Genomic DNA, 1153433 nt, shown 5'->3' with positions numbered 1-1153433 from the left:
AGGACATCGTTGGGGGTGAAGGCGCACAACTGAGATAGTGCCACTAGCTGGCTCTGATCGCTTATGTTAGAGGCAGGTGCTGACTGTATAACACAAATGGCACCTGTCATATATGGTGCGAGCTCACTCCATACACCGGACATGTGTCATGAGTGTGTCACGTCATGATGAGACCTCTGGGGGATCTGGGATCAGAAGGTCGCAACATTTAATCGATCGCCGGTCCTCTTTATTACTTTGAATTGAACTGGATTTACTTTCATTCAGTGCTGAAAGGTTTAAGGACCCTTTCCCTTCTAGCTGTTAACTTTGTAGCTTAAGTAGTCAGCTGTAGCATCTTGTGACCACTCCCTCCACTATATAAACCCTTTCCTAGCTTCATTCTTTGCTGGTTATAGATCTTCTATACTGACCACTCCCTTCTACTATATAAACCCTTTCCTAGCTTCATTCTTTGCTGGTTATAGATCTTCTATACTGACCACTCCCTTCCACTATATAAACCCTTTCCTAGCTTCATTCTTTGCTGGTTATAGATCTTCTATACTGACCACTCCCTTCCACTATATAAACCCTCTCCTAGCTTCATTCTTTGCCGGTTATAGATCTTCTATACTGACCACTCCCTTCCACTATATAAACCCTCTCCTAGCTTCATTCTTTGCTGGTTATAGATATCCTATACTGACCACTCCCTTCCACTATATAAACCCTCTCCTAGCTTCATTGTTTGCCGGTTATAGATCTTCTATACTGACCACTCCCTTCCACTATATAAACCCTCTCCTAGCTTCATTGTTTGCCGGTTATAGATCTTCTATACTGACCACTCCCTTCCACTATATAAACCCTCTCCTAGCTTCATTCTTTGCTGGTTATAGATATCCTATACTGACCACTCCCTTCCACTATATAAACCCTCTCCTAGCTTCATTCTTTGCCAGTTATAGATCTTCTATACTGACCACTCCCTTCCACTATATAAACCCTTTCCTAGCTTCATTCTTTGCTGGTTATAGATCTTCTATACTGACCACTCCCTTCCACTGTATAAACCCTCTCCTAGCTTCATTCTTTGCCAGTTATAGATCTTCTATACTGACCACTCCCTCCACTATATAAACCCTTTCCTAGCTTCATTCTTTGCCGGTTATAGATCTTCTATACTGACCACTCCCTTCCACTATATAAACCCTCTCCTAGCTACATTCTTTGCCAGTTATAGATCTTCTATACTGACCACTCCCTTCCACTATATAAATCCTCTCCTAGCTTCATTGTTTGCCGGTTATAGATCTTCTATACTGACCACTCCCTTCCATTATATAAACCCTCTCCTAGCTTCATTGTTTGCCGGTTATAGATCTTCTATACTGACCACTCCCTTCCATTATATAAACCCTCTCCTAGCTTCATTCTTTGCCGGTTATAGATATCCTATACTGACCTCTCCCTTCCACTATATAAACCCTCTCCTAGCTTCATTGTTTGCCGGTTATAGATCTTCTATACTGACCACTCCCTTCCACTATATAAACCCTCTCCTAGCTTCATTCTTTGCTGGTTATAGATATCCTATACTGACCACTCCCTTCCACTATATAAACCCTCTCCTAGCTTCATTCTTTGCCAGTTATAGATCTTCTATACTGACCACTCCCTTCCACTATATAAACCCTTTCCTAGCTTCATTCTTTGCTGGTTATAGATCTTCTATACTGACCACTCCCTTCCACTGTATAAACCCTCTCCTAGCTTCATTCTTTGCCAGTTATAGATCTTCTATACTGACCACTCCCTCCACTATATAAACCCTTTCCTAGCTTCATTCTTTGCCGGTTATAGATCTTCTATACTGACCACTCCCTTCCACTATATAAACCCTCTCCTAGCTTCATTCTTTGCCAGTTATAGATCTTCTATACTGACCACTCCCTTCCACTATATAAATCCTCTCCTAGCTTCATTGTTTGCCGGTTATAGATCTTCTATACTGACCACTCCCTTCCATTATATAAACCCTCTCCTAGCTTCATTCTTTGCCGGTTATAGATCTTCTATACTGACCACTCCCTTCCACTATATAAACCCTCTCCTAGCTTCATTGTTTGCCGGTTATAGATCTTCTATACTGACCACTCCCTTCCATTATATAAACCCTCTCCTAGCTTCATTCTTTGCCAGTTATAGATCTTCTATACTGACCACTCCCTTCCACTATATAAACCCTCTCCTAGCTTCATTCTTTGCTGGTTATAGATCTTCTATACTGACCACTCCCTTCCATTATATAAACCCTCTCATAGCTTCATTCTTTGCTGGTTATAGATCTTCTATACTGACCACTCCGTTCCACTATATAAACCCTCTCCTAGCTTCATTCTTTGCCGGTTATAGATATCCTATACTGACCACTCCCTTCCACTATATAAACCCTCTCATAGCTTCATTCTTTGCTGGTTATAGATCTTCTATACTGACCACTCCCTTCCACTATATAAACCCTCTCCTAGCTTCATTCTTTGCCGGTTATAGATATCCTATACTGACCACTCCCTTCCACTATATAAACCCTCTCCTAGCTTCATTCTTTGCTGGTTATAGATCTTCTATACTGACCACTCCCTTCCACTGTATAAACCCTCTCCTAGCTTCATTCTTTGCCAGTTATAGATCTTCTATACTGACCACTCCCTCCACTATATAAACCCTTTCCTAGCTTCATTCTTTGCCGGTTATAGATCTTCTATACTGACCACTCCCTTCCACTATATAAACCCTCTCCTAGCTACATTCTTTGCCAGTTATAGATCTTCTATACTGACCACTCCCTTCCACTATATAAATCCTCTCCTAGCTTCATTGTTTGCCGGTTATAGATCTTCTATACTGACCACTCCCTTCCATTATATAAACCCTCTCCTAGCTTCATTGTTTGCCGGTTATAGATCTTCTATACTGACCACTCCCTTCCATTATATAAACCCTCTCCTAGCTTCATTCTTTGCCGGTTATAGATATCCTATACTGACCTCTCCCTTCCACTATATAAACCCTCTCCTAGCTTCATTGTTTGCCGGTTATAGATCTTCTATACTGACCACTCCCTTCCACTATATAAACCCTCTCCTAGCTTCATTCTTTGCTGGTTATAGATATCCTATACTGACCACTCCCTTCCACTATATAAACCCTCTCCTAGCTTCATTCTTTGCCAGTTATAGATCTTCTATACTGACCACTCCCTTCCACTATATAAACCCTTTCCTAGCTTCATTCTTTGCTGGTTATAGATCTTCTATACTGACCACTCCCTTCCACTGTATAAACCCTCTCCTAGCTTCATTCTTTGCCAGTTATAGATCTTCTATACTGACCACTCCCTCCACTATATAAACCCTTTCCTAGCTTCATTCTTTGCCGGTTATAGATCTTCTATACTGACCACTCCCTTCCACTATATAAACCCTCTCCTAGCTTCATTCTTTGCCAGTTATAGATCTTCTATACTGACCACTCCCTTCCACTATATAAATCCTCTCCTAGCTTCATTGTTTGCCGGTTATAGATCTTCTATACTGACCACTCCCTTCCATTATATAAACCCTCTCCTAGCTTCATTCTTTGCCGGTTATAGATCTTCTATACTGACCACTCCCTTCCACTATATAAACCCTCTCCTAGCTTCATTGTTTGCCGGTTATAGATCTTCTATACTGACCACTCCCTTCCATTATATAAACCCTCTCCTAGCTTCATTCTTTGCCAGTTATAGATCTTCTATACTGACCACTCCCTTCCACTATATAAACCCTCTCCTAGCTTCATTCTTTGCTGGTTATAGATCTTCTATACTGACCACTCCCTTCCATTATATAAACCCTCTCATAGCTTCATTCTTTGCTGGTTATAGATCTTCTATACTGACCACTCCCTTCCACTATATAAACCCTCTCCTAGCTTCATTCTTTGCCGGTTATAGATATCCTATACTGACCACTCCCTTCCACTATATAAACCCTCTCCTAGCTTCATTCTTTGCTGGTTATAGATCTTCTATACTGACCACTCCCTTCCACTATATAAACCCTCTCCTAGCTTCATTCTTTGCCGGTTATAGATATCCTATACTGACCTCTCCCTTCCACTATATAAACCCTCTCCTAGCTTCATTGTTTGCCGGTTATAGATCTTCTATACTGACCACTCCCTTCCACTATATAAACCCTCTCCTAGCTTCATTCTTTGCCGGTTATAGATCTTCTATACTGACCACTCCCTTCCACTATATAAACCCTCTCCTAGCTTCATTCTTTGCCAGTTATAGATATCCTATACTGACCACTCCCTTCCACTATATAAACCCTCTCCTAGCTTCATTCTTTGCTGGTTATAGATCTGCTACACTGACCACTCCCTTCCATTATATAAACCCTCTCCTAGCTTCATTCTTTGCCGGTTATAGATCTTCTATACTGACCACTCCCTTCCACTATATAAACCCTCTCCTAGCTTCATTCTTTGCTGGTTATAGATCTTCTATACTGACCACTCCCTTCCATTATATAAACCCTCTCCTAGCTTCATTCTTTGCCAGTTATAGATCTTCTATACTGACCACTCCCTTCCACTATATAAACCCTCTCCTAGCTTCATTCTTTGCCAGTTATAGATCTTCTATACTGACCACTCCCTTCCACTATATAAACCCTCTCCTAGCTTCATTCTTTGCTGGTTATAGATCTTCTATACTGACCACTCCCTTCCATTATATAAACCCTCTCATAGCTTCATTCTTTGCTGATTATAGATCTTCTATACTGACCACTCCCTTCCACTATATAAACCCTCTCCTAGCTTCATTCTTTGCCAGTTATAGATATCCTATACTGACCACTCCCTTCCACTATATAAACCCTCTCCTAGCTTCATTCTTTGCTGGTTATAGATCTTCTATACTGACCACTCCCTTCCACTATATAAACCCTCTCCTAGCTTCATTCTTTGCCGGTTATAGATATCCTATACTGACCACTCCCTTCCAGTATATAAACCCTCTCCTAGCTTCATTGTTTGCCGGTTATAGATCTTCTATACTGACCACTCCCTTCTATTATATAAACCCTCTCCTAGCTTCATTCTTTGCCGGTTATAGATCTTCTATACTGACCACTCCCTTCCACTATATAAACCCTCTCCTAGCTTCATTCTTTGCCGGTTATAGATCTTCTATACTGACCACTCCCTTCCATTATATAAACCCTCTCCTAGCCTCATTCTTTGCTTGTTATAGATCTTCTATACTGACCACTCCCTTCCACTATATAAACCCTCTCCTAGCTTCATTCTTTGCCGGTTATAGATCTTCTATACTGACCACTCCCTTCCACTATATAAACCCTCTCCTAGCTTCATTCTTTGCCGGTTATAGATCTTCTATACTGACCACTCCCTTCCATTATATAAACCCTCTCCTAGCCTCATTCTTTGCTTGTTATAGATCTTCTATACTGACCACTCCCTTCCACTATATAAACCCTCTCCTAGCTTCATTCTTTGCTGGTTATAGATCTTCTATACGAGCCTGTCTCTCAATAAGTTGAGGTGTTCTTTCCTGTTGCAGCAGCAAAATTTCCTTTTGGAGAAACTGAGGAGTGTTATTTGTTGTGTCTTTTCCCATTTGTTTGTTCTACCTTACTTGTGTTGTTTTATTGTAGTAGTGGGACTAGTGTCTCGCTGGTCTTTGCACTAGACAGGGTAAGTTCAGGGCCAGCGAGGTCTTAGGCATGGGGCGAAGGACTTGTATAGGGACCATAGAGAGTGCTGGGATCTAACTCAGGTTTATGTTAGGAGTAGTGTTGAGCGATACTTTCCGATATCGGGAAATATCGGATCGGATTGGATCGGACCGATACCGAAAAAGTATCGGATATCGCCGATTCCGATACCGGAAACCAATGCAAGTCAATGGGACATAAATATCGGAATTAAAATAAACCCTTTCTTTCCTTGTAGGTTATTTCTACATGAAGGAAAACAACTAAGAATAATGTAGAATGTATTGGGGGAGGTGGGGGAGACAATAAAGGCATAGAGGTTTAGCCCAGTCAAATGGAATAGCAGGAATTACTATTTTTTTATTATGTTCTGAGTTACGGAAATGTTAACTATGTTAAGTATTTTTATATTTTGTCAGATATTTATGTTTCACTACTTCCATGCTCTTCACCTTCTTTTTTACTTCTCCCACACTTTCTCCTTCATCATCCTCAGCATCTTTTTCATCCACTTCTTCTTCACCTTCTTCTTCTTCACCTTCTTTGTATTATTCTTTTTTTTACATTCTTCATATTCTACTTCTTCATCTTCTTCATATTCTTCTTCTTCATCATATTCTTATTTGTGACAGGCATTCCTGTAGTTGTTATCTATAAAAGGTTGGACATTACACCTTTCGTTCTGCCCGTCACAAAAGATTTACAACAGGATTTGTCCGCGTTCAGTTTGGCCTGCAGCAGCAGGTCTTTTCCAGGGGCACCACGAGGAGGAACGGACTCACCCCCATACACTGCTTAGTCATCTTCTGCTTATAATTTAGATATTATCTTTTGCTCTGATTTTTAGTCTTATGCTTAATGTTCTTCCGCTTTTTGTTCTGCAGCTTCTTGTATTTCTGCTTCTTGGTTTTCTGTCTCTTGTTCTTCTGTATCTTGGTGCTTGTCTTCTCTTCTTTGTCTTCTTGGTCAACTTCTTCAGGGTCATCTTCTTGGTCTTCTTCGGGGTGGTCTTCAGGGTCGTCGTCTTCGGGGGTCCTCGTCTTCGGGGTCCTCGTCTTCTTCGGGTTGGTCTTCTGGGTCCTCGTCTTCGGGGTCCTCGTCTTCTTCGGGGTGGTCTTCAGGGTCCTCGTCTTCTTCGGGGTGGTCTTCAGGGTCCTCGTCTTCTTCGGGGTGGTCTTCAGGGTCATTGTCTTCGGGGTCCTCGTCTTCTTAGGGTTGGTCTTCAGGGTCCTCGTCTTCAGGGTCCTCGTCAGGGAGATCCAGAGTGATTACCAAGAACCATTTCAAAAAGCTTGAACTTGGAAATGTAGCAGAAGGTACAAGAAAGCTGAGGAACTACCGAGGACCAGCTGACGGTACTGGAACCCGGATGGGTAGCAGAAGGTACAAGAGCCAATGGAACTACCGAGGACCAGCTGATGTTACTGGAACTCGGTTACTAAGCAGGAGGTACCTGTGCCAGAAAGCACTACCAAGGACCAGCAGACGTTGGTGGAACTTGGATACCGAGAAGGAGGCACCTAATCCAAAGGCACTGCCGAGAACCAGCTGACGGTACTGGAACCCGGATGGGTAGCAGAAGGTACCCATGTAAAAAAAAGTTCAAGGCCGCGAGCCGGCCGCAGTTACCAAAACCCACAGTCCTACAGGGGGTACTTGTCCTATTGGCACTATGGAACCAGCCTTCATTGCCAGATCCCGCAGCCCACATAGGAGTCACCTAAACTGCAGGCACCATAGAGTCGGCTAACCCGACCGCAACACGACAGGACAACGCATTGGAGGCAAAGTGACGTTGACACTACCCGGAAACAGCTGGCGTGCTGGAACCAGGCTGGGCAGGAGGGAGTACCCGTGCCAAAGACACTGCCGAGAACCAGCTGACGGTACTGGAACCCGGATGGGTAGCAGAAGATACAAGAGCAAATGGAACTACCGAGGACCAGCTGACGGTACTGGAACCCGGATGGGTAGCAGAAGGTACAAGAGCCAATGGAACTACCGAGGACCAGCTGATGTTACTGGAACTCGGTTACTAAGCAGGAGGTACCTGTGCCAGAAAGCACTACCAAGGACCAGCAGACGTTGGTGGAACTTGGATACCGAGAAGGAGGCACCTAATCCAAAGGCACTGCCGAGAACCAGCTGACGGTACTGGAACCCGGATGGGTAGCAGAAGGTACCCATGTAAAAAAAAGTTCAAGGCCGCGAGCCGGCCGCAGTTACCAAAACCCACAGTCCTACAGGGGGTGCTTGTCCTATTGGCACTATGGAACCAGCCTTCATTGCCAGATCCCGCAGCCCACATAGGAGTCACCTAAACTGCAGGCACCATAGAGTCGGCTAACCCGACCGCAACACGACAGGACAACGCATTGGAGGCAAAGTGACGTTGACACTACCCGGAAACAGCTGGCGTGCTGGAACCAGGCTGGGCAGGAGGGAGTACCCGTGCCAAAGACACTGCCGAGAACCAGCTGACGGTACTGGAACCCGGATGGGTAGCAGAAGATACAAGAGCAAATGGAACTACCGAGGACCAGCTGACGGTACTGGAACCCGGATGGGTAGCAGAAGGTACAAGAGCCAATGGAACTGCCGAGAACCAGCTGGCGGTGCTGGAGCCCAGGGTAAATACTAAAAACAGAGGAGCCAGAGGTGTATTTGGAGGAGGTTTTAAATCCGTAGTACAGTGGATGTGGACAAAGCAGGAGAATTTGCCGGACACACAGCTGGGGATCAGCTGACGTTACTGAACCCCAATAACACTGGAGCAAGCGTTGACTGTGCAGACGGCACTTCTGAGCAGCAACTAGCGGTATTGGAGCCCAGGGTAAATACTAAAAACGGAGGAGCCAGAGGTGTATTTGGAGGAGGTTTTAAATCAGTAGTACAGTGGATGTGGACAGAGCAGGAGAAATTGCCGTCCGCACAGCAGGGGAACAGCTGACGTTACTGAACCCCAATAACACGGCAGCAAGTGTTGACTGTGCAGACGGCACTTCCGAGCGCCAACTGGCGGTGCTGGAGCCCAGGGATAAGAATGAAAACAGAGGAGCCAGAGGTGTAATTGGAGCAACTTTAAAATGTGTAGTACAGTGGATGTGGACAAAGCAGGAGAAATTGCCGTCCGTACAGCAGGGGAACAGCTGACGTTACCGAACCCCAATAACACGGCAGCAAGTGTTGACTGTGCAGACGGCACTTCTGAGCAGCAACTAGCGGTATTGGAGCCCAGGGTAAATACTAAAAACGGAGGAGCCAGAGGTGTAATTGGAGCAAGTTTTAAATAAGTAGCACAGTGAATATGGACAGAGCAGGAGAAATTGCCGTGAACACAGCAGGGGAACAGCTGACGTTACCGAACCCCAATAACACCGCAGCAAGTGTTGACTGTGCAGACGGCACTTCCGAGCGCCAACTGGCGGTGCTGGAGCCCAGGGATAAGAATGAAAACAGAGGAGCCAGAGGTGTAATTGGAGCAACTTTAAAATGTGTAGTACAGTGGATGTGGACAAAGCAGGAGAAATTGCCGTCCGTACAGCAGGGGAACAGCTGACGTTACCGAACCCCAATAACACGGCAGCAAGTGTTGACTGTGCAGACGGCACTTCCGAGCGCCAACTGGCGGTGCTGGAGCCCAGGGATAAGAATAAAAATAGAGAGGAGCCAGAGGTGTAATTGGAGCAAGTTTTAAATAAGTAGCACAGTGAATATGGACAGAGCAGGAGAAATTGCCGTGAACACAGCAGGGGAACAGCTGACGTTACCGAACCCCAATAACACCGCAGCAAGTGTTGACTGTGCAGACGGCACTTCCGAGCGCCAACTGGCGGTGCTGGAGCCCAGGGATAAGAATGAAAACAGAGGAGCCAGAGGTGTAATTGGAGCAACTTTAAAATCTGTAGTAGTGAGAATGTGGACAGAGCAGGAGAAATTGCCGTCCGCACAGCAGGGGAACAGCTGACGTTACTGAACCCCAATAACACGGCAGCAAGTGTTGACTATGCAGGCGGCACTTCCGAGCGCCAACTGGCGGTGTTGGAGCTCAGGGATAATACTGAAAACAGAGGAGCCAGAGGTGTAATTGGAGCAACTTTAAAATCTGTAGTAGTGAGAATGTGGACAGAGCAGGAGAAATTGCCGTCCGCACAGCAGGGGAACAGCTGACGTTACTGAACCCCAATAACATGGTAGCAAGTGTTGACTGTGCAGACGGCACTTCCGAGCGCCAACTGGCGGTGTTGGAGCTCAGGGATAATACTGAAAACAGAGGAGCCAGAGGTGTAATTGGAGCAACTTTAAAATCTGTAGTAGTGAGAATGTGGACAGAGCAGGAGAAATTGCCGTCCGCACAGCAGGGGAACAGCTGACGTTACTGAACCCCAATAACACGGCAGCAAGTGTTGACTATGCAGACGGCACTTCCGAGCGCCAACTGGCGGTGTTGGAGCTCAGGGATAATACTGAAAACAGAGGAGCCAGAGGTGTAATTGGAGCAACTTTAAAATCTGTAGTAGTGAGAATGTGGACAGAGCAGGAGAAATTGCCGTCCGCACAGCAGGGGAACAGCTGACGTTACTGAACCCCAATAACATGGTAGCAAGTGTTGACTGTGCAGACGGCACTTCCGAGCGCCAACTGGCGGTGTTGGAGCTCAGGGATTACAGTTCAGGTGGTAGAAACATGAACAGAACAGGAGACCTGGATACTGTTGCCAACCAATTATTTATTCTGGAAGAGGACTGGCAAATTCATGAGAGATCCAGGCCTTGTTCATTTTGAGAAAAGTAAGCCGGTCAACGTTATCGGAGGATAGTCGCATGCGACGGTCTGTTAGTACACCACCTGCGGCACTAAAGACGCGTTCCGATAATACACTAGCAGCAGGGCAAGCTAGCACCTCCAGTGCATACTGACTAAGCTCTGGCCATGTATCCAGCTTACAGACCCAAAACTTGAAGGGAGAAGAGCCGTCTGGGAGTACACTAAGAGGGCAAGACATGTAGTCTGTCACCATCTGACGGAAACGTTGCCTCCTGCTGACTGGAGCCGTCTGTGATGGTGTAGACATTTGTGGCGGCGGGGACACAAAACTTTGCCACATTTCGGCCATACTGGTCTTGCCTTGTGCTGAGGCGCTGCTTCTGCTCCCTCTTTGTGCAGAGCTTCCTCCACTGCCTCGACGCACTGAGCTGCTTTGTAAAGCACTAGCAGCACTGCTCTCGGTTGGAATGGAGAACATGATGGAATGCACCAGTGCGTCTTGGTACTCCCGCATTTTACGCTCCCGGTTCAACGGTGTTATGAGGCTTTGTAAGTTGTCCCGGTAGCGAGGATCTAGGAGGGTGGACACCCAATAATCAGCCGTGTTGAGAATGTGGGCGATGCGGCGGTCGTTTCTCAGGCACTGCAGCATGAAATCAACCATGTGCTGCAGACTGCCAACTGGCCAAGAAACGCTGTCCCCTGCTTGAGGCGTGATCTCTGCCTGCTCTGCATCACCCCACCCTCGCTCTAGATACTGACTACTAGAGCATTGTGTACCTCCCTCCTCTGGACAGATGTCTTCCTCATCCATTGACTCCTCCTCATCCTCCTCACAAAGTGTCCCCTGCCTAGGCCTTTGTGAGGAACCACGTTGCGCAGACTGTAGAGAAGCAGATGGCATTTGTGACTCCTCATCCTCCACCTCTTCCAAAACCTCGTCCCTTAGTGCTTGCAGTGTTTTTTCAAGCAGGCAGATAAGGGGGATAGTCATGCTGACTAGTGCATCATCTGCACTCGCCATCCGCGTGGAATAATCGAAGGCACGCAAAACGTGGCAAATGTCCTTCATAGAGGCCCACTCAGTGGTGGTGAAGTGTGAACGGCGCGCACTGCGACTTGTTTGCGCCTGCTGCAGCTGGTACTCCATTACTGCTGCCTGCTGCTCACACAACCTCTCCAACATATGTAACGTTGAATTCCACCTGGTGGGTAGGTCACATATGATGCGATGTTCCGGAAGACATAATCGGCGCTGCAGAGCTGCAATGCGTGATCTTGCATTGCTGGAACGCCGCAAGTGAGCGCACTCTATGCGGACCTTGTGAAGCAGTGCATCAAGATCCGGATAGTCCCTCAAAAAACTCTGCACGACCAAGTTGAGCACATGTGCCAGACATGGGATGTGAGTGAGGTTGCCTAGGCCCAGAGCTGCCACCAGATTTCGGCCATTGTCACACACTACCATGCCTGGCTGGAGATTCGCTGGCACAAACCACACGTCACTCTGCTGCTTGATGGCATTCCAGAGCTCCTGCGCTGTGTGGCTTCGATTCCCCAAAGAAATTAATTTTAATACGGCCTGTTGACGTTTGGCCACGGCTGTGCTCATATCGGTCATCATAACAGGTAACCGTTCACGGGTCGATGTGGAGGTAGACCGTGACGGCTCCTGCAGCGCTGATTCAGAGGAACTGGAGTATGAGGAGGAGTCAATGTGTACAGACTGGATTCCTGCAATCCTTGGAGTTGGCAGAACACGTACAGCGCCACTCTCAAGATCTGTACCCGGCTCCACAACATTTACCCAATGGGCAGTGAGGGAAAGGTATCGTCCCTGTCCATGCTTACTGGTCCACGCATCAGTGGTCAGGTGGACCTTGCTACTGACGGCGTTTTGTAGCGCATGTTTAATTTTTCCCTCCACATGATGTTGCAGGGCAGGGACGGCTTGCCTGCTGAAATAAAAGCGGCTGGGCACGTTGTATTGTGGGACTGCCAATGCCATAAAGTTACGGAATGTGTCAGTCTCCACCAGCCTGAATGATAGCATTTCAAGGGCCAGTAGTTTAGATTCAGAGCCTGTGCTCGGGGGTGGTTTGCCGAGTATGGGCGCCTTTTCTCCCATGCCTGTGCTAACGATGGCTGTAGACTGGCCTGGGAGTGTGAGGATGACTGGGAAAGTGGTGCTGTGGGTGGAATTACACTGTGTCTCTGTACAACAGTGCCAGAGATTCTTCCATGGCGATCCTGTGAGGAAGCCGAACCAGCTGTGTGTGAGCTGGAGGAAGAGGCTACAACACGAGCTGAAGAGGTGGTAGGTGGCGCTGTAGGTTGGCCTAGGTCTTCAGTGTGTTTGTGTAACTCCACCACGTGCTTGGTCCGCACATGTTTCCACATATTTGTGGTATTGAGGTTGCTGACACTTTTCCCTCTTTTCACCTTCTGATTACACAGCTTGCATTTGACAAAGCAAATGTCATCTGCAACTGTGTCAAAAAAGGACCAGGCACTGCAAGTCTTGGGAGCGCCCGCTTTGGATTTTGGAAGAGCCATGCTCCTAATGGGTGCCGAAGTGGAGGCTACAGGCAACCAAGTCTGCCCCCTCCCTCTCCCTCCTTTTTGGGCCGTTCGGGGAATCTCTTCCTCAGAGCTGCTCCCACCACCTTCCTGTCCCTCACGCCATGATGGGTCAAGGACCTCATCATCTACACCACCCTCTTCAAACAACTGCTTCTCCTGGGTAGTCTCGACAGCACAGTACGTACCAGAAAGTGGCACCTGAGTCTCATCATCAGATGCGTACTGAGGTGTGCTGCTGACCATAGGCACTGGCCCACCCGCCTCTTCAGATTCAGAGAGACAAAACGGTTGCGCATCATTGCATACTACCTCTTCTTCAAATTCTCGAATTCTGCTTGGCTGGCCCCCTCTTTCCAAGCCAAGAGATTCAGAGAACAGAAGTAGAGATGGCTCCTGTCCAGGGCTCTCTGACTGCCTGTTCAATTTGGCAGGTGGTGAAGAGACAGATGGGTGCTCTTCAGTGCTCAGGACCTGAGAGGATCTGGAACTAATTGAAGTCGATGCGTTAGCTGCCATCCATCCGACAACGGCTTCAATTTGGTCCTCGCGCAGCAGTGGGGTACGGCTAGCTCCTACAAAGCTGCGCATAAAGGACTGTTCCCTGGTAAAACTGGGGGATGCTGAGTCACTGGTGCCCGCAGCAGGCACAGAATCCCCACGTCCTCTCCCTGCAGGCACAGAATCCTCACGTCCTCTCCCTGCAGAAACTCCACGCCCACGCCCACGCCCACATGCCTTACTCCCTGCCTTCTTCATCTTGGTAGACTGATAAAGATAGGCAGAAAAGTACTAAGGGCTTAGTGTGCTTATTCCTGAACAGCTGCTAACAGGTATAAGAAACACTAATTTTATAAAGTGTGGACTAGACTTTAATATGAGCTAATGTGGCCTACACAACTGTAAAGTGGAGTGTTTGGTGAACTTTATTTTGGTTTTTTTTTGTCACAAAAAGACACTGGATGTGCCTAAAGATGTAATAACGATAGTATCACAAACTTTTTGTAGCTATTACAATGTAGGAAGGTAACCTACAATGCAATAGATGAGGCTGCAAAAAATAGGCTAATACTAATCTGGCTGGGGCTGCAGGGCCCAATGCTGCAGAAAGGCTCCTCTATCTACTCCTATATAGTGTGTTTGGAATCAATTTAGCTGAATACGGATGGAACCACCACACTAATAGGAGATATCAGGAAAAATTATGAATTGGCAATAAAGGACAATGTATGAGGCAGTGACACACACTGAGTGCACTACAACCAGATGGGGTTGAAGCACACACTACAGGGTGAGCTGCACTCACACACCAGACCTTGCAGACAGCAGTGAACAGTACAGATGCAGAGCACTGTGCACTAGCGCTGCAAGACCAAAAAAATTTCTCTATCTACTCCTATATAGTGTGTTTGGAACCAATTTAGCTGAATACGGATGGAACCACCACACTAATAGGAGATATCAGGAAAAATTATGAATTGGCAAAAAAGGACAATGTATGAGGCAGTGACACACACTGAGTGCACTACAACCAGACTTGGCTGAAGCACACACTACAGGGTGAGCTGCACTCACACACACAGACCTTGCAGACAGCGGTGAACAGCACAGGGAACTGTGCACTAGCACTGCAAGGCACAGTGATTTAGAAAGTAGCTTGGGTAAAGCAGTATAGAGCAAATAGGTAGCTAAAACTGTCCCTCAGAACAACAGCGTCCTATCCCTAACTGAATTCACAGCAGAGTGAGCTCAAAATGGCGGCGGTGGCTTTTATAGTGCATCATGACATCATTTCAGCAGCCAATCACAGCCATGCCATTAGTTAAGATGCCTACATGCCTAACAGGATGTGCCCACACTTCTTAGGATCCTCATTGGCTGAATAAAATGAAAATGTCTCATTGCATTATGGGAACTTCCGATTCCGGTATACGATATTGCAAAAGTATCGGAATTAAGTATCGGAATTCCGATACCGCGAATATCGGCCGATACCCGATATTTCAGTATCGGAATGCTCAACACTAGTTAGGAGGTGACCCCTCTTCCTTCTCCCTATCGTCAGGGCCTTCCTCATACATCTTCCCTGGTGTACCCCTTATGTTCGCATTGCACGCTGAGCGTCCTCTTACCACCAGCGTGACAACATGTGAATGAGTTAAATTCGCAAATTTCTTATAATTCTCCTGTAGGGGCCCTGACGAATTGATTTAGCATTTTATAGGGAACTTAGTGATCAAGTTATAGACCACTGGCTGGAGTTAACAAGATGCCACACTCGGGGTCCTGTGAAAACCAAATGCTCTAAAACAGATGTGGCATTTTATTGGCATTTAAACGAGTCCATCACTTGTAAGAGGCAAGTTGTTAACTTCTAACCAATATAGCAGCACTAAAGCAGAATGGCTGAGCATTTCCCACATGCGGCGTCTCATGATTGTTCCCTATAATGACTTTGTTGAAGACAAAAGGTGGAACTCAGAAAAGATATAAAATGTGTATTATAGATAGCGAAGTCATTTCTCTGAGACGGCGGGTGTATATCAGCTTTAACAGTCCTTCTTAGGAATCATTAATATTGGTGTTTATTGATTTTCGCATGCACGTTTCTGGGAAATTGGTTAATTTGGAGATTTACACAGTAATCAGTTTGTGAAAACTAGACACCTTTTAATAAATTTGAGAAATCCTTTATGAATATTTCCTCTTAAATGCCAATTGTGAAAGTTTTCACCTTCTCTATTCATGATTTATCAAACCTTTGACTTTTACTATACTGCATTGCGGGCGTACAGATGGTAGACAACAGCGAAGTTCATTGCATTCGCCATATTTGCTTTCTTAGTTTAGTACAATTTTATTTTTAGTTTGCAGAAAGAAACCAAAAAATAACACTAACTACAATACTTTTAGCACCTAGTATAAAATCTCTGTCAGGGTAACGACTAATTAGATTTCAGCTTTCTGGGGCAGAAATGCCACTTTTAATTTTTACTGTCATTATATGCAAATAGTCATATTTCTGTAGTTAATAGGAGATTTGCAGAGATATCAACCCAGGAGAGCTCTTCATTGGGTGATAAGGAGCAGCAGGTCACAGCTAGACTGGGAGTGACTGTTTTGAAGGGTCAGACTTATAAAAGACTCCTAACCTAATGGAGACCCCAGACTAGACTATATACTTCCCCTCTACACTCCATTTATCACACCCAAAGGCAGGGACAGACAAATCATTGGTGCAACCGGGTAAGTCATAAGGGGCCCAAGAGGTAAGGGGGCCAATTCCACTTCTAAGGCAGGTGAAATTATGCTTTATGATGAGCTATTGGACAGAAAATCCATATGCTCTTCTTGCACAGGAGCCTCTTCTGTGTCCACCACTGCCCACAGATGTGCATCACTTCACAGATAAAATGTTTGCACAGGACAGCACATTTAACCCTCTTCTGGTTCTGTGGTCATACTGCTCTCCATGTGTAGTATGGGGTCTGTTACTCTCTACCTGTCCTCCATGTGTAATGTGGGGTCTGTCACTCTCTACCTGCCCTCCATGTGTAGTGTTGGGGTCTGTCACTTACTACCTGTCCTCCATGTGTAGTATGGGGTCTGTTACTCTCTACCTGTCCTCCATGTGTAGTGTGGGGTCTGTTACTCTCTACCTGTCCTCCATGTGTAATGTGGGGTCTGTCACTCTCTACCTGCCCTCCATGTGTAGTGTTGGGGTCTGTCACTTACTACCTGTCCTCCATGTGTAGTATGGGGTCTGTTACTCTCTACCTGTCCTCCATGTGTAGTGTGGGGTCTGTCACTCTCTACCTGTCCTCCATGTGTAATGTGGGGTCTGTCACTCTCTACCTGTCCTCCATGTGTAATGTGGGGTCTGTCACTCTCTACCTGCCCTCCATGTGTAGTGTTGGGGTCTGTCACTTACTACCTGTCCTCCATGTGTAGTATGGGGTCTGTTACTCTCTACCTGTCCTCCATGTGTAGTGTGGGGTCTGTCACTCTCTACCTGTCCTCCATGTGTAATGTGGGGTCTGTCACTCTCTACCTGTCCTCCATGTGTAATGTGGGGTCTGTCACTCTCTACCTGCCCTCCATGTGTAATGTGGGGTCTGTCACTCTCTACCTGCCCTCCATGTGTAGTGCGGGGTCTGTTACTCTCTACCTGCCCTCCATGTGTAGTGCGGGGTCTGTTACTCTCTACCTGCCCTATATTTGTAATGGGGGTCTGTCACTCCCTACTTGTGGTGTTTGCTACTCCAGAAGCATGCCGTTGGGTTTTACAACCCTAATTCTAAATTATTCTAACAGAGACACTTCCCACTGCTACAATCTTGTCATAGTGACTGCCTGCAGTGCCTCTAGGGAGACTATGCTGCATACATACTTAGGCTAAGAGCCCATGATGCAGAATTGCTGCATATTTTTTCCGCTTCTCCCTGGCAGGAAAAACGTATGCGGATTTTACAGCGTTTTTCCTGCCAGGTAGAAGCGTTTGTCAAGCGTTCTTCACTTGCATTTCTGCATGCGGATTATCAAGCGCTTTTCCAAGCGATTTTAGCATCACTTGGAAAGTGCTTGACAACTTGGTCACACTATATAAATCCATGCAACCGGCATGGATTTATATAGTATGACCAAGTAATAGTTACAAAAAAAAGAATAAGAATGGTAAAAAATAAAAAATAAAGATTATACTTACCTTCCGATGGCCCCCGGTGTTTTCTCCGCTACGTCCGGTCTGTTGTATGGGACGCGGTGGTGTGAAAGGACCTGCCAACGGCAGCGGTCGCGTGACCTGTCACATGACTAAATGATGTCATGGCAGGTCCTTTCACACCACCACGACCCATACAACAGACCGGACGCATCGCTGAGGAGAATGGGGGACATTGGAAGGTAAGTATAATCTTTATTTTTTATTTTAAATTCTTTTTTTCACAGTTTCTATGGTACCTGGGTCTGGAGGAGAGTCTCCTCTTCTCCAGACCCGGGTACCATCCGCACATTGAATCGCATAATATCCGCTTGTGCACATGTAGTGATGCGGATATTATACGATTCAATGCAAGTCAATGGCGGCAATTACGCTGCGTGTCCGCAAAATTAATGGACATGCTGTGTATTTTTCCACAATGATAATCCGCAGCGGAAATTTCCGCAGCATGTGCACAGCACATGCGGATTATCATTGGGGACCATGGGGCACGTATTACCAAACATTTTTTAAGCATTTTCGCTGCGAAAATTCTGCGGCAAAAACGCTTGAAAGACGTATAGTGGGCACGCAGCCTTAGGCTATGTTCACACATTGCATTTTTTATGCAAATTTTCTGCTGCTTTTTACACTACCAGCAAAGTCTATGAGATTCTAGAAATCTCATGCACACACCTTGGTTTTTGTTTGATTAGTATTTTGTGCTTTGCATGTTTTTTTGCAGAATAGAGCATGTCCCTTCTTTCAGCTTTTTTTCAGCATTTTTCACCCATTGGAAGTAATGGGTGGTGAAAAAACGCCTAGTCTGAACATAGCTATCAGGTTTTGCTGTGTTTTTAGAGAAAAAAAGCAAGTAGCGCTGTATGTGAAACTCATTTATTTTTGTGATTTTACCATCTTGTCTTGGTCACATGAGATGGCTGTTTTGATAGTACAGTTTAATTAAATTAGTGATGCGTACACATTAAACATTGGCTGAGCTAGGTGTGAGATTGAACAATACCTGTGGCCCAGGGAGGTGTGAAATTGAAAAATGACTGAGCAGCTCACTGGCAGACCATAGTATGAAAATAAATAGTGTCCTACAAACACTAAGACAATGCATTGCCAGAGTCTTAAAAAAACTGTTCCTGAACAATTCACCTCCCCCACTGTTACATTTGAAATTCTGGTTAGTATGGTTTCACATACTGTATGTCTTGCATTGGTGACCTGTGTTCATGCTTCTGTGGTGGAAGCAAAGCTGAACTTTGGGATTCTGAAGAACGCAGCAAAACCGCACCAAAGAACGCAGCAAAAAAAACAAGGAAAAAAAACAAACAGAATCCTGAATAAACCTTCCTGGCAAGAGATCAGGTTTTGCTCCAAAAAAAACGCTGTAAAAACGCAATGTTTGAACATAGCCTTACTATACAAACTCATGTGCAGATAGTTCTTTCTAATAGTGGTTGAAGGCAGACAGAATATCTTTTAACAATTCATAAGAACAGAGATGCCCTACTCTGAGAAATTTAAAGCTCCAAATGTAGGGCCTAAATATGCAATGGTAAACATTACTGTAAAAAGAAAGTGGAAAAAATATGTGCATGGAAATTACATATAATAATTCTAATTCAGCATTCATTATAGTTTCTCCCTATGTTTCTTTTAAACACTAGTCAGCACTCAGCGACAAAGCTAAGTACAGTATATACAGTCATGGCCGAAAGTGTTGGCTCCCTTGAAAGTGTTCCAGAAAATTAAGTATTTCTCTCAGAAAAGTATTGCAATTACACTTGTTTTGTTACACACATGTTTATTTCCTTTGTGTGTATTGGAACAACACAAAAAAGAGAAAAAGGGCAAATTGTACATAATTTCTCACAAAACCCCAGAAATGGGCCAGACAAAATTGTTGGCACCCTGAACTTAATATTTGGTCGCACATTGGAAACGGAATGAGGCCTACAAAGAAAAGAACACAATAAATAAATAGTACCTACAGTCAAATATGGTGGAGGTTCTAAGATTTTTTTTGTTGTTTTGCTGCCTCTGGCACTGGTGCCTTGACTGTGTGCAAGGCATCATGAATTCTGAAGATTACCAATGGATTTTGGGTCACAATATAGTTCCCAGTGTCAGAAAGCTGGGTTTGCATCATGGGTCTTCCAGCAGGACAATGACCCCAAACTTACTTCAAGAAGCCCCCAGAAATGGATGGTAACAAAGTGCTGGAGAGTTCTGAAGTAGCCAGCAGTGAGTCTGGATCTAAATCTCATTAATAACCTGTGGAGAGATATTAAAATTGCTGTTGGGAGAAGGCGCCTTCAATATGAGCGACTTGGAGCAGTTTGCAAAAGAAGAGTGGTCCAAAATTCCAGTTGAGAAGTGAAAGAAGCTTATTGATGGTTATAGAAAGTGATTGATTGCAGTTATTTACTCCAAAGGGTGTGCAACCAAATATTAAGTTGAGGATGCCAACAATTTTGTCCGGTCCATTTTTGGGGTTTTGTATGAAATTATGTCCAATTTGCATTTTTGTCCTTTGTATTGTTCCAATACACACAAAGGAAATAAACGTGTGTATAACAAAACATTTGTAATTGCAATAATTTTTTGGGAGAAATACTTTATTTTCTGGAACAATTTCTCTTTAACAATTAGCAAAATATTTCTAGAAATTCTTCTATACAAAACTGTAATGTTGTACCCCAAAGAAAAGTGTTCAATGTGTCTTCAAATTGTCATGATTGGGCATGCTGCAGATTTCAAGAAGCATAGCATGTTGTTAGAAATATAACTTTGGTGCAAAAAATTTTGCATTATTTGAAGTATAATTTTTTTTTATATTTATTGTCATTCTGACACTAATGTCTGAATTCATCAAAAGTTTGTACCAGAATTCTGTCAACTGATAGTTGCGCAAAACTGTAGCAACTTTGAGCGTTTTTATGCAAAGCTTGGTATTGTGCGTCATTTTGATTAGTTTGGTGCAAAATCAGACAGTGCAAAAACAAGGACAAGGCAAAAATAAATTGTTTCAAAATGCGGAAGATGAATCGGGGCCTAAGTTCTCAATTAGTTATACTTGAACCCAATGGGGAGTATATCGCAGATTTTAGGGGGCACTATCCTTGGGGTACTTTAATGCAATTTGTTTGGGCAGGGATACTTCGCTTAGGAACGTTGAGAATAACAGCTTAGCCTACCTCCAGTACAGCCCAATGCAGAGATTTCATGAGTAGGCTTCTCCCACAATTTTTTTTTTATTATTTTTTTGTTAAGGGGGCCCTGTCAGCGGGTTTTTAAACCCTAAACTAGTGTCATCTATGTAAAGCATTTGAAATGTTGATGATGTGGCGCCCCTGAGGGTTCAGTCGCCACGGAGGTGTGGTGCCTCCCTTCACTCAGGTAAGGAGGGAGTGCTGCACAGAACCCCAAACACCTGCATCCAACACTACACTGCTGCAGGCCGGCTGGAGGGGCAACATACAGAGCGCAGCTGCTGAGTCCTGACCCTGGCTGGCGTGGGGGGAACCCAAAGGTAGAGGGAACCAGTAGTGGGTGTGGGTGGAGGAAGTAGTTCATGGGAGCACTCATACAGTAAAGATATAAATAGAGAAGCCATCATGGGTTCAGTGAGATCAGTCTGAAGAGGAAAGTGAGAGGAGCAGAGGCTCTGCAAGAGCTCTGCTCCAGAGGCGGGCCTAGCCGGAGAGGCCCAGGAGGGGAGCAGGGAGTAGGCTCCATTCTAAGAGAGGATCCCAGGGGGTACGGCGCGTGCAGGACAGCACCCGTACGCCCCGAATCTGCCAGGTGTCAGAGGGAGCGGTTGCCGCGTTCTAATCCCCAGGGGGTCAGGTTGGTCCCGGATCCGACGTACAGGAAGGACTTCAGCATACCCGAGCGGGATTGAGAGCGGGCAGCGCAGGGCAGCAGGGAGAAAGACCAAGTGTGAAGACGGTCAAATCAGGAACACGAGAGAGTGGGGTTCTGCCAGGCATTCCTAAGCTGCTTGAGGAAGGACTGAACCCCTGCCCGGTGAACACAGTACGACGCGGGAGGCTTGCACCAGTACTGTGCACCTGTGGATTATCTAAGAACTGTGAGTAAATCTTGGATGACTGCACTGAGCTGCCTCCGTCCCTTCTTTCACCAGCGCCAATTCCCTCCCTGCACTACAACGCCCAGCGCACCTTCCATCTATTTACACTGCCCTGAGGCCCGCTCCGCCTGTGGGGAGCAGTACCATCTTTAGCTGCCTTGATACCTGCCTCAGAGGACTGTTGCAGTGCCGGTGACCTTCACCAGACACCACAGGTGGCGTCACGAACTCTCTGAACTTTTACTAATAATTGATACCCCCTTTGTGCACTGACCGCCCTGGGCCAGCCACCGTGATAACCCTGGCGATCAGCCACCGGCCCCTGGGGGCGAGTCATCTCAACTGGCGTCACGAACAGGATTGCGTGCCCGTTGCCACCGGGTACTGTGCGCCTTAAAGAACTGTGTCGCATACCGTGGTGAAGTTTTCCCGCCAATTGCCACTGTTTCCCGCCATTGTCTGCCATTTTCGAGTCGCCGCGCGGGAAGAAGAGGGGCGTAACCGCTGGAAGCGCTTGAAGCCTAGAACACGCCCCGCCCCTGACGTCGTACCAGGAAGCGTCAGGTCCTGGAAGGAGCCGGAGGACGCTCTGATGTCAGACGCGAGCAGCGCAAGGTCCTGAAAGAAGACCATCGCCCGCGGAGCTGCGGCCTACCTGAAAAGAAAAGTGAAGAAGGTAGGCTCCGGTTCACCGGGGGGGCGCAACCATGGCCGACGACCAGCAAGACACCGGAGCACCGGATAACGCTCCTGACCGGAATCTCTACCCTGGTGACTACGTTACCTACACCAGGCATAGAGGTGAAAGGGGCTGGTATGCCCTGAATGTCCACAGGGTGATGGAGGAGAGCAAACCTTCGCCATCTAGAGCTGATGACCTGGCTGAGCCAGCATATTGTGGACAGGTGCTTCCCCGGAGGGAGCACCATTATTGAACTGCTGAAAAGTACTGTACAGAGTCACCCGCAAGGGTGCAATATTGAAAATGTTTTTTCTTTATAGTGTGTGTTTTGCATAATTACCCGTCAGGGTATACAGATTCCAGACTGGGGACTGTGAACAGCCAGAAACTTATAATGTTTGATAAATGTAACCTGCTACGTTTAAGTGAAGTGCCTCCCAAAAAGGGAAGAAATGTTTTATTATCTTGTATATAATGCATTCTAAAAATTTGCATGTCATGTATACCATGTTTTGCTTTGTTCCAGCCCGCAGACATGCTGTGTTTTACTAGGGGGGAATGTGGCGCCCCTGAGGGTTCAGTCGCCACAGAGGTACTGCACCTCACCCCGAGGTGTTGTGCCTCCCTTCACTCAGGTAAGGAGGGAGTGCTGCACAGAACCCCAAACACCTGCATCCAACACTACACTGCTCTAGGCCGGCTGGAGGGGCAACATGCAGAGCGCAGCCCTGACCCTGGCTGGAGTGGGGGGAACCCAAAGGTAGAGGGAACCAGTAGTGGGTTCGGGTGGAGGAAGTAGTTCATGGGAGCACTCATACAGTAAAGATATAATTGATACCCCCTTTGTGCACTGACCGCCCTGGGCCAGCTACCGTGGTAACCCTGGCGATCAGCCACTGGCCCCTGGGGGCGAGTCAATGACATCCATACCTTTGTATTATAAGCCTGCTTCTCCGTTTTCTAGAAATCCACCGGTGAAAGTTTATGCAAATGTGCTCGCAAGTGCAATGGAAGGTCTGGACTTGAAGGTCTCCAGCCTCCCTCAATCATTTTCCTCCAGCCAATGGCCTCCTGTCAGTGACTGACATGTCATTATTCTCTGTGACCTTCTCCCCTCCACCCCCAGATTTTGCACAGCTGCAGCAACTCCCAGGGGTGGCACATGCGCAGAAACATCCTGATGATCAATCTGCTCATGCGCCGCCCATAGGAATGACGGCACCTGCTCAAGATTTTAGGTGGGGGGGCAGGTCACAGAGAAGAGTTACTTGTCAGTCACTTATAGGAGGCCAGCGGCGGTAGGAGGAAGAGAGTGAGAGGCAAAGTCCCCTGCACTTGTGCTCATTTGTATAAACCTTCACCGATGGATTGCTAGACATTGAAGAAATGGATAATATAAAGGTATAGACATAATCAACAATTCAGACGCTTTACATAGAGGACGTTAGTTTTAAAGCCTAAAAATCTACTTGCAGGTCCTCTTTAACTTTACACTCTGCAAGGGTAACAGTGTGTAAATGTCTCCATAAAATGTGCAAATTGCGTCTTCAGAGAAATAGCGGACTAGAACTCTATAGCGCCACCTGTTGGAAGCAGCGATCTTACAAGTCACTATCAACTCTTTAATGAGCCTTGTGATATGACTTAGAATAAAAGCCAAATCAGAACCTCAATTTGCAGACAGTGTTTTGGGCTGTTGCCCCTCGTCAGTGCAAAGTATCAGAACTGATTTGGCTAGGTGAGAGGCTCTGGACTGAGGTCTAAGGGGTAACGTTTCTCCTTGAGGAGAGTGATATACCAGCTCTGGCATGCCAAGGTAAGGAGGCTTATTCACAGTGCAATGCTCCTCTGGGAAATTAAATATGCAAATTGCCTCTTCAGAGAGGAAGAGGACTAGAACTCTATAGTGCCACCTGTTGGAAGCAGCGTTCCTACAAGTCACTATTGACCCTTTAATGAGTCTTGCATACCCGAACAGGTGGTGCTATAGAGTTCTAGTCCTCTTACTCTCTGAAGAGGCAATTTGCATATTTAATTTCCCAGAGGAACATTGCACGGCGAATAAGCCTTGGCATGCCAGAGCCGGTATGTCACACTCCTCAAAGAGAAACGTTACCCCTTAGACCTCAGTCCATAAAATGTATCATCCAGAGATGCTGCCAAGAGCATCTGACACAGAACGACCATCACAGTGCCTTGTCCATATGCAAAAACAACAGTCCCAATAATCTGATTATACAAGGAAATTGCTGAAAATACAATCCCATAAAATAGTAAGTGGAACTAAGACACAAGAGCATCACCGCACCCCACTGATATTATTAAAGGGGTTGTCCAGTACTTTATATTACCCCCCCAATGTATCCCCCCGGGGCCCCTAAGACTTTTTGTAAATACCTTTCGTTGCAGATACTGTCTGTGAGCGGCGCTATCGCTGGCCACTCACAGACATCACATGACCCCCGGCTGCAGCCGGCGCTGACATCCGCTGACGTCACAATAAGTCCAGGCAGCAGCCGGGGGTCTTTGTCTTCCGCGTTCCAGGTGGATGCCAGGTTGTGGGCGGGGTTATGCCCCCGCGTCACACCCGGTATCCACCGCGCGCTCTGCCTCTCCCCAGGGTGCAGTGGATGCTGGGTGTGACGCGGGGGGGTAACCCAGCTCACAACCCAGCAGCCACCGCGGGGACCCCAGCGCTGAGTCACGCCTCACTTGTCGTGATGTCAGCGCGGGGTCACGTGATGCCTGTGAGCGGCCACCGATAGCGCCGCTCGCAGGCAGTATCTGCAACGGAAGGTAATTACAAAAAGTCTTAGGGGCCCCAGGGGGATACATTGGGTTGGGGGGTAATATAAAAAGTGTACAACTTCTTTAACAGTTACATTTTAATGGAGATTGCTTCATCCGACAAAACGATTTCCTCCCAGGGATGACGGTAATGGACGCACTTTGCATAGTGATGATAATCGCTTCCAGAATTAATAAACAAGTCCGGAGTTATTTTAGAATATGCTACATCAGAGCTGTAATGAGGTGAGGTTTTATCTGCTGGGTCTGTCCTATTGGTCCTTGTTTTATTATACCTGTGAAAAATGAGCCTGCAAAATGGTAAAAATCAGAAGACAGGAAATGTCCTTATAATTCTATTGTCCTTATATATTGTGGCAGTGCGTTCTTGTGATCGTCTTCTCAATATATGCATTAGATCTTAGAGATGAGCGAATCTTTTGAATTGGATATTCTCCAGTTTCATCAATTTTTTTTTTCATTTTATTTGCATGTAATTGATTTGCTGTGAATCAAAAGTACTGCAATGCCTCCGAGGTCTCCTAGGACTGTATCCAAACCCTTTCACGTTTTTTTTTTTTTAACATGACAACAGCTTTGGCCTTGTCAAAGTGACTTCAATATATATAGCTAAGGGAATACGTATGGCAACCATTCAATCAGTGGCAGACATATCATTGGTGAAACCAAGAGGTAAGGGGGCCCATTTCTACCTCCAAAGCAGGTTCAATTTTGCATTTTAGGATCTCTTGGGCTGCAAAGGGCCCATATATTGTTCTTGCACAGGGGCCCTTTTCTCTCTGTGTCTGCCAGTGCGTTCAATGCTGTGCTGTCACACACTCTCTGTACAGTTTAGTCAGTATTTTATGGCTTTCTTTCCTTATATCTATGGTCAAGCTGTGACGTCCTCTCACTATCCAGATTCACTACAAAATTGCTACTGCATTCTCTGCTTCTATGCAGTCTATGATCGTCCCTGCCGATTAGCTGAGCTATACTATATGATGTGATAGGCCATACCCGATTCCACAGCACTTTACAGACATTATCGTCACTGCCCCCATTGGGGCTCACAATCTACATTCCCTATCAGTATGTCTTTGGAGTGTTGGAGGAAAGCAGAGATTCCGGAGGAAACCCACACAAACACGGGGAGAGCATACAAACTTCTTGAAGGTGTTGACCTTGGGGGGATTTGAACCCAGGACCCCATTGCTGTAAGCCTGCAGTGCTAACCACTGAGCCACCGTGCTGCTCGCAGATCAGTTGCAGACGACCCTTCCATAGTATTAGCTCTTTGTTTGTCATCATTGTCTTCATGGCGTCTTCTGTTCAACCCTGGCAAGTTAGTTATCATCTTTTCACCTATTGTTTGTGCATAACCACAAGAATTTTAGACTTAGAATTAGCCTCTCCTGGAATCTTCACACTTGCCTCTTCAGTGGACACTATCTATCAAAGTTTATTTCTTTCTTGTTTGTGACTGTATGAAATTCTGCATAAAATATGATGCCCATGACGAAACTGTAGTGGAATGCTTTATTGATACTTTTGATACCATGATTAATTGGGAGATTGACTGTAATTAAAATGGTAACTTTTGTCACTGCTCATGATAATGGAAAGCTTCCTTCAAATGCTTTTTATACAGACACAGTCGACCATTAATTATCGTAATGCAAATTAAAGGCACATTATAACAATAGACCATGGGAAATTAGTCCGGCATGCATACAGTGGATTGGATCACACACACTATACATATTTATATAGTTTTGCATAGTAATATATGTTGACTCATATATAGGACACTTTCTTGAACAAATACAGATACAGTATATCTATCTGTGCAAAAAAGTTTACATACATTTTATATACACTGCTCAAAAAAATAAAGGGAACACTTAAACAACAGAATATAACTCCAAGTAAATCAAACTTCTGTGAAATCAACTGTCCACTTAGGAAGCAACACTGATTGACAATCAATTTCACATGCTGTTGTGCAAATGGAATAGACAATAGATGGAAATTATTGGCAATTATCAAGACACCCTCAGTAAAGGAGTGGTTCTGCAGTGGGGACCACAGACCACATCTCCGTACCAATGCTTTCTGGCTGATGTTTTGGTCACTTTTGAATGTTGGTTCTGCTTTCACACTCGTGGTAGCATGAGATGGACTCTACAACCCACAGAAGTTGCTCAGGTAGTGCAGCTCATCCAGGATGGCACATCAATGCGAGATGTGGCAAGAAGGTTTGCTGTGTCTGTCAGCGTAGTGTCCAGAGGCTGGAGGCGCTACCAGGAGACAGGCCAGTACACCAGTAGATGTGGAGAGGGCCGTAGGAGGGCAACAACCCAGCAGCAGGACCACTACCTCCGCCTTTGTGCAAGGAGGAACAGGAGGAGCACTGCCAGCAAAATGACCTCCAGCCGGCCACAAATGTGCATGTGTAGCACCCTGAGGACTCGGCTGCTACAGGGGTATTACACCTCAACCCAGAGGTGTGGTATTCCACTCCCGGGTAAGGATGGAGTGTGGAACTGAGCTCAGTAGGCTGCATGCACTACATACATCCCATTTCCGGGGGACAGAACAACGGTACTCCCACTAAGTAAATGTGCAGGTACGACAGCGTCTGTCCCTGGCTGGAGTGGGAGGGGGGTGGAACATCCCAGTAGTGTAGGGGCAGATAGGGGGAGTACTCTGGGTAAAGCTAGGAGCTCATTGGGTGCTGGTCACCTGGGCTCACACATAGAGGGAGTATATAAGGTGGGCACAATCTTAGATGAGAGTTCAGTTCAGGCAGGAGGAGAAGAGGAGGGGAGCTCAGCCAGGAGGGCTGACAGGGAGCTGTGGCTCCGGCTGGGCCCAGCTCCAGAGCAAGGCCTGCAGAGAGAGAGGAGTAAGAAGGACCCAGAGAGAAAGACAGAGGGAACCCCAAGAACCCAGAAACAGACCAGAAAGGGTGAAGGGTTGGCGGACGCGGGTACCGGAACCCGAACTGGTGGAGGCCACTAATCCTCAGCCAGGAACCGGAGGTCGTGGTCAAGATTTGCCACGACCCTCACCAAATCCACCAGAAAGGCACACCAAGCATAGGGTCAGGGAACCCAGAGGAGGTTTGACCACCAAGAGACCCGAGGGAGCCGGCCAAAGGTGGATCCCTGGTGGGAACGGCCAGGAGGAAGAGAGAGAGACAGGGAAGCTCAGGACCATGCTCCGGACTGCCTGGGGGTTAGCCGAGTCCAGGACCTGGTGGACGCAGCACGGCTCGGGTGGTCACTCAAGGCCAGAGTGACTAAAGCAACATCAGTGAGTAAAAACCCTGAAACTGCATCGCCTGACTTTGCCTCTCCTTCCTGCATCATCACAACCCCCATCATCCACACCTGCTGCCCTGAGGCCATACCCCTCCCGTTGGGGGTTAGACCATCACTGCTGCACATATACCACCGGCCTCAGCGGACTGCTCTGCAGAGGCGGCTTCAAAGCCGCACTCAACGGGTGGCGTAGTCGACATCCAAGTTAACATCTATTGTCATAGACTGCCACTTAGTTTGACACCCTGGGCACGGACCGGGTCACCGCCACAAGGACTACTACCCCCATACAGATCCGGCTCCGGGTATCCCTTGAACATGGCCCAGGGGGCGCGTCACATGTGTCTGCACAAACCGTTAGAAATCAACTCCATGAGGGTGATATGAGGGCCCAACATCCACAGATGGGGGTTGTGCTCACAGCCCAACACCGTGCAGGACGCTTGGCATTTGCCACAGAACACCAGGATTGGCAAAGTCGCCACTGGCGCCCTGTGCTCTTCACAAATGAAAGCAGGTTCACACTGAGCACATGTGACAGAGTCTGGAGACGCCGTGGAGAGCGATCTTCTGCCTGCAGTATCCTTCAGCATGACCGGTTTGGCAATGGGTCAGTAATGGTGTGGGGTGGCATTTCTTTGGAGGACCACACAGCCCTCCATGTGCTCACCAGAGGTAGCCTGACTGCCATTAGGTACGAGATGAGATCCTCAGACCCCTTGTGTGACCATATGCTGGTGCAGTTGGCCCTGGGTTCCTCCTAATGCAGGACAATGCCAGACCTCATGTGGCTGGAGTGTGTCAGCAGTTCCTGCAAGATGAAGGCATTGAAGCTATGGACTGGCCGGCCCGTTCCCCAGACCTGAATCCGATTGAGCACATCTGCGACATCATGTCTCGCTCCATCCATCACGTTGCACCACAGACTGTCCAGGAGTTGGCGGATGCTTTAGTCCAGGTCTGGGAAGAGATCCCACAGGAGACCATCCGCAACCTCATCAGGAGCATGCCCAGGCATTGTAGGGAGGTCATATAGGCACGTGGAGGCCACACACAATACTGAGCCTCATTTTGACTTGTTCTAAGGACATTACATCAAAGTTGGATCAGCCTGTAGTGTATTTCTCCACTTTAATTTTGGGGGTGACTCCAAATAAAGGCCTCCATTGGTTAATAAATTTTATTTCCATTGATGATTTTTGTGTGACTTTGTAGTCAGCACATTCAACTTTGTACAGAACAAAGTATTCAATGAGAATATTTCATTCATTCAGATCTAGGATGTGTTATTTGAATGTTCCCTTTATTTTTTTGAGCATTTGAGCAGTGTATGTATATACAGTACAGACCAAAAGTTTGGACACACCTTCTCATTTATAGATTTTTCTGTATTTTCATGACTATGAAAATTGTACATTCACACTGAAGGCATCAAATCTATGAATTAACACATGTGGAATTATATACTTAACAAAAAAGTGTGAAACAACTGAAAATATGTCTTATATTCTAGGTTCTTCAAAGTAGCCACCTTTTGCTTTGATGACTGCTTTGCACACTCTTGGCATTCTCTTGATGAGCTTCAAGAGGTAGTCACCGGAAATGGTCTTCCAACAATCTTGAAGGAGTTCCCAGAGATGCTTAGCACTTGTTGGCCCTTTTGCCTTCACTCTGCGGTCCAGCTCACCCCAAACCATCTCTATTGGGTTCAGGTCTGGTGACTGTGGAGGCCAGGTCATCTGGCGTAGCACCCCATCACTCTCCTCCTTGGTCAAATAGCCCTTACACAGCCTGTAGGTGTGTTTGGGGTCATTGTCCTGTTGAAAAATAAATGATAGTCAAACTAAACGCAAACCGGATGGAATAGCATGCCGCTGCAATATGCTATGGTAGCCATGCTGGTTCAGTATGCCTTCAATTTTGAATAAATCCCCAACAGTGTCACCAGCAAAGCACCCCCACACCATCACACCTCCTCCTCCATGCATCACGGTGGGAACCAGGCATGTAGAGTCCATCCGTTCACCTTTTCTGCGTCGCACAAAGACACGGTGGTTGGAACCAAAGATCTCAAATTTGGACTCATCAGACCAAAGCACAGATTTCCACTGGTCTAATGTCCATTCCTTGTGTTCTTTAGCCCAAACAAGTCTCTTCTACTTGTTGCCTGTCCTTAGCAGTGGTTTCCTAGCAGCTATTTTACAAGAAGGCCTGCTGCACAAAGTCTCCTCTTAACAGTTGTTGTAGAGATGTGTCTGCTGCTAGAACTCTGTGTGGCATTGACCTGGTCTCTAATCTGAGCTGCTGTTAACCTGCGATTTCTGAGGTGGGTGACTTGGATAAACTTATCCTCAGAAGCAGAGGTGACTCTTGGTCTTCCTTTCCTGGGGCGGTCCTCATGTGAGCCAGTTTCTTTGTAGCGCTTGATGGTTTTTGCAACTGCACTTGGGGACACTTTCAAAGTTTTCCCAATTTTTCGCACTGACTGACCTTCATTTCTTAAAGTAATGATGGGCACTCGTTTTTCTTTACTTAGCTGCTTTTTTCTTGCCATAATACAAATTCTAACAGTCTATTCAGTAGGACTATCAGCTGTGTATCCACCAGACTTCTGCACAACACAACTGATGGTCCCAACCCCATTTATAAGGCAAGAAATCCCACTTATTAAACCTGACAGGGCACACCTGTGAAGTGAAAACCATTTCCGGTGACTACCTCTTCAAGAGAATGCCAAGAGTGTGCAAAGCAGTCATCAAAGCAAAAGGTGGCTACTTTGAAGAACCTAGAATATAAGACATATTTTCAGTTGTTTCACACTTTTTTGTTAAGTATATAATTCCACACGTGTTAATTCATAGTTTTGATGCCTTCAGTGTGAATGTACAATTTTCATAGTCATGAAAATACAGAAAAATCTTTAAATGAGAAGGTGTGTCCAAACTTTTGGCCTGTACTGTATATGTAGCACCCCGAGGGCTCGGCTGTTACAGGGGTATTGCACCTCAAACCAGAGGTGTGATATTCCACTCCCGGATAAGGATGGATTGTGGACCAGAGCTCGTTTAACTGCATGCACCACACACACCCCATTTCCGAGGGACAGCTCAACTGTGCTCCCACAGAAGTGAAGGCACGATCGCTTCTGTCCCTGGCTGGAGTGGGGAGGGGAAAGTACACCCAGTGGTGTAGGAGCAGATAGGGATGGGTCTCTGGGCATAGGTAGGAGCCCATTGGTTGCTAGTCACCTGGGCTCACACATAGAGGGAAGTATATAAGGTGGGCTCCATCTTAGAACGGGGTTCTGTTCAGTGAGACAGTCAGAGGAGAGGAGTGAGAGAAGGAGTTCAGCCAGAGAGGGCTGACAGGGAGCTGTGGCTCAGTCTGGGCCCAGCTCCACGAGGCAGGCCTAGGGTGAAGGCCAGAGCCAGAGAGAACGGAAACAGAAAGGAACAGAAAGGAAAGAAGAAAAGGAACTTTAAGAGAGGCCCAGAGACACGAGAGAAGAAGGAACCCCATAGGCCCTGGAGATTGCGGGTGACGGGTTGGCAGAACAGGGTACCGGAACCCAAATTGGTGGAGGCAATAAATTCCTCAGCCAAAGACCGGAGGTTGTGACCACAACTTGGTGCGACCCCTCACTACATCCACCAGGAAAGCATACCACATAGGGTCAGGGAAACCGGAGATAGGTTTCGCCAAGAGAAGGCCAGAGGAAGCTGGACAAAGGTGGGTCACTGGTGGGGACGGCCAGAGAAAGGAAGAGAAGGGAGCCCTGTGCCACGCTCTGGAATTGCCTGGGAGTTGGTCGAGCCCCTTGCCTGGTGGACGCAGCACGGCTTGGGCAGTCACCGCCGGTACCGAGGTGACTAGGACCAGTAAAGAACTGTGAGTAAAGCATTGGAAACTGCAACCACACGTCTCTGTGTTTCATCGCCGCACCAGCACCATCAGTACTGGGACGCTCACACCATCACTCTCATCATCCACACTAGCTGCCCTGAGGCAATACTTCTCCCATGGGGAGTTATCCCATACTTGGCTGCGCATACAGCATCAGCCTCAGCGGTCTGCAGCGCAGCGGCGGTCCCCACTGACCGCAATCCACGGGTGGCGTAGTCGGACACTTGTTATTACACTAAGACTGCCACTGAATTGACCACCCTGGGCACGGACCGGGTCAGCGCCACGGAGACTACAACCCCCAGCGATCTGGCTCCGGGTATTCCCTGCACAACACAGGCCCAGGGGGCGAGTCATATATATATATATATATATATATATATATGTGTATTTGATCCCTTGCTGTTTTTGTAAGTTTGCTCACTGACAAAGACATGAACAGTCTATAATTTTAAGGGTAAGTTAATTTTAACATTGAGAGATAGAATATCCAAAAAATAAAGAAAATCACATTGTATAAATTTGATAATTTTTTTTGCATTTTGCAATGAGAAATAAGTATTTGATCCCTCTGGCAAACAACACTTAATACTTGGTGGCAAAAGTCAGACGTTTTTTGTAGTTGATGATGAGGGTTACGCACATGTCAGGAGGAATTTTGGTCCACTCCTCTTTGCAGATCATTTCTAAATCATTCAGATTTTGAGGCTGTCGCTTGGCAACTCGGAGCTTCAACTCCCTCCATAAGTTTTCTATGGGGTTAAGGTCTGGAGACTGGCTAGGTGTTATGCACACGCCCGGGCAAAGCGGCGTGTGCGTGTGATTGGTAGTGATTCCACTGGACCGTGCCGGAGAGTGTATGCCTGGAGGGGCGTGACTAAGTATTCACCCGATCCGACCAGGGTCGCACGACGGCATACGACGCCAGTGCACCAAGGAGGAACCGAGCAGAGGGACCAGGTGCTACTCCAGGACAGACCCCGGACACGGCTGTTGACCCACACAGGGAATACAGGAACAGGCTGGTAGGCTGGCACACAGACTGGAGGGTATAGGCAGGCACGACTGGTATGCAGGCAGGCGGGTATGCAGGCAGGGGGGTAAAGGCAAGCACAGCTAGAGTGCAGACAGGAGGCACTAGCAGGTAGGAACACAGGCGGGATAGAACCCAGTACACACCGGGACTCAGGAACAATACAGGCAGGATAGGGCCCAGTACACACTGGGACTCAGGAACAATACAGGCAGGATAGGGCCCAGTACACACTGGGACTCAGGAACATTACAGGCAGAGGGGTACAGGCAGGGCAGGACAGGACTGCCGGAGCAGCGGGCAGAAGCAGGGCAGGACAGGACTGCCGGAGCAGCGGGCAGAAGCAGGGCAGGACAGGACTCTGTTCACACGGAACAGACAGGAAGGGAAAGACAGAGCCAGACACCCACAGGGTACTTGCAGTGAAGTAGCGAGTGGACCACAAACTCACAAACGGGAGTACAGAGACAACAGGCAGGAGTTAGGTACGAGTTCAGACTCTGCAGAAAAAGGAAGGGAACGGACATAGAGGAAAAACAGGTAAAGGATAGGAGAGAGTTCAGACTGGAACTGAGTGTACAGAGGAGACCGACACTGCAGCGGGATACAGGAGCGGGTCTGGGAATACTGCCCCCAGAGAGGCGGAACGAACAGGCAAGGAGCGTGTTCAGACAGGACAGACAAGATACAGGAGCGGGTCTAGGTAATCGGCCCCTAGAAGGCGGGAGGAACAGGCTAGGAGCGTGTTCAGACAGGACAGACAAGATACACAGAAAGGACTCAGTTCTGACACGGGAACTAATACCGCAAAGCAGGAGACATACAGGACACAGTTCAGACACGGGAGCTGACACCGCAAGGCAGGAGAAATACAGGACTTAGTTCAGACACGGGAACTAATACCGTAAAGCAGGAGACATACAGGACTTAGTTCAGACACGGGAACTAATACCGTAAAGCAGGAGACAAACAGGACACAGTTCAGACACGGGAGCTGACACCGCAAGGCAGGAGAAATACAGGACACAGTTCAGACAGGCCTGGAAATACAGCCTCCAGGAAAGGCGGACAGGGAAACAGGAACGGGACCTGGCAACTTCAGAGTGCAAGCACACACTGAAAGAAACACATATGCTCAGGCAGGGATAGAAGGGAGCTGCTGAGCTATATACCAAGTGTCAGACAGCAATAGGCTGAGGACGCACAAGGGGTGTGACCCACAGCAGGTACAAAAGACAGGAAGTGATCGGGCGCCGCCCTTAAGCAGCAGAGACAGACACAAACAGACAGCATGGAGGGAAGCCAGAGAGACATTCTGGACAGGAGATCAAGTGCGCCCTCTTGCACAGTGGGAGATGGACCACCATGCAAGGACGCCGCCAGGTATGTTACAGTACCTCCCCCCTTACGCCCCCTCTTCTTCAGGCCTGCCAGAATCTTCCGCAGGGAATTCGAGGACCAGTCGTTCACTGGGTTGGAGGGGAACAGAGACTTAAGGGTAATCTCTGCTTCGAGGTACATCTTGTCAAGCTCACAGGAAGAAATAGACGGGTTATCAGGTACATAATGAGGAAAAGTCACTGTCTCTTTGCTATCTGGTGGTACCCCGGAGGATTCAGGAAACAACTGGAGGTCCTCCGCCGGGTCAGAAGAGTACAGAGGCTCAGAGAAAACATCTGCTTCAGAGTACACTAGGTCGGACTCACTGGAGGAAGCCGGCGAGGTATCAGGTACAGGAAATAGGAAAGTCTCTGTCCATTCACCACCAGGTGGCACCCCGAAGGGTTCTAAACACAACTGGAGGTCCTCCGCCTGGTCGGAGGGGTGTAGAGACTCGGGAGTAACTTCTGCTTCGGAGAACACTAGGTCGGACTCACTGGAGGAAGCAGGCGAGGTATCAGGTACAGGAAATAGGAAAGTCTCTGTCCATTCACCACCAGGTGGCACCCCGAAGGGTTCTAAACACAACTGGAGGTCCTCCGCCTGGTCGGAGGGGTGTAGAGACTCGGGAGTAGCTTCTGCTTCGGAGAACACTAGGTCGGACTCACTGGAGGAAGCAGGCGAGGTATCAGGTACAGGAAATAGGAAAGTCTCTGTCCATTCACCACCAGGTGGCACCCCGAAGGGTTCTAAACACAACTGGAGGTCCTCCGCCTGGTCGGAGGGGTGTAGAGACTTGGGAGTAACTTCTGCTTCGGAGAACACTAGGTCGGACTCACTGGAGGAAGCAGGCGAGGTATCGGGTACAGGAAATAGGAAAGTCTCTGTCCATTCACCACCAGGTGGCACCCCGAAGGGTTCTAAACACAACTGGAGGTCCTCCGCCTGGTCGGAGGGGTGTAGAGACTCGGGAGTAACTTCTGCTTCGGAGAACACTAGGTCGGACTCACTGGAGGAAGCAGGCGAGGTATCAGGTACAGGAAATAGGAAAGTCTCTGTCCATTCACCACCAGGTGGCACCCCGAAGGGTTCTAAACACAACTGGAGGTCCTCCGCCTGGTCGGAGGGGTGTAGAGACTCGGGAGTAACTTCTGCTTCGGAGAACACTAGGTCGGACTCACTGGAGGAAGCAGGCGAGGTATCGGGTACCGAGTATAGGAAAGTCTCTGTCCATTCACCACCAGGTGGCACCCCGAAGGGTTCTGAACACAACTGGAGGTCCTCCGCCGGGTCAGAGGGGTGTAGAGACTCGGGAGTAACCTCTGCTTCGGAGTACACTAGGTTGGACTCACTGGACGAAGCGAGCGAGGTATCAGGTACAGAGTATAGGAGAGTCTCTGTCCTTTCGTTACCAGGTAGCACCCCGAAGGGTTCAGGAGGTCTCAGGGAGGACAGACCCAGGCGTGACTGCTTGCCTCTAAGTCTAGCACGTCTGGACTGCCTCTTGAGGTTGGGAGAAGTATTCCGGAAAGCGTAGTCACCCTGTGAGGATTCTGGGTGGGCAGTAGTCTCATTGGGCTGGAGAACTATTACGCTACCCACACACATTACCCATTGGGGCTGCTCCGGGATATTGGGAAGTGAAGCTTCAGCAGGAGCCTCCGGGTTAGGATCATCGAAGACCATTAGAAAGGCCACCAGGAAGGCCATTAGGTCCCGGAGGATCGGATCCTGTGTCTCATATAGGGGGTTGATCCATTCCAAGGCATCCCCCGCCAGGTAAGACATCATAAAGGCCACTTTAGCCCAATCGGAAGGAAAATAAAGAGGGTAGGCCTTAAAGTGTAGCATGCATTGCTCCACAAATGCACGACACTGTCTTGGATCCCCATAGTAACGTGGCGGATCCGCAGGAACGAGAGCTGATAGATCCATCTGGACGGTGCGTAATTCGCCTGGAACTCAGCTAAGGAAAAAAAATTTATTTATTTATTTTAATGCATATATTCGCTGGAAAAACTTCTCAAAGAGCGAAGGCCGTGGGGCTCAACGGGAACCATGGCCTGAGCATGCTGTTATGCACACGCCCGGGCAAAGCGGCGTGTGCGTGTGATTGGTAGTGATTCCACTGGACCGTGCCGGAGAGTGTATGCCTGGAGGGGCGTGACTAAGTATTCACCCGATCCGACCAGGGTCGCACGACGGCATACGACGCCAGTGCACCAAGGAGGAACCGAGCAGAGGGACCAGGTGCTACTCCAGGACAGACCCCGGACACGGCTGTTGACCCACACAGGGAATACAGGAACAGGCTGGTAGGCTGGCACACAGACTGGAGGGTATAGGCAGGCACGACTGGTATGCAGGCAGGCGGGTATGCAGGCAGGGGGGTAAAGGCAAGCACAGCTAGAGTGCAGACAGGAGGCACTAGCAGGTAGGAACACAGGCGGGATAGAACCCAGTACACACCGGGACTCAGGAACAATACAGGCAGGATAGGGCCCAGTACACACTGGGACTCAGGAACAATACAGGCAGGATAGGGCCCAGTACACACTGGGACTCAGGAACATTACAGGCAGAGGGGTACAGGCAGGGCAGGACAGGACTGCCGGAGCAGCGGGCAGAAGCAGGGCAGGACAGGACTGCCGGAGCAGCGGGCAGAAGCAGGGCAGGACAGGACTCTGTTCACACGGAACAGACAGGAAGGGAAAGACAGAGCCAGACACCCACAGGGTACTTGCAGTGAAGTAGCGAGTGGACCACAAACTCACAAACGGGAGTACAGAGACAACAGGCAGGAGTTAGGTACGAGTTCAGACTCTGCAGAAAAAGGAAGGGAACGGACATAGAGGAAAAACAGGTAAAGGATAGGAGAGAGTTCAGACTGGAACTGAGTGTACAGAGGAGACCGACACTGCAGCGGGATACAGGAGCGGGTCTGGGAATACTGCCCCCAGAGAGGCGGAACGAACAGGCAAGGAGCGTGTTCAGACAGGACAGACAAGATACAGGAGCGGGTCTAGGTAATCGGCCCCTAGAAGGCGGGAGGAACAGGCTAGGAGCGTGTTCAGACAGGACAGACAAGATACACAGAAAGGACTCAGTTCTGACACGGGAACTAATACCGCAAAGCAGGAGACATACAGGACACAGTTCAGACACGGGAGCTGACACCGCAAGGCAGGAGAAATACAGGACTTAGTTCAGACACGGGAACTAATACCGTAAAGCAGGAGACATACAGGACTTAGTTCAGACACGGGAACTAATACCGTAAAGCAGGAGACAAACAGGACACAGTTCAGACACGGGAGCTGACACCGCAAGGCAGGAGAAATACAGGACACAGTTCAGACAGGCCTGGAAATACAGCCTCCAGGAAAGGCGGACAGGGAAACAGGAACGGGACCTGGCAACTTCAGAGTGCAAGCACACACTGAAAGAAACACATATGCTCAGGCAGGGATAGAAGGGAGCTGCTGAGCTATATACCAAGTGTCAGACAGCAATAGGCTGAGGACGCACAAGGGGTGTGACCCACAGCAGGTACAAAAGACAGGAAGTGATCGGGCGCCGCCCTTAAGCAGCAGAGACAGACACAAACAGACAGCATGGAGGGAAGCCAGAGAGACATTCTGGACAGGAGATCAAGTGCGCCCTCTTGCACAGTGGGAGATGGACCACCATGCAAGGACGCCGCCAGGTATGTTACACTAGGCCACTCCATGTCCTTACTGTCCTTCTTTTTGAGTCACTCCTTTGTTGCCTTGGCTGTATGTTTTGGGTCATTGTCTTGCTGGAAGACCCAGCCACGACCCATCTTCGATGCTACTATAAGGGAAGGAGGTTGTTGGCCAAAATCTCACGATACATGACCCCATCCATCTTCCCTTGAGTACGGTGCAGTCAACATGTCCCCTTTGCAGAAAAGCACCCCCAAAGTATAATGTTTCTCCCACCATGTTTCACTGTTGGGATGATGTCCTTAGGGTTGTACTCATACTTCTTCTTCCTCCAAACACGGCGATTTGAGTTAATGCCAAAGAGCTCGATTTTGTCTTATCTGACCACAGCATTTTCTCCCAATAACTCACAGAATCATCCAGGTGTTCATTGGCAAACTTCAGACGGGCCTACACATGTGCCTTCTTGAGCAGGGGGACCTTGCGGGCACTGCAGGATTTTAAACCTTTAAGGCGTAATGTGTTACCAATGGTTTTCTTGGTGACTGTGGTCCCGGCTGCCTGGGATCATTAACAAGTTCCCCCAGTGTAGTTTTAGGCTGATCTCTCACCTTCCTCATGATTAAGGATACCCCACGAGGTGAGATTTTGCATGGTGTCCCAGATCGATGTCGATTGACAGTCATTTTGTATTTCTTCCATTTTTTTTACTGTTGTACCAACAGTTGTCTCCTTCTCCCAGCGTCTTACTTATGGTTTTGTAGCCCATTCCAGCTTTGTGCAGGTCTATGATCTTGTCCCTGACATCCATAGAAAGCTCTTTGGTCTTGTCTATGTTGTAGAGGTTAGAGTCTGACTGATTAATTGAGTCTGTGGACAGGAGTCTTTTATACAGGTGACTATGCAAGACATCTGTCTTTAATGCAGATAACGAGTTGATTTGGAGCGTCTACCTGGTCTGTAGGAGCCAGAACTCATAATTGTTTGTAGGGGATCAAATACTTATTTCTCACTGCAAAACGCAAAAATATGTATCTAATTTATACAATGTGATTTTCTTGATTTTTGGGGGGATATTCTATCTCTCAATGTTAAAATTAACCTACCCTTAAAATTATAGACTGTTCATGTCTTTGTCAGTGGGCAAACTTACAAAAACAGCAAGGGATCAAATACTTATTTCCCCCACTGTATATACTAACACGCATACATACATATATATTTACAGTACACACACACACATATACATATATATACACACACGCATGCATGCATATATATACAGTACACACGCATACACATATACACACAGGCATACATATATATACAGTACACACACACGCATACAGTGGTGGCCAAAAGTATTGGCACCCCTGCAATTCTGTCAGATAATACTCAGTTTCTTCCTGAAAATGATTGCAATCACAAATTCTTTGGTATTATTATCTTCATTTAATTTGCTTGCAAGGAAAAAACACAAAAGAGAATGAAGTTTGCCTTCTCCAAACTGCCATTTTGAGATCTCTCCACAGGTGTTCTATGGGATTCAGGTCTGGACTCATTGCTGGCCACCTTGGCAGTCTCCAGTGCTTTCTCTCAAACCATTTTATAGTGCTTTTGGAAGTGTGTTTTGGGTCATTGTCCTGCTGGAAGACCCATGACCTCTGAGGGAGACCCAGCTTTCTCACACTGGGCCCTACATTATGCTGCAAAATTTGTTGGTAGTCTTCAGACTTCATAATGTCATGCACACGGTCAAGCAGTCCAGTGCCAGAGGCAGCAAAGCAACCCCAAAACATCAGGGAACCTCCGCCATGTTTGACTGTAGGGACCGTGTTCTTTTATTTGAATGCCTCTTTTTTTTTCCTGTACACTCTATGTTGATGCTTTTTCCCAAAAAGCTCTACTTTTGTCTCATCTGACCAGAGAACATTCTTCCAAAACGTTCTAGGCTTTCTCAGGTAAGTTTTGGCAAACTCCAGCTTGGCTTTTTTTATGTCTCGGGGTAAGAAGTGGGGTCTTCCTGGGTATCCTACCATGCAGTCCCTTTTCATTCAGACGCCGACGGATAGTACGGGTTGACACTGTTGTACCCTCGGACTGCAGGGCAGCTTGAACTTGTTTGGATGTTAGTCGAGGTTCTTTATCCACCATCCGCACAATCTTGCGTTGAAATCTCTCATCAATTTTTCTTTTCCGTCCACATCTAGGGAGGTTAGCCACAGTGCCATGGGCTTTAAACTTCTTGATGACACTGCGCACGGAAGACACAGCAACATTCAGGGCTTTGGAGATGGACTTGTAGCCTTGAGATTGCTCATGCTTCCTCACAATTTGGTTTCTCAAGTCCTCAGACAGTTGTTTGGTCTTCTTTCTTTTCTCCATGCTCAATGTGGTACACATAAGGACACAGGACAGAGGTTGAGTCAACTTTAATCCATGTTAACTGGCTGCAAGTGTGATTTAGTTATTGCCAACACCTGTTAGGTGCCACAGGTAAGTTACAGGTGCTGTTAATTACACGAATTAGAGAAGCATCACATGATTTTTCAAACAGTGCCAATACTTTTGTCCACCCCCTTTTTTAGGTTTGGTGTGGAATTGTATCTAATTTGGCTTTAGGTCAATTCTTTTTGTGTTTTTTCATTGAAGACAAATTAAATGACGATAATAATACCAAAAAATTTGTGATTGCAATCATTTTCAGGAAGAAACTGAGTATTATCTGACAGAATTGCAGGGGTGCCAATACTTTTGGCCACCACTGTACATATATATACAGTACAGACCAAACGTTTGGACACACTTCATTTATAGATTTTTCTGTATTTTCATGACTATGAAAATTGTACATTCACACTGAAGGCATCAAAACTATGAATTAACACATGTGGAATTATATACTTTACAAAAAAGTGTGAAACGACTGAAAATATGTCTTATATTCTAGGTTCTTCAAAGTAGCCACCTTTTGCTTTGATGACTGCTTTGCACACTCTTGGCATTCTCTTGATGAGCTTCAAGAGGTAGTCACCGGAAATGGTCTTCCAACAATCTTGAAGGAGTTCCCAGAGATGCTTAGCACTTGTTGGCCCTTTTGCCTTCACTCTGCGGTCCAGCTCACCCCAAACCATCTCGATTGGGTTCAGGTCTGGTGACTGTCGAGGCCAGGTCATCTGGCGTAGCACCCCATCACTCTCCATCTTGGTCAAATAGCCCTTACACAGCATGGAGGTGTGGTTGGGGTCATTGTCCTGTTGAAAAATAAATGATGGTCCAACTAAACGCAAACCGGATGGAATAGCATGCCGCTTCAAGATGCTGTGGTAGCCATGCTGGTTCAGTATGCCTTCAATTTTGAATAAATCCCCAACAGTGTCACCAGCAAAGCACCCCCACACCATCACACCTCCTCCTCCATGCTTCATGGTGGGAACCAGACATGTAGAGTCCATCCGTTCACCTTTTTTTGCGTCGCACAAAGACACGGTGGTTGGAACCAAAGATCTCAAATTTGGACTCATCAGACCAAAGCACAGATTTCCACTAGTCTAATGTCCATTCCTTGTGTTCTTTAGCCCAAACAAGTCTCTTCTGCTTGTTGCCTGTCCTTAGCAGTGGTTTCCTAGCAGCTATTTTACCATGAAGGCCTGTTGCACAAAGTCTCCTCTTAACAGTTGTTGAAGAGATGTGTCTGCTGCTAGAACTCTGTGTGGCATTGACCTGGTCTCTAATCTGAGCTGCTGTTAACCTGCGATTTCTGAGGCTGGTGACTCGGATAAACTTATCCTCAGAAGCAGAGGTGACTCTTGGTCTTCCTTTCCTGGGGCGGTCCTCATGTGAGCCAGTTTCTTTGTAGCGCTTGATGGTTTTTGCAACTGCATTTGGGGACACTTTCAAAGTTTTCCCAATTTTTCGCACTGACTGACCTTCATTTCTTAAAGTAATGATGGCCACTCGTTTTTCTTTACTTAGCTGCTTTTTTATTGCCATAATACAAATTCTAACAGTCTATTCAGTAGGACTATCAGCTGTGTATCCACCAGACTTCTGCACAACACAACTGATGGTCCCAACCCCATTTATAAGGCAAGAAATCCCACTTATTAAACCTGACAGGGCACACCTGTGAAGTGAAAACCATTTCCGGTGACTACCTCTTGAAGCTCATCAAGAGAATGCCAAGAGTGTGCAAAGCAGTCATCAAAGCAAAAGGTGGCTACTTTGAAGAACCTAGAATATAAGACATATTTTCAGTTGTTTCACACTTTTTTGTTAAGTATATAATTGCACATGTGTTAATTCATAGCTTTGACGCCTTCAGTGTGAATGTACAATTTTCATAGTCATAAAAATACAGAAAAATCTTTAAATGAGAAGGTGTGTCCAAACTTTTGGTCTGTACTGTATATACAGTACACACACATACATATACTGTATATACACAGAAGCATACATGAAAAAAATAATTATGTTGTCCATGATTTTTTTTTAAATCTTTTTTACTATATGTATAATTTTACAGTTTACAGTGAATGCAGCTGATGTCTTCATATAAGAATTATGGGCTGTAGAAATGTATCACTTATAATCATAAGGATTTATTATGGTTTTCTAATGCGTCTGTAAAAAAATATTGTCTGTTCGTGATTTTTTGGTAATCTGTCCAGAAAAAAAGTCTAGGCTCTCAAAACAGCATTTTATGCGTGGCGTTTCTTGTATTCAGTCATTAGTTAACCAGTGAACCGAGGTGAGGGTCATGGCCATAGATATCCAAGGCTTTCTGATACAGTATGTTAGGAGCAATGTCTGTCCTGTCTGATTCTACTGGCCCTGATACAAAAGGTATCACACAGTTCATCACAGCTTGTGTAAGAAAACAATGATCATTATCACCAGTTCGGTATAATTGGTAACTCATACACCTGACTATAAACCTACAGAATCCCTGGATTTATGCAACTGTGGCTAGAAGAATTGATGTTGTTTTGAAGTCAAATAGCAATCACAAAGTATGGCTTTGATTTACATTTCTCTTTTGTTTATTTTTAGCAAATAAAATATTAATATTTTAATTTTAGAAGGCATTCTTACTTTGTAGCATTTTTTTTCACACCTGCCTAAAACTTTTGTACAGTCAGGGTACGTTCTCACGATCAGTGTTTGTTCAGGCTTTCATGCAGCTGAATTTCCTCATGAATCCCTTTTTTTTTGCCTCTTTTTTGTCTCTCTTTGCTTTGTTAGATTAGATGTGCAAAGATATAGATAGATATGGAATAGATAGATATCTATGAGATATATAATTAGTGCCTTGCGAGTGTAGTTTAGTGTATATGTATTAACCAAATAAATAAATGAAAAAAATGATGCGGGGTCCCCCTAATTTTTCATAACCAGCCAAGGTAAAGCAGACAGCTGGTGACTAATATTATCAGGCTGGTAAGGTCCTTGGTTATTGAGCCATTCCCCAGCCCCAAAATACAAGCCCGCAGCTGCCCCTGAATTGATGCATCACATGAGAGACCCGGCGACGATGATGAGTGTTGAAGTCAGTGCCCGGTGCCTGTGAATAACAGGAACTTTACTGCTATTCACAGCCGCAGGAGCCAGATTCAAGAAACATGGACTATATCAAGGGGTATTTTTGGTAATGAATTGGTGAAAGACAGAGTGTCTCTTGTTGTTATTTCTCTTGTTTTTTGTCTTTCAGGTATCCATTTCACGACTATTTAGGATTCGATGGATTACGGCGGACCTGCATGGGATTTATTTTATTTTTTTAATAAATTGGTGATCGAGGGATAGATTGGGGGGAGTCTTTTTTTCTGTGTGTGTTTTTATATTTTATTACCGGGTTAGTAATGGGGTTGTCTGATAGACTCCATTACTAACCTCAGGGCTTGATGGCAGCTATGATTTTTTGACAAATCACAGCTATCATCAACTCCAACTACCATTACCCCAATTGCCACCACACCAGGGCAAATCGGGAAGAGCCAGACAAAGAACCAGAATTGGCGCATCTCATGTGATACACCCTTTCTGGGGTGGCTACGGGCTGGTATTTTCAGGCTGGGAAGGGCCCAACTACCAGGGACCTTCCCAGTCTGATAATATAAGCCCGTGGCTGTCTGCTTTACCTTGACTGGTTATCAGAAATAGAGGGGGACTCCATGTCATTTTTATTTATTATGTTAAACCAGACTAAAAACACCTGTGTAAACGCACTTACAACGCATTTGCTTTTTTTAACTTTACCGCATCTAATGCAAGTCTATGGGGGAATTCCGTACAGAAGACTGAGCGATCCCGCAAGAGAAATTGACATGCTGCGGCTCGGAAACTCGCATGATTTTACGCAGCACAGTGGGCAAGGGGTTTCTATTAATCTCATCCACTGTGCTTGTACTATACAATGCAGCGTTTTGGAAGCAATGCTGCGCCCAGATTGCTAATATTACTGATCATGGGCACGCCGCCCAAGGGTTTGTGCACACATTGCGGTTTCCCATGAAAATTGCAATATTTTACTCTCCCAGCAAAGTAAATTCATTTTCTAAAGTCTCATCCACATGTTGCTAATTTTTCCCTTGTAGATTTGTAACTGTTTCAGATCTGCAGCATGTCAATTCTTTCAGAATTTTTTTGACCCATTCTAATGACTGGGAAAAGACACATGCAAAAAAACATCAAAAACGCACATTTTTATGCAGCATTTTTCCTGCCAAGAGACAGGTTTTTTGATGCAAAAATGGCTGCACAAGCTCTCAGATGTTCGATACAATATAAGACAATATATAGGATACAGGGAATGAATTCTTTCTGCTTCTCATACCTTCATAGGTCCCTTTAGAACTATATACTCCCGAGTCAGTGCACAGTGCTAACAATCAGTACCAGTACAATTCCATAAAATTATAGTGTTTCATGTTTAGGGCTCTGTATGACACAGATCAAAGATCAACAACCACACTCAGAACCTGATGTCCTATTTTTAAATATCATCACTACTACTATTAGATTGTCCATGGTTAGGGTTCAAGTCTGCAGTCACTCTATGTGATTGCAGACTTGTGTATTCTCACAGCGCGCACAGTGTGCACTGTAAGGATTCTCCGGTGAGGGGAGCAGCTGGTCATAGACAACCAGTATGTGATTGGCATATTGCCGGCCACATTCTGACTAGACGGGTCTGACCTCTCTTAATTCACTTGTATTGAGCAAGGCCGCGCAAGTCTAGTTGGCATGTGACCACATGTATTCCAATCGCATACTTGCGGTCACACGTCTACCCGCTCATGATGACGGAGAATACTGACAGTGCGCAATGTTTGAATTCACAAGTCTGTAGTCATAGAGTGACTGCAGACTTGAACCCTAAGCCTGAACAACCCCTTTAAAAATGTTGGACTCTTTTACTTTTACAGGCTCTTTGTTTCGCTGCATATAAAACTTTGATGTGATCCATGGTTATAGATCCTTTGAGAGTAGTTAAAAAATAAAAGACATAAACTGAGTCAGAAACTTTCCATTGGACTTTTTTTTAGAATCAGCTCACTAACGGAATCTCCGTTAACTCATTCTGCAGCCAGCCATACACAATGCAAAATTTTTAATAAAACCCTATTGCAAAAATGTTTTTTTAAGGCAAAAAAAACACATGCATTTAAGAAAAGAAAAAATTACCCCAAACGATGGACAATCCCTTTAATCCTTTAAAGCAAACAGCCATGTGATGAACCTTCTACTGACCTCACATCCTTCCAGGAGTTCAGCTTGTTCTTCAGGGTGGGTTTACTCACTGTATTGTACACATTTATGGTGCCATACAAGTACATTGATGTTGTGTCTGCACCAAACCTACCGTGTGGTTTTCCTAACTTTTTTGCCACAAACAACCCCGACCTAAGAGCTGGTAAGTAACTTATACATCCCCAATTAGTTACTGCAATGGTTAATAATACTGGGACTATCCCAGTGTTTATCAGCTGGATACATTTTCTGCTATTTAAACATATTTTTGCAATTAGATTTGGCTGCTAAAGTTTGCAACGCCGAATCAACTTTGCTTCAGGGACTTTTTGATAAATTGCTTTCCTATATCTTTTTTTTTATTGCAAAACTTTTGACTTTCTTTCCAGTTTTGTTGGTCTCCCCCCTTTTTAATTTTTGTTTTACTTTGGCAATCATCTTGCCTCTGGCCTTCTGTTGAATCAACATTTTCTGCAGCACGGTACAAATAACAGACACTGAAGAAATGACAGACTGTAAATTAAGATTGATGTTGTGGGCAATGGAGACGCAGAACAGTAGAGCAGGGAGTTTTGGATACCATATTGTCTGGCACTTGAGAAGATATTGTTGGTTTGGTAGGGGCTCAGCTACAGGAGTCTTACATTAACCGTGTGAGAATGTCGTGGGAGGATGGATGGAGTATCCACTACTTCTATTTTTCTCACGTAAAATTAGTTTTCTTTACTCGAAGTTGCTCTGCTGAGAAATAGTTGTTTTGGTTCTGGAACAACGGAGCTGAACTTGTAGATATTGAGCTTTTCTCGGCAAGTTCTAACAGCAAAGTCCAGTGAATTATTATGAAACTTGTAGTTCTATATCAGCTGTAAAGTCACGGTTGTTGCACACCAACGGGTTTATTTTCCAGGTTACAATGGATTAAACTCATAAAATTCCCTTTACATAAGGCAATCATTAAGCAAATTAGCCTAAAAAAATAAAATAAAATCACTAGTTTACCATTGTTTCCTTTAGGCTGACCTAAACTTTATTGTTCATTGTCAGTAAATAGACATGTGATGCTAATAATATAAATATAAGAAAAATATAATTTTTTAACTTAAGATCGCACAAAAATGTTTAGCATGAAACTGATCAATGATCGACTGACATATAGTTAATTGGTGCTGGCTCACGGGCATGGGTACAGGGGTTGTCCACTACTCGGACAACCCTATTCTCAATCCCAAGGTTTCCACATTCCCCGAGTAGTGGACTACCCATTTAAAGGGTTATTTCCCGCATATTTTTACACTTTACAGTGGGTAGAGTGGCATACAAAAGAAGGAAACCAGAAATATTTACCATTCGAATCCACAGCTTGCTTTTGGGTTGCTGCTTCAATGATCTCCGTCAGACTGGAAATGATGATGCCCTGATCACCAATCGATGGCCTAAATGGTCAGCTAAACAGAGGTTAAGATATTATCATTTCTAGTTGCAGGTTAATATAAAGAAACAAACTTCACTGTACTCACCTTCCCAGGGTCCATTGGTGAGTCTCCACCACTTCTTCCGGTGTCTAGCTGTAACGCCAGGTGTGGGAAAGACTTGGGTTCAGGCTGGGCAGGCCTACCTGCAGAGACCCCCATATTGGCGACCTGTAACCACTGATGCTGCTGCTGTACCTCGCCGCGGAGGTCATTCACCTCCAGAGACAGCCTGTGTAGCTGCTCTGCAACTGAACCCATACCTAGAGAGAAAGGAAAAAGAAAGGTCTACGCCCAAAAACACACAAAGAAAAAAACAAAAACAAAATGTCAGTTTTTTTTTTTTCCTTTTCAAAACGTGCTCGGCCAGCGATAATGTCATGCCAGGTGTGGCAAAGACTTAGTGTAACAGAAAGGGAAAAGGGAAAGGGAGCCCAGACTCTAGGGAAAGGGGGAAGGGGAAACCTCCTAGTCTGGTCCAGTGTCACCCTGTCTCAACTACAGTCCCTATATTGGCTCTTCTCCAATCGCCGCACGTGTGCCTTGCCCTGACTTTCCCTGGCATATGGCTAAGACTAGGGAAGGAAAGGGATGAGCACTAGTCGATCTCCACTAAACTCTACAGACAACAAGGGTAGACAAACAGGGGAAATTGCTTAGCTTAGCTTTAGATGACTCCAGACAAATGCGCACATGGCCTCAAGCTCCAGAGAGGACGAAGTACTACTCTTGCTAAAGCCTTCAGAAGTAGTTATGAATATCGCCGGCACCTCCCTCTCAGACACACCAGGTATTTATACACCCAGGTCAGGGAGCTAATTAGCCAGAGGGAGGTAGCCGCTGGGTCCTAGAGACAGCCAACCTCTAAGAAGATGTCTGTAATGCCAAACGTAGAGATCTCCTGCAACCAACTGCAGGGCGACTGTCTGTCACCTCTGACACACCCGTGACACTGGCATTGGCTTTAGTGCTGTCATGTGGACAGCCAATTAGTGAGCTCAGCGGCTCCGCCACTGTGGATGGAATGTCGCCTTCAGAGTCACTGAGCTCACCGATTGGCTGTGGCGCTCTCGATGTGATGTCAGCAGTGTAGCCAATGCCAAACACCCCAACGGTGGAGACTCATAGGTGGACTCGGGGAAGGTGAATAAAGTGTGGTACATTCATTTAGTGAAAGGGAACAAATCCTTTAAGATCTTATGTACATGGTCATTTTACAGCTCTGTGCACGTTTTGAGTGATTTGGATCTGCAGTATGGTAGCCCCATAAGTCTATAGGGCATTAGTGTACCAACATATCTAACCAACTTCATTCAGAGGCTTACATAGATTTTGGGGAGGAAAAAAAAGTGCCATTTTCTATTGACCACTTATTACTTTGCAATGCTTCTCAGAGGCACATAGGCATTTTATAACATTAAACTATGGGACAGACCTGCTAAATGTCCAAGTCAGGCCAGTTGGATATGTCTGACATTCATGGTCCATGTACTGATCACGATGTCCGGATCAGCAAAGGGTCTTCTGATCAGGAGTCGATAGTTTATATAGGCTTACGAGTCTGAGTTTGGGTTGGAAGAATTACGGCCGGTTGGGATATTGCGGTCTGTACACAGGCTGTGACCGTGAATGTCAGTCATGTGAAACTGGCATAAAATGCAGAACAATGGGCAGGAAAAAAACATGCTAAACAATATAATGAGTGAGTTCCTATCAACAAATCTAAAAAAGTACCCGATAGGACTAGTGCTCCCAGACTTGCAAGGATTAGAAAATTAGCTCTTGGTCTTTAAAAGGTTTATTTCACTCTGTTTTCTCAATATAGTATATATTAAAACAATAAAACAACACGTTTCGGCTATAAAAATAAAAAACACATAGCCTTCTTCAGGTATGACACCAAGAGTTAATTTTCCAATCCTTGCAAGTCTGGGAGCGCTAGTCCTATCGGGTACTTTTTTCTGAATCCTATCCTACGGATCCCTGGCTGAGAAATCCTGTTACACCTGTGACGAAGCTGCATACCTGAGGAGCGGGATATTGAAATAGGACCGTGAAGTCGACATGACAAGATAATTTAAAGGTGAGCCTAAAACCTTTTTCTTTTTTAACCCACATAGAAAATCTACACTTAGATCTGCACTTGTTTCTCGACCTCCCCCTATCTTTTAGACCCCACAGCCTTGAGGTCGAATCTGTTGATCAACAAATCCAAGAAATTTGCTACGGCCAAGTAATTTGAAACATTCTCCTTCAAAGGAGTCTACAGACATGTCACGTGCCACCCTTCTCCAAAGGTGAACATTTGAAGGAAGGTGATACCACTAGATAGTACGAGCTTCCTTTGATGTTTACACCAATGTGAACTGAGTCCATGTACATAGAAGAAGAAAAATATGAGACACTTTTCAATGTTATAATTCCAGCATGTTCTACAGTGGCACATTTCAACAAAATCAGATGTTTTTGTGTCTTAAAGATCCCATGGTTATTGGTGGATTATTTCTTTGGCAGGAACCACTTTCAATTATCCTGCTATTACTCTTTGGATTTCTGCCTGTTCCAAAACATTTCTGCAAATCCTCAAGTGACAGTCTCCAGACTTTTCTGTTTGCACAGCTGTTTGATTAATGCACCTTTACTAAAAGTAGTTGTAAACTTTGAATTGTGTTCTGTCCTTAACTGCATCTCTGATGTCAAAGGTAGGATTTTTTTTCTTATATTCCAGATGAAATAAAATCCAAAATATTGTTTAAATGGGAAATAATTTTTATCAATTGACATTATGTATGGATATTTACTGCTGGAATCAAAATTATTTAACCCCCATTGCAAATTAGGTTTATTAGTAAATTCAGCAAACTTTCTTCTGTTTGCAACAAATCAAGAAACTCGAAGCATGGTAACAGCATTTAAAAGGCTTTCAACATGGCGGCATCACTTCAAAGCCTAATTCCCCCTCATTTCCACACCTCCTCACATGATGCGTTTGCAGGTTGAAATGGCAGCCAGGGGCCTTCTGAAGGCTTCCGAGTGTACAATGGTATTACTCTCAGGGGCTTTATTTACATAATTATTGGTCTCCTATAGACTGCAATATCACAGTATATTGTATAGGAGATCAAGAGATAACTGGTTAAAGATATAGAATATATACAAGATATAGATAAAAGTTTAAAATACTCACTTTTCCAAAAACAAATAAAAATAAATAATATTTGCATATAAATATAGGCATGTGTGTCCACCAACAGTTTTGCATTTTTGTTCAAAGTGTGATGACTTCTGTCTGGTTGTTGTGATGCCATTTTCCTGGTGATTTTAGTAAACTGGAAGCAAATGGTTGTCAGCTATGAAGGTGGAAATTGTATTTGACATTATTTTATCCCTTTATGTGTTTGTCTTCAACATTTGCTGGGCCAAATGTTTTGCATATTTTGTCATGGGTAATTTTGTCTAATTTTTTTTTCTGTGTGTGTGACGCACCCCCTGGGCCGTGTGAGTAGGGGAATACCCGGAGCCGGGTCTCTGTGCGATGCTGGGGGTTGTAGTCTCCGTGGCGGTGACTCAGTCCCGTGGCTCAGGGTGGTCAAACCAGTGGCAGTCTATTTATGTGGTTTTTATGATTAAATGTCCGACTACGCCACCCGTGGATTGCGGTTATTAGGAACCGCCGCTGCGTGGCAGACCGCTGAGGCTGATGTTGTGTGCGCAGCAGAGAGTAGTATAACTCCCCACGGGAGGAGTATAGCCTCAGGGCAGCGTGTATAGATGGTGAGGGTCGTGGTGCATGGGCGCAGTAGAAATGATTCAGAGTCCGTGCAGTGCAGTTCAGGGTCTTTACTGTTGGTACTGAAGAAGGCCCTGCCAGGAGTACTGGCTAACATTAGAGGCCTGGTCAGTCTGTGAGCGAACAAGAGTCCCCCTGGCCAGGTGGAGATATAGGCCTTCCCGTCTGACTGCACTCTTTCTGGCTACCTTGCTGTAGTCGTGTAGTAGCCCATGTCCCTGAGTGTACCGTGTGGTGCTCACCCGTTTGGCTGGTGACTTGGGGCCTTTGGTACCTTCCGCTCCTTGATGGCGGTGCCGGTCCCTTGCGTGTGACTGAGCCCCCGGGCTTTCTATGGCCAGAGGACCTGAAATCCCCTGCCGTGTGGTTGCTGCTGCTGGATGTATAATCCCCACAGCCTCGGACTCCGGTGTCCGGTTCTCTGCGTCTTCTGCCAGGACGAGCTCTGCTCCAGTCCCTGGTCTTCAGCTCCTGGCTCCTACAGAGCTCCTTGCTGCTGCTCTGTCCCTTTCTCTGGAACTAGCTTCTCTAACCCCTCCCCAGATCCAGTTTATAAAGGGCAGGTTCATCCCCTCCCTGGACTGGGGCAGGAGGTGTGGCATGCAGTAATGCTCCTGACCAGGAAAACCCATGCTCGCTCTCAGACATGGTATTTCTACCACTGTGGCAGCCGGACCCCTGGGGTGCCACATTCCCCACTAGTGAATTTTAGTACTCCGGGACTAAACATATTTTATGAAAACATAACAGGGTATAAGTAATAACACAACATATATACAAGAAGTTTAGTCTTTATAGATCACGGCGCTTACGTGACCAGGTGTCCATGTCACCCAAGATGCACTTTGAGGGACCCGTCCCAAACACGCAACGTAGGCTCTGGGGTGGCTACAGGGCATTGATGATCCGGAGTCGGACCACGTCTTCAGCCACCTCCACGGGTTTTTGTTCTGTGGTCTGGGACAAAAAGGGGCACTTTACAGGTGCAACTATTTACAAGGTACAGTTCCGGTTATTCACTGTCCATAACCTGTCAGTCCATGAACCCTGTCGGGTAACTAGAAAAACACAATTAATATGCAGGCAACAAACATTTTAACATTTGCAATATACAGGTATTTATATACACGACATTTAGATTCTCCAGCGAGTGGGCATCTGACCTCTAGTGCTCCTGGTGTACCTACGTAACACACTATGGTGTTCTTTCTGGGTCCTCTGTCTCCACCCCTTGTGTAGTGGGCACGCTAGTGTCTGCACTACAGGTGTTTGAAGCTGCCATGGATATGTTGGGCAGCTTTCTGCGTATTCTTTGGCTTACTACGGGCACGGCAGGCTCACTACTAGCAGAGGGTTGATTCTCCTGGGCTGCTGGTATGGAATCTTCTGCCTCCGGGGCCGGTTGCTCTCCCAACTCTACTTGCTCTTCTGTAGGCCCTTGAGGGACTGGCTGGAGAAAGGTAAGGACGGGTACCACAATAGCGTTGTTAATTTGTGTCCAGGATCGGGGAAATTCTCCAAGTACTGTACTGACCATTTCTTCCCTTTCCTCTGCGGGTTGAGGGCTATCTTGGTCTTTGCAGCTGCTCGGGACACTTCTTCAGGTGGTCTCTGGAGACAGTGGCTGTGGTCTCTCCTCCATCCTTACTGTTAACGCATACTTTCGGATTTTCATAGCTTGAGGGCAGTACTGTGTACGGTTCTTTCTCCCACTGGTCATCCAACTTATGGAGCCGCCTCTTCCTCTTCAAGACCTGCTCTCCAGGTGCCAGGGGAACAGCGGAAGCATGCTGGTTGTAAGTCCTCTCTTGCCTTTCTCTTGCTTGAGACAGACTTCTCTCAACACTCTCTTGCACTTTCCGGTACTGCTGCTGCCGTTCTGTATCCCAGTCTGCCTCTGGCGAGGTGTCCTCGGGTGTCAGGACTCCCATATCCAGGTCAATAGGCAGCTTACCAGGTCTTGCTCTCATTAGGTAAGCCAGGGTGCAGTTGGTGGAATTTACTGGGATGTGGTTATACAAGTCCACCAGATCAGGCAGTTTTTCAGGCCACAGACTGCGTTCTTCCAGGGGCAACGTTTTTAGCAAGTCTATCACCACCTGGTTCATCTTCTCGCACAATCCGTTGGTTTGGGGGTGATAGGGCGTTGTCCTTATCTTCTTGCAGCCATACAGGTTGCAGAACTCCTGGAAGACCTCCGCTTCGAAGGCTGGACCTTGGTCAGTCAACACTTGCTCCGGATACCCGTGTGGACGGCAGAAGTGCTGCTGGAAGGCTTTAGCTGCTGTCTGAGCTGTTAAGTCATTGACAGGGACCACCACCAGGAACCGGGAGTAGTGGTCTACGATGGTGAGGGCGTAGACGTACCCGGACCTACTTGGAGCCACCTTCACATGGTCCAGGGCTACCAGTTCTAGTGGCTGCTTGGTGATGATGGACTGCAGGGGAGTCTGCTGGCTGGCACGGTCCTTCCTTCTCAGGTTGCATGGGCCGCAGTCCCTGCACCATCTCTCAATGGCCCCGCTCATGCCTACCCAGAAGAACCGTTCACGCAACAGGAACTCCAACTTCTTCCATCCAAAGTGCCCTGCTCCATCGTGGTATGCCTCCAGGACCATAGCCGCATCTCGTCTCGGGACCACTACCTGCCAGGTCAGCTCATGTGTCCGGGAGTTGACAATTCTCCGGCACAGCTTCCCCTTGTAGAGAAACAGTTTACTCTTCTCCTTCCACAGCTGTTTAGTTTCTTCCGGAGCGTCTGGGTCAAGGCGGGCATCAGCCTGTGTCAGCATCCCTTTTACCAGGTGGACGGCTGGGTCACTGTCTTGCATCTCCGCCCAGCTGTAGTGGGGTAAGGGATTGAACGTGGCAGAGTGCCTGTCCCTTACACGGTGGGAACACTGGGTAATCCCACAACGGTGGAACACAGGGAGTTCAATCTCTTCCAGTTCTTCTGGATCTTTCCCTCCGTCCGGCAAGTTCGGCATCCTAGACAGGGCGTCTGCGTTGGCATTTGTGCGTACCGCCCGGTATTTGATGGTAAATTCATAGTTGGACAGCCGGGCCATCTATCTTTGCTCCAGGGCACCAAGTCTTGCAGTGTCCAGGTGCATCAACGGGTTGTTGTCCATGTACACAGTGAACTTGGCAGAGGCAAGGTAATGTTTGAAACGTTCCGTCACTGCCCACACCACTGCTAGGAACTCTAGCTTGAAGGAGCTATAATTCTCAGGGTTTCTCTCTGTGGGCCGTAGTTTTCGGCTGGCGTAAGCAATTACCCGCTCTCTGCCCTGCTGGATCTGGGACAGCACCGCCCCTAGCCCGATGTTGCTCGCGCCTGTGTGGAGAATAAAAGGCTGGCCGTAATCAGGGTACACCAGGATTTCATCCCCCGTGAGGGTCATCTTCAGCTGGCGGAAAGACTCATCCTCCAACTTGTCCCATTAGAAGGGCGGCTTCTGGTTTTTGGCCTTCCTGGACTGGCCTATCAGGAGGTCCTGCATAGGAGCTGCCATTTTGGTGAACCCGGAGATGAATCTTCGGTAGTAGCCTACCAACCCGAGGAACTGCCGCACTTTCTTTATACTGGAGGGTCTTGGCCAGTCCTTAATCACTGTGATCTTATCAGGGTCTGGAGCTACTCTGTCAGCACTCACCACGTGTCCCAGGTACTGTACCTTTGGCTTCAGTAGATGACACTTGGAGGGTTTCACCTTTAGGCCGTAGCCTGCCAGGGCGTCAAACACCTCTGCCAGGTGTTTAAGATGGTCCTCATATGTTTTGGAATACACAATGATATTGTCCAGGTATAGCAGGACCGTCTCAAAATTCCTGTGCCCCAGACAGCACTCCATCAACCGCTGGAAGGTTCCTGGTGCGTTGCAGAGCCCGAACGGCATACAGTTGAATTCGCTGAGACCCATCGGGGTGGTGAACGCGGTCTTCTCCTTGTCGGCCTCTGCTACAGGAACCTGCCAGTACCCGCTAGTAAGATCCAAAGTGGAGAAGAAGTTAGCAGATTTTAATGCAGCTAAAGATTCTGTAGCACCCTGAGGATTCGGCTGCTACAGGGGTATTGCACCTCAACCCAGAGGTGTGATATTCCACTCCCGGGTAAGGATGGAGTGTGGAACTGAGCTCGGTAGGCTGCATGCACTACACACATCCCATTTCCGAGGAACAGGCCGACGGTACTCCCACTTAGAAATGTGCAGGTACGACCGAGTCTGTTCCTGGCTGGAGTGGGAGGGGGGTGGTACATCCCAAGTAGTGTAGGGGCAGATAGGGGGAGCAGCCTGGGTAAAGATAGGAGCTCATTGGGTGCTGGTCACCTGAGCTCACACATAGAGGGTGTATATAAGGTGGGCACCATCAAAGAACAGGGTCAGTCTGTCAGTCTGTCAGAGCAGAGCAGAGGAAGAGGAGCAGAGAAGCCCTAGAGAGAGAGAGAGGAGAAAGCCAGAAAGACCCAGAGGGGGAAACAGAAAAGGAACTCTGAGAACCCAAAGTCCATCAGCGGGTGAAGAGTTGGCATCAGGGTACCGGAACCCAAGCTGGTGGGGGCAAAAACACACCCTAGCCAGAGACCGGAGGCCATGGGCAGCGTCTGCCACGGCCACCCACCACATCCACTCCGAAGGCATACCACGTGGAGGGTCAGGGAACCCAAGGCCAAGGGTCTCCCAACAGAAGGCCCGAGGGAGCTGGACCTGGGTGGATCAATAGTGGGGACGGCCAGAGAAAGGACAGAAGGAGAGCTCAGGGTCACGCTCCGGACTTGCTTGGGGGTTGGCTGAATCCAGGACCTGGTGGACGCAGCACGGCTCGGGTGGTCACTTGAAGCTGGAGTGACCGGAACATCAGCAGTGAGTAAATACCCTAAACTGCACAACCCGACTCTGTCTTCATTTTACATCTACGCTGCACCACCACAACCCCCATCCTCTGCACCTGACCCCCTGAGGCTATACCCCACCCGTTGGGGGTTATACCATCAAAAGCTGCACCTACACCATCAGCCTCAGCGGACCCTGCTGCAGCGGCGGCCATAGTGACCGCAATACAACGGGTGGCGTAGTCGACAATAAAGAACTTAATAACATCTGTAGGACTGCCACATACAACTGAGTTTGACACCCTGGGCACGGACCGGGTCACAGCCACTCGGAAGACTACAACTCCCATCTGATCCGGCTCCGGATATTCCCCCTAAAGAATATGGCCCAGGGGGCGCGTCAATTCCTCATCTTTGTGGGTGATTCGGTTGACCTTCCTGTAGTCTACACACATTCTCATGGTGCCATCTTTCTTTTTCACAAGAACTAGTGGAGCTGCCCAGGGGCTACAGCTGTCCCTGATTACCCCAGCCTCCTTAATTTCTCGCAACATTCCCTTGGCATTCTGATAGTGTGCAGGGGGTACAGGTCGGTATCTTTCCTTTATGGGTAGATGGGCTCCCGTGGGGATGTGGTGTTCTACCCCCTTTACTTGCCCAAAGTCTAGCGGGTGTTTGCTAAAAACTCTTTCGTACTCCTGCACCACCCTGTAGACTCCCTGTTTGTGGTGTGAGGGAGTGGAGTCGGTGCCCACATGCAGTTTCTGACACCAGTCCTCCATTTGTTTCTTGGAGCCGTTACCCTCCTCTGGTTGAGATGGAGGCAAGGGTTCCACGGCCTTTACAGAGTTTTGGTTAACGGTGAACAATTTGGCTAGAGTAGCATACCGGAGCAAGTATACTTCTCTTTCCCCAATGTTTAGGATGCGGACGGGTACCCTCCCATGGCGTACATCGACCACCCCCCGTGCTGTCAAAATGGTGGGCCTACTGTCTGAGTAGACGGGTTCTACCATGGCTTGGTAGTCTCTTCCTCTTAACCCGATTGCAGTCCGGCACCAGATCATCATCTCACTTTTTGGGGGCATGGCGATAGGGAACGGGTCACTCAGCCTAACGCTACCAATCTCACCACCAGACAGTTCTACCTGTTGCCTTTTCATCAGGGCTCTGATCTCTTTTTGTAGGACACGCTGCTGGCTGGAGCTGGCATTCACCGCAACCTGCTGTAATATGACAATTATCTCTGCAAGACAATTTTCAATAACATTAGTACCCAAGGTTATCTTAGGGTGGCTTTCACGATGGTCAATGTCCACAATAATCAGTCCTTGCGCTGGCAGTTCAACTTTACCAATTTTTATGGTCACCTCTTTGAATTCCACCTGCGGTACGGGCTGACCATTGCTGGCGATGATGCTCAAATCGTCATCTGGGTAGCGGGTAATATCCAAATCATTCCAGTACCGCTTAAAAAGCACATAGGGGGTGGTGGTTACCTGTGACCCGGTGTCCAGTAGTGCACTCATAGGAATGCCATCCAGCACCACAGGCAAGACCGGTCGTCCCCCTACGTACTTATCACGCCAGCTCGATAGGCCTGATGGTCTTATGCCTGGGGGGTCGGCCCTCTGCCCCAGGTTGGTCTCGTTTAAATGACAGTACCTTGCCATATGTCCTGGTTGGTTGCAGTGGCGGCAGATGGGTTGTCCGTCCTCGTCGTAGCGGTCGCTGGGTCTTCCTCTGGATGATGGGATCCTCCTTCGTCGGCGCCAAGGGACATCCTCCGGACTGGAAGCCAGCTGGATCTTTCCTGGGGAAGACACCTGTAAAGACTGCACAGTTCTGGTTAGCGTGGCAATGCTTTTGGTCAGTTCTTGGACCTGATGGTGCAGATCTGTAGCCGGGTCTTTGTCCAAAGCCTGCGCATCAGCTCCCACAGGCTCTGCAGACAAGGGCGCCGCCTCCTGGTGATAGGTAATAGCAGGGCGCCTGTGGGTTACAGCGCCACCCGGTGCCGGTTCTCGGAGCACCCAGATGGCCCTGTCTTTGAACTGCGCAAAGTCCAAATCAGGGTTCTGCAAGGCCATTACACGCAACTGGGTTCGGTGGACGCTGGACTGTAGACCTTCAATGAACTGTTCAGTCAACAGCTTATCCTCATTCTGCACGCTGTCAGGGTCTGCCTGCTTAATGGCTCTCAGGGCCTCCTGTAAATTCAAAGCATAGTCCCGAATACTGTCTTGTGCCCGCTGTTTGCATCCATAAAATTTTAGTTTAATCTCTGCTGAGGTGCGGGTATCAAAAGTGTCCTTTAGACGGGCCAGTATTTCTTTTACAGTCCCCTTTTCCCTGGCTGACCAGGACTTCACTTCTCTTTGGGCTGCCCCGATTAACTGGCCTGTCAGGATGCTCACTTTTTGTTCCTCGGACAGGGGGTATACTTTGAATAAGCTATACAGTCTTTCTTTAAAGTTGCTCAGGTTATGCAACTCCCCTGAGTACTGGGGTAACCATGCCGCTCCGGGGATATACGGCATCGTGAACGGCAGCACTGCGGCAGCAGCTGCGCTGGTGGTGGGAGCTCCCTCCATCCCTGGTGTCTTCCTCCCCCCCTAGTTAACCATGGCCTACCTTCCGTTGCTTCTTCTCCGTAGGCCGCGGCTCCGCAGGCGATCGTCGGGGTCGAGGATCTTGCGTCGCGTGCTGATGATGTCGGCGTCCGCTGGGCTCCTTTCAGGACCTTACGCAGCGTCAGTGCGCAAGGCGGGGCTTCAGCTCTTGAGCGCTTTTGGCGTCCACGCCCCTCTTCTTCCCGTGCGGCGTCCCAAAGATGGCGCCCAATGGCGGGAAAATGGCGGTGGATGGCGGGAAAACGGCTGCGGATGGCGGGAAACTTCACCACGGTAAATATTACAGTCTTTCTTCAGGCATGCAGTACCCGGTGGTTTCGGGCACGAAATCCTGCCAACTACGCCAAAGTTGACGCGCCTCCTGGGCCGTGTGAGTAGGGGAATACCTGGAGCCCGGTCTCTGTGCGATGCTGGGGGTTGTAGTCTCCGTGGCGGCGACCCGGTCCCGTGGCTCAGGGTGGTCAAACCAGTGGCAGTCTATTTATGTGGTTTTTATGATTAAACGTCCGACTACGCCACCCGTGGATTGCGGTTATTAGGAACCGCCGCTGCGTGGCAGACCGCTGAGGCTGATGTTGTGTGCGCAGCAGAGAGTAGTATAACTCCCCACGGGAGGAGTATAGCCTGAGGGCAGCGTGTATAGATGGTGAGGGTCGTGGTGCATGGGTGCAGTAGAAATGACTCAGAGTCCGTGCAGTGCAGTTCAGGGTCTTTACTGTTGGTACTGAAGAAGGTGCGCTGCCGGGAGTACTGGCTAACATTAGAGGCCTGGTCAGTCTGTGAGCGAACAAGAGTCCCCCTGGCCAGGTGGAGATATAGGCCTTCCCGTCTGACTGCACTCTTTCTGGCTACCTTGCTGTAGTCGTGTAGTAGCCCATGTCCCTGAGTGTACCGTGTGGTGCTCACCCGTATGGCTGGTGACTTGGGGCCTTTGGTACCTTCCTCTCCTCAATGGTGGTGCCGGTCCCTTGCGTATGACTGAGCCTCCGGGCTTTCTATGGCCAGAGGACCTGAAATCCCCTGCCGTGTGGTTTCTGCTGCTGGATGTATAATCCCCACAGCCTCGGACTCCGGTGTCCGGTTCTCTGCGTCTTCTGCCAGGACGAGCTCTGCTCCAGTCCCTGGTCTTCAGCTCCTGGCTCCTACAGAGCTCCTTGCTGCTGCTCTGTCCCTTTCTCTGGAACTGGCTTCTCTAACCCCTCCCCAGATCCAATTTATAAAGGGCAGTTTCCTCCCCTCCCTGCACTGGGGCAGGAGGTGTGGCATGCAGTAATGCTCCTGACCAGGAAAACCCATGCTCGCTCTCAGACATGGTATTTCTACCACTGTGGCAGCCAGACCCCTGGGGTGCCACATGTGCTTTTAGGTTAAAACATGACAAAGATAAAGTCAAATTTATCACCAGATGTCAGGAAGCTTATTATTCTGAGAGTGAAGTCAGACAAAAGCCAAAAAGAGGTAGCTATGGAATTCACCTGTTCTCATAGTCAAGTGTCACGTATATTAAAGAAAGAAAAGGTTATGGATCAGCTGACAAACCTAGAAGTGGACGACCACGGAAATCTTCCTCCAGAGTTAATCACATTATTAAGAAATAGTCAGTATCTGATGTCCATAAAAGTGCTGAATAGATTTCGCACAAAATGAACGAAGAATATGGGGTCAAAGTGAGACGCCAAACGGCTAAGAGCAGTAGGGTTGTATGTAAGAATTCCAGTCAAGAATCCTTTCATCTCTGCAAAGAACGAGAAGGTCCGACTTGAGTTTGCCAAAGAACAATGAAAAGAGACAAATTGGTCTAAGGTGTTGTGGTTGGATGAATCCAAGTTCCATCTGTTTGGTAGTGATGGCAAGCTCTATATATACCGCCCAATTGGAAAACGTAATGATGTAAGGTACTGAACACCTACAGTGAAACATGGTGGTGGCAATGTCATGGGGCTGCAATGTTTGGGGCTGCTTTTCTGCATCTGCCATTGGCCCTCTACGTAGAATTGATGGAAATATGAATGCTACCATGTACAAGGAAATACTGGAGAATGTAATGCTGCCACATGGTAAAACCAAAGTAGGCAGGGGATGGAAATTCCAGCAAGACAATGATCTTAAGCACACATCTTATTTAGTCAAAAATTTGTTAGCAAAGAAAAATGTTCGCCTGTTGCAATGGCCAAGCCAATCACATGATTTAAACCATATAGAGCACTTTTGGGATGAGTTAGGGCAATGAGTTGGGGCCCATGCCCATAGCAATAAAGATGAATTGTTTGCAGATTTGTAAATGGAATGGAGTAAGATCCCTCAAGATGTCTTGAATACCCGAGTGGCTTCAATGCCCTGTTGGTGTGGTGCAGTAATTAACGCAAGTGGTTATGCTACAAAATACTAAGTTATGGCATTGTAAACAATGACTTACTCTCTATGTTGTGAGCAATAAATAGTAGATGCAAAACTTTTGGCAGTTAGTTTTCTTTAATTAAATGACCATACCTATATTCAAAAGCATTTTGGTTAAAATTAAGGTCTTGAATGATGACAACTTCATGCACTTTCAATTCATCACCAGGAAAATGGCATCACAACAACCAGTGGAAGTAATCACACTCTAAAAAAAGCAAAACTATTGTACTCTCCTATCGCTCTCTTCTCCGGTATCCAGCACTGTTCAGGTCCTTTTCTGAGTGACGTCATCGCTATTCAGACTCTCCAGCTCACACTATACTCTTTGCATGAACAGGAAGTCTCTCTTACACTGGAAACACATGAAGCCTTATTCTGACGTTCCATAGGCTTACATTGTAGACGTCTGGGTCACATAGGGCACAGCCGATGCTGGGCAGCTTAGTCTGCTGCCGGTCCGCCATCTTGCTCTCCGTTCCTGGTGTCCTCCTCCCCCCTGGTGGACTGTGGCCTACCTTGCGTTGATCTTCCTCCGTAGGCTGCGGCTCCGCCGTCGATCGTCGGGGTTGAGGACCTTGCGTCGCGCTCCTGCGACGTCAGTGTCGCTCCCTCTCCCTTCCAGGACCTTACGCAGCGTCGGTGCGTGGGGCGGAGCTTCGGATCTCGCGCGATTTCGGTGTCCACGCCCCTCGTCTTCCTGCGCGGCGTCCCGAAGATGGCGTCCGATGGTGGGAAGCGGCTGCGGATGGCGGGAAGACGGCAGAAGATGGCGGGAAACGACCCAAGATGGCGTGCTATGGCGGGAAACGGTCCAAGATGGCGTCTGATGGCGGTAATCGGCTCCGGATGGCGGGAAACGACTCCGGCCGGCGGGAAACTTCCGGAAATGGCGGGAGACTTTTTTTCCAGGTACATGTACAATTTTCTTCAGGCACGCAATACCCGTTTGTGGCGGGTTGGTCTCGATCCTGCCGACTACGCCAAAGTTGACGCGCCCCCTGGGCCTGTGCTGTGCAGGGGGATACCCGGAGCCGGATCGCTGGGGGTTGTAGTCTCCGTGGCGCTGACCCGGTCCGTGCCCAGGGCGGTCAAACCAGTGGCAGTCTATTGGTGTTATAATAAGTGTCCGACTACGCCACCCGTGGATTGCGGTCAGTGGGGACCGCCGCTGCGCTGCAGACCGCTGAGGCTGATGTTATATGCGCAGCCAAGAATGGGATAACTCCCCACGGGAGAAGTATTGCCTCAGGGCAGCTAGAGTAGATGATGGTAGTGATGGTGTGAGCGTCCCAGTACTAATGGTGCTGGTACGGCGATGAAACACAGAGACGTGTGGTTGCAGTTTCCAATGCTTTACTCACAGTTCTTTACTGGTCCTAGTCACCTCGGTACCGGCGGTGACTGCCCAAGCCGTGCTGCGTCCACCAGGCAAGGGGCTCGACCAACTCCCAGGCAATTCCAGAGCGTGGCACAGGACTCCCTTCCTTTCCTTTCTCTGGCCGTCCCCACCAGTGACCCACCTTTGTCCAGCTTCCTCGGGCCTTCTGTTGGCAAAACCTCTCTCCGGTTTCCCTGACCCTATGTGGTATGCTTTCCTGGTGGATGTAGTGAGGGGTCGCACCAAGATGTGGTCACAACCTCCGGTTTTGGCTGAGGATTAGTCGCCTCCACCAATTTGGGTTCCGGTACCCTGCTTTGCCAACCCTTCACCCGTTATCTCGTGGGTTCTTAGGGTTCCTTCTTCACTCGTGTCTCTGGGCCTTTCTCTGTGTTCCTGTTCCTTGCTTCCTTTCTTACTGTCCTTTCTGTTCATTCTCCTTTCTCTCTCTCTCAGGCTCCAGCCTCCTGACAAGGCCTGCCTGCAGAGCAGAGCCCATGCAGGGGCTCTGCTTCCTGTCTTCTCCTCTCACTCTTAGCTTCTTCTCTGCACTGCACTGACTACTGTCCTAAGATGGTGCCCACCTTATATACCTCCTTCTAACACCCGAGCCCAGGTGACTAGCAACCAATGGGCTCCTACCTATGCCCAGAGACCCACCCCTATCTGCTCCTACACCACTGGGTTTTCCTCCCCCTCCCCACTCCAGCCAGGGACAGATGCTGTCGTGCCTGCACTTCTGTCTAGTGGGAGCACCGTTGAGCTGTCCCCCGGAAATGGGGTGTGTGTGGTGCATGCAGCTTACTGAGTCCTGGTCCACACTCCATCCTTACCCGGGAGTGGAATATCACACCTCTGGTTCGAGGTGTAATACCCCTGTAGCAGCCGAGCCCTCGGGGTGCTACAAATGTTCAATATATTTCTGACTGGAATCAGATTTATCTCAGTCAGTGGGGTCAATGGGGAGAACTCTACATGCACGGCCATGACTCCACTGGCATTAGCTACGGCAATTGGCAAGATACGGCATGTGGATATTTAATAAATGTCTAAGAAAAAAAACACCCTCTGAAATGAAAATTCTATATCACAAGTAAAGATTACATGTGATGTAGCTACACATGTAAAGTAAGATACTGTATGTGAGGTCTCACATTTCCTCCAGATGTATGTGATTTGTCCAAAGGCTGGAGAGTGAAACAAGTACCGATTGGCCGCAGGGATTGCGTGACATAATGTTAATAAAGAGAAAATTTCAGCTCACCCTGAGATGTAATCCCAGTCTGGCATGGAGCACGGCGTCCTCGCTGCTGCACAGCGCCTGGGTCAATGAGGAAGTGAAGATGGATCCAGCTCAATTGTTTCAATTAATTAAAATTCAACAATCTTTATTGGCAAATCCTTTTAAAAATTTGTAGAAAAGACAAAAAATGGACATCTCAGACGACAAAAAATGCCATACGCGTTACGAGTGAAAAACTCTTGAACACTGGCTATGAAAAAGAATATTCTGAACTGGAAGTATACTAACAAATAATCATGGATACAAAAAACACATGAAAACAATCTCGAAAATACCAATCACAGAGAAGACTAGACTGAATATATGAAAAGAAAAAGGTGGAAACAAAACAAAAATGTACCCTGGAAAAACTGAATGAGAAATATGTAATGCAATACATATGAAACAACTATGTGTGTATACATGTATACATATGAGAAGGTCCTAGAGAAAACCTGTACAAGTAAGAGCAGAAAATATCCCAAAAGAAAAAGAGAGAAAAAAGAGGAGAAAAAACAAACAAACAAAAAAAAAACACACAACCTGCAGACAATAAATATGTGCATGAATAAATTTTTACTAAATATTAACTGCAGAAAACTCTAAAAAAAAAAAAAAAAAAATTTGTTTTATCCTTTTTCTTTGTCTTTTTCCTTCTGGACTCAGTATTACGCTTTTGATAGTATAACATAATTTCTCATCTGAGATTAAGCCCTGATGGAGCATATGTGTTAAGAGAAAAGTGAATAAACAAAAAAAAAGAAATTGAAAAAAAATTATCCTTTTTCTGCTTTCTCTCTTTCCTTTTGGACTCGGTATTATGCTTTTGATAGTATAACAAAATTTCTCATCTGAGATTAAGCCCTAATGGAGCGTATGGATTAAGAAAAAAATAAAATAAAATAAAAAATAAAAAATTCTCCCTTTTCTCCTTTCTCTCTTTCCTTTCAGGGCTCAATATTATGCTTTTAATAATGTAGCATAATTTCTCATCTGTGATTAAGCCCTGATGGAGCATACAGTGCCTACAAGTAGTATTCAACCCCCTGCAGATTTAGCTGGTTGACACATGCGGAATTAACTTGGCATTGTGACATTTGTACTGTAGATCAGCCTGGAAGTGGGAAATGCACTGCAGCAAATTTTTATTTTTTTTATTTTTTTTTTTAAAACGTTAAAAGTTAATTCAGAGTGTCATTTATTATTCAACCCCTCAAACCACAAGAATTCTGTTTGGTCCCCCTAAAGTATTAAGAAGTAGTTCAGGCACCAAGAATAATGAGCTTCACATGTGTGGATTAAAGATCTCTTTTGCCAGCCTTTTCTGACTATTTAAGACCCTCCCCAAACTTGTGAACAGCACTCAGACATGGTCAACACGGGAAAGACAAAGGAGCATTCCAAGGCCATCAGAGACAAGATCGTGGAGGGTCACAAGGCTGGCAAGGGGTACAAAACCCTTTACAAGGAGTTGGGCCTACCTGTCTCCACTGTTGGGAGCATCATCCGTAAGTGGAAGGCTTATGGAACTACTGTTAGCCTTCCATGGCCTGGACAGCCTTTGAAAGTGTCCTCCCGTGCCGAGGCCAGACTTGTCCGAAGAGTCAAGGCTAACCCAAGGACAACAAGGAAGGAGCTCCGGGAAGATCTCATGGCAGTGGGGACATTGGTTTCACTCAATACCATAAGTAACGTACTCCACCGCAATGGTCTCCGTTCCAGACGAGCCCGTAAGCTATCTTTACTTTCAAAGCGTCATGTCAAGGCTCGTCTACAGTTTGCTCATGATCACTTGGAGGACTCTGAGACAGACTGGTTCAAGGTTCTATGGTCTGATGAGACCAAGATCGAGATCTTTGGTGCCAACCACACACGTGACGTTTGGAGACTGGATGGCACTGCATACGACCCCAAGAATACCATCCCTACAGTCAAGCATGGTGGTGGCAGCATCATGCTGTGGGGCTGTTTCTCAGCCAAGGGGCCTGGCCATCTGGTCCGCATCCATGGGAAGATGGATAGCACGGCCTACCTGGAGATTTTGGCCAAGAACCTCCGCTCCTCCATCAAGGATCTTAAGATGGGTCGTAATTTCATCTTCCAACAAGACAACGACCCAAAGCACACAGCCAAGAAAACCAAGGCCTGGTTCAAGAGGGAAAAAGTCAAGGTGTTGGAGTGGCCTAGTCAGTCTCCTGACCTTAACCCAATTGAAAACTTGTGGAAGGAGCTCAAGAATAAAGTCCACATGAGACACCCAAAGAACCTAGATAACTTGGAGAAGATCTGCATGGAGGAGTGGGCCAAGATAACTCCACAGACCTGTGCCGGCCTGATCAGGTCTTATAAAAGACGATTATTAGCTGTAATTGCAAACAAGGGTTATTCCACAAAATATTAAACATAGGGGTTGTATAATAATTGACCCACACTTTTATGTTTAAAATTTAATAAAATTCAACTGAGCAACATAACTTTTTGGTTTGTAAGATTTATGCTTCTGTTCATAAAACCTACTCTCATTTGCAGTTTGAAGGCTCTAACTTATTTGCATCTTATCAAACCAGCTAAATCTGCAGGGGGTTGAATACTACTTGTAGGCACTGTATGTGTTTAGAGAAAATATCCAGAAAGCTTCTTTGTTGTAGACCGCATCAGTATGACTACCGCCTCTAACATGTTTCGGTATTTGTTCTATCGTGTATACACGCAGACCAATTTTACTGCGATTTTGACATTCCACAAAATGTTTTGAGACATTAGAGATGTTCCTATCTCTGGGCTCTTCAATGTCATAAAGGTGCTCCCTGATTCTAAATTTGAGTTTACGCATAGTTGAACCAACATATTTGAGGTTACAGATTGTGCATTCCGCAACATAAACTACGTGATCACTGTTGCAGTTTAAGAAGCTTTTTATACTGAATTTTTCACTCTGATGGTAATTGTAAAAATGATTGGTTTTAAACGACACTGTGCAGGTTTTGCACGGAGTTTGTCCACACTTAAAATAACCCTTTAATGACAACGATGTTTAAGATGTGGGTTTTTTGTGATGGTTAACATGCAAACTAGGTGATAATACATTTCCTAGCGTTTTTGCTTTCCTTGGCACTATTCTCACTCCGTCTTTTAAGATGTTTGTAATGACGGGATCATCTTGCAAAATGTGTAGATTGTGTCGCACTATCTGGGAAATGGACCTAAAATACGGACTATGATTAAGAACCAAAACTGGCAAGCTGTTTTTGTTATTTGATTTCATCCTAGTTTTATTAATTAAGTCCGTCCTATTCCTAGTGTTTGCAATCTGTTGTGCCCTGTTTAAGCTCCAATTGGGATAGTGTTGATCAGAAAGGCGCTGTCTGATAGTCCTGGATTCTATGTCAAAGCTGGCACTGGAACTGCAATTCCGCTTAGCTCTAATAAATTCACCAACAGGAACAGCTTTGGTAACATGAAAAGGGTGGAATGAATGAGCATCCAAAATTGTATTACCTGCTGTAGGTTTTCTGTAGGTTTTAGTTACAATTGTGCACTTATTGACACCAATAAATTCCAAATCCAGGAATACCATTTTTTCACCATGATGACTATGTGTGAAATGCAAGTTAAACAGGTTGTCATTAAGGTAAGAGATGAAATTTGGGATCTCTGATACCGCCCTCTCCCAGGCAATGATCATATCATCTATATACCTAGCATATACACTGCTCAAAAAAATAAAGGGAACACTTAAACAACAGAATATAACTCCAAGTAGATCAAACTTCTGTGAAATCAAACTGTCCACTTAGGAAGCAACACGGATTGACAATCAATTTCACATGCTGTTGTGCAAATGGAATAGACAATAGATGGAAATGATTGGCAATTATCAAGACACCCTCAATAAAGGAATGGTTCTGCAGGTGGGGACCAAAGACCACATCTCAGTACCAATGCTTTCTGGCTGATGTTTTGGTCACTTTTGAATGTTGGTTGTGCTTTCACACTCGTGGTAGCATGAGACGTACTCTACAACCCACAGAAGTTGCTCAGGTAGTGCATCTCATCCAGGATGGCACATCAATGCGAGCTGTGGCAAGAAGATTTGCTGTGTTTGTCAGCGTAGTGTCCAGAGGCTGGAGGTGCTACCAGGAGACAGGCCAGTACACCAGGAGACGTGGAGGGGGTCGTAGGAGGGCAACAACACAGTAGTAGGACCACTACCTCCGCCTTTGTGCAAGGAGGAACAGGATGAGCACTGCCAGCAAAATGACCTCCAGCAGGCCACAAATGTGCATGTGTCTGCACAAACCGTTAGAAACCGACTCCACGAGAGTGGTATGAGGGCCCGACGTCCACAGATGGGGGTTGTGCTCACAGCCCAACACCGTGCAGGACGCTTGGCATTTGCCACAGAACACCAGGATTGGCAAAGTCACCACTGGCGCCCTGTGCTCTTCACAAAAGCAAGCAGGTTCACACTGAACTCATGTGACAGAGCCTGGAGACGCCGTGGAGAGCGATCTGCTGCCTGCAGCATCCTTCAGCATGACCGGTTTGGCAGTGGGTCAGTAATGGTGTGGGGTGGCATTTCTTTCGAGGGCCACACAGCCCTCCATGTGCTCGCCAGAGGTAGTCTGACTGCCATTAAGTACCGAGATGAGATCCTCAGACCCCTTGTGCGGTGGGCCCTGGGTTCCTCCTAATGCAGGACAATGCCAGATCTCATGTGGCTGGAGTGTGTCAGCAGTTCCTGCAAGATGAAGGCATTAAAGCTATGGACTGGCCCGCCCGTTCCCCAGACCTGAATCCGATTGAGCACATCTGGGACATCATGTCTCGCTCCATCCACCAACGTCACGTTGCACCACAGACTGTCCAGGAGTTGGCGGATGCTTTAGTCCAGGTCTGGGAGGAGATCCCACAGGAGCCCATCCGCAACCTCATCAGGAGCATGCCCAGGCATTGTATTGAGGTCATACCGGCACGTGGAGGCCACACACAATACTGAGCCTCATTTTGACTTGTTTTAAGGACATTACATCAAAGTTGGATCAGCCTGTAGTGTGTTTTTCCACTTTAATTTTGGGGGTGACTCCACATCCAGGCCTCCATTGGTTAATAAATTTGATTTCCATTGATGATTTTTGTGTGATTTTGTTGTCAGCACATTCAACTTTGTACAGAACAAAGTATTCAATGAGAATATTTCATTCATTCAGATCTAGGATGTGTTATTTGAGTGTCCCCTTTATTTTTTTGAGCAGTGTAGTTTTATTGAAGATGAGAATGGATTATGGATAGTATACATAAAGCACTCTTCCCACCATGCCATAGTCATGACATAATGTTATGTGATCCCTGGGAGAGACAATGCTAACACAGTAGGAACAGCACTGGCAGAAGAGGTGAGTATAAGGCCACGTTCACATGTTCAGTATTTGGTCAGTATTTTACATCAGTATTTGTAAGCCAAAACCAGGAGTGGATGAAAAATACAGACGTGGTGACTAGAGATGAGCGTTGTTCTACTCGAACTGTTCGCCAATCTCAAATTCGAGCTGTTTTGGGCGGTGTTCGAGCCGTTCGGCGAACACGAACAATTTGAGAAAAATTCGGCAGTTCGAGGTTATGTTCGATAACTGTTCGTGCACCAAAATCATAACTGGATTTTTTCTCAGTAATGATGAAAATTAATGTTAATACGCAGTTTGAGTGTACAGCGGGGTGGGGGGAGGGGCAGGGGATGGATCTCTGCAGGAACAATGAAGATCTCCATTTTTTTTTCTCTTTCCCGCATTTACAGTGGGGAGGTGCAATCTGTCAGCCTATCAGCAGCGCACACACGGAGCGAAGTGCTTTTTTTCACACAAGCAAGGGCATGTGTCATTGGCAGTGTATGTCACATGTCCTTGCCCTATAAGACCAAGCCATTTTCCCCGTCGCCACCATTTTCTCACTGCTGCAGCTGCGTGTTAGACGGCACCGCTGTTGCTGTATGCGCTATACCTTGTTAATTTCAAGCCAATTTTCGCACAAATATACAGATAGCTTGGGAGTAGGGAATAGTTGTGATTGCAGTCCTTTTAAGGACTAGGTTACAGCATTTCCTACGACTTTTATCAGGTAGGTCTGTGCTCTTAAATAGATAGATTGTGGGAGTAAAGACTAATTGTAATTGGAGTCCTTTTCAGGACTAGGTTACATCAGTTCCTATCAGTTTTTGCCAGGCAGGTCTGTGCCAGTGCTGTGCAAGTTTTTTTCACAGCATTTGGCTGAATCTAGCAAAGCTAATCCTTTTTGGCCTATTGTAGAGTGTGTTAGTCAGTGGAGTAGCCTATCTGTGTTGCAAGATATACCACCTGTGTATAGAATACCAATTTTTTTACTGCACCTAGTGAAGTAAAATCTTTTGGGCATAGCATCATTCTATTAGTCCATCTATACTGACCTCCATCAGGTTGCAAACTGAATCTAATTTTTTTCTGCATCTAGCTCTGAAAAAATATTGGGCTTCTAGCTGTGTGTGGGTCTTGTTCTATTAATCCATCTATACTGACCTCCATCAGGTTGCAAACTGAATATAATTTTTTTCTGCATCTAGCTCTGAAAAAATATTGGGCTTCTAGCTGTGTGTGGGTCTTGTTCTATTAATCCATCTATACTGACCTCCATCAGGTTGCAAACTGAATATAATTTTTTTCTGCATCTAGCTCTGAAAAAATATTGGGCCTTCTAGCAGTCTGTGGGACTTGTTCTATTAGTCCACCTATACTGACCTCCATCAGGTTGCAAACTGAATATATTTTTTTCTGCATCTACCTCTGAAAATATATTGGGCTTCTAGCTGTGTGTGGGACTTGTTGTATTAGTCCATCTATACTGACCTCCATCAGGTTGCAAACTGAATATAATTTTTTTCTGCATCTAGCTCTGAAAAAATATTGGGCTTCTAGCTGTGTGTGGGTCTTGTTCTATTAATCCATCTATACTGACCTCCATCAGGTTGCAAACTGAATATAATTTTTTTCTGCATCTAGCTCTGAAAAAATATTGGGCTTCTAGCTGTGTGTGGGACTTGTTGTATTAGTCCATCTATACTGACCTCCATCAGGTTGCAAATTGAATATAATTTTTTTCTGCATCTAACCCAGCCAATAGTTTTGGCCTAATACCACAGTTTGGCCACTCAGCTCTGCTCGGTTACCATCCATTGTTTTTTTGTGAAAACAACTCCAGAGTTGTGAATTAGTTAACCACCAAAATGAGTGGAAAAAGGCCTGCTGCTGGTGGAAAGGGGAATAGGCGTGTTGGGAAGGGGAAAAAAGGTTGTGTCCGTGGGGTAGGTGTTAAAGCAACAGTAACATCTGCAGAAGAAAGACCATCTTCCAGCCAAACTAAAATGTCTACTTCTTTTAGCGGACAATGTGATAAGATCCCTTTCTTACGGCCACGCCAATCGCTACAAATTCCAGATGAGGCACAAAAACAGCAGGTGCTTCAACGGATATCAAGTGCTCCTTTAAGTGGGCTCTCCTCCACATCAACTTCAACATCACAAATACTCCAGTCCTCAAAGGTGTCACCCAAATCGCACTTGCTTCCTCACAGCTCCCAAATCTCCAGCTGCCCGTCTGAGTATGAGGTAGAACAGATGGTTGAGTCTGCAGAGCTGTTTACTCATACTATAGCCTGGGAATCAGAGGTCGACTCCAGCGCTTCTGTGAATCCAGACGAGGAAATGATCTGCACTGATGCCCAGAATCTTTATGAGTCGGATCCAGGACCAGACGCAGAAGGTTCTGACCATAATGTAGACCCTCATTCCCAAACTGTAACTCCTGTTGGTGGAGACAATGAGGAAGACGATGATAAGACTCAAATACCTGATTGGAGCGACAACTTTAGTTTTTTGTCAGGGCAGGAACAGGTTGGCTCTGAGGACGACGGGTGTGATAACACACAGGGTGATGATGATGAGGTTGGAGATCCCACTTACTGTCAACCCACAGTCAGCCAAGAGATGAGGTCAGCAGAGGAGGTGGAGGAAGATGCTAGTGACGACGAGGTCAGGTTGCGCCTTCCTGGACAGAGACGTAGTACTGGAAGCACGTCAACAACTGCATCCTCAAACACAACTCTGCCTCTCACCACAAGTCGTGGTGGCTCTTCAGGTCGCATGGGTGCTAAGCCTTGCATAGCCTGGGCATTTTTTCAGATCGATAAAGATGACCCAACTCGTGTTATCTGTAACATTTGTCAGCAAAAGCTAAGTAGAGGCCAAAAAATACAGAGTTTGAGTACTTCATGCATGAACCGGCACATGGACATGAAGCATAAGTTGCAGTGGGAAGCTCAGTGTGCTACAATGCGGCCTAGCCGGCCGGGCCAACCACCGTCTGCCATATCTTGTGCATCCGCGGCCTCTTCATCCTCTGTGACTGGGGGGACAGCAGTCACACCTGTTTTGGGGCGCAGACCTGCCACCTCTTTACCCGCAACAGCCAGCGTGATTGGCAGGTCATCATTTTCTTTGGAGGTGGTAACACCAGCTGGTGTTGAGCGCTGTCCGACATCGATAGCACCACCTTTGGATCAAGGCAACCTAACATGTCCGCCTGCATCTTCCTCACAGACCGGCAGTTTGCCGGGGACACCCTTATCAACCCCGTCTAAGCACAATAGCCAGCCCTCGGTCCCTCAGATGTGGACAAGTAAAAGACCATTTCCTCCTAGCCATGAGAAAGCTAAGAGGTTGAATTTCACCATCTGCAAGCTCTTGGCTACAGAAATGCTGCCTTTCCGCCTGGTGGACACAGAGGATTTTCGAGACCTTATGTCCGTCGCAGTGCCCCAGTACCAGATGCCCAGTCGGCACTACTTCTCAAAGAAAGGTGTGCCTGCGCTCCACCAGCATGTCGCACACAACATCACCGCTTCTTTGAGAAACTCTGTGTGTGACAGGGTGCATTTCACCACAGACACTTGGACGAGTAGGCATGGACAGGGGCGTTACATGTCGCTGACTGGGCACTGGGTAACTATGGTGACAGCAGGACAAGGGGCTGCTGTCCAAGTCTTGCCGTCCCCACGAGTTGTGCGTCAATCCTCTTTATGTCAAAGTTCCTCCACTGCTTCTGCCTCCTCAACCTCCTCTCGGTCTTCCACCTGCACCCAAAGCCTGTCTGGTCATGCCACAAGCTTTCTAACTGCGCAGAAGGGATCCTGCACACCTCCTTACTATGCTGGCAGTAGGGCTCAACGTCATCAGGCGGTTTTTACATTGAAATGTCTGGGAAATGTGAGTCACACAGCTGAGGAGTTGTGGTCAGCTCTGGAGAACCAATTTCATGAATGGTTGTCTCCACTGGACCTGAAACCAGGGAAGGCCGTGTGCGACAATGCTGCAAACCTGGGTGCGGCCCTTCGCCGGGGCAATGTCACACACGTGCCTTGTATGGCTCACGTGTTGAACCTGGTTGTCCAGCAATTTTTAGCCCACTATCCCGGACTAGATGGCCTTCTGCAGAGGGCACGGTCGCTGTGTGCTCACTTCCGCCGTTCGCATCCCGCAGCTCAGCGACTTACATCTCTACAGAAGTCGTTGGGCCTGCCACTTCACCGGCTAAAATGCGATGTGCCTACCCGGTGGAATTCAACTCTGCACATGTTACAGCGACTGTGGCAGCACCGACAAGCCCTGGTGCAATACGTTCTGACGTATAGCCTGGGCCAACGAGATTCAGAGGTGGGGCAAATCACGCTGGAGGAGTGGTCTCAGATCAGGGACCTATGCACCCTTCTGCACAGTTTTGAAATGGCGACGAAGATGTTTAGTGCTGACGATGCCATTATCAGCATGACTATTCCGGTGATTTACATGCTGGAGCACATGTTAAACAGAATTCGGAGTCAGGTGGTGGCACAAGAGGAGGTGGAGGAAGTAGAGGAGGAGGAGTTGTATGCGGAAGGGCTAACATCTGCAAGGTCCAGACGGTCGGCAGCAGCAAGGCGGCAGGCATGTGAGGGTGGGGGAGATGGTTTTACCAGGGTGCATGGTAGCAGCCAAACTAGTGAGGAAGGTGCAGGAGCCCAGGAAGAAGTGGAGGACGAACTGATGGAAGACTCATCAGATGAGGGAGACCTTGATCACATTTCTGTTGTGCGAGGTTGGGGGGAGAGGACAGAGGAAGGAAGCATGATTGTTACCTCGCCACCAACACAACAGGGACTTGGTGCTCCTGGATGCGCAACACACATGAGTGCCTTCTTGCTGCACTACCTGCAACATGACCCTCGAATTGTGAGAATTAGAAATAATCCTGACTACTGGGTTGCCACACTGTTAGATCCCCGGTACAAAAGTAAATTTGCAGAAATTATTCCTGCCATAGAAAGGGATGCACGCATGCAGGAGTATCAGCAGAGACTGTTGCAGAATCTTACATGTGCTTTTCCACAAAATACCAGTGGTGCACGTAGTGAATCTCACAGTTCCAACTTGCCAACCGTGGGACCGTCAAGTGTTCAGCACTCAAACCGTAACAGAACCACAGTATCTGCTGGTAACATCAATTTTGCGGAATCATTTCACCACTTTTTTAGCCCATCCTTTGCAAGGCCACAGGAGACAAGAAGTCTGACACATAGTCAACGCCTAGAGACGATGGTACAGGAGTATCTCCAAGTAAACATTGAAGCCACGACTGTGTCACTGGACCCTTGCTCTTTTTGGACTTCCAATCTGGATAAATGGCCGGAGCTAGCCACTTACGCCTTGGAGATCTTGTCATGCCCCGCAGCCAGCGTTCTGTCTGAACGTGTGTTCAGCGCTGCTGGTGGTGTGCTGACAGATAAGCGCACGCGGCTCTCCACTGATAATGTAGACAGACTCACGTTCATAAAGATGAACAAATCATGGATCCGAAACGACTTTTCTACCCCTGTGTCATCCTGGGGAGAGTAAAAGCTTGATGATTGGTTAAAATCACCCTACCAACCGTTTTAAGCTTTCAAATTACTAATCATATTTATCTGTATCTTGACTGGAAAATAATTTGGGCTTTGTAGCAGTGTGCAGCACTGATCCTATTAGGCCATCTATACTAAAGCTTCACCAGATTTAAAATTAAAAATAATTTTTAGCTGCATCTAGCCCGGAAAATAATTTTGGGGCTCCGAGATGCGCAAGACACATAAGTGCCTTCTTGCTGCACTACCTGCAGCATGACCCTCATATTGTCAGAATTCGAAGTAATCATGACTACTGGGTTGCCACACTCTTAGATCCCCCAAACTTTTCGATCAACCTTTTCATTTTAATAAAGACCAAAAAAATGGTCATTTTTGAAATTATAAGCATTAGCAGGTTGTTAGAAACTGAAATCAAACAGTTTTCAACTCAAAACTTTATTCTAGGTGATGTTACATTTTCACATAGGACCCCTTGTTCGAAAGGAGCTTCTGAACTCTCTCGTCCATTGAATTTGTCAGGTTTTGGATGGTTTCTGCTTCAATTGTTTTGCATGAGGACAGAATACCCTCCCAGAGCTGTTGCTTAGATGTGAACTGCCTCCCGCCATCATAGACACTCCTTTTAATGATGCTCCAAAGGTTCTGAATGGGGTAGAGGTCAGGGGAGCATGGGGGTCACACCATAAGTTTGTCCCCTTTTATGCCCATATCAGCCAGAGATGCAGATGTTTTATGTGCAGCATGAGATGGTGCATTATCATGCAGAAAAATGATCTTGCTGTGAAATACACGGTTCTTCTTCTTGAACCATGGCAGGAAGTGCTGTTTGAGAAAATCCACATACATTATGGAGTTCATCTTTAGCGCCTTCAGGGATCCTAAAGGGGCCGACAATCTCTCTCCCCATGATTCCAGCCCAAAACATTACTCCACCTCCTCCTTGTTGGCGCTGTAGCCGTGTTTGCGTGGGGTGTCCATCAACCAGCCATCCTCCACTCCATCCATCTGGACCATCGAGCGCTGCACGGCACTCATCCGTGAACAAAACTGTTTTGAAATCAGTCTTCATGTAATGTTTGGCCCACTGGAGCCGTTTCTGCTTGTGTGAAGTGGATAGAGGAGGTCGACAGGATGGCGTATGCACAGCTGCAAACCTCTGAAGGACCCTGCATCTTGTTGTTCGGGGGACGTTGGAGGCACAAGCAGCTTCAAAAACTTGTCTGCTGCTATGACAAGGCTTTTTGGCCGCTGCTCTTTCAACCTGACGTAATTGCCTGTAGGAAAGAGTCCTCAATTTGCCCTTATCAGCACGCACACGTGTGTACTGTGAATCAGCTACATACTTCTTGATTGCCAAGACACTTCATCCTGATCATCGCACAATGTTGATTGTAGTCATGCCTTGACCTAAACACTCCACAATTTGTTGCTTCTCAGCAGCCGACACATCCTTTTTCTTTCCCATTTTGGCAGAAAATGTAGGCTGCTTAATAATGTGAGAGAGCCTTCTTAAGTAGTCTTGCCTTTCATTGGACACACCTGCCAAACTAATTAGCACAGGTGTCTGCAATTGCTTACAGTGATATAAAGAGCCCTGACACACATCACCATCAATGAGTTTAACTGACAAACAAACAAATTCTTCCCTTATCACTCCTAAACACTATTTGCATAATAATTTGGAACGCAGTGTACATGTGCTTTTCCACAAAACACCAGCGGTTCACGTAGTGAATCTTACAGTTCTAACTTGCCAACCGTGGTCTGTATGGAGTTGTTCAATAAAGGGCCCAAAATTAAGATAACATAGATGGGAGAGGTCTCTATGAATAGGAATTCCTAAGTATTTGATACCCTGTGAAGGACAGGCAAAGGGAAAGTTGGACTGGATGGAATCCTATATGGATTTGGGGAGGGAGACATCGAGGGCCTCAGACTTCGCTGCATTGATTTTAAAATTTGACCATGTAACAAAGTGATCTATTTCAGCCATAACAGCAGGGATGGATATATGTGATTGAGTGATATATACTAGGACATCATCAGCAAATAGAGAGCACTTGTACTCGGTGCCTCCCACCTCAATCCACCTAATATTGGGGTTATGGCGAATTGATGAGAGCAGGTGCTCCGTCACTAGGATGTATAAGAGAGGGGACAGAGGACATCCCTGCCTTGTCCCATTGGTGATTGTGAAAGGTGATGAAAATGTTCTGACGCACCCCCTGGGCCTTGGGACACCCGGAGCCGGACCCTTTTTGGTGGATGCTGGTGGTTGTAGTCTTCGTGGCGGCGACCCGGTTCCGTGGCTCAGGGCGGTCAAACCAGTGGCGGAACTATTTATGTGGTTTTGATGTTTAAATGTCCGACTACGCCACCCGTGGATTGCGGTCAGAGTGAACCGCTGCTACAGGGCAGACCGCTGAGGCTGGTGTTGTGGGTGCAGCAGAGCGTAGCATAACTCCCCACGGGAGGAGTATAGCCTCAGGGCAGTGTATGCGGAGGATGGGGGTGATGGTGCAGGGCAGCAGCAGTAACGACACGGAGTCAGTGATGCAGTCCAGGGCCTTTACTCACAGTTCTTATTATCCAGACCACGTCTGCAGGTAACGGCTGCCCACGTCGTACTGTGCTCACCAGGTGAGGGGCTCAGACAACTCCCAGATAACTTTGGAGCACTTCACAGGACCCCCTTTGTGTGTCCTTTGTCTGGCCTTTCTTACCAACACTTCTGTCCGGCTGCCTCGGGCCTCCTCTTGGTAAACTTGGCGCCAGTTTCCCTGACCCTATGTGGTGCCTTCCTAGCGGGTGTAGCGAGGGGCTGCGCCACATAAAATGTCAGAGCCTCCGGTTTCTAGCTGAGGGTCGTTTCCTGCCTCCACTAGTTCGGGGACCGGTCTCCCCCTTTGGCCTGACCCCTCCACGCAGGTGGATTCGGGCGTGCGGTGGCGACTCGCCCGTCCGCACCCCTGGGATCCCTTCATTCCTCGTTCCTGGAGCCTTCTCCGCTCCTCTTCCTTCCTTCTCCCTCTTCCAGGCCTGGGCCTCTGTTACTAGGCCCGCCTCCGGAGCAGAGCTCATGCAGAGCCCCTGCTCCCTGCCACTTCTGCTCAGACTTCTCTGCACTGAACTAAGATGGTGCCCACCTTTTATACTCCCTTCTCAATGCACCCAGGAACTGCTTCCTCCCTGCTCCTGCACTACAGGGTTCCCCTTCCTCAGTGTTCCCTCCCCCCACTCCAGCCAGGGACAGGGACTGTCGTGCCCATCTCAGGGGCATATTGGTCGCCCTGCCCCACGGCAATGTGGTGTAATGCATGCAGGTGTCGGGTCCTGATCCACACTCCATCCTTACCTGAGAGTGAGATATCACACCTCTGGGTGAGGTGCAATACTTCTGTAGCAACCGAGCCCTCAGGGTGCTACAGTTCCATTTATCTTCAGCCTAGGTGACGTATTGCGATACAGGGCCGTGATTTTGGCTATAAAAGGGTCCCCTAGACCCCTACCCCAAGCTTTTTAAGAGAATCATATATGGCGTGCCAGGAGACTCTATGGAATGCTTTCTCAGCATCCAACGAGAGTATCTAATTACAAATTTTTAACTGCATCTAGCCCAGGAAATACTTTGTGCCTAGTAGCAGTGTCTGCTAGTCAGCGGATTATCCCGGCTGTTAAGTAAGCTGCTCCACCTGTAGTTTAGACACTTAATTTTTTCAAAGGAAATGCTTCGGGACCATGGGATACTTAGTGAAGAGCATCAGGAGGCACCCCAAGGCATAGGGGCTGGGACTGGCAGTAGGATGCCTTGCGGTGGACAGCCGAGCTCGATCCTTATAAAAGCTTTTTAACTGCAGCAGCTTTAGTGGACGCTACTGGAGCTGGAATTACCGCGGCTGCTGGCATGAGACTTGCCCTCCAATAGATCCTTGTAAATGGATTTAAAGTGTATTCATTCAAATTAGAGAGACAATTTAAATTAAAAAGCTTAGAGCTGCCTCCACCACAGGGCGGCTCGCTCGACCCACCAGCGGACAGGCACCAGTATTGGGAGAGGGGGGCTGGCCGTCAGGGTTCACCGCGGCTCTGGCACAAACCCGGCGACACGGAGGTGGCACGGGCAGGAGCGGACTGGCCGTGTCGGCTTCTCACTTTTTGGATTTTAGAAGGGCATGACATGCCTATATCTGTGTCTCCCCCTCCTTTTACTCCTCCACCTCTTTTATTTTCGCATGACTATATGTACTTGTCACTTTTCCATGTGTTAGTTATGTCTTCTGAGCAGTTTGTCAGCTTTTGGACACCTTTGAAGGTGTTTTCTATGTGTTTCTATGTGTTTTTGTTTGCCTGCCATTGGTTTTAACGGTGTTCGAAGGTGTTCGACGAACAGTTCGACGAACAGTTCGGCGAACACACGGGTGTTCGACGAACCGAACCGAACTCGAACACTACGGGGGTGGCTCAACACTAGTGGTCCCTAGTGGTGACTAGTGTTGAGCCACCCCCGTAGTGTTCGAGTTCGGTTCGGTTCGTCGAACACCCGTGTGTTCGCCGAACTGTTCGTCGAACTGTTCGTCGAACACCTTCGAACACCGTTAAAACCAATGGCAGGCAAACAAAAACACATAGAAACACATAGAAAACACCTTCAAAGGTGTCCAAAAGCTGACAAACTGCTCAGAAGACATAACTAACACATGGAAAAGTGACAAGTACATATAGTCATGCGAAAATAAAAGAGGTGGAGGAGTAAAAGGTGGGGGAGACACAGATATAGGCATGTCATGCCCTTCTAAAATCCAAAAAGTGAGAAGCCGACACGGCCAGTCCGCTCCTGCCCGTGCCACCTCCGTGTCGCCGGGTTTGTGCCAGAGCCGCGGTGAACCCTGACGGCCAGCCCCCCTCTCCCAATACTGGTGCCTGTCCGCTGGTGGGTCGAGCGAGCCCCCCTGTGGTGGAGGCAGCTCTAAGTTTTTTAATTTAAATTGTCTCTCTAATTTGAATGAATACACTTTAAATCCATTTACAAGGATCTATTGGAGGGCAAGTCTCATGCCAGCAGCCGCGGTAATTCCAGCTCCAGTAGCGTCCACTAAAGCTGCTGCAGTTAAAAAGCTTTTATAAGGATCGAGCTCGGCTGTCCACCGCAAGGCATCCTACTGCCAGTCCCAGCCCCTATGCCTTGGGGTGCCTCCTGATGCTCTTCACTAAGTATCCCATGGTCCCGAAGCATTTCCTTTGAAAAAATTAAGTGTCTAAACTACAGGTGGTGCAGCTTGCTTAACAGCCGGGATAATCCGCTGACTAGCAGACACTGCTACTAGGCACAAAGTATTTCCTGGGCTAGATGCAGTTAAAAATTTGTAATTAGATACTCTCGTTGGATGCTGAGAAAGCATTCCATAGAGTCTCCTGGCACGCCATATATGATTCTCTTAAAAAGCTTGGGGTAGGGGTCTAGGGGACCCTTTTATAGCCAAAATCACGGCCCTGTATCGCAATACGTCACCTAGGCTGAAGATAAATGGAACTGCAGCACCCTGAGGGCTCGGTTGCTACAGAGGTATTGCACCTCACCCAGAGGTGTGATATCTCACTCTCAGGTAAGGATGGAGTGTGGATCAGGACCCGACACCTGCATGCATTACACCACATTGCCGTGGGGCAGGGCGACCAATATGCCCCTGAGATGGGCACGACAGTCCCTGTCCCTGGCTGGAGTGGGGGGAGGGAACACTGAGGAAGGGGAACCCTGTAGTGCAGGAGCAGGGAGGAAGCAGTTCCTGGGTGCATTGAGAAGGGAGTATAAAAGGTGGGCACCATCTTAGTTCAGTGCAGAGAAGTCTGAGCAGAAGTGGCAGGGAGCAGGGGCTCTGCATGAGCTCTGCTCCGGAGGCGGGCCTAGTAACAGAGGCCCAGGCCTGGAAGAGGGAGAAGGAAGGAAGAGGAGCGGAGAAGGCTCCAGGAACGAGGAATGAAGGGATCCCAGGGGTGCGGACGGGCGAGTCGCCACCGCACGCCCGAATCCACCTGCGTGGAGGGGTCAGGCCAAAGGGGGAGACCGGTCCCCGAACTAGTGGAGGCAGGAAACTACCCTCAGCTAGAAACCGGAGGCTCTGACATTTTATGTGGCGCAGCCCCTCGCTACACCCGCTAGGAAGGCACCACATAGGGTCAGGGAAACTGGCGCCAAGTTTACCAAGAGGATGCCCGAGGCAGCCGGACAGAAGTGTTGGTAAGAAAGGCCAGACAAAGGACACACAAAGGGGGTCCTGTGAAGTGCTCCAAAGTTATCTGGGAGTTGTCTGAGCCCCTCACCTGGTGAGCACAGTACGACGTGGGCAGCCGTTACCTGCAGACGTGGTCTGGATAATAAGAACTGTGAGTAAAGGCCCTGGACTGCATCACTGACTCCGTGTCGTTACTGCTGCTGCCCTGCACCATCACCCCCATCCTCCGCATACACTGCCCTGAGGCTATACTCCTCCCGTGGGGAGTTATGCTACGCTCTGCTGCACCCACAACACCAGCCTCAGCGGTCTGCCCTGTAGCAGCGGTTCACTCTGACCGCAATCCACGGGTGGCGTAGTCGGACATTTAAACATCAAAACCACATAAATAGTTCCGCCACTGGTTTGACCGCCCTGAGCCACGGAACCGGGTCGCCGCCACGAAGACTACAACCACCAGCATCCACCAAAAAGGGTCCGGCTCCGGGTGTCCCAAGGCCCAGGGGGTGCGTCAGAACATTTGCATCACCTTTCACAATCACCAATGGGACAAGGCAGGGATGTCCTCTGTCCCCTCTCTTATACATCCTAGTGACGGAGCACCTGCTCTCATCAATTCGCCATAACCCCAATATTAGGTGGATTGAGGTGGGAGGCACCGAGTACAAGTGCTCTCTATTTGCTGATGATGTCCTAGTATATATCACTCAATCACATATATCCATCCCTGCTGTTATGGCTGAAATAGATCACTTTGTTACATGGTCAAATTTTAAAATCAATGCAGCGAAGTCTGAGGCCCTCGATGTCTCCCTCCCCAAATCCATATAGGATTCCATCCAGTCCAACTTTCCCTTTGCCTGTCCTTCACAGGGTATCAAATACTTAGGAATTCCTATTCATAGAGACCTCTCCCATCTATGTTATCTTAATTTTGGGCCCTTTATTGAACAACTCCATACAGACCACGGTTGGCAAGTTAGAACTGTAAGATTCACTACGTGAACCGCTGGTGTTTTGTGGAAAAGCACATGTACACTGCGTTCCAAATTATTATGCAAAAAGTGTTTAGGAGTGATAAGGGAAGAATTTGTTTGTTTGTCAGTTAAACTCATTGATGGTGATGTGTGTCAGGGCTCTTTATATCACTGTAAGCAATTGCAGACACCTGTGCTAATTAGTTTGGCAGGTGTGTCCAATGAAAGGCAAGACTACTTAAGAAGGCTCTCTCACATTATTAAGCAGCCTACATTTTCTGCCAAAATGGGAAAGAAAAAGGATGTGTCGGCTGCTGAGAAGCAACAAATTGTGGAGTGTTTAGGTCAAGGCATGACTACAATCAACATTGTGCGATGATCAGGATGAAGTGTCTTGGCAATCAAGAAGTATGTAGCTGATTCACAGTATACACGTGTGCGTGTGTAGTGCCGGCGTCCCTGCCCTCTGCTAGGCAGGGACGCTGCTCCTCTCACCGCTCTGCTCCGTGCCCGGCTTCCTCCCCCCGCTCTGCTGTCAGCGCGCGCTCCGTCCCGGCGTCCTCCTCCTGCTCTGCTCTCAGCGCGCGCTCCTTCCCGGCCCCTGTGCTTAGGGCGCGCGCGCGCGCGCGCTCCCCTCCTCTTAAAGGGGCCGCGCGCGCCGCCCTAAAGAGTCCCCGGCCAATGGCCGGAGGACTTCATCATATATAAGGCACCTCCTCCAAAATGGAGGTGCCCGAGCAATGTTGTTTGCACCTGTGTCTCACCTGTGCTTCAGCCCTCAGGTCCCGTTGCCAGTTACCTGCCAGTTTCCTGCTAGTTACCTGCCAGTACCTGCCAGTTACCTGCCTGATTCCTGCCTGAATACTTGTTACCTGTCTGCCAGTCTGAGGTCCGACGGTCTACCTTACTTCTCCTGTCAGTCTGTCTAAGGACCAGCCTGCCCGCTCACCTGGGAGCGCATGTCAGCTACCTGCCTGCTTGCCTGAGGTCCGACGGTCTGCCTTACTACTCCGGTCAGTCTGTCTATGGACCAGCTTGCCCGCTCACCTGGGAGCGCTTCTCCGTTATCTGCCTGCTTGCCAGCCCGGAGGCTCCGTTGTCACGTGCTGTGACCACCAGCTATCTCAGAGACTCTTGCCCGCTCACCTGGGAGCGCATCTCCGTTACCTGCCTGCTTGCCAGCCCGGAGGTCCCGTTGTCACGTGCGGTGACCATCAGCTATTCCAGAGACTCTTGCCCGCTCACCTGGGAGCGCATCTCCGTTACCTGCCTGCTTGCCAGCCCGGAGGTCCCGTTGTCACGTGCGGTGACCATCAGCTATTCCAGAGACTCTCGCTTGCTCACCTGGGAGCACACATCTACCACCTGCCTGCTAGCCTACCCGGAGGCTCTGCCATCACAGGTCGTACCTACCCCTTACCCAGAGACTGCCCTGATCACTTGCCGTAACTCCCTGTCCGTTCACCCAGAGACTGCCACCCGCTCCCTTACAAGGGCCGCCCCCTTGTATAGTAGCTCAGAGGTTCCGCCTCCCGGACCCGTTACAGTCCGCCTCCCGGACCCGTTACAGTTTGCTCGGGCCATGGAACCCGGTGGCACCCAAGCTCCCTCGCTCTCGGACCTCGCTCTTGAACTGTCCCGTCAGAGGTCCCAACAGGAGGCCATCCTGGGTCACCTGCGGAATGTTAATACTCGCCTGAACACTCTGTCTGATCCACCAACAACCTCCGCCAGTGCCATATCTTGCAATCCGGCGGCTCCGCTGCTCACTAATACTATGGTATCCTACCCCGGACCCCGGCTTTCTGCACCTCCTCGCTTCGGAGGCGACCCCGTCCAGGCTCGGGGCTTCTTGAATCAGTGCACCCTGCATTTTGAACTTTTGTCCTACCAGTTTAACTCCGACCGGGCCAAAATTGCCTTCATCATGTCCCATCTCACCGGGGAGGCCCTGGCCTGGCTGAATCCTCTATGGGAGAGAGGAGACCCCCTGGTGTCCAACTTGCCTGCTTTTCTCACGGCTTTCCGGAAAGTCTTCGACGAACCCGGACGGAAGACCTCATCTGCATCATCGTTGCTACGCCTCCGTCAGGGGAGTCTCACCGTGGGCCAATATGCCATACGGTTCCGTACCCTTGCCTCGGAGCTGGCCTGGGATAACGACGCTCTGGTTTCCGTCTTCTGGGAGGGTCTGTCCGGCCGTATTAAAGATGAACTTGCCGGTCGGGACATTCCTACCACTCTCGATGACTTAATAACTCTTGCCACCCGAATTGACCTACGGTTTCAGGAGCGTGCCAAAGAGGTCACCCGTGAGAGAAGGATTCCACGTTTAGCTCCTACTTTCCAGAAACCCGTCATTCCCTCCATCTCTCCCCAGGTACACTCTCCTGAGCCTATGCAGGTCGACCAGACCAAGATGGTCAAAACCCGTCAGGACTCACGCCGTGCCGAGGGGAGCTGCTTCTACTGTGGCAGTAAGGAGCACCGGATCCGTGCCTGCCCGGAGAGGTCGGGAAACGCCTGTGTCTAGGTTCGCTCAGAGAGGTCCACCTAGACAAGAATAAATCCTCTCCATCCCTGCTGTTGTCAGTTTCGATCATCTACGGGGAGAACCGTTATTTCGAACTAGCCCAACTTGACTCTGGAGCAGCCGGGAACCTTATTTCACAGTCCCTGGTTGAGAAATACCGCATCCCCACCAAACCTCTGGCTGTACCCTTGTCTGTCGCTGCCGTGGATGGGGGCCTCTTACCTCGCCCCATTCAACTCATCACCGAATCCATTACCCTGCAGGTGGGAATGCTGCATTCTGAAAGTATCTCCTTTCATGTTCTGCCTGGACTCTCTCACGCCCTCTTGCTAGGTCTGCCCTGGCTCCAGAGACATGCACCCGTGCTAGACTGGCAAACCGGAGAGGTCCTTCGCTGGGGACAAGACTGTCATAAGACCTGCCTGGTTCCCGTCCATCCCGTTCGTCCCTCTCCTACCCCAGCTAATCTACCTGGACTTCCGATTCCTTATTGGTCTTATGCAGATGTCTTTAATAAAAAGGAGGCAGAGACATTACCACCACATAGACCATACGACTGTCCCATCGATCTGCTACCCGGTACTACTCCTCCCCGTGGGCGTATCTATCCTTTATCCGCTGCTGAGACCCGGTCAATGTCCGAATATATTGAGGAGAATCTGGCCAGAGGATTCATCCGGAAATCTACCTCCCCGGCGGGAGCAGGCTTCTTTTTCGTCAAAAAGAAGGACGGCTCTCTCCGTCCCTGTATAGACTATAGAGGCCTAAACCTGATCACGGTGAAGAATAAGTACCCCCTTCCGCTCATTCCAGAATTATTTGATCGTCTGAGGGGGGCTAGGATCTTCACCAAACTGGACCTTCGTGGGGCGTACAACCTGGTTCGTATTCGTCAGGGGGATGAATGGAAGACGGCATTCAACACCCGGGACGGCCACTATGAATACCTGGTAATGCCCTTTGGTCTCTGTAACGCTCCTGCCGTCTTTCAAGAGTTGGTCAATGACATCTTCCGGGACCTTCTCTACTCCTGCGTAGTGGTGTACCTGGACGACATCTTGGTCTTCTCTCCGGATCTCCAGACTCACCGGAGGGACGTTCGTCAGGTCCTGCTCAGGCTAAGGCAGAACCATCTCTACGCTAAATTTGAGAAGTGCCTCTTTGAGCAGACCTCGCTTCCGTTTCTGGGCTACATTATCTCTCAGACCGGCCTTCAAATGGATCCTGAGAAACTGTCTGCCATCGAGAAATGGCCCCGACCGGAGGGGTTGAAGGCCATTCAGCGTTTCCTGGGCTTCGCCAACTACTACCGCCTCTTCATACCACACTTCTCTTCCCGGACGGCCCCAATTTCTGCGCTCACCCGTAAAGGTACTAATCCCAAAGAGTGGCCACCCGAAGCAGAGGAGGCCTTTCTTTCCCTTAAACAGGCCTTCTCTTCCGCCCCGGTGCTGCATCGCCCAGATGGCAACAAGCAGTTCTTCCTGGAAGTTGACGCCTCCTCCTCTGGAGCCGGAGCGGTACTTACTCAAAAATCATCTTCCGGGAGGATGGTAACTTGTGGCTTCTTCTCTAAACTCTTCTCCTCCTCTGAGCGCAACTATTCCATAGGAGACCGAGAGTTATTGGCCATCAAACTGGCATTGGAGGAGTGGCGTTACCTGCTCGAGGGGGCTCTTCACCCGTTAATAATTTACACTGACCACAAGAACTTGGCTTACCTCCAGCATGCCCAGAGACTTAACCCGCGCCAAGCCCGGTGGTCCTTGTTTTTTGCTCGTTTTGATTTTGTCCTTCATTTTCGCCCGGCTGACAAAAACGTCAAGGCGGATGCCTTGTCTCGATCCTTTCTGGTGTCTGATCTCGAGGAGGATCCGAAACATATCATCGATCCCGCCAGAGTAATGCAGGTGGCTCCCGTGAGTCTAAATCGTCTTCCTCCTGGTAAGACGTTCGTACCAGTACCTGATCGGGAGAAGATTCTACACTGGGGTCATTCGTCTAAACTAGCTGGCCACGCCGGTCAGAAAAAGACCCTCCAGCTTATTACCCGGCACTACTGGTGGCCTAACCTGCACAAGGATGTAATAGACTTTGTTTCTGCCTGTGTGTCCTGCGCCCGCAACAAAGTTCCGAGACACCTGCCGGCCGGCCGCCTCCTACCTCTGCCAGTACCTGCTGCCCCCTGGCAGCATATAGCGATGGACTTCATTACTGATCTGCCTGTCTCTGCCGGTTGTACGGTCATTTGGGTGGTCGCTGACCGCTTCTCCAAGATGGCTCACTTCATTCCACTGCCAGGTCTTCCGTCTGCACCCGAGCTGGCTAAAGACTTTATCCGCCACATCTTCCGTCTTCATGGCCTGCCCCGTCACATCGTGTCGGATCGTGGGGTACAGTTCACTTCCCGTTTCTGGAGAGCCACTTGTAAATTGCTGGACGTCACCCTGGACTTCTCCTCCGCTTACCACCCACAGTCTAATGGTCAAGTGGAGCGGATCAATCAGAACCTGACCAGTTACCTTCGGCACTTCGTTAATGCCCACCATTCTGACTGGGTGGATCTCCTGCCATGGGCCGAATTCTCGTACAACAATCACGAGAGCGAGTCTTCCTCCAAATCCCCGTTTTTTGTAGTCTACGGTCAGCATCCTCGGATCCCGTTTCCCGTCTCCACCTCGGCGGACAATCCGGCTGCGGAATCTCTTGTTAACAAATTTTCCTCCATATGGGAGAGTACCCGGTCCGCACTTCTTCTGTCATCCGAGCGTATGAAAAGACACGCTGACAAAAAACGTCTGGACCCTCCTCAATTCCGCCCTGGGGATAAAGTCTGGCTCTCGTCCAAATATGTCCGGCTCAAGATCCCTTCCTATAAGTTAGGGCCTCGGTTCATCGGCCCACTGGAGGTCATCAGTCAGATCAACCCGGTGGCCTATAAATTGAAACTCCCGGCCAACTTACGGATCCCTAACTCCTTCCATGTGTCTCTCCTCAAACCTGTGGTACTTAACTCTTTTTCCAAGTCTACAGGTACGCCTCCTGCTCCGGTTTCTGCTGTGGACGAGTTTGAGGTAGAGAACATTCTTGCCACCAAAAGGGTAAGAGGAAAGACCTTTTTCCTGGTAGATTGGAAGGGGTTTGGTCCTGAGGAGAGAACGTGGGAGCCCCGGGAGAACATCCATGCCCCTCTCATCCTAGCTAAATTTCTGTCTGGCCTAAAAAAGGGGGGGCCTAAAGGGGGGGGTACTGTAGTGCCGGCGTCCCTGCCCTCTGCTAGGCAGGGACGCTGCTCCTCTCACCGCTCTGCTCCGTGCCCGGCTTCCTCCCCCCGCTCTGCTGTCAGCGCGCGCTCCGTCCCGGCGTCCTCCTCCTGCTCTGCTCTCAGCGCGCGCTCCTTCCCGGCCCCTGTGCTTAGGGCGCGCGCGCGCGCGCGCTCCCCTCCTCTTAAAGGGGCCGCGCGCGCCGCCCTAAAGAGTCCCCGGCCAATGGCCGGAGGACTTCATCATATATAAGGCACCTCCTCCAAAATGGAGGTGCCCGAGCAATGTTGTTTGCACCTGTGTCTCACCTGTGCTTCAGCCCTCAGGTCCCGTTGCCAGTTACCTGCCAGTTTCCTGCTAGTTACCTGCCAGTACCTGCCAGTTACCTGCCTGATTCCTGCCTGAATACTTGTTACCTGTCTGCCAGTCTGAGGTCCGACGGTCTGCCTTACTTCTCCTGTCAGTCTGTCTAAGGACCAGCCTGCCCGCTCACCTGGGAGCGCATGTCAGCTACCTGCCTGCTTGCCTGAGGTCCGACGGTCTGCCTTACTACTCCGGTCAGTCTGTCTATGGACCAGCTTGCCCGCTCACCTGGGAGCGCTTCTCCGTTATCTGCCTGCTTGCCAGCCCGGAGGCTCCGTTGTCACGTGCTGTGACCACCAGCTATCTCAGAGACTCTTGCCCGCTCACCTGGGAGCGCATCTCCGTTACCTGCCTGCTTGCCAGCCCGGAGGTCCCGTTGTCACGTGCGGTGACCATCAGCTATTCCAGAGACTCTTGCCCGCTCACCTGGGAGCGCATCTCCGTTACCTGCCTGCTTGCCAGCCCGGAGGTCCCGTTGTCACGTGCGGTGACCATCAGCTATTCCAGAGACTCTCGCTTGCTCACCTGGGAGCACACATCTACCACCTGCCTGCTAGCCTACCCGGAGGCTCTGCCATCACAGGTCGTACCTACCCCTTACCCAGAGACTGCCCTGATCACTTGCCGTAACTCCCTGTCCGTTCACCCAGAGACTGCCACCCGCTCCCTTACAAGGGCCGCCCCCTTGTATAGTAGCTCAGAGGTTCCGCCTCCCGGACCCGTTACAGTCCGCCTCCCGGACCCGTTACAGCGTGCTGATAAGGGCAAATTGAGAACTCTTTCCTACAGGCAATTACGTCAGGTTGAAAGAGCAGCGGCCAAAAAGCCTTGTCATAGCAGCAGACAAGTTTTTGAAGCTGCTTGTGCCTCCAACGTCCCCCGAACAACAAGATGCAGGGTCCTTCAGAGGTTTGCAGCTGTGCATACGCCATCCTGTCGACCTCCTCTATCCACTTCACACAAGCAGAAACGGCTCCAGTGGGCCAAACATTACATGAAGACTGATTTCAAAACAGTTTTGTTCACCGTGCAGCGCTCGATGGTCCAGATGGATGGATTGGAGGATGGCTGGTTGATGGACACCCCACGCAAACACGGCTACAGCGCCAACAAGGAGGAGGTGGAGTAATGTTTTGGGCTGGAATCATGGGGAGAGAGATTGTCGGCCCCTTTAGGATCCCTGAAGGCGCTAAAGATGAACTCCATAATGTATGTGGATTTTCTCAAACAGCACTTCCTGCCATGGTTCAAGAAGAAGAACCGTGTATTTCACAGCAAGATCATTTTTCTGCATGATAATGCACCATCTCATGCTGCACATAAAACATCTGCATCTCTGGCTGATATGGGCATAAAAGGGGACAAACTTATGGTGTGACCCCCATGCTCCCCTGACCTCTACCCCATTCAGAACCTTTGGAGCATCATTAAAAGGAGTGTCTATGATGGCGGGAGGCAGTTCACATCTAAGCAACAGCTCTGGGAGGGTATTCTGTCCTCATGCAAAACAATTGAAGCAGAAACCATCCAAAACCTGACAAATTCAATGGACGAGAGAGTTCAGAAGCTCCTTTCGAACAAGGGGTCCTATGTGAAAATGTAACATCACCTAGAATAAAGTTTTGAGTTGAAAACTGTTTGATTTCAGTTTCTAACAACCTGCTAATGCTTATAATTTCAAAAATGACCATTTTTTTGGTCTTTATTAAAATGAAAAGGTTGATCGAAAAGTTTGGGGGATCTAAGAGTGTGGCAACCCAGTAGTCATGATTACTTCGAATTCTGACAATATGAGGGTCATGCTGCAGGTAGTGCAGCAAGAAGGCACTTATGTGTCTTGCGCATCTCGGAGCCCCAAAATTATTTTCCGGGCTAGATGCAGCTAAAAATTATTTTTAATTTTAAATCTGGTGAAGCTTTAGTATAGATGGCCTAATAGGATCAGTGCTGCACACTGCTACAAAGCCCAAATTATTTTCCAGTCAAGATACAGATAAACAAGATTAGTAATTTGAAAGCTTAAAACGGTTGGTAGGGTGATTTTAACCAATCATCAAGCTTTTACTCTCCCCAGGATGACACAGGGGTAGAAAAGTCGTTTCGGATCCATGATTTGTTCATCTTTATGAACGTGAGTCTGTCTACATTATCAGTGGAGAGCCGCGTGCGCTTATCTGTCAGCACACCACCAGCAGCGCTGAACACACGTTCAGACAGAACGCTGGCTGCGGGGCATGACAAGATCTCCAAGGCGTAAGTGGCTAGCTCCGGCCATTTATCCAGATTGGAAGTCCAAAAAGAGCAAGGGTCCAGTGACACAGTCGTGGCTTCAATGTTTACTTGGAGATACTCCTGTACCATCGTCTCTAGGCGTTGACTATGTGTCAGACTTCTTGTCTCCTGTGGCCTTGCAAAGGATGGGCTAAAAAAGTGGTGAAATGATTCCGCAAAATTGATGTTACCAGCAGATACTGTGGTTCTGTTACGGTTTGAGTGCTGAACACTTGACGGTCCCACGGTTGGCAAGTTGGAACTGTGAGATTCACTACGTGCACCACTGGTATTTTGTGGAAAAGCACATGTAAGATTCTGCAACAGTCTCTGCTGATACTCCTGCATGCGTGCATCCCTTTCTATGGCAGGAATAATTTCTGCAAATTTACTTTTGTACCAGGGATCTAACAGTGTGGCAACCCAGTAGTCAGGATTATTTCTAATTCTCACAATTCGAGGGTCATGTTGCAGGTAGTGCAGCAAGAAGGCACTCATGTGTGTTGCGCATCCAGGAGCACCAAGTCCCTGTTGTGTTGGTGGCGAGGTAACAATCATGCTTCCTTCCTCTGTCCTCTCCCCCCAACCTCGCACAACAGAAATGTGATCAAGGTCTCCCTCATCTGATGAGTCTTCCATCAGTTCGTCCTCCACTTCTTCCTGGGCTCCTGCACCTTCCTCACTAGTTTGGCTGCTACCATGCACCCTGGTAAAACCATCTCCCCCACCCTCACATGCCTGCCGCCTTGGTGCTGCCGACCGTCTGGACCTTGCAGATGTTAGCCCTTCCGCATACAACTCCTCCTCCTCTACTTCCTCCACCTCCTCTTGTGCCACCACCTGACTCCGAATTCTGTTTAACATGTGCTCCAGCATGTAAATCACCGGAATAGTCATGCTGATAATGGCATCGTCAGCACTAAACATCTTCGTCGCCATTTCAAAACTGTGCAGAAGGGTGCATAGGTCCCTGATCTGAGACCACTCCTCCAGCGTGATTTGCCCCACCTCTGAATCTCGTTGGCCCAGGCTATACGTCAGAACGTATTGCACCAGGGCTTGTCGGTGCTGCCACAGTCGCTGCAACATGTGCAGAGTTGAATTCCACCGGGTAGGCACATCGCATTTTAGCCGGTGAAGTGGCAGGCCCAACGACTTCTGTAGAGATGTAAGTCGCTGAGCTGCGGGATGCGAACGGCGGAAGTGAGCACACAGCGACCGTGCCCTCTGCAGAAGGCCATCTAGTCTGGGATAGTGGGCTAAAAATTGCTGGACAACCAGGTTCAACACGTGAGCCATACAAGGCACGTGTGTGACATTGCCCCGGCGAAGGGCCGCACCCAGGTTTGCAGCATTGTCGCACACGGCCTTCCCTGGTTTCAGGTCCAGTGGAGACAACCATTCATGAAATTGGTTCTCCAGAGCTGACCACAACTCCTCAGCTGTGTGACTCACATTTCCCAGACATTTCAATGTAAAAACCGCCTGATGACGTTGAGCCCTACTGCCAGCATAGTAAGGAGGTGTGCAGGATCCCTTCTGCGCAGTTAGAAAGCTTGTGGCATGACCAGACAGGTTTTGGGTGCAGGTGGAAGACCGAGAGGAGGTTGAGGAGGCAGAAGCAGTGGAGGAACTTTGACATAAAGAGGATTGACGCACAACTCGTGGGGACGGCAAGACTTGGACAGCAGCCCCTTGTCCTGCTGTCACCATAGTTACCCAGTGCCCAGTCAGCGACATGTAACGCCCCTGTCCATGCCTACTCGTCCAAGTGTCTGTGGTGAAATGCACCCTGTCACACACAGAGTTTCTCAAAGAAGCGGTGATGTTGTGTGCGACATGCTGGTGGAGCGCAGGCACACCTTTCTTTGAGAAGTAGTGCCGACTGGGCATCTGGTACTGGGGCACTGCGACGGACATAAGGTCTCGAAAATCCTCTGTGTCCACCAGGCGGAAAGGCAGCATTTCTGTAGCCAAGAGCTTGCAGATGGTGAAATTCAACCTCTTAGCTTTCTCATGGCTAGGAGGAAATGGTCTTTTACTTGTCCACATCTGAGGGACCGAGGGCTGGCTATTGTGCTTAGACGGGGTTGATAAGGGTGTCCCCGGCAAACTGCCGGTCTGTGAGGAAGATGCAGGCGGACATGTTAGGTTGCCTTGATCCAAAGGTGGTGCTATCGATGTCGGACAGCGCTCAACACCAGCTGGTGTTACCACCTCCAAAGAAAATGATGACCTGCCAATCACCCTGGCTGTTGCGGGTAAAGAGGTGGCAGGTCTGCGCCCCAAAACAGGTGTGACTGCTGTCCCCCCAGTCACAGAGGATGAAGAGGCCGCGGATGCACAAGATATGGCAGACGGTGGTTGGCCCGGCCGGCTAGGCCGCATTGTAGCACACTGAGCTTCCCACTGCAACTTATGCTTCATGTCCATGTGCCGGTTCATGCATGAAGTACTCAAACTCTGTATTTTTTGGCCTCTACTTAGCTTTTGCTGACAAATGTTACAGATAACACGAGTTGGGTCATCTTTATCGATCTGAAAAAATGCCCAGGCTATGCAAGGCTTAGCACCCATGCGACCTGAAGAGCCACCACGACTTGTGGTGAGAGGCAGAGTTGTGTTTGAGGATGCAGTTGTTGACGTGCTTCCAGTACTACGTCTCTGTCCAGGAAGGCGCAACCTGACCTCGTCGTCACTAGCATCTTCCTCCACCTCCTCTGCTGACCTCATCTCTTGGCTGACTGTGGGTTGACAGTAAGTGGGATCTCCAACCTCATCATCATCACCCTGTGTGTTATCACACCCGTCGTCCTCAGAGCCAACCTGTTCCTGCCCTGACAAAAAACTAAAGTTGTCGCTCCAATCAGGTATTTGAGTCTTATCATCGTCTTCCTCATTGTCTCCACCAACAGGAGTTACAGTTTGGGAATGAGGGTCTACATTATGGTCAGAACCTTCTGCGTCTGGTCCTGGATCCGACTCATAAAGATTCTGGGCATCAGTGCAGATCATTTCCTCGTCTGGATTCACAGAAGCGCTGGAGTCGACTTCTGATTCCCAGGCTATAGTATGAGTAAACAGCTCTGCAGACTCAACCATCTGTTCTACCTCATACTCAGACGGGCAGCTGGAGATTTGGGAGCTGTGAGGAAGCAAGTGTGATTTGGGTGACACCTTTGAGGACTGGAGTATTTGTGATGTTGAAGTTGATGTGGAGGAGAGCCCACTTAAAGGAGCACTTGATATCCGTTGAAGCACCTGCTGTTTTTGTGCCTCATCTGGAATTTGTAGCGATTGGCGTGGCCGTAAGAAAGGGATCTTATCACATTGTCCGCTAAAAGAAGTAGACATTTTAGTTTGGCTGGAAGATGGTCTTTCTTCTGCAGATGTTACTGTTGCTTTAACACCTACCCCACGGACACAACCTTTTTTCCCCTTCCCAACACGCCTATTCCCCTTTCCACCAGCAGCAGGCCTTTTTCCACTCATTTTGGTGGTTAACTAATTCACAACTCTGGAGTTGTTTTCACAAAAAAACAATGGATGGTAACCGAGCAGAGCTGAGTGGCCAAACTGTGGTATTAGGCCAAAACTATTGGCTGGGTTAGATGCAGAAAAAAATATATTAAGTTTGCAAACTGATGGAGGTCAGTATAGGTGGACTAATAGAACAAGTCCCACACACTGCTAGAAGGCCCAATATTTTTTCAGAGCTAGATGCAGAAAAAAATTAGATTCAGTTTGCAACCTGATGGAGGTCAGTATAGATGGACTAATACAACAAGTCCCACACACAGCTAGAAGCCCAATATTTTTTCAGAGGTAGATGCAGAAAAAAATATATTCAGTTTGCAACCTGATGGAGGTCAGTATAGGTGGACTAATAGAACAAGTCCCACACACTGCTAGAAGGCCCAATATTTTTTCAGAGCTAGATGCAGAAAAAAATTATATTCAGTTTGCAACCTGATGGAGGTCAGTATAGATGGATTAATAGAACAAGACCCACACACAGCTAGAAGCCCAATATTTTTTCAGAGCTAGATGCAGAAAAAAATTATATTCAGTTTGCAACCTGATGGAGGTCAGTATAGATGGATTAATAGAACAAGACCCACACACAGCTAGAAGCCCAATATTTTTTCAGAGCTAGATGCAGAAAAAAATTAGATTCAGTTTGCAACCTGATGGAGGTCAGTATAGATGGACTAATACAACAAGTCCCACACACAGCTAGAAGCCCAATATTTTTTCAGAGGTAGATGCAGAAAAAAATATATTCAGTTTGCAACCTGATGGAGGTCAGTATAGGTGGACTAATAGAACAAGTCCCACACACTGCTAGAAGGCCCAATATTTTTTCAGAGCTAGATGCAGAAAAAAATTATATTCAGTTTGCAACCTGATGGAGGTCAGTATAGATGGATTAATAGAACAAGACCCACACACAGCTAGAAGCCCAATATTTTTTCAGAGCTAGATGCAGAAAAAAATTATATTCAGTTTGCAACCTGATGGAGGTCAGTATAGATGGATTAATAGAACAAGACCCACACACAGCTAGAAGCCCAATATTTTTTCAGAGCTAGATGCAGAAAAAAATTATATTCAGTTTGCAACCTGATGGAGGTCAGTATAGATGGATTAATAGAACAAGACCCAGACACAGCTAGAAGCCCAATATTTTTTCAGAGCTAGATGCAGAAAAAAATTAGATTCAGTTTGCAACCTGATGGAGGTCAGTATAGATGGACTAATACAACAAGTCCCACACACAGCTAGAGGCCCAATATTTTTTCAGAGGTAGATGCAGAAAAAAATATATTCAGTTTGCAACCTGATGGAGGTCAGTATAGGTGGACTAATAGAACAAGTCCCACACACTGCTAGAAGGCCCAATATTTTTTCAGAGCTAGATGTAGAAAAAAATTATATTCAGTTTGCAACCTGATGGAGGTCAGTATAGATGGATTAATAGAACAAGACCCACACACAGCTAGAAGCCCAATATTTTTTCAGAGCTAGATGCAGAAAAAAATTATATTCAGTTTGCAACCTGATGGAGGTCAGTATAGAAGGATTAATAGAACAAGACCCACACACAGCTAGAAGCCCAATATTTTTTCAGAGCTAGATGCAGAAAAAAATTAGATTCAGTTTGCAACCTGATGGAGGTCAGTATAGATGGATTAATAGAACAAGACCCACACACAGCTAGAAGCCCAATATTTTTTCAGAGCTAGATGCAGAAAAAAAATATATTCAGTTTGCAACCTGATGGAGGTCAGTATAGATGGATTAATAGAACAAGACCCACACACAGCTAGAAGCCCAATATTTTTTCAGAGCTAGATGCAGAAAAAAATTAGATTCAGTTTGCAACCTGATGGAGGTCAGTATAGATGGACTAATACAACAAGTCCCACACACAGCTAGAAGCCCAATATTTTTTCAGAGGTAGATGCAGAAAAAAATATATTCAGTTTGCAACCTGATGGAGGTCAGTATAGATGGACTAATAGAACAAGTCCCACACACTGCTAGAAGGCCCAATGTTTTTTCAGAGCTAGATGCAGAAAAAAATTATATTCAGTTTGCAACCTGATGGAGGTCAGTATAGATGGATTAATAGAACAAGACCCACACACAGCTAGAAGCCCAATATTTTTTCAGAGCTAGATGCAGAAAAAAATTATATTCAGTTTGCAACCTGATGGAGGTCAGTATAGATGGATTAATAGAACAAGACCCACACACAGCTAGAAGCCCAATATTTTTTCAGAGCTAGATGCAGAAAAAAATTAGATTCAGTTTGCAACCTGATGGAGGTCAGTATAGATGGACTAATACAACAAGTCCCACACACAGCTAGAAGCCCAATATTTTTTCAGAGGTAGATGCAGAAAAAAAATATATTCAGTTTACAACCTGATGGAGGTCAGTATAGGTGGACTAATAGAACAAGTCCCACACACTGCTAGAAGGCCCAATATTTTTTCAGAGCTAGATGGAGAAAAAAATTATATTCAGTTTGCAACCTGATGGAGGTCAGTATAGATGGATTAATAGAACAAGACCCACACACAGCTAGAAGCCCAATATTTTTTCAGAGCTAGATGCAGAAAAAAATTATATTCAGTTTGCAACCTGATGGAGGTCAGTATAGATGGATTAATAGAACAAGACCCACACACAGCTAGAAGCCCAATATTTTTTCAGAGCTAGATGCAGAAAAAAATTATATTCAGTTTGCAACCTGATGGAGGTCAGTATAGGTGGACTAATAGAACAAGTCCCACACACTGCTAGAAGGCCCAATATTTTTTCAGAGCTAGATGCAGAAAAAAATTATATTCAGTTTGCAACCTGATGGAGGTCAGTATAGATGGATTAATAGAACAAGACCCACACACAGCTAGAAGCCCAATATTTTTTCAGAGCTAGATGCAGAAAAAAATTATATTCAGTTTGCAACCTGATGGAGGTCAGTATAGATGGATTAATAGAACAAGACCCACACACGGCTAGAAGCCCAATATTTTTTCAGAGCTAGATGCAGAAAAAAATTAGATTCAGTTTGCAACCTGATGGAGGTCAGTATAGATGGACTAATACAACAAGTCCCACACACAGCTAGAAGCCCAATATTTTTTCAGAGGTAGATGTAGAAAAAAATATATTCAGTTTGCAACCTGATGGAGATCAGTATAGGTGGACTAATAGAACAAGTCCCACACACTGCTAGAAGGCCCAATATTTTTTCAGAGCTAGATGCAGAAAAAAATTATATTCAGTTTGCAACCTGATGGAGGTCAGTATAGATGGATTAATAGAACAAGACCCACACACAGCTAGAAGCCCAATATTTTTTCAGAGCTAGATGCAGAAAAAAATTATATTCAGTTTGCAACCTGATGGAGGTCAGTATAGATGGATTAATAGAACAAGACCCACACACAGCTAGAAGCCCAATATTTTTTCAGAGCTAGATGCAGAAAAAAATTAGGTTCAGTTTGCAACCTGATGGAGGTCAGTATAGATGGACTAATACAACAAGTCCCACACACAGCTAGAAGCCCAATATTTTTTCAGAGGTAGATGCAGAAAAAATATATTCAGTTTGCAACCTGATGGAGGTCAGTATAAGTGGACTAATAGAACAAGTCCCACACACTGCTAGAAGGCCCAATATTTTTTCAGAGCTAGATGCAGAAAAAAATTATATTCAGTTTGCAACCTGATGGAGGTCAGTATAGATGGATTAATAGAACAAGACCCACACACAGCTAGAAGCCCAATATTTTTTCAGAGCTAGATGCAGAAAAAAATTATATTCAGTTTGCAACCTGATGGAGGTCAGTATAGATGGATTAATAGAACAAGACCCACACACAGCTAGAAGCCCAATATTTTTTCAGAGCTAGATGCAGAAAAAAATTAGATTCAGTTTGCAACCTGATGGAGGTCAGTATAGATGGATTAATAGAACAAGACCCACACACAGCTAGAAGCCCAATATTTTTTCAGAGCTAGATGCAGAAAAAAATTAGATTCAGTTTGCAACCTGATGGAGGTCAGTATAGATGGACTAATACAACAAGTCCCACACACAGCTAGAAGCCCAATATTTTTTCAGAGGTAGATGCAGAAAAAAAATATATTCAGTTTACAACCTGATGGAGGTCAGTATAGGTGGACTAATAGAACAAGTCCCACACACTGCTAGAAGGCCCAATATTTTTTCAGAGCTAGATGGAGAAAAAAATTATATTCAGTTTGCAACCTGATGGAGGTCAGTATAGATGGATTAATAGAACAAGACCCACACACAGCTAGAAGCCCAATATTTTTTCAGAGCTAGATGCAGAAAAAAATTATATTCAGTTTGCAACCTGATGGAGGTCAGTATAGATGGATTAATAGAACAAGACCCACACACAGCTAGAAGCCCAATATTTTTTCAGAGCTAGATGCAGAAAAAAATTATATTCAGTTTGCAACCTGATGGAGGTCAGTATAGGTGGACTAATAGAACAAGTCCCACACACTGCTAGAAGGCCCAATATTTTTTCAGAGCTAGATGCAGAAAAAAATTATATTCAGTTTGCAACCTGATGGAGGTCAGTATAGATGGATTAATAGAACAAGACCCACACACAGCTAGAAGCCCAATATTTTTTCAGAGCTAGATGCAGAAAAAAATTATATTCAGTTTGCAACCTGATGGAGGTCAGTATAGATGGATTAATAGAACAAGACCCACACACGGCTAGAAGCCCAATATTTTTTCAGAGCTAGATGCAGAAAAAAATTAGATTCAGTTTGCAACCTGATGGAGGTCAGTATAGATGGACTAATACAACAAGTCCCACACACAGCTAGAAGCCCAATATTTTTTCAGAGGTAGATGTAGAAAAAAATATATTCAGTTTGCAACCTGATGGAGATCAGTATAGGTGGACTAATAGAACAAGTCCCACACACTGCTAGAAGGCCCAATATTTTTTCAGAGCTAGATGCAGAAAAAAATTATATTCAGTTTGCAACCTGATGGAGGTCAGTATAGATGGATTAATAGAACAAGACCCACACACAGCTAGAAGCCCAATATTTTTTCAGAGCTAGATGCAGAAAAAAATGATATTCAGTTTGCAACCTGATGGAGGTCAGTATAGATGGATTAATAGAACAAGACCCACACACAGCTAGAAGCCCAATATTTTTTCAGAGCTAGATGCAGAAAAAAATTAGGTTCAGTTTGCAACCTGATGGAGGTCAGTATAGATGGACTAATACAACAAGTCCCACACACAGCTAGAAGCCCAATATTTTTTCAGAGGTAGATGCAGAAAAAATATATTCAGTTTGCAACCTGATGGAGGTCAGTATAAGTGGACTAATAGAACAAGTCCCACACACTGCTAGAAGGCCCAATATTTTTTCAGAGCTAGATGCAGAAAAAAATTATATTCAGTTTGCAACCTGATGGAGGTCAGTATAGATGGATTAATAGAACAAGACCCACACACAGCTAGAAGCCCAATATTTTTTCAGAGCTAGATGCAGAAAAAAATTATATTCAGTTTGCAACCTGATGGAGGTCAGTATAGATGGATTAATAGAACAAGACCCACACACAGCTAGAAGCCCAATATTTTTTCAGAGCTAGATGCAGAAAAAAATTAGATTCAGTTTGCAACCTGATGGAGGTCAGTATAGATGGATTAATAGAACAAGACCCACACACAGCTAGAAGCCCAATATTTTTTCAGAGCTAGATGCAGAAAAAAATTAGATTCAGTTTGCAACCTGATGGAGGTCAGTATAGATGGACTAATACAACAAGTCCCACACACAGCTAGAAGCCCAATATTTTTTCAGAGGTAGATGCAGAAAAAAATATATTCAGTTTGCAACCTGATGGAGGTCAGTATAGGTGGACTAATAGAACAAGTCCCACACACTGCTAGAAGGCCCAATATTTTTTCAGAGCTAGATGCAGAAAAAAATTATATTCAGTTTGCAACCTGATGGAGGTCAGTATAGATGGATTAATAGAACAAGACCCACACACAGCTAGAAGCCCAATATTTTTTCAGAGCTAGATGCAGAAAAAAATTATATTCAGTTTGCAACCTGATGGAGGTCAGTATAGATGGATTAATAGAACAAGACCCACACACAGCTAGAAGCCCAATATTTTTTCAGAGCTAGATGCAGAAAAAAATTATATTCAGTTTGCAACCTGATGGAGGTCAGTATAGATGGATTAATAGAACAAGACCCACACACAGCTAGAAGCCCAATATTTTTTCAGAGCTAGATGCAGAAAAAAATTAGATTCAGTTTGCAACCTGATGGAGGTCAGTATAGATGGACTAATACAACAAGTCCCACACACAGCTAGAAGCCCAATATTTTTTCAGAGGTAGATGCAGAAAAAAATATATTCAGTTTGCAACCTGATGGAGGTCAGTATAGGTGGACTAATGGAACAAGTCCCACACACTGCTAGAAGGCCCAATATTTTTTCAGAGCTAGATGCAGAAAAAAATTATATTCAGTTTGCAACCTGATGGAGGTCAGTATAGATGGATTAATAGAACAAGACCCACACACAGCTAGAAGCCCAATATTTTTTCAGAGCTAGATGCAGAAAAAAATTATATTCAGTTTGCAACCTGATGGAGGTCAGTATAGATGGATTAATAGAACAAGACCCACACACAGCTAGAAGCCCAATATTTTTTCAGAGCTAGATGCAGAAAAAAATTAGATTCAGTTTGCAACCTGATGGAGGTCAGTATAGATGGACTAATACAACAAGTCCCACACACAGCTAGAAGCCCAATATTTTTTCAGAGGTAGATGCAGAAAAAAAATATATTCAGTTTACAACCTGATGGAGGTCAGTATAGGTGGACTAATAGAACAAGTCCCACACACTGCTAGAAGGCCCAATATTTTTTCAGAGCTAGATGGAGAAAAAAATTATATTCAGTTTGCAACCTGATGGAGGTCAGTATAGATGGATTAATAGAACAAGACCCACACACAGCTAGAAGCCCAATATTTTTTCAGAGCTAGATGCAGAAAAAAATTATATTCAGTTTGCAACCTGATGGAGGTCAGTATAGATGGATTAATAGAACAAGACCCACACACAGCTAGAAGCCCAATATTTTTTCAGAGCTAGATGCAGAAAAAAATTAGATTCAGTTTGCAACCTGATGGAGGTCAGTATAGATGGACTAATACAACAAGTCCCACACACAGCTAGAAGCCCAATATTTTTTCAGAGGTAGATGTAGAAAAAAATATATTCAGTTTACAACCTGATAGAGATCAGTATAGGTGGACTAATAGAACAAGTCCCACACACTGCTAGAAGGCCCAATATTTTTTCAGAGCTAGATGCAGAAAAAAATTATATTCAGTTTGCAACCTGATGGAGGTCAGTATAGATGGATTAATAGAACAAGACCCACACACAGCTAGAAGCCCAATATTTTTTCAGAGCTAGATGCAGAAAAAAATTATATTCAGTTTGCAACCTGATGGAGGTCAGTATAGATGGATTAATAGAACAAGACCCACACACAGCTAGAAGCCCAATATTTTTTCAGAGCTAGATGCAGAAAAAAATTAGATTCAGTTTGCAACCTGATGGAGGTCAGTATAGATGGACTAATACAACAAGTCCCACACACAGCTAGAAGCCCAATATTTTTTCAGAGGTAGATGTAGAAAAAAATATATTCAGTTTGCAACCTGATAGAGATCAGTATAGGTGGACTAATAGAACAAGTCCCACACACTGCTAGAAGGCCCAATATTTTTTCAGAGCTAGATGCAGAAAAAAATTATATTCAGTTTGCAACCTGATGGAGGTCAGTATAGATGGATTAATAGAACAAGACCCACACACAGCTAGAAGCCCAATATTTTTTCAGAGCTAGATGCAGAAAAAAATTATATTCAGTTTGCAACCTGATGGAGGTCAGTATAGATGGATTAATAGAACAAGACCCACACACAGCTAGAAGCCCAATATTTTTTCAGAGCTAGATGCAGAAAAAAATTAGGTTCAGTTTGCAACCTGATGGAGGTCAGTATAGATGGACTAATACAACAAGTCCCACACACAGCTAGAAGCCCAATATTTTTTCAGAGGTAGATGCAGAAAAAATATATTCAGTTTGCAACCTGATGGAGGTCAGTATAAGTGGACTAATAGAACAAGTCCCACACACTGCTAGAAGGCCCAATATTTTTTCAGAGCTAGATGCAGAAAAAAATTATATTCAGTTTGCAACCTGATGGAGGTCAGTATAGATGGATTAATAGAACAAGACCCACACACAGCTAGAAGCCCAATATTTTTTCAGAGCTAGATGCAGAAAAAAATTATATTCAGTTTGCAACCTGATGGAGGTCAGTATAGATGGATTAATAGAACAAGACCCACACACAGCTAGAAGCCCAATATTTTTTCAGAGCTAGATGCAGAAAAAAATTAGATTCAGTTTGCAACCTGATGGAGGTCAGTATAGATGGATTAATAGAACAAGACCCACACACAGCTAGAAGCCCAATATTTTTTCAGAGCTAGATGCAGAAAAAAATTAGATTCAGTTTGCAACCTGATGGAGGTCAGTATAGATGGACTAATACAACAAGTCCCACACACAGCTAGAAGCCCAATATTTTTTCAGAGGTAGATGCAGAAAAAAAATATATTCAGTTTACAACCTGATGGAGGTCAGTATAGGTGGACTAATAGAACAAGTCCCACACACTGCTAGAAGGCCCAATATTTTTTCAGAGCTAGATGGAGAAAAAAATTATATTCAGTTTGCAACCTGATGGAGGTCAGTATAGATGGATTAATAGAACAAGACCCACACACAGCTAGAAGCCCAATATTTTTTCAGAGCTAGATGCAGAAAAAAATTATATTCAGTTTGCAACCTGATGGAGGTCAGTATAGATGGATTAATAGAACAAGACCCACACACAGCTAGAAGCCCAATATTTTTTCAGAGCTAGATGCAGAAAAAAATTATATTCAGTTTGCAACCTGATGGAGGTCAGTATAGGTGGACTAATAGAACAAGTCCCACACATTGCTAGAAGGCCCAATATTTTTTCAGAGCTAGATGCAGAAAAAAATTATATTCAGTTTGCAACCTGATGGAGGTCAGTATAGATGGATTAATAGAACAAGACCCACACACAGCTAGAAGCCCAATATTTTTTCAGAGCTAGATGCAGAAAAAAATTATATTCAGTTTGCAACCTGATGGAGGTCAGTATAGATGGATTAATAGAACAAGACCCACACACAGCTAGAAGCCCAATATTTTTTCAGAGCTAGATGCAGAAAAAAATTAGATTCAGTTTGCAACCTGATGGAGGTCAGTATAGATGGACTAATACAACAAGTCCCACACACAGCTAGAAGCCCAATATTTTTTCAGAGGTAGATGTAGAAAAAAATATATTCAGTTTGCAACCTGATGGAGATCAGTATAGGTGGACTAATAGAACAAGTCCCACACACTGCTAGAAGGCCCAATATTTTTTCAGAGCTAGATGCAGAAAAAAATTATATTCAGTTTGCAACCTGATGGAGGTCAGTATAGATGGATTAATAGAACAAGACCCACACACAGCTAGAAGCCCAATATTTTTTCAGAGCTAGATGCAGAAAAAAATTATATTCAGTTTGCAACCTGATGGAGGTCAGTATAGGTGGACTAATAGAACAAGTCCCACACACTGCTAGAAGGCCCAATATTTTTTCAGAGCTAGATGCAGAAAAAAATTATATTCAGTTTGCAACCTGATGGAGGTCAGTATAGATGGATTAATAGAACAAGACCCACACACAGCTAGAAGCCCAATATTTTTTCAGAGCTAGATGCAGAAAAAAATTATATTCAGTTTGCAACCTGATGGAGGTCAGTATAGATGGATTAATAGAACAAGACCCACACACAGCTAGAAGCCCAATATTTTTTCAGAGCTAGATGCAGAAAAAAATTAGATTCAGTTTGCAACCTGATGGAGGTCAGTATAGATGGACTAATACAACAAGTCCCACACACAGCTAGAAGCCCAATATTTTTTCAGAGGTAGATGTAGAAAAAAATATATTCAGTTTGCAACCTGATGGAGATCAGTATAGGTGGACTAATAGAACAAGTCCCACACACTGCTAGAAGGCCCAATATTTTTTCAGAGCTAGATGCAGAAAAAAATTATATTCAGTTTGCAACCTGATGGAGGTCAGTATAGATGGATTAATAGAACAAGACCCACACACAGCTAGAAGCCCAATATTTTTTCAGAGCTAGATGCAGAAAAAAATTATATTCAGTTTGCAACCTGATGGAGGTCAGTATAGATGGATTAATAGAACAAGACCCACACACAGCTAGAAGCCCAATATTTTTTCAGAGCTAGATGCAGAAAAAAATTAGGTTCAGTTTGCAACCTGATGGAGGTCAGTATAGATGGACTAATACAACAAGTCCCACACACAGCTAGAAGCCCAATATTTTTTCAGAGGTAGATGCAGAAAAAATATATTCAGTTTGCAACCTGATGGAGGTCAGTATAAGTGGACTAATAGAACAAGTCCCACACACTGCTAGAAGGCCCAATATTTTTTCAGAGCTAGATGCAGAAAAAAATTATATTCAGTTTGCAACCTGATGGAGGTCAGTATAGATGGATTAATAGAACAAGACCCACACACAGCTAGAAGCCCAATATTTTTTCAGAGCTAGATGCAGAAAAAAATTATATTCAGTTTGCAACCTGATGGAGGTCAGTATAGATGGATTAATAGAACAAGACCCACACACAGCTAGAAGCCCAATATTTTTTCAGAGCTAGATGCAGAAAAAAATTAGATTCAGTTTGCAACCTGATGGAGGTCAGTATAGATGGACTAATAGAATGATGCTATGCCCAAAAGATTTTACTTCACTAGGTGCAGTAAAAAAATTGGTATTCTATACACAGGTGTTATATCTTGCAACACAGATAGGCTACTCCACTGACTAACACACTCTGCAATAGGCCAAAAAGGATTAGCTTTGCTAGATTCAGCCAAATGCTGTGAAAAAAACTTGCACAGCACTGGCACAGACCTGCCTGGCAAAAACTGATAGGAACTGATGTAACCTAGTCCTGAAAAGGACTCCAATTACAATTAGTCTTTACTCCCACAACCTATCTATTTAAGAGCACAGACCTGCCTGATAAAAGTCGTAGGAAATGCTGTAACCTAGTCCTTAAAAGGACTGCAATCACAACTATTCCCTACTCCCAAGCTATCTGTATATTTGTGCGAAAATTGGCTTGAAATTAACAAGGTATAGTGCACACAGCAACAGCGGTGCCGTCTAACACGCAGCTGCAGCAGTGAGAAAATGGTGGCGACGGGGAAAATGGCTTGGTCTTATAGGGCAAGGACATGTGACATACACTGCCAATGACACATGCCCTTGCTTGTGTGAAAAAAAGCACTTCGCTCCGTGTGTGCGCTGCTGATAGGCTGACAGATTGCACCTCCCCACTGTAAATGCGCGAAAGAGAAAAAAAAATGGAGATCTTCATTGTTCCTGCAGAGATCCATCCCCTGCCCCTCCCCCCACCCCGCTGTACACTCAAACTGCGTATTAACATTAATTTTCATCATTACTGAGAAAAAATCCAGTTATGATTTTGGTGCACGAACAGTTATCGAACATAACCTCGAACTGCCGAATTTTTCTCAAATTGTTCGTGTTCGCCGAACGGCTCGAACACCGCCCAAAACAGCTCGAATTTGAGATTGGCGAACAGTTCGAGTAGAACAACGCTCATCTCTAGTGGTGACGTGTTTCTATTATACTTTTCCTCTGATTGTTCCACTCCTGGTTTTGGCTTACAAATACTGATGTAAAATACTGACCAGATACTGAACGTGTGAACGTAGGCTAAGTGTTATTATTTTACAAGGAGGAAACATGAGGATTGAGAAGGGGGTTGTCCGAGTAGTGAACAACCCCTTTAAATTAATACTAATTATTAAACACACTGAAAGGCCTAGACATTTTCCCTTCATATTAAAGGTACTAATTATATAATCTCACCTATTATGACACTATTTCCATATTGAATGAATCTATAATGGTAAGTGATTTCATATCTTACACTTATTCCTGCTGGTATTCTGGTGTAATGGGTGAAGATCCAGTAGGCCTCATGGCTTAAAGTATGTATGTTCTCCCCACGTTTGTGTGGGTTTCCTCCCACAATCTAAAGACATTCTGATAGGGAATTCAGATTGTGAGTAGTGTTGAGCCACCCCCGTAGTGTTCGGGTTCGGTTCGTCGAACACCGGTATGTTCGCCGAACTGTTCGTCGAACACCGTCGAACACCGTTAAAACCAATGGCAGGCAAACAAAAACACATAGAAACACATAGAAACCACTTTCAAAGGTGTCCAAAACCTGACAAAATGCTTAGAAGACATAACTAACACATGGAAAATGACAAGTAAATATAGTCATGCGAAAAGAAAGAGGTGGAGGAGTAAAAGGAGGGGGAGACACAGATATAGGCATGTCATGCCCTTCTAAAACCAAAAAAGTGAGAAGCCGACACGGCCAGTCCGCTCCTGCCCGTGCAACCTCCGTGTCGCCGGGTTTGTGCCAGAGCTGCGGTGGACCCTGACGGCCAGACCCCCTCTCCCAATACTGGTGCCTGTCCGCTGGTGGGTTGAGTCCCCCCGCGGTGGAGGCAGGTCTAAGCTCTGTAATTTAAATTGTCTCTCTAATTTGAATGAGTACACTTTAAATCCTTTTACAAGGATCTATTGGAGGGCAAGTCTGATGCCAGCAGCCGCGGTAATTCCAGCTCCAGTAGCGTCCACTAAAGCTGCTGCAGTTAAAAAGCTTTTATAAGGATCGAGCTTGGCGGTCCACCGCAAGGCGTCCTACCGCTAGTCCCAGCCCCTGTGCCTTGGGGTGCCTCCCCCGATGCTCTTCACTGAGTGTCCCGGGGGCCCGAAGCATTTCCTTTGAAAAAATTAAGTGTCCAAACTACAGGTGGTGTAGCTTGCTTAACAACTGGGATAATCTGCTGACTAGCAGACACTGCTACTAGGCTCAAACTATTGCTTGGGCTAGATGCAGTTAAAAATTTGTAATTAGATCTACAGGCAGTGGCTACTCCGCTGACTAGCAGACACTGAAGCTTTGCAGCAGACCTCTGATTCCCAGGCTATAGTATGAGTAACAGCTCTTCAGACTCAACCATCTGTGTTACCCCAAGCCATAGTGTATGTACTTTCTTACGGTTAAAAGGGGGGGAGAGACCCAACCCACCTGGAATTGACGATGCCAACGTCATGTAAAACACAGCAAGGGGACTCCAAAAAGAGTCTCCATTTTTTCCAAAAATTGTGGCACAGACACCACTTAAGTGGCATCAATTGTCCCAGAGTTGCTTAAAATGGTTGGTGAGGTGATTTTCCAAAATCCTAAAGCTTTTAGTCTCCCCAGGATGACACAGGTGGGGCAGATGATGGTTGTCCCGGCCCGCTAGTTCACATTGTAGCACAGTGAGCTTCGCACTGCAACTTATGCTTCATATCCATGTGACGGTTCAAGCATAAAGTACTCAAACTATTGTTTTTTTGGCCTCTACTTTGCTTTTGGTGACAAATGTTACAGATAACATGAGTTGGGTCATCCTTAGACATCTCAAAAAATGCCCAGGCTATGCAAGGTTTAGAGCCCATGCGACTCTGCTACTAGCAATACTATCAAATGATTGGCTGGGTTAGATGCAGTAAAAAATTCTTATTAGATACACAGGCGGTGCAGCTTGCTTCGCAGCTGGGCTACTACGCCCAAAGTATTGGTAGACTCTATACTAAATAAGGAAGGATTCACTGACTGTGGTGGCCCCTCCGCGGGCCGTGGCAATTGGTCATCCACTTTCGCTGCCCCTTACTCAACGAATTCACAAACATCTCCAATCGGTTTGGAGTCCCATTATGCCCAACCAAAAACATAGGCCCCACAACAAAGATATCGTTCTTAGGCATCGAAATCGACACCACAGCAAGGTTGTTCCGCCTCCCATGGGAAAAAATACCAAAACATTACACCTGATCTAGGTTTTTTGCGCAGTATGGAAAGTAACACTACAGCAGATGCTAGTATTACTAGGTCTCCTCGTGTTTGCGAGCCGGGTGATGCCAGTCGGAAGGGGTTTTTCTCTTCATTTATCGCCCGCAACAAAAGGGGCATCTAAACCGAGTCATGCAATCAGAATCAGCAGGCATCTACGGGCGGACTTAGAGGTATGGAAAACCTTCTTATAATCATTCAACGGTCACACGTTATTTATGTCAGCAGAACAGTCCAACATTGAACTAAGATTATTCACTGGGGCGGCAGAATCAGGCAGATATGCAGCGATACTAAATAACCAATGGTGCACAAGCTTACAGCCTCCATATTGGGCAGAACAAGTGCTGACAAAAACACAGACAGTCCTGGAACTGTTTCCAATAGTGGTAGCAATAGAAATATGGGGCGCGCGCCTGTCTAACAAAATTATACTCTTCATAACAAAAAACACCAGCCTAGCGCACTTCATTAATAATATGGCATCGTCTCTCCCAGTGCTAGGCCTACTACGCCGGCTAGCATTCCTGTGCCTAAAACACAATGTATGGGTCCGCGCTAGCCACGATGCTGAGGGGTCTAAAGCTGCTGCTAACGCTATATCACAATTCAATTGACAGATTTTCACAGAGCTCCTCCCCAACACCCACCCATCGGGCAACAGTTGCCCAGCCTCCCTATGGGATCTAGTGGCGAATAGTTGATGCCATTAATCAGAGCGTCAGTTGCCCCGTCGATGTGGCAAGCATACGGTAAGGCATGGGAAGAGTGGACACGACTAGTAGCAGGCAGACGGGTTGACCAATGTGAATAAGCCAGATTACAAGTCACCATAGAATTTCTCCACCAGCTAATGATGAGGGGCATATCAGGGGCGTCAGCGCAGCGGTTGCTGACCGGAGTAGCATTTCACTTCCAACTACTGAATTGGGGAGATGTGACAAAGAGATTCATCATCAGACAATCCATAAAAGGGTGGAAAAGGGGTCAGCCAAGTCAGGAGTGTAGACGTCCCGTCCCGTGTCACTAAAACTGATTTCTCACATCATATCCCTAACACCATTAACATGATACTCACAATTCGAAGCAACACTACTGTCTACCGCATTTGCGATCGCCTTCTTCGGGGCGCTATGCATAAGCGAATTAGTCCCTCAATCCAAAATTACCACCAGTGGAGGCTTATTACACCAGGACGTAGTCATAGCCAATAATGCAATACGTCTAAGCATACGCAAATCGAAAACGGTTCCAGCGGGCAGGGGCACTTGGGTACTTCTACAACCCACAAACGGTACGCTGAGTCGGGTAGCAATAGTAAAAACATATATGACCATCAGATCACAAAGTAATTTCTTCTTATCACACATTGACGGCACGCCATTATCAAGATACCAGTTCCAAGCTATCTACAGTTATATGAAAAAGTTTGGACACTCCTATTAATCTTAAGCTTAATGTTTTATAAAAATTGGTGTTTTTGCAACAGCTATTTCAGTTTGATATATGTAATAACTGTTGGACACAGTAATGTTTCTGCCTTGAAATGAGGTTTATTGTACTAACAGAAAATGTGCAATCTGCATTCAAACAAAATTTGACAGGTGCATAAGTATGGGCACACTTATCATTTTCTTGTTTTAAATACTCCTACCTACTTTTTACTGACTTACTAAAGCACTTTTTTTGGTTTTGTAACCTCATTGAGCTTTGAACTTCATAGCCAGGTGTATGCAATCACGAGAAAAGCTACTTAAAGTGGCCACTTGCAAGTTGTTCTCCTGTTTGAATCTCCTCTGAAGAGTGACATCATGGGCTCCTCAAAACAACTGTCAAATGATCTGAAAACAAAGATTATTCAACATAGTTGTTCAGGGGAAGGATACAAAAAGCTGTCTCAGAGATTTAACCTGTCAGTTTCCACTGTGAGGAACATAGTAAGGAAATGGAAGAACACAGGGACAGTTCTTGTTAAGGCCAGAAGTGGCAGGCCAAGAAAAACATCAGAAAGGCAGAGAAGAAGAATGGTGAGATCAGTCAAGGACAATCCTCAGACCACTTCCAGAGAGCTGCAGCATCAACTTGCTGCAGATGGTGTCACTGTGCATCGGTCAACTATACAACGCACTTTGCACAAGGAGAAGCTGTATGGGAGAGTGATGCGAAAGAAGCCGTTTCTGCAAGCACGCCACAAACAGAGTCGGCTGAGGTATGCAAAAGCACATTTGGAGAAGCCAGTTTCTTTTTGGAAGAAGGTCCTGTGGACTGATGAAGCCAAGATTGAGTTGTTTGGTCATACAAAAAGGCGTTATGCATGGCGGCAAAAAACACAGCATTCCAAGAAAAACACTTGCTACCCACAGTAAAATTTGGTGGAGGTTCCTTCATGCTTTGTGGCTGTGTGGCCAATGCCGGCACCGGGAATCTTGTTAAAGTTGAGGGACGCATGGATTCCACTCAGTATCAGCAGATTCTTGACAATAATGTTCAAGAATCAGTGACAAAGTTGAAGTTACGCAGGGGATGGATCTTTCAGCAAGACAATGATCCAAAACACCGCTCCAAATCTACTCAGGCATTCATGCAGAGGAACAATTACAATGTTCTGGAATGGCCATCCCAGTCCCCAGACTTGAATATCATTGAACATCTGTGGGATCATTTGAAGAGGGCTGTCCATGCTCGGCGACCATCAAACTTAACTGAACTGGAATTGTTTTGTAAAGAGGAATGGTCAAAAATACCTTCATCCAGGATCCAGGAAATCATTAAAAGCTACATGAAGCGACTAGAGGCTGTTATTTTTGCAAAAGGAGGATCTACTAAATATTAATGTCACTTTTCTGGTGAGGTGCCCATACTTATGCACGTGTCAAATTTTGTTTGAATGCTGATTGCACATTTTCTGTTAGTACAATAAACCTCATTTCAAGGCAGAAACATTACTGTGTCCAACAGTTATTACATATATCAAACTGAAATAGCTGTTGCAAAAACACCAATTTTTATAAAACACTAGATGGTGGCCCGATTCTAAAGCATCGGGTATTCTAGCATATGTCTCCCAACCCTCCATTATAATGCCCCATGCAGGAAGTCACATCCCCCGTTTATAATACCCCATGCATATAATACCCCATGCAGGATGTCACATCCCCCATATATAATAACCCATGCAGGATGTCACATCCCCCCTATATAATGCCCCATGCAGGAAGTCACATCCCACTATAGTGCCCCATGCAGGATGTCACATCCCCCCTATATAATACCCCATGCAGGATGTCACCTCTCCCCCATATAATGCCCCATGTAGGATGTCACCTCTCCCCCCATATAATGGCCCATGCAGGATGTCACCTCTCCCCCATATAATGCCCCATGTAGGATGTCACCTCTCCCCCCATATAATGCCCCATGCAGGATGTCACCTCTCCCCCCATATACTGCCCCATGTAGGATGTCACCTCTCCCCCCATATAATGCCCCATGCAGGATGTCACCTCTCCCCCATATAATGCCCCATGCAGGCTGTCACATCCCCCCTATATAATAACCCATGCAGGATGTCACCTCTCCCCCCATATAATGCCCCATGTAGGATGTCACCTTCTCCCCCATATAATGCCCCAAGTAGGATGTCACCTCTCCCCCCATATAATGCCCTATGTAGGATGTCACCTCTCCCCCCCATATAATGCCCCATGTAGGATGTCACCTCTCCCTCCATATAATGGCCCATGCAGGATGTCACCTCTCCCCCATATAATGCCCCATGTAGGATGTCACCTCTCCCCCATATAATGCCCCATGTAGGATGTCACCTCTCCCCCATATAATGCCCCATGTAGGATGTCACATCTCCCCCATATAATGCCCCATGTAGGATGTCACCTCTCCCCCCATATAATGCCCCATGTAGGATGTCACCTCTCCCCCCATATAATGCCCCATGCAGGATGTCACCTCTCCCCCCATATAATGGCCCATGCAGGATGTCACCTCTCCCCCATAGAATGCCCCATGTGGGATGTTACCTCTCCCCCCATATAATGGCCCATGTAGGATGTTACCTCTCCCCCCATATAATGGCCCTGGCAGGATGTCACCTCTCCCCCATATAATGCCCCATGTAGGATGTTACCTCTCCCCCATATAATGGCCCATGCAGGATGTCACATCTCCCCCATATAATACCCCGTGTAGGATGTTACCTCTCCCCCCATATAATGGCCCATGCAGGATGTCACCTCTCCCCCATATAATGCCCCATGTAGGATGTCACCTCTCCCCCCATATAATGGCCCATGCAGGATGTCACCTCTCCCCCATATAATGCCCTATGTAGGATGTTACCTCTCCCCCCATATAATGCCCCATGCAGGATGTCACCTCTCCCCCATATAATGCCCCATGTAGGATGTTACCTCTCCCCCCATATAATGCCCCATGCAGGATGTCACCTCTCCCCCATATAATGCACCATGTAGGATGTTACCTCTCCCCCCATATAATGGCTCATGCAGGATGTCACCTCTCCCCCATATAATGCCCCATGTAGGATGTTACCTCTCCCCCCATATAATGCCCCATGCAGAATGTCACCTCTCCCCCATATAATGCCCCTATGGCCCCATACAAAAAAAAAATATCCAATACTCACCTCACTGCTTCTCTGGACTCCAGCGTAGCCGGCATCTTCACGCTATGCGCTGTGATCGGTCAGGAGAGAGCGCGGTGTAAAGACGTCACCGCGCCCTCTGACCTGAAACGTCACAGAGCATCAGCGGAAGACACAGGAGCTGCTGCGCAGGCACGGGGAGGGGTAAGTATGACGCCGGGTGCCGGGGTCCTGATCGAGCGGGAGGGAGGGACGGGAGGAGAGGAGAGGGGAGGGGAGAGGAGGGGAGGGGAGGGGTGGGGTAAGTATGATGCCGGGGTCCTGATCGAGCGGGGGGAGGGACGGGAGGAGAGGGGAGGGGAAAGGAGGAGAAAGGAGGGGAGGGGTAACTATGACGCCGGGGTCTTGATCGGGGAGGGACGGGAGGAAAGGAGAGGGGAGAGGAGAGGGGAGGGGAGAGGAGGGGAAAGGAAAGGAAGGGAGGGGAGAGGAGAGGAGGGGCGTCACACTTGTCCTCGGGAGATAAGCGTCTGTAGCCGCTGATCTTCCGACGATAGCCGCATGTAGGTCAGCGGCGCCTGCGGTCGGGGGACTTATGCTGCGAGCAGCCGGCTGCATCGCCGCTGACCTCCGTGCCTCACATGAGCCGCTAATGGCCATGTTTTTCTGAAATGCCGCGTCGCTGATTGGCCGCGGCTGGACAAATCAGCGACCCGGGATTTCCAGGACAGACAGACAGACAGACAGACAGAAAGACAGACAGACAGACAGATGGGATAAGACAATTATATAGATAGATTAAGCTTACGATTAAATCGTATATATAATTGTCTTATCCCGTCTGTCTGTCTGTCTTTCTGTCTGTCTGTCTGTCCAGGAAATCCCGCGTCGCTCATTGGTCCGGCAGCTGTCTGTCCATGAAATCCCGCGTCGCTCATTGGTCCTGCCGCGGCCAATCAGCGACGCGGAATTTCAGAAAAAAGATGGCGGCCGTTAGCGGCTCATCTGCCGGACGGAGGTCAGCGGCGATGCAGCCGGGAGATGAGCGACGCTAGCAGCAGAACTACCCCTCCATGCGGCTAACGTCGGGAGATCAGCGGCTAGGACCGCTGATCTCCCGACGGCAAGTGTGAACGGAGGACCGGGGAGCGACGACGCCGGTCGGGATGCTTCTGCTGCAAGCAGCCGCTCATCTCCCAGCTGCTCGCAGCGGAAGTACCTGCACAGGCAGCGCCGCTCCCCGGACCTCGCTAATACGACGCTGATTGGTCGCAGCCGCCGGACGCGACCAATCAGTGATATGGGCGGCAAATTTAAACGCCGCTCTGCTGATTGGTTGCGGCCGCCGCTCGCGTCCAATCTGCGATTGGCCGCCAAATTTAAACTCGCTCTCCAGTACTCACTAACACGGTTCGCTGATTGGTCGCGACCGCCGGCCACGACAAGTCAGCAATATGGGCAGCAAATTTAAACGCCGCTCTGCTGATTGGTCAGGGCCGCCGGCCGACCGCGACCAATCACGAGATTGGCGCCAAATTTAAACAACGCTCTGCTGATTGGTCGCGGCCGCCGGCCAACCGCGACCAATCAGCGAGACTGGCTTGAAATTTAAACACCGCTCTGCTGATTGGCGGAGGCCGCCAGCCGCGACCAATCAGCGATTTTGGCGCCAAATTTAAACACCGCTCTGATGATTGGTCGCGGTTGCCGGCCGCGACCAATCAGCGATATTGGCGCCAAATTTAAACAACGCTCTGCTGATTGGTCGCGACCGCCAGCCGCGACCAATCAGCGATTTTTGCACCAAATTTACACACCGCTGTGCTGATTGGTCGCGACCGCCGGCCGCGACCAATCTGCATTATTGGCGCCAAATATAAACACCGCTCTGCTGATTGGTGGAGGCCGCCAGCCGCGACCAATCAGCGATTTGGCGCCAAATTTAAACACCGCTCTGCTGATTTGTCACGGCCGCCACCGGCGACCAATCAACGAGATTGGCGCGAAATTTAAACAACGCTCTACTGATTGGTCGCGGCCGCCGGCCGACCGTGACCAATCAGCGAGATTGGCTCCAAATTTAAACACCGCTCTGCTAATTGATGGAGGCCGCCAGCCGCGACCAATCAGCGATTTTGGCGCCAAATTTAAACACCGCTCTGCTGATTGGTCACGGCCGCCAGCCGCGACCAATCAACGAGATTGGCGCCAAATTTAAACAACGCTCTGCTGATTGGTCGCGGCCGCCGGCCGACCGTGACCAATCAGCGAGATTGGCTCCAAATTTAAATACTGCTCTGCTGATTGGTGGAGGCCGCGACCAATCAGCGATATTGGAGCCAAATTTAAACAACGCTCTGCTGATTGGTCGCGGCCGCCGGCCGACCGTGACCAATCAGCGAGATTGGCTCCAAATTTAAACACCGCTCTACTAATTGATGGAGGCCGCCAGCCGCGACCAATCAGCGATTTTGGCGCCAAATTTAAACACCGCTCTGCTGATTGGTCGCGGCCGCCGGCCGACCGTGACCAATCAGCGAGATTGGCTCCAAATTTAAACACCGCTCTGCTAATTGATGGAGGCCGCCAGCCGCGACCAATCAGTGATTTTGGCGCCAAATTTAAACACCGCTCTGCTGATTGGTCACAGCCGCCAGCCGCGACCAATCAACGAGATTGGCGCCAAATTTAAACACCGCTCTGCTGATTGGTGGAGGCCGCGACCAATCAGCGATATTGGAGCCAAATTTAAACAACCCTCTGCTGATTGGTCACAGCCGCCAGCCGCGACCAATCAACGAGATTGGCGCCAAATTTAAACACCGCTCTGCTGATTGGTGGAGGCCGCGACCAATCAGCGATATTGGAGCCAAATTTAAACAACCCTCTGCTGATTGGTCGCGACCGCCGGCCGCGACCAATCTGCATTATTGGCGCCAAATTTAAACACCGCTCTGCTGATTGGTCGCGGCCGCAGGCCGACCGCGACCAATCAGCGATTTTGGCGCCAAATTTAAACACCGCTCTGCTGATAGGTCACGGCCGCCAGCCGCGACCAATCAACGAGATTGGCGCCAAATGTAAACAACGCTCTGCTGATTGGTCGCGGCCGCCAGCCGCGACCAATTAGCGATTTTGGCGCCAAATTTAAACACCGCTCTGCTGATTGGTCGCGACCGCCAGCCGCGACCAATCAGCGAGATTGGCGCCAAATTTAAACAACACTCTACTGATCGGTTGCGGCCGCCTGCCAACCACGACCAATCAGCGAGATTGGCGCCAAATTTAAACACCGCTCTGCTGATTGGTCGCGGCTGGCGGCCTCCACCAATCAGCGATTTTGGCGTCAAATTTAAACACCGCTCTGCTGATTGGTCGCAGCCGCCGGCCGCGACCAATCAGCAAGATTGGCGCCAAATTTAAACACCGCTCTGCTGATTGCTCGCGACCGCCAGCCGCGACCAATCAGCGAGATTGGCGCCAAATTTAAACAACGCTCTGCTGATTGGTCTCGGCCGCCGGCCGACCGTGACCAATCAGCGAGATTGGCTCCAAATTTAAACACCGCTCTGCTAATTGATGGAGGCCGCCAGCCGCGACCAATCAGTGATTTTGGCGCCAAATTTAAACACCGCTCTGCTGATTGGTCACAGCCGCCAGCCGCGACCAATCAACGAGATTGGCGCCAAATTTAAACACCGCTCTGCTGATTGGTGGAGGCCACGACCAATCAGCGATTTTGGCGCCAAATTTAAACACCGCTCTGCTGATTGGTCGCGACCGCCGGCCGCGACCAATCTGCATTATTGGCTCCAAATTTAAACACCGCTCGGCTGATTGGTCGCCACCGCCAGCCGCGACCAATCAGCGATATTGGCACCAAATTTAAACACCGCTCTGCTGATTGGTCGCGGTCGCCGGCCGCAACCAATCACCTTATTGGCGCCAAATTTAAACCTCGCTCTGCTGATTGGTCGCGACCGCCGGCCGCAACCAATCACCATTATTGGCGCCAAATTTAAACACCGCTCTGCTGATTGGTCGCGGTCGCCGACCGCAACCAATCACCTTATTGGCGCCAAATTTAAACCCCGCTCTGCTGATTGGTCGCGACCGCCGGCCGCGACTAATCAGCGATATTGGCACCAAATTTAAACACCGTTTTGCTGACTGGTCGCGACCGCCGGTCGCGACTAATCAGCAATTTTATCGCCAAATTTAATAAGGCTCTCCGGTCATCACTAACTCAGTTCGCTGATTGGTCGCGGCCGCCACCCGCGACCAATCACCGATATTACCGCCAAATTTAAACATCGTTTTGCTGATTGGTCGCGGTTGCCGGCCACGACCAATCAGCGATTTTGGCGCCAAATTTAAACAACGTACTGCTGATTGCACCCGGTCGGCCGCATACATATTCTAGAATACCCGATGCTTTAGAATCGGGCCACCATCTAGTATTTAATAAATGCCTAACATCGGCAGGGAACCACCCCGAATATGGGACACACTCATTCCGCATAGGCGCGGCCACGGAAGCTGCAAGAGCAGGACTGTCACAAACGGAAGTTCAGAGGATAGGGAGATGGCGATCCACGTGTTTGGCGAGATACATAAGACCGGACTTGTTATCCTAACGTGGTTTGCTTCTTTTACAGGTGATGCTAAGCCAACAGTGTGGGTGATAGGCCACTCGTATATATATTGTGCAGAAAAAAGGGCGAAAGTCCGCCCAGGCGGGAGGAAATTTGAGTTTCATAACACATATTTCAACTGGAGAGGTATTAGAGGCCTGCAATGGCCACAGGTACCAATGGAGGTAATCAAGGTAGGGAGAGAGGCAAGAGGTCCGGTCATCTTAGTTATACAGGCCGGGGGAAACGACCTAGGTTATCACAAGAGCGCATAACTAATGGCAATAATGAAACTAGACACTGAGTGCTTCAGAGAAATTTTTCACAAAAATTATTATAGTATGGTCAGAGATTGTGCCGAGAGCGGTATGGCAAGGTGCCCGAGACATCACGGCCATTGAACGGAGAAGGCGGCTAATAAATATTTGGATGGCAAAATTTATAAGAGACAGAGGCGGTGTAGTGATACGACACCGACAACTGGAAGGAGATAAAGCAGGCCTCATACGGCCCGACGGTGTTCACTTAATGGATATTGGAGTGGACATATTCCTGTCAGAACTCCAGGACGGAGTGGAACAAGCGTTAAGAGTGATGGATGGGGGTCAGAGTCCTGCATACGAGTACGCAGGATCCTCCGTGGCCTGGAAATAGAAAGGACATGTTGGAGAGTTACACTTGTTGGCCAACTTGCCGGTGTGGAGACACAGGGCATGCTGCAACAAGCTGAATTATTTTAGAAATAAAATGCCTTTCTAATGTCATGAGTATGAACAGTTAATAAAGCTGTGACTGATCCTCACCCATCCAGTTGTAAGAGTTACATGATTGTATTGTCAATGAAAGGGGGGCGGTAGGTGGGCTGAGCGTCTGGGTTTGGTTGGGGGTCCCCACAGTCTGCCTAGGCTAGATGCAGTTAAAAATTATTATTATATACACAGGCGGTGCAGCTTGCTTCACAGCTGGGCTACTACGCTGACTAGCAGACACTGAAGCTTTGGAGCAGACCTCTGAGTAAACAACTTTTCAGACTCAACCATCTGTGTTACCCCAAGCCATAGTGTATGTAGTTTCTTATGGTTAAAATGGGGGGGGGGGGGGACCCAACCCACCTGTAATTGACGATGCCAACGTCACGTAAAACACAGCAAGGGGACTCCAAAAAGAGTCTCCATTTTTTCCAAAAATTTGTGGCACAGACATCACTTAAGTGGCATCAATTGCCCCAGAGTTGCTTAAAACGGTTGGTGAGGTGATTTTACCAAATCCTCAAGCTTTTACTCTCCCCAGGATGACACAGGGGTAGAAAAGTCCTTGGGGATCCATGATTTGTTCATCTTTATGAACGTGAGTCTGTCTACATTCTCAGTGGACAGCCGCGTGTGCTTATCTGTCAGCACACCACCAGCAGCGCTGAACACACATTCAGAGAGAACGCTGGCTGCGGGGCACGACAACATCTCCAAGGCGTGAGTGGTGAGCTCAGGCCATTTTTCCAGATTGGAAGCCCAAAATGAGCAAGGGTCCAGTGACACAGTCATGGCTTCGATGTTCACTTGGAGATACTCCTGTACCATCGTCTCTAGGCGTTGACTATGTGTCAGACTTCTTGTCTCCTGTGGCCTTGCAAAGGATGGGCTAAAAAAGTGGTGAAATGATTGCACAAAATTGCTGTTACCAGCAGATACGGTGTTTCTGTTACGGTTTGAGTGCTGAAGACTCGACAGTCCCACGGTTGGCAAGTTAGAACTGTGAGATTCACTACGTGCACCACTGGTGTTTTGTGGAAAAGCACATGTAAGATTCTGCAACAGTCTCTGCTGATACTCCTGCATGTGTGAATCCCTTTCTATGGCAGGAATTATTTCTGCAAATTTACTTTTGTACTGGGGATCTAAGAGTGTGGCAACCCAGTAGTCAGGATTATTTCGAATTCTGACAATCCGAGGGTCATGTTGCAGGTAGTGCAGCAAGAAGGCACTCATGTGTCTTGCGCATCCAGGAGCACCAAGTCCCTGTTGTGTTGGTGGCGAGGTAAGAATCATGCTTCCTTCCTCTGCCCTCTCCGCCCAACCTCGTACAACAGAAATATGATCAAGGTCTCCCTCATCTGATGAGTCTTCCATGCCCATCGCCAGTTCGTCCTCCACTTCTTCCTCGGCTCCTGCACCTTCCTCAACAGTTTGGCTGCTACCATGTGCCCTTGTTAATCCCTCTCCCCCACCCTCCCATGCTGCTGACCGTCAGGACCTTGCAGATGTTAGCCCTTCTGCAAACAACTCCTCCTCCTCTACTTCCTCCACCTCCTCTTGTCCCATTATCTGACTCCAAATTCTGTTTAACGTGTGCTCCAGCATGTAAATCACCGGAATAGTCATGCTGATAATGGCATCGTCAGCACTAAACATCTTCGTCGCCATTTCAAAACTGTGCAGAAGGCTGCATAGGTCCCTGATCTGAGACCACTCCTCCAGCGTGATTTGCCCCACCTCTGGATCTCGTTGGCCCAGGCTATACGTCACAACGTATTGCACCAGGGCTTGTCCGTGCTGCCACAGTCGCTGCAACATGTGCAGAGTTGAATTCCACCGTGTCGGCACATCGCATTTTAGCCGGTGAAGTGGCAGGCCCAACGACTTCTGTAGAGATGTAAGTCGCTGAGCTGCGGGATGCGAACGGCGGAAGTGAGCACACAGCGCCCGTGCCCTCAGTAGAAGGCCATCTAGTCCGGGATAGTGGGCTAAAAATTGCTGGACAACCAGGTTCAACACGTGAGCCATACACGTGAGCCATACAAGGCACGTGTGTGACATTGCCCCTGCGAAGGGCCACACCCAGGTTTGCAGCATTGTCGCACACGGCCTTCCCTGGTTGCAGGTCCAGTGGAGACAACCATTCATGAAACTGGTTCTCCAGAGCTGACCACAACTCCTCAGCTGTGTGACTCACATTTCCCAGACATTTCAAAGTAAAAACCGCCTGATGACGTTGAGCCCTGCTGCCAGCATAGTAAGGAGGTGTGCAGGATTCCTTCTGTGCAGTTAGAAAGCGGGTGGCATTACCAGACAGGCTTTGGGTGCAGGTGGAGGACCGAGAGGAGGTTGAGGAGGAAGAAGCAGTGGAGTGACTTCGAGATAAAGAGGATTGATGCACAACTCATGGGGACGGAAAGACTTGGACAGCAGCCCCTTGTCCTGCTGTCACAATAGTTACCCAGTGCCCAGTCAGCCACATGTAATGCCCCTGTCCATGCCTACTCGTCCAAGTGTCTGTGGTGAAATGCACCCTGTCACACACGCTTTCTCAAAGAAGCGGTGATGTTGTGTGCAACATGATGGTGGAGCGCAGGCACACCTTTCTTTGAGAAGTAGTGCCGACTGGGCATCTGGTACTGGGGCACTGCGACGGACATAAGGTCTCGAAAATCCTCTGTGTCCACCAGGCGGAAAGGCAGCATTTTTGTAGCCAAGAGCTTGCAGATGGTGAAATTCAACCTCTTAGCTTTCTCATGGCTAGGAGAAAATGGTCTTTTACTTGTCCACATCTGAGGGACCGAGGGATGGCTGTTGTGCTTAGACGGGGTTGAGTAGGGTGTCCCCGGCAAACTGACGGTCTGTGAGGAAGATGCAGGTGGACATGTTAGGTTGCCTTGATCCAAAGGTGGTGCTCTCGATGTCGGAGAGCGCTCAACACCAGCTGGTGTTTCCACTTCCAAATAAAATGATGACCTGCCAATCACGCTGGCTGTTGCGGGTAAAGAGGTGGCAGGTCTGCGTCCCAAAAAAAGTGTGACTGCTGTCCCCCCAGTCACAGAGGATGAAGAGGCCGCGGATGCACAAGATGGGGCAGACGGTGGTTTTCCCGGCCCGCTGCAACTTATGCTTCATATCCATGTGACGGTTCATGCATGAAGTACTTAAACTATGGATTTTTTGGCCTCTACTTAGCTTTTGGTGACAAATGTTACAGATAACACGAGTTGTGTCATCCTTATCGATCTGAAAAAATGCCCAGGCTATGCAAGGCTTAGAGCCCATGCGACCTGAAGAGCCACCACGACTTGTGGTCAGAGGCACAGTTGTGTTTGAGGATGCAGTTGTTGACGTGCTTCTAGTACTACGTCTCTGTCCAGGAAGTCGCAACCTAACCTCGTCATCACTAGCATCCTCCTCCACCTCCTCTGCTGACCTCATCGACTGGCTGACTGAGGGTTTGCAGTAAGTGGGATCTCCAACCTCATCATCATCACCCTGTGTGTTCTCACACCCGTCGTCCTCAGAGCCAACCTCTTCCTGCCCTGACCGAATACTCAAGTTGTTGCTCCAATCAGGTATTTGAGTCTCATCATCGTCTTCATCATTGTCTCCACCAACAGGAGTTACAGTTTGGGAACAAGGGTCTACATTATGCTCAGAACCTTCTTCATCTGGTCCTGGATCCTACTCATAAAGATTCTGGACATCAGTGCAGATCATTTCCTCGTCTGGATTCACAGAAGCTCTGTAGCAGACCTCTGATTCCCAGGCTATAGTATGAGTAAACAGCTCTGCAGACTCAACCATCTGTGCTACCCCATACTCAGACCGGCAGCTGGAGACTTGGGAGCTGTGAGGAAGCAAGTGCGATTGGGGTGACACCTCTGAGGACTGGAGTATTTGTGATGTTGAAGTTGAGGTGGAGGAGAGCCCACTTAAAGGAGCACTTGATATACTGTACGTTGAAGCACCTGCTGTTTTTGTGCCTCATCTGGAATTTGTAGCGATGGGCGTGGCCGTAAGAAAGGGATCGGATCACATTGTCCACGAAAAGAAGTAGACATCTTAGTTTGGCTGGAAGATGGTCTTTCTTCTGCAGATGTTACTGTTGCTTTAACACCTACCCCACGGACACAACCTTTTTTTCCCTTCCCAACACGCCTATTCCCCTTTCCACCAGCAGCAGGCCTTTTGCCACTCATTTTGGTGGTTAACTAATTGAAAACTCTGTAGTTGTTTGCACAAAAAACGATGGATGGAAACCGAGCAGAGCTGAGTGGCCAAACTGTGGTACTAGCCCAAAAGGATTGGCTGGGTTAGAAGCAGTAAAACAATTTTATTACATACACAGGTGGTGGAAATTGGTATAGATGGTCTAATAGAATGAGTACCATACATTGCTACAGGCCCAAAATTATTTTCCGGGCTAGATGCAGCTAAAAATTATTATTAATTTCAAAGCTGGTGGAGCTTGATATAGATGGCCTAATACAATGAGTACCACACACTGCTACTATGCCCAAAATTATTTTCCGGGCTAGACGCAGCTAAAAATTATTATTAATTTCAAAGCTGGTGGAGCTTGGTATAGATGGCCTAATACAATGAGTACCACACACTGCTACTATTCCCAAAATTATTTTCCGGGCTAGATGCAGCTAAAAATTATTATTAATTTCAAAGCTGGTGGAGCTTGGTATAGATGGTGTGATGAACCTGTAGCCGCCATCTTGGTAATGATAAATCATATCCAGGGATGGCCACACTTCAGCAGCCCCCACCCTTGGGACCTTCTGTTAAAACGTCAACTAGATAGTTTCCCCCCATCCAGGCTCCTGTAAGATAAGAAGCCTACTTAACACTTGAATGCTAGGAGCTTCAAAGACTTCGAGAGGAAACACAGCCAGCAGGGGGGGGTGCTTCGTCTATCTGTACCTGACCATTTGTCCCATAGGACTAGTTTCTTTGTCTGTCACAAGCATGGAGGCATAAGATATAGAAACATGAAAAGTACACGCATGTTGCGTGGGATGGGCCAATAAAAAAATATCACGGCGTCCCGGAGCCATTGCGCACACAAGCCTCCGCGGTAGACGTTTGTACGTGCTCTGGAAGCCAAGATATAGCGCTGAGCCATTCCTGAGGACCGTATGGTATCATAATTGATATCAAAAGGTCGGTTACGGCGGCCCGAATCCGTGGGAACCCCTGTGGGTATCCTGAGACCATCCCAGAAGAAGTTATTGGGTTCCTTAGAATTTGGGCTTCTGATCGAAGTTAGACCTGAGGGTGGAGACTGAGCCAGCTGACCTCACCAGCAGTGGGCGGGACGGGGCAGGTAAGATAGCAGGACAGACAAGAGACAAGTCAGTCTTGACCCAAGAGTGGTGTGCTGAACATCTGAGCACCAGCTGAGGCCACCAAGGGGAGGAGCAGTTTGACCATGCGGTGGTAGGCCTCAGCCTGTAACAAAGAACCGTGCCTGCGATCGCAGAATCCTCTCCCTGCGTCACAAGAAAATCAAGAAACCGGTAACTGATATGCTGTGGTGATTCTGTGTGTTGTATTCCATTGTTGTATAGTTTAGCCTGACCTTATACCTGTGTATATTTAGTTGTATATCGTGTATCTAGTGTATTATTATAATCAATTACCTCAAGTAATTGTGGGCCTGCCTTTTATTCTGCATAACGAACGCACGTCCGTGTGAGCTCGGCTCAAGCCAAAAACGCTACCCAGGGTTGGTTCCTGACCCGATATAGGCCCATTCACGGACTGGGCGTATATCTAAAATAGGGACTGGTGGCAGCATACCAACTGGGGATTGGGGAAGGCTGGTAGTGACGGTCGGAGGTTCAGATATATATATTCCTGGCGCGGCCAAGGAAGATATATATACCGCCCTCACTACAGAGGGCCCCGATACCCAGTAGGTTACAGGACAGTCTCTCTGGCGACCGCTTATCCTAGGTGCAGTTCCTTGACTGACCTGAGGCTAAGAGGGCGCTAGCGAGTTGTGCTGTGTAGTGACGTTGAAGGGATAACACACTACCGTGTTCCCTGCGCTGGTTGCAGCTACCTGGCACTACTTTCTCTAGGTGCAGTACCTTGACTGACCTGAGAGGTAAGGGGGCGCCAGAGAGCTGCACCCACCGGCCGGCTTTCATCACATTGGTGGCAGCGGTGGGATTGCAGAATAATAGTGTTGTGGGACCCCTACTCCCAGGCACTAAAGACTGCCAGTGGTAACTTCCACTGCTGGAGTCTTAAGGTCAGCCCAACGTTAGACGGTCAGGCTAAAAGTATAACAAGGTGTGTGCAAACTCAGGGTTGCAGCGGTGTCGGTTACCAAGATGGCAGACGGCACCAGGAGCAAGACCCTGCAGGAGGCTAATGCTACGGTCCGTGTGGCAGGAGGGGAGGACATTGTTACTCATGGCGAGGAGGAGTCCAGCCCGGGCACCTCAGGGAGCCAGTCCCCAGTATACGGTCCCGCAGTGGGCTGCCCACCACCTACCCAGCCCAGCCTGTCCAGATCACAAGCCCTTTTACAAGCGGCTATGGCAAGTCTCCAGTCTCATGGCGATGCCGTCTACAAAACCCTCCTGGCAGCATCAGAGAAGGCAGCGGAGGAGGAGCGCGAAGCTGCAGAGCGCCGGGAGGCTGCGGAGCGTGAAGCTGCAGAGCGCCGGGAGGCTGCGGAGCGTGCAGAGCGAGCTGCGGAGCGCCAGCACCAACTGGACCTGGCCCAGCGGGGGCTTCCGCTAGAGCAACCAACCCATCAGGAGACCAAGTCGTCCAAAGTCCGAGCTGAGGACTTCCCTCTACTGGAGAAGGATGGGGACCTGGACTCCTTTCTGGTGGCATTTGAACGGACCTGTCTTCAGCACCATCTGGCCCGGGATCAGTGGGCCAGATACCTGACCCCCCGTTTGAGGGGTAAGTCCCTGGATGCCTTGGGGGACTTACCTGCCGGGGAGGTACAGAACTACGACTGCATCAAGCGGGCCCTGATCCGGCAGTACAACCTCACTCCCGAGTCGTACCGCCAGAAGTTCCGGAGCCTGCTGCGTGGCCCCAAGGACACCTGGACCGATCATATGCGGGCGCTGTTGAGAGCCGCAGAGCACTGGACCTCGGGTCTAGCGCTTACTACCCGCCAGGAGGTCCAGGAACTGTTCGTCACGGAGCAGTTCTTGTGGAACTGCCCAGAGGACCTCCGACAGTTCCTCCGTGACCGAAAACCAACAGGGGCTTCTGCTACAGCCGCCCTGGCAGACGAGTATGCCAATAACAGGGCGCCTGAGCTGAAGAAGTCTGCCAGCAGCACCTGGAGAGGGGGTAAGCCCAGTCATGCCCCTGTTTCCCCGGCCCCTAGAACACAAGGGGTGTATCCCCCTGTTGCCCTCTCCAGGCAAGGACCAGACGTAAGACGTTGTCATCTATGCAACAAACCAGGACACTTTAGGGCTGAGTGTCCCCAGCGCCAAAAGACCCCATCCCAGTCCCAGAGAGCGCCCAATGTTTTGTGTGTGGGAGGGGGTGGTGGTAGGTCCCTGGACAACATCCAACCCGTCACCATAGGCCGTTCTGCGGTCATGGGACTGCGGGACACTGGCGCTGAACGAACACTGGTACGGCCTGAGGTGGTGTCCCCCCAGGACTTGGTACCAGGAAAGACTCTTTCCGTCTCCGGGGTTGGAGGCGTGGAGCCGGCACTTCCCGTTGCCATGGTGTATTTGGACTGGGGTGCCGGAAGGGGGATGCGGGAGGTGGGAGTAACGCCAAATATTCCCGCAAATGTTTTATTAGGGACCGACTTGGGGCGTCTAGTATCGCAGTATGTACCCTCTGAACCCCCAAGTTCGGCCCCCCAAGAGTGTATTGATTTGTCTGCTGCTAATGCCAACCATGTTGTATGTAGTGTGTGTCCTGCTGAGGAGGAGGGAGTGAAACCTGAGGGTAACACCTGCACAGACACAACACAAACAGGGTTAGTGAAAGCAGGTGGGGAGTGTGGGGATGCCCGCAGAGGTGCTCAGCCGGCGTGCCGTGACCTCTTGTCCTCCGGTGAGGGAGGGGGCGGGCAGGATTCTGTAGAGGGAAGCTCAGGGATGGAGAGGGGGGCAGCTACCGGCAGTGTAGGGCTCCCAGGGGTATCCAGGCTGCTGAGTATAGGCCCACTGCAGGGGGAGGAACAGGCCATGGGAGGTGGGGGTGTCCCAAGAGAGGAGCCGCCAGGTAAGACCCCAGGGCAGGAGTTCCCCACATCCGAGATGTCCAAAGGCCTAGGAAGCCTGCCTGATCGGGCGGCTTGGTCAGAAACAGAGGGGAAGCAGGCACTACCCACGGTCACAGCGGTCATAGCCGCTGTCACCAGGAGTGGGAGCGCCGGAGCCCAAGGAGCCTTGCAGAGGTCCGACGGCTTCCCCACTTCTGACCAAGTGTCTGCCGGGTCAGACAGCGGCCAGGTGACATGCCCGGAGGGGCTGACAGAGGATGTGGCAGTTTCGTCGATTCTGGCCACATCAAGTCAGGAATTTCAGGCTGCGTTGGAAGCAGACGACAGCCTGAAAGCTCTCAAGGAACAGGCGGCACAGCCTCCCATGGAGTCAGACTGCGAGCGTGTGGTCTGGGACCAGGGACGGCTGTACCGGGTAACGGTCCAGCAGGGTTCACCGGAGGCGTGGCCCAGGGACCGACAGTTAGTGGTACCCTATCCGTTCAGGGCGGAATTGTTGCGGATCGCACACGAGATTCCGATGGCCGGACACCTAGGGATCGCTAAAACCAAGGCCAGGATAGCTCAGCATTTCTACTGGCCTGGGATGGGAGCCGCGGTGGGTGCCTACTGCCGTTCGTGTGACACCTGTCAGAGGGTGGGGAAGGCGGGGCCGCGCCCCAAAGCCCCACTGGTAACTCTGCCAATCATCGAAGAGCCTTTCTCGAGGGTCGCTGTGGATCTTATTGGACCTCTGTCCACTCCCAGCCACTCCGGGAAATGCTTCATACTCACGGTAGTGGACTATGCCACCCGGTACCCGGAAGCGGTAGCTTTGTCGTCCATTCGGGCCGACAAGGTGGCTACCGCCTTACTGGAGATCTTCTCCAGAGTGGGTTTCCCCCAAGAAATGCTCACCGACCGAGGGACCCAGTTCATGTCGCGGCTGATGGAGTCCCTCTGTAAGCAAATGCAGGTGCAACATCTGGTGGCCAGCCCGTATCACCCACAGACTAATGGCCTGTGTGAGCGGTTCAATGGCACCTTAAAGCAGATGCTTAAGATGTTGGTCGACTCCCACGGGAGAGACTGGGAGCGTTACCTCCCACACCTCCTATTTGCTTACCGGGAGGTTCCGCAGGCCTCAACGGGGTTCTCCCCCTTTGAGCTCCTGTACGGGCGACAGGTACGGGGCCCCCTGGCTCTGGTGAAGGAAGCATGGGAAGGGGATTTGGCCACCCCCGAGGTGTCGGTCATCGAGTATGTCGTGCGCCACCGGGACAGGATGATGGCCTTGGCAAAGCTGGTGCAGGACAATATGGCCCAGGCCCAGGCCGACCAGAAGCGGTGGTACGACCAGAATGCTTGTGAGAGGACCTACCAGGTGGGTCAAAAGGTGTGGGTACTGGTCCCCGTACCACAGAACAAGCTTCAGGCAGCCTGGGAAGGTCCCTACTTCGTGCACCAGAAACTCAATGCCGTCACCTATCTGGTCACCCTGGATCACGCCCGTGGAAGGAGGAAGGCCTTCCACGTGAACATGATGAAGGCTCATCATGAGCGGGAAGCGACTGCCCACCCAGTGTGCAACCTTCCCGAGGAAGGAGAGGTAGAAACCCTCCTGGATCTGCTCACCCAAGCCAAGGCGGGTGGGTCCATCGAGGATGTGGGGGTTGGCCACCAGCTCACGGAGGACCAACGGTCCCAGCTGGGGACCACCCTGCACCCCTTCCGGGGGCTGTTCAGCAGCCTGCCCGGAAGGACTGAGATGGCTGTCCACGACGTGGACACTGGCGATCACCCGCCGATCCGGCGTTCAGCATATCGGGTCTCTTTCGAGGTGCAGGGAAACATGCGCCAAGAGATAGACGAGATGCTGAAGCTGGGGGTGATCCAGGCATCCAGCAGCGCGTGGGCCTCGCCTGTAGTCCTCGTACCAAAGAAGGACCGAACTACACGGTTCTGCGTGGACTACCGGGGGCTCAACGCTGTAACGGCCACCGATGCGTTCCCCATACCACGCATCGATGACCTGCTCGATCGGATGGCCGGGGCTAAGTACCTGACCATCATGGATCTGAGCCGGGGGTACTGGCAGATTCCTCTGACCCCCGCGGCAAGGGAACGCTCTGCCTTTATCACCCCTTTTGGACTGTACGAGTCCACAGTGATGCCATTCGGCATGAAGAATGCCCCTGCCACTTTTCAGCGGATGGTCAATACGCTGCTTGAGGGACTTGAAGGGTACGCGGCTGCGTACTTGGACGATATTGCAGTCTTCAGTCCCACTTGGGAGGATCACCTAGAGCACCTGCGGCAGGTGCTCGGTCGGATCCACCGGGCAGGCTTGACCATCAAGCCGGAAAAGTGCCAGCTGGGCATGAGTGAGGTCCTCTACCTGGGTCACCGGGTAGGCGGGGGGGTTCTGAAGCCAGAACCTGGGAAAGTGGATGCCATCGCATCCTGGCCCACTCCTAGGACCAAAAAGCAGGTGATGTCCTTCTTGGGGACCGCCGGGTACTATAGGAGGTTCGTCCCACACTATAGCACCCTGGCCAAGCCCCTGACGGACCTCACCAAGAAGAAGCTGCCCGTCGCAGTCGACTGGACAGTCGCCTGCGAGACAGCTTTCGGGGCACTCAAAGCCGCCCTAAGTAGCTCCCCTGTACTGCAAGCTGCCGACTTCGACCGGCCGTTTGTGGTACAGACCGACGCCAGTGACTTTGGCCTCGGTGCTGTGCTAAGTCAGGTCAACACGACAGGCCAGGAACATCCTGTCTTGTACCTGAGCAGGAAGCTACTGCCCCGGGAGGTGGCTTACTCCACGGTGGAAAAAGAATGCCTGGCAATTGTATGGGCCCTGCAGCGTCTGCAGCCCTACTTGTACGGGAGCCATTTCACCGTGGAGACGGACCACAACCCCCTCAGCTGGTTACACACGGTCTCTGGGTCGAATGGCAGGTTGCTACGCTGGAGCCTCGCTCTCCAGCAGTACCACTTCTCCATTCGCCACAGAAGAGGCCGTGACCACGGTAACGCTGACGGGTTATCCCGGCAAGGGGAGGGTGCAGAAGGACGCACGGGGGAACACAGGAATGTGCTACCCCCTCGCGCCCTCGTATAGGGGGAGGTGTGATGAACCTGTAGCCGCCATCTTGGTAATGATAAATCATATCCAGGGATGGCCACACTTCAGCAGCCCCCACCCTTGGGACCTTCTGTTAAAACGTCAACTAGATAGTTTCCCCCCATCCAGGCTCCTGTAAGATAAGAAGCCTACTTAACACTTGAATGCTAGGAGCTTCAAAGACTTCGAGAGGAAACACAGCCAGCAGGGGGGGGTGCTTCGTCTATCTGTACCTGACCATTTGTCCCATAGGACTAGTTTCTTTGTCTGTCACAAGCATGGAGGCATAAGATATAGAAACATGAAAAGTACACGCATGTTGCGTGGGATGGGCCAATAAAAAAATATCACGGCGTCCCGGAGCCATTGCGCACACAAGCCTCCGCGGTAGACGTTTGTACGTGCTCTGGAAGCCAAGATATAGCGCTGAGCCATTCCTGAGGACCGTATGGTATCATAATTGATATCAAAAGGTCGGTTACGGCGGCCCGAATCCGTGGGAACCCCTGTGGGTATCCTGAGACCATCCCAGAAGAAGTTATTGGGTTCCTTAGAATTTGGGCTTCTGATCGAAGTTAGACCTGAGGGTGGAGACTGAGCCAGCTGACCTCACCAGCAGTGGGCGGGACGGGGCAGGTAAGATAGCAGGACAGACAAGAGACAAGTCAGTCTTGACCCAAGAGTGGTGTGCTGAACATCTGAGCACCAGCTGAGGCCACCAAGGGGAGGAGCAGTTTGACCATGCGGTGGTAGGCCTCAGCCTGTAACAAAGAACCGTGCCTGCGATCGCAGAATCCTCTCCCTGCGTCACAAGAAAATCAAGAAACCGGTAACTGATATGCTGTGGTGATTCTGTGTGTTGTATTCCATTGTTGTATAGTTTAGCCTGACCTTATACCTGTGTATATTTAGTTGTATATCGTGTATCTAGTGTATTATTATAATCAATTACCTCAAGTAATTGTGGGCCTGCCTTTTATTCTGCATAACGAACGCACGTCCGTGTGAGCTCGGCTCAAGCCAAAAACGCTACCCAGGGTTGGTTCCTGACCCGATATAGGCCCATTCACGGACTGGGCGTATATCTAAAATAGGGACTGGTGGCAGCATACCAACTGGGGATTGGGGAAGGCTGGTAGTGACGGTCGGAGGTTCAGATATATATATTCCTGGCGCGGCCAAGGAAGATATATATACCGCCCTCACTACAGAGGGCCCCGATACCCAGTAGGTTACAGGACAGTCTCTCTGGCGACCGCTTATCCTAGGTGCAGTTCCTTGACTGACCTGAGGCTAAGAGGGCGCTAGCGAGTTGTGCTGTGTAGTGACGTTGAAGGGATAACACACTACCGTGTTCCCTGCGCTGGTTGCAGCTACCTGGCACTACTTTCTCTAGGTGCAGTACCTTGACTGACCTGAGAGGTAAGGGGGCGCCAGAGAGCTGCACCCACCGGCCGGCTTTCATCACAGATGGCCTAATAGAATGAGCACCACACGCTGCTACTATGCCCAAAATTATTTTCCGGGCTAGATGCAGCTAAAAATTATTATTAATTTCAAAGCTGGTGGAGCTTGGTATAGATGGCCTAATACAATGAGTAACACACACTGCTACTATGCCAAAAATTATTTTCTGGGCTAGATGCAGCTAAAAATTATTCTTAATTTCAAAGCTGGTGGAGCTTGGTATAGATGGCCTAATACAATGAGTACCACACACTGCTACTATTCCCAAAATTATTTTCCGGGCTAGATGCAGCTAAAAATTATTATTAATTTCAAAGCTGGTGGAGCTTGGTATAGATGGCCTAATAGAATGAGCACCACACGCTGCTACCATGCCCAAAATTATTTTCTGGGCTAGATGCAGCTAAAAATTATTATTAATTTCAAAGCTGGTGGAGCTTAGTATAGATGGCCTAATAGATTGTGTACTACATACTGCTACAGGCCCAAAATTATATTCCGGGCTAGATGCAGCTAAAAATTATTATTAATTTCAAAGCTGGTGGAGCTTGGTATAGATGGCCTAATAGATTGAGTACCACACACTGCTGCAGGCCCAAAATTATTTTCCGGGCTAGATGCAGCTAAAAATTATTATTAATTTCAAAGCTGGTGGAGCTTGGAATAGATGGCCTAATACAATGAGTAACACACACTGCTACTATGCCCAAAAGGTTTTACTTGGCTAGGTGCAGTAAAAAATTCGTATTACATACACAGGTGGTGTAGCTTGCAACACAGATTGGCTACTCCACTGACTAACACACACTGCAAGAGGCCCAAAAGGATTTGCTTAGCTAGATTTAGCCAAATGCTGTGAAAAACACTTGCACAGCACTAAAACAGACCTGCCTGGCAAAAAGTCCTAGGAAATGCTGTAACCTAGCCATCAAAAGGGCTGCAATTACAACTAGTCCCTACTCCCAACCTATCTGTCTATTTAAGAGCAAATTCGCTTGCAATTCACACAGTTAGAAAGTATAGCGCCCACAGCAGCAGCGGTGCCGTCTAACACTCAGCTGCAGCAGTGAGAAAATGGTGGCGACGTGAAAAATGGCTGGGTCTTATTGGGCAAGGACATGTGACATACACAGCCAATGACACATGCCCTTGCTTGTGTGAAAAAAAGCACTTCGCTCCGTGTGTGCGCTGCTGATAGGCTGACAGACTGCACCTCTGTAAATGCGGGAAAGAAAAAAAAAATGGAGATCTTCATTATTTCTGCAGAGATCCATCCCCTGCCCCTCCCCCCGCCCACTGTACACTCAAACTGTGTATTAACATTGATTAACAGCATTACTGTGAAAAAATCCAGTTACGATTTTGGTGCACGAACAGTTATCGAACATAGCCTCGAACAGCCGGATTTTTTTTAAATCGTTCGTGTTCGTCGAACGGCTCGAACACCGCCCAAAACAGCTCGAATTTGAGATTGGCGAACAGTTCGAGTCGAGTCGAGGTTATGTTCGATAACTGTTCGTGCACCAAAATCGTAACTTGATTTTTTCACAGTAATGCTGATAATCAATGTTAATACACAGTTTGAGTGTACAGCGGGGTGGGGGGAGGGGCATGGGATGGATCTCTGCAGAAATAATGAAGATCTCCATTTTTTATTCTCTTTCCCGCATTTACAGTGGGGAGGTGCAGTCTGTCAGCCTATCAGCAGCGTACACACGCAGCGAAGTGCTTTTTTTCACACAAGCAAGGGCATGTGTCATTGGCTGTGTATGTCACATGTCCTTGCCCTATAAGACCCAGCCATTTTCCCCGTCGCCACCATTTTCTCACTGCTGCAGCTGAGTGTTAGACGGTACTGCTGCTGCTGTTGGCGCTATATTGTGTAACTGAATTGCAAGCGTATTTTCTCTTAAATAGACAGAAAGGTTTAGGGTGTAGGGACTAGTTTGTAATTGCAGCCCTTTTGAGGGCTAGGTTACAGCAGTTCCTAGCACTTTTAGCAGGCAGGTCTGTGCTCTTAAATAGACAGATAGGTTGGGAGTAGTGACTAGTTGTAATTCCAGCCCTTTTGACGGCTAGGTTACATCAGTTCCTATCACTTTTTGCCAGGCAGGTCTGTTTTAGTGCTGTGCAAGTGTTTTTCACAGCATTTGGCTAAATCTAGCTAAGCAAATCCTTTTGGGCTTCTTGCAGTGTGTGTTAGTCAGTGGAGTAGCGTATCTGTGTTGCAAGCTACATCACCTGTGTATGTAATACAAATTTTTTACTGCACCTATCCAAGTAAAACCTTTTGGGCATAGTAGCAGTGTGTGGTACTTATTGTATTAGGCCATCTACACCAATCTCCACCAGCTTTGAAATTAATAATAATTTTTAGCTGCACCTTGCCTGTAAAATAATTTTGGGCATATTAGCAGTGTGTGGTACTCATTCTATTAGGCCATCTATACTAAGCTCCACCAGCTTTCAAATTACTAATAATTTTTAGCTGCATCTTGCCTGGAAAATAATTTTGGGCATAGTAGCAGTGTGTGGTACTCATTGTATTAGGCCATCTTTGCCAAGCTCCACCAGCTTTGAAATTAATAATAATTTTTAGCTGCATCTTGCCCGGAAGATAATTTTGGGCTTAGTAGCAGTGTGTGGTACTCATTGTATTAGGCCATCTATACCAAGCTCCACCAGCTTTGAAATTAATAATAATTTTTAGCTGCATCTAGCCCGAAAAATAATTTTGGGCTTAGTAGCAGTGTGTGGTACTCATTGTATTAGGCCATCTATACCAAGCTCCACCAGCTTTGAAATTAATAATAATTTTTAGCTGCATCTAGCCCAGAAAATAATTTTGGGCTTAGTAGCAGTGTGTGGTACTCATTGTATTAGGCCATCTATACCAAGCTCCACCAGCTTTGAAATTAATAATAATTTTTAGCTGCATCTAGCCCGGAAAATAATTTTGGGCTTAGTAGCAGTGTGTGGTACTCATTGTATTAGGCCATCTATACTAAGCTCCACCAGCTTTGAAATTAATAATAATTTTTAGCTGCATCTAGCCCGGAAAATAATTTTGGGCATAGTAGCAGTGTGTGGTACTCATTGTATTAGGCCATCTATACCAAGCTCCACCAGCTTTGAAATTAAGAATAATTTTTAGCTGCATCTAGCCCGGAATATAATTTTGGGCATAGTAGCAGTGTGTGGTACTCATTGTATTAGGCCATCTATACCAAGCTCCACCAGCTTTGAAATTAATAATAATTTTTAGCTGCATCTAGCCCGGAAAATAATTTTGGGCATAGTAGCAGTGTATGGTACTCATTGTATTAGGCCATCTATACCAAGCTCCACCAGCTTTGAAATTAATAATAATTTTTAGCTGCATCTTGCCTGTAAAATAATTTTGGGTATATTAGCAGTGTGTGGTACTCATTCTGTTAGGCCATCTATACTAAGCTCCACCAGCTTTCAAATTACTAATAATTTTTAGCTGCATCTAGCCCGGAAAATAATTTTGGGCATATTAGCAGTGTGTGGTACTCATTCTATTAGGCCATCTATACTAAGCTCCACCAGCTTTCAAATTACTAATAATTTTTAGCTGCATCTTGTCTGAAAAATAATTTTGGGCATAGTAGCAGTGTGTGGTACTCATTCTATTAGGCAATCTATACTAAGCTCCACCAGCTTTCAAATTAATAATAATTTTTGTTCTCTCTGAACGTGTGTTCAGCGCTGCTGGTGGTGTGCTGACAGATAAGCGCACGCGGCTGTCCACTGACAATGTAGACAGACTCAGGTTCATAAAGATGAACAAATCATGGATCCGCAAGGACTTTTCGACCCCTGTGTCATCCTGGGGAGAGTAAAAGCTTGAGGATTTGGTAAAATCACCTCACCAACCGTTTTAAGCAACTCTGGGGCAATTGATGCCACTTAAGTGGTGTCTGTGCCACCAATTTTTGGAAAAAATGGAGACTCTTTTTGGAGTCCCCTTGCTGTGTTTTACGTGACATTGGCATCGTCAATTACAGGTGGGTTGGGTCTTCCCCCCTCCCTTTTTAACCGAAACTACATACACTCAGGGGTGGATTAAGAGTAGCAAGGGCCCCGGGCAGTTTAGAAGGCACGGGCCCCCCACCCCACACACACCTGATGTATCACGTGACATGTCACATGATCCCCTGTGATAGATCATGTGATAGTTCATGTGAAATTAATTTGGCACAATATTAATTATAATAATTTTTTTTAGGCTGTGTGCCCACTACGCGTTTTTTAAGCGTTTCCGCAGCGGCAATTCCGCTGCAGAAACGCTTAAAAAACGCTTGGTAGTAGGTCTGCCATGTTCCCCAATGATAATCCGCATGTGCTGTGCACATGCTGCGGAAATTTCTGCTGCGGATTATCATTGCGGAAAAATCAGCAGCACTAACAATTATTTTGCGGAAGCGCGGCGTTTTCGCCGCCATTGACTTGCATTGGAACGCATGTAATCCGCATCACTGCATCTGTACATGCAGAATCCATGCGTTTCAATTTGCGGATGGTACCCGGGTTTAGAGAAGAGGAGACTCTCCTCCGGACCCGGGTACCATAGAACCTGTAAAAAAAAGAATAAAATAAAAAATAAATATTATACTTACCTTCTGATGGCCCCCGGTGTCTTTATCCGATGCGTCCTGGCTTGCCGGCAGCTCGCGATGGTCTGAAAAGGACCTACCGTGACGTCATTTAGTCATGTGACGGGTCACGCGACCGCTCACGTCGGCAGGCCATCAGAAGGTATGTATATATTTATTTTTTACCATTCTTTTACGGTCACACTATATAAATCCATGCCGGTTGCATGGATTTATATAGTGTGACCAAGTTGTCAAGCACTTTCCAAGTGATGCTAAAATCGCTTGGAAAGCGCTTGTCAACCCGCATGCGGAAATGCATGTGAAGAACGCTTCACATCCGCATGTCCCTGGCAGGAAAAACGCATGTACAATCCGCATGTACAATCCGCATGCGTTTTTTCTGCCAGGGAGATGCAGAAACGCTCAAAAAAAATCCGGAGCATTTCTGCATCGTGGGCACATAGCCTTACATTAATTGTATGACTCAATATTGTGCACATGTAGCCATCTATACACAGCAGGAGGCCGCACATAGCCATCTATACACGGCAGGAAGCCGCACGAAGCCATCTATACACGTCAGGAGGCCGCACGTAGCCATCTATACACGGCAGGAGGCCGCACGTAGCCATCTATACACGGCAGGAGGCCGCACGTAGCCATCTATACATGGCAGCAGGCCGCACGTAGCCATCTATACACGGCAGGAGGCCGCACGTAGCCATCTATACACGGCAGGAGGCCACACGGAGCCATCTATACACAGCGGGAGGCCGCAAGTAGCCATCTATTCACAGCAGGGAGCCACACGGTGCCATCTATACACAGCGGGAGGCCGCACGTAGCCATCTATACACAGCGGGAGGCCGCACGGAGCCATCTATACACAGCGAGAGGCCGCACGTAGCCATCTATACACAGCGGGAGGCCGCACGGAGCCATCTATACACAGCGGGAGGCCGCACGGAGCCATCTATACACAGCGAGAGGCCGCACGTAGCCATCTATACACAGCGGGAGGCCGCACGTAGCCATCTATACACAGCGGGAGGCCGCACGGAGCCATCTATACACAGCGGGAGGCCTCATGGAGCCATCTATACACAGCAGGAGGCCGGACAGAGCCATCTGTACACAGCGGGAGGCCGCACGGAGCCATCGATACACAGCGGGAGGCCGCACGAAGCCATCTATACACAGCAGGGAGCCGCATGGTGCCATCTATACACAGCGGGAGGCCGCACTGCCCCCCCTCCAGAGACAGCAGGAGGCCGCACAGCGCCATCTATACTCAGCAGGAGGCCGCACGCAGTCACGCACGCAGTCACGCACACAAACATATACAGACATATACATACATGCATAAACACATTTGAAACACAAAAATACATATAAACAGACATCACACAATGATATCTGCCTGCACACACATACATACATACACATACACACACACACACACACACACACACTCTCTCTCATACACACTCTCTCACACACACACACTCACCATCCCCCGGCTCGGCTCCAGTCCTCCTGGCTCCTGCTCCTCTCCGGTGGTAAGTAGCAGTGCAGGCCGGGCGCGCACTGCGTGACGTCACAGCTAGGAGACACGGCCGCGCACAGGGCCGTGTCTCCTAACAGTGACGCGGCCGGGCCAGCACACAGGGAAGTTAACTGCTGCAGTGCTGGCCCGGCCGAAGAAGAAGCAGCGGCCGTGCACCGCTGCTGGGGGAGTGGTCCGGGGCCCCCCCCCGCCACTGTCTGCCTGTATGTGCCGCGGGGCCACACATATAATGAGGGCAATCCGGCCATAGCCCCCCCGGAGCCCCGGGCCCCCCGGAGATCCGAGGCCCCGGGCGGTAGCCCGGATTGCCCTCATTATAATCCGCCTATGCATACACTATGGCTTGGGGTAACACAGATGGGTGAGTCTGAAGAGCTGTTTACTCAGAGGTCTGCTCCAAAGCTTCAGTGTCTGCTAGTCAGCGTAGTAACCCAGCTGCGAAGCAAGCTGCACCGCCTGTGTATCTAATAATGATTTTTAACTGCATCTAGCCTAGGCAGACTGTGGTGACCCCCAACCGAACCCAAACGCTCAGCCCCCTACTGCCCCCCTTTCATTGACAATACAATCATGTAACTCTTACAACTGGATGGGTGAGGATCGGTCACAGCTTTATTAACTGTTTATACTCATTCCATTAGAAAGGCATTTTATTTCTAAAATAATTCAGCTTGTTGCAGCATGCCCTGTGTCTCCAAGTTGGCCAACAAGTGTAACTCTCCAACATGTCCTTTCTATTTCCAGGCCACAGAGGATCCTGCATACTCGTATGCAGGACTCTGACCCCCATCCATCACTCTTAACGCTTGTTCCACTCCATCCTGGAGTCCTGACAGGAATATATCCAGTCCAATATCCATTAAGTGAACACAGTCGGGCTGTATGAGGCCTGCTTTATCTCCTTCCAGTTGTCCGCCTCTGTCTCTTATAAATTTTGGCATCCAAATATTTATTAGCCGCCTAGTCCGTTCGATGGCCGTGATGTCTCGGGCACCTTGCCATACCGCGCTTGGCACAATCTCTGACTATTTTTGTGAAAAATTCTCTGAAGCGCTCAGTGTCTAGTTTCATTATTGCCATTAGTTATGCGCTCTTGTGATAACCTAGGTCGTTTCCCCCGGCCTGTATAACTAAGATGACCAGACCTCTTGCCTCTCTCCCTACCTTGATTGCCTCCATTAGTACCTGTGGCCATTGCAGGCCTCTAATACCTCTCCAGTTGAAATATGTGTTATGAAACTCAAATTTCCTCCCGCCTGGGCGGACTTTCGCCCTTTTTTCTGCACAATATATATACGAGTGGCCTATCACCCACACTGTTGGCTTAGCGTAACCTGTAAAAGAAACAAACCACGTTAGGATAACAAGTCCGGTCTTATGTATCTCGCCAAACACGTGGATCGCCATCTCCCTATCCTCTGAACTTCCGTTTGTGACAGTCCTGCTCTTGCTTCTTCTGTGGCCGCGCCTATGCGGAATGAGTGTGTCCCATAATCTTTGGGGTGGTTCCCTGCCGATGTTATGCATTTATTAAATATAGCTTGGAACTGGTATCTTGATAATGTCATTCCATCAATGTCTGATAGGAAGAAATTACTTTTGTGATCTGATGGTTATATATGTTTTTACTATTGTTACCCGACTCAGCGTACCATTTGTGGGTTGTAGAAGTACCCAAGTGCCCCTGCCCGCTGGAACCGTTTTTGATTTGCGTAGACGTATTGCACGTATTGCATTATTGGCTATGACTACGTCCTGGTGTAATAAGCCTCCACTGGTGTTAATTTTGGATTGAGGGACTAATTCGCTTATGCATAGTACCCCGAAGAAGGCGATCACAAATACAGCAGACAGTAGTGTTGCTTCGAATTGTGAGTATCATGTTAATGGTGTTAGGGATATGATGTGAGAAATCAGTTTTAGTGACACGGGACGGGACGTCTACACTCCTGACTTGGCTGACCCCTTTTCCACCCTTTTATGGATTGTCTGATGATGAATCTCTTTGTCACATGTCCCCAATTCAGTAGTTGGAAATGAAATGCTACTTCGGTCAGCCAACGCTGCGCTGACACCCCTGATATGCCCCTCATCATTAGCTGGTGGAGAAATTCTATGGTGACTTGTAATCTGGCTTGTTCACATTGGTCAACCCGTCTGCCTGCTACTAGTCGTGTCCACTGTTCCCATGCCTTACCGTATGCTTGCCACATCGACGGGGCAACTGACGCTCTGATTAATGGCATGAACTATTCTCCACTAGATCCCATAGGGAGGCTGGGCAACTGTTGCCCGATGGGTGGGCGTTGGGGAGGAGCTCTGTGAAAATCTGCCAATTGAATTGTGATAAAGCGTTAGCAGCAGCGTTAGACCCCTCAGCATCGTGGCTAGCGCGGACCCATACATTGTGTTTTAGGCACAGGAATGCTAGCCAGCGTAGTAGGCCTAGCACTGGGAGAGACGATGATGCCATATTATTAATGAAGTGCGCTAGGCTGGTGTTTTTTGTTATGAAGAGTATATTTTTGTTAGCCAGGCGCGCCCCATATTTCTATTGCTACCACTATTGTAAACAGTTCCAGGACTGTCTGTTTTTTTGTCAGCACTTGTTCTGCCCAATACGGGGGCCATAAGCTTGTGCACCATTGGTTATTTAGTATCGCTGCATATCCGCCTGATTCTGCCGCCCCGGTGAATATTCTTAGTTGAATGTTGGACTGTTCTGCTGACATAAATAACGTGTGACCGTTGAATGATTATAAGAAGGTTTTCCACACCTCTAAGTCCGCCCGTAGCTGCCTGCTGATTCTGATTGTATGACTCGGTTTAGATGCCGGGCGATATATGAAGAGAAAAAACCCTTTCGACTGGCATCACCCAGCTCGCAAACACGAGGAGACCTAGTAATACTTGCATCTGCTGCAGTGTTACTTTCCATACTGCACAAAAAACCTAGATCAGGTGTAATGTTTTGGTATTTTTTCCCATGGGAGGCGGAACAACCTTGCTGTGGTGTCGATTTCGATGCCTAAGAACGATTTTTTTTAGTTGTGGGGCCTATGTTTTTGGTTGGGCATAATGGGACTCCAAACCGACGGGAGATGTTTGTGAATTCGTTGAGTAAGGGGCAGCGAAAGTGGATGACCAATCGCCACATGGCAGAAAAAGAAAGGAAAAAATCAGCTCACCCACCTAGAAGATCAACAGCACGGAGCCAGGAGTGCTACCAGACGAACATGAGGAACCAGGAAGATCCAGCTGAACAAATCTTTTAAAATCCACTTTTTATTGGGTCATACAAAAAATATTTTGAAAGTCCACCTTGGAGAAGAACAGCAAACGCTTTTCAAACTAAAGGTTCTTAATCATTGCATAGCAAAAAAACAGCAAGGAAGTGGTATTTATATGTCATGTCCTGCTATGCACCTGTTCAAGGCTGAGTTAATCAGAAATTTAAACACACATACCATGTTAAAATCGTATAGCATAGAAACAATGCATATAAATGTAAATGATCCAAAAGAAAAAGAAAAGAAGAAAAAGGGAACATATATATATAATAATAATCTATATATGATCATTCATAATGATACATCAAATCATGTCTGATGTTTAAACCCGCTGGTACACGTGTATTTAAAGTATAAATCCACCAACTTTCTCTATTAAGGAGCTTTCTCCTATAATCATCCACCAAATCTCCACCAATCGCCACGGCCCACGGAGGGGCCACCACAGTCAGTGAATCCTTCCTTATTTAGTATAGAGTCTACCAATACTTTGGGCGTATTAGCCCAGCTGGAAGCAAGCTGCACCGCCTGTGTATCTAATAATAATTTTTAACTGCATCTAGCCTAGGCAGACTGTGGGGACCCCCAACCAAACCCAGATGCTCTGCATCTAACCCAGCCAATCATTTGATAGTATTGCTAGTAGCAGAGTCGCATAGGCTCTAAACCTTGCATAGCCTGTGCATTTTTTCAGATCGATAAGGATGGCCCAACTCGTGTTATCTGTAACATTTGTCACCAAAAGCTAAGTAGAGGCCAAAAAATCCATAGTTTGAGTACTTCATGCATGAACCGTCACACGGATATGATGCATAAGTTGCAGTGCGAAGCTCACTGAGCTACAATGCGGCCTAGCGGGCCGGGACAACCACCATCTGCCCCACCTGTGTCATTCTGGGGAGACTAAAAGCTTGAGGATTTTGGAAAATCACCTCACCAACCATTTTAAGCAACTCTGGGACAATTGATGCCACTTAAGTGGTGTCTGTGCCACAATTTTGGGAAAAAATGGAGACTCTTTTTGGAGTCCCCTTGCTGTGTTTTACATGACGTTGCCATCGTCAATTCCAGGTGGGTCGGGTCTCCCCCCCCCCCTTTTAACCGTAAGAAACTACATACACTATGGCTTGGGGTAACACAGATGGTTGAGTCTGAAGAGCTGTTTACTCATACTATAGCCTGGGAATCAGAGGTCTGCTCCTAAGCTTCAGTGTCTTCTAGTCAGAGGAGTAGCCACCGCCTGTAGATCTAATTACAATTTTTTTTTTCAAATTCAAGTTTTTTTTATTTTTGTGTTGAAAAAGTATAAGAAAATACAATATACATAGTAAAAGGGGTAGTATAACTATAAATCTATGCATAATGACAGTACATTGTGGGGTACAGGGAGGGTTTTCCATCAATATCCCGATCAAGCATGTATTTTTCCATATGAAAGATAGAGAGAGTGGGAGCGGACCACGGCAGACCACCAATCAATAGAGTGCGATTATGATCATTGTTGTGCCGACATCACGGATAACTTTAGTTGGGGGCTAGATGGTAGGCGTCAGAGTTTTGCAAATCAATCCAATCCCTCCAAATCACACAGTATCAATCAACATCAGCCGGTGAGATGGCAATCAGATGCTCCATCCTGTTAAGGAGGGAGATCTCCGCAAACCATTCCTCCACAGTGGGTGGGTCTCTGCTTTTCCAGTGTCGTGGAATGACATTCTTAGCCGCCTGTATTAAGTAGCCTATTGATGACCTTTTATAACTACGTTTACTTATTGGTAACATTGATAAAAGGAGGGCTTCTGGCGTATTAGGGATAGTCAAACCAGTTATTTTCTCAATCATGGGAACCACCTTTGCCCAAAATGCATTTATTATAGGGCATGCCCACCATATGTGTGACATTGTCCCTTCCCCCTCCCCACATCTCCAACATCTATCTGAGACCACTGGATACCATCTATGAAGGACTGCTGGTACCCGGTACCATCTAGAGATAATTTTGAAGGAGGTTTCCTGAGCTTTGGACCCTATTGAGGTTTTATGTGTTAGGAAGAAACATTTATCCCATTGTGAGTCAGAGAAGGACTTCCCCAGTTCCCTTTCCCATGCAAAGAATCCTGGCCTATTGTCAGTTATCTGGGCAATGAGGAGATTATACAGTAGAGAGATGGAGTGTGTAGGGGGTGACAATGATAGGCTCAATTTTTCAAAGTTTGTGAGATCTCTATGAAGATGTGTGCGCTTCTTCACAGTTGAATAGAAGTGTTGTAACTGGCTATATTCAAAATTAGCCTTCGGGGAAGTGGCTCTTCCTTGTAACAAGTCATTGAGGGGGTGCAGCGAAGTATTGGAGATGACATGAGAAAATAATATCGGATGGGATTTATTTGAACCGAGAAATCTATTTGCAGATAGTCCTGGTGGGAAATCTGGATTATCTGAAATCGGGAGCAAGGGGCCCTGGGAGTCGATTGAGGATAAGCTTTTTTTGGGGGGATCTCAAAGCCAAAGCAGTGGCATAAGTACTATATGACATGAGGCCAAGAGAGGGGACAATTAAATGGGCGCACCATGGGAGAGTGGTAAGAGCTTTAGGACAAATGGATTGAGCTATTTTGACCCACAATTTCCCCTCCGAATGATGGAAGAAGTCCAGGATTCTAGCGTGTACTGCTGCCATGTAATACCTTCTACAATCCAGAAGGCTAAGGTCCCCCTTTTGTTTGTGTCTGATCAGAACGTCCCCCCGAATGCGTGGACTCCCACTTGCCCAGATAAATCTGCAAAAGCTACTGCGTAGTCTTTTCCAAAAATTTGAGGGAATTACCATGGGAATGGTTTGGAAGAGGTATAAGAGTTTTGGTAGGACGTTCATTTTTAGTATATTTATTCTGCCGAACCAGGAAAAATTCTTCACCGGCCAAGAAGTAAGATCTCTATGGAGTTGTTCAATAAAGGGCCCAAAATTAAGATAAAATGGACGGGAGAGGTCTCTATGAATACGAATTCCTAAGTATTTGATACCCTGTGAGGGCCAGGCAAAGGGAAAGTTGGACTGGATGGAATCCTGTATGGATTTGGGGAGGGAGACATCGAGGGCCTCAGACTTCGCTGCATTGATTTTAAAATTTGACCATGTAACAAAGTGATCTATTTCAGCCATAACAGCAGTGATGGATATATGTGGTTGAGTGATATATACTAGGACATCATCAGCAAATGCAGAGCACTTGTACTCGGTGCCTCCCACCTCAATCCCCCTAATATTGGGGTTATCGTGAATTGATGAGAGCAGGTGCTCCATCACTAGGATGTATAAGAGAGGGGACAGAGGACATCCCTGCCTTGTCCCTTTGGTGATTATGAAAGGTGATGATAATGTTCCATTTATCTTCAGCCTAGCTGACGGATTGCGATACAGGGCCATGATTTTGGCTATAAAAGGGTCCCCTACCCCAAGCTTTTTTAAGAGAATAATATATGGCGTGCCAGGAGACTCTATGGAATGCTTTCTCAGCATCCAACGAGAGTATCTAATTACAATTTTTTAACTGCATCTAGCCCAAGTAATACTTTGGGCCTAGTAGCAGTGTCTGCTAGTCAGCGGATTAACCCAGCTGTTAAGCAAGCTACACCACCTGTAGTTTGGACACTTAATTTTTTCAAAGGAAATGGTTCGGGCCCCCGGGACACTCAGTGAAGAGCATCGGGGAGGCACCCCAAGGCACAGGGGCTGGGACTAGCGGTAGGACGCCTTGCGGTGGACCGCCAAGCTCGATCCTTGTAAAACCTTTTTAACTGCAGCAGCTTTAGTGGACGCTACTGGAGCTGGAATTACGCTGCTGCTGGCATGAGACTTGCCCTTCAATAGATCCTTGTAAAAGGATTTAAAGTGTACTCATTCAAATTAGAGAGACAATTTAAATTAAAAAGATTAGACCTGCCTCCACCGCAGGGGGGCTCGCTCGACCCGCCAGCGGACAGGCACCAGTATTGGGAGAGGGGGGCTGGCCGTCAGGGTCCACCGCAGCTCTGGCACAAACCCGGCGACACGGAGGTCGCACGGGCAGGAACGGACTGGCCGTGTCGGCTTCGCACTTTTTTGGTTTTAGAAGGGCATGACATGCCTATATCTGTGTCTCCCCCTCCTTTTACTCCTCCACCTCTTTTCTTTTCGCATGACTATATGTACTTGTCACTTTTCCATGTGTTAGTTGTGTCTTCTGAGCAGTTTGTCAGCTTTTGGACACCTTTGAAGTGTTTTCTATGTGTTTCTATGTGTTTTTGTTTGCCTGCCATTGGTTTTAACGGTGTTTGAAGGTGTTCGACGAACAGTTCGATGAACAGCTTGGCGAACATACGTGTGTTCGACGAACCGAACCGAACTCGAACACTACGGGGGTGGCTCAACACTAATGTTGAATTAAAATTGACGTACGATGTATGCATTATGTAATAACAGTGGCAATTTAAGTGAACTCTTTAGTTGCCTGTATATGCTGACATCCCTTTACAAATTTTGTGACCACATTTATGACAGCCCTTAAAGTGGTTACACCCTTTCAGAAAACTTTCTGCTATAAGCTGCAGGAGTTATAAGAAAAAAACACCCCAAAACTCTTTCCCTCCCCCTGTGAATATTGTTCAGTGACAAGTTCCTACTGAGCACGTGTCGAAATTGACAACCGACACATGCTCAGTACAGCATCAGCCGCTGATGACGCTTTGTTTCAGGATGACCGCAGCCTCTGACCCTTGATGACATCTTGTTTGAGTATCCCAGCATGCACTGGGGGCTCTCATACGAAGCGTTAAACAGGAAGAAGGTAAAAAAAATAAAAAAATAAAGCAGTCAGATAGTGTAGTGATTGAACGATAGGGATTTTTTAATTAAAATATATTAAAAAAAAAGATTAGATTATGACATTAGACAGCAAATTAGGATTAAAATAAATGTTAGATTCGGACCACTCCTTTAATGGGTTAATGGAAAAGGATCTTTTAAAAATCTTAAAGGGTTATCCCAAAAATATAATTTTTTATTGTGATTGCTGAGATGCTGATTGCTGGGACCCCCAGTGATCTCAAGATCGGAGCTTTGGAAACCAAAAACAGGTCCATCTTGAATGAAGTAGAGGAGCATATGGTAACCTCTGCTCCATTCATTGTCTATGGCAGTGTTCCCCAACTCCAGTCCTCAAGGCCCACCAACTGACCATGTTTTCAGGATTTCCTTACTATTACACTGAATTATTGCTTGTGCAGGTTATGTAATTATCACCTGAGCAATACTAAGGAAATCCAGAAACATGACCTGTTGGTGGGCCTTGAGGATTGGAGTTGGGGAACCCTGGTCCATGGGACGGCCTGAAAACGCCAAGAGCAGAGGTCAAGCTTGTGAACCTTCTCTTCATTCTAGCAGAAGCTCTACACAAGCCTTGTCCTCAGGTTCCAGAGACACATTCTCTGATTCACTGGGGGTCTCAACAGTTAGGACACCCAGTGATCAGTAAGTTATACCCTAATCTATGGATAGTTTATAGTTTCATATTTTTGGAATAACCCTTTAATAACCGAGACTCTTATTATGGCCGACATACAGATCAGCACTTTTTTTCAACTAAAAGAGTTTTGATTGCTGATGGTTCCTCAGGTTTACAGTTTACTGTGATGCAATTAAACTGCTTTTAGCTGCAATCTATTTATGAATTACACCAATTTGCAAGTTAAGGCTCGCTCACACGAGCGTATAACACGGCCAAGTGCTTTTCTATGTTTTATCGGATAGCACTCGGCCCAATGTTATACTATGGGGAAGTGCAGATCTGTGATTTTTATTTGTTTTAGAAAACAATCACAGTAAGCTGCGAGTGGCTCCGATATTCAGATCAAGCGTATCTATATAAGTCTATCGGTGCGGCCGAAACATCGGCCTGCAGTCGGATGTCAATGCGTAAATCCAGCCTAATATAATGACAGAAGACAAGCAATGCACATATTACATTACTGTGTAAATTCATAGGCTATAAATTAGCCATCTTATGTAAATTAGGGCATTATGACATAGCTGTCCGCAAGTCAGCACTCCACACCATCGTGATATCGTAATTGTCAATAAAATGCATCAGAACAGATAATTTCCATCCAGTATTGGTCTAAGGAGCCAGCGATAGAGATGGCGAATGATGTTGGTTTTGGGGATATTGATCAATTGTGGGGAGCAGGGGACAATGGTAAGTGAAGAAATATACTGCCCACGTGCGCATATAGCACAAGACCTGTCAATCCAGGTCAGCGGATGGTGAGAAGCCACTGGGGACCCACCTGTCCGACTAGTTTACAGCACTGTCCCTATCCCCAGCGACTTTTAAAGTATGTTTTTCTCTATGAAGTTCAAAGTCAAACATACCTGAGATAATACAGCCAGTGCCTGATACATGCTGCCCACGGACTGGGCAGCATGTAACAGCTGACAGGCTCTCTTTAAAGCTTCTAGACCTCAATGCAAAATCTATAACAAGGTCCTATCCTATCATTTATAGTACTGATGTCTGTTTATTTAAGGGGCCTAGGGGCCTAGCGGTCTAACCCTCCCACCCCCAGGAAAAAATACTTTTTTAGAAATTCCAATTGCTATGCTTATAAAAACATAGTTTTACTTACTTTTTGGAGGATGATGTACTGATGAAGAGCAGATCAAAACCATATAATTTACTGCCTTTTAAAAAGTTTATAAAAGCGTAGTCATACTGCTCCTGTTAGTCAGCCCTTGCACCATGATCATCAACTCCCCACACAGTATGCTGGATCGCACAACCCCCCCTCCCCTCACACACACAGTATGAAGCCCCCACAAAGAATCATCCTACACACCAGTATGATGGTCCCCCACAGCCCTCCACCACAGATTGATAACCCCCATAGTCTGCAAAGATAGTATAATGGCCCCACGTGTGAATGACAATAAAAAAAGACACCACACTACTCGCCTTGCCCCCATTCCTCAACGATCTGTTCCGATCTTAGCTCTGTGCAGACTGAGGCTCCACAGTAGGCGCGATCTAGTCACGTCATTGCGCCTGCTGCTGAGACGCTCGGTCGCACTAGCTAACTAGTGGAAGAGGGAGCCGATAGCTCCCTCCTCCACTGTTATAATTACTGGTATCTGCACCGTCAGGGTTAAATCAGGGCATTGGACGGTGGTGGAGAGTAGTGTTGAGTAGTGTTGAGCCACCCCCGTAGTGTTCGAGTTCGGTTCGGTTCGTCGAACACCCGTGTGTTCGCCGAACTGTTCGTCGAACTGTTCGTCGAACACCTTCGAACACCGTTAAAACCAATGGCAGGCAAACAAAAACACATAGAAACACATAGAAAACACCTTCAAAGGTGTCCAAAAGCTGACAAACTGCTCAGAAGACACAACTAACACATGGAAAAGTGACAAGTACATATAGTCATGCGAAAAGAAAAGAGGTGGAGGAGTACAAGGAGGGGGAGACACAGATATAGGCATGTCATGCCCTTCTAAAATCCAAAAAGTGAGAAGCCGACACGGCCAGTCCGCTCCTGCCCGTGCCACCTCCGTGTCGCCGGGTTTGTGCCAGAGCCGCGGTGAACCCTGACGGCCAGCCCCCCTCTCCCAATACTGGTGCCTGTCCGCTGGTGGGTCGAGAGAGCCCCCCTGTGGTGGAGGCAGCTCTAAGCTTTTTAATTTAAATTGTCCCTCTAATTTGAATGAATACACTTTAAATCCATTTACAAGGATCTATTGGAGGGCAAGTCTCATGCCAGCAGCCGCGTAATTCCAGCTCCAGTAGCGTCCACTAAAGCTGCTGCAGTTAAAAAGCTTTTATAAGGATCGAGCTCGGCTGTCCACCGCAAGGCATCCTAGTGCCAGTCCCAGCCCCTATGCCTTGGGGTGCCTCCTGATGCTCTTCACTAAGTATCCCGTGGTCCCGAAGCATTTCCTTTGAAAAAATTAAGTGTCCAAACTACAGGCGGTGTAGCTTGCTTAACAGCCGGGATAATCCGCTGACTAGCAGACACTGCTACTAGGCACAAAGTATTTCCTGGGCTAGATGCAGTTAAAAATTTGTAAGTAGATACTCTCGTTGGATGCTGAGAAAGCATTCCATAGAGTCTCCTGGCACGCCATATATGATTCTCTTAAAAAGCTTGGGGTAGGGGTCTAGGGGACCCTTTTATAGCCAAAATCACGGCCCTGTATCACAATACGTCACCTAGGCTGAAGATAAATGGAACTGTAGCACCGAGGGCTCGGTTGCTACAGACGTATTGCACCTCACCCAGAGGTGTGATATCTCACTCTCAGATAAGGATGGAGTGTGGATCAGGACCCGACACCTGCATGCATTACACCACATTGCCGTGGGGCAGGGCGACCAATATGCCCCTGAGATGGGCACGACAGTCCCTGTCCCTGGCTGGAGTGGGGGGAGGGAACACTGAGGAAGGGGAACCCTGCAGTGCAGGAGCAGGGAGGAAGCAGTTCCTGGGTGCATTGAGAAGGGAGTATAAAAGGTGGGCACCATCTTAGTTCAGTGCAGAGAAGTCTGAGCAGAAGTGGCAGGGAGCAGGGGCTCTGCATGAGCTCTGCTCCGGAGGCGGGCCTAGTAACAGAGGCCCAGGCCTGCAAGAGGGAGAAGGAAGGAAGAGGAGCGGAGAAGGCTCCAGGAACGAGGAATGAAGGGATCCCAGTGGTGTGGACGGGCGAGTCGCCACCGCACGCCCGAATCCACCTGCGTGGAGGGGTCAGGCCAAAGGGGGAGACCGGTCCCCGAACTAGTGGAGGCAGGAAACGACCCTCAGCTAGAAACCGGAGGCTCTGACATTTTATGTGGCGCAGCCCCTTGCTCCACCCGCTAGGAAGGCACCACATAGGGTCAGGGAAACTGGCGCCAAGTTTACCAAGAGGAGGCCCGAGGCAGCCGGACAGAAGTGTTGGTAAGAAAGGCCAGACAAAGGACACACAAAGGGGGTCCTGTGAAGCGCTCCAAAGTTATCTGGGAGTTGTCTGAGCCCCTCACCTGGTGAGCACAGTACGACGTGGGCAGCCGTTACCTGCAGACGTGGTCTGGATAATAAGAACTGTGAGTAAAGGCCCTGAACTGCATCACTGACTCCGTGTCGTTACTGCTGCTGCCCTGCACCATCACCCCCATCCTCCGCATACACTGCCCTGAGGCTATACTCCTCCCGTGGAGAGTTATGCTACGCTCTGCTGCACCCACAACACCAGCCTTAGCGGTCTGCCCTGTAGCGGCGGTTCACTCTGACCGCAATCCACGGGTGGCATAGTCGGACATTTAAACATCAAAACCACATAAATAGTTCCGCCACTGGTTTGACCGCCCTGAGCCACGGAACCGGATCGCCGCCACGAAGACTACAACCACCAGCATCCACCAAAAAGGGTCCGGCTCCGGGTGTCCCAAGGCCCAGGGGGTGCGTCAGAACATTTTCATCACCTTTCACAATCACCAATGGGACAAGGCAGGGATGTCCTCTGTCCCCTCTCTTATACATCCTAGTGACGGAGCACCTGCTCTCATCAATTCGCCATAACCCCAATATTAGGTGGATTGAGGTGGGAGGCACCGAGTACAAGTGCTCTCTATTTGCTGATGATGTCCTAGTATATATCACTCAATCACATATATCCATCCCTGCTGTTATGGCTGAAATAGATCACTTTGTTACATGGTAAAATTTTAAAATCAATGTAGCGAAGTCTGAGGCCCTCGATGTCTCCCTCCCTAAATCCATATAGGATTCCATCCAGTCCAACTTTCCCTTTGCCTGGCCCTCACAGGGTATCAAATACTTAGGAATTCCTATTCATAGAGACCTCTCCCATCTATGTTATCTTAATTTTGGGCCCTTTATTGAACAATTCCATACAGACCACGGTTGGCAAGTTAGAACTGTAAGATTCACTACGTGAACCACTGGTGTTTTGTGGAAAAGCACATGTACACCGCGTTCCAAATTATTATGCAAAAAGTGTTTAGGAGTGATAAGGGAAGAATTTGTTTGTTTGTCAGTTAAACTCATTGATGGTGATGTGTGTCAGGGCTCTTTATATCACTGTAAGCAATTGCAGACACCTGTGCTAATTAGTTTGGCAGGTGTGTCCAATGAAAGGCAAGACTACTTAAGAAGGCTCTCTCACAATATTAAGCAGCCTACATTTTCTGCCAAAATGGGAAAGAAAAAGGATGTGTCGGCTGCTGAGAAGCAACAAATTGTGGAGTGTTTAGGTCAAGGCATGACTACAATCAACATTGTGCGATGATCAGGATGAAGTGTCTTGGCAATCAAGAAGTATGTAGCTGATTCACAGTACACACGTGTGCGTGCTGATAAGGGCAAATTGAGGACTCTTTCCTACAGGCAATTACGTCAGGTTGAAAGAGCAGCGGCAAAAAAGCCTTGTCATAGCAGCAGACAAGTTTTTGAAGCTGCTTGTGCCTCCAACGTCCCCCGAACAACAAGATGCAGGGTCTTTCAGAGGTTTGCAGCTGTGCATACGCCATCCTGTCGACCTCCTCTATCCACTTCACACAAGCAGAAACGGCTCCAGTGGGCCAAACATTACATGAAGACTGATTTCAAAACTGTTTTGTTCACGGATGAGTGCCGTGCAGCGCTCGATGGTCCAGATGAATGGAGTGGAGGATGGCTGGTTGATGGACACCCCACGCAAACACGGCTACAGCGCCAACAAGGAGGAGGTGGAGTAATGTTTTGGGCTGGAATCATGGGGAGAGAGATTGTCGGCCCCTTTAGGATCTCTGAAGGCGCTAAAGATGAACTCCATAATGTATGTGGATTTTCTCAAACAGCACTTCCTGCCATGGTTCAAGAAGAAGAACCGTGTATTTCACAGCAAGATCATTTTTCTGCATGATAATGCACCATCTCATGCTGCACATAAAACATCTGCATCTCTGGCTGATATGGGCATAAAAGGGGACAAACTTATGGTGTGACCCCCATGCTCCCCTGACCTCTACCCCATTCAGAACCTTTGGAGCATCATTAAAAGGAGTGTCTATGATGGCGGGAGGCAGTTCACATCTAAGCAACAGCTCTGGGAGGGTATTCTGTCCTCATGCAAAACAATTGAAGCAGAAACCATCCAAAACCTGACAAATTCAATGGACGAGAGAGTTCAGAAGCTCCTTTCGAACAAGGGGTCCTATGTGAAAATGTAACATCACCTAGAATAAAGTTTTGAGTTGAAAACTGTTTGATTTCAGTTTCTAACAACCTGCTAATGCTTATAATTTCAAAAATGACCATTTTTTTGGTCTTTATTAAAATGAAAAGGTTGATCGAAAAGTTTGGGGGATCTAAGAGTGTGGCAACCCAGTAGTCATGATTACTTCGAATTCTGACAATATGAGGGTCATGCTGCAGGTAGTGCAGCAAGAAGGCACTTATGTGTCTTGCGCATCTCGGAGCCCCAAAATTATTTTCCGGGCTAGATGCAGCTAAAAATTATTTTTAATTTTAAATCTGGTGAAGCTTATTATAGATGGCCTAATAGGATCAGTGCTGCACACTGCTACAAAGCCCAAATTATTTTCCAGTCAAGATACAGATAAACATGATTAGTAATTTGAAAGCTTAAAACGGTTGGTAGGGTGATTTTAACCAATCATCAAGCTTTTACTCTCCCCAGGATGACACAGGGGTAGAAAAGTCGTTTCGGATCCATGATTTGTTCATCTTTATGAACGTGAGTCTGTCTACATTATCAGTGGAGAGCCGCGTGCGCTTATCTGTCAGCACACCACCAGCAGCGCTGAACACACGTTCAGACAGAACGCTGGCTGCGGGGCATGACAAGATCTCCAAGGCGTAAGTGGCTAGCTCCGGCCATTTATCCAGATTGGAAGCCCAAAAAGAGCAAGGGTCCAGTGACACAGTCGTGGCTTCAATGTTTACTTGGAGATACTCCTGTACCATCGTCTCTAGGCGTTGACTATGTGTCAGACTTCTTGTCTCCTGTGGCCTTGCAAAGGATGGGCTAAAAAAGTGGTGAAATGATTCCGCAAAATTGATGTTACCAGCAGATACTGTGGTTCTGTTACGGTTTGAGTGCTGAACACTTGACGGTCCCACGGTTGGCAAGTTGGAACTGTGAGATTCACTACGTGCACCACTGGTATTTTGTGGAAAAGCACATGTAAGATTCTGCAACAGTCTCTGCTGATACTCCTGCATGCGTGCATCCCTTTCTATGGCAGGAATAATTTCTGCAAATTTACTTTTGTACCGGGGATCTAACAGTGTGGCAACCCAGTAGTCAGGATTATTTCTAATTCTCACAATTCGAGGGTCATGTTGCAGGTAGTGCAGCAAGAAGGCACTCATGTGTGTTGCGCATCCAGGAGCACCAAGTCCCTGTTGTGTTGGTGGCGAGGTAACAATCATGCTTCCTTCCTCTGTCCTCTCCCCCCAACCTCGCACAACAGAAATGTGATCAAGGTCTCCTCATCTGATGAGTCTTCCATCAGTTCGTCCTCCACTTCTTCCTGGGCTCCTGCACCTTCCTCACTAGTTTGGCTGCTACCATGCGCCCTGGTAAAACCATCTCCCCCACCCTCACATGCCTGCCGCCTTGGTGCTGCCGACCTTCTGGACCTTGCAGATGTTAGCCCTTCCGCATACAACTCCTCCTCCTCTACTTCCTCCACCTCCTCTTGTGCCACCACCTGACTCCGAATTCTGTTTAACATGTGCTCCAGCATGTAAATCACCGGAATAGTCATGCTAATAATGGCATCGTCAGCACTAAACATCTTCGTCGCCATTTCAAAACTGTGCAGAAGGGTGCATAGGTCCCTGATCTGAGACCACTCCTCCAGCGTGATTTGCCCCACCTCTGAATCTCGTTGGCCCAGGCTATACGTCAGAACGTATTGCACCAGGGCTTGTCGGTGCTGCCACAGTCGCTGCAACATGTGCAGAGTTGAATTCCACCGGGTAGGCACATCGCATTTTAGCCGGTGAAGTGGCAGGCCCAACGACTTCTGTAGAGATGTAAGTCGCTGAGCTGCGGGATGCGAACGGCGGAAGTGAGCACACAGCGACCGTGCCCTCTGCAGAAGGCCATCTAGTCTGGGATAGTGGGCTAAAAATTGCTGGACAACCAGGTTCAACACGTGAGCCATACAAGGCACGTGTGTGACATTGCCCCGGCGAAGGGCCGCACCCAGGTTTGCAGCATTGTCGCACACGGCCTTCCCTGGTTTCAGGTCCAGTGGAGACAACCATTCATGAAATTGGTTCTCCAGAGCTGACCACAACTCATCAGCTGTGTGACTCACATTTCCCAGACATTTCAATGTAAAAACCGCCTGATGACGTTGAGCCCTACTGCCAGCATAGTAAGGAGGTGTGCAGGATCCCTTCTGCGCAGTTAGAAAGCTTGTGGCATGACCAGACAGGCTTTGGGTGCAGGTGGAAGACCGAGAGGAGGTTGAGGAGGCAGAAGCAGTGGAGGAAAAATGACATAAAGAGGATTGATGCACAACTCGTGGGGACGGCAAGACTTGGACAGCAGCCCCTTGTCCTGCTGTCACCATAGTTACCCAGTGCCCAGTCAGCGACATGTAACGCCCCTGTCCATGCCTACTCGTCCAAGTGTCTGTGGTGAAATGCACCCTGTCACACACAGAGTTTCTCAAAGAAGCGGTGATGTTGTGTGCGACATGCTGGTGGAGCGCAGGCACACCTTTCTTTGAGAAGTAGTGCCGACTGGGCATCTGGTACTGGGGCACTGCGACGGACATAAGGTCTCGAAAATCCTCTGTGTCCACCAGGCGGAAAGGCAGCATTTCTGTAGCCAAGAGCTTGCAGATGGTGAAATTCAACCTCTTAGCTTTCTCATGGCTAGGAGGAAATGGTCTTTTACTTGTCCACATCTGAGGGACCGAGGGCTGGCTATTGTGCTTAGACGGGGTTGATAAGGGTGTCCCCGGCAAACTGCCGGTCTGTGAGGAAGATGCAGGCGGACATGTTAGGTTGCCTTGATCCAAAGGTGGTGCTATCGATGTCGGACAGCGCTCAAGACCAGCTGGTGTTACCACCTCCAAAGAAAATGATGACCTGCCAATCACGCTGGCTGTTGCGGGTAAAGAGGTGGCAGGTCTGCGCCCCAAAACAGGTGTGACTGCTGTCCCCCCAGTCACAGAGGATGAAGAGGCTGCGGATGCACAAGATATGGCAGACGGTGGTTGGCCCGGCCGGCTAGACCGCATTGTAGCACACTGAGCTTCCCACTGCAACTTATGCTTCATGTCCATGTGCCGGTTCATGCATGAAGTACTCAAACTATGTATTTTTTGGCCTCTACTTAGCTTTTGCTGACAAATGTTACAGATAACACGAGTTGGGTCATCTTTATCGATCTGAAAAAATGCCCAGGCTATGCAAGGCTTAGCACCCATGCGACCAGAAGAGCCACCACGACTTGTGGTGAGAGGCAGAGTTGTGTTTGAGGATGCAGTTGTTGACGTGCTTCCAGTACTACGTCTCTGTCCAGGAAGGCGCAACCTGACCTCGTCGTCACTAGCATCTTCCTCCACCTCCTCTGCTGACCTCATCTCTTGGCTGACTGTGGGTTGACAGTAAGTGGGATTTCCGACCTCATCATCATCACCCTGTGCGTTATCACACCCGTCGTCCTCAGAGCCAACCTGTTCCTGCCCTGACAAAAAACTAAAGTTGTCGCTCCAATCAGGTATTTGAGTCTTATCATCGTCTTCCTCATTGTCTCCACCAACAGGAGTTACAGTTTGGGAATGAGGGTCTACATTATGGTCAGAACCTTCTGCGTCTGGTCCTGGATCCGACTCATAAAGATTCTGGGCATCAGTGCAGATCATTTCCTCGTCTGGATTCACAGAAGCGCTGGAGTCGACCTCTGATTCCCAGGCTATAGTATGAGTAAACAGCTCTGCAGACTCAACCATCTGTTCTACCTCATACTCAGACGGGCAGCTGGAGATTTGGGAGCTGTGAGGAAGCAAGTGCGATTTGGGTGACACCTTTGAGGACTGGAGTATTTGTGATGTTGAAGTTGATGTGGAGGAGAGCCCACTTAAAGGAGCACTTGATATCCGTTGAAGCACCTGCTGTTTTTGTGCCTCATCTGGAATTTGTAGCGATTGGCGTGGCCGTAAGAAAGGGATCTTATCACATTGTCCGCTAAAAGAAGTAGACATTTTAGTTTGGCTGGAAGATGGTCTTTCTTCTGCACCTACCCCACGGACACAACCTTTTTTCCCCTTCCCAACACGCCTATTCCCCTTTCCACCAGCAGCAGGCCTTTTTCCACTCATTTTGGTGGTTAACTAATTCACAACTCTGGAGTTGTTTGCACAAAAAAACAATGGATGGTAACCGAGCAGAGCTGAGTGGCCAAACTGTGGTATTAGGCCAAAACTATTGGCTGGGTTAGATGCAGAAAAAAATTATTTTTAATTTGCAACCTGATGGAGGTCAGTATAGATGGACTAATAGACCAAGTCCCACACACCGCTAGAAGCCCAAATATTTTTTCAGAGCTAGATGCAGAAATTTTTTTTATTCAATTTGCAACCTGATGGAGGTCAGTATAGATGGACTAATAGACCAAGTCCCACACACTGCTAGAAGCCCAAATATTTTTTCAGAGCTAGATGCAGAAAAAAATTATTTTTAATTTGCAACCTGATGGAGGTCAGTATAGATGGACTAATAGACCAAGTCCCACACACCGCTAGAAGCCCAAATATTTTTTCAGAGCTAGATGCAGAAAAAAATTATTTTTAATTTGCAACCTGATGGAGGTCAGTATAGATGGACTAATAGACCAAGTCCCACACACCGCTAGAAGCCCAAATATTTTTTCAGAGCTAGATGCAGAAAAAAATTATTTTTAATTTGCAACCTGATGGAGGTCAGTATAGATGGACTAATAGACCAAGTCCCACACACCGCTAGAAGCCCAAATATTTTTTCAGAGCTAGATGCAGAAAAAAATTATATTCAATTTGCAACCTGCTGGAGGTCAGTATAGAAGGACTAATAGAACAAGTCCCACACACTGCTAGAAGCCCAAATATTTTTTCAGAGCTAAATGAAGAAAAAAATTATTTTTAATTTGCAACCTGATGGAGGTCAGTATAGATAGACTAATAGACCAAGTCCCACACACTGCTAGAAGCCCAAATATTTTTTCAGAGCTAGATGCAGAAAAAAATTATTTTTAATTTGCAACCTGATGGAGGTCAGTATAGATGGACTAATAGACCAAGTCCCACACACCGCTAGAAGCCCAAATATTTTTTCAGAGCTAGATGCAGAAAATTTTTTTATTCAATTTGCAACCTGATGGAGGTCAGTATAGATGGACTAATAGACCAAGTCCCACACACTGCTAGAAGCCCAAATATTTTTTCAGAGCTAGATGCAGAAAAAAATTATTTTTAATTTGCAACCTGATGGAGGTCAGTATAGATGGACTAATAGAACAAGTCCCACACACTGCTAGAAGCCCAAATATTTTTTCAGAGCTAAATGAAGAAAAAAATTATTTTTAATTTGCAACCTGATGGAGGTCAGTATAGATAGACTAATAGACCAAGTCCCACACACTGCTAGAAGCCCAAATATTTTTTCAGAGCTAGATGCAGAAAAAAATTATTTTTAATTTGCAACCTGATGGAGGTCAGTATAGATGGACTAATAGACCAAGTCCCACACACTGCTAGAAGCCCAAATATTTTTTCAGAGCTAGATGCAGAAAAAAATTATATTCAGTTTGCAACCTGATGGAGGTCAGTATAGATGGACTAATAGAATGATGCTATGCCCAAAAGATTTTACTTCACTAGGTGCAGTAAAAAAATTGGTATTCTATACACAGGTGGTATATCTTGCAACACAGATAGGCTACTCCACTGACTAACACACTCTGCAATAGGCCAAAAAGGATTAGCTTTGCTAGATTCAGCCAAATGCTGTGAAAAAAACTTGCACAGCACTGGCACAGACCTGCCTGGCAAAAACTGATAGGAACTGATGTAACCTAGTCCTGAAAAGGACTCCAATTACAATTAGTCTTTACTCCCACAATCTATCTATTTAAGAGCACAGACCTGCCTGATAAAAGTCGTAGGAAATGCTGTAACCTAGTCCTTAAAAGGACTGCAATCACAACTATTCCCTACTCCCAAGCTATCTGTATATTTGTGCGAAAATTGGCTTGAAATTAACAAGGTATAGCGCACACAGCAACAGCGGTGCCGTCTAACACGCAGCTGCAGCAGTGAGAAAATGGTGGCGACGGGGAAAATGGCTTGGTCTTATAGGGCAAGGACATGTGACATACACTGCCAATCACACATGCCCTTGTTTGTGTGAAAAAAAGCACTTCGCTCCGTGTGTGCGCTGCTGATAGGCTGACAGATTGCACCTCCCCACTGCAAATGCGGGAAAGAGAAAAAAAAATGGAGATCTTCATTGTTCCTGCAGAGATCCATCCCCTGCCCCTCCCCCCGCCCCGCTGTACACTCAAACTGCGTATTAACATTAATTTTCATCATTACTGAGAAAAAATCCAGTTATGATTTTGGTGCACGAACAGTTATCGAACATAACCTCGAACAGCCGAATTTTTCTCAAATTGTTCGTGTTCGCCGACCGGCTCGAACACCGCCCAAAACAGCTCGAATTTGAGATTGGCGAACAGTTCGAGTAGAACAACGCTCATCTCTAGTGTTGAGCGAATTTGTTCGGCATTTCAAATTCGGGTTCGTGTTCGGGATTCCGGCTTGATCACGCAAAAAAATCGGCTCTGCGCATGAACATCCCTGATTTGCTACACTGTCACACAGATAACTCCCCAAACATGAACCCGAATTTGAAATGCTGAATAAATTCGCTCAACACTAGTGGAGAGGGCTGCCGGAGCCTTTTTCAAGCCCTTTTGCTTTCCCAATTTGCAGGACCATGGGAAGAGCCAAAGGCCCGGATATGGCCTGTGGGCTGTAGTTTGCCCAAGTCTGTTCTAGACCACTGTAGTGTCATGAGAGCATGGAGGATAATGAGGATGTCAAACCACATCGAATAGAGGGTGGGAGCATAACCAGTTAAGAGGGTTGACCAGGATTTGAAAAATATGACTGCCTTCTTCCAAAATGAGAGCCACACCTGTCTTCAGGTCATGTCTGTTATTGCAACTTAGTGTCACTGTACCCAACTACAGTCAGGAATGGCACTCTTTTTTTTGGCAGCTATCAATTTCTAACCCTGGACAACTCCTTTATCGAGTTATGTTGGGCGAGCTGTGTTAAATAACTGGCATCTGCCTCTAGCAGAAATGATCGTAGCGTGCCCCAATTGTTCCTGTTAAACTATTCAATTCTGCAGTAAATCACTGACTGTGGCATTTAAGCTGCCCAATCCTGCCTAGAGGTGATTGCAGGGTACTGATGGGCTGCCATCATTGCCTGCAGAAGGCAATCTCCACATGTGTTGCGACTGTCTACCGCTGCAAAACATACAGCTGAAGGGACACAAACATATTAGCAGAGCACGCCCAAGATACTTGGATAACACCCGAGCATGCTCGTATAACGTGTTCGCTCATCCCTAGTTACTATGTAATGAATGTTGTTGGCCCTTTTTCATGTTCATTCACCTATCATTCCTTTGTCGTTTCTCTGCAGAGCTCAACAATTTTGAAAATCAACGAGAGGAAAGAGAAGAGGTTGGGAGCGGAGGCAAGTCTTTTTTTTTAATAAAGAATCAAGGTGGATTTCAGATAAAATTAAGTTAGACTTCACTCACACTGGTGTCATTGCTTCTTTTTATGATGGAAGCATAAACATACATGAAGCACGTTAATCAGATAAAGACTAAGATCCATAACTTTACGGCACTTGGTCCTGGATTTTAACCCCACACCATTCTAAATTTACAGTGCAGGGTTAAAGCTCCTGCAATTGAGCAGGAACAGGTCCGGCCACCAGAAGTCAGAAACAGCCGGGTACCCAGGGAAGAAGACAGAAGCGGTTTATTACTGCTTCTGGTTTCTCCTTTGCCAGCTATATCATGCTTACTGAATGCCCTACAACAAATTGAAGCATCAGCACTGCCGATGCTTCTGTAGGACCAGGAATGTCAGTATAGTAGAGTTGCTGGGTCCTAGCAAACACACATCAGCCCTGTCAGTGACTCCTGGCACAACAGGGAGCTGTTTTCACCTGTAACTAGGACTCCAATGGATGCCCCAGTTACAGTGGAGAAAGAAATAAAAAGCTCTCTCTTTTATGACCTCTTGGGAGACAAATACTGTAGAAGATATAAATAGGTATAAAACATCTGCAAAAGGAATAAATAATGTTCCCACTACAATTTTTTTTTAAATATAACAAAAACCCTACACATATCAGGTGTAGCGCCGGCGTCCCTGCCCTCTGCTAGGCAGGGACGCTGTTCCCCTCACCTCTCTGCTCCGTGCCCGGCGTCCTCCTCCCGCTCTGCTGGCAGCGCGCGCTCCTTCCCGGCCACTGTGCTTAGGGCGCGCGCGCTCTCCCTCCCTCTTAAAGGGGCCGCGCGCGCCGTCCTAAGGAGTCCCCGGCCAATGGCCGGAGGACTTCATCATATATAAGGCACCTCCTCCAAAAATGGAGGTGCCCGAGCAATGTTGTTGCACTGTTCACTACTCTGCTTCAGCCCTCAGGTCCCGTTGCCAGTTACCTGCCAGATATCTGCCAGATTCCTGCCAGCTTGCTGTCTTATTCCTGCCTGATATTCTGCTACCTGCCTGCTAGCCTGAGGTCCGACGGTCTGCCTTACAACTCCTGTCAGTCTGTCTAAGGACCAGCTTGCCCGCTCACCTGGGAGCGCACATCAGCTACCTGCCTGCTTGCCTGAGGTCCGACGGTCTGCCTTCCAACTCCTGTCAGTCTGTCTATGGACCAGCTTGCCCGCTCACCTGGGAGCGCACATCTGCTACCTGCCTGCTAGCCTACCTGGAGGCTCCGCCGTCACGTGCAGTGACCACCTGCCTGTCCAGTGACTCCTGCCCGCTCACCTGGGAGCGCTCATCTGCTGCCTGTCTGCTAGCCTACCTGGAGGCTCTGCCGTCACGTGCTGTGACCACCCGCCTGTCCAGTGACTTCTGCCCGCTCACCTGGGAGCGCTCATCTGCCGCCTGTCTGTTGGTCTTCCTGGAGGCTCCGCCATCACATGCTGTGACCACCCGTTTATCCAGAGACTCTCGCCTGCTCACCTGGGAGCTCACATCTACCATCAGCCGTCACAGGTCGTACCAACCCTTTACCCAGAGACTGCCCCGGTCACTTGCCGTGACCTCCTGCCCGTTCATCCAGAGACTGCCCCGGTCACTTGCCGTGACCTCCTGCCCGTTCATCCAGAGACTGCCCCGGTCACTTGCCGTGACCTCCTGCCCGTTCATCCAGAGACTGCCCCGGTCACTTGCCGTGACCTCCTGCCCGTTCATCCAGAGACTGCCCCGGTCACTTGCCGTGACCTCCAGCCCGTTCACTCAGAGACTGTCCCGGTCACCTGCTGTGACTGCCTGCCCGTCTTCCCTGGTCGCCACCCGCTCCCTTACAAGGACCGCCCCCTTGTATAGTAGCTCAGAGGTTCCGCCTCCCAGACCCGTTACAGTTTGCTCGGGCCATGGAACCCGGTGGCACCCAAGCTCCCTCGCTCTCGGACCTGTGTCATGAACTGTCCCGTCAGAGGTCCCAACAGGAGTCCATCCTGGGTCACCTGCGGAATGTCAATTCTCGCCTGGACACTCTGACTGCTCCGCCAGCAACCTCCGCCAGTGCCATGACTCGCAATCCGGCAGCTCCGCTGCCCACTAATACCATGGTATCCTACCCCGGACCCCGGCTTTCTGCACCTCCTCGCTTCGGAGGCGACTCCGCCCAGGCTCGGGGCTTCATAAATCAGTGCACCCTGCACTTTGAACTCCTGTCCCACCAGTTTAACTCCGACCGGGCCAAAATTGCCTTCATCATGTCCCATCTCACCGGGGAGGCCCTGGCCTGGCTAAATCCTCTATGGGAGAGAGGAGACCCCCTGGTGTCCGACTTGCCTGCCTTTCTCACGGCTTTCCGGAAAGTCTTCGACGAACCCGGACGGAGGACCTCATCCGCATCATCACTGCTACGCCTCCGTCAGGGAAGTCTCACCGTGGGCCAATATGCCATACGGTTCCGTACCCTTGCCTCGGAGCTGGCCTGGGATAACGACGCTCTGGTATCCGTCTTCTGGGAGGGTCTGTCCGGCCGTATTAAAGATGAACTTGCCGGTCGGGACATTCCTACCACTCTCGATGACCTAATAACTCTTGCCACCCGGATTGACCTACGGTTCCAGGAGCGTGCCAAAGAGGTCATCCGTGAGAGGAGGTTTCCACGTCTAGCTCCTACTTTTCAGAAACCCGTCACTCCCTCCGTCTCTCCCCAGGTACACTCTCCTGAGCCTATGCAGGTCGACCAGACCAAGATGGTCAAAACCCGTCAGGACTTACGCCGTGCCGAGGGGAGCTGCTTCTACTGTGGCAGTAAGGAGCACCGGATCCGTGCCTGCCCAGAGAGGTCGGGAAACGCCTGTGTCTAGGTTCGCTCAGAGAGGTCGACCTAGACAAGAATAAATCCTCTCCATCTCTGCTGCTGTCAGTCACAATTGTCTGCGGGGAGAACCGTTATTTCGAACTAGCCCAACTTGACTCTGGAGCAGCCGGGAATCTTATTTCACAGTCCCTGGTAGAGAAATACCGCATCCCCACCAAACCTCTGGCTGTACCCTTGTCTGTTGCTGCCGTGGATGGGGGTCTCTTACCACGCCCCATCCAACTCATCACCGAATCCATTACTCTGTAGGTGGGAATGCTGCATTCTGAGAGTATCTCCTTTCATGTTCTGCCTGGACTCTCTCACGCCCTCTTGCTAGGTTTACCTTGGCTCCAGAGACATGCACCCGTGCTTGACTGGCAGACCGGAGAAGTCCTTCGCTGGGGACAGGACTGCCATAAGACCTGTCTGGTTCCCGTCCATCCCGTCCGTCCTTCTCCTACCCCAGCTAATCTACCTGGACTTCCGATTCCTTATTGGTCTTATGCTGATGTCTTTAATAAAAAGGAGGCAGAGACACTACCCCCTCATAGACCATACGACTGCCCTATCGACCTGTTACCCGGTACTACTCCTCCCCGTGGGCGTATTTATCCATTATCCGCTGCTGAGACCCGGTCGATGTCCGAATATATTGAGGAGAATCTGGCCAGGGGATTCATCTGGAAATCTACCTCCCCGGCGGGAGCAGGCTTCTTTTTCGTCAAAAAGAAGGACGGCTCTCTCCGTCCCTGTATAGACTATAGAGGCCTTAACCAGATCACGGTGAAGAATAAGTACCCCCTTCCGCTCATTCCGGAGTTATTTGATCGTCTGAGGGGGGCTAGAATCTTCACCAAGCTGGACCTCCGTGGGGCGTACAACCTGGTTCGTATCCGTCAGGGGGATGAATGGAAGACGGCATTCAACACCCGGGACGGCCACTATGAATATCTGGTAATGCCCTTTGGTCTCTGTAACGCTCCTGCCGTCTTTCAAGAGTTGGTCAATGACATCTTCCGGGACCTTCTCTACTCCTGCGTAGTGGTGTACCTGGACGACATCTTGGTCTTCTCTCCGGATCTCCAGACTCACCGGAGGGACGTTCGTCAGGTCCTGCTCAGGCTCAGGCAGAATCACCTCTTCGCTAAATACGAGAAGTGCCTCTTTGAGCAGACCTCGCTTCCGTTTTTGGGCTACATTATTTCTCAGACCGGCCTACGAATGGATCCAGAGAAACTGTCTGCCATCGAGAAATGGCCTCGACCGGAGGGGTTGAAGGCCATTCAGCGGTTCCTGGGCTTCGCCAACTACTACCACCTCTTCATACCACACTTCTCTTCCCGGACTGCCCCAATTTCCGCGCTCACCCGTAAGGGTACTAATCCCAAAGAGTGGCCGCCCGAAGCAGAGGAGGCCTTTCTTTCCTTAAAACAGGCCTTCTCTTCCGCCCCGGTGCTGCATCGCCCGGACGGCAACAAGCAGTTCTTCCTGGAAGTTGACGCCTCCTCCTCTGGAGCCAGAGCGGTACTTACTCAAAAATCATCTTCCGGGAGGATGGTAACTTGCGGCTTCTTCTCTAAACTCTTCTCCTCCTCAGAGCGCAATTATTCCATAGTAGACCGAGAGTTATTGGCCATCAAACTGGCATTGGAGGAGTGGCATTACCTGCTCGAGGGGGCTCTTCACCCGGTAATAATTTACACTGACCACAAGAACTTGGCTTACCTCCAGCATGCCCAGAGACTTAACCCGCGCCAAGCCCGGTGGTCCTTGTTTTTTGCTCGCTTTGATTTTGTTCTTCATTTTCGCCCGGCTGACAAAAACGTCAAGGCGGACGCCTTGTCTCGATCCTTTCTGGTGTCTGATCTCGAGGAAGATCCGAAACACATCATCGATCCCGCCAGAGTAATGCAGGTGGCTCCCGTGAGTCTAAATCGTCTCCCTCCCGGAAAGACGTTCGTATCAGTACCTGATCGGGAGAAGATCCTTCACTGGGGTCACTCGTCTAAACTGGCTGGCCACGCCGGTCAGAAAAAGACCCTCCAGCTTATTACCCGGCACTACTGGTGGCCTACCCTGCACAAGGACGTAATAGACTTTGTTTCTGCCTGTGTGTCCTGCGCCCGCAACAAGGTTCCGAGACATCTGCCAGCCGGTCGCCTCCTTCCGCTTTCTGTACCTGCTGCCCCCTGGCAGCATATAGCAATGGACTTTATAACTGACCTCCCAGTCTCTGCCGGTTGTACGGTCATTTGGGTGGTCGCTGACCGCTTCTCCAAGATGGCTCATTTCGTTCCCCTGCCAGGCCTCCCGTCTGCACCCGAGCTAGCTAAAGACTTTATTCGTCACATCTTTCGTCTTCATGGCCTGCCCCTCCACATCGTGTCGGATCGTGGGGTACAGTTCACCTCACGCTTCTGGAGAGCCACTTGTAAACTGCTAGACGTCACCCTGGACTTCTCTTCCGCTTACCACCCGCAGTCCAATGGTCAAGTGGAGCGGATCAATCAGAACCTGACCAGTTACCTCCGGCACTTCGTTAATGCCCATCATTCAGACTGGGTGGATCTCCTACCATGGGCCGAGTTCTCTTATAACAATCACGAGAGCGAATCCTCCTCCAAATCCCCGTTTTTTGTAGTCTTCGGTCAGCATCCTCGGATTCCTTTTCCTGTCTCCACCTCTGTGGACAACCCGGCTGCGGAATCTCTCGTTAGCAAATTTTCCTCCATTTGGGAGAGTACCCGATCCGCACTCCTTCAGTCGTCCGAACGGATGAAAAGACACGCTGACAAAAAACGCCTGGATCCTCTACAATTTCGTCCTGGAGATAAAGTCTGGCTCTCATCTAAATATGTCCGACTCAAGATACCTTCTTACAAGTTAGGGCCTCGGTTCATCGGTCCTCTGGAGGTCATCAGTCAGATCAACCCGGTGGCCTATAAATTGAAACTCCCGGCCAACTTACGGATCCCTAACTCCTTCCATGTATCTCTCCTCAAACCTGTGGTTCTTAACTCTTTTTCCAAGTCTACAGGTACGCCTCCTGCTCCGGTTTCTGCTGAGGACAAGTTTGAGGTAGAGAACATTCTTGCCACCAAAAGGGTAAGAGGAAAGACCTTTTTTCTAGTGAATTGGAAGGGGTTTGGTCCTGAGGAGAGAACGTGGGAGCCCCGGGAGAACATCCATGCCCCTCTTATCCTTGCTAAATTTCTGTCTGGCCTAAAAAAGGGGGGGCCTAAAGGGGGGGGGTACTGTAGCGCCGGCGTCCCTGCCCTCTGCTAGGCAGGGACGCTGTTCCCCTCACCTCTCTGCTCCGTGCCCGGCGTCCTCCTCCCGCTCTGCTGGCAGCGCGCGCTCCTTCCCGGCCACTGTGCTTAGGGCGCGCGCTCTCCTTCCCTCTTAAAGGGGCCGCGCGCGCCGTCCTAAGGAGTCCCCGGCCAATGTCCGGAGGACTTCACCATATATAAGGCACCTCCTCCAAAATGGAGGTGCCCGAGCAATGTTGTTGCACTGTTCACTACTCTGCTTCAGCCCTCAGGTCCCGTTGCCAGTTACCTGCCAGATACCTGCCAGATTCCTGCCAGCTTGCTGTCTTATTCCTGCCTGATATTCTGCTACCTGCCTGCTAGCCTGAGGTCCGACGGTCTGCCTTACAACTCCTGTCAGTCTGTCTAAGGACCAGCTTGCCCGCTCACCTGGGAGCGCACATCAGCTACCTGCCTGCTTGCCTGAGGTCCGACGGTCTGCCTTCCAACTCCTGTCAGTCTGTCTATGGACCAGCTTGCCCGCTCACCTGGGAGCGCACATCTGCTACCTGCCTGCTAGCCTACCTGGAGGCTCCGCCGTCACGTGCAGTGACCACCTGCCTGTCCAGTGACTCCTGCCCGCTCACCTGGGAGCGCTCATCTGCTGCCTGTCTGCTAGCCTACCTGGAGGCTCTGCCGTCACGTGCTGTGACCACCCGCCTGTCCAGTGACTTCTGCCCGCTCACCTGGGAGCGCTCATCTGCCGCCTGTCTGTTGGTCTTCCTGGAGGCTCCGCCATCACATGCTGTGACCACCCGTTTATCCAGAGACTCTCGCCTGCTCACCTGGGAGCTCACGTCTACCATCAGCCGCCACAGGTCTTACCAACCCTTTACCCAGAGACTGCCCCGGTCACTTGCCGTGACCTCCTGCCCGTTCATCCAGAGACTGCCCCGGTCACTTGCCGTGACCTCCTGCCCGTTCATCCAGAGACTGCCCCGGTCACTTGCCGTGACCTCCTGCCCGTTCATCCAGAGACTGCCCCGGTCACTTGCCGTGACCTCCAGCCCGTTCACTCAGAGACTGTCCCGGTCACCTGCTGTGACTGCCTGCCCGTCTTCCCTGGTCGCCACCCGCTCCCTTACAAGGACCGCCCCCTTGTATAGTAGCTCAGAGGTTCCGCCTCCCAGACCCGTTACATCAGGTATCCAAATGATCATAATAACCTGAAGGAATTATTCAACAGGTTATTTGGTGTGAAATTATTTTTTCTATATGTGGGTCACAAAAAAAATATACATATAAATATATATTTTACACGGTAATTTATATGTACTCCAAAACAGCACTAAAGAAAAAAAAACAAAAACAGATTATTCCACAAAACACAAGGCATGCTATAGCCACATAAATAGAGGAAAAAAAACAATACGGCTGGGGTAAAAAAAGAGGCAGGGATGAGTAGGCCCATGTAAGTTCGTGTTTGGTTACCCGACGGTTACCAGACTGAACTTGACCCGAGCTTTGGAGCTGGAATCTCTCTCACTTGGACAATAGGTGTCCTGTACTTTACCTCAAAGAGGAAAAAAAGCCAGAGGAACCGCCAGCGAAGCCACTTCAGGAAAAAGACTGCCGGCATTTTCCTGAAGTCTCGTCAGCTCTCCCGACAAAACAAAGACATCTGCACATACAATTAAAGGTTTGGGTACATTCGTAAAAATCTAAGGGTATGTGGACACAGTTTTTTTAGGAGCTTTTGTAGCTGGTGGATTGACTACAGGGGTTTCTAAGACCTTGGTCTACTTAATATTTTCTTGTGGAGACACTCGGAGGCTAAGGTGGACCAGAAAAAGATATAAAATCTGAAGAATCTATGGGCATGTGCACATGGCATTTGAGGCTGTGAAAAATAACAACTAGTTTTCTAGTGGAAGCCGCTTCAGGAAATGCTTCTTTTTTTAAGGAGATGTTCTTTTCCGAATGATGTTTTAAACATTTTTTTTCCCCTTTTGCTTGAACAGCACCTACATTTCATCCAGTGCCACTTTCATCCCTTCACAATGCGGCCAATTTTCGTTTTTGCTTTTTCCTCCCCTTCTTCTCAGAGCCATACCTTTTTTTTATTTTTCTGTCCAGATAGACATACGAGGACCTGTTTTTTGTGGGACGAGTTTTACTTTTGAATAACACCATTCATTTTAACACACAGTGTACTGGAAAACAGGAAAACAAAAATTCCAAGTAGGGAGAAATTGTGGCAAAAAACCACAATTCTGACATTGTTTTTTAGGGATTGTTTTTTACGGTGTACAATGTGCGATTAAAAATTACCACAATACATTTCTCCTCATCAGCACGATTACAATGATGCCAAAAGTGACCATTTTTAAAAAAAATATTTGGTGAAAAAAAAATCTGCAGTTTTAAAAAAATAATTTATTGGGTTTTCATTTTCCGAGACCTGTAACGTTTTCATTTTACAGTTGATGGAGCTGTGTGATGGCTTACTTTTTGCAGGGTGAGATGATGTTTTTGTGGATATCATTTTGGAATAGATTTGATCACTTGTTATGGCACTTTTTGTGGTATTGAAGCGACCAAAAAAACATTTGGCGTTCTTGAATTTTTTCAGTTTATGGTGTTTACCAATCGGGTTTATTATTTTTATATTTTGGTAGAATGGACTTTTCTGAACTCGGCGGTACCAAATATGTGTATTTTTTTATTATCTTTATTGTTAAAGGAGGTGATTTCAACTTATGTTTTTTTATGTTTTTCGTAGTTTTTTTACATATTTTTTTCACTTTTCGCTGTACTTGTTAGTCCAATTAGGGCACTTGAACCTGCGATTGTCTGATCGCTTGTGCTACAGATGCATCTCACTAAATTAGAATATCATCAAAAAGTTAACTTATTTCAGTTCTTCAATACAAAAAGTGAAACTCATATATTATATAGAGTCATTACAAACAGAGGGATCTATTTCAAGTGTTTATTTCTGTTAATGTTGATGATTATGGCTTACAGCCAATGAAAACACAAAAGTCATTATCTCAGTAAATTAGAATAATTAACAAAAATCACATGCAAAGGCTTCCTAAGCGTTTAAAAAGGTTGCTTAGTCTGTTTCAGTAGGCTCCACAAATCACGGGGAAGACTGCTGACTTGACAGATGTCCAGAAGGCAGTCATTGACACACTCCACAAGGTCCCAGAGTTACAATTTTCATTTGGAAATCAAGGTCCCAGAGTCTGGAGGGAGAGTGGAGAGGCCACAATCCAAGCTGCTGGAGGTCTAGTGTGAAGTTTCCACAATCAGTGATGGTTTGGGGAGCCATGTCATCTGCTGGTGTAAGTCCACTGTGTTTTATCAAGACCAAAGTCAGCGCAGCCGTCTACCAGAAAATTTTAGAGCACTTCATGCTTCCCTTTGCCGACAAGCTTTTTGGAGATGGAAATGTCATTCTCCAGCAGGACTTGGCCCCTGTCCACACTGCCAAAAGTACCAATACCTGGTTTACAAACAACAGTATCACTGTGCTTGATTGGCAGAAAACTCGCCTGACCTTAACCCCATAGAGAATCTATGGGGTATTGTCAAGAGGAAGATGAGAGACACCAGACCCAACAATGCAGACGAGCTGAAGGCTGCTATCAAAGCAACCTGGGCTTCCATAACACCTCAGCAGTGCCACAGGCTGATCGCCTCCATGCCACATTGCCGCATTGATGCAGTAATTGATGCAAAAGGAGCCCCGACCAAGTATTGAGGGCATTTACTGAACATACATTTCAGTAGGCCAATATTTTGAATTTTAAAATCATTTATCAAGCTGGTGTTATAAAGTATTCTAATTTACTGAGATAATGACGTTTGTGTTTTCATTGACTGTAAGCCATAATCATCAACATTAACAGAAATAAACACTTGAAATAGATCACTCTGTTTGTAATGACTCTATATAATATATGAGTTTCACTTTTTGCATTGAAGAACTGAAATAAATTAACTTTTTGATGATATACTAATTTTGTGAGATGAACCTGTATTTACAGCAATGCCACAGTATTACTGCATATAGTAAAAATCATGGTCTCCTTCGAAGATCGGCCACAGGCCACAGGAGATCCGTGATGACAAGCACCGGGGTCTTCAGACTTTTGGCTGTCATAGCAGCCCATTGGTGACTTGCGATCATGTCACGGGCGCCATCCACAATTGTTAGAGGCAGGTCCTGGCTATATAACACACAGCCATCACCTGCCGAGTATGGGGCGAGCTCATCCCGTTAGCCCGCTCCATACACCAGCTTCTGACTTGTGCCATACATGTATGGCGGATATCGTGAAAAGGTTAAAGAAGAGACGTGCACTTTTTCTCCAACCAGGTGTTTCTCAAAATCTGAAATGGATAAAAATGTTCAAAATACTGAACATATAAACAGCAAAGTGGTTTTACAATGGAAGTGAATTGGAAAAGTATTTCAAGTTTGTTTTTTGTTTTTAGCAAGGTTTTAGGCGGTTTATGGAGTAGACCTGCTCAAAAACTCTGTACCCACACACTCTGTAGGAATGGATTAGAAATATTATGGCTATGTTCCTACTGAGTTTTTGGAGCAGAAACTCCAAGTTTTTCAGGAGGATTTGCATAGTTTCTGCTCCAAAAGCTCAGCAAGAAAAAAAAACCTCAGTGTGAACACCCCCTAAAAATTGAACACCTCGCACTAGATATCTAAAAATCAGTGGACCCTTCTAAAGATGAAGATAATGAAGGAACAACAAAAGCACAACAATGTCTATATCTACTGATGAGAACTTACATGACAATTGCTCCAGCAATGATCCTACCTGTTCTTTCAGTGTATAATATATGTGATCACATTGCTCTTCTACTGTAGATTATAGAAGAATGTGGGATGCAGAGGATGAGACAGTAGATGACACCATCAGAAATGGAGATGTAAGGGAGAGAAGATCGTGGAGGCCACGTGTGGGTAAGTCATTATTGACATCATAATAATGGAAGCTTTGTGGGAAAGTTGGCAACAAATGGGCAATGACAAACGTGGATTCCAAATGTGCAGGTCTCTTTATTGACATAAAATTTGGTTGTTCAACAGCACAAAGTATAACAGAAGTAAATATTTTTCTTCAACAAGTTGATAATTATACGTACAAGATCTTTTCTTGGGTACAGTTCACATAATTCACTTTCCACTCGCAAGCAGATTATCAGGGAAATCTCACCCTTTCAGTGGTCACCGTAATGGAGTCCTTGGTTCTCAGAGGTTTATTCTTCCTAGAAGAACTCAGCTTTTCCTCAATTTCACATAAGGAGGTAACTTCTCCCTTTTAATTACCTTTAGAGGCCTACCTGGAGCCTTAGCTCAGGAAGTCTGAAATCTGGAGTGTAATACGAAGCTGAACATCCCATCCAGTCCCATCCAGTCTCTACAGCCACTCCTAAATCCCGGATCCTAGAATCCACTAAATGGAATAATATAAAAGTTATAGCTCTTGGAAGAAGGGGAGGAAAAAACATATGCTGTCTGATTTTTCCATGGACCCATAGATTTTCATTGCAGTTTGTCCCGACAGTTGGATTAACATCAGACATGTTTCCATGATTTTGCATCCGGAACAAACCAAGTTATAAAACAGTCACATTATTTAATCCCATATGGTGAACACCATAAACAGAACATACTAAAAATATAAGTTTTTCATCATACGGACACATAAGAAATACACTAAAAAGTGATCACACAGTCATAAGTAATTTTCCCTATTGGTTCATTTTGATCACTGTAATAAACCCTATCACAGTGATCAAAATAAAAAAAAGTAATAAATCAAACCCCCTCTTGTCCCCTCCTTAGGTAAATAAAAATTATAAAATAAAAAATATATATTTTTTGTTAGAGTTAGGGTTAGCCCAGGGTTAGGGTTAGAGTTAGCCCAGGGTTAGTGTTAGCCCAAGGTTAGGGTTAGGGTTAGTCTAGGGTTAGGGTTAGTTCAGGGTTGGGGTTAGGGTTAGCCCAGGATTAGGGTTAGGGGTGGGCCAGGGTTAGGGTTAGCCCAGGGTTAGGGTTAGCCTAGGGTTAGAATTAAGGTTAGCCCAGGGTTAGAGTTAGGGTTAGTTCAGGGTTAGGGTTAGCCCAGGGTTATGGTTAGGGTTATTCCAGGGTTAGGGTTAGCCCAGGGTTAGGGTTAGCCCAGGGTTAGGTTTAGAGTTAGGGTTAGACCAGGGTTAGGGTTAGCCCAGGGTTAGGGTTAGACCAGGGTTAGGGTTAGTCCAGGGTTAGGGTTGTGTTAGGGTTACGGTTAGGATTAGGGCTAGGGTTTTGTTAGGGTTGTGTTGGGGTTGGAATTTTTTCAAAAGTAAAGAAAAAAATGATGACGATATAGCGACTAGTGTTGAGCGCAAGCGCTCGTTACTTGAGTTTGCATCAGGTGCTCGGGTATGCACTGAGTATCGCGGGTGCTCGAGTGACATGCTCGACTCCTCGCCCCGCATGTTTCGCGGTTGTTATACAGCCAAAAAATCTCACGGGGATTGCCTGGCATACGCGAGCGATCCCCGCATGTTTTTTCTGGGTGTTTAACATCCGTGAAACATACGGGCGGGGACTTGAGCATGTCACTTGAGCACCTGCGATACATGGTGCATACCCGAGTACCTGATGCAAACTCAAGTAGCAAGCACTTGCGCTCAAGACTAATGACAACTTATTCAATATGATGACCTAATGTTATCAAATTCTGTGTTGTACCTCTGGGTTCAAAATGTTCACTATACCCCTTGATAAAATCCATGAGTGGTGTAGTTTCCAAAATGGGGTCACTTGTGGGGGTGTTTCCACTGTTTAGGCACATCAGGGGCTCTCCAAACGCGACATGGCGTTATTCAATCAAATTTTACATTCAAAAAGTGAAATGGCGCTCCTTCCCTTCTGAGCCCTGCCGTGCGCCCAAACAGTGGTTTTCCCCCACATATGGGGTATTGGCTTACTCAGGAGAAATTGCACAACAAATTTTATGGTGCAATATGTCCTGTTATCCTCATGAAATTGCAAAATTGGGGGCTGAAAAACATTTTTGTGGGAAAAATGTGAAAATTTAATTTTTTACGACTCAAAAAAGGTGCTCACCACACATCTAGATAAGTTCCCTGAGGGGTCTAGTTTCCAAAATGGTGTCACTTGTTTAGGCACATCAGGGGCTCCCCAAATGTGACATGGCGTCTGCTTATTATTCAAGCAAATTTTACATTCAAAAAGTCAAATGGCACTCCTTTCCTTCCAAACCCTGCCGTGTGCTCAAACAGTGTTTTCCCCCCACATATGGGGTATTGGCGGAGAAAGTCGGAGAAAATGCACAACACATTTTGTGGTCCATTTTCTCGTTACCCTTGAGAAAATTAAAAATTTGGGGCCTGAAATAAAATTTGTGTGAAAAAAGTTAAATGTTCATTTTTTCCTTCCACGTTGCTTCAGTTCCTGTGAAGCACATGAAGGGGTAATAAACTTCCTGAATGTGGTTTTGAGCACCTTGAGGGCTGCAGGTTTTAGAATGGTGTCATTTTGGGGTATTTTCTGTCATATAGACCCCTCAAAGTCACTTCAAATGTAATGTGGTCCCTAAAAAAAATGGTTTGTAAATTTTGTTGGAAAATGAGAAATCACTGGTCAACTTTTAACCCTTATAACTTCCTAACAAAAATAATGTTGGTTCCAAAATTGTGCTGATGTAAAGTAGATATGTGGGAAATGTTATTTACTAACTATTTTGTGAGACATATCTCTCTGATTTAAGGGCATAAAATTTCAAAGTTTGAAAATTGCAAAACTTTCAAAATTTTAGTCAAATTTCCATTTTTTTCAAAAATAAATTCAAGTCATATCGAACAAATTTTACCACTATCATGAAGTACAATATGTCACGAAAAAACAGTCTCGGAATCAGTGGTATCCGTTGAAGAGTTCTGGAGTTATTACCTCATAAAGTGACACTGGTCAGCATTGTAAAATTTGGCTTGGTCATTAAGTACATAATTGGCTTTGTCCTTAAGGGTTTAAAGCCCTAGATGAACTCTATGATGGGTTTAATTTCCAAAAAAGGATAATTTTTGGGGTTTTTTCTTGGTTCTAGCACCATAGGAAGTCTATAAGTGGCTCCCGCAAAATTATCAAGCCAAATGTATGCTCAAAAAGCCAACCAGCGCTTATATCCCTTCTGAGCCCTACCGTGTGCCAAAACAGTAGTTTCCAACCAAATATGGGACATTCCCATGTTTGGTAGAAATTGTGTAACAAATTGTGGGGTCCATTTTCTCCTTTTACCCATTCTTAAAAATCTGGGGTCAAAATAACATTTTAGTGGAAAATATGTAATTTTATATTTTCATTGCCCAATGTCATAAAATTCTGTGAAATACCCTGTGAAGAAGATGAATTTTTTGAGGGGTGCCATTTCTAAAATGGGTTCAATTTTTTCTGCTATTCTGGTAACTCATGAGCTTTACAAATGCAACATTGCATCTACAATCTATTTCAGCCAAATTTGCGCTCCAGAAGTCAAATAACGCTCCTTCCCCTCTGAGCTCTGCCATGTGCAAAAACAGCAGTTTATGACCATACGGGAGAAATTGTGTTACAAATTTGAGAATTCTTTTAATTCTCCTATTACCCATTGTGGAAATGAAAAATTTGGTGCTAAAGAAACATTTTAGTGGAAAAAAAGTCATTTTTAATTTTTACGGTCCAATGTTATAAAATTCTATGAAGCACCTGTGGGTTCATAATGCTCATTACATCCTTAGAATAATACCTTGAGGGGTTTAGTTTCCAAAATTGGGTCACATTGTTTTTTTTTGTTGCTTCGGCTCCTCAGGGGCTTTGCAAGTGTGACATGGCATCCACAATCTATTCCGGCCAAAATTGTCAAATAACGTTTCTTCCCTTACAAACTCAGCTAAGGCAATATTTTCGTAGAACATATGTAATTTTTCATTTTACTTTGCTTTAATTCCTGTGAAGTACCTGAAAGGTTAACAAACTTTCTGAATGCGGTTTTGAATAAGGGGTGTAGTTTTTAGATAGGGTCTTGTTTGGGGGTTTTCTGACTTTAATGTCACTTTAAAAATAAAGTGGCCCCTAAAAAAATAGGTTTTCTAAATTTCATAAAAAAAAAAAAAGAAACATTTCTGTTAACCTTTTAATATCCTAGCAAATTATATGGACATTTAAAAATGATGCCAATGTAAAACAAACATACGTTAAATGATATTTATTAACTAATTTGCATGGTATAGCTAACTTGTTTAAAGGTGTAACAACAATTCAAAGTTTGAAAAATGCAAATTTTCCTACATTTTTGGCAAATTTCAGATTTTTGAATAAATAAAAGCAAATCTTATTAACTTAAATATACCACTAATATAAATTACTATGTGTTATGTAAAAAAAAAATCTCAAAATCACTTGGATCAAAAGAAGCATTCCAAAATAAAGTGGCACATGTCAGATTTGCAAAATGGGGCTTTATCAGGAAGGTCTAAACTGAATTTGGCACTAAGGCATTAGCCCAGATTAGGCAGTCACGGACTGGGTCGATAATACTCGTCCTTCTGAACTCAGTTTAGAAGTTTTAGAATAGATGTTCATATGTGAATTTATAATAAAATATTATATTTAAAGATTTTTCTAATGTGTTCTATCAGATTTAGAAAATCTAAGGAAGGCCTGGATGGAGTATGAGGCCCAGGAGTGCACTGGAGGCCCCTGTAAGTAAATTGCCCCTTCGTTATTATTCCGGAAGTCCTGGTGACAGATTGGCTGCCTGATTACAGATTTTCCCAAATCTTGCATATATATTATTGCTGGTGTTTACTGTTCAGGTTAATTAATTTAAAATTTTGATAGACTGTACTTTTACAGACATATCGATACCAAATATGCTTTTTTAAATTTTTTTTAATTTCTTTATTATTAAAATGGGATGACTTAAATTTTTGTATTTCTTTGGGTTTTTTTTTTAAATATTTTTTCCAAAACTGTTTTAACCTTTTTTTTTTTAGGGGAACTGAACCTGTGTTCAAACAGACTGGACTTCACTGGAGGACAAAGAAGGCAGCTGTGGGGACTTCAGCAGACCCCTGGCTGCCATCAGACCCCCGTGATCACATTGGTATTTAAATAATACTGTCAGTAATTGACAGCGGCATTTAAATGGTTAAACAGTAGCAATTGGAGATAGCTCTGGTCACTGATGTTATAGCAAGGGAAGTACAGCTAGCATCTCCAGGGTATGGTGTGGGCTCAGCTCCTGGGCCCGCTCCATATACCGGCAACCAACATGTGACACACTATCTTGTTTAGTAGTAGAATATAATATGAAGTGAAGTAATTTATTGTATTTTGCCTTTTTTTCCAACCCTAATGCTAAAGTAAAATAAATCAGAAGTGTATCCCCATCGCTTAGACCATTTATTGGAAGCGCTGAATTTGAAGAATCCTTGGTCCTAAAGGAGTTGTCTATTTTTTTGCTTGTAAGATTAGAGTATGAGTATAGATAAAAACTTCTCCTAGTTCCGTGGGTAATTGGGATGTTATACCGCTTAGTACACCCTATCTACAATGTGAATCTGCGTAACTATGTGTATTTTCATTTAATAGCTGGGAAGAAGAAACAGACTGAGAAAAGCAAGACTTCTGTATAAAGTAAGAAGAAAGAAACAAGAAAATGAAGAGCACCATCTAAAGAAAACTGAAGAAATCATAAGGATGGATTTACGAAGACAGGGCATCGCATCACCATTTAATAGGGCTTAACCACTCGCCATTTAGGACCACACAGCGGCATACTTGACCACGACAGCACTAGCAGCAGAAATAAATCCATAACAACAATATAAATAAAGTGGTGCTGAAAAAGAGGCTTTTCTTTGTATGTGTTAGGGGGTAAAGTTTCTCTTTGAGGAAAGAATCAAGCTGAAATAGGGAAACTTATAGGCTAAGTGACGTGCCCAGGGGATGGGGACGACTCGGCGCCCGGGCCTTGTTGCCTGGCTTTTGGGGATGTCGCGGTGTTCAGTTCCCGGGCCCGTACCCTGGGGTCACTCTTAAAAAGGGGAAAGTTATATGGGATAGGGAATGTTCGTGACGCCACCTGTGGTGTCTGGTGAGGATCACCAGCGCTGCGACAGTCCTCTGAGGCCGGTGTTTAGGCAGCTTAGTTGGTGCGGCTCCCCACAGGTGAAGCAGGGCCTCAGGGCAGCGTAAGTGAGGGGATGAAGGACAGAGGGGACCCAGCCGGGTCAGAGGAAGGATAGGCACACACACGACAGTTCACTTCAGTACCTTTACTGATGGTGTTCCAGGCACGATCCAGGGCACTTACGGGTGAAGGGTGCATATCAGGACTCTCCCCAGTGAGCGGGTGTAGGGCCTCCTGTTCCTTGCCTTTCCTTGATAAGTTTCTGACCTGCCTGGAGCTAGGCCTAACTTGGTCTCTGTCTTGCACCTGCTGACCTGGTGGTAGGGCCTTCTGTTGGAGTTCACACTCCCTGGTCTCTGGGGACTCCTGACCCTGGTACGTAATCAGCTTTTGGTGTTCCTGGGACATATAGTTCACCAGGGGTTCTGGTTGTTTCTGCTGGGTGTAAGGAATCCCTGCAGACGCGGACCCGGTGTCCGGTATATGTTCTTGGGGTGAGCAGGTAAAGCTCCTCTGCCCCCTATGTTACTCTCCTTCCACTCGCCTTCGGCCACGCTCTGGGCCCTCACTAGGCTTCACACTGCAGCAGGCACGCTGCGCTTCGCCGCTCTTTTGGCGTCGGCACGGCCTCAGCTCACTAACTTGAGCTTAATGAGTCTGAACTGACCTGACAACCTCTCTGGCTGCAGCAGACTGACTGCCTAACTCCACCTTCCAGTATATATATACGTCCCTCATGGGCTCCCTCTGGTGGTCTGAGGTGGTAGGGTGGAGGTGTGTGAATGTTGTGAGGGCCTCTTGTGGAGAAGTCCATCCATGCACCCCTCTGGGATCTGTGGCACAAATGCGCAGCAGGGCGCCACACTAAGCAATGCTTCCTGGGAACAGATATGCAAATAGCCTCTTCCTAGAAAAAGTGCCACCAATTGAAGATTGACTCTATGAGTCAATGTTGGCCATATAATAGTCATTGCATCATTACTTAAGACATATAGCTAAACCAAAGTCAATAAAATGACCATTACGCTTTTTAGAGTACCATAGAAAGATCTAATCACAGTCCAGTAGCTTGTTTTGCTTAAAAAAGTTAGGTACTTTGGATGATTGTTCAGGATTTAATGGGAATGTGTCATTCAAAAATGACCGATTGTTTAAATCAAGTTTTTGTGTTAAACGTTTTATTTTTTTTAAATATGGCAATGTTTTATTTTTTTTTCCCATATCACAGTCCATACTAAAAATAAAAATTTGAAAACTTGCAATTTTCACACTGGCCAACTGGGGTTTCTCTAGACTTTTATTTCTTATTGTTTCAGGAGATTCACATATACATTAGTAGCAATAGGCTTACTCAGACTCTATCTTTTCAACTGAACAGTGTGCAAAATGAGCGTGTTAAACGTGTCTAATGAGTGTGTGCAAAAATAATTGTGAAAAAAAAGTTGGCAGAAATTATAAAAAATACATATGACACAAAAACCCTGATTTAGACAGTCGGTCCTTTTCTGATTAAACAAGACTGAACATTCTGATCTTTTGCATTGTACAGGCAGATTTTGCTCAAGCCATTCAGTTTAACAGGATCTGGGATTTCCTTTCACCCCAGGGATGCCAATTTTATTTTTTTATTTTTTTCTGTTCAACTTTTCAAAAAACCACGTACAGCCAATTTTTTATTCTTTTTTTATGGATACATTAGATGACCATAATAAATCATTAAGATTAATTGATACATGTCTAAGGACCATAAATCTTACAAGAAGACACTAGCTGCATTTACAGTGAACTTTAAAAGGGTGATAAATACAGTCATAATATTCTGTACAAGTCTCTGCAGCTTCAAAAAAAATCACAGACACATCAAATTTTTTTTTTACTGACAGGTGGAAAAAAGAGAGCCCTATTTTTACAGATTGTCAAAGGAATTTCTGGACGGTTGGCAACCCTGTTTCACTGCCACTGCCCAGGAGTCTGCTGGACGTCCCTATAAGTATTTTCACCTTCATTATTATTCTGCAAACACTGATGGAAGATCAGTTGCCGGATTACACTGTGTTCATTCAGATTTTTTCAAACCTTCCATTATTATTAATGGTTAGGGGTCATCCACATAACAGGTGTTGTTTTGGATCCTATCTTCAGGAGAAGACTACTCCCTTGTTTTACGGCTTTCTGGTTGCTGGGAATAGGTGCGCTCCTGATTAGAGATGAGCGAACCTGAACTTAAAAGTTCGGTGTTCGTACCGGACAGTTAGAGTCCGGTGCTAAACGCCGAACACAGACTTCTCCCGCAAGTCCATTGCAATGATCGAAGTTCCTGGGGAAGGAGAGGGAGAGAATTTTCCAGCTCAAAAGTTGGGTCACCATTGTTTTAAATGGGGTTCTGGTTCTGGTTCAAGTTCAGGAACTGTTCTGGTACCCAAACCAAACTTTGGAATAAAGTTCAGGTCGGGTACAACAACCTGAACTTCCACTTGTCCGCTCATCCCTACTCCTCATGATTGATAGTTCGGGCTGGCAGCATGGCCGAGGCGCTAGTCTCTCCAAAGTTGCAAGTAGGGGCAGCTTTGCCTCTGCAGCATCGGAGGAGTACAGAGACACTGAAGTTCGCCAGATCCGGGCATCTTCGGAGCAGCGCTTTCAAGTTGTAAAGCAAAGAACTTACAGGCGAGCGCTCCTTGCCTTGGAAAACGATCATCTCTAATAGACTAGGGGTGGCCAATAACCTTTACAATGAGCTGTAAACTATAGAATTAAAAGTCCCTTCATTCTTGCAAACAGAAAGGATTTTTAATAAAAGTTAAATTGCAAAGTTGCTTATTTTTACAAGCACTTTCCAATTTTACTCATTTAACAAGATGAAGCAACAACTTTAAATGTTATCTGTCACGTGCATTGATCTTGTAATGTGGGAGGATATAATGTGCAGTAAACTAAAGTGGGATATTTGTAGGTTTTAGTTCCCCCAATGCAACGGGTGAAATTTGCTGCAAGTACGAGATTTTCTTGCAGGTCCTACAAATCCCACAAAAGAATTTGCAACAGAATTTTTCAATGACGCATGGTCATAGCTTTGAGGTTTCTATAAGGCCACGTTCACACGTTCAGTATTTGGTCAGTATTTTACATCAGTATTTGTCAGACAAAACTGAAAGTGAAAGAATCAGAGGAAAAGTATAATAGAAACTCGTCACCACTTCTGTATTTATCACCCACTCCTGGTCTTGGCTTACAAATACTGATGTCACATACTGACCAAATACTGAAGGTGTGAACGTGGCCTAAGCAGCACTTACTGCTCATGACATTTGATATTTTTTATGGTGTTATGATCTACTGAGATCTTGAGTTCTGTTCCCACTTCGCATTTGTGTGCTCCTTTTTCTAAGTATATAATGAGTATTAATGAAGGTGACTTGTATTGTGCACCTTTTCTTAGACTTGTATTGTACAGGACCCCCTGTTATTTCTCCTAGAAATGTAAGAATGAGAACTTGACGTTACCATTCCTGATGTCAATGGAGTGTGTCCATAAACATTTTTTTTATCAAGAGTGTTTTTTATTATTTTAAAAATATTATATAAGTTAGGGCTCATGCAGACGACAACCATGTTATCCGTCCGAATGCAATCCGACAAAACATCGAATCAAACTTGGATCAATATTATTCTATGGGGCCGTGCACATGTAAGATTTTTTACTTGCCCCAAGTCTGTTTGAGGAAAAATCGTTGCATTTCTAGGTTTGATCTGATATTTGGATTGCACTCGGCCATGCAAGTCAATGAGTCTGTGTAAACCATTGGACTGCACTCGGATGACAGCTGAGTGCAGTCTGATTTTCATGGACTGAGAGAATGGAGAAGATGGAAACATTTTCTTTCCTCCCTCTTCTCCTCAGCCGAGAGAATCAGATCACACTATGATCACATTCTGATCAGAGTCCGATCAGAGTGTGATTAGCATAATTAATCAGATTTTTTCGGTGACAAAAAAATACCCTCATCTGCACCTAACCTAATACAAACAATAATACAAAAAACAGAAGCTAGGACTGTCTCCCTTCAGAGAGGAAGAGGACTTGAACTCTAGCGCCACCTATGGGAAGCAGCGATCTTACAAGTTATTATCGACCCTTTAGCGAGCCTTGAAATATGACTTAGGAGAAAAGCCAAATCAGAATCTCAATTTGCAGACATGGTGTTTCAGGGTTTTGCCCCTCATCAGTACAAAGTATGAGATCTGATTTGGCACTAGAGTTCAAGTCCTCTTCCTCTCTGAAGAGACAATTTGCCTATTTAATTTCTCAGATGAGCATGCAAGGCGTTTAAGTCTCCTCATACTGGCATGCCAAACTTGGAATGTCACTCTCTACAAGGAGAAACTTACTCCCTAGGATTGTGTCCCAAAACATTTTGATACTGTCCAGTGAGTAACAACGGTGGGTGCAGAGACTCACCATGTTTGCAAAGGGAATAGTGATGCTGGGAGAAATACTTGAAGTTCTGGAACAATTTCAAGGGTGCCAACACTTTAGGTCATGAATGTAAATATTTACTAAAATTGACATGCCAGTGAGGGGGCAATATTTGTAGAGCAATAATATATTGGCTTGATACTTAATTATAATATTAATTATAATACATAACAAATGTCATTTTTATACTACTGATACATTTTGCATATTAAACTGGTTTGAACAAGAGCGCAAGATAACTGATTTCTTGCTCTCCTCCACGTCTTCGGAATGATCCCATATCATTCTCGAGCCTTAACTAATAACATCCAGTGCTTAATAACCTGAGTATGTGTAATTTAGATTGCTTTGTACTGTCTCTGCTCCGATTAATGATGCATAGCGTATTTCATATCATTCCACCTGGATTTCATACTGCAGTGAGGAGAACTCAGGACCTCAAACATAGAATTATGTTAGCGTAATGTATCATTAATATTTACGGCATTAATGGATATTCGTGGCAATCTCATGAAAATGAGAATGTTTATCAGAGCACATATGTGACAGTGATTTACAGTAGATTTATACCATATTATGTTTTTCATTAGTGAATGACAATTAGAATATGGAGTGGATTTCGGGCAGAAAAGTCCTTTTCTCTGACCTCTGCTTTATTAGGTTACGCTACATTTAAAGACAATGGGAATAGGTTGAAGGTAAAATATAGGAGATGTTTTAATTTGATTAATTGAAAGGTAAATTACCCTACATATATGTTATATAGTTAACCCCATCAAGGACAAATATGTTAATGTTATAAATCCGCAATCTATTATTTTGTGACCATATACTTTTTCCCATATAATAATGGGGCCAAGTCATCATTGCTTTAGCGCCTTTTTTTTAGGTGAATTATTTTATTTGCACCTTATTTCTTATTTAATTTGTGCCCCCTGATAGTGGGGCCGTGGCCTAGCAGATATACTCATCTTCAGATCTCCCGGGGCTCCCATGACGTTGTTATGTCACGTGAGCCCTGCATCTAATCAGCAGCTGCTAATGGGCTGCTTCATTCCTGCTTCCTTTGGATGAAACTGACTCCCTGAAGTGAGAATGGCTGCTGCTCTTAGACATCCTCCAGATGTCAGTTATGTCTGAAGAAAGTGAGAGTGAATCAGCCCATTAGCGGCCGCTGATTGGCTGCAAGGCTCATGTGAGACCCGGCGCCAACATCGCCGGAACGGCACCGGAGGTGAGTACCGGCTCTTATTATTTTACATGGGGGAGTATAGTAATTCAGAACTGGTTGTGTAAGTCGTGGACAACAGCTTTAAAGTTAACTTTACCTTATTTTGTCAAGTTTTTTGAGGGGCATTATGGGCATGGGCTTGGTTATCCAAATACTTTCAGATAATTCATTAAATGCGAAATTGTGAAATGACTCAAAATGTTTGCACAATTGTACTACACTACCTTTGTAGAAGTCTGCAAAATCTATTTTTCTTTTTGCGCTGATGAAGACTAATGTGTGATATTTTAAAGCTTATTAAAAGGATCTTACAACTTTTTCCTAAGAAGGCACAGCAAAAAATGCAAAAGAGCCCGAAAATAAGCATATTTCAATTTGTGCCAATTCATCAACTATTTTGCACCAATGTAAAGACAAAAAAAGATTTAAAGGAGTTGTCCACTACTTTGACAACCCCTTCTCATTCCCCATGTTTGGCCCCAATAAAATAAAACACATACAGTGGGTACGGAAAGTATTCAGACCCCTTTAAATTTTTCACTCTTTGTTTCATTGCAGCCATTTGGTAAATTCTAAAAAGTTCATTTTTTTCTCATTAAAGTACACTCTGCACCCCATCTTGACTGAAAAGAAACAGAAATGTAGAAATTTTTGCAAATTTATTAAAAAAGAAAAACTGAAATATCACATGGTCATATCATAAGTATTCAGACCCTTTGCTTAAACATAATTAAACACAGGCCATGAACACATACAATTAATGAGTACCTAGATGTCTGTTCCACAAAATCAAATGCCACATAGCAAAAAACAAAAAAAAACAACAACACAGCAATGTGAATATAAGACACAAGAAAAGCAGGCACGTTATATTAATGAAGCATGCACAATTGCCTATAAACAAATAAAACGTCATATACATAGTGTGCACAAAAGGTTAGTGTAGGTACAATAAATCAGTTTTATAATTAAGGCCTCTAGGATGTCTGGAACGGTGCCGGCACGGGAGGTAAGTGTAAGTGTTCTTATTTTATCGGGGCCAAACATGGGGAATGAGAAGGTGTTGTCCTAGTAATGGACAACCCCTTTAAAGAAAACATAAGTGATGACTAGAGGCCAATATTCTGATTTCTTTTCTAAGACTTATTTATAGTCCTCGGAGCTTTATTCCATACACTGAAGCTCTGATTCATCATTTGCAATTTTTTTACAGTTTATTTTCTGTCTTGTCTTCAGATTTTTGTGCTGGCAGATTTTGCGGCAAATTCATCAAAATATTGTACGATGTTTGATGAATTCTGAACAAATTCAAAGACTTTTTTTTTTCATGTCTATTTTTCATGTTTTTCCTCTTTTTGGAGTAAAAATTCACAAGATACTTTATAATGTCGCATTTTAGACTTTAACTGCGCGAAAAAATGAACTACAAAAATTCCAATGTGGAGTATATTTCCACCAAAGTGTCGGATCAAAGTTGACAATGCAATTCTATAGGTCTGTGAAAAAAATCCGTGACAGTGACAGTGCGCTGTGTTGCCAGCTTGTCACTTCTAATTAGAGCCGTCGAGGGAGCGCACTGTCACTGTGCACTGTGCAGAAGAATATTGCACAGTAAGAAGGGAGCTCGTACTGAGCATGTCGAAATTGACAAGCAGCACATACTCAGTAGAGCAGGGACTAGACGAGTCGCTGAAACGGACATCACTGACGACGCTTCAATTTAGGCTGGGGACAGAGGCTGCGGCAGTGACCATACCCTCTGCCCCATTATGATGTCCCGTTTGAGTATCCCAGCATGCACTTGGGGGTTCTCAAACAAAGCATCATCAATAAGGAAATAGTTAAAAAAATATATATAGCAGTTAGATTAGAGAGGGAAAAGACTTTTGAATTAAACCATATTAGAAAAACTATTACAGTTATATGAAAAAGTTTGGGCACCCCTATTAATCTTAAGCTTAATGTTTTATAAAAATTGGTGTTTTTGCAACAGCTATTTCAGTTTGATATATGTAATAACTGTTGGACACAGTAATGTTTCTGCCTTGAAATGAGGTTTATTGTACTAACAGAAAATGTGCAATCTGCATTCAAACAAAACTTGACAGGTGCATAAGTATGGGCACCTCACCAGAAAAGTGACATTAATATTTAATAGCTCCTCCTTTTGCAAAAATAACAGCCTCTAGTCGCTTCCTGTAGCTTTTAATGATTTCCTGGATCCTGGATGAAGGTATTTTTGACCATTCCTCTTTACAAAACAATTCCAGTTCAGTTAAGTTTGATGGTCGCCGAGCATGGACAGCCCTCTTCAAATGATCCCACAGATGTTCAATGATATTCAGGTCTGGGGACTGGGATGGCCATTCCAGAACATTGTAATTGTTCCTCTGCATGAATGCCTGAGTAGATTTGAAGCGGTGTTTTGGATCATTGTCTTGCTGAAAGATCCATCCTCTGCGTAACTTCAACTTTGTCACTGATTCTTGAACATTATTGTCAAGAATCTGCTGATACTGAGTGGAATCCATGCGTCCCTCAACTTTAACAAGATTCCCGGTGCCGGCATTGGCCACACAGCCCCAAAGCAAATTTTAATGTGGGTAGCAAGTGTTTTTCTTGGAATGCTGTGTTTTTTTGCCGCCATGCATAACGCCTTTTTGTATGACCAAACAACTCAATCTTGGTTTCATCAGTCCACAGGACCTTCTTCCAAAAAGAAATTGGCTTCTCCAAATGTGCTTTTGCATACCTCAGCCGACTCTGTTTGTGGCGTGCTTGCAGAAACGGCTTCTTTCGCATCACTCTCCCATACAGCTTCTCCTTGTGCAAAGTGCGTCGTATAGTTGACCGATGCACAGTGACACCATCTGCAGCAAGTTGATGCTGCAGCTCTCTGGAGGTGGTCTGAGGATTGTCCTTGACTGATCTCACCATTCTTCTTCTCTGCCTTTCTGATGTTTTTCTTGGCCTGCCACTTCTGGCCTTAACAAGAACTGTCCCTGTGTTCTTCCATTTCCTTACTATGTTCCTCACAGTGGAAACTGACAGGTTAAATCTCTGAGACAGCTTTTTGTATCCTTCCCCTGAACAACTATGTTGAATAATCTTTGTTTTCAGATCATTTGACAGTTGTTTTGAGGAGCCCATGATGCCACTCTTCAGAGGAGATTCAAACAGGAGAACAACTTGCAAGTGGCCACTTTAAGTAGCTTTTCTCATGATTGCATACACCTGGCTATGAAGTTCAAAGCTCAATGAGGTTACAAAACCAAAAAAAGTGCTTTAGTAAGTCAGTAAAAAGTAGGTAGGAGTATTTAAAACAAGAAAATGATAAGGGTGCCCATACTTATGCACCTGTCAAATTTAGTTTGAATGCAGATTACACATTTTCTGTTAGTACAATAAACCTCATTTCAAGGCAGAAACATTACTGTGTCCAACAGTTATTACATATATCAAACTGAAATAGCTGTTGCAAAAACACCAATTTTTATAAAACATTAAGCTTAAGATTAATAGGGGTGCCCAAACTTTTTCATATAACTGTATATTATTAAAATAAAGAGGTAGACATTCAGGGTGATATTAGTCAATATTAGTTTTGGACCACCCCTTTAAGTATAGAGCATGTAATATGTAGCTATTGCACATAACTCTGAGCATGTAAGTAAAATTAGTAAAGTTACACAGATTAGTGAATAATTGAATAAATTGGTGATGAGCCCTCCTATGCAGCGTGCATATTTATTGGCCTTGGAATAACAGGCTGTACTGGGACTTTTAGCTCTTTAGGGACTTTGCATTTGTAACTTGCCTGCTGCTGATATAATAATTAAAGACTAATCTAACAGGTCTGCGGTTACAAACTACAAGACTCATCGTAGATCTTTCCTAGGATGTTGTATATTATCCATACTGTACGGTGGGGGTATCGCGGTGTGTCTCGCGGTGGGCATGTGCTTTGCGTCAGTTTCTATGCCGTATTTGGATCCTTCGGGATTAGCAGAGGGTTATGAATGTCTATGCAGCTCATTACCTATAACACTGCAGTTACAACATTAATCTCTGTCCACGGATTCTGATCCCTCCACAACCAAATCACTCAAGTGCTACGAAAACCACTTGCCCTTTTTCACAGATATTTCTCTTCTTGACAGAGAGGTTCTGATACGTGGCCATTTTTATAGCTCTGCTGTAAAATACCAGCTGTCTGACACGCCAGTGACTCTTACAGAAAGGTGCTGCTGTGTTCAGCTTCAGCTGAAGATTTATGCATGCTCACAGTTTTGTTATACCGGTGATATTAATATTTATTTGCATTCCTGCTGTTCCTTTCCTTTTATGCTATTTTCCATTGCAATCATTTTATACTGGGGGTTATAGCCAAATTCTTGAACTGGTCATCTCTAATGTACATGTGTAACAGAGGTGGACAATTTGATATTTGGTTTAAGCTTCTTTCCTAATCATTTATGGATACTCCATAGAATATATTCATGAATATTTGACAGAAAGGGGTACCATCACTCGGAGAATGCGAATCCCTTGACCCCGGCCTGCAACCAGTGGTGGACAGTGGTAACTACGTCCAGGAGAAGAGTCGATTGAAAAGTACGCCACTAATGTGACCACAAGTAGGTGGTGGTCCCAGAGAAGGAATATCATCTATAAGAAAAATGTTTGTGATTATGTTTGGTGGGGAAACTAAATAAAAAAAATGGTTACATAAAAAAGATATTCCAAACTTTAGAAGTTATCACCTGTCCATAGGTGAAGTGCTAGCTTACTAATCAGTAGGGTCCTACTGCTGGGACACTCACCGATCAGGTCTCTGCAAAGGCCAGACATGTGCAACACCGCATCATTCAATTTGTATGAAAGCCTACTACATAATTTTCCAACAGTCCCATCGATAATGAATGAAGCAGAGATGCACATCCCCGGCCTCCTCTCTAGTTTATCGGGACTCTGCAGAGTGGTCAAACCCAACCAAACGGATCGTGATAACTTTTAAAGATGGGAATAACCCCTCAATGGAGCACATTTGGTCACTAATAAGATTGAGGACTTTTAGCTAAAGATAGATGGTATTTGATGATTATTTATATGTCACTGGTTCATACTGGCTTGCTTCTCTGATAAGTGGGAAATGAACTTTGAACATATCCCGTTTACAGAGATTTTTGTACAGAAGAGCAGCACATAAACATGCCCATCACCATCGCTGTAGACTCCAAGACCAATTAATGGGAATTATTAGTAACTAAAGACCCCCATACACATTAAAAATATAGTAAGCTGAACCTACCGATATCAGCAGGATTGGCGGACTGTCTAATCTGTATGGTCTCCCTCCCAACTCTCTCCAGTCAGATGATGTTGGGGGTGAGAAGTATTATTATTATTATTATTATTATTATTACTATTATTAATTTATATAGCGCCATTGATTCCATGGTGCTGTACATAAGGAGTACATAAGTATATGAGACTTTATAATTCCAGTGGACAATCCACTGGTTCTTCAAGAAATAAGCTGAGCCAAGCATTGTTGTGTATGGGGGAGATAACTGTCAGCCATATATGATCAGTTTTGTAATGTGTGTGGAGGTCATAACACACTGATTTGTCCCCCTTTGTGAAGCCTCTTAAAGGGGTTGTCCCCTTTCAGAAAATCCCAGTGCCCAAACACACCTTGTTCTAAAAAAAAACTTATGCTTTACGTACCCTTCTTGGATAAAGTGTTGAGTCTCCGCCACAGTTTTCAGTGTCTGTTATTGGCTGCAGAGCTGACGTCACGTCCACAGCGTGGCAGCCAATCACTGCTCAGTAGACCGAGTGCCCCACTCGCAGCCACTGAGATCACTGATTATAAAGGTATCCAGTGGTGTCTTGCATTAAAATGTTAGCAGCTAGTGATGGGCGAGCACTAAAATGCTCGGGTGCTCAAGGCTCGGGTCGAGCAAATTGAAATACTCGGGTGCTCGACCCGAGCAACGAGCCCAATGTAAGTCTATGGGAAACTCGAGCATTTTTCAGGCGGCTCCCCCCGGCGGTCTGCAGAGGGCCTAAAAATTGCCTAAATCAAACAGTGGGGAAAATACCATGGGAACAGCATGGGGAAGACCACTAGAAGCATTTATGACTCCCAGGTCACTGCTGTCAACAACGTTGTCAGAGGTATTACGCACCTTTTATGGACTCACAATAAAACATACAAAAAAACAAAACCAAAATGGATTTTCCTGGGAAATATGTTAAGGAACATCCTTTCCAGGGTAATAACTTGTATATAAGGCAAAATAAATAACCAAAAACAAAAATGCTCCTCCACAGCTTGGGCTAAGTTCACATGACGCGCCCCTGGGCCTGTGTCGCGCTGCGTTGCGCACGCGGGAGCTTACCCGGAGCCGGATCTCTTGAGGGTTGTAGTCTCGTGGCGGTGACCCGGTCCGTGCCCAGGGAGTCAAACTGAGCGGCGATGTAACAGCGGTAGATGTAGGACGACTACGCCACCCGTTGAATGCAGCTATGGAGCTGCCGCTGCAGGACAGTCCGCTGAGGCCGGTGGATGGATGGTGCAGCGTAGATGGTATAACCCCCAACGGGAGGGGTATGGCCTCAGGGCAGCAGATGGATGATGGGGGTAGCAGGAACCACTCAGAGACGGTGCGGTGTAATTCAGGGTCTTTACTGGTAACAACGATAGACCCTCCCGGAGTACTTGCTAGTGAACGGGGCCTGGTCAGTCCTTGAGCAGATGGGATCTCCCCTGGCCAGGCGGAGTTGTAGGCCTCCCAAACTGACTGCACTCTTCTGGCTACCTTGCTAGAAGCGGATATAAGTAGCCCACGTCCCTGAGTGTACCGTGTGGTGCTCACCCGTATGGCCGGTGACTCGGGGCCTTCTAATGGCTTCCGCTCCACGATGGCGGTGCTGGTCCCACGCGTGTGACCGTGCCTTCGGGTTTCTGGGCCTGAGGACCTGAAATCCCCTGCCGGTCGGCTTCTGCTGCTGGGTAAGAGTTAGTCCCCACAGCCTCGGACGCCGGGTCCGGTAAGAAAGCTTCTCAGTCAGGGCGAGCTCTGCAGCTGCCAGCCCCTGACTTGTAGTAGTATTGCTCCCACTGAGCTTCTGCTGTTTCTTCCTGTGACTGTTTCTTGTCTCTACTCTCCTTGACTCCAGGCTCAGGCCCCTGGACAGGGCCTGCCTGTGGAGCAGAGCCCATAGAGCAGCTCTGCTCCCTGTCTTCTCCTCTCAGAACTCCCTACCCTGCCTCAGCCCCAGGTTTATATAGGGGAAGTCCTTCCCCTCCCAAGACTGGGCAGGAGGTGTGGCATGCACAGGATCCCTGACCAAAGGACCTCCCACCTGCTCTCAGACGTAATATCTCTATCACTGTGGCAACCAGACCCCTGGGGTGTCACACACACGTAGCGTTTTTGATGCGTTTTTGCACTTTTGCATTGCTTTCAACCAAGACAAATGCATTCACCAGGAAATGTCATTTTAACATTTTACAACCTTATCTGGCCATGTGGTGTGTGACAAATCATCAGACACATCCTGTTTCATTTATGATGGAGCGACTCTGAAAGTCACAAAGCCTATTCTTATAGGGCCATCAGTCGGCCCTTACTATTCTTAAAGGGCCAGCAGTCGGCCCTCGCTATTGTTAGAGAGCCATCAGCCGGCTATGCTTTGTTGTTCCCATTATTAACGAGTGCCAATTATTAACTGCCAAAAATTTGGAGGAACTCCAATGCCCCTTGCAAGAGACGTAGAGGTCGGAGGGCCTCCTGAAAACAATGTTCCCATTATTAGGAAGTGAGTCTCCCATAGTGTTTGCCTATGCAGTGAAGCAACGGCTGCCAAAAATTTGGAGGAACTCCAATGACCCTTGCAAGAGACGTAGAGGTCAGAGAGCCTCCTAAAAACAATGTTCCCATTATTAGGAAGTGGGTTTCCCATAGTGTTTGCCTTTGCAATGAATGCAAAAGCTGCCAAAAATTTGGAGGAACTCCAATGCCCTTGCAAGACACGTAAAGGAGGTGATATGGTAAATATGGTGGTGAATGATATGGTGATGGAGGATGAGGAGAAGGAGGAGGACAAGAGCAAATAGACAAAATCAGGAAGCATATGCCCATGTGTAGGTGCGGAGAGGTGCATGGGAATAGACCTACCATAAAAAGACACTGGATTTGAGTTTATGTTACGCTATTATTCGGCGGTGTTGAGAAGTCTGGCCCAATCCAGCCCTTGTTCATTTTTTTTTAAGAGACAGCCTGCCAGCATTTTCAGTTGACAGGCAGATGTGCTTATCAGTTATAATTCCACCAGTGGCACTAACAACCCGCTCTGACAAAACGCTAGTGGCAGGGCAGGCCAGGACCTCGAAGGCATAGAAAGCCAGTCCATGCCACGTGTCCAGCTTGGATACCCAATAATTGTAAGGCACAGAGGAATCACGGAGGACATTGGTACAGTCGGCAAGGTACTCCCTCACCATCTTCCCAAACTTTGCACTCCTTGTGAGAGTACCCCGCGCCTCAGGGCCTGTAAGATGGGAAGGTCTGAGAAAACTGTCCCAGAACTTTGACAGTGTTCCCCTGCCTCTGCTGGATTGTAGTTGTGTCTCTCTCGCCTGTACTCCTTGGTTGTCCAATGAACTGTGACCTCTGACGCCAGCGTTTTCAGATGCAAATTTTTTTTAATAATTCCGCAACAAGGGTCTTCTGGTACTGCCCCATTTTAGTAGACTTGTTAGCCTCGGGAATAAGAGATAGAAAGTTCTCCTTGTAGCGTGGGTCTAGAAGTGTCACCAACCAGTAATGACTGTCATCCAAAATTTGGAGAACGCAAGGGTCACGGGAAAGGCAGCGTAACATAAACTCAGCCATGCGTGCCAGACTTCCAACAGGCAAGACATCCGTGTCCTCACCAAGAGGACGACTGACCATGCTCTCCTCCTTCTCCCTGTCCTCAGGCCATCCACGCTGAACAGACGGTATGACAGTTGTGCAGGTGAAACTAGCTCCTCCTCCTCCTGTTCCTCGTTGTCACCCAATCCACATTGGGATGAGATGAGGCTGGGCTGTGTGTAATCACCCTGTATAGTTCCTTGCTCTATCTCATCGTGCTCTGCTGCAATGCATCATCTTTGATTGTGAGCAAAGATCGCTTCAGAAGACAGAGAAGCAGGATGGTGACGCTAATTATGGCGTCATCACCGCTCACCATCTTGGTGGAGACCTCAAAGTTTTGGAGGATGGTACATATGTATGACATCCATGTTCACTCCTGAGGTCTTATGTGTGGAGTCTGAACTGAATACCGGCGGCCTTGTTGATGCTGGTAGTCAACAACTGCCCTCTTCTGCTCAGAAATCCTTCCCAACATCTGCAATGTAGAGTTCCAACACTTGGGGACATCACACACCAGTCAGTGAGCTGGAAGCTGCAAACGCTGCTGAAACACGGCAAGGACGGCGGAAGCTGTAGGTGACTTTCTAAAATGGGCACACAGGTGGCATACTTTGACAAGCAGATCCGGCAGCTCTGGGTAGGTTTTGAGAAACCACTGAACCACGAGGTTAAGCACATGGGCCAGGCATGGTATGTGTGTGAGCTCACCTCGCCTCAGAGCCGACACCAGGTACTGGCCATTGTCACACACGACCAAGACAGGATGTAGGTTCAGCGGTGTCAGCCACAGATCTGCCTGTTCTTTCAGAGCTGTCCACAACTCTTCAGCGTTGTGTGGTTTGTCACCTAAGCATATTAGCTTCAACATAGCCTGCTGCCGCTTGGCAGTGCTGCAGTGCTTCCAGCTTGCGACTGATGTGGTCATTTCGGAGATGGATGCTGAAGAGGAGGAGGTCCAGGAGCTGTAAAATGTGGGGGCAACCCTGATTGACCCAGGGCCCGCAATCCTCGGCATCGGGAGGACGTCTTCCGTCCCAAGGTCCAACTGGGTCCCGGCTTCCACTATGTTAACCCAGTGTGCCGTCAGCGAGATGTACCGTCCCTGCCCACAAGCACTTGTCCACGTGTCCGTGGTTAGGTGGACTTTCCCAGTAACTGCGTTGTTGAGGGCACGGCTAATATTGTGGGACACGTGCTCGTGTAATGCGGGGACGGCACACCGGGAGAAATAGTGACGGCTGGGGACCGAGTACCGAGGGATGGCCGCCACCATCAGGTTGCGGAAAGCTTCCGTCTCCACGAGCCTAAAAGGCAACATTTTGAAATGTGTGAATTTAGTAGTGTGTCCTGTGGGGCGTATTTGTGCTTGCGTTGCAAGGATTGGGGTAGGGACAACTGAACGCTGCGCTAGGACAAGGATGTGGTTGTGCTTGCTGATGGTGCTACTTGAGAGTGTGCAACGACAGGTGCAGGGCAGAAGGCATCTTCGCATGCGCCATGGACAGAGGATTGGCTTGCATGCACAACAACGGAAGAAGCAGTGGTGCCACCCGCAGACACTTTTCCTGGACCCTGGGGTTCGGCCCACTTAGTCGGGTGCTTTGCTGCCATGTGCCTGATCATGCTGGTGGTGGTCGGGTTGGTAGTTTTGCTACCCCTGCTGATGTTGGCCTGGCAGGTGATGCAAATGGCCTTTTTGGGGTTATCGGCAAAGTCTTTAAAAAACAACTAAACTCGGGGAGACCTAACAGTTGTACTGGCAACTTCCATCGTGTTGATGTTAAGGGAACGGTTGCCTGCCTTCTGTCTGCGGCCACCACACTGCATCTTCCTGCCTGTTGTGGTGCTACGCCTCCTTCCCCTTGTGTGCTGCTGTCCTCGCTCTGCATGTCCCCCTGCCAGGTTGGGTCAGTTACTATATCATCCACCACCTCGTCTTCCACTTCCACACCCTGGTACTCCTCCTGACTTTCTGGCAATTGTGTTTCATCATCGTCCACTTCTTGTGACACTTTCCCACCGTTGCCTTCGTGTGACCGTGGCTGCTCAAATATTTGGGCGCTGCTTCATGCTATCTCCTCTTTCCCCGCTTCAACTGGACCTAGGCCCGAATCTATAAATGGAAAAGTGAACAGCTCTTCGGAATGTCCAAGTGTGGGATCAGTTGTCTCTGGGCACTCGGCATGGTGGGAGGAAGGAGGATCAGGATGAGGAATATACAGTCCAGACTCACGGCTACTGAGACTTGACCGTGTGGAAGACAGGGTGGTGGTGGCTAAGTGACTGGAAGCATTATCTGCTATCCAACCAATAACCTTTTAACACTGCTCTGTGTTCAATAGTGGTGTTCTGCAGTCCCCTATTATTTGGGACAGGAAGGTCGAGTGAGAAGATGTGGGTGTTTGTTGTGGCACAATTTCAGCTAGCCCACGGCCTCAGCTTCGTCCTCTGCATGAACCATCATCACCATCACGTCCAGTTCCCTATCCCTTGCCACGTGCCTTGCCCATTTTAGATGGAGGACAACATTTTCCACGTTCACTACAAATGGCTGGATTTGAACCGTAGTGATATGTGATACGTGTGATGGAAAATAACAGTTTTAAATAGCTGGCCTGTAGGTAACTATTTTTAACAGTGACCTCATGTCAATAACTTCACTGACACACTGCAACAAAATTTCAATGGAGGCCAGAAATGGCAGAATTTTCAGCGCACTTATATGTGATCCATGTGACGGATAAACCACAGTTTTAAATAGCTGGACTTTTAGTGCTGTAATTTGGAAAGGATCTGGCTGCATTCTGCAGTGCCAACAAGCAAATGGAGCAGAAAAACAGTGTTCTCTGGATTGCTTTTTAGGCAAATAATCAGGATTAAGATCCCAAAAAAAATTATTCCTGGCCCCTGATACCTGGGGCTATTTCTACAAGTATCTGACCCTCTTGCTATATGCACTGCAGTCTGCCACATACACTGCCTGCCTGCCTAGCACTGATATCTATGCAGCTGGTTTAGTCCTCAGAAGGACTGTTAGTTGAGATGGATATGTGAATAATATATGGTGGTATACCTACACGAACTAAGAAACAAGCAAATCTCTCCCTAGCTCAGCAACACCTCTCCCTACACTGCCTGATTTCGGAGTAGACTGTGACGAGCATGGCGGCCAGCCAATCACAGTAATGCCACAATCAACATGGCTGCGGCATTACAGTGTGTGGCAGATAATCCCTGCATGTTCATTGGCTCTCTAAAGAGCGCCAAACATGCAGGGGGGGACCCGAGCTCCCGCCGAACAACCCCGGAAACACTCGGCGAGCGCCGAGCATCTCGAGTAATGAGATGCTCTGGCGAGCACTGAGCAGTAGCGAGCATGCTTGCTCATCACTATTAGCAGCACATGTTTCATCTTCTCTATGTTGTGCATGGGTGCCTCCATGGATTGAATGGGCATCAAAGTGCTTTGAGTGGCTGTGACCCTGTTCATGGGTTGTCCTTCCATTGACCATTTGTGGTAGATACCCACACCATACAAGTCCTGCCACTTTGAAGATGCTCTGACCCTGTCATCAGACTATCTTCAAAGTAACTTGGATACTTATGCTTGCCCATTTTCCTACTTCCAACATATCAACTGTTCACTGTTCACTTGCTGCCAAATATTGAACCATAATTATAACTTTTATTAGTGGATTTAATTTTATGGAGATCAACATTTATATTTTTTTTATTTTATTTATGAAATATGTGAATATATATTAATAAAAGTATAGGTTGCATCAGTAAATCCAATCTAGAGGACTCAATTAAAAATGAAGAAGCTCAGCTTTCCTTGGTTCTAGAAAAAAGATGAGTAAGGAACTACAAAGAAGTAGGATTTTCATATTTACAACACGCTGTATATGAAGTCACTACCCTCCATGTTTATATATCTTTAAGAACATAATTAAGTTAGTGATAAGATTAATTTCTCATCTTAAGCATTAGCTGATTAGTTTTCTAAATTAGTAATCATATTCCTTCACAAACCTATATATTTTAGTTAATTATTGCTGAGCACGCTCTGATAGATGGCTTTCTTGATTTGCAATGAACCCCCTACAAGCCTTAAATAACTTATAATTGGTTCCTATTTAATTGATATTACAATCACATGTAAATTACATATTAATTACTTATTGACTTTGAGTACAATATTTTATAGCTGCTCTAGAAATAGGGTTTGGTCTCGATTTAATTTCTCATAAATTAAAAAAATGTAAAGACAATGTCACCTATCACAGGACAGGTTCGGCATTTTCACTTGTAGACCAATACAGTAAATTTAGGAAAATTTTCATGTAAATATTGCTTTGAAATTTTTAATTTCTCACATATTTTGACCAAATTGCGATTTGTGTGAAAAGAGATTGTTAATTTCACTTTTTAAACTCTCCACTATTTTTGCTTTTTCTTTCGCTATCATTTATTTCTTTTTCGCGCTTGTCAAGAGCATCAACTTTTAGAATTAAACGTTTAGAATTAAACCATTCACTTTACCATAAAATGTACTGAGAAACAGGGAAAAAAATCTAAGAGCAGAGGAATTGGAATTTGGAAAAAAACAAACAAAAAAAAATAACATCAATTCTGCCAATTATTTGGACTTTTAAAAGGAACCAGTCAGCTGAATCATGCTGTCCAAAACAGAGGCAGCATAAATCGCAGCCTGGCTTCACAATTGCTCCTGTGTTTCTGAAAAAAATATACTTAGAAGATCAGGGCAAGGACTGGAGACCAAACTAGTCTGGAACCGACCTCGGACAGTTGCTTCCTGCACATGATTGACAGGTATTTTTCTATGGGAGGGACCTGTCAATCATCTCTAGCAGCGCTGGGAGAAGCTGGCCGGGGACAGCACCGGACTATCCTCGTCTCTGGCCATGATTTCATGCCGGATCTTCTAACTATATTTTTGCTGATACGCCGGCTACACTAACGAGTTAGGTGCTCCTTCTCTGAACTCTGCCTGCACATTGTTTGTATGTATCCTGTTTTCTGCCATCAGAGACTTAAACCAGTATAATGAAAACCTGTTGAGATTGCTTTTGCAAGAATGGGATTGTATTGATTGTATTTTCAGAACTTTGTTTCTGAGCAAATCAAGAGTCTGCAGCAGTACCCTGAATATTGTATTCTGTGTTGGAAGTGTTGTCCTGTATCTTCATGGGAATTTGTACCTGAATATAAAACCTTTGTCTTTTCAAACTCGATTCTATTGTTCTTTTTTGCAAACTTACTGTTACTCCAGTCCCCTCTAGTGGTCCAGCCATAAAGCTGAGTCTGACGGTAACACGGACATTGTTCTGTACATCCTCCCAATGTGCCTGGAATTAGAAGGGAACTACAAAGCAGCAATGATAATTATTGTTACTAATATATTTTTGTTATTAATCATAATGATCATTTATTAGTTTCTAAATTGTGGAACATATTTGCACTGTTTTATTAAATTTTATTTCATTTTTATGTCTTTTTGTAAGAATTTTCTTTTTTCAATATGCAAATTACCTCTTCAGAGATGAAGAGGACTTGAACCTTATAGCGCCACCTATTGGAAGCAGCAATCCTACAAGTCACAATTGACCCTTTAAAGCGAACCTGTCAGCAGGATTTTGCTAAGTAAACTACAGGCCGTGTCATGTTGGAGCTGCTGCACTGATTAATATGATACCTGAGGTGAATAAATCCATCTTGTGGTTCTTGTGTAATCAGTGTTTGCAGTTTTGAGTTAATGATATGCCCGTGCTCTGGGGCAGGACTGTAGGCAGAGTCTTATCCTGGTGTTCTAGGCCAGATCAGCAAGATAAGGCCTGCCCACAGGCCGCCCCTATCTGTCTTTCTGTCTGGCTGTCTCTATGATGAGGAACATACTTGTGCTTCGGGGCGGCCTGTGGGCAGGTCTTATCTTGCTGATCTGGCCTAGAACACCAGGATAAGACTCTGCCTACAGTCCTGCCCCAGAGCACGGGCATATCATTAACTCAAAACTGCAAACACTGATTACACAAGAACCACAAGACGGATTTCTTCACCTCAGGTATCATATTAATCAGTGTAGCAGCTCCAACATGACACTGCCTGTAGTTTACTTAGCAAAATCCTGCTGACAGGTTTGCTTTAACGAGTCGTGCAATATGACTTAGGATAATAGCCAAATCAGAATCTCAATTTGCATACACGGTGTTTCAGGCTGTTGGCCCTCATCAGTGCAAAGTATGAGAACTGATTTTGGCTAGGTGAGAGGCTCTGAACTGAGCTCTAAGGGGTAACGTTTCTGCTTGTGGAGAGTGACATACCGGCTCTGGCATGCCAAGGTAAGGAGGCTTATTTGCCTTGCAATGCCCCTCTGGGAAATTAAATATGCAAATTGCCTCTTCAGACATGAAGAGGACTTGAACTCTATAGCGCCATCTGTTTCAATAAAAACACATTGGAATACTTTTTAACCTGGCGAGTGGTCCGCATGTGTGTAGGGGGCTCAGAAGCTGAGCTCCCTCCACACGCAGCTGAGGCAAGCTAATGCAAGCTAAATTATCTTGATAGACATACTGATAGGGAATCCAGATTGTGAGCCCCAATGGGGACAGTGATGATGATGTCTGTAGAGCGCTGTGGAATTAATGATACTATATACAGTAAGTGAGCAAAATAAATAAAAATAAATAAATGCAACTGTCTCTCTTTGACAGAGACATTTAAATGGACATACCAGGGCTTGCACACACTGGCTCCCATCCCCCTTGCTGGAAGTGATGGGTCACTATGACAGCTGAAGACCCCTGTTGCTGTCATCTCGGTCCCCCTGAGAAGCTCATACAGGGGCTATAGGCCGGGCTTTATAGGAGACAGATTTTCACTATATACTTCAATACTGTGGTGTTGCAGTATATAGTATAAGCGATCATATGATCACAGGTTGAAGTTCCCTAAGGGGACTAAAAACATTCTATAAAAATAAATAAATAAATAAAAATTAAAATCCCCCATTTTCTCCTACTAATCAGAGAGTAGCATAATGTAGCGACAGTGACACTTATTCTAGTGATTTGTCAATTACTGGAATTCTTGCTTTAGTTTTGATAAAGTCAGTGTTTTATCAGCAGGAGATTATCGCTAGAAGACTATGTGTCTCCTGCCATGTAGTCTTCTTGCTCTGTGTAACCCTGAGCCCACCAATGATTAGCAGCTTTCTGACAATGTACAATGTACACTGCCAATCAGTGGTGTAGGGGGTTATACAGGGCTCAACATTCAGAGAGCTGGTCGATCTACACAAGATAAAACTCTGATTTTATAAAAAAAAAAAAAGTAGCAGGCAGCCCAGTAAGTGATGCTTTGCTGGAATCAGAGTCTCTGCCCCTACATCATGTGGAAACTAAAAAATGCATAGGACCGAGATAGCGGTTTCTATTATTAGCAGCTGCTAGGAGCAACAGGCAGCCAGAGGACCTATAGTCACCTAAACTGCTCACTCAACTGGCCCATGGTTGCTTAAACTATGCAGCCCCGGCCATTACAAACCATACTCTGTAGAAGCATGCTGAGTGAGGCCACAATTCTTGTAAGCGGATGTCGGGGGTCACAGCGACACTTCAATCTGGTGACAGCCCAGTCCCCTGCCTGAGCTGCCTTGCCCATTGCTAAGACTGAGCACTGCTGGGGAAGAACATCTTGAATGAGATCTTCACTGAAGCACAAATATCTCTACACATTTTTTTTCTTTTTGAGTCATTGGCTGTAAAAAAAGTGTAACGGTGTGTACCTCTGAGGGTGTCTGTGTAGAGGGGAGTACCCAGGGCCACTACCATCACGCTGTGTGCCGGAACTATCTTCTATTCGCTCAATGTCCCCTCTACTATTAAGGACTGAGACCGGAGTGTGTGCTGCAATGGAGGATTTGCTGTACTCACTGTTTCGCTGTCCCTTGGACCAGGACCGACACCGACCGCAAGCAAGACAGGAGATCGTAGATCCAGGTTAACAGACTCACTTTTACTGTGTAATTCTTCCATACACGGTTACAGTATACAGATCAAGACAAGATCTTTGTTTAGTGAAGCCCACTTGGGAATGTGCCTTTCCAATGTCTGTTCTCGTCCCTTCCTGAGACTCAACATTTTCCACATCTTCTGCGACCCGGCTAAGAGACTCCTCTCTAGAGAAACAGAGGACTCGCACTCAGCACCTCTCCCAGGCCATGAGCCTAGGACGTAGCCAGCTTCCAGATTCTGTCTCAAATGTGTCCTCATTTTGTTCAGATTACTTGCACTAGTAAATACTTCTTCACTGCTGATACTGCTGTTGGAGTCTGCTTTCCTATCTGCTCAGTCGTCCTCCACACTCCGTCTCTCTCTGTGTATGGGAACAGAACCTATCCCGGTTCTGTGCACTCCGGTCTTGAACCCAGGAATGGAGTGGCTTTATCCATCTACATGATCCAGATGAGGCATGGGAGAGGGTCATGTGGTCAGCTTAGACCAAAATAGAACTTTTTGGCATCAACTCCACTCACCGTGTTTGGAGGAAGAAGGATGAGTAGAACCCCAAGAACATCGTCCCAACCGTAAAGCATCATACTTTGGGGATGCTTTTATGCAAAGGGGAAAGGACAACTGCATCATATTGAAGGAAGGATGGATGGAGTCATGTATCGCGAGATTTTGGCCAACAACCTCCTTACCTCAGTAAGAGCATTAAAGATGGGTCATGGCTGGGTCTTCCAGCATGACAATGACCCGAACAACACACAGCCAGGGCAACTAAGGAGTGGCTCCGTAAGAAGCATTTCAAGGTCCTGGACAGGCCTAGGCAATCTCCAGACCTGAACCCAATAGAAAATCTGTGGAGGGAGCTGAAACTCAATGTTGCCAAGCGACAGCCCCGAAACCTGAAAGAACTGGAGAAGATCTGTATGGAGGAGTGGGCCAAAATCCATGCTGCAGTGTGTGCAAACTTGGTCAAGAACTACAGGAAATGTCTGATCTCTGTAATTGCAAACAAAGGTTTCTGTACCAAATATTAAAGAAGTTGTCCGACCACGAAATCCACATTTTTTTTAACCTAATCTGTGCTGTAGTGTAATAAACAACATCCCTATAAATTTTGTTTTTCGTTTCTGCCTTTCGTTCCTCCTGAATTTCACTTCATTCCCTGCACACACTTTGTTTATCTGTGGCTCTACCAAACTTGACAGCTACTTGTGCTGTATTATCTAATCTTGCAGCCAGAGCTGTGGCTTCAGTGTCCACCACTGCCCTCTGCCCACCCACTGCATATGGCGCACCCCCTGGGCCGTTGGGTACTGAGTAGCCGGGCCGGTCGGTGCTGGGGGTGTCACGGTAGCAGTGACCCGGTCCGTGACCCAGGGCGGTCAATTAAAGGGAAAAGGTAGAAGGGGAATAAAGTTTTTATATAATGTTCGTGACGCCACCTGTGGTATGCGGCTATATGGGCCGCCGCTGCGGTGCAGATCCTCTGGAGCTGATGGTGACACAGCAGAGTTGGTTCAGCTCTCCACAGGTAAAACTTAGCTCCATGGCAGGATGTAGTAATACTAAGAGGTAGCTGTGGTTGGTGCAGGGTAATGCAAGTGATGGCGCAGATAATAATTCTAGGACACAGTGGGGATGCAGTCTTCAGATTTGCTCACAGTTGTCAGACTCCAGGTTACCAGCTCCAGGGTAACCTCCCACGCCATCCTGTGTTCCCCAAGGGAGGGGTTCAGCAATCTCACAGGTATCTCAGGAATACTTAACAGGACCCCATTTTGTCTGCCTTCCTCGGTCGTCTTCCTGCGCTGGCTCTCACCCTGCTGCCCTGCGCCTCGCAACCAGTGTCCCAAGCCGGTAGTCTCGGATTTTGGCGGGCAACGTGCAGTCCCCTGAATCCTATGCGGCCACCTTTTTGGCGATATAGTTGCGGTAGTGAGCAGCTGCACCCTGAAAGTACAGTAGCCTCCGGTTCTTAGCTGAGCCTGGTTGTTCTCCACTAGTTAGGGGCCGGTCCCCTTTGCGGCCTGATCCCTCCATGTCCTTGTAGATTCGGGCGCAAGGGTTGCTTCCGCACTCGCCGTGCCCCTGGGATCCCCTCTGTTCCTGGAGTCTTCTCTCTGCACCCGTCCTCTTCCAGCCTGTCCTCCTGGGCCTCTCAGTCTAGGCCCGCTTCTCTCTCCGCTCTTTCTGAGCAGAGCTCCTACAGAGCTCCTGCTCCCACTCTTTCTCCTCTCAGACTGGACTCACTCTTCCAAGATGGTTCCCTTTTTGTACTCCTACTCAAAGTGCTCTCCTGTCTGCTTCCTCCACCCACACCCACTTCATGGTTCCCCCTCTCTCGATTCCCCCCACTTCCAACCAGGGACAGGACTCAGCATAAGCCAGTGATCTTGCCCCGCCTGCTGGTCTGGAATGGTGTAGTGTTGGATGCAGGTGGGTGGGTCCCGGGCAGCACTCCCTCCTTACCTGAGAGTGGGGCACCACACCTCTGGGTGAGATGCAGTACCTCTGTGGCGACTGAACCCGCAGGGGCGCCACACATACTCATTAGCTGATAGTGTTGACGCGCCCCCTGGGCCGTGTGTGTGTCAGGATACAGGGAACCGGACCTTTTGTGGATGCTGGGGGTTTTAGTCTCCGTGGTGGCGACCCGGTCCGTGCCCAGGGCGGTCAAACCAAATGGCAGTCTATATGCTGAATGTCCGACTACGCCACCCTTGGATTGTGAACCGCCGCTGCAGGGCAGACCACTGAGGCTGGTGTTGTGGTTGCAGCAGAGGGTAGTATAACTCTCCACGGGAGGAGTATAGCCTCAGGGCAGTAAATAGGGATGTTGGTGGTGATGGTGCGCGGGAGCAGCAGTAACCACACGGAGTCTGTCATGCAATTCAGGGTCTTTACTGTTGGTGGTATTAAGGGACCCGTCCGGAATACAGGTTAACAATGGAGGCCTGGTCAATCTGAGAGCAACTGGGAAATCCTGCTGGTCAGGGGGAGTTTGTAGGCCTACCGTGCTGACTTCACTCTTTCTTGGCTATCCCGCTGTAGTGTAGTGGTAGCCCACGTCTCTGAGTGTACCGTATTGTTCTCACCCGTATGACTGGCGACTCGGGCCTTCCGTACTTCTCACCCCTCCGGGGCAGTAATGGTCCCTCTCATGTGGCTGAGCCTCCGGGCTTCCTTCGGCCAGAGGACTTGAAGTCCCCTGCGTGGTGGTTTTCTGCTGCTGGGCTTATAACCCTCACAGCCTCGGACTCCAGTGTCCGGCTTTGTAAGTCTCTAGCCAGGATGAGCTCTGTTAGCTCCCCTCCTTGCCTCGTGTTCCTCCTCTGCCTACAGGGACTCCTCAGCCTGCTGCTGACCTGTCCCTATCTGCGACTTCACTGGAACCTGGTCTGGAACTTCTCTCTCTAACCCCGCCCCAGATCCAGTTTATAAAGGGCAGGTTTCTCCCCTCCCTGGACGGAGGCAGGAGGTGCTGCATGCTAATTGTCCCCAACCAGGGAACCTCCCACCTGCTCTCAGACATGACATTGCTGCCACTGTGGTGACCAGACCTGGGGTGCCACATTCCCCCCTAGTGAATTTTAGTACTCCGGGACTAAACACATTTTGCAAAAACACAACAGGAAATAACAATACAGTAACATATATACAAGAAGTTTAGTCTTTTTAGGTCATGGCGCTCCCGTAACCAGGTGTCCTTGTCACCCATGATGCACTTTGAGGGACCCGTCCCAAACCCTCCACGTAGGCCCTGGGGTGGCTGCAGGGCTTTGACGATCCGGAGTTGGACCACATCTTCAGCCACTTCCACGGGTTTTGCGTTCTGTGGTCGTCTTCAAAAGAGGGCACCTTACCAGGTGCAACTATGTACAAGATACAGTTCCGGCTATTCATTGTCCATAACCTGTTAGTCCATTGAACTAGAAAAACATAATTAATAACCAGGTAACACAAACATTAAACATTTCCAACTTTTGCATCTATACAGGTAAATACGACATATTAGATTCTCCAGTGAGCAGGTATTTGAGCTCTATTGCTCCTGGTGGACCTACGTAACCCACTGTCTGGTGGTACTCTGTTCGTGTCCCCTGTTTCCACCCCCTGTGTACTGGGTGTACTCGTGTCTGCACTAGAGGTGTTTGCAGATGTTACGGGTAGGTTGGGCAGCTGTCTGCGTACTCTTTGGCTCACCACGGGCATGGCAGGTTCACTACCAGCAGAGGGTTGATTCTCCTGAGCTGCTGGTATGTACTCTTCTGCCTCTGGGGCCACTTGCTCTTCCAACACTACTTGCTTTTCTGCAGGCCCTTGAGGGGCTGGCTGGAGGAAGGTAAGGACGGGTACCACTATAGCGTTGTTGATTTGTGTCCAGGATCGGGGAAATTCTCCGAGCACTGTACTGACCATTTCTTCCCTTTCCTCTGCGGGTTGAGGGCTATCTTGGTCTTCATCAGCGCTTTGCAGCTGCTCGGGACACTTCTTCAGGTGGTCTCTGAAGACAGTGGCTGTGGTCTCTCCTCCATCCTTACTGATAACACATACCTTTGGGTTTTCATGGCTTGACGGCAGTACTGTGTACGGGTCTTTCTCCCACTGGTCATCCAACTTGTGGAGCAGTCTCTTCCTCTTCAATACCTGCTCTCCAGGTGCCAGGGGAGCAGCAGGAGCATACTGGTTGAAATTCCTCTCTTGCCTCTCTCTTGCCTGAGACAGACTTTGCTCCACACTCTCCTGTACTTTCCGGTACTGCTGCTGTTGTTCTGTGTCCCAGTCGGCTTCTGGTGAGGTGTCCTCGGGTGTCAGGACTCCCATCTCCAGGTCAATTGGCAGCTTACCAGGTCTTGCTCTCATTAGGTAAGCCGGGGTGCAGTTGGTAGAACCCACTGGGATATGGTTATACAAGTCCACCAGATCTGGCAGTTTCTCAGGCCGCAGGCTGCGTTCCTCCAGGGGCAACATCTTGAGCAGGTCTAGTACTACCTGGTTCATTTTCTCACACATCCCGTTGGTTTGGGGGTGGTAAGGCGTTGTCCTTATCTTCTTGCAGCCATACAGGTTGCAGAATTCCTGGAAGACTTCAGCCTCGAATGCTGGACCTCGATCAGTCAACACTTGCTCTGGATACCCGTGTGGGCAGCAGAAATGCTGCTGAAAAGCTCTGGCGGCCGTCTAAGCTGTTAAATCTTTGACAGGGACCACCACTAGGAACCGGGAGTAGTGATCTACGATTGTGAGGGCGTAGACGTATCCCGATCTGCTCGGAGCCAGCTTTACGTGGTCCAGGGCCACCAGCTCAAGAGGCTGCTTTGTGATGATGGGCCGCAGGGGAGTCTTCTGGTTGGCGCGGTCCTTCCTCCTTAGGTTGCACGGGCCACAGTCTCTGCACCATCTCTCTATAGCCCCTCTCATGCCTACCCAGAAGAACCGCTCACGCAAGAGGAACTCCAGCTTCTTCCATCCAAAGTGCCCTGCTCCGTCATGGTATGCTTCTAGGACCATAGCCGCATCCCGCCTTGGGACCACTACCTGCTAGGTCAGCTCGTGTGTTCGAGAGTTGACGGTCCTGCGGCACAGCCTACCCTCGTAGAGAAACAGTTTGCTTCTCTCCTTGCACAGCTGTTTGGCCTCTTCTGGAGCATCTGGATCAAGGTGGGCATCAGCCTGGGTCAGCATCTCTTTTACCAGGCGGACTGCGGGGTCACTATCTTGTGTCTCTGCCCAGCCGTGGTGGGGTAGGGGATTGAACGTAGCGGTGGCAGAGCACCTCTCCTTTACGCAGTGGGAACACTGGGTGATCCCATGACGGTGGAATGCAGGGAGTTCAATTTCTTCCAGTTCTTCTGGATCCTCTTCCCTGTCCTGCAAGTGAGGCATTCTGGACAATGCATCTGCGTTGGCATTTGCGCGCCCTGTCCGGTATTTGATAGTAAATTCATAATTGGACAGCCGGGCCATCCATCTCTGCTCTAGGGCACCAAGTCTTGCAGTGTCCCGGTGTGTCAACGGGTTGTTGTCCGTGTACACCGTGAACTTAGAAGAAGCCAGGTAATGCTTGAAGCGTTCGGTGACTGCCCACACCACTGCCAGGAACTCTAGTTTGAAGGAGCTATAATTCTCAGGGTTTCTCTCTGTGGGTCTCAGCTTTCTGCTAGCATAAGCAATTACCCATTCTCTGCCCTGCTGGATCTGGGACAGTACGGCTCCTAGCCCCACGTTACTGGCGTCGGTGTGGAGGATAAAAGGCTGGCCGTAATCAGGGTAGGCCAGGATCTCATCCCTCGTGAGGGCCATCTTCAGCTGGCGGAAAGACTCCTCCTCCAGCTTGTCCCACTTAAAGGGCGGCTTCTGACTTTTAGTCTTTGACTGACCTAACAGGAGGTCCTGCATAGGGGCTGCCATTTTGGTGAACCCGGAGATGAATCTTCGGTAGTAGCCTACCAAGCCGAGGAACTGCCGCACTTCCTTTATGCTGGAGGGTCTTGGCCAGTCCTTAATCACCGTGATCTTGTCAGGGTCTGGGGCTACTCCGTCAGCACTCACCACTTGTCCCAGGTACTGTACTTTTGGCTTCAGTAGATGACACTTGGAGGGTTTCACCTTTAGGCCGAAGCCTGCCAGGGCATGGAACACCTCTGCCAGGTGCTTTAGATGGTCCTCATAGGTCTTGGAATACACGATAGCATCGTCCAGGTAGAGTAGGACCGTCTCGAAATTTCTGTGCCCCAGACAACACTCCATCAGCCTCTGGAAGGTCCCTGGTGCGTTGCAGAGTCCGAACGGCATACAGTTGAATTCACTGAGACCCATCGGGGTGGTGAAGGCGGTCTTCTCCTTGTCTGACTCTGCTACAGGAACCTGCCAGTACACGCTAGTGAGATTCAAAGTAGAGAAGAAGTTAGCAGATTTTAGTGCAGCCAAAGACTCCTCTATCCTAGGTAACGGGTACGCATCTTTGTGTGTTATTCTGTTGACCTTTCTATAATCTACACACATCCTCATCGTGCCATCTTTCTTTTTTACAAGAACTAGAGGATCTGCCCAGGGGCTACAGCTATCCCTGATCACCCCAGCCTCCTTCATCTCTCGCAACATACCCTTGGCATTCTGATAGTGTGCAGGGGGTAAAGGCCGGTATCTCTCTTTTATGGGTGGATGGTCTCCTGTGGGGATTTGGTGTTCTACCCCCTTTACTTGCCCAAAGTCTAGCGTCTCCTGTGGGGATTTGGTGTTCTACCACCTTTACTTGCCCAAAGTCTAGCGGGTGTTTGCTAAAGACTCTTTCGTACTCCTGAACCACCCGGTAGACTCCCTGTTTCTGGTGTGGGGGAGTGGAGTCAGTGCCCACGTGCAGCTTCTGGCACCAGTCCTCCATTTGTTTTCTAGAGCCGTTACCTTCCTCTGGGGGAGATGGAGGCAAGGGTTCCACGGCTTTTACAGAGTTTTGGTTAATGGTGAACAATTTGGCCAGAGTGGCATACCGGGGCAAGTGTACTTCTCTTTCCCCAATATTTAGGATGCGGACCGGCACCCTCCCATGGCAGACATCAACCACCCCCCGTGCTGTCAAAATGATGGGCCTACTGTCTGATTAAACAGGTTCTACCATAGCTTGGTAGTCTCTACCTCTTAACCCGATTGCAGTCCGGCACCAGATCATCATTTCGCTTTTTGGGGGCATGGCGATAGGGAACGGGTCACTCATCCTAACGCTACCAATCTCACCACCAGACAGTTCTACCTGTTGTCGCTTCATCAGGGCTCTGATCTCCTTTTGTAAGACATGCTGCTGGCTGGAGCTGGCATTCATTGCAACCTGCTGTAATATAACAATTATCTCTGAAAGACAATTTTCAATAACGTTAGTACCCAAGGTTATTTTAGGGTGACTTTCACGATGGTCAATGTCCACAATAATCAGTCCTTGCGCCGGCAGTTCAACTTTACCAATTTTGATGTTCACCTCCGTGAACCCCACCTGCGGCACGGGCTGACCATTGCTGGCGATGATGCTCAAGTCATTATCTGGGTAGCGGGTAATATCCGTGTCATGCCAGTACCGCTTGAAAAGTACATAGGGGATGGTGGTTACCTGTGACCCGGTGTCCAACAGTGCACTCATGGGAATGCCATCCAGTACCACAGGCAAGACCGGTCGTCCCCCGACATACTTGTCACGCCAGTTTGACGGGCCTGATGATCTTACGCCTGGGAGTTGGCCCTCTGCCCCAGGTTGGGCTCGTTTAAATTACAGTACCTCGCAATATGTCCTGGCTGGCTGCAGCGGCGGCAGATGGGTTGTCCATCCTGGTCGTAGCGGTCCGTTGGCTTCCCTCTGGATGGTGGGATCCTCTTCTGTCGGCTCCACGGGACGTCCTCCGGACTGGTAGCCAGCTGGATCTTTCCTGGAGAGGATACCTGTAACGACTGCACAGTCCTGGTTAGTGCGGCAACGCTTTTGGTCAGTTCTTGGACCTGATGGTGCAGGTCTGTAGGCGGGGTACTATTCGTAGTCTGTGCATTGGCTCCTGCAGGTTCTATAGACTGGGGCGCCGCCTCCTGGTAATAAGTGACAGCAGGGCGCCTGGAGGCAGCAACGCCACTGGGTGCGGGTTCTCGGAGTACCCGGATGGCTCTGTCCTTAAACTGTGCAAAGTCTAACTCAGGGTTCTGCAGGGCCATTAGGTGTAACTGGGTTCGGTGGGCGCTGGACAGCAGACCCTCAATGAATTGTTCAGTCAGCAGTTTATCTGCATTCCGCACACTGTCAGGGTCTGCCTGCTTAATGGCTCTCAGGGCCTCTTGCAAATTCAAAGCATAGCCTCTTATACTGTCTTGGGCTCGCTGCTTGTACCCATAAAATCTCATTTTGATCTCTGCTGAGGTGCGGGTATCAAAAGTGTCCTTTAGACAGGCCAAAATCTCCTTCACGGTTCCCTTGTCCCGGACTGACCATGACTTTACTTCTCGTTGGGCCGCGCCGGTTAACTGGCCTATCAGTATGCTCACTTTTTGTTCCTCCATCAGGGGGTACAATTTGAATAGGCTATACAGTCTCTCTTTAAAGTCACTCAGGGTATGCGACTCCCCTGAGTACTGGGGCAAGCAGGCCGCTCCGGGGATATAAGGCATCGTGAACGGCATTACTGCGGCAGCGGGCGCGCTGGCGGTGGCAGCTCCCTCCGCTTCCGACATCTTCTTCCCCCCTAGTCAACCGTGGCCTACCTTCCGTTGCTTTTCTTCTGTAGGCCGCGGCTCCGCAGGCGACCGTCGGGGTTGAGGACCTTGCGTCGCGTCCCGGTGACGTCAGCGTCCGCTTGGCTCCTTTCAGGACCTTGCGCAGCATCCGTGCGTAAGGCGGGGCTCCAGTTCTCGCGCGCTTTCGTCGTCCACGCCCCTCTTCTTCCCGCTCGGTGTCCCAAAGATGGCGCCCGATGGCGGGAAAATGGCTGCGGATGGCGGGAAACGGCTGCGGATGGCGGGAAACTCCACCAAGGTAAGTATTACAGTCTTTCTTCAGGCACGCAGTACCCGTTGGTGGTGGGCACGAAATCCTGCCGACTACGCCAAAAGTTGATGCGCCCCCTGGGCCGTGTGTGTGTGGGGATACCCGGAACCGGACCTTTAGTGAATGCTGGGGGTTGTAGTCTCCGTGGTGGCGACCCGGTCCGTGCCCAGGGCGGTCAAACCAAATGGCAGTCTATATGCTGAATGTCCGACTACGCCACCCGTGGATTGCGGTCAGAGTGAACTGCCGCTGCAGGGCAGACCGCTGAGGCTGGTGTTGTGGGTGCAGCAGAGGGTAGTATAACTCCCCACGGGAGGAGCATAGCCTCAGGGCAGTAAATAGGGATGTTGGTGGTGATGGTGCGCGGGAGCAGCAGTAACCACACGGAGTCTGTCATGCAATTCAGGGTCTTTACTGTTGGTGGTATTAAGGGACCCGTCCGGAATACAGGTTAACAATGGAGGCTTGGTCAGTCTGAGAGCAACTGGGAAATCCTGCTGGTCAGGGGGAGTTTGTAGGCCTACCGTGCTGACTTCACTCTTTCTTGGCTATCCCGCTGTAGTGTAGTGGTAGCCCACGTCTCTGAGTGTACCGTGTTGTTCTCACCCGTATGACTGGCGACTCGGGCCTTCCGTACTTCTCACCCCTACGGGGCAGTGGTGGTCCCTCTCGTGTGGCTGAGCCTCCGGGCTTCCTTGGGCCAGAGGACTTGAAGTCCCCTGCGTGGTGGTTTTCTGCTGCTGGGCTTATAACCCTCACAGCTTCGGACTCCAGTGTCCGGCTTTGTAAGTCTTTAGCCAGGATGAGCTCTGTTAGCTCCCCTCCTGGCCTCGTGTTCCTCCTCTGCCTACAGGGACTCCTCAGCCTGCTGCTGACCTGTCCCTATCTGCGACTTCACTGGAACCTGGTCTGGAACTTCTCTTTCTAACCCCGCCCCAGATCCAGTTTATAAAGGGCAGGTTTCTCCCCTCCCTGGACTGAGGCAGGAGGTGCTGCATGCTAATTGTCCCCAACCAGGGAACCTCCCATCTGCTCTCAGACATGACATTGCTGCCACTGTGGCGACCAGACCTGGGGTGCCACAGTGTATCTGCCCCAGCATCATCACTCACGAATTGGAAATAACAGAGCAGTGTCCTCATCTAGGGAAAGCAGCACAATCACTGCACTCCACATCACATCCAGAGTGGTGATAGAGCTTCACGTCTCCACATCATCCATGACATATGAGTACTGTGAAGTGAAAAGTCTATAGTGATGTGTGTGAGCAAGAATGTAAGTATGTGTGTGTATATCTACATATATACCTCATAATAACCTCATAATACACTTCAGCTGCTGCAGAACCTCATAATATACACAGCAGCTGCTGCAGAACCTCATAATACACACCTCAGCTGCTGCAGAGCCTCAAAATACATCTTAGGCCTCCTTCACATGTACACGTGAAAGCGTGGCTCGATACATTTTTACCATCTGTGTGTACAGGTGTGCCGTCCGTATGACACATACAGGAATAAAATGCATTCAAGAAATTACAGATTTTTATGTGTTAAAAGGAACCTGTCACTAGAAAAAATGCTATTAACCTACAGATATGGGGTTAATCTTCAGGTTAATAGCATTATTAACTTGCCCGGTGCCCACATTTATCCAAATGCTGCGAGGAGAAAATTAACTTTATTCCCCCGCAGAGTCCCAGTTTCAGTCACGGGTGCGGAGTGGGTTCAGTCATGGCTTTGGGAATACAGAACAGCGACTGTAACCACGTCCTCGCACTGACTGACATTTGTTCTGCATTGGGGCTGGCTGGCAGTCAGAGCTGGAGGCGCGGTTACAGCTGCCATTCTGTATATTCAGAGCAGTGACTGAACCCGTGCCGGCGCTGCCCCGTGACTGAAACCGGAACACTGCGGGGGGGATAAAGTAAATTATTTCCTCGCAGCATTTGGCTAAGTGCAGGCGCTGGGCAGCATAATAACAATGTTAAGCTGCCGATTAACTGCATATCTGCAGGTTAATAGAGTTATTTCTGGTGATAGGTTCCTTTTAAAAAATGTGCAAAGATAATAAAACATAGATAAATAGATAGATAATAGATATCCGGCAGATATATAACTCCACAATCACACAAGATATTATAAAAATTCCACCCTTTAGTATCTGGCATGTGGAGCTTATTGTCTGGCTTTGTATTAACCAAATAAATAAATAAGTAGAAAAAAATGGCGTGAGGTCCCCTCTATTTCTGATAACCAGCCAAGGTAAAGCAGGCAGGTGAGGACTTATATTATCTGGTTGGGAAGGTCCCTGGTTATTGTATGCTTCCCAACCTAAAATTAGTAGCAAGTAGCCGCCCCACAATTGGCACATCACATAAGATGGGCCAACACTGGTGCTTTACCCGGCTCTTCTCGATTGCCCTGGTGCTTTGGCAATCAATCAGGGTAATATTTTTCAGGATTGATGTCAGCTGTGTAATGTCAGTTGGCATCAAGCACTGGGGTTAGTAATGGAGAGGCATCTATCAGGCACCCCCATTACAAAAATACTTTTTTGAAATAAACACTTCCCCACACTTTCCCTTGTTCACTACTTTATTTAAAAAAAGAAAAAATCCCACTAATGTCAGACGTAGTCCACCTAATCTGATGTAGTCCAGCGAATCCGACAAAAAAGTCTATGAAGCCTCGTTCTGAGAATCCACAGACTTTGCCAACAGCAACTTCAGGGTCACGCTTCGCTGCATGTGACTAGGCAACTCTACACTAGATAGATAGATACAGTAGATGGATAAATAGGTAGATGGATATATAGATGGATATATTGATATGGGATAGATATTAGATAGATAGCTAAATAGATAGATGGATGGATAGATAATAGATAGATGATAGATAGATAATATATGGATAAATAGATGGATGAATAGATAATGGATAGATGATAGGTACATAGATATATAGTATATAGCTATTGAACCCGTTCTACACCCGGGTGGCGAGCATTTTTATTGGTATATGGTCTCCCTCCCATGCTAGTATGTGCTGCCCCCCTCCTGGTATTTGCGCTGCCCCCATCCTGTCTCCACCATCCTATCCTAGTATGCATGGCACCCCTCACCCCCAATCCTGGTATGCATGGCACCCCTCACCGCCAATCCTGGAATGCGTGGCACCCCTCATCCAAAATCCTGGAATGCGTGGCACCCCTCATCCCAAATCCTGGTATGCGTGGCACCCCTCATCCCCATACCTGGTATGCGTGGCACCTCTCATCCCCAATCCTTGTATGCGTGACACCCCTCATCCCCAATCCTGGTATGCATGGTCCCCTCACCCCCAATCCTGGTATGCATGGTACCCCTCATCCTGGTATGCATGGTACCCCTCACCCCCCAATCCTGGTATGCATGGTCCCCTCACCCCCCAATCCTGGTATGTGTGCCCCCCTCATCCCTTTCACGCTGTACACACATACAAAAAAATAAACACTTATACCCACCTTTCTTCCCTGTGTTCCAGCTCTGCTGTGTCCTGTTCTGCCGGAGGCCGGGTGAGGAGTGTGGCGCCGGAGCACCGCGCTATCCGGCGCCATTTTGCTGAAGACACACTGCAAATGTGTCTTCAGTAAAATGGCGCCAGATAGCGCTATACGCATGCGCAGATCCGACGCCCTACTCCTGCCCCGGTCTTCAGCGAAGAGAGGCGCCGCGGCAACACTCCTCCCGGTCAGGTAAGTATCTAAGTATGGCGCCGAAGATCGCGGTATGCGTTCAGTGTCTACACATACCGCGATCTCCGGCGCCATACACTCCTCTTACCTGTAACGGCTGGATGCGTGATTCTGCCTGGAGCCAGACTGCGCGTCACGCATGCGCGGTCTATAAAGGCTTCAGACAGAGGTACGCATCCCCCGTTATATTATAGATAGATAATAGATATTACATTAATGATAGATATTAGATAGATAATAGATAGATATTAGATAGATACACAGACACACACACAGCACATTATACTCTCCTATGATGAAGCCTTTTCTTTCCTGGGGTTTCAGGACAGCACTGGGTGTTTGACACCTAGTCACATGAGGCTGTCATGTGACCTAAATTTCCTGACAGGAACTTCAGACTTTCCTGACATTGAGCAGTGGAGAATGCTTTCAGTGTTATTCTCCACCATTCAATTCAGCAGTCTGTCTCTGGTAACAGGTGATTGGACTGGTTTGTCTAATCAGCTGAGACATTCCCCTGCAGCCTCACACAGCACTGTGTACTGCATAGTGTATGGAAGGCTGGAGCAGGAGGCAGGGGGAGGGTCTAGCAGAGGCTGGGGGTGGGGTCTGTGACTGGAGCAGGAGCAGGGGGAGGGTCTAGCAGAGGCTGGGGGTGGTGTCTGTGACTGGAGCAGGAGCAGGGGGAGGGTCTGGCAGAGGCTGGGGGTGGTGTCTGTGACTGGAGCAGGAGCAGGGCAGGAGGAGGGTCTAGCAGAGGCTGGGGGTGGTGTCTGTGACTGGAGCAGGAGCAGGGGGAGGGTCTAGCAGAGGCTGGGGTGGTGTCTGTGACTGAAGCAGGAGTTGGGGGAGGGTCTAGCAGAGGCTGGGGGTGGTGTCTGTGACTGGAGCAGGAGCAGAGGGAGGGTCTAGCAGAGGCTGGGGGTGGTGTCTGTGACTGGAGCAGGAGCAGGGGGAGGGTCTGGCAGAGGCTGGGGATGGTGTCTGTGACTGGAACAGGAGCAGGGGGAGGGTCTAGCAGAGGCTGGGGGTGGTGTCTGTGACTGGAGCAGGGGAAGGGTCTGGCAGAGGCTGGGGGTGGTGTCTGTGACTGGAGCAGGGGAAGGGTCTGGCAGAGGCTGGGGGTGGTGTCTGTGGCGGAAGCAGGAGCAGGGGAAGGGTCTGGCAGAGGCTGGGCGTGGTGTCTGTGGCTGGAGCAGGGGGAGGGCCTGGCAGAGGCTTGGGGTGGTGTCTGTGGCTGGAGCAGGAGCAGGGGGAGGGTCTGGCAGAGGCTGGGGGTGGTGTCTGTGACTGGAGCAGGAGCAGGGGAGGGTCTGGCAGAGACTGAGGGAGGTGTCTGATGTGACATCACCGACTAGTCTCTGCCAGACAGAAAACTCTAGTTGGCTTTTCACCAGCTTCTCCAGAATCAGGAGTGTGGCTGGTCACATAACATGTTTGTATCTGGGCAATGGAGCAGAATGCTGACCGCGAGTAAATTACAAACAGTCAGCATTCTGCAGCCTAGGTACACACACAGATTATACTGAATGCCCGGACAACCCTTTAAGTTCTGTTTTTCTATTGTATCAAATACTTATTTCATGCAATAAAATGCTAATTAATTATGTAAAAATCATAGAATGTGATTTTCTGGGTTTTATTTTTAGATTCTGATTCTCACAGTTGAAGTGTACGTACGATAAAAATTACAGACCTCTCCATTCTTTGTAGGTGGGAAATCTTGCAAAATCGCATTTTATCAAATACATATTTTCCCCGCTGTATGTGACATCAAGCTAGGTACGCGTATAGGCCGAAGCTTGTCAGTCAACGAGCAGGGAGAATCCATTGGGAAACTGCCTATACGACTAATGCACAGCGCAGCTTGGTCCCCGGCAGCCTTTAAAAGTATGTTTTTCCCTGAAATGATGCAGCATTTCAGAGACAAATATACATAGCTGTGATCCTACAGCCAGTGGCTGATACTTCTTTTATGTTTTTTTAATGCTGTCACTCAGTACATGCCTAGGTCGTGATGAGAAAAGCCCCTTAGAGTATATTCACATGTCCGCAGACCCGCATAGGTTTTGTAGCAGAAGATTCTTCAGGAAAACGTCGGTTTTGTGGTAACCCCTTACATTACAAGACTACTTGGACAGCACCTTCTTAAATGCTGTAGTTCCCAAATTTAAAATAAAAAATGGGGCACGTCAGCCTTCACACTTCCCTCAGACAGAACAGTTCACGTGTAGTAGAAATGTCACACAGGCGCCTGCAGAATCAGCGCCGACATTACTGGAACGGCACCGGTCCGAGTTCATGTGGTGAGTATATTTTTAGATTTTGCTTTTTTTTTTACTTTACATGGGGAACTATAACATTTAATAAGGGATTGTTCCAGAAATGGAGAACCCATTTACATTTCATCAGTATCTCATTTATATATTTTGAATATCTTTTTTTGGGGGGTGAGGTAAAAAAAAAATAGATTTAAAAAGCTGTGGTGTGGTATAAAGGGCCAAACCGTGTAACTTTCATCAAGTTACTTACATAACTATACACATATTATGTAGCTTACATGAAAGTAGCATTAATTGGTTTTGTTGAGACAATGCTTTCTGTTTGATGAGTACCGTGCAGCTATAAGGACAGCTTAGAATTTTTATGTACAACAATATTTTTCAACATTTTAACATTGTGATGGTTTTGTTACTCTATCTGTGTAGCAAGCTTTATTCTGTTATCGTGTGTGTAGTATGCTACATAGTGTTGCCATGTATATCTATTAACCTTTGCTTTGTTTATCAGATTTATGTAGTAAACTTTGATTTGTTACATTGTCCATGTAGTAAGCTTAATTCTGGTTTCATATCTATGTAGTAAATTTCATTCTGGTTCCACATCTCCGTAATAAGCTTGATTCTAGCACCATATTTACATAATAAGCATGGTCCTTAACCATATCTAAGCAATTGGCTTGGCTCTCGTACCATATCTATGCAGTAAGTTTGGTTCTGATATAACATGTACAGTCATGGCCGAAAATGTTGGCACCCTTGAAATTGTTCCAGAAAATAATGTATTTCTCCAAGAAAATTATTGCAATTACACATATTTTGTTATACACATGTTTATTTCCTTTGTGTGCATTGGAACAAAACAGAAAAACAGAGAACAGCACCCTCAACTTAATATTCAGTTGTACACCCTTGGGATTAAATAATTGCAATCAATCGCTCCTTATAACCATCAAAAAGCTTCTTACATCTCTCAACTGGAATTTTGTATCACTCTTCTTTTGCAAACTGCTTCAGGTCTCTCTTATTTGAAGGCACCTTCTCCCAACAGCATTTTTAAGATCTCTCCACATGTGTTCAATGTGATTTAAATCTGGACTTATTGCTGGCCATTTCAGGACTCTCCAGCACTTTGTTTCCATCTATCTCTGGGTGCTTTTTGAAGTTTATTTGAGATCATTGTCATGCTGGAAGACCCATGACGTAGGACACAACCCAGCTTTTTGACACTGGGCACGACATTGAGACCCAAAATCCTTTGGTATTCTTCAGATTCCATGATGCCTTGCACATAGTCAAGGTACCCAGTGCCAGAGGAAGCAAAACAACCCCAAAACATCTTTGAACCTCCAGCATATTTGACTGTAGGTACTGTGTTCTTTTCTTTGTAGGCAATGATGTGCTTTACCAAAAAAGCTCTATTTTGGTCTCATCTGTCCACAAGACGCTTTCCCAGAGAGATTTTGGCTAACTCACGTACATTTTGGCAAACTGCCAAAGTGTTTCATTTCATTCAAATGTCGACGGATAGTTCACACTGACTCTGATGCACCCCGAGTCTGCAGGACTGATTGAATTTCTTTGGAACTTGATTGGGGCTACTTATTTACCATCCAGATTATACTGTGTTGCAACCTTTTATCAATTTTTCATTGCTGTCCAGGGAGATTAGCTACAGTCCCATTGGTTGTAAACTTCTTATATTGCATCTAGGACAAAGGAACATCAAGATCTCTGGAGATGGACTTGTATCCTTGAGATTGTTGATATTTTTCAACAATATTGGTTCTCAAGTCCTTAAACAGTTCTCTTTCTTTTCTCCATGCTTAGTGTGGCACACACAGACACACAGTACAAAGATTGAGTCAACCTCTCCCCTTTTTTATCTGGTTTACGGTGTGATTTTCATATTGCCCACACCTGTTACTTTCCACAGAAAATCAAGCAATGTGAACTGAGGTCTAAGATGGTACATATGCAAGAAATAAGAGCATGTTCACACTAGCAAAAAGATACAAAACCTACAAAAGACAAAAAATATATCACATACCCTACCATCATTATATATAAATGTAAAGCAAAGTTGCATATGACTTATAGGGTACTTAGTGAACTATTTTTGATCAAAAAAAGTATACAAGCTGTCCCACCAGCGACAAGGTGACCCTATTTGGGACGGTCCTACCCTGTCTATATTAAAAACCTTACTGTATATCAAAGTTGAAGTGATGCATATAAAAGGGTAGACAAATAGAACCAGGTCCCAAAATCAGACCACCTAAGCCCCTGGTAAGCTACATATATACTGACCAGCTCAACAAGGGGGATGCCACGCCCCTAATTTGCACAGAATGCAAACAAGACAAAAAACCAAGCAATGTGATCTGAGGTCTAAGATGGTACACATGCAAGAAATAAGAGCACGTTCACACTAGCAAAAAGATACAAAACCTACAAAAGACAAAAGTTTGAATGAGCATCATATGCTTGAAACAAAGTTGTTTACCCACAATTTTGGAAAGGTGCCAACAATTTTGTCTGGCCCTTTTTTGGAGTGTTGTGTGAAATTATGTCCAATTCGCCTTTTTTTCTCTATTTTTTGTGTTGTTTTATTCCAATACACACAAAGAAAAGAAACCTGTATAACAAAACATGCGTAATTGCAATAATTTTCTGTGGGAAATACTTAATTTTCTGGAACAATTTCAAGGGTGCCAATACTTTTGGCCATGACTGTATATTGTAAGTCTTGTTCTGCTACCATATATATTTAGTAAGCTTGGTTCTGATATTGCATGCTTGGTTCTGGTACCATATATATTTAGTTTATCTAGATATTATGGTTCCGGTACCTTATCTATGTAGTAAGTTTGGTGTTGATGTTGATATATTGTATGTTTGGTTCTGGTGCTGTATCTATGTAGTAAGCTTGGATCTAGTACAATTTCTATGTAGTAAACTTGATTCTAATTTTGTATGCTTAGTTCTGGTTCCATATGTATGTAGTAAACTTGTTTTTGGCTACTTACTTCAACAATTATCTTGATTCTGGTATTTATTGCTCAGTTCTGGTATCGTATCTGTTACTCATCTTTCCTGACTCCAGTGTCAAGTCTTGCTGCTTTCCTTTTCCTAGTCCGTGCTGGGTTTCTCAGATAACCCATCAAACTCCTCTGACATCACCTCCTTTTTAACGCCAGTTTAGGTAGAGGTCAGGTGCTTAGGTACCAAGTAGCATCATTCAAAGATGCTTCAAGTTGTCAGGTGATTTCTTCTTTTTCACTTGCCTTAACTCCAGCTGAGTTACAAATCACTCACCTATGTTATTCCTCACTTCCATGCTACAACCAGCATTATTTCAAAGCTAACTCCAGTTTGCTAGTCAAGGTTTACACCTTGCCTCTGTAATCAAGGTAACACATCTCTTCAAATTAGTCTTCAGTTTTTTTTATTGACTGCACTGTTTTCCTGCAGTTAACCATTTCCTTGCTACAAGTCCTAGTTTGCAAACATAGCTGCTAATAAACTATTGCCCTTCTGGAATATGTCAGACTGTATACTCATGTGTTTAACCGTTACCCTGCTGCAAGATACCAGACTGCATTCCTGTAATTATCTACTTCCCTTTCAGAATATACCAGTTTAATATATAATAATTGCTGTTTCTGTGTGTATCCACACACCTGGCCCTGCTAGATCTGTGTTACCCGCTCCACTTATTTGTCGACTGTTTAGTGAATCCTACTGTTCTGGTCTTTGCTGATCCACTTGTTTTATGTCAAGACCTGCACCATCGCTTCTAGCCCATACTGCTCACCCTGGCCTACAGCTTATAGAATCCATCTCATCAAATGAGCCCTTAACAGTATATACTGTTAACTGGTTCTGGTACTGTATCGATGTAGTAAGCTTTTACTAACAACTCAGTCAGGTATTAGGGATTGCAGACGCAGTCCCTATGTGAAAGAAACACCTGCCATAGTCTTATAGAACAAACCTGGGTAGATAAGACTGGGATAGAAAAAGAGAGAGAGCTACCTGAGCATAGTAAGTGTGATAGAAAGTTTGAGATATTTAAGTAGGTTTTATATGTGCTCACCTGAGCCTGTTGTGCAAGTTTAGGCACAACTCTGGTTTACAATTTCATGATGATGTTGGTCTCCATCCACGGTTTGCAGCTCATCTGAGGACTGTGGTTGCATGCCTGTCCTGGCCCGACAGTTGCTTCCACGTGGACATATGTGAGGGATTTAACTGGAGGGGCTCCCATCAGAAGATGAAGTCCCCGGTGTAGTACGGGAGTTAATTTGGTCTGTCCTTATCTGTGTCAATGGATCAACCACAGAGTATAATAATAGATTTATTAAAATTTGACTGTCCATTGGCACGGATAAGGACAGAGCGAATTAACTCCTGTTCTATACCGGGGACTTCATCTTCTGATGGGAGCACCTCCGGGTAAATCTCTTGCAACTGCTATAGTCTTGACGCACTAATGCAGCAACTAGAGTTAAATAGTTTAAAGCTGGACCACTATTAAAGGGCTGGTACTGTGTTCTTGCTCCCCCAGTATAAAATATGCCAGCCAGCTCCTGGGTTTCTACATATTATCCTAATCTATTCACCTCTGATCGGTGTTCTCTCCGTGAGGCTGATGATAATTTGTTATTCTGTAGATTTTAGATGGAAAGAACATCACAATACAAAAATCCGCTTATCGTCCACCGCATCACTAGTACATTTAGAGCATTGAGCTCCAGAGTAATATTCCATCTGTCACCATAGCCGTGGCCTCTGGCATCATCCACCACCCTGGCATTCATTTATCTACATATTCACCCCACCCCTGGTTTCAATCATTTTTTAGTTAATTAACAATCCAAAAGAAAATGTCTCAGTTGTATATACATTCAGCCTGTTATCCGCTGGTCAGCAGTAAATATGAATGCAAATCTCCAAGCTGAATATTTTGTTCTACAGTCACCAGGATAATTTCACTTTACTCCATTTCTTATGCCAGTACAAATTTGTAGTAATGTAGAAAGCTGGGCATATGGAGTGAGTTGGTACAGCACTGTCTGCTACATATTCCCCTATATCTTTTTCTCTGCACTGAACTGGCTTGGAAACATAACATTTTGCAGAGACAGATGGAATGCAGTTAGTTCCCAAACCAAATGAATGAATAAATGTACAAACTCCAGGTTGTTATTGGCACAGAAAGTTGGACCAGTCAAGCTGCTCTAGTTTTCTTAAAGGGAAATTGCAGCTTCAACCAAAAGCTTTGGGTAGAATTTTCATAGATCTTACCCTAAAAGTTGAACTTATCTGTGATCCTTATTATATGTGGTGAGAAATTATGAATACAGGGACAAGCAAAAGGGTAACAATGTTTTGAAGTCTTGACTTTCAGGCTCCATATCTCACCATCCACTACTGCTTTAAACGTGAGACTTCCATCATTTTATAGATAATCATTTTGATTCCAACAGTATATTACTTACTGGCTGCTTGCTTTAGTTGTGATAAAATCTCTGTTTTATCTGCTGCAGATCTACCAGTTTTCTGAATGCTGAGCTCTGTATAACCCCCCCCACACACACACCACTGATTCTGTGTGCACTGTGCATAGGCAGAAGGCTGCCAATCAGTGGTGTGGGCAGGGCTGCACTACCTGGCAGCAACTAGTCCTCTAGTGATAATCTCCTGCTTATAAAAAAGTGATTTTATCAAAACTACAGCAAGCAGCCCAGAAAGTGATACATTACTGGAATCAAGGTCTCTTGTCCTTACGCTATGCTGTTCTCAGATTAGGTGGCAAAAACCTGGAGTCAGATTCCCTTTAACTTAGGGTTCCATAACAGGGTATTGGAAAATTAGTTTTTTCAACCAAACAAACCCTCTAAATATTTTGCAACTATGTAATTATTATGGACTCCGGGTCAAAACGGTGATATTTTTTTTATTATTTCTATGAGAAAAAGAACAGATAAAAACAGAGTCATAAATGTCATCTTCAAAACATGCTGCTTAAAAACAAGACTGAATATAACAAAGTACAATCTAACATAAATGGTGGTGTAGAATCTGAAAAAAAGATAACAAACTTAATGGCACAATAATAGCCAGAGATTGTAATATACCGTGACCACAAGTCAGGTTACGTTGGGAAAAGTAGGTTCATGTGAGATAGTTATGAGAAATGAATTGTATGTATGTGTGTGCAGAACAGGAATACACACATGTGTATAATTATAATCAAGGTGTACAACAATATAACTATAGAACTAGAACTTGCATTGTCAGACATGCAAAATAGAACATACATTCAAACTCAGACTTAAGGGTCCAAATAAACTTGCAAAAAATAGAATTCACAAACAGTCACATTTGAGAGTGCAACACCAGCGCCAACTTGTTAACACAGTATCCATAGTAAAATATAGTGTAGCCGACCGCCATGAAGTTCTCCCTTATCCTGTTCTAGTTGCTATTTCTACAGAAGGTATGAACAAAAATTCCTAATATAAGTGAAATCATAGTAATGTGCATGCACAGTGGAGGCAGCCAATTTGTGCGCTGACTAAATATTTTTAAGAATTATGACTGGTGTGGAAAGGAGTTGATAAAGTAAGGCCAACCAAATTTTCCTTTTCTGTTCAAGATTTTAGTAAATTATGTCTGGTCTGAGGACTTTCCAACTGGGCAGGACTAGAAGTGAACAAATTTCCCAAATTCGTTTCAGGCAGTCCCGCTTAACCGGCCAGCAGATTTGATTCAGCCCTAATTAAATTTGTCTGAATTGAAATTGCTGTAAAAAGATGTTTATTATGTTCTAAGTTCTCTCCAGATTCATTAGTATTAGGCCTCATTCAGATGTCAGTTTTTCAAGAGCGAGTTCTATCCGTTGTTTTCATGAATAGAACTATCACCTATTCTAGTCTATGGGGTAGATAACATGTCCGTGTATTTTTGGACAAGCTTAGCTGTCCTAGGCCCGCTATGCACCTGTCCTGCCACTGTAGCTCCCTACTAAGTCCTCCGCCTGCTCTCTCCGCTTATTCTTCACTCTTTGGATCTTCATGGTCACATGTGAGCCTAATGTTGGAAGTCCCAAAGAGCTGGGGGAGCGAGCGGAGGACAAGTCAGCATAAGCTTTTATTGGTTTTTAACCTCTACCCAAAATAATAAGGAATTCAAAAAAATGTCTGCTGGCTAAAGAACATATTTCTGTATTTGTGCAAAGTCCAAAAAATTGTAATGCATTAGACTGGTTGCAAATCACTTTACAAGGCCATTAAAGATGATTAAAAATGTCCCTTACATAAATTTTCATTTTTTAAAGAAACAGTCTTTTTAATTATAAAACTGATAAAAGGGGGTTGTCTCATCATTTGTTTTCAGGAGTGCACTGCTCGCCAGCCTCCCGGCTTCTTGCTTGCCAGGGGCGTTGCTCTGGCTTAATTGACAGATTAGACCAGGGGCATCATTATGCTTCTGGCCCGAACTGTGTGCAGCTTTCCCTCTATTGCAGTGACAGTGAAGCTGGCCAGATCCAGTAATTCTTCCAGCATCAGAGCAGCGCTTACAAGCTCTATAGAACGGAGCTTGTAAGTAATGCCTTCCTTGACTATGTAATGAGTAGTAAGCAATAGAATTAAAAATCCCTTCATTCTTGAGACCGGAGAAGTTTTTTTTAATAACAAGCAAATTGCAAAGTATCTCGCTTTTACAAGCACTTTGCAATTTTACCCATTTAATATACTAAAATTAACCCTTTAAGCTTTTTTTTATGTGATTTTAAACCAAAACAGAATACATCTGTCGATTAAACTATCACTTTTTGTGTGTTTGATAACATTTATTACTTTATTACCTGACTTGGTTATAACTAATACTAAGGGACTTTCTTCAGCCAAGCAGACAAGGGTTTGGTTACATGCAGCTGATCATGCTGTGACTTTCTGCTGGGTACGAGGCAGAAAGAGCTGCTTCATTTACAGTCTAAACACAGAGCTGTTCCCGTGGCTGCTGCACACTGCACACAGTGAGATGAACATGCAATAAAGCCGGACAGTTTTGCATTTGTCTCTTTAAGCTTATTATTATATTCATTAAGGAAGCACTCGATGATTCTTTAATAGTTTTAATAAATAAACGAATAACCTATAACTTTATCTATAGTTATATGCTGTTTATGGTGTCCGATGGACCATAAATCTTGCTCATTCAATATTAACACTGAGGCATACAAAATAGTTTTATGTCTAGCTCAACAAAAAGGCTCCCATCACATGTGCACAAAGACCATAAATTACAAGGACCTAACTAAATGGTAATAGATTTTTTTGGGGGAAAAGAAAAGCAAAATTCAAACTTTAAATGCAATGTGACTCACATTACAAGACTATTTTTCTAAGCTAATAGGCACTGCTGGCTGCAGTTGAAAATCTCTTGTGATTCCTAAAAGTGGCTTTGTTAAGGACTATCTAATGGATGTCTATATAAATAGTGGAGATCGCAAATCGGAACATATTTCTAGTGGTTCTTATGCTAAAAAATGGCAGACGTAAGCTTCCTTTTCACGCACAAATGTGTACCTGAGCTGAACGGTAGCCTTACAACCCTATCTTTGCCTTTTGCTGCATGTCATGGGCTAGATTTCTAATGGGAACCTATTACTTTGCACGTGATGTCCGATCTTTAGACAACACGGCATAGAGATGGAGAAGCTGAACAGAATGATATATATAGGTGTGTTGGAAAAGATTCAGTATAACTTGTACATATTTCGCATCCATATGAGTTCAGTGGGTGTTCCTATTCAGTGATTGACAGTCTTCCCTGTATGACTGTGCATGCAGAGGTAGCTCCCCTCTCCTTGAAAAAGCTATGTTTACATCACTCGCATCGGGGGTCTTGTGGGGACTCTTCCCCACCCAGTTTTCTCCATCTACTCCTGCAAATACCTGGGTAAGAATTGCTTAGATGCTACCATTACAATTGGCCACTTGGCGATAGTATTATGTAGATGTATCCAGTAGTAGCCTTAGTTTTCTCTGCCTGGGGTATGTTTGCAATAGCATACCTTATAAGTGCTGTTTTTCCCTTATACCCTGAATGGAGACTTATGTGATATTTACTGCTTCGTGGCACCTTGTGTATATGATTGTGAAATGTGCCGGGTATTTATTCTCTTTCATATGTCCTGTTTTTACAATTTTCTATATATGTACGTCTTTTCAGTGGATTCAATAAAAACATGAATAATTTTCTTACATCGTATACTCCTTCTTCTCCTGTTTTCATGTATATTGGAGTGATTTTCTAAATGGGCCTCAATGTCTAATTTTGAGGCTGAGGATCCATTATTATGATATGGGTTTCGTGTATCTTAGAATGATAGATATAGGTTTATATAACTTATGTATAACTTGTACATATTTCACATGCATATGAGTCCAGTGGGTGGTCCTATTCAGTGATTGACAGTCTTCCCTGTATGACTGTGCATGCAGAAGTAGCTGTCAATCACTGAGTAGGACCGCCCACTGGACTCCTATACACAGAAATACCAGGAATTTCAATGTATAAAATACAACTTATACTGAATCTTTTCCAAAAATGCATTTATATAATTCTTCCACAAATCGGATGGCATGTACAATGTGACAGGTTCCCTTTAAGTCCTTTCTAGTTGTCAGCATCTCCGTGCAAGATCCTGCAATCAGAAAGCGGGGGAAGGCAGATGAGCCTGTATATGAAGTCTGCAGACACTTGAATGGACACACGTGGAAACAAATATGAATGTCATACACAGGGCCGGCTCCAGGTTTTTCTGGGCCCCGGGCGAAAGAGTCTCAGTGGGCCCTTTTAACACATACACGATTCATGATGCACAGATATGGCGGAGAAATATATATATATATACATATATATATATATATATATATATGTAGTACACAGGGCCCAGCCTGCCACCTCATCCTTCACATGTGCAGACATGCGCACGCACACACGGTACGCAGACACGCGCACGCGCACACGGTACGCAGACATATGCGCGCACACACGGTACACAGACATATGCGCGCACACACGGTACACAGACATATGCGCGCACACACGGTACCCAGACATATGCGCGAACACACGGTACCCAGACATATGCGCGCACACACGGTACCCAGACATATGCGCGCACACACGGTACCCAGACATATGCGCGCACACACGGTACCCAGACATATGCGCGCACACACGGTACCCAGACATATGCGCGCACACACGGTACCCAGACACATGCGCGCACACACGGTACCCAGACACATGCGCGCACACACGGTACCCAGACACATGCGCACACACACGGTACCCAGACACATGCGCGCACACACGGTACCCAGACACATGCGCGCACACATGGTACCCAGACACATGCGCGCACACACGGTACCCAGACACATGCGCGCACACACGGTACCCAGACACATGCGCGCACACACGGTACCCAGACACATGCGCGCACACACGGTACCCAGACACATGCGCGCACACACGGTACCCAGACACATGCGCGCACACACGGTACCCAGACACATGCGCGCACACACGGTACCCAGACACATGCACGCACACACGGTACCCAGACACATGCACGCACACACGGTACCCAGACACATGCACGCACACAGACATACACATATTTTTACACAAATTCTTAAAGACATATATAAAACAGACAAATATATATACACAGTTATACACACTGACATTCACATACATGCACTCACACAGACCCATTACAAATATTTTTAATATGGGGATAGGGGAAGCCTCACTCACCTGTCCCCGGTCCAGTGTCCTGTCCAGCAGCTTCTCAGGTATGGGGCAGTGCAGGGCCCCCGGCATGTCACAGACATCATGTCCCTGGACCATCAGAGGGGCCCACTTGCGGTCGGGTCCAGGCCGCTTCCCCCCATCTGTGCAGGACCTCCGACGGTGTTTGATTGCCGGCACTCCCCCAGACATGGCCGCGCGCTGTGCGGCTGTGTCTGCTAGTAATGACGCGGCAGGAGCGACACACAAGCACAATTAAAGGTGCAGTGCCGTCGACCCTGCCGCGTCATTACTAGCAGACACAGCCGGACAGCGCGCGGCCATGTCTGGGGGAGTGCCGGCAATCAAGCGTCCCTGAACAGGTGCCGAGGAAGCGGCCAGGGCCCCGACAGTGAGTGGACGGGTGGGTGTGCGGGCCCGGCCCCGACAGTGAGTGGGCGGGTGGGTGTGTGGGCCCGGCCCCGACAGTGAGTGGGCGGGTGGGTGTGTGGGCCCGGCCCCGACAGTGAGTGGGCGGGTGGGTGTGTGGGCCCGGCCCCGACAGTGAGTGGGCGGCTGGGCCCGGCCCCGACAGTGAGTGAGCGGTGGGCCCCTCTGATTTTCCAGGGCCCCGGCACTTGCCCGGGTACGCCGGCCCTGGTCATACATTTCTTTTAGACTTTAGATACTCCATGATAATACACTGTACACAACAGGAACAAATAAGGAGAATTTCACCCAACAATATAAATAACAAGATGTGGCACCGGGCAGTTAGAGACGATGACGCTTTTTTTCCTTGTGATAACCTGCAGGTCGTAAAAATATGGTGGATGGCGACAGTATAGAGACAAATTCATAAAAATGTATAATAATAATGCTAATATATATATATATATATATATGTTTCATGTATAAACATATTTACATAGTATAAAAAAACAGAATCAAGACATATAAGAACCATGCCATATTAATAATGTGATTCATCCAGTGTTCCTCAACTGCAAAATAATGTGTCACAACTGCAAATGGAATAAAATTCTAGATAATGTCATTTAATCAAGTCCTATAGGTGCACAGTCTATGTATAATGTTTCTATCCCCTCTAACTTTACCTAGCAGTATGGATACAAAATACTATTCTATAACCAATGTATACTGTACCTTATAGTAAAAATATATCTATTAAAATTGATTGGGTGAATTATTCTATATTCTGCACAATAGCGTGCTGTTGGTTATGCTAGTGACAATAACACTCTAAATTACCATAAAACACAAGATACCCCAGCAAAAGTAAGGCACTTCCAACACAAAACTTACAGGTATACAAAATCTTTATTCATCAAAATCCCATACATAATAATCAAGTGTAAAAAGGACACAAAACACATTATAAAAACCATTGAAAGCACAAAAAAGTGCATATCCACCACCAAACTAAGACGTGCAATCAAGTCATTCAGCTCCACACAAAGGTAAATTAAGTGTAACCCCAGCTGGGATATTGTATTTTCATAAGAACCTACCCTATCATACATAAATACATGATACATCAAAAAAGACACCAGCAGATGACACCCATGTGGGTAGTGTGATCACTATATGTATCGCTGGTTTGATAGTGTTCCTCAGGGGTTACCCTTAATTTATAACCTCCAAGCAGGAGGGATTTATTTTAGTGTCTATGTGGGAGCCAGATGACTTTATTATTAATCTTGGCTTGGGGACTATGCACTTTTTTATGTGTTTTTGTGCCATTTTTGTGTCCCTTTACAGTGGATTAAAATGCATGTTTTTTGATGAATAAGGCTTATTATGACTGTAAGTTTTATGTTGGCTGTACCTTACTCTTACTCGTCTATCTTGGCCTTTAGGGTATGTTATATTAGTATTCACACCAGCCATTTGTTGACTCCCTCTTAAGCTTCTGACTAGATTGATGCATTATAGTGTCAGTCTAGATTTAAGGATTAAATAAATTACTAGATGTTCAAGAAAATCATTGGCTCATCAGATACAATAGAGACATGTAGCAAGGATACGCCAACAATGTCTGATCGGCAGCGGTGTGATCAACATGGTATCCATTAATTGCTAAAACAAAAAAAAGTGCTGCACCATCTAGGCTCCTGATGGCTCGATTTGGCTTTTTCCATCACCATATGTACGGCCATTTTAGTGGCCAGTTATAAAGCAGCTTGAAGTAAGCCAAGGAAAGCTCCCAAGACGCCACAGAGCTTCTATCCAGCCACACGGTCTGAGTGGTGAGAAAATACATCAGGGGTATATATCCTAGCAATCCTAGCTACTAACGTCTGTTAAAGGGCCAACCAATTTAATAACTGTAGTGTCTATACGTCATTACAAACTCATGGAATAGTAAAAACAACATGATCATTATTTGATCTTGACTCTGTTCTTGGGATCCGTCCTACCACATGGTTGTTGTGCTTCTTCCAACACAGAGGCGTAGAATATTGTTTGATGTTTCATGCCGATAGGCGTTCTCGTAGAGAAGGTAAAGCTTAGTGCCAGTAACCAACAATCTATCAATAGGTGAGGTGGAAATTTAACATTTTGTAAACGACTCTGGATTTTTATTGGGTTATCATTTAGAAGAGAGGCCTACTCATTCAGCAATGGACAGGTATATCACTTCCGTAACAAAACAGAACCTATATTCTCAATCTCCTGGAAAGGAACCTGTCATTATATATACAGCCCCTAAACGGCCACCATAACATTATGAAAAATGGTAATAGGTTTCTCTCACCGATATCAATCTCTGAACTGTTCCTTAGTTTATAAAGGAAAAAGTAAAGTTACAAAGTAGTGAATGCTAGCTGTTAAGTGCTTGGTGGGTAGCTTATCCTCTACAGGAGTCATACAGCTCTGGTTTGGGTTTATAAACCAGCTTGCCTTGCAATCGGTGCTTACACATTGCAGTACCTTGATGCTGTAGGAGCTAGCTCGTTATTACGTATCCCAGCCTGTAGGATGTCAATAAAGCCGGTGGCCATGGGACTTCATGACTCCTACGAGCAACTGGACCGCCAACATGACTCTCCAGAAGTAGCGCATGCAACATTATAATTTTATTTTTTGTTTTATCCTACGAAGGACATTTCAGAGTGATATATATTCAGAATGATATAGTAGAGGTTGTATACGTGAGGGGTTGTCTGATATTAGGAATTAAGCCCTGCGTTTTTCCTCAAAAACAGTGCAGTTCTGGTCCATGGGTTGTGTCCAATATCGCAGCTCAGCCCCATTCAAACCAGATAAATTGAATACTGTGAAGATCTGTTCATGGTTTGCTTATCAATATATGGGCTCAATTTATTAAAAATGTATCTAAAATATCAAAGAAATGGACTTTACTATGATAAAATGTGTTAATATGTTGCTAAGAATTCTTCTTTGGTGATTCACTTTTGTTGAGGGTTATCTAAAGGTATGGCTATGACAGAATTCTGTATTTTATGATAAATTGTAGGGTCAGTTTTATGAGAAGATATATATGTGCTTTACCATTGAATGAAAAGAGATGAATTGCCGACTTGTAATGGAGACAAGTATGTGGCTATTGATACGATCAATGCATTGGTAATGAGGGATGACTGTGGTTACCTACCTTAGACATTAATGTGTTTGACCACTTTGACCTATCAAATATTAGGCTCAGTGATCTATGGTCGTACATCGGTTTGATGCTTGACCTACTATTGACAGGGCAATACTGATTCTAAACTAAGGTTTAAGAAAAAACAAAAATCCAACCCATAGCCAACGATAAAAAGGAGGTAGACAAAGTTTAGTGTGAAGCTACTCTGACCCATTATCATTTATGTAACTAACAAGTAACAGTCGCACCTCAATGTAGTGTAACAGATATAATACAGGACACTTAATTCATATTGTACATGGGTTGAGATCATGATATCATTTCTACTGTATAGCTAAACATTATGCATCAACCTAAAAAAAAAAAAAATACGAGAAAATAGCTAATTTGTTTGAAATCATAGAATTTATCTGCATAGTTTGTTTCGTCTTTGGGCAATCTGGAAATAAGCTGCTATTGGAGTTTCCCGTTCATTTTTGAAGTGGGAAAAGAAGCAAAAAAAAAATAATGAAAACTTACGAGAAGCATGGTTCGGAAACAACTCATGTACAAAAGTGAACAAAAATACACAAGGCAGGCACAACATCGTTCTGTGTACTTACATGGGAGATGCATACACTAAATAAAAAAAGTATGTGTTACTCATTGTCTGCTTTAGCTTAGTGATGGATGATGATATTGTGCATTGGTGTCACTGTGCTGCATGGATTAAGCTTAGGTTGAGGTTTACCGGTGTCCCATCCACAATGCAGCAGCAGCTAAAATTTTGCAAAGCTTGAATGTGTACCATTTATAGTCTCAGACAGCAAGATTAGCAAGTGGCTCCTCACTTCAGTATCACCACACTTTCTTCTGTCCTTATCTTCAATCCACTGGGCTTCCAGGCAAAAGCCAAGCCATGACCATTATCTCTCCATCTATAAAAGCATGGCTGCGGTAACTTAATTAAACAGCTAAGCTTATGACAGCCTTTTTAATGTAACTCTCACGTGTAGCAGAAGCTCTCTTGCAGGCTTAAGTCTTTAGGAGACACTCTACAGGTGGTTGAGGTGAGGAAGCCGGAGTGGGGAAGGAGGTGGTGGAGGAAGAATTGCCTTGTGTCACCAATCTTTTTTGGTGCAGTTCTTCCCACTTGGAGCGATTTGTGGTCACAGAATCCAGCATAGGCTTTAGTTTTGCATTCATTTTCACAAGTGTCTGCAAAGTATAGAAAATTACGGATTACACGACAAGCAATAAAATTAACAAATGATCATTTTATTTATTTATATAGCGCCAACATATTCCAGAGAACTGTACAGATATTGTCATTGTCACGGACACCACTCACTCGCGACACACATGCCTCAGATGCTACTGTAAAGGGGGACTCCACTTCCCACTCCCTCATCCACTCAACTATTGCAATAGGCTGATGGTGATCTAAGCACATCCCACAGCCACTTCTCACTTCTGCATCACACTTTTTGCTGCCGCCACTCGGCGTTTTGATAGACTTCTGCACTGGATCACACACTAGCACACAAGCCACCCAACTTTCACGAGCACCTAATGGTTACTCGTCCTGCATTCTGGCATACACATAGTAACACAACCAAGCTATTCTCGCCCCCTTCAGTGTTTTTGGGTACATTTAGAGCAGCAAGGAACAAACTTAAGTCTCACGAATTTAATCCGTGAAAGCTTCTAGTGGAGGAGAACGCTGCAGGAAATATGGACAGATCTCCAATACTCGTTGTTTGTCACTAATAATCCTTAGATGACATGTTATAAAGGGTCTCACAAGACCCCTCACTCCTCCCTCAGCTGAGGTAAGAAAGGGGTGGCTGATTAGATTCAATTCTTATTCAGTTTTAGCCCTCATTTCTGCTCGGGATCATATTTTCCCCCAGAAACCTCCTAGATAAACAATATGGCCATCATCTAAGTGAAGATCCTTCAAGCATTCTATACATACCATAATTCCGGAAGATCTTGCGTTCCTGTGGGTTGCCAGCTACCAAAACTTTTGCAATTTTACCACCAGATGTGAATAAGTTCCCTGATTGTGTCAAACTTGGATTTTATAAATATGGCATGGAAAATATTATATTTCCACTGCCATGTGAGGTCTCTGATATGGAGACGTACCGTGTGCATTAGGAGCAGATATCTTCACATTGCATTGATTAGCAGTGGCACCTCTTTGGTAATGACGATGTGCACAGTCAAAGTTTGCCCTTCCAATAACTGTCAGCTACTTGTTAATTACTCTGCATACACACTCCATATCTGCTCTCCATCTGATAACCTGCTTCAATAACCAGTTTACAGCAGGGACGAGGGGTGTGTGCAGGCAGTGATCCAATTCCCCCCGCCTTTGATCTGTGTAACTCATAACTCCATTTATGAATGTCATTATTCACTTTTTCTAATGGGGCATAGGATCGGAATTTCATTTCAACCGATTAGTATGCTTTTTTGAAGAGTGGTATAAAATGAGTGTATACTCACACACATATGGGTATAATACACAAACTTTGGTAACATTTGAACCCAGGACTCATCGCTGCAAGACAACAGTGCTAATCACTGAGCCACCACTGTGAAATCTGTGGGAGTCAAACAGTCTGTTCTGATCTAGAACTGGGCACAAAGATTCACAGGACCTTGGTTCAGCAGCTATATCACTAGTCTGTGGGTGTCGGACCAGAGCCCGGTGAATCTCCTCCTATCTGCTGGCATCCCTGTTGTCTCTTCTGATTCGTAGACCCGGCTCGGCACCATCATGGACCAAGGATCTGCAAATCTTTTTACTCAGCCGAAGTCTGATCTCTTTATGCCTTCACTTTTTATACCCCATTCCTGTTTTTCCTGGGGACAACCATATTTCTGAAAAATTTGCTGGTCAAGGAGGCAGCTCTGGTACTCCAAGTCCCAAAACTGACTCTCACATTAAGGCATTTTTTTTTCCAAAAAACACACTTGAATATGCTTTTGTACTGAAATATGAAATCATTTTATAGTAACTCAATGTGTCAAAAACCAGACTATCCATATACGACCCTAAGTCTACTATGTATATCATTCCAACTCAATGTTAAATTATTCATATGCGTTTAATTTACAATTACAAGTTAGACCATGTTCATACTGTGTTTCTGCAGTGCCGATTGCAGAAAGAAGTCTGTCTTAATCCCAAAAAAATGGGAGTCAGACAGAACCCCAGATGGAGCCATAGACATCAATGACACAAACAGAGTTCGAATGGACTCTGTTTGCATATTTTCCCTACGGTGTCCTTCTATACTAGAAGAACTTAGTCTACTCTGTTTTTGTGCTTACACGAAAAGATAGATTCTCCTGGAACAAAGCACAGAGTCCCTATGAACTCCGCTTGTGTCACTGCAGTCTATGGCTCCATTTTTGAGGATTCAGGTGGAACCCCTGGATGCACTGCATAAGCACAGTATGAACAGGGTCTTAAGGACCTTCAAGATCAGGAATATTGTTTTATCAAGCAAAGATCGTTCTACAAATGACATTATATTTCACAATAATGGTCCTTTATAACTTATTTTAATTTCCCTGAAATGCTAAATATCTGAAATAATTTCTTTTATTGTAAAATTGCTTAGAGTATGTCTGATGTAAGAGCTTAGATGTTCACCGTGCTCCGAAAAAAAAAACTCCATTCATCTTACCAGATGGAATTTTTATTGTTCATTCAATAACATATTACTGCCTAGTTAATGGTGGAGTAATGACTTGATAAATTGTCATTAAATACCAGCACAGCAGAAAACTGATGTAAGGCAAAATCGCTAAAAACCTTGAAATGTAGAGATGCCACAATTGGCACAATTCTTTCAGTGTACACATATATATACCAGTCTAAAGCAAACTTCTGTAGAAGCAGAAGCCATCACTCATTGTCTCCAAGGCTCACCAGTCAGATGCCATAATTTGGCAAACTGAACAAGTGCTCAATGGCAACAAATGGAGACCAGGCATTGATGGTATGAAATGTGGGTCATTTATGAGTTGTCTAATCTGTGAACCATCGAAAATTCCTTTCTTCAGTGTTATAATAAGATATAAGAAATAAGAAGGCTTGTTATGACATCTCGATTCTTTATAAAATGTTATAAATTCAACCATATCTAAGAAATTCGAGTTGATGTGGTCTATCCAATGCAATTTTCTGAATCAGAACCCTAAATATCTTCAAGAATAGACCTAAAAACTAACACAGTTTTTTTGGGGGGCTGTGTTATTAGTTGATTTATTTTTTATTAATTGATTTAATTTGAGTGAAATACATATATTTCTCTAATTGATCAACTAAACTTAACAAATCACATGAGTATGATTGGCCATCCCACTGTGACTTTCAGAATTTTGAAAAAGGCAGCAACCTTAAAATACTATATATATATATATATATATATATATATATATATATATGTATATATATATATATATATATATATATATATATATATATATTGTCCCTGTAACGTGTTGCTTTTACAACTTTCATAAAGTATCATTCCCTATTACATCCTCATCATTGGAAAGAGTGCCGGCCACTACTGAATACCTGAATGGATTTTAAGCTAGAAGAGGTCAGGCAACCATTTATTTATCTGTATGCCTCTTTAGATTTATGTTCCCAGAATGAGTGGATCAGGTGTGTGTCTTTGAATTCTATCCCTAAGCCCCTTTTGTTCCATATAGCGGTGCCCTATGAAGTGCATAATTTTTTAACATATACTTTCATATAAAATTCTGCATGGTCACTAGCTGTTGTTTTGTTTCTTGCTGCTGACAGATTAGTGATGTGGAACTGCAAATGCTGCTGTTTTGATGTATATGGCAGAGTATTATCTTCTGCCATATGCATCAACAGAACAGTATTTGCCGTTTCACATCACTGTTCTTTCAGCATCAGGCAAAAAACACTGTTCTGCTCTGCACTGCCCACAAGCTCCTTTGTGGAGGTGTGTAAGAGAGTTGAGTTATGCTATAAATTAGCTAACAATTATGTAACATTACACAGTGTAATGCTGCTGGGTGTGGACTCACTGCTTACCCTGGAGGGGCGTAACTAAGTGACTACTTGGTATTCACTAGAGCCTCTGATGGTGAGGATAGGCTTGGCCGCAAGTAGTCACCATGCTCCACTCCAGGGCAGTCCCTGGGTCTGCCGCAGCTGACCAGAGGGTCAGAGACACAGGTACGAGGTACAGGAAGATGAAGGCAAAGATGTGGTTAGACAAAATGAGGTCAGGGAAGGCAGCAAAGGTTCAATATATGTAGCAGAGTTTGGGATAAATGGTAAACGAGCTGGGTCAATAACACGGGAGATAGAAAGAACATGCACAAACAGGAACTAAAGACAAGCTACTAGGAACCTACGTTCAGGAAAGGAGTGGTGGGAGGAGCTGCCTAATAAACTCCCTGCTGCCTAGGGATTGGCTAGTGAAACCAAACTCTGCAGGACACAAGTGGTTAAATTCCTGAAAAGTCTGGTCGCGTCTCCATATAGCCGGGTAAAGACTCACCAGCAGCAGTAGGATGCAGCAGCTCAGCAAGATGACCCGTGACTGGGAGAAGGAGAGCGGTGACCGCAGTGAGTAGGGCGGTGCTTACTGCCCGTGTGATTCAACTGCATGACACACTGGCATGATGGAAGATAAAATGATAAAATTCTGTATTCTAAAGGTAGAATACACTATGTCAGTGCTGGAAGCAGATCAAAGCTATGCTGGCAGTGCATGATCGACCATGAGCACTGGAACAACATCATGATGGTTCTAATGGCAACTGGAGGCTCATCCCTTTTGGGATGATATGTGCAAAATGGAGCAGATTTAAAAATGAGTTATATTCGTAGAAATCAATAAATATATGTGACGCGCCCCCTGGGCCAGTGCTGTTTGGGGATTACCCGGAGCCGGATCAGATGGGGGTTGTAGTCTTCCGAGTGGCGGCGACCCGGTCCGTGCCCAGGGTGTCAAACTCAGTGTGTGGCAGTCTTTACAGATGTTGTTAAAGGTCCTTAGTGTCGACTACGCCACCCGTTGATTTGCGGTCAAAAGGCCGCCGCTGCAGCAGGGTCCGCTGAGGCTGGTGGTGTGTGTGCAGCTGTGATAGTATAACCCCCAACAGGAGGGGTATTAGCCTCAGGGGGTCAGATGTAGAGGATGGTGGTTGTTAAGGTGCAGGATGAATCAGCAAGAAGACTCAGAGTCGGGCTGTGCAGTTCAGGGGTTTTTACTTACGGGTGTTCTTATGGTCACTCTGGCCTGAAGCGACCACCCGAGCCGTGCTGCGTCCACCAGGTCCTGGACTCGGCCAACCCCCAAGTAATTCTGGAGCGTGGTCCTGAGCTCCCTTTCTGACTTTCCCTCTCTTCTGGCCGTTCTCACTAGGGATCCACTTATGTCCGGCTCCCTCGGGTCTCTTGGTGGGTACACCTCTTCTGGGTTCCCTGACCCTATACTTGGTATGCCTTCCTAGTGGATTTAGTGAGGGTCGTGGCAGATCCTGCCCACGACCTACGGTCTCTGGCTAAGGTGTGCTTTTCTCTCTGCCAGCTTGGGATCCGGTACCCTGGGTGCCAACCCTTCACCCTGCTGTTTGTATTCTGGGGTCTTGGGGTTCCTTCTTCTTCTCTCTGGGTCCTTCCGACTCCTCTCTCTCTCTGACTTGGCCTTGGAGCTGGGCCCAGCCGGAACCACAACTCCCTGTCAGCCCTTCTGGCTGAGCTTCTCTGCTCTGCTCCTCAGGTTAAACTCTGACAGACTGACTCACTCTACAAAAGACCCTGTCCTAAGATGGTGCCCACCTTATATACTCCCTCTATGTGTGAGCTCAGGTGACCAGCACCCAATGAGCTCCTAGCCTTACCCAGACTGCTCCCCCTATCTGCCCCTACACTACTGGGATGTTCCACCCCCCTCCCACTCCAGCCAGAGACAGACACTATCGTACCTGCACATATACTGGTGGGAGTACCGTCGGTCTGTCCCCCGGAAATGGGATGTATGTAGTGTATGCAGCCTACTGAGCTCAGTTCCACACTCCATCCTTACCCGGGAGTGGAATACCACACCTCTGGCTTGAGGCGTAATACCCCTGTAGCAGCCGAGTCCTCAGGGTGCTACATTCCCCCCTGGTAAATCACAGCACGTCCTCGGGCTGTAAGAGAACAAAAACATCCACAAACATACATTTTTTTTTTTTTCATAACAACATAAACATATAAAACAATATATATTATCAGCATAAACTTTTCATATAAAGCTTTTCATAAATAACACTCTTGTTCCTCCGGCCACGGTGCAACTTGTGACCGGGTAAAGTGCGACAGTCTCTTGTAGTAAAAACAACAGTTTCCTGTAAAACCGGTAGGGGGCGCCTTAGAAAGCGCAACTATATACAAGGGAAGGTGGCCGCTCTCAGTCCTCGACCAGTGGGGAAAAGGGATGGCTGCTCACAGTCCTCAGCCTGTGGGGAAATGGGACACACTGGAACAGTTCACACTTGACCCAACGGGAACCTTATTTTAAGTTAGCAGCATGGCATATACCCTGACGGGTAACTATGTACAGTCTCTTTACCGTACTTTAATGACGGCGTACTCCTGCTCCTCCTTCAGACCCGTCCGGATCCTCTTGCTCTTCTTCACACCGTAGCTCCTCCTCCGTCAGCCGGTGTACATGGAGAGCGTAGGGTCCTTTGGCACACTTGTGCCGGGTGAACGTGACCTCGTCCCCTACATATAGGTCACGACCTCTGTGTCCCTCCGGCAGATGGGACTCCACGTCTCTGCGGGTGACAAAGACGTCGCCGGGGGTGTGATGATCCCTGATGAAACCCCAACCGTGCTGCAGTTGGAATTTAATTACAGTCCCGGTGGCACGGGGACCGTGGGCTGCACGGGGGTTCCTCCTGGTCCGGCTCTTCTGCTCTGCACTCTGTTCCTGCAGCCGCTGCTCTCGGACCCGCCTCTCTCTTCGCTCGCGGTCAAAGACCTCTAACTGCTGCCGGCAGCACTCCGCACGCTCAGCTGCGGCTGCCCGAGTCTCTTGGGTGAATCCCATGAGGTCTCCTCCGGTGGGGTCCCACTCGAACTGCGCTTCCTCCAACGAGAGTGGGGTGATCTTAACGGGCTTCGGAACCGGAATCAGGGGCTCATCTAGGGGTCTTTCTTTCCGGAGTCGGGGATGGTGGAACTCCGGTGGCCACACAAAGGGCTGCCCATCCGGGCACGTGTGCTGGGCAAACAAGTCTTCACCCAGGTGCGGCACTCTAGATGTTGAGGGCGCGGTGGTGGTAGCGGCGCCCGGGTTCACTAGGCCTTGCGACCAGGCTTGGGGCACCCTGAAGGTAAAGGGCACCGTGAAGACGGCGGCGCCCGGGGTTACTTGGCCCAGCAACCAGGCCGGTGGCTCAGCGGAGGTAGAGGGCGCTGTTGGTACTGCGGCGCCCGGGGGTACTAGACCTTGCGACCAGGCCGGTGGTGTTTCCTGCTTTGCCGCGCTCAGGGTTGAGGCGCGTGACGTCACAGGGGTCGCGGCCGCGGCTTCTGCTTGAGGCCTTGTCTGGAGCGGTGACGATGCAGCGACGGGCACGGCAGGGGGAATTTCGGGCTCTGCGACGGGGAGCTGGGGCAGGCACGCGTTTCTCGGCTCGGGGTAGTGACGTCCCCTTTACTTGCCTCCATCTGTTCAGCTCCCTTCTCGGCGCCGTCTCCGGCCTTCACTCCTCCTGCACCATCCTCAGAGGCGGTCTGTCTCCTCGTCTCGGGTGGCGTGCTTCGCTGGCGGATTCCAGCCTGCTGGGCCATCTCTCTGCTCCATGCGGCCAGCACGTCCCGCTGCACTCGGGCCATCCTCTGAGCCAAGCCCTCCAGTGCGGTCTGTGCACGCTCCCGGTCTCGGGGGAGCTGTGCCAGGATCTCCACCAGGCCTTCTGGGGTTGTCGCTTGCAACAGGCTCCTGACCACTGGGTCGGTGCTGCCTGCCTCTCCCTCCATCTCCGGGTACGGCTCCTCCGGAGTCCTCTCCAGACTTCTTGTCTCCGGGTGCGCTCTCTCCAGACTCCTCCAGGCTGCACCCATCTTCGCTCTCTTGTTCTGTCTCCGCCCACATTGAAGGTGGTCCCGGGGCAACTTTGTGATTGTCAGTTCCAGGGGCAGTTCTCTCACGCTGATGGACATCTCCAGCATCACAGTATCTGTTGGTGGGGGCGGTTTCCGCTTTTGGCGCCATTCCTTGACCTGGCCCACGATGGGAGGTGACCTCTTGCCACCCTCTGGCACGCCCATAATGGCGTCCGCTCTTCCAAGGCCGGAAATCTTCTGGAAATGGCGGGAATCGTCTCCCAGTGGCGGGAAACTCCGTGGATGGCGGGAAAAAGCTGCAGATGGCGGGCAACCGGCGGGAAACGATCCGTGATGGCGTCCCATGGCGGGGACCCTCTGGAACCGGCGGGAGACTTCTTCTTAAGGTAAATTTGAACTTCTCTTCAGGCACGCAGTACCCGGTGGTTGTGGGCACGAAATCCTGCCGACTACGCCAAAGTTGACGCGCCCCCTGGGCCAGTGCTGTTTGGGGATTACCCGGAGCCGGATCAGATGGGGGTTGTAGTCTTCCGAGTGGCAGCGACCCGGTCCGTGCCCAGGGTGTCAAACTCAGTGTGTGGCAGTCTTTACAGATGTTGTTAAAGGTCCTTAGTGTCGACTACGCCACCCGTTGATTTGCGGTCAAAAGGCCGCCGCTGCAGCAGGGTCCGCTGAGGCTGGTGGTGTGTGTGCAGCTGTGATAGTATAACCCCCAACGGGAGGGGTATTAGCCTCAGGGGGTCAGATGTAGAGGATGGTGGTTGTTAAGGTGCAGGATGAATCAGCAAGAAGACTCAGAGTCGGGCTGTGCAGTTCAGGGGTTTTTACTTACGGGTGTTCTTATGGTCACTCTGGCCTGAAGCGACCACCCGAGCCGTGCTGCGTCCACCAGGTCCTGGACTCGGCCAACCCCCAAGTAATTCTGGAGCGTGGTCCTGAGCTCCCTTTCTGACTTTCCCTCTCTTCTGGCCGTTCTCACTAGGGATCCACTTATGTCCGGCTCCCTCGGGTCTCTTGGTGGGTACACCTCTTCTGGGTTCCCTGACCCTATACTTGGTATGCCTTCCTAGTGGATTTAGTGAGGGTCGTGGCAGATCCTGCCCACGACCTCTGGTCTCTGGCTAAGGTGTGCTTTTCTCTCTGCCAGCTTGGGATCCGGTACCCTGGGTGCCAACCCTTCACCCTGCTGTTTGTATTCTGGGGTCTTGGGGTTCCTTCTTCTTCTCTCTGGGTCCTTCCGACTCCTCTCTCTCTCTCTGACTTGGCCTTGGAGCTGGGCCCAGCCGGAACCACAACTCCCTGTCAGCCCTTCTGGCTGAGCTTCTCTGCTCTGCTCCTCAGGTTAAACTCTGACAGACTGACTCACTCTACAAAAGACCCTGTCCTAAGATGGTGCCCTCCTTATATACTCCCTCTATGTGTGAGCTCAGGTGACCAGCACCCAATGAGCTCCTAGCCTTACCCAGACTGCTCCCCCTATCTGCCCCTACACTACTGGGATGTTCCACCCCCCTCCCACTCCAGCCAGGGACAGACACTATCGTACCTGCACATATACTGGTGGGAGTACCGTCGGTCTGTCCCCCGGAAATGGGATGTATGTAGTGTATGCAGCCTACTGAGCTCAGTTCCACACTCCATCCTTACCCGGGAGTGGAATACCACACCTCTGGCTTGAGGCGTAATACCCCTGTAGCAGCCAAGTCCTCAGGGTGCTACATATGTGCACATTATTATAAGACAACATTATGATTTTGAAAACAACCCTCTATGTCCAACTTATAGCTCCAGTCAGGTAGACATAACTATAAAATATTCATCTGTTGTTTAGGGCAAACAATGATTTGAATTCTCCAAAATGCTCTAACTTTTCATTTTTAATTAATTAGGATTGTACTCAATGAAATTTGTCTTTATGGCTATCTTATTACTCAAAAATTAATATAACAGTTAAGCAAATACACATTGTAAACCATCAAATAATACATTGTAAAGCAACAAAATTTCATGGTGACCAATCAAAAACTACAACCTACATAAATTGTACTCTGCAGTCTGCACCCGTCCAAGGTCAAATCCTTTCATTTTAATGACGATATACACACGACCCGTCCTATTATAATTGAATATTCCAATTGAAACGCCATGAAGAGGAACGTATAAGCAGATAACGGTGTTTTTAAACCAAGTACACAAATTAGAATGACCCCTTTTTTTGTACCTGAAATCTAATTAAAAACTCATTTGATTACTACATCTCTAACTCCGCTGCACTTATTAAATTTCTGTAATCAATTTTCTTTTATGAAGCTTCTGGGAAATTATCTGAAAAGCAACACATTTTTCTCTTCCTTGGCATGTTCTTGATCATTTACTGAATTATGTTTCTAGCACCTGCCTGGGATCTCAATTAATCCTAGAGTTTACTTCTAAAGCCATTTAAGTTTATTTGAGTTTGGTCCAATCGGCGTTCTGTAATACCTCACTCTATGCCTACGGTTTTACATTTCATTTTGCCATTTGTTGAGTGGCACGCATATTGATGTATCGTTCGTCTTTTTAATGGCGCGCCTTATGTATTGTCACCGTATTGAGAGATTTTTACAGTACAATTCGTCATATGATCCATTAGTAAAATAGCATCTTTATACATTTACATTACATGACTTCACAACCTTGCCGCTTGCTATTAACGGAATTTAGGTTGGATGAGTTGTGAGACGTTACATAGAAAAGTAATAGAACAAAAAGGCTGCTGCTTAGCAAATTACACATTTGGGGGAAGTGTCCTTATTACTAATCTGCAGACTTTACGATTGCGTTCTGTGACTGATTTCTGCCCTTCTGTGCCAGTTACCATTGGCATGTTTCGCGGAAGAACTGACCACCCTGCAGTCTTTGGCAGACAGACATGTTGAGCGCTAGGTCTAGTAATGGTTACATCTTGCTAACTTAGAACCGTTGGATGTGCGTGTAATAAAATGTCCTGTAGCCTGGGGTAAATTAAGTGACCCGGTAAAATTTAGACAGAGCACTGGCCTTGGATCAGGGCAGACTGCTCACAATGTAAAATCTAATGCCGATCACCTAGGGTATGAACACTTCACAGTAAACCGTGATATTGAGAAGAATACAACCCCTTGTTGGCTACACGTGTTTCAAATAAGACACCATAAATTCTAGGAAAATGTATATGCAAATTGCCTCTTCAGAGAGGAAGAGGACTTGAACTCTATTGCGCCACCTGTTGGAAGCAGCAATCCTACAAGTCAATATCGACCCTTTACCGAGCAATGTGACTTAGGATAAAGCCAAATCAGAAAACGTATAGTGACCTAGAGCTATTAGTTACACCCTCATACCCCCAGAGACCTTGGGTTGGCACCTTGGTATTCACCCTCAAGAGGTTTAATTAGACTTGTAAGGATTGTCCTGTTGTGTCTTTTCTACTGTAACACGTAATACTTTGTAAAAATTGGCAAATATCCTAATATTCATTTGTAGATTCAAATCGGACTGAAAAAAATTGGTCCAAATATAAAGTGCCCCAATAAGATTTTGAGGTTTATCTAGACCCCAAAACATAGTAAATGGATGGAAGGGAAGGGGCTAAAAAATAATAAACATTATATACTTACCTGTCCCAAGCCCGTCCTGCACCTGATCATACGCCTTTACAAGGTCATTCATGACGGTATTTGGATCTTTCCGCTCTTGCTGCCAGTGTTGAGGCCTGTGATTGGTCTCACACAGTCAATGGATGTCAATGACGTGCATTAACCCACATGGTTATATAGGGGCGACACATGTCACTGACATAAAAAATGTGAGTAAACCCCCATGTGACAGTGCGAGGACAATCACTGACCTCAGTGCTAGAAGGGAGTGTGGGAAGACTGGAGCGGAGGACCAAGGAGCTGTGGCGGTGTAAGAACGGGAGAGAAGTGGGCCGGGACAGGTGAGTATAATATCCATACATTTTTAACTCTTTCCTGACACTCAAAAGAAGACAGCAAAATGGCAACTGGATGGTAGCCATTTTGATGGCTTCTTGGTAATCAAATCCCCAAAAATTTTGGATTCTCTAGAATCTGAAAAGTTTGAAAAATTCATTACGAAATCCATTCACTTACCTTTACGTGTTACATCTAGTGGTTGCTTAACAGGGTTTCTCATCATTTTGCACAAAGTGATAGCATCGGATAGTAAAGAATGACATTGTGTTGCACTAATATCGCTGCTGTGCATGATAAAACTGTGTCAGGATCATTAAGTGTTTCTGAAGGATGGACCACTAAAATGTGCTAGACTTTTCTGTCTAATTGGTTAGGGTGTGACTGTGGGACCTCAACAAATCCTTAGAATGAAGGGACCACACCCCTGGTGTTTTGCACCCATAGGGCATCTATGCAGGGTAAGCTCTGTCTGGATCAGTGGTGATCCCAGCAGTTTGATGGCCAAATTACGCCATCCCTTTTTGTGATGGTAAAACACTTTTACAGCTCTTGGCTAATCTTTTCATATTCTAAAATTATGCTTATCCTAACTGGATTCCAATAACATCACTTGTAGTCAAACAAAACTTCACGTCAGTAGATGATCTCCTGGGGAGAATTGGAAAATGTGCAGAAGCATTTTTGTAACTTGATGCTTGTAGAAGAAAAGTGAAATGTCATTCACTGTACAAAGTACTGAAAAAACTTTGCAGAGATAGGCTTTAGTTAAGAGCAAGTAAGTCATTGTGGTAGGCATCTGGGACACAGTGGAAAGTACAGGGGTATTGTGGCTGGTAGAGATGAGCAAATAGATCTGCAGACCTATCCTTCTTATACGTCATCAATGCCAGATCAGTGAAGGTCCAACACCTGCCACTCAATCAGTTATTTGTTCCTTGTAAACGCTTTGAACGGACCTGCCTCTATTCAATGTGTAGTGGCCGCTGCCAGGTACCGCCCAACTGCCCTGATCAAAAGTATAGCAACTCCATTCAAAGTCTTTACATCTGAGCACTGCTGGAGCAAATAGCAGCTGATAGGTGGGGGTGCTAAGTGTTGGACCCCCCTCAGTTTGATATTGATGACCTGTCCTATGTAATCGCACTCTGCAGTTCCCTTCAATGCGTAGTTGCCACTGCTGGGTACTGCAGAAGCATTCCTATTCAAAATATTTTTTCTCAATTTCAGACAGATTTTCTTTTTTTTTTATAATAAAAGGTTAGACGTAAAGATGGTACCAAAGAAGAGAATCTTTAAATATCAGTCAATTAAAAAAAAAAAATCTGTGAATCTCTTCACTGGGTTGGACAAAGCTGAAAACTCTACTGCCACATAACTGGAGGAAAGAATATTTTTTGACAATAGTTAGAAAATACAAAACATTTGAGCCTAGCTTTGTTGTGAAGGTAGATACAGTATTCTGCATAGGTCATCAATATCTGATCGGCTGGGGTTCCACAAATGGCACCCCCACCGATCAGCTGTTATCAGTGTCATCAGCGGCACCCGCCAGCCGGAAGTGCTCTCATTCCGAGCTGCTCGATCTTCTGATAGTGGCCGCCGTAGGGTACTACACATCCGCCTCCTATTGATTTGAATAGGAGGTAGATATGCAGTACTAAGCCTGGGCCACTACCAGTAGACGGCCAGCTCGGCAAGTGAGCACTTCCGGCCGGCATCTACCGCTGTCAACACCGATAACTGCTGATCGGTGGGGGTGCCGGCTGTCGGACCATGACTGATCAGACATTGATGACCTATCCTAACGATAGGTCATCAATTTAAAAGTAGTGGAAAACCTCTTTAAGTGGTTGCAGCAGTAAAGAAATGACTTAGTCAGAATTTGTTCAAGCTCTTGTAATTAATTCTATATGAGTATGAGGTTGGAGTTATACGACAACTGAATGTTTTATGGGAATAGCAGAAAAATTTCAATTCTAACTCACAGGCCATCTTTTATAAGAGTATTGTAGAGTTTTTCTAATGTACATAAATAATAAGTGTTTGGTCTTGTGGTTTGGGAAGACTCCATGACATGTAGCATTAATGCTATTTCACAATTAAGTCTTTCATTTATCTGGCTACATCTTTTGGGTTGAGTCATCCTATACATATAATTTTACAGTAATTGCGCCCTGTACTTGGATGGAGCTTCAGTAATATTATAAAAATGACTCACCTGTCATGATTAGTTATATATTTTCTTAATTCGTCTCAAGTCTAAAAAAATGGACTATTTCCATGTAGCCAACAGGTCATATGATAAACTATTCTATTGTTTTATGTTTTTTTTATGGAGCTGTCATTAAAGTAACTGTCACATTTTCATTCTTCACAATCGCAACACTCTCCTCCTTCCTACTAGCCAAGGGGCAATGTGCTCCTGATCAGCTGACAGTTTGGACCAGGTGCCTGGTTGTGTCGCTGGCCTGAGATCTGCGCTTCCGATGTCGCTAACAGAGGCAGCTTCACCTCTGCAGCATCAGAGGAGTGTAGTGGCATTAAAGAAGGCCAGATCCAGTGATCCATCCAACTTCAAAGCAGCGCTTACAAGCTCTGTGGTCAAGTGCTTGTAAGGAATATACTACTTACCTGAGAGACTGGCCACCGATGATTGAGTGCAGAGGAGGCCGGGAACCTCGGCAATGAGTATAAAGAATACAAAGAATAAAACTCCTTTTGAACAGAGAGTCTTTTTAATAACAAGTAAATTTCAAAGTTGCTAGTTTATATACACATATTTTTAGATGATGGGACAATTTGAATCAGTTTCTATATAATTATTTAACTTTCATACACAAATATAATTTGTGCTTCATTTAATTTTTTTTATTATATTCTTCTCTTAGACTAATACAATCTGAAGCTGATAATTACTCTAACCTGGTCCTCGCTAATCTACTGTGAGATTTCTCACATCTTGGACTGAATTTTGCTAGCTCTTATCTATTATGCTGCATTGTATGTAAATCAGTGAAAGTATTTAAAGAGTAACCGTAGGTTTAACTTTTATTTAATAAATCAATAGTACGTATGGAAATAAGCAGTTCTGTAATATATTTTATAAGGGAAATTTGCTTCTTCCTCCTCTCGGATTGAATCTACATTCAGTGAAGACAGATTTTCACATTCCTGAGATAGGAGATGACAGTTAGTGCTCATAACATTCTATGGAGAGGGGAGGAGCTAGAGGCAGACACAGAAATTCTTTTGCAAGTTCTACTAAAACAGTTACAGTTCTCCATAGAACTTTATGAGCACCAACTGCCATCTCCTTTCTCAGTAATGAGAAAATCTGTATTCACTGTAGACAGATTTTACCAATACACTGAGAATTTTAAGAATGAAAGATCAGTTCAGAAAGCGAAAGAAGCATATTTCTCTACTAAGGCATATTGCAAAAATTCTTATTTTCTATTGGTTTATGAAAAAAAAAATGAAAACAATTACAAATCACTCTTCAAAGCCCACTAAGGTGAGCTGATAATTGGGAACATACCAGAAATCATCCAACGATGATCAAAGGAGTGGATCGCTCATGTCGGTGATGTCTTGGTGATGTCCTGCCAATGATGATAACATTCTATGTGCACAGAACGACTGTATTAATGATTGTTCTGTGCGCACAGAATTCTTACATCAAGTTCGATCACGAGTTTTAAAGGGATTTTCCATGATTAAATGTTTTTATTCTATCAGTTTGGGGAGGTTAGCAATAACAAAAGTATCTCTACTGCTCCATATACCGCTGAGTCCACTGAAATATTGTAGTATATGGTACAAGTGATCAAATGATCACAGGTTCAAGTTCTGTAGGGTTTCTAAAAAAAAATGGGAACTGTTGTAAAGAAAAAAATAAAATCCCAAAATTGATATGTTTTGGTCACTGCACCACCCAAAACAAATGCAATAAAAAACAATGAATAGTGTCAATCAAAATTACAACTTGTTCCTGCAAAATACAAGCCATCATACAGCTATGTTGATGGTACAATAAAAAAGTTATAATTCTTTCAAGAAGTGGAGGAAAAAACAAAAATTGGTTGTGTCTTTAAAGGGAATTTTTCAGCAAGGTTTTACTATGTAATCTGACAGCAGCGTGATATAAGGACACACGCCCTGATTCCAGCGATGTATCACTTAATTTATTGAGTGCAGCAGTTGTGATAAAATCACAGTTTTCTCTGCTGCAGATGTAGAAGTTCTCTGAATGCTGACCCCTGTATAACCCCGTTCACACCACTGATTGGCTGCTTTCTGTGTAGCTTGTATATTGACAGAAAGCTGCTAATCAGTGGTGTGGAAATGGTTGGACCAGGAAGCACGAGACATCTAGTCTTGTAGTGATAATCTTCTGCTGATAAAACACTGATTTTATTGAAACAAAAACACAGCCCATTAAGTGACACATCGCTGGAATCAGGGTCTATGCCCCTACATCATGGTTCTCCAAGATTACATTACGAAAACCTGATGACAGGTTTAAAGAGTTCTAGGGAACAGAGCAGCATTTTTATATAAATATGTCACCAAATATGTTATTCTTAAGAATGGAGGAGCATTAGGAAGATTTACGCTTGACAGCCCAATTTAAAAGACTATCATTTTAACAATTGTTTTCCAGCAATCTTTGCTAAGAAACCTGACAGACATAGCTGCACATAACTGCAGATTGGATTAATATGTTCTCTTTTGATTTATTTTTCATCTGATCCACAAGTTACCAGTGTTAACCTTTTCCATGGAACTATGTTATTTCAGAAAGAACACACGGAATCTCATCTGGTTTCAAAATATTTCAAATATTTCAAAATGTTCCTCGATTTTTCTGATTTTTTTTTTATAAATATGGAAACAATTTTCTTGAACTTTCTAAAAAGAACAAAATCATCATTAAACTTTGAAGCAGTATAAAGAGCCACGATAATCACAATTACTTCTGGAAGAAGCTGTGACAAGTTCTCCAAACTTAAAAGAAAGAAACCTAAATTGAATAACTACTCTGTATTTTACATGTCTATCCACATACAGTAATTAGTTGCTACATCTTTCACTATATATTCATTTTTTTACATTACGTTGGTTGATATGTAAAGTTACCAACTAGAGAACAGCAAGATAACACAAGATTGCATCTCAGAGAAGTTTGAACTGTCATTTTATCGGGTAAATAACAATAGTTATAGGTTTACCCTTAGGATAGGTCATTAATATCAAATCGGTGAGGGTGCGACACTCCCGCTGATCAGCTGTTCACAGTGTCGGTGTCACGGGTGTGTCAGGTTTGACAGACAGTCGTTCTGGATCCAGAAGGCTGCTGCGCTTGGCTTTGCAGACACCTTCTTGATCTTTTCATCATCCTTCTCTCAGTAGGACCCAGCGGTGATCTCCACCTTGTCTGTTTTCCTTGTTTGTCTGTAGTTAGATGTGGGGCTGACTAGTGCTCATCCCTTCCCTTTCCTATCTAGGACCTAGCTCTAGAGTCAGTTAGGGATTAGGTATCCTGCACGGCGATAGGTGTGGAACCTATTTAGGGACGATAGGGGAATCAGGGTGTTGTTAGATCTGCCTAGGAGTCTCCACTCTCCCTTTCCCTAGCTGTTGGCCTTCCTCCCTTTTCCCATTGTCGTACACAGGGTGCTTACCATACCTAGCATGACAGCCGGTGCTGGATGTGATCAGCATGTGCTCAGTTGTGGAGCAGAATATCAAAGCTCTGTCAACTGTATAGTGGCCGCAGCAGGGTACTGCAGATCGACTTCTATTCATTCAAATAGGATTGGATGTGTAGTACCCAGTCGTGGCCACTATACAGTTAACGAAGCTGTGCTGTTCACATCCTGCTCATATCTGGCTGCCACTATCAGCTGATCGGCAGGGATGCCGGGTGTCACAACCTCATTCATGTGATATTGATGACCTATCCTAAGGATAAAGCTGAATTCTAAAGTTTATAAAACTACTAAAAAAGTACATGATACCAAATTTTAGTTTAGTTAGCAATTTACTGTGTGGCCATGTTACAGCTTTCAAAAATATGTTGAAATTACTCCATTGAGTGCTTTTCAAAGGGAACATTTACTTTTTCCTCTGAAGGGCCCAGTATCAGGTCACAGCACAGGAGCGAGAAAACATTTGCCTTTCCTTTGTGTTATAAGCCAAAAACAATGAATATTTCCAAAAAAGACAAATTAACTGAATAACTGGCACAAGTTTGGACAATCCAGATAGTAACACGATAACTAAGTGATAATAACCAGACTTAGTTCTACGTATGTGTCTCAGACCAAATAAACATTTAGTCTATTCTATTTACATATGCATTATATACTATATATACATTTAGAACATGACATCACAATGCATGACTTTATATATTACTTTCTGGATTGGGTAGAACAAACAAAAATATCACTACTGACATAATTATTATGAGGCGCTTGGAGCACCATCCGGTGGTGTGGACCACTCTTTTACCATTGTTTCTGGTTAGCTCAGCGTAGTCAATCAATGCAATGGAGAGCGGAGCTAGCTGGCGAAACACTGTAGATCATGTAGCCCCACCCATGGTGTTCTGAGTATCTCATTTACATATGGGCATAAAGAATATTTTCTCCAAAACTATCCAGCAGATCTGTAAAGTAAAAATATGACTCCTCCCCTAATGCAAAGTCCCCTACGAACATCTATATATTTATACCAATTTTGGAGCTGTCAGACTCCCTTTTTTTTTTTACAAAATATTTGAAGGATAGAAGTGTTAATAGTTTTTTTTATCAATTAACGAAAAGCAAAGTTAATTAACAAAAGAAAAAGCTAAATCAAATGAAAATTCAATTTTGAAGGAAAGTAAGAGTGATGTGTCTTTCATTTGCTGCACTAAATTTCCTTGGTCGACAACTGCGACTAAGTTCCACAGCGTTGCCTATTTCATGGTGCCCTCCGAGAGCCCAACATCAACAAATCTGTCTGAGATTACTAGAATAAGACAAAGATTTCCACATGCAACATCCACAAAAGATTTGTGAACACTTCACCAAGATGTTTGGAACAACCTCCTTGCCGAGTTCTTTAAAACACTGTGTGCAAGTGTACCTAGAAGAGTTGATGCCGTCAAAGGGCGATCACACCAAATATTGATTTGATTTAAATTTCTGCTTTGTTCATTCATTTTGGATTGTGTTAAAAGGGTGGTCCAATACCTATAAAGCCTTTTATAAATACCTTTCTTTAAGCCTGTTTAACCATTTTTGTAACTAGCTTTATTATTAAATTCCCTACACTTCTCTTTATCCTCCTATCCCCTACATCTGTTATTTTACTTTACTTCCTGTGACATTTTGTGTTAAAGGATTCTCAAATGGGACGTCACAGGAGGCTGGGGCTGCACTCAATTCTTGGCAACATCTATAACTCCTCCTCAAACAGGACATCATCAGCTAAAGGCGTTGCTGTCACTTATCACAGCTTTTGTCTCCAGCATCCCTTGATGACATCCTGGTTCAGTAGAGGTGATTGAGAAGTGACCACATCTTCAGTTGCAGTCACTGCTGTCAGAGTCACTGCTTCTAACAGCAGAGTCTCTTTGCCTAAAACGAATTGCCTTCAGTGGGTGGCGACAGAAGCAATGTGAGTGACACCAGCACCGCTCCATGATGACAATTCATTTGAGAGCGGTGATAGAAGCAGGGTGAGTGACAGCAACGACACTCCACAGCTTCTATCAAACTAATCGTTATCAGGGTGTGGCACTGTTGTCACTCACATTGGAGTAACCCCACCCGCAGACAATCACTACTCGCTTATAGGACTTAAAGATAGGTATTTATAAAGGGCTTTATAGGTATTGAACCACCCCTTTAACTAAAAAAAACAAACAGCTAATCACATTTTTTAATGCATTCTTACTTTGCAGCAGTTTTTTCACACCTGCCTAAAATTTTTGCACAGTAGTGTATAAATACATATATATTTATATATGTAAAATCCTGTTTAGTTGAACACTTACATTGTGGATTGAGCGATACCTGAATATCTGCAAAGCTCAATGTCTCTCGGCTGATGAATTAGTCTGCATTGCACTCAAGGGTCTGACGGACTCCATCCATATATTAGGGAAAGATTAAGCTTCCACGGTGCGTGTCCCAGGCAGGAATCTGCAGTGTTTTAATTCATAGTCCTGCTGTTTTAACAAGTCGTGCCCAGAAATGTATTGGCCTCCTCCTGAACTTTATTCCACAATAAAAGTAGTTTGATTTAAGCAGTCAGCCGATGCACCATGCATACCAAATGAGAGGTGCTATAACTTCTGCAATGAAACGCGAGGAAGTGAAGGAAATGTTGTAAACCACTAATTAATTATTGAATGGACATTCGTAGGGCTGAATCGAATAATACCGTACAATGGAGATTGCTGGTATCAGGGATCGAGGTGCAGAAATAAGCGGTGTAGGACAAAAAGTAACTGAAACCCCATGAAAAATACAAAACATATGAAGAAATTAAATCAGAGGTTCTAGTACTTCTACAAGATTGAGTAAAACTAGGCAATTAGCTGTATGCAGCAACTATAAAATGGATACAGCAATTAGCACTTTGCCATATAGGTGGTTTAAAGCAAAGTTTAGGAACGATTAGTCATTGTCTGAGTTTCATGTCACTGAAGTTTAGCTAGTTGTAACTCCTTGATCTTTGTACACGGTTCCTGGTATAGATTAGGGGCTATGTAAGTAGGACATGCCACATTGCTTGGTCCCCTGCTGATGTCCGATGTGCTGAGTTATTAGGTTTGATCTCTATTAAACACATCAGGAAAGTTACCGCACTTGCAATCACTAATACTTTGTATAGAGTCAGAGTTAAAAAAAAAAATGCCCAAAAATAACAGTCCTGGTGGGACCATCAGAGTAGCAGTGACAAAGTGACAAAGATTGAACCAGTGAGTATAGTTTCACTTGTTATTCTGTAACATCCCCTCGTTTAAGTCAGACAACCCCTTTAAAGTTAGATTTAGCCTAAAGTATATAGATACCTTTAAGGACAATTTTTTTTTAACCGAGGTGTAAAATTTTTGCACTTTGGCTTCATTAAATATTTTGCACCAAGTGTCTTCTATAGCCTTTGCATTACTGGGTGCAGAAAAAGTTAACTAAGAATCCATCAGTCATCTCTTCAAACAGAGAGTTTGTAACGCTCTTATCTGTATTTTTCTCAACTTCTCTCAGCTGATTTATGATGAAAGTTCATCTCTCTTTAGATGTGATTTATGGTCATAAAACAGCACCGAGGAGTTCAGTAAAAGACAGATAAAAGTTACAAAACAAACCTCTGTCGGAATGAGCTCACTGATGGAATCTTAGTAAACTTTATTCTGCAGCCAACAATCAGCAAGAAAATAAACAGCCTTAAAAGTTAAATGCAATTTTTTTTTTAAAATTGAACCCAATTGCAAAACTTGCTTTATCACAAAATACATGCAATGAAAGGTGTTGCCAAGGATCATCTTTTTTTTACAATGGGCCTAAAAACTAACAGGCAGGTAGTTGCTAACTGCCTGCCTGTTCAACCTGATACCGGCTAAGAGCAGTTATTGACCGCTCCTGCCAGTAATTCAGTTGCTCCACCTCAACAGAGCTGCTCTTCTTCCGCTCTGCTCTGTTGATGGGGCGTGACTACTGACTTCAAACTGATTGACAGCTGTCTCCCTGCAGTTAGGCAGCGGGGAGCTGGTTGTCAATCAGCATGACACAGGCAGTCACTCAACATCAATAGAGCAGAGCGGAAGAGAAACCACTGTCTATCGACGTCGAAGCTGCTGTTTCCCCAGCAGGAGTGGTCTGCAGGAGAGATCATCGCCGGGCACAACAGGCAGGAAGTTAGCAACTACCTGCCTGTTAGTTCTTTGGCCCATAGTGAAAAAATGTGATAGTCCTGGATAACCCCTTTAAGTAAAAAAAAAAAACATTAACCTTGAAAGTGTCCATATGCTTTAATCTGAATCTTTACCATAAGCCTAACTAAACCCTTCGCAATGCCCACTGTCCCCACTATAAGCTTTCACGTGACAATCTTGTTTGAAAGAACCTTGTGTGTGACGTGTGATTTTTCTTATTACGTATTGAGATTGCTTCTGTTTTGCACAGGGCTGTGGAGTCGGAATCGTGGAGTCGGTGTCCATTTTGATGGAGTTGGAGTCGGTGTCCATTTTGGTGGAGTCCGTATAAAATGTACTGACTCCTAAAATATATAATAAATTGGGTACAGTAGTACAATGCAGGATGCGCTGTAATTTTTTTCCTAAGAATTTGGGAAAGTTATGAAACGTCCTATAAATGTCTGTTCTGTTCCTGATCTAATGATCTCGGCTTTTAGTTGAGATGAATCTGTGTCACCCTGGCCTGGATGCCACAAGTATAATAAAGCTGTGTCTGAGAGCAAGGGGGAGGTTCTCTAGTCAGGGGAACATTAGCATGCAATACCTCCTGTCACAGGCCAGTAGGGGGAGCAGGCTGCCCCTATAAAAGCTGGAACTGGGGGCAGGGTTAGAGAGAACTGGACGACCTGTCTCAGCACTGAGAAGTGTCCAGAGCAGAGAGGGACAGTCGTATTGCACCCTAAGAGGAAGTGTGGCAGAAGGAGAGCCACAAGCCAGAGACAAGAGGCAAAGTGAGCCTGTCTTGGCAGACAAAGAACACAATTTACCAGACTTTGGTGTCTGAGGCTGGGAGGATTCCACATCCCACAGCAGATAACCAGTCCGCAGGGGACTGTATGTTCCTTGGCCTAAAAAGCCTGGAGGCTCTGCCACAACAGAAGGGACCAGTAAAGCCGTACCAGGCCGAGAGCAGAAAGGAACCCACGTCGCAGGCCATACAGGCGAGAATACACGGAAAGCTCGGAAACGTGGGCTGTTACCCTATAAGGAGGAGATAGCCAGAAGGAGTGCAGAAAGCACGGTAGGCCTACACCCTCACCCTGACCAGGGCCAATTTCCCAATTGCTCTCAGACATCCAGGTCCCCTCCTAGCCTGTTTGTGGGTCAGTTTACCTGCTCTAGTAAAGACCCTGGACTGCAATCTGTTGTCTGTGTGCTCCTTGCTCCTCCAGCACTATCAGCACTGGGACTCTCACCACCATCACTCCCACCATCCACTACACTGCGCTGGGGCTGCACTCTTCCCGTGGGGAGTCACACCACCTCAGCTGCATACACCATCAGCCCCAGCGGTCTGCCCAGCAGCGGCGGTTCCAAATGACCGCAAATCCACGGGTGGCGTAGTCGGACGTTATCAACAGCACATAGCAGACTACCACTGGCCTGACCACCCTGAGCTACGGAACCGGGTTGCCACTACTACCCCCATCGTTCCCCTATTGCCCGGATCCGAGTGCCCCACGGCCCAGGGGGCGAGTCAGCTTTGGCGTAGTAGGCAGGATTGAGACCAACCCGCCACAAACGGGTATTGCGTGCCTGAAAAAGACTGTGCACCTACCTGAAAAGAGGTTTCCTGCCATCCGGAGCCGCTTCCCGCCATTTCCAGCCGTCTCCCGCCATCTTCCGTCGTCGGTTCCCGCCATCTTCAGCCGTTTTCCCGCCATCGGACGCCATCTTCAGGACGCCGCGTGGGAAGAAGAGGGGCGTGGACGTCTAAACGGCGCGAGACCTGAAGCTCCGCCCCACGCACCGACGCTGCGCAAGGTCCTGGAAGGGAGAGAGAGCGACGCTGACGTCACCAGGACGCGACGCAAGGTCCTCGTCCGGAGCAGCATCAGCGGAGCCGCGGCCGACAGAAGAGGACCGTCGGAAGGTAGGCCGCGCTTAACTAGGGGGGAGGAAGATGTCAGACAGGGAGGCACCCCTACCACCAGCGCAGCTGCAGCAGCGGTGATGCCATTTTCCCTGCCCTACATCCCTGGAGCGGTCTGGCTGCCTAAGTATTCAGGGGAGTCCCATGCCCTAACTGACTTTAAGGAAAGGCTGTACAGTTTGTTCCAAGTCTACCCCCTGACAGAGGAACAGAAGGTTAGCATACTAACAGGGCAGTTAACTGGCGCAGCCCAAAGGGAGGAAAAGTCATGGCCCGCTGAGGAGAAGAGGACCGTAAAGGGTATTCTGGCCCGGCTGCGGGGTACCTTTGACACACGTACCTCCGCTGAAATTAAAATGAGGTTCTATGGATGTAAGCAGCGGGCACAGGACAGCATCAGAGACTATGCCCTAAATTTGCAGGAAGCCCTGAGGGCCATCCAACAAGCTGACCCAGGCAGCGTGCAGGATACGGATGAGCTCCTAACAGAACAGTTCATAGAAGGTCTGCTGTCTAGCACCCACAGGACCCAGCTGCGCCTCATGTTCTTTCAGAACCCTGATCTGACCTTTGCACAATTCAAGGACAGGGCCATAAGGGTGCTCCGTGAATCTGCAACAAGTGGCGCTATAAACCCCCGACACCCTGCTCTCACCTACCACCAGGAGGAGGCGCCCTCCTCTATGGACTGCGTGGGGGCTGATGCACAGGCCCTGAACCAAGCCCCGTCGAAAGATCTGCACCACCAAGTCCAGGAGCTGACCAGGAGCGTCGCGGCATTGACCAGGACCGTCCAGGCATTACAAGTGGACCCGTCAAGACCCATCGAGTTGGCTTCAAGTCCGGAGGATGTCCCGTGGCGTTGACAGAGGAGGATCCCGTCGTTCCGAGGGAGGCCCACAGACCGCTACGCAGAAGATGAACAGCCCATTTGCCGTCGATGCAACCAGCCCGGACAAATTTCTAGGTACTGTAATTTAAACGGGTCCAACTTGGGGCAGAGGGCCAACCCCCAGGCATAAGATCACCAGGCCCTTATAATTGGCATGATAAGTACATTGGGGGGCGCCCGGTTTTACCCGTGGTGCTGGACGGAATCCCCATGAGCGCCTTGCTGGATACTGGGTCGCAAGTAACCACTATCCCTTATGTACTTTTTAAGCAGTATTGGACTGATGCTGATATAACGCGGTATCCAGACAGTAACTTGAGCATCATCGCCAGTAATGGCTTACCCGTGCCGCAGATGGGGTTCAAGGAGATGACCATTAAAATTGGTAAAGTTGAACTACCGGCACAGGGAGTGATTATTGTGGACATTGATCGTCGTGAAAGTCACCCTAAAATCACTGTGGGTACTAACGTGATTGAAAATTGTCTTTCAGAGGTAATTGTAATTCTACAACAGGTGGCGGTGAATGCTAGTTCCAGCCAACAGAGAGTCCTCAACCAAGAGATAAAAGCCCTGATGAGACGGCAGCAGGTAGAACTGTCTGGTGGTGAGATCGGTAGCGTAAGACTGAGTGACCCATTCCCCATTTCCATGCCTCCCAAAAGTGAATTGATGATCTGGTGTCAGACTGCAATCGGGTTGAGAGGTAGAGACTACCAAGCCATGGTAGAACCCGTGTACTCAGACAGCAGGCCCACCATTTTGACAGCCCGGGGGGTGGTTGATGTCCATCATGGGAGGGTGCCCGTTCGCATTCTCAACATTGGGGAGAGAGAGGTACACTTACCCAGGTACGCTACACTTGCCAAACTGTTTGCTGTTGAGCACAAAGCTATCAGGGCCGTGGAGCCTTTGCCTCCATCTCCACAGGCGGAGGGTAATGGCTCCCAGAAACAAAAGGAGGACTGGTGCCAGAAACTCCATGTGGGTGCTGACTCCACTCCCCTGCACCAAAAACAAGGAGTCTACCGGGTGGTACAGGAGTACGAGAGAGTCTTTAGTAAGCACCCGCTAGACTTCGGCAGAGTAAAAGGGATAGAGCACCACATCCCCACAAGGAGCCACCCACCAATAAAAGAGAGACACAGGCCTGTACCCCCTGCACATTATCAGAACGCCAAGGGTATGCTGCGGGAAATGAAAGAAGCTGGGGTCATTAGAGATAGCTGTAGCCCCTGGGCAGCCCCCCTGGTTCTGGTAAAAAAGAAAGACGGCACCATGAGAATGTGCGTGGACTATAGACAAATCAACCGTATCACCCACAAAGATGCATATCCGCTGCCTAGAATAGAGGAGTCTTTAGCCGCACTAAAATCAGCTAACTTCTTTTCTACTTTGGACCTTACTAGCGGGTACTGGCAGGTTCCTGTGGCAGAGGCTGACAAGGAGAAGACCGCCTTCACCACCCCGATGGGACTGAGTGAGTTCAACTGTATGCCCTTCGGGCTCTGCAATGCACCAGGGACCTTCCAGAGGCTGATGGAATGCTGTCTAGGGCACCGAAACTTCGAGACGGTCCTCCTTTACCTGGACGACGTGATCATCTATTCGAAGACTTACGAGGACCATCTAAAGCACCTGGCCGAGGTGTTCGAAGCCCTAGCAGGCTATGGCCTGAAGGTGAAACCATTGAAGTGTCACCTGCTGAAACCAAAGGTCCAGTACCTAGGGCACGTGGTAAGTGCGGAAGGAGTAGCCCCCGACCCTGACAAGGTCACGGCAATCAAGAGCTGGCCAAGCCCTTCGAACATCAAAGAAGTAAGGCAGTTCCTCGGGTTGGTAGGCTACTACCGAAGGTTCATCCCCGGGTTCACTAAGATGGCAGCTCCTATGCAGGACCTCCTGATAGGACAGTCTAAGTCCAGAAGTCAAAAGCCACCCTTCAAGTGGGATCAACCGGAAGAGGAGTCCTTCCGCCAGTTGAAGATGGCCCTCACGGGGGATGAGATCCTGGCCTACCCTGATTATGGCCAGCCTTTTATCCTTCACACAGACGCCAGTAATGTGGAACTGGGAGCCGTACTGTCCCAAAACCAACAGGGCAGAGAAAGGGTGATCGCGTACGCCAGCCGGAAGCTGAGGCCCACCGAGAGGAACCCGGAGAATTACAGCTCCTTCAAGCTAGAATTCTTGGCGGTGGTGTGGGCCGTAACGGAACCCTTCAAGCATTACCTGACCTCCGCAAAGTTCACCGTGTACACGGACAGCAACCCGTTGACACACCTGGACAATGCGAGACTGGGTGCCCTGGAACAGCGGTGGATGGCCCGTCTCTCCAATTATGACTTCGTGATCAAGTATCGGGCAGGTAAAACCAATGCCAACGCTAACGCCCTATCGAGAATGCCTCACTTACCTGAAGGTGACGAAGACCCAGAAGAGCTGGAGGAGGTAGAACTCCCCGCGTTTCACCGGTATGGAGGCGCTCAATACTCCCACCGCGTGAAGGAGGAGGATCTAACAACCGTGATGATCAATCCCCTACCTCACCACAGCTGGGCCGAGACCCAAGATAGTGACCCTGCAGTCCGCCTTGTGAAAGATCTGCTGACCCAGGAAGATGCCCGCATAGATCCGGATGCTCCAGAGGAAGCCAAGCAGCTATGGAAAGAGAAGAGCAAGCTGTTCCTCTACGAAGGCAAGCTGTGCAGAAGGATTGTCAACCACCGGACGCACGAGCTGACCTGGCAAGTCGTGGTCCCAAGGCGGGATGCAGCTATGGTCCTGGGGGACTTACCATGACAGAGCGGGGCACTTCGGTTGGAAGAAACTGGAGTTCCTGCTAAGAGGACGGTTCTTTTGGGTCGGCATGAGAGGGGCTGTAGAGAAGTGGTGCAGAGACTGTGGCCCTTGTCACCTAAGGAGGAAGGACCGTGCCAGCCAGAAGACACCCTTGAGGCCCATCGTCACCACGCAGCCTCTTGAGCTGGTAGCTCTGGACCACGTCAAATTGGCTCCAAGCCGGTCAGGATACATCTACGCCCTGACAATCGTGGACCACTATTCCCGTTTTCTAGTGGTGGTCCCGGTGAAAGATTTGACAGCCCAAACGGCGGCCAGAGCCTTCCAGCAATGCTTCTGCCGTCCACACGGGTATCCGGAACAGGTCCTGACAGACCAGGGTCCAGCGTTCGAGGCTGAAATCTTCCAAGAGTTCTGCAACCTCTATGGCTGTAAGAAGATTCGGACAACGCCTTACCACCCACAAACCAACGGGATGTGTGAGAAAATGAACAATATTGTCATTGATCTCCTGAAGACGTTGCCCCTGGAGGAACGCAGCCTGTGGCCACAAAAACTGCCGGATCTGATAGACTTATACAATCATATCCCGGTGAATGCTACAAACTGCACCCCGGCTTACCTGATGCGAGCCAGACCAGGTAAGCTGCCCGTAGACCTGGAGATGGGAGTCCTAACACCTGAGGACACCTCCCCGGATGCGGACTGGGATACGGAAAGGCAACTGCAGTACAAGAATGTACAAGAGAGTGTGGAGAAGAGCCTGGCCCAGGTGAGAGAGAAGCAAGAAAGACTCTTCAACCAACACGCCCCTGCTGGTCCCCTAGAACCTGGTGAGCAGGTCCTGAAGCGAAAGAGAAGGCTACATAAGTTGGACGACCAGTGGGAAAGGGAACCCTACACCGTACTGCAGTCTGACCATGACAACCCGAAGGTGTGCGTGATCACCAAGGACGGAGGAGAAACCACTAGTACCGTCTCCAGGGACCACCTCAAAAGATGCCCCGAGCAACTCCGTAGTGCAGAAGAGGATCAAAGTGACCTTGAACCCACAGAGGACAAGGAAGAAATGATCAGCACCGTTCTCGGAGAGTTCCCTCAGTCCTGGACTCGGATAAACGATGCCATAGTGGTACCCGTCCTGCATTTCCTGCAACCGACTCAGCAACAACCTGCACCAGAGCCGGAAGGTGAAGAAGAGCAAGCAGTTCCAGAGGCAGAAGAGCCTGTACCAGCAGCCCAGGAGAGTCAACCCTCTGCTGACAGTGAGCCTGCCATGCCTGTGGTAAGCCAAAGGACCCGCAGACAGCTGCCTGCCCTACCTGTACACCCAGCTGGTAGCTGTACCCCTAACGCTAGTGGGGAAAGCCAGGTCGGTCCACCACCAGACAGTGGGTTAAGGAGGTCAACCAGGAGCACTAAGGGACAGATACCCGCTCGCTGGAGAATATAGGGTGCACTAAAATTGTAAATAACCCTGTTGCCAAATGTTGAAATGTTTGCAAAGTTACATGCATGTTTGGTAATTCTGTGTTTCAGTTTCTTGCAGTTACCGTAAGGACTCAAAGGTTATGGACTTTTAATAACCGGGACCTTGTATGGACTGCGTTTGGAGCCTAACCAAGGAATGAACTAAGACTGTGAAGGACTTGGGGTAGGACAGACCCCCACCTGGTTAAGGCTCACCGTTGTATTGGTGATATGGACACCCGGTCACAGACCACCCTGTGACCTTAAGAACTCAATCTGTGCGTCACTTTCCTGATAATGTTTTATGGTCATGCATATTGTCTTTGTTTATTGTTTAGTCCCGGAGCACTAAATTTTACTAGGGGGGAATGTGTCACCCTGGCCTGGATGCCACAAGTATAATAAATCTGTGTCTGAGAGCAAGGGGGGGGGTTCTCTAGTCAGGGGAACATTAGCATGCAATACCTCCTGTCACAGGCCAGTAGGGGGAGCAGGCTGCCCCTATAAAAGCTGGAACTGGGGGCAGGGTTAGAGAGAACTGGACGACGTGTCTCAGCACTGAGAAGTGTCCAGAGCAGAGAGGGACAGTTGTATTGCACCCTAAGAGGAAGTGTGGCAGAAGGAGAGCCACAAGCCAGAGACAAGAGGCAAAGTGAGCCTGTCTTGGCAGACAAAGAACACAATTTACCAGACTTTGGTGTCTGAGGCTGGGAGGATTCCACATCCCACAGCAGATAACCAGTCCGCAGGGGACTGTATGTTCCTTGGCCTAAGAAGCCTGGAGGCTCTGCCACAACAGAAGGGACCAGTAAAGCCGTACCAGGCCGGGAGCAGAAAGGAACCCACGTCGCAGGCCATACAGGCGAGAATACACGGAAAGCTCGGAAACGTGGGCTGTTACCCTATAAGGAGGAGATAGCCAGAAGGAGCGCAGAAAGCACGGTAGGCCTACACCCTCACCCTGACCAGGGCCAATTTTCCAATTGCTCTCAGACATCCAGGTCCCCTCCTAGCCGGGACTGTTGGTGGGTCAGTTTACCTGCTCTAGTAAAGACCCTGGACTGCAATCTGTTGTCTGTGTGCTCCTTGCTCCTCCAGCACTATCAGCACTGGGACTCTCACCACCATCACTCCCACCATCCACTACACTGCCCTGGGGCTGCACTCTTCCCGTGGGGAGTCACACCACCTCAGCTGCATACACCATCAGCCCCAGCAGTCTGCCCAGCAGCGGCGGTTCCTAATGACCGCAAATCCACGGGTGGCGTAGTCGGACGTTATCAACAGCACATAGCAGACTACCACTGGCCTGACCACCCTGAGCCACGGAACCGGGTTGCCACTACTACCCACATCGTTCCCCTATTGCCCGGATCCGAGTGCCCCACGGCCCAGGGGGCGAGTCAAATCTGTGCTGCACTTTATGTACACGCTCAGCGTTGAGGTAGGGCTGTGGAGTCGGGAGTCGGAGTCAGGGAAATTGATGAGTCGGATTTGAATATTTGGCTTACCGACTCCACACTCCCGCTTTTGCATATTGTATCTCCTTTTGGCAGATTCATACGTGGCGGATTTGACGCGCCCCTGGGCCTGTGTCGCGCTGCGTTGCGCACGCGGGAGCTTACCCGGAGCCGGATCTGTTGAGGGTTGTAGTCTCGTGGCGGTGACCCGGTCCGTGCCCAGGGAGTCAAACTGAGCGGCGATGTATCAGCGGTAGATGTTGGACGACTATGCCACCCGTTGAGTACAGCTAAGGAGCTGCTGCTGCAGGGCAGACCGCTGAGGCCGGTGGTAGGATTGTGCAGCGTGATAGTATAACCCCCAACGGGAGGGGTATGGCCTCAGGGCAGCCGACGTGGATGATGGGGGTAGCAGGAACCACTCGGAGACGGTACGGTGTAGTTCAGGGTCTTTACTGGTGACAAAGATAGACCCTCCCGGAGTACTGGCTAGCGATTGGTGCTTGGTCAGTCCTTGAGCAGATGGGATCTCCCCTGGCCAGGCGGAGTTGTAGGCCTCCCAAACTAACTGTACTCTTCTGGCTACCTTGCTAGAGGCGGGTATAAGTAGCCCACGTCCCTCAGTGTACCGTGTGGTGCTCACCCGTATGGCCGGTGACTCGGGGCCTTCTAGTAGCTTCCGCTCCACGACGGCGGTGCTGGTCCCACGCGTGTGACCGTGCCTTCGGGTTTCTTGGCCAGAGGACCTGGAATCCCCTGCCTGACGGATTCTGCTGCTGGGTAGGAGTTAGTCCCCACAGCCTCGGACTCCGGGTCCGGTAAGAAATCTTCTCAGTCAGGGCGAGCTCTGCAGCTGCCAGCCCCTGACTCCTTGTAACACTGCTCCCACAGAGCTCCTGATGTTCTGTTCCTATATTTGCTTCTTTTCTCTGTCTCTACTTCTTCTCTACTCACTAACCCTGCCTCAGCCCCAGTTTTATATAGGGGAAGTTCTTCCCCTCCCAGGACTGTGCAGGAGGTGTGGCATGCATAGGATTCCTGACCAAGAGACCTCCCACCTGCTCTCAGACGTAATATCTCTATCACTGTGGCAACCAGACCCCTGGGGTGTCACATTCCCCCCTAGTGAAATTTAGTACTCCGGGACTAAACATATTTTAGAAAAACATAACAAGATATAACAATAACAATACAATAAAGAAACACATAAAGGTGGTCACGGCATGTCCGTAACCGGGTGCAGTCTTTGAAGAAAGCAAGGTGTCCATTTCACCAAAACAGGGAGACGTAACCAGGTAGGGGTCTGTCCTGCCCCGAGTCCTTAACAGTCTTTAGTCCGTCCTGGGTTACGCTCCAACTATGTACACAGGATTCCCGGTAAATCCACCAAAGACTCCTATAAACAACTAGAAACACATAATTATACACAAGCAACAAGAAAAACAGGTAACCACAAATAAAACAATTTATACACTTCAAATCCTCCAACGTGCGGGTAACTGGCCTCTAGTGGCCCTAGTGGACCTACGGAGCTGACTGTCTGGCCCTGAACTACAGGGTGTAGGAGCTGTCAAGGGTAAATTGGGCAGCTGTCTATGGGCCCTTTGGCTCACTAGGGATATGGCAGGCTCACTGCAAGCAGAGGGTTGATCCTCCTGATCTGCTGGTGTGGGGTCTTCTGCCTCCTGGACCGGCTGTTCTTCCAGCTCTACCTGTTGCTCCGTAGGTGCTTGGGATGCTGGTTGGAGGAAGGTGAGTACGGGTACCACAACTGCACCATTGACTTGAGTCCAAGACCGAGGGAAGTCTCCGAGCACAGTACTAACCATATCTTCCCTTTCCTCTACGGATCGATGGTCTTCTTGTTCCTCTTCAGGGTTCCGTAGCTGTTCAGGACACTTCTTCAGGTGATCCCGGGATACAATGGCTGTGGTCTCCCCTCCGTCTTTACTGATGGTACAGACCTTCGGGTTCTCGTGGCTTGAGGGCAGTACGGTGTACGGGTCCTTCTCCCACTGGTCGTCCAACTTGTGGAGCCGTCTTTTCCTCTTCAAGACCTGCTCTACGGGCACCAGGGGAACAGTGGGAGCATACTGGTTGTAAGTTTTCTCTTGTCTCTCCCTAGCCTGACAGAGACTTCGCTCCACGCTCTCCTGTACTTTCCGGTACTGCTGCTGCCTCTCTGTGTCCCAGTCTGCTTCTAGTGAAGTGTCCTCGGGTGTCAGGACTCCCATTTCCAGGTCAACAGGTAACTTACCAGGTCTCGCCCTCATTAGGTAAGCCGGGGTACAGTTGGTGGAACCTACCGGGATGTGGTTGTATAGGTCCACCAGATCGGGCAGCTTCTCAGGCCACAGACTGCGTTCTTCCAGGGGCAACGTTTTCAGAAGATCCATTACCACCTGGTTCATTTTCTCACAAAGTCCATTAGTTTGCGGATGATAGGGTGTCGTCCTTATCTTCCGGCAGCCATACAGATTGCAGAATTCCTGGAAGACCTCCGCTTCAAAGGCAGGTCCCTGGTCCGTCAGCACTTGGTCCGGGTACCCGTGTGGACGGCAGAAGTGCTGCTGGAAGGCTCTAGCTGCTGTTTGAGCCGTTAAGTCCTTGACGGGGACGACAACCAAGAACCGGGAGTAATGATCCACGATGGTTAACGCGTAGACGTAGCCACTTCTGCTTGGGGTCAGTTTTACATGATCCAAGGCTACCAGTTCCAACGGCTGCCGGGTGACGATGGACTGCAGGGGAGTCTTCTGGCTGGCACGGTCCTTCCTCCTCAGGTTGCACGGGCCACAGTCTCTGCACCACCTCTCGATGGTTCCCCTCATGCCTACCCAATGGAACCGCCCGCGCAGCAGGAACTCCAGCTTCTTCCATCCGAAATGCCCAGCTCCATCGTGGTATGCCTCCATCACCATGGCTGCGTCTCGTCGTGGCACCACTACTTGCCAGATTAGTTCATGCGTCCGGGAGTTAACCATCCTGCGGCACAACTTCCCCTTGTAAAGGAACAGTCTACTCTTTTCTGCCCACAGTTGCTTGGCTTCCTCCGGAGCGTCTGGGTCAAGGCGAGCCTCTGGCCGAGTCAGCATCTCCTTCACCAGCCGGACGGCAGGGTCACTGTCTTGCGTTTCCGCCCAGTTGTAGTGAGGTAAGGGGTTAAGCGCAGTGCCTTGCTTACTCCTTACCCGATGGGAATACTGGATAGTCCCATGACGGTGAAACGCGGGGAGTTCGACTTCTTCCAGTCCCTCTGGTCTTCTCCTACGTCCGGTAGGTTTGGCATCCTGGACAGGGCGTCCACGTTGGTATTGGAGCGTCCTGCCCGGTATTTGATGGTGAACTCGTAGTTGGACAGACGGGCCATCCATCTCTGCTCTAGGGCACCGAGTCTTGCCGTGTCCAGGTGTGTCAACGGGTTGTTATCCGTGTACACGACGAACCGGGAAGAAGCGAGGTAGTGCTTAAAGCGTTCGGTGACTGCCCACACCACTGCCAGGAACTCTAGCTTAAATGAGCTGTAATTCTCAGGGTTTCTTTCGGTGGGTCGCAGTTTTCGGCTGGCGTAAGCGATTACTCGCTCTTTCCCCTGCTGGATCTGGGACAGCACGGCTCCTAGCCCGATGTTACTTGCGTCGGTGTAGAGGATAAAGGGCTGGCTGTAATCCGGGTACGCCAGGATTTCATCCCCCGTGAGGGCCATCTTCAGCTGGCGGAAGGACTCTTCTTCCAACTTCTCCCATCTGAAGGGCGGCTTCTGGTTCTTGGCCTTCCGGGACTGGCCTATCAGGAGGTCCAGCATAGGAGCTGCCTTTTTGGTGAAACCGGGGATGAACCTGCGGTAGTAGCCTACCAACCCGAGGAACTGCCGCACTTCCTTTACACTGGAGGGACTTGGCCATTCCTTAATTGCGGTGATCTTATCAGGGTCGGGAGCCACTCCGTCAGCGCTCACCACGTGTCCCAGGTACTGCACCTTTGGTTTCAGGAGGTGACACTTGGAGGGTTTCACCTTTAGGCCGTAGCTTGCCAGAGCTTCGAACACTTCCGCCAGGTGTTTCAGGTGGTCCTCATAAGTCTTAGAATATACGATGACATCGTCCAGGTACAACAGGACCGTCTCGAAGTTTCTGTGGCCCAGACAGCACTCCATTAATCGTTGGAAGGTTCCTGGTGCGTTGCAGAGTCCGAACGGCATACAGGTAAACTCGCTAAGTCCCATCGGGGTGGTGAATGCGGTCTTCTCCCGGTCCGCCTCTGCTACAGGAACCTGCCAGTACCCACTAGTGAGATCCAAGGTAGAGAAGAAGTTAGCAGATCTTAAAGCAGCCAAAGACTCCTCTATCCTTGGTAAGGGGTACGCATCCTTGTGTGTGATACGGTTGATTTTCCGGTAATCTACACACATCCTCATGGTGTTGTCTTTCTTTTTGACTAAGACTAGTGGAGCTGCCCAGGGGCTACAGCTATCCCTGATCACCCCAGCCTCCTTCATGTCTCTAAGCATCCCCTTGGCGTGTTGGTAGTGTGCAGGGGGTACGGGTCGATACCTCTCTTTTATGGGAGGATGGTCTCCCGTGGGGATGTGGTGTTCTACCCCCTTGACTCGCCCGAAGTCTAACGGGTGTTTACTAAACACTCTCTCGTACTCTTGAACCACCCGATAGACTCCCTGTTTCTGGTGTGAGGGAGTGGAGTCAGTACCCAAATGTAGTTGCTGACACCAGTCCTCCATTGTTTTCTTAGAGCCGTTACCTTCCTCCGGGTGAGATGGAGGCAAGGGTTCCACAGATTGTATAGCATTTTGGTTAATGGTATATAATTTGGCTAGCGTGGCATACCGGGGCAGGTACACTTCCCTCTTCCCGATATTGATTAGGCGAACGGGCACCCTCCCATGGCGTACATTAACCACCCCCCGTGCTGTCAAGATGGTGGGCCTACTGTCTGAGTAAACTGGTTCTACCATTGCCTGGTAATCTCTACCTCTCAGACCAATAGCTGCCCGGCACCAAATCATCATTTCACTTTTTGGGGGCATGGCAATAGGGAAAGGGTCACACATTCTCACGCTACCAATCTCACCGCCAGAGAGTTCCACCTGTTGCCGTCGCATCAGTGCCCGGATCTCTTTTTGGAGCACTCGCTGCTCGCCGGAGCTGGCGTTCTTGGCAACCTGCTGTAAAAGGAAAATCACCTCTGCAAGACAATTTTCAATTACATTAGTTCCTAGAGTTATCTTTGGGTGACTCTCGTGTTTGTCAATGTCTACAATGATCAGTCCCTGTGCTGCCAGTTCAACTCTACCAATTTTAATGGTCACCTCTTTAAATCCGATCTGTGGCACGGGCTGACCATTGCTGGCGATGATACTCAAGTCGTCGTCAGGGTAGCGGGTAATATCCGAGTCATTCCAGTACTGCTTGAAGAGCACGTACGGGATGGTGGTGACCTGTGACCCGGTGTCCAGTAGGGCACTCATAGGAATGCCATCCAGTACCACAGGCAAGACTGGACGTCCTCCCACATATTTGTCGCGCCAGTTCGATGGGCCTGATGATCTTTTTCCTAGGGGTTGGCCCTCTACCCTAGGTTGTGCCAGTTTAAAGGACAGTACCTTGCCATATGTCCGGGTTGATTGCTGCGGCGGCAGATGGGTCGTCCGTCCTCGTTGTATCGGTCGCTGGATCTCCCTCTGGCCGGTGGGGTCCTCCTTGGTCGACGCCACGGGATGTCCTCCGGTCCGGATGCCAGCTGGATCTTCCCTGGAGTAGAAACCTGTAAAGACTGCACAGTTCGGGTTAGCGCAGCAACGCTTTTAGCTAGCTCTTGGACCTGATGGTGTAGGTCTGGAGCCGGGTCATTGCTCAAAGCCTGTGCATCAGCTCCCACAGGCCCTGCCGACAAGGGCGCCGCCTCCTGGTGGTAAGTAGTAGTGGGGCGTCTGTGGGTCACAACGCCACCTGGTGCCGGTTCTCGGAGCACCCGGATGGCTCTGTCCTTGAACTGTGCAAATCCCAGATGAGGGTCCTGTAAGGCCATTGCCCGCAACTGGGTTCGGTGGGCATTGCAATATAAACCCTCTATAAATTGTTCAGTCAACAGCCTGTCCTCGTCTCCCACGCCGTCAGGGTCGGTCTGCTTAATGGCTCTCAGGGCCTCTTGTAGGTTCAGGGCATAGTCCCTTATACTCTCATGTGCCCGCTGTTTGCACCCGTAGAATCTAAGCTTGATCTCGGCTGAGGTGCGGGTATCAAAGGTGTCCCTCAGCCGGGTTAGTATCCCTGCGACAGTCCTCCCCCCAGGTGGCCAGGACTTTACCTCCCTTCGGGCTGCCCCAGTTAATTGGGCCACCAGGATGCTCACTTTTTGCTCTTCTGTGAGGGGGTACACCTGGAAGAGGCTATCCAGCTTTTCTCTAAAGTCATGCAGGGTATGTGACTCCCCTGAGTACTGGGGTAGCCAGGCCGCTCCCGGGATATAGGGCATGGTGAAAGGCATGACTGCAGCAGCGGTGGCGCTGGCGGGGGTTGAGGCAGTGAAGCTCTCCTCCGTATCCGACATCCTCCTCCCCCCTAGTGGACCGTGGCCTACCTTGCGATGATCCTCTTCCGTAGGCCGCGGCTCCGCAGTAGATCGTCAGGGTTGAGGACCTTCCGTCGCGCTCCTGTGACGTCGGCGTCTGCTGGGCTCCTTCCAGGACCTTACGCGACGTCCGGACGTGAGGCGGGGCTTCAGTTCTCGCGCGCTTTCGGAGTCCACGCCCCTCTTCTTCCCGCGCGACGTCTTCAAGATGGCGTCCAACGGCGGGAAAACTCCACGGAAGGCGGGAAGAAGGCTGAAAATGGCGCCGGATGGCGGGAATCTTCACCGATGGCGGGAAGAAGGCTGAAGATGGCGCCGGATGGCGGGAATCTTCACCACAGGTAAGTTTGAACAGTCTTTTTCAGGCACGCAGTACCCGGTGGTTGCGGGCATGAAATCCTGCCGACTACGCCAAAAGTTGACGCGCCCCTGGGCCTGTGTCGCGCTGCGTTGCGCACGCGGGAGCTTACCCGGAGCCGGATCTGTTGAGGGTTGTAGTCTCGTGGCGGTGACCCGGTCCGTGCCCAGGGAGTCAAACTGAGCGGCGATGTATCAGCGGTAGATGTTGGACGACTACGCCACCCGTTGAGTACAGCTAAGGAGCTGCTGCTGCAGGGCAGACCGCTGAGGCCGGTGGTAGGATTGTGCAGCGTGATAGTATAACCCCCAACGGGAGGGGTATGGCCTCAGGGCAGCCGACGTGGATGATGGGGGTAGCAGGAACCACTCGGAGACGGTACGGTGTAGTTCAGGGTCTTTACTGGTGACAAAGATAGACCCTCCCGGAGTACTGGCTAGCGATTGGGGCCTGGTCAGTCCTTGAGCAGATGGGATCTCCCCTGGACAGGCGGAGTTGTAGGCCTCCCAAACTAACTGTACTCTTCTGGCTACCTTGCTAGAGGCGGGTATAAGTAGCCCACGTCCCTCAGTGTACCGTGTGGTGCTCACCCGTATGGTTGGTGACTCGGGGCCTTCTAGTAGCTTCCGCTCCACGACGGCGGTGCTGGTCCCACGCGTGTGACCGTGCCTTCGGGTTTCTTGGCCAGAGGACCTGGAATCCCCTGCCTGACGGATTCTGCTGCTGGGTAGGAGTTAGTCCCCACAGCCTCGGACTCCGGGTCCGGTAAGAAATCTTCTCAGTCAGGGCGAGCTCTGCAGCTGCCAGCCCCCGACTCCTTGTAACACTGCTCCCACAGAGCTCCTGATGTTCTGTTCCTATATTTGCTTCTTTTCTCTGTCTCTACTTCTTCTCTACTCACTAACCCTGCCTCAGCCCCAGTTTTATATAGGGGAAGTTCTTCCCCTCCCAGGACTGTGCAGGAGGTGTGGCATGCATAGGATTCCTGACCAAGAGACCTCCCACCTGCTCTCAGACGTAATATCTCTATCACTGTGGCAACCAGACCCCTGGGGTGTCACAGATTAATTTTCATGTCTGCAACATGTTCATTCTCTTGTGGCAATGTCACGGTTCATCTATAAGGTAGTCGGGGTGAAATCCGCAGTGAAACCTCAGCATAATTTTCATGTCATAGATGCAGATTTTGCTCCTGATTTGCTTCCGGGCGGACTGAATGTTACGTCATTATTTATAAATAAACTGCTTTTTTGCTGTTATAGTTTTATTTTTTTCTGCTCATTTTGCTCCAGATTCATGGGACCAAAGGCAATTAACACATGATGTGTCAAGGAACAGCATTTACATTTCACAAGCGATCTTATGCTTTAAGGATTATGTCTTCGAATACAAGCTGCCAGAACCGATTCTCGTGAGCATTTATATTGAGCAGTAATCAATGTTCTTCTCTTCTGTTAGTAAAAGCTCTTAAGGAATCTTTTCCAGTGGTATTAATCTCATATCCAGAGCGTCTCGTTCCTGCTCTACCTGGCCACATCCAGGATTGCCACAGGATTCTAATATGTTTAAGTCTCCTTTGAAGCTGAAGTGCTTCATCCATCATTGTTTTTACTTCCTTTCTGATGCAGTATATTTTGCTATTTGTCTTTCCTGAAAATAGAAAGGCAATGTAGTCCTCCATTCATCATCTTTTCAATGTGTCTTCCAGTCTGTTTTCTTTGCTGTCTTTTCCATCTTAACTTGTCTGAATTGTTATTCATTTTATCTCTCGCGTGTGCGTCTCAGTTTGTGTCATTTTCATTGCAGAAATCATATCCACCTTTTCCTGTCACCCTGGACTATATTCATGGCAAAGGCGCGTTATTCGAGAGCGTAGTAAAGAACAGGCGCTCACATCATATATCTCTCTGCCGTTCTTTCAAATGGTCGATGTCGCCGGAGATTCCATCATTTTTCAATGTGGTTTCTACATTTATTTTTATGCTTTATATCGGAAGGTAGAGAAACAATGTAATATGCATGATTTTTATAAAGGAGTGGAGTCAATAAGGAGTTCTGTGACCATATAAATGCATGTGACCATAATGATGACATGCGTCAGAACAATATATCTTGATTTTAAAGACTGTTTTGTTTTTGGTAGGAAAAATACATTTTCACCCAAGATGGAAGGGAAATTTCGAAAGGCATGAGTTTATAAAGCAATATCGTCTAAAACAGGGGTGGGCAATTAATTTTCCTTAGGGGCCACATGAGAGACCATGACTGTTGTGGAGGGCCAAATCTATATGCTGAAATTAATACTGCTCAATATTAAAATTAACATATTAATTAGAATTATTATTTTATACTAATGTTAATTGTATCACTTAATATTGAGCAGAATTAAGTATGCTGACATCTTCCTATATACCATATGAACCTGCGCACAGCCCCCCTATATACAGTATGAACCCAACACAGCTCCCTATATATAGTATGAGCCCCCACATAGACACCCTTATATACAGTATGAACCCCCACACAGCCCCTTATATACAGTGTGAACCCCCACACAGCCCACATAAATACAGTGTGAGCCCCCACACAGCCCACCTAAACACAGTATGAGCCCTCATATAGTCCCCTATGTGGAGTTTGAGCCCCCACATTGCCCCTATATACAGTATGAGCCCTGACATAGCCACCTATATACAGTATGAGCCCTGACATAGCCACCTATATATAGTATGAGCCCCCACATAGACACCCTTATATACAGTGTGAGCCCCCACACAACCCCTTATATACAGTGTGAGCCCCCACACAGCCCACCTAAATACAGTGCGAGCCCCCACACAGCCCACCTAAACACAGTATGAGCCCTCACAGAGCCCCCTATATGGAGTTTGAGCCCCCACATTGCCCCTGTATACAGTATGAGCCCTGACATAGCCTCCTATATACAGTATGAGCCCTGACATAGCCACCTATATATAGTATGAGCCCCCACATAGACACCCTTATATACAGTATGAGCCCCCCCACAACACCTTATATACAGTGTGAGCCCCCATACAGCCCACCTAAATACAGTGAGAGCCCCCACACAGCCCACCTAAACACAGTATGAGCCCTCACATAGTCCCCTATGTGGAGTTTGAGCCCCCACATTGCCCCTATATACAGTATGAGCCCTGACATAGCCACCTATATACAGTATGAGCCCTGACATAGCCACCTATATATAGTATGAGCCCCCACATAGACACCCTTATATACAGTGTGAGCCCCCACACAACCCCTTATATACAGTGTGAGCCCCCACACAGCCCACCTAAATACAGTGCGAGCCCCCTCACAGCCCACCTAAACACAGTATGAGCCCTCACAGAGCCCCCTATATGGAGTTTGAGCCCCCACATTGCCCCTGAATACAGTATGAGCCCTGACATAGCCTCCTATATACAGTATGAGCCCTGACATAGCCACCTATATATAGTATGAGCCCCCACATAGACACCCTTATATACAGTATGAGCCCCCCCACAACACCTTATATACAGTGTGAGCCCCCATACAGCCCACCTAAATACAGTGTGAGCCCCCACACAGCCCACCTAAACACAGTATGAGCCCTCAAAGAGCCCCCTATATGGAGTTTGAGCCCCCACATTGCCCCTATATACAGTATCAGCCCTGACATAGCCACCTATATACAGTATGAGCCCTAGCCCCCTACATACAGGCACACATCCCATAGACATATGAAAAAACACCTAAAAAAAACACATTCTCACCTCACTCTCGTTCCCCCGCCGCTCCGCTCTCCGGTGCACTGGCTCATTGCGACTGCTGTCTCAGTTGCACATGCTGATTGGTGGAAGAAGGAGCCTGTGGCTCTGTCCTCCACCAATGTATTCATCCTGAGGATGCAGACAGCGGTGATATCGGGCGGAGGGCAGTGGCGGATGGGCAGTGGGTGAGGGCATGATGCGGCTGTGGGCTATTGTTTTCAGCCCTTCAGCTATCTTGGTCTGTGGGCCATACCAAAACAGCCTGAGAGGTGGATGTGGCCCGCGAGCCGCACTTTGCCCATGACTGGTCTAGAGACAAAGCTTGAACATATTGGAATTTGATACAAACTGTCTTAAGAACTCCGTGCATATTAGATAAAAGTCAGCCGGATCAGCTGAACATCTTATGTATATTGTGACTCTCCAAGGATTGGTTGATTGAAATTCAATCTCCCGATTCTTTTTTTCTGTGCACATGATGCTGTCAGATGATTTTCCCCATTGAGAATACAGAAACGCTCGTCCAAGCTGATTGTTCCCGTGTATGGGGCAGGGAGTAGAGATGGTTGTTGGTGGAATGATCATGTGTATGGCCAGCATAACAGAGTGCCGCCAGTTACTTGGAGGACACTCTATAAGGCAAGTGGCCAATATTTACCCTTTATAGCTATTATATTAAAGTGTACATTAACTAAAGAAATTCAGAAGTCTATAAATTGGAAGATTCAATGACAATTTTATAGCAGTCTGTTGTTGGAGACCCATAAAAAAATGATATAGAAGAGTTTAATGCAACTCTAGGGCTCTCTTGAATCTGGTTAGGTGTTCCTTAGTTAGATAGGTGGTCCATACAGGATACAAATAACCATACCATAAAGTTACTAATTATCAGGCCCATGCTGAATATATACATGAATATTAAGATGTATGGTAGTCATAAGCTTCAGGTTTCAGGTCATCTGTGTCACTCCTTCCAGAATTTTAAACAAATGTAAAATGCAATAAAATAAAATTAAATATACTATAATCCAACTATTCAATTTCCCAATGCTCCGGTGACCCCGTCATTCTCTGTTTACTTCCTTGCAGCCATGACCACCGCAGCCACGTAAGCATGTACGCCATTGCGCCCACTGAGGCTGGTTATTAACAACAAAGGATCACAAAGTTTAGAGTATTTAATACTTTAATTTTATTAGACAATTAAAACCAAAAGTGAACATATAAAGTGCAACAACTTTTCCTGGCGAGTCAGTGAGGCACTAATCTTAATTATACAAGAGGGACACAACCAATGTTATGGGTCCTAAAAAATTCCAAGTCTTTGTCTCTTGGGGTCCCTATATCAGTTCCAGTATCTCAGTTCTCCCTGAACGTCCTAAATTCAATGGTCAACATTAAAGTCTATAATGGGATCATAAAAACTTGGTCCCATGCATGGAGATCGTAATTAATCATGCTAAAACAGTACAGACAGCACTGAACTGTTGGATGCCATGCCATAGAGGGGACATTTAATATTAGTGTAGGGACAGGAGTACCTAGTGCGTAAAACTGTTTGAGGACACGATGTCACTCCTTACATTTTTCTGTGCACACTGAGTTAGGCCCATCCAACTTTCATAGGATGGCCATGGCTTGCACCTAAGCATTGGGCCGTCAACCAAAGGGGATGGTAGCACTGCGCAATGTAACAGCTGTTATAGCATGGTTGGGCCATTTTTTGTGAGCCATTCTTCCTCTCTGTATAGAAAAGTTGCTTTGGCAACACTAATCCTCCCAGTTAGGAGTTGTGGGTGTCACCATAGATCTGTGGCGCCATGCACCTCCTCATGGGAGTGACCTGTACCTCATTCGTTGGAGCAGAGGAAAGTTTCCTCCTATCTCACCGCTCACAGGCTAGCCTTCTCGGTTAGATCCGCCCATTAGTTGGAGCACTGTGATTGGTCCCTGGGCATGCTCACCTATTACAAGGTGGCTGGGGATTGGCAACGAGTGAAGATGCGAGAAGGTTTTGCTGAGAAGTTGTGATATAAAATGTAATTATGATGGGAGCTATGCCATGTGCTAAGCAATGCATCTGACTTTCCACTTATTCCAATTTGTTATGGGTTTTCCAATGTATCCATAAAAAATATTGTCTGTCTGTGATTTTTTGATAAGCTGTCCAGAAAAAAATGAAAGTAAAGTTGGCAACCCAGCTCCCAACAATTGGGGTGGGAGTGAATATAAAGTAAAATGCTGCATTGCAAGGTTGTTTGAAGCTAATTCTTAAGGGATAGTGGGTGTCTTTGATGGTAATATACAGTACAGACCAAAAGTTTGGACACACCTTCTCATTTAAAGATTTTTCTGTATTTTCATGACTATGAAAATTGTACATTCACACTGAAGGCATCAAAACTATGAATTAACACATGTGGAATTATATACTTAACAAAAAAGTGTGAAACAACTGAAAATATGTCTTATATTCTAGGTTCTTCAAAGTAGCCACCTTTTGCTTTGATGACTGCTTTGCACAGTCTCGGCATTCTCTTGATGAGCTTCAAGAGGTAGTCACCGGAAATAGTTTTCACTTCACAGGTGTGCCCTGTCAGGTTTAATAAGTGGGATTTCTTGCCTTATAAATGGGGTTGGGACCATTAGTTGTGTTGTGCAGAAGTCTGGTGGATACATAGCTGATAGTCCTACTGAATAGACTGTTAGAATTTGTATTATGGCAAGAAAAAAGCAGCTAAGTAAAGAAAAACTAGTGGCCATCATTGCTTTAAGAAATGAAGGTCAGTCAGTCTGAAAAATTGGGAAAACTTTGAAAGTGTCCCCAAGTGCAGTTGCAAAAACCATCAAGCGCTACAAAGAAACTGGCTCACATGAGGACCGCACCAGGAAAGGAAGACCAAGAATCACCTCTGCTTCTGAGGATAAGTTTATCCGAGTCACCAGCCTCAGAAATCGCAGGTTAACAGCAGCTCAGATTAGAGACCAGGTCAATGCCACACCGAGTTCTAGCAGCAGACACATCTCTTCAACAACTGTTAAGAGGAGACTTTGTGCAGCAGGCCTTCATGGTAAAATAGCTGCTAGGAAACCACTGCTAAGGACAGGCAACAAGCAGAAGAGACTTGTTTGGGCTAAAGAACACAAGGAATGGATATTAGACCAGTGTAAATCTGTGCTTTGGTCTGATGAGTCCAAATTTGAGATCTTTGGTTCCAACCACCGTGTCTTTGTGCGATGCAGAAAAGGTGAACGGATGGACTCTACATGCCTGGTTTCCACCGTGAAGCATGGAGGAGGAGGTGTGATGGTGTGGGGGTGCTTTGCTGGTGACACTGTTGGGGATTTATTCAAAATTGAAGGCATACTGAACCAGCATGGCTACCACAGCATCTTGCAGCGGCATGCTATTCCATCCGGTTTGGGTTTAGTTGGACCATCATTTATTTTTCAACAGGACAATGACCCCAAACACACCTCCAGGCTGTGTAAGGGCTATTTGACCAAGAAGGAGAGTGATGGGGTGCTACGCCAGATGACCTCGCCTCCACAGTCACCAGACCTGAACCTAATCGAGATGGTTTGGGGTGAGCTGGACCGCAGAGTGAAGGCAAAAGGGCCAACAAGTGCTAAGCATCTCTGGGAACTCCTTCAAGATTGTTGGAAGACCATTTTCGGTGACTACCTCTTGAAGCTCATCAAGAGAAAGCCAAGAGTGTGCAAAGCAGTCATCAAAGCAAAAGGTGGCTACTTTGAAGAACCTAGAATATAAGACATATTTTCAGTTGTTTCACACTTTTTGTTAAGTATATAATTCCACATGTGTTAATTCATAGTTTTGATGCCTTCAGTGTGAATGTACAATTTTCAAAGTCAAGAAAATACAGCAAAATCTTTAAATGAGAAGGTGTGTCCAAACTTTTGGTCTGTACTGTATAGTGAGTGCTATCGTGCCCTTGAACGATTAGCATCCCAATAGTTCAGCGCTGTTTGCACTGTATTAGCCCTTTAAATAAGCCCTTTATCTATGAGAAAAGCCAAGAAAAAATGAGCATATACCCTGTAGTATGTAAATAGGTAAATAGTAATAGTACATGTAAATAACATAAGGTATTTAGTTAACACTATTTTGATTTAAAAAAAAAGTGTAGAATTCATCCCACCGCGACGAGGTGTACCCAATCGCCAAATCAGGGTGACACCTTGAGAACTACTTGTCGCGGTGGGATGACTTTTACACTTTTTTAATCAAAATAGTGTTAGCTAAGTACTCTGTGTTATTTACATGTACTATTACTATTTACTTACTTACCTACTAAAGGGTATTTGCTTATTTTGTTTGTTTTTTCTTGGGTTTTGTCTATGAAATGGCCACAGTGTGAACAGGCTCTTACACATTTCCCATATACCAACTTATACTCCAGCTCATTTCTTTAGTTTTTCTTTATGTATGAGACAAAGTGTTAATTATCCCATTATAAACTTTATTGTTAACTGTCCTATTTAGGATGTTGTGGCTATTAGGGAGAGTTGGGATTCAAGGACATATATAGGGACCCTGAAACACATAATAACCCAAATGGTTACATCTGGCAAGTGGATGTAAGCAAAGACCAACAGGGTCCACTGGAGCGTCAGTGCCAGAATGAATAAAAGGGATTGCCTATTCTGGAATTAGTCAACAGGGAGGAGTTTCAATATGGGGTTTGACCAATCACATTCACTGTTGTCCAGTAGTGCGGGTGGGGTCATATGACTGCTGCCAGTATATAGTGGAAGCAGTGAAAAATTCTAACAAGACTGGATATGGGGCATCACTCGTAAAGAATTATCCTTAGAAAAGTGCAGGAGACATTTAGAACATAATTCTGCAATCGATTTTTATCAAAAATTAGAACAATAATATTTTTAAGACAAAAGCTTTTTATTCAAAGGTTAAAAAATAATATAAAATAATTTTTTTTTTCCTTTGGAACATAATTTATAAGATATGTCAAAAATGTTAAAAGTCACATAATATATCTAATAAAATGAAATAAGACGAAATGTTACGTGTGCCTTACTCTATAATGGATACACACTTTATATAAAGAAAAAATAACAAAACACCAAAAAGTCTCGCTTTTTATGTAGGAGAAATTACACAGCTTGATAATATGACATCAGCTTTCCAATTTCCCTGAAGGCAATAACAACACTGACTTCCAGGTCTGCTGCTGTGTTTTCCCTTTAGTTGAGCATCACGCTAATAGCTGCACAGCGAGGAGCAGAGAATGCAGAGGAGAGGAGTCGCTGACACCACTACATTCCCTTAGGAAATCCTAGTAGGAGAGGAGAGGTTTGTTGCTCTCAAATTTGCCTCAACTCAGAATGTGGGAGTTTGTGATCTCCTTCATGATCTGACCCATGTCCTGCCCTCTCAGCAACTAACAAGAACATTTTCTACATTTACTGCAAGCTGCTAATGGATAGAAAAAAACAAACAACATACATTTATTATGAAGAACTGACTTCCTGATCTATCTATCTATCTATCTATCTATCTATCTATCTATCTATCTATCTATCTATCTATCTATCCCTATATTTAATATCTATATCTTTATCCCATATCTATCTATCATCTATCTAATCTACATCTATCTATCTAATATCTATCTATTTAATAGCTATCTAATATTAGATTCCTAAAACTTAATATGGATAAAACTGAATTCATCATCTTTCCCCCATCTCGCTCAACACCCCCATCTGACCTATCCATCAAAGTCAATGGCTGTCCACTCTCCCCAGTCCCGCAAGCTCACTGCCTCGAGGTAACCCTGGACTCTGATCTCTCCTTCAGACCACATATCCAAGCCCTTTTCACGTCCTGCCTACTCCAACCCAAAAATATTTCACAGATCCGCACATTCCTCAACCATGAATCTGCTAAAACCCCAGTGCACGCCCTCATCATCTCCCACCTCAACTACTGCAACTTCCTGCTCTGTGGCCTCCCTTCTAACACTCTCGCACCCCTCCAATCTATCCTAAACTCTGCAGCCCGACTAATCCACCTGTCCCCCGCTATTTCCCGGCCTCTCCTCTCTGTCAATCCCTTCATAGGCTCCCCATTGCCCAGAGACTACAGCTCAAAACCCTGACCATGGCATATAAAGTCATCCACAACCTGTCTCCCCCATATATCTCTGACCTAGTCTCCCGATACATACCCGCACGCAACCTCCGATCCTCACAAGATCTCCTTCTCTACTCCCCTCTCATCTTCTCTTCCCACAATCGTATACAAGATTTCTCCCATGTATCCCCCCTACTCTGGAACTCTGTACCCCAACACATCAGACTCTCGCCTACCGTGGAAACCTTCAAAAGGAACCTGAAGACCGACCTCCTCCGACAAGCCTACAACCTGCAGTAACCACCGCTCCACCATACCGCTGCAGACCAGCTGTACCCTCACCTACTGTATCCTCACCCATCTCTTGTAGACTGTGAGCCCTCGCGGGCAGGGTCCTCTCCTCCTGCACTCGTTTTTGTTCAAATTATTGTACTTGTTGTTTGCTGTGTATTCCCCTTTTAAACATGTAAAGCGCCATGGAGTTAATGGCACTATAATAATAAATAAAATAAATAATAATAATATATATCTTTATTTATCTACATATCTATCTATCTACATATCTATCTATCTATCTATCTATCTATCTATCATATATCGCTCTATTATCTATCTATCAATCTATCTATCTATCTATGTATCTATCTATGTATGTATCTATCTATGTATCTATCTATCTATCTATCTATCTATCTATCTAGTATAAGTTGGTATGCATGCAAAATAGGATCATGTTCACACTGGCTATTAAACAGTCAAAAGTTTTAGGTTTCTTCATTCATTGCAGGTAAGGATGTGGCCTCCCTTCCTTTGAGCTGGACATTACATTTATATAGCTTGCCATTTGTTGCGTGTCCGTGTTCCGGACCCGGTCCTGCTCGGCCCTTATTCACACTGACGTCACATTAAGCATGGTCAGCTTTTAATACTAAGTACATGACTGCACTACTCGACCTCTCTGTGCCTCCAATTTCATACATTATATGTATAATGAGCAATAAATTACCATAGTCTATTAGCCATTTACTTTATTGACCATTGTAGATAGTGTCACATATATGGAGTAACTTTTATCCCTTCCTTCTTTTCCCGACACGGCGCTCCGCATCTACTTACCTCATACAGAGGAAAACAAATATTGTCAATCCATTCTAACTGCAATCTAGGAAGCTCGTCTTTTCTGTTGCGATCGAAAATGGCCTGAAAAAAAAACAAAAACCAGACAATAAGACTATGTTCACATCTACGTTCAGGCATTATATTTCTCTGTTTTGTTTTTAGAAAGCGGCAAATGGAATTCATGTTCAAAATGGATCCATTACATTATTGATGCAAACGGGAGTAGAGGCACCCCATTAACTACCATGGGCTCTGACTGGTTTCCATTATATCCCAGTTTTTAGAATGGAAAAAAACATTTTGAGTTGTTCTAAAAACTAACACATAATGGAATCTGGATGAAATAATGGGGACCCTCTGCTTTCTTTTACATCATTAACGCAATGGATCCATTCTGAACATGAAAGGGGTTAGAGGTTGTCCACCTTTAGGGACGTTTTTGTTTCTTAAATGCATGTATTTGGGGCTAAAAATATTTTTTGCAATTGGGTTTTGTTAAAAATGTTGTACAGTTTGAATGAGTCAACTGAGAATCCATTAGAAAGCTCACTTTGATGATCTCATGGGAGAGTTTGTAATTCTTTATTAAGTCTGTTTCTGATCTCATCTCAGCTTATTTATATTCGCAAACCACATCAAAGTTAAATGTGAACCTGAAAAAGCCAAACTGTTAAAATTTTGCATCCGTTTGGCTTTTACAGGCTATTTGTTTCCCTGCATATTTAGCTTTGATGGAATCTGTGGTCATAAATCAGCTGAGAGGAGCTCAAAAAATAGGTAAAGGAGTTACAAACTCTCAGACAGTCAGAATGAGCTCTCTGATACTTTCCCAGTTACCTCATTTTCCAGCCAGCAATAGACAGTGCAGCTCAGAGACTATAAAAGGCAATCAGTGCTTCATTTTTAATGAAACCCAATTGCAAAAATGATTTTTAGCCCAAAACACATGCACTTGAGTAAACAAAAATGTCCTCAACCCCTTTAATTCCATTTTTTGCACCTAAAAACAGAACAAACATACGGAGTGTCTGAATGAAGTGGTGAACATAGCCTAAAGTATAAAAAGTCAAACACAGGCATTCTTTTGTTTACTAATTTATTGGATCTTATTTATACATTAATCCCTTAATGATCAATGATGGATATATCCATCATGGAGCGTGTCGGGGCTTAGAACAGGAGCCTGTCGATCGCTGCTGTTAACCTCTTAAAGGCTGCTGTTAATTGCTAACCAGCCCGGACATTAATACAGGTGGCCATTGGCTTCCCTGCAACGTGATCGCAGGGAACTGATGGGTTGCTATAACATCCGGGATCCGGCTGAACGTCCCCAGCCCTGTCATGTGTTCGCTTCTGCGATGTTCAGCTTTTGGTTGTGCGTCATAGAAGACAGTGATTTTTACTATACACAGAAATACTATAGTATTGCTCTATATAGCAGAAGCGATCAGACGATCGCAGGTTGAGTTCCCCTAAGTGGACAAACAAAATAAGTAAAAAGTAAAGAAAAAACATGTCCAAAAAAGTCTGATCGGGTCTAAAGTGCTTGAAAAATGTACTGGTTTAGAATTCTCAAAAAATAATGTTTTCTTTTTAATTGTGCTACCAGGCCCAGTCATCTGTAGTCCTGTCTGTGATTCATGATATGTCAAAATGAATCAATGATTTTTTGTCCTTGCACTTGTATGTCCTCTAGTACTGCACTCACTATACAGTACCTATAACCAGACTGCAAAGTAAGACAATCCTCACTCTACGTTTGCCTCACTTTGTCCTTATGTGGCTCGCTCTATAAGATAACCTTTGGTGCTTCATATCACTTTTGGTAACTTGTGACATGTTTGCGCTGTCAGTGTCAAAACATTGATTAAAAGTAGTTTCAGTAAAAAAATAGCAAACAAAAAAAAATTAAAAGCGCACATACAACTTTTAAATTCTTTTTATATTTTGTTAGATTTTTCAGTTGAGCTTTTTACAAAACTTTCTACATAAAAGAGAACTGATCTTTTGTTAAAAATAAATAAAAAAAGGAACTTGTTAAAAAAAAGTGGGGAAACTAAGTCATTACTGCTAAGCAAAACTACCAAAAAAAATAAATATTTATTAAAATAAATAAACAAACAGATAACAAAAAACAACTGTGGTAGCAATGGATATACTGTATACTGCTTCCGATGACTCTTCTCTGAATCCACAGTGCTAATGAGTTAGTCTCTCAATTTTTTTTTTTGAAAAGTTCCCTTTTTATAGAATTATACTTATCCCTACTACTCAGGATCATGTAACCAACCAGCTGAATTGCCTACACACATTGTTCTAGAGCTTTGCCTGGTGTCCGCACAACTCCACAAGGTGAACGCTCTATCTAGCATCCTCTCTATCCCTAGGTTATGCTCTAATTTTGTCGTCTTTCACTGGGAATGTCACTTTAAAGAGACTCTGTGACGATGTTTTTGCTACCTCATCTGAAAGCACCAGATAGTAGAGGCAGGGACCCTAATTAATACCAGTGACGTGTCACTTACTGGGCTGTTTACTGTAGTTTTCATAATCTCATAAAGTTTTATCACAGAAAAGACTAGGAAACCTGCAGAAATTATTGATATCCATGGCTATCCCCACCCCCCTACAATTGATTGGCAGCTTTCTGCCTCTGCACAGTGTAGACAAAAGCTGTCAATCTAATCACCATTGAAAGGACTTACAGACCTGCAGTGTGACGCTGAGTCACTTCTCATGGACAAGTCATGAGTTAGGATAGTCAAGGAGTCCGAGGTCAAAAGCCTGGAGGGTACGTCATAAACAGAGGGAAGAGGCAAAGGCGTAGTCAGGTAACGATCCGAGGTCAAAATACCAGGAAGATAGCGGATCAGAACAAAGGGGTTAAACAGACTGATTGTCAGAATGAGGTCCAAGGTCAGGCAACAAGCAGAACACACGGCACAGAGAGACAAACCACAAAGAGCTGAATGTACGTCTGGCAGAGGTCTGAGACTAACAGCCCAGTTAAGTAGCCGGGGAATCACCTGGGACAGGGAACACCTGGAGACAGCCAGCGCCTCCCAGTTTCAGATTGGACACTGAGCTGTCAAAAACATTGATAGCTCAGCACACCCCTGCACCTGACTGGACACTGAGTCGTCAATCAATATACTGACAGCTTCAGCACACCCCTGCACCAGACGGGACACTGAGCTGTCAATTAATGTACTGACAGCTTCAGCACGACTGGACGGCTGAGCCATCAGTAACTGCATCCCAAACTACAGCAAGTAGCCTAGTAAGTGATACATTGCTGGAATCAGGGTCTCTGTCTCTACTTTATACTGCAGCAAAAACTTGATGGCAGATTTCCTTTATGTTTTATTGAACAAGCAAACACACAAGAGTTTATGAGAGTTTACCGAACTCCATACAAGACTTACTGAAGGTGTCAGTTTAAGCTCTGAACGCTCTCGGTCTCCTTGCTCAAAGAATTCACTGGTCACTAATTCGGCCACCTAAAAGTACAACAGATAAGATTATAGTTCGCTCCAGTTGGGTACTGTTTGAAACCTCTTAAAACTATTCACTATTTGAAGCCTTTGTTCCTTGTGTAAAAACCATCCGCTGTAAATATGCATGGCAGAATCGTATTCTGCCATCTCCCGCTAGTGATGCTAATCAGTATTCTTTGTATTCATTCATATTACCCTCAGGATGTGATGGCCGAGGAAGACGTTTCACTGAATGAATGGAAAGCCCTCAAATTTAAAAACTATGCAGAAACTGATTAATCAATGTCAGTATGTGACAGTGCCTGCGGTATCTCCATGGTGGAGGAATACAAGCTGTCTGAAAGATGGGGTGGCTGATAGCTGAAAAGATTACCGCACCCTATTTGCTTTGCATTCCTCATGATTTCTCAGGAGAGAGAGAGGAAAGAACACTGGGAGTGTTTTAGTTTTATTACACACACATTACACACATATTACACACACATTACATATACATATTACACGCATTACATACATATTACACACACGCATTACATATACATATTACACACACATTGCATATTTCACACACACATTACATATACATATTACACACCTATCACACATATTACACACACATTACATATACATATTACACGCATTACATACATATTACACACACGCATTACATATACATATTACACACACATTACATATACATATTACACACATTACATACATATTACACACACGCATTACTTATACATATTACACACACATTACATATTTCACACACACATTAGATATACATATTACACACATTACATACATATTACACACATACATTACATATAGATATTACACACATTTCACACACACACATTACACACATTACATACATATTACACACACATTACATATACATATTACACACATTACATACATATTACACACACGCATTACTTATACATATTACACACACATTACATATTTCACACACATTACATATACATATTACACACATTACATGCATATTACACACACGCATTACATATACATATTACACACATTACATACATATTACACACACACATTACATATACATATTACACGCACATTACATATACATATTACACACATTACATACATATTACACACACGCATTACATATACATATTACACACACATTACAAATTTCACACACACATTACATATACATATTACACACATTACATGCATATTACACACACACATTACATATACATATTACACACATTTCACACACACACACACACACACATTACATATTTCACACATTTCACACACACATTACATATACATATTACACACATTACATGCATATTACACACACACATTACATATACATATTACACACATTTCACACACACATTACGTATACATATTACACACACACATTACATACATATTACAAACATTACACACACACACATACTACACACATATTACACACATTACATGCACATTACATACATATTACACACATTACACGCACACAGACACAGAAATACCTATTCAAATGCACACATGCACAAAATACTCACATTATGACTTTGTGAGTCATTCCCAAAATCAGGAGGGGACACCATATTAGAGGTAAATGGTTTTTGCTAACAGGACAGCTTTTTCAAAGCTGATGCTGTCCTAATACACTATAAATAGGAAAATTATCTGCAGCACTTTCATGCTTCATTTCAATAATAGAAATATGTGTATTCTAAAACACAAGAAATAAATTATTTGCTAATATGACCCTAAAAACCAGCAACTATTAATAAATCCTAGCTCCCAAACTCAACCAATAGCTTTACGATTGGGTAAGAAACTAAATGCAGGTCTGTAAGCTGAGGACATGTTTATCCCATTAATTTCTGCCATATGGGGTTCAACTAAAAAGACAATAATACTTATTGTTACAACTAAAGACCCCCATACACAGAAGATAAATATGTGCTGATGAACGGCCATGTGTCAGTCTGATGCAAAAATAGATATTTTTTTACCATATCCAGAACTCTGCGGCCATTATTATAACCCCTTTAAAGTGTTATGTGATTGAGATGTTGGGGTAGAAACATTGTAACCACATGCATAATACAATAACCTAGGAAAAATGGTATAAATATTACATATCTAACATGTATCTTTAATTTTTAATCATGTTTAGAAAATAATAAAAATAATATACATTTTATTATATAACCACATGATTGTGGAGCCCTTCCTAGTGATAAATATAGCTATTAATGATGCCTATATTATAGAAATGTGGCTCCATATTGCTTTCATTGGTCTTTGGTCATTAATTTGATCAACCAATTAATTGGCATGGTAGTCAGAGCTTTCATTATGGTAATAAATAGCAGATGAGCGCCCCCTCTTCTCCTGGGACCTCGGCTGGTGGTCAAGTCATGATTGAAGTTCAACTTAATACACTAGTCAGATTCTTTCACGCACACCGGACTTTTAATTTAGCCGAAACATACAAGTTTATACGGCCATGACCATCAATTGTGGCATTGTGATCTAATGCAATAATGTATGTAGGCATGACGGTTCCCCATGCTGACGGGAATAAACCGCAAGTTCTTCACCAGTAGCCAATACCATTACATGGCAAATTCCTTTTTTCCTATTAATGTGTAAAACACAGCTGAAAGTGAAGAATTGCAAAATGTCACATGGCAGGGCGCACAAAAATATCACAGAAGAGAAACCTCCATCTAGGTAAATTACATATAGAAAAATAACTATTACTGCAAACCTATAGAGCTCTTATGGTGAACAGAACCCGAAGGGTTATATTTATATGGTGCTTTGTAAGTCATTGGAGCCCTTGTAACAGTGTCCCATCAGCATGTTCCTCCTTGCCCAGCAATAAATCAACACTTGCCTGTCTTGAGATCTCCCATGGTTTGGTTGCAGCTCCAAGGTCACATGCTGTCATCAGCATTGATCTGAAAGAGATGGGAAGATCAAAGCAAACATACTATGCCAGTGCTTGTTACCTATCGCTACCGACCTTATTATACTAAATTTAGCAATTGAAAAAAAAGGCTCTAAAAAATATATATATATATATATATATATATATATATATATATACATACATGTGTGTATATACACTGCTCAAAAAAATAAAGGGAACATTCAAATAACACATCCTAGATCTGAATGAATGAAATATTCTCATTGAATACTTTGTTCTGTACAAAGTTGAATGTGCTGACAACAAAATCACACAAAAATCATCAATGGAAATCAATATTATTAACCAATGGAGGCCTGGATTTGGAGTCACCCCCAAAATTAAAGTGGAAAAATACACTACAGGCTGATCCAACTTTGATGTAATGTCCTTAAAACAAGTCAAAATGAGTCTCAGTATTGTGTGTGGCCTCCACGTGCCTGTATGACCTCCCTACAATGCCTGGGCATGCTCCTGATGAGGTTGCGGATGGTCTCCTGTGGGATCTCCTCCCAGACCTGGACTAAAGCATCCGCCAACTCCTGGACAGTCTGTGGTGCACCGTGACGTTGGTGGAAGGAGAGAGACATTATGTCCCAGATGTGCTCAATCGGATTCAGGTCTGGGGAACGGACGGGCCAGTCCATAGCTTCAATGCCTTCATCTTGCAGGAACTGCTGACACACTCCAGCCACATGAGGTCTGGCATTGTCCTGCATTAGGAGGGACCCAGGGCCAACCGCACCAGCATATGGTCTCACAAGGGGTCTGAGAATCTCATCTCGGTACCTAATGGCAGTCAGGCTACCTCTGGCAAGCACATGGAGGGCTGTGCGGCCCTCCAAAGAAATGTCACCCCACGCCATTACTGACCCACTGCCAAACCGGTCATGCTGAAGGATGTTGCAGGCAGCAGTTAGCTCTCCACGGCGTCTCCAGACTCTGTCACGCCTGTCACATGTGCTCAGTGTGAAACTGCTTTCATCTGTGAAGAGCACAGGGCGCCAGTGGTGACTTTGCCAAACCTGGTGTTCTGTGGCAAATGCCAAGCGTCCTGCACGGTGTTGGGCTATGAGCACAACCCCCATCTGTGGACGTCGGGCCCTCATACCACCTTCATGGAGTCGGTTTCTAACCATTTGTGCAGACACATACACATTTGTGGCCTGCTGGAGGTCATTTAGCAGGGCTCTGCTAGTGCTCCTCCTATTCCTCCTTGCACAAAGGCGGAGGTAGCGGCCCTGCTGCTGGATTGTTGCCCTCTTACGGCCCCCTCCATGTCTCCTGGTATACTGGCCTGTCTCCTAGTAGCGCCTCCAGCCTCTGGACACTACGCTGACAGACACAGCAAACCTTCTTGCCACAGCTCGCATTGATGTGCCATCATGGATGAGCTGCACTACCTGAGCAACTTCTGTGGGTTGTAGAGTCCGTCTCATGCTACCACGAGTGTGAAAGCACAACCAACATTGAAAAGTGACCAAAAGATCAACCAGAAAGCATTGGTACTGAGATGTGGTCTGTAGTCCCCACCTGCAGAACCACTCCTTTATTGAGGGTGTCTGGATAATTGCCAATAATTTCCATCTATTGTCTATTCCATTTGCACAACAGCATGTGAAATTGATTGTCAATCAGTGTTGCTTCCTAAGTGGACAGTTTGATTTCACAGAAGTTTGATCTACTTGGAGTTATATTCTGTTGCTTAAGTGTTCCCTTTATTTTTTTGAGCAGTATATATATATATACAATGCCTACAAGTAGTATTCAACCCCCTGCAGATTTAGCTGGTTGACACATGCGGAATTAACTTGGCATTGTGACATTTGTACTATAGATCAGCCTGGAAGTGGGAAATGCACTGCAGCAAATTTTTTTTTTTTTTTTGTTTTTGTTTTTTAAATGTAAAAAGTTAATTCAGAGTGTCATTTATTATTCAACCCCTCAAACCACAAGAATTCTGTTTGGTCCCCCTAAAGTATTAAGAAGTAGTTCAGGCACCAAGAATAATGAGCTTCACATGTGTGGATTAAAGATCTCTTTTGCCAGCCTTTTCTGACTATTTAAGACCCTCCCCAAACTTGTGAACAGCACTCAGACATGGTCAACATGGGAAAGACAAAGGAGCATTCCAAGGCCATCAGAGACAAGATCGTGGAGGGTCACAAGGCTGGCAAGGGGTACAAAACCCTTTCCAAGGAGTTGGGCCTACCTGTCTCCACTGTTGGGAGCATCATCCATAAGTGGAAGGCTTATGGAACTACTGTCAGCCTTTGAAAGTGTCCTCCCGTGCCGAGGCCAGGCTTGTCCGAAGAGTCAAGGCTAACCCAAGGACAACAAGGAAGGAGCTCCGGGAAGATCTCATGGCAGTGGGGACATTGGTTTCAGTCAATACCATAAGTAACGTACTCCACCGCAATGGTCTCCGTTCCAGACGAGCCTGTATGGTACCTTTACTTTCAAAGCGTCATGTCAAGGCTCGTCTACAGTTTGCTCATGATCACTTGGAGGACTCTGAGACAGACTGGTTCAAGGTTCTATGGTCTGATGAGACCAAGATCGAGATCTTTGGTGCCAACCACACACGTGACGTTTGGAGACTGGATGGCACTGCATACGACCCCAAGAATACCATCCCTACAGTCAAGCATGGTGGTGGCAGCATCATGCTGTGGGGCTGTTTCTCAGCCAAGGGGCCTAGCCATCTGGTCCGCATCCATGGGAAGATGGATAGCACGGCCTACCTGGAGATTTTGGCCAAGAACCTCCGCTCCTCCATCAAGGATCTTAAGATGGGTCGTAATTTCATCTTCCAACAAGACAACGACCCAAAGCACACAGCCAAGAAAACCAAGGCCTGATTCAAGAGGGAAAAAGTCAAGGTGTTGGAGTGGCCTAGTCAGTCTCCTGACCTTAACCCAATTGAAAACTTGTGGAAGGAGCTCAAGAATAAAGTCCACATGAGACACCCAAAGAACCTAGATAACTTGGAGAAGATCTGCATGGAGGAGTGGGCCAAGATAACTCCACAGACCTGTGCCGGCCTGATCAGGTCTTATAAAAGACGATTATTAGCTGTAATTGCAAACAAGGGTTATTCCACAAAATATTAAACATAGGGGTTGTATAATAATTGACCCACACTTTTATGTTTAAAATTTAATAAAATTCAACTGAGCAACATAACTTTTTGGTTTGTAAGATTTATGCTTCTGTTCATAAAACCTACTCTCGTTTGCAGTTTGAAGGCTCTAACTTATTTGCATCTTATCAAACCAGCTAAATCTGCAGGGGGTTGAATACTACTTGTAGGCACTGTATATATATATATATATATATATATATATATATATATATATACTGTATATATATTTATGCTCGCAATTCCAGCACATATGCTAAAATGAGAAGAATGCAGAGAAAAACAGCATGGTTGCTGCACAAGGGTGACACGTAAATTGGTGAAGCGTTCCATATATTTTTCACCATTTTTATTTTTTTTTACAGGTGATACATTTATTCAATTTATATAGAGAGCCTTTTTTTCTGTATCCACCTTTGTGCACTTATTTTCCTTCATATTGCTTAATAAAAGAACTAAATACAAAAAAACTATATATATATATATATATATATATATATATATATATATATATATACATAAAGTGGGGGAAATAAGTATTTGATCCCTTGCTGTTTTTGTAAGTTTGCCCACTGACAAAGACATGAACAGTCTATAATTTTAAGGGTAGGTTAATTTTAACATTGAGAGATAGAATATCCCCCAAAAAAATAAAGAAAATCACATTGTATAAATTAGATAAATGTATTTGCATTTTGCAGTGAGAAATAAGTATTTGATCCCCTACATACCATTATGAGTTCTGGCTCCTACAGACCAGTTAGACGCTCCTAATCAACTTGCTACCTGCATTAAAGACAGCTGTCTTACATAGACACCTGTATGAAAGACTCTTGTCCACAGACTCAATTAATCAGTCAGACTCTAACCTCTACAACATGGGCAAGACCAAAGAGCTTTCTAAGGATGTCAGGGACAAGATCATAGACCTGCACAAAGCTGGAATGGGCTACAAAACCATAAGTAAGACGATGGGTGAGAATGAGACAACTGTTGGTGCAATAGTAAGAAAATGGAAGAAATACAAAATGTCAATCGACATCGATCTGGGGCACCATGCAAAATCTCACCTCGTGGGGTATTCTTGATCATGAGGAAGGTGAGAGATCAGCCTAAAACTACATGGGGGGAACTTGTTAATGATCTCAAGGCAGCTGGGACCACAGTCACCAAGAAAAGCATTGGTAACACATTACACCTTAAAGGTTTAAAATCCTGCAGTGCTCGCAAGGTCCCCCTGCTCAAGAAGGCACATGTGCAGGCCCATCTAAAGTTTGGCAATGAACACCTGGATGATTCTGTGAGTTATTGGGAGAAGGTGCTGAGGTCAGATGAGACAAAAATTGAGCTCTTTGGCATTAACTCAACTCGCCGTGTTTGGAGGAAGAAGAAGGATGAGTACAACCCTAAGAACATCGTCCCAACCGTGAAGCATGGGGGGGGGGCATTATACTTTGGGGGTGCTTTTCGGCAAAGGGGACATGATGACAGCACCGTACTGAAGGGAAGATGGATGGGGTCATGTATCGCGAGATTTTGGCCAACAATCTTCTTCCCTCAGTAAGAGCATTGAAGATGGGTCATGGCTGGGTCTTCCAGCAAGACAATGACCCAAAACATACAGCCAAGGCAACAAAGGAGTGGCTCAAAAAGAAGCACAGTAAAGTCATGGAGTGGCCTAGCCAGTCTCCAGACACTCACCCCATAGAAAACTTATGGAGGGAGTTGCAGCTCCGAGCTGCCAAGCGACAGCCTCAAAATCTTAATGATTTAGAGATGATCTGCAAAGAGGAGTGGACCAAAATTCCTCCTGACATGAGCGCAACCCTCATAATCAACTACAAAAAACGTCTGACTGCTGTGCTTGCCAACAAGGGTTTTGCCACCAAGTATTAAGTGTTGTTTGCCAGAGGGGTCAAATACTTATTTCTCACTGTAAAATGCAAAAAAAAAATCTAATTTATACAATGTGATTTTCTTGATTTTTTTTGGATATTCTATCTCTCAATGTTAAAATTAACCTACCCTTAAAATTATAGACTGTTCATGTCTTTGTCAGTGGGCAAACTTACGGAAACAGCAATCAAATACTTATTTCCCCCACTGTATATACACATACACACACATATATATATATACATATATATATATATATATATATATATATATATATATATATATATATAAATAAAATAATCTAAATAAATATACATATATTGTATAAGAATGAAAATATAAAAATTTAAATATATAAAAATGTATAAAAAATAAAAGATACACAGACATGGCGGAAAGTGTTGGCACTCTCGAAATTGTTCCAGAAAAATGTATTTCTCCCAGAAAATGTAAATGTTTGCAATTATACATATTTTGTTAAACACATGTTTATTTCCTCTGTGTGCATTGAAACAACTAAAAAAAACAGAGAAAAAAAGGCAAATTGGACATAATTTCACATAAAACCCCAAAAATGGTCCGGACAAAATTGCTAGCACCCTCAACTTAATTGCAAACCCTATGGAATAAATAACTGCAATCAGTCGCTTCCTATAACCATCAAAAAGCTTCTTACAACTCTCAACTGGAATTTTGGACCACTCTTCTTTTGCAAACTGCTCCAGGTCTCTCATATGTGAAGGCGCCTTCTCCCAACAGCAATTTTAAGATCTCTCCACAGGTGTCCAATGGGATTTAGATCTGTACTCATTTCTGGCCCCTTCAGATGTCTCCAGTGCTTTGTTTCCATCCATTTCTGAGTGCTTCTTGAAGTATGTTTGGAGTCATTGTCCTGCTGGAAGAGCCTGTAGGACAGCTTGAATTTCTTTAGAACTTGATTGGGGCTCCTTATCCACCATCCGGACTATCCTGCGTTGCAACCTTTCATCAATTTTTCACTGCCATCCACGTCTAGGGAGTTTAGCTACAGTGCCATGGTTGGAAACTTCTTGATTATGTATGTTGTGCACCGTGAACAAAGGAACACCAAGATCTCTGGAGTTGGACTTGTAACCTTGAGATTGTTGATATTTGTAATGCACACGCCCGGGCTGAGTGGCGTGTGCGTCTGATTCCACTGGACCGTGCCGGAGAGTGAATGCCTGGAGGGGCGTAACTAGGTATTCATCCGATCCGACCAGGGTCGCACGACGGCATACGACGCCAGTGCACCAAGGAGGAACCGAGCAGAGGGACCAAGTGCTACTCCAGGACAGACCCCGGACACGACTGTTGACCCACACAGGGGAATACAGGAACAGACTGGTTAGGCTGGCACACAGACTGGTGGGAATAGGCAGGCACGACTGGTATGCAGGCAGGCGGGTATGCAGGCAGGGGGGTACAGGCAAGCACGGCTAGAGTGCAGACAGGAAGGCACTAGCAGGTAGGAACACAGGCGGGATAGGACCCAGTACACACTGGGACTCTGGAACAGAACCACAGATGTGGCGGACAAACATAGCAGAGTGAGGCCGCCCAGAGAGGTGAGCGAGAGCAGGGCAAGACGAGACCGCCCTGAGCGGTGAGCAAGAGCAGGGCAGGACGAGACCGCACGGAGCGGTGAGCAAGAGCAGGGCAGGACGAGACTGCCCGGAGCGGTGAGCAACAGCAGAGCAGGACGAGACCGCCCGAAGCGGTGAGCAAGAGCAGAGCAGGACGAGACCGCCTGGAGCGGTGAGCAAGAGCAGAGCAGGACGAGACCGCCTGGAGCGGTGAGCAAGAGCAGAGCAGGACGAGACCGCCTGGAGCGGTGAGCAAGAGCAGAGCAGGACGAGACCGCCTGGAGCGGTGAGCAAGAGCAGAGCAGGACGAGACCGCCTGGAGCGGTGAGCAAGAGCAGAGCAGGACGAGACCGCCTGGAGCGGTGAGCAAGAGCAGAGCAGGACGAGATCGCCTGGAGCGGTGAGCAAGAGCAGAGCAGGACGAGACCGCCTGGAGCGGTGAGCAAGGGCAGAGCAGGACGAGACCGCCTGGAGCGGTGAGCAAGGGCAGAGCAGGACGAGACCGCCTGGAGCAGTGAGCAAGAGCAGAGCAGGACGAGACCGCCTGGAGCGGTGAGCAAGAGCAGAGCAGGACGAGACCGCCAGGAGCGGTGAGCAAACGGTCAGAGCTGAGCGAGACTGCCGGAGCAGTGAGCAAGGAGTCAGAGCAGGACGAGGCCGTCTGGAGCAGTGAGCAAGAGTAGAGCAAGACTGCCGGAGCAGTGAGCAAAAGGATAAGAGCGGAGCGAGACTTCCGGAGCAGTGAGCAAAAGGGTCAGAGCGGAGCAAGGCTGCTGGAGCAGTGAGCAAAAGGGTCAGAGCGGAGCAAGGCCGCCGGAGCAGTGAGCAAGGAGTCAGAGCAGGACGGACAGGGCTCTGTTCACACGGAACAGACAAGAAGGGAAAGGCAGAGCCAGATACCCACAGGGTACTTGCAGTGAAGTAGCGAGTGGACCACAAACTCACAAACAGGAGTACAGAGAAAACAAGCAGGAGTTAGGTACGAGTTCAGACTCTGCAGAAAAAGGAAAGGAACGGACATAGAGAAAAAACAGGTAAAAGATAGGAGAGAGTTCAGACTGGAACTGAGTGTACGGAGGAGACCGACACTGCAGCTGGATACAGGAGCGGGTCTGGGAATACGGCCCCCAGAGAGGCGGGACGAACAGGCAAGGAGCGTGTTCAGACAGGACAGACAAGATACAGGAGCGGGTCTAGGTAATCGGCCCCTAGAAGGCGGGAGGAACAGGCTAGGAGCGTGTTCAGACAGGCCTGGAAATACAGCCTCCAGGATAGGCAGACAAGAGAACACAGAACGGGACCTGGCACCTTCAGAGTGAAAGCACACACTGAATGAAACACAATGCTCAGGCATGGGTTAATTGGAGCAGCTGGTTTAAATACCAGGTGACAGACAGCAATAGGCTGAGGACGCACAAGGGGTGTGCCCACAGCAGGTACAAGAAGCAGGAAGTGATCGGGCACCGCCCTTAAGCAGCAGCACACAGACAGCATGGAGGGAAGCCAGAGAGACATTCTGGATTGGAGATCAAGTGCGCGCTCTTGCACAGTGGGAGATGGACCACTATGCAAGGACGCCGCCAGGTATGTTACAGTACCCCCCCCTTACGCCCCCTCTTCTTCAGGCCTGCCAGAATCTTCCGCAGGGAATTCGAGGGCCAATCCTTCACTTCAAGGAGATCACTTCCACTGTCCACAGGAAAAACTGGTCTCATCTGGTTAGCTAGGATGCTACCTCCTATCCAGCCATCCTCAGCAACAGACGAAACGGGTGGAGTACCAGGAACAGCACACAAGGAAGTCTCTCTCCACATATTTTCAGGTGGCACCCCAGAGGGTACAGGAGACAACTGGAAGTCCTCCACCGGGTTGGAGGGGAGCAGAGACTTGGGGGTAATCTCTGCTTCGAGGTACATCTTGTCAAACTCACAGGAAGAAATAGACGGGTTATCAGGTACAGGATGAGGAAAAGTCACTGTCTCTTTGTTATCTGGTGGTACCCCGGAGGATTCAGGAAACAACTGGAGGTCCTCCGCCGGGTCAGAAGAGTGCAGAGGCTCGGAGAAAACATCTGCTTCAGAGTACACTAGGTCGGACTCACTGGACGAAGCAGGCGAGGTATCGGGTACCGAGTATTGGAAAGTCTCCGTCCATTCACCACCAGGTGGCACCCCGAAGGGTTCTGGAGACAACTGGAGGTCCTCCGCCTGGTCAGAGGGGTGTAGAGACTCATGGGTAACCTCGGCTTCAGAGTACACTAGGTCGGACTCACTGGACGAAGCAAGCGAGGTATCAGATCCAGGATATAGGAAAGTCTCTGTCCATTCACCACCAGGTGGCACCCCGAAGGGTTCTGGAGACAACTGGAGGTCCTCCGCCCAGTCGGAGAGGTGTAGAGACTCGGGAATAACCTCTGCTTCGGAGTACACTAGGTTGGACTCACTGGACGAAGCGAGCGAGGTATCAGGTACAGAGTATAAGAGAGTCTCTGTCCTTTCGCTATCAGGTAGCACCCCGAAGGGTTCTGGAGACAACTGGAGGTCCTCCGCCTGGTCGGAGGGGTGTAGAGACTCGGGGGTAACTACCACTTTGGGGTACCCATTGTCAGGCTCACAAGACGGAGCGGACAAAGTATCAAGTACCGGGTGTAGAGAAGTCTCTCTCCATTTGTCATCGAGTGGTATCCCGGAGGATTCAGGAGGCAACAGGGGGTCCTCCGCCAAGTAGTAGAGGTGCACAGACTCGGAGGTAATCACAGCTTCGGAGCATCCTTGGACATGCACACTGGTTAAAGTGGGTGAAGCATCTGATGCCGGGTGCAGGAAGTTCTCCTGTGTGGAGTCTGGATGGGCAGTAGTCTCTTCGGGCAGGAGAACTGGTGCACTACCCATGCACATTACCCGTTGGGGCTTCTCCGGGATACAGGGAGATGAAGCTTCAGTAGGGACTTCAAGGTTGGGGTCAGGAGGTCTCAGGGAGGACAGACCCTGGCGTGACGGCTTGTCTCTACGTCTAGCACGTCTGGACTGCCTCTTGAGGTTGTGAGAAGTATTCCGGAGAGAGTAGTCATCCTGTGTGGATTCTGGGTGGGTAGTAGTCTCTTCGGGCAGGAGGACTAGTGCGCTACCCACACACATTACCCGTCGGGGCTGCTCCGGGATATTGGGAAGTGAAGCTTCAGCAGGGGCTTCAGGGTTAGGGTCCTCGAAGACCATACGAAAGGCCACCAGGAAGGCCTGCAGGTCAAGGACGACAGGATCCCATGCTTCCCATAGGGGGGTGACCCATTTCAAGGCATCACCCGCTAGGTAGTCAATCATAAAGGCCACTTTAGCCCAATCGGAAGGAAAATAGAGAGGGTAGGACTTTGTTTTGGATCCCCAAAGTACCGTGGCGGATCCGCAGGAACGTGTGCAGAAAGATCCATCTGGACGGGTGCGTACTTCGCCTGGAACTCAGCTAAAGAAAAAAGTTTTTTATTTATTTATTTTTAATGCACGTATTCACTGGAAAACGTCTCAGAGAGCGAAGGCCGTGGGGCTCAACGGGAACCATGGCCTGAGCATGCTGTAATGCACACGCCCGGGCTGAGCGGCGTGTGCGTGTGATTCCACTGGACCGTGCCGGAGAGTGAATGCCTGGAGGGGCATAACTAGGTATTCACCCGATCCGACCAGGGTTGCACGACGGCATACGACGCCAGTGCACCAAGGAGGAACCGAGCAGAGGGACCAGGTGCTACTCCAGGACAGACCCCGGACACGGTTGTTGACCCACACAGGGGAATACAGGAACAGACTGGTTAGGCTGGCACACAGACTGGTGGGAATAGGCAGGCACGACTGGTATGCAGGCAGGCGGGTATGCAGGCAGGGGGGTACAGGCAAGCACGGCTAGAGTGCAGACAGGAAGGCACTAGCAGGTAGGAACACAGGCGGGATAGGACCTAGTACACACTAGGACTCTGGAACAGAACCACAGATGTGGCGGACAAACACAGCAGAGTGAGGCCGCCCAGAGAGGTGAGCGAGAGCAGGGCAGGACGAGACCGCCCGGAGCGGTGAGCAAGAGCAGAGCAGGACGAGACCGCCTGGAGCGGTGAGCAAGAGCAGAGCAGGACGAGACCGCCTGGAGCGGTGAGCAAGAGCAGAGCAGGACGAGACCGCCTGGAGCGGTGAGCAAGGGCAGAGCAGGACGAGACCGCCTGGAGCGGTGAGCAAGGGCAGAGCAGGACGAGACCGCCTGGAGCGGTGAGCAAGGGCAGAGCAGGACGAGACCGCCTGGAGCGGTGAGCAAGGGCAGAGCAGGACGAGACCGCCTGGAGCGGTGAGCAAGGGCAGAGCAGGACGAGACCGCCTGGAGCGGTGAGCAAGGGCAGAGCAGGACGAGACCGCCTGGAGCGGTGAGCAAGAGCAGAGCAGGACGAGACCGCCTGGAGCGGTGAGCAAGAGCAGAGCAGGACAAGACCGCCAGGAGCGGTGAGCAAAGGGTCAGAGCTGAGCGAGACTGCCGGAGCAGTGAGCAAGGAGTCAGAGCAGGACGAGGCCGCCTAGAGCAGTGAGCAAGAGTAGAGCAAGACTGCCGGAGCAGTGAACAAAAGGATAAGAGCGGAGCGAGACTGCCGGAGCAGTGAGCAAAAGGGTCAGAGCGGAGCAAGGCTGCCGGAGCAGTGAGCAAAAGGGTCAGAGCGGAGCAAGGCCGCCGGAGCAGTGAGCAAGGAGTCAGAGCAGGACGGACAGGGCTCTGTTCACACGGAACAGACAAGAAGGGAAAGGCAGAGCCAGATACCCACAGGGTACTTGCAGTGAAGTAGCGAGTGGACCACAAACTCACAAACGGGAGTACAGAGACAACAAGCAGGAGTTAGGTACGAGTTCAGACTCTGCAGAAAAAGGAAAGGAACGGACATAGAGAAAAAACAGGTAAAAGATAGGAGAGAGTTCAGACTGGAACTGAGTGTACGGAGGAGACCGACACTGCAGCTGGATACAGGAGCGGGTCTGGGAATACGGCCCCCAGAGAGGCGGGACGAACAGGCAAGGAGCGTGTTCAGACAGGACAGACAAGATACAGGAGCGGGTCTAGGTAATCGGCCCTTGAAGGCGGGAGGAACAGGCTAGGAGCGTGTTCAGACAGGCCTGGAAATACAGCCTCCAGGATAGGCAGACAAGAGAACACAGAATGGGACCTGGCACCTTCAGAGTGAAAGCACACACTGAATGAAACACAATGCTCAGGCATGGGTTAATTGGAGCAGCTGGTTTAAATACCAGGTGACAGACAGCAATAGGCTGAGGACGCACAAGGGGTGTGCCCACAGCAGGTACAAGAAGCAGGAAGTGATCGGGCGCCGCCCTTAAGCAGCAGCACAGAGACAGCATGGAGAGAAGCCAGAGAGACATTCTGGATTGGAGATCAAGTGCGCGCTCTTGCACAGTGGGAGATGGACCACTATGCAAGGACGTCGCCAGGTATGTTACAATATTGTTCAACAATTTTGGTTCTCAAGTCCTCAGACAGTTCTCTTCTCCTCTTTCTGTTTTCCATGCTTATTGTTGCACACACAGATACACAATGCAATGATTGAGTCAACTTCTCCCCTTTTTATCTGGTTTCAGGTGTGATTTTCATATTGCCCACACCTGTTACTTGCCCCAGGTGAGTTTGAATGAGCATCAAAGTTGTTTACCCACAATTTTGAAAAGGTGGCAACAATTTTGTCCTGCCCATTTTGGGGTTTTTGTGTGAAATTATGTCCAATTTGCCTTTTTTTCTATGTTTTTTTGTGCTGTTTCAATACACACAAAGGAAATAAACATGTGTATAACAAAATATGTGTAATTGCAATAATTTTCTGTGAGAAATACTTCATTTTCTGTAGTAATTTGAAGGGTGCCAACACTTTTGGCCATGACTGTACTATACATAAATAAAAAAAAATAAAATAAATAATAATATTAATAATAAAAATATATAAATATATTTATATATTTTTGTATTTATTTTTTTATTTTTCTATTTTAAACATTTTATATTTCTAATACTTTATTTGTTAAACAATACTATTTTGGGACATATAGTGCTGTTCGCCATTATTGGCACCCCTTCATTTTTTTCATAGACTATACAATATCTTCAGAAATAAATGGAAATGTACCAAAAGTTATATCCTCGGGATTTTTGGTCCAAAGTAATACAACAATAAAACATAGTTTTTCAACTTCCATGTTGCAATTTCAAAGAAGAAACAAAATAAACAGCATGTGCAGCAATAAAGGCACCCCTAATTAATACTTGATTGCACACCCTTTGGCATTGCTGACAGCCTCCAAACGTTTCTTGTAGCCATCTATAAGCTACTTGCACTTCTCAGCTGGAATTTTCTCCCACTCTTCCTTTGCAGTTTGTTCAAGCTCTTGAATGCTTGCAGAGTTCTTTTTCCCAATGGCACATTTCAGCTCACCCCAAAGATTTTCAAAGGGATTGAGGTCAGGACTCATTGCATGCTATTTTAAAACAGTCCATTTTTTCTTTTTCAACCATTCCTGTGTACTTTTGGATGTGTGCTTTGGGTCATTGTCTTGCTGGAGGACCCATGATCTTTGACTTAAACCAAGGTTTTTTACACTGGGTAGGACATTTCACTCTAAAATCTCTTGATAATTCTCTGATTTCATGATTCAAGTGATATGGTCAAGACCTCCAGTACCAGACGCAGCAAAGCAACCCGACAGCATTATTGATCCTCCACCATGCATAACTGTTGGTAAGGTGTTCTGTTCCTTATAAGCTTCATTGCGCAGTCTGTAAACAAACTGTTGCTTTGATTTGCCAAAAAGCTCTATTTTTGTTTCATCATTCCACAGAACATTTTCCCAGAAGGATTGTGGTTTGATACTCTTTGGCAAAGATCAGTCGTTCCTTTTTATGTATTTTTTTCAGCAAGTGTTTCTTCCTTGGCCTTCGCCCATAAAGCTCTGCTTGGTTTAGTGTGTGGCGTATGGTACTTGTTGAAGCTATAACCCCAGACTGTTCCAGGCTGACCTTCAGGTCTTTGGATGTTTACCTTGGTGTTTTTTTCCACCATTCGCACCAACCTTCGAAGACGTCTTAATAACATTGCACACTGTTGAAACTGGGATACCAAGTTCTTTGCAGGTGACCTTATACACTTTGGAACTCTTGTGTTTGCTAATATTAGCAGTCCTGATGTCCTCAGACAGTTGCTTTGTCTTCACCACTGTGACAAAGGAACAGAGCCTACCATGTGGCTTTTTAAAACACTGAATTGACTAATTCATGTCACATGGGCACCGACAATTAATCACACGTGAATCTCTTCTGTGATTTACCACAGGCGAGTCAAAATGTGTTTCCTTAATAAATTAATGTAAAGGGTACCAATACCAGTGTCACAGAAAGCTTTAGGTTTTTCTATTTTTCCCTCCCATTGTTTTTTGTTTTAAATGATTGTTTATCATTTGCTCTTTTGTATTTAACACGAGTCTCTATACAAAAAAACTGTTTCACTTGATTCATTTTTTTCAGGAGATATTTCACATTAGGTATTTAAACTTCATGGGTGCCAATAATGATGAGCAGGACTGTACGTCTAACACTGGCCGTACCATTTGTTATGGGTAATTGCAATAGCGGCATTTAGGATCTTGAATACAGAAAGCCAAACCAAGTCACTTTTTTGGGCAATATTCTTTAGACCTGTAAAAAGTTGCTGCACTCCTTGCTATAGGTTCAAGTACTAATGTACTGTATATAAGCAATATTAATTCCATCTATCAATGTAGACAACAGTCAAAAAGGTTTGCAACATTGCATTATTCTGTGATTCACTTGAAATGAATGCAGTCCGCTGGTAGTTTTTCAGAAATTCTATGATCCTTTAGGAATACATGGTAAATAGCTTTAATATTCTGATCCAGTCACTAAATATGATACATTCAAGATATCATTTAGGATATTTGGTCCTTTTGAAATGCCCACATTGATTTTTGATTTTTTTTTTTGTGCATTTCTTCTTTTTATTTAGTTGGTATAATTTGAATTTTTTTTTTCCGAAACTATACAGATGTAAAAGAATAGTGTAAATTATGGGAATTTTCAGAAAATCATTTATAAAGCTCAAAAATATGTTTTTTCTTACCTGAATATGATTCTGTGGTTTTTAACATTCCAGTTGTATTCTCCTTTACTGACCAGTTCAAAAAACTCATTTCGTCTCCTGAAAAATACAGAACATGGGCAGGTTAATGGGATCAGAGATGTAAAAATAGAAATTGTTATAGGATGTGATGTTACGAGATTTGTTTGCCACTTGCACCTGACAATGTTATCATGACAATTTATCAAGATGGATCAGATTTTGGCTTTAATGTAACATACCGTCCTCCCCGTGGATAAGGAAAGAAATTGTCATTCTTCTTTAGAAAATTGTAAAGTGCTTAACTCATGCGCTACTGGAAGAACTGGGTATACCTGACATATACTAGGACAAGAACACATAAAATAAGCATTATTAATAGTTACAATAGACTTTTACTTTGGGTAATCGTCTTTATGCAATATTATAAGACCATGTATTGCAAAAAACTAACGTGCCCTTAACCAAAGGCCAATGTTTTCCGGTTGTGACCTGCCAGATTGCTGTAGTGTTTGCTGGGCAAGCAGAAAGTCACAACTCAATGTAGGTCTATGAGAGCCAGAACTAGGCCAGAATGCAGCTCTGATAGACATACATTGAGGGCTTTTGACCGTTGCCTCTGACTATCGGTAAGTCAGATGTTGCAGTCACAAGATTGCAGCGCAGGACAGGAGTGGCGACCGGAAGAGCTGAAGACGGAAGCTGGTAAGTATAATACTGGGGTCAGCGTGCTTAGATTAGTAGCACCACTCCAGTGCTTAAACATAAACCCTAAAATCAATCTTCTAGATTTTTTTGGGAACACGTCCCAGTGAATTAAAAAAAAAATAAGAAGAGTAGGTTACAACAACCAATATGGTGATCATCACACATGGGTTGCTACTCAGCCTTCCTATGTTCCAACCACTTTCGAAGCAGCTGTGGAATTTGGGATGTATTACGCATAGCTAGGCAGATTGATCAATCAGAACTGGATAAACAGCATTGAGTATCATGTCAGCCATATTGGTTGTCATCAGACTTTACCACAATGTTTACTTATATAGGTGAACCTATACTTTGGCAAATATTTGATTGGGTAGTCATGTAGCCACAACAAAGTGCGTACTGTAACACATGCTGACCTGATGGAGATGTTCAGGGTTCAGAATCTACACCACAATGGCAGAGAAGAGCTTTGACTGAGACATAGTCGTTGTAGCTGGACAGGGTGGTTATGTGAGGATCTCAGATATTGACGATTTTTAAATGCTTTCTAAATGAGAGATGTCGGGTTAGACTGATCCAATTGGTTCACGCTAAGAGAAAGGTGATAGCTACCTAGAATCATAATCTGACCAAAGCTCTACTTTTAAACATATGAAAAAGTTTGTTGTAGATAGTAAGGGTTACTATTTGACATGCATTGCATGAACGTATGTTAATGATTTTGGCTGGAGTATCGTTGGTGATGTTCATAAACCATAGATGAACCATCTTAAGATGGCTACTAGTACCAAAATAAGTTCTGTTTTACGTCTACAAACATCAGTTTAGTTGCCTCCAGGACATTGATGAGATCCTTATTCTAAGCAAATACCTTTATGAACCAGAGAAAGGAGTGATTCCCAGAATTAGTGTGCATCCAACAACACTACACCAAGGGGGGGAACTGGAGTGAAATTGCGACAAATTTTGAAACTTTTTAAAAAATCGCAATTGATGAATCAAGCGAAAATATCTGGAATTGCTGGACTCCACCCATAAAGTGGAAAACAAAAACAACAAGCAAGCACATATAAAATAAACTTAAAAAAAGAAATAGAATAATGAATAATAGAAATAGAAAAGAATAATAGAAAACAAAAAAGGTGCAAAACTCACAAAACTAGACAAAAAAAAAGACGCAAAGGCAATGATGAATTGAGGCCTTACTTTTTATGAATAAGGCAATTTATATTCTTATCTTCTCTCCATTTGTAATTTACTCCTCATTTTCACTGACATCTTCTGAAAAGATCTCCTTTTCTGGTACCACGTGCAGTCCATTCTACATGTGATGTTTCCAATCTCATTAAATACATTTTCAGTCAGACAACTAACGTGAAGCAGTGTAGCAGGAGGGTATGGTGTAATACAGTGGGTTGGGGGCAAAAACCATGGTGGGGCAAACACTTGTTGGGAGAGCATCCACTAGGGAATATGGACACTCTAATTCAGAACTCAATTGAAAACTTTTGACATATTCCGAAACGAGAAGCCGGTGATGAGCATCAGAAACGAAAGTAAAAACTACAGAAAACTTAGTGAATATTAATCATTCCATATGAAAACTTTGCTTTATACTGCCGGAAAACCCCTTTATTATCTCCTAGCTTAGGAACTGAAAGGGGTTATCTGGTGAAGATAAGATATCACCTATTTACAGGATACATGATCAGCTATAGTTGGTGGCGGTCCAAACTGCTGGGACCCGCACTGATTGGCAGAATGCGCCACTTTTATCCGCGTTAAAATGGAGCAGTGGTGGACTCGACAGCCACCCCATTAATTCCCTATGGGGCTGCCAAGTGCTATGCTTGGCTTTTTCTGATAAACCCCTCAGAGAATTAATGTATTGGGGGAGGGGAGTTGTGTCAATGATTTAGGCACCTCAAAACAACTATACACATATGACTAATCTAATATGCGACTGCCCACAAAATGACATGGAAAGGGTAAGAAGTTCAGTACGATAAACTCAAATCATATAGAAAAAAATGTACACAAGAACCATAGACTAAAATATAATAAATCTTTATTATTCACACAAGAAAAAACACAAAATGTATAAAAGATGAAAAAAGTGGGAAACCAAAAGTTGGCGCCACACACTCGCTGAACAAATTACACAGGAGATGGTACCAGCACATTCAAGACACAACAGTAAATCATAAGACTGACTCAAAAAACAAGTGTCTAACACAAGATATAGCATTGAATTGGTCATCAGACCTAGGTATCTAACACCTCAAGAAAAGTGGGCTAGTAAGTGAAATAGAGTTCATATATGAATATAACTGGTAAATTTATTACCTCCTGTGGGTGGTGGTACCTGCCCCAACGTGCGTTCTGGGGGGAGAATTAATGTAGCAGTCTGTGTGCATGTGCACTGTCACACCATTTTAGCGGGATAAAAGTGACCCATTCTGCTGATCGGTGTGGATCCCAGTGTTGGACATTGGACCCCCACCAGATCTAAAAGTGATCACCTAATCTATGGATATCTCTATGCTTGTTTCCTTGGTTCAACATCTGACGGGGTGGTCACATGAGCACTGCAGCCAATCATTACACGCTGAATGGCTGCAGTGTTATCATTTTATCTGTATGGAAGAATTCTTCCACTTGGATGAAATGTGAATGCTGCAGAGAAAAATCAAACACAATAACCACAAAAATTGCTGCCGAGTGATAAATGTGAATCCAAGCAAACAACGTTTGTACATCTAAAGTAAACATTTTACCAGTTTACTGAGAAAAGTGAAAATTCCCACCATGGTAAATCTCACCCATAGCGTTTTCCATTTCATTAATCACAATACAAGGCACTTAGATAGACTCATTTGAAGTTTTGTGGTTCCTATTTTACAAAATCAATTATTTGAACTTTTACAAAGCAAAGGCAATTTGTCATTCGCACTTTTATATCACCTGGCTCGGGGTATTCCATTGGTGATAATTTGCAAGTCTAATAATAGCAAGAAAAGGGCACAGAATGACGTATGGAGATGTTAATTGCAAGTGGTGGCTTAAAACTAATGATTTACAATCACTAGTGGTGTAATTAAAAAGAAACGGTTTCAGCCAAGCCGGATTTGATAAAACTGATGGGATTTGGTTTTATAAATGTTTCGACGTTCCTCTATAGTGAAATCTTAGCTTACAATGTATGTACATTTAATAACACTAATGATGAAACACTTTACTATATACCTAAAATGTAACATAACATATGTACACTACAGACCAAAAGTTTGGACACACCATCTCATTTAAAGATTTTTCTGTATTTTCATGACTTTGAAAATTGTACATTCACACTGAATGCATCAAAACTATGAATTAACACATGTGGAATTATATACTTAACAAAAAAGTGTGAAACAACTGAAAATATGTCTTATATTTTAGGTTCTTCAAAGTAGCCAGCTTTTGCTTTGATGACTGCTTTGCACACTCTGGGCATTCTCTTGATGAGCTTCAAGAGGTAGTCACTGGAAATGGTTTTCACTTCACAGGTGTGCCCTGTCAGGTTTAATAAGTGGGATTTCTTGCCTTATAAATGGGGTTGGGACCATCAGTTGTGCTGTGCAGAAGTCTGGTGGATACATAGCTGATAGTCCTACTGAATAGACTGTTAGAATTTATATTATGGCAAGAAAAAAGCAGCTAAGTAAAGAAAAATGAGTGGCCATCATTACTTTAAGAAATGAAGGTCAGTCAGTGCGAAAAATTGGGAAAACTTTGAAAGTGTCCCCAAGTGCAGTCGCAAAAGCCATGAAGCGCTACAAAGAAACTAGCTCACATGAGGACCGCCCCAGTAAAGGAAGACCAAGAGTCACCTCTGCTTCTGAGGAAAAGTTTATCCGAGTCACCAGCCTCAGAAATCGCAGGTTAACAGCAGCTCAGATTAGAGACCAGGTCAATGCCACACAGAGTTCTAGCAGCAGACACATCTCTACAACAACTGTTAAGAGGAGACTTTGTGCACCAGGCCTTCATGGTAAAATAGCTGCTAGGAAACCACTGCTAAGGACAGGCAACAAGCAGAAGAGCCTTGTTTGGACTAAAGAACACAAGGAATGGACATTAGACCAGTGGAAATCTGTGCTTTGGTCTGATGAGTCCAAATTTGAGATCTTTGGTTCCAACCACCGTGTCTTTGTGCGACGCAGAAAAGATGAACGGATGGACTCTACATGCCTTGTTCCTACCGTGAAGCTTGGAGGAGGAGGTGTGATGGTGTGGGGGTGCTTTGCTGGTGACACTGTTGGTGATTTATTCAAAATTGAAGGCATACTGAACCAGCATGGCTACCACAGCATCTTGCAGGGGCATGCTATTCCATCCGGTTTGCGTTTAGTTGGACCAATATTTATTTTTCAACAGGACAATGACCCCAAACACACCTCCAGGCTGTGTAAGGGCTATTTAACCAAGAAGGAGAGTGATGGGGTGCTACGCCAGATGACCTGGCCTCCACAGTCACCAGACCTGAACCCAATCGAGATGGTTTCGGGTGAGCTGGACCGCAGAGTGAAGGCAAAAGGGCCAACAAATGCTAAGCATCTCTGGGACCTCCTTCAAGATTGTTGGAAGACCATTTCTGGTGACTACCTCTTGAAGCTCATCAAGAGAATGCCAAGAGTGTGCAAAGCAGTCATCAAAGCAAAAGGTGGCTACTTTGAAGAACCTAGAATATAAGACATATTTTCAGTTGTTTCACACTTTTTTGTTAAGTATATAATTCCACATGTGTTAATTTATAGTTTTGATGCCTTCAGTGTGAATGTACAATTTTCATAGTCATGAAAATACAGAAAAATCTTTAAATGAGAAGGTGTCTCCAAACTTTTGGTCTGTACTGTATCTTGAGACTTAAAGAGTATGTTATAAATGACTATAGAATGGATTTTCTGGGATTTCCTTCAAATCAGTAGTCACAAATACCCAATAAAATAAAAAGTATAAAAGTAAATATCCATCTGGAAAAGTTAAGTGTCTTCATTTTTTGGGTTGAGCCCGGCCATTTATTCTATTCCTTTCTGTGTACCTGTCGCACTTAGTTTAATCGTAAAAAGTTTTATCCACTAGTATTTAGAACTTTTTTTTGTATATACCAAAAAAAGCCTGACATAAGATTTGGTGATGGCGACTTTCATTATACCATGCACTTATATATTTTTAACTCTCTATATCTTACACTTAGCTTCCTTTCTTACTGTCCATTTCTTTTTGGCTGGGCACTGAACATGACGTATTTGTTAGGTCCATCATGTGGCTTACCCGCTGTTTACCTTTTAAAGGGAATTTGTCAATAGGATCACCCCTCGTTAGCCGTCTATATGGGCACGTAGGTCATAGGAAGCTGAATAAAGTAATACCTTGATGTCTGCAATCTGATGTCTTATTCCAGAGAAATCCAGGTTTTTTTATATGTAAATGAGCTGTGAAGATCTATGGGCCGGACATAGATCTCCCCGAGAATCTGCCTCCAGAGCTTAAAAGAGGAGTTACCAGTATGAGACATGTTGATCAGGAGAGCAGGTCATTGAAGGTCTCACAAAAATGGTGCATTTTGCGCCAAATCTTTAGTGAGTCACTTCAACTCCACCATATTTATCAAATGTCACACCTTAAAGTGGTTGTCCAAGTTTGTGATCAAAGACTTCAATTGCTCTATGTGACTGCAGACTTTTGAATCCTCACAGTGCGTGCACTGGTTGCTGTCAGGATTCTCCGGTGGAGGCTGTGAGAGTGGTCGGTCACTTGACCACAGGTATGTGATTTGCATACTTCCGGACACCTTCCAACTAGATGTGCAAGGCCTCGCTCAATACAAGTGAATTGAGCATGGCCGAGCATGTTTAGTCGGCACGTGGCCACAAGTATGCAAATCGCATATTTGCAGTCATGTGACCTCCCACTCTTGCCGTCTTCACCAGGAGAATCCTGACCATGAGAGGTGTGCGCACTGTGAAGATCCAAAAGTTTGCAGTCACATAGAGTGACTGCAGACTTTCATCCCAAACCTGGATAACCCCTTTAATGATACATTTCTTGCAAATTACACCAGCACAGCTTTTTTAACATGATAGTACAGTTTCCAAGGTCAGATAAGAGCGCTAGATCAATGTGTTGCAAGTGGATGCAAAATTTTTTACAAATTGTTAATTTTTATGCAGGTTAATTGGTACACTTCACAATATTAGAAAAGAGCAGGAGACCGATGTCTCAAATATCACACAGTAATAAACAATTTTGAGCAAATTGTGACTTTTAAGGACGTTAAAGATGGTTGTGACATAAATGGATTTGTTCTAATCCTTTTTAAACACGGCTGTGTCCAGCCTTGAACTTTCATATAGAAATGCAATTATAAATATCTCATACTTCTCACCAAAAGATTGCCTATTTTAAGTATGGGTGATAACAAATAATGTAATAATAATCGGCGTAAAAAAACATTGATAAGCATTAAGCAATGATAATGAAATGTTGCAATTTACTCATAAATGTTGTTTTACATCACAGATGTATTGGGCATATCTTTGTGTAACACATTGATGATCTGTGGAGTCCGCGTCCTCGTCCTGTTTTGCATAAGATGCCACTGGCATTCAGCATGGATCTCCCAACGCGAGAGGAAACAAGAACATCTGACAAAATAAATATTTCTGGGACTTGTTCCAAGTGGTATACATAGGTGATTTCCATATAATATGGATAGAACATTAATTACGGTTTACACACAGAATTAATCATGTGAGCATAATGAAGAAATTAGCGGTAATATCAATAAGTGAATGGCTACAGCTTTAAGCTAAACTAACTTGGCACAGTCACTTATTAATACATACATTAGATCCAGTTCTCAGAATAGAACAGGCTGCCACGAGAGGTGGTGAGTTCCCCTTCAATGGACGTCTTCAAACAGAGGCTGGACAGACATCTGTCTGAGATGATTTAGTGAATCCTGCTTTGAGCAGGGGGTTGGACCAGATGACCCAGGAGGTCCCTTCCAACTCTACCATTCTATGATTCTATGATTCTATGAATATAATAGGGCAGCAAAGTAATTACTGTTGTGGAAACAGAAATGTAGAAAGAAACGGTTTGTGTGATATATATTTATCTGGCGCCATTCGTCCCACTCTCATCATAGAAATAACTGTCCCGTTTAGTTGACCTTAACTTCTATGGTGCTGTTCAGGACTACTGCTACCTTTAAGGGCTCATGCTCACAACTGATTTTCTCGGACGAGTGCTATCCGTGGTTTTTACGGATCACATTCGTACCCACGATATTTTATTGGGCTGTCCACAAGTCCGATTTTTTTCCACGGACGGAGAGGTCAAAGGAAGAAAAACATGTCCAATTTTGATCTGAGTGTCAGATCAAAACCGGCAATGAAAATCTATGGGTCAGTGAAAAACATTGGATATTCACAGACTGACATAATGAAAAGGTGGAGACATTTTTTTTTCTTTTCTCGCTCCATCTCCGAGAAAAATTTATCCCACTCTGATCAAACTTTGGTCAAACTTTGATCATAGACTGATCAGAAAAACTGGGCCGTTTTTCTCGGATGTGCCTGACACAACCCAGGTGAGCAACACCATAGTATCTACAATGTTTATTGCCCAGGTCATGCCCTATTGTATGCTTTTGGACACTTTTTAGCTATACTATAGCTTTTTAACTATACTAGAATATTTCAGAGAAAACATACTTATAGAATCTGTCACAGGTGTGTCAGAGGTGACAGACAGTCGCCCTGCAGTTGGTTGCAGGAGATCTCTACGTTTGGCATTACAGACATTTTCTTAGAGGCTGTCTCTAGGACCCAGCGGCTACCTTCCCCTGGCTAATTAACTCCCTGGTCTGGGTGTATAAATACCTGCTGTGTACAGAGGGAGGTGCCGGCGATATTCATTACTCCTTGTGAGACTTCAGCAAAAGCAGTACTTCCCCCTCTCTGGTGTTTGAGGATGTGTACGCATTTGTCTGGAGTCATCTAAAAGCTAAGCGATTTCCTCTCTTTGTCCTTCCTTTTTGTCTTTAGAGTTCAGAGGAGATTGACTAGTGCTCATCTCCTCCCTTCCCTAGCCTGAGTCTAACGCCAGGTAAAGACAGGGTGAGGAACACGTGCGGCGATTGGTTAAGAGCCAATATAGGGTCGATAGTTGAGACAGGGTGACACTAGACCAGACTAGGAAGTCTCCCCTTCCCCCTTTCCCTAGAGTCTGGGCTCCCTTTCCCTCTTCCCTTTGTGTGGCACTTTCATCTTGGATGACTAATCCAAGGCCGGTCTCTGTCAGCTTCTCTCCGCCCTAACCCCCTTGAGTGACAGGTGTATCTCTATCATGGGATAAACTTATACATAGGGAGATACCTATCAAAGGGAGAGGGTGCAGGAAGAAGCTGTCAGGGACCAGCCTCTTGTACTAGTCCTCCAAGAACTATGGCCCCAGCTGACATTTAAATCTATGTCTTTTCAGAAAACTACAACATTTCAGAGTGAAACATACATTCTCATCGACTTGTCACCAAAGAAAGAAAACCCCAGAGTTGCCAACTTGACTTTTTATTTCGGACAAGCAATATATTTTTAAGGACACATTGGAAAATTAATGTATAAAAAAAATTACCACTATAAGTGAGCCATGTCTAGAGGCCATAATACTGATATAAAGACATCAGCTGCTTTCACTGTAAATTTCAGATTATTACAGTCATAATATTCTGTATAAGTTTCTCCTGCTTGAAAAACCATCAAGGACACCTTAAAATTTTTGTACAGACTGGGCAAAAAATTGTCCTATTTTTATGGACTGTCCTGGTATTTCTGGGCAGTTTGCAATCCTGACAAATTAACGCTGCACTCTGAAACGCTATAGAATGTAAACATGGAATGTATGAAATTGGAATTGCATTACTGCTATAAAAAATAAGTTCAAAATTAAGGTACTAAATTGGCCAATTCAAATGTGACCAACAGCCAGCGACAAGGTGACCTTTCTATTTTTGATATTTTTGATATTGGCTTGCAATATTGAAAATTGATTCTATACATTAAACTGTAAACGAAATAAACTAAAATAACACAACATGTGAAAACAGTCAGGGGTGACCAAATTCTGAAAGAAAGCCTATTTTCCCCGACATAAAGACTTCTACCTTCAAAAGGAATTCATTTCTGCTCGTTCATCTGTAACAAAGAAGAGCTGTATAATGCAAGATGTATATATGATACCGATGCAGACGTAGTCTATATATCCAATAACAACGCTGTGGTCTCAATACTTTTAAGGTGTAGGATACTTTAAGGGTCCTTGAACAGCTATTCCCCTCTCTGAATTGGTTTACACTGTAGCTAGTGAACCTGTGCGAGTATCACATTTGTCAAGCCCATCTGGCAGCCTCTGACATTTAAAATGAGCATGGCTCATTTGTACCAAATTGCAAGCAGCCCCTGAACAGCCTCACTTCATACAAAAATGACTAATATGGTGGCGCAAAGTATGTCTCCTGTGCCCTATGTCTAGCCATGTAAACAAGCAATTTTTGAAGCCTTTGCCTGCATGAAAGCCCTACCAATATTTTCTGGAAACTGTTCTCTGCTTACTTTAAATGCAATAATCTGATTATAATGACATGATTTAATGGCAATTTGTGTTTTTCTTTATGTGTTTATTACAATCTGGACGTAGAGAAGTCACTTAGTCCTCTTCACTCTTATACCTACTTATTATTAACAAGCACAGCGTATTATAATGGACATGGGAATTACTATGTTATTTCCAGTATTGGTTATTGGAAATATATTACGTGGGAGAATCATATTACCAGATTTGGACTTTAAAATGTATTTGTGTACTTTAAAATGTAAGGCTCTGTTCACACCTGCATTTGGAGATGCCTTTTTCTCTTGTGATATAGAAAAAGACACATATCAGAATCAAAGAAATAATTATCGTAACTGTCAAGAATATCCATAGGATGTGCCAATTCTGGCACTTAGCCTCGCTCTTCCACGCTGCCCTGTAGCGGTGGCAGTGGGGTAATAGGGTTGGGTTGATGTCAGCTTATAATGCCAGCTGACATCAAGCCCAGGTTAGTAATGGAGAGGCGTCTATAAGACACCCCCATTACTAACCCCATAGTCAAAGTTAAAAAAAAACACAAACACCCCGAATAAAGTCCTTTAATTTAAATAAACACACAATTCTTTAATGTTCTAAATTAAACCATACTTACCATGATTGGAGCTCTAAATAGCGCCAAACATGCAGGACAGGGACCCAAGCTCCCGCCCGAGCATCTCGAAAGTACTCGGCGAGCTCCGAGCAGTGGCGAGCATGCTCGCTCATCACTAGTAATGACTGATAGTGTGCTCTTCTGATCTACATGTTTCACACTGGTAATGCCTCCTTTCAAAAACACCAGTCCTAATTAAGATCTGTGATACACACTAATATTTGCCACTGATTCAGCTCTTCTAGGTGCTTGCACAAAGGTTTGGAAGGAACTCGACAAGAAGTTTGTTCCAAACATATTGGAAAACTGACCACCATTAACAACCTCCATGCTGAGGTCCTTCAAAAACTGTGTACGAAATGTACATAGAAGTGATGCTGTCTTAGACTGTGTGCCCACGATGCGTTTTTTAAGCATTTCCGCAGCGGCAATTCCACCGCAGAAACGCTTAAAAAACGCTTGTTAGTAGGTCTGCTATGTTCCCCAATGATAATAAGCATGTGATGTGCACATGCTGCGGAAATTTCCGCTGCGGATTATCATTGCGGAAAAATACGCATGTCCATTAATTTTGTGGACAAGCAGCATAATTGCCGCCATTGACTTGCATTGAATCACATAATATCCGCATGACTACATGTGCACATGCGGATATTAAGCGATTCAATGTGTGCATGGTACCCGGGTCTGGAGAAGAGGAGACTCTCATCCAGACCCGGGTACCATAGTACCTGTAAAAAAAAAAGAATTTAAAATAAAAAAACACATTATACTCACCTTATGCCCCCCGGTCTTCTATCCGGTACGTCTTGGCTCCCCGGTGGCTCGCGATGGAGTAAAAGGACCTTCCACGACGTCATTCAGTCATGTGACTGGTGACGCGACCGCTGACGTCGGCTGTAGCGTGACCTGTCACATGACTAAATGACGTCATGGAAGGTCCTTTTACACCACCACGAGACACCGGGAAGACCGGATGCATCGGAGAATGAGACCGGGGGCCATCGGAAGGTGAGTATAATGTTGTTTTTGTTTTGTTTTTTACCATTTTTATGCTTTTTTTTAACTAACTTGGTCAAACTATATAAAATCCATGCCGGTTGCATGGATTTATATAGTGTGACCAGGTTGTCAAGCACTTTTCCAAGTGATGCTAAAATCGCTTGGAAAGCGCTTGACAACCCGCATGCGAAATCGCATGTGAAAAACGCTTGTCCCTGGCTGAAAAAACATGCGTTTTTTCTGCCAGGGAGATGCAGAAACGCTCAGGAAAAATCTGAAACATTTCTGCATCGTGGGCACATAGCCTTACAGGCAAAGGACGGTCACACCAAATATTGATTTGGCTTAGATTTCTCTTTTGTTCATTCACTTTAAGTTTTGCTAATTGCTAAAAATTAACTATTAACACTTCTATTTGATAAACACAGTCTTACTTTGCAGCATTTTTTCGAAACATGTCTAAAACTTTTGCACAACACTGAATGTCCCAATGTTCTTGCAACTTGCAAAAACAGAAGTCAAATGCACCCAATTTATAGTGTGTGTAGCAGTAGATACGGTAAAGTGTACACTGTCGGTATTACTCAGTTATCAAATGATTGATATAACATCACAGCATCAATATGCTTATCATTAGGTATGAGCAGACACATGGAAGTTTGGATTAGTTGGGTTCAGCCGAACTTTAGTCCAAAGTTCGGTTCGGGTACCAGAACTTGACCCCGGACCCAAACCCCATATAAGTCAATGGGGACCCAAACTTTGGTGCAGTAAAATGGCTGTAAAATGGTCATAGTAAGGGCTGAAAAAGGAAGCAAAATGTGGGTTAGAGAAGGACAACTGCCCTGCAAACAAATGTGGATAGGAACATTTTTTTAAATAACATAGAATAAAAAAATAATAATAATCTTGAACCAGGAGGCGGAGGTCCAAGTGAAGGAGTGGAGCAGTGCCTTATGTGTATATTTTACTGTTCTTGTTAATAAATAAATTAGGTCCCTCCTATTTTTAATAACCAGCCAAGGGAAAGCAGACAGCTGTGAGCTGGACTTATTATGCTGGAAAGGGGCCAATATCCATGGACCTTCCCAGTCTATTAATATCAGTCCTCAGCTGCCTGCTTTGCCTTTGCTGGTTATTAAAAATGGGTCGACCCCAAAGAAATGATATGGGGTCCCTCCTATTTTTAATAACCAGCTAAGGTAAAGCAGAAAGATGGGGGCTGATATTAATAGGTTGGGAAGGACCATTGATATTGGCACCTTACCAGCCTAATGAGACTAGCCCTCTGCTGCCCCAGAAATAGAACATCCACTGATACTCTTACTGATTGCCCTGGTGCGGTGACAATCGGGGTAATATTCTTGGGGCTTGATGTCAGCTGTGTAATGTCAGCTGGTATCAAATCCAGGGGCTAGTAATGGAGAAAAGTTTATTAGACACCCCAACTACTAACCCACTAAGTTAAAAAAAAAATACACACGCAGGAAAAAAAAAAGTTTATTTGAATAAACACTCCCAGGCACATTCCTTGGTTTACCCATTTATTATTAAAAATAATTTATATAAATCTCATGCCTACTCCGCTCTCTTTTTGTGCATCGATATCTGACCTGTAGTGTGTTTGTAAATCCACAGCTTGTCAATTTCTTTTGCAGTAAAAATGTGTTTTGTTTGCAGATTTTCCCCATAGATTTTAATGAGACACCCCCTGACGAAGGTCAACGCCAAAACGTGCGTCGGGATGGGTGCCACGCAGCCTGGAGTCCTCTGATTATCCTATTGAAGTGAGTATAGCCTAGACCAGTGATGGTGAACATTTTAGAGACCGAGTGCCCAAACTGCAATCCAAAACCCACTTATTTATCGCCAAGTGCCAACACGGCAATTTAACCTAAATATTGAGGTTTTACTGATGCAAACAACTGATACAAAGAGCAGGCGAGGGCAGCATAGAGCAGCCACAGGAAGGAGCAGGGGTGTGAGACTGCAGAAATAAAGAATGTGCTCACCCCCATCTTGGTATATGCCCCATCCTTGTATATATGCTTCCCTCCCCCCCTTCCTTGTATATATGCTGCCCTCCCCCCATCCTTGTACATATGCTGCCCTCCCCCCATCCTTGTACATATGCTGCCCTCCCCCCATCCTTGTACATATGCTGCCCTCCCCCGTCCTTGTATATATGCTGCCCTCCCCCATCCTTGTATATATGCTGGCCTCCCCCTATCCTTGTATATATGCTGCCCTCCCCTCATCCTTGTATATATGCTGCCCTCCCCCCATCCTTGTATTTATGCTGCACTCCGCCCATCCTTGTACATATGCTGCCCTCCCCCCATCCTTGTACATATGCTGCCCTCCCCTCATCCTTGTACATATGCTGCCCTCCCCCATCCTTGTATATATGCTGCCCTCCCCCCATCCTTGTATATATGCTGCCCTCCCCCCATCCTTGTATATATGCTGTCCTCCCCCATCCTTGTATATATGCTGCCCCATCCTCATATATATGCTGCCCTCCCCCATCCTCGTATATATGCTTCCCTCCCCATCCTCGTATATATGCTGCCCTCCCCCCATCCTTGTATATATGCTGCCCTCCCCCCATCCTTGTATATATGCTGCCCTCCCCCATTCTTGTATATATGCTGCCTTCCCCCATCCTTGTATATATGCTGCCCTCTCCCCATCCTTGTATATATGCTGCCCTCCCCCATCCTTGTATATATGCTGCCCTCCCCCATCCTTGTATATATGCTGCCCTCCCCCATCCTTGTATATATGCTGCCCTCCCCCATCCTTGTGTGCATATGCTGCCTTCCCTCAATCCATGTATATATGCTGCCTTCCCCCATCCTTGTATATATGCTGCCCTCCCCCCATCCTTGTATATATGCTGCCCTCCCCCATCCTTGTATATATGCTGCCCTCCCCCATCCCTGTATGTATGCTGCTCTCCCCCATCCTTGTATATATGCTGCCCTCCCCCATCCTTGTGTACATATGCTGCTTTCCTTCAATCCATGTATATATGCTGCCCTCCCCCAGTCCATGTATATATGCTGGCCTCCCCTAGTCCATGTATATATGCTCCTCCCTAGTCCATGTATATATGCTCCTCCCTAGTCCATGTATATATGCTCCCTCTCCCCCAGTCCATGTATATATGCTCCCTCTCCCCCAGTCCATGTATATATGCTCCCTCTCCTCCAGTCCATGTATATATGCTGCCCTCCCCCAGTCCATGTATATATGCTCCCCCCCGTCCATGTATATATGCTCCCCCCGAGTCCATGTATATATGCTCCACCCAGTCTATGTATATATGCTCCCCCCAGTCCATGTATATATTCCCCCTCAGTCCATGTATATATGCTCCCCCCCAGTCCATGTATATATGCTCTCCCCCAAGTCCATGTATATATGCTCCCCCCCAGTCCATGTATATATGCTCCCCCCCCAGTCCATGTATATACAGTTAGGTCTATATATATTTGGACAGAGACAACATTTTTCTAATTTTGGTTCTAGACATTACCACAATGAATTTTAAACACAACAATTCAGATGCAGTTGAAGTTCAGACTTTCAGCTTTCACTTGAGGGTATCCACATTAAAATTGGATGAAGGGTTTAGGAGTTTCAGCTCCTTAACATGTGCCACCCTGTTTTTAAAGGGACCAAAAGTAATTGGACAGATTAAATAATTGTAAATAAAATGTTCATTTCTAGTACTTGCTTGAAAACCCTTTGTTGGCAATGACTGCCTGAAGTCTTGAACTCATGGACATCACCAGACGCTGTGTTTCCTCCTTTTTGATGCTCTGCCAGGCCTTCACTGCGGTGGTTTTCAGTTGCTGTTTGTTTGTGGGCCTTTCTGTCTGAAGTTTAGTCTTTAACAAGTGAAATTCATGCTCAATTGGGTTGAGATCAGGTGACTGACTTGGCCATTCAAGAGTATTCCACTTATTTGCTTTAATAAACTCCTGGGTTGCTAACGCTTTATGTTTTGGGTCATTGTCCATCTGTAGTATGAAACGACGACCAATCAGTTTGGCTGCATTTGGCTGGATCTGAGCACACAGTATGGCTCTGAATACATCAGAATTCATTCGGCTGCTTCTGTCCTGTGTCACATCATCAATAAACACTAGTGACCCAATGCCACTGGAAGCCATGCATGCCCAAGCCATCACACTGCCTCCGCCGTGTTTTACAGATGATGTGGTATGCTTTGCATCATGAGTAGTGTTGAGCCACCCCCGTAGTGTTCGAGTTCGGTTCGGTTCGTCGAACACCCGTGTGTTCGCCGAACTGTTCGTCGAACTGTTCGTCGAACACCTTCGAACACCGTTAAAACCAATGGCAGGCAAACAAAAACACATAGAAACACATAGAAAACACCTTCAAAGGTGTCCAAAAGCTGACAAACTGCTCAGAAGACATAACTAACACATGGAAAAGTGACAAGTACATATAGTCATGCGAAAATAAAAGAGGTGGAGGAGTAAAAGGAGGGGGAGACACAGATATAGGCATGTCATGCCCTTCTAAAATCCAAAAAGTGAGAAGCCGACACGGCCAGTCCGCTCCTGCCCGTGCCACCTCCGTGTCGCCGGGTTTGTGCCAGAGCCGCGGTGAACCCTGACGGCCAGCCCCCCTCTCCCAATACTGGTGCCTGTCCGCTGGTGGGTCGAGCGAGCCCCCCTGTGGTGGAGGCAGCTCTAAGCTTTTTAATTTAAATTGTCTCTCTAATTTGAATGAATACACTTTAAATCCATTTACAAGGATCTATTGGAGGGCAAGTCTCATGCCAGTAGCCGTGGTAATTCCAGCTCCAGTAGCGTCCACTAAAGCTGCTGCAGTTAAAAAGCTTTTATAAGGATCGAGCTCGGCTGTCCACCGCAAGGCATCCTACTGCCAGTCCCAGCCCCTATGCCTTGGGGTGCCTCCTGATGCTCTTCACTAAGTATCCCATGGTCCCGAAGCATTTCCTTTGAAAAAATTAAGTGTCTAAACTACAGGTGGTGTAGCTTGCTTAACAGCCGGGATAATCCGCTGACTAGCAGACACTGCTACTAGGCACAAAGTATTTCCTGGGCTAGATGCAGTTAAAAATTTGTAAGTAGATACTCTCGTTGGATGCTGAGAAAGCATTCCATAGAGTCTCCTGGCACGCCATATATGATTCTCTTAAAAAGCTTGGGGTAGGGGTCTAGGGGACCCTTTTATAGACAAAATCACGGCCCTGTATCGCAATACGTCACCTAGGCTGAAGATAAGTGGAACTGTAGCACCCTGAGGGCTCGGTTGCTACAGACGTATTGCACCTCACCCAGAGGTGTGATATCTCACTCTCAGGTAAGGATGGAGTGTGGATCAGGACCCGACACCTGCATGCATTACACCACATTGCCGTGGGGCAGGGCGACCAATATGCCCCTGAGATGGGCATGACAGTCCCTGTCCCTGGCTGGAGTGGGGGGAGGGAACACTGAGGAAGGGGAACCCTGTAGTGCAGGAGCAGGGAGGAAGCAGTTCCTGGGTGTATTGAGAAGGGAGTATAAAAGGTGGGCACCATCTTAGTTCAGTGCAGAGAAGTCTGAGCAGAAGTGGCAGGGAGCAGGGGCTCTGCATGAGCTCTGCTCCGGAGGCGGGCCTAGTAACAGAGGCCCAGGTCTGGAAGAGGGAGAAGGAAGGAAGAGGAGCGGAGAAGGCTCCAGGAACGAGGAATGAAGGGATCCCAGGGGTGCGGACGGGTGAGTCGCCACCGCATGCCCGAATCCACCTGCGTGGAGGGGTCAGGCCAAAGGGGGAGACCGGTCCCCGAACTAGTGGAGGCAGGAAACGACCCTCAGCTAGAAACCGGAGGCTCTGACATTTTATGTGGCGCAGCCCCTCGCTACACCCGCTAGGAAGGCACCACATAGGGTCAGGGAAACTGGCGCCAAGTTTACCAAGAGGAGGCCCGAGGCAGCCGGACAGAAGTGTTGGTAAGAAAGGCCAGACAAAGGACACACAAAGGGGGTCCTGTGAAGTGCTCCAAAGTTATCTGGGAGTTGTCTGAGCCCCTCACCTGGTGAGCACAGTACGACGTGGGCAGCCGTTACCTGCAGACGTGGTCTGGATAATAAGAACTGTGAGTAAAGGCCCTGGACTGCATCACTGACTCCGTGTCGTTACTGCTGCTGCCCTGCACCATCACCCCCATCCTCCGCATACACTGCCCTGAGGCTATACTCCTCCCGTGGGGAGTTATGCTACGCTCTGCTACACCCACAACACCAGCCTCAGCGGTCTGCCCTGTAGCGGCGGTTCACTCTGACCGCAATCCACGGGTGGCGTAGTCGGACATTTAAACATCAAAACCACATAAATAGTTCCGCCACTGGTTTGACCGCCCTGAGCCACGGAACCGGGTCGCCGCCACGAAGACTACAACCACCAGCATCCACCAAAAAGGGTCCGGCTCCGGGTGTCCCAAGGCCCAGGGGGTGCGTCAGAACATTTTCATCACCTTTCACAATCACCAATGGGACAAGGCAGGGATGTCCTCTGTCCCCTCTCTTATACATCCTAGTGACGGAGCACCTGCTCTCATCAATTCGCCATAACCCCAATATTAGGTGGATTGAGGTGGGAGGCACCGAGTACAAGTGCTCTCTATTTGCTGATGATGTCCTAGTATATATCACTCAATCACATATATCCATCCCTGCTGTTATGGCTGAAATAGATCACTTTGTTACATGGTAAAATTTTAAAATCAATGCAGCGAAGTCTGAGGCCCTCGATGTCTCCCTCCCCAAATCCATATAGGATTCCATCCAGTCCAACTTTCCCTTTGCCTGGCCCTCACAGGGTATCAAATACTTAGGAATTCCTATTCATAGAGACCTCTCCCATCTATGTTATCTTAATTTTGGGCCCTTTATTGAACAATTCCATACAGACCACGGTTGGCAAGTTAGAACTGTAAGATTCACTATGTGAACCACTGGTGTTTTGTGGAAAAGCACATGTACACCGCGTTCCAAATTATTATGCAAAAAGTGTTTAGGAGTGATAAGGGAAGAATTTGTTTGTTTGTCAGTTAAACTCATTGATGGTGATGTGTGTCAGGGCTCTTTATATCACTGTAAGCAATTGCAGACACCTGTGCTAATTAGTTTGGCAGGTGTGTCCAATGAAAGGCAAGACTACTTAAGAAGGCTCTCTCACATTATTAAGCAGCCTACATTTTCTGCCAAAATGGGAAAGAAAAAGGATGTGTCGGCTGCTGAGAAGCAACAAATTGTGGAGTGTTTAGGTCAAGGCATGACTACAATCAACATTGTGCGATGATCAGGATGAAGTGTCTTGGCAATCAAGAAGTATGTAGCTGATTCACAGTACACACGTGTGCGTGCTGATAAGGGCAAATTGAGGACTCTTTCCTACAGGCAATTACGTCAGGTTGAAAGAGCAGCGGCAAAAAAGCCTTGTCATAGCAGCAGACAAGTTTTTGAAGCTGCTTGTGCCTCCAACGTCCCCCGAACAACAAGATGCAGGGTCCTTCAGAGGTTTGCAGCTGTGCATACGCCATCCTGTCGACCTCCTCTATCCACTTCACACAAGCAGAAACGGCTCCAGTGGGCCAAACATTACATGAAGACTGATTTCAAAACTGTTTTGTTCACGGATGAGTGCCGTGCAGCGCTCGATGGTCCAGATGGATGGAATGGAGGATGGCTGGTTGATGGACACCCCACGCAAACACGGCTACAGCGCCAACAAGGTGGAGGTGGAGTAATGTTTTGGGCTGGAATCATGGGGAGAGAGATTGTCGGCCCCTTTAGGATCTCTGAAGGCGCTAAAGATGAACTCCATAATGTATGTGGATTTTCTCAAACAGCACTTCCTGCCATGGTTCAAGAAGAAGAACCGTGTATTTCACAGCAAGATCATTTTTCTGCATGATAATGCACCATCTCATGCTGCACATAAAACATCTGCATCTCTGGCTGATATGGGCATAAAAGGGGACAAACTTATGGTGTGACCCCCATGCTCCCCTGACCTCTACCCCATTCAGAACCTTTGGAGCATCATTAAAAGGAGTGTCTATGATGGCGGGAGGCAGTTCACATCTAAGCAACAGCTCTGGGAGGGTATTCTGTCCTCATGCAAAACAATTGAAGCAGAAACCATCCAAAACCTGACAAATTCAATGGACGAGAGAGTTCAGAAGCTCCTTTCGAACAAGGGGTCCTATGTGAAAATGTAACATCACCTACAATAAAGTTTTGAGTTGAAAACTGTTTGATTTCAGTTTCTAACAACCTGCTAATGCTTATAATTTCAAAAATGACCATTTTTTTGGTCTTTATTAAAATGAAAAGGTTGATCGAAAAGTTTGGGGGATCTAAGAGTGTGGCAACCCAGTAGTCATGATTACTTCGAATTCTGACAATATGAGGGTCATGCTGCAGGTAGTGCAGCAAGAAGGCACTTATGTGTCTTGCGCATCTCGGAGCCCCAAAATTATTTTCCGGGCTAGATGCAGCTAAAAATTATTTTTAATTTTAAATCTGGTGGAGCTTATTATAGATGGCCTAATAGGATCAGTGCTGCACACTGCTACAAAGCCCAAATTATTTTCCAGTCAAGATACAGATAAACATGATTAGTAATTTGAAAGCTTAAAACGGTTGGTAGGGTGATTTTAACCAATCATCAAGCTTTTACTCTCCCCAGGATGACACAGGGGTAGAAAAGTCGTTTCGGATCCATGATTTGTTCATCTTTATGAACGTGAGTCTGTCTACATTATCAGTGGAGAGCCACGTGCGCTTATCTGTCAGCACACCACCAGCAGCGCTGAACACACGTTCAGACAGAACGCTGGCTGCGGGGCATGACAAGATCTCCAAGGCGTAAGTGGCTAGCTCCGGCCATTTATCCAGATTGGAAGCCCAAAAAGAGCAAGGGTCCAGTGACACAGTCGTGGCTTCAATGTTTACTTGGAGATACTCCTGTACCATCGTCTCTAGGCGTTGACTATGTGTCAGACTTCTTGTCTCCTGTGGCCTTGCAAAGGATGGGCTAAAAAAGTGGTGAAATGATTCCGCAAAATTGATGTTACCAGCAGATACTGTGGTTCTGTTACGGTTTGAGTGCTGAACACTTGACGGTCCCACGGTTGGCAAGTTGGAATTGTGAGATTCACTACGTGCACCACTGGTGTTTTGTGGAAAAGCACATGTAAGATTCTGCAACAGTCTCTGCTGATACTCCTGCATGCGTGCATCCCTTTCTATGGCAGGAATAATTTCGGCAAATTTACTTTTGTACCGGGCATCTAACAGTGTGGCAACCCAGTAGTCAGGATTATTTCTAATTCTCACAATTCGAGGGTCATGTTGCAGGTAGTGCAGCAAGAAGGCACTCATGTGTGTTGCGCATCCAGGAGCACCAAGTCCCTGTTGTGTTGGTGGCGAGGTAACAATCATGCTTCCTTCCTCTGTCCTCTCCCCCCAACCTCGCACAACAGAAATGTGATCAAGGTCTCCCTCATCTGATGAGTCTTCCATCAGTTCGTCCTCCACTTCTTCCTGGGCTCCTGCACCTTCCTCACTAGTTTGGCTGCTACCATGCGCCCTGGTAAAACCATCTCCCCCACCCTCACATGCCTGCCGCCTTGGTGCTGCCGACCGTCTGGACCTTGCAGATGTTAGCCCTTCCGCATACAACTCCTCCTCCTCTACTTCCTCCACCTCCTCTTGTGCCACCACCTGACTCCGAATTCTGTTTAACATGTGCTCCAGCATGTAAATCACCGGAATAGTCATGCTGATAATGGCATCATCAGCACTAAACATCTTCGTCGCCATTTCAAAACTGTGCAGAAGGGTGCATAGGTCCCTGATCTGAGACCACTCCTCCAGCGTGATTTGCCCCACCTCTGGATCTCGTTGGCCCAGGCTATACGTCAGAACGTATTGCACCAGGGCTTGTCGGTGCTGCCACAGTCGCTGCAACATGTGCAGAGTTGAATTCCACCGGGTAGGCACATCGCATTTTAGCCGGTGAAGTGGCAGGCCCAACGACTTCTGTAGAGATGTAAGTCGCTGAGCTGCGGGATGCGAACGGCGGAAGTGAGCACACAGCGACCGTGTCCTCTGCAGAAGGCCATCTAGTCTGGGATAGTGGGCTAAAAATTGCTGGACAACCAGGTTCAACACGTGAGCCATACAAGGCACGTGTGTGACATTGCCCCGGCGAAGGGCCGCACCCAGGTTTGCAGCATTGTCGCACACGGCCTTCCCTGGTTTCAGGTCCAGTGGAGACAGCCATTCATGAAATTGGTTCTCCAGAGCTGACTGTCACACACAGAGTTTCTCAAAGAAGCGGTGATGTTGTGTGCGACATGCTGGTGGAGCGCAGGCACACCTTTCTTTGAGAAGTAGTGCCGACTGGGCATCTGGTACTGGGGCACTGCGACGGACATAAGGTCTCGAAAATCCTCTGTGTCCACCAGGCGGAAAGGCAGCATTTCTGTAGCCAAGAGCTTGCAGATGGTGAAATTCAACCTCTTAGCTTTCTCATGGCTAGGAGGAAATGGTCTTTTACTTGTCCACATCTGAGGGACCGAGGGCTGGCTATTGTGCTTAGACGGGGTTGATAAGGGTGTCCCCAGCAAACTGCCGGTCTGTGAGGAAGATGCAGGCGGACATGTTAGGTTGCCTTGATCCAAAGGTGGTGCTATTGATGTCGGACAGCGCTCAACACCAGCTGGTGTTACCACCTCCAAAGAAAATGATGACCTGCCAATCACGCTGGCTGTTGCGGGTAAAGAGGTGGCAGGTCTACGCCCCAAAACAGGTGTGACTGCTGTCCCCCCAGTCACAGAGGATGAAGAGGCCGCGGATGCACAAGATATGGCAGACGGTGGTTGGCCCGGCCAGCTAGGCCGCATTGTAGCACACTGAGCTTCCCACTGCAACTTATGCTTCATGTCCATGTGCCGGTTCATGCATGAAGTACTCAAACTATGTATTTTTTGGCCTCTACTTAGCTTTTGCTGACAAATGTTACAGATAACACGAGTTGGGTCATCTTTATCGATCTGAAAAAATGCCCAGGCTATGCAAGGCTTAGCACCCATGCGAACTGAAGAGCCACCACGACTTGTGGTGAGAGGCAGAGTTGTGTTTGAGGATGCAGTTGTTGACGTGCTTCCAGTACTACGTCTCTGTCCAGGAAGGCGCAACCTGACCTCGTCGTCACTAGCATCTTCCTCCACCTCCTCTGCTGACCTCATCTCTTGGCTGACTGTGGGTTGACAGTAAGTGGGATCTCCAACCTCATCATCATCACCCTGTGTGTTATCACACCCGTCGTCCTCAGAGCCAACCTGTTCCTGCCCTGACAAAAAACTAAAGTTGTCGCTCCAATCAGGTATTTGAGTCTTATCATCGTCTTCCTCATTGTCTCCACCAACAGGAGTTACAGTTTGGGAATGAGGGTCTACATTATGGTCAGAACCTTCTGCGTCTGGTCCTGGATCCGACTCATAAAGATTCTGGGCATCAGTGCAGATCATTTCCTCGTCTGGATTCACAGAAGCGCTGGAGTCGACCTCTGATTCCCAGGCTATAGTATGAGTAAACAGCTCTGCAGACTCAACCATCTGTTCTACCTCATACTCAGACGGGCAGCTGGAGATTTGGGAGCTGTGAGGAAGCAAGTGCGATTTGGGTGACACCTTTGAGGACTGGAGTATTTGTGATGTTGAAGTTGATGTGGAGGAGAGCCCACTTAAAGGAGCACTTGATATCCGTTGAAGCACCTGCTGTTTTTGTGCCTCATCTGGAATTTGTAGCGATTGGCGTGGCCGTAAGAAAGGGATCTTATCACATTGTCCGCTAAAAGAAGTAGACATTTTAGTTTGGCTGGAAGATGGTCTTTCTTCTGCAGATGTTACTGTTGCTTTAACACCTACCCCACGGACACAACCTTTTTTCCCCTTCCCAACACGCCTATTCCCCTTTCCACCAGCAGCAGGCCTTTTTCCACTCATTTTGGTGGTTAACTAATTCACAACTCTGGAGTTGTTTGCACAAAAAAACAATGGATGGTAACCGAGCAGAGCTGAGTGGCCAAACTGTGGTATTAGGCCAAAACTATTGGCTGGGTTAGATGCAGAAAAAAATTATATTCAATTTGCAACCTGATGGAGGTCAGTATAGATGGACTAATACAACAAGTCCCACACACAGCTAGAAGCCCAATATTTTTTCAGAGGTAGATGCAGAAAAAAATATATTCAGTTTTCAACCTGATGGAGGTCAGTATAGATGGACTAATACAACAAGTCCCACACACAGCTAGAAGCCCAATATTTTTTCAGAGGTAGATGCAGAAAAAAATATATTCAGTTTGCAACCTGATGGAGGTCAGTATAGATGGACTAATACAACAAGTCCCACACACAGCTAGAAGCCCAAATATTTTTTCAGAGGTACTGTAGATGCAGATAAAAATTATTTTTAATTTGCAACCTGATGGAGGTCAGTATAGATGGACTAACAGAGAAAGTCCCACACACTGCTAGAAGGCCAAATATTTTTTCAGAGCTAGATGCATACAAAAAATTATTTTGAATTTGCAACCTGATGGAGGTCAGTATAGGTGGACTAATAGAACAAGTCCCACACACTGCTAGAAGGCCAAATATTTTTTCAGAGCTAGATGCAGAAAAAAATTATATTCAGTTTGCAACCTGATGGAGGTCTGTATAGATGGATTAATAGAACAAGACCCCCACACAGCTAGAAGCCCAATATTTTTTCAGAGGTAGATGCAGAAAAAAATATATTCAGTTTGCAACCTGATGGAGGTCAGTATAGATGGACTAATACAACAAGTCCCACACACAGCTAGAAGCCGAATATTTTTTCAGAGGTAGATGCAGAAAAAAATATATTCAGTTTGCAACCTGATGGAGGTCAGTATAGATGGACTAATACAACAAGTCCCACACACAGCTAGAAGCCCAAATATTTTTTCAGAGGTACTGTAGATGCAGATAAAAATTATTTTTAATTTGCAACCTGATGGAGGTCAGTATAGATGGACTAATAGAGAAAGTCCGACACACTACTAGAAGGCCAAATATTTTTTCAGAGCTAGATGCATAAAAAAATTATATTCAGTTTGCAACCTGATGGAGGTCAGTATAGATGGATTAATAGAACAAGACCCAAACACAGCTAGAAGCCCAATATTTTTTCAGAGGTAGATGCAGAAAAAAATATATTCAGTTTGCAACCTGATGGAGGTCAGTATAGATGGACTAACAGAGAAAGTCCCACACACTACTAGAAGGCCAAATATTTTTTCAGAGCTAGATGCAGAAAAAAATTATATTCAGTTTGCAACCTGATGGAGGTCTGTATAGATGGATTAATAGAACAAGACCCACACACAGCTAGAAGCCCAATATTTTTTCAGAGGTAGATGCAGAAAAAAATATATTCAGTTTGCAACCTGATGGAGGTCAGTATAGATGGACTAATACAACAAGTCCCACACACAGCTAGAAGCCCAATATTTTTTCAGAGGTAGATGCAGAAAAAAATATATTCAGTTTGCAACCTGATGGAGGTCAGTATAGATGGACTAATAGAATGATGCTATGCCCAAAAGATTTTACTTCACTAGGTGCAGTAAAAAAATTGGTATTCTATACACAGGTGGTATATCTTGCAACACAGATAGGCTACTCCACTGACTAACACACTCTGCAATAGGCCAAAAAGGATTAGCTTTGCTAGATTCAGCCAAATGCTGTGAAAAAAACTTGCACAGCACTGGCACAGACCTGCCTGGCAAAAACTGATAGGAACAGATGTAAACTAGTCCTGAAAAGGACTCCAATTACAATTAGTCTTTACTCCCACAACCTATCTATTTAAGAGCACAGACCTGCCTGATAAAAGTCGTAGGAAATGCTGTAACCTAGTCCTTAAAAGGACTGCAATCACAACTATTCCCTACTCCCAAGCTATCTGTATATTTGTGCGAAAATTGGCTTGAAATTAACAAGGTATAGCGCACACAGCAACAGCGGTGCCGTCTAACACGCAGCTGCAGCAGTGAGAAAATGGTGGCGACGGGGAAAATGGCTTGGTCTTATAGGGCAAGGACATGTGACATACACTGCCAATGACACATGCCCTTGCTTGTGTGAAAAAAAGCACTTCGCTCCGTGTGTGCGCTGCTGATAGGCTGACAGATTGCACCTCCCCACTGTAAATGCGGGAAAGAGAAAAAAAAATGGAGATCTTCATTGTTCCTGCAGAGATCCATCCCCTGCCCCTCCCCCCACCCCGCTGTACACTCAAACTGCGTATTAACATTAATTTTCATCATTACTGAGAAAAAATCCAGTTATGATTTTGGTGCACGAACAGTTATCGAACATAACCTCGAACAGCCGAATTTTTCTCAAATTGTTCGTGTTCGCCGAACGGCTCGAACACCGCCCAAAACAGCTCGAATTTGAGATTGGCGAACAGTTCGAGTAGAACAACGCTCATCTCTAATCATGAGCTGTACCACACCTTCGCAATACTTTTCTCTTTCCATCATTCTGGTAGAGGTTGATCTTGGTTTCATCTGTCCAAAGAATGTTCTTCCAGAACTGTGCTGGCTTTTTTTAGATGTTTTTTTAGCAAAGTCCAGTCTAGCCTTTTTATTCTTGATGCTTATGAGTGGCTTGCACCATGCAGTGAACCCTCTGTAGTTACTTTCATGCAGTCTTCTCTTTATGGTATATTTGGATATTGATACGCCTACCTCCTGGAGAGTGTTGTTCACTTGGTTGGCTGTTGTGAAGGGGTTTCTCTTCACCATGGAGATTATTCTGCGATCATCCACCACTGTTGTCTTCCGTGGGCGCCCAGGTCTTTTTGCATTGATGAGTTCACCAGTGCTTTCTTTCTTTCTCAGGATGTACCAAACTGTAGATTTTGCCACTCCTAATATTGTAGCAATTTCTCAGATGTTTTTTTTCAGTTTTTGCAGCTTAAGGATGGCTTGTTTCACCTGCATGGAGAGCTCCTTTGACCGCATGTTTACTTCACAGCAAAACCTTCCAAATGCAAACACCACACCTCAAATGAACTGCAGGCCTTTTATCTGCTTAATTGAGAATGACCTAACGAAGGGATTGCCCACACCTGTCCATGAAATAGCCTTGGAGTCAATTGTCCAATTACTTTTGGTCCCTTTAAAAACAGGGTGGCACATGTTAAGGAGCTGAAACTCCTAAACCCTTCATCCAATTTTAATGTGGATACCCTCACATGAAAGCTGAAAGTCTGAACTTCAACTGCATCTGAATTGTTTTGTTTAAAATTCATTTTTTGGTAATGTCTAGAACCAAAATTAGAAAAATGTTGTCTCTGTCCAAATATATATGGACCTAACTGTATGCTCCCCCCCTCCCAGTCCATGTATATATGCCCACCCCCCCAGTCCATGTATATATGCTCTCCCAAGCCTGCTGGCGCCGTTGTTCATCGCATATTAAAAAAAATCAAAACATAATAAACACTCCTACTCGCCTTCCTTCTTCTCCCGTGCAGCGTCCTCTCCTGTAGCCGGCAGCTGACTCCAGCGTCCTAGCGACAGGGCCGCATGACGTCACTGCCATACGCCCAGTCACTTGTACGCTGACGTCAGCTGCTGGCCTCTGATTGGCCAGCAGCGTGTATTGCGGCACAGGGCCTGGCAAGTTTGTGCGCTGCAATACACTTCAGCTAGATGTGCGTCCGAGAACGCACATCTAGCTGAAGTAGCAGGGCTGGAGGAGGCACTCGGCGGGCTCAGCGTTCTCACCCGCCGGACCTGATCCAGTAGCGCTAGTGTTGCAGCGATGGCACGTGTGCCCACCGGGAGGGCTCTGCATGTCCCCTCTGGCACGTGTGCCATAGGTTCGCCAGCACTGGCCTAGACTATCACTTGACTATACCCTACCTATTTTTAATATCACAGTACACTGTATATACTTGATATACAGAGTATCTGCGCTGGTCTTGGTAGACTAAGAGGTACTAAAAAGAGGCTATGACCGGGTGAGTAAATTCAAAACCCCACGCAGGCACAGGGGAATAAGCCGGCACCTACACAGTGGTCCCTAGCCAATCCATCAGGATTCCCACTCCGTCTCTAACAAAGGTAAAAATCTGCCCCCCTACCAGGAAACATTCTCAAATTTAACCTGATAATCTCCCATTTCCCTCGGTCTCCATAGACAACTAGCCTTAGCTTCCCTACAGACCTGCAACCACCCCTGGACTCCCCTCTCATACAAGCAGGTAATATCTTCCACTATTATCCCCACCTCTGCATTTATCAGTATAAACTAGGGCCTTTCTAACCCACATTCACTTCCCTTTCAGGTTCCACACCCACCACAAAGTCTCCTATCCAGTAACCTCCTCCAGCCTACCTCATCGAAGTATCCGTCCAACTGTGTGTCTCTTAAAATATTAGTCAGCCACCCTGGCCTGACAATTTTAGCTGTGTGCTTTTAATTTACCTTTAAACCAAATAAATTGATTTTGATTTTACCCACCCGGTCATAGCCTCTTTTTAGTACCTCTTAGTCTACCAAGACCAGCGCAGATACTCTGTATATCTACTATTAACCCCCTGCAGCCTTTCTGGTTCACTGCCTGTATCAGCAGCAGGTCTGGATGCGAATCCAATAGCGCCCCCTCAATAATATTATTCACTGTATATACTTGCATCCTCTATTTGTTATAAGCATTAACCGTATGCAATTACATACACATATATTATAGTACATATGACTTTAAATTAGGTTGGGATGATACTTGACTCCTTGCATTCAATGTTATAAACGTTATCATTTTTTATATGATATTGGTCTAGTGACATGCTTCTGCCATGCTTGGGTCATGATAATCTAACAAAGTCACAAGTTGTATGTGCGCAATTGCATGGCTGTATAGTTTTGTTACTTACCTGATTTGTTAAATAAACATATACTTTATAGGAATAGTTTATATTATGGACTTTATGGTTGGTTTGTTTCCTCCTATTTTCTTCCAATGAAAAAATAAGCAGCATGTGCTGAGATTTCAGAAATCTCATTCACTTTGCTAATACTGTAAAACGCTGCAGTTTTTCTGTGGCAGAAACGCAACATGTGAACAAGCCTTAAAGTGTTTTAAAGTGAATGCTTCATTTATGTTCAACGCTTCTTTTTTGAACATTTTGCGGCATTTTTTTCTTTATCATAAAAAATAAATAAAATCTAACATTTTTCAGTTTTCAGTCTGGCCACAAAGCCAAATATCTTAAGGTAAGCTTAACTCCTTAGTATCTTTTTACTGACCTGCGATATAAGAGACTAGTTTCCCCCGACAGGTGACAATCCTGTAACTGTCACCTGTACACTATAGCTGACAACTTGCAGCATCAGCCACGATCAGTGTTGGCACCGACCATGGCCATTTAACTCCTTAAATGCTGCTGTCATAATGTCAACGGTATCTATATACAGTGGTGGCCAAAAGTATTGGCACCCCTGCAATTCTGTCAGATAATACTCCGTTTCTTCCTGAAAATGATTGCAATCACAAATTCTTTGGTCTTATTATCTTCATTTAATTTGCTTGCAAGGAAAAAACACAAAAGAGAATGAAGCAAAAATCAAATCATTGATCATTTCACACAAAACTCCAAAAATGGGCCAGACAAAAGTATTGGCACCCTCAGCCTAATACTTGGTTGCACAACCTTTAGCCAAAATAACTGCGAACAACCGCTTCCGGTAACCATCAATGAGTTTCTTACAATGCTCTGCTGGAATTGTAGACCATTCTTCTTTGGCAAACTGCTCCAGGTCCCTGATATTTGAAGGGTGCCTTCTCCAAACTGCCATTTTGAGATCTCTCCACAGGTGTTCTATGGGATTCAGGTCTGGACTCATTGCTGGCCACCTTAGTAGTCTGCAGTGCTTTCTCTCAAACCATTTTATAGTGCTTTTGGAAGTGTGCTTAGGGTCATTGTCCTGCTGGAAGACCCATGACCTCTGAGGAAGACCCAGCTTTCTCACACTGGGCCCTACATTATGCTACAAAATTTGTTGGTAGTCTTCAGACTTCATAATGCCATGCACACGGTCAAGCAGTCCAGTGCCAGAGGCAGCAAAACAACCCCAAAACAGCAGGGAACCTCCGCCATGTTTGACTGTAGGGACCGTGTTCTTTTCTTTGAATGCCTTTTTTTTTTCCTGTACACTCTATGTTGATGCTTTTTCCCAAAAAGCTCTACTTTTGTCTCATCTGACCAGAGAACATTCTTCCAAAACGTTTTAGGCTTTCTCAGGTAAGTTTGGGCAAACTCCAGCCTGGCTTTTTTATGTCTCGGGGTAAGAAGTGGAGTCTTCCTGGGTATCCTACCATAAAGTCCCTTTTCATTCAGACGCCGACGGATAGTATGGGTTGACACTGTTGTACCCTCGCACTGCAGGGCAGCTTGAACTTGTTTGGATGTTAGTCGAGGTTCTTTATCCACCATCCGCACAATCTTGCGTTGAAATCTCTCGTCAATTTTTCTTTTCCGTCCACATCTAGGGAGGTTAGCCACAGTGCCATGGGCTTTAAACTTCTTGATGACACTGCGCACGGAAGACACAGAAACATTCAGGTCTTTGGAGATGGACTTGTAGCCTTGAGATTGCTCATGCTTCCTCACAATTTGGTTTCTCAAGTCCTCAGACAGTTCTTTGGTCTTCTTTCTTTTCTCCATGCTCAATGTGGTACACACAAGGACACAGGACAGAGGTTGAGTCAACTTTAATCCATGTTAACTGGCTGCAAGTGTGATTTAGTTATTGCCAACACCTGTTAGGTGCCACAGGTAAGTTACAGGTGCTGTTAATTACACGAATTAGAGAAGCATCACATGATTTTTCAAACAGTGCCAATACTTTTGTCCACCCCTTTTTTAGGTTTGGTGTGGAATTGTATCCAATTTGGCTTTAGGACAATTCTTTTTGTGTTTTTTCATTGAAGACAAATTAAATGAAGATAATAATACCAAAGAATTTGTGATTGCAATCATTTTCAGGAAGAAACTGAGTATTATCTGACAGAATTGCAGGGGTGCCAATATTTTTGGCCACCACTGTAGTTAACAGTGTGTGGGGGCTTCCTCTTTAACACCATCGGCACCCTGAGATCTTGATTTTTGTGGTCCTGATGTTTGTCATGGCAGTTCATGGCCAAATAACGGCCTTAGAGTCTTCTGGCTATAGTGACCTCTTCAGAAGTTATCAAAATTTTATGTGGTAAAAATGAACTTTTTTATTCCTGTCCTGCCTCTTTGCATTAATTCCTGAAAAGCACCTGAAGGGTTAATGAACTACCTGAAAGCAATTTTGAATAAGTTCAGTAGTGTGGTTTTTAAAATGGTATCACTTTTGGAGGTTTCCAATATATAAGACCATCAAAGTCACTTCAAAACTCAAGAGTTCCCTATAAAAATAAGTTTAGTAAATTTCCTTGAAAAAATGAAAAATTACTGCTACATTTTTAAACCTTCTAAAATGCTAACAAAATAAAACAACATTTTACAAATGGTTCTGATGTAAAGCGGACATGAGTGAAATGTTATTTATGAATGTTTTTGTGTGCCATGATTACCTGGATTAAATGGATAATCATTCAAAGTTTGAAAATTGCTATTTTTTCTTACATTTTTGTCAAATTTCTGATATTTTTATAAATAATTGCAAAACATATCAAACTTAATTTACCATTATCATAAAGTATAACGTGTCACGAAAGAACAATCTCAAAATCATTGGGCTATGCTGAAGCATTCCAGAGTTATTACTATATAAAGTGACACATGTTAGATTTTTTTTTTAAAAAAAGGGGTTAAATCAGCTTATTATATTCTTATGATTGTTAAAAAATGAGCATTTTGGAGTCAAGTTCAGATTTTCTCAGATGCCAGAGAGGTAGCAGGGCACAATTGTCTTTTCAATCCATAAGGACTGTGGGATATTTTTTATATATTTTCTATTTCCGATAACCGCTCACAAAGTGATCCGATGACTTTCAATAATTAATTTGGAAGCCATTTAATCTCAGACACAACTTGTGGCTTTGTTAGGACATCATGGCCCGCAGACACACGTCACTAGACCAATATCATGGTGCGTTCTTCTAATTATACCATTCCAGCCAACCTCTTCCCCGAAGCGATGAAATTTATATTCCTCCTTAAACAGTTAACAAGACTTGGAATGGATTTTAGTGATGGCATTTTTCCTGAACCATAGGCTTGTAAACACAATGGGGAGCCATTAGGATTCATGTAGCTGGGAATCTTGCCCTTAACATTCACACATAAATGGGCTGCTGGCTGCCTGTGCTCATGCCCATCTGTCTAATGGGCATTGTGCCTGATCACAATGTGCGCTCCTGTCTCACTAAGGCACAGAGAAAAACTGAACAATAATGTATCCGAAAAAAATATCCGCTGCGGCTCCGATGAGTGCGGATGTGGGAACACGCAAGAATTTGATAGCAGAGACACAAAATTACATGTCTTCCTATACACCCTTATAGTGGGACTCTGCAGATATTCTTATTATACTTCACGTGGCAGAGTACCTACTTTTTCTAACTTTTCTGAACTAGATTACCATAGAACGTGCATTGTATTGGAGCCACAGAGAGAAAGAGGAGAGAGAAAAATGAGCAGGGGCTGAGAATTTCTTTGAAGCCTGGGTGACTCGTTGACTAAATTATAGCTAGTCAGCTACAAAAAGTGATTGGCGCCAGACAACTTCTTTGTGAACCCAGTTATAAGGGAGATGTCAGGAGCATAACTGGCTCATATAGATAGAGTTACATCATACTTAGGAATTGGACAAGAAGATCTCTGTACATAAAGGGAATGGGCACTTTCTGATTACACTTGTTAAAGTCATAGGCCCTCCGCTGCCCATTAGTCCATGACTCAAGCAGTCCCAAGCCAGGACAACCTCTTTAACATACAACCCCAATTCCCAAAAAGTTGGGACGCTGACTAAAATGTAAAGAAAACAAGAATGCAATGATTTGTAAAGCCTTTTTAGGGCTCGTTCACATGAGCATATAACTCGGATGATTGCTATCCGATGTTTTATCGGATAGCACTCGGTCCAATGTTATATTATGGGGCAGTGCCAATCATGCCGATCCGGTATGAGTAAAAAAAAACGCAGCAGAATGGCTATGCAGATTGGATCATGCACACCCATACAAGTCTATGGGTGCGTGTTAAACATCGGACTGCACTCGGATGCCATCTGAGCGCAGTCCAATTTATGCAGACACAGACAATGGAGAAGAGAGAGAAATTAAGTTCTCCGTCTTCTCCACACCTGTGATACGATTTCTCATGCGAGAAAATTGGATCACAGTAAAATGACTCTTGGCTCAAGCTCTGATCAGAGTTTGAGCTGAATGTCATTACCATAATCTATCCGATTCTCTCAGAAGAGAGAATCATCACTCGTGTGAGCGAGCCCTTAGCCATATTTTGTTCACAAAAGAACATAGATCACAGATCAGAAGGTGAACGCTGGACATTTTTCCATTTCATTTGGAAAATTTAATTATTTTAAAAATTGATGGCAGCAAAATATTTAAAAAAAAAAGTTGGGACATGCCCAAGCCTACCATTGTCTACTGTCCCCTCTTCTTTTTACAACAGTCTGTAAACGTCAGGGAAGTGAAGAGACCAATGCAGGAGTTTTGGGAAAGGAATGTTGTGTCGTTCTTGTCAGATGTAGGATTCTCGCTGCTCCACAGTCCATGGACTTTGTCGTATTTCTCATTTCATAATGCACCAAATGTTTTCTGTTGGTGAAAGGTCTGGACAGCAGGCGGCCGGTTCATCACCCGAACTCTTCTTGTGAGACGCCATGCAGTTGTGATGGATGCAGTGTGTGGTTTAGCTTTCTCTTGCTGAAATATGCAAGACCTTCCCTGAAATAGATGTCTGGATGGAAACATATGTTGTTCTAAAAAACGTATATATTGCTCAGTATTGACAGTTGGATAGTGCCTTTCATGAGTAAGCTGCACATGCCATGGGCACTAATTCAACTTCACACCACAATAGTTGCAGCTCTCAACTCGATCTCCCCTCTCACACATACCAAAGCTCGCACAATCAACAGGCAACCCTGGCACACCAACCTTACTAAAGAACTGTGACGGGCCTCCAGGGTTGCTGAGCACAGATGGAAAAGGTCCCACTCCATCGAGCACTTCATCGCACTCAAACAAGCCCTCACTACCTTCAAGTCCACACTAACTGCAACAAAACAAATATACTTCTCATCTCTCATATCTTCCCTGTCCCACAACCCTAAAGAGCTATTCAACACTTTCAATTCTCTCCTCCGTCCCACAGCGCCTCCTCCCTCTTCTCTCATCTCAGCCGAAGACTTTGCCTCATTCTTCAAGCAGAAGATTGACACCAGACAAAGCTTTTGCCTAAAGTCCCCACAACCCCTCCTCATATCTACTCAACCTTCCTCCTCCAAAGCCCACTTCTCCACCATTAGAGAAGGTTAAGTCTCCTTTTTACTCTCCAAATCACACCCCACCACCTGCGAACTTGACATGTCTCATCCATACATCTGTGATCTAGTCTCCCGGTACCTACCTGCACGCAACCTCCGATCCTCACAAGATCTCCTGCTCTACTCCCCTCTTATTTCCTCTTCTCACAATCGCATACAAGATTTCTCCCGCGCATCCCCCCTACTCTGGAACTCTCTACCCCAACACATCAGACTCTCGCCTACCGTGGAAGCCTTCAAAAGAAACCTGAAGACCTACCTCTTCCGACAAGCCTACAACCTGCAGTAACCACCGCTCCACCACATTACTGCATGACCACCTCTACCCCCACCTACAGTATCCTCACCTGTCTCTTGTAGACTGTGAGCCCTCGCGGGTAGGGTCCTCTCTCCTCCTGTACCAGTCGCTAACTCGTTTTGTTAAGATTATGTAAATGTTTTTGCTATGTATACCCCTTTTTCACATGTAAAGCGCCATGGAATAAATGGCGCTATAATAATAAATAATAATAATACCATCAGAGGTGCAGGGACTGTGTGATAATAAGCTGGATGGTCCCTCTCCTCTTGAGGCCACGGAATCCATGGTTTTTATAAAGAATTGCAAATTTTGCTGCATCCGACCACAGAACAGTTTTTCATCTTGTCCACTTTACATGAGCTTTGACCCAGAAAAGACAGCAGCATTTCTGGATTGTGTTGATACACGGCTTCCTTTTTGCATGATAGAGCTATAACTTGTATTTGTGGATTGTACAAAAAACTGTGTTCACAGACAAGGATTTCTGGAAGTATTCCTAAGCCCATGCAGTGTTTTTTATGATGAATTATGCTTTTGTAGCACCCTGAGGATTCGGCTGCTACAGGGGTATTGCACCTCAACCCAGAGGTGTGATATTCCACTCCCGGGTAAGGAAGGAGTGTGAAACTGAGCTCGGTAGGCTGCATGCACTACACACATCCCATTTCCGAGGAGCAGACCGACGGTACTCCCACTTAGAAATGTGCAGGTACGACCGAGTCTGTTCCTGGCTGGAGTGGGAGGGGGGTGGTACATCCCAAGTAGTGTAGGGGCAGATAGGGGGAGCAGCCTGGGTAAAGATAGGAGCTCATTGGGTGCTGGTCACCTGAGCTCACACATAGAGGGTGTATATAAGGTGGGCACCAACTAAGAACAGGGTCAGTTGCAGAGAGAAAGTCAGCGAGCAGAGGAGAAGAGAGACCCAGAGTGAGAGAGGAGCAAGAGAGACCCAGAGGGGGAAACAGAAGAAAAGGACTCCAAGAACCCAACTTAAATCCCCGGGTGAAGAGTCGGCATCAGGGTACCGGAACCCAAGCTGGTGGGGGCAAAAACACACCCCAGCCAGAGACCGGAGACCGTGGGCAGCGTTTGCCACGGTCACCCACCACATCCACCACGAAGGCATACCACGTGGAGGGTCAGGGAACCCAAGGCCAAGGGTCTCCCAACAGAAGGCCCGAGGGAGCTGGACCTGGGTGGATCAATAGTGGGGACGGCCAGAGAAAGGACAGAAGGAGAGCTCAGGGTCACGCTCCGGACTTATTTGGGAGTTGGCTGGATCCAGAACCTGGTGGACGCAGCACGGCTCGGGAGGTCACTCGAAGCTGGAGTGACCAGAACATCAGCAGTGAGTAAACATCCTAAACTGCATAACCCGACTCTGTCTCTGATTGCCGTCTACACTGCATCACCACAACTCCCATCCTCTGCACCTGATCCCCCTGAGGCTATACCCCACCCGTTGGGGGTTATCCTATCAAGCTGCACCAACACCACCAGCCTCAGCGGACCCTGCTGCAGCGGCGGCCACAGTGACCGCAACACAACGGGTGGCGTAGTCGACATTAAGAACTTAGTAACATCTGTAGGACTGCCACATACAACTCAGTTTGACACCCTGGGCACGGACCGGGTCACAGCCACTCGGAAGACTACAACTCCCATCTGATCCGGCTCCGGATATTCCCCCTAAAGAATATGGCCCAGGGGGCGCGTCAACTTTGGCGTAGTCGGCAGGATTACGTGCCCGCAACAACCGGGTACTGCGTGCCTGAAGAAAAGAATGAGTTTACCTCAAAAAGAAGTCTCCTGCCGGTTCCGGAGGGTCCCCGCCATCGGACTCCATCACAGATCGATTCCCGCCGGGTGTCCGCCATTAACAACTTTTTCCCGCCATCTGCAGAGTTTCCCGCCACTGGGAAGCGATTCCCGCCATTTCCAAAGGTTTCCCGCCTTGGAAGAGCGGACGCCATTATGGGCGTGCCAGAGGGTGGCGAGAGGCCACCTCCCATCGTGGGCCAGGACCGAAAATGGCGCCAAAAGTGGAAACCGCCCCCACCAACAGAGACTGTAATGCTAGAGGTGTCTGTCAGCGTGAAAGAACCGCCCCTGGAGCTGACAGTCACCCAGTGGCCCCGGGACCGCCCTCGAAGTGGGAGGAGACGAAAGAAAAGAACGAAGATGGGTGCCGCCTGGAGAAGTCTGGAGCGAGCGCACCCGGAGGCAGGAAGCCTGGAGAAGGGTAGCAGAGAAGCTCACCCGGAGATGGCGAGAGAGCAGAGCAGCACCGGCCCGCTGGCCAGGAGCCTGCTGGAAGAAGAGCAGAGCAGCACCGACCCGTTGGTCAGGAGCCTGCTGGAAACCACGACCCCACTAGGCCTAGTGGAGGTCCTTGCACAGCTCCCCCGAGACCGGGAGTGTGCACAGACTGCCCTGGAGGGCCTCGCAAGGAGGATGGCCCGGGTACAGCGAGAGACATTGGCGGAGTGGAGCCGAGAGATGGCCCAGCAAACCAAGACCCGGAGCACGCCAGCCAAGATGAGGAGACAGACCGCCTCTGAGGATGGCGCGGGAGGACCCAAGGCCGGAGACGGCGCCGAGAAGGGAGCCGAACGCATGGAGGCAGGTAAAGGGGACGTCTATACCCCAAACCGGGAAACCGCGTACCTGCCCCAGCTCCCCGTCGCAGAGCCCGAAAGTCCCCCTGCTGTGCCTGAAAACGCCATGTCACCGACGCAGACTAGGCCCCAACCGGAAGCCGCCGCCGCGACCCCTGTGACGCCATGCGCAACGACCCCGAGCGTGGCAAAACAGGAAGCAACACCAGCCTGGTCGCAGGGCCTAGAATTCCCGGGCGTCGCATCACCAACAGCGCCCCCTACCTCCGCGGAGCCTCCGGCCTGGCCGCAAGGCCAGGTAGCCCAGGGCGCCGCCGTCCTAACGGTGCCCTTCACCTTCCAGGTGCCCCAGGCCTGGCCGCAAGGCCTGGGCAACCCGGGCGCCACCACCACCGCGCCCGCACCCGTAAAACCAAGGGTGCCGCGTCTGGGAGAGGACTTGTTTGCCCAGCACACGTGGCCGGACGGGCAGCCTTTCATCTGGCCCCAGAAATATTATGAACTGGAGCACCAGAGGAGAGTTGGGGCCATGTGTGCACCCCTGATTCCGGCTCCGAAGCCCGTGGTAAGGATCTCGCCCCCGCTTGAAGAGACCCAATTTGAGTGGGACCCCACCGGAGAAGACCTAATGGGGTTCACTCAGGAAACCAGGGCAGCTGCAGCGGAGCGTGCTGAGTGCTGCCGACAGCAGCTCGAGGAGTTTGCGAGGGAGCGGAGAGAGAGGCGGGTCCGGGAACAACAGGCCCAAATAAGGAGCGCCGAGCAGAAGAGCCGAACCAGGAGGGACCCCCGTGCAGCGCACAGTCCCCGCACCACCGAGACTGTAATTAAGTTCAATATGCAGCATGGGTGGGGCTTCATCAGAGACCACAACACCCCCGGCGACGTCTTTGTCACGCGCAGAGATGTGGAGTCCCATCTGCCGGAGGGGCACAGAGGTCGTGACCTTTATATCGGGGACGAGGTCACCTTTACCCGGCACAAGTGTGCCAAAGGACCTTACGCCTTCCATGTGCATCGCCTGACAGAGGAGGAGCTGCGATGTGAGGAGGAAGAGCAAGAGGATCCGGACGGGTCTGAAGCTGAGATCCCCAAAGAAGGAGCAGGAGGAAGACGTTGTTGAGTACAGCGGAGTAGGTGCTGTAAATAGTTACCCGATCGGGGTATAAAGAAACTGTTATTGCTAATATAGTCCCCGTTGGGACCAGCTGAGTGAACTGTTTACCCGTTTACCCTTAATCCCACAGGCTGAGGACTGTGAGCAGCCATTCCCTTTCCCTCCTTAACTGGCCGAGGACTGAGAGCGGCCATATCCCTGTATATAGTTGCGCGTCCTAAAGCGCCCCCTACCGGTTTTATAGGAAAACCATTTTTCTAGAAAGACTGTCGCACTTTGCCCGGTCAACAGTTGCCCAGTGACCGAAGGAGGAACAAGAGACGACGAGAATGTTTAATGCTGCTAATTTATATAATGTTTTATATGTTTTATATGTTTTATATGTTTATGAAAAAAAAAAAAAAAATGTATGTTTGTGGTGTTGTTTATGTCTTACAGCCCGAGGACGTGCTGTGATTTACCAAGGGGGAATGTAGCACCCTGAGGATTCGGCTGCTACAGGGGTATTGCACCTCAACCCAGAGGTGTGATATTCCACTCCCGGGTAAGGAAGGAGTGTGAAACTGAGCTCGGTAGGCTGCATGCACTACACACATCCCATTTCCGAGGAGCAGACCGACGGTACTCCCACTTAGAAATGTGCAGGTACGACCGAGTCTGTTCCTGGCTGGAGTGGGAGGGGGGTGGTACATCCCAAGTAGTGTAGGGGCAGATAGGGGGAGCAGCCTGGGTAAAGATAGGAGCTCATTGGGTGCTGGTCACCTGAGCTCACACATAGAGGGTGTATATAAGGTGGGCACCAACTAAGAACAGGGTCAGTTGCAGAGAGAAAGTCAGCGAGCAGAGGAGAAGAGAGACCCAGAGTGAGAGAGGAGCAAGAGAGACCCAGAGGGGGAAACAGAAGAAAAGGACTCCAAGAACCCAACTTAAATCCCCGGGTGAAGAGTCGGCATCAGGGTACCGGAACCCAAGCTGGTGGGGGCAAAAACACACCCCAGCCAGAGACCGGAGACCGTGGGCAGCGTTTGCCACAGTCACCCACCACATCCACCACGAAGGCATACCACGTGGAGGGTCAGGGAACCCAAGGCCAAGGGTCTCCCAACAGAAGGCCCGAGGGAGCTGGACCTGGGTGGATCAATAGTGGGGACGGCCAGAGAAAGGACAGAAGGAGAGCTCAGGGTCACGCTCCGGACTTATTTGGGAGTTGGCTGGATCCAGAACCTGGTGGACGCAGCACGGCTCGGGAGGTCACTCGAAGCTGGAGTGACCAGAACATCAGCAGTGAGTAAACATCCTAAACTGCATAACCCGACTCTGTCTCTGATTGCCGTCTACACTGCATCACCACAACTCCCATCCTCTGCACCTGATCCCCCTGAGGCTATACCCCACCCGTTGGGGGTTATCCTATCAAGCTGCACCAACACCACCAGCCTCAGCGGACCCTGCTGCAGCGGCGGCCACAGTGACCGCAACACAACGGGTGGCGTAGTCGACATTAAGAACTTAGTAACATCTGTAGGACTGCCACATACAACTCAGTTTGACACCCTGGGCACGGACCGGGTCACAGCCACTCGGAAGACTACAACTCCCATCTGATCCGGCTCCGGATATTCCCCCTAAAGAATATGGCCCAGGGGGCGCGTCAACTTTGGCGTAGTCGGCAGGATTACGTGCCCGCAACAACCGGGTACTGCGTGCCTGAAGAAAAGAATGAGTTTACCTCAAAAAGAAGTCTCCTGCCGGTTCCGGAGGGTCCCCGCCATCGGACTCCATCACAGATCGATTCCCGCCGGGTGTCCGCCATTAACAACTTTTTCCCGCCATCTGCAGAGTTTCCCGCCACTGGGAAGCGATTCCCGCCATTTCCAAAGGTTTCCCGCCTTGGAAGAGCGGACGCCATTATGGGCGTGCCAGAGGGTGGCGAGAGGCCACCTCCCATCGTGGGCCAGGACCGAAAATGGCGCCAAAAGTGGAAACCGCCCCCACCAACAGAGACTGTGATGCTAGAGGTGTCTGTCAGCGTGAAAGAACCGCCCCTGGAGCTGACAGTCACCCAGTGGCCCCGGGACCGCCCTCGAAGTGGGAGGAGACGAAAGAAAAGAACGAAGATGGGTGCCGCCTGGAGAAGTCTGGAGCGAGCGCACCCGGAGGCAGGAAGCCTGGAGAAGGGTAGCAGAGAAGCTCACCCGGAGATGGCGAGAGAGCAGAGCAGCACCGGCCCGCTGGCCAGGAGCCTGCTGGAAGAAGAGCAGAGCAGCACCGACCCGTTGGTCAGGAGCCTGCTGGAAACCACGACCCCACTAGGCCTAGTGGAGGTCCTTGCACAGCTCCCCCGAGACCGGGAGTGTGCACAGACTGCCCTGGAGGGCCTCGCAAGGAGGATGGCCCGGGTACAGCGAGAGACATTGGCGGAGTGGAGCCGAGAGATGGCCCAGCAAACCAAGACCCGGAGCACGCCAGCCAAGATGAGGAGACAGACCGCCTCTGAGGATGGCGCGGGAGGACCCAAGGCCGGAGACGGCGCCGAGAAGGGAGCCGAACGCATGGAGGCAGGTAAAGGGGACGTCTATACCCCAAACCGGGAAACCGCGTACCTGCCCCAGCTCCCCGTCGCAGAGCCCGAAAGTCCCCCTGCTGTGCCTGAAAACGCCATGTCACCGACGCAGACTAGGCCCCAACCGGAAGCCGCCGCCGCGACCCCTGTGACGCCATGCGCAACGACCCCGAGCGTGGCAAAACAGGAAGCAACACCAGCCTGGTCGCAGGGCCTAGAATTCCCGGGCGTCGCATCACCAACAGCGCCCCCTACCTCCGCGGAGCCTCCGGCCTGGCCGCAAGGCCAGGTAGCCCAGGGCGCCGCCGTCCTAACGGTGCCCTTCACCTTCCAGGTGCCCCAGGCCTGGCCGCAAGGCCTGGGCAACCCGGGCGCCACCACCACCGCGCCCGCACCCGTAAAACCAAGGGTGCCGCGTCTGGGAGAGGACTTGTTTGCCCAGCACACGTGGCCGGACGGGCAGCCTTTCATCTGGCCCCAGAAATATTATGAACTGGAGCACCAGAGGAGAGTTGGGGCCATGTGTGCACCCCTGATTCCGGCTCCGAAGCCCGTGGTAAGGATCTCGCCCCCGCTTGAAGAGACCCAATTTGAGTGGGACCCCACCGGAGAAGACCTAATGGGGTTCACTCAGGAAACCAGGGCAGCTGCAGCGGAGCGTGCTGAGTGCTGCCGACAGCAGCTCGAGGAGTTTGCGAGGGAGCGGAGAGAGAGGCGGGTCCGGGAACAACAGGCCCAAATAAGGAGCGCCGAGCAGAAGAGCCGAACCAGGAGGGACCCCCGTGCAGCGCACAGTCCCCGCACCACCGGGACTGTAATTAAGTTCAATATGCAGCATGGGTGGGGCTTCATCAGAGACCACAACACCCCCGGCGACGTCTTTGTCACGCGCAGAGATGTGGAGTCCCATCTGCCGGAGGGGCACAGAGGTCGTGACCTTTATATCGGGGACGAGGTCACCTTTACCCGGCACAAGTGTGCCAAAGGACCTTACGCCTTCCATGTGCATCGCCTGACAGAGGAGGAGCTGCGATGTGAGGAGGAAGAGCAAGAGGATCCGGACGGGTCTGAAGCTGAGATCCCCAAAGAAGGAGCAGGAGGAAGACGTTGTTGAGTACAGCGGAGTAGGTGCTGTAAATAGTTACCCGATCGGGGTATAAAGAAACTGTTATTGCTAATATAGTCCCCGTTGGGACCAGCTGAGTGAACTGTTTACCCGTTTACCCTTAATCCCACAGGCTGAGGACTGTGAGCAGCCATTCCCTTTCCCTCCTTAACTGGCCGAGGACTGAGAGCGGCCATATCCCTGTATATAGTTGCGCGTCCTAAAGCGCCCCCTACCGGTTTTATAGGAAAACCATTTTTCTAGAAAGACTGTCGCACTTTGCCCGGTCAACAGTTGCCCAGTGACCGAAGGAGGAACAAGAGACGACGAGAATGTTTAATGCTGCTAATTTATATAATGTTTTATATGTTTTATATGTTTATGAAAAAAAAAAAAAAATGTATGTTTGTGGTGTTGTTTATGTCTTACAGCCCGAGGACGTGCTGTGATTTACCAGGGGAGAATGTAGCACCCTGAGGATTCGGCTGCTACAGGGGTATTGCACCTCAACCCAGAGGTGTGATATTCCACTCCCGGGTAAGGAAGGAGTGTGAAACTGAGCTCGGTAGGCTGCATGCACTACACACATCCCATTTCCGAGGAGCAGACCGACGGTACTCCCACTTAGAAATGTGCAGGTACGACCGAGTCTGTTCCTGGCTGGAGTGGGAGGGGGGTGGTACATCCCAAGTAGTGTAGGGGCAGATAGGGGGAGCAGCCTGGGTAAAGATAGGAGCTCATTGGGTGCTGGTCACCTGAGCTCACACATAGAGGGTGTATATAAGGTGGGCACCAACTAAGAACAGGGTCAGTTGCAGAGAGAAAGTCAGCGAGCAGAGGAGAAGAGAGACCCAGAGTGAGAGAGGAGCAAGAGAGACCCAGAGGGGGAAACAGAAGAAAAGGACTCCAAGAACCCAACTTAAATCCCCGGGTGAAGAGTCGGCATCAGGGTACCGGAACCCAAGCTGGTGGGGGCAAAAACACACCCCAGCCAGAGACCGGAGACCGTGGGCAGCGTTTGCCACGGTCACCCACCACATCCACCACGAAGGCATACCACGTGGAGGGTCAGGGAACCCAAGGCCAAGGGTCTCCCAACAGAAGGCCCGAGGGAGCTGGACCTGGGTGGATCAATAGTGGGGACGGCCAGAGAAAGGACAGAAGGAGAGCTCAGGGTCACGCTCCGGACTTATTTGGGAGTTGGCTGGATCCAGAACCTGGTGGACGCAGCACGGCTCGGGAGGTCACTCGAAGCTGGAGTGACCAGAACATCAGCAGTGAGTAAACATCCTAAACTGCATAACCCGACTCTGTCTCTGATTGCCGTCTACACTGCATCACCACAACTCCCATCCTCTGCACCTGATCCCCCTGAGGCTATACCCCACCCGTTGGGGGTTATCCTATCAAGCTGCACCAACACCACCAGCCTCAGCGGACCCTGCTGCAGCGGCGGCCACAGTGACCGCAACACAACGGGTGGCGTAGTCGACATTAAGAACTTAGTAACATCTGTAGGACTGCCACATACAACTCAGTTTGACACCCTGGGCACGGACCGGGTCACAGCCACTCGGAAGACTACAACTCCCATCTGATCCGGCTCCGGATATTCCCCCTAAAGAATATGGCCCAGGGGGCGCGTCACTTTCTTTTAATGCACTGCCCCCTAAAGGCCCATAGATCTCAAGCGTCCAATACTGACCGTCATCCTTGTCACTTGTGCACATGGGTTTCTCAAAAATCTATGAATCTTTTGATGATGATATGCACAGTAGATGGTGGAACATTTAATGTCTTTGCAATTCTATGTTGAGGAACATTTTTCTGAATTTGTTCCAAAATGTATGAATGCAGTATTTAACAGATTAGACAATCTCTGACCATCTTTGCTGCTGAGAGACTCTGCCTCTCTAACATGAGAGACTCTGCCTCTTTAACATGAGAGACTCTGCCTCTTTAACATGCTCTTTTTATACACAGTCATGTGACAATTGAAAATTGATCTTCCAGTTGTTTTTCTGCAGTACCACTTACACTTATAGCCTTTTATAACCCTGTCCTAACTTTTCTGAGATGTGCTGCTGCTATCAATTTCTAAATGAGTCAATTTTTTCAAATAAAATAGAAAAATGTCCAACATTCAACTTCTGATCTGTGACCTTTGTTCTGCAGTGAACAAAATATGGTGATAATAGATTACCAAATCAAGGCATTCTTGTTTCCTTTACATTTCTTGAAGATTGTAAGCTTGGAAACAGCGGCCTCATTCCTCTTGGTGTTGAACTATATGGTACTCTAATGTTGTATCTTATTTGTACACATTCCCTATGAATTGTAAAGTGCTACAGAATATGTTGGCGCTATAGAAATAAAAATTATTATTATTATTTTATTCAGAATCCCAACTTCTTTGAAATTGGGGTTGGATAACATGTTCTATACAGTATGTACAGTAATGAAAATAGTGATTTTTAATGGAATCTATACAATAAGAATATCCGCAGAGTACCAAGATAAATGTATACACATGAATATCAGTTTCTTAAAAATGTAATTCCCAATATGGATACCCAGCTAATTCTATGAGCTCTTTATGTCAGACTGTGGTTGTATCCACTGGAATTCTCTTTGGATTACTTAGAAAGGCTTTACATTCAGGATCCTCATCTGCTTCATGTATTTACCGCACTGGGACTCCTGGGATGCATCAAATCTATTTAAACTTTTCATGATTGATACCAAATGAGTTGAATTAAGTCATCGTGACATGCGATATTAATGGCAGTCAGGAGAGGAATTTAAGCGGATATTTTAAGCAGAAAAAAAGTCAAACAAACATGCTATTTTAGGAGAAATTGCACTGGAAAAAAACAACCTTTGAGATCAGGTAAAAAGTGAAATTGCTTACCACTCCAATTTATACACACAGAAATATACACATACATATTGTACATATACACACACACCAAATATACACACATACATAAACACACACAAATATACACACATACATACATATACTGTATATATATATACAGTGTATACGCACAAATATACACACACATACAAATATACATATACATACATATACACATACAAATATACACACATACATATATATATACACACAGAAATATACACATACATACATAAACACACACAAATATACACACATACATACATAGATACAGTACAGACCAAAAGTTTGGACACACCTTCTCATTTAAAGATTTTTCTGTATTTTCATGACTGTGAAAATTGTACATTCACACTGAAGGCGTCAAAACTATGAATTAGCACATGTGGAATTATATACTTAACAAAAAAGTGTGAAACAACTGAAAATATGTCTTATATTCTAGGTTCTTCAAAGTAGCCACCTTTTGCTTTGATGACTGCTTTGCACACTCTTGGCATTCTCTTGATGAGCTTCAAGAGGTAGTCACTGGGAATGGTTTTCACTTCACAGGTGTGCCCTGTCAGGTTTAAACCCTTAATTACCGGGAACGTATTAGTACGCATATTTGCTCACTGAACGGAGCACATGTCAGCTGATTCTTACAGCTGACATGTGCCCGCAACAGCCGCGGGTGGAATCGCGATCCACTCGCGGCTGTTAACATGTTAAATGCCGCTGTCAATCTCTGACAGCAGCATTTAACGCGCGCTTCCGGGTAGCGCGTCATAAGCCCCGCCCACCGGCGACCCCGTCACGTGATCGCGGGTCGCCGATGGGTGGGCATGACAACCCAGGGTCTGCAGCAGACGCCTGTGGTTGTCATGATCTTGTCGCTATGAGCGCCACCTAGTGGTCGGCGCTCATAGCACAGGACCATTTCTGCTGCATGCAGGGGACCTGCTCGTCCCCTGTATGTAGCAGAGGCAATCGGATAGTTGCTGCTTCTAGTCTCCTATGGAGACTATAGAAACATGCAAAAAGTAAAAAAAAAAGTTTTTAAAAATATAAAAAAAAAATAAAAAAATATAAAAGTTTAAATCACCCCCCTTTTGCCCCATTCAAAATAAAATAATAAAAAATAAACCCCACATACACATATTTGGTATCGCCGCATTCAGAATCGCCCGATCTATCAATATAAAAAAGAATTAATCCGATCGGTAAACGGCGTAACGAGAAAAAAATTCTAAACGCCAGAATTACGTTTTTTGGTCGCCGCAAAATTGCAATAAAATGCAATAACGGGCGATCAAAACATCGGATCTACCCCAAATGTTATCAATAAAAATGTCAGCCTGGTGCGCAAAAAATAAGCCATCAACCAGCCCCAGATCACGAAAAATGGAGACGCTACGGGTCTTAGAAAATGGCGCTATTTTTTTATTTTTTTTTTACCAAATTTTGGAATTTTTTTTCACCACTTAAATATAAAAGAACCTATACATGTTTGGTGTCTGTGAACTCGTAATGACCTGTAGAATAAGAAGGGCAGGTCAGTTTTAGCATTCAGTGAACGTGGTAAAAAAAATAAGTAAAAAACAACTGTGGTATTGCACTTTTTTTGCAATTTTACCGCACTTGGAATTTTTTTCCCATTTTCCCGTACAGGATATGGTAAAACTAGTAATGGCGTTGAAAAGTACAACTCGTCCCGCAAAAAATAAGCCCTCACATAGCCATATTGACCAAAAAATAAAAATGCTATGGCTCTGGGAACAAGGGGAGAAAAAACCAAAATGCAAAAACGGAAAATGCTCCGGGACTTAAGGGGTTAATAAGTGGGATTTCTTGCCTTATAAATGGGGTTGGGACCATCAGTTGTGTTGTGCAGAAGTCTGGTGGATACACAGCTGATAGTCCTACTGAATAGACTGTTAGAATTTGTATTATGGCAAGAAAAAAGCAGCTAAGTAAAGAAAAACGAGTGGCCATCATTACTTTAAGAAATGAAGGTCAGTCAGTCCGAAAAATTGGGAAAACTTTGAAAGTGTCCCCAAGTGCAGTTGTAAAAACCATCAAGCGCTACAAAGAAACCGGCTCAAATGAGGACCGCCACAGGAAAGGAAGACCAAGAGTCACCTCTGCTTCTGAGGATAAGTTTATCTGAGTCACCAGCCTGAGAAATCGCAGGTTAACAGCAGCTCAGATTAGAGACCAGGTCAATGCCACACAGAGTTCTAGCAGCAGACACATCTCTTCAACAACTGTTAAGAGGAGACTTTGTGCAGCAGGCCTTCATGGTAAAATAGCTGCTAGGAAACCACTGCTAAGGACAGACAACAAGCAGAAGAGACTTGTTTGGGCTAAAGAACACAAGGAATGGACATTAGACCAGTGGTAATCTGTGCTTTGTTCTGATAAGTCCAAATTTGAGATCTTTGGTTCCAACCACCGTGTCTTTGTGCAACGCAGAAAAGGTGAACGGATGGACTCTACATGCCTGGTTCCCACCATGAAGCATGGAGATGGAGGTGTGATGGTGTGGGGGTGCTTTGCTGGTGACACTGTTGGGGATTTATTCAAAATTGAAGGCATACTGAACCAGCATGGCTACCACAGCATCTTGCAGCGACATGCTATTCTATCTGGTTTGCGTTTAGTTGGACCATCATTTATTTTTCAACAGGACAATGACCCCCAAACACACCTCCAGGCTGTGAAAGGGCTATTTGACCAAGAAAGAGAGTGATGGGGTGCTACGCCAGATGACCTGGCCTCCACAGTCACCAGACCTGAACCCAATCGAGATGGTTTGGGGTGAGCTGGACCGCAGAGTGAAGGCAAAAGGGCCAACAGGTGCTAAGTATCTCTGGGAACTCCTTCAAGATTGTTGGAAGACCATTTCCGGTGACTACCTCTTGAAGCTCATCAAGAGAATACCAAGAGTGTGCAAAGCAGTCATCAAAGCAAACGGTGGCTACTTTGAAGAACCTAGAATATAAGACATATTTACAGCTGTTTCACACTTTTTTGTTAAGTATATAATTCCACATGTGTTAATTCATAGTTTTGATGCCTTCAGTGTGAATGTACAATTTTCTTAGTCAAGAAAATGCATATAAATCTTTAAATGAGGTGTGTCCAAACTTTTGGTCTGTACTGTATATGTCGCGCACCCGTGGGCCTTACTGCTTGGGGACAGTATATATCTATCACGGTGGCTGGCCCAGGGAGGACAGTGCACAAAAGGAGTAGCGATTACTAATAAAAGTTCAGAGAAATTTGTGACGCAACCAGTGGTGTCTGGTGAAGGTCACCAGCGCTGCAGCAGTCCTCTGAGGCAGGTGACAAGGCATCTAAAGATGGTACACTTCCCCACAGGTGGAGCGGGCCTCAGGGCAGTGTAGATAGATAGATGGTGGAATGGTGAGCTGGGCGTTGTAGTGCGGTGAGGATCAGTGATGCCGGTGAAAAAACAGACGGAGGCTGTTTGATGCAGTCGTCCAAGGTTTTACTTACAGTTCTTAGGCAAATCACAAATGCACTTTGCAGGTGGAGGCCTCCTCGTCGCGCTGCGTTCACCGGGCAGGGGTTCAGTCCTTTCTCAGCAAATTTAGGAATGGCTGGCAGAACCCCACTTTCATATGTACCTATCTTGACATTTTCCACACTCGGTCCTTCTCACCGTGGTCCTACGCTGCTCACTCTCATTCCCGCTCGGGTATGCTGAAGTCCTTCCTGTATGTCGGATCCGGGACCAACCTGACCCCCTGGGGTTTTGAGCGTAGCAACCGATCCCTCCTGATCACCTGGCAGGAGCGGGGCGTACGGGTGCCGTCCTGCACGCGCCGTACCCCCTGGGATCCCTTAAGTAGAATGGAGCCTTCTCCCTGCTCCCCTCCGGGGCCTCTATCCTGGGCCCTAACTTGCGGAGCAGAGCTCTGACTGAGCCTCTGCTCCCGGACTGTTCGTCTGAACAGCCCTCACTAGAACTGCCCACTGTACTGGACTGAACTGAACTCCCCTAGACCTAATATCGCTTCCTATTCTATACTTACTTTATATGTGCTCCGGATATCTGTTTCCTCCACCCACACCCACTATTGGTTCCCCTTACCTTTGGGTCCCCCCCCTACTCCAGCCAGGGCCAGGGCTCAGCAGAAAACTACATTGCGTCTTGCCCCTCCGGCTGGCCTGGAGCAGTGTTGTGTTGGATGTAGGTGGTTGGGGTTCCGTGCAGCACTCCCTCCTTACCTGAGAGAAGGGAGACACCACACCTCGGGGTGAGGTGCAGCATCTCTGTGGCGACTGAACCCTCAGGGGCACCACATTCCCCCCTGGTAAAACACAGCATGTCCGCGGGCTGGAATAAATCAAAACAGGGATAAATGACATGCTAAATTTTATAAAACATTTTTTCCCTTTATGGGAGGTACATTTTCTTTAAACGTTACATTGCAAAAATACTTTTCTCATAAAACATCATAAGAGCACTTTTCAAGAAAGTTCCTGCACCAGGGTGCAACAGTAGTAGCATGAGGGACCCGCTCCAAACCCTCAAAGTAGGCCCTGGGCGTGGCTGCAGGGCATAGATGATCCAGATACTGGACCTTGACTTCTGCCACGCCAAACGGGTTTTTGTTCTGAGGTACTATGTTTTAAGTATAAAACCAAGAGGGTGCACTTTAAGAAGTGCTAAACTATATACAAAGTCAACGTCTGGCTGCTCACAGTCCTCAGCCTGTGTACCCTACGGGTATGGTAGAAAACTTCATACTATGAAAATATTATTGAACTTTCACACTATATAGAAAACATTATTATACACTGTGTTCCAAATTATTATGCAAATAATATTTTCTCAGATTTTCCCAAATTACCTATATGAATTGCAGTCATTGTAATTTTCCAGTCAAATAACTATTAGAGTACAATTGAAAGGTTTTTGTACAAACTGCCTATGATAACAGTATATTTTTTAAAAAATAAAAAACTCAAACTGCACTCAAAATGCATGTTCCAAATTATTATGCACAGCAGAGTTTTCTACCTTTTCATTTTAATAAAGAACAAAAAAATGGTCATTTTTGAAATTATAAGCATTAGCAGGTTATTACAAACTGAAATCAAATAGTTTTCAACTCAAAACTTTATTCTAGGTGATGTTACATTTGCACATAGGACCGCTTGTTCGAAAGGAGCTTCTGAACTCTCTCGTCCATTGAATTTGTCAGGTTTTGGATGGTTTCTGCTTCAATTGTTTTGCATGAGGACAGAATACCCTCCCAGAGCTGTTGCTTAGATGTGAACTGCCTCCCGCCATCATAGACACTCCTTTTGATGATGCTCCAGAGGTTCTCAATGGGGTTGAGGTCAGGGGAGCATGGGTGCCACACCATAAGTTCGTCCCCTTTTATTCCCATAGCAGCCAGAGATGCAGATGTGTTATGTGCAGCATGAGACGGGGCATTATCATGCATGAAAATGATCTTGCTGCGGAAAGCACAGTTCTTCTTCTTGAACCATGGAAGGAAGTGCTGTTTGAGAAACTCAACATACATTATGGAGTTCATCTTTACCCCTTCAGGGATCCTAAAAGGGCCGACAATCTCTCTCCCCATGATTCCAACCCAAAACATTACTCCACCTCCTCCTTGTTAGCGCCGTAGTCGTGTTTGCATGGGGTGTCCATCAACCAACCATCCTCCACTCTATCCATCTGGACCATCGAGATCATTTCATGCAAGGTCCTATAGCAACTTGCTGTCGGTCACTCCCCGTGACGGCCCCCCCGCTTTGACGGACACATCTATGCGGACAGTCACTGTGGCAAGGGGCAGGGCCTGCTTTCGGCGCCATTCTGGGAACCGGCCCACGATGGGAGGCTCCATTTTGTTTTCTTTTGACATGCAGACAATGGCGCCCGTTCTTCTGGGGCAGGCGCCACATTCAGTATCACAACACAACTGTTTAGGCACACTTCACCTGCTGGTCCGGGCTGGTCACGCATCCTGTTCGTGACTCCAGTTGGGATGTGGCGCCCCCGTGGGCCTTACTGTTTGGGGACAGTATATATCTATCACGGTGGCTGGCTCAGGGCGGACAGTGCACAAAAGGAGTAGCGATTACTAATAAAAGTTCAGAGAAATTTGTGACGCCACCTGTGGTGTCTGGTGAAGGTCACCAGCGCTGCAGCAGTCCTCTGAGGCAGGTGACAAGGCAGCTAAAGATGGTACAGCTCCCCACAGGTGGAGCGGGCCTCAGGGCAGTGTAGATAGATAGATGGTGGAATGGTGTGCTGGGCATTGTAGTGCGGTGAGGATCAGTGATGCCGGTGAAGAAACAGACAGAGGCTGTTCGATGCAGTCGTCCAAGGTTTTACTTACAGTTCTTAGGCAAATGACAAATGCACTTTGCAGGTGGAGGCCTCCCTCGTTGCGCTACGTTCACCGGGCAAAGGTTCAGTCCTTTCTCAGCAAATTTAGGAATGGCTGGCAGAACCCCACTTTCATATGTACCTATCTTGACCTTTTCCACACTCGGTCCTTCTCACAGTGGTCCTACACAGCTCACTCTCATTCCCGCTCGAGTATGCTGAAGTCCTTCCTGTACGTCGGATCCGGGTCCAACCTGACCCCCTGGGGTTTTGAGTGTAGCAACCGATCCCTCCTGATCACCTGGCAGGAGCGGGGCGTACGGTTGCAGTCCTGCACGCGCCGTACCCCCTGGGATCCCTTAAGTAGAATGGAGCCTTCTCCCTGCTCCCCTCCGGGGTCTCTATCCTGGGCCCTAACTTGCGGAGCAGAGCTCTGACTGAGCCTCTGCTCCCGGACTGTTCGTCTGAACAGCCCTCACTAGAACTGCCCACTGTACTGGACTGAACTGAACTCCCCTAGACCTAATATGGCTTCCTATTATATACTTACTGTATATGTGCTCCGTGTATCTGTTTCCTCCACCCACACCCACTATTGGTTCCCCCTACCTTTGGGTTCCCCCTACTCCAGCCAGGGCCAGGGCTCAGCAGAAAACTACATTGCGTCTTGCCCTTCCAGCTGGCCTGGAGCAGTGTAGTGTTGGATGCAGGTGTTGGGGTTCCGTGCAGCACTCCCACCTTACCTGAGAGAAGGGAGACACCACACCTCGGGGTGAGGTGCAGTATCTCTGTGGCGACTGAACCCTCAGGGGCGCCACATACACACATACAAATATACACACACAAATATACACATACATATACATACACACAAATATACACACATACATACTGTACATACATACACACAAATATACAGACAGGATATTCATATATATATATATGAATATCCTAAGTCATATTTCAAGGCTCGTTAAAGGGTCGATAATGACTTGTAGGATTACTACTTACAATAGGTGGCGCTAGAGTTCAAGTCCTCTTCCTCTCTGAAGAGACAATTTGTATATTTAATTCCCCAGAGGAGCATGTAAAGTGTTTAAGCATCCACATACTGGTGTGCCAGACCTGGCTTGTCACTCTCCACAAGGAGAAATGTTACCCCTTAGATCCCAGTCTAAGCCTCTCACTTAGCCAAATCAGATCTCATACTTTGCACTGACGAGGGGCAACACCCCGAAACACTGTGTCTACAAATTGAGTTTCTGATTTGGTTTTTATCCTAAGTCATATTTCAAGGCTTGCGAAAGAATCAATTATTAGAGTTCTAGTCCTATTCCTTTCTGAAGACACAATTTGTATATTCATATATACACGCACACACATACATATAGAAAAGCATACAATATACATACATTGTATGTACATTGTAACCCTTTCTCATGTACAGCACCATGGAATGAATGGCACTATATAAATAAATAATAATAATACACACACCTAGTGGAGGAGCATTAGAAAATAAAAGAAAGTTGCATGAAACTTCATTAACAAACAAGTGAGAGGAAAGCAACTAGAAATATACTGCATGCCAACCTTCTGTCCAAGAGGTCTAGAGAAGTCCTAGAGAAGATGAGGGAGTCACAATCTCTGGATTCTGATGTTATAGCATGTGATCCATGGCTCAATATCAGTTACTGACAAGTACTTGCATAAATCAGTTTTATAGTAAACTAGCCCTGTGTTTCATTGACATATCTGTGTGTATGCATGTGTGTATATATATTTATATGTGTATAAGAATATATATGTGTGTGTGTGTATGTACATATTTGTTTGTTTATGTGTGTGTATGTGCATACATATTTATGTGTATATGTATAATGTGTTTGCTTGTCTGTATATGTGTGTCGGTATATGTGTGTGCATAATTGTTTATGTATAGTATGTATATTTATGTGTGTATGAGTGTCTGTATATGTTTGTGTGTATATGTGTGTATGTGTGTCTGTATATGTTTGTGTGTGTATATTTCTGTGTGCATGTGTGCGCATACATATTTGTGTGTATCTGTGTGTATATGTATAGTGTGTGTGTGTATATTTGCGTGTATATATGTGTGTGTATATGTATGTATGTGTGTGAATGTGCATAAATTGAAGCAATAAATACCATAATAAAACAACGAGCAAAAAATATATAAAATGATACATAGTCATGATAATTAAATATAGTTATTTGCCATATAATGAAAATATATGATTACTTTCTTAAGCATTATCGTTGAAATATACAAAATAAATAATAATATTCCGATAAATCTGTATAATGCAGATTTACTGTCATCCAATTCTGTTATTAAGAAGTGTTGTCAACGAAACTCTGCAAAAGTAAATGCACCAAATATATGTAACGTACTGAAGGTTTGTGAAGTTTTGATGGGGTCATTGGGATCTGAAGCGGAGATGTTTTATTCTCTTTACAATTATGAATATCCTTTTTGGCTTTCGTTATAAGCGTTTGACGCGCCCCCTGGGACATATTCCTTTTTGAGGGGAATACCCGGCACCGGATCAGATGGGGGGTTGTAGTCTCCGAGCGGCTGTGACCCGGTCCCGTGCCCAGGGCGTCAAGCTAAGTGTTATGTGGCAGCTTTACAGATGTTACTAAAGTTCTTTTGTGTCGACTACGCCACCCGTTGTGATGCGGTCACTGTGGCCGCCGCTGCTGCAGGGTCCGCTGAGGCTGATGGTGGGTGCGCAGCTTGGTGAGATAACCCCCAACGGGAGGGGTATAGCCTCAGAGGGGACAGGCGCAGAGGATGGGGGTTGTGGTGGTGCGATGCAGCCGGCAATGAAGACAGACTCGGGTTGTGCAGTTAAGGGTGTTTACTTACTGCTGATGTTGTACTGGTCACTCCAGCTGCTAGTGACCACCCGAGCCGTGCTGCGTCCACCAGGTCCTGGATCCGGCCAACCCCCAAACAAGTCCAGAGCGTGGCCCTGAGCTCTCCCTCTGTCCTTTCTTCAGCCGTCCCCACCAGTGATTCACCTAGGTCCAGCTCCCTCGGGCCTTCTTTTGGGACACCCTTGGCCCTGGGTTCCCTGACCCTTCATGTGGTGTGCCTTCGGGGTGAATGTGGTGGGTGACCGTGACAGACACTGCCCACGGTCTCCGGTCTCTGGCTGGGGAATGTCTTTGCCCCCACCAGCTTGGGTTCCGGTACCCTCTTGCTGACTCCTCACCCGGTGCTCTAATTTGGGTTCTTGGGTCCCTTCAGTCTTCCCCCTCTGGGTCTTTCTCTGCTCCACTCTCTCTCTCTCCAGGGCTGCTGTTTCCTTCTCTCTCCTCTCCAACTGACTTGTTCTCAGCGTCTGACCCTGATCTAAGTTGGTGCCCTCCTTATATATCCCTCTATGTGTGAGCTCAGGTGACCAGCACCCAATGAGCTCCTATCACTACCCAGACTGCTCCCCCTATCTGCCCCTACACTACATGGGATGTACCACCCCCCTCCCACTCCAGCCAGGAACAGGCTCGGTTGTACCTGCACATTTCTAAGTGGGAGTACCGTCGGCCTGCTCCTCTGGAATGGGATGTATGTAGTGCATGCAGTCTATCTGAGCTCAGTTCCACACTCCTTCCTTACCCGGGAGTGGAATATCACACCTCTGGGTTGAGGTGCAATACCCCTGTAGCAGCCGAATCCTCAGGGTGCTACACGTTTACATAGGAGGTTGGGGAATTGTTAACTTCTCAAAAGATCCAACAATCCAGAGAGAGCCATGTCAGTGGTGGTCTTAAAATTGGGCAGTCATTAATGTATGAGTTCTGTCAGTCACAACGACAGGGGGCTATTACTTATGCTTTTCTATAGTGTCGCCTGGTGACTATTGTTGCATTGGAGACATATTGTAAAGCTGTGAAGCAGAATAACCCAGCTGCAGTAGGACTATGTGCTATGGAGACGAGTTCAGATAGCTGCTATAGGATAGATAAAAAAATGAAATGCTCAAGGATGGCAAAAAATATATAAAATGTAAAAAATAATATATATATTTAAACGGAATTTAAGTTGATATTTTAAGTAAAAAAAAAGTCAAATAAACATGCTATTTTAGGAGAAATTACACTGGAAAAAAACTTTTGAGATCAGGTAAGAAAAGAAAGTACCGTATATATATTTTTAAGGGTTGTACTTAAATGGATTTTCTACTGGCATACTGGGATTCCTATTCCATATACAGCCATAATGTAACAGGAGATAACCAATGAAATAAAAAAAAGATCCCCTATGCACATGAATGGTTTGCTTGGTCCTCCAATAGTTGCTTCAATGGGGGATCCTGAAATTTTGTCCTGGATGAGTATAAATGGCTTATTCAATGTCTATAGGACTGAGGGGGGTACAGAGGTAGTGAGCATGCTCGACCCTTCTCCATTTAAATTTTTATGGAAGAGGGGCTCAGGACCCCCGATCTAGTGATTAAAAGAGTCCTTGTGGTGATGCCCCCAATGGTCTACATTGATCACGTTTCCTATAGACAGATGGTAAATGATTGTCAATGGATAACCACCTTTAAGTTAGATCCACCACTAGGAGGAGCTCTATGACCTTATCTGTATGCAGCAAGCTCCTAAGCTCCCCTAGTGGTGAGTGTGGGCATAAATATCAAGGATGCAACTATAAAGATTTTGGTACACTCTTTACAGAGACAGACCAGAAATAACTGCATCAAAAAGGACAATAAACTTAAAGTCCAGAATACATTTGCTGCTTGTACTTCAGATGACTGCAATCTATTGCATGACATGAAGTTAATTATCACCTTTATCTCACAGATCTCCAGGTTCTAGATCATCTACAGATATTTACTTGTGCACATGTTAAAGGGTTATTCTCATGTTCAAAGAGCAACTAAACTTTTATTTTTATTTAATAGATGATCAATGCTTGCAACGTTATGAATCTCTGTAATGTACTCCATTACCTTATCATGCTTCCTTTTCTCTCAATCTTCATGCTGAAAGTGCTGTTTTAACTGCCTTGTTCATGCATTGTGAGTAGATGGTTTGAACTGCAGGTCTAGTAAATATCCGAACTCCCGTGTGACCTTCTCTGCTCCTCTCTCCCATGCTCAGACACTGTTTACAAAGCCTCTCCCTGTTTGAGTATGGAGGAAGGGAGCAGAGAAGGTCACACAGGAGTTCGGATATTTACCTGCAGTTCAAACAATCTGCTCTAAGCGCATGAACAAGGCAGTTGAAGCAGCACTTTCAGCATGGAGTTTGAGAGAAAAGGAAACTGGATAGGCTAACAGTGATAAACACTCATCCTCTCCACTCCGCTAATGACCTAAGACTAACATCTTCTATAATTTGAATTCCACTCTTGTCTCCAGGACTTCTCTCGTGCTGTATACGTTTTCTGGAATGAACTAACCAACAAAATCCAGTTAATTCCTAGTATCCACAGTTTCAAGTGTGCCCTAAAACACATTTCTTTAGACTGGCCTATTAAGCCCCCGTCTCACATAGCGATATCGCTAGCGAGATCGCTGCTGTGTCACGGTTTTGGTGACTCACCAGCGACCTCACCAGCGATGTCGCTGTGTGTTACACTTTGCAACGATCAGGCCCCTGCTGTGAGGTCGCTGATCGCTGCAAAGTGTCCTGGACCATTTTTTGGTCGTTGGCCTCCCGCTGGCAAGCACACATCGCTGTGTGTGACCAGCGGGACCAACGATCTGGCTGGTAACTATGGTAAACAGCGGGTTACTAGGGGCACGCGCGCACTTAGTAACCCGCTGTTTACCATGGATACCACTCTGCTACGGTGCTCGGAGGCTCCCGCGCACCGTAGCAGAGTGGTATCCATGGTAAACAGCGGGTTACTAGGGGTACACGCGCACTTAGTAACCCGATGTTTACCATAGTTACCAGCCTGCTCCTGCTTGCAGCAGGCTGGTAACGGGAGCAGGACATCGTGGAACGATTCTTTCCACGATATCGCTGCTCCCCTGATCGCTGGTGAGCCTGCCTGTTTGACAGCTCACCAGCGATGTATTAGCGATGCAGTAACGATCCCTGACAGGTCGTATCGTTGTCGGGATCGCTGCTGCATCGCTTAGTGTGACGGGGCCCTTACCTTACCTCCCTAATCTATCTACCTATCCCCTATTTTCTCTTCCAAGCACTCAGTAGCACTTTGTATCTGTACTTGTACAGATACTGACTGATGCCTGGTTCATGCAGCGTTATTTGAATGCCCCTCTTTATTATTCTGATGACTGGACCTTACATGACAAGCACTTTATTTTTACCTTTTGTGTCCCCCTCTATTTCCCCATAGATTGTAAGCTGTGAGCACAGCCCTCAGTACTTTTGGTATATGTTGAGTTATGTGTTACTCTGTAATGTCTTATCTTATTTGTACAAGTTCCCTCTGAATTGTACAGTGCTGCAGAATATGTTGGCGCTATAGAAATAAAATTATTATTATCATTACTATTATTAAATGTGCTGGTCAGATCCCAACCGATCTAGAAAATATTACCTATCATAGGGATAAGTGATTACTTACTCCACACAGAATACCCCTTTAAACAAGTTTGCTTTTTTCCCTACCTCCATTATCTTCCTATCCTTGCTTATTTATTTTAGTGTTTACTGCTCGTTACCATGGGGTCCAGCCACCGCTGCTAGGTGGACGGACATGCTCAGTGCTTACATGCTACTTCCTTTGGAGCTTGTAAGCACTGCACTGAGGCTGCCTGGGATTGCTAGAGTGCACTGTTAGTTCCCAATCCCACCAGCTTCAGTGTCAGTGCACTTCCAACGTAGCAGATGTAAAGCTGTCTCATATAGCAGCATCAGCAGTGCTGAGTTCGGGCCAGCGGTGCATCAGTGCTGCTGGCCAGAACTGTCAATCAAGCAGGAGCACCACCCTCACCACTCCCAGGAAGTTGGGATATAGGGGAGTGATTCACTCCTAAAAAACTAAAAGACAGGATGATTCTTTAATTAAAATTAGCAGCTCCTATTGTACACTGCATTTTTATCTTTTTATCTTTAGGCTTTGTGCTCCTTTTATAGAAAAAATTAACATCTACTGACCTAAAACACCAATAAAACATCATCCTTCCAAGGTCGGAAAAGTTAGAATTTATTTCTGTCATTTTTTTCCAGAGCAAATATATTTTTTATAGTTATTTAGGTGTATGTGGATACATCTGGCAATATTTTACAGAACTGAATAATCTCTTGCTCCGACCGAACAGCTGAATGATGATTTGACGTTGGCATAATCCATGTGTGTAATGTAAAAACCGCTCAAACGACAAACAGGCTGTCTCAGCACACAGCAAATCGCTAACATTTTCCCACTGAATTTTGAGCTTTTTTTTTTTTTTTCTTCTTCATTACTTCTGGCCAACACAAAGATTGCTGGCAGAGAATAAAAGAAGCTTCTGCCGTGTGGTCGGGGCAAGCGGCAATGTGACACAGATGCATATTACAAATGCCGCTAATAGGATTCAAAGTCATAAGCACAAAACAAAATTAATTTCTCTCATTCAGATTCATGGCATGATGAGGACATTAAGAGTCTCAGAGGCGGATAAATGGTAAGCTGAAGGAAGCATGTAGATCTCATATTAACTAGTGCCTACATTTTCAGCACAGTCATTGGCATGCGCCATCAAGCAAAGTGCAGGATGAAGCTTTTCTCATTCATAATGCTACCGATGTATGTTGTGCTCTAGGGCCGTGGTTTACAACCTGTGGCTCTCCAACTATGCTGAAAATACTACCATCATACACTACTTGTCAGGGCATGATGGGTGTTGTAGTCTCATACCATCTGGCGAACTAATAGTTTCAGATCACAGCTCCAGATACAACTGGGTATTGACCAGTGGTCAGTGCTCATTAGTAAGATATGGCATAATGCCTATAGGCGGGTCGTGTATGTGATCGAGAGTGACCATGACCTGGAAGGAGTAGATACACCAAGGTCTCACATGTCAACTTTCTCAGATTATGTTCTCTTGAGAAAAGCAGCAGACTTCAAGTCTGGAAAGTTTTTTTTGTACAAAACTGTTTTACATCAACAGTGCCGTGAGTGCAATGCTGTGAATTTAACTTTTCTGTTGCAGAATGTCCCTGGTAGAAAAACCCATGTAAAGCACCCTACGTGGCTATTTGGATCACATTAGCCCTGTTTAAACAACATTTTATAGATAAAATCAAGGTTAAAACACTTTAAGTTTGATGTAAATATGAAAGAAAATCCCAAAGTATGGAACATCCACTAAATTGTTTCTGGAGTGTGTATGGGATTATCTGCTCTATACAGATGTTCATGACATATTGGGTTGTAGTGTATTTACACAGTCCATAACTTTACACACCCGGACACGTACGTTGCAAAATTTGCATGTTGCAGCCTGCATTCACATTTCTGTGTTGCACGGTCAATGTACAGACCATGGTTGTGGGTCTCCTGATCTAAACTCACCAGACCCATATATGCCAATGAGGCTGTTGAGTTGGGTCAGTATTCTAGCGAGCGGTCTGGAAATTATATCCCGTAAACAGAACATGGAACATGAAAGAGTGCATGCAGAATTATAGGCAGATTATGAAGCAAGTTGACCAATTTTCTTGGATGGAGAACATACGGTCGCCTGCGCCTGTCCTGTCACCTCAGCTTCCAAAACACATTGCTAATTATTATGCATGCTTATATAGCGCCATCACATTCCACGGCGCGTCACAGTCATCATCGCTGTCCCCATTGGGGCTCACAATCTAAGTTCCCTATCAGTATGTCTTTTGAGGGTGGAAGAAAACTGTAGAACCTGAAGGAAACCAACGCAAACACGGGGAGAACATACAAACTCCTTGCAGATGTTGTCCTTGGGGGGATTTGAACCCAGGACCCCCAGTGCTGCAAAATTACACTTCTGATTACTGAGCCATTGTGCTGCCCCACTGCTATGTAGTAGCACAAAAAAAAAGCAGAATACTGACTTTTGCTTTAGATACAAATGCTGAAAAAACATTCTAATAATAGTTTAAGATACATTAAAAGCAAAATATTGCCAAAGATATTCAATCTCTTTTGTCAAATTTTGAGTTCTGCCAATGAAAGCGAGGAGCCATTTCTGACAGAATTTATTGCTTGAAATGCAGCAGATTTATTAACAAAAAAGTTTGAAGAAAATGTTACAGATGCACTTTGTATAAGAACACATTAATTCTGAATTCTGCAAGTCAAATGCACAATACTGTGAGTGTCTGCAACCTAAATCGCTGCATATTTATTTCAATACCAGTTTTTCTTAGCTGATGTTTTATGGAATCTACAGATGTTTTCACAATAGGGATGAGCGGACCCGTGGAAGTTCGGGATCTGGTACCCGAACCGAACTTTAGTCCAAAGTTCGGTTCGAGTAGCAAAACTTTAGCCCATTGAAATGTATGGGGACCCGAACTTTGGAGCCGGAATATCTCTCGCTCCTCCCTGACTTCCCCGGAACTCCGAACATTAAAACGGACTTCCGTGTTTGGAGTTCAGCACCAAGTGTCCGGTAAGAAACTCAAACTTTAAAGTTTGGGTTCGCTCATCTCTAGTCCACCACTATCGTTTCATTAGATCAGCTAAGGACTCCAATTTCACACAAAACAAATGTAATATAACATCGCAACATGCAAGCAAAACCCTAGACAGACTGCAACTCCCAGCACAACCACTGGGCGGCCACACATGGAAACATTCTAGACACATCGTGACAGAGTACCCCCAAAAGATCATGTTTTTTCTACAAGCTGGTCTCAGGATATGTTGAGGCAAGAGAAAATGTAAGTAAGGACACATCTGTACTCTGGATTTATTAAAAGAAATTAGCTACAAGAGCTATCATACTTTTATAATAGTGAAGAAAAATTTTTTTTCAGCCTTCCCAAGGATATATAATGTACAAGCAGCTGAAGCAGTCAATCATTCCTGGTTAGCACAGAACACTAGCCAAAAATGACTTGTTTGTCGCAATATAAAGCTTCCAACCATGGCCATCAATATACAGCGTGTGATTCTGGACTTAAGAAAAATAATAATATAAAACAACTGCTTCAAATGTGATTAAAAAAAAACTAACAGTACTTGGATCTTTAAACCCATAAGATTACTATGATGAAAGTCTGTCTCTTACCTTAGGTCACCCAACTGCAGAAGCCAGTAGGACTTCCATTTGTGGGAGGCAGAAGGACAGCCCGGGGAAAAGCCAAAGGAGGTCTACTACTGATACTGTTTTAAGAGATTTTTTTTCAGCAAGTATGTCTCTACCTATTGCTAGCCAATTATTTTTTTTACATGTCCAAATGCTATAGTTAATAAAGTATGCAAATAACCTCTTCAGAGAGAAAGAGGACAAGAACTCCAATGTCGCCAATTGGAAAAAGCAGTCCTAAAAGTCACTATCAACCCTTTAAATGGCCTTCTCAGCTGATTTCGAATACAAAGCCAAATCAGAAACTTAATAAGCAGAGACATGTTTCAAGGTGTCTGCCCCTCATCAGTGCAAAGCACGAAAACTGATTTGTTGGATGAGAGGCCTCTGAAGTGCACTCCATGACTTATAAGTCTCCCTATGCAGACTTGACGTGCTCCACAAGGAGAAATGTTACCCCTTAAACCTACTATCAAAGGCCTTTCACGTAGACAAATCAGTTCTCTTGCTTTGCACTGATGAGCGGCAAACACTCCAAAACATATATATCTGCAAATGGAGTTTCTGGTTTGGTATCCAATATAAAATCATATACAAGGCTTTGTAATTTTAAGATTACTAGCCCCAATATGTGGCAATAAAGTTCCTGTCCTCTTCCTCTCTGAAAAGGCTATTTGCATGTTTAAATCCTTAAGGGAGCATTACATGGCCTATAAGTCTCTCTACACCAATTTGGTGCTCCCACAAAGAGAAACTTTACCCCTAAGATACTTCATAAAAGTCATTCATCTTTACAGCCAAACCAGGATTCTTAAATTCTACAGATAGAAGATCAATGAAAATACTGCTCGGCAGCGCCATCTTCTGGGGTGAACAGTCCGTAATGGGAATTTTTAAAATGGAATTTTTCCGAATTTTCACTCAACATTGAAATTGCAACATTAAGAAGGAAAAGACGTGCTGTTATAGAAATCACAGGATGGATAGGCATGTTAATCCTATGGAAATGAGGAAAAAATGGATTCAACATTTTCAAAAATATCCTGATTTATTCAGTATTGAGAAAGAGCGCCACCTGCAGAAATCCCAGCACTTGCAGTCATCTGCATGTAATGCCCATACTCAATATATATATATATCCACAGGGAGAAAGAAAGAATATAATTAACTGAAATCATTTTTTTTTTTAGAAAATACCAGCTATAACACAATGCATACATACTCAAAATGTAGAGTGATGTCCGTGGCAAGAATAGACTGCTTCAGGAGCTGCATGAGATCGCTGTACTGCGGGGACGACAGGTTGGCAAATATGTTGTGCCCCTGCAACACAAAAGCTACAAAAAATAAATAACTAAAGAAAAAAGCAAGTATATTATTGAGAGAAATGATGTATTATTAACACATAAATTAATGCATTTAACCGTATAATATTCACTTCTAAGAACAATTTTAAACTAATTTGGAAGGTAATTGTTTTCGATGGCTGAAAAAGTGACCAGGAGTCGTCACTTCTCTTCTACTATCCCCCTTGGTGTCATACGAAGGGCACATGGAAAATTCAGAAGTCGCCCTTCGAGGTTCACAAAAGAAAGACAGCTTGATAAAATGTTATAAAATCCATATTTGATGAGATATGCCATGAAAATGTTATGATTAGGGGTGAGGTGAGTTGCCCCCACAGCAATCCCAAGAACATGGTCTTAATACAAGCACTGGAGTCTGAAAACATGGAAAAAGTGGAAAAGTGACCATTTAACTGGCAGCAATAAATGAAAACGTACTGTACTGGCACTGTGAAATATATTCGATGTGCCAATTTAATTAATATCGTGAGATTTTTTTTATTTCTGCACGGAGTAATTAGCATTTGACAGCATGCTGTGTAGTTTTTAACTCTGAAGTCCATCGTCAAATTTATAAGAAACTCTTCATACAGTGAGAAGTCTTAAAAAAAAAAAGCACAGAATGACTGTCCAAACCAAGCACAGGCTCTCAGTACACCCTGGGGATGACCGAACAGTTCATTGCACCTTCCCACCTACTTTGTTTTTTTATGTATTTCTACCCTTCTCTGGCTCCTGTAAAGATACAGCTGTCGTATCTAGTTAGAGGAGAGTGGGAAGAAGAAAAAACAGAAAATTGAAAAGTGCACAGAGCTTCTCGGCCATGCCAAGAGTGCACTGAGTGTCTGCTTGGTTTGATCAGTCATTGTGCCGTTTACCTGCTGCAGACTCCCTTTAAGTAAAAAATATTTTTTTTTATAAATCAACAGTAGAAGCGAAAATCAGAAACTATGTAACATAATAGTGATAAATGCATCTTTCCCCAAGTATTAGTCACTTTTTTGTCTCCTGCACTAATTATTATTGACTCAAAAAATGCTCAAGTATCTCTACACTCTGTCAGGAATCAAATGACACCTGTTGCCTTTAAAAGTCCATGGAGTTGGGATGGAGCGAGAAACTGGAGAGAGAAAAAGAGCAAACAAAGGGAAACTGCTGAGGGTCCGACTGAAAAAGGAAAAACCACCAAAAATGCATCATACAAGACTTTTTTGTAAACTTATGTAAATGTTGACCAACTAACGTAAACAAATAAAAATGTCCAAAACTAACTATATAATGAAAGATTTCTGTCAATTTGCATGTTACAAAGTAGGTAGTAAAGGGATGGCCTTATACAACAGCTAAAGATAGGGAATAAGTAAAAAGAAGAACTAAGACGTATCAATGTGTGCAAGTCAGCGGCAACTTGAGAGAAAGATACTAGGTATCCGAGCTTCATAAATCTGCTCTGCATCCTTACAACCAAGCCTTATTCTGTGCATATTACTCCTTCTGCCAATGATTTCGCCATAACTCTGGCTCCACTAGTCCTAGGCTGTGACTACTGTGCCACCTAGTGGTGGATGATATATTGTAACGGTTCAAAACAGTCTCTTTTGTCAAGGTTTTGCTGAAAAAAAAAATATCTGTGTTGAAGAGATAAAGAACAATGGATTGATTGTAAGTTGCTGATAAAACAGTTTAGAATCACTATTGTGACTCACTATCTATACTCTCAGTGTGTGTGTGTGTCTATATATATATATATATATATATATATATATATATATATATATATATAGACACACACACACAGAGAAAGAGAATTTGCAGAAGGTAATTTGTCATATAAAGCTTATATATATTAGATGCATGTATATATTTAAATATAAATATATATATATATGCATATGTACATATATATTAGCAGTTTTTCAGCAACACTGTGCCCAGTTACAGCTTTAGCTTGAAAGCTTTATAGGGGACCTGTAACTTGCCATAAATATGTCATGTCATTTTTCCCTGGTGTAAATGCCGCTGTTCTCCTGAATCCGGCGTTGTTTTTCTTTTTTTCCTGCGCCTCTCCGTTCCTGAGATATGGCTCTTTCTTCCCTCCGTATAAACCTATCCAAGTGGGCGGGGTCCTCAACTTTTTTTTTCTGTGGGCGTGTTCTGATGTATTTAGCCAACTGGGTGCGATCCTCAAAATTTACATATGAGGCACAAAAAGAAATAGGGGCCATATCTCAGGAACGGAGAGGCGCAGGAACAAAATAAAAACAGCGCCATGTTCTGGAGAACAGCGGCATCTAGACCAGCTAGAGAAAAAAAAATCATATTCATGGAAAAAATAATTAGAACAATAGCTTACTATGGTAAACACAGATTCACTGTTTAAGATATTTTTGATCCCCGTGTTTAAAATCGCCATTTTCATGTCACTCCAGATACGTTACAGTGTGTTACAGCTTTCTTTAGAAATGTTTAGAAAACTTCGGACTGCATTTTAAACTCCTTGGATGCAAAGAAAATTTTTTCCATTGCCTAAATTTAAGAGGAGATCTGGAAACTGGCAAAGTATTGAAACATACTGTAAAGTATATTATTAGGTGTATTGTAGTATATTATTTATATGAACTTTTTTTTTTAATATTTTGGGGAAGTTTCTTATTTAATCCTTTTCTTAGTTTCCATCTTGGATTTAGTGCATAAAATCAAACTGGAGCAGATAAAGAACTATACATTTAATCGGCCCCAGAGGAGCCACTTTATATTCCATTTCACTAGATTAGCTATTGGCGCACATCGTAACTAATTCTGATCAGGATCTCAAAGGCCAAATAAAGGATGCTGCTGATAAAACTGACTATATTCTGGATGGAGCAGAGGAGTTCTGCCTCTGTGCTGCTGGAAGGAGTTGAGCAAAACAATTAGACTTTCCATGCAGAAATCCGCCATGGCCGCTGCCAATGTACCAGTCTGCAGTGAGACACAGATGCCGCGCTCAATGTCACTTCCAGATTTCTTTCCCCTCTTTACTACTTTTAATTCTCAAGTAACATCAAGAGTTCAGCTTTTATCCAATGATCTTGCAACCTCATTAATTTTTATTAATGCTGATGAGCGCTAGGGTCCGGTTTGCAGCCAGCACAAAGCCAATGAGGTGCAGTCACTGAGGCTGGCACAATGCAGAGATCAGGGGGATTACACTTCTCATAGCCTTACTCCAGAAGGGACATTACATTGCCATCACATTGAAAACAAGAAGAGTCAAAATACAAAAATTATCCAGAAAATACAGAAAATAAAGGACCGGTGTCAGGTGCAAAAAAAAATTCAGCAGACATTTGGTAGACTACAATGTTTGGATATTGGATATATAAATCAACTACAAAATACTTTTAGAATTGTTTATTTCCTATTGCTTATATAGGGCTGCCATATTCCATAATGCTTCCATCAGTTAAAGAATTCACAATCTATATTTCCTAAGCCAATCACAGACATACATAATAGGCCAAATATTTAAAAAATATGGACACCTTCGGGGAATTTTTTTTTTTTTAAATTATATACACTGTGTTCCAAATTATTATGCAAATAATATTTTCTCAGATTTTCCCAAATTACCTATATGAATTGCAGTCATTGTAATTTTCCAGTCAAATAACTATTAGAGTACAATTGAAAGGTTTTTGTACAAACTGCCTATGATAACAGTATATTTTTTAAAAAATAAAAAACTCAAACTGCACTCAAAATGCATGTTCCAAATTATTATGCACAGCAGAGTTTTCAACCTTTTCATTTTAATAAAGAACAAAAAAATGGTCATTTTTGAAATTATAAGCATTAGCAGGTTATTACACACTGAAATCAAACAGTTTTCAACTCAAAACTTTATTCTAGGTGATGTAACATTTGCACATAGGACCCCTTGTTCGAAAGGAGCTTCTGAACTCTCTCGTCCATTGAATTTGTCAGGTTTTGGATGGTTTCTGATTTAATTGTTTTGCATGAGGACAGAATACCCTCCCAGAGCTGTTGCTTAGATGTGAACTGCCTCCTGCCATCATAGACACTCCTTTTGATGATGCTCCAGAGGTTCTCAATGGGGTTGAGGTCAGGGGAGCATGGGTGCCACACCATGAGTTTGTCCCCTTTTATGCCCACAGCAGCCAGAGATGCAGATGTGTTATGTGCAGCATGAGACGGGGCATTCATGAGGTGTATGAATCAGGAGCGTCCGACGAGCAGTGAGCACCTTTGTGTGTGCCTCACCACAAATTCTAAGTAAGATTTGTGGCGTACCGAATGCCACCGTTTGTCATGTATTTCATTTTGTCGAAACTGGGAAAAACACCAAAAGTTGCAAAGTTTTGGCGCAACTCCCAGTTGCACCTAAATTTTGCAACGTTTCAAAGATTTTACTCCAGAATTCTGGTGTGAAAGCTTTGATTAATTGGGCCCTTAGTCTGCAGTATATGTCGGGACTAGGGAGCTTTCCCCGATGTATACTGTATTGATCCTATAGCCTCCCAAATTCTTTCAGCGTCCATCTGGCAGGTATCTGCAGTCTGCGCTGAATTATGATCACAGGAAAGTTCAGCTCAACTTTAATGTGGTTTGTTGTCATAAATCAGTTGAATGGAGATAAAACTTTCAAAACTAGCTCACTGAAGGATTCTTAGTTTACTCATTCTGCAGCCAGAAATGTGCAGAGAAACAGTACAATTTTCTAATGAAAACCAATTCCGAAAAAAATACATACATTTACACTAAGAAATAAAAAAAAAAAATACTCATGAAAGTGTCTACATTTTTTAAGAAAGAACTTGTCATTAGGTTTTTAGCTTGTGGAAATCACCCGCTCCTCCCAAAAAAAACAAAAGGAGAACAAACACATTACTATGGAGATGTTGCCCGTCTTCAGATATGATCCCAGGACCCAAAGCACAACACAGTGGCTTAGTGGCTAACACTGCAACCGTGTGGCACTGGCTACTTGTTAACTACTAGTAATATATGCATAAGCTCTAAAAAAAAAAATGTATATATATATATATATATATATATATATATATACAGTGCCTACAAGTAGTATTCAACCCCCTGCAGATTTAGCTGGTTTGATAAGATGCAAATAAGTTAGAGCCTTCAAACTGCAAACGAGAGTAGGTTTTATGAACAGAAGCATAAATCTTACAAACCAAAAAGTTATGTTGCTCAGTTGAATTTTATTAAATTTTAAACATAAAAGTGTGGGTCAATTATTATACAACCCCTATGTTTAATATTTTGTGGAATAACCCTTGTTTGCAATTACAGCTAATAATCGTCTTTTATAAGACCTGATCAGGCCGGCACAGGTCTGTGGAGTTATCTTGGCCCACTCCTCCATACAGATCTTCTCCAAGTTATCTAGGTTCTTTGGGTGTCTCATGTGGACTTTATTCTTGAGCTCCTTCCACAAGTTTTCAATTGGGTTAAGGTCAGGAGACTGACTAGGCCACTCCAACACCTTGAATTTTTCCCTCTTGAACCAGGCCTTGGTTTTCTTGGCTGTGTGCTTTGGGTTGTTGTCTTGTTGGAAGATGAAATTACAACCCATCTTAAGATCCTTGATGGAGGAGCGGAGGTTCTTGGCCAAAATCTCCAGGTAGGCCGTGCTATCCATCTTCCCATGGATGCGGACCAGATGGCCAGGCCCCTTGGCAGAGAAACAGCCCCACAGCATGATGCTGCCACCACCATGCTTGACTGTAGGGATGGTATTCTTGGGGTCGTATGCAGTGCCATCCAGTCTCCAAAAGTCACGTGTGTGGTTGGCACCAAAGATCTCGATCTTGGTCTCATCAGACCATAGAACCTTGAACCAGTCTGTCTCAGAGTCCTCCAAGTGATCATGAGCAAACTGTAGACGAGCCTTGACATGACGCTTTGAAAGTAAAGGTACCTTACGGGCTCGTCTGGAACGGAGACCATTGCGGTGGAGTACGTTACTTATGGTATTGACTGAAACCAATGTCCCCACTGCCATGAGATCTTCCCGGAGCTCCTTCCTTGTTGTCCTTGGGTTAGCCTTGACTCTTCGGACAAGCCTGGCCTTGGCACGGGAGGACACTTTCAAAGGCTGTCCTGGCCGTGGAAGGCTAACAGTAGTTCCATAAGCCTTCCACTTACGGATGATGCTCCCAACAGTGGAGACAGGTAGGCCCAACTCCTTGGAAAGGGTTTTGTACCCCTTGCCAGCCTTGTGACCCTCCACGATCTTGTCTCTGATGGCCTTGGAATGCTCCTTTGTCTTTCCCATGTTGACCATGTCTGAGTGCTGTTCACAAGTTTGGGGAGGGTCTTAAATAGTCAGAAAAGGCTGGCAAAAGAGATCTTTAATCCACACATGTGAAGCTCATTATTCTTGGTGCCTGAACTACTTCTTAATACTTTTGGGGGACCAAACAGAATTCTTGTGGTTTGAGGGGTTGAAAAATGACACTCTGAATTAACTTTTAACGTTTTAAAAAAAAAAAAAAAATTTTGCTGCAGTGCATTTCCCACTTCCAGGCTGATCTACAGTACAAATGTCACAATGCCAAGTTAATTCCGCATGTGTCAACCAGCTAAATCTGCAGGGGGTTGAATACTACTTGTAGGCACTGTATATATATATATATATATATATATATATATATATATATATATATATATATATATATTAATAGGAATAAATGTAAATTGCCAGAACACATTTTCTGTACCAGTATGTCTGGATTTTTTATAATATATATGTATGTATGTCTCTATATGGAAATAACATGTAAGGACACGTAAACTAGTATTTTTAGGGGCCTTTTATGGTGCTGCATGGTTCTGGTACAGGTGATATTTTTGCTGATGTATTAAAAACAGAGCGACCAGAACCGCACACAGTATTACTGCAAGGGGCAATGCAGTTTTTGCCTTTATTTCTTGGGCACATGAAGCAGATTAAGTAGATATTCATCTCTCTGTCATGCAGTAATAATGCCTTGTCTGCAGCCTGCAGGATAGGATTACAATTGGGCATCATAGTGGCTCAGTGGTTAGCACTGTTGCTTTGCAGCGCTGGGGTCCTGAATCCAAATGTCACCCAGGACAACATCTGCAAGGAGTTTGTATGTTCTCCCTGTGTTTGCGTGGGTTTCCTCCGGTTTCCTCCCACACTCCAAAGACATACTGATAGGGAATGTAGATTGTGAGCCCCAATGGGGACAGAGATGGCCTCCACAGACATTATATTTGGCCCGCAACACCAGAACCACCACCCCTATGTGGGGTCACTATACTGTATGGAGGACTATGTGGGGCCCATTATACTGTATGAAGGACTATGTGGGGCCATTATTCTGTATGGAGGACTGTGTGGGGCCCATTATTCTGTATGGAGGACTATGTGGGGCCATTATTCTGTATGAAGGACTATGTGGGGCCATTATTCTGTATGGAGGACTGTGTGGGGCCCATTATTCTGTATGGAGGACTATGTGGGGCCATTATACTGTATGGAGGACTATGTGGGGCCATTATTCTGTATAGAGGACTATGTGGGGCCCATTATTCTGTATGGAGGACTATGTGGGGTCCATTATTCTGTATGGAGGACTATGTGGGGCCATTATTCTGTATGGAGCACTATGTGGGGCCATTATTCTGTATGGAGGACTATGTGGGGCCATTATTCTGTATACAGGACTATGTGGGGCCCATTATTCTGTATAGAGGACTATATGGGGCCCATTATTCTGTATGGAGGACTATGTGGGGCCATTATTCTGTATGGAGGACTATGTGGGGCCCATTATTCTGTATGGAGGACTATGTGGGGCCCATTATTCTGTATAGAGGACTATGTGGGGCCATTATTCTGTATGGAGGACTATGTGGGGCCCATTATTCTGTATAGAGGACTATGTGGGGCCATTATTCCGTATGGAGGACTATGTGGGGCCCATTATACTGTATGGAGGACTATGTGGGGCCCATTATTCTGTATGGAGGACTATGTGAGGCCCATTATTCTGTATAGTGGAAAATGTGGGGCCATTATTCTGTATGGAGGACTATGTGGGGCCCATTATTCTGTATAGAGGACTATGTGGGGCCCATTATTCTGTATGGAGGACTATGTGGGGCCCATTAAACTGTATGGAGGACTATGTGGGGCCCATTATTCTGTATAGAGGACTATGTGGGGCCCATTATACTGTATAGAGGACTATGTGGGGCCATTATTCTGTATGGAGGACTATGTGGGACCATTATTCTGCATAGAGGACTATGTGGGGTCCATTATTCTGTATGGAGGACTATGTGGGGCCATTATTCTGTATGGAGGACTATGTAGGGCCCATTATTCTGTATGGAGGACTATATGGGGCCCATTATTCTGTATGGAGGACTTTGTGGGGCCCATTATTCTGTATAGAGGAGTATGTGGGGCCCATTATACTGTATAGAGGACTATGTGGGGCCATTATTCTGTATGGAGGACTATGTGGGACCATTATTCTGTATAGAGGACTATGTGGGGCCCATTATACTGTATGAAGGACTATGTGGGGCCATTATTCTATATGGAGAACTATGTGGGGCCCATTATTCTATATGGAGGACTATGTGGGGCCCATTATTCCGTATGGAGGACTATGTGGGGCCATTATACTGTATGGGGGACTATGTGGGGCCCATTATTCTGTATGGAGGACTATGTGGGGCCATTATACTGTATAGGGGACTATGTGGGGCCATTATTCTGTATGGAGGACTATGTGGGGCCCATTAAACTGTACGGCGGACAATGTGGGGCCCATTATTCTGCATGGAAGACTATGTGAGGCCCATTATTCTGCATGGAGGACTATATGGGGCCCATTATTCTGTATGGAGCACTATGTGGGGCCCATTAAACTGTACGGAGGACAATGTGGGGCCCATTATTCTGTATGGAAGACTATGTGAGGCCCATTATTCTGTATGGAGGACTATGTGGGGCCCATTATTCTGAATGGAGGACTATGTGGGGCCCATTATTCTGTATGGAGGGCTATGTAGGGCCATTATACTGTATGGAGGGCTATGTGAGGCCCATTATTCTGTATGGAGGACTATGTGGGGCCCCATTTTTCTGTATGGAGGACAATGTGGGGCCCATTATTCTGTATGGAGGGCTATGTGGGGCCATTATTCTGTATGGGGGACTATGTGGGGCCATTATACTGTATGGAGGACTATGAGGGGCCCATTATACTGTATGGAGGACTATGTGGGGCCATTATACTGTATGGAGGACTATGAGGGGCCCATTATTCTGTATTGATTACTATGTGGGACCATTATACAGTATGGAGGACTATGTGGGGCCCGTTATACTGTATGGAGGACTATGTGGGACCATTATACTGTACGGAGGACTATGTGGGACCCATTATTCTGTATGGAGGACTATGAGGGGCCCATTATTCTGTATGGCGGACTATGTGGGGCCCATTATACTGTATGGAGGACTATGTGGGGCCCATTACATGGAGCCATTATTCTGTATGGAGGACTATGTGAGGCCATTATTCTATATGGAGGACTATGTGGGGCCCATTATACTGTATGGAGAACTATGTGGGGCCAGTATTCTCTGTGGAGGACTATGTGGGGCCCATTATTCTGTATGGAGGACTATGTGGGGCCCATTATTCTGTATGGAGCACTATGTGAGGCCTTCATTCTGTATGGAGGACTATCTGGGGCCTATTATTCTGTATGGAGGACTATGTGGGCCCATTATACTGTATGGAGGACTATGTGGGGCCCATTATTCTGTATGGCGCACTATGTGGGGCCCATTATTCTGCATGGAGGACTATGTGGGCCCATTATACTGTACGGAGGACAATGTGGGGCCCATTATTCTGTATGGAGGACTATGTGGGCCCATTATACTGTATGGAGGACTATGTGGGGCCCATTATTCTGTATGGAGGACTATGTGGGGCCCATTATTCTGTATGGGGTACTATGTGGGGCCCATTATATTGTACGGAGGACAATGAGGGGCCCATTATTCTGTATGAAAGACTATGTGAGACCCATTATTCTGTATGGAGGACTATGTGGGGCCCATTATTCTGTATGGAGGACTATGTGGGGCCCCATTATTCTGTATGGAGGACAATGTGGGGCCCATTATTCTGTATAGAGGACTATGTGAGGGCCATTATCCTGTATGGAGGACTATGTGGGGCCCATTATTCTGTGTGAAGGACTATGTGGGGCCCATTATACTGTTTGGAGGACTATGAAGGGCCCATTATTCTGTATGAAGGACTATGTGGGGACCATTATACTGTATGGAAGACTATGTGGGGCCCATTATTCTGTATGGAGGATTATGTGGGGCCCATTATACTATATGGAGGACTATGTGAGGCCCATTATACTATATGGAGGACTATGTGGGGCCCATTATTCTGTATGGAGGACTATGTGGGGCCAGTATTCTATGTGGAGGACTATGTGAGGGCCATTATCCTATATGGAGGACTATGTGGGGCTATTATACTGTATGGAGGGTTATGTGAGGGCCATTATTCTGTATGGAGGCCTTGTGGGGCCATTATACTGTATGGAGGACTATGTGGGGCCCATTATACTATATGGAGGACTATGTGGGGCCCATTATTCTGTATGGAGGATGACATTGGGCCATTATTCTGTATGGAGGACTATGTGGGGCCAGTACTCTGTGTGGAGGACTATGTGAGGGCCATTATCTTGTATGGAGAACTATGTGGGGCTATTATACTGTATGGAGGGCTATGTGAGGCCCATTATTCTGTATGGAGGACTATGTGGGGCCCATTATTCTGTATGGGGGACTATGTGGGGCCCATTATTCTGTATGGAGGACTATGTGGGGCCCATTATTCTATATGGAGAACTATGTGGGGCCATTATACTGTATGGAGGACTATGAGGGGCCCATTATTCTGTATGGAGGACTATGTGGGGTCCATTATTCTGTATGGAGGACTATGTGGGGCCATTATTCTGTATGGAGCACTATGTGGGGCCATTATTCTGTATGGAGGACTATGTGGGGCCATTATTCTGTATACAGTACTATGTGGGGCCTATTATTCTGTATAGAGGACTATATGGGGCCCATTATTCTGTATGGAGGACTATGTGGGGCCCATTATTCTGTATAGAGGACTATGTGGGGCCCATTATTCTGTATGGAGGACTATGTGGGGCCCATTAAACTGTATGGAGGACTATGTGGGGCCCATTATTCTGTATAGAGGACTATATGGGGCCCATTATACTGTATAGAGGACTATGTGGGGCCATTATTCTGTATGGAGGACTATGTGGGACCATTATTCTGCATAGAGGACTATGTGGGGTCCATTATTCTGTATGGAGGACTATGTGGGGCCATTATTCTGTATGGAGGACTATGTGGGGCCCATTATTCTGTATAGAGGACTATATGGGGCCCATTATTCTGTATGGAGGACTTTGTGGGGCCCATTATTCTGCATAGAGGAGTATGTGGGGCCCATTATACTGTATAGAGGACTATGTGGGGCCATTATTCTGTATGGAGGACTATGTGGGACCATTATTCTGTATAGAGGACTATGTGGGGCCCATTATACTGTATGAAGGACTATGTGGGGCCATTATTCTATATGGAGAACTATGTGGGGCCCATTATTCTATATGCAGGACTATGTGGGGCCCATTATTCCGTATGGAGGACTATGTGGGGCCATTATACTGTATGGGGGACTATGTGGGGCCCATTATTCTGTATGGAGGACTATGTGGGGCCATTATACTGTATGGGGGACTATGTGGGGCCATTATTCTGTATGGAGGACTATGTGGGGCCCATTAAACTGTACGGCGGACAATGTGGGGCCCATTATTCTGCATGGAAGACTATGTGAGGCCCATTATTCTGCATGGAGGACTATATGGGGCCCATTATTCTGTATGGAGCACTATGTGGGGCCCATTAAACTGTACGGAGGACAATGTGGGGCCCATTATTCTGTATGGAAGACTATGTGAGGCCCATTATTCTGTATGGAGGACTATGTGGGGCCCATTATTCTGAATGGAGGACTATGTGGGGCCCATTATTCTGTATGGAGGGCTATGTAGGGCCATTATACTGTATGGAGGGCTATGTGAGGCCCATTGTTCTGTATGGAGGACTATGTTGGGCCCCATTTTTCTGTATGGAGGACAATGTGGGGCCCATTATTCTGTATGGAGGGCTATGTGGGGCCATTATTCTGTATGGGGGACTATGTGGGGCCATTATACTGTATGGAGGACTATGAGGGGCCCATTATACTGTATGGAGGACTATGTGGGGCCATTATACTGTATGGAGGACTATGAGGGGCCCATTATTCTGTATTGATTACTATGTGGGACCATTATACAGTATGGAGGACTATGTGGGCCCGTTATACTGTATGGAGGACTATGTGGGACCATTATACTGTACGGAGGACTATGTGGGACCCATTATTCTGTATGGAGGACTATGAGGGGCCCATTATTCTGTATGGCAGACTATGTGGGGCCCATTATACTGTATGGAGAACTATGTGGGGCCAGTATTCTCTGTGGAGGACTATGTGGGCCCATTATTCTGTATGGAGGACTATGTGGGGCCCATTATTCTGTATGGAGCACTATGTGAGGCCTTCATTCTGTATGGAGGACTATCTGGGGCCTATTATTCTGTATGGAGGACTATGTGGGCCCATTATACTGTATGGAGGACTATGTGGGGCCCATTATTCTGTATGGCGCACTATGTGGGGCCCATTATTCTGCATGGAGGACTATGTGGGCCCATTATACTGTACGGAGGACAATGTGGGGCCTATTATTCTGTATGGAGGACTATGTGGGCCCATTATACTGTATGGAGGACTATGTGGGGCCCATTATTCTGTATGGAGGACTATGTGGGGCTCATTATTCTGTATGGGGTACTATGTGGGGCCCATTATATTGTACGGAGGACAATGAGGGGCCCATTATTCTGTATGGAAGACTATGTGAGACCCATTATTCTGTATGGAGGACTATGTGGGGCCCATTATTCTGTATGGAGGACTATGTGGGGCCCCATTATTCTGTATGGAGGACAATGTGGGGCCCATTATTCTGTATAGAGGACTATGTGAGGGCCATTATCCTGTATGGAGGACTATGTGGGGCCCATTATTCTGTGTGATGGACTATGTGGGGCCCATTATACTGTTTGGAGGACTATGAAGGGCCCATTATTCTGTATGAAGGACTATGTGGGGACCATTATACTGTATGGAAGACTATGTGGGGCCCATTATTCTGTATGGAGGATTATGTGGGGCCCATTATACTATATGGAGGACTATGTGAGGCCCATTATACTATATGGAGGACTATGTGGGGCCCATTATTCTGTATGGAGGACTATGTGGGGCCAGTATTCTATGTGAAGGACTATGTGAGGGCCATTATCCTATATGGAGGACTATGTGGGGCTATTATACTGTATGGAGGGTTATGTGAGGGCCATTATTCTGTATGGAGGCCTTGTGGGGCCATTATACTGTATGGAGGACTATGTGGGGCCCATTATACTATATGGAGGACTATGTGGGGCCCATTATTCTGTATGGAGGATGACATTGGGCCATTATTCTGTATGGAGGACTATGTGGGGCCAGTACTCTGTGTGGAGGACTATGTGAGGGCCATTATCTTGTATGGAGGACTATGTGGGACTATTATACTGTATGGAGGGCTATGTGAGGCCCATTATTCTGTATGGAGGACTATGTGGGGCCCATTATTCTGTATGGAGGACTATGTGGGGCCCATTATTCTTTATGGAGGACTATGTGGGGCCCATTATTCTATATGCAGGACTATGTGGGGCCATTATACTGTATGGAGGACTATGAGGGGCCCATTATTCTGTATGGAGGACTATGTGGGACCATTATACTGTATGGAGGACTATGTGGGGCCCATTATTCTGTATGGAGGACTATGTGGGGCCATTATACTGTATGGAGGACTATGAGGGGCCCATTGTTCTGTATGGAGGACTATGTGGGGCCATTATACTGTATGGAGGACTATGAGGGGCCCATTGTTCTGTATGGAGGACTATGTGGGACTATTATACTGTATGGAGGACTATGTGGGGCCCATTATACTGTATGGAGGACTGTGTGGGGCCATTATACTGTATGGAGGATTATGAGGGGCCCATTATTCTGTATGGATTACTATGTGGGACCATTATACTGTATGGAGAACTATGTGGCGTCAGTATTCTGTGTGGAGGACTATGTGGGACCCATTATTCTGTATGGAGGACTATGTGGGGCCATTATACTGTATGGAGGACCATGTGTGGCCCATTATTCTGTATGGAGGACTATGTGGGGCCATTATACTGTATGGAGGACTATGTGGGGCCCATTATACTGTATGGAGGACTATGTGGGGCCCATTATTCTGTATGAAGGACTATGTGGTGCCCATTATACTGTATGGAGGACTATGTGGGGCCATTATACTGTATGGAGGACTATGAGGGGCCCATTATTCTGTATGGATTACTATGTGGGACCATTATACTGTATGGAGAACTATGTGGGGTCAGTATTCTGTGTGGAGGACTATGTGGGGCCCATTATTCTGTATGGTGGACTATGTGGGGCCATTATACTGTATGGAGGACCATGTGTGGCCCATTATTCTGTATGGAGGACTATGTGGGGCCATTATACTGTATGGAGGACCATGTGTGGCCCATTATTCTGTATGAAGGACTATGTGGCGCCCGTTATACTGTATAGATGACTATGTGGGGCCATTATACTGTATGGAGGACCATGTGGGGCCATTATTCTATATGGAGGACTATGTAGGGCCCATTATACTGTATGGAGGACTATGTAGGGCCCATTATTCTGTATGGAGGACTATGTGGGGCCCATTATACTGTATGGAGGACTATGTGGGGCCTATTATTCTGTATGGAGGACTATGTGGGGCCCATTATACTGTATGGAGGACTATGTGGGGCCATTATACCGTATGGAGGACTATGTGGGGCCCATTATTCTGTATGGAGGACTATGTGGCGCCCATTATACTGTATAGAGGACTATGTGGGGCCATTATACTGTATGGAGGACCATGTGGGGCCCATTATTCTGTATGGAGGACTATGTGGGGCCCATTATACTGTATACTGGTTGGCCCGCAACTTTGTCTAAGTTTTTCATTTTGGCCCTCTGTGTGTTTGAGTTTGACATCCCTCTTATAGAGAGTCAATTAACACCTTGAGCTAGGTACATGGAGGGGGCTCAAATCCAACATAAATGGTAGGTGTGAAGCCCTAATACAGTTCTTTCATGCCTCCTTATGATCCTATATTCAGTGGGACAGTCTTGCATTTGGGGGGCTGTCCTGTTGTACGGGGAGGTCGGTAGCATGTTCGGCTTTTAACTGTACCTGTATTTTTAAGATGCAGTTACAGTCAAATATGAGGATGCTGCACCATTCACCGGTGACGCTGCAGGCTCAGTGCAGGAGGCGTGATGATGTCTCTACAGCATGCCTACTTCACCAGGACGTGGACAGTGGACAGCAGCTCAGCTCATCGTGGGAATGGACCTAGGTGTTTTTATTATTTGCCGAAGGAGTGGAATGGTTTTAATACAAGCGGTTAGGACCGTCCCGATTTGGGTACACCTTGACGCTGGAGGGATGGCTTTAACACTTTTTTTTTAAATCAAAAACAGTGTTTACTGTACCTTATGTTAGTTATATGCACTATTACTTTTACTTATTGACTTACAGCAGGGTATATGTTCATTTTGTTTCTATCTTAGGTTTTGTCTGTTTAATGGCCAATATGAACATGCTCCTGTTTTGCATGCATACCAACTAATACTCCAGTTAATTTTTTTTGGTTAAGTATCCGGTTTCTGCATTTAGTGCAGGTAAAGATGTGGCCTCCCTTTCTTTGAGCTGGACATTATGTTTACATAGGTTCCCATTCACATTCCTTATTCACATTGAAGTCACTTTGACACGTTAAGGTTTTCGGACCGTTCCGATTTGGGTACACCTTAACGCTTTTACACTTTTTTTTTATCAAAAACTGGGTTTACTAAGTACCTTATGTGGGGATGGGCACTGTTGGATTTTATAATGTATCATACGGTGTGGGGGCACTGTTGGGACATTGTGCTGTGGGGAGGGGCACTGTTGGATTTTATAATGTACCTGGGGGCATCATACTGTGTGGGGGCACTGTTGCGACATTGTGCTGTGGGGATGGGCACTGTTGGGTTTTATAATGCACCTGTGGGGCATCATACTGTGTGGGTGCACTGTCGTGACATCGTGCTATGGGGATGGGCACTGTTGGGTTTTATAATGTACCTGGGAGCATCATACTGTGTGGGGGCACTGTTGGGACATTGTGCTGTGGGTAGGGGCACTCTTGGGTTTTATAATGCACCTGTGGGGCATCATACTGTGTGGGTACACTGTCGTGACATTGTGCTATGGGGATGGGCACTGTTGGGTTTTATAATGTACCTGGGAGCATCATACTGTGTGGGGGCACTGTTGGGACATTGTGCTGTGGGTAGGGGCACTCTTGGGTTTTATAATGCACCTGTGGGGCATCATACCGTGTGGGTACACTGTCGTGACATTGTGCTATGGGGATGGGCACTGTTGGGTTTTATAATGTACCTGGGAGCATCATACTGTGTGGGGGCACTGTTGGGACATTGTGCTGTGGGGATGGGCACTGTTGGGTTTTATAATGCACCTGTGGGGCATCATACTGTGTGGGTACACTGTTGTGACATCGTGCTATGGGGATGGGCACTGTTGGGTTTTATAATGTACCTGGGGGCATCATACTGTGTGGGGGCACTGTTGTGACATCGTGCTATGGGGATGGGCACTGTTGGGTTTTATAATGTACCTGGGGGCATCATACTGTGTGGGGGCACTGTTGGGACATTGTGCTGTGGGTAGGGGCACTGTTGGGTTTTATAATGTAACTGGGGGGCATCATACTGTGTGGGCATTTTACTATGTTGGTCAACAATGTGTATGAGGGGCATCCTTCTATGTAAAGGGACGCTGTGGGGGTGTCATAATGCCTGGAGGCCATAAAAGTGGTATTAAACTATGGAATCAATGAGGGCCTTCACTGGGGGAACTATTCCGGTGTGGGTGCACAAAAAGCCCTGAGAATGGTCAGGCATGTGGTTTAGCTGGAAATAAATTGGGTGTCAACAGAAGTTGTCCCTCTTTTCAGTCCTTCGGAGTTGGGAGATATGGACTTCCCTTTAGGTCCGGTGGACTTTGAGCTACACCTCTGTATGGCGCACCTATAAACAGGTGGCTCAGTGATGTACCGTGGCTTCCATGCTAGGTCCACATGGAGACGGTGATTGTGTATAATAAGAGCTGTAGTACAGTGTTGTTACAGTATAATACTATTATCTGCAACTTTTAGAGAAAAAATTATGATGCCGTTCCCGATATCCGCCTGTAATGCACTTGCTGGCCCATAAGTTAGCCCGTCCCGCGAGAGCTGCTGCTGCAGCACATTAGGCTTTACATCCAGCTTGTCGGTCCCTGGCTGCCGCCCGCCCGGGCCTTTGGCTCCAGCCCAGATGCTGACACCGGTCCAGCACTGACACTTCATTAGGAACGCAGCTCTTCATACTGGGAATACATATCCGATCAGCCGTAAAACACATCATTTCTTTAAGTGTCGGTTTAACACCGCATCCCAACAGACTAATGTATTGTCCTATTAGCTTCTTATTTGTGTGATGCATTGCTCCCACTGCTATCTATGTAAATTCCTACTTTTATCAGCCCGTGGTGGCAGCGTGGCTGTTTTAAATCAATTGGAACATTTGCACTAAACAAGTCTCAGCCATTTGATTCCCTGAAGCGGTTTTGCATAAACGGGATGTTTACGAGTCGAAAGCTGAGAATGGAAACAAAAGATTCCTCCTATGATTAAACAGTATGCCATGCGCAGGCGGTGAAATAGAAAAGACAGAACAAGAAGTCTACAAATAAAAGGCATAAAGCGGCTGCAGATAAATATCATCGCCGCATATTAGAACAATACAACAATTGGCGCTGGCAGAGCAATGCAAGACTCATGCTCTCTGTAATGCTGCCCTCTTGTGGCAACCAGTGGTCACTACCCCTTAACCCCTCCTCTTTAGACAGTCTTCATTTCTGCACTTTAGTTTTTTCACTGCTTCCAAGAGCCAGAACTTTTTTTTACTTTTGAGTCTAGGTGGGTTTTGTCACATGAAGGCTTTTTTTTTTATTTGCACTTATTGTATCATTTAACGACACCATTCATTTTACCATAAAATGTGCTGAAAAACAGGAAAAAAAAAGCCAAGTGAGTCAAAATAGTGGAAAAAACTCAATTCCATCATTGTTTTTTGTGCTTTGTTATAACAACATGATTCTTCACGTTAGTATGATCATGGCGATACCGAATTTGTATCATGTTATTTATATTTTTCTGTTTAAATTTAGAGCTTTTTTTGTATTTTTCCGTTGATTGAGCGGTGTAAGGGCTTATTTTTAATGTGGTAAGCTGTGGGATTCATTGGTACCATGTTTGGGTACATGTAATATAGTGATTGCTTTTTATGACAAATTTGGGAGGGGGAAGAGGGGTGAAGACTAACAAGCAGAAATTCTGCATTAAATATTATATTACATAAAGTTAATTATTATATTTATTATATTTTGATCGATCGGACTTTTGCGGTCATAATGATACCAATTTTTTTTTTACACTTTTGGTATTGGAGACAAAAGGGATGATTTAAACTTTTTTTTTTTTTTTTAACTTTTTCTTAGTCCCCCTAGAGTACTTGAACAAGCGGTTCTTTGACGACTTGTACTATATAATGAAATACTATTAAATTGACCGTGCCCTTTAAGTTATTAAACTGCAGTGATCGGAGGTAGCACTGATTGCTGCCACTAGAGGGAGGTGCTGGCTGTGTAACACTGAAGGCATTCATCCTGTAAGGACATGTGCTGTCAATGGACGACGGATGTCGGGAAGGGATACAGTGTTATACATCGCCCATAGGATCACATTGTATAAAAATGCCCATGCCACAAGGTATCCATTTGTTTGCAGTGGCTCTCTGTGCTGATGCACGCCTCCTTGCCTGAGGTCAAAAGAACAGGTAAAAGGAGCCCAATGGATATGTTCGATGTATATACAAGGAGCTCAGAAGAAATGTAAAGGGGTTGTTGATTATTGCTGAAATCTTCAGCAAATTCTGAAGCTTGCAGAATCCTAATGGTGTGTAACATACGCACTGTTAGGATTCGGCTCCGCTTGCCAGTTGCAGCAGTCTTCACATAACTGCTTGTGGATCATATGCAGACTAGCCATGTCTCATAATGTTCTTCTGAAAGACGAAACTGAGACTCTAGTCGGCATGTGACCACCCCTTCAACCGGGAAAAGAAGCCAAATCCTAATGGTGGGCACATTACACACCATTAGGATTCAGCAAGCTGCACCAGGATTTGACAACCTTTTTATTTCTCAACTGGCTACAGAATATTGTCGGCCAGTCTATGAGGCTACGTCCACTTAGCATAGAAATATGGCGGAAAAAAACCTGCAACAGATCCTTGGTAAAATCCACATGATTCATATGTATTTGTCATGGATTTTTCTGCAGATTTCGTCTTTTCCGTGACCCAAAAATCTGCTGTAAAAATCTGCAGCATTAACTGACGTTTTGTGGACATAAAATCTGCACCATATGTCATTTTTTTATGCAGAGTGTGAATTGGATTTTGTGGATTTTACACTTGGATAAATTGGATGAGAGATTGGAGTAGAATTACTTTAATTAAATCCAGACCTAATAAAGTCACAGAAAAGAGTCTACAGTCAGGCTGAGCTCTTCTTCCCAGGCCGACTCTCTCCCGCACTGTGCAGTGAGGGCATCGATGCCCTCTGCTGGCAGCATCTGGTACTGCAACAGTCATATTTTCTTTTTTTTCACCTTTAGTAAAGGTTTAAAGTGATTGGCTGTAATTTGGAAAAAAAAATGGGCTAACAGCAATAAAAGTAAAAAAAAAAACCTCCCATTCAATCCCCCACAGCTCCAGTGGGCTCTGTTTGCTTCCCTGCTGCTATGCCGCCCCCTACATGCACATGATCATTGCAGCCAATCACTGGCCTAAGGGGTGAGACTTGCATCTATGGCTGGGATAAGTATTGATGATATTACTGCAAGGGGGTAAAAACAAAAAAAACAGACTGGCTGGGACCACTAGAACGCTTTTTTAATTTTCCAGATGGTTGTCCAATTTTTTTTTCAAATAATCTCAGAAAATCAGATCTCCACAGATTTAATGAGTAACCGTCGTTTTAATTTTTATTTAATAAATTAATATTATATCTTATCAGAGAAATCAGTTTTTTTTTCTCTCCTCCTGTCTTGATCATTCATTCTCAAATTAAGGGTAAAATATGTAAAATCAGTATTCAGTGTAGACAGACTTTCCCTTTACAGAGATAGGAGATGACAGTTGGTGCTTATAAAATTCTATGGAGGAGGGAGGAACTAGAGGCCGACACGGACATAACACTCCAAGTTCTCCTGAAACTACAATTACATCTCTCCATAGAACTTCATGAGCACCAACTGTCATCTTCTATCTTAGTAAGTGGAACAGTTTTTAGCTGTGAATAGAGAGTTTTAAGAGTGAAAGATCAGTCCAGGAGGAGAAAGAAGCAGATCTCTCTGATAAGTTATATTACAAAGTTTCTTATTTTGTCATGTATTATCTATTATATGAAAAAAATATAAAAAAATATATAAATATAAGATGATGGTTAGGCCTCATTCAGAAGTCTGATTTTCTCATATGAGTGCTATATACATGTATGAGGTCATTCACATGTCCAAAATTCGAGATATATGTCTGATTTTGATTTGAGTGTCGGATAACAAATCGGCAATGCAAGTCAATGAACAGAGCGAAGTTTGAGCATATGCATCACCAGAGTCTGGTTCCCGGGATCCACAGCCATGTTCTTCAGGTCGCTGGGGTTCTCAGTGGTCGGACCCCAGAGATTAGACCTGTACTATGTATAGGGGATAGTTTATCATCTTGGAAATTATCCTTTAAAAATGCAATGATAAGGAAACCCCCATGCTTTACACTGCAGCTCTGTGTTTCCAGATTAATAAGCAGCAAAAAATCCTTAATTTTGGGCAAATATTAAATTTCCTTATATTCGGGATATAAATAAAGAGATTATCCAGAAATTAGTGATGGTTTTCTGCTATATAATAAATGAGCTACAATCCATTATCAAGTATGAAGGACGCACGATGGAGTCCTGGGGACCCAGTGCGTTATAATGGCACCGCATTGCCATACAGCTGATTTTACAGAAATGTCTATTGCTGCAATTTTATTTTAAAGTCCTCAGTAAACAAACCAGAATGAATCACTAAAATGACAAAAAAATCCTAAAAACACCGAAATGACCCTATAAGACCATACAAAGAGCGGCTCCGTCCTACAGCAATATGCTTATGTGCTTATGTATTGCCATTTGCCATTTTATTTGAATAATACTGATATAGTAAATAAATGCATGATTATTAGGGCTTATCGTGTAACATTACTAACTGATGACCTTATTTCCCGGGTCAATAATCCATAGAGTAAATACATTTTATAGGATTATTTATCAGTATATATTACGCAGACTCAGCCATCGATCATAGCACGTACAGCTATTGTCTTAGTGTCGATCTACAGTGCCATCTAGTGTCCCACTAAAGCAATGGCAACAATGGAAAGACAATAGAAACATTCAGTATTTAAACATTGCCATCTAGTGTCCAATCAAGGCAACTGCATGGAGCATTTAACACTAGGACTACTGGACTCGTGACCCCGCCTAGAACTACTGAAAGGAGTCATTTTGACTCCTTGCTTGTTTTCGTTTATTTTTAGAGTTTCATTTGTGGTTATTTATTAATAATTATATTTTTTGTAATGTATTATTATTGTGAGATCCAACAGTAATGCTTTTGTTTTTTTTCTGCTTTTCTTATTTTTCTACAGAAAATAACAATAATTATAATAGACGTTTTTCAAACATTTTTTTTTATTCAAGTGCACACATATAAACAACAACTGAAGAACAAAAAGCAGAGAAAATGTAGGTGGAGGAGCATAAAAATGAAAATATGGCGCAGAATTCACCTTCTAAACATTTGGTGTTTCGCATTTTAGGCATTGCCTTTGATTTATGGCAGTACATTGCCCACACAAAGACTTACCACAAGTCTTACAATTTCCGACAGATCTATTTTTCTTGCACTTTTCTTTGATCTGGCAAAATTTTGTTTGAACCATCACTTCTGAGCATGTAGAAACTTGGGACGTGGAACCCTTTTCCCTATCTGTGACATAAGGACCACTCAACTCTCTCACAAGCGTTTGCAAAAATGCCTTGCGTGACATTTTTTGGTGGGTAATCTCCTTGAATATTATCCATGCATTTATACCCGCAAAGTCTAAGGCATTTTCAAATGCATGAACAGGCCATCTCCTTGTGCATGTTCGTGTGGTATATTTTCGTGCCATCTGATCCACTACATCTACTCCATATTTTGTTTCATTGTAAAACTTTACCGTTTCTGGAGTTTTTTTAGCGGAATCAGACGCAACAACAACATCTGGATGGACGGAACTCAAAATGACAACATTTTTGTTGGGCTTTCCTTGATATACCGTAAGTGTAAAATTGTCTTCATTTCTAAACACTTTAGTGTTGTACAATTCCTCTTTCATGGATTTTATTTCTTTAGGCACTTCTCGCCTTATCTTGTTCAGTGTTCCCACGATGGTTGTTCCTTTGCTTTTTAGCTGTTTAGCTAATTTTACTGAAGTAAAATAATTATCGGTTGTAACATTGCGACCTTTTTTCAAAAACGGGTCCAATAACTTCATTACCACATGGTCAGCTAAACGGTCCTCAGCACGGCGTGTGTCATCTTTGCCTAGATAAGGGAAGCCATTTGCCAGATATTTGCTCCTCTTATCAACAGCTAGCCAATATTTGTGGCCATATTTATCTGGTTTGGAAGGCATGTACTGCGTGAATGGACACCTAGTTTTGCTTGGGAAAAGTTGCTCATCCACCGTTATGTATGGGCCAGGTTTGTAACACGCAATACAATTTTCAATAAACCTGTCCCACACAGTAGAAAATAGAGCAAACTTGTCCGTTTGCAGTCTCTCCGATCGAGTAGATTTCTCATCAAATCTGAGAAACCTCATAATTTCAACAAAGCGGTCCCTAGACATTGTCGCTTTGCAAAACGGTATTCCCCAGTCATTACACCAAATACTGCTAATCGAGTGACGGTTCGTGCCAGATATTCCACGAGCATAGAATATCGCAATGAATGCATCTAGCTCCTCATCAGATAGAGTAAACTGTAAATTATTGTCCCTGCATGCTTCTGCAAGCGTACAGTTCTTTATATGTGTCAATATATATGAATCAAAAAATAAACGCCATGCGCTCAAAGGACTATCGATAATGATATTTCTTCTGGCGTATCCTGTAGGGCCAGGTGCTTCTCGAAGAATATTTTGGCTGTCACGCCTACCAGGCAAGTGTTCTCCAATTTCAACAGGTTTCCATTGAATACCATCCGCTGAAACTAGTATTCCTTCAGATTCGCCTTCTCTGGTGTTTGTTGTTGCATTACCTTCGCCGCCATCGTTATCTGTTGTTCTTTCATTTCTGGGACGTTTTGCTGATTTTTTCTGTCCACGACCAGGAGGATGGTCACGAGGCAACATAACTGCATGAGCCCGATCCCCAGTTGATGTGCTTGGAATATCTGTAAAAAAGTTGATGAATATTTAGAATTTTTGTTTTGTAAGGGTCCGTGCACACTGGCTGGATTAGCGGCGGAATATCCGACCGGATATTCTCACCACAATCCGGCCCATACCTGCCCGCTCAGGTACAGAGCGGAGTTTCATACCTGAAGCTCCGCTCCGAACCCCGGGCTGGAGCCGCTGTCTGGGACGGAGCCGTGCTCGCGCGTAAGCAAGCGCTGCTCTGTCCCTGACAGCGGCTCCAGCCCGGGGTTCGGAGCGGAGCTTCAGGTATGAGCGGGCAGGTACGGCCTGTATTGCGGCAAGAATATCCAGATGGCTATTCAGCCAGAATTCTGCTAGTGTGCACAGGCCCTAACTCAGTGTGTGGAAGAACAAATAAATACACATAACTACTTACCTTCTGGATTTGTTCCTTCTGAGTCTTCAGATTCACTTGATATGTTCTGAGGAATGAAATCTTCATCACTGTCAGAATCAAATACATGTTCCTGCAATTCGGATTCCGATTCATCCTCCGGTATGGATTGCAAAGTAGCCAGAATATCCTGAGGCTTTATCAAACGTCTTCTCTCCATATTCCTCACAAATTCCATAATTCTATATAGTTCCCTGCTGAAAAATAGAAATGAAATGAAAACTAAAAGAAATAATAACTGTTCTGCCACCTTCAAAAGTAGGTGGGCTGAATCAGTTGACAGACAGGTAAACTATTTCATAACAATTCATACCTGTATGAGTCTTCAGAGCTCGTATGTCTGCGTCTGTTCTCTTTGTCTCTTCAGCTGAACTGAAAGTAAAGTTACTATCCAGAATACTGTCTCCTGCTAGGACCTTAGAAAAACACCACCCTTCATTAGCATAAGATAAGAGCCTAGAGTAAACAAGCTATTTTGTTCAGCATTACACAGTAATACAAGCAGGTAAAACACAAGGAAAATGTGAAAAGTTGACATGTAAATTGAACTACATCTATATGAACATCAGGGTAAATAAGACAGAGTGAAAAAATTATGCACAAAACTTTATAGCAACATTTAGTGACAAAAGGACCTCAAAATATAGTAGGGAGTCAAAATGACTCCCTTCAGTAGTTCTTGGTAAATTTTGAAAAAAACGCGCAAATTTTTCACCAAAATTATTTATTCTCACAAAATCTTTTTTCACATCATATTTGAGGAAAAGTCACCGAGTTTCAAGCCGGAATTCTGAAAAATGTAGTCACAGAAGAGAAATAAAAAACGAAAGGAGTCAAAATGACTCCATCAGTAGTTCTAGTGTTAAACACATTAACTAACTCCTTGGAGACAGCCATTTTTTGGCTTATTTCGCTCTCTTTTTTTTTCCCTTCCCTTCCAAAAGCCATATTTTTTTCCATTAATATAGTCATATGGAGAAATGTTATTTTTTTTTGCAAAAGAATTTGTAGTTTTAAATGACACAATTCATTCTGCCATATAATGTGTTGAAAAAAAGGAAAAGAAAGATAAGAAAATGCCAAGTTTGTTGGGATATAGAAAGACAACGATTCCACGATTGTTTTCTGAGTTTTGATTTTAGGATGTTCATTATGGGGTAAAAATTACATGTTAACTTTGCTCTAAGATTCAGTGTGGTTATGGTGGTGTCACAATTATACAGTTTTTTATGTTTTACTATTAAAAAAAACATAAAAAATTGCTTTGTGTCGCCGTTTTTTGAGAGGCAAAAATGTTCTAATTTTCGGGTTGATAGAGCTGTAAGGACTTATTTTTTGTGGGACAATCTGTAGTGTTATTGGTGCCATTTTGGGGTACACATGTATATTTTACTTTCTGATCTCTATTTTTCCTTTTCTTTGAGGGTGGGGAATTTCCAAAAAACACCAATTATGTGGCTTATCATAGAGACATTGAATTATATATATATATACATATACAGTACAGACCAAAAGTTTGGACACACCTTCTCATTTAAAGATTTTTCTGTATTTTCATGACTATACAAATTGTACATTCACACTGAAGGAATCAAAACTATGAATTAACACATGTGGAATTATATACTTAACAAAAAAGTGTGAAACAACTGAAAATATGTCTTATATTTAGGTTCTTCAAAGTAGCCACCTTTTGCTTTGATGACTGCTTTGCACACTCTTGGCATTCTCTTGATGAGCTTCAAGAGGTAGTCACCGGAAATGGTCTTCCAACAATCTTGAAGGAGTTCCCAGAGATGCTTAGCACTTGTTGGCCCTTTTGCCTTCACTCTGCGGTCCAGCTCACCCCAAACCATCTCGATTGGGTTCAGGTCTGGTGACTGTGGAGGCCAGGTCATCTGGCGTAGCACCCCATCACTCTCCTTCTTGGTCAAATAGCCCTTACACAGCCTGGAGGTGTGTTTGGGGTCATTGTCCTGTTGAAAAATAAATGATAGTCCAACTAAACGGAAACCGGATGGAATAGCATGCCGCTGCAAGATGCTGTGGTAGCCATGCTGGTTCAGTATGCCTTCAATTTTGAATAAATCCCCAACAGTGTCACCAGCAAAGCACCCCCACACCATCACACCTCCTCCTCCATGCTTCACGGTGGGAACCAGGCATGTAGAGTCCATCCGTTCACCTTTTCTGCGTCGCACAAAGACACGGTGGTTGGAACCAAAGATCTCAAATTTGGACTCATCAGACCAACGCACAGATTTCCACTGGTCTAATGTCCATTCCTTGTGTTCTTTAGCCCAAACAAGTCTCTTCTGCTTGTTGCCTGTCTTTAGCAGTGGTTTCCTAGCAGCTATTTTACCATGAAGGCCTGCTGCACAAAGCCTCCTCTTAACAGTTGTTGTAGAGATGTGTCTGCTGCTAGAACTCTGTGTGGCATTGACCTGGTCTCTAATCTGAGCTGCTGTTAACCTGCGATTTCTGAGGCTGGTGACTCGGATAAACTTATCCTCAGAAGCAGAGGTGACTCTTGGTCTTCCTTTCCTGGGGCGGTCCTCATGTGAGCCAGTTTCTTTGTAGCGCTTGATGGTTTTTGCAACTGCACTTGGGGACACTTTCAAAGTTTGGCCAATTTTTCGGACTGACTGACCTTCATTTCTTAAAGTAATGATGGGCACTCGTTTTTCTTTACTTAGCTGCTTTTTTCTTGCCATAATACAAATTCTAACAGTCTATTCAGTAGGACTATCAGCTATGTATCCACCTGACTTCTGCACAACACAACTGATGGTCCCAACCCCATTTATAAGGCAAGAAATCCCACTTATTAAACCTGACAGGGCACACCTGTGAAGTGAAAACCATTTCCGGTGACTACCTCTTGAAGCTCATCAAGAGAATGCCAAGAGTGTGCAAAGCAGTCATCAAAGCAAAAGGTGGCTACTTTGAAGAACCTAGAATATAAGACATATTTTCAGTTGTTTCACACTTTTTTGTTAAGTATATAATTCCACATGTGTTAATTCATAGTTTTGATGCCTTCAGTGTGAATGTACAATTTTCATAGTCATGAAAATCTAGAAAAATCTTTAAATGAGAAGGTGTGTCCAAACTTTTGGTCTGTACTGTATATATATCTATTTCTATATATACATATCTATATATATATAGATATGTATATACGAGACACATTGTATATTATAAAATGTGTCCATGAGTGTGCAAACTGTCAAAATATCAACCAAGAAAAAAATAAAAAGGCACATAATCGTCATTTTTTGGCATGATATACAAATATATACATCTATATAGATATAGATATACAGAACTTCTTTTTTTTATTACATTTTTCCCAGTACCCTAGAGGGTACTGTATTTACTTGCTCACTGCTATGAAAATCAGAAACAGATGTTTTTCTGCCATCTGGTGGAACAGAGGAGAAATGCATTTGTAGATTGTTTAATTATAGAGTAGACGTAAGGTGTGTTCTGGAACCATTCATTCATACAGCATATGTCACAGTGCTGTGCACAGGTTGTCACCATTCACATCAGTCCCTATCCTTATTGCGGCTTACAATCTGCTTTCCCTACTGTAGACACACAAGTGTCAATTTCATAGGAAGTCAACTGACCTCTTATATTTTTTTAAGTATGAGGGAACCGCTGTACCCAGAGGGAACTCACATAACCGTAGATAGAAAATACAAACTCCATTCACAGGTTTCTCTTGGTTGGATTCGAACCCATAACCCCAGTGTATAAGATAAGACCAGTTTTCCTTACCAAGACAAGATTCTGTTCAAGTAACCAACTCTGAGCCTCCTCCTCATACGCTGTATATGTGCAGTAGATTGTAAGCAAAATTTATAACACAGGGACGTCTGTGCAGCTTTTTGTTGTGTTCACACACAGCAGACTTTCTGCCCGGACAGAAAATCTGCTGCACATTACAGTACTAGTATTGCGGATGAGATCTTACAAAATCTCATCCTCCAACTGCAGAGATAATCCACATCAAATGTGCTTATATCCATACAGGATTTATCCACAGCAAAATAATAAAAAAGCAAAAATCCACACCAAAATATGTAGATTTCGCTGCAGATTTTCCACTTCACAAGATAAAATCCACAGTTCTGGTCAAATTCCGCTGCAGATTTTGAAGGCAACATATGTATGATATTTTGTTAATACCAACAATGCTTGCAGTATAATACGCTGTATTATCCACCCAGAAAATTGCTGTAATTGACTTGTGTGGACCAGTCGCGTACATAGAAATCACAGGGCACCGTAGCAAAAGTTCAAATTCCTCTTCCTCCAAAAAAAGATTTTATACATATATATATTATAGCAGAGCCAGGTAGGACTGGGTTAAATCTTAGAATTGCAGGTCTTTATTAAATGCACCTGACTTGCTTTAACTAAGAACCAGGGCCTCTGGTCACAAGAGGTATCAGTCAGCTGAATGAAGCAAAGTCGAGTGTGCTGCTGGTGAGTTTCCAGCCAAAATGTTAGGTATAGTTGGGAGAGACATGCCAGAGTCTCTCTCAGAATGGAGACTGCACAGGTCAGTTAGGAAAGCTGAGCAGTCTGTGTGTTGTAGCTGCATAGAACCGTGTGGAAGCTGCAGTGTGAATTGTTCCCGGAGTTGAACACTTCTGTTTGGCGCTAGAAGCTGCTGGAGCTCAGGCTGAAGGGGATACCAGGACTGGTGGGATTGTTCCTTTTCTATGTATGAAGTTTTCTCTGGGAGAAAGGACTGTAATCTGTTCGGGTGAGCCCGCACTGACATACATGTGCCTGCTAAATTAACTATTGTTGGCTGATTTTGGTTTTTGAAGCCTTTGGAGTTTTATGAAAGCAATTAAACTGCACCTGGTTGGATTAAACCGCATTGCCTGTGTGAATGCTACCTAATGCCTACCAAAGAGAGTGATTCTCTACTATATATATTGTAATGCAGCGACTTGCTGGCATTACGGTAATGGTCCAGGATGTGTTTTACCTGACCATGTACCTTCCCCCTCAGGTGACTGGTCACATGACTGTGACATAGCACAGGTCCTGCGCGCACAGAATGTCTGTCTGATCACATGACTGTGACATCAGCAAGGTCCTGTCAGTATGTGTGTGTGTGTGCACGGGATGCATATATAAACCCTGCTTGATGGGAGACAGGTGTGTTCTGTGAGAGAGGCGTAAGGCCTGTTCCCGTGTGTGTGGGACACCGACCGTGTGAGGCCTAGTGAGGCCTGGCAACCTGAAAGGCAAAGCCTGGATCCTGTGTGGATGTCAGTGGCCTTGGAGGGAACGACGGCTAGAGACCCCCACCTGGGAAGCCGCAAAGCCACAGTGGTGGCGGATTAAATGGACTGCAGCAACTAAACCCGGCAAAGGTAATACACTTTGTTATATGGACACTTATATAGACATTGCTATAGTATTACCTTGCGGAAGGCTGTAACTTGGGCCACTTGGGCCTGTCTGCTACTTGAGAGACTCCCGGATGTTAAGTGTGTAAACATGCCGGTGATAAACTAAGACGGACTGTGTGAACTGCGGCTTATGATAATAATAAACGGCTGTATTGTGAAATACCGGAAGGACATTGCACGTGTGCTTAATTTACACGGTGCAGCGAGTATCCACCATTATGATGATTAGTGCTGCCTTACTATATATATATATATATATATATATATATATATATATATATATAATATTTCATATTCAGCAGAGTCCTATCTCCCAACTTTTAGAAACCAGGAAAAGGACATGTACTGTGGCCCGTACACAGTAATTATGTCCCTATTGAGCCCCATAGTGTTCTCACCAGCGATACCCCTTTTATGGCCATTATAGAGTATGATGCTCCCACCCACACACACAGAGTATGGTATCCCCACAGTGACCCCCTACCCACCACACATACAGTTTCACCCCACACATATAGTATGATGAGTCTAACAGTATGCCACTAACCCAGTATAATATCCCCACAGCAGGATGCCCCTAAAGTGCCCCCCATAGTATAATATCCCCATAGTCCCCCCTCCACATACACAGTATAATGGCCCCTACATAGTATGATGCCCCACAGCCCCCTTTGCAGATGAAAATCAGATCTAGCACAAAGAATGAAAATCAGTCCATTTTTCCATGTATGCAAAAAATTTGACTGAGGCTTTATATGGAGAATTTCCACTTCAGTTTTCGCCCTTTGCAATACATAATGTGAAATTGATGTTAAAACAGCAGGAAGGAAGCAATTAGTACTGGATTAAAAAAATATTTTTTTTGCACTGGTTGCAAGCAGCAGATTGTTATATGAAGCCCATCAGTGTCCACCACTTTCTTCATGTAAGAGGTGCTGATTGTGACACTTATCATATTTATTTATTTTGCTCACTTATATAGCGCCATTATTTCCACAGCGCTTTACAGATATCATCACCTTTAGGGTAAGTTCACACTTTTTTTTTGGTGCATGCAGAAAATCCACATTATACTACAGCACCAGGTAAGCAGATACATGACAAATCTCATCTGCATGCTGATGAAAATTTCTGCGGATTTCATGCTTTGCAATAGATAGGGTCAAATCTGCATGTAACATGCATGGATTTTGCTGCAGATTCAGCTGCAGAAAAATATTCAGCAAGTATGCAACATGTGAATTTACCTTTACTGAAGTTGGAAAGCCCTTTCAGGCTCGGTTCACATGTTACATATTTGGTGCGCATTTTACGTTCAGTTTTCTAAAGAGAAATCCGCAGCATTCCTGCATCAGAAACCCGTGCATATTATCTGCACTTATTTATTGGGAAACCGAAAAGGTGAGTTTCCACAACAGAAACTGGAATGCTGAAGATTTAAAAAATGTAACAAAAGCCAATTTTTGCTCTGATTCTACACCCCAAAAATATGAATAAGCCCTTAGGTTAGATCCTCACCTTGTTGGAGTAGCTGGCCAGGAGTAAGGCTACATTCACATGATGAGCATTTGGTGAGTTCTTGATGTTGCAGAAATTCTGCACCGTTTCTGCACCCATTAACTAAAACAGGTTACTTGCATTTTTCCAAAAATACACAGCGTAAAAACTCACTAAAAACTCATTGTGGGAATGTAGCCTTAAAAAGTTCATGAAATGGAACTTTTATCAAATGTCGCATTGTTTTGGCACATCTCACTCCAGTCTCTGCCTGGAGTAAGGTTTCTGTAGAAGTTAACAATTTGACACATTTTTAGAGGAACATTCGACTTTTTAAAAGTTTTGCAACTTTTGGTGCTAGAAAGTTGCAAAACTGGTTAATGGAAAAAAAAAAAGAGAGTTTTTGATATTGCTCCAATTTTATGAACCACATGCGCCATTTTGAAGAATGTAGTGCAAAATATTTACCAAGAATAATATTGTGACACTTCGTTTTGTTCCCCGTAGAATATTACCAGACTTGTAATCCCAGCTCTCTGATAGCTGGCCGCTTCTCAAGCTCAAGAGTTGGGCAAATGCAACTTACAGTTTATTTCTGTGAAAAGTGTCCCAACTTCCCAATTATGTGTGTACCTCGCTCTGAAGAATCATGACGGCGTGGTTAAAATGATGATGTTCCAAGGTGGCCGACGTTCCATACAGCTGAGACAGAGCCGAGCCGCTTCTGAAAGTGGGAAAGAAAGAAAGAATGTCAGCACAATGACACTTGTCACCGTGTCATGCAATGTCGGTATCCCACTGATTTCATCAATCTGGATGAGCTGCAGAAGTGACAGCCGGTGACTCATTGTTCACTGACCTTCTAGAGAAAAGAATACTAGATGTGAACCGTGATATTAACATGGCTGAATACTGATACGATGTGCCGCATAAGAACAAATATTGGGCTTTGACTAAAATTTCCTGTAGATAATAATGACGCGTGTACGGTCCATAATGTTCAGCTGAATGACCCTTGTCAGAAATGCTCCCAACTTTGTAAAAAGAGAAGAATAAAGTTATGGCGAAGTGCACTGCAAGGTAAAGAGAATAATTCTGGTAAGGGGAGATTATTGCCTGAGGTCTCTATATGGGTCTGGGGTGGGGTCTGTAATTTTTTATGGGGTCTGATTTGGGTTCTATATACACAGTGGGGACTGATCTGAATACGGGGTCTGTATAAAGGGGGTCTGGCCTGGAGTCTGTATCTTTATTTAGGAGGTCTGGTGTGCAGTCTGTATTCATCTTGCTGAATGGAGTCATCTGCAAAAACACTAGTGCATGTCCTCATCCTCCGCCTTGAGTACTGCAACCTCCTGCTCTGTGGCCTCCCTTCTAAGACTCTCCCACCCCTGCAATCTATCCTAAACTCTGCTAACCGACTGACCCAAACCCAACTGCCCCCTCGCTATTCCCCAGCCTCTTCTGTTTGTCAATCCCATCACTGGCTCCCCATTGCCAGAGACTCCAGTTCAAAACCCGAACCATGGCATACAAAGCCATCCACAACCTGTCTCCTCCATACATCTATGACCTAGTCTCCCGGTACATACCTGCACACAGCCTCTGGTCCTCACAAGATCTCCTGCTCTACTCTCCTCTTATCTCCTCTTCCCATAATCACATACAAGATTTCTCCCATGTATCCCCCTTACTCTGGAACTCTGTACCCCAACATATCAGACCTCACCTACTGTGGGAACCTGAAGACCCACCTCTTCCGACAAGCCTACAACCTGCAGTAACCCTCGCTCTACCATACCGCTGCACGACCAGCTCTACCCTCACCTACTGTATCCTCACCCATCTCTTGTAGATTGTGAGCCCTCGTGGGCAGGGTCCTTGCTCCTCCTGTACCAGTCGCTGACTTGTATTGTTCAAGATTATTGTAATTGTTTTCTATTATGTATACCCATTTTCACATGTAAAGCGCCATGGAATAAATAGCACTATAATAATATGTACTATTTGTGATTCAAATGCTATCAGTATGGGGCATAAGCTATATAAATATGGGGGAAGCATATAAGAAAACATTTTAACAACGCGTTTCGCACACAACCTTTTCTTCCCCTCTTCTGAATTAAAGTCATTAAACATGACGGATCTGTCACACAACAGACACCAGTGGCACCTAATAGACCACATTAACTTATAGCAGAGTATATTAGGGTTGCATTGTGATGGACTTTTCTTCCTGTCGAATCTAAAGGAACTGTAGACAGAGGTTCCAAACGGAGCCTCAGATGGCATTGCGGGTAAAACCTTATATAAAACTTCCTTTGACTAGGGGTACTTGGCTTAAAAATATTTAGAAATAATAGGTCAGAACACTTCCAAAAACAGCAGTTCTTGTGGGGTGTTTCCATAGAAGTAAGGATTAGTAGATGGGTGCTGGGCAGCAGCATGACTGCAGAATCAGACTACACAGGCTTTGCTCGCAGTCTGTCACCATGGAGATGCATAGATCTGCTTAGGAACTGAAGCTATAAAATGGTAAGATATTTTCAATAAAGGTTGCAAAAGGGAGAGTTCTCTTTAATCAATTACCTAATATGTTTTCATAGTGCAAAAGTGTTGCCACACTAGACACCACCGTTTATTTCTCTCCAAACTGTTTATTTGACATATGGGGTTGTAAACTAATGAAACAGGATATGATAGTGTGAGCAATTAGAGTGGTAATACTCTTTAATATAGATACTGCTCAGTAATGCAGTAAGGATAGAGGCAGAAGTGGCTACAGTACACATAGTGATATATATTATTCCTAATGGTTGTCTGAGGAATGTTCTGCAGTGCTGAATGCACTTGAGCAAATCATCAAGATCCACTGCTGGCAGCTCTATTTGTGATTACCAACCGATGACGTCTCAGATGTGATCGATAGGAGACAAGTCTGGAGATGCTGCAGTCCATGAGAGCACATTTAGACCATGCAGGCTTCTCAATGAAGTACAAGCAACATGCGACCAGTGCTGTCGTGTTGAAAAAAAAAGCTCCTGGGACACTTTAGAGAAATTCTGTGACACTATTGAGCCATTCTGTAGTGCAAGTGAAATTAGATGTCACAAACCAAGCCTAAAGTGTCAAACAAGTGCTACACAAACCATGAAAAGGCACTTCCATGAAATTGGGCTACGAACCAGATGTCCAACTAAAGGTGTTCCATTGACCTCACGCCACCGATCTCAAAGGCTACCATTGTGCAGAGCAAGATGGCAATGGAGGTCTATCTTCTTCAGTGATGAGTCCTAATTTTGTCTTGGTCATAATGATAGCCATAGATTGGTCTGAAGTCCACGTGGGCAATGTTTCACAAGGTAACCTCCCACTGGTCCAACTCCCAGGATTATGGGTTATGGTGATTATGTACGGTAACCGGACCCCTCTAGTCTTCATTCCAGGTAGACTAACACCTCAGCGTTAGGCTTTATTCACACATCAGTATTTGATCAGTATTTGTATGCCAAAACAACGAGTGTCAATCTTTCAGTTATAGTTTTTCTCTGCAAGTTCCACATAGAAACACTGATACAAAATATTGACCAAATATTGACTTGTGAATGAGGCCTAACACTGATTTCGTCATGTAACCGGTGGTTCTGCCATTTCTCTATAAAGTCCCAGGAGCTGTTTTCAACATGACTACATCAGGCCGCATGTTGCTTGAGCTACTGTGAGCAGCCAGCATGGCCTAAACGTGCTATCGTGGCCTGCAGAGTCCCCTGCTTGTCTCCCATCGTCACATCAGGAACATCATTAATCGGCAGTTGCAAAGGAAGCTGTCAGCAGCGGATCTTGATGATTTGCTCAAGTGCATTCAGCGCTGCAGAACATTCCTCAGAAACCATTAATTTCCTCATTAATAATAGCCAAGGTGTGTAAGTGCCGGGTTTTCTGCATGTGGCCCTCATACTCCATACTGAATAAATCAAAATATTTAGAAAATTTTGTTTCCATTTTTCCTTTATTTGCTGATCATTAACTTGTCTATCCTTACTGTGATTTCCATAATTCCACCACTTTTCTTTCTTGGTGTTGCATTCTCGATGTTGAGGGGTGTTTAGTAACTGTCTTTGAAAAAAAAAAGAATTTACCCAAAGAAAAGGGAATGAACGGAATAACAAATTCTCACTTTATGAGGTTAACTGTGATGTGTTGGTGGATGAGTACCATCATTTGTCATGTTCTGCTCTGCTCTCCCCCCTTACTCTGCTACTGTGTGATATTGGTTGAGCAATGCTGAGATTTTAGCCAAACAAACCCCATAATATTATAGCAGTGTAGACAATAATTGGGTCAAGGACTAAAGGCACAAATGGTTAAAATGTGGCAGTGGAAGAAGTAAAGAATGTAATTATGAAATGGAGAATTGTTGTGAGGGGGTGGAGAATAGGATTGGACTGTCACAAGAGATTTATGTGCCGTACTCTTTTACTTCTGGATCCTAGCCTATGATGACAAGATGGGTTTTCATTCTCCAGAAATGAGTAAAAGAGATTATACTTGGAAAAAAATAGACTATGACTCCCTGGAGGAGTCCTGAAAAGTTCCATCATCCTGATATTTAATCAGTATGGAGCTGCGATATGGTGGTGGGGAGGGGGGGATTAGGAAGATGACACTGGTGGCAAAATCACCAGGATTAAAGGTCTACCTAGAAATATGTGTAGAATTGTCCTGTTGGGTTGGGCCTTCAGGTGTCATATATTGTTATAGTACAGTATATTTTCACCATGCACTAAAAGAAGAATTACAATGAAAAATATTAGGTAGGTAAATAGGGGGTAATTTATCAACACATGCAGAGATTGCCTGCTTGTTAGGGAATCCTCACATGTTGAGGCTGGCTAACAGCCATAAATCATGCAAACCCAGGGACTCGAACTTAATGTACAAGCACGCCGAAGATACTCAGAAAGCACCCGAGCGTGCTCGGTGAAAGGGTTAAACGAGCACGCTCGCTCATCACTAGTTGCTACCTGACACCCCTGTTTCTGTCTCTGTCACCTTCGTTGAGGGAGGCTCAGGAAGACAACGTGACCATCCTGTTTAGTTCCCTGGGACGTGTGGTATCGTCCAGGCAAAGAGTTTGGGGGTTAATTCCAGTCTTTGGTTTTGTAGTAACTCCTTGTTGGGAGCCATGGGTGGAGCAGCTCACTATATTAACTCCTGAATCCGTCTCCCACTCCCAGTTTTAAGGTTTGAGTTGACCCTGGTGCAATTGCAGCACCCCGAGGGTTCGGCCGCTACAGGGGTATTGCACCTCTGCCAGAGGTGTGATATTCCACTCCCGGGTAAGGATGGAGTGTGGACCAGGGCTCGGTAGGCTGCATACAGCACACTCACCCCATTTCCGAGGGACAGTTCAATGGTGCTCCCATTAGACAGAAATGCAGGTACGACAGACCATGTCCCTGGCTGGAGTGGGGAGGGGGGAGGAATACCCGGTGATGTAGGAGCAGATAGGGGTTGATTCCTGAGCATAGATAGGAGCCCATTGGTTGCTGGCCACCTGGGCTCATGTTTCTAGAGGGAGGTATAAAAGGTGGGCACCATCTTAGTTCTGGGTGAGTTCAAGCAGGAGGAGGAGAGAGAGGAGTTCGGCCAGAGAGGGCTGACAGGGAGCTGTGGCTCAGTCTGGGCCCAGCTCCATGAGGCAGGCCTGAGGAGAGGGCCAGGAACAGAAAGGAACAAGAACAGAAAGGAACAGAAACAGAAAGAAACAGAAGAGAAAGAGAGGAAGAAACAGAAGGGCTCAGGAACAAGAAGGTAGAAGGGACCCTAAGAACCCACGAGAATACAGGGTGAAGGGTCCGGCAGATTAAGGGTACCGGATCCCAAGTTGGTGGAGGAGAAATTACCCTCAGCCAAAGACCGGAGGTCGTGATCATTTATTGGTGCGACACCTCATCAAACCTGATAGGACAGCGGAGAACGGGGCCCACGTTTACCCGCGCAGATCCGCGGCAGCTGGGTAAAAGTGGGTCATTGGTGAGGCAGGCCAGAGAAAGGATTGAAGGGGGTCCTGTGCCATGCTCCTGAACTGCCTGGGGGTTGACCGAGCCCCTCACCTGGTGGACACTGCACGGCTTGGGTGGTCACTGCTTGAGCAGAAGTGACCCGGAGCACCTGAACTGTGAGTAAAAGACATTGGACTGCAGTACGTTGTCTGTGTACTCTTTCGCTCCTCCAGCACTAACGGCACTGGGACTCTCTGCACCATCACCCCCACCATCCACCGCACTGCCCTGGGGTTACACTCTTCCCGTGGGGAGTTATATAATCTCAGCTGCACACACCATCAACCTCAGGGGACTGTCTTGCAGCGGCGGTTCCTAATAACCGCAATCTACGGGTGGCGTAGTCGGACATCACTTGCAACATATAAAGGACTGCCACTGGTCTGACCACCCTGAGCCACGGGACCGTGTCGCCACTACTACCCCCATCGTCTCCCTATTTCCCGGTTCCGAGTGCCCCACGGCCCAGGGGGCGAGTCACAATCCCTACATTGCTCTTGCCTGACTAGTTGGATTCTTGATTCTGACCTTGACTCGTGTTTAAACTATTCTTCTGGCAAACGATTCTGTTCCTGACCTTCTGGTATTGGCTCAGCTTCCTGAGTATCCTCTGCCAACCAAACTATCTGCCAGCAGCTACTCTGTGGACTCAACCCTTGGGCCACAAACAATGTGGTAATACTGGCCAGGACACAGGATGTTATGTGCCAGAGTCTGGAAGGACTGATGTAGCAGGGGGGCTTTTCGACTCCTGAACTATAGGGTTGGTTACAATGGGAAAATAGGAGATAAAACAAAATACTCTACAATGGCCACAAATCAATGAGGCTGCAATGTTCAGGTTACATCCAGTCACTGCCAGAGCAGATTTCAGCTGATTGGTGCGGTGCTGGGTGACGGACCACCACCGACCATGTTGTTGATGTATCTATAGGATAACTTATGTCTAAGTCAACCCCTTTAACCTGCTTGATACCTTTTTCCTTCATCACTATGGGCTCATTCACAAGTCAGTTTTTCTTGTATGAGTTCTATCCGTTTTTTTCACTGATAGCACTCGTATCTACTTTATGATAGTCTATGGGCCTGTTCACATGTCTGTGATTATTTTACCGAACCGAGTGGTCCGTGCAAAATCATGAAGACACGTCCAAGTGTTAGATCAAAATTGGCAATGAAAACGCTACAGGTTCATAAAATAATCAAACAGAAGGCGCGAAAGACGCTGGAGCTACGGAGAAACAGGGAGAGGTAAGTATTGCAAGTGCCGGGGCCCTGAGCAAGCGGAGGAGAGGGTGGCACTCATCATTGGGAACACCAGCACGCTATGGGACCCATGAGTTAAGGCAGCCTGGTGCCAGCGCTCGCGAGTGGGCTCCCCCCGCTTGCTCAGGGCCCCAGCACTTGCAATACTTACCTCACCCTGTTCCTCTGCAGCTCCAGCGTCTTCTGCGTCTTCTGTCTCTGTGACGTCTCTGGGCAGAAGGCGCGATGACGTCATTACAGCGCGGCCTCTGCTCTGATCAGTCACAGTGCAGAGAGCGGGAAAACGCTGAGGAGTCCGGAGCAGCGGCCAGCAAGGAGAGGTGAGTATTTGATTTTTTTTTAATGTATGGAGCAATATATGGGGCCTATACTGTATGGAGAATTATATGGGGCCTATTTTGTATGGAGCTCTATATGGGGCCAATTATTCTGTATGGGGCATTATATGAGGCCCATTATTCTCTATGGAGCGTTATATGGGGCCCATTATTTTGTATGATTTTGTATGGCGCATTATATGAGGCCCATTATTACATGGGGCCTATTATTTTCTATGGAGCATTATATGGGGTCCATTATTTTGTATGGAGCATTATATGGGGTCCATTATTCTGTTTGGAGCATTATATGAGGCCCATTATTCTGTGTGGAGCATTATACCCCATATAATGCTCCACACAGAATAATGGGCCTCATATAATGCTCCATACAGAATAATGGAACCCATATAATGCCCCATACAGAATTATTCTGTATGGAGCATTATATGGGGTCCATTATTCTGTATGAATCACTATATGGGGTTCATTATTCTCTATGAAGCAATATATAGGGCTCATTATACTGTATGGAGTACTTTGTGGTACCCATAATACCGTATGGAGGACTATGTGGTGCCAATAATACTATATGTAGAACTATGTGCTGCCTATAATACTGTATGGAGGACTATGTGGTCCACATAATACTATATGGAGAACTATGTAATGCCCATAATACTGTATGGAGGACTATGTGGGGCCCATTATACTGTATGGAGGACTATGTGGGCCCATTATTCTGTATGGAGGACTATGTGGGCCCATTATTCTGTATGGAGGACTATGTGGGCCCATTATTCCGCATGGAGGACTATGTGGGGCCCATTATTCTGTATGGAGGACTATGTGGCGCCCATTATACTGTATGGAGGACTATGTGGTGGCCATAATACTGTATGGAGGACTATACTGTCTTCGGTTTCAGTTTCTGAGCTATTGTAGAATTTACAATAGATATCGCTCACTTAATGTAAGAAGTGAAATCTTTAGCCTTGTACTATATATATATATATATATATATATATATTTCTCTGCGGGATCTGTGCATCATGAATCGTGATGTGTTAAAGGGGCCCACTGAGACTCTTTCACCCTGGGCCCACAAAAACCTGGAGCCGGCCCAGGCTTAAAGAATTCTCTGGGTGCGTCTCTTTAGTCTCTCTGAGTTTTTACCCTCTGAACCATGCTTTCTTGGTAACGACCATAAATAGGAGCACTAAATAAAGAGGTGCACATCTCTGGAACCGTATGGCGGATTTAAAAAAAAAAACTTGAAAAAGGAATACTCAGTGGAGCGGCAGAAATAAAATAAAAGCAAAAGCTGGCCACTTTTGATCTGGTGATAGGTCCTCCTTAAATTCACAGCTTACAGCTAACATCTGGATCGAGCATTTTTTGCTGCCAAAAATGTAACCCTACCAGGAATGTACAGTACAGACCAAAAGTTTGGACACACCTTCTCATTTAAAGATTTTTCTATATTTTCATGACTATGAAAATTGTACATTCACACTGAAGGCATGAAAACTATGAATTAACACATGTGGAATTATATACTTGACAAAAAAGTGTGAAACAACTGAAAATATGTCTTATATTCTAGGTTCTTCAAAGTAGCCACCTTTTGCTTTGATGACTGCTTTGCACACTCTTGGCATTCTCTTGATGAGCTTCAAGAAGTAGTCACCGGAAATGGTCTTCCAACAATCTTGAAGGAGTTCCCAGAGATGCTTAGCACTTGTTGGCCCTTTTGCCTTCACTCTGCGGTTCAGCTCACCCCAAACCATCTTGATTGGGTTCAGGTCTGGTTACTGTGGAGGCCAGGCATAGCACCCCATCACTCTCCTTCTTGGTCAAATAGCCCTTACACAGCCTGGAGGTGTGTTTGGGGTCATTGTGTGTCACCCTACCTGGATGCCACAAGTGTAATTAAAGCTGTGTCTGAGAGCAAGGGGGAGGTTCTCTGGCCAGGGGAACATTAGCATGCAATGCCTCCTGTCTCAGGCCAGTAGGGGGAGCAGGCTGCCCCTATAAAAGCTGGTACTGGGGACAGGGTTAGAGAGAACTGGGCGACCTATCTGAGGATTCAGGTCCCAGAGCAGAGAGGGACAGTTGCATTGTAACCTAAGAGGAAGTGTGGCAGGAGAAGAGCCACAAGCCAGAGACAAGAGGCGCAGTGAGCCTGTCTTGGCAGAGAAAAGACTTACTTAACCAGACTTTGGTGTCTGAGGCTGGAAGGATTCCACATCCCCCAGCAGAGAACCAGCCCGCAAGGGACTGTACATTCCTTGGCCTAAGAAGCCTGGAGGCCCTGCCACAACCGAAGGGACCAGTAAAGCCGTACAAGGCTGGGAGCAGAAAGGAACCCACGTCGCAGGCCATACAGGCGAGAAAGCACGGAAAGCTCGGAAACGTGGGCTGTTATCCTATCAGGAGGAGATAGTCAGAAGGAGCGCAGAAAGCACGGTAGGCCTACACCCTCACCCTGACCAGGGCCAATTTCCCCGTTGCTCTCAGACATCCAGGTCCCCTCCTAGCTGGGACTGTTTATGGGTCAGTTTGCCTGTTTCAGTAAAGACCCTGGACTGCAACCTGTTGTCTGTGTGCTCCTTGCTCCTCCAGCACTATCATCACTGGGACTCTCACTACCATCACTCCCACCATCCACTATACTGCCCTGGGGCCGCACTCTTCCCGTGGTTAGTCACACTACCATAGCTGCACATCTCATCAGCCCCAGCGGTCTGCATGCAGCGGCGGTTCCTAATAACCGCAAATCCACGGGTGGCGTAGTCGGACATTATTAGCAGAACATAGCAGACTACCATTGGCCTGACCACCCTGAGCCACGGAACCGGGCAGCCACTACTACCCCCTTCGTCTCCCTATTGCCCGGATCCGAGTGCCCCACGGCCCAGGGGGCGAGTCAGCTTTGGCGTAGTCGGCAGGATTTCGTGCCCGCAACCACCGGGTACTGCGTGCCTGAAAAAGACTTTTGTAACTTACCTGTGGCGAAGTTTCCCGCCGTCCGGAGTCGTTTCCCGCCATCCGGAGCCGATTCCCGCCATCAGACGCCATCTTGGACCGTTTCCCGCCGTCTTCTGCATTCTTCCCGCCATCCGCAGCTGCTTCCCGCCATCGGACGCCATCTTCAGGACGCCGCGCGGGAAGAAGAGGGGCGTGGACGTCAAAACCGCGCGAGATCCGAAGCTCCGCCCCACGCACCGACGCTGCGCAAGGTCCTGGAAGGGAGAGAGAGCGACGCTGACGTCATCAGGACGCGACGCCAGGTCCTCGTCCATAGGAGCAGCAGCGGAGCCGCGGCCTACAGAAGAGGATCGTCGGAAGGTAGGCCACACTTCACTAGGGGGGGAGGAAGATGTCGGACACAGAGGCGCCCACTACCACCAACGCAGCTGCAGCAGCGGTGATGCCCTTTTCCCTGCCTTACATCCCTGGAGCGGCCTGGCTGCCCAAATACTCAGGGGAGCCCCATGCCCTAACTGACTTCAAGGAAAGGCTATACAGTTTGTTCCACGTTTACACCCTGACAGAGGAACAGAAGGTCAGCATATTAACAGGGCAGTTAACTGGCGCAGCCCAAAGGGAGGTAAAGTCATGGCCCACTGAGGAGAAAAGGACTGTGAAGGGTATTCTGGCCCGGCTGCGGGGTACCTTTGATACACGTACCTCCGCTGAAATTAAAATGAGGTTCTATGGATGTAAGCAGCGGGCACAGGACAGCATCAGAGACTATGCCCTAAATCTGCAGGAAGCCTTGAGGGCTATTCAACAAACTGACCCTGGCAGTGTGCAGGAAACCGATAAGCTGCTAACAGAACAATTCATAGAGGGTCTGCTGTCCAGCGCCCACAGGGCCCAGCTGCGCCTCATGTTCTTCCAGAACCCCGACCTGACCTTTGCCCAATTTAAGGACAGGGCCATAAGGGTGCTCCGTGAATCTGCAACCAGTGGCGCTATAAACCCCCGGTGCCCTGCTATCACCTACCACCAGGAGGCAGCGCCCTCCTCTATGGACTCCGTGGAGGCTGATGCACAGGCCCTGAACCAAGCCCCGTCGAAAGGCCTGCACCACCAAGTCCAGGAGCTGACCAGGAGCGTCGCGGCATTGACCAGGACCGTCCAGGCGTTGCAAGTGGACCCGTCAAGACCCATCGAGCTGGCTTCAAGTCCGGAGGATGTCCCGTGGCATCGACAGAGGAGAAAACCGTCGTTCCGAGGGAGGCCCACAGACCGCTACGCAGAGGATGGACAGCCCATTTGCCGTCGATGCAACCAGCCCGGACACATTTCCAGGTACTGTAATTTAAACGGGTCCAACCTGGGGCAGAGGGCCGACCCCCAGGCATAAGATCACCAGGCCCTTATAATTGGCGTGATAAGTACGTTGGGGGGCGCCCGGTTTTACCCGTGGTGCTGGACGGTATCCCCATGAGCGCCTTGCTGGATACTGGGTCACAAGTAACCACAATCCCTTATGTACTTTTTAAGCAGTATTGGACTGATGCTGATATCACACGGTATCCAGACAGTAACTTGAGCATCATCGCCAGTAATGGCTTACCTGTGCCGCAGATGGGGTTCAAGGAGATGACCATTAAAATTGGTAAAGTTGAACTGCCGGCACAGGGAGTGATTATTGTGGACATTGACCGTCATGAAAGTCACCCTAAAATAACTGTGGGTACTAACATCATTGAAAATTGTCTTTCAGAAGTAATTGTAATTCTACAACAGGTGGCGGTGAATGCTAGTTCCAGCCAACAGAGAGTCCTCAACAAGGAGATAAAAGCCCTGATGAGACGGCAGCAGGTAGAACTGTCTGGTGGTGAGATCGGTAGCGTAAGACTCAGTGATCCATTCCCCATTTCCATGCCTCCCAAAAGTGAAATGATGATCTGGTGTCGGACTACAATCGGGTTGAGAGGTAGAGACTACCAAGCCATGGTAGAACCCGTGTACTCAGACAGCAGGCCCACCATTTTGACAGCCCGGGGGGTGGTTGATGTCCGTCATGGGAGGGTGCCCGTCCGCATCCTCAACATTGGGGAGAGGGAAGTACACTTACCCAGGTACGCTACACTCGCCAAACTGTTTGTCGTCGAACACAAAGCTATCAGGGCCGTGGAACCCTTGCCTCCATCTCCACAGGCGGAGGGTAATGGCTCCCAGAAACAAAAGGAGGACTGGTGCCAGAAACTCCATGTGGGTGCTGACTCCACTCCCCTGCACCAAAAACAAGGAGTCTACCGGGTGGTACAGGAGTACGAGAGAGTCTTTAGTAAGCACCCGCTAGACTTCGGCAGAGTAAAAGGGATAGAACACCACATCCCCACAGGGAGCCACCCACCAATAAAAGAGAGGCACAGACCTGTACCCCCTGCACATTATCAGAACGCCAAGGGTATGCTAAGGGAGATGAAAGAAGCTGGGGTCATTAGAGACAGCTGTAGCCCCTGGGCAGCCCCCTTGGTTCTGGTCAAAAAGAAAGACGGCACATGAGAATGTGCGTGGACTATAGACAAATCAACCGTATCACCCACAAAGACGCATATCCGCTGCCTAGAATAGAAGAGTCTTTAGCCGCACTAAAATCAGCTAACTTCTTTTCTACTTTGGACCTTACTAGCGGGTACTGGCAGGTTCCTGTGGCAGAGGCTGACAAGGAGAAGACCGCCTTCACCACCCCGATGGGACTGAGCGAATTCAACTGTATGCCTTTCGGGCTCTGCAACGCACCAGGGACCTTCCAGCGGCTGATGGAATGCTGTCTAGGGCACCGAAACTTCGAGACGGTCCTCCTTTACCTGGATGACGTGATCGTCTATTCGAAGACCTACGAGGACCATCTCAAGCACCTGGCCGAGGTGTTCGAAGCCCTGGCAGGCTATGGCCTGAAGGTGAAACCATCGAAGTGCCACCTGCTGAAACCAAAGGTCCAGTACCTAGGGCACGTGGTAAGCGCGGAAGGAGTGGCCCCCGACCCTGACAAGGTCACGGCAATCAAGAGCTGGCCAAGCCCCTCGAACATCAAAGAGGTGAGACAGTTTCTCGGGTTGGTAGGCTACTACCGAAGGTTCATCCCCGGGTTCACCAAGATGGCAGCTCCTATGCAGGACCTCCTGATCGGACAGTCTAAGTCCAGGAGCCAAAAGCCACCCTTCAAGTGGGATAAACCGGAAGAGGAGTCCTTCCGCCAGCTAAAGTTGGCCCTCACGGGGGATGAGATCCTGGCCTACCCTGATTACGGCCAGCCTTTCATTCTCCACACAGATGCCAGTAATGTGGGACTGGGAGCCGTACTGTCCCAAAACCAACAGGGCAGAGAACGGGTGATCGCATACGCCAGCCGGAAGCTGAGGCCCACCGAGAGGAACCCGGAGAATTACAGCTCCTTCAAGCTAGAATTCTTGGCGGTGGTGTGGGCCGTGACGGAACGCTTCAAGCATTACCTGGCCTCCGCAAAGTTCACCGTGTACACGGACAACAACCCGTTGACACACCTGGACAATGCAAGACTGGGTGCCCTGGAACAGCGGTGGATGGCCCGTCTCTCCAACTATGACTTCGTGATCAAGTACCGGGCAGGCAAAACTAACGCCAACGCGGACGCCCTATCAAGGATGCCTCACTTACTTGAAGGTGACGAAGACCCAGAAGAGCTGGAGGAGGTAGAACTCCCCGCGTTTCACCGGTATGGAGCCGCTCAACACTCTCACCGCGTGAAGGAGGAGGATCTAACAACTGTGATGATGAATCCCCTACCTCACCACAGCTGGGCCGAGACACAAGATAGTGACCCTGCAGTCCGCCTGGTGAAAGATCTGCTGACCCGGGAAGACGCCCGCCTAGATCCAGATGCCCCAGAGGAAGCCAAGCAGCTGTGGAAGGAGAAGAGCAAGCTGTTCCTCTACGAAGGCAAGTTGTGCAGAAGGATTGTCAACCACCGGACGCACGAGCTGACCTGGCAAGTCGTGGTCCCAAGGCGGGATGCAGCTATGGTCCTGGGGGCTTACCATGACAGAGCGGGGCACTTCGGTTGGAAGAAACTGGAGTTCCTGCTAAGAGGAAGGTTCTTTTGGGTCGGCATGAGAGGAGCAGTAGAAAAGTGGTGCAGAGACTGTGGCCCTTGTCACCTGAGGAGGAAGGACCGCACCAGCCAGAAGACACCCTTGAGGCCCATCGTCACCACGCAGCCTCTTGAGCTGGTAGCTCTGGACCACGTCAAATTGGCTCCAAGCCGGTCTGGATACATCTATGCCCTGACAATCGTGGACCACTATTCCCGTTTTCTAGTGGTGGTCCCGGTAAAGGACTTGACAGCCCAAACAGCGGCCAGAGCCTTCCAGCAATATTTCTGCCGTCCACACGGGTATCCGGAACAGGTCCTGACAGACCAGGGTCCAGCGTTCGAGGCTGAAATCTTCCAGGAGTTCTGCAACCTCTATGGCTGTAAGAAAATACGGACAACGCCTTACCACCCCCAAACCAACGGGATGTGTGAGAAGATGAACAATATAGTCATTGATCTCCTGAAGACGTTGCCCCTGGAGGAACACAGCCTGTGGCCAGAAAAATTGCCGGACCTGGTAGACATGTACAACAACATCCCGGTGAACGCTACAAACTGCACCCCGGCTTACCTGATGCGAGCTAGACCAGGTAAGCTGCCCGTAGACCTGGAGATGGGAGTCCTAATACCTGAGGACACCTCCCCGGATGCGGACTGGGATACGGAAAGGCAACTGCAGTACAAGAAGGTACAGGAGAGTGTGGAGAAGAGCCTGGCCCAGGTGAGAGAGAAGCAAGAAAGACTTCTCAATCAACACGCCCCTGCTGGTCCCCTAGAACCTGGTGAGCAAGTCCTAAAGCGAAAGAGAAGGCTACATAAGTTGGACGACCAGTGGGAAAGGGAACCCTACACCGTACTGCAGTCTGACCACGACAACCCAAAGGTGTGCGTAATCACCAAGGACGGAGGAGAAACCACTAGTGTCGTCTCCAGAGACCATCTCAAAAGGTGCCCCGAGCAACTCCGTAGTGCAGAAGAGGATCAGAGTGACCTTGAACCCGCAGAGGACAAGGAAGAAATGATCAGCACCGTTCTCGGAGAGTTCCCTCAGTCCTGGACTCGCATAAATGATGCCATAGTGGTACCTGTCCTGCATTTCCTGCAACCGGCACAGCAACAACCAACATCAGAGCCGGAAGGTGAAGAGGAGCAAGCGGTTCCAGAGGCAGAAGAGCCTGTACCAGCAGCCCAGGAGAGTCAACCCTCTGCTGACAGTGAGCCAGCCATGCCTGCGGTAAGCCAAAGAACCCGCAGACAGCTGCCTGCCCTACCTGTACACCCAGCTGGTAGCTGTACCCCTAACGCTAGTGGGGAAAGCCAGGTTGGTCCACCACCAGACAGTGGGCTACGTAGGTCAACCAGGAGCACAAAGGGACAGATACCCGCTCGCTGGAGAATATAGAGTGTACTAAAAGTGTAAATAACCTTGTTGCCAAATGTTAAAATGTTTGCCAAAGTTACCTGCATGTTTATTGATAGTGTGTTTCAGTCTCTTGCAGCAACCGTAAGGACTCACAGGTTATGGACTTTTTATAACCGGGACCTGGTATGGACTGCGTTCGGAGCCTAACCAAGGAATGAACTAAGACTGTAAAGGACTTGGGGTAGGACAGACCCCCACCTGGTTAAGGCTCCCCGTTGTTTTGGTGATATGGACACCCGGTCACAGGCCACACTGTGACCTAAAGAACTCAATTTGTGCGCCGTCTGTCTATTAATGTGTTATTGTTGTGCATATTGTCTTTGTTTATTGTTTAGTCCCGGAGTACTAAATTTCACTAGGGGGGAATGTGTCACCCTACCTGGATGCCACAAGTGTAATTAAAGCTGTGTCTGAGAGCAAGGGGGAGGTTCTCTGGCCAGGGGAACATTAGCATGCAATGCCTCCTGTCTCAGGCCAGTAGGGGGAGCAGGCTGCCCCTATAAAAGCTGGTACTGGGGACAGGGTTAGAGAGAACTGGGCGACCTATCTGAGGATTCAGGTCCCAGAGCAGAGAGGGACAGTTGCATTGTAACCTAAGAGGAAGTGTGGCAGGAGAAGAGCCACAAGCCAGAGACAAGAGGCGCAGTGAGCCTGTCTTGGCAGAGAAAAGACTTACTTAACCAGACTTTGGTGTCTGAGGCTGGAAGGATTCCACATCCCCCAGCAGAGAACCAGCCCGCAAGGGACTGTACATTCCTTGGCCTAAGAAGCCTGGAGGCCCTGCCACAACCGAAGGGACCAGTAAAGCCGTACAAGGCTGGGAGCAGAAAGGAACCCACGTCGCAGGCCATACAGGCGAGAAAGCACGGAAAGCTCGGAAACGTGGGCTGTTATCCTATCAGGAGGAGATAGTCAGAAGGAGCGCAGAAAGCACGGTAGGCCTACACCCTCACCCTGACCAGGGCCAATTTCCCCGTTGCTCTCAGACATCCAGGTCCCCTCCTAGCTGGGACTGTTTATGGGTCAGTTTGCCTGTTTCAGTAAAGACCCTGGACTGCAACCTGTTGTCTGTGTGCTCCTTGCTCCTCCAGCACTATCATCACTGGGACTCTCACTACCATCACTCCCACCGTCCACTATACTGCCCTGGGGCCGCACTCTTCCCGTGGGGAGTCACACTACCATAGCTGCACATCTCATCAGCCCCAGCGGTCTGCATGCAGCGGCGGTTCCTAATAACCGCAAATCCATGGGTGGCGTAGTCGGACATTATCAGCAGAACATAGCAGACTACCATTGGCCTGACCACCCTGAGCCACGGAACCGGGCAGCCACTACTACCCCCATCGTCTCCCTATTGCCCGGATCCGAGTGCCCCACGGCCCAGGGGGCGAGTCAATTGTCCTGTTGAAAAATAAATGATGGTCCAACTAAACGCAAACCGGATGGAATAGCATGCCGCTGCAAGATGCTGTGGTAGCCATGCTGGTTCAGTATGCCTTCAATTTTGAATAAATCCCCAACAGTGTCACCAGCGAAGCACCCCCACACCATCACACCTCCTCCTCCATGCTTCACGGTGGGAACCAGGCATGTAGAGTCCATCCGTTCACCTTTTCTGCGTCGCACAAAGACACGGTGGTTAGAACCAAAGATCTCAAATTTGGACTCATCAGACCAAAGCACAGATTTCCACTGGTCTAATGTTCATTCCTTGTGTTCTTTAGCCCAAACAAGTCTCTTCTGCTTGTTGCCTGTCCTTAGCAGTAGTTTCCTAGCAGCTATTTTACCATGAAGACCTGCTGCACAAAGTCTCCCCTTAACAGTTGTTGAAGAGATGTGTCTGCTGCTAGAACTCTGTGTGGCATTGACCTGGTCTCTAATCTGAGCTGCTGTTAACCTGCGATTTATGAGGCTGGTGACTCGGATAAACTTATCCTCAGAAGGTGAGGTGACTCTTGGTCTTCCTTTCCTGGGGCAGTCCTCATGTTCGCCAGTTTCTTTGTAGCGCTTGATGGTTTTTGCAACTGCACTTGGGGACACTTTCAAAGTTTGCCCAATTTTTCGGACTGACTGACCTTAATTTCTTAAAGTAATGATGGCAGCTCGTTTTTCTTTACTTAGCTGCTTTTTACTTAGCTGCCATAATACAAATTCTAACAGTCTATTCAGTAGGACTATCAGCTGTGTATCCACCAGACTTCTGCACAACACAACTGATGGTCCCAACCCCATTTATAAGGCAAGAAATCCCACTTATTAAACCTGACAGGGCACACCTGTGAAGTGAAAACCATTTCCGGTGACTACCTCTTGAAGCTCATCAAGAGAATGCCAAGAGTGTGCAAAGCAGTCATCAAAGCAAAAGCTGGCTACTTTGCAGAACCTAGAATATAAGACATATTTTCAGCTGTTTCACACTTTTTTGTTAAGTATATAGTTCCACATGTGTTAATTCATAGTTTTCATGCCTTCAGTGTGAATGTACAATTTTCATAGTCATGAAAATACAGAGAAATCTTTAAATGAGAAGGTGTGTCCAAACTTTTGGTCTGTACTGTACATGGATCTTTTCTTCCAGGATCAGAGGTACCCCTATCCACAGGTTGTGTGCTTTTTCACAGGCTTGCCCTCATTTATTTTGACAGGCAGGAATGGTGTTGTTTCTACAGCCACGTTTTTCTAAATAAATGATCAGCAAAGGTGTAGAGCATTGTGGTTACCATATTGGGCTTGGTACTCTAACGGCTCATTCACACAACCGTATTTTCGGCCCGAGTTGTGTCCGTGAAAAAAACAGACCAATTTTATTCAATGGGGCAGTGCAGATGAGTGATGTTTTTCACGGATTGAATCTGCATGTGAAAAAAAAAATTGCAGCATGCGCTAGATTCTTCCATAAATGGGATGAGACTCACTTGTTTAAGTCTATCTATGGGTGCGTAAAAATGGCTGCTGAAATTCTGCCCTCTAATGGCCGCATATATTGTTTTAAAATGGAGCAGCTATTGGCCACTGCTGGCGGAGACTTTTGACTGCAAGGTCAAGCCACACCACCTGATTTCACTTTTACTATCTGAAAAGTAATGACAATTTGCAAGCGACGTGTCAATGTGAGCAGCAGAAACGAGCCTTTGGATTTAAGAGGCCTGCTTATAGAAGAAAGATACAGTTGACAGCATGAAATGAAAGAAATCCTGCAATTAAAGCAAGAAGAGCTGCTGCATCATTTCCCATAATGTGTTTACACAGCAGTTGATAGCTTTGTTCATGGAGCATAAAAATGAATATTCCCATATATAAATCTACACATCAGTGAATAGAATGCAAGGATTTACCAATGAAATTCTGCACTGAGTAACAATGGTTGAACTTACTTGGCCTGGAAGGCATTATTGGTTCCTCTGTGGTCAAGATCATGACATAGACACCCCACGAGCACAGCCAGGATCTCTGTGTCGGTCAGAATTTCCTGGAACCCCGCTGTCTGCAGATTAAAAATAAATACGACTGTAAATCTTGCCTGCAGCAAACTTGAGAAATCTCAGCCGATGTGGATACAATGGCTTGCTTCCCAGTAAAAGGTTTTTTTTTTTTTATTTAACACTATATAGCACTACTATTTTAGCATGTGCTTCCATTGAAATGAAGCAAATTTCCAATATTTAACCGTTAAAAATTAATTTTCTTGGTATATATCACATTTAAATCTGCAGTTATTAAAATAAAAGTAACATAAGAAAATAAGCTATGGTTTAAATCTGAAATGCATTTTTTTTAAATGTTGGTTATTTATTTGTTTATTTTTAAATATTAACTATTAAATTTTTTTCTCCAACAACTCAGAATTCATGGTTCTGTGAGTAACGGAAGGTAGATTGGTTCCCAATGCAAAAAAAAAAGCATCTTCATACCCGAAGAGTATGTTTCCATGGGGGCAAATGCAGCAGATATATGGATGGGAAATCTGCCACATTATACAGTAATTGTATGCACAATCTAAGCAGAATATTCATAGCGGTAATTGACTTAGGCTCCAAATTTTAAATCTAAAAAATATCAATTTATGGTGCACATTTCATAATGTAAAAGGGTAGAATCCGCAGCTTCAACGTATCATTTTTACAGCAATATCTGTAGCAGCATAAACAGTGGGGGCGAGAGGGGAGGTCCGCAGAGGAAGTACCCTGCAGGAACATTCCATGGGGTGGGTTTGCACTAATTGATGGTGGCCACCAATCGGCTACATGATTAACAATCGGCAGTCGCTTAATAGAATGATTTATTATCGATCACAGACTGTTACTGTTCTCGGCAGCACGTGTCCTGTTTACACAGGATGATGTGCTGCCGAGAACAATGATTTTGAAGAAGCCTGTTTACACTGGCCAATTATTGGGAACACTTAGCCTTGCTATTCGGCAGGTATATATGCCCCCAAATACTGCTGCCATGTCTGACTGTCGCTCTCAGCAGTTCAGGCAGAAGTTTATCCATGAAGAAAGAGTTCAAATTCACAGATACATATAGTACATGCATAAGAATGGAAACATACGTAATGCATTGGCTAAAGATTACCACCCTGAACTTTTTTTGAGACATTTTTGCCATAACGACCTCTAGAAAAGGAAGAAAGTAGAACCTAGTTATGATTGAAGAATTCAATCTTTGGACAGTAATTTCCAATACGAATCCTCCCAACATGGCTGACTATGTATACTAACAAATAGGAGAAGCAGCTTCTATATTAAACACATCCAATACTATAGGACATAAAAGCTGAGCTGCGTCCTGCAATTTGCTTACAACATCTTACATTCATTGGGATCAACACTTTTGGTTGAAGTCCCATTGGGATGTTGTATATTGGTTATAATAAATCTCATCTCACTGCACCTGCAGAAAACAGGCTGATAGATGTCAGCTCATGTTAAAAGCCCTAGAGATCAGAAGAGGAGGCGAACAGATCTCCAATGCTCTGCAAGCGTGACCACGTGGGACATTTCTGCAGGAAATGCTCGGACATCTTTTTAACAAAGATCCAAGACCATATAGACACCATATAGTAAAAATGATAATCTATGTAAGGGATAAAACAGAAAATGCCTATGTATGTATATTACATATTGATCCCATATAGATCCTACAATATAATATGCAATAAAGAGCTATTAGGCAATGAGTATTTGGTGGCCACCGGGCCATATAACGGTCACTCTCAGGTGGTAAACAAGAGGTAGGCCCTCGGTTCATCAAAGCTTTTACTCCAGAAAAATGGCATAAAAAGACTTGAAAAGTTGCCAATTTTTTTCATAACATGAAGCTGTGCAAAAAAACTGTGACTTTTGGCATTTTCACAACATTCTGGTCGCTCAAACACCAAGGGCAGAGCTGGGTCATAACGACAAAGTCATGGCAAGCGATGGCATTCCTTACGCCAATCTAACTCCAGTCTCTGCCTAGGGTAAGATTTGCGGAGAGGCACAAACGGAGGTGCACGTCACTTTGCGCCTTGCCTGATTCATTAAGAGGTATGCTCCTCTTAATGAACCAGCTGTCACGCATTCCACCCCACCCCTTTGATAAAATGGGGCCATAGTATATATGTAATTCTCCACATACCACTTTATAGTTTTTTTTTAAGCAGTCAACATTTATTGCACAAATACATAAAGTATACATAATGCAATAATTGTGTTGAAAAATCATATTGATCCTTACAGGAATAGTAAAGATATAAAAATTGCTGCTGGTCTAGTCATAACATCTCTCCTCTGCCCTCCTACAGGTAAATGCCCCTCCCCCCCCAAAAAAAAACACCTATTAGGCATAGAAAGTTTAACCTAATTTTATCAACAGTGGCCTAAAAGCCCTATTAGCCCAAACATCACATCTTGCTGAAGGGCTTCGAACACAACCCATGAGCAATTTAATGAATTCCCCCATTGTTTTTCTAATTTGGCTAATGCACCTTTTTTATGTACATGTTTTTCTAATTTTTTCTAAAATAATTAATGCATTTGGTCCCTGAATTACTTGCGAAGTGCAGTGAGGAGTATCTGACAGCCAATGCTTGGCTACGCACTTCCTTACGTGACAGTATTTTCCATAGCACTAACTGCTCTGATGGAGTAATCTCAACAGCCCCCATATTTCTCAAGGAGGCATACTTTGGGTTCCAGCAGGATCCGAATATCATATAGTCTACTAATTACGGTAAATCTTTCACCTCAGTCCATAACTCTCTCAGATGAGGACATGACAAACAAAACATATGCTTCAATTCTGCTCCTTACTCACTACAACGAAGAAACATGCCATTGTCTCTCAAACTCATTTTAATCATTACCGATGGGGTCTTCTACACCCTATAAATTATAAAGAGTTGTGACGTCATCTGAGCTATATTTATAGAAACCAGACTGGGAGACTAATATTTAACCCCATACCTACGAGAGTAAATCCAAACGAGTCCCCTAAAATCGCCATCTATAATGACTTGTACATTATGGATATCAGGCCTTTGGTCTTCTTTGTGGAACCAATATGCTCCAACTTTCCATTTGTGGAAAAACTAAGGTCTACCTCCTTCATGCGCTAGGGCATTTTTAAAAGTCATTCTACCGGAAGCCAAGATCTTTCCTCAGTGGCTCATGGGTTCAAAAATAGTCTTCCGAGTAATGCTGGTGCACATACTCCAAACCCTGCTCTTTCTAAAGCCTGAATCTCTACAATTCCCCATACCAATCATTCCACACACAACATAAACTGGAAATCAGATGTAAGATCATTACTAGTAATGAGCGAGCGTGCTCGCTACTGCTCGGCGCTCGCCCGAGCATCTCACTGCTCGAGATGCTCGGAGCTCCCCGAGTATTTTCGGGGTCGCTCGGCGGGAGCTCGGGTCCCCTCCCTGCATGTTTGGCGCTCTTTAGAGCGCCAATCAACATGCAGGGATAATCTGCCACACACTGTAATGCTGGTTGTGGCATTACAGTGATTGGCTGGCCGCGCAGCGTCATCAGGTCTATATCAGACCTGGTGCCGCCATGCTCACAGTCACTCTGGAATCAGACAGTGTAGGGAGAGCTGCTGCTGAGCTAGGGACAGATTTGCTTGTTTCTAGTTAGTGTAGGTGTACCAAACTATATTAGAGACACATATCCATCTCAACAAACAGTCCTTCTGAGGACTAATCCATCTGCAGAGATATCAGACAGGCAGTATATATAGGCAGGCAGGGTATATAGCAGACTGCAGTGCACATAGCACAAGAGGCTCCATTCCAATTCTGCCTTCTGCTGCTGTTAGATATTTCTAGAAATAGGCTCAGGTCTCAGGGACCAGGAATAATTTTTTTTTGGATCTTAATCCTCATTATTTGTTTAAAAAGCAATCCAGAGAACACAGTTTTTTTTTATTTTTTTATGCAGAATACAGCCAGGCCCTTTCCATATACAGCGCTAAAAATCCAGCTATTTAAAACTGAGTTTTCTCCATCACATGGATCACATATATGTTTTCAGAAAATACTGCCATTTCTGACCTCCATTAAAAATTTGTTTCAGTGTGTCAGTGAAGCAATTGACACCAGTTTGCTGTTCAAAATAGTTACCTACAGGCCAGGTATTAAAAACTGTGGTTTCTCCGTCACACGGATCACATATACGTTCGCTCCAAATTCAGTCATTTGTAGTGAGCGTGGAAGATATTGTCCTCCATTTAAAATGGGCAAGGCACGTGGCAAGGGACGGGGAACTGGACGTGATGGTGATGGTGATCATAGTGCATGCAGAGGCCGAGGCCGTGGGCAAGCTGAAATTGTGCCACAACAAACACCCACATCTTCTTGCTCAACCTTCCTGTCCCAATTAATAGGGGACCGCAGAACACAACTATTGAACACAGAGCAGTGTACAAAGGTTATTGGTTGGATAGCAGATGTTTCCAGTCACTTAGCTACCACCACCACCTTGTCTTCCACACGGTCAAGTCTCAGTAGCTGTGAGTCTGGACCGCATATTCCTCACCCTGAACCTCCTTCCTCCCACCATGCCGAGTGCCCAGAGACAACTGATACCACACTTGGACACTCTGAAGAGCTGTTCACTTTTCCATTTATAGATTCGGGCCTCTCGCATGGTTCACTTGAAGTGCGGCAAGAGGAGATCGCATGTAGCGATGCCCAAATATTTTAGCAGCCACGGTCACACAAAGGCGACAGTGGGAAAGTGTCACAAGAGGTGGACGATGATGAGACACAATTGCCAGAAAGTCAGGAGGAGGACCAGAGTGTGAAAGTGGAAGACGAAGTGGTGGATGATATAGAAACTGACCCAACCTGGCAGGAGGACATGCAGAGCGAGGACAGCAGTACATGTGGTGCTCTGCCTCCCTCCCCCTAAAAGGCAGGAAGAAGCAGTGTGGTGGCCACAGAAGGAAGGCAGGCAACCGTTCCCCGAAACACCAACACAAAGGAAGTTGCCAGTACAACTGTTAGGTCTTCCCGAGTCTAGTTGTTTTTTAAAGACTCTGCCGATAACCCTAAAAAGGCCATTTGCACCAACGGCATGCCAGAATTAGCAGGGGTGGCAAAATGACCAGCCTGACCACCACCAGCATGATCAGGCACATGGCAGCAAAGCACCAAACTTTGTGGGCTAAACCCCAGGGTCCAGGAACAGTGTCTGCGGGTGGCACCACTGCTTCTTCCGCTGTTGTGCATGCAAGCCAATCCCCCGTCCATGGTGCATACGAAGATGCCTCCTGCCTTGCACCTGTCATTGCACACTCTCAAGTAGCAGCATCAGGAAGCACATCCACATCCTTGTCCCAGTGCAGCGTTCAGTTGTCCATACCCAAGTACTTGGAGATGGAAGCATTCCGCAACCTGATGGTGGCAGCCGTTCCTCGGTACTCGGTCCCCAGCTGCCACTATTTCTCTCGGTGTGCCGTCCCCGCATTACACAAGCACGTGTCCCAAAACATTAGTCGTGCCCTCAACAACGCAGTTACAAGGAAAGTCCACCTAACCACGGACACGTGGATAAGTGCTTGTGGTCAGGGACGGTACATCTTACTGACGGCACACTGGGTTAACATAGTGGAAGCCGGGACCCAGTCGGACCTTGGGACGGAACACGTCCTCTCGACGCATTGCGGACCCTAGGTCAATCAGGGTTGCCCCCACAGTCTACAGCTCCTGCACCTCATCCTCCTCCTCCTCTTCAGCCTCCATCTCCAAAATGACCACATCAGTCACAAGCTGGAAGCACTGCAGCACTGCCTCGGCCAAGCGGCAATAGGCTGTGCTGAAGCTAATATGCTTAGGTGACAAACCGCACAATGCTGAAGAGTTGTGGACAGCTCTGAAAGAGCAGGCAGATCTGTGGCTCACACCGCTGAACCTACAGCCAGTCATGGTCGTGTGTAACAATGGCCAGAACCTGGTGGCGGCTCTGAGGCAAGGCGAGCTCACACACATACCATGCCTGGCCCATGTGCTTAACCTCGTGGTTCAGCAGTTTCTCAAATCCTACCCGGTGCTGCCGGATCTGCTTGTTAAAGTATGCCGCCTGTGTGCCCATTTTAGAAAGTCACCTACAGTTCCACCGCCCTTGCCGTGTTTCAGCAGCATTTGCAGCTTCCTGCTCACAGACTGGTATGTGATGTCCCCACGCATTGGAACTCTACACTGTAGATGTTGGGAAGGATTTGTGAGCAGAAGAGCACAGTTGTTGAATACCAGCATCAACAAGGCCGTCGGTATTCAGTTCAGACTCCACACATAAGACCTCAGGAGTGGACATGGATGTCAGACATATGTACTATCCTCCAAAACTTTGAGGACGCCACCAAGATGGTGAGCGGCGATGACGCCATAATTAGCATCACCATCCCACTTCTCTGTCTTCTGAAACACTCTCTGCTCACAATCAAAGAGGATGTATTGCAGGTGGAGCACGATGAGATGGAGCAAGGAACCATACAGGGTGATTACACACAACCCAGCCTCATCTCATCCCAACGTGGATTGGGTGACAATGAGGAAGAGGAGGAGGAGGAAGAACAGGAGCTACTACCTGCACAACTGTCATACCATCTGTTCAGCGTGGATGGCCAGAGGACAGAGAGGAGGAGAAGGAGAGCATGGTCAGTCATCCTCTTTGTGAGGACACGGAAGTCTTGCCTGTTAGCAATCTGGCACGCATGGCTGAGTTTATGTTATGCTGCCTTTCCCATGACCCTCGCGTTCTCAAAATTTTGGGTGACACTCATTATTGGTTGGTGACACTTCTAGATCCACGCTACAAGGAGAACTTTATATCTCTTATTCCTGAGGCGGACAGGTCTGCAAAAATGGGGCAGTACTAACAGGCCCTTGTTGTGGAACTATTAAAAAAATTCCCATCTGAAACCGCTGGCAGCAGAGGTCACACTTCGTTGGACAACCAAGGAGTACAGGCGAGAGAGACACAACTTCAATCCAGCAGAGGCAGGGGAACACTGTCAAAGTTTTGGGAGAATTTTCTCAGCCCCTCCCATTGCACAGTCCCTGAGGCGCGGGGTACTCTCACAAGGAGTGCAAAGTTTGGGAAGATGCAGAGGGAGTACCTTGCCGACCGTACCAACCTCCTCCATGATTCCTCTGTGACTTATAATTATTGGGTATCCAAGTGGATAAGTGGAATGAACTGACTCTTTATGCCTTGGAGATCCTGGCCTGCCCTGCTGCTAGCGTTTTATCAGAGCGGGTTTTTAGTGCCGCTGGTGGAATTATAACTGATAAGCGCATCCGCCTGTCAACTGAAAATGCTGACAGGCTGACTCTTATAAAAATGAACAAGGGCTGGATTGGGCTAGACTTCTCAACAACACCGAATGATAGCAGCGTAACATAAAATCAAATCCAGTGTCTTTTTTTTGGGAGGAGCATTCCCATTTCCCATGCATCTCTTCACACCCACACATGGGTATATGCTTCCTGATTTTGGCTATCTGCTCTTGTCCTCCTCCTTCTCCTCATCCTCCACCACCATATCACCAGGGTGACCGTGGTCCGTGATGCAACACCCACATAATTTTTTTAAAGGGTGTTTATGATGCCCGTAAAAAAATTTTTATACAGTATGTTCATGTATACCCCCCAGGGGTAAATGTTTGTCGGCCCATACACTTAGTGCATGGGCATTACAAGTATAGGAGACCCGCTCCTTTCTAATGGGAACATTTTTTTATGAGGCCCTCTAAGTCTCTTCCAAGGGGCATTGGAGTGCCTCCCAATTTTTGGCAGCCCTAGCATTCACTGCATAGACCAACACTATGGGAGACCCTCTCCTTTATAATGGGAATTTGTCGTTACTGTAGCCCTGCTCTATGTGTCTTTAAATTGTTAGTGGGGTTTTTACTAAACTTGGTCAACCGTTGGAATCACTGCATACCCTATAACTGTATAGCAGACCCGCCCCTTTGTAATGGAAACATGTCATTACAGTGGCCCTGCTCTATGTGTCTTTAACTTCTTAGTGGGGTTTTTCTCAAATTTTGGTCAGCCCTTGCAGTCACAGCATGGGCATTACCACTATAGGAGACCCGCTCCTTTATAATGGGAACATTTTTTTTACTGAAACCCTCCTCTATGTTTCTTCAAAGGGGTATTGGGTTGCGTCCGAATTTTTGGCAGCCCTTGAAGTCACTGCATACACAATAACAGTATAGGAGACCCACTTGTTAATAATGGAACAACAAAGCATAGCCGGCTGATGGCGCTCTAACAATAGCGAGGGCCGACTGCTGGCCTTTTAAGAATAGTAAGGACCGCCTGATGGCCCTATAAAAATAGGCTTTTTGACTTTCAGTGTCCCTCCATCATAAATGAAACAGGATGTGTCTGATGATGTGTCACACAACACATGGCCAGATAAGGTTGTAAAATGTTAAAATTACATTTCCTGGTGAGTGCATTTGTCTTAAAAAATAGAGTAAAAAAACAAACAGTAGAATCTTTCTTTAGTATAAAAAACTGAGTCGCCAATGTAACCTCAATGTAATCACACTGTTCAGCTCCTGCACCTCCTCCTCCATCTCCGAAATGACCACATCAGTCACAAGCTGAAAGCACTGCAGCACTGCCTTGGCCAAGCGGCAACAGACTGTGCTGAAGATAACACGCCTAGTGCTTAGGTGACAAACCGCCCAGCGCTGCAGAGTTGTTGAAAGCTGTAACACAGCAGCCTGATCTGTGGCTCTCACCACTGGACATACAGCCAGGCATGGTCGTGTGTGACAATGGGTGGAACCTGGTGATGGAGAAATGACAGCCAGAGTAGATACGGTTTCCCTCTATGCCAGTCCTTTCACCGAGCTAAAGAATATGGCTGTGGTAAAATACAACTCCCACTGAGAAGCTGTTTCAGATTGAAAAACATTGTGCCCACCAGAGGATTTGATTCTGAGGGCTCACCTTTCTCCCCCGCTCAAGAGCCCCATAGCAGCTGCAAAGTTAGCGCTATCATGAACTCTCCTGATGTAGAAGCCCGGGCACACCAGAGGATTCTCTGGTGGGATCGTCCAACCCTGCTGAGAAACAGTCCTGGCTAAGAAAAGTGTGTGGGAAGGTTCCCGGACACTCTATGGCTGCTTTTTTACTGAGGTGGAAACCCACGCAAACACGGGGAGAACATACAAAATCCTTGCAGATGTTGTCCTTGCTGGTATTTGAACCCAGGATCCCAGCGCTGCAAGGCTTCAGTGCTAACCACTGATCCAATGTGCTGCTGTTCACCCTCTGATATCTAGCAGGCTGGAGAAACTTGCACCTACTGCCACTCTATCTTCAGCTCCTTTGTGAGAAACTAATGTATTTGGGCAGCCATTCAGTCTACCAAATAAAATTCCTGAGAAGGAAATTGGGGATGGCTTTGCTACTGGTACTGGGGAAATGCTAATACCATGGCGTCGTACCATAGTTTATTGGAAATATTCCAGGCTGGTAGGAGGCACGCAGATTCCCACAGAAAAGTACCAGCAGTAATGTTCAGGGACCCGCACTTGTAGAAGGTGGAGACAACACTGGGAAAAATAGTGGCAGCTGGGGACCGAGTATGGACACAAGGCATGAGGTTGTGAAAAGTTTCCGGCTCCACGAGCCTAAAATGCCACATTTCAAGTGCAAGCAGCTGCCCAGAAATCTGGCAGTTTAGCATTGTGGCCTGTTGGTAAGTGGGTGGGTGGATGGCTGGCTGCATACTTGCGCTTGAATTCCAAGTAACAGAAAACTAAGCAGATGGTGGCTTCTATCATCATCATGGCCTCACCTCGGCATTATGAACTCTCCTGAAGGAAAAGCCAGGGCCCACCAGAGGAGTCTCAGGTTTTTTGGTGGGCCTGTTCAACCCTGCCGAGAAGCATCCCTGGCTAAGAAAAAGTGTGGGGGAAGGTTCCTGGACACTCTATGGCTGCTTTTTTAATGTGGATCGGACGTGCTTATGCATGTTATTTCTCAAACCCCATTGCAGATCAGGCCATTGCCCAACTCTGTAGTCATGAAATGAAATGCGCAAAGAAAGATGTGTGTGTGTCAAAGCACCACCGACAAGTGCGAGTTGATGTTGGACGGGCTGCCATTGCTTCTGCAACAAGCTCCATTAGAGGACTTCCTGGGAGAAATGACACCCAGAGTAGATACGGTTTCCCTCTATGCCAGTCCTTTCACCGAGCTAAAGAATATGGCTGTGGCGAAATACAACTCTCAGCAAAAAAAGCTGTGGACTGGCTCCATACTGTCCCTGGCCACATTCACCTGTCCACGAAGTTTGTGGTTAGGCGGTCCTTCCCAGTAAGTGCACTGGGGAAGGCACGGGTAAAGTTGTGGGACCCATGCTTGTGGAAGGTGGAGACGATACCGGGAGAAAAAGTGGCGGCTGGGGACCGAGTATGGACAGCCGGCCATCACCGGCATGAGGTTATGAAAAGCTTCCGCCTCGACGAGCATAAAAGGCCACATTTCAAGTGAAAGCAGCTTTAGAAGACTTCCTGGGAGAAATGACAGCAGGAGTAGATATGGTTTCCCAAATCCTTTCACCAAGCTAAACAATATGGCTGTGGTGAAATACAACTCAGCAAAAAAAGCTGTGGACTGGCTCCGTACCATCCCTGGCCACATTCACTTGACCATGTGTATGTGGATAGGCAGTCCTTCCCAGTAAGTTCACTGGGGAGGGCACGGGTCATGTTGTGGGACCCGTGCTTGTGAAAGGCGGAGACTACACCGAGACAAATAGTGGTGGCTGGGGACCGAGTATGGATACCCGGTCGCCGCCGCCATAAGATTGTAGACAATTTCCGCCTCCACGAGCCTAAAAGGCCAAATTTCAAGTGCAAGCAGCTGTCAAAAATTTGGCAGTATAGTATTGCAGACTATGGGTGGGTGGCTGGCTGCATACTTGCGCTTGCATTCCAAGGAATGGGGTAGGGACAACTGAACGCTGCACTGGGACAAGGACGTGTACCGTCATTGTTGCAAGTCTGCAACGACAGGTGCATTGCGGGAGTCATCTTCGCATGCGCCAAGGATCACTTATGATGGGCACACTTTTAGGCAGTGACCTGGGAGTCAGAGATGCTTCCAGAGGTCTTCCCCATGCTGTTGCCATATCTTTTCAGCACTGTATGCATGTGTCTGATGATGTGTCACACACCACATGGCAAGATAAGGTTGTAAAATGTTAAAATGACATTTCTCAGTGAATGCATTTGTCTTGGTGGAAAGCAATGCAAAAGTGCAAAAATGCTTCAAAAATGCTACGTGTGAACATAGCCCAAGGTGTGGAGGAGTATTTTTGGTTTTGGTTATTTATTTTGCCTTATATACAAATCATTACCCTGGAAAGGATGTTCCTTAACATATTTCCCAGGAAAATCCATTTTGGATTCGTTTTGTATGTTTTATTGTGAGTCCGTAAACGTGACGTAATACTCGGACAACGTTGTTGACAGCAGTGACCTGGGAGTCAGAAATGCTTCCAGGGGTCTTCCCGATGCTGTTCCCATGTCATTTGAGCACTGTTCCCATCGATTTGGGCAATTTTTAGGCCCTCTGCAGACTCCTGGGGGGAGCCGCCTGAAAAATGCTACAGTTTCCCATAGACTTACATTGGGCTCGTGGCTTGGGTCGAGCACCCGAGTATTCCAATTTGCTCGACCTGAGCATCGAGCACACAAGCATTTTAGTGCTCGCCCATCACTAATCATTACACATTGAATGTACTCGATGTTTTACTGTTTTAAAGGTTATCTGTCACTAGGTATTTCTCCCCCATCTCAGAGCAGTATGATGTAGAGCCAGAGACCCTGATTTTAGTGATGTGTCACTTACTGGGCTGCTTGCTGCAGTTTTGATAAAATCAGTGTTTTATCTGCTGCAAATCTACCCTACCTCTAATGCTGAGCTCTATATAACCCCGCCTACACCACTGATTGGCAGCTTTGTGTGTACACTGTGCATAGGCAGAAAGCTGATAATCAGTAGTGGGGGGCAGGTTGATACATAGCTCATGAATATGGAGGACTACAATTCAGCAGGTTTACTAGTCTTCTAATGATAATCTCCAGCTGATAAAATAGTGATTTTATGAAAACTCTAGCAAGCCATCCAGTAAGTGATACATTGCTGGAATCAGGGTTTTTGTCTCTACGTTATGGTGCTGTCAGATTAGGTGGCAGAAACCTATTGATAGATTCCTTAAAGGAGTGGTCCAAAATACAAAATTTTAATCCTAAATCCCTTTCTGTTTAATGTCATAGTTTAATCTTTTTCCTAATACAATTTAATTAAGAATTCCTTATCCTTCCTTCACTACTTTATCTAACTGTCTTATTTTTTTTTCACTACTTCTACTTTGATGACGCTTTGTTCGAAAATTCCAGTGCATGCTGGAATACTCAAACGAAGCCTCATCAGTGACATCCATTTTAAGGGCTGGGTTAGTCCTTGCTCTACTGAACGTTCACCGATTGCCAATTCTGAAGTATGCTCAGTAGATTCTTGTCACTGTGCAATATGCACAGTGACAGTGCGCTCTATCACCAGCTCAGATGAGAAGTAACAAGCTAACAAGAGAGCGCACTGTCAGCGCACATTGTAAGAATACCTGGCATGCAAAGACCAGCACCACCCCCGCAAGTGATGAAGCTTAATGTGAAACACATGTCAGGTGCGTTTTCTTTGATAGGTAAAGTGTACTTTATGCCTCTGTGCATTATTATCATTGCATCTTTCATGTGATATCACTATCTCCGTTTATCTGTATGTAACTTAGGGTCCTCAACTTATACAGCGCTGGCTACTTTGGATTGTACCTTTTAAGTATCCGTCCTCAATACTGTGATTACACATAATTTAACTCTGTATTGGTTTGTAGTATTTACACAAGGGAGTTTTGTTATTATCACTTACCTACCTCTAGTATTTTATGTCTGACTACTTCTATATGTCTATTTTTATGCTTTTAATTATTAAGTTATCCAATAAAGAATATATTTTTATTGATTTTGAGCCTTGCTCATCTCTACATATATATTTATACAGAAATTTGAAAGGCTCAAAATCAATAAAAAATATATTCTTTATGGGACAAAATAATAATTAAAAGCATAAAATAGACCTACAAAATCATCCATACAAAAAGTCATAGACATACAAAAGTCTTATATATAAGGTATATATTAAAGTAGAATAAACATGTTTACATTTTGAAATCTAAAAACAATAACCATTACAAAATGCAAACATGAAAGTGAAGCATAAATCAGTGTTTTGCGGCTCCACATCTAACACTTGCTCATTAGCATTCACTACAGAGAATAAATGTTTTCTTTTATCAGTACACTGCATAGGATAATAACAGCTCTTCGCTCATATTTTTTTTGCATGTTCCTTTAGGTATTCAAATCAGATGGAGTAAAAAAGGATAATTAAAGCCTATCATTACCTATGGCATAATGCATAAAAGTAGGTTATCACCATATTCAGATTCATTTCTACAGATGTGAATGACCTTCATAACTCAATTTAAGATCCTTCACTTATGAATTATAACTCCTTCTAATGCTAGTTTCCACTCCTGCAATATCCATTTCTCCCCAGGATTCTTCCCTGAGCAGTGAGTAGATTATATATCAGACAGGTTAAACATTTTTATTTTACTGATTTTAAATAAGATGTTTCAGATTTTCTACATACCAACATATTAACTGTACAACAGTCGAGGGCAACTTATTTTCTGTCCTTGATGGAATAAAAGTTGTCGCTCTTCACCTTGCTCAACCAACAACTACTTTCTTCTACAAATTGTCTTGAATTTTGTTCAGAAACATCCATTATACAGTAGCTATCCTTAAATTAAGAATTGAATTTGTGATCACAGAGATCAAACCCCTAGAAACTCTGGAGAAAAGCAAAATATGGCATAAATTAAACCTGTTCAAAAATGCACAACACTCCTTCCTCTGCTTCCACACTGTCAGCTCCGTTCTCGTTCTCCAGTCTCTACACTGTCAGTGCCGTGAGATAAGAGCTGTAGCGTGTCACCTACATCACTCTGGATCTATGCCTGCTAACAGGTCAGTATTTCCCGATGCCTGCCATAGATGCAAGGATGTGTTTGTAATGACACACAACTCTGCTCTGGTCTACTCACCCACACGCAGGCAATCACAGTAGGTGCTTGCATTGAAATCTGTGTGACCTGGAGAGGAAAAAGGAGCTGTGTGTCTTTACATGTCTTACTACATCACACAGAGAAAGTCAATTCTGACATTCTCTGGGTGTGTTTATTTTTTTCCCACATGACGCTGCCTGCTTATGATTGGTTAATATCATACCGGGGAAAAAGTACACACCCCCAGAAAAGAATCTCTGATAACACCCCCATGGTTAAAGGGGAAATTAGCATATAAAGTTTACAAGCTAATATTTCTGCAAAGAAGATAAAAAAAGAGGTTTTATTCAGATATTCCATGATGTAGTCAGTTTAACATTTTCAAACTGGAAAAAAAATTTCTTTAAAGGGAATCTGTCAGTGGGTTTTTACTATTTAATCTGAGAGCAACAAGATGTAGCGACAGAGATCCTGATTCCAGCAATGTGTCACTTACTGGACTGCTTGTTGTTGTTTCAATAAAATCAGTCTTTTATCAGCAGGAGATTATCAGTAGAGGACTAGTTCTCTCCTGCCATGTTTAACCCTGCCCCCAACATTGATTGGCAGCTTTCTGCCAATGCACAGTGTACACAGAAAGCTGCCAATCAGTGGAGTGGACGGGGTTATACAGAGCTCAGCATTCAGAGAATTCCCAGATCTGCAGCAGATAAAGCAGGGATTTTATCGGTTATACAGAACTCAGCATTCAGAGAACTGCCAGATCTGCAGTAGATAAAACAGTGATTTGATCAAAACTGCAACAAGCAGCTCATTTAGTGATTCATTGCTGGAATGGTGGTCTATGTCCCTACATCATACTGCTCTTAGATAACATAGCAAAAACCTGAGCTATGTGAAGCAACATACATTCTCCTTGCTGGGCACAACAGTGGTTATCTCTAACTTCATACTCCTCAATGTTTATTTGCATTCCAATTCAGCACAGTCAGTCTCAGTGCACAGCTAAAAAGCTGTCAGACTGCCAAAGGAGGAGGATGATGAAACTGGAGAAAACCTGCCTCTCACCCTCCCCCAGTTATACTCAGCGAGGAAACTATATACAGTATTTCTTCACATATCACAGCTCTGTTCCCGGTAGACTGATGTATGTGCGATCCGGCTATTCTGGCAGTTGAGACACAGGTCTCTGGAGCTGTATGTCTCAGTCTGCAGTCCATCTTAGACATGACTAGCACAGGCTGCAGTTTGAATTATATCACGGATCCCATTTTATCACATTCTCAGAAAATCCCTTCAAGGATAGATGACTCAATATATTTTTGTCTGGTCTTCAAGACGCTGCAGAAAGAGCCCTTTTCCTATAAAGTGGGTATAGGAGTTCAGAGTAGGGTTACACTGCTCTCTTGTGGTGCCTGAAAGGACCTTTCTGGGTTTTTATTGATCCATCATTTGAGTCACCAAGAAGAAATAACATTACATGATCGGAGCGGGGGGGTGGCAGTTTGTTGTCATCCTGGCTTACTCGGAGGTCTTTACTGGTTTAGCTGGCAAGCTCTTTTTCATGATATAAGATAAAATAAACACTGTGGCCTACATCTATGCATTAAAGTAATATGTAGTATTGGTTGTATCTCTGTTCTGTTCTTTCTCAATGTAAACGGACACGTTGACCCTTTCTTTATAAAGTTTTGGTAGGGTGCCAGCCTTGTGATGTCATTGAAGTGCGGTTTAATTTTTTTGCACTGACCCATAGACTTGCATTGCAGATTTTGATCCGACACTTGGATCAAAATCTGACATGTGTTTGATTTATTCCACGGATCAATTGGGCTGAGGGAAAAAAAATCGTACATGTGCACAGCCCTGTAGAATATCATAGGTATGAGTGATATTCGTGAAAACCATGGATAGCACTTGACCGATGAAATCGGTTGTGTGCACGAGCACTAGGGGTGGTGCGCACAACCACTTCTCTCGGATAAGTGCTAACCGTTGTTTTCACAGAGAGCACTCAAACCTATGATATTCTATTGGGCAGTGCATTTGTCCGATTTTTTTCCTCACAACGAGTGGTCCGCAGAAAAGGCCAAAGACATGTCCAATTTTGATCCGAGTGCCAGATCAAAATCAGGAATGGAAGTCTATGGGTTCGTCAAAAAAATCTCACTATACTCAGATGATCTGATTTTCACAAACTGACAGAATGGAGAAGGAGGAGAACCTTTTTTTTTTCTCCACATCCGAGAAAAAGTAATCGGACCGTATTTCTCGGACGTCGAGAAAACGGTCGTGTGACCCTACCCTTGCAGTGTGAAATCTTGAAGGTAGATGGGACTGCTGCAAGGTAATTGATGACTCAGATACAAATTTCTGTGCTGGGAGAACATTGAACATGATGAGGGCAGTGCATGTTGTGTGATCCCAGGGGTGTAACTATAGTGGGTACAAAGGGTTGCAGTCATACCTGGGCCAAGGAGCCTATGGGTGGCCAAAAGGTCCCTACAGCCGATTTGAGAAGACCAACTCTAATTAAGACCCATGATACTTTGGGGCCCTTTTGTCCTTTTGGAGATTTTGCATTGGGACCAATTAGCTTCAAATTAAGCCACTGTGTGCACCATGAAGGTTGAGTTATCTCTGATCTAAGAGGGTCTCAGAAGATAAGGAAGGCTTAGCACACCTTTTTTTTATCTCCTACTGCCATATTATTCAGAGTTATGAAAAATATGAATGTAGAGGTCAATAATTTACAGTATATATTATTTAATAATTATCCAGTCTAGCAAATATTTCTTTTTGTACTCTTGGTCCAATAATAAAGATAAAAGACAGCCTCCATATTTCTCATATATGATTCGTGACAGTTTGAACATGACAATCATTTGTCAAGCTGCCAGAGCACTCATGAAGTGTGAAAGGGCTGCGCAACTATTAGCAAAAGACAAATCAATGCCAACTCCTCCAGAGCATTGTAAGTTTTACAGCCTCCTTGCCAACCCCACTCCTGACGAGAGAGAGGCGAGGGTGGAAAAAGGAGCCAGACGTGTAATTATGCCTTCATCCGTTAGTCACCATTCCATGTCAAATTGTTTTTACACCTGTCAAATGATCATTGTTTCTGCCAGGCTGAGTCAGCGACTCTGTTATTGAGTGGTCCCAGGAACGAGCCATGGGGATTAATATTTTATGATGGCTGCATAGATATTTTATGCCCTCTGCACATCTCGGCTATCTCGACTTGTCAGTTCCACAGCAGATTCTAGTAAATCAGCGGATACTAGTACCCAACGACTGTAAACCAGAAGGAGACAACAATTCATGAAGAATACAGATGATAATTCATCTCCCAAACAGATGTTTCTTTATTTCTTATGTATGAGGATATGCATGAGACTATTCCTTAGTTGGCTTTTTTGGCCAACGACATGTATACTGAGAGGCCCTTGTTGTCTGGATCATTGCAGACAAATTGCAGGACCGTAAAGTCTCCATGACTCTCCATACATATAAATCCAAAATCTCAATTATTATTAATTACATTTTCCATGTTAACTATGTTAATGCCAACTACTATGCATTCCTATATTCAGGACGATTTTATAGTCATTCTATAAAATTATTTATAGTTTGTGCAGTGGCAGATTATAAAAGCTGTGTTTTGTCTATTACAGTGTACTCCAATAGGGTGAATGTGGCCAAAATAAGCCGAGCAGTACAATTGTTATTGTGACAAAAAATAAGGTTAATATTTGCGCAAAAAATAGAGAATTATACCTACATTTATTTACAATTAAATACTGTAGGTAAGAAATTTTTCACATTTATATTCAAACAGCAGGCTATAGACAATATAGAGCTGAAGAAGCTGAGCAGAATGATATAAAGGTTTGGAGGAAAAGATTTTGGATAACTTTCATATTTTATTAATTGAAATCCCTGAAATTTCTGATAATGTCTGTAAAGTGCTGTGGAATTAATGGCGCTATATAAGTGAATAAAATAAATAAATAAATAAATATATTAGTCCAGTGGGCGGTCCTACTCAGTGATTGATATATATCTCTGTATGGACAGTCATACAGAGAAGACTGTCAATCACTGAATGGGACCGCCCACTGGACTTATATGCATATGACGCGCCCCCTGGGCCGTGGGGTACTCGGTAGCTGGGCCGGTCGATGCTGGGGGATGTCACAGTGGCGGTGACCCGGTCCGTGACCCAGGGCAGTCAATAAAAGGGATTTTAAAGAAAAGGGAATAGAGTTTTTATATACAATGTTCGTGACACCACCTGTGGTATGCGGCTATATGGGGTCGCCGCTGCGGTGCAGATCCTCTGGAGCTGATGGTGACGCAGCAGAGTTGGTCCAGCTCTCCACAGGCAGAGCTTAGCTCCAGGGCAGGAAGTAGTGATGTTATAGATGTTGCTGTGCAGTGTAGTGCAGGTGATGGCGCAGATAATGACCAGTCCACAACTTAATGGCGGTTTCCTCTTATCTTTACTTGTGGTTTGTTAAGCAGACCGGGGCACGGGCACTAGCTGGTAGTAGAGGTCCGGGCGGCCTGGAAGCAAGTTGGGAATCCAACTCGCCAGGTGAAGTTGGAGGCCTTCCCTCTGCGCTAATCTCTTTTGCCCTGCTGCTTATAGCTATGCTGTGGCCCTCGTCCCTGAGTAAAAAGTATTTGTGCTCACCCGTATGACAGGCAGCTCGGGCCTTCCCGGAGTGTCGCTCCCACGTGGCGGTGCTGGGCACTATGTGCTGCGGAGCCTCTGGGCATCTGATGGGGCCAGGAGACCTGCAGTCTCCTGCCCTCCGGTTTCTGCTGCTGGGCCTTCAGTGCCCCACAACCTCAGACTCCGGGGTCCGGTTCTTCTGCGCTCCTCTCTGGGGTGAACTGCCGCGCAGCTCCACTCCCCAGCTCTTTCCTCATCACTGTCCTGCCTCCAACTCCTCTCACTAACTCTAACTAACCCCGCCTCCAGATTCCAGTTGTTAAGGGAAGGAGCTCCCCTTGCTGGTCTGGAGCCAGGAAAGTGTTGTATGCTAGTGTCCCTGACTAGGGGACCCCTGCTTGCTTCCAGGCATGGCATCACCCCTTGTGAGGCAGGCAATGCCACTGTGGCAACAGGACCACTGGGGTGCCACACATACAAATACCATGGATTTCAATAAATAAAATGCAAGGTTTATTGAAACTTTTCCCACAAAAATATTTATCAATCAGAGCAGCTCCTCCTGCGCTATAACATCCTGCCAGTGGATCAGAGACCATTTTCAACATGAACGGTTCATTTAAAATGGTTCTCCAAAATAGAAGATAAACAAAGAAAAAGTCATTATAAACAAATTCTGAAATACCTTTACAAATCACACTTATTTAGTCAGGTAATCACTCTAGAAATAAAATCTTAATTTTCTGTGAGCATGTTCAGTAGAGAGCTCTGCTACTTTGACCTGCAGATAACCTATTCCATGTACAGTCAAACTATTGCCAACTCGCAGCAGCCGTTAAGCATTCAGAAAGACAGAGTGTATAGCAATGTGAGCAGCCTCTTCTTACTTCTTCACCACTGCTATCTCCAGTATTAGATCAGATAGTTAGGGTGGACAGCAGTGTGAGTAGCCTCTTCTTACTTCTTCACCACTGCTATCTCCAGTATTAGATCAGATAGACAGGGTGGACAACAATGTCAGCAGCCTCTTCTTAATTCTGCACCACTGCTATCTCCAGTGTTAGATCAGATAGACATGGTAGACAGCAGTGTGAGCAGCCTCTTTTTACTTCAGCACCACTGCTATCTCCAGTGTTAGATCAGATATACCGGGTGGACAGCAGTGTGAGCAGCCTCTTCTTACTTCAGCATCTCTGCTATTTTCAGGGTTAGATCAGAAAGACAGGGTGAACCACAGTGTGAGAGGCCTCTTCTTACCTCAGCACCCTGGTATCTCCAGTATTAAATGAGATACAGAGGATGGACAGCAGTGTGAGCGGCCTCTCAGCACCCATGCTACCTCCAGCATCTCTGGTGTTAGATCAGATAGACATGGTGGACAGCAGTGTAAGCATCCTCTTCTTATCTCAGCTCCCCTGGTATCTCTAGTATAACATCAGATAGATGGGGTGGGCAGCACTGAGAGCAGACACTTCTTACCTCAGCACCCTTGCTTTCTCTAGTATTGTATCAGATATACAGGGTGGAGAACAGTGTGAGAAGCCTCTTCTTACCTAACCAACCCTGGTATCTCCAGTATTAGATCAGATAGACAGAATGGACAGCAGTGTGAGCATCCTCTTCTTATCTCAGCACTTTGGTATCTCCAGTATTAAATCAGATAGAAGGGGTGGACAGCTGTGTGAGCTGCCTCTTTTTACCTCCCCACCACCGATATCTCCAGTATTAGATCAGATAGACAGGGAGGACAACAGTGTGAGCAGCCTCTTCTTACTTCAGCACCCCTGGTATCTCCAGTAGCAGGTCAGACAGACAGGGTGGACAACAATGTGAGCAGCCTCTTAGCACCCCTGAAATCCCCAGCATTACAGAAGAATTACCAGTGGGAGCTCATCTTCTTACATATGAAGATGGAGGGTGGGGGTAAAGCCTCAACTGCACATGCTCACAGGCACTGTCTTATTAACATTAGGGATGGGTTTCGGTGCCGGTGGTAATTTTGATGTGCTACAGTGATTATCTCCATAGAAAAAAAAAACAAGAAGGTTATACAAATTAAGGATATCTAAGAATTTATTAATAATTACATTTTCTTTCTATATTTTCTTTCCATTCCCAGACAACTTCTTTAAACTCTTTATATGTTGTAGTTTATAGGGAATTTGCTGAGGAATGATATGCCCTCACGTTCATATGCTCTACTAGGGCATATAATTTATTAGAGGGAGTTCCCCCCTCTCATGATCCCTATCTGTGTGACAGAACAGCTTTGTAAGAATAGCTCCCATACTGGCAGATCGGGTAGGGCGATGAATTACAAGAATGACCATTCATGTAATATTCACTGCAGGGGATGTATGTCTAGACGCGGCTTCATAGCTTTTATTGCTGGAGGTGCCTTCACCCGACCTAGCATTGGACATAAGGCGTATCAGTCTTACAATGTGCAAAACAAATCAGATGGTTGTGATATAACAAAAATAAATTATCTTCTAGAAATAGGACAAAAGGATTTTTTGGCTCTTTTGGACCAGTAATCCAGAAGTTAATATAAACTGCAGGCATTGGGTTTACAATTTAAGAAGAAGGTTGGTGCACAATGTTTTATAGATGATGGATAGGAAAAATGGAAAATTTAAATAGGGGTCTCAGTAGGACTGGGTGATGCTACTGATATAACTTGTGTCTCTGCGAGTGATGTGCCAAGGCTCCACAGAGACTATATAAATCCTCAATAGAGTTCTCATCCGCCAGGCTGGACCTGACACTGATTAATTCCAGCCTGCCCCACCTGCAACATGTTCTCCGCTTCTGTCATGCAGAGTCTTGGATAATCTGAAGAGCTCTAATGTAGCTGTGCCAAGTGTCATCGCCTCACCACAGACAGAGCAATGCTCCGCTCACATCAGCATTGTGGCTTCCTTTCATAAAGCCAATAAAGTCATAACACCGTGCTGAACCCATTGTATGACGGACACTCACATATTGGTGATGCCTGATGGATCCCGCTGACTTATATTAGGTTCTCTCAGGTTCTGTCAAAGTGACTATTATTGTGATGGGAAAATGCAATGATATTTTTTCCTGTAAAATGTGTTAGTAACTGCGAAGAATGAATCTTTGTTGCAGATGTTAAAAAGATTTCCACCAATTTTAAATATGGACTCAATGGTAGTCTGAAAATAAAAAACAAATAATTACCTATGGGATCCCATCATTCCTCAGTACTGCTGCCCCTTTTCCCTGCCAATCCCCTTGCTTCTTATTCGGACAGGGAAGTCACATGAATGCTGCAGTCAATCAGCAGCCACTGATTGGCTACAGTGGTCACATGCTGTATTAGCCAGATGAGAGAGCCTCCTTGCTCACTTTTCTGGTTCCTATGGCATGTGACATTCCACGCAAGAAAAGGGAGAAAGGAGACCAGCAGGGGACACTGGCCTTAGTCCCAAGGAATGGTGGGGGTTTGGTAAGTGTTTATGCAGTGGCTTGCAAAAGTATTCATTCGCCCTGGCATTATTTCATTTTTTGCTACCTCACAACCTGCAATTTCTCAGTTTTTTTTTCAAGGTTTGCATCAGTGCATGTAAAGAACATGTCTACAACTGTGAACATTTGGTTTTCTTTTTATTGTGAAGCTAACAACAAAGAGGACAAAATAACTGAAAACTTCAGTGTGCATAACTATTCACCTCCCCTAAAGTCAGTACTTTGTAGAGCCCCCTTTTGCAGCAATTACAGATGCAAGTCGCTTTTGAAAAGTCTCTATGAGCTTTCCACATCTTGCCACTGGGATTTTTGCCTATTCCTCAAGTCAAAATTGCTCCAGCTCCTTCAAGTTAGATGGTTTCCTCTGGTGAACAGCAACCTTCAAGGTTCACAACAGATTCTCAATTGGATTAAGGTGTGAGCTTTGACTATGCCAATCCAAAACATTTACATGTTTCTTTATACCACTCGAGTGGTGCTTTAGCAGAATGCTTGGTGTCATTGTCTTGTTGGAAGGTGAACCTCCATCCCAGTCTCAAATCACTGACAGACTGAAACAGGTTTTGCTCAAGAATATCCTGTATTTTGCACCATTCATCTTCCCCTCGACTTCAACCATTTTCCCAGCCCCTGCTGCTGAAAAATATCACCATAGCATGATGGTGCCACCATGTTGTTTCACTGTGGGGACAGTGTTCTTGGGGTGATTAGCTGCGTTGGTTTGGCGCCTGACATAGCATTTACCTTGGTGGCCAAAAAGTAGGAATTAGTCTTCCCGGTAATGGTATATCCAGTAGTCCATCATGACAGCACCACCAGGAGGTCGTCCTTCTTATCCTTGATAGGGACAGGAAACACAGAAGAGGTTAAATAGCCCCTCCAACCACCACCCTCCTGTGATTTTCCAAGTACCACACCAAGATGGATGCAACAATGATTTTATTGAATTTCCCTCTATACACGTTCACTTCACGTAACAGACAGGAAGTCCAAGGGGAGGGAATGTAATGGTGCTGTCATCATGGACTCCTGGATATACCATTACCAGTAGGACTAATTCCTACTATCCAGGACCTCCTGACAGCACCACCAGGAGAAATATCAAATAACTCCTTTTGGGAGGGACTACTGCTTGGAGAACTTTCCTCCCAAAGGAGGTTTGACAGAACATCCAATTTGTAATGTCTACAAAAAGTACTTAAATTTGACCAAGTCGCTGCTCTGCAGATCTGATATACAGAGGCCCCTGCTCTTTTAGCCCATGAAGCCGACACTGCTATTGTTGAGTGAGCCCTAATATTCTCCGGAGGAGATTGTCCTGCCTTACTGTAAGCTGAGCTAATCGTTGTTTTGATCCACCTAGCCAGTGTAGATCTTGACGCCTTCTTCCCTTTGTTCCTTCCATTAAACTGGATGAAGAGATTTGAATCAATTCTCCAGTCTTCCGTGCTCTTCAAGTAATGTAGAACGGTTCTTTTAATGTCTAGTGAGTGGAAGGAAAGTTCCTTCTGATTGGTATAATCTTGGCAAAAGGCGGGCAGGACAATTTCTTGACTCCTGTGGAAATCAGTAACCACCTTAGGCAGGAAAGCTGGGTTTAATGTTAGAACGAGACAGTCTTCCTGGATCTTCAGGTATGGATCTTGAATAGAGAGAGCCTGGATCTCGCCGATGCATCTTGCTGTAGTAATTGCAACAAGAAAGGCCGCTTTAAAGGTTATAAATTTTAAACCTGCTTGGTCCAAAGGCTCGTATGGTTCCTTGCATAGGGCGTTCAATACAAGATTAAGGTCCCAAGAGGGCACCAAGCTTCTTATTGTAGGTCTGAGACGTTTGATAGCTTTAATAAATCTGACTATCCAAGGGTGATTCGCTAGCGGGTAATCAAAGAATGACCCTAAAGCTGAAACCTGAACCTTTAAAGTACCCTTTGTCGAACCCTCTCCGAAGAAATTCTAGAATCTCTGGAATATTCGGCCCTGATGAAATGGAAATTGGAGTTCTAGATTGAGAAGAAAACTTTTTCCAAATTTTTAGATAAATTGCCGAAGTCACCAGCTTCCTGCTTCCTTGCATTATAGAGATTACCGCTTCCGAGAATCCCTTTGATCTTAGCATCTCCTTCTCAGGATCCAGGCCGATAGACGTAGCATCTTTTGATTTTGATGGTATAACGGGCCCTGAACTAGAAGGTCCCGCCTTGTGGGCAGGAGTATCGGGTCCTCTAGAGACATTTTCTTCAGCAGAGAAAACCAGCTTCTTTTGGGCCAGTAGGGCACTATTAAAATCACCGTTGCCTGGCTTCCCTGAATCTTCTCTAATACTCTGGGAATTAAGGCAAGAGGTGGAAAGGCATATGCCAGGTCCATGTCCCATTTTTTGGGAGAGCGCATCTATACCTGCTGGGTTGTCTTTTGGATCTAGTGAGAAAAACTTCTCCATCTTTGTGTTTCCTCTTGAGGCAAACAGATCTACTGACGGCATACCCCAGCGATGTGTTAATTGAAGAAACACTTCTTCGTTTAGGGACCACTCTGTGGCCTGAACTGTTCTCCTGCTCACGAAATTCGCTACTTGATTTTTTGTTCCCTTTAAGTGTACAGCAGTGATTGATTTGATTGTGTTCTCTGCCCAAGAGAATATTTTTTCTGATATTGATTGAAGATGACCATGCTTTGGTCCCCCCTGATGTAGAAGGAAGGAAACTGTGGTAGAATTGTCCAAGAATATCTTGACATGCTGGGTCTTTTAACTGTGGCTGACATCTGTGTAATGCTTCACACACTGCTCTGAGTTCCTTGAAATTTGAGGATGTCCCTCTCATTTCTGACGGCCATGATCCTTGCAGGTAATGGCCTTCCATGTGAGCTCCCCAACCTGTGCGGCTTGCACCTGTAGTGATGTTTATGGAGGGTAAGACGATCCAGGGTCTGCCTTTTGCGAGATTTGTTGGCTTAGTCCACCAAGACAGATTCTTTTGTTTTCCCTGATAATCTCATCCTGTTGTCTAGTGTCGCTGTTTTGCCATCCCAGGAAGATAGAATTTCTCGCTGTAAAGCTCTTGATTGGAACTGACTCCATTGGACGCAGGAAATACATGGGGTCATTAGGCCCTGAACCCTCATTGCTTTCCTTATCGAAATCCATTCCTTTCCCTGGATGCCCCGGATTTCCTTCCTGATTGTCTCCTGTTTGTGTAGAGACAGCAAAGAATACTGTAGATTGGAGTCCAGAAGAACACCGAGGAAGATCTTCCTTGTCTCTGGTTTGGGCTTTGATTTTTTCAAATTTATCACCACCCTAGGCCTTCCAGAACTGAAATAGTTGTGGAAAGATGGGAGCTCATCTGGAGAACAGAGTCCGCTATTAGGAGTAGATCGTCCAAATATGGAACCATTAATATGTCTCTTTCTCTTAGAAGTGAAATTATTTCCACCATCAGTTTCGTAAAGATTCGGGGTGCAGAGGAGAGACCGAACGGAAGACATCGGAATTGAAGATGTTGTATTTTCCCCTGATCCTTTATTGCGAATCTGAGGAATCTTTGGCATGACGGATGTATAGGTATGTAATAATAGGCACCTTTTAGATCTAACGTGCTCATTACTGAATTTTCCTTTATTAAAGGTATGATGGATTTTAGGGATTCTATCTTGAACCGTTTGTAGAGAACCCATTGATTTAATGGTTTCAAGATGATCATTGTTCGGAATTCTCCCACTGGTTTCTTTATAGAGAACAGACTTGAGTAGTAGCCCTGATATTGTTGGGCCTGCGGTACCTATATCACTACTCCTAAACTCACAAGTTCTTTTACATCCTTTAGGAGTCTCTGATGGTCTTTTGAAGATTGACCCGATGTAAGACAAAATCTTTTGGGAGGTATACGGGAGAATTCGATTCTGTACCCCTGAGAAACTATGTGCAGTATCCATTGATTTCTGGTTATCTGTTGCCAGTTCTCCGAGAAATATTGAAGTCTTCCCCTGACTCCTCTGGCGTCATTGTCGGTTGGAGCTGGATCCCTGGTTGGGAAAGGATCATCTTCCCCTACCCCCTTTGGGGTAGCTCCATCTTCCCAATTTCTCTTTATCGCTAAAGTCCTGTCTGGGATGAGAACGTGTCTTCCAAAAGAAAGGCATTGTTTTGGGCTTCTCCTCAGGAAATCCTTTCTTCTTATCGGAAGCTTTTTCCAGAAGTTCATCCAGGACTGGTTCAAAAACCTGATGGCCTGAGAAAGGAATTGAGCACAGATTATTTTACGAGTGCGTATCTCCTGACCATGTTCTCAGCCAGAGTGCTCTTCTTGCCGCGTTGGACAATGCACTGTTTCTTGCGGAAAACCGGACTGATTCGGCCGAGGTGTCAGCCATGAAGTCTGTTGCCATTTTCAGTAAAGGAAGGGACTTCAGGATCTCCTCTCTAGGAATCTTGTTCCTTAAGTGGTCTGCCAGCTCTTTAACCAAGATAGACATTGAGCTGGCAACCGAAGTCGCAGCAATATTTGTTTTGATTATGGCTGAAAAGGACTCCCAGGTCTTTATAAGAAGGTCCTCTGATCTTTTATCCATTGGATCCTTTAAGCTGGAAGAATCCTCAAAGGGAATAGCCATTTTCTTAGCCACCCTGGCCACAGGTATATCGATCCTCGGAGTTTCCTCTCAAACCTTAATCTCGTCTGGGTCAAAGGGGAGGCCATTTTTTAATTTTTGAAATCTCATGGAACGACCAATTTTTTTCCCACATCCTCCCATTCTTCCAGGATCATTGCCTGTATATTTTTATTTACAGGAAAAACTCTATTCCTGTGGACTCTGAGACCACTAAACATTTCATCCTGTACGGATAATAGTTCAGAGGGATTCTCTATCTTCATCATGTCTCTGACTGCCTGAAGGAGTGTGTCAATATTCTCTGATGCAAATAGGTATTTTTTCCTCTCTTCAGGCTGAAAAGTAGTGGGTCTGGACTCCTTGTCCGACTGTTGGTCAGAGTAATAAGATAATTACTCTTCCTCTGAACTAGAGTCTATATTCCATCTTGGTCTCTTAAACCTGGGGGACTGTGGCGCTATGAGGGCCGATACCGTACTCTGTACTTCTTCTCTGATCATACTTTTCATACTAGACAGAAGGGATGCCTGTTCGTCTTTGAGGATTTTTTGCGATACACTCCTCGCAAAGCTTCTTGTTGCAGCCGTCTGGGAGTCTAGCGTTACAAGTAGCACATCTGCTAGCTTTTTTTCTAGTAGCTGACATGGAACGTCTTACTTTACTCTAAAACAAACAATATAAGACACTATGTAGGATATGCTACAATAAGAGTGGGGTGATCCTGCTTGGGCCCTATTCACGTGATCCGGGGTTTGGTTTATGGACTGAACGTCCGGTCGGCCAGTACTCTCCTCCATAATCCAGCAAAACTTACACTCTGGTTAACCCCAGACATTAAACTGAAGTATCACCTGGCTTCAGATTATCTGATTCGTCAGATCCTTCTGAGCCGCATCTGCTGCCACTCCTGGGAATTGGATGCAGCTGCCCCAGTGTTCCAGGGCCACATCCCCCCTTGCACCGTGTGTATCCCACCTGGACCACACACCTGGTGCAAGGGACTCCAGGAACCGGACTCCTTACTCTGGACGCCGGAACCACTCCGCCCCCCCCACGCCATGTGTGCTCCAGGCTGGAACGCATGCAGGGGCTTCCTAGAAGCACCGGCCGGCGCCGCAACCTCCGGTCACAGACCACGCCCCCGGAAGTCCGTCATCGGCCTGCGTGTGCACCGTCCATGTGTCTGCATGCCGGCTGCCAGGAAACGTACTGGCAGCAGGAGCCCAGAGCCCTCTAGAGAGGGGTGGGCCATCTCCGGGAGCACCCAGCTCAACCACATTGCGGAGGGACCTTAGGAGGTATCCGCCTGGATCCTCTGGCAGGGGAGGTAAGGTTTTAACCCCCCTGAATCCCCAGAGCCTTTTGAAGAAGTCTGTGATCCTCTTCTTGTGTCTTGTCCCTGATAGGGACAGGAAAAACACTGGATGGTGGTGATGGGAGGGGCTATTTAACCTCTTCTGTGTTTCCTGTCCCTATCAAGTATAAGAAGGACGACCTCCTGGTGGTGCTGTCAGGAGGGACGTCCTGGATAGTTCAATTTTGGTCTCATCTGACCACAGCACATTCCTCCATACATTTGAAGAGTCTCCTACATGTCTTTTGGCAAACTCTAAACAAACAATACAATTTTTGTATGTAAGTAAAGGCTTTTATCTGCCCACTCTTGCATAAAGGCCACCTCTATGGAGTGTATGGCTTATTGTGGTCGTATGGATAGATACTCCAGTCTCTGCTTGGAAATTCTGCAGCTCCTTCAGGGTTACATTTGGTCTTTGTGCTGCCCCTTTGACTAATGCCCTCCTTGCCAGGGCTGGGAGTTTTGGTGGGCAGCCATCTCTTGGCAGGTTTGTGATAACATGTTTTTTCCATTTGATGCTAATGGATTTGATGGTGCTCCGGGGGATCATCAGAGATTGGGATATTTTTTTATAACCCAACCCTGACTTGTACTCTCAAAAACTTTGTCCCTGACTTTTGGAGATCTCCTTGGTCTTCATGGTGTTTTTTGGGTAGTGGTGCCTCTTGCTAAATGGTGTTGCAGCCGCTGTGGCCTTTCAGAAAAGGTAAAGTGCATATACTGACAGACATGTGACACTTAGATTGCACACAGGTGGACTTCCTTTCATTAAGGATTTGACTTATCAAGGTAATTTCTTGCACCATAAACTTTTAGGGGCTTCATAGCAAGAGAGGTGACTACATATGCACATGCCAATTTTTAGTTATTTGATCCCATAAATTTAATTTATGCTTTTATTTTTCTCACTTCACTTCACCAACTTAGAATATTTAGCGCTGATGCATCACACACAAAAATATTTCAACACAGGTTGTAATGTAAGAAAATAGGTAAAAAGCCAAGGGGGGTGAATACTTTCCCAAGCCACTGTATCTAACTTGAAAGATGATACATCTGGAGTTTCCTGGGCATCATAGTCTTCAAATGGCAATAGGGCAGTATTTTATATTTTTGGTCCTTGCAGAGGCCGTATATCATTATGCCACAACTGTGAAAAGGAAAATGTTCACAAATATCTATCCTGACTAACAGACAAACAGATGTCTGCCTCACACATACACACGCATATTAACCATTTCTTCAAATTGCTTAATTTGATCTTTCTTCTGAGATGCTGAAAAGTTGTATGGGAATTTACTTTAATTGGGACTAGAAGCTCAACGTGAAGCTCCTGGGCTCCAATCCAAAATCTGGAACTGGCTCCCACAGATCATTTGCCATTTTTACTGCTTGCTTTCCTATGTGGTAGAGAAGCTACTGTGGAAGGCACCATGTCCGAGTGTGACGGCAACATAACTGCTGTACACTACATTCTTTATCTCTGACAGTGACATCTACACAACCTCATGAGGCATTTCTTTCCATCAGAATGAAAATGAACTCAACCGCATGATTTGTCTAGGAGCCAAGATCCCGGACTCCGGCATCCCTTCAGACAGTGGGTCACCCCGTTATATTGTGCAGTGTTAAATGACAATTTCTAGAGCGCAGGTACCTAAAAGAGCATACAGTTACTGCAAGTAGAATAACGTAAAGAGGACCTGTCAATTGCCATAAATGTTTTTACCTGGTGTAAAGGCCGCTGTTCTCCTGAATCTGGTGCTGTTTTTTTATTTGTTCCTGTGCCTCTCCATTCCTGAGATACAGCTCCCCCGTCTATATCTAAGCTTAATAACTTAGCCAAGTGGGCGTATTCCTCTACCCTTCTCTATTAATGTTTTCTTCAGGACCACTCCCAGTTGGATAATAAGACTAGAAATGTAAATTTACAGTATATACAGGAATGAGGAGGCCATATCTCAGGAACAGAGAGGCAAGGGAACAAACAAAACCAACGCCATATTCAGGAGAACAGCGGCATATACACTAGGTAAAAGAAAATACATATTCATGACAAGTGACATGTTCTATTTAAAATGGTTGTCCACCTACAATTATAATTTTATGTTATCTAAATCCTATTGTGCTTATTCTTTTTCCTTTTTTTTTAGGGGCGGCTGCAGACACCCTGTGATATCTGTGCAGGTGCCTGTCCCTCTATTCCCGCTTCGATCATCGGTTGCAATACCACTATTCCGTTGCCCTGTTTTACTCCTGTGCTTGTAGCTCTGGCTTTTCTTGACGATTTGGGTTTAAATCCTAGTTAGAATGTAACGGGGGACAGGGTGGTAGTAAGTGGCGAGTGGCACTAGTAAGTCTTCACCCCGGCCCGCTACAGAAATATGGGGACCTTCATGTTCCTGGGTGTGTGTGATCTGCTGTGCTCTGTGGATGGGTTTAATCACTTTCATTTTTCTTTATACAGATCCAATTCTTCTGCTCCTTTTAATAAGACAATACAAAGCTCTTAAAAACACAGAGTCCACTTTACTTGTTACACCTTCGGCTATAGATGATTGCAGGTTCAATTGATTTTACAGGCAGCGGCACTTTATGGTGTTCTGGACAGAGATAAAGTCCCCTCACAATGAACTTCCACAGTGTGGCTTGGCCCTAAGGGAAACTACGTCTGGAACCTCGACGTAAGGGAGCGCCTGTTTCCACCCCCTGTTCCTGCTGCCTGACTCTTTTAGGATCCACCTTGCTGATAAGGCTGTCCTAGTTGCGTCATGTTCAATACTGCCTGATGGTTGAAAAAGGCTAGAATCCGCAGATTGACCTGTTGAATACAGACTGTCTTGAACAGTCCCCTTTGCTCCTGATCCTCAGTATTCGCCACACACACCCATCCTCTTTTTCTCTCCTGTGCTCCTCACACGTCTGTCTTCCCTTAGACTCACTAACTGAACTCTAAGATGGCCATCCCAACTCCCAGATATCCTTCAGTCTCTAACTGTCACTGAGGCTGTCCCAAACTGGTTAACTCTCTGTATTTTCAACTAACATACAGGTCAAGTTGTATCACTGTGATACACTGCTGCCATCTAATGGCAAACAAATAACATCTTTCGTGATTAAGAATATAGTAAATATTATCAATGCATATGTGGCGCCCTGCTGCGCATTGGTGCCACAGAACCCAGAAGGGTGCATGGATGGACTTCTCCACAAGAGGCCCTCACTACATTCACACACCTCCACCCTACCACCTCAGACCAGCAGAGGGAGCCCGTTAGGGATATATAAAGGGAGAGTGGAGCCAGGCAGCTCAGTTCTAGTTTAGAGTTTAATGTGCTCAGTGAGAGAGCAGCACGCAGGCTGCTGTGTGAGGCAAGTTGAGGCCTACAGCACGCACTGAAGCCTAGTGAGGGCCCCTAGAGTGGCCGAAGGCGAGAGGAGAAGGAAGAAGTAGTGAGGGGGCAGAGGAGCATACCAGGCTCACCCCGATATATATATGCCAGACACCGGGTCTGCGCCTACAGGGACTCTTTATACCCAGTAGGAACCACCGGAACCCTTGGAGGACTACAGGTCCCAGGTTCACCAAACGCTGACTAAAGTACCAGGGCTAGGAGTCACGGAGGCCCCAGCGTCCAGGGAGAGTGATCTCCAAAGAGAAGGCCTACCACCAGGTCAGCAGGTGCAAAGAGAGACAGTAACCAACTAGGCCTAGCTCCAGGCAGGTCAGAAGCTTAGAGAATAAAGCAACGGATCAGGAGGCCCTATACCCGCTCACTGGGGAGAGTCCAGAAGTGCGCCCTTCACCTGGAGTACCCTTGACCGTGCCTGCAACATCACCAGTAAAGGTACTGAAGCTTACCCCCGAGTGACCGCCCTGCCGTCTCTCCCCTGCACCACCATTCATTACACCCCATGCTGCCCTGGAGCTAGCTCTACCTGTGGAGAGCCACACCATCCCTGCTGCCGTAAAACCAGCTCCAGAGGACTGCTCCGCAGCGGCGGCACCCCTTAGCCCCAATCCACAGGTGGCGTCACGAACACTTTCTCAAATCCCCTATAAATCTCCCCCTTTTTACTGACCGCCCTGGGTCATGGACCGGGCCAGCCACCGTGATATCCCCCGGCAACCAGAGGCACAGCTGCCGAGTACCCCACGGGGCGCATCAGCCTTGGCGTCACGAACAGGATTCCGTGCCCGTTGCCACCGGGTACTGTGCGCCTTAGAAAGACTGCAATACTCACTGTGGTGAAGTTTTCCCGCCATTCCCAAGATTTCCCGCCATTGTCCGCCATCTTCCTGTCGCTACGCGGGAAGAAGAGGGGCGTAACCGCAGGAATCGGAGAGGCGTAACCGCTGGAAGCGGCGAAGCCGAGGACACGCCCCGCCGCTGACGTCGAACCAGGAAGCGTCAGGTCCTGGAAGGAGCCAGAGGACGCTCTGACGTCAGACGCGAGCGACGCATGGTCCTTGAAGCAGACCGTCGCCCGCGGACACATGAGGATGTGTGTAGATTACAGACAGGTAAATCGCATAGCACATAAAGATGCATACCCCTTGTCCCGTATAGAGGAATCCCTGGCTGCATTAAAGTCTGCAAATTACTTCTCTACCCTTGACCTCACTACTGGGTACTGGCAAGTAGCAGTTGCTGAGGAGGACCGGGAGAAGACGGCCTTCACTACCGCAATGGGACTCTGCGAGTTCAACAGTATGCCGTTCGGACTCTGCAACGCCCCTGAAACGTTCCAGAGATTGATGGAGTGCTGTTTGGGACACCGTAACTTCGAGACCGTGCTGCTATACCTGGATGACGTGATAGTGTACTCCAAGACGTATGAGGACCATTTGAAGCACCTGGCGGAGGTATTTGAAGCATTGTCCCGGTATGGGATGAAATTGAAGCCTACCAAGTGCCACCTGCTCAAACGGAAGGTCCAGTATCTGGGACACATCGTCAGTCCAGAAGGAGTAGCACCAGACCCGGAGAAGGTCACTGCCATCCAGAAATGGCCGGAACCGAAGAATCTCAAGGAGGTACGTTAGTTCCTGGGACTGGTCGGATATTACCGGAGGTTTGTAAAGGACTACACCAAGAAGGCAGCGCCTTTGCAAGATCTCCTGGTAGGACAGTCCCACAGAGGCAAGAACCCCCCCTTCCAGTGGGGTAAAGAGCAGGCTGAGTCATTTGCCGTGATGAAATAGATCCTGACTGGCGAAGAAACCCTGGCCTACCCTGACTACAGCCAACCTTTCTTGCTGTACACTGATGCCAGCAACGAGGGACTTTGAGCTGTGTTAAACCAGAAGCAGTATGGCAAAGAGAAGGTGATGGCCTATGCCAGCAGGAAGCTCCGTCCTACCGATAGGAATCCAGAAAACTATAGCTCCTTCAAGTTGGAGCTCCTGGCCTTGGTCTGGGCCATCACTGAACGATTCAAGCACTACCTGGTCTCCACTAAGTTCACGGCCTATACTGACAACAACCCCCTGACACATCTAGAGACAGACAAGTTGGGAGCCATGGAACAGCGTTGGATGGCCCAGCTGTCAAACTATCAATTCACCATCAAGTACCGGGCAGGCCGTAAGAACGTTAACACCGATACCCTATCCAGAATGCCGCACCAGTCGGATACTGAAGAAGAAGTGGATGACCTGGAAGAGATTGAGCTACCTGCCTTCCACAGAAATGGGATGGTCCACAAGCAGCGCACCTCCAGGAGGTATCGTGGTAAGTCACTAAACCCTTTACCTCACCACAGTTGGAAGGAGACCCAGGACAGTGACCCGGTTGTCAGCCGTATCAAGGAGCTGATAACCCAGGAAGGTTCCTCCCTGGAGAAGGACGCGTCTCCACAAGCCAAGCAACTGTGGAATGAGAGAAGCCGGCTGTTCATCTATAGAGAGAAGCTGTGCCGAAGGTATGTCAACCCTAGGACCCATGAGATGGTATGGCAGATCGTAGTGCCCAGGACAGACATCCAGATGGTGTTGGAGGCCTATCACGATCAAGCAGGGCACTTTGGCTGGAAAAAGCTGGAGACCCTCCTAAAGAGTCGGTTTTATTGGGTTGGAATGAGGAGTTCCATAGAGAGGTGGTGCTGGGATTGTGGACCCTGCAGTCTCAGAAGGAAAGACTACAGCAGCCAGAAGGCACCCCTGCAGTCCATCAAGACAACCCAGCCCCTGGAGATCGTTGCCCTGGATTACGTCAAGCTGTCACCCAGCAGGTCAGGCTACTCGTATGCCCTGACCATGGTGGATCACTACTCCCGGTTGCTGGTGGTAGCCCCCGTCAAGGATCTGACGGCAGAAACTTCAGCAAGGACATTTCAAGCATACTTCTGCAGGCCCCATGGATACCCGGATAAGGTGCTAACGGATCAAGGCCCAGCCTTTGAAGCCGAGCTGTTCAAAGAGTTTTGCCATCTGTACGGGTGTAAGAAGATCCGGACTACAACGTACCACCCCCAAACCAATGGGTTATGTGAAAAGATGAATAACATAGTCATCGACCTGTTGAAGACCTTACCTCTACAAGAAAGAAACCAGTGGCCGGACAAACTACCTGACCTGGTAGATCTGTACAATCACATACCTGTGAGTTCCACCAATTGTACTCCAGCGTACCTCATGAGAGCTAGACCCGGAAAGTTGCCCATGGACTTGGAGCTTGGAGTGGTAGAGCCGGAACCAGATATGTCCACTGAAGACTGGGATACGACTCGACAGGAGCAGTACAGGAGAGTACAGGCCTGTGTCGAAGACAGTCTAAATAGGGTGAGAAATAAGCAGGAAGCACAGTATAACAAGAGTGCACCCGCAGAACCCTTAACACCTGGAGGAGTTGTGCTGAAACGAAAGAGAAGAAGCCACAAGCTGGACGACCAGTGGGAAAGGCAACCTTACACTGTGTTGAATTCCAGATTCGACAATAGGAAAACCTGTCTAATTAGCAAAGACGGAGGAAAAACAACTGCAATGGTATCAAGAGACCATCTGAAGTTATGCCCAAGTCCGCTGAAGCCCCAGGAGGAAGTGCCTCTCACCGTACCGGAGGAGCCTAAAGAAGAAGTACTCCATACTGTCTTAGGAGATTTCCCAGCAGATTGGCCTCAACTGGATGGAGCAGTAATAATACCTGTGCTACACTTCTACCAACAGCCAGAAGACCCTCCACTGCAAGTAGAACCTGTAAGTGCCCCAGAAGAGCCTGCTCAGGAAGAATCCCCGGAAGAAGGATCACCGGTAGAAGCAGGGCCAGAAGGCCCAGTAAGCAGTATACTTGCCAGTCCCGTAGAGAGGTTAAGGCAGTCTTGCAGTCCACCAACACATAAAGCGGAAAATAGCACAAGCATCCACACTACACGCATCCCAGTACTACGTAGGTCATCACGTAGCACAAAAGGCCAGACCCCTGTCAGGTATAAGGAGTAAGTTAAAAATACCTGTAGTATAAATAGTTACTCAGTAGGGTATTGCATAATGTTTATTGTATAAACAGAAATGAAATCTATGTGTTTATTTAGTTACCCGTCAGGGTACAAGGACTCGGTGGCTGAGGACTGTGAGCAGCCCAAAAACTGTCATGTACATAGTTGCACTCCCTTGAGTGCCCCTTAAGTGACCATGGAACAAAAACCCGTTTGGCGTGGCGGAAAGCGTGGTCCAGCACCTGGATCACCTATGCCCTGTAGCCACGCCCAGGACCTACGTTGAGGGTTTTCAGGCGGGTCCCTCATGTTCTTTCTTCGGTGAAATGGACACCAGGTTACGGGACTTACTGTGACTTAATTAATGTTATTTATAATTGTTATTATTGTATTATAATGTTACCTGTAACGTTCAAGAAAAGTGCCTCCCATAAAGGGAAGAAATGTTATTGTTTAACCTGTTTTGAGAAAAATGCTTCAGTCCAGGAGTACTGAGTTTTACTAGGGGGGATGTGGCGCCCTGCTGCGCATTGGTGCCACAGAACCCAGAAGGGTTAAAGAAATAGTCTAAAGCACAACAACCATTATGTGTGAGGTTAGACAAAAGTGGCTAGGGATCCACCGCATTTTAAGCTGTAAAAATTTAGTGAACTGTGGGGTAGATGCATTAAGACTGGTGTCTGACATGCTAGTCTTAATGAAGCACGTGCTGGGGTACAGTCACCTGATTCATTAAGTACCATGTACCACTTATTGAATTAGGCATGTCTGTGACCCATTAGGCATGTCTGTGTGCGCCACCGCCAGAAATGTACGCCAGTTGGGGGCTGGTCTACATTCCTGGAATAAGTTATGACACTTTTGTGGAGTAACTTATGATGAATTTGATAGGGGGGCCTGAGCACTCCCCATCCCACCCATTCTGCAGCTATGTTGAAGTAGCAGGCTGGGACTATTGCTACATTCCCACATTGACTTTTTGGTGAGTTTTCGGTTGGAGATTTTCTGCACCATTTCTGCACCCGTTAAGTAAAATAGGTTACTTGCATTTTTTCAAAAATACGCAGCCTAAAAAAACTTCCCAAAAACTCATTGTGAGAAAGTAGCCTAACATGAAAACATCAAAAGTTGCAATATTCTGTTTAGCTTCTGAGTTGCACAAAAATATCACGACTTATGAAGATTTCTGGCTTAAAGACCTTATTGAATCGCCCCCTATGAATAAATGGCCTCCTGCCCCAAAAATGGACATTTACTTAAATGACTATTTAAATTCTTCTCATCTTCACTATCTATATATACAAAAACCCGATATGTTATTTTCTTTATACCAATTTAAATTATAAAACATTGCTGCAGGATTAAGTAGTCACATCTAAAAAACTGAAATATTGTCTTCAGTTTTAAAAAAAAGTTTAATGTAGATGGTTCGGGGTTAATTTACTTCATCAGTCACAATAATTTATTACTACAAAAATGGAAGGGCACAAGCCAATAATTCAGGGCTGCAGTACTTACAGTTAACATGGCGAACATCAGCTGGCACACGTTGAAGGCATGCCGCCAATTGTGATAGAGAACCATCCGATAATTCTTCCTTACTGTCAGAAGCCACCTGCACAAGGTCTAAAAAACAGAAAGGGGCAGGAAGAGCGGTGTAGTTACAGCTGTGTGTGGCGGAAGATCTCATTACGAGTGTAGAACAAAACCCCAAGCCACATAGACTAGGTCACACGGCAGATGTTTACCTCGTAATCAATTTTAAACTTCTGAACCATTCCCAGCTCCATAAACATTCTCAGCGCTGCTGTAATCATCTCGTCGACGTCCAAGGAGAAGTCATCAAAATGGATGTCATCGATAGAAAGTTCTGCCACCAAGGGGATGTTGGCTGCCTTGAATGATAGAAAACACAGTTATATTTTACTGTTATGTCTATTTTTTTTAAACTTATTTTTTCTTCTGTGCACACTTTTTTTTTAACAATTTTTTTAATCTGGGCAACAGATGTTTATGCATTTCTACATTTTTAGGGTTCATTAAAGGAAACCTGTCATCTCAAAAAAGGCTAGTTACCCCCAGATATACGGTTAATCTGCAGGTTAATAGCATTACAATGTTGCCTGGCCGCTTTACTGAAAGTGCGGGTACAGTGAGAAAATGAACTTATTTCTTCCTGGGAGCCGCCGGCTTTCAGTCATGGGGGCGGTGCAGGGATTGATTACAATCATTGCTTACAGCACCGCTCACTATACTTTTGTAAGCGCGCCCCAGCGCTTTGACTGACAGCTTGCTCTGCACAGATGCGCTGCACCGTGAGCTGACAATTTAACACACGTTGTGTTTTTTTCTGCTGCAAATCTGCTGCTAACTTTACTCTGGCAGGAAAACAGCTGCGTCTTTTGTTGCGTTTTTGTTCACCCATTACTTCCTATGGGTGAAAAAACGCAGCAAATACGCAGCAAAAATGCACATGCGTTTTCTACTGCAGAAACGGTGAAAGAAGTGACATGCTCTATTTTCCAAATACGCAAGCAAGGCAGAAAATACACAGCGAACAAAAATCAACATGTGTGAACAGAGAATTCTGGTTTCTCATAGACTTTGTTGGTACTGCCGGACGCAGCTGAAAATTTGCATAAAAATCTGCAGCAAAATAAGCAGCAAAACACAACGTGTGTGAACATAACGTAAGTGTCATTGTACTCTTTGGTGAAGCTGGCCAGGATTGGCATGAAAATGCCAAAAGTTGCTACATTTTTGCGCTAAAATGTTGTGACTTTTCAGTGTTTTACTCCAGAAAACTGGCAAAAGCACTTTAATGAATCGGCCCCATAGTCCCTGGCCTGCTTTTCATAGTATGTTCTCTTTAATATCGCATCATTTTAGAGTAAAACATACAAACATGCTGCAATCATGCAGCCGGAATCTGATTTAGAGTACGCTCACACTGGCGTTGATTCTCTCATTTGAAATGACACTTGGATCAAACTCTGTCAGAGTGTGGGGACAGTGTGATCCAATTCTCTCGGATGAGGAGAAAATGGAGTAAAAAATGTCTTCATCTTCTCCATTCTATCAGTTTGTAGAAATCGGACTGCACTCAGATGACATTCAAGTGCAGTCCGATGATTTCCACGAACTCATTGACTTGCATGGTCAAGTGTCATCTAAGTAAACAACAATAAACAACAACACTGTAAATATTTGGAGAACTGTGCACAACTTTAATAATAAGTAAATTGGAAAGTTGCTTGTATTTACAAGTATTTTCCAGGTAAATACATTTTTTAATGTGTATAATTATATGTATTTTAAAACTCATAACTTTTTGATTATCCAGTCTACATAGCGAGGTGAGGGATTATTTCTTATGGGATGAATTGTATTGGTAAATTGCATGTTGTACATATAATGCACAGTATCACTTTTATATTTTTTGGAGGGAACAGGTTGAGATAACACAGTAATGCTGCCATCGTGCTTTAGATTCTGCTTTTACAATGATCACTGTGGAATATAAATAACATAATTTTATTCACAGGTCATTAGAATTTACAAAATACCAAATGCACTGTATATTATTTATTTTCTACTTTTTCACAGCTTTTCTACTTTTTCTTATTTAAATGATTGGATTTTAGGTCTCTGCATTCAAAGACCAACTATTCGTAGTTCTCATTTGTGCTATTGTGGGGTACTTACGGCTTTTTAAATCATTTTCATGGCAGTTTTTGGGGTTCATTGTGCAAGAAAATGTGATTACATTATGTTATTACAGATAGGCTGATACCAATTATGTAGACAGCACAGTATATAAGGGATCAGAAAAAAAGGCTCATTTTGATGTCAGTGATTTTTCTCAAACGCAAAAACTGACCAATTTTCATTACTATTTTGGAACAGATTCTCCCCAATGTTTCATACGTAGAGGTAACATCATCACAGAAGAAGATGAAAGCAGCAGATGCCTGAATAGATATTTTATTGGATCCAATAAAAAAGGAAAACATATATATATATATATATATATATATATATATACAGTACAGACCAAAAGTTTGGACACACCTTTTCATTTAAAGATTTTTCTGTATTTTCATGACTTTGAAAATTGTACATTCACACTGAAGGCATCAAAAATATGAATTAACACATGTGGAATTATATACTTAACAAAAAAGTGTGAAACAACTGAAAATATGTCTTATATTCTAGGTTCTTCAAAGTAGCCACCTTTTGCTTTGATGACTGCTTTGCACACTCTTGGCATTCTCTTGATGAGCTTCAAGAGGTAGTCACCGGGAATGGTCTTCCAACTGACTAGCCCAGGGGATGGGGGATGACTCGGTTACCCGGGCCTTTAGCCTTAAGGAGGTCGCGGTGGTCGGCTCCCGGGCCCGTACTCTGGGGTCTCTCTTTAAAAAGGCGTTGATAGATATCAAGTTTATAAAAGTTCGTGACGCCACCTATGGTTTCTGATGATATTCACCAGCGCTGCGCAGTCCACTGAGGCCGGTGATAAGGCAGCTAGATGGTATGGCTCCCCACAGGTGGAGCTGGGCCTCAGGGCAGTGTATGTACGGGGATGCAGGACAAAGAGACTCCGCCGGGCCAGAGCAAGAACCGGGACGGACACGATAGTCACTTCAATACCTTTTACTGGTGGAATTTCAGGCACTCCCCGGAGCACTGTAGGGTGAAGGGTGTATGTCCGGATCCTCCAGAATGAGCAGGTTTTGGGCCTCCTGGTTCTGGCTTCTGCGTAGCAAGTTTCTGACCTGCCTGGAGCTAGGCCTAACTTTGTCTCTGTCCTGCGCTGGCTGACCTTGTGGTTGGGCCTTCTCTTGGAGTGCACGCTCCCGACCTACGGGGCCTATGTGTCTCCTGGCTCTGGTACGTATCAGCACTTTAGCGATCCTGGGACTTGTAGTTCTCCAGGGATTCCGGTTTATCTTACTGGGTCATGGAGATCCCGGTAAGCTTCGGACCTGGTGTCCGGTAGCTACTTCTTCGGGGTGAGCTAGTTAAGCTCCTCCGCCCCCTATGAACTAACTCTCTCTCTACTCCTTCGCCTTCGGCCTCCTCAGACCCTCAATAAGCTACTCACACTAACGGCAGCGTGCCGCACTTCACCGATCTTATGGCGCCGGCACATCTACAGCTCACCTCTCTGAGCAACACCTAGTCTTGATCTGGATAAGCTCCACTGCAGGATAGCAATTGCAGGAGCTGGAACAGGCTTTTGTCCTCTGAGGTAACTCTTCTCAGACTGCACTGGACTCACTGCTAACCCAGACTCTGACTCCAGTCTAGACAGACTAACTGCAGCCAGGCTCCACCTTCCCTTATATATCTCCCTAACGGGCTCCCTCTGGTGGTCTGAGGTGGAAGGTGGAGATGTGTGAATGGTTATGGGGGCCTCTTGTGGAGGAATCCATCAATACACCCTTCTAGGACCTGTGATACCGAGCACAGCTGGGCTTCACACAACAATCTTGAAGGAGTTCCCAGAGATGCTTAGCACTTGTTGGCCCTTTTGCCTTCACTCTGCGGTCTAGCTCACCCCAAATAATCTCGATTGGGTTCAGGTCTGGTGATTGTGGAGGCCAGGTCATCTGGCGTAGCACCCCATCACTCTCCTTCTTGGTCAAATAACCTTTACACAGCCTGGAGGTGTGTTTGGGGTCATTGTCCTGTTGAAAAATAAATGATGGTCCAACTAAACGCAAACCGGATGGCTACTTTGAAGAACCTAGAATATAAGACATATTATCAGTTGTTTCACACTTTTTTGTTAAGTATATAGTTCTACATGTGTTAATTCATAGTTTTGATGCCTTCAGTGTGAATGTACAATTTTCATAATCATGAAAATACAGAAAAATCTTTAAATGAAAAGGTGTGTCCAAACTTTTGGTCTGTACTGTACATACATATACACTGCTCAAAAAAATAAAGGGAACACTCAAATAACACATCCTAGATCTGAATGAATGAAATATTCTCATTGAATACTTTGTTCTGTACAAAGTTGAATGTGCTGACAACAAAATCACACAAAAATCATCAATGGAAATCAATTTTATTAACCAATGGAGGCCTGGATTTGGAGTCACCCCCAAAATTAAAGTGGAAAAATACACTACAGGCTGATCCAACTTTGATGTAATGTCCTTAAAACAAGTCAAAATGAGGCTCAGTATTGTGTGTGGCCTCCATGTGCCTGTATGAACCCCTACAATGCCTGGGCATGCTCCTGATGAGGTTGCGGATGGTCTCCTGTGGGATCTCCTCCCAGATCTGGACTAAAGCATCCGCCAACTCCTGGACAGTCTGTGGAGCAACGTGACGTTGGTGGATGGAGCGAGACATGATGTCCCAGATGTGCTCAGTCGGATTCAGGTCTGGGGAACGGGCGGGCCAGTCCATAGCTTCAATGCCTTCATCTTGCAGGAACTGCTGACACACTCCAGCCACATGAGGTCTGGCATTGTCCTGCATTAGGAGGAGCCCAGGGCCAACCGCACCAGCATATGGTCTCACAAGGGGTCTGAGGATCTCATCTTGGTACCTAATGGCAGTCAGGCTACCTCTGGCAAGAACATGGAGGGCTGTGTGGTCCTCCAAAGAAATGCCACCCCACACCATTACTGACCCACTGCCAAACCGGTCATGCTGAAGGATGTTGCAGGCAGCAGATCGCTCTCCACGGCGTCTCCAGACTCTGTCACGTCTGTCACATGTGCTCAGTGTGAACCTGCTTTCATCTGTGAAGAGCACAGGGCGCAAGCGTCCTGCATGGTGTTGGGCTGTGAGCACAACCCCCATCTGTGGATGTCGGGCCCTCATACCACCCTCATGGAGTCGGTTTGTAACCGTTTGTGCAGACACATGCACATTTGTGGCCTGCTGGAGGTCATTTTGCAGAGCTCCTCCTTGCACAAAGGAGGAGGTAAGGGTCCTGCAGCTGGGTTGTTGCCCTCCTATGTCTCCCTTCACATCTCCTGGTGTCCTGGCCTGTCTCCTGGTACAGTATCTGCTCCATGCTCTGGACACTTCGCTGACAGACGCAGCTTCCCTTCTTGCCACAGCTTGCACTAATGTGCCATCCTGGATGAGCTGCACTACCTGAGCAACTTCTGTGGGTTGTACTGTAGACACCGCCTCATGCTACTGTACATCTAGGGGTGAGAGCAATGGGAAAATGAAAAAGTGACCAAAACAACAGCCAAAAAGGATGATAACAGAGAAATGGTCTGTGGTCACCACCTGCAGAACCACTCCTTTATTGGGGGTGTCTTGCTAATTGCTGATCATTTCTACCAGTTGTCTGTTCCATTTGCACAACAGCAGGAGAAATTGATTCACAATCAGTGTTGCTTCATAACTGGACAGGTAGATTTCACAGAAGTGTTATTGACTTGGAGTTACATTGTGTTGTTTAAGTGTTCCATTTATTTTTTTGAGCAGTGTATATACACATATATATATACACATAGTATATATTATGCTATGTTTCCCTTTTATGCCGGATTTTTATGAGGTTATCTCTATATATGATACTGTAGGACCACAGTCTATTCCTTGAGTCCGAAATCTTCAGGACAGCGTTGCCGGCCTTACTCTCTCAATGACTATGTGCACACAGAGTTTTTCGAGGAGTTTTTGGAGCAAAAACTGAGAGGAAACTCCAAGTTTTTGAGGAGTTCTAAGTGTTTGATGTGGATTCTGAGAGTTTCCTACATGTGCCCAAATCTAGGATTTTTTAGCCTATAACTGTGCTGATAGCCATTTTCAAAGTAAGTACATCAGCCTCATCAGGTCAATAGTATATGCTGTTTGCATTTTAAAAGAAATTGGTGGACTCTGACATTTGCACAGTACTGACCATTTGCCCATGGTGTAGCAATTAAAGCATGCAAAAAACTTGCTTTTTTAACGAACAGTGGAAAAAATAATGTCAATTCAATTCATATAATTTATCACTGTATTGAATATATAGAATATTAAAATAGATTTATGAAACATCAATAGACAACACAAAAAGAGATGATAACGCGCTGCTCTAGGTGCTGCACACTGTCTGTTAATAATTATTTTCTCGGCAGACAGACTGCAAACCGATAAAAGTTTGATCACATAATGGTATGTGCACATGTAAAGTATTTGCAGCAGGAATTTCTGCACCAAAAACAAATCTCTTGGTAGGAAAAACGCTGCATAAAATACATTGTGTTTTTTCCCCTATTCATTTGAATGGTTAAAAAATTCTGCAAAAACTATGAAAGAATTGACATGCTGGAGATATGAAAAAATAAGCAGCGTGTGCATGAGACGTCAGAAATCTCATTCATTTTGCTGGTACTGTAAACTTTAAGATGCTGATTTTTAATGAGGGGGCCAAAAGGAGAGAGTAAAAATGTTACGTTAATAACTGTTATTATTTAGTATTTTTTTGATATAACAATGGAGAACCCTCTGCTCTTTTCTTTTTCTCTATTTCATTCCTGCTTCTTTCATAGAGCAAGTATGTCACCCTGTGGTGGATTACTTGTATTATTTCTATCTGAAAGTATACAACAAAGAACAGCGATAACAGATGTTTCTCAAGGAAAATTACCTGCGAACATGCCAAAGAGATATCAATCAAAGGTTTTTCTGTATTCAGGGAAGCACATCTACATATGCCGAGACACCAGCAATAAAATATAATATTTGTATCATTGCTTCTCATCAAATTTACTTTATACAAATAAAATGTCACAGCAAAATAAACAACAGAAGGCGGGAGATCGCTACTTCGATGTACTTTTAGAGAAATAAATCTGCTCTGCTGATGCTGAATACATAAATAAAGTTGTTGAGACTTTAAGGTGGAGCTGCCGAGTATAGAAATTACAGATATCACATTCAACATTCATATCATGGTGGCTCAGTGGTCAGCACTGTTGCTTTGCAGCATTGGGGTCCTGAGTTCAAGTCCCACCGAGGACAACATCTGCAAGGAGTTTGTGTGGGATTCCCTCTTTCTCCCACACTCTGAGGTTTTACTGATAGAAAATTTAGATTGTGAGCCCCAATAGGGACCGTGATGATGAGGTCTGTATTTTAACTGAGTAAAATAAATAAATATCACTAAAATAAATACGCCCCCTCAAAGAATAAACTAAGCAAAAATTAAAAATGCACAATTCTCCCTTTTAAAAAGGACCTCTCACTTGCTCAAAAAATTTAAATACCTTGTAAAAATTCCCAAGCTCCACAGATTCTGCTTATGTTTTCTGTTTTGTGCTGCGTTGCTCCATTGCAGAGATATTCCCATTTGTTGCTTTTGGAGCACAGTATGTGAAATCTCTGCTTGTGGTGCAACATTGTGTTTCTTGGGAGTCTTCTCTGGGGGAGGGGGCGTGCTTATTTACTCCTTATTCTGACTCCATAACTAGGCTGTTAGTGTGAGGCTCTTGAGACAGTGTTTCTATGGATGTCTGTAAGAACCAGTACTCACACAAAGAACTTCATCAAGTAGCTTAACTCGACTGCAGCGGCATTCTCAGGCTGAATTCTTGGATTATGCACAGGTAGCAGTAGCTGCAGTAGCTGTAGTAGTAGTAGCTAAAAAGACAATTCTGAAGCAGAGATGCATACAGATATTGCTAGCAAGATGGATAACAAACACTGACTGAGGAAGAAGGGAGGGGTTACTTACATCAGAGCTGTGCTACAGGGAGAGAGGGAGAACAAACTTCTAAAAGGAAAACTGATTCTATAGCAGTGTAACAGCAACAGTACAATGGCAATAAAATACTGTATGATTCCCATTCATGGGTCATGACACCCCTCACTCCTAAACGCTGTGAATCACAGATCGACAGCTGATCTTGTAGTCTCAGATGCTGCCGAGCTGTGATTGGCAGAACCTGAGAGGGATGGGTCTAAGCACACGCCCCAAGAGAAGGTTGAGACTGCTAGACTGCCGAGCTGCGATTGGCAGAATCTGGTAAGGAGGGATGACAGCACGTGACCCCAAAAAAGACTCCGAAGAAACGTCCAGTTTGTCTGCAAGCAGAGATTTCACATATTGTGCTCCAAATGCAGTAAATGTGAATATCTCAGCAATGGAGCGATGAAGTAAAGAAAGGAAAAAAGTGTCAGAATCAGGGGGACTCAGGGATTTTTTACAATGTATTTAACTCAATTTTTTATTAACAAGTGACAGGTCGTTTGTAACATAAGAACAATTGTATAGATGGAGTTTTAGATAAAGAGCGGTTGCCAGACATACCTTGGAGGAAATACTAGGATATGTCAGGAACTATTCAATGAATTTATGCTTCACTGACAGCCGATTTCACTAGCCTCCGCAGAAATTACATGTTCTGATATCTATAGCCAATATATGCATATTATTCATTGTTCTGCATGACATTCTGATCACTTATGATTTTTGAATAGGCTCCGTTCGTAGCTTCATGAGCAGTACTGGCAGTTTTGTTGGGAATAGTACTGCAGGTAGATCTTTTTAAAGATCTTGCACCAGTCATGTTGACTGTCAACCAGGAGTTCCTTTTATAGAACGTGAAAAACACGCACAGATTATTTAGGATCAGTATCTCCTAAGCTTTTGATTTTAAAATTTCTAGGCTTATAAAAAAAAAAAAAGATAAAATAGTAAATAAAAATATATCAATTTCTGGCACAAAAGATTCAATTCATCAAGACTGTACAATAGTTTTGATGAAGTGTCCGCTGGAGTAAGATGCGCTGAATTCATTATGAGGCACTGGCATCAGAACTGTACATTACTGTGTTTAATTTATGGCACAGTGTGTTGTAAATTAAAGGGGTTTACCCACAAACAAAGTTAATTTTTAAAGTTGATTTTAATCAACAGATCTTGGAATAATAATTTCCACAATGGGATGTGTTTAAAAATAATGTTCCTGTGCTGAGATAATCTTATAAATGTGCCCCTGCTGTGTACTGTGTAATGGCTGTGTCTGACCGTACAGGGACATGGTCTGATCATACCACAGCTCTTGGGCGGGGGGGGGGGGGGGGTAGAGTATACAGACAATAGAGTACGGGATCGCAGCTGATTCTTTTTGTGAAATAAAACATGTCCTTGACTTTTTAAAAAAAAATATTTTACCTCAAAGAAAGAATTAATTTGCGTTCCCTTGCTGTAATGTCTGTATACTTTTCTGCTTCTTCCCCTGCCCAGGAGCTGTGGTATGATCAGACTATGTTCCTGCATGATGAGATACATTACACAGTACACAGCAGGGGCACATTTATAAGATTATCTCAGCACAGGAACATTTTATTTAAACACATCCAATTGTGGAAAGTATTGTTATTTCAAGATCTATTGATTAAAATCAACTTTGTTTGTGCGACAACCACTTCTAACCCTTTTCCCACCTTGGACGTATGAGTACGTCCAAGGTGGCATCCCCTGTGTCAAAGGAGAGATATGTTTCACTGAGGCTAATAGAAAGGGTACTGGCAAATTCTCCTGTCCCCAAGTGCCAAGGAGAAGACGGCCTTTTCTACTCCTGATGGCTACTTTCAGTACATCAGGATGCCGTTCAGTCTGCAGGGAGCCCCAGTTACCTTCCAGAGGGCCATGGACGGGATCCGTGCCTCTCACAAAAAGTACGCCTCAGCTTACCTGGATGACATTGTGATATTCAGCCTGGATAGGGGAAGTCATTTACAGATGGTCCAGGCGGTATTGACTGAGCTAAGGAAGGCTGGGTTTACTATAGACCCAAAGAAGTGCGCCATGGGGAAAGAAGAGGCATAATACTTTGACCACATTGTCGGCAGGGGCAAAATAAACCCGAAGTAAATAAGGTGGAGGCTATCCAAAATTGGCCACAACCAAACTCCAAAAAGCAAGTTCGGGCGTTTCTGGCAATTGTGGGATATTATGAGGGAAAAGAAGGGGAAGAATGCCCGGGTGCTTTCTAGTGCTCCAGGACTTTAATTTTCATGTGGATCACAGGTCCGGGAAACTACATAGTAATGCAGATGCCCTGTCCAGACTTCCGTGTTTAGTGAGTGATTGTACCAAAACCCCCGGCTTTGGGCAGAGAGGGGGGGGAATATGTGACAAAGTCACTGTCAGAGAGCAGGAGGGGAGATATGTTTCACTGAGGCTAATAGCTTCAGTGATGTGAAACCTGGAAGTCTTCTCCTGTATGTTATATGCTGAGAGGGTTAATTAGCCATTTTAAATGGGCCAGTTTTTTTGCGAACGACTATAGAGCGGGTGGGAAGTCGTTCACCATACCTCAACATCAGGATGTGGTCTGGGGCTTAAATACTCGGCCTGTAGAAGCATTCAGTGTTCCGTTGTCAGCAGGAGCGGGCTCCAGAGAAAGAAGCATGTGTTTGCTTTTCCTGAACCTTGTGTTATGTGCTAACCCTGTGCGGGTGGACTCCCACAGGCCTATGGACTGTACTACCTTATTTTCTTTTATTTACCTGTTATGCCAAGAAAGGCCTGTTTATTTTGATGGAATTGATAGTGGTTTATGCTGTGTCTTAATAAACCACTCAGGAATTTAAAGAAATAGCATTTCTGCGTCTACCTCCGTGTGGAGCTGAGTGAGCAATCTACCACACCCCACACTCATGAGCCCACATGTTACCGGGCACATCTGATCAGCTCTCATGTGCCCCTAAAAGCCGTGGGTGGAATCGTGATCCACCCATGGCTGTTAACTAGTTAAATGTCGCTGTCAACCTCTGACAGCGGCATTTAACATCGTGGCGCTGGAATCACGTCATAAGTCCCGCCCATCGGCGCCCGTGTCACATGACCGCAGGTCGCCGATGGGTTGCAATGACAATCCAGGGTCTGCTGGAGAACCCTGTGGTTGTCATTGCCGGGTTGCTATGAGCGTCGCCCAGCGGTCGGCGCTCATAGCAAGTGAGCATTTCTGCAACACATATACACATGGTCAAAATTGTTGGTACCCCTCGTTTAATGAACGAAAAACCCACAATGGTCACAGAAATAACTTGAATCTGACAAAAGTAAAAATAAATTAAAAATCTATGAAAATGAACAAATGAAAGTCAGACATTGCTTTTCAACCCTGCTTCCACAGATTTTTTAAAAAAATGAAACTCATGAAATAGGCCTGGACAGAAATGATGGTATCCCTGAAAATAATGTGACAAAAGGGACATGTTAAATCAATTTCTGTCCACTAATTATCATCACATGTGTCTACAATCTTGTAATCAGTCAGTGGGCCTGTATATAGGGCTGTTTAGTGACATGGCGTGTACCACACTCAACATGGACCAGAGGGAGCAAAGGAAAGAGTTGTCTCAGGAGATTAGAAAGAAAATTATAGACAAGAATGTTAAAGGTAAAAGGTTATAAGACCATCTCCAAGCAGCTTGATGTTCCTGTGACTAAAGTTGCACATATTATTCAGAAATTTAATATCCATGGGACTGTAGCCAACCTCCCTGGACGTGGCCGCAGGAGGAAAATTGATGACAAATTAAAGAGACGAATAATACGAATGGTAACAAAAAAGCCCAGGATAACTTCTAAAGAGATTAAAGGTGAACTTCAAGCTCAAGGAACATCAGTGTCAGGTCGCACCATCTCGTCATTGTTTGATCCAAAGTGGACTTCATGGGAGACGACCAAGGAGAACACCATTGTTGAAAAAAATCATAAAAAAGCAAGACTGGAATTTGCTAAACTACATGTTGATAAGCCACAAAGCTTCTGGGAGAATGTCCTATGGACAGATGAGACAAAAATGGAAGTTTTTGGCAAGGTACATCAGCTCTATGTTCACAGATGGAAAAATGAAGCATATCAAGAAAAGAACACTCTCCCTACTGTGAAACATGGAGGGGGCTTTGTTATGTTTGGGGCAGCTTTGCTGCATCTGGCACAGGATGTCTTGAATCTGTGCAGGGTACAATGAAATATCAAGACTATCAAGGGATTCTAGAGAGAAATGTGCTGCCCAGTGTCAGAAAGCTTGGTCTCAGTCGCAGGTCATGGGTCTTGCAACAGGATAATGACCCAAAACACACAGCTAAAAACACCCAAGAATGGCTAAGAGGAAAACATTGGACTATTCTGAAGTAGCCTTCTATGAGCCCTGACCTAAATCCTATTGAGCATCTTTGGAAAGAGCTGAAACATGCCGTCTCGAAAAGGCAACCTTCAAACACGAGACAACTGGAGCAGTTTGCTCATGAGGAGTCGGCCAAAATACCTGTCGAGAGGTGCAGAAGTCTCATTGACAGTTAGAGGAATCGTTTGATTGCAGTGATTGCCTCAAAAGGTTGTTCAACAAAATATTAAGTTAAGAGAATCATCATTTCTGTCCAGGCCTATTTCATGAGTTTAATTTTTTTAAAAAGTCTGTGGACGCAGGGTTGAAAAACAATGTCTGACTTTCATTTGTTCATTTTCATAGATTTTTAATTTATTATTACTTTAGTCAGATTCAAGTTATTTCTGTGACCATTGTGGGTTTTCCTTTCATTAAATGAGGGAGGGGTACCAACAATTTTGACCATGTGTGTAGCAGGACTGAAGCCCTACTGTGTGTTGCACAGGCGATCAGATGATGGCAGCGGCTAGTCTTCTATGGGGACTATTGAAGCAAGTGTACAGTAAAAAAATTTTTTAAAAAAATATATAAAAGTTCAAATTACCCCCTTTTCATGACATTCAAAACAAAACAATAAAAAAATCAAATATACACATATTTGGTTTCGCCGTGTTCAGAATTGCCCAATCAATATAAAAAAATAATTACTCGGATGGTAAACGGCGTAATGAGAAAAAAATTCAAAATGCCAGAATTATGTTTTTTTTGGTCGCTGCAACATTGCAATAAAATGCATTAACAGGTGATCAAAAGATCATATCTACCCCAGAATTGTATCAATAAAAATGTCAGCTCGGCACACAAAAAATAAGCCCTCACCCAGCCCCAGATCCAAAAAAATGTAGACGCTTTGGGTCTAGGAAAATGGCGCCTTTTTATTTGCAAATTTTAGATTTTTTTTCACCACTTAAATAAAAAAGAACCTATACATGTTTGGTATCTACGAACTCATAATGACCTGGAGAATAATAATGGCAGGTCAGTTTTAGCATTTAGTGAACCTGGTAAAAAGAAAAAACAATTGTGGAATTGCACTTTTTTTGCAATTTCACTACCCTTTGAATTTTTTCCCTGTTTTCCAGTAAACGATATGGTAAAACCAATGGTGTCGTTCAAATGTACAACTCATCCCACAAAAAACAAGCCCTCACATGGCTATATTGACGGAAAAATAAAAAAGTTATGGCTCTGGGAAGACAGGGAGCAAAAAAATGAAAACGCAAAAACAGGAAAACTCAAGGTTGCGAAGGGGTTAAGGTAGATTTATTGGGCCATGCTCCGCCATGCTCCTCCTATTAATCTCCATTTACTTTTCAAAAAGTTGAAAAAGCCACACAACATTTTCCCAACAATGAGCTGCACAAAAATTTTGGAACATTTCAACTAGTTTTAGGCCAGATTTCTTGTGGAAACTGTTTGGTCAATGTGCCTCACAGTAAGACAACTGACAGGTGATGTAAATTTAGACTAGACAGACTTAAAACACACCCTAATTATCAAGGGGCGTGAGCCGCTAAAATAAATCTAGCACATTTTACGACCGCCCAGTCTATGTTTGCACTGTCTTGGTGTACCTTGAAAATTATGCCACAGAGTCTAAAAGACCCCCCTTTTTTTATCAAATAAAACAGAACATTTGTTATTACTAATTATTGGCTATTTGTGAAGGGGCCGGAGCTGTAGTCGGTGTTGGAACTGGAGTGTGTGTGTGTGTGGGGGGGCTTGAGAACTGGAGATGGAGTGTGGAAAAACTTTTAGTAGAAATGTTGGCTTACTGACTCACAGTGCTGGTGAATACACTGAACAAGTAATGGCTGGATCCTTAAAGAGAATATGTCGCTAGGTTTTTGCCACCTAATCTGAGAGCAGCATAGTGTAGAGACAGATACCCTGAATCCAGCGATGTGTCACTTACTGGGCTGATTGTTGTAGTTTTGATAAAATCACTGTTTTATCAGCAGGAGATTATCACTAGAGGACTAGTAAACCTGCCGCCATTTAGTCCTCTATATTCCTGAGCTCAATATAACCCTGCCCCCACCACTGATTGGCAGCTTTCTGCACAGTGTACACAGGAAGCAGCCAATCATTGGCGTGGGCGGGGTTATACTGAGCTCAGCATTCAGGATACTGGTAAATCTACAGCGGATAAAACTGTAATTGTCTCAAAACCACAGCAAGCAGCCCAATAAGTGACACATCCCCGGAATCACGGTCTATGCTTCTTTATAATGCTGCGCTCAAATGGGGTAGCAAAAACCTGGTGACACGTTCCCTTTAAAAGGTTAAATCCCATATTGACTCAGTCACCGGCATTACTGTACATCCTGGTGTTCATATCTTATGTTGTAATATGGCTGGTCTAAACCATGGCTACACATGTAATAAGGAGCCAGCATTTGCCGCCCTAAAGGCTTGTAGAATCACAATACAACATTGTACAACTCCAGTCAGTAGAATAAATGACAACAGGGCGGGTAAGTAATGATTCATTGCACCTCATGCCGTGACTGATGCTTTGCTCCTTGCACTTGCGGTTTCCAATTTGCTTGTGTTCTTGTTACACTCCTAAGCCCTGGAGCAAGTATTTGTTTAGATAATGCAATTGTAATGAAAAGTGAAATTCCCAATAAAACAGCGGTACGCCTTACAAGAGAACGCTATTCCGTTTCTGCTCGAACATTACCAGCACACAAGTAATTTTTTTGCTCAAGTGCGGGGTTTCGACGCTCCAGCTTTTTAAGCGAGTCAGAGCCCTACTGTGCTTGAATAAAATGTCCCCGACTCCTGGTTGTACAGTGATACAATAATGCAAGAATAAGTAAATCTGTACACAGCGGAAAATTGTTACTAGCTTTTCTCCTATAAAAGCCTACTTGATCTTTTGTTACACTCTCATACTGCTCTTTTTCTTTGGAAACTAAAGAACATTTATCATGAAATCACATCAGCAGCTGAGGATCTGAATATGAAGCAGGTTTAGGTCCACACTGATGATGGTGGCAGGTCGTAGGAAGACTAAAGCTTACAAAACTATGCACTATAACTGTATTAAAGGGGTTTTCCGTTTTCATAAAACCCACTGTCCCCCAGCTGCAGTTAGTTTTAGAAAAACAAACTGGGCTTTACTCACCCTCCCTTGGTCCAGCGCTTGGTCTCACCACTGCTCCCCATGTTTGTTATTGTCTTTAGTGCTGACATCACATCAACAGTATTGCAGCCAATGAGCTCAGAGGTTCGTGCCATTATCTTGATAGAACCACTGAGCTCAGTTATTGGCTGCAGTGCTGTCGACATGACAAAGGGCTTCAGACAAACGACACCAGGAGCAGTGGTGATGACTCAGCACTGGACCCAGGGAGTTTGAGTAAAGCGTCATGTAGCGCCGGCGTCCCTGCCCTCTGCTAGGCAGGGACGCTGTTCCCCTCACCTCTCTGCTCCGTGCCCGGCGTCCTCCTCCCGCTCTGCTGGCAGTGCGCGCTCCTTCCAGGCCACTGTGCTTAGGGCGCGCGCGCGCGCTCTCCCTCCCTCTTAAAGGGGCCGCGCGCGCCGTCCTAAGGAGTCCCCGGCCAATGGCCGGAGGACTTCACCATATATAAGGCACCTCCTCCAAAATGGAGGTGCCCGAGCAATGTTGTTGCACTGTTCACTACTCTGCTTCAGCCCTCAAGTCCCGTTGCCAGTTACCTGCCAGATACCTGCCAGATTCCTGCCAGCTTGCTGTCTTATTCCTGCCTGATATTCTGCTACCTGCCTGCTAGCCTGAGGTCTGACGGTCTGCCTTACAACTCCTGTCAGTCTGTCTAAGGACCAGCTTGCCCGCTCACCTGGGAGCGCACATCATCTACCTGCCTGCTTGCCTGAGGTCCGACGGTCTGCCTTCCAACTCTTGTCAGTCTGTCTATGGACCAGCTTGCCCGCTCACCTGGGAGCGCACATCTGCTACCTGCCTGCTAGCCTACCTGGAGGCTCCGCCGTCACGTGCAGTGACCACCTGCCTGTCCAGTGACTCCTGCCCGCTCACCTGGGAGCGCTCATCTGCTGCCTGTCTCCTAGCCTACCTGGAGGCTCTGCCGTCACGTGCTGTGACCACCCGCCTGTCCAGAGACTTCTGCCCGCTCACCTGGAAGCGCTCATCTGCCACCTGTCTGTTGGTCTTCCTGGAGGCTCCGCCGTCACATGCCGTGACCACCCGTTTATCCAGAGACTCTCGCCTGCTCACCTGGGAGCTCATGTCTACCATCAGCCGCCACAGGTCGTACCAACCCTTTACCCAGAGACTGCCCCGGTCACTTGCCGTGACCATCTGCCCGTTCATCCAGAGACTGCCCCGGTCACTTGCCGTGACCATCTGCCCGTTCATCCAGATACTGCCCCGGTCACTTGCCGTGACCATCTGCCCGTTCATCCAGAGACTGCCCCGGTCACTTGCCGTGACCATCTGCCCGTTCATCCAGAGACTGTCCCGGTCACCTGCTGTGACTGCCTGCCTGGTCGCCACCCGCTCCCTTACAAGGACCGTCCCCTTGTATAGTAGCTCAGAGGTTCCGCCTCCCAGACCCGTTACAGTTTGCTCGGGCCATGGAACCCGGTGGCACCCAAGCTCCCTCGCTCTCGGACCTGTGTCATGAACTGTCCCGTCAGAGGTCCCAACAGGAGTCCATCCTGGGTCACCTGCGGAATGTCAATTCTCGCCTGGACACTCTGACTGCTCCGCCAGCAACCTCCGCCAGTGCCATAACTCGCAATCCGGCAGCTCCGCTGCCCACTAATACCATGGTATCCTACCCCGGACCCCGGCTTTCTGCACCTCCTCGCTTCGGAGGCGACTCCGCCCAGGCTCGGGGCTTCATAAATCAGTGCACCCTGCACTTTGAACTATTGTCCCACCAGTTTAACTCCGACCGGGCCAAAATTGCCTTCATCATGTCCCATCTCACTGGGGAGGCCCTGGCCTGGCTAAATCCTCTATGGGAGAGATGAGACCCCCTGGTGTCCGACTTGCCTGCCTTTCTCACGGCTTTCCGGAAAGTCTTCGACGAACCCGGACGGAAGACCTCATCCGCATCATCACTGCTACGCCTCCGTCAGGGAGGTCTCACCGTGGGCCAATATGCCATACGGTTCCGTACCCTTGCCTCGGAGCTGGCCTGGGATAACGACGCTCTGGTATCCGTCTTCTGGGAGGGTCTGTCCGGCCGTATTAAAGATGAACTTGCCGGTCGGGACATTCCTACCACTCTCGATGACCTAATAACTCTTGCCACCCGGATTGACCTACGGTTCCAGGAGCGTGCCAAAGAGGTCACCCGTGAGAGGAGGTTTCCACGTCTAGCTCCTACTCTTCAGAAACCCGTCACTCCCTCCGTCTCTCCCCAGGTACACTCTCCTGAGCCTATGCAGGTCGACCAGACCAAGATGGTCAAAACCCGTCAGGACTTACGCCGTGCCGAGGGGAGCTGCTTCTACTGTGGCAGTAAGGAGCACCGGATCCGTGCCTGCCCGGAGAGGTCGGGAAACGTCTGTGTCTAGGTTCGCTCAGAGAGGTCGACCTAGACAAGAATAAATCCTCTCCATCTCTGCTGTTGTCAGTCTCAATCGTCTGCGGGGAGAACCGTTATTTCGAACTAGCCCAACTTGACTCTGGAGCAGCCGGGAATCTTATTTCACAGTCCCTGGTAGAGAAATACCGCATCCCCACCAAACCTCTGGCTGTACCCTTGTCTGTTGCTGCCATGGATGGGGGTCTCTTACCACGCCCCATCCAACTCATCACCGAATCCATTACTCTGCAGGTGGGAATGCTGCATTCTGAGAGTATCTCCTTTCATGTTCTGCCTGGACTCTCTCACGCCCTCTTGCTAGGTCTACCTTGGCTCCAGAGACATGCACCCGTGCTTGACTGGCAGACCGGAGAGGTCCTTCGCTGGGGACAGGACTGCCATAAGACCTGTCTGGTTCCCGTCCATCCCGTCCGTCCTTCTCCTACCCCAGCTAATCTACCTGGACTTCCGATTCCTTATTGGTCTTATGCTGATGTCTTTAATAAAAAGGAGGCAGAGACACTACCCCCTCATAGACCATACGACTGCCCTATCGACCTGTTACCCGGTACTACTCCTCCCCGTGGGCGTATTTATCCATTATCCGCTGCTGAGACCCGGTCGATGTCCGAATATATTGAGGAGAATCTGGCCAGGGGATTCATCCGGAAATCTACCTCCCCGGCGGGAGCAGGCTTCTTTTTCGTCAAAAAGAAGGATGGCTCTCTCCGTCCCTGTATAGACTATAGAGGCCTTAACCAGATCATGGTGAAGAATAAGTACCCCCTTCCGCTCATTCCGGAGTTATTTGATCGTCTGAGGGGGGCTAGAATCTTCACCAAACTGGACCTCCGTGGGGCGTACAACCTGGTTCGTATCCGTCAGGGGGATGAATGGAAGACGGCATTCAACACCCGGGACGGCCACTATGAATATCTGGTAATGCCCTTTGGTCTCTGTAACGCTCCTGCCGTCTTTCAAGAGTTGGTCAATGACATCTTCCGGGACCTTCTCTACTCCTGCGTAGTGGTGTACCTGGACGACATCTTGGTCTTCTCTCCGGATCTCCAGACTCACCGGAGGGACGTTCGTCAGGTCCTGCTCAGGCTCAGGCAGAATCACCTCTTCGCTAAATACGAGAAGTGCCTCTTTGAGCAGACCTCGCTTCCGTTTTTGGGCTACATTATTTCTCAGACCGGCCTACGAATGGATCCAGAGAAACTGTCTGCCATCGAGAAATGGCCTCGACCGGAGGGGTTGAAGGCCATTCAGCGGTTCCTGGGCTTCGCCAACTACTACCGCCTCTTCATACCACACTTCTCTTCCCGGACTGCCCCAATTTCCGCGCTCACCCGTAAGGGTACTAATCCCAAAGAGTGGCCGCCCGAAGCAGAGGAGGCCTTTCTTTCCCTAAAACAGGCCTTCTCTTCCGCCCCGGTGCTGCATCGCCCGGACGGCAACAAGCAGTTCTTCCTGGAAGTTGACGCCTCCTCCTCTGGAGCCGGAGCGGTACTTACTCAAAAATCATCTTCCGGGAGGATGGTAACTTGTGGCTTCTTCTCTAAACTCTTCTCCTCCTCAGAGCGCAATTATTCCATAGGAGACCGAGAGTTATTGGCCAGCAAACTGGCATTGGAGGAGTGGCGTTACCTGCTCGAGGGGGCTCTTCACCTGGTAATAATTTACACTGACCACAAGAACTTGGCTTACCTCCAGCATGCCCAGAGACTTAACCCGCGCCAAGCCCGGTGGTCCTTGTTTTTTGCTCGCTTTGATTTTGTTCTTCATTTTCGCCCGGCTGACAAAAACGTCAAGGCGGACGCCTTGTCTCGATCCTTTCTGGTGTCTGATCTCGAGGAGGATCCGAAACACATCATCGATCCCGCCAGAGTAATGCAGGTGGCTCCCGTGAGTCTAAATCGTCTCCCTCCCGGAAAGACGTTCGTATCAGTACCTGATCGGGAGAAGATCCTTCACTGCGGTCACTCGTCTAAACTGGCTGGCCATGCCGGTCAGAAAAAGACCCTCCAGCTTATTACCCGGCACTACTGGTGGCTGTAACATACCTGGCGGCGTCCTTGCATGGTGGTCCATCTCCCACTGTGCAAGAGCGCGCACTTGATCTCCAGTCCAGAATGTCTCTCTGGCTTCCCTCCATGCTGTCTGTTTGTGTCTGTTTCTGCTGCTTAAGGGCGGCGCCCGATCACTTCCTGCTTTTTGTACCTGCTGTGGGTCACACCCCTTGTGCGTCCTCAGCCTATTGCTGTCTGTCACCTGGTATATAGCTCAGCTGCTCCCATCTATCCCTGCCTAAGCATAGTGTTTCATTCAGTGTGTGCTTGCACTCTGAAGGTGCCAGGTCCCGTTCTTTGTCTCCTGCTTTGCGGTATCAGTTCCCGTGTCTGAACTGAGTCCTGTCTATGTCTCCTGCCTTGCGGTATCAGTTCCCGTGTCTGAGCTGAGTCCTGTCTATGTCTCCTGCCTTGCGGTATCAGTTTCCGTGTCTGAACTGAGTCCTGTCTATGTTTCCTGCCTTGCGGTTTCAGTTCCCGTGTCTGAACTGAGTCCTGTCTATGTCTCCTGCCTTGCGGTATCTGTTCCCGTGTCTGAACTGAGTCCTGTCTATGTCTCCTGCCTTGCGGTATCAGTTCCTGTGTCTGAGCTGAGTCCTGTCTATGTCTCCTGCCTTGCGGTATCAGTTCCCGTGTCTGAACTGAGTCCTGTCTATGTTTCCTGCCTTGCGGTTTCAGTTCCCGTGTCTGAACTGAGTCCTGTCTATGTCTCCTGCCTTGCGGTATCAGTTCCCGTGTCTGAACTGAGTCCTGTCTGTGTTCTCTTGTCTGCCTATCCTGGAGGCTGTATTTCCAGGCCTGTCTGAACACGCTCCTAGCCTGTTCCTCCCGCCTTCTAGGGGCCGATTATCTAGACCCGCTCCTGTATCTTGTCTGAACACGCTCCTAGCCTGTTCCTCCCGCCTTCTAGGGGCCGATTACCTAGACCCGCTCCTGTATCTTGTCTGTCCTGTCTGAACACGCTCCTTGCCTGTTCGTCCCGCCTCTCTGGGGGCCGTATTCCCAGACCCGCTCCTGTATTCCGCTGCAGTGTCGGTCTCCTCCGTACACTCAGTTCCAGTCTGAACTCTCTCCTATCCTTTACCTGTTTTGCCTCTATGTCCGTTCCCTTCCTTTTTCTGCAGAGTCTGAACTCGTACCTAACTCCAGCTTGTTGTCTCTGTACTCCCGTTTGTGAGTTTGTGGTCCACTCGCTACTTCACTGCAAGTACCCTGTGGGTATCTGGCTCTGCCTTTCCCTTCCTGTCTGTTCCGTGTGAACAGAGCCCTGTCCCCCCTGCTCAGCCTTGCCTGCTCTGACTCCTTTGCTCACCGCTCCGGCGGTTCTAGCCTGCTCTGACTCCTTTGCTCACCGCTCCGGCGGTTCTAGCCTGCTCTGACTCCTTTGCTCACCGCTCCGGCGGTTCTAGCCTGCTCTGATTCCTTTGCTTACCGCTCCGGCGGTTCTAGCCTGCTCTGACTCCTTTGTTCGCTGCTCCGGCAGCCTTGCTCCGCTCTGACCCTTTTGCTCACTGCTCCGGCAGTCTCGCGCCGCTCTTATCCTTTTGCTCACTGCTCCGGCAGTCTTGCTCCACTCTTGCTCACCGCTCCAGGCGGTCTCGTCCTGCTTTACTCTTGCTCACTGCTCCGGCAGTCTCGCTCAGCTCTGACCCTTTGCTCACCGCTCCTGGCGGCCTTGTCCTGCTCTACTCTTGCTCACCACTCCAGGCGGCCTTGTCCTGCCCTGTTCTCGCTCACCTCTCTGGGCGGCCTCACTCTGCTGTGTTTGTCCGCCACATCTGTGGTTCTGTTCCTGAGTCCCAGTGTGTACTGGGTCCTATCCCGCCAGTGTCCCTACCTGCTAGTGCCTCCCTGTCTGTACTCTAGCTGTGCTTGCCTGTACCCCTCGGCCTGTATTGTTCCTGAGTCCCAGTGTGTACTGGGTCCTATCCCGCCTGTGTTCCTACCTGCTAGTGCCTCCCTGTCTGCACTCTAGCTGTGCTTGCCTGTACCCCCCTGCCTGCATACCAGTCGTGCCTGCCTATACCCACCAGTCTGTGTGCCAGCCTACCAGTCTGTTCCTGTATTCCCCTGTGTGGGTCAACAGCCGTGTCCGGGGTCTGTCCTGGAGTAGCACCTGGTCCCTCTGCTCGGTTCCTCCTTGGTGCACTGGCGTCGTATGCCGTCGTGCGACCCTGGTCGGATCGGGTGAATACCTAGTTACGCCCCTCCAGGCATTCACTCTCCGGCACGGTCCAGTGGAATCACTACAATCACACGCACACGCCGCTCAGCCCGGGCGTGTGCATTACAGTGGCCTACCCTGCACAAGGACGTAATAGACTTTGTTTCTGCCTGTGTGTCCTGCGCCCGCAACAAGGTTCCGAGACATCTGTCAGCCGGTCGCCTCCTTCCGCTTTCTGTACCTGCTGCCCCCTGGCAGCATATAGCAATGGACTTTATAACTGACCTCCCAGTCTCTGCTGGTTGTACGGTCATTTGGGTGGTCGCTGACCGCTTCTCCAAGATGGCTCATTTCGTTCCCCTGCCAGGCCTCCCGTCTGCACCCGAGCTAGCTAAAGACTTTATTCGTCACATCTTTCGTCTTCATGGCCTGCCCCTCCACATCGTGTCGGATCGTGGGGTACAGTTCACCTCACGCTTCTGGAGAGCCACTTGTAAACTGCTAGACGTCACCCTGGACTTCTCTTCCGCTTACCACCCTCAGTCCAATGGTCAAGTGGAGCGGATCAATCAGAACCTGACCAGTTACCTCCGGCACTTCGTTAATGCTCATCATTCAGACTGGGTGGATCTCCTACCATGGGCCGAGTTCTCTTATAACAATCACGAGAGCGAATCCTCCTCCAAATCCCCGTTTTTTGTAGTCTTCGGTCAGCATCCTCGGATTCCTTTTCCTGTCTCCACCTCTGTGGACAACCCGGCTGCGGAATCTCTCGTTAGCAAATTTTCCTCCATTTGGGAGAGTACCCGATCCGCACTCCTTCAGTCGTCCGAACGGATGAAAAGACACGCTGACAAAAAACGCCTGGATCCTCCACAATTTCGTCCTGGAGATAAAGTCTGGCTCTCATCTAAATATGTCCGACTCAAGATACCTTCTTACAAGTTAGGGCCTCGGTTCATCGGTCCTCTGGAGGTCATCAGTCAGATCAACCCGGTGGCCTATAAATTGAAACTCCCGGCCAACTTACGGATCCCTAACTCCTTCCATGTATCTCTCCTCAAACCTGTGGTACTTAACTCTTTTTCCAAGTCTACAGGTACGCCTCCTGCTCCGGTTTCTGCTGAGGACGAGTTTGAGGTAGAGAACATTCTTGCCACCAAAAGGGTAAGAGGAAAGACCTTTTTTCTAGTAGATTGGAAGGGGTTTGGTCCTGAGGAGAGAACGTGGGAGCCCCGGGAGAACATCCATGCCCCTCTTATCCTTGCTAAATTTCTGTCTGGCCTAAAAAAGGGGGGGCCTAAAGGGGGGGGGTACTGTAGCGCCGGCGTCCCTGCCCTCTGCTAGGCAGGGACGCTGTTCCCCTCACCTCTCTGCTCCGTGCCCGGCGTCCTCCTCCCGCTCTGCTGGCAGCGCGCGCTCCTTCCCGGCCACTGTGCTTAGGGCGCGCGCGCGCGCTCTCCCTCCCTCTTAAAGGGGCCGCGCGCGCCGTCCTAAGGAGTCCCCGGCCAATGGCCGGAGGACTTCACCATATATAAGGCACCTCCTCCAAAATGGAGGTGCCCGAGCAATGTTGTTGCACTGTTCACTACTCTGCTTCAGCCCTCAGGTCCCATTGCCAGTTACCTGCCAGATACCTGCCAGATTCCTGCCAGCTTGCTGTCTTATTCCTGCCTGATATTCTGCTACCTGCCTGCTAGCCTGAGGTCCGACGGTCTGCCTTACAACTCCTGTCAGTCTGTCTAAGGACCAGCTTGCCCGCTCACCTGGGAGCGCACATCAGCTACCTGCCTGCTTGCCTGAGGTCCGACGGTCTGCCTTCCAACTCCTGTCAGTCTGTCTATGGACCAGCTTGCCCGCTCACCTGGGAGCGCACATCTGCTACCTGCCTGCTAGCCTACCTGGAGGCTCCGCCGTCACGTGCTGTGACCACCTGCCTGTCCAGTGACTCCTGCCCGCTCACCTGGGAGCGCTCATCTGCTGCCTGTCTCCTAGCCTACCTGGAGGCTCTGCCGTCACGTGCTGTGACCACCCGCCTGTCCAGAGACTTCTGCCCGCTCACCTGGGAGCGCTCATCTGCCGCCTGTCTGTTGGTCTTCCTGGAGGCTCCGCCGTCACATGCCGTGACCACCCGTTTATCCAGAGACTCTCGCCTGCTCACCTGGGAGCTCACGTCTACCATCAGCCGCCACAGGTCGTACCAACCCTTTACCCAGAGACTGCCCCGGTCACTTGCCGTGACCATCTGCCCGTTCATCCAGAGACTGCCCCGGTCACTTGCCGTGACCATCTGCCCGTTCATCCAGAGACTGCCCCGGTCACTTGCCGTGACCATCTGCCCGTTCATCCAGAGACTGTCCCGGTCACCTGCTGTGACTGCCTGCCTGGTCGCCACCCGCTCCCTTACAAGGACCGCCCCCTTGTATAGTAGCTCAGAGGTTCCGCCTCCCAGACCCGTTACACGTCATTTGTCTTTTTTTATAAACTGCGCCAGGAAAGAGGGGTTTTCTGAAATGGAAAAACCCTTTAAAGGGATTCTGTCACCAGGTTTTTGCCACCTACTTTGAGAGTAGCATAAGGCAGGAGCAGAGACCCTGTGATTCCAGTGATAGAACATTGTGGGAAAGGAAGCAAAAGTCCAGGAAAAGCTCAAAGCACAATCGTTAACAATCCCTAAAAGAGGTAAGAATAGGAAGCATTTAAGGCAACCAGGATGAATGAACACAGAACTTAAACACATGTTAAAAAGGAAGAAAGAAATGTTTATCAAATGGAATGAGGTAGGCATATCTAAAGAAAAATATAATGCTGTCTGCAGAACCTGTAGGGCGCGCATCAGATTAGCTAAAGCTGATAATTAATTAAAAATTGCAAGAGATTTCAAAAGCAATAACAGAGGATTTTGGGGGTATGTCAAAAGTAAAAGAAAAGTCAAAGATGCTAAAGGATTTTTATAGGATGAAAATGGTAAAGTAATAAACAATAATGCTGAGAAGACAGAACTTTTAAATTCCTATTTTGCTTCTGTGTTCTCTAAGAATGTAAATGTAACATCAACTATACTATTGAAGGAATAGAAGAATCCACACTATCTATAAATGGAGAGATAGTGATGGAATACTTAGCTAACATAAATTAATTCAAGTCTCCAGGTCCACATGAATTACATTATAGGGTACTGAAGGAGATAGCAGAGGAAATTATTGAACCATTCTCCATAATCTTTGAAAATTCTTGGAGAACAGGAGAAGTCCCAGAAGACTGGAGAAGAGCGAATATTGTCCCTATCTTCAAAAAGAGGAAGAAGGTGGACCCAGGGAACTATAGGCCTGTGAGCCTTACTTCTATACCACGAAAGATCGCACAAATTATTAAACAACATGTAAGCAAGTACCTTTATGAGAATGAACTGTTTAACCAGAGCCACCATGGGTTTGTAACTAATAAGTCACTAACTTAATTTCCTTCTATAACTGAATTACTGACTGGTTGGATCAGGGAAATGCAGTAGTCTAGATATAGTATATCTTGAATTCAGCAAGGCATTTGACAAAGTATCTCATACCATCCTTATTGAAAAAATGACCAACTATGGAATGGACAAGGCAACTGTTAAGTGGATTCATAACTGGCTTGGTGATCGGACCCAAAGAGTGGTCGTAAATGGCTGCACATCCACTTGGAAGAATGTCTCAAGTGGGATAGGCTCTGTCCTGGGCCCTGTGTTGTTCAACATCTTTATCAATGATTTAGATGAAAGAATTGAGGGTAGACGGATTAAATTTGCTGAAAGCTAAAGCTAGGATGGATAGCTAATACTAGAAAAGAGAGAGGATTCAAAAAGATCTAAACAAAAGGGCACTGTGGGCAGCAACTAACAGAATGTTTTTTAACAATGAGAAATGCAAAGTCCTACATCTAGACAAGAAAAATGAAAAAAACATACGCAGAATGGGAGGAATTTGGCTAAGCAACAGCACGTGTGAAAAAGACTTGGGTATACTAATAGATCACAGACTGAACATGAGTCAACAGTGTGATGCAGCAGCAAAAAAGGCAAACACAATTCTGGGTTGAATTAACACAAGCATACAGCCTAGATCACGTGAAGTAATTATCCCCCTCTACTCCTCTTTGGTCAGACCTCATCTGGAATACTCTGTCCAGTTCTGGGCATCACATCTTAAAAAAGACTTGAAGAAACTGGAGCAAGTTCAGAGAAGAGCAACCAGAATAGTGACCGGTCTGCAAACAATGTCCTATGAGGAATCGTTAGAGGTTTTTGGAATGTTTAGCTTGCAAAAGAGAAGACTGAGAGGAGACTTAATAGCTGTCTACAAATATATCAAGGACTGTCACACTTTAGAGGGATCAGCTTTATTCTCATTTGTACAAAGAAAGACTAGAAGCAATGGGATGAAACTGAATGAGAGAAGATACAGATTAGATATTAGAAAAAACTTTTTGACAGTGAGGGTGATCAAAGAGTGAAACAGGCTTCCACGAGAGGTGGTGAGTTCTCCTTCAATGGAAGTCTTCAAACACGCTGGACAGACATCTGTCTGAGATGGTTTAGAGAATACTGCTTTGTTCAACAATTTTACTTTGTAGTTCCAAAAGTTCCCCATAAAATACTTTAAGAATACTTCCACATAGTTTCAAATAATACACCCGTATGCTTCCCGTAATACTGCAATTCTCTTCCCAAATAATACTATCATTTCAAATGATTTCTAAATAATTAAAGGGGCATTTTCATCTCCATGCAAAATTGCCCAGGTATGGTCAGCTATCTTGAGAATGTGCCAGAAATCTCTGAGAAATACTGGTACTGATCCATACTTTGAGGAGGATAGCCCAAGTGTGAATCTTCCAGATGACTCCTAAATAAGAAACTGGAAGTTAAAAAACTGTCATTTTAATAATGCCAAGCTTCAGTTCTGGGGTCGGCAGCAATGCAGGAAACTGCGTAATGGTATAATCCCTACTGTGATGCTGCTGATGAAGGAAGAAGATCAAGGGCAGAATTGGCAAGCTGTAGATGTCGTACACAGGCACATAAGATCTTATAGATAACTTTTAGTTCTCATGTAGCTATGATCTCCCAGAGTTTGTTGTTTTAGCATTTTTTATATTACTGATCTTGCTCATGTAAATATGAAAAATACCTTTGGGAGGAGATCAGAAGAAAAGTGCTGAAACAGGAAAGTATAGGCTGTATGTAAAAGCCTAGGAGCATTTAGTACATACAGAATATTATTTGCAGCGTTTATCTTGGGGCTGTGTTATCCTAATTTTTATTACTTTAAATTATATTACTGCTATATTCACTATACTTAGCACATTTTGATCAAATTCTGTGAGCCCACCTGCCACGACAAGGTATCCGCACTCAGATGGGCCCATATACTCAAACTGTACAACAGAAGACTGACTTCTCTCTCTTGGGATAAGACACACACACAGAATATTATTCACATAGCACATTTTGATCAAATTCTGTGAGCCCACCTGCCTCGACATGGCATCCGCACTCAGATGGGTCTCTGTACTAAACCTGTACAATAGAAGGCTGACTTCTCTCTCTTGGGATTAGGCACACACAAAGAATATTATTCGCAGGGCTTATCTTGGGGCTGTGATATCCCCATTTTTTATTATTTTAAATTACATTACTGCTATATTCACTATACTTAGCACATTTTGATCAAATTCTGTGAGCCCACCTGCCATGACAAGGCATTCACATTCATAGGAATCCCTGTACTAAACCTGTACAACAGAAGGCTTACTTCTCTCTCTTGGGCTCAAACTGATGTCAGGACCAGGCTTTATTCTATAATACTGAAAATAGTCAGGGACAGGTGGGAGTAGAAAGGAGTGGAAGATGGCCGGCATTCCCTGAAGATGTTGCTATTATGAAATTGCGGTGATGTGTTGCACTAATGCATACTAAGGGTGAATTTTGGAGTCAAACACCTTAAAACATCGCAAAAATGTCGGTGGAGATGTTGGGAGTCCTGAAACTGCTCTGGGTGAGAGTGTTGCCCTGAAACAATGGTGGACTGTTAGGTGTCCACCTAGTGTGGGGGATTTAGTGAAAGAAGGCTAAATGTTGCTTCATGGAAGCATCTGTGAAGGTAGCTGCTGTAGCTGGGGATATATCTAAGACCACATTCACACGTTCAGTATTTGGTCAGTATTTTACATCAGTATTTGTAAGGCAAAACCAGGAAAGGAACAATCAGAGGAAAACTATAATAGAAACATATCACCACTTCTGTATTTTATCACCCACTCCCGGTCTTGGCTTAAAAATACTGATGTAAAATACTGACCAAATACTGAATGTGTGAATGTGGCCTAAGAGTGACATGTGGGTGTCACTGTGAGATTATGATGAAGAAACTATGTGATGTGCCGCTACGTGGTGTAACCATAAAGATGAAGCCTGAATCAATATCAGAAGTGAGAAATATCAAGTGTTGTGCCTGCTGTCTGTTATGGCTGTTCATCTTTCAAAACGACAGTATATGGAATCCTGCTTTTACCTATAATGGCCTCTTCTGCTTCTTTGTTTGCAACCTTCACCATATTACACCTCCCTCAGGCCCCTGCACTGGGCCCACAAGAAAGCAGTCTAGATAGGGTGAGGATGGGAGCGGAGCAGAAGACATGTTCATTACTGGGGTGGAGAGGTTCAAGACAACACTCGGCCAGAGGAAACCAGGGGGGACATACCATCGGGGCAACGGTGCAGCCGCCCAAGAGGAAAGGGGACCCATTTCCACCTCCAAAGAAAGTGGAATTGTGCATTATGATGACTGATTAGACTGAAAAGGGCCCATATAGTGCTCTTGCACAGGGGCCCTTTCCTGCCTGTGTTACCAGTGCCGAGAACCCAAAAGACTTTTGCATAATACATACAGTTATATGAAAAAGTTTGGGCACCCCTATTAATCTTAAGCTTAATGTTTTCTTAAAATTTATGTTTTTGCAACAGCTATTTCAGTTTGATATATGTAATAACTGTAGGACACAGTAATGTTTCTGCCTTGAAATGAGGTTTATTGTACTAACAGAAAATGTGCAATCTGCATTCAAACAAAATTTGACAGGTGCATAAGTATGGGCACCTCACCAGAAAAGTGACATTAATATTTAGTAGATCCTCCTTTTGCAAAAATAACAGCCTCTAGTCGCTTCCTGTAGCTTTTAATGATTTCCTGGATCCTGGATGAAGGTATTTTTGACCATTCCTCTTTACAAAACAATTCCAGTTCAGTTAAGTTTGATGGTCGCCGAGCATGGACAGCCCTCTTCAAATGATCCCACAGATGTTCAATGATATTCAGGTCTGGGGACTGGGATGGCCATTCCAGAACATTGTAATTGTTCCTCTGCATGAATGCCTGAGTAGATTTGGAGCGGTGTTTTGGATCATTGTCTTGCTGAAAGATCCATCCCCTGCGTAACTTCAACTTTATCACTGATTCTTGAACATTATTGTCAAGAATCTGCTGATACTGAGTGGAATCCATGCGTCCCTCAACTTTAACAAGATTCCCGTTGCCGGCATTGGCCACACAGCCCCAAAGCATGATGGAACCTCCACCAAATTTTACTGTGGGTAGCAAGTGTTTTTCTTGGAATGCTGTGTTTTTTTGCCGCCATGCATAACGCCTTTTTGTATGACCAAACAACTCAATCTTGGTTTCATCAGTCCACAGGACCTTCTTCCAAAAAGAAATTGGCTTCTCCAAATGTGCTTTTGCATACCTCAGCCGACTCTGTTTGTGGCGTGCTTGCAGAAATGGCTTCTTTCGCATCACTCTCCCATACAGCTTCTCCTTGTGCAAAGTGCGTTGTATAGTTGACCGATGCACAGTGACACCATCTGCAGCAAGTTGATGCTGCAGCTCTCTGGAGGTGGTCTGAGGATTGTCCTTGACTGATCTCACCATTCTTCTTCTCTGCCTTTCTGATGTTTTTCTTGGCCTGACACTTCTGGCCTTAACAAGAACTGTCCCTGTGTTTTTCCATTTCCTTACTATGTTCCTCACAGTGGAAACTGACAGGTTAAATCTCTGAGACCGCTTTTTGTATCCTTCCCCTGAACAACTATGTTGAATAATCTTTGTTTTCAGATCATTTGACAGTTGTTTTGAGGAGCACATGATGCCACTCTTCAGAGGAGATTCAAACAGGAGAACAACTTGCAAGTGGCCACTTTAAGTAGCTTTTCTCATGATTGCATACACCTGGCTATGAAGTTCAAAGCTCAATGAGGTTACAAAACAAAAAAAAGTGCTTTAGTAAGTCAATAAAAAGTAGGTAGGAGTATTTAAAACAAGAAAATGATAAGGGTGCCCATACTTATGCACCTGTCAAATTTTGTTTGAATGCAGATTGCACATTTTCTGTTAGTACAATAAACCTCATTTCAAGGCAGAAACATTACTGTGTCCAATAGTTATTACAAATATCAAACTGAAAAAGCTGTTGCAAAAACACCAATTTTAAGAAAACATTAAGCTTAAGATTAATAGGGGTGCCCAAACTTTTTCATATAACTGTATGGTGGTGCTGACGGCCTACATCTTGGTCACATACTCCTCTTACGTCCAAAGCTGTTTTAACCCTTTCTCGGACATTACTGTTAATTCAAATTACAATGTTTTTACCAGAAACAGACATCCATGCAGTGAATGTAAAAACACATAAACCGGACATCGCGCTGCAAAGGACAAGATTAGATCTTGACTCTTTAAACCCCTCAAGATGCCCTATTTAATAGAGGTTAGTAGTTTGACGGAAAAACAAAAATGTCTTGCTGCAATATAAAAATTACTTCTTTATCCATAAAATATATATTTTTTATTTTTATTCATGGTGAAAAGGTATTAAAACATAAATAATAGCAGTTATTAAATTATTTATTAGTCACAATAAGAAAGGTTAGCGTTCTTCTAAAATGTAAATTGTCATGTATTTCGTGGAAATCACACTAGAGGGCAATAACATACAATTCCTGAATGCATTGCGCCAGCAAATCTGTTAACTCTTTGGATCTCACATGGAATCCCATTGCCTCAGGAGTTTGGGCACCCCCTGGTCAAAATTACTGTTATTTTGAACAGTTAGGCAAGTTGAAGATGAATTGATCTCTAAAAGGTCTAAAGTTAAAGATGACATATTTCCTTTGTATTTAGGCAAACAAAATATATATGTTGTCATTTTTATTCATTTTAAAAATTACAAAAGGGGAAATGGGCCGATGTAAAAGTTTGGGCACCCTTGGAGATTTGTGTGCTCAGATAACTTTGACCAAGGTTTCAGATCTTCATTAGCATATTAAGATTATGGCTAGTTCACTATCATCATTGGGAAAGGCCAGGTGATTAAAATTTCCAAGCTATATAAAAACCCAGCCTCCTCTAACCTTGTGCAAAAAATTGCAGCCATGGGTTCTAAGAAGCTGCCTAGCACTCGGAAAATTAAAATGGTGCAGGCCCACAAAGCAGGACAAGGTTAAAAGAACATAGCAAAGCGTTTTCAAGTTGCCCTTTTCCTTAGTTTGAAATGTAATTAAGAAATGGCAGTTAACAGGAACAGTGGAGGTGAAGATAAGGTCTGGAAGAGCAAGCAAAATTTCAGTTAGAACTGCTGGTAGGATTGCTAGAGAGGCAAATCAGAACCTCCGCTTGACTGCAAAAGACCCTCAGATAGATTTACCAGACTTTGGAGTTGTGGTACATTGTTCTACTGTTCAGAAACACCTGCACAAATATTACCTTCATGGAAGAGTCAGCAGGAGAAAACCTCTCCTGCATCCTCATCATAAAATTCTGCATCTGAAGTATGTAAAAGAATATCTTAACAAGCCTGATGCATTTTGGAGACAAGTTCTGTGGACTAATGAGGTTAAAGTAGAACTCTCTGGTCACAATTATCAAAGGTATGTGTGGAGAAAAAAGGGCACAGAATTTCAGGAAAAGAACATCTCACCAACCATTAAGCATGGGGGTGGATCAATCATGCTTTGGGGTTGTGTTACAGCCAGTGGCACGGGGAACATTTCATGGGTAAAGGGAAGAATGAATTCAATGAAATTTCAACAAATTCTTAATGCAAATATAAAACCATCTGTAAAAAAAAACCTGAAGTCAAGAAGAGGACGACTTCTACTGGATAATGGATCCTAAACACACATCAAAATCCACAATAGACGACCTCAAAAGGCGCAAGCTGAAGGTTTTACAATGGCCCTCACAGTCTCCTGATCTGACCATCAATGAAAACCTGTGGCTAGACCTCAAAATAGCAGTGCATGCAAGATGACCCAGGAATCTCACAGAACTGGAAGAATTTTCCAAGGAAGAATGGATGAAAATCCCTCAAACAAGAATTGAAAGAATCTTGTCTGGCTACAAAAAGTGTTTGCAAGCTTTGATACTTTCAAAATTGGGTGCTACTAGGTATGAACCATGCAGGGTGCCCAAACTTTTGCATTGGCCCATTTTCTTTTTGTAATTTTTAAAATGTAAAAGATAATATATATATATTGCCTAAAACACAAAGGAAATGTGTAATCTTTAACTTAAGCCTTTTTAGAAATCATTTTCTCTTCAACTTGCTTAACTTTTCACAATAACAGTAATTTTGACCAGGGGTGCCCAAACACTTACATGCCACTGTAGACCTGGAAATACAGGTAGGAATACCAGATTTTGTCATATGCAGTTCTATTCCTGCCACCTTGTAATCATGTATTTTCACTGGTTAGCTGTCTTTGGTCTCCAGTCATCATTGACCATTGTATGAAATAATGAAAAAGCACCAGAGACAGAAATGCCACTATTCCTGTTCACCGATTACATGTTATTTTAGCCAATGCCAGAGTAAAAGATCAATGTCGTTCCCTTTACTCCTACAAGTTAAAAAAATATTTTGGTGCACATCTAGTACTAGCCTACTATGTTCATGAACTGTACTGATTCTAATGCTCTGTAACCCACCATCCACTCTCTTGGAATGATTAGATCCCTCTCATCAGCATACTGCCAACACTATATGTGTTGGAACTTCCCTTCCCAACATGCACTGCTGGCTGGTATCTGTAAGGAACAGAAAAATGAAGATCCTGCAAGAAGCGGGTCCACCCTATGACATACACAAACAGTGCCAGATGGACCCCGTTTAATATAATCATTTGTGTGGCGGTCATTAATACTGAAAAAATAAAACAGCATGCTCTATTTTTATTTAAAGTAATGCTCGGATGCAAGCACTGAAATAAGTGGAGTCTGACCTTTAGGTGCACATTTGCTGTACTACCTAGTTTAGAAGCATTCGGCCAAACGTACAAGTATAAAATACTTTGCATGCAAATTAAAATGTAGTTGCGCTGAAAACCATTAGAGGGAGCTCAGGTACTTTTCTTCCTAGAGAGTAAATGAAATATCCTTTTTATATTGTGTATATGTAGCACTGGTCATAAATTTGGACACACCTGTTCATGCAATTGTTTTCCTAGTTCATATTGCAATTTTCACATTGCAAATTCAGACTGAAGGCAGACAGAACACGACAGAACATATGAAGAAACAAACAAGAATATGTTAAACCTTAGATTCCTCAGAGTACCCCTGTTTTATTCTGATGACAGCTTCACACCCCCTTGACATTCTCTCAGCAGTTTCGTCAGCTCGTCACCTGGAAAGGCTTTCTAATAGCCTTGAAGGAGTTCATAAAGGTGCTGAACACTTGTTGGCTGCATTGCCTTCACTCTGCGTTCAACTCATCTCAAGCCATCACCATTGGGTTGAGGTCGGGTGATTGTGGAGGCCATGTCATCTGACGCAGCCTCGATCCCTCCAGCTCTTGGTCACATAGGCCTTACTGGCGGTCACAGACAGTGCAAGAACAATATATTGCTCCTGTGCAAGAATAATATATGGGCCCTTTGAAGTCCAATACATCACCATAATGCACAATTCCACCTGCTTTGGAGATAGATGAGGCCCCCATATCTCCTGAGCCCCTGTGCGGCTGCACATGCTACACCAATGATATGTCCACCCCTGCCTTGCATAGCTAATATGCAGCATCTCTTACTCTGATGGCTGGACATTAAGACATGTTATACTGTATTTCCCCTGCACAATAGTTGACTTTTGCAACAGTTCTCACATTAAAGAGGTTGTCTGAACATGAAACCCTGTGATATTTATTATTTATTTATTTAACGAGCTTCGGCTCAATCTTGAGCCATGGCAACTTGATGGATGAAGGCTCTGTAGGAAGATCGATCTTGTGCATGCCTAGGTAGGTCCACCAGGGTCTTCTACGCCGTTATTTTGATTGTATTAAGTCATTGGGTTGTTGGTCTTCCTCTTCGCCTAGTTCCTTCTATTCTTCCGACCATTGTAAGATGGCCGCCGGACAGGTCCTTAAGGAGAGATATGTATCACTAAGGTTGGTAGCTTCGGTGATGTGAAACCAGAAAAGTATGCTCTAGCACGTATAGTGCTGAGAGGGTTAATAGGGCGTATTGTGACGCCCAGCTGCGCTTGGTATCACAGATCATAGATGGATTCCTCCACAAGAGGCCCCCATAAACATTCACACATCTCCACCTTCCACCTCAGACCAGCAGAGGGAGCCCGTTAGGGATATAAATAGGGAAGGTAGAGCTACGCAGTTCAGTCAGAGTCTAGCAGTTAGTCTGGAGTCGACAGAGAGCCAAGTCTGTTGAGAGAGTTCCTGCAGTAAAGAAGCCTGAGAGAGGTCAGTCTGCAGTGGAGCAGAGTCCAGACTCAGTTGTAGCTCAGAATAGTGAGCTTTTGGTGTGCCGGCGACATAAGATCGGTGAAGCGCGGCAAGGTGCTGTTAGTGTGAGTAGCCTAGTGAGGGCCCGAGTAGGCCGAAGGCGAGTAGAGAGTTAGTATATAGGGGGGCAGAGGAGCTTAACCAGCTCACCCCGAATCATTTACCGGACACCGGGTCCAAAGCTTACCGGGATCTCTACTACCCAGTAAGGCATAACCGGAATCCCTGGAGAACTACCAGTCCCAGGATCGCTAAAGTGCTGATACGTAACAGAGCCGGGAGACACATAGGCCCCGCAAGCTGAGGAGCGTGTACTCCAAGAGAAGGCCCTACCACAAAATCAGCCAGAGCAGGACAGAGACAAAGTTAGACCTAGCTCCAGGCAGGTCAGAAACTTACTACGCAGAGGCAAGAAACAGGAGGCCCTACACCCGCTCATTGGGGAGGATCCTGATATGCACCCTTCACCCTACAGTGCTCCGGGATGTGCCTGATTTTCTACCAGTAAAGTGTACTGAAGTGACTATCGTGTCTGTCCCTGTTCTTGCTTTGACCCGGCTGGGTCTCGCCTGTCCTGCATTCCCTTTCCATACGCTGCCCTGAGGCCTAGCTCCACCTGTGGGGAGCTACACCATCGAGCTGCCTTACCATCGGCCTCAGTGGACTGCGCAGCGCTGGTGATTCTCACCAGAAGCCACAGGTGGCGTCACGAACTGTTATAAAACTAAGAAACCTATTATCCCCTTTTGAAAGAGCGACCCCAGGGTACGGGCCCGGGAGCCGACCACCGCGACATCCCCAAGGCCAGGCAAAAAGGCCCGGGTACCGAGTCATCCCCATCCCCTGGGCTGGTCATCTCTTTCCTGGCGTCACGAACAGGATCGCGTGCCCGCTGCAACGACAAAGGGTTATGGCCGTTGCCACCGGGTACTGTGCGCCTTTAATCAGAAACTGTGTGTTTTTAACTGTGGTGAAGATTGCTGCCATTGTTGGGCCGCCGAGCGAGAAGAAGGGCGTAAACGTGGGAAACTGAGGGGCGTACCTCCAAAAGAGCACGAAGCCAAGGACACGCCCCACGCCTCGACATCAAACCAGGAAGCGCCAGGTCCTGTAAGGAGCGTCGCTGAACGCTCTGACGTAGGACGCGAGCGACGCAAGGTCCTGAAGATGACCGTCACCTGCGGATCTGCGGCCTACCGGAAGAAAAACTAGAAGGTAGGCCACGGTTAGCTACGGGGGCGCCAGAATGTCCGACGAACAGCACAACACCGGGATACCGCCAAACGTCCCTTATGTTCAACCCACGCCTGACGACGGGCAGGCCGAGGCGGCCGCTCCACCAGCAGCGCCTGTAACCCCTGTCATTCCTATAACTTTACCGTATATTCCTGGAGCAAAGTGGCTCCCCCAGTACAACGGCAAACCAGATACCCTGTCTGGATTCAAACGGAAGATATGTGGTATCTTAGATATGTACTCTATGACAGGCAAGCAAAGAGCTGCTGTTGTATTGGGACAACTGACTGGTGCTGCGGAACGGGAAGTGAAAACATGGTCGGCCGCAGACCAGGAGTCAGTGTCCGCAATATTTCAAAAGCTACAGACTGTCGTTGAGGATCTTACTGAGGCGGACCTCCGGATGAGGTTCTACAACTGTTCCCAACAACCGGAGGACAATGTTCGGGACTACGCCTGGCGTCTACAGGGGGCCCTGCGGGCTCTGAAACAGGTTAGTCCGACCAGCATAGAAAATGAACACAAAATGCTGAAGGAACAGTTTGTCCAGGGACTGAGGTCTCCAGAGGAGAGCAGGACCGTGCGTTGGTGGTCCCTGGACCATCCAGATGCCACCTTTGATAATCTTAAGGACATGGCTATAAAAGGACGGCAGCCCCTGGAAACAAATGCCATCCAATGTTACCAGGGTGGGGCTACCCCAGTACCTGCTACACCCACCTTTTCCCCAGTGGCTGCTGAAGCCAAGGTTCCAGCAACGTCCCCTAGAGAACTGGACAGTCTGCGCTCTGAAGTGCGTCAGTTGAGCAAAACCCTGACCACTGTGCTGAGTGCTCTGCAGCTGCGGACGGAGCCCGAGGAAGGAGGGAAAATCCTATTAGCCGATAGCCCTGAGGATGTCCCCTGGATGCGAAGGAGGAGGAGGCCAACACCACCCTCTACGAGGACCAGTGACCAGCGCCGTCCACAGAAGGACCCTACCTGCTACCGCTGCCGCAAGATCAGACACACCGCCCAGAATTGTCCTTTAAACGAGAAAACCCTGTGGTCGAGGGCCGACACCCAGGAGTAAACTCACCAGGCCCATCAGACTGGTACAACAGGTTCGTCGGAGGAAGACCTTTCCTGTCCATTGTGTTGGACGGGATCCCGACGCACGCTCTGCTGGACACAGGATCTCAGGTAACCATCATGCCTGACGTCCTCTACAAGAGGTTCTGGTCCATGGACGACCTATGTCCGCCAGCTCCAAATCTTTCTGTTTATGCCTCTAATGGACTCCCCCTTAACCTAATCGGGGTTAAGAATGTGACTGTAAAAGTGGGGAGAGTGGAGCTGAAGGACCAGGGGCTAATTGTAGTAGAGACTAATCCTGATGACACCAATCCGTATATGGTACTAGGCACTAATATTGTTGGTAACTGTTTGGGAGAAGTTGTGTTCTTGCTCCAACAGATAGCCGACACTGCCAGACCAAGACAGAGGAGAGCACTGCAAAAGGAGATCCGAGTCCTGATGTATCAACAGCAAGTAAGGTTAACAGATGGTGAAATCGGTAATGTGCGGGTGACGCACCCAATACCCATTGTCATCCCTCCAATGAGTGAAATGCTTATGTGGTGTAGAGCTGCTATAGGTCTTAGAGGACAGAGCTACCAGGCGGTAGTAGAACCCCTTTGCTCCGAGCATAGACCCACGCTCTTAACCGCCAGGGGAGTGGTAGATGTACGCAATAGGAGGGTGCCCGTCCGTCTTCTCAACTGTGGGGATGACGAGGTCAGATTGCCTCGTTATGCCACTGTTGCCAAATTACATGCTGTAAATAACAATTGCATTCACAAGGCGGAGTCCTTAACCTCACCAGATGAAGTGGAGGATAATGACCATGCAACCCAGGTGGAGGATTGGTGTCAACAGCTCCATGTTGGGACAGACACCACTCCTGCCCATCAAAAACAGGGTGTACACCGGATGGTTCAAGAATACTCGCAGGTGTTCAGCAAACATCCACTTGACTTTGGGAGGATTAAGGGGTTCAACATCATATCTCCACAGGCGACCATCCCCCAATCAAAGAACGTTACCGGCCAATACCACCAGCACACTACCAGAAGGCAAAGGAAATGTTGCAGGACATGAGAAAGGCGGGAGTAATAAGGGATAGTTGTAGTCTCTGGGCAGCTCCCCTAGTGCTAGTTAGGAAAAAGGACGGGAGCATGAGAATGTGTGTAGATTACCGACAAGTAAATCGCATTACACATAAAGATGCATACCCTTTACCACGCATAGAGGAGTCCCTAGCTGCCTTAAAGTCTGCAAATTACTTTTCCACCCTTGACCTCACTAGTGGGTACTGGCAAGTAGCTGTGGCTGAGGAGGATAGGGAGAAGACGGCCTTCACTACCCCGATGGGACTCTGCGAGTTCAACAGTATGCCGTTTGGACTCTGCAATGCCCCCGGAACGTTCCAGAGATTGATGGATTGCTGCCTGGGTCACCGCAACTTCGAGACTGTGTTACTTTACCTGGACGATGTAATAGTGTACTCCAGAACGTACGAGGACCACTTGAAACACCTAGCAGAGGTATTTGAGTCACTGTCCCAGTACGGGATGAAGTTTAAGCCCTCAAAGTGCCACCTGCTCAAGAGAAAGGTACAGTACCTGGGGCACATTGTCTGTCCGGAAGGGGTAGCACCAGACCCGGAGAAGGTCACAGCCATCCAGAAGTGGCCGGAGCCGAAGAACCTCAAGGAGGTGCGTCAGTTTTTGGGACTAGTAGGATACTACCGGAGGTTTGTAAAGGACTACACCAAGAAAGCTGCTCCTCCGCAAGACCTCCTGGTAGGGCAGTCCCCCAAAGGCAGAAATCCCCCATTCCACTGGGGTAAGGAGCAAGCCGAGTCGTTTCAGGAGATGAAGGAGATCCTGACAGGCGATGAGATCCTAGCCTACCCTGACTACAGCCAACCGTTCCTGCTGTATACAGATGCCAGAAACGAAGGGCTGGGCGCTGTCTTAAGTCAGAAGCAGAATGGCCAAGAGAAAGTGATCGCATACGCAAGCAGGAAGCTCCGCCCGACTGAGAGGAACCCAGAGAACTATAGCAGCTTTAAATTGGAGTTCCTGGCCTTGGTCTGGGCCATCACCGAAAGGTTTAAGCACTACCTGGCCTCCAGTAAGTTCTCTGCCTTCACTGATAACAACCCCTTGACCCATCTTGAAACAGCTAAGCTCGGGGCACTGGAACAACGATGGATGGCTCGGCTGTCAAATTACCAATTTACAATTAAATACCGGGCGGGCCGCAAGAACGCTAACGCCGATGCCCTGTCTAGGATGCCTCACCAGTCAGACACAAAAGAAGAAGTGGATGACCTGGAAGAGATAGAGATACCTGCCTTTCACCGGAATGGGATGATCCATGAGCAACGAGCCTCCAGGAGGCAGCGTGAAAAGACGTTAAACCCCCTGCCTCACCACAGCTGGAAAGAGACCCAGGAAAGTGACCCGGTTATCAGCCGTATCAAGGAGCTGATAACCCAAGAGGGTGCCTTCCTGGAGAAGGAAGCGTCTCTGCAAGCAAAGCAGCTGTGGAACGAGAGAAGCCGGCTGTTTATCTACCGTGAGAAGCTGTGCCGGAGGTGCGTCAATCCAAGAACCCATGAGATGGTATGGCAGATAGTGGTCCCGAAGACAGACATCCAGATGGTATTAGAAGCTTACCACGATCAGGCGGGACACTTTGGCTGGAAAAAGCTAGAGACCCTGCTGAAGTGTCGATTCTACTGGGTAGGAATGCGCAGCTCCATCGAACGGTGGTGCCGAAACTGTGAACCCTGTGGCCTAAGAAGAAAAGACTACAGCTGTCAGAAGGCACCCCTGCAACCCATCAAGATGACTCGGCCCCTGGAGATCGTGGCCCTAGACCATGTCAAGCTGTCCCCCAGCAGGTCAGGGTACTTTTATGCTCTGACCATTGTGGATCACTACTCGCGTTTCCTGGTGGTCGCCCCCGTCAAAGACCTGATGGCAGAGACAGCAGAAAAGACGTTCCAAGCGTATTTCTGTAGACCCCATGGTTATCCTTAGCAGGTGCTGACGGACCAAGGCCCGGCCTTTGAGGCTGAGTTGTTCAAGGAGTTCTGCCATTTGTACGGTTGTAAAAAGATAAGAACTACACCGTACCACCCACAGACCAACGGTCTCTGCGAAAAGATGAACAACATCATCATCGACCTGCTAAAGACCATAACACTTGAGGAGAGAAATCAGTGGCCAGACTTACTACCTGACCTATTGGATCTCTACAATCATATACCGGTAAGTTCCACCAATTGCACTCCGGCATACCTTATCCGGGCAAGGCCAGGAAAGCTGCCGATGGACCTGGAGCTTGGTGTTGTTGAGCCTAAAGCTGATATGACCACTGAGGACTGGGACACGACCAGACAGGAGCAGTACAGAAGAGTACAAGCCTGTGTCGAGGACAGTCTCACTCGGGTGAGAGAAAAGCAGGAGGCGCACTACAACAAAAACGTGCCCGCAGAACCCTTCACACCTGGTGAAGTAGTATTGAAAAGGAAAAGACGCAACCACAAACTTGATGACCAGTGGGAAAAAGAACCCTACACTGTGTTACCATCAAGATTTGATAACAAGAAGACCTGCATAATCAGTCGAGATGGAGGAGGAACGTCTGCAACAGTGTCCAGGGACCACCTAAAGTTGTGTCCAGACCTACTAAAACCCCAGGAAGAAGTGCCTCTCACAATCCCGGAAGAACCTGAAGAAGCAGTGATACACACTGATCTAGGAGATTTCCCGGCAGATTGGCCTCAAATAGAAGGAGCAGTAATCATTCCAACACTCCAATTCTACGAACAGCCAGAAAACCCTCCACAGCAAGTTGAACCTGTAAGTGCTGTAGAAGAGCCAGCTCAAGAAGTATCCCCGGACGAAGGATCCCCGGTAGGAGCAGAGCAAGAGGGCCCAGCCAATGGTGAACTTGCCAGTCCAAGAGAGAGCTTAAGGCAGTTTTACAATTTAGTCACACGTAGAACTGGTAGGGTAACTGACAACGCAGACTCTGATACCCCACAGACCACCGCACTACGCAGATCAACACGTAGCACGAGAGGTAAACCCCCTGTTAGGTACACTCAGTAAGTAGTCAAATTTCTGAAAATGTAGATAGTTACCCTTGGGGTATTAAAATAGTAATGTACAGTATTAATTGTGTATTTTCATGCTTATGTATATTAATTTGTGCTTTGCCTTGCAAATAGACAATTCAAGTGACAAGGACGCTTTACCTTATCAATTCCTTTATTATTTGCATAAAGAACTTCGTGGCTGAGGACTGTGTGCAGCACAAAAACTGCTTTCGTATATAATTGCACTCTCTGGAGTGTCCCTTTAGGTGCCTCAGAAGAAAAACCTGTCTGGAGTGGCTCTATTGGAGGTCCAACACGGGATCTTCATGCCCTGCAGCCACCCCAGGGCCTACGTTGAGGGTTTGGGACAGGTCCCTCAAAAACCACCAAGTACTCTACCCTGTGAGATGGACATCCTGTCTGGGAACCTCACCACAAGAGACTTAAATTCTGAGGACACTTTGTATGTGTTTATATTGTTATGTAACGTTTAAGCTTGGTGCCTCCCATAAAGGGAAGATTGTTAATGGTTATTGTTGTTTTAAAATGTACTTCAGCCCGGGAGTGCTGAGCTTTGCTAGGGGGGAATGTGACGCCCAGCTGCACTTGGTATCACAGATCCTAGAAGTGTGCATTGATGGATTCCTCCACAAGAGGCCCCCATAAACATTCACACATCTCCACCTTCCACCTCAGACCAGCAGATGGAGCCCGTTAGGTATATAAATAGGGAAGGTGGAGCTACGCAGTTCAGTCAGAGTCTAGCAGTTAGTCTAGAGTCGACAGAGAGCCAAGTCTGTTGAGAGAGTTCCTGCAGTAAAGAAGCCTGAGAGAGGTCAGTCTGCAGTGGAGCAGAGTCCAGACTCAGTTGTAGCTCAGAATAGTGAGCTTTAGGTGTGCCGGCGCCATAAGATCGGGGAAGTGCGGCAAGCTGCCGTAAGTGTGAGTAGCCTAGTGAGGGCCTGAGTAGGCCAAAGGCGAGTGGAGAGTTAGTATATAGGGGGGCAGAGGAGCTTAACCAGCTCACCCCGAATCATTTACCGGACACCGGGTCTGAAGCTTACCGGGATCTCTACGACCCAGTAAGGCATAACCGGAATCCCTGGAGAACTACCAGTCCCAGGATCGCTAAAGTGCTGATACGTAACAGAGCCGGGAGACACATAGGCCCCGCAAGCTGAGGAGCGTGTACTCCAAGAGAAGGCCCTACCACAAAATCAGCCAGCGCAGGACAGAGACAAAGTTAGGCCTACCTCCAGGCAGGTCAGAAACTTACTACGCAGAGGCAAGAAACAGGAGGCCCTACACCCGCTCATTGGGGAGGATCCTGATATGCACCCTTCACCCTACAGTGTTCCGGGATGTGCCTGATTTTCCACCAGTAAAAGGTACTGAAGTGACTATCGTGTCTGTCCCTGTTCTTGCTCTGACCCGGCTGGGTCTCGCCTGTCCTGCATCCCCTTTCCATACGCTGCCCTGAGGCGTAGCTCCACCTGTGGGGAGCTATACCATCGAGCTGCCTTACCATCGGCCTCAGTGGACTGCGCAGCGCTGGTGATTCTCACCAGAAGCCACAGGTGGCGTCACGAACTGTTATAAAACTAGGAAACCTATTTTCCCCTTTTTAAAGAGCGACCCCAGGGTACGGGCCAGGGAGCTGACCACCGCGACATCCCCAAGGCCAGGCAAAAAGGCCCGGGTACTGAGTCATCCCCATTCCCTGGGCTGGTCAGTATCAGGGCCGGTTTTTATGAACAGTCATAAGGGATGGGTGGAAGTGGCTGCTCACATATCCCCACCCCGGGGCGTGGTTTGTTGTAAATAAAATGGAGGCCAAGTGTCTCATTTGATGTCTGTGTCTGGAGACGTGTGGATCTCCAGTGTATTGGTCTGTGCTAAGGCCTTGAGAACTGGACATTGACCTGTGGCGGGCAAACCCACACCATTGCATGGACATTTTGCTTTGTGTTTTCCCTTTGTGCTGGAAAAGGCTGTCATTTGTTTGCCTATGCTAAGCGGTTTATGAAGTCCGAATAAACCTGCCTGAACATTTTTCCGAAAACGTTTCCTGTTCCTTCCTGAACCACGTCTGAGTGAGTACCAAACCCCTACACCATGTTGTCCTTCTCCAGTGATGGCTCTCTTCGTATGATGTGTCCAAAGTAGGAAAGTTGTCGTTTGGTGATCCTTGCTTCGAGTGACATGTCTGGCTTAATTTGTTCCGAGATTGATTGGTTTGTTCTTCTTGCCATCCATGGTTTTGAAAAAATCCTTCTCCAGCACCACATTTTGAAGCCATTGATTCTTCTTTTGTCTTCTTTCTTTATCATCCAGGTTTCGCATCTGTAGCGCCCCGAGGGTTCGGCCGCTACAGGGGTATTGCACCTCTGCCAGAGGTGTGACATTCCACTCCCGGGTAAGGATGGAGTGTGGACCAGGGCTCGGTAGGCTGCATGCATCACACACACCCCATTTCCGGGGGACAGCTCAACGGTGCTCCCATTAGACAGTAATGCAAGCACGACAGAATCTGTCCCTGGCTGGAGTGGGGAGGGGGGAGGAAAACCCAGTGATGTAGGAGCAGAAGGGGACGGTTTCTGAGCATAGATAGGAGCTCATTGGTTGCTGGTCACCTGAGCTCACACACTAGGCGAGGGTATATAAGGTGGGCACCATCTTAGTTCTGTGTGCAGGAGGAGAAGTTCAGTCAGTGGAGCGAGAGAAGGAGTTCAGCCAGAGAGGGCTGACAGGGGACTGTGGCTCAGTCTGGGCCCAGCTTCACGAGGCAGGCCTAGAGTGAAGGCCGGAGCCAGAAGGAAGGAACAGAAACAGAAGGGAACAGAAAGGAACAGAAACAGAAAGGAACAGCAAAGAAAAGAGAAGTAACCAAAGTGTAGAAGGGCTCAGAAACAAGAAGGCAGAAGGGACCCTAAGAGCCCATGAGAATACCGGGTGAAGGGTCAGGCAGATTAAGGGTACCGGATCCCAAGTTGGTGGAGGAGAAACTACCCTCAGCCAAAGACCGGAGGTCGTGATCATTTATTGGTGCGACACCTCACCAAACCTGCTAGGAAGGCACCATATAGGACAGCGGGGAACGGGGCCCACGTTTACCAGCGCAGATCCGCGGTAGCTGGACAAAAGTTGGTCACTGGTGGGGCAGGCAGGAGAAAGGATGGAAGGGGGTCCTGTGCCATATTCCTGAACTGCCTGGGGGTTGACCGAGCCCCTCACCTGGTGGACGCAGCACGGCTCGGGCGGTCATTGCTGACAGAAGTGACTGGGAATATACGAACTGTGAGTAAAAGACCCTGGACTGCAACACGTTGTCTTTGTGCTTTTTGCTTCGCCAGCACTAACGGTACTGGGACTCCCTGCACCATCACCCCCACCATCCACTACACTGCCCTGGGGCTGCACTCTTCCCGTGGGGAGTTACACTACCTCAGCTGCAAACACCATCAGCCTCAGCGGTCTGCCTTGCAGCGGCGGTTCATAATAGCCGCAATCCACGGGTGGCGTAGGCGGACATTACCTACAGCACATAGCAGACTACCACTGGTCTGACCACCCTGAGCCACGGAACCGGGTCGCCACCACTACCCCCCAGCGTCTCCCTATTGCCCGGCTCCGAGTGCCCCACGGCCCAGGGGGCGAGTCAGCTTTGGCGTAGTCGGCAGGATCGTGACCAACCCGCCACAAACGGGTATTGCGTGCCTGAAAATAGACTGTTTCACTGTACTAAAGATGGCGCCCGCCCCAGAAGAACGAGCGCCATAATGTGCGCGCCAAAAGACCACAGGAAGCCACCTCCCATCGTGGGCCAGGTCCCAGAATGGCGCCAAAGAAGGAGCCCACCCCCAACAGCCATGAGCGCGGCTGTGGAGATGTCCATCAAGGTGGGGGGGCTGCCCCTGAAAGTGATTGTCAGCAGATTGCCCCAAGACCACCCCCAATGGGGGCGGAAAGAGAAGAAAACTGTGGGGCAGGGTGCAGTCTGGATCAGTCGGGACAGGCCGCACCCGGGAATGGAAGGAGCGACGAAACCCCACCAGCACCCTGGCCCGTAGCCTGCTGCAGGCTGAACCGCCATGCAGCCTGGCAGAGTTGCTGGCACAGCTCCCCAGAGACCCGGAGCGTGCGCGAGCAGCACTAGAAGACCTGGACCGGAGGATGGTCCGGGCACAGCGGGACGTGATCGCCAGGTGGAAGGAGGAGATGGCCCGGCAAGCCGTGATCCAACCGCAGGAGGCGCTAACACTGCCGAGCAGCACTCCTGCCTCCGAGGGCGGTGAAGGTGGACCGGAGTCTGGGGACGACGCCGCAGAGGAGGCCACCGAGACCGAGGCAGGTAACGGGGACATCAACACCCCAAGCCCTGAGGCCGCAAGCCTGCCCCCGCCTCCCGCTGCGGGACCCGAAGCCCCGGGGACCGTACCTGCCACCGCACCTCCGCTACTCCCAGCTAGGCCTCAGGCGGCAAGAGCCGCGGCCACGCCCCGCCCTGCGCCGTGCCCTTTAACCCCGGGCGCAGTAAAGAGAGAGACATCACAGGCCGGGACGCAAGGCCTAGTGCACCCGGGCGCCGCTGCCTCACCAGCGCCCCCTACCTTAACTGCGCCACTCCCGGGCACGACCAGCAGGCGACCACCGGCCTGGTCGCAAGGCCGAGTGCCCCCGGGCGCTGCTCCCCAACCGGGGCCCCCTGCCATACTACCCCTGGGCGCGGATCTATTCGCCCAGCACACCGGCCCGGATGGACTGACCCTGGTGTGGCCGGCCGAGCTGACCAGCGGCCACCCATGGAGAGCTCAACCCAGGCGCGAGCCCCTGATACCTGCTCCGGAGCCTGTGGAAGTCACCCAGCCCTCACTACAGGATGTCCAGTTCGAGTGGGACCCCACTGGCGAAAATCTAATGGGGTTCTCCCAAGAAACCCGGGCGGACGCAGCCCGTCACCTGGAGTCCTGCCGTCAACAGCTGGCGACCTTTGAGAGAGAGCGGCGGGAGAGGCGTATCAGGGAGGAGCGACTCCAAGCCAGGAGCGCAGAACAGAAGCGGAGAGCTCGTCAGAATCCCCAAGCCACCCGCGGTCCCCGAGCCACCGGGACCGTAGTAAAGTTTCAGCTGGAGCACGGCTGGGGCTTCATTAGAGACCCGGAGGCCACGAACGACATCTTCGTGACAAGGAGGGACGTCGAGAGTCACCTGCCAGAGGGACATCACGGACGTGACCTGTACCCTGGTGACGTGGTCACCTACACCCGGCACAAGGGCGCAAAGGGATTGTATGCCCTCCACGTCCACCGTCTCACAGAGGAGGAGCTACAATACAATTATGGAGAAAGTCAAGAGGGCCCGGACGGGCCTGAAGACTACCCGGAAGAAGGTGCGCAAGGAGGACACCGCTACTGAAAAGTGGCAGCGCACAAATGTAAATAGTTACCCGTCAGGGTACAAGAACTGTTGTGGGACTGTTACCGGTTTGAAAAGTTGCCCCATCCCCTAAGTTACCTGGCTGGGGACTGAGAACAGCCATCCCATTTCCCTAATCTGGCTGGGGACTGAGAACAGCCATCCTTTTCCCTACCTGGCCGAGGACTGAGAGCGGCCATCTTGTACATAGTTGCGCTTCCTAAAGCGCCCCCTACTGGTTTTATAAAAAGACTGCAACGTCTACCTCAAGACAAATTTTCTGGACTGTTGCACCTTTAAGAAGAATGAACACCTGGTCGCAAGTTGCACCGCGGCCAGTACACAAGAATATGTCTTACTTAAAAAAATGTTTTATATAAAAAAGTTTTATTTGCTGCTAGGTGATAATGCAAATGTTTTATATGATGTTTTATATGACAAAAGAGTTCCGGTAGTATTAACTATGACAAAGAAAAGTGTTTCCCATAAAGGGAATTGAACAATGTCGTCCGTTTTCCAATGTAAAAAAAAAAAGTTTTGAAAAAGTTGTGCATGTCTTGTAATAAAATGTCTTTACTCTTTTCCAGCCCGAGGACGTGCTGTGGTTTACCGGGGGAAAATGTAGCGCCCCGTGGGTTCGGCCGCTACAGGGGTATTGCACCTCTGCCAGAGGTGTGATATTCCACTCCCGGGTAAGGATGGAGTGTGGACCAGGACTCGGTAGGCTGCATGCATCACACACACCCCATTTCCGGGGGACAGCTCAACGGTGCTCCCATTAGACAGTAATGCAGGCACGATAGAATCTGTCCCTGGCTGGAGTGGGGAGGGGGGAGGAAAACCCAGTGATGTAGGAGCAGAAGGGGACGGTTTCTGAGCATAGATAGGAGCTCATTGGTTGCTGGTCACCTGAGCACACACACTAGGGGAGGGTATATAAGGTGGGGACCATCTTAGTTCTGTGTGCAGGAGGAGAAGTTCAGCCAGTGGAGCGAGAGAAGGAGTTCAGCCAGAGAGGGCTGACAGGGGGCTGTGGCTCAGTCTGGGCCCAGCTCCACGAGGCAGGCCTAGAGTGAAGGCCGGAGCCAGAAGGAAGGAACAGAAACAGAAAGGAACAGAAAGGAACAGAACCAGAAAGGAACAGAAAGGAACAGCAAAGAAAAGAGAAGTACCCAAAGTGTAGAAGGGCTCAGAAACAAGAAGGCAGAAGGGACCCTAAGAGCCCATGAGAATACCGGGTGAAGGGTCAGGCAGATTAAGGGTACCGGATCCCAAGTTGGTGGAGGAGAAACTACCCTCAGCCAAAGACCGGAGGTCGTGATCATTTATTGGTGCGACACCTCACCAAACCTGCTAGGAAGGCACCATATAGGACAGCGGGAACGGGGCCCACGTTTACCCGCGCAGATCCGCGGTAGCTGGACAAAAGTTGGTCACTGGTGGGGCAGGCCAGAGAAAGGATGGAAGGGGGTCCTGTGCCATATTCCTGAACTGCCTGGGGGTTGACCGAGCCCCTCACCTGGTGGACGCAGCACGGCTCAGGCGGTCATTGCTGACAGAAGTGACTGGGAATATACGAACTGTGAGTAAAAGACCCTGGACAGCAACACGTTGTCTTTGTGCTTTTTGCTTCGCCAGCACTAACGGTACTGGGACTCCCTGCACCATCACCGACACCAGCCACTACACTGCCCTGGGGCTGCACTCTTCCCGTGGGAAGTTACACTACCTCAGCTGCAAACACCATCAGCCTCAGCGGTCTGCCTTGCAGCGGCGGTTCATAATAGCCGCAATCCACGGGTGGCGTAGTCGGACATTACCTACAGCACATAGCAGACTACCACTGGTCTGACCACCCTGAGCCACGGAACCGGGTCGCCACCACTACCCCCCAGCGTCTCCCTATTGCCCGGCTCCGAGTGCCCCACAGCCCAGGGGGCGAGTCACATCCATATGTTACTGCAGAAAAGACCAAACTATGTACGGACTGTGTCTTTGTCGCCAGTGAAATGTTCCTCGATTTGAAGACTAGTGTTGAGCCACCCCCGTAGTGTTCGAGTTCGGTTCGGTTCGTCGAACACCCGTGTGTTCGCCGAACTGTTCGTCGAACTGTTCGTCGAACACCTTCGAACACCGTTAAAACCAATGGCAGGCAAACAAAAACACATAGAAACACATAGAAAACACCTTCAAAGGTGTCCAAAAGCTGACAAACTGCTCAGAAGACACAACTAACACATGGAAAAGTGACAAGTACATATAGTCATGCGAAAAGAAAAGAGGTGGAGGAGTAAAAGGAGGGGGAGACACAGATATAGGCATGTCATGCCCTTCTAAAATCCAAAAAGTGAGAAGCCGAGACGGCCAGTCCGCTCCTGCCCGTGCCACCTCCGTGTCGCCGGGTTTGTGCCAGAGCCGCGGTGAACCCTGACGGCCAGCCCCCCTCTCCCAATACTGGTGCCTGTCCGCTGGTGGGTCGAGAGAGCCCCCCTGTGGTGGAGGCAGCTCTAAGCTTTTTAATTTAAATTGTCCCTCTAATTTGAATGAATACACTTTAAATCCATTTACAAGGATCTATTGGAGGGCAAGTCTCATGCCAGCAGCCGCGTAATTCCAGCTCCAGTAGCGTCCACTAAAGCTGCTGCAGTTAAAAAGCTTTTATAAGGATCGAGCTCGGCTGTCCACCGCAAGGCATCCTAGTGCCAGTCCCAGCCCCTATGCCTTGGGGTGCCTCCTGATGCTCTTCACTAAGTATCCCGTGGTCCCGAAGCATTTCCTTTGAAAAAATTAAGTGTCCAAACTACAGGTGGTGTAGCTTGCTTAACAGCCGGGATAATCCGCTGACTAGCAGACACTGCTACTAGGCACAAAGTATTTCCTGGGCTAGATGCAGTTAAAAATTTGTAAGTAGATACTCTCGTTGGATGCTGAGAAAGCATTCCATAGAGTCTCCTGGCACGCCATATATGATTCTCTTAAAAAGCTTGGGGTAGGGGTCTAGGGGACCCTTTTATAGCCAAAATCACGGCCCTGTATCACAATACGTCACCTAGGCTGAAGATAAATGGAACTGTAGCACCGAGGGCTCGGTTGCTACAGACGTATTGCACCTCACCCAGAGGTGTGATATCTCACTCTCAGATAAGGATGGAGTGTGGATCAGGACCCGACACCTGCATGCATTACACCACATTGCCGTGGGGCAGGGCGACCAATATGCCCCTGAGATGGGCACGACAGTCCCTGTCCCTGGCTGGAGTGGGGGGAGGGAACACTGAGGAAGGGGAACCCTGCAGTGCAGGAGCAGGGAGGAAGCAGTTCCTGGGTGCATTGAGAAGGGAGTATAAAAGGTGGGCACCAACTTAGTTCAGTGCAGAGAAGTCTGAGCAGAAGTGGCAGGGAGCAGGGGCTCTGCATGAGCTCTGCTCCGGAGGCGGGCCTAGTAACAGAGGCCCAGGCCTGCAAGAGGGAGAAGGAAGGAAGAGGAGCGGAGAAGGCTCCAGGAACGAGGAATGAAGGGATCCCAGGGGTGCGGACGGGCGAGTCGCCACCGCACGCCCGAATCCACCTGCGTGGAGGGGTCAGGCCAAAGGGGGAGACCGGTCCCCGAACTAGTGGAGGCAGGAAACGACCCTCAGCTAGAAACCGGAGGCTCTGACATTTTATGTGGCGCAGCCCCTTGCTCCACCCGCTAGGAAGGCACCACATAGGGTCAGGGAAACTGGCGCCAAGTTTACCAAGAGGAGGCCCGAGGCAGCCGGACAGAAGTGTTGGTAAGAAAGGCCAGACAAAGGACACACAAAGGGGGTCCTGTGAAGCGCTCCAAAGTTATCTGGGAGTTGTCTGAGCCCCTCACCTGGTGAGCACAGTACGACGTGGGCAGCCGTTACCTGCAGACGTGGTCTGGATAATAAGAACTGTGAGTAAAGGCCCATCACTGACTCCGTGTCGTTACTGCTGCTGCCCTGCACCATCACCCCCATCCTCCGCATACACTGCCCTGAGGCTATACTCCTCCCGTGGGGAGTTATGCTACGCTCTGCTGCACCCACAACACCAGCCTTAGCGGTCTGCCCTGTAGCGGCGGTTCACTCTGACCGCAATCCACGGGTGGCGTAGTCGGACATTTAAACATCAAAACCACATAAATAGTTCCGCCACTGGTTTGACCGCCCTGAGCCACGGAACCGGATCGCCGCCACGAAGACTACAACCACCAGCATCCACCAAAAAGGGTCCGGCTCCGGGTGTCCCAAGGCCCAGGGGGTGCGTCAGAACATTTTCATCACCTTTCACAATCACCAATGGGACAAGGCAGGGATGTCCTCTGTCCCCTCTCTTATACATCCTAGTGACGGAGCACCTGCTCTCATCAATTCGCCATAACCCCAATATTAGGTGGATTGAGGTGGGAGGCACCGAGTACAAGTGCTCTCTATTTGCTGATGATGTCCTAGTATATATCACTCAATCACATATATCCATCCCTGCTGTTATGGCTGAAATAGATCACTTTGTTACATGGTAAAATTTTAAAATCAATGCAGCGAAGTCTGAGGCCCTCGATGTCTCCCTCCCTAAATCCATATAGGATTCCATCCAGTCCAACTTTCCCTTTGCCTGGCCCTCACAGGGTATGAAATACTTAGGAATTCCTATTCATAGAGACCTCTCCCATCTATGTTATCTTAATTTTGGGCCCTTTATTGAACAATTCCATACAGACCACGGTTGGCAAGTTAGAACTGTAAGATTCACTACGTGAACCACTGGTGTTTTGTGGAAAAGCACATGTACACCGCGTTCCAAATTATTATGCAAAAAGTGTTTAGGAGTGATAAGGGAAGAATTTGTTTGTTTGTCAGTTAAACTCATTGATGGTGATGTGTGTCAGGGCTCTTTATATCACTGTAAGCAATTGCAGACACCTGTGCTAATTAGTTTGGCAGGTGTGTCCAATGAAAGGCAAGACTACTTAAGAAGGCTCTGTCACATTATTAAGCAGCCTACATTTTCTGCCAAAATGGGAAAGAAAAAGGATGTGTCGGCTGCTGAGAAGCAACAAATTGTGGAGTGTTTAGGTCAAGGCATGACTACAATCAACATTGTGCGATGATCAGGATGAAGTGTCTTGGCAATCAAGAAGTATGTAGCTGATTCACAGTACACACGTGTGCGTGCTGATAAGGGCAAATTGAGGACTCTTTCCTACAGGCAATTACGTCAGGTTGAAAGAGCAGCGGCAAAAAAGCCTTGTCATAGCAGCAGACAAGTTTTTGAAGCTGCTTGTGCCTCCAACGTCCCCCGAACAACAAGATGCAGGGTCCTTCAGAGGTTTGCAGCTGTGCATACGCCATCCTGTCGACCTCCTCTATCCACTTCACACAAGCAGAAACGGCTCCAGTGGGCCAAACATTACATGAAGACTGATTTCAAAACTGTTTTGTTCACGGATGAGTGCCGTGCAGCGCTCGATGGTCCAGATGAATGGAGTGGAGGATGGCTGGTTGATGGACACCCCACGCAAACACGGCTACAGCGCCAACAAGGAGGAGGTGGAGTAATGTTTTGGGCTGGAATCATGGGGAGAGAGATTGTCGGCCCCTTTAGGATCCCTGAAGGCGCTAAAGATGAACTCCATAATGTATGTGGATTTTCTCAAACAGCACTTCCTGCCATGGTTCAAGAAGAAGAACCGTGTATTTCACAGCAAGATCATTTTTCTGCATGATAATGCACCATCTCATGCTGCACATAAAACATCTGCATCTCTGGCTGATATGGGCATAAAAGGGGACAAACTTATGGTGTGACCCCCATGCTCCCCTGACCTCTACCCCATTCAGAACCTTTGGAGCATCATTAAAAGGAGTGTCTATGATGGCGGGAGGCAGTTCACATCTAAGCAACAGCTCTGGGAGGGTATTCTGTCCTCATGCAAAACAATTGAAGCAGAAACCATCCAAAACCTGACAAATTCAATGGACGAGAGAGTTCAGAAGCTCCTTTCGAACAAGGGGTCCTATGTGAAAATGTAACATCACCTACAATAAAGTTTTGAGTTGAAAACTGTTTGATTTCAGTTTCTAACAACCTGCTAATGCTTATAATTTCAAAAATGACCATTTTTTTGGTCTTTATTAAAATGAAAAGGTTGATCGAAAAGTTTGGGGGATCTAAGAGTGTGGCAACCCAGTAGTCATGATTACTTCGAATTCTGACAATATGAGGGTCATGCTGCAGGTAGTGCAGCAAGAAGGCACTTATGTGTCTTGCGCATCTCGGAGCCCCAAAATTATTTTCCGGGCTAGATGCAGCTAAAAATTATTTTTAATTTTAAATCTGGTGAAGCTTATTATAGATGGCCTAATAGGATCAGTGCTGCACACTGCTACAAAGCCCAAATTATTTTCCAGTCAAGATACAGATAAACATGATTAGTAATTTGAAAGCTTAAAACGGTTGGTAGGGTGATTTTAACCAATCATCAAGCTTTTACTCTCCCCAGGATGACACAGGGGTAGAAAAGTCGTTTCGGATCCATGATTTGTTCATCTTTATGAACGTGAGTCTGTCTACATTATCAGTGGAGAGCCGCGTGCGCTTATCTGTCAGCACACCACCAGCAGCGCTGAACACACGTTCAGACAGAACGCTGGCTGCGGGGCATGACAAGATCTCCAAGGCGTAAGTGGCTAGCTCCGGCCATTTATCCAGATTGGAAGCCCAAAAAGAGCAAGGGTCCAGTGACACAGTCGTGGCTTCAATGTTTACTTGGAGATACTCCTGTACCATCGTCTCTAGGCGTTGACTATGTGTCAGACTTCTTGTCTCCTGTGGCCTTGCAAAGGATGGGCTAAAAAAGTGGTGAAATGATTCCGCAAAATTGATGTTACCAGCAGATACTGTGGTTCTGTTACGGTTTGAGTGCTGAACACTTGACGGTCCCACGGTTGGCAAGTTGGAACTGTGAGATTCACTACGTGCACCACTGGTATTTTGTGGAAAAGCACATGTAAGATTCTGCAACAGTCTCTGCTGATACTCCTGCATGCGTGCATCCCTTTCTATGGCAGGAATAATTTCTGCAAATTTACTTTTGTACCGGGGATCTAACAGTGTGGCAACCCAGTAGTCAGGATTATTTCTAATTCTCACAATTCGAGGGTCATGTTGCAGGTAGTGCAGCAAGAAGGCACTCATGTGTGTTGCGCATCCAGGAGCACCAAGTCCCTGTTGTGTTGGTGGCGAGGTAACAATCATGCTTCCTTCCTCTGTCCTCTCCCTCCAACCTCGCACAACAGAAATGTGATCAAGGTCTCCCTCATCTGATGAGTCTTCCATCAGTTCGTCCTCCACTTCTTCCTGGGCTCCTGCACCTTCCTCACTAGTTTGGCTGCTACCATGCGCTCTGGTAAAATCATCTCCCCCACCCTCACATGCCTGCCGCCCTGGTGCTGCCGACCGTCTGGACCTTGCAGATGTTAGCCCTTCCGCATACAACTCCTCCTCCTCTACTTCCTCCACCTCCTCTTGTGCCACCACCTGACTCCGAATTCTGTTTAACATGTGCTCCAGCATGTAAATCACCGGAATAGTCATGCTGATAATGGCATCGTCAGCACTAAACATCTTCGTCGCCATTTCAAAACTGTGCAGAAGGGTGCATAGGTCACTGATCTGAGACCACTCCTCCAGCGTGATTTGCCCCACCTCTGAATCTCGTTGGCCCAGGCTATACGTCAGAACGTATTGCACCAGGGCTTGTCGGTGCTGCCACAGTCGCTGCAACATGTGCAGAGTTGAATTCCACCGGGTAGGCACATCGCATTTTAGCCGGTGAAGTGGCAGGCCCAACGACTTCTGTAGAGATGTAAGTCGCTGAGCTGCGGGATGCGAACGGCGGAAGTGAGCACACAGCGACCGTGCCCTCTGCAGAAGGCCATCTAGTCTGGGATAGTGGGCTAAAAATTGCTGGACAACCAGGTTCAACACGTGAGCCATACAAGGCACGTGTGTGACATTGCCCCGGCGAAGGGCCGCACCCAGGTTTGCAGCATTGTCGCACACGGCCTTCCCTGGTTTCAGGTCCAGTGGAGACAACCATTCATGAAATTGGTTCTCCAGAGCTGACCACAACTCCTCAGCTGTGTGACTCACATTTCCCAGACATTTCAATGTAAAAACCGCCTGATGACGTTGAGCCCTACTGCCAGCATAGTAAGGAGGTGTGCAGGATCCCTTCTGCGCAGTTAGAAAGCTTGTGGCATGACCAGACAGGCTTTGGGTGCAGGTGGAAGACCGAGAAGAGGTTGAGGAGGCAGAAGCAGTGGAGGAAAAATGACATAAAGAGGATTGACGCACAACTCGTGGGGACGGCAAGACTTGGACAGCAGCCCCTTGTCCTGCTGTCACCATAGTTACCCAGTGCCCAGTCAGCGACATGTAACGCCCCTGTCCATGCCTACTCGTCCAAGTGTCTGTGGTGAAATGCACCCTGTCACACACAGAGTTTCTCAAAGAAGCGGTGATGTTGTGTGCGACATGCTGGTGGAGCGCAGGCACACCTTTCTTTGAGAAGTAGTGCCGACTGGGCATCTGGTACTGGGGCACTGCGACGGACATAAGGTCTCGAAAATCCTCTGCGTCCACCAGGCGGAAAGGCAGCATTTCTGTAGCCAAGAGCTTGCAGATGGTGAAATTCAACCTCTTAGCTTTCTCATGGCTAGGAGGAAATGGTCTTTTACTTGTCCACATCTGAGGGACCGAGGGCTGGCTATTGTGCTTAGACGGGGTTGATAAGGGTGTCCCCGGCAAACTGCCGGTCTGTGAGGAAGATGCAGGCGGACATGTTAGGTTGCCTTGATCCAAAGGTGGTGCTATCGATGTCGGACAGCGCTCAAGACCAGCTGGTGTTACCACCTCCAAAGAAAATGATGACCTGCCAATCACGCTGGCTGTTGCGGGTAAAGAGGTGGCAGGTCTGCGCACCAAAACAGGTGTGACTGCTGTCCCCCCAGTCACAGAGGATGAAGAGGCCGCGGATGCACAAGATATGGCAGACGGTGGTTGGCCCGGCCGGCTAGACCGCATTGTAGCACACTGAGCTTCCCACTGCAACTTATGCTTCATGTCCATGTGCCGGTTCATGCATGAAGTACTCAAACTATGTATTTTTTGGCCTCTACTTAGCTTTTGCTGACAAATGTTACAGATAACACGAGTTGGGTCATCTTTATCGATCTGAGAAAATGCCCAGGCTATGCAAGGCTTAGCACCCATGCAACCTGAAGAGCCACCACGACTTGTGGTGAGAGGCAGAGTTGTGTTTGAGGATGCAGTTGTTGACGTGCTTCCAGTACTACGTCTCTGTCCAGGAAGGCGCAACCTGACCTCGTCGTCACTAGCATCTTCCTCCACCTCCTCTGCTGACCTCATCTCTTGACTGACTGTGGGTTGACAGTAAGTGGGATCTCCGACCTCATCATCATCACCCTGTGCGTTATCACACCCGTCGTCCTCAGAGCCAACCTGTTCCTGCCCTGACAAAAAACTAAAGTTGTCGCTCCAATCAGGTATTTGAGTCTTATCATCGTCTTCCTCATTGTCTCCACCAACAGGAGTTACAGTTTGGGAATGAGGGTCTACATTATGGTCAGAACCTTCTGCGTCTGGTCCTGGATCCGACTCATAAAGATTCTGGGCATCAGTGCAGATCATTTCCTCGTCTGGATTCACAGAAGCGCTGGAGTCGACCTCTGATTCCCAGGCTATAGTATGAGTAAACAGCTCTGCAGACTCAACCATCTGTTCTACCTCATACTCAGACGGGCAGCTGGAGATTTGGGAGCTGTGAGGAAGCAAGTGCGATTTGGGTGACACCTTTGAGGACTGGAGTATTTGTGATGTTGAAGTTGATGTGGAGGAGAGCCCACTTAAAGGAGCACTTGATATCCGTTGAAGCACCTGCTGTTTTTGTGCCTCATCTGGAATTTGTAGCGATTGGCGTGGCCGTAAGAAAGGGATCTTATCACATTGTCCGCTAAAAGAAGTAGACATTTTAGTTTGGCTGGAAGATGGTCTTTCTTCTGCACCTACCCCACGGACACAACCTTTTTTCCCCTTCCCAACACGCCTATTCCCCTTTCCACCAGCAGCAGGCCTTTTTCCACTCATTTTGGTGGTTAACTAATTCACAATTCTGGAGTTGTTTGCACAAAAAAACAATGGATGGTAACCGAGCAGAGCTGAGTGGCCAAACTGTGGTATTAGGCCAAAACTATTGGCTGGGTTAGATGCAGAAAAAAATTATTTTTAATTTGCAACCTGATGGAGGTCAGTATAGATGGACTAATAGACCAAGTCCCACACACCGCTAGAAGCCCAAATATTTTTTCAGAGCTAGATGCAGAAAATTTTTTTATTCAATTTGCAACCTGATGGAGGTCAGTATAGATGGACTAATAGACCAAGTCCCACACACTGCTAGAAGCCCAAATATTTTTTCAGAGCTAGATGCAGAAAAAAATTATTTTTAATTTGCAACCTGATGGAGGTCAGTATAGATGGACTAATAGACCAAGTCCCACACACCGCTAGAAGCCCAAATATTTTTTCAGAGCTAGATGCAGAAAAAAATTATTTTTAATTTGCAACCTGATGGAGGTCAGTATAGATGGACTAATAGACCAAGTCCCACACACCGCTAGAAGCCCAAATATTTTTTCAGAGCTAGATGCAGAAAAAAATTATATTCAATTTGCAACCTGATGGAGGTCAGTATAGAAGGACTAATAGAACAAGTCCCACACACTGCTAGAAGCCCAAATATTTTTTCAGAGCTAAATGAAGAAAAAAATTATTTTTCATTTGCAACCTGATGGAGGTCAGTATAGATGGACTAATAGACCAAGTCCCACACACTGCTAGAAGCCCAAATATTTTTTCAGAGCTAGATGCAGAAAAAAATTATTTTTAATTTGCAACCTGATGGAGGTCAGTATAGATGGACTAATAGAACAAGTCCCACACGCTGCTAGAAGCCCAAATATTTTTTCAGAGATAAATGAAGAAAAAAATTATTTTTAATTTGCAACCTGATGGAGGTCAGTATAGATGGACTAATAGACCAAGTCCCACACACTGCTAGAAGCCCAAATATTTTTTCAGAGCTAGATGCAGAAAAAAATTATTTTTAATTTGCAACCTGATGGAGGTCAGTATAGATGGACTAATAGACCAAGTCCCACACACCGCTAGAAGCCCAAATATTTTTTCAGAGCTAGATGCAGAAAAAAATTATATTCAATTTGCAACCTGCTGGAGGTCAGTATAGAAGGACTAATAGAACAAGTCCCACACACTGCTAGAAGCCCAAATATTTTTTCAGAGCTAAATGAAGAAAAAAATTATTTTTAATTTGCAACCTGATGGAGGTCAGTATAGATGGACTCAGGGCCGGCCTTAGGGTATATGGCGCCCTGTGCGAAATCCCTCTTGGCGCCCCCCCCCAAAGAAAAAAAATTAAACTCATGTAGGTGAAAACAACAAGTGCATTTTTTATTAATCAAATGATCAAGTAATAACAAGCAACAAAAGTTGAAAAGTTTTAAAGCCGCCACCACGATAAGGTAGACTCTTCTGGCAGGGCCCTACTCTAACCTATTAAAATTTTCTTAAAATATCCAATACTCTTTTTAGATATATTTTTATTTAGTTTTCTTTAAGGGAATGTGTCATATACATTTTTTTTTAAAAATGACCAATAATACCACATACAGGGAATACTGCCACACCATGACCAGACCACATATTACCACAACATAGTGACCGAATAATACCACACAGAAGGGGGAAAAACTGCCACACCATGACCAGACCACATATTACCACCACATTACTAATATTACCACCACATTACTAATATTACCATAAGTGTCATTATGCACGGGAGCTCTATACATGGTATGTATAATGTAAGTGTCCAGGTAATCTAGTGATCACCAGTGACATTATACACAGGAGCTCTGTATATAGTGTCAGTGTACAGGTAATACAGTGATCATCAGTGACATTATACACAGGAGCTCTGTATATAGTGTCAGTGTACAGGTAATACAGTGATCACCAGTGACATTATACACAGGAGCCCGGTACATAGTATATAGTGTAAGTGTACATGTAATACACTGACTCACTGGTGACGTCTCTAGGTGAAGTCCTTCAGCTACGCTTTTCTCCTTCATCCAGCACAGACCGCCATTACGTCTTCCAGCCAGGACTCGTCTCTGCATAAAATAACACAGTTATCTAGAGCACATTCCCCAACTTCTACATTACGCAGCTGAATACAGACGTGTATCCACCATCAATATATGGTTAGTTATTATACAACCTACCATTCCAAATATAAATTGTAATCCACCACGGTGCCCCCATTAACTGTAAATAGGCACTTAATATATAATTTAATTAGAACCTCTACTCTTTCCGCCAATTTGTTACCAGTTACACTCCTGCATCCGCAACGCCCCCTACTCTATACTTCCTGCTCCCCGCATTCATTATTTACATGCACCCCCTGCCCCAATTCATTATATCATGTCCTGCTCTCCCCACCCCATCATCATTTACTGTCCCCCACCCCACATTCATTATGTGCAGCTCATTATCCCCCTACTCCCAATTCCCCCATGTGCAGCTCATTTTCTCCCAATTCCCCCATGTGCAGCTCTCACCCCCCCATGTGCACATCTCTCATCCCCCTCCCCCACATGTGCCCCTCTCTCATCCCCCTCCCCCACATGTGCACCTCTCTCATCCCACTCCCCCACATGTGCACCTCTCTCATCCCCCTCCCCCACATGTGCACCTCTCTCATCCCCCTCCCCCACATGTGCACCTCTCTCATCCCCCCCATGTGCACATCTCTCATCCCCCTCCCCCACATGTGCACCTCTCTCATCCCCCTCCCCCACATGTGCACCTCTCTCATCCCCCTCCCCCACATGTGCACCTCTCTCATCCCCCTCCCCCACATGTGCACACCTCTCATCCCCCTCCCCCACATGTGCACCTCTCTCATCCCCCTCCCCCACATGTGCACCTCTCTCATTCCCCTCCCCCACATGTGCACCTCCCATTCCCCCCACTCCTAGTAAATTGTATTTAAAAAAAAAAAAAAACTTGTTATACTTACCCCCATGCGATCCCTGCAGAATCCTCGTCCAAATCGATGACACCAGGTTCTCCTGACTTCCGGTCATGTGACGGTGCCGTCACATGACCGGAAGTCAGAGAAATCATGACAGAGATGTTCCGGCCCCGGCGCTTAGCATGGGGCCGGGGGCCCCATGAGGAGAGAGACACACAAGAGGGGGGCCCCCAAGGGGGCCCCTACCGGCCGGGCCCCATACTGGAGTCAGGGCAGTCATGCCCTGATGGCGGCCCTGCTGGAGGCTGAAGGGGCCCCCTCTCCCTCGGGGCCCCCGTTCAATGAACCGGCTGCACGGGCGGTAGTTCCGCCCCTGTGTGTGAGGAGGAGAGAGTGCAGCGCGCCCGGGTCCCGGCCGGACATTTCAGAGCAGAGAGGGGGCGCCGGCGCCTGAGCACAGAAGAAACGCTGGGCGCTCCCTCTCTGCTCTTCCATAAGAAAAATACCGACGGGGAGGGAGCCAGCGCAGCGCCCCCCTTCACTCTCAAGTTTGAGGCGCCCTGTGCAGTTGCACAGCTGGCACGCCCCAAAGGCCGGCCCTGGATGGACTAATAGACCAAGTCCCACACACTGCTAGAAGCCCAAATATTTTTTCAGAGCTAGATGCAGAAAAAAATTATATTCAGTTTGCAACCTGATGGAGGTCAGTATAGATGGACTAATAGAATGATGCTATGCCCAAAAGATTTTACTTCACTAGGTGCAGTAAAAAAATTGGTATTCTATACACAGGTGGTATATCTTGCAACACAGATAGGCTACTCCACTGACTAACACACTCTGCAATAGGCCAAAAAGGATTAGCTTTGCTAGATTCAGCCAAATGCTGTGAAAAAAACTTGCACAGCACTGGCACAGACCTGCCTGGCAAAAACTGATAGGAACTGATGTAACCTAGTCCTGAAAAGGACTCCAATTACAATTAGTCTTTACTCCCACAATCTATCTATTTAAGAGCACAGACCTGCCTGATAAAAGTCGTAGGAAATGCTGTAACCTAGTCCTTAAAAGGACTGCAATCACAACTATTCCCTACTCCCAAGCTATCTGTATATTTGTGCGAAAATTGGCTTGAAATTAACAAGGTATAGCGCACACAGCAACAGCGGTGCCGTCTAACACGCAGCTGCAGCAGTGAGAAAATGGTGGCGACGGGGAAAATGGCTTGGTCTTATAGGGCAAGGACATGTGACATACACTGCCAATCACACATGCCCTTGCTTGTGTGAAAAAAAGCACTTCGCTCCGTGTGTGCGCTGCTGATAGGCTGACAGATTGCACCTCCCCACTGCAAATGCGGGAAAGAGAAAAAAAAATGGAGATCTTCATTGTTCCTGCAGAGATCCATCCCCTGCCCCTCCCCCCGCCCCGCTGTACACTCAAACTGCGTATTAACATTCATTTTCATCATTACTGAGAAAAAATCCAGTTATGATTTTGGTGCACGAACAGTTATCGAACATAACCTCGAACAGCCGAATTTTTCTCAAATTGTTCGTGTTCGCCGACCGGCTCGAACACCGCCCAAAACAGCTCGAATTTGAGATTGGCGAACAGTTCGAGTAGAACAACGCTCATCTCTATTGAAGACCTTGTCCAGTGACTTCATAGTTGATGGCTAATCTCCTATTACCTTCTGGTGTCATTGCTGCATCTTGAGTGATCATTTGAGTAGGCTGAAGTCCTTTACAACTTCCAGTTCATCTCCGTCCATCTCAAATGAATCCCGGTCGTACCTGGCAGTAGTCCATATCTTTGTCTTTGTGTTGAGTGGCAGTCCCATGTTCGAGCTTTCCATCCTGACACTCCGTAATAAATCCTTAATTCCATCTACGCTTGTTGATATCAATGTTGTATGTAGTGCCGGCGTCCCTGCCCTCTGCTAGGCAGGGACGCTGTTCCCCTCACCGCTCTGCTCCGTGCCCGGCGTCCCTCTCCCGCTCTGCTGGCAGCGCGCGCTCCTTCCCGGCCACTGTGCTTAGGGCGCGCGCGCGCGCCCTCCCTCCCTCTTAAAGGGGCCGCGCTCGCCGTCCTAAGGAGTCCCCGGCCAATGGCCGGAGGACTTTACCATATATAAGGCACCTCCTCCAAAATGGAGGTGCCCGAGCAATGTTGTTGCACCGTTCTACTCTGCTTCAGCCCTCAGGTCCCGTTGCCAGTTACCTGCCAGTTACCTGCCAGATTCCTGCCAGCTTGCTGTCCTAATCCTGCCTGATTTCCAGCTACCTGCCTGCTTGCCTGAGGTCCGACGGTCTGCCTTACAACTCCGGTCAGTCTGTCTATGGACCAGCTTGCCCGCTCACCTGGGAGCGCTTCTCCGCTACCTGCCTGCTTGCCTGCCCGGAGGCTCCGCTGTCACGTGCTGTGACCACCTGCTATTCCAGAGACTCTCGCTTGCTCACCTGGGAGCACACATCCTCCATCTGCCTTGCTAGCCTACCTGGAGGTTCAGCCATCACAGGTCGTACCTACCCTTTACCTAGAGACTGCCCCGGTCACTTGCCGTGACCTCCAGCCCGTTCTTCCAGAGACTGCCCCGGTCACTTGCCGTGACCTCCAGCCCGTTCTTCCAGAGACTGCCCTGATCACTTGCCGTGACCTCCTGCCCGTACACCCAGAGACTGTCCCGGTCACCTGCTGTGACTGCCTGCCTGGTCGCCACCCGCTCCCTTACAAGGACCGCTCCCTTGTATAGTAGCCCAGAGGTTCCGCCTCCCAGACCCGTTACAGTTTGCTCGGGCCCTGGAACCCGGTGGCACCCAAGCTCCCTCGCTCTCGGACCTGTGTCATGAACTGTCCCGTCAAAGGTCCCAACAGGAGTCCATCCTGGGTCACCTGCGGAATGTCAATACTCGCCTGGACACTCTGACTGTTCCACCAACAACCTCCGCCAGTGCCATGTCTCGCAATCCGGCAGCTCCGCTGTCCACTAACACCATGATATCCTACCCCGGACCTCGGCTTTCTGCACCTCCTCGCTTCGGAGGCGACTCAGCCCAGGCTCGGGGCTTCATAAATCAGTGCACCCTGCACTTTGAACTATTGTCCCACCAGTTTAACTCCGACCGAGCCAAAATTGCATTCATCATGTCCCATCTCACCGGGGAGGCCCTGGCCTGGCTAAATCCTCTATGGGAGAGAGGAGACCCCCTGGTGTCCAACTTGCCTGCTTTTCTCACGGCTTTCCGGAAAGTCTTCGACGAACCCGGACGGAAGACCTCATCCGCATCATCGTTGCTACGCCTCCGTCAGGAAAGTCTCACCGTGGGCCAATATGCCATACGGTTCCGTACCCTTGCCTCGGAGCTGGCCTGGGATAACGACGCTCTGGTTTCCGTCTTCTGGGAGGGTCTGTCCGGCTGTATTAAAGATGAACTTGCCGGTCGGGACATTCCTACCACTCTCGATGACTTAATAACTCTTGCCACCCGGATTGACCTACGGTTCCAGGAGCGTGCCAGAGAGGTCACCCGTGAGAGGAGGTTACCACGTCTAGCTCCTACTTTTCAGAAACCCGTCACTCCTTCTGTCTCTAACCAGGTACACCCTCCTGAGCCTATGCAGGTCGACCAGACCAAGATGGTCAAGACCCGTCAGGACTTACGCCGTGCCGAGGGGACCTGCTTCTACTGTGGCAGTAAGGAGCACCAGATCCGTGCCTGCCCGGAGAGGTCGGGAAACGCCTGTGTCTAGGTTCGCTCAGAGAGGTCCACCTAGACAAGAATAAATCCTCTCCATCCCTGCTGTTGTCAGTTTCAATCGTCTACGGGGAGAACCGCTATTTCGAACTAGCCCAACTGGACTCTGGAGCAGCCGGGAATCTTATTTCACAGTCCCTGGTAGAGAAATACCGCATCCCCACCAAACCTCTGGCTGTACCCTTGTCTGTTGCTGCCGTGGATGGGGGGCTCTTACCACGCCCCATCCAACTCATCACCGAATCCATTACTCTGCAGGTGGGAATGCTGCATTCTGAAAGTATCTCCTTCCATGTTCTGCCTGGACTCTCTCACGCCCTCTTGCTAGGCCTACCTTGGCTCCAGAAACATGCACCCGTTCTTGACTGGCAGACCGGAGAAGTCCTTCGCTGGGGACAGGGCTGCCACAAGACCTGTCTGGTTCCCGTTCATCCCGTCCGTCCTTCTCCTACCCCAGCTAATCTACCTGGACTTCCGATTCCTTATTGGTCTTATGCTGATGTCTTTAATAAAAAGGAGGCAGAGACACTACCCCCTCATAGACCATACGACTGCCCTATCGACCTGTTACCTGGTACTTCTCCTCCCCGTGGGCGTATTTATCCATTATCCGCTGCTGAGACCCGGTCGATGTCCGAATATATTGAGGAGAATCTGGCCAGGGGATTCATCCGGAAATCTACCTCCCCGGCGGGAGCAGGCTTCTTTGTCGTCAAAAAGAAGGACGGCTCTCTCCGTCCCTGTATAGACTATAGAGGCCTTAACCAGATCACGGTGAAGAATAAGTACCCCCTTCCGCTCATTCCGGAGTTATTTGATCGTCTGAGGGGGGCTAGAATCTTCACCAAACTGGACCTCCGTGGGGCGTACAACCTGGTTCGTATCCGTCAGGGGGATGAATGGAAGACGGCATTCAACACCCGGGACGGCCACTATGAATATCTGGTAATGCCCTTTGGCCTCTGTAACGCTCCTGCCGTCTTTCAAGAGTTGGTCAATGACATCTTCCGGGACCTTCTCTACTCCTGCGTAGTGGTGTACCTGGACGACATCTTGGTCTTCTCTCCGGATCTCCAGACTCACCGGAGGGATGTTCGTCAGGTCCTGCTCAGGCTCAGGCAGAACCATCTCTACGCTAAATATGAGAAGTGCCTCTTTGAGCAGACCTCGCTTCCGTTTCTGGGCTACATTATCTCTCAGACCGGCCTACAAATGGATCCTGAGAAACTGTCTGCCATCGAGAAATGGCCCCGACCAGAGGGGTTGAAGGCTATTCAACGGTTCCTGGGCTTCGCCAACTATTACCGCCTCTTCATCCCGCACTTCTCTTCCCGGACTGCCCCAATTTCCGCGCTCACCCGTAAGGGTACTAATCCCAAAGAGTGGCCGCCCGAAGCAGAGGAGGCCTTTCTTTCCCTAAAACAGGCCTTCTCTTCCGCCCCGGTGCTGCATCGCCCGGACGGCAACAAGCAGTTCTTCCTGGAAGTTGACGCCTCCTCCTCTGGAGCCGGAGCGGTACTTTCTCAAAAATCATCTTCCGGGAGAATGGTAACTTGTGGCTTCTTCTCCAAACTCTTCTCCTCTTCTGAGCGCAACTATTCCATAGGAGACCGAGAGTTATTGGCCATCAAGCTGGCGTTGGAGGAGTGGCGTTACCTACTCGAGGGGGCTCTTCATCCGGTAATAATTTACACTGACCACATGAACTTGGCTTACCTCCAGCATGCCCAGAGACTTAACCCGCGCCAAGCCCGGTGGTCCTTGTTTTTTGCTCGCTTTGATTTTGTTCTTCATTTTCGCCCGGCTGACAAAAACGTCAAAGCAGACGCCTTGTCCCGATCCTTTCTGGTGTCCGATCTCGAGGAAGAACCTAAACATATCATCGATCCCGCCAGAGTAATGCAGGTGGCTCCCGTGAGTCTAAATCGTCTCCCTCCCGGTAAGACGTTTGTTTCAGTACCTGATCGGGAGAAGATCCTACACTGGGGCCATTCGTCTAAACTAGCTGGCCACGCCGGTCAGAAAAAGACCCTCCAGCTTATTGCCTGGCACTATTGGTGGCCTACCCTGCACAAGGACATAATAGACTTTGTTTCTGCCTGTGTGTCCTGCGCCCGCAACAAAGTCCCGAGACATCTGCCAGCCGGACGCCTCCTTCCGCTTCCTGTACCTGCTGCCCCCTGGCAGTATATAGCAATGGACTTTATAACTGATCTCCCCGTCTCTGCCGGTTGTACGGTCATTTGGGTGGTCGCTGACCGCTTTTCCAAGATGGCTCACTTTATTCCCCTGCCAGGCCTTCCGTCTGCACCCGAGCTGGCTAAAGACTTTATCCGCCACATCTTCCGTCTTCATGGCCTGCCCCTCCACATCGTGTCGGATCGTGGGGTACAGTTCACCTCACGTTTCTGGAGAGCCACTTGTAAACTACTAGACGTCACCCTGGACTTCTCTTCCGCTTACCACCCACAGTCCAATGGTCAAGTGGAGCGGATCAATCAGAACCTGACCAGTTACCTCCGGCACTTCGTTAATGCCCACCATTCTGACTGGGTGGATCTCCTACCATGGGCCGAGTTCTCTTATAATAATCACGAGAGCGAATCCTCCTCCAAATCCCCGTTTTTTGTAGTCTTTGGTCAGCATCCTCGGATTCCTTTTCCTGTCTCCACCTCTGTGGACAACCCGGCTGAGGAATCTCTAGTTAGCAAATTTTCCTCCATATGGGTGAGTACCCGGTCCGCACTCCTTCTGTCATCCGAGCGTATGAAAAGACACGCTGACAAAAAACGCCTGGATCCTCCACAATTTCGTCCAGGAGATAAAGTCTGGCTCTCATCTAAATATGTTCGACTCAAGATACCTTCTTACAAGTTAGGGCCTCGGTTCATCGGTCCTCTGGAGGTCATCAGTCAGATCAACCCGGTGGCCTATAAATTGAAACTCCCGGCCAACTTACGGATCCCTAACTCCTTCCATGTATCTCTCCTCAAACCTGTGGTGCTTAACTCTTTTTCCAAGTCTACAGGTACGCCTCCTGCTCCGGTTTCTGCTGAGGACGAGTTTGAGGTAGAGAACATTCTTGCCACCAAAAGGGTAAGAGGAAAGACCTTTTTTCTGGTAGATTGGAAGGGGTTTGGTCCTGAGGAGAGAACGTGGGAGCCCCGGGAGAACATCCATGCCCCTCTCATCCTAGCTAAATTTCTATCTGGCCTAAAAAAGGGGGGGCCTAAAGGGGGGGGGTACTGTAGTGCCGGCGTCCCTGCCCTCTGCTAGGCAGGGACGCTGTTCCCCTCACCGCTCTGCTCCGTGCCCGGCGTCCCTCTCCCGCTATGCTGGCAGCGCGCGCTCCTTCCCGGCCACTGTGCTTAGGGCGCGCGCGCGCGCCCTCCCTCCCTCTTAAAGGGGCCACGCGCGCCGTCCTAAGGAGTCCCCGGCCAATGGCCGGAGGACTTTACCATATATAAGGCACCTCCTCCAAAATGGAGGTGCCCGAGCAATGTTGTTGCACCGTTCTACTCTGCTTCAGCCCTCAGGTCCCGTTGCCAGTTACCTGCCAGTTACCTGCCAGATTCCTGCCAGCTTGCTGTCCTAATCCTGCCTGATTTCCAGCTACCTGCCTGCTTGCCTGAGGTCCGACGGTCTGCCTTACAACTCCGGTCAGTCTGTCTATGGACCAGCTTGCCCGCTCACCTGGGAGCGCTTCTCCGCTACCTGCCTGCTTGCCTGCCCGGAGGCTCCGCTGTCACGTGCTGTGACCACCTGCTATTCCAGAAACTCTCGCTTGCTCACCTGGGAGCACACATCCTCCATCTGCCTTGCTAGCCTACCTGGAGGTTCAGCCATCACAGGTCGTACCTACCCTTTACCTAGAGACTGCCCCGGTCACTTGCCGTGACCTCCAGCCCGTTCTTCCAGAGACTGCCCCGGTCACTTGCCGTGACCTCCAGCCTGTTCTTCCAGAGACTGCCCTGATCACTTGCCGTGACCTCCTGCCCGTACACCCAGAGACTGTCCCGGTCACCTGCTGTGACTGCCTGCCTGGTCGCCACCCGCTCCCTTACAAGGACCGCTCCCTTGTATAGTAGCCCAGAGGTTCCGCCTCCCAGACCCGTTACATTGTATCGTCGGCGTATTTAAGATTGTTGATGATTCGTCCAGAAACTTTGGTTCCTTCTTCTTTTTCGGCAAGTCCAGCCTTCCTGAAAAATAGCTTCTGCATACAAATTGAAAAGAAATGATGACAAGATGCAGCCTTGTCTGACACCTCGCTCTACTTTGAACCATGCAATGGCACCACATGTTCTGTTCACACTGTTGCTTCTTGGTTGATGTAGAGGTTCCTAATGAGGCTGATCAGATGGTTGGGCACACTCATATCCTTCATGGTATTCCAAAGTTTTTGATGATCAACACAGTAGAAGGCTTTGCTGTAGTCGATGGAGCAAATATAGATCTCCTTGATATTTGTTACATAGATCTCCTGTGATATGTGTGCTACTATACTTCTCAACAGTCCTGATTTTGTCAGGACAGTCTCCTCAATTGGACTGCAAAAGGGGCATGCTTAAAAGTGGCAGTTTTGGAGTCATTCCCTAGGACAGTCCCAAATTTTAAATGTTGGTAAGTACAGCATACTCGTTATCACCAATCTATGCGCAACACAATTTACTGTTTTGCATTGTACATAGTGGTACCAAACACTAAAAATATAAAAAGAAATTAACAAAGTTCTGTAGTTAACACATAAGTTTACCTTCTTTTTCATCATTATTTTCTATACTCTTGTTAATTTTCTGTAAGGACATAACCAGGCAGTATACACGGCATACCTCAGCAAAATACAATTCAGATGCCTCAGTTCAATACAACAGTTGTCAATGCTCTGCAGCGTGTGGGCACGGATTCTGAAATGACTGGTGCACAGGTCAGCAAGCCTATAAATTTCACTGTTCTCGTTTCGCTCTAGCAGATTAATTCAGTAATCAGCATTTGTCCTTGAAATACCTTGTTCTGCTTTTCTTCCCTGCTCTATTGGCCTGTTATTGTTTTCCAATCTACAAATCTGTAAATCGGATTTCGCAAACCCGGCCACAAAATACTCTGCTATAGAATCACTCGGAGCGTATTTTCTATGTCCATCAGCTTCCCTAATTAATGTGCACTAAAATATACACTTACAGCAATAACAACTGTATTATGCCCCGATTCCTTTATTTTGCTAATTAGCACAAGAATTGCGGTATCCAATTAAACAACCCACCTCCAAAATAAATAAAAAAAAATGTACAGCATGCATATTGTGAACAGCAGTGCTATTACTCTGACATCATAAAAAAGGGGTTACCTGCCAGATAATAAGAGGTCAGGAAGAATCATTTCACCAACTCCCAGCCTTGCTTTACACACTCACTCCACCTCAAACATAAACTAATGAGAAAACTGTAAATGTTAATTCTTGCTATGAAGACTCTGACAAAAGCCAGAGCATTACTCAATAAGAAAATATAGAAATTAATTCCTCAAAAAACATACTAAATGTTTTTACTAGTGATCTGACACACATTTTCCGATGTATACTGCCCAACTTTTAAAAACAGTATGATGTCCCACAGTGCAATCCCCCACACTGTATGATGCCCTAACATTGCCACCCACAAATTATTATGCCCTTCAGTGTATTTCCCCCACAGTATGATGCCCCAACAGTGCTCCCCACACACTATGATGTCTCCACAATGCCCTCACACACAGTATGATGCCCCCAACACAGTACATTATCACTCCATATGATTTCCCAAAAGTACCTCCAAAAAATTATAATGCCCCCACAGTGTATGTTGCCCTAACTTTGCCCACTACAAATTATTATGCCCTTGCAGTGTATTTCCCTCACAGATTGATGCCCCAACAGTGCCACCCACAAATTTGAATGCCCCCACACAGTATGATGCCCCCCACAGTACATTCCCACTCCATATGATATTCCAAAAGTACCTCCAGAAAAATTATAATGCCTCCACAATGTCCCCCACATTATGATTTCCACAAAGTATATTTCTACAAAAATATGATACCCTCACAGTGCCCCCAACACGTTATGATGCTCCCGCACACAATATTATGCCGTGACAATGCATTCTCTCCACAGTTCCCTTTACATGCTATGGTGCCCTTTACAGTACTCCCACACAGTATGATGCCCATCACAGTGCCCCTTGCATATTAGGATGCCGGGACATTGACTTATACACATTATGATGCCCCTTTAGTACCCCCTGCACATTATCATGAGACCACATTGACTACCTCACATTGTGAGACCCCTGCAGTGCCCACAAACAGTACATTGCCTCAACAGTTACAGAACCCCTTCTCCATACTCAGAATAGTGGACTTGCAAAGAAAGAAACAAAAACTGCCTTTGCCCTGTTCTCATGATGATTTGCTCAGGTCTGTGCTGTGTACGGCCCCATGCTGCAGTCATAATCTAATGGCGTCACTGTACCTGTTGTGCCGATACTCAGACACTTAGGCTGAATAATTGGGTAGGGAGCTAGTGGTAAATGCAATTCCACGGTGGGGAAAAAATATGAAGATATATATATATACAGTACAGACCAAAAGTTTGGACACACATTCTCATGTAAAGATTTTTCTGTATTTTCATGACTATGAAAATTGTACATTCACACTGAAGGCATCAAAACTATGAATTAACCCATGTGGAATTATATACTTAACAAAAAAGTGTGAAACAACTGAAAATATGTGTTATATTCTAGGTTCTTCAAAGTAGCCACCTTTTGCTTTGATGACTGCTTTGCACACTCTTGGCATTCTCTTGATGAGCTTCAAGAGGTAGTCACCGGAAATGGTTTTCACTTCACAGGTGTGGCCTGTCAGGTTTAATAAGTGGTATTTCTTGCCTTATAAATGGGATTGGGACCATCAGTTGTGTTGTGCAGAAGTCTAGTGGATACACAGCTGATAGTCCTACTGAATAGACTGTTAGCTGCTTTTTCTTGCCATAATACAAATTCTAAGTAAAGAAAAACGAGTGGCCATCATTACTTTATGAAATGAAGGTCAGTCAGTCTGAAAAATTGGGCAAACTTTGAAAGTGTCCCTAAGTGCAGTTGCAAAAATCATCGCTACAAAGAATCTGGCTCACATGAGGACCTCCCCAGGAAAGGAAGACCAAGAGTCACCTCTGCTTCTGAGGATAAGTTTATCCGAGTCACCAGCCTCAGAAATCGCAGGTTAACAGCAGCTTTGATTAGAGACCATGTCAATGCCACACAGAGTTCTATCAATGCCACACAGAGTTCTAGCAGCAGACACATCTCTACAACAGCTGTTAAGAGGAGACTTTGTGCAGCAGGTCTTCATGGTAAAATAGCTGCTAGGAAACCACTGCTAAGGACAGGCAACAAGCAAAAGAGACTTGTTTGGGCTAAAGAACACAAGGAATGGACAGTAGACCAGTGGAAATCTGTGCTTTGGTCTAATGAGTCCAAAGTTGAGATCTTTGGTTCCAACCACCGTGTCTTTGTGCGACGCAGAAAAGGTGAACGGATGGACTCTACATGCCTGGTTCCCACCGAGAAGCATGGAGGAGGAGGTGTGATGGTGTGGGTGTGCTTTGCTGGTGACACTGTTGGGGATTTATTCAAAATTGAAGGCATACTGAGCCAGCATGGCTACCACAGCATCTTGCATCGGCATGCTATTCCATCCGGTTTGCGTTTAGTTGGACCAACATTTATTTTTCAACAGGACAATGACCCCAAACACACCTCCAGGCTGTGTAAGAGCTATTTGACCAAGAAGGAGAGTGATGGGGTGCTACGCCAGATGACTTGGCCTCCACAGTCACCAGATCTGAACCCAATCGAGATGGTTTGAGGTGAGCTGGACCGCAGAGTGAAGGCAAAAGGGCCAACAAGTGCTAAGCATCTCTGGGAACTCCTTCAAGATTGTTGGAAGACCATTTCCGGTGACTACCTCTTGAAGCTCATCAAGAGAATGCCAAGAGTGTGCAAAGCAGTCATCAAAGCAAAAGGTGGCTACTTTAAAGAACCTAGAATATAAGACATATTTTCAGATGTTTCACACTTTTTTGTTAAGTATATAATTCTACATGTTCATAGTCATGAAAATATAGAAAAATCTTTAAATCAGAAGGTGTGTCCAAACTTTTGGTCTGTACTGTATATATATATACTGTATATATATAAAAAAACATTGAGGTACAGCTTTTGAATGGTTTTGCTAAACCCCACCACATTTACGATCTTACGACCTGTTTTAAAAATTGGCACTGTTGTTAAATATGACACAACTTAAAGGGGTGTTCCCACGAACCAAAATTCATTTTAATCAATAGATCTTGGAATAATAAGTTCCACAATTGGATGTGTTTAAATAAAATGTTCCTGTGCTGAGATAATCTTATAAATGTGCCCCTGATGTGTACTGTGTAATGGCTGTGTCTGACCATACAGGGACATGGTCTGATCATACCACATCTCCTGGTCAGGGGAGGAAGCAAGAGAGTATACAGACATTTCAGCAGGGCAACTTAATTTTTTAAGTAAAACTTTGTTTAAAAACAGGCAGGGAAATGTTTTACCTCACAAAAAGAATCAGCTATGATCCTGTGCTGTAATATCTGTATACTCTTTTGCTTCCTCCCCTGCCCAGGGGCTGTGGTATGATCAGACCATGTTCCTGTACGGTCAGACACAGCCATTACACAGTACACAGCAGGGGACATTTATAAGATTATCTCAGCACAGGAACGTTTTATTTAGTCACATCCAATTGTGGAAGTTATTATTATTCCAAGATCTAATGATTAAAATTAACTTTTGTTCGTGGGAAAACCCCTTTAAGTGTGTGCTATCACACAAAATACTAGAGTGGGTGTGGGGGAAGAGCATCTAGAGACTTTTGCCTAAAGTGCCAAGAGAGCTTGTCCCACCCTAGAAGAGTAACATATATACATATTGTGGCGTAATATAAATTGTTTCACATATGTTTTTGTACATCTCACCTTGCGTGTGGTCAGAGTATCTTCTGTGGTCCCATTGTGCCCCTTGACACAGGACAAGTGTGGATTCCCCTTGTGCTCCCTCAGACTCCTCTGTGTTTTGGGACGTGTCATGCAAGGCAGGGCTGAGCAGGATCATAGGGCAGGGGAGCAGGTACTCCTGAGCTTGCTAAACACCTAGTTCTAATGGCTTTCTGAACTGATCATTCCTTCTCAAAAACTGGTCAAATCCATCTTGAGAGACAAAGCAGACTTTCAGATCACAATGACACTGAGAGATCAGATTACTTAGTGCTCATTGTAGTCTATGGAGTGGAAGTGGAGATTCTAGGTGGGAGGTAGAAAAACACACAGAAATGGTGCTGCTTTCCATTAAGTGCTTAATCTCACCCCATTGCTGTATTCTCTGCACATATCTGATGTATAATGTCCTCCATGCTTATGAGGGTCCACTACAGGATCTCCACATGTCTACAGTATATGTGGGAGACATCATAGCAGTTTGTCTTCACACACAACCACAGGGAAAATTGACAATTATAGATAAAGCCAGCAGAGGGGAAAACTATAAAAAAAAAAATGCAGGATATGAGGCATATAAAGGCCAGATAATTATTGTTACTTTCTCGGGTAAATTAACATTTTATATAAAAAATTGTTAGGACCTACAGGTATATTTTAACAATATACAGAATAAAAAAAAGCATCAGCTGCCTGCATGTTAAGAGAAACTAAGCTCAAGGCAGTGAGCGGCGGCTCCTTACAGACGCCTGCCAGAAATGGCTGACTAGGAAAATACATGTAATTATACGTAATAACATCTACTATACCCCAACATCTGATGCTGGAGTTCTAGAGAGAAGCTGCAAGAACAAGGCACTTTCCTCCCTCACCCCTGGAGTTGGCTACAATAGAAGTTAGGTATAATTATATACAGTGTACAGCGAGCTTCCCACTAGTGGCAGCTGCCAATAATTTATTATATAATTCTATGCTTGTGTGAAGGGAAGAATATGATTCGGATCACAAAAAAAAACTGAGCGAACGCTGATCCCTCTAAAGATATATTATGAAATAAAACAGCTGTGTTTTTCACCTATTTTTTACATTACATAAAACAGTACTAACTTTTTACTGCTATTGTTTATAAGGGGGTACCCTGTTGGCACTATCAATTAGAGGGCACTATTATTTATTCATTGTTTATCAGAAGGCGCTATTATTTTCTGGGAGCACGCCTCCTGCACTACTTATCAGAGGGCACTCTGCTGCTGACACCTTATGTAGGGCACTGTGCTGGCACTATTCATCAGAGGGCACTCTGCTGCTGACACCTTATGAAGGGCACTGTGCTGGCACTATTCATCAGAGGGCACTCTGCTGCTGACACCTTATGCAGGGCACTGTTCTGGCACTATTCATCAGAGGGCACTCTGCTGCTGACACCTTATGTAGGGCACTGTGCTGGCACTATTCATCAGAGGGCACTCTGCTGCTGACACCTTATGAAGGGCACTGTGCTGGCACTATTCATCAGAGGGCACTCTGCTGCTGACACCTTATGCAGGGCACTGTTCTGGCACTATTCATCAGAGGGCACTCTGCTGCTGACACCTTATGTAGGGCACTGTGCTGGAACTATTCATCAGAGGGCACTCTGCTGCTGACACCTTATGCAGGGCACTGTTCTGGCACTATTCATCAGAGGGCACTCTGCTGCTGACACCTTATGAAGGGCACTGTGCTGGAACTATTCATCAGAGGTTACTCTGCTGCTGACACTTTACATAAGGCACTGTGCTGGAACTATTTATCAGGGGGCACTCTGCTGCTGACACCTCATGCAGGGCACTGTTCTGGTACTATTCATCAGAGGGAACTCTTCTGCTGACACCTTATGTAGGGCACTGTGCTGGCACTATTCATCAGAGGGCACTCTGCTGCTGACACCTTATGTAGGGCACTGTGCTGGTGTGGCACCCCAGGGGTCTGGTTTCCACAGTAACAGCAATGTTATGTCTGAGAGCAGGTGGGAGGTCTCTTGGTCAGGGATCCTATGCATGCCACACCTCCTGCCCAGTCCTGGGAGGGGAAGAACTTCCCCTATATAAACCTAGGGCTGAGGCAGGGTTAGTGAGTAGAGAAGAAGTAGAGACAGAGAAGAGAAGCAGATATAGGAAAAGAACATCAGGAGCTCTGTGGGAGCAGTGCTATAAGGAGTCAGGGGCTGGCAGCTGCAGAGCTCGCCCTGACTGGGAAGCTATCACCGGACCCGGAGTCCGAGGCTGTGGGGACTAACTCCTACCCAGCAGCAGAAACCGACCGGCAGGGGATTTCAGGTCCTCTGGCCAAGAAACCCGAAGGCACGGTCACACGCGTGGGACCAGCACCGCCGTCGTGGAGCGGACGCCACTAGAAGGCCCCGAGTCACCGGCCATACGGGTGAGCACCACACGGTACACTCAGGGACGTGGGCTACTTATACCCGCCTCTAGCAAGGTAGCCAGAAGAGTACAGTCAGTTTGGGAGGCGTACAACTCCGCCTGGCCAGGGGAGATCCCATCTACTCAAGGACTGACCAGGCCCCGATCGCTAGCCAGTACTCCGGGAGGGTCTATCTTTATCACCAGTAAAGACCCTGAACTACACCGCATCGTCTCTGAGTGATTCCTGCTACCCCCATCATCCACGTCGGCTGCCCTGAGGCCATACCCCTCCCGTTGGGGGTGATACTATCACGCTGCACAATCCTACCACCGGCCTCAGCGGTCTGCCCTGTAGCGGCAGCTCCTTCGCTGCATTCAACGGGTGGCGTAGTCGTCCAACATCTACCGCTAATACAACGCCACTTAGTCTGACTCCCTGGGCACGGACCGGGTCACCGCCACGAGACTACAACCCTCAACAGATCCGGCTCCGGGTAAGCTCCTGCATGCGCAACGCTGTGCGACACAGGCCCAGGGGTGCGTCACTGGCACTGTTTATCAGAGGTTACTCTGCTGCTGACACCTCATGCAGGGCACTGTGCTGGAACTATTCATCAGAGGGCACTCTTCTGCTGACACCTCATGCAGGGCACTGTTCTGGCACTATTCATCAGAGGGCACTCTGCTGCTGACACCTTATGCAGGGCACTGTGCTGGCTTTATTCATCAGAGGGCAGTCTGCTGCTGACACCTCATGCAGGGCACTGTTCTGGCACTATTCATCAGAGGGCACTCTGCTGCTGACACCTTATGTAGGGCACTGTGCTGGCTTTATTCATCAGAGGGCACTCTGCAGCTGACATCTTACATAAAGCACTGTGCTGGAACTATTTATCAGAGGTTACTCTGCTGCTGACACCTTACATAGGGCACTGTTCTGGCACTATTCATCATAGGGCACTCTGCTGCTGACACCTTATGTAGGGCACTGTACTGGCACTATTCATCAGAGGGCACTCTGCAGCTGACACCTTATGTAGGGCACTGCGCTGGCACTATTTTTCACCGGAGGAACTTTGATGGTACTTTTATAAGAGATTATTCTGATGGCTAAGAGAAATTGTAGAGCTTGACTAGATACATCAGATTGCCTCTGTAGGTAAGGGTTAGAGTTGAGCAAAAAGATTTTTAGGACCCTGGTAATAGTCCACGACCACCAGACCAGAGCCCTAGGGACCTACTACTGATTGTTGGCATCCCTGGGGCCTCTTCTTATTTGTAGACCTGGTGCAATGCCATCCACACATAGTATGGTCTACTAATCAGAAGAGGCACCAGGGAAGATGGCCGGTAGTACTGTAGAACGTTTGCAAAGCTCTGTTCTGCCAGCCTTTGACTGACAATGTGGCCGCTGTACCATGGTCCTGTGAATCTTTTTATTATACAATATGATGTTGACATCCTTTAAAACTTTAGAGTAAATGTCATTTCAGGTGAGTTTTCAGAATAAGCTGTCATTTGTGTGTATGTAACTAACAACAGTATTTCTGGCCATTATGTTACCTGGACCCTGCATTTCTTAGCAGTTTTTCCTTCTTTGTGATCTAGTCAATAGCTGTAGCAATTTCTCAGTGTGTCTTTCTTATAGACTTTATTAGGTAGATCTTGTAGTATAATTCCTCACTGAGGACCGACCTGTAGACAGTTTTGAGCATTTTTTGAGTGTGTATGATCCGTGTAGGAGAGAAGTGATGGATAAGTAAGTAAAAAGGAGGCATTGTTCTCTGTTTCAAAGTTTTGCAATTTCCCTTGCACTGTTGCTACATTAAAAATTGTTCTAGTCACTAGCAGTAGCAATTTCTCAGTGTGTCTTTCTTTTAGGGTATGTGCCCACGATGCAGATTTTAAGAACAAATTTCCTGAGCGTTTTTTCCTCTCCCCAGCAGAAAAAACACATGCCAATTTTACATGCGTTTTTTCTGCCAGGGAGAAGAATTTTTTAAGCGTTTTTACATGCGTTTATGCATGTGTTTTTTCAAGCGCTTTTCCAAGCGATTTTGAGCATCACTTGGAAAGTGCTTGACAAGTTGGTCACACAATATAAATCCATGCAACCGGCATGGATTTATATTGTGTGACTGAGATTTCTGCTTAAAGAAGTTGTCCAGTACTTTAGATTACCCCCCCCCCCAATGTATCCCCCCAGGGCCCCTAAAACTTTTTGTAATTACCTTACATTGCTGATAATGCCTGTGAGCGGCGCTATCGGTGGCCGCTCACAGGCATCACGTGGCCCTGCGCTGACATCACGACAAGTGAGGCGTGACTCAGCGCTCAGGTCCCCGCGGTGGCTGATGGGTTGTGGGCGGGGTTATGAATGGGGACAGGCAGAGCGCGTGGTGGATGCTGTGTGTGACGCGGGGGGTAACCCCGCCCACAGCCTGGCATCCTCCTGGAACGCGGAAGACAAGGACCCCGACTGCTGCCAGCACTTGTCGTGACATTAGCGGATGTCATAGCCGGCTGCAGCCGGGGGTCACATGATGCCTGTGAGCAGCCAGTGATAGCGCCACTCACAGGCATTATCTGTAACGTAAGGTAATTACAAAAATCCTTAGGAGCCACGGGGGGATACATTGGGGGGGGGTAATATAAAGTACTGGGCAACCCCTTTAAAATACTGCACCTATAGTAAAAAAAAAAAGAATTATAAAGTAAAAAATGTATATATATTCATACTCACCTCTCCAGCGGCCCCCATTTTCCTCCCGGCCGCGTCCTCTCTCCTTGGCGGAGGACAGTCTCCTCTTCTCCAGACCCGGGTACCCAGGGCCGGCGTCAGCACCCGGGCAAATGCCAGGGCCCTGAGCAGGCGGGGGGGGGGGGGGGCACTCGCGGTCGGGCACCCTGCTGGGCTATGGACGGAGGAGAGCGGTGCCAGCGCCCGCCCTTCTCCCCCGCTTGCTCAGGGCCCCGGCAACTGGATACTTACCTCTCCCCGTGCCTCCACAGATCTGCTGTCTTCCTGCTGTGCGCTCCATGTGATGTCTCAGGTCAGAGGGTGCGGTGACGTCTTTCCACTGCGCCCTCCCCTGAACCATCACAGGCAGCGCAGAGAGGGACGACGCCGGTGACGCTGGAGTCCGGACCTGAGCAGCAGCAGCAGCAGGTGAGAAGTGAGGTGAGTATTTCATTTTTTTATGTATGGACGCAAGGGGCATTATATGGGGGGGTGACATCCTGCATGGGGCATTATAAAGAGAGGGGGGTGATATCCTGCATGGGGCATTATAAAGAGGGGGGGTGACATCCTGCATGGGGCATTATAAAGAGGGAGGGTGACATCCTGCATGGGGCATTATATGGGGGGAAAGGGACATCCTGCATGGGGCATTATATGGGGGGGAATGACATCCTGCATGGGGCATTATAAAGAGGGGGGGTGACATCCTGCATGGGGCATTATATGGGGGGAGGGACATCCTGCATGGGGCATTATATGGGGGGGGAGTGAAATTCTGCATGGGGCATTATATGGGGGGGAGGGACATCCTGCATGGGGCATTATATTTGGGGGGAGAAGTGACATCCTGCATGGGGCATTATATGGGGGTGATGACATCCTGCATGGGGCATTATATGGGGGGGAGAAGTGACATCCTGCATGGGGCATTATATGAGGTGAGAAGTGACATCCTGCATGAGGCATTATATGGGGGGGAGAAGTGACATCTTGCATGGGGCATTATATGGGGTGGAAGGGACATCCTGCATGGGGCATTAGATGGGGGGGAGAAGTGACATCCTGCATGGGGCATTAGATGGGGGGTGACATCCTGCATGCGGCATTATATGGGGGGTGACATCCGGCATGGGGCATTATATGGGGGTGATGACATCCTGCATGGGGCATTATATGGGGGGGAGAAGTGACATCCTGCATGGGGCATTAGATGGGGGGTGACATCCTGCATGCGGCATTATATGGGGGGTGACATCCTGCATGGGGCATTATATGGGGGTGATGACATCCTGCATGGGGCATTATATGGGGGGGAGAAGTGACATCCTGCATGGGGCATTATATGAGGTGAGAAGTGACATCCTGCATGAGGCATTATATGGGGGGGAGAAGTGACATCTTGCATGGGGCATTATATGGGGTGGAAGGGACATCCTGCATGGGGCATTAGATGGGGGGGAGAAGTGACATCCTGCATGGGGCATTAGATGGGGGGTGACATCCTGCATGCGGCATTATATGGGGGGTGACATCCGGCATGGGGCATTATATGGGGGGGAGTAGTGACATCCTGCATGGGGCATTATATGAGGGGTGACAACCTGCATGGGGCATTATATGGGGGAAGGGACATCCTGCATGGGGCATTATATAGGGGGGAAAGGGACATCCAGCACGGGGCATTATATGGGGGGTGACAGCCTGCATGGGGCATTCTAAGGGGGGAACAGCCTGCATAGGGCATTATGTGGGGGCCAGTATCCTGTATGGAGCGTTATAAGGGGACCAGTATGCTGTATGGAGGGTTATATGGGGGCCAGTATCCTGTGCGGAGCGTTATATGGGAGCCAGTATTCTGTATGGAGTGTTATATGGGGGCCAGTAATCTGTATGGAGCGTTATATGGGGGCCAGTATTCTGTATGGAGCGTTATATGGGGGCCAGTATTCTGTATGGAGCATTTTATGGGGGCCAGTATACTGTGTGGAGCGATTCGCCGGTTTCTGAGCTATTGTGGAATTTACAATAGATATCACTCATGTAATGTAAGAAGTGAAATCTTTGCATTGTACTATACCTATATTTCTCTGCGGTATCTGTGCATCATGAATCGTGATGTGTTAAAGGGGCCCACTGAGACTCTTTTGATCGGGACCCAGAAAAACCTGGAGCAGGCCCTACGGGTACCAGCCGCACTTGGACCGCATAACATCCTCATGTATACATGTATACATGCGGATATTATGCGGTTAAATGCAAGTCAATGGCAGTGATTTCGCTGCGAAATCACACAATAAATGGTTGTGCTGCGGATTTTTCCGCAATGATAATCCGCAGCGGAAATTTCCGCAGCATGTGCACAGCACATGCGGATTATCTTTGGGAAACATGGCAGACAACTTAACAAGTGATTTGAATTAAATCCACATCGTGTGCACACAGCCTTATAGACTTTAAAAAGCCAGCTGCTGTAATATGGTTCCTCACCAAGGACTGATCTGTAGACAGTTTTGAGCAATTTTTGAGAGTAAATGATAAGTGTAGGAGAGAAGTGACAAATAAGAATGAGGCATTTTTCTCTATGTTAGAAAGTTTAGTAATTTCACTTGTATTGTTGCTACATTAAAAATTGAAAGGTTGCTCTTTATCGATTGAGCCTAAGGAAACTTACTTTAAAGACTGAGAAAACACATATTGTTACACAACTTGGACGACCTGACGTCTAGACGTAGCTTTTTTTCTAATAGGATTATGTCAAATAAACCCAAAATATCAGTCAAGATTTATAGTGAAACCTGTTTTCTTACTATAACGTGAAATACTTATTTTTAACAATAATTATTGGATTCCTTACACGGTGTTACTTTTTCATTATTCGAGCCAACACTGCTGAGCTATCAGTCATAAGGGAATAAACTTCAAACTCTTGGTTCTGAAATCAAACATTTTTTAAAGTAGGTGATTCATTATTTTGTGTGTTCACAGTCCTCCTGTGTGATGTCTGCCCTATAAATGGGGAGATATCACATTGCAATACATAATGCATTAGGGTTATGAAATATTGATCCATTTTCAACATAGTTGCACAATTAGGTTAACATTTTACACATCAACAATAATCGTCACTTTGCATAAGATCTAGAACACTAATTACAGTTGATTTTTTTTTAAAGCCGGGCTTGTGTTCTACTTTGTAAATACTGGAGATTAGTTTTCCCCAACTCGAGTCCTCAAGAGCCATCAACATATCAAGTTTTCAGGATTTCCTTAGTATTGTCCAGGTTATGGAATTATCACAAGAGTAATACTAAGGAAATCCTGAAAAAGTTATCAGTTGGAGGCTCTTGAGGACTGGAGTTGGGAAACACTGCTGTAGATCATCAAAGCACTTGCTGATCGCACTTGTAGAGTCAGTCAACAGTCCAATAATGTCACAGCTGTATAAAATACTACAGGGCCATATTCTATTAACTGTGGGGTCATTCTTTTATCCAATATCACTAATATGCAAAGCGTTCAATTTCATGTCCTTCCACTATGATAACTCTCACAGCTACAGTCCTTTCATCTTAAATAGTTTGTCTAATTTGAAGAACACTTTTTTTGTTCGATGAGTCCTCCAACAATCTCCCTACTATTAGATGAGGATTTGCTTACGACAGTACATGGGCATGCATGTTATACCCCTATGCCACTTCTATGGTCAAATCAAATGGAGGAAATAACGTGGATTTTCCACATTGCAGATAGACTAGTGAATGATCCAGGATACACAGAACTGTATTAATAGTGGCTTTATTATCGACATGTTTCAAAGTTGACACACTTCTTCAGATGTGGTTATATCCTGAAAAAGAAGTGTGTGAACTTCGAAACGCGTCGATAAGAAAACAGCAATTAATACAGTTCTGTGTATCCTGGATCATTCACCAGTCGACCAGCAGCGTGGAAAATCCACGTTATTTCCTCCATCTAATTTGATTTGGATTGACGACCCTTGAACACGATCTTACAGGGTTAGCATAACCTTTTTAATTTAATTTAATTTTATACCGGATAAGACCCTATTGCATTTCTTTCGCTCCCCAGCTCTTGCACAAACTCTTATGGTCATGCACAGAATTTTTTTTCTGCTATCTAGTTAAGCTCTATGGATCTATTACTGAGCATGTGCAAATATTTTCCTCCACAAATGACCATTTATGTAGGGCTGCGAATGCCAGGCAGTCACGGGGGGAGTGAAATATCTCACATTAGAATAGGAGTCACCTAACATCCTCTTATGGATTGCCCTTTTAATCTGCTGCAGGAAAAAAAGACACCGGCAAAAAAATAAGAAGCAAAAACCACACTGAAGGCATGAATTTGGGGAAAAAGTTTGTGGGACATTTGGAAAATGGTTAAATATTGGAAAAAAAAACGTTATTAGAATAGGGACCCAACTAAGAAAGTTTGATGTGAAGTGTCAAGTGGGTTTAACCTTATATTCATTCCTAATTTTTTTTTAACTAAAGTTTTGATTAGCAGTGATAACTGTAATACAATGGATGTACAGTCCATGTTTTTTTTACACTTTGGATGGGTTTGGAAAGTATTTTGGATTAGCATTTTTTTAAGCCAAAACCAGGAGTGGAAACTACATAGAGATAAAGTACAAAGGAAACGTTTTGGGCCCCTCTTCCCTGACTTTGGTGCAAAAAATAGCTTAAGGTATTGGAAAGTAACATTTCCGAAGTACCCCTTTAAAGTGAAACTGTAGTTGGTATATAAAGATACAGTAGAGGGCTCATGAACCTATGTGGAAATCCTATTCCGACTCCATAAAAAACAAAGCTATACTATGGCTTTGTGCATTATCTATTCTAGACAATAAGTTCTTACCACTCCTTACGTATATATGCAGTGGAAAGCACTTTGGGGGCAATTCATTAAGACTGGCGTACTGCATGCTAGTCTTAATGAAGCACATGGTGGAGTACACTGACCTAATTTATTACCTGGCATGTGCAACATAATGAATCAAGCGCATCTGATACTCAAAATGTGCAGCCACCATAAATGTACACCAGCTTGTTACATAAGTGTAATAACTTATGATGAATTTGATGGGCGGCCGTGGCATGGCTGCCCATGCTATGATCATATTGGCATAGCTGGCCTGGACTTGTGTATAAACACCAATATTTTTGTGCAACTGCCAAATTGTGTAAAACTATTGTGACTTATTAAGGTGTTTACTAGTGGTGGATGATATAGTAACTGACCCAACCTGGCAGGAGGACATGCAGAGGGAGGAGAGCAGCACACAGGGGGAAGGAGGCAGAGCACCCCAACAGGTAGGAAGAAGCAGTGTGGTGGCTGCAGAAAGAAGGCAGACAACCGCTCCCCGTAACACCAACACGAAGGAAATTGCTAGTACAACTGTTAGGTCTTCCTGAGTCTGGTTGTTTTTTAAAGACTCTGCCGATAATCCCAAAAAGGCCATTTGCACCACCTGCCAGGCCAGCATCAGGAGGGGTGGCAAAATGACCAGCCTGACCACCACCAGCATGATCCGGCACATGGTAGCAAAGCATTCGACTTTGTGGGCCGAACCCCAGGGTCCAGGAACAGTGTCTGCGGGTGGAACCACTGCTTCTTCCGCTGTTGTGCATGCAAGCCAATCCCCTGTCCATGGTGCATGTGAAGATGCCTCCTGCCCTGCACCTGTCATTGCACACTCTCAAGTAGCAGCATCAGGAAGCACGTCCTTGTCCCAGTGCAGCGTTCAGTTGTCCATACGCCAGTCCTTGGAACGCAATCGCAAATACGCAGCCAACGCCCCACAGGCCACACTACTAAATTCCCACTTTTCGAGACTGCTTGCGCTAGAAATGTTGCCTTTTAGGCTCGTAGAGACTAAAGCATTCCGCAACCTGATGGCGGCGGCCGTTCCTCGGTACTCGGTCCCCAGTCGCCACTATTTCTCCCGGTGTGCGGTCCCTGCATTACACAAGCACGTGTCCCAAAACGTGCCCTCAACAACGCAGTTACCGGGAAAGTCCACCTAACCAAGGACATGTGGACAAGTGCTTGTGGGCAAGGACGGTACATCTTGCTGACGGCACACTGGTTTAACATAGTGGAAGTCGGGACCCAGTTGGACTTTGGGATGGAACACGTCCTCCCGACGCCAAGGATTGCAGGCCCTAGGTCAATCAGGGTTGCCCCCACAGTCTACAGCTCCTGCACTTCATCCTCCTCAGCCTCCTCCTCCTCTTCAGCCTCCATCTCCGAAATTACCACATCAGTCACAAGCTGGAAGCACTGCAGCACTGCCTCGGCCAAGCAGCAAGAGGCTGTGTTGAAGGTAATATGCTTAGGTGACAAACTGCACAATGCTGAAGAGTTGTTGACAGCTCTGAAAGAGCAGGCAGATCTGTGGTTCACACCGCTGAACCTACAGCCAGGCATGGTCGTGTGTGACAATGGCCAGAACCTGGTGGCGGCTCTGAGGCGAGGCGAGCTCACACACGTACCATGCCTTGCTCATGTGCTTAACCTCAGTTCAGCGATTTCTCAAATCCTACCCGGAGCTGCCAGATCTGCTTGTCAAAGTACGCCGCCTGTGTGTCTATTTTAGAAAGTCAGCTTCAGCTTCCGCCGCCCTTGCCGTGCTTCAGCAGCGTTTGCAGCTTCCGGCTCACAGACAAGTGTGTGATGTCCCCACGCGTTGGAACTCTACACTGCAGATGTTGGGAAGGATTTGTGAGCAGAAGAGGGCAGTTGTTGAGTACCAGCATTAACAAGGCCATCGGTATTCAGTTCAGACTCCACACATAAGACATAAGACCCCAGGAGTGGACATGGATGTCAGACAAATGTACCATCCTTCAAAACTTTGAGGACACCACCATGAGCGGCGATGACACCATAATTAGTGTCACCATCCCGATTCTTTGTCTTCTGAAACTCTCTCTGATCACGATCAAAGAGGATGCACTGCAGGCGTGATTACACACAGCCCAGACTCATCTCATCCCAACGTGGATTGGGTGACAATGAGGAAGAGGAGGAGGAGGAGGAAGAGCAGGAGCTAGTTTCATGCGCTATAGACGGTACTACCTGCACAACTGTCATACCGTCTGTTCAGCTTGGATGGCTTGAGGACCGAGAGGAGGAGGAGGAAGAGAAGGAGGAGAGCATGGTCACTCGTCCTCTTGGTGAGGACACGGAAGTCTTGCCTGTTAGCAGTCTGGCACGCATGGCTGAGTTTATGTTACGCTGCCTTTCCCATGATCCTCGCGTTCTCAAAATTTTGGGTGACAGTCATTACTGGTTGGTGACACTTCTAGACCCACGCTACAAGGAGAACTTTATATCTCTTATTCCTGAGGTGGACAGGTCTAGAAAAATGGGGCAGTTCCAGAAGGCCCTTGTTGCGGAACTATTAAAAAAATTCCCATCTGAATACGCTGGAGGTCATAGTTCGTTGGACAACCAAGGAGTACAGGCGAAAGAGACACAACTCCAATCCAGCAGAGGCAGGGGAACACTGTCAGAGTTCTGGGAGAATTTTCTCAGCCCCTCCCATCGCACAAGCCATGAGGCGCGGGGTACTCTCACAAGGAGTGCAAAGTTTGGGAAGATGGAGAGGGAGTACCTTGCCAAAAGTAGCAACATCCTCCATGATTCCTCTATGCCTTATAATTAATGGGTATCCAAGTGGATAAGTGGAATGAACTGGCTCTCTATGCCTTGGAGGTCCTGGCCTGCCCTACCGCCAGCGTTTTATCAGAGCGGGTTTTTAGTGCCGCTGGTGGAATTATAACTGATAAGCGCATCCACCTGTCAACTGAAAATGCTGACAGGCTGACTCATAAAAATGAACAAGGGCTGGATTGGGCCAGACTTCTCAACACCACTGAATGATAGCAGCGTAACAAACTCAAATCCAGTGTCTTTTTTTGGGAGGTGTATTCCCATGCACCTTTTCACACCCACACATAGGTATACGCTTCCTGATTTTGGCTATTTGCTCTTGTCCTCCTCCTTCTCCTCATCCTCCACCACCATATCACCAGGGTGACCGTGGTCCGTGATGCAACACCCACATAATTTTTTTAAAGGGTGTTTATGATGCCCATAAAAAATTTTTTTTATATAGAATGTTCATGTATTCCCCTTAGGGGTTAATGTTTGTCAGCCCATACACTTAGTGCATGTGCATTACAAGTATAGGAGACCCGCTCCTTTCTAATGGTAATATTTTTTTATGAGGCCCTCTAAGTCTCTTCCAAGGGGCATTGGAGTGCCTCCAAATTTTTGGCAGCCCTTGCATTCACTGCATAGGCCAACACTATGGGAGACTCTCTCCTTTCTAATGGGATTTTGTCGTTACTGTGGCCCTGCTCTATGTGTCTTTAAATTCTTAGTGGGGTTTTTCTTCAGTTTGGTCAGCCGTTGGACTCACTGCATACCCTAAAACTGTATAGCAGACTCTCTCCTTTCTAATGGGAATTTGTTGTACTCGTTACTGTGGCCCTGCTCTATGTGTCTTTAAATTCTTAGTAGAGTTTTTCCTAAATTTGGTCAGCCGTTGGAATCACTGCATACCCTATATCTGTATAGCACACCCGCTCCTTTCTAATGGGAACATGTCGTACTCGTTACTGTGGCCCTGCTCTATGTGTCTTTAAATTCTTGCAGTCACAGCATGGGTATTACCACTATAGAAGACCCACTCCTTTATAATGGGAACATTTTTTCACTGAGACACTCCTCTATGTCTCTTCAAAGGGGTATTGGGTTGCGTCAGAATTTTTGGCAGCCCTTGCAGTCACTGCATATGCAATAACAGTATAGGAGACCCACTCGTTAATAATGGGAACAACAAAGCATAGCCGGCTGATGGCTCTCTAATAATAGCGAGGGCCGACAGCTGGCCTTTTAAGAATAGTAAGGGCCACCTGATGGCCCTATAAAAATAGGCTTTGTGACTTTCAGAGTCCCTCCATCATAAATGAAACCGGATGTGTCTGATGATGTGTCACACACCACATTGTCAGATAAGGTTGTAAAATGTTAAATGACATTTCCCAGTGAATGTATTTGTCTTGGTTGAAAGCAATGCAAAAACGCATCAAAAACGCTACGTGTGAACATAGCCCAAGGTGTGGAGGAGTATTTTGGTTTTGGTTATTTATTTTGCCTTATACACAAGTCATTACCCTGGAATGGATGTTCCTAAACATATTTCCCAGGAAAATCCATTTTGGATTCGTTTTTGTATGTTTTATATTGAGTCTGTAAAAGTGGCGTAATACCTCTGACGTTGTTGACAGCAGTGACCAGTCTGAAATGCTTCCAGGGGTCTTCCCCATGCTGTTCCTATGTCATTTGAGCACTGTTCCCATCAATTTGGGTAATTTTTAGGCCCTCTGCAGACCGCCGGGGGGAGCCGTCTGAAAAATACTCGAGTTTCCCATAGACTTACATTGGGCTCATTGCTTGGGTTGAGCACCCGAGTATTCCAATGTGCTCGACCCGAGCAACAAGCACCCGAGCATTTTAGTGCTCGCTCATCACTAGTGTTTGTAACATACCTGGAGGCGTGCTTGCATAGTGCACCATCTCCCACTATGCAAGATCGCATCTTAACCTTCAGTCCAGTTTGTAAGTCGTGCTCCTGTTCTACTGTGTGCATGCTCTGCTGACTGCTTAGGGCGGCGGCCCGGTTACTTCCTGTTTCTTATAGCTGCTGTGGGCGCACTCCTAATGTGTCCCCAGCCTATTGCTGTGAGTCACTGGATATTAAAACCCACTCCACCCTGTAGGAGATGCTTGAGCAACTCTTACCTTCAGAGGGCTCCTTGCCTCTGATGTGCCAGGTCCCGTTCTGTTTCTTGTCTGTCCGCCAACCTGGGGGCTGTATTCCCAGGCCTGTCTGAACTATCTCTTAGCCTGTTTGTCCGCCTCTCTGGGGGCTGTATACCCAGACTCGCTCCTGTATCTTGTTGCAGTGTCAGTTCCTGTCTGAACACTCTCTAAGCCTGTTTGTCTCTATGTCCGTACCTTCCCTTTTCCTGCAGTATCTGAACCTGCACCTAACTCCAACGCGTTGTCTCTGTACTTCTGTTTGTGAGTTTTGTGTTGACTCGCTACTTCATGTGTAGTACCTTGTGTGTATCTGGTTCTGCTTGTCCCTTTTCCCTTCCTCCGTATCTTCCTCCTGTGTTCTAGCCATGTTCCTGCATTTTCCTGTCTGTTCCATGTGAACAGAGCCCTGTCCTCTCTGCCTTGTCCACCGCACCTGCGGTTTCGCTCTGCTCAGCCTTGTCCACCACGCCTGCGGTTTCGATCTGCTCAGCCTTGTCCACCGCACTTGCAGTTTCGCTCTGCTCTGCCTTGTCCACCGCACCTGCGGTTTCGCTCTGCTCAGCCTTGTCCACGGCACCTGCGGTTTCGCTCTGCTCAGCATTGTCCACCGCACCTGCGGTTTCGCTCTGCTCATCCTTGTCCACCACACCTGCGGTTTCGCTCTGCTCAGCCTTGTCCACCGCACCAGCGGTTTCGCTGTGCTCAGCCTTGTCCACCGCACCTGCGGTTTCACTCTGCTCGGCCTTGTCCACCGCACCTGCGGTTTCGCTCTGCTCAGCCTTGTCCACCGCACCTGCGGTTTCGCTCTGCTCAGCCTTGTCGACCGCGCCTGCGGTTTCACTCTGCTCAGCCTTGTCCACCGCACCTGCGGTTTCGCTCTGCTCAGCCTTGTCCACCGCACCTGCGGTTTCTCTCTGCTCAGCCTTGTCCACCGCACCTGCGGTTTCGCTCTGCTCAGCCCTGTCCACTGCACCTGCGGTTTCGCTCTGCTCAGCCTTGTCCACCGCACCTGCGGTTTCGCTTTGCTCTGCTTGACTACCGCATCTGCGGCTCTGAACCCGTTTCCCAGTCTGTACTGGACCCTATCCAGCCTGCGCTCCAACCTGCTAGTGCCCACCTGTCTGCATACCAGACGTGCTTGCCAGTGCCCACCTGTTTGCATACCAGTCGTACTTGCTAATACCCACCTGCCTGTCTGTCAGTCTAACCTGCCTGTTCCTGCATTCCCCGGTGTGGGTCAACAACCGTGACCGGGGTCTGACCTGGAGTCACACCTGGTCCCTCTGCTCGGTTCCTCCTTGGTCCACGGAGTCGACTAATCCGCCGTGCGACCTTGGTCGGATCGGGTTGATACTTAGTTACGCCCCTCCAGGTACTCCTCGGTTCATGGTACAGTGGGATCACTAATCACGCACGTGCCAGTCAGCCTGGGCGTGTGCATAACAGTGTTTACACCAGATATGTGGCATAAGAACCTTAAAGAGAATCTGTCAGCAGGTTTTTGTTATGTAATCTGAGGACAGTACAAGGTAGGGGCTGAGACAGACACAGATTTCAGGGATGTGTCACTTATTAGGCTTTGTACTGTGGTTTCAATACAATGAGTGTTTTATCACCAGCAGATTATCACTGCCCAGACAAGGTGCCTCGTGTCCAGTGGTCCGACCACGCCCCCTCCTCTGATTAGCAGCTCACTGTGCATAGAAAGCTGTGACTCAGTGGTGTGGCGAGGTTAGCTTTCTCAGCACTGCTTCATGCTACATCTAAAAGCTCTGATTGTGTCACAACTGCTGCACCCAGTAAACTAAGTGACATATCATTGGAATCAGGGTCTCTTTGCCTACACTCAGCTGCTCTTAGATGCGGTAGCCACAAAACCCGCTGACAGATTCCCTTTGAGTTTTCACTTGAAATGAAAGAGGTTTCACATCATAGTGTCTAAATGAGAAGCCAGAAGTGCCGTGATCTTCTATTGATGTGTCCTGGTGTGCTTCATTTGACAAGTCTAAGACTCACACCACGATCTGTGTGTGTACATCTGGCATTGGTGTAAGGAAAATGTTTGCAATGTATGCACTGGACACATCGAATGGTAAAAAAAAAAATCATATAGGAAAATATTGACAACGGTACCCAATATTTTTAATGGTTATAAGCTTGTTAAAATATCTCTTGCCTTCTTTCTGCGCCCATTCTCCTGATGCCTAGAATTGGTTTCTGCTAAGGTGCTAAGAAGCCCATGAATTATTGATTAGATATTGGAACTTTAGGCATGTACTGACAATAACATTAATAGTACATGGCACAGAACTGTATATTACCTGCTTCTGTATAGATAAATCATAAATTACATGAATATATTCCGCTGGATATTATTGATTGAATATAACCACTATAACCACTAGGGGGCTCCTGTACTCTCTGGTTTTATTCACTTTAGGGTGCAGAAGACTTGTGCATGGATTAAAGAAAAACTTCAGAGAGTATTTTTTGGAGATTCCCTGTGGAAACAATCTGTGCAGGAGGTGTCCAAATATGCAGAATGCCCTAACTTAGTGTCTAGGCTCTGGGACCTCTTGTGCACATCCCGCTGCCACTGCTGTTCTAGGTTAGGGCAGACGGAAATATTCTTGATTTCCTGGCACCAGCACTGTTCTGGGGGCACTGTGACTGGCATTCTTCTAGTACATAATGTCCAAGGGATAAACAATGCTCTGCTTATGGTCTTGCCAGTGACTACTACTAGCCTGGGGAAGGGCACTACGCATGTCTGAAACATTGCTTTATTATCTTTACATGGCGGAGAATGATAAACTTCTGAAATGTATATAGTCCTTCGAGAGCTGTCTCAATCTCTTGTATATTACAGAGAGTGAAAGATTAGTTCAGGAAGAAAAAGAATCAGATTTCTCTAATAAGATATATTACAAAGTTGCTTATTTTCAATGTGTATTATTGATTTATGAAACAAAAATGTGACTATGTGACTGCAGACTTGTGAGTCTTCACACTGCGCGCACTGCATGCTGTGAGGATTCTCTGATGAGCGCAAGTATATGATATACATACTTCATGCCACATTCAGACTAGATATGCGTGGCCTAGCTCAATGCAAGTGTATTGAGCTAGGCCGGAAACAGTCTAGTCGGAATGTGTCCAGAAGTATGAATATCGTCAGCACCAAGAATTCTCACAGACTTGTAGTTTAGGACCGGACAAACCCTTTAAGCTTTAATGAATATAGCCGTGGCCAAATTTTATCCATTACTACTGTCTCTTATGTCTGCCTTTTAGGTTAAAGGAGTTGTCCGGCCTTGGAGTACACGTCTACAGTCACTATATGTGACTGCAGATTTGTGAATTCTTACAGCACTTGCACTGTGCATTTTGAGAATTCTCCGCTGCCGGGCGCTGGGAACGGGTGGTCATGTCACTGCAATTATGCAATTTGCATACTTCTGGTCACATTCCAACTAGACGTGTCTGGTCTCACTTACTATACTTGTATTAAGCGAAGCTGTGCACATCTAGTTGGCAAGTGACCGCGTGTATGCAAATCACACACCTGCGTTCACGCGCCTGCTGCTCCCAGTGCCAGCACTGTAAAATCCTCACAGCACGCAGTGCGTATGCTGTGAGGACTCACAAGTCTTCAGTCACATGTTGTCACATACCACTCCCACCTTGCTGCGCAGCTCCTCCAGATGTCATGCTGGTTATTTAAGGAACTTCTCAGTTGCTCCACCCTGTCACTTGCTTCTGCTTACAGCCCACAAGTGCTCTCCATGGGCGTTTTATTCAAGCCTACTCCGATCAGACACTGAGCATCCTCGCTTGTGCGTCATGCAGTCTCGCTGCGCTCACAATTACTGACTGTTGCTATAATACTTCTTTATATAGACTTCTACCTTCTACAGCATTGCGGCACAATGCTCAGCACCAATACTTATAATGCTACGTTTGCATCAGGCTATGCATGAGCCCTTGCTGATGTTGGCTGCCAGCCAGGAAAAGCATTGACTGGTACCCAGCGAACAGGGATCCAGCGCTGCAGTCCACTAACCCTCCAAAGCACAGTGCTCACAGGAGCACAATATGGCATCAATACTTTTCTTAAAATAACATACAAACGATTAAGTAAAGAGGGGAGGACTATAGGACTCAGTGGCTGCCAGTATTTTTTTTTTTGCCATGATGGCTAGCATTATAATGGGAGCTCTCTGTTTGACACTGTTCTTAGGCTATTTTGGCAACTCAAAAAAAAAGATGCAATGCAATATCAATTACCAAGCTTCCCAAATTGAATAAGACAGTCCCTTTAAGGTTACAAAAATAATTAATTTCACAAGCGCCCTAGAAGTGAGGATAGAATAGATATGAGTAAAAGAAGCTGCAGATAGATATACAGATCTTGTGTGCAAATCTGTTGACAAAAAGGGACTTAAAGTAAGGATAAATCTATTGCGCTACTCCCACTTGCTAACAGTATGTCAGTAAAAAACAGAAGAATAAAGTAACAATCTAATAGAGAGAAAACAAAGTAGAATAATCACTATCTTTAAAAAGAGGGTTTATAACAAACATATTCAACATGGGATTGGTTCCTCATAGAATTAATAAGAGTTCATAGAATTCCCAATATCAATGTTCATAATAGTAGTATATCAATAAAAAGTCCAAAAATGTCCTTAGTGTTCTCCAATTTGAAGTTGGAACAAAGTCCAGATAAGTCAATATTTCGGAGGGTTTCTCATAAGGAATGTATATTAAGTAGTGGAATTGAATATTTACCCGTGCAACCAAGTTGTCAGATGAGCGATTAGGCTCTCAGAAGAGCGGTTACTTACTGGAAGCTCAGTCCGGAGCTGTCGGCGGGTGGTGGTCAGCAAGTTGCCAGAGATCGGAGAAGTGTAAGATAGTATCCGTGAAGTCCAAGGTTGTTCGAGTGCAAGCTGGAGCGGGAGACAGGAGGTCTCCAGTAGCATCCCTGGATACCAAACTGATGATAGATGGCATGTACTGGAAGGCGCGTGACGGAACTTGGTATGGAGAATCCAAAGGGCCAAAAAGCAGACCAAAGCATTTCGGCGAATACTCAGTCCCCCTTTGTCAGGGTATGGGCTCCAGGTGAAACAGGGAGCTCTTTGTAGGCACTCCACTCCCCTTTCTTTCCAGAATATACAAATTTTCCTTCCAAATTGATCCATTACAAACATCTCTCTTTTGCCATACAATTGGATCAATTTGGGAGGAAAATTTGGATATTCTGGAAAGAAATGTCTGACTTCAGAAGGACCTAATTAATTATGTTTTGATTATGTAGCGCCATCATAAGCCACAACGCTTTACAGACATCATAATCACTGCCCCCAGTGGGGCTCACAATCTAGATTTCCTATCAGTATGTCTTTGGAGTGTGGGAGTGTGAGAGTGTGAACTGTGATAGCAGCAGGAGAGCATTAGGACCCTGTGACTTTTGCCTGGCTGAGCTCAGAGCAGGGGCAGAGCTGGAGAGCCTGTGTGTTCTGAGGGTGTCTGCTGGGTGAGAGGCTAGACAGGAAGTCTGTGAGAACTGAGCTGCAACAAGACTCTGTCTCTACAAGCTTCCCTGTGGAGATTGTTAACCCCTGTCCCTGGTGAAGCTGTGTCCCTGCTTAAGAACAAGTGCTGAGCTGGGGAAAGCTGTGTGGCTCTTTGGAGTTTTGTAGAAGTCCATGCTGAGTGACTAGAGACTTTGTGCTGAAGGAGCCAAGTGTCGTGTGAGAGGGAAAGAGACTGAGGATATCATCTCTGTGACGGAGGGCGCGGTCGGTGGTCTGGAAAAGAGTGAGTGACTGCGAGAGGAGAAAAGGGGTCCGGTGTCATCCACATTGAGAGGATATTGACAAGTCTTGTGAAAAGATCTTCCCAGACCTTAACCTGAGGCTACAGGACTAAAGTCCCCGGCGTGTGGGCTCGGCATCGGCCGACAAGACAAGGAACCTTTGTTGTTTTTGTGAACGTTGCTTTTGTTTTGGCGACAAAGTTTTCCGGGACTAGCTGCAGCCACTGCGATTCACAGGCTTGTAATAGACTACATCTGAGGTTAATGGTACCGTAACTTTAAGATACCCGGGTATCCTTATAATAGGGGTATAAGAGCAATTGGTATAGTTTCATGCATTGTTATTGTTAATAGTGGTGGGATTGTACTCAGTGTGCCATCTCAGGGGGTCCCTATAGACCGCCCTCACTAGACTGACACTGTGTTTAGGTAAAATTGTTCCAGATCTTTAGAATAATTCACATAAGCTGGAAACCTTGAGATTGGCACATTGATTTCTGCTTCTGCTGATTGTGTGTATTTAGAAAAGACAGTGTCCCAGGTAGAACCTGAGGCTGATTCATGCAATACTGAATTTTAGTCTTATCTCTGTTTTAGTAAAGAAAGTGTTGTTTATTTCTGTCTCTGTCTCAGTTTGTGACTCACTGAATCTCTCTCGGACCTCCGGTCATTACATTTTTGGCGTAGTCAGCAGGATCCAGTGCTTGTCATGGATGGAGGCGAGGGAAGAAATGACTCTGCCGCACCAGCAGCCCCCCCGCTGGTAGCAGAACCCCTGGCAGCCGCGACGACTGTGGGAGGATATGTGTCGGTAGGAGCTTTACTTCAGCACATGCCGAAATACGACGGGTGTAACATACAGTTGCAGTATTGGGCTGAGAGGGTCCGGAGTGTGCTGCGGATGTGTAATCTGGCCCCCGCATTACGAGCAGAGTTGGCATTAAATGCACTAGAGGGCGACGCTAGGCGGATGGTGATGGTATGTCCAGAGTCAGAGAGGAGCACGTTAGAGAAAATCTTGGAGCTGTTAGAGGGGAGTTCAGGAGTCCGGGCTCGTGTGGCCCAGCTTCGTTCCTTGTTTTTCAATCAGCCCCAAAGGGAATGTGAGACTTTGATGCAGTACTCGAACACTTTACAGGAAACGTTGAATGAGGTGCAGCGACTAGACCCAGGGGCCATGGGGGCATTCCGAGAGGTAGACCGCTTACACCGGGATCAATTCATAATGGGGTTAGCCAATAGACTCCTTCGAGACAAACTGACGGAGATGTCCCGAGCTACCCCAGAATTATCCTTCTGGCAGATTTATCGGGCCACGGTGGAAAGGGAGGAGGAGTCTACTATGGTGGTCGAGGGGGAAGTGGACAGTGCACAGCTGGAGGGAGGTCTGGCACCAGTTTCAGGAGGGGGAGGACTGGTAAACGTTGTACAGGCTCTGCGTGCCGAACTGAAGGAGCTAAAGCTGGAGGTGTCTAAACTCAGAGCTGGGCCAGTCCCTACTCCTACGGAAGGGCCACCCGCCCCGTCTTCTGGAATGGTGGTTCCACAGTCTGCCAGGTCGCCCTCCTCGAATGATCCAAGTTCTCGTCCACGAGGAGCAGTCACCTGCTGAAGGTGTGGGCGTCGGGGACACATCTCCCAGTACTGCCGGATGTCTGCAGCCCCGGAGCCTCCTTTGCCGGCGTTAAACTCCCAGCCGTTGCCATGAGAGGGCGAGCAGCAGCGGCCCACCCCCCACAAAGCCCTCGATGGGAAGAACAAGATTTGTTCGCATGCAGTCCAGTGCTGGAAGTAGAGTTTGAAGGGCGGAAGATGAGATGCTTGGTTGACACAGGATCCGAATGTACCATAATACCCTTAGAGGTGTACGAAAGGAACTTCAGTCAACTCATGGTTCCCGAGGACGGCCGAGTGATAAGGCTTACAGCCGCTAACAATGGCGAACTGACGGTGAAGAGGATCGTGTGGATGCAACTGAAAATGTTTGGTCAAGAGCTGGGTCAGAAAGGGATTGTGCTGGTGGACCACCCTCCTAGAAGAGGGATGGAGGTGACGCTCGGAATGAACGTTCTGCGAGATTTAAATCATCAGATGTATGCCAGTGAGGGACCCTGATATTGGGCGCGTGCTACCCACCCTCGACCCACCCAGAGAATGTTACACCGTCTAGTGCTGAGTTGCGATCTCCTAAAGAGTGCGGTCCCTGGGGGTCGGGTGGGCCTGGTCCGGGTGCCATCACGGACCAAGATCACGCTAGCGCCCCGGCATGAAGAACTCTTAATGCAACCGGTGGGGGCTGCGCAGAGACTAAGTGGGCTTGAAGTACTCATCGAGCCAGCCCCAGAGAATTCCTCGTTCTCCAAGGCGCATGTGGCCCGGTCTCTGGCGATTGTGAAGAATGGACGGGTGCCAGTCAGATGTATCAACGTTTTAGATGAGGCTGTTACAATTCCTGCTGGAACCATTCTGGCTGAACTGTTCGTGCCAGCAGGGAAGGTGCCTGACAAGACAGTGTTCGAACTTCGCCCAGATGAACAGTCTTCATGGACATTCGTGGTCGAAGTAGGCCGGACCGAACATCCTACCGAAGAATGGAATGGTCGTGTGATCATGGACCAGATGGGATTGGATCGGGAGGAACTGACCCCCGTGCAATTGGAGCAGCTGGAGAAGGTCTTGTGGGAACATCAAGAGACCTTTTCGCGACATGCGGAGGATTGAGCATGAGATTCCCACGGGGGATACTCCTCCTATTAGGGAACATTATCGTCAAATTCCCCCAATGCTCTATCAAGAGGTGAAGCACATGGTGGCCAGTATGCTTGACAACCAAGTGATCCGAGAGAGCCAGCGCCCCTGGGAGGCCCCTGTGGTCTTGGTGCGGAAGAAGGATTGGACCCTTCGGTTTTGTGTGGACTATCGTAAATTGAATGCTCACACAGTGAGGGACGCATATCCATTACCTCGCATAGAAGAGTCTCTGTCGGCATTGGGTCGGGCCAAATATTTCTCGACGTTGGACTTAGCAAGTGGCTATTGGCAGGTACCAATGGCCGAAAAAGATCGGGCCAAGACGGCGTTTGTCCTACCAATGGGGCTCTATAAATTCAACCGGATGCCCTTCGGCCTCACTAACGCCCCGGGAACTTTTCAACGCCTAATGGAACATTGCTTAGGCGATCTGAATTTTGAATCAGTCCTGATATACCTAGATGACATTGTGGTGTTCAGGACCTCATTTGAAGACCATCTTGAGAAGTTACGTCAAGTTCTCCGGCGGCTCAGTTGTTATGGCATAAAAATAAAACCAAAGAAGTGCCAACTGTTACAGAGTTAGATTGAGTATTTAGGTCACGTGGTGACTCCGGAAGGGGTTCTGCCCGCGACCAGTAAGGTCATGGTTGTGCAGGAGTGGCCACCCCCTGTACCCTGCAAAAGGTTCTGGCCTTCTTAGGTTTAGCGGGGTACTATCGGCGATTTGTACCTAAGTTTTCACAAGTAGTGAGTCCCCTGAATGAGCTCTTAAGAGGGACGGCACAAGGCCCCCAAAATCGCCCCATCCCATGGGGACCCCAGCAGGAAAAGGCATTTGAGGAGGTGAAGACCGCCCTAACGAGTGCTCCGTTGTTAGCGTATGCCCGGTTTGATTCCCCTTTCCTGTTATACACCGATGGCAGTCTGCATGGGCTTGGGGCGGTACTAGCACAAGTGCAGGATGGTCAGGAGCGAGTAATCGCCTATGGCAGCAGGTCTTTAAGAGACACTGAAAGCAACCCAGCTAACTACAGCTCATTTTGCCTAGAGCTACTGGCCCTGGTGTGGGCGATGACAGAACGCTTTGCCAAGTATTTAACGGGAGCTGAGGTGCTAGTCATGACTGATAATAACCCTCTGGCTCACCTAGAAAACGCAAAGCTGGGAGCGTTGGAGCAGCGGTGGGTCGCTCGTCTTGCTAAGTTTAACTATCGAATTAAGTTTCGCTCTGGGCGGGAAAACGGAAATGTGGATGCACTCTCCAGGGTGCCCCTTGGGTCCTCGGGGGAAAATGTTGATGACCAGCTTGAGGACACTGAAACCCCTGACTTGTGGCAGGTACCTATCTTCCGAAGTGTGGTACATTCAAATGGGGTGGCGTCAGGGATGCCATGTGTTCTGGGAAAAACATCCTCGGATTGGGCGAAGGACCAGAACGATTGCCCTGACATTGCACTAGTGCGCAATTGGGTACAAAAAGGGGTCTGGCCGCGTGCAGAGGAAAAGGCCCAGCTGTCCATGGAAGAAGTGAAACTACTGTGACAGTGGGATAAGTTGTGTGTGGAACAAGGTGTACCTGCCATCTGAGCTGCAGCACCGGTACCAGCTGGTGATCCCTATGGGGGTGGGTCCGATGGTCGCTCGCGAGGATCATCAGAAGGGGCCCCACTTTGGGAGTGAAAAAGACACTCCAGTGGTTACAGCGAGTCCTCTATTGTCCTGAATTGGGGGAGATGGTGACAGAGGCGTGTCAGCAGTGTCGGGTCTATGGGCTCAGTAAGAGCCCTGAGAAGCGGGCGCCCACGCAATCTATTAAGACTTCCGCTCCTTTAGAGCTGCTCATGATTGACTATGTCTTCATAGGATACTCAACGTCTGGGTATTCCTATTGCTTGGTAATGACAGACCACTTCACCAAGTATGCTGTAGCAGTGCCAACAAGAGATCAGACGGCGGAGTCGGCGGCTGAAGCCGTGTGTCGACATTTCATCCAGGTGTTTGGGTGTCCGCAAAGAATACACTCGGATCAGGGGGCATGTTTTCAGGGGGCATTGATGAAGGAGCTGTACCAGCTGTATGGTGTCGCACAGTCGAGGACGACACCTTACCATCCCCAAGGTAACGGAGCTTGTGAGCGCTTTAATCGGACTCTGTTGCAGATGTTGAGGACGTTAGAGGGTAAACAACAGGTATGCTGGCCTGAGTATCTCCCCGAATTGATGTGGGCCTACAATAATAGAGTGCACAGCACTACTGGCTACTCACCACACATGTTGATGTTCGGGAGGCCAGAGCAGGACATTGAGGATTTAAGCATGCCAGATCCCTCCTCCAATCCCCCTCGGACCGCATCAGAATGGGTTCGGGAACACCGGCGATGATTGAGGGTGGTGTATCAGGTGGTGGGTGACCCATAGGGACATGCGTCCCATGCAAACCGAGCTTTTCTCCCCGGGGGATAGAGTGTTGGTGAGAATCAAACGACGGTTCGGAAAGCTGAGTGAACAGTGGTAGGCGACTCCGTACTTGGTAAAAAACCGGGTGAGCCCTGAGATTCCAGTCTACGAGGTCGAGCCAGTGGGGACAGGGGGACCAACCCGTAATCTTCATCGTAACATGCTACAACGGTGCTGGTTTAAAGATGCCGTCCCCGTTTCCACGGAACCACAAGCCGTCCCTAATGCTCTTGAATTCGATGGTGGGTCTGCCTCCGCGCCTGCTTACTTGCCCCCTGCGATCAATTTGTCCCCGTGTGGCGAGAGTATTGAGAATGTGGTATGTCCTTCAGAGAACGGGGAATCACGTCCGTTACCTGACCCGTATTATGTGGCACAGGGCGCCACACCTCAGGAGGGAGCAGCCTCATTGGCTCCCGTTGAAGAGACATCTGCCCCCTCGGGAGCCGAGCCGGTTGAGGTGGGTCCCAGGAGAACTACTCGAGCTACGGCGGGTATACCTCCACAGCGCTATGCACAAGACGACTTTGACTGGGGAGGTGTGTCGAGGACCCCAACCTCTAGTGGGTGGCATGTGAGAGTGTGAACTGTGATAGCAGCATTAGGAGAGCATTAGGACCCTGTGACTTTTTCCTGGCTGAGCTCAGAGCAGGGGCAGAGCTGGAGAGCCTGTGTGTTCTGAGGGTGTCTGCTGTGTGAGAGGCTAGACAGGAAGTCTGTGAGAACTGAGCTGCAACAAGACACTGTCTCTACAAGCTTCCCTGTGGAGATTGTTAACCCCTGTCCCTGGTGAAGCTGTGTCCCTGCTTAAGAACAAGTGCTGAGCTGGGGAAAGCTGTGTGGCTCTTTGGAGTTTTGTGGAAGTCCATGCTGAGTGGACTAGAGACTTTGTGCTGAAGGAGCCAAGTGTCGTGTGAGAGGGAAAGAGACTGAGGAATCCATCTTTGTGACGGAGCACATGATCGGTGGTCTGGAAAAGAGTGAGTGACTGCGAGAGAAGAGAAGGGGTCCGGTGTCATCCACATTGAGAGGATACTGACACGCCTTGTGAAGAGATCTTCCCAGAACTTAACCTGAGGCTACAGGACTAAAGTCCCCGGCGTGTGGGCTCGGCATCGGCCAACAAGACAAGGAACCTTTGCTGTTTTTGTGAACGTTGCTTTTGTTTTGGCGCCAAAGTTTTCCAGGACTAGCTGCAGCCACCGCGATTCACAGGCCTGTGATAGACTACATCTGAGGTTAATGGTACCGTAACTTTAAGATACCCGGGTATCCTTATAATAGGGGTATAAGAGCAATTGGTATAGTTTCATGCATTTTTATTGTTAATAGTGGTAGGATTGTACTCAGTGTGCCATCTCAGGGGGTCCCTATAGACCGCCCTCACTAGACTGACACTGTGTTTAGGTAAAATTGTTCCAGATCTTTAGAATAATTCACATAAGCTGGAAACCTTGAGATTGGCACATTGATTTCAGCTTTTGCTGATTGTGTGTATTTAGTAGGGACAGTGTCCCAGGTACAACCTGAGACTGGTTCATGCAATACTGAGTTTTAGTCTAATCCCTGTTTTAGTAAAGAAAGTGTTGTTTATTTCTGTCTCTGTCTCAGTTTGTGACTCACTGGATCGCTCTCGGACCTCCGGTCATTACAGGAGGAAACCGGAGGAAACCCACGCATACACAGGAGAACATACAAACTCCTTGCAGATATTGTCCTTGGTGGGATTTAATCCCAGGACCTTTGCAAAACTAAAGTACTAACCACTGAGCCGCCATTCTCCCCCACTAAGGATATGATTGACATGATCTTACATGCGTAGCAAGATATGACAATTACGTCATATAGCGTGTGCCGGGGTGATAGATTTGGTGCAACTTCTGGTCTAATTTTAAGACAGTAATAATAAATCTCCACTTTGTCTATTGGTTTTTCCTCCACTCTATAGCACCGTACATTTTTTCTAGTTTATATTTCCACACCACATTTCCTCACTTTTCTTCTTATCTGTACTGGGACAGAACTATACATTTATATTATGATTTCTTCCTACTTATAATATTATTGGATTGTGATTGGTCTTTTTTTATGTTTTTAGTGAACACAAGAAAAATTGAGAAGATGCATTTCCAAAGCTTCCGATTTTGCAAATGACAGGTCATATAATAAAGTATCCTAGCAATATTATGTTACCATGGCAACTCACAACCCTTTACGACATACTACCTAAGAAACACGTCACCTGGACACTGACCCTATAGCCTGTGAAGTGGCCCAGAGTAATATACAAAGTGCCGGAAGGGTTTGAGTATTTGCAAAAGCAATTCACAAGTGGCCAAAAGTGCAGCATCTGTATGCCGAAATATGCGGTGCAATTCATTCTAATATCAACTGGATGGAAATCATGTCGGCTGTTACCAACAGAGAAGAATAGCCAGCTTGCATCAAGTGACTTCTATTGTTGTGAGAGAATGCAGTTATGGCTCATGTCCTTTATATATAAATATCGTATCTAGAAGCAAAATATAATGGGTTGTGCAGGACAAGAAAGACATATCAGCTTTCTTCTCGAAACGCAGCCATGGCTGTCCATGAATTGTGTCTAACATTTCAGCTTATCTGGAGTCGTGATGGACGCGCCACATTAAAATTGTGATGCAGCGTCATTAATGGGGTTGCGGTGTGACCAGAATGCAATTATCGCCAAAAAATGATTGCAACAATCATCAAGAAAGAAGATATGTTTTTCTAATACCGTACAGAGCATGGTTGGATGAAGAAAAAAATAATACTAGCACTATGCCAGTAAATCTATAAAAAAATATTGAAAGAGTCACGTACAGTATGAATTTAGGTGGCATCATACTGAATACTTATGTCGCTGGGCTAAGGAGCCACCCATTTTTCTTTTTGCCAGGCTTCAGCTTGATATCGAGCCATGGCAGCTTGACGGATGAACGATCTGTAGGAAGATCGATCTTGTGCAAGTCTAGATAGGTCCACCAGGGTCTTCTCCGCCATTATCTTGATAATATCAAGTCATCGGGTTGCTGGTCTTCCTCTTCGTCTTATTCCTTTTCTTCTTCTGACCATGATCTCCTTCTCCAGTGATTGCTCTCTTCGTATGATGTGTCCATAGTCGTCAAGTCGTAGCTTGGCGATCCTTGCTTTGAGTGACATGTCTGACTTGATTTGTTCCAAAATTGATTTTTTTGTTCTTTTTGCCATCCATGGTATTGATAACACTTCTCCAGCACCACATTTCGAAGGCGTTAATTCTTCTTCTGTATTGCTTCTTTATCATCCAGGTTTCGCATCCATATGTTACCACAGAAATGACCAAACTACTGTATGTAAGAACCGTGACTTTGTCGCCGGTGAAATGTTCCTCGATTTGAAGACCTTGTCCAGTGTCTTCATTGTTTTTTTTGCCTGCAGACATTTACCCAAGAAGCCATAGACACCCCATTTTCTGCTTTATAAGGACTCAATACTACACTATATTATGAGCTATTTTTCCCCTTGGCATCTGAGCATCTCACTTTTTGTTTTCTATCATATTCTTATAATATGACTGCGTGCATGAGGCCTGAAACACTTAGCCACCAACCTCAAATATCTCCCTGTGTGGCTTGATTGACAGGTCTTTCCGTATATGCAAATAAAGAGACACCAAGCAATCTGAGTAGAGAAGGGAGGAGCCACCATCCAGATGACTCTTCTCAGTCCTTGCTAATTTTTCAGGAGTAACTTTGTTCAGTTAATTGTTGATCAGACTTTCAAAAGTAATGTTTTTGTGGCATATAATTCAGTATCTCCTTTCCTTCTCAAACACTTTGAGAGACCATGCAGTTGTTGGCTTCTGAAACCCTTGAAAGTTGGGGCTCAGCACTGATTGTACCAATCCCATTTTTCAGAAATCTGTGCAAGACTCTCCTGTTAAGCTATACTCCATTGTTAGCAAACCAAAAATTGTCCCATGATCATAGAAAAGAGATTAAAGGGGTTGTTCCCTTTCAGATATTTTTTGTCTATAAGCTGTGGGAGTTAGAAAAACACAAACTAAGTATTACTTGCCCTTCCCGGGTCACGCACTGGCTCTCCATCATTGCCCTGGTCTCTGATTATGTCTGCAGCATTGACGTCATAACAACAGTGCTGCAGCCAATCACTGACAAAGTCCTGTAGTTTCACTACTAAGGCTAGGGGTAGACGACCGTAGATTCTCTCATCCAGGAGAATTTTGTCGATTATGCATATGACACACTGATCAAACTCTGATCAGAGTAACATCATTCTCTCGGATGAGGAGAAGATGGAGAACAAAATTTCTCCATCTTTTCCACTGTGTCAGTGCACAATGATATCGGTCGGACTGTACTTAGATGACATCCGATTGCAGTGCAATATTTTCCACGCACTCATTGACTTGTACAGCCAAGTGCGATATGAATATCAGAACAAACTTGGACATGCAGCGATTTTTTCACTCCGAGGAAAAAAATTGTACCTGTGCGCAGCCCCATAGAATAACATTGGTCTGAGAGTAATCCGATGTTTGTCGGATCGCTCTCGGGTGTGAGCGAGTCCTAAGAGTGATTCATTTGTTAAATACTACAGATGCGGTCAGAACAGAGCATGGGAAGCTTGAAACACCGGATTGGCACTCATCATTATTGAACTGTGGTCAGGTGCTATACCTATTGTGTGAAATAATGGGGGCTCCATTTTTATCTTTGCTGTATGGCACTCTGTTTTGTTTTTGCGCCACTTAATGAAGAAATTAAACAAAAACATAGTATACACTATATCTATTGTATCAGTTTAGAATACAATTAAAAACAAAAATTACAAAGAAAAATCAGCATTCTGTTAACCCTCGCTTGCTGACAGTATACAACAGAAGTTCAAATGATAAAAAAGTTAGATTTCCCTTTACAAAACATACCTAGAATGAATATCTAGGGATAACATGTTATCTATAGAAGCTCCACTATTAATACCAGAGGTAGGCATCTTCCTGACAGCATATGCATGTATTGTAGAAGCAGAGAACTACGTCACTGCTCATTCCTGAGCCATAGAGGAGATCGAGACGACTTAATGAGCTCTTCCTCTGGGAGCTTCATTCACCCACGCAGGCAGGCAGCCAATGTGACCAAGCAGTGGAGGTGAAAGCCTTAAACATTAACGAGCAACATTAGGCAGATCTGAAAAAAAGAGCTAACATCTCGCACTATCCTCCCAGTGCAAAATGCTGAGATATTTTTAACTTCATACAGTATTTACTAGTTACATCATTGTCTTTTCTTTGTGGTTGGGCGACATCAGAATAAACTGTCTTCAGAAAACAAACACTGTCTCCATTCTTACACCATTAACCGCATAAAACAAACAACTTGTGTTTAGAAGACGCCTATTTTCTGCAAGACCGTGAAATATTGTGTCAGACAGGATGAAAATGTGAACAAACTAGATATGAATACAACTCGACTAAAAATTTTGGAGGGTGTCTTTGGGAATTTGCGCCCATTCTGCCCCCAATTTTTTCTTGAAAAATAAGTAACAGATGTTGGACTAAAAGGTCCATCTAGCTCGCACCTGATTATCAAGTTTCATCCCAAAAGTGTTCAATTGTGAGAGCTCTGAGGAGCTACCGGAGTTCCTCCACACCAAACTCATCAAACCATGTCTTTCATGCTGGAACAAGAAAGGGCTTTCGCAAAACCGTTGACATAAAGTAGTTAGCATATAATTGTCAAAAATATCTTTTTATCCTATAGCATTAAAGGGGTTGTCCACTACTTGGACATTCTGTTCCAGCGGTGTCAGCACTTGCTCTCCCGGGGCACTCATGACATAACAATGTCACGCGATCCCTGCGGCCATCAGAATTTGCTCCACTCTCTCCCTCTTTTGGACAAATCTGACATCTGGAGGAGGTGAGAGATTTGCTGCAGCTCCCATTTCCTTTGGATCTCTGGTTTGTCCGAAAGAGAGGAGAGTGAAGCCAGCGCTAACAATGTCACGCGAGCCCTGGGAGAATCAGTGCCGACATCGCTGAAATGGCGCTGGCACCAGAGGTGAGTATAAGTGTTATTATTTTAATTGAGGGAAACATAGGGATTGAGAAAAGGTTGTCTGAGTAGTGGACAACCCCTTTAGGATCTCCCTTCACATAAAAACATGAGGCAAGTTCAAACCCTTTTACAAACAGCCTCCTTCCAGTGACCTAGTATAGTAGGCTCTATGCATTTCGGTAGCTAGTGTTCTTCGAGCAACTGACAAACATAAATTTGACCAACACCAGATTGAAACCCATTTCATAAAGCTCCCCGAGCAGAGTACATGTGCTTATGTCACTTCCACGAGCAGTTTGAAACCCTCTAATGAGTGATGCCGCAGAAGACAGGCAGTTTGTACTCGCCGGGCACATGAACGTTAGTGAGTTTCCAAAGTCCACTACTTTTTCACTGAGTTTTTGTTGCTGCTAAACACTTCCACTTTGCAACATTTTTTTCAGATATATTGGAATACTTTGCACTTTACAATATGAGGATTTACAGTAAAACAGACATGTCTATTCCAAATTTTCATAAACTCACTTGTGAAAAAGATGGTATTCAAGTGACATTGCAGAGTCATTGAGCTCTTTAACCTGACCCACACTTATACCAATATCTGTCTATGGAGACTATATGAGATTGCACATGCATATAGTATATAATTAATCTTGCCCTTCTTTATATCTAATAGTTGTTATCCAGATGGCGTCCTATGTGCAAATGTGCTCCATGAAGACTGTTTCATGTTTATGGACTAAATGGACAGAGGGAGACTGTAAAGGTAAGATATTGTACCTTCCAGACTTCTGGATGGCAAATTTGCGTAGTTACACAAGGGTGTAAAGATGGAAGAAATCAAATCACCTCTGCTGGCTGTATGGACATCTCTGTCCAAGTAAAGAAAAAGTTAAAAAGTCATGCACTGTTATTATTATTATTATTATTATTATTATTATTATTATTATTATCATATTTAATATACTACTACTATACTACTACTACTACTACTACTAATAATAATAATAATAAAATGCCAGCTATAATATTATTACATTTATTTTATTATTACATTTACATTATTATTATTACTATAATTATTATTACTACTACTACTATTACTATTATTACATTTATTATTATTACTAGTATTATTACTACTAATAGTATTGCTATTATTATTAGTACTACTAGTACTAATAATAATCCAACAATAATAAGTATTATAAATATTATTGTTGTTAGTATTATGATTAGTAGTATTATAATAATAATTATTATTGTTATCAGTAATATAATTATTATTATTACTATTGTTACTATGAGTACAATGACTAATAATATTCTAACAAAATTCAGTCCATTTATGTAGAAACAATTATACTCTCTATTTTTCAGTAATATTTAATTTTGCCAAAAACTTTTCTTCTCTTTTCCTTGTTAGCGAAGTCTTTTCTGTATTTTTCGGAAATCTAGTTAAACTGTCATGCATAGTAAAACGGAATAATTTTCTTGCCGGTTCTCCATTTACTGATGGAGCAGTAGAGATTAAGAATTGCCTGCAGATAAGCCGAAAGCATAGAGATAACTAGATGCAATCTTAGGTTAAAATTGCTCTGCTTTTTCATGAATAGTTCAAGGAAAAAACATGAAAGAAGAACAAATAAAAGAAAAGAAACATAAAAGAAACTTTATAGGGCTACAAAATGTATATGAGTTTTATTTTGTATTCTCTAAGAAATAATGGGGCAGATTTATTAACCTAAATGTACCACAATTTTAATTCACATTAATGAGGACACAAATGTGATGTGATCCCAGCCGTATGCTCGCACCACTATGCATGCGACTATTCGTTATACTGTGTGGAAGCAGAAAAACAATTGGAAAAACATGTATGCTTTACCTTAAATTTATCAACTTCAGCTTTCGAACAAGTTGCATGATAGGAGAGGACCTATGTAAAGAAAGAGTTAAAAAATTATACATTTACAATCAATAATTTCTACCTCACCATATTGGACAAATATAGGGTTTTAGATAAACCCAGAAATAAATCAACTACTTGGAACACTTTGCAATAGCTTAAAGGGATTATCCACAACAATGACAACCCTTCTCAAATACTATATTCCCCCTTGTAAACTAAAAATACCCTATACTCACCCCTCACGTGTCACGTCTAGAGATGTCGGCGCAGGGTCTTTTATGGCTTAACTAGCATGGTTATGTCATTTGAGCACTGCAGCCAATCAGCGGCTACTATTTAACTGCTGTGCTCTCACTTCCATTGGACGAACCTAAAAAGTCCAAAAGAAGTGAGAGTGCAGCAGCCCAATAGCAACCGCTGATAGGCTGCATACTCACATAGTATGACAATGTCAGGCAAGCCCTGGGAGACCCCATGCCAACATAGCTGAAATGGCCACAGTACAAGAGGTGAGTATAGGGTATTTTTATTTTACACGAAGAAATATAGTATTTAAGAAGGGGATGTCTACAAAAAAGTGAGAGTGCAGAAGCTCAATAGCAGCCGATGATTGGCTACAGTGCTCACATAGCATGACAATGTCAGGCAAGCCCCGGGAGACCCGGTGCCAATATACATGGAATGGTGACAGTACAGTTGTTCAGTATAGGGTACTTTTATTTTACATGGGGGAATATAATATTTAAGAAGAAGTTGTCCAAGTAGTGGAAGACCCCTTTAAATTACACAACACATGATTTTATGTAGCAATATATACATTTGAGCTTGTTGTGCATATACAATTAACACTTGTGTTACCCTTTTATTTTCTTACACTTTTATTGTCTCATAAAAAGTTGACATGATCCAGAAACACTTGTGCCATAAATGATGAGGTCCTATAGTTTTACCTAAGATAGTCATCCCAACAAATCAAACATTGAAAACACAAGGCTGGAGGTGGTTCAGAGCATGGTTATTTTGTAAGGTATGTGATTATGTATTTAGTATAGCAGGCACATTTGGGACATCAAGTAGAGAAGACGCTGACACTTGTTTGATCCATGGATCAATTCTTCAATTTTTTTTACATTTCCAAACTATTTATTGCCGATGGAAATTGAAATCCATCACAGATTTGCACCACCCAATAGAAAAGGTGATGGAACCAACCTTGGCTGGATCCCTTCTCCTAGCAGCCATACATGTCTTTGCTGTGCTTTGCAGATTTTTGATCTTGGGTTATATGGCTTTATTATTAATATAATATAGAAAATGCCGCCTTTCCTTGACTTATGAATTCATGTGAGTTCATTAGTAGAAATAGCACCCTCTCGTATAATGTTCCCTGTACATGAAACTCACTAATGGTCATTTAGACACACATAACAGGAGGCTTTTCTATTCTTCTGTAATAGGGCCATTAGGATTATGTCAAGGTATCAGGTCTTATTTCAACAGAAACATTTTTATAATGATCACCTGTCACCTTTTTAAAACATGTTCTATTAAGTTAAAAGTCACTTTGTAAAATTCAGATAATTACTAGTTCTTTTCTGTGTCTGTTCTATAAATTCAGTTTAGCAATAGAAACTGTGCCGTTCTAGTGGTTGCCCAGGGCAAAAGAGAAACTTTAATGTGATATGAGACAGTTGGGTGCTAAAAGAATAATCATCATCCTTTATTAGCCTTCCAGGTAGATGGAATCCCTTAGGAAATACGAAGATTTTACAAGTATGCTCAAAATGTAGCATGCAATAGTGAAATGCTAGCTAATGAATGTACATGTCAATACATAAAAAAAAACATTAATATCGTGGTTATGACAGTCATTTTTATTAGTGTTTTCTTCATCAATTAATCTTGTCTACTAATTAGAACAAATGTAGACTAGGCAGTCTGAAAATGAGGAATAACCTCTGATGCTTGGAATACCCATGTAAGTTTGTGGGAATCTGCACTGATTGAAAATTGTAGCTGAAAATTCTTTCTTTGAGATGGAATCTACAAGTTTATGAGAAGGCACAATGACATCTGGGCATATCTACATTAAGTCTAGTGTTGAGCAAGCATGCTCGACACTGCTCGGTACTCGCACGAGCATCTCACTACTCGGGATGTTCGGCGAGCACTGAGCATTTCCGGGTTACTCGGGCGGGAGCTCGGGTCTCCGCCCTGCACATTTGGCGCTCTTTACAGAGCCAATGAACATGCAGGGATTGCCAGCCAGTCACTGTAATGCCACAGCCATGTTGTTTGTGGGCATTACAGTGATTGGCTGGCCGCACAGCGTCACCTCAAGTATTTAAAACCGGGCGCCGCCATCTTGGACACAGTCGCCCGGGATCAGACAGTGTAGGGAGAGTGCGGCTGAGTTAGGGAGAGATATATAGTGCGAAATAGTTAGTGTAGGGTCTGTAAAGCCTGCCAAATCAAACAAACAGTCCTTCTCAGGACTAATATCCATCCCAGATATCAGGCAGGCAGGCAGTATAGGAGATGCAGTGGTTATACCAGCAAACGCTGCATTACAGTTCTGTGTGCTCCTGTTGGTCAAATTGCTAGACTTATCCCCCAGTCTCAGGGGCCAGGAAAAATTCTTATTTTTTCATCTAAATTCTGTATTTTTTTTTCCCTCAGTCAGACTGTACAAATACACGTCTTTTTAACCTTTTGGTATTCCCCCCCCCCCTAAGAAAAAAAAATTGAGTGTGTCTGTGACTGTTCAGACACCAATCTCTTTAAAAGAGTCTGGTGTAGGCCAGAGAAATAGAACTGTGGTTTTGCAGTTCCACGGGTCAAATCTCTGTATTATCCGGCTTTTGGCATTTTTTGCCGTAAAAAAAAAACTGTAATAGTGTCTCCCTGACTGGTCAGACACCAAGATATCTGTTTAAAAGAGTCTGGTGTACGCCACATAACTATAACTGTGGTTTTGCAGTTCCACGGGTCAAATCTCTGTATTATCCGGCTTTTGGCATTTTTTGCCGTAAAAAAAAACTGTAATAGTGTCTCCCTGACTGGTCAGACACCAATATATCTGTTTAAAAGAGTCTGGTGTAGGCCAGAGAAATAGAACTGTGGTTTTGCAGTTCCACGGGTCAAATCTCTGTATTATCCTGCTTTTGGCATTTTTTTGCCGTAAAAAAAAACAGTAATAGTGTCTCCCTGACTGGTCAGACACCAATATATCGTTTAAAAGATTCTGGTGTAGGCCAGAGAAATAGAACTGTGGTTTTGCAGTTCCACGGGTCAAATCTCAGTATTATCCTGCTGTTGGCATTTTTTTGCCGTAAAAAAAAAACAGTAATAGTGTCTCCCTGACTGGTCAGACACCAATATATCTGTTTAAAAGAGTCTGGTTTAGGCCAGAGAAAGAGAACTGTGGTTTTGCAGTTCTACGGGTCAAATCTTTGTATTATCCTGCTTTTGGCCTGTTTTACGTAAAAAAAAAAAACAGTAATAGTGTCTCCCTGTCTGTTCAGTTACAAATATATCTGTTTAAAAGATTCTGGTGTAGGCCAGACAAATAGAACTGTGGTTTTCCTCTTCCACGGTTCTAATCTAATTTTTATTACCCTTTTTCCATTGATAGTGCGAGTGTAAGCTATTTTACTTCATTTACAATGGGCAAGGCGCGTGGCAAGGGACGTGGAACTGGACGTTATGGTGATGGTGCGTGTAGAGGACGGGGCCGTGGCCAAGGTGAAAATGTGCCACAACCAACAACCACATGTTCTTACTCCCACTTCTTGACCGAATTACTAGGGAAGCACACTACAACACCAGTATTGCGAACTGATCAGTGTGAACAGGTTATTAATTGGATAACAGATAATACTTCCAGTTACCTGGGCACCACCACCTCCGGTCTGTCTTCCACGCGGTCAAGTTTTAGTAGCCGTGAGTCTCGACCGCATACTCCTCCTCGCCCTGATGTTCCTTCCTCCGACCATGCCGAGTGTCGTCAGACAGCAACTGATCCCACAGTTGGACACTCTGAAGAGCTGTTAACTGGTCCATTTCCATATTTGGGCCCCTCGCCTGCTCCGCTTGAAGTGGTGGAAGAGGAGATCCCATGTAGCGATGCCCAAATATTTGAACAGCCACAGCCACAGGTAGTCGACGCTGGCAATTTGTCACAAGAGGTGGACGATGACAAGACACAATTGCCACGAAGTGAGGAGGAGGATCGTGGTGCGCAAGTGGAAGAGGAGGAAGTGGTGGATGATCTAGTAACTGACCCAATGTGGCAGGAGGACACGCAGAGCGAGGCCAGCAGAACACAGGGGGAGGGAGGCAGAGTACCCCAACAGGCAGGAAGAAGCAGTGTGGTGGCCGCACACAGAAGGCGGGCAACAGTTCCCCGTAACACCAACACGAGGGACGTTGCCAGTACAACCTGTAGGTCTTCAAGAGTCTGGAATTTTTTTAAAGACTCTGCTGATAACCCCAAAAAGGCCATTTGTACCACCTGCCATGCCAGCATCAGCAGGAGTGACAAAACTACCAGCCTGACCACCACCAGCATGATCAGGCACATGTCAGCAAAAAACCCGACTTTGTGGGGCGAACCCCAGGGTCCACGACCAGTGTCAGCGGGTGTCACCACTGCTTCTTCCGCTGTTGTGCGTGTAATAGAACCCCCTGTTGTGCGTGAAAGGCAATCCCCTGTCCATACTGCATGCAAAGATGCCCCCTCCGCTCAGTCTTCACTTGTTATGGCAGTTTCTCAAGAAACAGCATCAACGTCCACATCCACGTCCCACTGCAGCGTTCAATTGTCCATATCCCAGAGCTTTGAATGAAAGCGCAAATTCGCAGCAAACGCCCCACAGGCAACAGTCCTAAATTCGCACATTTCACGACTGCTTGCATTGGAAATGCTGCCTTTTAGGCTGGTGGAGACGGAATCCTTCCGCAACCTTATGGCGGTGTCCGTCCCTCGGTACTCGGTCGCCAGCCGACACTATTTCACCCGGTGTGCCATCCCTGCACTACACAAGCACGGGTCCCAAAACATATGCCGTGCCCTCAACAACGCAGTTACTGGGAGAGTCCACCTGACAACGGACACGTGGACAAGTGCTTGTGGCCAGGGACGGTACATCTCCTTGACGGCACACTGGGTAAACATAGTGGAAGCTGGGACCCAGTCGGACCTTGGGACGGAACACATCCTCCCCACACTGAGGATTGCGGGCCCTATGTCAGCCAGAGTTGCCCCCACAGTGTAGAGCTCCTGCGCATCATCCTCCTCCTCCTCCTCATTAGTGTTGAGCCACCCCCGTAGTGTTCGAGTTTGGTTCGGTTCGTCGAACACCCGTGTGTTCGCCGAACTGTTCGTCGAACACCTTCGAACACCGTTAAAACCAATGGCAGGCAAACAAAAACACATAGAAACACATAGAAAACACCTTCAAAGGTGTCCAAAAGCTGACAAACTGCTCAGAAGACACAACTAACACATGGAAAAGTGACAAGTACATATAGTCATGCGAAAAGAAAAGAGGTGGAGGAGTAAAAGGAGGGGGAGACACAGATATAGGCATGTCATGCCCTTCTAAAATCCAAAAAGTGAGAAGCCGACACGGCCAGTCCGTTCCTGCCCGTGCCACCTCTGTGTCGCCGGGTTTGTGCCAGAGCCGCGGTGGACCCTGACGGCCAGCCCCCCTATCCCAATACTGGTGCCTGTCCGCCGGTGGGTCGAGGCCCCCCACGGTGGGGGGGGAGTAACATCTGCAGAAGAAAGACCATCTTCCAGCCAAACTAAGATGTCGACTTCTTTTCGTGGACAATGTGATACGATCCCATTCTTACGGACACGCCCATCGCTACAAATTCTAAATGAGGCACAAAAACAGCAGGTGCTTCAATGGATATCAAGTGCTCCTTCAAGTGGGCTCTCCATCACCTCAATTTCAACATCACAAATACTCCAGTCCTCAGAGGTGTCACCCCAATCGCACTTGCTTCCTCACAGCTCCCAAGTCTCCAGCTGCCCGTCTGAGTATGGGGTAGCACAGATGGTTGAGTCTGCACAGCTGTTTACTCATACTATAGCCTGGGAAACGGAGGTCTGCTCCAGAGCTTCTGTTAATCCAGATGAGGAAATGATCTGATCTGATGCCCAGAATCTTTATAAGTCGGATCCAGGACCAGATGAAGAAGGTTCTGAGCATAATGTAGACCCTTGTTCCCAAACTGTAACTCCTGTTGGTGGAGACAATGATGAAGACGATGATGAGACTCAAATACCTGATTGGAGCGACAACTTGACTTTTCGGTCAGGGCAGGAAGAGGTTGGCTCTGAGGACGACGGGTGTGATAACACACAGGGTGATGATGACGAGGTTGGAGATCCCACTTACTGTCAACCCACAGTCAGCCAATCGATGAGGTCAGCAGAGGAGGTGGAGGAGGATGTGACTAGCCCTGGGGATGGGGATGACTCGGTACCCGGGCATTTGCCTGGCCTTGGGGATGTCGCGGTGGTCGGCTCCCTGGCCCGTACCCTGGGGTCTCTCATTAAAAGGGTGGATAATTGTTAATTTTATAAGAGTTCATGATGCCACCTGTGGTATCTGGTGACAAGCACCAGCGCTGCAGCAGTCCACTGAGGCCGGTGATAAGGCAGCTCGATGGTATAGCTCCCCACAGGTGGAGCTAGGTCTCAGGGCAGCGTATGCAGGGGGAATGCAGGACAGGCGAGACCCAGCTGGGTCAGAGCAAGAACGGGAACGGACACGGTAGTCACTTCAGTACCTTTTACTGGTGGAAATTCAGGCACATCCCAGAGCACTGTAGGGTGAAGGGTGCATATCAGGATCCTCCCCAATGAGCGGGTGTAGGGCCTCCTGTTTCTTGCCTCTGCGTAGTAAGTTTCTGACTAGAGATGAGCGTTGTTCTACTCGAACTGTTCGCCAATCTCAAATTCGAGCTGTTTTGGGCGGTGTTCGAGCCGTTCGGCGAACACGAACAATTTGAGAAAAATTCGGCTGTTCGAGGTTATGTTCGATAACTGTTCGTGCACCAAAATCATAACTGGATTTTTTCTCAGTAATGATGAAAATTAATGTTAATACGCAGTTTGAGTGTACAGCGGGGTGGGGGGAGGAGCAGGGGATGGATCTCTGCAGGAATAATGAAGATCTCCATTTTTTTTTCTCTTTCCCGCATTTGCAGTGGGGAGGTGCAATCTGTCAGCCTATCAGCAGCGCACACACGGAGCGAAGTGCTTTTTTTCACACAAGCAAGGGCATGTGTCATTGGCAGTGTATGTCACATGTCCTTGCCCTATAAGACCAAGCCATTTTCCCCGTCGCCACCATTTTCTCACTGCTGCAGCTGCGTGTTAGACTGCACCGCTGTTGCTGTGTGCGCTATACCTTGTTAATTTCAAGCCAATTTTCGCACAAATCTACAGATAGCTTGGGAGTAGGGAATAGTTGTGATTGCAGTCCTTTTAAGGACTAGGTTACAGCATTTCCTACGACTTTTATCAGGCAGGTCTGTGCTCTTAAATAGATAGGTTGTGGGAGTAAAGACTAATTGTAATTGGAGTCCTTTTCAGGACTAGGTTACATCAGTTCCTATCAGTTTTTGCCAGGCAGGTCTGTGCCAGTGCTGTGCAAGCTTTTTTCACAGCATTTGGCTGAATCTAGCAAAGCTAATCCTTTTTGGCCTATTGCAGAGTGTGTTAGTCAGTGGAGTAGCCTATCTGTGTTGCAAGACATACCACCTGTGTATAGAATACCAATTTTTTTACTGCACCTAGTGAAGTAAAATCTTTTGGGCATAGCATCATTCTATTAGTCCATCTATACTGACCTCCATCAGGTTGCAAACTGAATCTAATTTTTTTCTGCATCTAGCTCTGAAAAAATATTTGGCCTTCTAGCAGTGTGTCGGACTTTCTCTATTAGTCCATCTATACTGACCTCCATCAGGTTGCAAATTCAAAATAATTTTTATCTGCATCTACAGTACCTCTGAAAAAATATTTGGGCTTCCAGCTGTGTGTGGGACTTGTTGTATTAGTCCATCTATACTGACCTCCATCAGGTTGCAAACTGAATATATTTTTTTCTGCATCTACCTCTGAAAAAATATTGGGCTTCTAGCTGTGTGTGGGACTTGTTGTATTAGTCCATCTATACTGACCTCCATCAGGTTGCAAACTGAATATATTTTTTTCTGCATCTACCTCTGAAAAAATATTGGGCTTCTAGCTGTGTGTGGGACTTGTTGTATTAGTCCATCTATACTGACCTCCATCAGGTTGCAAACTGAATATAATTTTTTTCTGCATCTAGCTCTGAAAAAATATTTGGCCTTCTAGTAGTGTGTCGGACTTTCTCTATTAGTCCATCTATACTGACCTCCATCAGGTTGCAAATTAAAAATAATTTTTATCTGCATCTACAGTACCTCTGAAAAAATATTTGGCCTTCTAGCTGTGTGTGGGACTTGTTGTATTAGTCCATCTATACTGACCTCCATCAGGTTGCAAACTGAATCTAATTTTTTTCTGCATCTAGCTCTGAAAAAATATTTGGCCTTCTAGCAGTATGTCGGACTTTCTCTATTAGTCCATCTATACTGACCTCCATCAGGTTGCAAATTCAAAATAATTTTTATCTGCATCTACAGTACCTCTGAAAAAATATTTGGGCTTCTAGCTGTGTGTGGGACTTGTTGTATTAGTCCATCTATACTGACCTCCATCAGGTTGCAAACTGAATATATTTTTTTCTGCATCTACCTCTGAAAAAATATTGGGCTTCTAGCTGTGTGTGGGACTTGTTGTATTAGTCCATCTATACTGACCTCCATCAGGTTGCAAACTGAATATATTTTTTTCTGCATCTACCTCTGAAAAAATATTGGGCTTCTAGCTGTGTGTATGTCACGCTGTCTCTGTATACTGGAGGTAGGGGGCCTAAGCTGACCCTAAGCTGGGGCCCTGACTAATCCCTCAACCTGGAGGTACTGTTAAAGGTACAGAGGTCCAGGCCGCCAGCGTAACCCCTACCTCCTGAGGATCCCTGCACCTAAGTAATCTAGTCCTGAGAAGGACCCCGATCACAACAAAAGGGGACAAGTAATAATATGCCCACACACAGTACTTAGACGAACGAGACAGTACAAGGGAAAAACCAAAACCACCTTGCATACAAAAACTACACAACTACAACAGAGGGAACACCAACGGGAAAGGAGATAAATGATAAAGCGAGGAAGGGAAAAAACACTCCAAATACACTTATCTCTGAAACTCCAAATACCACGATCCGCTCTGTTAGTCTGCATGAAATGCTTTCACCGACACTTCCCTAACAGACCAGCAGGCATTTGAAGGAGTCTCACTACAGCAGCATTGATTGCAGCTGGGCGAGGCTGGACCTCGTCTAGCACAGAGAGAGAGAGAATTAACTCCCTCACTGCCGAAAAACACAAAGCACCAAAAAGTCAGCTGCGAGAAGTCAGGCTGTGTAATCGTGACGATCTTCGTGGCGACACACCCGTGACAGTACCCCCCCTTCTACGAGGGGCCTCCGGACCCTCAGGGCCAGGTTTATCCGGGTGAGTCGTGTGGAAGGCCCGAACTAATCGGTCTGCGTTAATATCCAACGCAGGAACCCACATCCTCTCCTCAGGACCATACCCTTTCCAATGAACCAGGTACTGAAGGGACCGGCGATTAAAGCGTGAGTCGATGACCCTCGATACCTGGAACTCCAAGTTACCCTTGACCACCACTGGAGGGGGAGGTAAAGGTGACGGTACCACCGGCGCCACATACCTCTTAAGCAACGATCTGTGGAACACGTTGTGAATTTTAAACGTAGGGGGGAGGTCAAGACGGAATGCCACCGGATTAATAATAGAACTGATTCTGTACGGCCCGATGAACCTGGGACCCAGTTTCCAGGAGGGAACCTTAAGTTTTATATTCCTGGTAGACAACCATACCCGATCGTTCACACTAAGGTCCGGACCAGACACTCTCCTCCTATCAGCCATACGTTTGTATCGGTTCCCCATAGTATTCAGATTCTTCAGCACCCCTCTCCATACTGAAGCGAGTGATGAGGAAAATCGTTCCTCCTCAGGAACCCCCGAAGAGCCCCCCCCTACTGAAAGTACAAAACTGGGGGTGAAAACCATATGCCCCAAAAAACAGGGACTTACCAGTGGACTCGCTCCGCCTATTATTAAGAGCAAACTCTGCCAGAGGTAAGAAAGAAGCCCAGTCCTCCTGGTTCTCTGACACAAAACACCGGAGATATGTCTCCAAGCTCTGGTTCATACGTTCCGTCTGACCATTGGTCTGAGGATGAAAAGCCGATGAGAACGACAAATGCATCCCCCGCCGTGCACAAAACGCCTTCCAGAACTTGGACACAAACTGAGACCCCCGATCAGACACCACCTCGGAGGGTACCCCGTGAAGCCTCACAATCTCCCCAATGAACACCTGCGCAAGAGTTTTAGCATTAGGGAGAGCCGGAAGAGCGATAAAATGTGCCATCTTGCTGAACCTGTCCACTACAACGAGTATGACCGTTTTACCCGAAGACGGAGGGAGGTCCGTAATAAAGTCCATAGACAGATGAGTCCAAGGACGCTCCGGGATCTTCAAAGGTAAGAGGGCCCCAGACGGACGGGTATGTGAGGTCTTAGAGCGCGCACAAACCCCACAGGACGCGACAAAAGTTACCACCTCCTTATGTAAGTTAGGCCACCAAAACCGACGCGAGAGGAGATCCACAGTTGCTCTACTCCCTGGGTGTCCTGCAAAAACTGAGTTATGGTGTGCCTCGATCACCTTTTGTCGCAACTGATCTGGAACAAACAGTCTCCCCGGAGGTCCAACAGGGGCGTCCCCCTGAGCCTCCAATACCTCCTCCTCCAGCTCAGAGCATACTGCCGAAACCACCACCCCCTCCTGAAGGATAGGAATCGGGTCGTCCGTATTCCCGGCCCCAGGGAAACTACGAGATAAGGCATCCGCCTTTACATTTTTTGATCCAGGACGATATGTAACGACAAAATTAAACCTGGTAAAAAACAATGACCACCTAGCTTGTCTGGGATTCAGACGTTTCGCGGACTCCAGATATAGCAGGTTCTTGTGATCGGTGATGACGGTGACCGGATGGACTGCCCCCTCCAAAAAATGGCGCCACTCCTCAAAAGCTAACTTAATGGCCAAGAGTTCCCTATTGCCGACATCGTAATTCCTCTCAGCGGACGACAATTTTTTAGAGAAAAAGGCGCACGGATGCCACTTACCAGGGGACGAACCTTGTGACAATACTGCTCCCACCCCTACCTCGGAAGCGTCTACCTCTACAATGAATGGCTGTGACGCATCAGGTTGAATGAGTATGGGTGCCGAGGCAAAACATTTTTTCAAGGAGGAGAATGCTTGACAAGCCTTGTCAGACCACCTAGAAAAATCCGTCCCCTTTTTAGTCATGTCTGTAAGAGGCTTAACCATGGACGAGAAATTACGAATGAACTTCCGGTAATAATTAGCAAACCCCAGGAAACGTTGTAGTGCCTTAAGATTCTCTGGCCGATCCCACTCAAGAACTGCCCGCACTTTCCCAGGGTCCATACGAAAACCGGACGCTGAAACCAGGAAGCCTAAAAACTGGAGTTCCTGTACGGCGAACACACACTTTTCCCATTTGGCATACAGTTTATTATCCCGCAAGATCTGTAACACCTGCCTAACGTGCTGCTGATGAGACACCAGATCCGGCGAGTAAATTAAGATATCATCCAGATATATGACAACAAACTGTCCCACCAGGCGGCGAAAAATGTCATTAACAAAGTGTTGGAACACCGCCGGGGCATTAGTCAGACCGAATGGCATGACAAGGTTCTCATAATGCCCCTCCGGAGTGTTAAACGCCGTCTTCCACTCATCCCCCTCCTTCATCCTAATCAGATTGTACGCCCCCCTGAGATCCAACTTAGAGAACCATTTGGCGCCCACGATCTGATTAAAGAGATCGGGAATAAGTGGGAGCGGATACGGATCTCGGACCGTAATCCGATTAAGTTCACAGAAATCCAGGCAAGGGCGTAGGCCTCCATTCTTTCTTCTTAACAAAGAAGAACCCCGCAGCCACCGGTGAAGATGAAGGTCTAATATGCCCCTTAGCCAGACTTTCTGAAATATAATCCTTCATGGCCTGCCTCTCAGGACCAGAAAGGTTATACAACCTAGCTTTAGGTAACTTGGCCTCAGGGAGCAGTTTTACAGAACAGTCATACTCGCGATGAGGAGGTAGTTCCTGACACCCTTTCTCCGAGAATACATCCTCAAAGTCCGCCAGAAATGGAGGTAAGACCCAAGGAGTAACCGCACCGATGACCGTGTTCATGCAGTTTTTATTACAGAATTTACTCCATTGGCTTATCTCTCTGGTTTGCCAATTAATAACCGGGTTATGCTTAGTTAACCAAGGAAGGCCCAACACTATAGGAGTGGGAAGACCCTCCAACACGTAGCAAGACAACAGTTCTTTATGTATCGCCCCCACTTGAAGTTTTACGTCATGCACAGCTTGCAAAAAACTTCCCTGACCGAGAGGCCTGGCATCGATCGAGAATATGGGGATGGGTTTAGCCAACTCACTCAATCGCATACCTTGAACCCGGGCAAACCGAGCATCAACCAGATTAGCCCCGGCCCCACTATCCAGAAGAACAGATATCCTCTCAGTTCTCGTACCCACCACCACCTCCGCCGGTACGAGAAACTGAGACGAACCTAGGGACGAAATACCTACTCCCAGATTGCCGTCCACCACACAACCTGGGATCAACAGTTTTCCGACGACTCTTCACTCTGCAAGGGACGGGATGGACACCCCCCAATAAAATGTCCCTTTCTCCCGCAGAAGAAACACCTTCCTGTCTTATGGCGCACCACCGGTCCCCTCCCCCGAAATGATGTCCCTCCTAATTGCATAGGCTCCTCTGGACTGACCAGGGGAACCACCATATGAGGGGACCTTGTAGGAGGTGGAGTCATCACAGGGGGTAGAGTTATCCCGCACCTCTCCCGAAGCCGTCTGTCAACGCGAATAGCAAGGGCCATAGCGGCTTCCAGTGACGCGGGAGAGTCATACTGTGCCAACACATCCTGTAATTTGTCGGATAAACCTTGACAAAACTGGCTCCTAAGAGCCGGGTCATTCCACTGGGTGTCCGTGGCCCACCTACGGAACTCCGAACAGAATTCCTCCGCCGGACGATCTCCCTGCTGGATCCTACGTAACTTAGACTCAGCAAAGGAGATCCGATCTGGGTCATCATATACGAGTCCCAGAGCAGCGAAAAACCTATCCACTGACTGGAGAGCCGGGGAGCCCGGGGGAAGAGAGAACGCAAAAGATTGTGGTTCCCCTTGCAGGAGCGAGATGACAATTCCCACCCTTTGTTCTTCACTCCCCGATGACCGAGGCCGCAGCCGAAAGTACAACTTGCATGCCTCCCGGAAAACAAAAAACTTGTCCCGCCCCCCAGTGAACCTGTCAGGGAGAGCTACTTTAGGTTCTGGTCCGGCTTGCTCCTGAGGATACAAAACCTTGGACCTAACGTCCGCCAGCTCCATGGACAAACTCTGCAACTGCCGAGCTAGACCGGCTACTGGATCCATGGTAGCTGGAGAAAAACTAAGTGGTCGGTGAAAATGTCACGCTGTCTCTGTATACTGGATGTAGGGGGCCTAAGCTGACCCTAAGCTGGGGCCCTGACTAATCCCTCAACCTGGAGGTACTGTTAAAGGTACAGAGGTCCAGGCCGCCAGCGTAACCCCTACCTCCTGAGGATCCCTGCACCTAAGTAATCTAGTCCTGAGAAGGACCCCGATCACAACAAAAGGGGACAAGTAATAATATGCCCACACACAGTACTTAGACGAACGAGACAGTACAAGGGAAAAACCAAAACCACCTTGCATACAAAAACTACACAACTACAACAGAGGGAACACCAACGGGAAAGGAGATAAATGATAAAGCGAGGAAGGGAAAAAACACTCCAAATACACTTATCTCTGAAACTCCAAATACCACGATCCGCTCTGTTAGTCTGCATGAAATGCTTTCACCGACACTTCCCTAACAGACCAGCAGGCATTTGAAGGAGTCTCACTACAGCAGCATTGATTGCAGCTGGGCGAGGCTGGACCTCGTCTAGCACAGAGAGAGAGAGAATTAACTCCCTCACTGCCGAAAAACACAAAGCACCAAAAAGTCAGCTGCGAGAAGTCAGGCTGTGTAATCGTGACGATCTTCGTGGCGACACACCCGTGACAGTGTGGGACTTGTTGTATTAGTCCATCTATACTGACCTCCATCAGGTTGCAAACTGAATCTAATTTTTTTCTGCATCTAGCTCTGAAAAAATATTTGGCCTTCTAGCAGTGTGTCGGACTTTCTCTATTAGTCCATCTATACTGACCTCCATCAGGTTGCAAATTCAAAATAATTTTTATCTGCATCTACAGTACCTCTGAAAAAGTATTTGGGCTTCTAGCTGTGTGTGGGACTTGTTGTATTAGTCCATCTATACTGACCTCCATCAGGTTGCAAACTGAATATATTTTTTTCTGCATCTACCTCTGAAAAAATATTGGGCTTCTAGCTGTGTGTGGGACTTGTTGTATTAGTCCATCTATACTGACCTCCATCAGGTTGCAAACTGAATATATTTTTTTCTGCATCTACCTCTAAAAAAATATTGGGCTTCTAGCTGTGTGTGGGACTTGTTGTATTAGTCCATCTATACTGACCTCCATCAGGTTGCAAACTGAATATAATTTTTTTCTGCATCTAGCTCTGAAAAAATATTTGGCCTTCTAGCAGTGTGTCGGACTTTCTCTATTAGTCCATCTATACTGACCTCCATCAGGTTGCAAATTCAAAATAATTTTTATCTGCATCTACAGTACCTCTGAAAAAATATTTGGGCTTCTAGCTGTGTGTGGGACTTGTTGTATTAGTCCATCTATACTGACCTCCATCAGGTTGCAAACTGAATATATTTTTTTCTGCATCTACCTCTGAAAAAATATTGGGCTTCTAGCTGTGTGTGGGACTTGTTGTATTAGTCCATCTATACTGACCTCCATCAGGTTGCAAACTGAATATATTTTTTTCTGCATCTACCTCTGAAAAAATATTGGGCTTCTAGCTGTGTGTGGGACTTGTTGTATTAGTCCATCTATACTGACCTCCATCAGGTTGCAAACTGAATATAATTTTTTTCTGCATCTAGCTCTGAAAAAATATTTGGCCTTCTAGTAGTGTGTCGGACTTTCTCTATTAGTCCATCTATACTGACCTCCATCAGGTTGCAAATTAAAAATAATTTTTATCTGCATCTACAGTACCTCTGAAAAAATATTTGGCCTTCTAGCAGTGTGTCAGACTTTCTCTATTAGTCCATCTATACTGACCTCCATCAGGTTGCAAATTCAAAATAATTTTTATCTGCATCTACAGTACCTCTGAAAAAATATTTGGCCTTCTAGCTGTGTGTGGGACTTGTTGTATTAGTCCATCTATACTGACCTCCATCAGGTTGCAAACTGAATATAATTTTTTTCTGCATCTAGCTCTGAAAAAATATTTGGCCTTCTAGTAGTGTGTCGGACTTTCTCTATTAGTCCATCTATACTGACCTCCATCAGGTTGCAAATTCAAAATAATTTTTATCTGCATTTACAGTACCTCTGAAAAAATATTTGGGCTTCTAGCTGTGTGTGGGACTTGTTGTATTACTCCATCTATACTGACCTCCATCAGGTTGCAAACTGAATATATTTTTTTCTGCATCTACCTCTGAAAAAATATTGGGCTTCTAGCTGTGTGTGGGACTTGTTGTATTAGTCCATCTATACTGACCTCCATCAGGTTGCAAACTGAATATATTTTTTTCTGCATCTACCTCTGAAAAAATATTGGGCTTCTAGCTGTGTGTGGGACTTGTTGTATTAGTCCATCTATACTGACCTCCATCAGGTTGCAAACTGAATATATTTTTTTCTGCATCTACCTCTGAAAAAATATTGGGCTTCTAGCTGTGTGTGGGACTTGTTGTATTAGTCCATCTATACTGACCTCCATCAGGTTGCAAATTGAATATAATTTTTTTCTGCATCTAACCCAGCCAATAGTTTTGGCCTAATACCACAGTTTGGCCACTCAGCTCTGCTCGGTTACCATCCATTGTTTTTTTGTGCAAACAACTCCAGAGTTGTGAATTAGTTAACCACCAAAATGAGTGGAAAAAGGCCTGCTGCTGGTGGAAAGGGGAATAGGCGTGTTGGGAAGGGGAAAAAAGGTTGTGTCCGTGGGGTAGGTGTTAAAGCAACAGTAACATCTGCAGAAGAAAGACCATCTTCCAGCCAAACTAAAATGTCTACTTCTTTTAGCGGACAATGTGATAAGATCCCTTTCTTACGGCCACGCCAATCGCTACAAATTCCAGATGAGGCACAAAAACAGCAGGTGCTTCAACGGATATCAAGTGCTCCTTTAAGTGGGCTCTCCTCCACATCAACTTCAACATCACAAATACTCCAGTCCTCAAAGGTGTCACCCAAATCGCACTTGCTTCCTCACAGCTCCCAAATCTCCAGCTGCCCGTCTGAGTATGAGGTAGAACAGATGGTTGAGTCTGCAGAGCTGTTTACTCATACTATAGCCTGGGAATCAGAGGTCGACTCCAGCGCTTCTGTGAATCCAGACGAGGAAATGATCTGCACTGATGCCCAGAATCTTTATGAGTCGGATCCAGGACCAGACGCAGAAGGTTCTGACCATAATGTAGACCCTCATTCCCAAACTGTAACTCCTGTTGGTGGAGACAATGAGGAAGACGATGATAAGACTCAAATACCTGATTGGAGCGACAACTTTAGTTTTTTGTCAGGGCAGGAACAGGTTGGCTCTGGGGACGACGGGTGTGATAACACACAGGGTGATGATGATGAGGTTGGAGATCCCACTTACTGTCAACCCACAGTCAGCCAAGAGATGAGGTCAGCAGAGGAGGTGGAGGAAGATGCTAGTGACGACGAGGTCAGGTTGCGCCTTCCTGGACAGAGACGTAGTACTGGAAGCACGTCAACAACTGCATCCTCAAACACAACTCTGCCTCTCACCACAAGTCGTGGTGGCTCTTCAGGTCGCATGGGTGCTAAGCCTTGCATAGCCTGGGCATTTTTTCAGATCGATAAAGATGACCCAACTCGTGTTATCTGTAACATTTGTCAGCAAAAGCTAAGTAGAGGCCAAAAAATACATAGTTTGAGTACTTCATGCATGAACCGGCACATGGACATGAAGCATAAGTTGCAGTGGGAAGCTCAGTGTGCTACAATGCGGCCTAGCCGGCCGGGCCAACCACCGTCTGCCATATCTTGTGCATCCGCGGCCTCTTCATCCTCTGTGACTGGGGGGACAGCAGTCACACCTGTTTTGGGGCGCAGACCTGCCACCTCTTTACCCGCAACAGCCAGCGTGATTGGCAGGTCATCATTTTCTTTGGAGGTGGTAACACCAGCTGGTGTTGAGCGCTGTCCGACATCGATAGCACCACCTTTGGATCAAGGCAACCTAACATGTCCGCCTGCATCTTCCTCACAGACCGGCAGTTTGCCGGGGACACCCTTATCAACCCCGTCTAAGCACAATAGCCAGCCCTCGGTCCCTCAGATGTGGACAAGTAAAAGACCATTTCCTCCTAGCCATGAGAAAGCTAAGAGGTTGAATTTCACCATCTGCAAGCTCTTGGCTACAGAAATGCTGCCTTTCCGCCTGGTGGACACAGAGGATTTTCGAGACCTTATGTCCGTCGCAGTGCCCCAGTACCAGATGCCCAGTCGGCACTACTTCTCAAAGAAAGGTGTGCCTGCGCTCCACCAGCATGTCGCACACAACATCACCGCTTCTTTGAGAAACTCTGTGTGTGACAGGGTGCATTTCACCACAGACACTTGGACGAGTAGGCATGGACAGGGGCGTTACATGTCGCTGACTGGGCACTGGGTAACTATGGTGACAGCAGGACAAGGGGCTGCTGTCCAAGTCTTGCCGTCCCCACGAGTTGTGCGTCAATCCTCTTTATGTCAAAGTTCCTCCACTGCTTCTGCCTCCTCAACCTCCTCTCGGTCTTCCACCTGCACCCAAAGCCTGTCTGGTCATACCACAAGCTTTCTAACTGCGCAGAAGGGATCCTGCACACCTCCTTACTATGCTGGCAGTAGGGCTCAACGTCATCAGGCGGTTTTTACTTTGAAATGTCTGGGAAATGTGAGTCACACAGCTGAGGAGTTGTGGTCAGCTCTGGAGAACCAATTTCATGAATGGTTGTCTCCACTGGACCTGAAACCAGGGAAGGCCGTGTGCGACAATGCTGCAAACCTGGGTGCGGCCCTTCGCCGGGGCAATGTCACACACGTGCCTTGTATGGCTCACGTGTTGAACCTGGTTGTCCAGCAATTTTTAGCCCACTATCCCAGACTAGATGGCCTTCTGCAGAGGGCACGGTCGCTGTGTGCTCACTTCCGCCGTTCGCATCCCGCAGCTCAGCGACTTACATCTCTACAGAAGTCGTTGGGCCTGCCACTTCACCGGCTAAAATGCGATGTGCCTACCCGGTGGAACTCAACTCTGCACATGTTGCAGCGACTGTGGCAGCACCGACAAGCCCTGGTGCAATACGTTCTGACGTATAGCCTGGGCCAACGAGATTCAGAGGTGGGGCAAATCACGCTGGAGGAGTGGTCTCAGATCAGGGACCTATGCACCCTTCTGCACAGTTTTGAAATGGCGACGAAGATGTTTAGTACTGACGATGCCATTATCAGCATGACTATTCCGGTGATTTACATGCTGGAGCACATGTTAAACAGAATTCGGAGTCAGGTGGTGGCACAAAAGGAGGTGGAGGAAGTAGAGGAGGAGGAGTTGTATGCGGAAGGGCTAACATCTGCAAGGTCCAGACGGTCGGCAGCACCAAGGCGGCAGGCATGTGAGGGTGGGGGAGATGGTTTTACCAGGGCGCATGGTAGCAGCCAAACTAGTGAGGAAGGTGCAGGAGCCCAGGAAGAAGTGGAGGACGAACTGATGGAAGACTCATCAGATGAGGGAGACCTTGATCACATTTCTGTTGTGTGAGGTTGGGGGGAGAGGACAGAGGAAGGAAGCATGATTGTTACCTCGCCACCAACACAACAGGGACTTGGTGCTCCTGGATGCGCAACACACATGAGTGCCTTCTTGCTGCACTACCTGCAACATGACCCTCGAATTGTGAGAATTAGAAATAATCCTGACTACTGGGTTGCCACACTGTTAGATCCCCGGTACAAAAGTAAATTTGCAGAAATTATTCCTGCCATAGAAAGGGATGCACGCATGCAGGAGTATCAGCAGAGACTGTTGCAGAATCTTACATGTGCTTTTCCACAAAATACCAGTGGTGCACGTAGTGAATCTCACAGTTCCAACTTGCCAACCGTGGGACCGTCAAGTGTTCAGCACTCAAACCGTAACAGAACCACAGTATCTGCTGGTAACATCAATTTTGCGGAATCATTTCACCACTTTTTTAGCCCATCCTTTGCAAGGCCACAGGAGACAAGAAGTCTGACACATAGTCAACGCCTAGAGACGATGGTACAGGAGTATCTCCAAGTAAACATTGAAGCCACGACTGTGTCACTGGACCCTTGCTCTTTTTGGGCTTCCAATCTGGATAAATGGCCGGAGCTAGCCACTTACGCCTTGGAGATCTTGTCATGCCCCGCAGCCAGCGTTCTGTCTGAACGTGTGTTCAGCGCTGCTGGTGGTGTGCTGACAGATAAGCGCACGCGGCTCTCCACTGATAATGTAGACAGACTCACGTTCATAAAGATGAACAAATCATGGATCCGAAACGACTTTTCTACCCCTGTGTCATCCTGGGGAGAGTAAAAGCTTGATGATTGGTTAAAATCACCCTACCAACCGTTTTAAGCTTTCAAATTACTAATCATGTTTATCTGTATCTTGACTGGAAAATAATTTGGGCTTTGTAGCAGTGTGCAGCACTGATCCTATTAGGCCATCTATAATAAGCTCCACCAGATTTAAAATTAAAAATAATTTTTAGCTGCATCTAGGCAGGAAAATAATTTTGGGGCTCCGAGATGCGCAAGACACATAAGTGCCTTCTTGCTGCACTACCTGCAGCATGACCCTCATATTGTCAGAATTCGAAGTAATCATGACTACTGGGTTGCCACACTCTTAGATCCCCCAAACTTTTCGATCAACCTTTTCATTTTAATAAAGACCAAAAAAATGGTCATTTTTGAAATTATAAGCATTAGCAGGTTGTTAGAAACTGAAATCAAACAGTTTTCAACTCAAAACTTTATTGTAGGTGATGTTACATTTTCACATAGGACCCCTTGTTCGAAAGGAGCTTCTGAACTCTCTCGTCCATTGAATTTGTCAGGTTTTGGATGGTTTCTGCTTCAATTGTTTTGCATGAGGACAGAATACCCTCCCAGAGCTGTTGCTTAGATGTGAACTGCCTCCCGCCATCATAGACACTCCTTTTAATGATGCTCCAAAGGTTCTGAATGGGGTAGAGGTCAGGGGAGCATGGGGGTCACACCATAAGTTTGTCCCCTTTTATGCCCATATCAGCCAGAGATGCAGATGTTTTATGTGCAGCATGAGATGGTGCATTATCATGCAGAAAAATGATCTTGCTGTGAAATACACGGTTCTTCTTCTTGAACCATGGCAGGAAGTGCTGTTTGAGAAAATCCACATACATTATGGAGTTCATCTTTAGCGCCTTCAGGGATCCTAAAGGGGCCGACAATCTCTCTCCCCATGATTCCAGCCCAAAACATTACTCCACCTCCTCCTTGTTGGCGCTGTAGCCGTGTTTGCGTGGGGTGTCCATCAACCAGCCATCCTCCACTCCATCCATCTGGACCATCGAGCGCTGCACGGCACTCATCCGTGAACAAAACAGTTTTGAAATCAGTCTTCATGTAATGTTTGGCCCACTGGAGCCGTTTCTGCTTGTGTGAAGTGGATAGAGGAGGTCGACAGGATGGCGTATGCACAGCTGCAAACCTCTGAAGGACCCTGCATCTTGTTGTTCGGGGGACGTTGGAGGCACCAGCAGCTTCAAAAACTTGTCTGCTGCTATGACAAGGCTTTCTTGCCGCTGCTCTTTTAACCTGACGTAATTGCCTGTAGGAAAGAGTCCTCAATTTGCCCTTATCAGCACGCACACGTGTGTACTGTGAATCAGCTACATACTTCTTGATTGCCAAGACACTTCATCCTGATCATCGCACAATGTTGATTGTAGTCTTGCCTTGACCTAAACACTCCACAATTTGTTGCTTCTCAGCAGCCGACACATCCTTTTTCTTTCCCATTTTGGCAGAAAATGTAGGCTGCTTAATAATGTGAGAGAGCCTTCTTAAGTAGTCTTGCCTTTCATTGGACACACCTGCCAAACTAATTAGCACAGGTGTCTGCAATTGCTTACAGTGATATAAAGAGCCCTGACACACATCACCATCAATGAGTTTAACTGACAAACAAACAAATTCTTCCCTTATCACTCCTAAACACTTTTTGCATAATAATTTGGAACGCAGTGTACATGTGCTTTTCCACAAAACACCAGTGGTTCACGTAGTGAATCTTACAGTTCTAACTTGCCAACCGTGGTCTGTATGGAATTGTTCAATAAAGGGCCCAAAATTAAGATAACATAGATGGGAGAGGTCTCTATGAATAGGAATTCCTAAGTATTTGATACCCTGTGAGGGCCAGGCAAAGGGAAAGTTGGACTGGATGGAATCCTATATGGATTTGGGGAGGGAGACATCGAGGGCCTCAGACTTCGCTGCATTGATTTTAAAATTTTACCATGTAACAAAGTGATCTATTTCAGCCATAACAGCAGGGATGGATATATGTGATTGAGTGATATATACTAGGACATCATCAGCAAATAGAGAGCACTTGTACTCGGTGCCTCCCACCTCAATCCACCTAATATTGGGGTTATGGCGAATTGATGAGAGCAGGTGCTCCGTCACTAGGATGTATAAGAGAGGGGACAGAGGACATCCCTGCCTTGTCCCATTGGTGATTGTGAAAGGTGATGAAAATGTTCTGACGCACCCCCTGGGCCTTGGGACACCCGGAGCCGGACCCTTTTTGGTGGATGCTGGTGGTTGTAGTCTTCGTGGCGGCGACCCGGTTCCGTGGCTCAGGGCGGTCAAACCAGTGGCGGAACTATTTATGTGGTTTTGATGTTTAAATGTCCGACTACGCCACCCGTGGATTGCGGTCAGAGTGAACCGCCGCTACAGGGCAGACCGCTGAGGCTGGTGTTGTGGGTGCAGCAAAGCGTAGCATAACTCCCCACGGGAGGAGTATAGCCTCAGGGCAGTGTATGCGGAGGATGGGGGTGATGGTGCAGGGCAGCAGCAGTAACGACACGGAGTCAGTGATGCAGTCCAGGGCCTTTACTCACAGTTCTTATTATCCAGACCACGTCTGCAGGTAACGGCTGCCCACGTCGTACTGTGCTCACCAGGTGAGGGGCTCAGACAACTCCCAGATAACTTTGGAGCACTTCACAGGACCCCCTTTGTGTGTCCTTTGTCTGGCCATTCTTACCAACACTTCTGTCCGGCTGCCTCGGGCCTCCTCTTGGTAAACTTGGCGCCAGTTTCCCTGACCCTATGTGGTGCCTTCCTAGCGGGTGTAGCGAGGTGCTGCGCCACATAAAATGTCAGAGCCTCCGGTTTCTAGCTGAGGGTCGTTTCCTGCCTCCACTAGTTCGGGGACCGGTCTCCCCCTTTGGCCTGACCCCTCCACGCAGGTGGATTCGGGCGTGCGGTGGCGACTCGCCCGTCCGCACCCCTGGGATCCCTTCATTCCTCGTTCCTGGAGCCTTCTCCGCTCCTCTTCCTTCCTTCTCCCTCTTCCAGGCCTGGGCCTCTGTTACTAGGCCCGCCTCCGGAGCAGAGCTCATGCAGAGCCCCTGCTCCCTGCCACTTCTGCTCAGACTTCTCTGCACTGAACTAAGATGGTGCCCACCTTTTATACTCCCTTCTCAATGCACCCAGGAACTGCTTCCTCCCTGCTCCTGCACTACAGGGTTCCACTTCCTCAGTGTTCCCTCCCCCCACTCCAGCCAGGGACAGGGACTGTCGTGCCCATCTCAGGGGCATATTGGTCGCCCTGCCCCACGGCAATGTGGTGTAATGCATGCAGGTGTCGGGTCCTGATCCACACTCCATCCTTACCTGAGAGTGAGATATCACACCTCTGGGTGAGGTGCAATACGTCTGTAGCAACCGAGCCCTCAGGGTGCTACAGTTCCATTTATCTTCAGCCTAGGTGACGTATTGCGATACAGGGCCATGATTTTGGCTATAAAAGGGTCCCCTAGACCCCTACCCCAAGCTTTTAAGAGAATCATATATGGCGTGCCAGGAGACTCTATGGAATGCTTTCTCAGCATCCAACGAGAGTATCTAATTACAAATTTTTAACTGCATCTAGCCCAGGAAATACTTTGTGCCAGTAGCAGTGTCTGCTAGTCAGCGGATTATCCCGGCTGTTAAGCAAGCTACACCACCTGTAGTTTAGACACTTAATTTTTTCAAAGGAAATGCTTCGGGACCATGGGATACTTAGTGAAGAGCATCAGGAGGCACCCCAAGGCATAGGGGCTGGGACTGGCAGTAGGATGCCTTGCGGTGGACAGCCGAGCTCGATCCTTATAAAAGCTTTTTAACTGCAGCAGCTTTAGTGGACGCTACTGGAGCTGGAATTACCGCGGCTGCTGGCATGAGACTTGCCCTCCAATAGATCCTTGTAAATGGATTTAAAGTGTATTCATTCAAATTAGAGAGACAATTTAAATTAAAAAGCTTAGAGCTGCCTCCACCACAGGGGGGCTCGGTCGACCCACCAGCGGACAGGCACCAGTATTGGGAGATGGGGGCTGGCCGTCAGGGTTCACCGCGGCTCTGGCACAAACCCGGCGACACGGAGGTGGCACGGGCAGGAGCGGACTGGCCGTGTCGGCTTCTCACTTTTTGGATTTTAGAAGGGCATGACATGCCTATATCTGTGTCTCCCCCTCCTTTTACTCCTCCACCTCTTTTATTTTCGCATGACTATATGTACTTGTCACTTTTCCATGTGTTAGTTATGTCTTCTGAGCAGTTTGTCAGCTTTTGGACACCTTTGAAGGTGTTTTCTATGTGTTTCTATGTGTTTTTGTTTGCCTGCCATTGGTTTTAACGGTGTTCGAAGGTGTTCGACGAACAGTTCGACGAACAGTTCAGCGAACACACGGGTGTTCGACGAACCGAACCGAACTCGAACACTACGGGGGTGGCTCAACACTATTTCTGACCTGCCTGGAGCTAGGCCTAACTTTGTCTCTGTCCTGCGCTGGCTGACCTTGTGGTAGGGCCTTCTCTTGGAGTTCACGCTCCCAGTATGCGGGGCCTAAGCGTCTCCTGGCTCTGTTACATATCAGCACCTTAGCGATCCTGGGACTTGTAGTTCTCCAGGGATTCCGGTTATGCCTTACTGGGTCATAGAGATACCGGTAAGCTCGGATCCTGTGTCCGGTAAATGCTTCGGGGTGAGCTGGTTAAGCTCCTCTGCCCCTTATGTACTAACTCGCCACTCGCCTTCGGCCTACTCGGGCCCTCACTAGGCTATACACACTAACGGCAGCTTGCCGCGCTTCACTGATCTTACGGCACCGGCACACCTTAAGCTCTATCTGGGCTCCCTGAATCTAGCAAGCAGGAGCCTCGTGCTCCACTGCTGAACTATTAACTGCGTTCTCTAGACTAGACTGAGCTCCACTGCAGACTGACCTCTCTTAGGCTTCTCTACTGCAGGAACTCTTCAGAGGAACTGAACTGCCTAGCTCCACCTTCCCTATTTATATCCCTAACGGGCTCCCTCTGCTGGTCTGAGGTGGAAGGTGGAGATGTGTGAATGTTTATGGGGGCCTCTTGTGGAGGATTCCATCAATGCACTCTTCTAGGATCTGTGATACCAAGCGCAGCGGGGCATCACAGATGCTATTGACGACGAGGTTAGGTTGCGCCTTCCTGAACAGAGACGGAGTACTGGAAGCATGTCAACAACTGCATCCTCAACCACAACTCTGCCTCTGACCACAAGTCGTAGTGGCTCTTCAGGTCACATGGGCTCTAAGCCTTGCATAGCCTGGGCATTTATTCAGATCGATAAGGATGACCCAACTCGTGTTATCTGTAATATTTGTCAGCAAAAGCTAAGTAGAGGCCAAAAAATCCATAGTTTGAGTACTTCATGCATGTACCGTCACATGGATATGAAGAATAAGTTGCAGTGGGAAGCTCACTGTGCTACAATGTGGCCTAGCCGGCTGGGCCAACCACCGTCTGCCCCATCTTGTGCATCCGCAGCCTCTTCATCCTCTGTGACTGGGGGGACAGCAGTCACACATGTTTTTGGACGCAGACCTGCCACCTCTTTACCCGCAACAGCCAGTGTGATTGGCAGGTCGTCAGTTCATTGGGAAGTGGAAGCACCTGCTAGTGTTGAGCGCTCTCCGACATCGAGAGCACCACCTTTGGATCAAGGCAACCTAACATGTCCGCCTGCATCTTCCTCACAGACCGGCAGTTTGCCGGGGACACCCTACTCAACACCGTCTAAGCACAACAGCCAGCCCTCGGTCCCTCAGATGTGGAAAAGTAAAAGACCATTTCCTCCTAGCCATGAGAAAGCTAAGAGGTTGAATTTCACCATCTGCAAGCTGTTGGCTACAGAAATGCTGCCTTTCCACCTGGAGGACACAGAGGATTTTCAAGACCTTATGTCCGTCACAGTGCCCCAGTACCAGATGCCCAGTCGGCACTACTTCTCAAAGAAAGGTGTGCCTGCGCTCCACTAGCATGTCGCACACAACATCACCGCTTCTTTGAGAAACTCTGTGTGTGACAGGGTGCACTTCACCACAGACACTTGGACGAGAAGGCATGGACAGGGGCGTTACATGTCGCTGACTGGGCACTGGGTAACTATGGTGACAGCAGGACAAGGGGCTGCTGTCCAAGTCTTACCGTCCCCACGAGTTGTGCGTCAATCCTCTTTATCTCGAAGTTCCTCCACTGCTTCTGCCTCCTCAACCTCCTCTCGGTCCTCCACCTGCACCCAAAGCCTGTCTGGTAATGCCACCTGCTTTCTAACTGCGCAGAAGGAATCCTGCACACCTCCTTACTATGCTGGCAGCAGGGCTCAACGGCATCAGTGTTTACTTTGAAATGTCTGGGAAATGTGAGTCACACAGCTGAGGAGTTGTGGTCAGCTCTGGAGACCCAGTTTCATGAAAGGTTGTCTCCACTGGACCTGCAACCAGGGAAGGCCATGTGCGACAATGCTGCAAACCTGGGTGCGGCACTTCGCCGGGGCAATGTCACACATGTGCCTTGTATGGCTCACGTGTTGAACCTGGTTGTCCAGCAATTTTTAGCCCACTATCCCGGACTAGATGGCCTTCTGCAGAGGGCACGGTCGCTGTGTGCTCACTTCCGCCGTTCGCATCCCGCAGTTCAACGACTTACATCTCTACAGAAGTCGTTGGGCCTGCCAGTTCACCGGCTGAAATGCGATGTGCCGACACGGTGGAATTCAACTCTGCACATGTTGCAGCGACTGTGGCGGCACCGACAAGCCCTGGTGCAATACGTTCTGACGTATAGCCTGGGCCAACGAGATCCAGAGGTGGGGCAAATCACGCTGCAGGAGTGGTCTCAGATCAGGGACCTATGAAGTTGACGCGCCCCCTGGGCCATGGGGTACCCTGAGCCGGGCCGGTAGACGCTGGGGGTTGTAGTCACTGTGGCAGTGACCCAGTCCGTGACCCAGGGCGGTCAATCCAAGGGTAATTTGTATATATGGATTTTATAATGTCTGACTACGCCACCTGTGGAGTGCGGCCAAAGTGGCCGTCGCTGCGGAACAGTCCTCTGAAGCTGGTGGTTTTGCAGCAACGGTATTATTACTCACCACAGGAAGAGTGTAGCTTCAGGGCAGTGTGGGTGGATGATGGTGGTTGTAGTGCAGGGAGTCAGTAATGAACACAGAGTCCGTGTGATGCCGTCTCAAGATATTACTCACAGTTGTTGTAGTCCAGATTACAGGTACCAGAGCAATCTCCCCCGTCGTGCTGTGCATACTCAGTGAGGGGCTCAGTCCACCCCCAGATCGCTCAGGAGTACTTAGCAGGACCCCCTTCTGTGTGTCCTTTCTCTGGCCTTCTCCCTGCACCTCACACCCAGTGACACTTCTATCCGGTATCCTCGGGCCTTGGCGGGTGACGTGTGTTCCGTCCCCTGGGTCCTATGTGGCTACCTTCTTAGTGAGACTGGTGTGGACTTTGGCCTGCAGTACATGAAATGCAGCAGCCTCCGGTTTCTAGTTGAGCCTTGCTGTTTCTCCGCTAGTTGAGGGACCGGTTCCCCTTATCTGGCCTGACCCCTCTACCTCCTGGTAGCAGCGGGAGTACGGGTGGCCTTCTGCACGGCCCGTAGCCGTAGGGTCCCTTCGGTTCCTGGAGCCTTCCAGCTCCCACTCCTCTCTTCTCTCCTTCAGTCCTGGGCCTCCCAGGCTAGGCCCGCCTCCGGAGCAGAGCTCATGCCTAGTCTCTGCTCCTGTCACTTTTCCTCCTCTGTCTGGCTTGCTCTTTCTAAGATGGCTTCCTATTTATACTCTCCTTGTCATGTGCTCCCCTAAGCTGCTCCCCTAAGCACCCACTACATAGGACCCTCAAACCAGCTAGGGACCTGGGACTGTGCTCTCCCTTAGGAGCAATCTCGCCCTGCCCCCACTGCGGGTATGTGTTGGATGCAGGAGTCAGGGTCCCGAGCCATACGCCTTCCTTACCTGAGGGTGAGATACCACACCTCTGGGTGAGATGCAGTAACTCTGTGGCAACTGAACCCTCAGGGGTGCCACACACCCTTCTGCACAGTTTTGAAATGGCGACGAAGATGTTTAGTGCTGACGACGATGCCATTATCAGCATGACTATTCCGGTGATTTACATGCTGGAGCACACATTAAACAGAATTCAGAGTCAGGTGGTGGGACAAGAGGAGGTGGAGGAAGTAGAGGAGGAGTCGTATGCGGAAGGGATAACATCTCCAAGGTCCAGACGGTTGGCAGCACCAAGGCGGCAGGCATGGGAGGGTGGGGGAGAGGGATTAACCAGGGCGCATGGTAGCAGCCAAACTGTTGCGGAAGATGTAGGAGCCAAGGAAGAAGTGGAGGACGAACTGGCGATGGGCATGGAAGACTCATCAGATGAGGGAGACCTTGATCACATTTCTGTTGTGCGAGGTTGGAGGGAGAGGGCAGAGGAAGGAAGCATGATTCTTACCTCGCTACCAACACAACAAGGACTTGGTACTTCTGGATGCGCAAGACACATGAGTGCCTTCTTGCTGCACTACCTGCAACATGATCCCGGACTGTCAGAATTCGAAGTAATCCCGACTACTGGGTTGCCACACTCTTAGATCCCCGGTACAAAAGTATATTTGCCGAAATAATTCCTGCCATAAAAAGGTATTGACGAATGCAGGAGTATCTGCAGACGCTGTTGCAGAATCTTACATGTGCTTTTCCACAAAACACCAGTGGTGCACGTAGTGAATCTCACAGTTCTAACTTGCCAACGGTGGGACTGTCGAGTCTTCATCACTCAAACAGTAACAGTAACACAGTATCTGCTGGTAACAGCAATTTTGTGGAATCGTTTCACCACTTTTTTAGACCATCCTTTGCAAGGCCACAGGAGACAAGAAGTCTGACACATAGTCAATGCCTAGAGAGGATGGTACAGGAGAATCTCCAAGTGAACATCGAAGCCATGACTGTGTCACTGGACCCTTGCTCATTTTGGTATTCCAATCTGGAATAATCGCCGGAGCTCGCCACTCACACCTTGGAGATCTTGTCATGCCCCGCAGCCAGCGTTCTGTCTGAACGTGTGTTCAGCGCTGCTGGTGGTGTGCTGACAGATAAGCGCACGCGGCTGTCCACTGAGAATGTAGACAGACTCACGTTCATAAAGATGAACAAATCATGGATTCGCAAGGACATTTCTACCCCTGTGTCATCCTTGGGAGACTAAAAGCTTGGGGATTTGGTAAAATCACCTCACCAACCGTTTTAAGCAACAGTGGGGCAATTGATGCCACTTAACCCTAGAACGCATGACCATAAAAATCTACACTTTCACATACCTGGGGCCCTTTAGGCCCATGTACAAATAACATGGAATAATTCAAACTCAAATGACAAACAACTATATACATGAAGAATACCTAGAGTTTCAAAATTCTAACTAAAGTAATCTTGCAGAAAATAGAAAACAATTAACTGGGCGGGCCTGCAAGGCCACAGGTATGCGTTCTAGGGTTAAGTGGTGTCTGTGCCACAATTTTGGGAGTCCCCTTGCTGTGTCTTACGTGACGTTGGCATCGTCAATTCCAGGTGGGTTGGGTCGCACCCCCCCCCCTTTTAACTGTAAGAAACTACATACACTATGGCTTGGGGTAACACAGATGGTTGAGTCTGAAGAGCTGTTTACTCAGAGGTCTGCTCCAAATCTTCAGTGTCTGCTAGTCAGCGTAGAATTTTTAACTGCATCTAGCCTAGGCAATACTTTGGGCGTAGTAGCCCAGCTGCGAAGCAAGCTGCACCGCCTGTGTATCTAATAAGAATTTTTAAATGAATCTAGCCTAGGCAGACTGTGGGGACCCCCAACCAAACCCAGACGCTCAGCCCCCCTACCGCCCCCCTTTCATGGACAATACAATAATGTAACTCTTACAACTGGATGGGTGAGGATCGGTCACAGCTTTATTAACTCTTTATACTCATTCCATTAGAAAGGCATTTTATTTCTAAAATAATTCAGCTTGTTGCAGCATGCCCTGGGTCCCCACTCCGGCAAGTTGGCCAACAAGTGTAACTCTCCAACATGTCCTTTCTATTTCCAGGCCACGGAGGATCCAGCGTACTCGTATGCAGGACTCTGACCCCCACCCATCACTCTTAACGCTTGTTCCACTCCGTCCTGGAGTCCTGACAGGAATATGTCCAGTCCAATATCTATTAAGTGAACACCGTCGGGCCGTATGAGGCCTGCTTTATCTCCTTCCAGTTGTCGGTGTCATATCACTACACCGCCTCTGTCTCTTCTAAATTTTGCCATCCGAATATTTATTACCCGCCTTGTCCATTCGATGGCCGTGATGTCTCGCGCACCTTGCCATACCGCTATCGGCACAATCTCTGACCATACTATAGCTAATTTTGTGAAAAATTCTCTGAAGCGCTCAGTGTCTAGTTTCATTATTGCCATTAGTTATGCGCTCTTGTGATGACCTAGGTTGTTTCCCCCGGCCTGTATAACTAAGATGACCGGACTTCTTGCCTCTCTCCCTACCTTGATTACCTCCATTAGTACCTGTGGCCATAGCAGGCCTCTAATACCTCTCCAGTTGAAATATGTGTTATGAAACTCTAATTTCCTCCCGCCTGGGCGGACTTTCGCCCTTTTTCGTGCCTAATATATATACGAGTGGCCTATCACTCACACTGTTGGCTTAGCGTCACCTGTAAAAGAAACAAACCACGTTAGGATAACAAGTCCGGTCTTATGTATCTCGCCAAAACACGTGGATCGCCATCTCCCTATCCTCTGAACTTCCGTTTCTGACAGTCCTGCTCTTGCTGCTTCCGTGGCCACACCTATGCGGAATGAGTGTGTCCCGTAATCTTTGGGGTGGTTCCCTGCCGATGTTATGCATTTATTAAATATAGCTTGGAACAGGTATCTTGATAATGGCGTTCCATCAATGTGTGATAGGAAGAAATTACTTTGTGATCTGATGGTTAGATATGTTTTTACTATTGTTACCCGACTCAGTGTACCGTTTGTGGGTTGTAGAAGTACCCAAGTACCCCTGCCCGCTGGAACCGTTTTCGATTGGTGTATGCGTAGATGTATTGCATTATTGGCTATGACTACGTCCTGGTGTAATAAGCCTCCACTGGTGGTAATTTTGGATTGAGGGACTAATTCGCTTATACATAGCGCCCCGAAGAAGGCGATCACAAATGCAGTAGACATTAGTGTTGCTTCAAATTGTGAGTGTCATGTTAATGGTGTTAGGGATATGATGTGAGAAATCAGTTTTAGTGACACGGGACGGGACGTCTACATTCCTGACTTGGCTGACCCCTTTTCCACCCTTTTATGGATTGTCTGATGATGAATCTTTGTCACATCTCCCCAATTCAGTAGTTGGAAGTGAAATGCTACTCCGGTCAGACACCGCTGCGCTGACGCTCCTGATATGCCCCTCATCATTAGCTGGTGGAGAAATTCTATGGTGACTTGTGATCTGGCTTGTTCACATTGGTCAACCCGTCTGCCTGCTACTTGTCGTGTCCATTCTTCCCATGCCTTACCGTATGCTTGCCACGCTGACGGGGCAACTGACGCTCTGATTAATGGCATCAACTATTCGCCACTAGATCCCATAGGGAGGGTGGGCAAATGTTGCCCGATGGGTGGGCGTTGTGGAAGAGCTCTGTGAAAATCTGCCAATTGAATTGTTATAAAGCGTTAGCAGCAGCTTTATACCCCTCAGCATAGTGGCTAGCGCGGACCCATACATTGTGTTTTAGGCACAGGAATGCTAGCCTGCGTAGTAGGCCTAGCACTGGGAGAGACGATGATGCCATCTTATTAATGCAGTGCGCTAGGCTGGTGTTTTGTGTTATGAAGCGTATATTTTTGTTAGCCAGGCGCGCGCCCCATATTTCTATTGCTACCACTATTGGGAAAAATTATTTTCAGGGCTAGATGCAGCTAAAAATTATTATTAATTTCAAAGCTGGTGGAGCTTGGTATAGATGGCCTAATACAATGAGTCCCACACACTGCTAGAAGCCCAAATATTTTTTCAGAGCTAGATGCAGATAAAAATTATTTTTAATTTGCAACCTGATGGAGGTCAGTATAGATGAACTAATAGACCCAGTCCCACACACTGCTAGAAGCCCAAATATTTTTTCAGAGCTAGATGCAGAAAAAAATTATATTCAATTTGCAGCCTGATGGAGGTCAGTATAGATGGACTAATAGAACAAGTCCCACACACTGCTAGAAGCCCAAATATTTTTTCAGAGCTAGATGCAGAAAAAAATGATATTCAATTTGCAACCTGATGGAGGTCAGTATAGATGGACTAATAGACCAAGTCCCACACACTGCTAGAAGCCCAAATACTTTTTCAGAGCTAGATGCAGATAAAAATTATTTTTAATTTGCAACCTGATGGAGATCAGTATAGATGGACTAATAGACCAAGTCCCACACACTGCTAGAAGCCCAAATATTTTTTCAGAGCTAGATGCAGATAAAAATTATTTTTAATTTGCAACCTGATGGAGGTCAGTGTAGATGGACTAATAGACCAAGTCCCACACACTGCTAGAAGCCCAAATATTTTTTCAGAAGTAGATGCAGAAAAAAATTATATTCAATTTGCAACCTGATGGAGGTCAGTATAGATGGACTAATACAACAAGTCCCACACACTGCTAGAAGCCCAAATTTTTTTTCTGAGGTAGATGCAGAAAAAAATGATATTCAGTTTGCAACCTGATGGAGGTCAGTATAGATGGACTAATAGAGAAAGTCCCACACACTGCTAGAAGGCCAAATATTTTTTCAGAGCTAGATGCAGACAAAAAATTATTTTTAATTTGCAACCTGATGGAGGTCAGTATAGATGGACTAATAGAGAAAGTCCCACACACTGCTAGAAGGCCAAATATTTTTTCAGAGCTAGATGCAGATATAAATTATTTTTAATTTGCAACCTGATGGAGGTCAGTATAGATGGACTAATAGAGAAAGTCCCATACACTGCTAGAAGGCCAAATATTTTTTCAGAGCTAGATGCAGAAAAAAATTAGATTCAGTTTGCAACCTGATGGAGGTCAGTATAGATGGACTAATAGAACAAGTCCCACACACAGCTAGAAGGCCAAATATTTTTTCAGAGGTAGATGCAGATAAAAATTATTTTTAATTTGCAGCCTGATGGAGGTCAGTATAGATGGACTAATAGAACAAGTCCCACTCACTGCTAGAAGCCCAAATATTTTTTCAGAGCTAGATGCAGAAAAAAATTATATTCAATTTGCAACCTAATGGAGGTCAGTATAGATGGACTAATAGAACAAGTCCCACACACTGCTAGAAGCCCAAATACTTTTTCGGAGCTAGATGCAGATAAAAATTATTTTTAATTTGCAACCTGATGGAGATCAGTATAGATGGACTAATAGACCAAGTCCCACACACTGCTAGAAGCCCAAATATTTTTTCAGAGCTAGATGCAGATAAAAATTATTTTTAATTTGCAATTTGCAACCTGATGGAGGTCAGTGTAGATGGACTAATAGACCAAGTCCCACACACTGCTAGAAGCCCAAATATTTTTTCAGAAGTAGATGCAGAAAAAAATTATATTCAATTTGCAACCTGATGGAGGTCAGTATAGATGGACTAATAGAACAAGTCCCACATACTGCTAGAAGCCCAAATTTTTTTTCTGAGGTAGATGCAGAAAAAAATGATATTCAGTTTGCAACCTGATGGAGGTCAGTATAGATGGACTAATAGAACAAGTCCCACACACAGCTAGAAGCCCAAATATTTTTTCAGAGTTAGATGCAGAATAAAATTATATTGAATTTGCAACCTGGTGTAGGTTAGTATAGATGGACTAATAGAACAAGTCCCACACACTGCTAGAAGCCCAAACATTTTTTCAGAAGTAGATGCAGAAAAAAATGATATTCAATTTGCAACCTGATGGAGGTCAGTATAGATGGACTAATAGAACAAGTCCCACACACTGCTAGAAGGCCAAATATTTTTTCAGAGGTAGATGCAGATAAAAATTATTTTTAATTTGCAGCCTGATGGAGGTCAGTATAGATGGACTAATAGAGAAAGTCCCACACACTGCTAGAAGGCCAAATATTTTTTCAGAGCTAGATGCAGACAAAAAATTATTTTTAATTTGCAACCTGATGGAGGTCAGTATAGATGGACTAATAGAGAAAGTCCCACACACTGCTAGAAGGCCAAATATTTTTTCAGAGCTAGATGCAGATATAAATTATTTTTAATTTGCAACCTGATGGAGGTCAGTATAGATGGACTAATAGAGAAAGTCCCACACACTGCTAGAAGGCCAAATATTTTTTCAGAGCTAGATGCAGAAAAAAATTATATTCAGTTTGCAACCTGATGGAGGTCAGTATAGATGGACTAATAGAACAAGTCCCACACACAGCTAGAAGGCCAAATATTTTTTCAGAGGTAGATGCAGATAAAAATTATTTTTAATTTGCAGCCTGATGGAGGTCAGTATAGATGGACTAATAGACCAAGTCCCACACACTGCTAGAAGCCCAAATATTTTTTCAGAGCTAGATGCAGATAAAAATTATTTTTAATTTGGAACCTGATGGAGGTCAGTGTAGATGGACTAATAGACCAAGTCCCACACACTGCTAGAAGCCCAAATATTTTTTCAGAAGTAGATGCAGAAAAAAATTATATTCAATTTGCAACCTGATGGAGGTCAGTATAGATGGACTAATAGAACAAGTCCCACACACTGCTAGAAGCCCAAATTTTTTTTCTGAGGTAGATGCAGAAAAAAATGATATTCAGTTTGCAACCTGATGGAGGTCAGTATAGATGGACTAATAGAACAAGTCCCACACACAGCTAGAAGCCCAAATATTTTTTCAGAGCTAGATGCAGATAAAAATTATTTTTAATTTGCAACCTGATGGAGATCAGTATAGATGGACTAATAGACCAAGTCCCACACACTGCTAGAAGCCCAAACATTTTTTCAGAAGTAGATGCAGAAAAAAATGATATTCAATTTGCAACCTGATGGAGGTCAGTATAGATGGACTAATAGAACAAGTCCCACACACTGCTAGAAGCCCAAATATTTTTTCAGAGCTAGATGCAGAATAAAATTATATTGAATTTGCAACCTGGTGTAGGTTAGTATAGATGGACTAATAGAACAAGTCCCACACACTGCTAAAAGCCCAAATATTTTTTCAGAGCTAGATGCAGAAAAAAATTATATTCAATTTGCAACCTGATGGAGGTCAGTATAGATGGACTAATAGAACAAGTCCCACACACTGCTAGAAGCCCAAATATTTTTTCAGAGCTAGATGCAGAAAAAAATGATATTCAATTTGCAACCTGATGGAGGTCAGTATAGATGGACTAATAGACCAAGTCCCACACACTGCTAGAAGCCCAAATACTTTTTCAGAGCTAGATGCAGATAAAAATTACTTTTAATTTGCAACCTGATGGAGGTCAGTGTAGATGGACTAATAGACCAAGTCCCACACACTGCTAGAAGCCCAAATATTTTTTCAGAGCTAGATGCAGAAAAAAATTATATTCAATTTGCAACCTGATGGAGGTCAGTATAGATGGACTAATAGAATGATGCTATGCCCAAAAGATTTTACTTCACTAGGTGCAGTAAAAAAATTGGTATTCTATACACAGGTGGTATGTCTTGCAACACAGATAGGCTACTCCACTGACTAACACACTCTGCAATAGGCCAAAAAGGATTAGCTTTGCTAGATTCAGCCAAATGCTGTGAAAAAAACTTGCACAGTACTGGCACAGACCTGCCTGGCAAAAACTGATAGGAACTGATGTAACCTAGTCCTGAAAAGGACTGCAATTACAATTAGTCTTTACTCCCACAATCTATCTATTTAAGAGCACAGACCTGCCTGATAAAAGTCGTAGGAAATGCTGTAACCTAGTCCTTAAAAGGACTGCAATCACAACTATTCCCTACTCCCAAGCTATCTGTAGATTTGTGCGAAAATTGGCTTGAAATTAACAAGGTATAGCGCACACAGCAACAGCGGTGCCGTCTAACACGCAGCTGCAGCAGTGAGAAAATGGTGGCGACAGGGAAAATGGCTGGGTTTATAGGGCAAGGACATGTGACATACACTGCCAATGACACATGCCCTTGCCTGTGTGAAAAAAAGCACTTCGCTCCGTGTGTGTGCGCTGCTGATAGGCTGACAGATTGCACCTCCCCACTGTAAATGCAGGAAAGAGAAAAAAAAATGGAGTTCTTCATTATTCCTGCAGAGATCCATCCCCTGCCCCTCCCCCCACCCCGCTGTACACTCAAACTGCGTATTAACATTAATTTTCATCATTACTGAGAAAAAATCCAGTTATGATTTTGGTGCATGAACAGTTATCGAACATAACCTCGAACAGCCGAATTTTTCTCAAATCGTTCGTGTTCGCCGAACGGCTCGAACACCGCCCAAAACAGCTCGAATTTGAGATTGGCGAACAGTTCGAGTAGAACAACGCTCATCTCTACTCCGCATGTTCAGCCTCCATCTCAGATATCACCACATCAGTTACAAGCTGGAAGCACTGCAGTACTGCCTCAGCCAAGCGGCAACAGGCTGTGCTGAAACTCATAAGCTTAGGTGATAAACCTCACACTGCTTGTGAGTTGTGGACAGCTGTGAAAGAGCAGGCAGATCTGTGGCTGAGACCGCTGAACCTACATCCAGGCATGGTCGTGTGTGACAATGGCCGTAACCTGGTGGCGGCTCTGAGGTGAGGCGAGATCACACACGTACCATGCCTGGCTCATGTGCTTAACCTCGTGGTTCAGCGGTTTCTTAAATCGTACCCCGAGTTGCCAGATCTGCTCATCAAAGTAAGCCGCCTGTCAGCTCATTTTCGCAAGTCGGCTACAGCTTCCGCCGCCCTTGCTGTGTTGCAGCAGCGTTTGCAGCTTCCGGCACACCGACTGGTGTGTGATGTCCCCACACGTTGGATCTCTACCCTCCACATGTTGCAAAGGATTTGTGAGCAGAAGAGAGCAGTTGTGGAGTACCAGTGGCAACAAGGCTGTCGATATTCTGGTCAGACTCCACACATAAGACCTCAGGAGTGGACCTGAATGTCTGACATATGTACCATCCTGACAGACTTTGAGGCGTCCACCAAGATGGTGAGTGGCGATGACGCCATCATTAGCGTCAGCATCCCACTTGTCTGTCTTTTGCTATGCTCTCTGCAGAGAATTAAAGAGGAGGCATTGCAGCCAGAGTATGATGAGATGGATCAAGAACCCGTAATGGGCGATTACACACAGCCCAGCCTCATCTCATCCCAACGTGCATTGGGGGACAATGAGGGAGAGGAGGAGGAGGAGGAGGAGGAAGAACAGGAGCAGGTATCACGCGCTGTAGACGGTAGTACCTGTACAACTGTCATACAGTCGGTTCAGCGTGGGTAGCCTAAGGACAGGGGGGAGGAGGAGGAGGAGGAGAGCATGGTCAGTCGTCATCTTGGTGAGGACACGGAAGTCTTGCCCATTACCAGTCTGGCACGCATGGCTGACTTTATGTTACGCAGCCTTAACCGTGACCTTCGCGTTGTCAAAATGTTGGATGACAGTCATTACTGGTTGGTGACACTTTTAGACCCCCGCTACAAGGAGAACTTTCACTCTCTTATTCCTGAGGTGGAGAGGTCTACAAAAATGGGGCAGTACCAGAAGGCCCTTGCTGCAGAACTGTTAAAAAGATTCCCATCTGAACACGCTAGCGGCAGAGGTCACAGTTCGTTGACCAACCAAGGCGTACAGGTGAGAGAGACGCAACTCCAATCCAGCAGAGGTAGGGGAACACTGTCAATGTTCTGGGACAGTTTTCTCAGACCCTCCCGTCGGACAGACCCTGAGGCGCGGGGTACTCTCACAAGGAGTGGAAAGTTTCAAAAGATGGTGAGGGAGTACCTTGCTGACCGTACGAGCGTCCTCCGTGATTCCTCTGTGCCTTTTAATTATTGGGTATCCAAGCTTGACACTTGGCATGAACTCGCTCTGTACGCCTTGGAGGTCCTGGCCTGCCCTGCTGCTAGCGTGTTATCGGAGCGTGTTTTTAGTGCCGCTGGGGGAATTATAACTGATAAGCGCACTCGCCTGTCAACTGACAATGATGACAAGCTGACCCTTATCAAAATGAAGAAGGGCTGGATTGGGCCAGACTTCTCATCACCACCAAATGACAGCAGAGTAACATAAAGTCAAATCCACTGTGTTATTTCGGGAGGTGTATTCCCATGCACCGCTTCACACCCACACATGGGTATACGTTTCCTTATTTCGGCTGTATTTTGCTCTTCTCCTTATCCTCAGCCACGACCACCACTATACCACCAGGGTGACCGTGGTCCGTGTTGCCAGCATTGCAAGTTGCTCCGTCCTAATTTTTGGCAGCTTTTGCTTGGAAGGCATAGGCAAATACTATGGGAGACCCACTCCCCAATAATGGGAATAATGTTTTCAATATGCTGTACTGCATGGCTCTTGTAAGGGGCATGAAAACCGCCTTGTTAAGCTACTCTGAACTCCACGTCTCTTCCAAGGGGCATTAAAACCGTCTTGTTAAGCTACTGCGTCCTACACTACTTTTCCAAGGGGCATTAAAACCGTCTTGTTAAGCTACTGCGACCTCAACCACTTTTCCAAGGGGCATTAAAACCATCTTCTTAAGGTACTGCGACCTCCGCCACTTTTCCAAGGGGCATTAAAACAGGTCTTGTTAAGCTACTGCGACCTCCACCACTTTTCCAAGGGGCATTGATATTGTCTTTTTATTCCACTGCGACCTCCACCATTCTTCCAAGGGGCATTAAAACCATCTTGTTAAGCTACTGTGACCTCCACGTCTCTTCCAAGGGGAATTAAAACCTTCTTGTTAAGTTACTGCGACCTCCACCATTCTTCCAAGGGGCATTAAAACCGTCTTGTTAAGCTACTGCGACCTCCACTACTTTTCCATGGGGCATTAAAACCGTCTTGTTAAACTACTGTGACCTCCACCACTTTTCCAAGGGGCATTGATTTTGTCTTTTTATTCCACTGCGACCTCCACCATTCTTCCAAGGGGCATTAAAATCGTCTTAATAAGCTACTGCGACCTCCACGTCTCTTCCAAGGGGCATTAAAACTGTCTTGTTAAGCTACTGCGACCTCCACGTATCTTCCAAGGGGCATTAAAACCGTCTTGTAAAGCTACTGCGACCTCCACCACTTTTCCAAGGGGCATTAAAACCGTCTTCTTAAGCTACTGCGACCTCCAGACCTCCACCACTTTTCCAAGAGGCATTGATATTGTCTTTTTATTCCACTGCGACCTCCACAATTCTTCCAAGGGGCATTAAAACTGTCTTGTTAAGCTAATGCGACCTCCACATCTCTTCCAAGGGGCATTAAAACCATCTTGATAATCTACTGCGACCTCCACAACTTTTCCAAGGGGCATTAAAACCATCTTGTTAAGCTACTGCAACCTCCACCACTTTTCCAAGGGGCATTAAAACCGTCTTGTTAAGCTACTGCGACCTCCACGTCTCTTCCAAGGGGCATTAAAACCGTCTTGTTAAGCTACTGCGACCTCCACCACTTTTCCAAGGGGCATTAAAACCGTCTAGTTAAGCTACTGCGACCTCCACCACTTTTCCAAGGGGCATTAAAACCATCTTGTTAAGCTACTGCGACCTCCACGTCTCTTCAAGGGGCATTAAACCCATCTTGTTAAGCTACTGCAACCTCCACCATTCTTCCAAGGGGCATTAAAACCATCTTGTTAAGCTACTGCGACCTCCACCACTTTTCCAAGGGGTATTGATATTATCTTTTTATTCCACTGTGACCGCCACCATTTTTCCAAGGGGCATTAAAACCGTCTTGTTAAGCTACTGCGACCTCCACGTCTCTTCTAAGGGGCATTAAAACTGTCTTGTTAAACCACTCTGAACTCCACAGCTCTTCCAAGGGGCATTGAAATGTTGTTTTTAATTAACTCTAACCTCCACGACTCTTCCAACGGGCATTGCATTTCCTCCTAATTTTAGTCAGCTTTTGCTTTTCAATGTATAGGCGAACACTAAGGGAGACCCACTCCCCAATAATGGGTAGAAGGTTTTTAGTATGCTGCAATCCACGTCTGTTTCAAGGGGCATTGCAGTTCCTCATAATTTTTGGAAAGCCTTCCATTCACTGCTTAGGCCAACAGTGCACAGGAGACCCAGTTGCTATAAATGGAAAAAAGGGTTTAGTTAAGGCCCTCTGACCTCCATGTCACTTCCAAGAGGCATTGGAGTGCCTCGAAATTTTTGGTAGGCATTGCACTCACTGTATGCCCTATAACTGTGTAGCCGAACCGCTCCTTTTGGTACAGAAACATATCCTACAAGACATGTGTGGTTGACTGGCCTGATATTGATGTGAATGATCCATGTTCCTCCAGCTCTTTCTCCTTTTCCACCACCTCATCCATCATTCATCACCTGAAGCTTTGTTTTAACGGGAGTCATAGAACTGGGATAGTAGCAGGAAAACATCCAGCAATCCTCGGAGGAGGTAGGATATGCGCCAAAACGCTGACCACCTCAGGCATAGCCGCTACTACATACATGCGCTTGCATTCCAAGAAAACAAAGCAGATGCTAACTTCTATCATCATCATCATGCTCCTCACCTTGGCACTCTCAACTCCCCTATTGGAGAAGCCAGGGCCCACCGGAGGAGTTTGGTTCTCTGGTGGGCTCATCCAATGCTGTCCTAAAGCAGGCCAGGCTAAGAAAAGTGTGGGGGAAGTTGACAGGAGAAATAGGGGCGGCTGGGGACCGAGTGTGGACACCCGGCCGCCGGGCGGCTGGGGACTGAGTATGGATACCAGGCCGCCGACGCAGCCATGACATGGTGGCCGGTGTCTGCCTCCACATGCCTAAAAGGCCCAATTTGAAGTGCAAGCAAGCTAGCAGTATGGTATTGCAGCCTGGGGATGGGTGGGTGGCAGGTTGCACACTTACGCTTGCATTCCAAGAAAACAAAGCAGATGCTAACTTCTATCATCATCATCATGCTCCTCACCTTGGCACTCTCAACTCTCCTGATGGAGAAGCCAGGGCCCACCGGAGGAGTCTGGTTCTCTGGTGGGCTCGTCCAATGCTGCCCTAAAGCAGGCCAGGCTAAGAAAAGTGTGGGGGAAGTTGACAGAAGAAATTGGGGCGGCTGGGGACCGTTTATGGACACCCGGCCGCCCCCAGGAGGCTGGGGACCGTGAGTGGACACCCGGCCGCGGGGCGGCTGGGGACCGAGTATGGACACCTGGCCGCCCCCCAGGAGGCTGGGGACCGAGCGTGGACACCCAGCCACCGGGCGGCTGGGGACTGAGTATGGATACCTCGCTGCCGAAGCAGCCATGAGGTAGTGGCCAGCTTCGGCCTCCTCCAAACTAAAAGACCCCATTTCAAGTGCAAGCTAGCAGTATGGTATTGCAGCCTGGGGGTGGGTGGGTGGCAGGCTGCATACTTGCGCTTGCATTGCAAGGAATGGGGGAGGTACAATTGAACACTGCCCTGGGACAAGGACTTGTACGGGGATAGTTGCAAGTCTGCATCTTCTGATGCTTCAAGGATCACTTCTGATGGGCACACTTTTAGGCAGTGACCTGGGTGTCAGAGATGCTTCCAGGGGTCTTCCCCATGCTGTTCCCATGTCTTTTCAGCACTGTATGCATGTGTCGCACAGCACATGGCCAGATAAGAATGTAAAATGTTAAAATGACATTTCCCGGTGAATGCATTTGTCACGGTTGAAAGGAATGCAAAAGTGCAAAAACGCATAAAAAATGCTACGTGTGAACATAGCCCAAGGTGTGGAGGAGTATTTCTGTTATTGGTTATTTATTTTACCTTATACACAAGTCTTTACCCTGGAAAGGAAGTTCCTTAACATATTTCACAGGAAAACTGTTTCAGTTTCGTTTTTGAACGTTTTCTTATGACCCCGTAAAAGTGGCTTAATACCTCTGACCATGTCGTTGACAGCAGTGACCTGGGGGTCAGAAATGCTTCCTGGGGCGATCCCCATGCTGTGCCCATGTCATTTGAACACTGTCACTATCGTTTTGGGCACTTTTTAGGCTTTCTACAGACTGCTGGGGGTGCCGCCGCAAAAATGCTCGGGTCTCCCATAGACTAACATTGGGCTCGTTGCTCGGGTCGAGCACCCGAGTATCACGGTGAGCTCGGCCCGAGCTTCGAGCACCCGAGCATTTTAGTGCTCGCTCAACACTAATCAAAATCAAACATCATTTGAATTTGGCTTGCTTGCAGTCTGTGCATAAGTCCCAATGAGTTATAGACAAGTTTGCACTGAAAATCATATAACCAAATAGAACTCCTAGGTTTTAACAACTGAGTTTATAGCTCAGTGGTTAGTGCACTAGGACTAGGACAAACCTAGGAGGGAGTGGGTTGTGTTTTTAGGCTTTACTTTATTCTGGGAGAGTTTACTTCTCCTGTACTGTAGTATTCCACACTGCCTGGTATAATAACATCCAAAAAGATAAATCATCTGAGTAAGCTGGTCCTAGACACTGGGCATGCAGGAATGACTTGAATTGTACTATAAATAAGTTAGCTATAGGTGAGAATTGGCTAGAACAAAAGCTTCACAATAATAATGGACATTGCAAGAAAAAAATATTTTTATGGTCAATAAAGCACAAAAGGGATAAGGGAACACAAAGTGTGATCTTGTGATCAACATCATTGAAATTAATTCTTGAGTTTGCATAATTCTGTAAGATTAGCATGTGCTTTTGTAGCACCCTGAGGATTCGGCTGCTACAGGGGTATTGCACCTCAACCCAGAGGTGTGATATTCCACTCCCGGGTAAGGATGGAGTGTGGATCTGAGCTCGGTAGGCTGCATGCACTACACACATCCCATTTCCGAGGAACAGGCCGACGGTACTCCCACTTAGAAATGTGCAGGTACGACCGAGTCTGTTCCTGGCTGGAGTGGGAGGGGGGTGGTACATCCCAAGTAGTGTAGGGGCAGATAGGGGGAGCAGCCTGGGTAAAGATAGGAGCTCATTGGGTGCTGGTCACCTGAGCTCACACATAGAGGGTGTATATAAGGTGGGCACCATCAGAGATCAGGGTCAGTCAGTCAGCCTTTGCAGAGGAGTCACAGGAAGAGGATCAGAGCAGATCCAAAGAGAGAGAGAGGAGAAAGAAGGAGAGACCCAGAGGGGGAAGCAGAAGAGAGGACTCTAAGACCCCAAATCCAATCCACGGGTGAAGAGTCGGCATCAGGGTACCGGAACCCAAGCTGGTGGGGGCAAAAACACACCCCAGCCAGAGACCGGAGGCCGTGGGCAGCGTCTGCCACGGCCACCCACCACATCCACCACGAAGGCATACCACGTGGAGGGTCAGGGAACCCAAGGCCAAGGGTCACCCAACAGAAGGCCCGAGGGAGCTGGACCTGGGTGGATCAATAGTGGGGACGGCCAGAGAAAGGACAGAAGGAGAGCTCAGGGTCACGCTCCGGACTCGCTTGGGGGTTGGCTGGATCCAGGACCTGGTGGACGCAGCACGGCTCGGGAGGTCACTTGAAGCTGGAGTGACCGGAACATCAGCAGTGAGTAAATACCCTAAACTGCACAACCCGACTCTGTCTTCATTTAACACCTATGCTGCACCACCACAACCCCCATCCTCTGCACCTGACCCCCTGAGGCTATACCCCACCCGTTGGGGGTTATACCATCAAACGCTGCACCTACACCATCAGCCTCAGCGGACCCTGCTGCAGCGGCGGCCATAGTGACCGCATTACAACGGGTGGCGTAGTCGACAATAAAGAACTTATAACATCTGTAGGACTGCCACATACAACTGAGTTTGACACCCTGGGCACGGACCGGGTCACAGCCACTCGGAAGACTACAACCCCCATCTGATCCGGCTCCGGATATTCCCACTAACGAATATGGCCCAGGGGGCGCGTCACTTTATCCTTCTAGATTTTTTTCCCCTTTAAAACGGGCATTTCTACCTTCTATAGTAAGGTTGTAAATATCCTATAATAAAAAGTTATTATGCAACACTCATAGCTCGGAAGCATTACAATTTAGGAATATTGCCTTCCATTTTACCCACAACTTTCATAAAAGTAAAGTAATTTAAACATCTGAATGTTTCTTCAAAGAAACTGCAGAATATTGACTCCAAAAAGTCAATCTCAATCATAGACAATTCGCAATGTCAGTGACTGTTTCATCAATAGTGTAGATTAGTACAATGCACAGAATGAAGAGTTTACACAAAAGACATAATCACTGAACATCGGGAATTCACACTGCCACATACTGAAAGAAAAAGGAGAAACAAATAATAAAAAAAATTGTACATGTACAATAGGAGATTTTGTAGCATGTATACAGTATGCACAAAGGGGAAACACAATAGAAAGAAACTTGGTGCTAAAACAAAGCTTATGAACGCCCATCTTTGTTTGTCATATTTTTAGAAATACTGCTCAAGCTATTTGACAGTAAGTAAACAGGAACATTGAATGCACTATAATTTCATAATAACCAATAAGTGATAAAAAAAGAAAATAATAGAAATAAGAATTAAAAGAAAACTTAGCTGAAGACAAATGCTAGGCACACATATTCATCAAGACTGACGTTTTCATGTCTTGACTGGGTGGGGTGGAGTGTGAGTAACGCGATTCATTCACACCTCTTAATGAATCAGGCAAAGTGCAAAATGGCATGGACCTCCATGTACGCCTCGCCACAAACCTTACTCCAGCCAGGGATTGGAGTAAGATTTGTAGTGTCACACTCCCAGGTCCACCCATATTGTTGGAGCTCGATGAAGATGGAGTGAAAATGCCAAAAGTCAAAATATTTTTTGCACAAGAATTCTAGTGTAAGGCTGTGTGCCCACTATGCGTTTTTTAAGCGTTTCCGCAGCGGCAATTCGGCTGCAGAAACGCTTAAAAAACGCTTGGTAGAAGGTCTGCCATGTTCCCCAATGATAATCCGCATGTGCTGTGCACATGCTGCTGAAATTTCCGCTGCGGATTATCATTGCGGGAAAATCCGCAGCACTACCAATTCTTTTGCGGAAGTGCTGCGTTTTCGCCGCCATTGACTTGCATTGGAATGCATGGATTCCACATCGCTGGATCTGTACATGCGGATAACATGCGTTTCAATGTGCGGATGATACCCACGTTTGGAGAAGAGGAGACTCTCCTCCGGACCCGGGTACCATAGTACCTGTAAAAAAAAAAGAATAAAATAAAAAATATACATTATACTTACCTTCTGATGGCCCCCGGTCTCCTTGTCCTGGCTTGCCGGCAGCTCGCGGTGGACTTAAGGACCTGCGGTGACGTCATTTAGTCATGTGACGGGTCACGCGACCGCTGATGTTGGCGGTTGTGTGACCCGTCACATGACTAAATGACGTCACCGCAGGTCCTTTTAGTCTACCGCGAGCTGCCGGCAAGCCAGGACAAGGACAAAGGGGGCCATCAGAAGGTAAGTATAATATTATTTTTTTATTTTTTACCATTCTTTCGGTCACACTATATAAATCCATGCAGTTTACATGGATTTATATAGTGTGACCAAGTTGTCAAGCACTTTACCAAGTGATGTTAAAATCGCTTGGAAAGCGCTTAACAACCCGCATGCGGAAATGCATGTGAAAAACGCGTCAAAACGCATGTAGAATCCGCATGTACAATCCGCATGTACAATCCGCATGCGTTTTTTCTGCCAGGGAGATGCAGAAATGCTCAGGAAAAATCCGTAGCATTTTTGCATCGTGGGCACAAAGCCTAAAGGTTTTGATGAATCGGGGCCACAAATTCTTATCTTTTTCCTGGTATAAAGCACTCTGCTGCACTGCAGAGTACAAAACCAGACAGATCCGTATCATATGAAAAAGAGTTTAGAACTTGATTATTGGCCACATGCATGTACAAATATGGGCCATTAAAAGGGTTATCCAAAAAAAGAAAAGAAACATGCCACGTGAAATAAACTAAAATACCTTTAATTAGCAAATCACACTTGTTTTGTGTAATCTCTATAGCACATTAAAATGGCCTCTGACATATTACACTGACAGAAACCTGCCCTAAAGTGGTAATGGGACAGGTGCCTGTGAGCTTGTGCAGTAAGAAGATCTGCTGCCGTGACCTTGAGATTACCTATATAACATACTCTAAAGCTATCCCCAAGTCAAAGGAGCCACTCTGCATTCAAAAATACAGTAGTGTGAGCAGCCTCATATTACCTCAGCACCACTGGTATCTTCAGTATTAGATGAGATAGCTAGGGTGGACAGCAGTGTCAGCAGCCTCTTCTTACCTTAGCATCCCTGGTATCTTCAGTATTAGGTCAGATAGTTGGTGGACAGCAGTGAGAGCAGCTTCTTCTTACCTCAGCATTCCTGGAATCTCCAATATTAGATCAGATAGTTGGTGGACAGCAGTGTGAGAAGCCTCTTCTTACCTCAGCATCCCTGGTATCTCCAGCATTAGATCAGATAGACATGGTAAACAGTAGTGTGAGCAGCTTCTTTTTACCTCAGCTCCCCTGGTATCTCCAGTATTAGGTCAGATAGTGGGTGAACAGCAGTGTGAGCAGCTTCTTCTTACTTCAGCATCCTTGGTATCTCCAGTATTAGATCAGATAGACAGCAGTGTGAGCAGCTTCTTCTTACCTCAGCATCCCTGGAATCTCCAGTATTAGATCAGATAGTTGGTGGACAGCAGTGTGAGCAGCTTATTCTTACCTCAGCATCTCTGGGATCTCCAGTATTAGATCAGATAGTTGATGGACAGCAGTGTGAGCAGCCTCATCTTACCCCAGCACTCCTGGTATCTCCAGTATATTATCAGATAGGGTGGACAGCAGTGTGAGCAGCCTCTTCTTACCCCAGCACTCCTAGTATCTCCAGTATATTATCAGATAGGGTGGACAGCAGTGTGAGCAGCCTCTTCTTACCTCAGCATCCCTGGTATCTCCAGTATTAGATCAGATAGTGGGTGGACAGCAGTGTGAGCAGCCTTTTTTAGTGGGTGTACATCTTCTTACAAATGAAAAGAAGGGACAGGACTTCCTATGCACATACTCACAGGCTCCTACCCTATTAACATTCTAGGACAGGCTTCACACAGTGTAACAAGACAGTGACCATTTTAATGTATTATAGTGATTACCTCAATAGATAAAACATGTGTCCATTGCTGAATAATATTAATTTGGAATTTAATTACAATGACATTTCTTTTATTTATCTATGCTTTTTCTACATCCTGGAGTGCTCCTTTAAATACTTTTCATTTTCTATTTTGTTGGCAAAACATTCCAGCAAGTTAAAGCAATTGGATATGGTGGGAATATTGAAACACATTATTACATTATTACAATCCTTTGGCAAAAATGTTGCAATTATCACATTATGATCTCATTCAGATGTCAGTGAAAACAACAAATGGATTTTCATCAGAGTTTTGGATAATATTTTCACTGGTGTTTGGTCATTGTGTGAGTTTAAGGCTAGGTACAGATGACCGTATTTTGTCTCATCTGAGAGAATCGCGCCAATTATGGTAATCACACTCCAACTGAACTCTGATCACAGTTTGACCAATGTGTAATCCGATTTTTTCAGAACGGAGAAGATTTTTTTCCACCACTTCTCATGTCAGTCCGTGAAGATGTTAGATGTCATCTGAGTGCAGACCGATTTTTTCCACAGACTTATTGTCTTGCATGACTTAGGGTGATTCGCATATCGAATGCAAATTGAGAATGCAGTCCGAGGAAAGAAATCGAACATGTGCTTGGCCCTATAAAATAGCATGAGTCTGAGTGCAATCCGATTTTTTGTTGGTATCGTACTCGGACGATATGTTTTCATGAGCCCTTAGGGTATATGCACATGATCCTTTTTTGGCACCGCTTTGTACATAGCATACTTACTGCGCTGCACACAGGTGAAGCCGCATGTGTTCATTGAACACATGCGGCTTCACCGCATCCTATCCTTTGCACTATAGAATTTCTCTTGCGGAGATAGTCTCCGCAAGAGAAATTGACATGCTGCGGTCTGTGAAGACGTGCCGCATGTCCGTCTCCGTGAGTGAGCTGCAGGAGAACGGGAACGCATAGTGGGTATAGGATTTGTAAAAATCCCATCCACTATGCTGTAACATCTGGCCGCTGCGGATTGCACGCAGCGTTTACTTACCGTGTGCACGTACCCTTACCGTACCCTTACCCTCAGAGTTTCATAATTTTTTTAGTATGCAAAAAAAACAAACTTACGGAGGTTTCTCAAGCTTTTCCTACCAGTCAGTGAAAACTGACAACACACAGATGGCATCCACGAAGGTGCATTCTCACCCCCCTTTCCTGTCCGCAGTGGCCGAACGCTGCACACAGGATCACCCAGTAACAGCAGATACTGAGAGGAGAGAGGGATAAAAGCGCACTCTGACAGTGTGTGTCCGCACTCACTAGGCTGCTGTAGTGTCAGTGTGTGGTGTCCCCATACCTATCTGCTGCCAGTATCAGATGGCTGCTACTATGTGATCCTGTGTGCAGCGAGTGGCCGCTGCAGACAGGAGAGGAATGAGAATGCACCTGCACACACTGCTAATGTGTACGCACTCAGTTCTTGCAGTGTTAGTGCGTGGAGAGCTGAGGATTCAATTCACGCAGTCTCCAATGTGAGCGCTGTCAATCAATTAATAGGGAGGTGGAACGATGCACCGAGCCTCCTCATTAACATATCATGTAAAGCAGATTTTGCATGAAACAAAATAAGTAAAAAAGAAGAAGTAAAATCTACACTACAAGCATGATTTTTATAGAGACTAAGTCCCCTATAAACGTTTATAAGTGCTTTAATTTGACTTTTGGTGGTAACAGACTCCCTTTAATGTAGAATGTTGTTTTTCATTAGTAAAGACCATGCATCAAGGAATGCGGGCCATCATAAAAGCCAGAGGAGAAGTAACCCAGTGCTAATCGGAATTTTATTTCTTATTTTCTTCCTCTACTCAATCTGGAAAAAGATATATCGTTTTCAGTATTATTCATGAAGCAGGAATGTTGAAGTTCTTAAACACACATTGTGTCAGTCAAGTCATATAATAATGTATAATAATCATTAGTTCTGTGAAGAATACTTTCACATACAAACTTAAAGAGATCTACTTACATCAAGAGCCACTGATTGCTTTGCCCATGACTTCTTTACTTGATCATACATTATTGTGTTGTTAATTCCAAGTCCACAGAAGATAACAAAAGCCTAAACCAACACAAGAGGTAACGAAAAAGTGAATAATATTTAGGTTATAGGACACTTTAGAACTCACAGCCTGAAAATATTAGGGGAGATTTACTATTGCAGCACAAACAATTTAGACATATTTATTATTTGAACCACAAAAAAAACAGATGTTGGCTTCTTCCTAGATACTTTGTAAAGGTGTCAAGAAAAGAAACCACGGCTTAGACGAGGTATAAAATGTGCTTCTCGGTGCTCCTCGCTATACATTGGAGTAAGATTTGTAGAGTAAGGTACACCATATGTCGTCACAAATTACAGGAGCGGTCATCGCCATGCTCTCTCCTGTCCCCATCCCACCCCAGCTTTGCCTATTTTGGCAGAACTGGGCAATACTGGCGTAAAAATGCAAAATTTTGAACATTTTTTTTACAACCTTGCAATTTTTTTTAACTTTTAAAGTGTTTTATGCTATATTTCTGGTGTAAACACTTTGATTAATCGGGGACTAAGTCTTACATGCGCCAAAGATGTAACAATCTATCAAACTATGCATGCCACTGTTCACGTGCCTTCCTGTTTGCTGCATCGATGCCTGGGGTCTATGTGCCCACCCCGACCAGAGGCTCAGAGAATTCACCTTAGTAAGTGAGCCTTAGACTTAGCCAGCAAAAGACCCATTATCTTTGTACAATATAACTATTTATAAAGATAACATTTTTATTCCAAAATCCAATTTTTCCATTAGCTTTCCAGTAATACAGCATGTCCTTATTCTTAAAGGGAGTCTAGCAGCACAGAATGACAATTCAAACTATGCATAAGCGCTTAGTGCAGCCAAACAGTTCAGTGTACCTTCCCACCTTAATTCTTTGCCCTTCTCTGGTAGCTGTAAAGTCAGAACTATTGTCAAACAAAGTGAGTTTACCAGAAAAAGGACATAGCACAAAATACATAATTTACAGATAATTTATGTGCAAATAAATATTATGAGAGGTGTGCAAATAGCACCACTCAAATCACATAGTATGCCAAAAGGTCAAAAAGAAGGACCTATGTAAAGACAAAACATAAGTATCCGGAGGAGCGCCAAAAAAGGTGGATTATTCCAATTTTTGGTTCATCCATTGCTGAGTAATCAAGTATAAAAGAGCTAATATATATGAATGTATATGAAATAATTCCCATATCTTAAAGGAACAAAAAATGCCAGTACAATGTGGGCTACAGCAAGGAAGAACCACATATAATAAAGTGCAAGTGCATTGTTAGGGATAGTTGCTCTAAACTCACAGTGCTTAATTAGAGAGGTAGCTTACCCACAGAGTGAAGAGAGAGATTACCTACCACTGATAGCCCCGACGCGCGTTTTGTTGTTGCTTTAACGGGGGGTATGAAATAGTGAAATAGTGTGGAGACAAATGCAAAAAAAGTGCCAAGAGTGCACAGAGAAACAGGGCATGGTTTGAACAGTCATTTTATGCAGACAGAATCACTTTAAAAGGTTTGTATAGTTTGACACTTGGATGGACCCATGAGAGGATATTCTGGTGGCTCAAGTCTCAGAAATGACAATGAGGGCAATCTCAGCTATCAATTAACCTGACATGTTTGAATTGATCAAACTAAACACCACTTTACGGGGTGCACAAGTAGGGTGTGTGCTCGTGCACGGGTGCAAAGTTTACTGCTATGCACAGTCATATGGACACAATATATACATAAAGATTTATGCAGTAACCAGTTTTTGATTGTCTTTCATTTTTATACATAACTCCAATGTTATTTGGAAGTCTGAAGACTGTCGTGTATAACATCAAATCTGTGTATTGTCAATCTCTGTTGTGCTACTGACCCTTGTGGCAGTTAGGTCTAGTGCGGAGACCTTCTCCGAATGAACTTATGAATGAAATGCATAAAATTAGTTTTTATTTTTATTTTAGTTAATCAATGTACACTATGCGAACATTCACTGAGCCAGATATAAAGATCAGTGTGGTTCACACAAGGCCAAGCAGAGGCAATCTCAGCAGGTCATTAACGTCATGTGTTTTACCCCACATTGAAACTCTTATAATTACTGTTCTTTTCATGTATTTGGCTTTCAACTGCAGCCAAAAAACTGTGCAAATGTTTCCGTAGTCTCGCATACATAGTAGAAACTGTTGCTTACGCCTGGTTCTTTCTCACCTCAAACAGTCTTTGATCAGCATCATCAAATGGCTTTCCATCCAATCTGTTCAATACTTGTGCTACGCCTGAAAATACACATAGATTGTTAAAGACAAATTCCTACAAACAAACATATCCAGTTGCTTTTACATTTTCCTACATACATGCATACACTGGTGGTGCTATGCAGTCACATAAGACTATCTATGCAATTGCATGATGGCCATTGGTAGACTTCAAGCTTTGAGGGAACCTGCCTTCAGATTCATGATGCCTGAACTACGAGCACAATTGCAGCCAGATATGTTTCATTCTGAAGTGCTATGGCTTTCCAGACTGAACATACTTTGAAAAGTGGATTGTGTGTCTCAGATGACTAGTCCGAGGTGGGTCTCCGGCTGGCTTCTCCTTGCCCTGATTTATTTGACTGACAGGTCTCTCCCTATGTGTAGACATAGGAAAAGATCTGACAGTCAACTGGAGCGGGACAGAGAGAATCCGACTGGGGACCCACCTCAGGCTAGTCAGCCAAAACACATAGTCCCCTTTTCAAAGTATGATCAGTCTGAAAAGCCATAGCACTTCAGAATAAAACATATCTGGCTGCAATCATCCTCAAAGTTCAGGTATCATGAATCATGACAGTTCTCTTTAGGACTTGAGCAGACGACCATATTTTTTGTCCAAGTGCGATCCGACAAAACATCATATCGCCCTCGGACCAATGTTATTCTATTGGTCTCTGCACATGTCCGATTTTTTCCTTATACAGGAAAGTCCAAAGGAAAACACATTGCATACATAATATCTGGATCGCACTCGGCCATGCAAGGCAATCAGTTCGTGGAAAAAATTCGGACTGCACTCGGATGACATCTTAGGGCGGTCTGATTTTCACGGACTGACAAAATGGAGAAGATGGAGATTTTTTTTTCAATCATCCCCTAATCTGAGAAAATCGGATCACACCATGAGCACACTGTGATGAAACTCTGATCGGAGTGTTATTAGCATTATCAGACCGATTCTCTCGGATTAGAGAAAATACAGTCGTGTGACCGCTAGCCTAAAGGTCTTCTACTTGAAGCAGCTGTTTGAGTTTGTACCTGTCAGTACATTCTATATCAAAACTTATTTTAATATTCATACTATGATTAGAGCAGAGGCTACGGAATATATAAGCAGGGCGAGCATGCTTGGATGGTTTCATATCGCTGAAAGACTCTTACAGAATATGCAAGCCTACTTAAATATCACTTCACGCATTTCCTCCATGGCCATCCTCAGGAGAGGAAAAGGGACTATAGACATCTTTTTCTAGCAGCTGGTGAAGGTCCAAGCAATTGGACTGCCACTAATCTAACATTCTGTTGATAGGTGATACAGTGCTCAGCATAAATGAGTACACCCCCTTGAAAAGTAATATTTTAATCAATATCTCACTGAACATAAGAAAAATTTCCAAAATTTTGACCAGTCTGAATGTCATAGAACATTTTTTTAACCTCGAACTCGAACATTAAAGTAACACTAAAAATATAACTTTCATCACAAAATCTTCAATTTTACTGAAATTAGTTGATGCAAAAATGAATACACCCCACATGAAAACTATTACATCTAGTATTTTGTATGACTTCCATGATTTTTAAGTACAGCACCAAGTTTTCTAGGCGTGGAATGAACAAGATGGCTTAATATTCCAATAACAATCTTTTTCCTTTCTTCAAGAACGACCTCTTTTAGAGCCTGGATGCTGGATGGAGAGTGAGGAAAACTTCTCTCCTTAGAATTCCCCATAGTTGTTCAGTTCGGATCAGATCAGGAGACACTTGGCCACTGAATCATTTTCACCCTATTCTTCTTCTTCAGAAATGCAACAGTGGCCTTAGATGTGTTCTGGATCATTAACATGTTGGAAAAGTGCAAAAGGAGCAGATTGATGGTGGCATTTTCTCTTTCAATATAGAGCAGTATATCTGTGAATTCATGATACCATCAATGAAATGTAGCTCCCCGACACCAGCGGCACTCATGCAGGCCCACATAAGGACATGGCCACCACCGTGTTTCACTGTAGGCACCATGTAATTTTCTTTGTACTCCTCACCTTTGCAACAGCATATAGTTTTGGAGCCATCAGTTCCAAATAAATTTATCTTGCTCTCCTCTTCACATGAGAATACGGAGTCCTAGAAGTCCTCACATTTTTCAGCATGGGCCCTGGGAGCTTGTAGTCAGGCTTTTTTGTGCATGCACTTTAGGAGAGGCTTCCTTCATGGCTGAAAGCCATTTATGCCATTCCTCTGCAGTGCTGTATTTTGTCACGGGAGACACTCACTGTGGTTTGTTTGGTTTTTTACTTTTTTAGCTATCTGCAGTGAACTTGCATGTCGATTTTCTTCAACCCTTCTCATCAGAAGATACTTCTATATAGGTGTTAACTTCTGTGGTGGCCTAGATGTCTCAGTGAGATGGTTGCAGTTCCATCTTTGATACATTTTTTAATCATTTTTGCTACAGTATTCTGACTGATAATTAAAGCTTTGCTGATCTTCTTGTAGCCTTCACATCTCTTGTGTAAAGAAATTATTTTCTTTCTCGGGTCTTGTGACATTTCTCTTCCATGTGGTGCCATTGCTGACAGCATGAAATGGGAAGGAGTTTTCTTTGTTAAGTACTGCCCTTTTATTGTAAACTGTCTGCTGGACCCCAGATCAATGAATAATTAAACTTACCTGTGGTTGAATTCTGAGGGTCCACTGTTCAACTACATGCAATATTACCCGATTGACCCTTGTTCACAAACTTGTCTATGCTTCTATATACTAATGGTCTACTCTAAACATTTTGTTAAAGGGGTTTTCCCACGAACAAAAGTTGATTTTAATCAACAGATCTTGGAATAATAATAACTTCCACAATTGGATGTGTTTTAAATAAAATGTTCCTGTGCTGAGTTAATCTTATAAATGTTCCCCTGTGTAATGGCTGTGTCTGACCATGTACAGAAAACGGTCTGATCATACCACATCTCCTGGGCAGGGGAGGAAGCAAAAGAGTATACAGACATTAAGGCAGAGGATCACAGCTGATTCTTCCTGTGAGGTTCAACATTTCACTGCCTGTTTTTAAACAATGTTTTACTTCAAAGAAAGAATCAACTGTGATCCTGTACTGTCCTGTCTGTATACTCTATTGCTTCCTCCCCTGCCCAGGAGATGTGGTACAATCAGACCATGTCCCTGTACGGTCAGACACAGCCATTACACAGTACACAGCAGGGGCAGATTTATAAGATTATCTCAGCACAGGAACATTTTATTTAAATACATTTAATTGTGGAAGTTATTATTATTCCAAGATCTATTGAATAAAATGAACTTTTGTTCATGGGAAAACCCCTTTAAATGAATGAGATGCTGCCCTTGACTGTACACAAGGTTGAACTGGCCCACCAGAGAACCGGAGAATGCTCCGGTGGGCCCTGGCTATTCCTTCAGGAGAGTATATAGTGTAAACCATGCAGCTGCTATGGGGCTCTTGAGTGGGGGAGAACCTGGCTCCACCATCTGGATTTCAACAGTATCTGAACAATCACATGATAACAGATCGAATCAGCAAGAAGAGCCAAATCCTTACATCCTTACATTGTGTATGTTATGGCTATACCACTTGATACAGTGCCTGATAAAAATTAATCTAGGTCAGAAAAAATACTTTAATGATAATGCATTGGTTTTGTATACATGAAAGGTGGGTCCTCAAAATCAAGTCCTCTGGTGGGCCCAATGTTCTTCCGTCTGACACTGACTGTACATGCTGTATTAAGTGTATTGTGCTAAGCACTGCTGATGTAGGTAGTTGGGGGGGTCCAGTCCTGCATATGGGCCCTCCGGGAAATTCATCTGTTCCAATGTGAGTAGGTATGAGCCTGAACACATCTGTCCTTTTAGAGGTTGACGAGATATTTGCAAATTAATGTCCAGGTAACAGCAGAAGACAAACAGAGCAGCAAACGATAATCTATAAACTTGTCAAAATATAGTGAACTTATTTCTTAAAAATAATGAATAAAACAGAAAAATATGAAGATTTGAGAGTCCTCAGTGGTTGACACCTTTTAATGGTTAACTGAAAAGATTGTGACAACTTGCAAGCTTTTGAGACTACTCAGGTCACTTTATTAGGCATAGTATAACACAAAATCTGAAGAGAGTCACATATATGTTTTATTCTATGCCGGAAGAAGAGACCTGAGTAGTCTGGAAAGCTTACAATTTGTTAAGATGTTTTTAGTTAGCCATTAAAAGGTGTCAACCACTGAGGACTCTCAAATCTTAATATTTTTCAATCTACTGGCTAACACGGTACAAAGATACATATTTTTCCTGCAAATAAAACAGAAAAGTTTTAAGATAAAGTTGCCGTTCTATATAAAATCATGAATTACAAATAACGATATAGCAATAAGTTCCACTATACTGTATCTGTACTTAACCACGTGAGCTTAAAATATGAGTTAATACTTGCAATTACTGGCTGATTCTGTGTTACATTTCCAGACAATGACTCATTTTTTTTTTACCAAGACGATTGAGTGCTTTGATTGATAAGCCCCTACTTTGACATTTATATACAAAGGGGAAAAATGACCTCATGACGTAAATGGTTAAGGATTCTCCTCTCATCTAGAACACTTACCGATTATCTGATGATTACTGTTCCAGATTGGAACACACAGCACAGATCTGATATGAAACCCGGAGAACTGGTCGGCCTAGGACACAAGGCGAAAAGGAAGACATGAGCAGACAGTAAAGTTCTCATCTTCACTTTCTATAAACATTTCATATCACATACAAGACCTTTTGAGATGCAGCCGGTATTAGCAGTAACGCTCTATTCTTTGTGTAGTGACTCATTCTCTGCCTCTTATCTTGCGCTACAAGAGCCCGATTCACCAGACGTGAGGAAACTCTAATGCGTGCAATTAGACACGAGAGGGGGACGTGGCAGCGTTACATGGCTTTCAGGCAGTCTGGTGTCTTCTTCATTTTTTTTTTACAATTTATTTCTGTTTTCAGTTTATGACAGTGACACTTCTAACCAGTAACGTGTGTAATTTGCTTCCCTACTATTTATGTACATGTGTGATATTTTAGCCTTAGGAAGAAAGGATAAAAAGGATCTGGTAAATAACTTAAGGTTATATTCACAAGTGGAGTTTTTGCAGCGTTTTTTTTTTTTTTTGTGCTGCTTTTTTTATGCAAATTTAAAGCTGCTTTTTACAGTACCAGCAAAAGCTATGAGATTTCATAAATCTCATGCGCATGATTGCTTTTTTTTTTCTGAATTTGAAAACTGCTACGTTTTTGAAAACTGCAACAAGTCAATTCTTTCAGCATTTTTGCAGCATCTTTGCAATGTTTTTCACCATAGAAGGCAATGAGACATGCAAAAATGCTGCAAAAAACACAACCCTGTGTGAACTTTATAAGACATGTACTGTAGACAAATGACTCATATAATCTGCACCAAAACAAAGCAACAAAATACAGCAGAAATGCAACAAAAAAAACAGCAAACCTGCTTTTTGTAAGAAGCTTCTTTACTGCCAAGACAGCAGGTTTTGATTGCAGGAAAAAAACAGCAAAAAAACAACGTGTAAACATCACCTAAAAAAATCATACCTAGGTCATTTATGCTTTGCTTGCCTAATGCTTCCCAACCGTAGAGCCTTGGGATGGGAAGTCAGTAGTGATGAGCGAGCGTGCTCGCCGCTGCTCGGTACTCACCCGAACATCTCACTGCTCGAAATGCACGGCGCTCGGCGAGTATTTCTGGGGTTGCTCGACGGGATCTCGGGTCTCCTCCCTGCATGTTCGGCGCTCTTTACAGAGCCAATGAACATGCAGGGATTGCCTGCCACTCACTGTAATGCCGTAGCCATGTTGGTTGTGGGCATTACAGTGATTGGCTGGCCGCACAGCGTCATCAGGTCTATATCAGACCTGGCGCCGCCATGCTCGTCACAGTCACTCCGGAATCAGACAGTGTAGGGAGAGGTGCTGCTGCGTCAGGGAGAGAGTTGCTTGTGTACTAGCTAGTGTAGGGAGAAAAAACGTACATTACACATATCCATCTTAACAAACAGTCCTTTTGAGGACTAATCCATCTGCAGAGATATCAGGCAGGCAGTATATATAGGCAGGCAGGCAGGGTATATAGCAGACTGCAGTGCACATAGTACAAGAGGCTCCATTCCAATTCTGCCTTCTGCTGCTGTTAGATATTTCTTTACAAAGGCCCAGGTCTCAGGAATACTTTTCTTTGGATCTTAATCCTCATTATTTGCTTAAAAAGCAATCCAGGGAGCACTGTTTTTCTGCGCCATTTGCTTGTTGGCACTGCAGAATACAGCCAGGTCCTTTCCATATTACAGTGCTAGAAATCCAGCTATTTAAAACTGTGTTTTCTCCATCAAACGTATCACATATACATTGTCAGAAAATACTGCCATTTCTGGCCTCCATTAAAAATTTTGTTTAGTGTGTCAGTGAAGCAATTCACAGCAGTTTGCTGTTCAAAATAGTGACCTACAGGCCAGGTATTTAAAATTCTCTGTTTTCTCCGTCACACGGATCACATATAAGTTCGCTCCAAACTCAGTCATTTGTAGTGTGCGTGGAAGATACTGTCCTTCATTTAAAATGGACAAGGCACGTGGCAAGGGACGGGGAACTGGACGTGATGGTAATGGTGCATGCAGAGGCCGAGGACAAGGCCGTGGGCAAGATGAAATTGTGCCACAACAAACACCCACATCTTCTCGCCTGACCTTCCTTTCCCAATTTCTAGGGGACCGCAGCACACCACTATTGAACCCAGAACAGTGTCAAAAGGTTGTTGGTTGGATAGCGGATAATGCTTCCAGTCACTTAGCCACCACCACCACCACCACCCTGTCTTCCACAAGGTCAAGTCTCAGTAGCCGTGAGTCTGGACCACATATTCCTCACCCTGATCCTCCTTCCTCCCACCATGCAGAGTACCCAGAGACAACTGATCCCACACTTGGACACTCTAAAGAGCTGTTCACTTTTCCATTTATAGATTCGGGCCTCTCGCCCGGTCCACTTGAAGCGGGGCAAGAGGAGATCGCGGGTAGCAATGGCCAAATAATTGAGCAGCCACGGTCACACGAAGGCGACGGTGGGAAAATGTCACAAGAGGTGGACGATGATGAGACACAATTGCCAGAAAGTCAGGAGGAGGACCAGGGTGCGGAAGTGGAAGACGAGGTGGTGGATGATATAGTAACTGACCCAACCTGGCAGGAGGACATGCAGAGCGAGAACAGCAGCACACAGGGGGAGGGAGGCAGAGCACCCCAACAGGCAGGAAGAAGCAATGTGGTGGCCGCAGACAGAAGGCAGGCAACCGTTCCCCATAACACCAACACGAAGGAAGTTGCCAGTACAACTGTTAGGTCTTCCCGAGTCTGGTTGTTTTTTAAAGACTCTGCCTATAACCCCAAAAAGGCCATTTGTACCACCTGCCAGGCCAGCATCAGCAGGGGTGGCAAAACGACCAGCCTGACCACCACCAGCATGATCAGGCACATGGCAGCAAAGCACCTGACTTTGTGGGCCGAACCCCAGGGTCCAGGAGCAGTGTCTGCGGGTGGCACCATTGCTTCTTCCGCTGTTGTGCATGCAAGCCAATCCCCTGTTCATGGTTCATGCGAAGATGCCTCCTGCCCTGCACCTGTCGTTGCACACTCTCAAGTAGCAGCATCAGGAAGCACTTCCATGTCCTTGTCCCAGCGCAGCATTCAGTTGTCCATACCCCAGTCCTTGGAACGCAAGTGCAAATATGCAGCCAACGCCCCACAGGCCACACTACTAAATTCTCACATTTCACGACTGCTTGCGCTCGAAATGTTGCCTCGTGGAGACGGAAGCATTCTGCAACCTGATGGCGGCGGCCGTCCCTCGGTACTCGGTCCCCAGCCGCCACTATTTCTCCCTGTGTGCCGTCCCCGCATTACATAAGCAAGTGTCCCAAAACATTAGCCGTGCCCTCAACAACGCAGTTACCGGGAAAGTCCACCTAACCACGGACACGTGGACAAGTGCTTGTGGGCAGGGACGGTACATCTCGCAGACGGCACACTGGGTTAACATAGTGGAAGCCGGGACCCAGTCGGACCTTGAGACGGAACACGTCCTCCCGATGCCAAGGATTGCGGGCCCTAGGTCAATCAGTGTTGCCCCCACGGTCTACAGCTCCTGCACCTCATCCTCCTCCTCCTCTTCAGCCTCCATCTCCGAAATGACTACATCAGTCAGCTGGAAGCACTGCAGCACTGCCTCGATCAAGCGGCAACAGGCTGTGCTGAAGCTAATATGCTTAGGTGACAAACCGCACAATGCTGAAAAGTTGTGGACAGCTCTGAAAGAGCAGGCAGATCTGTGGCTCACACCGCTGAACCTACAGCCAAGCATGGTCGTGTGTGACAATGGCCGGAACCAGGTGGCGGCTCTGAGGCGAGGCGAGCTCACACACGTACTATGCCTGGCCCATGTGCTTAACCTCATGGTTCAGTGGTTTCTGAAATCCTACCTGGAGCTGCCGGATCTACTTGTTAAAGTACGCCACCTGTGTGCCCATTTTAGAAAGTCAGCTACAGCTTCCGCCGCCCTTGCAGTGTTTCAGCAGCGTTTGCAGCTTCCGGCTCACAGACTGGTGTGTGATGTCCCCACGCGTTGGAACTCTACACTGCAGATGTTGGGAAGGATTTGTGAGCAGAAGAGGGCAGTTGTTGAGTACCAGCATCAACAAGGCCATCGGTATTCAGTTCAGACTCCACACATAAGACCTCAGGAGTGGACATGGATGTCAGACATATGTGCCTTCCTCCAAAACTTTGAGGACTCCACCAAGATGGTGAGCAGCGATGACGCCATAATTAGCATCACCATCCCGCTTCTCTGTCTTCTGAAACACTCTCTGCTCACAATCGAAGAGGATGCATTGCAGGCGGAGCACGATGAGATGGAGCAAGGAACCATACAGGGTGATTACACACAGCCAAGCCTCATCTCATCCCAACGTGGATTGGGTGACAATGAGGAAGAGGAGGATGAAGGACAGGAGCTAGTTTCATGCACTATAGACGGTACTACCTGCACAGCTGTCATACCGTCTGTTTAGCGTAGATGGCCAGAGGACAGAGAGGAGGAGGAGGAGGAGGCGAGCATGGTCAGTCATCCTCTTGGTGAGGACACGGAAGTCTTGCCTGTTAATAGTCTGGAACGCAAGGCTGAGTTTAAGTTACGCTGCCTTTCCCATGACCCTGGCGTTCTCAAAATTTTGGGTGACAGTCATTACTGGTTGGTGACACTTCTAGACCCACGCTACAAGGAGAACTTTATATCTCTTATTCCTGAGGCGGACAGGTCTACAAAAATGGGGCAGTACCAGAAGGCCCTTGTTGCGGAACTATTAAAAAAATTCCCATCTGAAAACGCTGGCGGCAGAGGGCACACTTCGTTGGACAACCAAGGAGTACAGGCGAGAGAGACACAACTTCAATCCAGCAGATGCAGGGTAACACTGTCAAAGTTCTGGGAGAGTATTCTCAGACCCTTCCATCGCACAGGCCCTGAGGCGCGAGGTACTCTCACAAGGAGTGCAAAGTTTTGGAAGATGCTGAGGGAATACCTTGCCGACCATACCAACATCCTCCGTGATTCCTCTGTGCCTTATAATTATTGGGTATCCAAGCTGGATACGTGGAATGAACTGGCTCTCTATGCCTTGGAGGTCCTGGCCTGCCCTGCCACCAGCGCTTTATCAGAGCGGGTTTTTAGTGCCGCTGGTGGAATTATAACTGATAAGCGCATCCGCCTGTCAACTGAAAATGCTGACAGGCTGACTCTTATAAAAATGAACAAGGGCTGGATTGGGCCAGACTTCTCAACACCACTGAATGATAGCAGCGTAACAAACTCAAATCCAGTGTCTTTTTTTGGGAGGTGTATTCCCATGCACCTTTTCACACCCACACATAAGTATACGCTTCCTGATTTTGGCTATTTGCTCTTGTCCTCCTCCTTCTCCTCATCCTCCACCACCATATCACCAGGGTGACTGTGGTCCGTGATGCAACACCCACATAATTTTTTTAAAAGGTGTTTACGATGCCCGTAAAAAAAATTTTTTATACAGTATGTTCATGTATATCCCCCAGGGGTAAATGTTTGTCAGCCTATACACTTGTGCATGGGCATTGCAAGTATAGGAGGCCCGCTCCTTTCTAATGGGAACTTTTTTTATGAGGCCCTCCTCCACGTCTCTTCCAAGGGGCATTGAAGTGCCTCCAAATTTTTGGGAGCCCTTGCATTCACTGCATAGGCCAACACTATGGGAGACTCTCTCCTTTCTAATGGGAATTTGTCATTACTGTGGTCCTGCTCTATGTCTCTTTAAATTGTTAGTTGGGGATTTTCCTAAAATTTGGTCAGCCGTTGGACTCACTGCATACCCTATAACTGTATAGCAGACCCTCTCCTTTCTAATGGGAACATGTCGTACCTTGCTAATGTGGCCCTGCTCTATGTGTCTTTAAATTCTTAGTGGGGTTTTTACTAAAATTGGTCAGCCGTTGGACTCACTGCATACTCTATAACTGTATAGCAGACCCTCTCCTTTCTAATGGGAACATGTCGTACTTGTTACTGTGGCCCTGCTCTATGTGTCTTTAAATTCTTAGTATGGTTTTTCCTAAAATTGGTCAGCCGTTGGACTCACTGCATACCCTATAACTGTATAGCAGACTCTCTTCTTTCTAATGGGAACATGTCGTACTTGTTACTGTGGCCCTGCTCTGTGTGTCTTTAAATTTTTAGTGGGGTTTTTCCTAAAATTGGTCAGCCGTTGGACTCACTGCATACCCTATAACTGTATAGCAGACCCTCTCCTTTCTAATGGGAACATACCTTGTTACTGTGGCCTTGCTCTATGTGTCTTTAAATTCTTAGTGGAGTTTTTCCCAAATTTTGACAGCCCTTGCAGTCACAGCATGGGCATTACCACTATAGGAGACCTGCTCCTTTATAATGGGAACATTTTTTTTACTGAAACCCTCCTCTATGTCTCTTCAAAGGGGTATTTGGTTGCGTCCAAATTTTTGGCAGCCCTTTCAGTCACTGGATACGCAATAACAGTATAAGAGACCAACTTGTTAATAATGGGAACAATAAAGCATAGCCGGCTGATGGCTCTCTAACAATAGTGAGGGCCGACTGCTGGCCTTTTAAGAATAGTAAGGGCCGTCTGATGTCCCTATAAAAGTAGGCTTTATGACTTTCAGAGTCCCTCCATCATAAATAAAACAGGATGTGTCTGATGATGTGTCACACACCACATTGCCAGATAAGGTTGTAAAATGTTAAAATGACATTTCCCGGTGAATGCATTTGTCTTAAAAAATAATGTAAAAAAAACAAAACAATAGGATCTTTCTTTAGTATAAAAAACAGCATCACCAATTTAACCTCAATGTAATCACATTGTTCAGCTCATGCACCACCTCCTCCATCTCCGAAATGACCACATCAGTCACAAGCTGACAGCACTGCAGCACTGCCTTGGCCAAGCGGCAACAGGCTGTGCTGAAGATAACATGCTTAATGCTTAATTGACAAACCGCCCAGCACTGCAGAGTTATTGAAAGCTGTAACACAGCAGCCTGATCTGTGGCTCTCACCGCTGAACATACAGCCAGGCATGGTCGTGTGTGACAATGGGCGGAACCTGGTGACGGAGAAATGACAGCCGGAGTAGATAAGGTTTCCCTCTATGCCAGTCCTTTCACCGAGCTAAATACAACTCTCAGCAAAAAAAGTTGTGGACTGGCTCCATACCATTACAGATCAGGCCATTGTCCAACTCTGTCTTCATGAAATTAAATGCGCAAAGAAAGATGTGTGTGTGTCAAAGCACCACCGACAAGGGCAAGTTGATGTTGGACGGGCTGCCATTGCTTCTGCAACAAGCAGCATTAGAGGACTTCCTGGGAGAAATGACACCCAGGGTAGATACGGTTTCCCTCTATGCCAGTCCTTTCACCGAGCTAAATACAACTCTCAGCAAAAAAAGTTGTGGACTGGCTCCGTACGGTCCCTGGCCACATTCACCTGTCCACGTGTTTGTGGTTAGGCGGTCCTTCCCAGTAAGTGCACTGAGGAGGGCACGGGTAATGTTGTGGGACCAGTGCTTGTGGAAGGCGGAGACGACACCGGGAGAAACAGTGGCGGCTGAGGACCGAGTATGGACACCCGGCCGCCGCCGGCATGAGGTTATGAAAAGCTGCCGTCTCCACGAGCCTAAAAGGCCACATTTCAAGTGCAAGCAGCTGTCAAAAATTTGGCAGTATAGTATTGCAGCCTATTTGGCTGGCTGCATACTTGCGCTTACACTCCAAGGAATGGGGTAGGGACAACTGAACGCTGCAGTGGGACAAGGACGTGGACGGTGATTGTTGCAAGTCTGCAACGACAGGTGCATGGCGGGAGGCATGTTCGCATGTGCCAAGGATCACTTATGATGAGCACACTTTTAGGCAGTGACCTGGGAGTCAGAAATGCTTCAAGAGGTCTTCCCCATGCTGTTCCCATGTCTTTTCAGTACTGTATGCATGTGTCTGATGATGTGTCACACACCACATGGCCAGATAAGGTTGTAAAATGTTAAAATGATATTTCCCAGTCAATGCATTTGTCTTTGTTGAAAGCAATGCAAAAGTGCAAAAACGCATCAAAAACGCTACGTGTGAACATAGCCCATGGTGTGGAGGAGTATTTTTGGTTTTGGTTATTTATTTTGACTTATATACAAGTCATTACCCTGGAAAGGATGTTCCTTAATATATTTTCCCAGGAAAATACATTTTGGTTTTGTTTTTGTATGTTTTATTGTGAGTCCGTAAAAGTGGCATAATACTCTGACAACGTTGTTGACAGCAGTGACCTGGGAGTCAGAAATGCTTGCAATGGTCTTCCCCATGCTGTTCCCATCTCATTTGAGCACTTCCCATCGATTTTGGCAATTTTTAGGCCCTCTGCAGACCGCTGGGGGTGCCACCTGAAAAATGCTCAAGTTTCCCATAGACTTACAATGGGCTCGTTGCTCGGGTCGAGCACCCGAGTATTCCGATTTGCTCGACCCGAGCAACGAGTACCCGAGCATTTTAGTGCTCGCTCATTACTAGAAGTCAGTTAACCAGCTAGGGCTCCACCCCACAGCGACTTTTGTCTTTGCAATTTTAAGATTACAAATATAGTACTGCCCGTTGCGACTAATGATTTTAAATGTGGTCATGCAGAAGTCAAGAAGAGTTGCATTTTTGCCAACTGTTGTCTCACAGTTGTGGGTCTCAATGTGATCACATTCATTATCATTGTGACTTATTGAAACAACATTGCAATCTTATCCTGCAATGTAGTTCTAGCCTTAAAGGGGGCATTTTTTTTCTTACTTAAATGCATGTAATTGGGGCTAGAAAACATTTTAGCAATTGGGTTTTGTTAAATTTTTTGCATTGCTTGCCTCCTATAGCCGCTGTTTTACACGGTCTATTGCTGGCTGCAGAATGCGACAATGGGGCTGGCCACATTGTCTTTATTTTATCAGATGTGTTGGGGAAATGATTCTGTAACACTTACCATTACATAAGTAGCACAGGTTATCCTTCTATTTTCCTCACAAACTGCACAGCTCTCCAGTTCATACAATGGCTGCTGGCTGCTGGTGAAGGCGCATGTGACCAGACCCGCCCATCAGTCTCATCCAATAGAAAAGCAGTTTTCCCATGTAAGGTTTTCAATTGGACAAGGCTTATGGACAGGTCTGGTCACATACTCCTCTCCCAGCAGCCATAGTCTGGACTGGAGATCTGTGCAGGAAAGCTGCACTAGAGCCGACTATATGGGTGCGGCTTTGCTCAATGCAAGTATATTGAGAGAGGTCAGTCAAGTCTAGTCGGAATTTGGCCGGAAGTATGCAAATCGCATACTTGCGGTCACATGACCGACCGCCCCCGGAGAATCCTCACAGCACACAGTGTCCGCGATGTGCAGATTCACAAGTCTGCAGTGACATAGAGTGACTGCAGACTTGTAGCCTAAGGCCAGACAACCCCTTTAATATTGAGTTCAATGTACACCAGTATGCAGTAAGCTCCTAAGCTCCATCTAGTGGAGGCTGATGATGATTTGCAGCTATGTATTAGAATTAGGCTGTGTGCTTGGTAGAAGGTCTGCCATGTTCCCCAATGATAATCCGCATGTGCTGTGCACATGCTGCGGAAATTTCCGCTGCGGATTATCATTGCGGAAAAATCCGCAGCACTACCAATTATTTTGCGTAAACGTGGCATTTTCGCCGCCATTGACTTGCATTGAATCGCTTAATATTCGCATGACTAGATGTGCACAAGCGGATATTAAGCGATTCAATGTGCGGATAATACCCGGGTTTGGAGAAGAGGAGACTCTCCTCTGGACCCGGGTACCATAGTACCTGTAAAAAAAAAGAATTAAAATAAAAAATATACATTATACTTACCTTCTGACGGCCCTTGGACTCCATAGCGATGCTTCCCGGCAGCTCACGATGGTCTAAAAGAACCTGCCATGACATAATTTAGTCATGTGACGGGTCACGCGACCGCCGACGTCGGCGGTCGCGTGACCGGTCACATGACCAAGTGGCGTCATGGCAGGTCCTTTTACACAACCACGAGACACCGGGATGACCGGACGCATCGGATAAGGAGACCAGGGGCCATCAAAGGGTAAGTATAATGTTTTTTTACTTTTACCATTTTTATTCTTTTTTTAACTAACTTGGTCACACTATACAAAATCCACGCCGGCTGCATGGATTTACAGTACAGACCAAAAGTATGGACACACCTTCTCATTTAAAGATTTTTCTGTATTTTCATGACTATGAAAATTGTACATTCACACTGAAGACATCAAAACTATGAATTAACACATGTGGAATTATATACTTAACAAAAAAGTGTGAAATAACTGAAAATATGTCTTATATTCTAGGTTCTTCAAAGTAGCCACCTTTTGCTTTGATGACTGCTTTGCACACTCTTGGCATTCTCTTGATGAGCTTAAAGAGGTAGTCACCGGAAATGGTCTTCCAACAATCTTGAAGGAGTTCCCAGAGATGCTTAGCACTTGTTGGCCCTTTTGCCTTCACTCTGCGGTCCAGCTAACCCCAAACCATCTCGATTGGGTTCAGGTCTGGTGACTGTGGAGGCCAGGTCATCTGGCGTAGCACCCCATCACTCTCCTTCTTGGTCAAATAGCCCTTACACAGCCTGGAGGTGTGTTTGGGGTCATTGTCCTGTTGAAAAATAAATGATGGTCCAACTAAACGCAAACCAGATGGAATAGCATGCCGCTGCAAGATGCTGTGGTAGCCATGCTGGTTCAGTATGCCTTCAATTTTGAATAAATCCCCAACAGTGTCACCAGCAAAGCACCCCCACACCATCACACCTCCTCCTCCATGCTTCACGGTGGGAACCAGGCATGTAGAGTCCATCTGTTCACCTTTTCTGCGTCGCACAAAAAAACGGTGGTTGGAACCAAAGATCTCAAATTTGGACTCATCAGACCAAAGCACAGATTTCCACTGGTCTAATGTCCATTCCTTGTGTTCTTTAGCCCAAACAAGTTTCTTCTGCTTGTTGCCTGTCCTCAGCAGTGGTTTCCTAGCAGTTATTTTACCATGAAGGCCTGCTGCACAAAGTCTCCTCTTAACAGTTGTTGTAGAGATGTGTCTGCTGCTAGAACTCTGTGTGGCAGTGACCTGGTCTCTAATCTGAGCTGCTGTTAACCTGCGATTTCTGAGGCTGGTGACTCGGATAAACTTATCCTCAGATGCAGAGGTGACTCTTGGTCTTCCTTTCCTGGGGGGGTCCTCATGTGAGCCAGTTTCTTTGTAGCGCTTGATGGTTTTTGCAACTGCACTTGGGGACACATTCAAAGTTTGCCCAATTTTTCTGACTGACTGACCTTCATGTCTTAAAGTAATGATGGCCACTCATTTTTCTTTACTTAGCTGCTTTTTTCTTGCCATAATACAAATTCTAACAGTCTATTCAGTAGGACTATCAGCTGTGTATCCACCTGACTTCTGCACAACACAACTGATGGTCCCAACCCATTTATAAGGCAAGAAATCCCACTTATTAAACCTGACAGGGCACACCTGTGAAGTGAAAACAATTTCCGGTGACTACCTCTTGAAGCTCATCAAGAGAATGCCAAGAGTGTGCAAAGCAGTCATCAAAGCAAAAGGTGGCTACTTTGAAGAACCTATAATATAAGACATATTTTCAGTTGTTTCACACTTTTTTGTTAAGTATATAATTCCACATGTGTTAATTCATAATTTTGATGCCTTCAGTGTGAATGTACAATTTTCATAGTCATGAAAATACAGAAAAATCTTTAAAGGATAAAGTTTGTCCAAACTTTTGGTCTGTACAGTATATAGTGTGACCAAGTTGTCAAGCACTTTCCAAGTGATGCTAAAATCACTTGGAAAGTGCTTGACAACCCGCATGCGAAATCGCATGATCAAAACGCTTCAATTACGCTTGTCGCTGGCAGGAAAAACGCATGTAAAATCCGCATGCGTTTTTTCTGCCAGGGAGATACATTTCTGCATCGTGGGCACTTAGCCTAATTGAGTTATAAAAAGATAAGCAAAAATAAAGAAAAATCTTAACCTAATTTTGAACCCATTCGGATAAGAAAAAATGTTTTCACCTAGAGAAAAAGTTCACAAAAATTCAGTGTCAGTGTCAGAAATGCAACACAAGCTAATATTTACTAACAATTTTATTATTTTGGTATATGAATGAGAAACCCATGAGAGCAGTTCTGACTACTAAGAAGTAAAATACAGTACAGACCAAAAGTATGGACACACCTTCTCATTTAAAGATTTTTCTGTATTTTCATGACTTTGAAAATTGTACATTCACACTGAAGGCATCAAAACTATGAATTAACACATGTGAATTATATACTTAACAAAAAAGTGTGAAACAACTGAAAATATGTCTTATATTCTTGGTTCTTCAAAGTAGCCACCTTTTGCTTTGATGACTGCTTTGCACACTCTTGGCATTCTCTTGATGAGCTTCAAGAGGTAGTCACCGGAAATGGTTTTCACTTCACAGGTGTGCCCTGTCAGGTTTAATAAGTGGGATTCCTTGCCTTATAAATGGGGTTGGGACCATCAGTTGTGTTGTGCAGAAGTCAGGTGGATACACAGCTGATAGTCCTACTGAATAGACTGTTAGAATTTGTATTATGGCAAGAAAAAAGCAGCTAAGTAAAGAGAAATGAGTGGCCATCATTACTTTAAGAAATGAAGGTCAGTCAGTCTGAAAAATTGGGCAAACTTTGAAAGTGTCCCCAAGTGCAGTTGCAAAAATCATCAAGCGCTACAAAGAAACTGGCTCACATGAGGACCGCCCCAGGAAAGGAAGACCAAGAGTCACCTCTGCTTCTGAGGATAAGTTTATCCGAGTCACCAGCCTCAGAAATCGCAGGTTAACAGCAGCTCAGATTAGAGACCAGGTCAATGACACATCTCTACAACAACTGTTAAGAGGAGACTTTGTGCAGCAGGCCTTCATGGTAAAATAGCTGCTAGGAAACCACTGCTAAGGACAGGCAACAAGCAGAAGAGACGTGTTTGGGCTAAAGAACACAAGGAATGGACATTAGACCAGTGGAAATCTGTGCTTTGGTCTGATGAGTCCTAATTTGAGATCTTTGGTTCCAACCACCGTGTCTTTGTGCGATGCAGAAAAGGTGAACGGATGGACTGTACATGCCTGGTTCCCACCGTGAAGCATGGAGGAGGAGGTGTGATGGTGTGCGGGTGCTTTGCTGGTGACACTGTTGGGGATTTATTCAAAATTGAAGGCATACTGAACCAGCATGGCTACCACAGCATCTTGCTGCGGCATGCTATTCCATCCGGTTTGCGTTTAGTTGGACCATCATTTATTTTTCAACAGGACAATGACCCCAAACACACCTCCAGGCTGTGTAAGGGCTATTTGACAAAGAAGGAGAGTGATGGGGTGCTACGCCAGATGACCTGGCCTCCACAGTCACCAGACCTGAACCCAATCGAGATGGTTTGGGGTTAGCTGGACCGCAGAGTGAAGGCAAAAGGGCCAACAAGTGCTAAGCATCTCTGGGAACTCCTTCAAGATTGTTGGAAGACCATTTCCGGTGACTACCTCTTGAAGCTCATCAAGAGAATGCCAAGAGTGTGCAAAGCAGTCATCAAAGCAAAAGGTGGCTACTTTGAAGAACCTAGAATATAAGACATATTTTCAGTTGTTTCACACTTTTTTGTTAGGTATATAATTCCACATGTGTTAATTCATAGTTTTGATGCCTTCAGTGTAAATGTACAATTTTCATAGTCATGAAAATACAGAAAAATCTTTAAATGAGAAGGTGTGTCCAAACTTTTGGTATGTACTGTAGGTATGAGTTGTTTTTTCCAAAAATATCAATGGACATTTAAAAGTCATTTCTATTCACTTTAAGTCTTCCTCTGTGCGTCAGTATTCGCCAGCCACGGGACTTTCATCTATAATGGGGCCGTTGACATAATTTGCTCTGACATCTTATCACAGACTAAATAAAATTCTTGGGGCATGTTAGTAGGACAATGTTTTTTCTTGAACACTCATTTTGTTGTATAATGAATATTTTACAAATAAGTTAAAAAAAAACACACAGTATGTATTTCAATCTATAAAACTTTTCTGTGGAAGATGTGAACATAAAATGCCCTCCAAGAAAATCTCAAATCAAACTTTAGGTCAAACTATCTATTAGGTCGGTCATCCACTTACGGTCATAATGTTGCTTCCTGGCTACAGAACTTGGGGACATCAATAAACGCAAATGTACAGAGTCAGCCGATCTATGAACAGCTGAGTTGGTGCAAGAATACAATGGATATTTATATACTGATGGGGTATTTAGTAATTCTCCCAAGTAAACAAACAACTCATTTGTGATAAATGATATTTTAGAGAGAAACCAGTGCATAAGTAGGGAACTACTAGCTCTGTATAGCCTTTAGATATCATAGTCTCATTGCTTTTTGTAAGGCAAAATGCTACTGGGTCTAGAGACCTGTCAACTTGCAAATAATAAGTATTTTTGTTGCTATAAGCTCTGATTTGGGGGCTTCACAACTTATAGCATAGTGTTTATACATTGAACTCACTAGTAAAACAGTATGCACTGAGTTCCTATGCTTCCCTAGTGATGGCTGCAATTTAAAGGGGTTGTCCACTAGTGGGACAACCCTTTCTCAATCTGTATGTTTCCCCTTTTTGAAATAACACTTTCACTCACCTCCGGTACCGTTCCAGTGAGGTCTGCAATATCACTCCCAGTGATCGCGTAACAATGTGACGTCACGCAAACCCTGCAGCAGCTCTCACTTCCTCCGGATGTAAGCGATGTGTTCGAAGAGTGAAGTGGCCGCTTGATAGGACACAGTGTTCACTGGTACACAATCGCCGAAAGAGCCAGTGTCGACACCGCTGGAACGGTACTGGAACCGGAGGTGAGTATAAATGTTATTTTAAAAAGAGGAAACATACGGATTGAGAAAGGGTTGTCCCAGCAGTGAACAATCCCTTTAACTTTGTATGTATATGCAGTGAACTTGGAGCCCACAATGATGTAATGTAAAAAATTATCAGCATAGAGTGATGGACCTAAAAGTCACATGGTATTATACAGCGGACATTTACTTTAAAAGAAGTTATCTGTAGAGACCGGCGAGCATGCTCGGCACTGCTTGATACTCCATCGAGTAGAGAGCAGTGCCGATTATTGCGTGGTGCTCGAATCCCTGTAAGTGAATTATCTGAGAGAGAGAAAGAGGGAGAATTTTTCCATCCTCCAAAAAAATGCTCGAGTTTGCCATTCACTTCCATTATGCTCGCTACTCGAGTCGAGCACGTCCGAAAATCCGAGCGTCCGACATGCTCAATTCGAATACTCGAGGATTTCACTGCTCAATCAACACTAGTTCTCTGCATTGGACAATCCCAACAAGTGCAAAAACAATAAGCTTATCACAAAGTGTGCCTCTACTAAGACCAATACCAATCGACTCTACACTTTGGGGAAGCCTACCAGTAAGGCTATGTTCACACTGAGTATTTTGAGGCATTCAAAAATGAGTCTTTCAAGCAGAAATCGCTTAGGAAATTGTTCTTTTTTGGAATGTTTTTGATTTTTTCTTTTCCTGAAATGTTTCCTAAAGTGATTTTGAACAGTTATGGGAAAGGTTTTTTTTTCCCCTGAAGCATTTTTTGCATCCTTTAGATTTGACAATGCCTAGTTTGATGGTGGATTCCATTAGGATCCACTTCAAAGAAGTGACATTCACTTTTTTTTCACCAGGCATCTTTCAAGCCCCTTCAGGAAAAAAGAAACTCATATGAACAGCAAACTGTATTTTCCATAGAAAAGAATAGAAAGGCGTCAAGACTTTTTCCAAGGATGATCAAGGAATGAATATGCTAAGACAAAAACCAGTGTGAACATAGCCTTAGTGTTCAGTTTCCCTGCAGTACTACCAAAGGGGAATTTAGCCATTACACAATGTCCATTAAAATCAATGTATTTTCATTGTAGGACAGGATAGGTCCTCTAGAGCTAGAGGCGCTCTTTGTAAGTACACTCCACTTGGGTCAAAGATGAAAATATTGAAGAAGAAAACTCCTCTATTGAATAAATCAGGGTCACTTAATAGGATATACAATATAAAATGGGTTTTCAGAATCAGACAACCTATTTAAGCCTACAGTCAATTGTGCAACTGTTGGCCAATATATCTCTAGCTGGTGTGCGACAAGTAGGCTTATCAGGTCAGACAGTGACACAGCAAACTTTGTTATATGCGTGACTGAGAATAAAAAGGACTGCAGTACAATCCTGCACGCTTAGGCTAAGGCCACACAACTGTTTTTCTCTCATCTGAGAAAATCAGTCTGATTATGCTAATCACACTCTAATCAGACTGTAATCAGACTGACTAGAGTGTGATTAGAGTGTGTTCAGAGTGTGAACATGACTGTTTTTCTCTCATCTGTGAAAATCAGTCTGATTACACTAATCAGACTGTAATCAGACTGACTAGAGTGTGATCAGAGTGTGATCAGAGTGTGAACAGAGTGTGAACAGAGTGTGAACAGAGTGTGATCAGAGTGTGACCAGAGTGTGACCAGAGTGTGAACACGACTGTTTTTCTCTGATCTGCGAAAATCAGTCTGATTACGCTAATCACACTAATCAGTCTATAATCAGACTGACTAGAGTGTGATCAGAGTGTGATCAGAGTGTGATCAGAGTGTGATCAGAGTGTGAACACGACTGTTTTTCTCTCATCTGTGAAAATCAGTCTGATTACGCTAATCACACTAATCAGACTGTAATCAGACTGACTAGAGTGTGATCAGAGTGTGATCAGAGTGTGACCAGAGTGTGAACACGACTATTTTTCTCTCATCTGTGAAAATCAGTCTGATTGCGCTAATCAGACTCTAATCAGACTGTAATCAGACTGACTAGAGTGTGATTAGAGTGTGTTCAGAGTGTGAACATGACTGTTTTTCTCTCATCTGTGAAAATCAGTCTGATTACACTAATCAGACTGTAATCAGACTGACTAGAGTGTGATCAGAGTGTGATCAGAGTGTGATCAGAGTGTGATCAGAGTGTGAACAGAGTGTGATCAGAGTGTGATCAGAGTGTGAACAGAGTGTGAACAGAGTGTGATCAGAGTGTGATCAGAGTGTGACTAGAGTGTGAACACGACTGTTTTTCTCTCATCTGCGAAAATCAGTCTGATTACGCTAATCACACTCTAATCAGACTGTAATCAGACTGACTAGAGTGTGAACAGAGTGTGAACAGAGTGTGATCAGAATGTGAACATGACTGTTTTTCTCTCATCTGTGAAAATCAGTCTGATTACGCTAATCACACTCTAATCAGACTGTAATCAGACTGACTAGAGTGTGATCAGAGTGTGATCAGAGTGTGAACACGACTGTTTTTCTCTCATCTGTGAAAATCGGTCTGATTGCGCTAATCACACTCTAATCAGACTGTAATCAGACTGACTAGAGTGTGATCAAAGTGTGATAAGAGTATGAACAGAGTGCGATCAGAGTGTGATCAGAATGTGAACACGACTGTTTTTCTCTCATCTGTGAAAATCAGTCTGATTGTGCTAATCACACTCTAATCAGACTGTAATCAGACTGACTAGAGTGTGATCAGAGAGTGGTCAGAGTGTATTCAGAGTTTGATTTGATTTTCTGAGAGAGAAAAAAAAGTTTCTCCATCTTCTCCTTTCAGTCTGTCTGTGAAAAATTGGGACAGCTTTCGAATGTCATCTGAGTGCGGTCCAATGTTTTCCACAGACTTATAGACATGAATGGGGGAGCGTGATCCAATAATTATTGGAGGCAAATCAGTCATGCTGTATCCAAGAAAAAAAATCGGACATGTGCTCAGTCTCATCGAATAACATGGGACGAGTGCTATCCGTCAAAACCAAGGATAGCAGTCCTCTGTGTTATATGGTCATCTGCATGACCTCTTATACTATACAAGTCCTGTGTTTCCTTATCTTGTCTATTTGACGTAAATTATCTCACAAATTAAAAAAAAAAGTCCAAGTATAATTTACACTCTGGTATTTGCAGCTTTTTTAGTTAAATTTTAATATCCTGGTACAAGGAGAGAGATCTAATGACTACATAATGTACAGTAACAAGTGGGAAATAAGGAATAGGATTAGGATTATTAGCATTTATGAAAGTGGGTGCAGATTTCCTATTGAATCAATGTTATTAGATTCATTGGATTTCATGCACAAGACAGGCCCACACAATTCAGGATGAAAAGTGAACATTTTTCCTACTTAAATCCTGAAAATAATTATTGCCCTTTAAAACTTTTGAATTGCACATTCTTATTTTTCTTAAGAAAGTGATGCAGAGCGACATATTGGCTCTGGCTTAAGCAGTATATGATACCGGGATGAGACAGCTGAATTAACTCCTTCAGAATTGAAGGGCTAGCTTAGCATATCTTGAAGGGTAGCATCTCCAGCTCTAGAAAATGTCACATGCTGTTTGCCTTCCTGACATTACCTTTGGGCAAAGTTTGATTACTACTGACATTCATTTTTTTAAGTTTCCCTTAAATTGCTCTTAAAGACCTTTGCAACATTTTTTTAATCAATGTTATGTAAAATCGTATGTGTTTTTTTTTAAATCTATTCCAACTTTTGATCAAGATAGACTTGGATGTTTCTAGGTTCAAAACTCAACAAATCTTTTCATAAACTTAAATCAGCACTCCAACAAAAATGTTTTTTTTTCGCCTATACAGTGCAGAATAGGTTATTATTAAAGAATATAAAGAATACAGAGGTTCTTTGGTATGCCATGTGTAACGGTTTAAATTTTTGTGCCACATCTGGGATGTTTGTCATCTTCTTCACCTCTGATATGTATCCCTTACATTTCCAAGTATACCTTTTCAGCTTTGCTTTTGTTCCTATCTAATGGCAGCCAGTAATCCATCAGTGAGATAAAGTGGCTGCCCTTGACGCATACTGAAGAGTTTTCATATATCCTATGTGATGCAGCTTTAACCTGTCTATTTTGCCTCCTGCTTGTGACAAGTTTCTCCCTGTCAGCTTTTAGCAGTATGATGCAGTGCCTTATAGAAAGCACTGGAAATTGTACATGCAGCACTTATAGATGTAGACAGGCAGTGTGAATCAGGGGAGGACTATAACTGCAATTGTATGGAATCACTTAGTATCTCACTGCTTTTTTACATAAAGCAGAAATACCGAATCATGAAAAGTGTCTAAAAGAAAAACAATCCCTTTGCAATCAATCATGGTTTTCATTTTTAGGGCAGGGACACACTGCGATATTTCTCCTGCGAGCATGGCATGGTAAACCTCCTACTGGCCGACACCTCTGCTGACGTGAGCTTGACAGCTGTATAGAAATCCATCACGCTGTCATGCTCAGGTCAGGAGAGGTGTCGGGCCAGTCCATTCAGTGCGATGTGATCATCACACGAGTTATACGGCTGTGTGTCTCTGCCCCTAAGAGCAGAATACAAAATGAAAGCTGTACTTGTTACTATAGGGAACAAAGACAGTTTCTCTTTTAGACCGTTTCCCAAATCTTCCTAATTAATATCCTTAGCTACATAGAAGGACAGGCAATGGGACAAAGGGGCAGAGCTAGGTGAGAGGTGCGGTGTCTGAGAGTTGCTTGGAGGGATTTTATAGGTGATGATGTCATCCTGTTACTTACAGGAAGTCACAGACTGACATCCTGTTTGCACATTGGTGCATGTAATGGACTGGTGGTCAGACAGCAGATCACATGATATTGTTGTCCATAATTAAAGGTTTACAATGTATGGATGCAACTGAGCTGGGATGAAACAAATCACACAGCTACAATATAATTTGGGAGATGGCATTATACTAGAGTGCTACTTTAATTACATGCAACTATCTGTGCTAAAGGGAATGTTGGTTGGAGAAAACCTATTTTCATAGACCGTATTAGGGAATTCTGAATTAATAGAGGTGGGTCTTCTGTTCGGAATCTTCATCTCAGTGCATTCCCATTAAGAGGGTGGCTACAAGGAATGTCTCTGGTGCTGGAGGAGCTGCAGGTCCCTGCGTTATATAAAAAATGCTTTATTTGAACTGTGTAATGTTTTTTTTCACCTTTGATGGTACTGCAGAGACATTAAAGGGAATATGTCAACAGGATTTCACCTCCTTAAACTATATATATGGGCATGTAGCTCTTTCAAACACAAGTTGATCAATGCCTTAACATGGACAATTCGTTCCTACATTACTGAGAAATCAGCGTTTGAATTTATATGCAAATGAGGCTGAAGAGCTATGGTAGATCTGAAGCCTCTGTTACTCCAGCCTCTGTCATTGCCCAGCGTCTCCTCCTAGATTGGGAGTGTGAAACCAGATTCCCTTTAAATATTTACGGACAGGTTTCCTCATTTGTAGTAGTTTTGTGGTTGTCACCTATCTTGAAGGACTGCAAGATGTGTGTTCACATGCATATAGGTTATGCGGCACAGCAGCACCTGGCAGCATAAAAATGGCAAAATACTCACAATATGACTGGTAACACAAAGAAAATATTTTAATTGTGATCATGGTAACTCAAGGTAGAAGAGGAATTTTACCAAAAACTTCCCAAAAAAGGAGAATTTCCTAAAGCGGTTTCTGCTTGAAAAACAAATTTTTAAATGGCTCAAAAAAACTCAGTGTGAACATAGCCTTACTGGTAGGCTTTCCCAAAGTGTAGAGCCGATTGGTATTGGTCTTAGTAGGGGCACAGGAATTGCTGAAGAGTCACTTCTAAGATAAATGTCTTCACAAATACTGGTTTTCCCAATATAAACTTTCCTTGGCCCTTGACTCCCAATAAAAAATTAACCTGTAAGAATGCGTATTGGTCCACTTACCTCTGCATCAAAGCGAGGGTCTTGATAGGCATCACTTATGTTAACTGGAAGACCCGTGGAAGCAACTAATTCAGCTATGCTGTTATTTATTAACCAGTCAGAGTATGAGGATTTCTCTAGGCTGTCTTTAAAACTATGGGAGGGGAAAGGAAAAAAAGAGACAGATAGCAGTTGCAATAAATTCAAACAAAAAAAGTTATAAAATCAAGACATGGTAATGCACGAAAACAAATGCAATAAAATATATTTACGAAAGAAGACGATCTATGATGCTTTCAGAATCCAGTGTGAACTATTTCTGTATTTGTAGAGGTTGCCTTTGCATTCTTGGCATTGGCTGTTTCTGGTATTACAGTTCAGGCTCATGTAAACCAACAAAACATCATATCAAACTCGGACCAATGTTAAGGGTCCGTGTACATGTCCGATTTTTTCCTCAGATCGAGTCTGTCCGAGGAAACATCAAGCAAGCATGATTTGCATCTATAAACTGGACCGAACTCAGCCATGCAAGTCAATGAGTCCGTGGAAAAAAAATATCCGACTGCACTCAGATGTCATCCAAGTACAGGCTGATTTTCACGGACTAACAGAGACGAGAAGATGGAGATATTATTTTTCCATCTTCTCATTAGAGAAAATTGCAATACACTGTGATCAGAGTCTGATCAGAGTGTGATTAGGATGAACAGACAGATTTTTTTGGATGAGAGAAAATACAATCGTGTGACCTGAGCCTTCCTATGATACAGAATTGTAATGTATCCGTAAAAATCGGATGCGATACTGATGGACCGTATGACATGTGATTATTATTTTTTCTTGGACTGTTTCGGAGTGTAATCACAGCATGCTGCAATTCATGCTGAATGCTGAATACAGCTGAGAAAAAAATTGCAGATCTGCACTGCCTCACTGAATAACATTGGTCCCAGTGCAAGCCATTTCTTTCTCGGATTGCGCTCGTCCGATTTATACAGTAGCGAGAACAAACCCTTTAGCATTTATAAAAGGTGCAAAAAGGCCTCCTCTGTTTTACTGTGCAGATTATTACTGATCTCCCTGTGTGGTCTGAAGCGGACAGGGTTAAAATTCCAAACCCTGCAGATAAATACTGGCTTTTTAACCCCTCCAGGACCAGGCCAAAAAAATAAAAATAATTTTAGTCCTTTTGTTTTTTTCTCCTATTCTTCATCAAAGAGGAATAACTTTTTTTTACCATTGATATACAACCCCTGGCAAAAATTATGGACTCACCGGGCTCGGAGGATGTTCATTCAGTTGTTTAATGTTGTTGAAAAAAAGCAGATCACAGACATGGCACAAAATTAAAGTAATTTCAAATGGCAACTTTAGGGCTTTAAGAAACACTAAAAGAAATCAAGATTAAAAATGTGGTACTCAGTAAGGGTTATTTTTTTTCAGACCAAGCAGAGGGAAAAAAATATGGAATCACTCAATTCTGAGGAAAAAATTCTGGAATCACCCTGTAAATTTTCATTTCCAAAACTAACACCTGCATCAAATTAGATCTGCTCCGTAGTCTGCATCTAAAAAGGAGTGATCACACCTTGGAGAGCTGTTGCACCAAGTGGACAGACATGAATCATGGTTCCAACACGAGAGATGTCAATTGAAACAAAAGAGAGAATTATCAAACTCTTAAAAGAAGGTAAATCATCACGCAATGTTGCAAAAGATGTGGTTGTGCACAGTCAGCTGTGTCTAAAACCTGGACCAAATACAAACAACATGGGAAAGTTATTAAAGGCAAACATACTGGTAGACCAAGGAAGACATCAAAGCGTCAAGACTGGAAACTTAAAGCAATATGTTTCCAAAACAGGAAATGCACAACCAAACAAATAAGGAACGAATCGGAGGAAACTGGAGTCAATGTCTTCTTTAGTGATTTCTTTTAGTGTTTCTTAAAGCCCTAAAGTTGCCATTTGAAATGACTTTAGTTTTGTGCCACGTCTGTGATCTGCCTTTTTTCAACAACATTAAACAACTGAATGAACATCCTCAGAGCCCGGTGATTCCATAATTTTTGCCAGGGGTTGTAGTTGTAGTTTTCAATAACACCATTCACTTTACCATATAATGTTCTGAAAAAATTGGGAGGAAAATTCTAAAATGGGTTGAAATGGTGAAAAAAAAAAAAACAATTTCGGCATCACTTTTTGGATTTCTTTATTTATGGCATTTATTGTTTGGTAAAAATTATTGGGCAACATGATTCTTCAGGTTAGTACAATTATGGCAAATTTATATAGTATTTTTTTCATTGTTTTAGCAGCTAAAAACATAGCCCATAACTTTTTCATTTCTCCATCAATAGAGCTATGTGAGAGCTTGTTTTTTTGTGGTTTTTATTGCAGTTTATTGGGAGAAGGGTGGTGGTGACCATAAAACACCAGTTCTGTTGTTTTGATTACTGTTTCTTTATTTGGTTTACCATTTGGCTTATTTCATTTAATATTTTCATAATATGGATTTTCACATGCGGCAATAATAAAAATGTTTTTTTTATTTCCTTATTTTTGATTTGGAAAAAGGGGGTGATTTAAATTTCCATATTGTTTATATTTTTATATTTTTTAAAAAATTGTAATTAATTTTCACTCGAAGTTTTAGTCTACCCAGAAGAATTAAACCTGTAATTGTTTGATCACGTATAATATATACAGTTATAAGAAAAAGTTTGGGCACCCCTATTAATCTTAAGCTTAATGTTTTATAAAAATTGGTGTTTCTGCAACAGCTATTTCAGTTTGATATATGTAATAACTGTTGGACACAGTAATGTTTCTGCCTTGAAATGAGGTTTATTGTACTAACAGAAAATGTGCAATCTGCATTCAAACAAAATTTGACAGGTGCATAAGTATGGGCACCCTTATCATTTTCTTGTTTTAAATACTCCTACCTACTTTTTACTGACTTACTAAAGCACTTTTTTTGGTTTTGTAACCTCATTGAGCTTTGAACTTCATAGCCAGGTGTATGCAATCATGAGAAAAGCTACTTAAAGTGGCCACTTGCAAGTTGTTCTCCTGTTTGACTCTCCTCTGAAGAGTGGCATCATGTGCTCCTCAAAACAACTGTCAAATGATCTGAAAACAAAGATTATTCAACATAGTTGTTCAGGGGAAGGATACAAAAAGCTGTCTCAGAGATTTAACCTGTCAGTTTCCACTGTGTGGAACATAGTAAGGAAATGGAAAAACACAGGGACAGTTCTTGTTAAGGCCAGAAGTGGCAGGCCAAGAAAAACATCAGAAAGGCAGAGAAGAATAATGGTGACATCAGTCAAGGACAATCCTCAGACCACCTCCAGAGAGCTGCAGTATCAACTTGCTGCAGATGGTGTCACTGTGCATCGGTCAACTATACAACGCACTTTGCACAAGGAGAAGCTGTATGGGAGAGTGATGCGAAAGAAGCCGTTTCTGCATGCACGCCACAAACAGAGTCGGCTGAGGTATGCAAAAGCACATTTGGAGAAGCCAATTTCTTTTTGGAAGAAGGTCCTGTGGACTGATGAAACCAAGATTGAGTTGTTTGGTCATACAAAAAGGCGTTATGCATGGCGGCAAAAAAACACAGCATTCCAAGAAAAACACTTGCTACCCACAGTAAAATTTGGTGGAGGTTCCATCATGCTTTGGGGCTGTGTGGCCAATGCCGGCACCGGGAATCTTGTTAAAGTTGAGGGACGCATGGATTCCACTCAGTATCAGCAGATTCTTGACAATAATGTTCAAAAATCAGTGATAAAGTTGAAGTTACGCAGGGGATGGATCTTTCAGCAAGACAATGATCCAAAACACCGCTCCAAATCTACTCAGGCATTCATGCAGAGGAAAAATTACAATGTTCTGGAATGGCCATCCCAGTCCCCAGACCTGAATATCATTGAACATCTGTGGGATCATTTGAAGAGGGCTGTCCATGCTCGGCTACCATCAAACTTAACTGAACTGGAAATGTTTTGTAAAGAGGAATGGTCAAAAATACCTTCATCCAGGATCCAGGAAATCATTAAAAGCTACAGGAAGCGACTAGAGGCTGTTATTTTTGCAAAAGGAGGATCTACTAAATATTAATGTCACTTTTCTGGTGAGGTGCCCATACTTATGAACCTGTCAAATTTTGTTTGAATGCAGATTGCACATTTTCTGTTAGTACAATAAACCTCATTTCAAGGCAGAAACATTACTGTGTCCAACAGTTATTACATATATCAAACTGAAATAGCTGTTGCAAAAACATCAATTTTAAGAAAACATTAAGCTTAAGATTAATAGGGGTGCCCAAACTTTTTCATATAACTGTATTACAATACTATGGTATTGCGGTATATAGTGAAACTGATGATCGCCTATGAAGCCCAGCCAAGGCTGGACTTCATAATACTACCAAGATGGCAGTGACAGGATCAGGCAGCCCACTGGCATCCTAGCGTCACAGAGTAATGATGGGTGTCAGTATACACGTTGCACTGGCAACTGTATCATGCCGCTGTCAGTGATTGACAGCAGCATTTGAATGATTAAACAGCAGCAATTGGAGCTAGTTCCAGTTACTGCTGTTAGAGGTTGATGTCAGCTGCATAACACAGCTGGCATCAGCCCTGTATGGGCTCAGTTCCTAAGCTCACTCTATAGATACGCACCCTATGTTGAAGTACATGAACATCAGAGTGGGTGAAAAGGTCAACCTAATTACTTTTCTCCCAGTATTGTGATTTTTAATAATTATTTCCTATTCACATTGGTCCTTTTTATATGTCTTAGGTCATGGCCCCACTATCAGTATTCGGTCAGTATTTGGTCAGTATTTTTTCTCAGGAGTGGGAGCCAAAACCAGGTGAGGAACAATCAGAGAAAAGGTATAATAGAAACAAATCACCAATTCTGCATTTATCACCCTCTCCTGGTTTTGGCTCCCACTCCTGAGAAAAAATACTGACCGAATACTGACCAAATACTGATAATGGGGCTGTGGCCTTACTTCTACACTGGCCCCTTAATGTGTTTCTTTCAATCTGTCAATCAATGCTATTTCACTTCTTTGGAAGGTCGAAATTAAAGGGGTTGCCCACCTCTTTTTTTTTTTACATAAATGCATGAAATTTTGGCTAAAAATCATTTTTGCCATTTGGTTTCATCAAAAATGTTGCACAGATTGGCTTTTACAGGCTCCTTGTTTGTTGCAACTTTGATGTGGTCTGTTGTCATAAATCAGCTGATAGGAGCTCAAATAAAGATAAAAAAAGATAGAAACGTTCCCATTGGACCATCAGAATGTGCTCACTGTAAAACTCTCAGTTACCTAATTCTGCAGGCAGTATTAGACAGTGCAATAATGAGGCTATGGATGGTAAACCAATTTGAAGCCCAATTACAAAAATGTATTTTACCCCAAAAAATATACATTTAAGTAACAAAAGATGCACAACCTCTACGCAATATCCAAAAGTACCAAGGACAGCTCCTAATATACAATATAGAATAAAATATAAAAACATAAATAATTCAGGCTTCAGAGATTTTTTTTTTATTTATTTTTTGTATTTTGGGCTTGTCAGTAAGAACTTCAGTTTCAGCATTCAGCATTACTAATAATAGTATCCAGTTAAATACTAGTAACAATGTCTGGACTAAAGCTCTTATAAGGCTATGTTCACATTAGGCTTTTTTCAGCCTTTCTTTATGCAAATTTTCAGCTGCATTTTACAGTAGTCTATGATATTTCAGAACTCTCATGCACACACATTGGTTTTTGTGTCATCAGTATTTTGTGCTTTGCATGTTTTTTTGAACAATAGAGCATGTCACTTTTTTCAGCGTTTTTTCAGCGTTCATCCATTGGAAGTAATGGGTGGTGAAAAAATGGCAAGTGTGAACATAGCTATCAGGTTTTGCTGTGTTTTTAATGAAAAAAAAAAAGCAAGTAGAGCAGTATGTGAAACTCATTTATTTTTGTGATTTTACCATCTTGTCTTGGTCGCCTGAGATAGCAGTTTGGATTAGGACAGTTTAATTAAATTAGTGATGTGTACAATGTAGATATTGGCTGATCTAGGTGTGAAATTGAACAATACCTGTGGCCCATGGAGGTGTGAAATTGAACAATCTCTGAGCAACTCAATGGCAGTAATTTTGGCTAATATGGTTTCACATATGTCTTGCATTGGTGACCTGTGTTCATGCTTCTGTGGTGGAAGCAAAGTTGTACTTTGGGATCCTGAAAAACACACCAAAACACACCAAAACCTACATTTTTGACGCAGCTTCTTTCCTGCCAAGTGATCACGTGTTGCTGCAGAAAAAAATGCCTAGTGTGAACATAGCCTAAGAAAATGATTCATTTGTAGCAACCTGTCTTTTAGAATTCTGACATGTGCATTGACTATGGAAAGGTGTTACAAAGCTCAGGAGCAAACAGCACTTCAGTGGATGTTATAATTTTGGACATAAAATTGTTCATATAATGTATCTAATCGGTGACAGAATTCTCTTTCTGCCATGTCCAAGTATTGTAACCAGTGTTCCTTTATCTTTGAACTTGCAAATAGAGATGAGTGAACCTTTCAAGGTTCGGTTCGGATCGGCGAACTTCCCGATGTTCGCCAAACAGTTCGCCGAGCGTATCTGAACCCCATTGAATTCAATGGGAGGCAAAACCAAACGCATAGACAACACCTTCAGGGGGCCCCAAAAGCTGCTAAAACAGCTCAAATTAGGGGCAGACACCAGGAAAAGTGGCATCAATTGACCCAGAGTACAAATAGTATTATTGCGCAGCATGAATGCATGGGGCAGGGCCTGTGACAGGGCTCGGACTGGCATTTTCTAACTTAAACATTGATCAGTAACAGGTGGATGAGTGACAGGTGTATGCCTAGTGCTCTGAGAGCCCTGCAAAATTCAGGCAACACACAAGAAGGCGACCCAACTTGGAGTTCAAACATTTCCAAAAATTAGGGGCAGACACTAGAAAAGTGGCATCAATTGACCCCCAGTTGAAATTTTATAATTGCACAACAGCAGTCAGCCATGGGCCATGCATGAGGTATCAGGGTCTGGGCCAGCATTTACTGCTTTGAATTTAAGTTCAAATTAAGAAAAGGTGGGTGAGGGATCAGTGTAGGCTGCTGTGCTGGGAGTCCTGATTAGTGTTGAGCCACCCCCGTAGTGTTCGAGTTCGGTTCGGTTCGTCGAACACCCGTGTGTTCGCCGAACTGTTCGTCGAACTGTTCGTCGAACACCTTCGAACACCGTTAAAACCAATGGCAGGCAAACAAAAACACATAGAAACACATAGAAAACACCTTCAAAGGTGTCCAAAAGCTGGCAAACTGCTCAGAAGACATAACTAACACATGGAAAAGTGACAAGTACATATAGTCATGCGAAAATAAAAGAGGTGGAGGAGTAAAAGGAGGGGGAGACACAGATATAGGCATGTCATGCCCTTCTAAAATCCAAAAAGTGAGAAGCCGACACGGCCAGTCCGCTCCTGCCCGTGCCACCTCCGTGTCGCCGGGTTTGTGCCAGAGCCGCGGTGAACCCTGACGGCCAGCCCCCCTCTCCCAATACTGGTGCCTGTCCGCTGGTGGGTCGAGCGAGCCCCCCTGTGGTGGAGGCAGCTCTAAGCTTTTTAATTTAAATTGTCTCTCTAATTTGAATGAATACACTTTAAATCCATTTACAAGGATCTATTGGAGGGCAAGTCTCATGCCAGCAGCCGCGGTAATTCCAGCTCCAGTAGCGTCCACTAAAGCTGCTGCAGTTAAAAAGCTTTTATAAGGATCGAGCTCGGCTGTCCACCGCAAGGCATCCTACTGCCAGTCCCAGCCCCTATGCCTTGGGGTGCCTCCTGATGCTCTTCACTAAGTATCCCATGGTCCCGAAGCATTTCCTTTGAAAAAATTAAGTGTCTAAACTACAGGTGGTGCAGCTTGCTTAACAGCCGGGATAATCCGCTCACTAGCAGACACTGCTACTAGGCACAAAGTATTTCCTGGGCTAGATGCAGTTAAAAATTTGTAATTAGATACTCTCGTTGGATGCTGAGAAAGCATTCCATAGAGTCTCCTGGCACGCCATATATGATTCTCTTAAAAAGCTTGGGGTAGGGGTCTAGGGGACCCTTTTATAGCCAAAATCACGGCCCTGTATCGCAATACGTCACCTAGGCTGAAGATAAATGGAACTGTAGCACCCTGAGGGCTCGGTTGCTACAGACGTATTGCACCTCACCCAGAGGTGTGATATCTCACTCTCAGGTAAGGATGGAGTGTGGATCAGGACCCGACACCTGCATGCATTACACCACATTGCCGTGGGGCAGGGCGACCAATATGCCCCTGAGATGGGCACGACAGTCCCTGTCCCTGGCTGGAGTGGGGGGAGGGAACACTGAGGAAGGGGAACCCTGTAGTGCAGGAGCAGGGAGGAAGCAGTTCCTGGGTGCATTGAGAAGGGAGTATAAAAGGTGGGCACCATCTTAGTTCAGTGCAGAGAAGTCTGAGCAGAAGTGGCAGGGAGCAGGGGCTCTGCATGAGCTCTGCTCCGGAGGCGGGCCTAGTAACAGAGGCCCAGGCCTGGAAGAGGGAGAAGGAAGGAAGAGGAGCGGAGAAGGCTCCAGGAACGAGGAATGAAGGGATCCCAGGGGTGCGGACGGGCGAGTCGCCACCGCACGCCCGAATCCACCTGCGTGGAGGGGTCAGGCCAAAGGGGGAGACCGGTCCCCGAACTAGTGGAGGCAGGAAACGACCCTCAGCTAGAAACCGGAGGCTCTGACATTTTATGTGGCGCAGCCCCTCGCTACACCCGCTAGGAAGGCACCACATAGGGTCAGGGAAACTGGCGCCAAGTTTACCAAGAGGAGGCCCGAGGCAGCCGGACAGAAGTGTTGGTAAGAAAGGCCAGACAAAGGACACACAAAGGGGGTCCTGTGAAGTGCTCCAAAGTTATCTGGGAGTTGTCTGAGCCCCTCACCTGGTGAGCACAGTACGACGTGGGCAGCCGTTACCTGCAGACGTGGTCTGGATAATAAGAACTGTGAGTAAAGGCCCTGAACTGCATCACTGACTCCGTGTCGTTACTGCTGCTGCCCTGCACCATCACCCCCATCCTCCGCATACACTGCCCTGAGGCTATACTCCTCCCGTGGGGAGTTATGCTACGCTCTGCTGCACCCACAACACCAGCCTCAGTGGTCTGCCCTGTAGCGGCAGTTCACTCTGACCGCAATCCACGGGTGGCGTAGTCGGACATTTAAACATGAAAACCACATAAATAGTTCCGCCACTGGTTTGACCGCCCTGAGCCACGGAACTGGGTCGCCGCCACGAAGACTACAACCACCAGCATCCACCAAAAAGGGTCCGGCTCCGGGTGTCCCAAGGCCCAGGGGGTGCGTCAGAACATTTTCATCACCTTTCACAATCACCAATGGGACAAGGCAGTGATGTCCTCTGTCCCCTGTCTTATACATCCTAGTGACGGAGCACCTGCTCTCATCAATTCGCCATAACCCCAATATTAGGTGGATTGAGGTGGGAGGCACCGAGTACAAGTGCTCTCTATTTGCTGATGATGTCCTAGTATATATCACTCAATCACATATATCCATCCATGCTGTTATGGCTGAAATAGATCACTTTGTTACATGGTAAAATTTTAAAATCAATGCAGCGAAGTCTGAGGCCCTCGATGTCTCCCTCCCCAAATCCATATAGGATTCCATCCAGTCCAACTTTCCCTTTGCCTGGCCCTCACAGGGTATCAAATACTTAGGAATTCCTATTCATAGAGACCTCTCCCATCTATGTTATCTTAATTTTGGGCCCTTTATTGAACAACTCCATACAGACCACGGTTGGCAAGTTAGAACTGTAAGATTCACTACGTGAACCACTGGTGTTTTGTGGAAAAGCACATGTACACTGTGTTCCAAATTATTATACAAAAAGTGTTTAGGAGTGATAAGGGAAGAATTTGTTTGTTTGTCAGTTAAACTCATTGATGGTGATGTGTGTCAGGGCTCTTTATATCACTGTAAGCAATTGCAGACACCTGTGCTAATTAGTTTGGCAGGTGTGTCCAATGAAAGGCAAGACTACTTAAGAAGGCTCTCTCACATTATTAAGCAGCCTACATTTTCTGCCAAAATGGGAAAGAAAAAGGATGTGTCGGCTGCTGAGAAGCAACAAATTGTGGAGTGTTTAGGTCAAGGCATGACTACAATCAACATTGTGCGATGATCAGGATGAAGTGTCTTGGCAATCAAGAAGTATGTAGCTGATTCACAGTACACACGTGTGCGTGCTGATAAGGGCAAATTGAGGACTCTTTCCTACAGGCAATTACGTCAGGTTGAAAGAGCAGCGGCAAAAAAGCCTTGTCATAGCAGCAGACAAGTTTTTGAAGCTGCTTGTGCCTGCAACGTCCCCCGAACAACAAGATGCAGGGTCCTTCAGAGGTTTGCAGCTGTGCATGCGCCATCCTGTCGACCTCCTCTATCCACTTCACGCAAGCAGAAACGGCTCCAGTGGGCCAAACATTACATGAAGACTGATTTCAAAACTGTTTTGTTCACGGATGAGTGCCGTGCAGCGCTCGATGGTCCAGATGGATGGAGTGGAGGATGGCTGGTTGATGGACACCCCACGCAAACACGGCTACAGCGCCAACAAGGAGGAGGTGGAGTAATGTTTTGGGCTGGAATCATGGGGAGAGAGATTGTCGGCCCCTTTAGGATCCCTGAAGGCGCTAAAGATGAACTCCATAATGTATGTGGATTTTCTCAAACAGCACTTCCTGCCATGGTTCAAGAAGAAGAACCGTGTATTTCACAGCAAGATCATTTTTCTGCATGATAATGCACCATCTCATGCTGCACATAAAACATCTGCATCTCTGGCTGATATGGGCATAAAAGGGGACAAACTTATGGTGTGACCCCCATGCTCCCCTGACCTCTACCCCATTCAGAACCTTTGGAGCATCATTAAAAGGAGTGTCTATGATGGCGGGAGGCAGTTCACATCTAAGCAACAGCTCTGGGAGGGTATTCTGTCCTCATGCAAAACAATTGAAGCAGAAACCATCCAAAACCTGACAAATTCAATGGACGAGAGAGTTCAGAAGCTCCTTTCGAACAAGGGGTCCTATGTGAAAATGTAACATCACCTAGAATAAAGTTTTGAGTTGAAAACTGTTTGATTTCAGTTTCTAACAACCAGCTAATGCTTATAATTTCAAAAATGACCATTTTTTTGGTCTTTATTAAAATGAAAAGGTTGATCGAAAAGTTTGGGGGATCTAAGAGTGTGGCAACCCAGTAGTCATGATTACTTCGAATTCTGACAATATGAGGGTCATGCTGCAGGTAGTGCAGCAAGAAGGCACTTATGTGCCTTGCGCATCTCGGAGCCCCAAAATTATTTTCCGGGCTAGATGCAGCTAAAAATTATTTTTAATTTTAAATCTGGTGAAGCTTTAGTATAGATGGCCTAATAGGATCAGTGATGCACACTGCTACAAAGCCCAAATTATTTTCCAGTCAAGATACAGATAAACATGATTAGTAATTTGAAAGCTTAAAACGGTTGGTAGGGTGATTTTAACCAATCATCAAGCTTTTACTCTCCCCAGGATGACACAGGGGTAGAAAAGTCGTTTCGGATCCATGATTTGTTCATCTTTATGAACGTGAGTCTGTCTACATTATCAGTGGAGAGCCGCGTGCGCTTATCTGTCAGCACACCACCAGCAGCGCTGAACACACGTTCAGACAGAACGCTGGCTGCGGGGCATGACAAGATCTCCAAGGCGTAAGTGGCTAGCTCCGGCCATTTATCCAGATTGGAAGCCCAAAAAGAGCAAGGGTCCAGTGACACAGTCGTGGCTTCAATGTTTACTTGGAGATACTCCTGTACCATCGTCTCTAGGCGTTGACTATGTGTCAGACTTCTTGTCTCCTGTGGCCTTGCAAAGGATGGGCTAAAAAAGTGGTGAAATGATTCCGCAAAATTGATGTTACCAGCAGATACTGTGGTTCTGTTACGGTTTGAGTGCTGAACACTTGACGGTCCCACGGTTGGCAAGTTGGAACTGTGAGATTCACTACGTGCACCACTGGTATTTTGTGGAAAAGCACATGTAAGATTCTGCAACAGTCTCTGCTGATACTCCTGCATGCGTGCATCCCTTTCTATGGCAGGAATAATTTCTGCAAATTTACTTTTGTACCGGGGATCTAACAGTGTGGCAACCCAGTAGTCAGGATTATTTCTAATTCTCACAATTCGAGGGTCATGTTGCAGGTAGTGCAGCAAGAAGGCACTCATGTGTGTTGCGCATCCAGGAGCACCAAGTCCCTGTTGTGTTGGTGGCGAGGTAACAATCATGCTTCCTTCCTCTGTCCTCTCCCCCCAACCTCGCACAACAGAAATGTGATCAAGGTCTCCCTCATCTGATGAGTCTTCCATCAGTTCGTCCTCCACTTCTTCCTGGGCTCCTGCACCTTCCTCACTAGTTTGGCTGCTACCATGCGCCCTGGTAAAACCATCTCCCCCACCCTCACATGCCTGCCGCCTTGGTGTTGCCGACCGTCTGGACCTTGCAGATGTTAGCCCTTCCGCATACAACTCCTCCTCCTCTACTTCCTCCACCTCCTCTTGTGCCACCACCTGACTCCGAATTCTGTTTAACATGTGCTCCAGCATGTAAATCACCGGAATAGTCATGCTGATAATGGCATCGTCAGCACTAAACATCTTCGTCGCCATTTCAAAACTGTGCAGAAGGGTGCATAGGTCCCTGATCTGAGACCACTCCTCCAGCGTGATTTGCCCCACCTCTGAATCTCGTTGGCCCAGGCTATACGTCAGAACGTATTGCACCAGGGCTTGTCGGTGCTGCCACAGTCGCTGCAACATGTGCAGAGTTGAATTCCACCGGGTAGGCACATCGCATTTTAGCCGGTGAAGTGGCAGGCCCAACGACTTCTGTAGAGATGTAAGTCGCTGAGCTGCGGGATGCGAACGGCGGAAGTGAGCACACAGCGACCGTGCCCTCTGCAGAAGGCCATCTAGTCTGGGATAGTGGGCTAAAAATTGCTGGACAACCAGGTTCAACACGTGAGCCATACAAGGCACGTGTGTGACATTGCCCCGGCGAAGGGCCGCACCCAGGTTTGCAGCATTGTCGCACACGGCCTTCCCTGGTTTCAGGTCCAGTGGAGACAACCATTCATGAAATTGGTTCTCCAGAGCTGACCACAACTCCTCAGCTGTGTGACTCACATTTCCCAGACATTTCAATGTAAAAACCGCCTGATGACGTTGAGCCCTACTGCCAGCATAGTAAGGAGGTGTGCAGGATCCCTTCTGCGCAGTTAGAAAGCTTGTGGCATGACCAGACAGGCTTTGGGTGCAGGTGGAAGACCGAGAGGAGGTTGAGGAGGCAGAAGCAGTGGAGGAACTTTGACATAAAGAGGATTGACGCACAACTCGTGGGGACGGCAAGACTTGGACAGCAGCCCCTTGTCCTGCTGTCACCATAGTTACCCAGTGCCCAGTCAGCGACATGTAACGCCCCTGTCCATGCCTACTCATCCAAGTGTCTGTGGTGAAATGCACTCTGTCACACACAGAGTTTCTCAAAGAAGCGGTGATGTTGTGTGCGACATGCTGGTGGAGCGCAGGCACACCTTTCTTTGAGAAGTAGTGCCGACTGGGCATCTGGTACTGGGGCACTGCGACGGACATAAGGTCTCGAAAATCCTCTGTGTCCACCAGGCGGAAAGGCAGCATTTCTGTAGCCAAGAGCTTGCAGATGGTGAAATTCAACCTCTTAGCTTTCTCATGGCTAGGAGGAAATGGTCTTTTACTTGTCCACATCTGAGGGACCGAGGGCTGGCTATTGTGCTTAGACGGGGTTGATAAGGGTGTGCCCGGCAAACTGCCGGTCTGTGAGGAAGATGCAGGCGGACATGTTAGGTTGCCTTGATCCAAAGGTGGTGCTATCGATGTCGGACAGCGCTCAACACCAGCTGGTGTTACCACCTCCAAAGAAAATGATGACCTGCCAATCACGCTGGCTGTTGCGGGTAAAGAGATGGCAGGTCTGCGCCCCAAAACAGGTGTGACTGCTGTCCCCCCAGTCACAGAGGATGAAGAGGCCGCGGATGCACAAGATATGGCAGACGGTGATTGGCCCGGCCGGCTAGGCCGCATTGTAGCACACTGAGCTTCCCACTGCAACTTATGCTTCATGTCCATGTGCCGGTTCATGCATGAAGTACTCAAACTATGTATTTTTTGGCCTCTACTTAGCTTTTGCTGACAAATGTTACAGATAACACGAGTTGGGTCATCTTTATCGATCTGAAAAAATGCCCAGGCTATGCAAGGCTTAGCACCCATGCGACCTGAAGAGCCACCACGACTTGTGGTGAGAGGCAGAGTTGTGTTTGAGGATGTAGTTGTTGACGTGCTTCCAGTACTACGTCTCTGTCCAGGAAGGCGCAACCTGACCTCGTCGTCACTAGCATCTTCCTCCACCTCCTCTGCTGACCTCATCTCTTGGCTGACTGTGGGTTGACAGTAAGTGGGATCTCCGACCTCATCATCATCACCCTGTGCGTTATCACACCCGTCGTCCTCAGAGCCAACCTGTTCCTGCCCTGACAAAAAACTAAAGTTGTCGCTCCAATCAGGTATTTGAGTCTTATCATCGTCTTCCTCATTGTCTCCACCAACAGGAGTTACAGTTTGGGAATGAGGGTCTACATTATGGTCAGAACCTTCTGCGTCTGGTCCTGGATCCGACTCATAAAGATTCTGGGCATCAGTGCAGATCATTTCCTCGTCTGGATTCACAGAAGCGCTGGAGTCGACCTCTGATTCCCAGGCTATAGTATGAGTAACAGCTCTGCAGACTCAACCATCTGTTCTACCTCATACTCAGACGGGCAGCTGGAGATTTGGGAGCTGTGAGGAAGCAAGTGCGATTTGGGTGACACCTTTGAGGACTGGAGTATTTGTGATGTTGAAGTTGATGTGGAGGAGAGCCCACTTAAAGGAGCACTTGATATCCGTTGAAGCACCTGCTGTTTTTGTGCCTCATCTGGAATTTGTAGCGATTGGCGTGGCCGTAAGAAAGGGATCTTATCACATTGTCCGCTAAAAGAAGTAGACATTTTAGTTTGGCTGGAAGATGGTCTTTCTTCTGCAGATGTTACTGTTGCTTTAACACCTACCCCACGGACACAACCTTTTTTCCCCTTCCCAACACGCGTATTCCCCTTTCCACCAGCAGCAGGCCTTTTTCCACTCATTTTGGTGGTTAACTAATTCACAACTCTGGAGTTGTTTGCACAAAAAAACAATGGATGGTAACCGAGCAGAGCTGAGTGGCCAAACTGTGGTATTAGGCCAAAACTATTGGCTGGGTTAGATGCAGAAAAAAATTATTTTGAATTTGCAACCTGATGGAGGTCAGTATAGATGGACTAATACAAATAGTCCCACACACTGCTAGAAGCCCAAATATTTTTTCAGAGGTACTGTAGATGCAGATAAAAATTATTTTTAATTTGCAACCTGATGGAGGTCAGTATAGATGGACTAATAGACCAAGTCCCACACACTGCTAGAAGCCCAAATATTTTTTCAGAGCTAGATGCAGAAAAAAAATATTTTTAATTTGCAACCTGATGGAGGTCAGTATAGATGGACTAATAGACCAAGTCCCACACACCGCTAGAAGCCCAACTATTTTTTCAGAGCTAGATGCAGAAAAAAATTATATTCAATTTGCAACCTGCTGGAGGTCAGTATAGAAGGACTAATAGAACAAGTCCCACACACTGCTAGAAGCCCAAATATTTTTTCAGAGCTAAATGAAGAAAAAAATTATTTTTAATTTGCAACCTGATGGAGGTCAGTATAGATGGACTAATAGACCAAGTCCCACACACTGCTAGAAGCCCAAATATTTTTTCAGAGCTAGATGCAGAAAAAAATTATTTTTAATTTGCAACCTGATGGAGGTCAGTATAGATGGACTAATAGACCAAGTCCCACACACCGCTAGAAGCCCAACTATTTTTTCAGAGCTAGATGCAGAAAAAAATAATTTTTAATTTGCAACCTGATGGAGGTCAGTATAGATGGACTAATAGACCAAGTCCCACACACCGCTAGAAGCCCAAATATTTTTTCAGAGCTAGATGCAGAAAAAAATTATTTTTAATTTGCAACCTGATGGAGGTCAGTATAGATGGACTAATAGACCAAGTCCCACACACTGCTAGAAGCCCAAATATTTTTTCAGAGCTAGATGCAGAAAAAAATTATTTTTAATTTGCAACCTGATGGAGGTCAGTATAGATGGACTAATAGACCAAGTCCCACACACCGCTAGAAGCCCAAATATTTTTTCAGAGCTAGATGCAGAAAAAAATTATTTTTAATTTGCAACCTGATGGAGGTCAGTATAGATGGACTAATAGACCAAGTCCCACACACTGCTAGAAGCCCAAATATTTTTTCAGAGCTAGATGCAGAAAAAAAATTATTTTTAATTTGCAACCTGATGGAGGTCAGTATAGATGGACTAATAGACCAAGTCCCACACACCGCTAGAAGCCCAACTATTTTTTCAGAGCTAGATGCAGAAAAAAATTATATTCAATTTGCAACCTGCTGGAGGTCAGTATAGAAGGACTAATAGAACAAGTCCCACACACTGCTAGAAGCCCAAATATTTTTTCAGAGCTAAATGAAGAAAAAAATTATTTTTAATTTGCAACCTGATGGAGGTCAGTATAGATGGACTAATAGACCAAGTCCCACACACTGCTAGAAGCCCAAATATTTTTTCAGAGCTAGATGCAGAAAAAAAATATTTTTAATTTGCAACCTGATGGAGGTCAGTATAGATGGACTAATAGACCAAGTCCCACACACTGCTAGAAGCCCAAATATTTTTTCAGAGCTAGATGCAGAAAAAAAATATTTTTAATTTGCAACCTGATGGAGGTCAGTATAGATGGACTAATAGACCAAGTCCCACACACTGCTAGAAGCCCAAATATTTTTTCAGAGCTAGATGCAGAAAAAAATTATTTTTAATTTGCATCCTGATGGAGGTCAGTATAGATGGACTAACAGACCAAGTCCCACACACCGCTAGAAGCCCAAATATTTTTTCAGAGCTAGATGCAGAAAAAAATTATTTTTAATTTGCAACCTGATGGAGGTCAGTATAGATGGACTAATAGACCAAGTCCCACACACTGCTAGAAGCCCAAATATTTTTTCAGAGCTAGATGCAGAAAAAAATTATTTTTAATTTGCAACCTGATGGAGGTCAGTATAGATGGACTAATAGACCAAGTCCCACACACCGCTAGAAGCCCAAATATTTTTTCAGAGCTAGATGCAGAAAAAAATTATATTCAGTTTGCAACCTGATGGAGGTCAGTATAGATGGACTAATAGAATGATGCTATGCCCAAAAGATTTTACTTCACTAGGTGCAGTAAAAAAATTGGTATTCTATACACAGGTGGTATATCTTGCAACACAGATAGGCTACTCCACTGACTAACACACTCTGCAATAGGCCAAAAAGGATTAGCTTTGCTAGATTCAGCCAAATGCTGTGAAAAAAACTTGCACAGCACTGGCACAGACCTGCCTGGCAAAAACTGATAGGAACTCATGTAACCTAGTCCTGAAAAGGACTGCAATTACAATTAGTCTTTACTCCCACAACCTATCTATTTAAGAGCACAGACCTCCCTGATAAAAGTCGTAGGAAATGCTGTAACATAGTCCTTAAAAGGACTGCAATCACAACTATTCCCTACTCCCAAGCTATCTGTATATTTGTGCGAAAATTGGCTTGAAATTAACAAGGTATAGCGCACACAGCAACAGCGGTGCCGTCTAACACGCAGCTGCAGCAGTGAGAAAATGGTGGCGACGGGGAAAATGGCTTGGTCTTATAGGGCAAGGACATGTGACATACACTGCCAATGACACATGCCCTTGCTTGTGTGAAAAAAAGCACTTCGCTCCGTGTGTGCGCTGCTGATAGGCTGACAGATTGCACCTCCCCACTGCAAATGCGGGAAAGAGAAAAAAAAATGGAGATCTTCATTGTTCCTGCAGAGATCCATCCCCTGCCCCTCCCCCCACCCCGCTGTACACTCAAACTGCGTATTAACATTAATTTTCATCATTACTGAGAAAAAATCCAGTTATGATTTTGGTGCACGAACAGTTATCGAACATAACCTCGAACAGCCGAATTTTTCTCAAATTGTTCGTGTTCGCCGAACGGCTCGAACACCGCCCAAAACAGCTCGAATTTGAGATTGGCGAACAGTTCGAGTAGAACAACGCTCATCTCTAGTCCTGATACCTCATGCAACAGCTCAAGCTGCTTTTCTGCTCAGCCACACTCAGGTGGCACAAATATCAGCTTTGTAGAATACTATTGCTAGAAAAATGTAGGGATAGTAACACAGGTAGTTAACTTAAAGTAACTGCAGGCCTGGGAGCCCTACTGCTGCAGGCAACACACATGAAGGAGACCCAACTTGGAGTCCAAACATTTCCAAAAATTAGGGACAGACACCACTAAAGTGGCATCATTTTTCCCAGAGTAGAAGTAGTATGATGGGGCACTTACACCCCTTCCACTACAGACAACCCACTAGATGGAGACCCAACTTGTAGTAGTCACCACATTTCAAAGATTATAGGCACACACCGCTAAAGTGGCATCAATTTCCTCAGAGTAAAAATAGTATAATGGAGCTTTGACAACCCTTCCACTACAGGTAACCCTCCAGATGCAGACCCAACTTGGAGTCTATACATTTCAAAAAAATATTAGGAACATCAGCAGCAGTAGCAACAGCAGGCACAGTAGCCACGACAAAGGTGTCACAGACAGCAATAATGCAAGATCAATGAAGCACACTGAAAACTACACCATTGCCTAGTCTGCCCAGTCTGTGATTGGGGTGCAAAAGTCATTGGAGATCCATGACTTGTTCATTTTGATGAAAGTTAGGTGGTCTACACTTTCAGGGGACAGCCGGATGCGCTTGTCTGTCAGCACACCTCCAGCAGCGCTAAAAACATGTTCTGAGAGAACGCTGGCTGCCGGGCTTGACAAAACCACCAAGGCAAGCTCAGGCCACTCTTCCATTTTTGAAGACCAAAATGCAAAAGGGTCCAAACCCCCCATGATGGCATTGATATTGAGCTTGAGATACTCCTGCACCATCCTCTCCAGTCGTTCACTATGTGTCAGACTTCTACTCTGTTCTGCTGATGCACGGGCTGGTCTAAAAAATGTATGAAATGACTCACAGAAATTACTTCTCCCACTTTCACAGCTGCTGCTAATATTTTTGCGTTGACGATTCAATGTTTCCGGGGTTGGAAGTCAAGAACTGCGATGCACACTGTGTGCCTCACTGCTGTCTTGGGGAAAACCACTCTCAAGATTGTCTACAAGTGTGTTTCAATACGCCAGCATGCCACGTCCCTTTCCAGGGAGGGAAGCATCTGGCAAAATTTACTCTTGTACCGTGGATATAACATGATGGCAACCAAGTAGTCAGCACTTTTTCTAATCCTAACAATACGAGCATCATGTTGCAGATAGTGCAGCAAGAAGGCGCTCATGTGCGGGCGCGTCCATGAGATCCAAGTCCATGGTGTGTTTGTGGCAGGATAACACACAAGCTTGCTTCATCCATCCCCTCCAGCCAACCACGGACAATAGACAGGCGATTATTAACCTCTTCATCTTCTGCTTGTTGAGCGCACATCACCTATTCCTCCTTCTCCTCCTCCATTTGTTCCTCGGCTCCGGCAACCTGTAATCCACCCTCCCATGGCACCCACATGTGCGACGACAGTCCGGAACTTAGAAATATTGTTATCCCTTCCGCATCCTCCTCTGCTTCCTTCTCTTCCTCTGACACCACCACCTCCTCCCGCAGACTATACAAAGTGTGCTCCAGCATGTAGATGACTGGAATAGTGATGCTTATGACGGCATCATTAGCGCTAACCATCTTAGTAGCCATTTTGAAACTGTGCAGAAAGGTGCAAGGTCCTTAATCTGTGCCCACTCCACAAGAATGATTTGCACCACATCTGTACTGCGTTGGCCTCGGCTATGCAAAATAACATACTGCACCAGGGCTCGTCGCTGCTGCCACAGTCGCTGCAACATGTACAGAGTGGAATTCCACAGTGTCGGAACATCGCATATCAACTGGTTAACCGGTACGCCGAAAGACCTCTGTAGCAATGCAAGTCGATGACCTGCGGGGTGCGAATGGTGGAAGTGAGCACACAGCAGCCATGCTTTCTGCAGCAGGGCATTCAGGCTGGGATAGTGGAGGAGAAAATGCGGTACCACCAGAATGAGGACATGAGCCATGCAAGGCACGTGTGAGGTTGCCCCGGCGTAGGGCCACCACTAGGTTCGCACCGTTATCGCACACGGCCTTCCCTGGCTCCAGGTTCAGTGGAGACAGCCATTGCTCAAACTCGGCCTGGATAACTGTCCACAACTCTTGAGCTGTGTAACTGCGATCACCAAGGCATATTAATTTAAACACTGCCTGACTGCGGTGAGCCCTGGCTGCACAGTACAGAGGTGGGGGGATTCTCTCTGCAGTGTTGGAATGCGTGTCTCATTAAGGAAGTGGTTGAGTGCACAGGTTGAGGCCCTAGAGGAGGTGGAGGAGGCAGAAGCAGTGGAGGAAGTGTTAGATACAAAGGTTAACCCCGCAAGCCTTGGGGATTCCATGACTTGTGGAGCAGCCTCTTCCCCGCTGACCCTCACAGCCACCAGAGTCATCCAGTGCCCAGTCAGCGAGATGTAACGCCCCTGGCCATGCTTGCTCCTCCAGGTGTCAGTGGTGAAATGCACCCTGTCAGACATAGATTTTTTTTTGAAGGAACGGGTGATGCTGTCTGCGGCATGGTGATGTAGCGCAGTCACAGCTTTCTTAGAGAAGTAATGGTGAATGGGCAACTGATACTGGGGGACTGCACCGGCCATCAGCTTTCGGAAACCGTCTGTATCCACCAGGCGGAAAGGCAGCATTTCTGTAGCCAACAGATTGGAGATGGTGAAGTTAAAGCTCTTAGCTTTGGCATGTGTAGGATGAAAGAATCTTTTATGTGACCACAACTGTGGGACCGAAGGCTGGCTGCTGTGCTGAGAGAGGGTGGAGTATGGTGAACCACACAAACTGCTGGACTGTGAGTGAGGTGCAGGTGGAGAAGTTATGGTGGATTGAGAAAGATGTGGTGTGCTCGGTGTCTGAGATCGGTCCAAAACAGCAGGCATGTCCACTTCTGTAACAGCTGACAGGCTCTCACTCACCCCGCTGGAGCGGGTAAACAAGTAGAGGTTCGGTGATGGAGGAGGAAGAAACAGCAGATGCAGTTGATGGGACGGCCGATGGTTGGCAAGGCCCGCTTGTCCGCATTTTAGCGCAGTGAGATTCCCAGACTGACACATGTTAGTGCAGCTGCCAAAGAAAAGGAGTCGAGTAGCCCATCTAGTAACAGAAGTTGTCAGTTGTCTTTGGATAGGACGTGCCAGTGTTTGCTCAGTAGAGCTTTCAGTCACATTACCACCTACCCCACGTACACCTCGAACACCAAGCTTATTCCCCCTTCCACTATGACCTCGCTTTTTCACACTCATGTTAGATGTACCCTTCCCCTCTTTTAACCAGCTGTTTCACAATCCTAGGCCAAGACCTGTCAGTCATCTGTCACTAAATTAACAATCAGTATTTATTTGCTGAAATAGTGTGGCTGGACCACAGAATTAGTGCAAAAGATTTATATGCTAAAATGTGGACTGGTGACTGGACCACACAATTAGCACAAAGGATTTAGATGCTGAAATGTGGACTGGTGTCTGGACCATGCAATTAGCACAAAGGATTTAGATGCTGAAATGTGGACTGCTGGCTTGACCACACAATTAGTACAAAGGATTTAGATGCTGAAATGTGGACTGGTGGCAGGACCACACAATTGGCACAATGGTATGCTGGAAGGTCGATTTGACACAGGATCCTATCTATCTAAACTAGCTGACAATAAACCGCCTAGGTGAAATCCGCCCACAGCCCATCAATCAGAGGGGGAGCGCGTCACTGGGTCACGCCCGGATGCAGCCGGAACTTGGCATGACATCAGCGGATATTGGAGCCGGCTGCAGCCTGGGTCACGTGATGCCTGGTGAGTGGGCAGCGATACCGCCGCTCACAGGCAATAAATAACACACAAGGTATTTACAAAAAGACTTGTTGCCACAATTTAAATCCAGGGGGCAATGTTAATCGTTGTGGACAACTGTTTAAGTAACAAATAAGGAGGACAACACTTGGAAATGAAATTTTACTGTTGTTAGATCCCCATTACTAATCATATTAATATAGAGCATGCAGAATTGGCACATACTGTGTCTCCCCAGCATTACTTTTATAAAAGACATCCTGTGATGTCATGATGATGTCAAGATTTTTATAGACTTAGAGAATTAATCATTATTTTTTCTCTTTTTTTAAATTATGACTATTAATAAAGAAAATAACGGAAATAGAGATACTCATTTAACATCAATAATGAATATAATAATAAAATAATAATAATTTTATGTTCATTATTGGTGTTAAATGAGTATTTCCATTTCAGGCATTTATGCCATCTACAGGATGTGCCTTAAAGGGGTTGCCCACTACTTGAACAGCCCCGTCTCAATCAGCATGTTCGCCCTCCATTAAAATAATAACACTTATTCTCACCTTTGGTACCGGTGCCGTTTCTGCATTGTCCGGACTTCCTCTCCCAGGGATCATGTAATATTGTTGTCGAAATGGTCCAAACTATTTATGACGCGCCCCCTGGGCCATATTCTTTATGGGAATATCCGGAGCCGGATCAGATGGGGGTTGTAGTCTCCGAGTGGCTGTGACCCGGTCCGTGCCCAGGGTGTCAAACTCAGTTGTATGTGGCAGTCCTACAGATGTTACTAAGTTCTTAATGTCGACTACGCCACCCGTTGTGTTGCGGTCACTGTGGCCGCCGCTGCAGCAGGGTCCGCTGAGGCTGGTGGTGTAGGTGCAGCTTTGGTGATATAACCCCCAACGGGTGGGGTATAGCCTCAGGGGGATCAGGTGCAGAGGATGGGAGTTGTGGTGATGCAGCGTAGACGGCAATCAGAGACAGAGTCGGGTTATGCAGTTTAGGATGTTTACTCACTGCTGATGTTCTGGTCACTCCAGCTTCGAGTGACCTCCCGAGCCGTGCTGCGTCCACCAGGTTCTGGATCCAGCCAACTCCCAAATAAGTCCGGAGCGTGACCCTGAGCTCTCCTTCTGTCCTTTCTCTGGCCGTCCCCACTATTGATCCACCCAGGTCCAGCTCCCTCGGGCCTTCTGTTGGGAGACCCTTGGCCTTGGGTTCCCTGACCCTCCTCGTGGTATGCCTTCGTGGTGGATGTGGTGGGTGACCGTGGCAAACGCTGCCCACGGTCTCCGGTCTCTGGCTGGGGAGTGTTGTTGCCCCCACCAGCTTGGGTTCCGGTACCCTGTGCCGACTCTTCACCCGGGGATTTAGTTTGGGGTCTTGGAGTCCTTTTCTTCTGTTTCCCCCTCTGGGTCTCTCTTTCTCCTCTCTCACTCTGGGTCTCTCTTCTCCTCAGCTCGCTGACTTTCTCTCTGCAACTGACCCTGTTCTTAGTTGGTGCCCACCTTATATACACCCTCTATGTGTGAGCTCAGGTGACCAGCACCCAATGAGCTCCTATCTTTACCCAGGCTGCTCCCCCTATCTGCCCCTACACTACTTGGGATGTACCACCCCCCTCCCACTCCAGCCAGGAACAGACTCGGTCGTACCTGCACATTTCTAAGTGGGAGTACCGTCGGCCTGTTCCTCGGAAATGGGATGTGTGTAGTGCATGCAGCCTACCGAGCTCAGTCCCACACTCCATCCTTACCCGGGAGTGGAATATCACACCTCTGGATTGAGGTGCAATACCCCTGTAGCAGCCGAATCCTCAGGGTGCTACATTTATTTTTCAGTATAAGAGGCAATGTACTGTACATCTTGCCCCTGCTGTGTTTTCTCATATACGACAGTTTTAATTTACTACTGTAGTTTATTTTACTCATCAATGGAGAATAAAATATCAGTGAGAATCAATAAACAGGCAGAATTTACCGCCCCCAGCTACACCAGCGATGGTGTATTTATGGAAAAGTTAGTAGAATATTTCTTTAAAAAAAAATCACTTATTCTATTGCAGTTCAGACCTGACATAGAATAAGCCAAGGAGTCCACATGGGAAACATTTATATAAACCCCAGTTGAACATTTACACTTATTACTTTTGATCGTCTCTTGCAGTTTTTCCTCGCACTAGATTTATACCTTACATTTAGACCTAGCACAGCTTCAGGTTTATGATTTTACACGACCAGTGAAGTCGGAAAAATCATAGACTTGTATTATTTTCCATTGTGCTTAACTCATTGTGAGCCGAGATTTGTTATTATGTGACTTGGAAAATTTTCTTCCCATCCTTGACAATGAATAAAAAAAATCAGATTTATTATTCTGTTACCTATCGGAAATGCTGGGGTACCAGAATGCTCCTACAGCATTTCATCTAGTCTAGCAATTGGCACAGGATGGTTTACAGTGAACAGGAATTTAATGAACTAAATTTTAGGATAAGAGCTTCTTATGACCATGTCACATTTTAGGTCACCTATATCTTTAGTAATGTTTGATTATGAAGATTTCATGGCTGTAAGATTAAAGAGAAAAATTAGTTTTATTTTTTATAATTAAGCAGTCGTACAAGTAAAATTACAGTCATCTTATTAGGAAAATCTGCTTTTTTCACACTCTGGATTATTCGCTCTTTATCCATTGGTGAATTCTATGTTCCGTGAATACAGACTTTGACCACCTGAGCGATGAAGTGACAGTTCCTGCTCATAAAAGTCTATGGAGAGAGGAGGATGGAAGAGGAGGAGAGGACCTATGGTAGCACTCATCTTTTCTTGTCCAGAAAATCATTTTTCATGCAGTCCCAAACAGTCTGATGGGGGCTTCATCAGAAAAAAAACTGTAGCCCAGACCTCTGCAGTCCAATCCATGTACTTCCTGACAAGTTATTTTGTCTGATGAAGCCCCCTTTAGACTGTTTGGTTAATCTGGAAATATGATTCTCCAGTGAAGAAAAGAAGAGCACTACCATGAGTCATGTGTCAGTCAACAGTAAATTATCCTGAGACCATTCATGTGTTGAGTTGTTTTTCATCCATGGAGTGGGCTCACTCACAATTTTGCCTAATAAGATGAATAAAGAATGGGATCTAAACATCCTCCAAGAGAAGCTTCTCCCAACCATCCAGGAGCAATTTGGTGTTGAACAATGTTTTTTTCAGCATGATGGAGGCCAGTCACAATGCAAAAGTGATAACTAAGTGACTCGGTGATGAAAACTCCCAATATCTCAATCCCATTGAGAACCTGTGGTCAATCCAAACAACGAGTGTACAAAATAAACAGAAACACAGAAGTTGTGATAATCTCCAAACTTTTATTATACCAAAATGTGTTGCCACCAGTCAGGATTTGGCCCGTAAGCTGATATCCCGCAATGCCAAGGCGAATTGCAGTCTTGAAAAATAAGGGTAAACACTAAATAGTCTTAGCATAAACTTGATGTATTTGTCAATAAAAGTTTAAAAACTTCTGAAAATTGTTATAATTGTACTTCAGTAATCCTAGAAATATCTAACTAAAAGATTTAAAAACATTGAAGCAGCAAACTGTGAAAATCAATGTCAAATGTGTCAATGTCAAAAGTTTTGGCCATGACCGTACATATAGACTGATCATGTCAGCTATCTATCTATAGAAAATCTATTTAGCTAGTTATTTATCAAAATATCTGTGTTATTTATCTAATATCTGTTTATCTTCTATGTATCCATCCATCATCTATCTAAAATGTATCATCTCATATCTATCTATCTAATTATTATTCTATTTTTGTAGTGTGTGGGATTTTTGTTTAAGTTACTCGAAACCAAAATTTCTGTAACTGAAAGAGCTGGGAATTTATCTGATCTCACATATTCCCATTTCTTTTAGAAAACTGGGTACAGCATATTCGGGAAGTACAGTACTTAGCCGTCTGACAGAACGAAAACATATAAATATTTTATAAGCTCTTTACAGTTTTGTAAGGGAAATCAATGAGTGCTCACATTTTGTGTAACATCAGAGAAAACAAAGCATTGAAGCACTCTTCAAAAGCAGAAGCGCTTACCCTGTGTGTACAGTGAGGGCGAAGAGTACGGAAAGGAAACACAGCATTCTGAAAAGCTGTGTATATTGCCACGAACCCTGACAGATAAATAGTATATACTGCTTGATTTAGCTTCATTCATATGGTGAGGTAGTCATGAGAGTGAGGCTAAGTGCCCACGATGAAGAGATGCTGCGGAGCGTTTCGGCATCTCCCTGGCAGAAAAAACGCATGCAGATTTTACATGCGTTTTTTCTGCCAGGTAGAAGCGTTTGTGAAGCGTTTTGAACATGCGATTTCACATGCGGGTTGTCAAGCTCTTTTCCAAGCGATTTTAGCTTCACTTGGAAAAGTGCTTGACAACTTGGTCACACTATATAAATACATGCAAACGGCATGGATTTATATAGTGTGACCACGTTACGATGCTGCAAATGCAGCATCAATAGTAAAAAAAAGAATAAAAATGTTGAAAAATAAAAAAAAAACATTATACTCGCCTTCTGATGGCCCCCAGTCTCCTTCTCCGATGCGTTGGGTGTCTTCGGCTGCTCGCGGTGGTTAAAGGACCTTCCATGACGTCATTTAGTCATGTGACCTGTCACATGACTAAATGACGTCATGGAAGGTCCTTTAACCACCGCGAGCAGCCGAAGAGCCAGCAGCGCCGCCGGGAGCAGACAGGGGGCCATCAGAAGGTAAGTATATGTTTTTTTTATTTTAATTCTTTTTTAACTACAGATTCTATGGTACCCGGGTCTGGATGAGAGTCTCCTCTTCTCCAAACCCGGGTACCATCTACGCATTGAATCACATAATATCCACATGTACACATGTAGTCATTCGAATATTATGCGATTCAATGCAAGTCAATGGTGGTGATTCCACCCCATTAATGGTAGTGCTGCGGATTTTTCCGCAATGATAATCCGCAGCAGAAATTCCCGCAGCATGTGCACAGCACATGCGGATTATCATTGGAGAACATTGCAGATCTTCTACCAAGCGTTTTTTAAGAGTTTCCGCGGCGGAATAGCCACTGCGGAAACACCTAAAAAACTCATCGTTGGCACGCAGCCTGAGGGGACACTGAAAACTCAAATTTTCTTTGCTGATTTGTTTCATACTTTACATATACATACTTTTCATATGTTACATATATTTATTAAACATTGCATGGAATCAATGAGGCTTACCTGCTCTCTGCGTCAGCACTACATTTAGGAGAAAGCAGCTCAAATGATTTGGTAAATTTCACCACCTATAGTAAAATATATCATTATTAATATTGCTACAGAATTATTCTTTCCACGATTATAGCAAACACTTTCAATAAATACAATGATCATGTGCAAAAGAAGAGTCAGACAGACGGTCTCCTGACCCGAGCGTGACATCATGTGCTTTTATGCAGCTGTCACGCTCGGGTAAGAGACTGTCGGGTCAGAGACTGTCATGCTCGGGTCTGACTCTTCCCTAATTCTGAGTATTCTCTACCACATTGTTGGAAAGCTAGCCTCCTTAATGTACATTTACATCATATGTTGTGTCCCTGACTTTGATGGGGGTTCCCGCACTGAGCCCGCATGTTTTCCTGCACATGACAGCTGCCTTTATTGGCCGTGGGTGCATCGGAGCTCCACCCACGGCTGTTACCCAAATAAATCAGAGAGGCACAGCGGGATTTAACATGCGCAAGCCGGAAGCGCCACACAAATCCCGGTCATCGGCACCCCTGCCATGTGATCAAAGAGCCAGGCTCTGATTCAGTTTGGACAGCATGACTTAGCTGACAGGTTCCCTTTAATAGTGCTTGTATTAATCTTTTGATTCCATAGTTCCTCCAAATATCTCTCTAAATAATGGCACTAAAAGGCTTCACTGTTTTCTAATATTAAACATCCTAAGTGCCTTTACAAAACCCTATATAAATGATTAATAAATAACAGATTATAACAGTCCGATACACATACATATCCTAATGACACCAACATTCTTGCTAAATAAAATATATCGAATGAAATGACGCAAACTTAATTTAATTAGTTTGCAGCATCATGCTTGTATTGCTCCAGCTTTCCATTAAAAATGTATACATGTATATGCAGAGCTGTTTTCCAGTAGAAGCATTACTTAATACTTATGGCATCTGATGAAACTTGTCACAACTTTTTTGCATTGGAAATACGGAGTATGGAATGACATTGGCTTTTAGAGGCTTTTTTTCTGTATAATATATATAGAAAAATATATATATTTTCTATATAACATGTTCTATGTGAACCTTATTACGGCTCCCTTAGAACACATACCTAGGAGGATCTTCTGTCCATGTGTCCGTTTGCACATTCTAGTTATCTGTTCCATTTTAGTAAAAGACACAGGGTATTCATGTGCAAAAGTGATCCAGTGCATTCAGTTTTAGTACAGAAGAAAAAAGTTCTGCATTCAGGACTTTTTTTTTCTTTTTAAAAAGACACCAAACAGAACCCAGTTGGACCCCATAATAACCAATACAGCCCCTCTGATTCCATTTGCATAAGTGATACAACAGATCACTTGATCAGTTTTGCACATGAATTTGTTGTCTCTTCCTAAAATGGAACAGACAAAGGGAATGGGAAAATAGACATGTGAACACGGCCTAGTACGGCTATGTGCATGACTATTACCCATTTTAGGTGTTGGCAAATTGCTAGGTTATGCCATCACTTCATGATAAATTGGGATTTAAACCCTGGAACCCTTTGGTTTTTCCTGTACAGTGGTTCTTCCAGCCAGTAAACTGCAGAGGTCTCCATTCACATGAATGGGATCGTTCTGCAGTTCCCTGTCCCTAGAAACCAAATATAATGAAAGGGATACAAGGCTAAACCAGCACTGGGTCCCTGTAATTCCTAAAATAAGAGGTGGGACCACCACTGTCATTTATTAAGACAGAAATTCTCCTTTAAAGGGTATCTGTCAGGATGTTTTTTGCTATATAATCTGAAAGCAGCATGATATAGGGACAGAGACCATGATTACAGTGATGTGTCACGAACTGGGCTGCTTGTTGCTATTTCATAAAATCAGTGTTTTATCAGCAGGATATTATCACTACAGGAAAATTTGTCTCCTGCCTCATAGTCAACATACTCTGTATAACCCCACCCCCACCACTGATTAGCAGCTTTCTGTACAGTGGTGTGGACGGGGTTATACAGAACTGAACATTTGAGCTCTGCTAGATCTGCAGCAGAGAAAACAGGGATTGTATCAAAATGACAGTATGGAGACCAGAAAGTGACATACTCACTAAATTAGAATATCATCAAAAAGTTAATTTATTTTAGTTCTTCAAAACAAAAAGTGAAACTCGTATATTATATAGAGTCATTGTGGCACCCCAGGGGTCTGGTTGCCACAGTGGTAGAAATACCATGTCTGAGAGCGAGCATGGGTTCTCCTGGTCAGGAGCACTGTTGCATGCAACGCCTCCTGCCCCAGTCCAGGGAGGGGAGGAACCTGCCCTTTATAAACTTGATCTGGGGCGGGGTTAGAGAATCGAGTTCTAGTCCAGAGGAAGGGACAGAGGAGCAGCAAGGAGCTCTGGAGGCAACACAGGAGCAGAGAGCCAGGGATTTGAGCTGATAGAGCTCATCCTGGCAGAAGACGCAGAGAACCGGACACCGGAGTCCGAGGCTGTGAGGATATCCACATCCAGCAGCAGAAACCACCAGGCAGGGGATTTCAGGTCCTCTGGCCATAGAAAGCCCGGAGGCTCAGTCACACGCAAGGGACCGGCACCGCCATCGAGGAGCGGAAGGTACCCAAAGGCCCCAAGTCACCAGCCATACGGGTGAGCACCACACGGTACACTCAGGGACGTGGGCTACTACACGACTACAGCAAGGTAGCCAGGAAGAGTGCAGTCAGACGGGAAGGCCTACACCTCCACCTGGCCAGGGGGACTCTTGTTCGCTCACAGACGGACCAGGCCTCTAATGTTAGCCAGTACTCCCGGCAGGGCCTTCTCCATTACCAACAGTAAAGACCCTGAACTGCACTGCACAGACTCTGAGTCATTTCTGCTGCGGTTCTCAGTGACCGCAATCCATGGGTGGCGTAGTCGGAAATTTCAACATTAAAAACCAAGTAAACAGATCCGCCACTGGTTTGACCACCCTGAGCCACGGGACCGGGTCACCGCCACGGAGACTACAACCCCTGACATTACACAGAGGCCCGGCTCCGGGTATTCCCCCACACAAGGCCCAGGGGGCACGTCAACTTTGGCGCAGTTGGCAGGATTTCGTGCCTGCAACCACCGGGTACTGCGTGCCTGAAGAAAGACTGTGATACTTACCGTGGTGAAGTTTCCCGCCATCCGCAGCCGTTTTCCCGCCAATGGGCGCCATTTTCGGGACGCCACGCGAGAAGAAGAGGGGCGTGGACGCCAAAAGCGCGCGAGAGCTGAAGCCCCGCCTTACGTACTGACGCTGCGCAAGGTCCTGGAAGGAGCCCAGCGGACGCGGCGTCACCAACGCGCGACGCAAGGTCCTCGACCCCGACGATCGCCAGCGGAGCCGCGGCCTACAGAGAGGAAGCAACGGAAGGTAGGCCACGGTTAACTAGGGGGGAGGAAGACACCAGGAATGGAGGGAGCTCCCACCGCCAGCGCGGCTGCTGCCACAGTGATGCCGTTCACGATGCCGTATATCCCCGGAGCGGCATGGTTACCCCAGTACTCAGGGGAGTCGCATACCCTGAGCGACTTTAAAGAAAGACTGAATAGCCTATTCAAAGTATACCCCCTGTCCGAGGAACAAAAAGTGAGCATCCTGATAGGCCAGTTAAACGGAGCAGCCCAAAGAGAAGTGAAGTCCTGGCCAGCCAGGGAAAAGGGGACTGTAAAGGAAATACTGGCCCGTCTAAAGGACACTTTTGATACCCGCACCTCAGCAGAGATCAAGCTAAAATTTTATGGGTGCAAACAGCGGGCATAAGACAGTATACGGGACTATGCTTTGAATTTGCAGGAGGCCCTGAGAGCCATTAACCACTTCTCACCAGAACCTATTTTTGCCTTCGTGACCGGGCCAATTTTTTCAATTCTGATCACTGTCACTTTATGAAGTAATTACTCTGGAACGCTTCAACATATTCCCCTGGTTCTGAGATTGTTTTTTCATGACATATTGTACTTCATGATAGTGGTAAAATTTCTTCGATATAACTTGCGTTTATTTGTGAAAAAATCAGAAATTTGGCGAAAATTTTGAAAATTTTGCAATTTTCAAACTTTGAATTTTCATGCCCTTAAATCAGAGAGATATGTCACACAAAATAGTTAATAAATAACATTTCCTACATGTCTACTTTACATCAGCACAATTTTGGAACCAAAATTTTTTTTGTTACGGAGCTATAAGGGTTAAAAGTTGACCAGCGATTTCTCATTTTTCCAACAAAATTTACAAAAACATTTTTTTAGGGACCACATCATATTTGAAGTCACTTTGAGGGGTCTTTATGACAGAAAATACCCAAAAGTGACACTATTCTAAAAACTGCACCCCTCAAGGTGCTCAAAACCACATTCAAGAACTTTATTAACCCTTCAGGTGCTTCACAGGAATTTTTGGAATGTGGAAGAAAAAAATTAACATTTAACTTTTTTCACAAAAATGTTACTTTAGACCCAATTTTTTTTATTTTCACAAGGGTAACAGGAAAAAATGGACCACAATTTTTTTTGTGCAATTTCTCTTGAGCGTGCTGATACCCCATATGTGAGGGAAAACCACTGTTTGGGTGCACTGCCGGGTTCGGAAGGGAAGGAGCGCCATTAGACATTTTGAATGTAAAATTTTTCTGAATAATTAGCAGATGCCATGTTGCGTTTGGAGAGCTCCTGATGTGCCTAAACAGTGGAAACCCCCCACAAGTGACACCATTTTGGAAACTAGACCCCTCAGGGAACTTATCTAGATGTGTGGTGAGCACCTTGAACCCCCAGGTGCTTCACAGAAGTTTATAATATTGAGCTGTAAAAATAAAATTTTCACATTTTTCCCACAAAAACGTTTTTCATCCCTTAATTTTGCATTATCATAAGGGTAATAGGAAAAATTGCACCATGAAGTTTGTTGTGCAATGTCTCCTGAACACGCTGATACCCCATATGTGGAGGCAAACCACTGTTTGGGCGCACGGCAGCGTTTGAAAGGGAAGGAGCGCCATTTGACTTTTTGAATGTAAAATTTGTTTGAATAATTAGCGGACGCCATGTTGCATTTGGGGAGCCCCTGATGTGCCTAAACAGACGAAACCACCAAGTGACACCATTTTGGAAACTAGACCCCTTAGGGAACTTATCTAGATGCGTGGTGAGCACCTTGAACCCCAAGGTGCTTCACAGGAGATTATAATATTGAGCTGTAAAAATAAAATTTTCACATTTTTCCCACAAAACCGTTTTTCATCCCTTAATTTTGCATTATCATAAGGGTAATAGGATAAATTGCACCATTAAATTTGTTGTGTAATTTCTCCTGAACACGCAGATACCCCATATGTGGAGGCAAATTACTGTTTGGCGCATGGCAGGGTTTGAAAGGGAAGGAGCGCCATTTGACTTTTTGAATGTAAAATTTGTTTGAATAATTAGCAGACGCCATGTCACATTTGGGGAGCCCCTAATGTGCCTAAACAGTGGAAACCCCCCACAAGTGCCACCATTTTGGAAACTAGACTCCTTAGGGAACTTTTCTAGATGTGTGGTGAGCACCTTGCAGCCTCAGCTGCTTCACAGAAGTTTATAATATTGAGCCATAAAAATAAAATTTTCACATTTTTCCCACAAAAAATGTTTTTCATTCCCTAATTTTGTATTATCATAAGGGTAACAGGATAAATTGCACCATGAAATTTGTTGTACAATTTCTCCTGAACACGCCGATACCCTATATGTGGGGGAAAACCACTGCTTTGGTGTACGGCAGGGTTCGGAAGAGAAAGGAGCGCTATGTTGGCTGGGATAGGCAGCAGACACCATGTCACCATGCCGAAACAGCAGAAACCCCCACAAGTGACCCCATTTTGTAAACTACACCTCTCAAGGAATTCATCTAGGGAAGTATTGAGTATTTTTTAATTTTTAAATTTATACCATTGGGCAGTGAAAAAAGCATAATTATATTTTTACCACAAAAAAATGTTTTACCCTCAGATTTTACATTTTCACACAGGGCAATGGGTAAAAATGGTGTCGAAATGTGTCACACAATTTCTTCTAAAAGTGGCAATACCCCATATGTGGCTGTATCGCACCGCTCAGCCATATGGCGAGATCTGGGGGGGATGGAGTGCTATTTGACAATTGGAGAAAAAATTATTGTAGAATAGGCATTTGGATTTGGGAGCACAAAATTTTCTGAATTTCTTTTGGGGGGCAGGGGCCATTTCACTTTTCCAGAGCCTTTCTGCTACCAGTAACTTGGAAGTTCCTTATATTTTTAACAGATGACGGACCTGAGTGGGGACTAGCTTTTTTTGAGGACTGAATTGAAGCTTTTATTGGGAACATTTTACGTAACATTTATCTGGCGCTCTAGGCTGAGCACTTACATCGGGGTTTCCATCTAAATTTCCAAGTGATGTAATTCAGATGAAACCCCTGCAGGATCCATTCACTATAATGAGGCAGCAGAGTTACTCTGGACTCCGTCTGGCCTCTGTTTAGCGGTGTCCTTTTTTTCATAAGTGCACAAAACTGTGGCCAACTGCACTTTTATGCACGCCTAAAACAAATGACACCGTGGGATCACAGGCCAGACGGCATCCACAGTGGCCTATATCTGCCTCATTACAGGGAATCTTCCGTCATGGGTTCCGGCTGAATCACATATTTCAGAGATTTACATGGAAACTCTGGTGTAAGCGCTCAGCGCAGAGCACAGGATAAATGTGAGCAGAGCCTTACTGCGATCTTTGGGAGACATAATAAACAAATCAGTAGCAGGTGAAGAATTGGTTTTATTTATTTTTTACGCCGTTCCTAGTGTGATATAACTGATTAGATTACTTTATTCTTCGGGTCGGTGCGATTACAGAGATACCAGATTTATATCGGGTTTTTATGACTGACAGCTGTCACACACTAAAAGACGCTTTTTTTTGCAAAATCTAGCTTTTGCATTACCATATTTTGAGAGCTATAATTTTTCCATATTTCGGCCGACAGAGTCATGTGACAGCTTGTTTTTTGCGGGACGAGTTGACATTTTTATTGTTACCATTTTTGGGTACGTGACATTTTTTGATCGCTTTCTATTCCGTTTTTTGGGAGGTAAAATTAACAAAAACAAACAATTCAGGAATTGTGTTTTGAGGGTTTTTTTTATGCCGTTCTGCGTGTGGTAAAAGTGATCAGGCAGCGTTATTCTTCGGGTCAGTATGTTTACAGCGATACTACACTTACTGTATTTTTTTTTATGTTTTGGCGCTTTTACACAATAAAACAATTTTATAGAAAAAAATATTTTTTTTGCATTGTTTTATTCTGAGCGCTATAACTTTTTTATTTTTCGGCTGATGGAGCTGTATGGCGGCTTTTTTTTTGTGAAACAAGATGACGTTTTCAGTGGTACCATTTTTATTTCTATTTTGTATTTTGATCGCATTTTTTTCCACTTTTTGCTTGGCGATATGTTGAAAAAGCATATTTTTTTGCTCCGTTTTTATTTATTTTTATTACGGTGTGCACAGAAGGAGTTAATTAGTGTGACAGTTTTAGAGCTCGGTTGTTTCGGACGCGGCGATACCAAATATGTGTACTTTTTTTGGTTTTGTAAAAATATACGGATTTATTGGTTTAATATTTTATTTATTTATTTTTATTTATTTTGTGATTTTTTTTTTAACAGTTTAAAAACTTTTTTTTTTACTTTTTTTACATTTTTCCTTAGTCCCTGTATGGGACATTAATTTTTATTTTTCTGATCACTGATCTCATGTAATGTAATAGACATGTATTACATTACATGAGATCTTCGCTGACTGTTTCACAGTCAGTCTCCTGCCTGGCTTCAGCTGCAGGCTGAGATAGGCAGGACACCATATATGGCAGAACTGGAGGCGGTCATGTGACCTCCAGCTGCCATAGCAACCCCAGGTCCTGGAAGGTATCAGGGGTCGTTGGAGAGGTAAGTAAGACGACCCCCTCTCCTCCTTCTATCTTCTATATGCCGCGATCACTATAGATCGCGGCATATAGAACATAGCAAAGGGTTAACATCACTGGGACCTGATCCAATCAGGTCCCGATGATGTCCCCTGTCAGAGCTAATGTCCCCTGGGGGTCCTGAGCGCTGCGAGACCACCCACAGTTTTTAAACGTCGGCGCTGCACAGAGCCCAGCAAGCGCCGACGTTTATCTACAGTGGGTGGTCGGGAACCGGTTAAGCAGGCAGACCCTGACAGCGTGCGGAATGAGGATAAGCTGTTGACTGAACAGTTCATTGAGGGTCTACAGTCCAGCGCCCACCGAACCCAGTTGCGTGTAATGGCCTTGCAGAACCCTGATTTGGACTTTGCGCAGTTTAAAGACAGGGCCATCCGGGTGCTCCGAGAACCGGCACCAGGTGGCGCTGTAACCCACAGGCGCCCTGCTATCATCTATCACCAGGAAGTGGCGCCCTTGTCTGCAGAGCCTGTGGGAGCTGATGCACAGGCTTTGGACAAAGCCCCGGCTGCAGACCTGCACCATCAGGTCCAAGAGCTGACCAAAAGCGTTGCCGCGCTAACCAGAACTGTGCAGTCTTTACAGGTGTCCCCTCCAGGAAAGATCCAGCTGGCTTCCAGTCCGGAGGACGTCCCTTGACGCCGACAGAGGAGGATCCCATCGTCCAGAGGAAGGCCCAGCGACCGCTATGACCAGGACGGACAACCCATCTGCCGCCGCTGCAACCAACCAGGACATATGGCAAGGTACTGTCATTTAAACGGGCCCAACCTAGGGCAGAGGGCTGACCCCCAGGCATAAGACCATCAGGCCCATCGAGCTGGCGTGATAAGTACGTAGGGGGACGACCGGTCTTGCCTGTGGTGCTGGATGGCATTCCTATGAGTGCACTACTGGACACCGGGTCACAGGTAACCACCATCCCCTATGTGCTTTTTAAGCGGTACTGGAATGACTCAGATATTACCCGCTACCCAGATAACGATTTGAGCATCATCGCCAGCAATGGTCAGCCCGTACCGCAGGTGGGATTCAAGGAGGTGACCATCAAAATTGGTAAAGCTGAACTGCCAGCGCAAGGACTGATTATTGTGGACATTGACCGTCGTGAAAGCCACCCTAAGATAACATTGGGTACTAATGTTATTGAAAATTGTCTTGCAGAGATAATTGTCATATTACAGCAGGTTGCGGTGAACGCCAGCTCCAGCCAGCAGCGTGTCCTACAAAAAGAGATCAGAGCCCTGATGAAAAGGCAACAGGTAGAACTGTCTGGTGGTGAGATTGGTAGTGTTAGGATGAGTGACCCGTTCCCTATCGCCATGCCCCCAAAAAGTAAGATGATGATCTGGTGCCGGACTGCAATCGGGTTAAGAGGAAGGGACTACCAAGCCATGGTAGAACCCGTCTACTCAGACAGTAGGCCCACCATTTTGACAGCACGGGGGGTGGTCGTTGTACGCCATGGGAGGGTACCCGTCCGCATCCTAAACATTGGGGAAAGAGAAGTATACATGCCCCGGTATGCCACTCTAGCCAAATTGTTCACCGTTAACCAAAACTCTGTAAAGGCCATGGAACCCTTGCCTCCATCTCAACCAGAGGAGGGTAACGGCTCCAAGAAACAAATGGAGGACTGGTGTCAGAAGCTGCATGTGGGCACCGACTCCACTCCCTCACACCAAAAACAGGGAGTCTACCGGGTGGTGCAGGAGTACGAAAGAGTCTTTAGCAAACACCCGCTAGACTTTGGGCAAGTAAAGGGGGCAGAACACCACATCCCCATGGGAGACCATCCACCCATAAAGGAAAGATACCGACCTGTACCCCCTGCACACTATCAGAATGCCAAGGGAATGTTGCGAGAAATGAAGGAGGCTGGGGTAATCAGGGACAGCTGTAGCCGCTGGGCAGCTCCACTAGTTCTTGTGAAAAAGAAAGATGGCACCATGAGAATGTGTGTGGATTACAGAAAAGTCCACCGTATCACACACACAGATGTGTACCCGTTACCTAGGATAGAGGAATTTTTAGCTGCATTAAAGTCTGCTAACTTCTTCTCCACTTTGGATCTTACTAGGGGGTACTGGCAGGTTCCTGTAGCAGAGGCAGACAAGGAGAAGACCGCGTTCACCACCCCGATGGGTCTCAGCGAATTCAACTGTATGCCGTTCGGGCTCTGCAACGCACCAGGAACCTTCCAGCGGTTGATGGAGTGCTGTCTGGGGCACAGGAATTTCGAGACGGTCCTGCTATACCTGGACTATGTCATTGTGTATTCCAAAACATATGAGGACCATCTGAAACACCTGGCAGAGGTGTTTGACGCCCTGGCAGGCTACGGCCTAAAGGTGAAACCCTCCAAGTGTCATCTACTGAAACCAAAGGTACAGTACCTGGGACACGTGGTGAGTGCTGACAGAGTAGCTCCAGACCCTGATAAGATCACAGTGATTAAGGACTGGCCAAGACCCTCCAGCATAAAGGAAGTGCGGCAGTTCCTCGGGTTGGTAGGCTACTACCGAAAATTCATCCACGGGTTCACCAAAATGGCTGCCCCTATGCAAGACCTCCTGTTAGGTCAGTCAAAGACCAAGAATTAGAAGCAGCCCTTCAAGTGGGACAAGCTGGAAGAGGAGTCTTTCCGCCAGCTGAAGATGGCCCCCACGGGGGATGAGATCCTGGCTTACCCTGATAATGGCCAGCCTTTCATCCTCCACACAGACACCAGTAACGTGGGGCTGGGAGCCGTACTATCCCAGATCCAGCAGGGCAGAGAGCGGGTAATTGCTTACGCCAGCCGAAAACTACGGCTCACAGAGAGAAACCCTGAGAATTATAGCTCCTTCAAGCTAGAGTTCCAGGCAGTGGTGTGGGCAGTGACGGAACGTTTCAAACATTAACTTGCCTCTGCCAAGTTCACTGTGTACACGGACAACAACCCGTTGACACACCTGGACACTGCAAGACTTGGTGCCCTGGAGCAAAGATGGATGGCCCAGCTGTCCAACTATGAGTTTACCATCAAATACCGGGCGGGACGCACAAATGCCAACGCAGACGCCCGGACGGAGGGGAAGATCCAGAAGAACTGGAAGAGATTGAACTCCCTGCGTTCCACCGTCATGGGATTACCCAGTGTTCCCACTGTGTAAGGGACAAGCACTGTGCCACGTTCAATCCCTTACCCCACTACAGCTGGGCGGAGACTCAAGACAGTGACCCAGCCGTCCGCCTGGTAAAAGAGATGCTGACACAGGCTGATGCCCGCCTTGACCCAGACGCTCCGGAAGAGACCAAACAGCTGTGGAAGGAGAAGAGTAAACTGTTTCTCTACAAGGGGAAGCTGTGCCGGAGAATAGTCAACTCCCGGACACATGAGCTGACCTGGCAGGTAGTGGTCCCGAGACGAGACGCGGCTATGGTTCTGGAGGCATACCACGACGGAGCAGGGCACTTTGGATGGAAGAAGTTGGAGTTCCTGTTGCGTGAACGGTTCTTCTGGGTAGGCATGAGAGGGGCCATTGAGAGATGGTGCAGAGACTGCGGCCCGTGCAACCTGAGAAGAAAGGACCGTGCCAGCCAGAAGACTCCCCTGCAGCCCATCATCACCAAGCAGCCACTAGAACTGGTAGCCCTGGACCATGTGAAGCTGGCTCCAAGTAGGTCCGGGTACGTCTACGCCCTCACCATCGTAGACCACAACTCCCGGTTCCTGGTGGTGGTCCCTGTCAAGGACTTAACGGCTCAGACAGCAGCTAGAGCCTTCCAGCAACACTTCTGCTTTCCACACGGGTATCCGGAGCAAGTGTTGACTGACCAAGGTCCAGCCTTCGAAGCGGAGGTCTTCCAGGAGTTCTGCAACCTGTATGGCTGCAAGAAGATAAGGACAACGCCCTATCACCCCCAAACCAACGGATTGTGCGAGAAGATGAACAAGGCGGTGATAGACTTGCTGAAAATGTTGCCCCTGGAAGAACGCAGTCTGTGGCCTGAAAAACCGCCTGATCTGGTGGAATTGTATAACCACATCCCAGTAAATTCCACCAACTGCACCCCGGCTTACCTAATGAGAGCAAGACCTGGTAAGCTGCCTACTGACCTGGATATGGGAGTACTGACACCCGAGGACACCTCGCCAGAGGCAGACTGGGATACAGAACGGCAGCAGCAGTACCGGAAAGTGCAGGAGAGTGTTGAGAGAAGTCTGTCTCAAGCAAGAGAAAGGCAAGAGAGAACTTACAACCAGCATGCTCCCGCTGTTCCCCTGGCACCAGGAGAGCAGGTCTTGAAGAGGAAGAGGCGGCTCCATAAGTTGGATGACCAGTGGGAGAAAGACCCGTACACAGTACTGCCCTCAAGTCATGAAAATCCGAAAGTATGCATTATCAGTAAGGATGGAGGAGAGACCACAGCCACTGTCTCCAGAGACCACCTGAAGAAGTGTCCCGAGCAGCTGCAAAGCACTGATGAAGACCAAGATAGCCCTCAACCCGCAGAGGAAAGGGAAGAAATGGTCAGTACAGTACTCAGAGAATTTCCCCGTTCCTGGACACAAATTAACAACGCTATTGTGGTACCCGTCCTTACCTTTCTCCAGCCAGCCCCTCAAGGGCCTACAGAAGAGCAAGTAGTGTTGGGAGAGCAACCGGCCCCGGAGGCAGAAGATTCTATACCAGCAGCCCAGGAGAATCAACCCTCTGCTAGTAGTGAGCCTGCAGTGCCCGTAGTAAGCCAAAGAGTATGCAGAAAGCTGCCCAACCTACCCATAACATCTCCAAACACCTGTAGTGCAGACACTAGCGAGCCCACTACACAAGGGGTGGAAACAGGGGACCCAGAAAGAACACCACCAGATAGTGTGTTACGTAGGTCCACCAGGAGCACTAGAAGTCAGAAGCCCGCTCGCTGGAGAATCTAGGAATCTAGAAAAAAAAAAAGATATATACCTGTATATTGCAAATGTTGAAATATTTTATGTTTATTGCGTGAATAATAATTATGTCTCTCAAGTTACCCGACAGGGTTTATGGACTGACAGGTTAAGGACAATGAATAATCGGAACTGTACCTTGTAAATAGTTGCACCTGTTAAGTGCCCCTTTTGTGCAAGACCACAGAACAAAAACCCGTGGAGGTGGCTGAAGACGTGGTCCAACACCGGATCATCGATGCCCTGTAGCCACCCCAGGGCCTATGTGGAGGGTTTGGGACGGGTCCCTCAAAATACATCTTGAGTGACATGGACACCTGGTTACGGAAGCGCCGTGACCTATAAAGACTGAACTTCTTGTACATATGTTGATGTGTTATTGCTTATACCCTGTTATGTATGTTTTCATAAAATGTGTTTAGTCCCAGAGTACTAAAATTTACCAGGGGGGAATGTGGCACCCCAGGGGTCTGGTTGCCACAGTGGTAGAAATACCATGTCTGAGAGCGAGCATGGGTTTTCCTGGTCAGGAGCACTGTTGCATGCAACGCCTCCTGCCCCAGTCCAGGGAGGGGAGGAACCTGCCCTTTATAAACTGGATCTGGGGCGGGGTTAGAGAGTCGAGTTCTAGTCCAGAGGAAGGGACAGAGGAGCAGCAAGGAGCTCTGGAGGCAACACAGGAGCATAGAGCCAGGGATTGGAGCTGATAGAGCTCATCCTGGCAGAAGACGCAGAGAACCGGACACCAGAGTCCGAGGCTGTGAGGATATCCACATCCAGCAGCAGAAACCACCAGGCAGGGGATTTCAGGTCCTCTGGCCATACAAAGCCCGGAGGCTCAGTCACACGCAAGGGACCGGCACCGCCATCGAGGAGCGGAAGGTACCAAAGGCCCCAAGTCACCAGCCATACGGGTGAGCACCACACGGTACACTCAGGGACGTGGGCTACTACATGACTACAGCAAGGTAGCCAGGAAGAGTGCAGTCAGACGGGAAGGCCTACATCTCCACCTGGCCAGGGGGACTCTTGTTCGCTCACAGACTGACCAGGCCTCCAATGTTAGCCAGTACTCCCGGCAGGGCCTTCTCCATTACCAACAGTGAAGACCCTGAACTGCACTGCACGGACTCTGAGTCATTTCTGCTGCGCCCATGCACCACAACCCTCACCATCTACACACGCTGCCCTGAGGCTATACTCCTCCCGTGGGGAGTTATACTACCCTCTGCTGCGCACCCAACATCAGCCTCAGCGGCCTGCCCCGCAGCGGCGGTTCTCAGTGACCGCAATCCACGGGTGGCGTAGTCGGACATTTCAACATTAAAAACCAAGTAAACAGATCCGCCACTGGTTTGACCACCCTGAGCCATGGGACCGGGTGGCCGCCACGGAGACTACAACCCCTGACATTACACAGAGACCCGGCCCCGGGTATTCCCCCACACACGGCCCAGGGGGCGCGTCAACATTACAGAGCGATCTATTTCAAGTGTTTATTTCTGTTAATGATGATGATTATGGCTTACAGCCAATGAAGACACAAAAGTCATTATCTCAGTAAATTAGAATACTTTATAACAACAACTTGAAAAATGTTTTTAAAATCCGAAATGTTGGCCTACTGAAATGTATGTTCAGTAAATGCACTCAATACTTGGTCGGGGCTTTTTTTGCATCAATTACTGCATCACTGGGGCATGGCATGGAGGCGATCAGCCTGTGGCACTGCTGAGGTGTTATGGAAGCCCAGGTTGCTTTGATAGCAGCCTTCAGCTCATCTGCATTGTTGGGTCTGGTGTCTCTCATCTTCCTTTTGACAATACCCCATAGATTCTCTATGGGCTTAAAGGGAATCTGTCACCCCCTGGGAGATATCAGACCTCTACTATGACCATACAGGGTATAGAAAAGTAAATCTATACATACCTGTATGGCCCAAAGTAGAGGTCTGATTGCAGAGAAAAGTGTTTTTATCACCTCTGTTGTCCACAGGCTTGGCATCCCCTGGACGTCAGGAAATCCCCACCTAACTGTTTATTATTCGCTTAAATACCCGCCTATATGCTTAGTTACCATTTTTTTCTGCAATCAGACCTCTACTATGGGCCATACAGGTATGTATAGATTTACTTTTCTATAAACTGTATGGCCGTAGTAGAGGTCTGATAACTCCAAAGTGGTGACAGCTTCCCTTTAGGGTCAGGCGAGTTTGCTGGCCAATCAAACGCAGTGATACTGTTGTTTGTAAACCAGGTATTGGTACTTTTGGCAGTGTGGACAGGTGCCAAGTCCTGCTGGAGAATGAAATTTCCATCTCCAAAAAGCTTGTCAGCAGAGGGAAGCATGAAGTGGTTTAAAATTTCCTGGTAGACGGCTGCGCTGACTTTGGTCTTGATAAGACACAGTGGACCTACACCAGCAGATGACATGGCTCCCCAAACCATCACTGATTGTGGAAACTTTACACTAGACCTCCAGCAGCTTGGATTGTGGCCTCTCCACTCTTCCTCCAGACTCTGGGACCTTGATTTCCTAATAAAATGCAAAATTTACTTTCATCTGAAAACAACATCTTGGACCACTGAGCAACAGTCCAGGTCTTTTCCTCCTTGGCCCAGGTAAGACGCTTCTGGTGTTGTCTATTGGTCATGAGTTGCTTGACACAAGGAATGCGACACTTGTAGCCCATGTCCTGGATACGTCTGTGTGTGGTGGCTCTTGAAGCAGTGACTCCAGCAGCAGTCCACTCCTTGTGAATCTCCCCCAAATTTTTGAATGGCCTTTTCTTAACAATCCTTTCAAGGATGTGGTTATCCCGGTTGCTTGTGCACCTTTTTCTACCACACTTTTTCCTTCCTCTCACCTTTCCATTAATATGCTTGGATACAGCACTCTGTGAACAGCAAGCTTATTTAGCAATGACCTTTTGTGGATTACCCTCCTTGTGGAGTGTGTCAATGACTGCCCTCTGGACATCTGTCAAATCAGCAGTCTTCCTCATGATTGTGGAGCCTACTGAAACAGACTAAGGGCCCTTTTTAAACGCTTCGGAAGACTTTGCAGGTGTTTTTTGTTAATTATCTTAATTTACTGAGATAATGACTTTTGTGTTTTCAATGGCTGTGTAACATACCTGGCGGCGTCCTTGCATAGTGGTCCATCTCCCACTGTGCAAGAGCGCGCACTTGATCTCCAATCCAGAATGTCTCTCTGGCTTCTCTCCATGCTGTCTGTTTGCCTCTGTTTCTGCTGCTTAAGGGCGGGGCCCGATCACTTCCTGCTTTTTGTACCTGCTGCAGGCACACCCATTGTGCGTCCTCAGCCTATTGCTGTCTGTCACCTGGTATTTAAACCAGCTGCTCGGGGTGCCACCTGGTGGTGAATGGACAGAGACTTTCCTATATCCTGGATCTGATACCTCGCTCGCTTTGCCTAGTGAGTCTAACCTAGTGTACTCCGAAGCAGAGGTTATTCCCGAGTCTCTACACCCCTCCGACCAGGCGGAGGACCTCCAGTTGTCTCCAGAACCCTTCGGGGTGCCACCTGGTGGTGAATGGACAGAGACTTTCCTATACTCGGCACCTGATACCTCGCCTGCTTCGTCCAGTGAGTCCGACCTAGTCTCTGCACTCCGCTGACCCGGCAGAGGACCTCCAGGTGTCTCCTGAACCCTTCGGGGTGCTACTTGATAGCGAATGGACAGAGACTCTCCTATACTCGGTACCTGATACCTCGCCTGCTTCATCCAGTGAGTCTGAACAAGTGTACTCCGAAGAGGAGGTTACCCCCGAGTCTCTGCCCCCCTCCAACCCGGCGGAGGACTTCCAGTTGTCTTCTGTACCCTCAGGGGTGCCACCTGGAAATATGTGGAGAGAGACTTCCTTGTGTGCTGTTCCTGGTACTCCACCCGTTTCGTCTGTTGCTGAGGATGGCTGGATAGGAGGTATCATCCTAGCTACCCAGATGAGACCAGTTTTTCCTGTGGACAGTGGAAGTGATCTCCTTGAAGTGAAGGATTGGCCCTCGAATTCTCTGCGGAAGATTCTGGCAGGCCTGAAGAAGAGGGGGCCTAAGGGGGGGGGGGGGTACTGTAACATACCTGGTGGCGTCCTTGCATAGTGGTCCATCTCCCACTGTGCAAGAGCGCGCACTTGATCTCCAATCCAGAATGTCTCTCTGGCTTCCCTCCATGCTGTCTGTTTGCCTCTGTTTCTGCTGCTTAAGGGCGGGGCCCGATCACTTCCTGCTTTTTGTACCTGCTGCAGGCACACCCCTTGTGCGTCCTCAGCCTATTGCTGTCTGTCACCTGGTATTTAAAGCAGCTGCTCCAATTAACCCATGCCTGAGCATTGTGTTCTGTCAGTTGGCTTCTGGTCACTGATATGCCAGGTCCCGTTTATGTTTCCTGCCTTCGGTATCAGTTCCCGTGTCTGAACTGTGTCCTGTCTGTATTATCTTCTAGCCTGTTGTCTTCTGCCTATCCTGGAGGCTGTATTTCCAGGCCTGTGTGTACACGCTCCTAGCCTGTTCGTTCCGCCTTCTAGGGGCCGCATTCCTAGACCCGCATACCTAGACCCGCTCCTGTATCTTGCTGCTGTGTCTGTTCTTGTCTGAATACTCTTCTAGCCTGTTTCCTGTTTTTCTCTCTGTCCATACCTTCCCTTTTCCTGCAGAATCTGATCCCATACCTATCTCCTACTCGTTGTCTTTGTACTCCCGTTTGTGAGTTTAGAGTCCACTCGCTACTTCATTGCAAGTATCCTATGTGTACCTGGTTCTGCCTTTACCTTCCAGTCTGTTCCGTGTGAACAGAGCCCTGTCCCCTCTGCTCTGCCTTGCTTGCCGCTTCGGCGGTTCTTGCCTGCTCAGCCCTGTTCACCGCGTCTGCGGTTTCGCTTTGCTCAGCCCTGTCCACCGCGTCTGCGGTTTCGCTTTGCTCAGCCCTGTCCTCCGCGTCTGCGGTTTCGCTTTGCTCAGCCCTGTCCACCGCGTCTGCGGTTTTGCTTTGCTCAGCCCTGTCCACCGCGTCTGCGGTTTTGCTTTGCTCAGCCCTGTCCACCGCGTCTGCGGATTCGCTTTGCTCAGCCCTGTCCACCGCGTCTGCGGTTTCGCTTTGCTCAGCCCTGTCCACCACGTCTGCGGTTTCGCTTTGCTCAGCCCTGTCCACCGCATCTGCAGTTTTGCTTTGCTCAGCCCTGTCCACCGCGTCTGTGGTTTCGCTTTGCTCAGCTTTCTCTACCGCGTCTGCGGTTTTGCTCTGCTCAGCCTTGTCTACCGCGTCTGCGGTTTTGCTCTGCTCAGCCTTGTCTACCGCGTCTGCGGTTTTGCTCTGCTCAGCCTTGTCTACCGTGTCTGCGGTTCTGCTCTGCTCTGCCTTGTCTACCGTGTCTGCGGTTCTGCTCTGCTCCGCCTTGACTACCGCACCTGCGGTTTCGCTTTACTCTGTTTGTTTACCGCATCTGCGGCTCCGAATTTGTCTCCCAGTCTGTACTGGACCCTACCCAGCCTGCGCTCTAGTCTGCCTGTTCCTGTATTCCCCGATGTGGGTCAACAGCCGTGTCCGGAGTCTGACCTGGAGTAGACCCTGGTCCCTCTGCTCGGTTCCTCCCTGGTGCACTGGCGTCGTATGGCGTCGTGCGACCTTGGTCGGATCGGGCAGATACTTAGTTACGCCCCTCCAGGCACTCTCCGGTTCATGGCACAGTGGAACCACTAAACACGCACACGCCAGTCAGTCCGGGCGTGTGCATTACAGGCTGTAAGCCATAATCATCAGCATTAACAGAAATAAACACTTGAAATAGATCACTCTGTTTGTAATGACTCTATATAATATAGGAGTTTCACTTTTTGTATTGAAGAACTGAAATAAATTAACTTTTTGATGATATTCTAATTTAGTGAGAAGCACCTGTATTGCTAGAATCAGGATTCCCACCCCTATGGATTGGATGGGTTGTTACCAACATCTGGGGAGAATTTCATGTCATTAGCACCTTTAGAAATATATTTTACTTAGAAAATTGGTGTTAAATACTTATTTCACCGGCAGCACCGGCAGTATATATACAGTATATATATATATATATATATATATATATATATATATATACAGTACAGACCAAAAGTTGGGACACACCTTCTCATTTAAAGATTTTTCTATATTTTCATGACTATGAAAATTGTACATTCACACTGAAGGCATCAAAACTACCAATTAACACATGTGGAATTATATACTTAACAAAAAAGTGTGAAACAACTGAAAATATGTCTTATATTCTAGGTTCTTCAAAGTAGCCACCTTTTGCTTTGATGACTGCTTTGCACACTCTTGGCATTCTCTTGATGAGCTTCAAGAGGTAGTCACCGGAAATGGTTTTCACTTCACAGGTGTGCCAGGTCAGGTTTAATAAGTGGGATTTCTTGCCTTATAAATGGGGTTGGGACCATTAGTTGCGTTGTGCAGAAGTCTGGTGGATACACAGCTGATAGTCCTACTGAATAGACTGTTAGAATTTGTATTATGGCAAGAAAAAAGCAGCTAAGTAAAGAAAAACGAGTGGCTATCATTACTTTCTGGACAGAACAGAAGCGTCACTACTGGTCACGGTCACTACTGGTCACGGAAAGTGAAGGAAGTGTGGCACCCCAGGGGTCTGGTTTCCACAGTAACAGCAATGTTATGTCTGAGAGCAGGTGGGAGGTCTCTTGGTCAGGAATCCTATGCATGCCACACCTCCTGCCCAGTCCTGGGAGGGGAAGAACTTCCCCTATATAAACCTGGGGCTGAGGCAGGGTTAGTGAGTAGAGAAGAAGTAGAGACAGAGAAGAGAAGCAGATATAGGAAAAGAACATCAGGAGCTCTGTGGGAGCAGTGCTACAAAGAGTCAGGGGCTGGCAGCTGCAGAGCTCGCCCTGACTGAGAAGTTATCACCGGACCCGGAGTCCGAGGCTGTGGGGACTAACTCCTATCCAGCAGCAGAAACCGACCGGCAGGGGATTGCAGGTCCTCTGGCCCAGAAACCCGAAGGCACGGTCACACGCGTGGGACCAGCACCGCCGTCGTGGAGCGGAAGCTACTAGAAGGCCCCGAGTCACCGGCCATACGGGTGAGCACCACACGGTACACTCAGGGACGTGGGCTACTTATACCCGCTTCTAGCAAGGTAGCCAGAAGAGTATCGTTAGTTTGGGAGGCCTACAACTCCGCCTGGCCAGGGGAGATCCCATCTGCTCAAGGACTGACCAGGCCCCAATCGCTAGCCAGTACTCCGGGAGGGTCTATCGTTGTCACCAGTAAAGACCCTGAACTACACTGTACCGTCTCCGAGTGGTTCCTGCTACCCCCATCATCCACGTCGGCTGCCCTGAGGCCATACCCCTCCCGTTGGGGGTTATACTATCACGCTGCACAATCCTACCACCGGCCTCAGCGGTCTGCCCTGCAGCAGCAGCTCCTTAGCTGTACTCAACGGGTGGCGTAGTCGTCCAACATCTATCGCTAATACAGCGCCACTTAGTCTGACTCCCTGGGCACGGACCGGATCACCGCCACGAGACTACAACCCTCAAGAGATCCGGCTCCGGGTAAGCTCCCGCGTGAGCAACGCAGCGCGACACAGGCCCAGGGGCGCGTCAACTTTTGGCGTAGTCGGCAGGATTTCGTGCCCGCAACCACCGGGTACTGCGTGCCTGAAAAAAGACTGTTCAAACTTACCTGTGGTGAAGATTCCCGCCATCCGGCGCCATCTTCCGCTTCCTTCCCGCCATCGGTGGAGTTTTCCCGCCATCCGGCGCCATCTTCAGCCTTCTTCCCGCCATACGTGGAGTTTTCCCGCCATTGGACGCCATCTTGAGGACGCCGCGCGGGAAGAAGAGGGGCGTGGACTCCGAAAGCGCGCGAGAACTGAAGCCCCGCCTCACGTCCGGACGTTGCGTAAGGTCCTGGAAGGAGCCCAGCAGACGCCGACGTCACAGGAGCGCGACGGAAGGTCCTCAACCCTGACGATTCACTGCGGAGCCGCGGCCTACGGAAGAGGATCATCGCAAGGTAGGCCACGGTCCACTAGGGGGGAGAAGGATGCCGGATACGGAGGAGAGCTTCACCGCTTCAACCCCCGCCAGCGCCACCGCTGTTGCGGTCATGCCTTTCACCATGCCCTATATCCCGGGGGCAGCCTGGCTACACCAGTACTCAGGGGAGTCACATACCCTGCATGACTTTAGAGAAAAGCTGGATAGCCTCTTCCAGGTGTACCCCCTCACAGAGGAGCAAAAAGTGAGCATCCTGGTGGCCCAATTAACCGGGGCAGCCCAAAGGGAGGTAAAGTCCTGGCCACCTGGGGGGAGGACTGTCGCAGGGATACTAACCCGGCTGAGGGACACCTTTGATACCCGCACCTCAGCCGAGATCAAGCTTAGATTCTACGGGTGCAAACAGCGGGCACATGAGAGTATAAGGGACTATGCCCTGAACCTACAAGAGGCCCTGAGAGCCATTAAGCAGACCGACCCTGACGGCGTGGGAGACGAGGACAGGCTGTTGACTGAACAATTTATAGAGGGTTTATACTGCAATGCCCACCGAACCCAGTTGCGGGCAATGGCCTTACAGGACCCTCATCTGGGATTTGCACAGTTCAAGGACAGAGCCATATGGGTGCTTCGAGAACCGGCACCAGGTGGCGTTGTGACCCCCAGACGCCCCACTACCACTTACCACCAGGAGGCGGCGCCCTTGTCGGCAGGGCCTGTGGGAGCTGATGCGCAGGCTTTGAACAATGACCCGGCTCCAGACCTGCACCATCAGGTCCAAGAGCTAGCTAAAAGCGTTGCTGCGCTAACCCGAACTGTGCAGTCTTTACAGGTTTCCACTCCAGGGAAGATCCAGCTGGCATCCGGACCGGAGGACATCCCGTGGCGTCGACCAAGGAGGACCCCACCGGCCAGAGGAAGACCCAGCGACCGATACAACGAGGACGGACGACCCATCTGCCGCCGCTGCAATCAACCCGGACATATGGCAAGGTACTGTCCTTTAAACTGGCACAACCTGGGGTAGAGGGCCAACCCCCAGGAAAAAGATCACCAGGCCCATCGAACTGGCGCGACAAATATGTGGGAGGACGTCCAGTCTTACCCGTGGTACTGGATGGCATTCCTATGAGTGCCCTACTGGACACCGGGTCACAGGTCACCACCATCCCGTACGTGCTCTTCAAGCAGTACTGGAATGACTCGGATATCACCCGCTACCCTGACGACGACTTGAGTATCATCGCCAGCAATGGTCAGCCCGTGCCACAGATTGGATTTAAAGAGGTGACCATTAAAATCGGTAGAGTCGAACTGGCAGCACAGGGACTGATCATTGTAGACATTGACAAACACGAGAGTCACCCAAAGATAACTCTAGGAACTAATGTAATTGAAAATTGTCTTGCAGAGGTGATTTTCCTTTTACAGCAGGTTGCCAAGAACGCCAGCTCCGGCCAGCAGCGAGTGCTCCAGAAAGAGATCCGGGCACTGATGCGACGGCAACAGCTAGAACTCTCCGGTGGTGAGATTGGTAGCGTGCGAATGTGTGACCCTTTCCCTATTGCCATGCCCCCGAAAAGTGAAATGATGATTTGGTGCCGGGCAGCTATTGGTCTGAGAGGTAGAGATTACCAGGCAATGGTAGAACCAGTTTACTCAGACAGTAGGCCCACCATTTTGACAGCACGGGGGGTGGTCAATGTACGCCATGGGAGGGTGCCCGTTCGCATAATAAATATCGGGAAGAGGGAAGTGTACCTGCCCCGGTATGCCACGCTAGCCAAATTGTATACCATCAATCAAGATTCCATACAGTCCGTAGAACCCTTGCCTCCATCTTCCCCGGAGGAAGGTAACGGCTCTCAGAAAACAATGGAGGACTGGTGTCAGCAACTACATTTGGGTACTGACTCCACTCCCTCACACCAGAAACAGGGAGTCTATCGGGTGGTTCAAGAGTACGAGAGAGTGTTTAGTAAACACCCGTTAGACTTCGGGCGAGTCAAGGGGGTAGAACACCACATCCCCACGGGAGACCATCCTCCCATAAAAGAGAGGTATCGACCCGTACCCCCTGCACACTACCAACACGCCAAGGGGATGCTTAGAGACATGAAGGAGGCTGGGGTGATCAGGGATAGCTGTAGCCCCTGGGCAGCTCCACTAGTCTTAGTCAAAAAGAAAGACAACACCATGAGGATGTGTGTAGATTACCGGAAAATCAACCGTATCACACACAAGGATGCGTACCCCTTACCAAGGATAGAGGAGTCTTTGGCTGCTTTAAGATCTGCTAACTTCTTCTCTACCTTGGATCTCACTAGTGGGTACTGGCAGGTTCCTGTAGCAGAGGCGGACCGGGAGAAGACCGCATTCACCACCCCGATGGGACTTAGCGAGTTTACCTGCATGCCGTTCGGACTCTGCAATGCACCAGGAACCTTCCAGCGATTAATGGAGTGTTGTCTGGGCCACAGAAACTTCGAGACGGTCCTGTTGTACCTGGACGATGTCATCGTATATTCCAAGACGTATGAGGACCACCTGAAACACCTGGCGGAAGTGTTCGAAGCTCTGGCAAGCTACGGCCTAAAGGTGAAACCCTCCAAGTGTCACCTCCTGAAACCAAAGGTGCAGTACCTGGGACACGTGGTGAGCGCTGATGGAGTGGCTCCCGACCCTGATAAGATCACCGCAATTAAGGAATGGCCAAGTCCCTCCAGTGTAAAGGAAGTGCGGCAGTTCCTCGGGTTGGTAGGCTATTACCGCAGATTCATCCCCGGTTTCACCAAAAAGGCAGCTCCTATGCAGGACCTCCTGATAGGCCAGTCCCGGAAGGCCAAGAACCAGAAGCCACCCTTCAGATGGGAGAAGATAGAAGAAGAGTCCTTCCGCCAGCTGAAGATGGCCCTCACGGGGGATGAAATCCTGGCGTACCCTGATTACAGCCAGCCCTTTATCCTCTACACCGACGCAAGTAACATCGGGCTAGGAGCCGTGCTGTCCCAGATCCAGCAGGGGAAAGAACGAGTAATCGCTTACGCCAGCCGAAAACTGCGACCCACCGAAAGAAACCCTGAGAATTACAGCTCATTTAAGCTAGAGTTCCTGGCAGTGGTGTGGGCAGTCACCGAACGCTTTAAGCACTACCTCGCTTCTTCCCGGTTCACCGTGTACACGGATAACAACCCGTTGACACACCTGGACACGGCAAGACTCGGTGCCCTAGAGCAGAGATGGATGGCCCGTCTGTCCAACTACGAGTTCACAATCAAATACCGGGCAGGACGCTCCAATACCAACGCGGACGCCCTGTCCAGGATGCCAAACCTACCGGACATAGGAGAAGATCCAGAGGGACTGGAAGAAGTCGAACTCCCCGCGTTCCACCGTCATGGGACTATCCAGTATTCCCATCGGGTAAGGAGTAAGCAAGCCGCTACGTTTAACCCCTTGCCTCACTACAACTGGGAGGAAACGCAAGACAGTGACCCTGCCGTCCGGCTGGTGAAGGAGATGCTGACTCGGCCAGAGGCTCGCCTTGACCCAGACGCTCCGGAGGAAGCCAAGCAACTGTGGGCTGAGAAGAGTCGACTGTTCCTTTACAAGGGGAAGTTGTGCCGCAGAATGGTTAACTCCCGGACGCATGAACTAATCTGGCAAGTAGTGGTGCCACGGAGAGACGCAGCCATGGTGATGGAGGCATACCACGACGGGGCTGGACACTTCGGATGGAAGAAGCTGGAGTTCCTGCTGCGTGGGCGGTTCCACTGGGTAGGCATGAGGGGAACCATCGAGAGGTGGTGCAGAGACTGTGGCCCGTGCAACCTAAGAAGGAAGGACCGTGCCAGCCAGAAGACTCCCCTGTAGTCCATCGTCACCCGGCAGCCGTTGGAACTGGTAGCCTTGGATCATGTAAAACTGACCCCAAGCAGAAGTGGCTACGTCTACGCGTTAACCATTGTGGATCATTACTCCCGGTTCTTGGTTGTCGTCCCCGTTAAGGACTTAACGGCTCAAACAGCAGCTAGAGCCTTCCAGCAGCACTTCTGCCGTCCACACGGGTACCCGGACCAAGTGCTGACGGACCAGGGACCTGCCTTTGAAGCGGAGGTCTTCCAGGAATTCTGCAATCTGTATGGCTGCCGGAAGATAAGGACGACACCCTATCATCCGCAAACTAATGGACTTTGTGAGAAAATGAACCAGGTGGTAATGGATCTCCTGAAAACGTTGCCCCTGGAAGAACGCAGTCTGTGGCCTGAGAAGCTGCCCGATCTATTGGACCTATACAACCACATCCCGGTAGGTTCCACCAACTGTACCCCGGCTTACCTAATGAGGGCGAGACCTGGTAAGTTACCTGTTGACCTGGAAATGGGAGTCCTGACACCCGAGGACACTTCACCAGAAGCAGACTGGGACACAGAGAGGCAGCAGCAGTACCGGAAAGTACAGGAGAGCGTGGAGCGAAGTCTCTGTCAGGCTAGGGAAAGACAAGAGAAAACTTACAACCAGTATGCTCCCGCTGTTCCCCTGGTACCCGGAGAGCAGGTCTTGAAGAGGAAAAGACGGCTCCACAAGTTGGACGACCAGTGGGAGAAGGACCCGTACACCGTACTGCCCTCAAGCCACGAGAACCCGAAAGTCTGTACCATCAGTAAAGACGGAGGGGAGACCATAGCCATTGTATCCCGGGATCACCTGAAGAAGTGTCCTGAACAGCTACGGAACCCTGAAGAGGAACAGGAAGACCATCGACCCGTAGAGGAAAGGGAAGATATGGTTAGTACTGTGCTCGGAGACTTCCCTCGGTCCTGGACTCAAGTCAATGGTGCAGTTGTGGTACCCGTCCTCACGTTCCTCCAACCAGCATCCCAAGTGCCTACGGAGCAACAGGTAGAGCTGGAAGAGCAGCCGGTCCAGGAGGCAGAAGACTCCACACAAGCAGAACAGGAGAATCAACCCTCTGCTTATAGTGAGCCTGCCGTACCCCTAGTGAGCCAAAGAGCCGGTAGACAGCTGCCCAGTTTACCCTTGACAGCTCCTACACCCTGTAGTTCAGGGCTAGACAGTCAGCTCCGTAGGTCCACTAGGGCCACTAGAGGCCAGTTACCCGCACATTGGAGGATTTGAAGTGTATAAATTGTTTTATTTGTGGTTACCTGTTTTTCTTGTTGCTTGTGTATAATTATGTGTTTCTAGTTATTTATAGGAGTCCTTGGTGGATTTACCGGGAATCCTTGTACATGGTTGGAGCGTAACCTAGGAATGGACTAAAGACTGTTAAGGACTCGGGGCAGGACAGACCCCTACCTGGTTACGTCTCCCTGTTTTGGTGAAATGGACACCTTGCTTTTCTTCAAAAACTGCACCCGGTTGCGGACACGCCGTGACCATCTTTATATGTTTTTCTTATTGTACTATTATTTTTTATACCTTGTTATGTTTAAAAATATGTTTAGTCCCGGAGTACTAAATTTCACTAGGGGGGAATGTGGCACCCCAGAGGTCTGGTTTCCACAGTAACAGCAATGTTATGTCTGAGAGCAGGTGGGAGGTCTCTTGGTCAGGAATCCTATGCATGCCACACCTCCTGCCCAGTCCTGGGAGGGGAAGAACTTCCCCTATATAAACCTGGGGCTGAGGCAGGGTTAGTGAGTAGAGAAGAAGTAGAGACAGAGAAGAGAAGCAGATATAGGAAAAGAACATCAGGAGCTCTGTGGGAGCAGTGCTACAAAGAGTCAGGGGCTGGCAGCTGCAGAGCTCGCCCTGACTGAGAAGTTATCACCGGACCCGGAGTCCGAGGCTGTGGGGACTAACTCCTATCCAGCAGCAGAAACCGACCGGCAGGGGATTGCAGGTCCTCTGGCCCAGAAACCCGAAGGCACGGTCACACGCGTGGGACCAGCACCGCCGTCGTGGAGCGGAAGCTACTAGAAGGCCCCGAGTCACCGGCCATACGGGTGAACACCACACGGTACACTCAGAGACGTGGGCTACTTATACCCGCTTCTAGCAAGGTAGCCAGAAGAGTATCGTTAGTTTGGGAGGCCTACAACTCCGCCTGGCCAGGCGAGATCCCATCTGCTCAAGGACTGACCAGGCCCCAATCGCTAGCCAGTACTCCGGGAGGGTCTATCGTTGTCACCAGTAAAGACCCTGAACTACACCGTACCGTCTCCGAGTGGTTCCTGCTACCCCCATCATCCACGTCGGCTGCCCTGAGGCCATACCCCTCCCGTTGGGGGTTATACTATCACGCTGCACAATCCTACCACCGGCCTCAGCGGTCTGCCCTGCAGCAGCAGCTCCTTAGCTGTACTCAACGGGTGGCGTAGTCGTCCAACATCTACCGCTAATACAGCACCACTTAGTCTGACTCCCTGGGCACGGACCGGATCACCGCCACGAGACTACAACCCTCAAGAGATCCGGCTCCGGGTAAGCTCCCGCGTGCGCAACGCAGCGCGAAACAGGCCCAGGGGCGCGTCAGAAGCGTCAGAGAACCTCCAGAGGCAGACAAGTGGAGGCAAGTGACCAAAAGAAGCAAGAAGACCATGGAGACACCACCAACCACACAACTGAGAAACAGATTCCAAGGACTTGTGGAAGACGAAGATGGCACAGCTAAGGATGAGGCACTACCAGCAAGCAGAGAAGAAAAGAGCACCCAGAAACACCCAGAAGCGACAAGATAAAGGACAGCCAAGAAGGGAAGAAGAGTGGTGGTTGTGGGAGACTCACTACTGAGAGGAACAGAAGCAGCAATCTGCAGACCGGACATAACCGCAAGAGAAGTTTGCTGCCTCCCAGGTGCGAAGATCAAGGATGTTACCGATAGGATACAGAAGCTCATCAGTTCCAAGGATGTCCACCCATTTCTTCTGATACATGTTGGCACCAATGACACGGCAAGGAAGGACCTACCGACAATCTGCAAGGACTTTGAAGCATTGGGGAAGAAAGTAAAAGAACTGGATGCGCAGGTAGTTTTTTCTTCTATCCTTCCAGTAGACGGGCATGGCGTCAGGAGATGGAACAGGATCCTTGATGTGAACAACTGGCTGAGACGATGGTGCAAACAACAAGGATTTGGATTCCTGGACCACAGTGTGAATTACCTCTATGACGGACTCCTTGCCAGAGAAGGACTACACCTCAACAAACCCGGAAAACACACATTCGCCAGGAGACTCGCAACACTCATCAGGAGGGCGTTAAACTAGAAGAAGAGGGGATGGGAAGAAAAACGCCGGACACGAACATGAAACCAGAGAACATACTAATGAAAGATATGAAGTGCGACAAAGAAGGTCCAAGACAAGATACTTGGAAGGGAGGTAAGAAAATTTCTAATACAATCCACAGGGAGAAGATTGGAACAAAACAAAATTGTGTAAACTGCGTGCAAGCAAATGCCAGAAGCCTGACAAACAAGATGGATGAACTGGAAGCAGAAATATCTACAGGTAACTATGACATAGTGGGAATAACCGAGACATGGTTAGATGAAAGCTATGACTGGGCAGTTAACTTACAGGGTTACAGTCTGTTTAGAAGGGATCAAAGAAATCGGAAAGGGGGTGGAGTCTGTCTATATGTAAAGACGTGTCTAAAGCCTACAATACGGGAGGATGTATGGGAGGGAAATGAGGAGGTCGAGTCCTTATGGGTGGAGATACATGGGGCAAAAAACAATAATAAAATTATCATAGGAGTCTGTTATAAACCACCAAATATAGCAGAAGCCACAGAAAGTATATTAATGAGACAAATAGACGAAGTAGCAAAAAATAACGAGGTGATTATTATGGGGGACTTCAACTACCCCGATATAGACTGGGAAACCGAAAGCTGTAGATCTCAGAAAGGAAACAGGTTTCTGTCAATTATCAAAGACAATTATTTGTCACAACTTGTGCAGGAAGCAACTAGAGGGACGGCCCTTTTAGACTTAATATTAACTAAAAGGCCAGACAGAATAACTGAGGTGCAGGTCGGGGGGCACCTGGGAAATAGTGACCACAACATTATACAATTCCACATGTGCTTCAGTAGGGAGCCCAGCAAGGGACTCACAAAAACACTGAACTTCAGAAGGGCAAAGTTTGATCAGCTAAGAGATGCCCTTCACCTTATAGACTGGGATAGTATCTTCAGTAATAGGAGCACGGATAGAAAATGGGAAATTTTCAAAACAGTCCTACATAGTCACTGTAGAAGGTACATACCTTATGGGAATAAAAGGGCGAGGAATAGGAGGAAGCCAATGTGGCTAAATAAGGAAGTCAAGAGAGCAATGAAAAACAAAAAAAGGGCTTTCGGTAAACTTAAACAAGAAGGCAGCGAGGAAGCGCTAATATCTTATAGGGAAAAAAACAAAATCTGTAAGAAGCAAATAAGAATAGCAAAAGAGGAGACAGAGAGACTAATTGCCAAGGAAAGTAAAACGAATCCCAAACTGTTCTTTAACTATATAAACAGTAAAAGGATTAAAACTGATGGAGTTGGCCCATTGAAAAATAACCTGGGTAAAATCATAGAGGGCGATGAGGGTAAAGCAAACCTACTCAATAGCTTCTTCTCCACTGTTTTCACAAAAGAAAACAATTTATCGGAGGAAATGCAGAGTGATAAAGTAAACCCTCCGCTAAATATCACCCACCTAACCCAGGAGGAAGTTCAGAAACGCCTAAATAATATCAAAATAGACAAGTCACCAGGCCCAGATGGCATACACCCCCGGGTACTAAAAGAATTAAGTAATATGATAGACAGGCCGCTGTATCTTATATTCAAGCACTCTTTTTGGACAGGGACTGTCCCACTAGACTGGCGCCAAGCAAATGTGGTACCAATATTCAAAAAGGGGTCTAAAAGTGACCCTGGGAACTATAGACCAGTAAGCTTAACGTCTTTTGTGGGTAAATTGTTTGAAGGATTTCTTAGAGATGCTATTGTAGAATATCTTAATGATAATAACTATCTAACTCCATATCAACATGGATTCATGAGGGATCGCTCCTGCCAAACAAACCTGATCGCCTTCTACGAGGAGGTGAGCTCACAGCTGGACCAGGGAGAGTCAGTGGATGTTGTATACCTTGACTTCTCCAAAGCGTTTGATACCGTGCCACACAAAAGCTTGGTATATAAAATGAGAATGCTTGGTCTGGGGGATAATGTGTGCAAGTGGGTAAATAGCTGGCTGAGTGATAGAAAGCAGAGGGTGGTTATCAATGGAGTAAGCTCAGGGGGTGTCAGGGTTACTAGCGGGGTGCCTCAAGGGTCTGTCTTGGGCCCTATATTATTTAATATATTTATTAATGATCTAGTGGAAGGGTTGCATAGTAAAATAGCAATATTTGCAGATGATACTAAACTTTGTAACGTAGTTAATACAGATGAGGATAGGGCACAGCTACAGGAGGATTTAGATAAATTGGGGAGTTGGGCCAAAAAATGGCAAATGGGGTTCAATGCCGATAAATGTAAGGTCATGCACATGGGAAAGAAAAACAGCAGTCACCCATACATATTAAATGGGAAACCGTTGGGGAAATCTGACATGGAGAAGGACCTGGGCGTCTTGGTTAACAGCAAATTAAATTGGAGTGCCCAGTGTCAGGCAGCAGCTGCGAAGGTAAATAGAGTCATGGCATGCATCAGAAGAGGAATACGAGCATATAATGAGAACATTGTTCTTCCTCTGTATAAAGAGCTGGTAAGGCCGCACTTAGAATATTGTGCACAGTTCTGGGCTCCGGTGCTCAGGAAAGACATATTGGAGCTAGAGAGGGTACAAAGGACGGCGACTAAGGTAATAAAGGGAATGGAGGGACTAGAATACCCAGAGAGGTTGTCAAAATTAGGCCTATTTATGTTGGAAAAGAGAAGGCTTAGGGGAGGCCTCATAGACATGTATAAATACATCAGGGGGCAGTACAGAGATCTCTCCCATGACCTGTTTATACCAAGGATGGTGACAAAGACGAGGGGGCACACTATGCGTCTGGAGGAAAGGAGGTTCCTGCACCAGCATAGAAGGGGATTATTTACGGTCAGAGCAGTGAGACTCTGGAACTCTCTGGGAGAGGAAGTGGTGATGTCCAACACACTTAACGAGTTCAAGAGAGGCCTGGACGCCTTTCTTGAGAACAATAAAATTACATCTTATGCTTAGTGATAGTTAATTAATCCAGGGATTTAATCTGACTGCTAGATTGGAGTCGGGAAGTGAATTTTTCCTCAATGATGTAAATTGGCCTATACCGCATGTTTTTTTTTTTGCCTTCCCCTGGATCAACGCTGCGGAATAGCTGCAGTGCACAAGAAATAGGCTGAACTGGATGGACGCTTGTCTTTTTTCGGCCTTATAAACTATGTAACTATGTATGTAAGGTCAGTCAGTGCGAAAAATTGGGAAAACTTTAAAAGCGTCCCCAAGTGCAGTTGCAAAAACCATCAAGCGCTACAAAGAAACTGGCTCACATGAGGACCGCCCCAGGAAAGGAAGACCAAGAGTCACCTCTGCTTCTGAGGATAAGTTTATCCGAGTCACCAGCCTCAGAAATCGCAGGTTAACAGCAGCTCAGATTAGAGACCAGGTCAATGCCACACAGATTTCTAGCAGCAGACACATCTCTTCAACAACTGTTAAGATGAGACTTTGTGCAGCAGGCCTTCATGGTAAAATAGCTGCTAGGAAACCACTGCTAAGGACAGGCAACAAGCAGAAGAGACTTGTTTGGGCTAAAGAACACAAGGAATGGACATTAGACCAGTGGAAATCTGTGCTTTGGTCTGATGAGTCCAAATTTGAGATCTTTGGTTCCAACCGCCATGTCTTTGTGCGACACAGAAAAGGTGAACGGATGGACTCTACATGCCTGGTTCCCACCGTGAAGCATGGAGGAGGAGGTGTGATGGTGTGGGGGTGCTTTGCTGGTGACACTGTTGGGCATTTATTCAAAATTGAAGGCATACTGAACCAGCATGGCTACCACAGCATCTTGCAGCGGCATGCTATTCCATCCGGTTTACGTTTAGTTGGACCATCATTTATTTTTCAACAGGACAATGACCCCAAACACACCTCCAGGCTGTGTAAGGGCTATTTGACCAAGAAGGAGAGTGATGGGGTGCTACTCCAGATGACCTGGCCTCCACAGTCACCAGACCTGAACCCAATCGAGATGGTTTGGGGTTAGCTGGACCGCAGAGTGAAGGCAAAAGGGCCAACAAGTGCTAAGCATCTCTGGGAACTCCTTCAAGATTGTTGGAAGACCATTTCCGGTGACTACCTCTTGAAGCTCATCAAGAGAATGCCAAGAGTGTGCAAATTAGTCATCAAAGCAAAAGGTGGCTACTTTGAACAACCTAAAAAATAAGACATATTTTCAGTTGTTTCACACTTTTTTGTTAAGTATATAATTCCACATGTGTTAATTCATAGTTTTGATGCCTTCAGTGTGAATGTACAATTTTCATAGTCATGAAAATACAGAAAAATCTTTAAATGAGAAGGTGTGTCCAAACTTTTGGTCTGTACTGTATATATATATATATATATATATATATATATATATATATATATATATTTGATTTTAATTCATTGTTAAATGTATATATTTTGTAAATTGGTATACTGTCTCACGGTGACTTTCCAAAACTGCCCACTGTTGTTGGTAAGCTGCCTGACAGATGTGTTGCTGTCTTATAATATACAAGGTTATTTACAACTTGGATTGTTTGGCTTATTTCATAGTTGTAAAGGATTCCTATCTACTGGGATTATTATTAAATGGAATATGTCAGCAGATTTTTTAATAAGAAATCCAATAGCAGCATGATGTAGGGGCTGAGACTGCGATTCCAGTGATATGTCACTTACTGGGCTGTGTGTTGCTGTTTCAATAAAATCAGTGTTTTATCAGCAGGAGATTATCACTGCAGTACTAGGTGTCTCATGACTCCTAATCAACTGCTCTGTGTAACCGTGCCCCCAACATTGATTGGCAGTTTTCTGCCAATGTGCACAAAAAGCAGCCAATCAGTGGTGTGGGCGGGGTTATACAGAGCTCAGCATAATGAGCACTGCTAGATCTGCAGCATTTAAAACAGTGATTCTATCAAAGTGACAGCATGCAGGCCAGCAAGTGACACATCACTGGAATCAGGGTCTCACGCCCTACATCAAGCTACTTTCAGATTACATAGCAAAAACCTGGCGACAAATTCCCTTTGAGTCACTGGAGAAAGCATTGTGTGGATTTGTTTACATGGATTTTCCTAATGATCCAGTGAGTGGAAAAGAAATGGAAGGCAGCAGAGATCCAAGCGTACGATATGCTATAAATACAATAATGCTATTTGTCTGCTTTGTACAATCGCAGGGCATAAATTCTTAATGGAAGACAACTCACTGGTGACTCAATGTCCTCTAGAAGCAGCACAGAGCAGCGTTCACACTTCAGCAACGTCTGAGCCCGATGCATAATTTTCTTGACAACTTTCTCCAGGTCTGTTTGTTCCTCAAACAGGTCATTCACCACCTCCAGCAAAGCCTGCATGACATGATGAAACGCGTCACTGAAGCTGGTGGAACAATATTAAGGTCTAGAAGTAAATGAATTACACATTGTATTGTTCTATTTTTGTGCAAGAAAATGTCACAAGAAATTAACGTTACCTAATTTAATAAATATCCCATTGTCTGTATTCACAGGCAGAATGCCCGTGCCGAATTCATGTCATAGATTACCCTTGGAATTAATTGAAAAGCGGCATTGCCATAAAAATATGGACATGGACTGTCCAACGTGATCTCAATTTCTGTCACTATTCATGGGAAGGAAAAGGAAGAAGCGGGCATCAAAGGCTTGAAAAGTGTGGGGTCATGTACAAATTTTAAGTCAAGAGACAGGACTTATTAGAAGTGTCAACAATGTATAGGAAGAGGCTCATCTATTTGGTGGTAAAAAGAAAAAAGAATGTTAATTTTCAAGAAAATCCCAAAATGTATAACTTCTTACTTAAGACAGTGAAGTTAAAAAAGAAAAAAGGAGGTACAAATTGTTCACAGGGCAACACTGCAAAATAATAGTAGATGGGACAGAATAGGTTGGTGGAATGGGTAGTCCCCACTTCCCTGTAGGTAGTCCGCTCGCCTTCTTGGATAAAACTTCTGTGAGCCCCAGTTGGGCTCTATGTGACACCGAAAATCTTGAAGAAACAGGAGTCTTGCAGGAACCTCAGGGTGAAAGTGACAGCTGCGCTGCTCACAACTGCCCTCCTGCCTTAAACCTTTAACCATGGGGTTTCTGAAAGACTCCTGTTTCTTCATGGCTTCTTCTTTAACATATATAATCAAACAGCATTTCCAATTTTCCTCTACAATTTGGTACCATACTATTTTTGAGCTTATTAAAGGTGTTATCCAGGACCATTCCAGCTGGTGATTCAGAGGCTTATGCTGACGTCACGCTGACAGAACACTGGCTTCTCATCCGCTCTTTCCTGTTGACGAGGTATGATTGCTGAAGTCATACTGATTGACAGTTGGCTCCCTGCTGCCTAACTGCGGGGAGTCAGCTGTCAATCAGCATGACGCCAGCAGTCATGTCCCATTGACAGAGCAGCCTGGAAGAAGAGCTGTTCTGTTGACATTGAGCAGCTGAACTGTTGATGACCGCTCTGAGCTGGTGCTGGGAAAAGCAGACAGGTAGTTGCCTCTGTTAGCAACTACCTGGCTGTTAGTTTTAGGTTCATAGAAAGTAAAATTAATATGGTCCTGCATAAACATTTTAAAATCCCCCTTCCTTATTTGCAGTGTACTGTTACAAGTAGCAGCATGTCTATATACTCACCCTGCTCCTGTCGTACTCTTTTCTTGAAGCAGCAAAAAGTTGTGCATTGGATATGGCAATGCCACAGAATGGAAGGTACATCTGCATGACCTAGCAAAGAAAAACAAGATAACATATCACATGTCATGCCTATACAGAGACGGCTGTAGAGAAAACTTTCAATATGCTGCAGTATTTTGTATGCTACTCACATTGCCGGCACCAGTACGTACATTACTTTACATGCTACACAGCAGAACATTACAGTTAATATTGGAACCCAAGAAGTCGCCGTTGTTACCAGGACTGTGAAACTTTATAAAATGACACAGCAATACATAAAAAAGGGGTTTTCACACAATAGATATATATCACCTATTCACTAGAATGACTGTACAGAGCCCCATGTTCCTTCTCGCTGCATGACCACAGAGAGGAGAACATTGAATGCATCGGCAGCTGAGTATGAGTGCTCCACTCCATTCAAGACCATTGGGACTGACTGTCAAGAATAGTACTTGGGTGTTGCAGTCAACCCCATAGACTATGAGCAGAGCTGTAGGGCACATGCTCTACTACCACTCCATCAAGTTCCTCCACATGGCAGTCATGCTGTGAGAAGGACTCCTGTTCTAGTGACGGGTACAAGTCCTAGCAATGGGGCCCCCAGTGATCAGACATTTATCATCCATCCTGTTTCTTGTGAACAATTTTCTTTAGGATGAACCCATATCTATCAGAGATATTTGACGTATCCTGCTGATATGCTACAAATGTCCTAGATGCAGGCCCGTATTTGCCACTAGGCACCTGAGGTCTGGTGACTAAGGCAGGGGGTTGTTTGGGGTGACGCCCAAGGCAATTTTTTTGTTAAATAGAGATGCTCCTTTTGCTGCTCCTCCGGTAGCGTCTGGAGGAATCGGTGTGCTCTTCACGCTAATCATATATTGTGGTGATTCTGCTCCACCAATTAAAGCAAAGAAAACTGACAGCATAGAAGCACCGCTGGTGAAGAAGAGACATCTTCATCTGTTCTGCATCATCCACTTCATCTTGCTAGTGCACTTTTATTGTGACATTAGTACTATGTGCAAGATGGCACAATGTAAATACTGAAGAAGCTGCAGCCCTCGCACAAGCCGTGCGGACCCTTCAAACAGCTGATGCACCAAGAGTTGGACCTCCAGTGATCTAATATTGATGACCTATACTAAGGAAAGGAGATCAGTATTCTGAATCTGGAAAAACCTTTTAATGGAGACGTATTGACATTTAGTGCTCAGGGCAGTGTAACCTGTAAATACAGCCCTGCTTCCTTTGATATATGAATCAATTCCAGAACATTCTAAATATAAAACCCTCCCAAGCTTTATTTATTTTATTCTATATTTCTCTTTTCCAGCGACCTCCATCTACCCCATCTTAACACAAAGACAGAAAGAGTGAGAAAATAAGCTACATTTTGTGATAAGCTACGCAGTCTTCGGGAAGAGTCAGATGGCCGAGTAACTCAGACGGGGATCGTAATCATAACGTAAAGCTCACTCGACAGCATGTATTTCTATGCATCTGTTACACACGGGTCGAGAGAGACACCGGCCAGTCCGAGCATTGTGTTGCAATCTCCGTCCGAGTTACAGTGGGTACAGAAAGTATTCAGACCCCTTTAAATTTTTCACTCTGTTTCATTGCAGCCATTTGGTAAATTCTAAAAAGTTCACTTTTTCCTCATTAAAGTGCACTTTGCACCCCATCTTGACTGAAAAAAAAAACAAATGTAGAAATTTTTGCAAATTTATAAAAAAAAAAAAACTAAAATATCACATGGTCATAAGTATTCAGACACTTTGCTCAGACACTCATATTTAAGTCACATGCTGTCCATTTCCTTGTGATCCTCCTTGAGATGGTTCTACTCCTTCATTGGAGTCCAGCTGTGTTTAATTAAACTGATAGGACTTGATTTGGAAAGGAACACACCTGTCTATATAAGACCTCACAGTCCTATCAGTTTAATTAAACACAGCTGGACTCCAATGAAGGAGTAGAACCATCTCAAGGAGGATCACAAGGAAATGGACAGCATGTGACTTAAATATGAGTGTCTGAGCAAAGGGTCTGAATACTTATGACCATGTGATATTTCAGTTTTTCTTTTTTAATAAATTTGCAAAAATTTCTACATTTCTGTTTTTTTTCAGTCAGGATGGGGTGCAGAGTGTACTTTAATGAGAAAAAATGAACTTATTAGAATTTACCAAATGGCTGCAGTGAAACAAAGAGTGAAAAATTTAAAGGGGTCTGAATACTTTCCGTACCCACTGTATATAGCCGTCTGGCTCTTCCTTTATTCACAGTTTTATTCTTAGAGTAGGTGCACATAATATCGTTTTCCAGTGATCTTTGCCTGGAATCTGCCTGAAAAAGTGCTGCAAAAGCGCCCAAAAAATGAACATAATGTACAGCTATGTAAAAACGACATTGCTATGCATATGTCCAATCTTTTGTTACATCTTTGTAACACCTGTACATGGAACTGTCAGATCAGCTACTGGTATACTGGAACTTACAGACACTAAGAGGAGCTTTGCAGCTGCTGTTAAACAGGGACCTACAGACATTAATCGTTTTTCCCCTGAGCTGCAGTGGACTACAATTCCCAGGGACCCTTGTTTCAGTCAGATGACACAGCCTGGAAGGATAGAAGGAGAGAGAGTGGATTGGAGGAGGAGGGAGCTGGGCAGGAAGTGAAAGTGAAAGTTCAGAGGAAAGAGAGCGTGGCAGCTTGCAGTGAAAGACAGAGCGCTGTGGATTAGTATTCCTCTACGCTGCAGAGTGTTGCCGTCCCCTCTGATATACCCGTGCTGCTGGAGAGAGCGCAGCCTTGTCACCCTGTGAAGCAAGTGACATCAAGGACTCGGACAGTTCTGCCGGCACTCCCACCATATAAAGGGCTGAATCCTGCCGCCCCCAGCTGGTGTCCAGGGAAACATACGACCGTTTGAGATGCACCGTGAGTGCCCTTCTGAGACTTGTGGTTCTACCAGCGCTATTTACAGTGAGTACACTACAACCCAGACTATTGACATTAATATTCATCTAAGTGCACCAACGGTTATAATTTGCGCGCCAACATCTGCGGCAACTGGGCCCCAACGTTTGGACTGAGTTAATACAAAAAAGGGAAAACCTGCTACGTTATATTTGCAGGGTCAGGGTAGAATTAGATTGTGATATGTATATGACTTTTACAGAGCACCGTTACTTGTATTGTATGTTATTTCTTTAAATCCACCTCATTTCTGCTGCATAGCAATAAACCTGTTAAACAGTTTTACTCCTGTTCCGGGTGAGTGTGTACTGAGCTGTGGCAGGGGCTTCCCGAATCAGTCCCTGGCAGAAGATAACAGTCCTTCTGCAGTCCCAGTGAGAGCTCCAATCAGGATTCGGGTGGAGGCACAGCGCCCTAGAGAGGTGAGACCCCGCATAATACCCAGCATACCATGGTAGCCCTAAAGGGGTGTTACATCTTTTAACCGCTTCAGGGTTTGGAAACCTTTGGGTGGCTTCCACTAAGAAGCCGCTCTCTACTACATTGGAAATCACAGAGAAAAGATACCTATAACTTGCTGCAAAAAATGATGGAAAAGCAGCCAACAAAGTCGCTTTAGGAAAAAGATCACTGGCGTTTTCCTGAAGCGGTTCAGCCCAGGAAAAAACTTGGTGGCTCCGCTGCTGGAAAAAAGTCGTTCCGTACACATACCCTTAGGGGGCATTTACACTGTCCAACCACGGCCATTAAACAACTGCCAATCAGCTACATACAAGTTGATCAGCAGTTGTTTAATAGCCTGCTTAGATGGGCCAACCACACTTTCCTGTGCACAGAACGATCGTGATTGTTCTATGTGCATAGGCTGCCTTTGCACAGGTCCGGATTACACAGAACAATGTGATGCTCAAAACGATGATTTTTAAGCAAACTTAAAAATCATATCACCTTACGAGCGTTTTGCTTATTCTGCGTGTGATTGCTAAAAAACTAAAGAAGGAAAAGGACTTTTCCCCTTAGGGGTTCCAGCTCTCTGGTAGCAGCGTGGATACTCACAGGCACAGGGTTTTTATATCAAAGCAGAATAAAATTTATTGTCCTACATAAACTTTACAGCTCCAAAACGGAAACAGCTTTTCTTCAGCAAATATGAATAAACAAAACAAATCATTTTCTCTGGGTAAGACACAATACAACAAAATGGTCTCACCAACTTGGTGTCACAGGAACCTCTCAGGCTATAACAGAGTATTATCCAACTCCGTCTTTCTCCAGCCTCAGTACACTACACTCTGCTAAGCTAACCCAACTGCCTGTTATTATGGCTGTAAGACCCCGACTGGAGTATGGAAGTGACCTTTCCCACCCAGGCTCTTTTGGTGGCTCCTACATCCCGGACCTAAAATCCAGTCGGATAAAAACCATGTCAGCAACCTAGTGTTACTGGTACAGACTTCCTGGGACTTAGATTACTGAGGCCAGCCCCCTTGGTGACACATACCTGGCATCTGGGACCTTACCACCTGCTTTCTTGCACCTTAAAAAAGATCATGTCCCCCTGTGATATAACTACTGGCTCACCTGTAAAATTTAACCAAGCCTTCCACATCTGTCAGAAATTTGCTACACATTCTTTTCTTTAAACTCATTATCTATTATACCCACTAAATTATATATTCTTCTTGAATTTACAAGTTACAGTAGGTCTTATGGATTTCTGTTGCCAATGCAACGCTCAACGGAAAAAGTATTCAATTAGATTACCCCATAAAGAAAAAACTTTGAAGTGCCACAGTATTTCCATTGGGTGGTACTAACAGGATTACTTTCATTCTTTTTGGGAGTAAACTGTTTTGCAAAAGTTGCATTTGGGTAAAATCACATGTTGCATATTTGATGTGAAATTTCTTTGCAGATTTGCAAGCAAAAAATACACAGTATAATACAGTACCGTCTCAGTAGGTGAGAGTTCAACAAATCTTACCTACACCTTGCTGAAAATTTCTGCCCTGAATTTATCTGTAGATTTTAAAATCTACAACATGTCAATTCTTTGTGCAGAATCGGACAAAATATCACCTTTTGTGATGGAACGTGTGAAATCTGCACCAAATACTCCACAAAATCCGAATATAATGTGCAGCCATCCCTTACCATCCCTTGCTCATAGCTGTCAGCATGCCTGCACTAGATTCGGCAGCTAGGAGCCGGCTGCCAATCATGATGACGTCGGCAGTGACGCCCTGTTAACAGAGCAGAGTGGAAGAGAAGGAGCTGCTCTGTCGAGGTTACGTCACAGGAAATGAGAAAATCACCGTCAGGAACAGTCACATGACCAGTCTGTGGTCGCTCTGATCGCTGCATGGCAGAAGAGTTAGGTGGTTACACCTGCTTAACCACAAAGCAGTTATCACTATAGTTATCACTACATCATTGTCCACTTATACACACTATTTTGTGTCCCTCTATTAAGTTGGCAAGCCAGGGGCGGACAGACCATTGGTTCAACCTGTGCAGCTGCACAGGGGCTCAAAAAGTAAGGGGGCCCATTTCTACCTCCAAAGCAGGTGGAATTGTGCATTATGATGAGCTATGGACTGCAAAGGGTCCATATATTGTTCCTGCACAGGACCCCCTTCTGTCTTTGTCCGCCCCTATGTCAAGTTGCAGTATACATTCTATAAGAAACTTAATATAGGATGTTAAAAATGTTTAAGAAAGTTTACTGCCAAAGACGTTAACTTTCTGTACATTGGGTGAAGGTCCCACCGCTCCGTGAGCTTCCACCAGACACCGTGTGACTCATCTCCCTTCTTTCTCACTTATTATTATTTTAGCTGTCAACTTCAGCTTCACCCATTACATTTATGTTTCTTTATAATTTATGTCTGTCATTTTCATCATGATGTGAGTTCTGAAAACTGTGGTGAAACAATGATGCAAATTTCAAGGCACAGATGTTGTTTACAAGGAAAGGGAACAACTCCCCGAGGCTGGAAAAATGAAAAAGAAAAAAGTGAAAAGAACACAAGATGTTACCAAGGTCCCTTATTGGAAGAGATAAATAACGCTATAAAGTACATTTTTAAGACTTATATTTCAGAAACCAGAAGCGCAAAGGAGAGCTGTGGAGATGACTCATAGGCAGAGACGGGCTGAGCAAAAACTGTCACTGTGCACAGGCACTCTTATATGGCTGAACGCTCCTGTCATTTACATGTCACTGAGTGACTGTCACCTGACAGCGCCTCCTTTCTCTTTTATTGCCAACAGAAGCAGAAAGCTATATATGGTCAATGTTATTAAAAATAATTTCATGCAGATACTATTTTGCCCTCGTTCAGACATCAGTGATTTTTCTTCTACCCAAAAAACGGTCCGAGTTTCATCAGTGTTTCTTATCAGTGTGGATGGTATCTGAGTGACCTATAGACTGTGAAAGAGTCCCCTTGGTTAAAGGATGTTGGATGATCCAGGATGCTTCATTGGATACAGTATGATGGATACTTCCTTCTCAAAGAAGGTAATAAAAGCAGAAAAAAATATTTATATATATATTGTGGGGCCATATATGAGGGTCATTACGTGCGCTCCAGAATATGTCTGGAAACATACTGAACCCGCTGGAGAGTGTTGTAATTACAGACACAGCTGTGGTTACAGTATAAAATAAAAGTGTGGACTAGGTCAAGTTATTTGACCAAGTCAGATTTAGGAAAGCCTCATATGGGCTTTTATTTTTGGAGAGATCTGTAGGAAGGTAGTGGGATGGATTTTTCCCTCCAGCCCGTTTCTTGCAAGTGGCCCACGGCCACGATACACATTTAAACCTGCAGGGTGTGTCAGTGTTGGTTTCATGTGCAGCAGAGATGGAGGTTCTGTGTGTGTGCCTGGCTGTGTGAGGTTGAACACAGACCAGAGCCATAGATTTGGGCAGGGCCGTTATGCACCTGAGATTCCAGCAGTGGTGCAGATGTCAGAGACTTGGGCAAAGCCATTACTGCACCCAAGTTTCCTACGGTAGTGCAGGCATCCACAGTAAGAACTGGATGATAAAGCTTTGAGTTTATTTTGTAAATTGGCAAGTAAAGACTTTTTATGTTGAACTTACTTAGGTCACTGTCTCGTTATCATACTAGTGTGAAAGACGCTGCCTTACAATATATATACATATATTTATTTATTTTGTTGGAGAATAGAGACAATAATAAAATAAACTGCCCAGCAATCAGTCAAAATGCTGATTGTCCCTTCATTTTATGATCAGTAGAAAGATCAGGACCAGGACTTTAACCAATCAAATCTTATGACATGTCACAATGACATTTCAATTTTTTTTATGTGGTCCTGTCATTTAATCAAAAAAATGTAACTAAATATCTTTGAAAATCTCTGAGCTTCTGTTTTTTTTTCCATTTTAAGCTGTGCTGCTCCATTGCAGAGATATTCTCATTTGTTGCTTTTGGAGCACAGTATGTGAAATCTCTGCTTGTAGTTTAACTGGATTTTTCTTCAGAGTCTTCTCTGGGGGCGTTTGGTTTTATCTCTCCTACCTAGACACTGCCAATCATAGTTTGGCAACGTCTGAGACTGCTATGCTTCAGAACTGTGATAGGCAGCTTCAGGGAGGGAGGGGTAAAAGAGCATACCCCCAGAAAAAACTCGGAAGAAACACCCAGTTGTACTGCAAGCAGAGATTTCATATGCTGGGCTCCAAAAGCAACAAAAGTGAATATCTCAGCAATGAACTGACGCAGAGCAAAACAAAAAAAGAAACAGAATCAGGGATGCTCATTTATTTTTAAAAGATAGTTGGCTCAATTTTTTTGAGATCGTGAAAGGTCCTCTTTAAACAATACACAATATTTTAGTAGTGTTCCGTATTATTGTACAATTCTTAATGGCTTCATACTTTTCATTAATAGTATTTAATAGCTTAGCAGCAACACTGCATTATTGACCCCTATTATTTACTTCAATCGTCTTTTGCTGTGGCTTTGCGGCCAACATTTTTTTAAATTCCTTTTTATGCCATATAAAACATAGTGGCAGCTTCCAAGAGGAAGACGTCAGAAGAATGGTCAGGTCAATTCTTTTAGCCACGTCACAGCTTTCGAAGCCTGAAGAGGATAAAACAAGTGACAAAAAATGTAATATATGAACAGGTTGTTTTTACATTTGGTCATTCTTTTTGCCATTTTTTAAAGCCTTTTCAGGTGGGTTCCATGAAAAAATGAAGTTGTGAGCCTGAATCCTAGTTTTCTTTTCCGAAGTTCAAATATCTTTTCTACAGCTTATCCATTTTCTTGCAGACTTGTCACCGAGTAAATTTCACTCATTGCAACATGTAGGGTGAAATATTTGTCAAAAAAATCTGTATTAAAATTTGCAAATTTTGACACATATTTTTGTCTATCCTCTCTTAGTTCTCCTTCTGGCTATCAGCAGGCGTATTATTACTTACTGATATATTACTCGATACAAAATTATTACCATATGTTACTTATATACTAAATGAATGGGAAAGAATTACCCAAAACTTAGATTTTACTTTAAATTATGCCTAAATTATAGTTTTTTTTCACATATGAAAATTTTTCACCTGCTGTGCTGGGTTTATAAAAGACATTAATTATGTACATTTAAGGGAATATATTTGCATGCATATCTGCATTTAAAGCCTTTCTTTCTAAAATCACACTGAGAGAGTAATGTAATCCTGTTCTTCTAGAAGAAAACGAGTACTGCACCCTATAAACAGGGAAAATAAAAGCCAATTTCAGAGCTTAGGCACCTAAGGATATGCTGCAGGGCGATTTATAATGAAAGTACAGAGCAAAGTGATTTTTTTTCTATTGTTCACAGAAAATGGTGTTTTGTTCAATTTTTCTTAAACAAATTGGCGATTTGTAGTTTGGAATAGTTGTGTCACTGGTTTAGAAAAAGTTGCTGAGCGCCATCAGTCCATTATAGCTGGTGATACATAATAAGAACGGCCAAGGAAGCTAGAAATGCCACTTGTCAACCAGGAACAGTATTAAGAAAACCTTTGCCCCATGGAGTGTAATTGAGTGCTACAACATCACTGGGTCAACATGGAGAGTCAATGGATCACCAATGGCAGGATGGCATCATTGATTAAAGAAGTACTCCTTCTCCCATCAAAGTTTTTTTTCCCTTAATATATTGCAGTCATCATATTATATAGCACTGTGTACTTACAATTGCTCATTTTGCCTTTCTACCCAACTAATTCTTCTCTTTTCCATTAGGTCTATGACATCACGTGATTAAAAACTGCCTAGCTGAAACCTTCTCAGCTCTATGTGGAAACGGGGGGTCAATTTTTTCTGCACAAGTCAAGAGTCACTGCAAAAGTCTATGGCGGGGGGGAAGAGGCAGCAACTGGGTGAGAAGTTGAAAAAGGGAATGAGTCATGAAGGGACAAGAGAATTCCTGTTTCTACATAGAGTAGAGGAAAGAGAATAATTAACTGGGTAGAAAGGCAAAATGAACAATTGTAAGTACACATTGCTATATAATATGAAGTTTGCAATATATTAATATGATAAAAACTTTGATGGGAGGAGTGCTTCTTTAAAGAGGTTTCCCCACGAACAAAGTTAATTTTAAAGTTGATTTTAATCAATAGATCTTGGAATAATAATTTCCACAATTGGATGTGTTTAACCCCTTAAAAGCCCAAGACGTACTAATACGTACCTGCGCCATGGGCTTTAAGAGCCAGGTACGTATTAGTACGTCCTGTTGATTTCGCCCGCACACAGGCTGTGCGGGCGTTATACCCGCCGGGTGTCAGCTGATTGTCACAGCTGACACCCGGTGCTATGTGCTGGGAGCGGTCCCGCACCGCTCCTGGCACATTAACCCCCGCAATGCTGAGATCGAAGTCGATCGCAGCATTGTGGGAGCAAGGCGAGGTGATCGCGATACTCACCTCTCCAACGCTGTCTGCCGCGGCTTCCCGCATGTTGCCATGATGATCCGATATCGTCATGACAACATCCGGGTCACCAGACAGCAGGAAGATACTTTGGTCATGCGTAGTGGATGACCAAACTATCTTCTGCATCTGCAGCGCTGACAGCCTGTATAGCACAGGGATGGTGCTCCATCCCTATGCTATACAAGCAATCAGGGTAAAAAAAAGTGAAAGTCCCATAGTGGGACAAAGTGTAAAAGTAAAAAAAATGTTAAAAAATGGGGGAAAAAGAAAAAAATTGTAAAAATATAAAAAATAAATAAATAAATAATAATCAACCAAAAATAAAAATATAATGTACCCATCAATAAATATTATTATGAAAAAAAACAAAACAATAAAAGTACTGTACATATATTTGGTATCGCTGCGTCCATAACGATCTGACCTATAAAACTGTCCCACTAATGAACACGGTAAAAAAAAATTAAAAAAAATAAATAAAAAAAATGTAATAACACGCGATCAAAAAGACGAATATAAATAAAAATGGTACAGCTGAAAACGTCATTTTGTCCCGCAAAAAACAAGCCGACATACAGCTCTATCAGCCGAAAAATAAAAAAGTTATAGCTCTCAGAATAAAGCGATCCAAAAAAATATTTTTTTCTATAAAATAGCTTTTATTGTGTAAAAGCGCCAAAACATAGAAAAACTATATAAATGTGGTACCGCTGTAAACGGACTGACCCAAAGAATAAAGCTACCTTATCAATTTTACCACACGTGGAACAGCATAAAAATTTTTTTTTTAAAAAAAAAACAAAACAAACAATTCCTGAATTGTTGTTTTTTGTTTATTCTGCCTCCCAAAAATCGGAATCGAAAGTAATCAAAAAATGTCACGTGCCTTAAAATGGTACCAATAAAAACGTCAACTTGTCCCGCAAAAAACAAGCCGTTACATGACGGCCGAAATATGGAAAAATTATAGTTCTCAAAATATGGCGATGCAAAAACTAGATTTTAAAAAAAAATGCGTCTTTTAGTGTGTGACAGCTGTCAATCATAAAAACGCGATATGATTCTGGTATCGCAACGACCCGAAGAATAAAGTCGTCTAATCAGTTATACCGCACGAGGAATGACGTAAAAAATAAACTCTAGGGTTAGAGTTAGGGTTGTGCTAGGGTTAGGGTTAGCGTTGGGGTTAGGGTTGGGCTAGGTTTGGGATTAGGATTGGGCTAGGGTTAGGGTAGGGCTAGGGTTAGGCTAGGGTTAGGGTTGGGATTAGGATTGGGCTAGGGTTGGGGTTGGGGTTAGGGTTGGGCTAGGGTTGGGGTTAGGGTTGGGCTAGGGTTGGGGTTGGGCTAGGGTTGGGGTTAGGGCTGGGCTACGGTTAGGGTTGGGCTAGGGTTAGGGTTGGGGTTGTATTAGGGTTGGGGTTAGGGTTGGGATTTTTTCAAAAGTAAAATAAAAAAAGATGACGATATGGCGACTAGTGTTGAGCGCAAGTGCTCGCTACTTGAGTTTGCATCGGGTGCTCGGGTATGCACTGAGTATCACGGGTGCTCTAGTGACATGCTCGAGTCTCCGCCACATATGTTTCGCGGCCAAAAAAACCTTGCGGGGATTGCCTGCCATGCATGAGCGATCCCCGCATGTTTTTTTGGGGTGTCTAATAACCGTGAAACATGCGGGCGGGGACTCGAGCATGTTACTTGAGCACCCGCGATACTTGGTGCATACTCGAGTACCCAATGCAAACTCAAGTAGTGAGCACTTGCGCTCAAGACAAATGACAACTTATTCAATATGATGACCTAATGTTATCAAATTCTGTGTCGTACCCCAAGGTTCAAAATGTTCACTATAGCCCTTGATAAAATTTTTGAGGGGTGTAGTTTCAAAAATGGGGTCACTTGTGTTTTTTTTTCACTATTTAGGCACATCAGGGGCTCTCCAAACGCAACATGGCGTCCGCTCTCAATTCCAGCCAATTTTGCGTTCAAACAGTCACACAGTGCTCTTTCCCTTCTGAACTCAGCTGTGCGCCCAAACACTCTATTTTCCCCACATATGGGGTATTGGCGTACTCAGGAGAAATTGAACAAAAGTTTTTGGGGTCCATTTTCTCCTCTTACTGTTGTGAAAATAAAAAATTTGGGGCTAAAACATCATTTTTGTGGAAAAAGTTTGATTTTTTTATTTTCACGGCTCCATGTTATAAACTTCTGTAAAGCACTTGGGGGGTTCAGGGTGCACATCACACATCTAGATAAGTTCCCTGAGGGGTCTAGTTTCCAAAATGGTGTCACTTGTGGGGGGTTTCAACTGGTTAGGCACATCAGGGGCTCCCCAAACGCAACATGGCGTCCGCTAATTATGCAAGCAAATTTTACATTCAAAAAGTCAAATGGTGCTCCTTCCCTTCCGAGCCCTGCCATGCGCCCAAACAGTGTTTTTTCCCCACATATGGGGTATCAGGGTGCTCAGGGGAAATTTCACAACAAATTTTGGGGTCCATTTTTTCCTGTTACCCCTGCGAAAATAAAAAAAATTGAGTCTAAAGTAACATTTTTGTGAAAAAAGTTAAATGATAATTTTTTTCTTCCACATTCCAAAAATTCCTGTGAAGCACCTGAAGGGTTAATAAAGTTCTTGAATGTGGTTTTGAGCACCTTGCGGGGTGCAGTTTTTAGAATGGTGTCACTTTTGGGTATTTTCTGTCATAAAGACCCCTCAAAGTGACTTCAAATGTGATGTGGTCCCTAAAAAATGGTTTTGTCAATTTTGTTGGAAAAATGAGAAATCGCTGGTCAACTTTTAACCCTTATAGCTCCCCAATAAAAAAAAATGTTGGTTCCAAAATTGTGCTGATATAAAGTAGACATGTGGGAAATGTTATTTATTAACTATTTTGTGACATATCTCTCTGATTTAAGGGCAAAAAAATTTCAAACTTTGAAAATTACAAAATTTTCTAAATTCTCGCCAAATTTCCATTTTTTTCACAAATGAACGCAAGTGATATCAAAGAAATTTTACCACTATCATGAAGTACAATATGTCACGAAAAAACAATCTCAGAATCAGGGGGATCTGTTAAAGCGTTCTAGAGTAATTACCTCATAAAGTGACAGTGGTCAGAATTGTAAAAATTGGCCCGGTCATTAACGTGCAAACCACCTTGGGTTGTAAAGGGGTTAAATAAAATGTTCCTGTGCTGAGATAATCTTATAAATGTGCCCCTGCTGTGTACTGTGTAATGGCTGTGTCTGACCATACAGGGACATGGTCTGATCATACCACAGCTCCTGGGCAGGGGAGGAAACAGAAGGGTATACAGACATTACAGCAGGGGATCACAGCTTATTCTTTTTGTGAGGTAAAGCATTTCTCTGCCTGTTTTTAAAAAATGTTTTACCTCAAAGAAATAATTATTTGCAGTCCCCTGCTGTAATATCTGTACACTTTCTAACTTCCTCCCCTGCCCATGTACTTTCCTTTCCATGTGCTTTCCTCGTTTATAGCCTGTTTTTTGCCCTCCAAGATACTTTCTCCCCTCTCCACAGGACATTTGGATACAATTCTCTTCCTGCTCCTATCACTAAGTATTTTAGAAGGAAGGAGGAAAGCAGAAATCCACCAGAACTGATCAGAAGATCTAGAGGATTTGTAACATTTCTCCAAAAGCTAAAGAAAGGACTTACAGACTCTCTGCAGCTGCAAAATGGTAGAATCTTTTTAATGAAAACCATTCAGAAAGTAACTAAAATTTTATTTAAAAAAAATCAAACAAACAGTAATAAAAAGTTTGTGCAAATGTATACATAGCATTTAAATTAACTTTAGCTTTGATTATTAGGGATTTTAATGTCCCAATTTAGACTATTATTTTACTATTATTATGCTATCATAGGGTTCTCTTTCTGTTTAATGCCGAGATCTTTTCTATTGATCCAAAGATGTAAGACAAGCACAACGTGGTGCAAACTGAACACAAACTTATAGGCGCCCAATGGGAACTGTATGAGGGTGTTTGCTCCCTCTAGTGGCAGTCCTGGGCAAAATGTATTTAATTTAACAAATTTGTATTTGCACCACATACATTAATAGACAACTTCATGTCTCTTTTCCTTTTTTTTCAGCGTGATGTAAAATCAATATGCCCTAAAGAGCTGTATAAACAATGCTGTGACCACACTTCCTGCACTGCAGTCGGTTAAGTTGGTGTGATTACATCTGAAAAAGACAAAGATGGTTAAAAAGGCTTGTCTCACAGTGAAATATTTATTAGCTCAGTTAGATAATATAATTAATTTTTTCCTTTTGACCTAACCTTAGGTGATCAGTATTAGATCAGTGGAAGTCTAATATCCAGCCTCAGCTGGTGCTGTAAATAGCTGATCGGGTTGGGGTGGGGGGTGTCGGACCCCCACTGATCTGATATTGATGACCTTATCTTAAAGATAGGTCATTAATATCAATATGGTGGAAAGCCCCTTTAAGCACTGCCTCAATTGTGTTTTGCTCACTCTTTTTCAGAGAGGACTACTGCAAGAAACCAGACTGTGTTGTTCTGTATACAATGCACATCGCCTTTTATTGATGCTCCAGTAAAAGTACGCTTAATTTTTCTGGGTTCACAGCTTAGTTAATGCAGCTGTTCCTATGGAGTCAATCATGGTTTACTATGTGCAAGACAACTAGTTCCATCATTTATGACCTGAGGACAGTTTTGTCTTGTGCCTGGGTCCTGCCAGTGGTGGTCCTGTTTGATTGCAGCCAGGTATATGAACTAATGCAGTTTCCGGACTCTGCTTATTTTCTACCCCCTTGCATTTGTCTGCCGATATTTGTTTTTCTACATCAGAATAAGTTTTTAATGTTGCAGATTATCTACAACATTTCTGCACTTATTAGCTACATTAAAGAAGCACTCCTCCTCCCATCAAAGTTTTTATCTTCTTAATATATTGCATCATATTAAATGTCACTGTGCACTTACAATTGCTCATTTTGCTTTTCTACTCAGTTAATTATTCTCTTTTCTCTGCTCTGTGTAGAAACAGGAAGATTATTTTCCTAGCATAAATCATTCCCCTCTTCAACTTCTGATCCAGCTGCTTCCTCCTTCCTCATGCCAGAGACTTTTGCAGTGACTCATGATTCATGTGGAGAAAATAGACTTCCTGTTTCTCCATAGAGCTTAGAAGGATTCTTCTAGTCAGTTTTTAATCACGTGATGTCATAGACCTAATGGAAAAGAGAAGAATTAGCTGGATAGAAGGGCAAAACGAGCAATTGTAAGTACACGGTGCTATATAATATGATGACTGCAATATATTAAGAGGATAAAAACTTTGATGGGAGGAGGAGGAGGGCTTCTTTAAGTTACTTGTGATTTTTTTTGTTTGCTTTGTTTTTATTACTGTGTTTTGAGGTTTTTTTTTGTCTTTTTTTGTCTCTTTTTAATATGTCATGTTTTCTTTTTGATACTTTCTGGTATTTGGCTTTAGAAAAAATGTTATTGACGCAATCATGTGCGGATTACATGCGGTTTTAGTTCTTCTCCGCAGAGGAAATGCACTAAATGCATACGCTTTTTTTATGTGTTGAATTTCTGCATCTATTGCAATTCTATGGGGAAAATGCGAACAAAAAACTCAGGGTACCTGCCAGGGAAATTGCCATGCTGTGGATGAGATTTCTATAAACCCTATTCACTTTTCTGGAACTATAAGACGTTGTCTTATTTGCGCAGTGTAAATACTTAGCTTCAAAAACTCTCCATGGGAACTTAACCTGGCTTATTTCTTTTCTTACTTGTGCTTTGAATATCATGTCTTGAACTTTTAGTTATTCTAAATTGGCTGTTAGGCCTCATTCAGACATCAGTGATTTTTTTAAATGCAAAAAAAAAGAAAAGGCCCAATTTTTACTAAGTTTTTGGTCACTGTCAATCTTTAACATCAGTGATTTTTATTGTGTAAGAAAAAAATAAAAAATTGCAACATTTCTTCGACCCATTGCAATGTTGAAAACGGACAGCTCACAGATGGCGTCTCGGTGCTGTCCATGAATTTCGCGGGTTCATTGACTTGTATGGGTGCTTTTTAATCCTTGCCTCTCGATATAGCTGCTACCTACTTGCTATCAAGTCCCTGCTTTTCTTTTGACTCCCCCTGAGAACGTCCACCTAAGGTGTCCAGTGTTGGTGAAAAGAGATGTCATTTAATGCAGCAGCTCTTGTGGGCAGGTGTAAATTAGAAGGAATCACTCTGCACCCATGTAAAAAGAAAATATCCAGAGTTTGTACTGAGCACGTGTGACCACCAGCACTGGACATAAGTGGATGTTCTGAGAAAAAAATCAAAAGGACACAAGACGGCGCCATATCAAGTGTGTAAACACTATATCTAGACACAGGAGCATTTTAGAAAAGGATTTCAATTTAAATATTTTTCGAATCTAACTGTCACAGGTTTACCACGACAGAGAGGAGCCAGAAGACCGCAGCGTCTGAGTTTACGTACTCCTGCACTGAATAGAAGCACTTCTCCCTCTTATTAAATGGTGCTGGTTTCTTTCAGCAGGGCAGGAGATAAACTGCTCAGCTTTGAGTCTCTGTAACTTCCTTCTTGGAAGTTATCAGCGGTACAGTATCAGACACTCCCCTCTCCTATATAGGCTTTGCTCTGGCAATCCGGATTGCCAGTACTAAGTCTTGTACTGCCTGGTGAGGAGTGGAGGATTCAGTGTTCGGTAGAGGCATTTAAGGACAGCTGTTCTGTGACTGTTGCTTGGTGTTTTGGTTGTGTGCATAGTCCCTTCCTCCTCTATTTTTGTTTACTTTCCTAATCCCTTCGGTGTTTACCCTCTGTTGGATGTGAGTTCAAATTTTGTATGTTTGGTATTTTCATTTATTCCTGTACATCCTTTCCTTGTTTGTCTGATTTGTGTATTTACATACACTATTCCTCCTTACTTCCCTGGGTGGAGGAGGGGACAGATAAGGGCTGATTCAGAAGTACAGCAAGGTATGTGGCCCCAGCATCTTCACCATTAGAAGTAATTTGAGGAGCAGGGATAGCTAGGGTGCCCCTAGCGTTAGAGACAGGGTAGGAGCCCCTGGTCCAGGGTTATCAGACAGCAGTATTGTGACACTAACCGTCTAATTGATCTTTTATTTGTGTGACTACCCCTTTAATATCTACCTCAATAGTATAATGTATTACATTACAATAAAAAAAAGAGAAGAAACCTGCAAAAAGTCAGAAAATCATTGCGCTGATGTGGATCACGGTCTGCATAATGTTCTTATATGGGGTGTGTACAAGGCAATGCCTTACTGCAAGGTAAAAATTAAAAGTGAAAAAATATATACCTGGCATAAAACTAAATTGCATGCGGACCAGCATCCAGTACCCCCGTGTGTTTTTACAGTACTCTTATTGTTTACTGAATTCCAATGGAGACATAAAAATAATTTGACCTAATCAGCCAAATGCCTTTTAGAACCTGTGTGCGTTTCTTCTGCCAGCTTCATCTTTCACGGGACAAACTCTGCCAAGTTAGGTTTGACAAACTGTTCTTTCATTGTCTTTAATGTCTTCCATGACAGAAGCAATTTCCGTTTATTCGAGCTTTCCTACCTCATGTTAGTAACATCTCGCGCAACTGTACCGCGTCTACCAACACAAGTGGTAGGGGAAGACTAAAGCATTGTTGGGCTTCATCGTGATATTCACCTAAGCTCCATATCACATACATACACTCAACATTACAATTGCAACACCAAGAGAGAAAAGTGGTGGAATTATGGAAATCACAGGATGGATAGACATGTTACTGATCTACAAATGATAAAAGTGGAGATATTTTCAAAACATCTCTATTTATTCAGTACCGAGAGTGAGCGCCGCATGCAGAAATCCCGGCACTTACAGTCTTGGCTGCTATCAATGAGGTTATTAATGATTGATTATATAGAAAAAGCCAGCTCACCATCTGATGGAATCCAGCATGCACGGACAATACTCTGACAGGCAAAATTGAAGTAAATAGAAGGAAAAGGAGTCCAGCTTCTGGTGAAATCCATAAAAATCCTCTTTATTTCACAGTATTAAAATTCCATATACAAAAAGTGGGGAGCACAGAAACACACGGTGACGCGTTTCAAACGCAAACAGCGTTCTTTCTCAAAGCCAGATTTAAGAAAGAAAGCAGTTTGCGTTCGAAACGCATCGCCATGTGTTTCCGTGCTCCCCACTTTTTGCATATGGAATTTTAATACTGTGAAATAAAGAGGATTTTTATGGATTTCGCCAGAAGCTGGACTCCTTTTACTGTTATTAATGGTTGTCTGAGGAATGTTCTGCCGGGCTGTACTTGAGGACACAAATCATCAAGATCCGCTGCTGGCAGCTGCCTATGTAGTTACCGACCAATGATGTGCTCGATGGAAAACAAGGTCGGAGATGCTACAGGCCATGTTAGCAGGTTTAGGCCACATAGGCTACTCACAGAAAGAGCGACATGCAGCCTGTTAATGTCATGTTGTTACGATACTCGCGTAGTACTGCTGGAAACCAATGGCCGAAGGAGCATAATCAGGAAGAGCAAGCAGTAGCAGAAGTTCTTGGAGTTAGCAAAAGAAATTGTAGGAAACAATCCATAGATGAATGAGAACCGTTTGGATAAGAATGTTCAGGAGCTGGAAACTGGAACTAGGATAATAGCTAGACACAATACTCAAGCAATGAATGAGAGATCCATGCGGCTGTAAGTAGGCCCAAACAGGAAACAAGATGGATCCCACAGGTTCAGAATCTGCCATCTTAGTAAAGGGCAGTGAAGAACACAACAGCAGTCTCCAGTGATAAAGAGTGGGATTGCAGCACAATTATTGAGGTAAAGAATAGCAGCCACTAGTAGTCAAACTGTAGAAGGACAACAGGAATTCTGACATTACTCCCCCCTTTCAACAGCGGCCTCCGGACGATGCTTGGCTTGGTTTATGTGGGTCGAGGAGTCTTGATATTTTCAAAAGGTTCCCAGGAGTTATCTTCAGGGCCATACCCTTGCCACTTTATTAAGTACTGCAACTTGTTTCTGAATATTCTGGAATCCAGGACCTTTTCAACTGTGTAATGTTCTTGCCCATCCACTTCAATATTATCAGGAGGAGGTAGACGACACCCTGGAAAAGGATTTGGAACAAATGGCTTTACCAAGGAAACATGGAACACTGGATCTATCTTCATTGTTCTGGGCAGTTGAAGGCGAAGCGCTACTGAGCTAACTTGTCCAATTATTTTAAAAGGACCAATAAATTGTTGACCCAGTTATGGTGAGGGTATACGGAGTTTAAAATTCTTGGCGGAAATCCATACTTCATCAGCCACTTGGAAGCTTGGAGAAGGTCTGCGACATTTATCTGCTGCTTCCTTATATTTCTCCTGGGCAATTCTTAAAGTGTCTTTTAGTATTTCCAGGTTCTGTTTCAGGGATTGTATTCTGTCGGTGACAGCAGGGATAGGGATTTCTCTTGGAAAATTAGAAAGGATACTTGGATTGTACCCAGAATTTACAAAGAATGGTGTTTGTTTGGTCAAAGCATTTTGAGAATTGTTGTATGAAAATTCTGCCATAGGAAGCAAATCAACCCAGTCATCCTGGAGATGACAAATGTAGCATCTGAGTTATTGCTCTAAGGTTTGGTTTGTGTGTTTGACCATTAGATTGGGCATGGAATCCAGAAGATAAACTGACATCAATGTCCAATGCTGCACAAAAATTCTTCCAGAATCTCAATGTAAATTGTGTTCCACGATCAGAGACGACTTTGTCTGGAACCCCATGAAGACGAAACACATTCTGAATTACAAGATTAGCAGTCTCTTTAGCAGAAGGTAAACCAGTGCAGGGGATAAAATGTGCTGCTTTTGTGACTCGGTCCACCACTACTAGCATTGAACTCTTTCCCTTTGTAACTGGTAGTTCCACAAAAAAGTCCATAGATATAGAGCCTCAAGGACGAGATGAAATTTTCAGAGGCTGCAATAGTCCCATTGGTGAGGTGTTTCATGGCAAAGGTGCTACAAGAAGATACATATTGTTTAACATTTTTTTGGCAATTGGGCCACCAAAAGAAACGAGACAGAAATTCTTGTATTTTTTAAATTCCTTTGTGTCCTGCTAACTTGGAGTCATGGATTAGTTTTAATACTTTAAGTCTCACAGTTTCTGTAACATAGACGCAATGATTATGAGTCCATACTTTATTTTGAAAGGTAAGAGATATATAATTTGGTGGATGCAGAAGAATTGGGTCTGTCTCGTATGCTTCCCGTATATCTTCCAGTAAGTTTGTGTTATGGATCACTCCCAGGAAGTTGGACTCAGGCAGAATAGTTGTTGGTGGTGCTGCTGTAGAAGGATCTTGTTACTATACTGGCGTAGTACTGCGGGAAACCAGTGGCCGAAGGAGAACAAGCAGGAACAGCAAGTGGTAGTAGAAGTTCTTTAATAAAGCAAAGGAGTTACAGGAAACAACCCGTAGATGAATGAGAACAGTCTGGGTAAGAATGTTTAGGAGCTGGATACTGAAACTAGGCTAACAGCTAGACAAAATACTCAAGCAATGAGTGAGAGATCCATGTGGCTTTAAGTAGGCCCAAACAGGAAACAAGATGGATTCCACAGGTTCATAATCTGACATATTAGTAAAGGGCAATTGCAGAACACAACAGCAGACTCCAGTGGTAAGGAGTGGGATTGAAGCACAATTATTAAGGTGAACAATAGCATCCACTAGTGGTCAAACTGTAGAAGGACAACAGGAATTCTGACATATATTGAAAAATGTCTCCTCGAACACTTTGGAAAAATAGTTGTACCACTGTATCCACAACCAGATCAATGTTAAGCCGAGCTGCTAGTGTACCTGAAATGAAAACTAGAGAAGTCCAGCTAGCATACATTATGCCACCCCACACCATAATCCCGGGAGTAGGGCCAAGGAGACATTCAGTTTTAAAAGGTCTTTTCATGGTATTGCCCAGGTGGTCTCCAGACCAATCTCCAGTTATGATTCCATTCTAGACAAAAGCAGAACTCATTGTTGAAGACAATAGACCGCCATTCCATCTGGAGTGCATGTGGACAATGCCATGAAGACACCTTCACGAGAGAACATCACTAAAGTGTCAATTTATTAAAAAATGCTGCGTCATTTGATGTCTAATCTAGGATAACTCAACAATTAGTGAGTTAATGGGGGACTTTCTTTTTTTTTCTTACTTTTGCATCATATTGATACTGTATGTTGCTTGATGAAAATGTGTTCTGTTGCTCTGATATAAATCCAACAGCGTTGGTTTCTGTGTCAATATAATCAATTTATAAACTTCTTGACTATTTTATTAACTATCTGTTCCTTTGTATCTTTGGTGACGCAGTTCTCACATGTGGGTATAGGGGGTATCTCGTGCGGGGTGTGGGGGTTGTTATTTTTGTTTACTTGTTTGTATTTTTTGAAAACGTTAATAAAAACTACTTGATAAAGAAATGCTGCATCAGCAGAAGTTGCTCTAATGCATTAGAAATGTAATAAAAGTTATCGACCATTTCACCCAAAGCCTGCAGAAACGCTTGGTCATGCCTTCCTCATACCCAGCAAGAAGTTAAAATTACTTTTGGTGCATATTCCATTCTAATAACTGAAACTGTCCTGATTCTTATTGACGCGCCCCCTGGGCCATGTTGTTAGGGATACCCGGAGCCGGATCAGATGGGGGTTGTAGTCTCCGAGTGGCTGTGACCCGGTCCGTGCCCAGGGTGTCAAACTCAGTGTGCGGCGGTCCTTGCAGATGTTCTTAGTGTCGACTACGCCACCCGTTGATTTGCGGTCAAAAGGCCGCCGCTGCAGAATGGTCCGCTGAGGCTGGTGGTGTGTGTGCAGCTGTGGTAGTATAACCCCCAACGGGAGGGGTATAGCCTCAGGGGGTCAGACGTGGAGGATGGTGGTTGTGAAGGTGCAGCAAGGAGACTCAGAGGCATGAAATGCAGTTTCAGGGTTTTTACTCACTGGTGTTGCTCGGGTCACTCTGTACAGCAGTGACCACCCAAGCCGTGCTGCGTCCACCAGGTGCGGGACTCGGTCAACTCCCGGGCAATTCCTGAGTATGGTCCTGAGCTCCCTTCTTCTCTCTCTCTGGCCGTTCCCACCAGGGATCCACCTGTGTCCGGCTCCCTCGGGTCTCTTGGTGGTTGAACCTTCTCTGGCTTCCCTGACCCTATGCTCGGTGTGCCATTCTGGTGGATTTGGTGAGGGTCGTGGCAAATCTTGCCCACGACCTCCGGTTCCTGGCTAAGGTTTGCTTTGGCCTCCGCCAGCTTGGGATCCGGTACCCTTTTGCCGACCCTTCACCCTTATCAGTTCTCATACGGGCTCTTGGGGTCCCCTCTCGTCCTGCGCCTCTGGGTCCCTCTTCCTTCTCCTCTCCTGGAGTTACTGCTGACTCGCTGACTGACTGACTGACTGACTGACTGACTGACCCTGTCCTAAGATGGTGCCCACCTTATATACTCCCTCTATGTGTGAGCTCAGGTGACCAGCACCCAATGGGCTCCTAGCTTTACCCAGACTACTCCCCCTATCTGCCCCTACACTACTGGGATGTTCCACCCCCCTCCCACTCCAGCCAGGGACAGACGCTGTCGTACCTGCACATATACTGGTGGGAGTACCGTTGTTCTGTCCCCCGGAAATGGGATGTATGTAGTGCATGCAGCCTACTAAGCTCAGTTCCACACTCCATCCTTACCCGGGAGTGGAATACCACACCTCTGGGTTGAGGTGCAATACCCCTGTAGCAGCCGAATCCTCAGGGTGCTACATTATGCTCTGTATTTGGCCATTTACTTTTTTAGGTGGGCTGTTCCTTCCCACTTCCCATTCTACCAGGACTATAAGAGCTGGAACTTCCTTTCCCTCACTTCCCTGCCATTGTTCATCGGCTTGCCTGACAGAAACTAAAAGCCACATTATGCCTGTATGCAAGTTGAGAAAAAAAGAGAGCGGGAGAAGAGAGACAAGGACTTGCCACCACCTTCTGTAATCTGTATTGGTGTCTCTGCTACTAGAGACAGAGTTAACTTGACAACAGGCAGTGGACTTCAAGTTAGACAGAAGGGAGAACTGAATGACCAGTACCTTTGAGTGCTTTTTAGATTAAAAAATATAATTTTGGTCAAATACTGTACATTGCAAATTTGTTAGTCCTTACATTGGCCATATGATGACCCTAAATTTGCTGACTTTGACCATTATCATTTAAAGGGGTTGTCCACTTTAATTTTAACAAATATGTTGGGGACATTATTTTGTGACACTTACTAACATAAAAGTTTTACAGGTTCACCCCCTTGCTCTTGTTAGCACAGCTTTCTTCATAGATGGCACAGCGGTCCTGTTCTCGAATTTGCAGTTGATGGAGAAGCATCTGACCTGACCTGTCCATCAACTTCCTGCAACTGAAAAATACAGAAAATGCTGATTTGCAATTGGAGAATACTATCGGATCACATGCCCCTCCATCAGACACTATGTTGAGTGCTGTGCAGTATTATCAAGGGATCTTTCTAAGAAAAAGGGATTTTCAAGGTGGACAACATATTAAATATGGTATACTAAAAATTTTTCTTAATATCAAAACAGAACAACAAATCAAAAACCTTGCATCATGAGCCAAAAAAAATAGATTTTCTTGGTTTTTAAAGATTCTGCTAGTAAACACATTTCCTTGAGCTAAAAAAATCGACCTTACTATAAAGAACTCTGAAATATCTTTTTAAAGTCTTTACGACGCCAGTTAAATAAATCAAGACTAGATTTTGAAAAGCTGAAAATAGGACAAAGGGAAAATTAAAGGCGCCATTAAATATGGTACATTTAAGAGAGAATCATATAATGTTAATGGGAGAAAAAAACAAAGTCAAAACAAAGTTCAAAATCCAGTATGATTGCAAGGTTGGAAGGTATAAAAGGATATTTTCATGTTAGAAAGGTTATCTCTTTATATTTGGTGGAGGTCTGACCTAGCCCTGTCTTATAGTGCTGATTCACTGCCATAAAATACTTGGCGGGCGACTCATCAAAGTGCTTTTGCCAGAATAAACTAGCATAAAATGCTTTAAAAAGTTGCAACACCGAACTACGCAAAAATTTTGCAACTTTTGTCAATTTGTGCCAGTTTCAATTAGCTTTGCCAAAATGGGTAGAATTGGAGAGGAGGTGGGATGGAGCACGGCTACACTCGCACGTCAAATTCATCAATAGTGCTTGTGTTTCTTATGCCAGAAATGTCACTCCAGTCTTTAACTGGAGTAACATTTCTGGTGAGGTGCATGGAGGCGCATCTGAGAAGATGTGCCAAAGATGTACACTTGTTAATGAACTCTGCACATCTTACTCCTGCACGGCCCTCATTAAGGCTCCCATACGAAACACCAGTCCTACTGTATCGGGGACTAGGAATCCTGACATTAACTCCTTCACAGACCCAGACCACCAGGAATTCACCCCCCTCCACGTAAAATCCCTTCAAGGCCCTGGACCACAAATGTTTCTGACATTAACTTCTTGCCTTTGATCTTTGATTTTGCACTTTTGTTTTTTCTATCTCTTCTTCCAAGAGTCATAACATTTTTATTAGTTTTCCATCAACATTGGTTTGTCATCAATTTCTGAGACTCGTAACTTTTTTTTTCTGTCAGTGGAGCTGTGTGGGGACTTGTTTTCCGCATGGTGAACGGTCATCTACATTGGTATCATTTTGGGCTATGTAAGATGTTTTGATCCTCTGCTGCCTCCATTCGCCTCTCATCTTCACTGTTTGGAGACCTTGGAGCTGACTAGGCCTCCCCCAACGTCATGACGTCGTGGGGTGACGCATCTCATGATGTCACATTTGATATAGTCACTGGCAGCTGACTAGGCCTCAGAAGACGTCATGGCGGAAGGGAGGAAGGTCCGTAACTTCCTGCTCACTGGCTACAATGACGTAGAAAGGACTTTGTGTTGTGTAAGTCGCTATATGAATATTTGTGAAATAACAGTTTTTGTTTGCCTGGATTTTAAAGCTATTAAAAAACACAATAGAGAATCTGGGAGTATAGTATGATCACTCATAGAAGAAATGGCAATGTGTGTGGGCTGCACTGGAAGAAAGCCACAACTTTCCCAGGCTGTACTATGTCTCGTGAACTGCTGACACACACCTACGCACATTTCTGCAAAATGAAATTCATGGTGTGAAATATAATCTCCTGCAGGTGACGTTCAATTGTGAACAGGCAGAGCGGAGATTCTCTGGATGCACGATGTGTGTGTTATGAACCAGTCATCTTAATTACACTACTCAGCAATCCTTTGGGCATTATATATACTGTGAATCTATAAGGCTATCTCTACATCTGTGGCTAAAGATACTGGACCTCATGTAAAATCTTGTCGGCACAGAAACAAATTATGTACCCAAAAATGCAATTAAACATACAGATGAGCAAGTCCGGAACCGTTTTTCAACACAACAATGCCAGGTCGCACGCTGCTCTTGCTACAGAGAGCAACGTGCGTGTCCGTGCTACCATGGCCTGCAGCATCTCCAGACTTGTCTCCCATCAAGCACATCTGGGACATCACTGGTCGGTAATTGCCAGGAAATTTACAGTCTATTGCGGATAATCCTGCAGCGGCACAAGAGAAACTCCACAAAGAAGTAGCTCATCAAGAGAATGCCAAGAGTGTGCAAAGCAGTCATCAAAGCAAAAGCTGGCTACTTTGAAGAACCTAGAATATAAGACATATTTTCAGTTGGTTCACACTTTTTTGTTAAGTATATAATTCCACATGTGTTAATTCATAGTTTTGATGCCTTCAGGGTGAATGTACAATTTTCATAGTCATGAAAATACAGAAAAATATTTAAATGAGAAGGTGTGTCCAAACTTTTGATCTGTACTGTATATATATATATATCCGTAACTGCTCATAATCATACATGAGTATGATAAACAATGGTTAACGTCTCACCTGTTGTATTAGCAAAAAACAGCTCCAATGTATCAAATACAAATTGTCACGGGGATACCGCGACAGAGAGGGGCCAGAAGACCGCGATGTCTGGTATCACGAACTCCTGTTCTGGTTAGAAGTACTTCACCATATTATTAAACAGTGCAGGATTTTTCCTTGCTAGCAGTGCAAGGGTTAATCTGTTTAGTTGAAGCTCCTGGAGCTTTACTACCTTGATTAACTCAGCTGTTCAGTGTTGGCCACTTCACTCTGCAATATATGCTCGCCTCTGACGCTTAGGGATTGCCAGTATTAGTTCTTACTACCTGGTTCTGGAGCTGGAGGTGTCGTGTGTGGTTTGGGGATTTGTTCAGGAGATTGTTGCTTGGAGTTTTGTCTGTGTGCACATCCTCGTTCTCTCCTATTTGGTTTCTCCTTCAACTTCACTCTGTCCCACTCTGTTGTTTGGTGTGTGAATTTTGTATGGTCGGTATTTTCATTTATCCCTGTCTTTCCTTGTTTGTCTGGTTAGTGTGTTCCTATATACTTCAGCTTCCCACTACCCTGGGTGGGGGAGGGGATAGATAAGGGTTGATATAGGAGCATAGCAAGGCACGTGGACCCGGCGTCTCCACCTTCAGGAGTAATCCGGGGGACAGGGAAAAACTAGGGCGCCCCTAGTTCTAGGGACCTGGTAAGTGCCAACAGTCCCAACACCACTGTGACAAAAGTAAGATTCGGCATTCCAAAAGCCCAGCTGAGCGCGCCCAAATATTATGTACAGATAAGTGACAAAAGGAACTTGCACTTGTTATCATTTTAAATATGTTCAATCTACACCCTATTCCTTGCTTGGGAAAGGCTCATTATGTTTTGAGCCGAAACGTAGCCACATATGGGCTAATAAAGCCTGCTATTTTTGGAAATATTTGGAGTGCTGCCTATTTTTGGATTCTATCTATTTCTCTATCTATGTAGATATCCATCTATCATAATTTTCATTACAGAGGGAATTTCTGACAACTGCTTGCTGCAGATTTGTGACATGTGCCTTGTCCTCGGCCTCTGCAGATGCTGCCACTGTGCTTCTGTAACTTCTACTTGTGACGCCTTTGAAGTTGTACCATGAACCATCTTCCCTGCGCTCATTAGAAGAGGTTCAATCTGAATTTTGAAATACTGACATCACTCTTCTTCACATATTGCACATTCCCGATAGTCTTGATTATTTTTTTTACAAAAAAAATGTGCTGTATTACCATATTTGCAATGTGTTAATACAGTAAAGTATCCTAATCTCACTATATCTAGATAAGTCTTAGACATATCTACAGTAGTGAAATAATAACTAGGAATTGAGCAGACTTAGAAAGTGATGTGATCCTAGAAGTATGAGCTTCATTGTGACACTCGGATGGAATTCATAAGACAATCCTTTCATGGCCAGGCTGATATTTTCAAATGATAAAAGTTTTGGACCATTCACCATTACTTATTAGGTATGAGGTGCGATGTTCCAGTTATTCTAATATTTCACATCGAAAATAGTAAATTAGCATTCTCTTCATGTATATTATTAGATGATGGTGCATCACAAGTTTCAGATCCATTTTCCTATGCTCCTCTTTACTGCTTGAAGTTTACCTGTACTTTGACAGAAAGCTAGTAAAGCATATTCATCTCTTATGACATGATGAAAATACCTTTAGTTCACATACCAGTCTAATATGTACAGGAACTGTCCTGATTCTCATCCTCTGTAACGTGTCATTCGCTCTTTAACAGTGTGCCTCTTCAGCAGCATTTGGCCGGCATTGTAGGTGCTGCAACTACCTTTCACTCACTTCCCAGAATGTACTGCCTGTGCCATTGACCAGTGACTTGCCTGCTGTGGGCAGCTTGTCTTCCTATTATTGTGCCTTTTGTTGTCCCTCATGAGCAAGAGATATCATCAAAGTGAACCATGTGGTCAGAAGACCAAGACAAGTGGAGAGCTGCTCGAACAGGTTAAGGGTGTTTTCCCACTCCCAAGTTTTTGAGTTCTGAGTTAACGAGGAGGTTTTTGGAGAGTTTTGCGCTCAGTTTCCACTCCAAAAACTCCAAAAAACTCAGTGTGAATAACTTCATATTACATGGATTTTTAAGAGCTTGTTCAGATGAGTGTATTATAGGGATGTACAAAAGTACAACTCGTTCCACAAAGAACAAGCCCTCATACAGCTATGTTGATGGAAAAATAAAAAAATTATGACTCTTGGAAGAACAAGAGGCAAAAACGAAAAATCGCCATGTCGGGAAGGGGTTAACTACCCAATCCTTCTCTACTATGGCATTACCTGTTAGGGAAGAGTGGGGAGGCCCATCATATTGTCAACCAACACCATCGAAAATGGTGGATTTGGATGACTTTCACCTATTATGGCCTTAATCCATAAGCCATCCATAACCTCTCTCCTCTGTACATCTCTGAACTTATCTCTCGATATATTCCCTCACGTAACCTCCAGTCCTCCCAGTACCTCCTTCTCTCCTCCACACTTATTCATTCCTCACCCAATCGCCTCCAAGATTTCTCCCGAATATCCCCCGTCACCTGGAATTCTGAGCCCCAACACGTCCGATTATCCACCACACCTGGATCCTTCAGACGGAACCTGAAAACCCATCTCTTCAAACAAGCCTACAGCCTGCCATGACCTTACTTGCTGCCACCTCAACAACACCGGAGCTACTGCAACCCCCCAACCTACTGTCTCCTTCCCCGTTCCTGTAGACTATAAGCCCGGAAGGGCAGGGTCCTCCTCCCTCTGTACCAGTCTATCATTGTTAGTTTGTTTACTGTAAGTGATATCTGTATTTTGTATGTAACCCCGTCTTATGTACCGCACCATGGAATCAATGGTACTATATAAATAAATAAACAAATAATAATAATAATAATAATACGGGGTTGTCTCCTTACAACTTTTTTAATTTCTTTTTACAATTACATTGTGACCAGGATAAAATAATAAAATTAGCTGCTACTTCCCCCTCACAGGTCAATTGCTGCATCTCTGCCACTACTCCAGTATTAATGTATAGGCTGCAACAGTAATATATACAGCACTGCAGCAAATCACTGCACACAGTGGCTCGTGCCATCTGCACTAGCATCACCACTGAGATCAGTGATTGACTGCAGTGTTGAAGTCGTGACAAGAATCTGCATAGCTAATCATATGCTAAATAGTTGCAAGTCAAATTTATGTATGAGATAGCCAAGATGATTGTCTATAAAATGTTGGTTATCTCACATTCGAAGCAGTAGTGGACGGTGAGATATGGAGCCTGAAAATCAAAAGTTCAAAACATTGTTACTCTTTTCCTTGTCAGTGAAGAAGAAAATAGCACTACAGAGTAACTTCCATTTTGATTTTTTTCCCCCATAAATTTAATATTACACATAAAAATAAGAAACTTTAAAGTATAGCTTAACAGACAAATCTGCTTTTCTCTTCCTGGTCTTATCAGTCATTCTCAAAATTCTCAATGTATAAGTAAAATCTGTGTTTAGTGAAGACAGATTTTCCCATTACTGAGATAGGAGATGACAGTTGGTGCATATAAAGTTCTATGGAAAACTGTGATTGTTGCTTCAGGAGAACTTGCAGCAGAATGTCTGTGTCTGCCTCAAGCTCTTTCCCTTTTCCATAGAATTTTATAAGCACCAACTGTCATCTCCTATCTCAGTAATGGGATTTTTTTTGTCTTCACTGAATATACAAAAGATTTTACTCAATAACTGACAGTGAAAGATCAGTCCAGGTGGAGCAAGAAGCAGTTTTCTCTGAGATACTGTATATTAAAAAGTTACTTATTTTCATGTGTATTATTGGTATATGAAGTAAAAATTAAATCGACGATTACTCTTTAAGTGCCCCAATTAACCTAAACATTGTAAAAAAGTAGTAATATATTGAAGCTATATTGACAGATCTTGAGTATCAGTGGAGTACAATACACCGATCGATCTAACAAGAGTACAAGTGTTTTAAGCGGAATATTCCCCCAGTGAAGGCTCCAAGTGCCTCTGATAATTCAGATTGTCCTTGACTTCAGTGAAGCATGTGACTTTGAGAATAGTTTCAAGAGATCCGAATCAAATAATTGTTGCCATAACAAAAGAGATAATACAAAGAGGCAGGAAACAGTTCCCGATGCGCTGAGGAAGGTTAAAAACTGAGTCATTCATTGTTAAGTATTGATGAAAATCGTGTTTTCTGGTTTTCATTCATAAGAAGACTGCAGGATGTAATAATGACGTTAGATATGTTCTTGAATTACCATTAAACCTTGAACACTGGAATTCACAGAGATAAAGGTTAATTATATGATTAAGTGCTACCCTGACATACTGAAGCATCAATGGTGGAAAACGGAGAAACTCCATCATCACTCTTACTGTATCTATAAGTGTCCATGAAATCCAAACTCCACTACAACAACTACTATTCCCATTTTAACGTTTTTGTCAATCAACCAAACCTTATCACTAACATTAAAGGGGTTGTTCGGGACTTTATCATTGATGGCCTAACCTTAGAATAGGTCATCAATGTCTGATCAGTAGGGGTGCAACACCGGGCACCCCCGCCGATCAGCTGTCCCCGGTTTCAGACAGAACTGGTCAGTTATGGATCTGTACAGCATACGATATAGTGCCCTCGGCCGGGTAATGCACATTTACACCCTAGTCAAATCAATGGGGGGTAGATGTACAGTACCTGGCCGCAGCCACTATTCTGTCGAAGGAGCTGTGCTGTACAGCTCCATAACGGAGCAGCTCCGGCCGCCGACACTGGGAACAGCTGATTGGCGGGGGTGCCAAGTGTCATACCCCACCGATCAGATATGGATGACCTATCCTAAGGATAGGCCATCAATGTTAAAGTCCCAGACACCCCCTTTAACAACCACTGACCTGGATGGAATATATCAGTATATGTATTTTTAATGGGTAATGCTTCTATTAACCAGTTTTGATCATAGGTAGGTAGTAGAAACATTAGTATGGCCACCTAGCCTGCACTACTACCTACCTATGATCAAACTAGACATTAGAAACTTTAGTATTGGCACTTTACCTACAAAACTACCAACATATGGTGAAAACTGGATAATGCAAACATTTCCTTATGTACACTATTACCCAATTTCGGCCTTAGGTAGGTAGTAGTGTAAGTACAGAGTAAGTAAGGAGACCATACTAATCTTTCAATTACTCAATATTGACCATTGGAAAGTGGTAGTTTAGATGAAGTGACCATACTAATATTTTTATTGCCCAGTTTTCACCATAGGTTGGTAGTCCTGTAGGTAAAGTGGGCATGCTAATGTGTCTAATGCCTAGATTCAACCATAGGTAGGTAGTAATTAAAGTGACCTATAAACAGTCATTGTAAGCAGCAGCAGAAAGTCTGCCCTGGAGAATGGGAACATTACTACCGCTGATTTTATTATTTTTAACAAAGCAAGCTGGTGAGGGTAATACATATATAGAAGGAAAACTCCTTCCATGAAACCTCCTTCCCTGAATTTTATGTTCAGTCGGAACACTGCAACACATTAGATTGATGGACAGCCATGCCAGAATTATCGGGAACAGCTGACATGAGCATGGCCAACTTTAATCACCTTTCTATACTTATCACATTGAATGACATAATAAAAGAATGCTGAAAAAAACAACAGCATTGGACATTGGGAAAAAAAACTAAACGGGCTTAGCAACTGGGTACAGAGGTACCAGTCCTATCATGGCCATATTTCATAAGGAGCATGAGTACTATAAATGGTTCATATATGGGGCTGGGCCCCTGTTACTGATTTTTTGGAGGGGCCAAAAAGCTTCAAATTACATTACACGTATGCCTAACACTAAAGGATGTAGATCTAAATGTGGGGAACAGAGCGCACAATAGGGTGATACCCGATGGAGGGAGAGTAGGAGAGTGCTGGTTACACTCACCTGATGGAGTTGTGACAGGCACAACTCTTATGAAGGCATGAAGAAAAACAGCTGCTGCTGCCCCATGGCTGGAAGATAAATCCTCCAGGAGATATTGGATCCAGTTGGATAAACACGTAGGTGGGCAGCGCTGATGAAGTGAATCAATTCTTCAGAGATGATGATGATGATGATGATGAAAAAGGCTTTTTATTAACAACGCGTTTCAACGCCGTACCGGCGTCTTTTTCAAGTAAAGAAAACAAACATTTTTGGTCCTTTCATGGTCCCTCTCACTTTAGGACCCAGCAGTGATCCTCACCTTGCTTGGGGATGATACCTTTAGGACCCAGTGGTGATCCTCATCTTCTGCTGTTAATTACCACACCCTTGCTGAATCCTAAAATACACTCGGTTTCTCCAGAGAGTTGGTGGTGATATAGTGTTCTTATCTATTCAGGCTTGGAATTCTAGTAGTCGGCTAGAATGTTCTTGGAGTTCCTTCGTGGGTTGTTGCCTTGTTTTCCCCGGTGTCATCCTTAAGCAAAGTGTATTCCCTTGTTTGTTTCCCTTGTGTGTACTTTAGTTTGCAGTGGGGCTGACTAGTGCTCAACCCTCTCCCTCCCTATATAGGGCCTAGTTTTAGGGTCAGCTAGGGCCAGGTTTCCTGCTTGGCGATACTGGCAGAACCTATATAGTGTCCATAGGGGAGTCAGGGTTTGTCATTTGAGTTGTTTAGGGGTCTCCACTACCCCTTTCCCTACTTGTAGGGCACTCTACTCTTTTCCTTTCATTATACGCTGGGTTCTCCCCATACCCAGCATGACATAAACAGTGTCATATTAGCTTCTATGCCAATATGTCAACCGTAAGTGAACGATTACAAATTAATAGCTATGTGACATAACAAAATGAGCTCTTGCACTTTTCGATTTTACCATTTGGACAACCATGCAAAAACATTTGTAGACAATACATTATATCTATTGCCCTTTTCCTAGGAAAATCCATTCCTAATGATCAGTGTTACAAACAACAGAGATACCCCAGTACAAAGGCACAAGAGAGAGAAACCATTCTGACAAAAGAGTTACCCTCATGGCATGAGTTGTCAATGCCGCTTAATTACAGGCTGTTGACTCTGCAAAGTGCATTAGGTCAGACTAATAAAATTCATCTTTTTCTTTTTAAAGAGGCAACAGACAGATGAAAACATATAGTGAAGCAAGGGAGAGTGAAGCCCAACATTTTACAAACAAAACCTTAGGGTTTTCTTTTTACATAGCCAGGCTAATGATTCTAAAGTATTGAGCACAAAACATGGACACTGCAATTGAAATAAGATTATGATGGACAGAAATTCAAGACTTTTGATCTAAGCAAAAAGTAAGTTTGTTTCACGATAGCCAGATGTCCTATAAATGAGATGTGCACTAACACAAAAATATGTGCATACCTATTACTTTGTTCCAGTGTGGTTAAGAGGATCTGTCAGATTTCCTGACATACTTGGATTAGTAAATACATAGTATTTGCATTTTCCACAAAGTAACAATTCTGGAACATCTTTTCTTAGACTGCTGCTGTCACATTTCTACCTAGACCTCCTCTTGCCTTGTCTACTTCTGTCACCAGGCATCTTCATATTTAAGATGTCATGACCAGAAGCATTGGGTGGTATAGGCTCTCTCCAGCCGCAGAGGCTAGTGTGTTTGGGACGTATAATGCCGTCTAATCTGGCTGTATGGGTGTTTGTGCTACCAAGCTGGAGTAAAAAAAAACTCCCTTAAATAGCCAATGGGACAGCACAGACAGCACCACACACTGCTAAAACTCCCAATTTACTGCTGGGAGTTGCCAGTTATAGTTTTACCAGCTCTGGTTCAGTTCTGTTTTTTTCTCAGTCCATATGACTTTTTTTTACCTTGGCCAATGTTTTGACTATTCTTCATCCTGACATTTGTGTTACTGTCTCTTCCCTCCCGATTCTCACCCAGTGACCTGACCATTCCAGGTCAGCCAACTTCACCAGCCAGCTGCTACTCTGAGGATTCAACCCATGGGCGCCCATGTAAGTCCACATCCCTGTACAGGAGTTAAAGGGTGAAAACCAGGGTTCCTGTGCAACATAATAGTTGGAGTAGGTAGCACAAAACCTGTCCATGGAAGCCCTATTTAGAGCTGCACGGCGACCAAAGACAGAGTCTCTCACAGCTGCTTTGTTCTGTTGGGCCTTATTCAAACTTTAGTATTTTTGGTCAGTATTTTATCAGCATTTGTAAGCAAAAACCAGGAGCAGCTCAAATACAGGGAGGAGGTATAAATCTTTTCAATTACGATTTTTTTCTCTGAAGGCTCCACTCCTAATTTTGGCTTACAAGCAGAAAATGCTTCATGAAACATATTTTTTTTAGGTAGCTTTTCTTTTCCTGAAGTGTTTTCAGAAGTTGTTTTGAAGAGCTTTAGAAGGGTTTTGGCATAGGTTTTTTTTCTTCTTGATGCATTTTTTGCAGTCTTTAGATTGGATAGTGCAATTTTAGAGAGGATGTCATCAGAATATACTTTAAAGAAATGGCATGCACTTTTTTTTTCCATACAGGCATTTTACAAAGCCTCTTCTAAATAAAACAATAGGCTTGGGACAGTGTCACTGGTTTTATATGTGAGGGGAGGTATGTGTCACTCAGGATGCTCTCCTGTGTGAACTAAGACCTACTTTAATTTTCTGCCAGTGTGTTATATGCTGGTAGATTTGCTCTGTTAAAGGGTGTGCGGTTTTATGGGAATGGCAAAGAGGGCGGGGCGCCATTCCCCCTACCTCCCCTCAGGGTGTCGCCGAGCAATGTGTAAAAGCTCAGTCCTGTTTTTTTTTCTCTGGAGTGTGGTCTGGAGAGGGAAGTCTCCAGACAGTATTGTGTAAGCTGCAGAGCTTGTTACTTGGACTGTGCAGTTTATGCTACCGAGAGCGGGCGGAACCCGCTCATCTATGGACTGAGCTAGACTTTGTTTATTGTTTTTTTTTCCTGCGAAACCCTGCTGGTTTTATGCCAGATAATAAACCAGCAGGAACGTAACCTGAGAACGTGTGTCCTGAGTCTGCCTCCGGGAGAGCCGAGCGAGTCGTCTTGCCACAGTTGGTGTGAGAGTGCGTGCAGGATTCCAGGAACACGTGTACCTGCCACAAAGACCGGTGGATGTCCTGGGTGAAGGCTGCCAGCCTGCCAGAGAAGTCCAGCAGCATGGAGGAACTCGTTAAGCACCTGGTCCAGGCCCAGCAGAGCATGCAGCAGCAACACCTACAGGCCCAGCAGAGTATGCAGCAGGCCCAGCAGAGCATACAGCAGCAGCACCAGGAGACGACCAAATTGTTGCTTCAGCAAATCCAGTTGCAGCAAAAGTCGCAGCAGCAGCACCAGCAGGAGGCGCAACAGCAGATACAGCTTTTGGCGGACGCCATCCAGAGCAGGGCGGCCGCCCCATCCCCAGGACCGACTGATGATTCTCACGTCAGGAAGGCGGTAAGGCGGGCCATGCAGAAGATGACCCCTGGGTATGATGTAGAAGCATTTCTGACTGTTTTTGAGAGGGTGGCTGATCGGGAGAGACTTCCACCAGCACAGTGGGCAGAGGTTCTGGCGCCATATTTATCGGGTGAACCCCAGAAGGCGTATTTTGACTTGGCGCTGCAAGATGCTAAGGAGTATCCCAAACTAAAGACATAGATCTTAGCACGTCTGGGAGTAAATATGGCGGTGAGAGCCCAACGAGTTCATCACTGGGCGTATGCTAGTGACAAACCCCCTCGCTCACAGAAGTTTGACCTACTGCATCTGGTTCAGAAGTGGCTACAACCGGAGTCCTCCACTCCGGCCCAGATGGTTGAGCGGGTGGTGATTGACAGATTCATGCATTCCCTTCCCAAGCCAGTACAGACCTGGGTTGCCCAGGGTGATCCCCAGAACGCAGATGACTTCATCGGCCTGGTAGAGAGGTACCAGGTAGTCGAGAGATCTCTTGGGAAACCGGATGCAGTCACTTCTCCCTACTGGGATACCCAAAGGGGGGCGGGTTCAGCACGGAAGGGGTCTAGAGCCACCACTGGGGGGCGTCCCACTCCCACTGTAGGTGCCGTTAGAACAGTTAGTAAAGATATAGTTTGCTGGCGGTGTCACAACCCTGGACATGTAGCCGCCAGGTGTCAAATATCCCCTGAGCCCATGGACTGCAGCCTAGGCAGACGGGTCTCCTATTATGCCTATCCAGCCTGTAGCGTGGACTGTCGACCCGGTGAGGGGCCGCAGGAGTGTGCAGTGTCCATTAATGGAGTAAAAGTGCTTGGGCTGTTGGACTCCGGGAGTTTGGTGACCTTGATCAGAGCATCCCTTCCCCACCAGTTGATCCCTTCCAAAACCCTGGGCGTTCGGTGCATCCATGGTGACGCCAAGGACTATCCCGTGGCCACAGTAACAGTGGGGACAGACTGTGGTGCTCAGTCCCATGAAGTCGGGGTAGTAAAGGACCTGATACATTCCGTCATATTGGGCTGTGATTTTTCCTTATTCTGGGACTTGTGGGGGTAGGGAACTGGACTAAGTAGCATGGGGAAAAGCCAGGTCCTTGAAGAAGAACCCCCGACGAAGTCGCAGATGGAGGAGTTCCCACTGTGCGTCCTTGTCGGTGACGAGGGTGAGACGGTGACCGAGGAGGCCGACCTCCCTGCGTTAGATATGTCCAGAGAGAACTTTGGGACTGCTCAAGTTAGAGACCTGACCTTAAAAGGGGCGTTCGACCAGGTTACTGTATGTAATGGGGTTGCCCAAGAGCCGGGGGCCGACACCAGATTCCCCTACTTTGCAGTGCAGGGGGAGTTGCTATATCGGGTGGCCAAACTGAGGGGTGGTGAGATAGTGGAACAGCTGTTAGTGCCGGGGCCATACAGACGGTGGGTGCTAGATATGGCCCATTCACATGTTCTGGGGGGACACCTAGGGGTCGAGAAAACTCAGGAGAGGATATTGAGAAGGTTTTATTGGCCAGGGTGTTATCGAGAAGTTCAAAACTATTGTAGGTCCTGCCCCACCTGCCAAATAACCGCTCCCTCCTCCCACTTCCGTAGCCCTTAGTCCCACTACCTGTGATAGAGGTTCCCTTTGAGAGGATTGCCATGGACCTCGTGGGCCCCTTAGTTAAATCAGCTTGGGGCCACCAATATATCCTGGTCATCATGGACTACGCGACTCGGTATCCGGAAGTGGTTCCCCTAAGGAACATCTCCAGTAAAAGTATAGCCCGAGAGCTGGTCCATATTTTCGCTCGGACAGTTCTACCAAAAGAGATTCTGACAGACCAAGGAACCCCCTTCATGAGCAAGGTGATGAAGGAGCTTTGCAGAGTCCTTCAGATAACTCAGCATCAGACCTCGGTTTATCATCCACAGACGGACGGCCTAGTAGAACGCTTCAACAAGACCTTAAAGGCGATGCTCAAGAAGGTCGTTGAAAAGGATGGGCGAGACTGGGACTACCTGCTCCCATTTCTGCTTTTCTCGGTCAGAGAAGTTCCTCAAGCCTCCACTGGCTTCTCTCCATTTGAGCTCCTATATGGGCGGCATCCAAGAGGTCTCCTAGACATCGCCAAGGAAACTTGGGAGGCTGAAGTCACGCCACACCGGAGTATCATCGAACATGTCGCCCAGTTACAGGAGAGAATGTCAAAGGTGATGCCCATCGTGAAGGAACATCTCCTCCAGGCGCAGGAAGCCCAGGCGAGGGTCTATAACCGGTCGGCGAGACTAAGACAGTTCCAGCCCGGGGACCGTGTTTTGGTGCTGATCCCTACCGTCGAGAGCAAGTTCCTCGCCAAATGGCAAGGTCCATATGAGGTGGTGGAGAAAGTCAGCGAGGTTAATTAAAAAGTCCACCAGCCTGGCCGAAGAAAGCCGCATCAAATATATCATATAAATTTGCTCAAGCCGTAGCGGGACCGTGAACCTGTGGAAACTCCTTGCCTGGAAGCCGCACCTGAAGGCAAGGTGGAGGAGGTCACTATTGCAGAGACTCTATCACCGGCCCTGAAGCAACAGTGTCGAGAATTACTACAGCGGAATCAGGAGCTGTTCTCAGAGTTGCCGGGGCATACCCAGGTGGTAGAGCATGATGTGCTGACAGAGCCGCACGTACGAGTGAATCTGAAGCCGTATCGGATTCCGGAAGCACGCCGGGAGGTGATCTCAGCCGAGGTGAAGAGGATGTTAGACCTCGGAGTAATAGAGGAGTCAAAGAGTGGGTGGTCGAGCCCAATCGTCCTCGTGCCGAAACCCAATGGAGAATGGAGGTTTTGTAATGACTACCGCCGGCTGAATGAGGTATCCAAGTGTGACGCGTACCCGATGCCCCGCGTCGATGAACTCATCGAGAGGCTTGGACAGGCGAGGTACATCACCACTCTCGACCTGACAAAAGGCTACTGGCAGATGCCCATGTCCCAGATGGCTAAGGAGAAGACGGCTTTCTCAACACCTGATGGGTGTTTTCTATACATGCGGATGCCGTTCGGACTACAGGAGGCCCCAGCCACTTTCCAGAGGGCTATGGATCGGATCCTAACCCCACATAAGAAGTATGCCGCAGCCTACCTCGACGACATTGTGGTCTTTAGCCCAGACTGGGTTAGTCACCTACCTAAACTACAGGCCGTTCTGGACGCGCTAAGGAAGGCAGGATTTACCATAAATCCGAGAAAGTGTGCCATCGGAAAAGAGGAGGCCAAGTACCTGGGCTATGTTGTTGGGAGAGGCGAAATAAAGCCGCAAATCAAGAAAGTGGAGGCAATTCAAACCTGGCCGTAACCACTCTCGAAGAAGCAGGTGAGAGCATTCCTAGGAATGGTGGGATACTACCGGCGGTTTATCCCGAATTTCGCCATGATTGATGCGCCACTAACGGATCTTCTAAAAGGCACCAAATCAACCATGGTGAAATGGACGGAAGAAACGGAGACCACGTTTCAACAGTTGAAGCTAACACTGTGCAAGCAACCGGTCCTGGTCTTCAAGAAAGAATTTGTGGTCCAGACGGACGCTTCAGAGGTTGGTCTAGGGGCTGTACTCTCCCAAGAGATAAATGGGGAAGAACATCCCATCCCATTCTCTATCTAAGCCGAAAGCTGTCCTCCTGCGAGAAGAACTACGCCATAGTAGAGAAAGAGTGTTTAGCCATAAAATGGGCCGTGGATACACTGAAATATTACCTACTAGGCCGGAAGTTTAGATTAGTATCAGACCATGCCCCGTTGAGATGGTTGAGGGAGAAGAGGGGTAAAAATGCCAGGGTAACTAAATGGTTCCTAGGGCTTCAAGAGTTTAACTTTCACGTGGAGCATAGGCCCGGGAAGTTACATGGGAATGCAGATGCCCTCTCTAGGATTCCCTGCCTGGAGTCAGAAGGTGCCCAGCTTTGGGCAGAGGGGGGGAATATGTGACAGTGTCACTGGTTTTATATGTGAGGGGAGGTATGTGTCACTCAGGATGCTCTCCTGTGTGAACTAAGACCTACTTTATTTTTCTGCCAGCGTGTTATATGCTGGTAGATTTGCTCTGTTAAAGGGTGTGCGGTTTTATGGGAATGGCAAAGAGGGCGGGACGCCATTCCCCCTACCTCCCCTCAGGGTGTGGCTGAGCAATGTGTAAAAGCTCAGTCCTGTTTTTTTTTCTCTGGAGTGTGGTCTGGAGAAGGAAGTCTCCAGACAGTATTGTGGAAGCTGCAGAGCTTGTTACTTGGACTGTGCAGTTTACGCTACCGAGAGCAGGAGAAACCCGCTCATCTATGGACTGAGCTAGACTTTGTTTATTGTTTTTTTTCCTGCGAAACGCAGCTGGTTTTATGCCAGATAATAAACCAGCAGGAACGTAACCTGAGAACGTGTGTCCTGAGTCTGCCTCCGGGAGAGCCGAGCGAGTCGTCTTACCACAGCTAAAAAAAACTTATATGAACAGAAAAATGCATTTCATATAGAAGAGAAGGAGAAAAGGAAGGCTGGGGCTCCACGGCGACATGTGTCACTGTAGGATTACTGAAAGAGTTGTCCAAGGGTTTTTGAAGCAGTTTTTGAGAAGGATTTTGGAGCAGATCCGCTTCAAAAATTTCAATGTAAACATAGTATAAAGAAGACCTTAGGGGGCATGGCCTAACTAACATGCTGTAGGATGTGCGCGTGAATTCTCCTGCTATTTATCTGATATAACCTCTGCTATACCTACTAAAGCGGACAGAAATCTACACCCAGGGGCATCCCGAGTGTCCCTATACCTGATCGCATAGCTCAGGTAGTGATAATATGCCGAAAGGAGGCAGTACAAAGCTCTGAGGCAGAGGAGAACATCCAACATGACACAAATGGGGATCCTGTTACTGTTGTGGTGGAAGGTAGCTGCGAAGCTGCAAACCTAGAGACATACTCCTACACTCAGTACTAAGAGAAGCAGAAGCGGCTTTTGTAGAGACCCTCTCTATACTTCATAGAAATAGACTTTGTGCAAACAATCTTAAAGCACATCTGTTGTGAGCGGAAAAAAGCCTTTGAGAAACAAATTTTTGGGGGAAAGTCGAAAGCCTAGGACATATGCAATCCAAAACGGCCAAGGCACAACAATCCTCCTCTTACATATCCTGCTTAATAAGCGCAGAAAAACAGGAAATTTTTTGAATCCCAGGGTATTCTGCATCTGATATCTCTAGATTTGTATCTCTAGCTTTCAGAGTAGACTTGGTGATATTAATACCTTGGATGAGTAGGCCACGAAGATAAGTCTTCATTGCGTCCCATACAGAAGAAGGTAAAGCCGACCCTTCATTCAATTGGAAGTATTCTGAACGCTGTTTAGGAGTACATCCGCCCTATCAATTGTGGATAACCGAACAGGGTTCAGTTTCCATAATGCATTCTAATATAACACCTTATTCGTTAATTTCAGAGTAACTGAGGTCTGAAAGTGTTCTAGGGTATCCTGCATGAAGGAGTTCTACTCCAATTTATATACCTGTAAAACATCTCCATCTAATGCATCCATTATAGATTTAATCAAAAATACGGCCTACTAAGACTATCAGATAAATCCCAAATCCTAGTAGATGCATCCATAACACTAAGAACTAGAAGAGGCAGAAGGATCTATTTCTAATAAAAAAAGCCCCTTGGGCAGACGACTCCCCGCTGAGGTCTTTAAACAATATAGTGAAACACTACTACCAAAACTATTAGTGGTTTTCCAGAATGCTCTAGAGATGGGGTCATTTTCAGATTCAATGCAAGAGGCAATAATTGTAGTCCTGCATAAGCCTGGTAAAAATCTGATATTAGCAGAGTCATACAGGCCTATCTCCCTTCTGACAACAGATGTGAAAATTCTGGCTAAGGTATTAGCTAACTGTCTGAATAGGGTAATCATTTCCTTAATACATATTGACCAAACAGGCTTTATGCCAGACAAAGGCAGATTATAATGAGGGCAATCTGGGCTACCGCCCGGGGCCCGTAGCTCCTGGGGGCCCATTGCCAGATTGCCCTCATTATAATATGTGCAGCGCCGGCGCCAATGCGGCACATACCAGAAGGCAGAGGCGGGGGGCCCCGGACCGCTCCCCCAGCAGCTGTGTACAGGGCCGTGTCTCCTAGCTGCTTCTTCAGCCGGGCCAGCACTGCACCTGTTAACTTCCCTGTGTGCTGGCCCGGCCGCGTCACAGCTAGGAGACACGGCCCTGTACACAGCTGTGTCTGATAGCATGATGTCACGCAGTGTGCGCCCTGCACTGCTGCACCAGAGAGGAGCTGGACGACTGGAGCCGAGCCAGGGGATGGTGAGTGAGTGTGATTGAGTGTGTGTGAGTGTGTGAGTGAGTGAGTGTGTGTGTGTGTGCAGGCAGATATCATTGTGTGATGTCTGCTTATATGTATTTTTGTGTTTCAAATGTGTTTATGCGTGTATGTATATGTCTGTATATGTTTGTGTGTGTGCGTGACTTTGTGCGGCCTCCCGCTGTCTCTGGGGGGGGTGCCATGCTTCCTCCATCTGTGCATAGATGGCTACGTGCGGCCTCCCGCTGTGTATAGATGGCTACGTGCGGCCTCCCGCTATCTCTGGGGGGGCGCTGTGCGGCCTCCCATTGTGTATAGATGGCTACGTGTGGCCTTCGCTCTATCTGGGGGGGGGCGCCGTGCGGCCTCCTGCTGTGTATAGATGGCTACGTACGGCCTCCCACTGTGTATAGATGGCTACGTGCGGCCTCCTGCTGTGTATGGATGGCTACGTGCGGCCTCCCGCTGTGTATGGATGGCTATGTGCGGCCACCCGCTGTGTATAGATGGCTACGTGCGGCCTCCCGCTGTGTATAGATGGCTACGTGCGGCCTCCCGCTGTGTATAGATGGCTATGTGCGGCCTCCCGCTGTGTATAGATGACTACTTGCGGCCTCCTGCTGTGTATAGATGGCTACATGTGGCCTCCCGCTGTGCATAGATGGCTACGTGCGGCCTTCCGCTGTGTAAAGATGGCTACGTGCGGCCTCCTGCTGTGTATGGATGGCTATGTGTGGCCTCCCGCTGTGTATGGATGGCTATGTGCGGCCTCCCGCTGTCTCTGAGGGGGCGGTATTTGCGGTCTCACCTTGTGTATAGATGGCTACGTGCGGCCTCCCGCTATGTCTGGGGGGCGCTGTGCGGCCTCCTGCTGTGTATAGATGGCTACGTGCGGCCTCCTGCTGTGTATAGATGGCTATGTGCGGCCTCTCGCTGTGTATGGATGGCTACGTGCGGCCTCCCGCTGTATATAGATGGCTACGTGCGGCCTCCCGCCGTGTATAGATGGCTACGTGCGGCTTCCTGCTGTGTATAGATGGCTACTTGTGGCCTCCCGCTGTGTATAGATGGCTACTTGCGGCCTCCCACTGTGTATAGATGGCTACTTGTGGCCTCATGCTGTGTATAGATGGCTACTTGTGGCCTCCCGCTGTGTATAGATGGCTAAGTGCGGCCTCCCGCTGTGTATAGATGACTACTTGCGGCCTCCTGCTGTGTATAGATGGCTACATGTGGCCTCCCGCTGTGCATAGATGGCTACGTGCGGCCTTCCGCTGTGTAAAGATGGCTACGTGCGGCCTCCTGCTGTGTATGGATGGCTATGTGTGGCCTCCCGCTGTGTATGGATGGCTATGTGCGGCCTCCCGCTGTCTCTGGGGGGGCGGTATTTGCGGTCTCACCTTGTGTATAGATGGCTATGTGCGGCCTCCCGCTATGTCTGGGGGGCGCTGTGCGGCCTCCTGCTGTGTATAGATGGCTACGTGCGGCCTCCTGCTGTGTATGGATGGCTATGTGCGGCCTCTCGCTGTGTATGGATGGCTACGTGCGGCCTCCCGCTGTATATAGATGGCTACGTGCGGCCTCCCGCCGTGTATAGATGGCTACGTGCGGCCTCCTGCTGTGTATAGATGGCTACTTGTGGCCTCCCGCTGTGTATAGATGGCTACTTGCGGCCTCCCGCTGTGTATAGATGGCTACTTGTGGCCTCATGCTGTGTATAGATGGCTACTTGTGGCCTCCCGCTGTGTATAGATGGCTAAGTGCGGCCTCCCGCCGTCTCTGGGGGGGCGGCATGTGCAGTCTCCCGCTGTATCTGGGGGGCGCCATGCGGCCTCCTGCCATGTATAGATGGCTACCTGTGGCCTCCCGCTGTATCTGGGGGGCGCTGTGCGGCCTACTGCTGTGTATAGATGGCTACGCGCAGCCTCCCGCTGTGTATAGATGGTGCCACGTGGCCTCCCGCTGTGTATAGATGGCGCCGTGCGGCCTCCCGCTGTGTATAGATGGCTACGTGCGGCTTCCCGCTGTGTATGGATGGCTACGTGCGGCCTCTCACTGTGTATGGATGGCTACGTGCGGCCTCCCGCTGTGTATAGATGGCTACGTGCGGCCTCCCGCTGTGTATAGATGGCTACGTGCAGCCTCCTGCTGTGTATAGATGGCTACTTGTGGCCTCCCGCTGTCTCTGGGGGGGTTGCGTGTGCGGTCTCACGATGTATCTGGGGGGGCGCAGTGCAGCCTCCCACTGTGTATAGATGGCTACATGCGGCCTCCCGCTGTATCTGGGGGGTGCCGTGCGGCCTCCCGCTGTGTACAGATGGCTACGTGCGGCCTCTTGCTGTGTATAGATGGCTACGTGCGGCCTCCCACTGTGTATAGATGGCTACGTGCAGCCTCCCGCTGTGTATGGATGGCTACATACGGCCTCCCACTGTGTATGGATGGCTACGTGCGGCCTCCCGCTGTGTATAGATGGCTAAGTGCGGCCTCCCGCTATGTATAGATGGCTACGTGCGGCGTACCGCTGTGTATAGATGGCTACTTGCGGCCTCCCGCTGTGTATAGATGGCTACTTGTGGCCTCATGTTGTGTATAGATGGCTACTTGTGGCCTCCCGCTGTCTCTGGGGGGGCGGCGTGTGCGGTCTCCCGTTGTGTATAGATGGCTACGTGCGGCCTCCCGCTATATCTGGGGGGCGCTGTGCGACCTCCTGCTGTGTATAGATGGCTACATGCGGCCTCCCGCTGTGTATGGATGGCTATGTGCATCCTCTCGCTGTGTATGGATGGCTGCGTGCGGCCTCCCGCTGTGTATAGATGGCTACGTGTGGCCTCCCGCTGTGTATAGATGGCTACATGCGGCCTCCTGCTGTGTATAGATGGCTACTTGTGGCCTCCCGCTGTGTATAGATGGCTACTTGCGGCCTCCCGCTGTGTATAGATGGCTACTTGTGGCCTCATGCTGTGCATAGATGGCTACTTGTGGCCTTCCGCTGTGTATAGATGGCTATGTGCGGACTCCCGCTGTGTATAGATGGCTACATGCGGCCTCATGCTGTGTGTAGATGGCTACGTGCGGCCTCCCGCTGTGCATAGATGGCTACGTGTGGCCTTCCGCTGTGTATAGATGGCTACGTGTGGCCTCCTGCTGTGTATAGATGGCTACGTGTGGCCTCCCGCTGTGCATAGATGGCTAAGTGCGGCCTCCCGCTGTGTATAGATGGCTAAGTGCGGCCTCCCGCCGTCTCTGGGGGGGCGGCATGTGCAGTCTCCTGCTGTATCTGGGGGGCGCCATGCGGCCTCCTGCCGTGTATAGATGGCTACCTGCGGCCTCCCGCTGTATCTGGGGGGCGCTGTGCGGCCTACTGCTGTGTATAGATGGCTACGTGCAGCCTCCTGCTGTGTATAGATGGCGCCGTGCGGCCTCCCACTGTGTATAGGTGGCGCCGTGCGGCCTCCTTCTGTGTATAGATGGCTATGTGCGGCCTCCCGCTGTGTATAGATGGCTACGTGTGGCCTCCAGCTGTCTATGGGGGGGTGGCGTGTGCGGTCTCACGCTGTATCTGGGGGGGTGCCGTGCGGCCTCCCACTGTGTATAGATGGCTATGTGCGGCCTCCCGCTGTGTATAGATAGCTACGTGTGGCCTCCCACTATGTGCGGCCTCCCGCTGTGTATAGATGGCTACGTGCAGCCTCCCTCTTTGTATAGATGGCGCCATGTGGCCTCCAACTGTGTATAGATGGCTAAGTGCAGCCTCCCGCTGTGTATAGATAGCTACGTGTGGCCTCCCACTATGTGCAGCCTCCCGCTGTCTCTGGGGGGGGCGGCGTGTGCGGTGTCCTGCTGTGTATAGATGGCTATGTGCAACCTCCCTCTTTGTATAGATGGTGCCATGTGGCCTCCCACTGTGTATAGATGGCTAAGTGCAGCCTCCCGCTGTGTATAGATAGCTACGTGTGGCCTCCCACTATGTGCGGCCTCCCGCTGTGTATAGATGGCTACGTGCAGCCTCCCGCTGTGTATAGATGGCTATGTGCGGCCTCCTGCTGTCTCTGGGGGGGCGGCGTGTGTGGTCTCCCGCTATATCTGGGGGGCGCCGTGCGGCCTCCCGCTGTGTATAGATGGTTATGTGCGGCCTCCTGCTGTGTATAGATGGCTACCTGTGGCCTCCCGCTGTGTATAGATGGCTATGTGCGGCCTCCCGCTGTGTATAGATGGTGCCGTGCAGCCTCCCGCTGTGTATAGATGGGTACGTGCGGCCTACTGCTGTGTATAGATGGCTACGTGCGGCCTCCCGCTGTGTATAAATGGCTACATGCAGCCTCCCGCTATGTATAGATGGCTACGTGCGGCCTCCCGCTGTGTATAGATGACTACGTGCAGCCTCCTGCTGTGTATAGATGGCTACGTGCGGCCTCCCGCTGTGTATAGATGGCTACGTGCGGCCTCCTGCTGTGTATAGATGGCTACGTGCAGCCTCCTGCTGTGTACAGATGGCTACGTGCGCCCCCCTGCTGTATATACATGGCTATGTGCGGCCCCCTGCTGTTTATACATGGCTACGTGCGTCCTCCCTCTGTGTATAGATGGCTACGTGCGGCTTCCTGCTGTGTATAGATGGCATTGTGTGGCCTCCCGTGTGTATAGATGGCTACGTGCGGCCTCCCGCTGTGTATAGATGGCGCCATGCGGCCTTCTGCTGTGTATAGAAGGATTGAGGCAGCTCATATTTTATGTAGGGTCTCATACTGTATATAGGGGATGTCAGCATACTTAATTGTGCTCAATATTAAGTCATGCAATTAATGTAAAAAAAAATATTAGAATTTATATATTAATTTTGTGCCAAATTAATTTTACGTGAACTATCACATGATCTATCACAGGGGATCATGTGACATGTCACGTGATACATCAGGTGTGTGTGTGTGTGTGTGTGTGTGTGTGGGGGGGTTGGCACGCCTTTTAAACTGCCCGGGGCCCTTGTTACTCTTAATCCACCCCTGATGCCAGAACCAGAACAATCGATGTCCATAAATATTAGACGTTTATTCACATGCTTACAAATCTCTCCTGATAATTGCGAAAAGAGGGCAATTTTCTCCGTGGACGCAACTAAAGTGTTCAACAGCATTGAATTGAACTATCTCTGGTGCACCTTAAATCAGATGGGTTTTGGTAAAACATTCATCTCTTGGGTCAAAGTGTTAAACTCAAGGCGAATGGCCAAAATCCGTGCTAATGGGGAATTATCACGACAATTCAAGCTCTCTAGGATCACATGGTAGGGATTTCCTTTGTTGCCCCTGTTGTTTGCCCTAGCTATGGACCCTTCGGCATCAACTATTAGGTCCTCAAAAATAATCCAGGGGTTTAAATATTACACCGTAGAAGGCAAGATTGTACTATATGCAGATGATGCGCTCCTTTTCTTGGGAGAGATGGGTCCATTACTTGAGGCAGTTTTGACATTATTTGACAAGTTTGGTTAACTATTAATTAGCAGAAGTCAGATCTGACGACAACAGATCCAGTCACAACTCCACTAGTATTGAAGGATGTGACAGTTAGCTGTTGTGAAAAACTCACTGGCAGAGTGCTGGAGGGGAGATATGTTTCACTGAGGCTATTAGCTTCAGTGATATGAAACCTGGAAGTCTTCTCCTGCATGGGTTGTGCTGAGAGGGCTAATCAGCCATATTTAAATGGGCCAGTTTTTTTGTGAACGACTATAGAGCGGGTGGAAGGTCGTTCACCATATCTCCACCCCAGGGTGTGGTCTGGGTTTTAAATACTCGGCCTGTTGAGGCATTCATGGTTCAGTACGGCTGGAAAAAGGAACGCCAGTGTTTTGTGTCCTGAGAGGGAAAAAGATGAACCACAGTATGGTTGTCTTCCCAAGCAGGCGGATCTCCGCAAGAACACGGACTGTGCTGTATGTAATGTTTTGTTTCTCCTTAGGCCTGAAAGGCCATGTTTATTTTTGCCAACTCTGAACTGGTTTATGCTGCATACCAATAAACCAAGCAGAGACTTAAAGAGACAGTGTACCTGTGTCTTCCTCCATGTGCAGCTGAGTGAGCAATCTAGCACAATGTGTACATCAAATACCTAGCTATTGAAGTCTCCGCACATGCTGACCAATTCTTGGACCTGAACTTAGTTCCACTACTCTCTTAAGTTGAAACAAAAAATGATTACCTGGTCCAAATTATTCTCATCAGTTATTGGTAGGTTAAACCTTATTAAAATTATTCTCATGCTGCAATTACTCTACGTCCTACACAACTCACCTATCTGGATACCACTCCATAGATTCTATTATATAAATGCCTTATTTAGGGACCTTATTTGGAAAAAGGACCAGCCCAGAATTTAATTACAAATATTAATGGAGCCTAGCTCTCCCAAACCCGTGACTGTATTTTCTGGCTGCCCAAGCCAACATTTGAAGCGTTGGAGTGAACCTACTACCGACAGCATCATACTGAAATATCACCTTGAAAGTGTGAACCTGTTTCCTCCTTAGAAATGAGAAATCTGAAAGGAAGTGAAGGAGTGAACTCTCATTTTGAATTTGATGAGCTCAGTGTGGAAACAAATTAAACAAATAATGGGCATCCATGAGTGCACGGAGTGTACACCGTTATAGCAAAATCTGGATCGAGAGGAATTCACTAAATTAAGGGATCTAGTCTACTGGAAGAACAAAGACATAAGAAACAAAGTTCACTTATTGTCCACTGGTACTTTTAAGCGTTTTAATCAATTGCAAGATGAATTTCAATTATAAAACAAAAGATTTACAGGTACGACACAGGGCTGAGGAGTCGGTAAGCCAAACCTTCGACTCCGAGCCCTCAATTTCCATGACACCGACTCCAACTCTGACTCTAGGACTCCGACTCCCTCATACATGACTCATGTTTAAGTGATAAATTTACTGTAGCACAGATTCATCTCCGCTAAAAGTCTAGACCCTTAGATCAGGAATAGGACAGACATTTATAGGACATTTCATAACTTACCCAAATTCTTATGGAAACATTTACAGCACATCCTGCATTGAACTACTGTACCCAATTTATTATATATTTTAGGAGTTGGAGTTGGTCCATTTTATACCGACTCCAACTCCGACTCCGGCTCCTCCAAAGTGGACACCGACTCCGACTCCACAACTCCGACTCCATAACCCTGGTACGACATGCCTTTGAGTCTCAAAATAGGTACAATTCTATAATAATACAAAAAGACACTATGCTTTCTATTATGGCGATCAGAGGGCATAAGGCTGGACTTATTTCAGACTTATACAAACTCTTACTTTGCAATTACATAGTTAAATATCCGCTGGTAAATATGCATAAATGGGAAACAGATATAGGAACTATAACACCAGATCAATGGAGGGATATCCTTGAGTTTCTACGATCACTATCTGTAGGTGAAGCAGAAAAGAAGAATAATTTCCTCCACCGATGAAGGGTAATGTATGGGATTAAAACATCACGTTTATTAGTCCAAAAATAAGAATTAACATGCTGGCAACTACTAGATATCCATAGGAGAAATCAATGCGTTTCAGCTGAAGAGCCTTAGTCATGGTATCGTACGGATTGAACATGAAGAGGAAGTCCAGGCTGCAGCCGATCTCTGACAGCCTCCTCATGTTCAATCCATACGTAGGCGGAGACAGTGACACCAACACAGGTTGAGCCCCAAAGTCACTTGTCACAACAACTGCACGAGAGCTTCAGAGAGAGCGAGTGACGACACCGCTGGAACGGCACCAGCACGGAAGGTGGGTATAAGCTTTTCTATTTTATCGGGGCCAAACAATTAGCTCAATAAGGGGTTGTACTAGTAGTGGATGGGGGACATTAATTAATTAATCAGAATTATTTCTCTTTTCTGTATATGCAATATGATTTATTTTTTACTACATTGAGTATATTCTATGTGTAAAACGGATCAAAGTATCACATGCTGTTCATTTTAAAAAAAGGACATAAAAATAAATAGGCATAGAAATAAGTATATTGCTGCACCATTTATCAATCTGCAAAAAAAAGATAAAAAACAGATTACAAGTAAGCCTAAGTGAAGCCCTTGTTAAAACTCTGGCTAGTCACGTCAGTAAATTTCAATTACAACTGGTTCCATGTGCAGCTCCGTGCTCCTATACAAATGATAAAAAACGGGCCGAAAAGTTAGTACTTGGATTCTTTTCACACAGAAAATTGCACGTGTGCATACAATTTAATCTTGGTCACTGTACTGTCCAGTGACATTTATTGTCCACCGTACGGACATCAAACAGACAAGAAAAATGTGTCTGAATATGCCCTCATTGTTATTTCTCCTGACATTGTATGACCATACATACTATACCCACTGTCAAAAACGGGTGTACATACATAATCTAACACAGTGCAATCAGTACTGACAATGGTGTACGGTATAGGGGCAGCTATGAGTTGTGATATCCTCTCACTATCCAGATTCACCTCAAAAGGGCTGCTGTATTCCCTGCCTTTGCTTTTATACTGGCTATGAAGGTCCCTCTAGTTTCTCTGAGCTATGCTATGTAATATGATAGTTCCAAGTCATTATGTGAAACTGCCCAGTTGGGCCTGGGGTCATATGAGCCTTATGTACTGATGTAATCTTCTGCAATGTAGAAAACGGCTAAAACCATATTAGGCGACAATTCACAAAACCACAAATTTGATTTGCTTTGAATCGATTCACTCATCTCTACTAATGGATAGATGCAGTATCTGACAAGGATGACTTGCACCAGCATCATTAGTGCATACAACCTCTATACAGGAACCATGGTGTGCCCTTGGTAATAATCAGTAAAGCTCATAAGCAGGACTGTAACCTGCAACCTTCTTACCTCTATCATTACAGGATTGTAATTGTGTAAATAATAAAGGTATAATACATTGACATATAATATCACTGTGTGTTATATTACAAATAGCAATGTTCTGCTAACAAAGCTTCACCAAGATGCCTATTTTCTAAGTAGGGGACATTAACTTGTCATAGCTTTTTTCTTCAGCTGCATGATTTTTCTTTGTTACAAACCCCTACACTGAAGTATAATTAAAGGATTTATATGGATATTTTTTATTGTATATCCAGCATGAAATGATATATAGAATCCTGAGCATTGAAATTGCAACACCAAGATGAAAAAGTGGTGGAATTATGGAAATCACAGGATGGATAGACATGTTAATGATTTGCAAGTGATGTAAAAATGGAAGCAATATTTTCAAAACATCTCAATTTACTTAGTATCGAGTATGAGGGCCACATGCAGAAATCCCCAGACATACGGCCTTTGCTACTATCAATGAGGTTATTAATTGTTGTCTGATGACTGTTTTGCCACGCTGAATTCACTTGAGAATGAAAACTGTCAAGATCCACTGCTGGCAGCTACCTCGATAGGAGACAGGTCCAGAGATGCTGCAGGCCATGGTAGCACGTTTAGATCACGCTGGCTGCTCATCGAAGCAACATGTGACCTGGCATTGTCGTGTTGAAAAATGACCCCTTCTTTGGAGAAATAGCAATGGCTAGTTTATTAGCTTCCATTCACTTCGTGCAGCAGACTAAGCAGAGACTAGAGGAGCAGACTTATATTACTACAGTCTTTTAGGCTATGTTCACACATTGCGTTTTTGATCCTTTTTTTCCCCACAGGCAAAACCTGCTCTCTTGGCAGCAAAGAAACAACGTAAAAAAAGTAGGTTTTGCTTAGTTTTTGCCACGTTTTGTGGCGTTTATTTACTGCGTTTTTGTTAGGCTACATTTGTCTCTTGTGCATGCTGATAACGTTTAGTGTGACGCCCAGCTGCGCTTGGTATCACAGATCCTAGAAGGGTGTATTGATGGATTCCTCCACAAGAGGCCCCCATAACCATTCACACATCTCCACCTTCCACCTCAGACCACCAGAGGCAGCCTGTTAGGGATAGATAAATAGGGAAGGTGGAGCCAGGCAGCAGTTAGTCTGGAGACGACAGTGAGTCTATTCTGGAGTCAGAGTCTAGTACAGACGGGTTTAGCAGTGAGTCCAGTGCAGTCTGAGAAGAGTTACCTCAGAGGACAAAAGCCTGTTCCAGCTCCTGCAATTGCTATGGAGCTTATCCAGATCCAGACTCCGTGTAGCTCAGAGAGGTGAGCTTTAGGTGTGCCGGCGCCATAAGATCGGTGAAGCGCGGCAAGCTGCCGTTAGTGTGAGTAGCCTAGTGAGGGCCCGAGAAGGCCGAAGGCAAGAGGAGAGTTAGTACATAGGGGGCAGAGGAGCTTAACTAGCTCACCCCGAAGAAGTTACCGGACACCGGGTCCAAAGCTTACCGGGATCTCCATGACCCAGTAAGATAAACCGGAATCCCTGGAAAACTACAGGTCCCAGGATCGCTAAAGTGCTGATACGTAACAGAGCCAGGAGATACATAGGCCCCGTACGTCGGGAGCGTGCACTCCAAGAGAAGGCCCAACCACAAGGTCAGCCAGCGCAGGACAGAGACAAAGTTAGGCCTACCTCCAGGCAGGTCAGAAACTTACTACGCAGAGGCAAGAAACAGGAGGCCTAAAACCCGCTCATTGGGGACGATCCTGACATGCACCCTTCACCCTACAGTGCTCCGGGACGTGCCTGAATTACCATCTGTAAAAGGTACTGACGTGACTATCGTGTCTGTCCCTGTTCTTGCCTGTCCTGCATTCCCTTTCCCTACACTGCCCTGAGGCCCAGCTCCACCTGTGGGGAGCTATACCATCAAGCTGCCTTATCATCGGCCTCAGTGGACTGCGCAGCGCTGGTGATCCTCACCAGAAGCCACGGGTGGCGTCACGAACTCTATCTTAAAATTAACAAATTATCCACCCTTTTTTAAGGAGCGACCCCAGGGTACGGGCCCGGGAGCCGACCACCGCGACATCCCTACAAGGCCAGGCTAAAGGCCCGGGTACCGAGTCATCCCCATTCCCCTGGGCGAGTGATTAGCGCATAAAAAAAAATCAGATTCAATTTCATCATATTTTGGCACCAAAAACGCAGCAAAACCTGCGTGTTTTTCAGCATTTTTGCAGCGTGTTTTGCACTACCAATTGCTTTCAATGAGGGAAAAACGATGAAAAAACACGGAAAGAAGTGACAAAAATGCAGCTCTTTGACAAAACAGTCAGGAAAAAAAAACCAAGGTGTGTGCATGAGATTTCTGAAATCTCATAGACTTTACTGAAACGCAGCTGAAAATTTGCATAAAAAGCATAAAAAAACGCTGCAAAACACAACGTGTGAACATAGCCTTACTCTCTCCCTGCTGAAAAAACTAGAGCAATGCAGATAAAATCATTTAGATTTTACAAGCTGCTTGTTTATCTATAAAGGGTAAGTGTTTGTAGAGGGCCAGAACAGGGCAAGGCAGACTAGAGGATTGGACTCTATTGAGTTGGGGAGGAAGCGGAGCAACACATAGATAGCTGTGGATAGGTGATAATGTGACGTTCTCATTCTCGAAAGAGCCCCTTTTGAGTTTACCCTGGGTGATGGGGGAACTCGGTGTCGGGTCCTGAGGTGAAGAGATGGGGTGCAGCCGTGGCCCGGACCCGACCCGTGCTCAGGGCCGTCACATGAAAAGGAAGATGTTGTGGGCTCATCTGGGTTGAGTGGCTTATTTAACGACTACGCCACCTGTGGTGCCTGGTGAAGGGTCACCAGCGCCGCTGCAGTCCGCCGAGGCCTGGTGTCATGGCGGCCTAAGTTCTCACTGCTCCCCACAGGCGGAGCTAGGCCTCGGGGCAGAGGGACAGGAGGAAGGGGGAGCAGTAGTAGAGGAAGAACGGAGGCCGCTTCGTGCGGTGTGGCACAGGAATAACAGTCCGGAGGCCATAGGGGTGAACTTCCAAGGCTTTACTCACATAGCTGGCAAAGGAAGGCGACTCCCTTCTCCCCGCGGAGTCCTACGGTCACCAGGGACGGAGGTCCGACAACCTCCGGGTAAGTCCAGCATTCAGTCGGGACCCTACACCAGAGTGTTCCTGAACTACAGACCGAATCCTTTCCTGTCCGTGTGTGTGCGAATAGGCCGGGTCTCCCTCTGAGCTCCTCTCAGAACATGGGTACGGGTGGCAGCTCCGCTCCGTCCGATACCCGGTGGGATCCTCTGGGCCTAACCGGGCTTTCCCGTCCAGGACGTAGAGTAGCAAGGTCGGGTGTCGGGGGCCGGTACCCCTCTTGCAGCCGGAGTCCCTCTGAATATATCAGCATGGCGAGGACAGGTGGCGTACACCGCTCCGTCTGCATCCTGCCTGGGATCCATTTGCTATGGAGCCACACTCTTAAGCTCCGGGCCTTCTTGATCCTGGTCCTTGGCCGGGTTGAGACATTCCTTGTCTGCAACCTACCTCTCGTCCCAAGGCCAGGGTACGAGGGCTGCGTCCCTTGCCGGCGCAGGCCCACACAGGATCTGCGCTCCCGGAGGGAAGTCACATTACACACAGTATATGACAGCACAGTACGACCACCAGAACTTGACTAACAAGGACCAACAAAAGGACCAAGGTCAAAGATGGCTTTTGATTAAATATGAAATCTAAAGTGTAACTAACTTGTAAGTCCTCCACCCTCACCCACTAACTGGTTCCTACCACTTTGTGTTCCCCAGTCTCCGTGTAACCAGGGGAGCAGCACCTAGTGCATACTAGCTCCCTCTGGTGGAGAAATGTGGTGTTGGATGCAAAAGGTTGGGTCCAGACTATCACACTGTCCTTACCTCAGAGGAGGAACACCACACTCCATTAGAGAAGTGCAGCATCCCTGTAGCGGTCGAACCCTCAGGGGCGCCACAATAACTTTTTTAAACCAGAAAAACCCTTTAAGTTTCTGGGAGGAAGTAGTGGTGCAGTAACCTAGAAATTTTTGTCACTCCTGAGTCAATACAAGGCAATTAACAATTACCTCACTTGGTACTGTCTGGGTTATAACCTATTGAGGCTTACTTCTGGGATTATTTTAATGTTTATAATGTTAAATTCATAAAGTGGTTTTGCGCTGAATGCTACTTGTTAATTTACTGTGTGACAGAACAGGAGAAGGACTCTACAGAACAGGAGGAGGACTCTACAGAATAGGAAGAGTGCTCTACAGAACAGGAGAAGGACTCTACAGAACAGGAGAAGGACTCTACAGAACAGGAGAAGAACTCTACAGAACAGGAGAAGAACTCTACAAAACAGGAGAAGGACTCTACAGAACAGGAGAAGAACACTACAGAACAGGAAAATGACTCTACAGAACAGGAGAAGAACACTACAGAACAGGAGAAGGACACTACAGAACAGGAGAAGGACTCTACAGAACAGGAGAAGCACTCTACAAAACAGGAGAAGAACACTACAGAACAGGAGAAGAACACTACAGAACAGGCAAAGGACTCTACAGAACAGGCAAATGACTCTACAGAACAGGAGAAGAACACTACAGAACAGGAGAAGGACTCTACAGAACAGGAGAAGAACTCTACAGAACAGGAGAAGAACACTACAGAACAGGAGAAGGACTCTACAGAACAGGAGAAGAACTCTACAGAACAGGAGAAGGACTCTACAGAACAGGAGAAGGACTCTACAAAACAGGAGAAGAACACTACAGAACAGGAGAAGAACACTACAGAACAGGCAGAGGACTCTACAGAACAGGAGAAGGACTCTACAGAACTGGAGAAGGACTCTACAGAACAGGAGAAGGACTCTACAAAACAGGAGAAGGATTCTACAGAACAGGAGGAGGACTCTACAGAATAGGAGGAGTGCTCTACAGAACAGGAGAAGGACTCTACAGAACAGGAGAAGGACTCTACAGAACAGGAGAAGAACTCTACAGAACAGGAGAAGAACTCTACAAAACAGGAGAAGGACTCTACAGAACAGGAGAAGAACACTACAAAACAGGAGAAGAACACTACAGAATAGGAGAAGAACACTACAGAACAGGAGAATGACTCTACAGAACAGGAGAAGAACTCTACAGAACAGGAGAAGAAAACTACAGAACAGGAGAAGGACTCTACAGAACAGGAGAAGCACTCTACAAAACAGGAGAAGAACACTACAGAACAGGAGAAGAACACTACAGAACAGGCAAAGGACTCTACAGAACAGGCAAAGGACTCTACAGAACAGGAGAAGAACACTATAGAACAGGAGAAGGACTCTACAGAACAGAAGAACTCTACAGAACAGGAGAAGAACACTACAGAACAGGAGAAGAACACTACAGAACAGGAGAAGAACACTACAGAACAGGAAAAGGACTCTACAGAACAGGAGAAGAACACTACAGAACAGGAAAAGGACTCTACAGAACAGGAGAAGGACTCTACAAAACAGGAGAAAAACACTACAGAACAGGAGAAGAACACTACAGAACAGGCAAAGGACTCTACAGAACAGGAGAAGGACTCTATAGAACAGGAGAAGAACACTACAGAACAGGAGAAGAACACTACAGAACAGGAAAAGGACTCTACAGAACAGGAGAAGAACACTACAGAACAGGAAAAGGACTCTACAGAACAGGAGAAGGACTCTACAAAACAGGAGAAAAACACTACAGATCAGGAGAAGAACACTACAGAACAGGCAAAGGACTCTACAGAACAGGAGAAGGACTCTACAGAACAGGAGAAGAACTCTACAGAACAGGAGAAGAACACTACAGAACAGGAGAAGAACACTACAGAACAGGAGAAGGACTCTACAGAACAGGAGAAGGACTCTACAAAACAGGAGAAGAACACTACAGAACAGGAGAAGAACACTACAGAACAGACAAAGGACTCTACAGAACAGGAGAAGGACTCTACAGAACAGGAGAAGGACTCTACAAAACAGGAGAAGAACTCTACAGAACAGGAGAAGAACACTACAGAACAGGAGAAGAACACTACAGAACAGGAGAAGGACTCTACAGAACTGGAGAAGAACACTACAGAACAGGAGAAGGACTCTACAGAACAGGAGAAGGACTCTACAAAACAGGAGAAGAACACTACAGAACAGGAGAAGAACACTACAGAACAGGCAGAGGACTCTACAGTACAGAAGAAGGACTCTACAGAACAGGAGAAGGACTCTACAGAACAGGAGAAGAACTCTACAGAACAGGAGAAGAACTTTACAGAACAGGAGAATCACACTACAGAACTGGAGAAGGACTCTACAGAACAGGAGAAGGACTCTACAAAACAGGAGAAGGACTCTACAGAACAGGAGGAGGACTCTACAGATTAGGAGGAGTGCTCTACAGAACAGGAGAAGGACTCTACAGAACAGGAGAAGGACTCTACAGAACAGGAGAAGAACTCTACGGAACATGAGAAGAACTCTACAAAACAGGAGAAGGACTCTACAGAACAGGAGAAGAACACTACAGAACAGGAGAAGAACACTACAGAATAGGAGAAGAACACTACAGAACAGGAGAATGACTCTACAGAACAGGAGAAGAACTCTACAGAACAGGAGAAGAACACTACAGAACAGGAGAAGGACTCTACAGAACAGGAGAAGCACTCTACAAAACAGGAGAAGAACACTACAGAACAGGAGAAGAACACTACAGAACAGGCAAAGGACTCTACAGAACAGGCAAAGGACTCTACAGAACAGGACAAGAACACTACAGAACAGGAGAAGGACTCCACAGAACAGGAGAAGGACTCTACAAAACAGGAGAAGAACACTACAGAACAGGAGAAGAACACTACAGAACAGGAGAAGAACACTACAGAACAGGAGAAGGACTCTACAGAACAGGAGAAGGACTCTACAAAACAGGAGAAGAACACTACAGAACAGGAGAAGAACACTACAGAACAGGAGAAGAACACTACAGAACAGGAGAAGAACACTACAGAACAGGCAAAGGACTCTACAGAACAGGAGAAGGACTCTACAAACAGAAGAAGAACACTACAGAACAGGAGAAGAACACTACAGAACAGGAGAAGAACACTACAGAATAGGAGAAGAACACTACAGAACAGGAAAATGACTCTACAGAACAGGAGAAGAACTCTACAGAACAGGAGAAGAACACTACAGAACAGGAGAAGAACACTACAGAACAGGAGAAGGACTCTACAGAACAGGAGAAGCACTCTACAAAACAGGAGAAGAACACTACAGAACAGGAGAAGAACACTACAGAACAGGCAAAGGACTCTACAGAACAGGCAAATGACTCTACAGAACAGGAGAAGAACACTACAGAACAGGAGAAGGACTCTACAGAACAGGAGAAGAACTCTACAGAACAGGAGAAGAACACTACAGAACAGGAGAAGGACTCTACAGAACAGGAGAAGAACTCTACAGAACAGGAGAAGAACACTACAGAACAGGAGAAGGACTCTACAGAACAGGAGAAGGACTCTACAAAACAGGAGAAGAACACTACAGAACAGGAGAAGAACACTACTGAACAGGCAAAGGACTCTACAGAACAGGAGAAGGACTCTACAGAACAGGAGAAGGACTCTACAGAACAGGAGAAGAACACTACAGAACAGGAGAAGAACACTACAGAACAGGAAAAGGACTCTACAGAACAGGAGAAGAACACTACAGAACAGGAAAAGGACTCTACAGAACAGGAGAAGGACGCTACAAAACAGGAGAAAAACACTACAGATCAGGAGAAGAACACTACAGAACAGGCAAAGGACTCTACAGAACAGGAGAAGGACTCTACAGAACAGGAGAAGGACTCTACAGAACAGGAGAAGAACTCTACAGAACAGGAGAAGAACACTACAGAACAGGAGAAGGACTCAACAGAACAGGAGAAGGACTCTGCAAAACAGGAGAAGGACTCTACAGAACAGGAGGAGGACTCTACAGAATAGCAGGAGTCTCTACAGAACAGGAGAAGGACTCTACAGAACAGGAGAAGGACTCTACAGAACAGTAGAAGAACTCTACAGAACAGGAGAAGAACTCTACAAAACAGGAGAAGGACTCTACAGAACAGGAGAAGAACACTACAGAACAGGAGAAGAACACTACAGAATAGGAGAAAAACACTACAGAACAGGAGAATAACTCTACAGAACAGGAGAAGAACTCTACAGAGCAGGAGAAGAACACTACAGAACAGGAGAAGGACTCTACAGAACAGGAGAAGCACTCTACAAAACAGGAGAAGAACACTACAGAACAGGCAAAGGACTCTACAAAATAGGCAAAGGACTCTACAGAACAGGAGAAGAACACTACAGAACAGGAGAAGGACTCTACAGAACAGGAGAAGAACTCTACAGAACAGGAGAAGAACACTACAGAACAGGAGAAGAACACTACAGAACAGGAGAAGAACACTACAGAACAGGAGAAGAACACTACAGAACAGGAAAAGGACTCTACAGAACAGGAGAAGAACACTACAAAACAGGAAAAGGACTCTACAGAACAGGAGAAGGACTCTACAAAACAGGAGAAAAACACTACAGAACAGGAGAAGAACACTACAGAACAGGCAAAGGACTCTACAGAACAGGAGAAGGACTCTACAAAACAGGAGAAGGATTCTACAGAACAGGAGGAGGACTCTACAGAATAGGAGGAGTGCTCTACAGAACAGGAGAAGGACTCTACAGAACAGGAGAAGGACTCTACAGAACAGGAGAAGAACTCTACAGAACAGGAGAAGAACTCTACAAAACAGGAGAAGGACTCTACAGAACAGGAGAAGAACACTACAAAACAGGAGAAGAACACTACAGAATAGGAGAAGAACACTACAGAACAGGAGAATGACTCTACAGAACAGGAGAAGAACTCTACAGAACAGGAGAAGAAAACTACAGAACAGGAGAAGGACTCTACAGAACAGGAGAAGCACTCTACAAAACAGGAGAAGAACACTACAGAACAGGAGAAGAACACTACAGAACAGGCAAAGGACTCTACAGAACAGGCAAAGGACTCTACAGAACAGGAGAAGAACACTACAGAACAGGAGAAGGACTCTACAGAACAGAAGAACTCTACAGAACAGGAGAAGAACACTACAGAACAGGAGAAGAACACTACAGAACAGGAGAAGAACACTACAGAACAGGAAAAGGACTCTACAGAACAGGAGAAGAACACTACAGAACAGGAAAAGGACTCTACAGAACAGGAGAAGGACTCTACAAAACAGGAGAAAAACACTACAGAACAGGAGAAGAACACTACAGAACAGGCAAAGGACTCTACAGAACAGGAGAAGGACTCTATAGAACAGGAGAAGAACACTACAGAACAGGAGAAGAACACTACAGAACAGGAAAAGGACTCTACAGAACAGGAGAAGAACACTACAGAACAGGAAAAGGACTCTACAGAACAGGAGAAGGACTCTACAAAACAGGAGAAAAACACTACAGATCAGGAGAAGAACACTACAGAACAGGCAAAGGACTCTACAGAACAGGAGAAGGACTCTACAGAACAGGAGAAGAACTCTACAGAACAGGAGAAGAACACTACAGAACAGGAGAAGAACACTACAGAACAGGAGAAGGACTCTACAGAACAGGAGAAGGACTCTACAAAACAGGAGAAGAACACTACAGAACAGGAGAAGAACACTACAGAACAGACAAAGGACTCTACAGAACAGGAGAAGGACTCTACAGAACAGGAGAAGGACTCTACAAAACAGGAGAAGAACTCTACAGAACAGGAGAAGAACACTACAGAACAGGAGAAGAACACTACAGAACAGGAGAAGGACTCTACAGAACTGGAGAAGAACACTACAGAACAGGAGAAGGACTCTACAGAACAGGAGAAGGACTCTACAAAACAGGAGAAGAACACTACAGAACAGGAGAAGAACACTACAGAACAGGCAGAGGACTCTACAGTACAGAAGAAGGACTCTACAGAACAGGAGAAGGACTCTACAGAACAGGAGAAGAACTCTACAGAACAGGAGAAGAACTTTACAGAACAGGAGAATCACACTACAGAACTGGAGAAGGACTCTACAGAACAGGAGAAGGACTCTACAAAACAGGAGAAGGACTCTACAGAACAGGAGGAGGACTCTACAGATTAGGAGGAGTGCTCTACAGAACAGGAGAAGGACTCTACAGAACAGGAGAAGGACTCTACAGAACAGGAGAAGAACTCTACGGAACATGAGAAGAACTCTACAAAACAGGAGAAGGACTCTACAGAACAGGAGAAGAACACTACAGAACAGGAGAAGAACACTACAGAATAGGAGAAGAACACTACAGAACAGGAGAATGACTCTACAGAACAGGAGAAGAACTCTACAGAACAGGAGAAGAACACTACAGAACAGGAGAAGGACTCTACAGAACAGGAGAAGCACTCTACAAAACAGGAGAAGAACACTACAGAACAGGAGAAGAACACTACAGAACAGGCAAAGGACTCTACAGAACAGGCAAAGGACTCTACAGAACAGGACAAGAACACTACAGAACAGGAGAAGGACTCCACAGAACAGGAGAAGGACTCTACAAAACAGGAGAAGAACACTACAGAACAGGAGAAGAACACTACAGAACAGGAGAAGAACACTACAGAACAGGAGAAGGACTCTACAGAACAGGAGAAGGACTCTACAAAACAGGAGAAGAACACTACAGAACAGGAGAAGAACACTACAGAACAGGAGAAGAACACTACAGAACAGGAGAAGAACACTACAGAACAGGCAAAGGACTCTACAGAACAGGAGAAGGACTCTACAAACAGAAGAAGAACACTACAGAACAGGAGAAGAACACTACAGAACAGGAGAAGAACACTACAGAATAGGAGAAGAACACTACAGAACAGGAAAATGACTCTACAGAACAGGAGAAGAACTCTACAGAACAGGAGAAGAACACTACAGAACAGGAGAAGAACACTACAGAACAGGAGAAGGACTCTACAGAACAGGAGAAGCACTCTACAAAACAGGAGAAGAACACTACAGAACAGGAGAAGAACACTACAGAACAGGCAAAGGACTCTACAGAACAGGCAAATGACTCTACAGAACAGGAGAAGAACACTACAGAACAGGAGAAGGACTCTACAGAACAGGAGAAGAACTCTACAGAACAGGAGAAGAACACTACAGAACAGGAGAAGGACTCTACAGAACAGGAGAAGAACTCTACAGAACAGGAGAAGAACACTACAGAACAGGAGAAGGACTCTACAGAACAGGAGAAGGACTCTACAAAACAGGAGAAGAACACTACAGAACAGGAGAAGAACACTACTGAACAGGCAAAGGACTCTACAGAACAGGAGAAGGACTCTACAGAACAGGAGAAGGACTCTACAGAACAGGAGAAGAACACTACAGAACAGGAGAAGAACACTACAGAACAGGAAAAGGACTCTACAGAACAGGAGAAGAACACTACAGAACAGGAAAAGGACTCTACAGAACAGGAGAAGGACGCTACAAAACAGGAGAAAAACACTACAGATCAGGAGAAGAACACTACAGAACAGGCAAAGGACTCTACAGAACAGGAGAAGGACTCTACAGAACAGGAGAAGGACTCTACAGAACAGGAGAAGAACTCTACAGAACAGGAGAAGAACACTACAGAACAGGAGAAGGACTCAACAGAACAGGAGAAGGACTCTGCAAAACAGGAGAAGGACTCTACAGAACAGGAGGAGGACTCTACAGAATAGCAGGAGTCTCTACAGAACAGGAGAAGGACTCTACAGAACAGGAGAAGGACTCTACAGAACAGTAGAAGAACTCTACAGAACAGGAGAAGAACTCTACAAAACAGGAGAAGGACTCTACAGAACAGGAGAAGAACACTACAGAACAGGAGAAGAACACTACAGAATAGGAGAAAAACACTACAGAACAGGAGAATAACTCTACAGAACAGGAGAAGAACTCTACAGAGCAGGAGAAGAACACTACAGAACAGGAGAAGGACTCTACAGAACAGGAGAAGCACTCTACAAAACAGGAGAAGAACACTACAGAACAGGCAAAGGACTCTACAAAATAGGCAAAGGACTCTACAGAACAGGAGAAGAACACTACAGAACAGGAGAAGGACTCTACAGAACAGGAGAAGAACTCTACAGAACAGGAGAAGAACACTACAGAACAGGAGAAGAACACTACAGAACAGGAGAAGAACACTACAGAACAGGAGAAGAACACTACAGAACAGGAAAAGGACTCTACAGAACAGGAGAAGAACACTACAAAACAGGAAAAGGACTCTACAGAACAGGAGAAGGACTCTACAAAACAGGAGAAAAACACTACAGAACAGGAGAAGAACACTACAGAACAGGCAAAGGACTCTACAGAACAGGAGAAGGACTCTACAGAACAGGAGAAGAACACTACAGAACAGGAGAAGAACACTACAGAACAGGAAAAGGTCTCTACAGAACAGGAGAAGAACACTACAGAACAGGAAAAGGACTCTACAGAACAGGAGAAGGACTCTACAAAATAGGAGAAAAACACTACAGGTCAGGAGAAGAACACTACAGAACAGGCAAAGGACTCTACAGAACAGGAGAAGGACTCTACAGAACAGGAGAAGAACTCTACAGAACAGGAGAAGAACACTACAGAACAGGAGAAGAACACTACAGAACAGGAGAAGGACTCTACAGAACAGGAGAAGGACTCTACAAAACAGGAGAAGAACACTACAGAACAGGAGAAGAACACTACAGAACAGACAAAGGACTCTACAGAACAGGAGAAGGACTCTACAGAACAGGAGAAGGACTCTACAGAACAGGAGAAGAACTCTACAGAACAGGAGAAGAACACTACAGAACAGGAGAAGAACACTACAGAACAGGAGAAGGACTCTACAGAACTGGAGAAGAACACTACAGAACAGGAGAAGGACTCTACAGAACAGGAGAAGGACTCTACAAAACAGGAGAAGAACACTACAGAACAGGAGAAGAACACTACAGAACAGGCAGAGGACTCTACAGAACAGGAGAAGGACTCTACAGAACAGGAGAAGGACTCTACAGAACAGGAGAAGAACTCTACAGAACAGGAGAAGGACTCTACAGAACAGGAGAAGGACTCTACAGAATAGGAGGAGTGCTCTACAGAACAGGAGAAGGACTCTACAGAACAGGAGAAGGACTCTACAGAACAGGAGAAGAACTCTACAGAACAGGAGAAGAACTCTACAAAACAGGAGAAGGACTCTACAGAACAGGAGAAGAACACTACAAAACAGGAGAAGAACACTATAGAATAGGAGAAGAACACTACAGAACAGGAGAATGACTCTACAGAACAGGAGAAGAACTCTACAGAACAGGAGAAGAAAACTACAGAACAGGAGAAGGACTCTACAGAACAGGAGAAGCACTCTACAAAACAGGAGAAGAACACTACAGAACAGGAGAAGAACACTACAGAACAGGCAAAGGACTCTACAGAACAGGCAAAGGACTCTACAGAACAGGAGAAGAACACTACAGAACAGGAGAAGGACTCTACAGAACAGGAGAAGAACTCTACAGAACAGGAGAAGAACACTACAGAACAGGAGAAGAACACTACAGAACAGGAGAAGAACACTACAGAACAGGAAAAGGACTCTACAGAACAGGAGAAGAACACTACAGAACAGGAAAAGGACTCTACAGAACAGGAGAAGGACTCTACAAAACAGGAGAAAAACACTACAGAACAGGAGAAGAACACTACAGAACAGGCAAAGGACTCTACAGAACAGGAGAAGGACTCTACAGAACAGGAGAAGAACACTACAGAACAGGAGAAGAACACTACAGAACAGGAAAAGGACTCTACAGAACAGGAGAAGAACACTACAGAACAGGAAAAGGACTCTACAGAACAGGAGAAGGACTCTACAAAACAGGAGAAAAACACTACAGATCAGGAGAAGAACACTACAGAACAGGCAAAGGACTCTACAGAACAGGAGAAGGACTCTACAGAACAGGAGAAGAACTCTACAGAACAGGAGAAGAACACTACAGAACAGGAGAAGAACACTACAGAACAGGAGAAGGACTCTACAGAACAGGAAAAGGACTCTACAAAACAGGAGAAGAACACTACAGAACAGGAGAAGAACACTACAGAACAGACAAAGGACTCTACAGAACAGGAGAAGGACTCTACAGAACAGGAGAAGGACTCTACAGAACAGGAGAAGAACTCTACAAAACAGGAGAAGAACTCTACAGAACAGGAGAAGAACACTACAGAACAGGAGAAGAACACTACAGAACAGGAGAAGGACTCTACAGAACTGGAGAAGAACACTACAGAACAGGAGAAGGACTCTACAGAACAGGAGAAGGACTCTACAAAACAGGAGAAGAACACTACAGAACAGGCAGAGGACTCTACAGAACAGGAGAAGGACTCTACAGAACAGGAGAAGGACTCTACAGAACAGGAGAAGAACTCTACAGAACAGGAGAAGAACACTACAGAACTGGAGAAGGACTCTACAGAACAGGAGAAGGACTCTACAAAACAGGAGAAGGACTCTACAGAACAGGAGGAGGACTCTACAGAATAGGAGGAGTGCTCTACAGAACAGGAGAAGGACTCTACAGAACAGGAGACGGACTCTACAGAACAGGAGAAGAACTCTACGGAACATGAGAAGAACTCTACAAAACAGGAGAAGGACTCTACAGAACAGGAGAAGAACACTACAGAACAGGAGAAGAACACTACAGAATAGGAGAAGAACACTACAGAACAGGAGAATGACTCTACAGAACAGGAGAAGAACTCTACAGAACAGGAGAAGAACACTACAGAACAGGAGAAGGACTCTACAGAACAGGTGAAGCACTCTACAAAACAGGAGAAGAACACTACAGAACAGGAGAAGAACACTACAGAACAGGCAAAGGACTCTACAGAACAGGCCAAGGACTCTACAGAACAGGAGAAGAACACTACAGAACAGGAGAAGGACTCTACAGAAGAGGAGAAGAACTCTACAGAACAGGAGAAGAACACTACAGAACAGGAGAAGAACACTACAGAACAGGAGAAGGACTCTACAGAACAGGAGAAGAACTCTACAGAACAGGAGAAGAACACTACAGAACAGGAGAAGGACTCTACAGAACAGGAGAAGGACTCTACAAAACAGGAGAAGAACACTACAGAACAGGAGAAGAACACTACTGAACAGGCAAAGGACTCTACAGAACAGGAGAAGGACTCTACAGAACAGGAGAAGGACTCTACAGAACAGGAGAAGGACTCTACAGAACAGGAGAAGAACACTACAGAACAGGAGAAGAACACTACAGAACAGGAAAAGGACTCTACAGAACAGGAGAAGAACACTACAGAACAGGAAAAGGACTCTACAGAACAGGAGAAGGACTCTACAAAACAGGAGAAAAACACTACAGAACAGGAGAAGAACACTAAAGAACAGGCAAAGGACTCTACAGAACAGGAGAAGGACTCTACAGAACAGGAGAAGAACACTACAGAACAGGAGAAGAACACTACAGAACAGGAAAAGGACTCTACAGAACAGGAAAAGAACACTACAGAACAGGAAAAGGACTCTACAGAACAGGAGAAGGACTCTACAAAACAGGAGAAGAACTCTACAGAACAGGAGAAGGACTCTACAGAACAGGAGAAGAACTCTATGGAACATGAGAAGAACTCTACAAAACAGGAGAAGGACTCTACAGAACAGGAGAAGAACACTACAGAACAGGAGAAGAACACTACAGAATAGGAGAAGAACACTACAGAACAGGAGAAGAACTCTACGGAACATGAGAAGAACACTACAGAACAGGCAAAGGACTCTACAGAACAGGAGAAGGACTCTACAGAACAGGAGAAGAACACTACAGAACAGGAGAAGAACACTACAGAACAGGAAAAGGACTCTACAGAACAGGAGAAGAACACTACAGAACAGGAAAAGAACTCTACAGAACAGGAGAAGGACTCTACAAAACAGGAGAAAAACACTACAGATCAGGAGAAGAACACTACAGAACAGGCAAAGGACTCTACAGAACAGGAGAAGGACTCTACAGAACAGGAGAAGAACTCTACAGAACAGGAGAAGAACACTACAGAACAGGAGAAGAACACTACAGAACAGGAGAAGGACTCTACAGAACAGGAGAAGGACTCTACAAAACAGGAGAAGAACACTACAGAACAGGAGAAGAACACTACAGAACAGGAGAAGAACACTACAGAACAGGCAAAGGACTCTACAGAACAGGAGAAGGACTCTACAGAACAGGAGAAGGACTCTACAGAACTGGAGAAGAACTCTACAAAACAGGAGAAGAACTCTACAGAACAGGAGAAGAACACTACAGAATAGGAGAAGAACACTACAGAACAGGAGAAGGACTCTACAGAACTGGAGAAGAACACTACAGAACAGGAGAAGGACTCTACAGAACAGGAGAAGGACTCTACAAACAGGAGAAGAACACTACAGAACAGGAGAAGAACACTACAGAACAGCCAGAGGACTCTACAGAACAGGAGAAGGACTCTACAGAACAGGAGAAGGACTCTACAGAACAGGAGAAGAACTCTACAGAACAGGAGAAGAACACTACAGAACAGGAGAAGGACTCTACAGAACAGGAGAAGGACTCTACAAAACAGGAGAAGGACTCTACAGAACAGGAGAAGAACTCTACAGAACAGGAGAAGAACACTACAGAACAGGAGAAGGACTCTACAGAACAGGAAAAGGACTCTACAAAACAGGAGAAGGACTCTACAGAACAGGAAAAGGACTCTACAGAACAGGAAGAGGACTCTACAGAACAGGAAAAGGACTGTGTCACGTGTGTGTAAGAAGTGACAGACAGTCACCCTGCAGTTGGTTGCAGGAGATCTCTACGTTTGGCATTACAGTCATCTTCTTAGAGGTTGTCTCTAGGACCCAGCGGCTACCTTCCTCTGGCTAATATTCATTTACTCCTTGTGAAGAATTTAGCAAGAGCAGTACTGCTTCTTCTCTGGTGCTTGAGGTCGTGTGCACATTGTCTTAAGTCGTCTAAAGCTAAGCTATTTCCCCTGTTTGTCAAAACTTGTCTTTAGTGTTCAGTGGGGATCGACTAGTGCTCATCTCCTTCCTTCCCTAGCCTGAGTCTAACACCAGGGAAAGACAGGGTGAGGTAGGTGAGGAGCCGATATAGGGTCAGTAGTTGAGACAGGGTGACACTAGACCAGACTAGGAGGTCTCCATTTCCCCCTTTCCCTAGAGTCTGGGCTCCCTTTCCCTCTTCCCTCTGTGTTGCACTAAGTCTTTCCCACACCTTGCGTGATAGACTTTACAGAACAGTAGAATGACTCTACAGAACAGGAGAAGAACTCTACAGAACAGGAGAAGGACTCTACAGAACAGGAGAAGGACTTGGGTATTCTGGTTACAAGTAAGCTGTGCAGCAGTACTCAATGTCAGGTAGCAGCTGCAAAAGCAAACAAGATGTTAGGATGTATAAAAAGAGAGATAAAATCCTGTGATCTCAACGTACTGTTACCCCTTTATAAATCACTGGTGAGGCCACATCAAGAATATGGGATCCAGTTTTGGGCTTATTACATGTGATGGAAGGCCTCTCATATTATGAGAGGTTGAAAAAGTTGAGCTTGTTTAGCTTAGAAAAACGACGCCACAGAGGGGATCTCATTTACATTTATAAATATATGTGTGGTCAGTACAAAGGACTAGCACATGACTTATTCCTTCCAAAGTCCATACTAAGGACCAGGGGGCACTGATTACGGGTGAAAGAAAGGCGATTCTGGCACCTTAACAGGAAAGGGTTCTTTACAGTCAGAGCAGTTAGACTGTGGAATGCCCTACCACAAGAGGTAGTAATGGCCGACACTATAACAGCTTTCAAAAAGGGCTGGATGATTTCCTCATTACACATAACATTGTGGGTTACAGTTAAATTAGACAAAATGTACAATTGGGGGAGGAAGGTTGAACTTGATGGACCGAGTTCTTTATTCAACCTATGTTACTATGTTACTTCCTCTGCTCTCTCTATCCCCGGGTTGAGATCTTTTGGACCAGCACAGTCTATAAAGGTTGCCCTTTATCCTCTTCACCATATGAAAGCATGGGAAAAATCTTGCAACCACTGACAAACAAACAGACAACCGCTGCTTCTATGGGAAAAGTGACAGTTTGATTAACAGAAGCATTATCCCATCCTCCGGGCTCTGAATTTGTTTGTGCTTATTGTAAAGATGAGGACACTTTCTGCCGTAGGATAAATTAGATTTGAAAACAAATATATGAGAGATGCATTAAACGCTTTTCAAGCATAGGCCGTGTAGCTGCATCCAACATAACAAGATCTGAGGAAACTCCTCCTTGCTACCCGAGGGGCTAGTTTGTCACTTTAAGAGATTGAAAAACAATTTGATATCTCAGATGCATGGGCTAATGTTAGCTTCAATAATCCTATGCCATGCTTTTGGCTAAATGTTCTACTTTACAGTGCAAGGAAAAGCATTATATATATGCCAGCTCATATCAATCTTCCCATGCAAGAAAAATAATGTTGTGTCTAAAAATGTCACATATGAAATATGTACCATCTTATTGAATAATGCCCATACACACAATTATTAATTAATTAATTAATGGCTGTCTTCACGTTTTGTAATTAATTATAAAATGAAACATATTTGTTTTGTAATCTGTTTTAATTTATTAGTTTTGTCTTATTTGGTGATTTGCTTGGACAATTGCTTTGAGCAGTTTAGAGATATGTTTTACAGCAGCCGCATTAACATCTGAAAATGTAGTCAGTATATGACTCATTGACTTCCATGGAAGAGAGTTGGGAGCATGCTTTTTGAACTGTGCAGGGAGGGGGAGGATGTGAGCTGTGTCTATTGGCTATGCTCTCTATACATATTGTCATGGCTCGGTTTGATGTTGTTTCCCTACATAACCCCCCACAGGTGAGCACTGTCATCACTCTCACCCTGTCACTCAAGGTGAGCGAAAGACACAACAATGGGAAGAAGGGGAGGAAGGCCAAACACTAGGGAAAGGGAGTGTGGAGACCACTAGGCATATCTCACAACACCCTGACTGCCCTAAAGTCCCTAAATAGTTTCCGCATCTATCGCCGAGCAGGAAACCTAATCCCAGACTGCCCCTAGCGATAGGCTCTGGATAGGGAGGGGAAGGGGTGACCACTAGTCAGCCCGCACTGCAACTAAAGACAAACAAGTAAACAGACAAGGGAAAACGCTTAGCTTGAGAAGACATCAGAGAGATCACACCAACTATCCTCCAAGGGTACTCCAAGAAGACACTAGCCAACTACTAGTACTTCAAGCCTGGACAGAGGAAAATAGAGCTATCACCGACGACTCTCTGGAGAGACTGAAGGTATTTAAACATGCAGCAAGGGTGTGTCAATTAGCAGCAGAAGGTGGAGGTGACTACTAGGTCCTAAAAGGAGAAGGATATCACTACACTACCGAGATGAAGAGATCAAGAAGGTACCAGCAGAGCCAAGCACAATGACCTTCTACAGCTGGATCCAGAATGACTGTCTGTCACACCTGACACACCCGTGACACACCCTCTGTTATTTCTCTTGCGGTATCGCCCTATTGTGCACTTCTGTCCCAACCAGACCTCAGCATCTATAACTAGATGTCACCTGCTATAGTAATCCTGCCCGTAATGATAATGACATGACGGTGGTAAAGTGATCTCTACAAAACAGGAATTATTTTGAAGTGCAGCGAACCACAAGAATATTGCAGGATTTCAGGATTTAAATCAAAATAAATAAATAACAGATATTTTCAAAAAATATGTTTAATAGAGATGAGTAACTAATCGAAATTGTCACATATTTCAAGAAAAAATTTAATTTTGCCAGGATATGAACTTTTTGTGATTTAATTCTTAAAAAAACTGCAATATGGACGCCAACCACCATTTTTCTGCATTCTTTTTTTGGGCACAGAAATAAGTTAATAAACATTAAAAGATTATACTTGCATGTTTTTAGCCCGCCCCTGATCTGTCTTGGAGAAAGCAAGACAAAATGTCGGCTCACCAAAGTATCAACTTACAAAGAGTAATAAACTATATGGAGAGGGGAGGAGAAAACACACACACATCCTGTTCCAGCTTCGTCTCACTTCAGTGCTGGATTCACAGTCACACTGCTCAGTACTGCAATATAATGCCGTCCATGCTGCAGAAGCTTCTGATCATGTGCTGCACACAGGAAGAAGAGCAAGAATCCCTCTATCTCTGTTTTAGTCTAACAGCTGTTCTCTAGCCACTAGATCAGAGACAACTGAAAATCAGAGAAAGAGCCTGCAGAGGGGGGAAAGTGGTTAAATATGCAGGATTCAAGTCATATGATGACTATACATAGTATTTCTCATGTACACATCCAACAGCTTATTCTGAAAATTTACCTGAAATGACAAGTACTCTTTGAGGAATTCTGTGATGTACTTGAGCAAAGGGCTTTCAAGCACTGCATGGCAATATGGTAAAACCATCGTTCCTCTATATAGAAACTTGGTTGTATACTCCTTCCCTCTGTCCAGGACTATTTTTAATTAGAGGTCGATCCAACCTGTCCTTTAGATTTCAATATCTTTGTTGAGTAGAGGTTTGTGAGCCTGATAATGCAGGTTTCCATCAGAAAAGGTCACCTTATCGCTGACAGATGGGCTTACACAGTTTGATCAAAATGTTTGCTGAGAACCTCAACTTTACAAATATAGCCTATAGCAGTAATTCAGTTCAAAATGTGTGTACTCAATATACGTTTAGTGCGCACAAGATGCGGTATGTGTTTGTATGCCACCGCAATGGAGTCACAGCTACCCGCACCCGTACATTTATTTCATTTTGCTAGGAGCTGTTAATCAATTTAGTTTGTTGTATTATTAGAAACTTAGGAAGTTTGGTTCCTGCCATGTATACAGCCAGTGTCATAAGAATATTTATTAACTAAAATGTTTGTTCACTTAGGGCAGATGCAGACAGATGTAGATTCTTTCATCTGAGAGATGCAAATCACACTCTGATCAGAGTTTGATTAGAGTTTTATCAGCGCTTGATTAAAGTGTGATCACAGTGTGATCCGATTCTCTCGGGTGAGGAGAATATGGAGAAAAAAATGTCTCCATCTTCTCCATTCTGTCAATCTGTGGAAATCAGACTGCACTCAGATGTTACCCGAGTGCAGTCTGATGGTTTCCACTGGCCGAGTGTGATCCAAATATCGGACAAAACTTGGGCATGGGGAATCTATTCAAGGAAAAAATCTGACATATGCATGGCCCCATAGACTAACATTGGTCTGAGTGCGATCCCATGTTTTGTCGGATCACACTCGGACTCGAAAATAAGACCTTTTGTACCTGCTCCAATGAGGAGAACAGAAGCCCCGATCTCATCATCCAGGAGGCCTGTGATCGCCTGCAGATACACAAGCGGCAGGGAAACTTTTTCAAGTTGCTTTCTACAATTTGCTAACCAAGTTCTGTAAAAAGTAAACTCTAAATGTAGTGTATATGCCTTATCTGTTGCGTATATGCTTTATGATTTTGTATATAGAGGGATGGTCACAGTTAGCAGTACAGAACCTCCCATGTATGTATACAGGATCCTTTGAATCTAGCCATATCAGTAATATACATATCAATAAGTGGAATAAGGGTCGGCAGACAAAGACAGAAGAGGGTCCCTGTGTAAGATCATTATTTGGGCTCTTTGCAGTCCAGTAGCGCATCATAATGCACCACTTTATGTGTCGGTAACAGAAGCTGCTTGGTGCTTTGGAGGTTGGGCCCCTTCCACTATGCGACTGCACAGGTTCCACCAATGGTATATCCGTCCCTGCCACGAATGTGTGTCTTTAATCTAAACTGAACCTGTCTCTTTATTTAAGCTTCCTATATTACATAGTTACATAGTTAGTAAAGCCGAATAAAGACTTGCGTCCATCAAGTTCGACCTGTTAGTTCTGTAATTGCTAAAGTTGATCCAGAGGAGGGCAAAAACCCCAAATGATTTAGCCAATCTTCACCTGAGGAAAAATTCCCTCCCGACTCTGAAACCAGCAGTCAGAATAAATCCCTGTATCAACTTACTATTTTATTCTATTTTTAAGTATATGCAGAAATCTGCCTGGTATCTAGAAAAGCATCCAGTCCCCGCTTGAACTGCTTTAGTGAATCCGACATTACCGTCTCCTCACTCAGTGAATTCCATATTCTCACTGCTCTTACCGTAAAGAACCCCTTCCTATGCTGGTGCTGAAACCTTTTCTCTTCCAGTCTTAGTGAATGCCCTCTTGTTACCGTAATATCCCTCCTTTTGAACAAATCCCGGGCAAGATCTCTATACTGTCCCCTAACATATTTGTACACATTTATTATGTCCCCCCTCAACCTTCTCTTTTCCAGGCTGAATAGTCCTAGTTTTGCCAACCTCTCTGGGTATTGCAGTCCCTCCATTCCCCTTATTAATTTTGTTGCCCTCCTTTGTACCTTTTCAAGCTCATTTATATCCTTTCTATATATTGGGGCCCATAACTGAGCACAGTATTCCAAGTGTGGTCTGACCAGTGCTTTGTACAGTGGAAGAACAATGTTCTCATCCTTTGCAGCTATACCTCTTCTGATACATCCCATTACCCTGTTTGCCCTTACAGCAGCGGCCTGACTTTGGGCACTCCAATTTAGTTTGCTATCAATCAAGATGCCCAAGTCCTTCTCCATCTCTGAATTCCCCAATGATTTCCCATTCAGTGAGTACTGGTGACTTCCATTTTTCCTTCCCATATGTATGACCTTACATTTCTCCTCGTTAAACCTCATTTGCCATTTAATGCTCCACCTACCCAGCTTATCCAAATCCCTCTGTAGGTCTTCACTATCCTCTTTTGTATTAATTGTTTTACATAATTACGGCTAGTATAATAGCATGATTACAGTTTAGGGGCAATGTGTCAGGTTTCCTTTAAAATTTAGAAAAATATCATTTAATTTTAAGCATGTTGGACACACAAAAATCATCCCATAGCTAAAGACATTATTGCAGACAGTGAAATTTTTAGTTGTGTTCAACATCCTAGCGAACTACCTCGTAGTTTGAGGAGTCTTAATTTAAAGGGGTTTTCCCATGAACAAAGTTCACTTGAATCAATAGATCTTGGAATAATAATAAGTTCCACAATTGGATGTGTTTAAATAAAATGTTCCTGTGCTGAGATAATCTTAGAAATGTGCCCCTGCTGTGTACTGTGTAATGGTTGTGTCTGACCGTGCAGGAACATGGTCTGATCATACCACAGCTCCTGGGCAGGGGAGGAAGCAAAGGAGTATACAGACATTTCAGCAGAGGATCGCAAATAATTCTTTCTTCATTTTTTAAAACCAGGCAGGGAAATGTTTAACCTCAAAAAAAGAATCAGCTGCGATCCCCTGCTGTTCTGTCTGTATATTCTTTTCCTTCCCCCCCTGCCCAGGAGCTGTGGTATGATCAGACCATGTTCCTGCACGGTCAGACACAGCCATTACACAGTACACAGCAGGGACACATTTATAAGATTATCTCAGCACAGGAACATTTTATTTAAACACATCCAATTGTGGAAATTACTATGATACCTTTCAACTTTGTAAATAACTTTCTTCGTAGGAAAAAACCCCTTTAAGGTCCACTTAGACGGCCGATAAATGGGGAAAGAATGTTCCATGGAATGTGTGATGCTGATTAGTGGCCGGTCTAATCAGATAGGTAATCACTCGATAAATAAGCAAAATGTTCGTACATCTGGTGCCTTAAATATCATCATTGGCCGGTGTAAACAGGTATGCTGCCGATAAAACGATGTTCTATGCATATAACGATCATTCTGCGTGCACAGAATGTTTTTTGGCCGGTCTAAACAGGCCAGTAAATGATCACTGATAGGCTTGCATGTTGCTGACCGTGGCAGTTAAGGGACTTGCTACATGCAAGTTTTTATGTGCCCTTAGTATCTGTTCTCCAGGAGAGACTAAATAGCCATCATTCAGTATGAGCGAGCTGCAGGAGACACAGTCATTTCTCAACCTAATTAGTAGTTCAAGTTACCAGTGCCCAAGGCAATGCAGGATGCTCAGCGCATCTCCAACGCACCAAAATAAGTCAGCGTTCCTGTTTGTAAAGTGCTTGCAGATAGCTCTCGTCGAAACAACAAGAGAATCCTTCTGAGATGTTACACGCTGTCCATATTCTGCTATGTTTTACCCACACAAGTAATTACAGCAATTGTCATGGATCCAAAGCGCTACATTTTGCAGTTACTTCCAGAAAAATGATCGTTGAAATACAATGTACATCAACACGGAGGTGAGCTTGCTCTTTCCATAAACCACTGGACAGCAGCGATGGATTACTAGTTATATTTGGTCACTATCGAATTCAGCAATTACTATGTGGAATAAATATGTGATTACTAGTGGATGGAAATGGGCAGGAACAAAACAGCAAACAAAGAAACCTTAGATATTCTTTACCTCCCTTAGTGACCCGGCCAAATTTTTCAAATCTGACATGTGTCACTTTATGTGGCAATAACTCTGGAATGTTTCAACATATCCCAGTGATTTTCAGACTGTTTTTTTTGTGACACATTATACTTGATATTAATGGTAAATTTAGGTCGATATGTTTTGCAATTATGTGTAAAAATATCAGAAATTTTTCAAAAATGTAAAAAAAATTTAATCATCAAACTTTGAATAATTAACTCTTAAATACTGACAGTGATACCACAAACATAGTTAATAAATAACATTTCCCTCATGCCGGCTTTACATCAGCACCATTTGTAAAATGTATTTTATTTTGTTAGGATGTTAGAAGGTTTAAAAACGTAGCAGCAATTTTTCATTTTTTCAAGGAAATTTACAAAACTGATATTTTTTAGGGATCTATTCAGTTATGAAATGACTTTGGGGGACCTATATATTGGAAAACCCCCAAAAGTGCTAATATTTTAAAACCAGCAAACCTCAACATATTCAAAACCACTGTCAGGTAGTTTATTATCTCTTCAGGTGCTTTTCAGAAATTAATGCACAGTGGCATAACAGGAAAGAAAAATGTTATTTTTACCACTTAAATGTTTCTAACTTCTGAACAGGTCACTACACTATAGCCAGCAGACTCAAAGGTCACTATTTGGCTATGAATTGCCATGGCAGCCATCAGGACCACACAATCAAGATCTTGGAGTGCCGATGCGGTTAAAGAGGGAGCCCCCATACTCTATTAACCAACTAGATGAAGTAGTCACTATTGACAGCATCATCTGAAGTGTTAAAGGGGTTTTCCCATCTACAAGATCCTATCCCATAATGTAGTAGGTATAATCATAATATAATAGAGGTATAATCATAATAATATTAGCAAATACCTCCAATTAGAAATGTAGTATAGTTCTTCTGATTAGCTATGTCTCTTTCCTCATGTAGGGCATTGCAGGACCTTAGGTATCCATGGTTAAACCCATTGATATAGTGACAGTTAGCTAGTTGCTAGTGGTTGTAAGCTCCTGCAATGCCCTGCACATGAGGAAAGAGACATAGCGAATCAGAAAAACTATGCTACATTTCTAATTGGAGGCATTTATTAATATTATTATTATCACACTTACTACATACAGTTATATGAAAAAGTTTGGGCACCCCTATTAATCTTAAGCTTAATGTTTTATAAAAATTGGTGTTTTTGCAACAGCTATTTCAGTTTGATATATGTAATAACTGTTGGACACAGTAATGTTTCTGCCTTGAAATGAGGTTTATTGTACTAACAGAAAATGTGCAATCTGCATTCAAACAAAATTTGACAGGTGCATAAGTATGGGCACCCTTATCATTTTCTTGTTTTAAATACTCCTACCTACTTTTTACTGACTTACTAAAGCACTTTTTTTTGGTTTTGTAACCTCATTGAGCTTTGAACTTCATAGCCAGGTGTATGCAATCATGAGAAAAGCTACTTAAAGTGGCCACTTGCAAGTTGTTCTCCTGTTTGAATCTCCTTCGAAGAGTGGCATCATGGGCTCCTCAAAACAACTGTCAAATGATCTGAAAACAAAGATTATTCAACATAGTTGTTCAGGGGAAGGATACAAAAAGCTGTCTCAGAGATTTAACCTGTCAGTTTCCACTGTGAGGAACATAGTAAGGAAATGGAAGAACACAGGGACAGTTCTTGTTAAGGCCAGAAGTGGCAGGCCAAGAAAAACATCAGAAAGGCAGAGAAGAAGAATGGTGAGATCAGTCAAGGACAATCCTCAGACCACCTCCAGAGAGCTGCAGCATCAACTTGCTGCAGATGGTGTCACTGTGCATCGGTCAACTATACAACGCACTTTGCACAAGGAGAAGCTGTATGGGAGAGTGATGCGAAAGAAGCCGTTTCTGCAAGCACGCCACAAACAGAGTCGGCTGAGGTATGCAAAAGCACATTTGGAGAAGCCAATTTCTTTTTGGAAGAAGGTCCTGTGGACTGATGAAACCAAGATTGAGTTGTTTGGTCATACAAAAAGGCGCTATGCATGGCGGCAAAAAAACACAGCATTCCAAGAAAAACACTTGCTACCCACAGTAAAATTTGGTGGAGGTTCCATCATGCTTTGGGGCTGTGTGGTCAATGCCGGCACCGGGAATCTTGTTAAAGTTGAGGGACGCATGGATTCCACTCAGTATCAGCAGATTCTTGACAATAATGTTCAAAAATCAGTGACAAAGTTGAAGTTACGCAGGGGATGGATCTTTCAGCAAGACAATGATCCAAAACACCGCTCCAAATCTACTCAGGCATTCACGCAGAGGAACAATTACAATGTTCTGGAATGGCCATCCCAGTCCCCAGACCTGAATATCATTGAACATCTGTGGGATCATTTGAAGAGGGCTGTCCATGCTCGGCGACCATCAAACTTAACTGAACTGGAATTGTTTTGTAAAGAGGAATGGTCAAAAATACCTTCATCCAGGATCCAGGAAATCATTAAAAGCTACAGGAAGCGACTAGAGGCTGTTATTTTTGCAAAAGAAGGAGCTATTAAATATTAATGTCACTTTTCTGGTGAGGTGCCCATACTTATGCACCTGTCAAATTTAGTTTGAATGCAGATTGCACATTTTCTGTTAGTACAATAAACCTCATTTCAAGGCAGAAACATTACTGTGTCCAACAGTTATTACATATATCAAACTGAAATAGCTGTTGCAAAAACACCAATTTTTATAAAACATTAAGCTTAAGATTAATAGGGGTGCCCAAACTTTTTCATATAACTGTATTGGGATAGGATCTTGGAAATGGGAATACCGCTTTAAATGTACATGGTCGGTTCTCAACACCGATCGATGCCGATGCACCAGGGTGTCAGCTATAATGTACAGCCGGCGATTGCTATATTTTCAACCATTTTATATATCAGGTCAGTAAAAATATGTCTTGGTGATCACTAAGGGGTTACAGAAAATTGTATATTTTTTTTAATAGAATCACAATGTACTGAAGGTCGTGTCACACTTGCAGAATACAGACTGCTGTAAATGACACTCTGTAGCTGTTCATAGGATATAAATCGCCCCACGCAATGGTTTCCTAGCAGTCTTTACATGGTCGGCACCAGCTATGACACACAGCCTCAAGTTGTGACTGCTGCAGACAATCACTGTTGGCAGTGGGGTTCTCATTGACTGCAATGGTAACTTGTTAAGACTACTTGCCAAAGGTTGGGTGGTGATACCTTGCTGATTGCAAAGGGTCTGACTACTAGGACCCATCACCAATCTCAATAACAAAGCTCTGGAATGGCGCAGTGGCCGTGCATGCGCACCACTTTTCTGTCTATTGTCTATGCGAATGCCTGTGATAGTTTGGGGGCTAAGTAGGAGACTCCCTCTATGATGTCCATATGAATTGGTAAACAGACAGAGATTGTTCTGATAGGATAAACTTTTTAATAATAAATCTCAGACATCCACCTTAATATAAATGAAATTAACTTTTTATATATATAAAAAAAATCATCCAGTTACACAAACATTTGAACAATATCAATAAATCTTACAGGAATTCCAGACAGTATGTCACATAAAGAGCTAATCTATTAAAAGTTTTTAAAGTGATTTATTGTTTTCTTTTTAATGTTGGACAACGCCTTTTAAGGACAAACATTGACATTAAAGCAGATCCGACTATCAACAGATCTCAATTAGACCTGGTGTGGCTGGTGTACTTACTTTGGGGAAAAAAACATGTAAGAATGGCTGCAGAATCCTGTTTTTCAAGTTTCCCTACCTATTAAGCTGAACTCATAAAATGCTCGTTTTTATATTAACTCAATGTCGGACTTGAAACTTAAAAGTAAGTTCACCAGGTTCATCAGGTCTGAGATATCTATTTAATAATTTATACAGGCTCTAATGTAAAATTCATTGACAGATCCGCTTTAGTGACAGATCTTTTAGAATATACTGCATCTATAATCATCATTATAAAAAACAGATATTATATAGTTGGCGAGGGGAATTTGAGGCTTTATTTGTTACATAACATACATAAAAGAAACAAACACATCGGCCTGTTCATAGAACTTCTGGTTCAGTCTAAATATAGAATTTGGAACAAGTTTTTTGCTTTATAGGTTTCCGCTCTAGTTTGTCCTAAAATACATAGCTCAGTGGATCTTATTGGTTTGTTCAGCAAAACAAATTCTATGTTGTTTCTCTAGATCTATAAATCCTGCTAAAGCGATGAAAATATTTATAAAAACAGTTTGTTAGTTTATAATGGTTAGTAATAAATCATAAATAATATACAAGGATTACAAAAAAAGGAAATAAATATTGTGTGCTTTTGTACATTTTTATATATAAACAGTTGCTATAAATTGTCTAGTGTTGTGATACACATGTACTATTAGACTAGGGCTACACAGCAATTTTGGACACCAATATGAGGCTAAAATGACCAAATAATGTTAATGAATGTGGTCGTATTAAAATCCTGCAGATTTGGATTTTCGTCAACTGTCGTATCGCAGTTGTGGTAACCGCAAGCCACTTCATTTGCAGTTTAAAGGGAATCTGTCAGCAGATTTTTGCCATGTAATTTGAGAAGAGCATGATGTAGGGTCTGAGACCCTGATTCCAGTGATGTATCACTTGCTAGTCTACATGCTGTCATTTTGATACAATCACAGGCGGAACTAAACAGATTAGTTGACTAGGAGGCACAAGACGCCTAGTTCCTGCCGATAAAACACTGATTTGAAATAGCAACACACATCCCAGTAAGTTACACATCGCTGGAATAATGGTCTCAGTCCTTACATCATGCTGCTCTCAGATTACATAGAAAAAACAGCTGACAGATTCGCTTTAACAAGCTGTTTCACCACACAAGCCATGCGGTTAATTTTAATAGCCACACTGTTTTCAAGGTGAAACAACATTTTTTCCCTGCAATATCAAGTGACTGTTTAACAAGTAATTAAGAAATACATTTGCAGAGATGACTCTAATCACTAGATGACTAGTAAACCTCCTGCCATTTAGTCCTCTATATTCATTAGCTCTGTATAACCCTGCCCCCACCACTGATTGGCAGTTTTCTGCATATACTGTGCATAGGCAGAAAGTTGACAATCAGTGGTGGGGTTATACATAGATCATGAATATGGGGGACTACATAGCAGCATGTTTACTAGTCATCTAGTCATAATCTCCTACTAATAAAATAGTGATTTTATTAAAACTACTGCAAACAGCCAACTAAGTGACACACCACTGGAAGATCTCTATCACTACATCATGCTGCTCTCAGATTAGGTGACAAAAACCTGGTGACTGATTCCCTTTGTGGCATGCAGAAGTAGTGCTGTTGCTTCAAAAGAATCCAGCAATTATATGAGTTAGCACAGTCACAGGAGACAGGGGGTGTTTAGCAAAGCCGCAGGGGGATTGTGGGAAACTTGTTTATTGCTCTGGCTGGAGCCGTAGAGAGAAGTGGTGTGTGATCTGTATCTCACAGAAGACAAGGGAACAGAATTCAGGTCAGGAGGGAAGCTAAACACAGGTCTGATAGACTCCCTGAGCTAACAGTGTGGAGTATTATCAGACAGAAAGATAAGGACTGGAAGGAATTGTGTCATAGGGATCTTCTTCCTCATTAAACCCTCCCCCCTCCATTTCCATGCAGGATAAAGAATGCTGTGTACTAGTGAGTTCTTGTGAAGGAAAAGCCTGCTGTTTATGCACAGAAGTGTGCTCCCAAGAGATCTAATCTGTGCTGAATTATGCTACTGAAGAGACTGACATTACTGTGCCTGCTTTATGAGACTGTACTGTAATGAAGATTGTTGCTGTAATATCCCTGAATTGCACTGGCCATGCTTCAGATTAAATTCCACTGTTAAATTGTTGAAAAAGACTCTTGTCAGATGTGTCTGGTCAGTAACTGAATCTATCGTGTCCGAGAGAAGCTGGAGCCTATGGTCGCCCTGAGTAACGGTTCCCCCAGGATTCCAATGAATTCATGAAACCCGTCTCGCCCTATCTGAACCTAACGGCGTGCGTGTAACATTTGTGGCCCGTACGGGGAGCCCTGAGCGGGAATTAGTGTGTAGAGGGAGAAGAGGAAAAATTGTTTGGAAAAACACAGCAGCACAGCACCTCAACTCAACTCTGCTACATCAGATAAGGACACCAGCCCTAAAGAAAACTCACTAGCGGCAATGGATGTGGAAATATAAATGGACAGAATTAGTGAGCTGTTTCTTCAGTTAACCTGTGAAAAATTGAGAACAGTAGCAGAATGTATAAAGATGTCAGAAGGACAGATTGCTAAAGCACACAACCGCAGGCAACTGTTAGCTGCCATTAATGCAAAAATGGATGAGCTGGGGGAGGAAGAAGCTGAAGACGTCATGGGGACGTGCCTCCAGGAGCTAACACAGTTTCTAAATAGGTTGAAGTAGGAGGATGGAGGGGCAGCACCAATTAGTAAAAGCGAGAATCTCCGTCTGCAGACTGAACTACAGGAATTGAAAGAATAACTCAAAGCCCTAACAACAGCCCTGCAGGAATCGACCAAAACCTCTGAATGGGTGACAGACTCAGACCGAACCTTTAACCTGCTTGGGTTACATAACTCAGGAAGACAGTCCTCTCTAACACCACAAATCACCATAAGGAAAGAATTCAAGATCCTGGGACAGATTGGAGAGTGTGAACAGAAAGAGAGACTGTCTTTTATGAGCTTGTTGCACCAGATCGATGCAGGCTTACAGAAAGGCTACCAGCCAGATGAGATTGTTGAGGGGGTGGTGAAAGCGATCAGCCCAGGATTGAACCTCCGTAGTATGCTAGAAATTAAGAGCCAATTGACCTTGCAACAGCTGAAGATGATTTTAAAAGGGCACTATAAAGAAGAGAGTACTTCAGAATTGTTCCACTGACTCATTAACCTCTCACAGAAAAATGAACCACCCTAAAGTTTCTTGCTCAGAGCAATTGAACTGAATGATAGACTGTTGTTTGCATCCAGAGATATAGAAGCAGAGGAGAGGTTTGATGCTGGACTAGTCCAGAAGAAGTTCTTGAAATCAGTGGGAATCAGCAAAGACATCAAGTTGCAGCTGAAACAGTAACTAGAATATTCTGGCATTCTGGACGAAGTCCTAATTAAAAAAATGAATGAGGCATCTAGTTTGGAGTCAGAGAGCGTACAAAAGTTAAATAAAGGTTCTGCTCATAAAATCAAACAAAAGAGAGGACCGCCAGCGCTGACTGGGAGGAAGTAATAGGAGAACTGCGAGCCGAGTTGATAGAGGTGAAATAGTTGATTCGTTCCAGGCCAGGACCGGTATCCCTCAGACCCAGGAGTGGGTTCCAAAACAGAAGATACCTGGCTTGTGAAGCATGCCGTTCATTAAATCAGAGTATGGTGGGTGTCCACTGTCTAAGATGTCGTGAGGAAGGACATTATGCCAAGGAATGCCAATGGTCACGGTTGTTTGGGGTTAAAAGACAGGAGGTTGCCAGTGCGGGGTGACTGGTAACTGCGACACGGAGGAGGCCCCAGAAGCAAATCCAAATCTCACTAAACCACAGAACGGCGCATGAGATAAAACGGCTGCGTCAGTACTATTTCCAAGTGTGTTCCTATCTACAACAGATGCAAGGGAGACAGGGGCATCAGTTACTTAATGCCCAGTGAGGAGGTCAAACGATATACTCCTGGGAGTAGGATTCCTCGGTCAGTAAAGATAGCCTCATCAGCCTAATCGGTGAAAGATGCTTTATACAGTGCCAGCTAGATGGACTCCTGGTAAAAGCACTGTGGGACACGGGAGCCCAAGCAAGCCTTTTAAATGAAGAATGGAGAAGAACCAAAAGAACTCTTCGGACCAGTGGAACTCCACGACAAAGCCGTCAACCAAACCGAAATCCATTTCATAGGCTGGGTGGAAGTGACTTTTCAACTGGGGGCCACGAAGAACAACACCATTGAGCTTTTGGTATCTTTTCTCGTGACCAGTGATCAGAACATGGCAGAGGATCATATCATGGGTTATAATGTAATCAGTGAGGTCATCACGAAACATTAAGTCAAGGACGCTGGTGGTGGATGCAATTGCCACATCACTTGCCATACTCAATGCCATGGCAGAAAATGTGATTCATAGAGTGAAGAAAGCACAGAATACAATGGACCTAAAAAAAGTCAAGGTAGGCTGGTGCCCAACCATCATCCCTGCAAACCAAATGGTGGGTGTGACGTGTGAAGTCTGGGTAGAACCGGGAAGAAAAGTCCAGAAAAGACTGTTCATGCCAAAAGACTCCTCAGAACTTCCGGAAGGCCTAGTTCAAGGTAAGACTGTGCTTACGATTCCTACTGGTGGGTTTGCTCGAGTGACAGTACCGGTGATGAACACTACGAAACACAAAATTAGACTGGATCCAAAGACTGTGTTAGGTCACATCGAAAGCGTTAAAACTGTATATCCAGCCAGTGTGAGACCTGCCCAAGGGTCTACTGTGAATTCAGTCTCCCCACCGAGGAACAGGAGTTGCCCAGGGGAGGAAATTGCATGACCCACCTCGGGGTCCTAGGATCCTCCAGTACCCCTGGAACACTTGTGTGCTGAAGATCGAGCGGTAGCAAAACAGATGCTGAGAGAAGAATGTCATGCATTCTCCATAGATGACTCTGATATAGGCTGTATCCCGTCGTTGCAGTTGAAAATCAATTTAAAAGACACGACCCCAGTAACCAGAAGTTACATGTCGATGCCGAAACCATTACGCCGTGAAGTGAAAGAGTATTTACAAGACCTAATTAACAAAGTTTGGGTCCAAAAGTCTAAGTCGTCTTATTCCTCTCCTATTGTTTGTGTTAGGAAGAAGGACGGTACGTTGAGACTCTGCTGTGATTACCGGGAATTAAACCGAAAGTCAGCACCTGATCGGCACCTGATACCAAAGATTCAAGATATGCTGGATAGCCTATCAGGAAGTTCCTGGTTCTCTATCCTTGGTCAGGATAAAGCATACCATCAAGGGTTTGTTGAAGAGTCCAGTAGACCTTTGACAGCATTCATCACACCTTGGGGGTTATACGAGTGGATCCGCATACCATTTGGGCTCAGTTCAGCTCCAGCAGAATTCCAGAGGAGCATGGAAACATGTTTAGAAGGATTGAGGGACGATATCAACAAGCCGTACTTGGATGACAATGTAGTGCACAGCAAAACCTTCCGGGAGCATGTTGAACACGTGAGGACCGTATTACAGCGGTATCAACAACATGGAGTTAAGTTGACCCCAAAGAAGTGTGAACTGTTCAAAAGGCATGTCCGATTTCTAGGGAAAATTGTGTCCGGAGAAGGATATACCATGGACCCAGCAGAAATCGCTCTGGTACTGACCTTAAAAGACAAGTGGCCCTCTACTGTCAGGGAGTAGAGGCAGATATTGGGATTCCTCTCCTACTATCATACGAGGGTCAGTCAATAAGTAATGCCTCCTTTCTTTTTTTCTCCTTTTAATTGGCAAGAAATTCAAATGCAATTATATAGGTTGAAAACCACAACATTAACGATTAATTTGTCACTTTTCAATATAATCTCCATCCATTTCCACAGTCTTGGTCCACCGTTTAACAAGGGCATGTATTCCAGCATGGTAAAAAGCATTCTTGGGACCCACCGTGCACAAACTTTTCTGTATCCCAGTTGTCCAATAATTTTCATCACACTGCCTTTACTGAGGCAGATAATGCCACACAATTCATCAGCAGTCACCCGGCGGTCACCACGAATGATGTCATCGACTCGCAGAATGTTGCTTGGAGTCACTGCGGTTACTGGCCTGCCACTCCGCATTTTGTCAGCCAGCGGTGATGGCCCTTCAGCTGTGTTACAGCGACGAACCCATCGTCTAACAGTACTGACATCCACTGTTGCATCACCGTACACATTTTTCAGTCTCTCATGAATTCGAATGGAAACATGGGACACCTGGGAGTGAAAAGGACAACAAATTTGATCCGTGAATGTTTCTTCTGGCCGTACATGCAAAGAGATATTGAGTGGTACGTGACCAGGGAGTGTGGGTGTCTGAAAGATAAACGTTCCAACACATCAACCCGGGCATCTATGGGCAACATCCAAACTATGTATCCATTTGAGATGGTCTCAATAGACTTTCTACATCTCGAGACGTGAAAGGGTGGTTACGAATACATCTTGGTCGTGATGGAACATTTTACTCAATTTGCTCAAGCATATGCCATCACCAATAAAGCGGGTCGAACAGTGGCAGAGAAGATCTTCAATGATTTTGCTTTAGGTTTGGGATCCCTACGAGGTTACACCACGATCAAGGAAGAGAATTTGAAAACCAGCTCTTTGCCAAGTTAGGAAAGTACTGTATAATTCAGAGATCCCACACAACGCCCTATCACCCAGAGAGTAATGGACAAGTGGAACGTTTTAACCAGACATTATTGTAGATGTTGTGCACTTTAACAGCTGACGAGAAGAAAGACTGGAAGAGTTCTCTGTCAAAAGAGGTACATGCTTATAACTGTACAAAGAGTGATGCAACGGGTTACTCACCCTTCTTCCTATTGTATGGACGATCGCCAAGACTGCCAATCGACATCATGTTCGATACTCCGGTGTCAGAGATTTACAGAACGTATCTAGAGTACATTCGGAAATGGAAGGAACGGATGGCAGAGGCATACAACATAGCGTCCAAAGTGGTTACGCAAGGACAGAGCAAGAGTAAGGAGTACTATGATCGAAAATGTTATGGAGCAGAATTGGCACCGGGAAGCCGGGTGCTAGTCAAAAACGTACATGAGAAAGGTGGTCCAGGAAAACTTCATTCGGACTGGGAAGACAAGGTGTATGTGGTCGTAAGGAGGAAAGCCGATGACAGCTCAGTGTACGAAATTCGATTGGAAACAGGAGACAAGAAAACCAGAATAGTCCATCGGAATTTACTATTACCCTGTGATTATCTCCCGCGACAACAAGACTTCCCAGAAGTAGACCGACATCGTCCTAGATCGACTAAGGGACCACCACAGACTGAAGCTCCGGAGGTGGACAGTGACCTTGAAAGTTCAGATGAAGAAGAACTCACCGTTGTATTTCTCGGACCGGCAAGGAGAGGGATGTACCATCTGATGATCGAACACTGGTTCCTGAAGAGACCGATCGACACTCAGGAGGAGCGGAATTACCAGACCGTGTGGAAACAGGCGATTCAGGAGAAGTACAGGAACTTACAGAGGCAGCTCCAAGAGCATCTGAGGAAGCACGGGAAATGAGTGTGTGTCACCCTGGCCTGGATGCCACAAATATAATAAAGCTGTGTCTGAGAGCAAGGGGGAGGTTCCCTAGTCAAGGACCATTAGCATGCAGCACCTCCTGTCCCAGGCCAGTAGGGGGAGCAGGCTGCCCCTATAAAAGCTGGAGCTGGGGGCAGGGTTAGAGGAAAACTGGACAACCTGTGTCTGAAGGAAGAGGTGTCCCAGAGCAGGGACAGACAGTTGTGTTGCAGCCTAAAAGGCCGTGTGGCAGTAGGAGAGCCACGAGCCAGGGACAAGAGGCGAAGCGGGCCTGTCCTGGCAGATAGAGAAACTAATCTACCAGACTTTGGTGTCTGAGGCTGTTAGGATTCCAAGTCCAACAGCAAATAACCAGTCCGCAGGGGATTGTATGTTCCCTGGCCTAAGAAGCCCGGAGGTTCCGCCACAGCAGACGGGACCAGCAAAGCCGTACCAGGCCAAGAGTAAAAAGGGACCCAAGTCGCCAGTCATACGGGCGAGAAGACACGGTGAGCTCAGGAACGTGGGCTATTACACCACGAGGAGGGAAATAGCCAGAGAGAGCGCAGAGAGCACGGTAGGCCTACACCCTCACCCTGATCAGGACCAGCTTCCCACTTGTTCTCAGACATCCAGGCCCCCTCCTAGCCGGGCCTGTTATTGGGTCATTTCACCTGTTCTAATAAAGACCCTGAACTGTTTAAGAGGCCTCCGTTTCCTGGCTATCGCGGTCGGAATCATCCCCTCCATCATCCATTATATACTGCCCTGGGGCCATACTCCTCCCGTGGGGAGTTGTACTATTCAGTGCTGCACATTTATATCAGCCCCAGCGGTCTGCACTGCAGCGGCGGTTAGCCCTGACCGCAATCCACGGGTGGCGTAGTCGGACATTGCAAAACATATAGAAGACTGCCACTGGTCTGACCACCCTGAGCCACGGACCGGGTTGCCACTACTACCCCCATTATTGCCCTGTTGCCCGGATCCGAGTGCCCCACGACCCAGGGGGCGAGTCAGCTTTGGCGTAGTCGGCAGGATTGTGACGAACCCGCCACAAACGGGTATTGCGTGCCTGAAAAAGACTGTACACGTACCTTAAAAAGAGGTTTCCCGCCATCCGGAGCTGTTTCCCGCAATTTTCAGCCGTCTCCCACCATCTTCAGCAGCTTCCCGCCATCTTCAGCCGTTTTCCCGCCATCGGACGCCATCTGCAGGACGCCGCGCGGGAAGAAGAGGGGCGTGGACGTCCAAACCGCGCGAGACCCGAAGCTCCGCCCTACGCACCGACGCTGCGCAAGGTCCTGGAAGGGAGAGAGAGCGACGCTGACGTCACCAGGACGCGACTCAAGGTCCTCGTCCGGAGCAGCACAAGCCGAGCCGCGGCCTACAGAAGAGGATCGTCGGAAGGTAGGCCAAGCTTAACTAGGGGGGAGGAAGATGTCGGACACGGAGGCGCCCACTACCACCAGCGCAGCTGCAGCAGCGGTGATGCCATTCTCCCTGCCTTACATCCCTGGAGCGGCCTGGCTGCCCAAGTATTCAGGGGAGCCCCACGCACTAACTGACTTTAAGGAAAGGCTGTACAGTTTGTTCCAAGTTTACCCCCTGACAGAGGAACAGAAGATCAGCATACTGACAGGGCAGTTAACTGGCGCAGCCCAGCGGGAGGTAAAGTCATGGCCCGCTGAGGAGAAAAGGACCGTAAAGGACATTCTGGCCCGGCTGCGGGGTACCATTGATACACGTACCTCCGCTGAAATTAAAATGCGGGTCTACGGGTGTAAGCAGCGGGCACAGGACAGCATCAGAGACTATGCCTTAAATTTGCAGGAAGCCTTGAGAGCCATTAAACAAGCTGACCCTGGCAGCGTGCAGGATACGGATAAGCTACTAACAGAACAGTTCATAGAAGGTCTGCTGTCTAGCGCCCACAGGACCCAGCTGCGCCTCATGTTCTTTCAGAACCCTGATCTGACCTTTGCCCAATTCAAGGACAGGGCCATAAGGGTGCTCTGTGAACCCGCATCAAGTGGCGGTATAAACCCCCGGCGCCCTGCTCTCACCTACCAACAGGAGGCGGCGCCCTCCTCTATGGACTCTGTGGGGGCTGATGCACAGGCCCTGAACCAAGCCCCGTCGAAAGATCTGCACCACCAAGTCCAAGAGCTGACCAGGAGCGTCGCGGCGTTGACCAGGACCATCCAGGCGTTACAAGTGGACCCGTCAAGACCCACTGAGTTGGCTTCAAGTCCGGAGGATGTCCCGTGGCGTCGACAGAGGAGGACCCCGTCATTCCGAGGGAGGCCCACGAACCGCTACGCAGAGGATGGACAGCCCATTTGCCGTCGATGCAACCAGCCCGGACACATTTCCAGGTACTGTAATTTAAACGGGTCCAACCTGGGGCAGAGGGCCAACCCCCAGGCATAAGATCACCTGGCCCTTACAATTGGCGTAATAAGTACGTTGGGGGGCGCCCGGTTTTACCCGCGGTGCTCGACGGTATCCCCATGAGCGCCTTGCTGGATACCGGGTCGCAAGTAACTACTATCCCTTATGTACTTTTTAAGCAGTATTGGACTGATGCTGATATAACACGGTATCCAGACAGTAACTTGAGCATCATCGCCAGTAATGGCTTGCCCGTGCCGCAGATGGGGTTCAAGGAGATGACCATTAAGATTGGTAAAGTTGAACTGCTGGCACAGGGAGTGATTATTGTGGACATTGACTGTCGTGAAAGTCACCCTAAAATAACTGTGGGTACTAACTTGATTGAAAATTGTCTTTCAGAGGTAATTGTAATTCTACAACAGGTGGCGGTGAATGCTAGTTCCAGCCAACAGAGAGTCCTCAACAAAGAGATAAAAGCCCTGAGGAGACGGCAGCAGGTAGAACTGTCTGGTGGTGAGATCAGTAGCGTAAGAATGAGTGACCCATTCCCCATTTCCATGCCTCCCAAAAGTGACATGATGATCTGGTGTCGGACTGCAATCGGGTTGAGAGGTAGAGACTACCAAGCCATGGTAGAACCCGTGTACTCAGACAGCAGACCCACCATTTTGACAGCCCAGGGGGTGGTTGATGTCCGTCATGGGAGGATGCCCGTCCGCATTCTCAACATTGGGGAGAGGGAGGTACACTTACCCAGGTACGCTACACTTGCCAAATTGTTTGCTGTCAAACACAAAGCTATCAGGGCCGTGGAGCCTTTGCCTCCATCTCCACAGGCGGAGGGTAATGGCTCCCAGAAACAAAAGGAGGACTGGTGCCAGAAACTCCATGTGGGTGCTGACTCCACTCCCCTGCACCAAAAACAAGGAGTCTACAGGGTGGTTCAGGAATACGAAAGAATCTTTAGTAAGCACCCGCTGGACTTTGGCCGAGTAAAGGGAGTAGAACACCACATCCCCACGGGGAGCCACCCACCAATAAAAGAGTGGCACAGACCTGTACCCCCTGCACATTATCAGAAAGCAAAGGGCATGCTAAGAGAAATGAAAGAAGCTGGGGTCATTAGAGATAGCTGTAGCCCCTGGGCAGCCCCCTTGGTTCTGGTAAAAAAGAAAGATGGCACCATGAGAATGTGCGTGGACTATAGACAAATCAACCGTATCACCCATAAAGACGCATATCCGCTGCCTAGAATAGAGGAATCTTTAGCCGCACTAAAATCAGCTAACTTCTTTTCTACTTTGGACCTTACTAGCGGGTACTGGCAGGTTCCTGTGGCAGAGGCTGACAAGGAGAAGACCGCCTTCACCACCCCGATGGGACTGAGCGAGTTCAACTGTATGCCCTTCGGGCTCTGCAGCGCACCGGGGACTTTCCAGAGGCTGATGGAATGCTGTCTAGGGCACCAAAACTTCGAGACGGTCCTACTCTACCTGGACAACGTGATCGTCTATTCGAAGACCTACGAGGACCATCTAAAACACCTGGCAGAGGTGTTCGAAGCCCTGGCAGGCTATGGCCTGAAGGTGAAACCATCAAAGTGTCACCTGTTGAAACCGAAGGTCCAGTACCTAGGGCACGTGGTAAGTGCAGAAGGAGTAGCCCCCGACCCTGACAAGGTCACGGTAATCAAGAGCTGGCCAAGCCCCTGAAACATCAAAGAAGTGAGGCAATTTCTCGGGTTGGTAGGCTACTACCGAAGGTTCATCCCCGGGTTCACCAAGATGGCAGCCTGTATGCAGGACCTCCTAATAGGACAGTCTAAGTCCAGAAGCCAAAAGCCACCCTTCAAGTGGGACAAGCCGGAAGAGGAGTCCTTCCGCCAGTTGAAGATGGCCCTCACAGGGGATGAGATCCTGGCCTACCCCGATTATGGCCAGCCTTTTATTCTCCACACAGACGCCAGTAATGTGGGGCTGGGAGCAGTACTGTCGCAAAACCAAAAGGGCAAAGAAAGGGTGATCGCGTATGCCAGCCGGAAGCTGAGGCCCACTGAAAGGAACCCGGAGAATTACAGCTCCTTCAAGCTAGAATTCTTGGCAGTGGTGTGGGCCATCACAGAACGGTTTAAGCATTACCTGGCCTCTGCAAAGTTCACCGTGTACACGGACAACAACCCGTTGACACACCTGGACAATGCAAGACTGGGTGCCCTAGAACAGCGGTGGATGGCGCGACTCTCGAATTATGACTTCGTGATCAAGTACCGGGCAGGCAAAACCAATGCCAACGCTGATGCCCTATCGAGAATGCCTCACTTACCTGAAGGCGACGAAGACCCAGAAGAACTGGAGGAGGTAGAACTCCCCGCGTTTCACCGGTATGGAGCCGCTCAATACTCCCACCGCGTGAAGGAGGAAGATTTAACAATCGTTAAGATCAATCCCCCACCTCACCACAGCTGGGCTGAGACCCAAGATAGTGACTCTGCCAACCGCCTGGTGAAAGACCAGCTAACCCAGGAAGACACTTGCTTAGATCCGGATGCTCCAGAGGAAGCCAAGCAGCTATGGAAAGAGAAGAGCAAGCTCTTCCTCTATGAAGGCAAGCTGTGCAGAAGACTTGTCAACCACCGGACACACGAGCTGACCTGGCAAGTCGTGGTCCCAAGGCGGGATGCAGCTATGGTCCTGGGGGCTTACCATGACAGAGCGGGGCACTTTGGTTGGAAGAAACTGGAGTTCCTGCTAAAAGGACGGTTCTTTTGGGTCGGCATGAGAGGGGCTGTAGAAAAGTGGTGCAGAGACTGTGGCCCTTGTAACCTAAGGAGGAAGGACCGCACCAGCCAGAAGACACCGTTGAGGCTCATCGTCACCACGCAGCCTCTTGAGCTGGTAGCTCTGGACCACGTCAAATTGGCTCCAAGCCGGTCAGGATACTTTTATGCCCTGACCATCGTGGACTACTATTCCCGATTTCTAGTGGTGGTCCCGGTGAAAGACTTGACAGCCCAAACGGCGGCCAGAGCCTTCCAGCAATACTTCTGCCGTCGACACGGGTATCCGGAACAGGTCCTGACGGACCAGGGTCCAGCGTTCGAAGCTGAAATCTTCCAAGAATTCTGCAACCTCTATGGCTGTAAGAAGATTCGGACAATGCCTTACCACCCACAAAACAACGGGATGTGTGAGAAAATAAACAATATAGTCATTGATCTCCTGAAGACGTTGCCCCTGGAGGAACGCAGCCTGTGGACAGAAAAACTGCCGGATCTAATAGACTTATACAACCATATCCCGGTGAATGCTACAAACTGCACCCCGGCTTACCTGATGAGAGCTAGACCAGGTAAGCTGCCCGTAGACCTGGAGATGGGAGTCCTAACACCTGAGGACACCTCCCCGGATGCGGACTGGGATACGGAAAGGCAACTGCAGTACAAGAAGGTACAGGAGAGTGTGGAGAAGAGCCTGGCCCAGGTGAGAGAGAGACAAGAAAAACTCTTCAACCAACACACCCCTGCTGGTCCCCTAGAACCTGGTGATCTGGTCCTGAAGCGAAAAAGAAGGCTTGACAAGTTGGACGACCAGTGGGAAAGGGAGCCCTACACTGTACTACAGTCTGATCACGACAACCCGAAGGTGTGCGTGATCACCAAGGACGGAGGAGAAACCACTAGTACCGTCTCCAGAGACCACTTAAAAAGGTGCCCCAAGCAACTCCGTAGTGCAGAAAAGGATCAAAGTGACCTTGAACCCGCAGAGGACAAGGAAGAAATGATCAGCACCGTTCTCGGGGAGTTCCCTCAGTCCTGGACTCGAATAAACGATGCAATAGTGGTACCCGTCCTGCATTTCCTGCAACCGATTCCGCAACAACCTACACCGGAGCCGGAAGACAAAGAGGAGCAAGCAGTTCCAGAGGCAGAAGAGCCTGTACCAGCAGCCCAGGAGAGTCAACCCTCTGCTGACAGTGAGCCTGCCATGCCTGCGGTAAGCCAAAGGACCCGCAGACAGCTGCCTGCCCTACCTGTACACCCAGCTGGTAGCTGTACCCCTAACGCTAGTGGGGAAAGCCAGGTTGGTCCACCACCAGACAGTGGGTTAAGGAGGTCAACCAGGAGCACAAAGGGGCAGATACCCGCTCGCTGGAGAATATAGGGTGCACTAAAATTGTAAATAACCATGTTGCCAAATGTTGAAATGTTTGCCAAGTTACCTGCATGATTATTAATAGTGTATTTCAGTTTCTTGCAGTTACCGTACGGACTCAAAGGTTATGGACTTTTAATAACCGGGACTTTGTATGGACTGCGTTCGGAGCCTGACCAAGGAATGAACTAAGACTGTAAAGGACTTGGGGTAGGACAGACCCCCACCTGGTTAAGGCTCCCTGTTGTATTGGTGATATGGACACCTGGTCACAGACCACACTGTGACCTTAAGAACTCAGTCTGTGTGTCGTTTGTCTACTAATGTTTTATAGTCATGTATATTATCTTTGTTTACTGTTTAGTCCCAGAGTACTAAATTCTACTAGGGGGGAATGTGTCACCCTGGCCTGGATGCCACAAATATAATAAAGCTGTGTCTGAGAGCAAGGGGGAGGTTCTCTGGTCAGGGGAACATTAGCATGCAATACCTCCTGTCTCAGGCCAGTAAGGGGAGCAGGCTGCCCCTATAAAAGCTGGAACTGGGGGCAGGGTTAGGGAGAACTGGACGACCTGTCTCTGGATTGAGAGGTGTCCCAGAGCAGTGAGGGACAGTTGTATTGCACCCTAAGAGGACTTGTGGCAGTAGGAGAGCCACAAGCCAGGGACAAGAGGTGAAGTACGCCTGTCCTGGCAGATAAAGAACCAAATTTACCAGACTTTGGCGTCTGAGGCTGTGAGGATTCCACGTCCTACAGCAGATAACCAGTCCGCAGGGGACTGTACGTTCCTTGGCCTAAGAAGCCGGAGGCTCCGCCACAGCAGAAGGGACCAGCAGAGCCGTACCAGGCCGGGAGTAGAAAGGAACCCACATTGCAAACCATACGGGCGAGAGGACACGGTGAGCTCGGGACCGTGGGCTGTTACCCTACCATGAGGAGATAGCCAGAAGGAGCGCAGAGTGCACGGTAGGCCTACACACTCACCCTGACCAGGGCCAATTTCCCGTTTGCTCTCAGACGTCCAGGCCCCCTCCTAGCCGGGCCTGTTTGTGGGTCAGTTCACCTGTTCTAGTAAAGACCCTGGACTGCAACCTGTTGTCTGTGTGCTCCTTGCTCCTCCAGCACTAACGGTACTGGGACGTCCTGCACCATCACCCCCATCTTCCATTATACTGCCCAGAGGCCGCACTCTTCCCGTGGGGAGTCACACTATCCCAGCTGCATACATCATCAGCCCCAGCGGTCTACCTGGCAGCGACGGTCCGCACTGACCGCAATCCACGGGTGGCGTAGTCGGACACATCAACAGCGCGTCGCAGACTACCAATGGTCTGACCACTCTGAGCCACGGAACCGAGTTGCCACTACTACCCCCATCGTTTCCCTATTGCCCGGCTCCGAGTGCCCCACGGCCCAGGGGGCGAGTCACTGATTGTTTTAATTGTGTTGTTTATTTCTTAGAGGAGTCCTACAAGAAAAAGGTCATAAGAATAGGTTGTTATCAATGTTAATGAATGTTATACCAATTTAACAATGCCAATTTGTATATAAAGTTACTCAATTTTCACCACTATCTCAGAATTGGTCAGATTGACCAATTAAGACGAATGTCGAGGACGACATTCAAAAAGGACGGGAGAGTGTGACATGCAGAAGTAGTGCTGTTGCTTCAAAACCATCCAGAAACTATAACAGTTAACACAGTCACAGGAGACAGGGAGTGTTTAGCAGAGCCCCAGGAGGATTGTGGGGAACTTGTTTATTGTTCTGGCTGGAGCCGTAGAGAAAGGTGGTGTGTGATTCGTATCTCACAGAAGACAAGGGAACAGAATTCAGGTCAGGAGGGAAGCTAAACACAGGTCTGATAGACTCCCTGAGCTAACAGTGTGGAGTATTATCGGGCAGAAAGATAAGGACTAGAAGGAATCATGTCATAGAGATCTTCTCCCTCATCAAACCCTCCCCCGCTCCATCTCCATGCAGGAGAAAGAATGCTGTTTACTAGTGAGTTCTTGTGAAGTAAAAGCCTGCTGTTTATGCATAGAAGTATGCTGCCAAGAAATCTATTCTGTGATGAATTATGCTACTGAAGAGACTGACGTTACTGTGTCTGCTTTATGAGACTGTACTGTAATGAAGATTGTTGCTGTAATATCCCTGACTTGCACTGGCTGTGCTTCAGATTAAATTCCACTGCTAAACTGTTGAAAAAGACTCTTGTCAGATGTGTCTGATCAGTAACTGAATGTATCGTGTGCCTGAGAGAAGCTGCAGCCTATGGTCACCCTGAGTAACGGTTCCCCCAGGATTCCAACGAATTCATGAAACCCGTCTTGCCTTATCTGAACCTAACGGCGTGCGTGTAACACCTTTAATGTTCACATTTCACAGAATGACCCATTGAACTAATTTTTCAGATTATTACTGTCGAGTGGATAGCTAATATGTGTAGATTTTTGGTTTTCTATAATACAATGCACAGAATTTCAGATGCGCAGGCTATAATCCCGTGCTATACATTTACATTAACAGAGTAGTACATTCCACAATGTAAAACTTACAGCTTATTTGTTATATAGTGAGGGAAACCCCCAAAAAGTGACAGAGCACCTTAGAATGCTTTCACATTGTGTTTTGTTACACGCTCGGTGGTCCCATTGGGGCTTATGTCTGAACCCCCAACAAAATGGGATTCGAATGTATGCGCCGATGGGGCCACAGACTATAATGGTGCCGACAGAGTGAATGTAACGGTAATGCATGCAATGCAAATTTTCTTTGGAGACTTTGATTTAAAAGAATTTTTCTACCACACTGAGTAATGGCATATTCGTCCGATACGAAACTCAAAGAATTTAGAGCAAGGAAAACTGTAAAAACGAGGACAAATAATAACCTTCAAATCAAACATTGAGACTATGAAATAAAATATAATATCCTGGCGCACAATGTATTTTTCAAGCACATTCTGCCTGAAATTCGTCTATAAAAGCTCTGAAAACAAAGAATATTAGCACTGTAATGTCAAAACAACTTGCTGTGCACACATTCAGCCTTCTTTGAGCTTCTTTTAAACGCTTCAGGCTTCAAAAGTGGCTAAAAGAAGTGACCTGACCATTCGCTGCTCACTAGTTATATAAACAGTGTAACGCTGGTGAATGTGAACCCACTGTGCCATGGGCCGGGCTTACCCTGGAGAGGCGTAACTTAATCACTAAAGGGTATTCATTAGAGCCTCTGATGGTGAGGGCAGGCTGTCCATAGTCACCATGTACTACTCCAGGGAATTTCCCAGGTCTGAAGAAGTTGACCGGTGGGTCAGAGGCGCGGGTACGAGGTACAGGAGGGCGAGACAGAAGCATAGTCAGTTGATCCGAGGTCGGGGCAGGCAGTTCGGGTTCACTATTCAAAGCTGGAATCAAAAATGGAGAGGTCAAACAGAGCGGGAAAACAGGCCAGGTCGATAACGGGAGACAGAATACAGAGATACGCATAAACTGGGTACTAGCAGGCTGACTAGGAACCAACATTCAGGCAAGGAGTGGTGGGAAGAGCAGCCTAATATACAAGTGCTTCTCACTAAATTAGAATATCATTAAAGAGTTAATTTATTTCAGTTCTTCAATATGAAAAGTGAAACTCATATTATATAGAGTCATTGCAAACAGAGTGATCTATTTCAAGTGTTTATTTCTGTTAATGTTGATTATGGCTTACAGCCAATGAAAACACAAAAGTCATTATCTCAGTAAATTAGAATACTTTATAACAACAGCTTGAAAAATGTTTTTAAAATCGAAAATGTTGGCCTACTGAAATGTATGTTCAGTAAATGCACTCAATACTTGGTCGGGCTCCTTTTGCATCAATTACTGCATCAATTCGGCGTGACATGGAGGCGATCAGTCTGTGGCACTGCTGAGGTGTTATGGAAGCCCAGGTTGCTTTGATAGCAGCCTTCAGCTCGTCTGCATTGTTGGGTCTGGTTTCTCTCATCTTCCTCTTGACAATACCCCATAGATTCTCTATGGTGTTAAGGTCAGGCGAGTTTGCTGCCAATCAAGCACAGTGATACTGTTGTTTGCAAACCAGGTATTGATACTTTTCGCAGTGTGGACAGGTGCCAAGTCCTGCTGGAGAATGACATTTTCATCTCCAAAAAGCTTGTCGGCAGAGGGAAGCATGAAGTGCTCTAAAATTTCCTGGTAGATGACTGCGCTGACTTTGGTCTTGATAAAACACAGTGAACCTGCACCAGCAGATGACATGGCTCCCCAAACCATCACTGATTGTGGAAACTTCACACTAGACCTCCAGCAGCTTGGATTGTGGCCTCTCCACTCTTCCTCCAGACTCTGGGACCTGGATTTCCAAATGAAATGCAAAATTTACTTTCATCTGAAAACAACACCTTGGACCACTGAGCACCAGTCCAGGTCTTTTTCTCCTTGCCCAGGTAAGACGCTTCTGGCGTTGTCTATTGGTCATAAGTGGCTTGACACAAGGAATGTGACACTTGTAGCCCATGTCCTGGATACGTCTGTGTGTGGTGGCTCTTGAAGCAATGACTCCAGCAGCAGTCCATTCCTTGTGAATCTCCCCCAAATTTTTGAATGGCCTTTTCTTAACAATCCTTTCAAGGTTGCGGTTATCCCGGTTGCTTGTGCACCTTTTTCTACCACACGTTTTCCTTCCACTCAACTTTCCATTAATATGCTTGGATACAGCACTCTGTGAACAACAACTTTTTTTCCTTACACTGTTCTTTAAAACGCAAGTCCACTCGGGTGGCAAAAAAAATCAATTAATCGAGGGATGACGGCAAATCTCTACCAGTGAGTTCAACATTTGATGCGACTGGATAATCTGGCAGACAAAACAGCCAGGAGAGCGTCACTGTTCCATGTCAGTTCAGAAGACAAAGTGCGGAACTAGATGGCATAATGTCCCATAGAGCTAGGCCTTTGTCTAAGCCACAGTATGGAATCAACGCTGAAGTGGACACGACCCAGTTTGTCAAACGCTTTATGGGAGGCAGACAGGAAAGATGACAAGGAAGGCATCTTAGAGTCATCCCGCTCCCACAATGTAGCAGCCCACGCTAAAGCATCCACAGCAAAGAAATAATGTAGGCCACTTTGGACTGGTCAGAAAAAAAATTGCTAGGGACGTCACATAACTCAAAATGTAAAATCCAGGCCTTAATGTCTCCATCAAAGCGTGAAGGAGTGGGCAAATGTGGAGATGTCTCCTAGGCAGAGTGTGGCAGGTGTTGAGTAGCTGGTGGAGAAGCTGCAGGTGTCCATGACAGTGCGTCTATACGGACTGTGAGATCCTGCACAGCCAGGACAAGCGCCCGTTGACTCACAACAAGCAGCAACACAAGTCCAGGCAAATCGTTCATATCCCATGGCAATGGTGTTGTGGTTGCTACATCTTTGGAATCCATGGTCCTCTGTTATGGCCTTACAGGCTCACCTTGTGAGGTGGATCCTCTGAGCCAAAGTCTGGGTCGGCACACGGGCGTCTGTGCAACAAGCAGGTGGGGCACGATGGACACAAGGACTAGAAGCACCTGGAGGCCGCAGGCAGACAGGACACAGGAAAACTAAGAGTCTTAATACCAAGACACAGGTGTGTGTCATAGTAGGCCTCATATCGGCCTAAGCTGATAATAACATGGGAGCACGCTGGTCCACTTGCAAAACCTGGCGTGGGGCACAGCAAAGAGCAGCTGCCATAGCAGAAGGTGATGAACAGGGGAAGATGCATAACACCCTGATTTCAGCGATATATCACTGCTAGTCTGTGTTTTGCTGTTTCAATGAAATCAATGTTTTATCAACAGGAGATTATCACTACAGAACAAGGAGGCTCATATCTCCTGGTTCAACCACACTCCTAAGCACTGATGAACAGCTTTCTGCCCATGCACGTGTACACAGAAAACGGCCAATCAGTGGTGTAGGCGGTGTTATACTGAGCTCAGCATTCCGAGCTCTGCTAGATCTGCAGCAGAAAAAACTGTGATTCTATCACAACTGCTGCACACAGTAATCTAAGGGACACGTTGCTGGAATCAGGGTCTCTGCCCCTACATAATGCTGCTGTCAGATTACATAGCAAAAATCTCCTAAGATTTTTTTTTAAAGAAAAATACATTTGTACTTGGGACAAAAGTGTATGTATCAATATTCCACAGGAGCCCAAAACAAGGTCTTTCGGGCAGATTCCATATACTTTAAATCTATGCAGAATACAGAGTGAATGTTCTCGCGGTACTAGCAACATCCAGGTGACATGTTCACATGTAGCAGTTAAGCTAACCTAGTAATACATACAATTCCAACAATAATACATACCACACAATGTTGTCAAGATACCAAAAGTGAATCTAAATAAAAACCTCAACAAGGTTTGCATTCTGTAATTTTCGGATTTTACCAGTCCACACACGTAGTTTTGTTCTGTTATTCATTTCTCAATGTTCTTCCACAAATGCGTTAGGTTAAAATAGCAATACTTCATAATACTTTAGCATTTTCTAATATAATTCTGCACCGTTGTTTAGCATTTCGCATCTGTTTGCTTTATCCGTCTGGAGAGGCAGAAAAGCGCAAAACCGGTGCCATATAGGATTTCATTGACGGAGCTTCAAACCATATCTCTCAGGTAAAAGATAAATGAACTGCAAGCTGAATATACAAAATGTGAGAGAGAAAGTTCAAAAACAGAAGTTTATTTAATTTGAAAAAGTTTGTCTTCAAATATTTATAGTTATCGTGGTTGTCCTGATGACGAAGTATGTATACTTCGAAAAGCGTTGACTAAATAAACCACTTACACTCCGATTGGCATCCCTCATCCTTCCTACATGGCAGCGCAGAATTAACCCATTTATTTCTCCGTTACCGGTATCTTCAAATATTTAGGAATAACTATTACTTTGGAGTGAATGTGATCAAAGGGAATCTATCAGTACCATTCACCCTAGGCAAGCAGAGGCACTGCAGGCAAGGACAGTAAATCCTTTCCAGGGACACTTGTTTCCTTGCTATCTGATTCTTTCTTACTGGGAAATGTATCTTTTACTCATATGCAAATTAGTTTTGCAAGTGCACTGGTTGGCGCATGAGTGCACTTGAAGTCTTCGGCTCCTCTTTGCTTCTCTCCATTGAGTGGAGGGCAGAGGTGGCTTCATTATCTGTCTCCACTGTCAATCAAGAAGCGGGGGCAGCGCCAGCAGGAGGAAGCACAGGTTATACACAGCTCAGCATTCTGAGCAATGCTGCATCTACAATAGATAAAAGAGGGATTCTATCAAAACAACACACAGAAGCCCAGTAAGTGATACATCGTTGGAATCAGGTTCTCTTGCCCTATATTAGGCTGCTCTCATATTACATAGCAAAAACATGCAGACAGATACCCTTTCAAATGTACTGATATGCCAACCTGTGCACTTGTGAAGCTAATTTGCATATGAATAAAAGAAAAATTTGACAGTAATTAAGCACCAGATAGTGACCAAATAGATATCAGTGGAGCCTGCCTTAGCTCTGTTTTCCTATGACAAATGTTCATAATAGGTTGCCACTAACCTCTTAGGGATGCCGGAAATTTCAGTTTTTACATTTTTTTTTTTCTACCCATTTTCAAAGATCCATCACTTTTTTTTAATTTTTCTATCAACATAGCCGTGCGATGGTTTGTTTTTTGTAGGATAAGTTGCACTTTTAAAGGAATAACGCTGTATAATATGAAAACATTCCTCGAAATATAGGACTCACTGAAAAGGAATAATAAAAATTAAATTTAAAATTAAAATAACCAAACTAGGCATACTACAAAAGTGCACTTAAAGGGAACCTGTCACCAGTTTTTCCATGTCTGAACTAAGACTAGCACCTTACACAGTGCCTGTGCTGCATTCATAAAGGGGTACACAGAGTTGTGCTCAAAAGTTTACATACCCCAGCAGAATTTTTCCTTTCGTGGCCTTGTTTCAGAGAATATGAATGATAAAAAAAAAACTTTTTCTCCACTCATGGTTATTGGTTGGGTGAAGCCATTTATTGTCAAACTACTGTGTTTTCTCTTTTTAAATTTTAATGACAACCAAAAACATCCAAATGACCCTGATCAAAAGTTCACATACCCAAGTTCTTAATACCGTGTATTGCCCCCTCTAACATCAATGACAGCTTGAAGTCTTTTGTGGTAGTTGTGGATGAGGTTCTTTATTTTATCAGATGGTAAAGCTGCCCATTCTTCTTGGCAAAAAGCCTCCAGTTCCTGTAAATTCCTGGGCTGTCTAGCATGAACTGCGTGCTTGAGATCTCCCCAGAGTGACTCAATGATATTGAGGTCAGGGGACTGAGATGGCCACTCCAGAACCTTCACTTTGTTCTGCTGTAGCCAATGACAGGTCGACTTAGCCTTGTGTTTTTGATCGTTGTCATGTTGGAACGTCCAAGTACATCCCATGCGCAGCTTCCGGGCTCATGAGTGCAAATTTGCCTCCAGTATTTGCTGATAACGTGCTGCATTCATCTTTCCTTCAACTTTTACCAAGTTTCCTGTGCCTTTGTAGCTCACACATCCCCAAAACATCAGGGATCCACCTCCGTGCTTTACTGTAGGAATGGTGTTCCTTTCATCATAGGCCTTGATGACCTCTCTCCAAATGTAACGTTTATGGTTGTGGCCAAAAAGTTCAATTTTGGTCTCATCACTCCAAATTACCTTGTTCCAGAAGTTTTGAGGCTTGTCTCTGTGCTGTTCGGCATATTGTAGGCGAGATACTTTTTGCCATTTGCGCAGTAATAGCTTTCTGCTGGCGACTCGACCATGCAGCCCATTTTTCTTCAAGTGCCTCCTTATTGTGCATCTTGAAACAGCCACACCGCTAGTTTTCAAAGAGTCCTGAATTTCAGCTGATGTTATTTGTGGGTTTTTCTTTGCATCCCGAACCATTCTCCTGGCAGTTGTGGCTGAAATCTTTGTTGGTCTACCTGACCGTGGTTTGGTTTTTACAGAGCCCCTAATTTTCCATTTGTTAATCACAGTTTGAACGCTGCTGACTGGCATTATCAATTCCTTGGATATTTTTTTGTATCCCTTTCCTGTGTTATACAGTTCAACTACCTTTTCCCGTAGATCCAGTGACAATTCTTTTGCTTTCCCCATGACTCACAATCCAGAAATGTTAGTGGCTGGATGAAAGATGCAAGAGTCTGTCTGAATCCCAGAAACTCACTCAGCTTTTATGCACACACACTGATTACAAGCAATCAGGTCACAGGTGAGGATGTTACCTTTAGTAGCCATTCAAACCCATTAGTGTCAAATTCTGTGCATGTTATCAGGCCAAAATCACCAGGGTATGTGAACTTTTGATCAGAATCATTTGGGTGTTTTTGGTTGTCATTAAGATTTAAAAAGAGAAAACACAGTAGTTTGACAATAAATGGCTTCACCCAACCAATAACCATGAGTAGAGAAAAAGTTTTTTTGATATCATTCATATTCTCTGAAACAAGGCCAAGAAAAGAAAAATTCTGCCGGGGTATGTAAACTTTTGAGCACAACTGTAAGCCTCTGACTCCTCCTGTATACCATCCAAAAACCTTGTGTATTCCTCCTGCGCTCTATGTAAATCCTGACAGTTCGATAGCCATCGTTGCTGCGGTGTCTATCCCTGCTCCCGGCTGCTGTTCACCGTCCTCCTGTTTTAAATGACGTGGATGACGCCTCCGAGCCGGCGATGTCTCTGCGCAGGCGTGAGATTTTGCCCGGCTATCCATGTCAATCAGAGCAGGAGGACATTGAACAGCAGCCAGGATGAGGGATAGACGCCGCAGCAAAGACAGCTATTGGACTGTCCGGATTTACATAAAGTGTGGGAGAATTTTAAAAAGTTTTTGGAGGCTATACAGGGGTAGTCAGGGGTTGTATACCCCTTTATGGAATGCAGCACAGGTGCTGAGTAAGGTTAGTCTTAGTTCAGACATGAAAAAACTGGAGACAGGTTCCCTTTAAGTAACTGAAATCCTGCTGATTACCAGGAAATGACTGTACCAACACAAAACTATTTTTTTTAATAAATACATTTTGCAATTTATTTATTAGCAAAAGTTAAGTTTTATTATCCCTTTTAAGTTGCACTTTTGAACAACACTATTCATTTAACCATACAGTGTTTGGAAAAATGTGAAAAAAACTCAATATGAAATGAAATGGTAAAAGCTGCAAGTCCGTCACTGTTTTTGGGGTTTTTGTTTTTACAGAGTTTATTGTGGGGTAAAAATGACCTGGCAACAATTCTTCAAGTTAGTGCAATTATTGAAATACCAAATTTTTATAGTTTTTCCACTATTTTAGTTACTTCAAAAAATTCTCAGCTTTATAATTTTTTTATGTTTCTATGGGACTGGATGAGGGCTTATTTTTTGCTTGCTGAGCTGTAGTTTTTGATGAAGTATATTCAATGTTTTGATTTTTATTGCATATGTTGTGCTAGGCGCAGCAACCAAAAAATATTTTTTTTTCTTTACATTTACTGAATGGGTCAATGTCATAATTTTGAAACCAATTTTACAGATGCAGCAATACTAATATGCTTATTTTCAACTAGAAAAAGAGTAATTCGAAATGTTATGGGTTTTTTCAGTTTTACTTTTTTTAGCCACTATCAGTGACCTTGAATCTGCGATCACTTGATCACCATACGTTGCAGCACCACATTATTGCAGCATATAGTCCTAATCACAGTCTCCTACAGCCTGCAGGGTGGATCAGTGGTTAGCGCTATAGCCTCGCAGCGCTGGGGTACTAGGGTTAAATCCCACCAAGGACAACATCTGCAAGGAGTTTGAGTGGGTTTCCTCTGGGTTCTCTGATTTCTTCCCACACTCCACTACAGCAAACTTTGTCTCAGTCTAAAAACTTTTGTCAATGACTGTACATAACCCTAAAATACTATGCTACTAGTTTGGTAGACACACAGAATTGTTGTGGTGCGTATGGTTGTTAAATTCGACCAGTAAGTTATCCTCCCCATGAACAAAAATACAGCATAACCTAAAATCCTACTTTGTAGAGTAGCTACAGGTAGGTCGATGCCTGGAAACGCAAATAGAGCAATAGCAGTATGCTTGTGGGGTGTATCTTAATGAATTGGACTATTAAAACCGGTATTCAAAAAAAATAAAACGTGTCCGTTAGAATTTAAAAAAATCACAACCCCATTAACTGCTTGAAAAAATCAAAGAAGAAAAGCTTCTTAGTTCTATACTCCCAAGGCGAGCACCTGCAGTATTTGGGTGGCATGTGTGGGTCTAATATTGGACTACTGCAGCAAAGAAGTATGGAAAAAAAAGAACATTTTTAATAACGCACAGATTTTGTGAGGCAGAAAGTGTCACGTTGGCATCTTGCATACCTTCTCAGTGCCGCCCTACTCACTGCGTTCACCACTCTGCTTCCCCAGTGTCAGACCATCTCTCTGAGCTGCCTCGTGCTCACTGTCAGTTCTGCTCCTAGAGAATCTCTATCTGGCTATAGGGAGACGCGGCCAAATCCTACAGGAATTTAACCCTGCTGTGTCCTGCAGGGTTTGCCTTACCCAGTCTATCCCTATGCAGCAGAGGGCTTGATAGACAGCTCCTCCTACCACTCCTTGACTGATCCCTGGTTCCCAGTTGCTTGTCTCTGGATCCTGTGGGTGCATGTTTGTTCTTTCTCTCCCATTATTGACCTCTCCATGCCTGACCTCAGTTTTGTACTCTGATTCTGTGCTGCCTGCCCTGACCATGGATTGTCTGACCACCTCTTTTGCCTTCATCCTCCTGTACCTCGTACCCGTGTCTCTGACCCTCCACCCATCTGCTCCAGACCCAGGGTCTGCTCTGGAGTGACACCTGGTGACAACCTGCCAAGCCTATCCTCCCCCACCTGAGGTTCTAGTGAAAACCAGGTAATCGCTTAGTTACGCCTCTCCAGGGTAAGCCTGGCCCATGGTGCAGTGGGTCCACACCAACCAGAGTTACAGACAGTCAATTTTAAGTTTCTGTATTCTGGGGATTTGTGATCTGTATTTAAGAAAAAAAATATTATGGTTTAGCTGCCTGTGACACACAAGCCTAGGTTTCAGGATTCTTCTTTACTAGTAAAATTAGGACTCAAAGTATTAAAGTGACCTCCTGGTTTGCAATTGCAGTGTATGAAGATTAAAAAAAATGCTGTTATTCAGGTACTGTTACTTGAGTATAGCACCAGTCACCTATCTATGCAGGTCCAACACCTCCCTATCTCATTTGTATCTTTAGATTATTATTCTATATTTCAATGTATTTTACTAGTGCAGTAATATAGCAAGATCCAGCTTTGGCCTTTTTCTGTCTTTTTGTGGAATGAGCTGTGCACACTGACCTCCTTTCCCTACACTGTACAAGCATAAAATGGTGCTGCTTGTAAATAGTAGACATGACACTGCATTTAGCACAGGTAGAAACATGACAGTACATGTAGCACAGGTAGAACACATGACAGTACATGTAGCACAGGTAGAAGATATGACAGTACATGTAGCACAGGTAGAACACATGACAATACATGTAGCACAGGTAGACCACATGACAGTATGTGTAGCACAGGTGGAAGATATGACAGTACATGTAGCACAGGTAGAACATACTACAGTAAATGTAGCACAGGTAGACCACATGACAGTACATGTAGCACAGGTAGAAGATATGACGGTACATGTAGCGCTGGTAGAACACACGACAGTACATGTAGCACAGGTAGAAGATATGACAGTACATGTAGAACAGGTAGAACACATGACAGTACATGTAGCACAGGTAGACCACAGATATGATATGACGGTACAAGTAGCGTTGGTAGAACACGTGACAGTACATGCAGCACATGAAGAACACATGACAGTACATGTAGAACAGGTAGAAGACATGACAGTACATGTAGCACAAGTAGAAACATGACGGTACATGTAGCACAAGTAGAAACATGATGGTACATGTAGCACAGGTAGAAACATGACGGTACATGTAGTACTGGTAGAAGACATGACAGTACATGTAGCGCTGGTAGAAGCTTAAAACAGTACGGTAAGTTGAATTTAATTTCAAGTTGTGAAAATCTAGAAAAAAATATGTTGAAAATTGTCACTTGATGATTGTACAAAGCTTCAATATCATTTGCCCCTTCCACCTTGCGTTGATTCTAAAGTATATGTAATATTTTCTATTCCACAATGCTGTCTGCCAGTTATCACCTGTCAGATTTGCCGTTCACTGCAGAAGCCTCGAGAACACTCCGCATTGTAAGATGCGACATATCATTTTGTAACATTTCCGTTATGATCGGGCGCATGAGCAATAGGTGTGTTTTGTCCTGACAGAGACATTATTATCAGCTTCTCATGCCAATTGCAATGTTTTACGTCGTATAACTCAATGGCTGATTTCTGACATTGCATACAGACATAAACAGGCCCTTTTGCATGTTCTGCTCTGTTCCATGCCCCCTGAATATGCATCTTGATGCCGGGGCTCAGTATGATGACACAGCCTTCCAATGCGGAAAATACGGAAAACTTTTAGGTAACCTTATTTTCCTGCAGCGTTTGCAATGCCCTGGAGATTCGCCAAATCTTCTGGAAGTCTCAGATGTCGCCTTTTTTTCTGGGCACCTCCTGGACATTCTGGGAGAGTTGTAAAGTATCCCTGAAAGAGGTTGGCCACTAGCTTTTCGTTAATGGCCTATTCTTAGGCAAAATGTTTTATAACATATCGTAAGCCTTCATAGGACAGTTCCGCCACAACTCTGTGAGAACAACGCGCCAGAGAGTGTAGCCCCAAGCGCACTGCATCTCGAATAAAGTTGCCTTAGGCTATGTTCACACGTTGTGTTTTTTGCTACATTTTTTTTGCAGGGAAAACCTGCTCTTTTGACAGTAAAGAAGCCGCTAACATTTTTTGCTGAGTTTTTCAAGATCCCAAACTTCCACCATAGAAGCATGAAAATAGGTCACTAAGACAAGACATATGTTCATAAAAAAATACACATTACAAATGTAACAGCAGGGGGAGGTAAATTGGTCAGGAATAGTTTACCTAAGACATTGGCAGATCATTGAGTTTGTAGGACACTGTTTACTTTTGACACTTTGGTTTACCATTGAGTTTCTCAGGCATTATTCAATTTCACACCTTGGTTGGCCACAGGCATTGTTCAATTTTACACTTTGGTCAGCCAATGTTTACTTTTTTTTCTTCCTTTTTTTACACATCATTAATTTAATTAAACTGTACTAATCCTAGCTGCCATCTCAGGTGACGATATCAAGACATTATGGTTTAAACCTGGGAAAATCACAAAAATAAATGGGTTTCACATACTGCCGTATGTGCTTTTTTTCATTAAAAACGCAGCAAAACCTGATACCTGTGTTTTTTGCTGCATTTTTGCACTTACTCATTGCTTTCTATGGGTGAAAAAAACGCTGCAAAAATACTGCAAAAATCATGAAAAAAGTGACATGCTGCAGTGTGCAAAAACGCAGCAGTTTTCCAATTCAGTCAGGAAAAAAAAACAATGTGTGTGCATAAGATTTCTGAAATCTCCAAGCTTTTACTGGTACTTTAAAATCAGCTTTTCATTTACATAAATTTGCATAAAAATGCAGCAAAAATGCAATGTGTGAACATAGCCTAACACTGTAACAAGAAGACAATCTGTCCAGAAATTCTGTGTTACTACATCTATAACATCAGACTGCTTTGAGATTTTTTATACAATTTATCCTAACACTATAAAACATAGAAACAGAAAAGTGATTGATTGTAATGCCATTCTTTGAAAACCCCATTGTAGACCACCAGCAGTTGTTCCCAGAAAATGGGGGTCAATTCACTGCAACATCCTACAATCAGATGTTTATGGCAGTGGTTTGTAGTTTTAATTTTTGTTTTTATTAATATAACTATTCAGGGTGTAAGATGGCCACCGGATATGTCCTTGAGGGGAGATATGTATCGCTGAGGTTGGCAACTTCAGTGATGTAAAATCAGAAAAGCATGCTCCAGCGCAAGTAGTGTTGAGAGGGTTAATTAGGTGTATCAGGGCTGTTTTTTCGAGCAGTCATAAGAGATGGGGGGGATTGGCTGCTCACATATCCCCACCCCAGGGCATGGGTATAAAATGGAGACCAAGTGTCTCATTCAGTGTCTGTGGCTGGAGGTGTGGAGACCTCCAGAGTGTTTTTGCCGAAAGGACACTGACCATGACCGTGAGCGGGTGAACCCGCCATATTGTATGGACTGTTTATTTTCTGTTTTGTTACACTGTGCCGGACAAGGCTGTCTTTTGTTTACTTCTGAAAGTGCTGTCTATGCAGCATAAGGCTGTGTGCCCACTATGCATTTTTCAAGCGTTTTTGCTGTGGAATTTCCGCAGCCAAAAACACTTAAAAAACGCTTGGTAATACGTGCCCCATTGTTCCCAATGATAATCTGCATGTGTTGTGCACATGCTGCGGAAATTTCCGCTGCAGATTATCATTGCGGAAAAATACGCAGCATGTCCATTAATTTTGCGGACACGAAGCGTAATTGCCGCCATTGACTTGCATTGACTCGCTTAATATCCACATGGCTACATGTGCACATGCGGAATCCAAGCGTTTCAATGTGCGGATGGTACCCGGGTCTGGAGAACAGGAGACTCTCATCCAGACCCGGGTACTATAGTACCTGTTAAAAAAAAAGAATTTAAAATAAAAAATATACTTAGCCTTACACACATTTAACCATTTTAGTATAAACCCTTGTAGAGTTTTCTACTCACTTCAGCCACGTTAGAGGTAGGCATAGGACACCGTCTCTTTAAAATTTCCAAGGCAATACACTGTGTTCCAAATTATTATGCAAATAATATTTTCTCAGATTTTCCCAAATTACCTATATGAATTGCAGTCATTGTAATTTTCCAGTCAAATAACTATTAGGGTATGTGCACACGATGCAGAAATGAAGCAGAAAATTTCTGCATCATTTCTGCATCTCCATGGCAGAAAAAACGCATGCAGATTGTGCATGCGTTTTTCCTGCGGAATACATGCGGATTCACATGCGTTTCCACATGCGTTTCCGCATGTGGATTGACAAGCGCTTTCCAGGCGATTTTAGCATCACTTGGAAAGTGCTTGACAACTAGGTCACACTATATAAATCCATGCAAACAGCATGGATTTATATAGTGTGACCCGAGAGAGTGTATATACTTACCTCCGATGGCCCGCGCTGTCCTGCTCAATCCATTCTCCCTCGCCGGCAACTTTGAATTGAAAGACCTGCCGACGTCAGCGTCACGTGACCCGTCACATGACTCTGACGTCAGCGCAGGTCCTACAACTCACTGCAAGTGCTGGGAACCAAGCAGGAGCGGTGCGCGGGCCGACAGATGGTAAGTATATATATATATTTTTTATTTTATTCTTGTTTTACAGCTTTTTAATGGTACCTGGGTGTGGATGAGACTCTCCTCTCCTCCACACCCGGGTACCACCCGCATATTAGAACGCGCCAATAACGCAAGTACAAATGCAGTCTTGCGGAATTGGCGCGTTCTAATGCAAGTCAATGGCGGCGAAAACGCCGCATTTCCGCAAAATTAATTGACATGCTGCGGATTTTTGAGCGCAGCGTTTACGCTGCGGAAAAATCCGCATCATGGGCACAGCACATGCAGATTTCAATTGGGGATCATTGCTGCCCTTCTACCATGGGTTTTTAATGCGTTTCCATGGCGTTTACGCAACTGCAAAAACGCTGCGGAAACGCATTAAATACGCATCGTGTGAACTCAGCCTTAGAGTACAATTGAAAGGTTTTTGTACAAACTGCCTATGATAACAGTATATTTTAAAAAAAATAAAACACTCAAACTGCACTCAAAATGCATGTTCCAAATTATTATGCACAGCAGAGTTTTCAACCTTTTCATTTTAATAAAGAACAAAAAAATGGTCATTTTTGAAATTATAAGCATTAGCAGGTTATTACAAACTGAAATCAAACAGTTTTCAACTCAAAACTTTATTCTAGGTGATGTTACATTTGCACATAGGACCCCTTGTTCGAAAGGAGCTTCTGAACTCTCTCGTCCATTGAATTTGTCAGGTTTTGGATGGTTTCTGCTTTAATTGTTTTGCATGAGGACAGAATACCCTCCCAGAGCTGTTGCTTAGATGTCAACTGCCTCCCGCCATCATAGACACTCCTTTTGATGATGCTCCAGAGGTTCTCAATGGGGTTGAGGTCAGGGGAGCATGGGTGCAACACCATAAGTTTGTCCCCTTTTATGCCCATAGCAGCCAGAGATGCAGATGTGTTATGTGTTATGATCTTCTACAAGCACTAAGGAAAGACAGGAGATCTGTCCCTACAATAGAACTAAGCTAGATCCCTACGAAGTAACGGGGAACCTGATCCTGCGATCAGACACGCTAAAGTCCTCAGCTAGTCTGAACGAAGACCTATAGATGTGAGGGAGGGATCCCTGCAAGAACTAGGGACTGGGAGAAAGATGGACACCTCCTAGCAGAAATTGTAGCAGACAAAAGACAAACACACAACATAGAACATAAAGGTCAAAAGACCTAGTTAAACTGACTGAGAAAGGTTACAAAGCACCTGGCTCGCTTAAGAGTAGAAATTACAATGAAGTCCAGCAAGGCCAGAAGGGCGGAGCAGGATTAAATAGGCAAAAAAGATCATGTGACCAGCAAGATAGAAAAAACCTAACAGGAGAGTTCTAACATTATGTGCAGCATGAGACGGGCATTATCATGCATGAAATGATCTCGATGGTCCAGATGGATGGAGTGGAGGATGGCTGGTTGATGGACACCCCATGCAAACACGGCTACGGCGCTAACAAGGAGGAGGTGGAGTAATGTTTTGGGCTGGAATCATGGGGAGAGAGATTGTCGGCCCTTTTAGGATCCCTGAAGGGGTAAAGATGAACTCCATAATGTATGTTGAGTTTCTCAAACAGCACTTCCTTCCATGGTTCAAGAAGAAGAACTGTGCATTCCGCAGCAAGATCATTTTCATGCATGATAATGCCCCGTCTCATGCTGCACATAACACATCTGCATCTCTGGCTGCTATGGGAATAAAAGGGGACGAACTTATGGTGTGACCCCCAAGCTCCCCTGACCTCAACCCCATTGAGAACCTCTGGAGCATCATTAAAAGGAGTGTCTATGATGGCGGGAGGCAGTTCACATCTAAGCAACAGCTCTGGGAGGGTATTCTGTCCTCATGCAAAACAATTAAAGCAGAAACCATCCAAAACCTGACAAATTCAATGGACGAGAGAGTTCAGAAGCTCCTTTCGAACAAGGGGTCCTATGTGAAAATGTAACATCACCTAGAATAAAGTTTTGAGTTGAAAACTGTTTGATTTCAGTTTGTAATAACCTGCTAATGCTTATAATTTCAAAAATGACCATTTTTTTGTTCTTTATTAAAATGAAAAGGTTGAAAACTCTGCTGTGCATAATAATTTGGAACATGCATTTTGAGTGCAGTTTGAGTTTTTTATTTTTTTAAAAATATACTGTTATCATAGGCCGTTTGTACAAAAACCTTTCAATTGTACTATAATAGTTATTTGACTGGAAAATTACAATGACTGCAATTCATATAGGTAATTTGGGAGAATCTGAGAAAATATTATTTGCATAATAATTTGGAACACAGTGTAATGAGCATCAGCACCAAATACCCAACTAAGTCTGTCCTCTATGGAAAGTTTGTATGCTACCGGCAATGTCAGACAAGGGTCCTATTTGGTTGAATTGGACAGATATCGTCAAAAACATCATTACTATTTTGTGTTATATATGTAGTATTATATATGTAGCATAAAGGGTTAATATAGTTTTGTCTAAAGGAATATTTTACATCACTGGTTTATATACAGGTGCATCTCACTAAATTAGAATATCATCAAAAAGTTAATTTATTTCAGTTCTTCAATACAAAAAGTGAAGCTCATATATTATATAGAGTCATTACAAACAGTGAGCTATTTCAAGTGTTTATTTCTGTTAATGTTGATGATTATGGCTTACAGTCAATGAAAACACAAAAGTCATTATCTCAGTAAATTAGAATACAGCTTGAAAATTTTTTTTAAAATCTGAAATGTTGTCCTACTGAAATGTATGTTCAGTAAATGCACTCAATACTTGTTTGGGTTTTTTTTGCATCAATTACTGCATCAATGCGGCGTGGCATGGAGGCGATCAGCCTGTGGCACTGCTGAGGTGTTATGGAAGCCCAGGTTGCTTTGATAGCCGCCTTCAGCTCGTCTGCATTGTTGGGTCTGGTGTCTCTCATCTTCCTCTTAACAATACCCCATAGATTCTCTATAATAGATTCTCTATGGGGTTAAGGTCAGGCGAGTTTGCTGGCCAATCAAGCACAGTGATACTGTTGTTTGTAAACCAGGTATTGGTACTTTTGGCAGTGTGGACAGGGGCCAAGTCCTGCTGGAGAATGAAATTTCCATCTCCAAAAAGCTTGTCGGCAGAGGGAAGCATGAAGTGCTCTAAAATGTCCTGGTGGACGGCTGCGCTGACTTTGGTCTTGATAAAACACAGTGGACCTACACCAGCAGATGACATGGCTCCCCAAACCATCACTGATTGTGGAAACTTCAGACTAGACCTCAAGCAGCTTGGATTGTGACCTCTCCACTCTTCCTCCAGACTCTGGGACCTTGTGGAGTGTGTCAATGACTGCCTTCTGGACATCTGTCAAGTTAGCAGTCTTTCCCATGATTGTGGAGCCTACTGAAACAGACTAAGGGACTTTTTTAAAAGCTTAGGAAGCCTTTGCAGGTGTTTTTTGTTAATTATTTTAACTTACTGAGATAATGACTTTTGTGTTTTCATTGGCTGTAAACCATAGTCATCAACATCAACAGAAATAAACACTTGAAATAGATCACTCTGTTTGTAATGACTCTATATAATATATGAGTTTCAGTTTTTGTATTGAAGAACTGAAATAAATTAACTTTTTGATGATATTCTAATTTAGTGAGATGCACCTGTATAATATTAATTACTCATAGTGCTGGTATGATGTAACTATATTCACTTATGATTTAATTCTCTAAGTTTTTATACCCAATGGGCCCAGTTCATCAAGCACTTTACACCAGTTTTCTGCCTGAAATGTCTCAAAATTTATGTTAAAAAAAAATTTACGTTTGGCTTTTTGAAAGGTGAGTTGAGCTTAGCAGACAAATTCATCATGACGTAAGCCAAAAATTAAGACGATTTTTAGTTTTGGATAGCAACTGGAGCCACAATGAATAGGAAATGAAAGCACATTTTATATATATATATATATATATATATATATATATATATATATTTTTGCAATTGTGTTTTTTTAGGCAGGTCCAGGAAATACCCAATAAATACTCAACTTAATGTGGCCCTTTACTGCCTTACGGTTTTACCTCTTAGCGTTAATGGAAAGACTTCGGATGGGCGTGCAGCAGTAAATCCTAAAACGTGTAGAGTTTACAGATGCAAAAGGGCACTTACTTCTTCCATTATTGATAGAAATGTACAGTATGATGATTACAACTAGAGAGTCAGGATTTACTGACTGCTAGAAAACTCGCCTGGTGAAACTGCTTAACGAGGAGCCAGGTTGATTAAACTCGTTAGTGAAGCTGTCAGCTCAGCACTTTTAGCACTCTCTAATAGGCACTATATATGATCGCTTACACTTTGTCCAGAGAGAAATGGATTTGATGATAAGAAACGGTGTCAGAACATCTCCAACTGACAATTTAAGGATAATAAAGTCGGAAGGGTTAGAAATGCTGCTCCAACTTTACATTGGCCGTGGAAATGCTGTATATAATTAAGGCTGAACATATGTCATCGTTATCAGTGTCACCACGATAGTAATGATCTAACTGATCTGGATGGAAACTTCAGTATGTCCCGATGTCTAAAAAGTTGAAAGGCAGAACACCATGAATGAGTTTCTCCGGTGAAAATAAGTTGTTGCCTATCTGTCGGATAGGCAATATCTTATTTATCAGTGGGGGTCCGAACGCCAAGACCAGCACCGATCGGTAGAATAGGGAATTTTCATTCCGGAAGAGAAACCTTTATCCAGTACAGAGCGCATGCTCGATCGGCGCTATATTCATTCTCCTTGGGGGCTGTCGGAAAAAGTTAAGCACAGCCCCTTAGGATTGGGTATGCGCACTGCCGCTACTTTCTAGCACGTAAAAATTAATTCATCGCACACTCATAGGAAGTTTTGCTTTTTAGTGCCAATTTATTTATACAAATGAAATGTAGAAAAAATAACAGTGGTGAAGGCGACAATAGGTAGACGTTTCGGCCACACTGGCCTTATTCATTAAGTCGCTATTGTATCAAGTTTATTTTAGCAGGAAGGCACCATAGAAGGTAGAGAGCAGTTCCAGTCAGAAGCTTAACAAAAGACAGGGGTTCATCAGCCTGTGGAGAGCTGCAGTTCCTGTATCAGGGGTGTCTCTAGATGGGGAGTCCCATAAATGGTAGAAGTGGAGGGTACAGGCAGCGTTCCCAGGTTAGGCCTAACCTGGGAACGCTGCCTGTACCCTCCACTTCTACCATTTATGGGACTCCCCATCTAGAGACACCCCTGATACAGGAACTGCAGCTCTCCACAGGCTGATGAACCCCTGTCTTTTGTTAAGCTTCTGACTGGAACTGCTCTCTACCTTCTATGGTGCCTTCCTGCTAAAATAAACTTGATACAATAGCGACTTAATGAATAAGGCCAGTGTGGCCGAAACGTCTACCTATTGTCGCCTTCACCACTGTTATTTTTTCTACATTTCATTTGTATAAATAAATTGGCACTAAAAAGCAAAACTTCCTATGAGTGTGCGATGAATTAATTTTTACGTGATTTGAGGACATTTCCAGTCCATTGCATCTGCACCTCAACTCTATTTGACAGTGTGTACGCTAATTTTCTATTTACTGCTACTTTCTAGCAGATATAAAAAGTTTTGCCAATCTGTGCTGATCTCAGTAGTTGGACCTTCGCAGATTGATAAATTGCTCTCACCTAACCAATGGATAGTTAATACCTTGTTTCACCTGTCTGTCAGAACAAAATAATGGCTGTTCAAAGGAAATATAGGCGCTTGGTGCACCCTTGGAGTGACCAAAGAGTTCAGTGAAGTTTCCCAACCACTTGTTTTCTATCTATCCATCTATCTATCTATCTATCTATCTATCTATCTATCTATCTATCTATCTACCTATCTATCTATCTATTGATCTGTCAAAAAGAAAGTTGAAAGCAGCACTAGCAAGACATTTAATAATACGAGTGCCAAAAACCTTCCAGACATGGACCAATCCTCCAAATATTATATGAGAATATCACATATAACAATCACCATCAGAGGAGACTGCTGTGCGGACTTGATAAGTGGAGCCGAAATTCTTATTAGAGATTCGCTGGCCAATAACAGGAATAACAACCCAAGGTGCTGGTACTCAGACCTCCTAATGTGAAAGCAGGACCAGGCGATACGTGAACATCATCAGACCTGGAATTACGGGATATATAAGCTTCTGTGAGGTTGAGGTTTGTGGAGCTCCTGTTAATTGTCGCTGTTATACATAATGAAGAAGAAAGAGACCTGTCTGTCTAGTAAAATACTTGGAAAGAGAGAAAAATATCCATCCTGAGTGATACAAGCCCCCCAACCTACTGCCTCCTTCCCCGTTCCTGTAGAATGTAAGCCCGCAAGGGCAAGGTCCTCTTCCCTCTGTACCAGTCTATCATTGTTAGTTCATTTACTGTAAGTGATATATGAATTTGGTATGTAACCCCTTCTTATGTACAGCACCATGGAATCGATGGCGCTATATACATAAATAATAATAATAATAAAAAAATGAAGGCAGCACACCAAAAGGTGAACCGAAACGTTGCTGAGCCTATATGGGGTATTAAACCACAATTTCTATTTTTTCTAAATGGTGTGCTGCCTTCATTTTTTTAAAATTAATATCTATCTATCTATATATCTTTTATCTATCTATCTATCTATCTATCTGTCTCATATCTATCTATCTATCTATCTATCTATGTTCTATGCTCCTGTTAAGCCAGAGCTGTCAATCAAAGAAGAAGTGGGAGGAGATATATGAAAAAACAAGTAGGTGGAAGGGTGCACTGACATCCTAGGCCATGTCAAGGGTCAAATTTATTAAGAACCTTACTCCAGGGGGCCTTAGTTTTAATACTGACTTATAAATGGCCAGTCTTGATAAATTCACCCTATTGCTTGTAGTATGCCTTATATTTCACTACTGGCTTTCAGCAAACATCCAGCAATAGCATAATAAAAAATGTTTTTTTGGCACGTTTTTGGTTCTTTGGCATTTTTGTCATATACGGCATGTGTGGCGCCCCTGCGGGTTCAGTCACCACAGAGGTACTGCATCTCACCCAGAGGTGTGGTGTCCCACTCTCAGGTAAGAATGGGGTACTGCCCGGGACCCACCCACCTGTATCCAACACTACACCATTCTAGACCAGCAGGCAGGGCAAGATGCATGCGTACAGTGCTGAGCCCTGTCCCTGGTTGGAAGGGGGGGAACCGAGAGAGGGGGAACCATGTAGTGGGTGTGGGTGGAGGAAGTAGATCAGGGAGCACCTTCAGTAGGAGTATAAAAGGGAACCATCTTGAAGGAGTGAGGTCAGTCTGAGGAGAGAGTCAGAGGAGAGAGAGTTGGGAGCAGGAGCTCTGGAGGAGCTCTTCTCAGGAGGAGTGGAGAAAGGAGCAGGGCCCAGTGAGAGAGGCCCAGGAGGAAAGACTGAGAGAAGACAGGAGCAGAGGGAAGGCTCCAGAGACTGAAGGGATCCCAGGGGCACGGTGAGAGCGGAAGCCACCCGTGCGCCGGAATCTACATAGACGTGGAGGGATCAGGCCGCAGAGGGGACCGGCCCCTAAACTAGTGGAGAAGAATCAGGCTCAGCTAGATAACCGGAGGCTACTGTACTTTCAAGGTGCAGCTGCTCACTACCGCAATTACATCGCCGAAAAGGTGGCTGCATAGGGTCCAGGGGACTGCAGGTCGCCCGACAAGACCCGAGGCTACCGCCTTGGGACACTGATTGTGAGGCGCAGGGCAGGAGGGTGAGAGCCAGCGCAGGAAGACGACCGAGGAAGGAACACAGAACGGGGTCCCGTTTAAGTACTTCTGAAATACCTAAGAGCTGCTGAACCCCTTTCTTGGTGAACGCAGGACGTGGGTGGTTATAATCTGGCAGTGGTAACCAGGAGCAGCGTGATAACTGTGAGTAAACCTTGAAGACTGCACCCCACTGTGTCCTTGAATAATTGCTGCGCCATCACCAGCCCTGCACTACACCGCACCAGCAACATCTACCTCATAAAACCCCTATATCCTGCCCTGGAGCTTAGCTCTGCCTGTGGAGCGCTCAACCAACTCTGCTGCGTCACCATCAGCTCCAGAGGATCTGCACCACAGCGGCGGCCCCATATAGCCGCATACCACAGGTGGCGTCACGAACATTAACCTCTAAAAACTTATTCCCCTTTTACTTTTCCCCTTTTATTGACCAGACCGGGTCACAGACCGGGTCACTGCCACCATGATATCCCCCAGCATCGACCGGCCCGGCTACCGAGTACCCCACGGCCCAGGGGGTGCGTCACATGCTCTATCATATTCTTTTTCACGTTTCTCATCTGTCTGAGATGGTTTAGTGAATCCTGCATTGAGCGGGGGGTTGGACACGATGACTCTGGAGGTCCCTTCCAACTCTAACATTCTATCACTCTATGAGGCTGCTTCTCTATCGGGAGGTAAAAACACATAAAAAAGTACATCTAAATAAAAAAAGAAAGCCAAACAAAAAAGAACACCGCAAAAAAGAAACTACAATGAAAACGTAAAGGCAGTTTCCTTTAGTCTATTGCATGTAAGGGACTGAGCTAATATATTTCATGGTTTGCAATTACTGGTAAATTGTTAAGTAGACATATGGGGGTTTCTCTTTGCTGAGCTGTCCATGAACAAGTGGTCCATATATTGTTTGTGCACACGGGTTCTCCACTGTCTGCATCTGTCCATATGGCTTCAGTATGAGTGTTGTATTTTCTATTAAACTGTCGGACTGCAACATGCTCAGAAACATCTGTTTTTACCCTAAAAAATACATACAGGATTGTTTAAAGAAGTCACACAAAGACAATTCTAGAGCTCAATTTGTGAATCCTGTGAATTTGTATATAGACAGCTATACGAGTACCTCTTTGTTTTTAAGGAAATCTGTCACCCAGATTTTTCTACCTCATCTGAGAGCAGCATAATATAGGGGCAGAGACCCTGATTCAAATGATGTGTCTGACTCGCCCCCTGGGCCGTGGGGCACTCGGATCCAGGCAATAGGGGAACGATGGGGGTAGTAGTGGCAACCCGGTTCCGTGGCTCAGGGTGGTCAGACCAATGGTAGTCTGCTATGTGCTGTTGATAATGTCCGACTACGCCACCTGTGGATTGCGGTTATTATGAACCGCCGCTGCAAGGTAATCCCCTGAGGCTGATGGTGTGTGCAGCTGAGATTGGATAACTCCCCATGGGAAGAGTGTAACCCCAGGGCAGTGCAGTGGATGGTGGGGGTGATGGTGCAGGGAGTCCCAGTACCGGTAGTGCTGGAGGAGCGAGAAAGTACACAGACAACATACTGCAATCCAATGTCTTTTACTCACAGTTCATGTGCTCCGGGTCACTTCGGCACCAGTAGTGACCGCCCGAGCCGTGCTGCGTCCACCAGATGTGGAGCTCGGTCAACTCCCAGGCAGTTCATAAGTATGGCTCAGGACCCCCTTTTGTCCTTTCTCTGGCCTGCCTCACCAGTGACCCACTTTTGTCCAGCTGCCGCGGATCTGCGCGGGTAAACGTGAGCCCCGTTCCCCGCTGTCCTATATGGTGCCTTCCTAGCAGGTTTAATGAGGTGTCGCACCAATAAATGATCACGACCTCTGGTCTTTGGCTGAGGGTTGTTTCTCCTCCACCAACTTGGGATCCGGTACCCTTAATCTGCCTGACCCTTCACCCGGTATTCTCGTGGGTTCTTAGGGTCCCTTCTGCCTTCTTGTTTCTGAGCCTTTCCACACTTTGGATACTTCTCTTTCTGTTTCTGTTCCTTGCTGTTCCTTTCTGTTCCTTTCTTCTACTCCGGCCTTCACTCTAGGCCTGTCTCATGGAGCTGGGCCGAGGCTGAGCCACAGCTCCCTGTCACATCTCCACTCTGCTCCTTCTCTGACTGAACTGAACTAGAACTAAGATGGTGCCCACCTTATATACCCTTCCCTAGTGTGTGAGCTCAGGTGACCAGCAACCAATGGGCTCCTACCTATGCTCAGAAACCATCCCCTCCTGCTCCTACATCACTGGGTTTTCCTCCCCCCTCCCCACTCCAGCCAGGGATATGTTCTGTCGTGCCTGCATTACTGTCTAATGGGAGTGACGCGCCCCCTGGGCCAGTGCTGTTTGGGGATTACCCGGAGCCGGATCTGATGGGGGTTGTAGTCTCCGAGTGGCGGCGACCCGGTCCGTGCCCAGGGTGTCAAACTCAGTGTGTGGCAGTCTTGATAGATGTTATTGATGTTCTTAGTGTCGACTACGCCACCCGTTGATTTGCGGTCAAAAGGCCGCCGCTGCAGAAGGGTCCGCTGAGGCTGGTGGTGTGTGTGCAGCTGTGGTAGTATAACCCCCAACGGGAGGGGTATAGCCTCAGGGGGTCAGATGTAGAGGATGGTGGTTGTGAAGGTGCAGGATGATCAAGCAAGAAGACTCAGAGTCGGGCTGTGCAGTTCAGGGGTTTTTACTTACGGGTGTTCTTATGGTCACTCTGGCCTGAAGCGACCACCCGAGCCGTGCTGCGTCCACCAGGTCCTGGACTCGGCCAACCCCCAAGCAATTCTGGAGCGTGGTCCTGAGCTCCTTTCTGACTGTCCTTTCTACTGGCCGTTCCCACCAGGGATCCACTTATGTCCGGCTCCCTCGGGTCTCTTGTTGGTCAAGCCTCCTCTGGGCTCCCTGACCCTATACTTGGTATGCCTTTCTAGTGGATTTGGTGAGGGTCGTGGCAGATCCTGCCCACGACCTCCGGTTCCTGGCTAAGGTGTGCTTTTCTCTCTGCCAGCTTGGGATCCGGTACCCTGGGTGCCAACCCTTCACCCTGCTGTTTGTATTCTGGGGTCTTGGGGTTCCTTCTTCTTCTCTCTGGGTCCTTCTGACTCCTCTCTCTCTCTCAGACTTGGCCTTGGAGCTGGGCCCAGCCGGAACCACAACTCCCTGTCAGCCCTTCTGGCTGAGCTTCTCTGCTCTGCTCCTCAGGCTAAACTCTGACAGACTGACCCTGATCTAAGATGGTGCCCACCTTATATACTCCCTCTATGTGTGAGCTCAGGTGACCAGCACCCAATGAGCTCCTAGCCTTACCCAGACTGCTCCCCCTATCTGCCCCTACACTACTGGGATGTTCCACCCCCCTCCCACTCCAGCCAGGGACAGACACTGTCGTACCTGCACATATACTGGTGGGAGTACCGTCGGTCTGTCCCCCGGAAATGGGATGTATGTAGTGTATGCAGCTATCTGAGCTCAGTCCCACACTCCATCCTTACCCGGGAGTGGAATACCACACCTCTGGCTTGAGGTGTAATACCCCTGTAGCAGCCGAGTCCTCAGGGTGCTACAGGAGCACCGTTGAGCTGTCTCCCGGAAATGGGGTGTGTGTGCTGTATGCAGCTAACTGAGCCCTGGTCCATACTCCATCCTTACCCGGGAGTGGAATATCACACCTCTGGCAGAGGTGCAATACCCCTGTAGCGGCCGAGCCCTCGGGGCGCTACATGTCACTTACTGGGCTGCTTGCTGCAGTTTTGCTAAACTCACTGTTTTCCCTGCTGTAGATCTAGCAGTTCTCTGAATGCTGAGCTTTGTATAATCCCGCCCACACCACTGATTGGCAGCTCTCTGTGTACACTGTACATTGGCAGAAAGCTGCCAATAAGTGGTGGGGGCAGGGTTATACAGGAATCATGAGTATGGAGGACTATATGACAGCAAGTTTACTAGTCCTCTAGTGATTATCTCCTTATAGTGATTTTATCAAACTACAGCAAGCAGCCCAGTAAGTGACACATCACTGGAATCAGGGTCTCTAGCTCTACATTAGGATAAATTCACACACCTTTGTGAGTATTATCATCAAAGGGAAACAGACCAATTTTTTTCTTAGGTGTCATCCTATTTCCATCCTTTTTTTCTCACCCGTTTTTTTTTCACAGAAGCAGGTACGTCTGAACTTATTTTATCTATTGACTCTTACCAAGGTATTAGATAAAAATTGATGGAACTCGGATGGAACTCTGAAGTACAAAGTATGTTTTCCTAGTTCCATCAGTGTCTCATGGATCCCCATAGATTATAATGGCTGAGTCTGATCAGCAAAACGTGTGAGAATAGGACATGATCTGACTCTCACTGACCCGTTTTAAAACTGATGTCTCTATGGATTAATGAAACTCAATGGGTCAGAGTAAATGTAGCCTTAGGCCGCTTTCACCCGTTCGCATATCTCCGGTACCAGTACAAACGGTACCGGAGATATCCATGTCCCGTGTGTCCGAGTGTGTCACATGTGTGGCAACCGTGTGCTGCATCAGGATCACACGGACGGCGCCTGGGAATCAGCTCTACAGTTAGCGCTGTTCCCAAGCGCCATTGTTGAATGCTGCCCTCATCATGGTTCCCTGCCAGCGCTGCCATCAGCACCAGCAGGGACAATGATGAGGGTAGTAGTGTCTGCTCCCGCAGTGCCCCCACTTGTAAAAATAAGAATAAAATAATAAAATCCATATACTCACCTCTCCTAGGTGTCCCCCGATGTAATCCATGTGACTGCTGCTGCCGGGGAGAATGAGCCGCTATGGAGCTGAGCTCAGGAGCGGTATCCTGTCACTCACTGAGCACAGCTCCAGAGCGGCTCATTCTCCTCGGCTCCTCGGCAGCAGCGATCGCATGGATGGCAGCGGGGGACACCTAGGAGAGGTGAGTATATGGATTTTATTATTTGATTCTTATTTTTACAGGTGGGGGGGATACTGCAGGATCAGACTACCACTACCCTCATCATTGTCCCTGCTGGTGCTGATGGCAGCGCAAGCAGGGGACAATGATGAGGGCAGCGTTCAGCACCGGTGCTTGGGAACAGCGCCAACTGTAGCGCTGATTCCCAGGCACCGTCCGTGTCACACTGATGACACATGGATGTCATCCGTGTGTGTTCAGAGTGAGGCACTTTTGCAGACCGTGTGTTCGCAAAAAAACGGACATGTCAGCGTGTGAAGCACACGGACACACGGTCTGTGGAAATACACTGAGATGTGCAGAGACCCATTCATTTTAATGGGTCTGCGTGTGTCAGTGTCTCCGGTACATTGTTTTTTTTTCCTGACTGATTTGGCAAACTGATGCATTTTGCAAAATGTAGTATGTCGCTTCTTTCAGTGATTTTTCAGCGTTTTTCACCCATAGAAAGCAATCAGTAAGTGCAAAATTACAGCATAAATAACCTTATATAGTATACTGTGAGTTTTGGCTTCTTTTCTCGAAGGTTCTTTATTTACACCTTATCTACCCTGTGGCTCTATGTCAGCACTTTTGTCCTTCTGAGAGTCATTGGAAACTAGTAGTAAGTGAGAACATTGGTTTCATGGAGCTTTTGGGGCACTATTTGGCACTACGGTGGCATGTAAAAGTTTGGTCACGCCTGGTCAAATTTACTGTTATTGTGAACAGTTAAGCAAGTTGAAGATGAAATGATCTCTAAAAGGGCTAAAGTTAAAGATGACACATTTCCTTTGTATTTTAGGCAAAACAAATATTTTCATATTTTACATTTTAAAAATTACAAAAAGGAAAATGGGCCAATGCAAAAGTTTGGGCACCCTGCATAGTTAGTACCTAGTAGCGCCCCCTTTTGAAAGTATCACGGCTTGTAAACACTTTTTGTAGCCAGACAAGTCTTTCAATTCTTGTTTGAGGGGTTTTCATCCATTCTTCCTTAGAAAATTCTTCCAGTTCTGTGAGATTCCTGGGTCGTCTTCCATGCACTGCTATTTTGAGGTTTTCCCACAGGTTTTCAATGATGTTCAGATCAGGGAAAACTATGAGGGCCCTTGTAAAACCTTCAGCTTGCGCCTTTTGAGGTCGTCTATTTTGGATTTTGACGTGTGTTTAGGATCATTATCCATTTGTAGAAGCCATCCTCTTTTCAACTTCAGCTTTTTACAGATGTATGTTTGCACCAATAATTTGTTGAAATTTAATTGAATCCATTTTTCCCTCTACCCATGAAATTTTCCCCATGCCATTGGATACAACACGACCCCAAAGCACGATTGATCCACCCCCATGCTTAATGGTTGGCAAGATGTTCTTTTCCTGAAATTCTGTGCCCTTTTTTCTCCATGCATAACTTTGATCATTGTGGCCAAAGAATTGTATTTTAACCTCATTAGTCCACAGGACTTGTCTCCAAAGTGCATCAGGCTTGTTTAAATGTTCTTATGCAAACGTCTCACACTGACTTTTATGGTGAGGATGCAGGAAAGGTTTTCTTCTGCTGACTCTTCCATGAAGGTAATATTTGTGCAGGTGTCTCTGAGCAGTAGAGCAATGTACCACAATTCCAGAGTCTGCTAAATCTTTCTGAAGGTCTTTTACAGTCAAGCGAGGGTTCTGATCTGCCTCTCTAGCAATCCTATGATCGTCTCTCACTGAAATTTTTCTTTGTCTTTCAGACCTTATCTTGACCTCCAATGTTATAGTTAACTGCCATTTCTTAATTACATTTCGAACTGAGGAAAGGGCAACTTGAAAACGCTTTGCTATCTTCTTATACCTTTCTCCTGCTTTGTGGGCTTCTACCATTTTCATTTTCAGAGTTCTAGGCAGCTGCTTAGAAGACTCCATGGCTGCTGTTTTTTGGCACAAGTTTAGACGCTGGGTTTTTATAAAGCTGGGAAATGTGCATCACCTGGCCTTTCCTAACGAGGTTAGTGAACAGGCCATAACCTCAACAGGCTAATTAACGTCTGAAACCTTGGTCAAAGTTATCTGAGCACACAAATCTCCAAGGGTGCCTAAACTTTTGCATCGGCCCATTTTCCTGTTTGTAATTTTTAAAATGTAAAAGATGGCAATATATATGTATATTTTTTGCCTAAAATGCAAAGGAAATGTGTCATTTTTAACTTTAGGCCTTTTAGAGAACATTTAATCTTCAACTTGCTTAACTGTTCACAATAACAGTAATTTTGACCAGGGGGTGCCCAAACTTTTACATGCCCCTGTATTTAAGCACAAAATGGCTCTATGTTGACACTATCGAGATCTGGGTAATATGTGACAAGTACTGTTCACTGTTTAGCACTATGTGGGCACTGAATGGTACTATGTGGCTATCGTTTGTCTTGTAGATACTTTGTGACACTATTTTAGTTAAATACAACAGTATGGGAGCTTCAGTATTCACTATGAATTTAAGCAATTTCTTCCACTGCATCAATATCTTTTGGATAATGTGTTCAATATTGCAGAAGGGCATAAAAGTAAAACATTTCTAAATTGCTCACATAATAATGCTGAAAGCAGAATGATTTTTATTTTTCTAGCAATACAGCAATGTGGCTCTTCACTCACTCTGCAGAATAACGACCTGATGCAAAGCAGTCATCAAAGCAAAAGGTGGCTACTTTGAAGAACCTAGAATATAAGACATATTTTCAGTTGTTTCACACTTTTTTGTTAAGTATATAATTCCACATGTGTTAATTCATAGTTTTGATGCCTTCAGTGTGAATGTACAATTTTCATAGTCATGAAAATACAGAAAAATATTTAAATGAGAAGGTGTGTCCAAACTTTTGGTCTGTACTGTACCTGGATGAGGGGGGCCATACATACAGGGATGAAGGGTGCTATACATACCAGGAGCCGCCCATGGGCGTGGGGAGCAGTGAATATTCATTTTCTTTAGTAGCGGGCACAGTGTAGGCTGCAGCAGGTGGCTGCTGCCTCCTGTGCAATGCTACTCCGTCCACTGTCACATCCCCCACATCCCCCACCACCCACAGCCACAGTATTTATATATATTGGACTATAAGACGCACCCCCCATTTTCCTCCAAAATTTTGGAGGAAAAAAGTGTGTCTATGGCTATGTGCCCACGATGCAGAAATGCTCCGGATTTTTCCTGAGCGTTTCTGCATCTCCCTGGCAGAAAAAACGCATGCAGATTTTACATGCGTTTTTTCTGCCAGGGACAAGCGTATGTCACGTGCTTTGCATATGCAATTTTGCATGCGGATTGTCAAGCGCTTTTCCAAGCGATTTTAGCATCACTTGGAAAGTGCTTGACAACTTGGTCACACTATATAAATCCATGCAACCGGCATGGATTTATATAGTGTGACCAAGTTAATAGTTAAAAAAAGAATAAAAATAGTAAAAAATAATAAAAATAACATTATACTCACCTTCCAATGGCCCCCGGTCTCCTTCTCCTGCGTCCGGTGTCTTGTGCGGCTCGCGTTGGTGTAAAAGGACCTTCCATTACGTCATTTACTCATGTGACAGGTCACTAAATGACGTCATGAAAGGTCCTTTTACACCATCGCGAATCGCCGGGGAGCCAGGACGCACCAGAGAGAAGACTGCGGACCATCAGAAGGTACGTATAATGTTTATTTTATTTTATTTTAAATTCTTTTTTTTTACAGGTACTATGGTACCTGGGTCTGGAGGAAAGTCTCCCCTTCTCCAGACCCGGGTACCATCCGCACATTGAATCGCATAGTATCCGCATGTGCACATGTAGTCATGCGGATATTATGCGATTCAATGCAAGTCAATGGTGGCAAAAACGCAGCGATTAAGCAAATTTAATGGTAGTGCTGCGGATTTTTCCCCAATGATAATCCACAGCGGATATTTCTGCAGCATGTGCACAGCACATGCGGATTATCATTGGGGAACATTGCAGACCTTCTACTAAGCGTTTTTAAGCGTTTCCGTGGCGAAATTGCCGCTGTGGAAACGCTTAAAAAACGCATCGTGGGCACACAGCCTTGTAGTCCGAAAAATACGGTAAATACCTCCAATTAGAAATTTAGTATAGTTCTTCTGATTAGCTTGCCCCTTGTGCAGGGCTTTGCAGTAGCTTAAGTATCCATGGTTATGACCATGCATATAGTGACAGTTAGTTGTTAGAGGTCACAGCCATGGATACCTAAGCTACTGCAATGCCCTGCACATGGGGTAAGCGACATAGCTAATCATAAGAAGACTATATTGTATTTCCTCCTTTTGCACTGTCAGATACTTTTCAGCATTTTTCTAAGCACACAATTCCCTGGAGCAGATAATTCACGCAAGTGTCATCCCGTTAATTGCCTAAATAAGTCATCACAACTGTACCGACATAAAACCAGTTGTCAAATATTCACATAAAATTAATCCCAGCCAAACGTGAAATTGCCCTGTGATGAGTCAGCCAGTCAGTGTTGTGGGTCAGACCTAAAGCTCATGAATCTTATGGACTTCAATGTACCATATGCATCTCTGGGTGCTTTCAACTTCATATGAAGACACTTAAAAGTTTTGCTGGATTCCCTAAGAATCGTGGCATTGTCTATCTGCCACAGCATTGCAGAGTTATTGAACTCCCCGGAGTACTATGTGATGGGGACACATGACTGTAGGAAGGGGGGACCCTCAACTCCTGGAGTTTTTATTATCTATATTTGTATTGATTGCATTAGGCTGCGTGTTTCACCTTTTCAAAACAGGAGTCTGTTTGTGTGCCTGGTTTCTTATTTCTGTTGAGAGGGAGGAATTTAGGAAAAATATAACTTCCTTTCTCACTGTCTCGTCCTCTTTCTCCAGAAGAGATGGCAGAAGCATTTCCCAGTCACCCGTGCCTTATTTCTTTGTTTTACAGTAGTTGTATATTTGATATCTTACTTGACTGTTTACCATGTTTAGGTTAACATTATGTATCATTGCATCCTTCATGTGTAATCTTCCTTTGTACATGTTATCATATAAATAAGAAAAAAAGAACATGTTGATTGGCATTTTTGGCATCAACCTTCTAAGCTCAAGGGAGGGCAATCCTTCAGTCATTGTTCCCTAGAGGTTTCCTTCACAGGTGGTTTTTCCTCTCCTGAGCGCTGAAGGATGGCTCATCATGAGTTGAATGTTTAGTGTCTCTTTAAAGATTTTAGCCTGCTTTTATTTAAAAAGAAAAGGAAAGAAAGAGAAAAGGAAATAAAATAAGAAAAAAGGAAAGAAAGAAAGAAAACAGAAAAAAAAGGAAAGAAAGAGAAAAGGAAAGAAAGAAACATGAAAGAAAAAAGGAAAGAGAAATGGAAAGAAAGAAAGGAAAGAGAAATGGAAAGAAAGAAAGAAAAGGAAAGAAAGAAAAAGGAAAGAAAGAAAGAGAAAAGGAAAAAATGAAAGAGAAAGAAAGAGAAAAGGAAAGAAGGAAAGAAAAAAGCATGCTTAGGTGTTATCCAAGTATCTCGGCTGTGCTCAAGTAATATGTTTGTGCCGCTGATGCTGCATGATTCGTAGCTTTTAGACAGCCGCAACACTTGTAACCGTGGGGACTCGAACATAATATACAAGCACTTCTAAGATACTCGGATAACACTTGAGCGGGCTCGCTCATCACTGTTAGTAGGTCTTTTTTGAAAAATAGAGCAAAGTGTTAATAATCACTTTTCCATACACATGTACTTTTAGATAGCTGTAGATAGCTAAATAGCTAGATAGATAGTGATAGATAGGTAGATAGATAGATAGATAGATAGATAGATAGTGATAGATAGGTAGATAGATAGATAGATAGAGAGATAGATATGAGAGATGGGTAGATAGATAGATAGATAGATAGATAGATAGATAGATAGATAGATAGATAGATAGATAGATAGATAGATAGATAGATAATGGATGGATAGCTGATGCTCTATGTAGTAATTGCTCGGGGATTATCTTATTTTCTGTTTGCTGGTCCATTAGTTATAATAGCTTATTTATGATTCTGGTCTATGGTTTCTTTTTATGCTGTAATCGCTAATGCCATATACGACATGGTTACTATCACTCAGAAACAGCATGCTTTTTGCCTTGTATTGTTCTGAGGTTATAAACTGCAGATACCTGGAAATTCTGAATGGAACTGCCATTTATAGCAATGTCTTTCTGCTCTACATATTTCTCCACAAGAATGCACTGCGCGCGCTTCATAATGGGAAGTCAAGGGTATGTGCATCTGCTTTCTCCACATTCTTCATAATGAGAATTTATCATAAGACGCTATAACAGACACTTATGCAGACCGGAGAAATTAAATATCATTTACATGATGTATCTGTGTCAAACAATTTGAACAGCTAATCCAGACTCTGATGCAGTATTTTTTTTTTTTTACTATTTTGTAATTGTTTCTGCAAGTAACTGGGGACTTTTTGTATTCAATAGATAATTAAAACAAATAAACTCTTTATTTATCTACTTATTAAAATGAGTCATTTTCTGCCACTACTTTTATTGCATTTTTTAGGTAATGAACAGACAAACAAAAGTCAGACCAAACTTGTCAAAATTTTATATAAAAAACAATAAATTCAATAAATAAATAAAGTGTATAAACATGGACAATCTGCACAGAATGTATACCGTATGTACAGAACTTTGTAAGAAACATTGAAAGACATTACAAGAAAATTAGAGCAACCTGCCAATGAAACATATCAAGAGAAACATAAAAAGACATATTGGACTAAGGGCTTTAGGCTGTGTGCGCACAAAATCGGACAGAATCTGTCTGAAAAAGTGGAGTGGTGCTGCTAAAGTAAAGGTCCCTGCACCTAGTATTATTTTCACCACCCGCTGGCCTCAGTTCTTCCCATGTGATCGCAACTTTTGATGAGTGAATGGCAGAAATAACGGTCACAAGTAGAGATGAGGGGACCCGTGGAAGTTCGAGTTCTGGTACCCGACCCAAACTTTAGACTAAAGTTCGGTTTGAGTACCAGAACTGTACCTAAACTTGAATTATAATCTGAACCCCATTGAAAGCAATGGAGACTCAAATCTCTCTCTCCTTCTTTCTCCCTCTTTCTCCCTCCTCTCTCACTCTGTTTCCCTCTCCCTCTGTCTCCCTCTCTCTCTTTTCCTCTCTCCTCATTCACAGTATTTTAGGACTGTCCCAAAGTCATAGTTAGATTCCAGGCAAATTTTGACATGTCCTAAAAAAGAGTGGGTTTTACAGACAAGTGGGTGTTACCGTCAGGTTTCGGTCAGGTCTCATGGCAGGTCTTAATCCTATTTTACCAAAAGAGATGTTGATAAGTGTGATTTTGGTGGCAGAGGAAGGTTTAAAGTGGTTGCCCCATTCAGTTAAGGTGCAGTCAGACGGCCATATAAATTGGACCGAGATCGCACAGCACCTGTCAAATTGGCTCTCCCGAGCCGAGCATAACACCTGCATAGAAATATATGAGGCTGTCACACTCAGGTTGGGAGAGCTGTCGGCCAGTCCATGCATTGTGGTCTGATCTCAGTCCAATTTATACAGCTGTCTGACTGCTCCCTGAAAGTCTATCCTTGAGCCGAGTTTGGTATATAAAAAAACAGTGTTATACTCATTTTCTACAGGTCCGCCGGCAAGTCTCCACCCCTATTCCCGGTGTTTGGCATTGGCTGAAGCGCCGACATCACCTCGACAGAGCAGCAGCGAATCAGTGAGCTCAATGGCTCTGAGCAGGGCGTTCCATCTACACTGCCAAAGCAGCTGAGCTCACTGATTGGCTGCCGCGCTGTTGACGTGATGTCAGCGCTACAGCCAATGCCAGACACTGGGCGCAGCGGCAAAGACTCGCTGATGAACCTGGGAAAGGTGAGTATTGCATGGTTTGTAAGGTGACAGTCAAAAATTTTTGTGCAAATTTTTAGGTCTCACCCCTGGGAATAATTCCCTTTGGTGTCAATGTAAAATACACAAAATTTTGTAACGTTGCACCATTGTTTACTGGTGGTTCAATCATCACAAAACTAACAATTATTTGTAATTAATGTCTTGCAGCAAAGTGAATGTACAATTTTACAGTAGTTTCACTTTTTTTTAACGAAAAAATATTTATTTGGTTCAGGATAGTCATGGGGATGCTTCTCCACACACTGGAGAATAAACTGTTTCTGGTCTTCTTGAGTGCTCAGTGACGAATTGAATGTCCTCATGAGTCAATGGAGCGTTCAGCGGCATCATTCACGATTTTCAATCCGGCGACTTTTGGGGATGCATCGATGTAACTTGCATTAGTGCCACAGACAAGGATCTTCATGAAGAAATTCTTGGTTTATTTCCAGTGCAACGAACAGTTTTTTTGTGTTGGTCGACATGAAGTGATGAAGCTTCTTGTGTGACACAAGGTCTTCGGCAAGCTGCACGCGGGTTGAGCAGACATCATTGGCCTCCTTCTGCAGAGCCAGTACCATCTCAACCTTTTCTGCTGTTGGAACCTCACTATCAAAAAAAACAGACCCCCCATAATCTCACTGGAGGACCACAGGTGTCTGGTGAAAGTTTTTATTGCTGCCTCAGCAATTGGCATGTTGATTCCTTTGTATGCTACGAGTTCTTGTAGTAATGTCAAGTCACTTCGCAGCGATGTGGCTGGGATCTGACAAAGGTACCAAGCCTTCAAGTATAAGATGACAGTAAAAGGGCAAAATTGCAATAATTAGCTCGTGAATGTGGTGCCTACATGGCAAACTCAGTAGTTCTTTCTGCAGTTTCTGTTGCAAGAGGACACACACACCGGCCTTTGTACCAACCTTACTGCAGCTTGTGTCCAATGACATAAACTTCACTTTATCTAATATTAATAATATTAAATATTCTTTTTAAATTACAAATAATTAAATTGGAGAGAGTTTAAAGAAGAGGTGGGGCCCTTATTGCTGCTGTATATTAAAACTACCCAAATCCTATTTTAACAGCTATTAAGTATTCAAGGACTGACATTGAGGACATCGAGCCACCTTTTAAACACAACCAAAATAAACAATTTTTTAAATGATATTACAGATCACTATGTGTAACAAATATAGGGGGTGAGACTTTGAATAAAAATTATTTTTTATTTTTTTCTATAGAACACATTGTCACCCTAGGGATTTGTCTTCTTTATACTAATCTGTGCTCAGGAATGAAGTTTAATTTGAAGGGGACAATGACTTTAAATCATGAAACCTGGAGATCCATTGGCTGGGCGCACCTCTTAGCTTTCCAGCTTGAAGCGTAGTCTATACATAAAGTCCACAGAGGTGGTCAGGACTGTGCAAGTCACCATTTATGTTACCGCCTTGTGAGGTGGATCCTCTAAGCCTCGGGTCCAGGTGGGCACACGGGTCATGGGTGTCAATGCAGCAGGCAGGTAAGGCATGTGGGAATCAAGAACAAGGATCAGTGGAGGCCGTAGACAAACAGGACACAGGGAAACAGGTATGGAGCAGATCGTGGTGCACAGACAAACTAAGAGTCTTAATACCAAGACACAAGTGTGTGTCGCGTGTCTTGGGGGGCCTTATATAGGCCTAGGTAAATTATCACACGGGAACACATCAGGCTTCTTGCAAAGCCCGACGTGGAGCACAACAGAGTTTAGCAGACCATGGTTAAGGAAGCAGAGACCAGATCCGGGACAGGTCTGTAACAATTTACACACAATAGAAAATAACTAATACAATACACAGGAAAACATTATCCAAGATCTATGTTTGTAAGTACAAGAAGCCAAGTGTATTGGTAAAAATTATGTAAAAGTCACTGGATTCATTATTATCCAAACCAGAACAAGGACAAGGATTCTTCCATAATGATTAGTGATGAGCGAGCACTAAAATGCTTGGGTGCTCGATGCTCAGGTCGAGCACATTGGAATACTTGGGTGCTCGACCTGAGCAACAAGCCCAATGTAAGTCTATGGGAAACTTGAGCATTTCTCTGGCTGTCCCCCCCAGCGGTCTGCAGAAGGTCAAAAATTGCCCAAATTGATGGGAATAGTGCTCAATTAAACAGGCAGGCAGAATATATAGGCAGACAGGCAGGCAGGGTATATAGGAGGGTACATGAAAAACATAGCAGGGCACTTGGAACACACTAGTGCTCTCCGATTTTCATGCACCCGTCTCTTTAAAAAAGCCGGCCGGCAATTCATCAGCGGCATACATCGGTACCCGACAATTTAGAACAGAAAGAATAGAGCATCACACATAGATGATAGAAACATGTCAGTCACATATATAATAAGTACACTGACAGTGTTGGTTACTGTACTTGTCATTTAGTGTTAAAATAAAGGATTTATTAAAAAAAAAATTGGCGTGGGGTTCCCCGTAATTTTAATCTCTAGCGGAGGTTAAGCAGACAGCTGGGGCAGATGTTTGAAGCCTGGGAAGGGGGTAATACCCACGGAGCTTCCCAGGCTACTAATATCAGCCCCCAGCTGAATACCTAGCCTTTAATAGCTATTAAAATGGGGGACCCAAAAAAAAATGATGTGGGGTCCCCCCTATTTTGATAGCTAGCAAAGGCTAGGCAGACAGCTGGGGGCTGATATTAATAGCCCAGGAAGGGTGCCTGGGCTTTTTTTTAACCCTTTCATCATGGCAGTATAAAAATAATAAAAACATCTATTACTTACCGTCCTCAAGTCTAGAGCTGTGTAAACAGCGCTGCTCTGGTTATTGTGTTAGGACTGCAGCATTGCCATGATGTCCACACTGCTGCAGCTAATCACTGGGCTCAGGGGATTTGACGACGTTATTTAAAAATGCTTCTCTATTGCTGAAGTCACTAATGTGCATAGTTTGGGTTTAGAAGATTGGATAACACTAAGGACTTGTTCACACAAAGAGCATAAAAGAATATCATTCTTGGCAGCGCAAAATTCTGTGTAAACAGGAATCGGCCTGTCTACAGAAATGATTACAGATCATTCTGTGAGCATATTAAATGCTATCTGCCTGTCTCAGGGTTTATTCACATCCTGATCAGACTTTGAGTGTGGTCCGAATATCATCCATTTTTCTAGTATGTGGAGAAATAAAAAAAGAAAAAGTTTCTCCTTCTTTCTGACAGTTCGTGAAAATCGGATGTCACTGAGTGTGGTCCAATTTTTTTCACGGACCCATAGACTTGCATTGCCGATTTTGATCTGACTCTCGGATCAAAATTGGACATGTCTCCGCAACTTTCTATGGACCTATCGGATGTGAAAAATCACGGACATGTGAATGACCCCATACACTATCACAGGTGCGAGTGCTATATGTGAAAAACACAGATAGTACTCGTACATGAAAATCAAACGTCTGAATGAGGCCTCAACAGGGAATTAAATGCCCGCCAATTAGCAAACAAGTAGCTGATCGGCAGTTGTTTAGTCATGTGAGATTTGACTATTCTTACAAATAACACTAATGATACTGCTGGTGTTCTGTGCTTTTTTAACATTATTAAGAAGGACATTTTAGTTTTGAACAGGTAATTTATGATGTTCACACCAGAAGTGTCTTCATAGCGTATATAGGAAAATTTCCAAACCTTATGTAAAGTCAATATTTATAATATATAGAAGTAAGAATGCATAAAATCTAAGAATCTGTTTAAAGAGGCCCTTTTACCAAATTTTTCAATTTTTACCAATAGTGGCTGCAGAGCAGAATAAAACATTTTTTTGTTTGTTTTCATCTTGCCTCTCCGTTGTGGAGATATTAACAATCAAAGTATTTGGCACCCAATGAGTTAAATCTAGTTAAAGGGGTTGTCCACAACTCAGCAACCCTGCCTCAATCAGCATGTTTGCCCCCGGTAAAATAACAACACATACTCACCTCTGGTGCTGGCGCTGTTCCAGTGGTATCGGGACTGGCTCTCCTGAGGATTGCGTAACATTTTATGTCATGTGAGCAATGCAGCTGATCAGCACTAGCTTCACTCTCCCCACCTTTAGGCGAATCAGACATCAAGAGGAATTGAGCAGTCAGCAGCAGCTCTCACTTTCTCTTGATGACTGATTCGCCTGAAGGAGGGGAGAGTGAAGCTAGCGCTGATCAGCCGCAGCTCAGCATGAAAAGATTTGGTGACAGGTCCTCTTTAAGTCCAATGTATGCAAACTGTGGGCCATATCAGTGAATACAGCATGCTCCATTCTTGTCCATCACAATGAAGCTATTAAAGAAGACGTCCACTTCTTGGACAACTCCTTGTCATACCCCACGTCACTGTCCCCGCCTCCTGTCGAACAGAACATGAAGAGGAAGTCAGAGATCAGCTGCAGCTCGGACTTCCTCTTTATGTTCGATTTGTCTGTAGGCGGGGACAGTGATGTAGCACCCCGAGGACTCGGCTGCTACAGGGGTATTGCACCTCAGACCAGAGGTGTGGTATTCCACTCCCGGGTAAGGATGGAGGGTGGGACTGAGCTCAGCTAGTTGCATGCACTACACTCATCCCATTTCCGAGGGACAGAACAACGGTACTCCCACCAGATAGATGTGCAGGTACGACAGCGTCTGTCCCTGGCTGGAGTGGGAGGGGGGGAGGAACATCCCAGTAGTGTAGGAGCAGTCAGGGGAGGGACTCTGGGCATAGGAGGAGCCCATGGTTGCATTGTGACCTGGGCTCGGGTGTCAGAGGGAATATATAAGGTGGGCACCATCTTAGGAGAGGGTCCTGTTCAGAGGAGAGTCTGTTCAGAGAGGAGCTCAGCCAGAGAGGGCTGAGGGGGAGCTGTGGCTCCATCTGGGCCCAGCTCCAGAGCCAGGCCTGAAGCAGAGAGAGGAAGGAAAAGGAACACTAAGAAAGGCCCAGAGACGCAAGCAGAGGGAACCCTGAGATCCCATGAGTGAACTAAAACGGGTGAAGGGTTGGCAGAGAAGGGTACCGGATCCCAAGCTGGTGGAGGCAAATCATCCTTAGCCAGGAACCGGAGGTCGTGGTCAAGCTTTGGCACGACCCCTCGCCACATCCGCCAGGAAGGCACGCCACATAGGGTCAGGAAAACCGGAGAGAGGTTTTGCCCCATAAGGCCCGAGGAAGCCGGACATAGGTGGGTCCCTGGTGAGGACGGCCAGTAGGAAGGAAGAGAGGGGAGCTCAGGACCACGCTCTGGAACTTCCTGGGAGTTGGCCGAGTCCCGCACCTGGTGGACGCAGCACGGCTCGGGTGGTCACTCTTGGCCGAAGTGACCGGAGCAACACCTGTGAGTAAAAGCCTTGAAACTGCACCACATGTCTCTGAGCTTCCTTGCTGCACCATCACTACCACTATCATCCACATCTGCTGCCCTGAGGCCATACCCTTCCCGTTGGGGGTTATACCATCCACGCTGCACATCCGTACCACCGGCCTCAGCGGACTGTCCTGCAGCGGCGGCTTCATAGCCGCATTCAACGGGTGGCGTAGTCGAACATTCTAACATCTACTGCTAAAGACTGCCGCTCAGTTTGACTCCCTGGGCACGGACCGGGTCACCGCCACGAGACTACTACCCCCATCTGATCCGGCTCCGGGTAAGCCCCCGTGCGCGCGATGCCGCACGACACAGCAGGCCCAGGGGCGCGTCAACTTTGGCGTAGTCGGCAGGATTACGTGCCCGCAACCGACGGGTACTGCGTGCCTGAAGAAAAGTTCACATTTACCGTAAAAAGGAGTCTCCCGCCAATTCCGGAGGGTTCCCGCCATCGGACGCCATCTCGGATCGTTTCCCGCCGTTTGCCCGCCATCTGCAGCCTTTTCCCGCCATCCACGGAGTTTCCCGCCATAAGGAGACGATTCCCGCCATCTGAGACGATTTCCCGCCCTGGCAGAGCGGACTCCATTGTGGGCGTGCCAGAGGGTGGCAAGAGGCCACCTCCCATCGTGGGCCAGGTCCAGGAATGGCGCCAAAAGCGGAAACCGCCCCCACCAGCAGAGACTGCAATGATAGAAATGTCCATCAGCGTGAGAGGGCTGCCCCTGGAACTGACAATCACTAAGTTGCCACGGGACCACCCTCAATGTGGGCGGATACAGAACAAAACAGAGAAGATGGGTGCGGCCTGGAGGAGTCTGGACAGATCGCACCCGGAGATGGAGGAAGAGTCAATCAACACCGACCCTGTGGTCCGGAACCTGTTGCAGGCTGCCACCCCAGAAGGCCTGGTGGAGATCCTGGCACAGCTCCCCAGAAATCGGGAGCGTGCACAGACCGCGCTGGAGGCCTTGGCCCGGAAGATGGCCCGAGTACAGCAAGAAGCACTGGCCGAGTGGAGGAGAGAGATGGTCCAGCAGGCTGGAACCGGCCAGCAGAGGATGCCACCCGCAACGTGGAGCATGTCTGCCCCTGAGGATGGTGCAGGAGGGACGAAGGCCGGAGACGACGCCGCGGAGGGAGCCGCAGGGATGGAAGCAGGTAATGGGGACGTCACCACCCCGAGCCCAGTAGCCGAAAGCCTGCCCCAGCTCCCCGTCGCAGAGCCCGAAGTTCCACTCACCGCGCCCGTTGCCGCACCGCCGCTGCTTCCAACTAGGCCTCAAGCGGCAGGAGCCGCGGTCGCGCCCTCTGTTACGCCACGCCCCTTGACCCTGAGCGCGGCAAAAGAGGAAGTGCCCCCGGCCTGGTCGCAGGGCCGAGTACCCCAGGGCGCCGCCGTCTCCACAGTACCCTTCACCTTCAGAGTGCCACCGGCCTGGTCGCAAGGCCTGGTGAATCCGGGCGCCGCTGCCCCCACCGCGCCCTCAACCTCCACAGTGCTGCCCCTGGGCGAAGATCTGTTTGCGCAGCATACTAGCCCGGACGGGCTGCCTTTCGTTTGGCCACCGGAGTACGTCAAACCCCGACTCCGAAAGGAATGGCCTCTGTGTGAGCCTCTGATCCCGGCTCCGGCACCCGCCAAAATTGTTCCGCTCCCGCTGGAGGAGGCCCAATTTGTATGGGACCCCACCGGCGAAGACCTCATGGGGTTCACCCAAGAGACCCGGGCGGCCGCAGCCCAACGTGAGGAGTGTTGCCGACAACAACTGGAAGTCTTTCAGAGGGAACGGCGAGAGAGGCGGGTCCGCGAGGAACGGCTGCAGGTCCAAAGCGCGGAGCAGAAAAGCCGGACCCGACGAAACCGCCGTGCGGCCCACGGTCCCCGCGCCACCGGGACTGTAATAAAGTTTCAAATGGAGCACGGCTGGGGCTTTATCCGGGATCACAGAACCCCCGGCGACGTCTTTGTCACCCGCAGGGATGTAGAGTCTCACCTGCCGGAGGGACACCGAGGACGTGACCTCTACCCGGGTGATGAGGTCACCTTCACCCGGCACCAGTGTGCCAAAGGACCATACGCCCTTCACGTGCACCGGTTGACGGAGGAGGAGTTGCAGTATGGGGAAGATCAAGAGGACCCGGACGGGTCTGAAGACTACCCTCAGGAGGAGACAAGGAGAGGACATCGCTACTAAAGGGGAGTAGCATAAGCAAAGTACTGTAGATAAGTTACCCGTATGGGTATTTGACATGTTGCTAAATGGAGTGTGGTCCCCGTTGGGACTAGTGTGGGACTGTTAAAGAACTGTTTCCTGTGTGCCCCTATCCCTTACCAGGCTGAGGACTGTGAGCAGCCATTTCCCTATTCCCACTGGCCGAGGACTGAGAGCGGCCATACCCTGTAAATAGTTGCGCTTCCTAAAGCGCCCCCTTCTGGTTTTATAAAGAACTGTTTTTCTCTAGTGACTGTTGCACTTTACCCGGTCACAAGTTACACCGTGGCCAGAAGAACAAGAACGTTTTATATAAAAGAGTTTTATATTGAAAGTTTATACTGCTAAAATGATAATATAAGAAGTTACCTGTAACGTTATATTTTCTGATAATGTTTTTTTTTTTTATAATGTTTTATATGTTAGTGTGTACTTTAAAAATTTTGTATGTTTTGTTTTATTCTTTTACAGCCCGAGGACGTGCTGTGGTTTACCAGGGGGGAATGTAGCACCCCGAGGACTCGGCTGCTACAGGGGTATTGCACCTCAGACCAGAGGTGTGGTATTCCACTCCCGGGTAAGGATGGAGGGTGGGACTGAGCTCAGCTAGTTGCATGCACTACACTCATCCCATTTCCGGGGGACAGAACAACGGTACTCCCACCAGATAGATGTGCAGGTACGACAGCGTCTGTCCCTGGCTGGAGTGGGAGGGGGGGAGGAACATCCCAGTAGTGTAGGAGCAGTCAGGGGAGGGACTCTGGGCATAGGAGGAGCCCATGGTTGCATTGTGACCTGGGCTCGGGTGTCAGAGGGAATATATAAGGTGGGCACCATCTTAGGAGAGGGTCCTGTTCCGAGGAGAGTCTGTTCAGAGAGGAGCTCAGCCAGAGAGGGCTGAGGGGGAGCTGTGGCTCCGTCTGGGCCCAGCTCCAGAGCCAGGCCTGAAGCAGAGAGAGGAAGGAAAAGGAACACTAAGAAAGGCCCAGAGACGCAAGCAGAGGGAACCCTGAGATCCCATGAGTGAACTAAAACGGGTGAAGGGTTGGCAGAGAAGGGTACCGGATCCCAAGCTGGTGGAGGCAAATCATCCTTAGCCAGGAACCGGAGGTCGTGGTCAAGCTTTGGCACGACCCCTCGCCACATCCGCCAGGAAGACACGCCACATAGGGTCAGGAAAACCGGAGAGAGGTTTTGCCCCATAAGGCCCGAGGAAGCCGGACATAGGTGGGTCCCTGGTGAGGACGGCCAGTAGGAAGGAAGAGAGGGGAGCTCAGGACCACGCTCTGGAACTGCCTGGGAGTTGGCCGAGTCCCGCACCTGGTGGACGCAGCACGGCTCGGGTGGTCACTCTTGGCCGAAGTGACCGGAGCAACACCTGTGAGTAAAAGCCTTGAAACTGCACCACACGTCTCTGAGCTTCCTTGCTGCACCATCACTACCACTATCATCCACATCTGCTGCCCTGAGGCCATACCCTTCCCGTTGGGGGTTATACCATCCACGCTGCACATCCGTACCACCGGCCTCAGCGGACTGTCCTGCAGCGGCGGCTTCATAGCCGCATTCAACGGGTGGCGTAGTCGAACATTCTAACATCTACTGCTAAAGACTGCCGCTCAGTTTGACTCCCTGGGCACGGACCGGGTCACCGCCACGAGACTACTACCCCCATCTGATCCGGCTCCGGGTAAGCCCCCGTGCGCGCGACACAGCAGGCCCAGGGGCGCGTCAGTGACGCCAGCGCTGATTGGGTACCGGGGTCATGTGTCACAACAACCGAACGAGAGTCCCGGGGAGAGTGAGTGCCCACACCACGGGAACAGCTGCAGCACGGGAGGAGAGTATAAGCTTTTTTATTTTATGAGGGCCAAATATTTAGATCAAGAAGGGGTTGTCCAAGTAGTGGACAACCCCTTTAATATATTGGCTAAAAATATTTACTCCTGGTCTCGATTTTATTCATATAATGAATATATATGAACTTTACTCGGTTAGTGAGCATGGGTAGTATCCTATCCTATTACATAATGCAACTTAATAATCGTGTTGTCCGACATAATAAGGAAAAGATAAGTGGCATATACTTTTTTCTTTTTATTATCTTCAGTTCTCTAATGAGCCAACAATATTATCTCCTAACCTAATTTGTTTTAATGTAGTTGCAATGGGATCTGTTTCATTTCAACATGAAATTCATTTGCCCGCTATCTGTAATAACATTTTCGTAACCAGGACAGTTACTTTAAGGAAAGGACACAGATTAAATCTCCTCTAAGAGATTTCTAAGCCATTTATGAAGATATTGCATTTACAATTTGGTACAAAATTCACATTTATTGGGTGCAATAAAGAACAATAAGTATCAGATGGATAAGATAAATGAAGAACGGGCTCTGACATAAGTATCAGTTTCAAATCATAAACTGGTGATTCTTTTATTTACTATCATGGATATCACCTAATGATGTTAGGTTTTTATAGGAAGATTTCTTATCTCATTAATTGTGTTGTGGCTCAGGGTCTCTTTGTTCCAATATTAGATATTACAATTTATGTAACAGAACATTCTATTAAAAAGAGACAGTACAGCGGCAGCACACAGGTGCTGGGAGACGCCTCCAATGGGGAGACGTCCGGAGCAGCAGCCTCTGTCCGAGAAGTTCCAGTGGACAATGACGAAGAAGAGCTGACGCTTAAATATGGGGCAAAACACGTTATAATGCTCTTTGTGCCAGTCACTCTCTGCATGGTTGTGGTGGTTGCGACAATAAAATCCGTCAGCTTCTATACTGAGAAAAATGGACAGTTAATTTACACCCCATTTTCTGAAGACACCTCCTCTGTTGGTCAAAGACTTCTAAACTCTGTATTGAATACAATTATTATGATTAGTGTTATCCTAGTGATGACTATCTTTCTGGTGTTGCTGTACAAGTATCGCTGCTATAAGTTTATTCATGGATGGCTGATCTCTCATCTTTGATGCTGCTCTTCATGTTCACATACATGTATCTCTGTGAGGTTTTCAAGACGTACAATGTGGCGATGGACTATCCAACCTTGTTCATGGTCATTTGGAATTTTGGGGCAGTGGGAATGATCTGTAACATGTGACGCACCCCCTGGGCCATGTTCAAGGGATACCCGGAGCCGGATCTGGGTAGGGGTAGTAGTCCTTGTGGCGGTGACCCGGTCCGTGCCCAGGGTGTCAAACTAAGTGGCAGTCTATGGCAGTAGATGTTAATTTGATCGACTACGCCACCCGTTGAGTGCGGCTTTGAAGCCGCCGCTGCAGAGCAGTCCGCTGAGGCCGGTGGTATATGTGCAGCAGTGATGGTATAACCCCCAACGGGAGGGGTAAAGTGCAACAGTCTCTTCTGGAAAAAACACAGTTCCTTATAAAACCAGTAGGGGGCGCCTTAGAAAGCGCAACTATATACAAGGGGAGGTGGCCGCTCTCAGTCCTCGGCCAGTGGGATTAGGGAAGAATGACCGCTCTCAGTCCTCGGCCAGTGGGATTAAGGGACATACGGGTAACAGTTTAATTTGCTGGTCCCAACGGGGACTATAATGGTAACAGTTCCTGTACCCTAACGGGTAACTATTTTACAGTTCCATTTATTTACCGTACTTTAGTAGCGGCGTCCTCCTGCTCCTTCCTCCAGCGAGAGTGGGGTGATCTTGGCGGGCGCCGGAGCCGGGATCAGGGGCTCATCCAGGGGCCTTTCCTTCCGGAGTTGGGGATGGTAGTACTCTGGTGGCCACTCAAAAGGCTGCCCATCCGGGCAAGTGTGCTGGGCAAACAAGTCTTCACCCAGGTGCGGCACTGTGGAGGTTGAGGGCGCGGTGGTGGCAGCGGCGCCCGGGATCACTAGGCCTTGCGACCAGGCTTGGGGTACCCTGAAGGTAAAGGGCACCGTGAAGACGGCGGCGCCCGGGGGCACTCGGCCTTGCGACCAGGCCGGTGGCGTCTCCTGCTTGGCCGCGCTCAGGGTTGAGGCGCGTGACGTCACAGGGGGCGTGGTCGCGGCTCCTGCTTGGGGCCTAGTCTGGAGCGGTAGCGGTGCGGCAACGGGCACAATCAGTGGGACTTCGGGCTCTGCGACGGGGAGCGGGGGTAGGCTTACGGTGGCTGGGCTCGGGGTAGTAACGTCCCCTTTACTTGCCTCCGTCTCTTCAGCTCCCTCTGCGGCGTCGTCTCCGGCCTCCGTCCCTTCTGCATCCTCTTCAGGGGCAGGCGTGCTCCTCGTTGCGGGTGGTGTGCTCCGCTGGCGGGTTCCAGCCTGCTGGGCCATCTCCCTGCTCCACTCCATCAGCGTTTCTCGCTGCACCTGGGCCATCCTCCGTGCGAGGCCCTCCAGCGCAGTCTGTGCACGCTCCCGGTCTCGGGGGAGCTGTGCCAGGATCTCCACCAGGTCTTGTGGGGTGGTTGCTTGCATCAGGCTCCTGACCACAGGGTCGGTGCTGCCTGCCTCTCCCTCCATCTCCGGGTACGGCTCCTCCAGACTCCTCCAGGCTGCACCCATCTTCTCTGTTTTGTTCTGTCTCCGCCCACACTCAGGGCGGTCCTGGGGCAACTTGGTGATTGTCAGTTCCAGGGGCAGACCCCCCACGCTGATGGACATCGCTAGCATCGCAGCCTCTGCTGGTGGGGGCGGTCTTCGTTTTTGGCGCCATTCTTGGTCCTGGCCCACGATGGGAGGTCGTCTCTTACCACCCTCTGGCACGCCCATAATGGCGTCCGCTCTGCCAGGGCGGGAAATCTTCTCAGATGGCGGGAATCGCCTCCCAGTGGCGGGAAACTCTGTGGATGGCGGGCAAAGGCTGCAGATGGCGGGCAAACGGCGGGAACCGACCCTTGATGGCGTCCGATGGCGGGGACCCTCCGGAATTGGCGGGAGACTTCTTTTTATGGTACAGATAAACTTTTCTTCAGGCACGCAGTACCCGGTGGTTGCGGGCACGTTATCCTGCCGACTACGCCAAAGTTGACGCACCCCCTGGGCCATGTTCAAGGGATACCCGGAGCCGGATCTGGGTAGGGGTAGTAGTCCTTGTGGCGGTGACCCGGTCCGTGCCCAGGGTGTCAAACTAAGTGGCAGTCTATGGCAGTAGAGGTTAATTTGATCGACTACGCCACCCGTTGAGTGCGGCTTTGAAGCCGCCGCTGCAGAGCAGTCCGCTGAGGCCGGTGGTATATGTGCAGCAGTGATGGTATAACCACCAACGGGAGGGGTATGGCCTCAGGGCAGCAGGTGTGGATGATGGGTGTAGTTATGTTGTAGAAAGGAGAGTCAGAGACTTGAGGTGCAGTTTCAGGGTTTTTACTCACGGTTGTTCTCTCAGTCACTCTGGCCTTGAGTGACCACCCGAGCCATGCTGCGTCCACCAGGTCCTGGACTCGGCTAACCCCCAGGCAGTTCTGGAGCGTGGTCCTGAGCTCCCTTCTCCCTCTCTGTCCCTGGCCATTCCCACCAGGGATCCACCTTTGGCCGGCTCCCTCGGGTCTCTTAGTGGTCAAACCTCCTCTGGGTTCCCTGACCCTATGCTTGGTGTGCCTTTCTGGTGGATTTGGTGAGGGTCGTGGCAAATCTTGACCACGACCTCCGGTTCCTGGCTGAGGATAAGTGGCCTCCACCAGTTCGGGTTCCGGTACCCGTGTCCACCAACCCTTCACCCTTTTTGGTCTGATTCTGGGTTCTTAGGGTTCCTTCTGACTCTGCTTCTCTGGGCCTTTCTTCCTCCTCTCTCTCTTCACTGCAGGCTTGGCCCTGGAGCTGGGCCCAGCCGGAGCCACAGCTCCCTGTCAGCCCTCCTGGCTGAGCTCCTCTGCTAAAAAAGACCCTGTCCTAAGATGGTGCCCACCATATATACTCCTATATACTCCCTCTATGTGTGAGCCCAGGTGACTAGCACCCAATGAGCTCCTAGCTTTACCCAGAGTACTCCCCCTATCTGCCCCTACACTACTGGGATGTTCCACCCCCCTCCCACTCCAGCCAGGGACAGACGCTGTCGTACCTGCACATATACTGGTGGGAGTACCGTAGTTCTGTCCCCCGGAAATGGGATGTATGTAGTGCATGCAGCCTACTGAGCTCAGTCCCACACTCCATCCTTACCCGGGAGTGGAATACCACACCTCTGGCTTGAGGTGTAATACCCCTGTAGCAGCCGAATCCTCAGGGTGCTACACATGCATTACTGTTGGCTTTTCTTAAAGAGGCCCTATCATCGGTCAAAAGTGGGCAGTTTTTGCTCTGTTTTATTCCTGAGGCTCCTTCGAGTATTCAGTTTATATACGGTTTTCGAGATATGTTCCTTTTTATTTACTATGCCCATCATGCAAATATTTGTGGTCTTAGGGGGGCATGGTTGACCAAATCCTTGGGGGCTCTTTATCTTAAGGCTGCTCTACATTATTAAAGGGAATCCGTCACCAGGTTTTTGGTACTTCATTGGGGTAGCTCTTATCCATGGCTAGAAAGCACTGACCTGGACCATGGACCGGGGTTTAGGATGTGATCTCCTCATCTCATATTTACTATGTCAAGAAAAAATATATTTCTATAATTTCTGGATGTAGAAAGGAAAAAAAACAGCTCACCCTTTTGATGAACAATCGTCACGGAAGCCCGCGATCGACACCACTGCTCAGCGCCCAGTATATGCAGGAGAAGAACAAAAGATCCAGCTTCCGATCCAGGTATATATAAAACAAATTCCTTTATTGCAAAAAGTTAAAAATATTTAACAAGAAGATGAATAACTGCACACCAACAATCTAAGGTGTAAATGGGGGACATGGGGGTCTCATTACTAGACGCGTTTCGAGTGCTACCTGCGCTCTTCAAACCAAGTCTAAGAGCTCAGGTAGCCTTCTAAACGCATCTGGTGGTGAGACCCCAAAGTCCCCCCCTCACACCTTAGATTGTTGGTGTACAGTTATTCATCTTCTTGTCAAATATTTTTAACTTTTTGCAATAAAGGAATTCGTTTTATATATACCTGGATCTGAAGCTGGATCTTTCCTTCTTCTGCTATAATTTCTGGATAAATAGAGGGTCGAACTTAGTCCAACACTGGTTGTCTGTACCACTCCCAGTTGCCACTATGGGTCCACCCTCAAGCCTCATTGTACTATTATTTCTTCTAAGCGACAGGTGAAATTGTACACCTCACATAGACCCTTGGCCCGAAATAGTTAAAACTAAAGTTACATTTTGATATTTCATAGCCGTATTATATATCATACTCCCAAGAGAATAAAAAATGTTGTAACTAAAATGAAATGTAAAGAATCTTTCTTGGTGAGAGGAGAGACGAACGCCTTTGAAATATCAGTTCTATATCATCTAGAGCAATTTTTTTCTACCTAATCACATCATATTGTGCCTCTGCCTATGATGTCTTTAAGGTTTTTTTTTCACTTCTTTAAAACCATAAGAGCTCATGGGAAAGGTCTCTTCTACATTCACAATATACAATATTCAATGCAAATGTAAAAAATGTAAATGCAAATCTCTATAATCTGCAAAAGATTACTGTTCGATGTTGTAAACCTAGTAATTTGTCCCAATATATACTTTTCAATACCTGTAAAGAAATGATGGTGCCCTGGTGAGATATTGAGACAAGGGGTTGGAATAGGACATTTCTCTCTTCAAAGCAAAATAATTGAGTGATTGAAACATTAATGCATCTGATAATGATTAAAGAGTAATAGTGGCTTATACGGGTCATATATATACGGGTCTAGAACAGTAGTAACCAGCTCAGGGTCAAATTATATTCACCCAGGTAAATCATTCCAGAGCGAAATATTCAGTACTATAAAGAAATAAAGTTTTATTATTTTATATGAATATTATCCTGGTTTTAAAGTTTGTAATATATCACAGCTTGATAAAGATTCAGTATTTATATCTAAAATGTCAGCACATCAATAGCCTAAAATAAGTCTGTAAACTGTATCTTGTATAATCTTTTTATATTTTGTAGATAGTATAAAAAAAAGCACCAAAAAAAACCCATAGAGAATGGTTGCAACCCAAAAACCATGCCATAAAATAAATGAAAAAAAAAAGGTAAACAGCTCAAAATTCAGGTTATCAAAGAGCAAAGAAACGTTCAACCAATCCATGTATGCTATGGCAACGTTTCAGCTCCACAAAGGCTCTGCGAAGTCGAAATGTTGCCATTGCACACATGGATTAATTAAAAGTTTCTTTGCACTTTTGATAACCTGAATTTTGAGTGCTGCCTACATTTTTGGAATTTTTTAGATAGATAGATAGCTAGATATATATACTTCTCAACATTAAAATTACAGCAACAAGAAGGAAAAATTGTAGAGTTATGGAAATCACAAGATGGATAGACATGTTAACGATATGCAAATGATGAAAAATGGAAACAAAATTTTCAAAAAACATCTCAATTTAATTAGTATCCAGTATAAACGCCATATGTAGAAACTTATACGCTCACAGTAGCGCAAACAACATGCGGCCTGGCATTGTCGTGTTGAAAAACAGCTCCATGTACTCTTCAAAGAATCTGGTTTCACAACTAATTCAATGTAAAACTGAACTGTTAGTGTACCTGGAATCAAGACTAGTGGGGTCCGGCTACTGTACGTTATGCCACCCCACAACAGTATCTCGGGAGTAGGACCGATGTGGACGTTCCCTCATGAAGGCATCTTCCATTGTGTGTCCCACATGGTCTTCAGATCAATCTCTGCCAATCATTGCTTTCAAGACAAAAGTGTGTCTCATCGGTGAAGAGGATAGACCTCCGTTCCAGCCCATGGTCTCTATCCAAACTCAAACAGCCACAGTCCTGAGTTCGGGGGTTAGTACAGAACACCTTTAAGCCTATCCTGCTCAGATCATTCTGCAATAGCTCTCACAGGAACAGTTTGTCATGAATACTCATAGATGCAGGGAACATCATAACTTTAGGACACACAGACTCGGTCTCCTGGTGTGGACTACAGTCATGGCCAAAAGTATTGAAAATGAGACAAATAGTAATTTTTCCAAAGTTTACTGCTTCACTTATTGTAATGGCAATTTGCATATACTCCTGAATGTCAAAGAGTGATCAGCTCAACAGCAATTACTGTACTTGCAAAGTCAATATTTGCCCAGAAAATTAACTTTAACCCACAAAACACATTTCAACATCATTGCAGTCCTGCCTTAAAAGGAGCAGCTAACATCGTTTTAGTGATTGATCCATTAACACAGGTGTGGGTGTTGATGAGGACAGGGCTGGCGATCAATCAGTCATGATTAAGTAAGAATGACATCACTGGACACTTTAAAAGGAGGCTGGTTCTTGGTATCATTGTTTCTCTTCAGTTAACCATGGTTATCTCTAACCATGTGCACTGCACAAAAATGGCCTAACAGGGAAGAGTCTCGCAGCTACAAAGATTGCACCTCAGTCAACAATCTATCGCATCATCAAGAACTTCATGGAGAGAGCTTCCATTGTTGTCAAAAAGGCTCCAGGGCGCCCAAGAAAGACCAGCAAGCGCCAGGACCGTATCTTAAAACTGTTTCAGCTGCGGGATCGGACTACCAGCAGTGCCGAGCTTGCTCAGGAATGGCAGCAGGCTGGTGTGAGTGCTTCTGCACGCACTGTGAGGCGGAGACTCTTTGAGCAAGGGCTGGTTTCAAGGAGGGCAGCAAAGAAGCCACTTCTCTCCAGAAAAAACATCAGGGACCGACTGATATTCTGCAAAAGGTACAAGGAGTGGACTGCTGAGGACTGGGGCAAAGTCATTTTCTCTGATGAATCCCCTTTTCAATTGTTTGGGACATCTGGAAAACAGCTTATTCGGAGAAGAAGAGGTGAGCGCTACCACCAGTCATGTCTCATGCCAACTGTAAAGCATCCTGAAACCATTCATGTGTGGGGTTGCTTCTCAGCCAAGGGAATCGGCTCACTCACAGTCTTGCCTAAAAACACAGCCATGAATAAAGAATGGTACCAGAATGTCCTCCAAGAGCAACTTCTCCCAACTGTCCAAGAGCAGTTTGGCGCCCAGCAATGCCTTTTCCAGCATGATGGAGCACCTTGCCATAATGCAAAGGTGATAACTAAATGGCTCATGGAACAAAACATAGAGATTTTGGGTCCATGGCCTGGAAACTCCCCAGATCTTAATCCCATTGAGAACTTGTGGTCAATCATCAAGAGACGGGTGGACAAACAAAAACCAACAAATTCTGGCAAAATGCAAGCATTGATTATGCAAGAATGGACTGCTATCGGTCAGGATTTGGTCCAAAAGTTGATTGAGAGCATGCCAGGGAGAATTACAGAGGTCTTGAAGAAGAAGGGGCAACACTGCAAATATTGACTTGCTGCATTAACTCATTCTAACTGTCAATATAACCTATTGGTACTCATAATATGATTGCAATTATATTTCTGTATGTGATATAAACATCAGACAAACACTAATAAAAACCAGAGGCCAGCAGATCATGTGAAAATATAATTTTGGTGTCATTCTCAAAACTTTTGGCCATGACTGTACAGTCTTTCTCATTGTCTCAGTCCACAGAGGCTTATGATTGAGACCGCAAGTAACTCACTGTCTCAGGCTGCGGAAGATCTCATCATTATAGGTAGCAGTCCTTCATAGTGTCTCAGTCCTCAGCACACACAGGAGTTGACCAGAGCTAATCTTACTGTCGTAGGCCACTTTGCGTTACAGGCCTTGCTATCTCAGGCCACGCTCCCTCTCCAGACGGTCTCTGGGCAGGCAGGCTGGAGTAGTAAAACGCTGCAGGTCACTTTATGTAGGTCAACTTTTTCAATACTTTCCTAAGGTCATCAAAACCACTTTTTACTCTCCATCTCTCGTAGTAATCATGAGCAGGTCTCTCGGCCAATCATTGTGTAGCACCCTGAGGATTCGGCTGCTACAGGGGTATTACACCTCAAGCCAGAGGTGTGGTATTCCACTCCCGGGTAAGGATGGAGTGTGGAACTGAGCTCAGTAGGCTGCATGCACTACGTACATCCCATTTCCGGGGGACAGAACTACGGTACTCCCACCAAGTAAATGTGCAGGTACGACAGCGTCTGTCCCTGGCTGGAGTGGGAGGGGGGTGGAACATCCCAGTAGTGTAGGGGCAGATAGGGGGAGTACTCTGGGTAAAGCTAGGAGCTCATTGGGTGCTAGTCACCTGGGCTCACACATAGAGGGAGTATATATGGTGGGCACCATCTTAGGACAGGGTCTTTTTAGCAGAGGAGCTCAGCCAGGAGGGCTGACAGGGAGCTGTGGCTCCGTCTGGGCCCAGCTCCAGGGCCAAGCCTGCAGTGAAGAGAGAGAGGAGGAAGAAAGGCTCAGAGAAGCAGAGTCAGAAGGAACCCTAAGAACCCAGAATCAGACCAAAAAGGGTGAAGGGTTGGCGGACACGGGTACCGGAACCCGAACTGGTGGAGGCCACTTATCCTCAGCCAGGAACCGGAGGTCGTGGTCAAGATTTGCCACGACCCTCACCAAATCCACCAGAAAGGCACACCAAGCATAGGGTCAGGGAACCCAGAGGAGGTTTGACCACTAAGAGACCCGAGGGAGCCAGCCAAAGGTGGATCCCTGGTGGGAATGGCCAGGGACAGAGAGGGAGAAGGGAGCTCAGGACCACGCTCCAGAACTGCCTGGGGGTTAGCCGAGTCCAGGACCTGGTGGACGCAGCACGGCTCGGGTGGTCACTCAAGGCCAGAGTGACTGAGAGAACAACCGTGAGTAAAAACCCTGAAACTGCACCTCAAGTCTCTGACTCTCCTTTCTACAACATAACTACACCCATCATCCACACCTGCTGCCCTGAGGCCATACCCCTCCCGTTGGGGGTTATACCACCACGCTGCACATCCTTATACACCTGGCCTCAGTGGACTGTTCTGCAGCGGCGGCATCAAAGCCGCACTCAACGGGTGGCGTAGTCGATCAAGTTAACATCTACTGCCATAGACTGCCACTTAGTTTGACAACCTGGGCACGGACCGGGTCACCGCCACAAGGACTACTACCCCTACCCAGATCCGGCTCCGGGTATCCCCTGAACATGGCCCAGGGGGCGCGTCAATTGCACCAACTAACCGTCAGCTAGCAGTTTACCTAAATACCACCAATTATGATTTTATCCGCTAAGGGGTTGTGTGGATACTTACAAGTGGATGTTATTAAAAAAAATCAACAGCATGGCAGTTTGTCATAGTCAATATACTACTGTATTTCAGAACCTTTCTGCATTTCAGAAATTTCTCTAATGTGGTGTCAATGCACTTTAGGAACAATCAATGCAGCCATCTTGGATTTGTTGAGTATAACAAAGCTGGAAAGAAAGGCAAAATATGAGAGCAATACAGTGCAAAGAGTCCTGACCTGGAAATCTGATGCAGCTGTGTATATCCGGTCACATGTGAAATATGTACACTGCGCTGCAATTAGTTCACATGCATGCTGCATGCCTGCAATTTTTACAATGCAAACATGTATCTGAACTAAATGCAAAGCAGCATCAGGAAAACTGCAATTAAGAGTCAAGTTATTACATTTCTATCAGGATTAATCTGTAGTCTGGGGTAAGGGAAATTAGAGAATTATGCCTGTACAAAGCCTGGGGTGGGAGGCAGAAGACACAGGTGCTTTGATTTTTGGATAGGAGTCCAATATACACTGCTCAAAAAATTAATACAACACTTAAAAGGGTACCTATCAAATGGCGTTAATATATAGGTTATAGAGCTTGCCGATCTGTGGAAGACCCCTGTTGATGGTGTAAAGTGACCGAAGGCGGTTGCTATGGACGAGCTGCTACTCCATAATGCCCTGGCACTTTACAGGAAAATTGTATCCCAGTCCCAATGTGCTGTTAGGTGTGCGGTGTAGCACACACACTTGTAAGCCGCAGGACTTTGCTGTCTCAAGGCCTCCATCTTCCGGAGCCGCTGCACATAACTTAGGGGACATCCAGTTAATTTCAACACACAGAAGTTACTGGACAGTTCAAGTTCATCAGATTGTAACACACAGTATCGGGCGCAACACTTCTAATTCCTTGTTTCCTTAATACAGTACATTTTCGGCATTACTATCCGGTCCTCCTGGACTATCCCTACATTTACTGGCTTTGTCAGCCCCAGGGATTTCCCGTCCAGTTCAGCAGTGCACCTGGGATCCACTACCTTCCCTTCACGCGGTTCCACGTCCATCTTCCTCTGTGCGCCAGAGGATAAGGCACTCTTTGTAGTACTGGTGTTGAGCCTTGAGCTCTGGATGTTGCAGGTATGTCTGCAAGGGATTCCAGTAAGGCCTTCCACTGCCCCGAAAGATAGATTCTTGCCCACTGCAACTTGAAATTGACCTTGGTTAATGAACTTCCTTGACTGCCTAGCAGGAAGCAGCTCCTTTTTGCTGAGGATTTCCCCTCCCACTATGGGCTAGTCCCGAACTATAACTATGTTTTTCCTACGTCTGTAGCTGACAGATCTACTTCACAAATGTTATGCATTACATTTACATACATTAAACATATTACACTTATAATGCTTACCAAAGCCTATCTTACCCTATAGTCACTACCTTATGTCCTAAAACCTAACCAACAGTATGTCTTAATACATTAATATATCACAATACACACTGTAAACCACAGGACATAGTTCACACTTCACATGACACAATATATTTATAAAATAAAAATGACATAATTCACATAATGCGATTGTGGTCTTCAGGGGCAAGAAGGCACCAGCACAGTCCGCCACTCTTAAAATGGCTCAAAACACTGCTCAGAATTCCACTCAGCTCCTGCATGAGCACAATAGATGGAAGGACAGACCTTACAATTATGGTGTTCTCTGGAAAACAAGTTGCATGGTGCTGGGTTGTGTGAACAGGTCCCACTACAGGAAGTCTGACCAATATGACACCCTCATGGAATCATTTTCTGTAAGTATGGTCATAAATATGCACATCTGTAGCCCACTGGAGGTAGGCATTTTATAAGGATCTCACAGTACTCCTCCCATCCCTCTTCACATGAAGGAACATATACCCGTCCTGCTGCTAGATTGATGCCTTTCTATCGCCCTGCCTGGCTCTTCTTGTGTAAGGCCCATGTCCTAGCAACTACATAGACACATACATGCATGGGTGTGCCATCCTGATGGAGCTACAAGCAGTGGCAAGGACATTTGAAAAACACAAAACTAGGGAGAAGAGAGAGAGTAATTGTTTTCACAGATAGCACTCGTACCCATAATAGTGATTGGAGTCGTTCACATGTCCATAATTTTTCGCAAACCGACCAATCCACACAAAATTATGGAGACATGTCCAATATTGATCCGAGTGTTGGCTCAAAATTGGCAATGCAAGTCTATGGGTCTGTGAAAAGATCAGACAGCACCCGGATGCTATACCAGTGCTAGATAGGAAAAGATATAGAAACTTCTTTTTTTTTCTCATCCAAGAAAAACTGATGAAACTTGGATCACACTTTGATGGTAAAAGCTTACACTCTGACCAAACTCTGATGAAACTCTGAGAAAAAAAATCACTGATGAAACTCGAACTGAAAATCACTGACATGTGAATGAGCCCTCCAACTCCAACTCCACAACTCCGACTCAACAGCACTTGTAGGAGGAGCTTCGCTATTGAGCGTGTACATAAAGTGCAGCACAGATTCATCTCAACTAAAAGCCGAGATCCTTACATCAGGAATAGAACAGACATTTATAGGACATTTCATAACTTTCCCAAATACTTATGAAAAAATTACATCCGAGTTTCTTCTGATTTCAACTGATCCTTTGCTAAGAGTCAATGGATAAAAACAGTTCAGACAGTACCTGCTTCAGTGAGAGAAAAACAAAGGAGAAAAAAAACGGAAGCAGCTAGGATGACATCAAAGAAGCACTGGTAACACTCATGCAGATACAGTGGGTACGGCGAGTATTCAGACCCCTTTAAATTTTTCACTCTTTGATTCATTGCAGCCATTTAGTAACTTCTAAAAAGTTAATTTTTTTTCTTATTAAAGTACACTCTGTTCCCCATCTTGACAGAAAAAAACAGAAGTGTAGAAATGTTTGCAAATTTATTAAAAAAGAAAAACTGAAATATCACATGGTCATAAGTATTCAGACCCTTTGCTCAGACACTCATATTTAAGTCACATGCTGTCCATTTCCTTGTGATCCTCCTTGAGATGGTTCTACACCTTCATTGGAGTCCAGCTGTGTTTAATTAAACTGATAGGACTTGATTTGGAAAGGCACATACCTGTCTATATAAGACCTCACAGCTCACCGTGCATGTCAGACCAAATGAGAATCATGAGCTCAAAGAAACTGCCCAAGGAGCTCAGAGACAGAATTGTGGCAAGGCACAGATCTGGCCAAGGTTACAAAAGAATTTCTGCATTACTTGAGGTTCCTAAGAGCCCAGTGACCTCCATAATCCTTAAATGGAAGAAGTTTGGGACCACCAGAAGTCTTCCTAGACCTGGCCGTCCAGCCAAACTGAGCAATCGTAGGAGAAGAGCCTTGGTGAGAGAGGTAAAGAACTCCAAGATCACTGTGGCTGAGCTCCAGAAATGCAGTAGGGAGATGGGAGAAAGTTCCACAAAGTCAACTATCACTGCAGCCCTCCACCAGTCGGGCCTTTATGGCAGAGTGGCCCAACGGAAGCCTCTCCTCAGTGCAAGACATATGAAAGCCCGCATAGAGTTTTTGCGCAAACACATGAAGGACTCCCAGACTATGAGAAATAAGATTCTCTGGTCTGATGAGACGAAGATAGAACTTTTTGGTGATAATTCTAAGCGGTATGTGTGGAGAAAACCAGGCACTGCTCATCACCTGCCCAATACAATCCCAACAAAGAAGCATGGTGGTGGAAGCATCGTGCTATGGGGGTGTTTTTCAGCTGCAGGGACAGGACAACTTGTTGGAATTGAAGGAAACATGAATGCGGCCAAGTACAGAGATATCCTGGATGAAAACCTCTTCCAGGGTACTCTGGACCTCAGACTTGGCCGAAGGTTCACCTTCCAACAAGACATTGACCCTAAGCACACAGCTAACATAACAAAGGAGTGGCTTCAGAACAACTCTGTGACCATTCTTGACTGGCCCAGCCAGAGCCTTGACCTAAAGCCAATTGAGCATCTCTGAAGAGACCTGAGAATGGCTGTCCACCAACGTTCTCCATCCAACCTGACGGAACTGGAGAGGATCTGCAAGGAAGAATGGCAGAGGATCCCCTAATCCAGGTGTGAAAAACTTGTTGCATCATTCCCAAGAAGACTCATGGCTGTACTAGCTCAAAAAGGTGCTTCTACTCAATACTGAACAAAGGGTTTGAATACTTATGACCATGTGATATTTTAGGTTTTCTTTATTAATAAATTTGGGAAAATTTCTACATTTCTATTTTTTTTTTCAGTCAAGATGGGGTGCAGAGTGTACTTTCATGAGAAAAAAATTAACTTTTTAGAATTTCCCAAATGGCTGCAATGAAACAAAGAGTGAAAAATTTAAAGGGGTCGGAATACTTTCCATACCCACTGTACGTGAATGTACCTAATACTATGATGCCTAAGCATCATAGTATTCCCTTAATTTTTTGAGCAGTGCAATTTCCGTAGGCTGGGTTCACTCATTGCAGCTACATCACAGCTGAGAAGAACTCGTGGTGAATGCTGATCAGTTCAATTTTCAAACTATTTGCACCAAAAAGCGACGCAAAACCATTTGCTGCAACATGTGAACTCAGCTTTGGTCAGATTACCAATACTAATAGCATATTATTTCAGATGTGATGACAACATTTTAAGCTGGAATGACATACACAGAATTTCTGCAAGAAAATACCACTTTTGCTGGCAAAAAAAAATTATTGGCAAAAGGGTATTTTTGTTTTGCGTTTTTTGTGCCGCCAGATGTTGTTTGAAGTCTATAGTGCAATGTAAAATGGACTACATACATTATAGCGCTTTGTGGCATTTGTGGTTTCTGCCTAGGCTTCACTATATAACTTCAAATAAATCAAGAAAAAAACTACCAAAAACGCTACTAAAAACTGTATAAAAACACCATAAAAACACTTGTTACATATAAGAAAATGCATTTTTACAAGCATTTTAAAACTTTAGAAAGACTATAAGAAGAAGCCCTATGTAGATTTTCACTGTATTCCTGCAATAAAACCACCATCAGAAGAGAAACAAGCTGCCTAGGAAGGGAGGAAAAAGGCATAACATTTATAACAAATATAAAGTGTAAAGGTGAAGGCTAATTATGAAGATTAATTTGAGACTGGGATTTTTTGAGAAATAAAAAATAGTATTTTGCTGCTCTTGAGTACCTCTTCTACGGTGTTACACTGATCTTTGATTTTTTTTTTTTGCATTACTTTACCTGTGTTTTGTTCCATCATGCGGCACAGATATATTTTTTTCCGTATAGTCCAGAGTGGACAACATGTATTTTGTTTTCATGTTTTTTTCTTCAAAAATGGTTAATTAATTTATAATAAATTTATAATGAATTATTATAATTAGATTTTGTACAGAATTGTGCAAAATTTTTAGGTATGTATAGAAAAAAATGCTGTAATGTAAGAATAATTTCTATATATAAGTGTTAATAGTTTCTTTTCATCTATTAACAAAATGCAAAGTGAATGAACAAACGAGAAATCTAAATCCCATCAATATTTAGCGTGACCGCCCTTTACCTTCAAGACAGCATTACTCCTTCCAGGTACATTTGCACACAGTTTTTGAAGGAAATCAGCAGGAGGGTTGTTCCAAACATCTTGGAGAACTAACCACAGATCTTCTGTGTTATGAGGCTTGTGCAAAATCTTCTGTGCCTTCATGTAATCCCAGACTGACTCAATGATAGTAAGATTAGAGCTCTGCGGAGGCCATATAATCAGTTCCCGGACTCCTTGTTCTTCCTTATGCTGAACACAGTTTTTAATGATATTAGCTGTATGTTTGGGCTGTCCTGCTGTAGAATAAATTTGTAGTCAGACGCCTTCCTGATGGTATGGCACGATGGATAAGTGTCTGCCTGTATTGCTCAGAATTCCAGACACCATTAATCCTGATAAAATTCCCAACTCCATTTATTAAAATACAGCTCCAAACTTGCAGGGACCCTCCACCATGCTTCACTGTTGCCTGCAGACATTTATTAATGTACCACTCTGCAGCCCCTCAGAATAAACTGTCTTCTGTTACATCCTGATGTTCACATTTTGACTCATCAGTTCAAAGCACCTGCTGCCATTCTTCTCCACCCCAGTTCCTATGTTTTTGTGTATAGTTGCCAACAAATAAAGTAGCACTCTGTAGTGCTATAGTATGCAAACATGAAATATATGAAATTTAAATTGCATTACTGTTCTAGAAAATAGAAATAAATGAGAATTCTTAGCGCACAATTTTCTGTTTTGGAAATGTCGGTCAGTCTTTTCATATTTGATATTTATGTATAGTTGATCACCTTGACCTTGTTTTCATGCAGAAGGTATGGTTTTGGCTGCAATTCTACCATGAAGACCACTTCTGGCCAGGCTTCTCCAAACTGTAGCTGTGTGTAGCTGGATTCACCTGGCTTACTGCTAGTTCTGAGCTGATGGCACTACTGGACATCTTCTGCTTTCCTCAAAGTTGCCCTGTTCTTCGTGCTTCTTCAGTACAGCTCGAAACCCCAATCTGCTTTGAAATGTTTGGCTGGGAGAGACTTTGCTGATGCAGTGTAACCACCTTGAGTCTTGTTGCTGTGCAAAATCTTGCCATGGTGTATGACCTGTGACATGGAATTTTCCACAATTTCATTTTTATAGCAGAATTTGACCGTTTCTCACCTGTTTCAAGCTGTCAAAGGTGTGTCAGAAGTGACAGACAGTCGCCCTGCAGTTGGTTGCAGGAAATCTCTACGTTTGGCATTACAGACCTCTTCTTAGAGGCAGTCTCTAGGACCCAGCGGCTACCTTCCTCTGGCTAATTAACTCCCTGACCTCGGTGTATAAATACCTGGTGTGTTTTAGAGGGAGGTGCCGGCGATATTCATTACTGCCTGTGAAGGCTTTAGCAAGAGCAGTACTTTATCCTCTCTTGAGCTTGAGGACGTGTGCGCATTTGTCTGGAATCATCTAAAGCTAAGCTATTTCCCCCTGTTTGTCCTTCCTTGTTGTCTATAGTGTTTAGTGGAGATCGACTAATGCTCATCTCCTGCCTTCCCTAGCCTGAGTCAAACACCAGGAAAAGACAGGGTGATGTATGGCGATTGGTGAAGAGCCAATATAGGGACGTTAGGGAGACAGGGTGACGCTAGATCAACCTAGGAGGTCTCCACTCCCCCCCCCCCCCTTTCACTAGAGCCTGGGCTTCCTTTCCCTCTTCTCTTTGTGTTACACTAAGTCTTTCCTACACCTTGCGTGACACAAGCCTTAATATATTGCAGTCATCATACTACATAGCACTGTTTACTTAAAATTGCTCATTTTGCCTTTCTACCTAGTAAATTCTTTTCTTTTCTCAGCTATATGTAGAAACAGGAAGTCTCTTGTCTTTGTATTTATCATTCCCCTTTTTAAGTCCTGACTCAGCTTCTTCCTGCTCCCACCTGCCAGGGACTTTTGCAGTGACTTATGACTCATACAGGGAAAATGTACCTCCTGTTTCTACATAGAGCTTAGAAGGATTCAGCTAGTCAGTTTTTAATCACATGATGTCATAGACATAGACATCAATGGAAAAGAAAAAAATTAACTGGGTAGAAAGGAAAAATGAGCAATTGTAAGTAGACAGTGCTATATAATAAGACTGTAATATATCAATAGGATAAAAATGTTGATAGGAGGAGGAGGAGTGCTTCCTTAATGACTATTTCAACCTACATATGAAAATGACAATCATTATCAACTGTTTGGTAGAATTGGTTACTCATCTACCTGACTATAATTCTACAAAATCCCTGACTTTGTACAAATGTACCTGGATGAACTGATGCTGTTTTTAAAGCAAAAACTAGTCACACAAAAAGTAATTTGATTTGGAGTTCTCGTTACATTTTGCTAATTGATCAAAATAAACTTTAACACTTCCATTTTTCAAAACATTCTTACTTTGCAGCATTTTACTGACTATTATACCATTTTTTTTAAATGGACATTTGATCCTTGTAAGAGAATGGTTATCTAAAATGCCCATTTGGTTCAATACACTCGAGTGAAGGAAGCATCCCAGTGACAGGCAAACTGTAAGGTCTCACTTCTGACCTAGCATGATAAGCAGTAACTCATGGCAGACCTGGGGGCATTGATTGGGTCCATGAAGAGTGCAATAGGCTGACAGCTATTCACCCTGGCATTTAAAGGGAACCTGTCACGTCCTAGCTGCTATCTACACTGCCCCCATAGCGCTGTTAGTGATGCAATGCGCTAACAAGCTTTTTTCATTAAAATCGGTGGTAGTATAATGCTTTTATAACCTTATATACACTTTGTCCTACCTGCTCGTATTCAGTCATAGGGGTGTGATTCTCACATTCAGTCAGGGGCAGCACCGCATTCACTCACTGCTGGCGAAGCCCACGTATTTGAATATTGCTCCCGGAAAGCGCTATTAATGTGGGGCGCATGCGCATTTCTACATGTCCAGCCGCCTGCGCAGTGAGCCTGTGTGATTACTAGCTTCACTGATCACGCACTATGTTCCCCACGTGTGCGCAGTGAAGTTGCGAACTACACTGCTTCACTGCACATGCGCGGGGAACATATTGTGTGCGCAGTGAAGCTGGTAATCACACAGCCTCACTGTGCAGGCGGCCGGACATGTTCAAATGTGCATGCGCCCCACAATAATAGCGCTTGCCGGGAACAATATTCAAATATGTGGGGGGTGCCAACAGTGACTGAACGCGTCACCCGCCCATGACTGATTGTGAGAATCAAACCCCTATGACTGAATATGAGCAGGTAGGACAAAGTATTGCATCACTAACAACGCTATGGGGGCAGTGTATATAGTTAGTTAGGACGTGACAGGTTCCATTTAAAAGGCTCTAGAGCTTCTGTGTCCATGCCAATGGGCTGCTAGAAGGATCCTTTCTACAGCTATTCACAATGGCATCTAAAAGGTTCTAGAACTTCTGTGTCCATGTAATTACCATGGCATTCATGTATGGCATGGTGTCTCAGTAATGAGTTGGAGGATTCCCTGGTTTGTATTGGTGTAAAAAGTCTTTTTTTTTGCATTGTTTTTTTATTTTAAACCATGGTTTGTAGTAGATGTTTATGCTGTCTTGCATTTTAATGGTTAATGTCCCTCAAAGGCCAAACAATCAGGGTTATTGAGGCTTAGGTGTGTCTGAGTAGCTATGTGACGGAACAATACTTAGGAGTAGGTCTCCTACCTAAGGTAGGAAAGTGTTACAAGCAGAGTTTAATGAAACGGCTGACAGTGTTGGTTGGAGCTTCTGTAAGTTGCACAACATGAAACTCAACAAACTGTGTTGCATGTTTCTGTACCGTGCTTCCCTATCTCAAAATTCATGCCAAGAAGGTGGCCCATTGCTCTGTGTGTCACCCTGTTCCACCGTACTTAAAGACATTAAATAGCGGACATGTACAGCACGTTGCACCAAAGGGTTAAAAATTTGTGTTGCGCGAACGTGCTCGACCAAAGTGTTATCCGAGCACGCTCGGGTGCTAACAGAGTATCTTCCGTGTGCTCGAAAAACAGGTTTGCGTTGCCGCAACTGCATGTCTCGCGGCAGTTAGACAGCCGAAACACATGCAGGGATTACCTGTTTGTCAGGCAATCCCTACAAGTGTTGCGGCAGTTTAACTGCCGCAAGACACGCAGCTGCGGCGACGCGAACATGTTCTTTGAGCACGCCGAAGATACTGTGTTAGCACCCAAGCGTGCTTGGATAACCCCTTATCCAAGCACATTCGCGCAACACTATTAAAAATTTATTACGTTTTCAGAAATTTTAGGCATATCCCACCTATTTAGAAAACAGAAGACCTCCATCGAGCAAACCAGCATCATGTTAGGGAGTCAATTTAATTATATGGGAATTAACGAAAGAACCAAAAAAGATTGGCAAACTCCTGATTTTTTTAGAACGTGGACCAAATTGGACATTGACATGGAGATGTTAAGAGGTGGGCAAACTTAGCTTATCACCATCATAAATGAACATCTGGTAATTAATGGTGGATCATAACATGCCAAAGTTATGGATGCACGGGTGTGAAGATTGAACAAGTGTCATGGTGGAGATCAATGATGACCATACTACTCTTCATATATTAGCTGTTGGGCAGCAAGAGTGAAGAAATCCATTTTGTTTAAAACTACGCTGTCACCGTGCTAGCCGCGGGTGGTGCTTGCGCACAATGATCCCCTGGCTGTCTTCAGGAAAATGGAGCCGGTGTCAGAGCATGTGCAGATTTAGATCTCAGCTCAATGACGAACCGAGATCTCAATCAGTGCATACGCTGCCACCAGCGTCAATTTACTGAAGATCGCTATCCCAGCTCTGCTGTGTACAAGTTACAACCACATCTCTGCTAATAAGCGCTGCTGAGTTGAACTACAAGTTACAGTACAATTCTGCTGCTCCTGTGGTTAACCTCATCCCTGCTGCAAGATAACAGATTGCATGTACAGTACTTCTCCGCTATTCCTGTGTTCAATAGCATTTCAGTTACATCTAGTGCTTCCAGTCTCCCTAGTCAATCTGACATCTTGCATATCAAGGCAAGTCCAGCTCCACTTTATCAATGCCTCCATGCTGATCATCTTAAGGATAGCCCTTCAACGTTAAAGTCCTGCACAACCCCTTTAAACACCGCAGCATTTTCAGAGTAAAACATACAGTACAGGTCTTCAATCATGCAGCCAGACTCTGATTCATGCTGTCCATGGTTCGGGCAGCATAAATAAGATGGCAGGTTCCCTTTAAGAAAACCCCGATTGTATAGATGGCTTCTTCCTTAGAAATACAATATTTTCTCATTTTCATTCTATAAAAAAAAAGCGGAATACATTTACAGCAGAAACTTTCAATGTCACCTTCATAGTCATAAAAAGTAATTTACGGATCTAAGTTTTTGCAATTCAGTTTTTAAGATTCGTTTCACCATAAATGATCTTACTGACAACCAAGTGACCCTCTTTAGATGATTCGAATAAAACAATCGGCCCATTACTGCCTGTTTTACCTCTGTGCCCTCTGCAAATAGATGTACGAATAATACAGCTTAAAAATATGGGAAACCAAAAAGAAAGCGCTAAAAGGTTTAATAAAGTTTAACAAAGTCTATATAGCGATCAGGCATAAAATCTATATAAATTTATAATATTCTGTTTTGTTTTTCCATAAAAAAAAACAACAAGAGAGTAGTATGCAAAGACAGATTTGGATCATCTAATATATTTTTATTATTAACCACATATAAACACTTACAAACAATTAAAAACATTTAAAACTAGAGGGTTACAATTCTCAGGAGTGGGAGCCAAAACCAGCACTGGGTGATGAATGCAGAATTGGTGACTTGTTTCTATTATACCTTTTCTCTGATTGTTCCTCACCTGGTTTTGTCTACCACTCCTGAGAAAAAATACTGACCAAATACTGATAATGGGTGGTAGCCTAAAAGTTTGCTACACAAACAACAAACCTGTCTTCTAATGTAAAGATCTTAGTCAAATGGACAAAAGCCGCAGTGCAGTACAATGGATGGAGCAAAAAATAAAGATGAGAAAGATCCCCACGCGTATCGCCACCTGCCAAGTGGCTTCCTCAGGGGTAGAAACTTTGTTTTTCCAGTTTCAAAAATTGCTAAATAGAACTGTTGACAAGAAGGCTAGTTCCTAAGAAAAGATTCTGTAAACTCTGGCTTGTTTGGATTTATCATATGACTACCCAATGCAGTTTTTCAATTATTTATGTGGGGATTTTTTTTACACTTTTGTGTTTATGAACCAGACTGTTTTAGGTATTCACATCTTAATGAGATCTGCTGCTCGGGGGAACCTTGAGTTCAAGGCTCTAGACTTTCAGCCCATCTAGTAAAGCACGCCCTTGTGCACATAATCCAAACAAGGCAGAACTACCATAAAAATATAGATGAAAAATGGGTTTTTATTCCATGTCCATGTAGGCAACATTTGAGCCCTATTTCTGATCACTGCTATTTAACCACTTAATCTCTAACAGGACATTCAAAGGGAACCTGTCACCAAATCTTCCCAATATAAACTAAAGCCAACACCTTCAGCTGGTCTATTAACATGTACATAAGCCCCAACTCCCTCCGCATATTGCAAAAAATATTTTTTATATGTCTCACGTGCCATATGCTAATAAACAAGATGTTGTTCCATGGGGGTTGGACGTTTGGGGTCTGCGCCTCCTCTATTGGCAGAATCGCCGTTCTCCTGCTTTGACTGATGTGGATGATGCATTCTACATCATCCACAGATCTCTGCGAATCTTGCCCAGTGCCTATTAACCGGAAGTGAAGTCAATGCCATTGCATGTGCATTACGAAAGCATAGTGCGACTGTGCTTTTACTGTGCAGGAGCACTTTGCCTTCATAATGCACATGCACTGTCACTTCAAGTGTCGACTTCACTTCCAGTTAATAGGCGCCGGGCAAGGTTTCCAGGGATCTATAGATGATGTAGGGTGATGATGGGTTACAATTGCAGCCAGGGGCCATTAATCATTCATCATCTTGGTGCTCCTACCTGTCTGGAAGGATTGCAGCATAGATTGCAAACAATCAAACTATTGCAGGTACAAGTCCTCTAGGGGAATCAAAAATTAAATGTAAAAAATATATTAGCCTAACTCATAATTGGAGTTTAGTGGAATACTCAGAGAAATTCAATACAATCGTAGGAAGAGCAAAAAAACTCACACATCCAAGCACTGTGCCACCAATCAATATCAATAGTTGCTTGAGATCTTCATGAAATAATTTGGCACTGATAAATATAAAACTTAACCTGTTACATTTCTCTTGGTTTTATGGAATGGAGGTGTCCCTTTTTACCCTTTTGGGCATTTACTAAGAGCACAAATGGTCTTCTAATGTGGATTTATTAAAATATTTACTTAAGAAGCAACAGAGATGGGGGAAAGTATCTATAGTTCTCAGAAGCCATGAATCCCATTTCAGAAGTCAGGTTGTATTTTCTAGCAATAAAGGAATAAAATCATTCATAATGGTCAAAAATAAGACATCTGCTCATTTTAGGCCATCTTCCCCCTGTTCCATAAATTATGCTTTTTTTCAGCGAACTTTTATTGCTGCAGAAAATCCGCAGCGTTTAACAGTTCAAGCAAACATGATGTGAGGTGGGGTTTTTGTCACGCCACTGGTGATGTTGGGTTTCCTATACCCCAGTGTTTAGAAATCTCTTATTTTTACAGAAAATGCAAAGATCACGTTTGTTTTAATCGTTTTCTTATTGGCGAGTGATTACACATGAGTATAACAAAATTTTGCCACCCACAAATGGATGGAAGCTAGTGAGACACGTATCCTCATACCAGCATTTTTCAATAAATGGCAGCCGAACAAAAATTCCCTGGGGTGTGGCAAACCCCACCTCACCAGTTGAGGGTTAATCAAAAATTATGCCCATTGTGCGTTTAAAGATGCAATTGAACTGTGTGGTTTGGTGTGATTTTCCCTGTAGTCTTCTTATGGGAAGGCTGAAAAAAAACCATGAAAAAATGCAGTCATTTTTTTAAGTGCAGAATAACAGCATTTCTGCACTAAAAAAAATGTAAGAAAAATTCAGCTTCAAATCTGCCCCAAAAAAACCCATAAAATAGGAGAAAACGCAGCAAAAAAATGCAGCAACAACATAGAAATCAGAGTCAGTTACTATTGCGTATTTTTGTGGACAGGTGCAGAAAAGTCGAAGTGGAAAAAAATCAGCACTTTTTGGAATATGGCAATAAGTCCTTAAGATACTCTGCTGAAGCTTTGGAGATTTGTCCAGTCCTGGATAAAATAATGTCTCACAAATGGACATTAAAGAACAGGACTACACATTTTAGATTTCCTTATATCCAGTTCAAAGTTACCAAGAAAATCAAAACTAAGTAAATATGGCAGGTCAGCGCAAAAAAATAAAATAAGCGAATAGGTGGCAGAAATTTACTGGTACATCATAGCCATTATCCAGAACTCTAATGAGAAATTAATTTGGACAGATGCCTACTCTCTAAGGGGTCACCCACGCTGGTACTGGATAGAGAACAAATCACCATCTGTTAATAGAATACAGCAAATAACTTGGTGTTATCTTTCCCTTTGTCAGAGGGCTATGTTCCTATATAGTCAGCTCTGATTGGACAACCTTACTCGGCGGACACAAGAGCTTATATTCTCTCATTTGAATTAGTTATGCAAATCACACTATGATCAGAGTGTGTTCAGAGTGTGTTCAGAGTGTGTTCAGAGTGTGTCCAGAGTGTGTCCAGAGTGTGTCCAGAGTGTGATCAGAGTGTGATCCGATTTTCTCGGATGAGGAGAAGATGGAGTAAAAAAAATTCTCCATCTCTATTCTGTCAGTCCATGGAAATCAGACTGTAAGGATATGGACATGCTGCCCATGTTTCCTTCTTGAAGAAACAAGTTATTTTTGTAAAATGTTATGTGATGCAATGTGAACTGTGTTGTCTAGTGTGACTTGTAATGTTCGATAAAGGGGGTAACCGATAGTGCGTGTAGTTTGACAATAGGGATAGTAAGTGTTAATGGTTGGGACTAACCCATAGTGGGAGGGGATAAATTGCAGGGCAGGTGACAGTTTCCTGTCAGATATTCAGATAGGGCCTGGAGTGCATAGCAAGTGGACCTAAAGGTCTAAGCTGAACAGTGCCACATTTTTAGGTGACCCTAAGTAAGAGGAGACCAAAGAAAAAGGATAGCGAGATCCGGAGCAAAAGTGACAAAGAAATAGAGTGACCTTCCAGAGATGGGTCCTGGGAGAGGAAGCATAACAGAAAGGCTTAGAGGTTACAGCCCACAAGATAACAGGACTGGACTGAATACAAAAGACGCATAGCTTGTCAGAGTTCCAGAGCATCAGGTGGCTGGAAGCTTAGTCCGGCCATATCAATAACCTAAGGAGTAATATGACGTGGAACCGTGAGGCAAGTCAAGAACTCTTGTCAAGCAGAACTGTCAAGTTAAAGCTGGATTGTGATAAAGTAGTGAGAAACAGTGGAAACAGAGGAGAAGTAGAAAGAGTAAAGAAGGAAGGAAACTGTAGAAAATGCTTCGAGTTGTAGAGGAAACATTCATACGACTGTCTACCCACTATGTCATGTATATATTCCCTACCAAGTTCCCATTCAGTAAAAGGTTTATTTTCAAATGTTGGTCTCCCTCATTGAGCTGTTAAACATCTGGTCCTGGCAAACCAGCAACATCGGTTACATTTGGCCTGCAAGGGCATCTCGCCCTCACAGCCAAGTCCACACACCCAACCAGGACACTCACTTTCATTTAACATTTCTGGGCGCCACAGACAAGTGGCTCGCCTATGGTTACCGCCCGGGGCCATGTTACAAGAATGTACTCAGATGTCATGGCCGAGTACAATCCGAATATCGGATCAAACTCCGGCATACTGCGATTATTGGACTGAGTCTGTCCAAGGAAAAAAATCGGACATGTGCCCAGCTCCATAGAATAACATTGGTCCAAGTGCGAGCCAATGTTTTGTCGGATAACACTCATACCGAAAATACTGAAAATACAGCCATGTGCACAAGCCCTTAGACTGTGAAAAGACACAGCCCCAATCGGTAACATCTAATTGTACAGTATATGCATTCATACAATTCTTGGAGGAATAACAGAGGAACAGTTCAAAGAAGTTCAAAGAAAAGATATATATTTTTTTTTTATGGGGTATATTATTATTCAATAAAATAGACCTTTGAGAAGAGTTGACGGGTTATTTTTAAGCAACAGTTACATGAAAGCATCCTAAATATACAGAGGCGACCAAAAGTTTTGCATTTTTTTTTAAAAGTGTGATTACTTCTGTCTGGTTGTTGTGATGCCATTTTCTTGGTGATTTTAGTCAACCGGAAGCAAATGATAGTCAGCTATAAGGATGAAAAGTGTGTTTTGAGTTTGTTTTATCCCTTTATGTGTTCATTTTCAACATTTGCTGGGTCAAATGTTTTGCATATTTTGTCATGGGTAGTCGAATTTTGGCTAAAAATATTTTTTTATGTGTGTGTTTTTAGGTTAAAACATGGCAAAGACAAAGCCAAATGTATCACCAGATGTCAGGAAGCTTATTATTCTGAGAGTGAAGTCAGGTTAAAGCCAAAAAGAGGCAGCTATGGAATCCACCTGTTCTCAGAGTCAAGTGTCACGTATACTAAAGAATGAAAAAGAAGGTTATGGATAAGCTGACAAACCTAGAAGTGGACGACCACGGAAAACTTCCGCCAGAGTTGATCACATTATTAAGAAAAAGTCATTATCTGATATCCATAAAAGTGCTGTACAGATTTCGCACGCAATGTACGAAGAATATGGGGCGAAAGTGAGTCACCAAACTGTGGTGCGATGACTAAGAGCAGTAGGGTTGAATGCACAAGGTCCAGGCAAGAAGCCTTTCATCTCTGCAAAGAACCGGAAGGTCCAACTTGAGTTTGCCAAAGAACACAGCAAATGGAAAGAGACCGATTGGTCTAAGGTGTTGTGGTCGGATGAATCCAAGTTCCATCTGTTTGGTAGTGATCGCAAGCACTATATATACCGCCCAATTGGAAAAGGTAATGATGTAAGATACCAAACACCTACAGTGAAACATGGTGGTGGCAATGTCATGGTTTGGGGCTACTTTTCTGCATTTGCCATTGGCCCTCTGCATAGAATTGATGGAAATATGAATGCTATCATGTACAAGGAAATACTGGAGAATGTAATGCTGCCACATGGTAAAACCAAAGTAGGCAGGGGATGGAAATTCCAGCAAGACAATTATCCTCAGCACATATCCAATTTAGTCAAAACTGTGTTAACAAAGAAAAATGTTCGCCTGTTGCAATGGCCAAGCCAATCATCTGATTTACACCATATAGAGCACCTTTGGGATGAGTTGGGGCCCGTACCCATAGCAATAAAGATGAATTGTTTGCAGATTTGCAAATGGAATGGAGCAAGATCCCTCAAGATGTCATGACTACTCCAGTGGCTTCAATGCCCCGTCGGTGCGGTGCAGTAATTAAAGCAAGAGGTTATGCTACAAAATACTAAGTTATGGCATTGTAAACAATGAATTACTGTCTATGTTATTATCAATAAACTAGATGGTGGCCCGATTCTAATGCATCGGGTATTCTAGAATATGTATGCGGCCGACCGGGCGCGACTAATCAGCGAAGCAGTGTTTAAATGGGTTGTGCACTACTTTAAATTAACCCCCCAATGTATCCCCCGGGGCCCCTAATGAATTTTGTAATTATGTCATGTTGTCAATACTGCTTGTGACAACATCGCTGATCACGCACAGCCAGCACGTAATTCCCCTGGCTGCAGCCGGCTCTTGCTTCCGCTTACATCACGACTATTTGCGGCTGCAGCCAGGGGTCTCCTGTTCCGCGTACCACGCTGAATGACGGGCTGTGGGCAGGGTTATTCCCCATCGTGTCACACCCAGCATCCACCGAGCGGTCTGTCAATGAATGCGCGTGGGGTGGATGCCGGGTGTGACGGGATGGGGGATAACCCCGCCCACAGCCCATCACTCACCATAGAACGCGAAACAGGAGACCCCTTGGCTGCAGCCGCAAATAGTCGTGATATAAGTGGAAGCAAGAGCCAGCTGCAGCCGGGGGTCACATGCTGCCTGTGCGTGGTGACTAGTGTTGAGCCACGCCCGTAGTGTTCGGGTTCGGTTCGGTTCGTCGAACACCGGGATGTTCGAGGAACTGTTCGTCGAACTGTTCGTCGAACACCTTAGAACACCGTCAAACACCGTTAAAACCAATGGCAGGCAAACAAAAACACATAGAAACACATAGAAAACACCTTCAAAGGTGTCCAAAAGCTGACAAACTGCTCAGAAGACGCTTTCTTTAAAAAAGCCGGCCGGCAATTCAGCAGCGGCATACACCGGTACCCGACAATTTAGACAAGAAGGAATAGAGCCTCACACATAGATTAGATAGATATAAACATGTCAGTCACATATATATGAAGTACAGTGACAGTGTTGCTTACTGTACTTGTCATTTAGTGTAAAGGATTTATTAAAAAAAATAATAGTGTTTTCATGCACCGTCTCTTTAAAAAAGCCGGCCGGCAATTCAGCAGCGGTACCCGACAATTCAGAATAGAAGGAATAGAGAATCATACATAGATTAGATAGATAGAAACATGTCAGTCACATATATATGAAGTACAGTGACAATGTTGCTTACTGTACTTGTCATTTAGTGTAAAGGATTTATTAAAAAAAATAATAGTGTTTTCATGCACAGTCTCTTTAAAAAAGCCGGCCGGCAATTCAGCATCTGTACCCGACAACTTATAACAGACAGAATAGAGCTTCACACATAGATTAGATAGATAGAAACATGTCAGTCACATATATATGAAGTACAGTGATAGTGTTGGTTACTGTACTTGTCATTTAGTATTAAAATAAAGGATTTATTATTAAAAAAAATTGGCGTGGGGTTCCCCTTAATTTTAGGCTCTAGCGGAGGTTAAGCAGACAGCTGGGGCAGATGTTTGAAGCCTGGGAAGGGGGTAATACCCACGGAGCTTCCCAGGCTACTAATATCAGCCCCCAGCTGAATACATAGCCTTTACTAGCTATTAAAATGGGGGACCCCCCCAAAAAAATGACGTGGGGTCCCCCCTAATTTAATAGCTAGCAAAGGCCAGGCAGACAGCTGGGGGCTGATATTAATAGCCCAGGAAGGGAGCCATGAATATTGGCCCCCTCCCAGGCTAGAAACACCAGCCGTCAGCCGCCCCAGAAATGGCGCATTCATAGGATGCGCCAATTCTGGCACTTAGCCTCGCTCTTCCACGCTGCCCTGTAGCGGTGGCAGGGGGTAATAGGGCTGGGGTTGATGTCAGCTTATAATGCCAGCTGACATCAAGCCCAGGTTAGTAATGGAGAGGCGTCTATAAGACACCCCCATTACTAACCCCATAGTCAAAGTTAAAAGAAAACACAAACACCCAGAATAAAGTCCTTTAATTGAAATAAAGACACAATCCTTTATTGTTCTAAATTAAACCATACTTACCATCACGCCCATTCCAGCTGAAGCCAACGATCTCCTGCAATAAAAGAAAAATAATAAAGCAACATCATCCTTACCTTTCCATGGTTCCCATGACAGCTTCAGCTCTGCTACATCGAGATGACAGGCTGGACCGCAGCAGAACGCTGCCATCCAGCCTGTCATCCCGCAGACACTGAGAAGCGCAGGCATGCTTGCGCTCTGCAGTGTCTGGCTGTGACGGCATAAAGATGAGACGAGTTCATGTCCAATGAACTCGGCGCACCTCATGCACGTCACTGACAGCGTGGGAAAATTCTCACGCTGAAGCGCTGAGTGCAGGAGAATTCTCCCACGCTGTCAGTGACGTGCATGAGGTGAGCTCATGTCCAATGAACTCAGCTCACCTCCTGCACGTCACTGACAGCGTGGGAGAATTCTCCTGCACTCAGCGCTTCAGCGTGAGAATTCTCCCACGCTGATGCGCTGAGTGCAGGAGAATTTTCCCACGCTGTCAGTGACGTGCATGAGGTGAGCCGAGTTCATTGGACATGACCTCGGCTCATCTGGATGCCCTCACAGAGAGACACTGTGGAGCGCAAGCATGCCTGCGCTTCTCAGTGTCTGCGGGATGACAGGCTGGATGGCAGCGTTCTGCTGCGGTCCAGCCTGTCATCTCGATGTAGCAGAGCTGAAGCTGTCATGGGAACCATGGAAAGGTAAGGATGATGTTGCTTTATTATTTTTCTTTTATTTCAGGAGATCGTTGGCTTCAGCTGGAATGGGCGTGACGGTAAGTATGGTTTAATTTAGAACAATAAAGAATTGTGTGTTTATTTCAATTAAAGGACTTTTTTCTGGGTGTTGTGTTTTTTTTAAATACTTTACTAGAAATTCATGGTGGTCATGTCTAATATTGGCGTGACCCCATGAATTTTGGGCTTAGGGCCAGCTGATAATGCCAAGCTGGCCCTAACCCCTTTATTACCCAGTGAGCCACCGCATCAGGGCCCTGGATGAGTTGGGTACAGCGCCAGAAGATGGCGCTTCTATGAACGCACCATTTTCCGGGGTGGCTGCGGACTGCAATTTGCAGCGGGGGTGGCCCAGAAAGCTTGGGCCTCCCTGCGCTGCGGATTCCAGCCCCCAGCTGCCTAGTTGTACCTGGCTGGACACAAAAACAGGGCGAAGCCCCACGTCAATTTTCTTTAAATTATTTCATGAAATAATTAAGAAAAAAAGGGCTTCCCTATATTGTTGTGTCCGGCCAGGTACAAATAGGCAGCTGGTGGTTGGGGGCAGCCCGTTCCTGCCTGCTGCACCTGACTGGACACAAATATAGTGCGAAGCCCCACATCAATTTTTTTTAAATTATTTCATGAATTTCCTGAAATAATTTAAAAAAATTGAAGTGGGGCTTCGCACTATATTTGTGTCCAGCCAGGTACAGCAGGCAGGAATGGGCTGCCCCCAACCACCAGCTGCCTATTTGTACCTGGCCAGACACAACAATATAGGGAAGGCCTTTTTTTCTTAATTATTTCATGAATTTCATGAAATAATTAAAAAAAAAATACGTGGGGCTTCGCCCTATTTTTGTGTCCAGCCAGGTACAACTAGGCAGCTGGGGGCTGGAATCTGCAGCGCAGGGAGGCCCAAGCTTTCTGGGCCCCCCCCCCCCCCGCTGCAAATTGCAGTCCGCAGCCACCCCGGAAAATGGCGCGTTCATAGAAGCGCCATCTTCTGGCGCTGTACCCAACTCATCCAGGGCCCTGGTGCGGTGGCTCACTGGGTAATAAAGGGGTTAGGGCCAGCTTGGTATTATCAGCTGGCCCCAAGCCCAAAATTCATGGGGTCACGCCAGTATTAGACATGACCGCCATGAATTTCTAGTAAAGTATTTAAAAAAAACACAACACCCAGAATAAAGTCCTTTAATTGAAATAAACACACAATTCTTTATTGTTCTAAATTAAACTATACTTACCATCACGCCCATTCCAGCTGAAGCCAACGATCTCCTGCAATAAAAGAAAAATAATAAAGCAACCTCATCCTTACCTTTCCATGGTTCCCACGACAGCTTCAGCTCTGCTACATCGAGATGACAGGCTGGACCGCAGCAGAACGCTGCCATCCAGCCTGTCATCCCGCGGACACTGAGAAGCGCAGGCATGCTTGCGCTCCTCAGTGTCTCGCTGTGACGGCATCCAGATGAGCCGAGGTCATGTCCAATGAACTCGGCTCACCTCATGCACGTCACTGACAGCGTGGGAAAATTCTCACGCTGAAGTGCTGAGTGCAGGAGAATTCTCCCACGCTGTCAGTGACGTGCATGAGGTGAGCTCATGTCCAATGAACTCAGCTCACCTCATGCACCTCACTGACAGCGTGGGAAAATTCTCCTGCACTCAGCGCTTCAGCGTGAGAATTTTCCCACGCTGTAAGTGACGTGCATGAGGTGAGCCGAGTTCATTGGACATGACCTCGGCTCATCTTTATGCCGTCACAGAGAGACAATGTGGAGCGCAAGCAAGCCTGCTCTTCTCAGTGTCTGCGGGATGACAGGCTGGATGGCGGCGTTCTGCTGCGGTCCAGCCTGTCATCTCGATGTAGCAGAGCTGAAGCTGTCGTGGGAACCATGGAAAGGTAAGGATGAGGTTGCTTTATTATTTTATTTTTATTACAGGAGATCGTTGGCTTCAGCTGGAATGGGCGTGATGGTAAGTATGGTTTAATTTAGAACAATAAAGAATTGTGTCTTTATTTCAATTAAAGGACTTTATTCTGGGTGTTTGTGTTTTTTTTAACTTTGACTATGCGGTTAGTAATGGGGGTGTCTTATAGACGCCTCTCCATTACTAACCTGGGCTTGATGTCAGCTGGCATTATAAGCTGACATCAACCCCAGCCCTATTACCCCACTGCCACCGCTACAGGGCAGCGTGGAAGAGCGAGGCTAAGTGCCAGAATTGGCGCATCCTGTGAATGCGCCATTTCTGGGGCGGCTGACGGCTGGTGTTTCTAGCCTGGGAGGGGGCCAATATTCATGGCTCCCTTCCTGGGCTATTAATATCAGCCTCCAGCTGTCTGCCTAGCCTTTGCTAGCTATTAAATTAGGGGGGACCCCCATTTTAATAGCTAGTAAAGGCTATGTATTCAGCTGGGGGCTGATATTAGTAGCCTGGGAAGCTCCGTGGGTATTACCCCCTTCCCAGGCTTCAAACATCTGCCCCAGCTGTCTGCTTAACCTCCGCTAGAGCCTAAAATTAAGGGGAACCCCACGCCAATTTTTTTAATAATAAATCCTTTATTTTAATACTAAATGACAAGTACAGTAACCAACACTATCACTGTACTTCATATATATGTGACTGACATGTTTCTATCTATCTAATCTATGTGTGAAGCTCTATTCTGTCTGTTATAAATTGTCGGGTACAGATGCTGAATTGCCGGCCGGCTTTCTTAAAGAGACGGTGCATGAAAACACTATTATTTTTTTTAATAAATCCTTTACACTAAATGACAAGTACAGTAATCAACACTATCACTGTACTTCATATATATGTGACTGACATGTTTCTATCTATCTAATCTATGTGTGATTCTCTATTCCTTCTATTCTAAATTGTCGGGTACCGCTGCTGAATTGCCGGCCGGCTTTTTTAAAGAGACGGTGCATGAAAACACTATTATTTTTTTTGATAAATCCTTTACGCTAAATGACAAGTACAGTAAGCAACACTGTCACTGTACTTCATATATATGTGGCTGACATGTTTATATCTATCTAATCTATGTGTGAAGCTCTATTCTTTCGGTTCTAAATTGTCGGGTACCGGTGTATGCCGCTGCTGAATTGCCGGCTTTTCATGTTTCACTGTTGGCACTGTTCCCATCGATTTGGGCAATCACTGTAATGCCACAACCACCATGGCTGTGGCATTACAGTGAGTGGCAGACAATCCCTGCATGATTGGTGCTCTAAATAGCGCCAGACATGCAGGACACGCTTTTGGTGCACGAACAGTTATCGAACATAACCTCGAACAGCCGAATTTTTTGCAAATCGTTCGGGTTCGTCGAACAACTCGAACACCGCCCAAAACAGCTCGAATTTGAGATTGGCGAACAGTTCTAGTCGAACACCGCTCATCTCTAGTGGTGACCCGAGTATAAACCGAGACCCCTAATTTTACAACAAAAAACTGGGAAAATGTATTGACTTGAGAATAAGCCTAGGGTGGGAAATGCAGCAGCTACTGTTAAATTTCAATATATCCTGGTATGTATGGCTCCCTCATCCCCTAATTGTGGTTTGTAAGGCTCCGTCATTCCTCTAATCCTGGTTTATATGGCCCCCTTATCTTGGCTTGTACGGCCCCCTCATCCTGGCTTGTACGGCCCCCTCATACTGGCTTGTATGGCCCCCTCATCCTGGCTTGTATGGCCCCCTCATCCTGGTTTTGTATGACCTCCTCATTCTCCCATCCCCACAGCACAGTTAAAAAAATAAACACTAATACTCACCTTCTTTCCTTACCTCTGCTCCAGCGCTGTCTGTCCTGTCTACAGCAGCTCCTGGCAGGATCGGAGGCACAGCACGCGCTCTCAGATACTGCCTTGAGTTGCTGCTGTCTGTAGATTCGCTCCTCTCCACGCCGGGACTAAGTGCGTGGAGAGGCACAAATCTGCATTCACTTTAGTAGCAGATGCTGCAGATGCCGCTATGAAGATTTAAGAATAATGCAATGAATACACGGGGTTTTCTGGGTAAACTAATACTTTATCAGTAAATATTATTGCTTATAGAACGTAATACAACTGAACGAAATTATTAAACAGATGATTAAAATATATAAACTATTAGATGAATATCTAACTATATTTTTAAATAAATCATCGGACATAAGAAGTACGACCCTATAATATATTTATTAACAATATCAACCCAAAATATTTTTGTACACTACATTTTTTGTGAATACTTTTTGACTATCTCTAAGCAACTTTCCTTGTAAATGGGTATCCAAAACTTGCACCTTGACGTTGGATCTCATTTTAACTCTTGAAAATGCAACATAGAGTTGTCCATGACCAAAAACGGGCTCCGGTAAATATATGTCAACACGGTGTAGAGTTTGACCTTGTGAATTGTTTATTGTCATGGCAAATGCTGGTTTTACTAGAAACTGTCGACGCCGAAGCCTAAATGGAAGACCGGTTTCCGAAGGATATAAATCAATGCGTGGAATGAACACTTTGCCTCCTTTTGCTGATCCAGTGATCACTCTTGATTGAATTATGTGGGAATGGAGTCCAGTAACAATAAGGCGAGTTCCATTACATAGACCATTTCTAGTATTTAGATTCCGCAGCAACATTACGATTGTTCCAACTTTAAGTTGTAGTCTGTGGGATGGCATTCCTGATGGCGCAACACTATTTAAAAATTCAACTGGATAATGCTCTCGTTCATCTTCATTGTCTACATCCACCGAATCATCACTTTTGCACAATTTATACTCTCCAGGCATTCTATCCATCACACGGGAATTTAGCAGAGCTACGTCATCGTTCTTGGGACAGAGAATTGCATAGGAAGAGGCCCTCTCAACACTGCTTTGGTCGTTCACATCAATTTCAACACGTTGTCCAAAAGCATCACTTACGATGCAGTCAGTGCACGACATGTCTTATGGTATTTTAATAATGTCTTCTCCAAGGTTATATTCATTGCTAAGTTCACCATTACCAAGTTTAAGAAGCCACTTGCTGTACTCTGGGTCAGAAGATCGCATGTTGTTAATTAGTTGGAGTTTATTAAACTGTTTCCAAAGGTCAGACATTTTTAAGCTGGACTCGATAATATTTGTTCTTGTTCCATTTGGTATAACTGGAAGGCATTGCCTAAAATCTCTGCCAATTACAAAAACTTTACCTCCAAAAGGAATTTCATTTTATTCAGCAACATTTGTAATTATAACTTCACGCAGAAGTCTGTCAATTAAGCTCAAAGCATATTTGGGTGCCATGGTGCACTCATCAAGTATCAAAAGATTTGCACTGTTTAACTGTCTTCCTGCAAATGTGTCTTGTTTTATTCTGGAAACGGAGATTTCATTGTCTGGAACTGGTATCCCAAAGAGTAAATGCATAGTGCGACCTCCTCGTAAAAGGTTTGCTGCAATACCTGTTGAAGCCGATGGCAATACGACTTTTCCCAACCCTCTAACGTGATGCATTAAAACTTCATAGAGGTATGTTTTACCGCTGCCTCCTGGACCGTCAATAAAGAAACATTTTGGCCTTGGATCTGCTTGGTTTTCTACAGCACTCACAATAGTGTCATATGCAATCCGTTGTTGTTCATTTAAGGAGTTTTTCTTCTCTGTTGCCAACAATAATTCATAAGCTTCGTCATACTCTGGAATTTGTGGAACTTGACTTGCAGGCTGTGGCAAATTAAAGTCTGAAAACATTTTTCCATGCAGTAGTAGGACATTTTGGACATCTTGTATGGCATAAGATTCACAATTTTGACAATTTCCACTTCTGTTGTGAAGACGTAAGCAGTAATCCTCAATTATATGTTCTTTGAAATTTGTCCAAAGTTGAGCCAGATTTGTAGGCGGTCCAAATACACAAATGTAGGCAAACAATTTGCGAAGTTTCTTAGGCATATGTAGGGTAACTGCGTCTTCTATAGTAAGTGTCCACACAGTATCATCCAATAGAAGTTCTAAAGCCAAAGCTGCAGCTTTAGATGTATCGTGCAATACTCCGTTAACTGTTTTCAAATCGTCGTAACTTCTAGCTCCTTTGACATGCAGTAGTAACAGCCGAAGGCAATATCTTTCTTGATCCTTGACACTAACAGTATACATGTGTCCAATTATTATGCTAAGTTCTCGTTGTCTTGGATTCCAAGTTTTATTCCAAACATAATGCTCTGGAATCTCTCAATACAAATACTGCCTTGCGTTTTCGTCACGTTGGTTCAGCAAAAACCATTCCATTAATGTTGACGTCATGCTTAAAGCTTTTGAGACATCTTCGACTTGAGCATTTTCAAAGAAATAAAGCTGCTGTCAATTTGGTAAATGAATAGCTAAACGTATAATGGCATGGGACTGTGAATGCATTGGAAATGCAAATATCCTCCATGCAGCTTCTGGAGCACTCACATATCTTGAGTCAACAAAACTTGATGATTCATCGTGATTGACTGTTTTCTGTTGTATTTCAATGTTAGCTTTGTCATGCCCCTTGTAGATGTACGTGAAAAGATATTTTACACTTTTTATTGAAGCGCAGATTTCAACGTTGATGTGACAGTTGTAGCGGTTTAATAAGTATGGGTTGTATGGGACTATCCATGAGTTATTTATAATTTTTTTGTTGTGTACAATGTTATCAATGTGTTGTCGCCGGTAGGATGGGTAGCCATCCAAGTCTTTAACAGTGTGCTGTTTCAACTGCTTTGGAAACCCTTTTGTACACTTTCCGTTTTGCATGCATGGACTTTTTGGATTTGCTACACCGCATGGGCCATCAACCATATGACAGACTACAATATTATACAATTCAGGATACTTTTCTTGGTTAGGAATTTCAGCCCACACTATGTTGTCAATTTCTTCCTCCGTACGAAACTTCGAATCCGCGTCTAAGATAACTAGTATATGCGCATGTGGAAGACCTCGTTTCTGAAACTCTATGACATGTACCATTGCTACGACTGTTCCAAAAAGCCCATTTTTGATGTCTTTAAAAAGGCTGCTAAGTTTTAGTCGGAATACGCGTGCAACTAAGTCCATCCTGTGTTCAACTTGCTGCCAGGGTTCTAGATTTTCGGTAATTTACGTCCATTTAGGATTACAGGTCATTGTTACAAAAATGTCAGGTCTTCCATATTTTGTTACTATTGCCATTGCATCTTTATAACGCTGTTGCATGTTGCGGGGGCTACCTCCAAACGACGACGCGAGAATTACTGTTTTTCCAATTGGAATTCCCTTTTGAATTGTTTTTGCAAATGTTCTTGAAGAACGCAGTAGTCTTCAACTTTAAGTTGTTTCTGGTTCATTCGTATGAAATTTAGACGATTAGCTTCAATTTTAACGTATGCGTCGACTAAGTACTGTTGTGTCAGTTTCCCACCGTTTAAAATAGGATTGAAGTAATTTCGGACAGACAGAAGAAAACTGTAGTACTGCAGTTGTGTAATTCTTCTTGAAGTTCCTTGCTGGTATAGGTTTCATGCCACCCTTGATCACCTCTTGGAAAGAATAGCGGATATAGAAGAGCTTCAAGGTTGCTGTGCAAAATGCTAATTCGTTGTGTTTTAGGAACGAAAGGGTTGTTTTGGTCTGGCTTAAGTTGGATTAATATATCCCTTTGAAAAGGAGGCTCTCCATCATCGTTTTGAAAAACAACTGCGACCTCACTTACACGTGGTTTGCTGTAACATCGGGGATCTTGTTTACGTTCTTGTTTAATGACCATGATAATAGAAGGCATTTCAGTCCCATTTTGTATAGCCCTCTGTTCCTCCTCACCTTCGACGTCTTTTAGCATGCGATATGCGGCAGCAAATGGGCTGATTGTTTGTAAATGTATGGCAATTAGGTTCATCAGTTCTGCATTACACTTTCCATTTTCTTTCAGGTTCATCCTTTGTTTTGTAGCCTCATTTGGATCAAAGATGTATAATTATGCAAATTTTGGTGGTTGTCCTATTTCTGGGTGAAGTGTTTCAGTGCGGTGGTAGATCTGGCCGTGAATTTTAAAACAATACGGTCCGAATCCAGGGGGCGTTGCAATGTTGGCACCAAATGAAGCAAACGCATGAGAACTGTTGATACTTCTGATATTTTCCATAAAATTTCTACTGTGTTCATGCATTTCTTTCATCAACTGCTCAAACAGATCTGAGTAGTGACGTCTCGGTAGCATAAGTTTTCCTTTTTGGCAGCATTGAGTAAACTGATTGTCAGATGGTTTTTCATCAATGAAATTCAGAGAGTCGAATTTAGAGCAAACTGCATTCATATTCCCACAGTAGTGTTGAATAATTATAGTTTCATTGTCTGTTACGTAACGTGCAAGTTGTTGAATATTTTGCTGGGTTCGCCTTAGTTGGTAGAGCATTCGTTTTTTATAAATTTGGCGATCGTGTTGTTGTCTGTTTGCCCTGGATTCTGGAGATTCATTCACCCGACATTGTCTATGGGATTCCGCATCGTGTTCCTGCCTAGCGGCAGAGTGTTGTGGTGTCTCCCGTTCCCGACGTTGTCTGTGAGATTCCGCATCCTGGGCTTGTCTGGCGACAGTGTGTTGTGGTGTCTCCTGTTGCCGACGTTTTCTGTGAGATTCCGCATTCTGGGCTTGTGTGGCAGCAGTTTGTTGTGGTGTCTGTTGCTCTCAACGTTGTCGTTTCCTTGCTGCTTCTGCTGCTTTTCTGTCATCCTCAGTGGCGTATTTTCGCTTAAGACTAGTGTTGAGCGAGCACTAAAATGCTCGGGTGCTCGAAGCTCGGGCCGAGCTCGCCGTGATACTCGGGTGCTCGACCCGAGCAACGAGCCCAATGTTAGTCTATGGGAGACTCGAGCATTTTTGCGGTGGCACCCCCGGCAGTCTTTTAAAAGCCTAACAAGTGCCCAAAACGAAAGTGACAGTGCTCAAATTACATGGGGACAGCATGGGGATCGCCCCAGGAAGCATTTCTGACCCCCAGGTCACTGCTGTCAACAACGTGGTCACAGGTATTAAGCCACTTTTACAGGCTCACAATAAAACGAAAGTGAAACTTTTTTCCTGTGAAATATGTTAAGGAACATCCTTTCCAGGGAAAAGACTTGTGTATAAGTTAAAATAAATGACCAAAAACAAAAATACTCCTCCACACCTTCGGCTATGTTCACAAGTAGCATTTTTTATGCGTTTTTGCACTTTTGTATTGCTTTAAACTATGACAAATGCATTCACCGGGAAATGTCATTTTAACATTTTACAACCTTATCTGGCCATGTGCTGTGTGACACATGCATAAAGTGCTGAAAAGACATGGGAACAGCATGGGGAAGACCCCTGGAAGCATCTCTGACTCCCAGGTCACTGTCTAAAAGTGTGCCCATCATAAGTGATCCTTGCCGCATCAGAAGATGCAGACTTGCAACTATCCCCATGCAAGTTCTAGTCCCAGGGTAGTGTTCAATTGTACCTCCCCCATTCCTTGCAATACAAGCGCGAGTATGCAGCCTGCCACCCACCCACCCCCAGGCTGCAATACCATACTGCTTGCTTGCTTGAACTTGAAATTGGGCCTTTTAGGCATGTGGAGGCGGAATCTGGCCACCACGTCATGGCTGTGTTGGCGGCCTGGAATCCATACTCAGTCCCCAGCCGCCTGGCGGCCGGGTGTCCATACTCAGTCCCCAGCCGCCCCGCGGCCGAGTGTCCACACGGTCCCCAGCCGCCTGGGGGCAGTCGGGTGTCCATAAACGGTCCCCAGCCGCCCCCATTTCTCCTTGGAACATCCCCCCACACACTTTTCTTAGCCCGGCCTGCTTTAGGCAGCATTGGACGAGCCCACCAGAGAACCAGACTCCTCCGGTGGGCCCTGACTTCTCCATTGGTGGAGTTGAGAGTGCCAAGGTGAGGAGCATGATGATGATGACAGAAGTTAGCATCTGCTATGTTTTCTTTTAATGCAAGTGTAAGTGTGCAGCCTGCCACCCACCCACCCCCAGACTGCAATTCATACTGCTAGCTTGCACTTGAAATGGGGCCTTTTAGTTTAGAGGAGGCCGAAGCTGGCCACTACCTCATGGCTGCTTCGGCAGCGAGGTATCCATACTCAGTCCCCAGCCGCCCCTATTTGTCCTGGTGTGCCTTATACATAAGATTAAGCACGTATACCAAAACATTACCTGTGCCCTCCCCAGTGCATTTAGTGGGATGGAGAGCCTATTCTGCTGTAGTGTGTGCATGCCAAACCCCTGTTCATGGTACATGCGAAGATGCCTCCCACCTTGCACCTGTCGTTGCAGACTTGCAACTATCCCCATTCAAGTCCTTGTCCCAGGGCAGTGTTCAATTGTACCTCTCCCATTCCTTGCAATGCAAGCGCAAGTATGCAGCCTGCCACCCACCCACCCCCAGGCTGCAATACCATACTGCTTGCTTGCTTGCACTTTAAATTGGGCCTTTTAGGCATGTGGAGGCGGAATCTGGCCACCACGCCATGGCTGTGTCTGCGGCCTGGTATCCATACTCAGTCCCCAGCCGCCTGGTGGCCGGGTGTCCCCTCTTGCTCCCCAGCCTCCAGGGGGTGGCCGGGTGTCCATACTCGGTCCCCAGCCACCCCTATTTGTCCCGGTAACCTTTCCCACACTTTTCTTAGCCTGGCCTGCTTTAGGGCAGCATTGGCCGAGCCCACCGGACTATCAGACTCCTCCGGTGGGCCCTGGCTTCTCCATCAGGGGAGTTGAGAGTGCCAAGGTGAGGAGCATGATGAGGATGATAGAAGTTAGCATCTGCTTTGTTTTGTTGTAATGCAAGCGCATGTATGTAGTAGCGGCTAGGCCTGAGGAGGTCAGCGTTTTGGCGCATATCCTACCTCCTCCGAGGATTGCTGGATGTTTTCCTGCTACTATCCAAGTTCTATGACTCCCGTTAAAACAAAGCTTCAGGTGATAAATGATGGATGAGGTAGTGGCAAAGGAGAAAGAGCAGGAGGAACAGGAACCATTCACATCAATATCAGGCCAGTCAACCAGATATGTCTTGTAGGATATGTTTCTGTAACAAAAGGAGCGGTTCGGCTACACAGTTATAGGGCATACAGTGAGTGCAATGCCTACCAAAAATTTCGAGGCACTCCAATGCCCCTTGGAAATGACATCAGAGATCAGAGGGCGTTAACTAAACCTTTTTTTCCATTTATAGCAACTGGGTCTCCTGTGCACTGTTGGCCTAAGCAGTGAATGGAATGCTTTCCAAAAATTATGAGGTACTGCAATGCCCCTTACAAGAGCCATGTGTGGCACCCCAGGGGTCTGGTCACCACAGTAATAGAGATTACGTCGGAGAGCAAGTGGGAGGTTTCCTGGTCAGGATCCCTTAAACATGCAACATCCTTCTGCCCCAGTCCTGGGAGGGGAGAATTCTGCCCTTATAAACTGGATCTGGGGTGGGGTTGAGTGAGTCAGAGAACAGAGAACAGTCAGAGTCAGAGTGAGAGCAAGGGAAAGTAACAGCAAGGAGCTCTGTAGGTGCTAGGAGCTAAAGACGAGGGGCTGGAAGCTGAGCAGAGCTCGCCCTGACAGAAGACAATAGGAACCGGACACAGGAGTCCGAAGCTGTGAGGACTTATATATCCAGCAGCAGAAACCAGCCGGCAGGGGATTTCAGGTCCTCTGGCCATAGAAGCCCGGAGGCTCAGTCACAAGCAAGGGACCAGCACCGCCGTCGTGGAGCGGAGGCTAACAGAAGGCCCCAAGTCACCAGCCATACGGGTGAGCACTACACGGTACACTCAGGGACGTGGGCTACTTCTACCCGCTTACAGCAAGATAGCCAGGAAGAGTGCAGACAGACGGGGAGGCCTACAACTCCACCTGGCCAGGGGAACTCCTGCTTGCTCACAGACTGACCAGGCCTCTTATGCTAGCCAGTACTCCCGGGAGGGTCTACCTTATAATCATCAGTAAAGACCCTGAACTGCACTGCAAAGACTCTGAGTCATTCCTGCTGCGCTCGTGCACCATCACCCCCATCATCCACACTCACTGCCCTGAGGCTATACTCCTCCCGAGGGGAGTTATCCCATTTTATGCTGCGCACACAACACCAGCCTCAGCGGTCTGCCTTGCAGCGGTGGTATTCCCTGACCGCAATCCACGGGTGGCGCAGTCGGACAATTAACCTCAAAACCTAAGAAAGATTGCCACTGGTTTGACCAGCCTGAGCCACGGGACCGGGTCACCGCCACGGAGACTACAGACCCCAGAGACCCGGCACCGGGTATCCCACACACGTGTACACACGGCCCAGGGGGCGCGTCACATGCAGTACAGCATATTACAAACATAAGTCCCATTATTGGGGAGTGGGTGTCCCATAGTATTTGCTTATGCCTTGCAAGCAAAAGCTGCCAAAAATTAGGACGGAGCAACTTGCAATGCCCCTTACAAGAGCCATGCAGTACAGCATATTACAAACATAAGTCCCGTTATTGGGGAGTGGGTCTCCCATAGTATTTGCTTATGCTTTCCCAGCAAAAGCTGCCAAAAATTAGGACGGAGCAACTTGCAATGCCCCTTCCAAGAGCCATGCAGTACAGCATATTACAAACATAAGTCCCATTATTGGGGAGTGGGTCTCCCATAGTATTTGCTTATGCTTTCCCAGCAAAAGTTGCCAAAAATTAGGACGGAGCAACTTGCAATGCCCCTTACAAGAGCCATGCAGTACAGCATATTACAAACATAAGTCCCATTATTGGGGAGTGGGTCTCCCATAGTATTTGCTTATGCTTTCCCAGCAAAAGCTGCCAAAAATTAGGACGGAGCAACTTGCAATGCCCCTTACAAGAGCCATGCAGTACAGCATATTACAAACATAAGTCCCATTATTGGGGAGTGGGTGTCCCATGGTATTTGCTTATGCTTTCCCAGCAAAAGCTGCCAAAAATTAGGACGGAGGATCTTGCAATGCTGGCACCCTGGAGGTATAGTGGTGGTGGAGGCTGAGGATAAGGAGAAGAAGATTAAACAGCCGAAACGAGGAAGCGTATACCCATGTGTGGGTGTGAAGCGGTGCATGTGAATACACCTCCCGAAATAACACAGTGGATTTGACTTTATGTTACTCTGCTGTCATTTGGTGGTGATGAGAAGTCTGGCCCAATCCAGCCCTTGTTCATTTTGATAAGGGTCAGCTTGTCAGCATTGTCAGTTGACAGGCGAGTGCGCTTATCAGTTATAATTCCCCCAGCGGCACTAAAAACACGCTCCGATAACACGCTAGCGGCTGGCAGGCCAGGACCTCCAAGGCGTACAGAGCGAGTTCATTCCAAGTGTCCAGCTTGGATACCCAATAATTATAAGGCACAGAGGAATCACGGAGGACGCTGGTACGATCGGCAAGGTACTCCCTCACCATCTTTTGAAACTTTCCACTCCTTGTGAGAGTACCCGGCGCCTCAGGGCCTGTAAGCTGGGCGGGTGTCAGAAAACTGTCCCAGAACGTTGACAGTGTTCCCCTGCCTCTGCTGGATTGGAGTTGCATCTCTCTTGCCTGTACGCCTTGGTTGGGCAACGAACTGTGACCTCTGCCGCTAGCGTGTTCAGATGGGAATTTTTTTAAGAGTTCTGCAGCAAGGGCCTTCTGGTATTGCCCCATTTTTGTAGACCTCTCCTCCTCAGGAATAAGAGAGTGAAAGTTCTCCTTGTAGCGGGGGTCTACAAGTGTCACCAACCAGTAATGACTGTCACCCAACATTTTGACAATGCGAGGGTCACGGTTAAGGCAGCGTAACATAAAGTCAGCCATGCGTGCCAGACTGGTAACGGGCAAGATTTCCGTGTCCTCACCAAGATGACGACTGACCATGCTCTCCTCCTCCTCCTCCTCTTCCTCCTCCCCCCTGTCCTCAGGCCACCCACGCTGAACCGACGGTATGACACTTGTACAGGTACTACCGTCTACAACGCATGATAGCAGCTCCTGTTCTTCCTCCTCCTCCTCCTCCTCCTCCTCTCCCTCATTGTCCCCCAATGCACGTTGGGATGAGATGAGGCTGGGCTGTGTGTAATCGCCCGCTACGGCTTCTTGATCCATCTCATCATACTCTGGCTGCAATGCCTCCTCTTTAATTCTCTGCAGAGAGCGTTGCAAAAGACAGACAAGTGGGATGCTGACACTAATGATGGCGTCATCGCCACTCACCATCTTGGTGGCCTCCTCAAAGTTTGTCAGGATGGTACATATGTCAGACATCCAGGTCCACTCCTGAGGTCTTATGTGTGGAGTCTGACCTGAATATCGACGGCCTTGTTGCAGCTGGTACTCCACAATTGCTCTCTTCTGCTCACAAATCCTTTGCAACATGTGGAGGGTAGAGTTCCAACGTGTGGGGACATCACACACCAGTCGGTGTGCCGGAAGCTGCAAACGCTGCTGCAACACAGCAAGGGCGGCGGAAGCTGTAGCCGACTTGCGAAAATGAGCTGACAGGCGGCGTACTTTCACGAGCAGATCTGGCAACTCGGGGTACGATTTAAGAAACCGCTGAACCACGAGGTTAAGCACATGAGCCAGGCATGGTACGTGTGTGATCTCACCTCGCCTCAGAGCCGCCATCAGGTTACGGCCATTGTCACACACGACCATGCCGGGATGTAGGTTCAGCGGTCTCAGCCACAGATCTGCCTGCTCTTTCACAGCTGTCCACAACTCACAAGCAGTGTGAGGTTTATCACCTAAGCTTATGAGTTTCAGCACAGCCTGTTGCCGCTTGGCGGAGGCAGTACTGCAATGCTTCCAGCTTGTAACTGATGTGGTGATATCTGAGATGGAGGCTGAACATGAGGAGGAGGAGGAGGATGCGCAGGAGCTGTACACTGTGGGGGCAACTCTGACTGACATAGGGCCCGCAATCCTCGGTGTGGGGAGGATGTGTTCCGTCCCAAGGTCCGACTGGGTCCCGGCTTCCACTATGTTTACCCAGTGTGCCGTCAGAGAGATGTAGCGTCCCTGGCCACAAGCACTTGTCCACGTGTCCGTTGTCAGGTCGACTCTCCCAGTAACTGCGTTGTTGAGGGCACGGCAGATGCTTTGGGACACGTGCTTGTGTAGTGCGGGGATGGCACACCGGGCAAAATAGTGTCGGCTGGGGACCGAGTACCGCGGGACGGCCACCGCCATAAGATTGCGGAAGGATTCCGCTCCACCAGCCTAAAAGGCAGCATTTCCAATGCAAGCAGTCGTGAAATGTGCGAATTTAGGACTGTGGCCTGTGGGGCGTTAGCTGCGAATTTCCGCTTTCGTTCAAAGGTCTGGGATATGGACAATTGAACGCTGCGGTGGGACGTGGACGTGGACGTTGATGCTGTTTCTTGAGAAACTGCCATAACAAGTGAAGACTGAGAGGAGGGGGCATCTTTACATGCAGTATGGACAGGGGATTGCCTTGCACACACAACAGGGGGTTCTATTGCACGCACAACAGTGGAAGAAGCAGTGGTGACACCCGCTGACACTGGTCGTGGACCCTGGGTTTCGCCCCACAAAGTCGGGTGCTTTGCTGCCATGTGCCTGATCATGCTGGTGGTGGTCAGGCTGGTAGTTTTGTCACCCCTGCTGATGCTGGCATGGCAGGTGGAACATATGGCCTTTAAAAAAATTCCAGACTCTGGAAGACCTACCGCTTGTACTGGCAATGTCCCTTGTGTTGGTGTTACGGGGAACGGTTGCCTGCCTTCTGTCTGCGGCCACCACACTGCTTCCTCCTGCCTGTTGGGGTACTCTGCCTCCCTTCCCCTGTGTGCAGCTGGCCTCACTCTGCATGTCCTCCTTCCACGTTGGGTCAGTTACTAGATCATCCACCACCTCCTCCTCTTCCACTTGCGCACCACGATCCTCCTCCTCACTTCCTGGCAATTGTGTCTCGTCATCGTCCACCTCTTGTGACAGATTGCCAACGTCGACTTCCTGTGGCCGTGGCTGTTCAAATATTTGGGCATCGCAACATGGGATCTCCTCTTCCACCACTTCAAGCGTATCAGGCGAGGGGCCCAAATATGGAAATGGACCAGTGAACAGCTCTTCAGAGTGTCCAAGTGTGGGATCACTTGCTGTCTGACGACACTCGGCATGGTGGGAGGAAGGAGCATCAGGGTGAGGAGGAGTATGCGGTCGAGACTCACGGCTACTAAGAGTTGACCGTGTGGAAGACAGACCGGAGGTGGTGGTGCCCAGGTAACTGGAAGTATTGTCTGCTATCCAATTAATAACCTGTTCATACTGATCAGTTCTCAATACTGGTGTTGTTCTGTGCTTCCCTAGTAATTCGGTCAAGAAGTGGGAGCGAGAAGATGTGGCTGTTGGTTGTGGCACATTTTCACCTTGGCCACGGCCCCGTCCTCTGCACGAACCATCACCAGAACGTCCACTTCCACGTCCCTTGCCACGCGCCTTGCCCATTGTAAATGAAGTAAAATAGCTTACACTTGCACTATCAATGGAAAAAAGGTAATAAAGAGTAGATTAGAACCGTGGAAGAGGAAAACCACAGTTATTGTTTACTGGGGTATACCACACTTTTTTAAATAGAGATATTTGCGGCTGAACAGTGAGCGACACACTCAAACTGCTTTTTTTTAGATACCAAAGGCCCAAAACTGGATAGTACAGCAATTTGACCCGTGGAACTGCGAAACCACACTGGGATGTCGGGCCTACACAAGACTATTTTCAACAGATATATTTTTGTGTCACAACAGTCAGGAGACACTACTGTTTTTCTTTACGGAAAAAACTACCAAAACCTGAATAATAGAGATTTTTTACCGTGGAACAGCAAAACCACAGTTATAATTTACTGGTGTATACCAGGCTTTTTAAAATATATATATATTTGCGGCTGAACAGTGAGCGACACACTCAAACTGTTTTTTTTAGATACAAATGGCCCAAAAGTGGATAATACAGAGGTTTGTACCGTGGAACTGCAAAACCACACTTGTATTTCTCGGGCCTACACCAGACTATTTTCAACAGATATATTTGTGTCTGAAAAATCAGGGAGACATTATTTATTTTTTTTTTTTACAGCAAAAAATGCAAAAAGCAGGATAATAGAGATTTTTTACCGTGGAACAGCAAAAGCACACTTCTGTCTCTCTGGCCTACACCAGACTATTTTCAACAGATATATTTGTGTCTGAAAAATCAGGGAGACACTTATTATTTTTATACAGCAAAAAATGCCAAAAACAGGATAATAGAGATGTTTTACCGTGGAACATAATAATTTACTGGTGTATACCAAGCTTTTAAAATATATATATATTTGCGGCTGCACAGTGAGCGACACACTCAAACAGTTTTTTTTAGATACAAATGGCCCATAGAACTGCAAAACCACACTTCTATTTCTCTGGCCTACACCAGACTATTTTCAACAGATATATTTGTGTCTGAAAAATCAGTGGCACACTTTTTTTTTTGGTGGGGGGGGGGGGGCACCAAAAGGTTAATAAGATGGGTATTTGTACATTGTGAAGGAGGAAAAAAAAAATAGGATTTAGATAAAAAAAAAAGATTTTTCCTGGCCCCCGGGACCTGGAGCTAAGTCCAGCAATTTCAGCAACAGGAGCAGCACACAGGACTGTAATGCAGCGTTTGCTGGTATAACCACTGCGTCTCCTATACAGCTTGCCTGCCTGATATACCTGGGATGGATATTAGTCCTGAGAAGGACTGTTTGTTTGATCTGGCAGCCTTTACAGACCCTACACTAACTATTTTGCAGGATATATCTCTCCCTAAATCAGCAGCGCTGTCTCTACACTGTCTGATCCGGAGCGACTGTGTCCAAGATGGCGGCGCCCGGTTTTAAATACTCGAGGTGACGCTGTGCGGCCAGCCAATCACTGTAATGCCCACAAACAACATGGCTGCGGCATTACAGTGACTGGCTGGCAATCCCTGCATGTTCATTGGCTCTGTAAAGAGCGCCAAACATGCAGGGCGGAGACCCGAGCTCCCGCCCGAGTAACCCGGAAATGCTCGGTGCTCGCCGAACATCCCGAGTAGCGTGATGCTCGGGCGAGTACCGAGCAGTGTCGAGCATGTTCGCTCAACACTACTTAAGACCCATTGGAAGACAGGAAGCGTAAATCGTGATAACGTGCAGTAGAGAAGTATCTGTTCATCGCACTGTGACTGGCAGAACGTGTTCAGTAAACGTGACAGAAGTACATCACACTCTGACTGACCGGGTTTAATAAACGTGACTGAACTATGTCGCACTGTGACTGACAGAACGTAATCATTAAACGTGACAGAAGTACATCACACACTGTGACTGACAAAACATGTTCAGTACATCATGGGCAGTTGGTGAGTCACATGACCACATGGGTGGAGTCAGCCCTGCTATCTCCCGACGGTGGCATACTTATTTTAAATCCGGCGCCAATGGAGAGCGTGTTTAAATCTGGCGCCAAAATCGCTGATTGGTCACGGCCGCCGGCAGCGACCAATCGGCAGAGCGGTGTTTAAATTTGGCGTCAACATCGCTGACCAATCAGCAAACCATGTTAGTGAGGACCAGGGAGCGGTGCTGCCTGTGCGGGTACTTCCTGCTTGCACCGGTCATCTCCCGGATGAGTCACCGCTGATCTCCCAACGGTGGCCTGCATGTTTCAAATCTGGCGCCAATTCGCGGCCGGGCTGCGCCAGTCGCTGATTGGTCGCGGCCGCTAACGGCCGCCATCTTGTTCTGAAATCCCGCGTCGCTGATTGGCCGCAGCCGGACCAATCAGCGACGCGGGATTTCCTGGACGGACAGACAGACGGGATAAGCCGATTATATTCAATAAATAGTATATGCAAAACTTTTGGCAGTCAGTTTTCTTTAATTAAATGACCATACCTATATTCAAAAGCATTTTGGTTAAAATTAAGGTCTTGTATGATGATAACTTCATGCACTTTCAATTCATCACCAGGGAAATGGCATCACAACAACCAGACAGAAGTAATCACACTTTTAAAAAAAAATTCAAAACTTTTGGCTGCCACTGTAGTAAGGGTTTGGTCACACTTTGCATTTGTGCAGCATTTTTTTCTGAAAAAACAGGGATTCTATCAAAACTGCAACAAGCAGCCCAGTAAGAGAAATATCGCTGGAATAAGGCTCTCTGCCCCTATATTATGCTGCTTCCTGATTACATAGCAAAAACTTGATGACAGATTCCCTTTATAGAGTTTGTACCAAATTAATAATTTATCCCATCAATAAGATAGGGGGATAAGGGATAAGTTATTCACCTCTGAGGTCCAACTGCTGGGACCCCCACCAGTCCTAAGAATGATCTGATTGGGGCAGAGGTCAAGCATGCACAAGTAGGGCTCCATTCATTCTCTATGGTATTGTCAAAGGTAGACGAGTACAGCGCTTGGTTATTTGCAGCAGTTCCACAGAGAATGAGTGAAGCACAGGTGCACATGCTCGACCTCTGCTTCAATCGGATGGGGTTCTTCAGACCTCCGTTCTTAGGATAGTTTGGCGTATCATTGGTCGGACCCCCAGTGAACCATAATTAATCCTTTTCCTATTGATAGGGGGAACATTTATTAACTTGGAACAATCCCTTTAATAAAGATCCCAAGCAGAAAATCCCCCCTAAATTCATTCTTTCATGCACGCAAATATAGTGAATACTATAAATGATAACAAATAGCAAAGTAATATGGCAATTATCAGGATAGGACGACTCCTGGTGCTATCTTTCATGTATGATAATTATATCACAGCTGGCCAACAAATCACAGGCAAAAGATTAATTTGTAAATTTTGTGTAGCTTTCCAGGTTTATATTAATATTTTATTACCATAAGATATCAATGTATGACCATGGGGGTGTCCCACTGATCCGCAGAATTCCGGTTAGCATTACAGTCCCTCCACTACAGTAAGTGGCTTATTAATGTCCTTGTTTGTATGACTCTGGCCAGTTCGGAGCTCAGCCCATTGTACTGAGCATGTGCTTTTGTGTGATTTTTTTTCCATATTTACCAAGGACAGAAATTGGTGTTAATATGAAGATGATAATAATATTGAGTAAAGCCACACATTTTATTTGCTTACCCTTGTGGAAATGACAAGTTGACATGTTGCATGTATGAGTTTTTGATCATCGTTACCAGTCACATGATTTTTGAGCACACATTTATCTTGATGTTGGGTCAAGTGCCAGTAACTATAACCTCAGGGAGCTGCAAATGGTTGACCTTCCCTGTGTATGCACATGAACACACTAACTTGACAAAAAGCCAGCCACTATTAGCAACCATGGCCTGATCTGACGGCATATGGACAATGTCATGGTTAAATTTTCTCTGAATATTAAAGGGGTAGTCTGAAATACAAATTCATTTTCATCCTAAATCCTTACGTCCAGCGTCATCCACATAGCCGAAAGAGATCTCATGCCGGTGCATTAGCATCGTCGGCTAGCGCAGGCGCACTTTGGTCTGCCCTACTATAAGCAGAGTACATAATATAACTGCTCATGTGCCAGGGAAATGCCATTACGGCTTCTTTTTACCGGAACCAATTTGCCGTAATGACGTTTCCCTGGTGCATGCATAGTTATGTTTTGTGCTCTGCCTACAGTAGGGCAGACCAAAGTGCGCCTGCGTTAGCTGACGATGCTAATGCGCAGGTGCGAGATCTCTTTCGGCTACATGGATGACGCTAGATGCATCATCCACATCAATCAAAGCCAGGGGACATCTTTTCGGGGCAAAGAGGCGGCACAGACGATGAGAACTGACGCCCATCGGACAGGATCAAAGGCATATAAATAGAGCGCGGGAGAAAATAAAAAAGTATTTTTGGTGGTTTACAGGGGAAATTAGGGGATGATGGACACATTTAATTAATGCAGTACAAGCGCTCAAAAAGGTGGCATTGGTTCAAGCACTAAAAAACTGGTGACAGGTTCCCTTTAATTAAAAAGTCCCTACCATTTCCTAACTACACTAACTGCTTAATTTCTTTTTTACTACTTCCTTTTTTATGATGCTTTGTTTGAGAATCCCATACTGGGACACTCAAATGAGTCGTCATCAGAGGGCAGAAGCTGTGGTCACTGCTGCAGCCTCTGCCCCCTCCATGAAAAAAAGCATCATCAGTGACCCCCGTTTCAGACCCTGGGCTAGTCCCTTCTCTACTGAGCATGTGTCGGTTGTTAATTCCCACGTATGTTCAGTAGATTCTTGTCACTGTGCAATATGCACAGTAACAGTGCACTCGCTCGCCGGCTCTGATCCGAAGTAACGAGCCAGAAAGAGAGTGCACTGTTAGTGTGCATTGTAAGAAACATCCTTAGTGTGCAGTGACCAGCGCCAATCCTGCAAGTGATGTCACTTTAATTAAAGTGTCTTAGTAAATATATTAGATTAGATTATCATGGCGTTAAATAGATAGGCATTTAGGATGAAAATGAATTTGTGTTTTGGACCACCCCATTGATGTGAAAATATATTTTAGGCAATATTCACATATGCAGAAATGTTGCGTTTATTTTTTTTTCTTTTTCTGCAGATGTCTGCAACAAAATACGAAACAGCAATCTGTTCTGATTATTGCATTTTTGCTATTTTTTTTATTTTTGATGCATTTGTGGTGCTCATTTAATACTGTATCTTTTATTGCATTTTAAAGTACAGAGACGCTAGTACACGCATTTGTGTTGTACATGTATTTTGTCAGGCATCCAATATAAACCTGTAGGGAAAACTCAACAAAAAAAACACACAGTTCAGCAGCATCTGTGAAACCACAGTGGCCATGAATTTCTTGCTTGAGTTATGAAATGCAATGGATTTTCTGCACAAAAAATGCAGCATTTCTGCTTGGGAACATGGCGTTATGCTTTATCACACGGGACCTATTCTGTCCTCAGAGGAACAGAAGTATGTGCAGATTACATACAGGACCACTGTGTTCTGAGCTACCAGATAAGCTTCACTTTACAATGTGTCTTTGGCTCGCATTACTGAGATCACACACATTAACCACTTAATGATAACGCAACATATCTGGGAACCTTGTTGATAACAATAGTAAAGATTATTATTATTACCAAATAGTAAAATGTCTGAAAGAAGAATCATATGAATCATCCCTAAAAATAAAGAGATCCCAGATCCCCATCAAAGGTCTCTTATACCGCCAAATCAGATCTTTTGCTTTGCATTGATGAGAGGGATATACCCAGAAACACGTGTCTGCAAATTGAGATTCTGAATTTTGGCTTTTATCCTAAGTCATGTGGCAAGGCTCATTAAAGGGTCAATATTGAATTTTAGATTGACTTTTAGGATTGCTAATTTCAGTAGAGTTCTTGTCCTCTTCCACTCTGAAGAGGAAATTTGTATATTTAATTTCCCAGAGGAGCATTGCATGGCCTATAAGTCTTCTTACACTGGCATTTCAGGCATGTCACTGTCCACAATGAGACATGTTAACCATTAGACCCCAGTCAGATGTCTCTCATGTAGCCAAATCAGGTCTCATGCTTTGCACTTAAGAATGGAAATACATCAAAACACATGTCTGCAAATTGAGATTTTTGGTTTGGCTTTTATCCTAAGTCATGTGCCAAGATCCTTAACAAGATTAATATTGACTTGTAGGATTGCTATTTCCAATGAGTGGCACAAGAGTTCAAGGCCTCTTCCTCTCTGAAAAAGCAATTTGCACCCTAAGTGCCCACGATGTAGAAATGCTCCGGATTTTTCCTGAGCGTTTCTACATCTCCCTGGCAGAAAAAACGCATGCGGATAGTACATGCGTTTTTCCTGCCAGGGACAAGCGGATGTGAAGCGTTCTTCACATGCATTTCCGCATGCGCGTTGTCAAGCGCTTTCCAAGCAATTTTAGCATCACTTGGAAAGTGCTTGACAACTTGGTCACATGGATTTATATAGTGTGACCGAAAGAATGGTAAAAAATAAAAAATAAATATTATACTTACCTTCTGATGACCCCCGGTGTCTTTATCCGATGCGTCTTGGCTTGCCGGCAGCTCGCGGTAGACTAAAGGACCTGCCAACATCAGCGGTCGCGTGACCGGTCACATGACTAAATGACGTCACTGCAGGTCCTTGAGTCCACCGCGATCTGCTGGCAAGCCAAGACAAAGACACCAGGGGCCATCAGAAGGTAAGTATAATGTATATTTTTTATTTTATTCTTTTTTTTACAGGTACTATGGTACCCGGGTCTGGAGGAGAATCTCCTCTTCTCCAAACCTGGGTACCATCCGCACATTGAAACGCATGGATTCTGCATGTACAGATGCAGTGATGCGGATTCCATGCATTCTAATGCAAGTCAATGGCGGCGAAAACGCAGCGCTTCCGCAAAATAATTGGTGCTGCGTATTTTTCCGCAATGATAACCCGCAGCGGAAATTTCTGCAGCATATGCACATGCGGATTATCATTGGGGAACATGGCAGACATTCTACCAAGCGTTTTTTAAGCGTTTCTGCAGCGGAATTGCCACTGCGGAAACGCTTAAAAAAGCATCGTGGGCATACGGCCTTAGACAGCCCAACCGATAGATTTGTCATAAACAGCAGCTATGGAGAGATCTTACTCTTAGGTTATTCTATTGCACACGTAGAATAACTTGTACACATCTATACATGATCTCTGTCAAATTATTATATATTTTTTTAACACGGGGCTTTATTTTGTTCTGTTATATTCACATGGTACCATCTGCTGGTGTGGCGCCCCTGCGGGTCCAGTCGCCACAGAGGTACTGCATCTCACCCAGAGGTGCGGTACTCCACTCTCAAGTAAGGAGGGAGTACTACCCGGGACCCACCCACCTACATCCAACACTACACCACTCCAGACCAGCAGGCGGGGCAAGACGCACTTGTCCACTGCTGAACCCTGTCCATGGCTGGAAGGGGGGAACCAAGAGAGGGGGAACCATGTAGTGGGTGTGAGTGGAGGAAGTAGATCAGTGGAGCACAGAGGGTAGGAGTATAAAAGAGAGGGTGGAAGGTTCTGGAAGGGGTCAGAGCTTAGAGTCGAGTAGGGAGCAGGAGCTCAGGAGGAGCTCTGCTTAGAGGAGTGGAGAGAAGAGTCGGGCCTAGTGAGAGAGGCCCAGGATGAGAGTGGAGAGAGGAGAGAGGAGCAGTGAGAAGGGCTCCAGAGAGAGACAGAGGGGATCCCAGGGGCACGGCGAGTGCAGAGGCCACCCGTGCTTCCAAATTCACGCCGACGTGGAGGGATCAGGCCGTAGAAGGGGACCGGCCCCAGACTAGTAGAGAACAACCAGGCTCAGCTAGCCACCCGGAGGCTGCAGCATTTTCAAGGTGTTGCAGCCAAAATGCACAATTATATCGCCAAAAAGGTGGCCACATAGGGTCCAGGGGACTGAGAGCACGTTGCCCAACAAGGCTCGAGGCTGCTGGCTTGAGACACTGATTGTGAGGCGCAGGGCAGGGGGCAAGAGCCAGCGCGGTGAGATGACCGGGAAAGGTAAATAGAACGGGGTCCTGTTTAAGTGCTCCTGAGGTACCTGAGAGATTGCTGGATCCCTACCCCGGTGGACAAAGGACAACGTGGGCTGTCATTAGCGGCTGCAGCGGTGACCTGGAAGTGCCTTGAACTTTGAGTAAAGCCTGAAGACTGCACCCCACTGTGTCCTTGACTCATTGCTGCGCCACCAGCCCTGCACTACACTGCACCAACAATATCTACCTCATAGCATCACTATATCCTACCCTGGAGCTTAGCTCTACCTGTGGAGAGCTGAACTAACTCTGCTGCGTCACCATCAGTTCCAGAGGATCTGCACCGCTGCGGCGGCCCCATATAGCCGCATACCACAGGTGGCTTCACGAACATTATCTCTAAAAACTTTATTCCCCTATTACTCCCCCTTTAATTGACCGCCCGGGGTCACGGACCGGGTCACTGCAACAGTGACATCCCACAGCACCGACGGGTCCAGCTACCGAGTACCCCACGGCCCAGGGGGCGCGTCATTCTTGACGTCACAAACAGGATGAACCGACCCTGTTATACCGGGTTCTATGCGTCTATAGACTGTGTTGAATACTGAATGCGGCGCCTGCCCCAGAAGAACCGGCGCCATTATGTGTGTAATAAAGGACGACAAGAGACCTACCATCGTGGGCCGGGTTTCAGAATGGCTCCAAAAGCGGAGTCCGCCCCATGCACCTGCGGCCATATACATAGACTTGTCCATCAGTCTGGGGGAGCCGCCCCCTGGTGTGGCCGACAGCAAGCTGCAGTGGAACCGCCCTAGAAAGGAGAGAGTAGAAGATAAACCTTGGAGACAGGGCAGAGCCACTGGTTGTGGAGACAGAACGCACCCAGCAGGCACCATGGACGGAGGCAGGAATCAGACTCCCGCCTGTGGCCTGCAGCCAAGTGATTCCTCCCTCAACCTGGAGGGCATCCTGGGTAAGCTTTCCCTGGAGGATATGGGCTTCCTCCGTGCCGAGGTACAAGAGCTGAGCCGGCGGATGGAAGAAGCCCAGCAGGCTGCCGTCGCACGGTGGAAGGACGAGCTGCTGGTGAAAGTGACCCGACAGCGGTCCACGCTGAGTCCCACCATCAGCACCCCAGCCCCGGCGGAGCCTGTCCTGATCTGGAGGCGACGTGCAATACCGGAGTGGCTGCAAGAGCAGGTAAAGACAACACCCCTGCCCCGGGCGCTAACAGCGCTGATACTCTCCTGGGCCCCCTGGAGGAAGCACCTGCCCCTAATCCCGGCTGGGTGTACGGGCGTTCTGATTGGGACTGGTCCGCGAAATTTGAGGATCAGCAGAGTGCCCCTTTACTCCCCACACCAGCGCACCCGGTTGCCTGCAAGCAAGGAGAGGAGCTCAGGTGGGACAACCCGGAGGGTGACCTCATGGGGTTCTCCAGGGAGACCCAAGCCGAGGCCCTCAGAAGGGAGGAGTATTGCCAGCGGGAGCTCTGAAAACTGGCAGCGGAACAGCAGGAGCGGTGGGAGGCCATGGAGGCCCACAATATGAAGGCCAAAACCCGGGCCCGCAAAGTTAAGCATGCAAAACTCAGACCCCACACCGAGGGAACCGTGGTCAAGTTTGACCTGGAAGGAGGATGGGGCTTCATCCGGGAGCCTCAACTGGCCACGGACCTGTTCATCAATCGGCGAGATGTAGAATCCCATCTACAACAGGGACACCCGGCACGGGATCTTTACCCTGGCGACAGGGTTACTTCTACCCGGCACAGAGGAGAACATGGATGGTACGCCCTCCATGTTCACAGAGTGGTGGAGGAGGAGGACATGCCCCTGCCATCTGAGGCTGATGACCCGGCTGGGCCATCTGGTGGTGAATCATTTCCCCGGAAGGGGCACCACAACTGAACTGTTAATTTAAGAAAGTTAAAGACTGTATATAGTTACCCGGAAGGGTATTGATATAATCAGTGTTTATTTGTTTAGTGTACCCAGTTACGGTACAAAGACTTATAGGTTGTGGACGTTGAGCAGCCAAAAACTTTATTCGTAAATAGTTAGCACTTCTTAAGGTGCTTCTTGTTGGTTTTATCAAGACCACCGAACAAAAACCCCTTTGGCCTGGCCAAAGACATGGTCCAATAGGTGGATCACCTATGCCCTGCAGCCACGCCCAGGGCCTATATTAGGGGTTTCTTGTGGACGGGTCCCCCCACTTAGCACCTTCTTCAGCGAGATGGACACCTGGTTAGGGATCTCACTGTAGCCTGCTGAAAAATGTTTTATATGTGTGAAGAAAAATGTTATTTAAAGAAGTTTTATATAGTAACCTGAAATGTTCAATAAAATTGCCTCCCATAAAAGGAAGAAAAGTTGTGGTTGTTCTTCTATGTGAATGCATTCCAAAAATTTTTGTATGTCTAAAACACCTGTGTTTTTACTCTGTTCCAGCCCGCGGACGTGCTGTGTTTAACCGGGGGGGGGATTGTGGCGCCCCTGGGGGTCCAGTTGCCACAGAGGTACTGCATCTCGCCCAGAGGTGTGGTACTCCACTCTCAGGAAAGGAGGGAGTACTACCCGGGACCCATCCACCTGCATCCAACACTACACCACTCCAGACCAGCAGGCGGGGCAAGATGCACTTGTCCACTGCTGAGTCCTGTCTCTGGCTGGAAGGAGGTAACCAAGAGAGGGGGAGTCATGTAGTGGGTGTGGGTGGAGGAAATAGATCAGTGGAGCACAGAGGGTAGGAGTATAAAAGAGAGGGTGGAAGGTTCTGGAAGGGGTCAGAGCTTAGAGTTGAGTAGGGAGCAGGAGCTCAGGAGTAACTCTGCTCAGAGGAGTGGAGAGAAGCATCGGTCCTAGTGAGAGAGTCCCAGGAGGGGAGTGGAGAGAGGAGAGAGGAGCAGTGAGAAGGGCTCCAGAGAGAGACAGAGGGGCTCCTAGGTGCACTGATTGTGAGGCGCAGGGCAGGAGGGCGAGAGCCAGCGTAGTGAGACGACTGGGAAAGGTAAATAGAACGGGGTCCCGTTTAAGTGCTCCTGAGGTACCTGAGAGATTGCTGGATCCCTACCCCGGTGGACACAGGACAACGTGGGCGTTCATTACCGGCTGCAGCGCTGACCTGGAACTGCCTTGAACTATGAGTAAAGCCTAAAGACTGCACCCCACTGTGTCCTTGACTCATTGCTGCACCACCAGCCCTGCACTACACCGCACCAACAACATCTACCTCATAGCATCACTACATCCTGCCCTGGAGCTAAGCTCTACCTGTGGAGAGCTGAACCAACTCTGTTGCGTCACCATCAGCTCCAGTGGATCTGCACCACAGCGTCGGCTCCATATAGCCACATACCACAGATAGCGTCACGAACATTATCTCTAAAAACTTTATTCCCTTTTTACTCCCCCTTTAATTGACCACCCTGGGTCACGGACCGGGTCACCCCCACCGTGACATCCCCCAGCACCGACCGGCCCGGCTACCGAGTACCCCACGGCCCAGGGGGCGCGTCACTGGTAGAAACATTAAATGCAATATATACATAAAGTTAAACAAGTATATAAAGGTTTCCCAAGATCATATTAGACTAGGGCAAATCAGCATGCATAAGTAAGAGTGTGCCCATGTAACTCCAAAAACATGAAAAAAACAGAGAAACTAGGAGTTTCTTGTACAAAAATATAACAAAATCTTTATTAAATACACATGTATACATATTAGCAAGAAGACAATATGGGTAAAAGCAGTGTGCATAAAGAGCAGTGTAAGGAAAAAAAAAACCCAGAACAAAAAAAAAACCTGGTCAGAGCCACCATCAACACATATATACAGTCATATGAAAAAGTTTGGGCACCCCTATTAATCTTAAGCTTAATGTTTTATAAAAATTGGTGTTTTTGCAACAGCTATTTCAGTTTGATATATGTAATAACTGTTGGATACAGTAATGTTTCTGCCTTGAAATGAGGTTTATTGTACTAACAGAAAATGTGCAATCTGCATTCAAACAAAATTTGACAGGTGCATAAGTATGGGCACCTCACCAGAAAAGTGACATTAATATTTAGTAGATCCTCCTTTTGCAAAAATAACAGCCTCTAGTCGCTTCCTGTAGCTTTTAATGAGTTCCTGGATCCTGGATGAAGGTATTTTTGACCATTCCTCTTTACAAAACAATTCCAGTTCAGTTAAGTTTGATGGTCGCCGAGCATGGACAGCCTCTTCAAATGATCCCACAGATGTTCAATGATATTCAGGTCTGGGGACTGGGATGGCCATTCCAGAACATTGTAATTGTTCCTTTGCATGAATGCCTGAGTAGATTTGGAGCGGTGTTTTGGATCATTGTCTTGCTGAAAGATCCATCCACTGCGTAACTTCAACTTTATCACTGATTCTTGAACACTATTGCCAAGAATCTGCTGATACTGAGTGGAATCCATGCGTCCCTCAACTTTAACAAGATTCCCAGTGCCGGCATTGACCACACAGCCCCAAAGCATGATGGAACCTCCACCAAATTTTACTGTGGGTAGCAAGTGTTTTTCTTGGAATGCTGTGTTTTTTTGCCACCATGCATAACGCCTTTTTGTATGACCAAACAACTCAATCTTGGTTTCATCAGTCCACAGGACCTTCTTCCAAAAAGAAATAGGCTTCTTCAAATGTGCTTTTGCATACCTCAGCCGACTCTGTTTGTGCGTACTGGCAGAAACGGCTTCTTTCGCATCACTCTCCCATACAGCTTCTCCTTGTGCAAAGTGCGTTGTATAGTTGACCGATGCACAGTGACACCATCTGCAGCAAGTTGATGCTGCAGCTCTCTGGAGGTGGTCTGAGGATTGTCCTTGACTGATCTCACCATTCTTCTTCTCTGCCTTTCTGATGTTTTTCTTGTCCTGACACTTCTGGCCTTAACAAGAACTGTCCCTATGTTCTTCCATTTCCTTACTATGTTCCTCACAGTGGAAACTGACAGGTTAAATCTCTGAGACAGCTTTTTGTATCCTTCCCCTGAACAACTATGTTGAATAATCTTTGTTTTCAGATCATTTGACAGTTGTTTTGAGGAGCCCATGATGCCACTCTTCAGAGGAGATTCAAACAGGAGAACAACTTGCAAGTGGCCACTTTAAGTAGCTTTTCTCATGATTGCATACACCTGGCTATAAAGTTCAAAGCTCAATGAGGTTACAAAACCAAAAAAAGTGCTTTAGTAAGTCAGTAAAAAGTAGGCAGGAGTATTTAAAACAAGAAAATGATAAGGGTGCCCATACTTATGCACAGGTCAAATTTTGTTTGAATGCAGATTGCACATTTTCTGTAAGCACAATAAACCTCATTTCAAGGCAGAAACATTACTGTGTCCAACAGTTATTACATATATCAAACTGAAATAGCTGTTGCAAAAACACCAATTTTTATAAAACATTAAGCTTAAGATTAATAGGGGTGCCCAAAATTTTTCATATGACTGTAAGTACCAGAGTATTGTACAACAAAGCCTAAGACCGCTTACCCTAATTGTAGTGTTCCACAGACCCTCAGACCGGTAGGTGGGGTGGATTGGCGTCTTCCCAGACGCCAATCCACCCCAGCTTATATATGTGTTGATGGTGGCCCTGGGAGTTTGTATTTTAGCAGGCACACTATGTGCTTATACTCCTATTACTTACTTTATATACACTACCCAGATTAACCTGTTATGATTAGCCTTAAATATTCCGCTTTTCCCGTCTCATACCTAGTATACAATCATAGATAACCTCTGACCAGGTTTTTGTTTTTTTTTTGTTCTGGGTTTTTTTTTTCCTGACACTGCTCTTTATGCACACTGCTTTTACCCATATTGTCTTCTTGCTAATATGTATACATGTGTATTTAATAAAGATTTTGTAATATTTTTGTACAAGAAACTCCTAGTTTCTCTGTTTTTTTTTATAAAGTTAAACAAGTATATGTATATCTTTCATTACATGTACAGTACTGACCAAAAGTTTGGACACACCTTCTCATTTAAAGATTTTTCTGTATTTTCATGACTATGAAAATTGTACATTCACACTGAAGGCATCAAAACTATGAATTACCACATGTGGAATTATATACTTAACAAAAAAGTGTGAAACAACTGAAAATATGTCTTATATTCTAGGTTCTTCAAAGTAGCCACCTTTTCCTTTGATGACTGCTTTGCACACTCTTGCCATTCTCTTGTTGAGCTTCAAGTGGTAGTCACCGGAAATGGTCTTCCAACAATCTTGAAGGAGTTCCCAGAGATGCTTAGCACTTGTTGGCCCTTTTGCCTTCCCTCTGCGGTCCAGCTCACCCCAAACCATCTCGATTGGGTTCAGGTCTGGTGACTGTGGAGGCCAGGTCATCTGGCGTAGCACCTCATCACTCTCCTTCTTGGTCAAATAGCTCTTACACAGCCTGGAGGTGTGTTTGGGGTCATTGTCCTGTTGAAAAATAAATGATGGTCCAACTAAACGCAAACTGGATGGAATAGCATGCCGCTGCAAGATGCTGTGGTAGCCATGCTGGTTCAGTATGCCTTCAATTTTGAATAAATCCCCAACAGTGTCACCAGCAAAGCACCCCCACACCATCATACCTCCTCCTCCATGCTTCAAGGTGGGACCTAGGCATGTAGAGTCCATCCGTTCACCTTGTTGCCTGCCCTTAGCAGTGGTTTATCTAGCAGCTATTTTACCATGAAGGCCTGCTGCACAAAGTCTCCTCTTAACAGTTGTTGTAGAGATGTGTCTGCTGCTAGAACTCTGTGTGGCATTCACATGGTTTCTAATCTGAGCTGCTGTTAATCTGCGATTTCTGAGGCTGGTGACGCGGATAAACTCATCCTCAGAAGCAGAGGTGACTCTTGGTCTTCCTTTCCTGGGGCGGTCCTCATGTGAGCCAGTTTCTTTGCAGCTCTTGATGGTTTTTGCAACTGCACTTGGTGACACTTTCAAAGTTTTCACAATTTTTCACACTGACTGACCTTCATTTCTTAAAGTAATGATGGCCCCTCGTTTTTCTTTACTTAGCTGCTTTTTTCTTACAATAATACAAATTCTAACAGTCTATTCAGTAGGACTATCAGCTGTGTATCCACCAGACTTCTGCACAACAAAACTGATGGTCCCAACCCCATTTATAAGGCAAGAAATCCCACTTATTAAACCTGACAGGGCACACCTGTGAAGTGAAAACCATTTCCGGTGACTACCTCTTGAAGCTCATCAAGAGAATGCCAAGAGTGTGCAAAGCAGTCATCAAAGCAAAAGGTGGCTACTTTGAAGAACCTAGAATATAAGACATATTTTCAGTTGTTTCGCCCTTTTTTGTTAAGTATATAATTCCACATGTGTTAATTCATAGTTTTGATGCGTTCAGTGTGAATGTACAATTTTCATAGTCATGAAAATACAGAAAAATCTTTAAATGAGGTGTGTCCAAAGTTTTGGTCTGTACTTTATGTATATGTGCATGTAATGTAGTGTGAGTCTATTGATATACTCACCTACCGCTGCTCTCTCTCTGTTCAGCACTGCTCTGCTCCTCTTCTCAATGACATCACCAGAAGTCTTTTTTACAATGTAAGCCTATGGAGTCTTGTTCTGACACTTCATAGACTTAAGATGACCAAAAATATCTGCTCGCCCATTAATGGGTTATTCGAAAGATTGCAGGTTATCCTATATCCTTTGGATCCTGAGAACAGGGCTCTGGAAGCACAGACCTAAACCAATATTTCAGGTGCTCCAATTTTTTCCTTTTTGAAGCATTTGCCTAATGGGAAAAGTAATTTTATATTTTTATACCTTGGACTTTTACAGATGAATATGCTTATTTTTTCATTTATTTATTTTTCACTAAGGAAATTAGGGTTGATTTGGATATTTATGTTTTTCTATTTTTAGGCTGTGTGCCCACGTAGCATTTTTCAAGCGTATATGCTGCGGAATTTCCGCAGCGTAAACGCTTGAAAAACGCATGTATATCCGCACCCCATGGTCCCCAATGGCATTCCGCAATGTCAATGCCCATGCTGCGGATTTTTCCGCAGCGTTTATGCTGCGTTCAAAAATCCGCAGCATGTCATTTAATTTTGCGTTTCCGCATGCAGAATTGCCTTTGTCCAATGCATAAAAAACGCAAGGCAATTCCGCATGTGGAAAACGCGTGATAAACGCGCGAAAAATGCGCGATAAACGCGTGCGGAATTCCGCATGCATTTTTCCGGGAGAGGACTTGCAGAAATGAAGCAGAAATTTTCTGCTTCATAAATGCAACGTGGGCACATAGCCTTACAAACTTTTTTTTTCACATCACATTGTATTTTTCTTAATCCTAAAAGGAGATGTGAGTCTTTATACAGTCTTGAAGTATAATGTACAAATAAGGGTCTCCTATAAGGTCCAGCCTATCGTTGAGCTTCACAAGATACTAAGATGGCAATGGCTAGGGTCTTCTGCAAGCCCCCAGCTTCAATGGCAATTCATCAGCACCCCAAGATCATGTTGCATGCAGTGGGGGTTATGGGTGCCAGAATGGACACCTGTGCAGGATCGGGTCCCTTAGATGCTGCTGTCAGTGATTGGGTTTAACAGCAACAATCGGAGCTACTGCTCTTCCAGACACCCGCACCCACTTCATGGCATAATAGTTCATCATATAACAAGCACCTCTGATTCTTCACTTTAGCGATCATTGGAGGTCTTAGCACCTTGTTACGATACTGGCGTAGAACTGCTAGAATACAATGGTCAAAGGAGCACAAGAAGGAACAGCAAGCGGTAATAGAAGTTCTTGGAGTTAGGAATAGAGTTGTAGGAAACAATCCGTAGATAGGTGAGACCAGTCTGGGTAAGACAATCCAGGTGCTGGAGACTGGAATTAGACTAAACAGCAAGACACAATACTCAAGCAATGAGTGAGAGATCCATGCAGCTTTAAGAAGGCCTAAACAGGAAACAAGCTGGATTCCACAGGTTCAGAATCTGCTATCTTAGTAAAGTGCAATTGCAGAACATAGTAGCAGCCTCCAGTGGTAAGGAGTGGAATAGCAGCACAATTATTAAGGTGAACAATAGCAGACACTAGTGGTCAAACTGCAGAAGGACAACAGGAATCCTGACACACCTTGATCTTCACCGATCAGAACTTATGGTGGTTGTGTATACAATAATAAATTGTGCTATGTTTTCTACCATCTTAAATTTAGAGTCATGTTCTAAACGCAATCATATGTTATACTGAGATGTTTTCCAGCTAAGGTACCATTTGCCCAGTTACCCCACAATACACTGTAACAAGCTGCAGATATCAACAGCAACATATTTTTGTTCTTCATCAGCCTCTCATAGTCCTGCCAAACTCTCTTCGGAATGACCTAGTACTAACCTGTGGAGCTCAACATATCATATCTAGACAAGCAGTTAATGAAATAAAGCAGAATCTCACCGAAGACCAGAACATTTGCCGGTCAGAGATAGCACAGCAGACACTGAGAACGCATGCGTCTACTAAAAGGTCTTACTTACAAAAAGTGTCTTTGATGAGGTTGACCTTTCAAGGTTTGCTCCACTCAGATTCTCCAGCAACATTTACTTGACCTTTCTTATATTGTCTACTGATTTTGTGTGTTTGGATGAAGAAATTGTATGTTGGTATACACTTTCCTAGATTTCTTATCTCTAGATTGCAAGTAAACATAATAATTGCAATTTGCAAAATATTTTATTTTGTCATGAACATTCCTACCCATTTGTATCTGGCTTTAATTATAAAAGGGAAGAGTCAGACGGCCGTATAAATTGGACGGGGACCGGTACTCAGTGCACGGACTAGCTGGCGGCTCTCCCGACCCGAGAGTGAAAGCTTCATGTATTTCTATGCAGCGGTTTTGTATTCCCATCATGGGAAGTGAATAGCAGAAGACAAGATTTCTCCGAGTGGTAATGTCTCTCCTTGTGTAGGGGTCAAAACCATCATAAGGAGACTTAAAGGCCATGCAATGCTCCTCTGGGAAATTAAATATGTAAATTGTCTCTTCACAGATGAAGATGACCTGAATTCTATTGTCATCTAATGGAAGTAGCAATCCTAAAAGTCAATACCTACTTTTAATAGACGATAATAAGAAAATATAAAAGCCAATATGCTACTTCTAATAGTTGACACTAGAGTTTAAGTCCTCTTCCTTTTTAAAGACACAATTCACATATTTAATTTCCCATTGCCATGAATTTCCACAAAGATAAATGTTCCCCCTTAGATACCTGTCAGAGGCCTCTCATCCAGCCAAATCAGATCTTTTGCTTTGCAGTGATGAAGGGCACACACCCAGAAACATGGGTCTGTAAATGGAGTGTCTGTTTGACTATTTATCGTAAGTCATGTGGCAAGGCTTGTTAACCCCTTCACGACATTCGGTCAGAAAGGGGTTCCCGCTATATGACGTAAATTTATGTCATAACGATCATGCGGGCACAGGAACTATGCCCACATGATCCACGCCGGGAGGTCAGCGTAACTCCATCGTTAGAACCTGATCGTTGCCATGGCAACCTGAGGTCATCATGATGACCTCTGGGTCAAACAGCTATGGCAAGCCTATTAGACTATGCTCAGAACATGGTCTAAGAGGTTTCTGTCAGTGCAGCACTGATGGGTATAATGCACTGTAGTGCTAGTGCATTGCAATGCATTATTCCAGCGATCACACTAATAAAAGTTAAAGCCCCATAGAGGGACTAAGTAAAAAAAGTAAATAAAAGGAAAAAAAATTGTAAAAATCTTTAAAAAAATGATAAAATAAATCAACAAAAAAAAAAGAAAAAAAAATGAAACCAATAAATAGGTATAATTATGTTAAAAAAAAATAAACAAAACCCGACCCCTCTTATAAAACTGTCACATTATTTAACCCCTTCGGTTAAATAAATAAATAAAAAACGCAAAACATATCGGCCTGAATTTACCACTAACATGAAGTACAATATGTCACGAAAAAACAATCACTGGGATACAATGAAGAGTTCCAGAGTTATTACCTTATAAAGTGACACTGGTCAGAATTGTAAAATGTGGCCTGGTCAGGAAGGTGAAAACAGGCTCGGGGGTGAAGGGGATAAAGGGTTGTTTGCTATTGACTTTTACGATTGCTACATTCAATAGGTGGTATTAGAGTTCTAGTCATCTTCCTCTCTGAGGAGACAATTTGCAGATTTCTCCAAGATATTGTCACGGGTGTACCAGAGGTAACAGACAGTCGCCCTGCAGTTGATTGCAGGAGATTTCTACGTTTGGCATTACAGACATCTTCTTACATGAGAGGCTGTCTCTAGGACCTAGCAGCCACCTCCCTCTGGTAATTAGCTCCCTGGCCTGGGTGTATATATACCTGGTGTGTCTGAGAGGGAGGTGTCGGCTATATACATTTCTACTTGTGAAGCTTAGCAAGAGCAGTACTTCGTCCTCTCTGGAGCTTGAGGCCGAGTTCGCATTTGTCTGGATTCGTCTAAAGCTAAGCATTCTCCCCCTGTTTCTCTACCCTTGTTGTCTGTAGAGTTTAGTGGAGATCGACTAGTGCTCCTCTCCTCCCATCCCTAGCCATAGCCATATGCCAGGGAAAGACTGGGTGAGGCACGCGTGCGGCAACCAGGGAAAGACAGGACGAGGCACGTGTGTGCGGCAATTGCTGAAGAGGCAATATAGGGACGGTAGTTGAGACAGGGTGACACTAGACCAGACTAGGAGGTCTCCACTCCCCCTTTCCCTAGTGTCTGGGCTCCCTTTCCATCTTCCCTCTGTGTTGCACTAAGTCTTTCCCACACCTGGCTTGACAGATATGAACTGCAGGGCCAAAACAGGAGGAAAAACAAAACTTAAAAATATTGAAAAGCTTCTGCTACCCATCACATCATTAAAACCGGACAGCACACGGACTGTACACTGATGCCATCTGTGCGCTGTTTGTGATTTTCAGGGACCTATAAACTTGTATGGGTAATTTTGATCTGTGACTTGGATCAAAAATGGACATGTCACCATGAATGTTTGCAGACAGAAAATCCGCAAAAAAGACATGGACATGTGAACAGCTCCATAGTTTGGAATCGGTAAAATCATAGATTGAAGACGTCCATGAAAACTGGATGTCTGAATAAGGCCTTCGAGTGTACTAGGCTTTACAGATTGTAGGATCTACTCAACAACAAGTTTTAAGTTTTAAAAACCAAGCTTCATTTTCTGCCATGTTTTGCATTTCTCTGCCACAGATAAGATTTTTTGCTTCCTCTGAGAAAAAGTACATCCAACTTCAGGAAGTCTCAGGATGGATGCGGAGAAAGAGACTGAGGCTGGGAGATGTGAAGCGCATGATTTTAAATTCACAAGTAATGTAATATTTTCTGCAGTTTGTATAAAAATGTGGAGGAGGAAAATGATCAAAGCATAAAAGTGTGATGGTTAGATTATTCCGGCTTCCAATAAAATAATATTGTGACAGTGGTACATTGAGATTTATTATTATAGGAAATGACACATTGTCCTTATGCAGATTTGTTTCTCACATTTCATGCCTGGAAATAAGAGTTTAATAAAAATATAAAAAAGGCAAAGTCTAGAAGTCGACCTGCGAACATTTTATACAGTGAATTACTGCAATGAATGCTGGGATCATGATACTATTATCTGCCTATATTTACAGTATATATGTTGATTTATAGGGTTAGTGTTGTTTTATGTACATGCTCTCTTTGCCAATATCCCGGTGTTCAGATAAAGCAAAGCAAGAAATGTAGTGCCGCCTTTACTTAACACTGGCTCTATCTTCTGCCAACATAAACTCTATAGTAACTTTCTAACACAAATTTTTGTTGCGGTAACATACGTCATACATGTTTGACAAAGGTCTGCCCCCTCCAGAAAGTGACGGCTTTATAGAGAGATTTCAAGCCTGGCCCATTATTGCCAATGTGCAACATGACTTATGGATTGTAAAAAGCTATATTCACCCTCCTCTGCTCCAGCACTGCCTCTCCGCCGCTACTCTGGTCTTTGTTGACAGGCTATATTGGTGACATCACGACTACAGTGCATGTTACTCCTCCAGCCAATCACTGCATGCTCAAAAGCTGCTGAGCTCAGTCATTGGCAGCAGTGGTCACAAATGCTGTAGTGGTGATGTTACCGCTGCAGCCTGTCAACAAAGACCAGAGTTGCGGCAGAGAGGCAGTGCTGTAACGGGGGAGCGTTAATAAAGCTGTAGTTGTTATTTTCATCACCTGCACGCCTAGGTACCAATAAAAATGTATCCCTGATAACACCTATACTGCGTATTATTTCTGTTTGGAATATCTGGATATACATCAGCAGTTAGAGGATCGACAACATTTATATTTTACATAAAAAACTAAAAACTAGTAGACCAGTTATCACAAGGTATTGATGATTCAGTGTCTGCAAAGCTTTCTTTGATAATTTCAGTACTGAGAAGACTCACTTTCCTGCCAGGCATTCAATAGTCATCTAGTCAGATGATAAAATCACTCTCACATTGGATAAACATGTCCTCTGATAACAAGTGACCGAATGTATACAGCAAATGTTTTTATTCATTAACTACAAGCAGAGATCTGAAAAATGAGCACAAAGTATTTAGACAATAGACATCATCATCACTTTTCCCATTGGGGCTCACAATCTACATTCCCTATCAGTATGTCTTTGGAGTGTCGGAGGAAACCGGAGAACCCGGAGGAAACCCACGCAAACACGGGGAGAACATACAAACTCCTTACAGATGTTGTGCTTGGTGAGATTTGAACCCAGGACCCCAATGCTACAAAATAACAGTGCTAACCACTGAGCCAAAATGCTGCCTAGTACTACAGATATAATACAACTGGCTATAGATGAGAGGATTTGTCTTCCACTCTCTCTGGGATAGGATAGTAGGCTATAGAGGGGCGGACATTGAAAGATACTCTAACCATGGCAATTATATTCCATTGTAGGGTGTACAAAACCAGACAACTACTTTAAAAGGATTGTTCTGCCTTAGGGTACAAGTCGGCAGTCAGTTCAGTGCAAGAGAAACATTCCGGCACTTTGGACCCGATGAAGCGCTGGAAGGCAGCGAAACGGCCGTCGTCCCTTTTTTCCTCTCCTCCGCACACCCTTCGGGGTCTCAGTCCAATGCTGCATACTGATATGCTCCGCACACACAAATAAAGGAACGTTTTAAGAAGACTGGGTGAGTGCTGCCTTTCTTTCTATTCTTGCCTGTGACTGCAGTCACTCTATGTAACTGCAGACTTGTGAACACTCACATCGCATGCACTGCACACTATGAGGATTCTCAAGTGCCGGGAGCGGTGGGCGCGTGAACACAAGCATGTGATTTGCATACATGCGGTTACGTGACAACTAGACATGCGCGGCCTTGCTCAATGGAAGTGAATTGAGAGAGGCCAGACAGGGCTAGTCAGAATGTGGTTGGAAGTATGCAAATCGCATATTTTGCGGTCACATAACTGCTTGCTCCCAGCACCGGAGGACTCTTACAGCGCGCAGTGAGCGCAATGTAAGGATTCAGTTACAGTCACATAGAATGACTGCAGACTTGAAGCCTAAGGCCGGAAAACCAATTTAAAGAGTAGTCGTCTTTTTAATTTTTATTTCAGAAATCTATTTTATACATGAAAATGAGAAACTTTACAACATATCTTATCAGATAAATCTGTTTTTTTTTCTTCTTGGACTGATCTTTAAATTTCTAAATTTTCAATTCAAGGGTAAAATCTGTATTCAGTGAAGACAGATTGTTAAATTACTGAGATAGGAGATGACAGCTGCTTACATTACTGAGATAGGAGATGACAGCTGCTTACATTACTGAGATAGGAGATGACAGCTGTTACTGATAACAATTTTTGCAGTAGGGAGGAGGGAGGAGCTCTGCCTCTAGCTCTTCCTCCCTTCTACATAGAATGCTATAAGTACCAACTGCCATCTCCAATCTAAGCAATGGAAAAATTTGTCTACTCTGAAAAGAGATTTCATCTGTGAATTGAGAATTTTGAGAGTGAAAGATCAGTTCTGGAGGAGAAAGAAGCAGATCTCTCAAATAAGATACACTACAAAGTTTCTAATTTTCAGGTGTACTATTGACTTATGAAATAAGTATTAAAACGGTGATTTTAAATAAAAAAAAATCAGTAACAAATCCCAAAAAAATAACCATTGTTCACTTTTTATTTTTAACCGTGAACAACCCCTTTGATTAATTGATTCCAGAAAAGTGTAATAGATAGTGAATGATATAGAAGAACAGCTTCAATAGAAACCATAGTTTGAGTCTTATTTTCTCAGCTAGCACACTACGTCCATATCATACATAAATTCCCAAAGTGATATCTGTTTTTACAGCAATAGTGTAGCAATATGATATCATAAATAAAGCCTTTTTGTAGTTGCAAATGTGCAGCTAATATTAGCTCCAGAAATAAAGTAGCCTTTTGTTTCAGTAAAACAATTCAAGATTGCCCTTGATCTGCGTAGTTGTCAGATATTTTACACTGAAATTATCACAAATGACGGCAGGTCTGTTCACATTCTGTCTCACAAACGTCAATCGTTGTCAAGGAGAAAAGACAAGTTGGTGCCACCGCCACGGCGCTGATCATTTCCAAGCACCCACTCCAGAAGGCTTTGTAGTACTGAAGAGGAGCCAAATCTGAACAGTTTTTACTTTTTTTAGTTTTACTACAATTGTTTTGCACAATATTTTAAGGTTTAAAAATCTGACAAGTCCCAGACCTCCGTAATAAAAGGAATTCCCCAATCAATATGTAATATACCATCCATATCGGATGCAGATAATTAAACGTTGCTTTGAACTCCTCTGTGAAGGCATTCATCATAAATGGGGCAGTGGAGGACTACGATATTGATGAACTAACATTAGGATAGGTCATCAATATCAGTTTTGTTTTCAGCTCTGAGCAAAGCTGAACAGCACAGCTCTGTTCACAGTGTAGTTGCCATTCTCAGATACTGCAGCTCATCTCCCATTCAAGTGAGTAGGGGCTGAGCTGCAGTGCCCAGGAATGGCCACTACACAGTCATAGGTCCACCCTTGGGTACATTTCTTTTCTTTTTTTTCCCTTACTTAAATGCATGTATTTGGCTCTAAACAAAACATTTTTGCAAACAGGTTTTATTAAACATATTGCACCGTCTTCAGCCTCTATTCTGCACTGTCTATTGCTGGTGTAGCACCCTGAGGACTCGGCTGCTGCAGGGGTATTACACCTCAAGCCAGAGGTGTGGTATTCCACTCCCGGGTAAGGATGGAGTGTGGAACTGAGCTAGTAGGCTGCATGTGACGCGCCCCTGGGCCTGTGTCGCGCTGCGTTGCGCACGCGGGAGCTTACCCGGAGCCGGATCTGTTTAGGGTTGTAGTCTCGTGGCGGTGACCCGGTCCGTGCCCAGGGAGTCAAACTGGACGGCAGTCTGTTAGCGGTAGAAAATGGTTGATGACTACGCCACCCGTTGAATGCAGCCAGGGGGCTGCTGCTGCAGGGCAGACCGCTGAGGCCGGTGGAAGGATGGTGCAGCGTGATAGTATAACCCCCAACGGGAGGGGTATGGCCTCAGGGCAGCCGACGTGGATGATGGGGGTAGCAGGAACCACTCAGAGACGGTATGGTAGCGTTCAGGGTCTTTACTGGTAACAACGATAGACCCTCCCGGAGTACTTGCTAGCGAACGGGGCCTGGTCAGTCCTTGAGCAGATGGGATCTCCCCTGGCCAGGCGTAGTTGTAGGCCTCCCAAGCTGACTGTACTCTTCTGGCTACCTTGCTAGAAGCTGATGTAAGTAGCCCACGTCCCTGAGTGTACCGTGTGGTGCTCACCCGTATGGCCGGTGACTCGGGGCCTTCTAATGGCTTCCGCTCCACGATGGCGGTGCTGGTCCCACGCGTGTGACCGGGCCTTCGGGCTTCTGGGCCAGGGGACCTGAAATCCCCTGCCTGACGGATTCTGCTGCTGGGTAGAAGTTAGTCCCCACAGCCTCGGACTCCGGGTCCGGTAAAGAATCTTCTTAGTCAGGGCGAGCTCTTTAGCTGCCAGCCCCTGACTCCTTGTGACTCTGCTGCTTCCTATGCTGCTCTTGTCTCTACTCTTCCTGGACTCACTAACCCTGCCTCAGCCCCGGGTTTATACAGGGGAAGTTCTTCCCCTCCCAAGGCTGGGCAGGAGGTGTGGCATGCACAGGATCCCTGACCAAAGGACCTCCCACCTGCTCTCAGACGTAATATCTCTATCACTGTGACAACCAGACCCCTGGGGTGTCACACTCCCCCCTAGTGAAATTTAGTACTCCGGGACTAAACACTTTTTAGAAAAATATAACAAGGTATATCAAAGAACAATAAAATACAATAAGGAAACACAATAAGATGGTCACGGATGTCCGCAACCGGGTGCAGTCTTTGAAGAAAAGCAAAGGTGTCCATTTCACCAACACAGGGAGACGTAACCAGGTAGGGGTCTGTCCTACCCCGAGTCCTTAACAGTCTCTAGTCCATCCTGGGTTACGCTCCAACTATATACAAAGGATTCCCGGTAAATCCACCGAAGACTCCTAAAAACAACTAGAAACACAAAATTACACACAAGCAACAATAAACAGGTAAACATTGTAAAACAACTTAAACATTTAGATCCTCCAACGTGCGGGTAACTGGCCTCTAGTGGCCCTAGTGGACCTACGGAGCTGACTGTCTGGCCCTGAACTACAGGGTGTAGGAACTGTCAAGGGTAAACTGGGCAGCTGTCTACCGGCTCTTTGTCTCACTAGGGGTACGGCAGGCTCACTATAAGCAGAGGGTGGATTCTCCTGTTCCGCTTGGGTGGAGTCTTCTGCCTCCTGGACCGGCTGCTCTTCCAGCTCTACCCGTTGCTCCGTAGGTTCTTGGGATGATGGTTGGAGGAAGGTGAGTACGGGTACCACAACTGCACCATTGACTTGAGTCCAAGACCGAGGGAAGTCCCCGAGCACGGTACTAACCATATCTTCCCTTTCTTCCACGGGTCGATGGTCTTCCTGTTCCTCCTCAGGGTTCCTCAGTTGTTCGGGGCACTTCTTCAGGTGGTCCCGGGATACAATGGCTGTGGTTTCCCCTCCGTCTTTACTGATGGTACAGACCTTCGGGTTCTCGTGGCTTGAGGGCAGTACGGTGTACGGGTCCTTCTCCCACTGGTCGTCCAACTTGTGGAGCCGTCTCTTCCTCTTCAAGACCTGCTCTCCGGGTACCAGGGGAACAGCGGGAGCATACTGGTTGTAAGTCTTCTCTTGTCTTTCCCTAGCCTGACAGAGACTTCGCTCCACGCTCTCCTGTACTTTCCGGTACTGCTGCTGCCTCTCTGTGTCCCAGTCCGTTTCTGGTGAAGTGTCCTCGGGCGTCAGGACTCCCATTTCCAGGTCAACAGGTAACTTACCAGGTCTTGCCCTCATTAGGTAAGCCGGGGTACAGTTGGTGGAACCTACCGGGATGTGGTTGTATAGGTCCACCAGATCGGGCAACTTCTCAGGCCACAGACTGCGTTCTTCCAGGGGCAACGTTTTTAGAAGATCCATTACCACCTGGTTCATTTTCTCACAAAGTCCATTAGTTTGCGGATGGTAGGGTGTCGTCCTTATCTTCCGGCAGCCATACAGATTGCAGAATTCCTGGAAGACCTCCGCTTCAAAGGCAGGTCCCTGGTCCGTCAGCACTTGGTCCGGGTACCCGTGTGGACGGCAAAAGTGCTGCTGGAAGGCTGTAGCTGCTGTTCGAGCCGTTAAGTCCTTGACGGGGACGACAACCAGAAACCGGGAGTAATGATCCACGATGGTTAACGCGTAGACGTAGCCACTTCTGCTGGGGGTCAGTTTTACATGATCCAAGGCTACCAGTTCCAACGGTTGCCGGGTGACGATGGACTGCAGGGGAGTCTTCTGGCTGGCCCGGTCCTTCCTTCTCAGATTGCACGGGCCACAGTCTCTGCACCACTTCTCGATGGTTCCCCTCATGCCTACCCAGTGGAACCGCTCGCGCAGCAGGAACTCCAGCTTTTTCCACCCGAAGTGTCCAGCTCCGTCGTGGTATGCCTCCATCACCATGGCTGCGTCTCTTCGTGGCACCACTACTTGCCAGAGTAGTTCATGCGTCCTGGAGTTAACCATTCTGCGGCACAACTTCCCCTTGTAAAGGAACAGTCGACTCTTCTCTGCCCATAGTTGTTTGGCTTCCTCTGGAGCGTCTGATTCCAGGCTAGCCTCCGGGCGAGTCAGCATCTCCTTCACCAGTCGGACGGCAGGGTCGCTGTCTTGCGTTTCCGCCCAGTTGTAGTGAGGTAAGGGGTTCAACGTAGCAGCCTGCTTACTCCTTACCCGGTGGGAATACTGGATAGTCCCATGACGGTGGAACGCAGGGAGTTCAACTTCTTCCAGTCCCTCCGGATCTTCTCCTCCGTCCGGCAGGTTGGGCATCCTGGACAGGGCGTCCGCGTTGGTATTGGAGCGCCCTGCCCGGTATTTAATTGTGAACTCGTAGTTGGACAGACGGGCCATCCACCTCTGCTCCAGGGCACCGAGTCTTGCCGTGTCCAGGTGTGTCAGCGGGTTGTTATCCGTGTATACGGTGAACCGGGAAGAAGCGAGGTAATGCCTAAAGCGCTCGGTGACTGCCCATACCACGGCCAGGAACTCTAGCTTAAATGAGCTGTAATTTTCGGGGTTCCTTTCGGTGGGTCGCAGTTTTCGGCTGGCATAGGAGATTACTCGTTCTCTCCCCTGCTGAATCTGGGACAGTACGGCTCCTAGCCCGATGTTACTGGCGTCGGTGTAGAGGATGAAGGGCTGGCTATAGTCCGGGTACGCCAAGATTTCATCCCCCGTGAGGGCCATCTTCAGCTGGCGGAAGGACTCTTCTTCTAGCTTTTCCCATTTGAAGGGCGGCTTCTGGTTCTTGGCCTTCCGGGACTGGCCTATCAGGAGGTCCTGCATAGGTGCTGCCTTTTTGGTGAAACCGGGAATAAACCTTCGGTAGTAGCCTACCAACCCTAGGAACTGCCGCACTTCTTTTACGCTGGAGGGGCTTGGCCATCCCTTAATTGCGGTGATCTTATCGGGGTCGGGAGCCACTCCGTCAGCGCTCACCACGTGTCCCAGGTATTGCACCTTTGGTTTCAGGAGGTGACACTTGGAGGGTTTCACCTTTAGGCCGTAACTCGCCAGAGCTTCGAACACCTCCGCCAGGTGTTTCAGGTGGTCCTCATAAGTTTTGGAGTATACGATGACATCGTCCAGGTACAACAGGACCGTCTCGAAGTTTCTGTGGCCCAGACAGCACTCCATTAATCGTTGGAAGGTTCCTGGGGCGTTGCAGAGTCCGAACGGCATGCAGGTGAACTCGCTAAGTCCCATCGGGGTGGTGAATGCGGTCTTCTCCCGGTCCGCCTCTGCTACAGGAACCTGCCAGTACCCGCTAGTGAGATCCAAGGTAGAGAAGAAGTTAGCAGATCTTAAAGCAGCCAATGACTCCTCTATCCTTGGTAAGGGGTACGCATCCTTGTGTGTGATACGGTTGATTTTCCGGTAATCTACACACATCCTCATGGTGTTGTCTTTCTTTTTGACTAAAACTAGTGGGGCTGCCCAGGGGCTACAGCTATCCCGGATTACCCCAGCCTCCTTCATGTCTCTAAGCATCCCCTTGGCGTGTTGGTAATGTGCAGGGGGTACGGGTCGATACCTCTCTTTTATGGGAGGATGATCTCCCGTGGGGATGCGGTGTTCTACCCCCTTGACTCGCCCGAAGTCTAACGGGTGTTTACTAAACACTCTCTCATACTCTTGAACCACCCGATAGACTCCTTGTTTCTGGTGTGAGGGAGTGGAGTCAGTACCCAGATGTAGTTGCTGACACCAGTCCTCCATGTCTTTCTTAGAGCCGTTACCTTCCTCCGGGTGAGATGGAGGCAAGGGTTCCACAGATTGTATAGAATTTTGATTAGTGGTATATAATTTGGCTAGCGTGGCATACCGGGGCAGGTACACTTCCCTCTCCCCGATATTTATTATGCGAACGGGCACCCTCCCATGGCGTACATTGACCACCCCCCGTGCTGTCAAAATGGTGGGCCTACTGTCTGAGTAAACTGGTTCTACCATTGCCTGGTAATCTCTACCTCTCAGACCAATAGCTGCCCGGCACCAAATCATCATTTCACTTTTTGCGGGCATGGCAATAGGAAAAGGGTCACACATTCTTACGCTACCAATCTCACCGCCGGAGAGTTCCACTTGTTGCCGTTGCATCAGTGCCCGGATCTCTTTCTGGAGCACCCGCTGCTCGCCGGAGCTGGCATTCTTGGCAACCTGCTGTAAAAGGAAAATCACCTCTGCAAGACAATTTTCAATTACATTAGTTCCTAGAGTTATTTTTGGGTGACTCTCATGTTTGTCAATATCTACAATGATCAGTCCCTGTGCGGCCAGTTCGACTCTACCAATTTTGATGGTCACCTCTTTAAATCCGATCTGTGGCACGGGCTGACCATTGCTGGCGATGATACTCAAGTCGTCGTCAGGGTAGCGGGTAATATCCGAGTCATTCCAGTACTGCTTGAAGAGCACGTACGGGATGGTGGTGACCTGTGACCCGGTGTCCAGTAGGGCACTCATGGGAATGCCATCCAGTACCACAGGCAAGACTGGACGTCCTCCCACATATCTGTCGTGCCAGTTCGATGGGCCTGGTGATCTTTTTCCTGGGGGTTGGCCCTCTACCCCAGGTTGTGCCCGTTTAAAGAACAGTACCTTTCCATATGTCCGGGTTGATTGCAGCGGCGGCAGATGGGTCGTCCGTCCTCGCTGTATCGGTCACTGGGTCTTCCTCTGGCCGGTGGGGTCCTCCTTGGTCGACGCCACGGGATGTCCTCCGGTCCGGATGCCAGCTGGATCTTCCCTGGAGTGGAAACCTGTAAAGACTGCACAGTTCGGGTTAGCGCAGCAACGCTTTTAGCTAGCTCTTGGACCTGATGGTGTAGGTCTGGAGCCGGGTCATTGTCCAAAGCCTGCGCATCAGCTCCCATAGGCCCTGCTGACAAGGGCGCCGCCTCCTGGTAGTAAGTGGTAGTGGGGCGTCTGTGGGTCACAACGCCACCTGGTGCCGGTTCTCGGAGCACCCGGATGGCTCTGTCCTTGAACTGTGCAAATTCTAGATGAGGGTCCTGTAAGGCCATTGCCCGCAACTGGGTGCGGTGGGCATTGCAATATAAACCCTCTATAAATTGTTCGGTCAACAGCCTGTCCTCGTTTCCCACTCCATTAGGGTCGGTCTGCTTAATGGCCCTCAGGGCCTCTTGTAGGTTGAGTGCATAGTCCCTTATACTCTCATGCGCTCGCTGCTTGCACCCGTAGAATCTAAGTTTAATCTCGGCTGAGGTGCGGGTATCAAAGGTGTCCTTCAGCCGGGTTAGTATCCCTGCGACAGTCTTCCTCCCAGGTGGCCAGGATTTTACTTCCCTTTTGGCTGCCCCAGTTAGTTGGGCCACCAGGATGCTCACTTTTTGCTCTTCTGTGAGGGGGTACACCTGGAAGAGGCTATCCAGCTTTTCTCTAAAGTCATGCAGGGTATGTGACTCCCCTGAGTACTGGGGTAACCAAGCTGCTCCCGGGATATAGGGCATGGTGAAGGGCATAACTGCAACAGCGGTAGCGCTGGCGGGGGTTGAGGCAGTGGAGCTCTCCTCCGTATCCGACATCTTCCTCCCCCCTAGTGGACCGTGGCCTACCTTGCGATGATCCTGTTCCGTAGGCCGCGGCTCCGCAGTGGATCGTCAGGGTTGAGGACCTTCCGTCGCGCTCCTGTGACGTCGGCGTCTGCTGGGCTCCTTCCAGGACCTTACGCAACGTCCGGACGTGAGGCGGGGCTTCAGTTCTCGCGCGCTTTCGGAGTCCACGCCCCTCTTCTTCCCGCGCGGCGTCCTCAAGATGGCGTCCAATGGCGGGAAAACTCCACGGATGGCGGGAAGAAGGCTGAAGATGGCGCCGGATGGCGGGAAACTTCACCGATGGCGGGAATCTTCACCACTGGTAAGTTTGAACAGTCTTTGCTTTTCAGGCACGCAGTACCCGGTGGTTGCGGGCACGTGATCCTGCCGACTACGCCAAAGTTGACGCGCCCCTGGGCCTGTGTCGCGCTGCGTTGCGCACGCGGGAGCTTACCCGGAGCCGGATCTGTTTAGGGTTGTAGTCTCGTGGCGGTGACCCAGTCCGTGCCCAGGGAGTCAAACTGGACGGCAGTCTGTTAGCGGTAGAAAATGGTTGATGACTACGCCACCCGTTGAATGCAGCCAGGGGGCTGCTGCTGCAGGGCAGACCGCTGAGGCCGGTGGAAGGATGGTGCAGCGTGATAGTATAACCCCCAACGGGAGGGGTATGGCCTCAGGGCAGCCGACGTGGATGATGGGGGTAGCAGGAACCACTCAGAGACGGTATGGTAGCGTTCAGGGTCTTTACTGGTAACAACGATAGACCCTCCCGGAGTACTTGCTAGCGAACGGGGCCTGGTCAGTCCTTGAGCAGATGGGATCTCCCCTGGCCAGGCGTAGTTGTAGGCCTCCCAAGCTGACTGTACTCTTCTGGCTACCTTGCTAGAAGCTGATGTAAGTAGCCCACGTCCCTGAGTGTACCGTGTGGTGCTCACCCGTATGGCCGGTGACTCGGGGCCTTCTAATGGCTTCCGCTCCACGATGGCGGTGCTGGTCCCACGCGTGTGACCGGGCCTTCGGGCTTCTGGGCCAGGGGACCTGAAATCCCCTGCCTGACGGATTCTGCTGCTGGGTAGAAGTTAGTCCCCACAGCCTCGGACTCCGGGTCCGGTAAAGAATCTTCTTAGTCAGGGCGAGCTCTTTAGCTGCCAGCCCCTGACTCCTTGTGACTCTGCTGCTTCCTATGCTGCTCTTGTCTCTACTCTTCCTGGACTCACTAACCCTGCCTCAGCCCCGGGTTTATACAGGGGAAGTTCTTCCCCTCCCAAGGCTGGGCAGGAGGTGTGGCATGCACAGGATCCCTGACCAAAGGACCTCCCACCTGCTCTCAGACGTAATATCTCTATCACTGTGACAACCAGACCCCTGGGGTGTCACACATGCACTACACACATCCCATTTCCGGGGAACAGACCGATGGTACTCCCACTAGAGAAATGTGCAGGTACGACAGTGTCTGTTCCTGGCTGGAGTGGGAGGGGGGTGGAACATCCCAGTAGTGTAGGGGCAGATAGGGGGAGCAGCCTGGGTAAAGTTAGGAGCTCATTGGGTGCTGGTCACCTGAGCTCACACATAGAGGGAGTATATAAGGTGGGCACCATCTTAGATCAGGGTCAGTCAGTTGTCGGTCAGTCAGTCTGTGAGACGTCAGTCTGTCAGAGTGTAACCTGAGGAGCAGAGCAGAGAAGCTCAGCCAGAAGGGCTGACAGGGAGTTGTGGTTCCGGCTGGGCCCAGCTCCAAGGCCAAGAGAGAGAGAGGAGTCTGAAGGACCCAGAGAAAACAAGAGGGAACTCCAAGAACCCAAAATTAGATCAGAGGGTGAAGAGTTGGCACCTAGGGTACCGGATCCCAAGCTGGCAGAGAGAAAAGCACACCTTAGCCAGAGACCGGAGGTCGTGGGCAGGATCTGCCACGACCCTCACCAAATCCACCAGGAAGGCAGACCAAGTATAGGGTCAGGGAACCCAGAGGAGGTGTACCCACCAAGAGACCCGAGGGAGCCGGACATAGGTGGATCCCTGGTGAGAACGGCCAGAAGAGAGGGAAAGTCAGACAGGAGCTCAGGACCACGCTCCAGAACTGCCTGGGGGTTAGCCGAGTCCAGGACGTGGTGGACGCAGCACGGCTCGGGTGGTCGCTTCAGGCCAGAGTGACCATAAGAACACCCGTAAGTAAAAACCCCTGAACTGCACAGCCCGACTCTGAGTCTTCTTGCTGATTCATCCTGCACCTTCACAACCACCATCCTCTACATCTGACCCCCTGAGGCTATACCCCTCCCGTTGGGGGTTATACTACCAAAGCTGCACACATACCAACAGCCTCAGCGGACCCTGCTGCAGCGGCGGCCTTTTGACCGCAAATCAACGGGTGGCGTAGTCGACACAAAGAACTCTAATAACATCTGTAGGACTGCCACACACTGAGTTTGACACCCTGGGCACGGACCGGGTCACAGCCACTCGGAGACTACAACCCCCATCTGATCCGGCTCCGGGTATCCCTAACAACATGGCCCAGGGGGCGCGTCACTGGCTGCAGAATGAGTTAAAGGGGTGGCCTGACATACAAAGTAATTTTCATTGTATATCCCTATCTATTTGATGCCATAATCTAAACTATTTTTTAATATACCTGAATTAAAAATTCCCTATTCTTCCCTTGCAACACTATCTAACTGCTTTTTTTTTACTACTTCCTTTTGTGAGAATCCCAGTGCATGCTGGGATACTCAAACAAAGCGTTATCAGGGGGCAGAGCCTGTGGTCACTGCTACAGCACCAGTCCCTCCCTGAAACAAAGTCTGATCAGTGATGCTCGTTTCTGGGGCTGGGCTTGTCTCTGCTTTGTCACTGTGCAATGAGCACAATGACAGCTCGCTCTCTTGCCAGCTCAGATCAGAAGTAATGAACCGGCACCAGAGTGCACTACTGGCGTGCCAGATTACTGGTGGGCAGTGACTAGTGCCGACCCCACGAGTGATGTCACTTGCGGGGGCAGCGCTGGTCTCGGCACGCCAGGTATTCTTGCACTGCACACTAACAGCGCACTTTAGTTGAAGCTCATTACTGCCAATCTGAGCTGGCAAGAGAGCAAGCTGTCATTGTGCACATCGCACAGTGATAAAGCAGGGACTAGCCCAGCCCCTGAAACGAGCGTCACTGATGACGTTCCATTTCAGAGAGGGGGCAGAGGCTGCGGCAGTGACCACAGCCTCTGTTTCCTGATGACACTTCACTTGAGTATCAATCCCAGAATGTACTGAGATTCTAAAACAAAGCGTCATCAAAAAGGAAGCAGTAAAAAAAAACACAGAATCAGTTATATAGTGTAGTTAGGGAAGGATAGGGAATTTTTAATTCACGTGTATTAGAAAATAGTTTAGATTATGGCATCAAATAGATAGGGATATAGGATGAAAATGACTTTGTATGTCGGATCACCCCTTGAACTAAAAACCCATTAGTCAGCCCACTATGACGGTGTGACAGGGACTTTGTAACTCTATTATTTTTCTTTCTGAGCTTCTCTCAGCTCACTTATGACCACAGATCTCATAAAATTTGGATGTTCAGTGACACGCAGAGCCTGTAAAAGCCAAATGGTGCAAAATTTGTTATAAAACCTGATTGCTAGAGATGAGCGGATCTGGTCAAAAACTCAAGCAGTTTCTCCTGCGAAGTTTGATTTGCAGAGAAGTTATTTTCCGCAAATTTAATGTCCCTTATTCTGTGGGGTCTCCACAGACTCAAGAGCATAATAAATGTAATATGTAAAAAATTTAAAAAATCCTTATACTCACCTTACCGATCGCCTCTCCGATCGTTCTGCTCCTCACCGTCACCCAACTGGTCCTCGTCACATCTTCTGCCCCCCACCACTTGTGCTCAAATCCCTGGGACTGCTGGTTCTGATGAGGCCTGGAAGGTTTCTGCACAAGCATGGAAAAGGTCATGGCGTCATGATGTCAAGACACGTCCCATGACCTTGCGTGCGCTTGCACAGGACCTCCCCAGGCCTCATCAGAACAGGAAGTCCCACCTCACGGTGAGAGGCCTGGAGATTTCAGCGTGACACCATGGATCAGAAGATGAGAAAAGGACTGGATGGGTCCAGATAGGAGTGGAAGGTCCAGAGATGGTGAGAGAGGTGAGCGGTGAGGTGAGTCTAAGAATTTTTGGTTTCTTTTATCCTTTTAGCTGAATCCGCACAGAAGCAAATGACTAAAAATTGGCATTTTGGCAAATTCAGATTTTTGGAAAATTTAAGTAAAATTCAATCCCACTCAAATTTATTTGCTCATCTCTACTTAGCATGAATGATTTTTAACCTTAAATATATGGGTTTAAGTAAGGAAAAAAAACTTGTTCTAAAGGTGGACAACCCTCTTTCAGGTGACTATTGAGTCTTATTGGCATTGCTCCATAAGAAAACCATGCAAATTAGCTTTATCTTTCCTTCCAGGAGAGGGCGACTAAATTACAGAATCATGTAAAGAATCTCTATGAATCATTCATTATTACATAGGTTATTAGTCATAGATACATTTTCATATCAACACTAAAGCACCATAACTGTGAAATATGGAAAAAAATACAATACGATGATTTCGCTTTATCCTCCCTGCAATGCTGCGGATTTCTAATCTCCATATTTAGTTCCCAGGTGTGCACCATACATTGTCAGTGAATATATGTCTCATACATAACACTTCAAATAAATGGCAAGGTATACTCGATCATTAGGAAATGTAACAAATACAGCAGAACCGGTCATTACAAAATCGATAATATACTTCACAATCTATATAATGATGGCGCGGTCCATAACAGTCTAACAACAGACTAATAAGATACACTGGGAATCCTGCCGAGGACAATTACCTTTGTCATTCAATCACTTTTGTCAGTTTCGACCACTGACTAATACTTTCTCATACTGAAGCAGAAAATAACAAATATGAGCCCATTTCCCCAGAGCAAGAAAATCTTCCACCATGAAGCTTCCTAGCCATTTGTGAATCAATAGCATCAGTCTACTCCTTCTACTAATGGCCCCAGGGTTGCCATTTTTTACTGAAATGTGCTGCAAGAATGATGAGAATAACACACAGTAAGGTTTTATTATCGAAGAGTATGAAGACGGACTATAGGAATGGAAGTAACAGTGATGCCGACCTGAAAACTAATTTTAAGGGGTTGTTTGTTAAGTATACAGTACAGACCAAAAGTTTGGACACACCTTCTCATTTAAAGATTTTTCTGTATTTTCATGACTATGAAAATTGTACATTCACACTGAAGGCATCAAAACTATGAATTAACACATGTGGAATTATATACTTAACAAAAAGTGTGAAACAACTGAAAATATGTCTTATATTCTAGGTTCTTCAAAGTAGCCACCTTTTGCTTTGATGACTGATTTGCACACTTTTGGCATTCTCTTGATGAGCTTCAAGAAGTAGTCATCGGAAATGGTTTTCACTTCACAGGTGTGTCCTGTCAGGTTTAATAAGTGGGATTTCTTGCCTTATAAATGGAGTTGGGACCATCAGTTGTCTTGTGCAGAAGTCTGGTGGATACACAGCTGATATTCCTAATGAATAGACTGTTAGAATTTGTATTATGGCAAGAAAAAAGCAGCTAAGTAAAGAAAAATGAGTGGCCATCATTACTTTAAGAAATGAAGGTGAGTCAGTCCGAAAAATTGGGCAAACTTTGAAAGTGTCCCCAAGTGCAGTTGCAAAAACCATCAAGCGCTACAAAGAAACTGTCTCACATGAGTACCGCCCCAGGAAAGGAAGACCAAGAATCACCTCTGCTTCTGAGGATAAGTTTATCCGAGTCACCAGCCTCAGAAATCGCAGGTTAACAGCAGCTCAGATTAGAGACCAGGTCAATGCCACACAGAGTTCTAGCAGCAGACACATCTCTACAACAACTGTTAAGAGGAGACTTTGTGCAGCAGGCCTTCATGGTAAAATAGCTGCTAGGAAACCACTGCTAAGGACAGGCAACAAGCAGAAGAGACTTGTTTGGGCTAAAGAACACAAGGAATGGACATTAGACCAGTGGAAATCTGTGCTTGGGTCTGATGAGTCCAAATTTGAGATCTTGGATTCCAACCACCGTGTCTTTGTGCGACGCAGAAAAGGTGAACGGATGGACTCTACATGCCTGGTTCCCACCGTGAAGCATGGAGGAGGAGGTGTGATGGTGTGGGGGTGCTTTGCTGGTGACACTGTTGGGGATTTATTCAAAATTGAAGGCATACTGAACCAGCATGGCTACCGCAGCATCCTGTAGCGGCATGCTATTCCATCCGGTTTGCGTTTAGTTGGACCATCATTTATTTTTCAACAGGACAATGACCCCAAACACACCTCCAGACTGTGTAAGGTCTATTTGACCAAGAAGGAGAGTGATGGGGTGCTACGCCAGATGACCTGGCCTCCACAGTCACCAGACCTGAACCCAATTGAGATGGTTTGGGGTGAGCTGGACCGCAGAGTGAAGGCAAAAGGGCCAACAAGTGCTAAGCATCTCTGGGAACTCCTTCAAGATTGTTGGAAGACCATTTCCGGTGACTACCTCTTGAAGCTCATCAAGAGAATGCCAAGAGTGTGCAAAGCAGTCATCAAAGCAAAAGGTGGGTACTTTGAAGAACCTAGAATATAAGACATATTTTCAGTTGTTTCATACTTTTTTGTTAAGTATATATATAGTTACATAGTTAGTAAAGCCGAATAAAGACTTGCGTCCATCAAGTTCGACCTGTTAGTTCTGTAATTGCTAAAGTTGATCCAGAGGAGGGCAAAAACCCCAAATGATTTAGCCAATCTTCACCTGAGGAAAAATTCCCTCCCGACTCTGAAACCAGCAGTCAGAATAAATCCCTGTATCAACCTACTATTTTATTTTATTTTTAAGTATATGCAGAAATCTGCCTGGTATCTAGAAATGCATCCAGTCCCCGCTTGAACTGGTTTAGTGAATCCGACATTACCGTCTCCTCACTCAGTGAATTCCATATTCTCACTGCTCTTACCGTAAAGAACCCCTTCCTATGCTGGTGCTGAAACCTTTTCTCTTCCAGTCTTAGTGAATGCCCTCTTGTTACCGTAATATCCCTCCTTTTGAACAAATCCCGGGCAAGGTCTCTATACTGTCCCCTAACATATTTGTACACATTTATTATGTCCCCCCTCAACCTTCTCTTTTCCAGGCTGAATAGTCCTAGTTTTGCCAACCTCTCTGGGTATTGCAGTCCCTCCATTCCCCTTATTAATTTTGTTGCCCTCCTTTGTACCTTTTCAAGCTCGTTTATATCCTTTCTATATATTGGGGCCCATAACTGAGCACAGTATTCCAAGTGTGGTCTGACCAGTGCTTTGTACAGTGGAAGAACAATGTTCTCCTCCTTTGCAGCTATACCTCTTCTGATACATCCCATTACCCTGTTTGCCCTTACAGCAGCGGCCTGACTTTGGGCACTCCAATTTAGTTTGCTATCAATCAAGATGCCCAAGTCCTTCTCCATCTCTGAATTCCCCAATGATTTCCCATTCAGTGAGTACTGGTGACTTCCATTTTTCCTTCCCATATGTATGACCTTACATTTCTCCTCGTTAAACCTCATTTGCCATTTAATGCTCCACCTACCCAGCTTATCCAAATCCCTCTGTAGGTCTGCACTGTCCTCTTTTGTATTAATTGTTTTACATAACTTTGTGTCATCTGCAAATATTGATATTTTACTATTTATCCCGTTGACTATGTCATTAATAAAGATATTAAATAACATTGGGCCTAGTACAGACCCCTGTGGTACCCCACTAGTGACGCTTACCCAATCTGAGTATATTCCATTTATAACCACCCTCTGCCTTCTATCCTTTAGCCAGTTAGCTACCCACTTGCAGACATTTTCCCCCAGCCCCATCATTCTCATTTTGTATACCAACCTATTATGTGGCACGCTATCGAACGCTTTTGAGAAGTCGAGATACACGACATCCACTGGTTCCCCCTGATCTACTCGAGAGCTAACCTCCTCGTAGAAGTCAATCAGGTTTGTTTGGCAGGAGCGATTCCTCATGAATCCATGTTGGTTCGGGGTTAATAGATTATTAGCATCAAGATGCTCCATGATTGCCTCATTAATAAAGCCTTCAAAAATTTTGCCCACAACGGACGTCAGACTCACCGGCCGATAGTTTCCGGCGTCACTTTTCGCTCCCTTTTTGAATATTGGCACTACATTCGCCTGTCGCCAATCAAGTGGTACAGACCCAGTCTCAACAGAGTCCTTAAATATAAGATATAAGGGTCTGTCTATCACATTACTTAGTTCCCTTAGTACCCGTGGGTGTATGCCATCAGGTCCTGGTGATTTGTTTATTTTAATGTTACTGAGGCGTTTCTGTACCCCAGCTTGGGTTAGATTTGTCATACTTAGTGGAGGATTAAGTTTGTCACTTCTCATTTCGCCTGTTAGTTCTTTTTCCTTTGTGAAAGTTGACGAAAAAAATTTATTTAATAGATTAGCTTTATCCTCATCTTTCTCTATGATTTTGCCTTCCTCACTTTTTATCGGTCCAATATTATTCGATTTAATCCTTTTACTATTTATATACGTAAAGAACAGTTTGGGATTGGATCTACTTTCCCTAGCAATACGTCTCTCTGTTTCCTCCTTTGCTATTTTTATTTGTTTTTTGCAGGTTCTCGTTTTTTCCTTGTAACACATTAGTGCCTCCTTGCTGTTTTCCTGTTTTAATCTCTTGAATGCCTCTTTTTTGCTATTTAACGCCCCTTTTACGTTCTTGTTCAACCATATTGGTTTCCTCTTATTTCGGGCCCTTTTATTCCCATACGGTATATACCTCTCGCACTGAGTATTCAGAATTCTTTTGAAGGTTTCCCATTTACTATTCGTATTTCCTTGATTAAGAACTTTGTCCCAGTCTATAAGTTGAAGGTTTTCTATCAGCTTATCAAACTTCGCCCTCCTAAAGTTTAATGTTTTAGTTGTTCCCTTATTGATAACCCTACTGAAGGGCATTTTGAAATTGATAATATTATGATCACTATTACCTAGGTGCCCCCCTATCTGTACCTCAGTTATTCTATCAGGCCTATTAGTCAATATTAAGTCCAACACGGCCTTCCCTCTCGTTGGTTCCTGCACTAGTTGGGAGAGATAATTATCCTTGATATTTGTCAAGAACCTTTTTCCTTTCTGCGATCTACAGGTTTCTGTTTCCCAGTCAATATCCGGGTAGTTGAAGTCCCCCATTACAATCACCTCATTATGTTTTGCTACTTTGTCTATTTGTCCTAATAGCAGTTTCTCATTCTCCTCTGTTATATTGGGTGGCTTATAGCAGACCCCCAGTAATATTTTATTATTATTTTTTGCCCCCTCTATCTCTACCCACATGGACTCGACCCCCTCTTCTCCCTCTCCTATATCTTCCCTTAGTCTGGGCTTTAGACGTGACTTTACATATAAGCAGACTCCTCCGCCCTTCCCCTGTTTCCGGTCCCTTCTAAATAAACTATAATCTGTTAAACTGACCGCCCAGTCGTAGCTATCGTCTAGCCAAGTCTCTGTTATACCTACGATGTCATACCTCTCCTCCGATATAAGCGCCTGCAGCTCATCCGCCTTATTGGTCAGGCTTCTTGCGTTGGTCAGCATGCAAGATAAAACTTTGGGGTTATTTAGCATCCTATTCTTCTCTAACGATCTAACTGTACTATCCCCACCCCCCTCTCCACCCTCATTATATTCACTTCTCCCCTTCCCCCTTGCTTGCCTCACATCCCACCTATTTCCTTGGTTTCCCCCCCCCCCCGTCTCTAGTTTAAAAACTCCTCCAATAATTCCACATGTGTTAATTCAAAGTTTTGATGCCTTCAGTGTGAATGTATAATTTTCATAGTCATGAAAAATCTTTAAATGAGAAGGTGTGTCCAAACTTTTGGTCTGTACTGTATCTATAAACCCAATTAGACTCTAAGGCTGTAAGAGTAAAGGGGCGACCTCTGCAGACTCTATTAGTCAGATTTACAAATGAGCATGTCTGCAGAACACATTAGGCATAAGGGAGCGTCATAGTCAAAATGTACCTGAGGGATCCACTCGAAGTAAAATCCACAGAACCAACTGAAGACAGCGTTCCTTAAAAAGTTTCATAAAGAAGTTCTTTATTCCATCATATAATAACAGTAGCAACGTTTCGACCTGTATGGTCTTGAAAAAGACCATATAGGTCGAAACGTTGCTGCTGTTAATCTATGGAGGAATAACGAACTTATACTTTCCTTAGGAACGCTGTCTTCAGTTGGTTCTACTAGACACATTGGCTGCAACCAGTCGCTTAGATGACTCAGACAGTAACGTTCCCAGATACAGCGGTAAACTGTAAAAGCTATATTTACCTGCAGAAATAATTTAAGGCTGGGTTTATTTCTTGCGGTCACAGGAAGAAGATTTGCAGAACCCTGGTCCAGCAGTCACATCGGTAGTCTATTGCTCCCTGACAAAAGCCCTGTGAACCTCCTTTTACTGTCCGGCATCACCAGCGACTCTTCTGATTAGTAGGGAAAAGAAAAGAGGAGCTCCAAGTGTGTTATCCACCGCAATAGGCAAAGCGAACAAAGATAAATTAATTGCTCACCTGCCTGGGTTGTGACTCGGCACAACTCCATTCTCATGAAAATAGAAAGGCTGCTGCTCCGGCCGCTGACCCACACACCGGTGGGAAGAGACGTACATAAGACAAACGGGAAAAGGAGTGGTGGTTCCCCCGGGTGCTGCCAAGAAGTACTGACAATGGATGTGAGTATCTTGATTCTTTATTAATACAAAGTGCTTCGGTGTCGGGTTGATTCCTTCTTCAGGTATGATACGTAAAAGAAAACTCCTCCAAAAAATAGGGAGTGGAGGTGACGTATACACAGCTCAAAACAATGAACATATATAGTTGTATACAGCAGAAAATGCAAATCCCATGTATAAAATTACAAAAAAAACCTGTCATTTATTCTTCGAAAAAATATACAGTACATGAATAAAAAATATATCTAAAAAATACGTATACAAATGTATGTGCGGAAAATTATTTGAATAACAAAATAAAATAAAAAAATACTACTTATGTTAATCTGCCTGGATGGATTGCCCTACCATGGGTTTTCAATAGTTTCATTTAGCCCTTCAGTTGCCAATGTGGATAACTTAAAGATCCAGTAGGATTCGCGATTTATTAATTCCTGGTATCTATGTACAGTGTAATCTGGTATCTCTTCTAATGTAATGAGTCTTAAACTCATACTATCTTTTTATGCTCTATCAAAAATGTCTAGATAGACAATGGTTTAGAACTCAGTTTTTGATATTGTGTCTATGGATTGACAAAGGACCATGTAGGTCTGAAACATGTTGCCTGGGAGCGCAGCGAACATTTCTTTTTGCCTTTCTAATTTTTGAGCTGTCGTGCTCAACCATTTTTTCTGCTTTTTCTTCTCATAGATCAATAAAGCAATTCTTTTAAGAAGATGTGAGTGCCAGCTATCGTTTGGACTGGTGCTATTACTGGAGTATTTTGCCGTGCACCCGGACAGGTGAGCTGATTGCTCATTTCTCACATATCCTTATTTATTCTATACCGTAAGTGTTGCGTGGTTTTTCCCACATACTGTAAATTACAGTCACATTAAAGTAGATAAACCACAATAGATGTTCCAAGCACATTCATTGTCAGTACTTCTTGGCAGCTCCAGGAGATTAGTAGGCTTGGTGCAACATCATGAGTGAAAGCCGACAAGTAGGAGGAGATTCTCAGAGCTCTGTGATGGCAGCCACGGACCACCAACGTTACGAGTGGCCCAGGGTCCTCCGAATCTTTGTACTTAACTCTAAAACCCAGCCTGACAGACAGTAACATTTGCTCAGATTCCTAAATCTTATATATTTCTAATTTACATATATAAAGAAAAGTTGTGAAAGGTCAATCCTACTTTTTCGTCATCCTCAGTAAATGGAGCTCCTCCCGGGGTCTTGTTTATTCCTTGAGCAACACCGATAATTTCACCATCACTATTCTGTATCGGCATACACAGCAAAGATTTTGTCTTATATCCTGTTAGTTTGTCTATTTCATCGCTGAATCGTCTGTCCTACAAGAGAGAAGAATAATAATGAACACATATTTCAGCCTTATACCACGATCGTATTAAAACAAAGAGCCGGTAATTTTACAACATTCAAAACATATTTCCTCAATTGCTTACTGTAATTAAAAAGTAAAATGTATTATGAAATAGGAAAAGGATGCAAATGCAGAACCCAAGTGGCAGAGAGTCAGCCCTTAGTCATAGAGTATCTAGGGCCAGAAATGCGTCAGAGTGTTTTTTCCAAAACTATCATGTGGGTTTTAATCTGATGAATATGTAATAAAGTTTGAAGCTTTTTTATTCAATGTGGATATGCATTTTCTGTCGGTCAGCAGTACTGGAATGGCACCCATCAAGATAAAGACAGGTTTCATTTCCTATGTATGGTGAGCAATCTTTTTTCCTTTTCTACAATAGGTGACAGCAGTTCTCATAAGTCCTTTGGATTTTTTGTTCTCCTCTAGTTCAACATTGTGGCTGTACTGATACAAGTCCAGACCAAAGGGGTGGAGCAGCTGCCAACGACTACCATTTCTACAAATCCTTCCCAGTGTTGTGCCTAAACTGCACAACCATAATAGGTGAGTCCTTAATCGCTTTTCACTGGAGTTATACGGTCTTCTTGAGATCTCCTTCTATTCTACTAATTTGCAGTAAGTGCCTGTTAAGTGTGATGCTGAGTCACTACTCACGGGCAAGCAGTGAGACAAGGTAGTCAGGAGGTCCGAGGTCAGATACCAGGAGAGCTCATAGTACAGAGGGGTAAGTTAAAGGTGTTGTGAAGACTATTGAAGATATAATCCCATGTCAATCATTGTGCCCTGTTTGGCGGTGGATTATAGAGGTCTACAATGTATAGCTGTAATTGGATACTTTTGCAGCTAAACAAGAAGGGAGGGGGCAGAGAGACAGTGAGTGACAAAAACCCCACCTTCTGCTGTGGAGCTGCCATAGGAAGACCCCCTGTGGACCCCAGCCAAGACAAGTATAATTCAATACCGAGTTATGGGAATACGATACATCCCAGCGATACACCAAATAGATTTTTGGAATCACACGAACAGGAGGAATGTCACCCTAACTTCCAGCACAGTCTAGCGTGTAGGGATGAGGAGACACACGGCATAGCCATTCGGAAACCCCTAGGGCCACTGTGTTTGGTCTCCCCACGTAGCAGGGGCCCGGCTAGATCAGATGACACCAGAACCGGCTCCCTAGGACCATCCAGTAAGGAAGTATAGCCCATTTTAGTTGTTAGAGTTTGTAGCTGAAAGAGACCGGGGTGGAGATTTAGGTCCAGCCAGGGGCAGGATGGGGAGTGACCCAGAGGGGTTAAGAGCTCCAGCAGCCCTAGCTCAGTGTCTTTTTCCTGGGAGGTCGCGACGACACATCGTGTGGGAGAAGTCCAGCAACAAAGGGGACAACAAGCCTCCCATGTGGCAGCCCCTCCCCCACAAGACAGGCCTTCTATCTGACTGGTAACTGACTCTCAATAACTGCTTGTATCTTTTGTACCCCTACTATTGTATTTGCATCTCTGACCATTATGTATGTATAACCCTTATGTATGCAATGTATTGTCTAGTGTGAACTTAAGGCGATTAAATATCTAATTTAACTTTGGGCTGCTCTTTTATCTCAATCTACAAACTCTCTTGTCAGTCCAAAGAACACGCTGCTCGGCTGGTTTCTGGCCCGATATAATCCCCCGGTCCTAGGGGAATTATATCTAATAGAAACTGGTTGTTATGTTCTGCTACCAGAGCTAAGGAAAGAGAGGAGATCTGTCCCTACGATAGAACTCAGCTGAATCCCTACGATGTAACAGGGAACCTGATCCTGCGATCAGACCTGCTAAAGTCCTAAGTTAGTCTGTACGGAGACCTATAGATGTGGGGAAGGAATCCCTACAAGTGCTAAGGACTGGGAGGAATATGGGACACCTCCTAACAGAAATAGTAGCAGACAGACGAACAAACAAAATATATAGAACATAGAGGTCCGTAGACCAAGCAAACTAACAGAGTTAGATACAGAGCACAGGCTAGCTAGAAAGTAGTTATACAATGAAGTCCAGCAAAGCCAGAAGGGCGGAGCAGGATTAAATAGGCCAACAAGGTCATGTGACCAGCAAAGGAAAAAAAACCTAAGAGCAAGGTTCTAACAGTACCCCCCCTTCTAAGAGGATCCTCCGGATCCCCTAGGACCAGGCTTATCAGGAAATCTCCTGTGAAACGCTCTGATAAGTCTGGACGCGGAAACATCATCCGACCTCACCCAAGAGTTATCCTCGGGTCCGAAACCTTTCCAGGCCACAAGATACTGCAAACTACCTCTATACCGTCTAGAGTTAAGGATGCGAGAAATTTCATATTCCCCGTCCTCCACCACCGGAGGAACAGAGGCAGAGGCGTCACAATCCGATACAACAGCTTTTTTCAACAGAGAGACATGAAATACCGGATTAATTCTCCAGGAGGTAGGAACCTCCAACCTAACAGCAGATTGGTTGACAACCTGAAGCACCTTAAAGGGCCCTACAAACTTGGGGACCCAATTTCTTAGAAGGAATCCTCAACCGCAGATTCCTAGAGGACAACCAAACCATGTCACCAACAGCGAACAAAACCTCCTGTCGTTTCCTATCAAAGTAGTCTTTAGATTTTCTGTTGGCCTCCTGAAGATTACCACGCACATCCGTCCAAACTCTCTCCAAATCACCGGAAAAATTCTCCTCCTCAGGCACGGCAGATCCCAACTTGGAGAATGACCCAAACGACGGATGTCTCTCAGAACAACAAAAAAAAGGCGAACAACCAGCAGAAGAAGATGTATGATTGTTCAGAGCAAATTCAGCAAGTGGCAGAAACTCAGACCACCCCTCTTGATTGTCTGCCACAAAACAACGCAAGAACTGCTCAACATCCTGGTTTTTCCTTTCTGTCTGGCCATTAGATTCAGGATGATATCCGGACGAGAACGACAAATGAACTCCCAACCTGTCACAAAAGGCACGCCAAAAACGAGCCACGAACTGAGGACCCCTATCAGAAACAATGTCAGTAGGAACGCCATGAAGTCTGACAATTTCCTTGACAAAGGCATTAGCGAGAGTTTTAGCGCAGGGCAGTTTGATGAAGGGAACCAAGTGACACATCTTGCTAAAACGGTCCACGACCACCCAGATGACAGTAAAACCCTCAGAGGGGGGAAGGTCAGTTATAAAGTCCATAGCCAAATGTGTCCAAGGAGCACTGGGAACCTCCAAAGGACAAAGCAACCCCGCAGCAGGAGTATGTGAGGACTTAGATCTAGCACATATAGTACATTGACGCACCCACTTAATGACTTCCTTCTGCCATCCAGGCCACCAAAAACTGCGACCCACCAGTCTCTTGGTCTCAGAGATTCCGGGATGACCTGCCAACCGAGATTCGTGACACTCAACAAACAAATCTCTCCTAAAGGTCCCAGGCACAAACAACCTCCCATGAGGAGTGTTAGATGGGGCATTCTCCTGTGCTTTAAGAATCTCATCTTCCAAAACGGAGTCCAAAGCAGCTATCACAACACCTTCTTGTAAAATGTTCTCCTCTTTCTCAGCACCGACTATGGGAGAAAAACTGCGAGACAAGGCATCCGCCTTAACATTCTTAGTACCAGGGATGTAAGTAACGGAGAAATTAAACCGCGAGAAAAACAGTGCCCACCTAGCCTGACGGGCATTCAGGCGCTTGGCAGCATCAAGATATATCAGATTTTTATGATCCGTAAGAACCTGAACGGGAAATTCCGCACCTTCCAAGAAGTGGCGCCAGTGTTCAAATGCGAGTTTAATAGCCAATAATTCCCGATTACCAATATCGTAATTCAGTTCAGTCTCCGAAAATTTTTTTGAAAAAAAGGCACAGGGATGTAATCCATCCCCGTTATCCTGAGACAATACTGCGCCAACCCCCACAGAGGAAGCATCAACCTCAACCAAAAACGGCTTAGTCACATCAGGCTGCATAAGGATGGGAGCAGAGGTGAACCTCTCCTTGAGATACACAAAAGCTTCAATGGCCTCAGAAGACCACTGAACCGCATCAGCACCTTTCCTGGTGAGATCGGTCAGAGGTTTGACAATACTTGAAAATTTTTTTATGAATTTTCTGTAATAATTGGCGAAACCTAAAAACCTCTGTATCGATTTCAAACCAATAGGCCTAGGCCATTCCTGTACAGCTTGAACTTTAACCGGGTCCATCTCAAAACCTTCGCTGGAGATAATGTAACCCAAAAAACTAATTCTCTGTACAGCGAAATCACATTTCTCCAGCTTAGCAAAAAGCGAATTGTCCATTAATAACTGTAATACCTCACGTACGCTCCGCCAATGAGACTCCAGATCCGGCGAATAAATCAAAATGTCATCCAAATACACAACCACATTTTTGCCGATCAAAGGTCTAAGGATGTCATTAATAAGATTCTGAAAAAATGCAGGAGCATTAGTAAGACCAAAAGGCATAACGAGATTCTCAAAATGACCCACAGGAGTGTTAAAAGCAGTCTTCCATTCGTCACCCTCCTTCATGCGCATCAGATTGTATGCCCCCTTAAGGTCAATTTTAGAGAACCACTTGGCCCCCATTAACTGGTTAAACAGATCAGGAATCAATGGCAGTGGGTAAGGATTCCGTACAGTAATTTTGTTAATCTCACGAAAATCCAGACAAGGACGTAAACCGCCGTCCTTTTTTTTTACAAAAAAAAATCCAACCGCCACAGGAGACTTAGAGGGCCTAATGTGACCGGCGGCCAAACTTGTCTGTATGTATTCCTCCAAAGCCTTCCTCTCAGGAATAGTAAGGTTAAATAAACGACTTTTAGGAAGAGTCGCTCCAGGGACAAATTCAATAGAACAATCATAGTCTCTATGGGGAGGCAAAACCTGCGATTCCTTCTCAGAAAAAACTCTCCAAAAATCCTGAATAGGAACAGGTAATTCTCCCCTATCCAAAGCTGCAATACGCCCGTTACAACACTTGTCATAACATTTATGGCTCCAGGATTTAATTTCACTGGTAGACCAATCCAGTACAGGATTGTGAAATTTTAACCAGGGCAATCCCAATATTACTGGAGAAGGCAAGTTATTCAAAACTACCAAATCCAATTTCTCATGGTGGACACCATTAATAGTGAGAGGAAATTCACAGACCTTGAGAGTAATATTCTTCAAAGGGGAACCATCCACAGAAACCACAGCAATGGGGGATGATAAAGGTTTGGGTTTTAAATTGAGTCTTTCCAAGAATCCCCCATCAATAACATTCAGAGTAGACCCACAATCAACAAACACCCGAAATTCCATTAATTTTTCCTGAGCAATCGTGGAAGCAGCTAAAAATACACCCTTGGAATTTAAACAGGCAATACGGGCATGACTGACCATTTTTTTTTCTTTCTTCATACGAAGCTCACAGCCTTTAATCAAATGACCAGATTTTCCGCAATAGAAACACAAGCCTTCAGAAAATCTACGGTCTTTTTCTTGAGAGCGAGGTGCCACCGATCCAATCTCCATCGGTTCACCACTGTTAGTACACACATTCTCATAACCAGAAACTGACATAGCAGAGGATTTGCTCTCATTAACCCTTGCACGCAGTCTCCTATCCACCCGTATAGCTAATTGCATAGCCTGTTGCAAATCTTCAGGTGTAGGATAAGCAATTAGCAGGTCTTTAACCCTTTCATTGAGCCCAGCAAGAAATAGACTTTTCAGAGCAGAATCGTTCCACCCTGTTTGAGTAGACCAACGACGGAAATGAGTACAATATTTTTCCACATTACCTGATCCCTGTTTCAAATGTCTCAACTCAGTCTCAGCTGATGTGCCACGGTCAGGATCATCATATAATAGTCCCAAAGCAGAAAAAAAACTATCCACTGATCTGAAGCATGTATCACTAGGTTGCAAAGAAAAGGCCCACTCCTGAGGCTCTTTGCGCAAAAGTGACATTATGAACCCTATGCACTGGGATTCATCAAACGAAAATACAATAAGCAAGCATTTTTAAATGAAAAAAATTCTCGGTGTTCACCAAAAAATAAATCCGGCAAACATACCTTAGGCTCCAAGAAATGTGCTCCAGGACAGTTACTCACGTGCTGACGGAGCTCGGCCACTTCCAGAGAGAGTCCCTGCAGGTGTTTAGCCAAATCCTGAACCGACACCATGATGGAACAGAAAAATCTTTCCTTAGAGAATTTGCGGGCTGGACTTACTGTTATGTTCTGCTACCAGAGCTAAGGAAAGAGAGGAGATCTGTCCCTACGATAGAACTCAGCTGAATCCCTACGATGTAACAGGGAACCTGATCCTGCGATCAGACCTGCTAAAGTCCTAAGTTAGTCTGTACGGAGACCTATAGATGTGGGGAAGGAATCCCTACAAGTACTAAGGACTGGGAGGAATATGGGACACCTCCTAACAGAAATAGTAGCAGACAGATGAACAAACAAAATATATAGAACATAGAGGTCCGTAGACCAAGCAAACTAACAGAGTTAGATACAGAGCACAGGCTAGCTAGAAAGTAGTTATACAATGAAGTCCAGCAAAGCCAGAAGGGCGGAGCAGGATTAAATAGGCCAACAAGGTCATGTGACCAGCAAAGGAAAAAAAACCTAAGAGCAAGGTTCTAACACTGGTGGCAGCTCTAACAGGCCGACAAGATTCCGCTTCACTGAGGCTAGTGACAGGGCCTCTCAGCCTGTCCAGGGTGTGAGCGAGTGTGGTACCACGTCAGTGACTGAGCTGGCCACCTCTTCTCACTCTCGGAACCATGTGGACAGGGGGTGTCTGTGTAGAACAGTACCAATGTGACCTTACGCGTCCCCGAGGGGGTGCGGAATGTCACATTGGTGCAAAGGGCAGATCCATATCACGTGTTCCGTCTCACGTAACTGTGACGTCAGGTGGGTGGCGAGGTGTGGATCCGTCACAAGTGGTAGCAGCGGTGGGATTCTACGGGATCTCTCTGGTGCCATTCTTCACAGGCATGGTCAGGAAACAGTTCGAGGTCAAATGCCAGAAGGATATATCAAAACCAGGGAGTAAAACAACAGATAGTCAGAGGCCAATTCCAGGGTCAAATACGTTGAGTCAGAGAAGTCAAAGCAAAATTAAAAATCCAGGAGAATAGTCACAACAGATCCAAAGTCATTCACAAGATCAGAAGTCAGACACGGGGCTAAGCATGCGCACACCAACTTAGAGGAAAGCTACAACCGATACTTAGTACTAGCAGCTAGCCAGCTAAATACCCTGCAAATGATTAAGGATGGGAGACACCTGGGGATTGGGGAACCTTCCGCAGACCAGACCAGATTGACCAGCAGGGCAGTCAATGAAAATACTGACAATCCAGCACGCCCCAGGATCAGATTGGATGACTGGATTGTCATTCACAAAACCGACAGTCCAGCACATTCCATAGGGCAGCTGAGCTGTCACTCACAGCATCCCTAGCCCACAGTCAGTTATGAAACCATGACATTAAGGCACACCACCCTGGCGACCATGACACAGGTCAGCAGAAATGACATAATAGTACAGGTAAGCAAAACAATTTGCGGGACCCTGGTTTAGCAGCCACGTCTGTAATCCGTGGCAAGTGGGCCAGAGCCCTACAGATGTCCTAGTACCTGCTGGCATCCTGTGCGCCTTCTTTTATTATTAAGCGCCCTCTATGTCACAGCATTGCAAGGTCTACTAATCCAAAGAGGCACCAAAGATGCTGGCAGGTAGAAGAAAGCTCACAATACTCTGATATGGCAGCCATGGACTAGAGTCGACGTGAATCATTTTGCTTATCTCTACAGGTGAATTACCTACCTAAGGTAAAAAAGCCAAGAAATAAAGACAAACATTATTGTAATATTTTCTTAATTTTAATCTGCCTTCCTATAATGACAAACATCATCCCAAACATTTTCCATAAGAATAAGGACAAACATTATTGTACCAACGTCACATAGAACACAGCTGAGGATAAAAAACACGACTGTGACATTTTACAACAGTGAAGAGAAAATAAACGCAATTCTATAGGACACAACCTAAAATAACAACAAGTAACATGGTGACACCACTGCATTAAAAATCTTTGTAATAATGAAGGCAAACATAATATACCAATGGAACACAGCCGAAAGATAAAGACAAACACTGTGGTGACCAGCGGAGCACATCTCAGCTTCAGAAGACAGATAAAAACTAATTCTTAGACAGTGCAAACTTAGGGTGCGTTTAAACTGGCCGATTATCGGGAAATTAATGTTCCTAGGAGCATTCCAGTGTACTGGCTGCCAATCAACCAATGAACGAGCAACACACTTGTTCGTCAAGGAGGATTTAATTTGTAAGCTTGCTTAAAAATATTTTTTGTCAGCAGCACATTGTCCTGTGTAAATAGATCATGTGATGCCTAGAACAATAATATTCTAAAGATCGTTCAGTGTGCATGGAAGCACGGTCGGCATATCTAAAACAGGCTATTAACCACTTTACAGCCTGTGCCGTATTTGGACAAGACTGTAACCCCCGGTTCAGTGAGGGCTCCGGAGGTCTTCTTACAGCTGACATGTGCCCACAACAGTCGCGGGTGGAATCGCGATCCACCCGCGGCTGTTAACATGTTAAATGCTGCTGTCAATCTCTGACAGCGGCATTTAACATCGCCGCTCCGGAAGAAAGTCACTTACCCCACCCATCGGTGACCCCGTCACGTGATCGCGGGTCACCGATGCGTGGGCATGACAACCCTGGATCTGCAGCAGACTGCAGTGGTTCTCATGAGCTGAACACTATGAGCGCCACCTAGTGGTCGGCGCTGATAGCACAGGAACATTTCTGCTGCATAGAGGTGATCTGCTGATCACCTCTATGTAGCAGAGGCGATCAGACAAGTGCTGCTTCTAATCTCCTATGGAGACTATAGAAGCAAGCAAAAAGTGAAAAAAAATGTTATTAAAAAATTAAAAAAAATATGAAAGTTTAAATCACCCCCCTTTCGCCCCATTCAAAATAAAATAATAATAAAAAAAAAACACACACATATTTGGTATCGCCGTGTTCAGAATCACCCAATCTATCAATATAAAAAAAGAATTAATCTGATCGGTAAGCGGCGTAACGAGAAAAAAATCCTAAACGCCAGAATTAAGTTTTTTGGTCGCCACAACATTGCAATAAAATGCAATAACGGGCAATCAAAACATCGGATCTACCCCAAAATGGTATCAATAAAAACTTCAGCTCGGCGAGCAAAAGATAAGCCCTCACCCAGCCCCAGATCCCGAAAAATGGAGACGGTACGGGTCTTAGAAAATGGCGCCATTTTTTTATTTTTTTTTAGCAAACTTTGGAATTTTTTTCTTCACTTAAATAAAAAAGAACCTATACATGTTTGGTGTCTACGAACTCTTAATAACCTGGAGAATAATAATGACAGGTCAGTTTTAGCATTCAGTGAACGTGGTAAAAAAAATTTAAAAAAACATCTGTGGTATTGCACTTTTTTTGCAATTTCACCGCAATTGGAATTTTTTTTGCCGTTTTCCTGTAAACGATATGGTAAAACTAGTAATGGCGTTGAAAAGTACAACTTGTCCCGCAAAAAATAAACCCTCACACGGCCATATTGACCAAAAAATAAAAACGCTATGGCTCTGGGAACAAGAGGAGCAAAAAACAAAAATGCAAAAACGGAAAATCCCAGGGTTGCGAAGGGGTTAAAGGATGGTCAATCGGCTTCTAAGTAGCTAATCAATGGTCATTTAATGGTTACGGATTGACTAGAGTAAGTGCACCAAACTAATCTTAAAGGGGTTTTCCCATGAGCAAAAGTTAATTTTAATCAATAGATCTTGGAATAATAATAAGTTCCACAATTGGATGTGTTTAAATAAAATGTTCCTGTGCTGAGATAATCTTATAAATGCACAGGAACATTTTATTTAAAGAAATCCAATTGTGGAACTTATTATTATTCCAAGATCTATTGATTAAAATCAACTTTTGTTTGTGCGAAAACCCCTTTAACATGCACTAGATTTATCATAGTGGTTCATGCTGTTTGATAAATCTGGCACATCGTTACTTCTATATAAGAGGTGATTTGATGACTCTAGCATCCTGAGAAAAAGGAACTTCATTTTATTATTAGAACTCACTTAAAAGCAACTTGTCACCTCAGAAAATGCTATTTGCCTGCAGATATAGGGTTGATCTGCAGGTATTGTTCTGCCGCCTTACTGAATGTGCAGCTAGCGGGAGACTAATAACTTATTTCCTCCCAAGAGCCGCCTGCTTTCAGTGATGGGGGCGTGCAATGAGCGATTACAATCATTGCTCAATATATTGTGAGAAGCGAATATAAGCACATGCCTGCACTTTGATTGACAGCCGGCTCTGTAGCGCATTTGTGCACAACGAGCTGTCAATCAAAACGCTGGGGATTGCTTACTGCTAACAGTATAGTGAGCCATGATTGTAGCCGCTCTGTGCTTTCCCCCTTGACTAAAAGCAAGCGGCTCCTGGAAGGAAATAATTCATTTTCTCCCAATTGCCACACTTTACATTTATTAAACACTATTTTCCTACAGATTGACCCTATATCTGCAGGTAAATAGTGTTTTTCTAAGTGACCGGTTCCCTTTAAAAGCATAACATAAATCATGAAATAATCCTGAAATATATTTCCTCTGCATTTCAAACCTATATGAGGTTCTTAATAAAGAATCTGATCATCTGTTGTCTAAGTCCAAACAATTATGACATTTTGGCACATTTTGATCCCATGATGTGGAAGGGGATTTTGCTCTGATATCGGACTGCAATGCACAGACTGGCCACGGGTCTCCTGATCCCAGCCCGACAGCTTCATAAAACTATATGAAGCTGTCACGCTCAGATCGGAAGAGCCGCGGCCAGTACATGCATTAGCAGTCCGAGCTCAGACCGTTTTGAATGGATGTCTGAATAAGCCCTTAGACTATTGTGACATGATCAATACAGAACATGCCACCAAGGAAATCTGAAAAATTATGAAAAATCTTTGTGACAAAGCCAAGGAATTTATCCAAACACTATCACTCAGCACATCAGAACACTAGATCATAGCCAGTGAAAGTCAGCTTAGGAATAAGGACAAACAATATTGTGATATTATTACATTAGAAGTCAGTGTAAAAAATAAAAGAGATTATATCATGATTAGTGTTGAGCCACCCCCGTAGTGTTCGAGTTCGGTTTGGTTCGTCGAACTGTTCGTCGAACACCTTCGAACACCGTTAAAAACAATGGCAGGCAAACAAAAACACATAGAAACACATAGAAAACACCTTCAAAGGTGTCCAAAAGCTGACAAACTGCTCAGAAGACACAACTAACACATGGAAAAGTGACAAGTACATATAGTCATGCGAAAAGAAAAGAGGTGGAGGAGTAAAAGGAGGGGGAGACACAGATATAGGCATGTCATGCCCTCTAAAATCCAAAAAGTGAGAAGCCGACACGTTCAGTCCGCTCCTGCCCGTGCCACCTCCGTGTCGCCGGGTTTGTGCCAGAGCCGCGGTGAACCCTGACGGCCAGCCCCCCTCTCCCAATACTGGTGCCTGTCCGCTGGTGGGTCGAGCGAGCCCCCCTGTGGTGGAGGCAGCTCTAAGCTTTTTAATTTAAATTGTCTCTCTAATTTGAATGAATACACTTTAAATCCATTTACAAGGATCTATTGGAGGGCAAGTCTCATGCCAGCAGCCGCGTAATTCCAGCTCCAGTAGCGTCCACTAAAGCTGCTGCAGTTAAAAAGCTTTTATAAGGCATCCTACTGCCAGTCCCAGCCCCTATGCCTTGGGGTGCCTCCTGATGCTCTTCACTGAGTATCCCGTGGTCCCGAAGCATTTCCTTTGAAAAAATTAAGTGTCCAAACTACAGGTGGTGTAGCTTGCTTAACAGCCGGGATAATCCGCTGACTAGCAGATACTGCTACTAGGCACAAAGTATTTCCTGGGCTAGATGCAGTTAAAAATTTGTAATTAGATACTCTCGTTGGATGCTGAGAAAGCATTCCATAGAGTCTCCTGGCACGCCATATATGATTCTCTTAAAAAGCTTGGGGTAGGGGTCTAGGGGACCCTTTTATAGCCAAAATCACGGCCCTGTATCACTATACGTCACCTAGGCTGAAGATAAATGGAACTGCAGCACCCTGAGGGCTCGGTTGCTACAGAGGTATTGCACCTCACCCAGAGGTGTGATATCTCACTCTCAGGTAAGGATGGAGTGTGGATCAGGACCCGACACCTGCATGCATTACACCACATTGCCGTGGGGCAGGGCGACCAATATGCCTCTGAGATGGGCACGACAGTCCCTGTCCCTGGCTGGAGTGGGGGGAGGGAACACTGAGGAAGGGGAACCCTGTAGTGCAGGAGCAGGGAGGAAGCAGTTCCTGGGTGCATTGAGAAGGGAGTATAAAAGGTGGGCACCATCTTAGTTCAGTGCAGAGAAGTCTGAGCAGAAGTGGCAGGGAGCAGGGGCTCTGCATGAGCTCCGCTCCGGAGGCGGGCCTAGTAACAGAGGCCCAGGCCTGGAAGAGGGAGAAGGAAGGAAGAGGAGCGGAGAAGGCTCCAGGAACGAGGAATGAAGGGATCCCAGGGGTGCGGACGGGCGAGTCGCCACCGCACGCCCGAATCCACCTGCGTGGAGGGGTCAGGCCAAAGGGGGAGACCGGTCCCCAAAACTAGTGGAGGCAGGAAACGACCCTCAGCTAGAAACCGGAGGCTGTGACATTTTATGTGGCGCAGCCCCTCGCTACACCCGCTAGGAAGGCACCACATAGGGTCAGGGAAACTGGCGCCAAGTTTACCAAGAGGAGGCCCGAGGCAGCCGGACAGAAGGGTTGGTAAGAAAGGCCAGACAAAGGACACACAAAGGGGGTCCTGTGAAGCGCTCCAAAGTTATCTGGGAGTTGTCTGAGCCCCTCACCTGGTGAGCACAGTACGACGTGGGCAGCCGTTACCTGCAGACGTGGTCTGGATAATAAGAACTGTGAGTAAAGGCCCTGGACTGCATCACTGACTCCGTGTCGTTACTGCTGCTGCCCTGCACCATCACCCCCATCCTCCGCATACACTGTCCTGAGGCTATACTCCTCCCGTGGGGAGTTATGCTACGCTCTGCTGCACCCACAACACCAGCCTCAGCGGTCTGCCCTGCAGCAGCGGTTCACTCTGACCGCAATCCACGGGTGGCGTAGTCGGACATTTAAACATCAAAACCACATAAATAGTTCCGCCACTGGTTTGACCACCCTGAGCCACGGAACCGGGTCGCCGCCACAAAGACTACAACCACCAGCATCCACCAAAAAGGGTCCGGCTCCGGGTGTCCCAAGGCCCAGGGGGTGCATCAGAACATTTTCATCACCTTTCACAATCACCAATGGGACAAGGCAGGGATGTCCTCTGTCCCCTCTCTTATACATCCTAGTGACGGAGCACCTGCTCTCATCAATTCGCCATAACCCCAATATTAGGTGGATTGAGGTGGGAGGCACCGAGTACAAGTGCTCTCTATTTGCTGATGATGTCCTAGTATATATCACTCAATCACATATATCCATCCATGCTGTTATGGCTGAAATAGATCACTTTGTTACATGGTCAAATTTTAAAATCAATGCAGCGAAGTCTGAGGCCCTCGATGTCTCCCTCCCCAAATCCATATAGGATTCCATCCAGTCCAACTTTCCCTTTGCCTGGCCCTCACAGGGTATCAAATACTTAGGAATTCCTATTCATAGAGACCTCTCCCATCTATGTTATCTTAATTTTGGGCCCTTTATTGAACAACTCCATACAGACCACGGTTGGCAAGTTAGAACTGTAAGATTCACTACGTGAACCACTGGTGTTTTGTGGAAAAGCACATGTACACTGTGTTCCAAATTATTATGCAAAAAGTGTTTAGGAGTGATAAGGGAAGAATTTGTTTGTCAGTTAAACTCATTGATGGTGATGTGTGTCAGGGCTCTTTATATCACTGTAAGCAATTGCAGACACCTGTGCTAATTAGTTTGGCAGGTGTGTCCAATGAAAGGCAAGACTACTTAAGAAGGCTGTCTCACATTATTAAGCAGCCTACATTTTCTGCCAAAATGGGAAAGAAAAAGGATGTGTCGGCTGCTGAGAAGCAACAAATTGTGGAGTGTTTAGGTCAAGGCATGACTACAATCAACATTGTGCGATGATCAGGATGAAGTGTCTTGGCAATCAAGAAGTATGTAGCTGATTCACAGTACACACGTGTGCGTGCTGATAAGGGCAAATTGAGGACTCTTTCCTACAGGCAATTACGTCAGGTTAAAAGAGCAGCGGCAAAAAAGCCTTGTCATAGCAGCAGACAAGTTTTTGAAGCTGCTGGTGCCTCCAACGTCCCCCGAACAACAAGATGCAGGATCCTTCAGAGGTTTGCAGCTGTGCATACGCCATCCTGTCGACCTCCTCTATCCACTTCACACAAGCAGAAACGGCTCCAGTGGGCTAAACATTACATGAAGACTGATTTCAAAACTGTTTTGTTCATGGATGAGTGCCGTGCAGCGCTCGATGGTCCAGATGGATGGAGTGGAGGATGGCTGGTTGATGGACACCCCACGCAAACCCGCCTACAGCGCCAACAAGGAGGAGGCGGAGTAATGTTTTGGGCTGGAATCATGGGGAGAGAGATTGTCGGCCCCTTTAGGATCCCTGAAGGCGCTAAAGATGAACTCCATAATGTATGTGGATTTTCTCAAACAGCACTTCCTGCCATGGTTCAAGAAGAAGAACCGTGTATTTCACAGCAAGATCATTTTTTTGCATGATAATGCACCATCTCATGCTGCACATAAAACATCTGCATCTCTGGCTGATATGGGCATAAAAGGGGACAAACTTATGGTGTGACCCCCATGCTCCCCTGACCTCTACCCCATTCAGAACCTCTGGAGCATCATCAAAAGGAGTGTCTATGATGGCGGGAGGCAGTTCACATCTAAGCAACACCTCTGGGAGGGTATTCTGTCCTCATGCAAAACAATTGAAGCAGAAACCATCCAAAACCTGACAAATTTAATGGACGAGAGAGTTCAGAAGCTCCTTTCGAACAAGGGGTCCTATGTGAAAATGTAACATCACCTAGAATAAAGTTTTGAGTTGAAAACTGTTTGATTTCAGTTTCTAATAACCTGCTAATGCTTATAATTTCAAAAATGACCATTTTTTTGGTCTTTATTAAAATGAAAAGGTTGATCGAAAAGTTTGGGGGATCTAAGAGTGTGGCAACCCAGTAGTCAGGATTACTTCGAATTCTGACAATATGAGGGTCATGTTGCAGGTAGTGCAGCAAGAAGGCACTTATGTGTCTTGCGCATCTCGGAGCCCCAAAATTATTTTCCGGGCTAGATGCAGCTAAAAATTATTATTAATTTTAAATCTGGTGGAGCTTAGTATAGATGGCCTAATAGGATCAGTGCTGCACACTGCTACAAAGCCCAAATTATTTTCCAGCCAAGATACAGATAAACATGATAAGTAATTTTAAATCTGGTGGAGCTTATTATAGATGGCCTAATAGAATCAGTGCTGCACACTGCTACAAAGCCCAAATTATTTTCCAGCCAAGATACAGATAAACATGATTAGTAATTTGAAAGCTTAAAATGGTTGGTAGGGTTATTTTAACCAATCATCAAGCTTTTACTCTCCCCAGGATGACACAGGGGTAGAAAAGTCGTTTCGGATCCATGATTTGTTCATCTTTATGAACGTGAGTCTGTCTACATTATCAGTGGAGAGCCGCGTGCGCTTATCTGTCAGCACACCACCAGCAGCGCTGAACACACGTTCAGACAGAACGCTGGCTGCGGGGCATGACAAGATCTCCAAGGCGTAAGTGGCTAGCTCCGGCCATTTATCCAGATTGGAAGCCCAAAAAGAGCAAGGGTCCAGTGACACAGTCATGGCTTCAATGTTTACTTGGAGATACTCCTGTACCATCGTCTCTAGGCGTTGACTATGTGTCAGACTTCTTGTCTCCTGTGGCCTTGCAAAGGATGGGCTAAAAAAGTGGTGAAATGATTCCGCAAAATTGATGTTACCAGCAGATACTGTGGTTCTGTTACGGTTTGAGTGCTGAACACTTGACGGTCCCACGGTTGGCAAGTTGGAACTGTGAGATTCACTACGTGCACCACTGGTGTTTTGTGGAAAAGCACATGTAAGATTCTGCAACAGTCTCTGCTGATACTCCTGCATGCGTGCATCCCTTTCTATGGCAGGAATAATTTCGGCAAATTTACTTTTGTACCGGGGATCTAACAGTGTGGCAACCCAGTAGTCAGGATTATTTCTAATTCTCACAATTCGAGGGTCATGTTGCAGGTAGTGCAGCAAGAAGGCACTCATGTGTGTTGCGCATCCAGGAGCACCAAGTCCCTGTTGTGTTGGTGGCGAGGTAACAATCATGCTTCCTTCCTCTGTCCTCTCCCCCCAACCTCGCACAACAGAAATGTGATCAAGGTCTCCCTCATCTGATGAGTCTTCCATCAGTTCGTCCTCCACTGCTTCCTGGGCTCCTGCACCTTCCTCACTAGTTTGGCTGCTACCATGCGCCCTGGTAAAACCATCTCCCCCACCCTCACATGCCTGCCGCCTTGGTGCTGCCGACCGTCTGGACCTTGCAGATGTTAGCCCTTCCGCATACAACTCCTCCTCCTCTACTTCCTCCACCTCCTCTTGTGCCACCACCTGACTCCAAATTCTGTTTAACATGTGCTCCAGTATGTAAATCACCGGAATAGTCATGCTGATAATGGCATCGTCAGCACTAAACATCTTCGTCGCCATTTCAAAACTGTGCAGAAGGGTGCATAGGTCCCTGATCTGAGACCACTCCTCCAGCGTGATTTGCCCCACCTCTGGATCTCATTGGCCCAGGCTATACGTCAGAACGTATTGCACCAGGGCTTGTCGGTGCTGCCACAGTCGCTGCAACATGTGCAGAGTTGAATTCCACTGGGTAGGCACATCGCATTTTAGCCGGTGAAGTGGCAGGCCCAACGACTTCTGTAGAGATGTAAGTCGCTGAGCTGCGGGATGCGAACGGCGGAAGTGAGCACACAGCGACCGTGCCCTCTGCAGAAGGCCATCTAGTCTGGGATAGTGGGCTAAAAATTGCTGGACAACCAGGTTCAACACGTGAGCCATACAAGGCACGTGTGTGACATTGCCCCGGCGAAGAGCCGCACCCAGGTTTGCAGCATTGTCGCACACGGCCTTCCCTGGTTTCAGGTCCAGTGGAGACAACCATTCATGAAATTGGTTCTCCAGAGCTGACCACAACTCCTCAGCTGTGTGACTCACATTTCCCAGACATTTCAAAGTAAAAACCGCCTGATGACGTTGAGCCCTACTGCCAGCATAGTAAGGAGGTGTGCAGGATCCCTTCTGCGTAGTTAGAAAGCTTGTGGCATGACCAGACAGGCTTTGGGTGCAGGTGGAAGACCGAGAGGAGGTTGAGGAGGCAGAAGCAGTGGAGGAACTTTGACATAAAGAGGATTGACGCACAACTCGTGGGGACAGCAAGACTTGGACAGCAGCCCCTTGTCCTGCTGTCACCATAGTTACCCAGTGCCCAGTCAGCGACATGTAACGCCCCTGTCCATGCCTACTCGTCCAAGTGTCTGTGGTGAAATGCACCCTGTCACACACAGAGTTTCTCAAAGAAGCGGTGATGTTGTGTGCGACATGCTGGTGGAGCGCAGGCACACCTTTCTTTGAGAAGTAGTGCCGACTGGGCATCTGGTACTGGGGCACTGCGACGGACATAAGGTCTCGAAAATCCTCTGTGTCCACCAGGCGGAAAGGCAGCATTTCTGTAGCCAAGAGCTTGCAGATGGTGAAATTCAACCTCTTAGCTTTCTCATGGCCAGGAGGAAATGGTCTTTTACTTGTCCACATCTGAGGGACCGAGGGCTGGCTATTGTGCTTAGACGGGGTTGATAAGGGTGTCCCCGGCAAACTGCCGGTCTGTGAGGAAGATGCAGGCGGACATGTTAGGTTGCCTTGATCCAAAGGTGGTGCTATCGATGTCGGACAGCGCTCAACACCAGCTGGTGTTACCACCTCCAAAGAAAATGATGACCTGCCAATCATGCTGGCTGTTGCGGGTAAAGAGGTGGCAGGTCTGCGCCCCAAAACAGGTGTGACTGCTGTCCCCCCAGTCACAGAGGATGAAGAGGCCGCGGATGCACAAGATATGGCAGACGGTGGTTGGCCCGGCCGGCTAGGCCGCATTGTAGCACACTGAGCTTCCCACTGCAACTTATGCTTCATGTCCATGTGCCGGTTCATGCATGAAGTACTCAAACTATGTATTTTTTGGCCTCTACTTAGCTTTTGCTGACAAATGTTACAGATAACACGAGTTGGGTCATCTTTATCGATCTGAAAAAATGCCCAGGCTATGCAAGGCTTAGCACCCATGCGACCTGAAGAGCCACCACGACTTGTGGTGAGAGGCAGAGTTGTGTTTGAGGATGCAGTTGTTGACGTGCTTCCAGTACTACGTCTCTGTCCAGGAAGGCGCAACCTGACCTCGTCGTCACTAGCATCTTCCTCCACCTCCTCTGCTGACCTCATCTCTTGGCTGACTGTGGGTTGACAGTAAGTGGGATCTCCAACCTCATCATCATCACCCTGTGCGTTATCACACCCGTCGTCCTCAGAGCCAACCTGTTCCTGCCCTGACAAAAAACTAAAGTTGTCGCTCCAATCAGGTATTTGAGTCTCATCATCGTCTTCCTCATTGTCTCCACCAACAGGAGTTACAGTTTGGGAATGAGGGTCTACATTATGGTCAGAACCTTCTGCGTCTGGTCCTGGATCCGACTCATAAAGATTCTGGGCATCAGTGCAGATCATTTCCTCGTCTGCATTCACAGAAGCGCTGGAGTCGACATCTGATTCCCAGGCTATAGTATGAGTAAACAGCTCTGCAGACTCAACCATCTGTTCTACCTCATACTCAGATGGGCAGCTGGAGATTTGGGAGCTGTGAGGAAGCAAGTGCGATTGGGGTGACACCTTTGAGGACTGGAGTATTTGTGATGTTGAAGTTGATGTGGAGGAGAGCCCACTTAAAGGAGCACTTGATATCCGTTGAAGCACCTGCTGTTTTTGTGCCTCATCTGGAATTTGTAGCGATTGGCGTGGCCGTAAGAAAGGGATCTTATCACATTGTCCGCTAAAAGAAGTAGACATTTTAGTTTGGCTGGAAGATGGTCTTTCTTCTGCAGATGTTACTGTTGCTTTAACACCTACCCCACGGACACAACCTTTTTTCCCCTTCCCAACACGCCTATTCCCCTTTCCACCAGCAGCAGGCCTTTTTCCACTCATTTTGGTGGTTAACTAATTCACAACTCTGGAGTTGTTTGCACAAAAAAACAATGGATGGGAACCGAGCAGAGCTGAGTGGCCAAACTGTGGTATTAGGCCAAAACTATTGGCTGGGTTAGATGCAGAAAAAAATTATATTCGATTTGCAACCTGATGGAGGTCAGTGTAGATGGACTAATAGAACAAGTCCCACACACAGCTAGAAGCCCAAATATTTTTTCAGAGGTAGATGCAGAAAAAAAATATATTCAGTTTGCAACCTGATGGAGGTCAGTATAGATGGACTAATAGAGAAAGTCCCACACACTGCTAGAAGGCCAAATATTTTTTCAAAGCTAGATGCAGACAAAAAATTATTTTGAATTTGCAACCTGATGGAGGTCAGTATAGGTGGACTAATAGAACAAGTCCCACACACTGCTAGAAGGCCAAATATTTTTTCAGAGCTAGATGCAGAAAAAAATTATATTCAGTTTGCAACCTGATGGAGGTCAGTATAGATGGACTAATAGAACAAGTCCCACACACAGCTAGAAGCCCAAATATTTTTTCAGAGGTAGATGCAGATAAAAATTATTTTTAATTTGCAACCTGATGGAGGTCAGTATAGATGGACTAATAGAGAAAGTCCCACACACTGCTAGAAGGCCAAATATTTTTTCAGAGCTAGATGCAGAAAAAAATTATATTCAGTTTGCAACCTGATGGAGGTCTGTATAGATGGATTAATAGAACAAGTCCCACACACAGCTAGAAGCCCAATATTTTTTCAGAGGTAGATGCAGAAAAAAAATTATTTTTAATTTGCAACCTGATGGAGGTCAGTATAGATGGACTAATAGAGAAAGTCCCACACACTGCTAGAAGGCCAAATATTTTTTCAGAGCTAGATGCAGAAAAAAATTATATTCAGTTTGCAACCTGATGGAGGTCAGTATAGATGGACTAATAGAACAAGTCCCACACACAGCTAGAAGCCCAAATATTTTTTCAGAGGTAGATGCAGATAAAAATTATTTTTAATTTGCAACCTGATGGAGGTCAGTATAGATGGACTAATAGAGAAAGTCCCACACACTGCTAGAAGGCCAAATATTTTTTCAGAGCTAGATGCAGAAAAAAATTATATTCAGTTTGCAACCTGATGGAGGTCTGTATAGATGGATTAATAGAACAAGTCCCACACACAGCTAGAAGCCCAATATTTTTTCAGAGGTAGATGCAGAAAAAAAAATATTTTTAATTTGCAACCTGATGGAGGTCAGTATAGATGGACTAATAGAGAAAGTCCCACACACTGCTAGAAGGCCAAATATTTTTTCAGAGCTAGATGCAGAAAAAAATTATATTCAGTTTGCAACCTGATGGAGGTCAGTATAGATGGACTAATAGAACAAGTCCCACACACAGCTAGAAGCCCAAATATTTTTTCAGAGGTAGATGCAGATAAAAATTATTTTTAATTTGCAACCTGATGGAGGTCAGTATAGATGGACTAATAGAGAAAGTCCCACACACTGCTAGAAGGCCAAATATTTTTTCAGAGCTAGATGCAGATAAAAAATATTTTTAATTTGCAACCTGATGGAGGTCAGTATAGATGGACTAATAGAGAAAGTCCCACACACTGCTAGAAGGCCAAATATTTTTTCAGAGCTAGATGCAGAAAAAAATTATATTCAGTTTGCAACCTGATGGAGGTCAGTATAGATGGACTAATAGAACAAGTCCCACACACAGCTAGAAGCCCAAATATTTTTTCAGAGGTAGATGCAGATAAAAATTATTTTTAATTTGCAACCTGATGGAGGTCAGTATAGATGGACTAATAGAGAAAGTCCCACACACTGCTAGAAGGCCAAATATTTTTTCAGAGCTAGATGCAGATAAAAATTATTTTTAATTTGCAACCTGATGGAGGTCAGTATAGATGGACTAATAGAGAAAGTCCCACACACTGCTGGAAGGCCAAATATTTTTTCAGAGCTAGATGCAGAAAAAAATTATATTCAGTTTGCAACCTGATGGAGGTCTGTATAGATGGATTAATAGAACAAGTCCCACACACAGCTAGAAGCCCAATATTTTTTCAGAGGTAGATGCAGAAAAAAAATATATTCAGTTTGCAACCTGATGGAGGTCTGTATAGATGGATTAATAGAACAAGTCCCACACACAGCTAGAAGCCCAATATTTTTTCAGAGGTAGATGCAGAAAAAAAATATATTCAGTTTGCAACCTGATGGAGGTCAGTATAGATGGACTAATAGAGAAAGTCCCACACACTGCTAGAAGGCCAAATATTTTTTCAGAGCTAGATGCAGAAAAAAATTATATTCAGTTTGCAACCTGATGGAGGTCAGTATAGATGGACTAATAGAACAAGTCCCACACACAGCTAGAAGCCCAAATATTTTTTCAGAGGTAGATGCAGATAAAAATTATTTTTAATTTGCAACCTGATGGAGGTCAGTATAGATGGACTAATAGAGAAAGTCCCACACACTGCTAGAAGGCCAAATATTTTTTCAGAGCTAGATGCAGAAAAAAATTATTTTTAATTTGCAACCTGATGGAGGTCAGTATAGATGGACTAATAGAGAAAGTCCCACACACTGCTAGAAGGCCAAATATTTTTTCAGAGTTAGATGCAGAAAAAAATTATATTCAGTTTGCAACCTGATGGAGGTCAGTGTAGATGGACTAATAGAACAAGTCCCACACACAGCTAGAAGCCCAAATATTTTTTCAGAGGTAGATGCAGAAAAAAATTATATTCAGTTTGCAACCTGATGGAGGTCTGTATAGATGGATTAATAGAACAAGTCCCACACACAGCTAGAAGCCCAATATTTTTTCAGAGGTAGATGCAGAAAAAAAAATATTTTTAGTTTGCAACCTGATGGAGGTCAGTATAGATGGACTAATAGAGAAAGTCCCACACACTGCTAGAAGGCCAAATATTTTTTCAGAGCTAGATGCAGAAAAAAATTATATTCAGTTTGCAACCTGATGGAGGTCAGTATAGATGGACTAATAGAACAAGTCCCACACACAGCTAGAAGCCCAAATATTTTTTCAGAGGTAGATGCAGATAAAAATTATTTTTAATTTGCAACCTGATGGAGGTCAGTATAGATGGACTAATAGAGAAAGTCCCACACACTGCTAGAAGGCCAAATATTTTTTCAGAGCTAGATGCAGATAAAAATTATTTTTAATTTGCAACCTGATGGAGGTCAGTATAGATGGACTAATAGAACAAGTCCCACACACAGCTAGAAGCCCAAATATTTTTTCAGAGGTAGATGCAGATAAAAATTATTTTTAATTTGCAACCTGATGGAGGTCAGTATAGATGGACTAATAGAGCAAGTCCCACACACTGCTAGAAGGCCAAATATTTTTTCAGAGCTAGATGCAGAAAAAAATTATATTCAGTTTGCAACCTGATGGAGGTCAGTATAGATGGACTAATAGAACAAGTCCCACACACAGCTAGAAGCCCAAACATTTTTTCAGAGGTAGATGCAGATAAAAATTATTTTTAATTTGCAACCTGATGGAGGTCAGTATAGATGGACTAATAGAGAAAGTCCCACACACTGCTAGAAGGCCAAATATTTTTTCAGAGCTAGATGCAGATAAAAATTATTTTTAATTTGCAACCTGATGGAGGTCAGTATAGATGGACTAATAGAGAAAGTCCCACACACTGCTAGAAGGCCAAATATTTTTTCAGAGCTATATGCAGAAAAAAATTATATTCAGTTTGCAACCTGATGGAAGTCAGTATAGATGGACTAATAGAACAAGTCCCACACACAGCTAGAAGCCCAAATATTTTTTCAGAGGTAGATGTAGATAAAAATTATTTTTAATTTGCAACCTGATGGAGGTCAGTATAGATGGACTAATAGACCAAGTCCCACACACTGCTAGAAGCCCAAATATTTTTTCAGAGCTAGATGCAGAAAAAAATTATATTCAATTTGCAACCTGATGGAGGTCAGTATAGATGGACTAATAGAATGATGCTATGCCCAAAAGATTTTCCTTCACTAGGTGCAGTAAAAAAATTGGTATTCTATACACAGGTGGTATATCTTGCAACACAGATAGGCTACTCCACTGACTAACACACTCTGCAATAGGCCAAAAAGGATTAGCTTTGCTAGATTCAGCCAAATGCTGTGAAAAAAACTTGCACAGCACTGGCACAGACCTGCCTGGCAAAATCTGATAGGAACTGATGTAACCTAGCCCTCAAATGGACTGCAATTACAATTAGTCTTTACTCCCACAATCTATCTATTTAAGAGCACAGACCTGCCTGATAAAAGTCGTAGGAAATGCTGTAACCTAGTCCTTAAAAGGACTGCAATCACAACTATTCCCTACTCCCAAGCTATCTGTAGATTTGTGCGAAAATTGGCTTGAAATTAACAAGGTATAGCGCACACAGCAACAGCGGTGCCGTCTAACACGCAGCTGCAGCAGTGAGAAAATGGTGGCGACGGGGAAAATGGCTTGGTCTTATAGGGCAAGGACATGTGACATACACTGCCAATGACACATGCCCTTGCTTGTGTGAAAAACAGCACTTCGCTCCGTGTGTGCGCTGCTGATAGGCTGACAGATTGCACCTCCCCACTGCAAATGCGGGAAAGAGAAAAAAAAATGGAGATCTTCATTATTCCTGCAGAGATCCATCCCCTGCCCCTCCCCCCACCCCGCTGTACACTCAAACTGCGTATTAACATTAATTTTCATCATTACTGAGAAAAAATCCAGTTATGATTTTGGTGCACGAACAGTTATCGAACATAACCTCGAACTGCCGAATTTTTCTCAAATTGTTCGTGTTCGCCGAACGGCTCGAACACCGCCCAAAACAGCTCGAATTTGAGATTGGCGAACAGTTCGAGTAGAACAACGCTCATCTCTAATCATGATATCAGAATTATATTGGTCCTAAGAATAAAGTATTGTAAAAACTTCACAATGGAACAAAAAATTGAAAACTCACTATGAATAAAAGCAGAGCTACAACTTTCAAATAAATAACAATGCTATTGTGGCATCATCTCAATTGAACTCAGCCTCAAAATAAAGCACATTTCTTATAACTTGCACATTGGCTTATGCCTTTTGATCAACTTGGCACAATCTCAGACTGCCTAACCTAAGGGAACATTTATATTTAACAGTTTTGCGATAAAGTGAAGGTAGACTGCCCTACAGCTGTGTTCAGAAAGATCTGTAATAGATTGTCATCTCCATGCCCAGTGATTTACTGCTGAATATTTTCTGGACATTTAATATTATCAAGGCATGTTGATTTGAGATTCTATCCTTATTCCTTTATCTCAATGTTTTCCTTTTATAACCCTCCCATTATTTATACGTGGACCAATTTTTATGTGCAACTGACTGGGAACAACTGTTTCTACTGTCCTCCAAATTGGATTTCCATCTTGAAGAAGTTTTATAATCATTTCCATTGTTTCAAGCAACAACTCTTGCTGCAGCCATGCTTGTTTTCACTCGATTAGCTTATTAAAGTCTGTAACCATTTTGTTTCAACAGTAAACTAAAGTACATTTCTAGACCTAGCTGTTCTTTTCAAAATATGAATTTCAATGTAATTCACATCACCAGTGAGTGACTCTTTTTTTATCTCGCCAGTGAACGATTCCATCATTTTTTCATCTACTTGAAAAACATATGGCAAACATTAATTACAATTATTTATTTGTATTTCTTTAGGGTATATAACCCATGAAGCTGAATGTCCAGCTTTTAAACAAACATTTTTTTCCGTCTTATCTGGAAATGTGTATTTGATAAAAAGTTAAAGAGTTGGGAGAACGTCCTGTAAGTGTGGTGAATGCAGAGTCTAAGCCCACGGCCCCACTATCAGTATTTGGTCAGTATTTGGTCAGTATTTTTTATCAGGAGTGGGAGACAAAACCAGGTGAGGAACAATCAGAGAAAAGGTATAGTAGAAACAAGTCACCAATTCTGCATTTATCACCCGCTCCTGGTTTTGTCTCCCACTCCTGAGAAAAAACACTGACCAAATACTGATAGTGGGGCCGTGGCCTAAGGGGTAATGTCTCATCATGTGGAGATTGACATGCCTGACATGTCAGTGAAAGGAGACTTATAGACCATGCAATGCTCCTCTGGGAAATTAAATATGCAAATTGACTCTTTGGCAATCCTAAGGCTGTGTGCCCACTATGCGTTTTTTTTAGCGTTTCCGCATTGGCAATTCCGCCGCAGAAACGCTTAAAAAACGCTTGGTAGAAGGTCGGCCATGTTCTCCAATGATAATCCGCATGTGTTGTGCACATGCTGCGGAAATTTCCGCTGCGGATTATCATTGTGGAAAAATCTGCAGCACTACCAATTACTCTGCGTAATTGCGGCATTTTCGCCGACATTAACTTGCATTGAATCGCTTAATATCCGCATGACTACATGTGCACATGCGGATATTAAGCGATTCAATGTGTGGATGGTACGCGGGTCTGGAGAAGAGGAGACTCTCCTCCAGACGCGGGTACCATAGCACCTGTAAAAAAAAAGAATTAAAATAAAAAATATACATTATACTCACCTTCTGATAGCCCCCGGTCTCCATAGTGATGCATCCTGGCTCCCTGGCAGCTCGCGATGGTCTAAAAGGACCTGCCATGACGTCATTAAGTCATGTGACGGGTCACGCGACCGCTGACGTCGGCGATCGTGTGACCTGTCACATGACTAAATGACGTCATGGAAGGTCCTTTTAGACCACCGCGAGTCGCCCAACACACCGGACGTACCAGAGGAGACTGGGGGACATCGGAAGGAGAGTATAATATTTATTTTTTATTTTTTACCATTCTTTTAACTATAACTTGGTCACACTATATAAATCCATGCCGGTTGCATGGCTTTATATAGTGTGACCAAGTTGTCAAGCACTTTCCAAGTGATGCTAAAATCGCTTGGAAAGCGCTTGACAACCCGCAATGGAAATCGCATGATCAAAGCGCTTCACTTATGCTTGTCCCTGCCAGGGAGATGCAGAAACGCTCAGGAAAAATCTGGAGCATTTCTGCATCGTGGGCACATAGCCTAAAAGTCAACATCGATCCTTTAACAAGCCTTATCCCATGACTTAGTATAATTAGTATAAGAGCCAAACCAGATTCTCTATTTGCAGACATGTGTTTGGGGTGTTGCTCCTCATCAGTGCAAAGCAAGGGATCTGATTTGGCTGTATGAGAGGCCTGTAACTGGGGTCTAAGAGCTAATATCTATCCTTGTGGAGAGTGACATACCTGACAAGCCAATGTAAGGAGACCTATAGGCCATGCAATGCTCATCTGGGAAATTAAATATGCAAATTGACACTTCAGAGAGGTAGAGGGCTAGAACTCTAGTGCCACCTGCTGGAAATAGCAATCTTAATAGTCAATGTTGGCCCACAAACTGTAGAACACAGTCAAGGAATAAATATAAAAACTATTGTGACATTGTTACCACCACAACACAAGTAAGTAACATTATTGTAACATTACCATAAACACACAGCCACCGAACATAGACAATCCCTATTTGGCCTTCAGCACGATAGAACATGGGTAAGATGTACAGATATATACTATTGTGATGATGCCACATGAACAATGATAAACAAAACTTAAAGGGGTTTTCCACTTTCAAAAAAGTGGACTCCAAATGATTGCAGTCATGTAAAATAACAAAGCCAGATAGTACTCACCCTCCCTGGGTTCAATGTTGAATGTCTCTGTGTTTTTTGTGACTTTATGACTACCTGTTGAATCACTGCTGCAGCTAATTGATATATATGGCAGAAGCCACTGAGCTCAGTGATTGGCTGCAGCGGTGACACAAGCTGTACTTATGACATCAAAACGCAGAGACCGTAGCAGCAGAGGGGAGCCGGACCTGGACCCGGGGACAGGTGACTAAAATCTGGCTTCGTTTTTTTTGTTGATTACAATAGTTTGGGGAGCACTTTTTGGAAAGTAGAAAATCCCTTTAAAAGTTTAAACAAAACACTATTATAACATCATCACACAGGACCACAGTCAAGGTATAAATGCAAATTAATACAACTGATCTATCTGTGAACAAAGACAGACATTATTTGACCATACTACATTAGAACACAGCCAAAGAAAGAAAAAATGACCAATATTGTGGCATCCTTGGCAACAAACACAACCATAGACTAGGACAGTGCTGCGACATCTTCACCATTGAACTCTGCCTTAGAACAATGACAAACACTGTTGATGAAATCATAGATATAGCAATGTCTCACTGTCAGACCACGCTATGTAAAGCCACGTTCACACATTCAGTATTTGGTCAGTATTTTACATTAGTATTTGTAAGCCAAAATTAGGTGTGGAATGTGAAGGCTGGGGGGATGTAATGGCAGCTTACAATCATCCTGTAAGCATGTCTAGTTGTCACAAGACACCTGGTCAGCTTCAAACAAGGGATTCACACCCCCACCGGTAGCTACTATGCAACCTTCTACAGGAAGACCCCCTGTCGATCCCGGCCAAGTGATCTTAGTCCTTTATTCAGCCAGCTATGATTTCATAAGGAGTTATGGAAATACTATACGTCCTATCCGTACATTGTGTATATTTCTGAGATTCCCAGGACATGTCGAGCTCCCGCCTGGATCTCAACCCGTTCTAGCACATAGGGGCATGGAGATACATAGAACAGCTAGTAGCAACCAGGTAGCCAAGCTGTGTTTAGTCTCCACGCGTAGCAGGGGCCTGGCCAGATCCGATGATGCAAGAACCGCCGCCCTAGGAGGGTGGTGCCACGTCAGTGACTGTATGGGTCACATCCTCTCACTCCCTGTGCCCATGTGGACAGGGAGTGTCTGCGTAAAACTGTACCAATCTGATCTTACGTGTCCCCGAGTGGTGTGGAATGTCACATTAGTGCAAGTGCAGATCCGCATCACGTGATCCTTCTGACATAATAGTGACGTCAGGCGGGGAGGCGAGGTGCGGATTCTTTACATGGAACAATCAGAGGAAAATAATAATAGAAACTTGTGCACCAATTCTGCATTTTTCACGCACTCCTGGTTTTGGCTTACAAATACTGATGTAAAATACTAACCAAATACTGAACGTGTGAATGTGGCCTAAGAGATACTGTACATATATTTTGAATAATTATAAAGAAACATAATGTAATTAAAATAAAAATTTAATTGTTCTACATTCCAATGAATCCCAAATATAAAAACACCCCACAGAATTAAGATTCTCATGATTCATATTTCGGCAAAAAAAATTACAATGATTAAATAACACAACCTTTGTGATCTGCTTTTTGAAATTTGAAATACTTCTGCTTGGACTTCCTAGTAATATACAATCTAAATTATGACATATATGACATTGCAGAGGAGCCACTAATTGGATTGATATTCTCTATGGAAATTACAGATATAAACATGCTATATGTCTATCTGTCAATAGTATGACAGACCCAATTACAAGGTTTCCAGTGGGGAAGTGGTGGCACCTCTCGGAAGGAACTTGATAGACATGTTCAGTCCTTAGATTTTCTTCCATGATTTCTACAATGCAGTTAGACTGTGTGCCCGCTATGCATTTTTTAAGAGTTACCGCAGCGGCAATTCCGCCGCAGAAACGCTTAAAAAATGCTTGTTAGTAGGTCTGCTATGGTCCCCAATGATAATCCGCATGTGCTGTGCGCATGCTGTGTAAATTTCCGCAGCACTACCAATTATTTTGCGGAATCGCGGTGATTTGGCCTCCATAGACTTGCATTGAATCGCTTAATATGTGCATAACTACATGTGCACATGCGGATATTAAGCGATTCAATGTGCGGATGGTACGCGGGTCTGGAGAAGATGAGACTCTCCTCCAGACCCGGGTACCATAGTACCTGTAAAAAAAAAAGAATTTCAAATAAAAAAACACATTATACTCACCTTCCGAAGGCCCCCAGTCTTCTATCCGGTACATCTTGGCTCCCTGGTGGCTGGCGATGGAGTAAAAGGACCTTCCATGACGTCATTTAGTCATGTGATAGGTCACGCGACCGCTGGCGTCGGCGGTCGCGTGACCTGTCATATGACTAAATTACGTCATGGAAGGTCCTTTTACACCACCGCGAGACACCGGGAAGACCGGAGAAGGAGACCGGGGGCCATCAGAAGGTGAGTATAATATTTTTTTTTTATTTTTTAACATTTTTTTTTAACTAACTTGGTCACACTATATAAAATCCATGCCGGTTGCATGGATTTATATAGTGTGACCAAGTTGTCAAGCACTTTTCCAAGCGATGCTAAAATCGCTTGGAAAGCGCTTGACAACCCGCATGCGAAATCGCATGTGCAAAACACGTGACAAACGCTTCTACCTGGCGGGAAAAACGCATGTACAATCCGCATGTGTTTTTTCTGCCAGGGAGATGCAGAAACGCTCAGGAAAAATCTGGAGCATTTCTGCATCGTGGGCACATAGCCTTACCGTAATTTGCTCAACAAATCTCTTATGTGCTCACAAGAAAACTAGATTATGGGCCTCGTCATCAACATCATCAACATGTCGGTGAACGGATGGTTGTAGCTGGCTCTTATCTCCATGAATGAGATATTTTATCTTGATATGAAACAATATATGAAATTAATAATGATGCAACAAAGGCAGGTGAGAACCTAACATCATCACTATCTGATGTTTCCGCAGACATATACTTCTCCCACATTGTTCCAAAATGAATAGTGGTTACCTCCTATATGAAGACAACTCCTGTTCATTTCCCATGCGCTGTGCCTTTCTTGAATATTACCCTCCACATCATCCTTTCTTTCCTTGCCTGAACTTACCGGATATATACCTCTGTTCTAATCATACCAATTTTGCCTTATCCACTATATGCTTTTTACCCATTAGTCAACTCTTGCATATTTTCATTTCTTACTGATAATAAAGTTTTAAAAAACTCTCAAAAACTTAAAAACAATTATTTAAAAAAAAAAAATAGAACAAAATTATTAAAAGCAGTGCCACTCTTGTCCACAGGTTTTGTGCGGTATTGGAGCTCAAACTCAATTATATTAACAGAGCTCAGTTGCAATACCAGACTCAACCCATGGACACATGTTGCCGTTTTTAATCTTGTTGGTCAATAAAAAGCAACCTTTTATATTTAAGTCTTGTCAAGGGTGTGTCAGGTTTGACATTCAGTCATTCTGGATCCAGCTGTAGAAGGTCGCTGCGCTAGGCCTTGCAGACACCTTCTGGATCCTTTCATCATCCCTCCCTCTCTAGGACCCAGCGGTGATCTCCACCTTCTGCTGCTAATTAATACACCCTTGCAGGATCCTTAAATACACTCAGTTTCTCCAGAGAATCGCTGGTGATAGAGTATATTCCTCTGTTCAGGTCTGGAGTTCTAGTAGTCAGCTAGATTCTTCTTGGAGTTCCTTTGTGGATTGTAGTCATTATCTCTCGGGTGTCTTCTCAAAGCTAAGTGTATCCCCTTGTATGTTTCCCTTGTTTGTCTTTAGTTGCAGTGGGGCTGACTAGTGCTCACCCCTTCCCCTCCCCAGCCTGAGCCTAGCTCTAGGGTAAGCCAGGGCTAAGGTGTCCTGCTCGGCGATAGGTGCAGAACCTATTTAGGGACGATAGAGGAGTTAGGGTGTTGTTGATTCTGCCTAGGGATCTCCACTCTCCCTTTCCCTAATTGCTGGGCTTCCCCCCTTTTCCCGTCATCGTATACTGGGTCCTTCCCATACCTAGAGTGACAAGTCTTGGACAAGTCTTTTAAATAGGACTTGTCACCAGCTCAAAAGTGGCCATTTTTTGTTCTTATTTTATTTCCACTGCCCCCCTGAATAACATTTCTTTTTTTATTTGCCATACGGTGGTAGAGATTCGGGCTTTTATATTTAGTGACAATTTTTATGGTCTTTACCAAGGGGGTGTTGCTCACAGGATTCCTTGGGGGCATGTTTTATTATTCTGCTCTACATTATTACCCTGTGAGCAACGCACCTTATCACTAAATAAAAAGTCCCATATTTATGGAACTGTATGGCAGATTTAAAAAAAAAAAAAAATGAACGAAACATAATATTGGCCAACTTTTGACCTGTTGACAGGCCCTTTTTTAATCCCATAAGCACACTATAAAGTATATATTGTTTGCACCCCAAAACAGCACCAGTGTAAACAGAAGCTCGTCCCTTAAAAAAACGAGCGCTCTATGTAAAACAAAGAAGTAAAGGCTCTAAAAATATGGAAAGAAAAAATATATTATTTTATTGTGCAACATAAAAATCTACATAAATTTGGAATGGTCACAATTGTAATAACCAGCAGAAGAAAGGTAATGCATTATTTATGACACTTGGTGAACCGCACAAAATTGAACAAGTAAGAAAACAATAGCAGAATTGCTTTTTTTTATCTACCCCTTCCCTCCGTAGAAATTAACAAGCTACAAGTGCTAATAGTGTCATTGAAAATTATAACTCATCTCTCAAACAAAAAGTCCTCATAAGGCTAAGTTGACAAACAAAATATAAAAGTTATGGCTTTCAAATATAGAGATACAAAAAAAAAATCACAATGTTCTAAACAGCAAACAGATAATTAAGAGGTTAAATAATTCTCCTTTCTCTGATTTATTATCATCAATCATATGGAATCTCAAGTCTCTGCTTCAAGAATTTCGAGTACCTCCTCTCTCCTTTCTTAATGGTTCAACACATTTATGTTAAGCCAAAATAACAAAAGAAAGGGCCTAAGTATCACAGTACACGTAATATCCAGCAATGTAAGAAACAACCTAACCTCTGACTCCTATTTGTAGCTGATTAAACTATAAAAATAATTAAAATTTACAAAAAACAATGGAATCTAAAAAAAAGAGCCCCACACATAGCCTCAAATAGACGAGCGAGTAAAGAAATTTTCCCCCGAAATATTTTGTTGCTTAAAATAGTAGATACTCACAAACTTATCTTCTAAATTCCATTCATGTGACGCTAGTCCTGTAATCTCTGTTAACTGCATAAGGCCTCATTCACACGTCAATGACTTTTCGCGTTTGCAAAAAAATGGTACGAGTTTCATCAGTGTTTTGGACCCGAATTTCATCAGTGTTTGGTCATTGTGTCAGTTTCCACCATCAGTGATTCATCACTATACATTGCAATCTTAATCTCAGACAGCACATAATTTACACACTGATTCCCTCCGTGCACCTTCTGCGATCCTCACTAACCCATAGACTTGTATGGGCTGATTTTTATCTGTGACGCTGATAAAAAACGGACATATCTCCGTGATTTTTTTTGCGGACCTGCGCTCTGCAAAACGACACAGATATGTGAACAGCCCCAAAGACTACAATGGGTGAGTGCTCTGTCCGTAAAAATCACAGATAGAACATGTATGTGAAAATCAGACGTCTGAATGAGGCCCTAGGTGAAGGTGTGCCATACCTACCGATGTTGCTTGAAATAAGACGCCAACATGAGGGGAGGAGTGAAATCAATGAAAATATTAATTAATTTATAAGAATTATTTTTTTTTTAGTATTATTGCCATTATTATTATTTTCTATCCATGTCTTATCTGTTTATTTTAGATTTGGCAACTATCCCAGAATATTTGAGAAGTTCCCGGAAGAAGGGGAGACCTCCGGAACTCCAAGTAAGGAAGAAAATCTCTTGAGTGTCACTATAAATGTTCTTGTCCATGTCAGGAATACTTCATCATTAATTGGCTCCCAAGGCCGTTTCAAAATGTGCATTAAAGGGAATCTGTTAGCAGGTTTTTGCTATGTAATCAGAGAGCAGCATGATGTAGGGGCTGCCAGCCTGATTCCAGAGATGTGTCACTTACTTGCTGTTTCAATAAAATCAGTGTTTTATCAGCAGGAGATTATCACTATAGGACTAGGTGTCGTGTGCCTCCTGGCCCAACCCCGCCCCCACCACTGATTGGCAGCTTTTTGTTAATATACAGCGGTGTGGGCGGGGTTATACAGGGCTTAGCATTCCGAGCTCTGGTAAATCTGCAGCAGAGAAAACTGTGATTCTATCACAACTACTGTACCCAGTAAACTTAGTGACACATTGCTGGAATCAGGGTCTCTGTCCCTACATCAAGCTGCTTTCAGATTATATAGCAGAAACCTGCTGACAGATTCCCGTTAAGGGAATGATGACAAACTGTTAAAAGAGCTTGACAGAGACTTGGTCATAGGTACACATTTTTGGCCGCATGCTCTGTGAATATTCACTTTGCGGAATGGTCACCAGAAAAGTTGGCAAGTATAATCTATCTCTTCTTCTACAGCCCAAAGAACTTTTAGTCGTGCTCTTTCTAGGACATATTTTTTTTTTTTACCTTTATTAATATCCTAATCATATACTCTTGTCGACATTGCTGATGTTCATCAAAGAAGTGGAGGAGTTGACTCTGTATTCCCACTTTGATAATTACAGTGTTCAGTCTCACGAGAGCTCTGCAGGCAAGACACTTCAAAATGCATTAATTTCTAAAGCTAAATTTGATCATCATTAGATTAGCCTTTCATTAGCAAAATTATCTTTTTGAAGAAAATTTAAATTAAAATAAGAATCGCTTTCCAAAAAGCTGCTAGTTAGGGAGATGTATTTATCTCACATTCTGCATGTCCTGCAGATTGATTTATTTTCTGGTATAAAGTAGAACAAGGAGAAAATGGATTTCAAAATAGGCACGACTTAAATGAAGAATTTGCAACAAAACAAAAAAAAAGACAGCTTTAGAAAAAGGAAAAGCTAGGCAAAACATATGGGCAAATGCAATAATGGATCGGACCCATAGTGTACAATCATGTAAGGAATAAATAACCATACCGTGGAGTGTCTAAATATACAGCACGGTGAAAAAATAGAAGTGCAATATGTTGTTAAAATAACAATTACAAACAGATGGCAAGAAAACAATGGCTGATAAATGTACAAATAAAATGCTATAAACAACCTAAGTAACTGTGCTATACAAGTCTAACTAAGGGGAAACTGTCAGCAGGTTTTTACATATGGAAGTATTTGTATGGCTATGTAGGAGTTTGTTCTCCAGAAAAAATTAAACATTTTATAGAGATCCGATGTGCAAGTCATGAGAAATCTAGGGTCAAAGCCATACATGCCCTATCAGAGCAGTGGCTCAATGGTTAGCACTGCTGCTTTGCAGTGTTGGGGTCCTGCGTTCAAATCCCACCAACGACAACATCTGTAAGAAGCTTGTATGTTCTTCACGTGTTTTGTGGGTTTCCTCTGGGTACTGTAAATACTTTTGTGCCCAAAAATGACAAAAGTATTCTCGGAGTGATACCTTTATTGGCTAACCATAAAAAATATATATATATGCAAACTTTCAGAGCACAGAGGCTCCTTCTTCAGGCAATATTACAAATTAATTGATAAGACAAAAGGCACAACATTTAAGAGATGTTACAGCAAGACATTTGTTCTTAAGGTGTCAGGGGTGATGCCTCCTAATGATAAGTCAAAGAGTTCAAATTTAGGGTTTTTAGTTGCAAATGGCAAGTCTGTGGGCATGTTTAATTATCCGGAGACCGTCTGGTGGAGGTGAGAATTGAATCCATGTAGTGAGTCATAAATCCAGGTGTTAGATTGAGTCCTGTTGTCAAGGAATTGAACATTCTTATCAATTTGAATTCCCAAATTTTTCTCTCTCTGTCGTCCTTGAAATGACCTTCTAGTATTAAAACTTTTAGATCTGTCATACAGTGTCCTGGGCCACAGAAATGTTTTCCCACAGGCATGTCCAGTTCATTCTTAATTCATTCTCGTTTGCAGTTTTTGCATAGTTTCTCCAATATAAACTCCTTCCGGGCACCTTGTAAATTGTACCATGTACACTACATTGGAGGATGTACATGAAAAGATATCCATGATTTTGTAGTCCTGATTTGTGTTAGGTATACAGACTGGATTTGATAGTAATATGTGGGTACAAGTTTTGCATTTTTTGTTTTTACATGGGAATGTGCCCGTCACTGAGGTGATGAGAGGACACTTCTGACAAGGAGATTCCTTAAGTTAGGGGGCTGTTTGTAGGAGAGAAGTGGTAGTTCTGTGAATATTTCTTTCAGTTTGTGGTCTCTGTAGAATATGTGTTGGAGATCAGCACCAATTTTCCTTAGGCTGTTCATGTAGGGGTTGTATGTGACCGCAAGAGGTACTCTGTTGTCCTCCCTCTGTATGTAATCCAGGAGGCTGCTTCTTGGTATCCTTGTAGCTCTGTGAATTTGTTCATCTATTACCAGCGGAAGGTATCTTTGTAGGAATGTATTCCTCAGTGATAGTAGCTGCAGTTTTCTGTCCTTGCTGTCTAAACAGATTCGAATGTACCTCAGAGCTTGACTGTAGATGATGGATTTTTTTGTATGTCTTGGATGAAACCTGTTCCATCTAAGATATGCCGGACGTCCTGTGGGCTTATGGTAAATCAATGTTTGTATGGTGTTGTCTTTGATGTATATGGTCGTGTCCAGAAAATGTATTAGGGATTTTGAGAAGTTGAGGGTTAGCTTGATGGTTGGGTGGAACCTGTTGAAGTTATCATGGAAGGTCAGCAGATCATCTTTTGAGGCTGTCCATCATCTACAGTCAAGCTCTGAGGTACATTTGAATCTGTTCAGACGGTAAGGATAGAAAACTGCAGCTGCTATCACTGAGGAATACATTCCTACAACAAGGATACCATCCACTGGTAATAGATGAACAGATCCACAGAGCTACAAGGATACCAAGAAGATACCAATAAACAGGCCAAATCTATAATGACCTCTTCAATTCACAAGAACACCTATATAAACAAACAGAGGTTCCTTTATAAAATTTAACAACTCTTTATTTCATACATAATTAAAAACAACACAAACAATTAAAAAAAAGCATGAAATATTGCAGTAATGGACATCAAGTGGCATGGCCAATAAACATTATGTCTTTATTCACACACAGGACACAAGATATATATATATCTAAAGTGCATAGTGCTGGGAAAATACTAAAGTGTCGCCACCTAGTGAAAATGATTATACAAAACAGGCACCAAATATTTATTTAAATAAATTAGACATAGATCAATTTTTCACCACAGACTTTTATGCACTATTACCATCCTGTTAATTGTTGTACCGATGGTGCAGCATGGGCATTAGACAGTGACACAAACTAGAAACATTATAACAACATAATACATCCATGCCCAGGAGGCACCATCAAAGCACACAAATCCCCATGACTACTTTTATAACATAATTACCAGGTATGAAAGAAATGGTCAGCCACACAGAAATGTCCCCCTTAACGCGCGTTTCGCATGAGCTTCTTCATTAGGAGGCATCACCTCTTACACCTCATGAACAAATGTTTTGCTGTAACATCTCTTAAATGTTGTGCTTTTGTCTTATCAATTCATTTGTAATATTGCCTGAAGAAGGAGCCTCTGTGCTCTGAAAGCTTGTATATATATTTTTTTTTTTCTGGTTAGCAATAAAGGTATCACTCCAAGAATACTTTTGTCAATTTTGGGCACAAAAGTATTTACATCTATTTTTCTGGCTAACACGGTACCACAATATAACTTTGTATTGTACATCTCTGGGTACTGTGGAATCCTTCCATAATCCATAAACATACTGATAGTGAATTTAGATTGTGATCCCAATGGGGACAGCGATGATGATAATGTGCTGTGGAATTAATGGTGCTATGTAAGAGTAAAATAAATAAAAATAACTAAATGCACAAATAAGAATAGAAGTGTACTGAGGGTGTGGCAATGCACTTGCAAGAAGCACTGATATACCCCACTTCAAGGGAACTTCACGTCTCATTTGCAAATGGCTTCTTTGCTAGATTTTCCATATGTAAAATGTGTTGAAAAAGTTTCCTTTTCCTCTAGCAAAATGGCGCGGGCGCGATTTTTCTAAAGGAAAAAGAAACTTGCCTGCAGCAATTTGGCCCCTGTCACCCACGCTTGCGCAGTAGCATCTCTCGGCAACCAAAAGATGCTACTGCGCATGCGCGGGCAGCAGGGGCCATTTTGGTGCATGTAGCTTTTCACTTTGCCACAGAAATTACAAAGGCAGTATTTAAAATAGTAGGCAGGTCATTGAAAGCACAGTGACCTGTCAGAGGCTAGCGATAGGAATACCTAATGAGAGCACCAGCTACAGCCCCTCCCTAAAGTTCCGCCCCAGAGCACGAGTATATCATTATGTCTGAACTGAAAATAAAGATTATAAAAGAACCACAGGACGAATTTCATCAACAAAGGTATCATTTTACTCAGTGTAACGGCGCCCACCTGACAGTGCATGTGATTTACTAAGCACAATCCTGCTGACAGGTGCGCTTTAAAATACTATGGAATCTAGGGGTAATATTTCTTCTTGCGGAGAGTGACGTGTTAAGCACGTCAGGTGAGGAGACTTTAAAAGCCGCAATGCTCCTCTGGGAAATATGCAAATTGTCTCTTCAGAGAGAAAGAGGACTAGAACTTTAGTGCCACCTACAGGAAGTAGCAATCAGTGCAAAGTGTGACGAGGGGCAGTACCCCGAAACACAATGTCTGCAAATGAAGTTTCTGGTCTTGGCTTTTTATCCTAAGTTATGTGATAAGGCTCGTTATAGGGTTACTATTGACTTTTAGGATTGCTACTTCCTGTAGGTGGCACTAGAGTTCTAGTCCTCTTCTTCTCTGAAGAAACAATTTGCATATTTCCCAGAGGAGCATTGCGACTTTAAAAGTCTCCTCACCTGACGTGCTTAACACGTTACTCCCCGTAAGGAGAAATATTTCCTCTAGATACCGGTCTGACACCTCTCATCCAGCCAAACCAGAACTCACACTCTGCACTAATGAGGGGCAGTACCCCGAAACACAGTGTCTGCAAATTGAGTTTCTGGTCTTGGCTTTTTATCCTAAGTCATGTGATAAGGCTCGTTAAAGGGTCACTATTGACTTTTAGGTTTGCTACTTCCTGTAGGTGGCACTAGAGATCTAGTCTTCTTCCTCTCTGAAGAGACAATTAAAATACTACCATACACTGCTTAAAGTAATACCAACATACAGTGATGAAATACATCTACATTACTATGCTACTATAAATTTAATAATAGAACATGTGGTGATCAACATGATGGATTATCTTGCTTTAAGATAACTAGTAAGACTTTTTTTCCTCAAAAAACACAAACAATAGGTTATGGGTCTGTTTAATAGCTCTACTAGCATCTTTCCAGTTATGCTGGTTGATATTGAATACAGAAGAAAATTTGTCAGGTGCCATTTGTCTTGATAGTCAAGCAGTCCCTACAGTAATCATTTCCTAGAGCATTGATCTTCAACCTTTCTGACCTTGAGAGCCAAATTCACCTTTGAGAGAGGGTCTTGAGCCACATTTAGCTCTAAGAGAGAGATGCGATTTACATCCAGCTCCTGCCCCCTTCACAGTAGTGACACACAGAGCCCCCATTACTGGTATAATGTATCATGCTAGGTATGGGAAGAACTCAGCATGAATGAGTTAACTGACAGAACTCTAAAGTTAAAGGGGGACCCTGAATTTGGCAAAAGGGAAGCGCTGCTCCAGTCATTTGTGGAGCGCTTTCAAGTCATTATAAAGGAGAGGAAACATAGTCAATTCCTCACAGACTTTAACGAATTTAAGGACAACAGGGCGTATAATTTTGTACCAATCTCCTCTGTTAATAATACTGATATCTCATCCTCTGAGGCTGAGAGTTCAGATCGTGAGGGCACAGACTCCAGGAATAGGTGGAGATATAGGGTGGTGAGAGAGGTAGATCATCAAGGAGTAGATGGCGGGGACAAGGAGGAAGGGGTATGCGACAGGGTCAATACAGAGATATGGGGAACCAATTAAATGTGATACCATCAGTGCCCCTGAGATAAGTTACACCAATAACAGATGTATCAGTAAACCAAGACCCAGCATCATCGTCCTTCTCCTCATCAGGATCTTTTTTGGAACAAAGAGCCCCAGGGGGTTATCAATTGAGAAACAGGATCAATTGAATAGGAGTCAGATTATCAACCTGACTAATTACAACCTGTCGAATGAGGAAGTTAGGGTCCTACAAAAGGGCCTTACCTTTGTCCCCACCACCCCCTTTAATTCCTTTATATGGGTCAAAGACATGCACCTCTTTGGACGAAACTTAAGTGGCATAAATTCTTTTTACAACAAAAAAGGGAACAGTGTCATAAGTTGGGGATTTCAGAAGATGAGCTGGGGGCGGTAGAAACACTGGCAGGTCTTCTGGAAGAAAATGACCAAATACATGGCATAGGACCATTCACTGAGCTCAAGAACAAGAACACTAGAGCACCCCTGATGGGGGATCTAGATAGTGTGGATATTTTTCTGAGAGTGGTGGTGGAGGAACTTTCTAGGTTAAAAATCCCCAAACCCACAGACTATAAATCCAATCTATCAGGTCCTAAATTGGAAGCTCTAAATAGATTGGAGATGAATGACCATCTGATCATAAAGCCGTCAGACAAAGGGGGGAATTTGGTCATTCTTGACCATCCCCTCTATTTGTCCATGTGCCAGTCTATTTTACAGGACACAGACACATATGAAGTGTAGAAATCTGATCCAACTATGCAATATCTGGACACTCTCACATCCCTACTTATAGAGAATCTTGAAAATAGGATAATATCAAAAGATGAATTTGAATTTTTGTTGCTGAGTCATCCCATGATCTCTACATTCTATGCCCTACCCAAGATACATAAGGGGGTGACCCCCCTTAGAGGTCGACCAATAGTATCAGGGGTGGGTTCCATAGGTCAGAATGTAGGGCTCTATATGGATAAGGTCTTGAGCCCATTTGTGACCTCTCTCCCGTCACATATAAGAGATACCTCTGACCTCCTAAAAGAATTTGAGGGCATGAATATTGATGATAATGTCCTACTGGCGTCTATAGACATACAGTCGCTTTATAGTAATATCCCCAACTGGGCAATTATTAAAGGGATGCAGCACTTCCTGAGTGCGAGATCCACACAGATGAGAAACCATAATGAGTTTGTCTTTGACCTCATGTCCTTCATCCTTACAATTACCCACAATTATTTTGTCTTTAATAGGAGGAACTACCACCAGCTCAGGGGGACAGCGATGGGGAACTCCTGTGCCCCATTGTATGCCAACCTCTTCCTGAGCTGGTGGAAGGAGACTGTTGTGCTACAAGAGGATAGTTAGTGGTTTCCGCACATCCTCCTGTGGACATGATTTATTGATGACGTGTTGATACTCTGGTCAGGATCCATGGAGGATTTCCATGGATTCATGAAATGCCTGAATGTCAATGAAATAGGCATGAGATTTACATCGGAGATCCAGAGACATGAGATCACGTTCTTGGATGTAACCATTGACAGGGATCAGGAGGGATTCATTACTACTCGTACCTTTAGAAAACCCACCTCGGCCAACAGTCTCCTCAGATGGAAAAGTCATCACCAGGGTCCTCTCAGAAGAGGTACCCCCAAAGGGCAATGTTTGCGTACAAGACGCAATTGCTTTGATAATAGGGATTTTTTGATACAGGCTCAAGATCTAAGAGCCCGATTCAAAGATACTGGACACTCAGAGAAGATACTGGACAGTACATTCTTACATGCGGAAAGTCAGGATAGACACATGTTGCTAAGTCCAAGGAATAGGGAGGATGGAAATGGGTCAATGAGGATCATGGGCACATTAGGTAATAGGTCTAATGAAGTGTACAACATCATAAAAAGGCAATGGGGGTTCCTAATGGCAGATCCGGACCTTAGGGGATGTGTGCCTTCATACCCAAGGATCACCTATAGAAAAGGGTGCTCAATTAGGGACAGACTTGTCCACAGTATGTATAAGCAGCCGACCAAACCAGGGACCTGGTTGGATCGTAAAATATGCGGCACGTACAAATGTGGGAACTGTAATTTCTCTCCATGGATTAGATCTTACAAAATAGATTTCTAAACTGGTGCATATTAGACTATAATCAAAGCTAAATAGCTTGCACCTAATGATGTAAGTACGGGAAAATCTCTATGCATAGGAATTATAATGAAGAAAATACGCGATCAGAAACAACCCAACGAGTGTTCAATAATAAAAATGAACCTTTATTCATAATATAATTAAAAGTCAGGAATAGATATCTAGCATGAAAGGTGCAAATGCATACATTGTTAAAAATCCATCATATACAGGATCAACACGGTCCATAGTGTGAAGAAGCCCAATAATTCTATTGTCCTATAACCCAGTATATCATGTACAGTGCCATCATACTGAAATCCCACTATATCCAACAGTAGTAATTTATACTTTTCAAAACACCCAGGGATATTAAGTCATTAAGTGTATATACCTAGACATTGCATTGAAAAATCACCTGGTGACCGCACAGCGTTTAGGTAAGTACATATATGAGGGAGAGCATACCTGGGCAGAGGACTGTGCTCTATAGACTTCCACAGATGGACCGTGCGTCCTCCCCAACGCGCGTTTCGGCGTTGCCTTCTTCAGGGGGCGTCAGTCCATATAGGAGGTGTGTGGTTTTAAATATTTAACCGGCCAATGGGATAAGGTGGGAGGACTTCTTATGACGCGCGCAGCGTCGCCGCTGCCAGGGCAACCAGTGACATCGGCGTCATGCGGTGGATCACGCGGTGGTCACATGGGCCCACGTGACTCCGCAGGTCCTTGCATAGAGACGCCGAGCAGCACTGGACGCTGTGACAACTAGCGACGCTCGCGCGTACCAGTCCTGGCAGCCTCTGGTACATTGTGAGTACTCAAATAGGATACAGTACGCATTTCACAGTAATCTATCTCCCCCTGCTATCCATTCCGCACATGATGTACATAACATCTTAAAGGGTCACCTGTCAATGTATCACATACGATTATCCATATACAGACATCACAAGTTAGAGCAGTACTTCATGTATAATAATACGACTAATTTCAAGTACTATTACGGCCCCTGGGTGATTTCATCTTTGATTAATTATATATTTGCAATACACTATGTATATCTATGATACAATCTAATTTATATTGAGGAACCAACCATAGGTCGTAAAATAAGACTATCAAGTCCAAAGTAGCCCTATATATAGATATTTCGGACATCTTACATATCCTAGATCCTGTCTTCCCACACTGGTTAGGATGGGACGGAAGGTGTGGCAGAAATATCTGTGGGTTTATTACTCTAAGGACATTGGCCGGATAGGGTACCACAGTAGTGCTGCATACATAGGGAATACAGCTGAAATAAGCACTGGTATCTGTCTATAACTTACTTTGCGGGTTGTACCCTCACTATTTATGTGTCAACTATCTGTTTAATATAGTATGGGGGGCTGGATCAGTATGATCCACCAATATTGGTTATGAATATGTACCCTCCAACTATTTTTTCCTGCTGTTTTTAATAGTAGTGATTTGGTGCTTGTAAGGTGGGTTTTGAATTATTGATTAACCTTATACTATCATATCCTAATAAATACCCAGTGGCAATTGATACTCCTCCTGCTGTGGGGGTGGGGTTACATAGGGTCTATAACTGTATACCTATCTGCACTAAGTCACCTTTTTAATGTGCACTTTATTCGTTTTTGTGTTGTATGTGTCATATTGATATTTGTGATTATTAAAGATTATCTTTTGTATTTATATTCCAAAGGGTCCTTTCTTGTTAGACGCTAGGCCATTACCCTTTATTTCTAATCAATACTTTGTGATCTGAAGATCTCAGCATACAACGACAGGAAAAGGGTTGAAACCCTGCAACTAGGGAAAGGGAGAGTGGAGACCCCTAAGCAAATCTAACAACACCCTGACTCCCTTATCGTCCCTAAATAGGTTCCGCACCTATCACTGAGCAGGATACCTTAGCCCTGGCTGAACCTAAAGCTAAGCCCTAGGTAGGGAGTGGGAGGGGTGAGCACTAGTCAGCCCACTGCAACTAAAGACAAACAAAGGAAACAGGCAAGGGGATAGACTTAGCTTTGAGAAGACACCAACTACAATCCACAAAGGAACTCCAAGGAGAATCTAGTCGACTGCTAGAATTCCACACCCGAACAGAGGAATTTACTCTATCACCAGCAACTCTATGGAGAAAGTAAGTGTATTTAAGGATCTAGCAAGGGTGTGTTAATTAGCAGCAGAAGGTGGAGATCCGCTGGGTCCTAAAGGTCTAATCCCCAAGCAAGATGAGGATCACCGCTGGGTCCTCGAGAGAAAAGGATGATGGAAGTATCAAGAAGGTGTTTGCAAGGCCAAGCGCAGCGACCTTTAGAGTCAGATCCAGCATGACTGTTTGTTAAACCTGACACACCCGTGACATATTGACAGCCAAAGCTTTTCCACAGAAATCACACCGAAGCAGTGTACCAAGATCCAGAGGTTCCCACAATAAACGATACCTCCATTCAGTATTCTCGCATCAATCACTCTCACCACACTGTTGCATCCAGCTTCAAGCTCCTCCTCTGACAGTCAGCATCATCCGGTCTCCAGCTTCCCATGCTTAAATTATCTCCAAACCCCCAAAGCCAGAATACGCACATTCAGATCTGCTCTTTTGTGCAGGGTTGCTCACAAGATTCACTATCTGGAGACCTGCTCTTCATAGATGTTTGCTAGACTTGGTGCTAATGCACCGAGCTGGAATTCAGCCGCGAGCCACACATCATGGGCCTGCAAGCCACATATGACTACCGAGCCACAGGTTGGGGACCCCTGCCCTAAAGGGTGGCAGAGTGCATCTGATGTGACCCAAATAGGATCATCCAGTCCATAATCAGACTCGCTTTTCCTTCTCAATCATACCTGACATGCTGAAAATGAACTCGTACACATGACAGAGCCCCAGAGCCACGCAGTTTCCAAACACTACTCCTGTGTATAGAAGTGTTCTCCCCTACTTTGCATACAGAATCTAAAAAACTTTCCATTTGCATACATACTGTAGGTGTAAAATAGTGCAGTATAGGCCCCCGGAGCAGACATACCATTGGTGCAACCTGTGCAGCCACACATGGGTCCAAAAGTTAAGGGGGCCCATTTCAACCTCCAAAGTGGATGGAACTGTGCATTATGATGAGCTATTGAATGGCAAAGGGAACATGTGTTGTTCTTGCACCGGCGCCTCTTCTGTCTGTGTCTCCCAGTCATAGGCCTCATGGACCATTATTGAAGTCCTACAATATAGCATCCTACAAAATGGAGCTTTAATATTGCATTGTATGAATGTGAATGTCTGACAAATAGTTGAAAAACTGAAATTTTTTTAGTTACTGAAAGCCGTGACATTCTGAAAAGCTGCATACAATTTTCATTTTCCTAGTTCCATCTCGTTAATCCAAAATCTGATACCAGACAATTCTTGTAATCTATTTTTTATGCTTCCTCTTTGACGTAATACAATGTTTACCCAAGAGAAGATCTGTAGGAGCCATGACTCCACGCGAAGGAGCCACGTGCTAGAAATATTAAAAGCAACTCACAGTTTCCACAAATGCAATCTACAATATTGTAAAAATCCACGTCGGAGGTGAGCGGTGCCAATGACATTAGGAGCTCACACACCTGCCGAGACACGCTCGATATCTGCCAATTTTGCAGGCAACTCAACAGGAGTGTGGGGTGATAATGTCATCGGCAACACTCATCTCCAATATGGAAGTGAGCGGCGCTGGATTATCCCTGTAATCTTTTCCTTCTGGGATCTCACCAATTAAAATGTGATGAGACCACTGATGGTAGACCATGAAAAATTATCTCAATTAATCTGAAAATTATTCCCTTGAAAAAGGAAAATTAAAAATGGAAAAGGGAATCAGTTACATTGCTAAATGGTAGAAAATCTGCAGAGTCTGGAATAAAAAAAAAACAGAAAAAATCATCAATTCCGCCACTGTTTTTTGGAGGGTTTTTGTTATTACAGTCCTAATTCTACAGAAAAGGGACCGGTAAAACTTGTTTTAGAAGCTAGTAAGGTTATGGTGATACCAAATTTATACTTATACACTCTCTGCCCTTGAGAAAGCGGCTTCGGACGCCGCGAAACATGCGTTGGGCAACCGTTCTCCTTACCTCTATGCTCCCCTTGTGACCAGTGGTGCTTCTTAGGTAGGTTACCTCTCCTCATGCCACTTCTATTTTCTATTATGGGTCTGTATGAGCCATAGGTTATGACCTCTAGTACTCATTATGTGACTATTACTTTCATCTTTTATGTGGCCATAGGGGAGGTTGGATTTTCCCATTAATATTTTGGGGCATTTATGGCATATATTGTGACCCTAGCCTGTGGCTCTGATGTTGATTGGCTTACAATCTAAGACTTATAGTGTGGCTTTTTGGGCATTGTGCAATTGTGTCGCCTCTTAATACTATGAATTTATAATTCATTATTTTTTCTTCCTACCGTGAAGCATTACACCATCCGGCACTACCTCCTTGTATGTAACTTATCTATATTGTGTATTTTGTATTAATAAAACATTGTTATTTGTATGCAAAATTCGGCTGTGCTATACTCCTTTTCTTCAACAAATTTATACTTAAAAGAATGAAAAAACTATTTTGCGTCTCCAAATTTTGAGAGCGATAACTTTTTTTGGTTTTCCGGCTGATGGAACTGTGCGGGAAATGTTTTTGTTTTTTTTCAGGGAAAGCTGTATTTTTTTCTATTATTATTTTGTTGTACATTTGAGTTTTTGATAACTTTATTTTTGGGGAGGGAGAAGACGAGGTGAGGTGAAAAGGGATTCTGGTATTTGGATTCTGTTTTTTCTATACCACGTTCACCATTTGGGAGATAAAAAAATATGTTAAGTGGTTATTCTAAAATCACTTGCACGATACACTGAAATAATTTTGTGTTGCAGTGTATTCTATTTTATCGATCTTCACAGGTTGGGCTACATAGGAGTACTAATATGGTAGACATGGGGGCGTTTAGCAGGCAAAATTAAATGACAAAATTCGAGGGAGGAGGAGTTTTCTGAATCGGCTCCATATATCTCCTGCTCTAAGAAGTTAGACATGTGCCTAACAACGTATGCTATACAGTACCATCCTCTACTCAGAGGACCCTATTATAAAATATATATATATGTTTACTGTATATGTTGTTTTTACTGTATACAGTTGTATGGAATAGGATATTCTTCTATTTAATTCCATATCTTTTTTTGTGGTGTACTGACATATACCAGTCAAGTGGATACCAAAATGTAATATTAAATTTTTGCTTAGGCTAAAGTAATCCTTTAGAGAACGGTTAGTGTGTTAGTGTGATGTAAACATAGCCTTAAAATGGTTGTCCGCTACTTAGACAACTTGTTTCTAAATGTTGTAGTTTCCCGAATAAGGGTATGTGCACACTTTCAGTATTTGCAGCAGAAAAATCAGCTTCAAATACTGGAGTGCTGGCAGGAAAAATGCTGTATAAAATACACACTTTTTTGTCACTTAACCTCCTCCCCCCTCAAAGATGGAATAACAAAAGAGATGAAAAAGTTGTATGGACGTCAATGAAAACCTCAGCTTGTCCCAGAGAGAACAGCTCTATCAAATGAAAAATAAAGACGTTATGGCTCTCAGAATAGGGCAACAAAAACTTATTTTTGGAAGTGAAACATAAATAAAATTAATTTGGCATAATCATAACTTTACTGACTTGTAGGACAATTTTTTTTTCCTGACAAATGAATGGTGTCAAAATAACACAGAAAAAATAAAGGGAGAATTGCTATTGTTTTTTTCTTCAATTCCATCACACTTGGGTATGGTTCATGTTTTTCAGTACATTATATGGTAAAATGGTGTCATTCAAAATGACAATTCTACATGCAAAAAACAAGCCTTAACCCCTTAAGCCCTGGAGCATTTTCCGTTTTTGCATTTTCGTTTTTGCTCCCCTTGTTCCCAGAGCCATAGCGTTTTTATTTTTTGGTCAATATGGCCATGTGAGGGCTTATTTTTTGCGGGACGAGTTGTACTTTTCAACGCCATTACTAGTTTTACCATATCCTGTACGGGAAAACGGGAAAAAAATTCCAAGTTCGGTAAAATTGCAAAAAAAAGTGCAATACCACAGTTGTTTTTTATTTTTTTTACCACGTTCACTGAATGCTAAAACTGACCTGCCCTTCTTATTCTACAGGTCATTACGAGTTCATAGACACCAAACATGTATAGGTTCTTTTATATTTAAGTGGTGAAAAAAAATTCCAAAATTTGGTAAAAAAAAAAATAGCGCCATTTTCTAAGACCCGTAGCGTCTCCATTTTTCGTGATCTGGGGTTGGTTGATGGCTTATTTTTTGCGCACCGGGCTGACATTTTTATTGATAACATTTGGGGTAGATCCGATGTTTTGATCGCCCGTTATTGCATTTTATTGCAATTTTGCGGCGACCAAAAAACGTAATTCTGGCGTTTAGAATTTTTTTCTCGTTACGACGTTTACCGATCGGATTAATTCTTTTTTTATATTGATAGATCGGGCGATTCTGAACGCGGCGATACCAAATATGTGTATGTGGGGTTTATTTTTTATTATTTTATTTTGAATGGGGCAATAGGGGGGTGATTTAAACTTTTATTTTTTTTTATTTTTTTAAAAACTTTTTTTTTTACTTTTTGCATGCTTCTATAGTCTCCATAGGAGACTAGAAGCAGCAACTATCCGATCGCCTCTGCTACATACAGGGGACAAGCAGGTCCCCTGCATGCAGCAGAAATGGTCCTGTGCTATGAGCGCCGACCACTAGGTGGCGCTCATAGCAACAAGATCATGACAACCACAGGCATCTGCTGCAGACCCTGGGTTGTCATGCCCACCCATCGGCGACCCGCGATCACGTGACGGGGTCGCCGGTGGGCGGGGCTTATGATGCGCTACCCGGAAGCGCGCGTTAAATGCTGCTGTCAGAGATTGACAGCGGCATTTAACATGTTAACAGCCGCGGGTGGATCGGGATTCCACCCGCGGCTGTTGCGGGCACATGTCAGCTGTAAAAATCAGCTGACATGTGCTCCGTTCAGTGAGGGCTCAGCGCAGCAGCCCTCACTGAACGGGCAGTACGCAAATATGCGTACTAATACGTCCCCGGTAATTAAGGGGTTAAAGGGGTTTTCCCATGAACAAAGTACATTTTAATCAATAGAACTTGGAATAATAATAAGTTCTACAATTGGATGTGTTTAAATAAAATGTTCCTGTGCTGAGATAATCTTATAATTGTGCCCCAGCTGTGTGCTGTGTAATGGCTGTGTCTGACCGTGCAGGAACATGGTCTGATCATACCACAGCTCCTGGACAGTGAGGGAAGGAAAAGAGTATACAGGCATTACAGCAGAGGTAAAACATTTCCCTGCCTGTTTTTAAACAATGTTTTACTTGAATCAGCTGTGATCCCCTGCTGTAATGTCTGTATACTCTTTTGCTCGCCCACCTCCCCCGCCCAGGAGATGTGGTACAATCAGACCGTGTTCCTGCACGGTCAGACACAGCCATTACACAGTACACAGCAGGGGCACATTTATAAGATTATCTCAGCACAGGGACATTTTTTTTTAAAATACATTCAACTGTGGAAGTTATTATTATTCAAAGATCTATCGATTAAAATGAATTTTTGTTTGTGGGAAAACCCCTTTAATACCACTACGTCGATAAAAAAAAAAAAAACAATGAAAAACAGGGGTTAAAGGAAATTACATTTCACCTTTTTAAACCTTTTAAACTGATTAAAAAAGTGATGTCCTATGTCTACAGTACAGACCAAAAGTTTGGACACACCTTCTCATTTAAAGATTTTTCTGTATTTTCATGACTATGAAAATTGTACATTCACACTGAAGGCATCAAAACTATGAATTAAACATGTGGAATTATATACTTAACAAAAAAGAGTGAAACAACTGAAAATATGTCTTATATTCTAGGTTCTTCAAAGTAGCCACCTTTTGCTTTGATGGCTGCTTTGCACACTCTTGGCATTCTCTTGATGAGCTTCAAGAGGTAGTCACCGGAAATGGTCTTCCAACAATCTTGAAGGAGTTCCAAGAGATGCTTAGCACTTGTTGGCCCTTTAGCCTTCCCTCTGCGGTCCAGCTCACCCCAAACCATCTTGATTGGGTTCAGGTCTGGTGACTGTCGAGGCCAGGTCATCTGGCGTAGCACCCCATCACTCTCCTTCTTGGTCAAGTAGCCCATACATGGCCTGGAGGTGTGTTTGGGGTCATTATCCTGTTGAAAAATAAATGATGGTCCAACTAAACGCAAACCGGATGGAATAGCATGCAGCTGCAAGACTGCTTTGCACACTCTTGGCATTCTCTTGATGAGCTTCAAGAGGTAGTCACCGGAAATGGTTTTCACTTCACAGGTGTGCCCTGTCAGGTTTATTAAGTGGGATTTCTTGCCTTATAAATGTGGTTGGGACCATCAGTTGTGTTGTGCAGAAGTCAGGTGGATACACAGCTGATAGTCCTACTGAATAGACTGTTAGAATTTGTATTGTGGCAAGAAAAAAGCAGCTAAGTACAGAAAAACGAGTGGCGATCATTACTTTAAGAAATGAAGGTCAGTCAGTGCGAAAAATTGGGAAAACTTTGAAAGTATCCCCAAGTGCAGTTGCAAAAACCATCAAGCGCTACAAAGAAACTGGCTCACATGAGGACCACCCCAGGAAAGGAAGACCAAGTGTCACCTCTGCTTCTGAGGATACGTTTATCCGAGTCACTAGCCTCAGAAATCGCAGGTTAACAGCAGCTCAGATTAGAGACCAGGTCAATGCCACACAGAGTTCTAGCAGCAGACACATCTCTACAACAACTGTTAAGGAGACTTTGTGCAGCAGGCCTTCATGGTAAAATAGCTGCTAGGAAACCACTGCTAAGGACAGGCAACAAGCAGAAGAGACTTGTTTGGGCTAGAGAACACAAGGAATGGACATTAGACCAGTGGAAATCTGTGCTTTGGTCTGATGAGTCCAAATTTGAGATCTTTGGTTCCAACCACCGTGTCTTTGTGCGACGCAGAAAAGGTGAACGGATGGACTCTACATGCCTGGTTCCCACCGTGCAGCATGGAGGAGGAGGTGTGATGGTGTGGGGGTGCTTTGCTGGTGACACTGTTGGGGATTTATTCAAAATTGAAGGCATACTGAACCAGCATGTCTACCACAGCATCGTGCAGCGGCATGCTATTCCAGCCGGTTTGCGTTTAGTTGGACCATCATTTATTTTTCAACAGGACAATGACCCCAAACACACCTCCAGGCTGTGTAATGGCTATTTGACCAAGAAGGAGAGTGATGGGGTGCTACGCCAGATGACCTGGCCTCCACAGTCACCAGACCTGAACCCAATCGAGATGGTTTGGGGTGAGCTGGACCGCAGAGTGAAGGCAAAAGGGCCAACAAGTGCTAAGCATCTCTGGGAACTCCTTCAAGATTGTTGGAAGACCATTTCCGGTGACTACCTCTTGAAGCTCATCAAGAGAATGTCAAGAGTGTGCAAAGCAGTCATCAAAGCAAAAGGTGGCTACTTTGAAGAACCTAGAATATAAGACATATTTTCAGTTGTTTCACACTTTTTTGTTAAGTATATAATTCCACATGTTTAATTCATAGTTTTGATGCCTTCAGTGTGAATGTACAATTTTCATAGTCATGAAAATACAGAAAAATCTTTAAATGAGAAGGTGTGTCCAAACTATTGGTCTGTACTGTACGTATAACCAAACCAAAGGTGGGTTGATATGCTATGGCAGTACCTGTTGCGTCACTAGTTGCTTGAATTCTGGGAAGATTAAAATTGTAATCAAAATTATTCAATTCCCATTGCAAATTAGTTTTTTTTAACAAAATTTACAAATGTTCCAATATTTGCAATAAACCATTTAAATAAGAACAATTTTACTGGCTTAACACAACTAATATAATAAGTGATTTCTCCAAATTCATTACAAAATGACACTTCTACTGACTACTCCAGTCTCAAAATTCATGACGAGCATCCTTAGTACTTAGTAGGGTGCCTTTGGCTGTTATGACCTGCTGTAGATGTGATGCATAGCCAAACACCAGCTTCTGGCAGAGTTTCTAAGGAATCTTAGCTTATTCCTCACGGGCAATGGCCTCCAGTTCAATAGTATTCTTGCGGTTGTGAGTCCAATTTCTTCAAATCTTGCCATAGAATCTCCTCTTTATATTCTTTTATTTGGTTACCCGCTACTAAAGCAACTATCACTGTAAGGAAGCTAAAAAAATGACTTCTGACTTTAATTCAAATAACTTTAGTAAATGAAAACAGCCTGATAATCATTAATAAAAACTGAATAATACATTTACAATCATTTTCTTCTTTCCTTATATTAATGAACATTTAGTTCATGTGAATCTTCCAAAGGTTTCATCTCTTAGAATAATATAAGGCAGGAACCACTGAAGGTGTACTTTAGGGAATTGGATAATGTTATATTTCGCACTAGTTTATGACAAGTTGCACTTGGTCTACATGACCTGAGCTTTTTTTGCTTGCTATAGGCATAGAAAAAAAATAAAGAGGTACAACATGTCACAGTAAACTGCAGCAAAAGTCAAATTGGTAAACGCTAAAATATATAGAGTTGGCAGAAACTCATGTTATTTATGAAGCTGTACATTCTCTCAACTATAATTTTACCCAACACATTAAATACCAAACTTTATACAAGGAATGTAATAGCAGCAGAGGAACATTTTGAAAACTGATTAAATAAAGTGTGTCAGCAAAAAATGACTGTTCAAACCAAGCTCAGGCACTCAGTGCACCCTTGGAATGACCAAATAGTTCAGTGCACATCCCCATCTACTTGTTTTCTTTCTATTTCTATGCTCCTCGGACTCCTGTAAAGTAAGAACTGTCAATCAAGGAAGAGGGAGGTGGAGATAGATGCAAAGCAAGTAAGTGGGGAGGTTCACTGAACGGTTTGCCCAATCCAAGGTTGCACTGTGTGTTTGTTTTGTTTTTTTAGTCAATTTGTGGTGACATACACTCTTTAAACAGGTTGTCCAACAAATAAAGTACATTTTAATCAATAGATCTTGGAATAATAATAAGTTCCACAACTGGATGTGTTAAAATGTTCCTGTGCTGAGATAATCTTATAAATGTGCCCCTGCTGTGTACTGTGTAATGGCTGTGTCTCACCAAGTAGAGAGCTGCTCCAGTTCATGGCTTGAACGTACCACAGCTCCTGGCCATGGGGGAGAAGCAAAAGAGAGTATTCAGACATTACAGCATGAGACCACATGATTCTTTCAGAAAGTCTCTATACTCTTTTTTTGTACTTCCTCCCCTGCCCAGGAGATGCGGTATGAGCAGACCATGTCCCTGCACAGTCAGACACAACCATTACACAGTACACAGCAGGGGAACATTTATAAGATTATCTCAGCACAGGAACATTTTTGTAAACACATCCAATTGTGGAAATTATTTTTATTCCAAGATCTATTGATTAAAATGTAATGAAGGGGAGGACGCTCCCAAAACAGAATTTTTCTCAAACAATACCTTGTCGCCAGCACAGTGCTGAGATGGGAGCTGCATGACTATTACCAGTAAGTACTACACCCACAGCAGTCACTGAAACTAACCTTGTGGCGTCTACTGTAAATAGCCATTAGAAGGCAGTCTCTCTGCGGCTGGTCAGGGTATACCTTTGGGCACATTGAATTCTTTGATATTCACCTATTTTATTCACTCTAGGCTTACATCATTTCTTTACAACTAGTGGAGATACCTACAGCCACTAGATTGTACTCCACCACGGCATAGGTTTACTAAGCACACCTGTGTCTTGTGGTTGCCCACCAGCTTACATTTAGTACAATCTCATGTGATTCATTCACATATCTGATTTCTACCTCATTCTGCTTTATACATTATGTGCACTATTTTCACTAGTAGCGCGGTAGTTTTCTTTTTCATTACTTTATCAACCTTGCTGATAGGCTAACACACAGATCCTGTTCTACGACCAGCAGCTTCATTTATCAGCACATAGTGAGCGAAAGTGTGTTATTCTATTTTCTTGATTAAAGTGTACTTTGTTTGTGGAAAAACCCTTTAAATTTCAAACAAATACTTAGGCTGCATGCCCACTATGTGTTTTTCAAGCATTTTTGCCGTGGAATTTCTGCAGCGAAAACGCTTAAAAAATGCTTGGTAATACGTGCCCCATGGTCCTCAATCATAATCCGCATGTGCTGTGCACATGCTGCGGAAATTTCTGCTGCGGATTATCATTGCAGAAAAATAAGCAGCATGTCCATTAATTTTGCGGACACGAAGCGTAATTGCCGCCATTGACTTGCATTGAATCGCTTAATATCTGCATGACTACATGTGCACATGCGGATATTATGCGATTCAATGTGCGGATGGTACCCGGGTCTGGAGAAGAGGAGACTCTCCTCCAGACTCGGGTACCATAGAACCTGTTAAAAAAAGAATTTAAAATAAAAAATAAAGATTATACTCACCTTCCGATGGCCCCCGGTGTTTTCTCCGCTACGTCCGGTCTCTTGTACTGCTCGCGATGGTCTAAAAGGACCTGCGGTGACGTCATTTAGTCAGGTGACAGGTCATGCGACCGCTAACATCGGCCAGGGAGAAGCGGAAATAATATGCAGCATTTCAGCTTCGTGGGCCGTTAGCCTTATGGTAGTGAGGGATAGAATTCTGGTGGCGTTGTCCTTCCAGAAGGTTCCTAGGATCGCTTATTATGAAAGGGAAGCTTTGGTGAAAAAGAAATGTGATGTGTTTAATAACCATCATATACCCTTTTCTAATATGCTCCAACCTATAGACTTCATTCAAACTTGCAGTATATCGACTGTTGCCCCAACGTGGCTCAAGATTGGGATCTGATGATTCCAATTTAAATAAAAGCCTTTGTGCAGGGTTTTCGCAGAATGTGTCACTGTTCATAGAACTGATATCATGAATAAACATGAGGATTATTTTTTAATTATGTACTAATGGTGCACTGTGTGCCAATAACTGGGACCCCTATAAACTGAAATTATGAGAGATTCCTAACCTCACTCCAGGAAAGAGCAAGTGAGGTTGGGAGGCGGCCGTAAGTGTGCAGCTACCATCAATAGTAGACTGGTGAAACTCTGCTACTTCAGGAGCTCACTTCAGCTACAATGGAGAGAATTGCATGCATGGTCTCTTCTGCAGTATAAATGGGAAAGAAGAAGACCCTCATCTTTCTTAGAAGGTGGTGCCCTGGAATTGAAACTACCACGTGTTATATATAAGGCATATACATTTGATATGCAATTAATGTATCAGATGGAAATACTGTGGTACTTGAATCTGACAATGTGGTCCCCGGTGATGTCTTCAGCCTGGCAGCCAGCGGTACACTGCGGGGAGCGTGCTCGCTCCCAGCAGCGTACTGCGCTGCCAGGACCTGCGGTCACGTGAGCGATCAGCTGATCGCTCACATGACCTCACCGTGGGAAAATTCAGAAGAATGTTCCCATGGTGGTGAACTCACCGGGGCTGATCAGCTGTTCTTCAACTGATGAACCCCAGTGACCTCCTGCAGCATGTATACTGATAAGAGATTTTAAACTCCTGTAAGTATACAGTGATGTCTTCTACAGCAGTCATATCAGTGATTGCTTTTGTCACTGCTGTAGAAGTGACCCGGATCGCCGAGGGACAATCGTTGGCGGCAATCGTGGACTGCATCGTTGACGGCGGACAAGTGAGGGATATGATTGTTTGTTTTTTACTATTTTTTCAGAAGATTGATGACTTTGTGGATGGAGTGCAAAAAAAAAATTATTAAAACCATGTGTTTTTTATTTCATTAAAATATTTTATTCTGGCTGTGTCTTTTATTGAAAAAGCGGCAACCACTTTACTACCCGGTTAGTAACGGGGGCATCTAATAGACGCCCTCCATTACTAACCTGGGCTTCACGCCAGCCGCCATTACGAGGCTGACGTGAACTTCAACACCATTACCCTACTCGCCACAGCTACAGGGCAGTGGGAAGAGCGGAGGCTAAGCGCCAGATTTGCGCTATTTCTTGGACTGCTGAGGGATGATATTAATAGCCATGGAGGGGACTAGTATTCATGGCCCCATCCCTGGCTATTAGTATCAGCCCACCGCTGTCTATTTAGCCTTTTCTGGTTAGATATTATAGGGGGACCCCACGTAAATTTTTTTCTGGGGGTCCCCCTGTAATTTAGCCAGTAAAGGGTAAAGAAACAGCTGTGGGTTGATATTAATAGCCAGGGAACATTGTTGGCTCATGGCACTGTCCCCGGCAACTATTATCAGCCCACAGCAGTCGGCTTTCCCTTTGCTGGTTATAAAAATGACGCATGAGCCCACGCCATTTTTTTCTTTTAATTTTAGGCTCTGTGCCCACGATCCAGACGCAGCAGTGCTTCGGATGCATATTTTTTGCTGCGTCAAAAACGTTGCATTCTATTGAAAGCAGGTAAATCCACATGTGTTCACTGAACGATGCGTATTTACCGCATTCAATACATTCTAGTGGTCAAATTTATGTTGTGGAGACTAGCGACTCTGCAAGAGAATTTGACATGCTGCGGTCCTGAAAGCCTCTGATGCACGTGACGCGCCCCCTGGGCCGTGTGTGGGGGAATACCCGGAGCCGGGTCTCTGTGCAATGCTAGGGGTTGTAGTCTCCGTGGCAGCGACCCGGTCCCGTGGCTCAGGGTGGTCAAACCAATGGCGGATCTGTTTATTTGGTTTTTAATGTTTAAATGTCCGACTACGCCACCCGTGGATTGCGGTCACTGAGAACCGCCGCTGCGGGGCAGACCGCTGAGGCTGATGTTGGGTGCGCAGCAGAGGGTAGTATAACTCCCCACGGGAGGAGTATAGCCTCAGGGCAGCGTGTGTAGATGGTGAGTGTTGTGGTGCATGGGCGCAGAAGAAATGACTCAGAGTCCGTACAGTGCAGTTCAGGGTCTTTACTGTTGGTAATGAAGAAGACCCTGCCGGGAGTACTGGCTAACATTAGAGGCCTGGTCAGTCTGTGAGCAAACAAGAGTCCTCCTGGCCAGGTGGAGGTGTAGGCCTTCCCGTCTGACTGCACTCTTCCTGGCTACCCTGCTGTAGTCGTGTAGTAGCCCACGTCCCTGAGTGTACCGTGTGGTGCTCACCCGTATGGCTGGTGACTTGGGGCCTTTGGTACCTTCCACTCCTAGATGGCGGTGCTGGTCCCTTGCGTGTGACTGAGCCTCCGGGCTTTCTATGGCCAGAGGACCTGAAATCCCCTGCCAGGTTGTTTCTGCTGCTGGATGTGGATATCCTCACAGCCTCGGACTCCGGTGTCCGGTTCTCTGCGTCTTCTGCCAGGATGAGCTCTATCAGCTCCAATCCCTGGCCTTCAGCTCCTGTCTCCTACAGAGCTCCTTGCTTGCTGCTCTGTCCCTTCCTCTGGAACTAACTAACTAACCCCGCCCCAGATCCAGTTTATAAAGGGCAGGTTCCTCCCCTCCCTGGACTGGGGCAGGAGGCGTTGCATGCAATAGTGCTCCTGGCCAGAAAAGCCTATGCTCGCTCTCAGACATGGTATTTCTACCACTGTGGCAACCAGACACCTGGGGTGCCACACACGCATAGTGGACATGGGATTTCTAGAGATCCCATCATTGAATGCTTTCCATCCAATATGCTATAACATCTGGGCGCTGCGGCTTTGATGCTGTATATAATAAGTTTTCAGATTGGGTGCTCACTATTTTATATATGGTGCTCAGGAGTAATAAGGTATCACAAAAGTCAATAATAACTCCGGCACTCAATAATTTTTGATTTGCAAAATTTTCGATTTAGAATTTTTATTCATAATAAACAATCGACCCATGAATGCAGATACATAGAATCAACGTTTCGGCCTACAATGGCCTTTTTCAAGGTATCTGTCTATATAAAGAAACAAGAAAAAAACAAAAATCAGTATACCACAAGAAGACATAATGATTTACATAAAGCCCATTTTTTTAAAAAATTATTTTCAAACATTTTTTACATATTTTTTACAAATAGTATAACATCCGCTTACAATATGTCAATGTAATAAGAAGAATACATAGGCAATATAGTATTGTACTATTAATTCAAAATATAATATTACTTTTAATTCATATTTAATTCATATCATTATATAATATTATATTATTGGACTATATAGTAGTAGGGATGGAGGTCAAAAGATTCATTCGAAATAACAATCAAATTTCCATCAAAAGAAAAATTTATCAAAAAGATTCATCAAAAATATCATCCAAAATTCATCAATAAAATATTCTTCTAAAGGTTTCTCAAATATCCCTAGGAAAGTCAGAGAATAAAAATTCCATAAGAGAATCCACTGCATAATTCCAATATCTCCATATCAAAAAAGCCTTCTGTGTATAAATGAAAGACTATCTCAGTGATATTCATTATCCCCAGACTAGGAAAGAAAGGTAATATCCAGAAAAAGAAATAAGGACAAGAAATAAATATATAAGATATACCTTAGAGAGGTATTACCTGGTGGTTATGGGGTCCCGTAGCACAAGCGTGCGATCCAAAAGAAGCCGCTGTACAAGCCCATGTCCTCACCACTATAAGTGCGCGCCTGAGGTGGGCGTGTGTGCTCATTTCCGGTGCGTGGATGAATCGAAAAGAAGTTAGCGCGCAAGCGCGAGCCAATTTCTGACGGAAAAAGACGAAGGCAGACGATATCAAGAAGTGCATGCGCAGTAACGTATGTAGGAAGTAGCGCTATCGCCGTGGACAGAAACAAGGGTAATTCCAGGACAGAGATACATAGAAATGGAGAGGTATATGAAAGGAAAATAAGAGGGAGAAATGAAAACTAAGAATAAGAACAAGAAAAAGAATAGAATCAAGGGAAAGAATAAGGACAAGGACAGAAAGCAAAAAAGGAAAAAAGAAAAAACAAAGAAAAAACATTCCAGGAATATATTATACCTGTTGAAATTGAGAATACATTGTACCTGTTGAGGTTTTACTGGAGAGTCTGAAAAAAATACACATATAAAAAATAATATATAATAATATATATGGAGAATTCAAATGCCAATATACAGTTAGGTCCATATATATTTGGACAGAGACAACATTTTTCTAATTTTGGTTCTAGACATTACCACAATGAATTTTAAACAAAACAATTCAGATGCAGTTGAAGTTCAGACTTTCAGCTTTCATTTGAGGGTATCCACACTAAAATTGGATGAAGGGTTTAGGAGTTTCAGCTCCTTAACATGTGCCACCCTGTTTTTAAAGGGACCAAAAGTAATTTGACAATTGACTCCAAGGCTATTTCATGGACAAGTGTGGGCAATCCCTTCGTTATGTCATTCTGAATTAAGCAGATAAAAGGCCTGGAGTTGATTTGAGGTGTGGTGCTTGCATTTGGAAGGTTTTGTTGTGAAGTAAACATGCGGTCAAAGGAGCTCTCCATGCAGGTGAAACAAGCCATTCTTAAGCTGCAAAAACAGAAAAAACCCATCCGAGAAATTGCTACACTATTAGGAGTGGCAAAATCTACAGTTTGGTACATCCTGAGAAAGAAGGAAAGCACTGGTGAACTCATCAATGCAAAAAGACCTGGGCGCCCACGGAAGACAACAGTGGTGGATGATCGCAGAATAATCTCCATGGTGAAGAGAAACCCCTTCACAACAGCCAACCAAGTGAACAACACTCTCCAGGAGGTAGGCGTATCAATATCCAAATCTACCATAAAGAGAAGACTGCATGAAAGTAAATACAGAGGGTTCACTGCACAGTGCAAGCCACTCATAAGCATCAAAAATAAAAAGGCTAGACTAGACTTTGCTAAAAAACATCTAAAAAAGCCAGCACAGTTCTGGAAGAACATTCTTTGGACAGATGAAACCAAGATCAACCTCTACCAGAATGATGGAAAGAGAAAAGTATGGCGAAGGCGTGGTACAGCTCATGATCCAAAGCATACCACATCATCTGTAAAACACGGCGGAGGCAGTGTGATGGCTTGGGTATGCATGGCTGCCAGTGGCACTGGGTCACTAGTGTTTATTGATGATGTGATACAGGACAGAAGCAGCCGAATGAATTCTGATGTATTCAGAGCCATACTGTGTGCTCAGATCCAGCCAAATGCAGCCAAACTGATTGGTCGTGGTTTCATACTACAGATGGACAATGACCCAAAACATAAAGCCAAAGCAACCCAGGAGTTTATTAAAGCAAAGAAGTGGAATATTCTTGAATGGCCAAGTCACTCACCTGATCTTAACCCAATTGAGCAAGCATTTCACTTGTTAAAGACTAAACTTCAGACAGAAAGGCCCACAAACAAACAGCAACTGAAAACCACCGCAGTGAAGGCCTGGCAGAGCATCAAAAAGGAGGAAACACAGCGTCTGCTGATGTCCATGAGTTCAAGACTTCAGGCAGTCATTGCCAACAAAGGGTTTTCAACCAAGTACTAGAAATGAACATTTTATTTACAATTATTTAATCTGTCCAATTACTTTTGGTCCCTTTAAAAACAGGGTGGCACATGTTAAGGAGCTGAAACTCCTAAACCCTTCATCCAATTTTAATGTGGATAACCTCAAATGAAAGCTGAAAGTCTGAACTTCAACTGCATCTGAATTGTTTTGTTTAAAATTCATTGTGGTAATGTCTAGAACCAAAATTAGAAAAATGTTGTCCCTGTCCAAATATATATGGACCTAACTGTATGCCAATAATAATAATGGACAAATTTTTTTATCCAACAGACAGCAGTTAATGATGAATATCGTACTCACGATTAAGGCCCATAGGGGATAGAGTTTGAAGAGTGTGAATTCAATAAGATTCACGCTCTTTAAGTTTTTTAATCCGATTCCCCCCTCTACGTAATAATAGAACAGTATCAATGATCTGGTATTTTAATTGGGCAATTGTATGTCCCCTGGAAATAAAATGGGCCGGAATAGGTAACAAAGTACGGCCACATCTAATTGTGGACTTATGCTGAGAAATAAGGTCTCGGATATGTTGGGTAGTTTCTCCAACATATCCGAGACCGCATGGACATTTTATCAGGTATACCACAAAAGAAGATTCACAAGTGAAATGACCCTTAATGAAATAACATTTCCCCGATCGAGGATGAGTAAATGAATCTCCTTTATATTTGAACATTGAAGGCAGCTTAAGCATGGAAAAGTGCCATTCCGAGTAGGGGCCAGGGTGCGTTGCATAATATTGGGTTTACCAGTTCCCACATCTGCCCTAACCAAGTGATTGCGAATATTAGGAGGACATTTATTACAAAGGAGAGGTCGGTTTTTAAATTCCGATATAGTAGGATATGATCTCTGAAGTACTGGCCAATGAGAGAGGATACATTGGAAAATCTTTCTACCGAAAGGATGGTAAAGCCCTCCCTCGATCCCAACATTGCAGGATTGATCGAATCGTTTCTGATGACTCCATTCGATCCACCAGATATGAAGAAATGAATCAGAAATTTAGAAACAGGGGCTACCCTGAGGATTTTTTAAAAATTACTACTCCCACTATTACAACGAGAGATAATATACGGAGAATGGCATTTGTTAATACATACCATCCTTTCGGTAGAAAGATTTTCCAATGTATCATCTCTCATTGGCCAGTACTTCAGAGATCATATCCTACTATATCGGAATTTAAAAACCGACCTCTCCTTTGTAATAAACGTCCTCCTAATATTCGCAATCACTTGGTTAGGGCAGATGTGGGATCTGGTAAACCCAATATTATGCAACGCACCCTGGCCCCTACTCGGAATGGCACTTTTCCATGCTTAAGCTGCCTTCAATGTTCAAATATAAATAAAGGAGATTCATTTACTCATCCTCGATCGGGGAAATGTTATTTCATTAAGGGTCATTTCACTTGTGAATCTTCTTTTGTGGTATACCTGATAAAATGTCCATGCGGTCTCGGATATGTTGGAGAAACTACCCAACATATCCGAGACCGTATTTCTCAGCATAAGTCCACAATTAGATGTGGCCGTACTTTGTTACCTATTGCGGCCCATTTTATTTCCAGGGGACATACAATTGCCCAATTAAAATACCAGATCATTGATACTGTTCCATTATTACGTAGAGGGGGGAATCGGATTAAAAAACTTTAAGAGCGTGAATCTTATTGGATTCACACTCTTCAAACTCTATCCCCTATGGGCCTTAATCGTGAGTACGATATTCATCATTAACTGCTGTCTGTTGGATAAAAAAATTTGTCCATTATTATTATTGGTATATATTGGCATTTGAATTCTCCATATATATTATTATACATTATTTTTTATATGTGTATTTTTTTCAGACTCTCCAGTAAAACCTTAACAGGTACAATGTATTCTCAATTTCAACAGGTATAATATATTCCTGGAATGTTTTTTCTTTGTTTTTTCTTTTTTTCCTTTTTTGCTCTCTGTCCTTGTCCTTATTCTTTCCCTTGATTCTATTCTTTTTCTTGTTCTTATTCTTAGTTTTCATTTCTCCCTCTTATTTTCCTTTGATATACCTCTCCATTTCTATGTATCTCTGTCCTGGAATTACCCTTGTTTCTGTCCACGGCGATAGCGCTACTTCCTACATACGTTACTGCGCATGCGCTTCTTGATATCGGCTCCCTTCGTCTTTTTCCGTCAGAAATTGGCTCGCGCTTGCGCGCTAACTTCTTTTCGATTCATCCACGCACTGGAAATGAGCACACACGCCCACCTCAGGCGCGCACTTATAGTGGTGAGGACATGGGCTTGTACAGCGGCTTCTTTTGGATCGCACACTTGTGCTACGGGACCCCATAACCACCAGGTAATACCTCTCTAAGGTATATCTTATATATTTATTTCTTGTCCTTATTTCTTTTTCTGGATATTACCTTTCTTTCCTAGTCTGGGGATAATGAATATCACTGAGATAGTCTTTCATTTATACACAGAAGGCTTTTTTGATATGGAGATATTGGAATTATGCAGTGGATTCTCTTATGGAATTTTTATTCTCTGACTTTCCTAGGGATATTTGAGAAACCTTTAGAAGAATATTTTATTGATGGATTTTGGATGATATTTTTGATGAATCTTTTTGATAAATTTTTCTTTTGATGGAAATTTGATTGTTATTTCGGATGAATCTTTTGACCTCCATCCCTACTATTGTTGTTACTATATAGTCCAATAATATAATATTATATAATGATATGAATTAAATATGAATTAAAAGTAATATTATATTTTGAATTAATAGTACAATACTATATTGCCTATGTATTCTTATTACATTGACATATTGTAAGCGGATGTTATACTATTTGTAAAAAATATGTAAAAAATGGTTGAAAATATTTTTTTTTAAAAATGGGCTTTATGTAAATCATTATGTCTTCTTGTGGTATACTGATTTTTGTTTTTTTTCTTGTTTCTTTATATATACAGATACCTTGAAAAAGGCCATTGTAGGCCGAAACGTTGATTCTATGTATCTGCATTCATGGGTCGATTGTTTATTATGAATAAAAATTCTAAATCGAAAATTTTGCAAATCAAAACTTATTGAGTGCCGGAGTTATTATTGACTTTTTTGATGCGGCATAAACACGCAGCGTCAAACCTGCAGCAGCTCCTGATCGTGGCCACGTACCCAAACTCACCCACAGCATGTCAATTTCTGCAAAGGACATGCTAGTTTCCGCTGCAGATTTTGACCAATTGAAGTGTCATTATATGCGGTGGATTCACATGTACCAACAACAAAAGTGCGGCATTGTAACACAGCATTTTGGATGCTGCAAAAATACGCTGCTTCCAAAGCGCTGCTGAGTGCTAATCGGGGGGGACATAGCAGCTAACTGTTAGAACCCTCCTGTTTGTTTTTTCCATCTTGTGTTTTGCGGTCACGTGACCACCTGCCTTTATATTCCAGCTCCGCCCTTTTGGCTGTGCTGGACTTCAGTGTTGTTTGACTGTTTTTCTAGCCAGGTGCTTCGGTGCCTATCTCTGTCAGTTCGCTTGGTCCTTCTGGGACCTCTAGTACCTTTTTGTCAGTTTGTCTTTTTGTGTTCTGCAACAACTTTCTTTTTTCAGGAGGTGTCCCATTTTTGTTCCAGTCCTTAGTTCTTTTAGGGACTCCTTCCTTTATTCTATAGGTCTTTGTTCAGACTAGCCGAGGACTAAGGCGGGTCCATTCGCAAGGAGCAGGCAGCCCGCTACATCGTAGGGATCCAGCTTAGTCTTACTGTAGGGACAGCTTTCCCCTTTCTTTCCTTAGTACATGTTGCAGATCATAACACTAACGAAACAGCTGCGGGCTGTTATTAATGGCCAGGGACCTTGTTTGCAAATGGCACCACCTGACACCAAGCTCTTTTGTTTGGTGATGACAAGGTGTCAATCAGACCCTTTCATCACCAAACCTATTTAAAATGAAGAGTTAAATAAACACACAGACACAGAGCAAACACTTTATTTGAAATATAACAGACACATGCTTTAATCATTTAAATTAACCAATATACTCACCCCAGTTCTGATTGTAATCCAAGGGTTTAAGCAATGTCCCACCAAATAACTTTATTTAGCTCCAAAAATCATTCATTGATGTACCGCAACGCTTCAAAAACCGCATCAAAAAACGTGTCAAAAACGCAGCATTTTTCCTGCCAATGAGATGCAGAAACGCTCAGGAAATTTCTGCTTCAAATCCTGATCGTGCGCACATAGCCTTATACAGCAAATCAGATATCACAAACTGCAACTATGTATTTTATTGTGTATTATACTCCCACCAAACATTGCCAGGGATGCTAGTAATTTTATATCTTTTTCTTTACTGCAATTATCTTGCTAAACTTTTCTTTTCTTCAATTGCAAATAGCAAGCACTAACCACAGTCAGCTACACTTAAAATTGCAGTTTTTAATACACTTTTAGTAGCCACAGCCAGGAATGGATGCAGAAAGGAGAAATCGCAAGAAAAGGATTTATACTTTTATCCTTTTTTGTATCCGGTTCTGTATGTGTGACTTCCACCTTAGATCCCATGTGTCCTTAGATCCCAATGAAATTAAATGTTAGACTGATCCATGAGATCACAACTCTGCTAAAAGCTGGGGTTAGAAAATGAATGCATGTGGGGTAAGGAAAGTGAAGGATGAACATTAGACTACATTTCCAACATATTCATTAGTTATATTCTTAGTTAACAGAGAATTGTTATTGGACGTCTAGTATTTTTGTTCTTATAATGGTTTAATGCCGTTTGTTTTTAATTGCCCATAGATAGATAGATAGATACATTCAGGCTTGGACTGACCCACAGGCGAACAGGAGAATCCTCTGGTGGGCCACCACCCTCTCAGCAGTACTTGGCACAATATACTTGAATCACTATGTACAGACAGAGGCAGCATCTTATTCATCTAACAATCTACCCAGTTCATTGTTAAATACATTTGTGATTGAGGATAATGTCACATTTGCATGTAGCTGAAAAGTGGGGCCCTGGAGTTGGTTACTGGTGGGCTCTTGGCACCCCAGTCTGACACTGCTTACATTGCAGTAATATCAGAAATTGTTATTATATACCATATTAGAGTTTTCTTCCTAAGACTCCAATTTGTTCCCAAAAGGTTTACTTAAAAGTAGCTCCTTTTCCAAGCTTGTTAGGAGTACTCAGTATAGATGAGATACCGGGTTTCTAGCATCTGCCCATTTTCCTAGAAAAGTGTATAAACAAGATAAATGTTTTTTAATAATGCAGTCTCTTTCTAGAGGCATCTAACCAGGGTTCAATGCAGATCAATAACCAAAGAAGTGTTTCAAAGAGCAGCGTAATCATTACAGTTTCTTCCTGTGTCAAGTGTTTTAGCAGCACAGTGGATTAATCTGGACACATGGTAAATCTAAAGCATTGATCCTATCAACACAATGCTTGTTACTTTTACTCATTATAAATGAGTTACAATTCTATCAATTCTGCTACAAGCCCAATATGATCTTGCACCAGATTCTCGGCAAATATTTCTGTAGCCTACACGGTCACTCAAACGGAAGCTGAAATGTTGGAAATGCACAAAGAAATTCCTTCTTAAAAGAAAAGCTGTGTAATAATATGTCTAGCACAGGGCTGAGGGGGAAACCTCTGGGTTACAAATAGATTTGAAAGGGGCTAATCCAGAAAGAGCAGAGACTAAGTTATTGTAAGTTCTTCACCATTAACATTTGCAAAGAGACTTTATTGCTCAAGTCCAGGATGATGGATGACAGGTCCGAATGGAGACAGTGATGCCAGGGCATAGACAAAAGAAAATGGTGCATTGACGAGCATTGGCTATTTCATAAGCAGGGGGTCATGTGTGTCGGTCACAGCAGCAGAGGACCCACCAGGCAAGTAGCAGTTATGAGGAGCACATCAGCCACAGAAAACCCATCCAGGATGCTCGGGGGTCACCCCTTTGCCTTTAATAAATAGCCGTATATAGAAGATTAAATCATAAAGCAAAATTTATCATTTTAGGATGAGATTTTAAAATCTGTTCCTGCTGTAAATGATCACTTGTCCTTTCAAGAAACTTTGCAGAAATCAATATTACAAGTGAATATAAGAAACTGTGTAATGTATCTTATCAGAGAAATTGTTACGAATCGTGGTTCTGAGCTAGCACCTGGGAATGGAGCAGGCCCAGTGTTTCACTAGTTAGGTTGCAGGTGCTACCATTGTCCTGACCCTACCACGCACGCAGGAAAACTGTCTCAATCTTATGGAGAGTTGCGTTCTGGAGTAGTAGGATGTGTGAGGATGCAGGACGCTGTATCTGCCACAAATTTCACTGTCCGGGGAACATGGGACGCTGTGTTCCCTGATTGCCAGGCAATGCAGGACGCTGCTGTGTCAGTCACTAGGCAATGGTGAAATTGTGTCCATTCTGCAGTGCACGTTAGCAGGGAGTGGTTGTCTGGGGACGATTGGGAGTTATTCAACACCTGACCATTCCCTTCAGCATTAGGCGGGCTATTTAACTCTGTTCCATGCTCAGTCCTTTGCTGTTTATTGCAGTCCCTATGTGCTGTGGTGGTAAGTGGTGCTAGCATTATTGGTTGTTATCTTTCCACGTTTTTTCTTAGAGTTCTTCTCCTTCCCACTTCATTCTTCCAACGGGTAGCTTGCAGAGGTTCCCATCTAGTTCTTGACTAGGCACCGGCCGCGTCACCAGACGCCAGCTGACTGGCAACAATGGGCCTGGGAAGGGCTCTGCCAAAGTCCCCCTTCTATTACTGGGAGCTGAGTGAAAAGTATTCTCGACTCTCAAGGGCTCCCCTAGCTGGGCAGCTTGCGCCAAGTGTGTCTGTGGCTGCCCCTTTGTTGGTTTGGTGCCAGTCTTTCTGGGTTTTTCTGCATTAGTGCATAACAGAAATATGTTTTTTGCCACGTTTGAGACAATTCTCCCCCTCCATCGCCTCCTGAGCTCATCATTCCCTCTTGAAAAATAGCTAAATTCCTTCTTGCTCAAAAGAAAATGAATTGCAGGCTCACTGAGGAATCAGATTACACCAGCTTATTGAAGTATATGGTCAGGGAAAGGCAGAAGGATGTCTCAGCAGTTAGCTCTGTTCCTCTGCAGCTCTGGGGTCCTGGGTTCCAATCCCACCAAGGACAATATGTGCAAGGAATTTGTATGCTCTGCCCATAACAGTGTGGGTTTCTGCATGGTACTTCAGTTTCCTTCCACACTAAGACCTACTCAGAGTTTAATATATTATTGGTGCAACCTGCGCAGTTGACAGGGGCCCAAGAGATAATGGGGTCCATATCCACCTCTAAAGCGGGGGAAATTGTGCTTTATAAAGAGCTATTGGACAGCAAAGGGCCCATATATTGTTGTTGCATAGGGACCCTTTTCTATCAGAGGACATACTGATAAGGAATTTAGATTGTGAGCCCCAATGGGGACAGTGATGTCTGTAAAGCGCTGTGGAATATGATGGCGCTATATAAGCAAAGCATAATAATAATAAGAGGATGGGTCATATAGAGACCAGAGATAGTGATATCTCTCATGTACACAACACATGACAGCTTATTACTAAAATTCACGAAAAACTAAAGGTTTGCTTTAAGTATCACCAGTGTTCCAGAAAAACTAAATTCGGAAACAATGCAAAAGCAGTTTATGTAAGAAAGACAAGTGTATATAATAAAAAAAAGTTAAGACGCTGCAAAAGAAAATGACTTGCAAAGAGTAACAAATCAGCCAATAACATTTTCTGCATGGCTTAGCAACCGGGGAAACCGCTCTTGTACGTCAGAGATAACTGATATGTGCAATAAAACACAAAGATAGGAATCATCCTTGTGTACAGAAAAAAAACCATTTGTGAGTATCAGAGGTAATTACTTGAGAAAAGTTCCCTTTACCTTACAAGAACCTGATCTCTGCCAGTATCTGCGTTTCTGGTGACAAGATGATGCTACCGGACAATATATTTAAAAAAAAAAAGGTGCTGCCGTAAACGGAAAGTCTAAAATTGCTACTTTAAATCAAATATAGAATAGTATATGCACGCAAGATGCTTGTGGCTTCCAAACATTTTCAATAAATTGAGCAAGATACTAAGACCACAATTAAAACAGCCTGCTACGTAATTCCCATCCAGAGTCACTGGCCTTTGGAATAAGACAGACGTACATCATCCACACAACTTATTGGAGTGGTGCCCTGACCCCTGATCCGCTTGGTAAGGTGGCGTCCACATTTAGATTAAGTTTAAAAGACCTTGATTGGCAGTTTCCTATAGTCTTTTGCGGAGTGAGTGCTGGGCATGTGCCATCCAATGAAAAAGGAGCAAACAGGAATTTGCTACATAATATAACATGTAAAACAATGCATAACATAAGTACATGACGAACAATAAAAAATTATATTGTGGTACTGTGTTAGCCCGAAAAATCAATGTAAATACTTTTATGCCTAAAAATGACAAAAGTATCACTCCTGAGAATACTTTTGTCATTTTTGGACATTAAATTATTTACATTGATAAATACATAACATAAGATTAAAAAAAAAAATTGCAATAAGACAATAAATACTAAAGGAGCGACCGACTGGTATGGAGGCAGACAGGACCCTGCTCGCAAAGGCTTACAAGTGAAAAAGACGGTCACTGAGACTAGACTTCGAGTGCAAAACTTAAAAGAATAACTGGGGCAAATGCATAAATAATGAGCAGAGAGTTGGCATGAGTCTAGATGGATTGGTGGAGTCCAATCTGCAAAGTCCAGTGAGCAATAAAAATAGTTATATTACAGTAATTAGTCAAAAGGTGTGACGTAGACACACTTTAAATTGCCATTCATTGATATGCAAAGGTCCAGTGGCGTGCCGCCAATGGCGGCAGACCAAGCGACTGCTATGGGGCCCGTGAGCCGGGGGGGGGGCCCCATAGCAGTCCAGGGGTGGACATACCGCCGCCGGTGCAGCTGCGCCGGGTCCCCACCATGCAGCTGCACCAAGGGGCCCGCAAGGTGCAGCTGCTCCCTGCACGCGGCGGTCAGGGGGCGATCCCTGCAGCTCCGCTGCTGTCAGGAGGAGAATAGCAGCGGAGCTGGGGGGTTCGTCCTCTGCTTCCTCCCTGATCCAGGGGCGCGCAGCTTGATGACATCATCATGCAGCGCACACCTGGGTCAGGAAGAAAGCTGCCGGCAACCAGGAGGATGCTGCTGCAGGGGAGCGAGCTGAGGTAAGTTGTTGTTTTTTTTTTGTTTTTTTTTTACTGAAATGCTGGGGAGGGGAGGTGGGGGGAGAACAATGGTGGGATGGTGGGGCTGGGGAGAGGAATGATTGGGCTGGGAAGAGCAATAATGGGGCTGATGGGACTGGGGAGAAAAATATTGGGGCTGGGGAGAGGAATAATGGGGTTGATGGAGCTGGGGAGAGCAATAATGGGGTTCATGGGGCTGGGGAGAGGAATAATGCGGTTGATGGGGCTGGGGAGAGCAATAATGGGGTTCATGGGGCTGGGGAGAGGAATAATGCGGTTGATGGGGCTGGGGAGAGCAATAATGGGGCTGATGGGGCAGGGGAGAGGAGTGATGGGGCTTGGGATAGAAATAATGGGACTAATGGGGCTGGGAAGAGCAATAATGGGGCTGAGGAGAGGAATGATGGGGTTGATGGGGCTGGGGAGAGGAATAATGGGATGGTGGGGCTAGGGAGAGCAATGATGGGGCTGGGGAGAGGAATGATGGGGCTGGGGAGAGCAATGATGGGGATGGTGGGGCTGGGGAGAGCAATGATGGGATGGTGGGGCTGGGGTGAGCAATAATGGGGCTGATGGGGCTGGGGAGAGGAATAATGGAGTTGATGGGGCTGGGGAGAGGAATGATGGGATGATGGGGCTGGGGAGAGCAATAATGGGGCTGATGGGGCTGGGGAGAGGAATGATGGGGCTGGGAAGAGCAATAATGGGGCTGATGGGGCTGGGAAGAGCAATAATGGGGCTGATGGGGCTGAGGAGAGGAATGATGGGGCTGGGAAGAGCAATAATGGGGCTGATAGGGCTGGGGAGAGCAATGATGGGGATGGTGGGGAAGGGGAGAGCAATGACGTGTTGCTTTGAAGACCAACTTTTTCTACAAAAGAGGGGGACCGCTATGGGCTCAAATGTAGCCCCCCCCTACGCCAACATCTTCATGGCTGATTTTGAGAATCACTTTGTATATACTCACAACTCTTATCAAAGACATATACAATATTACAATATTGTAAACGCTTTATAGATGACATCTTCTTGATTTGGACAGGCACAGATACTGAATTTATGCTATTTTTTGACTACCTTAATACGAGGGTCCCTAACCTTACCTTCACCAAGCATAGTGATCCACATTCTATCCATTTTTTAGACACAACAATCACATTACTCAACACGGGAATGCTTGAGAGTGATCTGTATGTGAAATCAACGGACAGAAATAGCCTTTTGTTATATTCCAGTTGTCATCCATGACATGTGAAGAAATCTCTCCCCAAATCCCAGCACTGTAGGGTCGACCGGATCGTGTCCAACAGCGTAGTGAGAAATATGAGACACACAGAAGTGTACTTCAAATTTCGACAGAGAGGTTACCCAACCGATACTCTGCAAAAAGAAAGAAACAACTACCTCCGCTATGACTAAAACTCCATGGGTAGCATTTGTCAATACATATCACCCATTTAACGGGGCCATTTATAAATGTATTCAACAACATTGGCCCTTATTGCAAAAATCCTATCCTACAATCACAGAATTCTCTACTACACCTCTGTGCTGTTACAAAAGAACCCGCAACATCCGTGACTACTTAGTCAAGGCAGATATTGGGTCGATACAAACGGGACCGATCCAACGCAACTTGGCCACCCCACGCCGAGGGACTTTTCCTTGTCTGGGATGCCCACAATGCTCTAACATCACCAAAGGTGATTCTTTCACACATCCCCGTACAGGGAAAAGATACCCTATTAAAAGGTATTTTTCATGTGACTCCAGCTATGTCATATACCTAATTAAATGTCCATGCGGTCTCGGATATGTTGGGGAGACTACCCAACATATCCAAGACCGCATTTCACAACATAAATCTACTATTAGATGCTCTCGAATGATGTTGCCAATTCCAGCTCATTTTCTGGCAATGTCCCACACTGTATCACAATTAAGGTTCCAGGTGATTGACCATATCCCACTGAGCAGAAGAGGAGGTGATCGTGTCTTAAGATTGAAAGAACGTGAATCCTATTGGGATTCACATACTACAGACTTTAGCGCCTGAGGGTCTAAATAGAGAATACGAGACACAATATCGTTGAAAGTATTCCATTTAATTAACAATGTGACTTATTACATTAATTACATAATTGTTATATTTGTCTATTATGTTTGCATTTTATAATTTCTCCCTTTCTTTCTATTTTCCCTCCACAGGTTAATACCTAAAATAGGGGGTGCCAAAATTGTTCTTCCCCATTCTGCTTGAGGCTTAATATGAGACTTTAGCTATCCCTTTTTCTGTGCCTTATACCACTTTCGCCTATTGTCTGGCCATTTAAAGGCTCTCTCTTCAGTATTTCCACTTGCGCTCCAGCATTTTCCTGCAAATATAAATTGCGCATGAGCAGGAATCCCGATGCGGTCCACCGTGCGTTCCAACAACCGGAAGTACGCACTGCACGCAGCCGGAAGTCGCACAATGACTGACATGCACTGATTTATGCACGCGACCGTACACACGTGCAATACACGCTGGATGCAGTGCCTGTTAGTGTCCTCTCACCCGGACCCGGATATTTCATTCTTGGTTGCACAGTATATAAAATAGGGACATGTCGGACCACTTCACATATTGCCCTGAGCACCGGCACATCCCTCTGGGAGGCACCTTTCCCCATGGTACCAGGTATGCTCAATATATATGTACACTCCATTTGGTTAGGTTTAATCTATACCATTACCACTATTGATTTATTTTCCTATGATTATCTTCCTCTCTCTTTAGTACCCCTCTGGTCCAATCAGTATTTGTCCATTTGAGCTAGTAAGTTCTTTTGCCTTTTCAGACTTTTCTGTACTTTGCAATATGTATCAGTAACAGATTCTCCCTTTTGATATATATGTTCATTTATTTTGTTTATATTAATCATGTGAGATGGCCAATCTACTTTTTCTTTTTTCTCTTTTCTTTTTTCTTCTTTTTTGATCCATGACCGTTAGAAGTAATCTTATCCTATATGTCTTATGAAATAATATTGTATATCATGTATTTGTTGCTTTAAATATAAACCCCCCTATCCCCCTTTTTTATTCTTTTCCCTTTTAATTTTTTTCCTATAGAGTAACCTTGATAAAGACCTATACAGGTCGAAAAGTCGGTTAATACTGTTTTTTTGACAAAGAATGCTCTATGACATATGACCAGTATACTCTCACTAAAGAAAGGGATTGTACTCTGAGTAAATAAATTAATTTTTGCTGTACCTCCAGAATCCTATGAATTTTTTCGTATTCGTATTGGTGTGCCGAGGTTCTCTCCATATATCGTGTTGCTGGGAGAGAGCAATGATGGGGGTGCTGGGAGCGAGCAATGATGGGGGTGCTGGGATAAAGCAATGGTGGGGGGCTGGGAGAGAGCAATTATGTGGGGCTGGAAGAGAGCAATGATGGAGGTGCTGGGACAGAGTAATGATGGGGGTGCTGAGAGGAAATGATGGGGGTGCTGGGAGAGCGCAATGATGGGGGTGCTGGGAGAGAGCAATGATGGGAGGGCTGGGAGAGAGCAATGATGGAGGTGCTGGGACAGAGCAATGATGGGGGTGCTGGGACAGAGCAATGATGGGGGCTGGGAGAGAGCAATGATGGGGGTGGTGGGACAGAGCAATGATGCGGGTGCTGAGAGAGAGCAATGATGGGGGTGCTGGGAGAGAGCAATGATGGAGGTGCTGGAAGAGAGCAACGATGAGGGTGCTGGGACAGAGCAATGATGGGGGTGCTGGGACAGAGCAATGACGGGGGTGCTGGGAGAGAGTAATGATTGGGGTGCTGAGAGAGAGCAATGATGGAGGTGGTGGGAGAAAGCAATGACGGGGGTGCTGGGAGAGAGCAATGACGAGGGTGCTGGGAGAGAGCAATGATGGGGGTGCTGGGAGAGAGCAATTATGGGGGTTTCACTTTGCTTGTACTGTGAAGCTTTGTATGTTTTCCATGTGCACATAGTCTTACAGTTAACTGGGGAGAGTCACAGAGACTGAATAATTTATATTATTGGCCGGTGCAGATTATAGTTAATGGGGGGCACAGTGCTGCTTATCACTTTATATTTTGATTACTAAGTGGCTAATAGTATATTAATGGGGGGGGGGTTATATATCTGTATTCGAGGACGCAGTGTGGGGGAGACACATGTATGCATACAATGTATGACCTTGTTATTTTCTAGGCTGGAGATCATCGTGACAAGACGAGTCATGGCTGGGAGATGTCGACATGAAGGTCTGACCAGATGGAGAAGAAGCAGCAGAAACCGACTCTGATCAGATGAGACGTCAGCGGTAAATGCCTGGATGTAAATATTATTCTATATCTGCACTGTGTGACTTGAAATGATAATGTTATCTGTAAAATCCCTTAGGCCACATTCTCACATTTGTGTGAAATGTCCGTGTGCTGCCAGATCTTTTTATCGGATGGTCCACGGACTCGTACAGTTTTATAGATCCATTCACACATCCATGAAAATCACGGATCTGAGAATGAGATCTAAGAGGGTCAGAGAATGTCCTGTTCTGATCCGATTTTGAAGATTAGAATAGGACATGCTCAATGCGTCAGTAAAACAGGGCAGCACACTGACACTGCACACAGATGCAGGAATGTAGCCTTATTATATATAGCACAGTCCCTTAGTATATGGTGTACTCACTTATTATGTATAGCGCCATCCTTAGTTATATAGTTTCCTCTTTTATTATGTATAGCGCCGTCCCTTATTATGTACCATCCTCTCTAGCGGCTCACAGTTGGGGGATCATACTGTGTTGGGGTCAGCATACTTTACCCTGGGAGTTGAGGTGGGGTACAGTAGGGTCATTATACTGTGCATGTGGAGGAATTCACCATGGGAGTATCATACTGTGTTTGGGGGCCCTTTTATTGGCATCACTCTTTATGGGGCAATGAAAGACAGATCTAGGACGTCAGCAGGAAGAAAATTACTATGTAAAGGATGGAAAGTTTTGAGATCTGATCTTTGGCGACCCCGACAATTATTTACATTTTTTTTTTGAGGGGGGGGGGGCCCAATTAGAGCTTCTGCTATGGGGCCCCATGATTCCTATGTACGCCCCTGCAAAGGTCAGATGTCCACATTCACTCCACTAATTGAATTTTTATAGAAGGATGTCCCCAAATCACTGTACATTTTTTTGTAGTATGTACCACATTCTTCTACATATGCCAATGGAAGATACTAAGATATGACAAGTACAATCATATAAAAAGTAGAGACACTGTGAGACAATTTGATCTCATTTGATCTCATTTCATAGACAATAATAGACAATTTGAAAATCACTTTATTTAGAAATTCTGTTGCTGTAATCATGAAAAATCACTACAAAGAGCCGACCACTAGGTGGCTCCCTTCTGTCTAACTAGTTGCCCACTGCCTGTTGTCAAATTCAATCTGTCTCTAACGGCAAAGATGCTGAAGAAGGATTACAGTAAGAGTAGAGTCACACGACTGTATAAAAAAATCATTCAGTGTCATCCAGAAAAGTAGGACGATTCTTTTCTCACTTGTCATCCGTGCGCACTCGACTGACAGCTATTAATCATTTACAAGACCATTTACAGTTTCCTATCTTATAGAATTGCAATGCATTAGTAAAAATTGGATGATCCATTGTGACAACTGATTTTTTTCTTGCACTAATAGATGTGAATGGGTGAGTCTCATCCAATTTCCGGAAGAAAATCATGTATGCTACAATTTTTTTCACATACAGATTCAGCCAGTGAAAAAAATCGTTCATCTGAAGTGCCTCCTTGAATAATATTGGTCTGAGTACCACCCGTTTTTTTTCACGGATAGCATTAGAACCAAAAATTTATCTGTGTGCTCAAGCCCTGAGGTTGTGTCTTTTTTTTTTGCTCCTTTTCTGTCTGTACAGCTGCACACAAGCATAATAGAAAGGTGGGCTTTCCGTTTTGGTCAGGCATGGAAGAGGCAGAGCATGATTGGAAGTGAGAGAAAAGGAAGTTCCAGGTCTTATAGTACTGGAGTAACTACAATTAAGCAACAACTCTTTAAATATTTAAACATGTACAATTACATTTTATTTTCAATAAATAATGGGTTGTACAGTTTTCAGATAGGAGTGTAATTTTCAGGGGTGTCATATCACACCCTGGTTGTCACATGGATACCGCAACAGAGAGGGGCCAGAAGACCGCATTTTCTAGTTTTACGAACTCCTGCATTGGTTTGAAGAGCATCACCATCTTATTAAAAAATGCAGTTTTTTTCCTTGCTAGCAGTGCAAGGGTTAATCTGTTCAGTTGAGGCTCCTGAGAGTTTTCCTACCTGGATTGTCTCAGCTGTTCAGTGTTGGCCACTCCCCTCTACTATATATGCTCGTCTCTGGCACTTAGGAATTGTCAGTGGTAGTTCTTGCTGCCTGGTTCTGGAGTTGGAGGTGTAGTTCGTGGTTGGAGGTGCCATTTGGAGATTTGCTCAGGAGACTGTTGCTTGGAGTTTGTGTGCACATCCTCATCCTCTCCTATTTTGTTTCTCCTTCTTTTAACTCCCGTGTGTTCCACTCTGTTGTTTGGTGCGTGTATTTTGCATGATTGTTGTTTTCAATTATCCCCGTCTGTCTTTTTTGTTTGTCTAGTTAGTGTATTCCTATACACTTCTGCTTCCCACTATCATGGGTGGGAGAGGAGACAGATATGGGTTGATATAGGAGCATAGCAAGGCACGTGAACCCTGCATCTCCACCTTCAGGAGACAGGGATAGACTAGGGCGCCCCTAATTCTCGGGACCTGGTTAGTGCCCATAGCCTGTGTGACACTGGTATTTGAGGTAGCTCATAGACCCCTATATTGTATATGGGAGGCCCAGTTATGGATTTTGCATAAGCAGCACATAAGCTTGGAGCTACCTCCCTTTCCAGTTATATGACGCGCCCCCTGGGACATATTCCTTTTTGAGGGGAATACCCGGCACCGGATCAGATGGGGGGTTGTAGTCTCCGAGCGGCTGTGACCCGGCCCCGTGCCCAGGGCGTCAAGCTCAGTGTTATGTGGCAGTCCTACAGATGTTATTAAGAGTTCTTTTGTGTCGACTACGCCACCCGTTGTGATGCGGTCACTGTGGCCGCCGCTGCAGCAGGGTCCGCTGAGGCTGATGATGCAGGTGCAGCTTGTGATGATAACCCCCAACGGGAGGGGTATAGCCTCAGGGGGGACAGGTGCAGAGGATGGGGGTTGTGGTGGTGCAGTGCAGACGGCAGTGAAGACAGAGTCGGGTTATGCAGTTAAGGGTGTTTACTTACTGCAGATGTTGTACTGGTCACTCCAGCTCCGAGTGACCACCCGAGCCGTGCTGCGTCCACCAGGTCCTGGATCCAGCCAACCCCCAAACAAGTCCGGAGCGTGGCCCTGAGCTCTCCTTCTGTCCCGTTCTCTGGCCGTCCCCACCAGTGATCCACCTAGGTCCAGCTCCCTCGGGCCTTCTGTTGGGACACCCTTGGCCTTGGGTTCCCTGACCCTTCATGTGGTGTGCCTTCGGGGTGGATGTAGTGGGTGACCGTGGCAAACGCTGCCCACGGTCTCCGGTCTCTGGCTGGGGAATGTTTTTACCCCCACCAGCTTGGGTTCCGGTACCCTGATGCCGACTCTTCACCCGGGGTTTTAATTTGGGATCTTAGAGTCCTGTTCTTCTGTGCCTCTGGGTCTCTCTCTCTCCTCTCTCACTCTGGGTCTTTCCTTCTCCTCTGCTCCTGACTTGTTCTCTGCATCTGACCCTGTTCTTAGTTGGTGCCCACCTTATATACACCCTCTATGTGTGAGCTCAGGTGACCAGCACCCAATGAGCTCCTAACTTTACCCAGGCTGCTCCCCCTATCTGCCCCTACACTACTTGGGATGTACCACCCCCCTCCCACTCCAGCCAGGAACAGACTCGGTCGTACCTGCACATTTCTAAGTGGGAGTACCGTCGGTCTGCTCCTCGGAAATGGGATGTGTGTAGTGCATGCAGCCTACCGAGCTCAGATCCACACTCCATCCTTACCCGGGAGTGGAATATCACACCTCTGGGTTGAGGTGCAATACCCCTGTAGCAGCCGAATCCTCAGGGTGCTACATTCCCCCCTGGTAAATCACAGCACGTCCTCGGGCTGTAAGACATAAAACATCACCAAAACTTACAAATTTTTTCATAAACATATAAAACATATAAAACATTATATATATATAAAACTTTTCATATAACATTCTCGTCGTCTCTTGTTTCTGGTTCCTCCTCCTCCGGACACTGTGCAACGTGTGTCCGGGAAAAGTGCGACAGTCTCTTAGAAAAACAGGTTTTCTATAAAACCGGTAGGGGGCGCTTTAGGACGCGCAACTATATACAGGGGAAGTTGGCCGCTCTCAGTCCTCGGCCAGGTAAGGAGGGAAAGGGAATGGCTGCTCACAGTCCTCAGCCTGTGGGATTAAAGGGGTAAACGGGTAAACAGTTCACACTTGCTGGTCCCAACGGGGACTATATTTATGTAGCAACAGTTTCAGTTTCTTTATACCCCGATTGGGTAACTTATTTACAGCACCTGCTCTGCCGCACTCAACGGCGTCTTCCTCCTGCTCTTTGCTTATAGCTGGTGGTAACTTCAGACCCGTCCGGGTCCTCTTGCTCCTCCTCCTCGCACCGCAGCTCTTCCTCCGTCAGGCGGTGTACGTGGAGGGCGTAAGGTCCTTTGGCACACTTGTGCCGGGTAAAGGTGACCTCGTCCCCGATATAAAGGTCACGACCTCTGTGCCCCTCCGGCAGATGGGACTCAACGTCTCTGCGCGTTACAAAAACGTCGCCGGGGGTGTTGTGGTCTCTGATGAAGCCCCACCCATGCTGCTGGTTGAACTTGATCACTGTCCCGATGGTGCGGGGACAATGCGCTGCACGGGGGTCTCTCCTGGCCCGGCTCTTCTGCTCCGCGCTCCTTATCTGGGCTTGTTGTTCCCGGACCCGCCTCTCTCTCCGCTCCCTCTCAAAGACCTCGAGCTGCTGGCGGCAGCACTCAGCACGCTCCGCTGCAGCTGCCCGAGTCTCTTGAGTGAATCCCATAAGATCTTCTCCGGTGGGGTCCCACTCAAACTGTGCTTCCGCTAGCGGGGGCGAGATCCTCTTTACGGGCTTTGGAGCCGGGATCAGGGGTTCATCCAGGGGTCTCTCTCTCCGGAGTCGGGGATGGTGGAACTCCGGTGGCCATATAAATGGCTGCCCATCCGGGCACGTATGCTGGGCGTACAGGTCCTCTCCCAGATGCGGCACTTTAGGTCTTATGGGCGCGGTGGTGTTAGCGCCCGGGATGCCCGGGCCCTGCGGCCAGGCCTGGGGTATCTGGAAGGTGAAGGGCACCGTAAGGACAGCGGCGCCCTGGGCTACTTGGCCCTGCGACCAGGCCGGGGGCTCCGCGGAGGTAGGGGGCGCTGTTGGTATTGCGGCGCCCGGGGGTACTAGGCCTTGCGACCAGGCTGGTGGTACTTCCTGCTTGGTCACACTCGGGGTCGAGGCGTGTGACGTCACAGGGGTCGCGGCGGCGGCTTCCAGTTGGGGCCTAGTCTGCGTCGGTGACATGGCGTTTTCGGGCACAGCAGGGGGACTTTCGGGCTCTGCGACGGGGAGCTGGGGCAGGTAAGCGGTGTCCCGGCTTGGGGTGTAGACGTCCCCTTTACCTGCCTCCATGCGTTCGGCTCCCTTCTCGGCGCCGTCTCCGGCCTTTGGTCCTCCCGCGCCATCCTCAGAGGCAGTCTGTTTCCTCATCTTGGCTGGCGTGCTCCGGGTCTTGGTTTCAGCTTGCTGGGCCATCTCCCGGCTCCATTCTGCCAATATCTCTCGCTGTACCCGGGCCATCCTCCGTGCGAGGCCCTCCAGGGCAGTTTGTGCACACTCCCGGTCTCGGGGGAGCTGTGCAAGGACCTCCACTAGGCCTAGCGGGGTCGTGGTGTCTAGCAGGCTCCTGACCAACGGGTCGGTGCTGCTCTGCTCTTCTTCCAGCAGGCTCCTGGCCAGCGGGCCGGTGCTGCTCTGCTCTCTGGACATCTCCGGGTGAGCTTCTTTGCTGCTCCTCTCCAGGCTTCCTGCCTCCGGGTGTGCTCGCTCCAGACTGCTCCAGGCGACACCCATCTTTGCTCTCTCCTTTCGTCTCCTCCCACTTCGAGGGCGGTCCCGGGGCAACTCGGTGACTGTCAGCTCCAGGGGTAGTTCTTTCACGCTGACAGACACCTCCAGCATCACAGTCTCTGTTGGTGGGGGCGGTTTCCACTTTTGGCGCCATTTTCTGTCCCGGCCCACGATGGGAGGCGGCCTCTTGCCATCCTCTGGCACGCCCATAATGGCGTCCGCTCTGACAAGGCGGGAAACCTTCGGATTTGGCGGGAAGCGTCGCCCAGTGGCGGGAAACTCTGCAGATGGCGGGAACAAGCTGGAAATGGCGGACAATCGGCGGGACACGACCTGTGATGGGGTCCGATGGTGTGGACCCTCCGGAACCGGCGGGAGACTTCTTTCTGAGGTAAACTTGCACTTTTCTTCAGGCACGCAGTACCCGGGTGTTGCGGGCACGTAATCCTGCCGACTACGCCAAAGTTGACGCGCCCCCTGGGACATATTCCTTTTTGAGGGGAATACCCGGCACCGGATCAGATGGGGGGTTGTAGTCTCCGAGCGGCTGTGACCCGGCCCCGTGCCCAGGGCGTCAAGCTCAGTGTTATGTGGCAGTCCTACAGATGTTATTAAGAGTTCTTTTGTGTCGACTACGCCACCCGTTGTGATGCGGTCACTGTGGCCGCCGCTGCAGCAGGGTCCGCTGAGGCTGATGATGCAGGTGCAGCTTGTGATGATAACCCCCAACGGGAGGGGTATAGCCTCAGGGGGGACAGGTGCAGAGGATGGGGGTTGTGGTGGTGCAGTGCAGACGGCAGTGAAGACAGAGTCGGGTTATGCAGTTAAGGGTGTTTACTTACTGCAGATGTTGTACTGGTCACTCCAGCTCCGAGTGACCACCCGAGCCGTGCTGCGTCCACCAGGTCCTGGATCCAGCCAACCCCCAAACAAGTCCGGAGCGTGGCCCTGAGCTCTCCTTCTGTCCCGTTCTCTGGCCGTCCCCACCAGTGATCCACCTAGGTCCAGCTCCCTCGGGCCTTCTGTTGGGACACCCTTGGCCTTGGGTTCCCTGACCCTTCATGTGGTGTGCCTTCGGGGTGGATGTAGTGGGTGACCGTGGCAAACGCTGCCCACGGTCTCCGGTCTCTGGCTGGGGAATGTTTTTACCCCCACCAGCTTGGGTTCCGGTACCCTGATGCCGACTCTTCACCCGGGGTTTTAATTTGGGATCTTAGAGTCCTGTTCTTCTGTGCCTCTGGGTCTCTCTCTCTCCTCTCTCACTCTGGGTCTTTCCTTCTCCTCTGCTCCTGACTTGTTCTCTGCATCTGACCCTGTTCTTAGTTGGTGCCCACCTTATATACACCCTCTATGTGTGAGCTCAGGTGACCAGCACCCAATGAGCTCCTAACTTTACCCAGGCTGCTCCCCCTATCTGCCCCTACACTACTTGGGATGTACCACCCCCCTCCCACTCCAGCCAGGAACAGACTCGGTCGTACCTGCACATTTCTAAGTGGGAGTACCGTCGGTCTGCTCCTCGGAAATGGGATGTGTGTAGTGCATGCAGCCTACCGAGCTCAGATCCACACTCCATCCTTACCCGGGAGTGGAATATCACACCTCTGGGTTGAGGTGCAATACCCCTGTAGCAGCCGAATCCTCAGGGTGCTACATATACACTGTTCTATAAATGATTCTTTCAGTCTAGAATTTACTGAGTAAAACCAACCTAAAGTCTTTGATTCCCTTATATTTATCTAAGAAGTGGCTGTGCAGCAGACTTCTTGTCCTCTGGGACTTACAGGCGCAGGGGGATGATTGCAGAAAACTAATGAATATTACACTCGAACAATTATAAGTTAGCCTTGGCAGCTACTTGTTACAGTTCATGCTCTAATGGAAAATGCAACTGCACAACAGCAGGGAAACTGGATCATAAATAATTTACATATCACCTTCAGCAACTAAACAAGTTTCTCCGAGCTGCTCTATTCTGCTATTATTAAATTCAACACATTAAACTATTGGAATCATAAAAGTAAGAGACCAAACGGTTAATAATTAATGTTATAGACATATGTGAGACATGGATTTGGAATCAATATAATTAGTTCTTTCACTACACAAAGATCAATTGCAGAACTCTATAGAAGAGATGATTTATGTGATATTGGAAACGCCTATTACAAATTGATGTCCAAAATTACAGTAAAATTCTTACTTTTTGGAGACACTGTATTGTCACAAGAATATGACATATAGGTACCATCTGAAAACTGCATAAAAGTGAAAGTGTTCCATAGGTGGAAGCTTAATTTGATCTTTGGAACTTTAATTGGTTATTATGACAGATAGCCAAATGACCATCATGTTGCCCATCCTGGCAACATAAGGTTGCGTGCCCACTATGCGTTTTTCAAGCGTTTTTGCCGCAGAATTTCGGCAGTGAAAACGCTAAAAAAAACGCTTAGTAATATGTGCCCCATGGTCCCCAATGATAATCTGCATGTGCTGTGCACATGCTGCAGAAATTTCCGCTGCGGATTATCATTGCAGAAAAATCCGCAGCATGTCCATTATTTTTGCGGAAACGCAGCGTAATTGCCGCCATTGACTTGCATTGAATCACTTAATATCCGCATGACTACATGTGCACATGCGGATATTAAGCGACTCAATGTGCGGATGGTACCAGGGTCTGGAGAAGAGACTCTCCTCCAGACCCGGGTACCATAGTACCTGTTAAAAAAATGAATTTAATAAAAAATATACATCATACTCACCTTCTGATGGTCCCCGGTCTCCTGTATGGTGCGTCCTGGCTCCCCGGCGGCTCACGATGGTGTAAAAGGACCTTCCATGAAGTCATTTCATGAAGTCATTTCCATGAAGTCACGTGACAGGTCACGTGACCGCGAGCAGCCCAAGACACCAGACGCACCGGAGAGAAGACCAAGGGCCATCAGAAGGTGAGTATAATGTTTTTTTTTACCACTTTTATTCTTTTTTTAACTATTAACGTGGTCACACTATATAAATCCATGCCGGTTGCATGGATTTATATAGTGTGACCAAGTTGTCAAGCACTTTTCCAAGGGATGCTAAAATCGCTTGGAGAAGTGTTTGATAACCCACATGCGAAAATGCATGCAAAAACGCTTGACAAATGTTTCCACCTGGCAGGAAAAACGCATGTAAAATCTGCATGCATTTTTCCTGCCAGGGAGATGCAGAAAAAATACGGAGCATTTCTGCTTCGTGGGCACATAGCCTAATAGCTTGTCTTTTTAAGGAGCACCCACACAGCTCCATTCTATTATATTTCTATTCTCATGTTTTCCCCATAGTATTGCATACCTGGTTCTGCCTGACCTTTACCATGACCTGATCCTTGGCTTATCTGGCTAAGCTAATTTCCTGCCTGACCTTCCTTAAAGGGAGGCTGTCACTGATTCATGTTGTCCGTGGATTGGGTAGCATGATTTAAGAGGCTGGCTGCACAATGGCAGAGGATTTCAGAGAAAATATTCTTTAAAGATATGGCCAAGGACATAGCTAGAGATGAGATTAGCTCTGCCACCGGCTGGCTTTTCACAGAGCCGCTCTAGGTGATTGACAGATTTCTCGTTATGGGAGAGACCTGTCAATCACCTCTAACAGCACTAGGAGAAGCTGGCCGGGGGCAGCTTCTCTTCTTTGGTTAAAGTATATTTTCTCTTACACGGTATATCCAGAAATAGGAAAAATAGACTGGGTGAACAGCAGTGTGAGCAGCCTCTTCTTACCTCAGCATCCCTGGCATCTCCAGTATTAGATCAGAAGGACAGGGTGGACAGCAGTGTGAGCAGCCTCCTCTTACCCCAGCACTCCTGGTATATCCAGAATTATATCAGATCCCACTCATACTATTATCCCATGAAGTGACTGTACCTAGAGAGTAAATAACATTGACCAACCCTTGGTAGGATCATTACATATATCACAGTCAACAGGTATATTACCTGGTAAAGGAATAGGTCAGGAAAACAGTAGGAGCAGCTGTGCCCTCCCCACACGACAGTGTCAGAAGCCTCTTCTTACCCCAGCACTCCTGGAATTTCCAGTATTATATCAGATATACAGTGTAGACAGCAGTGTGAGCAGCCTCTTCTTGCCTCAGCACCCCTGGTATCTCCAGTATTAGTTCAGATAGATTGGGTGGACAGCAGTGTGAGCAGCCTCATCTTACCTCAGCACCTCTGGTATCTCTAGTATTATATTAGCTCTGACATGCTTGCACAGTCAAGCTGGCACAACACTCACTGTCCTTAGACTATTGGCCACTAATGTCAATCACACATTCAATTTCAGTTCATTTCAGAAACTGGTTTCTGACTTTTACAGAACACCAGCCTGTTGCTTAGATAGGCCTGTAGAGGGGTTGTCCAGCTGTTTATATTTATGGCCTATCTTCTCATCTGGATCACAATGGCCATAGCAGTAATAACCATTGGGTAAAAGTTAAAGGGGTTGTCCAGTACTTTTATATTGATCACCTATGCTTAGGGTAGAAGTTCTATAAAAATTACGTGAGAAGTGATGAATTTTCTCACTTTGAAGAGGCAGTGAACTATGCATCTGGGTTTGAAGCAACTGACTGCTGTGAGTTTTTTTCGAAACTTATCGCAAAGAGTTGCTTGGGCTCCAGACCAACGAAAATCTGGAAAAACAGTTGCGAGTAGCAACATCATCAATCCCACCTAACATCACACATCACCAAAGAGAAGCAGCTCCATCCATTACATTAGGGGTGAGTTCAATAAATGTTAGACCAAATGTAGCAGGATATTTTATAAGTTGATGATTTTGTATGGCCCCCAAATGATGTTCGAAATACCAAAAAGGCCCTTGGCAGAAAATAGGTTCCCCACCCCTCCCGTAAAGGCTAACCTCTTCAACTAGAAACTTCTTCAGAACTCTATATTAAAACTTGCTAACAACAAATAGGTTGGCAAAAGTTCATCTGGCTACCTTCTTAAAAATTCAGGTTGACTCGAGCACAATCTGCTACAACATTTGATGTCCCTGACTTTCCACCTGGCGGTGCGTCATATGTGAAAGTATGTCCCCATTCCATCCCCCATTGTTTTCTCCTATTGTTAACCATTGCAGTGTTCTTGCTGAGTATTGTTGTTATCAGGATGAAAACAATTTGTTCTTGTTCTCATCCTAGCGAACTATCTCTGCATACTGAAATGTGTAGATCTTCATTAGCCTTTATTTTAAATTAAAAATTAATATGTGAACTTGAGTTGCCAAATTGACTTTTTATTTTTTCTGGACAGATTATCAAAAAATCACAGACAGACAATATTTTTTACGGACACGTTGGAAAACCATAATAAATCACAGTGATACATGTTTAAAGCCCATAATTCTGATACGAAGAAATCAGCTGCATTCACTGTAAACTGTAAAATGATAATAATTACAGTCAAAATAATTTGTATCAGTTTCAAAAAAATCATGGACGACTTTTTTTACGGACAGGGCAAAAAAGTGCCCTATTTTTACGGACTGTCCTGGTATTTCTGGATGTATTTAGCACAAAAAAATCACATTAATGAAGGAAAACCTTTCCTAATGTTTTATTTAAATACAAAATTTTTTTAGTCCTAAAATCCTAACTAGTTGCTCACATTCATTTCATTTACCATATTTTGCATACTATAAGACGCACCGGACCACAAGATGCACCCCAAATTTTGGGGAGGAAAATAGGAAAAAAATGTAATTAAATGGTGCTGCATCTTATATCCAATTTTATGGTAGCTTACCGGGGTGGGGGGCAGCTGCGATGAAGCCGGGTCATAGGAGGCAGGATCGTTGCTGCAAAAATCTGGCAGTGGCAGCAGGAGTGGGGTGATGCTGCGGGCCCCAGGCTGAGAGGACGGGTGTCCCAGCGGTGCGGGGCTGTGGGGCAGCATTCGAGCACTGAAGTGTGCATCGTTTACTGTTTTCTGCTTGTGTAAACCGTAGAGATGAGTGGATCAGACAAAATTAGTAATTGCCTGTTCGAGCGGATTTTCCTGGGAAATTCGACTTGCAGAGAAGTTATTGTCCACAAATTTATTGTCCCTTATTATGCTCTGGAATCTCTTTACGGATTCCAGAGCAAAATAAATATAAGATGTTAAAAGAAAAAATTACTTTATAATCACTGACCCGGGTCACCCGTCTTGTCCTTACGCTCCTCACCATCACCCATCTGAAATTAGTGACATCTTCTGATCACCTCCGTGAGTGATGAAATCCTCAGGCCTCTCAAACTAGACCGGAACTTCCGGCACTGATGATGCTCGTGAGGGTTCTGTGCAAGCGGAGATATCAGCGCTCGTGGTGCTGAAGAGAATATGTGACAGGGATGGGACAGTAACGGTGAGGAGCAGAAGAGCCAAAGAGGTGAGAAGTAAAGTTACTATAAGAATTTTTTTCAATTTTTTGAACATTTTGATGGCCCTTTATGGTTCAGAAAAATGGTGGCCAGCAGCCGCCATATTTCTGTATCCATGAGTAAATGACCTACTAAAAAAATATGCATTTTGGCAAATGCTAACTTTTGTAAAATTCAAGTAGAATTCAATTCTACTCGAATATATTTGCTCATCTCTAGTAAACAGGCTGTTAAACAATCGCTGATCAGTAAAGGTTTAGTACCCCGGGTCAGTCCAAGAAAATGGATCCTAAAATATTGATGTGTACACCTGCCAAATCACATGGGGATGTGCTGTAGATTTTTGGTCTGGATCTTCCAGGCGTAAGATGCAGTGTATTATAGTACAAGAACTTTGGATGAGACTAATAAACTTCAGAAAAAAAGTCTGTGCGAAATCCTCACATAAATTAACCTATGGAGTCAATTTTAAAGTGACTCTGGATTTCGCCCTCAACACATAGGGTGAAATCTGCACGTAAGTAAAGACAATTCCGCGTGTAGATTTTGGTGTGGATTTGTTTGGGATTTTTATGCTTAAATTATCCCCTATGTGGACATACTCTTACAAATATAACAAGAATAAAAACACACCATAAAGTGCTTGAAAAACATGGCTTTTTTAAAAAAAAAAAAATTTTTTACAAGTGTTAAAAAACAACGCTGAATAAAAAGTGTGTGAAGGAGGCCATAATGGTTTGAACAGGATTAAGGAAGCATGGCTGCTTTCTTCTAGAAATAGGACTGAGCTGCCATACTGCACTCATTCTGTGGACAGACGTGTTGGGGATGTGGAAGAAAACAATCATGTTTTTCAATTCTGTAAAACTGTATCTGCTCCACCACGTATGTGTATTGATGAACCGTTAGATTCACGGGTACGAGAGGAACACTGCCCTAAGAAAATATGCTACAACAATTCCAGTATCCATTCGATTACGATGTTCCTTTAAGCACTGAATACACGTGTGTCAAAAAGACAAAGAGAGCAAGCGGTGGACAGAGCTGTATCTGTCGTTCCTGCTACAAAACTTTACTGCCACTTATAAAAAGCAGCTTTGCTCCAAGGCAAATTTCCCAATGTTCTCTTTAGTATCTAATATAAGTAATGCTGCACTGAAAAGACACTTTAATGGGTTTGTAAAAGCGGAAGATAATAGAGAGGAAAGCAATAATTGATAAAGATCAGGTACCTGTAACTTGTCAAAGTGTCTGCCTGTTCTAGAAATGGCTTTTTTGTTTGACCTGTAAATTTCTTTCATGATATACTATAAATGTATCTATTTAAGAAATGAAAAAAAAAACAGCAGCGATTTGCAAAATATAATACATGACAAGCATTATCCTGTCATTGCTTATCATCTATGCCTGATTTCGCCACGACTGCTATGTATTTCATTCGGGTTTTTTAGTTTTTGTTTTTTCCATTTGCTTTGCATAGTTCACATTAGAAGACTTAAAAGAAAACCTCTGTCAAGAAGACCGTGGATCAGAAGGAGGAAAATATCATCTACTATAGGTAATTCGGTTGTGATTCATCAAAGTGTTTTTGACAGATTTCTGATGTAAAACACTTTGCAAAGTTGCAAAACTTTTGCATAACTTTAAAGTGCGCAAAAATGTAGTGACTTTTGGCATTTTCACAACAGTTTCTGGCCAGATCCGCAAAAGTGGGAGAGGCATGGGAAAAGTGGGCATGTTGATAAATTCATCAAAAGTTGTGGCGTAACTCCAGATATGTTGTCCTTGAGTGGAGTAACATTGAGCTGCTTGTGAACTCTTTGGCGAAAAAAACACAGCCATAGTAATGTCAAAGTGACCTCAACATGGTTATGGGTAAACAGGTGATAACTAGTAATGAGCGAGCACTAAAATGCTCGGGTACTCGTTCTCGGGTCGAGCAAATTGGAATGCTCGAGTGCTCGGTCTGAGCACAAGCCCAATGTAAGTCTATGGGAAACTCGAGCATTTTTCAGGCGGCTCCCCCTGGCGGTCTGCAGAGGGCCTAAAAATTGCCCAAATCGATGGGAACAGTGCTCAAATAACATGGGAACAGCATGGGGAAGACCCCTGAAAGCATTTCTGACTCCCAGGTCACTGCTGTCAACAATGTTGTCAGAGTATTACGCCACTTTTACAGACTCACAATAAAACATACAAAAACAAAACCAAAATGGATTTATCTGAGAAATATGCTAAGGAACATCCTTTCCAGGGTAATGACTTGTATATAAGGCAAAATAAATAACCAAAAACAAAAATGTTCCTCCACATCTTGGGCAATGTTCACATGTAGTGTTTTTGATGCGTTTTTGCACTTTTGCAGTGCTTTCAACGGTGAAAAGTGCATTCACTGGGAAATGTCATTTTAACATTTTACTACCTTATCTGGCCATGTGGTGGGTGACATGGGAACAGCAGGGGGAAGACCCCTGGAAGCATCTCTGACTCCCAGGGCACAGCCTAAAACTGTGGTCATCTCATCAGACGTGATCCTATATTACTGCGGTAATAATACAGACATTTTTGGCAACGTGACAAATCTTAAACTCCATTTAAAATGGGCAAGGTGTGTGTCAAGGGATGGGGAAGTGGACGTTATGGTGATGGTGATAGTGCACGCAGAGGCCGTGGGCAAGATGGAACTGTGCCTGCTGAGGGAGCATAACAAACACATGTCGATCTACCTTCCTGTCTTAATTTCTAGGGGGCCGCGGAACATCACTATTGAAGCCAGAGCAGTGTGAAAAGGTTGTTGGCTGGATAGCAGATAAAGTTTCCAGTCAGTTTGCCACCATCACCACCCTGTGTTCCACATGGTCCAGTCTCAGTAGATGTGAGTCTGGACACATTATTATTATTACTTTATCACCATTTATTCCATTGCGCTTTACATGTGAAAAAAGGGTATACATCGCAAAAAAATTACAATAATCTTGAACAAAAATGTGACAGCAACTGGTACAGGAGAGGAGACGAGAGGACCCTGCCCGCGAGGGCTCACAGTCTACAAGGGATGGGTGAGGATACAGTAGGTGAGGATAGAGCTGGTCATGCAGCGGTATGGTGGAGCGAGGGTTACTGCAGGTTGTACGCATGTCGCAAGAGGTGGGTCCTCAAGTGCTTTTTGAAGGTTTCAACAGTAGGCGAGAGTCAGAAATGGTGGGGTAGAGAGTTCCAGAGAAGGAGGGATGCACAGGAGAAATCTTGTATGCGATTGTGGGAAGAGGAGATAAGAGGGGAGTAGAGAAGGAGATCTTGTGAGATTGGAGGCTGCGTGCAGGTAAGTACCGGGAGACTAGGTCACAGATGTCTCTGGGCAATGGGGAGCCAATGAAGGGATTGACAGAGAGGAGAGGCCAGGGAATAGCGAGGGGACAGGTGGATTAGTAGGGCAACAGAGTTTAGGATAGATAGGAGGAATGCAAGAGTGTTAGAAGGTACTTCACAGAGCAGGAGGTTGCAGTTGTTGAGAAGAGAGATGATGAGTGTATGCACTAGTGTTTTTGTAGATTCGTGGTTGAGGAATATGCGGATCCGGGAGATTTTTTTTACTTGGAGTTGGCATCTTCCTCACCCTGATCCTCCTTCCTCTTGCCCATTCTAAGAGCCCTGAGACAACTGATCACACACTTGGACACTCCGAAGAGCTGTTTTGTTCATCTTTCCATTTATAGATTCTGGCCTCTCGCTCGGTCTGCTCGGAAGTGGAAAGAGCTTGGATATGTGGTTTGAAAGAGAGATTAGAGTCCAAGAGCTGTTCACTTTTTCATCGATAAATTCGGGCCTCTCGACCGGCCAGCTTCAAGCAGGGCAACAGAAGATCGCATGTAGTCATTTGAGCAGTCATGGTCACCCGAAAGTGACGGTGAGAAAGTGAAAATACTGTCGCAAGAGGTGGATAATGATGAGACACAATGGACAGAAAGTTAGGAGGAGGACCAGGGTGCGGAAGTGGAAAACGAAGAGGTGGACGATGAAGTCATTGAACCAGCCTGGCAAGGGGAAATGTAGAACGAGGACAGCAGCATACAGGGAGAGGGAGGTGTAGCACCACAACAGGCAGGAACAAGCAGTGTGGTGGCCACAGACACAAGGGAAGAAACTGGTCCCCGGAACACCAACACGACGGACATTGCCAGTACAACTGTTAGGTCTTCCCGAGTCTGGTTCTTTTTTAAAGACTGTTTAGATAACCCCAAAAAAGCCATTTGCAACATCTGCCAGGTCAGGATCAGCAAGAGCACCAAAACTACCAGCCTGACCACCACCAGCATGCTCAGGCACATGACAGCAAAGCACCTGACAAGCTGGGCCAAACACCAAGGTCCCGAAACAGTGTCTGGGGGTGACACCACTGCCTCTTCCGCTGTTGTGCGTGCACGCCAATCCCCTGTCCATGGCGCATGCGAAGCTGCCTCTCGCCCTGCACCTGTTATTTCAGACTTGCAACCATCACCATCCACGTCCTTGTCCCTTTGCAGCATTCAGTTGTCATTACCACAGTCCTTGGAATGCAAGCGCATGTATGCAGCCAACCACCCACCCACCACATTTCTGGACTGCTTGCACTTGAAATGTTTCCTTTTAGGCTCGTGGAGGCGGAAGCTTTCTACAACCTCATGGCGGCGGCCGGGTGTCCATACTCGATCCCCAGCCGCCACTATTTATGGGCAGGAGCACCTAACCACAGACACATGGACAGGTGAATGTGGCCAGGGATGGTACAGAGCCAGTCCACAGTAAAAAAAAAACAGCCATAGAGTGTCCGGGAACCTTCCCACACACTTCTCTTAGCCAGGTCTGCTTCTCGGCAGGGTTGGACAAGCCCACGAGAACCGGACAATCCTCTGGTGTGCCCTGGCTTCTCCTTCAGGAGAGTTCATAGCACAAACCTTTCAGGATGTGATGATGATGAGGCCACCATCTCCTTAGTTTTCTGTTACTTGGAATGCAACCGCAAGTACGCAGCCAGCCACCCACCCACCCAAAGGCCGCAATACTAAACTGCCACATTTCTGGACTGCTTGCACTTGAAATGTTGCCTTTTAGGCTTGTGGAGGCGGAAGCTTTCCATAACCTCATGGCAGCAGCGGCCGGGTGTCCATACTCGGTACCCAGCCGCCACTATTTCTCCCAATATCGTCTCTGCCTTCCACAAGCGTGGGTCCCAGAACATTACCTGTGCCCTCCCCAGTGCATGTAAGTGGGAAGGACTGCCTAACCACAAACACGTGGACAAGTGAATGGGGCCAGGGACGGTTCATCACGCTGATGCATTCCACTGGGTTAATATTGTGGAAGCCGGGACCCAGTGGGACCCTGAATGGAACACGTCCTCCGAAGCAGAGGATTGCAGGCCCTGGGTCAATCAGGGTTGCCCCTACATTCTACAGCTCCAGCATCCTCCTCCTCCTCTTCAGCCTCCATCTCCATCACTTATTTTATTTTTTCAGGACATATTCCAGATTATTTACTTAAACTTCGTCTGTGCCAATAACAATAAGCAGGACTGTATGCTTAGGCGACAAACAGCACACCATTGAAGAGTTGTTGAAAGCTGTATTAGAGAACCTGGTGGTGGCTCTGAAGGTAGGCAAGCTCGCGCATGTACCATGCCTGGCCCATGTGCTCAACTTAGTGGTTCTGCAGTTTCTCAAAATCGACACGGATCTGCCAGAGCGGCTTGTGAAAGTATGCCCATTTCAGAAAGTTAGCTACAGCTTCCGCCGCCCTGGCAGGGCTTCAGCAGCGTTTGCAGCTTCCAGCTCACCGACTGGTGTGTGATGTGACCACGCGTTGGAAATCAACGTTGCAGATGTTTGGAATGATTTTGAGCAGCAGAGAGCAGTTGTTGAGTACCAGCTTCAACACGTCCGTCGGCATTCAGGTCAGCCTCCACACATAAGAGCTGATGAGTGGGCATGGATGCCTGACATCTGTGCACTCCTTGAAAACTTTGAGGACTCCACCAAGATGGTGAGTGGCGATGACGCCATAATTAGCATCACCATCCCGCTTCTCTGTCTACTGAAATGCTCGCTGCTCACAATTAAAGAGGAGGCATTGCAGGAGGAGCAAGGAACTATACAGGATGATGCTACCCAGCCCATCCTCATCTCATCTCAACGCAGACTGGGTGATAATGAGGAGGCGGAGGAGGAAGAGAACATAGACAGTCATGCTCTTGGTGAGAACAGGAAAGTCTTGGCTGTTGGCAGTCTGGCACACAAGGCCGACTTTATGTTCCCCTTCCTTTACCATGACCATCGTGTTGTACTCATTTTGGGCATTACAGAAAACTGGTACGGCACAAGAGAATTCTTGGAGACGGAGGTGTGAGGTTCTGATTAAGGAGGATGTCAGTTTTAGATCAGTTGCAGAACGGAGGGCACAGGATTGGTGACACACAGAAATGAGGGAAGAGATATAGGCCGATGCAGAACTGTGGACAGCTTGGTGGGTGAGAGAGATGAGTTTTTATTGTATTCTGTAGTGATTGTTTAACCTAACCCGTGCAATGACTGGCATAGAGTAGAGGCGTCGATGAAGAGGCTTGATTGAAATACAACCCTGGCTGCTGCATTCAGAAGGGATTGGAGAGGAGACAATTTGTTTAGAGGGAGACTGATTAGAAGAGAGTTGCAGTAGTGAATAAGAGCAACAGTAAGAGTTTTGCAGTATCAAAGGTGAGAAATGGTCGAATTGTGGAGATGTTTTTAAGGTGCAGGTGACATGAGCGAGTGAGTGATTTTCCACGTTGAATAAAGGAAAATTGTGTGTCAAATATGACTCCAAGATAGTGGGAGTTATGGTAGCACCACCTAAAGGAAATTGCAAAGTCAGGTGTAGGTAGGTTAGTAGAGGGAGGAAACCGAAGGAGTTAATTTTTGGAGATATTAAGTTCAGGCTCTTGTTGAAGAGCTGGACACGTGGCATGAACTGTCTTTCTACGCCTTGGAGGTCCTGGCCGCTAGTGTTTTGTCAGAGATGGTTTTTAGTGCCGCCAGGGGAATTATAACTGATAAAACTGATTGGCGCATCCGCCTGTCAACTGAAAATGCTGGCAGGATGACTCTTATAAAAATGAACAAGGGCTGGATTGGGCCAGACTACTCAAAACCACCAGATGATAGCATCAAACATAAACTCAAATCCAGTGGATATTTTTTGGGGGGTCTATTCCCTTGCACCCCTCCACACCCAGACATGGGTATACCCTTCAGGAATTGTTCTATTTTATGTCGTCCTCCTCCTCCTCCTCATCACCCACACAATTTTTTAAGGGTGTTTCTGTTTAGAGATGAGCGAATATTTCAATATTCGCTTCAGATTACAATCGCCGTTTTTGCAATATTCGCCAATGTAATTGTCAAATATTCACCGAACATTGCCGAACGCCATTGGATTCAATGGGTGCCAAAACCAAAAGTACATACAACACCTTCAAACGGGACCAAAAGCTGCCAAAACACATCAATTTAGGGGCAGTCACCAGGAAAGTGCCATCAATTGACCCAGAGTACAAGTAGTACAATTATTATTATTTATTATTATAGCGCCATTTATTCCATTGCGCTTTACATGTGAAAAGCAGTCACCAGGAAAGTGCCATCAATTGACCCAGAGTACAAGTAGTACAATTATTATTATTTATTATTATAGCGCCATTTATTCCATTGCGCTTTACATGTGAAAAGAAGTCACTGACTTGTACAAGAGCAGAGAGTACCCTTCCCGTGAGGGTGCACAAACAGTCTAGAAGGGATGGGTGAGGATACAGCAGGTGAGGATAGAGCTGGTCGTGCAGCAGGTGGAGCGAGGGTTACTGCAGGTGGTAGGCTTGTCGGAAGAGGTGGGTCTTCAGCTTCCTTTTAAAGGTTTCAACAGTAGGCGAGAGTCTGATATGTTGGGGTACAGAGTTCAAGAGTACAAGGGATGCATGGGAAAAATCTTGTATGTGATTGTGGGAAGAGGAGAGAAGACGGGTGTAGAGAAGGAGATCTTGTGAGGATCGGAGGTTGCGTGCAGGTATGTACCGGGAGACTAGGTCACAGATGTATGGAGCAGACAGCTGTGGATGGCTTTGCATGTCATGGTTACGGTTTTGAACTGAAGTCTCTGGCCAATGGGGAGCCAGTGAAGTTATCATAGATTTCAATCTTATAGATTGCTAGAGCCAGTCCACAGTAAAAAAGAAGCCATAGAGTGTCCAGGAACCTTCCCACAGACTTTTCTTAGCCAGGGCTGCTTCTCGGCAGGGTTGGACGGGCCCACCAGAAAACAGGAGACTCCTCCGATGGGCCCTGGCTTCTCCTTCAGGAGAGTTCATAGTGCCGAGGTGAGGTTGTGATGATGATAGAGGCCACCATCTCCTTAGCTTGCTGCTGGTACTTTTCTATGGGAATCAGCTTGGCTCCAACCAGCCTCGAATATTTCCAGTGAACTACGGCACGACGCCATGGTACCATAGTATTAGCAGAGCCCCCAGTACCAGTAGCGAAGCCATCCACAATTTCCTTTTCTTCTGCCCAAATACATTAGTTTCTCAAAAAGGAGCTGAAGGTACTGAGTGGCAGTAGGTTGAAGTTTCTCCAGCGTGTTAGATATCAGAGGGAGAACAGAGAGGGCAGCACAGTGGCTCAGTGGTTAGAACTGAAGCCTTGCAGCGCTGGGGTCCTGGGCTCAAATCCCACCAAGGACAACATCTGCAAGGATTTTGCATGTTCTCCCTGTGTTGGCATGGGTTTCCCCCTCAGTAAAAAAGCAGCCATAGAGTGTCCAGGAACCTTCCCACAGACTTTTCTTTTCTTAGCCAGGGCTGCTTATTGGCAGGGATGGACGGGCACACCAGAGAATCCTCGGGTGGGCTCTGGCTTCTCCATCAGGAGAGTTCATGACAGTGCAAACTTTGCAGCGGCTATTGGGCTCTTGAGCGGGGGAGAAAGGTGGGTCCTCATAATCAAATCCTCTGGTGGGCCCAATGTTTTTCAGTCTGACACTGCTTCTCGGTGAGAGTTGTATTTCACCACAGCCATATTCTTTAGCTCAGTGAAAGGACTGGCATAGAGGGAAACCGTATCTACTCCAGCTGTCATTTCTGTGCCACCAGGTTCCGCTCATTGTCACACACGACCATGCCTGGCTATATGTTCAGAGGTGAGAGACACTCTGCAGCGGTGGGCGGTTTGTCACCTAAGCATTAAGCATATTCTCTTCAGCACAGCCTGTTGCCACTTGGCCAAGGCAGTGCTGCAGTGCTTCCAGTTTGTGACTGATGTCGTCATTTCGGAGATGGAGGCCAAACTGGAGAAGGAGTAGATGCAGAAGCTGAACAATCTGATTACATTGAGGTTACATTGGCGAGTCTGTTTTTTATACTAAAAAGATCCTACTGTGTTTTTATTTACTTATTTTACGTCTCTTCAAATGTGTATTGGAGTTCGTCCTAATTTTTGCCAGCCCTTGAAACTGCTGCATATGCAATAACAGTATAGGAAACACACTCTTTAATAATGGGAAGGACAATTCAAATAGATTCTATATTCTAGAATATTAACTGTCTTATCTGAAATTCTTTTACGGGTGAGGTATCACAGTATGGATAGCGTATTACATTGATCCAGCCAGGTATTATTGCCTTATACTGCGTGCTGCTGGTGCCCAAAAAATTTTTAAATCTATTCTATTCCCTATTGATAATGCTGTTAGATGAATTTACAATAGGGACAGGTGCTGCTACTAGTTGGTATCATCACCAGCTACAGACGAGTGTTCATTCTGGTCGCATAAATGTCTTCCACAGTCCATAACTTTATTTTTTTTTATTTCTTTGGCCTTATGTACAAGTCATTACCCTGGAAAGAATGTTTCTCTTGTTTTTGTATGTTTTTTTTTTGTCAGTCCGCAAAAGTGACGTAATACTCTGACAACATTGTTCACAGATATGCTATTTGTCAGCGGCCAACTGTGAATAGGTTTGAACCCACAACTGCAATACTTTAAATGGAGTGTAATATTTGACATGCTTACAATAATTGCTGGATTATTAAGGCAGTCATATGGGATAACGTCTGATAGCCATGGTTTCAGGCAGTCGCCTAATAGTATGGCATTTGTCAGCGACCAAGTGTCAATTGGTTCAACAAAACACAGGTGGTTGACTTTAAATGAAGTGGAATATTTGGCACGCTCCCCAAAATTTCTGTATTATTACGGCAGTCGTATGGATCACATGCGTCTGATCATTGAAAAAAGTTCCTCTGCTTCCACAATACAGTAATATGAATAAAACTAAAAAAATCTGGCTGTATTTTGCGAACAAGCAAATGGAGCTGTAAAATGGTGTACACTGACACACTCCTACAATCTATAAATAGAGGACAATATTTTCCACGTTCACTACAAATGGCTGGATTTGAACCGCAGTTATATGTGATATGTCTGACAGAGAACCACGGTTTTAAATAGCAGGCTTGTAGTTTACTAATATTATTCTTCAGAGACCCAGTGTGAATAGCTTGACCGACACACTGCAACAAAATGGTACAAGAAAAGAAGAAGAGATATGCATAAATGGGGATCCCACCCAAAAATGATAAACACTGTAGTAATATCAAACCTTTATTAGTACATAAATATAGACAACAACGACCCAATAAAAACAATTAAAACAGCCAAAAATGGCCCCAAGAAAACAGCCCAAATTAAGGGTGAATAGTCAGGCAAAAAACCATCCCTCACCAAACCAGCGCTAGGAACAATCACCAAAGGTCAATAAAAGGGACAAAACAACCCTATGCAAATATTACACTTCTGGACACATTTAAATATATAAAATATTTGGAAACCATCATCCAATGATATATTCAAGGCATGCTAAAGAGTATATAATAGCTTCAGTCCTGAACAGTGTACATCACAGGCAATGCCCTGACATATAACAGGGAAACAAAATACATGTGAAAATTAAACAATCATAAAGCCAAACTTGTGCTATATAGACAATATACTGAAAAGGGAAAAGATAAAGCCTCAGATAAATAATCATGACATGATCAAAAAAGGCCCCCCATTTGTCCAATGAGGTTACCAACTAAGTCCAGATAAAGTGTAGCCAAGTCGCCTGTTTGAATAATGTGTGAGGAAAAGGGGCATTGAGAACCCACTTGGGTGGGATCCCCATTTATGCATATCTCTTCTGCTTTATTTGTACTTGGCTATTTATATGCTTTGGGTTGATCTCCTCTAAATATTAGGGTGGTGTGCGCCACGTTTGAATATAAACTGCCCCTTTCCCTCACACATTATTCAAACAAGGCGACTTGGCTGCATATATACATATACGCCCCCGGAAGAAGAGCGAAACGGCGTCGGGTCAAGGGAGACAGCCTACATCTTTTCCCCATGGTGGCCTTTACTTAAATGTATCCTGAGCTGCTTTGTCATGAGCGAACTTAGCTTCCTTATAATTGTTTGTTGGCACTGTTGAATAGTTATATTGTGTCACCATATTATATGGAAAATCGCACTGTTGCAGTGTTACTTCTTTGACTTAAGATATATTGAACCTCTTCATTGCTAGTATATAGTAGAATTTTTTTTTTTTGCAGGCAATTCAGCGTTTCCAAATCTTAGACTCCATCATGGTGACTCAGTATGATTTATTATGCACGGTGCACTTTATTTAGAGTTGGTGAATTCCAAACTAATATAAACTGATGAAATATAAACATATTAGTAATTGAGAAAATACTTGGCATTTTCTTGAGATATATACCCTTAACTAGCATCCTCTTGGTTACTATGGTGCCGAGCTCAGTTTAGGTCTAATGATTACCACCTACGAATAGTCTTTGTGGATAACTGTTCTCCCCTACACTATGAGGTTTCCCTGATTTTCTTTCTTGTTCTTCTTTTTTCTTTTGTGTTTCTTTTAACTGTGTATCAATAAAAATTATTGTTTTATGATAATCTTGAGCTAGAGTCTCTTTTTCCCTTCACCCATCACTGGGAATTTGGGGAATCCTGGAGTATTTATACAGTACAGACCAAAAGTTTGGACACACCTTCTCATTTAAAGATTTTTCTGTATTTTCATGACTATGAAAATTGTACATTCACACTGAAGGCATCAAAACTATGAATTAACACATGTGGAATTATATACTTAACAAAAAAGTGTGAAACAACTGAAAATATGTCTTATATTCTAGGTTCTTCAATGTAGCCACCTTTTGCTTTGATGACTGTGACGCGCCCCCTGGGCCTGTGTTGTGCAGGGGAACCCGGAACCGGGCCTGTTGTAGAATGCTGGGGGTTGTAGTCTCCGTGTGGCGTTGACCCGGTCCATGCCCAGGGTGGTCAAACCAGTGGCAGTCTTAATGTATAGCAAATGTCCGACTACGCCACCCGTGGATTGCGGTCAGTGGGGACCGCCGCTGCGCTGCTGACCGCTGAGGCTGATGTTGTTTGCGCAGCCGAGTATGGGATAACTCCCCACGGGAGAAGTATTGCCTCAGGGCAGCTAATGTGAGAGATGATGGGAGTGATGGTGTGAGGGTCCCAGTGCTAATGGTGCTGGTGCAGCAAGGAATCACAGAGACGTGAGGTGCAGTTCAGGGTCTTTACTGATGGTACAAGGCAGACCCTCCCGGGAGTACTGGCTAGCATAAGGGGCCTGGTCAGTCTGCGAGCAAGCAGGAGTGCCCCTGGCCAGGTGGAGTTGTAGGCCTCCCCGTTTATCTGCACTCTTCCTGGCTACCTTGCTGTCAGCGGTTACAAGTAGCCCACGTCCCTGAGTATACCGTGTGGTGCTCACCCGTATGGCTGGTGACTTGGGGCCTTCTGTTAGCCTCCGCTCCTGGATGGCGGTGCTGGTCCCTTCTTTGTGACTGAGCCTCCGGGCTTCTATGGCCAGAGGACCTGGAATCCCCTGCCGACTGGTTTCTGCTGCTGGGTATATCTCAGTCCCCACAGCCTCGGACTCCTGTGTCCGGTTTTAGTAACTTCAGCCAGGGCGAGCTATATCTCTGCTCACAGCCCCTGGCCTTCTGCCTCTGCTGCTACAGAGCTCCTGTTCTCACTTTCCCTCTCCAGGCTCTGACTGCTCTGCTTGTTCTGCAGGCTCTGACTCTGGCTTCACTCACTAATCCCGCCCCAGACCCAGTTTATAAGGGCAGATTCCTCCCCTCCCAGGTCTGGGTGGGCCGTGTTGCAAGTTTAGGGCTCCTGACCAGAGAAACCTCCCACTTGCTCTCAGACATAATATCTCTATTACTGTGGCAACCAGACCCCTGGGGTGTCACATTCCCCCCTAGTGAATTTTAGTACTCCGGGACTAAACACATTTTTTTTTTAAAGAAACATAAATACAGGGTATAAACAATAATACGATAACATATTTACAAGAAACTTTAGTTCTTTAAAGGTCACGGCGTGTCCGCAACCGGGTGTCCATATCACCCAAGGTGAAGCTTTAAGCGAAGTAGGGGACCTGTCCAAAGCAAACCCCTTGCATTGTCGTTGGGCGTGGCTGCAAGGGTAGACTAACTACTTTGGGCCGCAAGGAGGCCACGCCAGACAGTTTTTCTCTTCCGCGGCTGTCTTCGCAAGAGGCACCAAGGTACAACTATCTACAAAACTGTTCCGTTTATCCAGCGTCCATAACCTGTTAGTCCATAAAAATCTGCAGGGTAACTGAGAAACATAATTAATAACAGGCAACAAACATAAACCATAAACAGTTAGCAGATAAATTCACATTGTATTAGTTTAGATTCTCCAGCGAGCAGGCATCTGACCTCTAGTGACTCTAGTGGACCTGCGGAGCTCACTAACTGGTTCTGCACTACAGGGTGTAGGAGGTGTTATGGGTAAGCTGGGCAGCTGTCTGCGCACTCTTTGGCTCACTAGGGGCACGGCAGGCTCACTACTAGCAGAGGGTTGATCCTCCTGTACTGCTGGTGTGCACTCTTCTGCCTCTTGGGCCGGCTGCTCTTCCAGCTCTACCGGTTCCTCTGTAGGCACTTGCGGGGCTGGCTGGAGAAAGGTGAGGACGGGTACCACGACAGCGCCGTTTACTTGTGTCCAAGACCGGGGGAAGTCTCCGAGTACGGTACTGATCATTTCTTCCCTTTCCTCTGCGGGTTGAGGGTTTCCTTGATCTTCTTCAGGGCTTTGCAGCTGCTCGGGACACTTCTTCAGGTGGTCTCTGGAGACAATGGCTGTGGTTTCTCCTCCATCCTTACTGATTACGCAGATTTTTGGGTTCTCATGGCTTGATGGCAGTACGGTGTACGGGTCCTTCTCCCACTGGTCGTCCAACTTCCTCTTCAAGACCTGCTCTCCAAGTACCAGGGGAACAGCGGGAGCATACTGGTTATAAGCCTTCTCTTGCCTTTCTCTAGCTTGAGACAGACTTCGCTCGACGCTCTCCTGTACTTTCCGATACTGCTGCTGCCGTTCTGTATCCTAGTCTGCCTCTGGCGAGGTGTCCTCAGGCGTCAGGACTCCCATATCCAGGTCAATAGGCAGCTTACCAGGTCTTGCTCTCATTAGGTAAGCCGGGGTACAGTTGGTGGAACCTACAGGGATGTGGTTATACAGGTCCACCAGATCGGGCAGTTTCTCAGGCCACAGACTGCGTTCTTCCAGGGGCAATGTTTTTAGCAGATCTATCACCACCTGGTTCATCTTCTCGCAGAGTCCATTGGTTTGAGGGTGATAGGGCGTTGTTCTTATCTTCTTGCAGCCATACAGGTTGCAGAGCTCCTGGAAGACCTCCGCTTCGAAGGCTGGTCCTTGGTCTGTCAACACTTGGTCCGGGTACCCGTGTGGACGGCAGAAGTGCTGCTGTAAGGCTCTAGCTGCTGTTTGAGCCGTTAAGTCCTTGACCGGGACCACCACCAGGAACCGGGAGTAATGATCTACGATTGTGAGGGCGTAGACATACCCAGATCTGCTTGGAGCCAGTTTCACATGGTCCAGGGCTACCAGTTCCAGTGGCTGTCTGGTGATGATGTGCTGCAGGGGAGTCTTCTGGCTGGCTCGGTCTTTTCTTCTCAGGTGGCACGGGCCACAGTCTCTGCACCACCTCTCGATGGCTCCTCTCATGCCTACCCAGTAGAACCGTTCACGCAACGAGAAATCCAGCTTCTTCCATCCGAAATGCCCTGCTCCGTTGTGGTATGCCTCCAGAACCATAGCCGCGTCTCGTCTTGGGACCACTACCTGCCAGGTCAACTCATGTGTTCGAGAGTTAACCATTCTCCGGCACAGCTTCTCCCTGTAGAGGAACAGCTTACTTTTCTCCTTCCACAGTTGCTTGGTCTCCTCCGGAGCATCTGGGTCAAGACGGGCATCGGCCTGGGTCAGCATTTCCTTCACCAAATGGACTGCGGGATCACTGTCTTGCATCTCCGCCCAGTTGTAGTGGGGCAAGGGATTGAACGTCACGGAGCGCCTGTCCTTCACACGGTGGGAATACAGGGTAATCCCATGACGGTGGAACGCAGGGAGCTCAACTTCTTCCAGATCTTCTGGATCTTCCCCTACGTCCGGTAACTTCGGCATTCTAGACAGGGCATCCGCATTGGCATTTGAGCGTCCTGCCCGGTATTTGATGGTGAATTCAAAGTTGGACAGGCGGGCCATCCATCTCTGTTCCAGGGCACCGAGCCTTGCAGTGTCCAGGTGTGTCAACGGGTTGTTATCCGTGTACATGGTGAATTTGGAGGAGGCAAGGTAATGCTTGAAACGTTCGGTCACTGCCCACACTACTGCCAGGAACTCCAGCTTGAATGAGCTATAATTCTCAGGGTTCCTCTCCGTGGGCCGTAGCTTTCGGCTGGCGTAAGCGATTACCCGTTCTTTCCCTTGCTGGATCTGGGACAGTACGGCTCCTAGCCCGATGTTGCTTGCGTCCGTGTGGAGGATAAAGAGCTGGCTGTAGTCTGGATATGCCAGGATTTCATCCCCCGTGAGGGCCATCTTCAGCTGGCAGAAGGACTCCTCTTCCAGCTTTTCCCACCTAAAGGGCGGCTTCTGGTTTTTGGCTTTCCGAGATTGACCTATCAGGAGGTCCTGCATAGGGGCTGCCATTTTGGTGAAACCGGGAATGAATCTTCGGTAGTAGCCTACCAACCCGAGGAACTGCCGCACTTCCTTTATGCTGGAGGGTCTTGGCCAGTCCTTAATCACGGTGATCTTATCAGGGTCAGGAGCCACTCCGTCAGCACTCACCACGTGTCCCAGGTATTGCAGCTTTGGTTTCAGGAGGTGACACTTGGAGGGTTTCACCTTTAGGCCGTAGTTTGCCAGAGCTTCGAACACTTCTGCCAGGTGTTTCAGGTGGTCCTCGTAGGTCTTGGAATAGACGATGACATCGTCCAGGTATAACAGGACCGTCTCGAAGTTCCGGTGTCCCAGACAGCATTCCATCAACCGTTGGAAGGTTCCTGGTGCGTTGCAGAGCCCGAACGGCATACAGTTAAACTCGCTGAGACCCATCGGGGTGGTGAATGCGGTCTTCTCCCGGTCCGCCTCTGCTACAGGAACCTGCCAGTACCCGCTAGTGAGATCCAAAGTAGAGAAGAAGTTAGCAGATTTTAATGCAGCTAAGGACTCTTCTATCCTTGGTAACGGGTACGCATCTTTGTGTGTGATACGGTTGACCTTCCTGTAGTCTACACACATTCTCATGGTGTTGTCTTTCTTTTTCACTAAGACTAGTGGAGCTGCCCAGGGGCTACAGCTGTCCCTGATTACCCCAGCCTCCTTCATGTCTCTAAGCATCCCCTTGGCGTGTTGGTAGTGTGCCGGGGGTACGGGTCGGTATCTCTCCTTTATGGGAGGATGGTCTCCCGTGGGGATGTGGTGTTCTACCCCCTTTACTCGCCCGAAGTCTAGCGGGTGTTTACTAAACACTCTCTCGTACTCTCGAACCACCCGATAGACTCCCTGTTTCTGGTGTGAGGGAGTGGAGTCAGTACCCAAATGCAGTTGCTGACACCAGTCCTCCATTGGTTTCTTAGAGCCGTTACCTTCCTCTGGTTGAGATGGAGGCAAGGGTTCCACGGCCTGTACAGAGTTCTGGTTGATGGTGAACAATTTGGCTAGCGTGGCATACCGGGGCAGGTGTACTTCTCTCTCCCCGATATTTATGATGCGAACGGGCACCCTCCCATGGCGTACATCGACCACCCCCCGTGCTGTCAAAATGGTGGGCCTACTGTCTGAGTAGACGGGTTCTACCATTGCTTGGTAGTCTCTACCTCTTAGACCAATAGCTGCCCGGCACCAAATCATCATCTCACTTTTTGGGGGCATGGCAATAGGGAATGGGTCACACATTCTCACGCTACCTATCTCACCACCAGATAGTTCCACCTGTTGCCGCTTCATCAGTGCCCGGATCTCTTTTTGGAGCACACGCTGCTGGCCGGAACTGGCGTTCTTGGCAACCTGCTGTAAAATGAGAATCACCTCTGCAAGACAATTTTCAATCACATTAGTTCCCAAGGTTATTCTAGGGTGACTCTCATGACGGTCTATGTCCACTATAATCAGTCCTTGTGCCGCCAGTTCGACTTTACCGATCTTAATGGTCACCTCTTTGAATCCCACCAGCGGCACGGGCTGACCATTGCTGGCGATGATACTCAGGTCGTCATCTGGGTAGCGGGTTATGTCCGAGTCATTCCAGTACTGTTTAAAGAGCACGTACGGGATGGTGGTCACCTGTGCCCAGTGTCTAGTAGGGCACTCATCGGAATGCCATCCAGTACCACAGGCAAGATTGGATGTCCCCCTACGTATTTATCACGCCAGTTTGATGGGCCTGATGGTCTTATGCCTGGGGGTTGGCCCTCTACCCCAGGTTGTGCCCGTTTAAATGACAGTACCTTGCCACATGTCCGGGTTGATTGCAGCGGAGGCAGATGGGTCGTCCGTCCTCGTTGTATCTGTCGCTGGGTCTTCCTCTGGCCGGTGGGGTCCTCCTCAGTCGGTGCCACGGGACGTCCTCCGGTCCGGATGCCAGCTGGATCTTTCCTGGAGAAGAGACCTGTAAAGACTGCACAGTTCTGGTTAGCGTGGCAACGCTCTTAGTCAGCTCTTGGACCTGATGGTGCAGGTCTGTAGCCGGGTCACTGTTTAAAGCCTGCGCATCAGCTCCCACAGGCCCTACAGACAAGGGCGCCGACTCCTGGTGGTAAGTGATACCAGGGCGCCTGTGGGTCACAGCGCCACCTGGTGCCGTTTCTCGGAGCACCCGGATGGCTTTGTCCTTGAACTGTGCAAAGTCCAGGTCAGGGTCCTGTAAGGCCATTGCCCGCAACTGGGTTCGGTGGGCATTGCACAGTAGACCCTCAATAAATTGTTCAGTCAACAGCTTATCTTCATTTCCTATGCTGTCAGGGTGTGCCTGCTTAATGGCTCTCAGGGCCTCTTGTAGGTTTAGAGCATAGTCTCTTATACTCTCATGTGCTCGCTGTTTACACCCGTAAAATCTGAGCTTTATTTCGGCTGAGGTGCGGGTATCAAATGTGTCTTTCAGCCGGGCTAGTATTTCTCTGACAGTCCTCTTCCTCCCAGGTGGCCAGGACTTTACCTCCCTTTGGGCTGCCCCGATTAATTGGGCCACCAGGATGCTCACTTTTTGCTCTTCTGTGAGGGGGTACACCTGGAAGAGGCTATCCAGTCTTTCTCTAAAGTCATTTAGAGTATGTGACTCCCCTGAGTACTGGGGTAGCCAGGTTGCCCCCGGGATATAGGGCATGGTGAATGGCATGACTGCTGCAGCGGTTGCGCTGGCGGTGGCTGTGGCAGTGGAGCTCCCCTCGGTATCCGGCATCCTCCTCCCCCCTAGTGGACCGTGGCCTACCTTGCGATGCTCTTCTTCCGTAGGCCGCGGCTCCGCAGTCGATCGTCGGGGTTGAGGACCTGGCGTCGCGCTCCGATGACGTCAGCGTCGCTCTTCCTCCCTTCCAGGACCTTGCGCAGCGTCAGAGCGTGGGACGGAGCGTGGGGCGGAGCTTCGGATCTCGCGCGTTTTCGGCGTCCACGCCCCTCTTCTTCCCGTGCGGCGTCCCGAAGATGGCGTCCGAAGGCGGGAAGCAGCTGCGGATGGCGGGAAGAAGGCAGAAGACGGCGGGAAACGGTCCAAGATGGCGTCTGATGGCGGGAATCGGCTCCGGATGGCGGGAAACGACTCCGGACGGCGGGAAACTTCACCACAGGTAAGTATAAAAGTCTCTTTTTCAGGCACGTAGTACCCGGTGGTTGGGGCACGAAATCCTGCTGGCTACGCCAAAGTTGACGCGCCCCCTGGGCCTGTGTTGTGCAGGGGAACCCGGAACCGGGCCTGATGTAGAATGCTGGGGGTTGTAGTCTCCGTGTGGCGTTGACCAGGTCCGTGCACAGGGTGGTCAAACCAGTGGCAGTCTTAATGTATAGCAAATGTCCGACTACGCCACCCGTGGATTGCGGTCAGTGGGGACCACCGCTGCGCTGCCGACCGCTGAGGCTGATGTTGTTTGCGCAGCCGAGTATGGGATAACTCCCCACGGGAGAAGTATTGCCTCAGGGCAGCTAATGTGAGAGATGATGGGAGTGATGGTGTGAGGGTCCCAGTGCTAATGGTGCTGGTGCAGCAAGGAATCACAGAGACGTGAGGTGCAGTTCAGGGTCTTTACTGATGGTACAAGGCAGACCCTCCTGGGAGTACTGGCTAGCATAAGGGGCCTGGTCAGTCTGCGAGCAAGCAGGAGTGCCCCTGGCCAGGTGGAGTTGTAGGCCTCCCCGTTTATCTGCACTCTTCCTGGCTACCTTGCTGTCAGCGGTTACAAGTAGCCCACGTCCCTGAGTATACCGTGTGGTGCTCACTCGTATGGCTGGTGACTTGGGGCCTTCTGTTAGCCTCCGCTCCTGGATGGCGGCGCTGGTCCCTTCTTTGTGACTGAGCCTCCGGGCTTCTATGGCCAGAGGACCTGGAATCCCCTGCTGGCTGGTTTCTGCTGCTGGGTATATCTCAGTCCCCACAGCCTCGGACTCCTGTGTCCGGTTTTAGTAACTTCAGCCAGGGTGAGCTATATCTCTGCTCACAGCCCCTGGCCTTCTGCCTCTGCTCCTACAGAGCTTCTGTTCTCACTTTCCCTCTCCAGGCTCTGACTGCTCTGCTTGTTCTGCAGGCTCTGACTCTGGCTTCACTCACTAATCCCGCCCCAGACCCAGTTTATAAGGGCAGATTCCTCCCCTCCCAGGTCTGGGTGGGCCGTGTTGCATGTTTAGGGCTCCTGACCAGAGAAACCTCCCACTTGCTCTCAGACATAATATCTCTATTACTGTGGCAACCAGACCCCTGGGGTGTCACAACTGCTTTGCACATGTAGCACCCTGAGGATTCGGCTGCTACAGGGGTATTGCACCTCAACCCAGAGGTGTGATATTCCACTCCCGGGTAAGGATGGAGTGTGGACCTGAGCTCGGTAGGCTGCATGCACTACACACATCCCATTTCCGAGGAGCAGACCGACGGTACTCCCACTTAGAAATGTGCAGGTACGACCGAGTCTGTTCCTGGCTGGAGTGGGAGGGGGGTGGTACATCCCAAGTAGTGTAGGGGCAGATAGGGGGAGCAGCCTGGGTAAAGATAGGAGCTCATTGGGTGCTGGTCGCCTGAGCTCACACATAGAGGGTGTATATAAGGTGGGCACCATCAAAGAACAGGGTCAGTCTTTGCAGAGCGGTCAGTCTGTCAGAGTCAGGAAGAGGAGCAGAGAAGCCCCAGAGAGAGAGAGAGGAGAAAGCAAGAAAGACCCAGAGGGGGAAACAGAAAAGGAACTCTGAGAACCCAAAGTCCATCAGCGGGTGAAGAGTTGGCAAAAGGGTACCGGATCCCAAGCTGGTGGGGGCAAAAGCACACCCTAGCCAGAGACCGGAGGCCGTGGGCAGCGTCTGCCACGGCCACCCACCACATCCACCCCGAAGGCATACCACGTGGAGGGTCAGGGAACCCAAGGCCAAGGGTGTCCCAACAGAAGGCCCGAGGGAGCTGGACCTGGGTGGATCACTAGTGGGGACGGCCAGAGGAAAGGACAGAAGGAGAGCTCAGGGTCACGCTCCGGACTTGTTTGGGGGTTGGCTGGATCCAGGACCTGGTGGACGCAGCACGGCTCGGGTGGTCACTTGAAGCTGGAGTGACCGGAACATCAGCAGTGAGTAAATACCCTAAACTGCACAACCCGACTCTGTCTTCCTTTAACATCTATGCTGCACCACCACAACCCCCATCCTCTGCACCTGACCCCCTGAGGCTATACCCCACCCGTTGGGGGTTATACCACCAAAAGCTGCACCTACACCATCAGCCTCAGTGGACCCTGCTGCAGCGGCGGCCATAGTGACCGCAATACAACGGGTGGCGTAGTCGACAATAAAGAACTTAATAACATCTGTAGGACTGCCACATACAACTGAGTTTGATACCCTGGGCACGGACCGGGTCACAGCCACTCGGAAGACTACAACTCCCATCTGATCCGGCTCCGGATATTCCCCCTAAAGAATATGGCCCAGGGGGCGCGTCAACTTTGGCGTAGTCGGCAGGATTACGTGCCCGCAACACCCGGGTACTGCGTGCCTGAAGAAAAGAACGAGTTTACCTCAAAAAGAAGTCTCCTGCCGGTTCCGGAGGGTCCCCGCCATCGGACCCCATCACCAGTCGATTCCCGCCGGTTGTCCGCCATTAACAGCTTTTTCCCGCCATCTGCAGAGTTTCCCGCCACTGGGAGACGATTCCCGCCATTTCCAAAGGTTTCCCGCCTTGGAAGAGCGGACGCCATTATGGGCGTGCCAGAGGATGGCAAGAGGTCGCCTCCCATCGTGGGCCAGGACCGAAAATGGCGCCAAAAGTGGAAACCGCCCCCACCAACAGAGACTGTGATGCTAGAGGTGTCTGTCAGCGTGAAAGAACAGCCCCTGGAGCTGACAATCACCAAGTGGCCCCGGGACCGCCCTCGAAGGGGGAGGAGACGAAAGGAGAGAACAAAGATGGGTGTCGCTTGGAGCAGTCTAGAGCGAGCGCACCCGGAGGCAAGAAGCCTGGAGAAGAATATCGGAGGAGCTTACCCGGAGATGGCGAGAAAGCAGAGCAGCACCGGCCCGCTGGCCAGGAGCCTGCTGGAGACAACAGAAGAGGGAGAGCAGAGCAGCACCGGCCCGTTGGTCAGGAGCCTGCTGGAGACAACAGAAGGAGAGCAGAGCAGCACCGACCCGTTGGTCAGGAGCCTGCTGGAAACAACGACCCCACTAGGCCTAGTGGAGGTCCTAGCACAGCTTCCCCGAGACCGGGAGTGTGCACAGACCGCTCTGGAGGGCCTCGCAAGGAGGATGGCCCGGGTGCAGCGAGAGACGTTGGCGGAGTGGAGCCGTGAGATGGCCCAGCAGACCGAGACCTGTCGGCGGAGCACGCCACCCAAGACGAGGAGACAGACCGCCTCTGAGGATGGCGCGGGAGGACTGAAGGCCGGAGACGGTGCCGAGAAGGGAGCCGAACGAGTTGAGGCAGGTAAAGGGGACGTCTATACCCCAAACCGGGAAACCGCGTACCTGCCCCAGCTCCCCGTCGCAGAGCCCGAAGTCTATCCTGCCGTGCCCGTCGCTGCAACGTCACCGCCGCAGACTAGGCCTCAAACGGGAGCCGCGACCCCTGTGACGTCACACGCCTCGACCCCGAGCGTGACCAAGCAGGAAGTACCACCAGCCTGGTCGCAAGGCCTAGTACCCCCGGGCGCCGCAATACCAACAGCGCCCCCTACCTCCGCGGAGCTCCCGGCCTGGTCGCAGGGCCAAGTAGCCCAGGGCGCCGCCGTCCTTACGGTGCCCTTTACCTTCCAGATACCCCAGGCCTGGCCGCAAGGCCCGGGCAACCCGGGTGCTAACACCACCGCGCCCATAAGACCAAGAGTGCCGCATCTGGGAGAGGACCTGTACGCCCAGCATACGTGCCCGGATGGGCAGCCATTTATATGGCCACCGGAGTTCCACCATCCCCGACTCCGGAGAGAGAGACCCCTGGATGAACCCCTGATCCCGGCTCCAAAGCCCGTAAAGAGGATCTCGCCCCCGCTAGCAGAAGCGCAGTTTGAGTGGGACCCCACCGGAGAAGATCTCATGGGGTTCACTCAAGAGACTCGGGCAGCTGCAGCGGAGCGTGCTGAGTGCTGCCGCCAACAGCTCGAGGACTTTGAGAGGGAGCGGAGAGAGAGGCGGGTCCGGGAACAGCAAGCTCAAATAAGGAGCGCGGAGCAGAAGAGCCGGGCCAGGAGAGACCCCCGTGCAGCGCATAGTCCCCGCACCACCGGGACTGTGATAAAGTTTAACATGCAGCATGGGTGGGGCTTCATCCGAGACCACCGCACCCTAGGCGACGTCTTCGTGACCAGGAGAGACGTTGAGTCCCACCTACCGGAGGGACACAGAGGTCGTGACCTTTACATCGGGGACGAGGTCACCTTCACCCGGCACAAGTGTGCCAAAGGACCCTACGCCCTCCATGTGCATCGCCTGACGGAGGAAGAGCTGCGGTGTGAGGAGGAAGAACAAGAGGACCCGGACGGGTCTGAAACTAGAGTTAGAGGTAACCACAAAGAAAGAGCAGGAGGACGCCGTCGTTAAGTACAGCAGAGTAGAAGCTGTATATAGTTGCCCGTCGGGGCACCGTGAACTGAAACTGTTACTGTTGCTAATGTAGTCCCCGTTGGGACCAGAGAATTGAACTGTTTACCCGTTTAACCCCTAAATCCCACTGACCGAGGACTGAGAGCGGTCATTCCTCCCCAATACCTGGCCGAGGACTGAGAGCGGCCACTACCCCTGTATATAGTTGCGCGTCCTAAAGCGCCCCCTACCGGTTTTATAGGAAAACCATTTGTCTAGAGAGACTGTCGCACTTTACCCGGTCACAAGTTGCACAGTGACAGGAGGAGGAGCCAGAGGCGACGAGAAAGTTTTATATGAAAAGTTTTATTAATATATATATATATGATGTTTTATATGTTTATGCAAAAATTTGTATGTTTTTGGTGTTTTGTTCTTACAGCCCGAGGACGTGCTGTGATTTACCAGGGGGGAATGTAGCACCCTGAGGATTCGGCTGCTACAGGGGTATTGCACCTCAACCCAGAGGTGTGATATTCCACTCCCGGGTAAGGATGGAGTGTGGACCTGAGCTCGGTAGGCTGCATGCACTACACACATCCCATTTCCGAGGAGCAGACCGACGGTACTCCCACTTAGAAATGTGCAGGTACGACCGAGTCTGTTCCTGGCTGGAGTGGGAGGGGGGTGGTACATCCCAAGTAGTGTAGGGGCAGATAGGGGGAGCAGCCTGGGTAAAGATAGGAGCTCATTGGGTGCTGGTCGCCTGAGCTCACACATAGAGGGTGTATATAAGGTGGGCACCATCAAAGAACAGGGTCAGTCTTTGCAGAGCGGTCAGTCTGTCAGAGTCAGGAAGAGGAGCAGAGAAGCCCCAGAGAGAGAGAGAGGAGAAAGCAAGAAAGACCCAGAGGGGGAAACAGAAAAGGAACTCTGAGAACCCAAAGTCCATCAGCGGGTGAAGAGTTGGCAAAAGGGTACCGGATCCCAAGCTGGTGGGGGCAAAAGCACACCCTAGCCAGAGACCGGAGGCCGTGGGCAGCGTCTGCCACGGCCACCCACCACATCCACCCCGAAGGCATACCACGTGGAGGGTCAGGGAACCCAAGGCCAAGGGTGTCCCAACAGAAGGCCCGAGGGAGCTGGACCTGGGTGGATCACTAGTGGGGACGGCCAGAGGAAAGGACAGAAGGAGAGCTCAGGGTCACGCTCCGGACTTGTTTGGGGGTTGGCTGGATCCAGGACCTGGTGGACGCAGCACGGCTCGGGTGGTCACTTGAAGCTGGAGTGACCGGAACATCAGCAGTGAGTAAATACCCTAAACTGCACAACCCGACTCTGTCTTCCTTTAACATCTATGCTGCACCACCACAACCCCCATCCTCTGCACCTGACCCCCTGAGGCTATACCCCACCCGTTGGGGGTTATACCACCAAAAGCTGCACCTACACCATCAGCCTCAGCGGACCCTGCTGCAGCGGCGGCCATAGTGACCGCAATACAACGGGTGGCGTAGTCGACAATAAAGAACTTAATAACATCTGTAGGACTGCCACATACAACTGAGTTTGACACCCTGGGCACGGACCGGGTCACAGCCACTCGGAAGACTACAACTCCCATCTGATCCGGCTCCGGATATTCCCCATAAAGAATATGGCCCAGGGGGCGCGTCACACACTCTTGGCATTCTCTTGATGAGCTTCAAGAGGTAGTCACCGGAAATGGTCTTCACTTCACAGGTGTGCCCTGTCAGGTTTAATAAGTGGGATTTCTTGCCTTATAAATGGGGTTGGGACCATCAGTTGTGTTGTGCAGAAGTCAGGTGGATGCACAGCTGATAGTCCTACTGAATAGACTGTTAGAATTTTTATTATAGCAAGAAAAAAGCAGCTAGGTAACGAAAAAGATAACAAAAAAAATTGGTCCTGAACAATGGACCCTCTTGTACTGTATCATGCACTGCAGTCTGCCACAAACCCTGCCTTCCTTGGTATTTAAGCAAATAACCAGGATTAAGATAAAAAATTGGCCCTGGCCCCTGATATATGGGGCAATGGCTACAAATATATGTCAGAACAGCAGCAGCAGACAGAACTATTAATGGACCCTCTTGTGCTGTATCATGCACTGCAGTCTGCCACATACACTGCCTGCCTGCCTAACTCCTGCTATCACCTTCACCACTGAAAATATGCAGCTGTATTAGTCCTCAAGGATTATTAGTTCATATGGATATGTATGTTGTGGTATACCTATACTAACTATAAACAGGCAAATCTCTCCCTGACTCAGCAGCACCTCTCCCTACTTTGCCTGATTCCGGGATAGACTGTGACGAGCATCAGGTCTTATATTGACCTGATGACGCTGTGCAGCCAGCCAATCACTGTAATGCCACAACCAACATGGCTAAGGCATTAACAAAAACATGATATCCTATAACTGCCAGCCACAAGCCGGCATTCACAGAAGTATCATAATGACAGGCAAGGGGGTCTTCTGCAGACTACTGGCTGTCATGACAACTTATTGACACCCAATGATCATCTGAAAAGGGCGCCGATGGGTGGGATTTGTGTTAAAATCAGCCATCAAGTGCGGGGAAAGCAAAGCCTGCACCAAAGGCAGGGACACGGCAGATGACGTAAATATACGTCATCGGTCATGAAGAGGGTTAATAGCACACTGCACTGAAATGCTTTTTAAAATGTAAAAATGGTTTAAAAATGATTGCCTATTTGGAAACTGATGCTTGTCGTTCAGCTATTTATACGCAGGCTATGTACATGGAAGAAGACATGGCTTTTTGACAATTGGTGACCCAAAAATTATCCCAGCTTAGGGAGCAGCAACAGGTTTATTGTTTGCAAAATGAAGAAGTTATCAATTTTTAACAAACCTTCCAAAAATTATCCCTATTTTGTGATCAGCAATAGGTTTGTAGTTTGAAAAATGAAGGAGCAATTGCGTTTTAAAAAGGCTTTCAAACACAATCCTTTTTTAAGAGCAGGTAGAGGATTGCTGTTTTGAAACTGAAGAAGAAATGGCTTTTTAAAAAGTTTAGCAACTTTTTTCCCTTTTTAGGAGCAGTTTCAGGTTAATTAACACTATACAGTGTAAAGTTTCAGAAGAAATATAGTATAGCTATAGAACACAATGGACAAGCAGGAGATGTGTGGTTGCCTATCAACAGTGGCAGTGGAAGTGGCAGCTGCAACAGCCACAAAATATAGTTTATGATGTGACAGGTAAGGAGATGATCAGCTGTGTAGAACCAGCTGTGGTAGACCTGGAAGCAGCAGTGCAGCATAGCTATAGAACACAATAAACAGGCAGGAAATGTGAGGCTGTCTATTGGCAGCAGCAACTGAACAGTATTGAATATTATAGTACAGGTAAATAGATTTCAGGGTGTGTAGGGACAGCACTGGCAGCCTTAACAGTAGCAGTGCAATATTATTATAACATGATGGAATCATAGGCTGTGTAGGTGGCAGAACAGTGTAGAAACAATGGACAGGCAGACAGATGCTACGGCAGAACAGTGTAGAAACAATGGACAGGCAGACAGATGCTACGGCAGATCTATTCATTGGCATCAGCTGTATGTGAATTAAAATCGGCACTGATCCATGCCTGATTCATTTTTCCAAAAGTAAGATTTTCCATACTTTGGAATGACTATGAAAGTATGACTGAACCGGGCTGTTCAGGCACTGCATCTGTTTGCTGATCTGCATCAGGTTTTGTATAGTGGCAGATAAAACATCCGGCCCACCAAGATATATATCAGTTATTGCTGCCTCAGGTACTCGTTATAGCCCTAGCGCTGGCACAGTTGGGGGAGTGCTGGTTCCACAAGAAGCAGAGAAGGGTCTCCTGGTCAGACGTGTTGTCAGCAAGCTTCTGATGAAATCTTTGCTGAGCAGGGAACACAGTTTATCTTTGCAATTCACCAATTTTCAATTTCTTTCAAAAGATTCTCAAAATTTGCGTTTATATTGAGAATCTAAAAGCATGGCTATCCAAGAGTCATCCCTTTGTTTAGTGCTAACAACATGCCTGTCATCCCACAATCAATCAATTATGCAACTTTCTGTGCTCACCAGCACGCACTTTCTGTGCCCTGCTGCAAAGGTTGATCATCATCAAGTGCACACTGACAGTCATCTTCATCCCCTGCCTATGCTTGGGGGTAACTCAATACCCCCCTCAACATCCACCTGCTGCTGCTCCTCCTCACCCTCCTCCACATCCTGCTGCATTAACATTGTACTTGAGGGTCCCAACAGCCCTATGACAGCGATGAACTTGTACAAATTGTTGTTCTTCCTCTAACTCCTGTTGCATACTTGTTTTTTCCCTACATAAATATGAGGTGGATAACATTATTGATGCCATAGTTATCCTTAACCGACACATTTCGTAGCCTTTTCGAAGAGCCTCAGTAGGCAACATGAGTCCCTATTCAGCTGAAAATGGTGGATTTCAAAGTAGCCCAAGCTCCAATCAGTATTCACTTTACACCACTCGTAAAGCTTCTTTAACATATCCAGTATTGAATTATATCATATTGCAACATAGCAAATCAGATGCTGCTGTGTATAAAACGGAAGGGAGACATTTTTTTTGCAATTTGTGTGAATTGAATATATTTAGAATTTGCCAAATTGATTCGCTCATCTCTACTGAATAGGCTTAAAAAATATCTAAAACTTATTTGAAAGGATAGAAGACCTCCGGAAAAAATGTACTGTAAAATGTACTGTAAAAGTCAATTCATGTATTTATTACATGGTCATCAATTCAGTCATCCATATTTACATTTTGGGAAGAGTTAACTTATTAACTTTGAATATTTATCTAGCGTACCTTTACTTTATGGGTAACAACTAGTCCCAAAGAGGGAGCTATAACGTGCATAAGTATTTGGATACACTGCTTTAAGAATGTTTCTGAAGTTTCAGAGACAGCTGGCTGCCTGCCAGTCTCTGTAGTACATGAGTCACAGATAACAGGGAAGAAGGGATAAGAGAAATCCCAGAATAAAAGGACCTGCTGGAATGTCACACAGCTTGGGTGGAATAATTTGTTCTTTCTGCCAGGCTTCCTTCTGTGCATTTCATCTTTGCATTGATTTCATCAGCAGAAAGTTGTTTATTCTTGTTGACCAGGGTTATAGCATTTCACTGCTGTGCAATGTTTTATCATCCAGTGTCATAAAAAATTTCCCTTCCTAAACGATTAGTACTGATGTTACATGCAGCTACATTTTTGGTTGATGCCCCACCCCACCACCCCCCAAAAAAAACAAAAAGCTAAAAATTATAATTGTTCTTTTTTAGCAAAAGGAACAGTAGAAAGCAATTATCTGATGAGAAGAACTAAACAGTTGTTAAAATGTTGACTATTACTAAGATTGATCCAGCACAAGTTGGTCTGATTGTCATTTATGGGTTTTGTGAACCTGTACTGGGCTTCTTTTCTCAAGAGATAAGCAACAACAGCAAACAATGAAGACCTAAATTGAAGGTCATGTTATATTTCTTTCCAACAAAAATTGGGAGGAAGGGAACGGGGGCAAACAAGAATTAGGCCTTCTTGCCAGTGCACGGTAAAATGAATCAACTGAATCAAATGAATCAACTGAATTGCTTTTGGTCTATGTATGACTATGAAAAGTGTAAAAGAAGTTATCCAGGATCTTAAAAAAGTTCTGGGAACTTGATAAAAAAATTAATGCATCTGCTCAGCTCCCACATCTTTTTAAGTACAGGTCCTGAAATGATAATGTGCCTTAAGGCCCCCACGTACAGTTGACTACCCGCCGATATTGATGTGTTCAGCCAACATACTAATCAGTATGGGGTCGCCAGCTAACTGAACATCAAGGAAGATGTCAATCGGGCATGTCCAATTTCAGACTGTCGATTTCGTTGTTCTCCTTGAGACAAAGCCACCGAACTGAATAAGTGCTTATGTGAAAAAGACATACCGTACTTTTGGCAAAACATCTGCTTCACAGAAGTCATTGGATACTGCACTTTTTTATTTATTAGCAATTGTATAGAAAATGTAATATGAATTATGCCTTAGATAGACCGCCATCATTCATGCCGCTAGGCCCAAAAAATGCATGAGTCTTCTATAGTCCATTGTGTCTAGGCGGACCATTCAATTTTTATTATTAAACCGAACCCTAAACACCTAGTAGAAAGAATAGACAAGAATAATTTTTAGCTACATATTTATCAGTGAATTGAACATGAATTTAGAAGGGTAAAGCTGACGTAAAACATACAAATTATTATTTCCCCATTGAAAGTTTTTAATTTCCTTCCTAACATTTTCTGCATAACGTGAACCCTTAAAAAGTATAAAGAATATGATCTGTATTAATTAGCTTTCATGCCTCCGTGACCTCCCAAAATTCTATCACTAGTTAAAAGAAGTCAAAACTAATTCCATCGTTACTGGAATTCCGCAGTATAAAATGTTTGGAAGCGTCTTGCAAAACAACGATTCCATGCAAACACAACTTAATTATTTTTCAAACTAATTGCTTCTAAAATACTTGCCACACGAAAACTAACAGCCTGACTACATAATTGGAGGATAAGAGTTGCCCGCTGTTGCTGTGTATAAGAGCAAGTAAACCTTCTCCGCGGGGAGCATTGCACTGCTGCCGCCTGTGCTGTCATAGGGCATGCTACATTTACCAGTCCTGAAATAAAGAGTTGAAAGTCATGTCACTCTGAAACTCTGACACGGAAGGAGAAAGTATGTTTTTCTTTCAATGCTATTAACATTTCCCAATACTACTTTATATTTACATACTACATTGGAGTTTGCAAGAACTAATACCTTAACAGATTGTATCAACAGATTTTTCTAGGCTCTGAAACTGGTGATTCAGCCTTGGATTGTCTCCCATTCTGTTCTTTTTACTGATAGCAGATATGCAGCACATGGAAAAAGTCATTTCCAGAATTGGGAACAGAAGATATGGAGTCACAAAGGGAGTAGACAGAGATCAGTGGTTTCCATCTTTTATAACTATGAAGTATGAGCATGAATGAAAGCCCAATACATATTTTATTTTATTTTTTTTTAGCTTTTACCTAGCTGAACATTCAGATATCTTGGCATTTTTTATTGTTTGTCTCAGACTTTATGTTACCAGGTGATAGTGATAAAAATTAAGCGCATGGCAAAAATTAAGTTACCAGGTGAAAATGGTAAAAATTAAGCGCATGGCAAAAATTAAGTTACCAGGTGATAATGGTAAAAATTAAGCGCATGGCAAAAATTAAGTTACCAGGTGATAATGGTAAAAATTAAGCACATGGCAGAAATTAAGTTACCAGGTAATAGTGGTAAAAATTAAGCGTATGGCAAAAATTAAGTTACAAGGTGAAAATGGTAAAAATTAAGCGCATGGCAAAAATTAAGTTACCAGGTGATAATGGTAAAAATTAAGCGCATGGCAGAAATTAAGTTACCAGGTGATAGTGGTAAAAATTAAGCGCATGGCAAAAATTAAGTTACCAGGTGAAAATGGTAAAAATTAAGCGCATGGCAAAAATTAAGTTACCAGGTGATAATGGTAAAAATTAAGCGCATGGCAAAAATTAAGTTAACAGGTGAAAATGGTAAAAATTAAGCATATGGCAAAAATTAAGTTACCAGGTGATAATGGTAAAAATTAAGCGCATGGCAAAAATTAAGTTAACAGGTGATAATGGTAAAAATTAAGCGCATGGCAAAAATTAAGTTAACAGGTGATAATGGTAAAAATTAAGCGCATGGCAAAAATTAAGTTACCAGGTGATAGTGGTAAAAATTAAGCGCATGGCAAAAATTAAGTTACCAGGTGAAAATGGTAAAAATTAAGCGCATGGCAAAAATTAAGTTACCAGGTGATAATGGTAAAAATTAAGCGCATGGCAAAAATTAAGTTACCAGGTGAAAATGGTAAAAATTAAGCATATGGCAAAAATTAAGTTACAATGTGATAATGGTAAAAATTAAGCGCATGGCAAAAATTAAGTTAACAGGTGATAATGGTAAAAATTAAGCGCATGGCAAAAATTAAGTTACCAGGTGATAGTGGTAAAAATTAAGCGCATGGCAAAAATTAAGTTACCAGGTGAAAATGGTAAAAATTAAGTTAGCAAGTGATACTGGTAAAATTTAACACTATGGCAAAAATTAAGACTAAAATGATACGCAATCAATATCAGACGGGTAGTTCTTCAACTACTCTGACCTCCGTGGGGCATTGGCGTTGTTTTATTTCCCAGTTCCAATCTGTACATGGTCCGAGAGTTCTTACACGTGCTAGATAGCATCACCAGTCAGTCCGAAGACAGGTTATAGGTGGTGTACTTCACTACTTTGATAATACAGTCCATTATAAACCACTTATTTTGCATTGAAGGCTGTAGTATAGACTGATGTCCGGTATACAGAACACGACAGAAGCAAATGTAGAAATAGTCCTTCAGAGCACAATGAGAACTTGAAATTTAACACGTTACATTTAGTAGTTTTTATATAGTGCAGAGATTTAAGAGCAAGCGGTAAAAAAGCAACACTACAAATCCTATCTACTGAGTATCCCTGGAAATAGAAGCTAGCCAAAATTACTTAGAGTACCTATCACAAGTCTGTGGCTGACATTTTTATTTTAAAGAATAGAAACTGGGCAGTCGCAGATTGGTGATTTTACTAATTAACATCTATTAAAAAATGTTGCCAAGTGTCTCTAAAGGACCCCTAAAGCACACGACTTTCTAGCAACTTCTGGGTTATTGGAGCCCGGCATGCAGAGCAAGATCCCTCCAGAGTTGCCAACTTGACTTTTTATTTTTTCTGGACAGCTTAGCAAAAAATCACGGACGGACAATATTTTTTTACGGACACATTGGAAAACCATAATAAATAATTATAATTATAAGTGATTTATGTCTACAGCCCATAATTCTCATAAGAAGAGATAAGCTGCATTCACTGTAAATTATAACATGATGATAATTACAGTCTAAATAATCTGTTTAAGTTTCTTCAGCTTCAAAAAAAATCACAGATGCCTCAAATTTTTTTTAGAGACTGGGCAAAAAAAAAAAAGCCTTATTTTTACGGACTGTCCTGGAATTTCAGGATGGTTGGTAACCCTGGATTTCAAAACCCTGCACAGTCTCTCTTGCAGCAAATATGCAAGATCTTGCATGGAAGCGTGAGATCTCGCGCTTTGAACTAAACAAGTTCTTCTACATCCTTTACTGAATGGTTGTTACCAAACATTAGAGTTATTTGGCAACTGGATGTAGCAGAACTTGTTTAGTTAAAAGTATGAGATTTCACACTTTCACTGAGAGAGGGGCTACAAAAGATTGAAGGATCCCGCTCTGCAGGCCTGGATGCTACAGTTTGGACCCTACTTTTGCTTGATAGTTGCGTCCTTTAGAGGGCCAGCATTTTTTATTAATAGATGTTAATTAGGAAAATCACCAATCTATGACTGCTTATTTTATTCTTAAATACAAAAAGGTAGCCCCATATTGGTGATAAGTACTCTTTAAGAGATATCTACTCGATGTGATTTAAAAACCAAAGAGATGAGCCGGAGCATATGTTGGTATAAGTGCAATGTCTAGGAGCATGTTCACACTGTGGTTCAGCTCTTCGGTTTTGCTGTAGTTTTTTGTACTTTGTAAAAAGAGGGACCTGGCTTCCCTTTTTGAGCTTGGCATTTCATCCATATAGGTTCCCGTGTCTGAACAGTCGGGACTGGGTCCTGCTCTGCGTCCATCTATATTGAAGTCGGCTGACACAAGGTGAAGTTTAATACTAGAGATAGTCCAGATTGGGTGCACCTTGACGTGGTGGGATGGCTTTTACACATTTTTGATCAAAATAGTATTAACTAAGTAGCCTATGTTATTTACATGTGCTATTATTATTTATTTGCTACAGGGTATATGCTCATTTTGTTTTTATGTTATTTGTTGTGATTTAAGGCTATGTTCACATCTTATAAACAAACTCAATGTATATATTTTTTAAAAAATTCCATGGCAGAAATCTAAGGCTGGCTTAAATATCTCTTTATAAGAACCCTACCAGGTTACAGATATTACAGTATCCAGTAGAGAGGTCATTTATACGGATGAGTGTAACCAAGGAAGTTCAGTTTTTGGTACCCAACCCAAACTTTAGCCCAAAGTTCAGTTCTGGTACCAGAACTTGACCCGAACTTGAAACTGAACCCGAACCCCATTGAAAACAATGGGGACCCGAACTTTGGAGCTGGAAAATTCTCACTCCCTCTCTCTCCTCCTGGCCTTCCCCCCAGAACTCCGAACATTAAAACGGACTTCCAGGAGAAGTCAGTGTTCGGAGTTTAGCACCAGACACTAAGTGTCCAGTTTGAACCCCGAACTTTTAAGTTCGGGTTCCGTGCACCTTTAGTCATTTGTCATTCAAAATAGGCAATAGGTGTAATTCCACATGATATGGGATCCTTCCAACCACCCTTCGCCAGGTCTTTGCATTGTAGGAATCCAGGAATTCAGGTATGTTGTTTTTGAGGGTTTAGAAATCAACCCTACGTCAATTTTCAGTTCATTGAGCCGTGCTAAAACCAATTCATCACTGCGAGATCAGGAAATTGACAATACTTTTACAAACACTGATGAATTCTGATTGCTTCTGTAACATCATATTCTTGATAATCTCTATCTGGTGGATAAGTATATAGACCACTCATTTCTACATCCACCATCGCTAATACTTACAATGAATAATCAATACAAGTTGACATTTCATGGCCAGTTATGGGAGAAAGGGAAAGCAAAATGACAACCTCATATTTCAATGTCACAAATGTTCTGTAATCAAGAACGGAGTAATGAAGCAGAACATAAAACTCTACAATAACATGAGTATTATCTGAGAAAAAGAAATTGTTCTGAATCATCCCTGCATTGTCTTTGTTCAAATGGTGAAAATGATTCCAGCTTACATCCTCAAGCAGCTGTATAAAAAAAATCCTGGAAGTTCACGACTTTACCATGCATTGCTTAGACTTCTAGATTTATCTGTTCTTCGAAAAGTTCAACTGAGGGTGGCTCTATCACCAGACCTCACAAGTGAAATTGCATATATTATTAGGCAGATCTCTTAGACCTGACAATACTTGGGTATTTACTTTGAAAATCTATATTTTGTATATCCCTCATATTCAAATGAATAAACTAAAGTTGGACTCATAAATCCTCATTCTAATAACACTGGGATCTTAGGGGTAATGTTTCACCGTATGGACAGTGACATGCCTGGCATGCCAGTGTAAGGAGACTTATACAAACTGGGAAACTAAATATGCAAATTGCCTTTTCAAAGAGGAACAGGACTTCAACTCTAGTGCCACCTATTTGGAAGCAGCAACCCTAAATGCCAATATCGACCCTTTGACAAGCCTTGCCGCATGACTTATGATAAAAGGCAAACCAGAATCTGAATTTTCAGACAGTATTTCAGGGTTTTGCCCCTCGTCAGTGCAAAGCGTGAGATCTGATTTGGCAGTAGGCAAGATTATATAGCCATTCTGATATGGAGTTTCAAACTCAGTTTGTTTCATAGAGATTTTGTTACATCCCAACCCGGAATTGCTTCAGCGACTTCTGCTTCTGTCACCATGAGCCACCATATTCACTCTGGAGGCAGCACTGGTAATGGTGGAGCCATCATAACTAATATTATGCAGGCGCTGTCAAGCAAGGGATACAATCCTGGCCAGGATGTATCATGGTGTATACAGTCCAGAAGCTCAGCAAGTGTAATTATTTCCCTGCTGTGGCCAATGGAGCAGTACCACACCCCGCTTAAACTCCCAGCTTACTGGTCGTATTTGCCAGTTATTACGTTTGCTAACGTATTTGTTCTTGATCTGGCTTGTGACCCTGACTATGTCTGGCTCCACGATCGCACTCATCAGATCTCAGCTTGCCTTACTTCGCTTTCCACTGACCTTCTGGTATCCATCCACGGCTATCCCTCCGACTATGGTATTGCCTTCTGATTCTGTCCATGTTTCTGACCCTTCTGTTACTGAGCCAGCTAGGTTGACTATCCTTATTTCAGTCTCACTGCTCTGGACAGCAACTACTCTGTGGACACAACTCAGGGGGCCCCGTTGATCCCTGTATAGGGGTTATTTGCTATACGTGAAGACTGGAGGTTCCTCTGGGATCTTCCGGATGGATCAGCAACTGCCTACACTGTGTTCCAAATTATTATGCAAATAATATTTTCTCAGATTTTCCCAAATTACCTATATGAATTGCAGTCATTGTAATTTTCTAGTCAAATAACTATTAGAGTACAATTGAAAGGTTTTTGTACAAACTGCCTATGATAACAGTATATTTTTAAAAAAATAAAAAACTCAAACCACTCAAAATGCATGTTCCAAATTATTATGCACAGCAGAGTTTTCAACCTTTTCATTTTAATAAAAAACAAAAAAATGGTCATTTTTGAAATTATAAGCATTAGCAGGTTATTACAAACTGAAATCAAACAGTTTTCAACTCAAAACTTTATTCTAGGTGATGTTACATTTGCACTTAGGACCCCTTGTTCGAAAGGAGCTTCTGAACTCTCTCGTCCATTGAATTTGTCAGGTTCTGGATGGTTTCTGCTTTAATTGTTTTGCATGAGGACAGAATACCCTCCCAGAGCTGTTGCTTAGATGTGAACTGCCTCCCGCCATCATAGACACTCCTTTTGATGATGCTCCAGAGGTTCTCAATGGGGTTGAGGTCAGGGGGCCATGGGTGCCACACCATAAGTTTGTCCCCTTTTATGCCCATAGCAGCCAGAGATGCAGATGTGTTATGTGCAGCATGAGACGGGGCATTATCATGCATGAAATGATCTCGATGGTCCAGATGGATGGAGTGGAGGATGGCTGGTTGATGGACACCCCATGCAAACACGGCTACGGCGCTAACAAGGAGGAGGTGGAGTAATGTTTTGGGCTGGAATCATGGGGAGAGAGATTGTCGGCCCTTTTAGGATCCCTGAAGGGGTAAAGATGAACTCCATAATGTATGTTGAGTTTCTCAAACAGCACTTCCTGCCATGGTTCAAGAAGAAGAACCGTGCATTTAGCAGCAAGGTCATTTTCATGCATGATAATGCCCCGTCTCATGCTGCACAAAACACATCTGCATCTCTGGCTGCTATGGGCATAAAAGGGGACAAACTTATGGTGTGGCACCCATGCTCCCCTGACCTCAACCCCATTGAGAACCTCTGGAGCATCATCAAAAGGAGTGTCTATGATGGCGGGAGGCAGTTCACATCTAAGCAACAGCTCTGGGAGGGTATTCTGTCCTCATGCAAAACAATTGAAGCAGAAACCATCCAAAACCTGACAAATTCAATGGATGAGAGAGTTCAGAAGCTCCTTTCGAACAAGCGGTCCTATGTGCAAATGTAACATCACCTAGAATAAAGTTTTGAGTTGAAAACTGTTTGATTTCAGCTTGTAATAACCTGCTAATGCTTATAATTTCAAAAATGACAATTTTTTTGTTCTTTATTAAAATGAAAAGGTTGAAAACTCTGCTGTGCATAATAATTTGGAACATGCATTTTGAGTACAGTTTGGGTTTTTTATTTTTTTAAAAATATACTGTTATCATAGGCAGTTTGTACAAAAACCTTTCAATTGTACTCTAATAGTTATTTGACTGGAAAATTACAATGACTGCAATTCATAAAGGTAATTTGGGAAAATCTGAGAAAATATTATTTGCATAATAATTTGGAACACAGTGTAGTTAGTCCGAGGCAGTTTTTTTCTCAGTGGTCAGCCTCAGACTGACTTTACAACTTTGAGACATAGATCTTGAATTTTCCACTCTCAACTTGTTCAGTGCTCCAGTGTTCAGAAACCAACACTTTAAAAGACAGATTGTGCTGAGATTTTTGTGACCTTCTGTGAATAAGCTGCCATTGCAAAGCACTGACATTAATAGAATATGAAACAGTAAAATGTTTCCCTCTTCTCAATCGACAACACTGCAAATGACATCTCTGTAACCTTTCTGATCATACGCTTGAAATATGCACAAAGCCATCATTATCTGCTTAGGGACCCATCCAAATTAATAAAACACTGGTCTAAATCGAGTGTGTTAATTTTAAATCTAACGCAATCCGCAGTAATATTAAGCTAAAATTGACATATTGTCTTCAGATTCCTTTACGGCTCTGTAAATGGCATAATCACAGGAATATTATTACCGCTATACGGCTACATTCTGTCAAATGGATTCAATCTTTTCAAATCCTCCATAAATGTAGTTTTATGTAAAACAGCTACTTAATTACACCTATAAATCGGGTCTATTGTTATTCAAATTGTTTATTGACTATAATTCTTTGCAGCATATACTTCCATCTATAATTCAATTACTACGGCGTTGCATGGTGCATAGCCTCGTAAAAACTGTATTATAATTTTATCACAGCGCTTATAGCTTATAGTGGATAGATGCTATAAAATAAAAAAAAAAACACGGCTCCTACGTCACATCTATCCGAAATAAAAAATTAAAAGAACTAGTTCTTGTTAATATGAAGTGAATAAGATGTTCATTGGAAAGTTTATTAAATTATAGTTAATAAATCACCACATCTACACTAGATAATCTGCAGAAAAACAAAGAGATCCATTAGTATATAGACGTAATTTTATTTCATCAATCAATTAAAATCATGACAAACCATAACAAACCAAATAATACATATAAGGTATAATTAAAAAACAGAGTGCCCAGTATAAGGAGACTAGCTCCTGCCCAAAATATAATAATTATATTGTCAGACGTGTCCAGGTTATCGCTTGTGTGCCGCGCTTTATGTATTACAGCGGCCGCTGCGCGCTCATTGTTGGGTCACAATCGGTGCATAGAACGCGGAGCTCTGGAAGTTCCTGACCGCGCCCCTTTCTGTATCTTCGGCTCAACGTGCGGTGAACGCTCCGAGGATGGAGATTGAGCAGGTGCCGGAGGCTGGGGGCAGCATAGTTACCATCAGAAATATTGAGCGTGAGCTTTTATGCCCTGCCTGTAAGGAGTTGTACACACATCCCCTGATTTTACCATGTCAGCACAGCATCTGTCACAAGTGTGTGAAGGAGCTGCTCTTCATGTCTCTGGAGGACTCTACGGATGTGAGCTCCGAAACGTCAACACCTGGAAGCCCCCGAGTCTGCATGCAGTCACCCAGCATAGAGAGGATCAACAGACTCCTTAGATCAGGGTCGAAGCACAATTCTTTAAACCCTAGAATTACTTCATTGTCGTGTCCCGGCTGCTTACGTGACGTGGACCTTGGAGAGCGGGGAATGAATGGCCTTTTTCGGAACTTTACTTTGGAGTCTATAGTAGAACGCTACAGACAGGCTTCTCGCGCTGCTACCGCCATCATGTGTGACTTTTGCAAACCTCCAGTCCAAGAATCTACAAAGAGCTGTTTGGATTGCAGCGCCAGCTTCTGCAATGAATGCTTCAAGATCAACCATCCCTGGGGGTCCATCAAAGCCCAGCATGAATATGTTGCACCTACAACAAACTTCATACCTAAAGTGCTCATGTGTCCTGAACACGAGTCTGAGAAGGTGAACATGTATTGTGAAATCTGCAGAAGACCGGTTTGTCATTTGTGTAAACTCTCAGGATCACATGCAAACCACACAGTGACCACCATGAGCAACGCCTACAAAATGCTGAAGGAGAAGCTTAGTAAGGGCATCAGTTATCTTATCAGCAAAGAGAGTCAAGTGAAGACCCAGATAACAGAACTGGAGATTTTAATCAGAAGAACTAAGAGCAATGGAGATAAAGCCGTAGAAGAGGTTATCTACAACTTTGAGAAACTATTTAATATTTTGGAAGATAGAAAAGCGTTTGTGCTACAGTCTATAAAGAGTTCCCAGACCTCTAGATTAGAGAAACTACAGAGTCAGCTGGGCCTCCTGGAGAATAATGGGCTGGTGGGATATGCACAAGAAGTCTTGAAGGAGACTGATCACGCCTGCTTTGTTCAAACTGTAAAGCAGCTCCAAACCAGAATTCAGAAAGCTTCAGAATCTTTGAAAACTTTCCGCCCAGCTGCAGATTCCAGCTTTGAAGACTATTTGGTTGATATTTCTAAGGAAGAAGGTTTATTGAATGACTTGTCTTTCTCCAAAGCTCTAGAGGTGCCGCAGATCAATACGGATGAGAGCAGAGTGTACAACAACGCAAAGATCTGCTGGAATCAGCGTAACGACTCCGGCTTCACAGATGGCTATATTCTGGAGTACCGCAAACTTGATAAAAATCAAGAACCTTCATGGAATGAAATTGAAGCAACAAGTACAAGTAAAGTCATCTCTGATCTGGACCTAAACAGCTCTTACTGCTTCCGGGTGCAGGGCCTTAGGGGCTCCATGTGCAGCACCCACAGCAAAGAAGTCGTCCTCCAGACACCACCTGCTCCAGTGTTCAGCTTTCTGTTTGATGATAAATGTGGCTTTAACAAGGAGCACCTGATGCTTAACGACATAAGGAACAACGTGGAAAGTGTCGCCGGTCATCCCCTACTACTCGGAGCTGAACGTGTTCAAGTAGGGTGTTACATGTGCCTTGACTACATTATTGGCGATGCTGGCATCACTAAGGGCAAGCATTTTTGGGCCTTCTCGGTCGAGCCTTACTCATACATGGTGAAAGTTGGAGTTGCATCGGATATCAAGCTGCAACAATGGCTCCATAACCCTTGTGACATTAGTAGTCCCAGATATGATCAGGATAGTGGTCACGACAGTGGCAGTGAAGATGTTGCCTTTGACTCGTCCCAGCCTTTCACCTTGGCTACAATAGGCATGAGAAAGGTCTTTATCCCCAAAGTGTCTAATGTTTCCACCACTTATGGGGAGCGCATTCTCCCTCGGCCTGTCCGAATAGGGGTTTGTCTGGACTATGAAAAAGGAAAAGTGGGGTTCTACGATGCCACCAACATGAAATGTCTGTATGAAAGAGAAGTGGACTGCATCGGAACAATGTATCCCGCGTTTGCCTTGATGGGCGGTGGAGCAATTCGTTTGGAGGAAGTAATTACTGAAAAATACTTGGATTATCCTCAAGAAATGTAACCAAAAATCGATTGTTATTCTCTCGTTATGCGCAGAGTTCTCAAATACATGTGTAAAGCTGTCCTCCACACTTTTGCACTTCCTTCTCGTCATTTTAAATGTCATTCCACCGTCTGTTTTAGCTGAAGCCCCAGGAATAAGCTTTCATATCCGTTGTATGTGTCTGAATGTCTGTCCCTTAAAATGACTCTCCTTTTTAAAGGGCTTTTTTTTTTTTTTAAGAATGAGATATCAGATTTTATTGTCTAGAATCGTTTAATTCTAGATTATTTTAGATGTATCTATAATAATTATATAGTAGGCTCACAGATTGATTAATGGAATGCAATATTATTATTACTATAGTATTTAGATGAAACAATTATATCTGCAAGAGCTCTTTAATGTAAAGCATAGCTATAGACATATATAAAGGGTTTAGGTTAATGAGGGGACACAAACCCCTTCCTTAGATCAATTAATTCTCAATACAACGAAAAAGCCCAATATATATTGTAATTTAATTTATGCAGAATATATTACGATCTAAAACAGCATGATATTAATCTTTTCTAAAATTCAACATGGTATAAGAGTATAAGAAATGATGTAATGATCATTCATATAGGCCATGTACCTGATCCAGATTAAACCAATTGGTGAGCCGTGACACAGAGTAGCCAAAGTCCGGGCAGGATGCTGTCCCCCTTCACCCCGACGCGCGTTTCGCCCGCTTGCTTCTTCCGGGGGCGTCTAGTTCTTGTTAATATGAAGTGAATAAGATGTTCATTGGAAAGTTTATTAAATTATAGTTAATGTCAACTTGCAATACTTAGACATGCTTTGGGAATGATGGTTGCTTGGACTGATGCTAAGGGGTTTTCCAAAATCAATGTTTTATCTCAGGACATGGGATAAATGTTAAATCACCGAAGCCCTACCAATCTCTTTTTTACAGATCTGAGGGACCCAACCCATGTAACCTTCCTTATTCGTAAGGAGGAATCGGCTGTTTTGGAAACTTTCAAAGAATTGTAAAGAGTAGATGTGTGCATGACTGACCAATGCGCCTTAATAGCATCAAAATAGGACTCGGAACCACCATATTAGTGATCTGAGAAGGTCACGGCCTTGGGGATCTCAATGCACTAAAATATATCACCTTTCTATAATATGCTATATGTTATTTGTAATAAAACCGCCTTACCCCAAATATGATGAAACTGAATGTGATAAATATAAGGGGATGGTAGTTACTGGGGGTTTTCAGAACTTTGTAAAATTTGGCAGAAACTTATAAACTTTTAACACTTAAATTCCCTAGTGCTTGAGTGCCATCATTTTGGTATTCTCTGCCAGAACAGAAATCAAACACATCCTATTCTTCATTCACCTGACCACTGTAGCCTCAAAAGTAATGTATGCATGTATCTGAGGTCAGTGACTGGCTGCAGCAGTCAAATGACTGATCAATAGGAAGTCATCCCACTGAAAGTGGTAACATCCCATCCATCGACTGACCACTGCAGCCAATCAGTCACCCTATTGGCCAGGTAACTGATGGACTGGATGTCATCACTTCCTGTCTCATCATAAACCGACTGAGACCATTGGAGTTGCTGCGCATGAGTGGCAGCGATTTCAGTGGTAAATAAAATGTATTTCTTTTTTAGCAATCCCTACTCTCAGCCAAATCTTAAAAAGCCTCAGAAAACTCTATAAAATCAAAAGAAGTACAAGAACAGAATAAGTCTTTGTCTCCCCCTAGTAAGCCTTATTCAAGTCTACCCCTCCCCCATTGGAGTCTTAATCTTTTGCTTGATTAGGCTTTAAGGTGACGTGGATGGCAAAATCGGTAAAATATCAGATGTAAAGAATATTCACAACACCAGGAGAAAAGGTGCTAAGATTATTTTAGGATGTAGAAACAAAAAATCCCGGCAGTCACGTGTTGGTTAATGCTCTTTAATGGAGATCCAAACACAAAAACGTTTCAGCCCACCCCAGGCTTTTGTCAATTCTTTTTTGCTTCTACATGCTGCTATGTCTCCACGTGCACCACAGTCTATAACGTAGTGCCAACCCTTTTTGAATTTAAGATTATTTTAGGAACTACACATTCAACCAAAAAGTAATCGTTTGGCTACCTTTAACAAAGATAGACAAGCAGTAGCCCGTAACATGAGTTGAACAATATTCCGAAACAAATTGAACTATAAATAAAATTGCTAAAGAGAAAATACAATTTTTTCAAAAATCAACAGTACAAGAAAATAAATGAAACATTGCAAGATATCTTGTTAGTGAAAAATGCCTCTTTGCCCATTTGACAGTTAATTCACTCCTGCACTGATCATTCACTGTCAAAAACTGTTAAAATCCGTCTACACTTCTATCTTCATTGAGAGACCAAATTACAACTGCTGCCTATAGAAGTCTATGGAGAGAGAAGGGGGGGATTGAGCTGGACAGAGCAAGAGGCAGTTCACAGAAAGGAAACTTCTAGAAGCTAGAGCCTACAGATGAGTACAACTGCTAAAAATGCAGATTACAAGTAGTGTTGAGCGAATTTGTTCGGCATTTCAAATTCGGGTTCGTGTTCGGGGTTCCGGCTTGTTCGCGCCAAAAAATTGGCTCCGCCCATGAACATCCCTGATTTGCCACGCTGTTACGCAGATAACATCTGCGTGACAAATCAGGGATGTTCGTGGGTGGAGCCAATTTTTTTGCGCGAACCAGCCGGAACCCCGAACACGAACCCGAATTTGAAATGCCGAACAAATTTGCTCAACACTAATTACAAGTCATGTACACACACAAGCAAATTATTTTGAAAAGTTTCCTAAAAGTGCAATTGCACTGTAAGGAGTTTTCAAATGTTAAAATTTCCTTACATCTAAGAAGGTTATATTGGTTGGAATGTAATAGTTTATTTCATTATAATAAACACCTGAACAAAGGAGGTCTCAGTAGGAGTTGGCTCTGCTCATGCTCAGCCCTAAATAGTGGAATTTCATAATCCAGATAGTGGGCATTATTTTTATGCCATTCCAAAGAGAATGATCCATTTGCAAACTTGAGGATTCCTTCAAAAGGTCTCTTTGAAAAGCACGAGTTTAGTTCATTTCATACTAGAATGGCTGTACATTACAAATAACACTAAGGAAACCTTAGTAGACTGTAAATACAGTGCTTCAGAGTACAGGCGTCACAACTCAATTTATGTTAAAAGAGTTGTCAATTTTTCCAGATAACCTTGAACAGAGTTTTTGAAGGAACTCGTCAGGGAGATTGTTCCAAACATCTTGAAGATGTAACCACAGATCTTCTGTGGATGTCGCTTGCACAATTCCTTCTGTCTCTTCATGTAATCTTAGACAGACTCTATGATGTTGAAATCAGGGCTTTAGGGGGGTCATATCATCACTTTCAGGACTCATTGTTCTTCTTTACACTGAAGATAGTTCTTAATGACATTGGCTGAATGTTTGGGGTTGTTGTCCTGCTGCAGAAAAAAATTGAAACTAATCAGACACCTCCCTGATGGATAAGTATTTGCCTGTGTTTCTCAGCATTGTGGACACCATTAATCCTGTTCAAATTTCCAACTTCATTTCTGAAATATGGTCTCAAACTTGCAAGGAACTGCCACCATGCTTCATTGTTTCCTGCAGACATTCATTGTACTGCTCTCCAGCCCTTCAGCAAACAAACAGACTTCTGTTATTGACAAATATGTCATCTTTTGACTCATCAGTCCAGAGCACCTGCTGCTATTTTTCTGCACACCAATTCCTACAGTGCCTTGTGAAAGTATTTGGCCCTCTTGAACTTTTCTACCTTTTGCCGCATTTGTGGCTTCAAACATAAAGATATAAAATTAAATTTTTTTGGGGAAGAATCAACAACAAGTGGGACACAATCGTGAAGTGGAACGAAATTTATTGGATATTTTAAACTTTTTAAAAAAATTAAAAACTGAAAAGTGGGGCGTGCAATATTATTCGGCCCCCTTGAGTTAATACTTCATAGCGCCACCTATTGCAGCGATTACAGCTGCAAGTCGCTTGGGGTATGTCTCTATCAGTTTTGCACATCGAGAGGCTGAAATTCTTGCCCATTCCTCCTAGCAAAACAGCTCAAGCTCAGTGAGGTTGGATGGAGGGCGTTTGTGAACAGTAGTTTTCAGCTCTTTCCACAGATTCTCGATTGGATTCAGGTCTGGACTTTGACTTGGCCATTCTAACACCTGGATACGTTTATTTTTGAACCATTCCATTGTAGATTTTGCTTAATGTTTGGGATCATTGTCTTGTTGGAAGATAAATCTCCGTCCCAGTTTCAGGTCTTTTGCAAACTTCAACAGGTTTTCTTCCAGAATGGTCTTGTATTTGGCTCCGACCATCTTCTCATCTTGAGGGTGATGAGTAGAGATGAGCGGTGTTCGACTAGAACTGTTCGCCAATCTCAAATTCGAGCTGTTTTGGGCGGTGTTCGAGTTGTTCGACGAACCCGAACGATTTGCAAAAAATTCGGCTGTTCGAGGTTATGTTCGATAACTGTTCGTGCACCAAAAGCGTGTTCTGCATGTCTGGCGCTATTTAGAGCACCAATCATGCAGGGATTGTCTGCCACTCACTGTAATGCCACAGCCATGGTGGTTGTGGCATTACAGTGATTGCCCAAATCGATGGGAACAGTGCTCACAGTGAAACATGAAAAGCCGGCAATTCATCAGCGGCATACACCGGTACCCGACAATTTAGAACAGAAAGAATAGAGCTTCACACATAGATTAGATAGATAGAAACATGTCAGTCACATATATATGAAGTACAGTGACAGTGTTGCTTACTGTACTTGTCATTTAGTGTAAAGGATTTATCAAAAAAAATAATAGTGTTTTCATGCACCGTCTCTTTAAAAAAGCCGGCCGGCAATTCAGCAGCGGTACCCGACAATTTATAACAGACAGAATAGAGCTTCACACATAGATTAGATAGATAGAAACATGTCAGTCACATATATATGAAGTACAGTGACAGTGTTGATTACTGTACTTGTCATTTAGTGTAAAGGATTTATTAAAAAAAATAATAGTGTTTTCATGCACCGTCTCTTTAAAAAAGCCGGCCGGCAATTCAGCATCTGTACCCAACAATTTAGAATAGAAGAAATAGAGAATCACACATAGATTAGGTAGATAGAAACATGTCAGTCACATATATATGAAGTACAGTGACAGTGTTGCTTACTGTACTTGTCATTTAGTGTAAAGGATTTATTAAAAAAAAATAATAGTGTTTTCATGCACCGTCTCTTTAAAAAAGCCGGCCGGCAATTCAGCATCTGTACCCGACAATTTAGAATAGAAGGAATAGAGAATCACACATAGATTAGATAGATAGAAACAGGTCAGTCACATATATATGAAGTACAGTGACAGTGTTGCTTACTGTACTTGTCATTTAGTGTAAAGGATTTATTAAAAAAAAATAATAGTGTTTTCATGCACCGTCTCTTTAAAAAAGCCGGCCGGCAATTCAGCATCTGTACCCGACAATTTAGAATAGAAGGAATAGAGAATCACACATAGATTAGATAGATAGAAACATGTCAGTCACATATATATGAAGTACAGTGACAGTGTTGATTACTGTACTTGTCATTTAGTGTTAAAATAAAGGATTTATTTAAAAAAAAATTGGCGTGGGGTTCCCCTTAATTTTAGTCTCTAGCGGAGGTTAAGCAGACTGCTGGGGCAGATGTTTGAAGCCTGGGAAGGGGGTAATACCCATGGAGCTTCCCAGGCTACTAATATCAGCCCCCAGCGGAATACCTAGCCTTTACTAGCTATTAAAATGGGGGACCCCCCAAAAAAATGATGTGGGGTCCCCCCTATTTTAATAGCTAGCAAAGGCTAGGCAGACAGCTGGGGGCTGATATTAATAGCCCAGGAAGGGTGCCATGAATATTGGCCCCCTCCCAGGCTAGAAACACCAGCCGTCAGCCGCCCCAGAAATGGCGCATCCTTAGAATGCGCCAATTCTGGCACTTAGCCTCGCTCTTCCCACTGCCCTGTAGCGGTGGCAGTGGGGTAATAGGGTTGGGGTTGATGTCAGCTTATAATGCCAGCTGACATCAAGCCCAGGTTAGTAATGGAGAGGCGTCTATAAGACACCCCCATTACTAACCCCATAGTCAAAGTTAAAAGAAAACACAAACACCCAGAGTAAAGTCCTTTAATTGAAATAAAGACACATTCCTTTATTGTTCTAAATTAAACCATACTTACCGTCACGCCCATTCCAGCTGAAGCCAACGATCTCCTGCAATAAAAGAAAAATAATAAAGCAACCTCATCCTTACCTTTCCATGGTTCCCACGACAGCTTCAGCTCTGCTACATCGAGATAACAGGCTGGACCGCAGCAGAACGCTGCCATCCAGCCTGTCATCCCGCAGACACTGAGAAGCGCAGGCATTCTTGCGCTCTGCAGTGTCTGGCTGTGACGGCATCCAGATGAGCCGAGGTCATGTCCAATGAACTCGGCGCACCTCATGCACGTCACTGACAGCGTGGGAGAATTCTTCTGCACTCAGCACTTCAGCGTGAGAATTCTCCCACGCTGTCAGTGACGTACATGAGGTCAGCTGAGTTCATTGGACATGAATGAGCTCACCTCATGCACGTCACTGACAGCGTGGGAGAATTCTCACGCTGTAGCGCTGAGTGCAGGAGAATTTTCCCACGCTGTCAGTGACGTGCATGAGGTGAGCTGAGATCATTGGACATGAATGAGCTCACCTCATGCACGTCACTGACAGCGTGGGAAAATTCTCCTGCACTCAGCGCTTCAGCGTGAGAATTTTCCCACGCTGTCAGTGACGTGCATGAGGTGAGCTCATTCATGTCCAATGAACTCAGCTGACCTCATGTACGTCACTGACAGCGTGGGAGAATTCTCACGCTGAAGTGCTGAGTGCAGGAGAATTCTCCCACGCTGTCAGTGACGTGCATGAGGTGAGCCGAGTTCATTGGACATGAACTTGTCTCATCTTTATGCCGTCACAGCCAGACACTGCAGAGCGCAAGCAAGCCTGCGCTTCTCAGTGTCCGCGGGATGACAGGCTGGATGGCAGCTTTCTGCTGCGGTCCAGCCTGTCATCTCGATGTAGCAGAGCTGAAGCTGTCCTGGGAACCATGGAAAGGTAAGGATGGTGTTGGTTTATTATTTTACTTTTATTGCAGAAGACATTGGCTTCAGCTGGAATGGGCGTGATGGTAAGTATGGTTTAATTTAGAACAATAAAGAATTGTGTGTTTATTTCAATTAAAGGACTTTATTCTGGGTGTTTGTGTTTTTTTAAATACTTTACTAGAAATTCATGGTGGTCATATCTAATATTGGCGTGACCCCATCAATTTCGGGCTTAGGGCCAGCTGATAATGCCAAGCTGGCCTTAACCCCTTTATTACCCAGTGAGCCACCGCACCAGGGCCCTGGATGAGTTGGGTACAGCGCCAGAAGATGGCGCTTCTATGAACGCGCCATTTTTTGGGGCGGCTGCGGACTGCAATTTGCAGCGGGTGGGGCCCAGAAAGCTTGGGCCTCCCTGCGCTGCGGATTCCAGCTCCCAGCTGCCTAGTTGTACCTGGCTGGGCACAAAAATAGGGCGAAGCCCCACGCATTTTTTTTTTTTAATTATTTCATGAAATTCATGGAATAATTAAGAAAAAAAGGGCTTCCCTATATTGTTGTGTCCAACCAGGTACAAATAGGCAGCTGGTGGTTGGGGGCAGCCCGTCCCTGCCTGCTGTACCTGGCTGGACACAAATATAGTGCGAAGCCCCACGTCAATTTTTTTTTAATTATTTCATGAAATAATTTTTTTAAAAAAGGGCTTCCCTATATTGTTGTGTCTGGCCAGGTACAAATAGGCAGCTGGTGGTTGGGGGCAGCCCGTTCCTGCCTGCTGTACCTGACTGGACACAAATATAGGGCGAAGCCCCACGTCAATTTTTTTTAAATTATTTCAGGAAATTCATGAAATAATGAAAAAAAAATTGATGTGGGGCTTCGCCCTATATTTGTGTCCAGTCAGGTACAGCAGGCAGGAACGGGCTGCTCCCAACCACCAGCTGCCTATTTGTACCTAGCCGGACACAACAATATAGGGAAGCCCTTTTTTTCTTAATTATTCCATGAATTTCATGAATCTAAAAAAAAAATGCGTGGAGCTACGCCCTATTTTTGTGTCCAGCCAGGTACAACTAGGCAGCTGGGGGCTGGAATCTGCAGCGCAGGGAGGCCCAAGCTTTCTGGGCCCCACCCACTGCAAATTGCAGTCCGCAGCCACCCCGGAAAATGGCGCGTTCATAGAAGCGCCATCTTCTGGCGCTGTACCCAACTCATCCAGGGCCCTGGTGCGGTGGCTCACTGGGTAATAAAGGGGTTAAGGCCAGCTTGGCATTATCAGCTGGCCCTAAGCCCGAAATTGATGGGGTCACGCCAATATTAGACATGACCACCATGAATTTCTAGCAAAGTATTTAAAAAAAACACAACACCCAGAAAAAAGTCCTTTAATTGAAATAAACACACAATTCTTTATTGTTCTAAATTAAACCATACTTACCATCACGCCCATTCCAGCTGAAGCCAACGATCTCCTGCAATAAAAGAAAAATAATAAAGCAACATCATCCTTACCTTTCCATGGCTCCCACGACAGCTTCAGCTCTGCTACATCGAGATGACAGGCTGGACCGCAGCAGAACGCTGCCATCCAGCCTGTCATCCCGCAGACACTGAGAAGCGCAGGCTTGCTTGCGCTACTCAGTGTCTGGCTGTGACGGCATCCAGATGAGCCGAGGTCATGTCCAATGAACTCGGCGCACCTCATGCACGTCACTGACAGCGTGGGAAAATTCTCACGCTGAAGCGCTGAGTGCAGGAGAATTTTCCCACGCTGTCAGTGACGTACATGAGGTGAGCCGAGTTCATTGTCGGCTCATCTGGATGCCGTCACAGTCAGACACTGAGGAGCGCAAGCATGCCTGCGCTTCTCAGTGTCCGCGGGATGACAGGCTGGATGGCAGCGTTCTGCTGCGGTCCAGCCTGTCATCTCGATGTAGCAGAGCTGGAGCTGTCCTGGGAACCATGGAAAGGTAAGGATGAGGTTGCTTTATTATTTTTCTTTTATTGCAGGAGATCGTTGGCTTCAGCTGGAATGGGCGTGATGGTAAGTATGGTTTAATTTAGAACAATAAAGAATTGTGTCTTTATTTCAATTAAAGGACTTTATTCTGGGTGTTTGTTTTTTTTTTAACTTTGACTATGGGGTTAGTAATGGGGGTGTCTTATAGACGCCTCTCCATTACTAACCTGGGCTTGATGTCAGCTGGCATTATAAGCTGACATCAACCCCAACCCTATTACCCCCTGCCACCGCACCAGGGCAGCGTGGAAGAGCGAGGCTAAGTGCCAGAATTGGCGCATCCTATGGATGCGCCATTTCTGGGGCGGCTGACGGCTGGTGTTTCTAGCCTGGGAGGGGGCCAATATTCATGGCTCCCTTCCTGGGCTATTAATATCAGCCCCCAGCTGTCTGCCTAGCCTTTGCTAGCTATTAAATTAGGGGGGACCCCACGTCATTTTTTTTGGGGGGGTCCTCCATTTTAATAGCTAGTAAAGGCTAGGTATTCAGCTGGGGGCTGATATTAGTAGCCTGGGAAGCTCCGTGGGTATTACCCCCTTCCCAGGCTTCAAACATCTGCCCCAGCCGTCTGCTTAACCTCCGCTAGAGACTAAAATTACGGGGAATCCCACGCCAATTTTTTTTAATAATAAATCCTTTATTTTAATACTAAATGACAAGTACAGTAACCAACACTATCACTGTACTTATTATATATGTGACTGACATGTTTCTATCTATCTAATCTATGTGTGAAGCTCTATTCTGTCTGTTATAAATTGTCGGGTACAGATGCTGAATTGCCGGCCGGCTTTCTTAAAGAGACGGTGCATGAAAACACTATTATTTTTTTTGATAAATCCTTTACACTAAATGACAATTACAGTAAGCAACACTGTCACTGTACTTCATATATATGTGACTGACATGTTTCTATCTATCTAATCTATGTGTGAAGCTCTATTCCTTCTATTCTAAATTGTCGGGTACAGATGCTGAATTGCCGGCCGGCTTTTTTAAAGAGACGGTGCATGAAAACACTATTATTTTTTTTAATAAATCCTTTGCAGTAAATGACAAGTACAGTAAGCAACACTGTCACTGTACTTCATATATATGTGACTGACATGTTTCTATCTATCTAATCTATGTGTGAAGCTCTATTCTGTCTGTTATAAATTGTCGGGTACCGCTGCTGAATTGCCGGCCGGCTTTTTTAAAGAGACGGTGCACGAAAACACTATTATATTTTTTAATAAATCCTTTACACTAAATGACAAGTACAGTAAGCAACACTGTCACTGTACTTCATATATATGTGACTGACATGTTTCTATCTATCTAATCTATGTGTGATGCTCTATTCCTTCATGTCTAAATTGTCGGGTACCGGTGTATGCCGCTGCTGAATTGCCGGCCGGCTTTTTTAAAGCAAGCGTCTTCTGAGCAGTTTGTCAGCTTTTGGACACCTTTGAAGGTGTTTTCTATGTGTTCCTATGTGTTTTTGTTTGCCTGCCATTGGTTTTAACGGTGTTCGACGGTGTTCTAAGGCAGGGGTCTCAAACACGCGGCCCGCGGGCCGCATGCGGCCCCTGAGGCTGCTTTATGCGGCCCGCAGGCACAGACCCCTTGATGATCCCGACCAGGTCCAGGAGGAGCCGCCGACAGCAGCGCTGCATTGCCGCACAGAGACTGTTTCCCAGCACTGCATTTCCAATGCCAGCCGCCGGCCAATCAGAGGCCAGCAGCTGATATCTGCGTGTCGGCGCAGCGAGTATGACGTCATTGCCATATGCAGATGTCCGCTGCTGGCTTCTGATTGGCCGGCGGCTGACATTGAAAATGCTGTGCTGGGAGACAGTCTCTGTGCGGCAATGCAGCGCTGCTGTCGGCGGCTCCTCCTGGACCAGGTCGGGATCGTCAAGGGGTCGGACTCTGTGGTGCCTGCGGGCCACATCTGCAGGAAGGACGCCGAGGGAACGGAGGACAGGTGAGAATCATCTTTTTTTTTTTTATGTGTGTGAAGAACAGCACAGGGAAAACATAGCCACAGGATGGGGACCTGGATGGGGCACAGAGCCACAAGAGGGGACCTGGATGGGGCACATAGCCACAAGAGGGGACCTGGATGGGGCACATAGCCACAAGAGGGGACCTGGATGGGGTACATAGCCACAAGAGGGGACCTGGATGGGGTACATAGCCACAGGATGGGGACCTGGATGGGGCACATAGCCACAAGAGGGGACCTGGATGGAGCACATAGCCACAAGAGGGGACCTGGATGGAGCACATAGCCACAAGAGGGGACCTGGATGGGGTACATAGCCACAGGATGGGGACCTGGATGGAGCACATAGCCACAAGAGGGGACCTGGATGGGGCACATAGCCACAAGATGGGGACCTGGATGGGGCACATAGCCACAAGATGGGGACCTGGATGGGGTACATAGCCACAAGAGGGGACCTGGATGGGGTACATAGCCACAAGAGGGGACCTGGATGGGGTACATAGCCACAGGATGGGGACCTGGATGGGGCACATAGCCACAAGAGGGGACCTGGATGGGGCACATAGCCACAAGAGGGGACCTGGATGGGGCACAGAGCCACAAGAGGGGACCTGGATGGGGTACATAGCCACAGGATGGGGACCTGGATGGGGTACATAGCCACAGGATGGGGACCTGGATGGGGTACATAGCCACAAGAGGGGACCTGGATGGAGCACATAGCCACAAGAGGGGACCTGGATGGGGCACATAGCCACAAGATGGGGACCTGGATGGGGCACATAGCCACAAGATGGGGACCTGGATGGGGTACATAGCCACAAGAGGGGACCTGGATGGGGTACATAGCCACAAGAGGGGACCTGGATGGGGTACATAGCCACAGGATGGGGACCTGGATGGGGCACATAGCCACAAGAGGGGACCTGGATGGGGCACAGAGCCACAAGAGGGGACCTGGATGGGGTACATAGCCACAAGAGGGGACCTGGATGGGGTACATAGCCACAGGATGGGGACCTGGATGGGGCACATAGCCACAAGAGGGGACCTGGATGGGGCACATAGCCACAAGAGGGGACCTGGATGGGGCACAGAGCCACAAGAGGGGACCTGGATGGGGTACATAGCCACAGGATGGGGACCTGGATGGGGTACATAGCCACAGGATGGGGACCTGGATGGGGTACATAGCCACAAGAGGGGACCTGGATGGAGCACATAGCCACAAGAGGGGACCTGGATGGGGCACATAGCCACAAGATGGGGACCTGGATGGGGCACATAGCCACAAGATGGGGACCTGGATGGGGTACATAGCCACAAGAGGGGACCTGGATGGGGTACATAGCCACAAGAGGGGACCTGGATGGGGTACATAGCCACAGGATGGGGACCTGGATGGGGCACATAGCCACAAGAGGGGACCTGGATGGGGCACAGAGCCACAAGAGGGGACCTGGATGGGGTACATAGCCACAAGAGGGGACCTGGATGGGGTACATAGCCACAGGATGGGGACCTGGATGGGGTACATAGCCACAGGATGGGGACCTGGATGGGGTACATAGCCACAAGAGGGGACCTGGATGGGGTACATAGCCACAGGATGGGGACCTGGATGGGGCACATAGCCACAAGAGGGGACCTGGATGGGGCACAGAGCCACAGGATGGGGACCTGGATGGGGCACAGAGCCACAGGATGGGGACCTGGATGGGGCACATAGCCACAGGATGGGGACCTGGATGGGGCACATAGCCACAAGAGGGGACCTGGATGGGGCACATAGCCTCAAGATGGGGACCTGGATGGGGCACATAGCCACAAGAGGGGACCTGGATGGGGCACATAGCCACAAGATGGGGACCTGGATGGGGCACATAGCCACAGGATGGGGACCTGGATGGGGCACATAGCCACAGGATGGGGACCTGGATGGGGCACATAGCCACAGGATGGGGACCTGGATGGGGCACATAGCCACAAGATGGGGACCTGGATGGGGCACATAGCCACAAGATGGGGACCTGGATGGGGCACATAGCCACAAGATGGGGACCTGGATGGGGCACATAGCCACAGGATGGGGACCTGGATGAGGCACATAGCCACAAGATGGGGACCTGGATGGGGCACATAGCCACAAGATGGGGACCTGGATGGGACACATAGCCACAGGATGGGGACCTGGATGGGGCACATAGCCACAAGATGGGGACCTGGATGGGGCACATAGCCACAAGATGGGGATCTGGATGGGGCACATAGCCACAGGATGGGGACCTGGATGGGGCACATAGCCACAAGATGGGGACCTGGATGAGGCACATAGCCACAGGATGGGGACTTGGATGGGGAACATTACTACAAGATGTTTGCCATTATTACTATATGATGCTAATTGTAAGACAATATTACTGAATGTGGCCAATTGGGGGAAACAAAATTGTAAAAATCAAAAAAATAAAAATAAAGCATGAAAAAATATTGGGCGCTAAAAATGCTGTTTTATATGTAAACTAAAGTAAACACAAAAAAGTGCACGTTTATTATCGCCACATCCATAACGACCCAAGCCATAAAAAAATAAACACGGAAAAAATGTTCAAAAGGTGTATACAAAAAAAATGGTATCACTAAAAATGTCACATTGAACAAAGAATGCGGCCCCCCAAATTCAAATTTTTTCCATGTGCGGCCCATATACCCAGCCGAGTTTGAGACCCCTGAAGGTGTTCGACGAACAGTTCGACGAACAGTTCCTCGAACATCCCGGTGTTCGACGAACCGAACCGAACCCGAACACTACGGGGGTGGCTCAACACTAGTGATGAGCTGTGTTGCTTTTACGACAAATATATCGTTTTGCATTGCAAAGTTTGATTTTGGTTTCATCTGACCAGAACACCTTATTCCACATGTTTGTTGTGTCTCCCAGGTGGCTTGTGGCAAACTTCAAACAAGACTTTTTATGGATATCTTTGAGAAATGTCTTTCTTCTTGCCACTCTTCCATAAAGGCCAGATTTGTGCAGTGTACGACTGATTGTTGTCCTATGGACAGACTCTCCAACCTCAGCTGTAGATCTCTACAGTTCATCCAGAGTGATCATGGGCCTTTTGGCTGCATCTTGGGAAATCATTTTGTATCCAAATCCGGCTTTAAACTTCGCCACAACAGTATCTCGGATCTGCCTGGTGTGCTCCTTGGTCTTCATGATGCTCTCTGCACTTGAAACAGAACCCTGAGACTATCACAGAGCAGGTGCATTTATAGGGAGACTTGATTACACACAGGTGGATTCTATTTATCATTACCAGTCATTTAGGACAACATTGGATCATTCAGAGATCCTCACTGAACTTCTGGAGTGAGTTTGCTGCACTGAAAGTAAAGGGGCCGAATAATATTGCACGCCCCAGTTTTCAGTTTTTAATTTTTTTAAAAAGTTTAAAATATGCAATAAATTTCGTTCCACTTCAAGATTGTGTCCCACTTGTTGATTCTTCCCAAAAAAAATAGAATTTTATATCTTTATGTTTGAAGCCAGAAATGTGGCAAAAGGTAGGAAAGTTCAAGGGGGCCAAATACTTTCACCAGGCACTGTATGTTTTCATGCATAATTGAGTCGCTTGGCCTTGTTTCTATGTTGAAGGTATGGTTTTTGATGGCAATACTACCATGAAGACCACTTCTGGCCAGACTTCTTCAAACAGTAGATGGGTGTAGCTGGGTCCCAACGATTGCTGCCAGGTCTGTACGATTTGTGCAAGCCTACATTTAAAGAAGATCTGTGGTTAGTTGTCGAAGATGTTTGGAACAACATCCCTGACGAGTTCCTTCAAAAACTATGTGCGAGTACCTAGAAGAATTGATGCTTTGATGCTGTTTTGAAGGCAAATGGTGGTCTCACCAAATATTAATTTGCTTTAGCTGTCTGTTTTGCTCGTTCATTTTGCATTTTGGTAATTTAAAATTAGGTGCTAGTAGTATATATTAATAAAAGTATTCTTACTTTACAGCATATTATATTGTTCTTTTTATAATGTTTATATGATTGCCTAGGTTCACAAAGCTTCCTTTTCTGCTTGTTCATTGAACTGTACTTGCTGTTTGTATTTTTTTCTAAAATTCAATAAAAATGTACAATTAAAACAAAAATTAAAAAATGAAAGATTGTGGGGGAAAAAAAAACCTAACAATGACAAACATAACTGCTATTACCAAAAACACTCCAGTAACTGAACTGTCTGAAAGAAAGGAAAATCTGGCTCTGTGTGATGCTGCAGGATTTGCTGATGAACACATCATGGATCATTTGACAACACAGAGGAGACATTTAAACGGTTATAGGGAAAAAAGAAAGTAGATTTATCTAGACAGGAATATAAACCAGTCTTGTATGAGTGCACTGCTAACTAAACCATCTTGTGAGTATAACAAACATCAGCACTTTGCAGAGGAATAATGTGCTAAAGTTTTGTATTGTAAGGAGGCAGCCTCCACAAAAACAGCATCCATTGCAAACAGTATATCCATACTTTTGAAAAAAAAACTACTGTTTATCCACTGAATATTACAGCTACTATGTAGATCAGGAAGTCTCAATCACCAGAGATATGTTACACACCAGTCCTGGGTATCCAGGGCTCCACTTCCTTCCCCTGGGTCCGCTGCCCTCTGTTGTGCTCCACATTGGGTTTTGCAAGCTGCCCGGCATGGATCAATTACATCATCTCCCTAGCACACCTGTGTCTTGGGATTGAGAATCTAGACTTCTATGTTTTTTGTGCGTCATCTTCTGTGCATACTGGGCTTTAACTTCCTTGACGGATTCCACTTCATCTATCCTGGTACTCCTGAGATTCCTGAGTGTGCTAAGTTCTTCGCTTCCCACATGCTTTCCTGCTTGAAGCATAAACGTACGGGTTCCATGTGTCCATCCGGACGTGACGTTTAGAGGATCCACTCTACCAGATGAGCCTAACAGATACAGCAACTTTAATGGGAACCATTCTTCAGAAATGTTGCCCCTTAAAAAGCCACCATAGTGTTATATAATAGTTTTGTAAAAAAATGTCTCTCTAACATGCCACTTTCAGCAGAAAAATTAAAATGATAAAGTAGGGCATGATACCTGTAAATAGTCAGGTGGGCGGTGCTAGTCTCAAAAGTAGTCATGCAGTCCTCGATTGCAAACCATCTTTAGTAGTATCCGGGGCATGCAGAGCGAAGCAAGGTCTACTGGCTTCATCTTCATCTGCATGCGTCAGATAATTACGGGTCTGGTTTGCAAGTGAAAACTGCATGACTACTCCTAAGGCAAGTAGTATTTGCTAATGTATAACTTTTTGTTGTCTTCTATGCTAAAAATGATGTTTTAGAGAGCAACATCTCTACAAAGTAATTATTATCCATGCTGGAGGTTTAGGAACTTAATTTGTGATGGCAGATTCACATTAATTGTCCCAACCTGTAAAATAATGTCTCTAGAACAGAGCTGGGCAAACTGCTGCCCGCGGGCCACATCCGGCCCTCTGGCTGTTCCAGTCAGGCCCTCGGACCAAGACAGCCGAAGGGCTGAACAGCGGCCCATGGGCCGCACCGTGCCCTCCCCCGCCCACCATCCATCTGCCGCCACTCACTGTCACCGCTAGAAAGCGGTGAATACATTGGTTGAGGATGGGGCCGCCGGATCCATCTTCCACCAATTGGCGTGTGCTACAGACAGCAGTCTCGAAGACGTAATTTCATTGTGCTGCTGCTGAGAGATTCAGTGGTGTACAAGAGTCAGGAGCAGAGCGCCGAGGGAATGAGAGCGAGGTGAGTGTTTTTTCTTGTATATGGAATATTTGTATGTATACATGGTGGCTATGAGGGACCCACACTGTTTATTGGAGATTATGTAGTGTCCACTCTGTATAGATGGGGGCTATGTGGTGCTCACACTGTACATATGGAGGCTATGTGGTGCTCAAACTGTATAGATGGGGGCTATGTGGTTCTTACACTGTATATATGGAGGCTATGTGGGGCTCACACTGTGTATATGGAGGCTATGTGGGGCTCACACTGTGCATATGATGGCTATGTGGGGCTCACACTGTGTATATGGAGGCTATGTGGTGCTCACACTATGTACATGGAGGCTATGTGCTATGTGGGGCACACACTGTATATATGGAGACTATGTGGGGCTCACACTGTATATATGGAGACTATGTGGGGGTCACACTGTATATATGGAGACTATGTGGGGCTCACACTGTATATATGAAGGCTATGTGGGGCTCACACTGTATATATATGGAGACTATGTGGGAACGCACGCTGTATATAGGGAGGCTATGTGGGGGCTCACACAGTATATTGGAGGCTATGTAGGTGGCTCACACTGTATATAGGGAGGCTATGTGGGGCACATGCTGTATATAAGAGGCTGTGTGGGGAAAATACTGTATATCAAAGGCTATGCGGGGCACATGCTGTATGTTGGGAGGCTATGTGGGGGCTCACACTGTATGTAGGGAGGCTATTTGGGGCTCACGTATATTTGGAGGCTATGTGGTGACTAACGCTGTATATTTGGAGGATATGTGGGGGCTCACTCTGTATATAGGAGGCTATGTGGGGGCTCATGTTGTACATAGGAGGCTATGTGGGGGTTCATACTCTATATAAGGGGATGTCAGCATACTTAATTCAATTAATACAATTAATATTAATATAAATAACTATAATTAATATGTTAATAATATTGAGCAAAATTCATTTCAGCCTATTGGTTCGGCCACAGCAGTCACAGTCTCTAATGTGGCCCCTCAGGAAAATTAATTGCCCACCCCTGCTCTAGAACCATCAGATACCTATACAGCGCAATGATAACAGATATCCGAGCTCATTCCGGATTATGTGTTAATGCTTAAAGATCTTGAAAGGCTCTAAAACTTAGATGACGGGAATAGAGAAGCATCAGCAGAAAAATTCATTGTCTGGGTCATGGCTGAATGCTCAATGCTTGGATATCCGTGGCCTGATACACTGAGAGAAGACATAAATACGGAGTGATATAGTCTGTCACCTCTAATGTGACCTGATTACAGAGTGCATGGATCTTTTAGATGCCTGGATGCTATTATTTGGATGTGCAGAAGCACAAACCTAGACAGACGGCTGACATTTGATTTTAATTTAGCACCAAATGCAACACAGTAAAAAAAAGTTTTGTTCTTTTTAATCGTGTGCAAATTTATTGTATCTAAGTAATAACCAAATAAATGCATACATTTACTGCATGTAATAATAAACACCTACCAGTTGTAACATTAAAACCACCTACCAAAAGCTAGGGTCACACGACTGTTTATTCTTTTTCCGAGAGAATCGGGTCGATTATGCTAATCGCACTCTGATCAAACTCTAAACAGAGTGTGATCCGAGTATCATCACAGTCTGATATGATTCTCTCAGATGAGAGCACTGTGAGGAGAAGATGGAGAATAACATTTCTCCATCTTCTCCATTGTGTCAGTGCTTGGAAATCGGACTGCACTCAGATGTCATCAGAGTGCAGTCTGATGTTTTCCACACGCTCAGTGACTTGCATGGTAGAGCGTGATCTGAATATCGGACCAAACTTGAGCATGCAGTGATTTTTTTCCTCGGATCGGCTCGGTCAGATGAAAAAAAAATTGATTTGTGCGCGGCCCCATAGAATAACATAGATCCGAGTGCGATCCAATGTTTTGTCAGAACATACGGTGGTGTGAGCAAGCCCTAATATTGCGCACTATTCGTCTAAACAGCAAGCTGTAATTCACTATGTGTTCTGTTACTTTTCTATCATAGTCAGAATTAACTTGTTCAGTAATTTGAGTTGCAGTAACTCTTTTGGGATCGGACCAGATGGGCTGTCCTCCACTCCCAAAGCACATCAACAAACCTGTGGTCTCATGGCCCTTTCTCCAGTTGTGCTACTTTTGGTAGGTACTATCCACAGCATACTGGGTACATCCCACCTGTCCTTTAGGAGATGCTCTGATCTTGTCATCTAGCAATCACAATTTTGACCATCAAACTTGTCAGATCTCTTTGCTTCCCTATTTGTCTCTCTTCTAGTGCATCAACGTCAAGACTTGATTATTCAGTTGCTGCCTAATATATGCCACACCTTAACCGGTGCCAGCTGTGTTATTTGCCAGTGTATTGTATTAGTATTGTGGCTGACTGGTATAAATTGCAACAATTACATGCAATTGGATAAATGCTAAAACAATCATAGTAGGTACTGTATTGCCTATATAATTCCACCTTTCAAAGCAAAGCCTAATACAGTGAAACTTCTTTGAGCCGAACAACAAAAATTAAACCACAAAGTGGTTTGTAGAAGGGAGGTCCTTTAAAACACATGGTCAGAATGCATAGCAGATGGTAGAACTGAAATCTTTCAAAAGTAGAGTTGGTGTGAATCAATTCACAGGACCCGGACCATCGCATATGTAAGTTATCTCCATTTGTTGGATTGGAGCCCTAAGAACCACCGGTCGACTAAATGTACAGCTCTTTTTTGATTAGCCAGCCTGGCGCATCGTCACATGCGCGTCATGCCTCAACAAAGACATCACGCCGGCTAATCAAAGAAAGACCTGACGAGGCCAATGGACCATTACCTTCAAATCGATTTCCAGCGACACTAGACTCACAAGTAATCCGGTAGAAATGTGGAGACCTGCCTTCTGGTGATTCTGTCTATATCTAGTTTTCGATCCTAAATTCAGTTTTGGTTTGTTCACGGTTCCATGATAATTGGCTATATAGTGGGCTCTGAAACCATAGTTCAATCACTGCTGACTGTAAAATGAAGCTGCAGCTCATCTGATCTGGTCTTTCCCAGGGACATCATATCAACACTTTGGCCACAAGTCATATGAACTTGTCACGGGTGTGTCAGAGGTGACAGACAGTCGCCCTGAAGTGGTTTGCAGGAGATCCACGTTTGGCAATGAAGACAGCTGCCTAGATGGGAGGCTATGTTTAGGACCCAGCGACTACCTCCCTTTAGTTTGGGTGTATATATACCTGGTGAGTCTAGGTGGGCCTTGCCGGTTATACTCATTTCTACTTGGAACTTGGCTGAAGCAGCATCACGTCCTCTCTGGAGTCTTGAGGCCGTGTGCCCTGTTGGAGTTCTACTAAAGCTAAGTTGTTATTCCCCTGTGTTGTCTTCCCCTTTTTGTCTTTAGAGTGCTAGCGGAGGTTGACTAGTGCTTATCTCCTTCCACCCCCAGCTATAGCCTTACGCCAGGGATAGTAGGGCGAGGCACGTGATCGGCAACAGCTGCGGAGGCTGTATAGGAACGTTAGGGGGATACAGGGTTACACTAGTCCAGATTTGGAGGTCACCTCTTCCCCCTTTCCCTAGTGTCTGGGTTCCCTTTCCCTTTCCCCTCTGTGTTGCACTCACACCTGGCGCGACTCTCTGTGTTGCACTCACACCTGTGTTGACATTATAACCAGTCGAGCACGTTTTGGAAAAAAAAAAAAGGCACAAGATTGACATTTTGTTTTTTCTTTCTTTGTGTGTTTTTGGGTTTACAGCTTTTTTTTCCTTACTCCCTTTAGTATGGGATCAGTTGCAGAGCTCACAGAGCAGTTAAGCTGTCTGTCTCTGGAGGTGAATGACCTCCGCTGTGAGGTTCAGCAGCAGTGTCACCGGTTACAGGCCGCCAATGTAGGGGTTTCTGCTGGTGGACCTGTCCAGTCTGAACCCAGGATTGCCCTTCCGGACAGGTTTTCAGGAGGTAGGGACAAGTTTTTTGTGTTTAAGGAGGCATGCAAATTGTACTTTAAACTTCGTTCCTACTCCTCCGGTAATGAGAAGCAACGGGTTGGTATTGTGATCTCTCTACTGCAGGGCGATCCTCAGTCATGGTCGTTTTCGTTACCGCAGGACTCAGTTTGTCTCCAGTCTGTGGAGGCATTTTTTGGAGCTCTTGCCCTCATCTTTGATGACTCTGACGGGGTTTCCTTGGCTGAGTCTAGGCTATGTCATCTTCAGCAGGGGATTCGGTCAGTGGAAACGTACAGTTCGGAATTCCGTAGATGGGCACCGGATTCCAAATGGAATGACTCAGCCCTTAAAAGTCAATTTTGTGAGGGGCTTACTGAAAAGTTGAAAGATGCCTTGGCTGTATATGATACCCCTCAGTCCTTGGAGGCTGCCATGTCTTTGGCCATATGTCTGGATAGGTGCCTTCGGGACAGACGGGTGCAACCTTCTTCTCCGGGGCCTTCTTGTTGGGGTTCTGTACCTTTGCCAAGGAAGCGGTCTGGGAGTGAACCAGTACTGGGGGAAGTGGAGGAACCTATGCAGTTAGGGGGTGTCTCTACATCATACATCTCCCCGGAGATTCACAAGAAGAGAGGCGTATGTTTTTTTTGTGGGAAAAAGCGACACTTTATTGTGACCTGTCCTTCAATTTCAAAACAAAAGGAGACTCGTTTAACTCTCGGTAGTCTGGAGTTTGATAAACAAGGGGTGCATTTGTGGCCAAACTGCAGTTCCCGCTTTGTCCTGACAGCAGAGGTGGTGCTAGAGAGCAAAACCGAAAAAATTTCTGTGTTTGTTGATAGTGGAGCAGGGGTCAGCATGGTTGATGCTGAGTTTGTGAAAACTCATGGTCTTGCTTGCTCTGCTTTAGCTGAACCTATTTCCATCTTTGCCATTAACTCGGCGCCACTTGCACATAAAGCATTTACTCAGATTGTACATAATGTAAAACTGAGGGTGGGATCAGTTCATTGTGAAATCATTCCTTGCTATGTTTTGGAGAATCTTCCTACTCCGATTGTTTTAGGTATCCCCTGGCTTGTTAAACATAATCCGTTGGTGGATTGGCAAACCGGGGAGATTACTGAATGGGGAGATTACTGCCATTAGAACTGTCTGAATGTTTCTATTGCTGCTGTCTCTACGGGGATACTACCTGCTTTTCTGTCTGACTTTGAGGACGTTTTTCTGAAAAGGGGTGTCAGGATTTGCCTCCTCATCGTGTCCTGTCCTATTAACCTGACCCCAGGAGCTAAACTACCAAAGTCCAGACTATATAATCTTTCTGGCCCTGAGAAACAAGCCATGAAAGTTTTCATTTCGGAAAGTCTGTAGAAGGGACATATCAGACCCTCATGTTCACCCGTGGCGGCAGAGTTCTTTGTGAAGAAAAAAGATGACGGTCTACGTCTCAGTTTAGATTTCCGGGAATTAAATCAAATTACCATTCGTGATCCATACCCTCTTCCTCTGATTCCTGATTTGTTCATCCAGGTTGTGGGAGCTAAAGTATTCTCCAAGTTGGATTTAAGGGGAGCCTACAATCTGGTTAGAATCAGAGAGGGGGACAAATGGAAGACAGCATTCAATAGCCCGGTAGGTCATTTTGAGAGTCTGGTTATGCCTTTTGGTTTGACCAATGCACCTGTGGTATTCCAGCATTTCATAAATTATATTTTTCATCATTTGGTGGGGAGGTTTGTGGTGGTCTATCTGGACGATATTTTGGTTTATTCACCTGATTTTGAGACCCATCGGGGGCATGTTAAGCAGGTGCTCCAGATATTAAGGGATAACAAACGTTATGCCAAACTAGAAAATTTTGTTTTTGCTGTTCAGGAGGTGCAGTTTTTGGGGTACTTGTTGTCATCTTCAGGTTTTCGGATGGATCCGGAGAAGATCCATGCAGTCCTTGACTGGGAACGTCCCGAGAACCTTAAGGCCTTACAATGTTTTCTGGGCTTTACTAATTTTTACAGGAAATTCATCCAAAATTACTCGTGGTAGTGAAACCCCTTACTGACATGACTAAGAAGGGGTCTGATTTTTCCAACTGGTCAGAAGCTTCCCTCCAGGCTTTTTCTTCCTTAAAGAAGCATTTTGTCACTGCACCTATTCTAAGTCAACCCGATGTTTCTCAACCCTTTATTGTGGAGGTCGATGCTTCGGATGTCGGGCTTGGTGGCTGTATTGTCTCAGGGTTTGTCCCCTGGTAAATGGTGTCCATGCGCCTTCTTTTCTAAAAAATTGTCTTCGGCTGAGAGAAATTATGACGTGGGTAATAGGGAACTTTTGGCGATCAAATTGGCATTCGAGGAATAGCGACATGAGAACCCTGCCCTGATATTACAGAAAGGGGTAGTTATTTCGGCTCTTTTTCCTGAACTGGAGGGGGAGGTACTGGAGGCTCAGGGGGACAGATGCCCCTGCCTGCTGCCCTTCAGGAAAGTTATTTGTACCACCTGATCTGCGCCGTAAAGTAATCAAGGAACATCATAACTCTGTGCTTGCTGGGCATCCAGGTGGTAAGGCAACCGCGGACCTCCTCTCTCATCATTGGTGGGGGCTGGGGGTGCATCGGGATGTAATTGAACATGTAGCTTGTAGTATTTGCGCTCGTTCTAAGGTTTCGTACACCTGTCCATCTGGTACTCTTCTTCCGCTACCTATCCCTAGCAGGCCATGGACACACTTGTCCATGGATTTTATTACTGACCTACCAGTTTCTGCAGGCAAAACGTTGGTTTTGGTAGTAGTAGATAGGTTCAGTAAAATGGTTCACTTAGTCGCTTTACCTGCACTTCCCAATGCTAAGACCTTTGCTCAGGTGTTCATAAATGAGATTGTGAAGTTTCATGGGGTTCCCTACGATGTGGTTTCTGATCGGGGGGCCCAGTCTGTTTACAAATTCTGGAAGGCATTCTGTTCTCGACTGGGGGTGCAGCTGTCCTTTTCTTCTGCCTTCCACCCTCAGTCGAATGGTCAGACCGAGTGGGTCAATCAGAACTTGGAGACATACCTCAGGTGTTTTGTCTCCGAAAATCAGGAGGATTGGGCATCAAACTTACCGCTGGCAGAATTTGCCATCGATAATCATCATCAAGAATCCACTGGCAGGTCACCGTTTTTCAGTGCATACGGTTATCATCCACAGTTTGGTACTTTCAGTGGGGGAAGAGCTTCGGAGTTCCCGAAGAGGAGCGGTTTGCTTCATCGCTCTCCTTGGTATGGCAGGGTGTTCTGTGTAATTTGAAGACCATGTGTGACACTTATAAACGTATGGCTGACAGAAAACGCTTGCCAGTTCCGGACCTGAATGTGAATGACTTTGTGTGGTTGTCTACCAAGAATATAAGATTGAAAGTTCCTTCTTGGAAGCTGGGACCTAGGTTTATTGGTCCCTACAAAATTACCGCCGTCATTACCCAGCAGCGTTTCGTCTTGAACTTCCTCGGGCCCTTAAGGTTCACAATGTGTTCCACAGGTCCTTACTCAAAAGGTACGTAGAACTTCTTGAGCTCTCACCTCTACCACTGCGAGATTTTGAGGATTGTATATTCTCATCTCTAACGTCGTTCTTTGCAATACTTGGTGCACTGGAAAGTCTATGGTCCGGAGGAGAGGATGTGGGTTTCAACGTCAGAGGTGAACGCTCCCAGATTGGTTCGCTCTTTTCACACCTCTTTTCCTGAGAAACCCGATCCTGAGTGTCCGGAGGCCACTCGTAGAGGGGGTTGTACTATCACGGGTGTGTCAGAGGTGACAGACAGTTGCCCTGAAGTGGTTTGCAGGAGATCTCCATGTTTGGCAATGCAGACAGCTGCCTAGATAGGAGGCTGTGTTTAGGACCCAGCGACTACCTACTGTTAGAACTCTCCTGTTATGTTTTTTCTGTCTTGCTGCTCACATGACATTTTTTGCCTATTCAATCCTGCTCCGCCCTCCTGGCCTTGCTGGACTTCATTGTAATTTCTACTCTTAAGTTTGCCTGGTGCTTAGTTACCTTTCTCAGTCAGTTTAGCTAGGTCTTTGGACCTTTATGTTCTATGTTGTGTGTTTGTCTTTTACTGCTACAATCTCTGCTAGGAGGTGTCCAACTTTATCCCAGTCCCTAGTTCTTGTAGGGATCCCTCCCTTGCATCTATAGGTCTTCGTACAGACTAGCCGAGGACTTTAGCGGGTCTGATCGCAGGATCAGGTTCCCCGTTACATCGTAGGGATCTAGCTTAGTTCTATTGTAGGGACAGATCTCCTTTCTTTCCTTAGTGCTTGTAGCAGATCATAACAGTAAGTCCAGCCCAAAAATATCTCTAAGGAAAGACCTCCAGTTTCCATCATGGTGTCGGTTCAGGATTTGGCTCAACGCCTGCAGGGACTCTCTCTGGAGGTGGCCGAGCTCCAACAACACGTGAGTAGCTGTTCTGGAGCACATTTTGTGGAGCCAAAGGTACGTTTGCCTGATTTATTTTTTGGTGATCAGCAAGAGTTTTTTTCCTTTAAAAATGCTTGTTTGTTGTATTTTTGTTTGAGACCCAGATCCTCTGGTGATGAATCACAGCGCATAGGGTTCATAATGTCACTTTTGCGCAAAGAACCTCAGGGATGGGCCTTTTCTCTCCAACCTAGTGATCCATACTTTAGATCAGTGGATAGTTTTTTTTATGCTTTGGGTTTGTTGTATGATGATCCTGATCGTGTCTCATCAGCTGAGACTGAATTGAGACGTTTGAGGCAGGGATCAGGTAATGTGGAAAAATATTGTTCTCACTTCCGTCGGTGGTCTGCCCAGGTGGGGTGGAACGATTCAGCTTTGAAAAGTTTGTTTCTTGCGGGGCTAGGTGAAAGGTTTAAGGATTTGCTGATTGCTTATCCCACACCTGGAAACTTGCAGGAGGCAATGCAATTAGCTATACGGGTGGACAGGAGACTGGGTGCAAGGGTTAATGAGAGTAAATCCTCTGCCATGTCAGCTCCTAGTCTTGAGAGGGTCTGTAATGACATTGGAGAGCCGATGGAGATTGGGGCGATGGCACCCCGCTCTCAGGAAAAAGACCGCAGATCTTCTGAAGGTTTGTGCTTTTATTGCGGGAAATCTGACCATTTTATTAAGAACTGTGTGCTTCGTATGAACAAAGAAAAAAAAAAGGTCAGTTACGCCCGTATTGCCTGTTTAAATACTAAGGGGGTATTTCTTTCTGCTACTACTGCTGCTCAGGAAGAATTAATTGAATTTCGGATATTTGTGGATTGTGGTTCTACTCTGAATGTGATTGACGGGGGATTCTTGGAAAAACTTAAATTAAAACCCAAACATTTGTCATCCCCTATTGCTGTGGTTTCTGTCGATGGCTCCCCCTTGAAGAGTGTTACTCACAAGGTCTGTGAATTTCCCCTCACTATTAATGGTATTCACCAAGAAAATTTGGATTTGGTAGTATTAAAAAATGTGCCTTCTCCAGTAATTTTGGGGTTACCCTGGCTAAAATTGCACAATCCTGTACTGGATTGGTCTACCAATGAAATTAAGTCCTGGAGCCCTAAGTGTTATGACAAGTGTTGTAACGGACGTATTGCTGTGGTGGAAAAAGGGGAATTACCTGTACCTATTCAGGATTTTTGGAGAGTTTTTTCTGAGGAGGAGTCACAAATTTTGCCTCCCCATAGAGACTACGATTGTACCATTGAATTTGTCCCTGGAGCGACTCTTCCTAAAAGTCGTTTATTTAATCTTACTATTCCTGAGAGAAAGGCTTTGGAGGAATACATACAGACAAGTTTGGCCGCCGGTCACATTAGGCCTTCCAAATCTCCTGTGGCTGTTGGATTTTTTTTGTTAAAAAAAGGACGGCGGTTTACGTCCTTGTCTGGATTTTCGTGAGATTAATAAAATTACTGTACGCAATCCTTACCCACTGCCATTGATTCCTGATTTGTTTAACCAGTTAGTGGGGGCCAAGTGGTTCTCTAAAATTGATCTCCGGGGGGCATACAATTTGTTGCGCATGAAGGAGGGTGATGAATGGAAGACTGCTTTTAACACTCCTGTGGGTCATTTTGAGAATCTGGTTATGCCTTTTGGTCTTACCAATGCTCCAGCATTTTTTCAGAATCTTATTAATGACATCCTTAGAGCTTTGATCGGCAAAAATGTGGTTGTGTATTTGGATGACATTTTGATTTATTCACCGGATCTGGAGTCTCATTGGCGGAGCGTACGTGAGGTATTACAATTATTAATTGACAATTCGCTTTTTGCTAAGCTGGAGAAATGTGAGTTCGCTGTACAGAGAATTCGTTTTTTGGGCTACATTATCTCCAGCGAGGGCTTTGAGATGGACCCTGTGAAGGTTCAGGCGGTTCAGGAATGGCCTAGGCCTATTAGTTTGAAATCGATACAGAGGTATTTGGGTTTCGCCAATTATTACAGAAAATTCATTAAAAAAGTTTCTATTATTGTCAAACCACTGACCGATCTCACCAGGAAAGGTGCTAATGCGGTTCAGTGGACTACTGAGGCCATTGAAGCTTTTGTGTTTCTAAAGGAGAGGTTCAGCTCTGCTCCCATCCTTATGCAGCCTGATGTGACTAAGCCGTTTTTGGTTGAGGTTGATGCTTCTTCGGTGGGGGTCGGTGCGGTGTTGTCTCAGAAAAACAAGGATGGAGTACATCCCTGTGCTTTTTTTTCAAAAAAATTTTCTGAGACTGAACTTAATTACGATATTGGTAATCGGGAATTGCTGGCTATTAAACTCGCATTTGAATACTGGCGTCATCTCTTGGAAGGTGCTGAATTTCCCATTCAGGTTTTCACTGATCATAAAAATCTGATCTATCTTGATGCTGCCAAGCGCTTGAATGCCCGTCAGGCTAGGTGGGCACTTTTTTTCTCGCGGTTTAATTTTTCCGTTACTTACATCCCGGGTACCAAGAATGTTAAAGCTGATGCGTTGTCTCGCAGCTTTTCTCCCATGGTCGGTGCTGAGGAGGAGGGGAGCATTTTACAAGAAGGTGTTGTGATTGCTGCATTGGACTCTGTTTTGGAAGATGAGATTCTTAAAGCACAGGAGAATGCCCCATCTATCACTCCCCATGGGAGGTTGTTTGTGCCTAGGACCTTTAGGAGAGATTTGTTTGTTGAGTGTCATGAGTCTCGGTTGGCAGGTCATCCAGGAATTTCTGAGACCAAGAGACTTGTGGGTCGCAGTTTTTGGTGGCCTGGATGGCAGAAGGAAGTCATTAAGTGGGTGCGTCAATGTACGGTGTGTGCTAGATCTAAGTCTTCACATACTCCTGCAGCGGGGTTGCTTTGCCCTCTGGAGGTTCCTAGTGCACCTTGGACACATCTGGCTATGGACTTTATTACTGACCTTCCCCCCTCTGAGGGTTCCACAGTCATCTGGGTGGTCGTGGACCGTTTTAGCAAGATGTGTCACTTGGTTCCTTTCATCAAACTGCCCTGCGCTAAGACACTCGCTAAGGCCTTTGTCAAGGAAATTGTCAGACTACATGGCGTTCCTACTGACATTGTTTCGGATAGGGGACCTCAGTTCGTGGCTCATTTTTGATGTGCTTTTTGTGACAGGTTGGGAGTTCATTTGTTGTTTTCATCCGGATATCATCCTGAGTCTAATGGCCAGACAGAAAGGAAGAATCAGGATGTTGAGCAGTTCTTGCGTTGTTTTGTGGCAGACAATCAGGAGGGGTGGTCTGAGTTTCTGCCATTTGCTGAGTTTGCTCTTAACAACCATACATCCTCTTCTGCTGGTTGTTCGCCTTTTTTTTGTTGTTCTGGGAGACATCCATCTTTTGGGTCATTCTCCAAATTGGTATCGGCTGTGCCTGAGGAGGAGAGTTTTTCCGGTGATTTGGAGAGAGTTTGGATGGATGTGCGTGGTAATCTTCAGGAGGCTAACAAAAAATCTAAGAGGTACTTTGATAGGAAACGGCAAGAGGTTTTGTTTGCTATTGGTAACATGGTTTGGTTGTCCTCTAAGAATCTGTGGTTGAGGATTCCTTCTAAAAAATTGGGTCCCAAGTTTGTAGGGCCCTTTAAGGTGCTTCAGGTAGTTAACCAATCTGCTGTTAGGTTGGAGGTTCCTACCTCCTGGAAGATTAATCCGGTGTTTCATGTTTCTCTGTTGAAAAGAGCTTATGTGTCGGATGGAGACGCCTCTGCCACTGTTCCTCCGGTGGTGGAGGATGGGGAATACGAAATTTCCCGCATCCTAAATTCTAGACGGTATAGAGGGAGTTTGCAGTATCTCGTCGCTTGGAAGGGTTTCGGACCCGAGGATAACTCATGGGTTTGGGCAGATGATGTTTCTGCTTCCAGACTTGTCAGAGCGTTTCACAAGAGGTTTCCTGATAAGCCTGGGCCTAGGGGATCCGGAGGATCCTCATAGAAGAGGGGGTACTGTTAGAACTCTCCTGTTAGGTTTTTTCTATCTTGCTGGTCACATGACCTTTTTTGCCTATTTAATCCTGCTCCGCCCTCCTGGCCTTGCTGGACTTCATTGTAATTTCTACTCTTAAGTTTGCCTGGTGCTTAGTTACCTTTCTCAGTCAGTTTAGCTAGGTCTTCGGACCTTTATGTTCTATGTTGTGTGTTTGTCTTTTACTGCTACAATCTCTGCTAGGAGGTGTCCAACTTTATCCCAGTCCCTAGTTCTTGTAGGGATCCCTCCCTTGCATCTATAGGTCTTCGTACAGACTAGCCGAGGACTTTAGCGGGTCTGATCGCAGGATCAGGTTCCCCGTTACATCGCAGGGATCTAGCTTAGTTCTATTGTAGGGACAGATCTCCTTTCTTTCCTTAGTGCTTGTAGCAGATCATAACACCTACCTTTAGTCTGGGTGTATATATACCTGGTGTGTCTAGGTGGGTGTCACTGGTTATACTCATTTCTACTTGGAACTTGGCTGAAGCAGCATCATGTCCTCTTTGGAGTCTTCAGGCCGTGTGCCCTGTTGGAGTTCTTCTAAAGCTAAATTGTTATTCCCCTGTGCTGTCTTCCTCTTTTTGTCTTTAGAGTGCTAGCGGAGGTTGACTAGTGCTCATCTCCTTCCACCCCCAGCTATAGCCTTACGCCAGGGATAGTAGGGCGAGGCACGTGAACGGCGACAGCTGCAGAGGCTGTATAGGGACATTAGGTGGAGATAGGGTGACGCAAGTCCAGATTAGGAGGTCACCTCTTCCACCTTTCCCTAGTGTTTGCGATCCCTTTCCCCTCTGTGTTGCACTCACACCTGGCGTGACTCTCTGTGTTGCACTCACACCTGGCGTAACTCTCTGTGTTGCACTCACACCTGGCGTGACACAACTATATGTTAGGTCTCTACAAAGATTATTCTAGTGTAAAACTTTATGGACTTTGACCAGATGTGACCCTCCATATGAAAGAAGGTCTACACATCCACACTAAATTACATCATACACTGCAATGTTACTAATGAATACACAAGATAAAATAGGTCTAATATTATTTGAGAATCAACAAAAAAGAAATAAATCTGAGTGGCAAGAAATATGCCTTTAAAGTAAGCTCCAACTAAGGTGTTCTCCTTCTTCATCGGGATCCATTTTTGCAATGGAACCAAGGCCCTCTAGAGGATCCTCTGGTCTGAACATGCACACCAAGACTATAACACCTCCAAAAGAAATCTTGACGTAAACAAATAATTTCTTCTGAATGATCTGTGCTGGAAGAAGATTTTTTTGTAAGGTTTTGATTTTTTGCTTTAGATTATTTGGATGAGCAGATAGTTTCCAAACTATGGCTTGGTTCTAAAGAAGTCTCTACGCCCTATAGCTAGGCCTCTGCTCAAAGTGCAAACTGGCCAAGAGGCATCAGACCATGGAGGGAAATTTATGTAATATATACCCCAATTAGCACTTTGGCTTAGTTAATACCTTTACTGTGATAAGACCCCCTCAGGAACCCAGAAATGTTAGTATTGGCTATTCTATAAAGTTACTATCTAATTGCAAACTGGTTAGAGCATGGAGGGTAACATGGTGAACATTTTAACTTTTAGCCCAATTAGAAATGAATATAATGTTGTAAGCGATTCTGAAATAATTCTTAGATTTAATAAGTTTCCTTTCATTGAATATAATAATTGGCATTCTCTACAAGAATACTAAATAATTCCAAATTCACGCACCAATGAGAGTATTAATATATTCCTGCAAAATAAAAAATACAGTATAAGTTTGATCAATACTGTCCACATACTGTTACTCAATTGATATTGTAAGATTAATCGCATATTGTCACAATGTTCTACAAAACAGGATTTAAAGGGAAAAAAAAACTAAACATAAATAAGTAAACCTCTTTTTGCTTGTTTTCTTGGCCTTATTCTGCCATTTCAATCTATTCTTGGGAATGTTAATCAAGGCTCAGTACAAAGAGAAAGAACGATATTAAAAATAGGCATTGTGCAATGTAAAACTGGAGAACAGAAGCAAAGGGCAAGCTTAGTTTCATTATGAATAATCTGGAGTTATAAAAGATGCTTAACGAATAATCCGCTATTAAAAATAATACCTCTAAAAAAAAAAAACAGAGAATATTTATATTCCTAAAACACTGGTTTGAGATTTTAATAAAAAAACAATTCTACTAGGCTTTATATCTATATTAAATGCTTACAAAAAGAACATGCAATTACGAGTATTAAATATAAATTTATTACATTTATTTTCTCATAAACATTGTCAATAAAATGGTTCAAGGGAAAGGGATAACACAAAAAAAATCATTAAAAACACATGGTGTGGGATAATGAAATGCAGAAAACTGGAATCATTCCATACAATAGATGAAAGACAATGTGCCAAAATAAGTACTCAAATTAATCACATCAATGAACAGGGAAAGTTATACATACATCAGGTAAGTACAGTACATAGTGCTACAATAAAAAAATAAAGAGATAATGATAAATCATCAAAGTGACCAAAAAGTTATATATATCTACAAAAAAATTATATCACAAAGTGCTAGTGCTGTACTAAATTAAGTACCATGATATATAATGAATAAGGATGAGTGGACCAGTGGAAATTCGGGTTCTGGTATCCGACCCGAACTTTATTCCAAATTTCGGTTCAGGTATCAGAACTTCAACCAGAACCCGAACCCCACTGAAAACAATGGTGTCCCGAACTTTTGAACTGGAAAATATTCTCTCTCTCCTTTCCCGGAACTCCGAACATTGCAACAGAGTTCCTGGAGAAGTCAGTGTTCGGCGTTTACCACCGGACACTAACTGTCCGGACGAACCCAAAACTTTTAAGTTTGAGTTTGCTCATCTCTAATAATGAATAATATGAATATAACAGTCATGATAATGTATGTCCTTATACAATTCAAGTGGTATGACTTAAAGTGACGTGCTATCAAAAGACTGAATAAATAGATATAATAATACCAAGATAAAGTGCACATTAAATATATACAGGCTCTATTGTAGACCTGAGTAATATAAATTGGACCCAAATTAATAAATATAATGAAAATAAAATAATTGCATCAGCATAGCCAATACACACCCACGGACTGAAGGTCGTGCCCCAACACGTGTTTTGTTGGTGGCTTTGACGAGAAAACCTTTATATCTATATATGGTAGATACGCATACAATCTGTTATGATAGTGTAGCAACTCACTAGGGAAAATAGGTAACACACTAAAAATTGCCACTCACCCTGCCGGTTCCTGTACAGGCTAGAGATCCTCACCCCGCAGTCCCTAGTGGTTCCTGCATGAGCTGAGATAGCCCTAACCACAGACTAGACAATGGCAAATTGGACCTATGCTGCCTGAAATTTCACATACCTCCTAAAGAAGCGGGGGGCAGAGCAGAGCGCAAATTACCTACAGAAGGGAGAGTGTTCTGAAAGAAACATAAGCTAAATGCAGGGTGAAGAACATAAATAGCAGGAAGATGAACCCTAGCTGGTCTTTTACTGACGTACTTAAACTACAGCAGAATGGCTGGACATCAAAAAGAGGAAATACCTGCAGGGGCAAAGTATATAAAGCTGCGCCCGAAAAGTGATAGGGCAGACAAATGAGTAAATGCTTGCATCAATCTGTTTGTCCCTTGTACAGTATACGTCCTGCACCCAATCCAATATCTGCTGTATCCATTGATCCCTGTATTAATGGATCCCTGCTTGTATCAATCTGTTTGTCCCTGGTATGTTTGATGCCATCTGCATGTTTATCACCTCACTCCTTTGATCCCAATACACACTGGTCCCTGTCTACCTCCTGAATGAATTTAGCCTCTGCGTCCTAATTATTCCCCCCCTCCACTAGGCCAGAAGTGGCCAGAAGGTACGAGTAACTATTTACTTACTGTTCTTAGTTTCTCTTTCGCATTCACACTTAAACCTTCACTATGCTTACATATGCCCTTACTGTCTTTGCACTACTAATCCTCACTCTCCTTCGCTATCCCCAAACCCCAGCACCCTCTAACCAAATAATCACCTTTCCGTCCCTCTTACCTCCCCACCTGACCTCATCTGCAGACCTGCTCCTCAACCTCAGATCTATCCTACCAAAACATAAAACAAGCCAGACACTCTCCTTCTCCCACCTGCTTTCCCTCTCTCTGCTTCTCCTCACTGCTGGTGACATATCTCCCAATCCTGGACCCCCACAACTTACACCTCCCACCAATTCCCCCTCATATGGCTTCCAACCAACTGCAACCTCTTCCACATAAAACCCAGGCCCCGGATGCCCACCCCCTTGCTCCCTCTCTCTGGAGCACTCTGAAACGCCCGCTCTGTCTGCAACAAGCTCCATTTTGTCCATGACCGCTTTACCTCTCATTATCTCTCCTTCCTGGGCATCACAGAGACATGGCTGACACCCTCCGACACTGCCTGTGTTACGGTGGCCTCCACTTCACCCACACTCCTCGCCCTGGTAACAGACATGGTGGAGGAGTGGGTCTTCTCCTTTCTACAAACTGCACCTTTAGCCCTATCCCACCTCTACCCTCCCTTATTCTCCCTTCTTTTGAAGTTCACTCTGTCCGCATCTACTCTCCCTCCAACCTCCAAGTGGCTGTTATATACCGACCTCCGGGCCCAGTCCCTGCCTTTATTGACCAATTCTCCACCTGGCTTCTCTACTTTCTCTCTGATTTCTCTCTTTCCCGCAATCATCATGGGTGATTTCAACATCCCCACTGACACTCGCCAGTCAACAGCATCCAAACTCCTGTCGCTCACTTCATCCTTTGGACTTACTAAGTGGTCCTCCTCAACCACCCACACAGGCGGACACACACTAGACCTCATCTTCACCCGACTCTGATCCCTATCCAACCTCACAACCTCCCCCCAGCTGACCACCATCTATTCACATTCTCATCCCTGTCCTCCTCACCTGTCACCTATGTCCAGCAACTAGCACACCCATGAAGAAACCTTGCACATCTAGACACACACACTCTCTGACTCTATTCTACCACTGACATCCATAGTCTCACTCCACAGCACAGACAGTGCCACTGCTTTCTTCAATGCCACTCTCGCATCAGCTATTGACCCGGTCGACCCTCTTGTGCATGGCAGAGCGCGACGAGTCAACAGGCAACCCTGGCATAACAACCTCACTAAACAGCTTCGGCAAGCATCCAGGGTTGTGGAGTGGCATTGGAAGAAAACACATTCCCAAGATGACTTCACTGCATTCAAACAAGCAACACTCGCATTCAAATCAGCACTCACCTCTGCTAAACAGGCCTACTTCACAACCTTCATATTGTCCTTATACTACAACCCCAAACAGTTATTCAACACTTTTAACTCTCTCCTCCGCCCTCCACTGCCCTCTCCGACCTCATCTCTGCTGAGGAGTTTGCCACACACTTCAAAAACAAGATTGATCAAACACGGCAAGTCTTTACTGTCCGACCACCACAACCCCTTTGTTTCCCGGACCATTGTCCTTCCCCCATAACCTCTCTTTCCAACATCACAGTACCACTTGTGCACTCGACCCTCTGTACCAGTCTATCATTGTTAGTTTGTTTACTGTAAGTGATATCTGTATTTGGTATGTAACTACTCCTTATATACAGCACCATGGAATCAATGGCGCTATATACATAAATAATAATAATAAATGAAAACACTTTTTACCCTAAAAAGACTGAAGCAAGGATAACAGAAACTAAACAGTAAGAGTAAAGGTGTATCTGTTTTGGCTTGGCAGAGAGAAAAGCTGACCACAAAGCACAGGCTCAAGGGTTCGAACCCAAACGCATGACACAATCTCAATATAAAACTTACTAGGTCATAAACATACAATTGTCAGAATATTCTGTATTTTTTTCAAATGAAATATTTAAAAATATTGCACGCTTTTATGGTAGTAAATAGGCGTCTTACTGTATATTGCAGGCGGAGCACCATATGATGGCACATAGACTGCCTAGTGTGACACTACAGGAGACTCTTTTCCATGTCTTTGTAGGCTGCTAAACAAACGCTCTGCCATGTGCACGAGACCTTATATATAATTATATTTCTGACCAATCCGTGATGTTATATATTTTATTACAATACACCAATTTAAAGAAATCATTGTTTTATTAGCCGGTGGTCATTTTTGCTTTTGGTTGCTAGTTGATAACTTGGACTATCCTTCCTACCTCTGTGGGTCAACAGACTTCACATAATAAAACTCTGTAATGCCAGCAGCATTCCAATAAGAGTGTAGATTATATTTCATAGATTGCACTGGAAACAATAGATCTGATTGATTGCTATAGGCAACAAAGTCATGTATTTTTATTGGATAATTGTATCATAAATTGAAAAGTTCAGCTCACCCTATAGTAGAAAAGTTAGGGCTTTTTCACACACTTTTTTGCTTTACAGAAGGCACAAAAAATTGCTTTCTGTTTCAACTTTGATTAATGCTGTTTTTTCCAAGCATTTAAGGCGGCATTTTTTTATTTAATGATATAGTTTACAAAAGAAACCTATGAAAGAAAATGCCAGACATGCAACATGCTGCATTTTATTTAAAAAAAAGGGCTACTGACTGACAAAATGCTACAAAACAGCAAAAAATAACATTAAATATAGGCTTTTTTATATTTCATGTACACTGCTCAAAAAAATAAAGGGAACACTCAAATAACACATCCTAGATCTGAATGAATGAAATATTCTCATTGAATACTTTGTTCTGTACAAAGTTGAATGTGCTGACAACAAAATCACACAAAAATCATCAATGGAAATCAAATTTATTAACCAATGGAGGCCTGGATTTGGAGTCACCCCCAAAATTAAAGTGGAAAAACACACTACAGGCTTATCCAACTTTGATGTAATGTCCTTAAAACAAGTCAAAATGAGGCTCAGTATTGTGTGTGGCCTCCACGTGCCTGTATGACCTCCCTACAACGCCTGGGCATGCTCCTGATGAGGTTGCGGATGGTCTCCTGTGGGATCTCCTCCCAGACCTGGACTAAGGCATCCGCCAACTCCTGGACAGTCTGTGGTGCAACGTGACGTTGATGAATGGAGCGAGACATGATGTCCCAGATGTGCTCAATCGGATTCAGGTCTGGGGAACGGGCGGGCCAGTCCATAGCTTCATTGCCTTCATCTTGCAGGAACTGCTGACACCCTCCAGCCACATGAGGTCTGGCATTGTCCTGCATTAAGAGGAACCCAGGGCCAACCGCACCAGCATATGGTCTCACAAGGGGTCTGAGGATCTCATCTTGGTACCTAATGGCAGTCAGGCTACCTCTGGCAAGTACATGGAGGGCTGTGCGGCCCTCCAAAGAAATGCCACCCCACACCATTACTGACCCACTGCCAAACCGGTCATGCTGAAGGATGTTGCAGGCAGCAGATCGCTCTCCACGGCATCTCCAGACTCTGTCACGTCTGTCACATGTGCTCAGTGTGAACCTGCTTTCATCTGTGAAGAGCACAGGGCACCAGTGGCGACTTTGCCAATCCTGGTGTTCTGTGGCAAATGTCAAGCGTTCTGCACGGTCTTGGGCTGTGAGCACAACCCCCATCTGTGGACGTCGGGCCCTCATACCACTCTCATGGAGTCAGTTTCTAACCGTTTGTGTAGACACATGCACATTTGTGGCCTGCTGGAGGTCATTTTGCAGGGCTCTGGCAGTGCTCCTCCTGTTCCTCCTTGCACAAAGGCGGAGGTAGCGGTCCTGCTGCTGGGTTGTTGCCCTCCTACGGCCCCCTCCACGTCTCCTGGTGTACTGGCCTGTCTCCTGGTAGCGCCTCCAGCCTCTGGACTCTACGCTGACAGACACAGGAAAACCTTCTTGCCACAGCTCGCATTGATGTGCCATCTTGGATGAGCTGCACTACCTGAGCAACTTCTATGGGTTGTAGAGTCCGTCTCATGCTACCATGAGTGTGAAAGCACAACCAACATTCAAAAGTGACCAAAACATCAGCCAGAAAGCCTTGGTACTGAGATGTGGTCTGTGGTCCCCACCTGCAGAACCACTCCTTTATTGAGGGTGTCTTGATAATTGTCAATAATTTCCATCTATTGTCTATTCCATTTGCGCAACAGCATGTGAAATTGATTGTCAATCAGTGTTGCTTCCTAAGTAGACAGTTTGATTTCACAGAAGTTTGATTTACTTGGAGTTACTGTATATTCTGTTGTTTAAGTGTTCCCTTTATTTTTTTGAGCAGTGTATATGGACACATTTGGTCATTTTTTTATTTAAAGGGAATCTGCTATTAAGTTTTTGATATCTGATTTGAGAGTAGCATGATGTAGGGGCAGAGACCTTGATTCCAGCGATGTGACACTTAATGGGCTGCGTGCTGCAGTTTTGATAAAATTATCTGCTGTAGATCTACCCTATCTCTGAATGCTGAGCTCTGCATAACCCTGCCCGCATCACTGATTGTCAGCTTTCTGTGTATACTGTGCATAGGCAGAAAGTTGCTGAACAGTAGTGAGGTTAGGGTTATGCAGAGCCCATGAATATGTATTCTCTGCTCTATGGAGAAACAGGAAGTCTCTTGTCCTTGCATTTATCATTCCCCCATTTCAACACCTGTCCCAACTTCTCTCTCCTCCCCCTGCCAGGGACTTTTGCAATGACTCATGACTCATACAGGGAAAATCAACCTCCTGTTTCAACATAGAGCTTAGAAGGATTCAGCTAGTAAATTTTTAATCATGTGACGTTGTAGCGCCCCGAGGGTTCGGTTGCTACAGAGGTATTGCATCTCATCCAGATGTGCGATATCTCACTTCCAGGTAAAGATGGAGTGTGAATCAGGACCCTGACACCTGCATGCATTACACCACATTTCCGGGGGGCAGGCCGCCCTGAGCCATGGAACCGGGTCCCCACCACGCAAGGACTACAACCCCCAGCATCCACAAAAGGTCCGGTTCCGGGTTCCCCACACGGCCCAGGGGCCGCGTCAACTTTGGCGTAGTCGGCAGGATTTCGTACCCGCTACCACTGGGTACTGCGCGCCTTCAGAGACTGAGATACTTACCGTGGTGAAGTTTTCCCGCCATCCGCAGCCGTTTTCCCGCCATTGGGGGCCATCTTCGGGACGCCGCGCAGGAAGTAGAGGGGAGTGGACGCCGAAAGCGCGCGAGATCTGAAGCCCGGCCCCACGCACTGACGCTGCGCAAGGTCCTGGAAGGAGCCCAGCGAGCGCTGACGTCAGCAGCGCGCGACGCCAGGTCCTCAACGCAGACCATCGCCTGCGGAGCTGCGGCCTACGGAGGAGAAAGAAGAGAAGGTAGGCCGCGGTTCACCAAGGGGGAGGAAGATGCCCAAGATGGAGGGAACTTCAGCCGCAGGTGTGGCCGCTGCCACGGTAATGCCGTTCTCCATGCCGTGTACACCGGGAGCGGCGCTGCAAGTGATCAGCGGCGCCCAAGCCCCGGCGAAGCTTCTCATGGATCGGAAGGTGATAGGCCGAGCTGAAGTGGTCGCGGGAGCAGGTAGGAGTGATGTCCCTGTCCCGGACGCAGCTGGCGCTGCACCGTCCCTGGTTCCCCTGCCAGAACTGCTTATCCCGGGAGCTTGCGCCCCAGACCTGTACCCTGGTGATCACGTCATCTACACCAGACACAGAGGCCTGCGGGGGTGGTACGCCCTTAATGTCCAGAGGGTAGAAGAAGAGCGGCACTACCATGAACCCTACTATCCAGAGGACCCGGACGGGTCTGAGGAGTATGAGGAGGAGGAGCGTCCACCAGGAGGACATCGCTACTGATGAGCAACAGCCTGACTGTATATAGTTACCCGTCAGGGTAAAAGAAGAAAAGTTCACCCCGGTTGGGGACTGTTGCCTGACTGTTGCCTGTTTGTTCTACCTAAAGTTACCTGGAAACGGGTCAGTAATATCCGGCTGAGGACTGGGAGCAGCCAACCCTTTGTTTATATCGGCCGAGGACTGGGAGCGGTCAACTTTGTAAATAGTTGCACTTCTTAAAGTGCCCCCTACTGGTTTTATAAGGTACTACAACAACCGACCTCAGAACAAAAACCCGCTTGGCGTGGCGGAAGACGTGGTCCAACGGCCGGATCACCTATGCCCTGCAGCCACGCCCAGGGCCTACGTTGAAGGTTTACGAACAGGTCCCTCCTGTTAAAAGTTTTGTCAAGCTTGCACTTTAAGAAAAATGGACACCTGGTCGCAAATTGCACAGCGGCCAGTGACAGAGAGTCCACTTGAAAACGCTTTATATGAAAAGTTTTATATACCGAAATGCTTTATATGATGCTTTACATGATGTTTGATAAAAGAGTTCCCGTGATATTAAAAGTGCACTTATAATGTTGAAAAGAGAAAATGGTTTCCATAAAAGGAAGTTGTATATTGCCAGCAGTTTTATGATGTGAGAAATGTTAAAGTTTTGCATGTCCTAATATACCCTGTATTTTGCTCTGTTCCAGCCCGCGAACGTGCTGTGATTTACCAGGGGGGAATGTAGCGCCCCGAGGGTTCGGTTGCTACAGAGGTATTGCATCTCATCTAGATGTGCGATATCTCACTTCCAGGTAAGGATGGAGTGTGAATCAGGACCCTGACACTTGCATGCATTACACTACATTTCCGGGGGGCAGGGAGACCGATATGCCCCTGAGATGGGCACGACAGTCCCAGTCCCTGGCTGGAGTGGGGGGAGGGAACACCGTGGAAGGGGAACCATGTAGTGCAGGAGCAGGGAGGAAGTAGATCCTGGGTGTACTGTGTAGGACCATATAAAAGGGAGGAGCCATCTTAGGTTCGGTGGCCAGTCTGAGGAGAAGTGACAGGGAGCAGGGGCTCTGCATGAGCTCTGCTCCAGAGGCGGGCCTAGTAAGGTGGCCTGAGCCTGGAGGAGAAGAAGGAGAGCAGGAAAGGCTCCAGGAGTGGAGTGAAGGGACCCCAGGGGTGTGGACCGGCGAGTCGCCACCGCACTCCCGAATCTACCTGCGTAGGGGGTTCAGGCCAAAGGGGGAGACCGGTCCCCGAAACTAGTGGAGGCGGGGAACTACCCTCAGCTAGAAACCGAAGGCTGTGACATTTTATGTGGCGCAGCCCCTCACCATACCCGTTAGGAAGGCACCACATAGGGTCAGGGGAAACGGAGGCCAACGTTTACTCGCCAAGGCCCGAGGCAGCCGGACAGAAGCGTGGTCACTGGTGGGGTATGATAGGCCAGAGAAAGGACACACAAAGGGGGTCCTGTGAAACGCTCCAAAGTCAAAGTTATCTGGCAGTTGGCCGAGCCCCTCACCTGGTGAGCACAGTGCGACGTGGGACGTTATGACCAGCTGGAGTAACGTGGATAAAGAACTGTGAGTAAAGCCCCTGGACTGCATTACAGGACTCTGTGTCGTTACTGCTGCTCCCACGCACCATCACCCCCATCATCTCTATTTACTGCCCTGAGGCTACACTCCTCCCGTGGGGAGTTATACTACCCTCTGCTGCACCCACAACACCAGCCTCAGCGGTTTGCCCTGCAGCGGCGGTTCATTCTGACCTCAATCCGCGGGTGGCGTAGTCGGACATTCAACATATAGATAGGCCATTTGGTTTGACCACCCTGAGCCACGGAACCGGGTCCCCGCCACGCAAGGACTACAACCCCCAGCATCCACAAAAGGTCCGGTTCCGGGTTCCCCACACGTCCCAGGGGGCGCGTCAAAGTCATAGACCTAATGGAAAAGACAATAATTAGCGGGGTAGAAAGGCAAAATTAGCAATTGTAAGTACACAGTGCTATATAACAATTTTGATAAGAGTGCTTCTTTAAAATTATTTGCACTGTTTGGCATCTGTAGTCTCTATGTCTCACTGTACATAGCTGGCTTCAGAATGAGTTAACTGTGAATCCATCAGTGAGCTCCTTCTTAAGGAAGGGTTTGTAACTCATATCTTTATTCTTCTGAGCAACTCCAAGATTATTTATGACCACATCAAGGTTCATCTCCACCTTTAAACAGATATTAGGGCCCCTCGGTTGTTGATTAACAACACAAGGAGCCCTTGTTCTGTCTCACAAACTACCCCATCAAGCACTACACTGCCGTATTGGTATGGCCCTTGGTCAATACAAATTAATTTCCCCCATTTTTTTCACATGGTTCCTTTCTCCCTAGATTTCTGCGGATACTTAATTGACGCGCCCCTGGGCCTGTGTCGCGCTGCGTTGCGCACGCGGGAGCTTACCCGGAGCCGGATCTGTTGAGGGTTGTAGTCTCGTGGCGGTGATCCGGTCCGTGCCCAGGGAGTCAGACTAAGTGGCGCTGTTTTAGCGGTAGATGTTGGACGACTACGCCACCCGTTGAGTGCAGCCAGGGAGCTGCTGCTGCAGGGCAGACCGCTGAGGCCGGTGGTAGGATTGTGCAGCGTGATAGTATAACCCCCAACGGGAGGGGTATGGCCTCAGGGCAGCCGACGTGGATGATGGGGGTAGCAGGAACCACTCGGAGACGGTACTGTGTAGTTCAGGGTCTTTACTGGTGACAAAGATAGACCCTCCCGGAGTACTGGCTAGCGATTGGGGCCTGGTCAGTCCTTGAGCAGATGGGATCTCCCCTGGCCAGGCGGAGTTGTAGGCCTCCCAAACTAACGATACTCTTCTGGCTACCTTGCTAGAGGCGGGTATAAGTAGCCCACGTCCCTGAGTGTACCGTGTGGTGCTCACCCGTATGGCCGGTGACTCGGGGCCTTCGGGTTTCTGGGCCAGAGGACCTGCAATCCCCTGCCGGTCGGTTTCTGCTGCTGGATAGGAGTTAGTCCCCACAGCCTCGGACTCCGGGTCCGGTGATAACTTCTCAGTCAGGGCGAGCTCTGCAGCTGCCAGCCCCTGACTCCTTGTAACACTGCTCCCACAGAGCTCCTGTTGTTTCTTCCTATATTTGCTTCTTTTCTCTGCTTCTTCTCTACTCACTCACCCTGCCTCAGCCCTAGGTTTATATAGGGGAAGTTCTTCCCCTCCCAGGACTGGGCAGGAGGTGTGGCATGCATAGGATCCCTGACCAAGAGACCTCCCACCTGCTCTCAGACATAACATTGCTGTTACTGTGGAAAACCCGACCCCTGGGGTGCCACATTCCCCCCTAGTGAAATTTACTACTCCGGGACTAAACATATTTTAGAAAAACATAACAAGATATAACAATAACAATAAAGAAACACATAAAGGTGGTCACGGCATGTCCGTAACCGGGTGCAGTCTTTGAAGAAAGCAAGGTGTCCATTTCACCAAAACAGGGAGACGTAACCAGGTAGGGGTCTGTCCTGCCCCGAGTCCTTAACAGTCTTTAGTCCGTCCTGGGTTACGCTCCAACTATGTACAAAGGATTCCCGGTAAATCCACCAAGGACTCCTAAAAATAACTAGAAACACATAATTATACACAAGCAACAATAAACAGGTAACCACAAATAAAACAGTTTATACACTTCAAATCCTCCAACGTGCGGGTAGCTGGCCCCTAGTGGCCCTAGTGGACCTACGGAGCTGACTGTCTGGCCCTGAACTACAGGGTGTAGGAGCTGTTAAGGGTAAACTGGGCAGCGGTCTACGGGCCCTTTGGCTCACTAGGGATATGGCAGGCTCACTGCAAGCAGAGGGTTGATCCTCCTGGTCTGCTGGTGTGGGGTCTTCTGCCTCCTGGACCGGCTGTTCTTCCAGCTCTACCTGTTGCTCCGTAGGTGCTTGGGATGCTGGTTGGAGGAAGGTGAGTACGGGTACCACAACTGCACCATTGACTTGAGTCCAAGACCGAGGGAAGTCTCCGAGCACAGTATTAACCATGTCTTCCCTTTCCTCTACGGGTCGAGGGTCTTCTTGTTCCTCTTCAGGGTTCCGTAGCTGTTCGGGACACTTCTTCAGGTGATCCCGGGATACAATGGTTGTGGTTTCCCCTCCGTCTTTACTGATGGTACAGACCTTTGGGTTGTCGTGGCTTGAGGGCAGTACGGTGTACGGGTCCTTCTCCCACTGGTCGTCCAACTTGTGGAGCCGTCTTTTTCTCTTCAAGACCTGCTCTCCGGGTACCAGGGGAACAGCGGGAGCATACTGGTTGTAAGTTTTCTCTTGTCTTTCCCTAGCCTGACAGAGACTTCGCTCCACGCTCTCCTGTACTCTCCGGTACTGCTGCTGCCTCTCTGTGTCCCAGTCTGCTTCTGGTGAAGTGTCCTCAGGTGTCAGGACTCCCATTTCCAGGTCAACAGGTAACTTACCAGGTCTCGCCCTCATTAGGTAAGCCGGGGTACAGTTGGTGGAACCTACCGGGATGTGGTTGTATAGGTCCACCAGATCGGGCAGCTTCTCAGGCCACAGACTGCGTTCTTCCAGGGGCAACATTTTCAGAAGATCCATTACCACCTGGTTCATTTTCTCACAAAGTCCATTAGTTTGCGGATGATAGGGTGTCGTCCTTATCTTCCGGCAGCCATACAGAGTGCAGAATTCTTGGAAGACCTCCGCTTCAAAGGCAGGTCCCTGGTCTGTCAACACTTGGTCCGGGTACCCGTGTGGACGGCAGAAATGCTGCTGGAAGGCTCTCGCTGCTGTTCGAGCTGTTAAGTCCTTGACGGGGACGACAACCAAGAACCGGGAGTAGTGATCCACGATGGTTAGTGCGTAGACGTAGCCACTTCTGCTTGGGGTCAGTTTTACATGATCCAAGGCTACCAGTTCCAACGGCTGCCGGGTGACGATGGACTGCAGGGGAGTCTTCTGGCTGGCACGGTCCTTCCTTCTTAGGTTGCACGGGCCACAGTCTCTGCACCACCTCTCGATGGTTCCCCTCATGCCTACCCAGTGGAACCGCTCGCGCAGCAGGAACTCCAGCTTCTTCCATCCGAAGTGTCCAGCCCCGTCGTGGTATGCCTCCATCACCATGGCTGCGTCTCTTCGTGGCACCACTACTTGCCAGATTAGTTCATGCGTCCGGGAGTTAACCATTCTGCGGCACAACTTCCCCTTATAAAGGAACAGTCGACTCTTCTCAGCCCACAGTTGCTTGGCTTCCTCCGGAGCGTCTGGGTCAAGGCGAGCCTCTGGCCGAGTCAGCATCTCCTTCACCAGTCGGACGGCAGGGTCACTGTCTTGCGTTTCCTCCCAGTTGTAGTGAGGCAAGGGGTTAAACGTAGCGGCTTGCTTACTCCTTACCCGGTGGGAATACTGGATAGTCCCATGCCGGTGGAACGCAGGGAGTTCGACTTCTTCCAGTCCCTCTGGATCTTCTCCTACGTCCGGTAGGTTTGGCATCCTGGACAGGGCGTCCGCGTTGGTATTGGAGCGTCCTGCCCGGTATTTGATTGTGAACTCGTAGTTGGACAGACGGGCCATCCATCTCTGCTCTAGGGCACCGAGTCTTGCTGTGTCCAGGTGTGTCAACGGGTTGTTATCCGTGTACACGACGAACCGGGAAGAAGCGAGGTAGTGCTTAAAGCGTTCGGTGACTGCCCACACCACTGCCAGGAACTCTAGCTTAAATGAGCTGTAATTCTCAGGGTTTCTCTCGGTGGGTCGCAGTTTTCGGCTGGCGTAAGCGATTACTCGTTCTTTCCCCTGCTGGATCTGGGACAGCACGGCTCCTAGCCCGATGTTACTTGCGTCGGTGTAGAGGATAAAGGGCTGGCTGTAATCCGGGTACGCCAGGATTTCATCCCCCGTGAGGGCCATCTTCAGCTGGCGGAAGGACTCCTCTTCCAACTTCTCCCATCCGAAGGGCGGCTTCTGGTTCTTGGCCTTCCGGGACTGGCCTATCAGGAGGTCCTGCATAGGAGCTGCCTTTTTGGTGAAACCGGGGATGAACCTGCGGTAGTAGCCTACCAACCCGAGGAACTGCCGCACTTCCTTTACACTGGAGGGACTTGGCCATTCCTTAATTGCGGTGATCTTATCAGGGTCGGGAGCCACTCCGTCAGCGCTCACCACGTGTCCCAGGTACTGCACCTTTGGTTTCAGGAGGTGACACTTGGAGGGTTTCACCTTTAGGCCGTAGCTTGCCAGAGCTTCGAACACTCCCGCCAGGTGTTTCAGGTGGTCCTCATAAGTCTTAGAATATACGATGACATCGTCCAGGTACAACAGGACCATCTCGAAGTTTCTATGGCCCAGACAGCACTCCATTAATCGTTGGAAGGTTCCTGGTGCGTTGCAGAGTCCGAACGGCATGCAGGTAAACTCGCTAAGTCCCATCGGGGTGGTGAATGCGGTCTTCTCCCGGTCCGCCTCTGCTACAGGAACCTGCCAGTACCCACTAGTGAGATCCAAGGTAGAGAAGAAGTTAGCAGATCTTAAAGCAGCCAAAGACTCCTCTATCCTTGGTAAGGGGTACGCATCCTTGTGTGTGATACGGTTGATTTTCCGGTAATCTACACACATCCTCATGGTGTTGTCTTTCTTTTTGACTAAGACTAGTGGAGCTGCCCAGGGGCTACAGCTATCCCTGATCACCCCAGCCTCCTTCATGTCTCTAAGCATCCCCTTGGCGTGTTGGTAGTGTGCAGGGGGTACGGGTCGATACCTCTCTTTTATGGGAGGATGGTCTCCCGTGGGGATGTGGTGTTCTACCCCCTTGACTCGCCCGAAGTCTAACGGGTGTTTACTAAACACTCTCTCGTACTCTTGAACCACCCGATAGACTCCCTGTTTCTGATGTGAGGGAGTGGAGTCAGTACCCAAATGTAGTTGCTGACACCAGTCCTCCATTGTTTTCTTAGAGCAGTTACCTTCCTCTGGGTGAGATGGAGGCAAGGGTTCCACAGATTGTATAGCATTTTGGTTAATGGTATATAATTTGGCTAGCGTGGCATACCGGGGCAGGTACACTTCCCTCTTCCCGATATTGATTATGCGAACGGGCACCCTCCCACGGCGTACATTAACCACCCCCCGTGCTGTCAAGATGGTGAGCCTACTGTCTGAGTAAACTGGTTCTACCATTGCCTGGTAATCTCTACCTCTCAGACCAATAGCTGCCCGGCACCAAATCATCATTTCACTTTTTGGGGGCATGGCAATAGGGAAAGGGTCACACATTCTCACGCTACCAATCTCACCGCCGGAGAGTTCCACCTGTTGCCGTCGCATCAGTGCCCGGATCTCTTTTTGGAGCACTCGCTGCTCGCCGGAGTTGGCGTTCTTGGCAACCTGCTGTAAAAGGAAAATCACCTCTGCAAGACAATTTTCAATTACATTAGTTCCTAGAGTTATCTTTGGGTGACTCTCGAGTTTGTCAATGTCTACAATGATCAGTCCCTGTGCTGCCAGTTCAACTCTACCAATTTTAATGGTCACCTCTTTAAATCCGATCTGTGGCACGGGCTGACCATTGCTGGCGATGATACTCAAGTCGTCGTCAGGGTAGCGGGTAATATCCGAGTCATTCCAGTACTGCTTGAAGAGCACGTACGGGATGGTGGTGACCTGTGACCCGGTGTCCAGTAGGGCACTCATAGGAATGCCATCCAGTACCACAGGCAAGACTGGACGTCCTCCCACATATTTGTCGCGCCAGTTTGATGGGCCTGATGATCTTTTTCCTAGGGGTTGGCCCTCTACCCTAGGTTGTGCCAGTTTAAAGGACAGTACCTTGCCATATGTCCGGGTTGATTACAGCGGCGGCAGATGGGTCGTCCGTCCTCGTTGTATCGGTCGCTGGGTCTTCCTCTGGCCGGTGGGGTCCTCCTGGGTCGACGCCACGGGATGTCCTCCGGTCCGGATGCCAGCTGGATCTTCCCTGGATTGGAAACCTGTAAAGACTGCACAGTTCGGGTTAGCGCAGCAACGCTTTTAGCTAGCTCTTGGACCTGATGGTGCAGGTCTGGAGCCGAGTCATTGTTCAAAGCCTGCGCATCAGCTCCCACAGGCCCTGCCGACAAGGGCGCCGCCTCCTGGTGGTAGGTGGTAGTGGGGCGTCTGTGGGTCACAACGCCACCTGGTGCCGGTTCTCGGAGCACCCGGATGGCTCTGTCCTTGAACTGTGCAAATCCCAGATGAGGGTCCTGTAAGGCCATTGCCCGCAACTGGGTTCGGTGGGCATTGCAATATAAACCCTCTATAAATTGTTCAGTTAACAGCCTGTCCTCGTCTCCCACGCCGTCAGGGTCGGTCTGCTTAATGGCTCTCAGGGCCTCTTGTAGGTTCAGGGCATAGTCCCTTATACTCTCATGTGCCCGCTGTTTGCACCCGTAGAATCTAAGCTTGATCTCGGCTGAGGTGCGGGTATCAAAGGTGTCCCTCAGCCGGGTTAGTATCCCTGCGACAGTCCTCCCCCCAGGTGGCCAGGACTTTACCTCCCTTTGGGCTGCCCCGGTTAATTGGGCCACCAGGATGCTCACTTTTTGCTCTTCTGTGAGGGGGTACACCTGGAAGAGGCTATCCAGTTTTTCTCTAAAGTCCTGCAGGGTATGTGACTCCCCTGAGTACTGGGGTAGCCAGGCTGCCCCCGGGATATAGGGCATGGTGAAAGGCATGACCGCAACAGCGGTGGCGCTGGCGGGGGTTGGAGCGGTGAAGCTCTCCTCCGTATCCGACATCCTTCTCCCCCCTAGTGGACCGTGGCCTACCTTGCGATGATCCTCTTCCGTAGGCCGCAGCTCCGCAGTGGATCGTCAGGGTTGAGGACCTTCCGTCACGCTCCTGTGACGTCGGCGTCTGCTGGGCTCCTTCCAGGACCTTAAGTAACGTCCGGACGTGAGGCGGGGCTTCAGTTCTCGCGCGTTTTCGGAGTCCACGCCCCTCTTCTTCCCGCGCGGCGTCCTCAAGATGGCGTCCAATGGCGGGAAAACTCCACGGATGGCGGGAAGAAGGCCGAAGATGGCGCCGGATGGCGGGAAAACTCCACCGATGGCGGGAAGAAAGCGGAAGATGGCGCCGGATGGCGGGAATCTTCACCACGGGTAAGTTTTCACAGTCTTTTTCAGGCACGCAGTACCCGGTGGTTGCGGGCACGAGATCCTGCCGACTACGCCAAAAGTTGACGCGCCCCTGGGCCTGTGTCGCGCTGCGTTGCGCACGCGGGAGCTTGCCCGGAGCCGGATCTGTTGAGGGTTGTAGTCTCGTGGCGGTGATCCGGTCCGTGCCCAGGGAGTCAGACTAAGTGGCGCTGTTTTAGCGGTAGATGTTGGACGACTACGCCACCCGTTGAGTGCAGCCAGGGAGCTGCTGCTGCAGGGCAGACCGCTGAGGCCGGTGGTAGGATTGTGCAGCGTGATAGTATAACCCCCAACGGGAGGGGTATGGCCTCAGGGCAGCCGACGTGGATGATGGGGGTAGCAGGAACCACTCGGAGACGGTACTGTGTAGTTCAGGGTCTTTACTGGTGACAAAGATAGACCCTCCCGGAGTACTGGCTAGCGATTGGGGCCTGGTCAGTCCTTGAGCAGATGGGATCTCCCCTGGCCAGGCGGAGTTGTAGGCCTCCCAAACTAACGATACTCTTCTGGCTACCTTGCTAGAGGCGAGTATAAGTAGCCCACGTCCCTGAGTGTACCGTGTGGTGCTCACCCGTATGGCCGGTGACTCGGGGCCTTCGGGTTTCTGGGCCAGAGGACCTGCAATCCCCTGCCGGTCGGTTTCTGCTGCTGGATAGGAGTTAGTCCCCACAGCCTCGGACTCCGGGTCCGGTGATAACTTCTCAGTCAGGGCGAGCTCTGCAGCTGCCAGCCCCTGACTCCTTGTAACACTGCTCCCACAGAGCTCCTGTTGTTTCTTCCTATATTTGCTTCTTTTCTCTGCTTCTTCTCTACTCACTCACCCTGCCTCAGCCCTAGGTTTATATAGGGGAAGTTCTTCCCCTCCCAGGACTGGGCAGGAGGTGTGGCATGCATAGGATCCCTGACCAAGAGACCTCCCACCTGCTCTCAGACATAACATTGCTGTTACTGTGGAAAACCAGACCCCTGGGGTGCCACATAATCACCAACTTTTCTTCTTCATTCCAGGTTCATTTAACCTTTCTGCCCCCTATACCAGCTTCTGCATGCCCTGCACCCATGGATCAGAATAGGTATCGGGCACAGTGTCCATAGTTTCATTGCATGTTTCCGTTAATATAGTAATTATGCTTTTCTTTATGAGCATTGTGTATCATGTGAAAATATACTGCATAAGCCTCAAGATGTTAATCTTTATTTTTGACATCCCATCATATTGTCATAAATCAGCTAAGATGAATTTGTAAAAAAGTAAGAGTAAAAGACTCTCAGACAGAGCTCACTCACAAATTCTCAGTAAACTCTTTTTTTTCTGTGTGTTATATACAGTGCAATACAGAGTTCCTAGAAGCCAAACGGTTCCCGATTTCTAGAGATCCCCTAAAGCAAAAATTATTTTTAACCTAAAATGCATGTATTTTAAGTATAGTAACCCAAGGTGTCCATATCCTTTATCACTTAGCCATAATGTTTTACTGCAAAAAAAAAAACATGCAGTGAAAAATAGCAACACAATCTGACACAGTGTTCAACCTGATATCAGATCACTCAGTGGCTTACATAGTAGGAATGTCTAAATATGAGTGGGTGTTCCTAAATAACATTATTATACAATGCCTAATTTATACGTACATCCGTCAAGGGGAGAAAAAAAAATTTCTTGGTTCAAAATGGCACCTCTTGAAACCAATTGGCTTCAGTGATAGAACTGACAGTAAACATATACAGGTGTGAATTAAACCCTATATGACTATCATAGATAACCACATATTTGGTGTTTACAAATCTGAATTGACTAACATTACATGGAAATTCATCAAACAATTGAAACCAGAAAACTAGAGAAGAAAAATCACAAATTATGTGACTTAAAGTATTTTGAAGCCAACTTTGACAACTTTTTGAAAAGTGGGCCTTGCTTAGCAGGAGGGTCATAGTCTAGTGCAGAGACAGATTCACTGTCATTTATGTCACAAAAAGTGGTGCAGAAATGTGCCCCAGTCCATTTTCTGATATTAGGGCATGAGCAGCCAATGAATAAACCAAATTCATTAAAGGGGTTGTTCGGGACTTAACATTGATGACTTATCCTTTGCTTAGGTCATCAATGTCTGATCGGAAGGGTTGGAACACCCAGCAACCCTGACGATCAGGACGGAACTGCTCAGTTACGGATCTGAACAGCACAATTTTGTCGACTGTATAGTGGTCGTGGTCGGGCACGACCACTGTGATGTGCAGCTCCGCAACTGAGCAGTTCCAGGCCAACACCGGGAACAGCTGATTGGTCGGTGGTGTCCGGTGGCCTAAGGATAGGTCATCAATGTTAAAGTCCCAGACAACCTTTTTAAGAGTTGTGTGCACCTTACTCCAGTGGACTCTGGATCAAGACTACTGTACAAAACACCACTCTTGATGAATTCCCTCCATTGAGTACGTGCCAAGTACAAATCCAACATGAATTTGACATGTTGTAAAAATAAGGAAAGAAGATTGAAGAACATCCCACATTCTATTATTTCACAGGATAGAAATTCCAACTTTAGCCATTGGTTCCCTTTAAGAATATCCTTATACTGCCTGGATTCCTTTTTCCCATTATACCGATGATCAAACAGATCCTTAAATGACAAATCACACACCTGCATCATCATTAGCAACAGTGACAAAATCATCCCGTGCCTTTCTATTAATTTTTAAAGTGCTGTATTATGCGCCCTTAACAATGATCTGAAAGGAACATCTGTTGCCTGTCTGCGCACATCGCTCACAGCCTCGTTAGGACTGTTTGTTTTAAACTTGTTGGGCCTTCTCTTGTTTAAATACCACGTAGGCTACGTAGAGCTCGCAGGTAGCATGCGAGAGCGGCAGGCAAGTCAACAACCCTAATGCTTTAATCAAAACAAGCATACAACAATCTTCTGAAATGGCAATCAATCACAAGATGCTTTTGTCTCGCGGGGCTGTTGATTGTGAAGCGCTATGCTTATCAAGTCATTCATGCCTCTTATCCCGCCTGGCGTATACAATACAAGCCAATCTTCATCCATAACGTGAAACATTTATGTTCTTGAAGTGGGAGAAAATCACTTAGAATTCTTTAGATTCAATTCCTCAAAAAATGTTGCACTTGAGTATTGTTTACAGGAATGAACGCATCCATTACTGAAAAAGTCTTGTTGGCTTGAAAAGTGGGAATGAAAGTCACAATCTACAGCCTACGCACTAATTACACGTACGTAATTATATAGGGCAATAAGTAAAATTGAAGGAAAACAAAAAAAAAATATTTCTCTAGGTTATATTTCTTTTAAATACTAATACAGCTATCGCAAGTCATTACTGTAGTGATCCACAATAAAGGCCCCGTCACACTTAGCGACGCTGCAACAATCCCGACAATGATACGACCTGTCAGGGATCGTTGCTGCGTCGCTATGTGGTCGCTGGTGAGCTGTCAAACAGGCAGGCTCAACAACGATCAGGGGAGCAGCGACATCGTGGAAAGAATCTTTCCACGATGTCCTGCTCCTGGTTACCAGCCTGCTGAAGCAGGAGCAGGCTGGTAACCATGATAAACAGCGGGTTACTAGGGGCACACGCGCACCTAGTAACCCGCTGTTTATCATGGTTACTACTCTGCTATGGTGAGCGGGAGGTTACCGCTCACTTTAGCAGGCTCGTAACCATGATAAACAGCGGGTTACTAAGTGCGCGTGTGCCCCTAGTAACCCGATGTTTATCATGGTTACCAGCCTGATCGCTACTCCCGCTGGTCACACACAGTGATGTGTGCTGACCAGCGGGAGAGCAACGACCAAAAAATGGTCCAGGACACTTTGCAGCGATCAGCGACCTCACAGCAGGGGCCTGATCGCTGCAAAGTGTCACACATAGCGACATCGCTGGTGAGGTCGCTGTTGCGTCACCAAAACCGTGACACAGCAGCGATCTCGCTAGCGATCTCGCTATGTGAGACGGGGGCTTAAGGCTTGTACCTTAGTGGCCCATTTAGAAGGACCAACTACCCAATATTTGTTCAGGCACTTTCTGGTAGTCCACATGTATTTTATCATAGAATGATAGAATGTTAGAGTTGAAAGGGACCTCCAGGGTCCTTGTGTCCAACCCCCTGCTCAATGTAGGATTCACTAAACCATCTCAGACAGATGTCTGTCCAGCCTCTGTTTGAAGACTTCCATTGAAGGAGAACTCACCACCTCTCGTTTATTGAGAGGCTGAGCTAGGTCACTAATTCAGATTATTATTTATGTGATGCAATGTTACACAACTATTTGCCTGTAGTTTTTATTTTTTACATTCCATTCTGAATTATTTTTATGGCCTTCATACATATTATATGAAAGTTGGCCTAACACGCTAATTCTGTCAGGATTGGGTGGTCCTTCTACTGTGTATTTGGGACCTCCTGATTTTCCCCAACAGATGATGTTTGGGTAAAGTTCTGCACTTGGAATTTCAATGCCTGATCTTTGTTTTTTCAGGGGATAGGCTTTCTCCTCTTTCTCTGCTCAAAATAAATGACCACTTGGCCGAGCCATGTGCAGATGTGTGGTGTGGAAGGGTCGGAAGAGATAGCTGTCGTCTGCTAAATTAATGTTTGCTAAGTGAATGAAAGCTATATTTTGTGTATAGCCAGTATTAGAGAATAATGAAAGTGTCATAAAAGGAATATGATTTTATGGGGACTTAAGAATCCTTATTGTCAGGCAACGACAGAAAGGATAAGGTAAACTGAAATTCCAGGACGAACTAGTGAACAAATATACAAAATAAAAGTGATGAAATAAACCAGCAATTTATAAATGAAGAAAGCACATCAGACCACAGATCTGCTGTCACGGGTGTGTCAGAAGTGACAGACAGTTGCCCCGCAGTTGGTTGCAGGAGATCTCTACGTTTGGCATTGCGGACACCTTCTTAGAAGCTGTCTCTCTAGGACCCAGGGGCTACCTCCCTTTGGCTAATTAACACTCTGGCCTGGGTGTATACATACCTGCTGTCTGCTGTTGGAGGTGCCGGCGATACTCACATTACCCTTTGTGAAGGCTCGGAGCAAGTTCATTACTTCGTCCTCACTGGAGCTGTGAGGACGGGTGTTCATCTCTCTGAAGTCGACTAAAAGCTAAGCAATCTTCCCTTGTTTGTTCCCCCTTGCTGTCTTTAGTGGTCAGTGGGGATCTGCTAGCGCTCATCCCCCTCCCTTCCATAGTCAGGGCCCAATGCCAGGGAAAGACAGGGCGAGATTCGCATGCGGCGATTGGTGAAGAGCCAATATAGGGACGTTAATGGAGACAGGGTGATATTAGATCAGCCTAGGAGGTCTCCACTCCTCCCTTTCCCTAGAGTATGGGCTTCCTTTCCCTCTTTCCTTTGTGTTGCACTAAGTCTTTCCCACACCTTGCATGACATCTGCAGGCAGAACCACAAGACAGTACCATTAGTCAAAATCAATTGGCAAAGGGTATCACTGAGTAGGTAGAAGAAAGGAGTTACAAGTGACCACAATGGTGTATTATTTCTTTATGGGTTCTACTCTGCTGTGTAACATTTTTTATCAACCATGGGCCATCAAAAGGAGGACCATGTGCCATATTAAGCCACCTGAGGGGAAGAGCCATTTTGGTTATTAGAAAGAACTTTGTTGACTAGACTTGGAGGAAAACATACAGGACCAATGAGAGCACATGTGGTTGTTTGGGTAATGTCACATCCAGGGTAGTCAATGGTGCCCAATAAAATAACATTGATGGTTTAAAGAAGTTCCTTCAAGGCCAGGATTGGCAAATACTTGACCCCCAGCCCTGTATTGTGGCTTACCTTATCTCCCCTGATGAGCCTATAAACGAAACGTGTCGGGAGGGAGGTTGTAGGGGCATTTTTTGATTCCAGGGTTTGGTGTTACCCATGGAGTAACGTGTGGGTGGTTTTGAGGTACCACCCCCCACACACACTCGTTTTTTCACCAGAAACGGTATCTCATGGTCTTTTCATCCGGAATTTGCCTGGAATCAGCTATACCCGAATAGGACAACCAATTGGTGAGATTGTTCCTTTTTATATATATTTCCTATGTGTAATACCTATATGCAGTATCATTGTGGTTGTTCCTTTTCTCCTCCTTCGGTTCATTTTGACTGCCTCCACAACTTATATGAAAGGGGGCGTTACCAGTGGGAGACATGTAATGACTGACAGTCTGCTCGCCTGATCTACATGCCCCATGAGATTTATGTCCGGGCCATAGATGTTAACAGTTGATTTATATATTAAGAAAAACTTGAATTTCTCGAGAATAAGACAGGAGATTTCAGATATCAAGGTATCATGTTATTCAGGTGGCACACGTGGTTTGTGAACCCACTGTGCCACGAGACCAGGCTTGCCTGGGAGGGATGCAGCTAAACGGCTACCTGGTGTTCACTGGAGCTCCTGATGGTGGAGTCAGGCTTGAGCTGCTGGTAGCCGCCAGGTACCACTCCTAGGTAATCCCCGGTACCGCAGCTGCCGAGCCCAAGGGGTTGGGTTCACTGGACAGGGCGACATGACTGGAGTCACTGGTGAGCAGGATTCGGCGACCGATGGACAGTCCGGATAATCTGGATCTCGGATATAGGTTCACGTTCAGACGCGCAGTTTATCGGGAAACAATTAAGGTAACATGGTTTCAGGGTTCGGGTACCACCAGAGCGGCCACAGGATCACATACAGACTACACAGGGCTATAGGGAATATAATGAAAAGGGAATACTAATTTAGACTAAGGACGGGGGACCTGGCAACGTACAGTTGCACACACTACCAGTACAAACTAGTATAGGGGTTGATCTGGCACCTCCCTATTGGGGTAGGTGCCTTATATACAAGATGCCTCCCAGCTATTGACTGTAGAGAAGATGGAGCCAGATTCTTCCTCTTGAACTCCCACGACCTCTCATCAGGACCACGTTCTCTCCAAGCCACTGGAAGACTGGTTGCATCTCCCAACTTATTCTTGGTCAGGATGCTTCTCACCGACTGGACATCCTTGAAGCAGAATGGAGCAGATTTGGAAACAGGAGCCCTAAATTGCTGAGTCTTAGCCCTGCAAGACTAGCTATCCCTTGGGAAGAAACGAAGATGGACTGGGATTCTTCCTTCTGGTCGGTAGATAGTAGAGACTCGGAAGATGTCTCCACCTTGACGTTCTCATCCTGTAACAACCTGGAACTAGAAGATACCTTTTCTGGGTCAATCTTCAAATTGGTCTCACCGAGTATATGTCCTTGAGGCTGTTGGGTTTTCAGGAAACAGGTCATTGGAACAATCGCCTGGTGGAGAAGATGGCAACACTGGCAGCCCAGCTGGAAGTAAAGGGACCAGACACCTCTTGTGACACAGTAAAATAATAGTCGGCACTAGGTATTTGTTCGTATTCTTTCAGTGGTGCACGTGAAAGGGTAACATATCAAAGAAGAAAAGGGTTCCGGCACTCACGTGTAACGAATCAATCATTTATTCACATCAGCAAAACATTTCAGCTCTACCAGAGCCTTTGTCAAATGACAAAAATTCTAAATGCCTGAAAAATTGCATTTTTTTTTTGGTCTCTACGATGTCACAAAAAATGCTGTAACAAGCGATCAAAATGTCATACAGTATGTATCCTAAAATGGCATCAATAAAAACTTTGTCTCGCCACTAGTGTTGAGCATTCCGATACTGAATATCGGGTATCGGCCGATATTCGCGGTATTGGAATTCCGATACTCAATTCCGATACTTTTAGAATATCGAATACCGGAATCAGAAGTTCCCATAATACCTGCGCTCTGCAGTGTCTCTGAAGGATGACAAGCTGGATGGCAGCGCTCAGCTGCGATCCAGCCTGTCATCAGAATGCCATCCCAGCGTGAAAGAATTCTCCTGATTGTTTAAAAGCCGGCCGCCGGCTTTTAAACAATCACACAGCCCCATACTGCTTCCCCGCAGCCTCCCACCCCGATCCTCCGCTCCCCCCCATCCTGATCGTAAGTTAGGACCGGGCGGGGAGCGCAGCACCAAGGAGCGGGGAGCGAAGGACCCGGGCGGGGAAGCCGGCAGTGAAAAGACTACACCGCCGGCTTTCCCGTTCTGTGCTGCGCTTTCCCGCCGGTTATTTCAAATGAACAGCTGAGGTATCTGCTGATGCCGATCAGCTGTTCATTTGAAGTAGCCGCGGTGCCCTCAGAGGGTTCATGTGAGTTCATGCTTGACTGCATTGCATGAACTCACATGAACTTTCCCACGGCCACACAGGTCAGCCTCACCTCCCAGACCATCAGACCCACCTCCCAGACCATCAGACCCGTCATGATTAGTGTGTGCGCGGTGTCTGTGCGATGACTGGAGTGTGTGCGGGTGTCTGTGCGATGTCTGCGGGTGTGCGCGGTGTCTGTGCGATGTCTGCGGGTGTGTGCAGTGTCTGTGCGATGTCTGCGGGTGTGTGCGGGTGTGCGCGGTGTCTGTGCGATGTCTGCGGGTGTCTGCGTGCAGCCAGACATAGGACGATGTGACACTACTACTCCCATCGGCCTATGTCTGTCCCCCGTCCACTCGTGCCAGCAGGATCAGCTCGATGTGAGCAGTAGTTCCCATCAGCCTGATCCTGCTATTTAAACTGCCCCATATGTTATTTTTGCCCCTATATACATGTTTTATTCTTTTAGGCCCCCATATTTTTTTTTTGTTTTTGGTCCCCAATAAATTTTAAATACATTTCATTGGTGGCCAGTGGTTACCTAAAATAAATTAGTTTATACATTACCTGTCCCCGCCGATCGCCACCTAAAATAAAGTAAAAAATAAAAAACTACACCTATACTCACCTAGACACCTAATTCCCCGAAGCCATCGATCTCCTGTAATAAAATATAAAATAATAAACCACAACCTTATCCTTACCCCTCCGTAGTAGTCCACGAGTGTCCCACGATGATCTCCAGTTTAGAGCAGCCACATAGAATGTGACCGCTCTGAACTGCTGCCGCCGCTAGAATGACAGGGCCGTAAAGCAGCCCCGTCATTGCATAAGCGGGTTCGCCGGAGTTCAGGCAGCGCTGCTCCGGTGAGCTCCTTTACGGCCCTGCTGTACCATGAGAAATTCCCATGGTACAGCGGTGCCGTAAAGGAGGTCTCCGGAGCTGCGCTGCCTGAATGCACTCCTGTGACCTCAGTCAGTGGCTCCCGCTGCCGGGAGCGGACGTGTTCCCGGCAGTGTGAGCTTACAGCAGCCATGCACAGCTGTCACCATCTCCAGATGTGACAGCTGTGCATGGGAGATCAGCGCAGGAACGTGGGCAGGTAACTATTTTTTTTTAGTAAACTAAGAATTAAATAAAATGGTGTGTCTTATTTCAAATAAACTATTTTTTTTTGGGTGTAGTGTGTTTTTTCATTTTAACACTTTGTAGGTTAGTAATGGGGGTGTCTTATAGACGCCCATCATTACTAACCTGGGCTTCATGGCAGCTGGCGCTGACATGAACCCCACCACTATTTCCCCCTGCCACCGCACCAGGGCAGCGTGGAAGAGCGAGGCTAAGTGCCAGAATTGGCGCATCCTATGGATGCGCCATTTCTGGGGCGGCTGACGGCTGGAGTTTCTAGCCTGGGAGGGGGCCAATATTCATGGCACCCTTCCTGGGCTATTAATATCAGCCCCCAGCTGTCTGCCTAGCCTTTGCTAGCTATTAAAATAGGGGGGACCCCACGTAATTTTTTTGGGGGGTCTCCCATTTTAATAGCTAGTAAAGGCTAGGTATTCAGCTGGGGGCTGATATTAGTAGCCTGGGAAGCTCCGTGGGTATTACCCCCTTCCCAGGCTTCAAACATCTGCCCCAGCCATCTGCTTAACCTCCGCTAGAGGCTAAAATTATGGGGGATCCCACGCCAATTTTTTTTTTAATAAATCCTTTATTTTAACACTAAATGACACTTGAGGGGTTAATAAAGATGCAGTCCCTAAATTATTATTTATTTTTTAATTAATTTTTCCCAAAAATTTTGAGGTGGGCTTTGCCATATTTTTGTGTGCCAGCCAGGTACAGCAACCAGGAACAGGCTGCCCCCAACTCCCAGTTGCCTATTTGTACCTGGCCGGACACAACAATATAGGGAAGCCCTTTTTTTATTATTATTTCATGAATTTCATGAAATAAGTAAAAAAAATAAAAATAAGTGAGGCTTCGCCCTATTTTTGTGTCCAGTCAGGTACAACTAAGCTGCTGGGGGCTGGAATCCACAGCGCAGGGTGGCCCAAGCTTTGTGGCCCCCCCTGCTGCGAACAGCAGTCCGCAGCCACCCCAGAAAATGGCGCGTTCATAGAAGAGCCATCTTCTGGCGCTGTATCCAGCTCATCCAGGGCCCTGGTGCGGTGGCTCACTGGGTAATAAAGGGGTTAGGGCCAGCTTTGTATTATCCGCTGGCCCTTAGCCCGAAATTCATGGGGTCACGCCAATATTAGACATGACCGCCATGAATTTCTAGTAAAGTATTTAAAAAAAACACAACACCCAGAATAAAGTCCTTTAATTGAAATAAACACACAATTCTTTAATGTTCTAAATTAAACCATACTTACCATCACGCCCATTCCAGCTGAAGCCAACGATCTCCTGCAATAAAAGTAAAATAATAAAACAACATCATCCTTACCTTTCCATGGTTCCCAGGACAGCTTCAGCTCTGCTACATCGAGATGACAGGCTGGATCGCAGCAGAAAGCTGCCATCCAGCCTGTCATCCCGCAGACACTGAGAAGCGGAGGCATGCTTGCGCTCCTCAGTGTCTGGCTGTGACGGCATCCAGATGAGCCAACAATGAACTCAGCTCACCTCATGCACGTCACTGACAGCGTGGGAGAATTCTCCTGCGCATGCGGTGAGCGTGAGAGACTCGGCTCATCTTTATGCCATCACAGCCAGACATTGAGGAGCGCAAGCATGCCTGGGTGTTGTCAATTTTTTTTTAATTATTTCAGGAAATTCATGAAATAATTAAAAAAAATTGATGTGGGGCTTCGCCCTATATTTGTGTTCAGCCAGGTACAGCATGCAGGAACGGGCTGCCCCCAACCACCAGCTGCCTATTTGTACCTGGCCGGACACAACAATATAGGGAAGCCCTTTTTTTCTTAATTATTTCATGAATTTCATGAAATTACTTTAAAAAAAAAAATACGTGGGGCCTCGCCCTATTTTTGTGTCCAGCCAGGTACAACTAGGCAGCTGGGGGCTGGAATCTGCAGCGCAGGGAGGCCCAAGCTTTCAGCCCCCCCCCCCCCCGCTGCAAATTGCAGTCCGCAGCCACCCCGGAAAATGGCGCGTTCATAGAAGCGCCATCTTCTGGCGCTGTGCCCAACTCATCCAGGGCCCTGGTGCAGAGGCTCACTGGGTAATAAAGGGGTTAGGGCCAGCTTGGCATTATCAGCTGGCCCTAAGCCCGAAATTCATGGGGTCACGCCAATATTAGACATGACCGCCATGAATTTCTAGTAAAATATTTAAAAAAAAACACAACACCCAGAATAAAGTCCTTTAATTGAAATAAACACACAATTCTTTATTGTTCTAAATTAAACCATACTTGCCATCACGCCCATTCCAGCTGAAGCCAACGATCTCCTGCAATAAAAGAAAAATAATAAACCAACATCATCCTTACCTTTCCATGGTTCCCAGGACAGCTTCAGCTCTGCTACATCGAGATGACAGGCTGGACCGCAGCAGAAAGCTGCCATCCAGCCTGTCATCCCGCAGACACTGACAAGCGCAGGCATGCTTGCGCTCCTCAGTGTCAGGCTGTGACGGCATCCAGATGAGCCGAGTCTCTCGCGCTCACCGCATGCGCAGGAGAATTCTCCCACGCTGTCAGTGATGTGCATGAGGTGAGCTGAGTTCATTGTCGGCTCATCTGGATGCCGTCACAGCCAGACACTGAGGAGCGCAAGCATGCCTGCGCTTCTCAGTGTCCGCGGGATGACAGGCTGGATGGCAGCGTTCTGCTGCGGTCCAGCCTGCCATCTCGATGTAGCAGAGCTGAAGCTGTCCTGGGAACCATGGAAAGGTAAGGATGAGGTTGCTTTATTATTTTTCTTTTATTGCAGGAGATCGTTGGCTTCAGCTGGAATGGGCGTGATGGTAAGTATGGTTTAATTTAGAACAATAAAGAATTGTGTGTTTATTTCAATTAAAGAATTTTATTCTGGGTGTTTGTGTTTTTTTAACTTTGACTATGGGGTTAGTAATGGGGATGTCTTATAGACGCCTCTCCATTACTAACCTGGGCTTGATGTCAGCTGGCATTATAAGCTGACATCAACCCCAACCCTATTACCCCACTGCCACCGCTACAGGGCAGTGGGAAGAGCGAGGCTAAGTGCCAGAATTGGCGCATCCTATGGATGCGCCATTTCTGGGGCGGCTGACGGCTGGTGTTTCTAGCCTGGGAGGGGGTCAATATTAATGGCACCCTTCCTGGGCTATTAATATCAGTCCCCAGCTGTCTGCCTAGCCTTTGCTAGCTATTAAAATAGGGGGGACCCCACGTCATTTTTTTTGTGGGGTCCCCCATTTTAATAGCTAGTAAAGGCTAGGTATTCAGCTGGGGGCTGATATTAGTAGCCTGGGGAGCTCCGTGGGTATTACCCCCTTCCCAGGCTTCAAACATCTGCCCCAGCTGTCTGCTTAACCTCCGCTAGAGACTAAAATTACGGGGAACCCCACGCCAATTTTTTTTTTAAGAAATCCTTTATTTTAACACTAAATGACAAGTAAAGTAATCAACACTATCACTGTACTTCTTATTTATGTGACTGACATGTTTCTATCTATCTAATCTATGTGTGATTCTCTATTCTTTCGGTTATAAATTGTCGGGTACCGCTGCTGAATTGCCGGCCGGCTTTTTTAAAGAGACAGTGCATGAAAACACTAATATTTTTTTAAATAAATCCTTTACACTAAATGACAAGTACAGTAAGCAACACTGTCGCTGTACTTATTATATATGTGACTGACATGTTTCTATCTATCTAATCTATGTGTGAAGCTCTATTCTTTCTATTCTAAATTGTCGGGTACCGCTGCTGAATTGCCGGCCGGCTTTTTTCAAGAGACGGTGCATGAAAACACTGTTATTTTTTTTAATAAATCCTTTACACTAAATGACAAGTACAGTAAGCAACACTGTCACTGTACTTCATATATATGTGACTGACATGTTTCTATCTATCTAATCTATGTGTGAAGCTCTATTCTTTCTGTTATAAATTGTCGGGTACCGGTGTATGCAGCTGCTGAATTGCCGACTTTTCATGTTTCACTGTGAGCACTGTTCCCATCGATTTGGGCAACTGACGCGCCCCTAGGCCTTCTGTGTCGTGCGGCATCGCGTGCACGGGGGCTTACCCGGAGCCGGATCAGATGGGGGTTGTAGTCTCGTGGCGGTGACCCGGTCCGTGCCCAGGGAGTCAAACTAAGTGGCGAGTCTATTAGCAGTAGATGTTGGATGACTACGCCACCCGTTGAATGCAGCTTTGGAGCTGCCGCTGCAGGGCAGACCGCTGAGGCCGGTGGAAGGATGGTGCAGCGGGGATGGTATAACCCCCAACGGGAGGAGTATGGCCTCAGGGCAGCCGACGTGGATGATGGGGGTAGCAGGAACCACTCAGAGACGATGCGGTGTAGTTCAGGGTCTTTACTGGTGACAAAGATAGATCCTCCCGGAGTACTGGCTAGCGGTTGGGGCCTGGTCAGTCCTTGAGCAGATGGGATCTCCCCTGGCCAGGCGGAGTTGTAGGCCTCCCAAACTAACGATACTCTTCTGGCTACCTTGCTAGAAGCGAGTATAAGTAGCCCACGTCCCTGAGTGTACCGTGTGGTGCTCACCCGTATGGCCGGTGACTCGGGGCCTTCTAGTAGCTTCCGCTCCACGACGGCGGTGCTGGTCCCATGCGTGTGACCGTGCCTTCGGGTTTCTTGGCCAGAGGACCTGAAATCCCCTGCCTGACGGAATCTGCTGCTGGGTAGGAGTTAGTCCCCACAGCCTCGGACTCCGGGTCCGGTAAGAAATCTTCTCAGTCAGGGCGAGCTCTGCAGCTGCCAGCCCCTGACTCTTTGTAACACTGCTCCCACAGAGCTCCTGTTGTTTCTTCCTATGCTGCTTCTCTTCTCTACTTCTGGCATGGCCCAGGAGCTGGGCCCAGCCGGAGCCACAGCTCCCTGTCAGCCCTCCTGGCTGAACTCTCCCTCTCAACTCTCTAACCCTGCCTCAGCCCCAGGTTTATATAGGGGAAGTTCTTCCCCTCCCAGGACTGGGCAGGAGGTGTGGCATGCATAGGATTCCTGACCAAGAGACCTCCCACCTGCTCTCAGACATAACATTGCTGTTACTGTGGAAACCAGACCCCTGGGGTGCCACATTCCCCCCTAGTGAAATTTAGTACTCCGGGACTAAACATATTTTTAAACATAACAAGGTATAAACAATAATAGTACAATAAGAAAAACATATAAAGATGGTCACGGCGTGTCCGCAACCGGGTGCAGTTTTTGAAGAAAAGCAAGGTGTCCATTTCACCAAAACAGGGAGACGTAACCAGGTAGGGGTCTGTCCTGCCCCGAGTCCTTAACAGTCTTTTAGTCCATTCCTGGGTTACGCTCCAACCAATTGTACAAGGATTCCCGGTAAATCCACCAAGGACTCCTAAAAATAACTAGAAACACATAATTATTTACAGGATATGGCCGCTCTCAGTCCTCGGCCAGTGGGGATAAGGAATGGCTGCTCACAGTCCTCAGCCTGGTTTAAGATAGGGGCACATGGGGAACAATTCACTAATCCCAACGGGGACCATATTTTAATTAGCAGCAGTCCTTGTACCCTTACGGGTAACTATTTACAGCTCTTTATTCACGCTACTTCCCTTTAGTAGCTATGTCCTCTTTGTGCTCCCTCCTGAGGGTAGTCCTCAGACCCGTCCGGGTCCTCTTGGCTTTCCTCGTATTGGTAGTACTGCAGCTCCTCCTCGGTTAGCTGGGTTAGTATCTCTGCGACAGTCCTCCTCCCAGGTGGCCAGGACTTTACCTCCCTTTGGGCTGCCCCGGTTAATTGGGCCACCAGGATGCTCACTTTGTGCTCCTCTGTGAGGGGGTACACCTGGAAGAGGCTATCCAGCTTTTCTCTAAAGTCATGCAGGGTATGTGACTCCCCTGAGTACTGGGGTAGCCAGGCTGCCCCCGGGATATAGGGCATGGTGAAAGGCATGACCGCAACAGCGGTGGCGCTGGCGGGGGTTGTAGCGGTGAAGCTCTCCTCCGTATCCGACATCCTTCTCCCCCCTAGTGGACCGTGGCCTACCTTGCGATGATCCTCTTCCGTAGGCCGCGGCTCCGCAGTGGATCGTCAGGGTTGAGGACCTTCCGTCGCGCTCCTGTAACGTCGGCGTCTGCTGGGCTCCTTTCAGGACCTTACGCAACGTCCGGACGTGAGGCGGGGCTTCAGTTCTCGCGCGCTTTTGGAGTCCACGCCCCTCTTCTTCCCGCGCGGCGTCTTCAAGATGGCGTCCAACGGCGGGAAAACTCCACGGAAGGCGGGAAGAAGGCTGAAAATGGCGCCGGATGGCGGGAATCTTCACCACTGGTAAGTTTGAACAGTCTTTTTCAGGCACGCAGTACCCGGTGGTTGCGGGCACGAAATCCTGCCGACTACGCAAAAAGTTGACGCGCCCCTGGGCCTTCTGTGTCGTGCGGCATCGCGTGCACGGGGGCTTACCCGGAGCCGGATCAGATGGGGGTAGTAGTCTCGTGGCGGTGACCCGGTCCGTGCCCAGGGAGTCAAACTAAGTGGCGAGTCTATTAGCAGTAGATGTTGGATGACTATGCCACCCGTTGAATGCAGCTTTGGAGCTGCCGCTGCAGGGCAGACCGCTGAGGCCGGTGGAAGGATGGTGCAGCGGGGATGGTATAACCCCCAACGGGAGGGGTATGGCCTCAGGGCAGCCGACGTGGATGATGGGGGTAGCAGGAACCACTCAGAGACGATGCGGTGTAGTTCAGGGTCTTTACTGGTGACAAAGATAGACCCTCCCGGAGTACTGGCTAGCGGTTGGGGCCTGGTCAGTCCTTGAGCAGATGGGATCTCCCCTGGCCAGGCGGAGTTGTAGGCCTCCCAAACTAACGATACTCTTCTGGCTACCTTGCTAGAAGCGAGTATAAGTAGCCCACGTCCCTGAGTGTACCGTGTGGTGCTCACCCGTATGGCCGGTGACTCGGGGCCTTCTAGTAGCTTCCGCTCCACGACGGCGGTGCTGGTCCCATGCGTGTGACCGTGCCTTCGGGCTTCTTGGCCAGAGGACCTGAAATCCCCTGCCTGACGGATTCTGCTGCTGGGTAGGAGTTAGTCCCCACAGCCTCGGACTCCGGGTCCGGTAAGAAATCTTCTCAGTCAGGGCGAGCTCTGCAGCTGCCAGCCCCTGACTCTTTGTAACACTGCTCCCACAGAGCTCCTGTTGTTTCTTCCTATGCTGCTTCTCTTCTCTACTTCTGGCATGGCCCAGGAGCTGGGCCCAGCCGGAGCCACAGCTCCCTGTCAGCCCTCCTGGCTGAACTCTCCCTCTCAACTCTCTAACCCTGCCTCAGCCCCAGGTTTATATAGGGGAAGTTCTTCCCCTCCCAGGACTGGGCAGGAGGTGTGGCATGCATAGGATTCCTGACCAAGAGACCTCCCACCTGCTCTCAGACATAACATTGCTGTTACTGTGGAAACCAGACCCCTGGGGTGCCACACAACCACCTCCCCCAATACATTCCACATTATTGTTAGTTGTTTTCTTTCATGCAGAATTAACCTACAAGGAAAGAAAGGGTTTATTTTCATTCCGATATTTGTGTCCCATTGACTTGCATTGGTTTCCGGTATCGGAATCGGCGATATCCGATACTTTTTGGGTATCGGCCCGATCCAATCCGATCCGATATTTCCTGATATCGGAAGGTATCGCTCAACACTACTCACCACGCAAAAAATAAGCCCTCACACAGCTCCATCGACAGAAAAATAAAAATGTTAAGGGTCTTGGAAAATGGTAACCCAACCCGAAAATTTTTTTTCTTTTCAAACTTCTCATTTTTTTTACCATAAGGCTACATTCATATGTACAGTATTTGGTCAGTATTTTACATCAGCATTTGTAAGCCAAAATCAGGAGTGTGTGAAAAATACAGAAGTCGTGACGTGTTTCTATTATACATTTCCTCTGATTGTTCCACTCATGGTTTTGGCTTACAAATACTGATGAAAAATACTGACCAAATACTGAACGTGACCTTAAAATAATAAAAAAACTGGACATGTTTGGTATCGCTGCAATCGTACTGATGAGGAAAATTATATTGCAAGGTCATTTTTACATCCCGGTGGCTCAGTTGTTAGCACTGCAGCCTTGCAGCACTGGCGTCCTGGGTTCAAATTCCCCCAAGGACAACATCCGAAAGGAGTTTGCACGTTCTCCCTGTGTTTGCGTGGGTTTCCTCCGGGTTCTCCGGTTTATTAAATGCTACTGTTCTACCGTTTATGAGGACTCTTGTCAAGTGTGTCTGGTCAGCAAGTGAAAGAATCTACGTGTCTGTGCCTGAGGGTCAACACCCCTGTGTGCCTGAGAGAAGTTGCAGCATATGGTCTATGGTCACCCCGAGTAACGGTTCCCCCAGGATTCCAAAAAATTCATGTAACCTGTCTCGCCCCTATCTGAACCTAGCGGCGTGCGTGTAACACATACAGATAGGGAATCTAGATTGTAAGCCCCAATGGGGACAGTGAGGATAATGTCTGTAAAGCACTGTGGAATTAATGTCGCTATATAAGTGAGTAAAATAAATAAAAACAAAAAAATGTGACCACAAAATAGGAGCTGATAGAGATGTCTGTTCACCCTTTTTTAATAAACTACAGGTAATATTGTCACGTGGTCTGGAGCTAATATTAATTTCTTACCGTGTCTTACAAACCACAATTTTAGGGAACACCACTCCAGACAGGGGTAACCAGGGGGGCATGCTTTCATTGCACTGCTTTATTCTATGGAATTTTCCTACCTTAGTCCGTATGAATAGTTGTCTTATTATTAAAAGTCCAGTAGTTATTACACAAGAGTTTATTTCTCCAGCCTGCGTTACACTATAAAGGTTTATTGATATATTACTATCTCCCTGAGTCTTCAATTACCCAAAGGAACTAATACATACTTGAGACAAGAGCCAATAAGAGGGGCTTATGTCCCTGACACACATAATTGGTATTCTGAAATAATAATTTTTAATTACATTTCAGGGGAAGAATAGAAAACATCCCTCGGGGGCTCCTTAAACTCTGGATTAAAGTCCTTTAAATCTATTGTGATGTTCTGCCCTAAGTAAGGCTAACGCTAGAGACACGCTATTGTAGGTCTAACCCTGAGTCACATTTCAAAGAAAATAAGTGACATGTTATTCTATGGGGGCACAGTAAGGTTTGTTACAATGTAAATGTCTAGGCAATCCTCTGGGAACTAAACTTATCATCTGCATACCTTTTCAGTAAGAATGGCCAATAAAGCGGATCAGCCATTAGATTTCACAATACAAAATGCATCCATTATTAAATAGATCTCTTTCACTTGATGAGGCTGGTGTACTTACTTTGAATAACCATGTGAGAATGACCATATAACGCTGATATTAATATGAGCATTTTAGAAGTCCAGCTAGGGGTAAAAAATGCTGAATTTATTATCAGGCGGTAAGACGTAAAGGATTAGGCAGACATACAGTACAAACCAAAAGTTTGGACACACCTTCTCATTTAAAGATTTTTCTGTATTTTCTTGACTATGAAAATTGTACATTCACACTGAAGGCATCAAAACTATGAATTAACACATGTGGAATTATATACTTAACAAAAAAGTGTGAAGCAACTCAAAATATGTCTTATATTCTAAGTTCTTCAAAGTAGCCACCTTTTGCTTTGATGACTGCTTTGCACACTCTTGGCATTCTCTTGATGAGCTTCAAGAGGTAGTCTCCGGAAATGGTCTTCCAACAATCTTGAAGGAGTTCCCAGAGATGCTTAGCACTTGTTGGCCCTTTTACCTTCACTCTGCGGTCCAGCTCACCCCAAACCATCTCGATTGGGTTCAGGTCTGGTGACTGTGGAGGCCAGGTCATCTGGCGTACCATCCCATCACTCTCCTTCTAGGTCAAATAGCCCTTACACAGCCTGGAGGTGTGTTTGGGGTCATTGTCCTGTTGAAAAATAAATGATGGTCCAACTAAACACAAACCGGATGGAATAGCATGCCGCAGCAAGATGCTGTGGTAGCCATGCTGGTTCAGTATGCCTTCAATTTTGAATAAATCCCCAACAGTGTCACCAGCAAAGCACCCCCACACCATCACACCTCCTCCTCCATGCTTCACGGTGGGAACCAGGCATGTAGAGTCCATCCGTTCACCTTTTCTGCGTTGCACAAAGACACGGTGGTTGGAACCAAAGATCTCAAATTTGGACTCATCAGACCAAAGCACAGATTTCCACTGGTCTAATGTTCATTCCTTGTGTTCTTTAGCCCAAACAAGTCTCTTCTGCTTGTTGCCTGTTCTTAGCAGTGGTTTCCTAGCAGCTATTTTACCATGAAGGCCTGCTGCACAAAGTCTCCTCTTAACAGTTGTTGTAGAGATGTGTCTGCTGCTAGAACTCTGTGTGGCATTGACCTGGTCTCTAATATGAGCTGCTGTTAAACTGCGATTTCTGAGGCTGGTGACTCGGATAAACTTATCCTCAGAAGCAGAGGTGACTCTTGGTCTTCCTTTCCTGGGGCGGTCCTCATGTGAGCCAGTTTCTTAGGAGCGCTTGATGGTTTTTGCAACTGCACTTGGGGACACTTTCAAAGTTTTCCCAATTTTTCGCACTGACTGACCTTAATTTCTTAAAGTAATGATGGCCACTCGTTTTTCTTTACTTAGCTGCTTTTTTCTTGCCATAATACAAATTCTAACAGTCTATTCAGTAGGACTATCAGCTGTGTATCCACCTGACTTCTGCACAACACAACTGAAGGTCCCAACCCCATTTATAAGGCAAGAAATCCCACTTATTAAACCTGACAGGGCACACCTGTGAAGTGAAAACCATTTCCGGTGACTACCTCTTGAAGCTCATCAAGAGAATGCCAAGAGTGTGCAAAGCAGTCTTCAAAGCAAAAGGTGGCTACTTTGAAGAACCTAGAATATAAGACATATTTTGAGTTGTTTCACACTTTTTTGTTAAGTATATAATTCCACATGTGTTAATTCATAGTTTTGATGCCTTCAGTGTGAATGTACAATTTTCAAAGTCATGAAAATACTGAAAAATCTTTAAATGAGAAGTTGTGTCCAAACTTTTGGTCTGTACTGTATTTATTTAGAATTTTAAAGTAACTACACCAGCCTCTTCAAGTCTAACAGTTCTATTTAATAATGTATACAGGTTGTATTGTGAAATCTGGTGTCAGATTCACTTTAATAAGATAGCTTAAACAGATTTTCCCATCTTTTAAAGTGATGGCACATCACTGAGATATACCAGCACTTTATGACTGATGGGGTCCAATCTCTTGGGACCCCCTCCCAACCTGAGAATAATGGGGGACACTGCTCTGGTATAGCACTGAATTCTCTGTTTCTCCTATGCACAGTGGCAGCCGGGTGCAGTACTCGGCACAGCCAGGACACAAGGAGTGCTGATGTACAGAGAAACCTAGAAAGGTCTTCTTCATGCTCAGGAAGAAGCTAGGACCCCCAAGACCATAAAGTGATGGCATATCCTAGGAAAAAACTATTGAACAACCCACTTTAAATATCCTTATTAGGATGTGTGGACTAAGTAAAGCGGTGCTGCATAGCCAAAAAGCACAGGTCCATCATTTCCTTTACACAGTTGTCACGGATGTGTCGGGTGTGACAGACAGTCTTTCTGGATCCAGCTATAGAAGGTCATTGCGCTTGGCACCTTCTTGATCTTTTCATCTCTGTAGTGTAGTGATAGACTTCTCGCTCTAGGACCTAGCAGTGACCTCTTCCTTCTGCTGCTAATTGACACACCCTTGCTGGATGTTTAAATAACTTCAGTCTCTCCAGAGAGTCGCCGGTGATAGCTCTATTTTCATTTGTCCAGGCTTGAAGCACTAGTAGTCGGCAAGTGTCTTCTTGGAGTTCCCTTGGAGGATAATTGGCATGATCTCTCTGGTGTTTTCTCAAGCTAAGTGTATTCCCTTGCCTGTTTACCTGTTCATCTTTAGTTGCAGTGGGGGCTGATTAGTGCTCACCACTTCCCCTCCCTATCCAGGGCCTATCGCTAGGGGCAGTCAGGGATTAGGTTTCCTGCTCGGCGATTAGTGCGGAACCTATTTAGGGACGTTAGGGCAGTCAGGGTGTTGTCAGATCTCCCTAGGTGTCTCCACTCCCCCTTTCCCTAGTGTTTGGGCTTTCTCCCCCTCTTCCCGTCATTGTGCACTTAGTCTTTCCCTCACCTTGCATGACAATAGGTTACTTTAAAGGGAATTGTCACTTTTTTGAGCTTTTTGAGTTAATAATAAAGGCATATAGGTTGTATACAGGTGAAATTAGTCACCTCTATGCCTCCTTGATGATGCCTTGTTTAGTAAAAATCATCTTTTATAGCTGCGATCTTCCAGGCTATGGGGCGTAGGCTGCCCGGAAAATAAGACTGCCTCTGGTCTTCATTATACAAGTTTTCTCCTTCCCTTCTCTTCAGACGACCCTTGGAAGTCATGTGTACGTTCGGAGAACCCGAGCCTGAGCATTCTGCCTGCCGTCTCTCCTCTAAACAATTCATTATCAAGGAGGCATATAGGTAGGACTAATTTCACCTATATACAACCTGTATGCCCATATTAATAACTCGAAAAGCTTAAAAAGGGTGACAGATTCCCTTTAAAGGGGTTTCAAAGACTATATAAAATTTTCACTATTGGCCTTCCTAACTACCTGCCTGTTAGTAGTTTTTTGGCTAATAGTAAAAAAATAATTTAGTCCTGGACAACCCCTTTAGGCTTCATGGAACAATAACAGCTTATTACTGGTTAGTATAGAAGTTGGGCTTATAGTGATATGTTAATCACCCAGGCAGGTTTTAATCCAAGCATCAATATAAAACTACAAGACCCATATAATGCTAACACTCCATAGATACTATATAAACTATTTAAATCTGAATATGGCTGTTTCAGAAGGGCTATTCTACCCTTGGTTAATATTCCATATAACAGACCCTCCGAGGCTCTACTAATACAGGTCAGCGTAAAGCCCTGCCTGAGCTTGCTATTGTAGAAGCACTTGGGTCTGGTGGTTATGTATATTATACAGACGGTCAGAACGTATCAGTCATTTCAGTTGACTTTTCAGAATAAGTTTTTGAGAATGGCCAATAATAAAGCAGATCAGACATCAGATTTCACCATACAAACTGCGTACATTATTAAATAAGTCACTTTGACTTTATGAGGCTTGTGTACCATGTCAGAATGGCGATGTAAACCTGATATTAAGATAAGCATTTTATGAGCCCAGTTTGAGCGGAAGTAAAAAATGTTCAAAAATTTGCAAATGATGGAGGCACTGCTCTTGATGTAGTATTGAATCCTTTTCACGGTTTTTCCCCTATACAGTTGCACCCAGTTGCAGTATTTGGTACACAGCCAGATTGCAGGGAGTGCTGCTGTGCAGGGAAATCGAGAAGGGTCTACTTCATTCTTAGGATCGACAGGGGTTTCAGAAGTTGTACCTCCTCGGATCATTAAGTGATGACACATCCTTGCAATGGGCTATTTCAGCAAACAAATTCAAATAGACTTGTTGGGGCACATAAATATCTCAGAGGTGAAACTCTTCCAGAGTCAAGAGGTGCTGCACAGGACCATCAAGTCCATCATTTCCCTTACAGCGGTCACTTTGCGTTTCAGCCAGAAAGAACACATTTCTACTGGGCTGCACAAGCGCAAGGCTCAAGGTTTCATCCCAAAAAAGATCATCAAGATCAACATGGGCAACAGGGTGGCCCAATGTTTAGGGAGGTCCCACCAAGGACATCTGTTTAGAATCTGTATGTTCTCCCCATATTTGTGTGAGTCTCCTCCAGGAAGTATTTCTTCCCACACTCCAAAGACATACTAATCGGGAATTTAGATTGTGAGCCCCATTTTAGACAGTGAAGATGATGATGATGATCAACATTATTTCTGGCCATTTTATTACTTTAATCTTGTTTCTCTCAACAGTTCTCCCCTTTGCATGCTCTCTCTCTACTTTTTCCAGTTGTCTCTGAGCTAGTGGATTTATACTAGCTACTATGATTTCTCCAATATATAACATATAAAAACATGAGGGATCCCTGCTCTCCTTGTTCTATGTAGCACAAGTTCTGAAGCAGCAGAATGGAGTACATTATATGGCAGTACTGAGCAGCCGAGCTGTGAATCCACACTAGGGTAAGCTAAAATACTTACTAGAAAGCAGCAGTGCAGCCTGTGTGTGTCTCACCAGCTGTCACTCTGCGCTGCCATCCTTTATTCCTTCTCTTCTACATAGACTTCAAATGGCAGCTGGAACCTAATCCCTCAGTGGATTGACAGTCCATCTCGTCTTGAGCAAGACAAATTTTAGCTGTATTTCTGAGTGAACAATGAGTTCAGGAAGCAGTGGGAGGAGAAGTGGTTTATATCTGGAGAAAGAAGTATTTTTCTCTAAAAACATATATAACAAAGTTTCTTATATTTCTTGTACTATTGAATTATTCAAGGTCTGTTGAAATGTCTCCAACAAAACTGAAGCTAGCCAAACACTTGCATGCAATATTCATGTAATGTGAATATACTACACATGATTTCCTATGACTATCAATAACATGATTGCATTTATACAATAAAACATTAAAAGAAATCATAAAGCAAAGAAAATGTTATGCTATGTCAGAGGCAATTTTCGATTTCAACATTTACGGTTGAATTTTGCACCTTCAAGGCAAGTTAGAGAAGAGATCACAGAAATCCTTAAAAGTCCACAATGCAAATTGCCTCTTCAGAGAGAAAGAGGACTTGAACTCTATAGCGCCACCTATTGGAAGCAATGATCCTACAAGTCACCATCAACCCTTTAACGAGTCGTGCAATATGACTTAGGATAAAAGCCAAATCAGAATCTCAATTTGCAGACTCTGTGTTTTGGGCTGTTGGCCCTCATCAGTGCAAAGTATGATATCTGATTTGCCTAGGTGAGAGGCTTTGGACTGAGGTCTAAGGGGTAATGTTTCTCCTTGGCATGCCAAGGTAAGGAGGCTTAAGGCTGTGCTTTCCTTGTTGGCATGCAAGAGTCAGTACGTCACTAAAAGTCCACTATAAATTATAGTATTGTCTTCTGTGACTGCTTAAAAAATACATAGAATGAGACTGTTCAGAGAGATGAACCAGTTTTGACTAACGATGAGCGAGCACTAAAATGCTCGGGTGCTCGAAGCTCGAGTCGAGCACATTGTAATACTCGGGTGCTCGACCCGAGCAACGAGCCCAGTGTAAGTCTATGGGAAACTCGGGCATTTTTCTGGCGGTCCCCCCCCCCCCCCTCGCGGTCTGCAGAAGGTCAAAAATTGCCCAAATCGATGGGAACAGTGCTCAATTAAACGGCAGGCAGAATATACAGGCAGACAAGCAGGCAGGGTATATAGGAGGGTGCATGAAAAACATAGCAGGGCACTTGGAACACACTAGTGCCCTCCGATTTTCATGCACCCGTCTCTTTAAAAAAGCCGGCCGGCAATTCATCAGCGGCATACACCGGTACCCGACAATTTAGAACAGAAAGAATAGAGCATCACACATAGATTAGATAGATAGAAACATGTCAGTCACATATATAATAAGTACAGTGACAGTGTTGGTTACTGTACTTGTCATTTAGTGTTAAAATAAAGGATTAATTTTAGTCCCTAGCGGAGGTTAAGCAGACGGCTGGGGCAGATGTTTGAAGCCTGAGAAGGGGGTAATACCCACGGAGCTTCCCAGGCTACTAATATCAGCCCCCAGCTGAATACCTAGCCTTTACTAGCTATTAAAATGGGGGAACAAAAAAAAATGACGTGGGGTCCCCCCTATTTTAATAGCTAGCAAAGGCTAGGCAGACAGCTGGGGGCTGATATTAATAGCCCAGGAAGGGTTCCATGAATATTGGCCCCCTCCCAGGCTAGAAACACCAGCCGTCAGCCGCCCCAGAAATGGCACATCCATAGGATGCGCCAATTCTGGCACTTAGCCTCGCTCTTCCCACTGCCCTGTAGCGGTGGCAGTGGGGTAATGGGGTTGGGGTTGATGTCAGCTTATAATGCCAGCTGACATCAAGCCCAGGTTAGTAATGGAGAGGCGTCTATAAGACACCCCCGTTACTAACCCCATAGTGAAAGTTAAAAAAAAACACAAACACCCAGAATAAAGTCATTTAATTGAAATAAAGACACAATTCTTTAATGTTCTAAATTAAACTCTACTTACCATCACGCCCATTCCAGCTGAAGCCAATGTCTTCTGCAATAAAAGTAAAATAATAAACCAACCTCATGCTTACCTTTCCATGGTTCGCAGGACGGCTTCAGCACTGCTACATTGACATGACAGGCTGGATCGCAGCAGAAAGCTGCCATCCAGCTTGCCATGCCACAGACACTGAGAAGCGCAGGCATGCTTACGCTCCTCAGTGTCTGGCTGTGACGGCATCCAGATGAGCCGAGTTCATGTCCAATGAACTCAGCTCACCTCATGCACGTCACTGACAGCGTGGGAGAATTCTCCTGCGCATGCGGTGCTGGCAAATTACTCATTTGGATGCCATCACTGGGGCGGCTGACGGCTGGTGTTTCTAGCCTGGGACGGGGCCAATATTCATGGCACCCTTCCTAGGCTATTAATATCAGCACCCAACTGTCTGCCTAGCCTTTGCTAGCTATTAAAATAGGGGGGACCCCACGTCATTTTTTTTTTGAATCCCCCATTTTAATAGCTAGTAAAGGCTAGGTATTCAGCTGGGGGCTGATATTAGTAGCCTGGGAAGCTCCGTGGGTATTACCCCCTTCCCAGGCTTCAAACATCTGCCCCAGTCGTCTGCTTAACCTCCGCTAGAGACTAAAATTACGGGGAACCCCACGCCAACTTTTTTTTTAATAAATCCTTTATTTTAACACTAAATGACAAATACAGTAACCAACACTGTCACTCTACTTATTATATATGTGACTGACATGTTTCTATCTATCTTATCTATGTGTGATGCTCTATTCTTTCTGTTCTAAATTGTCGGGTACCGATGTATGCCGCTGATGAATTACCGGCCGGCTTTTTTAAAGAGACGGGTGCATGAAAACACTATTATTTTTTTTTAAATAAATCCTTTATTTTAACACTAAATAACAAATACAGTAACCAACACTGTCACTGTACTTATTATATATGTGACTGACATGTTTCTATCTACCTAATCTATGTGTGATGCTCTATTCTTTCTGTTCTAAATTGTCGGGTACCGGTGTATGCCGCTGCTGAATTGCCGGCTTTTCATGTTTCACTGTGAGCACTGTTCCCATCGATTTGGGCAATCACTGTAATGCCACAACCACCATGGTTGTGACATTACAGTGAGTGGCAGACAATACCTGCATGATTGGTGCTCTAAATAGCGCCAAACATGCAGGACGGGGACCCGAGCTCCCGCCCGAGCATCTCGAAAGTACTCAGTGAGCTCCGAGCATCTCGAGTACTGAGATGCTCGGGCGAGTACCGAGCAGTGGCGAGCATGCTCGCTCATCACTAGTTTTGACTGTTTCACCTTTAATCCATGATACACCGAAATGCTGAGTGGCATTCTTGGTTTATTAACAATAATTCCAGATGATTTTTGAACTCGATTTTATGAGAATTACTCCATTCTAACTCCATACATTTCTAAATACCCAAATATGAAAAATTGCAATAATTCCAAATATAATTGATACAGTTTTACATTGGCATAAAATAACTCATCACTTATATATGGCAATACAGGAATATATCTGTAGCATCGGCGTCTCTGCCTCTTGCCCGGCAGAGACGCCGCCCCCCTTACCGCTGCGGTACTGCTCCAGCGTCTTCCGGCCTCCCTGCAGCTGCTGCTGGTGCACGAAGCTTCCCCGGCTCTGTGCTTAGGGCGCGCGCTCCCTCCCTCTTAAAGGGGCCGTGCGTGCCATCCTAAAAAGTCCCCGGCCAATGGCCGGAGGACTTCCCCTATAAAAGGCACCTCCTCTAATATGGAGGCGCCGTGCAAGGTTGTAGCTTTGTGTGTTAAACTCTGCTTCAGCCCTCAGGTCCCGCTGCTAAGCCTGACTACAAGTCCTTCCTGCCTGCCAGCCTGACTACCAGTCCTGCCCGCCAGCCTGACTACCAGTCCTGCCAGCCTGACTACCAGTCCTGCCTGCCAGCCTGACTACCAGTCCTGCTCGCCAGCCTGACTACCAGTCTAGTCTGCCAGCCTGACTACCAGTCCTGTCCGCCAGCTTGTCTACGCTCCAGCTCGACAGTCTGCCTATGCTCCAGTCCGCCAGTCTGTCTATGGGCCCAACCCGCCTGTTTACCTGGAAGCACCTGCCTGTTACCTGCCGTGCCTACTAACCAGCCTACCTGGAGGCTCCAGCCTGTTACCTGCCGTGCCTACTAGCTAGCCTACCTGGAGGCTCCTGCTTGTTACCTGCCGTGCCTACCAGCCAGCCTACCTGGAGGCTCCTGCTTGTTACCTGCCGTGCCTACCTGTCAGCCTACCTGGAGGCTCCTGCTTGTTACCTGCCATGCCTGCCTGTCCGTCTGCCTGGATCACCCATCAGCCTGCTTGCCGTGCTCATCTGCTGTACCGGTCAGTCCCTGCCTTCTGACCCGTGGGAGTCACCTGCTGTCTTACAAGGTCGGTCCCCAGAGTAGCACCTGGTCCCTCTGCTCGGTCCCTCCCTGGTCAAGGAGTCGATTGAGCCGCCATACGACCTTGGTCGGTCCGAGTTGATGCCTAGTTACGCCCCTCCGGTCCCTCCTTGCACAGCAGCACAGAGGTTCCACCACCCGGATCCGTAACAATATCAAATAACTGAAAAGAGCAAACAGCATTTTAGAAAGGTTCTTCAGGGCTTAAAAGTATAATGCTGTGATCTAATGTACAATTTGCAATGTTTCACAGTTTATCTAATCACTATTCATGACAATCTAAAGTTAAAGGGGTAGTCCGGTCTAAAGATATAAGTCTGCAGTCACCATGTGACTGCAGACTTATGATTCCTCCCATCGTGCACACTGTGCACTGTGAGGATTCTCCGGTGCTGGCGGCGGAAGTGGCGGTCATGTGATCACAAGTATACGATATGCATACTCCCGACCACATTCCGACTAGATTGTTTCTGGACTTGCTCAATACACTTGTACTGAGCGAGGCCGCGCCCATCTAATCGGAACGTGGCAAGGAGTATACATATCGGATACTTGTGGTCTCTGGGCGCTGACAACGGGGAATCCTCAACAGCATGCAGTGAGAGTGATGTGAGGATTCACAAGTCTGCAGTCACACAGAGTGACTGCAGACTTGTGGTTTAGACAAGACAACCCTTTTAATCCAAATTGCTACTATAAAAAGTGAAGCTGCAGACTTTGTGAAAACCAAAATTTCCCTCAGTCTCGAAACTTTTGTCCATGAATATATTATAGAGCAATTCATCTGAATTGAGATATGTTGTAATTCCTGACACAGCACCTGGTCAAAAATGGTGTTATTTTTTCAGAAAAATCTACAATCTCTATAGCTACAGACATCACTAGGGGTGTAGCTGAATAAGGATTGTGAGAGACCCTTTTTACACTTTGGCCTCGATTCTTCCCGACTGGTGATGATCACGCCGATCTTGATGAGGACTAAGACACTCCTAATTCCTTAAGAGCCGCATTCCTTAATGAATCCGGAGCATCTGACGAGTGGCGTGCGCCTCCATGGACCTCTCCACAAAACTTACTCCAGTCAGAGACTGGAGTAAGATTTCTGGAGTAAAGGATGCCTCAGCTAGTCATTAATTAAATGAGCGGTGGCACCATGCCCCTGTCCCACTTATTTTGGTGGAGCTGGGCAAAACTGGCATGGAAATGCCACAAAAGTCAAAAAAATTTAGCGAAAAAACTTTTGTGAAATTTTCCAAGCAATGCATGCCAGAATTCTGGCGTAATTGCATTTATGATTCAGAGTCTGTCTTTTCTATTTATATTTCCTTCCAATACCTTTTTTTATATTGGAGTTAAAAAAAAAAATCACAGATAAAGATATTATAAAAATGGAACACGTGCAAAGTGTATTTAATTATTTACTGTCCATATGAAAATGCAGCCATGAAAGCAACAAGCATGTTAATATCATCTGTTAGACTGGGTTCTGATGTGGCATAAGATGGCATAACAGCGTTGATAAGAAGATTTTTTAGGTTCCAAAAACAAACATATCAGGTGAAATATTATAAATATTTCCAGAATACAGTTCAGTACACAGTTGTCATATAATGGCGCACAGAGGCGCTACATATTTGTACTGCACAACCGTAAGGTCTCTCTGTATCCCATCATAGCCATCATGACATCTACAAAAAATACTATCATTGGTTCAAATATTGTAATAAAAAAAATAAGATTTAATTATTGTCACTGTATTTCTGCCATCTAGTCTGCTGTAACATGAAGCCATGTAATAAAGATATTTTATAATGGTGACAGAAGCCTGTGATCTGTGTAAAAGTAATATCTTCGTTAATAAATGCCTACATGACCATAATATTATTTAATCTGCTTTAATCCATACGTAGCAGGCGCCCCCTATAGCTACAAACATTTTTACTTTAATTGTTTATATAAGTTTAGCTGGAGTCACAGGGGAACGACTGTTTTAGGTGGCATTGACTTTGCTAAAGATCTTCCAGTTTGTTCATGCTTGAGGGAGTCTTGAAGTAAAAGTCTAATTCTGCAAAAAGAATTATAGTAGGTGGTTTTGTACAAAAGCCAAGAATTCTTGGTATCTCAATCTAAAGGGAATCCTGAGGCTAAAAGGTTTATTTAGGACTATTTTTTTAATAACTATGGACCTAAAAACTAAAAGGCAGGTAGTTGCTAACTACCGGCCAGTTCTACTCAGCGCCGACCCAGAGTAGACACTGACCGCTCCTGCCCGCGATTCAACTGTTCCACGTCAACAGAGCGGCTCTTCCTCAACCGGGCTGCTCTGTTGACTGAGCGTGACTGCTGACGTCATGCTAATTGACAGCTGGCTTCCCGCAGTTAGGCCTTGGGGAGCCGGTTGTCAATCAGCATGACATCAGCAGTCACGCCTAGCCAACAAAGCAGACGAGAAGCAGCTGATCTGTCAACGTAAGATCAGCTGCTAAATCGCCGGCAGGAGTGGCCTCTGACCGCTTTGTGCTGGTGGAGATCGGTGCCGGGCACAACAGGCAGGTCTCATCAGCGTTGCCTGGTCGCGCTGATCGCAGGGAGACCAGGCAACGATGATGAGAGTCCGAATCAGCACCAGGCGCCTGGGAACAGCGCTAACTGTACTGCTTTTCCCGATGGTGCACACCAATGGCACACAGATGTTACACATGGACATGAATAGCACCGGTACTGGTTTTTGCAGTACCGGAAATATCAGGACATGTGAAAGAGGCCTTAGGGGAGAGATCTGTCAGTCAATAGGAGTAGAGTAGGGAGAAGCCATCAGAGACCTGCCTTGGACTAGCCATCCGAGACGCATGGTCCCTGGCCGGATTGTCACAGTGTGTTTTCTCTGAAATGCTACAGTGAAGCAGACAGTATCTAATTCCAGCCTGTGGTTTGGGTTCCTTTTAAGGGTAGTCTGAAAGCACAAAGTGACTGTTCAAACCAAGCATAGCACCTTGCAGAAAACACAGCCTTACTAAAACTCATACCTTTGATGTCCAAGTCCATTGCTGCATGTGCCAGAAATAGTTCTTTACTTACATATGATGATAAGGTGCTCAGTGCATCCTGGGCGTGGCCAGACTTTGGTGCGCCTTCCACCTACTATTTTTGCATTTATCTCAGCCCCCTCTTATCAGTTTTGGCTTCACAGGAGCCAGAAGAGGGAGAAGATGTGTGGAAAAAAAGTAGGTGGAAAGGTGCACCTTTGGGTTATCTGAATAAAGAACAATTTCTGCCAATTTCTGACAAATGCAGAAACGGATTTGGACACTAAAAGTACCATTTTTAATAGGGTTGCATCTCTTACAAGATGCCTTGATTGGTTTGAATAGTCATTTTGTGCCGACAGAATCCCTTTAAATGTATACAATAAGGTTTCAATATGACATGCATGACACCTCCATAGCTGTGAAGTGACTTTTACACACTTAAAAAGGTGTTTAATATATTTATCACATAATGACTGACGTGTTAGATGCCTGTCATGTTCTGTCCTGTGTTCTCACTATAAAGAAGACACACAAGTACACTTTAATGCAAAAAGTGCATAGCAAAACTTAAAATGAGCCCCTTATCATGGTGTCATCCACGTTAAAAGTGCCTGGAATTCGGAGTGTCCCATTGGTATAGCTGTACTGCTGGATACTCATTTTAGAGGGAATCTGACACCAGATGTTTGTTATTCCATCTGATATAGGGCCAGAAACCATGATTCCAGCGATGTATCACTTACTGGGCTGCTTGATGCAATTTTGATAAAATATCAGCGCTCGTGAATATGGAGGGCGACATGGCAGCAGGTTTACTATTCCTCTAGTGATAATCTCCTGCTGATAAAATAGGTGATTATATCAAAACTACAGCAGGTAGCCTAGAAAGTGACACATCACTGGAATTAGGGTTTTTGTCTTTACATTATGCTGCTCTCCGAATAGGTGGGAAAAACCTGATGGCAGATTCCCTTTGAAAATAAATTCAAAGTATAATCAACATTTTTCAATACAGAGGGATCCTGCAAGAACAAGTATACCACATGTTATACAAGTATTTATATGTGCAACTGTATGGCAATAGTATTATATGCCTGGTGCCATAAGTTTGTAGTATGCAGTATATTGGGAGATTTTCCTTAAATATGATGTGAATGACCTTAAAGGGAATCTATCACATTGTACATGCAGTCAGATCTGTGGATAGCATGGTATGGAGAAGGAGAAGCTGCATAATGATATATTGGCTTGTGGGAAAGGATTCACTAAAACTTGAAATTTATTCATTGAAATCCCTGGTGTTTGCAGGCGTATGAGTCCGGGGGGCGGTCCTACTCAATGATTGACAGCTCCTCCAGTTCTCTAACAACCTGCCCTGCAGATCAGATACCATTTTCAACATGACAGGTTCCCTTTAAACCATTTAGGACCGGGTGTTTTTTAGGTTTTATGCCTTTGTTTTTTCCTCCATCTCTTACAAGAATCATAGCTTTTTATTTTTATGTCATAATAAACAAATGGAGTGAGGGATTAGATGAGTATTCAAGGTTTTCTTACACCTTCGTTTATAACTATGAGATGTCTATAAGTGAAATGAAAAGTCGGGGACTGAATATATTTGAAAACAGGAAATAAAAACCTCAAAATTGAGGGAAAAAAATGCAATTCCAGCAATGTTTTTTGGGTTTTGTTTTTATAGGTTTCATTAATAAAAAAAATGACTTGGCATCATGATTCTCCTAGATCAGTACGATTACGGCAATACTAAACAACAAGTATCTATTTTTTTAATTTAACTCCTTCGCCAACGGGCCATTTTCAATTTTTGCTTTTTACTGCTTTTTTTTCCTCAATTTTTGCTTTTTTTTGCTTTTTCAAGAGACATAACTTTTTTTAGTTACCATCAATATAGCCATATGAGGGCTTGTTTTTTGCAGGACGAGTTCTACTTTTGAATGACATCATTGATTTAACCATATAGTATACTGGGAAAAGGGAAAAAAATTCTAAGTGCAGTGAAATTGCAAAAAAATGTGCAATTCCACAATTGTTTTATTGTTTTTTAGATTTACCATGTTCACTATATGGTAAAACTGGCCTAGAAATACTATTCCCCAGGTCAGTCTGAGTATGCAGATACCAAAGTAAGTGGTGAAAAAATTTTTTGAAAATTTGTATGGAAATTTTTTTTTGCTTTTATCGCCATTTTCCATAAATTTTCATTTTTCGCAATGTGGGGCTGTGTGACGGCTTGTTTTTATGCGCCCTGAGATAATGTTTTTACTGATACCATATTGGGGTAGATATGGTATTTTGATTGCCACTTATTGCATTTAATTGCAATGTTGCGGCGGCCAAAAAACGTAATTACGGCCTTTCATTTTTTTTCTCGTTACACTGTTTACCGATCAAATTAATTTATTTTATATTTTGATAGATCGGACATTTCTGAACACAGCGATACCAAATAGGTGTATTTTGGGGCAAGAGGGGGTGATTTGAACTTTTGAGTTTTTTAATTTTTTTCATACTTTTAACCCCTTTAAAGCCTAATACGTATCTGCGCCGTGGGACTTAGGAGCATGATAAGTATTAGTACGCTCTATCTTTAATGCAGCATTGCGGCTTCGGTCGCGGTGATCGCATTAAATTTACGGTGCCATCTTACCTCAAGGTAGATGGGGTCATCATCCCGGGGGGTGTTGCCGCCCCCCCCCCCCCCCCGCACTCACGATCACTGTGATTGGCTGTTCAATTCTGATCAGCCAATCACAGCGTTTCTCACTGTTTCCGGCAATCAGATTGCCGGAAACAGTGATGTGCAGCCTAGGATCGGTGCTCCTAAGAGCACCGATCTTAGGCTGTTGTTGGGAGACCCCAGCCCTGGCCCCAAACCGCTATGATCGGTTCGATCGCCTGCCTGTCACCGCCCCATGACCCCCTGTGATGTTATCAGACAGCTCTGATTGGAGCGATCGATGATGACATTGATCGCTCCAATCAGAGTACCTGAACACAGGTGACAGGGCGGTCACAGGGTGGTGTCACCTCCCTGTGACCCCCTGTGGTGCTGCCCAGGCCCCAACCATCTCTGACTGGTGTGATTGATGTCATCATCGATTGCACCAATCAGAGTACTTGACCGGGAGGTGACCGGGTGCTCTCCAAAGCGGTCACACTCCTGATCTCTCTGTGCTGGGCCTTCTCCTACCTGTTCCAGGCTTCTGCTCCAGTCTCCAGGCTCCAGTCTCCAGGTTCCGGTCTCCAGGCTCCGGTCTCCAGGATCCTGCTCCGGTCTCCAGGCTCCGTTCTCCAGGCTCCAGCTCCGGTCTTCGGTCTCCTGTCTCCGGTATCCAGGCTCCAGCTCGGGTCTCCAGGCTCCGGTCTCCAGGCTCCTGCTCTGGTCTCCAGCCTCCTGCTCCGGTCTCCAGGCTCCTGCTCCAGTCTCCAGGCTCGGGTCTCCAGGCTCGGGTCTCCAGGCTCCAGTCTTCTGCTCCGGTCTCCAGGTTCCAGTCTCCTGCTCCCGTCTCCAGGCTCGAGTCTCCTGCTCGGGTCTCCAGGTTCCAGTCTCCTGCTCCTGTCTCCAGGCTTCAGTCTCCAGGCTCTGGTCTCCAGGCTCCGGTCTCCAGGCACTAGCTCCGGTCTTCAGTCTCCAGGCTCCGGTCTCCAGGCTCCTGCTCCGGTCTCTGGGCTCCGGTCTCCAGGCTCCGTTCTCCAGGCTCCTGCTTGGGTTTCCAGGCTCCGGTCTCCAGGCTCCTACTCGGGTCTCCAGACTCCAGTCTCCTGCTCCGGTCTCTAGGTTCCAGTCTCCTGCTCCCATCTCCAGGCTTCAGTCTCCTGCTCCGGTCTCCAGGTTCCGGTCTCCAGGCTCCTGCTTCGGTCTTCTGCTCCTGCTCAGGTCTGCTGCTGATCCTGTTCCAAAGCCTGCTCCTGCTGCTAATCCTGCTGCTGCTGAAAGAAGAACAGAGAAGACTTTGGTAAGTCCATCTCTGATCTCCCCTCTTCCACCCCAATCTCCCCTTCCCCCTCTTTTTACCCCTCCCCTAACTCCAATTCCCCTCCCCCAGTGTTTTTTTTTGTGCGTCCTGCAGCGGCCGAGCGCTAACAAGTGACTATGTCACTGATCAACGTCCGTGCTCGCTGCTTTTCAGGACTTTATTTTGTCCCTGTCAATTCTCCCCCCCCCCACACTTTGCACCACCTCCGTGCGTGCATCCAACAGCCGCCGAGCATGGATCTGTGACGCAAATCACCGATCAGCACTCGCGCTCGCCACTGTTTTTCCACTAACCTTTTTTCTTTTCTAGAGGGCGGTCGCGCTGTCCGATTGTGCGCCTTGCTGGGCCTTGCGGTGCCATAGAAGCCTGTGACACCACAATCGCCTCTCCTGCTACAGAAGACATCTGACAGAAGACATCTTACAGAAGACAGCTGAAAGACAACATCTGAAAGACAACTGTAACTAGGATTTGTTGACCCCTCCTCATCCACCCCAATCCCCCTCTTCCCCCCCTTCCCATCCCCCTTTCTGCCACCAAGTGCTGATCATTACTTGATCAGTACTTGACCGCTCGACTTTTGTCATTTTTTTTCATGCTTCCGGCAGCGGCCGAGCGCTTATCAGTGACCACAGATCACTGATTCGCACTCGTGTTCGCTGTTTTACACAGCCTCGTCCTTTGCACCACATCCGCACGCACACCCAGCAGCCGCCGCGTGTTGATCGGTGACATGTTCACCGATCCGCACTCGTGCTCGCTGTTTGCACCACCTAAGGCAGTTTCTTTTTTTCCCTTTTTTTCAGAAAAAAAAGTTCACACCAAGCACACTGACATACACACTCCAAATAAAGTACTGCCACACACGCACCACATACATAACAAAAAAAAATGTCCCACTCATCCCAAACTCGCTATTCAGCGGAGGAGGCATATGCATTTCTTGTCTCTGACACTGACAGCGAGGATCCCACCTTTCTTTAATTTTCTGATTCCTCGTGGTTCTCCTCTTCTTCCTCCTCTTCCTTCTCAGGTGCTGCTGAAATGCCACGCAGTCGCCCCAGAAGAGAAGATGAACCAGCACCCCCCACTACTGACCCCGTATAGACCTCACCACCCGAAAATTATGAGCCACTGATTCCTGATTTCGTGGCGGAATCAGGAATCAAGTTTGACACCACCAGCCTCACAGAAATAGACTTTTTCAAAGTCTTTTTCTCTGAGGATTTCGTAAACCTCATGGTGGGCCAAACTAATTTATACGCTTATCAATTTTTGGAACAAAACCCCTCTTCATCATTTTCTAACTGGTCTCCTGTAGATGCAATAGAAACTATGACGTTTTGGGGCCTGGTTCTTCATATGGGGATCCTGAAGAAGCCAGAGCTTCGGCAATACTGGAGTGTTGACGTTTTGTATAACACTACAGTGTTCCGAATGGTCATGACCCGGAAACGTTTTCAGGCCATCCAAAAGTTCTTGCATTACCACGATGATGCAAGGTGCCTTGCACGCAATTACCCGAACTTTGATCGTCTTTTCAAAGTTCGGCAGGTCATCGACCACTTCAACAACAAGTTTGCTGAAGTGTACGAACCCCAAAGGGACATCTGCGTGGATGAGTCCTTAATCGTTTTTAAGGGGCGGCTTGGATTCCGGCAGTACCTGCCCAGTAAGAGGGCCAGGTACGGAATCAAGCTGTATAAACTTTGCGAGAGTACTACAGGGTACACTCACAAGTTTAGAGTTTATGAAGGGAAGGACTCCCGGATTGAATCCCCTGAATGCCCCCCTGTTCTGGGAGTGAGTGGCAAAATTGTGTGGGACTTGGTGCACCCACTGCTGGATAAAGGTTATCACCTGTACGTGGATAACTTTTATACCAGTGTCCCTCTCTTCAAGTCCCTCTCTGCCGAGGTACCGCAGACTATGGTACTGACCGCAAATATCAGAGAGGCCTCCCAAAGACGGTAATTGGGCAGCTGCTCAGCAGGGGTGAGAGCAGAGCCCAATGTAGCGACTATCTTCTGGTGGTCAAGTACAAGGACAAGAGGGATGTCCTTTTCTTGAACACCATACATGGTGATGGCAGCACCCTCAGCACTGTACGAGGTTCCACTACACAGGTCGTCAAACCAGAATGTGTAGTGGGGTACAACAAGTACATTGGGGGAGTTGATCTCTCTGATCAAGTCCTCCAACCATACAGTGCTTTGAGAAAGGCAAAGGTATGGTATAAGAAGCTGGCCGTGCACATCGGACAGATGACAATGCACAACGCTTTCCTTCTGTCCCGATGCAGATGCAGTGATGCGGATGTCACGCAGTCCAATGCAAGTCAATGGCAGCGATTACGCTGCGTGTCCGCAAAATTAATGGACATGCTGGGTATTTTTCCGCTATGATAATTTGCAGCGGAAATTTCTGAAGCATGTGCACAGCACATGTGCATTATCATTGGGGACCATGGAGCACGTATTACCAAGCGTTTTTTAAGCGTTTTCGCTGCGGAAATTCCACCTGACCAGTGGGGCTCGCCCGAATGCCCTCAGACACCCAGGTCCATTCCTACCCTGTACTCCTGTTGGGTCTAAGATAAGATCAGTAAAAGACCCTGGACTGCATTATTGGACTCTGTGTGATTACTGCTGCGCCTGCACCATCACCCCCAGCATCCTATCACACTGCCCTGAGGCTACACTCCTCCCGTGGGGAGTTGTACCATTCCCTGCTGCATCCCCAACACCAGCCTTAGCGGTCTGCCTTGCAGCGGCGGTCATCACTGACTGCAATCCACGGGTGGCGTAGTCGGACATTATCAACAGCACATAGCAGACTACCATTGGTCTGACCACCCTGAGCCACGGAACCGGGTTGCCACTACTACCCCCATCGTTCCCCTATTGCCCGGATCCGAGTGCCCCACGGCCCAGAGGGTGAGTCATTATTTCTTAACTATTTTGTGTGACATATCTCTCTGATTTAAGGGCAGGAAAAAACAATCTCAGAATCAGTGGGATCCATTGAAGCGTTCCAGAATAATTACCTCATAAAGTGACACTGGTCAGAATTGTAAAAATTGGCCTGGTCATTACGTGCAAACCACTTTGGGTGGTAAATGGGTTAAAACCTTTTTTTTACATTTTACTGTTTTTAATAGTCCCCTTATGGGGCTAGAAGCTAAGATCCTCCGATCACTTGTGCCATGTATAGCAGAAATCTCAATCTCCCATGAACGCCAACCACGTCCGTCGCCCTTCACTCTCCCTGTACCGCCTGCACACCGCGTCTATGTCCCGTTTGATGGTATAAAGAACTATTTTAAGGAAATGGTGAGTGATATTTTTCTCATACTCAGCACTGACTATATATTGCACCACCAAAATGCCTTTTTATATCCAGTATGCTCATAGAAGGATGAGATCTCCATATTGCATTGTTGCATGGTCCCGAAAACTCTTTTTGTGTAATAAGAATATCTAGTTCAACATATTAGGATGTTAAAGGGTTATTCCCAGTGTGAAGAATATTGGAGATATAATTCCATGTCAATCATTGTATCCTACTTGGCAGAGCAATATAAAGCCCCCTTTAGTGTGCAGTTGTAACAGGACACCTAGCAGCTGCAGGATGGGGGGGTCAAGAGACTATGAGTGACAAATATCCCACCTCTAGTCAGTTCTCTCAGGACAAAGGGCCTGATGTCATGTGGTCCCAAGCCATGTGGCTTTCCTTTAGATAGACAGATAGGAATTTCATACAGAGTTATGGAAATACTATACATCCTATGCATACCTCAAATAGATTTTTGAAATCCCCAGGACATGGTGAATGTCCGACTGGGTCTCGACCCAGTCTAGCACATAGGGATAGGGAGATACACAGTGCAGCATGTTTAGTCTCCATGCATAGAAGGGGCCCAGCTGGATCCGATGACACCAGAACCGGCTCCCTAGGACCATCCATTAAGGAGTTATGACCCATCTTAGTTTCTAGAGTTTCTAGCTACTAGAAGCCAGGGGTGGAGATTTGGTTTCAGCCCAGAGGGCAGATGGGGGTGATCCAGAGGGGTTAAAAAGCTCCTGCAACTCTTGGCCTATTGATTTTTCTTTGGGAGGTCGCGACAACACATTGTGGGGGAGAAATCACGCAACAGAGGGGACCACAAGCCTCCCCTGTGGCAGCCCTCCCCCGTAAGCCAGGCCTTTCATCTGACTGGCAATTTTCTCTTAATATCTGCTTATATCTTTTGTACCACTACTATTGTGTTTGCATCTCTGATCATTATGTACGTATAACCCATATGTATATAGTGTATTGTCTAGAGTGCCCTTAAGGTGATTAAATATATATTTTAACCTTGGGCTGCTCTTTTACCTCGATCCACGAATCCACATGTCTGTTTTTCGGTTCAAATCACATGCTACCGGGGTTGGCTTCTGGCCCGATATAATTCCCGTTGCGGACCGCGGCTTATGTCTAATAGGAACTACTGGAAGATCTAGTGGGCTGATAAGGTTCTGTTTCACTGAGGTCAGTTAGAGGGGCCTTTCAGCCTGTCAGGAGTGTGAGCGAGTGTGGTGCCACGTCAGTGACTTAGTGGGCCACCTCTTCTCACTCCCGGTACCTTCCTGAACCCATGAGGACAGGGGTGTCTATTTAGAACTGTACCAAGCTGACCTTACGTGTCCCAGAGGGGGTGTGGAACCTTGGTGCAAAGTACGGATCCGTATCGCGTGATCTAGCTGACAAAATAGCGACGTCAGGCAGGTGGCAAGGTGTGGATCCTTCACAAGTTTCTACGTGATCTCTCCGGTGCCATTCATCACACCCAGCCTTAAAAATTCTTTCATGTCCAAAGGATAGGTGATAACTTGTGGATTGGTGTGGGTCAGACAGTTATTCCCCCACTGATCCTGAGAACAGGGCTCTGAAATGTCCAACCATAATGGAGTGGTGGTCGCCACTGCTCCATTCACTGTCTATGAGGCTGTCTCCGGCAGTCCCACAGAGAATGAATAGAATACACAGTCATTGCTCCATTCCGACTGGGCATTTCACATCACAGGGGTACCAGTACTCAAAACGCTTCCGTTCTGTAAATTATCACTTTTATTAGAGAGAAGATAACTTTTAGTCTAGGAAGTAACTCTTTATCATCAGTGTTGTCATTCTGTTCTGTCAGGTTTTTGTTGCCCCGAATAATGTCTTTACTGCAAAAGAAAGAAACGTACAAGGGTGCAGCTATAAGGGGTGCAGAGGTAGCAGCTGCACTTAAACCCTGGTGCACGAGGGAGCCCAATGCCCACTATATGTGAAAACTTGTATTGTATGCGGTGCCTGGTACAGATTTTGCACTGGAACAGAAGAGTTTAACCTAAGCGTCTAAAAAAGATCGAAACGGATCTGTCCGATTAACCATTTATTTAGTAAAAATGGAACTCACCATACCAATGTAAAAAGTGCTATACCATGACACATTGCTAAAGAGTAGTGTTGAGCGAATTTGTTCGGCATTTCAAATTCCAGCGTGTTCGCGCCAATATCCCTGATTTGCCAGATAACATCTGCACGACAGTGTGGCAAATCAGGGATGTTCATGGGTGGAGCCGATTTTTTGGCACAAACAAGCCGGAACCCCGAACACAAACCCGAATTTGAAATGCAGAACAAATTCGCTGAACACTATAAAGAGTAGAATTTCATCATTAAAATCATATTAGAAAACTGCCTACAAAATGCAGCATTTGTCGCTACCCTTTAAGTGGTTAGAAGGTAAAACTGAGAAAAAACATGATAGTTGAATCTATAGATAAGCAGAATTACCTGTTGGACATGATCAGGAGCCAATGAACACACAAGTATGCAGGTAACACCTCAGTTTTACCGAAAAATCATGCGTGCTGTAGTGTCGTAGGTGGGCATGACATCTGCATACGGCCACACAGCGGATCGCCAGTTATAGAATATAGACAAGTGTAGCAAATTTGATGCAGAATTTTTTTGCAATACAAAATGAGTTCTTTTGAGGTTATTTTGGGGTAAGCACGCGAAGTTCAGCAAGACCATACACAAGAAAGAAACACTCACAGAAGACCTGCAATAAATATGGCAGGTGTGAATATACCGGTATGATAAGAAAAGTAGGACCTAAACATCAGTCTATAATATTTCCCAGGAATGCTCTCTGTAGTATAGAAGATTTCTTTTCTTTTTACTGTGGCAATGTTTTTCAATAATTTATGATTTTACTCAGCACATCTCATACCATGAAATCTATGCAGGAGGCTTATACTTCACCCTTTTTTTGAGAACCACCATTGCTGTAATATGGATGTATGTTGTATGTACCGATTGATTATATGGTGGTCACGTGAGTTCATATTGATTGATAAGAAATCGGAAAGGATATTTTGGTACAGAATGTCTCACTGGACAACATATTAAAGAACTGTATTGCAAAACCAAACTCATCTTTCCTCCATCTAACTCACCCCCTATCAGACCTATCCATCAGTATAAATTACATCACGCTTTCCCCTATTTCCCAAGTCCACTGTATTGGTATAACCCTTGACTCTTCTCTGATCTTCAAGCCACACATCCAAGCCTTTACCATCTCTTGACACCTCCAAAATCAACATTATTTCCAGAATCTGACCCTTCCTCAACCCCGAATCATCACTAAATTAAAGTACATGACCTCATCACCTCCCTCCTTGTCTACTGCAACATCCTTCTCTGTTGTCTCCTGACAAAGACTCTCACACCTCTCCAGTTTATCCTTTACTCCACTGCTCAATTAATCCACCACTCCCCTCGCTACTCCTCCCCCTCTGCCATCTGCCAATCCCTTCACTGGCTTCCAATTCCCCATCAAATCAAGTGTAAATTACTAACTATGACCTACAAGCTAGCCCACAATCTGTCTCCACCATACATCTCCAAATTAATCTCCCAATATATTTCCACATAATATCCAGTCTTCAAAAGACCTCCTTCTTACCTCCACCTTTGTACATTCCTCACCAAGATTTTTCCTGAGCATCCGTCATCGTCTGGAATTCTGTACCTCAATAAGTCGAATTGCCTTCCACATTTGAAACCTTCAGACACAACCTGAAAACTCAGGAAAGTCTACAGCCTGCAATAGCCCTGCTGCCACCTCACCACCATGGGAGCTGCTCCAACCCCCCGACCTACTGTCTCCTTCTCCATTACCCTGTAGGTTGTAAGCCCATGAGAATAGGGCGCTCTCCCCCTCTGTACCAGTATGTCACTGTAAGGCCACGTTCACATGTTCATATTTGGTCAGCATTTTACATAAGTATTTTTAAGCCAAAACCAGGAGTGGGTGAAAAATGCAGAATTGGGGACGTGTTTCTATTATATTTTTCCTCTGATTTTGTCTTTCAAATACTGAAGTAAAATAATCAGCAAATATTGAACGTGTGAATACGGTTCACATGACCGTATTTTCAGTCCGGGCGCTGTTCATGAAAAAATTGGCATCACACAGACAACACTAGGACCAATATTATTCAAATAACCTGTTCAGATGAGTGTTTTTTTCACAGTCCAAATCTGTGCATCGAAAAAAACTGCACCATGCACAAGTTTCTAGTTTATTCTATATGTCGGACGTGACTATTCAAGTCAATGGGTGCACAAAAAAATTTGGATCCCATACATAACAAGCATATAGCATTTGATTTTTATGGAAACAATGCAATTCTATAACATAATGAAACTTTTTGGTCTTGTAAATTGTAATAACTGCTGAAATAAAACAGATTGCATATACGGTAGATGACAAGATGAAAACTGTAAAATTTTTTATACGCATGTGTGAATATAGCCTTAGTTTCTTTACTGTACTTCTTTATTATATAGGTATTATATGTATGTAAACCCTCTTCACATGTACAGCATCCTGGAATAAATGGTGCTTTCAAAATAAATAAAAAAAATAATAATAATAACAATAATAATGATTATAATAATAATAATAATAATAATAATGATAAAAACAATAATAGTTGTAACAATAATAATAATAATGATAATAATAATAATAATAATAATAATAATAAAACATAGAATATTTTACAGAAACACAGGGTGCCTTTTGTAATACAAAGCCAAAGGGACTCGATATGCCACCCTTAATGGTCCATGGAGGCATCAGCCCTAAAACTGCAAATTCTCACTTACAAAAAGTAACAAAAGCAAGAATAAAACTTAAAGATGAAAGCAATGTTTGCAATAGTGATTTGCACTTTTTTTTCTTGATGGAACAGTTGCCGCACAAGCCTAGCCAGCATTGCAGGCTTCAATAAATGGTCTGCAGACGGTGCAAATACTTTCTGGCTACAGTGCAAGTCACGAAGCACATGACACCTCTACAGTACGTACGTTGTGAAGCGGCACCAAAGAACACCGGGTCAGTGAATTGGTAATGAGACTTGTTATCTGCTCAGCATGCCTGGCCAACAGCAGCATCAAGAAAATGATAAAACAGCATTCTGATTTAAAGAGCAATTTGCCCTAAAATAAAAACATCAATACAAATCCTTGGCATGACCTTCTGAGTAAAGCTTGGGGATTTATATTTACTGGTGCAGGGGTGAACATATCATTGGTGCAACCTGTGCAGTCACACAGGGGCCCAAGGGGTAAGGGGTCATTTCTACCACCAAAGCAGGTGGAATTGTGCATTATGATGACTTATAGGACTACAAAGGGTCCATATATTGTTCTTGCACAGGGGCCCTTTCCTGCCAGTGTACTGGTGACAGTTACTATGTAATGTAATACATGTCATGGAAATATGTACGGCTGCTGAAAGTTACAATGCGTTAAATGTAACACGCAAAATATAAGTCAATGCAAAAATACTAAAACAAAAGAAAATAATAATGCAAAATGGTACACTAAAAAGAGAATATTTTCAGATAGTACAAAATATGGATCTATCAAACCAGATCATATCTGTGTCAAGTAATGAGAAAATGTCATGTAATCAGTTCGTTTTCATTTAGTGCTGGGTAATTTGGTGAGCCGTGATCTTATTCCTTTAGCCCAGATAATTAAGAGTCTATTTACACTAACATTATGTCAAATAGTATGATTTCAGGAGACATAATATACATATCAACACTTCCGCAGGCAACTAGCAGATAAATGGAATTGTCAGGATCCAAAGTTGTCAGGTTGTCAGCTCTAAAAAAAAAAATATGTTTGGGCAATCAGCTGAATGTGTACTATATATCTTCCATAAAATGTTAATGAGTTATAGACAGCAGTAATTCCCAAGGGTTTTTCAGCAGAAACTGGAGTCATCAAATCTCATTGGAGTCTTGGATGAGAAATGTGTGTTTGACAGTCAAGGAGATGGAAAAACCTCATTTAGTGAGAATACTACATTGTGCCTCGACAGTTACTGTGCAAATCATGTCCACTCCACCCCACACCCCTCAGTGACAGCTGACAGCGAGGCATCAGGTGAGGAATATTGACCTACCTGGTAAGCATCTGGGATATTGACCGTTTCTCCATGTTCTGCAACATAACCTATGATACCTTTTCCCCAAGGCACCTGTACTTCATTGGAGTTATCCGTGCTGCAGGAAGGTAATAGAGTGGTTCCTGCATGCACATCAAAGAATTTGGACACCAAACTCTTTTTGTTGGTTGTACCTTCCACCAGGAACAGAGAACATCTGTCAGCATCCACCATGATGCACACAAAGATCAAGATCTTGTAGCAAAGACTGGTGAGGTTTAGCTCATTAGATATGTCCTTCACTAATTCCAGGAAGAACTCTCTCTCATTGTGCTCCTTCAGGTAGTACTTATAGTCAATGGCAGTGGATGTATATTGGGGGATGTTGACCCTGGACTCCAGCAGAGCACTGAGAATATGAGCTGTGGTGGGTGGTAAGGAGCTGGCCTTCCTGAGCAAGGCTCTTCTCCTCATGCTGGTCAAAGGCTCCTGGGCTCTGGAGTTGACATGCTCATCATAGGTCCTGTTCACATTAATGGCCTTAGAACGTGCAAAACTTTTCCTCAGCTCCTTCTGAGATGCTCTCCTCTGCAAGCCATCTCCTCTGTTCCCCCAACACTCCTTACTCTTCTCATCAGCACCAGAGACAGAAGATGTTTTGGACATCTGGTTCCTCTTCAGCCACTTTTCCACCATGTAGTGCTTCCCTTTCCTGATGAGATAATCCTCAAAAAGATCTGGATGCCTGTCCAAGAAACTTTCCACTTTGGAGAAGTCCAGCTCTGGCTCTGACATCTCTGCAATGTCACTTCCTTTGGCTTTGCCAAATGGAATCTCAAGAAGGTTGACTTCAAGTTTGCAAAAGCATGTTGTGTGGAAGGTGTGAGGTCTCAATGCACCTGCTACTTTCCAGGCAATCCCTTGTGCACTGTCTTCTTGGGGGATTCCCTCCCTGGGTCAGGTCTGCAGTGACTTCATGCAATGATTACACAGTTATGTAACTAATATTTCCATGTGTCCTTCTCATGCATCTTCCTGCACAGTGCATGGGCTACAATGAAGCTCTGTGCAGTGGCAGGCAATAATCCCAGAAATACAGACGTGGTCTCCTAGTGCTTTGCGAAAGATGTACTGAAGCAGCAGATTGCTCCTGTAGGTGTCACCCAGCAGCCACAGAACCTCCCAGTGATGCAAATAGCTCCCGGGTGAAGCGTCTGGGCAGGAGAGGGTTAACGTTAACTCTTGTGCTGCTGCTGGTACAGTGTGAGCACAAGCAGAACATGATCCATACCAGCAGCTGGAACATCGCAGCTCCCCCTGCTGACAGCTTCTGTGAACTATTAGAAGAGACACTGCTGAGTCTGAAGTCCTGTGTCTTCATTTTTCATTGCTGCATAAAAGTATGATCAAGCGTATAAAAAAATTGTCCGATTTTCATCCAGAAAAATATAGATTATTTTTCATCTGTATTGTCATCACTAAGCAATCTGTATGTTATGCGTATGTCCTTTTTTTTTTTTTTTTTTTTATTAATTTGGTGTAAAAAATTCAAAGTGTGATGAGATTGCAAAAAAAAAAGTGCAATTCCACAATGTTTTTTTTTTTTTTTATTTACCGTGTTCACTATATGGTAAAACTGGCCTGCCATTATGATTCCCCAGGTCAGTACGAGTCCGCAGATACCAAACATGTATAGATTTTTTTATGTAAGTGGTGGAAAAAAATGTGGAAATTTGTAGAAAAATTTTTTGGGCTTTTGTCGTCATTTTCCGAGACCCGTAACATTTTTGTTTTTCAGGATATGGGGCTGGGTGAGGGCTTACCTTTTGCGCTCTGAGCTGACATTTTACTGATACCATTTTGGGGTAGATACAATATTTTGATTGCCTCTAATTGCATGGTTTTACAATGGTGCAACGGCCAAAAAAACATAATTTGGGCATTTTTATTTTTTTCTCATTATGCCGTTTAGCGATCGGATTAATTTAATTAATATTTTGATAGATCTGACTTTTTCGAATGCAGCGATACCAAATATGTGTATTTTTAAATTTTTTGTGTTTTATTTTTAATAGGGCAAAAAAAAAAAAAAACATTTTTATTTTTGTTCATATTTTAAAGAACTGTTTTTCTCACTTTTTACAGTATTTGTTAGTCCCCTTGGGGGACTTGAAGCTGTTATTGTCTGATTGCTTTTACTATACATAGCAGTGCATCAGTACTGTTATGCATAGTGAAAATAACAGTCTCCTATGAACACCAGCCACGCCATCAGCAGAACCCCCATTGTCATGACAATCCTTCGGCGCCCTGTGATCACGTCATGGGCGTACCTATAGGTCCATGGAATGATGCGTCCCTCCGCCCACACGTGTTGAATGCCGTTGTCAATCTGTCAGTGGGATTTAACAGGTTAAAAACCGCGCTCCACTCCATCCAACGGCACATGATGGCTGATTAAATTAAACATGTACGTCATATGTTGTGAAGGCGTTAAGTATGAAGGAGAATAGTGTGTGCATGTACCAAGGAAGAAAGGACGGCATGTAACTGAGCAGTGATCACCTAAAATATACAGTACAGACCAAAAGTTTGGACACACCTTTTCATTTAAAGATTTTTCTGTATTTTCATGACTATGAAAATTGTACATTCACACTGAAGGCATCAAAACTATGAATTACCACATGTGGAATTATATACTTAACAAAAAAGTGTGAAACAACTGAAAATATGTCTTATATTCTAGGTTCTTCAAAGTAGCCACCTTTTGCTTTGATGACTGCTTTGCGCACTCTTGGCATTCTCTTGATGAGCTTCAAGAGGTAGTCACCGGAAATGGTCTTCCAACAATCTTGAAGGAGTTCCCAGAGATGCTTAGCACTTGTTGGCCCTTTTGCCTTCACTCTGCGGTCCAGCTAACCCCAAACCATCTCGATTGAGTTCAGGTCTGGTGACTGTGGAGGCCAGGTCATCTGGCGTAGCACCCCATCACTCTCCCTCTTGGTCAAATAGCCCTTACACAGCCTGGAGGTGTGTTTGGGGTCATTGTCCTGTTGAAAAATAAATGATGGTCCAACTAAACGCAAACTGGATGGAATAGCATGCCGCTGCAAGATGCTGTGGTAGCCATGCTGGTTCAGTATGCCTTCAATTTTGAATAAATCCCCAACAGTGTCACCAGTAAAGCACCCCCAGACCATCACACATCCTCCTCCAAGCTTCACGGTGGGAACCAGGCATGTAGAGTCCATCCGTTCACCTTTTCTGCGTCGCACAAAGACACGGTGGTTGGAACCAAAGATCTCAAATTTGGACTCATCAGACCAAAGCACAGATTTCCACTGGTCTAATGTCCATTCCTTGTGTTCTTTAGCCCAAACAAGTCTTTTCTGCTTGTTACCTGTCCTTAGCAGTGGTTTCCTAGCAGCTATTTTACCATGAAGGCCTGCTGCACATAGTCTCCTCTTAACAGTTGTTGAAGAGATGTGTCTGCTGCTAGAACTCTGTGTGGCATTGACCTGGTCTCTAATCTGAGCTGCTGTTAACCTGCGATTTCTGAGGCTGGTGACTTGGATAAACTTATCCTCAGAAGCAGAGGTGACTCTTGGTCTTCCTTTCCTGGGGCGGTCCTCATGTGAGCCAGTTTCTTTGTAGCGCTTGATGGTTTTTGCAACTGCACTTGGGGACACTTTCAAAGTTTTCCCAATTTTTCGCACTGACTGACCTTCATTTCTTAAAGTAGTGATGGCCACTCGTTTTTCTTTACTTAGAATTTGTATTATGGCAAGAAAAAAGCAGCTAACAGTGTATTCAGTAGGACTATCAGATGTGTATCCACCTGACTTCTGCACAACACAACTGATGGTCCCAACCCCATTTATAAGGCAAGAAATCCCACTTATTAAACCTGACAGGGCACACCTGTGAAGTGAAAACCATTTCCGGTGACTACCTCTTGAAGCTCATCTAGAGAATGCCAAGAGTGTGCAAAGAAGTCATCAAAGCAAAAGGTGGCTACTTTGAAGAACCTAGAATATAAGACATATTTTCAGTTGTTTCACACTTTTTTGTTAAGTATATAATTTCACAAGTGTTAATTCATAGTTGTGATGCCTTCAGGGTGAATGTACAATTTTCATAGTCATGAAAATACAGAAAAATCTTTAAATGAGAAGGTGTGTCCCAACTTTTGGTCTGTACTGTATATATATATATATATATATATATATATATATACATATACATACTGTATATATATATATATATCTCAGATAGTATATAGAGAAGTACAAAAATACACCAATTTATTTTTATATATATAAACACATATACAGAGTCGTGAACATACCAAAAACATTAAAACACATGTAAAAAATCTAGTGGAGAGTCCACTGATTGTACATCCATGTAATGTACTTTAGAAACATGATCATAAGAATAAATACTAATC

General features: G+C 45.6%; 1 protein-coding gene, 1 non-coding gene and 2 pseudogenes across 2 annotated transcripts; 3 read left to right on the top strand and 1 right to left on the bottom strand.

The window, feature by feature from the left end:
- Window positions 1-228592: 228592 nt before the first annotated feature.
- PDE11A (phosphodiesterase 11A) lies at window positions 228593-1150232 on the bottom strand. Its single transcript, XM_073646878.1, has 20 exons — window positions 1148999-1150232; window positions 928672-928830; window positions 698929-699018; window positions 697486-697626; window positions 664052-664116; window positions 636442-636574; window positions 615443-615518; window positions 610757-610824; window positions 608495-608587; window positions 559025-559075; window positions 452200-452346; window positions 451970-452077; window positions 414595-414704; window positions 395684-395774; window positions 363542-363642; window positions 300439-300516; window positions 285561-285624; window positions 282578-282652; window positions 279150-279233; window positions 228593-230849 (listed from the first exon to the last, which is right to left on the bottom strand). The coding sequence occupies exons 1-20, from the start codon at window positions 1149773-1149775 to the stop codon at window positions 230667-230669; spliced, it is 2694 nt and encodes an 897-aa protein (XP_073502979.1). The 5' UTR covers window positions 1149776-1150232; the 3' UTR covers window positions 228593-230666.
- On the top strand, window positions 289010-289116 carry LOC141162734 (U6 spliceosomal RNA). Its single transcript, XR_012250802.1, has one exon. It is a non-coding gene; the product is annotated as a U6 spliceosomal RNA (small nuclear RNA).
- LOC141162709 (presenilin-2-like) lies at window positions 839614-840263 on the top strand (annotated as a pseudogene).
- Window positions 1054019-1055898, top strand: LOC141160854 (E3 ubiquitin-protein ligase TRIM36 pseudogene; annotated as a pseudogene).
- Window positions 1150233-1153433: the final 3201 nt, after the last annotated feature.

The sequence above is a fragment of the Phyllobates terribilis genome, unplaced genomic scaffold, assembly GCF_046119375.1.
Source record: "Phyllobates terribilis strain yellow unplaced genomic scaffold, ASM4611937v1 Scaffold_9__5_contigs__length_417890890, whole genome shotgun sequence".
In the NCBI taxonomy this organism is placed as follows: Eukaryota; Metazoa; Chordata; class Amphibia; order Anura; family Dendrobatidae; genus Phyllobates; species Phyllobates terribilis.
This window is presented reverse-complemented; position numbering and strand designations above follow the sequence as displayed.

What these genes read in the sequence shown, in the direction of transcription:
- PDE11A (XM_073646878.1), bottom strand. Translation starts at nt 1,149,775, where the DNA reads ATGTCAGAGCCAGAGCTGGACTTCTCCAAAGTGGAAAGTTTCTTGGAC. An exon ending in TAGAGGACATTGAGTCACCA is followed by an intron (nt 664,117 to 697,485) that starts GTGAGTTGTCTT and finishes ATTTTACTATAG; the next exon opens with GTGGTGAAATTTACCAAATC. An exon ending in TTTGTTTTCCTCTGTATGAG is followed by an intron (nt 230,850 to 279,149) that starts GTAAGTAGATGC and finishes TATACTTTGCAG; the next exon opens with ACACTTGTGAAAATGAATGC.